General features: G+C 39.7%; 26 protein-coding genes, 2 long non-coding RNA genes and 1 pseudogene across 59 annotated transcripts in view; 14 read left to right on the top strand and 15 right to left on the bottom strand.

The window, feature by feature from the left end:
* LOC129725702 (rap guanine nucleotide exchange factor 4) overlaps positions 1-27,690 on the bottom strand; it is a 523,900-nt gene extending 496,210 nt beyond the window's left edge. For both annotated transcript variants that reach the window (XM_055681789.1, XM_055681788.1), the window contains exon 1: positions 26,886-27,690. The gene's annotated coding sequence lies outside the window, so the exon portion shown is untranslated. The remainder of the gene's footprint in view (positions 1-26,885) is intronic.
* Positions 27,691-103,266: 75,576 nt separating this feature from the next.
* On the bottom strand, positions 103,267-111,077 carry LOC129725708 (uncharacterized). Its single transcript, XM_055681800.1, has 2 exons — positions 109,555-111,077; positions 103,267-103,674 (listed from the first exon to the last, which is right to left on the bottom strand). Exons 1-2 carry the CDS (start codon positions 110,509-110,511, stop codon positions 103,582-103,584), a joined length of 1,050 nt encoding a protein of 349 aa, XP_055537775.1. The 5' UTR covers positions 110,512-111,077; the 3' UTR covers positions 103,267-103,581.
* An 8,339-nt stretch (positions 111,078-119,416) lies between these two features.
* LOC129725709 (activin receptor type-1) lies at positions 119,417-129,548 on the top strand. 4 transcript variants are annotated; one of them, XM_055681801.1, is made up of 10 exons: positions 119,417-119,568; positions 120,308-120,416; positions 120,842-120,877; positions 126,358-126,662; positions 126,719-126,945; positions 127,011-127,225; positions 127,281-127,503; positions 127,561-127,748; positions 127,806-128,031; positions 128,100-129,548. In XM_055681801.1, exons 1-10 carry the CDS (start codon positions 119,514-119,516, stop codon positions 128,262-128,264), a joined length of 1,749 nt encoding a protein of 582 aa, XP_055537776.1. In that variant the 5' UTR covers positions 119,417-119,513; the 3' UTR covers positions 128,265-129,548. The 4 variants fall into 4 exon arrangements, with proteins under 4 accessions (XP_055537776.1, XP_055537777.1, XP_055537779.1 ...); XM_055681804.1 differs by lacking the exon at positions 119,417-119,568 and adding an exon at positions 120,070-120,228; XM_055681802.1 differs by lacking the exon at positions 120,842-120,877.
* On the bottom strand, positions 129,523-131,635 carry LOC129725710 (uncharacterized; annotated as a pseudogene).
* A 23,375-nt stretch (positions 131,636-155,010) lies between these two features.
* LOC129725711 (N6-adenosine-methyltransferase MT-A70-like protein) lies at positions 155,011-157,149 on the top strand. Of its 2 annotated transcripts, none has more exons than XM_055681806.1 (3): positions 155,011-155,371; positions 155,417-156,905; positions 156,972-157,149. In XM_055681806.1, exons 1-3 carry the CDS (start codon positions 155,164-155,166, stop codon positions 157,084-157,086), a joined length of 1,812 nt encoding a protein of 603 aa, XP_055537781.1. In that variant the 5' UTR covers positions 155,011-155,163; the 3' UTR covers positions 157,087-157,149. The 2 variants fall into 2 exon arrangements, with proteins under 2 accessions (XP_055537781.1, XP_055537782.1); XM_055681807.1 differs by having other exon boundaries at positions 155,426-156,905.
* A 10,870-nt stretch (positions 157,150-168,019) lies between these two features.
* On the top strand, positions 168,020-250,976 carry LOC129725712 (trifunctional nucleotide phosphoesterase protein YfkN). Of its 13 annotated transcripts, none has more exons than XM_055681809.1 (9): positions 168,020-168,459; positions 187,686-187,753; positions 230,505-230,718; positions 231,451-231,769; positions 231,835-231,921; positions 248,028-249,352; positions 249,412-249,507; positions 249,568-249,644; positions 250,170-250,976. In XM_055681809.1, exons 3-9 carry the CDS (start codon positions 230,590-230,592, stop codon positions 250,219-250,221), a joined length of 2,085 nt encoding a protein of 694 aa, XP_055537784.1. In that variant the 5' UTR covers positions 168,020-168,459; positions 187,686-187,753; positions 230,505-230,589; the 3' UTR covers positions 250,222-250,976. The 13 variants fall into 13 exon arrangements, with proteins under 13 accessions (XP_055537784.1, XP_055537791.1, XP_055537783.1 ...); XM_055681812.1 differs by lacking the exons at positions 168,020-168,459; positions 187,686-187,753 and adding exons at positions 214,369-214,929; positions 215,123-215,236; XM_055681816.1 differs by lacking the exon at positions 230,505-230,718.
* LOC129725715 (uncharacterized) lies at positions 215,512-216,101 on the bottom strand. Its single transcript, XR_008728151.1, has 2 exons — positions 215,768-216,101; positions 215,512-215,707 (listed from the first exon to the last, which is right to left on the bottom strand). It is a non-coding gene; the product is annotated as an uncharacterized LOC129725715 (long non-coding RNA).
* An 8,449-nt stretch (positions 250,977-259,425) lies between the features above and the next one.
* Positions 259,426-263,050, top strand: LOC129725716 (WD repeat-containing protein 48 homolog). 6 transcript variants are annotated; one of them, XM_055681822.1, is made up of 9 exons: positions 259,426-259,658; positions 259,736-259,946; positions 260,014-260,236; positions 260,296-260,508; positions 260,568-260,846; positions 260,904-261,499; positions 261,556-262,020; positions 262,111-262,323; positions 262,389-263,050. In XM_055681822.1, the coding sequence occupies exons 2-9, from the start codon at positions 259,902-259,904 to the stop codon at positions 262,482-262,484; spliced, it is 2,130 nt and encodes a 709-aa protein (XP_055537797.1). In that variant the 5' UTR covers positions 259,426-259,658; positions 259,736-259,901; the 3' UTR covers positions 262,485-263,050. The 6 variants fall into 6 exon arrangements, with proteins under 6 accessions (XP_055537797.1, XP_055537801.1, XP_055537799.1 ...); XM_055681826.1 differs by having other exon boundaries at positions 259,741-259,946; XM_055681824.1 differs by having other exon boundaries at positions 259,426-259,655.
* Positions 263,051-288,114: 25,064 nt separating this feature from the next.
* LOC129725717 (endoplasmic reticulum metallopeptidase 1-like) lies at positions 288,115-301,758 on the bottom strand. The gene is made up of 5 exons (XM_055681828.1): positions 301,699-301,758; positions 301,507-301,636; positions 300,160-301,434; positions 288,851-289,354; positions 288,115-288,792 (listed from the first exon to the last, which is right to left on the bottom strand). Coding segments are annotated over exons 1-5 (2,589 nt in total). The 5' UTR covers positions 301,701-301,758.
* Positions 301,759-310,882: 9,124 nt separating this feature from the next.
* Positions 310,883-326,573, bottom strand: LOC129725718 (endoplasmic reticulum metallopeptidase 1-like). The gene is made up of 5 exons (XM_055681829.1): positions 326,361-326,573; positions 325,539-326,295; positions 312,231-312,890; positions 311,671-312,174; positions 310,883-311,608 (listed from the first exon to the last, which is right to left on the bottom strand). Exons 1-5 carry the CDS (start codon positions 326,396-326,398, stop codon positions 310,937-310,939), a joined length of 2,631 nt encoding a protein of 876 aa, XP_055537804.1. The 5' UTR covers positions 326,399-326,573; the 3' UTR covers positions 310,883-310,936.
* Positions 326,574-363,019: 36,446 nt separating this feature from the next.
* LOC129725720 (uncharacterized) lies at positions 363,020-863,733 on the top strand. 4 transcript variants are annotated; one of them, XM_055681833.1, is made up of 16 exons: positions 363,020-364,129; positions 401,433-401,645; positions 497,631-499,076; positions 641,937-642,057; positions 652,571-653,092; positions 653,160-653,308; positions 689,598-690,713; positions 712,636-712,838; positions 784,398-784,499; positions 790,048-790,197; positions 799,989-800,099; positions 800,411-800,505; positions 852,959-853,050; positions 853,113-853,305; positions 853,376-853,511; positions 853,583-863,733. In XM_055681833.1, exons 5-16 carry the CDS (start codon positions 652,588-652,590, stop codon positions 853,875-853,877), a joined length of 3,147 nt encoding a protein of 1,048 aa, XP_055537808.1. In that variant the 5' UTR covers positions 363,020-364,129; positions 401,433-401,645; positions 497,631-499,076; positions 641,937-642,057; positions 652,571-652,587; the 3' UTR covers positions 853,878-863,733. The 4 variants fall into 4 exon arrangements, with proteins under 4 accessions (XP_055537808.1, XP_055537810.1, XP_055537807.1 ...); XM_055681835.1 differs by lacking the exon at positions 401,433-401,645 and adding an exon at positions 433,293-433,424; XM_055681832.1 differs by lacking the exon at positions 401,433-401,645.
* Positions 414,964-416,478, top strand: LOC129725745 (uncharacterized). Its single transcript, XM_055681902.1, has one exon. The coding sequence runs from the start codon at positions 414,964-414,966 to the stop codon at positions 416,476-416,478; it is 1,515 nt and encodes a 504-aa protein (XP_055537877.1).
* On the top strand, positions 416,582-417,364 carry LOC129725748 (uncharacterized). Its single transcript, XM_055681903.1, has one exon. It carries the CDS (start codon positions 416,582-416,584, stop codon positions 417,362-417,364), a length of 783 nt encoding a protein of 260 aa, XP_055537878.1.
* LOC129725721 (uncharacterized) lies at positions 523,866-539,730 on the bottom strand. 2 transcript variants are annotated; one of them, XM_055681838.1, is made up of 6 exons: positions 539,514-539,730; positions 539,103-539,332; positions 538,715-539,037; positions 524,722-524,871; positions 524,382-524,645; positions 523,866-524,268 (listed from the first exon to the last, which is right to left on the bottom strand). In XM_055681838.1, exons 2-6 carry the CDS (start codon positions 539,205-539,207, stop codon positions 524,166-524,168), a joined length of 945 nt encoding a protein of 314 aa, XP_055537813.1. In that variant the 5' UTR covers positions 539,208-539,332; positions 539,514-539,730; the 3' UTR covers positions 523,866-524,165. The 2 variants fall into 2 exon arrangements, with proteins under 2 accessions (XP_055537813.1, XP_055537812.1); XM_055681837.1 differs by having other exon boundaries at positions 539,103-539,303; positions 539,369-539,730.
* On the bottom strand, positions 603,289-622,491 carry LOC129725723 (uncharacterized). Its single transcript, XM_055681840.1, has 5 exons — positions 621,690-622,491; positions 620,771-620,907; positions 603,758-603,811; positions 603,594-603,669; positions 603,289-603,510 (listed from the first exon to the last, which is right to left on the bottom strand). The coding sequence occupies exons 1-5, from the start codon at positions 621,766-621,768 to the stop codon at positions 603,347-603,349; spliced, it is 510 nt and encodes a 169-aa protein (XP_055537815.1). The 5' UTR covers positions 621,769-622,491; the 3' UTR covers positions 603,289-603,346.
* Positions 757,315-758,492, top strand: LOC129725722 (uncharacterized). The gene is made up of 3 exons (XM_055681839.1): positions 757,315-757,690; positions 757,762-758,039; positions 758,357-758,492. The coding sequence occupies exons 1-3, from the start codon at positions 757,337-757,339 to the stop codon at positions 758,445-758,447; spliced, it is 723 nt and encodes a 240-aa protein (XP_055537814.1). The 5' UTR covers positions 757,315-757,336; the 3' UTR covers positions 758,448-758,492.
* Positions 774,027-778,310, bottom strand: LOC129725719 (protein DENND6 homolog). 2 transcript variants are annotated; one of them, XM_055681830.1, is made up of 2 exons: positions 777,940-778,310; positions 774,027-777,533 (listed from the first exon to the last, which is right to left on the bottom strand). In XM_055681830.1, the coding sequence occupies exon 2, from the start codon at positions 777,473-777,475 to the stop codon at positions 774,113-774,115; it is 3,363 nt and encodes a 1,120-aa protein (XP_055537805.1). In that variant the 5' UTR covers positions 777,476-777,533; positions 777,940-778,310; the 3' UTR covers positions 774,027-774,112. The 2 variants fall into 2 exon arrangements, with proteins under 2 accessions (XP_055537805.1, XP_055537806.1); XM_055681831.1 differs by lacking the exon at positions 777,940-778,310 and adding an exon at positions 777,655-777,849.
* Positions 863,734-868,651: 4,918 nt separating the features above from the next.
* Positions 868,652-869,195, bottom strand: LOC129725724 (uncharacterized). The gene is made up of 2 exons (XR_008728152.1): positions 869,047-869,195; positions 868,652-868,985 (listed from the first exon to the last, which is right to left on the bottom strand). It is a non-coding gene; the product is annotated as an uncharacterized LOC129725724 (long non-coding RNA).
* A 2,500-nt stretch (positions 869,196-871,695) lies between these two features.
* LOC129725725 (vacuolar protein sorting-associated protein 35) lies at positions 871,696-875,665 on the bottom strand. 3 transcript variants are annotated; one of them, XM_055681844.1, is made up of 7 exons: positions 875,331-875,665; positions 874,490-874,879; positions 873,631-874,433; positions 872,780-873,446; positions 872,509-872,723; positions 872,264-872,447; positions 871,696-872,204 (listed from the first exon to the last, which is right to left on the bottom strand). In XM_055681844.1, the coding sequence occupies exons 1-7, from the start codon at positions 875,331-875,333 to the stop codon at positions 872,043-872,045; spliced, it is 2,424 nt and encodes an 807-aa protein (XP_055537819.1). In that variant the 5' UTR covers positions 875,334-875,665; the 3' UTR covers positions 871,696-872,042. The 3 variants fall into 3 exon arrangements, with proteins under 3 accessions (XP_055537819.1, XP_055537818.1, XP_055537816.1); XM_055681843.1 differs by lacking the exon at positions 875,331-875,665 and adding an exon at positions 875,058-875,238 and having other exon boundaries at positions 873,637-874,433; XM_055681841.1 differs by lacking the exon at positions 875,331-875,665 and adding an exon at positions 875,058-875,238.
* A 9,794-nt stretch (positions 875,666-885,459) lies between these two features.
* Positions 885,460-886,973, bottom strand: LOC129722628 (probable chitinase 2). Its single transcript, XM_055676228.1, has 5 exons — positions 886,831-886,973; positions 886,593-886,772; positions 886,430-886,530; positions 886,262-886,369; positions 885,460-886,206 (listed from the first exon to the last, which is right to left on the bottom strand). Exons 1-5 carry the CDS (start codon positions 886,907-886,909, stop codon positions 885,499-885,501), a joined length of 1,176 nt encoding a protein of 391 aa, XP_055532203.1. The 5' UTR covers positions 886,910-886,973; the 3' UTR covers positions 885,460-885,498.
* A 22,985-nt stretch (positions 886,974-909,958) lies between these two features.
* Positions 909,959-911,157, top strand: LOC129724085 (ADP-ribose pyrophosphatase, mitochondrial). Its single transcript, XM_055678703.1, has 2 exons — positions 909,959-910,364; positions 910,427-911,157. The coding sequence occupies exons 1-2, from the start codon at positions 910,142-910,144 to the stop codon at positions 911,071-911,073; spliced, it is 870 nt and encodes a 289-aa protein (XP_055534678.1). The 5' UTR covers positions 909,959-910,141; the 3' UTR covers positions 911,074-911,157.
* Positions 911,088-914,121, bottom strand: LOC129724086 (CUE domain-containing protein 1). 2 transcript variants are annotated; one of them, XM_055678704.1, is made up of 3 exons: positions 913,758-914,121; positions 913,393-913,679; positions 911,088-913,328 (listed from the first exon to the last, which is right to left on the bottom strand). In XM_055678704.1, the coding sequence occupies exons 2-3, from the start codon at positions 913,552-913,554 to the stop codon at positions 912,666-912,668; spliced, it is 825 nt and encodes a 274-aa protein (XP_055534679.1). In that variant the 5' UTR covers positions 913,555-913,679; positions 913,758-914,121; the 3' UTR covers positions 911,088-912,665. The 2 variants fall into 2 exon arrangements, with proteins under 2 accessions (XP_055534679.1, XP_055534680.1); XM_055678705.1 differs by having other exon boundaries at positions 913,736-914,121.
* Positions 914,122-966,633: 52,512 nt separating this feature from the next.
* Positions 966,634-980,130, top strand: LOC129722342 (uncharacterized). The gene is made up of 4 exons (XM_055675711.1): positions 966,634-967,035; positions 978,474-978,907; positions 978,992-979,058; positions 979,135-980,130. Exons 2-4 carry the CDS (start codon positions 978,475-978,477, stop codon positions 979,142-979,144), a joined length of 510 nt encoding a protein of 169 aa, XP_055531686.1. The 5' UTR covers positions 966,634-967,035; position 978,474; the 3' UTR covers positions 979,145-980,130.
* A 4,239-nt stretch (positions 980,131-984,369) lies between these two features.
* On the bottom strand, positions 984,370-986,252 carry LOC129722341 (probable lysine-specific demethylase 4A). The gene is made up of 4 exons (XM_055675710.1): positions 986,048-986,252; positions 985,032-985,987; positions 984,914-984,976; positions 984,370-984,855 (listed from the first exon to the last, which is right to left on the bottom strand). Exons 1-4 carry the CDS (start codon positions 986,159-986,161, stop codon positions 984,687-984,689), a joined length of 1,302 nt encoding a protein of 433 aa, XP_055531685.1. The 5' UTR covers positions 986,162-986,252; the 3' UTR covers positions 984,370-984,686.
* A 4,775-nt stretch (positions 986,253-991,027) lies between these two features.
* LOC129724370 (protein eiger) lies at positions 991,028-1,040,282 on the top strand. 2 transcript variants are annotated; one of them, XM_055679231.1, is made up of 7 exons: positions 991,028-991,457; positions 1,009,490-1,009,612; positions 1,038,590-1,038,984; positions 1,039,081-1,039,243; positions 1,039,298-1,039,417; positions 1,039,482-1,039,739; positions 1,039,797-1,040,282. In XM_055679231.1, the coding sequence occupies exons 1-7, from the start codon at positions 991,302-991,304 to the stop codon at positions 1,040,061-1,040,063; spliced, it is 1,482 nt and encodes a 493-aa protein (XP_055535206.1). In that variant the 5' UTR covers positions 991,028-991,301; the 3' UTR covers positions 1,040,064-1,040,282. The 2 variants fall into 2 exon arrangements, with proteins under 2 accessions (XP_055535206.1, XP_055535207.1); XM_055679232.1 differs by having other exon boundaries at positions 991,031-991,457; positions 1,039,485-1,039,739.
* A 12,928-nt stretch (positions 1,040,283-1,053,210) lies between these two features.
* LOC129722393 (uncharacterized) lies at positions 1,053,211-1,131,936 on the top strand. The gene is made up of 9 exons (XM_055675799.1): positions 1,053,211-1,053,637; positions 1,105,997-1,106,078; positions 1,106,187-1,106,283; positions 1,106,349-1,106,501; positions 1,106,854-1,107,861; positions 1,129,761-1,129,998; positions 1,130,064-1,130,251; positions 1,130,315-1,130,439; positions 1,130,509-1,131,936. Exons 2-9 carry the CDS (start codon positions 1,105,998-1,106,000, stop codon positions 1,130,710-1,130,712), a joined length of 2,094 nt encoding a protein of 697 aa, XP_055531774.1. The 5' UTR covers positions 1,053,211-1,053,637; position 1,105,997; the 3' UTR covers positions 1,130,713-1,131,936.
* On the bottom strand, positions 1,102,779-1,103,645 carry LOC129725768 (uncharacterized protein K02A2.6-like). The gene has a single exon (XM_055681943.1). The coding sequence runs from the start codon at positions 1,103,643-1,103,645 to the stop codon at positions 1,102,779-1,102,781; it is 867 nt and encodes a 288-aa protein (XP_055537918.1).
* Positions 1,131,937-1,132,013: 77 nt separating the features above from the next.
* LOC129722395 (phospholipid scramblase 3) lies at positions 1,132,014-1,133,767 on the top strand. Its single transcript, XM_055675800.1, has 5 exons — positions 1,132,014-1,132,670; positions 1,132,742-1,132,801; positions 1,132,864-1,132,992; positions 1,133,050-1,133,582; positions 1,133,644-1,133,767. The coding sequence occupies exons 1-5, from the start codon at positions 1,132,388-1,132,390 to the stop codon at positions 1,133,674-1,133,676; spliced, it is 1,038 nt and encodes a 345-aa protein (XP_055531775.1). The 5' UTR covers positions 1,132,014-1,132,387; the 3' UTR covers positions 1,133,677-1,133,767.
* Positions 1,133,768-1,144,505: 10,738 nt separating this feature from the next.
* Positions 1,144,506-1,148,518, top strand: LOC129722397 (BOS complex subunit NOMO1). Its single transcript, XM_055675802.1, has 4 exons — positions 1,144,506-1,144,796; positions 1,144,867-1,145,926; positions 1,145,979-1,147,344; positions 1,147,406-1,148,518. The coding sequence occupies exons 1-4, from the start codon at positions 1,144,648-1,144,650 to the stop codon at positions 1,148,428-1,148,430; spliced, it is 3,600 nt and encodes a 1,199-aa protein (XP_055531777.1). The 5' UTR covers positions 1,144,506-1,144,647; the 3' UTR covers positions 1,148,431-1,148,518.
* Positions 1,148,519-1,153,433: the final 4,915 nt, after the last annotated feature.

Consider the following 1,153,433-nt stretch of genomic DNA (forward strand, 5'->3'; position numbering starts at 1 on the left):
ATGTGCTTCGTGCGTGTTTCGGGGATACTCTCGAGTCCCTTTGAATCGCGCAGAGGGTCGAGACAAGGTGATGAACTTTCCTGTTTGCTGTTTAACATCGCCCTTCAGGGTGTGATCCGGAGGGCGGGCATCGACACGAGGGGCACAATTTTCACAAGGTCTGTTCAGCTTCTGGGCTTCGCGGATGACGCCGACAATAACACCAGCAAAGAGATCCAGAGACGCATCCAGGCAGGAAATCGTGCCTACTTTTCACTCCGGAAGACACTTCGATCGAATCGAGTGCGACGACGCACGAAGTTGACGCTGTACAAAACCCTGATAAGACCGGTAGTCCTCACGGGATCGAGACGACAACGCTTCTCGCGGAGGACCTTAACGCTCTTGGAGTTTTTGAACGGAAGGTGCTACGGACTATCTACGGTGGAGTACAGACGGACGGCGGAGAATGGCGACGGCGCATGAACCACGAACTGCACGCGCTGCTTGGAGAGAATCCCATTGCACACCTGGCGAAAGTTAATAGGTTGCGGTGGGCCGGTCATGTCGTAAGGATGCCGGACGGCAACCCTGTGAAATCACTTCTCTTCAGCAACCCTGCCGGCACCAGAAATAGAGGGGCGCAGCGTGCACGATGGCTCGACCAGATCGAAGGAGACTTGCGGGTGATGAGACCCCTGGGGAACTGGCGAAACACAGCCCAAAACCGGGCAACATGGCGACAAATTCTTGATACAGCCACAACGGCTCTCGTCTGATTGGTAAGTAAGTATCTTGATTACCAATGTTTCAATAGTGTTTCTCAAAAAATAGTTTGATTTTGTTACATAAATTTAACCGTAAAAGAATTTCTGATCGATTGATGCCAAAACCTCGAAAACCTGATCTTCTTGGTGACTGTTTCCGCGTCCTGGCCTAACTAGAGCCAACTAGATAAGCTACGAATCAAAGCAAATGACCTTGACCGAGGAAATACTGGAGCGGCCTGTGCTGCGAAGACGGCTCACTTTGCCGTGGGTTAATATACAGCCCTCAGTAGAGCTGTACATTAACCTGCGGCAGAATGAGCCACCTTCGCTGCGCAGGCCGCGTCCACGGCCTAAAATTCAATCAGAAGCAACCCGCCGGACATGGTCATATATATATTTATAAATAAACTGCCGTGTGCTGTCGTTTTTACGTAAGCGCCAAATTTTCAAATTTCATTGATTTACGTATTACTATAGTATAGACCTTTCTACGTACGAATGTGTTAGTGCCACTAGTTGAGGAAAATATTTACAAATAGCTGTTTTGTTTACAATGCTATGTTTTTACCAGCTGGACAAATACTCAGTTGAACACTCATAATATGTTTTAAACTTGTTTCTGAATGATATTTTTCATCCTTGATTAGAAATCGGAAGAAGCTGCTAAACATAATAAACCAAAAATGGTAAAAAGTGATTAAAGTTGAAGCAACGTGATGCGATGATTTACAGTTTGGAGGAAACAAAAGCAACTTTACACAGGTTTACACGTTTACTAGTGTGCGAAGGTAAAAAGTCACTTATCTCTATAGGAAACCACCTTCAAGATTCTTGTTGTCGTTTCTAAAAATTTTTATAAATAACTGAAAAATATCAAAAATAAGAAGTGACGTTAGCGCCACTTTGCATAGAAGTGACGTTGAGTTACGGATATGATACACTATCGCTTGTATCCTTATCCTTATTCTTATATCCTTATATCCTTATTATATCCTTGCTGCGTACGCATGGCAAACTAGACTATTCAGGCGTACCAACGTCACTTTTAGTGCAAAACGTTGAAATGGTTTTGCCCTTTTGCAATAGAAATGACGTTGGCATTAGAACTCAATGCATTTACATAAATAAACGCGTTAAAGCAATGGGGTACGTTTTTCATCATATTTACTCAGATTCTATCAGATCAGATTGCGTAATAAAGCGCTTCTGTTAATTTGCGAACGATTTAGATTAAATCGCTTCTGTAGCGATTTTGTGCTTTTGGCGCTTACGTCAAAATCCTAGCCCACGGCAGTATAGGTTTCTTCCTCGGCAATTTTTATTTTTCGTTTGGATTCGCCCCGAAGCATCATTGCGATTGGTAATACCATTCACAGTGAATACTCATCGGAATTGATCTGAGTGACAAGGCTTCTGAAACGATGTATTCCCAACCGATCGCTCGATATCCCTTTGGATGACTTGAGTAAATCGTAGCCAATACGAGTCAAACACGAAGGTAATCATATTACGTTTTAATAACTATTCATCGCCCACAAGCCACTCGTAACAGTTCAGTTCACCATACACGCAAAAGTTGAACCCGTGCCAGTGTTGTTAGTCTCACTCATACTGTCGAAGAAGAAAAAGTATCTCGAAAGCGTGTGTGCAAAAGACTTGAAAAGCGTAGCATATGTCTCGTCCTCAAGCAGAAAAGAGGAGAATGGTTTTGCTTCTCGCTCGCTTTGATTGATACCAGTTGAAACTGTTTAGGTGTAGTAGTTTGGAGCTGCCAAATACATTGGAGAAACGCTAGAGCATTAATTGCGTTATGCCCAATACGCAATCATTGTACTGGTTCCGAATTACACCAACAATTGCGCTAAAAACGCACAATTTTGAACTGGTTTCGCACCACCCAACTTTTGCGTGTGGGCGTTGTTTCCATTGCTGAGTGAATACACTAAGGATGTAACGGATATACGCATCCGCATATTCCGCAAATGCGGAATATCCGCATTAAAATTGACATCCGCATCAACATCTGCATCCGTAATCACAAATCCGCATCGGCATCCGCATCTGCAGATGTCTGAAAAATCACATCCGTAACATCCCTGGAATACACTGTTGCCACGTGCTGTTGTGCTTTGGCAATAATGAATGAATACGAATGCAACGAAGTGATATTCAGCAGCCCTGTTTATAATATGAGTTCACCGTTAGTAAAGTACGATAAAAATTAATAAAACAATACTTACATACTGAAAGAGATAGTAATTTATATGATAACAACTGCTGAGACTTAAATTAACGGAAGAAAAAAGCCATGCCACATTTATTTTACGGCCATCAATTGAAGTTGAAATTAAGGTAGACCAAAAATACTTCAGGTTTTTGTGCGTACGTTTCGAACGAAAACAACCGCGCTAATGTTCGTAACAGGCTTTGCGTAATCCCATTAGTCAATCGCATGTTGGTATTTTTCCGCCGAAATCTTATACACTCCCATACCAGAGATATTTTTGTTCTATTTTTACCACGACTTGTGGTAAATCCCCGAGAAAGCTTTTCCCAAAGCACATCATCTTCGAGGCGGAACATAAAATAACTCTGGCAGCATGCTGCCACCACCGCACTAAAACAGAAGGAAAATTCTACTCCGAAAGCCGATACTCCGAAGCGCTGTCTCTGTCTCTGGAAACACAAAAGTGGTGGCATTTCGTCGGAAACTTTTTTCACTAATCGAGATTGTTTGAAACCTGCTTTTGGGGGCTACATGACACTATGAAGTGATATCAGTTGATTTTGGAGCTGTTGGTTCTAAGAAATTGTCATCTGACACAGCGGCACATTTCCGTAATGGAGTTTCTATCAGCGAATCATTAGCTCTAGCAAATGTTCAATGGTAGAAAAACAGATTCAGCCTGAATTCCTGCAACCGTTTTTAATGCTGTTATTGTTATCACAACACTTCGTCGGTTCTACCGTGTGAGCCTCTTTCCGATATCGTACGGTGGAACAACCTATTTTTAAGCCATTAGCCACCGCCAGTAGAGGGGTTAAAATGTCGTTCCACACTCCCAGGCGACCGCTAATGTGCCCAACAGCTGTGAACCGTTCTACTCTCTATCTCTCTCTACACTGTGTTCATATATCTTTTACTCAGCCGGGGATCATCACAGACAGCGCCAAAGCTGAACAATAGCTTCCTTTCACATCACACAGAAGCAGAAGTCGATAGCGGGCAGAAAACAGTTTGTGTATTTTCCGGCTCGTCTAGGCGGATGCGGAAGAACATTTTTGCGCCATATACGCCCTAGTTGCTTCCAACCGGTCTATCGATGTATAATATATCCGATGGTTACAGGCAGTCCCCGCTAGTTGCCCTCTCTGCCTCCGATAGTGCCGTAGTTTGTTCGGTACTTACTAGCATTCGTAGCTGACTCAGCTGCTTAGCGGCAGTAGCGAGCGAGTGAACTGCGGTTTAGGTTGCTGTGTGTGGCTGTGTGAATGTGTCACTAATACCGTGGTGTGCCAGCCAACGCCAAGAACGACGAACGGACGCCGAAGGAGTGGCAGGAAAGTGTAATTTGAAACTTGTTGAATATGAACACCCGGGAAAGAAAAGCTCGAGGAAGGTTGGGCCAGGTAGAAAGTGTCACTTTCGAGGGTGGCTGATCATGGCTTTAGTAACAGCTGGCGTTGAGCATGATGATGATGATGATGGTGATGGAAATGAATGGAAATGGTTGGGAAAAGACTATCGCTGCTTATAAGCTCTTGCACTGACAGTGTATAAGAAACGCTCGAACGAGTGCTGATTTCGAGTTTTGTTCAGCGGAAAATTGAATCGGCAAGGATTTGGTTTGATGTTTGTTGGCCGAGAGGACACTTTCACTCAACTAGCTATTTGATGTTGCGTTGTCATGTTTTTTAGTTCGTGTCTAATTGAGATTTATTACGCTTTCTCGCGATCAAAATCGAAATTCCCATCCGAACTCACTGAACCTACTTAAGTCGTGTTGAACAGGCGAAATGGAAAACAACATTCAAAACCCTAGCGATTTCCAATATAATCATTAAAGCGTAATTTTCTCAATTAAGCTATTTTCAGGAAGGCAACATCTCTTACCGAAAATAAATCAACGAACCATGGAAAGGGACGATTTCCATGAAAAATATAAAAGCATAACGACAAAGCAACCGCTTTTTTCTTTTCCCCGAAGGCGAACGTAATTGAAAGTCAACCAAAAAGTTCTCCACTAATTTCGAGACGGAATGGGACCGCAATCGAACCACTTTGGCGAAGAATGTGCGTTTGATAATGATAATCATTACGCCTGTCCAAGTAATGATGATTCCAGAAGGTGAAGATGAACGGAGAAATTAAAGAAATTAGATCAATCTTCATTGCTGCGATATAATCCGATCAAAAAGCGAGCTGCTCTGTGGTGCGAAGGAGTGATTGATAGATCGGATGACAGTAGGCGGGACATGATGGAATCCGGCTGGACTGCCGGCCACTGCACTGGGACGACGACTGGGCGCTATTATCCGGTGCTATCGGAGGGGGAATGTTGAAACGATAACGACGCCAATTCAATAATAAAACGATGAGGTCCTTGTTGGAGAAAAACTTTCCCATTAAAAATGACTGATTTCAGTTTCAGCGAAGTTGGATTGGTTCGGATTTGCTGTTAAATCATTTTTTCTTATCCTGGAGAATCTCTACCTTTTGTAACCCTCCGCGCTAGGGTGTCCTCAGTAATACGGTTTCGAAAGCAATAACGAGAGAAGCAAATCCGACAGATTTTGCAGCACACTGATTTACATTTCAAGTTAAGACGACAAAGAATCGTCGTCATTACCAACCAGGCAAAGAAAAACCGGTCCGTCCGGAGGCTATTGGCGCTTCTGCAAAGTGAATTGAAATTTTCTGTCAGCTCCGCAGAAAAGGACCATCTTCGGGCGGATGGCTGGCACTGGCGAGCTCAGGTATCCCAAGCACGTGCAAAAACTTTGCTTTGAAGACGCGGTTTTTCCTTACGTAGCAGTTTTCTTCTTTTTTTTGCTAACGACGAGGGTTTGATAGAAACGGGATGGCGTGTCAATCGACTAACTGTTGATGATTCGGAAACTGATCCGTGCCTGGATTTTACCACAAAAATGGCGAGGGGAACATTTTGTTGCAATATAATCATTGACTGCTCAGTGAATTTGTATTGCTACAGATTGGACGCATGCCCAGAATTAATTGCATTCTACAACAAATTTTAAACTGTTTAGTTTTAGTAAAGAAAAGTGTAACTTAGATTTAATTAAAAAAAAAGTTGAATCGATTGATAACTTGTTACTGTGTGTTTGCGTTCCTGGAGGAATTGATCCTAAAAGATTATTTTCTCAGGTATAAAGAAAATCACAGTTTAGAATATTTATTGAGACTGCAAAATCTAAAATAGAAAAAGTCAATTGTTAACTTTATCAAACTTTTGGAGATAAATTGTACGGTCATTTCTAGGAAATGAGGTATGCAAAGTTGCTTAATTCAATAAGGCCCACACACCCACAAAGTCTCATTGAACTCGAGGTGGGTACTGCCCACATCTGGCCAAGTTGGTATGAAATCAGTTAACAATTAAATCTCGAACCATTTATTTTTAGATACTCTACTACTATACATCTTTCTCGGCTATATTACTCATTAAGAGCCAGTTCGCGAAGACCGCAACTAGGTCTTGTTTCGAAGTTCTCCGATCGGACTGAAACTTCCAGGGTTTGTTTATCTATATCAGCGGTTTTCAACCGGGGGGGAATTCCCCCTTAGGGGGAAATTTGACCGTTGCAGGGGGGGAATTGCGAGTCAAAAAATTTCACATGTAATGCGCTTTTGTGATTGACGGTGCTGCGACATTTTCTTAGTGTCCAATGAATTAACTCGCAAAAAACCCATGCAGCAGTTTTATGCGAATTATTTTGCTCTATAGGCATTCATACGTCAAATCTCGCCAAACATGTCAAAACGGCCCATGTGCCATATGTAAACAAGCCAAATTTTCTCGTTTTTTAATTAATACAAGCGAAAAGTGCCCTTACCAATAAGCTTTATTGATAAAAGAATTTACTCTTAATCAAACAATCTTATTTGTACGGGTAGATTTAGCCTGTATTCATTGAAAAACGTGAAATTGTGGCTTGTTTACATATGGCACATGGGCCCTTTTTCATGTTTGGCGAGAAATGTGCTTGTTGACGATAAATCGTCACACACACCTTTACAAGAGATGCTGAATTGTATGCCTGTGTATTGGTGTTCCTGCTCCTGCTTGAAACCTGTTTAAAATTAAAGTTTAAAAAGCCTTATATTTTTTGCTTACTACAGCTTTTCTTTCATGCTGCCAATAGGGGGAAAAGCTTGTGTAAATCATCAAAAAGGGGTGCAGAAAATGAAGAAGGTTGAAAACCACTGATCTATATAATAGAACAATGTTTTGCATAATGTCAGATTTTTTCAAAAGGGGTAAGTGAGGTAAAAAAACACGTCAAAAATTGATGACCAAAAATTGCTAAAATCTTAAAATTGATATAACTTTGTGAAAACTGAATCGATTTTCATGAAAATTGGCATGTTTATTCTACTTTATAAAGGAAACAAAATGAAAGTCATTGGAAGTTGCTATCGCGAATACATGATGAGATATTCGCATTTTTCTAAAAAAATAAGGGTATTTTCACAGCAGTTTTTCTCTTGCCAACAGATCTAGGATTAAAATCCAAATATCACGTTTCGTAGTGCAACTCAAGAGCTTTCATTAGATATATTCGAAAAATGCGCCGTTATAGAGATGCCTGAGAAAATCCGGTTCCTATAACATGTTATTGACCATCATTTCTAACCCATTGTGTGAGAAAGCGAAACTCCGTTTTGTGTCGTTGTTCTTCCATTGGGCTATAGTTTTCAGGTTATGTTTGTTTATGGACTAATGGAATAGTTTGGAGAATTTGAGGTTTTTGGAAAAGGGGTTAGTGGGGTAAACAGGCTCTTCAAAATCTTATATTCAGAAACTGCTCAAATCGTAAATAATTACTGGGGTGGGGAATCGTTATATGAAAAAAACGAAACTTGATAGCAGAAAGTCAGAACCAAGTTTTTTGTTCTATTTGGGCCCCTAACAATCCTGAATTTATTGGAAGTCGATTGGTTTTGTCTCCGTTTGGCGCATTGCATTTTAAATTTATATAGAGATTTGTATGGAAAAACCAACTTTTTTGCATTTTCCATTCTAAAGAGCACAAAATGGCTCAAATCATAGGTTTCATGACTTCAAATGGTAGGTTTTTTGATGTCTAACAACTTGGCCGAAGACACTAAAGAGCTAGGGTGTTTCAAAAAAATACTAGAGCTGTTCAAATTTGAGTATGTCGAAATTCATGTTGCAAATCATTTTTTCTGCCAACACTGCTAACAACATTACCAATGTACAGGCGTCAGTCAGATTTCCATCAGAAGTAACCTCTGAAACACGTTGTAGATTCTACCTACGTCTAGAACAGTGGTTTTCAACCTTCTTCATTTTCTGCACCCCTTTTTGATGATTTACACAAGCTTTTCCCCCTATTGGCAGCATGAAAGAAAAGCTGTAGTAAGCAAAAAATATAAGGCTTTTTAAACTTTAATTTTAAACAGGTTTCAAGCAGGAGCAGGAACACCAATACACAGGCATACAATTCAGCATCTCTTGTAAAGGTGTGTGTGACGATTTATCGTCAACAAGCACATTTCTCGCCAAACATGAAAAAGGGCCCATGTGCCATATGTAAACAAGCCACAATTTCACGTTTTTCAATGAATACAGGCTAAATCTACCCGTACAAATAAGATTGTTTGATTAAGAGTAAATTCTTTTATCAATAAAGCTTATTGGTAAGGGCACTTTTCGCTTGTATTAATTAAAAAACGAGAAAATTTGGCTTGTTTACATATGGCACATGGGCCGTTTTGACATGTTTGGCGAGATTTGACGTATGAATGCCTATAGAGCAAAATAATTCGCATAAAACTGCTGCATGGGTTTTTTGCGAGTTAATTCATTGGACACTAAGAAAATGTCGCACCACCGTCAATCACAAAAGCGCATTACATGTGAAATTTTTTGACTCGCAATTCCCCCCCTGCAACGGTCAAATTCCCCCCTAGGGGGGAATTCCCCCCCGGTTGAAAACCGCTGGTCTAGAATATCGACCTAAATTTGTTTGCTTGATCCAGCTGAGTGTATAAACTCGTTACGACAAGTTATTTTTGATGGGAATCCACTGACGCCGGTACATTGGTAATGTTGTCAGGAAACAAGATTTTCTGCATTTAAATCGACATACTCAACTTTGAACAGCTATAGCTCTTCTTAGGGACATTCTAGCTCTTCAGTGTCTTCTGCAAAGTTGTTAGGCATCTAAAATACTATACTTTAACATAATTTAGTGCATTATGGGAGCATTTTTGAGCTCTCTAGAAAGCTAAATGCAAAAAAGTAGGTTTTCCCATATGAATTTTCATACAAATTTGAAATGCAATGCGCCAAGCGGAGACAAAACCAATCGACTTCCGGTAAGTTCAGGGTTGTTTGGGACCCCAAAAGGAACCAAAAAAACTTGGTTCTGGAAAATCGTTCATTTTTCCCCACCCTAATAATTACGCACTAATGCAATAGTTTGCGGAAATTGAGGTTTTTCTGAAAAGGGATTAGTGGGGTAAACAGGCTCTTCAAAATCTTGTTCTGAATACACTGCTCAACCCGCAAAATCGGCTTATTCCTGAAGTTACACGATGAAATGAGAGGTTAGTTCTGGTTATTTGTTCTACCGATAAATACATTTCCGGTTTGAATTGCTTTATTCCTGCAGAAGGGTGTACTTTTGACCTCATTCCTTTATGAGCATCTTCCGGTGAAGCTTTTTTCCTTATGGTAATTTAATTTTTTAAAGGGCACATTAAAAAAAGAGCTCAATAAAAAGTATCGCGTTGCTTTGTTGACATTCGTTCATTCTCTTGTTGGCTTCAAAATAACCTCTCATTCCATCGTGTAACTTCAAATATAAGCCGAGAGTAATTATTTTACGATTTGAGCAGTTTCTGAATATAAGATTTGAAGAGCCTGTTAACCCCCTTTCCAAAAACCTCAAATTCTTCAAACTATTGCATTAGTCCATAAACAAACATAACCTGAAAACTATAGCTCAATGGAAGAACAATGACGCAAAACGGAATTTCGCTTTCGCACAATGGGTTAGAAATGACGGTCAATGACATGTTATAGAAAAACCGGATTTTCTCACGCATCTCTATAACGGCGCGTTTTTCAAATATATCTAATGAAAGCTCTTGAGTTTCACTACAAAACGTCTTATTTGGATTTTAATCCTAGATCTGTTGACAAGAGAAAAACTGCTGTGAAAATCACCTTATTTTTTTAGAAAAATTCGAATATCTCATCAAGTATTCTCGATAGCAACTTCCAATGACTTTCATTTTGTTCCCTTTATAAAGTAGAATAAACATGCCAATTTTCATGAAAATCGATTCAGTTTTCACAAAGTTATATCAATTTTAAGTTTTTAGCAAATTTTGAACATCAATTTTTGACGTGCTTTTTTACCCCACTTACCCCTTTTGAAAAAATCTGACATTATGCAAAACATTGTTCTATTATATGCATAAACAAACCCTAAAAGTTTCAGTCCGATCGGGGAACCTCGATACAACCTCCCTTGTAAAGGTGGTTGCGGTTCTCGCGAACTGGCTCTTAAGTAACTGAAAGTTTTGAGGCTACAAGTTATCAAACAAAGTTTCTCCTGCTATACACCTCTCAATTATAGAAAGCTTGAGCAAAATTTCATTCGAATCAAAGCAATCACATTCCAAGTGGAATCATTTAAACCTTTCCCTACCTTCAAGTCCTCAAAGGGTTAGAGAAACTGTCATAACCCGGGAACCCCATTCCCAACCGCAGTACAATCAAATCAACAAAACGCACACACTCACACACACCGCCGTATGTTACGCCTGATGATTTGTCTTGAGGCGTTTGTGCCTAAATGAAGTTTGTTCAGAGGCATAAGTCATGCTTTCCAGTTTGCAGAAACGGCGCAAACAACAACTTTACCAACAAGTTTACGGCCAAATGCGCATTTATTAATATCGCAGATAGAAGAGCACAAATATTTTACATCTTCTAGCACATGTGTAACGTTGCTGCACTTCCGAACGTGCGGACGGAAAGATAAATACGTATTTAAAACGGACTTAATTGACTTGCCGAAAGTTTATGCATAAAGTTGGGATGAAGCATCTCCTTTCGGTACCCGCAGTTGTCCTTTATGCACGCATTAAAACTTTATTGCACCATGGAACCATGAACGTAACTTAGTTTTTGTTTTGTGGTAATGGAAAGACCTTTTATGGATATAATGCGCCTTGTTATTAATTTGAGTTTTAATTTTTATTTGGCATCTAAAGTTGTCAATATCGTAAATTCCATTAAATGCAAACATTAATCCAAATTGGTGGAAAAACAAAAAAAAAGCTAGTACTGACGAAATTTTTCGAGAAACTATCAAACATCACTGTTATGCCGATGTGAATTGAAATCCGAATTCCGGTCCGATTTGGTCGTTTCGGAGTTCAGCTTGGGAGGAGGAAAGTGAATTAGAAACGAGCTTGTGCATCAGAAGGATGCAACAGTGCAACAAATGGAAATAATCTTTTGCATATATACATATAAATAGGTTCGAATGTGAGAAAAAATGTAAAAAATAAAAATAACAAAACAAAATTATGAACTTATAAACAATCTCGCGTAAATGATTTTAAAATAACTACTCTAGCTATTTATACAAAACTACATCTATTGTAAAGATAATTTTGAAACGCAACTGTTCCAAAACACTTTTGTTGCATAAAGTAGTAAAATAAGAACCTGTAGTAATAAAATAATAATTTTATTTTATTATATCTGGACAGACTTTGACGAGCATAAATTATTGGGTTGCGAAACTAGGTTTTCTATACTGGTGTGCATTCTGTGAAATTGGAAATGAAACTGGCAAATGTTGCGTCAGATTTCAAACGATAATAACAGCATAACCACATGATGGATAACAATATGGATGATGGATGGCATGATGGATAAAAAAATGTCAAGGACAAATTTGCGCGAACAATGACTCAATCACATGCGAGTATTCCTAGCACAGACGACATGAATGGACACCAACCATTCATTGTGATATTCTCTGTATCAAAATAAAAAAATGGACAGAGTCTCCCCGTCCCAATAGGTCAATTTATCTTTGCTCCCATGAACCTAGACTGATTTGATGTTTCGAAGGTAAAGGTTTTCCGAAACGTTTGAAACAACCCCTTTTCATGAACAATTTATTAATCCTACTATTAAAGCGTAATAGAAATTGATGTCTTGAAGGAAAACAACCGTAGAATATATCGTCGGTTTCGTGCAACGCTGGCACAACTCAAAATTTTGCATTTTTTAGTTTTTTTTTGAGTACTCATAATCTGTGCATAATAGACCTGACAGTGTTAGATAAGGATTGGAAATCTTAAACTTCAATTTTCTCTTAAAAATTGACAAATAGATTTTCGGCGTTAATTTTTAAAACGCATTTTTCTCGAAACTAAGATTTTTGAATTGTGCCAGTGTTGCACGAAACCGACGATATGTGGAGCAGAGCGCGGCTAGTTTCTCGTCGCCTATCATTGCAGCGGGCACGCCTTTTAGTCGCGTGCAATCAAAACTGCAATGCTGCTACTGATGGTGATTGAGAGTTTATCTCATGAATATGATTACCATAAAAACCAGAAATTACTCAACAAGAATTTTACATTTTTGCAACGGTTATAAGCTATTTTTATTTATTTTGACTTAGAACTACGTCTCTCAGGAAGTTAGGCTACATACTCAGCTTCATAGGGAAGTAAAATGAAAATCTAAAAGCGGACAAAGGGAGAAATATGTCCAATTTCAAATGCTAATAAATCGGTTAGTTGATATAACCCTTAGTTCTTGCAGCAATAGATTAGAAAATCTTCTAAGATGCTTCCCAAATGAAGATAATTGTAATTTTATTATTCATACTCTTGTACTATTGAAAATAGTCACCTTTGATTGGACGTTATATGATTGCTTCTCAAGCACGGTCGACAGAATCATAGACCTTACAATTTGTAATATGTTATTTGGCCTATATAAGAGCCTGTTTTAGCCGAAGCCGCTCATAATAGTTCTAGACAGCGACACCGGCAGTCCTTCCTTAGCAGTAGCAGTAGCAGTGCAGTGGATACCAGTGGCAACGGATAGCGGCAACTGCTGTGGCATGGCAACGGATAGCGCAGCAGTTGCAGCGGATCTCAGCATCGATAGTAACAGGGCCACCTGATGCAGGAGCAGCGAAAACCAATGGAGGCTCATAGCGGCCACAACTGTGGCACGGATAGCGCAGCGGGTATCAGCAACGATAGCAGCTGGGCCAGCTGGTGCAGTGAAGCACTTTAGTGAAATGCAGTCTCTGTGCGATAGCGGGCACTAGTCAATGCATCCAATGAAATGTTGCTTTATTTTGACAACACACCAACGTTCTGGAAAGCTAGCATTCAAAATACATGAGTCGTCTAGTTTTGAGTGTAAAACCAGCTTTTCACTGTTTATTTTATCACAAGGAATACTTTATTCGCACTGTCAGTGATAACGCAGAGATGTGATCGGCATCTTATCCGATATTAAATTGAACAACAAATTGTCCTTTTCAGGATGAAATGAAAACCTAATTGAAGAGTTAATATTTTCTCTTGAATTAATTTAAATTTTTAAATTTGTAAAGTCCTTCAGTCAAGAGCACAACATCCGAAAAACTTTCATTATCTGCATACAAATTAAGTTTTCGCATAATCAAAATTTAAAAATTATCAGCCCTAATCATGACAAGCAACTTTTTATATATTCAGTACGACTTGAACTGCCTTGCAGAACGGTCGCATTTTACCAACAGCTCTTTGACTACCGAGAGATATTAGAAATTTTCCGCTTTCAACGGGTAATCTTCTTTAAAGAGTATCTGTTGAATTGCAAAGTATTGATATTGTTTTGAACGTTTAACGAGTGATTAAGGTGTAAATTTGTGTTGACAAAATTTGTGTAAAGTGAAAGTGAAGTGTATTTTGTCCTGAAATGCCAGGACAAACCAAAAAAGCTCGCTTTGATGCGGCTACGAGGAAACGTGAGGCTTCTCCTCCAAGTGATTCAGAAAGCAATAGGTATGAAATTCTTTCCACTATAGGGGATCAAGAATTTGAAGCTTCTCATTCTGAGCGGAATACCGGTATGAAGAAAGCTAAGGTTCCACCTATTGTGGTAATAACTAAAAATTTTTGGCCGCCGAGGCAAAATTTGTAATTTGGCCGAGTCTTTTGAAGGCCATAAACATCTATTACAGTATTTGACTGAAAAGATGTACAAGTTTTATACCTATGATGCCAAAAACGAGAGACCGTTTAAGGCTGTTTTGAAAGGCCTTTCAAATGACCAAACTATTGATGAAATTAAGATTGTTTGACAGAATTACTTGGTTTTTCCCCCAATCAAGTAATTTTGATGAAACGTAAATCAAATGCAAAAATTAATAATACTGGAAAATAACTTGGTACATTTTGATCGTACCAAAGTAGGTAATTTAAAATATTTAGAAAAAGCACGTATTTTATTCAATGTGCGTATAAAGTGGGAAAAGTTCAAGACACATGGAGGCATCCATAACCTCACGCAATGCCGGAATTGTCAAGCCATGGAACTCGCAACTGCCATATGACAACAAAATGTATGATTTGTGGTGACTCATCTCACACAAAGGACATCTGTCCTGTGAAAGAGACCACTGATAATTTCAAATGTGTAAATTGTGGGGGTAAACACAAATTAAAATAATTTGATTGTCCTGTTAAGTCAAAAAAATTTTCTTTCAGACAGTGTAGGTATTCAAAACAACCTGCTGTCAATAATATTCAAGTAGGTAATCAAAAAACTTTCAATACTGTTAAGGCAACACCAGCCTTTCCTGTAGCTAGTGTGTCTGTAGGTAATATTTCAAATTCAGAAAACAACAAATTGAAAACAAATAATCCTGCTCAAACACCACCATGCATTTCATATGCTAGTGTCCTTTCAGGTAATATTTCGAATTCAAACAGCACAAACCTTTCGTGTTTGGTGCTGAAAAGTCAGCCAGTGCTGATTTGGGTAGTCCAACTCCCGAGAAGATTGACTACCTACAACAATCCATGCTGCAGTTAATGTCCGCTCTTTTGAACTGTAACTCGATGTACGACGCTGTTCAAGTAGGTGTAAAATTTACAACTGATATTGTTTATTGATCGTCTTCCAAATCATTTTTAACGTGAAGGAGATTCACGACGGTTTTTTTGTTTCGCTGGTATCAGTTGAATCGAAGTTGGTTCTTAAGGTGAAATCTCATTGAATCCGAAAATGGCCGACTTCGAGTCACCACTTCGAATTTACGAAAGCACAAGACTCGGAAATAGCTAATGCGTTCCCTGTGAAAATGCTATTTTATGTTTGCCGTGGTGAAGCAAACATAAAATAGAATTTTCATAGGGAACGCAATGAGTATTTCCCAGTCTTGTGCTTTTGAAAATTCGAAGCGGTTACTCGAAGTCGGCCACGACGATATCACCAATTATAATTCCCTGGAGAAGTTTCGTCGTACGTCCTTCTGGCCAGTTTTATTGATAAGAGGGACTATTTTTTTTTGTTAAGAGGAAGGCACGCAAAGGTATTTGTAGATTTCAGCGGAAAAAAGGGGAAACTGGTGGGGAGCCTGAGAATAAACCCATGCTTAAGTCCTTTTTGAAATCGGATGGCCTGGTTCTACTAAGATTCGAGCACACGACCATCCGCTTGACAAAGCGGACTCTGTAACCTTGCGGCTACGCAGCTCCACTATATTGCTCTTACAACACTAGGCAATGTTAACGTGTCCTTAAACGCAACTTTTGCATGATTCACATACCTATCAAAGTTAACCCTTGCATGCCCTGTGCAATTTTTCATATTTTCGAAAAATTCTTCTAACTCAGTCAAAACTCAATCAAATTTGATCAAACAAGTTTCCAAATAACAAAAAAAGTATTGAATTTACTTAAAGTAATTTCAGTTGAGGGTTAATTAAACTAAATTTGGAGAAGTGAGTAAAGTTTAATTAAAAGGTCAAAAAATGTAATTTTCAACAATGATCATTCCATACAATTAAAGATACTGATGAATTCGCAGGAAACCACAAAGATTTTAATTCCAGAGCTAGTTTTTGAGCTTTTGCAACAAACCAAATTGAAATCGGTCTAACGACGATCAAATAAGAGCAAATTTAGCAACAAGCAGCTCGTGTACCAAAATAAACAAATTTTAACCTGAAATATCATTACTTTTGTTTCCAAACTAGCTGTAAATGATATTTTTAGTACAGAAATCATCATTTATCTTTAGCATATCGAAAAAAAGCGCATTGCTAAAAGAATGTATGGATTTCAATGGTGATCAATTTCACCCCAATTTACCTCATAGTAGCTTATAGAATTATCGAATTTATTTCATGAAGTAGACGATAGACATTTCAGCAATAGCCTTAGAGGTTTACTGGAGCACATACCAGTACTTGTTTCAAAATAATACTACCTAGGGAAAAATGTACATAAAGCTAGTTGATTGGAAATCGTTATAAAAATTGAACGATTTCACCCCGTTACATGGTACCAATGCACCTACTCTGAAAGTGTTTCTTTTTTTCTCAGGTTACAAAGTGTAGTCCGGGACCGTGTAGCTCGGCCGCGAAAACGGATTCGACATTATAGAAAGTTTGAAAAAGGTTCCAGATTTAAAACACGGTATAGGTCGGATTCGATTACCCGCCCAGTCCGCACAAATGACATGTTGGTGACCTTTAAGAGAAGTTTTATATTCGTATGAGAATATGTTCTGTAAATGGTCAGGAATGCTAAAAAAGCGTCGAAAAGGCGGGGCTTAGAGCCTTATACAAACTTTTGGTAATTGTCACAAAGTGGTTTGTAAGAAATTGTCTACATTTACATATTTTTAACTTGGTGATATTTATAGGAAAACCCAGAAACGTTTCTGTTTTTGTTTTAAATTGTCACCACGTGACATATTTTTATCGACACATTAATGAATATTTTTCGTGACGAAGTTCTAAAACAAAATATACTATTCGTGACCAACTCCCGAACATTGATATTTTAGTTTTTTTTTTATTTCGCCGATAAAATTTGGAAATGATTGAATGTGTACATATAAGTGATAACATAGAACAAGTTGAAATTGCGAGAAATGAAATGCCAAGCGCTATTTTGTCTATAATTTCGTCTGTAGTGGTCAAAACAATGCAAAATGTTCTAAGAATTTATGCATTCAACTAAGTTTTCCTCAAGACTTTGTAAAATTTATTGTTTTGACAATTACAGAAAAAATATAGAGAAAAAACTGATTTAAAGGAGGGGTGTTTCACAAAAAACTCTGTTTTGTCGTGTTCAATGTACAGATAGGACACCGCAGTTTTCAGCAATTGTTTTTCTTTTAAAATTTTCCACAACTTGGCTGAAGGAAGCAATCCGGTATATTGAAAATTAGAACAGGTATTTTTTTTATCTAACTGTTAGGTGGAATGATCGAAAAACCAAAAACGCAAAAAGTAAGGCCTTGTTCCATGAAAAAAATTTTGCTGAAGACATTGAGTACATAAAATCATTTTTTCATTGTCAAATCTAGAACGATCACGATTTTTCGAATTTAGACCACTGCGCACTGTGGGATTTTCAAATAAATCTTTCCGCCAATTGTAAATTTCTTGAAATATAATACATGGAGTGTGTAGAAACTATTTTGGAAGTTGTTTCATAAAATTATGGCTGAAAAATGTGCTTTACATTGAGTATTTCGTCGTGTTAATATCACTTTTTTGTACTTTACGACCTTCAAAAGGGCATTACTCAAAAATGTACCGTACGATGATTTTGAAATTTTGACCAGAGATTCTGGACGTCATAACGAATCGAATGGCGTACTCAGATTCTTTGGTGCATTTTTTTTATAACAACGGTCTGTGGGAGCACCGTGTAGAAGCATGTGCGACTTCGTAATGATGATGCCACTTCTCTGCACACCAGCCCTCCGTATAGCACATTCCAATGCGATGTTGAACAATAAGTTTGACAGCCCGTCACCCTGCTTCAAATCATCTAACGTCAAGAAAGAGTCCGATATCTCACCGGCTATCCTGACGCTTGATGTAGAACCTTCAACGATGGCACGTATCAGTCTAATCAGCTATGTTGGGAAGCCATGTTCGACCATAATCAGCCATAACTCATTTTTCTTAACTGAATCGTACGCTGCCCTGAAGTCTATGAACAGTTGGTGCGTCTGCAAGTTGAATTCTCGAAATTTGTCGCAAGGTAAACATTTGGTCCATCGTGGGGCGTCCCCCTCGACAACCGCATTGGTACTCGCCAACAAAGGTCTCCTGCAACGGCCTCAGTCTGTGGAACAGGATGCGGGAGAGAATTTTGTACACGGTATTGAGAAGAGTTATGCCCCGATAATTGAGCCGTTGTGGAGCAGAGTGGTCTAAAGACCATTTTTTCAAAAATGAGTTTTTTGCATGAAACGCATCTACTCAAAAAGCTGAAGTTAGGAGATTATAAAAATTTGGGAAAATCGAACTTTAAAGCTGATATATGTATATCGTGTTGAAATTTCGTCCGACACAGAATGGCCATTCTGTTTCGGAACAGAGTGGTCTATGTACATAAATCGGTGCAATACTAACATGAAACACGTAACATGTAGCATATCACATGTGATAAGTAACATGTCACTTGTTCTGTACATATCACACGTAATATGTAACATGTTACACGTATTGTAACACGAAAAATGTAACATTTAAAATATTATGTAATATGTAACATGTTGTGTTACATGTAATGTTACACGTGACATCTTACATATGACATGCTATTTGTATCATATAACATGTGACACTAGCCATTTCACAATGGTCCAGAAACCGAACTTAGGGGGAAATTTGGGTCTAATGCTCTATAGCAACATTTTAGAGAAAAACTTTCTTCTACACAGTTGTTACATATGATAAAGCGCTCATTGAAAAATTATCAAAGTTAGGGTGACCAACATTTTCGATGCAATCAAGTATCTAACTTTTTTATCGTTGTAGATAGAAGAAAAATTTGTTCTACAATGTTATAGCTCCATTAATTTTAACTAACTTTGTAAAAAAAGTTTTTCTCTATCTTTGAAAACAACCAATGTATATTGAAAAAACATATTTTACACTCTTACTTTTTTATTTCAAGTTTCATCTCAAACTGTCTTTGAACGACTTTTAGAGCTTTTCAAGAGAAACAATTTGCAACGCTGATATCTTAAAAATCTCAATTTGACTCGAAGTTATTAATATTTTTCATCAAAAAATATGCGTTTTTCATTTGTATGTCATTCATTTTGGGGAAAACATAAAAAATATCTCTTGGTCTTATTTTGAAGGGCATATTTGACTCTATAAATGGAGGAACTTTTAGAAATATGTTATTTTTTGAATTTGAGTAAATTCAATTTAAAAACAAGATGAAAATTTCAATAATTTTATACATTATGCATATAAAAGCACCCAGCGTTATTTTTTGGTATTTTTTCTTATAACTAGACGTAATTACCTTTAATTTGACCCGAAAAGATCGAAAATCGATCAATTGGTTCAAAAGTTATGATTTTTTTTAAAATAAAATGCATCGAATATAGCCGTTTCTATGGTCACTCTATTTCGGAGCTGGTCCCCTTAACAACCCAACGAAACAATACGGGTTTGATTATTTTTAACATAGATGCATCCCTGCGATTTTGAGCACAATTGAAGCACTTTGCGTGACCAACTTAGAAATAGGGTGACCATAAAAAACGACTGTGTTCGATGTATTTAATTTAAAAAAATATCATAACTTTTGAACCAGTTGTTCGATTTTCGATCTTTTTGGGTCAAATTAAAGGTAATTACGTCTATTTATAAGAATAAATACCAAAAAATAAATAAAATATGCTTTTATATGCATAATGTATAAAATAATTGAAATTTTCGGCTTGTTTTTGAATTGAATTGACTCAAATTTAAAAAATTTGGACCATTGTGCATTTTATACGAGTTACCGTCATTTTCATTGTCATTTACCAGGTTTGTGTACATAGACCACTTTGTTCCGAAACGATTCGAGGATTGCAGTGAATATATATATATATATATATATATATATATATATATATATATATATATATATATATATATATATATATATATATATATATATATATATATATATATATATATATATATATATATATATATATATATATATATATATATATATATATATATATATATATATGTATATATATGAAGTCAGAGTGGTCTATGTACATTGGTGAGATAAAATCACCGATTTCGCAAAGACCATATATTCATTTTTCGCAAAATGCTGAAACCGGAAGTCGCCATCTTGAATTTAAAAAATGTCGTTCGACTTTCATTTCTCGTTTCTAAGGGTCATCCTGGTTGTACAGCTTCCCAGAAACCGAAAGTCACCATCTTTGTTTTAGAAAAACATCGGACATCATATTCCGGTCACTAGGCATCAACTTCTGCTATCGTACTTATTCAAAAAGTTCCCATAATGCACTATAAGACCTGACTTTCTTATTAATTAAATTCCCTACCTCATTAATAGTTACTCCTCCCCGTTTTCGACATATATTACATTATCCTGGAAATCAATTTCCGGCCTCCGGACATGACCCAAGGCCAGGAAATTATCGTATTCATTCAAAAAGTTCTCATAATGCATAAAAAACTTGATTTTGCTATCAAATAAACCCACTCTCTTTGATAGTTGCCCCTCTCCGTTTTCGACATATATTCCAGTTCCTGGAAATTCATGACCAAAGGTCAGAAAATTATCGTATTCATTAAAAAAGTTTTCATAATGCATGAAAAAAACTTGATTTTCTTATCAATTAGGACCCCCTCCTTCATTGGGGGTTGCCCCTCCCTCTTTTAAATATTTCTATGACCACTCCCTTTGTACAAAGAATAAGTATGCCAAGTTTGGTTGAAATCGGTTCAGGCATTCGAGAGTTGCCCCTCATACAAAACTTGTCTTTTATATAAATAGACTAGTTACGCACTTAATACTTACGGAAGAGCCTTCCGAATATGAAAATATTTTTATCGTGTTTATACTTGATTAACACAACTGGAAGCGAGATCCCAATTCGGTGTGGTTCATACGGATCTGATAACCACATTCGACAGAATCAATCATCGTATATTATTGCGCAAAATAAACCTGCTTGGTTCCTCCGACAGCTTAGTTGCATGGCTTAGTACATACCTATGTGACCGGTCACATCGTGTGAAATTGGAAGTGTGTATCTCAACCCCATTTGTTAACTAAAGCGGGGTTTCTCAAGGAAGCAGCTCGGGGTCGTTGCTGTTCACAATAAAAAATAATGTCGGTATTTTGCTTGGTAATGGAAGTAATCTTATATACACTGGATGTGTTTGTAGAATGGTGCCATCATGACAAACTAACTGTCAGTATTCCTAGAAGTTCTGTTATGACGGTGATTCGTGTAAGCCGTGAGCGATGATTGCGCAATGACTTCAAAATATTGTAATTCGAATCGAACAAAAATTATACCATTCCCAATTAAAGCTCCCGTAGACGGGGTTCGAGACCAGACTATTTCTCAAAGACTTTAAATAAGCAATCGACAGAACTCTTCTCATAAGTCAAACGATCTAGGCGGGGCCCTGGCGTGGTTGGTAACGTCTCCACCAACCACGCTCGACGCCTGGGTTCGAATCCCAACGTCGACATAGGTGTCGATGGCTGTGGTGTGGCGTGATCCACTCATAACCAACCCAACTGGTCTATATTCGTTCCTAGCCGACAGTGAGAGATTTTCTGAGGCGAAAAATCTCTGGAATCACGCCTTCCATCGCATGAGGAAGTAAAGCCGTTGGCGCCGATCCGTTAATCAAGTGGTCGTAATCTAGGGTCCAGAGTGGAGTCGCCTTCCTGTGGCTTTCGGAAATCTTTGAAAAGTTCTGCTATTTAATATCGCTGGTTTTTTAGTATGTTTTTCCCAGACCCCGGAGGTGGGGGTAAGGGTTAGGAATGCTACGTTTTTTCTCAGGGGAGGGTGAAGGTTTTGTGACCAAATGCTACGAGGGAGGAGGGGGGTTCGAAAATCATGAAAAAAATGCTACGTCATTTAAGTATGTTCCCCAAACAAGGCACGACACGTAAACGTTTCTTCGTGCCACGCAAGCCAAATAGGAGATAATCGTTATCTTACTTGGGAACCTTTCCAAAAGACAGCCGCGAAAGTGAATTTAAGTTAGAAGATTGTGAAGTGACGCAACGTGACCAAATAAAGGAAAAATATAAAATTATAAGTTTAAACGGAACAGAAGAAAATAATTAAAATAATACAAGAGAGAGAAAAGTAAGTTAGATAGACATGGACATTTTTATCAAGTTGATAGCCACGTGAGGCTACGAAAAAAGCTATAAAGTGTTATCAAATTGGAAAGAGGTAAAACGATCGGTGCGTTATAAAAAAGCGCAAAATTATATTCGCTGTCGGTTGCCTGTAGAAACCTTTAGGCAAAAGTTTTATTTTCTGCTTTGAACACCCGGGAGTCAACCGGAATCCTCGCAACCCCTGTCGGCAACGTCGACGGCTTTGCGCCCCCACCAGCATTATACAGAAGCCAAATTTTGCTGCACCCGCGCGCAAAAACTTTTTTGTCTTACTACTCAGCGACTGTGGGTATGAGTACTCGACCAAAATTGCTCGACGAGGAGGAGCGCTTGAAAAACTGTTCTTGAAAACGAAAATGCTTTTTTCATCTGCCCGGTTTTGCTTCGTGCACCAGCAGTTGAGCGTGAGGGAAGAATCTGTAACGTATCGCATACTGGAACATGTAGGGTATCGGACTGCTTTGGTAGGTTTTTCACAGCAATCTTATGCAAAACCAGCCGAATCAAATCACTACCGAAGTAGCCTGTTACCCTATTTTTTATAATCTGAAATTTTTTGTCCCTCCGCAATCATCGCAATGCATCTGGAAACGATTGTCTTCGGCTGGTTGTGCTCGCGTGTAGGGGAGTACACGCGAGTGAACGAGATGATCTCGGGAGCGATTGCGAGTAACAAACACAGCGAGGAAGAACGAGAAATAGCTTGAAAGGAGAATTCTCCAGTTTGTGACATCGGTTGCAACGAAAACCTCACATGAGGTATTGCATGCTGTTTATTTTATTTTATTTGTATTGTAACTGTTAAGCCGTTTGGCACGGCTTAACAGTTACAATCGGAACACGCAGCCTATAATGTTTAACTACCACATCGGTGGAGTCGTTCTCAACAGGGATAAATTACTAAAAAATATTTTTTTTTTCAACTTTCCGGATTACACTTTTTCTGTCTCGGACTATACCCAAAAGAAACAGAGTGTAGTTTGAAAGACACCAACAAACTCCCACTAATGTGTCAAAATTGTTCTGTTCTGGTTCTCGTTTTGCGTGGTGAAGTGTCAGGTAAATTTTATTCCAGCACATTTGCGAGATGGAAATATGAAATGAAACGAGACAAAAGACGATGACGATAATGACCAAAACAAAACGAATTGACAGCTACCCCTATGATTACGCATACCAATGCGAGTGTGTGTTTTTTTTTTCAAGCTGCAAAGTGTAGTTCGGGACCGTGTAGCACGGCGGCGAAAACGAATTCGACATTATAGAAAGTTTGAAGACGGATTCCAGATTTTAAACACGGTATAGGTCGGATTCGATTACCCGGAGACTCGATTACACGGGTCAACACAAGTTCACTCCCAAAGCTCAAACCGGAAAAAATGAGAGATTATAGCTATCCAACCATTGCTGTGAACTTTGGTGTCCCTAGCCATTACTGTTTTTTCAGAGACTTAAATGAGTTTTCTCGTAAACATAATGTTAAAGCGACGAACTTGGCAAACAATTTTTTTCCGACACTCTGACGCGTTTTGGTAATGGCTAGTGACACCAAAAACTCCGGCCACCAATATTTTTTCAAAGACTCAAATGTTTTTTTATATTTTGATAATAAGGGCAGGATGTTTTGTGATAAATAAATTATTTATTAATATTTATTCAGAATTTATTTTGTGTGCTCTGCCACAAACGTTGACATATCAACACTATTACATATATTTGAAATTTTGTTTCAATAATAAATTGTAATTACTTTCGCAAGTGATAATAACTATAGGAAAATTGTAAACCTGCTTGTCAAGCAAAAAAAAAAATAAAATAAAATAAAAATATAAACAAATCAGAGACTCTAATGAGTTTCCTCATAAACATAGCGTTGAAGCGACTAACCGGGTGAGCAATGACTATGCGATACTTTGAAGTAAATTGACGTATTTATAGACTAGCTAGGGGCACCAAATTTCGGAGCAATGGTCAAAAAGTTATAATCATTCTAGGGCATCTTTTTTTTTGCTTTTGTCGACCAGTTTTTAACCTGTTTGTTCGTTATTTTTATTTGGAAATTTTACCGTTCTCTTTCTTCGGCATGTTTGTTATCATTTCTGTCCCTTCCGGAATGTTTGGAACATGTTCGAGTTTTTTTTTTCCTGTGTGGACTCATCACTGCGACCAGAGCTTAGATCTATTGTGATATTGCCCAGGTGTTTTCTGTACTCCGCACTTCATATAATTGGCAGTATCACTATTGAAGTAAGTGATACGCTTATCATTCATATCCGTGCTTGTGTGTAAGTTTTACTTTTCCGTTTCAAGCGCACTACTCTACTATACCGAGCCTCTGTCCCTCCTAACAATATCGCCTAATTACAATTCCCTGGAGAGAACTTTCATACGTTGCTCACACCAGTTTTATTATAACAGGGCCTTAATTTTGTTAGAAAGAGAGTCAATAGAGGTACTGTAGAATTCAGATTGAAGGAAAGGTACTTGGTGGGAAGCCTGAGAATAAACCCATGCTAAAGTCCTTTGGCAACCAAATGGCTTGATTCTACTAAGATTCGAACCCACGACCACCCGCTTACCAAGGCGGACTCTGTAACCTTGTGGCTACGGAGCTCCCAAAATGTTCGAGTTATATGAAACCAATCAATGCCTAATATATTTTTCTTTTTGCTTCGCAAAACTTTACCGCCTTTCATCACACAAATAATCACTGCGTCATACAAATAAAATATCGGCAAAAATAATTATTTAACGTTCGTCGATTGCAAATTTGAAATGCAAATTTGTTTGTGGTTAGATTATCCGGAAAAATGAGTCATCCAGAGTGAAAAAAAAAATCGACGCGCCGGATATCGAGTCCAATTTATATTGGTGAGCATCGTTGAAATGGCCTTTCTCTGTTTAGAATATTAATTTCAAATAAATTCGTAACTAATCTATGCAAAACCTGGTACAAATGATTTATTTATTCCAATCACTGACATGAATATACATTCTAACTTAATGATGTAATGTATATTGTAGAAGCTTGAGACTGCATTTTGTCTCAAACTTCAAGTTTAAAGGGACATTAAGCAATCTTTGATTAATGATTTGATTTTCTGTTTAATGCAAAAAAAAAACATTTAATAAAAAAATACCTAACGTCATTTTATCTGTAATGAGGTCTAACACTTCTTACTAATGCAAATTTAAAGTACCATGTGGTATGCGAACGATTTTGGATATGATCAATCTGGTTCCTGCTACTTGATTTAAGAGTCGTTGGAACAATTATGTGTTTTGGTTCATGTCAGAAACTGAGCATTTCGAGCGAGTGAATTCTGATCATGCCTGGGTGAGTTCAACGTTTTGTTTTTTACTTCAAAGTGATTGGTGGTATCGCACAATTAGTTTAGGCCTCTAGTGCCCAAGTTATTTTTCAAATTGACCTTGGTAAAATCACTATGAATCTTTATTAACATTTTCTAAGTATTTATTGAAGCTTTTTAGAGGGTCAACTGAAGCGTGTCTAAAGGCGGCACTGGGCACTAGAGGGTTAAGTCAAAAGGAAACTACTACTCGTTGTGGCCAGTGTGGTCCAGGGCACTTGGTTAGACTCTCATAAAATTCAGTTCTGAGTTGGGTATATTTCGAAGCGTTGTCAGGCTCGAACTTGGTTTTCACTAGAATTTCATCACAACCACAATCACCAAACATGCTTTGAACTTGACATTCGAGATCATTCAACAGGGTTCGAGCTAAAGAACATTTCTTTTTGTGTTCTCAAGATGAACTACTTGTTGGAATCGAGACGAACTAACCCAGGAGGCTAAAAGCCTTAATAAAGCCAAAAAACTACTTATTTGAAATTGTACCTGCCACCACCTATTCATTTTTCAATCACTCAATCTTGACGCTCTATTACGCGTGCTGAAAAATTTTGTTCCAAAAATAAAAACAAAGTTGGGGATTTAATTTCAATCAGAACGAACTCTACCCGGTCCGACGCTATTGATAATCCTAGTGAGCAACATCCGGTTACACAGTATAGAGGGACTCATAAGTAGATTAGTGATAATGAATGTGCTCAATAAGATTGGATTACTATCATTTGTGATGAAAGTAGCAAATTTCCCTTGAAACACTTTCACTACTTATCGAAGAATCCAATCCAATCGTTATTCGGAAACAAAGAAACAAATTCCATCGAAAATACAGTTCATTGGCTCGACAAATTTTCCTAGATTTTTTCGCATTTTTTCGTATTCAGTAGCTAGAAGATCATTGCCAAGGTCACTGATACCCAACTGAAAAAGGGGCTCATCACTACGACAGCGACAAGCCCTCTGACGGAACAGCACTTGGGCACGAAAAGACTCATGCCGACACACACAACGTGAAGGTTCAAGAAAGAAGTAGAAAAAATGGCATCACGAGTGTTGACTTTCCAGCCAGTTCCTTACCTTTACTGAAACACGCAACTAAATTCCCCTCCAGTACACAGCATCGCGTCTTGTCGAGGGATGCACCCACTCTCGAGACTAAACACGCTAGTCGAACAAACAACCGTCAGCCGCAAGTCTTTAATCATCTACACCGCTTCAGTACTATCCGCAAAACTTGCTCCGGGATTCCGGAGGCGGCACGAGCAGAAAACAAGTTCACCTACTCATCGACGACGGCGGCGACGGACGCCTGGATGCATGACGATTCGTTCGTGGCGCGTGCTGCAGAATTTAAGAGATTTCACTGTGCGTGAAATCTCTCAGAATATAGATGGTTTTCTGTTTTCCAAATAAAGCACAACGGTTCCACCTTGTAACATGAATTTCACTTTGAAAAATTTATCACTGTTTCACCTACACAATCTTCAGGAATCATTAAAGATGAACCCAGCAGAATTACTGAATCCTTAATTTATCGCTTTAATATTCACGATATGAACAGGCCCCCCTTCCTTTCGGACCAAACTTTTCATTTACAGCGCACTGGGGTTTATCCACATACAAAAAACACACATCCACAAATACCCGCTTCCGCCCCAGCACCAGTAGAAAATTTCGAAGGAGCCAACTTCGTCCAGCGTCCACTTTGGCGCGCTAACCAGACCTTGTAGGCTGCTGAACAAGCACAAGATTTCCTGGGTCTATAAACTCTGCACACACAAAAGGTAACGCACCTGGTAACGCACCCGTAACGCGGACAGGACAGACCTCTACGGGGGAGGTCGTCTCGGTTTTTGCACGTCTACACCGGACTCGCGTTCCAATTGAACTAAACTCCTGCCAGCGGTCCGATCGAGAGTCGAGCTTGCGGCAACGGGTTTGCCCACACCGTTTACCGGTCTAGGCGTAAGGTACGAACGATGATGTCATTGAGAGCAGCAGCACCGATTGCGGGCTTGTTGCTGCTGTTTTCGGATTTGGTTGCTGGCAAAAGCGCGGTTCTATGCTTCTATGCCCAAGTCGGCCGGGACATTCAACAGGAAGCAGCTAAATGTGCGGGATGCGCGAGAGCAGACGAGAGCGAAACCGGAGCGAACTCGGGCCGTCCTGGGAGCCGTACTCGCACACCGTTTGCATTGCTCATCCGGGGCCTTTCTCTCGTGCCATCAGCTGTGTGGAGTCTCTACTGATAAGGATAAAAACGGGCTAGTGGGAATGGGAATGTAAGAAAAGTGCGGGTAGATTTTACTTATAAGTTACAATAAATATGCTGTTTTGCTCTTACCTAGGTATAACAGTACACATAATTCCTGTGAGAATAGTTCAGAAACATCTACTATTCGAATTTAGATTTGTACTGATGATTTATACAAACCATTAAGCAAAGCAAAGCCTTGGTGCTACATTCCGATTCGGAACTCGACCTTCTGTTTATTATATACAGACTTCGCAGCCAACTGTTAAGTGTACAGGACAATTGCGGGGCCAGCGCTACGATCCTACTAACACTAACAGTCTCTCCCGAGCCGAGACTCGAACCTACGACAACTGGCTTGTTAGGCCACCATCGTACCGCGAGACCAGCTGGGAGGACCATTCGTTTGTACAAATCTATCAAAACTGTGCTATCAGATTATGTTGTGATAATATTGCGTAGAATTTTAAGAATAATGAATGTTTATGAATTTCACTTACAGCAAATAATTACACAGAAAATTCATTTTTCATTTTTAAATTTTTTTCCTCTTCTTCTCGAACATATGAAAACTGTCAATGCACTCTGAACAACAACCTGTTTTCTTAAACAGTGTTCTTAAACAGTTTGGATTTACAAACGGTGTCAGAAGTCATTATGGTCTCTAGACGTCTCCCCGTTTCTGGGGAATACTTGGTCGATTTTCTTGCGACGAAAACATCCTGATTCCGAAAATACTCATATTGCAGACTAAATAATCGGTTTTCGCATATTTTCCGAAGCTGGCACCGGCATTTCGAATTTCAAAATGTTGTCGGACACCGATTGGCTCCTGAAATACCAATATTAAGGGTTTGTAAATGTTTTTCACAATTTTATACAGCTTCCCATAAGCCGGAAGTCGCCATCTTGGACCTTAAACTGGCGTCGAACATCATGTTCCGGTCTCTGTACATCAGCTTGCGGCCTTCAGTTATGATATTTCCACTCTATGAAATATTTTGCCTTTTGTGATTCTGCCCTCCGTAATTCTGCATTGTTTTTAATAAAATCCAAAATGGTGACCAAACTCAAGATGACGGCTAAACTTCTGATCACCTGAAAAAAAAACCTCATCATTCTTCTTTATAACAAAGTTCGTAAGAGATTTTATGCCAAAAAAACAACCCAAATTAATTCACCTAGCGGTGAGACCCAGCCTTTCTCAATCAAATTTATTATTTGTTTGAATAGATTTACATGAACACTTCAATTATCAAGAACCATTACACCTTGATAACATTTGCTGGATTTATTTATCACTCTAAATAACAAGTTTTCGGTAGTCAACAGGGAAACTATACCGAACATTTGAAATTTAACATTCAAACATATATGGGCATACATTAACACATGCAAATAACATGAAATAAATATGTTTCAAATATATGACGCGAATTTTTTTTGTTCGTTGCATAATCGAAACGTCACTGTACTCATATTTCGGTTGGACTCGATTATATATAGACTCGATTATATATCATTCGATACAATATCATTTTAGATTCGATTATTTGTGAAAGGATTTTTTTTGCTAATTCTAATATGATTTTCTTTTCACAACTTTTGAACCACGTGCTCAATCATAATAATTCATTAGTCAACCCTAGCCCGTTCATCTGATATCAATATTGTTCGAATCGGTTGAGTAATTTCTGAGATAGCGAAGTTTCGTGATTTTTACATTTTGATACATTACAGATGAAGTTACAGTCCGTTTACAGTAAAATTTAATAGGGTGTTATGAGGCAGCCAGATCATTTACTCGACACTAATTTGATGAAAATCGGTCAAGTCATCTCTGAGCAAAGTGGGCGAGTTTCAGTAGTCTTCGGAATATGTTTCTTTTCTTAGCTGAATTTCACATTTTCAAACATAACAGGTAAAGCAAAAGTCCGATTGCAAAAAAAAAATCAATAGGGTTTTATGAGGCAACTAGACCTTCCATATGACACCGATTTTATGAAAATCGGTCCAGCCATCTCTGAGAAACATGAGTGAGATTAAATTGTTTCCAGAACACAATTCTTTCCATAACTTTTGTACCACACGTTCAATCTTTTTGATATTCGAAAGTTAAAGATTTTTTAGGTTTTCATTTAAAACCAAATTTATTGAAACCGGTTGTGTAGTGTCTGAGATAATGAACTTTCATTATTTTCACATTTTGATAAATAACATATAAACTAAAACTCCGATTCAGGGTTGCAAATTTTCACTGTCAGTAATAGATTCTCAGTTGCCACTGAGTGCTACGAATATCAGTATCAACACGAACGAGCTGAAAGCGAAAATTGCTTTCAGCTCCAATCTGTTGACACTGGTAGTGCTGACTGGCAGTATTTCTGTGATTTCGCACACGCTATGTTGCTGTAGCGATGTTTATGGGGTGTAGGATGAAGGTGTCTATCTGCTTCATCGAATTCAAGCAATGAATTGGCTCAGATCAAAAAAATTCGATATTAATTGAAATATATCATTCATATCACTGACATGATTATTGACTGATAATTGACACGGGTGACACTCAATATCAGTTTGAAGAGAGTGAGAGTGAAACTGCTGTTGTATCATTTTCATTTTTCTGTATCGAAATTTCGCAACACTGCTCCGAATGTAACACAATTCAATAGGGTTTTATGAGGCAGCAACCTTTCATTTGAGAATTATTTTATAAAACGCACACACACAGTTAAAATTATGTGTAAAAATTCGAATCAAAACACATTAAAACACTAACGACATCTGTCTTGTGGTGCCCCATTTGCACTGCATAAATGTTGCAATATCAATGTTTTACCGATATCAGTGCTTGCTTTGCCAGTAACGCGAGCGCCACAAAGTGGGAGAAGTACCACTTACGATTAAATGACGGTTGCATGTTTTTACACATCCTCGAAAATAAGATGAACGTCTGTTCTCTGTGGTAAAACGCCTCATGAAGATTTTTTTCCCAAACCGTCAAATTTTCCAAAACCGCAATAACTCCGGCTAAACTTGATAGATTTTGCTGAAAACTTGGATAATCACTTAACTCTATTAAAGCTTTAACACGCATGGTTACACAGCTGTGCAAACGAGGTGAAATTATATTATTTATCTAGATTTTTTTTTTTTAATTTTCACGGTCTTCACCTGACTTTTACCAGAACTGTGTGCAAATCCGGAATGTGGAATTTTGCAGAACAACTTGAGAGCTTTCGTTTGATATATTCGGTGGATACGTCATTTGGAGTGAAAGGCTTCCAACAGAATTTGTTTTCTTAATGATGTCAAAATCGCTGAAACTACAATAACTCAGGTTAGACTTGATATTTATGCTGCAAATTATTGCTCCAACTAAATCATACCAGGAGAAATTGACAATAGTTACAAATAAATTTACCTGTGTTAATTATTTTTATGTTCGAGTTTCTTACAGCAACTGAAAAATTCTTAACAGCTAACAATCCTACTACCCCTTATGCATCACACCAATATGGCGTATTTACAAATTACGTAACTTTTGGAGTTTGACATTTTAAAACGAAACAGCTTTTACTGCCGGACATTTTGTGTGCAGAACTGGTCTTTGCGACTGGGATTGACATCAACCGTGCGCCGGTTGTAGAGGAGAGCGGCTACAGAAGCTGAGTATTTTTTTTTCTTGGATTTTTATTATATAGATGCTGAGGACTTTACGCGCCTGGTTTGTACATCCAGCATGGACGACGTAGATTACCAGACCGAGTGCGAGGGTGAAAAGTCGCTCGTTCCCCAGCTTGGTCCTCTCGGATACAAAGCGCGAAAAATCGCTAGCGAAGCGCCTCAGGACCTTATAAACCGCGTGAAGCTGTACCCGGTAGAATCGCCGGGGCCATGGGTTGTATTTCTTCGGCCCAAAGCGAAAACATTGTACCCAATGCGAATCTCGAGGGATCTGGCTAGATATTTTTCCCCCATGACAGAGATCATCAAAGTCCAACCGCAAAACTACGTGTTTCAGTATCAAGCCTCAAGCAACATAACGAGATAGCTGCTTTTTTACGCGGAAATATCACGTTGTACACGTTCGAGCTCGTGTGGTGGAGATCAACGGCGTTGTCACCGACCCGAGTTTGACCGTCGGGGACCTGCTGAAGGCTAGAACCGGCCATTTTAGGGATTCCAGCCTTCAAGAGGTAATGTTACTTGATTGCAAGCAAACGGTAGAGCGACAAGGGTCTGCTCCGTGCGCTTGTTTGTATCGCGGGTGATAAATTTTCTCAAATGCAAACAGTTGGGACATACAGCCTCCTAAGATGCGTAAGGCAACATGCGGATGACGGCTGCGATAAGGAAGGCTGAAAAGTGCATCTGTGGTGGGCAGACTCCCCATGCGCTGTGCAGATGCCCCGCGTACAAACAACGCCAAAACAAAATGCTTAATGAGACCGCTGCCACCAAACTGGTTGCCGAGAATCCTTACGAACTGCTGCCGTCTGATGACAATTCAGCTGGGGAACCTTCTTTTGCCTAACCTGGAAAGTCTAGGACGAGAAAAAACCTCTCTTCCTCTGAATTTCCCTGGAAAGGACAAAAGAGATCCTTACCTGAAATGACAGATATATTCAAGCAATGAAGTGCTGTTCGGAACCCGAAGCCTCCGCATTTGGCTTAACTGAATTCTTGCAAGGTGTTTCCAGCACTTCCAGTAACATCAAAAAGCCCAACTATTCCTTCTTTTTCATCCAAGACACAGCCAGATCTGAACGGCTAAAGTTCACAGATATTGAGGACTGGATTTTTGAAAATTCAGCAAAACTGATGTCCTTATCCCCTTATCCTACAATAAAGCATTTATACCTACAATAAAGCGTTTTTGAAGCAGTAGACCCCTTTATGGTCCTCCTTAAAGCGATTGTATTCTTCGAAGTCTGATTTATTGGTTGAAACGAAGGATTCTATCTCTGCTTAAAAGTGAAAGAATCATCCTCAAAATTGGTTCACTCAAAGTTTTGATTATTAAACACAAATCCGATTTGTTTTCCATCTGGGAAGCTTGGCTAACTTCAAATATAAATCTTAACTTGCATGATTTTAACATAATTCGTCTTGATACCCCTTGTGGAGGAGTACTTCTATGAATAGGAATTGCTTTTCTTTTTACCGTATTAACCTGCCCACGGATCATCATTTCATTCTTATGAACAGTCTCAGTTCCATTGAGGTTCCTCGATCGATGAAAAACGCAATTTATCCGAAAAATTTTGTCAGATTACCTTAGTTTGGGTTCCTTTTCATTATTTCATTCCGAGCAATGAGAAAACGGACACTTGGCTAAGGTTGGCGCAACAAACGGTGATATTTTCGATAGATCAATTGCCTTCAATGAGTTTTTTGCAATTTTCACATCGAAGAACGCTTGTCAACTGGTAGACCTCGTGGGATGAGAGAGAGTTAGGAAGGTTGTTACACAGCATCATCCCCAAGGTATCTACCAAACCTTTGTTTTGGGGGTCGGATGTAGGTCCAGACTTCATTCGCGTGATGTAGCGGATTATGTCCAACAACTAGAGCGGGGGCCTAGTGTGGTTGGTAACGTCTCCGCCAACCACGCTCGACGCCTGGGTTCGAATCCCACCGCCGACATAGGTGTCGATGGTTGTGAGGTGGCGTGATCCACTCACAACCAACCCAACTGGTCTAGATTCAATCCTAGCCGACACCGGGAGATTTTCTGAGGCGAAAAATCTCTGGGATCACGCCTTCCATCGCATGAGGAAGTAAAGCCGTTGGCGCCGGTCCGTTAATAAACGGGTCGTGAGTTAGCGTCCTGGGTGTGGAGTCGCCTTCCTGGGCGTCGGTGATTGGCCACAACAGTGGCGGAACTAGACCGACGGAAAATAACCGAGAATAAAAAAAAAAAAATGTTCCAACAACTACGGGATAGACGTATTTCTACTGAATATTGGGCTCACTTATTGGGCACTTATTGGGAATATTGGGCAGTAATCATTGCGTTTGTGGATTGGGGTATCATGACATTGAACAAATAGTTTGTGTGCTAAATTCCGTGGTACCTACTTTTAGAGTCCCGCAGGGCCCGAGAAATACAACCCTATGCCCCAGTTCATGTTATTCTGGCTCAACAGAACATTACATACATCGTACTGATTAATGGCTACTTGAAAATCATCAGTGTGCCCATCTAAAAATAACAACAAATTGAACCACCGCGCACTGGAAAAAATGTTCCCGAATTCCCACTAATTAGAAACTGCTGGGCTGGCAACCTGAAATATAGCCTTTCTTATGTAAAATTGGTCAATAAATAGTCGTTTCACCTCACTAAGCGTTTTTGGCTTATACATGAAATTAAAGCTCTTGAGTTGCTGTACAAAACGCTGTATTCGGATTTTTTCCTAGTTCTATTGGAGAGAATATGAAGACACTGACCCTGAAAATTCCTTTTCCTTTTTATTCAAATTTCTTGTTTATTTCTTTTCGAATTTTTGATTGCAGTTGTTTTATACGATTTTTTCTAAGCCCACCTTCAACTCTAAAATGGATGTCAAGTCTGAGCACAATTAGTTGGAGAACGCTAGAAAAAGGAAAACAAAAAAATGATCAAATTTAGCTTAAAGTATTTTTGAAAAAATTAATGATCAAATTAAATTGTAAATGGCAACGCTTATCACGACTACAATAGGTCAAATCGGCTAACGACGAACAATCGAAAAGATGGTCACAAATTGAGCATCCCTATGTGAAAAATGCTCCTAAATACTAAGGAAAGTTCTAAAAGTATACTAAATTTATTTCAGAAAGAAAAAAATCTTTTGTTTACCCAAAAGCGTCGAAAGTTTTCTCCATAGGCTAGGAATGCACAAAAGCACAGAATACACAAATTGAGGCGAAAAAACAATTAACTCTTGCCATAAGATGCGAAAACCGGAAATAAGTTTAGCTCAGAAAGATGAAAAGAAAAGTGAATGATTCCAAATTAAACTCAAGATGGACAAAAAACAAATCGATAATTGATCTCAGCACGACGAATGAAGAAGCGTTTTGAAAGGAGAAAAAGCCAATAAAAGCTCCGAATTTTTTGAAGGAAATTCCTTTCAAGGCCAGCAATTGCAAAAAAAAAACACTTTTAATGCTAGAAAAGGTGGCAATTCTCACTGGAACCGTCCCCCTGGTAACACGAGGTCTTTAAAAAAGGTCATTTTTGTGTCTAAATCATTGAAAGTGGTGAAAAAATGAGAAAACCACTTTGGTTGGATCATATTGATGGACCCCTCGGGCACCAAGGGGTCAAACAGTTTTTAGAAAATTTGTATTTCCAGCAATTTTTGATCATTTCATAGATCTGTTTCTTTTGAATTTGACATTAGACCCACTCTAATCAGCACATCGTTTTAGGGGTTATATACTTTTTTGCTCGAGAAAAAAGTGCATAGTTTGGAATTTTTTTAAGCGTGTAGCATGAGGTTTTACGATAGCGACGCTGCAGATCAACTGAAATCAAAGAACTTATATTATTTCATTAGTCAAGAAGTGTGCTGGGTACTGATCGATCGTTTCTATAAGTATTTTTTTTTTAGTGCAAACGTAAGCTTTTTTCCTGATAAAACATGTTTTGAGCGCTGAAAATTACATTACAATTATACAATAGCTTATGTGGCCGTGGCGAGGTGCGCTGCAAATCGCTCTAACTATCTCACTATTGCTCAGATCTTCAGAAAAATGTGTAAAAATGTTCTAAAGATGTTGTACTTCAAGATAATGCAATAAAAAACCGGTTTTTTGGAAACTAAAAAGGTATATAACCCCTTAAAGCAGATTGATAGAAGCTTCATTCGAATTAGAAACAAAATTAGCCGCCATCTTGAATTACATCAGAAAAGCGTGTTTGAGCAAGTTCGCAAACACCGATTTCAAATTTGACACCGCCATTGGAAACAGAACTCACGACTCAGAACAACGTTATATATGATGATTAGAAAATATGCTAAGAAGAGAATGGTATTAAATTGATTTCAGAATGATGATGTATATAATGTGTTGATAAAAAATAGGTACGAGGAGAAGAAGTAATATTTGTTGCTTTTGAGGGAAGCAGAAAATGCGTCAATAGTTATAAACTGTCCCGTGTTCATTTAAGTAACTTTCTTCAGAGAAAAATAGAACATAAATAACGACATATCAATGTGAATACATCTAAACTATAAATTGAAAAATGAGATCATTTTTTAACAGCGTATGCTCAGAATAGCAACCAAAATCCAAGATGATTGAAAATTGGGTTAGTTTGAAAAATCTTGTGAAAGCCAAACGAAAAAATAATCTCGAATAGCTTCCACAATGACAAAATAAATAGTTTTAAATACCGGGAAAGGTAAAAAAATATAATCCCAACTTAAAGCTCAGAATAACGAATAGTTATCTATTTAGATAAAAGTCAATATTTGTAACATAACCCCAGAATATCCATCATATACCATTCAATAAGAGTATTTTTAGATTTTGGAGTTTAAGCAATCAAATTTCTATATTTTTTTAACACAATGTTCATTCGACACAAATTTTGTATCCTCGCTGCCAACTGGAAGCCCAAGTTAAATCTAGGACTGAAACTAGTATGGTTTTATCAACATCATGTATGAAGTGCTCCGCTAAACCAAGATATCACGAACTGGAACATAGAGTTGTAACTATTCCTCGGGCCTTCGAATTTCTATAACTTTCAAGCTCCTACTGAAATTAAATCTTTAGCCAGTAAAAATAGAAAAATAAGTTCTTTTCATTGCTCGCGATGTTCAGTTTTTCTTTCAGGCGAATTGTCGTTTCACAGTCGTTTTTACGTATATCCAAAAATTACGAAACTTGTATATACTCATACGAAGCAAAAATTTGCTAGTTTTGGTATGGTTATCATTTTGTGCAAATGAAATTCGTACCAAAAATAGTAAATGATTGCTCCGTCTAATGCCTGCATAAGTAAATAAATGTTATTTATCCTATCCAACTTGATCCCCAGGCTGCAGTTCAATAAGGCAGTTCCAAATCTCAGCTCGCCAAAAAAAAAAAAAAGGACGCCACAGTAAAAACCAACCGAAAAGCCAGCACAACAAAGGCTCCACTGGTTTCACATCACTCCATCGAGCTTGGAAAAAGCTCTCCATCTCTTCGCTCACCTTTCGATTCGGGAGCGCACCACGCTGACATCCGGCAAGCAACAGGATGTTCTCTCCCACTCTCTCACTGTCTCAACTCGTGCAACTGTTGGTCGTTCTCCCTAGCATAAAGGTTTATTTGGCAAATCGTTCCTTCTATAGCTTCGGAGCCACAGGAGTCTGGACCGTACGGTAGCCCAGGGTGGGTGGATGTGGCTGTGCTACCGCTTGCAACCGAACAACTCACTGGTATGCTATTGCGCTTTCCCGGTGGGTCGTTGAAGGGGTGGTAGAAAAGTGAGCATAAAAGAAAAGATCCCCCGGCAGAACATCATCCGAGCCAAGGGAAACTGTGTGAAATGACTGAAGCTAGCGAAGCGGGCGAGGGCTATGTTACTTTGCAAAACACTCACCTTCCTCCAGGTGTTGGGTCCGGCGCGGTGGGGTTTCACTGGTGGGTGGGAAACCTTTGGGACTGCTTTTCCCTCGGTGAAACAAGCGACCACAGTAGAAGAGCACTCGCTAGGATGTGTTTCACGGTGAAAGATGACTGATGACGGTCCTGACTAGCCGGTGATGGAAAAATGGATTCGCTCCGATGCTTTTAATAACATGATAGCCTTCGCGCCAAAAATCAGCCGGGGAAGCGCAATTTTTTTTTCTCTGGTTTTCTTTCAACCTTGCCTTTTATTTTACTTTCTGCCAGTGACGTGTGTTCTTGCGGTTGGAGTGAGAGAGCTGCCGATACACAGCAACACCGACAACTGCATCGGGCAACAGCTGGAAGATTCCCTTCGAATGCACAGGTGACCTAATTCTAGCACCAGGAAGGGAGGCTGTGTTGTGTTACCGTGCGGTGTGTAGTGTGGATTGGAAAGGGGTGAATGAAGGTAGGGGGAGTTGAAAAACATGAACGTGGAGGAGAGCTTAGCTCTCGTTGGTTGAGATTCAGAAGCAAGAAATGTCAGTCAAGGTCCTGCAGCACACCGTGCTTCAGTCAATGTGTGCTAGCGAATAATTTAACGGAAGTGCAGTTTTTCTTTGGCTATTTTTCACGGTGGGCAGCTCATGAATAATTTAAAAAGAGAGCGGTTTTTTGTCACGGACAGCTATCCGTTACTGGCAAAAGAGAATGAAAATGTATTCTAACATGATCGATTGTTAAACACGAACTCTTTAAGTGATTTACTTGAATAATCACAACCCATAATTTCAAGTTCATTTGATATTCGAAATCAGTTTGCAGAAAACGAATTGTTTTATCCACGATCAAATCTGTCCAGTGATTCTGCAGTTTGTTTGAATATAGCCATAACGAAATGGCAAGAGCCAATTGCAATATAACCCTGAATACAGGCCCGTCACTCAATTTTGTTTTCCACAAAAATATGTATCAATAAAACGATCCATTCGCAGCTGATGCCACGTGTCACTCACGCAACCCTGTCCGGAATAGGGAATTACGGACGAATGAAACTACACGCTTGTACAGTACAATAATGCAATCAGCTCCACGTCAGAATCGAACGGAAAAACATGACGAGGATTTGAGCTACATAAATCGAATCACTTAATAAAATCATCATGGTGACCAAACTCTGTACTCGGTCACACGTGTGGTAGATTGGATCAACTCTGCGGTAGCAACCAGCAACAACATCAATTTAAGTGCGTATTCACACTATTCCCTATTGATTCCATAGGAATTTATTTTTTATTTCATATTCGTAACAACACTCGTCTTGTACATTCTCGACCTAGTAACTATTTCCCAATCGTAAAGCGCAACCACATTCGTATCGTCCTCCACCACCGCTGCTGGTCTGTCCATGAGGCATCGAAACCGCACGAATTATGCCACAAAAGCGGAACTACTGGAGGTCTCAACAAATCCACGCGTTCTGATCGGACAACAAATCCACTGCCCTCCCCGAATAAAGTAAGATAACAGCCCTCAGAGCATCTGAATAACAAATCATGGCATTTTTGGATTCATTTTGTTGTTCTCTGTTATCTAAATATAGAATATCATGTTATAGGATTTGGCTTACTTGATAACAAGACATCACATCATGTTATCGTTTTGTTGTTCAACTTTACTCGGGTCCTGTGTCTCGCGTGGGCATTGTTAGGAATTCAGCGAAAGTGCAATCCATTTGTTGGCCAATGCGGTTAGTGTTAATGACTTTCACATGTGTCAACATGTTAGGTAGGACTGAGTTTGCTTTGTGGTGTTCTGCTGCCTCAGGACGACGACTGGACGGCTGCAATGAATGGCTGCTCTCGGGTCGGCTGGCGCCGTACCGAGCCTTTTTACGATGTGCAACCCACGCGTATGTAAACATAGAAACAGAATCAATGGGAATTATTTTCTGCCTATAGCTAGAGCGACCCCTATCACGACACCCTATCACGTAGAATGAACTAGAATGACACCGGCAGGATGAGGATCTACTTCTGTGCTACATTACTATGCAGTGTGGGTTGTGAGTTGGATCTAGTGATGGTTTCGGTGAGAGTTTAACATTTAAAACATATGAATTGGTAATCAAAAATAATGCACTGTGGTTCAAGAGACGAATTTAGAGCAAAGTTTGGATCTAGAGCTGTTCTGTAAATTTGTTACATAGGTATGATAAAGCATTTATTTCCATTCGAAAATTAAGGCGACCAAAATTTTTGATGAAATTACAAATAAAAGTTCATAATCATTGGACCGATTGATCAATTTTCGTCATCAAATTGTATGTAATCGTTTTTTCTTTTCGAGAAAAAAAAATTACATCTCTCATCGTCAAATTTTATCTTTCATTTCTCATTTCTCATCTCTTATCTTTCATCTCTCCTCTTCCATCTTTCATCTTTCATCTTTCATCTTTCATCTTTCATCTTTCATCTTTCATCTTTCATCTTTCATCTTTCATCTTTCATCTTTCATCTTTCATCTTTCATCTTTCATCTTTCATCTTTCATCTTTCATCTTTCATCTTTCATCTTTCATCTTTCATCTTTCATCTTTCATCTTTCATCTTTCATCTTTCATCTTTCATCTTTCACCTTTCATCTTTCATCTTTCATCATTCATCTTTCATTTTTCATCATTTATTATTCAACTTTCATTTTTCATCGTTCATCTTTCATCTTTCATCTTTCATCTTTCATCTTTCATCTTTCATCTTTCATCTTTCATCTTTCATCTTTCATCTTGCATCTTTCAACTTTCATCTTTCATCTTTCATCTTTCATCTTTCATCTTTTATCTTTCATCTTTCATCTTTCATCTTTCATCTTTCATCTTTCATCTTTCATCTTTCATCTTTCATCTTTCATCATTCATCTTTCATTTTTCATCATTTATTATTCAACTTTCATTTTTCATCGTTCATCTTTCATCTTTCATCTTTCATCTTTCATCTTTCATCTTTCATCTTTCATCTTTCATCTTTCATCTTTCATCTTTCATCTTTCATCTTTCATCTTTCATCTTTCATCTTTCATCTTTCATCTTTCATCTTTCATCTTTCATCTTTCATCTTTCATCTCTCATCTTTCATCTTTCATCTTTCATCTTTCATCTTTCATCTTTCATCTTTCATCTTTCATCTTTCATCTTTCATCTTTCATCTTTCATCTTTCATCTTTCATCTTTCAACTTTCATCGTTCATCTTTCATCTTTCATCTTTCATCTTTCATCTTTCATCTTTCATCTTTCATATTTAATCTTTCATCTTTCATCTTTCATCTTTCATCATTCATCTTTCATCTTTCATCTTTCATCTTTCATCTTTCATCTTTCATCTTTCATCTTTCATCTTTCATCTTTCATCTTTCATCTTTCATCTTTCATCTTTCATCTTTCATCTTTCATCTTTCATCTTTCACCTTTCATCTTTCATCTTTCATCTTCCATTTTTCATCATTTATTATTCAACTTTCATTTTTCATCTTTCATCTTTTACTTTTCATTGTTTATTGTTTATTGTTCACTTTTTCATTTTTCACCTTTTATTTTTTATTCATCATTTTTCATTTTTCATTCTGGACTTTTGATTCCTCCTTTTTCCTTTTTCATTTTTATTACTCAGTCTTCATTCTTTATTTCTGTTTTCCTTTTAATTACTGGTTATTTCGCTATTTTCCTCTTTTTTAGTGGCGTTTAGTAACGATAATTCCACATTTATCGAACCGAAACCAGATTTGCACTTGTTTATATACAATATGTAGTCGTTTTCTTTTTTCTTCTCAAATCTTTCAAATTTTCTCTTTCGATTCTTCCAATCTTCTTATTTTCCTTATTCCAAACATTTCTATTATTTTCTTCTAAACTTTACTTCTTCCAATTCCTCCAATCTTCTTATTTTCGCTATTCAATTTTTTTTCTTCTTCTAAGCTTTACTTTGTCCACTTCCTATCTTACTTTTCTCTGTTACTGTGTTCGTTTCCTTTTTCTTTCTCATAATCTTCCTGTTTTCCTTCTTTCAATGTTGTTTTTCTTCTTTCAATCTCTTCTTTTTTCTTATCTTGTTCTCTTCCTTCTTTAAATCTGCCTTGTTTACTCCTCCAACCTAACTTTACCATGTTTTTTTCTATTCAGCTTTTTTTAATTTCTTTTTTTTCTGTTTTTATTTAATTCAACCTAATATTTTCCTTTCCTTTTCTATTATATTTTATTTTTTCTATTTCTATATTCTATTTTTTTTTTTGCCAATCTTCCCTTGTTTGCTTTTTCAATCTTGCTTTTTGCTATCTTCCGAATTGGCTTTCATCGTTATTCGAATTTTTTGATTTTCTTTCTTCCAAGTTTACGTTTTTCCAATGATTTTCCTTCTCATTTCCAATCTTTCGGTGTTTTCTCTTCCAATCTCTTCAATCCCATTTCCTCTCTATCTTTTCCTCTCTTTCAATCCCATTTCCTCTTCCAACCGGTTTTTCGTCTTCTAATATTCCTTTTACCCCTCTTCCAATCTTCTTATTTTGCTTTTTTACATTTACATTTTTCGAATTTCTCATCTTCTTATCCCTTTTCCAATCTTTTTCTTTCAATCTTTCCTTTTTTCCTCTTCGAATCTTTCTTTTTTCCACTTCCAATATTACTTTTGGTTTTACAATTTTTCTCTTTTACCTCTTATTACCATCTTAGTTATCTTCTTTCAATATTATTTTGTTCATCTTCTACATTTTTTCATTGTTCAAATTTGCTTTCTATATCTGAAAATATTTCTTTCCCTCTTCCATGCTTCCTATTTTCCCTCCCATAATCTACTTTTTTCTCTCTTCCAACATGCTATTCCACTTTCAATCTTTCGATTTTTCTCTTCCAAACTTCCGTAATTCCATCTTAGAATTCTTCTTTTGTTTCCTCTTCCAATCTTCTTTTTTTTCTTTACACTTTTTTTTATTTATTTTATTCAAGACGCTTTACCGCTGACATGGCATTCACGTCTATCTTTACCCTTGTTTATTTGCAATATGTAGCCGTTTTCTTGTTTCATCTCAAATCTTTCAAATTTTCTCTTTCAATTCTTCCAATCTTCTTATTTTCCTTATTCCAAACGTTTCTATTTTCTTCTTCTAAACTTTACTTCTTCCAATTCCTATCTTACTTTTTCTGTTATTGTGTTTGTCTCCTTTTTCCTTCTCATAATATTCCTGTTTTCCTTCTTTCAATGTTGTTTTGTTTTTCTTCTTTCAATCTCTTCTTTCATTTTATCTTGCTCTTTATCTTTTTCAAATCTGCCTTGTTTACTCCTCCAACCTTACTTTGTTCTTTTTCAATCATTCCTTATTCTCTCTTAAAATCTTTTGGTTTTATATCTTTCTACAATGTGCAATATGTAGTCGTGTTTTTATTTTATATTTTTGTTCTTCAACATGATTTTTTCTATTCAGCTTTTTTTTCAATTTCATTGTTAACTCTTTCTTTCTGTTTTTATTTAATTCAACTTAATATTTTCCTGCCCTTTTCTCTCTTCCCTCTCAAATGCTTGATTGTTTCCTCTCTCAGTCTACCTTTTGGTCTTCAGTATTCCTTTTTACCGTTCTTTAATATTCCTTCTTTCTCTATTCCAATTTTCTTTTTTTTCTCTTCTTTTGTTCGCTTTCCAATTTGATTCCTCTTCCAATCTTTCTTTAATCACTGTCTCTTCGGATCGATTTTTCCTCTTCAAATTTTCCTTTTTCTATTTACACTCGTTCTCTTTTCCCTTATCAATATTCTATTTTTTTCTTTTCCAATCTTCCCTTGTTTTCTTTGTCAATCTTGCTTTTTGCTATTTTCCGAATTGGCATTCATCGTTATTTAAATTTTCTGATTTTATGTCTTCCAAGTTTCCCTTTTTCTCATTTCCAATGTTTCGCTATTTGCTCTTCCAATCTTCTCTTTTCTCTATTCCAACCTTTTTTCCTCTTCCAACCGTTTTTTCGTCTTCCAATATTCCTATCTTCCAATCTTGTTATTTTGCTGTTTTTTCATTTTATTTTTCCTTACGCATCATCATTTTTGCAATTTCCTATCTCCTTTCATCCTACTTCCAATTTTTCGCTTTCCTTCTTTCAATCTTTCCTTTTTTCCTTTTCGAATCTTTCTTTTTTCACTTCCAATCTTACTCTTGGTTTTACAATTTTTCTCTTTTACCTCTTATAACCATCTTAGTTTTCTTCTCTCAATAATATTTTGTTTATCTCCCAATTCCGTTTCTTCTATATTCCAATCTTACTTGTTGTCTTCCTATCTGCGTTTTATCTTCCTTTTTTACCTTTCAAAATCTTACATATTCTAACTGTTCAAATTTGCCTTTTTTGCAAATCTCTTTTTTTTTCCCTCCCATATTTTTTTTCTCTTTTTTTCTCTTCTTACTATTCCACTTCCAATCTTCTGATTTTTCTCTTTCAATCTTCCGTATTTCCATCTTAGAATTCTCCTTCTGTTTCCTCTTCCAATCTTCCTCCTTTCTTTCTCCCGATCTTACTTCTATCTCTCTTACAATTCCGCTTTTTCTTACTTTTCCTTTTCCAATCGTTGTTTTTTCTTCTCCAAGTTTTCTTGAATTTAACTTTTCCTAAATAAATCTTACATACTTTCAACTTATTATTTCTTTCCCCTTTCAAATCATTCGTTTTTCTCTTTTCCAATCTTTCGTTTTACTCTTTTCGTGCCTATCTTCTTTTCACTTTTACTGTCTTTTTTTATTTTCCTTCATCAATTTTCTTTATTTTGCTCCTTACATTTTTCTTTTAAATATTTTTGTTTTCATTCTTCGTATCGTTCTTTTTCCAATTTACAACTTCCAGTCTTCTTTTATCAATCTTCCAATCTTCCTCTTTTCCTCTTCCAATCGTTTCTCTTTTCCTCTACGAGTCTTTCTCTTTTCTACTTTCAATCTTACCTTTCCTTCTACAATTTTTCATTTTTCTTTCATAACCTTCCTGTTTGTATTGGATCCTCATCTTCAAATTTTGTTTCTTATATCTCTCCATCTTACTTGTTCCCTTTCTATTTGCCTTCTTCACTCTTCAAATCCTTCTTTTTCCCTCTCAAAATCTCCCATTCAGCCACATTTCAATTTAGCTCTTCCATCTTAACATCCTACTTCCCTCTTTCATTCTTTCTATTTTTCCTCTCATTATCTTCTTTTTACCTCTCTTTCAGTCTTACTCTTCTATTTTCAATTAGCTCATTTTTCTCTTTCAATATCATGTAATTCCCTTCCAGATTCTCCTTTTGTTCCCTCTTCCAATTTTCCACTTTTCCTTCTTTCGTTCTTGCCTTTATCCCTCTTCCAATTCTGCTTCTTTCCCTTCCAATCTTTCTGTTTCTTCTTTCAGTATTTCTTTTCTTCGTCTTTCAATTCTCCTGTTTCACTTCTTCCAATCACCATTTTCTTTCATTCTCTTTTTCATTAGTACTCTATTCTCTCTCTTCATATCTATCTTTTTTTTACTCCTCCAGTTTTCCACTTTAAGTCTTTCATTCTCCTTTGCATTAGTACTCTGTTCTCTCTCTTCATATCTCCTTTTTTACTCCTCTAGTTCTCCACTTTAAGTTCTCCAAGTCTTCGGTTTTTTAATGAAATATTATGTCTCTCTTATAATCTTTCTTGTTCCTTCTTCGAACCTTTCGACTCTCTCTCTAACTCTAAAGTCTAACTTTTTTTAAATATTTCTTTTTTCACCTTCTAGTCCCTTTCCCTCTTCGAATCTTTCAGTCTTCCCTCTCCCAATTTTTTGTTTTACTCTTTTTCAATCTATCTTTTTTCGGTCTTACTATCTTTTTTTATTTTTTTCTCCCAATCTCCAATGTGCCTTTTATTTGTTCCATTTATTTTTTTTCCTCTTAAATCTTTCTTTTTGCACTCTTTGCATCTTTTTTTTCCCAACTTCCAAGCTTCTTTTATCTCTCTTCAAATCTGCATCTTTCCCTCTTTCAAACTTTCCTTTTTCTGCTTCGAATATTTTTCTTTTTTACTATCAATATTACCTTTACAACTTTTCTCTTTTCATTTATAATCTTCCTGTTTGTATTGGTTTCGCATCTTCCAATTTTGTTTTTTTATCTTCCAATCTTTTTTGTTTTCTTGTTATTTGTCTTATTCACTATTCCAAACTTACTTTTGTCCCTCTCAAAATCTCCCATTTCTCCACTATTCAATTTTGCTTTTCCATCACACATCTTACTTTCCCTTTTTCATTATTCTTTTCCTATTTTTCCTCTCATAGGGACTTTTTTCCGCTCTTCCAATCTTATCGTTCCATTTTCAATCTTCTGATTTTCCCCTTTCAATGTTCTGAATTTTCTCTTCCAATCTTCCCTATTTCCTTCTTAGAATTCTCCTTTTGTTTCCTCTTCTAATCACATCTTCTCTTTCTTCCGATCTTGCTATTATCCCGTTTCCAATCATGCACCTTTTCCACTTCTAATTTTTCTCTTTTTTTTTCTTTCGATATTTTCATTTTTTCGTTTCACAATCTTCCTTTTTTACCTCTTCCAGTCTTCATTTTCTTTTTTTCCCAAGCTCACTCTTTTTCCTTTTACAATAGAGCTCTGTTCTCTCTCTTCCTATCTCTTCTCTAGCCCTTTTCAGTCTTTCAAGTTTTTGTCTTTGTATTGAGATCTTACTTCCCCTCTACGAATCGTTCTTTTTTCCCTCTTATAGTCTTTCTTCTCCCTTCGTCGAAACTTCTGTTTTTTCCTCCTCCAATGGTTTTCCCTCTGTTACTCGCTCTAACAATCTTTCTTCATTTTCCTCTCTTCTTCCAAACTTCCTTTTTTACTTCTCCCATTTATTTTTTTTTTCAAAATCTCTAATTTTGCGCTCTCTACATTTTCCTCTTCAACTTTTAATCTTCCTTTATCCCTCTTCCAAACTTCCTTTTTACCTCTTTCAATCTTTCTATTTTTTTCATTCTGGACTTTTGATTCCTCCTTTTTCCTTTTTCATTTTTATTACTCAGTCTTCATTCTTTATTTCTGTTTTCCTTTTAATTACTGGTTATTTCGCTATTTTCCTCTTTTTTAGTGGCGTTTAGTAACGATAATTCCACATTTATCGAACCGAAACCAGATTTGCACTTGTTTATATACAATATGTAGTCGTTTTTTTTTTCTTCTCAAATCTTTCAAATTTTCTCTTTCAATTCTTTCAATCTTTTTATTTTCCTTATTCCAAACATTTCTATTTTTTTCTTCTAAACTTTACTTCTTCCAATTCTTCCAATCTTCTTATTTTCGCTATTCCATTTCTTTTTTCTTCTTCTAAACTTTACTTTGTCCACTTCCTATCTTACTTTTCTCTGTTACTGTGTTCGTTTCCTTTTTCTTTCTCATAATCTTCCTGTTTTCCTTCTTTCAATGTTGTTTTTCTTCTTTCAATCTCTTCTTTTTTCTTATCTTGTTCTCTTCCTTCTTTAAATCTGCCTTGTTTACTCCTCCAAGCTATCTTTACCATGTTTTTTTCTATTCAGCTTTTTTTAATTTCTTTTTTCTCTGTTTTTATTTAATTCAACCTAATATTTTCCTTTCTTTTCTATTATATTTTATTTTTTCTATTTCTATATTCTATTTTTTGTTGCCAATCTTCCCTTGTTTGCTTTTTCAATCTTGCTTTTTGCTATCTTCCGAATTGGCTTTCATCGTTATTCGAATTTTTTGATTTTCTTTCTTCCAAGTTTACGTTTTTCCAATGAATTTTTTTCTCATTTCCAATCTTTCGGTGTTTTCTCTTCCAATCTTCTTTTTCCTCTCTTTCAATCCCATTTCCTCTTCCAACCGGGTTTCCGTCTTCTAATATTCCTTTTACCCCTTTTCCAATCTTCTTATTTTGCTTTTTTACATTTACATTTTTCGAATTTCTCATCTTCTTATCCCTTTTCCAATCTTTTTCTTTCAATCTTTCCTTTTTTCCTCTTCGAATCTTTCTTTTTTCCACTTACAATATTACTCCAATGTTCTGAATTTTCTCTTTCAATCTTCCCTATTTTCTTCTTAGAATTCTCCTTTTGTTTCCTCTTCTAATCACATCTTCTCTTTCTTCCGATCTTGCTTTTATCTCGTTTCCAATCATGCACCTTTCCACTTCTAATTTTTCTCTTTTTTTTTCTTTCAATATTTTCATTTTTTCGTTTCACAATCTTCCTTTTTTACCTCTTCCAGTCTTCATTTTCTTTTTTTCCCAAGCTCACTCTTTTTCCTTTTACAATAGAGCTCTATTCTCTCTCTTCCTATCTCTTCTCTAGCCCTTTTCAGTCTTTCAAGTTTTTGTCTTTGTATTGAGATCTTACTTCCCCTCTACGAATTGTTCTTTTTTCCCTCTTATAGTCTTTCTTCTCCCTTCGTCGAAACTTCTGTTTTTTCCTCCTCCAATGGTTTTCCCTCTGTTACTCGCTCTAACAATCTTTCTTCATTTTCCTCTCTTCTTCCAAACTTCCTTTTTTACTTCTCCCATTTATTTTTTTTTTCAAAATCTCTAATTTTGCGCTCTCTACATTTTCCTCTTCAACTTTTAATCTTCCCTAATCCCTCTTCCAAACTTCCTTTTTACCTCTTTCAATCTTTCTATTTTTTTTCATTCTGGACTTTTGATTCCTCCTTTTTCCTTTTTCATTTTTATTACTCAGTCTTCATTCTTTATTTCTGTTTTCCTTTTAATTACTGCTTATTTCGCTATTTTCCTCTTTTTTAGTGGCGTTTAGTAACGATAATTCCACATTTATCGAACCGAAACCAGATTTGCACTTGTTTATATACAATATGTAGTCGTTTTTTTTTCTTCTCAAATCTTTCAAATTTTCTCTTTCAATTCTTTCAATCTTTTTATTTTCCTTATTCCAAACATTTCTATTTTATTCTTCTAAACTTTACTTCTTCCAATTCTTCCAATCTTCTTATTTTCGCTATTCCATTTCTTTTTTCTTCTTCTAAACTTTACTTTGTCCACTTCCTATCTTACTTTTCTCTGTTACTGTGTTCGTTTCCTTTTTCTTTCTCATAATCTTCCTGTTTTCCTTCTTTCAATGTTGTTTTTCTTCTTTCAATCTCTTCTTTTTTCTTATCTTGTTCTCTTCCTTCTTTAAATCTGCCTTGTTTACTCCTCCAAGCTATCTTTACCATGTTTTTTTCTATTCAGCTTTTTTTAATTTCTTTTTTCTCTGTTTTTATTTAATTCAACCTAATATTTTCCTTTCTTTTCTATTATATTTTATTTTTTATTTCTATATTCTATTTTTTTTTTGCCAATCTTCCCTTGTTTGCTTTTTCAATCTTGCTTTTTGCTATCTTCCGAATTGGCTTTCATCGTTATTCGAATTTTTTGATTTTCTTTCTTCCAAGTTTACGTTTTTCCAATGAATTTTTTTCTCATTTCCAATCTTTCGGTGTTTTCTCTTCCAATCTTCTTTTTCCTCTCTTTCAATCCCATTTCCTCTTCCAACCGGGTTTCCGTCTTCTAATATTCCTTTTACCCCTTTTCCAATCTTCTTATTTTGCTTTTTTACATTTACATTTTTCGAATTTCTCATCTTCTTATCCCTTTTCCAATCTTTTTCTTTCAATCTTTCCTTTTTTCCTCTTCGAATCTTTCTTTTTTCCACTTACAATATTACTCCAATGTTCTGAATTTTCTCTTTCAATCTTCCCTATTTTCTTCTTAGAATTCTCCTTTTGTTTCCTCTTCTAATCACATCTTCTCTTTCTTCCGATCTTGCTTTTATCTCGTTTCCAATCATGCACCTTTTCCACTTCTAATTTTTCTCTTTTTTTTTCTTTCAATATTTTCATTTTTTCGTTTCACAATCTTCCTTTTTTACCTCTTCCAGTCTTCATTTTCTTTTTTTCCCAAGCTCACTCTTTTTCCTTTTACAATAGAGCTCTATTCTCTCTCTTCCTATCTCTTCTCTAGCCCTTTTCAGTCTTTCATGTTTTTGTCTTTGTATTGAGATCTTACTTCCCCTCTACGAATTGTTCTTTTTTCCCTCTTATAGTCTTTCTTTTCCCTTCGTCGAAACTTCTGTTTTTTCCTCCTCCAATGGGTTTCCCTCTGTTACTCGCTCTAACAATCTTTCTTCATTTTCCTCTCTTCTTCCAAACTTCCTCTTTTACTTCTCCCATTTATTTTTTTTTTCAAAATCTCTAATTTTGCACTCTCTACATTTTCCTCTTCATTCAACTTTTAATCTTCCTTTATCCCTCTTTCGAACTTCCTTTTTACCTCTTTCAATCTTTCTATTTTTGATTCTTTCTCAGTTCCACTTCCAGTTAGGATTCCTTCTACAATTTTCCTCTTCTTGTTTTTCTTCTTCTCATATTGTTTTTTTTTCAGTTTCTAATCTTGTCTTTTCTATCTTACAATATTACTATTTTTCTTCCTGTTTGCCTTCCTATCTGTCTTTTCCACAAAAAATGCTTTTCTTCTTCTAGCGATCTGCAAAATCTCTCTCTCTCTCTCTCTCTCTCTCTCTTAATCCCTATCTATTCCTTCTTATAATCCTACGTTTTTACTCATTTCTTTTATATAAACTCCTTGATTTCCTTCTTCTGATGTCGTTTTTCTCCATCTTCAATTTTGTGTCCTTTAACTTCCAATCTTGCTTTTTTCTTTTTTTCTTTCTATCTCTCTTTTCTTCTCCCCTTATCATCCTTTACCCATCTTCCAGTTATTTTCTCTTTTCTAAATCTCTCTTTTTTTCTCTCAATATCATTCATTTTTCCTTTTTGTAGTCTTTCATATTCGTCTTTTCAATTTTTATTTTTCCCTCTTAAAATATTCTAACTCCTCTTCCTACCTTTTTTGTTTTTTTTTTTTCAATCATCATTCGTTCGTTTTTCAATTCGATCTTCTGATTTTCTCTTTCAATCTTTCTTTTTTCCCTCTTGGAATTTTCTTTCTAATCTTACTATTTCCTTTCCTCCGATCTTGCTTTTTTCTCTTCCAATTCTGCTTCTTTCTCCCTTTCATTTTTACTTTTTTATTTCACATTATTATTCTATTCTCTCTCTTCCTATCTCTCTTATTTCCTTCCCAGATTTTCCATTTTTCCCTCTTATAATCTGTTTAATCAGGGAATTGTATCACGAGCTTAATAACCAACACACTACGCGTATCTTTTCATTACTTTTAACCGATTTATTCTTTATCAAAAAAATTATTAATTGTAGCAAAGAAAACTTTATTATTTATATCCACACTATCTTTATTACTGCTGGTGGTCGACTGTGTTCTGTAACAAGAGCAAAACCTATCTGGCTATCGGAAAAGGAACTGCTGAAAGCTATCGTTAACGCACAGTCCGACTAATTATACGTCAAGCTACGTTTGACAAGATAAAATGCGATTGCGATTCTCTTGATGAGCGGTAGTTGGATTCTGTAGAAGCAAAATTCAAATTCAAATAATCTAGAACTAATCATAGCGGGCCACCTGAAATGGAACATTTCAGTAGAATCTATATCATTATATTTAAATTTAACATATTTGTTTTTCGCATTATTTAATTGTAATCGGGTTCGACGAGTCCTCTACGTTGTCTTGGAGCGTATGGGTTGGATCCGCTGAGAAGTCCTCCTGGTCCATCATAGGTAATGGGCACAATTTCACAACAGCTCGCTTAAAGGTCGCACCGGTTGATGTGCGCACTGTTACTACTCGGGTCACACCATCTTCACCAGGGTGCAGGCTCACGATACGCACTAGCGGCCAGCGAACGGGGGGTAAGAGGTTGTCTTGAAGGATCATCACTTGTCCGACCTTAAGCTCGATTCGCCGCTGATTAATATTAGCATGTCGTTGCAACTCTTTAAGGTACTCTGTTTGCCAATGGTACCAAAACAGCTGCTGTTTCTGCTGGATAACCTGGTACCGGTTTTTCAACCGATTCGTAGGCACGTCTTTTAAATCCGGATGGGGTAGAACATGCAATTGTGAACCAATCAAGAAATGGTTTGGCGTGATAGCTTCAACATCGTGGGGATCCTCTGACAAAGGCGCCAAGGGTCTAGAATTCATTGCTCCTTCAATCTGGGTCAAAATCGTTACTAAATCTTCATATAACAGAAACGTGCTGCCTAACTGCCGAACTAAATGTTTCTTTGCCACCTTCACAGCGGCCTCCCATAAACCACCAAAGTTGGGGGCCCGAGGTGGGATCATATACCATCGTATTCCGTCAGTTGCGAGAGCAGTAGCGATGTGATCAGTTTCGTCGGAATTCGAGAGCATTTTGTAAAGAGCATGTAATTCATTTCGAGCACCGACAAAATTCGTGGCATTGTCGGAGTAAATATTCTCGGGTTTACCACGTCTGGCCACGAACCGTTGGAGAGCCGAGAGAAAGGATGCTGTGGATAGATCCCCCACGAGCTCAATATGTACAGCCTTTGTACTGAAGCAGATGAACAGGGCAATATAGGCTTTGGTGGGAGCAGTCTTGCGTTTAGGGGACTTAACAAACACCGGACCACAATAGTCTATTCCAGTGGATGCGAAGGGACGACTTGGGGTAATGCGTGCGACCGGTAGCTGTCCCACAGGTTGTTGCAGCGGTTGTGGGTTCGCACGGGTACAACGGTAGCAAGTTCTTACTACACTGCGAACAGCCCTTCTGCCATTCGTAGGCCAATATTCGCTTCGAACTAATCCCAATGTTAGCGAAATTCCTCCGTGTATTAATTTTATGTGGTACGATAACAGAAGCAGGCGGGTAAATCGGTGGAAACCAGAAAGCAAAATTTGGTGTTTCGTGCTATAGGACTGCTCGAACAATTTGAGCCGGCCACCGACTCGGATTATGCCCGATGTGTCCACAAACGGGCTCAGAAGCTTTAGTGATGAGGTTTTGGATACTGGTCTTCCTTTTTTAAGCAGTAGAAGTTCTGTTATAAAACATTCAGCTTGAACAATTTTCACCAGACAATCCCGAGCGTATTCAATTCCATCAGGTGTGAGGGTTATGGCAGATGGTCTCATTTCTGTTTTCGCATGTCGTAATCGTAAACAGTAAGCCGTCGTACGCAATAGCCGATTGTACGTAAATGAGCGAGTGAATAGAGTGTTAAGTTGTCGTGGACTATGCAGGAACAGTGTAGTAGTTTTTCGCTCCATGTCTCCATCATCATGAGTAACTCGCGAGATATCCAGCTTTGGCCAACACTCCTCTCCTCTCTCCAACCAATAGGGTCCATTCGTCCAACTTTTGCAGCTCAGAAATTGTTGTACGGTCAATCCTCTTGAAACTAAGTCTGCTGGGTTATCCACACCGGGTACATGCAACCACATAGCATTTTTTGTTAGAGTATGAATTTCTGTCACTCGGTTAGCCACAAAGGTTTTCCAGGTCTGTGGTGGTGCACGAAGCCAATTAACAACCAGCATCGAATCGGTCCAATAAAAAATAGGTGCAGACTCCAGATTCAGAGACATGATGACCCTTGATGCCATTCGAGCACCAAGTTGCGCAGCGCATAATTCCAATCGGGGGATACTACGTTTCTGTAACAGTGCCACTTTTGATTTAGCTGCAAGTAATACAACTTTGGTCGGCTGGTTAGCTATCACTGTTCGGGCGTAGATGCAAGCACCATAAGCTGATTCCGATGCATCCCTGAAGCAATGTAGCTGCACATCACCCATGCCAAAAGCAAACCTAGGAATCCGAAAATTGGCATGATCGGGAAGACTTTCTACAAAATTTTTCCACGTAATTCGGATCTCTCTGGGGACTTCCACATTCCAATCGATAGACATCAACCAAAGTTGCTGCATAAATATTTTTGCGCGTACAACAATAGGAGCAATTAATCCCAAAGGATCATATAGCTGAGCGATAACAGACAACATTCGATTCTTAGTAATCTTTCCGCTCGTTGAGAAGGAAGCAAAATCAAACCTAATTAAATCGGTTGTAGGCTCCCACGAAACTCCTAAGGCTTTTACAGTTTGTGCAGGCTCTTTATCGAAGGCTAAGTTTTCAGCTGGTATTCCCTCCAAGACCTCCGGGAAATTTGAGCACCATTTTCTTAGTGAAAATCTTCCACGGTTCATCAGTTCTTCCATCTCTTTACGCAATTTTATCGCCGTCGGTACGTCCACCTCGCTTTTTACAAAATCATCCATATAAAAATCGTGTTTTACGGAGGCAGCAGCGAGAGGAAAACAAGCACCTTCATCGCCGGCTAATTGGATTAGTGTGCGTGTAGCTAAGAACGACGATGGGCCTAATCCATACGTGACTGTGGTCATTTCATATTTAGTTATCGGATCACTCTTATTGAATCGCCATAACACGCGCTGAAGAGAACGATCATCGGGATGAATTCCAATTTGCCGATACATTTTCTCTATGTCGGCTAGCAGTACAACCAGGTTCTTTCAAAAGCGGAGTAAAATATCAAACAGTTCATCTTGGATGGCCGGTCCGACCAGTAATGAATCGTTGAGGGAGAATCCGGTACTTGTTCTAGCAGATGCGTCGAACACACTTCGAACCTTGGTCGTGGTGCTTGACTCTTATAGCACCGCATGGTGTGGGAGAAAACATTCTACCATCGGCTTTGATTTTTCCATCGATACCTCCTGCATGTGGCCCAGCTGAATAAATTCTGCCATTAACGCGTGGTACCTTTCTTTCAGAGTGGGGTTGTTGTCCAATTTACGCTCTAAACTTTCCAGCCGGGATTTTGCGTAAGAAAACGACTCGCCTATCATTATTTCATAACCTTTTTTTTTGGATATTTCACGAAATACCGTCCGGTGGAATTTCTTGTGACAGTGCGCTTGTAGAATATTTCACAATATTGAGTGCACCATTAATGACTGTAAATGCTTCTTTTTCAACAGGTAGGTATTTGAATAACGATTGAGTAGGGCTTCCCAAGCTACTGCATAATTATTCGCCGTTATTGTTAGGGACTCGATCAATTTCAAAGCGTCGCCTCGCAAGGCGGCCCGCAGGTACTGGAATTTTTGTATGCAGGGGATTTCTGGAGATGAGTGTATCAAAGAGGAAAAAGAGTCGTGGAATGTCAACCATTCATTCAGATCACCATCGAACCGTGGTAATTCAATGGTAGGGAGTTTAACACCGGTAACATGCGCTATAGCTGGTGCTCCTTGATTGTTCGGAGCTTCCACTGGAATTGTAGGTAGGGGAGCTAATTTGTTGACTAGGCCACCTTTTACCCGAAAGAACTGCTCTTCTGTTTTTGCCCTTACCTGCGCATTATCCGCCACAAATTCAGGAGTATCATCGAATGCTTCATACTCGCTTTGAAGTGATTCGAATGCTTCCATTAGTGTATCCAGTCGGGCCAGATGGATCGCTACTTCACTTGCATCTCGTTCCGCGTTGAAATTCTTTAGGAAATCTTCTATACGCTGAATGGAATCCAGTACATTTTTTAGCTTTAGCTGCTTCAACCGCATTTTTTTCTCCGTCATGATGTTAACACCTCAGCAGCAATGATGTTACGTTTGGCTGTGGCCGTCTGCAGGTTGGCTTTGTACCTCACTAAAAGCAGGAACTCTCGAACACCGCCGGATCGGATGACTTGGTTGGTTGGTTTCACAATATAAACTGGTAGCGGCTCTGTGCAGCAAACAGCGAGTGGGTTAGAACTCTTGTCCGGAACACGTGGAAATCTGAGGGATCGAAAAGACCCAGGAAGTACCTCTCGAATAAATGTTAACGGTTGGACAGATACTCACATGGAGCCTGTCTTCAACAGGCCTTGTACTTTTTGAGCAGGTACTGCTATCCGCAACTCCAGTTCCAGGGAATGAACTGTGAGGTTAGCGTAGTGGTTGATTCTAACCACACCCGTGATCCTGGTCACGGCACCAATGTTTTATCAGGGAATTGTATCACGAGCTTAATAACCAACACACTACGCGTATCTTTTCATTACTTTTAACCGGTTTATTCTTTATCAAAAAAAAATATTAATTGTAGCAAAGAAAACTTTATTATTTCTATCCACACTATCTTTATTACTGCTGGTGGTCGACTGTGTTCTGTAACAAGAGCAAAACCTATCTGGCTATCGGAAAAGGAACTGCTGAAAGCTATCGATAACGCACAGTCCGACTAATTGTACGTCAAGCTACGTTTGACAAGATAAAATGCGATTGTGATTTTCTTGATGAGCGGTAGTTGGATTCTGTAGAAGCAAAATTCAAATTCAAATAATCTAGAACTAATCATAATCTTTCTCCTTGATTCTTCGAATTCTCTGTTTTCCCTCTTTTAAACTTTCGTCTTACTCTTTTCGATTTTTCTTTCATTCCCTCTCAGTATACTCCTTTGTTTTCCTCCTCCAATCTTTTTTTCTTTAAGAAATCTGCCTTATTTTTCTCTTTCTCGCAAGCTTTCTTTTTTTCTTCTTGTAATCATTCTTTTCATCTTCCATTCTCTCTTCTATATCACGTGCCATCTTCTTTCTCTTTCTCTTTCTCTTTTCCTTTTCTATTCTTTTTCAACTCTTTTATTTTTCTTTTTTTCCTTCCAGTCATTGTTTTCCTCTCGAATCTGTTTTTTTTCCACTATCGATGTTATGTTTCTTCTTGAAATCTTCCTATTTCCCTTCTATAATTTTTCTGTTTTCCGTCTTCAATCTTGTTTTTGTTCATCTTACAACCTTATTTCTTCGATCTTCCAATTTTGCTATTTTCTTACTTTCCATCTGCCTTTTTTACTTCTCAATCTTACTTTTTTGTTCTTCCAGTCTTTTTTATGCTCCATCTTCTTTTTTTTTTTGTCTTTTCGAAAGCTCTTCCGTTTTCCCATCTTTCAGATTTGCTTGTTGCACTTTTGATTTACTTGTTTCTATTTCCAATCTTCCTATTTTACCTTTTCCAATGAACAAGTTGCCCTTTGGTCCAATTTTCTCCTTTTATATCTTTATTTTTCTGTACAAATCAAAAATTCTTTTCCTGCCGAAAATCTTTCGCTTTTCTCTCATTCCCTTTTCTTGCTTCGTCAAATTTAAATTTTCACCTATTATTACCTCTTAATTTATTCCTTTTTTCCTTCTTCGAATCCTTCATTTTCCAATCTTACTTTCCATCCTTCCAATCTTAATTCCTCTCGAACAATTTTCCTTTTCCCCAAATTCCAAGCTTCCGTCCTTCCCTCTGCGAATCTTTCGTTTTTCTTCCTTGCCAACTCGACTAAGATACTAGCAGCACCCTCTCAGAATTTAATGCAACTTTGTTGGTGTATTTCTGTTTTTTTCTTTAATTTTTTTGATATTTTTAAATGTAAGCTCTGACATTTCCTAAAAGTCATCTCTTGACAACTTTTCCCTATCTCTTGTCATTATTTTTTATGTACACAACTAAGTTCTCGCTTTTTGTGAATAGATGACGCCAACAGTATTTTGACCGATCTAAAACCTAATGAACCAAGCTGAGCCATATAAAAAACGAACCACTTCGACACGTCATTTCATTGGGGTGTCATTTATTTTATATTTGTGTGAAAATATCTGATTTAGTGCCAAGTAACCTTCAATTGCGGAATTGTTAATTTTTTCAATGCATTCAAAGAAAACGGCAGACGAAGTGCATCGAGAGTTGAAACAACGTACCGTAATTCTAGATAAACATTTCAAATGATCCTATCTGCTTTTATCGTTTTTCCGGAGCGTCTTTTCAGTTTGGTAAGTTCAGCTTTAGTAACTCTCTCAAGCGTGCTTTTTTGTTCAGAGGCTAAAGTGATTCCTCCGCTACCAACTTGTGCAAATAACGTGTCATAAAAGGTGTTTAATAAATTGTGGTGATTGAATGAAAGTGATCGATCAAAGCACATAGTACCTTTTGAAATGTTTCTCTTGAATTGTTTCCGTCGCTTTAAAGTCGGTAATTTCTAGGTTGATGGTAGTCCATGTGAGGAAAGGTCAAAAACCTCCCAAAGACGCTGAAAGGGGGGAAAAATTTCTCAATGTGGATCCATGCCTAACGAAGGAACAGCTTGCGGTTACCCATCAAACCATTTACAAGTGATTACATGGTTTTGGAATGATTCAAAAACAAGAAACATGGATTATGATTTAAAGTAAAGGTACTTTGAGCGTCATTGTTTTTGCATAAAAACAACTTCATCAACAGCAAAAAGGAAGTGTTCCTTCATTGCATCATGATGGGTTATTTATGGATTTATTGCAGCCACCTCAAACAAAAGTCATAGGAACTGTCCGGTCATGCTTCTACATCGTGGGTTCGGCCAAATGAACAAGCTGCAAAGATTATACTGTGTATTTGGTGGGGCCAATTCAGTGTTATTTATTATGAGCTGTTGAAACCGAACAAACAAAACTATGACTGGGGAACGGTATCGCACTGCGCAAAAAACCGGCTGCAATATGAGCGGAGGCACGAAAAAGTAAGTCTACTGCATGACGATGCTCGGCCTCATACTGCCAAAGGCGTTAAAACTTACATAGAAACGCTCAAATGGGAAGCTCAACCTCACTCGCCGTTTTCCCCAAATGCTGCGCCGTTCGATTATTGTTTTTTTTTTTTGTTCGATGTCACATTGTCTGGCTGATCAGCAGTTCTGCTCATATGAAGACATGGAAATCAGATTGATTCATGGAGAGCCTCAAAAAACGAACTTTTTTTCGTAACTATTGATAAAAATTATGATAGATAACTATTTTTTTTCTAAATAAAGTTGAGCTTATTTGGGCAGTAAAATATGAAAAAACTTCGCTTGTTTACCTTTAATGTGCTCTTTGAAAAATAGTTTTTCATCGAAAATTCTTTTCAAGTACTCAACCTTGTCAGACCAATTTCAAAATAACCCCATTAATCGTGATAACGTGTTTGGCTTGAGAATAGGAGCTCCTAGGCTAATGAAAAAAATGATCAATGAGTTTAAAATGCATTGAAAAAAGTTTTCCACTTTCACAAGTAGCTAGAAAAATATTTTCGCTGCAATACAGGATAGGGCCGAAGATTGAACCTTGAGGTACACAAAATATGACAAGAAATTTATCATATGTTTACATTCTGGTAGACGGGTTCGATCAGTTAGGTAATTTTTGAAAAATTTAGTTACGAAAATTGGAAAACAAAAAGACCATCCATTACAATTTTCTCAAACAGTTTACTCATCGAAGAAAGGAAACTGGTTGGTCGAATATTTGCAATCTCAGCTAGTTTCTCATCCGGCGTTAAAATTGGAGCAAACAGTCTGGAACAATTTTGTTCCACAAGGAGAAGAAAAGAACATTTTTTCGGTTGTTAACACTAGAACGAACCAGAAATAGAAAAGTAAATCTACACAAATTACCGTTTCCAATTGGTCTGGGGTCCCCCAGCTGAATAAACACAAAACAATTTCCAATCATCACCACAAGAATAAATAACAAAAGTACACCTTCAGTCTAAAAGGTACGCTACACTTTTCCTACCACACCATCAATTGTAGAACAATGCAACTTTATATTAAGTTGAGAAACTCCTCCCATCAGGTTGCAGTTTATCAACCGCTCGTTCCGTCGTCTTACTCGGCTAGCTAGTAAAGTAGTTTATGCTCATTTCCCTTGGAAAGTTTTAGTTTTTCCAACCCGGCATCAACCAAAGGAGAAAAAAAAGACGCCAACCATGTAGGAAAATTTTCACTTATGCATGAGAACGTGGTTTATTTCCTGAGTTACTGCCGTGCTGCTGCATTCGCCGGGCGGTGAAGAGCCCTTCGGGAGGCTGTGCCGGGCTGCCAGTCAATCGAAGCAAATTGTTTGGAAAACATAAATTGGATGGAATCTTCCCGAAAGTACTGAGCGACAGGGAGACGAGACACTGCCCGGTAACCAACCCATCAAGCGATCGCACAGTGGCGGGTCTCCGAACAAAAGTCGGACAAAACCCAAAATGTTCATTTAAAAAGCAGAAAAATCCATATAAGGTTGATTTTTTATGAAAAATTCAATTTTGGTATCAAAAATTCAAAAAGTTGGAAAAATATCTCCCTAAAGGGCAATTAAAATTTTCTTATGGCTAAAATAACGTCGTAGTGTTTTAATGTATATCATTACTCATTTATATTCCCATTTTTTGTTATGTTTGAGGATTCAGTAGTCATCAGCGAAACTGAGAATAGTATATAAAATATATTTTTTTTAATAATAATGAGTTATTTCAAAATTATAATTTAAAAATTTAATTATAAATATAATTTAAATAAGTACGGTGTCAGTATAGTTTGTTTCTGGCGAAGCGAATATAGGAAACCAGCATAAACTGTCAAAATGTGAACTATCCGATTGTGTGCCAAATTTCGCAGTTGGAAAACTGGGATCATGTGGTATTGAAAAAGATATCATTTTTGGCTCAATTGATACATCGCATTAATTTAGGAAACAAAATGTTAAATACGTTAAACTAAAATAAGTGAGTAGAAAACAGAAAAATATTCATTCATATAAAATCAATGTTGTGTGTAATTAGCTGTCTTAAAAAAAAATAAATAATTAACTGTTCTGTCTTTTTTTCACGCTATACTATTTTAAGAGAAATGTGCATTCTAAACAAACTAAACAGAATATTATATGTTGGTATATGCAAAATGGTCCCATTTTAATAGATTTAAAAAACTTGAGTCTAAGTGAAAATTTGTCGTTTAACATGGTCAAAAGGGGTTATGCCAGTTTTTTGTGTTTTCATACTAGTAAAAATACAATGTCTATATACGTTAGTGAATAATTCGTGACGTGTCACCATCGTTTTATAGTAATCAGGGATACCAGATATGCAAATTTATCTGAAAATGAAGATTTTTATAGTCCGTGTGCAGACTTTTATTGATTTGTCGATATTTGCTGTTTTTTTCAGAGAGCAGATTTCATATTGAATTTAAATTTAATATTGAACATTGGACTTAAATTTCATAATGAATTTTCGGAGTAGAATTAAATGGAAATATTACCTATTCTCAATATTTGAAAACAGGTAACATCGATCAGCTCAACAGCATCAAACAGCGAGTTCAAAGAGAATTTTTTGCCAAACTTGGTCTACATGTCAACGAACCGCACGCTGGCTTCGGAAATAGCAATAACAGTGTTACAGCAATACGTTTTTTCCAATGCAGAATTTTCTTTGGAGATAGCAGGAGTCGATTTAACCCTCTAATGCCCAAACGTTTATAATCCTTTTTTAAGTTCTTATTGAAGCTTTTTAGAAGTTCAACTGAAGACCGTCTAGAGGCGGCACTGGGCACTAGAGGGTTAAATTTAATCCAGCGATTTCAGACGCTGCTAGCAACGATTTCGAGTGGCGAAAGAATCGATGCATCAAAATTCAAGTCCAACGCTACCGTTCATTATTACGTAAAATTGTATGGATGTTCAACAACAGTGCACAAATTACTAATTCAAGGAGGTGAAATAATCGTTTAATCTTCGAGCCCCATTGGCAAACTTTCGGAAGGAGCCCAAGAAAGCATGAATAAAGCAAACCGGAAAACACGAGAAAATAAATGCCTGGAAAGGATCACGTGAGAGAACTATCGGTGACATGTTTCGTGAGCTGCTAATTGCGTCAGATCCGGTAGTTCCGAATTTTAGACACAACAACAAATCGAAAAGCACTTTCACATAAGAGGTGGAAGGTTAATTAATTTTCAGTCATGATGATACTGACGATGACAAGTAATGTTAAAACCTCATGCATTGGTTTGAAAAATGAATATTCATGTGAATTTAATATAATTATATGTGTTATTTTACCTTGTTTACACATCGGAACGTAAGCTGATGATGTTCTTCTAGAACAATTGAATGAAACTACTAACTACTTCTGTAAAACAACGTAATTTTCACAAATCACCATGCGCCTTCATTCAAACTATTTTATTTTCAATTAAAATTTTTGTTCAGCGGGGCAGAAAAGGGCAAAATGGGACCTTAATATTCGAAAAGTAGAGAAAATTTCCTATGAAATGCATATTATGCGACCTGTGGCAACCGATGGCTCAGATCGTACAGCATACATTTGCGCCAAAAAAAAAGTTTTTTTCAGACCACTCAATAGGTATTTCAAACTTTTTACAAAAGTTATGATGAATTATATAACAACATTCAACACGAAATACAAATCTGATTATTTATCTTCAAAATGCAACCTATCGCATTGAATTCGAATAAGAATTAGGTGAGTATTTACTAGTTAAAGTAAACCCCAATATGTGCTCTCTGAGCGAAAAAAATCATTGAAATAACATGACTTAACAGCGTTTAAAGTGCTCTCAAAAATTCAAATTTAATCCAATTGTTTTAACATTTGGAAAACACGTTTTTCAATACAGTAGAACTTTCAAAAAAATATAAAATATCAATAATTAGAATTTGAGTTTTGTCCGGCTTCCGGCCACTGTGCATCGTTCGGAATGGTATTAAATTTTAAATGATATCCGCCGGATCACTGGTTCCTATTGGGAGGGGAATTTGACGACGCTATGGAAGAGCTATTAGAATTGTTGAAGTAAGGGTCATGTTTTTCGCCGGGAACGGTATCTTGCACTCGCAGTCAGGGTGGAATTGTCAGCCATACGAGAATGGCTCCGAGCTACTCGCTGTCGCATCCCGGATGCAGCGGGGTAAAATGTGATAAGGAAGTGCAGGAGTTATCTGCACTGAGACAAATTGTAAAATCCCACAAGCTTTAACTGAGAAATATTGCAGCCATTGCTGATAAGTCGTGAAATTATGGCGTATCCGTTTTTGGTTCCGGCTGCGAAATGTATGTACTCTGTTGCAAGCCGAAAGCCAAACAGAGAGCGTCGTTCTATTTTGGTAGCAAAGCATCCGTCCGCCAGCCACAGCGCTATGGAGCAGCATTTTGACTGTGCCATTATTCTCGGGTTTTATGACAGGTGAAACCGGTGCAAGCACTGCGAGGAGACAGCGGCAAATAGCTGCTGCTATTGCAAAGTTTTCCACTTCCAGCAATTATAATTGATGATATCAGGTGCTTTTGGCGAAGATGTTTCGCCTGTCACGACACCATCCGTATGGCAGAAAACTGAGTTGCAACTCTGACGATCCTCCCCTTTCTCTTCAACACATCTTCCACACATCCGCCACACCGGAAACGGTTTCGCAGTAGCTCGTACTGGTAGCAGCAGTAGGTACTTCCTGCGCGGTAACGTCTCTATTCGGTAGGCAAAGCACATAGCAAAATTTATGTGATCCTACTACGACACTTTCCGGTCTGCTGGGGCGAAAGCGGAGTAATAGTTCACGTCGTGAGAAGGTATGCTCTGTACCTAGCATACATGATGTAATTTAATAGCCAGGATTATAAACTTCAGTAATAAGTAGTGGAGAGTGTGTCGCTATGGAATTAAGTCGACCAACAACATGGAAAATGTTATGGATGTGTTGAGTACTAAAATTATTCGATGCTCTAATACTGTGTCATCCAGTATGTTCGCTTCCTGAAGTTTGGTTGAAAATAATAGCATGCAAAAATAGCCACTCATAGTTGCACCATAACCTTCAAAACATCATCACATTTTGTAACGGAACTAAAAAAAAACTGCTTGAGTTCATCTTTTTTTTGCTGCACTTCACAAATGTCATACATATGAATGGATGAAGAGAGAATGGGAATTCCGGTTACTTCTAAACAAAAGCTATCGACATATAGTGATATACAAGGAAAGCAGAAGAATAATGTCTATAGAATAGGACAACAGTTCCCAGTGTCGTAGCTAGCAGTGGAACTCTCACTAACATTTCACTTACAATTTATTTTAAATTCTGAATAGCCATCTCACTACATTAAAATGCATTTTGAGACACGATTATAGCAAATTTGAATACCGAATATGGCAAAAATGTTAAACATGATAAACTAAAGAGTCAACTTAAACTGAAAATTACCAATATTCAACGTTTTCAACGTTTGAGTCATGTTTCGATCAGAAAATTAGCCAACGGAGAAGGTGTGAGTGTCGGTGCAGCTCCAACTGCATTACGGAAGTATGGTGAACAGTATATGTTTACATATGCTCCGAGACGTGGTTGAAAACCCAAGCCTGCCGACTCCACAATGGGCAGTAGGATAAAGGATTACTACAAGCGGCATGCTTTAGCATCAGTACAAGATATGGCAAAAAAAAAAATACCTCATCGACTAAAGTGATGCGACGAAAAGTATGCCCCAACAGACTCGTCGGAAGCAGAAGCAGCCTAAACAAAGTACAAAACAGGCTGAATCTGTGAAACCTTGAAGCTTTATGACAAATCTCTGACCTAGAAATGGGGGTGTGTTATTATGGATGGTAAACCGGGTTATTCTGGCAAACCTTCCAATAAACAGTCGGCTGCGAAGTCTGTGTAAAAATAGACAGAAGGTCAAGTTCCGAATCGGAATGTAGCACCAAGGCTTTGATTTGCTCTGTTATTATGGATGATGTAAACTACATAAAATTAGACTATGTATAAGGTTGTACCAGGACTGGAATTTCATACCGCACCGAAGAGAATAAATATCTCAAAATCATTGCAATTTACACCGAAAAATTCAACAGAAAGGTTAGGGTGTGACAATGCATTTGCGAATATGGAAAAATGTCTCGTCCATTCATTACAATTGAAAGAAGTTACTCTTTTACAAAAAAAAGGTTGTTTTTTTTTCTTAGCTTAGCTTAGCTTAGCTTGACTGACTGCACATATCAATGGTTGCACTCCGTGATTGATCCGAATCAGTAAAATTGCACAGTGAATCAACTGAATGGGGCTGGGAGTGACCGACCATTCTCATTGTACAAGTTTTAGTGACTCAATACTTTAAAGGATCAATAACGACGCCGGCCACGTCCTTGCAATCAGGTAGGAAGAGGGTAGAAATGTTAGTGTGACCCTTGCTATTTGGAGACCGTGTTTACCTCTGCATCTCCACAAAGCTCACAGGAAGGAGATTTTTGCTAGTAAGGAAGGGTACGTTGGATCAGGATTCACTTTGATAAGTGATGCGATCATACATGTAATTTATACCCGGCATTATTGAACTTTTTACGGTTTATTCTCCGTTCAGTCGGCTGATTGGAGATGTACATTAGCTTATTTATATTTGGTACAGGTTTATACTAGCAGACATTAATAATGCTGTAGGGGCCACGCTTGAGGGATTTGTTTTACTAGTTCACAAAATTGCTCAGTGTTCCAATTCAAGACGGATTTAAACCAAAAGATAAAGGTAGGCTGTTGGGGACACGCCCAGTGAGTGGCATATTTCAGTGAACTGCAAAATGGTGTTGGTTGATTTATACTGACACACCTCATCGTAATCTGATTTATACCGAAGGCACTTGGAGCCACTCACAAATTTGGGGGGTTTACTTGAAAGGAATACAAGTTGTCGTATTTAAATACTTTGAACCGAGTTAAACCAACAACATTAAATCTGTTGTTGGGACCACATACGAGTGTGTGTGTGTGGATGGTCTAGAAAATATCAGAAGTGTTTGAAATTCTATGATTTGAATCCGTTTTAAACCCCATAAGAGATGCTATTGAAGCGAGGCACTCATGTGCGTGGTTCGTATTACAAAATATCCAAATAATTAATGAAACAAAATGAACATATTATTTGAATCAGAGAAATCACACGGAACGGTAGAATGTTATATTGAAGTAATAAGTTTACATGCGATTGTTTTCTCATACAAATCGTTGGTCCTTCGAGATATCACATTCAGTCTGTTGTATTTGAATAATTACACTGGGTAAATTTTTAATAACGCGCGCAAAATCTGTTTTTAACCGACTACTGCAAGGATAAACTTAAACGCGTTCGACGAATCCGCTGGTGTGTGTAAATGAACTAAGTCACCTATTGAATCCAAAAACTAGCAAAGTTCCATGCATCCAAAGCCTATAAGTAAAAAAAATGCAAATGTGCATATGAAACAAAAGAAAAGTTTTTAGAAATGCCAAAATTGTCACTATAAGCGTACCATCGATATGGATTCGTGTCATATCGATTTACGAGACTTTAAAATAGTCACTTAAAAAATAATATTTGTCCAAAAAACTAGAAAATCATGAAATGAAGCATGATAAAACACCTACACAACCATGTCTAAGTCTTAGCTGTTTGAATCGTAAAAATATAATAACATAGGATTCTAGAGAACTAGCTTTTTTTTATTTAATAATTTTATAATTTGATAATAGCATATTTTTGTGTATCAACATAAATCGTTAAATTTGCTCACAAAGTACTTTCTTCTTGTCCATCACCGCTAGTCAGCCTATACACCAGAGAGACGCCGAGACACCCACCGTTAAGGCAACTGTCAACATCGAAACGGGCGAGCTGTATAATGTGGCATTGCCGTTATCCGTTTTGATGCTGACAGTCGCCCCAACGGCGAGCGTCCCGCCATCTCTCCAATATACAGGTTCCCTAATCACCGCGATTCTTTGAGCAAGACGCCAGAATATAAACTCAACTTTGGTGCTTAAATGCCAAACTAGTCGTAATCAGGACATTATATTAATATATAAAACATCTGCTCAAAAGCTCGAAAAATAAAAAAAAAGCACAACTCCACAACACAACATTTCGACTTCGCCTGTTTCGTAAACTTAACAAACTTTGAGCAACATATTAGGCATCCTACCAACGACTCGACTACAGCAGGCGATCAACACAGAGACCCACAATAACTGCCTGGTATTTATGTTTGTAACATGGAGTTAAAAAAACCAGCTCTCCAATAATGTTTACACAAAATATCACCAACGTCAACACCGATACTTATCTTCGAATGGCCGGTTTTCCTTTGAACCGTGGTATTTATTTGCGCTGCGTCGCACGGACTAACATAAGGAGGATTAAACACCGATAGGATCGTAACTACACACCAACATTTCACTAACACGACAATTTATATTACAACCGACTTCCACCGTTACTGTTCGAGCTGTTCGCACTACGCATGCAACGACAGTTCATTGTCCCGTAAACAGTTTCATTACCATTTTATGGCACCAACACAAGACAACATTAACTCCAAACTTAAACCGAAATTCCATATATTTTTGTCTTTTTTCCACAAACACATGATGCATCATCACTCAAAATTGGATTACTCAAAGGGGGGAAATTGAAAACTTCGTCCGATACGATGGACTTGACACCAAAAGTAAGCATTTTGACGAACAGACTCAAAAAAAGGTTGTTTTTTTTTCTTCACCTAAAGTTTATTTGACACGCCACAAATACAATTCAATGTTTAACGGCGCCAATTATATCTGGTAGCTTACTTTCTAAAGTATCTTAATAACTAAAAGCAAATTTTTTATCCTCGCTGCCGACTACGAGCTGAAACTAAATCTAACTTAAAGCTAGAATGTTATGCATTAAAAGCACTGGTTTGTTGTTTGATGGTTTTCCATTGCTATAGGTAAGCAGCATATTGAATATGTTCCGCTACTGGGCCAAGATTTTACGGTTGTCTCCCACGGGCCTTGAGAGTATCGTGCGGGTCTGATTGCTGTTTCCGGATCCGGGGTCTTAACGTGTTCTTGTCGTTTGGTTGGATGTAGGCGGAAGGGGATAGGACTAAACTGGGGCGTGGATGGATTTCAGGAAAACGTATATAAGGGACATGTGGGATAGGTCACGGCTCGCCAAGACATCACGAACAGGGACAGCCGGCTGTCTATCCTCGGCTAAACTATTAATTTAGACCTGGCGTCGAGGTGTACAGGGCATGACCAAACAACGTGCTCTATGTCGTGATAACCTTCACCACAGGCACAGATACCACTTTCCCCGAGCCCAACACGACGGAGATGCGCGTCAAATCTATAGTGATTGGACATAAGCCGGGACATCACGCAAATGAAATCCCGACCTACATCCAACCCCTTGAACCACGGGTTCGTCGACACCTTGGGGATTATGGAATGTAACCACCTTCCCAGTTCCCCTTTAGTCCATGAATTTTGCCAACTGATGATCGTATTCTGACGTACAAATGCAAAAAATTCATTGAAGGCAATTGGTCTTTCATAAATTCCACCGTTTGTTGCGCCCACCTTAGCCAAAGAGTCCGCTTTCTCATTGCCCGGTATCGAACAGTGAGAAGGGACCCACGCCAAGGTAATCTGAAACGATTTTTCGGATAAAGCTCTCAGATGTTCCCGTATTTTCCCCAGGAAATACGGAGAGTGCTTGACATCTTTCATCGATCGGAGAGCCTCAATGGAACTGAGACTGTCCGTAAAGATGAAATAATGGTCCGTGGGCATTTTTTCGATAATCCCTAGAATGTACTGAATTGCAGCTAATTCTGCGACGTAAACAGAAGCAGGATTATCGAGCTTATGGGAGACGGTTAAATTGTTATTGAAAATACCGAAGCCAGTGGACCCATCAAGAAGTGATCCGTCAGTGTAGTACATATTGTCGCAGTTGATGTTTCGATATTTATTTGAAAAAATTTTTGGGGAGCAGGCACGCGTAAATGATCCGGGATTCCACGAGTTTCTTCTATCATGGATGTATCGAAAAACACAGTAGAATCCGAAGTATTTGATAAGTTGACACGATTTGGAATATTCGAAGAAGGGTTAATATTTTGGGACATGTGATTGAAATACAATGTCGTAAAACGGGTTTGAGAAATAAGTTCGATTAACCTTTTAAAATTTTCAATCACAGGACGGTTCAAGAACTCACATTTGATAAGAATACGAGAAGAAGCGGTTTTGCAATGGTGGAACTCCAGCTAAGACCTCCAAACTCATCGTATGGGTCGATTGCATGCAACCTAAGGCGATACGCAAACAACGATATTGTATTCGCTCCAGTTTAATCAAATGTGTGTTTGGTGCGGAGCGGAAGCAGAAACACCCGTACTCAATGACAGACAATATCGTTGTTTGGTATAGCCTTATAAGGTCTCCTAGGTGGGCTCCCCACCATGATCCGGTTATTGTACGAAAAAAATTTACTCTTTGCTGACTTTTCTTCATCAGATACCTAACATGGCAACCCCAGGTGCCCTTAGAGTCGAACCAGACACCAAGATACTAATGCACCAAAACCTGAGAGATCGTTTTACCCCTTAATTGATTTTGAAGCTGAGCAGGTTCATGCTTCCTAGAAAAAACTACTATCTCAGTCTTCTCCGGAGAGAATTCGATACCTAGCTGTAGAGCACAAGCAGACAAATTGTCCAAGGTATCTTGCAATGGTCCTTGCAAATCGGCAGCTTTGGCTCCTGTAACAGAGACCACGCTGTCGTCTGCAAGTTGTCTTATCGTGCATGAATTTGCCAGACATTCGTCGATGTCATTTACATAAAAATTGTAAAGAAGGGGGCTTAAAAATGAGCACTGGGGAAGGCCCATGTAACTAATTCGAAAAGTTGCCAAATCGCCATGCGTAAAATGCATGTGGTTTTCGGACAACAAATTGAGCAAAAAATTGTTTGAAATTGGAGAAAATCCTTGTCGGTGAAGTTTACCCGAAAGAATGTCAATAGAAACGGAATCAAAGGCCCCCTTAATGTCCAAGAACGCAGACGCCATTTGTTCTTTGCGAGCATACGCCAGCTGAATATCTGTTGAAAGCAACGCAAGACAATCATTCGTCCCTTTGGCACGGTGGAAGCCAAATTGAGTATCTGATAGTAGACCATTTGATTCGACCCAATGGTCTAAACGACGGAGTATCATTTTTTCCATCAATTTCCGGATACAGGATAGCATTGCAATCGGCCTATAAGAGTTGTGATCCGAAGCTGGTTTCCCTGGTTTTTGGATGGCGATCACCTTCACTTGCCTCCAATCCTGCGGTACAATGTTCTGCTCCAGGAACTAATTGAACAAGTTCAACAAGCGCCTCTTGGCATTGCCGGGTAGATTCTTCATTACGTTGAATTTGATTCTATCTAACCCAGGCGCGTTATTGTTACAGGACAGGAGGGCAACTGAAAATTCTGCCATCGTAAAAGGTGATTCTATCGCGTCGTGGCCCGGAGACGCATCACGAACAATATTTTGCTCAGGAACAGAGTCCGGACATACTTTCCTGGCAAAATCAAATAGCCACCTACTTGAAGACTCCTCGCTTTCGTTGACCGTTACGCGATTCCGCATTCTTCGGGCTGTGTTCCAAAGAGTGCTCATTGATGTTTCCCTCGACGTCTCGTTTACGAACCGACGCCAATATCCGCGTTTCTTTGCTTTAGCCAAGCTTTTAAACTTGGTATCAAGCTCCGAATAACGTTTAAAGTCGTCGGCACTGTCTGTATCCCGGAAGGTCAGATACGCGTAGGATCTTTGCGTGTATACATCGGAGCACTCGTTGTCCCACCACGGAGTGGGAGGCGGTTCTTTGATCGTTACGCCGGGATATTTCTTCGTTTGGGCTTGCAACGCGGTGTCGAGAATCAAGCCCGCGAGGAGGTTGTATTCTTCAAGTGGTGGATGATGTTGAATCGAATCGACCGCTTTTGAAATCATTTCCTCGTATAACTTCCAATCGACATTCCGTGTGAAGTCATACGGAATGTCAATTGGTCGCATGCGAGATGACCCGTTAGTAATTGATATAAGAATAGGCAAATGGTCGCTACCGTGAGGATCGAGGATTACCTTCCATGTGCAATCCAACCGTAGCGACGTCGAACATAAGGATAGATCCAAAGCGCTTGGGCGCGCTGGAGGTTTCGGGACACGTGTCATTTCACCATTGTTCAAAATCGTCATGTCGAAGTCATCGCAAAGGTTATAGATTAAAGAGGAGCGGTTATCATTAGAAGGGGAACCCCAAGCCACGGCATGAGAGTTGAAGTCTCCCAAAATCAAACGTGGCGAGGGAAGAAGTTCTATTAAATCAAAGAGCAGCCGTTGCCCAACCTGTGCTCTGGGAGGAATATATATTGAGGCAATACAAAGCTCTTTACCTTGTATTGTCATTTAACATGCGACAACTTCGATGCCTGGAATCGAGGGGAGGTTAATACGATAGAAAGAATAGCACTGCTTAATCCCTAGAAGTACTCCTCCATATGGGGTGTCTCGATCAAGGCGAATAATATTAAAATCATGGAAGTTAAGATCGATATTCGTAGTAAGCCAAGTTTCGCAAAGGGAAAATGCATCGCATTTGTTTTTATTTATCAAAACTTTAAGTGAATCAATTTTTGGTAAAATACTTCTACAATTCCACTGTAAGACAGAGATAGAATCCTTCATATACGCAGATGAATTAGGCATCGAAGGATACGATCGCTGAAAGGAGGGGCCATTGAGCAGTCAACTGCTTCAAAAGTGTTCTAACTGTTGGGAGGAATGCTGTAAGAAAAACTTTTATTGGATCGTGTACATTGAAATTTTCAAAAATCCAGTCCACAATGTTAGAAAATTTCACTAATCCAGAGTTTGTTTCATCAACTGGATGTGCAAAAGGAACAACTGGGGTTTTAGATGTTCCAGGAAGTGCTGGGAACTCCTTCTGGGACTTTAAATTTGCAAGCCCAGGAGGGGTTTGCTTCGGTTTTTCCGCTGCACTTTTAAGTTTGCTTGTATCATTCATTTCACTTTGGGAAATCTTAGGACCTTTTCGGGGAAGTTTAGGAGAGGAAATATTTTTCCTCCTTCTAGACTCCCCAGGATTGGCATAGGATGTACCCGCTGGTGAATCGTCAGAATCGGTTTCATCAGAGGACAACAGATCGAAGGGGCTCGAAGTAACGGGAGAAGTGGTAACGGTCCCCGTGGTTATGTGGTTAAAAATCTGGAAATTTTCTCGACTCAGCACTGGGGCACGGTGTATCGTTGTACTTATCCTACAACATGCCAAATGTGCCGAAAACAATATCGATAACGAATTCTCTCAACTAATCTAGTTGATCGAGACCGCATTAGCCCCCAGGCTAGCGTGCGATATTGTATATTGGTAACGGTCTTCTTCAGCATGTCAGCGTAGGAACGCTTTGAACGCTCTTTGAGAGACCGTTTTATTTTATCCCTGCGCTGCATGTACACCGCACATGTCGAGAGCTCATGCAGATTTTCCCCGCAGTGAATACACTTTTTAGCGTTAACACTGCAAGAATCTTCCGCATGAGACTCCCCACACTTGCCACAACGTGCCTTATTGCAGCAGTAGGCGGCTGTATGGCCTAACTGCTTGCAATTCAGGCAGTTCATGACGCTGGGCACGTAGAGCCTCACAGGGAGACGAACCCGGTGGATCGAGATGTGGCTTGGTAGTGCAGACCCGGCGAACGTAACTCGAAACGAGTCTGAAGGAGTGTAAACTTTTTTGCCAACGACGAGGGATACCGACCGCAATTGCTTGCAGTCGAGTACCATCACACCAGGGCATTCGTTATTTTTGAAGTATCCGGTAGCACTTTCCGGAATGCACTCGACGGACAGACTCGAATCGGGCACGATACCGTCGATCTCCACATCTCCAGCGGGTACATAGACATGGTATTCCCGTGTAAAGAGCTCGGAGAAAACTATATCGTTGGCCTCTTTAAGGTCATTGACCACGACACGGAGCTTGTTCGGCCTGACTTTTGCGATTTCTGTCACGGCCTTGTAACCTTTCGTCAGGTCTCTCGCGATTTGCAAAATGTTCAGCGATTTTCCTCCAGGTTTGGGCCTCATGTAGAGGACCAGTGGACCCGTCGATCCGTCTGGGTAAAGCCTGGGACGAGGATTGTCTAAAGCATGGACAGAGGGGGGGGGGTGAACAGGAAGGACAGGGGTGGGTGGGTTTGGAGACGGGGGATCGGGGGCTAAGGGATCCACATCCATTGCGCTCGAACTAACGTAACAGTACAGTGGCAAAGAATCACGTACCTCTTCTTCTCTGTATTCTTCAACAGCACGATCATCGAGTCTTTCAGTGCTGATACGGGCAGCCTCGTAGCAACACAGTTATAGCACAATAGCAGGATGCCCTCCACTGCGAATTATCGTTCTGTCTTCACACCGCACTTCGCACTCTCTGAAACGTGACCGACTAAGCAATGTTTTTTTTTTACTTCTTCCACACAGTAGCGATTTTATAGCGAGACAACCACTCAATGCGTCCGTTTACGCCGAGCGTTCGAGACGGAATGATATTTCACTTTATACATTTCGAGTATTTCGTCCCAAAGCACAAGTGGCTCTTAATGCTGCTCAAAATATGTTTCCTACCCTACATGCCCTTTATCCAAGTTTCAATTTACCTATCAAACAGGTAGCTCAACAGTTACAGCGCTTCACAACTAATATTGAAAGAATTCTTTCAAGAAAAGAAACTGCGTTATGCTCTTTGCTGGATATATAAGGTGCTTTCGACAAAATGAGCTACTCTTCAATGGCGAATACAATTATAAAAAGGATGTTTAACACAAGCATAAATCTTGATCCATTTTATATTTGATCGTACAAAACGGGACATATCTTCGTAAAAAAATACGCATAAAAAACTTGATAAATCATTTTGCAGCAAATTTTACAGGAAAAATACAGGAAAAATTTAATAAAATGATCCTTGATCAAATCTTTGATCCTAAAGTACAGGTATCGGTACCAATCATCTTCTTTGATAGTCAAGCAGCACTAAAGGGTTTATGTGCCTGCAAAAATACGTCAAAAAATGTCTGAGAGTGCGTTCTTTTACTGTCTAGGTTGTGCCTTATAGTAACTGTCAATTTGTACTGGGTTCTACAGCATTGCGGCATTGAAGGTAATGAAAAGGAAGGCAAACTGGCTGATTGACGGTTATTCACGACCATGACCTTCGTCTCATGGTGCGCTTACTCCAGTTTCCTGGAGCGCATTCAGTCTTCGTTGTAAACCTCCAGCGTTATGTCGTATGCAAAAACGACGATCACTACACCAACAGGAAACTCAAGCCTCAACAGTCCCTCATACATTGCATTCCACAACAGCGGGCCCAGGATGGAACCTTGGGGTAATTCTGCGATGGTTAGGACGCACTTCTGACCTTACTCTGTGTTGTAAGTTAGTACTGGAATCAGAATGTAATTTTTCAAAATTATGTGCAGTGACATGGGGTTTCAGCCGACGCTTTTGAACCATTCTCCACATCAAGCGTGAAGATTGCGCAATAGCGAATGCCCCTTATCTTGCGTTGGAGTTCTACCTCCACTGTCTTGGTGAAGAAAAGAATAGCACCCAGCGTGGACCTCTCTTTCCGGCAGTCGAACTGGTTACTTGCCAGACCGTTTACATCCTTTGTGTATTTCAGCAGGGTACTTGAGTGTTGAGGGTAATGCTCTCTAGCACTTTTTTCGCAGTGAACAGCAGACAGATAGGCCTATATGCCAATGGGTAACCTAGCGGTTCTTCAGCCTCCAGCAGTAGGACCAGTCTCTATCGCTTCCACCTTTCTGGGAAAACATAGCCATCCAGACACTTCTGCATGATTGCTTAGAATAGCCCTGTGGATACTCTTTTGGTCGTCATGATAGCTATATTAGGGATCCCATCCGGTCCGAGTGCCTCGCTCACCTTCAAGGAGTTGGCGATCACGATGAGTTCTTCATTCGCACGCCTTGCCTCCTCCTCAACTTTAGGGCCGATGCCGTCGTTCACGAATTGGATATTCGGTGGTTGTGTCGACCTCCTATGGTCTGTGTCTGAGCTACTGGAACGTCGGACATGAGACTCGGCAGCTGGAAACCAAGGACTTGACTTGTGGTGTAAAATGAGTCCGTCAATGACACGCTCCAGCAACGCTGGTGACTGCTCTGCAGACGTCAACACGCCTTCAGCGTCATCCGACGGAGTTGTATTGGCAGTCGGCCATAGCTTATCGAAACAGGCCTCTTTTGCTCGCTTCCATCGCACTCTTCAGCGCCCATCTTCCATATCGGAATGCTGCACGAGCACGGCACTCTATCCTCCGTGTGTCGGCTCGCGCGCGTTGCATCCTCCGTCTTGCACGGAAGCACGCACTGCGAAGGTTCGCCATCACGAAGGTCTACCAGTAAACTCAGCATCGAAATGCGATTTCTTTCTCTCGCGGACGATCGGAGTGTTGACTCTACTCGTCGTTTGCTGCCTCACGTTGTGGTCTACACTATAGCGGATCGACTGTTGGTCACTATTGGTGTAGCCATAGTCTATCCTCCAGTTCATGATCAGCCTGGGGCTGGAGGACGACACGTCAAGTCGCATTTCTGGTCCCAACGTTGAACAAATCTAGATTGAGCTCTGGCAAAGCTGCCAACAAGATCTGACCTATCTGGTTTGGCAGTGACTTCCCCACTCAACAATCCAACCATTGAAATCACCCGCCACCACTAATGGTGTTAGGTCCGTCAGCTACAGGGAACCTTTCGATAGACCAAAGTGGCGGAACGTAACAACTGCAATAGAACACACCACCAGAGTACCGTCTGTCTTGAGTATGAGGGCATCCCCCTACTACGCAACTTCTTGACCTTCTGCGATCTTTTAGATGCTGTGAACGAGGGGGCGATTGCATTACAAATTGGCCTTTGTCAAGCATGTTCTGCGTCGACCTTTCTATGGTTTGAGGCTACCACACTAGCGAGGCATACGTTATTCTTGGTCTAAGGGTGAAACGGGACGGAATCCAAACATCAATGCATTATTGCTAACAGTACATGGTTACCATATTATTAAATTTTTAATTTTTGTTCCAAAGAATCAATAATACAGTCATATTTCGATATAAGGCAACCTCGATATAACCTAACTCGATATAACGTAACTTCTTTCAATATCTTCAAATTAAAGTACAACAATTATTATTATTTTTTTTTATTCAATATGTTCATTCCAGCTGAGTTTCTGATCCAAAATTACTCCAAAGTGTTTGGTTTCAGTGGAAAACATAAGTGTAGTCTCAGCTAAATTCAGGCTAGATTGTTTTTTCTTTCTAACCAGTAATATACTGGTCTACAACCAGTGACCACAGCAGAGGCGATAGAACTCCACCTTGCTCTATTTGTTGTTTTCCTTGTGAAAGTAGTATTTGCTAATACTGCAGTTATTTGACGAGTGTTCAGTATTGTTTGAATCCATTTTGAAATATATGTATTGAATCCATGACATCTCATTGTTGTTAGCATTGAGTGATGGGATATATTACCAAAAGCTTCTTCTATGTCTAGAAACACCGCAAGTGCGATTTCTTTGCTTCTATAGATTTCTAATCAGCGTGTGTATTGCAAATTGATACTTACTTGGTGGAGAGGCTGTGATGTACGTTGTGTGTACGTTGGTTTGACGAGATAAACAACGAGTTTTCCATAGTTTTTAACATACTGAAGGTTAAACTAAATGGTCTTAAAGCTTTTGGAAGTGTTCTGTCGCGCTTCCCAGCTTTTAGTCCAAAGATCACTTTCATTTTTTTTCCCCTAGTGGGAATATAATTAATTGTGGTCCAGAGCATACTTCCCAGCACCTCCACGCGGTACCAAATGAAATACGACCAACCAAGGGAAGATGGGCGAACCGGAGGGAACTGAGTCGAATGTTAACAGGAAAGGTGGAGCTGTTCTGCTTGGAGGGCAGCTTGTCCGAGCGTTTGTTCCTCATGTCAGGGGCCGGTCAAACAGTGACTGATCCGGAGTGGACGGCTGAATTAAGAAGTGCTGTATCTCGCCAGCTACTGCTAAGACGGCAGCGCTGTCGCGAGACTAAGCACCGCGGCCCTTCAATTTCTCAATTAAAACCAACTTCAAAACAAAATTCTCCAAGCGTACCAGTGACGTATAGTTTACCTACTCCTTTGCATACCCGTTTAACTTATGCACAGGTTACAGGTAGTTCGAACATTATACCGCCTAGTGTTGGTAGTTCGAAAATAACCGTTAATATGGGTAAGCAAAACAGGCTAGAAAATAATTGTACACCTATCACTCCAGCTAATATTGCTGCCGAAAATATTTTTTCTAATGTCAACTGCCTGGGGCCTATTACGGCAGGTAAACTTTCTTTTTTGCAACAGGCAATGTTCGATCTTATGAACGCCATGTTGCAGGCAAAATCAATGTTTGAAGCCATTCAAATAGGCACAAATTTTACTATTAAAATTGTTTCTAATTTAAAATTTAGCAATGATTTTAAATAAAACAATTAAAATATTAAATTGGAATGCTCGCTCATTGAAGGCCAATGAGAATGAGCTTTTTAACTTTTTAACAGTAAATAATGTGCATATTGCAATTATTACTGAAACATTTTTGAAACCTAACATAAAATTAAAATATGATCCCAATTACGTGGTTCATAGATATGATAGGATTCAGGGTTCCGGCGGTGGAGTTGCAATTGTTATTCATCGCCGAATCAAACATCGTGCTCTTCCCCATCTTGAGACGAAAGTTATTGAAACTTTGGGAATTGAAGTTCAAACTGAACTTGGGATTTTATTTATTGCCGCAGCATATTTACCATTTCAATGCACACGCGAGCTCAAAAATTATTTTAAAGGTGATTTACAAAAACTCACCAGAAATCGTTCGAAATTTTTCATAATCGGCGATTTTAACGCTAAACATCGTTCATGGAATAATTCTCAAAGTAATTCCAATGGCAAAATTTTATTCAACGATTGTTCTTCAGGATACTATTCTATTTTGTCTCCGAATAGTCCTACATGCTTTTCTTCTGTAAGAAACCCTTCAACAATTGATTTGGTGCTTACAGATCAAAGTCATGTATGTAGTGATTTGATCACACATGCTGACTTTGATTCTGATCATCTTCCAATAACTTTTGCTTTATCACATGAATCAGTTTTAAACCCTATGAGCTCTGTTTTTAATTATAACAAGGCTAATTGGGAAAGATACAAAACTCATATTGAGAGAAATTTCAATAATGAGCTTGATTTGCAAAACGAAGTGAATATTGATTCCGCTTTGGACGCATTAAAATGTGCAATTGTTGATGCCAGGAATTATTCTGTTCCAAAGGCTCAAGTGAAATTTGATTCACCAATAATTGACGAAAATCTTCAACTTCTAATTCGTTTGAAAAATGTCCGCAGACGTCAATATCAACGTTCTCGTGACCCTGTTTATAAAGATTTACAGAAAGAGATTAAACATAGATTTACTCTTCTGAGAAATCATAATTTTGAGACTAAAGTTGAAAAATTGAAACCATATTCAAAACCATTTTGGAAGCTGTCGAAGATTCTTAAGAAACCTTCAAAGCCTATTCCAGTTTTAAAAGATGGTGAACGTTTTCTTGTATCCAATGAACAAAAGGCTCAAAGACTTGCTCAGCAGTTTGAGAGTGTTCATAACTCAAATTTGAATTTTGTGAGCCCAATTGAAAATGAAGTCACACGTCAATTTGATCTAATTTCTTCCCAGAATTTTTTACCTGCAGAAATAATTGAAACTAACTTGAATGAGATTAAATCAATTATTAAAAATTTCAAAAATATGAAAGCACCTGGTGACGATGGAATCTTTAATATACTAATCAAACATCTCCCTGAGAGCACAATGGAATTTTTAGTAAAAATTTTCAATTGTTGCTTCAAAATTGCATATTTTCCCAAATTATGGAAAAATGCAAAAATCACTCCCATTTTAAAACCGGATAAGAACCCAGCTGAAGTTTCAAGTTATCGACCAATCAGTTTGCTTTCTTCAATAAGTAAACTGTTTGAGAGAATTATTCTTAACAGAATGATGTCACACATCAACGAAAATTCAATTTTTGCAAATGAACAGTTTGGATTTCGCCATGGGCATTCCACAACTCATCAATTGCTCAGAGTTACTAATATGATACGAGCTAACAAATCTGAAGGTTATTCCACTGGAGCTGCTCTTTTAGACATAGAAAAAGCATTCGACAGTGTTTGGCATATAGGTTTGATTGCGAAATTGCAAACTTTTAATTTTCCAATTTTCCTGATCAAAATTTTGAAAAATTATCTTACTGATCGAACTCTGCAGGTTGTCTATCAGAATTCAAAATCTGATAGATTTTCTGTCAGAGCAGGTGTACCTCAAGGTTCAGTCTTGGGTCCAGTCCTGTACAACATATTCACTTCAGATCTTCCTGATTTGCCTCCAGGATGCACAAAGTCATTGTTCTGCGATGACACAAGCATTTCCGTAAAAGGAAAAAGTCTTCGTGTCATATGCAGTCGATTGCAGTAAAGTTTAGATATTTTTTCTTCCTACTTGCAAAAGTGGAAAATCTCTCCCAATGCTTCTAAAACTCAAATGATAATTTTTCCGCATAAGCCTAGGGCTTCTTTCCTCAAGCCAAACAATAATCACGTTGTCAAGATGAATGGGGTTATTTTAAGTTGGTCCGACAAGGTTAAGTACTTGGGACTAATTTATGATAAAAAACTTATTTTCAAAGAGCACATTGAGAGTATACAAGCCAAGTGCATCAAATATACGAGATGTTTATATCCTCTCATTAACAGGAATTCTAAACTTTGTTTAAAGAACAAACTTTTGATTTACAAACAAATTTTTAGACCAGCAATGCTTTATGCTGTACCGATCTGGTCAAGTTGCTGTTCAACAAGGAAGAAAACGCTTCAAAGGATTCAGAATAAAATTCTGAAAATGATCTTGAAGCGTCCTCCTTGGTTTGGTACACTCGAATTACATAGACTTACTGGTGTTGAACCATTAGAAGCTATGTCAAATAAAATTATTAACAATTTTCGACAAAAATCGTTGCAATCCTCAATTGCTACGATAAGCTCTCTTTATAGCCAATAAGTTAGCAATTAAGTTAGTTGTAAGTTTACTTCCCCTTTTCTGACAAGTAGGTTTAAATCCCTACGAATGATAAGTCCTAATTGCGAAAGCAAACAAATCCTAACAATTAAAATTACAAATTTCCAACAGTGTTGAGAAGTCACCATTTGTGATTGGACACACATACTCATTATTTACTAATATTTATCATAAATACTTAAGCTACTAACAAATCCCCCCTTTAAATAAAAAAAAAAAAAAAAAAAAGCACCGCGGCCCTAGTTAGGCAGTATGCCGAAAGTACTCTTCTATGAACAATCCAGAAAGTAATACGAATCGGAACAACCACAAACCACAAATAACAACCACCATCTTATGGTAGCGTATCGGTGAACTGGTTGGAGACCTGAACGAACAGTAGAGGCACATCCGGTCAGCAATACAGTGCGAGGTGTTAGGCACGACCGCAGGAACCACACGCAACATGTGGTTCTATGCGGAGTGTCAAGAGGTGAAGGACGAGAAAAACAGGCGGAGGCAGAGGCAAGCTTCTCTATGCACACCATTCACACAAGAAGTTTCAATAAAGTGGTAAACGAAGTCAGAAGCCGGACGATGCCAATCCCCGCCATGTGTGACGACAAGGATGGGAACCTGATTACCCATTAGACATGAGGTTCTACTGAACGGCAAGGAACGGATAGTGCCGTCAACAGAAACAGGAAAGAAACTGAGGAGGATGGACAAGCTGTGCATCCGCCAAGCTTAAACGAGGTTAGGGAAGCTTGTGAAGAGTTTAAAAAGAAGCTGGGACTGACGGCCTCTTAGACGAACTATTCAAATTCGAGAGTGAGCAGCTGTTGCGTGCAATCCACCGGCTCGTCTTGAAAGTTTGAGCAAAAGACAAACAACACGCGAACTTAATAGATGGACTAAATTGCCCAGTCTGTACAAATGACCGACGACTCGTTTGCATTAATTATAGAGGCATAATAGTCCTCAATTCTGCTTACACCAGTGCGATTTCCATAATAGCAATCTACAACTGATTAAATGTTCACCTTACGTCAAATCCTTGACAAGTTCAGAGAATTAAACTTGCAGACTCCTCATCTGTTTATAGACATCAAGGCGACGTACGATTTAATTAAGCGCAACGAATGATGGCAGATTATGCTTAAACGCAACGAAACTGTTTAAGCTGATTCGTGCCACCCTTGACGGTTTTTCATCATGCGTCAGAATAGCGGGCGTAATTTTGGACCCGTTTGTGACATAAGACAGTCTAAAGCAAGGTGAGGGGCTATCGAATCTGTTGTTCAACATTGCCTTGAATACGCTGGCACGCAAAGAAGCAGTACTATTATCTCAAAGTCTTATATGTTCCTTGGCTTTGCGCATGATATTGATATCAACAGATTTAACCTCAGATCAGAGGGTACCTTTCGTGTCTTTCAAGAGGAAAGCAGCGAAAGTTGGACTTACCATCAACTCTACCAAAACTGGTGGAGAGCCTGGACATTCTTCGAGTCTTGGTACGGAGATTATGATAGATGGTGGTATCTAAGAAGTAGTAGTTAGTAGCGATTGGAGAACACTAGCCCAAGATCGAGTGATGTGGAGGCGTATTTTGGATTCGGCAGTGGGTCGTTAACGACCTGTCGCCATAAAAGTAAAGTAAGTAAGTTAGACTGGCCCTAAATATCTCGGCTATGAATGGAATTATTACCCTTCAACACCGTTGAAGCATTATTGGTAATAAGTCATACAGTCCCCGAGCCTCAAAGGGCTCAAAGGAGTCAATTGCCCATACCACTTGCGATTCAGTGAAGATATCGCAAACTACATGATGCGCATTTGTCCTGGCGATAGTCGATCCTTGAAAACAATTCATTTTTAAACCAAAAAGCGGCTTGAAAAAATTCGATCATATCCGATATTTTTCAAACCTAGATTTTTTGGTTAAATGTCAAAATATTTGAAAATTTCATATGTCAAAATTGTGAAAATGTATAATATATGAAAAGAAACAAAAAGTCAAAATATCTTATTAATAAATTCAATGTATTTTCTGTTCAACCATTTGAAACAGGATGTGGAAATTTTGTGCTTAGAATTTGAAAAGAAAGTTATTCTGAAACTTTGAAAATCTGTCAACAGCTTAAAACCTATTAACTCATCACGCATTACATCGTGTTTGTGCTCCCAGAACCCTCCAGTAAACGGAATTGCCAGCTTTCACTTCCTGCAGACTAAAACAAACGAACGAGGAAAAAAATCCGGATCCGGCTGGCTGATGGCTCCAGGTTCGGCAAGTTAGAAGAAAGGAAGAAACGTGAGCAAGTAATCCATTATCGAGAAAAGAAACGTAGAAAACATTCCCACCGTTGAGGCAGGTTTCCGGCCAGGGCAGGTGCCAATATTTATAGCATCCGCTATTGCCCTCTTGAGAGAAAAGTTCCCGACTCAGCTTCCCGCGTGCGGAGCAAAGTAACTTCAGAAGCTCGTTAGCGGGATTCACCTGATGGATTAAAGCGAAAATAAGCTCGTGGCATTTTGTGGAAACCCCGGGCGGATATTGTGCGTTTCCAGAGCGATAAATTCGAACAATTCCGGGGAATCTCAGGCTTGAACGGGGAAACCCGAATAACTCTGTTCGTGATGAGTCTAATACATCCCAGAAGAAAACATTTCAAACAAGAGCAATGTCTGTGCATGTGGGTGTGTGTTTATGCCTTTGTGGCTCAGTATATGCATTCTGTTTGAACAGCTGTAACCATATCTAAACAACACGTTTCGTGTCGGTGAAATTCCCCAGCGTGATCCGGAAGAATGAACCGTAGATATTATGGATAGATTACACAGTATTGTTATTTTTCCGTCGGCTTAGGAATAACGAGCCTTTTATTGGGGGAAGCCCATTGTAATGGATTCCATTTGAAGCTGGAATTAAATGATGCCTGACTTATTGGGTGAGAGTAAAGAACAGTCTGAACTGGTCACGTACGTAATTTATATGAAATTTTTGAATTACTGTTAATCTATTCAACAATCAACTGCCGTAAATTATGAGTAGCGTGGGACGAAGGATGCACGAAGCCGTGCTTGCGAGAAAATTTTTTTTTCAATTATTCTCTGTATTATAGAACAATTTGCGCTCGATCCATGTTTGCCTCCTATCCGCTCCTATCAGAATAGCTTCATCAACATTGCACAATTGGTTTGTCCTTCGCGCTCACACAACGGAATGTAATAAACTCCTTTCCCGTGTTTTAATGAACAATCTGGACTAAATGTATGCGCCCGTACACTCCCTGCAGTTTCACGTTGCCATGGATATAAAAGCAGCAACAGCATCCCTCTCCATTGTGCCTGGAAAATCTTGAACGGTAACTTGCTTCACGTACTCCTCTAGATTAATGTGTGTAGGGTATCGTGTATCATAGGTGGACAATGGAGTAATTTATCACATGAGAGATTAGTCCATTATTTCGTAATTTTTTCTATTTTTACCAAGCAATTTCTTTTGGTGATGTTCGGAAAATGATTGAATCATTAGCTCACTCATAATACATCACCCTATATATAAGATAGCAACTTGACTTCACTTGCAGTTGATATCCCCAAAAATAAACATGCCATCGTAAGATAACATGCCTTGGCTAAAAGCCAACCGACGACGACCAAATTACCTAGCTACCACAACAGGAAAGCACTTGCAGTCCTTCTACTTTTCCCCCCACTCCCGGATAGAACATAATTCGCCTCCATTATAAAAGTTTAAATTTTTAATGCAACTGTGCCTGACACCACCACACATGACCAGGCACAGCTACTGCCGGTTTTCCATGCTTTTTTGCCATTTTAGAAAGCTTTTCTATCGTGTCTCGTATTTAAGCGCTGCACCGGAGGGATCACGCTACTCTACGTTGTTGCAGGCGATGGCGGATGTCATAATGAGATAAAATTCCACTCGTATGCGACTGAAATTAATTTTAAGAATTGTGCTCTGCGCGTTTCGTATACCGCGATGTATCATACACTGGGGACCACTCAATTCCGCTAGCTGGATGCTGTTTTAACTGTTCCTTTGATGGGTTGCAATTAGTTGCGAGCAGGAACCAGGGATGAGCGACGAATCTCTGGACTTTGAGCCTGTAGTTAATTTTCTTTTGGAGGCTGACAGAATTGAGAAGTGGGAATAATTTCTCAATCGCCTTTTATTTTTACTTACTTAAGAAACAATGTAATCTTTGGAGAACAGAACAAAATGTGTACCGTAAAAAAACGACAAAGAGTAGTGAAGTGAATTGAAAGCTTCCTTGCATTCAATCAAAATTGCACTTCGCTCGTAATTGTGTGTGCCGACAGGGGACACAGAAAAAAATGCTTTCTTGAAGATAAAATTAATGGCTCTTCATCTACTTGGAACGTTGGCAGTTCAAAAAAAAAAATTAAAAAAACGTACACGTACCTATCTACAGCAGCGAAACTGAGCGCTTTATAATAATAGAATGGAAATTCTTTTCAACTTTACTGATTCACCACTTTTCGTTCCAGCAACCGAACGCGAGTTTTCCTCGTTTTTTTTCTCCCCTACCAATTCCATTCATTAGTTAAAGTTGTTTAAATTTCTTTTCAGTTCGCTTTTCGCCATCCCTGCATTTTTCGTGTGCGGCTTTCCGTTGCAACAAAAAATATAAAAGTTATCCTTTATAAATAAAGTGGAGGTTCGTGTTTTTCGTCTGCTTCTTTTCAAGTTGGAGGTTAGCTTAAAAACTATAATGGCTGTATCGGGATCATCCCAATTTATTCCCACACGTAGCTATACATATATGAATACATTACGCAACATTTTCATTAATTATAGGTGGGTTGGTATAAGTTCTTGCTGACAGCAGCGCCAGAATTTGGGTCCACCTGCTTCAAGGCGTTGGCGAATGCTTTGGTGATGTCGTCCTGCTTGCCAATCCAGCTGAAGTCGAACGTATCCGTTGTTAACTGGGGGAAACCGCAAACCGCGGCCACCAGCAGCGCCAAAAGGAACAACAATTTCATGTCGATACTGTTTGTGTGTATACTAAACTTACTGGAACGCAGCAGCACGTACGATGTACTAAACGGAATTTTACCTGCTGAGGAATGTTTTATAACAAACGAGCTGATGAGAAATCGTCACCAATACCATCTTTTTTCGCCTTAGTATTTTGGTTGTGGTCCTTCAATTGAAACATATTTTTCCAGCTGGTTATCCCCACGTTCGCAGCTGTTTTTTGTTTTTTGTACCAAACGCTATACAACTGTGAAAATAAAGCGCCAATTCGGAGAGACACTCTCCTGTTTTCAATGTGGTTTTGGCGGAATCATGACTAACAAGAATTCATGCGTGGAAAGATTTTTTTTTCGTGAAGCCTGTAGTACACTCTTTGACCGAGCGTCAAATATTTGTCTCTTTTTGACAGATAAAAATTTGGTCAAAGATAATTATTTGTCACTCTCCGATTTTAACATGGGGCAAACACGGGCAAACAACAACCATGATGTCAAATAAATTTGACCATTATGTCAGAAGGTCAAATATTTGACCATTAAACAAAGAGTGTACTACAGGCTTAACAATGATACGTTAGAAATAGTGATCGACATCGAAAAAAATCAAATACAGGTTTTTGTCCGCTATTTGTTTCGGAACAAACGTGGCCTGTTTTCAATAAAACCTTTTAAAGGAGTGTTAAAAATTATCGGGATATATCAGAATAATGCTAAACAAATCTCAGATTGTTTTGCTTTTTTGGTCGTGAAATTTTCTGTATTGACCGCTTACCTTACCAGCTTAGCTTCATCTTCTCAGGGGTTTGTGTTTCGATATAAATGTCATTTGTGAAGCCAATGAGCTGATCAGACCTCCTGTATATAGTGTCATTCGTGTAGATACCCGCTCTACGCATCACAGCTTCTAAATCGATGTAAAACAGCAATCCCAATAGTCCAAGACCTTGCCGTAACCCTCTTCGAGATATGAAAGGGCCCGAGAGTGTCCCCGAAACTGAAACTACGCGCATCACCCGATTCATCATTGACATGACTAACCGTGTCTGTTACAGCCTTCACAAATAGACTTGAAATGTTGAGAACTGAAGCAGAGGGTCCAAGGCTCCTGGAAAAGAGGATGGTTGTAACAGCTCTTAACCATGGCTGTCACGTAAAATCCTAAAATCCAATGGTTAAGCCCCAAAGCTAAGGTGTTATGCGACCCTTGCCGATAGATGAATGTTGGGGGGGGGGGGGGGGGGGTGTTTAACAAATTCCCAGCCGCTAACGGAGCCAGTGGAACACCAGGGGCACCCTTCACAGAAATTATCCCTTACTGCATTACGCGGGTCACTGATGCAGCGGACCTTTCTTTACCTAGCTACCCGTGGGATTTTATATGGATGACATCAATAATTCAAAACTTAAGGGTTCCGATATCCAATTCCTGTCGGATAAAACACAACAAATGAGGATGATTTGATGAGTGTGGAAGAGGAGCTGGGATTGAACGATTCACTCGTGGATGTTCAGTCATGCTCTTCTTCCATTCTCTGTTCCTCGACATGCGAGCCAGGCGAAAGCGATGGTGATGGCACCGACGTCATCATAATTCAAGGAACCAAAGTGGAGGTCCCTGGAAACGTCTTTCCTTGAAAGAGAAATCTGACCAGAGCTCAGAAGAGAGAGCTCAAGAGTATGATTGCCTCCGGATTTCCTATGCAGGAAGCTCGGATGCATCCATTGACTCAGGCTGTCTCTGGGTCAGCAAAATGTCCTCGGATCTCGGAACTGCCTAGCAGCGAAGAGAAACCAAGGAAGAAAAAGTCGAGAAATCTATGCCCCCGTGAACGAGCGGGCCAAAAAACGTTCAATGGATCCGGTGTCGGTGAATTTCCTACGGAGCAGCCGTTCAGCAGATCAGAGTTGGTATACTCGCGAAAGATTATCCCAACACTGAACTGTCGACGGCTCTGCTAGATTCCTTGCAAAACTCACTTGTGGCTGCCATTGAGCAGCAAAAAAACAAGCCGGTTAAACCGAAATTTTTCAACTGTTCCTACAAGTCCGGTTACCTGATTCTTTCGTGCAAGGATAAGGAAACCTCGGACTTGTTGGAAGATGCGGTTCCAAAACTTCCTTTGTGGGAGGGAGCGAAGCTAGTTTTTCTGCGCATCTTTCAAAGCGCTTCTTTCGATAATGAGAGTAATCTTGGACTCATAGAGAGCCAGAATAATCTCATTACCGATAAATGGCGCATTCTGAAACGATCCAATCCTAATGGAATCCATGCAGAGTGCATGCTAACCGTTGACGAAACCTCTATGCGAGATTTTGTGAGCAAGAATTTCGTCATAAAATTCCGCCTTGGTGAAACTAAACTTAGGAAAGTAAATCCTAAGCCACGCCAAAACCGCAAGCGGATGCACAAACTCGGCAAACCATTACTGGCGAGTGGAGCCTAACCAGTGATTCCCTCAACGTGCCTAGGGAACTCTGGGAAGTCCATGATAAAAACGAGCCCACACGAATCCGTCCCCCCCCCTGGATCTAAGGCGAATTCGGGTACTGGTCTTAGAGAAATTTCTGCATCCTCTATGACTAAATAAAACAAGAAGGGATTCCGACTCTCCCAAACATCCGAAAAGAGCGGAAAAAAAACTGTGATACCAGCCCAGCCTGCGACATATGATGTTCACGTGTGATCACTCCAAGAGTGATAGAACAAAAAAGGTTGCGAACAAAGTTGCTGGAAAGGTTTTTCACAAGGACCTTATAAATCCGTAAATGCAGATGGGATTCTACCTGCCATGATTCAAAATGGAGAATCAGCACTAATCCTATCTCTTATGGAGATTTTCAAGGCAAGCCTAATACTTCACCACATGCCTTCCCCATGAAGACTAGTAAAGGTAGTCTTCATACCAAAAGTAGAGAAACGCGACAAGTCACTCCCAAAAGCATTCAGTTCCAGTTTGCTAATCAAGCTGGAAAATCAACGATCACAGCGTAACACTCGCTTGCGACCAAAGTAGAAAAATCCCTCTCTTTGAAAGAAGTAGCCCTGCGCGCATTTCTCGACATTAAAGGGGCTTTCGATAATGCTTCATACTTATAATGCTATAATGCTTTATATTTATATTTAAAAGTCATTTCGATAATTGCATATTCGAATAGATCATAGCATGCTCACGAACAGACAAATTACTTCCGAGCTGGCTGGTTCGTCAACCATCGTGACTACAACTAAAGGTTGCTCGCAAGGGGGGGTTCTCTCTCCCTTGCTATGGTCATTGGTGGTTGACGACCTGCCAAGGGACCATGAGGCAGAAGGGTTTGAATTTGTAAGCTTTGAAAATGTGATATCAGATAGGATGCAGCAGGCCTTAAGCCTTACACGCTCCCTAGAATTCAAGAAAATCTGGTCTGCGCCGCCAGTTAGGTTAACTAGTTTCATAAAACAAGTTATTCCCGATTGGCATCTATCTCGCTATAGCTCGCCGTCTTTCACTCAATAAGTGGTAGACAAGCTTGAAGCGCAGTACAGCAAACTGGGGCACGGTGGTCCCACAGACCGTTATTATAAAAAAATGCACCAAAGAATCTGAGTACACCATTCGATTCGTTATGACGTTCAGAATCTCTGATCAAAATAGCAAAATCATCGTACGGTACATTTTTGAGTAATGCCCTTTTGCAGGTCGTAAAGTACAAAAAAGGAATATTAAAACGACGAAATACTCAATGTAAAGCACGTTTTTTTTTCTAAATATTTTTTTCTAATTCTCAATATACTGGATTACTTTCTTCAGCAAAGTTATGCAAAATTTAAAAAAAAAACATTTTCTGAATACTGCGATGTCCTATATGTACGTTTAACACGACAAAATAGAGTTTTTTGTGGAACACCCCTCTTAAAAATCAGGTTTTTCTCTATATTTTTTTCTGTGAATGTCAAAACAATAAATTTTATAAATGCTTGAGGAAAGCTTAATTGAATGCATAAATTCTTAGAACATTTTGCATTGTTTTGATCATTACAGACGAAATTATAAACAAAAAACTGTTTTTAAGAAGGGGTGTTTCACAAAAAAACTCTATTTTGTCGTACATATAGGACATCGCAGTATTCATCAATTGTTTTTCTTTTAAAATTTTCCACAACTTTGCTGAAGGAAGTAATCCGGTATATTGAAAATAAGAAAAAATATTTTTTTTATCTAACTGGTAGGTGGATTAATCGAAAAACCAAAAACGCCAAAAATTAGTCTTTGTTTATAAAACAATTTTGCTGAAGACATTGAGTCCATAAAATCAATTTTTCATAGTCAAATCTAAAACGATCACGATTTTTCGAATTTAGACCACTGTGCACTGTGGGATTTTCAAATAAATCTTTCCACCAATTGTAAATGTCTTGAAATATAATACTTGGAATGTGTAGAAACCATTTTGGAAGTTGTTTCATAAAATTGTGATGAAAAACGTGCTTTACATTGAGTATTTCGTCGTTTTAATATCCCTTTTTTGTACTTTACGACCTTCAAAAGGGCATTACTCAAAAAAGTACCGTACGATGATTTTGAAATTTTGACCAGATATTCTAGACGTCATAAGAAATCGAATTGTGTACTCAGATTCTTTGGTGCATTTTTTTATAATAACGGTCTGTGGGAGCACCGTGCGGGGCATACCACAATAGTTCGAATAAATAAACGCAGTGGTCCAAAAACCACCCTAACAGGAAAAAAACCGTGTCTGTTTATGTGGGAAACCGTAATCGTGCATAATCCGCCAATGCCGATGGACCGTGTTGTATCCCTTTCCGACCGAGACCACACAATTGTGTAGGTAAAAAATGACGGATAACAAAACCTAAATCTCATTCCGTCCCGAACGCTCGACGAAAACGGACGCATTAAGTGATTGTCTCGCTATAAAATCGCTACTGTGTGAAGAAGAAAAAAAGCATTGCTTACTCGGTCGTGTTTCAAAGAGTGCGAAGTGCGGTGTAAAGACAAACTGACAATCCGAAGGTCATCCTGCTATTGTGTTATAGCTGTGCCGCTGCGAAGCTGCCCGTTCCAGCACCGAAAGACTCGGTCATTGTGCTATTGAAGACAACAAAAAAGAGGTACGTGATTCTTTGCCACTGTACTGTTGCGCTAGTTTGAGCGCAATGGATGTGGATCCCTTAGCCCCCGATCCCCCGTCTCCAAACCCACCCGACCCTGACCCTCCTGTTCACCCCCCCCTCTGTCCCAGCTTTAGTCAATCCTCGTCCCAGGCTCTACCCAGACGGATCAACGGGTCCACTGGTTCTCTACATGAGGCCCAAACCAGGAGGAAAATCACTGAACACGTTACAAATCGCGAAAGATCTGACGTCACGATACAAGGCCGTGACCGAAATCGCAAAAGTCAGACCAAACAAGCTCCGTGTCGTGGTCAATGATCTGGATCAGGCCAACGATATAGCTCGCTCTGAGCTCTTTACACGCGAGTATCGCGTGTATGTACCTGCACGAGACGTGGAGATCGACGGTGTAATAACCGATTCGAGTCTGACTGTTGAGTGTATTCTGGGAAGCGGCGTCGGCTACTTCAAAAAATCCACTACCGAGGTGAAAGTATTGGATGTTAAGCAATTACGGTCCATGTCGCTCGTCTCCGGTAAAAAAGTATACACTCCGTCAGACTCGTTTCGCGTTACGTTTGCCGGATCTGGACTCCCTAGCCACGTTTCTATCAACCAGACTCGTCTGCCTGTGCCTTTGTATGTGCCCCGTGTTATGAATTGCACCAATTGCAAGCAGTTAGGCCATACAGCTGCCTACTACTGCAATAAGGCACGGTGTGGCAAGTGTGGGGAGACTCATGCGGAAGATTCTTGCAGTGTAAGCGCTGAAAAGTGTATTCACTGCGGGAAAAATCTGCATGAGCTTTCCGTATGCCCGGTGTACATGCAACGCAGAGATAAAATTAAACGGTCTCTTAAGGAGCGCTCAAAGCGTTCTTACGCTGAGATTCTTAAGAAGACCGTGACCACTTCTACCATAACATCGAACCCCTTTGATCTGTTGGCTTCAGATGAAACCGATTCTGACGAACCACTAGAGGGAACTTCTTTTGCCTGTCTTGGGGAGTCTAGAAAGAGGAAAAATCTTTCCTCTCCTAAGCTTCCCAGGAAAGGACCTAAGGTTTCTCAAGATGGAACGAATAATACGAACAAATCTAAAAGTGCTGCGGAAAAGCCGAAGCAAACTCCTCCTGGGATTGCAAATTCAAAGTCCCAGAAGAAGTTCCCAGCACTTCCTGGAACATCTAAAACCCCAGTTGCTCCTTTTGCACGCCCAGATAATCAAATAAACTCTGGATTGGTGAATTTTTCTAACATCGTGGACTGGATTTTTGAAAACTTCAATATACCTGATCCAATTAAAAATTTCCTCACAGTACTTCTCCCAACAGTTAGATCATTTTTGAAGCAGTTGACTGCCCAATGGCCCCTCCTTGCTGCCATTGTATCCTTCGATGCCTAATTCATCTGCGTATATGAAGGATCCTATCTCTGTCTTACAGTGGAATTGTAGAAGTATTTTACCAAAAATTGATTCATTTAAAGTTTTGATAAATAAAAACAAATGAGATGCATTTTCCCTTTGTGAAACTTGGCTTACTTCAAATGTTGATCTTAACTTCCATGATTTTAATATTATTCGCCCTGATCGAGACACCCCATATGGAGGAGTACTTCTAGGGATTAAAAAGTGCTATTCTTTCTATCGTATTAACCTCCCCTCGATTCCAGGCATCAAAGCTGTCGCATGTCAAATGACAATACAAGGTAAAGTGCTTTGTATTGCCTCAATATATATTCCTCCCAGAGAACAGGTTGGGCAGCGGCTGCTCTTTAATTTAATAGAACTTCTCCCCTCGCCACGTTTGATTTTGGGAGACTTCAACTCTCATGGTGTGGCTTGGGGATCCCCTTACAATGATAACCACTCCTCTTTAATCTATAACCTTTGCGATGACTTCGACATGACTATTTTGAAAACGGTGAAATGACACGTATCCCGAAACCTCCAGCGCCCCCAAGCGCTTTGGATCTATCCTTATGTTCGACGTCGCTACGGTTGGATTGCACATGGAAGGTAATCCTCGATCCTAACGGTAGTGACCATTTGCCTATTCTTATTTCAATTACTAACGGTTCAACTCGCATGCGACCAATTGACATTCCGTATGACCTCACACGGAATGTCGATTGGAAGTTATACGAGGAAATGATTTCAAAAGCGGTCGAGTCGATTCAACATCATCCACCACTTGAAGAATACAACCTTTGCGGGGTTAATCCTCGACGCCGCGTTGCAAGCCCAAACGAAGAAATATCCCGGCGTAACGATCAAAGAGCGGCCTCTAACTCCGTGGTGGGACAAAGAGTGCTCCGATGTCTACACGCAAAGATCCGACGCGTTTTTGGCCTTTCAGAAGGGAGGTATACCTGGCGACTATTTACGGTATTCGGAGCTTGATACCAAGCGTATGGGCTTGTCTAAAGCAAAGAAACGCGGATATTGGCGTCGGTTCGTAAACGAGACATCGAGGGAGACATCAATGAGCACTCTTTGGAACACAGCCCGAAGAATGCGGAATCGCGTAACGGTCAACGAAAGCAAGGAGTCTTCAAGTAGGTGGATATTTGATTTTGCCAGGAAAGTATGTCCGGACTCTGTTCCTGCGCAAAACTTTGTTCGCGATACGTCTCCGGGCCACGACGCGATAGAATCACCTTTTACGATGGCAGAATTTTCAGTTGCCCTCCTGTCCTGTAACAATAACACGCCTTGGTTAGATAGAATCAAATTCAACTTGTTGAAGAATCTACCCGGCAATGCCAAGAGGCGCTTGTTGAACTTGTTCAATAAGTTCCTGGAGCAAAACATTGTACCGCAGGATTGGAGGCAAGTGAAGGTGATCGCCATCCAAAAACCGGAGAAACCAGCTTCTGATCACAACTCTTATAGGCCGATTGCAATGCTATCCTGTATCCGGAAATTGATGGAAAAAATGATACTCCGTCGTTTAGACCACTGGGTCGAATCAAATGGTCTACTATCAGATACTCAATTTGGCTTCCGCCGAGCCAAAGGGACGAATGATTGTCTTGCGTTGCTTTCAACAGATATTCAGCTGGCGTATGCTCGCAAAGAACAAATGGCGTCTGCGTTCTTGGACAGTAAGGGGGCCTTTGATTCCGTTTCTATTGACATTCTTTCGGGTAACCTTCACCGACAAGGATTTTCTCCAATTTTAAACAATTTTTTGCACAATTTGTTGTCCGAAAAGCACATGCATTTTACGCATGGCGAATTGGCAACTTTTCGAATTAGCTACATGGGTCTTCCCCAGGGCTCATGTTTAAGCCCCCTTCTTTACAATTTTTATGTAAATGACATCGACGAATGTCTGGCAAATTCATGCACGATAAGACAACTTGCCGACGACAGCGTGGTCTCTGTTACAGGAGCCAAAGCTGCCGATTTACAAGGACCATTGCAAGATACCTTGGACAATTTGTCTGCTTGGGCTCTACAGCTAGGTATCGAATTCTCTCCGGAGAAGACTGAGATAGTAGTTTTTTCTAGGAAGCATGAACCTGCTCAGCTTCAAACACAGTTAACGGGTCAAACGATTTCTTAGGTTTTGGTACACAAATATCTTGGTGCCTGTTTCGACACCTGGGGTTGCCATGTTAGGTATCTGATGAAGAAAAGTCAGCAAAGAGTAAATTTTCTTCGTACAATAACCGGATCATGGTGGGAAGCCCACCCAGGAGACCTTATAAGGCTTTACCAAAGAACGATATTGTCTGTAATTGAGTACGGGTGTTTCTGCTTCCGCTCCGCAGCAAACACACATTTGATCAAACTGGAGCGAATACAATATCGTTGTTTGCGTTTCGCCTTAGGTTGCATGCAATCGACCCATACGATGAGTTTGGAGGTCTTAGCCGGAGTTCTACCGTTGAAAAACCGCTTCTGGAGCCTGTCTTCTCGTATTCTTATCAAATGTGAGGTCTTGAATCGTCCTGTGATTGAAAATTTTGAAAGGTTAATCGAACTCAATTCTCAAACCCGTTTTATGACATTGTATTTCTATCACATGTCCCAAAATATTAACCCTTCTTTGAATATTCCAAATCGTGTCAACTTATCAAATACTTCTGATTCTACTGTGTTTTTCAATACATCCATGATAGAAGAAACTCGTGGAATCCCGGATCATTTACGCGTGCAGCAGATCCCCAAAATTTTTTCCAATAAATATCGAAACATCAACTGCGACAATATGTTCTACACTAACGGATCACTTCTCGATGGGTCCACTGGCTTCGGTATCTTCAATAACAATTTAACCGTCTCCCATAAGCTCGAACATCCTGCTTCTGTTTACGTCGCAGAACTAGCTGCTATTCAGTATACCCTAGGGATTATCGAAAAAATGTCCACGGACCATTATTTCATCTTTACGGACAGTCTCAGTTCCATTGAGGCTCTCCGATCGATGAAAGATGTTAAGCACTCTCCGTATTTCCTGGGGAAAATACGGGAACATCTGAGTGCTTTATCCGAAAAATCTACTCAGATTACCTTTTGCTCAGATTACCATTGCTCGATACCGGGCAATGAGAAAGCGGACTCTTTGGCTAAGGTGGGCGCAACAAACGGTGATATTTATGAAAGACCAATTGCTTTCAATGAATTTTTCGCATTTGTACGTCAGAACACGATCATCAGTTGGCGAAATTCTTGGACCAAGGGGAACTGGGAAGGTGGTTACATTTCATTATACCCAAGGTATCGACGAATCCGTGGTTCAAGGGGTTGGATGTAGGTCGAGATTTCATTTGCTTGATGTCTCCGCTTATGTCCAATCACTATAGATTTGATGCGCACCTCCGTCGTATTGGGCTCGGAGAAAGTGGTATCTGTGCCTGTGGTGAAGGTTATCACGACATAGAGCACGTTGTTTGGTCATGCCCTGTACACCGTGACGCCAGGTCTAAATTAATAGCTTCCCTCCGGGCCGAGGGTAGAGAACCAGCTGTCCCTGTTCGTGATGTCTTGGCGAGTCGCGACCTACCCTACATGTCCCTTATATACATTTTCCTGAAATCCATCCATGCCCAAGTCTAGTCCCATTCCTTTCCACCCACATTCATCAAAACGGCAAGATCACGTCGTAGACCTCGATTTTGGAACCAGCAAATTGAACCCCACACGAACTCGCCAGGAAAACCCGAGGCCTTTCTTGATATCTTGGCTCAGCGGCACACACCATATGGCCACTTGAACACCAGCGAACAACAACAACGAACCTAAACCAGCAACTAGACCCCGCATAATACCCTCAGAACCCGAAGATTACAAGCCCCTGTCCCAGCTCATGACATCGTGGCTTAGCAGAACAAATCCATACATGCTGCATATTCATTCGATGATCATCAGACTATAAAACACTGATTGAATAATACATGCTAGTTTTAAGATAGACTGAATTTCAGCTCGTAGTCGGCAGCGAGGATAAAAAATTTGCTTATAGATTTTAAGTCATCCGATATAATTGGCGCCGTTAAACATTGAATTGTATTTGTGCCGTGTCAAATAAATGATTTGAGAAGAAAAAAAAAAACCTAAATCGAAGCAATCCCTATATAAAAACACTTGCTTGCTCAGGTCTTTTATTTTTCGTAGCAGCAGCGATGTTGACACTAGCGTTGTGAGCAATAAAACATTGAATAGGATGTTTAAAAAGCGAGAGAAAAGGTTTTGTTCAAGTCACCTTCTACCTACGCAATTATATGGGCCCGGTCGGAAAGGGGTATATGATGTGCGAGCACGTTGTATTCACGGCATTTCGAGAAAAAGGAAGTACCGCGAACATTTGGTCCATAGAATTTGGAAGAGTACATTACAGTAGCACACGGTACCCGTCATCCACTGCTCCAGTACTACCTTCACCTCCCAAATCTTGGCAATAACGCAGTGTATCGCCTCAGCCAGTAATTTGCCGCCGGGGAGCTGGTCAGCTCTAGCTGCTTTATTGTTATTTAGCCGGTCGATTTTCTCTTCAATCTCCTGGAAGTTAGGAGCTGAAATTCTTTTGTCATTCGCGCATACACAAATTTCGACTGTCACTTCATCGTCTTCCTCTGTTGAAAAAAATCGCCGTTAAGGTACTACTTACTTACTTTCCTGGGGTAACATCCCTTAGGATCTTACCTGTGTCACAATGTTACACCAACGCAAACGGTCCATGGCAGCTTGACTCCAGTTTTTTGAGCTTCCTACGTTTCCGAGATCTTACTCCACTAGGACCAACCACCTAGTTCGTTACGCGCCTCTACGCCTGGTACCGGCCGGATTCGAGGCAAACACCGTTTTGCGGGATTGTTGTCCAGCATTCTTACAACATGCTCACAACATGTAACCTTCCAGCTTTAGTGACTTTCTAAATACTGGGCTCGCCGTAGAGTTGCGCCAATTCGAGCTTCATTCTCGCCTCCGTCATTCGAAAAGCATTGTCCATGTGTCGTGCCCGTAGAGGACAACCGGTCTTATGAGCTTCTTGTATATGGTGCACTTGATACGGAGGCGAAGTTTGCCTTAACTAATTGTGGAATCTGCAGTAGGCACAACTTCCAGCTACGATACTTCTGCGGATTTCTCAGTTGCAGTTGTTGTTCAACGTCACTAATGATCTGAGGTACACAAATTCGTCAACCACCTCAACCTCATCCCCGTCGATCATTACGCTGCTGCCTGTTCGTGTCCTATCATACTCGGTTCCCCTGCTAGCAGATACTTGGTCTTGGACGTATCCACCTTCAATCCAACCTTTTCTGCTTCACGTTTCAGCTTGCTGTGCTGTTCAGCAACCGCTTTGAACGTCCATTCGACAAGGTCCATGCGTCAGCGAAGCAGATGAATTGGCTGGATTTATTAAAGAGCACGTTTCATAACACCTGCAAGCGGAATGCTGAACAGGTGGCAAAGACCGTCGACGCCTTGTCCAAGTCTCTTGCGTGTTTCAAACGGGCTTGATACTGTACCCGAAATTGTCACAAAACGCTGTATGCCATCCATCGTGTCCTTAGTTTCGCAGGGAAACCATTTTCGTCGTTACTGCAGAGCATACTCAGAAAATTGATGATTGGGTCGATGAGCTGAATTTGATCTGATCGAGCAGAGCATGCACATCCACAACGCAGTCGGAGTGGGTTGTTCGATGCTGAGTGTCTAGATGTGACGGAAGAACACATCTGGGCCTTCGCCAACACTAGGAGCAAGTAGTGTGACACGTCAGATGCGTGAGAAATACCGGGAAGCGAGAGCTGCCGAAAAGAGACTTTATCGCCGTAAGAAACGTGAACACTATCACGGACCGTGCCAGTTCATTTTATGTGTAATGACAGAGAGGGGAGCCTGGATACCGATAAATCGGGAGTGGTCAGGCGTTAGGAACAACACGAAGTTGTGTTGAACGGCGAACAAGGCAGGAGAGCCGTTGAGGGAAACAGGAGAAAAATTAGGGGGGAAGAATCACAAAGCCACTGGAAAGGACGGCTTACCGGCTGAATTTTCTGAAGCAAGGAACGAGTGGTTGTATAGTGCAATTCATCCGTTTATCCTGAGAGTATAGTCGGAGGGAAAACTACTCACGGACAGGTTATAACAACGATTTTCAACCGGGGGAATTAGGCCGTTCGAGAGGGGGAACTATGAGTGGGAAAATTTCACATGTATTTAGCTTTTGCGTTGTTCGTGGTTGAAAAAAAGGTTTCGGTATGCTACCTTACCAGGGTCGCGATACCTACATCCTGCTGATGGGGCTGCCATCTTAGGTGTAGCTGACGGGATACAGCATTCCATAATTCAGCCGCCCGCTTCGGGTCGGACGCTGTTGTACGCCGCCCCTAATACACAGCCGCGTACGAACCCTTCCCAGTCAGCAGACAACAATAGTTTCCACCGGGGGTTGGTTACCCGATCTCCGCTACACGCTCGGCCATTTTTACTCTAAATCGAGTAAAATATGACTCAGTTTCGTTAAAAGTGGATCTACCCTAAATAGAGTAATCATGTTGTTACTCACTTTTGAGTAGCCCTAGTATATGTCAAACAGAGTACTACTTACTCATTTCAAACACAGCAAGAATTAGGCAAACTGAGTAACTGTTACTCAGTTTCGTAAAATTGACGTTCCTACGCAAGGGAAAATGACTGGAATTTCGGAAATTCAAATTTGAAAACAACATAAGAAGCATCGCATAAATGTTATAGATTTATTTGGTTAATAAAGTTTACATTTCATATCATTTCCACATCTTCCGCATTGATTGCCTCGCGGAAAGAAGCGGCTATTTTGTTTACGGTTATGCGGCAGCTGTGATCTAAAGTTTTATACAGAACGCATCTTAAAAAATCCATAATCATGCTTAAGCTAGTTGGAATTTTTATTCCAAACACACTGTAGGCTTTGTAGAAGGTGTCTATGGCATGTAATGATGCCCCGGAACCAGAATCCCGCATGAAGGAAGATGACAACGAAATCCTTCAATAATGATTATTATTTATTTTAAAAAAAAATTATTCAAATAGCTTACCTTTCAATTTATAACACGTCTCGGCGTCTACTTTAGCTGCAATTTTATCCATTTCGGTTCTTTTAGCAAATTTTACTCCTTTATTTCACTTCACAAATTAGGTTCTGCACATCCAATCACGAAATTGGCGTTTGAATCGCGGAAAATAAAATGAGCAGTTACTCAAAAATGAGGAAAATAGAAGAATACGTAAACTGAGTTTAAGTTACTCAGTTTCGTTAATTAAAGTTACTCATTTTTTGACATTTTTAATTAAAATACGAAAGTGAGTACCTTTTACTCAATTTAGAGTAAAATTGAACGAGCGTGTAAGGTTACTCATATCCCGGTCCTCGTGAAGGTTGGGATAGGAGTTGCTGGACAGAGGTGAATCACCACCATTTGCCGTAACGTTGGATGGGCTGAAGCAGGGGGATGCGCTCTCTAACTTACCATTCAACATCGCCCTTGAAGGTGCAGTACGTAGAAACTCTGCCAAAACGAAGTACTTGCGAACGTGGGAGCCCTCGTGTTGTTGGTGCTGAGATGGAGATAGATGGGGAACGATTTGAAGTGGTAGACGAATTCGTTTATCTTGGTACGCTTGTGAAATGTGACGACGATATGAGCCGTGAAGTAAAACGACGAGTTGCAGCTGCGATCAGGGCCTTCTACGGACTATGCAACCAGCTATTGTCCCGTAGTTTGCGAACTCGCACATAACTAGTGCTGTATAGGACGCTGATACTCCCGGTGGCCCTTAAAGGACATGAAGCATGGACGCTGAAGGAAGCTGATCAACAAGTGCTCGGAGGTTCTGAGCGTAAAGTTCTGCGATCGATACTTGGCGGTAAACTGGAAGATGGACCGGTGCAGGAAGTCTTTGTTGGTGAACAGCAGGGCGATTTTCGAGTGGGACAATCTACAATGTCCCAGAACATGCAGACACACTGTCGGTTTCTAGACTTCAAGGCGGCGTATGATTCAGCAAAACGCAACGAGTTGTGGCAGATAATACTTGAACTTGCTGTTCAACATAGCCGCAAAATACAAAGGGCAAGTGTGCAGGAGAGCAGCACCATCATGACGAAATCTAACGTGCTTCTTGGCTTCACCGACGACATCGCAATTGTTGGTGTTAATCGTAGAGCTGTGGAGTTAGCCTTAACGGCTCTCAGAAGGAAAGCTGCGAAAATTGTACTCACAATCAACACTGCCGAAACGAAATACATGGTGGCTGGAAGAGGCCGTGGATGTCCTACGGGCGTTGGTGCTACGGTGGTGATGGATAGAGATACTTTCGAAGTGGTTGCTGAATTTGTTTATCTTGATACACTCGTGAAGTGTGATAACGAAGTGAGCCTCTAGGTGAGAAGATGGATTGCGGTAGTGAACAGGGCCTGTTACGGATTGCGTAATCAGCTTAGGTCCCGCAGCCTAGAGATCAGCATGAAATTTGCGCTCTTGTGTAACTGACTTTTTACTCTACAGTCTGTACCGAGAAAGCTCAGTAGCAAGAGACCCTGTGACGATGGTCCCAGGATCGGCTTACTACTGGGTAATCAGCGGGGCTTCGCGATCAACGGTGCGGACTACTTTCACCTTGTTATCCGGGCTTTTGTGGTATTGAATTTGTATTTAAAAGCAACTCATTGTGTGAAAAACTATTTTATTAAAAGTAACTATTTTTAGCGGGGAAATTGAGTATTTTATTTATCTTTTCTATTGTAAGTCTGTATGTGTGTGGGTGTGGGCTGATGACCGGTACGTACCGCTGCTTGAGTTGACGCTGCTGCTGCTCGGTGTGGGCGACGCTGCTGTGGCGTGATGCTTCGCTTCGTTGCTGCAGTGGTTAACGACAGAGGGGTGGGTTGAGGAACAAACGCTGGCTATGCTTTCTCTTCTGGTCTTCCCTCTTTGACGGAGACCGACAGGTCCAGGACGATACCGGAGTGACCGTGCCAAGAGGGGTAAGTCCTCCTTTACGGTGATGGCGCTAAGCCAGAGGACGATCGCTGGTCCTTTACGGGTTAGACGTAGCGTGCATCCAGGGCTCGCTAGGCCGGTCGTGCGCTGGTTTGGCCGTATACCACGGTCTAAAACACGTCCACTTGGTCGATTAACGGTCCGCAACAACTCCTGTTGCCACTGACAACTCGTACAAGAACTCTTCTAATTTTCTAGATTTCAACGTTAAGCACACGACTACCAGATACTATCTGATGATGGCTGGCAATTTGGGCTAGCAAGAAGGCTCTTCGCGCTCTTTTTTTCCGCCAATCTTTCTCGATGGATGCGTGATATTTCGCGCCTCAATTAATTTGACACCCATCTGTATAACAGCTTTCCTCCCCTCAACAAATCTGTCATACTAGATGGGTGCTGCCCATTTTACCACCCGCTTATACCCACTGTGTGATGTTTATATTGTTCAGTGTGCTTACAATTTTTGGTATTTTTACTTATTTTTATTTTGATTTACCCTACTAACCTTTTTTTTTACAAACAACATTAACATACCAATACATTTTACTAACCCTACTTATGATAACCCTTAAATATTACGTGAAAGTATGACTAAACATTTGAGCACAAATAAAAATCATACTGGATTCTCTAACCGATGGTTACACTTGTGTACGGGTGAGGGTTGTGAAGTTAAAATATAAAAAATAAAACTATCAGGAAAATGAGAAAAGTCACACCCACTTTCTAGAATTATTGAGGGGCAAAAGAGCAAAAAGTGCTTTGGACGCAGAACTGCAAGAATCCGTTGGAAACTGACTGAGTTTCAAGCATTTTAATTCGGACAAATCTTCATGACGCTTTCGGTATTTTAATTTAGACCCCCATTCCTCGAAAAGTTTTCACCGCCATTCTTCAAAAGTTTTCATGGTGATCGAATTGAAAGATCTCAAACCATAAATATTTCACTTTTTTTTTTTTTATTCTAATTATTATTAATAAAATAAAGGCCCAATCGCAGAGAGCATAACGGGGCCGGAATTTCTGTTGGAGTAGGGAAAAGCCTGCTTGAGTAGAATCAATAAATATTTCTGCTCAAACAGGCATAAAAACCCCTTTCATCTTTTCATATATAACAATACAATTACAAATAAATAACAAATCACAGCACTTAAAACTAGAAAATCTTCAAAAATATGATTCTTGCAGCTTTAATAGTCCAAAATAATGAATTCAGGAGCATTCACATTGAGCCCGTTGAGCACATAAAATCTGAAAAGAAAACAAAAATGTACAAAATAGGAACATCAATGAATTTAAGAAAGGAATATAGAAGACGCATATAAGGGAAATCTAAATTTGCTAAGACATCACGAACAGGGACATTTGGTTGTTTATTCCGAGCTTTAAGAGAATTTTTTAAATTCGATTTAGCTTCACGATATAACGGACATGACCAAACAACATGTTCAATATCGTGGTAACCCTCGTCACAGGTGCAAAGGTGATCCTCTGTGAGTCCTATACGACGAAGGTGAGCATTGAACCAGTAATTTGGACATAAGCTGAGACATCACACAAATGAAAACGACCTACGTCCAATTTCTGGAACCAAGGTCTTAAAGAAACTTTAGGAATAATGGAATGACACCATCTTCCTAGTTCCCCATTGTCCCAAGAATTTTGCCAGTTCATGAGCGACCCTCGACGTATAGAACCAAAAAATTCATTAAATTGAATAGGTCTTTCATATATATCACCATGTACCGCGCCGAACTTAGCTAATGAATCTGCCATCTACCTGGCATCATCTAAAATAAGTTAGAATCAAACGTATCTAATGAGTAAATATTATTTGAAGAATGTGATGCAGGGTTAAAATTTTGAGACTTGTAATTGAAATATACAGTCACGAAACGAGTTTGAGATTGAAGTTCCACAAGTCTTTCAAAGTTATTTATTATCATTGGGTTTAAAATTTCACTTTTCACAAGAATGCGAGAAGCGATAATTAAGAAACGTTCTTTTAAGGGGAGAACGCCCGCTAATACTTCTAAACTCATTGTATGAGTTGAGTGCATACAACCTAAAGCAATGCGCAAACAGCGATACTGTATTCGTTCCAGTTTTATTATATGAGTTTTTGCGGCAGAACAAAAACAAAAACATCCGTATTCCAGTACTGATAGAATTGTAGTTTGATAAAGTTTAATAAGGTCCCATGGGTGCGCTCACCACCATAAACCAGTTATTGTGCGCAAAAAGTTAACTCTTTGTTGACATTTTTGAATTAAATATCGAATATGACTTTTCCAAGTGCATTTTGAGTCAAACCAAACACCAAGATATTTGTGAACTAAAACTTGAGCTATGGGTTCTCCCACTAACATAAGTTGGAGCTGAGCTGGTTCATGTTTTCTAGAAAAAACCACGAATTCAGTTTTTTCAACTGAAAATTCTATACCTAATTGTATCGCCCAATTGGTTAAGTTGTTCAAGGTATCTTGTAAAGGTCTTTGTAAATCGGATGCCCTGGGACCTGTGGCAGAAATCACACTATCATCAGCAAATTGTCTAATAGTACATGAATTTGCCAAACAGGCATCAATATCATTAACATAAAAATTGTAAAGTAGTGGACTTAAACATGAACCCTGTGGAAGACCCATGTAACTTAATCTAAACGCTGACAAACTACCATGAGAAAAGTGCATATGTTTTTCTGATAATAGATTGTATAAAAAATTATTGAATTTGGGAGGAAGTCCTTTTTGATGAAGTTTATCAGAAAGGACATTTATAGAAACAGAATCAAAGGCTCCTTTAATGTCTAGGAATACAGAAGCCATTTGTTCTTTTTGAGCAAATGCAAGCTGGATTTCTGTTGAAAGTAATGCAAGACAGTCATTTGTTCCTTTAGTTCTACGAAAGCCAGACTGGGTATGTGATAATAAATTATTACTTTCGACCCAATGGTGTAAACGATATAAAATCATTTTTTCGAATAATTTACGAATACAGGAAAGCATCGCAATCGGACGATATGAATCATGATTAGAATCAGGTTTCCCAGGTTTTTGGATAGCAATTACCTTTACTTGTTCCCAGTCATGTGGAATGATGTTTAATTCAAAAAAATTGTTGTATAAATCTAACAACAGTTTTTAGCATTGTCAGGTAAATTTTTCAGTAAATGAAATTTAATTTTATCTAGACCAGGGGCATTATTATTGCAAGTAAGAAGGGCAGTAGATAGTTCGGTAATTGAAAATGGTAGTTCCATTACTGATTGTTCAGAAAAAACATCACGAGTAATTTTTTGAGCAGAAACAGTGTCTGGACAAACTTTTATTGCGAAATTTAATATCCATTGATTTGAATATGCTTCATTTTCATTAGCCACAACTCGACTTCTCATTCTCCTAGCAGTGTTCCAAAGAGTACTCATGGATGTTTCTCTAGAAAGCTCATTAACAAAACGTCGCCAATAACTACGTTTTTTGGCTTTGATCAAGTTTTTGAACATGGATTCTAGCTTTGTATATCGTACAAAGTCTTCGATTTTTTTCTTTTTTCCGAAAAACCTTTTTTTTTTTTTCTTCACATAACATTTATTTGACACGGCACAAATACAATTTAATGTTTAACGGCGCCAATTATATCTGATGACTTAAAAACTAAAGCAAATTTTTTATCCTCGCTGCCGACTACGAGCTGAAATTAAGTCTAACTTAAAACTAGCATGGGATTTCCAATCAGTGTTTTGTTGTTCAATGGTCGTCTGATAATCGTCGAATGGCATGTATGGATTCGTTCTGCTGAGCCACGATGTCGTGAGTTGGGACAGAGGCTCGTAGTCCTTGGGTCCTGGTTCTATTGTGCGGGGTCTGGTTGCTGGTTTTGTGCTTAAGGTTCAAACGTGTTCTTGTCGTTTTGTTGGGTGTAGACGGAGGGGAACGGGACTAGACTGGGGCGTGGATGGATTTCAGGAAAACGTATATAAGGGACATGTAGGATAGGTCACGGCTCGCCAAGACATCACGAACAGGAACAGCCGGCTGTCTACCCTCGGCCTGCAGGGAAGCTATTAATTTAGACCTGGCGTCACGGTGTACAGGGCATGACCAAACCACATGCTCTATGTCGTGATAACCTTCACCACAGGCACAGATACCACTTTCCCCGAGCCCAACACGACGGAGATGCGCGTCAAATCTATAGTGATTGGACATAAGCCGGGACATCACGCAAATGAAATCCCGACCTACATCCAACCCCTTGAACCACGGGTTCGTCGATACTTTGGGGATTATGGAATGTAACCACCTTCCCAATTCCCCTCTGGTCCAAGCATTTTGCCAACTGATGATCGTATTCTGACGTACAAGTGCGAAAAATTCATTAAAGGCAATTGGTCTTTCATAAATATCACCGTTTGTTGCGCCCACCTTAGCCAAAGAGTCCGCTTTCTCATTACCCGGTATCGAGCAGTGAGAAGGGACCCACGCTAAGGTAATCTGAGTAGATTTTTCGGATAAAGCACTCAGATGTTCCCGTATTTTCCCCAGGAAATACGGAGAGTGCTTAACATCTTTCATCGATCGGAGAGCCTCAATGGAACTGAGACTGTCCGTAAAGATGAAATAATGGTCCGTGGGCATTTTTTCGATAATCCCTAGGGTGTACTGAATTGCAGCTAATTCTGCGACGTAAACAGAAGCAGGATTATCGAGCTTATGGGAGACGGTTAAATTGTTATTGAAGATACCGAAGCCAGTGGACCCATCAAGAAGTGATCCGTCAGTGTAGTACATATTGTCGCAGTTGATGTTTCGATATTTATTGGAAAAAATTTTAGGGATCTGCTGCACGCGTAAATGATCCGGGATTCCACGAGTTTCTTCTATCATGGATGTATCGAAAAACACAGTAGAATCAGAAGTATTTGATAAGTCGACACGATTTGGAATATTCGAAGAAGGGTTAATATTTTGGGACATGTGATTGAAATACAATGTCATAAAACGGGTTTGAGAATGAAGTTCGATTAACCTTTCAAAATTTTCAATCACGGGACGGTTCAAGACCTCACATTTGATTAGAATACGAGAAGACAGGCTCCAGAAGCGGTTTTTCAATGGTAGTACTCCAGCTAAAACCTCCAAACTCATCGTATGGGTCGACTGCATGCAACCTAAGGCGATACGCAAACAACGATATTGTATTCGCTCCAGTTTGATCAAATGTGTGTTTGCTGCGGAGCGGAAGCAGAAACACCCGTATTCAATAACAGACAATATCGTTGTTTGGTAAAGCCTTATAAGGTTTCCTGGATGGGCTCCCCACCATTGTCCGGTTATTGTACGAAGAAAATTCACTCTTTGTTGACATTTTTTCATCAGATACCTCACGTGACAACCCCAGGTGCCTTTAGAGTCGAACCAGACACCAAGATATTTGTGTACCAAAACCTGAGAAATCGTTTTACCCATTAATTGTGTTTGAAGCTGAGCAGGTTCATGCTTCCTAGAAAAAACTACTATCTCAGTCTTCTCCGGAGAGAATTCGATACCTAGCTGTAAAGCCCAAGCAGACAAATTGTCCAAGGTATCTTGCAATGGTTCTTGCAAATCGGCAGCTTTGGCTCCTGTAACAGAGATTACACTGTCGTCTGCAAGTTGTCTTATCGTGCATGAATTTGCCAGACATTCGTCGATGTCATTTACATAAAAGTTGTAAAGAAGGGGGCTTAAACATGAGCCCTGGGGAAGACCCATGTAGCTAATGCGAAAAGTTGCCAAATCGCCATGCGTAAAATGCATGTGCTTTTCGGACAACAAATTGTGCAAAAAATTGTTCAAAATTGGAGAAAATCCTTGTCGGTGAAGTTTACCCGAAAGAATGTCAATAGGAATCAAAAGCCCCCTTAATGTCCAAGAACGCAGACGCCATTTGTTCTTTACGAGCATACGCCAGCTGAATATCTGTTGAAAGCAACGCAAGACAATCATTCGTCCCTTTGGCACGGCGGAAGCCAAATTGAGTTTCTGATAGTAGACCATTTGATTCGACCCAGTGGTCTAAACGACGGAGTATCATTTTTTCCATCAATTTCCGGATACAGGATAGCATTGCAATCGGCCTATAAGAGTTGTGATTAGAAGCTGGTTTCCCTGGTTTTTGGATGGCGATCACCTTCACTTGCCTCCAATCCTGCGGTACAATGTTTTGCTCCAGGAACTTATTGAACAAGTTCAACAAGCGCCTCTTCGCATTGCCGGGTAGATTCTTCAACAAGTTGAATTTGATTCTATCTAACCCAAGCGCGTTATTGTTACAGGACAGGAGGGCAACTGAAAATTCTGCCATCGTAAAAGGTGATTCTATCGCGTCGTGGCCCGGAGACGCATCACGAACAATATTTTGCTCAGGAACAGAGTCCGGACATACTTTCCTGGCAAAATCAAATATCCACCTACTTGAAGACTCCTCGCTTTCGTTGACCGTTACGCGATTCCGCATTCTTCGGGCTGTGTTCCAAAGAGTGCTCATCGATGTCTCCCTCGACGTCTCGTTCACGAACCGACGCCAATATCCACGTTTCTTTGCTTTAGCCAAGCTTTTAAGCTTGGTATCAAGCTCCGAATACCGTAAATAGTCGCCAGGTATACCTCCCGTCTGGTAGGCCTTAAACGCGTCGGATCTTTGCGTGTAGACATCGGAGCACTCTTGGTCCCACCACGGAGTGGGAGGCCGTTCTTTGATCGTTACGCCGGGATATTTCTTCGTTTGGGCTTGCAACGCGGCGTCGAGAATCAAGCCCGCGAGGAGGTTGTATTCTTCAAGTGGTGAATGATGTTGAATCGACTCGACCGCTTTTGAAATCATTTCCTCGTATAACTTCCAATCGACATTTCGTGTGAGGTCATACGGAATGTCAATTGGTCGCATGCGAGTTGAACCGTTATTAATTGAAATAAGAATAGGCAGATGGTCGCTACCGTGAGGATCGAGGATTACCTTCCATGTGCAATCCAACCGTAGCGACGTCGAACATAAGGATAGATCCAAAGCGCTTGGGCGCGCTGGAGGTTTCGGGATACGTGTCATTTCACCGTTGTTTAAAATAGTCATGTCGAAGTCATCGCAAAGGTTATAGATTAAAGAGGAGCGGTTATCATTGTATGGGGAACCCCAAGCCACGCCATGAGAGTTGAAGTCTCCCAAAATCAAACGTGGCGAGGGAAGAAGTTCTATTAAATCAAAGAGCAGCCGTTGCCCAACCTGTGCTCTGGGGGGAATATATATTGAGGCAATACAAAGCTCTTTACCTTGTATTGTCATTTGACATGCGACAACTTCGATGCCTGGAATCGAGGGGAGGTTAATACGATAGAAAGAATAGCACTTTTTAATCCCTAAAAGTACTCCTCCATATGGGGTGTCTCGATCAAGGCGAATAATATTAAAATCATGGAAGTTGAGATCAATATTTGAAGTGAGCCAAGTTTCACAAAGGGAAAATGCATCGCATTTGTTTTTATTTATCAAAACTTTAAACGAATCAATTTTTGGTAAAATACTTCTACAATTCCACTGTAAGACAGAGATAGAATCCTTCAGATTGGGAGATGAATTAGGCATCGAAGGATACAATCGCTGCAAGGAGAGGCCATTGGGCAGTCAACTGCTTCAAAAATGATCTAACTGTTGGGAGGAATGCTGTAAGAAAAATTTTAATTGGATCGGGTACATTGAAAGTTTCAAAAATCCAGTCCACAATGTCAGAAAATTTCACTAATCCAGAGTTTGTTTCATCAACTGGGAGTGTAAAAGGAGCAACTGGGGTTTTAGATGTTCCTGGCAGTGCTGGGAGCTCCTTCTGGGACTTTAAATTTGCCAGCCCAGGAGGAGTTTGCTTCGGTTTTTCCGCAGCACTGTTTGGTTTGTTTGTAACTTTCATTTCACTTTGAGAAATCTTAGGACCTTTTCTGGGAAGTTTAGGAGAGGAAATTTTTTTCCTCTTTCTAGACTCCCCAGGATTGGCGTAAGATGCTCCCGCTGGTGAATCGTCAGAATCGGTTTCATCAGAGGACAACAGATCGAAGGGGTTCGAAGTAACGGGAGAAGTGGTAACGGTCTTCTTCAGCATGTCAGCGTAGGAACGCTTTGAACGCTCTTTGAGAGACCGTTTTATTTTATCCCTGCGCTGCATGTACACCGCACATGTCGAGAGCTCATGCAGATTTTCTCCGCAGTGAATACACTTTTCAGCGTTAACACTGCAAGAATCTTCCGCATGAGACTCCCCACACTTGCCACAACGTGCCTTATTGCAGCAGTAGGCGGCTGTATGGCCTAACTGCTTGCAATTCAGGCAGTTCATGGCGCGGGGCACGTAGGGCCTCACAGGGAGACGAACCCGGTGGATCGAGACGTGGCTTGGTAGTGCAGACCCGGCGAACGTAACTTGAAACGAGTCTGACGGAGTGTATACTGTTTTGCCACCGATGATCGATGCTGACCGCAATTGCTTGCAGTCGAGCACCTTTACTTCGGGACACGTTTTGTTCTTAAAGCACCCTTTGGCACTTTGCAGTATACACTCGACGGACAGACTCGAATCGGTTATGACACCGTCGATCTCCACGTCTCGTGCGGGTATGTAAACGCGATACTCGCGTGTGAAGAGCTCAGAGCAAGCTATATCGTTGGCCTCCTTCAGGTTACCGACCACGACACGGAGCTTGTTAGGCCGGACCTTGGAAATTTCGGTCACGCCCTTGTACTCCTTCGTCAGGTCTTTAGAAATCTGCAAGAGGTTCAACTTTTTCGATTTCGGTCCTGCCTTTGGCCGAAAATAAACAGTATAGCTGCCCTGGGCTCCGTCTGGGTAAAGCCTGGGGCGAGGGGGGACTGAAGAATGAACAGGGGAGGGGGTAACAGAAGGGTCAGGGTCAGAGGGGTTCGGGGATGGTGGTGCGGGAGGCGAGGGATCTACATCCATCGCGCTGAGTCTAGCGCACTAGCGCTGACAAGAACACGTACCTTTTTATTTCTCCCTTCCAGTAAGGTTGGTTGTCCGATCGTTCGAAGTAGCAGCCGTTACAGCCAGCAGCACCAATACAGCAGCACCAAACAGCCACCAGCAGCGAGCCAGGTGTGAGATCACTCCACACAGCGATACAACTCGCTGACACTGATGGCTTCTTCTTTTTCCTCGTTTGTGTCTCGTCCACTGCTGTAGCACAATCCAGCCAGCAGCCAAATCGGCTTACGCACCAGCTGGCAGTCACGATGCGAAACAGTTGCACAAAGGCACGACCTTGAACCCGGATTTATTTCACTTGACCAGGCAAACAATGCCAACACTTGTTCACACGTCTTTTGTTTTATACTCTATCGGACCGATCACCAAACACGTCCAGTACTGATGCGTGTTCGGCACAGAATGACCGAAAAACCTTATACACCCTAGATTTTTTAATGTAAATTTTTGAGCACTCTTTGTCCCACCAAGGAGTAGGAGTTCGTCTTTTAGTTGAAACGCCAAGATATTGTTTCTTTTGGGCTAGTATTGCGGAATTCAAAATTAAACCCGCAAATAAATCATATTTTTGAAGTAGCGGAAGGTGTTGTACTGCCTCTAGAGCTTCTGTAATTTTTGTTTTATAAATTTTCCAATTAATATTTAATGTAAGGTCATACGGAATGTCAACTGATGGAGTAATTTTTGGCCCTTTGTTAATTGAAAATAAAATTGGTAAATGATCACTACCATGAGGATCGCAAACAACCTTCCAGGTGCAATCTAATCGCAATGACGTTGAACATAATGATAAATCTAATGCGCTTGGACGAGTCGGTGGTTTCGTAACACGTGTCATGTCTCCATTGTTTAAAACAGTCATATTGAAATTGTCACAAAGATTATATATCAAGGTGGAGCGATTATCGTTGTAAGATGAACCCCAAGCTACACCATGTGAGTTAAAATCTCGCAATATTAAACGCGGTGAGGGTAGAAGTTCAAAAATGTCAGAGAGCATTCGTTGTCCGATTAGTGCTTTAGGAGGGATATATACAGAAGCAATGCAGAGATCTTTGTCATGTATTTTAATTTGACAAGCTACAGACTCGATGCCTTGAATCGAAGGTAAGTTAATTTTATAAAAAGAATAACATTTTTTTATCCCTGAAAGTACACCTCCATAAGGAGCATCTCGGTCTAATCGTATGATATTGTGATTATAGAAATTGAGATTGATATCTGAAGTGAGCCATGTTTCACAAATAGAAAACACATCACATTTCAAATTATTAATCATAGCTTTAAACGAATCTAGTTTTGGTATGATACTCCTGCAATTCCATTGTAAAACATGTATAAAATCATTAGTTTCGGACGATAAGTTAGTCATCGAAGGATATTAATGTTGAAATGAGGGGCCATTGAAAGGTAAGCTGCTTTAAAAATGTTTTGAAAACAGGGAGTAGTGAAAGAATAATTTTTTTAAGAGGGTTCGGTATGTTTAATGATTCAAGGATCCAATTTATTACAGTAGAAAATTTCAGAATTCCTGATTTTGTTTGATTAACTGAAGGTGTGAATGAGTTATTACAGTTTTTGGGTGATAGTGGTGGGAATTCTTGTGTTGAATTTAGGTTTAAAATTTTAGGAGGAGTTTGATTCAAATTTTCAACATCATGATTGAATTTGGGAATATTAACTTTTTTATTAAGTGTTATTTAAGGACCTTTGTTGGGAAGTTTCGAAGGAAAAAGATTTTTTCTTTTTCTAGACCCACCAGGATTAGAAAAAGAAGGACCAGCAAGAGGAATGTCACAGTCTGTCTCATTAGAGGACAATAAATCATAAATATTTGAAGAAATGAGAGTACTTGCTTCGGATTTTTTGAGGAGATAAGAATAATTACGTTTAGAGTGGTCTTTAAGAGACCGTTTCATTTTATTTTTATGATGAATGTATAATGAACATTTAGTTAGTTCATGTTGATTTTCACCACAATAAAAACAATTATTATTCTCTTGATTGCAAGATTCATCAAGATGATTCCCCCCACATTTGCCGCGTCGGCTTTTATTGCAACAGTAGGCAGAAGTATGGCCTAGCTGTTTGCAATTGATGCAGTTCATGACTCGTGGAATATATAGGCGAATAGGAACGAGGACATTGTGAATGGAGATGTGAGATGGTAAAGCAGATCCGGCAAAAGTGACACGGAATGAATCTGAAGGGGAATATATTTTCTTTCCTTCTACAAAGGATACGGATCTCAATTGTTGACAATCGAGAATTTTAACCGATGGAATTGAAGAGTTTTTGAAATACCCAAGTCCGTCTTTTAAAAGACATTCACTCGATAAGCTGGAATCGGTTACAACACCGTCAATTTCTACATCTCGTGCGGGAACATGAACATGATATTCCCTGGTAAAAAATTCTGATGTAGCAATTTTGATAGCTTGAATAAGGTCCGTAGCCACAACTCTCAACTTGTTGGGCCTGACCTTAGAAATTTCAGTGATGGACCTGAAATGAGACTCTAAGTCCTTGGATATCTGACAAATGTTTAAGGGCTTTGATTTAGGCCCTATTTTAGGTCGGAAATAAATAATGAATGAACCAGTCGATCCGTCTGGATAAAGTTTAACGCGCGGGGGAATTGAGGCAACAGAGAATAGAGGGTCAGGAGGTTTTGGAGTGGCGGGAACAGGATCGTTCAAATTTTTCTCATCCACTTCCATTGTGTGTAATGCACACTATGGCAGGGCAACAAAATAGGGAAATAGATTATAAATAAATGAATTAAGTCTAATACTTAGCTGTTATAAAGTTACAAAATTCATGATTTCTATATAGCTTGTTTAACTTGAGTTGTTCCTAATCTCTTGTAATCATCAAACCCCTGGAGAACTTTGAACAGGGTATTCTGAAGAGCTGTGAAACTTGAATTGTTCAGGATTACTTGAAATATTCAAACTCCTCAAAAACTCTGGTCACGGTATCCTGCAGAACTGCAAATCCTGTTATTTCCAATATTGAATAATACTTTAGATCTGAAATTATAAGAAAATTTAATGACGGTAGCAGCTGTAAATAAATGCGACACTTCCCAAGCGAAGGTTGCTGAGCTTATGAATATTTCACTTTTTTATCGATAAAAAAAACCACCCCTATATTAAAGGTGATACACTTTTGACTTTGACAGACAGCCAAGGGGATGTTGAATGAATGAAGAGTCTTCCCGACAAAAGTGATAAGTATATGGAACTTTTGCTGGGCGTCTGCATCGGGGCTTTATTTTTAAATAGAGCCCCGATATGTGTAGAGTTTAGATAGGGCTTCCATCCCCTTGTTAGACGCCCTTACATACCACTGCTGCCAACTTAAAAAAAGGGTCGTAAAAAAGCACCCTTTGCAAATTTTCATAATGAACTAATATTCAACAGTAAAAAATAGAAGAGGTAAATATACCTTCAGACTTCAAGATTTTATTCCGATCAGACATCGAACAGGATTTTGCGACTATTATTTTTTATAACTGTATGGTGGAGTTTTTAATAATTGAAATAACGTTATCAACAAAAGAAAAAAATGCACTTGGATGAGAAAATCAAATATGAACCCAACTTGCATATTATTTGTACATGAAACCGAGAAAGAGCTTAATTTACCTTCAAAATTACATGTCTAATCTATTAGCAGCTAATTATTTAGCTAAAATTTACTATTTACACGAGAATTTGTAAGTCCTAATCAAAAGATTTTGTTTTTCTAATAAACAACCACATCGGGCAGTTCCGGTTCAGTATAAGCAAACTTCTAAGTAATTAATAAAAGCGAACTTTATTGTGACTGTAGCTGCACCATTCTGCGACTTCCTTTGTTTGCCAAACGCAATGCCAACGCTGCAGAAAAACGACCTTTTCACCTGCCTAATGCAACATTTGTTACTGGCATTTCGTTTAAATTAAAGCTTTGATCCCTTACAAACTACTCTGCATAAGACTAACGAATCCTTTGTGAGAGTCGCTTGCAGTTGTCGTGCTAGCTTACTAAAATTACCCAGCTTTCACAAACAACCAATTTGAAGAAGATGATGCTTACGTTGAATGCAGCTTGCATTTGCCTCCCCAGCTCTACCCCCGCAGAAATGAGCTTTTAATTTGCAATATATTATTCTACTGGAATTTTTAGTTCTGATGATGCCCCAACAATATTGTTTATCACATTCGTAGCGCCAAAAATCCCGCTCTAGTATAGAAAAGCCAGCACAGCCTGGCCTCGGTGGACGACTTTTTAATTCCTACGAAAGCACTGAATGTATGTGCCAAAGGCGAAGGGCACAGAAAGCACCGATAAAGTAATTATACTCTCGTTAAGCCCTAAAAAAGCACGTTCTTGTGCTCTACTATTCTATGCCAAAGCACTAGAAAAAATGAACCTTCACTTCGTTTACTTCCGACGTTCGTTGCCCCGTTTTAGTGGATACTGGTATTTTTTTGTTTTTGATCGTCAGAATACTCGAGTACATTGTATCAGTGCCTGCATGTTCCCCCTGACTTTCTAGCCAGCATGTGCAACAGTTTCCTAGATTTAATGAAATGTGGAACCGACCACAGTTGAGGGGAACAAATATAAAGCAGAAAGAATCACAGCCGAGTTAAGTAAAACAAGTTGTGCACCACAAGAGTAGAAGCACACAAAAAAAAATCACTGGATGGTACATTTTCGTTATCGTCATCTGTTTCCACTCAACTGTACTAACGAACGAAGCTCGATCCATTTCCTTATCCTCCTGTAAGCTTATGAAATAAAGATAGATTCACTTGTTCAACCCAGCCATCTATAGCAACGTGAAATTTGCTAGCTTTCGGGTGAAAAGTTATTTATTCTTCTCTCTCTTTCTACAAGCATTGTTCAGTTTTCATTGACAGTCTCCTTTTCTTTCGAATCTTTGAACTACTTCGATGAGATGTGCTTAGCTTGAAGTTGTTTTACTTGCTTTTATTGTCGGTTGCATTTTGTCTAAATTTCGTTTCGTTTTTCCTTTTTTCATTTAGAATCTGTCGAGAGTCAATAGTAGGGTTACCATTTCGTCGGAGTTAAAAATCAGGAAACTTTTTTCCAGCAAAAGTTTGATCTAAGCTATTTTTATTTTTGAAGTATCAATAAATAAAACTCGTAATTTGAGATTTGCACTTCAAAATACGCCAAAAGACTCACATTTAACGTATTTCTCGAACGATTCAATTTTGCAACTTTGATTTTTTAGGCGTTAGTAGATACCTTTAAAAATAAAACACTAGTAAACTGTTTGAAATAAACATAACAATTGTCAAAAAACGTTTAACGGTTTCAACGAGTAGACAAATTCTCTCGTCAATATTTAACCAGAGGAAAATTCAAGATTTAACCAGAGAAAAATTCGCAATAAGTTCATTTCTTCCCGGAGTCAAGATGACAGTACTGAACAGTTCCCTTACTAACACGCAGGGAATCCTGAGTAAGAATCCCTAGGATACCGATTAACACGGTGACGGAATCGTAAGAGGAATCGCAAACACGATCCGGAGGATTCCCACTCACGATTCTTATTCAAGAATCCTAGAGCCGTATACGGGGCATTCCTGGGGATTCTTTTTTCAGAAATCCTTTTCAAGGACGCTCACGAATCCAATGTGAGGAATACTAGAGAATCTATGCGAATCGTATGTGTTCGTCCGGGTTTGCTTCCTTTTTGAATATCCGGCATCATCCAGGAAAATCAGGACAAATGCTAAAATATGAAGAATAATTCAGGACGCTCCAAATGGATCTCAATATCAGGACATGTCCTGCTAAATCAGGACGGATGGTATCCCCAGTCAATAGTCAATAATAAAAAAAATTAAAAAGAAATATTTTGATTATGTTCACCCCAGCAGCAAGTTTATTAGTTTCTTGTTAATAAAACACACGTTGCCATTTATTGGTTCAATTATCACTTGTTTTTGAAATTATCTTGCTTCTGAAAATATTATAAACGTCAAAAAAGGATAGAGAACAAGCAAAGAATTTTTACTTACCCAAAAATGAATAGTACCATTTTTCTGTGTATACACAGAATATCGAACCGTTTCTGTTATTTTATCAAATGTAAACATTGCATACAGTTTATAACAGTTATATTATTGTTTGGTAACATTCGTGATATAAATTCAGTTATTTGGTTTCATAATGTCCAAAACATACAAATTTCTCATTACGAGTCTAGAATAGTAATGGTTTATGGAAAATAAAAGCATAGTTTTGGAGTAGGCGGTGTGGTCTTCTGACTTTGACTTTGAACAATCTTGGTATCATTAACAAAAAATAAATTTTAATTTTAATTCGATTTACTTTCTATTTCAAAATTATGTTAGATTAAAATGCTCCAGCTCAACTGGATCCGGAAAGCTATTTTACAACATAGTTCTCTTTTGAAAAGTTTCTGAACGTTGATTGTTGTACATTTGAAGAAAAATATCGTAGAGTGTAGTGGAAAACTTTGTCTATATTTGACTTTAACTTATCTATTAACGTCTGAACTCATCCTGAGTCTAAAAACTATTCTAAAGTAAAAACTGTATTTATCGCAAGCTCTTCTCACATACTGTTCTTAATAAGTTTTGAAGAAATGACTTTTCGAAAACTGATAAAAAAAATCCAAAATAATAAAAAACCAGTGTAAAGTTGAACTTTTTTATTTCGTTTTAGATTTCCGAATGATACACTGGATAACTCCCAGCCAGAGTTGCCGTTTTGAAATCTCTGTTTTGACGAAAAAAATCTGTGGAAATCTGTTACCAGCGAAAAAAAATCAGTGATCATATCTGGAGTATGATTAATTGTTTAAAAAAAAGAAACGAGATTGATTGAAATGCTTTATATAAACATTAAATTTTCCTCCACTCGATTGAATTAACTATTTAGCTTTTAAAATTGCATTGGAACAGTCAACTTGTTCCTCAACTAAGTGTTTTTCAGGTTGGTATTGAGACCAGATAAGTTGCGCATCAGAGAAAGTGGTCATGATTTAGTCAGTAGAAAGTCATCCATACGTTGGATACGGTAACCCGATCAGAAAGTCAAAACAAAAGTGTAACAGAAACTGTAAGTTTGTTACGAGTAAAACATCTCAGGTTGTGTTTTAAATTTGATCCCGTGAGGTGTTAAAATAACAGAAATTATAACAATAATGATTCTACTAGTATCAAACCCATATCAAAATTTGTTACCTACGTATCAGCTTTCTAACAAAATATGATAGCATATAGAACACCATAATAACATTTGTTGTTGGAAACAGCAAGTTTTGATAGAAACGAAAAATCCGCTAGACTTGTTTCAGAACACCTTCATTTCAGAATTTGTTGTTATAACTCATTCAGATTCTATTCAGTTATCAAAAGCATACTGGAAAATACAAAATCGTATCAAAATATGTTACTTGTATCTTTTGTTGATAGACTTTTGTAATTTTTCAGCTATGCTCTTCTGTTCGGGAAACGTCAAAATATCGTTAATTAAATCATAATGAGGTGATTCAATCAGTTCACCTCTTTGCACACTTCATTGAGATAACTAAGCAGCATAATAGCGCGAAAAACTAGCATTCCTAGATGGAATCGATAAAAAGGCAAATGTCGGAATTGTAAACGAATTCGAAATTTGCGAAAGGAATGATTCCGGATAGTCGAAGTATTTTCTACGGATGATTTTTCGAGCTTCCGGAAAATCGTACCTTCGAATTAATGAGTTTAACCTGTAGAATGTAGGTAATTTGTTATTTTCAACATTTATGGGAAAAATCTGTGAAAATCTGTGATTTTCCAAAAATATCTGTCATCTGTGATCACAGATTCTGTGATATGAAAAATGGAAAAAATCTGTGATTTTACAGAAAAATCTGTGAAAATGGCAACTCTGCTCCCAGCTGGTCCCGAGGTACGATGCTAGTCTAACAACCCAACAAACATTGTTGTTGGATAACGGCTTGTTAGGCTATAGTTCAGCCGAAATCCACTGAATAATAGCTTACTGAGCTGTAAATCAACAAAATTGTTTGTTAGGAAGCCAGTTGTCGTAGTTTCGAGTCTCGGCTAGGGAGAGACTGTTAGTGTCAGTAGGATCGTGGCGCTAGCCCCGCAATTGTCCTGTACACTAAACAGTTGGCGAAGCCTGTGTAAAAGGTCGAGTTCCGAATCGGAATGAAGCACCAAGGCTTTTTTTTACTTTGCTTTACACAAGAATATCATAATAAGTGAACATCTTTGTTCTAGCCAATGTTGTTTCAATTTTAGTTAAGTTTATTTCACTTTGAGTTTTCACCACTTCTGCATTAAAATCGAAGTCTTTTGTCATAAATTCTATATTTCATAAAGTTTTATAAAGTTCTCAAATAATCATTCCTTCACTTTGACAGTACACGCATCAAAGAGGACAATTTTGCCTTAAATTTGGAATATTTTGTAGTGCTGTTGGAACGTACTTATACGACATGACATTTGTGAAACGTCAAAAAATTATTCAACATATGCTAATACGCAACCCGCATAATCAATAACCATAAAACGTGTCTAACAACGTATCGTTAAACCATATGGATGTTTTATGGTTTTTGATTATGCGGGAGTCAATCTTTGAAAACAAAGTACTTTAACAAAGCATTTGAGTCCGACAAAAAACTTCTAATTGACTGAAAAACGATTAGTTTCAGGTTGCTCCCCGTAGCAAGCTTTTAACTAGGGTTTGCAATCCCGGGAACGATTTCCCAGGAAATATCCTTCCCCCGATTCCCGGATCCCGGGAACAGAAATATTGATTCCCGGGATTCGCGCGAGTATCGCGAAAATTTCTGTAAGATTCATTATAGAATAGGTTTGCTACCGCTCAAGTAAACAGTAAATATTTACTATAGTGTAAAAATATTTTGCCCAAAAAATCCGTACCGAATATAGCAAATATTTTCCGCGTCCAATGCCTGTCTAACACTCAGTTTTCTCTTCTACAAACTGAAAGAATTGGACACCAGTTTTCAATTAAGTGTAGCAAAAGCTGTAATCGGTGATTCGAAAGTATTCTAAAATTCGGACATCAGCGGTGCTTCAGCAGATTTTAGCAAAGTTTTACAGAAGGAAATAACATTTTTGAGCTTACCGGAAAATTATCAGCGGATCTGAAGCGATTGTTTAACGACATGAAGACCCTTAATTCTCCTCTTCTGCAAATATGCATTTCAAACAATTTTTTGTTACCTTTTAGTGATGAACTTCATTTAAAATCTCATTTTGCTAAAAAAAATTGTCCGTTCCCGTTTCCCGGGAATTCCCGGGAAATGCGATTTTTCATTCCCGTTTCCCGGGAAATCGATTCCCGGGAATATTGAAAACCCTACTTTTGACTAAGATATTAGCCTAACAAGCCATTCGAATTCAGGTTTGAGGATCATTTTCAGTATTTATCATTATACTATTTTTTTCACACGAAATAACTTAATGATTTATTCATGATTTTATTCAAATCTTGTTTTCTTTCAATAACAAGCAGTAACGTCCATTTCAATTTTCCATCCCTGCTATTACATAGCGAACCATCGAGCTACCCCCTTGCGTGAAGCAACACGGTATGTAACCCCCCAAGTATGATGACAGTTCTACAAGGTATGCTACATTTTTGTCTATCCACGCACACAAACAAATCTCGTTATGAAAAATTTCGCGTTTGGAAATTTCTCGTTTCATGTTGTTTTATATCTGATTTTTTTGGTTGGAGAGTGAATCTCCAGTTGAAACACACTAGAAATTTATATTAATTTAGATTTAGTGTGAAAAATTGTGACAATATGTCGAAATAAATTATATAAAAATACTATATTTCTAATAGTTGGAGCATAATCTTAGTCATTGTCATAGCTCATGACTTTTGTTACTGTATGAAACATAAGCGACTCTATTTAGAAGCGCTATTAGAGTACAAGAAAAAAACGAAAAGTGCAAAAAGGTTACAGGCAAATTGATGAAAAACAGCATATTTTACCTAAACCGCAGCATGTTTATGTTTCAACATCATTTCTATAACTTTCCAGGAAAGTATGTTTTATAAGTTTAGTTTAAAATGCAAAATCATTTCAAATTTCATACAAAATTGGAAAAAGTTCATAACGATCACTAATACTAATGCATCGACGTGAATAGCATACCTTGTAGAACTGTCATCATACTTGGATGTAACCCCTATGAAATTCTTATACTGATGGTGGGTAAACAAAAGCAAATCATTCCGCCGCGCAGCACTGCTGTCAACTCAGTGATCAAAAACACGAAGCAAAGGCGAAAACGAAAGAACATACGCAGAAAGGAGTGAAAGAAAGTCAAGATGGTGTTTGCAAAGTTCAGTATAATTTTTCTAGTTGCGTTTAACTATGTGGAAGGTAATGCCCGTTTTTCGACTTAAATGAATAATTTAGTGCAGTTGCAATAGAGAATGAGTGAAATCAATTGAGTGGAGAAGTTTTTTCTGGCTGAAAAGTGCGATTAAAATTCCCATTTGGTGTATCACCACCTTCGCACTTCTCTGACTTCAATCTCTTATCCGTTCGTTCTGGCGATGAAAGATGCATTTTCCGTACGGAGCGTACGAAGAACCTAATGCTACCGCTAATCTATCGAAAAGCAATTATTTCGAATTTCACGGAATCATTATTGTGGCTGTATGTGTAGTTCCAAGTGATCACAATTTCAGTGCAGACAGGAACAAGTGCAGCAGCAACGAATGCGATATCGAATCGAAAGGGGAAATAATGCAAAGAACCGTCTAAGCGAAAAGCGAACACAGATGATCTTATGCTCTTGTAGTGAAACGATTCTTTTTTTTTTGTTCGTTTCTCGATCATTACCATTCCTAGCTGTTCGCGCTGTTCATTTCGTTCCTTGCATCCAGACATGACTCCACAAAGTCGCGACAGAGTGGAATCGCTGCGTACGGAGCGAGTTGAAAGCGCAGACGACGATCGAGCGTTTGGGAACGTTTTTATGATTTCTATGCTTGTTCGGTGAATGACGATCGCGTTTTGGGACGTGATTTTTGCGTAGTAATTCTATATTGTTTACATTGGGGATAGGATAAAGAGCGGTGAAGTAATACAATATTTTTACACTATTTTGTTGTAGGTGACATGCACGGGAAACTGCTGGATGAGACAGAAGAGACCATGGACCTAGAGGTGTACCATCCGAATCGTGATCTTCCAATACAAAACTCAATTGTGTCCCATCAAAGGTAAGACAATGTCGCTTCAAAGTTATGAATGAAACTGGTTAAAAGTGGAGCGACGAGAGAACGAACAAAACTGATAAGCCAATTGATAACGAGGGCTGGGTTCTGGAGGCGCCGAAAAAAAAACAGTACAACCTCTTCGAGGTTGTACTTAGTTTGACAATCGATAATATCTAGCGAAGTTCCTTCTCTCGTCTAGACGAGCGATGACTTGTCTATCGCAATCGTTGTGATAATTCCGCGATTCTCCGCGAGCTTTGAAACACCCACCCATTACTAACCTATTGCGTTGCATCGTTTTGCTATTACCTTTTAACGCGTACTGCATTATTGGAATGCACAAATATGTCACGGCTGGGGGTGAAACATAATGGTATCGGTTGTTTAACGTTCAATTCCTAACCATCACATGATCGCATCGTATACAGGAGACATTCGAAATCGAAGAGACGTATGAAACGAAGGTAACGTTTACTGTCGTGAAAGCACATTTCTGTATTAGATCAAATTTTATCCTTGTTGATATTTTTTCTTCTGAATCAGTTTGCCTTATATGCGTGATTTTATTGGTTCACTTTTCGTTGAATCTATTTTTTTATCATATAATATTTTTCGTTTAATTATCAAGAATCTTTGAAAAATGAAATTTTTAATTTATTCCTGTTTTTAATTGAAGCCTAAGCGTTGGCTCTTGATGTAATTAAAGAATGGGTATTATAATCAAAGATATCATATCGATATTCTCAACCTAACCAGATTCCTTTCTGGATGTGGATCGTAGTATGTTCTCACGTCTTTAAATATTCATATAAGAAATAGTTTTTCTCTAAAAAATAGGCTGGCTCGCCTTTAAAAAATGAGTGATGGTAAAGTTATCCATTAGTAATGTGCCGAAACTTGTATGTGGTAGGAATTTAAAAAAAAAGCTTCGAAACCCTGGAATAACCGGTTTATTTGATTTTTACTGATAAATGCATAAGGATCCAATTTTGCTTCTTGTGTATTTGGAAATTATTTTTTAATTCATTATCTCTATTTTTTACTCACTTATTCTAACGCTTTTGTGGTAGTTTCTAGCTGTACATTCGATAGTCATACATTTTGTGGCACAAACAAATTTTCCAATTTACGCGCTAAATCTCTTTACGAAATGTTTTTCTTCAATCATTTATTTGCTTGTACTAAAGGCCAGTTTGGTGTAAATGTTTAAATAGAATATGATGCCGATCGGAGGAAGTAACCGTCCGTTCCACCATCCGATAGTAAAATTATTTATTTTAACTGAAAGCAGACTCGGGAACTCTGCTGCTACCGCTGCCGCTATCAATACCAGGGATGACAGTTCCTTTTTTTCAAATACGGTGATTGATGAAAATAAACCAAGGAATTCAGAAAAAACATCATTTTCAGCTGCGTAGTAGCAAGTTTACAGAGTCCGCTTTGCAGAGTGGCGAAAACCTGGAAAATTAGGGAATGACAGGAAATTTATTCATTATTTTTTCATCAGAAAATATCAGGGAAAACTGAAAAATTTTCAACCGAGGAGCGATTCTTTTCTGGACTGCTCTTCAGCACCAAAACAAATTTATTCAGCATAAAAGGCATATGCGTTACTGTTTCATATCCGATCGAGTACATTTTTTACTGGGATTTCAGAGCTGCGTTCATTTACGTTACACTATTTGGGGCCGAATGCTGAATAATATCAGAGAAAATAATGTTATATTTTAGGGAAAATCATGAAATTTAAATATGGAAACTTCGTCAATCGAATGGTCGTGGATTCTTATCTTAGTAGAAACAGGCCATTCGATGTCAGAAGGAACTTAAGCACGGGTTTTCTCTCAGACTCCCCAACCGCTTTCCCTTCTTTTAAACTGAATTCTATAATCAACTTCCTCTTGACAAAAAAGTCCTTATAAATAAAACTAGCCAGAACGACGCCCAACGAAACTTCTCCAGGGAATCGTAAGTGCGAAATTTAGTAGGAGAAACGAAGCTCGGTATGGTAGAACAGTAAGCGTATAAAAGGAAGGGTGAAAAACCATTACACACAGGCACGGATAAATAATAAACTTGTCACTTTTCAGTAGATATTGCTAAGAATAGGAGTGCGACACCCGGACATATCCCAACAAACAATTTTGTTGGATAACGGCTTGTTAAACTATAGTTCAACCGAAATCCACTGAATAATAGCTTATTAAGAGCAAGCCCACCAGTGGGTAAATTGAAGTTTCTAAAGCTAGTTTGGCAACTCCCACCATAACGCGGCAACCGCACCGAGCGTTGCTATGTTGGTTTGGGAAATAACAATCCTCACCTCGGGTAGTAGCGAGTTATCAAATTTGGCAACGCGATAGCAACGAGCCGAATCGTTGCTATTTGATGAAATGTCAAACTGTTGTTTTTTTTTGTGCTCGATAGTGAATGTTCGTAATAATATTACGAAGATGATGAGTGTTTCGAATGCGGACTCAATTGGTCGGCCTCGTAAGTCGAGGCGTTTTATCTCGCTTGTTAAACACGTCGTAGGACGCAAGTATCGGCGTAAACTACTACTCAATTTTAGTTCCGATTGAGATGAAATTTTGCATGTATTCAATAAACCTGGAAGGTTTAAGCAAATCTGCTAGGGAGTATTACCACCTATTCTCCCGTTTCGTTCGGTCGTTCGGTTCCTCCGTATGGCGGTCAATATTTAGTTATTTACTAGGCTGAGAGCCGCCCCGAATCTTTCCAAAAACCCTTTTCTTAATCGCGTATAAGGAAATTTGTTCTGCGAAATCACTTTCTTCATCACTAGAATCAACCAAAAACTCGAAAACAATTCTCGCGTTCTATATTTAAGTTTTTTTTTGGCAGCAAATTTTTAAATAATCATAGCAAACTGTGGGAACCGAGACAGCATGAAATACAAAATATAACTAATGACAGTTCGCCAGCTTTCAGTAGAATAGCCGTTCAAGCCAACGTTGCGGGACGTGCTCAATTTTACGAAATTACTTTAAATAAACATATAAAGATGAAAAAATCCATGTACGCACAAGTAAAAAAACCAGCAAAAGAATTATGTTATCGATAACTTGGAAAAACGGAAACAAAGTTAAAACAAAGTTGCGGGAAATGGAGGAAACATTTTATGAAGTAGTTAGAAAGAACGTAGATCATTCCGAAAACGATTGACTGAAGGATAAGTTGGTTATTACTAGATACGCAAAAAATATGCGAAATACATCACAAACAAACATTTTGCCAACGCTGGCTAGTGACGGTCTTCAGAAATTGGCAACTGCCGGTGTGAAAAAGAAATAGTGGAATTGGCAATCCCCATTAGCAACGACCGGTTCGAAAATCGGTTGCTATCCAAAATAGCAACGGCCAGCGTTGTGAAAATAGCAACTCAAATGGCAACTCACCGGTGCGCTTGCTCTAAGCTGTAAATCAACAAAATTGCTTGTTGGGATCTCACAATAGATCAACGACCCTGATCGCAGTGAGAAAGGCCACACAGGACAAAAATAGATCTTAATATAAATATTGTTTAATTGCTCTAGATTGATTTTAATTTTTGCTTCTTCTTATTCTTTCATAGTGAAAAAATAAGAAGCAGCAAAAATAAAACCAATCTAGAATAACAAATTAGTAAATTTTTAGTTCTGAATTGTGATTTAACCTAGGCGGGCACAATTTATGCTATCAGTGACACATTTTGATATCTCCTAACGGGTCTCGAGGTACGATGGTAGCCTAATAAGCCAGTCGTCGTATATTCGAATCCCGGCTCGAGACTGTTGGTGTCAGTAGGATCGTAGCGCTAAGCTCGCAATTGTCCTGTACACTAACAGTTGGATGCGAAGTCTGTGTATAATGAATAGAAGGTCGAGTTTCGATACGGAATATAGCAACCAAAGCTTCGCTTTTTTGATACATTTTGATGCTGTTTCGTAGGGTAATTTTTTGAATGCTTAAGATTGTCTGCAATTGTCATCATTACCTCAATCATAAACAGACCATTTGCGTTGATTCGTCCTTAAAAACCGCTTGAGGCGAACGGTCACATTTAGCAATTTTTTACCAAAAAAACTGTTGCTCGAGTTTTTCGTGAGTTCCAGTTGTCCTTTAGGTTATGGACTCCACGATGAAGGAAGGTGTTAGAATTCCCCAGCTGAATGGCATAAACTACTAAAAGTGGAGCTCCAGCGTCAAGCTTTTTCGAATGCGGCGGAAGGCGACCCAAATTCCTGAAGAGGGACCGAAAGGCTAAACCTCTACTGGTAGGATTCGTTTGCGACGATTGCATGGAAATCGTTAGGGAAAAAGAGATCGCCAAAGCAATGTGGAAGGCATTGGAAAACACCTTTGCGAAAAAGTCAATAGCAAGCCAGACTCTCTTGCGTAAGCAGCCAGGTAGGCTCCAGATGAAGAACGAAACGTTAATGAGAGGTCATTCACTGATATTCGAACTGTTGGTGCGAGAGCTAAAGTTTGCAGGAGCAGAGCTGCAAGAAAATGACCTGATTTTCCAGCTTTTTTTGAAAGTTCCAGACAGTAACAGTAATGGAAAATATAGACGAAATTTAGTTTATCTTGGATATCTCGCTCAACATGTGAAAAGTGCCCATGTGCCATATGTAAACAAGCCACAATTCCACGTTTTTCAATGAATACAGGCTTAATCTACCCGTACAAATAAGATTGTTTGATTAAGAGTATCAATAAAGCTTATTGGTAAGGGCAGATTTCGCTTGTATTAATCAAAAAACGAGAAAATTAGGCATGTTCACATATGGCACATGGGCCCTTTTCACATGTTTGGCGAGTTATAGTCAAAGAATGGTTGCGTAAGGAATCTGAGCGCGAGTACGAAGCTGGCAATGACCCAGCGGGAGAAAAAACTGCAAGCTGACTGGACCAGGGTCGTGAATACTGTTCGAACGAGCAACGAGAGCATTATAAAACTACGTACTGAATCCTGCGGCGCTCCCTTCGCTTAAGAGACGGGACGACGGCGAGGATTCGCTCACGAGGCGAAGCGCACGGAAGCGTCAGCTCCCAGGTAAGCTTCAGATTTTTCCACTGATTACAGAGCAACCGCTGCTGGTGATATTACCTATTCATCAGGACCTCCATGTACGTACGACGACGATATTGAGTCCTGGCTAAAGTCAGTAAAGGCTGAGCTGGTCTCTGAAAGTCAACAAAGTGTGGTTATTTGTAAATCATCCGAAATTATCCAAACCACTGAAGACCAATAAGTATTTCGTGTAAAGAAAGATGAACATGGAAATGCAGTCAAATGTAAGGCAAGACTGGTTATCAAGGGATTTCTTCAAGAACCTGGGATGAGCTACCAAGAGGCAGACGCGCAGAATGCTGGGAGAGGAAAATCCCACCTGGGCATCAGCTGAGCGAATGATTTTTGCATTGCTTTGTCATGAACCCAAACGAAAAAGAATACCGTCAAGACCTCAAATGGAAAGTAGTTCCGGATGAACTGAGAAGCCAGCTATTGTTTAGCAGGCGGTACTTTACAGAGCGCCCCACAGTTTTGACCAAATGTTAACCTTTCATGTGCCAGTGAGCCATGTAGAAAATCGCCGCTTGGTACTTCTTACACAATCTAAGGAATTTTGGAAAAGTTTTAAGTTATTAGTTTATAACATGTATTTAGTACCAACATGATTTCTAAGTTTCAACAAACCATTCGGTGATGATAAGTAATAAGCTTATAAGGCTGACGTCCCGGTTAGTAAACATTCAGCTTCGCTCTTAAACTGTTCTTTGCCGACCTTTTTTGGCTGGTTGTTCCTCATGTGTTTTTTTTTTTTAGAGTTGTAATTATTTGTTTATTCGAAGCTTTCAGTTTTTATATCTTGACGTTAACACCGAATCAAAATTTCAATGAAAACACCAATAACCTGTTGACTCCTTTTTCGACCAGATATAAATGCTACAGCTGTGAGCCACCCGACTGTGCCGACACGACAACACACGCACACCTCTGCCAGAATGCGATCCAGTGCTGGAAGTCCCGAATCCGTGACCAGTTCGGTAACGAGAGCGTCTCCCGCGGTTGTACGACGGCCCACGAGCAGCTACCACTGTACTGCAATCAAAATTTAATGAACAGCAATGGCCCGAAGAAACGACACACCTCCGGAACGTACAACATCGAGTGCTGTACTGGGGATTACTGCAACAATGGTAGCTTCCCGGCTCTGCCGCCACTCGAGTATCCGAGTAAATGTGAGTATGCAGAAACCAATTTTTTTTTGATTTAAACTAAACTGGTTTGCTTTCAGATGATGTCATGAAGCTGGAACATTCGACTATCTACTACATGAAACTGACGGCTTCATTTTTGGGTCCGATCATTGGGATGTTGGTGCTTATCACCATGGTCTGCTATTTCAGACGCAAAACACGCCAAAAGCGACTGATGGCCACCAGGAGCAAGCATGATCCCGAAACGTATTACGCTAGTGACGAGATTTTGAGGGCAACCAGCGCTGGTGACAGTACTTTACGGGTATGTCGTATAATATTTCTGTTAGAATAACAGATACTGAAATTAACACTAACGTTGATTTTCAGGAATATTTGCAACATTCAGTTACGTCCGGATCGGGTAGCGGTTTACCGCTGCTGATTCAGCGTACGCTTGCTAAGCAAGTATCCCTTAGTGAGTGTATCGGTCGGGGAAGATATGGTGAAGTTTGGCAGGGTGTTTGGCATGGGGAAAAGGTTGCGGTTAAAATTTTCTTCTCGCGTGACGAAGATTCCTGGAAGCGGGAAACCGAAATTTACAGGTAATAAGTTTATGACATGCTTTTGAATAGCTAATAAAGAAAGTGTAAATTCTAGTACCATTCTGCTGCGACATGAAAACATCCTCGGCTATATCGGATCCGATATGACCTCGCGGAACTCGTGCACTCAGCTGTGGCTTATCACACACTACTACCGGCACGGATCATTGTTCGATCATCTGAACAGAACTGCCATTAGCCACCATCAAATGGCTACCATTTGTCTCTCGATCGCCAACGGATTGGTGCATTTGCATACCGAGATCTTTGGTACTGAGGTAAGTTCTCTGTCAGAGACCCTGATTAAATGTTTGCTAAATTTGTTGCTCTTGCAGGGCAAACCCGCAATCGCTCATCGTGACCTGAAAACAAAGAACATTTTGGTGCGTAATAACGGATCCTGTGTGATAGCCGATTTTGGTCTCGCTGTAACTCACAGCCAAACGACCAACAAGATCGACATGGGAAATACGGCTCGAGTTGGCACCAAGCGGTACATGGCACCGGAGGTTCTTGATGAGAGGTTTGTTGTACGATTGTGGTTGCGTCTTGATAATTTAATCTTTATGTTGTTTTACAGCATCAACTTGGAGTGCTTCGAATCACTGCGCAAGGCTGACATTTATGCGATCGGGCTGGTGCTGTGGGAAATCTGCCGACGAACGCTCTCCAATGGAATCGCCGAGGACTACAAGGTACCGTACTATGACTGCGTTACATCCGATCCCAGCTTCGAGGAGATGCGCAAGGTTGTCTGTGTAGAGAACTACCGGCCCTCGATTCCGAACCGATGGACGTCGGATCCGGTGTGTTTGTTTTTTTCTCTGTTCTATCGAAGAGAATAATTACTGAACTTTAATCCACCTCTTTGTAGCTTCTCGACGGTATGGCCAAACTGATGCGTGAATGTTGGCATGCCAACTCGAACGTACGCCTAACGGCGCTGCGAGTCAAGAAAACGCTGCAAAAGCTAACCCGATCAGACGAGAAGATGAAGCTCAACTACGATCACGACTTCGATGGCGATTTCTGCGTTTGATGGCGGCTCCATACCACCCCCATCGTTATCACCGTGACGACCGCCAGCTTTGGTGGGCTGGCCGGTTCCATCATCGCTGCTAGAGGAGAATGTATCAGAAACAACAATATCATTTTCGTAGTAAGTTACTTCGTGTTCTGTGTACGTGTTTGTTAGTGTATGGGTGCGCGTATGCTTGGGATTGAAAGAAAAATGTATGACAACGTGTGATTGTGTGATTGTGTGTGTGTGTGTGTGTGTGAAGGTTGAAAGGAATTCCCGAAATGTATCATCCAGTGGGCAAAACATATTTGTAAATATTTATACATTTACTAGGCTAGACTTGTTGACGATAACTCTTTCTTTTGAACAAATACTTTAATTTTCGTTTGTTCTGGCGGGAAAATTTTTCATCCAATGCGACGAAAATTATTAAAAGGCAGCATTTTAGTTTCCTTTATCTTCCTTCTAGTAATCATTTGTATAGTTTTCTAGTGCAGACAATTGAAACTTTTCAACAGTCTTAATACAAAGTTCTATTATGCGTAAATTTATTTTTAGTGGAATTCTCTTAATCAAATTGAATATTAAATCTAGTTTAGTTAGTAGCTATTATAACCAACAAGAAAATCGAAATCAGAAAAGGTTCAGTATTATTAACTGAATGAAGTACGTTAGCAAAACACAAAAATCTAATTACTGTAAGTAATTTAATATTTACAAACACTTTGAAAATAGATTAAAAAGAACTTGTGGAATGCTAATTTTCTCGAACTTTTTTAGAAATAATTTTGTTCACCAAACATTACTAGTTTATTGCCTAACTTGGGTTGCGTTACTTCGTGTTTATGCTAAAACAAATCAGAATACGTTTGAGTGATGTAACAAAATTATAATGAAGTGCCATTTATGTATAAAAAAATCTATACACGCGTTAAAGTTGGGTTCAACCTATACCTTTTTAGCAGCTTCCAGTTATTTTTCCGCTCCGGTACAATCGGTAGACGTTTCATGTAAATATTTCACACCTTTTAAAATGTGTTTAGAGCAAACGTTCACATTTCCATTTGTGACTCTATTCAACATAACTTCAGTACCACTTTTCCACCCTCAAAATGGCATGTGTAGTAACGCGCGTATGAAAGTATCATTTTAAGCAAATATTTATGTGTCGATTCTTTTCCTACAATATCGCAGTGATTACAGCCGCCGATAAAAAGAAGCGGCTAATTAGCATTCGAACAAACGGAAGGAGTTTTCTGATTGAAACAATAAAGGATAGATGTATTTAGTTTATATTTAAAATTCCGACTGATGGTTGCTAAACCGGTCCGAAAGCCTGCAATAAGTCGACTAATTTATCACAATCTGGAACTCGAACTTCTTCGTCTCCATTAATGGTAATCACACACTCACTCTACAGAGCGGAATCCTCAGCTTGAATTCATCGACACCTTTCGGCGTTATCGAGTAACAATCCTTGATGCCCAGCTGTCTCAACTTTGGACAATTGGTTGTCAGAATAACAAGATGAGTATCGGTCAACGTTCCACAGTTCGCTAGAACACTCCTCTAAGGTGTGGAGCATCCTGCAGCCACCCCTGAATACCGTGCTTGATAATAACTCGCCGTAGGCTGTACGTTACCAGACTGTCCATTGCGCGCAGCAATCCAGACGGATGACAAGAGGGCTGAAAGTGAAACTATCGTTATCATCCATCCAACATTTCATGCCATGTTATATTTACCGGTCTTTCAAACCGCCTGGAATAACCCATCTCCAGATGACGAATATGTCCCACCGTTGTTGGTAAAACTCGAAACATTTCCTCCGGATTTTCAATATCCTCCAGAATTGACGATTTCAAATTTGGTGCAATATCGGCTATGAACTCCAGTAACGTCAGCGGAAATCGACTGCCTGCGATGGTCACCGAGGTTAGTGAATGTATTTGATAGAGCCAGCGGGCAGTCTCGCGAAAATAGGCTGTACCCCGAAAAGTGAGCGTCTGAAATTGATTGCAAAAGTCATTCCAAGAAAACAAATCGAAATCGATTGATCTTGCTCACTTTTAGATTCCTTAGATTGGTGACATCTTTCAGTGCATCTCCATCAAGATAGTCCAAGCTAAGCTCCAGCGTTTGGAGGGCAACACAATTGGCACAAATTGTCGTGAAAATTGGTGTTCTTATCATGAACTTTGGATGAAGAACTAGCCGCACCAAACGGAAACAACGAGTGGCGAAGAATGCTGTTCCACTCGCTACACTTTGCTGGTCATGCAACTCCATTTGATCTAGGTAAAGCGAGCACAGCTTCGGAAAGTTGATGGCACAAAATTGTACGAAAAAATCATTCTGCGGAGCAATGATCGATACTTTTTCTAACTGATTGCGGAAGCTTTCGAACACGGAAGCCACGGTCGCATCAGCGCCGGTAATCTGCAACTGTTTGATGTTCGGGCAGATGCGAAGGACAGACTGAAGTGACCAGCTGGATGACGCTGGAAATAACAAGCAGAGATTGTCAAGCGAACGAAGAATCACAGGCGGATCTGCGGAAAAAGTTTCCATCCATGGAGAAAGCGCTCCAGCGGTCACATTACAGCTCGGTAATTCTAGCAAGTTATTTCTACTACACTCGTCTATGTTGTCTCCCAGCAGAAACATTCTAACAACATTTGGTAAATTTTCTAATAAGCTAAACAATTGCACTGCATCTATCTTAGCCATCCCAGTCAGTACCACAGTTTCTAGGGCATCATTTAAGCTGAGAACTTGAGCTAGCGTATCCACTGAAGTAAAACTACTATTACTAAAGTTAATCTCAACATGACGATACCGTCTAGCATTAGTGTTTAGCACTTCAACAATCCCTGCAAACTGCTGCTCCTTTAATTTCAAACGAAGACAAAGTCTTCCCATAAACCGACCGGAGAAGGACAACGCGTTCCACAGCCGGCATACCCTCGACACAATCAGACGAGTTCGAAAATCCAAGTATTCGAAAATTTGTATTTGAATCTGCAAATGTTAGTTCATTATAGAAAATGTATAATTTAAAACCTCACAAAGTATTACCTCCTTCGGGAGTTCCGTTAATGGGAAATGATGATATTCGTCGGAAATCACCATTTTCACTGGGCTCCGGCTAGTTACATCTATTATTACACTTCACATGGGCCAAGGTCGAGAAAAGTGTACGACATCGTGTACAGTGTAGGTCAGTTCTGAGCTGCCTAATATAAACTTTACATTTTTAGTGTATACATTCTTGTAATAAATTCAGTATTGAACTGGCTCATCCATTACAACAATCAAAAAAGAGAAAGATTAAAAAAATATTCGTGAAAAATTATCTGTTAAGGAAACTTTGTTCAGTACTGTAACTAAATGACGTATAGTGTAGTATATATATATATATATATATATATATATATATATATATATATATATATATATATATATATATATATATATATATATATATATATATATATATATATATATATATATATATATATATATATATATATATATATATATATATATATATCGCTCAGCTGTGCACGCACTATGCAGCATGTTTTGTATACTAACTGCGGCGAGAGATTGTGAATAGAGATTTAAATTCTCTCTCATTCTCTTGGTGTGCTCTGTTTTCGTTCAAGAATTACAACTGCGAGTTGTAGTTATTAACTGTATTATGAATCTACCCAGCAAACCAGAAGTCGTAAAAGAATGTTAATTCTAAGTCGCTCAAATGTCAGTGCGTCTTGAACTGTCCTACAGATTAGACGTTTTTTCGGTTGCTTGTGGATTGGTCTTTGACTGCCTATAGCTTCAAAGTTTGTGTTTTGTCAGTGTGTCTTTTAAAGACTACCTGAAATTTATTTCCCATCAGTCTTTCTCAAGACTACCTACTTTTGAATTTAACATTTGTTTTAACTTTTTTCGTATCACCTGAAATGGCTGGACGGAAAAAGAAACCTCGCATCGCTGCGGGGAGGAAAAGAGAGGCATCTCTTTCTGACACTTCGAGTGTCTGTAGTGACAATCCTTTTGATATTTTGCCTGAAGTTATTAATAATGAAACTATACAAAATATAAAATCTTTGAAAAAGGAGAAAGTTCGATCAAACGATCAAACCGTTGATGAGATCAAACTTACTTTAACAGAATTACTTGGCATAGCCCCTACCCAAGTAATTCTAATGAAACTGAAATTTCCCTTGTTAATTATTTAATTCATTTTAACCGCAATGAGGTTAACAACTTAAAATTTTTTGAAAAAGCACATGCTTTGTATAATGTGCGTGTAAAGTGGGAAATTTATAGGAAGTATGGCGGAGGTGAAAAGCATATCACCCAATGCCGTACTTGCAAACGCTATGGCCATGGTTCCAAATTCTGTAACATGGACCAAAAATGTCTTAATTGTGGAGACTCTTCTCACAAAAAGGACACATGTCCTGTGAAAGAGAGTAAAAATTTTCGCTGTGCGAATTGTAACGGCAACCATATGTCAAATTTTTATCAATGCCCAGTCCGTTTAGCAATTGTTAAGGCAAGGCAAGGTGAACAAAATTCAATTTCTCAATAAAAACCAACTTCAAAACAATATTCTCCAAGCGTACCAGTGACGCATAGTTTACCTACTCCTTTGCATACCCGTTTAACTTATGCACAGGTTACAGGTAGTTCGAACATTATACGCGGTAAGCAAAACACGGTAGAAAATAATTGTACACCTATCACTCCAGCTAATATTGCTGCCGAAAATATTTTTTCTAATGTCAACTGCCTGGGGCCTATTACGGCAGGTAAACTTTTTTTTTTGCAACAGGCAATGTTCGATCTTATGAACGCCATGTTGCAGGCAAAATCAATGTTTGAAGCCATTCAAATAGGCACAAATTTTACTATTAAAATTGTTTCTGATTTAAAATTTAGCAATGATTTTAAATAAAACAATTAAAATATTAAATTGGAATGCTCGCTCATTGAAGGCCAATGAGAATGAGCTTTTTAATTTTTTAACAGTAAATAATGTGCATATTGCAATTATTACTGAAACATTTTTGAAACCTAACATAAAATTAAAATATGATCCCAATTACGTGGTTCATAGATATGATAGGATTCAGGGTTCCGGCGGTGGAGTTGCAATTGTTATTCATCGCCGAATCAAACATCGTGCTCTTCCCCATCTTGAGACGAAAGTTATTGAAACTTTGGGAATTGAAGTTCAAATTGAACTTGGGATTTTTTTCAATGCACACACGAGCTCAAAAATTATTTTAAAGGTGATTTACAAAAACTCACCAGAAATCGTTCGAAATTTTTCATAATCGGCGATTTTAACGCTAAACATCGTTCATGGAATAATTCTCAAAGTAATTCCAATGGCAAAATTTTATTCAATGATTGTTCTTCGGGATACTATTCTATTTTGTCTCCGAATAGTCCTACATGCTTTTCTGCTGTAAGAAACCCTTCAACAATTGATTTGGTGCTAACAGATCAAAGTCATGTATGTGATTTGATCACACAAGCTGACTTTGTTTCTGACCATCTTCCAATAACTTTTTCTTTATCCCATGAATCAGTTTTAAACCCTATGAGCTCTGTTTTTAATTATAACAAGGCTAATTGGGAAAGTTACAAAACTCATATTGAGAGAAATTTCAATAATGAGCTTGATTTGCAAAACGAAGTGAATATTGATTCCGCTTTGGAAGCATTAAAATGTGCAATTGTTGATGCCAGGAATTATTCTGTTCCAAAGGCTCAAGTGAAATTTGATTCACCAATAATTGACGAAAATCTTCAACTTCTAATTCGTTTGAAAAATGTCCGCAGACGTCAATATCAACGTTCTCGTGATCCTGTTTTTAAAACTATTTATAAAGATTTACAGAAAGAGATTAAACATAGATTTACTCTTCTGAGAAATCAAAATTTTGAGACTAAAGTTGAAAAATTGAAACCATATTCAAAACCTTTTTGGAAGCTGTCGAAGATTCTTAAGAAACCTTCAAAGCCTATTCCAGTTTTAAAAGATGGTGAACGTTTTCTTGTATCCAATGAACAAAAGGCTCAAAGACTTGCTCAGCAGTTTGAGAGTGTTCATAACTCAAATTTGAATTTTGTGAGTCCTATTGGAAATGGAGTCACACGTCAATTTGATTTAATTTCTTCCCAGAATTTTTTACCTGCAGAAATAATTGAAACTAACTTGAATGAGATTAAATCAATTATTAAATTAATTTCAAAAATATGAAAGCACCTGGTGACGATGGAATCTTTAATATACTAATCAAACATCTCCCTGAGAGCACAATGGAATTTTTAGTGAAAATTTTCAATTGCTGCTTCAAAATTGCATATTTTCCCAAATTATGGAAAAATGCAAAAATTACTCCCATTTTAAAATCGGATAAGAACCCAGCTGAAGCTTCAAGTTATCGACCAATCAGTTTGCTTTCTTCAACAAGTAAACTGTTTGAGAGAATTATTCTTAACAGAATGATGTCACACATCAACGAAAATTAAATTTTTGCAAATGAACAGTTTGGATTTCGCCATGGGCATTCCAAAACTCATCAATTGCCCAGAGTTACTAATATGATACGAGCTAACAAATCTGAAGGTTATTCCACTGGAGCTGCTCTTTTAGACATAGAAAAAGCATTCGACAGTGTTTGGCATAAAGGTTTGATTGCGAAATTGCAAACTTTTAATTTTCCAATTTTCCTAATAAAATTTAAATCCTATAAGACGCAATATCAGGTTATATATGAAGTAATTTATCGTGTCATATAAAATTGTAAAACGCGTCATTCCTCTAAGTCGTATGGAATGCAATTTGAAGTTTAAAATGAGGCCATTTAAAATAGCCTGCGAAGTTATACAAAATCGTAAAACTTTTGTTTTAACAATGCACGTATATGGCCTCCAGATTTGTACACATAGGCGCATTTCATGCATCTTATATGGTCATTTTTTACCAAATAAGAATTCACTTTACAGAGTTGAGTGCAAGTTATATGAACCAATTTGTTTGCTGGGTATGAGAATGGCAGGCGCTCTAAAAACGGATCCCGAACCGGATGTCTTCTTGAATCTTGACTATTATGAGCCGTATTATAACTACAAGCTTTGACGAGCAACTCGTCTCATTTGGGAATGGCTACATAATCGTTTGAAACACATGGGCTTGTAATTTGGAAATGCTCATCGCAAAATCTGTACAACAAAACTGAAATTTGACATTGAATTTTCATGTCAATTACTTGAAATGTAAAAAAAACATAAAAATGTTTTCGAGAAAACTGCTGTTTTCTAATTTTTTTTATTGCCAGAAATCGTTTCCATTTCCTATAAAATTTTCATCACATCACAAAGTGTATTCATTTTTCGAATTGTTTTCCTTGTAGGAGCCTATGACCGCTGCTACCATTAGTTAGATATATTGTAGTATTTTTCGAATTTGATCAGTTTTTTAATTTGGGAAACCGTTTTTTCCCGATTGAAACCCCTTTTTATGTATGCCCTGAAAGAATTCTTATGCTCGCGCCAAGAGATTTAGGAATCCCCGAACTTCGCCTGAGACGGTTCTCTTTAGTTTAGTTTAGCCTTTACGAATAGACTTAAACTATTGAGAACTGAAGCAGAGGGCTCAAAGGCCCTGGAAAGAAGGATGGTAGTAATAACTCTTAACCATAGTAGTTACGTAAAGTCTAATTGTTAAAACACCTAAGGTGTTATGCGACCCGTGCCTATAGATGTATGGTGAGGGTGTTTTACATATTCCCAGCCGCTAACGGAGCCTGTGGAATACTTGGCGCCCTTTCACAGTAGTCTACCCTTCTGCGTTAGGCCAACGTAACACACAGATGACCCCCTTCTTTCGTGGCAAACTCGTGGGATCCAAACTGGATTCTATGAACAAACAAAAATTTAAACTCGGGCCCCGGCAACCTTGCTCTGCCGGAACAAGTGGAGTCATCAAGCTCCATGGCGTGCAGCCCTACAAGGCCGCATGCAACAGACAGAACCGAGGAGATGGAACTGGAGGAGGACTTAAACCTCGACAGCTAATTGCTGGATGAAGGATCTTCGGTTTCATTACTACACTCAAAATATTTTTCACATTATTGTTACGTGAAATTTCCTGTACTTATTCATTTTCTGTCATTTTGCATGATTTATGTGACAAACATAACATTTACGTGAAAACACATGCATACCATGTTTTATCACGTAGCATCTACGTCAACTTGGCAACGTCAAACAGAATGAAGTATCGTGTGAACTCTCCGTGCGAAAATACACAGAAATCAAAATGGCGAAGCTGTTGTCTGATTCAGTCTCTAAACATAAACAGGCATTTCTCGATGACTTGCCAATAAGTGAGCTTTAGAAAAACCATAAGAATCCGACATCGAGTCTTCACAGTACCAAAAGATGAAATTCACAACTAATACAAATGAAAGCATATAACGATTTCTAGCACATAGAGTGAAAAACATATACAATTTCACACCGTAAATAATGTACAATACAGAATCGTTTTAAGACATGTAAATTTGTACGTTAATTGATATAAACTTAAAGCTTCGAATATAAATATGCATGCAAATTCACAATATATTCATTTACTTTGCATGTAAATGTAATGCCACATGGAATATTACATGGTGCTCCATTTATGTGCATTTAAAGTAAATTAAAGAAATTTCCTTTACTGTGTTGAGCTTACAGATTTCATTCAGATTCAGTTTAAATGGCGAGGAATTACCTGAACATAAATAGTTACAGCTAACAGTAATTATCGCCGGCGAATGTCGCAACATTTTGTCATTTTGTATGTCGTTTAATACATTTACGAATTGGCGATTTTGCATGCCTGTGCGACTTATTAAGCAACATATTTGGATAATTTCTAAAAACTATTTCCAGTCTCTCGAGAATTTGGGAAACCACAATTGAAAATTATATGCTGTATAAAACGTACACAGTACCAAAAAATGAAATTGACAACTAATACAAATAAAAGCACATAACGATTTCTAGCACATAAAGTGAAGAACATATACAATTTCACATCGTTAATAATGCACAATACAGAATCGTTTCAAGCCATGTAAATTTGTACGTTAATTGATATGAACTTAAAGCTTCGAATATAAATATGCATGCAAATTCACAATATATTCATATACTTTGCATGTGAATAATTTAAAGTAATGTATTTTTTTTACTGTGTAGTAGCAATCAAACAATCAAATACTTTTCACTTTACAGGTAGTTGAATTCTACGTGAAACTCAACTCAGATTCACAGTATAAATCATCTCACCAGTTCATGATGAACTCAAATGACAATCACGTAAAATCTACGTAAAATGATAGTGGAAAATATTCACATAACTTTTCCGGTAATAAAATATTTTCAATCCAATCCTTGGTTCGTCATCTCGTGCTCCTAACAAACGGCTGCCCCAATCGCAACGGCGCGCTTAAAGAGACTGCTAAACCGACGTCTCTCACGCGAGGAGACCGCTAGCTTTGTACTTAAAACAAGCGACCACACCGACCGATCAGGTCAGGTCGCAAACAAGCAAAAACCCCTGAACAGTTAAAAGCTGTTCGCGACGCCATCCTGGACTGCATTTCGGACCAGGAATCACCTGCCACCAGGCCCAAGTTTAGAAGCGTTTTCTCTCAACCCGTGGGAGGGAGCACACTGCCAAAGGCCCTAAGATGAGGGAGCTGCGTAGCCGCAAGGTTACAGAGTCCGCTTTGTCAAGCAGATGGTCTTGGGTTCGAATCTTTGTAGAAACAGGCCATCCGATGTCAAAAAGGACTTAAGCATGGGTTTATTCTCAGGCTCCCCACCAGTTACCCTTCCTTTACGCTGAATTCTACAATACCTTTGCGTGACTTCCTTTTAACAAAAAAATAAGTCCTTCTTATCAATAAAACTGGCCAGAAGGACGCACGACGAAACTTATCCAGGGAATTATAATTGGTGATATTTGGCAAGAGGAACGAGTATCGGTATAGTAGAACAGTAAGCGTGTAAGGAAGAGTATCACATTACACACAAGCGCTGATGAACAAATAATAATAAGCATGCCACTTCTCAATAGCGATATTGCTATCAACATAAGTGTGGGATACAGCAGACACCCGGGCATATCTCACAATAGATCTACGATTCTGGTCGCAGTGAGGAAGTTCATACAGGAAAAAAAAAGTTAAAGGGTATGTGCTTGAGTGCACAAACGTAGGCTTGCCGTGGGACTATGGTGGGTGTAAAGATTTAATTCTGCCATAGCCATAGTGTATAACACACACCAAAGTACAAATATCTTACACAATAATCCATGAACATTTCACAAAAAACCACATACACCTGTCATAAACCACAGCATACAAATACCAATACCTACATGAACTGCCCATAAGAGTCCCATGTAATTCCTCATCACTTTTTGCTTAAACCTCAAAAACACATAGCCGGTGCTTGAAAAAAATCGCAAGAAAAAGCTTTTGTTGCTAAATTGATAAAAAAAATATAAATTTTGGTCAGTCCCATGTTACAAATAAACGTAAAACAAGCTCAATGCTGAAAATAACTAGCATAAAATTATGGTCACTATTATAGAAATACCAATTGAAGTACTAATAGGAAAAATAATTAACTTGTCGCCTATACAAGTATTTTGTCATAAATATATTTACCTCGGATAAATGCATTTTTGCACTCACAGGTTATACACACATAAACACATACACATACACACTTACACGTAATACACACACACGCTATACACACACACAAACAAACACACACACACACCACACACACCACACACACACCACACACACAGACACATACACACACACACTACTTACACACACGCACTACTTACACACACGCACACACACACTACTCACACACACTACTCACACGCACACATACACACTACTCACACGCACACGCACACAACACATACATACACACAGAAACACACAGACACACACACACACATATATGCACTCACATACACGCACACGCTATTCACAAACCCACAAATACACACCCATACGCTACTCAAACACACTCGCTTGATATACGACACACTATACCTACACTATCGGCAGCACCCAAACAGCTTCCAAATCTCCCAATGGTCTCTTCCAACGGCTTCCAATGGTCCCCAGTGCCGTTCACGTCCAATTTCGGGCTGTATTCCAACAACAATATCTGAATTAGATTACCACTGGTGGGGTCCAACTCAGATCGAAGTAGTCAGCCTATACACCAGAGAGACGCCGAGACACTCACCGTTAAGGCAACTGTCAACATCAAAACGGATAACGGCAATGCAAAATTATACAGCTCGCCCGTTTTGATGTTGACAGTTGCCTTAACGGTGAGTGTCTTGTCATTTCTCTAATGTATAGGTTCGCTAGATCGAAGGGAAGCCGAACTGTTCGCTTTGACGGTCGACCAGGGAATGAGCTTCTCTCAACACGGAATGTTCTTTTATAGCATCACTTAGTGTGAGGAACTTGGGTGATTGGGGGAAGAACCAATCACGTGGAAGCATCTCTGCTTTCTTTCACCGTCGCTTATGTTGGGTAATGAATGCGATGCCAATTGGCTGGCATTGTTAGCCAATGACTGAATGCGTGAAATCATTTCGTCTATGTTTTTGAAGTCTGCATTAGGGAAATATATCAATCGTATGAAAAATGTAAGTGGATATTCGACCTTCAAACTTTTCCGCAATTTTCACGGAGTATTAAGAAAATGGTAACTAAAATTATCATGTTAAACAAATCTTGTATATATTAGCTTTCTAACGGTACAGTCCCCCCACGATTATGGATCACTTAAGAAGATGTATGAATTCGAAAAATAATTTCTGACCAATTGTATTGTTTATAAGTAACTTATAAATGTTTTCAGTCACAAAAATATGTAATCTTTCACTTCATTGAGTATTTCTTTCCATGTTTTGTGCATATTTCACAGAAAATATATTTATTTCATAACTCACCAAATACACAATTATGGATCACTTTTGAGCGCGGTTCTAATTATGAGACAATTCGCATCATATTATGGATCAGCATAATAAAAACAGCTTGTGGCAACAAATTCATTCAATAAACCATATTCAAATTATGTAATTTGAAGAAATAACATATTTCAAATCGTATTAAAGATCATATGGCCTGGCCACATTTTATGTGGCTTTCGAGGTTGCAGTTAGATCGAGAGTCCAGGTCTGTCGCTCCCAAAGGTAGCAATAAACCATTGTATACGGCACATCATAACAGTTTCCCGCTTTACGTACGTTCCTGTCCCTCGTGCCTTGCAAATTATATTTTTCAAAGGCTCAGTACTGTTGAGCTTCCGCTCAATAGAAGTTGAGAGGGTGTTTTAATTGGGGAAAATCACATTTGAATCGGAGTGATCCATATTTATAGAGAACTATCTTGTCTCGGTCCCTATTATGGAACACTTAGAAAATAGCTAGTTTTTACAGAAAAATCGTTATCAACCATCAACATTTCGATGAATCGTGAAGAACTTACCTTGATCTTTGTGTATGAGTTATTTTTTGCATGAGAATTAGCGATTATATCACATAAGAACCTTATGAATGATGAGCGTGCTACTTACGCTGATTGAGAAATACGACGAGTATTTTGATAGATTCTGGAAGAGAACATTTAACGCTTATAAAAAACTCATCAATCTAGGAATAAGAACGATGTATTCTGGGTTCAAAGCTAGCAAATATGGCATATTTTACTGCAAAAATGTTACATGCCTTCGAACCGTTAAATTAACTGAGTTAAATAACATGAGACACAAAAGTGATCCGTAATTGTGGGAGTTCCATAATTGTGGGGGGAGTGTATATTAACTATAGAAATCGGAACAGTTGTTTGAGCGCTATTAGCATCTAAAATCTTCCATTCCGCCAACGGAAAACGTTACATGTTCAATCCAGTTTTCTCAGAATATACCTTAGTATAGTGAAGAAAGACGTAGACCCACGTCAAAAAGACCCTAAGATTCATTGGGTACTTCCACGATAGTGTGGACACCACAAATGAGAGTATTCTCCGTCTACTCTAAAACCGGGTTCCTCAACACGTGCATGGCTAGTATGTCATCGTAACGTTACTGGAACGACTATCGAACTAATGGTGGGACTGGATCAACAATCTGCTAACCCAACAGCGGTACAGAGCTTCCTGCTGAATTACCAGTACGGCAAAGTACGCGTGCGGCAAGTTGGCAGAAAGTCTTGTAACACAGGCGTGAAAGTCGCTGGTGCTAAGGCACCACCTGCACGATGCACTCCCGCGATAGCGAATAAGGTTCCGCTAAAAAATCGAAAGAGAAGTAAGTGTGAGCATCTGACCAGTCGCGACCCTCAAAGCTGCTTAAACGTGAGAATCGCACTTCTGTCACCTACCGTCTGCTGCAACGAGAGCCCGTTACCCAACCTAGCATCACCGCTGATGGCAACCGTTCGTCAATCGGAACTCAACTAGATCCGATGAAGAACGCGTCGTTAACATCGTGAGCAGCATACGCTGTGTTCAGGGAGATCTCCATTACGCAAAAGGCGCCTCTAGTGTTCTTTGCAGGGGATTTTTTTTTTCTCTGTATGCCTGAAGGGCACTGGGTACTGAAATGCCACTGCGACATTCTTGCTGATTGTCTTTTGTGGCGGGCCCCGATTGCTGTGCACAGGTTACGGATTGTTCGTACTCATTGATGGAGTAGAACTGTTTTGTTGTAAACCTGTACCCCAATTAGGTACAACATAGTTGATGAAACTAATGACCTGCTTGGGATTGGAGCTCCATGCTTGGTATGGAGTTAAAAGGTAAATTCCTAAGAAGTTGTACCTAGAGGAAACAAGAGCTTCGCAAGAGCAAAGCAAATGCTCTGAACTCTCTGGTTCAGATTTGCAGAATCGGCAGGTGTCGTTCAACACTACGCCGATTTTCTTTAAATGATAAAAAGCGGGACAGTGTCCGGTGAGGAGTCCCGTGATTTTCCGTAGGTCACTACGATTTAGACTAAGTAGCTTTCTGGCGGTTCCAGGGTTCGGATAGATAAACTGTTTGCCTTGTCTACAACCCTGTGCCTGTTGCCATTGGGATACTATTTCTAGCCTTTCCCAAGTTAATAGTTCGCTTTTGATAGCGGAAATGGACGTACCCAGAAACGGCTCGGGACCAATAAATCGCTGAGCTGATCCCTGTCTTGCTAGGTAGTCAGCGTGTTCATTACCCTCGACTCCGCAGTGTCCGGGCACCCAAAACAGAAAAACTGAATTCTGTCGGGAAAGTTCCCGTAGAGTTTCAATGCATTCCCAAACAAGTTTGGAAGCGCATTTGACGGACTTAAGTGCTAGTAGTGCTGCTTGACTGTCCGAGAATATACCGATTTTCGCATGTCTGTAGTTGCGTTGGAGACATATTTTTGCGCAGATATATATGGCATATACCTCTGCTTTAAAAACGGTGGGCCATTCGCCCAGGGAAAATGTTTCCCTGATACCGGGTCCGTATATACCAGATCCCGTTAGGGATCCCATTTTCGAGCCGTCCGTATAAAAATTGACAATGCCAGGTGGAAGATTAGGCCCTCCATTGTTCCACATAGAGCGGTTTGTTTCAATCACTCTATATGGAATATCCATGTTGGTCCTAACGTCCATCCAGTCGGAGACTGTGGTTAATAGCGGAGTTAGTTTGAGCTCCCTAAGTATGCGAAGGTGGCCGATTTGGTCCCCTTCAAGTATGGTTTTCCTCCTTTGCAACCTTAGAGCGCCAAGCTCTGCTTCCTTTTTCACATGAAGATGTAGAGGTAGTAGGCAAAGCATAGCTTCCATGGCTGCAGTTGGAGTTGTTCGCATAGCGCTGGTAACCGAAAGACATGAAAGTCTTTGAACTTTTTTGAGTTTGGCTTGCACAGTCACTTCGTTCACCTTAGGCCACCACACTAGGGCAGCATAGGTGATTCTTGGTCGGGCAATGGTCTTGTAAGACCAGAGTGCCAAGTCTGGTTTTAGTCCCCAGGTCTTACCGAACAGAGTTCTGCAGGCCCAGATCGCTGAGATCGCTTTCTTAGCGGCATGATCCAGTTGTGCAGACCAGTTCAGTTTCTTGTCCAAAATAATTCCGGGATATTTGACTTCATTGCTGAAGCCCAGTCTAACTCCATTCAGTATTGGAGGAGTGATGGAGATCGTCCTTCGTCTGCCGAATGGAATTAGGACTGTTTTTAAGGGGTTTATGTTTAGACCCTCCTGTAAACACCATGACATGGTGGTATTCAGAGCCGTTTGCATTCGGCTCGACAGAGTTGCGTCATCTTTACCTCTGACGATGAGGACGATGTCATCGGCGTATCCAATGACCTCGTAACCAAGCTGTGAAAGCTTGTTGAGAAGTGCGTCGACAACTAGTGACCATAACAAGGGCGAGAGAACTCCTCCTTGCGGGCATCCCTTGATCACTGACATTGTTACAGACGAATCTCCCAAGGTTGCTGTGATCACTCTGCTAGAGAGCATTGCGTGTATCCAGCTCCTTGAAGTGTGGTCGATTCCCTTATGAGAAAGAGCCGTATCAATTGATGCAAAGGACGTGTTATCGAAGGCCCCTTCAATATCAAGAAAGGCACATAGCGCCGTCTCCTGATAACTCAGGGTCTTTTCAATCAACGTCACTAAGCTGTGAAGAGCAGTTTCTGTTGATTTGCCGCTTTGATAGGCATGTTGGTTCCTGTTCAGCGGGGAGTCTTTAAGAAACTCGTCACGGATATATTTATCCATTATTTTCTCCATCAACTTGAGAAGCGATGAAGTCAGACTTATGGGTCTGAAAGTTTTAGGTAGGGTTTTGTCCTTTCTTCCAACTTTGGGGATAAACACTACCTTCACCTTCAGCCAGTGATCCGGAATATGGCCCAGGATAAAGCTGGCTCTGAAGAGGTTGATGAGTTCGGACATAATAACTGCGGCCGATTTTTGTAGAAAGATGGGTAGTATGCCGTCTGGACCAGGAGACTTCATAGGGTCGAATGAGCTTAGAGCCCAACCTATTGAAGCCTCCGTGAACAGTCGACGGGCCAGCAGGATGGACTCCCGAGACGCCATATGTCTCGAATTGTCCTGCCGCGACCCATCACTATTCAGTTCTTCGGTCTCTGTCGATCCAGGAAAGTGGGTGTTTATAAGAACCTCCAGCGTTTCCTTGGTAGTGACAGTGAGGCATCCATCCTCTTTCCTCACCTGTCCTAAACCGTGAGTATGATCTTTGGACATCGCCTTTTGGAGCCGCGTAGCTTCCGGCAGAGTTTGGATTCTTTCACAGAAACTAACTCTGGATTTCCGTTTAGCCTTGCGTAGCTCGGCGTTGTACTTAGTGAGGGACGCCCTGTAGTCGTCCCAGTTAGACGTGACTTTCCCCCTGTGAACAACCGCCTAGTTTCCCGACGAAGGTCACTAAGTTGATCATTCCACCAGGGTACGTCACGGCATACAGACCGCTGTGTTAGTGGACAGTTAGCGTCGAAAGCATCCATGATTCTGTTTTGTAGATCATTTGCTGCCGAATTCAGGTCAACTGAATTTCGAATGTTGCTGTAACTGAAAGTTCGTGAATCGATCAGGCGTTCCTTAAAGGATTCCCAATCTGTATTCTTAGGATTTCTGAACAGCTCTCTTTTCAGAGGGTTAGCCTCTGTATTAAAAACGATGTGTCTGTGGTCCGACAAACTAGTTTCAACGGAGACATGCCAATTTTTAATCCTTTCAGAAATAGAGGCGCTACACAGAGTGAGATCAAGGACCTCCTGTCTGATAGCGTTGATAAACGTGGGGTTATTCCCTACATTACATACATTGACATCGTTAGAAGTAAGGTATTCAAGTAGGTACTCACCCCTGGTGTTGGTGTCCGAGCTGCCCCAGATCGTGTGGTGAGCGTTGGCATTGCAGCCGATCAGAAACGGCTTGTTGATGGCCTTGCAGTACCGCACGAGCGCAGCAACTTCGGGTGGCGGTATATCACATTGGTCGCCCGGGAAGTAGGCCGACGCGACAACCATTTCCTGCTTTCCTCTGGTTGTCGGTACTTCAACCGTGACGGCAACGACGTCGCGTTGGATAAATTCTGTAATAGGTAAAAAGTTTAGTTCTTTATTTAGCAGAATTGCGGTCCTTGGTTTGGACTGCGTGTCACAGTAGATTAACCTACCGTTAGGAGCGTTAAGTCCGAGAACTTTGGATTCGTTGATCCACGGCTCCTGAATGAAAGCAGCCGCTAGCTGCTCTTTGGCGAATCTCCTGCAAAGAACACCCGAGGCGCCTTTTGCGTGATGGAGATTCGCTTGCAAGCAGCGAAGGCTGCTCACTTTGCAGTGAAGTTGCCGTCTTTGTCCGGATCGGAAGATGATCCTGGTATTGGCTGACGGCTGCCAACAGCGGTTTGGCTGGTTGATGGAAGTTGCTCTTCCTCACTGTTCGGCTTCGGTTGCAGCAGTCGATTGGCAACAGAAGGTCGTCGCGCACACTGTGGCGGTTTTTGACTCCGGGGGGTGCGACTTTTCGGTGGTTGATGCTTCACACTCTTGCGAGTCTTCGGCGGAACCGTCCGAGCAGCCGCGGGGTTGCGTTGTTTGGGTGGTGACAGGGCACTCACGGGGGAGCATCCTGCGCGTACCTTCCCAATCGCAGGGTTGCGTTTGGGTGGTTGAGGGGCACTCCCGGAGGGGTTTCCCACGCGAACCTTTAGCCCATTCGCAGGATCGCTTTGCCTGGGTGGTGGCAGAGTACTCCCGGCGGAGTTACCCGCACGTACCTTCCCTGACATTGCGACGGAGTCTTTCCTGCCTGTGACGTTCGGCCTTCCGCTTACCTTTCGGATGCGTGCTTTGCCGAAACCGTAGTGCAGTTCATTATTTCTACTCTCAACGAGTTTGGCCGATTCTTCGTCAATATCCAGAACTAGTTCGACCAAGGTCTTTACCAATTTGCGGTTACAGACTCGCCACATTTTGGTAGAGAGATGGTCGTTCTGATTCTGGAGTGAACGAAGAATCTTCTCGTCCGGAGAGTTCGCACTGTCCGCGAAGTAACCGACATACCGTCTGGCCTTCGGCAGATCCTTCATGTGGTATACACGAAGTTGTGCTCCCTCCCATGGTACGAGAGAAGGTACCTCCCTTTCCAACCATTGCACTGTGTCGTTGTCGGCACAGTCAAGTTGCAGGAAGCCATTTTTTAGATGGCAACCGTTAAACTTGGGCTTGGTGGTTGGATTTTCCTGGTCCGCAATGTGATCGAGGATGGAGGTCCGGACAGCCTGAAGCTGGTCCGTTGTGAGTAGGGAGCTTGGGTGGGTAGCAGAAGTAACCGCAAGGCTTATAGCTCCCACCATGTCCCTATATGTGGGCTTCGGGAGCGGCTTCGAACCCGATGACCCCAAACCAGTGCCGTTCCGCAGTTTTTTAGGCTGTGGACACTTAGTACTGGTGTTTGGGGACACCAAGTCGTCCGACCGCTGTCGCTTGACGGCAACTTGGTTCGATTGAGCAGGCTGCTCTGTTGGAAGGAGGGCCAGCTTCCTGGCTTCTTCGTACGAGAGACCGGAGCGAAGATTTTTGCTCAGTCGCTGCCTTTGCGCATTTGAAAGTCGCTTGACAAGGGGTGCCGATGATTCGGGTTTCCCTTCGTCATCGGGCCTTGTCTGTGGACTTTCGTCATTCCCTTGTGGAGAAAGTAGGATTAAGGATGAAGCAGAGGGTCCTCCGTCCAGCGATTCGCTGTCGAGGTTGAAATCATCCTCATGCTCCATCTCCTCCGTTCTGCCCGGTGCGTTTGTTTTTATTGGACTACGCTCCGATGAGTCCATGGGTTCCGGCAAAGAAAGGCTGCCGGTGGCCGAATTTTGTGAAGTTTTGTCGTTCATAAAATTCCCACGAGTCGCTGGGTAAAGAAGAGTCCGCTGCATCAGTGACCCGCGTGATGCAGTAAGGGCTAATTACTGTGAAGGGTGCCCTGGTACTCCACAGGCTCCGTTAGAGGCTGGGTATTTCTCAGCCCCCCCCCCCCTCACCACGTCATCCATCGTACGGGTCGCATAACACCTTAGCTTAGGGGTTTTAACCATTGGATTTTACGCAACAGCCATGGTTAAGAGCTGTTGCAACCATCCTCCTTTACAGGGGCTTTGGACCCTCTGCTACAGTTCTCAATAATTCAAATCAATTCGTAAAGGCTAAACTGAACCAAAAGAATCGTAACAGGCGGAGTTTTGCAGGGGATTTATCAAAGATCAGCTATCCGTAGGGCTGATCCAGGAACCATGGGTCCATGAAACCACACACTTAAATTTTTTTTCCGGGTCTCGGTTATTTTTGCCGAGAACGGCACCACTGAGTGCTCGGTTAGAAAAAAAATGACAGCTGTCACATTTTTTCGAAAATCTCGGTTCAACCTAACTGAAGTTTCGGCACAAAATATTCGGGTTATTCGCGTTGAAAGAGATTTTGAAGGCTGTTCGCACCTACGTGAACACTCATATCCAATTGTCAAAATGTGCGTGATGACAAAAGCAAAAATATTTCCTTCTTTCTTTTTCGCATGCAAAAACCAAACAAATATCAGCAACACCGTCAACGCGAATTAACGAGCCGAAATATCAGTTAGGTGAACCGAGATTCACGAAAAAATGTGACAGCTGTCATTATTTTTTAAACCGAGCACTCAGTGGTGCCGTTCTCGGCAATAAATTACCGAGACCCGGCAAAAAATTTTAAGTGTGCAGGATCCTTGGCTTAACCAACACAAACGGTAAGTTGACTCATTGCAGCCAACAGTCAAATGCTAGGAATGCATTTCTGTTGAACAGAAATATTGAATTTGAAAATTTGTAAGTTCATCCAACGGGATATGTTTGCCATTGCGGTGGAATTCCAAACGACTAACGGTACCCAATACATGGGGGATGTGGACGACATACCGCCATCTGTATTCACAGTAGGGATAGGAAGCCTATCGATAATTATCGATAGTATCGATAGTTGCCGGCTATCGATAGAATCGTTAAGCTTTCCGCGTTATCGATAGTTATTGATATTTTCCTCGCATTGATGCCAGAACTGAAAAAATATATTGGCCTAGACTTTGTTTAAAGAGAATTCGATGATTGTTTGCTTTCACATGAAAACCTCTTTAAAATTGTTAGAAAATTGAGGGATACTCATTTTCGCTCACTCTACCTTATACGGACAACGACAAGATTTCGCCTAAGTGCGAATTATGTGCGCGAATAAACTTTTAAATATTGTTCCTGTCCACAACGGGAGCAACATTTTGTTGTTTTTCTTCATCTGGTTCTAGTTGTCAAACAATCGATAATTATCGATAGTTATCGATGGCATTAGGGAATTTATCGATAATTATCGATAGCCGTTTTAGTCGATATTTCCCATCCCTAATTCACAGCGCTTGTGCGGTACTGCTAGCGAACCTATACATTAGAGAAATGACAAGACACTCACCGTTAAGGCAACTGTCAACATCAAAACGGATAACGGCAATGCGAAATTATACAGATCGCCCGTTTCGATGTTGACAGTTGCCTTAACGGTGAGTGTCTTGTCATTTCTCTAATGTATAGGTTCGCTAGGTACTGCCGAACCATCAACAAGCCACTCATCGTTGGCTGCGATGTCAACTCACACCACACAGTCTGGTGCAGCCAGGGGCCTATAAATGTCAACATTTTGCCTACCAATCATATATTCATCACGGCGGTGATATTTCATTTCAAATACTTACAAAACTTATCTTATTCATTGAAAGTGCACATTGTACTGAAAACAAATGTTGAGCTCTTGTTTTTTCCATCTAAAACGACATTTACTCGAGAATAAGTCTACCGAAAAAATAGGACGTTTACTCTATTTCACTTGTTTTAGGACAAACCAACCAAAAAGTGGGTATCAGAAACGCTGGTACCAGAATCAATGAGTGGTAGATGGAAAATGTATGGAGTTTGACAGCCACAAGAGCCCCCTGGGTGCAGCTCAGATGTCAACACACGAGGTGAGCACCTGCTTGAATACCTAACTTCTAACCAGAGTTGCCAATGTTCCAGTTTAAACTGGATTCTTCCAGTTTTTTTTCAAGTGATCCAGTCAAACAGTTTAATCCCAAAATCTTCCAGTTGTTTTGTATATCTGCCAGTGTTATCCAGATTTTTTGGACACTCAAGCTCTGATTGGTTTTTGGAAATATTTTTAGACGTAAATTTTGTGGACTGATAAATCATTGTAGCTAGGGAACCTATACATTAGAGAAATGACAAGACACTCACCGTTAAGGCAACTGTCAACATCAAAACGGATAACGGCAATGCAAAATTATACAGCCCGCCCGCTTTGATGTTGACAGTTGCCTTAACGGTGAGTGTCTTGTCATTGCTCTAATGTATAGGTTCCCTAATTGTAGCATTTCTTCACGGCATTTTTGGTATCGTATCTTCTCGCCCGAAACAAAGCCAAATTAAGGATTGTATTGCATGGTTGAGATATAAAAGGCAAGTAAGTTCAGCTTTATTCTAGAAACTAACAAATAAATTTTATCAGATCATGCAAAAAAAAATTATTGCAATGATAGGCTAATGTTATATAAAATAAAAACAATCTATCTCAAAAAAGTTATATTCAGGCGGCATTTTTCAAATTAATTTCTGTTGAGTAGCAGCGAACTCAGAGATAATTGATATTTATACTTCACACATGTAACGCAGAAAAACGTTGCATCAGTTCTTTTGTTGAAAGTTAAAGTTAAATGAAAAAAAAACTTTATTTTCTTATTTTGCGATAAACTGATTGCGCAATTTTAGATTTTGCTCCTGTAAATGAATTTTTTTAGTACATAATTTTAACAAAATGTAAGCCCGATGTACGAAACAAAACAAAATGTAAGCCCGCTGTATTTAAAACTTATATCGAATTCAAAAACCATCACAGAGAAACACTCACAATTATTTTTTTCGGTATTTTGTAAATTAATTTTGAATCCAGTTTTTTTCCAGTTTCTTCTTCAGCATTCTTCCAGTTTAATTAGAAATTTTATTGGTAAATCTGCCTCTAACAACGTTAATGTAAGCAATATACGGAACGAGCCAACATTTAGTAATACTATTAGACAAGAGGTTTTAGATCTCACTCTATGTCCGTCTCGATTACGGAAAAAGTTAAAAACTGGGATATCTCTGATGAACCAAGTTTATCGAACCATCAACACATCAGATTTGACATCGAGGCTACCCCTATGAGAAATGAACACTTCAGGAATCCTAAGAAAACGGATTGGAACTGTTTTAAAGAACATTTGGTTAACTCGAGAACATCCTGTCACAAAAATATTCGAACTCCAGCTGAGCTGGATATCGCAGCAAGTGACCTACAGTACAGGATCACGGAAGCTTTTACGCCAAACTGTCGTGGGTCGACAATACTACAATAAGCTGGATTCAAGCAATGCTGGCGAGCAGGAAGATCACAGCTGCATTGGGAGATACGTCCGTCACAGTAGAGGCAGTGAAAGGGTGTCCTCAGGGAGAAGTTTTCTGTTTACTGCTATGGTCATTTGTTCTAACCAAGCTATCGCAGCTAGGCTATAAAGTCATTGGTTATACGGAGAACATAGTCCTTATCGTTCTTGGAAAATGTGACGTGACTCTATCTAGTCGTATGCAAACGGCTCCTGACCCCACCATGGTGCTTGGGAGGGCTGAACATCAACCCCACCAAAACAGTCATTATACCCTTCAAGCGAAGGAAGTATTCAACCACTCCTCCGCTATTCAATGAGGTAGGACTGAGCTTCAACAACGAGGTGAGATCTTGAAATCATTCTGAACAAGAAGCTGAACTAGACTGCTCAACTAAAATACGCTACAGAGAAGGAAACTTCAGCTATCTGGGCTTGCAGTACACTGTTTGGCAAAATCTGGGGGCTAAAACCACAATTTGCGCTCTGGTATTACATCACCATTGCTCAGCCACGTATAACCTCCGCAGCCTTCGTATGGTGGCCCAAAGTAAATGAAACGACCAAAGTTCAACGATTGGCCTGTCTTTCAGTTACGACGACTGCATTGCTGCAGTCATGCTCAATTTACTGCCTCTACATACCCATGTAGAGAAGGAGGTAGAGCTTGGCGCACTGAGGCTGCAAAGAAATACAACGATGCTCGAATGTGACCTAACATGTCATCTATGCATTCTGAAGCAGTTCAAGCTAACACCTTTATTAACAACAGCCTCGGACCGGGTGGAAGCGAAGCCAAGCATGGACGTTCCATATAAGGTTAATAACACAGATCGCTCAATGTGGAACAATGGAGGGCCGAGTCTTCCATCGGGCACCATCCGTCTCTATACGGATGGCTTAAAAATTGGATCCCAGACTCTGGGAAAGTGGTCGAACATCTTTTCAGCAGAGGTATACGCAATACACATCTGTGCTACGATATGTCTGAAGCGCAACTACAGACATACCAAAATGGGAATCTTTTCAGGCAGTCAGGCTACCTACTACGTCTGCCACATGTGTTTCCAGACTAGTCTGGGAGTTTGCAACACTCAGGGAACTTTCCCGCCTAAACGAAGTTATACTACAAATAAAAGGATCAACACGGCAAAGCGATTTTCAGTGCCTACTACCACAGTTACCTTCTTTTCGCTCCGTTAGAGGCAAGGTTAGGAACGTGCCGGAAGTAAAATGATAGTGATTTATTTTGTTCATACAGTTACCAGTTATTGACCGAAAAGTAAATAACAAAGGTCCCAGAAATAATTGTTCTACTTTATATGGGTAATATTTTATTGGAAAAATGTGTTTAGAACATAGGATGCGAATTGACTCATAGAAGGGATACCATCCGTCCTGAATAAGCAGGACATGTCCTGATTTTGAGATCCGTTTGGAGCGTCCTGATTTGTTTTTCATCTTTTAGCATTTGTCCTGATTTTTCTGAATGATGCCGAATGTTCATAAATGTTGAAGATTGTTCAGTACTTTTACTCTGACTCCGGAACGAAACGGACTCATTTTGAAGGATGTTTTTTTTTCGTTGAATTTTGTCGAGAGAAATTGTCTAGTTCTTGCAACCCTCAACTACTACGTGACTTTTGGGTCGTAAAGCTATCCAGCTTTTTTTGCACCATGATGGCGGTTGCTATAATGCGTGTTCGTTATATGCGAACCTCTGCAGTTCTGGGATTTCTGAGGAGTTGGCATTTATTTATTTTTTGATAAAATACGTGAAGACTTCAAATTGACATGAGCAGAGTTGTCAAAAGGGTGGATGATTTAATACGAATTTTGCAATTTAGCGTCCGCCATTATGGCGCGAAAAAACTGGATACCAGTTTTCATATATCATTTGAAAAAACCGCGTTTTCTGAGAAAAACGTGACTTTTAGAAAAAGTTCATCGTTTTCCTTCGATTTCTAAATGAAGAATAAAAAACTGCTCGAAATGTCTCAAATGACGTTTCGCACGCTGAATTAGAAAAACTTTAATTTTTCAGTTTTCGTTCTCAATCCACATGCCCCAGAACGAGCGTTCTGATATTTGACGTTCACGCTCGTGAAAAGTAACACTGCGAATGAATTGATTTTAATTCAATTTCATAAGATGCGTGGAAAAGTCAAAATATGAATACCGCATTTCGTGATTCTGTGTAATTTTTATACTGATTTTGGATTAATCTAGAATAACTCATTTTTGAATTTACCACTATAACTGTTTTTGTGGCTGTTTGAGTGATTCCGAATAAAATGAGAAAATCGCTGGGAAAGTGGTCACGGACATTTTAAAAAGCTTCAAGGTACACATATAAACTTTTTTCATTATTCATTCTAAAAAAACCAAAAGTTTTCAGGTTGCTCGTGTCATCAGGAAAATTGTGGGAGAGTAAAATATCAAGTGATTATGCATCACAAAAAAAGAAAGCAAAATATACTTAAAAAATTAGGATAATTTGACACCGTTCAGATATAATGTAACCTAAGTTTTGTTTTGTTTTGACTGTTACCGGCACAAACATCCCTCTCTACGCTAACATCGCATTTAAAACTGAGTGGTTTTCAATTCTTAAACTGAGTACTTTTGAATTTTGAAAATGGTTAGTTTTAAATTTGAAAATGAATATTTTCTATTCAAAAACTTGATAGTTTCAAAATCCAAATCTGTGTAGGTTTTAATTTTTAAACTGAGTAGTTTTCAATTCAATAAATGAATAATTTTGTACACATAAACTGATAATTTTTACCAACTAAATGAGTTTTATTAAACACAAAAAATGAGTTCAATTGTATACATCATTCTGAATAATAAATACTTATAGTATTATAAACTATAATAGTGTTTGCTTAAGCTATGGTTACACAATTTTGAATAATTACGAAGTTACTCAGTTTTCCTATTGTTCCACCTTTTATGGAAATGAATAGTTTTTTAATCATTTTTGAAATCATTTTAGGGAGCGTGTTTGTTGTCTTTTTTACTGGGTATCGTCCCAGTTAGCGAGCGCCTAGTTAAAAAAAAGCCCAGTTAAAGCATACCCAGTTAGCGAATAGTTACTGTAATTTGTACCGGAAAAAGTTGTCCTGATTTTTAACCCCGACCAAATGGTAACCCTACTCATAGCAATAAACCTAAACTTGTTCTCATTGTCATTGTTCTGCAATAAACCAAGCATTTCCGTAAAAGGTAAAGATCTTCGTGTCATTTACAGTCGATTGCAGAAAAATTTAGACATTTTTTCTTCCTATTTGCAAAAGTGGAACATCTCTCCCAATGCTTCTAGAGCTCAATTGATAATAACCAAACAATAATCAGGTTGTCAAGATAAATGGGTTAGGTCTGACAAGGTTAAGTACTTGGATTTAATTTACGATAAAAAACTTATTTTAAAATAGCACATTGAGAGTATGCAAGCAAAAAGCATCAGATATGCGAGATGTTTATATCCTGTCAATAACAGGAATTCTGAACTTTGATTTACAAACCAATTTTTAGACCAGCAATGCTTTATTCTGTACCGATCTGGTTAAGTTGTTGTTTAACAAGGAAGAAAACGCTTTAAAGGATTCAGATTGGAAGGATTGAAAATAATTTTGAAGCATACTTCTTGGTTTGGTACACTCGAACTGCATAGACCTACTTGAAGCATTAGAAGCTATGACAAATAAAATAATCACCAATTCCCCCAAGATCGTTGTCATCTTCAACTACCTGCTACGAAAAGCTCTCTTTATAGCCAATAAGTTAGCAATTATGTTGGTTGTAAGTTGACTTTCCTTTTTTGATAAGTCCTAATTGCGAATGCAAACAAGTCCAAACAATTAAAATTACAAATTTCTAACATTGTTGAGACGTCACCATTTGTGATTGGCCACATAAACTCATTATTCATTAATATTTATCATAAATGCTTAAGCTACTAACATTTATACATTTTCAATACGTCATTGCTTTCTCCAGCCCATTCTGAACACAACTTCACATTGAAAACTGCGGTAGAAACAACATTGGCACATTTACCTTAGACACTCGAAAATGATTTTTATTTTCCATTGTAATGGAACACCATCCGCTCACCCCTCGCGTTCAGAAATGAAGTTTGATTTTGTCTGTGTTGTCGTCGTGCGTTTGTGTAAACCTCTGAGCACAAAGTCTGTAAACAACACAACAAAAACTTTCTCCAAGTGCAAAGAATTCATTTTCCCATAAATAACTTGATAAGTGGAACTTAGGGTTTTCTAACACCTTGCATGCACAATGTCCTCCTGGGAAGAGATTCAAGCGGTGAAGGTGAAACGTAACACCCTACGGGAACGTTTGGTGAAACGTAAAAAAGAACGCCAAGATTTGCTCGGTGGCGGCAGCCCCGGGCCGAGTGTGGTTGGCTTGATTAAAACCGAATCCGGCAACTCCGGTGGTGATGACAAGAGTAAGATTTTGCTGACGGCTATCAAACTGGAACAAGGTGAGTTTTATAGGATTCCTAGCCAGATCTAATAAAAAGCTTCAGCTTTCGTAGATGCGGATTCGGAAATCGAGAAAACCTTGGTGCAAGTACTGGCAGACCGCAGCTTCATTCTGCCGACAAATTCCTCGCAGATTGGGCAACAGGTCGAGAAGCGCATTCTACGACCGACGTCCAGTGAGTCAATACTGTACTATCTACAAAAGTTAGCCAATCAGAATTTGGTCAACATGAAGGAAGTCAGCATTGGTGGCGTCGTTGGTTACGAGGTAATCTCAGCTGAGTATGGCAGCCTACAGTCCCTGTATGAAGACTTGCAACTAAATCATAATGAGCGTGATGGTAGTATTAAGCGAAAAGCGACAATCAAGGAAGAAAAAGATTGCGACTCGAAAATGGCTCGATTAACTTCTGGTTGTTTGATTAAGGAAGAGGCTGGTCTGAAGAAAACCGGCGAATCGAGTGTGCTGAGTGATACGTCGGACATTATGTCATTGCTTTCGATGCCTTCCACTAGAGAGAAGCAGAGTAAAAAGGTTGGTGAGGAGATTCTGGAACTGCTAACAAAGCCTACCGCGAAAGAGCGATCGCTGGCGGAAAAGTTTAAATCACAAGGCGGCGCTCAGGTGATGGAATTTTGTCCACATGGAACCAGAATCGAATGCTTACGATCCTTGGAGGCAGCTAACGATGCCCACCTGAAAAAGGAAGACGACGACGATGTTATCATCAGTGATGACAACAACGGTTTCGAGATTGTGGAAATCAAAAAAGAACCGGACGATAAAGATAAGTTCCAGTGTAATAAGTTACACTTCAAAAAGATTATTCAATCGCATACCGATGAATCGTTGGGAGATTGCAGTTTTTTAAATACGTGCTTCCACATGGACACATGCAAATACGTTCACTATGAGGTAGACACGTATATAGGGCAAAATACAGGGTCTAAGTTTGAAGGCGAAGGTTCGCTCTCTAAAAGGACTGCTGATCCGTGTGCAACCTTGTATCCTCCGCAGTGGATTCAGTGTGATTTGCGTTATCTCGATATGACAGTGCTGGGTAAATTTGCGGTGGTGATGGCTGACCCACCCTGGGACATACACATGGAACTACCGTACGGAACGATGTCCGACGACGAAATGCGTCAGCTGGGGGTGCCAGCTCTGCAGGATGATGGGCTTATTTTTCTATGGGTTACCGGTCGAGCGATGGAATTGGGTCGTGAGTGTTTGAAACTGTGGGGTTACGAACGAGTTGACGAACTGATTTGGGTTAAGACCAATCAACTGCAGCGAATAATTCGTACCGGTAGAACTGGTCATTGGCTGAATCACGGTAAGGAGCACTGCCTGGTTGGAATGAAGGGAAATCCACCGAACTTGAACCGTGGACTGGATTGCGACGTAATCGTGGCGGAAGTACGTGCGACGAGTCACAAACCGGACGAAATTTACGGCATCATTGAGCGGTTAAGCCCAGGAACGAGGAAGATCGAACTTTTCGGGAGACCTCATAATGTACAACCCAATTGGTATGAGAGAATTGTAAATGGCGGTAACGAAGGCGATGATAATATGTAATTGCTTTTCACTTTCAGGATAACACTTGGTAATCAACTAGACGGGATCAGGTTAGTTGACCCTGAATTGATTAGTTCCTTTCAGAAACGCTATCCGGACGGAAACTGCATGACTCCGGGAAAGAATCCGTAATGGTGATTTTTACGTTTATTTTTTTTCGACGAGCCACAAATAAAGCATCGCCTTGGTAAACAATTTATAGAAGGTTGAATTAATGGAAATTTAGAGAACACAGTCAAATTTAAATTCAATTATGTTGTTTTTGTTGAAAAAGAAAACGAGCATTGCTGAAATTAATATATAATTATATATTTCAAACGTTAAGAAACTAAACATATTTTCAAATAATTATGGCAGATTCTTGGCAACATTTTCTATAAACTTGTCTACATACCGTATTACAGAAGCTTCGATGAGCAACTCGTCTCATTTGAATTATGTACGTGGATGAATGCAAACTGTTAGTAGAAAATAAGAATGCAGCACCGCACGAGAGCGAATGTGGAACGATATAAACGTGCGCAAAACAGGCAGAACTCGGTCCTTCGAAGAAAAAGCAGTGACCAATTGCTAAGCGAGCTTCTAAAACACGGCGTAAAGCACTGCACTAGATGATTATCAGGTCTCGGAGGAATTGATAGAAAAAATCGTGTGTCCAGCCTACAAAAAAGATGACGTGCGTTTCCTACAAAGTACACTAAGGTCGCTTTTTACGCGGGGTATACGTGCCGCGTAAAAAACCGCGTAAATTCCGGAATCCACGTAAAAAAAACCGCGTAAATTCCGGATTCCGCGTAAAAAACGCGTAAATTCTGGAATCCGCGTAAAAAAAACCGTGTAAATTCCGGAATCCGCGTAAAAAAAACATCGTTAATTTTGCATTCCGAGTGAAGGTAAACCGAAATCCGGGCAAAAAAAAATACCGCGTAAATTCCGGAGTCCGCGTAAAAAAAAACGCGTAAATTCCGGAATCCGCGTAAAAAAAACCGCGTAAATTCCGGAATCCGCGTAAAAAAACCATCGTTAATTTTGCATTCCGAGTGAAGGTAAACCGAAATCCGGGCAAAAAAAATACCGCGTAAATTCTGAAGTCCGCGTAAAAAAAACCGCGTAAATTCCGGAATCCGCGTAAAAAAAACCGCGTAAATTCCGCAATCCGCGTAAAAAACCGCGTAAAAAGCGACCTTAGTGTACTCTCCTAGCTTCTATAACGCCGCCTATCTATAGCGCAGCAGAGTGATGGGCGCAGAGAGGTGTTATAAGACGAGCGGGGATAGATACGAGTGGCATAATCTTCAGGAAGTCCGACCAATTACTTGGCCTCGCCGATGACATTGACATTATGGCACGCAACTTTTAAACGTTACGCTTCGATTGAATTAAATTCGTCGCTCCACAAAGTTGACCATCTACAAAACACTCATTATACCGGTAGTCCTTTACGGTCACGAAACATTGACCTTGCTCGTGGAGGACCAACGTGCCTTGAGACTTTGAACGGAAGGTACTGCGTACGATCTACGTGGGGTGCAGATGGAAGATGGGACATGTAGACGACGAATGAACCACGATTTGTATAAGTTTCTGGGGGAACCCACTTTAGTCCATACGGCTAAAATCGGAAGGCTACGGTGGACTGGGCATGTCGTAAGGATGTCGAACAAAAGCCCATTCAAAATGGTTCTGGATAACGATCCACGCAGTCTGCAAGTGTGGCGAGAGGGGCAGCCATGGATCGAGTACAATAGTGTCGACTCTTAGATAAAGCAAAGGCCACACAGGCCTTCGTCTAATCGGTAGGTAAGATGAGATGCTTCTCACACGACAGGACAATACGCTCAATTACTACACAACAGAGCTAACTTCTTTGAATGTTATCAAATTTATGTCAGCAGTGATCACCACGGTGTACTTCTGTGTATTCTCATCAAAGTGATTCACCTTGTTTCGCTTAGCTGTGGTGTAAGCAGTATGTGGTTTATTCAGGGTGTCGAAAACCTGGAAAATCAGGGAATTTATTTTTCGATCAGGGAATATCAGGGAAAACTGAAAAATATTCAGGGAAAAATTTTTAACCGTGAGGCGATTTTCGTTTCAAACTACACTCTAGCGAAAAAACTGGTTTTTCTAGCATTAAAGGCTGATTCGGGATCACTACGGTTCGGTTTCATATCCAATTGAATACTTTTTTTACTGGGATTTCAGAGTAACGTTAATCTACGTTGGCCTTTTTTGTGCCGAATGCTGAAAAATATTAGGGAAATTAATGTTATATTTCAGGGAAAATCAGGGAATTTGATTTAGAGAACATTTTTGCCACCCTGTTTATTTTTCTGCGAGTGGCAGAAACACAGCACAAAGCAGAATGAAGAAGTTAGGTGCAAAAAATTGTTCATTCTGGGTAGGAAGGGAACGGTGAAAATTCACTCAGCTCTTTTCATATATTAAGAAAAATAACAAGCCTGGCCAAGGGGGCGGGTCAAATATAAATTGCATCGTGGAAAAAAGAATATCTTTAATAAAAAGTTGGTCATAAATAGTGTTCGGCTTGTCTTTTGGCGACACTCTCCACTGGTCTTGTTTTGCTGTATTGCATATACGCAAAGATGACTAAAACAAGATACCTGACTCATGTAGAATCCATCGGACATGATTGTCGCTGCGCGTGAGCAAAAGACGAACTAATTTATACACTGTTAATATGAGGTATACTTAACGTCAAAATCAAATAATGTCAACGCCAAGACATGACTACTGAAAGGTGAAACAATTTTTTCAGTATCCATGTGGACGACTTTACGGTGCTGCCATTCGAAAAATTATAATAACGTGTACGAATGTTTAGCTCTCAAACATGAAACTTTCCGGAGGAATCAAGAATTATCGGCGCATCATTTAAAGTTGAGCGTACCATCAGAACTTCCTGATAACCGCTATGAGCACGTTCTACAGCCATGTTTTCCACTCTTGCCGAGGTTTATAAAGCAAAAATCGGGTGCCCCGATAAACCTGACCAAATGCACAATGGTTCTGAAACCTTGGATTGCCATATATCAAACTTTAAGTTTTGGTAGAATGGGACCTGAAAATAAATATAACCCCTCAATATAAACTCCCACTCTGACAGTCAATTTCACACTTTTCATTCGTACTTTGAAGTGCAAAAAATATGGCAATAGCATTAAGTGCAAAAAATGACAATATCATCAATCTGCACGATTGATGACGGACTATGCATGATAAATCGGTTTTGCTCATAGTGACAATTTTATGAGAATTTAAGCCATCAGATGGCAGCACTAACCGTCGGAAATCGGTCGTGTTCAAAATGTACGAAAAATATGGAAGTTAGGTATCTTGTTTCAGTTATCTTTGATATACGTTATCGAAAAACCAATAATGTTAACAAAACGGCTTGAAAATTTTTATTACTCTCCAGTTTTACAACATTCCAAAAGGGAGGTGTTGACATAAAACAGAAACGAATTTTTTACCAGCCTTATTAAAAATTCAATTTTTTAAATAACAGGGTCATTTTTTGTAATTCTAATCATAACATCATGTGCAATGCATAGCGCTCTCAGGGTTTGACCAATCGGTTTCCGATCTTCTACAAAGCTTCTTAGTATAGTTAGGGCACAGAGAACAGACTAACAGGCGACGAACAAACGGTCTGAAAAAAGTGTGTAAAATTTTGCATGTGTGCCATGAATTATCCTCCAAATAATACCCTTCGTTATGCTAAATGGTAATGTATAGTGTGATGTCGCTACCGTCGCTAAACAGACTGTATTTCCATCAGTGTATGTGCTTTTCACTCCCGTTGGTACTGACGTTAAAATGTATCTCGCCAAACATGTGAAAAGGGCCCATGTGCCATATGTAAACAAGCCAAATTTTCTCGTTTTGTTTTATCAATACAAGCGAAATCTGCTCTTACCAATAAGATTTATTGATAAAAGAATTTACCCTTAACCAAACAACCTTATTTGTATGAGTAGATTAAGCTTGTATTCATTGAAAAACGTGAAATTATGGCTTGTTTACATATGGCACATGGGCCCTTTTCACATGCTTAGCGAGATATTGGCTATAGAGTTCTCCAAGCGAAAACACACGAACACTACGACACGGCCCGCTTTACACTGTATATTGAAATTTGTAAGAGTGTGAATCAAACTCGGTAGTTTGTTATGCTCTCTTTTAGAACACAGTCCTCACAGGTGACAAAAACTTCTTACAGCTAACAAAAAATAAATCGAAAACATCGCACTGTAATTTACCATGCCGTTCGCTCTACGGCGACGGTAGCGACATCACATCATAGTTTACCACTCAGCATGACGGGGGGTGTAATTCGGAGAGCATATTTTTGCGTGCGCAATCTGTTTTACACACTTTTTATCGTTTGATTGTTAGTCTGTTCTCTGTGGTTAGGGCTTCATTTTCTGATCTAAAACTTTGTCGAAAACTGCAGAGCTCTGAACGTCTATTACAATCTTTATTACACTGAGAACTTTGCTTAAGACTGCAAATGGGTTGGATAGAGTATCAGAGGACTGGACCGTGTATTCCATGCAATAAATACATAGCAATTGTATTTCTACACTAGCTGACCCGGCAAACTACGTCCCGCCTATTTTAGTGTTTAATTTAATAATTTTAAACATTTAAAATTCTTTGATTCCTTGCGATTGAATCATATCGTTTAAAAATAATTGGTTTTATCGGAATAACCACATCCTCGACATTTGGCTTTTGTACATGACCTCTATTCCGGATATGTATTGGGTGTATTTCAGTTATTTTCGTTGTTTTAAAGAAAATGAAAGTGGTCATCTTCTAATTCAAAATGGTGTCCAGGGTCAATGCTTGGCTACTCTACATCATTTCGATTACGGACATGTCCATATGTAGTAGTATTCGGTTATTTGCGGTTGTTTCCCAGAAGTTGCCATTTTTCAATTCAAACTGGTGTCTAAGGTCTATTTATAGCTCGTTGCATCATTCTGGTTTCGGTGATACTCATATTGGGTGGTATTTGATCACTTTGGGCTTTTTTTAAGGAACCGTAAGTCGCCATCTTGGATTTAAAAATGGCATTTGGAGACAATTTCTGACCCGTGAGCGTCATTCTGGTTTAAGAAACACCCATATTGGGTGTTATTTGGTCATTTTCGGCTGTTTTCCAGAAACCGGATGTAACCATCTTCGATTTCAAAATGGTGTCTGTGGTCGATTCTAGCTCCTGTGTATCATTCTGGTTCCGAAGATACTCATGTTTTATGGAAATCGGCCATTTTTGGCTGTTTTCTAGAAACCGGAAGTTGCCATCTTACAATTCATAACGGTGTCTGTGGTCAGTTCTCGTTCCAGAGATACTCATATTGGGTGGTATTTGGTCACTTTAGGCTGTTTTACAGACACCGGAAGTCGCCATCTTACAATTCAAAATGTTGTCTGAGGTAGATTTGTGGCTTCAGTGCATCATAACAATTCCGGAAATACTCATGTTGGGTGGTATTTGGTCATTTGCCGCTGTTTTTCAGAAACCAGAAGTCGCCATTTTGGATTGCAAAATGGTATGTATTTGGAGTCATGCCAGAAGAAGGAAGGATGTCGAACCATTATGGACATGTTTGTTACACCTAAAAACATTCACCTAAAAACATTTGTTGTATTTGCTTGATTGGTTCTCGAGTGCGAAATTTGTGTTTCATTTCCATGGGACCCCTCCCTTATAGAAGAGGGAGGGATATCAAACCATTATGGGTATATTTGTTACCCCTAAAAACATTCACCTGCTAATTTTGGTTCCATTTAGTTGGTTAGTTCTCGAGATGTGCAGACATTTTTGTTCCATTTGTTTGGAACCCCTCCCTCACATAAGAGGGAGGGGCGTCGAACCATTCTGGACAAATTTGTTACCTCTGAAAACATTTACATGTCGAATTTGAATCTATTTGGTTGATTGGCTCTCGAGCTGTGCGAAATTTGTGTTTCATTTGTATGGGACCCCTCCCTTATAAAAGAGGGAGGGGTGCCAAACCATTATAGATATATTTGTTACCCCTAGAAATATCCACCCGCCAAATTTGGTTCCATTTACTTGGTTAGTTCTTGAGATATGCAGAAATTTGTGTTTCATTCGTATGGAACCCCTCCCTTCCAGAAAAGGGAAGGGTGTCGAACCAATATGGACAGATTTGTCACTCCTGAAAACATCCACATGCCAAATTTGGTTTCATTTGCTTGGTTAGTTTTCGAGATGTGCATGAATTTGTGTTTCATTTTTATGGGACCCCTCCCTTCCAGAAGAGGGAGGGGTCTCAAACTATCTTAGTCACCTTTCTCGGCCCCTAAAACCCCTACATACAAAATTTCACGCCAATCGGTTAAGTGGTTTCCAAGCCTATATGAATCAGACAGACAGACAGACAGACAGACAGACAGAGCTGCATTTTTATATGTTTAGATGAAACCTATGGTTATATTCAAACTGAAATATCACAAAAACCACATCTTTCAAAATTTCAGAAAATAAAGATTTTTCGATGAACAATTTTTAGAAAAAAATTTGTGTAATATTTTCACTTAAGTTCTTCAAAAACTTCTGTGCTCGGAAGAAAACGACGTAATTATTCAATTTCTATCGAGAAAAAATTTGTAAGAAATTAATTCGAATGAACTCCTAAAATTATCACAATAAAACGTGAATTTCAGACAAATTTCATAAAAACTCGTAGATCTCAGAAATTTAAAGAGTTAGAAATTTGGTATGTTCTGTGGAGTTTCATATAATTTAAAAATCTACAACTTTGTCGAAAACCGCAAAGCTCTAGCGTGTAAGGGGAAGAAGTTGGCATCGCAACGCCACCTTCGTGGCTAAATTCCGAACTAATTCAAACATCCAAAATGAAGCCCTAACTATACCAAGAACTTTGTAGAATATCGGAAACCGATTGGTCAAACCCTGAGAGCGCTAATAATTTCGTACCGTGTGCAATGGATCGTTTCAGCGTACGTACGAATGGACTTGAACTTTTGACAATTAAAGCGGAGGTTCCAAACCCCTGTAGAAGAGGATGGTTGTAATAAAGTTCTCATCGACGGCGCTCCGACACCAAATAAGTTTTAAGTTGTAAAGTAGGCAATGTATGTGATTTTTTCGAGTATGAGAAAAATGAACGCAGGCTGAGGGTGTGATTTAGACTTAGAAAAAATAATACCAAATAATTGCACATTTCCGACCCATTTTGACCAAACCAAAGCACCACGACCGTTACGTCTGGCAATATTCAGCCTGACTGAAAATAACTTGAATTGAGCGTTAGTTTGATCCACAAAAATAAATTTCATTATTGTATTATATTCTACACTAAAGATCATGTTCATACAAGTACCACATCTAGTACAGCGGCGGTGGCAGAGCGGAACGGGGCGTCAGTTTTGTGAACGGCAGAACCTTCAAATTCAGTCTTATCAAGACACGTCGACAAATGATAAAGCCGACGGCGTAAAGAAGAAGTTCTATAAGCTTCTGAGAAAACGTATAAAAAGTCGCCAAAATACGACATATAGATCGTCATCCGAGAACACACATGTCGGACAGGAGGAACTCTTACTCCCCGTTATTGGTAGGAAAAGCATTCTACCTCCGACGACAACATCGACCACCTACCGATCGACGGCTGGCACTTTTCAGACGTCATTCATGTGCGGTCTTTTTGGGAGTCGTCAAACGTTTTCAAATCGAGGTCAAAGAGGAAGATACGTCTGATCATACATAGTAAAATATTTTGAATAATACACGTCGCGTGAAATATCTTCTCATTTAAATTTCAGTTGCTTCTGACGTAAACCATGATTTTGTTTGAAAATTATGTGCAATATCTTTTGAAGATGCGTGGAATATTATGAAATTTTCTATTATAAGCAATGGAGGCAATTTTTTACATGAGATTCTATATAAAGTTTTTTTTTACTGTGTATCGACACTATCAGTGGAAGAAGTTGCTGCAGAAAACACTCGGAAAGTTGATGAACCAGTTGAAGAGGCATGAACAAGCGTTGAAAGCACATACTCGACGCGGTCAGTGAAACCGTGCGAGAGGTGATTGGCATGGCAGTGTAAACCACGCAGTTTGACTCTGAGTGTCTACGTAGGGAACTGTAAACCGTGTGATGCGTCAGATGCGGGAGAGATACCGGGAAGCTAAGGCTGCCGAAATAGGAGCTTTGAGGATGGGATGAGAGGATGGGCTCTCGAACTTGCTGCTTAGCATAGCCTGGGGACGTGTTGTACGAGGAGCTAGTGTGCAGAGCAGCGATGTCAGATTGGAAGACATGTCTTCAAATGGAAGACATTTACTCTGCGATGACAACATCTTTGTTTGTGAAGACAAATGGAATACATTTAAAAATAAGTGTGAAGACTTATGAAAATATTAGATATGACCGCATTTTGCAAAGGTGGTGGCCTTTTTTATTTGCTCGACAGTTCTCGAACGTCCCAACGAGCCATCCCGAGTTGGAAGACATGTGAAGACATTTTTCGTTGGTACGTGAAGACATTTGGAAGAATCATCACGAAGTCTCCCATGCTTCTAGGTTTTGCAGACGACATCGTACAGGCTGATATTGTCATGCTTATGAAATACGGTAGGTTACAGAGAGACTACGTAACGTATGCGCTAAAAAAAATGACTTTTTTCGAAGGGTGGTAAAAATAACTAAGACAGATAATTTAGTTTGATAAATTGCCCATGGAAGGCAATTATGTTAGCTTACTCGCAAAAAAAAAAATTTACGATCTTGCGTGCGGCCTTTCGGCAGTTAACCGGCCATGGTGGACGAAAACATGCGTGAAGGCATATTTTTTAAATTTTTTCTTCGTTTTATTTATCAATTCCTCCTCAGTTTTTGCGATAAAATTATTGGTGTAGATCTTGCGCTTCAGGCTTGCCCAGAAATTCTCGATGGGACGCAACTTGGGAACGTTTTGCGGGTCCGCCAGCCCTGGTACCACATCGATAATCAGTCGTTCCATCTCCTCAAACAATCGTCAGATCCGGCCAAAACACCGCGTCTTCGGCCTTATTATATTTCTTGATGAATGACGCAACTTCCGGTAGGCACTTCGTACTATAAATTTCCCCGTTCACGGCCAGTCCGGAGTGAAAGAAGAGCAGCTTTGACATATCCTTCTCGCTGATGGTCAGCCACAGCATCACTTGCTTGGGGAACTTGGTGTGTGAAAGAAACTTCACCTAAATGCTTACTTCCTTCGTGGGGGAAGTAATATACGATGTGCCCTGTCAGTCGTTACCATCCAGGGTGAGACAGGTCTCGTCGTCCATCACCACCGCCATGTCGTGATTTGCCGGAAAAATCGATTTGATCATCTTATTCAGGCGCTGCCGCTGCGTCATTGCCTGCAGCTCCGAGACTAGTGAACGGAACTGCTGCTTCCTGACATGTATGTCCATGTTGGCCAGGTACATTTTCACTGTTTGGCCGGTTGCACCGACCTCCCGGTCAAATCTACGTGCATGTATGTAGCCACTTTTCCCTCGGTCTTCCTTTTCAGCATCCTTTGGGGCTTCTTGTCGCTCAGGGTCGTCGGCCGTCCGGAAAAGGGTTTTCTTTCGATACAGTGTTCACGAACTGCCGCACGATGTCCGTTTTCGATGCGATGGGGTAACTTTCTTTGAACGCGCACGCTTCTGAACGAAGTAGCTGCACTGTTTTCGCCATCACGGTTAGAGTTCGACTGATTGAGCTGTCAAATGTCTTCTGCTGACTCATGGGTTACTATGATTGATGCTGCATGGGTAGTTGAAAAATCGGCAATTTTTGTCCATTTTTTACAGTAGACGTTATTAACAGAATACTAAAATATAATACATATCAGACGATTTCATATCCATACGTTTCCATAGGCCTAAATTCTACCCGAGAATAATGTTGTGCTCTAGCCATATTTAGTTGTCAATCCTTCGTATTATAACTATTGATTGCGAGTAACATTCTAGAAAGGCGAAAAGTTTTAAATAATGATGAGCCTAATTGATTCTTTGCTTGCAAAACTATTTATTTAATACTCATTATAACATTGCTGGTTTTGTGTAACTTTCCTAAAAATACATTTGATTTCACAAGAATCCCAAATGCACAAATGGTGTTCCGAAAAGCTATGCTATTGGTAAAGAACACAAATTCTCCATTGTTTTGGGCTGATCTATTCAAACTGACTTTACTCAGAAGTAAAAACAGTCGGTTTTGTGCAAAAGTGCTAAACTAAACAAAATTGCTTAGAACTTGAATGCTATACAGGGCTTTAATCAAAAGGCATTTTTCGAATAATGATATAAAGGTTAAATCTGTTGACAGTTTTATGAGAATGTGGTCGGCAACAGTATGAAAACTATCAGTAAAAGTTATGCTAATCCACATGAAAAGCATCGTCAGAAAAGTTCGAGGATTTTTCAGAAATAAGCAGTAAATCTTATATTTCATTTGATACCATATACACAGGGAACCATTCCCATTTATAAAACCCAAACTTATGAATTTGTTAGAAAATAATCTCCTCCTAATCATCCACTTTGTAAAATGAACAGTCCTTATTACAATTTTTTTTTTTCTTCATCTATCCTTATTACAATTGTTATCATCATAATGACGGTACTAGGGTGCATAAATTAAGATTTCGTTTCAACATCACATTTTTCTCTTAGGCTACACTAAAAGTAATACTTCCGTACGTTTCCATAGCATTTCCCTAATTCAGCTTACAAAAATTAAGCTTCAACTGCCAATCTTCATAAACCGTAGCTGTTCGACTACACAAACTTGAGTTGAAACGCGAAAATCCTTCGGAAAATGAGTTCCACCGGACTAAGCACTGCAGTTCAGAGTGTCCTTGCCTTTTTGTGGTGAGTTCCTTTCGTGCTCGAGTCGGCATGCGCCACTCATCGTGATGGTGCAGTTCAGCCCTTCGGAGAGCTTTTCGAAGGATACCTGAATGTCAATGTCGCTCCGTGCTTTTTCTCGCACTAGTCTTTCGTTGGCCGTCGCAGGAATTTGTTCATTCACCATTTTAAGGAAAACAAGTGCGTTCAATAGCAAACCGTAGGTGTGTGCTTCTTCACAGTCCATCCGGTTATTACTGTTGGAAACAAGAAAAGCAAGAAAAAAAAACAAAAAAGTGCTCCTTTTGCGCCGTGCGCTCCTTCCGGTGGGGTTACGTGGAAAGGGTTTTCCACTGTGGCACTGGGCGGAAGTGATAACGCAAAGTGTAAAAAAATAGTGTGCTGCTTTTGCAAGTGCTCCGACTACTATTAATAGGATTACCATCTCGATCGCTGCTGTGGAGAAGAAAGAACCGTACGGTGAAAATAAAGGAATAAATTTTCACATTCTCGCTCCGGCAAATCGGATCAATTGATCCAAGCTGAACACCGGATCCTGCCTGTGTGGAGATTGCCATCTGTCCAGAGCAAGGTATTTTCCTGCTGTAACTGCTTTGAGCTTCCGCTCGATGGAGGAGTGGCTTGGTGCGGATGTTGAATAAATAAAGTCTGCTCGATGATTTCTGCCTTTTTCATACCGCCTGCGGCACAAAAGGCTTAAGGAAAACACTGAAATTGTGTTTAATCTCCGGTGGTTCTTCAACTGTGAATAACTTTATTAGCTAATATTTCTTTTGATGTGTTGATCCGATGAATTGGTATTGGTACACACAAATTGAATAAATTGTAAATAATGCTATGAAACCGGAAGCGGTTCTTTTAATTATTGTTTGCGAAAAACTTTCTTGAACTTGTCTTAACGAAAAGCACAAGAATTAGTATTTTAGGGGGTGTTAATGTTATTAAAAGTCTCGTACGTTTTAAGCCAGATTTTAAGCACACCCCGGAATCAAGCTAATAAAGCAATTTTAAAGGTCAGTCCTTTTTGTATTGTTCGCGACCTTTAGTACCGCGAGTTGAGCTTCATTAAACCCCGAGGGAAAGTTCTGAAACTTTATCATCCTTTTGTTACCCTCGGTCATACCCGGTTTCGCGGAAAATGCCAGGAAACACCAACGGGTTTGTTCGCCTATTTTATTGTGCATTTAAATAAAAGTTATCAAAACGTCGTTGATAAACTGGCAGTCAGGCTCACTTCCGATGCTTATTTTTGTTGTTCTCGCAACACTGCAACCAAAAACATTGAAATCATTCCCACAATTTATGTTGTGTGAACACGCAGTTGCTCTATGTGTTTGTAAAGTCGGAAGAAAGTTCGGAAGTCGGAAGTCCGACTTCCGAACCTTAATTTAGTGCTGGCGCCACAATATACCTACTGCTCTTGAATGGCGTTATGTTTTCCGCTTGCCGAACGGAAGGAAAATCGATGATAATGGTAATTATTTTGTCAGCCGATTTCTCACCATGGTGCTGTTCCTAGCTATGCGTTTCAATTTTAATTTATCGAAGCGAGTTAGTGCTGTGGTTTTTGATATCAATTTGAATTTAAAATTTATTTTAATAACAAGTAAAAAGTCAAAAGTAATAACGAAAACTGGAAAGCTTAAAGTTCATAGAGACTACTCCTACTCTTGCTGTTTCAATTTGCCATTTTGTAAATACCATTAGGACTCTAACAAAGCAAAACCGCCTCCGTTCGGTTCACATTTCCATATCGAACCCATTTACTTTCACACTTTGCTGCCCCCGCAAACGATCAATTGGCTTCCGGTCCTTCGTTTCATTCACCCGGAATGGTTCCGACTGTGTGGGACTGTCACTTTGGTTTATTTTGGGGCGTTTGTCATAGCCCACGGCCATTCGGGTGTCAACCTCAATTGTGAATTTGCGGGAAACGTATCCGGCATGACCGGAATCAGACCGCAAAAAATTGTGATAAAATGATTGCAAATCCTCAAATCGATCGGTCATGACGACATCCGATATCTGTTTGTTTCGTCACTCAAACAGCTTCCGAGACTGAGGTAAAATATATCATATCTCATTTTACAAGACAAAATTAAGCACAACTTTAACGACGGTAGCCGATTGCAAGCGATGACGCTTACGAATGAAATTAATACACTCCAATAATCTTTTAATGTTTGAATTTATTTTAGCGGCGGTGCCTTGTAATTGATTTTTAACTTAGGTACAGTCAGGTTTTTTTTACGCGGGGGATACGTACCTCGTAAAAAAAACCGCACTAATTCAAAAATCCGCGTAAAAGAAAACCGCGTTTTTTTTTAAATCCGCGTAAAGTAGTCCAGCAAGAAGGGCTTTAGAAAAAATCCGAGACACTCTAGAACCAGTATTTAATACAGTATTTAATTGTCCTCTTCGACAGTCATTCCGGATCTTTCGGTGGGCGGAGAGTATTTTTTGGACTAAGTCTTTTACTAGATAAACACTAAAACGTTTCTGGTTCCAAACCCACGTTAATTCGGAAACTCGTGAAAATTTTTTTGAATTAGCGCGGTATCGCGTTAAAAACCGCGGTAATTCAAAAATCCGCGTAAAAAAATCTCGTAAAAAAAACCGTGTATAAAAAAACCGCGTAAAAAACTGACTGTATTTTAGAATAAATTATCAACACTCAGCAGGTTTTTTTTTCGCAATTCAGGTTTATTATTTGTTGTTTTCAAAGTACTTATCAAGAGAAAGGATATAATCTCCCAACTAACTTGACTTTTTGCCGTAAATTGGAAATAATTTTATTTGCCGTAACTTCTAAGGTTTCGGCAGTGTAATTCGAGTGTACCGAATCAAAAAGGGCCCTTTGAATTCATATAACAAAACCTTGGTGCTACATTCCGTATTGGAACTCGACTTTTTTTTTACACAGACTTCGCCGCCAACCCGATCAAATCTTGATATTTTGTTACGAACTTTTTTCATCAACTTGTGTTCTAAACTTGGTCTCGTTAATAGTTAAAATATCAAAATTCATATCAAAATTACTGCTTTTACAAGTTTTGTAAGGTTTTTGGCAGAAAAAAATCAGAATTAGTTAGAATGTACAATATTTTGTCAATTAAATAGAAAATTTTGTTATAAATATGCTTTAAAAAAACACACTTTTGAACATTCAAGTGTATGATAACAGAATTTGATATAATTCTGTACTTTTCATCAAGAATATTACAGGCTTTGTTATTTCTATCAAGTTCAGATATATTTATGTTACCCGTTTGTTAAAATCGTTTGATCGGGAACTGTTAAGTGCACTGGACAATTGCGGGGCAAGCGCTACGATCCTACTTACATTAACAGTCTCTCCTGAGCCGTGACTCGAACATACGACAACTGGCTTGTTAGGCCAGCATCGTACCTCGAGACCAGCTGAAAGATAATCGAAATCATTTTTTTGTATTTATTTTGAAATATTTGAAGCGTTCTCCTACTTCTCTACTCTTTGATTTTTTTCATCGTAAATTAATCCCAACTATTCAACCTAGCCAGACCAATTTAGAATAATTTCATCATCTTGATAACGTGATTATTATTTGGTTTCAGAGAATAAGCGGAAATTTGCTTATTGGGTGGTATTTGGTCACCTTCGGCTGTTTTCTAGAGAGCGGAAGTCGCAATCTTATAATTCAAAACGATGTCCGGGGTCAATTTTTTGCTCCTGTGCATTCTGGTTCCGAAAATTATCCGTATTGCATGGTAATTGGTAATTTTGGGTAGTTTTCCAGAAATCGGAAAACGCCGTATTAGAATTCAAAATGGGGTAAAAACAATATCGCACGCAAGCCTGGGGGGCTTATGCGGTCTCGATCAACTAGATTAGTTGAGAGAATTCGTTATCGATATTGTTTTTTGGCACATTTTGCATGTGTAGGATAAGTATCGAATCGGGAATCGAACCCAATGTCACAACCGTGTGGGAGAGCTAGCCGACCGACATCGCTAACCACAGAACCACGGGGACCAAAAATGGGGATCAAAATGGGGTCTGAGGTCGATATTTGACTTCCATGCATCGTCACAACTACGGGAATATACATGTTGTGTAGTATTTGGTCGCTTTAAGCTGGTTTCCAGAAACCAAAAGTCGCCATTTTGGAATTCAAAATTGTGATTTTGGGCTTCTGTGCATAATCATGATTATGGAAATACCCATATTGGGTGGTATTAGTAATTTTTCGCTGTTTTCCAGCCCTCCTTCCAAAGGAGAGGGGAGGGGTGTCAAACCATCATAGAACATTTTTTACCCCCAAATACCTTCCCATGTCAAATTTGGTTTTATTTGCTCAATTAGTTTTTGAGTTGTGCGGAAATTTGTGTTTTATATGTATGATACCCTCCCTTTCTGAAGAGGAAGGGGGGTCGAACCACCTTGAAAGTATTTTTTTCCTCCACATATCTTCTCATGACGAATTTGGTTCCTTTTGCTTGATTAGTTTTTGAGTTGTGTAGAAGTTTGTGTTTAACTTGTATTGGACCCCTCCCTTCCAGAAGAGGGGGGGGGGTGTCGACTACCATGAAATATTTTTGCCCCCAAAAATTTTCACATGCCAAATTTGGTACCATTTGCTTGATTAATTCTAGAGTCATGTAAAAATTTGAGTTTCATTTGTATGGAAGCCCTCCTCTCCAGAAACGGGAGGGTCGCCAAAGTACCATAGAAACATTTCTCACCCGTAGAAACTTCAACATACTAAATTTGGTTTTTAAACTTGATTAGTTTATGAGTTTTGAAGAAATTTGTGTTTCGTTTGTATAGGAGCCCTCCCTTCCAGAGCAGGGAGGGGTATTAAGCTGTCACAGGAATATTTACTGCTTCATAATACATCAACGTGCCAAGTTTGGCTTCATTTGCTCGAAGAGTTCTGAATTATTCAAAAATTAGTGTTTCATTTGTGTGGAGGCCCTCCCTTTCAGAGAAGGGAGGGGTCTCAAACTTTCATAAGTACCTACCCCGGCTCCTGAAACCCTTACATACAAATTTTCATGTCGATCGGTTTAATTGTTTCGAAGACTATATGGATCAGACAGACAGACAGAACTCCATTTTTATATGTATGGATTTAACTCTTCTTCAAATTGCAAAATTGTTCACCTAATACGATGAACTTGAGCTTGAGCATGAGCTTGACGACCGCACATTTCATAGTTGCTCCTCCGTGATCGTTTTGAGCTAGTGAAGTTGCACAAGAAACCACGTATATGGCTACTTGGGGGCCGTTCCTAAACCACGTGGTCATAAAGAGAGGGACGGGGGGGTTTGTCAAAAGACCACGAAAGACCACGCACGGGGGTGGGGGGTAAACGAAATGACCACGTGGTCTTTTTTTCCTGACTTATAATTTTTTGTTGCCACTAAGTCAAGAAAGAAGCTCTTGTATTTTAGAAATAAAGAATGTACTGAAGTTTAATAATGAATATTTAAAAATTTAAGCGAATTTTTGGCACTTGGCAAATGAAAAGACCACGTGGTTAAAGTCGCAAGGGGGGGGGGGGGGGGTTGGCCAAAAGACCACGAAAGACCACGGGGGGCACGGTATACCCCCCACCCGTAAAGTGGTCAAAATATGACCACGTGGCTTAGGAACGGTCCCTTGGGATTAGTTTGCCATCTTCGGTGTAAAACAATAGGGGGTTTATTTTGAAAAAATACCTGCTTTTTATACTAATCGATAACCGACCTTTCAGTAGGCATTACGTGGCTTTTGGGGAATATAACCCTGATAGTAAGCAAAGTGACATTTCCGCTGCTGGCTTGTGGAAAATATAACCCTGGTTTACGTGTCATGACAGGGATGCCAGATGTGAAGACATGTCTTAATATTGAAAACATTTGAGCGCGTGTGAGTAAGTGGAAGCCTAATAGTCGGTTGATTAACCGCACTCGATTTAATTTGTCACTGGAAGTTTTATGAACTTTGAACAGGGATTTGCAGATTTCCTATGTATAAAGACATTGTTTTGCGGAGTGTGAAGATATTTGAAAAATGACCTGGCCTCCCTTTGTCATGATTTCTTGACGGTAGGGTATGTCTTAAAACCACTGACATTTGTTAAAATTCTAAATCGATTTTTTCAATAGTTTTGCTGTTTAAGTTAAGAAAAGTTAGAAGAATATGTATTTCTTTTGAAATTTCTTATCAACAGGAAAAATAATGTACATACCTCTAAAACACCCTATTCAGTAGCTACCGCTTTGTATATATCGATAACGTCGCCGGCCACGTCCTTACGATCGCTAAGGTTAGGGAGGATATTGCAGGGAAAGAAGTGTAATAGTTTTTGCTCTCGGAGACCGAGTTTTTCTCTGCATCTCCACGACTGCGACGGAAAAGAAGGGTTGTGTCACCGTGGTAAGTGACTGAGTCAAACAGTGTTGCGCGCGAAGTAAACTTGTTGCGAAGACGAACAATGTGCGGGCCTATACGAGCAGCGCGCCCGAATACAATTCACCACCAGAAGCATCCAAGTGTTTAAGAAGAAGTAAACGCAATTCGGCAGGCGCGAACTTTGGGAGGTATACGCGCTTTTATAGAAATAACGGGGGCAATCTTCGGTCAACCGATCAAACCGAGTTTATCTCTGCACGGCCGCGACTGCGGTAGAAATGAAGGTTTGTGCTTTCATGTCACCGTAGTGATTGACGAAACCGCACAATGTTGCGCGCGAAGTTCACTTATTATGAAAACGAACGATGAGTATCTTTCCTGACAAACACCACGATCCTCTGCCTACAACGCCACTCGTAGCATCCAGCTGTTTGTCTATTAACAAAACCCGAGTACTTTCCAGGAAATAAACGCAGGTCGACCGGACGCGTTATCCACGATATTTATCGATCGAACGAAATCTTAGGATAAACGGTTACAGTAAACAAATATCTGGGTATACCTCGCGAAGTCACAACATTCCAGAAATATTTATATGAGCAAAACTTTCCGTGCCGGAAACGAGTTTACACCGTGGTGTGGCTTTTGCTGTACGTAAGAGTCGCCTCCATTCCAGTCGGTCCATGGCTGCAGTTCGCCATCTCTGCAGTCTGCGTAGGGTCCGTAGGTCGTCTTCCACCTGATCGATCCACCTTGCCCGCTGTGCACCTCTCCGTCTCGTCCCTGACGGATTGGTCTCGAGAACCATCTTTACAGATTCCTACAAAATTTTCACTAAATTTGCAGATTTTATGCACATTATTATGCCGGAAATCTGTAAAAGATTTTTTGAAATTCAAAATATAGATTGAAATGTGGCATCTTTGTTCGCAAGCACAAAAGGAATCATCAAAAGCAGAGAGAATCAAACTGCTTCGACTTATCCCTTCTACCACTCAAATCAAACGAAAAGCAAAATGTTACCAACACTTATACTTATCTTTTGATTCCCGTCTCGTATCTGAATTTTTATCTGTGTTAGAGCGAGAAGCGCCGCACGGGAGAGCAACGATCTACCTGCACTCGCGCTTCTCTTGGTTTTTTTAAGTCTACCTTGAGCTCACTCACACAGATTCATGGCAAAGCACTCGTAAAAAAAGCGCTCTACCACCGAAAAAAATGGTTGCTTCCATGAATCATTACTTTATTAGTCTCAACTCCGTTGCCGGATATGATTATTAGTGGCATCCAGAATTGCTCGTAGCTTCCACAGATTTTAATATTAGCGTCACTTTCACCGGTAGTAACCACCTAATTTCGTATCACCTTCTCCTCCACTCTTCGCACTTAATAAAATTACGATTACGCGAAGGGAAGACTAAGAAATACAATGTGATTGACATAGTGCACTTTTCTCAACCATACACAACTTTGTTCTGTTAACTTGATACGATGAACTGTACCAATAATTGATATTGAAAACTGGCCTCTTTTTTTTTTATTCTCGCATATTTTCCGTCGGTATAGTTCCGCCACTGTTGTTGTGCCAATCACCGACGCCTAGGGTGGCGACTCCACCCAGGATCCTAACTCACGACCCGTTAATTAACGGACCGGCGCCAACGGCTTTACTTCCTCATGCGATGATGGAAGGCGTGATCCCAGAGATTCGCTTCAGAAAATCTCCCGGTGTCGGCTAGGATTGAATCTAGACCAGTTGGGTTGGTTATGAGTATATCACGCCACCCCACAACCATCGACACCTATGTCGGCGTTGGGATTCGAACCCAGGTGTCGAGCGTGGTTGGCGGAGACGTTACCAACCACGCTAGGCCCCCGCCCAACTGGCCTATTTTGATTTGTATTCAGACGAGGTTTTCATTAAACATGATACATAATAAGTTTTCCTTCTTTCTTAGCTCTAATAATTTTTCTATCGGATTGTTTTTAGATACGTTCAGTCATTTAGTTATTTATTGTTTCCTTCCGAAGAGAATCTTCCAGTTATTCAACCAAAATTCCTATACAACATTTTGCGTTTAATCAATAACCATAACAACTCCAAAAGGATGTGAAAATTTAATATGTTCATGGCACATGTAAAGGAAGTATTAGGAAATGATAGCGACACCTCATCTTCTAGCTATCGACAAAATTGACAGTAGCTTCCTCGTTCGTTTCGTCGTTCTACCCAATTGCGCACCCACATTTTATTTGCGGAAAATGTCACTTTTCTCAAAAATTAGGGTGATCCAACTTTTCTTCAAACTTTTTTATCTTTGTAAAAAAAGTTGTTCTACAATGCTATAGAGCTCCGTTAACTTTAAGTAACTTTGTAAAAAAATAAAAAAAATAAAAAAAAATTGCTATATCTTTTAAAAAACGCATATATTTTGCTGAAACAACTTTTTAACTTTGAGTAGAATTGAGATATTCACAATGTCAGCATTGCAATTTGTTCTCCTAAAAAGCCCTAGAAGTTACAAATATTTAGGGCTGAAACGGTTTGTTTGATTGGTGTGCCGTCTTCGGAAAAGTTGTAGATAAAAATTTTATCTCTCCTAAAAAAAATACACAATCTAGAAAAAAAAATCTTTTTCGACAAAAAGTTAGAATCATTCGTTGTTTTGCTTTCGTCTTGATTAGACGCAAATTGTTTATCTCCGTTTGATTCGCAAAATAACAATACACGAGTTATCGTACGGGTGTTTTTTTTTCGATTAGTTCTTGTGTGCGATAACAATAGCCTGCAATATATCGGCAGAAACATCTTCTGCACACTGGTAGGGGCAGGCTACCCCGCCAGTGATCTGATACGCAGCTGATATATCAGTAAGAATAATTCTCCCGCACCGCTGTTACCCCGCTAGCAGCACGGACCATCATACGATCGAGCGAGTGGAAGTCAACTACAAGTGGCATCTACAAGGTCGAGTGTAAGATACGGCCACTGTGTCACAACACGAAGCTGGATCGTCATTGTTTGTTCTGCGGAGACACTCGATTAATCCAACTATCAGCCGTGAGGTCGTGACTTAGACGTTCGGTGAAGTATTCACTTTAGAATTTTTATCATTATTATTAATATTATTATTATTATTATTGTTATTATTATAATCATTATTATAATTATTTTTATTATTATTCTTATTGTTATAATTATTATTATTATTATTATTACTATTATTACTATTGTTATTAGTATTAGTATTACTGTCTTTTTTTTATTTTGATCCATTGTAGTTTGAAAAATTGTTTTTGAAATTTAATATCAACTACTTGATCCCCCCACCCCCCCACATTCGAATATTTATCGTTTGTGTGCGGTAGAGCGTAACGCTCCCGCAAAATGGACGACATGCAGGTGCAACTATTCCTGGATGTGGAAACAAATGGGGAAGAGATTGAGATCTCCCCCATCAATTCCCCTCTACCTTCCCCGCTACCTAGCCCCGTACCAAGGGTACCGGCAACACGGGTGAAAGCTTACCCAGATGCTTCGAAAGGTCCGTTCGTAGTTTACTTTAGGCCCATAAAGAAGCCTCTTAACATTATACAAATAGGCAAGGACCTGGCAAAACAGTTTTCGGCCGTAACCGAGATTACGAAAGTGAGGCCGAACAAACTGCGAGTTGTCGTGAGTAGCCTGTAGCAAGCAAACGCAATTGCTAGCTACGAGCTCTTCACGAGAGAGTACCGCGTGTACATCCCTGCCAAGGACGTGGAGATCGACGGTGTGGTTACCGAAGGAAGCCTCACGGTCGATGACATTTTGCGTCACGGGGTTGGCTGCTTCAAGAACCCCCTGATTCAAGATGTAAAGATACTGGATGTCAAGCAATTGCATTCAGTATCCATCGAAGAAGGGAAGAAGAAATTCTTCTCTTCGGATTCCTTCCGTGTAACATTCGCCGGATCCGCACTGCCGAACTACATCTCTTTGGACAGGGTTCGTCTGCCTGTACGCCTGTTTGTACCGCGGGTCATGCATTGCCAAAACTACAAGCAGTTAGGTCATACAGCCACCTACTGCTGCAACAAGGCACGCTGCAGCAAGTGCGGAGGCAATCATGCTGAGACCGCTTGCAGTGAGGATACTGAAAAGTGTCTTTACTGCGAGGGAACTCGGCATGACCTTTCGGCGTGTCCCGCGTACAAACAGCGCGAGGAAAAAATTAAGCGTTCCCTTAAGGAACGATCAAAGCGCTCTTTTGCAGAAATGCTTAAGAGGGCTGAGCCACCCTCGACAGGAAACATCTTTTCCTTTTTGCCAACCGATGAGGGTACATCTGACGATCCCGTCGAAGGGTGTTCTTATGCCATGCCAGAAGGATCTAGGAAGAGGAGAATGATCAACTCTCCTAATCTTTCTCGCAAAGGTCGTAAGATAACCCCTAGCGGAATGACCAATAAGACAACACAGAAAGGAAGCGGTGAAGAAAAACCGAAGCAAGTACCTCCCGGTTTTAATTTCAAATCAAACCAGGAGTACCCACCGCTTCCTGGGGCACCAAAAACCCCTCGTGCACCCATTTCTCGATCAGAAGACATAAAAGAAACAGGGTTCATAAAATTCTCTGATATTGTGGACTGGATATTTAAAACATTCAACATACCAGATCCCCTTCAAAACATTCTTCTTGCCCTTCTTCCTACAGTGAAAACCTATTTGAAGCAACTCACAGCAACTTGGCCCCTCATTTCAGCTATCGTATCTTTCGATGACTAATACGTCGAAAGAGGTTAGGAATTTTGTCACTGTGTTACAGTGGAACTGCAGAAGTATCATCCCCAAATTCGATTTATTTTCACATTTGATAAACACATACAATTGTGATGCGTTCGCGCTCTGTGAAACTTCTCTTAATTCAAATGACCAACTTAATTTCCACGATTTCAACATCATTCGTCGAGATCGAGACTCACACGGTGGAGGGGTACTTTTAGGGATCAAAAAGTGCTATTCTTTTTTCAGAATCGACCTCCCCTCGATCTCGAATATTGAAGTTGTTGCCATTCAAACGAATATGAAAGGAAAAGACCTTTGCCTTGTTTCGTTATATACTCCCCCATCCGCGCGGATTGAACAGATGCAACTCCTTGATATAGCAGAATTGCTTCCCGCACCCTTTTTGATTTTGGGAGATTTTAACTCTCACTGTTCGCTATGGGGGTCGCTGTACGACGACAACCGATCTTCTTTAATTTGTAACTTTATCGACGACTTCAATATGACACTTTTGAATACTGGGGAAGCGACACGTGTACCTAATCCTCCAGCACGTGAAAGCGTGCTTGACCTATCCCTCTGCTCGACATCACTAGCGTTAGATTGCCAGTGGAAAGTAATCAACGATCCCCACGGTAGTGATCATCTTCCAATCGTTATATCAATTGCTAATGGTTCAACTCCCCCGAACCCAATCAATATTTCCTACGACCTTACACGTAATATTGTTGGAAGTGTTATGAGTCTATTATAGCGCAATCTATCGAGACTCACGAGGAACTTCCTCCGGAGGAAGAATACGCGTTCTTAGCGGGCTTGATAATCGACGCCGCGACTCAAGCACAGACGAAACCGATACCCGGGTTAAGGATTAGACAGCGCCCTCCCAACAAATGGTGGGACAAAGAGTGCTCTGAGCTGTACGTGCGAAGGTCCGCGGCGTATAAGGACTACCGGGAGTTCGGCACTGTCAACCTGCTTCGAAAGTACGAGGCACTGGGCAGGCAGATGAAGAGCTTAGTAAAGGCGAAAAAACGCGGGTACTGGCTGCGGTTCGTAAACGCGTTGTCGAGGGAAACAGCTATGAGAACTCTTTGGGATACCGCCAGGCGCATGCGGAACCGTGACGTTTCGAATGAAAGCGAGGAGTATTCAGATCGCTGGATACTCGATTTCCAGGTCTGTTCGGACTCTGTACCGGAACAGAAAACCTTTCGCGACGCGTTTATAGTAACTACGGAAGAGCCTCCATTTTCGATGTTGGAATTTTCAATGGCTCTCCTGTTGTGCAACAATAAGGCTCCAGGGTTAGATAGAATAAAATTCAACCTGTTGAAGAATCTACCCGACTCTGCAAAAAGACGCTTGTTGAATTTGTTCAACAAGTTTCTTGAGCTCAATATTGTTCCGCATGACTGGAGGGAGGTAAAAGTCATTGCTATTCGGAAACCCGGGAAACCTGCCTCTGATCAAAATTCATATAGGCCGATTGCGATGCTCTCTTGCCTCCGGAAATTAATGGAGAAAATGATCCTCTTACGGTTAGACAAACGGGTCGAAACAAACGGGTTACTTTCAGATACTCAATTTAGCTTTCGCCGGGGCAAAGGGACGAACGATTGCCTAGCGTTGCTTTCTACTGGAATTCAACTAGCCTTTGCTCGAAAAGAGCAAATGGCTTCTGCGTTCATGGATATTAAGGGGGCTTTTGACTCTGTCTCTGTTGAAGTTTTAAGCGCGAAACTTCATTCGCAGGGACTTTCACCAAATTTGAATAACTTTTTGCTCAATTTGTTGTCAGAAAAGCATATGTATTTCTCACATGGCGATTCGACAACTTCCCGAATTAGTTACATGGGCCTTCCCCAGGGCTCATGTTTAAGCCCTCTCTTATATAATTTTTACGTCAATGACATCGATAAATGTCTTGCAAATTCCTGCACTGCACTTGCAGACGATAGCGTTGTATCCATTACTGGAAGCGAGGCTAACGATCTGCAAGGACCATTGCAAGATACCTTAGACAATTTGTCTGAATGGGCTCTTAAGCTGGGTATCGAATTCTCTCCGGAGAAAACTGAGTTGGTCGTTTTTTCTAGGAAGCATAACCCAGCTCAGCTGCAGCTCCTACTAACGGGTAAAACGATCTCTCAGGTTTTAGTCGCTAAATATCTCGGGGTCTGGTTCGACTCTAAATGCACCTGGGCTTGTCATATTAGGTATCTGACACAAAAATGCCAACAGAGGGTTAATTTTCTTCGTACGATTACCGGAACCTGGTGGGGAGCCCACTCAGGAGACCTTCTAAGGCTTTACCAAACAACGATATTGCCTGTAATTGAGTACGGGTGTTTCTGCATCCGCTCCGCAGCAAACACACATTTGATCAAACTGGAACGGATACAGTATCGTTGTTTGCGTATTGCCTTAGGTTGCATGCAGTCGACCCATACGATGAGTCTTGAAGTGCTAGCGGGTATTCTTCCGTTGAAACATCGTTTTTGGAATCTCTCTTACCGGTTGCTAATTCGATGCACAGTTATGAACCCATTAGTAATTGAAAATTTCGAGAGGTTGGTCGACCTTCAATCTCAATCTAGATTTATGACTTTATATTTTGACTATATGGCTCAAGATAATAATCCTTCTTCATACGATTCCTCCAATGTCGCACTTTTAGCTACTTCTAATAATGCTATATTCTTCGACACCACCATGAAACAAGACATTTCTGGTATCCCGGATCAATTGCGACCTCAAGAGATCCCTAAGATTTTTTCCAATAAGTTTAACCATGTTAGTTATGATAAAAGGTTTTACACTGACGGATCTAATCTAGATGAGTCCACTGGCTTCGGTGTTTTCCACGAAAATTTTACCGCCTCCTACAAACTCGATGCTCCTGCTTCCGTGTACGTCGCAGAGCTTGCTGCCATTCAGTACTCTCTTGGGATCATCGAAATCCTGCCCATAGACCACTACTTCATCTTCACAGACAGTCTCAGTGCCATTGAGGCTCTGCGATCGATGAAGACTGTGAAGCACACCCCCTATTTCCTGGGGAAAATACGGCGGTTTTTAAGTGCTTTAACAGATAAAAATTACCGGGTTACCTTAGCGTGGGTCCCTTCTCATTGTTCCATTCCGGACAATGAAAAGGCTGACGCTTTAGCTAAGGTGGGTGCTATTGATGGCGATATTTATGTAAGACCAATTGCTTATGATGAATTTTATAGCATTTTGCGTCAGAGAACACTCAACAGTTGGCAATCATCATGGAACTCAGATGAACTGGGACGGTGGCTACATTCCATTTTTCCTAAGGTAACGACGAAAGCATGGTTCAAGGGGTTGGATGTAGGTCGGGACTTCATTCGCGTGATGTCCAGACTTATGTCCAATCACTATACGTTAAACACGCATCTCCTCGTATAGGGCTTGTAGACAGTAATCACTGCGTTTGTGGCGATGGCTACCATGACATCGAGCATGTTGTTTGGTCGTGTACCGAATACTGTGGTGTTAGGTCTGAGCTTATAGATTCCCTTCGGGCCCGAGGAAAACAACCGAACGTACCCGTTAGAGACATTCTGGGATGCGGTGATCTCCAGTACATGACACAGCTATACGGGTTTAGAAAAAATGCTGGCATTAAAATTTGATTTCTTTTATCTATTTGCTAGAATACATTTTCTGTCACAAACTGAAAGAGAATGATACACCCGGCTGGAGACACTAAAACGAAGACTCGGCATCTTTAGTTTACGCAGACACCTCAGACCAAAACTGCTCAAATAGAACATCACTGGTTAGCCACGTACAAATGAATACATTATGTAATATAAAATAGTTAAAAACTAAATTGTAACACCCCTCCTCTCACCTTAAATCCCCACTAGCTCGTAGTCGGCCGCGAGAATAAAAAAAAGGCCCCCCTTTTTTCCCTGCTAATTTAGAATTTAAATAAAAATGTACTTGGCTCAGTTAAACATAAATTGTATCGTGCCGTGTCAAATAAACTATTTAAAAAAAAAAGTTAGAAGAAAAAACAAAAATTAATTATCAAAAAAAAAAAACTCATTTTTTAAAACCTTATAAAATCTTTTTCCTTTAAGCAATGGCACCAGTTCGATCATCCAGAAATCAAGAAAAAAAAGTTAAAATATTCTGAAAAAAAATTATTTTTTTTCACAGCGTACATTTTTTATTGAAAGACAAAATTATTATCTACAACTTTGTCAAAAACACTACGCCAATCAAATAAACCGTTTTGATGGTAAAAATATTTTAATTCCCCATAGAGTGTTCTATTGGGAATCGGAATATATATAGTTTGCTTGTCTTTCAGTCACGCGCACGACAAACGAAAGTTACTCGAATTGCCTTTTTCCCAAGCAAACTCTGAAGCTGAGGTACACTGAAGTTTGTTATTTTTGTGTGGGTAGCAACGCAAACACTCCTGTTCTGACTACAAGTTACCTTTCTTTTTGATCCTCCACTCACCTCCTCTCGCCTGGTATGAAGCCAGTCGTAAGGAAATCAAAGCTAACTGCGTCTTAACTAATATTCGGCACACGTGTTAAATTAGCACATGGCTATAGGTCCTGATGCAGGTGCATCGGCAAAAACCGCCAAAAACGTAATAAAGGGCGGAAGGCAGTTTTAAGATGTAAGAAAGACATAGTATCAAAGATATCAAGCATGTAAATGAAATTTAAAGTAAACCAAACCACTGTCGGTTGATTATGAACGTTACTTTATAGTTACATGTCCAATAAGTTCTGTAATGTCATGGCATTACCATCAAAATTAGGTTGACAATTGATGGAATAAGGCAGTTCCTGTTGTAGTTCATTGAGCATAGACTATGATAAAGGCAAGAAAATAATGGGGATTATAAACCTTTTTGCTCGAGAAAATAAGCAGTTTGTTTTTTTTAAGTGTGTAGCAATTTTTATATGCATTGAAATTGTAATTTTTCAATAGTACAGTTATTCGATAGCAAAAAGTTGTTTGTTTATTGAAAATATCAATTACGACCGAAGACGTTAATAACGAACCTATATAAAAAATTGAAGAAAACCGGCTGTAACTGGCCAAAGCCATTTTATGCAAAACAACATATCGAGTTTCAAGTTTAGCTACTTGAAAATTTTCACGATGAAATTATTCAGTAAGGTACAGATTGATCTTTAATTTGCAATACATTTTGTGTTAATTATGTTTTTAGTTGATGAGTAATAAAAGTTTGAAGTTCATTTTTTGAGGTAAAAACTGATTTATCTGCGCCGAGATCGGGCTAAGCCATTGGCCATTATTTGTGAACATAATGTAAAATCTGATCAACAGTTTTGATTTAAGATATTTTGATATATCGACATAAAAGTTTCAAAATTTTAAAACATTAAACATAAGTTTATCTACTATCCTGCAAATGCGCTACAGTAAGCGAATTTTTTTTATTTTTTATCAAATAATATTTGTTTGCTTATGAAGAAGAAGACGAAAACAAAGAAGTAGACAAAGGTGGTGGTGATGGGATGAGGATTTTTATGTTGTTACGCAACACTAGAAAAGGTTTCTGTGATGGAACGCAGATGACAGATGTTTCATGCGCGTCATTTATCATGTGTGAAGTTATATCGGAGTATTAGAGAGGGATTTGAACTACCCATCAATGATTAAAAGAGGGTAGTTATTTTGTAAGTTTAGTTTGAATATAACATATGTAACATCAACCAATTGAGAGAAAGAACTATTATTCAAGTTATGAAATTAAAAAAAAATCAAATCGTTAGAAAACAATTTTTCGAAAATAATCAAATAATGGAGAAAAAGTCTTTAGAAATTGGAGAAAACAGCTGTGCAGTGGATCCGTATAAGAAGCGAGATGCAGATTCGTTTTCGAGTAAGCAATCAATCCACGATCTACTGAACGAAGGATTCATCGCAGTTTAGATAAATAATTAAGTTTTAAACCAGCGCTGGCCATCTCCATCGAATTGTCGATAGTGTCATAGTTACATCTTGAACTTCAACTCGATATTTCAAAAAAAAAATCCATTTTAGATTAAATACCAACTTTTAATAGCTCAAAACGCATTTGAAAGTGGCTAGCCACTATGGGATAACTAGTTTAAAATATTTCTACAGCCGGTTTTTTTTTGTTTGGCGTAGTTTCTTTGACCAAGTTGATTTGAAATAGTTTATATGACACGGCACGATACTCTCCGACCAAGTTGTTGATAACAATTTTGACCTTCTACAGAAGCCCTTCGAAAAAAAAAAAAATTGAAAAAAAATTATCTACAACTTTGCCGAAGACGGCACACCGATTATACCAACCGTTTGGCCCTAAAAATATTTGTAGTCGTCAATACCTTCCCAAATTAGCATTGTTAAATAGCTTCTCAAAAATGAGCCGTGTTCCAAAAAATTAAACCAATAGCAAAAAAGGGCATCTTCTGCCTACAGAAACGTCTATGCTAAGTTTCAGCCATATCAAATATGGTCGCTTAAATTGGTTGCCCGTTTTTTTTTTGTGGAATTGCTCTCATATGGAGGCATCGAAAAATGGTTCGATTCGTTGATATCCTCAGAAATTCAGTGAAAATACAATCTAGGGGTGGAAAATATCAACTAATATGACTATCGATAATTTCATTATGTTATCGATAACTATCTATTTATTTATTTATTTCGTCAAGCAAATGTAGACTACAGTTATAATAATACAATGTTTTCTTATATTCTATACATTATTTCCAGTTGTTAGTCGTTTTTTTATTTGATTTCTGCCCATGGTGATGTCGATATTTTCGCAGTGCTGGTTATAGTGACGCATCATGCGATTAATTGGGCCATTTTTTGAGTAGTTTGTTCTGTGAGAATTTTCCGAAAATATTTTACGATTTCTTAATTGACGACTGGGTGCATAAAAATTTAGTTGTGATAATAATTGAGTAGATTGCACGCGTTGAGAAATAATGTCATTGATAAAATAAAGCATTGAAAGATCGCGGCGTTCTTTAGTGCTTGTATGTCTATAAGCATGCAGCGTGCTTCATATGATGGTAAGGGAAATGATGTCCAATTTAGCTTACGAAGCGCGTACAAATGAAATTGTTTTTGGACAGATTCAATGCGTTCTTCATGTGTGGCAATATAGGGATTCCATACAATGCTACAATATTCCAGAATTGGTCGGACGTATGTAATATATAATAGTTTGATTGTATATGGGTCTTGAAAATTGTGGCCGAAGCATTTTATAAAGCCCAGCATACAATTTGCTTTGTTGGTAATTGTATTATAATGTTCTATGAATGTAAGTTTGGAGTCTAAGATTACGCCTAGGTCCCTAACGATTTTGCATTTTTCTACTGGTTGGTTTCCTAAGAAAATGTTTGTTGGTGGTGTTACTGTTTTTCTGCTAAAGGCTATTGAATTACATTTTTTAATGTTGAGTTGTAATAGGCTTTTGTTGCACCAAGTGTAGAATACATTAATTTCATTCTGGAATAATTCGAAGTCTTCTGCATTGGTTATTTCTATAAAGAGCTTCATGTCATCAGCATATACAAGCACATGTATTGACTTAAGAAGAAAGGAAATGTCATTTACGTATAATATAAAAAAAAGAGGGCCCAAGTGGGAACCTTGAGGAACCTCAGAAGTTACTTCTATTGGGTTTGAAAAGGAATTTTGAAAGCGGACTATTTGTGTTCGTTTTGTTAAGTATGACTGCAGCCATTCCAAAAATTTTGTTTCAGTTCCGTATTTTTCGAGCTTGAAGAGTAATAATGGTATGTCGATTCTGTCAAATGCCTTGCTAAAGTCCGTATAAAGAGCTTCTACGTGGTTACCGTTGTCCATTACAGTCAGAGTGAAAGTTATGAATTCCAAAAGATTTGTGGTAGTTGATCGGCCTTTGTAAAAGCCGTGCTGTTGAGTTGTAATTTGGTGTTTTACTTGTTGAAAGATTTTTTCATTAATTATTGATTCAAATAATTTTGGAATGCATGAAATAATGGCAATTCCACGATAATTACGAATGTCAGATTTAGCGCCAGATTTGAAAATTGGCACTAAATATGAGGTTTTCCAGAGTTCTAGGAAAATTCCATTCTTCAGGGACATGTTAAAAAGGTGTTGTAAGGGTGTAGATAGTTCTTCTGCCAAATTTTTGAGAAAAATTGGAGCTATTCTGTCAGGTCCAGGACCTTTCGTAGCGTCTAAATTTTTAAGTGCGTTTTGAATTTCGAATTCAGATATTTGATTGACAGATAAAGAATTAGAGAATTCAGGAAAATACGAGAAGTATTCGCGGTCGCGATCTGTTTCTTCATATGTGGTGTAAATTTCTTGAAAAAAAGTGGCAAAAAGACTACATATTTCATTACTAGTTTGTCCTACATTACTGTCAAGATGCATTCGTGATGGAAATTTGTTACTTTTTAGTTTGGTTTTTACGTAATCAAAGAAGTTCTTAGGGCAAGACTTGATTTGATGTTCGATTTTACGATTATGTTCTTCATGTGCAATTTTAATGGCTGCGTCAAGTTGACAGCAAATTTCTTGGTAATTTTGAAGATTTTCGCTATTGTTGTCTTTTTTGTATATTTTATGTGCTTTTTGTTTTCTATTTTTTAGGTTCTTCAATTGTGGATTAAACCAGACTGGATATTTGTTGGTGTTCGTTCGTCTTCTTTTCTTTAGAGGTACATTTTCTGATATAATTTGATTAATTATTTCATAAAATATTGTTACTTCTTCGTTGACATTTCCTTCTTTACAAATTATACTACGCCAATTCATTATGCGAAGTCTACGTTTGACTTGTTCGAAGTCAGTTTTGTGGTATTCCGGTACATCCTCGTACTCGCAGTCGCTGGGGTACGAAGTGTTATTCATTACTATTGAATATTCAATTGCTGTGTGGAATGCTTCATTTTTCCAGATGGGAGTCAATGATGCATCTACACCGAAGTCTTCTGTGCAGTTTGTGAATAATAGGTCTAAATAAGCATTTTGTTTGTTTTTGACATGATTGATTTGATATAGACCGAGTTCTGAGGATTTGCCAAAAAGATACTGCAGTGTTTCGTTTTCGCCTACGACTGGGAGTAAGATAGATTCATTTTCAATGTCTACAATAAAGTCTGCATTACGTTGGTTGAAGTCGCCATAGACATGCAGTTTTACTTCTGGTTTCATGTTAGACATAATAGATTCTAGAGTTTTGAAAAATAATTCATACGAATGTTTATGAGCATGTTCCGGTGGAAAGTACACGGAACAGAAGATATGTTCTTCGCCAGCAATAAATGCTTTGGCCCATACGTGTTCAAATTCTTTATATTTGTCGGATATTATTTCTTCAGAAGTAAAGTCTACATTAATGGCTATGAGGACTCCACCGCCTGACTTTTTTTGACTGGCAGACAAATTCCGATCGTGCCGGAATACATTGTAATTGTTCCAAATACTTCTTCGCTTCTTACGCTTTCGTCCCAGCTACTTTCAGTTCCTAAAATTATTTTAAAAGATGACGACAATAGATTTTGTTGAATTTCTTTCATTTTGCTTGGGCTTTTCATGCGATTGAAATTCTGACAATAGATAAGAATTTCAGTCGCATTCTGTCGAGGAAGCGAAGAAGTGTTAGTCAAGTTATTACTTATGTTTAAATATGATGGTTCTGCCTCAGAAGAGGGCGTCCTTACTTGCGAAAATTTGTACTAAATTTATTTACACTTTCGCGAAGTTGTTGAAGACGGTGCGTGCGTTCATTTGATAAAAAATGACGATATGATTGAAGGTCGGCTACTGATTCGGCTGGCGTGAGTCCATATTCCTGATGGACTTCAATAAAGACGCGTTGGAGTTGTTCTGGAGATGTCGGCAGTCCTTCGGATGCGAGAAGCATTCTTATACTGGTTGGTGTCATTCCTCCTACGCATACAGATGATGGTTGGTCCTTCATGTATGCGAGATATAGGCGTGTAATATGCATAACTTTTGGGTCGCGGAGTCTAGCCTTCAATAAGCGCTCGTCGCCATTCGATGATTGCTGCGTAAGTCGGACGATTGGTGGACGCATGGGGTCAAGTTCAAATTGGCTGTCTTGCGGTGCTGATTGTATGCTGGCGTTGCTGGCAGGAGCCGGTGCAGAATTTTCATTGTTAGTTGCATTTTTTTCTGTCCGATATGGGTTGATAGTTTCGCCTTTTTGGAAATTTATAAATTTTGATGTTATGTCTGAATTCGGCGGCCCAGCAAATTGAACGCGTGCAGCTGCCAGGAGGTCTTTGTCCGAGGGTAGTGGTTGTTTTGGCATTTCAGCAATTTGAGTTTTTTTTTGAGTTGCAGGCGAAATGGTTTATTCCGTGTTTATAGGTGTTACTTATGCTGATAGGGTTTGAGTTTTCCTGCTGACGTTTGCGTTGCTGCATACGTTTACGAGCGGCCTTTTCTGCTTGCTTTTCCTGCATGCGTCTTTTACGCTGTCTGGCGTCATATTCAGTCCAGTCGCGTTTCCATACTTTTTTATTGCCAATTAGGCGCCAGCCTGATGTGAAATTTGGAGTACGGTGTTCTTCTGAGTCCGATTCTGGAAGTGGCAATGAAAGGCGAAGTTTTTCAGCCAGACTGGGATGATTGTCTGTTTTTGGCTGGAGTGAATTCGATTCTTTGAGCGCTTTTAATTCATTAATTAGTTCCTGCGCCGTTGTACTGCAGTTTGTTTTCTTATTTTGTATAGCTTCTAATTGGTGTTCCATATTGTCAATTTTTGATTCTATATTAGTAAATGCTTTTTCCAGGTGCTGTTGTATGTTCTTTGTGTGCTGCCGGTTTTCTTTGCTAATGTCCGATATGTCCGATATGGAGTCATGGCCAAGTTCGCCGAACAGCGTCGAAATGCGATTTATGGTTTTTGCCGACGCATTGTTTGTGTTGATATTTACTTTTTTAATTTCCGTCTTCAATTCAGAAAGCAGTGTATTGATACTGTCCAGTGTGTCGTGCGTTACAGTCAGTTTAGGAAGTTGACTGATTATTGAATGATTTGATTTGATTTGTGATTCAATACTTTCTGTTAAAATTTTCTGGTGCTGGATGAGCTTCTTCAGTTGGAGTTGGTCCATGAGCTGTTCCTGGCATTCTATGCATAAGGGCAGCATGAATGAACGCAGTAGTTCTTCTTGGTTTCTACGGGTTCCTACGCAGGCAGCGTGGAAGTGCCTTTTGCATATTCCTTCGCATTTCCACAGGAAACGGTTGTCGGTCGAAGTACAGTTGGTTATGCCACACTTTTCCATAGCACTGATTAAAAATTGTTACGCGGCGAGTACGAATTGTCGAGAAAAGGTTAGATACACGCGGTAGCGCGACGGTCAAAGATTGTTTATAAATAAATAAATTGTTGCTTACGTGCACTCGCGACGCCGTCAAGGTGGAAAAATAAAAAAAAATAAAAATACAAGTTAAATTGCGGAGCGAAATGAAAACGCGTCCGCGCCCGATGACTGTTCGTGGCGAATATCGATGATATTCGGTAGTTTGACAGCTGAAATCAGATGAAGAAAAACAACAAAATGTTCATTAAGCAGACACTATGTGAAGTAGGGAGAGCGAAAAATAAGCAAACTGGAAATATGATACAGATTTGGAAAAACATACCGCATCCCGACGGGACTTGAACCCGCAATCTCCCTGTCTCCGCAATGGTGTTTTGACCAATTAAACTACGGGGGACGGTGGTACTGTTCCACAATCTATATCGTATCACATTCCACTGCCGACTTATGATATTGCTCATCCCAAACTACACACACAAGTGTCCGTACAAGTTCGAGTGAGCGAAAATGATTATCCCTCAATTTTCTAACAATTATAAAAAGGATTTAGTGTGAGTGCGAACAAGCATCGAAGTTTCTCTCAACAAAGGAAAGGCCAATTTATGTTGTTCAGTTCTGGCATCATTGTGGAGTGTGAATGCCAATGCGTGGAAAATATCAATGAGTATCGGTAACGCTGAAAGCTTAACGAGTCCATCGATAGCCGACAGCTATCGATACTATCGATAATTATCGATAGGTTTCCTATCCCAAATACAATCTATGAAAAACGGAATTCAAACACAAAAAGTTATTTTACGCGAGAAGGCCATCTCAAGGACCGATTAGTTTTGGATGCAGTGATATTTTGGGCAAAATAATTCGCTTTCATAGTTCAATGAAATATAAGTTCAAGGATTCAAACGAATAAACGAAAATAAGTTAGTTTATATTGTTATTCTCCGTAGCGAACTTCCTCAAGGCAAATATACAAGCACTTTCCTTTTGATTTTATTTTGCCTATTCTAGCGTAGTTGAGAGAGACTAATGCTTGTTTATGGAAAAATGTGGAGCTTGTTTATTTTCCAATCAACGTTCTATGAACACCAAACTTTTGAAACTTGAATGGATCTTTTTCCTCAACTACAGCAACAACCAGCTTTTTGCAGTTCATTTTTCACAAAATTATGACACTAATAAATTGTAACAGATGTCACACCTGGTTGCCCTATCCAGAACCGAAATGAGCCGATAAATTGAGTTCATTGCGGAGATTCAGTTCAACTATACACATTCAATAAAGACAAAAGGCACATATGAAAATTATGTTTTCAATGCACTTTCTTCAACCAGAACTCCATTATTCTTGATTTAGAATTCTTTTGACGGTGCGTGAAAAAGTTTGTTGTAAGAACCATCAGTGTCACTTATGGGTTTTAAATTTTTAACAGTACAATAAAATTTTTCAATCCAATTATAAATCTTGTGTTATAGCTCGGAACAAAACTTATGAAAATTAAGATTTTTTGGCCTTCGGACATTTAAAACATTCAACATTTAAAAATTTCCGAAAAAGTTGAAGTAAAATCCATGCACAGAAAAATAAATATTGAGAGCTATTGAGAGTTAATAAACTCTGTTTGTATGAAAATGTCTATTAAGTAAGAGCCACTTTCCAGGCAACCAAATTATATCAAGTCATTCCAGCGTATCATTTCGCAATTCTCAGAAAGCATATTTCTAACAAATGAAACAATTCTACGAGCAACAGTACAAAGGTTTCATCAGTACCATTAATATCACCTTAGATTGGATGGAATAGACCGAACCTACTTTTGACCTTCTGAAGTGAAATGTTTCATTCAAACACGTCAAGGACTATAGGCCGGCGAAAAATCGGCACACTTTGGCGGGCTGCGAGGAGATCCGACACTGTATTTCGCATAATATTTGCGTGGCTTAAACCCGGCAGCAAATCCGAGAATACACCGTAGCGCATCATCCATCCCCGTCTCGGTATCCGTGACGAGGAATGCTGGATGAAGCTCAAGTTGAATAATTCATTTCGCCCCGGCAAATAGTGTAAACAGTTTCGATGGCGGTTAGCCCGTAATTGAAACTGTGCCCATTATTTTTTTCATCTCTTGAAAAAAATAATAAAAGAACGTGACAATATAACCTTGGATTTAAATCGAATCTAGACGCGTATCTATCATGTATTGAAACAACAACAATGTTGTTCTACCGTCTGTTGATTGTTCACACGCAACAATCAAATAAATCAATCAACATATATGCAACGTAAATTAAGATCTACTGCGAAAACATTATTGGGACTAGATTCGCAAACTCGAAACGTGCCAATTGTTAATGGATCGACCGAATGTCGATCCCACAGCATAGTGAAGAACAATATTATCATTGGCACCGAGTGACGGCGCTCGCTGCTGGGAAAGCAGGTCAAATTTTTCCTCCACTAATTGGATGCAGGCCGTGCTGCGAGCCAAAGTGTTAATTGCTTCTCACCAGTTAACCAAATAAATTACAGCGTAGATAACTAATCGAAATCGGAAGATGGTTGGAGGAGAAACAATTCAATCAGATAATTGGAATTCACTAAATTTATCACGCGTTTCTTTATCCGTGTGGCTATAATGTGTTTACAGACTGCTCCTAAGAATGTCAATCAGAGACCTGGTGGAAAAGTTTTCGTTGCAATAACTTTAAAAATCATCTTGAAGCTAATTGTTTTATCCAAAGCGTAACAACTGTTTTGTTTTGGGTCTTAGGAGCACAACTTTTTCATAAATTTGAATGCCATATTTCCAACTGCATTTTTTTCATTTCTGCGTAAGAATGCAGTACAAAAAGGTACACAAAAAACCAATTTCGTTTTATTGGTTCAAAAAACTTTTGTAGAAATCGTCCTAAATTCATTATTCATACAAATCGAATAATCGCATCCGTGTTTTACCAAGATAAAAATGACAACTTTTCCCTTACGAGCCAACTTTTTCCCTGAAGGTTTACGAATTGAATAGCAATGTGCGACAAAAATTCAATTGTAAAGCACTCTACCTCCGGAAGAAACCCTGCGCTCTAGGAAGGTTTCCTACTGCGAAGAAAATATACATTTTTTCATTGAATAGAAGCTTGGATGACTGCAGCGGCAGCTTCCTTGTGCGATAGTCTGAGAAAACGATTGGATTTGTCTCCATAGCGGCTTTTTTTCGTACCGGAACAAAAAGAAATCAATTGAATTACAATAGGTACTGCTGACGTCAATAAGCTATTTGCTGGAGAGCTATTGACCAACTGTGAAATTGCTTTGCAAAATTGATACTCATAGGCGGGAATGAACCAAAAGGAAAGGAGGGTGAGCAATAAATTCTTTATTCAAATAGCGATGAAAAGTTAAGGTGTGAGAAAATTCACCTCGCCCGCTGCGCGCTCCGGAATGGCGTCAGACAACATATTTCTGTAGCAGGTTTCCACCGTCATTGTGGTTCGGTAACGAACAGTAGTCAGTTGCCTAGGATGGCACTGCTTCTGTTCGATTGAGGCTCGAATATCCTCACCGACAGATGCCACAACAAGACTGAAGTATGGTGCTATTTGTTAGGTTGGCGGAAAAACGACTACTATAACTGCGTTATCACTATAGAATCCGGATGAAATTTTCTCACCGCCATCAGGTGCTGAATAGAAAACTGCACAAGACTGAGCGAAACATTTTATGTCACTCTGTTTCAGAAAGTTTGACATTTGATAGAGTAGAGTGTGCTCTGTGCCTCCGGCACACAATATATTGAACTGCTCTCAATAATAACTAACTGTTGGAAAATCATCCAAAAAACATACAAGGTACAAGAATCTATAACTAGATTGCGGAGATCGTCTTCTTTTGTTTTCTAATCCGATGTTTCAGATATCAACTCCTAATGGAACATGCCAAGAAGCAGATAGATAGCGAAATTTCAACTCTGCAAAAAATTAAATATTCAACAGTCGCAGGAGTGGTTGTCACTTAGCAAATCATGATGGAATTTATTATCTCTGGCTAGGACAAGCCCGCCCCAAGCAGAAGTCCCCACAGGAACACGTTGTAGCTGTCTCTCCTGTCAGAAACAGTGCTTTCCCAGGAGATGTTTACACTCAGTTAGCTCTTCTTGCTTAAAAGGTGGATAACTTAGTGAGTTGTTATTTCAATTTAAATGGTTTCAATAATAATAACTATATATTAGGTATATTTACCTAACAATTCATAGCAAAAATCTAAAACAATCATTCGAAAACCGAGCGTCTCCATCACCTGAACCAAGTACGGGGACGCATGGTTTAAATATACTGAAGTTCTCCATGAATCCTTTGCAATGATCGAAAAACCGCTTCACATTGGCCGATACGATGCAACCATCATCGACCGGTAAAGTATTTTCAATCAGTCTTCGGTCGCAATAAACCGAAGGAATTTCTCCGCCTTAAGACGTTGAACGACGTGAAAACGTCGTGCGTGCTTCAGTTGCCGGTTGATTTTCACACCGTCCGGATCGCCCAGACTGTAGACTTACACCCGCAGAACGACATGTCGCGCAACCGATTATCGTTGGACTGAAAGAAGAGAAAAAAAAAAACAACTAAGGGAACAATATTTTCAAAGTGTTTTTCCTTTCTTTGACTTTTCGCTTGCTTTTACATGTTCTTGTGAGTTGTTTCTATGTGTGTCTGTGCATGAGTATCGGTATCAAGGCTGCGGTGATTTCTAGCGAAATGTAAAAATAAAATTGAGAAAATCGAACGCTACTTTTGCTTTTTTATTTCGCGAGCTGCCCGTCAGCCCGGTCGAAGTTTTAGCGGGCATCCAATAAAGACTGGTGCATTTCAGTTATAGTCTGGAGTTTATTGTTATAAAGTCGTTTGAATCTGCACGTAAAGTGTAAGTGTGAAAAGTTTACAGAAGAAAAAAAGTTGAGCAGTGTTTCAATCACCGAGCATTCGTTGGTAGTGTTATTAAGTGAGTAAAAAAAGTCTACAAATCGCAATCATCGTCAAACACCAAGTTTCTAGAAAGCTGAAATCAAACTTGAAACATTCAAAATTTAATCTGGAAATCACCACCAACTGTTCAAGCCACTAACGAGAAGAGTTTCCGCTAAACTTCCAGGAAACGGTTTAATAAATGTCTTATTCAAGCGTGATGGTATAATTGGATTATCTGAACTGACAGTCACTCGGTTTTTGCCACGTTACTGAGATACTAATCACTGGAAGCGCGCTTTTCTTGTTTTGCTATTTAAGCATTCAAAATGATAAAAAGTTGCTTGGTGAAAAAACAGTGTTAATAATGTTGCTTCAACAGATGTGCTTTGAAATATTATAACGTGAATAAAATAATTAGCATATACATCCCAAACCTGCAACGTAAAACATAATAAAGCTCGTACTCGACACTTCTAGTAATACAAGCATCATTAATTCTTTTTTTAGTTCATCCACGTATGAGAGATGAGGTGACAAAAAATTGTGTTGCCATCTCTGAAGTGACAATGCATAGCACATCAGTAAACACAAATAAGAGGAAAATTGGTTCATCGCCAAATTTTAACTTCACGTTTCGAAGCCATAAATGAAAATTTAAAATCATAAAAATAAAATTCAAAATCGAAATTCAAATCAAAAAAATAGCAAAAAATAATAATTACATTCAAGTTGAAAACAGTTGAAACAGTTTCAGTAAATTGAAAAAAGTTTTTTTTTCGAATTAACATTTCTTTCTTTGTTAAATTCAGCTCTTTACCATTATCAAATTATCCATAATCCATATTTTCCTATTCATTTTTTACATTTTTCTCAACAATTGTAGTTTTACGGTCTACAATCTTGCGGAAGAAACCATTTTGATCTCAGGCACCATTTTCCCAACATATATTGGAAATCGAATTATAAAATTGAAATCAAAATTTTGAAATCCAACTTTTATCGGAATTAGACATCAAAAATAATAAACTGTGAATCTCAAAGCGAAAATAGAAATAAGAAAGTACTATCCAGCAAACAGCAACCACGAGAAAATGATTGATGAAAAAAAATTAAAATCAAGCGTTTCAAATCCATTCAATCCAACTTTCGAAAACCATAAATAAACAAACCAGTTGTAAACTCTTGTTGCTTGTTACGTGTTTTCACATGTCACAGTGCTCCCACAGACCGTTATTATAAAAATAATGCATCAAAGAATCTGAGTACACCATTCGATTCGTTATGACGTCCAGAATCTCTGGTCAAAATTTTAAAATCATCGTACGGTACATTTTTGAGTAAGGAGCAATCCACATACCACGTGGACAGATTTTAAACGATTTACAACCCCCCCCCCTCCCTCCGTGGTCAACTGCTCAGATAAATTCTTAAAATTTTGTATGGACCGTGGACATTTCACACAAACAACTGTCCACGTGGTAAAATATTATTTTTATCTAACTGTTAGGTGGATTGATCAAAAAACCAAAAACGCCAAAAGTAAGGCCTTGTTCTATGAACAATTTTGCTGAATACATTGAGTACATAAAATCAATTTTTCACAGTAAAATCTAAAACGATCACGATTTTTCGAGTTTAGACCACTGTGCACTGTGGAATTTTCAAATAAATCCTTTCACCAATTGTTAATGTCTTGAAATATAATACTTGGAATGTATAGAAACTATTTGGAAGTTGTTTCATGAAATGTTGGTTAAAAAACGTGCTTTACAATAAATATTCCGTCGTTGTTAAATCACTTTTTTGTACTTGACGACCTTCAAAAGAGCATTACTCAAAAATGAAGCGTACGATGATTTTTAAATTTTGACCAGAGATTCTGGACGTCATAACGAATCGAATGGTGTACTCAGAAAAAAGAAAAAAGTTTTGATATTTTTTAAAGCGCGTAGCACCTTTTCTAATGCATACAAGTAATAATTTTCTGAAAGTTCAGTTATTCAACAAGAAATACCAAGAATTTAGCTAGTAATGGCCCTTTCCCTGAAACGATTTGTTTTTGGCAGAGGTTTGCGGTGTTTACAATAGCGACGCAGCATATCAACTGGTATCAAAAAACTTTAATTTTTCATTAGTTTAGAAGTGTGTTGGGTATCTGAACGATCGTTTTCATATATATTTTGTTTTTAGTGTGACAGTGACCGTGTAAACGGGAAACGGTAAACGATCTTCGACCGGGGAATTCAAAAATGAAGAAAATCGGCTCAGTAGTTTCGCTGCAATCGTAAACACGGCAAAGTAATTTTTTGAAAAACACCTTTCCGAGATAAAGGCGTATAAAGTTTTAAGTTTAGTTTACGCGGCCGAGGCTGGGCGCGCTGCAAATCGCTCTAACTTGCTCCTCTTTGCTCAGATATTTATAAAAATTTGTTAAAATCTTCTCGAGATGTTGTACTTTAAGATAACGCAATCCAAAAAAAATCAATTTTTCAACTTAGAAAGGTATATAACCCCTTAACACTGTTAGTTAGGGTGGCAGCCACAATGGTCATGTCAAATTTCTAAAACCGACCATGTACATTTTGTTTATTGACCTAAAAAAATGATCTGTGTGAAATTTCAGCTCAATCGGAAATGATTCAGAGGTGCCTCAGGTGTTCAAAGTTTTGATGTTTTGACCCTCGAATATGGACATCCCTAATAAAAAATCAAGTTCAAGGCGCCTGATAAACATTAAAATGATTCACCAAACCACATGTAAATCATTTCAATTGAACATCTTTTAATTTTTTTTCAGGCATCTAGGGATATTAATTTTCGAGGCTCAAAACACCAAAATGTTAAGCACTCTGAGGCACTCCTAAATCATGTCTGATTAAGCTGAAATTTTGCATTATTTTCCGCAAATAAACAAAATTTACATGTCGATTCTTCGAATTTGATAAAGACATTTTTTCCATACATCCCATTGTCACCCTACTGTGGGAAAATTAACAGGAACCTTTGCCATGACGGACAAAACATGCATGCAGACATATTTTTTAGTTTTCTCTCCGTTTCATTCATCAATCCCTAATCAGTTTTCGCAACAAAATTATATGAGTAGATCTTACACTAAAGTGCCCAGAAATTCTCGATGGACCGCAGTTGGAGGACGTTGGGCGGATTTACCGATTTACACCACATCGATATTCAGCTCCTCCATCTCCTCCAACAATCGCTTTGAGTAGTGGGCCGACACCAGAAAGAAGAGCGGCTTTAACATCCGCTTGTCGCTGATTGTCAGCCTCAAAAGCACCTTCTTGAGCAACTTGGTGTGTGAAATAAACTTAATCCTGGAGCTCACTTCTTTTGTGGAGAAGCAAAATATGAAGTGCCCTGCCAGTCGTTGCCATCCATGAGTACTGTTTTTAGTGCAAACGGGAACCTTTTTCCCGAAATAATATGAGTCTACACTGAAAATTTTTTTTCGGCAAAGTTAAGCTTCGTATATCAAAAATCGATCGTTCAACGGCCGGGGGATTAATAACGAACATAAAAAAAGATGAAGAAAATCGGCTCAGTAGTTTCGTTGCAATCGTAAACACAGCAAAGTAATTTTTTGAGAAACACCTCTCCGAGGCTCCGCTTATGCGGCCGAGGCTGAACGCCCTGCAAATCGCTTTAACTTTCTCCTCTTTGCTCAGATCTTTATAAAAATTTGTAAAAATGTTCTCGAGATGTTTTACTTTGAGATAATGCAACGCAAAAAAAATCGATTTTTCAACCTACCTTATACACCTTAACCCCTTAAGGTTGTTGGTGAGGGTGGCAGCCAAAATGATCATGTTAAATTTCTAAAACTGACAATGTACATTTTGTTAATTGACCCAGAGAGATGATCTGTGTGAAATTTCAGCTCAATCGGAAATGATTCAGAGGTCCCTCAACGTGCTCAAAGTTTTGATGTTTTGACCCTCGAATAAGGACATCCTTAATAAAAAATCGAGTTCAAGGCGCCTAATAAACATTAAAATGATTCACCAAACCACATGTAAATCATTTCAATTTTTTAAGCATCTTTCAATTTTTTTCAGGCATCTTACTTACTTACTTTACTTTCAAGGCGACAGACCGATTATCGATCCAGTGCCGAATCCAGAATGCGTCGCCATGTCCCTCGGTCTTGGGCTGCTATCCTCCAATCGCCCCTAACACCTATTTCGCGTGCATCCTCGTCGACAGCACACATCCAACGAGTACGGGGTCTACCCCGAAGTCGACGACCTCCATCGGGATTCCTGCTAAATATAGCCTTCGATTTGTATGCCTGGTACACTACATGGTTCATGCGTCTGCGCCAAACACCATTTTCTAGTTTGCCGCCAAGGATTGAACGCAAAATCCTACGCTCAAAAACACCAAGAGCTCGCCAGCCTTTTTCAGCATCCATGATTCATGGCCGTAGAGAGCCACCGGAAGAATCAGTGCTTTCTAGAGTGCAAGTTTAGTCCGGATTCGCAGACTGCGGGACCTTAGCTGGTTACGTAATCCGTAAAAGGCCCTGTTTGCGGCTGCTATCCACCTCTTTATCTCACGGCTAACCTCGTTGTTACATGTCACTCATGTTCCCAGGTAAATAAATTCGTCGACTACTTCAAATGTTTCCTCATCTAGCACCACGGCAGCACCAACCTCCGACGGACTACCACGCACTCTGCCAGCCACCTCGTGCGTGGTAGTCGTAGCTTCCCTCCTGAGAGGTCCGAAGGCCTCTTCCACAGCTCTACGGTTGCTACCAATGATGTCGATATCATCCGCAAAACCTAGAAGCATGTGCGACTTCGTAATGATGGTGCCGCTTCTCTGCACGCCAGCCCTCCGTATAGCACCTTCCAATGCGATGTTGAACAATAAGTTCGACAGCCCGTCACCCTGCTTCAAACCATCTAACGTCACGAAAGAGTCCGATATCTCACCGGCTATCCTGACGCTTGATGTAGAACCTTCAACGGTGGCACGTATCAGCCTAATCAGCTTTGTTGGGAAGCCATGTTCGAGCATAATCTGCCATAATTCATTTTTCTTAACTGAATCGTACGCTGCCCTGAAGTCTATGAACACATGGTGCGTCTGCAAGTTGAATTCTCGAAATTTATCGAGGATTTGTCGCAAGGTAAACATTTGGTCCGTCGTGGAGCGTCCCCTTCGAAAACCGCATCCTGCTCCTTTCGACTCCATGGTTTCCCTCACCGTTCAACAGCACACTGAAGTGTTCCTTCCAACGCCTGGCCACCTCTGTTTTATCGGTTATCAGGTTCCCCTCCCTATCGTTGCACATGACAGGGGCTGACACGTTTCGATTCCAGATTCCATTGACCTTCTTGTAGAAGCTCCTCACATCGTGCCTGGAAAAGCAACCTTCCGCCTTCGCAAGAATACGCTCCCAATGCTGTCGTTTCTTCCGGCGATGGAGTCTCTTTTCAGCGGCTCTAGCATCTCGATATCTACCCACGCTCTGACAAGTCACAGCCGTGGCCAACATGTGACCCCTGGCGCGGTTCTACTCCTCCGTCACTCGCTGGCACTCAGCGTCAAACCACTCATTGGACGCAGCTGCCGCAGTTGTACCCAACACTTCTCGCGCTGTAGTGCTGATCGAACTGTGGATGTACCTCCACTGTTCATTCAGGTTCCCTTCAACTTTTTCCTCAGTCCGTTCATCAACCTTCTGCGAGTACTCTGCAGCCCCTCCTTCGGTTGATAGCCGCTGGATGTTCAACTGCATCCTCCTCGTTGCCTTGGATTTCAACACGTTGGACAGCCGGGCGCGGATTTTGGCTACTACAAGATAGTGATCCGAGTCAACGTTCGGTCCTCTGAACGACCTCACGTCTGTAACGTCTGAAAAGTGCCGTCCATCAATCAGAACGTGGTCAATTTGAGACCAAAGCTCCCCATTAGGGTGCATCCAGGTGTGCTTACGTATGTTTCGGCGTGCAAAATAAGTGCTACAGATAGCCATCCCCCTAGCTGCAGCGAAATTAACAAGCCTCAGGCCATTGTCGTTCGTAGTAGAGTGGAAGTTTTCCTTACCAGTTACGGGGCGGAAGAAGTCTTCCTGCCCGACCTGTGCATTTGCATCTCCGATGACAATCTTTATATCGTGTCCTGGGCACTCATTGTATGTCTTTTCCAGGAGCTCATAGAACTCCTCCTTTTCGTCATCGGGTTTCTCGTTGGTCGGTGCGTACACATTTATTAGGCTGTAGTTGAAAAATTTGCCCTTAATTTTCAACACGCATATACGGTCACTGATCGGCCTCCATCTAATGACACGCTTCATCTGTTTTTTAATTAGCACGAAACCAACTCCTCTTTCTGCTTTCATTCCGCCGCTATAGCAGATGTGGTACTTAAATGAAGTGTTCGCAATAGGATCTACTGCCCGGAATTCACGTTCACCCGATTTCGGCCACCGCACCTCTTGGATAGCTGCAACTTCCATATTCACCTTCCGCAGCTCTCTAGCCAGGATGCCTGCACGTGCCGGTTCGAGTAGAGTCCTTACATTCCAAGTACCGAGTTTCCAATAATCGTTGTTCTTTTTCGTTCGCCTAGGTCCATGCCGATTATTTCGTTTCGTATTTATATCTGGATTGTTCGTAGTATTTAATATTCGGTATGCTGCCTTCCTAGGGCTGCGATACCTAGTCTCGCAACGGGGCTGCCGTCTTTGATATAGCTGGCGAGGCACCGTGTTTCATGATTCAGCCGCCCGCTCCGGATCAGACGCTGTTGTACGCCGCCTTTAACATGGGGAAACAGCCGCGTACGTTCCCCCTTCCCAGTCAGCATACGACCAAAGTTTCCACCGGGGGTTGGTTACCCGATCTCCGCTGGGGTTACTCGTATCCCGGTCGGCACCACGTGGAGGTTGGGATAGGAGTTGCTGGACAGAGGTGAATGACCACAATAGGATCTCAAGTGACACGTGTCCAACCATTCGCCAACCATTTCAGGCATCTTAGGGATATTAATTGACATTTAATTAGGGATATTAGTTTTCGAGGCTCAAAACACCAAAATGTTGAGCACTTTGAGGCACTCCTTAATAATGTCTGATTAAGCTGAAATTTTGCACAGGTTATAATTTTTCGCAAACTAACAAAACTTACATGTCGATTCTTCGAATTTGATGATAACATTTTTTCCATACATCCCATTGCCACCCTACTGTTGGAAAATTTACAGGAACATTTGCCATGGTGGACAAAAACATGCGTATAGGCATAGTTTTCAGTTTTCACTCTGTTTCATTCATCAAATCCTTTCGGGACAAAATTATTTGAGTAGATCTTACGCTTCAGGTTTGCCCAGAAATTCCCGATGGGCCGCAGTTGAAGGACGTTGGGCGGATTTGCCGATTTGGACCACATCGATATTCAGCTCCTCCATCTCCTCCAACAATCGCTTCGAGTAGTGGGCCGCATTGTAAGATCAATAAGTTGTAGTGTCTGGTCAAAAATCTTTTGTTACAGTCGCTTTAATTCTTAGCAAGAAGTCAAACAAACAAGTGAAATTAAAGTTACAATCGATAATGAGTAGAGTTTTGTCCGACTGTTTACGATACAGAAACTATAGAGCACAAAGTTAATATCGAAACTCTGCTCCAAGGTTGAGTACTCATTGCAAAACTGGCTTCGCTGTTGTTTGGCGTGCAATGCCATGAAATTGGAATAAAGCTTACAACTTAACCAAAATATATTTTTTCTTGTTCTACATTTCCATCAAAAGCAATCTCATCATCATTTCGATCGGAATCCAGAGAAAAGCAACAAATATGGCAACCCTTTGCTAATATTATTTTAAACAATCCTCGAAGCAACCAAATTTACTTTTGCATGATTTTCTGTTTCCACGCATTTTTCGTTAAACCATAATTCATGTGCTTCACAAAATTCATACTGATTGCAACACTCATTCTATAAGAAAAGTACTACGCACGAGATTGTTTGAGGAAGCTAAATCTGTTGAAAGTTTCAAGAAAATGTCAAGCGAAAAGTTGCAGTTGTGCCAAACCTCATAAAGGGCATCGTCAAGGAATTTCGAGGATTTTTGCGATTGCTCAAAATAATACTCAAACAATTTCTGTACAATGTTACCATTCGAATAAAGAGATTTCACAGAAGCAATAAATAATTGTGATATACTCTTAAGTAACATTCAACAGGAGAAGGAGAACAATATTTGTGGGTATTTCATATGCTTGCCTACTAACTGCTGCTAATTGCTGTACCATGGTGTATTTTATATATCCACCTAAGGTTGCTAGACAAACCAAACAAGCAAGTGTATGAATACTTCTCGTAAAAAGATATACGACCGAGTTTTATTATGTTAATCAAGCTATCCGTTGTAATTTTCTCCAACGAATCGGAACTCTTGCTTCTGTTTGTGGAAGATGCCATTTCTGGGAATACGTAAATGAAACAATCACCTTAGCATAAGCTTAAAGCACTTCAATGCAATGACACTTTTCTGACAGCAGCAAATAATTATCCCGCCTAAAATTCCAATGAGTGTTACATAATGGATGGTTATCCGAGCGAAGTGACTCTTTGCTGACTGAAACACACTTCGTTGTCTAAATTGGATCTGTTTAGGACAGAGATTCTGATATTACATACTGCCTATCATTATGACTGTCACGGTATCGTTTTGACACAGCCGATTTTTTAGTAATAATAATGACTCTAATTATGGTCGTGGTTCACAAACAACGCCTTTATAATGTAAATCAATTCAGAAATTGTTTATAAAATATATGAGCGTTGTTATTGGTTCTCTCTGTTTGGACTCCACTCAACCCATCGGTAATCATGAGTCAAGTCGTTCCACTGGGATTATCGCATGATTTAGGCTCTGATGGAATAACAACTTCGCCCCGCTAAATAGACCAAATCGTAATGTGCTGTTCGTATTCACGCGTTAAGTACGACGGATCGTGCATTTATAAATTACGACGCCTAGTATGTGAATAGCCTTCGTTATTCGGATCACATGCCTAGCCCATGGCAGCTCTCTGGCCACTCTTGGGAGCAAAACATCATATCCGAACTAAATGCGCATTACTTCTCTCGCATAATGGTTAGCTTGGATGTGCCAGTTAGGTAGACGCCTTGGTGGCTGCCGTTATCGTCCGACCGTGCGGGAAGCAAGCCATTTCGGAAAATAGGGTCAGCTTTCGTGCGAAGGCCGTTGAATGAGTGCCGACGCGTCATCAAGTCTGCAAGTTTAGGGACGCAATCGTTTAAGACTAACGTATCACAACAGACATTTTTTTAGCTCATTCAATCACTAGAAAAAAAACCTAAATTAATCCACCTAGCGGTCAGACCCAGCCTTTCTCATTCAATCTTTTATTTGTAAAAATAGATTTACATGAACGCTTCAATCCAATAAATGTTTATTCACTCTTTAGGTTCTAAAATATTGATGTTGTAATCTATACATATAAAATGTAGTCCGGTCTCTCTGTCTATCTGATCCATATAGGCTCGAAAACTACCGAACCGATCGACGTGAAAATTTCTATGTAGGGGTTTTTGGTCCCGATAAAGGTTCCTATGATAGTTTGAGACCCCTCCCTCTTCTGGATAGGAGGGGGTGAAACATACATTTCTGCACTCAAAAACAAACCAAGCAAATGAAACCGAATTTGGCATGTGGATATTTTAAAGGGTAATAAATATGTCCATAATGGTTCGACGCCCCTCCCTCTTATGGAAGCACATGTTTTTGCACAATTTTCTGCACATCTCGCGAACTAATCAACTAAATGGAGCCATATTTGGCAGGTGAATGATTTTAGTGGTAACAAATATGTTCCATAATCGACCTCAGGCAACATTTTGGATATTGTTTTTGGCACATTTTGCATGTGTAGGATAAGTACAACGATACACCGTGCCCCAGTGCTGAGTCGAGAAAATTTCCAGCTCAAAAAGATCCTCGACATCGCTAACCACAGAAACACGGGGACCACAAGAAAGATACACAGGAGCTGAATTCGACCACAGATACCATTTTGAATTCTAATATGGCGACTTCCGGCCACGGAAAACCAGCGGCAAACGACCAAATACCACCCAATATGGGTATTTTCGGAATCGTAATGATGCACTGGAGCCACAAATCGACTTCAGACACCATTATGAATTGTAGGATGGCAGCTTGTGGTTTCTGGAAAACAGCCAAAAATGGCCGATTTCCGTCTAACATGAGTATCTCCGGATCTAGAGTGATACAGAGCAGCTGAAATCGGAAATGATCAAATTACACCCAATATGGGTGTTTTTTCAACCAGAATGACGCTCAGAGGCCAGAAATTATATTAAATACCATTTTGAAATCCAAGATGGCGACTTCCGGTTTGTGAAAAACAGCCTAAAATAACCAAATACCATCCAATATGAGTATCTCTGGAACCAGAATAATGCAATGAGCTAACAATTGACCTCAGGCACCATTTTGAATCGCTAAATGGCAACTTATAGGAAACAGTCGAAAATGACCAAATAATACTCAACATGGATATTTCCGTAATCGAGATGATGCATAGAAACCAAACATTGACCCTTGACACCATTTTGAATTTAAAGACGACCACTGTTAGTTTCTGGAAAACAACCAAAATAACTAAATACCTCCCAATATGGGTAGTTCCGGTGTTAGATTGATGCCAGAAAATTTGCTGAAAATGACCTAATACCACCCAATATGAATATATTCAGAATTAGGGCGATGTACAGAAGCCAAAGTCGAGGATGTTGTCATTTCGATAAAACCAATAAAACCGATAAACCAAACAATTTGTCTTCTGACTTTTAACATATCCTATGGCCGGTTCGTCGTGCATTTGCAGACTATGAACACATCGCAAGGAATCAATGACTTTGGAACGTTCAAATAGTACAAAACCACATTTAAATTATGTTGAGGCCACATAAATATATCAATCAAAGCAGGTATAGTTATAAATAGTCTTTGAATTTCTTTTCTTTCCATAACTTATGAGCCACATATCAAATTGTTATGAAGTTTGTTATTTGTAAGTTTGAGAGATGACTCGTTCGTATGACACTAGTTATGTTCAAATAAGTCATGTGAATTAATAGACTTTCATTGATTTATTAACAATTTAATACATAACGGTGGCTTAAGTTCAATTATAATCAAATGAAATGGGAACGTATAGGGCAGCCAAACTTTGAAACCACGTGTTCAATCATAATTCATCAGTTAACCCTTAACTAGCCCGCTCATCTGATAATAATATTGATCAAATCGGTTGTGTAGTTTTTGAGATAATGAAGTTTCGTGATTTTCACATTTTGGTACTTTACAGACGACGTTACAGTCCGATTACAGTAAAATTCAATAGAGTGTTACGAGGCAGCTAGACTTATTATTTGACACTAATTTTGCGGAAATCGGGTAAGCCATCTCTGAGAAAAGTGAGTGAGTTAAAGTAATCTTTGGTATATGTTCCTTTTCATAGCTGGATTTCACATTTTTAAACATAACAGGCAAAGTAATAGTTCGATTGCAAAACAAATCAATAGGGTCTTATGGGGCAACTAGACCTTCCATTTGACTTTGATTTTATGAAAATCGGTTCAGCCATCTCTGAGAAACATGAGTGAGATTAAGAAGTCTTCAAATCACGTTTCTTGTCATAACTTTTGAACCACAAGTTCAATCTTTATGCAATTCAAAAGTTAAGGGTATTTCAGGTAGCCCGTTCATTTGAAATCAATTTTGTTCAAATCGGTTGTGTATTTTTCGAGATAATGATGTTTCATGATTTTCACATTTTGAAACATAACCTCTAAACTAAGAATCCAATTACAATGAAATTTAATAGGGTCTTATGGGACAAGGAGACCTTTCATTTGCAATAAATTTCATGAAAATCGGTCCAGCCATCTCTGAGAAAAGTGAGTGAGAATAAAAATCTGCACACACACACACACATACAGAAAATGCTCAGCTCGCCGAGCTGAGTCCAGTGATATATGCCATTCGGCCTTTTGGAGCACTTTTATACTTTCGGTTTTGCAAGTGATTGCTATACCTTTCTAGGAGAAAGGCAAAAACTATAATAAACGATAAAACTGATTTATCAATTGCGGTAAACTCTCAGTCATCTATCAGTTTGATTAATTGATGACGACCATTACGCAGAAAAAATCGGTAAACCCACGCTGAAAAACTATGATCATTGATTGGAAGTTCGATTTTTATTTTCAGAGTAAAATAATTTTATCTCCAATTAGGGTGGAAAATAATTTCCATGAATTTTTCCCGCAATCGAACGTAACCGATCTACCGGAAGCGTCAGCAAACAGACAACTTTTCCTATATTTTTTTCGCTGGTTATGGTTCCCACGAGCTGACTGCTCAGTCAAGTGGGTGGCAGTTTGACTTTCATTACCCAGGAGAAGCTTCGTGACGTTCATTTTTCATTCTCGTTGCAGTCAAAACAGGAAAGTTAAGTTTTTTTTCATTTCTTTTTCCTTCTACGCGATTGAAAATATCCTCTCAATTCCAAGTAACAGTCTGCGCCAATAAGCAAAAGACTCGAAAAACGAATGGCAAAAGGACACAAATCATCCAAATTTATCTGCACAAAATTTGGCTGTAATCGGGCCCTGCAGCGACAATCAAGCGTAAAATTATTTGCCCGACAGGCGGAGGGTTCGACGCTGTCATGACAACGGCATGTCAAAGTTAACCGAAGCTGTCGGTAAGCCGTCCCAGGCAATCGACTTTTAACACGTAATAGCGCGATGGTATTACAAGCAGCTTTGCGCAGTGTATCGAACTCGAAAAGCTGGGCGAAGTTTGGTGTAACAATAATCCTAATCAAATATCCGAATAGATCAAGCGAGAAATTTCATCGGATATTGAGTGAATTTATTTCCGGTAATTTTCTTCGATAAGCATACTCTTAATTTCACTAATTGTTTTCTCTTGAAAGTGTTTGGAATTTCTTGGTAACCCAATTCAATCCCTTAACGTTGGCCTTGAATAAACCTGCACGTTAAGCCCAGACTCAACCATTAAGCACCATAAATGCCAACCTCAGACAAAAGACAAGACAAATGAAAAACCGAACACATGTGACCACATTCACTGGTGTAAATGGCCACCTGCTGGGATTGAAGACAAATGGATTCATTACGTCTCCTGCTCTATTTCTCATCAGGCGTCTTCACATACATCCTGTTACCTGCTGCTCGTCTCCAGGATAGGACGTCCGGTTAGCATTTAACCTTTTTCCCGGCAATGAAGGAAATGTGACCTAAGCCAATGAATCAATCAATCTTCCATGGCAGATTGTCACCGCAATCTGTCGGATGCGGGGCTACGATTTGTAGGCCATTTGTCGGCAAAGTGATGAGATGAAATTGGGTTTATTCCTTTTTGACTCTTAATCCATATAAGCTTTTCTTTATGTAATGTTTGCGTTCGAAATTCGTTTCGATGTTTCATCCATGATGATTTATTTTTAAATCCAGTGCTTGATTTTCGAAGCTCTGTTTGAGTAATTCAATGCGATACGACGCAAATTTTATTCAGTTTCTAATTTGTCATTTTTAGTTTTAAATAAACATTGCACAGCCGCTATAAAAATTAGCACTGTTTAACTCTTATAAGTAATTTCTGAAGAAAAATATTTGGCCATGGTGCAGTGAAAAATAAAAAAGTTTAAGTAGTTGAAAATGTGACAATTTTGACATTCCATAAAATGCACAGTGTGGTTAAACTTTGATAGTCAATTACTCGAAATAATAGCGCTTGGTTCGGTTTGGTTGAACGCCGACTTCCCGTAACGCAGTTGTTCTTATTAATATTGTTCACTGCGTTCCAGAAGAGCACTCGACTGTAGACTGGCAAAACACCATCCAAAACGAGTATTTTCGAAACCGGAATGATACCCAGAGGCTGAGAATCGATTCCAGCGTAATTTTCGCGTATTTCCAGATCATTTGGCGCAATTCTGCCCATAACCAGAATCAAATTTGCCATTTTGTGATTCTGCCATTCTTGATTCTGCCTTATGAAATATTCTGCCTTTCGTAACTCTGCTTTTAGTGATTCCGCCTTTTGTAGGAGACCCTGATTTGTACTGGAAATCATGAATTCATGTTATGTGAGTTGCCTCATTTTCAGTTCGATTGTATTTTTTTTTCAAGGTGGCGGGGAAATCTGCAAACAGACACCTGAGAGGAGAATTCAGGGTGTGGGGATGAGACTAGGGGAGAGATGCTGGGGTAGTTACACTCCCCCAGGCACCTACTGATCCCTGTCCCGACCCACTAAAACCCCTCCAGTCTCCAGCCCTGGTCTTCCCGGAACGACGGTTAAGTATTACGTCGGGGAATGGCTTTTGTGCGTGATGCACCCTCTTTACTCTTATAACCTCCTAGCTAACTACCTGGAGACTTGTAATTAGCTACCACTGGCGTGTTGGTGGTTGACCCGCCACACACGTTGCAGCTCCAGGACAATCTGAGAGGCGGCTGCACAGACCGCGTTCCTGATGTCCGGGTCGTCGTACATCCTCCGGACTAGATTGTCCGGAGTAGTGCCAGGCCCGCTCACAGCCATCATGTCGCTCCTCGCTCTTACGAAACGGGGGCATACGAGAAAGACATGCTCAGCAGTCTCCTGGCGGTTTCCCAGCCTTCGGCAATAAGACCAGTCTCTGCCGCTTCCACCTATCAGGGAAGAGACAGTCATCCAGGCACCTCTGCATGACTGCCCTGAACATCCCGGGGGCCGTTTTTATCGCCAGCCTGAAAGCCAGGTTAGGGATACCATCCGGTCCCGGTGCCTTGCTCACCTTTAGGGATTTGGCGATCACGACGAGTTCCTCATTCGTAACCCTTGCCTCCTCCCCTGCCTCGACACGGCTGTCGTCGCTCACGGATTGGATGCTCGGCAGGTTGGCCGAACATCTCTGGTCTATGTCTGAGATACTGGAACGTCGGACGTGAGACTCGACTGCCGGAGGCCAAGGACTTGGCTCGTGGCGTGGAAAGAGTCCCTCGATGATACGCTCCAGCATCGCTGGTGATCGCTCTGCAGGCGCCAGCGCGCCTTTAGTCTTGGCCATTACGATCCTGTAGGCGTCAATCTACGGATTTGTATTGGCACTCGCACATAGCCTATCGAAGCAGGCCCTCTTGCTGGCCTTTATCGCACTCTTTAGCATCGATTTGCCGAACTGAATGCTGCGCGGCGCTCTGTCCTCTCTTCTTCGTTTTGCGCACGCTGCATCCTCCGTCTTGCACGAAGGCACACACTGCGAAGGTCGGCTATTGCGTCCTTCCACCAGTAAACCGGTGGCTTCCCATTCCTAGGTTGGCGAGTCCTAGGCATGGTGGCGACGCACGCCCGCGATAGTCTGGCACTTAGTTGGTCAGCAGTCGGGCGGAGCCAATTGCCCCCATCGCGCTCACTTCTCATTGCCCCTTCGAATACCTCGGCATCAAAGTGCGATGTCTTCCACCCGCGAATGGTTAGAGTGTTGGCTCTACCCGTCGCTTGCCGCCTCTCATTGTTGTCTACACTATAACAGACCGCCTGGTGGTCGCTATTAGTGTAGCCATCGTCTACCCTCCAGTTCTTGATCAGTCCTGGGCTGGAGAACGTCATGTCGATGATCGACTCCGCACCATTTCTGCTGAATGTACTTTTGTTCCCAACGTTGTCCAGATCTAGGTTGAGCTATGCCAAAACCTCCAACAGGATCTGGCCCCTCTGGTTCGTGAAGCGACTTCCCCACTCAACAGCCCAAGCGTTGAAGTCGCCCGCCACCACCAACGGCGTTAGGCCCGTTAGCTCCATGGTTCTGTAGATCAACGTGGCGGAGCATAGCAACTGCAGTAGAACACTCCGTTCACCTTTGCAACCGCGTACCCTTCGTTTGAGGTGAAAAACAACCTCCTGAACCGGGAATCTGCTTGTCGTCCATACGGCCGCCATACTGGACTTATCCGCAACCCAGTTACCGTTTCCGGGAGGAATGCGGTAGGGGTTCGATACGATGGCGATGTCCGATAGCGACTCAGTGACTGCTTGGTATAGTAGCTGCTGAGCCGCATAGCAGTGGTTCAGGTTCAGTTGCGTTACTCTTATGCCCGTGGTTTCGCAGCCGGCTTACCGGCTGGGCACCTGGGCACCTGGGGCCTCCCATAAAGTGTTTGGCGTCCCGTTTTCCGGAACACACCATGTACTTGGGAGACTCCCTGCAATCCTTTGATTTATGGCCTGCACCACCGCAATGCTGCATAACTGGATCCTGTCGGGCCCCTTGCAGGTCCAGGACTTATGTCCTCCCTCGAAGCACCGGAAGCAAACGTCCGGTTGTTGGAGTATGCCCAGAGGGCTTACTGACCATCCAACCTTTAGCTTGCCTTCCTTTAGTGCCAGATTTGCATCTGCCTATGCTAACCGGAAGATAGCCACCTGGGTCCCTGCTGGGCCCTTTCGGAGGCGGATTGACGCAGTGGCCACCTCCACCCCACACTTCTCTTTGAGGGCTGGTGCAACGTCGCACCCCTCGGTGATTTCATCCAGGTTTTAAAGCTGGAGAGTCACCTCCGAGGTGAGTGTCCGAATCTGCACCTCTTTGCCAAGCACAGGCTACCGCCTTGTAGGAAGCGCCCTTGTTCTTCGCATCCTTTTGGAGCTCAAGAATCATTTCGCCACTGCGAGATCGACGGATGGTCCGCACATCCGCCCCTAAATCCTTGAGCTGAGTTTCACTCCTCATTTTCTTCAAGACTTCTGCGTACTTGGACCCGTCAGTCTTGAGTATGAGGGCGTCCCCCCCGCTCCTCGCCTTTTTGATATTTGGTGAACGTTTTGCCGCCGCTTCATCCTGGCGCTTTTTACCCTCCTTGCGCCCTTTTCCTACTACGGTAACCCATGGATTTCCCGCAGTCGCCGCTCCGGTCGATGTTCCGGCCTTTGAGCCTGTTGGTGTGCTAGATCGTGAGGCTAGCTCCACTAACCGCTCCTTCACATTATCGGGGGCCGCTTCCACCGGGACTGCCTCGTTCGCTTACCAACCTGCCCCGTAGAGCAGATCGCGGCGAATGAGGGCATGAGGGCATCAGCCTGAACCTGCTTGGATTCAGTTGCCCTCCTGGTCCTCGCCCCCTTTTCGGAGGCTTCAACCCGAGCCACAAGTTCGGCGTGCTCCTTTTGAGCTTCGTCGATGGTAGCCCGAAGCAGGAGGAGGCCCTGCTTCAGATCCCTGGACATATTGCTCTATTCGCCGCGAACTCGATGATAGCATCGAGCTGTTCGGAAAGCGCTGCCACCCTAGGCCGCTTGTCCCTGCTCTTTTCGATGGCCTTGACTAGCAAGGGACCATCGACCGTTCTATCCGGTGTGGAAACGTGTTAGCCTTTCAACCACCAGGTTTCACTGCATCCGTCTCCGCCTTTTTCTGCGGAGACCGCTGGATGCCACCTCTCGCGAAGGGATTTGGTAGTCCCTCCACACTCGTCTCTTTTGTTTTTTGATTTAACATTTTGATTTAATTGGGTCCCCCTTCCAGCCGCTGTCCTTGTCCATGGTGGAGTAGTCGCCTATGTGGTCCCATGGTGGGCTATGCCGAAGCAGTGAGGTCATGGCTAGGGTAAGCAATCATAGCGCCTTATGTGCAACTATGACTCCACCGACCGGCGCATGTCAGGAACAACCATCTGATCCTACTCCTGCCTGATTCCCAACAGGCAATGGGCTCGGAACGTACTGAAAGGCCTTCCAGGTTTTATGGGATGGAGACCCCTGCACCGGGTATCGCCTCGCCGTTTCAAGCCATTGTCACACGACTTTACTAAGGGAGCTCGATGCAGGTGCCAGCCCGAGGACGTGGTGCCATTACGAAATCCAACTCATATCCATTCACTACGTTGCCAGTTGCCATAATTGGGACCTTACTGGCATCAGTCCCAATGGGCGAGTTAGTGCATTTGGGTGATGGGAGCGGCTCTATTCGCTCCGTCAGAGGTGATTCCGGGTACTTGTGGCTTTTGCGAGGAATCGACTGTCCCTGGTTCGACCCTCACCACCCCTAGGCTACCTCCCGCTGCTGGTCCGGGACACGTGTCAGTGGTCGCACATGTATTGTGTGTCCTCGACGATCGCCACACGTCGACCCGTGGTGGCATGCAGCTCTGCCTGGTATGTATTTTTCCACAATTGTAACAGTATTGTAGCAAGTTTGTTCTCATCGGTAGAGGTTTGATTTTCCATACGATGTGTACACAATAATATGTACTAGCTTTTTTACAATAATAGTACTTTAAAGTTATTAAAGCTTGGGACCTGACTTGAGTGTTCAACTGTACAGCACAACCTGTGTACTTATCATTTGTTATGGTGAATGTTTTTGTAATTGCACACGCCGGAGATGTTCTGCGATAGTACTGACTCTAAAAAACACCTCTCTGCTGGCGAAAACGACCGCATGTCATAATACATATTACAAAGCAGCAAGCAGATAGGGAGACATACTTTCCCTTATGAAGTAATATATGGATTTAATTCCGTTCCAATACATTCAGCTACGTATAATCAATGAGATGATTGAACGTGATAAGAAGCCGTTCTAACAAACATAATGTTAGTCAATATGGTGAACTGGCAGTGTGAAATGACAGTAGATTAGTATGTAGATTTGAACATTAGTATCACACACCTCAATAATAATCCAAGACGTCACTCACCAGACGAATCAATACTGAGCTATGAGCAATTGAGTGATACGTTTTCAAACGCAAGGTTCTCTCCCATTCTCTTCTCTGTGTCTCTCATAGCGCCATCTGCGGTCACGCTTTTCAGCCAAATCCTGTGAGAATGTGACCTCAACCGCGGTGAGTTCGTCACGGTCACAATAAACATCGTCACAGCGCGCAGTGTCGTTTCATCGCGTCATCGTCTTCGACGCGACGCAGCGGATTGCGAAGATGCTGTGCAAGTGTGAGTGGAAACTTCATTGACGGCGCGACCGACCGATGAGTATCGTGTGAACCTCCGCCAGGAAAGGACGTCTACCCGACGGGAACCAGAGCATACACTATATTCGTTTATTTTGACGCAGCTGATTGGCCGCGATAGATTTTTGCGGCTCTCCTACGGCGGAACACGTGCTTGCTTGTCTCGCGTTTTACTTCGTTTGTTGTGCGCTGTCTGAGCAAGCTTTTATCAAAGGAATTTTTGTCGTCTTAGCAAAAGTTTAGACAGTTTGTTTTACTATTCGAAGAACGTATTCTTTTGTTTCGGAACTACAGTACAGTAGACATTGTTATTTCACGGGGATCTGCAACACTGTGTTAAATCAATAATTTGCAAGCTAATGGATGAAGTGGTTTTAAGTTGTTTTAATTAAGTGTGTGTTTGATATGTGAAATACTTCAGTGCTATCAAGAGTGCATTACGTTTTCAACAATTTGCAACTACTTTAAAGTGTGTTTTGCATTAATTGTACTGAACAGTGGAAGTATTTAGAGGTGAGTGCAGGAAATACTCCAATTTGTTAAATGTAGGAATAGGTGATACTTGTATCGATACTCGATACGGATATTATCAAAAGTATCGATACTTTTGTCAGTGTCGCCCTACCCTGTTTGACCGTTAATTCCATCCTTTTTTTCTACCGATACTAACAAATGGCCTGCACTCTGCTTTTTGGGTCACACTTAGGCCACAACCTATGCGGAGCAAACTTCAGCTCGAAACATGAAAGGAAGTGAACTGCTGTGATAGCGAGGACTTATCTCTGATCATCTTCTGTTTCACTTGTTCTAAAAAAGAAATGTGAGTACTTCCTCTAGTGTTTCTCGGAGAGTGTCTTTTTATCTAGGGCTTTAAATGTAGGACAAGGTCGAAACCGTAAACCGACCCTTCGAATGAACTGATGAGATTAAAATAACGTATTTTGAAACATCTGCTATTCTCTGAGTTGATAGAAAAATGTAATGCCATGCAAAAAGTGTGAATACCACCCACAAGGAGTTCATCTTCCCTTCGACTGTAGTACGGGCAGGAAATATGGGAGTTTCGAGTTACAATCTGAATATACAGTGGAAAGCTCTTCAGAAGCCTCCTTCGGATAGCATCGAATTTTTATTCCTTTCCCACGGATAGTCAATAGCTTTCATCCTCACCGGATCAATAAAAAAAACTTCTCGTTCGCTTCCTGTTTCTGTTCGCGCTATACCCCACATTGCGGTGACTCCATGAGTTTGTTGGCCAAGCAAAAAAAAAAAGGTGTTGAATTTTTCTACACTTAAAAAATATAGAAATTTTATCGTGTTGCTTCAAAAAAAAAAAAAAATCCATACCTACATGATAGGCATATAATCGATGGATAATTCTAATTTTCTATTTCTGGTTGATAATCAGCGATATCCCACTGTGCATCCGTCGACCTTTGAAAGCACCCGCAAAAGGCGAATAAGCTGTACTGCTTCCGAGTAAGTAATAACAATGATGAATCAGCCCACGTTAAGGTTTGTCGAACTTCGTTTCGATGGGCCCTGAGAAACCGGTTTCCTTATGTTGAACTGTTTGTTTGCTCACTCGCCCGAAATTTCGCTAACTGCGGCTCTTCCTCAATTGATGAATGGCTACGTCATACCGTAAATTGTGTATGTGTCCACCAAACCTATCTACAACTCAGTTCTTATCACTTTGGAAGAAGACTCCCCGGCTCGTGTTTGTCTTTCTTCGTAATTCTGGATTGTTTCAAATCCATTGATATGACGAACTACTTGTCGTGAAATTAAATAATTTTAGCCGTTTAGCAATTTGCTAGTGTAGTGTAGCCTTACTGATAGGGTCCCATTCGCTTACCGTTCGTACTTTGGCGCGAATGATGTCATGGGAAGAATAAATTTTATTACTCTAAGCAAAATTGTTATTCGATTGGGAAGATAACTTTCGATGCCTGGTCCCTGTGGAATCGTTCAGTACAGGGCCGGCGTCACATTATTTTCTCGAGTGGGTAGTAAGGGATAGGGAATGTTTATGGGTAAGGGGGGGGGGGTTGTTGTCAATCAACTGATATTTGAACATAATTTAAGAAAAATTGACAGTTTTAGAGAAATTAGATTTTCGAATTTCGTTCAGTAGTAATGTTTGCATTAAAAAATGGTCTTTTTCGGATGGTGATAGAAAAAAAACCAAGACAGATATTTGATTTTAATGAATTTCCCATGGAAGGTAATTATATGAGCTCACTTGCAAAAGCAATTCCATACCCTTGCGAGTGGCCTTCCGGAAGTTTACCAGAACTTTCGCCATGATGGACGAAAATGCGAAAATGAAAAATGCGAAACAAAATGCGTGTAGGCATGTTTTTAAGTTCTTTCTTCGTTTTATTCAACAATTCCTCCTCAATTTCCGCGACAAAATTGTTGGAGTAGGTCTTACGCTTCTGGTTTGCCCAGAAACTCTGGATGGAACGCAGCTGGGGAACGTTGGGTGGGTTGGTCGACCTGGGTATCACATCGATTTTCAGCCGCTCCTCCTCCTACGACTGCTTCGGGTAGTGGGCCGACACCAGATCGCTCCTATACTATAAATTTCCCAGTTCACGGCCATTACTGAGCTTCTCGCTGATTGTCAGTCATAGCAGCACCTTCTTGGTTCCTTCGCGAAGGAAGTGAAATACGAAGTCTCGGCGTCGACCACCACCACCACGTCGCGATTCGCCGGAAAAATCGACTTGACCATCTTATTCAACCGCTGCCATTACGTCAATGTCTGCAGCTCTGAGGCCAATGAACGTGACTGCCGCTTTCTGACATGTATGTCCATGTTTACCAGTTACTTTTCCACTGTTTGCCCGGTTGCACCGACCTCCTGATCAAGCGTACGCAGCGATGTAGCCACTTTTCCCTCGGCTAGTCTCTTAAGCATTTGTTGGAGCTTCTTGTCGCTCAGGGTCGCCGGACGACCGGAATCGGCATTTCTTTCGATACTCTGATTGTAGTCCAACAGTGCCAAGATGTTGTAGATACCGGAACAAGGTTGGTGCAAAAAACAAAATATATGAAATTTAAGACTAAAAAATTGCCAGCAAGCAGTAAATATATTATTTTTTTTTTATCTAGAAGCCAACATTCAAAAACATTTAGTCGTTTAGAAAAAAGTCGTATTTGGAGAAGAAAAATTTGAGATTAGGAAGGGAGTCTTTTATACAAGTATTTAGCAGGTATGATTGAAAATTGTAACCATTAAAGATGTTCACGTGGATTTCCGGCAGACGCGTTTTTTTCATGCGGATATTTGTTATTTTTTTTTTCAATGTTAATTTTCATTTGGCGACTATGCTTTTGAAAGCTGGTTGTGAATATAGAATCGCCACGTAGTTGGCCCGATTTCAAACAATTGCAGTTTTTCAATAATTTTTAATTCGGCTCGAATCAGAAAAAATACTTCTTTCTTTACGACAAGCCTGGTATTGATTAATCAGAGAAAACAACAACATTCGAGAACAATTAATTTTTTTTTCTCTGAGAAACTTTACAACTGTACATAAATCTGTAGATTTATAACCTCTCGCTAAACGATATCCATCATAAAATCTCGCTACATTATATTTTTTTGATTTCTTTGATAGTTCCGTGTGGGAAAGTACCCACATGGATAATTTCCGAGTGGGTACTACTACCCACACTACCCACATGAACCGCCGGCCCTGGTTCAGTAATCAGAATAAGTACCTTCTTTTGGGAAGTTTGTCGTTCTTTTGACACATGTTCACTATTATATTTCGTCGAATCTGTTCGTGCTACATCCGAACTCATGACTTTGGTTTGTTTTTAATTCTAAGTTGATGTAAAGTCAACAACGTAAAATAAAAAAAAAGCTAAAACCTTTACACACAATAGCTCCAATAAAACAAACAGACTCATGTAAGAACGAATACTCATCTTAAATGCTAATCTTTTTACAATTTTTTTTTCTTATACTCTCAAAATTTCACATTTTCGCAGGTTATCTTAGTTCAACAGCATACGTGCCAAAAATACTGAAATGCTCCTGACTCGTGCATGCAATCTGCATTCGCTATATAAGGATTTCGTCGCGAATTCCTTCCTCTGTTAGGCGGGCAATTGTTTACCTTGAAGAGATGCTATGAAACTTTATTGAATTGATTGCTATCATAATAGTTGTCCCTGTTATTGCTTTTAAGGAATGCTCAAGAAACAAATAAAAGGAAAGAAATAATTATATAGCGGCATTCTTTGAAGATTCCGTTCCAGCATTGCTTGTGTCATTCAGTACGATCAATGTATAGTGAATGCTTCACGAAAGAATCGTGAATGATTGCACTCGCGCGATTATTTCAAGTGATGTTAGCTTGTGGGCAGGATTTGGCTACTCCATGATGATTTTTGTTGAATTTAAATATCACACGCTTATGACACAGCTACCATTTCTGTTAGCATTAGCGATATTTATTTATACTTCCGTAATCAAATAACTGATTTCTACCTCACGTTCATTTAGATTCATGATCTTGTATCACTCAATTGTTTTTTAAATATTCTCGCGATTCTTTTGAATGCAAGCAAACTTGGAAAACTTGCATGCGAGTGAGAATGATTGGAAGCTACTTGTTCAATCACATTTGGACCAAATATTGCAAGGGAGTGAAAATGTCCATGCTTTGGTATAGCAAGCAATTTGCTCGTGTGGATTGTAAAGTTAGGCCGTTACAAATTTTATTTTCATTTTATGTCATCCCCCCCTTCAACAATTTTGAATATTGGAAGGGGAAGAAAAAAAAGCTCAAACCGTTTTGTTCGTTTCATTGGTTTTTCGACAGCATAAATGCTTAAATTAGCAACAGACAAGTCAGGTGACAGCGAGAGTGTCGTCGAAAGGCAAGCGAAATAAATAATAATAATAATAAAGTGTTATTTTTCAACATTTATTGAGTGCAAGTTACAAACGTCATAACTTGCACACAAATTTTGATCAAAGATATTTTTTTTTCGTCTCGGTGTTATTTATTTTTTGCCACCCCCTCTGCTAACTTTGATAACCTTGGACATAAAAAGAATTTGAAATTTGTATCAGCCTTATTCATATTTCATAAAAACGACTCCTGCCTGTCTACTAGAAGCACACAACTTCTCTAGTAATTTGGTCAGATCTGGTGTTTACTTGCTGGCACTCTGACATTGTTTGAAAAAGTGCCAAAGCCCGCTTATCTGCCCAGAACAATGGCCCATTGGAGGATACAGGGTAATAATTAAAAGGTATCTTAGCTCAACACAAACAACCACTTCCATTATGTAACCCAACACTCATGAATTTGTATGAAAACAACCAGTTTCTTTTTAAAAAAATGGTGTCCACTTTATGAAATTAAGAGTCAATTCGATGTGTCGCATAGTATTCTATTATTGCATAGCAATTCACTTATGTTATTCAACATAAGCATCATAAACGTGCACCTCGGAAGTACCAAAGACGACAAGGATAAATTTTACGCGAAGTTGGAGCGTGAGTACAACCACTGCCCAAAACATGACATCAAGATCGTCATCGGGGATTTCAACGCTCAGGTTGGCCAGGAGGAGGAATACAAACCGGTGATTGGAAGGTTCAGCGCGCACCAGCGGACCAACGAGATGGGCCTAAGACTCATCGACTTTGCCGCCTCCAAGAACATGGCCGTGCGTAGTACCTGCTTCCAGCACAACCTTCTACACAAGTACACCTGGAGGTCACCAAATCAGACGGAAACACAAATCGACCATGTTCTGATTGATTGTCGGCACTTCTCAGACATCATCGACGTCAGATCCTATAGGAGCGCTAACGTTGACTCGGACCACTACCTGGTGATGGTTGAGATGCGCCCAAAACTCTCCGCTGTTAATAACATTCGGTACCGACGCCTGCTCCGGTTAGATCTCGCGCGACTGAAGCAACCTAACGTCGCCGAAAACTACGCTCATGCGCTCGAAGCTGCGCTGCCGGAAGAGGACCAGCTGGAGGAAGGTCCTCTCGAGGACTGTTGGAACACAATTGAAACAGCCATCAACAGCGTAGCGGAGAACGTCACCAAGCATGTGGAACGAACCCAACGGAAGGAGTGGTTCGACGACGAATGTGGAAAGACACCGACAGAAGAAGATGCAGCGAACCCAAATTTTCCGGGAGAAGAAGCGCCGCCTGGAGGAGGAAGAGTTCTGCAGAGCTGGAACAACTGCATCAGTCTCAGGAAACGCGAAAGTTCTACCAGAAGCTCCACGCATCCCGCAGAGGCTTTGTGCCGTGACCCGAAATGTGCCGGCATAAAGGTGGTAGTATTCTGACGGACGATCGTGAGGTGACCGAAAGGTGGAAGCAGGACTTCGACGAACACCTGAATGGCGCCCAGACAGGAGACCATCGCGGCGAAGAAAGCGATCCCGCCGGTGCAACAAATGTAGAAGACGTGCCAGCCTCAACGATAGGCGAAGTTAAGGATGCCATCAATAAGCTGAAAAACAATAAATCGGCTGGGAAGGATGACCCCGGAGCGGAGCTTTAAGATGGGCCCGGAGAAGCTGGCCACCTGTTTGCACTGGCAGATGGCAAGAATTTGGGATACAGAACAGCTACCGGAGGAGTGGAAGGATGGGGTTATCTGCCTTATCTATAAAAAAGGCGACAAATTGGACTGTGGGAACTGTCGTGCGATCACCGTCCTGAATGCCGCCTACAAAGTGCTTTCCCAAATCATTTTCCGCTGCCTCTCACCCCTAGCCAACAGATTTGTGGAAAGTTATCAGGCCGGCTTTGTGGAAGGACGGTCTACAACGGACCAAATCTTTACCATAAGGCAGACCCTCCAGAAATGCCGTAAATACAGAACCCCCACGCACCACCTATTCATCGATTTTAAAGCCGCGTATGACACTATCGACCGAAAAGAGCTACGGAAGGTCATGGACGAAAATGGCTTTCCGGGGAAGCTGATTAGACTAATAAAAGCTACGGCGGATGGGACGCAGTGCTGTGTGCAGATTTCGGGTGGATTTTCGGGTCCATTTGAATCCCTCAGGGGGCTTCGACAGGGTGATGGTCTCTCCTGCCTGTTATTCAACATTGCGCTACAGGGTGTAATGAATCGAGCGGACGTCAACACGCGGGGTACGATTTTCAACAAATCCAGTCAATTCGTTTGCTTTGCTGATGATATGGACATTGTCGGCAGAACAACTGCGGCGGTGGAAGAACAGTACACCAGACCTTAACGGAGAGCAGCGAGGGTTGGGTTGCAGATAAATACGTCTAAAACGAAGTATATGCTAGCCGGCGGAACCGAAGCCGATCGACAACGCCTAGGCAGTAGCATTACGATCGACGGCGATGAGTTCGAGGTAGGCGATGAGTTTGTCTATCTTGGTTCACTGGTTACTGACGACAATGATACCAGCCGAGAGATCTGGAGGCGTATTATCAACGGAAGCCGTGCCTACTATGGGCTCCACAAGCAATTGCGGCCGAACAGACTGAGCCCCCATACGAAGTGTAACCTGTACAAAACGCTCATAAGACCGGTTGTTCTCTACGGGCATAAAACGTAGACAATGCTCGAGGAGGACCCGCGAGCGCTCGGAGTTTTCGAACTACGAGTACTAAGGACGATCTTTGGTGGCGTGCAGGAGAACGGAATATGGAGGCGAAGAATGAACCATAAGCTCGCGCAACTCTACGGTGAAATCAGTGTTTAGAAGGTGGCTAAAGCTGGACGGATACGCTGGGCAGGGCATGTTGCAAGAATTCCGAACAACTACCCTGCGAAGATGGTGTTTGCCTCGAATCCGGTAAGAAGACGACGACCAGGGGCGCAGCGGGCAAGATGGGTAGACCAGGTGAAGCTAGATCTGGCAGAGAGTACACGGTGTCGCAGGGATTGGAGAGCGGCAGCTTATAACCGAGTGAATTAGAGAATCTTTGTAAATTAGGCCATGTCATTATGACGGAGTGCCAAATAAATAATAAACCTCTTGTTCAAGGAGATCGAGAGTGAAAAACATGCTGACTCGATCTATGTACGTCGACTTTCCCAAAGCATTTGATGTTATACCACACGTTAATGCCATTGAAAAATTATAGCACATGAGATTTTCAAAACACATCACCGGTTGGTTACAGTCATATCTAACCAAACACAAAGCATCGGCTAGTGTCAATCCGGTTTGTTTCAGAAAATTTTTCATCAAATCTGGTGAAGCGTTTTAGGCCCGTTCATTTTCGTTTTGTTTGTGAATGATGTTTAAACACGACTAAATTCCGCAAATCAATTGTTTGCCGATGATCTTCAATTCTACTGTGTTGTCTGCCACCCAGGACTGTCTTGCTCTTCATAGCAATATCGACGAGATTTTGTCGTAGTGCAGAGTGAATGGAATGAAAATAAATGTAACAAAATGCAGAGTAATTTCATTAAACCGCCGACAGAACGTTATTTACCATCCATATTGCATCGGTGATAACGCGTTTGAACGTGTCGATGCTATTCGGTATTTAGGAGTAACTGTCGACTCTACACTGATGTTCAACGAGCATATTTCAGTCACAGTAGCAAAGGCGTTCGCGATGGTTTTATGTGTTTTTTTTTTGGTTTTATTCGAAGACTAACACTTTTGTTCACAGATGTTATACACACTTCACAATAAAAACATTATCCTGCTTCTTAGTTCGTAGCATCCTTGATGATTACGCAGTTTCCATCTAGGCACCGTGAGAGCTAGTGCATATTGTTAAACTAGAGCGGATACAGAGATTATTTATTCGGTATGACCTACGACATCTACCATCGAATGACCCCGTGAACCTGCCTGACTACACTTCACGTTGCATAGTATACAGTGTTGATTCTTACGTTTTTCTCGATAAACACCAGTTGTGTAAGCTCTCCACGACTGGATACGGCCCCAAACTATTGCCCACGTGGCACGCTGGAACCACGGGATGTTTATGTGGCACGGGTGGATGCTGTCCATTATCGGCGCCCAAATTCGGTCATTTTGGATGTTGTGCGGCTGTTTTAAGACAAAGAGTTTCTCATTAGATGACCACGATGATGACGGCGTGGGTAGTCTCGATCGACACCTATAAGGCAGTAGCAGACTTATAGTTCGAGCGGCTCGTTTTTCGACAAACCCGCCACCACCTTGATGGCTGCAGGCCTTTTCGTCGAACGCAGCCGCCCGGATCTTGCACGGTCCTTGGTCGAACTTGTCTCTCGGCACCGAAGGATGGTGGTATAGATGTAATTCTGCTTCACCCGGGTCGCCCGGTCGCCGGGTCGCTCACCTCTCGTAAACAACGCCACAGTGCATTGAGCCATAGACAAAAATCATTTTTCTTTCATTATGTTTGGATGCACTAAGTACTCATACTTGATGATGAAAAAGGTTTTGGGTTGAAAACAAGTATTGGTATGCTTGAGAAAGCATCAAAAATACTATCACACGCATAACAATAACAGATGTCAGCGTCCGAGGCAGACAATAAATTCACGTTTCGTGTTGATTTTACAAATAATAAATAATCAAATAAAATAAAATGGAAAATTACAATCAAGATTAGTGCAACATATTCTATTTATAGAGAGGTTCAGTTTCGATTGCGTCTATATGAGTCATCGATGTGACGAGTTGATAAAGGTATTGATCATTAAAAAAAACCTCAAGTTTGATCATCGCTCAAAAAAAGTTCTATTGAGTTCTCTTCTAAACAAGTTTGTATAAAGTGGCCTCTACAAAATATACAGGAACTAGCTGCAACTTTTTGTAACACTGTGAGATTTTTGATTATTTGTAGGACATCGCTGAGGCTAGAAACCCAGCAGATTTTTGAAATATGTTTCAATATGTGATCTTGTCTGCCAGAAGATACATCCACAGACTAACAGACATAACACTTGGAACAAACTCACATAAAAACCATCGTTCTAATGATATTTATACTTTTTAAGAATGACACTAGCACCATCTGGTGCGGTCTTCGCGCTACACAAAAGCACTTTTTTTCCATGTATTGTTTTAATAACCGTGTACCTGCGCGACCGCTTGAACCGCTTATTCAAATGCCTACGCTCCGCGCAAAAATGTCTTTCCACCCTAGATGCGAGTGAAAAACCGCCTGGAGGCTGAATTAATTACCGGCGTAAAATCGTCGTCATTTTTGCTGATTGCGAATGCCTTCACATACTTTCCAATGTCTTCACTTTCACCAAGATGTCTTCACAGCTGGTTAAATGTCGTTATATTGAAGACATGTTTTCTTATCTGGCATCAATGATTCTCAGGTCGTAAACAAATGTGCAAAAGTGGTGTTCCTTTTGAACTTGCAAAACGCGAAAAAGTTGATGAAGATAGAGTACTTAGGATATCGAGTACGAGTTACAAATGATTTGAGAATTATCACGGTCTGCTACTGATAAAGCTGTGTGTGTTAATGTGAAAATATATCAAGGATATTAATTAACATGTTTGTATCTTCGGCAAGAAAAAAACCAGTGAATAAAATATAGTGGAATTTATTTTGAGCCTTTTTTTTGTTTTTATTACATGTTGCATTAAATCAAGTTGGAAGATTCATTCGCCGTGCTTTTCCATTTCGTTTGCGTTTAGAAGCAGTTTTAAGTTTCAGTTTGTATTTGAGATCTCGTAAAATACACTGTATCAACGTGTTGAATATCTTGTCAATCTTATCAATAAGGGTCTCAAAACACTGACGGAAAGCAAACGTATCGAAAGAATCGTATTTCAAATATTCTTTTAGACGAGTTCTAACGTTTCGTCTATTCTGATATAAGAAATGAGAAAATTTTTGCTTGAAAGCAGATAGAGCCATCAATCCAATTTCAAAAAGTGCGTTATTGGGAAACACAGAGGCATTTTTCAATTTGCAAAACACGAAGTTTTGATTATTCATGTTATCCACAGCTCTCGCCTGGGATTTTAGTTTTTCGCGACATTTTCCATGTTTGAGTTTGATTGTAGCTGCTCCAATGACATAACAGAGGCCATTCAGATCGCGTGTAGTGTACACTCCTGCACTAACATTTTTCAATTCTACGAATTTATAAGAAAAAGTTGATTGGTAATCGCCAAATACTGCATACTCTTCAACATCTAAGTCGTTGTCGTCAAGTAACGGTACCGCATCACATTTCACAGTTAGTGCCAAGGGCTAATTTTTCGCTAGTAGATAACGCTGCATGTCTGAGTGCCGACGCAAAATGATATGCATTTGGTGAGTCATTTCGCCCACATCGCCGACGAATTTCTGAAAAAAGATTTTCTAAGCAGTCCTGGCACTGGAAATTTGTACATAAATGGGTGCATCCGAACTCAATTTTTAATTTTTCAAATAACCATGAAAGTCCACTGATATTGCTAATTAATCCATTCACATAATTTGGTCTTCTTTGTATAGCTGTCAGTTTTTTTGCTTCATTGCGAGCCTGGGAAGATAAAATGAGATTAAAATATTTTTAAATTTAAGCACTTACCTTTCTGACATTGAAACATAAGTTTATAGTAAAATACATTGTCTTCAAACTTTTTTTAGCTGTAGTTAGAAAATCCCAGTGGCAGGAGTTCTCTTCTAGCGCTTCACGATGGGGCTATAAGGATAGCAAAATTATTATTTATTTGTTAAAAGCAAAAAAAAATTATCTATTTTTGAGCTGTTTGCGTGAGCTTTGGCATTGAACACGTCGAAAAGTTTATCGTGAAATTCAGCATACTGTGCAGTTTTCAGGGCAGACTTCGGCAGATCATGATATTCCATGTAAAACTGTATACCTTTAGAGACCGAATTACTCAGAGTGCGTGTTGCTTGTGCTACGTTCATGGCCGTAAATGGAGCATTTTTAATGCACTTCTCTGAGAGTTTCGGAACAAGTCTTGGCGTAGCATCACGGTCTAAATTGTAAAGTTTCACAATATCATCGAATGTACAAATTTGCCTTTCGAACACTACGTTATGCTTCATCAACATTGATTTGGCGCTCTTAATCAAATGGGGTGTATCGTACATAATAATGAGTTCGTTACCATCCAGGTTAACTACAGGGTTAGAGCGAGTTGCTCCTGTTTCTTTGAACATCTTGACATTTGTAGTACATTGATCCATTGTCAAAACTAACGGATACAAACCACGAAATCTTAATTCGCGAATAGTGTGCGTGATTAGTTTTTGCTGATGTTCACTGCCTAGAGTATGATGAGCAAGAAAATATCCTATCGCCTGAAATTGAAAGATAAATTGATGTATGAAAATTGGTCGCTATATTAAAAAACATTACACCTGCTTGAACCGATTAATTTTTTTGCCATTTGTTGTCGATGCTTCGTAGTTACCAGTTTTCAATGTGTTAATTCCAGCTATCATTATCACTATTGCTTCCGTTGCCAAAACCATAGGACAATTTTTCTCGATTTTTCTGTTTTTGCCGTCACTCGGAAATCCGAAAAACGTATCAGACTTAGCGTTATACATTAGCTCAGGCTCAATAGACATTCCATCGATAAATATAGTCACAGCCTTTTCTTTTTTGGAAAACTTTTTTGCTTTAATTGCCAATCGGTTTGAAATTCCTTTGCTAAGACCCGGCTTTAACAGAACATCTGAGTTCCATCTTCCAATACTCATCTTGGTGGGCAAGCATAACGCATTCGACCGATGCATATAACGGAATGCAGATGGTCCAGCCAAATATGCCCCTAATGCAAACTTTCTATATACCTTATTATAACGACGAGCTTGTGGTTTTTTAGTTGCATTTATCACGCTATTATATAGCAAAGGATTTTGTTTTATTTTTTCTCCGAGTTGTTCATTTCGCTATTTCAATTCCTTTAGTCGACGGAGCTCATGATTCAAAATAGCTATTTTCGATGTTTTAAGTTTTAACGATTTCATCCTCCAATTGCTCTTTCGTTTCGAATGTTGCAAAGAATTTTTAACACTACGCAGTTCTTCTCGAAGCTTGGTGTTACGCTGAAGTTGTCCATGATACATTGCTTTGTAATTTATTTTCAAATCTGTTTCCAGATCGTTGTTGTTCTTGTCAACGCGCTCTAGTGTATTTTCGAGATTCCAGTTATTTAGACTGTCTGCAGTCTCACTGTAGTGGAACCTGAAAATAACAAATAGTTTGTTAATATTTATGCACCGATATTTACCAGCATTACCACGTCGAGTCATATTAAGTATCATTCTCCGCTTGCTCTATCTCAAGCTTAATGGTTCGGTATGTGGGAAAAGGTACGTCAAAGTTTTCTTCCTTAATTTTGCAATAATGAAAGTCAAGTGTCTCTGCATGCAGATTATCTGAGCGGCACTCTTCATCAATCAGCCGGTTGTTATACGCTTCTTCTAGATCTGACACAGATATGCAAGATCACTCTCCACTTTCCTTCAACAACGGTGTCCTGTCCAATTCTACCAGTCCAGAAAACTTCATTCCTTCGTTATCTAATATATTGTCTAACGCTTCCAGCCTCATCCAATTGTAATTAGATTCAGTCGATCGAGATGGAATTGCAGTGTCCCTCAGTCTAAAATTCAACTATTATTAACTGTTTTTACACGATCTTAATTTACTTACTTTTTCTTTAGAAGAGAAGTATTTCGGTAACATGCTGGAGTAAAGTGATCCGAACAAACTTTCAACTTTTTGATAGATTCTACTCCTCCACTTGCGAACCTCTCGGTTAATTGTTTCGAGTTACAAAGCTGTACCCATACAGCACTCCTGCATTGTTGATATTTTATTTCTTTTGATTAACTTATTGATAATAATATATTATAATACCTTTCTTTATCATGAGGAAAACCGTGATAAACTTTGTTCCGTTGTAATGAATCGTTGTTTTTACAGCAATAGTATTCACATTTTCTACCCATGATGGACTTCCTTTTGGTGTTATTTGTTTACATATAAACACTCGGGAGAAATTCGCGGCAAATTTATCACGAATTTCTTTATTCTTGGATCCCACTTAGTTTTAACCTAGATCCAGCCTATCTGCTATCAAAACCTTTCTTTTTTTGTTTGGTTTTGACCCATTATTGACCGGGTAGCACCTTCAAAGTGCACTGTAAATTTTGTCTGTTTCAGCACACCAACACATACGCTTAGTTCGTAAAAAATTATCTGGCATCTCTTTCTTACTTGTATCGTAAATCGCAATATCGTTTTGTTCCTAGTTAGGTTGGCACGCTTCCAGTGGAATATAGAAAATCTTTACCTAAAAACTGCACACCAGCGCCCCGAGCGGCATCTTCGCGTGGCGGTTCTTACTCGACTTGAGATTCAAATTGACCGTTTTTGTTGGCGATGGAGCGAGGCTCCAGTGTTACGTCTGTTAGTCTGTGATACATCTGTTAATGTACATGTTTTGTTCTGGTAGTTAAATAAACAAATATAACAAAAAATGTCTTCAAAAAATTTCTTTTTTATTTTCATTATAATTGCATTCAAGTTACTTTAGCAATTCTGTAACAGTGAACAACATACACAAATCGCAGTTTCCATTGCTATAAATATTTTTAACACAAAAGAAACAGTTTCTGATGTGGACTGATGAGGGCTTAAGGAGTTGGCGTTTGGGACACTTTTGCGATTCAGTAAACCTTATAAGACTTTTTTGCAATTAGAGGCTGTAAAGGTACTGAACAGTTTTCCCTATCACATCAACGTTACACGACAAACATATTATGTGATATCTCTGTACTCCCTCATCGTGAGCGGTAAGCAAACAACCAATGGCAACAAATCGACCCCGTGTGCGTCGGTTAGCCTATATTAGTCCAAAGCTGACACCATTAAAAACACATAATGCATATGGTGCGCACCTACACTGCGATGAAAAGTTGTATTCGAACTTATTGAACACCCTGTATACATTTTAGCCATCTATATGTCGATTCCTTAAACCTATGCTCATGCGCCATATTTTCTTTGACTCGGTTCCCAAAACCGTTTTCCGGTACGCGGCACAAATGAAAAAATAAAATGCTAATGGAAAAATATTTTTTTTTATAACCGGACAAATCTTGAAATCGTCAGCAGTTCCATTCTCACTTGGTTGACCACGATATTCTTAGTATGGCAACAACAAACACGGATAATACTGAGGTGAAGGAATTCTGAATCTTACGTGAGTAACCAGCTCTTTGCTCCACACGGTTTGCACCAATAATGATAAAAGTAACATTTCGCTGCGAACGTTGCTACTGCTCTGTTTTGTTTAAATAAATTTTATCAGTGAGATTCTGACCTTTTTAAATGTTATTATGTAATAACGGAAACTAGAAATCATCGATTTTTTTCGTCTATTTTATTAATATGCGTTAAGTGAGGCGAATGTATGAGAAATTCGATCCTAATACTTTTTATTTCTTTTCACTACTAACCAGTAACAATATTATCATTTCAAACAAATGTTTTACATTTAATCTGTCTAACTAAATATAAATAATTGAGATCTATTTCCAAGTTAAACAGTTACTATCGCTCGAAATCTGATTTCACAACCGTGACAGTTTAATTTTCGAAAGTACCCAAACATAGAAAACTATCATTATCATGATTTATCTGTGCTCGCGGAACGATGAATTATTTTGCGTTGCCAACGAAAATAAATTGGCTCCCCGAAAGGGGCAACCAAGAAGTTACAAGTATTAAATTGGAAATCCTTGAAAACTTTACCCCTCTCCTCTCGTATTTGTTTGCTTCAGCTAACAACACCGTACCCGTTTCTTATCTGCAAAGCAAACCTCCTCATTTGCGCTTGGTTGCGCTTATCGAAATCGCTTTCAGCTTTCTCTCGCTTCCCTCAAGTTTGATCGATGTGTACCGACATGCACGCTCTCGGTCTGCTTGTTAGGGTATATCCTTTAAGTTTCCGGCAAACGAGAAGAAAACCGCAAACCGACCAACGCCAGCTCATCTCCACCATCAGCAGAAAGCCAAATGACTCGTAAGCTCATAATCATTTTCTCATTACTTTCATTCTGCTTCGTCACCTGCATGTGTCACTACAAACAGCCCACGCTGCCAACGTGCAAAAAGGCTCCCCACTTGCCCCAACGCAACATCCCCAACGGCAGAAGAGAGCGGCGAGGAAGAGCACATGGCTGGCTTTGCGTCCCAAGCAGCGCTGCGCTCGAAATGGGGCGACCTGGTTGATAGTGGCTCCGCCAGCATCGAAACGTCGGAAGTATCCCAGGGATTGAAGAATGTCGTCGGCTGGCTCAAACAGGTGTTCAATTTGTTGTTACCAACTCCCCCACTCCACTCCCTTTTTTCTCCACTCAACAACGATCCAGCTGATCCTTTGTTTGACGTGTTGTAAGCAGTGTTTCACACGGTTGGTTTCGTTCTATGTTTTAGTATGTATTCTGTATACGTCTATGTACCTTCAGTGGGTTTTCAAGCACACTGACAACAAAAAAGAGTGATAAAATGGGTGTCTTTCACCCTATGTAAATCGTTTATATACCGGTGGGCAATGTTTTGCGTCTGTTTTATTTTGCGTGATTTCAGTTCTAGAGTTGTCTGCCACCTTGTTGATGTTCGAGCAGAAGTGGAAAGCAAATAATGATTTTACAAAAAATCCTTAGTTGTATGTAGATAATTCGGGTATGCTCCGTAGTAGTGTCTGTTTTATTATGTTACACTTCAACATTTTATTTGTCACCGACGGTGGAACAAGCTTTTGATGTTGTCACTCTTTCGTTTATATTTTGTTTGTCTTCTTCCCGGGTCAATATACCTTACTTGTCAGAACGTTGTTGACTATCAAACTTATGTAATTCGCACATCACCCCACAGTCCATGCCAACCAGCACATCTTATAGTTCAACAAGCATGTCCTTCGGCTAACCCTTGTGCCGTTATGTCCGTTTCTTCATGTAAACCCACAGCACACTCTAACAGAAAGGCGAGCAAGCTCTATATCGCAATAAATTATGCAATACCATTTGTCCTGCAGGCATCAGTGGAAGTACGGGAAGCCGGCAAGCGTGCCGTTACGCAGCTGCAGACAAGCACACCGAACCTACTGCACCTGACCCCGGGAACACTGATTAAGCAGGGTATATACGTAAATGAGCGAGACAGCATGACGAGTTCCACCGTACCGAACCACGACAAGCTTACCATCGTGCACTACAACGACGTGTATAATATTGATGCCACCTGTAAGCAGGAACCGATTGGTGGAGCCGCTCGGTTTTGTACAGCCGTGAAATCCTTCGCCCCCCTCAACCCGCTGGTGTTGTTCAGTGGAGACGCGTTCTCACCCAGTATGCGTAAGTTGATGTTCACTTGGCAAGCCAAATATGATTGATTGAACTTTAACATTTTCTCATTTTAGTTAGCACCTTCACGCGGGGAGAACAGATGGTGCCAGTACTGAACTCCGTCGGAACGCACTGCGCCGTCTTCGGAAATCATGACTTCGGTGAGTCGGTTGGCTATGTTTATACCCTGGTTCTGATTGTTTAATTTGACGGAGCTGTCGAGTTGAGTTTTCGTGTTACTTCGTATTGTCAATTCAGGCTTTAATGAAGCATAATGGAGAATAATGTTTAGATTATTGGGCTAATTTCGTGTTACCCAGGGTGATTTTGATTGAAAAAATTAAATAGTACTCAACGAAACCTTTTCGATATCAGTTTACAGCCATCAAAAATGAGAAAAACTAATTCTTACGTGTAAAATGCTTACGTTAATCAATGGAACAGGAAGCGGATTTTTCCTATTACCACATTATTTCTATTACGCTTTCTTCATACCCTTCATGAAACAATTTGTTTTCTTCTAATGTTCAACTTAACTTAACATAAATGCAAAAGATTATATCTCTGTGTCGCTTTTTTCACTTTGAAAAAAATATTATTGTGAATATTGGGTACTGAAATAATGCTTTGGATTAGATGCTTGTCTGGTAAGCATGGAGAAACACTCTGACGAACGGATGGTCATGAGTTTTTTTTTTTTTTTTTTTTTTTTTTTTTAAGGGGGGATTTGTTAGTAGCTTAAGTATTTATGATAAATATTAGTAAATAATGAGTATGTGTGTCCAATCACAAATGGTGACTTCTCAACACTGTTAGAAATTTGTAATTTTGATTGTTAGGATTTGTTTGCTTTCGCAATTAGGACTTATCATTCGTAGGGATTTAAACCAACTTGTCAGAAAACGGGAAGTAAACTTACAACTAACTTAATTGCTAACTTATTGGCTATAAAGAGAGCTTATCGTAGCAATTGAGGATTGCAACGATTTTTGTCGAAAATTGTTAATAATTTTATTTGACATAGCTTCTAATGGTTCAACACCAGTAAGTCTATGTGATTCGAGTGTACTAAACCAAGGAGGACGCTTCAAAATCATTTTCAGAATTTTATTCTGAATCCTTTGGAGCGTTTTCTTCCTTGTTGAACAGCAACTTGACCAGATCGGTACAGCATAAAGCATTGCTGGTCTAAAAATTTGTTTGTAAATCAAAAGTTTGTTCTTTAAACAAAGTTTAGAATTCCTGTTAATGAGAGGATATAAACATCTCGTATATTTGATGCACTTGGCTTGTATACTCTCAATGTGCTCTTTGAAAATAAGTTTTTTATCATAAATTAGTCCCAAGTACTTAACCTTGTCGGACCAACTTAAAATAACCCCATTCATCTTGACAACGTGATTATTGTTTGGCTTGAGGAAAGACGCCCTAGGCTTATGCGGAAAAATTATCATTTGAGTTTTAGAAGCATTGGGAGAGATTTTCCACTTTTGCAAGTAGGAAGAAAAAATATCTAAACTTTTCTGCAATCGACTGCATATGACACGAAGGCTTTTTCCTTTTGCGGAAATGCTTGTGTCATCGCAGAACAATGACTTTGTGCATCCTGGAGGCAAATCAGGAAGATCTGAAGTGAATATGTTGTACAGGACTGGACCCAAGACTGAACCTTGAGGCACACCTGCTCTGACAGGAAATCTATCAGATTTTGAATTCTGATAGACAACCTGCAGAGTTCGATCAGTAAGATAATTTTTTAAAATTTTGATTAGGAAAATTGGAAAATTAAAAGTTTGCAATTTCGCAATCAAACCTTTATGCCAAACACTGTCGAATGCTTTTTCTATGTCTAAAAGAGCAGCTCCAGTGGAATAACCTTCAGATTTGTTAGCTCGTATCATATTAGTAACTCTGAGCAATTGATGAGTTGTGGAATGCCCATGGCGAAATCCAAACTGTTCATTTGCAAAAATTGAATTTTCGTTGATGTGTGACATCATTCTGTTAAGAATAATTCTCTCAAACAGCTTACTTATTGAAGAAAGCAAACTGATTGGTCGATAACTTGAAACTTCAGCTGGGTTCTTATCCGGTTTTAAAATGGGAGTAATTTTTGCATTTTTCCATAATTTGGGAAAATATGCAATTTTGAAGCAGCAATTGAAAATTTTCACTAAAAATTCCATTGTGCTCTCAGGGAGATGTTTGATTAGTATATTAAAGATTCCATCGTCACCAGGTGCTTTCATATTTTTGAAATTTTTAATAATTGATTTAATCTCATTCAAGTTAGTTTCAATTATTTCTGCAGGTAAAAAATTCTGGGAAGAAATTAAATCAAATTGACGTGTGACTTCATTTTCAAAATTCAAATTTGAGTTATGAACACTCTCAAACTGCTGAGCAAGTCTTTGAGCCTTTTGTTCATTGGATACAAGAAAACGTTCACCATCTTTTAAAACTGGAATAGGCTTTGAAGGTTTCTTAAGAATCTTCGACAGCTTCCAAAATGGTTTTGAATATGGATATGGTGTGATCAAATCACTACATACATGACTTTGATCTGTTAGCACCAAATCAATTGTTGAAGGGTTTCTTACAGAAGAAAAGCATGTAGGACTATTCGGAGACAAAATAGAATAGTATCCTGAAGAACAATCATTAAATAAAATTTTGCCATTGGAATTACTTTGAGAATTACTCCATGAACGATGTTTAGCGTTAAAATCGCCGATTATGAAAAATTTCGAACGATTTCTGGTGAGTTTTTGTAAATCATCTTTAAAATAATTTTTGAGCTCGCGTGTGCATTGAAATGGTAAATATGCTGCGGCAATAAATAAAATCCCAAGTTCAGTTTGAACTTCAATTCCCAAAGTTTCAATAACTTTCGTCTCAAGATGGGGAAGAGCACGATGTTTGATTCGGCGATGAATAACAATTGCAACTCCACCGCCGGAACCCTGAATCCTATCATATCTATGAACCACGTAATTGGGATCATATTTTAATTTTATGTTAGGTTTCAAAAATGTTTCAGTAATAATTGCAATATGCACATTATTTACTGTTAAAAAATTAAAAAGCTCATTCTCATTGGCCTTCAATGAGCGAGCATTCCAATTTAATATTTTAATTGTTTTATTTAAAATCATTGCTAAATTTTAAATTAGAAACAATTTTAATAGTAAAATTTGTGCCTATTTGAATGGCTTCAAACATTGATTTTGCCTGCAACATGGCGTTCATAAGATCGAACATTGCCTGTTGCAAAAAAGAAAGTTCACCTGTCGTAATAGGCCCCAGGCAGTTGACATTAGAAAAAATATTTTCGGCAGCAATATTAGCTGGAGTAATAGGTGTACAATTATTTTCTAGCGTGTTTTGCTTACCCATATTAACGGTCATTTTCGAACTACCAACACTAGGCGGTATAATGTTCGAACTACCTGTTACCTGTGCATATGTTAAACGGGCATGCAAAGGAGTAGGTAAACTATGCGTCACTGGTACGCTTGGAGAATTTTGTTTTGAAGTTGATTTTAATTGAGAAATTGAATTTTGTTTACCTTGCCTTGCCTTAACAATTGCTAAACGGACTGGGCATTGATAAAAATTTGACATATGGTTGCCGTTACAATTCGCACAGCGAAAATTTTTACTCTCTTTCACAGGACATGTGTCCTTTTTGTGAGAAGAGTCTCCACAATTAAGACATTTTTGGTCCATGTTACAGAATTTGGAACCATGGCCATAACGTTGTCAAGTACGGCATTGGGTGATATGCTTTTCACCTCCGCCATACTTCCTATAAATTTCCCACTTTACACGCACATTATACAAAGCATGTGCTTTTTCAAAAAATTTTAAGTTGTTAACCTCATTGCGGTTAAAATGAATTAAATAATTAACAAGGGAAATTCTAGTTCTCTGACTGTTTTCGCCTCGTGATTTTTGTTTCATTAGAATTACTTGGGTAGGGGCTATGCCAAGTAATTCTGTTAAAGTAAGTTTGATCTCATCAACGGTTTGATCGTTGGTGAGACCTTTCAAGACAACCTTGAACGGCTTGGCGTTCTTGGTGTCATATGTAAAAAATGTGTACATCTTGTCAGTTAAATACTGAACAAGACGATCACGACCCTTTACTGAGTCGGCTAATAAGCGGCATTCACCTCTACGGCCAATTTGATAGGTAACTTTAACGTCAGAAACAAACGTTGAAAGTTCCTTTTTGAATATATTAAATTCAGAAGAAATAGTTACCACAATAGGTGGAACTTTCTCCTTTTTTAAAGATTTTATATTTTGTATAGTTTCATTATTAATAACTTCCATTTCACCAGCTTCTTGCTCAGGCAAAATATCAAAAGGATTGTCACTACAGACACTCGAAGTGTCAGAAAGAGATGCCTCTCTTTTCCTCCCCGCAGCGATGCGAGGTTTCTTTTTCCGTCCAGCCATTTCAGGTGATACGAAAAAAGTTAAAACAAATGTTAAATTCAAAAGTAGGTAGTCTTGAGAAAGACTGATGGGAAATAACTTTCAGGTAATCTTTAAAAGACACACTGACAAAACACAAACTTTGAAGCTATAGGCAGTCAAAGACCAGTCCAAAAGCAACCGGAAAAACGTCTGATCTGTAGGACAGTTCAAGACGCACTGGATGGTCATGAGTTCAAATCCTAGTAGAACTAGACCGTTAGTTGTCAGAGGGACCTTTACCGCATATGACCGGACTGATTACTGTTCGAGTAACTATCATTTAAAGCTAATAGGAAAGCTTCTGTTGCACAGAGAGTGAAAGTACCTACTCACTTCTAGAATTTCGGGAAATAAGGGCTAGTTCTTCGAACAAAGTTCCATAGAAGCGCATTGAGACAATGCCTCCAATCATGACAGTGACTATTCAACCACATAGTATTTGTCTAAAAAAGAAAAGTGCCAAAGCAAAAAAGGACACAATACAATGTCCCCAACAATGAAAAAAATGCATAGGTTTATTCTCAGACTACCCCGCCCGCTCCCCACTCTTTGACTTTTACATCGCAGTAAATATTCTATACATATAAAAATGGAGTTCTGTCGGTCTGTCTGTCTGATCCATATAGGCTTAGCAATGACTGAACCGATCAGCATGAACATTTGTATGTAGGGGTTTTTGAAATCGGGGAAGATTCTTATGATAGTTTGAGACTCTATCCTTCTCTGGAAGGGAGAGCTTTTGCAAAACTCGAGAACTAATCAAGAAAATGGAACCAAATTCGGCATATGGATGTTTTAAGAAGCTAGAATGTTTCTTTTGAAGTATGACATCCCTCGCTGATCTAAAAAGAAAGGCTCTCATACAAACGAAACACAAATATGTGTAGAACTAGAGAATTAATCAATCAAATGTAACCAAATTTGGCGTGCGGTAGTTAACGGGAGCAACAAATATTTTTGCGGTAGATCTCTAGAAGGGAGGGATCCCTCACAAATGAAACACAAATTTCTGCATAACACGAGGACTCAAGCAAATGTAACCAAATTTAGCACGTTGAGGTTTTTGGAAGCAGAAAATATTTCTATGGAGGCTTGATTGATACCAGTCCCTTCTCTGGAAGAGAGAGTTTCTATACATATAAAACACAAATTTTTGCATAACTTGAGAAATAATCAAGCAAATGAAACCAAATTTGACATGCATTTGACATGGTTTCTGGGGCAAACGTTGTTTTTTTTTGTGGGTCGACACTCCACTTTTCTCTGCAAGGGAGAGTTCCATACAAAAGAAACACAAATTTCTTCATAAACTAAGAACTGATCGAGCAAATGGAACCCAAATTGGTAAGTGAGAACTTCAGAGTACACGAATCGTTTCTATGATGGTTTCACACCCCTTCCGATTTAGGAGGGGCAGGTGGTCCCACACAAATGAAATACATATTTTTTTTTCGGAAAACAACCAGCCTAAATAACCGATTACCACCTAGTATGTGTATTTCCGTAACCAGAATGATACCTAGAAGCCAAAAATTGACTCCACGTTCCATTTTGAAATCTAAGACTCCCGGCTTCTGAAAAACAGTCAACAATCACTGAATACCATCCAATATGGGTATTTTCGTAATCGATATGATGCACAGATACAAAAAATAAATATGTTAGATAGAACATATTAACATAAACATATTTATAAAAAGGTTGTCTATCACTTTAATAAGGTCTATATTTCGAAGAATGATTAAAGGGAGAAGAGAAGTTTCTGATCATTTAATTTATACTTATAAACAATCAGAACCGTTGTTAGGTACTGTTTGTTTTTAATATAGAGAAACAACTAGAAAAATCTCCTTAAAATAGTCTTTAAAGATCACATTCCCCCTTTGAATAAATAATTCAATTGCCAGGGATATGCAGTTATTTGAGCTATTTGATTCTGCTGTTTCAGCATTCGACTGAACCAGTTGTGATTTTCGTTTGGATGGTTTCGTTAATTTTCATTACAAATGTGTTCCCGAATATCTTCCAAAATCTTGTGAACCATGAGTGAGTGCATTTTCAATCATGGCGGCAAAAAACAACGATGTCGACGGTATGACTTTCATCTTTTAAAACTAAATTCGTGGGAATCAACATATTGTATGAATAAATTAGTAGTATGTAAAAATAATCACGATGAAGAAACCAACGAACTATCTAACGGATTAACTACATATGCCTCGAAATCTAAACCAAACGTAATTATTAAATAAGACGTAAAGCATCTAAGAATCAATGTATTACAAGTAACGATACTTTAGGACAAAATTCATAACGAGGTTGCTCTCATTTCGCTTCAACCAATCAATTCAAATGAGTTGCCTTTTGAGTTAGATCGTATGTAACATACGATTCATCACGCATTTGCAGACTATAAAAAACCGCAAGGATAATCTTTGAATGTATGTGAAATCAATTTAGGACGTTCATAATTATTCAAATAAAGAAAAAATAGGTGGGACGAGGTTGGCCGACCTTAGTCGATATATGGCATCAGTAACTAACAAAGGTTGCTAGAGAACAGTAGTTAAGCGTAGAGGGAAGAGTAAACGTCATTTACCATGGTGACAAAAGGAAGGTAATCTGTTCGTCACAGTTTTTAGAGATTGTTATAGCTATGATTCATTGGCAAAATTTCGTTTCAAATAGTTACATTCCCAAGTATGTCATGGAAGAGAATAAACATGAATGAGTCACCACTTCGAATTTTCAAAAGCGCAAGACTCGGAAATACTCATGGCGTTCCCTATGAAAATTCTATTTTATGTTTGCTTCACCACAGCAAACATAAAACAGCATTTTCACAGGAAACGCATTAACTATTTCCGAGTCTTGTGCTTTTGAAAATTTGAAGTGGTGACTCGAAGTCGGCCATTTTTGGATTCAATGAGGTTTCACCTTAAGGCTGTATTACACTTTTTGACCAAGCGTCAAATATTTGTCACTTTTTGACGGATAAAAATTTGGTCAAAGATAATTGTTTGTTACTCTGGTCTAGTCACATAATTGTTACATGTGACAAACACGGGCAAATAACAATCATGATGTCAAATAAATTTAACCATTATGTCAGAAGGTCAAATATTTGACCATTGTCCAAAGAGTGTAATACAGGCTTTAGATCCTAGCCATAAACCATCGCACGGGAACGACAAGCACCTGAGTTTGACAGATACTAGTAACTTTGTTTACCTTCGGGCGATGCAGTTTAGTTTTTAATTAAAGCAGATGATTTCAATTGTGACCAAAATGTCCCTTAATTGTTTAGCCTGAGGTGCCAGTACATTAAGAACAGTTACAAATTGAGCAAGATTTCCACTAAGCGATTCCTCCACCAGAAAAAAGCACAGAGTTCAAAACGTAAACAAAGTTACCACCTGTCACTGTCAGAAAAGTGAGGTTAAAGAGATTCGGTGAGATGGTCTATATAGCGACGATGTCTGGAATTTTAGATTATATTTATGTGGTCATGAAAATTCATTTAAAATAAGTAAATTAAACCTTTGGGGCGCACAGTGGTTCGAATTGTATGGCAAGGGCGGCCATAAATCATTTTGGCACAATATTTTTCTTGAAAACTTCTGAAATCTAACTTGGAAACATGGTGACTTGGTTGATATGGAAAAGGTTGGTTGGTAAAATTCAATGATAAAATGTGGCAGTTTTCAAAAATTTTGCCTTCTCAAAAAAAGCCCCTATGCAAAATTTAAGCTCAATCGGGTTTCGTAAGGTGAACCCTCAAAGCGATTCAAGTTCGACTTTTCTACCCTTGGAAAAACTTCAAACAAATTTGGTATTGTCTCAGAAACCTCCCGTATTTCAACAATAAATATCAAAATTTGAATATAGACATATGTTTGAGAATAAATTTGTAAATTTGAGCTGAATGTACCACAACCCTTCTAAGAAACTATGCAAAAAACATAATATTCAAACGAAAAAGTAACCATCTTTAGCCGCTTGTCATGGACTTGGACGCAAATATATGCAAATGGAACCTTTAACAAATCTTTCCTGAATCCTGAGTCTTTCGTTCGGTGGTAATTTGGTGATAGTATCTCGCGCGGAACACATTTAAAAGTTTACATGAATTTTAGTATGAGTGGTGCTCTTTGACTTTATTACTACGTTCCCTCCTACGACTAATTTTGATAACAGTTTAGTGTCAAACACCTTCACTTATCTCGTGCTAAAAAGTAAACTGTTCATAAAATAGGCCAACAAAAACAGCTTTTCTGCATTCTCAGGTTCATAACCGATCCATTAAATCGATAATAAGCAGAAAACAAAAAAAAATTTTCTCTATTCTTGGCCTATGGGCGAACCACTGTGGGGCGTTTTAACGTTGATAGTTCGAAGAAAAGTTGCTTTCCGTGTAGAAAATTGAGTACTGCTGTTGTTACTGAAACAGTGTGGGTAAAAATAACCTGGAATAAAAGTAGGAATGGAAACCTCGAATGCTACACGGGGTGGAACAAATGGAAACGCTCAACGGAGATATTTCTGAAAATTAGCTGTGTGAGCCTACACGTAAAAAGTCGTTACTTTTGTATTACGCCGGATCCGAAGTTCAAGACATCTTTTATGAAATCAAAAGACACAATGTATCAGGCTCGGCTGGAACAGTTATGTAGGGGCGATCAGCAGGGTGGCCACTCTACCGGGAAAAACGGAAAAGGCGGGAAAAAGCCGGGAATTTCAAATCACCGGGAAATTAGGTTTCATGCTGGGAAAATCATCCTCCTTCATGTCTGCCGTTTCATTTGTTCAACAGTTTCTGAGGAAATGTCAACATGAAAACCTGTTTTTTTTTTGCACGATGACCTAACTGGCATGATTCTGCCGGTTAGGGGAAAACTGGTTGTTGGTTTCAGCCAAAGTCGACAACGGCTTCGCAGCAAGATCTGCGTCAAACAACATCAGGCTTGGTCAGGTGGATAAACTTACTGCTTCGTGACATATTGTCAGATTTTTAAAGAAGTCAAAAAGTAACCAGCGTCGCGGGAGGCGTATTGAAACTTCTTGTTAATAGTGTTCGACATCACATCGGGTAGAATCCGGTCAAAAGTCAGATAGGACCGGAAACTTCGAGACTTGATTTTATTTCGAACCGGGCCGGAACGGAGCTACCCGGTTTGTACTTCTCGATTTTAATCATAAGCAGCACATTTATATTGCGGATCACTTTAATTGCATTTGCAAGTGACATATTTTAAAGAGAATATGTATCAAATGTTTTTAACAAACTGTGTTCGTCTGTCATGTTGCGGAAACTAGGTCATTATATGCTGAAATTTCGTTATTAATATAAATAATCAAGACTCTGTTATTTTCAACATTCTCAACAAGTATTTCGCAGAAAAAAAATAGTTTTTTTTATTCTGTGTTCGACCTTTGGATTTTGTTGGGGAAAGACGCCACCTTGAAGAGCTATTTGTTGAAGATTTCTCAGTTTTTTTTATATCAAAATCAAACAGTAGCTAATAACATTTTTTCAAATTGTTTATTCAGAGTGTCAGTTGAATTTATTATACGGATCATGATACGGATCAATATTTCTTATACATTCCTTCGACCCCAGCTCAAAAATTTTGTAAGCCTCAGAATCGAAGTTTTTCGAAAAAAAATTGTTTTGAAAGAACAGATCTCAACATTTCATGCAGGCTCTTCTTCCCAAACATTTTTCGAGAAGACAAAACCTCTATGCCCCAACCAGTCTTGGCAAACTCATCGTGTGTAACAAAGAGGCTCATATAATTTGGACAGAACACAGAAGCATGTTGAAAAAACGGATGAGTTGATTATTTTTTTCGCACGCTGGAAGCAAATGCACTCTGTGTAAAGAAAGCCAAACACGCAACATCAGAAAGCTTGTATTGAGAAGAGTAAGCGCATAAAGCTCTCGCAAAGAGACTTTCTCGATTGCAACTGATAAAATATAGATAGCGCACATTTATTGCTCATTGATTAGTGCACTATGATGAAAATTCTAGCTGGTTGAAAACTTTTCTGGCTGTTTCCTTAATAACCTGTTCTGTAGCGTCTACGTAGGGCTCTGCGCTGTGTTATGCTCACTGAGTTTTTTTATTATCACGGTGCAGGTCTATGATAAATTTAGCCCAGACACAGTTAATTTTCTCAACAGAACGCACCTGTGGTTCGCCTACTCATATGTGTAGTTATATTCCACACTCCTTACGCGTAAAGGTATCGCTCAATAAGGTTGTCCTTTTTATTTGCTCATCACAATGCCTACTAACAAACTGATGTGATGTAATTTATGTGTTGAAAAATGCACAAAGATGAGTAAGTGGATTGTATAACAATTCCTCGAAAACTATTCCCCAGAAAATAAAACGCCGAAGCTTTTTCCCCAGAAAACAAAACCCCAGAATGTACCAATCACCAGAAAACTGCTACACAAAAAGTACTAGTCCCCAGAAATTAATTATCCGGAATGAACCAATGCCCAGACAACTATTTCCCAGAAAATACCGTTTTCCAGAAAACTGTTAGCCTAAAACGAAGAAATATGCATTCTTACTTTTTTAACATGGAAAAGCTGTTAAAACTGAGTTTTTGTATATCTGAAATGTGAAACATATGTGCTTAATCATAGAAAACTGAAAATCGAGCTGAAAGGCTGAAAATTTTTGCGTTAACGATTCTATCATTTGGATTAACTTATTGTCAACCAATACATTTGTTCTTTCATAGAGTAAATAAGTAAGCGCTTCACACCAGGCCCTAGTCATAATATCAGAGAACTTTCAGTAATCGTTTTTGGCTGAAGTAACATCACAAGTCGACCACATAAACCCAGTAGCGAATTGATTTCTGAGGCTCCTTGACCAAAAATCTAAAATACCCCTTCTTATCTTAATGCTTAATTCACATGGGACGCAGCCCCCCTGCAGAAATTACCTCTGTACAGGTTCGTTCGTTTTCCTGGGTTGATGCAACATCCACTAGTATATATTAAACGAGCGAAGGGAATCCGGTTAAAATTCCGGAGCTTTCCGGAGTATACGTTTGCATTGACGTGCACACCGGAAACTGTAGCGCCTTTGTAATCATGGCAACATGAATCCTTTCCTTCGAGAAGCCAACAAGAGGTATCAGACGAGTTTTATTTTCTGTTTAACAGTCACACTAACCATGGAAGTCTTTCATAGAGAGATATGGTTGGACAGGCTGGTAGAGCATGATATTAAATTACTGTGTCGATATTCTCTTCTTGAACCTTGAAAATCGAAGACTGGGGCACGCAATCAACAGCTTGTACCGAGTCCGCAACTGGTTTCCGAGGTTTAGAGTCTCTAGATAGATCAATGTAGGTAGGGGAAGTCGGCATATTAGATCCGTAACTTCGGGATAAGGATTGGCTCTGAAGACTGGGATGACTTGGGCTACGAGGCTGCCGGGTCGCGGGTCTGCGCGTGCTCTCAGTTCGCGCGGGTGTCGCGTCGTGGACCTGCCGCCGCTTCTGCCTCAACGCACTCCGGGGCGTCCGGCCGTGTGGTGGCGTGGGCCGCCCGTTCGTCCGCTCGGCTGCAGTCATCGCTAAACAATCAATTCAGAACTGGCACGGCTGAGGAAATCCATCCAATGGAAGGGCACTTACCCCACGGTTCCCCTCGATAAATCCGGAACAAATGTCCCCTGCTGTCCCAAAAACTATGATAAATTTGTGATCTTTTGAAAAAGGTTCGATCAAATTCGGCTTAGATCTTGCGGAATGGCAGAACAGTATAGAATGTTAACAGTATAATAACTGAATACTAATGTTTTTTTTTCTGGTTACGGTGATGCTGGAGAATAGTTTTCTGGACTTAAGTGCGTTCTGGGGAACGGTTTTCTGGTAACTAGTACTCTCAGGGTTTTAGAATTCTAGTAACTAGTATATTCTGGATTTGGTATTCTGGAGAATGGTTCATTCTGGGGAATATCCTTCGACACTTTATTTTCTGGGGAATGGTTTTCTAGGAAAAGTCGGACAACCGAGTAAGTGGACAAGACTGGCCCCAACTCTTAAATTTATCCCATGCATTTCATTGGCATCCTGATACAGAAGCACTGCAAGCTCGAGAGTAGGTTGACAGAGAAGAAGGTAAGAAAGCGCGAGAAGGCGAAGGTTGTTAACGATTTTAAGATAAAGAGGGCGAAAAATGTGCAACAGATCTATGAAGGTAAGGGACCCCTTAAAACACCGGGAAATTTTATTAAATATCATCGGGAAAACCGGGAAAAAACCGGGAAATCGAAAATTGATATTGAGTGGCCACCCTGTGATCAGGTTTCTGGAAGCCTATTTTGCTTCGATGGCTAGTATTCCTTATGACCTTGTCGGCGACAGACCGATCTAGTGCCGGACTGACTGTAGATCCAGTACCGAATTCTGAATACGTTTCCATGTTATCCGTTCCAAGGCTGCTATCCTCTAGTCGCCTCTAATACCAATTAAGTGGGCATCCTCGCCGCCAGTTTTTCCCAAAAATAGTTTTTGTTGGTCGCTCCTTCGGCATTCTAGCTACATGCCCAGCCCACTGGAGTCTGCCGTGTTTTAACTGCCTGACTATTTCCGCAAAATTTTATGCCTGGTACACTTCATGGTTGATTCTCCCAGACGGTCTCGAGGTACGGTGCTGGCCCAACAAGCTAGTTCTCGTAGGTTCGAGGCTCAGCTCGGGAGAGACTGTTAGTGTCAGTAGGATCATAGCACTAGCCCCGCAATTGTCCTGTACACTAAACAGTTGGCTGCGAAGTCTGTGTATAACAAACAGAAGGTCAAGTTCCGAATCAGAATGTAGCACCAAGGCTTTGCTTTTTTACACTTCATGGTTCATGCTTACCAGCCAACTCCAGGACGAAGTGTTCCTTGCTGTTCGAAGAAGTCGTCTCCATTTAATTCGGTCCAGTCGTCTGCGGAGGCCCCGCAGGTCGGTTTCCACTTGATCGAGCCACCTTGTTCGCTGCGAGTCCCGTCGTTTCGTTCCAGTCGAGTCGTTATCAAGAACCATTTTCACCGAGTTGTCCGGCATCTTAACGACATGTCCATCCCATAGTCTCCCTATTTTTGCCTAGCAGCTAATGCAACTCGTGGTTCACTCGCCTCCGCCATGATCCATCTTCCATCTGCATTCCACCACAGTTGGTACGCAGCACCTTCCGTTTGAAACCCAGTTGCGTTGGTCCTCCACGAGCATGGTCAAGCTTTCGTGGCCGTAGAAAACTACTGGTCTGATCAGTGTTTTGTAGATGGTCAACTTCGTGCGGCGGCGGATTTTATTCGAGCCGAGCGTCCTCCGGAGTCCAAATTAGGCACGATTTCCTGCCATAAGGCGTCGACAAATTTCTCTGCTGGTGTCGTTGTCAGTATTCATCAGTGAGCCCACGTACACGAACTCGTCTACCACCTCGATTTCATCACCGCTATCATGAATTCGTTGTGGAAGGTTGATACTGTCTTCTCTGAAACCTCTTCCTCTCAGGTATTCAGTCTTCAAAGCGTTTTTGGCCAGTCCAATTCGTCCGGCTTCAGCCTTCAATCTGATGTACGTCACCGTCATCTTCTCGAGGGTTCGCGCTACACTATCAATGTCATCGGCGAAGCTAAAGAGCTGAACAGACCTCCTAAATATTATGCCACTCGTGTCGATACCAGCCCTACGTACCACACCTTCCAAAGCGATGTTGAATAGCAAGCACGATTACCATCAACTTACCGTAGCCCTCTTCGAGATTCGAAGGGACTCGAGAGTGTCCCCAGAACACGAACTACGCGCATCACCCGATCTATCGTCGACTTGACCAACTGTGTCAGATTATCCGGGAAACCGTAATCGTAAACTTCATGGTTCATGCGGCTGTGTCGAACACCCTTTTTCCAGTTCGCCTCCATGAATTGACCGCAGGTGTCCATGCTTTTTGGCCATAAAGGGCCACCGAGAGGATCAGTGTTTTATAGAGTGCTTATTTTGTATGATTTCACAGGCTGCGAGACCTCAGCTGGTTACGCAATCCGTAGAAGGTCATATTTGCGGCCGCTATCCGCCTCTTTATCTCACGGCTATCGTACCCAGGTACTCGTCGACTACTTAAGGGGCCGTTCTTAAACCACGTGTTCATATTCTGATCACTTTTTACAACCCCCGTACCCCCCCCCCCCCCCGTGGTCTTTTTGTGGTCTTTTGGCCGAAATGATTCTCTATCTATCACCACCGCAGCACCAACCAGTGTTGCGATTAGAGTGCGGAAATAAAACCTTCTTCACACTCTAGCCGGAGCACGAGCAGCATGCTATGTTTCTCAAATCTTATTCACACATTTTTGTGCAGCTCCTGAAAGCTCACAGCACCAGCCGGAGTGTGACTAGAAAAAGCAGCACTGGGCTATTCTTTTATATTCAACACTCGCGCACCATTATAAGCGAGCACCAGGAGTGAGTCGATTGCTATGATTAAATTTAGGTGCGAAGGTTATTTGAACCACATGTTTTATACATTGTATGTTACCACACGATAGATGGCGCCAAATGCCTGTATAGCTTTCAATGAAATAGAGCCCACGATTTGTTTTGAATACTAAAGATTTATTTGACACGAAACAATATAAGTATAAGTATGCATTATGTCGAGTAGTACAGTAGTTTTTTCAATTCTTCAAAACGAAGGCCTTTTTATATACAGATTCAAAACTCTGATTTTTGATTTGTTGTTGGTAACACTGCGTTGTAAACAGTTACATTTCCAAGTATGTCGTGGAGGAGAATAAACATGAACTGAACAAGCAACCTAGGTGTTTTCTTTCGATACAAAAGAGATGCAGGTCTCTGGCAACAACGATTGTAAACACTTTCTTTCATAACCGACCGTAAGAATGTAGTCGGTGCTGTTATCGTTCTATGCAAAGCAGGAACTACTAAATTGATGTACATTGGAGATGTTAATTTAATCCCAAATTCTTACGGTTGCTCTTTATGCAACTTCACTAGCTCAGATCCATCACAGAAGAGCAGCTATGAAATATGCAGTCGTTCAAGCTCAAGTCGTTCAAGAACTAAATAAGAAGTAGGTCAGACAGAAATAAGATTTCTGTAAAATATTTCTTTATAATACTGTGTGGCCCTAAAGCTCAAACTGGAAACAATTAAAGATTATAGCATGGCTTTCCAACCCTCCCTGTGAAATTTGGTGCCCTTAGCCATCAACATTTTTACAGAGACTTGAATCAGTTTACTCGTATACATAACATTGAAGCGACGAACGTAACGAGCAACAACTATGCGACACTTTGACATAAGTTGACGCATTTTGACAATGGCTAGAGGGACCAAGTCCCAGATGGTCTCGAGGTACGATGCTGGACCAACAAGACAGTCGTCGTAGGTTCGAGTCTCGGCTCGGGAGAGACTGTTAGTGTCAGAAGGATCGAAGCGCTAGCCCCGCAATTGTCCTGTACACTAAACAGTAGGCTGCGAAGTCTGTGTATAAATAAACAGAAGGTCAAGTTCCGAATCGGAATGTAGCACCAAGGCTTTGCTTTCTTAGAGGGACCAAGTTTCACAGGAAAGGTTCAAAAGCTATAATCTTCCTATGGCAACTATTTTGATCTTTCCAGTGTAATGTGTGTAAATGAACAAACCAAAGCATAGCTATTCAAAAAAAGCAGCAAACTAGTTAGATAAACCAATTTTTTTCATTATTTTTTTTCTCATACACAATTATTTATTATTTTTTTCTAGATCACGGCTTAGACGTGCTGGCCGAATGGGTCGAGAAGACAAACTTCCCCTGGTTGATGTCGAACGTGGTAGACGACGAAACTGGCAGACCACTGGGGGGTGGCAAGATTACGCACATCCTGCACCACAACGATGTCAAGGTGGGCCTGATCGGGCTCGTAGAGAAAGAATGGCTGGACACACTGCCAACGATTGATCCCAACGAGGTGACCTATATCGACTTTATCAAGGCTGGCAATCAGTTGGCCGATGAGCTGCACAATCAGGGATGTGATATAATCATTGCGCTGACTCACATGAGGACACCGAACGATATTGAACTGGCCAAGCATTGCGGGCACATTGATTTGATACTGGGAGGACACGATCATGTGTTTGAGATACTGAATATTGAAGGAACGCACGTGGTTAAGTCGGGAACTGATTTTCGACAGTTCTCTCGGATCGGAATTGACACTGATCGGGATGAGCAGGGTAAAATTAGTATTTCGGTGGAGAAGATCGATGTAAACTCGACAAAATACAACGAAGATCCTGACTTGAAGGAAGAACTTAAGAAGTATTCGGAAACTATCGAGTCCAAAATGGATGAAGTGCTGGGAACGTTTTCGGTGGAACTGGATGGACGATTCGCGTCGATCCGCACCTCGGAAACCAATCTAGGTAATTGGATCTGTGATATTGCACTGGCAGCGACAGGAGCGGACGCGGTTATGATCAACTCAGGAACATTCCGATCTGATCAAATTCATCAGGCGGGTCCTTTCACGATGCGTGACCTGGTGAATATTATTCCAATGCAGGACCCGTTAATTGTGCTGGAAGTGACTGGGAAAGTTTTACATGAAGCGTTGGAAAACTCGGTATCGACTTACCCCAAATTGGAAGGTCGTTTCCCACAAATCGCGGGAATGTCGTTTGCATTTGATGCAACGCAACCTCCGGGGAAACGCGTGGAACCGCAGTTGATTCGGATCGGCGATGAGTGGCTCAACCTAGATCAGACGTACACCTTGTGTGTGAAAAGTTACATTCATGGTGGCTGTGATGGCTACACGATGTTCAAGGGATGCAAAGTTTTGATGGATGACGATGCTGCTCCCGAATTGGGTTTGGCGATTCAGAACCACTTTAAAGCTATTGATGTTCGAATGGGCAAAACGCACCACACTAAACACCGGCAGTCGCTGGTAACCCTATCCCGCCGACACAGTATGATTCAGGTGCTGGAAAATTTAGAGCTTGACGGACCGACTCCGATTAGACGAAAATCAACGGTTATGCAGCCACGGCATGCCAGTATGGAACACGTTAATCGGGGAAAGGTGAGTGATTGGTTCGAATCACTGACTAATTGTGAGAATGGAACGATTTGTTTTTTTAGTTACTAAGACGAGCCTCATTGGATGATTTGGAGCAGAGCAGCTGTCAGCTAGCTCCCACGATCCAGCATCGAATAGTCGTTGTACAGAATCAAGAGGTGAGTGTAAATGTTTTTTGATTTTGTTTTCAATCGCAAAAAATCTGTCCGTTATTCCAGCACATGCACGAAATGATCCTGCGACGAGAAACCATGGAGAAGAACTCAGTCATCAAAGAAACTGACGAATTGACGCCGTAAGTTGTTCGAGTGCATTTAGAGATAACCTCAGCGCCAAATCGGAACTATTAATTGCTATTTCTTAGTTTGCGACACTCTAAAGATGGAATCACTCTGATTCATGATTGACTAAACGGCTTATAGATCTGGCTTTTTGACGCCTTTCGAAATGTTAATTTATTTCTCTATAACTTCACTGTTGTATATTGATTTTATTTAAAAAAAAGTAATAATTTTTCACAAGCTCAAATGCTATAAGCAAGATTTAGGACATCTGTGCACGCCTCATCATCTCGGATCGGTAGATCCGAGCACTCGCCAATCGGAGACAGATAGTCTGTCATTACTAACAGTAAGCTTATCAAATGTACAGTATGAATTTAGTGATACACAAAGACAACTTTTAGCCATTTATATATCTAAACAACGCGTGTGTGCAAGCAGAACAAAAGCAAAAGTCCGCCCTTTAGTTCGTAATTCAACACAAACAGATATTAACTTAAAGTTAACAGAACATTTTATTGAATTCTTCCCTCCGACAGCGTTATTGGCATGAACGAATTCTACAACTACCATGGAAGGCTTAAGGTGTAAATCGACGTTTTGTTCCCCCCTTCATCCCTTGGTTGTTACGTGTGTAGTGAGATTTTAGTCATTTAATTAAACGAAAATGACATTCGTCGTCCATTTCAATTAGCTGGTATAATTACTGTCGTGACTCTCGTGTTATGTAAGACAAACTCTACAGAAATTTAGTTAGAATTTTATCGAATTTAATGGCAGTTTAATGTCAACGGTTCGCTACTACAGCAGTGCGCCATAGTTTGTTATTGTTATGTTTAACTTGACTATATTTTAACAATCGTTGCAAATTGCCCGTTATCGCCCCACCATAACTACAGCGAATAAATGATATAAGACCCCGTAATCGTGCTTGGTAATTTCACCTAAACCTTACGATACTTTCTTAGTTTTATTATCCATAAGTTTGAGTTTCCATTTTTTTGACTTAAGGTGCGAGTGGTATTTCTGAGCATCGGTGAATTTATCTATGTTGAAGTTTCACTGTTCCAGCAAAGGGCTGGAAGAGTAATTTTTAGAATCATCAGCTGATATGTGTATTAAAAATATATAATGCACTAGAATTTCATCGTCATTGTTAGTTGAAAATATTGAGTGTATAGAGGATTAGATTGCTAGAAAAATCAAAACTGACAGGAAGCAGTTCTGCCATGATCCCATAGTTTATTGAAACTAAAGTAGACTAGTGAAGAAAGTTTTCTAGTGTCTTGATAAATGCATGGTGAACCAAGGAGCGAGTACGAGACATAATAAATTTTATTTTAAAAGCTGATTTGAATATCGATGGCGAAACAATCCGAAATCATATATCTTCCAAGTTATACGTTAAGTTCTCGTCTGCTTTATGACTTAAAGTCTTCATAACTAAAGTCAGATTTAAATGACGGTGAAATAGATGGTTATACCACAGACTAACAGACGTAACTCTGGAACATAACTACATCGCCACAAAAAAGATCATTCCAATTAGCCCTGACACAAGTAAAAGAGATTTTTGAGGCCCTTCGTACCTTCGCGAGTTTTCATATGCAATTGTCAACTTATGTGTGAAAAACAAAAGCAAAAATATTTCCTTCCTTCACTTCCGCAAGTAAAAACCAAACCAATATCAACAGAGTCGTCAGGGTCAATTTACCAATCAAATAACAGTCGTCGCGCGACAACACCGTCTGGGGCGCTGTCATGCAATCTCATACGGTTCTGTGCGCTCTGGCACAAGGTTTCTGGTTTCTGTGGCACAAGACGCAGCAAAAGCACGAGAGGAGATGGTGCTAGTGTTGTTCAAATAAACTACTGTTATCATCGGAACGATGATTCTATCGGAAAATTGTTCAACGTGGTATGTCTGTTAGTTTGTGGTAAAACCGTATATCAATATTGTAAAAAATACTTCACATTCCACAATCCATATTATGACCTTGTCGTTATCAACACATCATAAGATTATTTAGTCCCTAGATAAGTAATCTAGACAATTTAACGTAGAACTTATCAAGACTTTGTAACTTCTGGATTTGAACATTAAAACTAGGAAAATGATTATAGACTCAATTTTTAGCCAAAGCTGATAAATGCAGGAGACTGTTTCTCATGCGATATTTGCCTGACATGTATCTTCTCAACACCGGTAGCAATACATCTGGTAAGAAATTTCATACAGCACCTAGTAGACTGATTATAAATTGTATATGAAATCTAAACATATAAAAATGCAGATCTGTCCGTCTGCCAGATCCATACAGACTTGGAAACTACTGAACCGATCCCCCCTTCTGGAAGGGAGAGGTCCCATACAAATGTACACAAACTTATGCAAAAGTCAAGAACCAATCAAGCAAATGGAAACAAATTTCTCATGTGCAGGTTTTTGTGGGCAAGAAATTCTTCCATAGTGGTTCGACACCAGAAGGGAGGAGTCCCATACAAATGAAGCACAAATTTCTACATGACTCGAAAACTAATCAAGCAAATGAAGCCAAATTTGGCATTGGGGCACGAAATGTGTCTATGATGATTTGACACCCCTAACTACTTTGAAGCATTTCATTTGAAGTATTTTCTTTTGAAGGGTTTCCTGTGTCAGATTGATGCTTAGGGGCCGTTCCTAAACCACGTGGTCATATTTTGATCTTTTTTTTATACCCCCGTACCCCTCCGTGGTCTTCCGTGGTCATTTGGCCACCCCCCCCCCCCTTCCTTGCGACTTTAACCACGTGGTCTTTTGATTTGTCAAATGCTAAAAATTCGCTTGAATTTATTACATTTTTATTATTAAACTTTCAGTACACATTATATTTTTAAAAAGTAACAGCTTCATTCTTGACTTGGTGGCAACAATAAATTATAAGTCAGGAAAAAAGACCACGTGGTCATTTCGTTAACCCGCCCACCCCTTGGCGTGGTCTTTCGTGGTCTTTTGACAAACCCCCCCCGTTTCCCTCTTTATGACCAAGTGGTTTAGGAACGACTCCTTAGGGCATCCTTAACAGTGCGCTTCTATACCCCGTTTGGTAGCGCTCTATCATCACTTCATACCGTACCGGTCGCTGCTAAACGCGCTAGAAAAATAATAGCCGGGCCTCCGAGAAGCATCGCGCTCTCAAATTTGACAGCCCGGTAACAGCGCTGCTAAAGGTCTATGCTGGATGAAACGTCAAACAGAGACAATAGCAACGACCGGTGTGAAAACGGATGAGTGCGTAAAATAGCCGCCCTGTACACAGTCGCCATTACAACTTGAATAGTAGCGCACTGTTAAGGTGAAACGGGACGTGGTCGCGATCAACTCGAATTTTGCAATCTAATTTTTTCTTGATTTATGAAGACTACGTACATGAAACTTTGATCAATTGTTTTCACAACTGTTGCATGCCTGAAGTAGCAATTTGAGTGCTGTTTATTTAGTGGAAGCCGAATTTTTTACGATCAAAACACAGAAGTAAAAAGAACTCTAACCTCGAAATTGTATAGGAAAAGGCCACAATCCCGTTTCACCTTAGGGATGCCCTTAGAGGCCAAAAATTGACTCCACATGCCATTTTGAAATCCAAGTGGGCGATTGTTTTTGTTTCTGGAAATCAACTGGAAATGAGGGAATACCATCCAATATTGTTTACAATTGGAGGTTATGTTTACACAGAAGCCGGTAGGTATATGAGTGCTGGGCTTACTTTAAATAAAATATTAAAAATTTTCAATTATGCAAATTCGTGATAAAATAAAACAGAATTTCAATGGGCAACGGTCATTGTTACTGCAGCACCAGCTGTCAATCGAAGAATGATTTTAATTGTCTACTATGTTTAAGGCTAATCATGTTGCACAAAAGATCCCGAGCACTAGAGTCGAAATGTTGCATTTGACTTGAAAATTATGTAAGAATCATAAAAGTAGCCTTACACACTTAATTTATTTCGGCAAATTTTCCAGCAACTGATCGAATCCGGTCATTTTTTTCGATTTTTTTTCTCGAACTAAAGGCCCAGTGACATACACGGCGTAATGACGCCTTCTCCACACGGAAAACGAGAAGTACTCATTTTCATGTCGATTTAACTCAACGGGTCGTTCCGTGCAGGAAGTCAATTTTGAGTAGTTACAGAATAATTCAATATAAGGTATATAGCATTAAGTGTAATAATATGTCAAAAATACCCAACGTTTAGTTCAATTGCGGTTCAATCCTTTAAACTATGCTTTGGGTAAATTTCAGTTAATTGATAACCTCCCGCTTGCTCAGGGGGTGTTGGGTGTGGATATATAGTGCTAAGTATTGGAAACGAGCCCACAGCCAATCTGGTATTCACCACTCACTAGTACGTTCGCTTACAGCACACCCCAGGGCACGAACCATTAACAGGGGTGAACCAAATTCCAGTACGTGGCCCGTCGACTCCGACACGATCAAACCAAAGCGACCCTTTTCATTTAAAAAAAAACTAAACGAAGCAACTGAAACTCCGGCTGAGTTCGTAGAGCGGAATAAGAAGCTAGGTGAAAACTAAGGGAAATCTCGTGCTTAAAATAGACATAAATTATCTTACATATCTAATTTATTTCCCTTCCCGACATAGTTTACTTATATCTAAGTTACTTGAACTCCGGCTAACGAGTGGCTAAATTCCATTCCATTAATGCTGAGCACGAGTCGGCATCTCGAACATCGTGGCGGTTGGTGGCTTTGCACTCCTCTGCTCTGCAGCGTAGCCGGTCGTAATACCGGAGCAATGGCAACCCGCTCGCACCTCACGGTAACTGAATATGATGGCGGGTGTGCCACAAAATGGCGGTGTTTCGGTTTGAAGACCGTTAAAAAGCGGGATATATGCCTTTATCCCTTTTCAATGGAGGACGCCGCCTCGAAAGTATGTTTCTAGAAGCAAGAATAAAAGGCCCTTCGAGGACCTTTTCGAAGGGAATTAGCCATCTTGTCCTACGCCTAGTTACGCCTAGGTTACACTTTTTGTCTTAAGTCCAACTTATATTTAATTGTACATATTTTAGTTTTACCTTTTTGTTTCCTTGTTTTACTTAATTCAGGTGTAGTTTTCCGTAAGACTTTTAACAATGCTACGCACTAAAACAATAATTATTTTACATTATAAAAACACATTTTAACATCTTCAACAATTTTAACATTTGACTATTACAATTTTAAAACTTTTATTACCTAACACTACACTTTTTAACTTCCGACAATTCCGTTAATTCACACCCAGCGTACTAGACAATCGAAAATAAAATAATTATGCGCGCACTTCTTAGCGTTTAGCTGGTTTAGCCGAAAAAAAGCCCCCTTGGTATCGGTTCTTTGCCTTTTATGCGAGCTGTCATTTCAGAATCGGGAGTGTCACGAACACTCCCGAACCTTAATAGACCTGCTCGGCGGGCTTCCCCTTCCTTTTGGAACACCCTGCGGAGCCGGATACCTTGGTCGCCTCTGTCAGTGTCTCTGTGAGCGACCCCGTATGAGTGACCCCTCCGTCCTAGACGCTGTGCGCCAGACTTGGAGGGATATCACTTAACTCTGTTGACGTAGTGGTGGAAATACTAAGAAGCTTTCCTGCATGTATGACCCCTCCGTCCCGGACGTAAAACGTCAGACTTGGAGGGATATCATATCATCATGGACTTGGAGGGATATCATGTTGGAGGGACATGTTGGTGTGCTCTGAATCCAGGGTAGGCTTTGGGAGGTAGGAGGTTCTAATCGAGCAAGTCTGGATGTAGTTATTATTGTGGCGGAGCCAACACCCACCATGTAACCAATGGTTACATAATTTCATTCGATTGAATTAAAATTAGTTAAAAAAGCGAATAATTGAAAAATTATCTATAAAATCTATCTCAAAACTTACTCAAGAACCTTCCAATTTGGAGTAACTGGTTCCATTAATTTCCCTGTTAAGCGCCTCCGTTTCTAGCTCCATTCTCACAATGCAATGTTAATCTTCTTTTTTTTGACGGTTATTATCAAAAACAGAAGCACAGAAGCCTGTTTGTCACTTAAAGTCACCCACAAAAAAAAAATGTCGTGGCATGTCTGTTTGTCTGTGTTAGCAGCACTGGCAAATCTTATACCAAATTTTCAGTAACTCTGTCCTTATTGCTGCTTATTACGGAAGTCACTTCATGGTGAAACATGATTCACTCTCACGCTCACTTCACTTTTTTAGACCTATTCCCGATTCCATCTCAAGTGAGGTGGCAAAAATTACCTCCTTGAAGTGAAATTGACGGTGAAGTGAAATTGAGGATAGGACAAGTGAAATGAGAATGTTTCTCAGCTCAAAAATTTCTATGTCCCCGAAAGTCGATTTTTCCGTTTTTTTAATGCGTGAATAGGACTGTAAATGGGACTGTATTCACTTCACTCTGATTTCACCGTGAAGTGACTCCCGTAATTAGCACCATTGACATTATACTGTCAAAGTAGTTGGAGGGTCTCATATGCCCGATCTTTAAAAATGGCTACCGCCTGGACTGTTATAACTATTGGGGCATTAATAACTCTTCTCAATGACGTGATTAAAATTCTCTCCCGCATCTTGTTCCATCGACTGGGGCCGTTGCCGGAAACTCTTGGTGGCGCTCCACCACGAACCAAATGTTCACCCTGCGACAAATCCTGGATAAATTCCGAGAATTCAACTTTCTGACTCACCATCTATTCACAGACTTCAGAGCAGCGTACGATTCAATCAAGAGAAATGAGTTATGGTAGATAATGTGCGAGCTTGGTTTTCCAAGCTAGGATAGTTGGTGACATGCCAGCATGACATTAGATGGTTTGAAGCAGGGTGACGGACTGTCAAACTTATTGTTCAACATCGCATTGGAGGTCAGCGGCGGCTGGCGTGCAGAGGAGCTGCACCATCATGACGAAGTCTCACATGCTCCTAGGTTTTGAGGATGATATCGACATCATTGGTATTAACCGTAGAGCGGTAGAAGCAGCCTTCGAACCTCTCAAGAGGAAAGTCGACGAATTTATTTATCTGAGTACATTGGTGACGTGCGACAATGAGGTTTGCCGTAAGATAAAGAGACGGATAGCGGTCGCAAATAGGGCCCTCTATGGATTGCTTAACCAGCTGAGGTTCCTTAGCCTGCAAATCCGTTCAAAACTAGCACTCGGTAATACACTGATTCTCCCGGTAGCTATCTATGACCATGAAGCATGGACATTGAAAGAGGCTGATCGGCGAGCTCTTAGTGTTTTTGAACGTAGAATCTTGCGGCCAATTCTTGGCGGCAAACTGTAGTATGGTCATAGACAAACTGACGTACCACGAGATTTATTTCCGTGGATCAAAATAACGATCATTTCAAATGAGTTTCAATTATGTGGAATATTCCCGCCGCAGCGGTGGTGGCGCTGATGTGTCTTTTCTTTTGAACTCAGTTGACAGGATTCGAGCACCGTGCTGCCAAAATCAACAGAAAAGCTGAAAGTTTATCTTTTGCGGAATATGTCTAGTAGGTGTCGCACAAGTTAGTCGGAACCACAATTTTCTTAGAATTTTGTATGCAGTGGTACGTCTGTTTGTCTGTGGTATGGTGTTCGGCGCAAACGCATGAACCATCAAGTGTACCAGACGTACGATAAAACACGGCAGGCTACTGTGAGCATGTAGCTAGAATGCCTAAGGAACGATCACGAAAACTACATTGAGCCGGATTCCCAATAGGCCGTCGACTTCGGGATAGAACTGCCTGCGAAATAGGTGTTAGAGGCGACAGAAGAATTGCAGCCCAAGGCCGAGTCAAAGTACTGTCAAATTAAAGGAAATTGATGACAACAAAACACAATAAGAAATATGAAGGTGCGGAAGAAAGAAAAATTCATTAGCATAAGAAATACAATGAAATGGATGAAATAACTCCGGTCGTTTTCGAGTATGAAATCTTGGTTTAACTTGTTCGGTTTGTTATTCTCTTCATAAACACTATAATAACATACATATATGGAGCCTTAGCACTCTTCTCACGCTACTCCACAGCTTTTTAACTAGGTATTATTAAGCGGATTTCGGTTGAGCTCTAGTTTAATAAGCCATTATTCAACAAAATTGTTGGTTGGGTGTTTACCTCATCGCATGAAATCTACCACTGACAATTTTTGAATGTTGGTAATTTGATGGTGTAATATATGCACACTTAAAATTTATTGCCAGGTCTCGATAATTTTTGCCGAGAACGGCACCTCTGAGTGCTCGGTTAAAAAAAATAATGACAACTGTCACATTTTTTTTCGTAAATCTCGGTCCACCAAGCTGATATTTCGGCACAAAATATCCGTAATCTCGGTTGTGATAGCGCTGTAATATTTTTTACCGAAATTTCAGTTAGGTTGAACCGAGTTTTACGGCAAAATGTGACTGCTGACATTTTTTTTTAATCGAGCACTCAGTTGGTGCCGTTCTTGGCAAAAATTGCTGAGACCCGGTTTGTGCATTATTCAGTTTGTCTTTCATATCTATTAATAGGGGTCTTCACATCAAGCTCGTATACGAATACCCAGCCGTAAACTGTGTATCTTCCATTACTCGTCAATGGAGGTGAGTATTTTTACGGCTGGGTATTTGTTTACGAGCTCGACATGAATACCCATAATATATTAAAATATTATTTAAAAAAACGTAAATTCCGGAATCTGCGTAAAAAACCTGCGTTAATTATGCAATTCAAGTGAAAAGAAACCGAAATCCGTGCAAAAAAATACCGCGTAAATTCCGGAATCCGCTTAAAAAAACCGTGTAAATTCCGTAATCCGCGTAAAAAATGCCGCGTAAAAAGCGACCTTAGTGTTTTTAAAGCGACAAATCTTAGTGTAATCATAGCGACATTCTCAAAGGCCCCTCAGTTTTATACTAAAACTCTTCGTTTTATTGCGACATTAGCGGAATGTCACGACCTTCCTCTATAACGGCATACCAAAACTTGTACTTGTCATTCTTTATTGCGACAATAGTACAGTCGAATCACCTTATAACGACATTGCTAAATCTATATTGACATTGTCAACGATTCCTTTTATTCTTCATATACAACAATTCTTCATATTATTGCGACATTTTGCTATAACGACAGTCCCTTGCGATGTCGCTCTAGAAGTATTCGACTGTAATTACAATAGGTTCAAAGAAAAAAAAACTAAATGTGGTTGATCCACATTTAGGGATCAACCAAAGGCGCCGTTCAGGCGACTAAAATGTTTAATGGAAAGTCTTTGAATTGAATGTGCTGTAGTTTGGTTGCTTTGAAAGATAAAATTTAATTTTATTTTCTTAGTTTATTCAATAGAGTAATAAGCTCTGATCAATTGTATTCACAGTTTGAGCTTAAGTTTCCAAAACCCACTTCTGCTAATTTTCACATGTTGCTCTGATAAATCCAATAAATTGAATTATTTTCAATCAAAATGTTGTTGGTCGGTTGAACCTAAAATACTACAAATTTCATTAATTCTGGCATAATTGATAATTAAGCAAACATGAAACCTATTTGGCGATAATTAGCTTAAGTGTTGTAAATCTCCGTTTGTTGGCAGACCGATAAATTTAAAAAATATCATTGAATTTAAGTGTTCCAATTTGTGATATCTGATCTTTAAAAGCTCTTTAATTCATTCGGCCAGAATCTGCTTTACCGACTCATTTGAAATATCACCCAGCTCTAAATTGTCAAATCGAAATCACACAAAACGTCAAAACGGGAAAATTGATCTCGTCGCTGTTTTGCACCGTAAACAAACCACTTCAAAATTTTATGCAGTTTACCGTAAAATAGCTAATTAAAACGGCACTAGGCGGTGCAAGTTGTTGCGAATATTCGTAACCAAGTAGTGTTTCTATCGATTGATGTTCAAATCGGCAGCTACCGTAAATAAATAGCTAGGAAATAAGTAAAATATTTCCATTGCCAGGCCCTTTTTTTTTCAAGCGGTAGTAAGAAGAAGAACCATCTCATACGCAAAAGTGCAGTTTTCTTTTCTCTCGACAATTAAGGCCAGTTTTTTCTCTAGCACAGATGCTTCTAGCTGTGTTTAACCCCGTTGCGGAAGCTGCTGGTTTCTAAAGAGGACTGCAGTTTGCGGTCCATCGTGCATCCTGTAGCAGAATTTTCCGGGTGTAGACGGACGCACGAACGACTAGACGGAAGGGTTCAAGTTCCGCTGGGGAGCAGCCGCAATGTTGACCCATAAAAACAACCAGGGAGGCCGGAAGAAGATGCAGGTTAGTGATATTAAACGTATTTGACGAGTAACAGGTGAAATACTAAGGTCTGTTTACTAATTCTCAGGTATCGTTTGTAATTCGAGACGCAGAGGAAAAGCGGCACCGGAATGGCGTAAATGCCCTGCAGTTAGACCCGGTTAACGGGCGGCTTTATTCGGCAGGGCGCGATGCCATCATTCGGGTATGGAACTCAACGCAGATCAGCTCGCAGGAACCGTACATTCAAAGTATGGAACATCACAACGATTGGGTGAACGATATCGTATTGTGCTGTGGTGGACGGAATTGTAAGTGTTTTGCTGGATAACTTCAGAACCACTTTAACGGGGCTTTGGTTTTCTTTTAGTGATAAGCGCCAGCTGTGACACGACGGTCAAGGTGTGGAACGCTCACAAAGGATTTTGCATGTCGACACTGCGAACGCATCGAGATTACGTTCAGGCGCTGGCGTATGCTAAGGATCGGGAACAGGTGGCCAGTGCAGGCTTGGATAAGGCTATATTTTTGTGGGATGTTAATACATTGACGGCATTGACTGCCTCTAATAACACAGTTACGAGTGAGTTCTTTCGTTTTTTCGTTCGCATTCAATATAACTTATTTTTTCACCCTGCACAGCATCGAGTATCACGGGATCGAAGGATTCAATCTACAGTCTTGCAATGAACCCCTCCGGCACGATAATCGTGAGTGGCTCCACGGAGAACACGCTTCGCATTTGGGATCCTCGTACGTGCAACAAAATCGCCAAGCTGAAAGGTCACACCGAAAATGTGAAGGCGCTGGTGGTGTCCGAGGATGGTACGCAGGTCGTATCGGGCAGCTCGGATGGAAAGATCAAGCTGTGGAGCATCGGACAGCAGCGATGTATTCAGACAATCAGTGTCCATTCGGAAGGTTGGTGTGTGCAAAAAGTTTTCGCTTCCAATGCTTGATGACCGTTTAAAATTTCAGGTGTTTGGGCTCTACTCATGACGGATAACTTTACGCACGTAATTTCCGGTAGTAGGGATAAAAAGATTGTGATGACGGAACTACGCAACCCGACGAACAGTGTTTTGATCTGCGAGGAACGAGCACCTGTGCTAAGCTTGTGCTACAATATTGATCAGACCGGTCTCTGGGCAACCACTTGGAACAGTGACATCCGTTGCTGGAAATTGAACAAAACGGATAAGTTGAGCAACTATAACTACAGTAGCAACAGCAGTATCAACAGTAACAGTGGAGGGGGTGCCTCTGAGGTCGCGACGATCACGAATTCGACAACATCGCTGGGTTCTGCTAATGCCGTTAATACTAATGGCAGTCAGGGAAAGGGCTACGAAGTGGCCTGCATCAAAGGTGGTGCAGCGATAAAGAAATATCATGTGTTAAACGATAAGAGGTTTATGCTGACAAAAGACAGCGAACAGAATGTGGCAATTTACGATGTGTTAAAGGTCAAAAAGGTGGAGGATTTGGGAAAAGTTGACTACGAAGAGGAAATCAAAAAGCGCAGTCAAAGGGTTCATGTTCCAAACTGGTTTACGGTTGATCTAAAAACGGGAGTAAGTTCGAATGCCCCTTATATTACTGCTAGTTTTGTATTTCGTTTCATTTCTAGATGCCAACTATTGTCCTTGGCCAAGACGAAGTGGATTGCTTCGCAGCATGGGTTTCAGCCGAGGCTGGTCTTCCAGAGCATGCGGAGTCCGGTACGGATCCAAAAGTAAACTACGGTAGTCTTCTGCTGCAAGCTTTACTGGAATACTGGAAGCCACCGCCACCGCATCACCACTTGCAGGGCGGTCCCGACATGGAAAACGGCTGTGACGGTGACATACGAGGCAACGAGTATTTCATCATCCCCAAACACACGCCAATCATTTTCAGTGAAGTTGGTGGAAGAAACGTGTGTCGATTGCTTGTGAAGGATGCCGCCGGAGAGACTGAAAGTGCTCTGCTGAGTGAAACCGTTCCGTCCTGGGTGACCAACGTTGTAATCGAACGAACAATTCCCAAGTTCATCAAACTTCCCTTCTACCTACTGGCGCATCCTTCAATGCTAAAGCAGGATCGCAGTAAAAAGGTAAGTGGTTGGCGACTCAACGCCCAAAAAAACTATTTTATCATGATCGCCAATGAATTCTGGGATCTGTAATTTCTGTTTATCATAAAGCCTAATTCATTAAACCAGGAACGGCTAATCGCGAACGAGTTCATTCAGTGCCGGAAAGTATGTGAGCATGTTTTGGAGAAGGTATTGGGCGCCGATCTGCCGGCCAGCACTGGTAATTCCAACTCGTCTCAAAACAACAGCCAAAGTGATGCCAACTCCGAAGGTAGTCAGGTACCGGCCGAGGAACGAATCGAGTTGTTGTGCAATGATGTTGTAAGTTTTCTGCTGTCCATCCTATTTATCGCAGCTCAACATTCATTTTTGTGAAACATTTGCAGGTTTGTGATCCCAACATGGACCTCCGAACGGTGCGGCATTTTATCTGGAAACAGTCTTCGGATCTCACCTTTCACTATCGCACCAAGTCAAATTAGATATCGTCTTCGTCGCGAAGATGTTGATTCGCGTTACGTTATGTTGATTTCCAGCTATCATTTTGCCTGCACTTACTGAGCATGAAATGAGAGGAACCGCTCCTGCTAAAACTGGGCGGAAATTGGCGTTTCTAGATAGAATATAGAAGTGTTATGTTTTTATTAAATTATTTATACACCAAGCATTTTTTTTAGAAAGAGTTCAGTACACCACTTTCCATTTGCTTGCATTTTGTTTCGCAACCGCAACTGATAATTCCTTCTAATGGAATTTATGTTAAAAAGTGGTTTAATTATTGCCAATCCATTTAGGGAGATAACAACTGACGAAAACAAACGGATAGCGTGTATGTGTAAGAAAGGAAACAGATGATTAGAGTTTAGCAATGAACTGTCACGAGACAGAATGTCGGTTATCTGTCGTTAAAAAATGTCGATGATAATTACCTACAAATTATAATCGTTACAAGGAGAAGCAACTATGAGCATTAGAATGCTGCAGATATACAGCTTACGACTTGATCTGCGCTAATAGAATCAACGAAAAATGGAATAAAAATAAATATATCTGACATGGTTGTCTCGAGCATTACTGAAAACATATTCCGAAGGCCGGGTACTTGAATCGAGAGAAATACACGAAGAATATGTTTCAGTTTTTAAAGTATGAAATACGTGTATGGGATAGTAGTTTGCTATAATCACTGACACGCGGCAGCTGACTAACACCTTATGTAGTATCTTTCGTCACGTACCACGTAGACAATTATTCGAACAGTCCAATTAAAATTTTAAAAGTCAGCGCTATGGATTCATGCCGATCTAATTAGCATTAGTGTGTCGATGAATAAAAGACGTAATTTTGGTGAACCTATTGCATTTATAAAGGGATCACAAAAATATAAAAAAAATAGTTTTGTACATTATAAGGCTTGAACACTCATTTTGCCAGCTCTGAAATGGTTGTCGTAAGGAATGTACGTGGTTTTCGTGTGATCATCATTCTCTTAGGGCGCTGAAGGCCTAAGTGCACTGTGCACAAACGCAGGTTCAATGTGGGACTACGAATGGTCTGAAAAATAATCTGGGGGTTCGTGGTCTGCTAAACTAGACATTGGTGCTTATTACGGGAGTCACTTCACGGTGAAATATATTTCACTCTCACGTTCACTTCACTTTTTTCGACCTATTCCCGATTCCACCTCAAGTGAGGTGACAAAATTCACCTCCGTGGAGTGAGATTGACAGTGAAGTGAAATTGAGAATAGGACAAGTGAAATGAGATTGTTTCCCAGCTCAAAAATGTCCAAGTCCAAGACATTCCAAGTTTCTAAGACATTCGGCATCAAAAAACAACGTTTTTTTCGGTATTGCAAATTTCCTGAACTAGTTTGCATTTTTTTCATAGGGCAAAAAAATGGAAATTTGACCGCTTTAAGGCACGGATCAAATTCTGATTCGCTTCGTTAGTAAAGAATAAATCCAATATTTACCATTAGATCACAAATCAATCAACTTTAAGACTTATGGCATCTTAGTGGAATCATTCCACCGTTCAAAATGGTCGTGGAATAATTCCACGCGAAACGTCGCTTTTTCCGTTCTCACTTCACTGATATGACACTCATAATTAATAACCCCGATTCCGCGGCAGATGTCACTTTGAGACGTTTTTCCCACTCACGTGAGTCCCGTAATAGGATTTTGTTCACTTCACTCTGATTTCACCGTGAAGTGACTCCCGTAATAAGCACCATTAACATAAACAAGGTTATTCGAACGACTCCGAAAATCTGCACATCTCCAACTGAGTAAATTTTCACAGTACGAAGTTCGCATACCTACTGCTGTAACTTTTGAAATGGATAGATTGAATGCTCCAGGAAGAACCGTCCGTTTTGCCGTTCAATGAACGAATGAGCAAATCGGTTCGATAATTTAAAAGCTTTTATGAGCGACCAATATTTGCCACCATCCGCTTTTTACTGCTCCAGTAAACCGTCCACTTCACGTTATGAATATACAAGCCGTGGACACGTGTAACTTGAGACCCTAATGTGGTCATCTCCACGAAGTGCCGACTGGGATACGAGTAACCTTAGCGGAGACGGGTAACCAACTCCCGGTGGAAACTTTGGTCATATGCTGACTGGGAAGGGGGGTCGTACGTGGCTGTCCCCAAGTTAGAGGCGGCGTGCAACAGCGTCTGACCCGGAGCGGGCGACTGAATGCTGAAATGCTGTATACCACCAGCTACACCTAAGATGGCAGTCTCATCAGCCGGAAGTAGGTATCGGGACCTTGGTAAGGTAGTATACCGAAATCTCTCCTTACCACGAACAACGAAAACAGAAATACGGAACGGATCGGTGCGAATCGGCGCGAGCTGGCTTGCTTGCTCGAGAACTACAGCGGCAGGGAGTCGAAACCGCAGCTAATCAGGAGGTTCGGTGGCCAAATTCCGTGTAGTATACCCTATTGCACACACTTCTTTCAAGTACCACATCTACTAGAGTGGCAGCAAAGCAGCGGTACGGGGCGTCGGTTTCGTAGTGTTGGGAAATCAGAAAATAAGAGTCATCCGGTGGAGGCCCGTAGAGGACCGTAGCATCTGTGTTGAGGATTAAGGGCAAATTCTTCAGTTTACATCTACAGTTTAATCAACACCTACGCACCGACAAACGACAAATCCGATGAAGTCAAAGATGAGTTCTATGACAAGCTTGAGCGAATCTATGACGAGTGCCCAAAACAGGACGTAAAAGTTTTCATCGGAGACGCAAACGCACAGGTTGGGAGGGAGGATTTCTTCCGTCCGGTCATTGGAAGGCACAGCCTTCACTCGTCAACCAATGAAAACCGGCTGAGGCTGATAAACTTTGCCGCTGCCAGAGGAATGACCATATGTAGCTCCTTTTTTCCACGTTTGAATATTCGGAAACACACCTGGAGGCATGTCGTATACCAACTCTTCTGTACGGCACCGTAAACCATAAACAAAACAAATTTCGATTCAAACCACTGACCCGCGCAAGTAAGTTCCGGTACTTACTGAAAGCCTTATGCCTAAGCGTTACAGCACACTCGCTACCAGGCCTTGTAGCGAGTGTACCGCAACGTTTGGTGCCTGATTCAGACAGCACGCAAAATGCAGCGTTGCAATTTTAATGCTCGACTCTCCAGCTGTTTCCAGTAGGGGCCCAAGCTGGCCACACATGTAACACATAGAATTAAATATTTTGGCAATTGCATTTGCCTATAAAAGCGAATGATTTTCAATAAAGAGATAGAATTAATCAATGAGCATTCCGCAGCGTCTGGTCTACTCCAGTTCGTTTCACCGGAATAGCTTTAAGCATAAGAGGTTTTATCATTGCGAACGGTTTTGACTTTCGTCAACTCCGTCACCGCTAAGAAAAGAAAACCCTCGTTCCGCCGGATTCGAAGTATTCGATTCAAATATTAAGGAGTTTACCAAAGGCATCCAAATGGAGAAGCCTGCTCCCAGATCGATCACGTACTAATTGACGGTCGGCACTTTTCGGATGTCACCGATGTAAGGTCTTTTCGGGGACCAAACATTGACTCTGACCATTATCTCGTCGTTTGTAAGATCCGTGCTCGGTTGTCGAACGTGCTGAAAGCTCGCACAGAGAGGACAACGCGTTTCAACACACAGCGACTGAAGGCTGATGGCGTAGAAGAAGAATACGCCAGAGAGCTGGATCATCGGATCGCAGAGCAGCAGGAGGAAGGAGTGGAAGACACAACTGGACTGTGGAGCAGTATCCACGGCGCCATCGAATCGACTGCGAGAGAGGTGGTAGGTACGACGCGTGGAAGACAGCCTAATGGCTGGTTCAATGCCGAGTGCCAGAGAGCGACAGATGAGAAGAACCGTGCCAGGAGCCGCATGCTCACTGCGGCTACGCGTCAGAACAGAGAGAGGTACAGGGGGGAAAGAGCTGCCGAAAATAGAACCCACCGTTAGAAGAAGCGCGAGTACGAGGAGCTATGCTCAAAACGACGTGCGGAGATTCTATAGAACTGTCAACAGAATCAGAAGGAGGAATTTCCCTGTGTCGGTCATGTGTAATGACAAAGAAGGCGACCTGCTTACTGATAAACCGACAGTTACAGCCAGGTGGAACTAGCATTTTCAGGCGCTATTGAACGGTGAGGAGCCGGATGAGCAGAACAGGAACAGGATGACGAACAAGCTGTGGAGACACCAACACAGGAGGAGGTGAAACAGGCGATTTGTGAGCTGAAAAACGGCAAGGCCGCTGGAAAGGACGGTATCCCGGCCGAACTTTTAAAAGCGGGAAACGAGCGGCTGTACTATGCGATCCACCAGATAATACTTAGGATATGGGCAAATGAACAAATGCCGAACGACTGGTTGGAAAGCCTCATATGCCCTATCTATAAGAAGGGTCATCGATTGTTGCAATGCAACTATCGAGGCATTACGTTGCTCAACTTCGCATATAAAGTGCTCTCCTGTATCGTGTTCTTCATATTGAGACCGTTAACTGAATCCTTTGTTGGCGAATACCAAGCTGGTTTTCGACAGGGGCGTTCCACGACGGATCAAATCTTCCCTGCGACAGATCCTCGATAAGAGACTCTCCATCTGTTTGTGGATTTCAAGGCGGCATACGATTCAGTGAAAAGGAACGAGCTGTGGCAGATAATGCTGGAACACGGTTTCCCGACGAAACTAATTAGTCTGATTCGTTGACGCTGGAGGGATCGAAATCAAGCTTGCGGATAGCTGGCGAGCCATCAGCCGCGTTCGTACGGTGGGCGGACTGAAGCAGGGGGATGCGCTCAATAACTTACTATTCAACATCGGTCTTGAAGGTGAAGTACGAAGAGCAAACGTGGAAAGGAAACGTGGCCGGTGAGGAGGCCTTCGTGCCTCTCAAGAGGGAAACTGCGAGATTGGGACTTGTCATTAACTCTGCCAAAACGAAGTACATGGTAGCTGGTAGGGAGCGTGGGAGTTCCCGTGGTGTTGGTGTTGAAGAGGAAATTGATAAGGAACGATTTGAAGTGGTTGATGAATTCGTTTATCTTGGTACGCTTGTGACATGTGACAACGTGAAGTGGAACGACGAGCTGCAGCTGCGAATAGGGCCTTCTACGGACTACGTTACCAGCTAGGGCCCCGTAGTTTGCAAACCCGCACAAAACTAGCGCTGTATAAGACGTTGATACTCTCGCTGGCCCTTTACGGACATGAAGCATGGACGCTGAAGGAATCTGATCGACGAGTGCTCGGAGTTTCCGGGCGTGAAGTTCTGCGATACTAAATAAATTGGAAGATGGAGTGTGGCGTAGACGCAGACGAGTTGTACCAGGTATACAAACATGCTGATATAGTGAAGGTAATACACATGGACGCAACTAAGGAAAATTTATAGGGGGGGGCTAGTTTCCATGTATGAAATTTAAAAAAAAACGGAAAAAGGAGTTTTAATATGCTTATTTAATAACGCTTAAAATAGTGTCGTAACAGCAGAAAAAATCACTTCGGGATAGAATCTCCGAAGATGTACTGAATATCTTGAACACAGCGTCAACGCCAAACTCTTTCAGCAACACTGATTTGATATTGAGGAGAGCCAGGTTTGGTAAATGGCTGGGCAGTGCTTTTTAACAGCACACCCGTACTAACTGGAATAAAATAGACCCCAGTGTGGTTCAAGGCATAATGCCCTATTCCTACCTCCACGTGTTACCGATTGTGATACGAGCAACCAAGAGAAAACCGGCGAACCGGTGGGAACTTGGTCGTATGCTGACAGGAAAGGGGTAGTTGTTCTCCTTAGAGAGCAGCTTGTCTGAACCCCACAGGCTAGGGGCGGCTCAAACAGCGACTGATCCGGACCGAACGGCTGAACTATGAAATGTGGTGTTTCGCCAGCTACACCTATGGCGGCAGCCCCGTCGCGAGACTAGGCCTTAGTAAGGCAGCATACTAAAATAAACATACTACGAAGAATCAAGAATTCAAAACGAACCGGAACAAAAGGCAATGACCCAGCCGATGAAATAAGAACGACGATTAGAAGCTCGGTACATGTAACAGTAGATCGCTCAACGCCCCGGATGTCGACTGGATTCCGCTGGATCAGCTAGAATCCCGCCACTTCGACATCGTTGCGCTCCAGGAGCTTGGCCTGAAAGGAGAGAAGGTACGGTGGATTTGTGACCGCAAGGCACAGTACCACCAAAGCGGTGGCACAACCAATGAGCTTGGTAGCGGTTTTATAGTACTGTGCAGGATGCAGAGTCGTGTGATGAAGTGGCAGGCAATCAGCGACAGGTTGTGTTTGTTGAGAATAAAAGGCTGGTTCTACAACTACACTATTCCCAATGTGCACTGCCCTCACGAAGGAAGACCTGATGCGCAAAAAGAAACGTTCTACGCACAGCTGGAGAAACTTTACGATAGCTGCTCGCGTAGAGACATCAAGATCGTCATTGGGGACATGAACAGAAGGAAAGACTTATATAAGTCGGTGATCGGTCCGCACAGCCTGTACACCGTGACGAACGACAACGGCCAGCTATGCACCAACTTCGCAGCTTCCCACGGGCTGGCAGTCCAAAGTCCCTTCTTTCCTCGACCAACGTACAGCAAAACAATTGACCACGTTCTCATCGACGGCCCGTTCTTCACAGACATTACATACGTACGCACCAATCACAGTGCTGATCGGACATGACTACTTCAATACAAAAAACTACAAAACTCTGATATAACCGGTAGTCCTCTACGGAAGTCCTCTTGTTGTTTTCGAACGGAAGGTGCTGTGGACTATCTACGGTGGAGTACAAACGGACGACGGATAACGGCGACAGCGCATGAACCATTAGCTACAAGCGCTGCTTGGAGAGAACCCCATTGCGCACCTGGCGAAAGACAATAGGTTGCGGTGGGCCGGTCACGTCGTAAGGATGCCGGATGACAACCCTGTGAAATCACTCCTCTTCAGCAAACCCTACCGGCAACAGAAAGTAAGGGGCGCAGGAACTGGTGAAACACAGCCCAAAACCGAGTAAAATGGCGACAACTTCTTGATACAGCACGAGTTACTACAGCTCTTGTCTGACTGGTAAGATGAGTAAGAGAGCAAGGCTCGAGAAACGATCCTGGGTGCAAAACTAGTTCTTAGCCAATGAATGACGACACCTCAATTTGTGTTGATTTTGATGCTCTGATAAGTAGTATGGAATGTATTTATATTGAATACAATCATTCTCTGGAAAATTCTAGGGTGGGCTAAACACTTTCTAGAGGGGCTGAAGCCCCCCCTAGCCCCCCCGTTGTTGCGCCCATGGTAATACAGCAGGGCAGGCTTCAGTGGGCTGGACATGTAGCCAGAATGCCTGATAAGAGAGCCGCCAAAACTATCTTCAGTAGAGAACCACGAAGAGGCCGTCGACTCCGTGGTAGGCCTCGCACGCGGTGGATGTGCGCGGTGGACGAAGATGCACGATCTGTTGGTGTACGAGGAGACTGGAGAACGGCTGTCCAAGACAGAAAAAGTTGGACATCTCTTATTCGTTCGGCCCTAGACCGGTGAACGGTCCGTTAGCCAAAAAAGTATAGTAAGTAAGTGTGTATAGGTGGTAAGTCATTTAAACAGTGGTGGGCACCATTCCGCTAATTAGCGACGCTAATATTCAGTTAGCTGCTTAGCGATTTCGCTAATTTTGGAACTGGTTAGCGGACTGTTAGCGTCGCTAAAATTTTGGCCCTTGAAACGCTATTCGCTAATCCGCTAATTTTGTAGAGAAGCGACAAAAAACTATAAGTCGCTGATGGCAGTCATAAATTGCTTCGAGTGATGAACATACCTTACTGCGAATGTTACTTTTGAAACATATGTTTTATTCAAACAACATTTAAACGTTTCCGTTTTTATATCATCTAATAGAGCTACATTTTCTGAGCAAAACGATATTCTCAAAAATTTCTATATCGTTGTTCTTCGGTTTTTTAATCACAAATTAAAACTGCTCGGAATCTGCTCGAAATGGCTTCAATGACAGTTCACCCATGTATCAACTGTCATTGTAGCGACTTAGAACAATTTTTATTCTTTATTTGAAAACCGTAAGAGCTCGACCCAAAATTTAAAAAAATCACATTTCGCTCAGGAAATTGAACTCTTTTAGCTTATATATATAAAAATCAGAAAACCGTGAATAGCTAAACAACCCAATTGTCCAGAATTTTTCTCTTCACGACACAAGTGCAAGTTAGGTATGTTTAGACAATCTGAATTTTTCACGCCTATGGCATTGCGCCAGGTTTCAAGGTTTAACATCTCAACATATGTGTAAACGAGATAGCATATCACCGCCTCTTTTCATACATCCTTATCTTACTGCTGACAGCGGGCACAAATTAATTTGAACCCATGACATGAGTTCATTGTCATTCACTGTTACTCGGTATAGAGATGCCAATGGCTCGGATTTTTTCATCTGATTCGAGCTGATTGCTCGAAAATATATCGAATGCAATGTTGGTTTACGTTTACACCTATTAGATATGGTGATTCGACATGCCGTTCGATATGCCGAATGGAATAGAAATTCAAAAATATGTCTTTTGGATGATTCCTGATGAGAAATCCTGAAAATAGAGGCGTCGCACGCTATATTTTGATGCAGAAATGTAAATTCTCCCACTACAGGTTCCTTCGGAGCATCCAGGTGGTTCCGGAAGTGGTCAATGAGGCCTATATTCAAAAATATGTCTTTTGAAAAATTCTTGATAAAAAAATCCTGAAGATAGAGGTGTCACACGCTATATCTGGTGCAAAAACGTAAATGTCCCCTACTAAAGGTTCCTCTGTGGACTTTCGGATGAAAAATTGCCGGTTCTCGATGAGTTTTTTGCGAATTCCGGATCTTGATGAACCATTCGCTGTAAAAATGATTTTGTCATCTATCCCAATGATGCAAATAACCATTTTTATCTGGTAACCCATTGCCAAATTCATCCAAAAATTAACAGGTTTGACATGCCCACCGAAACTCAAGAATATTTCTTACATCCGGTGTCCTAGGCCAGATCTGAGGTTAGAAAATGAAACTTTAGAAGTTTTCCAGTTCAATGGTGTTCGAATTATTTAAATCGAATAACATTTGTCAAAGCTACAGCATTTCAAATTTTATCAAAATGTTGCCTATCCTACTTATTTTGACTATCCCCTGTATCTCGAACGATTAATCAAGCAGACTTTCGATTTCTGCAGAGGTCAAAATCAGACCGACATGGCTAATAGTCTAAACGTACTTTAAGTTTTTTTTTACTCTAGAATGGGTTTCCAGTTTTCATATAAGCCACAGGAGTGTTCTGGACAACAAGCTCAAGGTGATCTACACAGTACAATACTACAAGGTATACAGCCCTAGGGTTGTATGGAATGGTGACGTGGTCCTAAATACTGTAGTTAGGGGATTTTTTTGTTGCAAAATATACAGAGTCTCCAGACAGAATCAATGTGTTTGCTCAGTGACTGTGCGTATTTTTATTTTCAGCCTACCCTGGAAATCAATTTTTGTAATACAGTGAAATCTCCAGGAGTCGATATCGAAGGGACCATCGACTCAAGGAAATATCGACTCATAGAATAAATTTTTGAAGACGTCAATTATTCATACAATAAATTGCATAGAGTTGTGTACACTACTTCTTGTTATTTCAAACTCAAGATATTAATCTGAGTCAATTCATGTTGCTTCGCGAATCGATCCGGACCGATTGTTTCCGATATAGCTGTGAATTTGTTTGATAGAGATTGATGAAGATATTATTTTATTTATTTTTTGATTGATCATTCAAAAACACAAGTCTAGAAAAATGATTTAAAAATGGCAATTATATGTCTCATATATACATCATAATGATGTTTTTTTAATAAAATTGTATTCGACAATGTTATAGATAGTTAAATTGTAGGTTTGGAGAAAAAAATATACCCTGTAAAAGTAACTTTTCCTCTGGTAAGAGGAAAGTTACTTCTACAGGGTATAGAGTTGAAGAGAATTATAAGAAATGAGGGCATTTTCAAATATCCGTTGATTTTTTTTTTCACTATAATCCAGTATCTCTTGATATCATGTGTCAAAATTAGCAAATGTTAAAATGAGTTGTGAGCATCTAATCATTTGTCTTTAATTGAGAGGCTTTTAGCTGGTTCGTCTGTGCTATCAAATGGTTTCTTGTCCGGATAACAATTTTAGTTAGATACTAAGAAGCAAGATTTTCTGCTTACTGTCAAGCATACGGTATTATTGCGCTAGAGTTTGTTGTTTCGCTAACAAAAATTATTAAGAATCCAGCCCAGCCTATCACATTTGGACAACAGTCAGCATATTATTTCTCAATTGCTTAGTGTTCTTCATCCTTAGCGCAAATTGATATTCCATTTACTTTTTCACGTCAGAAGAACTTGGAATTTGAAAACAACATCGGCTCATAGAAACCAAACAACTAGCATAGTTACCATGCGGAACCATCGAGCGAAGCAGGCATCGAGTAATAGAAATCAGTGCGTCTTGAACTGTCCTACAGATCAGACGTTTTTTCGGTTGCTTGTGGACTGGTCTTTGACTGCCTATAGCTTCAAAGTTTGTGTTTTGTCAGTGTGTCTTTTAAAGACTACCTGAAAGTTATTTCCCATCAGTCTTTCTCAAGACTACCTACTTTTGAATTTAACATTTGTTTTAACTTTTTTCGTATCACCTGAAATGGCTGGACGGAAAAAGAAACCTCGCATCGCTGCGGGGAGGAAAAGAGAGGCATCTCTTTCTGACACTTCGAGTGTCTGTAGTGACAATCCTTTTGATATTTTGCTTGAGCATGAAGCTGGTGAAATGGAAGTTACCAATAATGAAACTATACAAAATATAAAATCTTTAAAAAAGGAGAAAGTTCCACCTATTGTGGTAACTATTTCTTCTGAATTTAATATATTCAAAAAGGAACTTTCAACGTTTGTTTCTGACGTTAAAGTTACCTATCAAATTGGCCGTAGAGGTGAATGTCGCTTATTAGCCGACTCAGTAAAGGGTCGTGATCGTCTTGTTCAGTATTTAACTGACAAGATGTACAAATTTTTTACATATGACACCAAGAACGCCAAGCCGTTCAAGGTTGTCTTGAAAGGTCTCACCAACGATCAAACCGTTGATGAGATCAAACTTACTTTAACAGAATTACTTGGCATAGCCCCTACCCAAGTAATTCTAATGAAACAAAAATCACGAGGCGAAAACAGTCAGAGAACTGGAATTTCCCTTGTTAATTATTTAATTCATTTTAACCGCAATGAGGTTAACAACTTAAATTTTTTTGAAAAATCACATGCTTTGTATAATGTGCGTGTAAAGTGGGAAATTTATAGGAAGTATGGCGGAGGTGAAAAGCATATCACCCAATGCCGTACTTGCCACCGCTATGGCCATGGTTCCAAATTCTGTAACATGGACCAAAAATGTCTTAATTGTGGAGACTCTTCTCACAAAAAGGACACATGTCCTGTGAAAGAGAGTAAAAATTTTCGCTGTGCGAATTGTAACGGCAACCATATGTCAAATTTTTATCAATGCCCAGTCCGTTTAGCAATTGTTAAGGCAAGGCAAGGTAAACAAAACTCAATTTCTCAATTAAAACCAACTTCAAAACAAAATTCTCCAAGCGTACCAGTGACGCATAGTTTACCTACTCCTTTGCATACCCGTTTAACTTATGCACAGGTTACAGGTAGTTCGAACATTATACCGCCTAGTGTTGGTAGTTCGAAAATGACCGTTAATATGGGTAAGCAAAACACGCTAGAAAATAATTGTACACCTATTACTCCAGCTAATATTGCTGCCGAAAATATTTTTTCTAATGTCAACTGCCTGGGGCCTATTACGGCAGGTAAACTTTCTTTTTCGCAACAGGCAATGTTCGATCTTATGAACGCCATGTTGCAGGCAAAATCAATGTTTGAAGCCATTCAAATAGGCACAAATTTTACTATTAAAATTGTTTCTTACTTGAAATTTAGCAATGATTTTAAATAAAACAATTAAAATATTAAATTGGAATGCTCGCTCATTGAAGGCCAATGAGAATGAGCTTTTAAATTTTTTAACAGTAAATAATGTGCATATTGCAATTATTACTGAAACATTTTTGAAACCTAACATAAAATTAAAATATGATCCCAATTACGTGGTTCATAGATATGATAGGATTCAGGGTTCCGGCGGTGGAGTTGCAATTGTTATTCATCGCCGAATCAAACATCGTGCTCTTCCCCATCTTGAGACGAAAGTTATTGAAACTTTGGGAATTGAAGTTCAAACTGAACTTGGGATTTTATTTATTGCCGCAGCATATTTACCATTTCAATGCACACGCGAGCTCAAAAATTATTTTAAAGGTGATTTACAAAAACTCACCAGAAATCGTTCGAAATTTTTCATAATCGGCGATTTTAACGCTAAACATCGTTCATGGAATAATTCTCAAAGTAATTCCAATGGCAAAATTTTATTCAACGATTGTTCTTCAGGATACTATTCTATTTTGTCTCCGAATAGTCCTACATGCTTTTCTTCTGTAAGAAACCCTTCAACAATTGATTTGGTGCTTACAGATCAAAGTCATGTATGTAGTGATTTGATCACACATGCTGACTTTGATTCTGATCATCTTCCAATAACTTTTTCTTTATCACATGAATCAGTTTTAAACCCTATGAGCTCTGTTTTTAATTATAACAAGGCTAATTGGGAAAGATACAAAACTCATATTGAGAGAAATTTCAATAATGAGCTTGATTTGCAAAACGAAGTGAATATTGATTCCGCTTTGAACGCATTAAAATGTGCAATTGTTGATGCCAGGAATTATTCTGTTCCAAAGACTCAAGTGAAATTTGATTCACCAATAATTGACGAAAATCTTCAACTTCTAATTCGTTTGAAAAATGTCCGCAGACGTCAATATCAACGTTCTCGTGACCCTGTTTTTAAAACTATTTATAAAGATTTACAGAAAGAGATTAAACATAGATTTACTCTTCTGAGAAATCAAAATTTTGAGACTAAAGTTGAAAAATTGAAACCATATTCAAAACCATTTTGGAAGCTGTCGAAGATTCTTAAGAAACCTTCAAAGCCTATTCCAGTTTTAAAAGATGGTGAACGTTTTCTTGTATCCAATGAACAAAAGGCTCAAAGGCTTGCTCAGCAGTTTGAGAGTGTTCATAACTCAAATTTGAATTTTGTGAGTCCAATTGAAAATGAAGTCACACGTCAATTTGATTTAATTTCTTCCCAGAATTGAATGAGATTAAATCAATTATTAAAAATTTCAAAAATATGAAAGCACCTGGTGACGATGGAATCTTTAATATACTAATCAAACATCTCCCTGAGAGCACAAAGGGATTTTTAGTGAAAATTTTCAATTGCTGCTTCAAAATCGCATATTTTCCCAAATTATGGAAAAATGCAAAAATTACTCCCATTTTAAAACCGGATAAGAACCCAGCTGAAGTTTCAAGTTATCGACCAATCAGTTTGCTTTCTTCAATAAGTAAACTGTTTGAGAGAATTATTCTTAACAGAATGATGTCACACATCAACGAAAATTCAATTTTTGCAAATGAACAGTTTGGATTTCGCCATGGGCATTCCACAACTCATCAATTGCTCAGAGTTACTAATATGATACGAGCTAACAAATCTGAAGGTTATTCCACTGGAGCTGCTCTTTTGGACATAGAAAAAGCATTCGACAGTGTTTGGCATAAAGGTTTGATTGCGAAATTGCAAACTTTTAATTTTCCAATTTTCCTAATCAAAATTTTAAAAAATTATCTTACTGATCGAACTCTGCAGGTTGTCTATCAGAATTCAAAATCTGATAGATTTCCTGTCAGAGCAGGTGTACCTCAAGGTTCAGTCTTGGGTCCAGTCCTGTACAACATATTCACTTCAGATCTTCCTGATTTGCCTCCAGGTTGCACAAAGTCATTGTTCTGCGATGACACAAGCATTTCCGTAAAAGGAAAAAGTCTTCGTGTCATATGCAGTCGATTGCAGAAAAGTTTAGATATTTTTTTTCCTACTTGCAAAAGTGGAAAATCTCTCCCAATGCTTCTAAAACTCAAATGATAATTTTTCCACATAAGCCTAGGGCTTCTTTCCTCAAGCCAAACAATAATCACGTTGTCAAGATGAATGGGGTTATTTTAAGTTGGTCCGACAAGGTTAAGTACTTGGGACTAATTTATGATAAAAAACTTATTTTCAAAGAGCACATTGAGAGTATACAAGCCAAGTGCATCAAATATACGAGATGTTTATATCCTCTCATTAACAGGAATTCTAAACTTTGTTTAAAGAACAAACTTTTGATTTACAAACAAATTTTTAGACCAGCAATGCTTTATGCTGTACCGATCTGGTCAAGTTGCTGTTCAACAAGGAAGAAAACGCTCCAAAGGATTCAGAATAAAATTCTGAAAATGATTTTGAAGCGCCCTCCTTGGTTTGGTACACTCGAATTACATAGACTTACTGGTGTTGAACCATTAGAAGCTATGTCAAATAAAATTATTAACAATTTTCGACAAAAATCGTTGCAATCCTCAATTGCTACGATAAGCTCTCTTTATAGCCAATAAGTTAGCAAAAGTTAGTTGTAAGTTTACTTCCCCTTTTCTGACAAGTAGGTTTAAATCCCTACGAATGGTAAGTCCTAATTGCGAAAGCAAATAAATCCTAACAATTAAAATTACAAATTTCTAACAGTGTTGAGAAGTCACCATTTGTGATCGGACACAAATACTCATTATTTACTAATATTTATCATAAATACTTAAGCTACTAACAAATCCGCCCTTAAAAAAAAAAATAATAAAGAGTAATAGAAATATCGACTACTGGGAGTGAGTTTGTATGGGAAATCGAAGGGACAGAAAATATCATCGAGTATAAGAAAATATCGACTCATAGAATATCGGCTCATGGAGGTTTGACTGTATATTCAACAACACTCGAAATAATATCGTTTATATTTGGCGATATTATGCCTGTAGTATTTTTTTGTGCAAACAACATGTATTTGACAAGGTACAAGCATATCGTGCTTGTTGACGAAGCACCACGAATTTTTCGTAATCCGTCAAAGTCAGAATTAACTCTATATCCTCAAAAACCAAATCCCATAATACTTACGTTATCACAATGAATGGTTTTGTCTTATTTAACTCTGATTGAATCAAATCTATAATATGGATCTTACTTTTAAAATAATATGGAATCCCTTACGAAGGTTCATTATTTGGCAAACATAAGAAGATATTTTGAACAAAATTATTAACAAGTTCCAGCAAAAAATCGTAGCAATCCACAATTACATTTTTGTTTTTTGCTCGACAATTTATTTTCATTTGCCTACAACTACAGTCGCTGCATTACGAAGACAGCTAATATACGTTTATTATGGTAAAGCTTAGAATAATAATATATCATCTAACAATTTTGAAATGTAAAAAGAGATTCTGAATGAATCTTAGTAAATAAACAAAAAATTCACAAGCATTCGCAGCCTTCTACTCTTCTATAAATGTATATACCTATTTAGGAATTTACTCTTTCGATACTATCCGGTCACGATTATTTAGTGAATATCGAAGATAAAATTAAATAAATATCTGTTGCAAAAATTTACAATTCTTGTTAAGTAATTGATGGTAATCATATTTATGAGATAAGCTTTCAATCACCATCAACAGCAGCATTGCAGTTTTTCCTCGATTGTAAACGTATAGAAATGTACGAACAAAAGTGTACCACTGCAATACAAATAGTACCGCTGCAGTACGAATAGAAGTGTACTGCTGAAATGTACGAATAGAAGAGTACCGCTGTAATCATAGACGACGAGAGACCTGCGGTTTTTTACTACACTGGTACTGTTGCTTTTACCGGCATGTTTAGAAATTGTTCAAGAATGGGGATTGTTTCAAACTTTTTGGAAAACTTTTACCTTTGAGACATCATGTTAGTCTAAGCTCATTGAACCAAAAATAAATTGTCCTATTGGGACGGGGAGGCTCTGTCAATTTTTATTTTGATACAGAGAATATCACAGGGAACGGATGGTGTCTATTCACGTCGTCTGTGCTAGGAATGCTCGCATGTGATTGGTTCATTATTCGCGTAAATTTGTTATTGAAACTTTTTACCGCTTAACAATAAAATTAGAGTGATAACTAGCATATTAAAAAATTGTTATACATTTTATCTATCCAACAACATATTGGTTATTGTTATCCATCGTGTGGTTATGCTGTTATTAACGTTTGAAATCTGACGCAACATTTGACAGTTTCATTTACAATTTTATAGAATGCATCCCAGTATAGTAAACAGAGACGTAGTCCCACGTCAAAAAACTAAAATGTCCCCCCCAGTATTGATTAATTTAGACTAGGGACTATGTCCAGAAACTAAAAATCAGATGGTTTCCGGGTTTCGAAGAGCTGTGACAAACTGAAGAAAGTGTTTAGATACTCGCCAATAATAGTATTTCCAGAACTGTTTCGTTTTAATTAGAAGTAAAATACGTCCTTCTCGAAATGGTTAATTGATGCATCTCAATCCCATGTTCGGAGTGAATAGAAATCAAACCTTTACTACTTTTTCAAACAAACACTGCATTGATTGAGAAAAGATCTACAATTTACGGCTACGTTTGCTCAGTGTCTAAAGCACTGAAACAAATAAAAAATTTGAAAATGTGTTGCAAAAAAGCTCTGTTGTATTTGGTTCGGATTTCGTGATACACAACAGAGAGTTAATAACTTCCTTCTCGCGTGCCCGTTAGGGTTGTTGATATTATATCGATATTTGATATTATCGATATTCGCTCGCCACAATATCAATATTTTTGACCGATATTGGCGCATTTGATATTATCGATATTTCGATATTGCGACTCGATATTGCTGTCCGATATTCTTGGTTAGTGCTGCCGGCAAAATTTTGCCTACCGATCATAAATTCATCATGGCATCAAAATTAAATTTAAAATGCTTACACACAATGTAAGATATTCAACGAAAGTGCACATTATACTGAAAACAAACGTTAAGCAGGGTGGCCACTCAAAACTCGAAATTAAATTCCCGTTTTTTTCCCGGTTCGTTCAAATAATTTTCCCGGTTATTTGTACTTCAGAATTTTGCATTTTTCATACAGTAAAGGATTTAAAAATCGTGACCGTCGATTTACATCCCATTATCGAATTACATTCTAATATAGTCAATTTTAAGCGTGTTCAGGCTTATTATGATCCAGAGATATTGTTGCAGAAATTCGAAAAATGTGACGGACGTCATCTTTTCCAAAAGGATAACGTTTGCGGTAAAAATGGTACCCCGCCACTTCAAAAACGGACATCATGCGGCACTTTGTAGACGCCGGGTATGCCCGTTCCGGCATCTACAATATCTTGACACAATTGGACAACGATCAAAGCATCGAAAGAAAGCACAGTTCCGGACGGCCAACGACCCTGAACGACAAGAAGCTTTTTTTTTTAAAGGGGGGATTTGTTAGTAGCTTAAGTATTTATGATAAATATTAGTAAATAATGAGTATGTGTGTCCAATCACAAATGGTGACTTCTCAACACTGTTAGAAATTTGTAATTTTAATTGTTAGGATTTGTTTGCTTTCGCAATTAGGACTTATCATTCGTAGGGATTTAAACCTACTTGTTAGAAAAGGGGAAGTAAACTTACAACTAACTTAATTGCTAACTTATTGGCTATAAAGAGAGCTTTTCGTAGCAATTGAGGATTGCAACGATTTATGTCGAAAATTGTTAATAATTTTATTTGACATAGCGTCCAATGGTTCAACACCAGTAAGTCTATGTAATTCGAGTGTACCAAACCAAGGAGGACGCTTCAAAATCATTTTCAGAATTTTATTCTGAATCCTTTGGAGCGTTTTCTTCCTTGTTGAACAGCAACTTGACCAGATCGGTACAGCATAAAGCATTGCTGGTCTAAAAATTCGTTTGTAAATCAAAAGTTTGTTCTTTAAACAAAGTTTAGAATTCCTGTTAATGAGAGGATATAAACATCTCGTATATTTGATGCACTTGGCTTGTATACTCTCAATGTGCTCTTTGAAAATAAGTTTTTTATCATAAATTAGTCCCAAGTACTTAACCTTGTCGGACCAACTTAAAATAACCCCATTCATCTTGACAACGTGATTATTGTTTGGCTTGAGGAAAGAAGCCCTAGGCTTATGCGGAAAAAATATCATTTGAGTTTTAGAAGCATTGGGGAAGATTTTCCACTTTTGCAAGTAGGAAGAAAAAATATCTAAGCTTTTCGCAATCGACTGCATATGACACGAAGACTTTTTCCTTTTACGGAAATGCTTGTGTCATCGCAGAACAATGACTTTGTGCATCCTGGAGGCAAATCAGAAAGATCTGAAGTGAATATGTTGTACAGGACTGGACCCAAGACTGAACCTTGAGGTACACCTGCTCTGACAGGAAATCTATCAGATTTTGAATTCTGATAGACAACCTGTAGAGTTCGATCAGTAAGATAATTTTTTAAAATTTTGATTAGGAAAATTGGAAAATTAAAAGTTTGCAATTTCGCAATCAAACCTTTATGCCAAACACTGTCGAATGCTTTTTCTATGTCTAAAAGAGCAGCTCCAGTGGAATAACCTTCAGATTTGTTAGCTCGTATCATATTAGTAACTCTGAGCAATTGATGAGTTGTGGAATGCCCATGGCGAAATCCAAACTGTTCATTTGCGAAAATTGAATTTTCGTTGATGTGTGACATCATTCTGTTAAGAATTATCCGGTTTTAAAATTGGAGTAATTTTTGCATTTTTCCATAATTTGGGAAAATATGCAATTTTGAAGCAGCAATTGAAAATTTTCACTGCAAATTCCATTGTGCTCTCAGGGAGATGTTTGATTAGTATATTAAAGATTCCATCGTCACCAGGTGCTTTCATATTTTTGAAATTTTTAATAATTGATTTAATCTCATTCAAGTTAGTTTCAATTATTTCTGCAGGTAAAAAATTCTGGGAAGAAATTAAATCAAATTGACGTGTGACTTCATTTTCAATTGGACTCACAAAATTCAAATTTGAGTTATGAACACTCTCAAACTGCTGAGCAAGTCTTTGAGCCTTTTGTTCATTGGATACAAGAAAACGTTCACCATCTTTTAAAACTGGAATAGGCTTTGAAGGTTTCTTAAGAATCTCCGACAGCTTCCAAAAAGGTTTTGGATATGGTTTCAATTTTTCAACTTTAGTCTCAGAATTTTGATTTCTCAGAAGAGTAAATCTATGTTTAATCTCTTTCTGTAAATCTTTATAAATAGTTTTAAAAACAGGGTCACGAGAACGTTGATATTGACGTCTGCGGACATTTTTCAAACAAATTAGAAGTTGAAGATTTTCGTCAATTATTGGTGAATCAAATTTCACTTGAGCCTTTGAAACAGAATAATTCCTGGCATCAACAATTGAACATTTTAATGCTTCCAAAGCGGAATCAATATTCTTTCCCAATTAGCCTTGTTATAATTAAAAACAGAGCTCATAGGGTTTAAAACTGATTCATGTGATAAAGAAAAAGTTATTGGAAGATGGTCACAATCAAAGTCAACATGTGTGATCAAATCACTACATACATGACTTTGATCTGTTAGCACCAAATCAATTGTTGAAGGGTTTCTTACAGAAGAAAAGCATGTAGGATTATTCGGAGACAAAATAGAATAGTATCCTGAAGAACAATCATTGAATAAAATTTTGCCATTGGAATTACTTTGAGAATTATTCCATGAACGATGTTTAGCGTTAAAATCGCCGATTATAAAAAATTTTGAACGATTTCTGGTGAGTTTTTGTAAATCACCTTTAAAATATTTTTTGTGCTCGTGTGTGCATTGAAATGGTAAATATGCTGCGGCAATAAATAAAATCCCAAGTTCAGTTTGAACTTCAATTCCCAAAGTTTCAATAACTTTCGTCTCAAGATGGGGAAGAGCACGATGTTTGATTCGGCGATGAATAACAATTGCAACTCCACCGCCGGAACCCTGAATCCTATCATATCTATGAACCACGTAATTGGGATCATATTTTAATTTTATGTTAGGTTTTAAAAATGTTTCAATAATAATTGCAATATGCACATTATTTACTGGTAAAAAATTAAAAAGCTCATTCTCATTGGCCTTAAATGAGCAAGCATTCCAGTTCAAAATTTTGATTGGTTTATTTAAAATCATTGCTAAATTTTAAATTAGAAACAATTTTAATAGTAAAATTTATGCCTATTTGAATGGCTTCAAACATTGATTTTGCCTGCAACATGGCGTTCATAAGATCGAACATTGCCTGTTGCAAAAAAGAAAGTTTACCTGCCGTAATAGGCCCCAGGCAGTTGACATTAGAAAAAATATTTTCGGCAGCAATATTTGCTGGAGTAATAGGTGTACAATTATTTTCTAGCGTGTTTTGCTTACCCATACGAACGGTCATTTTCGAACTACCAACATTTGGCGGTATAATGTTCGAACTACCTGTAACCTGTGCATAAGTTAAACGGGTATGCAAAGGAGTAGGTAAACTATGCGTCACTGGTACGCTTGGAGAATTTTGTTTTGAAGTTTGTTTTGAATTTTGTTTACCTTGCCTTGCCTTAACAATTGCTAAACGGGCTGGGCATTGATAAAAATTCGACATATGGTTGCCGTTACAATTCGCACAGCGAAAATTTTTACTCTCTTTCACAGGACATGTGTCTTTTTTGTGAGAAGAGTCTCCACAAATGAGGCATTTTTGGTCCATGTTACGAAACTTTGAACCATGGCCATAACGTTGGCAAACACGGCATTGGGTGATATGCTTTTCACCTCCGCCAAACTTTCGATATAATTCCCATTTTACACGCACGTTATATAAAGCATGTGCTTTTTCAAAAAATTTTAAGTTATTAACCTCACTGCGGTTAAAATGAATTAAATAATTTACAAGGGAAATTCCAGTTCGCTGACTGTTTTCGCCTCGTGATTTTTGTTTCATCAGAATTACTTGGGTAGGGGCTATACCAAGTAATTCTGTCAAAGTAATTTTGATCTCATCAACGGTTTGATCGTTGGTGAGACCTTTCAATACGACCTTGAACGGCTTGGCGCTCTTCGTATCATATGTAAAAAAATTATACATCTTTTCAGTTAAATACTGAATAAGACGATTCCAATCTTTCAATGTTTGGGCCAGTAAACGGCATTCGCCTCTTCGGCCCATTTGATAAGTAACTTTGACGTCGGAGAGAAACGTAGAAAGTTCTCTTTTAAAAATATTAAATTCAGAAGCAATAGTTACCACAATAGGTGGAACTTTCTCCTTTTTTACAGAAACTTCACTTTGAATAGTTTTACTTTCGAACATTTCAATTTCGCTGGCTTGCTCAGGCAGAATATCATATAAATTTTCACTGCATAAGCTAGTTTCAGAAAGACATGCCTCTCTTTTCCTCCCCGAAGCGATACGTGGTTTCTTTTTTCGTCCTGCCATTTCAGGTGATACGAAAAAAGTTCAAAAATAATATCAAATTGCAAGTATTGAGAAAGAAAAAAATAGGTAGTCTTGAGAAAGACTGATGTAAGTTAACTTCCAGGTAATCTTTAAAAGACACACTGACAAAACACAAACTTTGAAGCTATAGGCAGTCATAGACCAGTCCACAAGCAACCGAAAATACGTCTGATCTGTCGGGCAGCTCAAGACGCACTGACGACAAGAAGCTTCAAAGGATGCTCGCTGCGTGCACTTGGCCGGGAGGTTGGTGCATGCGGTAAAACAGTGAAAAAGTTTTTGGAATACATGGGCATACATGTCAGGAAGCGGCAGTCCCGTCCACTGGTGCTAGTCTCGGAGCTGCAGGCAATGACGCAGCGACCGCGATGTGGCAGTGGTGATTGGCGACGAGACCTATCTAACCCTAGATGACAACGATTAGTAGGGCACTTCGTATTTTACCTCCCCTACGAAGAAAGTGAGCACCGAGGTAAAGTATATTCCACAGACCAAGTTCCCCAAGAAGGTGCGGCTGTGGTTGACAATCAGCGAGAAAGGGATGTCAAAGTAGCTCTTCTTTTGCTCTGGGCTGGCGGTGAACGAGGAAATTTATAGTACGAAGTGCCTGCCAGAAGTTGCGTCGTTTGTCAAGAAATACCATAAGGGCGAAGACACGGTGTTCTGGCCAGATTTGGCCACCTACTCGAAGCGATCGTTGGAGGAGATTGAGCGGCTAAATATCGATGTGGTACCGAAGTCGGCGAATCCGCCCAACGTCCTCCAGCTGCGTCCCATGGAGAATTTCTGGGCAAACTTGAAGTGCAAGATCTATTCCAACAATTTTGTTGCGAAAACGGAGGAGGAATTAATAAAAAACACAGAAAAAGCTTGAAAACATGCCTGCACGCATCTTTCGTCCGCCATGGCGAATGTTCCGGTTAACTGCCGGAAGGTCGCTCGCAGGGGCGTAGAATTTTTAAAACTTATAAACAACGCATATAATACTCATTACCGGGGACTCCTAGGCTAAATTAAGTTTGTAGGAACCGTTTTTACCTCAACCACCGAAGATTCAATATATAAAAGAATTACACTTAAACACATTAGCTTCAAGAGCACGGGCCGTGGCATTCTTCTTTCTGGCTTCTTCATCTTGATCTGAATTCTCCTTCTTCTTTGTCTTCAACAATTCAATATATCAGCTATGTGAAACGCGAGCGTAATAGATTAACGACTTGGTGATATCAATTTCGTCTTCACCACCGGCATCCTGTACTGCATCGTACACCAACCGCTGGATCAAAATCTCCTTAATAAACACGGTCAAGTTAGGACGTTTCTTGCCTAAACCAGCTATCAGATATCTACAGAAAGTATCAAGGCGTTTTTCACTACGGCGGTAGGAAGTCAGCAATGTCTCCGTCGAATGCATACTCAACAGTTGTGAGTATTCTTGGCGAAATCTGTCAACTACAGTTCCCGCGAGATTATTTTTGTGAACCATTTGCTCTAGACAAAATTCGAGCCGTTTGACAGCTACTTCCGGGGAGCTTACCGTGGTCAAGTTAGCTTCCAAGAGAATGATGAACAAAAACTAAACTGATATAAGCACTGTGAGAAGTGAGTTGAATATACTGGCAGCCGGGGTGAGATTGTGCCATCCAGCCCGTGACCTGTCAGCCATCTCTTCCGGGTCAGAAGACCAGTCTTTCTTGGTCGTTTCCGAGAAAACTTACTCAAGAAATTTTAGTGATCGCCATGAGATAGCTGACAATCTCACCCTGGCTTGTAATATTCAGTGAAAATCCCGGTTTTTCTCCGGTTTTTCCCGGTTCCAAGCAGTTCCAGGTTTTTCCCGGTTTTCCCGGTTGGGTGGCCACCCTGGTTAAGGCTTGGTTTCTCCATTGATAAATATATTTATTCGAAAATAGGTCAATAGCAAATAAAGGACGTTTACTCTATTTCAGTTATTTTAGGGCAAACCAACTAAAAAGTAGGTACCAGAATTGTTGGTATTAGAATCAATAAGTGGTAGATGAAAAATGTAAGCAGTTCGACAGAAATATGGTTGCCATATTTCCATTTTTATATTGACAGCATGTATAGAGCGAATTTCCAGAAAATTGAGTGTGGAACTTCTCGGGGCAATAACCACCACATTAAACCATTGGGATGGCAGAATCGATGAATTTCAGTAAAGAATCGGTGTTACATAAGCGATAATATGAATGTTCACGTAGGATGCTTCAGTAACTGGCTGGTGATTAGTCAATGGATCAGTGACGATTAGGAGACGCGGCTCACGTAACGTCGGTTTAATCTGATTGGAAAATGCACCTTGCGTAAAGCGATCAGCAATCGGCCCGCTGTCCTAACGGACGAGATGAAATAGCAAACACTTCGCCGGAATATGCAATACTAAGGCATGAAACATGCTGAACGCTAACGCGACCGATCGGGTGAGATTCTCGCCGTAGGTTAATGAACAACTTTACCCATGACTGTTTAATAACTTCGGCAAAAATCTCGCCCGATCGCTCACATTGGCGTTCAGCTTGTTTCAGGCCTAACTGAAGGCCAAACAAAAAATATATGAAAGAAAATATCGATAAAATATCAATATCGACATCTGATATCGATTTCAATATCGATGCCGCTTTCAATATCGATAAAACGAATATCGATATTTTATTTTCAATATCGACAACCCTAGTGCCCGTCTGGACGGGACTGACTCACTTCTTTATTTCTATTCTTCGCTTAAACTATACCACTGGCGATGACCGGCAGCATAACGCGGGGTCAGCAAAGTGCTCGATCGCATGACGGTAGTACAGTCGCTTTACGCCTACGTCGGCATATCACGCTGAACCATCGCTTGCTCGACCGAACTACACGCCACACACCGCGCAGCTATCCGAGCCATCTACCACAGCTCGTTCAATCGCCCGTTCCGAAACTTTAAATTGAAAGAATTTAAAATTAGGACTACAAATTTTATTCGAAATTTATTGGATGGAAATGAAATTCACTGATTCGTCTCCTGGTCACCAATAATACAATTCGATGTTTAGGCGTTATTATTCAAATTCACCTGACTTTAATGATTCTACCATTCTGGAAAAACAAATTTTACGTTCGCAAAATTAATCAGGGCATGTCTTAATCTAACGAAATTTTAATAATGAGAGAATAATGCCAATCCTATTGACAAGTTGGTAACAAACTCGTTCATTCCGACTTTTGCATCAAATTCTGCTTTTGAATTGGCACTCTGTTACGCTCTGATTATCCAATCCAATGACTCGAGCCATTGGATAGCTAATCAATCGAATCCAATAGCATGAACCCGCCCAGCGTGTGGAGCTAATAGCCACGTAGAACTTATCGATTGTTACGAAATTTGTCTCGCGTTGTCAACTACAGCATTAAGATCAAAAATTACGTAAATCTGTTTCTTTTCACTTTACATTTTAACCTGTTTCACAATCGAAGCCATAATTGCAGTTTGAAAGTGCCAGAAACGGTGATATAAAGCCATTTCTTTACTTATCGAGTCTCAGTACAGTCAAAGAAATGGGAAAAATGGTCCAGTCGTGTCGTGTCTGGTGGAGTACAATGGTAACTATTGATATTTTTTAGTGTGAATCTAAGTTTTAATAACAGTGTTATTTTGATTCTATTAGTTACTGTTGGTGGTTATTAGCGTAATGCGACCAGGAGAATCGTTCGGCACAGCGAGGTATGTTTCCTCGAAACCCCTGAAACGAGTTGAGATGCGAGTATTTCGAGGACCTTTCGATCCTGTTCACGGCTACGCACCGTGGGGTTATTTCGTGAAGCAACCGGCCGATGGAGATGATTCCGAAAGTGAAAATGATTATTAAAGAAACCAAACATTTATACATTCAACTAGTTGTATTATCTAACAGTATTAGTTATAATATCAAAACTCCCAACTTTCCAAATAGTTTGGGTACGCTACGGTGTGCATGTACGGTGACATTCGGCTTAGCAGGTTTTTAAACTCCTCATTCCTGTATTGATCGTGGTACATGTACTGGCCAACGACGGACACCAACACGACAGGAGACTCCGAAAGCACCCCACTCGTACATTCAATTTCAATGAAGAATTCAAATGGCTCCCTCGACTTAGCTTGCAAATAGTTCACATAATACACCGGTTGGTCATTCCAGGGAGTCCCGCTCGGTGGAATCTGTTCGCTGAATGTCCACGCCACCAGACGATTGCCTTTGATGGGTGAAAAATAGAATCCCATCAGGGTTGGACCTTCGATCGTGAACCGGAACAGCCTAGTCGTCGACGATAGATCCTGCCTTTGTGTTAAGTGCAAGAATACCGGTTCCGGAAAAAGGGGAGGCGTGCTCGCCTCGATCCAGTAACTGTACTCGCGCTGTCGATGGTATCGGTTGATGTACATCGGAAAACCACAGTACAACTCTTCATCGCACTCCGAGCCAATTGGGTGGGTTTTGGTAGGATGCAGGATTCCGTCGTTAAAAAGGTTATCTGGCGTGTGACGATCCTGTGGGTATATGAAAAAGTTTTGTCGAGAGCGTCTTAGCGTTCCGTTCTGGTGGTAGAAATTACTTTGCTGGTGCTGAAAATGGAAATATTTTTTTGGAACATAGAAATTATCAATTCACTATAGTACTTACAAAGACATAATTTCGCTGCGGAGAAATCTCTTCACGAAACGGGAAAGCAACAGGTGTGGCCAACACTATCACCGTCGCTACAAACATCAACCCGAGCAGGGCGTAAAAGTAGTAAATTTTACCGATGAGAACGATCAACGGAAGACACATCGCCACCAGCAGCAGGGCCATCAGTGCACAGAACAGTGCCATCATGATGTCGGGGTTCGTCGCTGCATCTCCGCGGCCAGTCATCGGGATGAAAACGGCAAACACGGTAACGGTGAGCGAGCAGAAATAAACCAGCGGGATAAACTGACAGGCCAACTGCACGTAGATCCACCGGTTTAGTTTGAATTTTATGATCACATTGATGATGGTAGCCAGTGAGTGGAAAATAATGGGAAACAGGAGTATGTATGCGGAACGAACTCCACCGATTGTAAGCGTTAGCAGTAAAGCAACGTAGATGAAGCATTGTGCATGCAGGAAGAGCAGTACACGGCCTTGTGGGTGTAGAAATGTCTGGAATTAAAAAAAAAAGATTTATAGATAAAAGCATTTAGAAAAAACACTGAGAATGTTTTGAAGAATGTTAATGATAGACAATTTAATGATAAGCTGATAGGCTTTTGAGTTTCCCATCGAACAATCGTTTTAGAGGTAAAATTTCAAGCATTGCTGCTTTCTAAAAGCGACTGGAATTCGATTCAAACTTCTACAATTTTAAGTCTTTTGTCTTTTTTATTATTTGTGATTGGATACAAATAATATGTTTTATTTATAAGTAAAAGTTGTGAAGCATATAATGTTTCCAACTTTCGGCATAGCACATTGTTGAACGTCAATAAAACTGCCTATACTTTAAACCATGTAGTCCGAAGAGAAAACTCGTTTTCTGCAAAAGTGTTACAAAAATGTCAATGTCAATAACAAAAATGTAAGATAAAAATTCAATAAGTCAATAATGTGGAAATAACAGATGGTTCATTCCATCTCAAGTGTGCAAAAACGTATCGACGACCTTTTCAAATTCAACTTAAAAAATAGTCTAGGAAACCAAAAAATTTATTTTTAGTGGCACTGTTGCCAGATATGCACTTTTTATGTTTGAAAAATCATATAGCAAATTTTACACGAAAAATACTTATTGCTCGGAGTTATTATGAGAAGAATTAAAAAAAAAATGAGCGGTAGTGTTGCCAGATATGGTGTTTTACATAAAAATTCAATAGCGTTTCTCGGTACTAAATATACACTAAAGTTTTTTTTACGCGGGGATACGTAGCGCCTAAAAAATCCGCGTAAATTCCGCAATCCGCGTAGAAAAACGCGTAAATTCCGAAATCGACGTAAAAAATTGCCTAAATTACGAAACCTGATTGTAAAAAATACTTCATTCGCTAATAATTTCTGTTAAACTTTTTCGAAAAGGAAAAAGTAGCAGTGTTATTTTCAAATGTGAATCGAGCTGAAAATGAAGAAAAAATATAAAAAGGTTAGGCCAAATCAGTGAGTAATCAGTAATTGGATTGAGTAAACTCATCTGACACTCTAAATAAACTATTTGAAAATGAAAACACCAATAAAACATACCGTGTCAATACGCGTTCCCCATCAAAAATCGTGTAAATTCCGAAATCCGCGTAGAAAGATCTTAAAAGCAAAGCCTTGGTGCTATATTCCGATTCGGAACTCGGCATTCTGTTTATTATACACAAACTTCGCATCGAAGCCAACTGTTTAGTACATAGGACAATAGCGGAGCTAGCACTACGATCCTACTGACACTAACAGTCTTTCCCGAGCCGAGACTCGAGCCTACTACAACTGGCTCGTTAGACCAGCATTATGCCACGAGACCAACTGGGAGATAGAAAGTGCAACTTTGCTGAATTCGTTTTTACGGTGTAGTTTTTTACGCTTTTGTCCTGTAGCTGTTTCTTCGCTCTTCGGACTGCACCACAACTATACTTTTTTGTCCATGAATGCACACGAAAGCAAAAGGGGGTAGTTTAAAAACCCCAACAACAAAAACAAATGTTGTCAATGGCCGTAAGAAAAAAAATGACAGCTGAGTGTACTTTCGTTTGGTTGTTCGTTTTTAAGCTGTTTTTAAGCTCCGGGACAGTGGAGCACCGTCGCAAAAAGAAGTTCGGCATTAGCGTACACACTACAGGGTGTTCGTTAAGTTCAAATACAACTTTTCACGGGCTCGGGCTCGGCCAAGGACCGTGCGAGATCTGGGCGGCCGTGTTCGGTGAGGACGCCAGCCAAGATGGACTCTTAGTTCGTCGAAAAATAAACACCCATTTTAACAAGCTCGTGTTTGTTGCTGAAATCTCCCGTCAGGATAAGAAAATAATTGACAATCAGAATTTGCCAAACCTAAATTTGAAATATCTTAAACACAGTACTGCTAGTATATTACAATGAACATCATCCAGGAAGGCCGCTGCAGTCCAGGATTTGTCCACACCATCATGACGAAGGGCCTGAGATACAAGCCGTACAAAAAAGCAAGGCTCATAGGGTAACGGAGGCTGGACAGTGCCAAACTGACACTTTCGCGACACGCGGGTCAGGAGTTCAAGTTTTCTGATGAGAAACTCTTTGTCTTGCAACAACTACACAATGTTCAATATAATCGGTTGCAGGCGCCGATGATTGACAGAATTTTCCCGTTCTACATAAATATCCCGTGGTTCCAGAACACCGCGTCGGTGATGGTTTGGGGGCCGCATCCAGGCCTGGGATATTCCCACTAACAATGCTCCCAGCTAATGTGTCGTAAAGGTTGTCAATAAACATTGTATTCAATACAAAACTCAGAAAAGAATATCCATTCATTTAACGCATATATAAAATATATACGAACTTATTGAACACCCTGTAGGATGCCCATCATTTGTGTATGAAAAAAGTCAAACAATTAAGAAAAAGGGGGGGGGGGTGGAGGGTAGGATGTAAAATGAAATTTTGGTTTTCGGAAACAAATTTTTGCCTTTCTCCTAGAAAGGTATAGCAATCACTGAAAAATCAATGGTATAAAAGTGCTCCAAAGGGTCGAATCTCGTATATCAATCGACTTAGTTTGACGAGCTGAGCATTTTCTGTATGTGTGTGTGTATGTGTGTGAGTGTGTGTGTGTGTATGTGTGTATGTGTATGTAACGCTCTCCCAATCTCACTCGATTTTCTCAGAGATGGCTGGACCGATCTTCAAAAAATTAATTGCAAATGAAAGTTCTAGTTGCCCCATAAGACCTCATTAAATTTCATTGTAATTGGATTTTTATTTTATAGGTTATGTTTGAAAATGTAAAAATCACGAAACAGCAATATCTCAGAAACCACACAACAGATTTCAATAAAATTGGTATCAAAAGAACGGGCTATTTTAAAAACCCTTAACTTTTGAATTTTATATACATTGAAAATGTGGTTCAAAAGTTATGAAACGAAACGTCTTCTGAAGACTGTTTAATTTCACTAATGTTTCTCAGAGATGGCTGGACCGATTTCCACAAAATCAGTGTCATCTGAAAGGTCTAGTTAACCCATAAGACCATATTGATTTTTTTTGCAAAGCATTTACATTACGTCAAATTTCATATTTTATACTTCTATTACAACATCATTATTTTAGAACCCAAAAAGTGAATACACGTTTATTGGATTGAAGCGTTCGAGTAAATCTATTTTTACAAATAATAAGTTTGAATGAGAACGGCTGGGTCTGACCGCTAGGTGAATTAATTTAGGTTTTTTATACATAAATGCATAAAACGACCGGATCTGGTATCATCTGAAAAAAAAATTTATTGAGTCCGACTGCGTCAAAATCTTTGGTGTTTTTGCAGGTGAACATTTTGTAAAAGGGTTTTTGATATTCGAAATGTCCATTTTGGCTGGTACACTAGTCAAAAAAAATCTTTTTGAGCGTCTTAGTAGAATGAAATTGAATATTGAGAATAGGTTATGTTTCCGTTTGATTCTACTACCAAAAGGCACTAGTACATTCACACTCACAAGGTTCAGTCGAATTCTGGGCTCTTTAGTTGAGTTGGTGCGAAATGCGTCACATTTGAAAAAAGTAAAAAATGTCAAAAATGTCAAATATGTCAAATATGTCAAATATGTCAAATATGTCAAAAATGTCAAATATGTCAAATATGTCAAATATGTCAAAAATGTCAAAAATGTCAAAAATGTCAAAAATGTCAAAAATATCAAAAATGTCAAATATGTCAAAAATGTCAAAAATGTCAAAAATGTCAAAAATGTCAAAAATGTCAAAAATGTCAAAAATGTCAAAAATGTCAAAAATGTCAAAAATGTCAAAAATGTCAGAAATGTCAAATATGTCAAAAACGTCAAAAATGTCAAAAATGTCAAAAATGTCAAAAATGTCAAAAATGTCAAAAATGTCAAAAATGTCAAAAATGTCAAAAATGTCAAAAATGTCAAAAATATCAAAAATATCAAATATATCAAAAATGTCAAATATGTCAAAAATGTCAAATATGTCAAATATGTCAAATATGTCAAAAACGTCATAAATGTTAAAAATGTCAAATATGTCAAAAATATCGAAAATGTCAAATATGTAAAAGTGTCAAAAATGTCAAAAATGTCCAGAATGTCAAAAATGTCCAGAATGTCAAAAATGTCAAAAATGACAAAAATCACAAAAGTGACAAAAAAGACAAAAATGACAATAATGGCAATAATGTCAAAAATGTCAAAAATGTAAAAAATGTTGAAAATGTTGAAAATGTTAAGAAAGTCAAAAATGTTAAATAATGTCAAAAATGTTAAATAATGTCAAAAATTCAAAAAATGTCAAAATGTTCAAATATTTCAAAAATGTTAATAAGGTTTGCAAAAACTCTGTTACATTTCATTCCAAATTTCGGAACGTCTCAAGAAGACGGTTGCTCCACAGCATTTCCAACTCCTCTCTCATACCTGCCACCAGTCAGCGTCAGCACGAAAGAAATATTGTTGTCTTCTAGCCGCACAGCTGCAATATGCAACACGCATAGCGTAATAAACTGTGGCTGAGAGTCTGACACATCTTGCTATCTACTTTCATCCGACACGAGAAGAGTTTAATTTCCTTGAAATCTTCAACACGATACAACGTGTTTTTTGGTCCAGTTTCATCGTATGCCAGCACAAAATGAGATTCATAAAATCTCTTTATTTATAGCAAAACTGGAGAAATGACTTAACTTGAAAAATAGTAGGAGGTTGTATCCAAGACACGGCCACATAACTGACGTAGAATACGCACTGTTGATTCATAGCTTGTAAAACTGCTATTAAACGGATTTCGGTTGAACTACAGTTGTTGAGAGTGTTTTATTAATGAGTCAAAAAGTCTACTATTATTTGCTGAAATCAAGTAACACTTAATTGAATAGCCCACATAGATCTTGATTTGTGCAACTCGAAATTGTTGAACAACGCAACTGACGCAAATTTCTCAACAGCCCAAATTGAGAACAAACATTACAAATAAACAATTTCATGTTATTAATGTACTTTTTGGTTGGTAATTTATAAAAATCAAGTTTTATTTTATTTGAATCCAGACATGTTTGTACAAGAAGTTGGTAGACTGATTGAAAAAATTGATCACAGGCTACATATTTATTATTTTGCCTTATAAGTAGGTACTTAAGATGCTTTTAATTGACTTTTTAAAGTGTGGCTTATACGAGATTTGCGTTGATTTTTGCTACTGATAGTACACTCACGTGTACTGCGGTACTGAGACATGAAAACTCATATCGTCAGTTGAATTCAATACTGGCACAACTCAAAATTCATAGTTTCGAGAAAAACGCGTTTGAAAGTTCGCGCCGAAATTTTCTTTTTTCATTTTCGTGAAAAATTCCAGTTTTAAGATTTCCTATTTTATTTGGATTTTTTCGGGTCTATCATGTGCATGTAATAAGCAAGTGATAAGAGTTGGAACCTCATTTTTCCGTCTTTTTAGGGATGTTTTAGCTTTTTGCAATAAAGGCACATCTACTTATATTTCTAGAAATATTGTGAATTTTGGAACGGGTCTTTGTGGGATGAAACTTTATAGTATTTGGCATCGTTTGCCATCAATAACTCAAAACTGCATAATTTGGAGTTGTGCCAGTATTGAATTCAACTGACGATATATTCCCTCAATTGAAAGCAAATGATCGTCCCTAAAAGTACTGTTGAGTTAATTAACTACAAAACTGGTAGTCAATCGAATAATGCCTTTTTCCTTTCTCCGAAAGCAGAACAGCATTGTGAACTGACACTCGCAGGATGATTCTCGTTCTATTATCTCAAGTAGCGTTCCCCGCCAATTGCAACACTTCCGTGGCAAGGTAGGTTGCAGCCGCTACGAACAATAAATGTGAACTCGAGCCGATTTCGGAATATACACCCGAATCACGCGAAAGTCAGTGTACAATTTATTGGTGATGATGAATGAAATAAACCCATGCAATTGTCTTAATACCTGCGGAGAGGACTAACGCGGCAAGTAGGCGGGGTCATGCACATGGTATTATGAAAGAAAGTAAAGTGCTGCGCTGCGCGTTGTTTTTTTAGCTTTTAAAACAAACGTAGCGCGCGAAGCGCATATGTTTTCCGTCAACTGTTTAACATTTAGCGAAGTCTTCATTAAAACTGACATCGAGGACACAAGCAGGCCACGGACAAGCGACAGAGTAGCCATGTTTATCCTCCTGTACTATTACTTTTATCAGGAGAGCTAGCCAGGTACGCTGGACCCTAAGGTAAAGCTATTACGAAATAAACTAGCTCAAAATGAATTGTTTTGTTCCTCCTGCCAAGTACACATTGCAATTGGCCTTTCTCAAGGCCACAAACACGTTCTTAAAGGAAGTAATATTGAATTTTCTTTCTTGCAAATTATGAAATATTTTACATTTTTTCCAACGATTAAAAAGCAACGCCAAAGTTATTTTTTCACTAAATAGGAGCTCAAGCTTATAAGAATTATGTTTGAAATTTGTTTGTTGTTCAACAGCTAGATTAAAGCAACTTTATAACTCGGAAAAATCGTTTGATGAATAAGCTAAAAATGCCATTGGTGTGACATAACACAAAGACAATATAAGCACAGAATGAAAATAGAGGCGGGGAAATAGGTTTGCCGTCTGCGGTAAAATAATGAAGACTAAGAAAAAAAGCGAGATTTATAAGTTTTTATCACCATTACCAGCGTTCTGGCGAGTGACAGAAAAATGAAAACTACTTCAATTGAATGAGTTTGATGCACTTAAATACAGCATGTGTTGCAGCAAAAACCATGGGCGCAACTACGGGGGGGGGGGGGAGCTAGGGGGGCTGAAGCCCCCCCTGGAAAGTGTTTAGCCCCCCCTAGAATTACCCAGAGAATGATTGTATTCAATATATATACATTCCATACTGCTTATCAGAGCATCAAAATCAACACAAATTGAGATGTCGTCATTCATTGGCTAAGAACTAGTTCTGCACCCAAGATCGATTCTCAACCCTTGCTCTCTTACTCACCTTACCAGTCAGACGAGAGCTTTAGTAACTCGTGCTGTATCAAGAAGTCGCCAGTTTACTCGGTTTTGGGCTGTGTTTCACCAGTTCCCCAGACGTCTCATCACTCGCAAGTCTCTTTCGATCTGGTCGAGCAATCATGCACGCTGCGCCCCTTAATTTCTTGTGCCGGTAGGGTTGCTGAAGAGAAGTGATTTCACATGGTTGTCGTCTGGCATTCTTACGATGCGACCGGCCCACCGCAACCTAATGTCTTTCGCCAGGTGTGCAATGGGGTTCTCTCCAAGCAGCGCTTGTAGCTCATGGTTCATGCGCTGTAGCCATTATCCGTCGTCCGCTTGTTCTCCACCGTAGATAGTCACCTTCTGTTCGCCGATAGGCACCTTCTGTTCGAAAATATCAAAAGGACTTCCGTAGAGGACTACCGGTTATCAGGGTTTTGTAGTTTTTTGTATCGAAGTGGTCATGTCCGATCATCACCATGATTGGTGCGTACGTTTGTAATGTCTGAGAAGAACGGGCCGTCGTTGAGAACCTGGTCAATTTGTTTTGCTGTACGTTGGTCGAGGTAAGAAGGGACTTTGGACTGCTAATCCGCGGGAAGCTGCGAAGTTGGTGCATAGCAGGCTGTGCGGGCCGATAACCGGCTTATATAAGTCTATCCTTCCGTTCATGTCCCCAACGACGATCTTGATATCTCTACGCGAGCAGCTATCGTAGAGTTTCTCCAGCTGTGCGTAGAACGCTTCGTTCCCTGTATCAGGTCTTCCTTCGTGAGGGCAGTGCACATTGGGAATAGTGTAGTTGTGGAACCGGCCTTTAATTCTCAACAAACACAACCTGTCGCTGATTGCCTGCCGCTTTGGTGGTACTGTGCCTTGCGGCCACAAATCCACCGTACCTTCTCTCCTTTCAGGCAAAGCTCCTGGAGCGCGACGATGTCGAAGTGGCGGGGTTCTAGCTGATCCAGCAGAATTCGGTCGACATCCGGGTCGTTAAGCGATCTACTGTTACATGTACTGAGCTTCTAATCGTCGTCCTTATTTCGTCGGCTGGGTCATTGCCGATTGTTCCGGTTCGTTTTGAATTCTTGATTCTCCGTAGTATGTTTATTTTAGTATGCTGCCTTACTAGGGCTGCGATGCCTAGTCTTGCGACGGAGCTGCCGCCATGGATGTAGCTGGCGAGACACCGCATTTCATAGTTCAACCGTCCGGTCCGGATCAGTCGCTGTTTGAGCCGCCCCTAGCCTGTGGGGTAGACGCGCAGACAACCTGCTCTCTAAGGAGAACAACTACCCCACCGGTTCACCGGTTTTTCCTTGGTTGCTCGTATCCCAGTCGGTACCACGTGGAGGTAGGAATAGGGCATTATGCCTTGAACCACAGTGGGGTCTATTTTATTCTAACTAGTACGGGTGAACTGTTAAAAAGCACTGCCCAGCCGTTTACCAAATCTAGCTCTCCTCAATATCGAGTCATTGTTGCTGAAAGAGCTTGGCGTTGACGATGTGTTCAAGATATTCAGTACATCTTCGGAGATTCTATCCCGAAGTGATTTTTTCTGCTTTTACGATACTATTTTAAGCGTCATTAAAAAAGCATATTCAAACTCTTTTTTCTCTTTTTTAAAATGACATACATGAAAACTAGCCCCCCCTAGAAATTTTCCTTAGTTGCGCCCATGGCAAAAACCATACAAAGATAAAAACGTCGCCTGCTGCGCTGCCGCAAGTCTGCTTGCTACTGTTCGATCTGGTTTTCAGTAAAACATCCTTTTGCTACAGTGATCGGATGATCAATGAAGACTAAATTGTTGTATGCTTGCTTATATATGTGTTCTATATATACTTCCGATGGGCGTGTCATTGTGCACTAGAGAGAACAGAGCAACAACAACAAAATGTTTTCAAAATCAAACCGTTTGTTGGCTGTTTGAATTGCATTAGTTGGTCTATAATCAAATTGGTTATGAATTCTAACCTTTTAACGGTGATTCAAAAATTGGTTTTTATGACCTAGAGAAATTTGTTCTCTATCCAACGAGATATCAATGATTGAAATCCGTTCCGTGGTAGCAAAGTTATAAGAATTTGAAATTTTTCATTCTGCTGTTTAACTCTATTTTCGTTATTTTAGAATAGCATCCAATTAAAGTAAAACGTATTCTACGTCAAAAGTGAAGCTACTTATAACATGAAAAAAAACATACGCGGGTGGTCGCGGGCTCGAATCTCGAATTAGTAGAATCCGGCCATTTTTGTTGTCAGAGGACTTTAACATGGATTTATTTCCAGGCTCCTTACCACATACCCTTCCTTCAAGCCGAATTCTACAGTACCCTTGTCAATTTCCCTCGTAAAAAAATAATAATATTAAAACTGATTTGAATGACACATAATAGGTTCTCTTTAGGCAATTGTAATCGTCTTCATAAAATATAAGTCCTTCTTACAATAAAACTCACCAGATCTTTAGCTTCAGGGGCCTCTTCAGGGAATTGCGATTGTCATACGGTGTTGACAGGAGATATGAGGGTTCGATAAGACTCTTTCGTCTTGACAAAATAGGGTAGGGAATATATTTTAAGCAGCTTTAGGAGCCACTTGTGTATTGAGACGAAATTATTGAAATCTGTAAGGCGAAGTACAAACATAAGTATATCAATTTGTTCTTTATCTTTTTCTCTGTCAGTACTTGTTTCTAGACCCTGAAACCGATTTAGCAAACTTCAACAATAATCAATTAAAGTTCCCTATCGAGCAACACTATTCCAGATAGATCTACGATTCTGGTCGCAGTGAGGAAGTCCATACAGGAAAAAAAACACTATTCCAACCACCCCGAACCTTTTAAGCATTTGCATCTGTTGTTTTCGACTGATTAAAATAGGCGCCACTGCTTAAGACGTTCCTTACCCTAAGTCCATCTTAAAGTAATACTGACCAGAGGAATTTCGATCTTCTTCAGGGAATTGTAACTGGCGATATTGACACGATTCCGCTTAGTGGAAGTAATGTAATACGCGTTTTGCGAGTACAGTTTTGTGAGTACAGACGTACTGCGAACTTATCACTTGCAATCATTCTCGAATGCAACGACGTAGGTATATAATGTACATGACCTCGGTGTATAAGACTTGACTCCTCCAGGCCCGAAAAAATTAAAATTCTTTTACCCTTCTCAATTCCGCGAGATCTAAACCGAATTTGATCCAACCTTTTTTCAAAAGTTTAAAAATTTATCATAGTTTGAGGGACAGTACGGGACATCCCGAAATTTTCCATTGTTCCGAATTTATTGAGGCAAACCGTGGGGTAAGTACCCTCCTAGAGACACAGGCTAGAACGAAAACGGTACCGAAATCTTGCTTGCGACATTTCAAACATCAAGTTTTTGCAAAAGAACACTGTTGTCGATCCACCTGGAGTTTTTTTTTTAAATTTGACATATTGAAGAGATTTTACACATTCTGCGGATTTTACAGAATTTTGAGTTTTACAGGTTTAATTTTTTTTTGGAGATTTGACAAATTCTACAGTTTGTAATGTGTAGAAATTTTTAAGATTTACCAGATTCACAGATATAATAAATATAATTCTACAGTTTTCATAGGTTTTATAAATTTTACATTTTTTGGATTTTACTGATTTTGAATATTTAAGATTTCACAAATTCCGAAGATTTTACTGATTTTACAAGTTTTACTGATATTACAAATTTCACAGCAGGACAGATTTTAAATCCTTAACAAAGATATTTACAATAGTCAACTCACCATTTTCCGAAAGTGAATGTAGAGGTTCGGTCCCAGCGCCAGACAGGCGATGAACGGTACAAAGTAAAGCCCGTACAGTAACCAGGTTGATGAGAACCACGCCATAGACCGGCCGCACAGATCCACGATGACCGCTATCAGTATGCAGATCCCGGCTCCTACAGCGATCGAAAGTGTCTGCACGATAAGCGTTAGTCCACACTCCATTAGAACCTCCACTAAATCGGCGCCTTCCCGTCGCACCATCATGACAATTGTGGCAATGATCAACCCCAGCGCAACCAGCGCTAAGGTGATGTTTATGATGTATGCCACGGTCTGAGTGTAAATTAACTTAAACCAATGTAGAAAGTCAAAAAACGTTGCCGCGCCTCCCTCGTGTTCGCCAATGTTGCTAAGTTCTTCAGCTCCAGCCAAACCGATAGTCAGAGGTAGTAAATTCTCCCCTATGTGCTGCAGCGTTTCCAGTGAAATAGTCTCGAAAGCATCATACATCGTGTGATACAGATAACCGTAAGAGGCCAGTGCGAAATCCAACCCCGGCCAATGGCCAACCTTCGAGAGGGTTTCGAAGTCCGTGAACGATGGCACCAAACCGAGTTGGAACACTTCCTCTCCAAGCGAATTCGCGTAAGGTCGCTTTGCGTAACGTTGATAGTTCTCCATCAGGAAGGGAAAGTTCGGCCCCGATTGGAACATTATCTCTCGACCCCCGTTAGCTGCCACGTCCAGATTGATGAAGGCGGAAACATTCGCCGCTAGAGGATGTCCCGTAACGAATCCGTGCGCTCCCTGCATCGTATTCTCCTCGCAGCCGTTAAAAAGAAAAATCAATCCATGGCGGAGGTTTAGTGCGTGTGTGGCAACTTGGCGTAAAATCTCCAACATGACGACGACCATCGTTCCGTCATCCCCCGCACCCGGGGACGAAACTGCACTGTCAAAGTGAGCATTTAACAATAAGTATTTTCCACTGAACCGGTGCTCGTCTCGTGTTCTTAAAGCCGCCACCACATTCTGTACTCCGCGATAGTAGCTGGTGATGGGATAGTCTTTGTAGTCTAGGAAGTAGCTTCCCGAGGCATGTTGGACCTCAACCGTAAGCAGGTTCGACGGATCGGTTTGTTCGATGATGGCTTGAATCGTTTCGAGCAAAAACTGTACCGCATATATTTCGTTCGCACTGCTTCCAACCACACGCGGTCCATGACTGGTGAGCACGCGCAGATGGTTGTGCGCTCGTTCAGACACAAATACAGGCTCGCCGTCGAGTGGCTGTAAAATAACACGATTTTTTTTCGCTTAGTCGTCAGTAGATAGACAATCAGGCGCCTTGTGGCTACTCACCTCTTCCGCTAGCAGCACTCCATCCGGCAGGGCAGACCAATTCCAGTACACCAGAAAGTAAACTCCAATTCCAAACGCTGGAATGAGAAGACTTACCGCTAGTGGGATCGTGTGATCCTTGGATATCCACCTGTGGAGGAGGATCGGTAGAATTTGTATGAGATTGAAATATTTTGTGCTCCCTAAACTTACATTGCCAACCAAAATCACTGCGCAAGTGGTTCGATTCACACTGAACTGCTAAAAAAGTCATATCGATTCAGAATGCTTTTCTGATTGTTTCAATCAGCTTTGCTTATCATCAACTGATTCGAGCACGCACACACACACACATATTCATAGGCATAAGCGAGAGCACGCATTATCACAGATTAGTCACCTGTACCTGTGGTGACAAGGTCGTTTGTCTACTAATTGTGCTCCACGCTTTTGAGGGTTGCAAATCGATATGGCAATCGGATGAAAAAATGCCCAAAATTAGCTTATCGATAAAAGCTTTATTGGAGCGATAAGCGAATTATTCATAGCTGTGCGCACCGGGGGAGAGGAGGTTTGGTAGTACGAAACCCCCCTTTTTTATTAGAGAGTTAGGATTGTGGCTTTGTGAGAAAAACAAAGAAACATGGCACTAACATAAAGAATGTTACAAAATTTAAAGCTCTGCTCATAGATGAGTGCAACTTCTCACTTGGGAGAGATTTTCAAGCTAAATTTTCTTCGTGCACCCGCCTGATAGTTTTCGAGCTCATTCTTTATGCACCTTATTGGTCTGCCGAAATTGTATTCTGAGATTTTTCTGAAAAATCAATGAAATTTTAATGGTTTCTAAAACATGTCTAATTTTAGTCATTTTTAACTATCTTGTTTTATTGGTTCTGAGATATATTTTTTTCATTTTCTAACCCCACACCAATTCAATATATTTAAAACGCATTTAATGCAGATTGAGTTATTCAAGTGAAGAGCTATTTCAAATAATAATTTCGAACACTTAAGCAATGATGTAACTACTTGCACTAAAAAATCAACGAAAAATTAACTTTCTCATCGTTCTTGAAGGTTTAGAATTTTGGTTGTTTTATTAATGTTGCAATTTAGTTCTATTTCTATTTGTAGATTTAAACATGTTTTGTACATGAAAACAAGGAGAATTCAGAAATCGGCTTTGATTCGAATTCCGAACAGTTCAACGAATCGCTAAGAGATACATAGGCAAACTGTCAGGATACTGACTGTCACTTTTTTCAACGCCTGCTGATTCCCCGGAAGTGGCCCTACATTAAAGAACTATACATCACTGGGTGAAGGACACTCTAAGGAACGAAATGGTATATTTTAATCCATTTTGCATTTCTCCTAGAAAGGTATAGCAATCACTGGAAAAACCAAAGGTATAAAAGTGCTCCAAAGGGTCGAATCTCGTATATCAATCGACTTAGTTTGACGAGCTGAGCATTTTCTGTATGTGTGTGTGTATGTGTGTGTATGTGTGTGTATGTAACGTTCTCCCAATCTCACTCGATTTTCTCAGAAATGGCTGGACCGATAGTCATGAAATTAACTGCAAATGAGAGGTCTAGTTGCCCCATAAGACCCTATTGAATTTCATTGCAATCGGATTTTTAAATTAGGGGTTATGTTTAAAAATGTGAAAATGACGAAACATCTTTATCTCAGAAACTAATTAACCGATTTTAACAAAATTGGTTTTAAATGAACGAGCTACTTAAAAAACCCTGAACTTTTGAGTTTCATGAAGATTGAACGTGTGGTTCAGAAGTTTTGCAAAGAACCGTGTTCTGGAGAGTGTTTAATCTCACTCATGTTTCTCAGAGATGGCTGATGGGCGATTTCCACAAAATTAGTGTCATTTGGAAGGTCTTGTTGCCCCATAAGACCCTATTGATTTTTTTGCAATAAGACTATTACTTTGCCTGTTATGTTTAAAAATGTGAAATCCAGCAATGAAAAGAAACATATTCTGAAGACTACTTAAACTCACTCACTTTTCTCAGAGATGGCTGAACCGGTTTCCACGAAATTAGTGTCAAATGAAAGGTCTAGCTGCCTCATAATACCCAATTGAATTTCAATGTAATCGGTCTCTTACTTTGTCTGTAATGTATCAAAATATGAAAATCACGAAACTTCATTAACTCAGAAAGTACACAACCGATTTAAGCAATATTGGTAGCAAATGAACGGGCTAGTTAAAGGTTAATTGATGAATTTTATAGTGATAAAACACGTGGTTCAAAAATTGTTAAAAGAAACATGTTCCGGTGACTTTTTAAATTCACTAGTTTTCCCAAAAATGGCTGGACTAAATTCAACAATCTTAGTGTCAAATGAAAAGTTTGGCTTTCCTATAGGTTCCCCCGGGTTGTCTCTCAAACTCACTAGTGAGAAATTTCATAGCAATTTGATATGTGGTTCAAAAGTTATGAAAAGAAATGAAATTCAAAGACTATTTAAAACTGTAACTGCTTTGATCAAAACATATGGCCTCAACAAAATTCAAATTTGGTATTGTGCTATTCGTACGTTCCCGGTATTGCTCGTGATTGAAGTGTATGAAATTCAAAGTCATTTCTTTTATTTCGCTATTTCTTCAGCACGAATATTTTACTCCTAATTATTAATTTTTTTTACTTTTTGCCTTTCTCCTAGAAAGGTATAGCAATCACTTGCAAAACCGAAAGTATAAAAGTGCTCCAAAGGGCTGAATGGCATATATCACTCGACTCAGTTCGACGAGCTGAGCATTTTCTGAATGTGTGTGTGTGTATGTGTGTGTGTGTATATGCAGACTTTTATTTTCACTCACTTTTCTCAGAGATGGCTGGACCGATTTTAATGATTGATGGTTTTCCAAATTTTTTGATGGTTTTCCATCGCCATAGGTAAGCAGCATATTGAAAATGTTCCGCTGCTGGGCCAAGATATTACGGACTGGCATATTGGGTTGTCTCCCTCGGGACCTGAGAGTATCGTGCGGGTCTAGTTGCTGTTTCCGGATCCGGGGTCTTAACGTGTTCTTGTCGTTTGGTTGGATGTAGGCGGAAGGGAATAGGATTAAACTGGGGCGTGGATGGATTTCAGGAAAACGTATATAAGGGACATGTAGGATAGGTCACGGCTCGCCAAGACATCACGAACAGGAACAGCCGGCTGCCTACTTTCGGCCTGCAGGGAAGCTATTAATTTAGACCTGGCGTCACGGTGTACAGGGCATGACCAAACCACATGCTCTATGTCGTGATAACCCTCACCACTGGCACAGATACCACTTTCCCCGAGGCCAATACGACGGAGATGCGCATCAAATCTATAGTGAATGGACATAAGCCGGGACATCACGCAAATGAAATCCCGACCTACATCCAACCCCTTGAACCACGGGTTCGTCGATACCTTGGGGATTATGGAATGTAACCACCTTCCCAGTTCCCCCTTGGTCCAAGAATTTTGCCAACTGATGATCGTATTCTGACGTACAAATGCGAAAAATTCATTAAAGGCAATTGATCTTTCATAAATATCACCGTTTGTTGCGCCCACCTTAGCCAAAGAGTCCGCTTTCTCATTACTCGGTATCGAGCAGTGAGAAGGGACCCACGCTAAGGTAATCTGAGTAGATTTTTCGGATAAAGCACTCAGATGTTCCCGTATTTTCCCCAGGAAATACGGAGAGTGCTTAACATCTTTCATCGATCGGAGAGCCTCAATGGAACTGAGACTGTCCGTAAAGATGAAATAATGGTCCGTGGTTATTTTTTCGATAATCCCTAGGGTGTACTTAATTGCAGCTAATTCTGCGACGTAAACAGAAGCAGGATTATCGAGCTTATGGGAGACGGTTAAATTGTTATTGAAGATACCGAAGCCAATGGACCCATCAAGAAGTGATCCGTCAGTGTAGTACATATTGTCGCAGTTGATGTTTCGATATTTATTGGAATTAATTTTGGGGATCTGCTGCACGCGTAAATGATCCGGGATTCCACGAGTTTCTTATATCATGGATGTATCGAAAAACGCAGTAGAATCAGAAGTATTTGATAAGTCGACACGATTTGGAATATTCGAAGAAGGGTTAATATTTTGGCACATGTGATGGAAATACAATGTCATAAAACGGGCTTGAGAATTAAGTTCGATTAACCTTTCAAAATTTTCAATCACGGGACGGTTCAAGACCCTTACATTTGATAATAATACGAGAAGACAGGCTCCAGAAGCGGTTTTTCAATGGTAGTACTCCAGCTAAGACCTCCAAACTCCTCGTATGGGTCGACTGCATGCAACCCAAGGCGATACGCAAACAACGATATTGTATTCGCTCCAGTTTGATCAAATGTGTGTTTGCTGCGGAGCGGAAGCAGAAACACCCGTATTCAATGACATACAATATCGTTGTTTGGTAAAGCCTTATAAGGTCTCCTGGGTGGGCTCCCCACCATTGTCCGGTTATTGTACGAAGAAAATTCACTCTTTGTTGACATTTTTTCATCAGATACCTAACGTGACAACCCCAGGTGCCTTTAGAGTCGAACCAGACACCAAGATATTTGTGTACCAAAACCTGAGAAATCGTTTTACCCATTAATTGTGTTTGAAGCTGAGCAGGTTCATGCTTCCTAGAAAAAACTACTATCTCAGTCTTCTCCGGAGAGAATTCGATACCTAGCTGTAAAGCCCAAGCAGACAAATTGTCCAAGGTATCTTGCAATGGTCCTTGCAAATCGGCAGCTTTGGCTCCTGTAACAGAGATTACACTGTCGTCTGCAAGTTGTCTTATCGTGCATGAATTTGCCAGACTTTCGTCGATGTCATTTACATAAAAGTTGTAAAGAAGGGGGCTTAAACATGAGCCCTGGGGAAGACCCATGTAGCTAATGCGAAAAGTTGCCAAATCGCCGTGCGTAAAATGCATGTGCTTTTCGGACAACAAATTGTGCAAAAAATTGTTTAATATTGGAGAAAATCCTTGTCGGTGAAGTTTGCCCGAAAGAATGTCAATAGAAACGGAATCAAAAGCCCCCTTAATGTCCAAGAACGCAGACGCCATTTGTTCTTTGCGAGCATACGCCAGCTGAATATCTGTTGAAAGCAACGCAAGACAATCATTCGTCCCTTTGGCGCGGCGGAAGCCAAATTGAGTTTCTGATAGTAGACCATTTGATTCGACCCAATGGTCTAAACGACGGAGTATCATTTTTTCCATCAATTTCCGGATACAGGATAGCATTGCAATCGGCCTATAAGAGTTGTGATCCGAAGCTGGTTTCCCTAGTTTTTGGATGGCGATCACCTTCACTTGCCTCCAATCCTGCGGTACAACGTTTTGCTCCAGGAACTTATTGAACAAGTTCAACAAGCGCCTCTTGGCATTGCCGGGTAGATTCTTCAACAAGTTGAATTTGATTCTATCTAACCCAGGCGCGTTATTGTTACAGGATAGGAGGGCAACTGAAAATTCTGCCATCGTAAAGGGTGATTCTATCGCGCCGTGGCCCGGAGACGCATCACGAACAATATTTTGCGCAGGAACAGAGTCCGGGCATACTTTCCTGACAAAATCAAATAGCCACCTACTTGAAGACTCCTCGCTTTCGTTGACCGTTACGCGATTCCGCATTCTTCGGGCTGTGTTCCAAAGAGTGCTCATTGATGTTTCCCTCGACGTCTCGTTCACGAACCGACGCCAATATCCGCGTTTCTTTGCTTTAGCCAAGCTCTTATACTTGGTATCAAGCTCCGAATAACGTTTAAAGTCGTCGGCACTGTCTGTATCCCAGAAGGTCAGATAGGCGTCGGATCTTTGCGTGTAGACATCGGAGCACTCTTTGTCCCACCACGGAGTGGGAGGCCGTTCTTTGATCGTTACGCCAGGATATTTCTTCGTTTGAGCTTGCAACGCGGCGTCGAGAATCAAGCCCGCGAGGAGGTTGTATTCTTCAAGTGGTGGATGATGTTGAATCGAATCGACCGCTTTTGAAATCATTTCCTCGTATAACTTCCAATCGACATTCCGTGTGAGGTCATACGGAATGTCAACTGGTCGCATGCGAGTTGACCCGTTATTAATTGAAATAAGAATAGGCAAATGGTCGCTACCGTGAGGATCGAGGATTACCTTCCATGTGCAATCCAACCGTAGCGACGTCGAACATAAGGATAGATCCAAAGCGCTTGGGCGCGCTGGAGGTTTCGGGATACGTGTCATTTCGCCGTTGCTTAAAATAGTCATGTCGAAGTCATCGCAAAGGTTATAGATTAAAGAGGAGCGGTTATCATTGTAAGGGGAATCCCAAGCCACGCCATGAGAGTTGAAGTCTCCCAAAATCAAACGTGACGAGGGAAGAAGTTCTATTAAATCAAAGAGCAGCCGTTGCCCAACCTGTGCTCTGGGAGGAATATATATTGAGGCAATACAAAGCTCTTTACCTTGTATTGTCATTTGACATGCGACAACTTCGATGCCTGGAATCGAGGGGAGGTTAATACGATAGAAAGAATAGCACTTTTTAATCCCTAAAAGTACTCCTCCATATGGGGTGTCTCGATCAAGGCGAATAATATTAAAATCATGGAAGTTGAGATCAATATTTGAAGTAAGCCAAGTTTCACAAAGGGAAAATGCATCGCATTTGTTTTTATTTATCAAAACTTTAAACGAATCAATTTTTGGTAAAATACTTCTACAATTCCACTGTAAGACAGAGATAGAATCCTTCATATACGCAGTTGAATTAGGCATCGAAGGATACAATCGCTGCAAGGAGAGGCCATTGGGCAATCAACTGCTTCGAAAATGATCTAACTGTTGGGAGAAATGCTGTAAGAAAAATTTTAATTGGATCGGGTACATTGAAAGTTTCAAAAATCCAGTCCACAATGTCAGAAAATTTCACTAATCCAGAGTTTGTTTCATCAACTGGATGTGCAAAAGGAACAACTGGGGTTTTAGATGTTCCTGGCAGTGCTGGGAACTCCTTCTGGGACTTTAAATTTGCAAGCCCAGGAGGAGCTTGCTTCGGTTTTTCCGCAGCACTGTTTGGTTTGCTTGTAACTTTCATTTCACTTTGAGAAATCTTAGGACCTTTTCTGGGAAGTTAAGGAGAGGAAATATTTTTCCTCTTTCTAGACTCCCCAGGATTGGCGTAAGATGTTCCCGCTGGTGAATCGTCAGAATCGGTTTCATCAGAGGACAACAGATCATAAGGGTTTGATGTAATGGGAGAAGTGGTAACGGTCTTCTTCAGCATCTCAGCGTAAGAACGCTTTGAACGCTCTTTGAGAGACCTCTTTATTTTATCCCTGCGCTGCATGTACACCGCACATGTCGAGAGCTCATGCTGACTCTCCCCACAGTGAATGCATTTTTCAGCATCAATTTTTCAGCGACAATCAAAAACTGAGGGTTGAAAACAGTCCAAATTCAACTGAGCCACTAACAGCTTGAGATTAAAACAAAATCAGGGCACATATAAAACGCGAAATAATATCTTATCTGGGGTTAACAAAGCCATATCAAGCGGATATTCCTAGAATTGATAGGGACTTTTGAGACGAATTGATAAAAATGGAGCCGAAATACATTATTTGCACGCAATAAAAACCTAAATAAAACAAAATCAATCAAATTAAACTGAACGGCTCTGCTATTATCATACACAATATCGCCATAAGTGTCACCAGCCATGTCCAAAACACGCTCTGCACTGAGGGATATATTTAAAACACGAAACGGCATGCTTAGCAATTGCCACTCAGTGTTGGTGTAAGGCAGACTGCACGAAGGGCGAAACTTGAAACACCGAAGCCAGTGGCAGTGTTATACGATCGGCACTGGTGCCTCAAGCTTTGGCAAACACCGGAAACGAGGGCTTTACTTTCGTGAAAGCACCGTAACCGAATGTTTGAACTTCGTAGAAACACCTCGGTCACTGCCATATGGCTCTGTTAGGCCTAATGCAAAGGAAAACGTTCCCAAATATATTCACATTGTTGACATTATTCTTCACGTGAGACCAGTGTTTTCCGAAGCTAGATCCACCGGCGCCGGTGTTTGCCGAAGCTTAAAGGGCTATTCCCACTGCTTCGGTTCCGGGACCGGGCTGGGACCGGGCTCGTCCGGGACTTTTCATGCATTCACACTGCGCCGTGCTTGAACCGTGCCTGCGCTGCGCTCTGGCTGAGAAATGTTGATGTGTGTATGTGAAAGAACGTCTTTCTCTTTTTTTCATACCGCAGCTCACTCCGCGCGAAATATGTCACTACAACATACACGCATCCACCCGAGTGCATTCCGTGCACTCTCCGGCCAACAAAAAGTATCGTCGGCAACGATAGTTTTTCTCTCGCACTGCGGCAGCACAACGGCAACTCAACGCTGCCCCGGTCTGGGCACGGCGCGTCGGTGTGAATGCGTTCATAAGAACGCATGCAATCAATCTCAAACGAGCCCGGACGACACGCGGAACAGCCACGGCCCGGTCCCGGAACGGAAGCAGTGGGAATAGCCCTTAAGGCACCAGTGGTGATCATATATCACTGACACTGGCTTCGGTTTTTCAAGTTTCGCCCTTCGTGCCGTCTGTCTAACACTAACACTGAGTGGTGGTAGCTAGACACGTCGTATCGTGTTGCTATGCAAAAACCGCACCAGTGCAGCCCGGTTCAGTGTTTGTACCATGGCTGAGTGTCACTGTGAAAGAGAAATGGAAAAAAGCAAAAAAAAAAACTGTATTCAGCATGATGAAAAATTTTCTAAAAAGACCAATATTTTTAGAAAATTAACATAATGGCAAAATTTTAAATTTAAATTCTATTCATAAGATTTCAAACTATATTTGGTCAAGCTCTAAAACCCTCCAGTCTTAATCTGTGCATAAAAACCCCCTACGAAGCTTCAAGCGTCAAAAAATATTTGAAAATTTGAACAGGTTTTTAATTGCTACAAAATAAATAAAAATACCAGGCACTGACAATTATAAATTCACAAAACATTTGGCTGTAATCAATCAATAGGAATCAGTTTTGAAAATCATAATTTGGAAAATACTTTCATGCTTCAGAGTTTTAGTGAATCGTAGTTCGAAGCAGGTTCTTTTTGAAATTTTGGGAAACGCCGGCTTTAAACGATAATTTATAGCGATGGAAACTCGTGACTCGTTTATAAGACCGAAAAAATGAATATAATTTTGTTGAATTTATATAAAAGGAAGCAGGTATTAGAAATATAATCTAATGCATTCAATAACTGATAGCACAATAGAGCGTAAACAGTCAGAAACTAATTGGAAGTGTCATATCATACTCAATATGAAACAATTTGTATGCAGTTTACAATTTATTCTGATGCTCTAAAATTCATTAGGGTCAACCGCTTTTTTCATACGAAAAAAATCCTTTGACGGTCAATTCAAAACACTCTACTTTGCAGATAGCTCGGATAAGCGACGACGTGGGCGTAATCGGGAAAGTTTTCAATAAATTGCTTAAACTCAGCTGTTCGGTATTCTTCGTGGTGCATGTACTGGGCGACAATGTTCAGATGGAAGCTCGGCTCGGTGGCTGATTTTTCCCCCTCGTGCTCGATAAGCACCCAAAACGGGTACGGGGAATCGTCGATGCCGTGCACGTAGTTGATGAAATGAACATCCTGACCGTTCCAGGGATAGCTACTGTGCGGAATTTTCTCACTGAAACTCCACTCTAGCAGCTTGTTGGGAGGAATCGGCGATACGTAGAAACTCATATGGTCCGGTCCCTGCACGGTGAAATCGTATCGTGTTAAGTTGGGAGCAATCCGATCCTCGCTGACGAATTGGAAAGTCACTGCAGTGGGCAGCACGGGTTTACCAGCCGGCAGCCACCAGGCGACGTTCCGCCGGGCGTGGAATGTATTCTGATAGAACGGAATTCCGCAGTAGAGTTCCTGATCGCATTCGTCTCCCAGCAGCGTTGCTCGTTCCATTTCGGGGACCACGTCCATGATGTATCCCGGGGTGTGAACATCCTGCGGATGGATGTAAAAGTGGCTATCCGAACGGCGCAACTGTCCATTGAAACTGTAGAAATTGCGATCAAGATGCTGCAAAACAAATTTACAATTAGGGTAAATCAGTAGATAATACTTCCAACAGACAAACTTACAAAAACATAATATCTTTGCGGTGAAGTTTCGGCTCTGTAGGGAAACCCAACCGACGTCACCATAACGATGATGGTGATCAGCCAGAAAGTCACCACCGTACCGAAGAAGATGAACGGCTTCCTCGTCATCGCCACCAGCGGGGTAAGAAAACTACTAATCAAAAGTATTACTATTACAGAAAACAGCGATATCATTATATCTGGATTTGTTTCGGCATTTCCACGGTTCTGCATCGGAATGAAGGTGGCAAACAAGGACAACGAGAACGAGGCGTAGTAGGCGAGGGGAAAGATCTGTCCAATCAGATGGATGTAGACCCAGTGGAAGTTTTTGAAGCGTATGATCATATTCACGATTGTGGAGGCGTTGAAAAAGATTACAACGATGACAAATATGTACGCCGATCGGATTGTCATCGCCGTCAGTACGATTAGTATGACGATGTAGATCAACTGCTGGGCGAAGAGGAACAGCAGGATCCTCGTTTGGAGTAATATGTCGTCCTGCAAATCAAATAGAATTCAGTTCAATTGCAACCAAAGCTTAACCTAAAACTCACGATTTTATAGAACCGAATTAGCAACAGCGGACCCAATATCGTACAGATAAGAAAAGGGCACATGTACAGTCCGAACGCGAGCCAACTCTCCGTAAACCAAGACATCGCTCCACCGGCAGCGTAGATGATCACTGCCATCAGCAGAGAGAAGCCAATTCCGACCGCAATCGAGAGCAGCTGCACACCCAGATTGACACTAAACTGGCACATCATTCGACCGAAGCTAACGCTCGAATTGTTGGACATAAGCCACAGCGAGGTGAATAGTAGCCCCAAACCGAGGGCAGCCATCAACGAGTTGATCAGTATTCCGGCCCAATCGGGGTAGTAAACCAGAAACCAATGAAGAAAGTCGAAAAACACCGCCTTCTGGCCCTCGTGTCGATCGATGTCAGCGAGCTCATGTGCGTTGGCAAGACCCCGAACCAGTGAGAGCACGTTATCTCCCGTGTGCTGCAGCGTTTCCAGTGGGATCGTATCCAGTGCGTCGTATCCCGTGTGGTACAGGTAGCCCCAGGTGCTATGGGCGAAATCCATTCCCGGTTTGCCACCCATTTTGGAGTACACGTAGAAGTCCGTCTCCGAGGGTACCAAGTCGGCCTGGAAGAGCTCCTCGGCGGCAGCCGTGCAGTACGGATGGGGCACGAAGTCTCTGTAATACTGAGTTTTTGATTATTTGTAGCTAGTGTAACATAGTGTTTGATAATAATTGGAGCTTTCTTTGTAAGGCTAAAATTTTTGGTATTTTGTAAAATTTCTAACAAAAACAACGACATCTATCCGAGCATCAGGATCACCAATTTTCCTTCTATACTACATGGACTAAAACATCTTTGCATATTGGTAACATCATCAACATCAACATCTTCGTATACTAGTAGATTGATGTTTCTTCACACCTAATTTATCTCGGCAAACTTCCAAACAGCTGATCGAGCTCGGCGTAGTTTTTAACAATTGTCAGCAATATAATTCGACAAACTTTCAGCAAATATATCGAACCAGCAAGTATTTCGTCTGCCGAAATTTTTGAAAATTCTACCGAAAACATGTAGAACTCTTCGCTGAATTTATCAGCTGTTAAGTTCTCGGCAATAAAATCTAAGTGTTTTCGATCGTCATGAGTCACTGCAAAAAATCATTGCTATAACGCGTAAATTGAAAGTTTGGTTTATTAATTTATTGTTAAAAAACGCGGCCTCCCAAGGTCACGGTGCTCCCACAAACCAAAAAAAGGCATTCCGATTCGGAACTTGACCTTCTGTTTACTATACACAGACTTCGCAGCCAACCGTTAAGTGTACAGGAGAATTGCGGGGCTAGCGCTACGATCCTACTGATACTAACAGTCTCTCCCGAGTCAAGACTCGAACCTGCGACGACTGGCTTGTTAGGCCAGCATCGTACCTCGAGACCAGCTGGGAGGCATAGCTCCCACAGACCGTTATTATCAAAAAAAAAAAAAAAAACCATCAAACGGATTTAGGTGTTCGACACGAGGGGCCCTTCTAGTTCTGGGCCAAAAGTGAAGACAGAGTTGAGACCTTTTTTTGCGCGTCACCTTCCAGCGAACCTCTAATTTTGTTCAATTTTTTTCACGAAAATATCTGTTTCGGGCCCCCAAACACCTAAATCCGGCCCTGCACCTTACGACTTGGGATTTCGAAACTTGGGGATTTCAGGATTTTTAGATTAGGAATTTTAAAGATTAAGAGATTTTTTAATTTAAGAATATTATAACTGTGGAGTTTTGAGTGAACGTTCGTGAGATTTAAGGACCATTACGATCTGAAGGCTGCAGGGTTTCGGGATTTTAAATTTCAAGGTGTTGAGGATTTGGGAAATCAAAAATTTTGTTGTTAGTTGTTAGAATTAAAGGATTTGAGGGTTTGAAAATTTTTGAATTTAATAATGAAAAGATGAAATGATTAAATCCCTTTAATGATTTGTGTCTAGAAACTAAGGATTTTAGGATCTAGTGGTGGAAGGACATCAGGTTTTTGGGATTCGAAAATTCTGATTTTTAGATTTTGTGATGTTGTTTAAGACTGGAAACTTTAAGAGTTTACAATTTTTGAATTATGTAATGTTGATAAATGGCTAGACAATGTGTACCATCGCATTGGAACATCCCGTAACGGCACGTATAAAATAATCCGTGTGAGGTATCCCTCAGGTCTTTTGTCCAGGAACTCCTATTCCTCCTCCCCGTGGTGCCGACTAGTGTACTAGTACCCTTAGGAAAGATCGGATAACCAGCGCCTGTGGGACTTCTGGTCGTATGCTGAAAGAGAAGAGGGAATCTTTTCGGAAGCTTATTCGAGCTTTCAGCCTCCATGTTGGGAGCGGCTCGAAACAGCGTCTGTTCTCTATGTTAGAAGTGGCTGAACTACCACCATGTTAGGCCATAAGTCCTGGTGGTATACGGGTCTTAAAACAGTCTCAAATCGATTTCGAGGTTTTGGAAAATAAAATTTATGTTGGTTGAAAGACTTTTAGGTGCCAGAGAGAAAATAAAACGTTTCATGTTATTGAGAAAAATAACAGAAATATAAAATTTAAAAATATGTTGTATGGCTCAGTGCAGGTGACTCAAAACATAAACAATGATTAGTTTTTGAAACTGCGTTAATTATCGATATGAAGATGTGTTAAACTTGTAAATAAAAAAAAATGAGATAAATATTACTGGAACATGTTTAAAAACGTAGTTATTATTTAAATGCAATTCAAATTGACATTTTTAAAATCCGATATGTGTCAAACAATCGTTGTTTCGTTGTCCTTGAGGCTCCAGCTAACTCCGTAATATTGCAATTTCTTAAAAAAAAACTCTACATACACTGACTCAGTACACTTTTAAAACTCATAGACAATTCAAACTTTGTTGTGATGCTCTAAAAATTTGGCTTCTGACACGTCAATGGTGTACAACTACAGGAAAAATATTATTGGAATGAAACCCGCATTTTCAATTTTGAGTCGATGGCCAGTTTTTCTCCACAGTAATAAAGTCTTTTCGATTGTTTTAATGCAAACATTCTTTTGCGTGAAAATTCTAACTTTTTCAAATAACGTTGTCATTTCTGAATATAGCGTTTTACAATCTTAACCCATCTTAACCCCCCCCCCCCTTAAAAATATAAACCCATAAAAATCTAAAAATATATTTTTGCTGAAGATTGTAAAACGTTATATATAGAAATAGAAATAAGTTATTTGAGAAAGTACGAATTTTTGTGCAAAAGAATTTTTTTATTGAAACAATAAGAAAAACTCTATTGGATAAATGATTTTATATTTTTTTGCTTTCAAAATATCAAATCAGTATCTGCGTATTTTTGCGTAGGAATGAGTAATTTAAAGTAAAACTTACCCTTGAAAACCCGTTAATGGTTAAACAACTTTTTCATTTCGAAAACTCCGAAAATTTATAAATATATTGAAAATTATGTTTTAAGTGAACTTTGTATACAAAACTTTTTTAAAATCTTTTAAAATAAGAGATAAAAATTAGACACCTTCGACAAAGTTGCTAGCAGAAACATTTTCTATATATTTTTTTCGAAGACAGTGGTTGTCTATCTCACTGTCCTGAAAAAATATTTCTACATCTAAAACCCTTCAAAATGATATATCAATATAACCTGTAGCTCTTCAGGGTCCCGAAATATTCACAAATTGCCAAATTCGCAAAAAGTGAAGGCAGTCCCATTGGCCGAGGGGTCCACCAATCGGTATAACACTTTGCACTTATAAGTTCCGGCCCAAAACACATCGACTCACAAATTTTGGTCGAAATCGGAGATGGTCGATGCATTTTCTCGGACACTTGACATGGAATGACCCACGAGTATTTAGTTTTTCGATAAAGAACAAGTATAGCAATGTTGAGCATGATCTGAACAAAACAAATCTGGTAATAAGAAAGGTTTAACGGCATTTCAGGTGAACAACATTTTCTGACATCAGAAATGAATTCAGCACCCCAAAATTGGCATTATACGTCATTTTCAATCAGTTTAGAAAGACTTTTGGGTTTTTCCAACTTTCGTTCAAAAACCCGCTACTGTGCGGAGGATTGAAAACACTTTGTGTACTGATTATTCATCCCAATTGTCTGCGAGCTTTTTAGAGTTCATCCTTTGTATACCGCCGTTTGTCTGTCCGGTTCTGTATGCCCGCGGCATCAGTCCTACAAAGGAATTTACTTTTAACTTACCTGACCATATCACCCCATAAAAACTGTCCATTTTACCCCAAACAGGACAGTTTTCAAAAAACTCAACTTCTTCCGCTATTTCTTCCACTATGTTATCGTAATCTTTTATCAAAATGTAGCCTTCTACTAGACAAACACGGCTGCAAAGCTGATTAGACTGAAAACATTAGAGTAGTTCTCAAAAAAACCTTGAATACTCGAGCGTAAAACTTACAGCAACATCATTTTTTGATGTTTCCTCTGTTTACATTGGCACTGCGGTGCACCTATCACAGCAAACCATGAAATTTTTATGTTAGGTAGGATTTATGGCCCGAATACACACACGGCGTAATGACGCCTTCTTCATGCAAATTAGAAAGCGTAATTGCGCCTTCCAATGGGACGCCTTTCAACGAGAACCTTCTAGCAGTGATGGCATGAACTCGTGCAAAGTTGAACTGAGTAACACTTTTCCAAATTTGAATCCAACTTGAATCTGCTTGCTCTCGATAGTTTGAGTTTTTTTTTTGCACCGCACACTATGATCGATTGAGTTTAAATGCGTGCAATGCATGCAGTGCACGATGTATCCAGCGATGCAGGCGATGATGTGACGCGATGAGTTTTGTTTTTAGATCGAATTTATGCTTTCAAAGGACAATGCAACAAACTGTTGCAGTAGACGCGGCGCGAATTTCATCGTAATTCGATTTTTATGCAATTGTTGTTATGCAGGATTCAAACTCAAATCTAACTCAAGTGTAATGCACTGTTAGTAGGGTTTACGTGCAAACCGAAAATAAATGTGCGAGCAAGTTTTAAAACTAACTTGGATACGAGCAGAGTAGGCAGTGTGACTTTGCACTCGTATCCAAGTGAGTTTTAAAACTTGCACAAGCTATTTTTTCTCACTAGTCAAACGTAATACATAGATATCAACGCTGCTTCATCTCTCAGTCCAATCTGTATCAAAAATTATACAGTTGATAGACAAGCAAAGCTTCATTTCTGTTGCTCTATTTCCTGGTGCCAAAGCGCACCAAGTGCTAAGTGTTAAGATTGTATCAATATGAAATGCTCTGGTATTTTGAAGCGAGTATTGTCTAATTTGATTGATTTGCCGTATATTAACCCAGTCCTGACGTTTGTTACAAGAAAAAATTTAATGTTAGTTGAAAAATATCAAATAAAAATAAAATGCACTTGGTTCGGTCTGGCTCAACAAGTTCTTGAAAAACCTAAATTAATCCACCTAGCGGTCAGACCCAGCCTTTCTCATTCAAACTTATTATTTGTAAAAATAGATTTACATGAACGCTTCAATCCAATAAATGTGTATTCACTTTTTGGGTTCTAAAATAATGAAGTTGTAATTTAAGTATAAAAAATGAAATTTTGACGTAATGTACGTAAATGACTCTTAATTTCGAACAATTCAATCACGAGCGATACCGGGAACATTCAAATGGTACGATACCACATTTAAATTATATTGAGGCAACATATATCGATCAAAGCAGGTATAGTTTTAAATAGCCTTTGAATTTCTTTTCTTTCCATAACTTTTGTACCACATATCAAATTGTTACGAAGTTTGTTATTTGTAAGTTTGAGAGATGACTCGTTCGTATGACACTAGTTATGTTCAAATAAGTCGTGTAATCTTTGAGATAATAGACTTTCGTTGTTTTATCAACAATTTAATACATAACGGTTGCTTAGTTCGATTATAATCAAATGAAATGGGAACGTATAGGGCAGCCAAACTTTGAAAAAACGTGTTAAATAATAATTCATCAGTTAACCCTTAACTAGCCCGTTCATCTGATCTGAATAATATTGATCAAATCGGTTGTGTACTTTCTGAGATAATGAAGTTTCGTGATTTTCACAATTCGGTACATTACAGACGAAGTTACAGTTCGATTACAGTAAAATTCAATAGGGTGTTATGAGGCAGCTAGACCTTTCATTTGACACTAATTTCGTGAAAATCGGTTCAGCCATCTCTGAGAAAGTGAGTGAGTTTATGTATTCTTCGGAATATGTTTCTTTTCATAGCTAGATTTCACATTTATAAACATAACAGGCAAAGTAATAACCCGATTGCAAAAAAATCAATAGGGTCTTATGAGGTAACTAGACCTTTCATATGACACTGATTTTGTGGAAATCGGTTTGGTCATCTCTGAGAAACATGAGTGAAATTAAACAGTCTTCAGAAGACGTTTCTTGTCATAACTTTTGAACAACATATTCAATCTATGTAAAATTCAAAAGTTAAGGGTTTTTAAGATAGCCCGTTCTTTTGACACCAATTTTATTGAAATCGGTTGTGTGGTTTCTGAGATATTGATGTTGCGTGATTTTTACATATTTAAACATAACCTCTAAAATAAAAATCCAATTACAATTGAATTTATTTGGGTCTTAGGGGCAACAAGAATTTTCATTTGCATATAATTTCATAAAAATCGGTCCAGCCATCTCTGAGAAAAGTGAGTGATAATAAAAATCTGCACATACACACACACACATACACATACAGAAAATGTTCAGCTCGTCGAGCTGAGTCGAGTGATATATGCCATTCGGCCCATTGGAGCACTCTCATATCTTCGGTTTTGCAAGTGATAGCTATACCTTTCTAGGAGAAAGGCAAAAAGTTAAAAAAATATTAATTAGGAGTAAAATATTCATGCTGAAGAAATAGCGAAATAAAAGAAATGACTTTGAATTTCGTACACTTCAATCACGAGCAATACCGGGAACGTACGAATATCACAATACCAAATATAAATTTTGTTGAGGCCATATGTTTTGATCAAATCAGTTACAGTTTTAAAATGTCTTTGAATTTCGTTTCTTCTCATAACTTTTGAACCACATATCAAATTGCTATGAAATTTCTCACTAGTGAGTTTGTGAGACAACCCGTTCAAATGACACTAGATGTGCTCAAATAAGTCGTGTGATCTTTGAGATAATAGACTTCCGTTGTTTTTATTATTTAATACATAACGGTTGGAATGAAAATACGCTTATAGTCAAATAAAATGGGAACCTATAGGAAAGCCAAACTTTTCATTTGACACTAAGATTGTTGAATTTAGTCCAGCCATTTTTGGGAAAACGAATGAATTTGAAAAGTCACCGGAACATGTTTCTTTTCACATTTTTTGAACCACGTGCTCAATCACTATAAAATTCATCAATTAACCTTTAACCAGTCCGTTCATTTGATACCAATATTGTTCAAATCGGTTGTGTACTTTCTGAAATAATGAAGTTTCGTGATTTTCATATTTTGATACATTACAGACAAAGTAACTGACCGATTACATTGAAATTCAAATGGGTGTTATGAGGCAGCTAGACTTTTCATTTGATACTGATTTCGTGGAAATCGGTTCAGCCATATCTGAGAAAAGTGAGTGAGTTTAAGTAGTCTTCGGAATATGTTTTTTTTTTCAAAGCTGGATTTCTCATTTCTAAACATAACAGGCAAAGTAATAGTCCGATTGCAAAAAAATCAATAGGGTCTTATGGAGTAATTAGACCTTCCAAATGACACTGATTTTGTGGAAATCGGTTCAACCATCTCTGAGAAACATGAGTGAGATTAAACACTCTCCAGAACACTTTTCTTTAAATAACTTCTGAACCACACGTTCAATCTTCATGAAACTCAAAAGTTAAGAGTTTTTTAAGTAGCTCGTTCACTCGAAACCAATTAAATTGTTAAATCGTTAAAATCGGTTGAGTAGTTTCTGAGATAATGATGTTTAGTGATTTTCACATTTTTAAACATAACCTCTAAACTAAAAATCCGATTGTAATGAAATTCAATAGGGTCTTATGGGGCAACTATACCTCTCATTTGCAATTAATTTCATAAAGATCGGTCCAGCCATCTCTGAGAAAATCGAGTGAGATTGGGAGAGCGTTACATACACACACACACATACACACACACACACACACACACATACAGAAAATGCTCAGCTCGTCAAACTAAGTAGATTGATATTCGAGATTCGACCTTTTGGAGCACTTTTATACCTTTGGTTTTTCCAGTGATTGCTATACCTTTCTAGGAGAAAGGCAAAAAGTGATGTGCCCATTGAAACGAAATCCGGCTCTACGAAAACCATCTGCCTGTTTATTTATCTAATTCTGATGACAGTCGTATTAACGAGCTGTCCGAAGCAGAGAGAAATCAGTTACTGGTTAAAATAAATCGCAAAATTTGCTTTTAAATCACAAACAATCACTTTCTTTAGATGCTATGTCTGTGTTTACGGTTCACTCTGGTCGAACGCAATTTTGTTCTTTTCACAAAGTGCTACAGAGATTTTTTTATTATAACACGCCTATGAACTGTTCAAATGATTTCATTCTTTGATGGAATATAGATGATCAGTACGCACATCCTATTGTACTTGAGAGTGATGGCCGTAGATCGGATTTACTACTAAATGAAAATACGTCTTAACTTGACGATGGACAAACTTAGAATGAACGTTTTTGCCTTTCTCCTAGAAAGGTATAGCAATCACTGGAAAAACCAAAGGTATAAAAGTGGTCCCAATGGCCGAATGTCATATACCACTCGACCCCTTTCGACGAACTGAGCATTTTCTGTATGTATGTATGTGTGTGTGTATGTATGTGCAACTTTTTTTCTCACTCACTTTTCTTAGAGATGGCTGGACCGATTTTCATGAATTTAATTGCCAATGAAAGGTCTAGTTGCGCCATAGGTTGCCATTGAATTTCATTGTAATCGGATTTTCAGTTTAGAGGTTATGTATCAAAATGTAAAAATCACGAAACATCAATATCTCAGAAACCACACAACCGATTTCAACAAAATTGGTTTCAAATGTTCGAGCTGTCTCCAGAACCCTTAACTTTTGAATTTCGTAATGATTGAACATATGGTTCAAAAGTTATGTAAAGAAAAGTTATCCTGAGGTTGTTTAAACTCACTCATTTTTCTCAGAGATGGCTGAACCGATTTTCACAAAATTATTGTCAAATGAAAGGTCTAGTTGCCCCATAAGTTGCTATTGAATTTCATTGCAATCGGATTTTAACTTTGTCCGTTGTTCATGAAAATGTGAAATCACATAATGAAAGTAAACATATTGACTTCCTCCTAACGATCACTGGCTAATTAAAAGGTAGAAAAGTGATCCAAATGGCCGAATGTCATATACTACTCGACTCAGTTAGACGAATCGAGCATTTTCTGCATATAAGCATGTATAGGTGTATATGTTTGTGTGTGGGTGTGTACGTGTCTATGTGCACCTTTTTTCGCACTCACTATTCTCAGAGATGGTCTGACCGAACAGATTTCAATGAAATTGATTGCAAATGAAAGGTCTAGTTGCCCTATAAGACCCTATTGAATTTTTTTGTAATCTGATTTCTAGTTTAAAGGTTATGTATCAAAGTGTAAAAATCACGAAACATCAATATCTCAGAAACCACACATCTGATTTGATTAAAATTAGTTTCAAATGAACGGGCTACCTTGAAAACCCTTAACTTTTGAATTTTATGAAGATTGAACATGTGGTTCAGAAGTTATGGAAAGAAACGTGTTCTGGAGACTATTTAATCTCACTCATGTTTCTCAGAGATGGCTGGCCCGATTTTTATAGAATTAGTGTCATATGAATGGTCTTGTTGCCCCATAAGACCCTAATGATTTTTTTTTACAAACGAATTGTTACTTTTCCTGTTATGTTTAAAAATGTGAAATCCAGTTATGAAAAGAAACATATTCTGATGACTACTTGGGCTCACTCACTTTTCTCGGAGATAGTTGACCCGATTTCCACAGAATTAGCATCAAATGAAAGGTCTAGCTGCCTCATAACACCCTATTGAATTTTGCTGTAATCGGAATGTAACTTCGTCTGTAATGTATCGAAATGTGAAAATCACGAAACTTCATTATCTTAGAAACTACACAACAGATTTGAACAATATTGATATCAGATAAACGGGCTAGTTAAGGGTTAACTGATGAATTATGATTGAACACGTGGTTTCAAAGTTTGGCTGCCCCATACGTTACCTTTTTATTTGATTGTAATCAAACTTAAGCAAGCGTTATGTTTTAATTTGTAAAACAACGAAAGTCTATTATCTCAAGTATTACACGACTTATTTGAACATAACTAGTGTCATACAAATGAGTCATCTCTCAAACTTACAAATAACAAACTTCATAACAATTTGATATGCTGTTTAAAAGTTTCAGAAAAAACAGAAATTCAAAGACTATTCAACACTTTACCTGCTTCGCTCAATATATATGGCCTCAACATGATTTAAATGTGGTATCGTACTATTTGAACGTTCCCGACATCGCTCGTGATTAAATTGTTCGAAATTAAGAGTCATTGCATTTATTTCGCTATTTCTTAAGTACTAACATTACGTCAAATTTTATATTTTATACTTTAATTACAACATCAATATTTTAGAACCCAAAGAGTGGATAAACATTAATTGGATTTAAGCATTCATGTAAATCTATTTTTACAAATAATAAGTTTGAATGAGAAAGACTGAGTCTGACCGCTAGGTGGATTAATTTAGGTTTTTAAATTTATTCTATGACATTAAAATGATTATTCGTCGCTTGCTAGGTTTACACCTCCAACACATCCACTGGTACTAATAACTCAATTTTAAAGAAAATGGCACTTGGCTTGGTCTGGTCGTACGAAAACGATAAACATTATTTGAAAATCACATTTTGCTCAGAAAGCGCGGCTTTTTCAAATGATATATTAAAACTAGTATAGCCTAGGGACCCAATTTTCATCAGGAAGGCATTGTCACGCCGTGTGTATATTCGGGCCTTTAGTAGTTCAAGGAATGAATGAAGTGGTACATGGAAACCAAAAAGTAATACTTTCCAAGATAAAGCACCTGTCCATTTCACTTTGAGGTTCAAATTACCCCAAACTACCCTACTAATGTTGCGTCGAGCCAACCGTCGAAAAGTGGAGCGATATGGACAAAAGAGCAGACAGCAAAACCAACTATTCTTGGGAAGAGACATGTCGATAGGAATGGAAGAAGTTCAAGGAATCAGAACCGCTAAATCATTCTCATGAGACGCAAAAGTATTTCCAGAAACCTAACGCATCCCGCACAGGCACTTCGATGAACACTTGAACGGCGTACAGAAAGAATACCAAGACGGCGATGAAAAGGGCATCGTCGATGTAACAGAGGACTGAGATGTATATCACTCCCAACGATAGGCGATGTAAACGATGCCATCAAGCGGCAAATCGGTCGGCAAAGTTGGTGTCGGAGTGGAGCCTATCTAGATGGACCCGGATAAGTTGGCCGAGTGTCTGCATCGCCTGATTGTTAAAATGTGGGATACCATACAGCTGCCGGAGGAGTGAAAAGATGAGGTTACATACCCTATCTAGCACACTGTACTCTGAGTCCCTACGCACTATCTATTAATTGATTTTAAAACCACTTATGATATAATTGACCGGAAAGAGATTGGGAAGTTCTTGAACGAAAACGGCTTTCTTCTTACAGTGCTATGCGTGAATTTTGGGTAGATTCTCTGGTTCACTCGAAGCTCACAAGGGACTTCTACAAGATGATGGTCTCTCTTGCCTACTATTCAACATCGTGCTAGAACACGCGGGGCATAACTTGCAACCGATCCAGCCAATTTATCTACTTTGCAGATGACCAACACCTAGGTCATCGGCAGAATATTTGAGGCGGTGAAAGAGCAGTAAACCAAACTAAAACGCTGGCAGAGAAGGTTGGGCTGAAGATTAATACGTTCAAAAGATCATGTTGGCTGGCGGTACTGAGCAGTAGCTTGACAATGGACGTCGATGAGCTCTCGGTAATTGACGAATTCGTCTATCTCGGCTCACTTGTAACTTCGGGCAACGATACCAGTCGTTAGATCCGCAGCTGTATTTTCCGCAGAAGTCGTGCCTACTATGGCCTTCGAGAGCATCTGCTCACGAATAGACTTAGCCCTCGTACAAAGTCTAACCAAAGTCTACCCTGGAAAGCCCAAAGGTGAAAAGGGCCTGCGTCGAGCAACTTGAAACACGAGCCGGTGGGTTAGTTGAAGAGCCTGCAGGATTGTCGTGTGGATGAAACCTGCAGGATTGTCGACGAACGGAGAAAGGCGAAAACGGGAATCGAGCAGGCACGTATCAGATCAGCCAGAACAGTCACCCCCAACGACATGCGAACGGATTAAAACGGCCGGGATCGACTTTCCTGCTTAGAAGGGAGACATCCGTTTGTTGTATGATATTCCTCGCCGCCTTAGTATTGTAAGGACTAATGTAAGTATGCCATCAAAAGACCGAACAAGTCTGCAGATCAGTTCAATCTTTGGACTGAGCACTTCCAACTAAAATTATTCTCGCATTTTTCAAGCAAGATTAGAGATAACTCTTATATCCTCAATAATCTTTAACCATTTGAAACTTTGCAAAAAAGCTGCAAAGCACTTCAAACTCAATAGCACGGAAATGACTCTGGAATAATTGTTTAACGTTTTCTTGAAAAACTGCTGAGCTAATATACATGAATGATTGATTTTGTGGAGTCAATTCTAAGTAGATAATTGGACAGTATTCATTTTGTATATCAATAATAAGTTGACTGGAATAAAGCACACATTCACGTCACGATATTAATCAGGTAATTGTTGATTCAGTAGATCGACACTTGGCTAAATATGAAACATGTGTATTGGAATAGGGCTGGAGTTAGTCAAAGTGTTATTGTTGAACGACAACATAATTCACAGTCGAAAATGGTTCCCAAAGTATGAATCACAATTATCATCAATTACCGCCGCTGGATCCATAATTATTCAGTGCTGACAGCGTTTTGACACCCCGTCTAATGTTGATCAATTACACATGTTTATCAGTTTTACTGTAGGCGCTCGAAATCCACGCAACATGACACAATAATTCGTTTACTTTGGAAGAAATTGTGCCACGGTCAAAAAGTACAATAATATATTCTATTTTAATTTGTCGATGAAAATATGATGAAAAAATTTGAATTACCTGCATCAGAAAAGAAAACTTCGGTCCCGCCTGGAACATGATCTCCCGGCCTCCGTTCGCCGCCACATCCATATTGATGAAGGCTCGTACATTTTCCCACCAGCGGTGGTAAGCCATGAAGGCGTGCGATCCTTGCAGGGTGTTTTCCTCCAACCCATTAAACACAAACACTATTCCGTGCTGGTACGGTGAATCGTCCAGCGAAATTTGCCGCAGCGTTTCCAACATTACTACGGTCATTGTGCCGTCATCGCCGGCTCCCGGACTCTGCGGGACGCTGTCGAAATGTGAACTCAGCATTAAATAGTTTTCCGGTTCGACGGCCCCAGCCGGTGTGACTTTCACTACCACATTCTGGATGCCCTGGTAGACACTTGTCTGCGGATATACCGTGTAGTTTAGAAACATGTGGCCATTCTGCTGTTGAACTTCCAACTCAAACTTGTGCACGGGATTAGCCTTCGCCATAATATTTTCAATTGTCTGTCGAAGGAAGTTTACGGTGAAAACTTCATTCGTGTAACTTCCCCCTACCCGTGGCCCTTGGCTAGTTAGAATGGCAAGATTATTCTTAGCCACTTCGGCGATAAATCGACCCGGATTAGACTCTTCATTCGCGATCGTGAGTCCTGTAGGCAGCGAGATCCAGTTGAGATACACCAAAAAGTAGATACCGATCACAAGGCCTGTTATGATGAACGACCAAACGCTGGAGATGGTAAGGCCATAGTTCTCGTCCGTTTCCGCTGCGCGGTCACTGGAATGAACTAGGAAAGTTAAAAAACCGTTTGTTGACTCCAAGCGATTTGATTCGTGACTTACGCTTTAAGCCGCAGCTTGTCCCGATAGGATCGAAACATTTCGTATTGTTCAAAAGATCACACACGACTGCCACTTTTGGTGTTCGGTGAAAAGCCACGATTCGTTAGGGTATCGGTTGATTGATCTATTCGGAACTTGTTATCAGCTTTAAATTTTGGCCAATCCGTTTACTTCATGGACGTTGATAAGGGGGAGGATAGATTATGAATTTACTGACTATTGCCGGTAGTGATTGGGAAAGTTATTCCTGGCTTATAAAAATAAAAGAATCGGGCAAAATTTATTCTAATTTACGATATACTTCATCGACGCATTTGCACTGGCTAATGAGCAATATCTTATCGCGCCCGTCGGTAACGTAACAGATTATTTGTTCCCCCTTCTCCGTTCTTATCAGTCAAGCAATCCAATAGCGCTCGTTTATTAGCTTTACCTGTGGCATGTCAAACGGTTAAATTGAATTACCACCGGGGGCCGTTTCGCTTCGAAGAACGGAACCAAATTTGTCCTTTTATTGCAGGTTACCTTCGTTTACGAATCACTTTTCACGCTCGAAGAAGGCCGAAAGTTCTGATAACTGAGGGAAGTTGTTAATTAAAAACTTTTAACAATTTGCGAAAGCGCTCTCTTCTTGCGTCTTCTTGCTCGGAAAACGAAGGGACTTGCTTTTGACGGTAACTGTGCTAAGATACGGCTATTGGGACAATTCTGTGAAAAATAACAGTATTCTTCCAGGAGCGCTAATTTCATCGCCGTGTTTAATTGTAGCGTGTAATAAATGATGATTTCGTTCGCGAGAGGTGACAGTCCTCTGGTGCAGTGCAACAGGTGGGATGGTAAAACTAACTATTTCACGCTCCAGATGATGAATTTTGTAGGTTCAACAGTAATTCATTTGACAACTGGCAAAAGTTACTGGTCGTTTTTGGGCTGTTAGAGAGGACAATTCACCGGAGATTTTTCGCGTGCTCTTATGATGGTGCCCAGTAGGACTATTCTAATACAACAGCTTCAACACTCAATGACAACGTGATGTAATCATGAAATGTTTTTCATGTTTTCTACGTTATTTTCACTTCATCAGTCATTCGAGCGCATGATTCATCATATCACTAGAAAAACAACGCGTTGAAATGTATGTTTCCGCTACAAGTGGCAAGTATTTGTGTTCCGCGTTGCCAAACGGATTCAGTAATCATTCTGCGACTCATATCGCAATAAGAGTACCACTGTAATGATCCAATGAATAACAAATGTTTGCAACCCCCAATCATCTCAGACGTCCAATCTCCTGATTATTCAGTTAATCATCGAGATTTCATTCTGCCCAATAATGTATTAGGTGAAAGCGCAGCTGAATGGCTTTATTCATTTCACATGCATGTAGAAAGAAGGAAACCTTCCATCAACCACCGTTAGGAAAGCTTGCAGCTGCACCACCGGTAGATTCTGCATCCCACAGTTGACAACCAACACAATAAAGTAGGTACCTCTATCACAGTGGTGTAACGGTTTACATTCACCAAGCAGCTTTTCCATGGAGATTAATCACTCCTGCTGTGCCGTGCAGCCGGAGATGAAATGGGGGAAGAACACTTCAAGCACCCATCGTCGGTAAAAGGTACATAAAATCCCTTTTATCTCTTCGCCGCCGCGTACAACCGAACATCGTAAATACCGCAGCACAAACACACACACACACACACACATACAGGCTAGAACACATACAAACACCCACACCCACCCATGCATCATTTCGTGTTCATGTCCGTCGTTCCTTTTATTATTTGCCTTGCCATCCACGAAAGTTCGTTTCTCATAGTAAAATCTCGCGTTTCTAGGAATTTTCGATCCCAAACGCCGCTTTCGCTGTGTATGACCTACTTTTCCCTTGTAAGCGGTGAATTGTTTCACTCTACCCCAGTTTGTCCCCCCCGGGTATCAAGTCGCAGCTTTCGTCTTGCGTCAAATTTTTTCGGATTCTGACCGTTGCGAGAGCGAACTATGCTGGGGTTATTATATAGGGCTATGTGCGCGATATGTTCAAAATCGGTTTTACATCGGGCAAAACCAGACGAGCGGCTCTCTTCTGGAGCAGATCTGTCAGAGTATGTAATACCTTGATAAATACAGAAAAAAAAACCCCTACGTCTTTTTGGGGTCGGTTTACTCCAGCTATGCTAGCTGTGCTGCAAGGCAAGCGCTTTTGATAAGAGCAACACCAGGTCAAGGTGCTTCGTTCATCAAACGATGAACGGAATTGCGAAACGGGCGACTTTAAAACAACATCCGTCCTAGACCCTACCGGCGGCGCAAGGACAAGAAATATTTATAGCACACCGTTCGGAATGGAACGGAAACAATAAATTCTTCTCTGCTGCTGTGTTTGGAATTTCCTTCAACGTAACAGCTGTGCCACATACCAAGTTTGAAACTGTCATTTATTGACACATTCTGTTTCATCTAAAAAAATTCATAAGGTGTTGGTTGGAAATCGGATGAGGGCGTTTTAGGATGTGATAGAATTGGATTCAATCCCTTATCAAGATTTTACTTCTGCAAATTCAGTCAAATATCATTTGAGCAGTTCCACAAAAAAATGTCCCAGTTTAAGTATTTTTCTTTACTGCCGTTCTACGCATGTTTGTCCACTGTTTCAATTCAAGCAAACGAAAAAAACGATTTCGAAGTTTTACAATACTTTTACGCTTTGCGTCAATGTGACAAGCACAATTATGGGGTTTTCACCAGTTTCACCTTGCAATATACTGTTTTCGATAAATCTTGTCGAATGTTTTTCAATTTAACTATTTTTTCCATGAAAATACCCATTGGTACAATAATGCCGAGAAGTTTGTCATCCAGTAGGTGTTTTCTACGCATATCAGTCCCACCACGTGCATTCGACGTTTTGTTAAAAATATTCGTACTGAAGAAACAAGATTGTTAAATTTTTCAGTGAAATGATCACCCTTTTTTTTTGTATGCCTGAAGGGCATTGGGTAGAAAGCGCCACTGCGACAGGAATGTTTGTCTTTTGTGGCTGGTCCCGATTACTTTACACAGATTACAAGATGCTCGAACTCATTGATGGAGTTGAGCAAGTTGGTTGAAAGCCTGTGCCCCAATCCGGAACTACATGGTTGATGAAACCTGTGACCGTTTTGGGATTGGTGCTCCTGGTATGGAGTTGAGAGGTAACTTCCAAAGAAGTTAAACCTCGATGAAGCAAGAGCCCCGCAAAAGCAAAGCAAATGCGCTGAGCTCTCAGGTTCAGCGTTGCAAAAGCGACAATAGTCGGTTAGGACTTTGCCGATTTTCTTTAAATGATAAAGAGCAGGACAGTGTCCAGTGAGAAGTCCCGTGATGATGCGTAGTTCACTACGAGTTAAACTAAGTAGCCGTTTGGTAACCGTAGGGTTTGGGTAGATAAACTGTTTAGCTTGCCTGCAACCCTGCGCATGTTGCCATTGAGATGCTATCTTTAGCTTTTCCCATGTACTTAGTTCGCCTTTAATGGCGGATGTGGAAGTACCCAAAAACGGTTCCGGTCCAATGAATTGCTGAGCAGATCCTTGTCTTGCGAGGCTGTCGGCATGTTCATTTCCCTCGATTCCACAGTGACTGGGTACCCAAAGTAGCATAACTTTGTTGAGGCGGGAGAGTTCCCGAGTGTTGCGATGCACTCCCAGACTAGTCTGGAGACACATGTAGCAGACTTTAATGCCTTTAGTGCCGCCTGACTGTCCGAAAAGATTCCGATTTTTGCATGTCTATATTTGCGATGTACACATGTTATAGCACAGATATATATTGCGTATACCTCCGCCTGAAAGACGGTTGGCCACTTTCCCATTGAGATAGTGGCCTTTATACCTGGTCCGTAGATCCCTGAACCAGTCTGGGGTCCGATTTTTGAGCCATCCGTGTAGAAGCAGATTGTGCCCGATGGAAGACTCGGCCCTCCATTGTTCCACATGGAGCGATCTGTGTCGATCACTATATATGGAACGTCCATGTTTGGCTTCGCTTCCATCCAGTCCGAGACTGTTGTTACTAAAGGTGTCAGCTTAAACTTCTTCAGGATGCTTAGGTGACCTGTTAGGTCACCTTCGAGCATCGTTGTATTTCTTTGCAGCCTTAGTGCGCCAAGCTCTGCTTTCTTCTTCACATGGAGATGTAGAGGAAGTAAGCAAAGCAAGGCCTCCAAGGCTGCTGTCGGTGTTGTGCGCAGGGCACTGGTAACTGAGAGACAGGCCAATCGTTGGACTTTGGTAAGTTTCGCCTGAGCTGTCTTTTCATTTACTTTAGGCCACCATGCGAGGGCTGCGTAGGTTATACGTGGCCGAGCAATGGTGATGTAAGACCAGAGCGCTAATTGTGGTTTTAGTCCTCAGGTCTTGCCAAACAGTGTACTGCAAGCCCAGATAGCTGAAGTTGCCTTCTTGATAGCGTAGTGAAGAATGATTCCAAGATATTTGGTCTCATTGCTGAAACATAGTCTTACCCCATTCAGTAGCGGAGGAATGATTGTGTGCATTCTTCGCTTGGTAAATGGTATAATGACCGTTTTAGCGGGGTTAATGTTCAGCCCTTCTTCTGAGCACCACTGAGAGGTGGTGTTAAGTGCCGTTTGCATACGACTAGATAGAGTTGCATCACATTTTCCCCGAACAATAAGGACTATATCATCAGCATATCCAATGACTTCGAAGCCCAGCTGTGATAGCTTGGTTAGGAGAACGTCTACCACCAGTGACCATAGCAGTGGAGAGAGAACTCCTCCTTGAGGACACCCTTTCACTGCCCCTACTGTGACAGACGTATCCCCCAATGCAGCTGTGATCTTCCTGCTCGAAAGCATTGCTTGGATCCAGCTCATTGTAGTATCGTCGACTCTTTTATTTTGTAGAGCCGTGTAAATTGATGCAAAGGACGTGTTATCGAAAGCTCCCTCAATATCAAGAAAAGCGCAGACCGCTGTCTTTTTATTTCAAGGACTTCTCGATCTTCGTCACTAGGCAATGCAAAGCGGTTTCAGTAGATTTACCCTGTTGATAAGCACATTGATGCTTGTGTAAGGGTAACTCCTTCAGAAACTCACTGCGGATGTAGTTGTCCGTAATTTTCTCCATCAACTTGAGAAGAGTTGACGTCAGACTTATAGGTCTGAAAGCTTTGGGCAATGTTTTGTCTTTTTTGCCCGGCTTTGGTATAAACACCACCTTAACGTTCCGCCAGTTGACCGGGATATGTCCCATAGTAAAGCTGGCTCGAAAGAGGCTGATGAGTTCGGACATAACGACTCCGTCCGATTTTTGTAGAAAGATTGGTAGAATGCCATCCGGTCCTGGTGACTTCATGGGCTCAAAAGAGCTTAGTGCCCAGTTGATAGAAGTCTCCGTGAAAATTCTACGAGCGAGCGCTGCGGAGTCACGTGACGTTATGCGTCTGGATTCGAGGCTCTGTAACTCTTCGACGTTCGAACCGGAAATTGCTGTCGATCCAGGAAAGTGAATGTTCATAAGAACATCCAGCGTTTCCTTGGTGGTGACAGTCAGACTACCATCTTTCTTTTTCAACTGCCCAAGACCATTCGTGTGATCTTTGGACATCGCTTTTTGCAGTCGCGTTGCCTCAGGTAGAGTCTGAATGTCTTCACAGAATCGAATTCTAGACCTCCTTTTGGCTTTGCGTAGCTCAGCATTGTATTTTGTAAGGGATGCTCTATAGGCTTCCCAGTTGGACGTGATTTTAGCCCTGTTCAACAAGCGTCTAGCTTCCCGACGAAGGTTGCTGAGAGTTTCATTCCACCAGGGCACATCACGGCAGACTGTTCGATTTGTTAACGGACAGTTTGACATAAAAGCTTCCGTGATCCTGTGCTGTAGGTCACTTGCTGCGATGTCCAGTTCACCTGGAGTTCGAATATTTTGGTGGCAGGATGTTCTCGAATTGACCAAATGTTCCTTAAAAGAGTTCCAGTTGATTCTCTTAGGATTCCTGAAATGTTCTCTTCTCAGAGGAGTAGCCTCGACGTCAAATCTGATGTGTCTATGGTCTGATAAACTGGGTTCATCAGAGACATGCCAGTTCTTGACTTTCTCCGTTATCGAGGCGCTACATAGAGTGAGATCTAGGACCTCTTGTCTAATAGCATTACTGAAAGTTGGCTCGTTTCCCACATTGCATACATTAACATTGTTAGAAGTAAGGTATTCAAAGCTGCCCCAGACAGTGTGATGCGCGTTGGCATCGCAGCCGATGATGAGTGGCTTGTTGATGCTTCGGCAGTATCGCACAAGTGCTGCGACTTCGGATGGCGGTATATCGTCCTCGTCCCCCGGGAAGTAAGCGGAGGCAACAACCACTTCTTGAGTGCCGTTGGTTGTCGGGACTTCCACCGCAATGGCAACCAAATCCCGTTGGATGAACTCTGTAATGGGAACAAATTTAATGTTTCTGTTCAGCAGAATTGCAGTCCTGGGATTTGACTGTTGATTACAATAGACCAACTTACTGTTTGTGTTGGCTAAGCCAAGGATCCTGGTGTCGTGGACCCATGGTTCTTGGATCAGCGCCACGGATAGCTGATCCTTGGTGAACCTCCGGCAAAGAACACCAGAGGCGCTCTTTGCGTGATGGAGGTTCACCTGAACGCAGCGTATGCTGCTCATTTTGTTGGCAGCGCGTCCTTCGTCGGATCTAGTTGAGATCCGATTGGCGGACGGTTGCCATCAGCGGTGACGCTGGGATGGGTAGTCTGCATACCCTCAGCAACAGGCTCCCGTTGCAGCAGACAGTAGGCGACAGAAGTGCTACTCTCACGTTTAGGTGGCGGAATTTGGCTCTGAGGGTCGCGACTGTTCAGATGCTCACGCTTACTCCTCTTTCGATTTTTCGGCGGAACCTTTTTCGCTATCGCGGGAATGCGTCGAGCAGGTGGTAGCGGTACACTCCCTGAGGGAGTCTCCGAACGTACCGTTCCTGCCTTCGCACCAGAACCTTTCGCGCCTGTGTTTGAGGACTTTCTGCCAACCTGCCGCATGCGTGCTTTGCCGTACTTGTAGTTCAGCAGGAAGCCCTGTGCCGCTATGAGGTTAGCAGACTGTTGGTCCAGCTTCACCATCAATTCGACAGTCTTTCCAGTAACGTTGCGATGACATACTCGCCATGCACGTGTGGAGAAACCGTCGTTCTGATTTTGGAGAAGACGGAGAATTCTCTCATTTGTGGTGTCCACACTGTCCTGGAAGTACCCTACAAATTTTAGGGCCTTCGGCAGGTCCTTCGTGCGAAAGACACTAAGGTGTGCTCCCTCCCACGGTATGAGAGAAGACGCCGTGGTCTCCAGCCATCTAACTGTGTCGTTGTCGGCACAGTCAAGTTGTAGGGTACCGTTTTTTAGGCGGCAGCTCCTAAACTTGGGCCTGATGGCCGGTGACTCCTGGTCCGCAATGCAGTCCAGAATGGCATCTCGAACAGTTTTCAACTGTTCAGGGGTAAGTAGGGAGGCTGGATAGTCTATCGTTGTGATAGACAGGCTCGTGGCCTCCAGCATCTCCCTATATGTTACCCCTGACGTTTGTCGCGGTGCAGGGGGCTCCGCGCAAGCCAAGTCCCGGGGCTTTTTGCTGCTCGGGCCCTTAGCGCTTGTGTTTGGCGACGCTGTCTCAGTCGACCGCTGTCGCTTGGTTGCGACCTGACCTGAGCGGTCAGCTTGGTCGACTGGTTGACGAACTATGCCTATGGCCTCTCGCGTGAGTGACCCAGGCTTAGCAGTCTTTTAAGACGCCGCCGTTGCGATTGGGAGAGCCGTTTGACATCAGCACGAGGTGACTTAGGTTTCCCCTTGTCAATCGGCTGTGTCTCCGGATCGGGAAGACTGTCCGTCGGGCTCTCTTCTTTCCCGCTTGGCGAACCGAGGATTAGTGATGAAACTGAAGGTCCTCCGTCCAGCGATTCGCTGTCGAGGTTGAAATCCATCTCCAGTTCCATCTCCTCGGTTCTGCCTGTAGCGTGCAGCCTTGTGGGGCTGCACGCCATGGAGTGTGTTGGCTCCATTTGTTCCGACAGGTTGAGGTTGCCGGGGCCCTTTTTTGAAAATTTGTTAAACTTCAGTTTTTAGTCCCACGAGTTTGCCACGAAAGAAGGGGTCATCTGCGTGTCACGATAGCCTAACGCAGAAGGCTAGGTTACCTTGGAAGGGCGCCAGGTATTCCACAGGCTCCGTTAGCGGCTGGGAATTTATTAAACCCCCCCACCATTCATCTCTCGGCACGGGTCGTGTCACACCTTAGCTTAGGGGTTTAACCATTATTTTACGTAACAGCCATGGTTAAGAGCTGTTACAACCATCCTACTTTCCAGGGGCTTTGGACCCTCTGCGCCAGTTCTCAATAATTTAAGTCTATTCGTACAGGCTACACTAAACTAAAGAGAACCGTCACAGGCGGAGTTAATGATCACCCTAATCTTGTTGTGGTTATATGCAAGTGGCGATATCCAAGATACAAGTTCAGTTGATTGAAAAAGTATTAGATGATCTACCATTAAACCGGGATATGCTTTTTTGGAGATTGCACATTTCTATCAAATTTGAGCGTTGTTGAACTTTCACCATTTTCACGTCACATAAAGAAGCGCATTCAGCCTTCAATTTGTATGCATCTCGGCGTTTATCTTCTTATGCTCAGGAAACTAATGCATTCAGATGACAACCCAACACACCAGCCCACAGGGTTTAAAGTATCCCTATCAAAAAACATAAACGTGCCGCATTTTAACGATCAAACAAAGTAATTTTCGGTACCGAAATATGTGAACTATTGTTTAGTAGGACGAATTCAAATAGAAAATATCTAGTGGGACAAATATGCGTAGAAAATCATCGACGGGACAAACAGGCTTGGTATGGTTTTTGAAGATTTTCGGAACACACAATCTTATTTTTACAGTTTTTTTTTAAATATACATGAAAACAGACTGATAAGAAACAAAAATCGACTAAAAGTAATAAGGGACAACTATGCGTAGAACGGCAGTTTAATTGTTATTTTTAATTTGGCTACCTATTGGTTTAATGTTTTTTATTACCATATTGACCTATTGGTTTAATTTTTTGAACAGTACTCATTTTTGAGAAGCTATTTAAAAATTCTTTTTGGGAAGGTATTGATGATTACAAATATTGTTAGGGCCAAAACGGTTTGTGTGATCGGTGTGACGTCTTCGGCAAAGTTGAAGAGAATAATTTTGTCCTCCCAGGAAAAATATACAGTCAAAAAAAACTTTTTATTTTTTAAAAAGTTTAAAGAAAGATTAAAAATTATCTGAAAAAGCTCATTTTTAAAAATCTAATTTTGTTATTTATAAAAACTACAGAATATTATCCAAACCAGGGCTGTCCAAAGTACAACCCGCGGGCCACATCCGGCCCTCTGCTTCATTTCTCGTGGCCCGCGCTATGTTTGAAACACGTTTCATGTGGCCCACGTGTTGTTGTATTCGGTTTGGAATTTGTTGTGATAAAAACACCTTTCCATAATTTTAAATTACATAAGTAGTGCCATCTCATTTTTAGTGTGTTGAAACTATCAATCCGTTTCTTTATTCTTTATCATTTATTTATTTATCATCAGACCGACATCGGTCTCCATGAATGCTGGGTGAGGAAAAGCTCACTTGAGGTGGTTGCAAGGACCTTCCTCAAATGTGCACAAAAACCTCACCATCTTTTAGTATACAACATATAATAAAAACTAAAAAATAACAATACATCAGAATGATTAAAACAAACTATTGGAAAGTAATCTACGGCGATACACGAATGAAGATTCATTAAAATTGAACAATTCGCTGAACTCGTTGAATTGGCGAATCATAGATGTGATTGGAGAGTTTGCAGCGTACTGTGTTGATTGGAATCCCACCTGTAGCATAGCTCTGGGTCGTAGCGTTCTGGATGGTGCATAGAACCCGATTTCTTCTAAAAGGTCAGAAGCATCAAATTCAGCAGTTACCAACTTGCACACAAATACGGCTTGTGACACTCGACGGCGTTGATCTAGAGTTTTTATGCCCAACAGGCGGCAGCGGTCTTCGTAAGGAGGCAAGTTCAGTGGATCATTCCAAGCAAGATTCCGCAAAGCATACCGAACGAATTTGCGTTGGACACTTTCTAGTCTGTTTATCCAAACTGCTTGATATAGCCACCAAACAATACTGGCGAATTCCAACGTTGAACGAACAAGTGCACAGTACAGCGTTTTAAAGCAGAGCGGGTCTGTAAATTCACGAGCGATTTTAAAAATAAAACCGACCTGACGATTTGCTTTGTCGATAGTAGCAGTGATTTGGGGTATGAACGAGAGTTTTTCATCCAGTATCACACCAAGATCTTTCACTTGTTCTACTCTTTTCAGTTTTATACCAGCCATCTCGTAATCGTAGGGCACAGCATTTCTAGTACGATGGTAGCTAATAACATAGCATTTCTCAATACTCAATAACAAGCTGTTTCGAGAGCACCAGTCACTTAACAGGTTTAATAAGTTTTGCAACTCCTTGCAGTCCTTAATGCACCTGACAACTGAGAATATTTTCAAGCCGTCAGCAAAAAACATTTTTCCTCCGGAATTGAGCAGCAGTGCCGCATCGTTAATAAAAATTGAAAATAACAGTGGTCCAAGATTACTGCCCTTTGGTACTCCTGAACAATTTGAAAACATGGCAGAGTTACAGTTTCCAATGCGTACAAACAATTCTCTGTGCATAAGATATGATTCCATCCATTTACAGAAGCGCACAGTACAGCCTAGTTTCTCTAATTTGGATAAGAGAATGGAATGATTGACCGTGTCGAACGCGGCTTTCAAGTCAGTATACACTGTATCAACTTGAGATTTGGAGCCAATATTCTTAATACAAAGCGATACGAATTTCACGAGATTGGTTTCCACCGAGCGACCTCGAAAAAATCCATGTTGTTCTTTGCATATATAACTGCGACACGCAGCGAAGAGTGTGTTGTTAATAATAGTCTCGAACACTTTAGATTCTGCGCCTTTAGATCTCCTTTTTTAAAGACTGGAAACATGGATGATTTCTTCCAAGCAACGGGAAAGCATTGTTGTTGTAGAGAAGCATTGAACAGCCAAGTTAGTGGAGCTGCTAGGATATCGGCGCATTGTTTCATCAGAGCTGCAGGAATTACTCCCGGTCCAGGCGAAAAAGATGATTTTATACTCTCAGTGGCGCGTATCACTGACTGCTCGCTCACATATAAAATATCCATGTTTAAAACTGAATACGGCACATCCCTCAAGGCTTGTTCTCTTTGTTGAGCAGTGACTGTTTCGCTACTAAATACGCTAGCAAAGTGTTTTGCAAATAAGTTGCACTTGTCATTTGGCGAAACGGCACACACGTCGTTGAGAGATATAGTTAAGGGTAAACCATTCTCTTTCCGTTTGGAATTAACGAATTTCCAAAAATGTTTGGGATCCCTCCTCAAATTTCACTGAGTGTGAAGAATATAGCGCATATACAGATGCCTTTTGTAATGACGATATTTATTACTAGCAACAACAAAACTGCGTTTGGTGTTCGGTTCACGTTGACGGGTATATTTTCGAAGGGCTTTAGCTCGAATGATTTTTAGGCGTCGGAGCTTTGCATTAGACCAAGGTGGCTTCTTAGAGACCTTACGTAAAGGTATAGCAATCATGAGACAATCATTCAACTTTTGATCGTAATTGTAACTGCATCATTTACATCAGTGAAAGTTTCAAGAATGCTCTAGTCAATTTGCGATAGAAGATTTCGTAATTGGTCAATATTCGTTCTACGATAGTCAAGCTGGTTTGAGTCACATCTTCAAATTCCACTGGGCGACAAGCAGTTACTTCTACGTTGAGAGCGGGGTGGAAAACATCAGGTGGAACCATCGTTTCAGGAGCTTCACGAATTTTGCACTGTGAAACACACTCTTCATTTACGAAAACGAGGTCCAAACAGCGTGACTGGTGATTGCGAATATCATTTATTTGTTGGAGTCCCAAAAAAGCAATTCCGTCAAGCAGCATACGGCTAGAAGGCGTGAACGCAGAATTTAGTGGATCAACGTATAAAAGCCCATTCGAAGTGTTTTTCCAGAGTAGACCAGGCTGGTTGAAGTCACCTAGAACTAACAGTGAATCTTGCGTGTTCATTTTAGATGATACAGACTCGGAAACATCTAGCACATTTTGCATTACGTTACAGTCGAAACGTTTGACGGGGGGAATATACACAGCCCCAATAAACACGCTTTTAGTTTCAGTAAGAATTTTAACCCAAGTCGTTTCAAGATTAGCTGGAACACATTCAGTGATTTGATGGCAGACGTATGACGACGAGACAGCAATCAAAACACCACCTCCACGCATGAAAACACTGTTGTTGGAATTACGGTCGGTTCGGAAAACAGTGTACGCATCGCCGAATAGCTGTTGAGAATTGAAGCGATTATCAAGCCAGGTCTCCGTCAGTACATAGACATCATAGTCGTTTTCTGTAACAGCCAGGTAACCATCGTCGAGTTTGGTACGAAGTCCTCTCGTATTTTGGTAATATACACGAAGTAACTGCAGATCATCGACACCGGCACCAGAAACATTGCATCGCTGAAAAGATGAAGATGCAGATGTTGGCGGGTTGAAATCAGCTACTCGGTACTCGCCTGTGACAAGGGCGTAAACGCCCTCGTCGTCAAAATTGTTATGCCTTCTTAAATCGTCGAAGTCGTCGTAGTGCAATATATTAGGATGGTTGTTCCCGGCCGTTTTTTGATCCATAATCTACAAATTCCCTGAACATTATTCCGATCGGCCAAGTATTTGGCGAAAGAGCAGTAGATTTATATTTGGGATCAATGCCCACTTTGAACGAGACAAAACGGAGTGATTTTATATCAACATCCTTTTTAACCAATCTAACCACCTCAGCCGGCTCGTTGCATTGCAGACATTCCTTTATTAATTCATTAATGTTTTCACATGACACATCTGGATGTATTCTTGATAAGTAAATCCAGAATTTATTTTCAGCGGCAGGAACAGTAGCTATTGTTGTCACCAGACTGGAGTTCGTTCCAACAACAATGTCACGGTTAGCAGCAAACTGCTCTTCGCGACGTCGCTTAGCCACTGGGCGACTATTTGTAGGCCAGTAGTGATTGCCGCGCGGAGTAGAGCCTGTCTTGTCTATCAAACTGGTAGAATTAACGGGTTTGCACTCGGTCAGCTGTTTTTCAAATTGACGCAAGTTGGCTGAGGTGCTGGCGACACTTGCATCAACCACACCGGTCAATGTTGTTATTCGCTCTTTCAATTCATCCAGCTCGTTCTTAAGAGCCTGCAAAGCAGGAACATTGTCGCACAGTTCTTTTGAGCAGCGATTATTCACAGTAGCGCGGCATTCATCACAGAGCCAAAAAGAATTGGATGAAATCGTTCCATATACAGGACGGGTTATTCCGCAGCAAGTAAAATGAAATATATTGTCACAGAAACCACCACACTTAGCAAATTCAATGCCACGAATAGCTTTAACACATTTATCACAGTTCTTAGCCATTTTGTCGGTGACGAAACGCTCGCTTGCTTGAGCAGAATCTAGAATGCCGGTATTTGACAAAATCTGAGGTAAATTTCACAATCGATCACTATGATTACGTGGTCCGGTGTTAGAAATATCAATTTACGACAGCAGCAAAACAAATAAATCAATTAGCATCAGAAAACACAGTAAAATATACGGAGGTAAAAATCACTAGCAATAACAAACAATCAGTGTTGCCATGAAACTTCATTTCGACATTTTAAAAATGAAGAACGGTTTCGAAAGAATGAAGGAAAAAATAGTCGTCGTTCATCTTTATCAGACGAGAATTTAGAATCATTGCAGATTTCGGTATTCGATTTTGATGTCAATAAGGCACATGTTCTGGAAAAAATCAATAGTTTTAAGTTTATCATCAACTCTCCAAACTCATGTTGTTAAAAAATTTGACAACTAAAATATAAACCCTGTTTTACTAAAGAAAAAATTTCAAAAGTCGTTGTTTGTTTTACTTATTTGTTGTAGCTGTGGCTTGTAAGCTTACTTTTATTATGGTGAGCTTCAACTGATATCACCCTTGGTTATTAAATTTAAAACGGACTGCTTCAATATCAAAGCTAACCAGCGTGATAATTACATATATTACACAAAATTTTGAAATCAGCTGAATTTGAAAGTGTTCCAAATTTTTGCCCGACTGCTGTTGTGAATCGTGAAATTTGGCCCGCGCGTCATAAAGGTTGGACAGGCCTGACCTAAACGGTCCGATCAGAAAAAAAAACATATTTTGAAAACAAAAATTTTATGGAAAAAAAATTATTATCTACAAGTTTGTCAAACACACTACACGCTAAAAGATGTACCCGTAAAATCTATCTGAAAAAAACACGTAAGGAACTGATTCTAAGAAAACCTGCCGTTTTACGTGGCAGTAGTAACTTTCACCCAAACTTCACGTACAATTCACTGTCAATTGGGCTGTCCAAAAAAAAAAGTAGGAGGGTGGTATTCAAGACACGACCGCATGACGTTGACTACCGTATTCTTAAAAAAAAAAATATTCCATTGAAGCAAATAGTAGAGGGAATTGCAACGCTTCTTTTACAAAACTGCTGTAACAAAATTTCGAGGCTCCAAAAGGTACCAGTTTCCGATTATTCTCGTCCAGAATTCCAGCCATTTTAGTATTTTGCAGTAGCCATTTATTACTAACAGCCACCAGCATAACGGGTGAAACCGGCACGAGATGACCGGTACTATTTTGTCTTTCCTCCTTTCAGCTGCTAACACCTAGCGCTGTCGTGAAATTAACATCAACATAAACATGCATTTTTGCAAGGTTTTTTTCCGCTAGCAACAGCAGTTGTAAAACATAAAATTCAACTAACCGCTTCTATTATAAAACTGCGAGGCACCAAAAGGTGCCAGTTGCCGATTTCTTGTTTACTGGTTTCCGTCCAGAATTCCAGCCATTTTAGTATTTTGCAGTAGCCACCAGCATCACGGGTCAAACCGGCACGAGATGACCGGTACTATTTTGTTTTTCCTCCTCTTAGCTGCTAACACCGAGCGTCCGTATGTACCCGGTACGATTTAATAACGAAACTGATGGGGTGAAATGTTCGAACGATACGTTTTATACCAAGGCTTCGTCAGATAATTAGAAAGAGGGATGGGCTACATAGATGATGGAATGGTAGAGACAAATGTTTCTTGAAAGCTGCGCCGGCCGCTGTCATAATATTAACACCAACACAAACATGCATTTTTGCAAGGTTTTTTCCGCTAGCAGCAGCATTTGGTAAAACAGAAAATTCAATTAGCCGCTTCTGTGCCAAAATTTCGAGGCACCAAAAGGTGCCAGTTGCCGATTATAGTTTCCTGGTTAGTCCATCCAGAATTCCAGCCATTTAAGTGTTTTGCAGTAGCCATTTACTACTAAAGCCACCAGCATTACGGGTGAAACCGGCACGAGATGACCGGTACTATTTTGTATTTCCTCCTTTCAGCTGCTATCACCTAGCGTCCGCATGTCACTGGTGCGGTTTTGGAATCAGAATGATGAGGCGCCGGCCGCTGTCGTAAAATTAACACCAACAAAAAGATGCATATTTGCAAGGTTTTTTCCGCTAGCAGCAGCATAAACATCGGAAACAGAAAGTGACAACAACAATAACAACAAAGTCAGATCGATTGTATCCGTTAGTGTCGACTGTGCTTGGGAAGAGAGGTAGTGATTGGCTGCGCGGTATGATTTAGACAATCGATATTAATTACCAATTTTTCAATAGTGTATTTCGAACAAAAGTTTGTTTTTGTTACATAAATTTAACCGTAAAAGAATTTCTGATCGATTGATGCCAAAACCTCGAAAATCTGATTATAGATGACTGCAAAATAAGCGCTCAAAACCTGACCACTTTTCTCTGGTTTTCCCTGGTTGAATTACTAGATTTTTAAATTCAGGGGCCTAACTTCGATATAGACGTTAGTCAACGTCAAAAAAGCCCTAAATAGAAAGATAATATTATTTATAGCATTTGTGTAGAACATTTCGACTTTCTAAAAAATCGTTTTCAGGTTGCCCAAACGTGATTTATGAGAAAATGACTTTTTTTAAGCTACAAACTCACTCTTTTGCATTTTTTTTCAAATCTGTTCGATTGTAAGTTTTTCCATATATTTTTATTTTTGTGGGATTGTTTTTGAATATTTTGCATGGTTTGGTTCAACATCACATTCAATTATTTGACTTACAGAGCCCATTGTTGCCCTGTTTTGCAGGCTTTTTTTTGCAGCACCCAAAGTGGCTCTTGAATGTCTGCAATATAGGTCGATTTGTTTAAAATGATGTTTGTTCACAGATTTCTTTGTGATCAACGGTATTTCTTATATTCGTAAGACAGCTAGACAATCAAAGTTTTCGTTTCCATCATTGAAATTGTCGATATTGATCAAAAACCAGGAGTTCGAGGCCTGTTTTCTGCGACTGATTAAAATAGGCGCTACTGCTTAGGCCGTTCCTTACCCTATTACGGGCAACATTAATTTTTCTATTAGTAGGCACTAAAAATCACAATTTTCGATCTAATTTTTTTCGTAGATTTTTCCGAATTTTCAAACTGCATTTGTTTTCTTAACATTGTTATTTTTTATCTCCCAAAATAAAACAGTTATTTAAATAAAAAATAAAAAATGCCAATATCTCAGTTCCCCGATAAGATATGAAGTATCTTTTTCCATGTAAATTTTCGTCGTAAATCCCGCTTTGCAATGAAAATTTCAGTTCTCGTTTCAATGACAAATTTACGCGAATAATGAACCAATTACGACAAATTTACGCGAATAATGAACCAATTATTACATGCGAGCATTCCTAGCACAGACGACGTGAATGGACACCATCCGTTCCCTGTGATATTCTCTGTTTTAATATCGAAATAAAAATTGACAGAGTCTCCCCGTCCCAATAGGTCAATTTATTTTTGCTTCCATGAGCTTAGACTAATACAGCGGTTTTCAACCGGGGGGGAATTCCCCCCTAGGGGGGAATTTGACCGTTGCAGGGGGGGAATCGCGAGTAGAAAAAATTCACAAGCAATGCGCTTTTGTGATTGACGGTGGTGCGACTTTTTTTTCAGTGTCCAATGAATTAGCTCGCAAAAAACCCATGCAGCAGTTTCATGCGCATTATTTTGCTCTGTAGGCATTCATACGTCAAATGTGCTTGTTAACAATCGTCACATACACCTTCACAAGAGATGCTGAATTGTATGCCCGTGTATTGGTGATCTTCTGCTCCTGCTTGAAACATGTTAAAAATTAAAGTTTAAAAAGCCTTATATCTTTTAATTACTACAGCTTTTCTTTCATGGTGCCGATAGGGGGGAAAAGCTTGTGTAAATTATCAAACGGCGGGCATGAACTGAAGAAGGTTGAAAACCACTGGACTAATATGATGTCTCGAAGGTAAAAGTTTTCCGAAAAGTTTGAAACAATCCCCATTCTTGAACAATTTCTATACCTGCTTTCATAACCTAACAAAAACTGACGTCTTGAAAGAAAACATGCTGGTAAAAGCAACAGTACCAGTGGAGTGAAGAGCCGCAGGTCTCTCGTTGTCTATGATTGCAGCGGTAGTCTTCTATTCGTACTGCAGCGACACTATTCGTTTTGCAGTGGTACACTTTTGTTCGTACCATTCTATTCGTGTGTAATCGAGGAAAAACTGCAAAGCTGCTGTTGAATGTGATTGAAAGTTTATCTCATAAATATGATTACCATCAATCATTTAACAAGAATTGTAAATTTTTGCAACGGATATTTATTTAATTTTATCTCTGATATTCACTAAATACAGGTATACCTCGGTTTTACGTGCGTAAAATCGAATTGTGCGTAGAATCGAAGCAAGATTTTCAATATTTTTGATAACCCAATAATAATTTCCGTAATCGGAAATTTGCAAATAAACATGTAATGGAACATCCAATTATTACTAAACGCCCAAAGAGGGGGTTGGAAAGTTTGACAACCCACATACAAAATTTCAAGGTCCAAAGAATAGTTACATAGCTGAAGGGGGTCGAAGAAGATAATTATTTGCGTTACGTAATTAATAGACATTCTCCAATGGGCCGTTCAAGAAACTCACTCAGAATATCTGGAAAATGTCTGAAAGAGATTACATAAATCAATAAATATGGGTGCGTGTGTATGTGTATGTGTGTATGTGGCCCACACATTTTTACCCATACTAACGCCGACTTCCATTGAAAAGAGTCCATTTATCTTGCTTAAAATTTGTATCATTAATTGACTATGCCGAGTGCCTAATACAGGTCGAACTCGATAATCCGGAGACTCGATTATCCGGAATTTTAGAACATACCTTCTGACATATTTGTTACCATTTAAGTCACATCCGGCATGTTTGGAAAATGTTCAAATCAATGTCAAATTTATTTTGTTTGCTTCCCAAGATTTTACCCCTTTTCACCTTCTGGTTACGCCACTGCATCGTACAAGTAAAATAAAGAAAAGAAATAAAAAATTTCAGTAGTTTTTGTGTGATTTGCTTATCCGGAGAACTCGATTATCCGGAATGAAGAAAATGTTTGATGTTCCGGATAATCGAGTTCGACCTGTAATGATAAAAATATTTTCAGAACCAACACGGTTTGTTTTATCGATAAAGTGTCTTCGGCAAAGTTGTATATATTAATTTCGTCCTTCAGAAAAAATAAACTCTAATATTTTTATATTAGTATCTCCAATGATTGTTTCACTAGCAATAATTAGTTTTCGTAGAAAAATGTAGAAATCTGTTTTTAAAGAGTGAGGAGGGTTTCTATTAGAAACTTTCTAAAGGTATTTAATTAATGTTATTATTATATGTTTGTGTTGTTTTTTAATTTTTTTGGTTGCCAAAGACTTATTACAAAATGATATGTTTAGTCCATAAGAACATCTTTGCAAAATTTCAGCTAGATGAAAAATGACAGTTAAAAAATGTATCAAAATTGGGACGTTCTTTATTTATGTACTCTTAGTTTTTGAACGATTCCAAATCGAACAAGTTTTCATTAGGGAGTATCCATAAAAAGTAAGGTGTTTTTACGCGGGTTGCATTTTTCTATAACTCAAAGACGGCACAAGATATCAACCTCATTCCAATCACGTTTTTCGTTTTAGGACACAAGTAATCATCTATCAGTTTTTAAAAAATATCACATTTTTTGGTGTAAATACTGAAAATTTATAACATTTTATTTTGGCTTCAGAATGACCACTAACATATAAAGTCAAAGTTCAAACGTTTCGGGACGGTTTCCTACTTTTTTTTTCCAACTCAGTTTAGTTTTTTACGCAGTTTCATATACATTAGGAACATATTCCCCGCGTAAAAAAACCTGACATATTTGTGGACATATTTTGGGTGATTTCAGACCCCCGCGGATGAACTTTTATACGAATTCTCGAAAAATTATATGGACCGTGGACATCTTCCTACCTATCCCCTAAGTTTCCACGTGATATATGGACAGCCCCTTATTTTTGAACGATACCAAATATATAATCCTGCAATATGCACAATTCAAACAAAAAACATTTGAATTAAAAATGTGTTTGAAAAAAGTGTGCATAAAATCGAGGTAAAATGTACGTAAAATCGAGGGTGCGTATAATCGAGGGTGTGTATAATCGAGGTATGCCTGTAATCGTTACCGGATAGTATCAAAAGAGTAAATTACTAAATAAACACATTTATAGAAGAATAAGTGCCCGCGAATGCTTGTGAATTTTTGGTTTATTTCTTAAGATTCTTCAGAAACTCTTTTTATATTTAAAAATTGTTAGATGATATATTATTATTCAAAGCTTTACCATAATAAACGTACCGTCTGCCGGGGTGAGATTAAGCCACGGGAGTGAGATTGAGCCAAAACGGGAAATGTTTGTATGTTAAATTACTTGAGATTTCCGAAACCTAATACCTCAAATTCAATACTTTATGAAACATGACAAATTTATTCACAACTTAAAATGGAATGTAGATAATATCAGTGAACTGCTTCGCTTAAAGAATGTTTCAAAGTACAGGGTGAAAAACATGCGCAAATAACGTTATGCAAAAATGTCCCAGGAAAACCAACCCGATCAAGAAATCACATCAACTTACTGCTCAGTTGGTATGTCAGGATGTCGTCTCCAATGTGTTGAGGAAATATTATGCATTGAACCTGTGCCGGCTCAGAAAATAATGTTTCTCCAAACTGTACACTTTTCGAGCCCTTTTGGGGTGAGATTGTGCCAAGCTAAATTGAACGGCACAGTGTGCGGAATTCACATTCACGACAAAATTATATCAGTATACACCAAAACACTTGCATTGTTCACATAGGGTATGTCTTTTTTCCCCACAGCATAAGGTATGTTGTCTAGCTATGGTATTCTTTGAAATAATGACTAAAAGCTTGAGAAGCTTACTGTTCTCAATTGTTAGATGGAAATTTTCAATGATCGATATTACTTATGGAATGTAACAAAATTTTGTACTCCAATTCTATATAAACTGTTGACTTTTAAAGCGAAGAAAGAGGGTTGTGGGTACGTTTCCAGAGGCTTTGAGAGCTCCAATGGAATATACAGTTGTCAATGACACATAATAAAAGAAACGAAAAGTCTTCTCAAACTTCATGTCCTAACGTTTTCCCTTTTTAAGCTACCTGGAGACGCCACTATGTGTAAAGAGACTGTCTATAAGCCACGTTCTCATAACTAATTACTCTATGTATCAATTTGATCCAGCCATACATTTTTCTATAATTCATATGAAATATAGTTTCTGATCAACCCCCTAAATCCCCTTGATAGTCCACGTTGTTTATGGTTGTCCCTATACTTACTGTTTTATCATGTTAGTCATGTCGATTATTCGTAGACATACTACCCAAGTAACACACAAAACATGTTAGAAAATAAGTAACAACGAAAGTAGTAATATAAGTGTACTACAAGCGGAATTAAAAACTTGTGCTATTGTATTGTGTTTGAGGTTGTTTTTCATCAGTAATACAACCGTATTTCAAGAACAAGCTCATTTTTTCTGGTTTTGGAGATGTTTTTATTAACATGAGTTCGAGAATAACAATCACTATTACTTGGTCTTTTCGTAAGACATTACACCATCTAATAACAACATTACGTACCTGTAAAATGCTTCTTCTTAGTACAACAGTCGTAGCATTTAACACTCAACTTAAAAATACTTGATCAAATTAATATTTAGACTATATGAACGATATATTTATTTGAAGCGGGTCAAAACGCGCCATCAAAAGATAACCAATATCACTTCAGTTTTAGCGGGGGCCTAGTGTGGTTGGTAACGTCTCCGCCAACCACGCTCGACGCCTGGGTTCGAATCCCACCGCCGACATAGGTGTCGATGGTTGTGAGGTGGCGTGATCCACTCACAACCAACCCAAACTGGTCTAGATTTAATCCTAGCCGACACCGGGAGATTTTCTGAGGCGAAAAATCTCTGGGATCACGCCTTCCATCGCATGAGGAAGTAAAGCCGTTGGCGCCGGTCCGTTAATAAACGGGTCGTGAGTTAGGGTCCTGGGTCTGGAGTCGCCTCCCTGGGCGTCGGTGATTGGCCACAACAGTGGCGGAACTAGACCGACGGAAAATAAGCGAGAATAAAAAAAAATATCATTTCAGTTTTTTGTTATTGCATATCTAACATCGTTTTCTAGTTTTGTTAGATTTTATATCCAGATAACGTTGAAAGTATGCGAAAACAATTTCAATATTCAACCCAAAGAAACAACTCTTTTTGAAAGGTTGAATATTATTTTTTGTCATCAATTTATAATCAATTAAAACTGCCACTGATAAAGGCTTTTGTCGATCTAGTTGCACTGCGCAGACACAACACATTTTTTCGCATGCGCTGGTTAACAGTTGTCATAGCAACAGATTTGCGCATTGCCGTATTAGTACTCGAGATGTATTTTGCCACTTAATTCTATCAAGTTGGCTCGCTTTCATGCAGTTATCGGTACTTGTTCTATTAGCCTTCATGTTTTGCGCTTTTCTGGTGATAGAGATGTCATGGAATAGGTAACGTCAACTATTCTATACCAACGTGTGTTACTTGGGTACTTTTCATTTAACAGGTATTAAATTTAACTTTTTGTTCTTGGCACAAAGCCAAAGTTCATGTATTTTTAGCAAAATTATAGTTTATTGTAACTTAACCATATTTGTTGTAGTTGTTAACAAAACATTCTAGAATGCATTGGTGTATTTTGGATCGAATCCTTTGCTTAAATGTGTGCGTTACAAGCTTGAGAACAAAAAAGAATCATTTTTTGACACAATCTCACCCCGGATGACGGTATGTATATTAACTGTCTTCGTAATACAGCGAATGTAGTTGTGGGAAAACGAAAAAAATTGTCAAGCAGAAAGAAAATGGAATTGTTATTGCTACGATTTTTTGCTGGAACTTGTTAATAATTTTGTTTGACATATCTTCTTATGTTTGCCAATTAATGAACCTTTGTAAGGGCTTCCATATTATTTTGAAAGTAAGATCCATATTATAGATTTGATTTAAGGTGGTAGTGTGTAGAAGCTACCAGGTGGTCACAACGTGGTCGACTACGAATTTTCAGTGCCACTAGACTCGGGAATAGTTAATGCGTTATCTACGAAAACACTATCTTATGTTTTCGTCACCACAACAAACACGATGATACGTTTTCACAAGTGACGCAATAACTAAGCATTCAAAAATCCGTAGTTGACCACGTGGTGGCTCGAAGTCAGCCATTTTTGACTTCAACACACTTCCACCTTAATCAGAGTTAAATAAGACAAATCCATTCAGTATGATAACGTAAGGATATAGATTTGGTTTTTGAGGATATAGAGTTAATTCTGATTTTGACGCATAACGAGAAATTCTTGGTGCTTCTTTAACAAGAATGATATGCTTGTGCCTTGTCAAATACATGTTGTTTGCACAAAAAAATACTACAGGCATAATATCGCCAAATATAAACGATATTCTTTCGAGTGTTGTTGAATATATTTCAAAAAATTGATTTCCAGGGGAGGCTGAAAATAAAAATACGTACAGTCGCTGAGCAAACACCTTGATTCTGTCTGCAGACTCTGTATACACTAAAGTCGCTTTTTACGCGGGGGATACGTGCCGCGTAAAAAAACTCGCGTAAAAAACCGCGTAAACTCCGGAATCCGCGTAAAAAAACCGCGTAAAAAACGCGTAAAAAGCGACCTTAGTGTATTTTGTAACAAAAAATACCCTAATTACAGTGTTTAGTCCCACTTCACCATTTCATACAACCCTAGGGCTGTATACCTTGTAGTATTTTCCCAGAAATAGGAAATCACCATCTTAGGATTCAAAATGAGATTTTGGGTCGATTTCCGGTTTCTGGATATAATACCCATATTGGATAGTATCCTAATTGGTCGAAACCTGAAAAAATATTGAACATCATAAAATCAAAATTTTCCGCATTTTGGTGAACGCGTAACTATTTCACAATCGATTGCTGCAAGAATGAAGAAAATCCTCTGAAAACTGGCTGAGTTATTTTAGTTTTTTTTAGTTTTTAAATAGTTTATTTGACACGGCACGATACAATTTATGTTTAACTGAGCCAAGTACATTTTTTTAAATTCTAAATTAGCAGGGAAGAGAGGGAGGCCTTTTCTTTATTCTCGCGGCCGACTACGAACTAGTGGGGATTTAAGGTGAGAGGAGGGAAGTTACAATTTTGATTTTAACTATATTGAGTTATACGATTTATTTATTTGTACATGGCTAAGCAGTGATGTTCTATTTGAGCAGTTTGGACTGAGGTGTCTGCGTGAACATAAAGATGCCGTTTGAGTGTCTCCAGCTTAGTGTATCATCTTCTTTCAGCGTGTAGCGGGAATGGTAATCTAACAAATAGATAGAAGAGTTTCATATTTTAATACCAGCGTGTTTTATGAACACGTATAGCTGTGTCATGTACTGGAGATCACCGCTTCCCAGAATGTCTCTAACGGGTACGTTCGGTTGTTTTCCTCGGGCCCGAAGGGAATCTATAAGCTCGGACCTAACACCACAGTATTCGGTACACGACCAAACAACATGCTCGATGTCATGGTAGCCATCGCCACAAACGCAGTGATTACTGTCTACAAGCCCTATACGAAAGAGATGCGTGTTTAACGTGTAGTGATTGGACATAAGTCTGGACATCACGCGAATGAAGTCCCGATCTACATCCAACCTCTTGAACCATGCTTTCGTCGTTACCTTAGGAAAAATGGAATGTAGCCACCGTCCCAGTTCATCTGAGTTCCATAATGATTGCCAACTGTTGAGTGTTCTCTGACGCAAAATGCTATAAAATTCATCATAAGCAATTGGTCTCTCGTAAATATCGCCATCAATAGCACCCACCTTAGCTAAAGAGTCAGCCTTTTCGTTACCGGAATCGAGCAATGAGAAGGGACCCACGCTAAGGTAACCCGGGAATTTTTATCTGTTAAAGCACTTAAAAACCGCCGTATTTTCCCCAGGAAATACGGGGTGTGCTTCACAGGCTTCATTGATCGCAGAGCCTCAATGGCACTGAGACTATCTGTGAAGATGAAGTAGTGGTCTATGGGTAAGGTTTCGATGATTCCAAGAGAGTACTGAATAGCAGCAAGTTCTGCGACGTACACGGAAGCAGGAGCACCGAGTTTGTAGGAGGCGGTAAAATTTTCGTGGAAAACACCGAAGCCAGTGGACTCATCTAGATTAGATCCGTCAGTGTAAAACCTTTTATCATAACTAACATGTTTAAACTTATTGGAAAAATTCTTAGGGATCTCTTGGGGTCGCAATTGATCCGGGATACCAGAAATGTCTTGTTTCATGGTGGTGTCGAAGAATATAGCATTATTAGAAGTATCTAAAAGTGCGACATTTGAGGAATCGTATGAAGAAGGATTAATATCTTGAGCCATATAGTCAAAATATAAAGTCATAAATCTGGATTGAGATTGAAGGTCGACCAACCTCTCGAAATTTTCAATTACTAATGGGTTCATAACTGTGCATCGAATTAGCAACCGGTAAGACGGATTCCAAAAACGATGTTTCAACGGAAGAATACCCGCTAACACTTCAAGACTCATCGTATGGGTCGACTGCATGCAACCCAAGGCAATACGCAAACAACGATATTGTATTCTTTCTAGTTTCAAAATATGCGTGTCCGCAGCGGAGCGAAAGCAGAAACAGCCGTACTCAAGAACTGACAATATCGTTGTTTGGTATAACCTTAGAAGGTCTCCTGGGTGAGCACCCCACCAAGTTCCGGTAATCGTACGAAGAAAATTAATCCTCTGTTGGCATTTTTGTGTCAGATACCTAATATGACAAGCCCAGGTGCATTTAGAGTCGAACCAGACCCCGAGATATTTAGCGACTAAAACCTGAGAGATCGTTTTACCCGTTAGTAGGAGCTGCAGCTGAGCTGGGTTATGCTTCTTAGAAAAAACGACCAACTCAGTTTTCTCCAGAGAGAATTCGATACCCAGCTTAAGAGCCCATTCAGACAAATTGTCTAAGGTATCTTGCAATGGTCCTTGCAGATCGCTAGCCTCGCTACCAGTAATGGATACAACGTTATCGTCTGCAAGTTGCCTTAGCGTGCATGAGTTTGCAAGACATTCATCGATGTCATTGACGTAAAAATTATATAAGAGAGGACTTAAACATGAGCCCTGGGGGAGGCCCGTGTAACTAATTCGGGAAATTGTCGAATCGCCTTGTGAGAAATACATATGCTTTTCTGACAACAAATTGAGCAAAAAGTTATTCAAATTTGGTGAAAGTCCCTGCGAATGAAGTTTCGCGCTTAAAACTTCTACAGAGATAAAGTCAAAAGCCCCCTTAATATCCATGAACGCAGAAGCCATTTGCTCTTTTCGAGCAAATGCGAGTTGAATTTCAGTAGAAAGCAACGCTAGGCAATCGTTCGTCCCTTTGCCCCGGCGAAAGCCAAATTGAGTGTCTGAAAGTAACCCGTTTGTTTCGACCCATTTGTCTAACCGTAAGAGGATCATTCTCTCCATTAATTTCCGGAGGCAAGAGAGCATCGCAATCGGCCTATATGAATTGTGATCAGAGGCAGGTTTCCCGGGTTTCCGAATAGCAATGACTTTTACCTCCCTCCAGTCATGCGGAACAATATTTAGCTCAAGAAACTTGTTGAACAAATTCAACAAGCGTCTTTTTGCAGTGTCGGGTAGATTCTTCAACAGGTTGAATTTTATTCTATCTAATCCTGGAGCCTTATTGTTGCACGACAGGAGAGCCATTGAAAATTCCAACATCGAAAATGGAGGCTCTGTCATATTGAAGTCGTCGATCAAATTACAGATTAAAGAAGATCGGTTGTCGTCGTACAGCGACCCCCATAGCGAACAGTGAGAGATAATATCTCTCAAAATTCAAAAAGGTGCGGGAAGCAGTTCTGCTATATCAAGGAGTTGCTTATGTTCAATCCGCGCGGATGGGGGAATATATAACGAAACAAGCAAAGGTCTTTTCCTTTCATATTCGTTTGAATGGCAACAACTTCAATATTCGAGATCGAGGGGAGGTCGATTCTGAAAAAAGAATAGCACTTTTTGATCCCTTGAAGTACCCCTCCACCGTGTGAGTCTCGATCTCGACGAATGATGTTGAAATCGTGGAAATTAAGTTGGTCATTTGAATTGAGAAAAGTTTCACAGAGCGCGAACGCATCACAATTGTATGTGTTTATCAAATGTGAAAATAAATCGAATTTGTGGATGATACTTCTGCAGTTCCACTGTAACACAGTGACAAAATTCCTAACCTCTTTCGACGTATTAGTCATCGAAAGATACGATAGCTGAAATGAGGGGACAAGTTGCTGCTAGTTGCTTCAAAAAGGTTTTCACTGTAGGGAGAAGGGCAAGAAGAATGTTTTGAAGGGGATCTGGTATGTTGAATGTTTTGAATATCCAGTCCACAATATCAGAGAATTTTATGAACCCTGTTTCTTTTATGTCTTCTGATCGAGAAATGGGTGCACGAGGGGTTTTTGGTGCCCCAGGAAGCGGTGGGTACTCTTGGTTTGATTTGGAATTAAAACCGGGGGGTACTTGCTTCGGTTTTTCTTCACCGCTTCCTTTCTGTGTTGGTTTATTGGTCGTTCCGCTAGGGGTTATCTTGCGACCTTTGCGAGAAAGATTAGGAGAGTTGAGCATTCTCCTCTTCCTAGATCCTTCTGGCATGGCATAAGAACACCCTTCGACGGGATCGTCAGATGTACCCTCATCGGTTGGCAAAAAGGAAGAGATGTTTCCTGTCGAGTGTGGCTCAGCACTCTTCAGCATTTCTGCGAAAGAGCGCCTTGATCGTTCCTTGAGGGAACGCTTAATTTTTTCCTCGCGCTGTTTGAACGCGGGACACGCCGAAAGGTCATGCCGAGTTCCCTCGCAGTAAAGACACTTTTCAGTATCCTCACTGCAAGCGGTCTCAGCATGATTGCCTCCGCACTTGCTGCAGCGTGCCTTGTTGCAGCAGTAGGTGGCTGTATGACCTAACTGCTTGCAGTTTTGGCAATGCATGACCCGCGGTACGAACAGGCGTACAGGCAGACGAACCCTGTCCAAAGAGATGTAGTTCGGCAGTGCGGATCCAGCGAATGTTACACGGAAGGAATCCGAAGGGAAGAATTTCTCCTTCCCTTCTTCGATGGATACTGAATGCAATTGCTTGACATCCAGTATCTTTACATCTTGAATCAGGGGGTTCTTGAAGCAGCCAACCCCGTGACGCAAAATGTCATCGACCGTGAGGCTTCCTTCGGTAACCACACCGTCGATCTCCACGTCCTTGGCAGGGATGTACACGCGGTACTCTCTCGTGAAGAGCTCGTAGCTAGCAATTGCGTTTGCTTGCTTCAAGCTACTCACAACAACTCGCAGTTTGTTCGGTCTAACCTTTGTAATTTCGGTTACGTCCGAAAACTGTTTTGCCAGGTCCTTGCCGATTTGAATAATATTTAGAGGCTTCTTTATGGGCCTGAAGTAAACTACGAACGGACCTTTCGAAGCATCTGGGTAAGCTTTCACCCGTGTTGCCGGTACCCTTGGTACGGGGCTAGGTAGCGGGGAAGGTAGAGGGGAATTGATGGGGGAGATCTCAATCTCTTCCCCAGTTGTTTCCACATCCAGGAATAGTTGCACCTGCATGTCGTCCATTTTGCGGGATCGTTACGCTCTACCGCACACAAACGATAAATATTCGAATGTGGGGGGGGTCAAGTAGTTGCTATTAAATTTTAAAAACAATTTTTCAAACTACAATGGATCAAAATAAAAAAAAGGCAGTAATACTAATACTAATAACAATAATCATAATAATAATAATAATAATAATAATAATAATAATAATAATAATAATAATAATAACAATAATAATAATAATAATAATAATAATAATAATAATAATAATAATAATAATAATAATAATAATAATAATAATATTAATAATAATAATAATAATAATAATAATAATAATAATTATAATAATAATAATAATAATAATAATAATAATAATAATAATAATAATAATAATAATAATAGTAATAATAATTATAATAATAACAATAATAATAATACTATTAATAATAATGATAAAAATTCTAAAGTGAATACTTCACCGAACGTCTAAGTCACGACCTCACTGCTGATAGTAGGATTAATCGAGCGTCTCCGCAGAACAAACAATGACGATCCAGCTTCGTGTTGTGACACAGTGGCCGTATCCTACACGCGACCTTGTGTGGCTGAGTTATGAGTATTGAAAATTGGACAAGTTTTGTTCCCAGAATGTTGTCGTAAGACGTAATTATACGTCAAAAAGTGAAACTTTGGCCGCTTTGAGGCACGATTTTCGGAAGTCCGATTGCAAGTTTAGTTGATCTTTTAGATCTTTTCCAGGGGCTTACATACGTACAAACATCTTCGTATGCTTGATTGATTTTATTAAACAAACCTAACCCACTAAAATCCTAAAGAGAGTGAAATCTCTTTTTCGATTTTTCTGCCTGTACTATTCTGGCCTTTCAACTATTGGCTTTGTTCCTGTCACTTCTAGTTACTGTGAAAGGGAAACTTGATCGCTTCTCCTTTTTTGTTGCCTACTTATATCTCGTGTCAGCATTTTACTCCCGTGAAGAAATGTCGAAATAATATACAATTTGAGACTATGCAACGGAAGCTTGCATTGAATGTACTGTTTATTCATGTGATCAGTCTTGTCCACTTACTCATCTTTGTGCATTTATTAACACATAAATTGCATCACATCAGTTTTTAGTAGGCATTGTGATGAGCAAGAAAAAAAGCACAACCTTATTGAGTGATGCCTTTGCGCATAGGGAGTGTGGAATATAACTACACACATGAGTAGGCGAGGCAAAGCTGCGTGCCGTTGAGTAAATTTACTGTGTCTGGGGTGAATTTATCATAGACCTGCACCGTGATAGTAAAATAAACTCAGTGAGCATAACACAGTGGGTATATCGCAGAGCCCTTTCGTAAACGCTACAGAACAAATTGTTAAAAAAACAGTCAGTAAAATTTTCCCAGCTGGAATTTTCATCATAGTGCCCTTATCAATGAGTAATAAATGTGCGCTATCTACATTTTATCAAGTGGCAATCGAGAAAGTCTCTCTTCGGGAGTTTTATGCGCTTACTCTTTACAATACAAGCTTTCTGATGTTGCGTATTGCTTTCTTCACACAGTGTGCATTTGCTTTTACCGGGCGAAAAAAATAATCAACTCATCCGTTTTTTTTCAACATGCTTCAGTGTTCTGTGCAAATTATATGAGCCTCTTTGTTACACACGATGAGTATGCCAAGACTGCATGTGATAAACAACAATTCAAATGATGTTCTCGAATTGACCAATGACTGAACTACGCAACGGTTTATTTAAACATTACGAGCGTTTCACGGTAAGCGGTATCGTGAAATATAGCAGAAAAACACTGCATCTTGTTTCTCTGCATGTGTTGCATGTGTTGTTCTCTCCTATTCTCTCTGTTCAATATTCTCTCGCTCTAATATCCCTACTATAACGCAAATCGTATTGAGACAAAGTGAACGTGTGAACGTGAGCGCATCAAGCTTTCTAATTTTTAGAGTACTCTTTCTCTAGAGAAACTGTATATTAAAGAAATGACAACGCACCCACCGTTAAGGCAACTGTCACACCAAAACGAATAACGGTAACGCAAAATCATACAGCTCGCTCGTTTTGATGCTGACAGTTGCCTTTACGGTGAGTGTCTTGTCATTTCTCTAATATATAGTTCCTCTATTTATGTTAACCTCTTCAATATTCTCAAAATTCACTCTTACATAAGACTTGTGTAAGGAAAAAGCAATGAAAAATCTTACGAAGCCTTTATCTGGGCAGAGAGGCGATCGGAATTAAAAAAAACCCTTACGTTATTTGTGGATGAAATCTTCTGAATAGTTTTGACATATTTGATTTTCTCTCATTTTACCGTTTTTGGCCTGGTTTTTCATTGAGTAACTTTGACATTTGGAACGAGATTTCGTCATGAAGATCCGTTCGTATAAATTTTACTTATCAAACGATTGGCTTCTATTAGCTTGAATTCGCATCCCGAAATCTTTCATTATTTTCCTTATCAACCGCTCATAAATCAGTTGTTTCAGTGTTTTGTGTTTGGTTATAATATTACGAGAATAGCAAGTAAAATACTTACTTTACTTACTTTACTTTTTTGGCTAACGGACCGTTCACCGGTCCAGGGCCGAACGAATTAGAGATGTCCATCTTCTTCTGTCTTGAGCAGCCGTTCTCCAGTCTCCCCGTACACCAGCAGATCGTGCATCTTCTTCCACCGCGCACATCCACCGCGTGCGAGGCCTACCACGGAGTCGACGGCCTCTTCCTGGTTCTCTACTGAAGATAGTTTTGGCGGCTCTCTCGTCAGGCATCCTGGCTACATGTCCAGCCCACTGCAGCCTGCCCCGCTGTATTACCTTCACTATATCAGCATGTTTGTATACCTGGTACAACTCGTGATTCATGCGTCTGCGCCACACTCCGTCTTCCAGTTTACCGCCAAGTATCGATCGCAGAATTTTACGCTCAAAAACTCCGAGCACTCGTCGATCAGCTTCTTTCAGCGTCCATGCTTCATGTCCGTAAAGGGCCATCGGGAGTATCAGCGTCCTATACAGCGCTAGTTTTGTGCGAGTTTGCAAACTACGGGACCTTAGCTGGTTACGCAGTCCGTAGAAAGCCCTGTTCGCAGCTGCAACTCGTTGTTTCACTTCACGGCTCATATCGTTGTCACATGTCACAAGCGTACCAAGATAAACGAATTCGTCAACCACTTCAAATCGTTCCCCATCTATCTCCACCTCAGCACCAACACCACGGGGACTCCCACGCTCTCTGCCAGCTACCATGTACTTCGTTTTGGCAGAGTTAATGACAAGTCCCAATCTCGCTGTTTCTCTCTTAAAAGGTACGAAAGCCTCCTCCACGGCCTTACGGTTGATACCGATGATATCGACGTCGTCCGCAAAGCCAAGAAGCATGTGAGATTTTGTGATGATCGTACCGTTTCTTTCGACGTTTGCTCTTCGTACTGCACCCTCAAGAGCGATGTTAAACAGTAGGTTGGAGAGCGCATCCCCCTGCTTCAGTCCATCCAACGTTACGAACGCGGCTGATGTCTCGCCAGCTATCCGCACGCACGATTTTGATCCCTCCAGTGTCATACGACTCAGCTTTATTAGTTTAACAGAATAACCGTGTTCCAGCATGATCTGCCACAGCTCGTTTCTTTTCACGTATGCCGCCCTGAAGTCCACAAAAAGATGGTGAGTCGATAAGTTGTACTCCCGGAACTTATCGAGGATCTGTCGCAGGGTGAAAATTTGATCCGTCGTGGAGCGCCCTTGTCGGAAACCAGCCTGGTATTCGCCAACAAAAGATTCCGCTAGCGGTCTCAATCTGAAGAACAGGATACGGGAGAGCACTTTATATGCGGAGTTGAGCAACGTTATCCCTCGATAGTTGCCTCAATCCAATCGATGGCCCTTCTTATAGATAGGGCATATGAGGCCTTCCAACCAGTCGTTCGGCATATGTTCGTCCGCCCAGATTTTTAGTATTATCTAGTGGATCGCATAGTACAGCCGCTCGCTTCCCGCTTTTAGAAGTTCGGCCGGGATACCATCCTTCCCAGCGGCCTTGCCGTTTTTCAGCTCATTAATCGCCTTTTTCACCTCCTCCTGTGTCGGTGGCTCCACAGCTTGTTCGTCACTCATAATTGTCATCCTGTTCCTGCTCTGCTCATCCGGCTCCTCACCGTTCAATAGCGCCTAAAAATACTCCTTCCACCTGGCTGCAACCGTCGGTTTATCAGTAAGCAGGTTGCCGTCCTTGTCATTACACATGACCGGCACAGGGAAACTCCTGTTTCTGACTCTGTTGACAGTTCTATAGAATCTCCGCACGTCGTTTTCAGCATAGCTGTCCTCTGCGCTGGCGAGCACCTGCTCCTCGTACTCGCACTTCTTCCGACGGTGAGTTCTATTTTCGGCAGCTCTTGCCACCCTGTACCTCTCTCTGTTCTGACGCGTAGCCGCAGTGAGCATGCGGCTCCTGGCACGGTTCTTCTCATCTGTCGCTCTCTGGCACTCAGCATCGAACCAGCCGTTAGGCTGCCTTCCACGCGTCGTACCTACCACCTCTATCGCAGTCGTTTCGATGGCGCCGTGAATACTGCTCCACAGCCCATTTATGTCTTCCACTCCTTCCTCCTGCTGTTCTGCGATCCGTTGATCCAGCTCTCTGGCGTATTCTGCTGCCACGCCATCAGCTTTCAACCGCTGAATGTTGAAACGCGTCGTCCTCTCTGTGCGAGATTTCAGCACGTTCGACAACCGTGCGCGGATCTTACAAACGACGAGATAATGGCCAGAGTCAATGTTTGGTCCCCGAAAAGACCTAGCTCAGTAACATCCGAAAAGTGCCGACCGTCAATCAGTACGTGATCGATCTGGGAGCAGGCTTCTCCATTTGGATGCCTCCAGGTGTGTTTCCGAATATTCAAACGTGGAAAATAGGAGCTACATATGGCTCTGGCCGCGGCAAAGTTTATCAGCCTCAGGCCGTTTTCATTGGTTGACGAGTGGAGGCTATACCTTCCAATGACCGGACGGAAGAATTCCTCCTTCCCAACCTGTGCGTTTGCGTCTCCGATGACGACTTTTACGTTGTGTTTTGGGCACTCGTCATAGATTCGCTCAAGCTTGTCATAGAACTCATCTTTGACTTCATCGTATTTGTCGTTTGTCGGTGCGCAGGTGTTGATTAAACTGTAGTTGAAGAATTTGCCCTTAATCCTCAACACGCATATACGGTCATCTACGGGCCTCCACCGGATGACTCTTGTTTTCTGATTTCCCAGCACTACGAAACCCCGTTCCGCTGCTTTGCCGCCACTGTAGTAGATGTGGTACTTGAAAGAAGTGCGTGCAACAGGATCTTCTGCACGGAATTCCCTTTCTCCGGCCACCGAACCTCCTGAATCGCTGCGATTTCGACTCCCTGCCGCTGTAGTTCTCGAGCAAGCAAGCCAGCCCGCAACGGTTCATTGAGAGATCGGACGTTCTAAGTACCCAATTTCCAATCGTTTACCTTAATCTTTTTCCGTGTTCGTAGCCTAGGTCTTTGCCGATTGATCCGTTCCGTATTTCTAAAATCGTTGTTCGTGGTTGATGGAAGGTTTCGGTATGCTACCTTACCAGGGTCGCGATACCTACATCCTGCTGATGGGGCTGCCATCTTAGGTGTAGCTGGCGGGATACAGCATTCCATAATTCAGCCGCCCGCTCCGGGTCAGACGCTGTTGTACGCCGCCCCTATGGGGATACAGCCGCGTACGACCCCCTTCCCAGTCAGCTTACGACCATAGTTTCCACCGGGGTTGGTTACCCGATCTCCGCTAAGGTTACTCGTATTCCGGTCGGCACCACGTGGAGGTTGGGATAGGAGTTGCTGGACAGAGGTGAATGGCCACATTAGGGTCTCAAGTTACACGTGTCCAGCCATTTGCCAACCTAGCAAGTTAAATATAACTTGAAAAAATGGTAAGAGTTATTTTAGCTCTCATGTACGGTACCCGCGTTGAGAACGTTTCTCAGTAGGGGTAAGCGGGGTAAGACCGCCCCCTTAAGCAATTCTGTTTATAGAAAAAAAAAGTTGCGGCTGCAATTTCATTTTTTCTTCGCTAAGAGGTTCTTCTATTCAATACCCGCATTTAAAAAATAAGAACTGAAATATTTTTGTTTATTTTCCAGCTTTTTTTTTAATTTTTAAAAATTCATTGAACATGTGCAGATCTTTTTCATGCGGGGTAAGCCCGCCCACCAGCGGGGTAAGATCACCCACCATTGTTTGAGGATAAACAATATTTTTAGGGCCGAAACGGTTGATTTTATCGGTATAGTGTCTCTGACAAAGTTGTAGATGGTATTTTTTTTTTTAAATAAAATATACACTGTGAAAAATCTGAAAAAAAAATCTAAGTTTCAACTTATTTTGTTTTCTGATTATTCAAGTTCAGATCAATGTTTAGGTACCTTATTTGGTTTTTGAAATAAATAGATTTTCCAGAATTGGGGGTTTTCAAGATATTGAATTCATAATATACCTATCTTTAAGCTAAAAATTAAAACTCATTAAACCTGTCTGTATGATTCTTTTGAAGACTTATTATGTATAGAAAAATACTAATAATTATTATTTCGTTTATTTATATTTTCAATTTTCTATGTTTTTTTTTTTTTTTGAAGAACAAAATTATCAACGACTCTATACACCAAACAAACCGTCCAAAAAAAAAATTCTTCACAAAAATTTAGCTATTAATATTTCTATTACTCCATGATCCAACAACCATAAAATTTTTGCTTACCTCTTGTAGATTTTACAGGCAAAAACATGTTTTTTCAAATAAATTTGAAAAAAAAAAATATATTTTTAAATCTATTTTTATATCTTTTCTTTAAATTTTTTTAGAGTGTGTATTTTTTTCGGAAGTAAAAAACTACTATTTTCAATTCTGCCGGAGACGTCATGCCAATCAAACAAACCGTCATGGCTCTAAAATTATTTTGGTTCATTAACACCATTTTCACACAGGTTTACTTTTTTCAAAAATAAGTCTTGTTAAAATATATTACTAGAAAAGCTTAAACCAAATCGAAAATGGTCGATTAACATCGATGACTTATGTGGCTTGAAGTTGCTTTACTGATCCTGTAAATATTCCCTTTGTAGTGTCGAGGCATTTAGGTCTTGAAGTAAAACAACAAGCAGTTGGATTCGTGGCGGTTTTACCCCTTGTATAGTGGGCGACTTTACCCCCAGTGGAACATTTTCATATTTGACCGAAATAGTAGTCAAAATTACAAGATTCCTCACGGCCTTCGATATTTCCGAAAGAAGATAGATTCAGGCAAGCGATTAAACGTATATTCACGAACAAAACAATAGATTTTTAGACTGAAAAACCTTAAGTCCCGTTGCCGCAAAACAATAGCGCATTGACTGGTTGCCAGCTGAAAGGTTGTTTTTGATTATTTCTGCGACCGTTCGCGCACTATCAAAACAGAAAAACGTGCAAAATGTTATGTAATTATACTGTGATAGACACGTTAAAGAAATTTTTCAATTATTTTATAACTTGGTAGTAAAACTACAGTGGGCGGTCTTACCCCGCAGGGCGGTCTTACCCTGTTTACCCCTAATTAAAAACATTAGGGGTCTTCACATCGAGCTCGTATACGAATACCCAGCCGTAAACTGCGTATCTTCCATTACTCGTCAATGGAGGTGAGTATTTTGACGGCTGGGTATTTGTTTACGAGCTCGACATGAATACCCATATTATTTATCGGGCGAAAATTGGGCTGGTAAATCTTCGAGTGAGCTTTATCCATTACAGCGTAGAAAGCAAAAAAAAAACAAAGCTTCATCGTAATTTCAGAGTGTTTTACTCGCAGCACCAGCAGCTCGGGAGGTGTGGCAAAGGAAATCCAAACGCACGCTAAAGCCGCTCGTCGACGTCGTCTCGTGTGTTTATGTGTAGAATCAGTGGAGAAACTAGGAAATCTGATAAATTGCGTGAATCCCCGTTTCGCTGGAAAACCATGTGCTTCGGATCGCACGCCGCATCAGCTGCCACCGAGTCGAAAATACGACCGAAGGCGACGTAAACAGAGAGAGCTTTTGCGTGCGCTCACGTGCTGTCGCCGGTGTGTCACGAGAGAGATGAGAAAATACGACAGGAAAGCTCGTTTCGGTGAGCCCGTTCAGAGTGAAGGACCAGCTTTAAAAAGGCACCGATAAGGACGAAAAAGCTTCAGTTCTGTGCGGAGTTTTGTTCAGTGCGGTTCTCGGGAAAATAGCTAGCAAATCAGTAAGCAAATCAGTTGGTAAACAAATTGAAATTACTGGAATTTGTGAAATAAAGCGGAAATCCGCTTTCGGTGTTGACCCATTAGTGGTGCTAAACGGGAGTGCTTTGGCCTACGGGTGTCGCTGTTTACTGTGTTTACTGGAAGCATCCACACAAAATTAAATCAATGAAAAATCCAATAAAAAATTAAAAGTTAGATGTGTGAAGCGTAATGTGAGTACCTACCCCTTCCGTGGGCCGTGGACGCACAGTCTACGAATGGGAAGACAATCATCGATCGAAAAAGCTGCGACCGGAGCCGGGGGAAAACTGGGAGTCTGGTTGAGCCGAGCCAAGCCAGAGTGAGTCAGTTGGAAAAGCCACAAGAGAAAGCACCTACATACCCATACAGTGGAGTGTTCTACATTTCCTGTTTTTATCAGCAGACGTGAGCCTATTGCAAGCAGAGCGGAGCCTTTTAATATTTGTTTGTCTGACTTCACTGGACCCAGGAATGCCCTGTCATGCTCTAATGGGGAACCATTAAAAATAGTTGAAAACGCTGTCTGTGTGCTGCCGGTTTGTGACCACGTGAATTGTTATTGTTCTTTCGGAGCGCTGGCTGTGTGAGTAAAAAGTTTGCGCCCAGGACAACTGCCAGACAAAAGGAAGCAGACGTGGCCGGAAAACAGCTGAAAATGGTCACCCATCCATGTTCCCGTTACGTTCGTTCGATTATGTGTTTGGAGTAGTAGCCTCGTGTCTCTGAAGGCACCCTGCCAGTATCGATTGAGGCTGGTTCACATGTGTAGTGGAACAAAGTGATTTTAATTTTCTCCTGCTGTGGGTTGCGGTTGAATTCTCGGTTTACACCTTCCGGTGATTGCCTGTGTAAAATGAGTCCGCAAAGAATCTGTGGAAAATCAATTTCCCAATGAATATTGAGTGACGTGTTCTTTGTGCACGTGCAGCGCAATGCTCAAGTAGTGAAGTGAATGATAATGTTTTTTTGCTCTCCGCAGAAAAAAAAGTTACGAATGGTGATGCTGGTGCCGGTACAAGTAGCAGACAACCGTGGAAAGGTAAAGCATTCCTATTAAAAAAAAACGAAAGAGAGTGAAAAATCGGCTTACGAACGCTATACAGTTCGCCGTCAGCAAAGTAAAAAAAGACCTTTTCGGGATGATGCGGTATATATTGTCTATCAAGCATCATCTCGAAAAAGGCTCAGTGGCGCTGAGATGGAAAACGCGATCAACGTGAAATTTTCAACAGCTGCCAAATATGTTTTTTTCTTCTGTTGGTTGGTTGAATTACTCAAGCGGGTTTGCGCTTTATTCCATCGATTGTAGATAAATCTTCATTGAGTTCAATGGTGTAAAAGAGCATCAGCTTACAGTGCGGTTTATTTACATTTACTATATGCCCAAGCTGGGACACATTAGTCTTGCGTGCTCAGGTTTATTGTATGTTATCTAACCCAGAGAAAGATTTGGATTCTCTGAAGCTTAAACATAAATTTATTCATGTTCATGTATTTGTTTCGGGAACTACACCGAATTGGAGATTTTTCTTCGTTGACAACTTTTTGGACATTTTACAGACAAAGCATTCCTCATGTATCAATGATGAGATTGTTCTAAATGTTCTAATGTAAATTTTCTGGAGCATTTTGTCTCCCTGTGTTACCGGTTTATACTGACTGCTACGCATGAGAAGAATTTGCAATTCCACCCATAGAAAATAGCAAAAAAATATGTATATATTTCTCAGTTTGATACAAGAAGAGAGGCTGAATTGAAAAATGTATCAGAGCATCAAGACAAAGTATGTTATTGTACTTGTAGTCAGTACAGCACTAACAGTGTGCATTTCATAAAGTCACGTCACAAATAAAATTGGAATACGTTATCATCGCACATGAGAGATATCAATAGATACTGGAAAGTTTTACATTCAAAAGAGTTGTCAGGGGAAAATTAGCTGCTTGAAACTTTCGCTAGCAGAAATATCTCAAAAATCATGCAGGCAAAGTTAAGAAGTCATAAATTTAAAAAATAAGCGCTGAATTGAGCACCGATAGTCAACCATCGTACAAAATCACTCACTCAGTTATCATCAGGCATAAACTAATAAATAATAAGAAAAATGTTATTATTGTACATTTCGGTTTTGTCACGGTCACCATATGATCACGGTCACCAAGTGGTGCATAAGATAGATACTTGATGTTAAGTACTTAATTGTGATATAATGAGAGCTAAGAAGAATCTAATCGATTTGTGTGAACCGACTATGCTATGTGACTATGGTTTTTGGCCTGTATATTGGTTTGTGAAAATTTAGGAATAAAATGAAATCGGCTATTTGCTGAGGCTGCTGGGAGAGTTGTTAAAATTGAAGTTATTGCCTAATAAATTGGAAAAAAAAATCATTCGTTCTTAAGTACGAGATATTGGTGTGCTACACTGTTCAAATATATCGATAAAAACATCAAGGAATTAACTTTCAGACACTTCTCAAATGTATAGGATGTATAGGGCCCATCAATAGTCAAAAATTAAAACGAAAAATATTGGAACGCTGAAAAAAGCATTTAAAATGGGCAGCATTACATCTTCGCCAGGGCGCTTACAGCCAGGATATATTGTATATTAAATTGTATATGGATGCTGGGGTGTGACAAGAATTATTATTAACTCCAATAACTTTTCGTGCTCCCTTAGTTCCTATAACAACAATATAAGTTTTCAGATCGTTTGGTGGATCCCTATTTTTGGGCCAGATTTTTTTAAGTTTGCATAGAATTATATGAGGCAAAACCAACTTTTTTTAGAATTGTTCTCCAGAGATGACCAGTTGACGCCTAAAAATATATTGATACATGATGTTTGTGGTAAATTTCCTGAGGATTTTTTTTTTCTTCTGAATACCGTAAGACGCTACAATGGATTGAACCGTTCGTCAAGGTCAATAACTTTTTCTACAAGCATCGTTGCAACCGTCGGTCCTCAGAAAAGCTTTTCCCAGTAAGTCCATCTGAGCACTAAAGATGACCCCATGTTGGAGTTGAAATACATATCTTTATATTGTGAAATGTTAGAAATGAAAGTGTAAAATTTAAAAATAAAAAGATTAAAAATGTATTGAAAAATGTATCGATACATTTTTGGGAGTTAACTGGACATTAGAGTGGCCTTTTTTGCAACATCATGCGATTTCGATGAGCGCCGGGCGGAAAAAGTTTCTTTTTTACTCCAATAATAAGCCATTAAAATTTGAAGTTGATCCAAGCTCATTTATTGGACCCACAAAGCGCTTATTTTGGAAAAAATTGATTCTCATAAAAATCGCTGGTTTTCTATCACTTTTTGCAGTTTTTTGCCTTTGTTTTTTAAAATAGTTGTATATTTTGCGTCGAAATATTCTTTAATTATAAAAAACACAGGAGGGTTGTGTGCAAAGCCACGACCGCAAGGTTGAAGTAGAATACTTTTTCACAGCTCTACTTACGGCTGTACATTAACCTATGGCCGGGCGAATCGGTTCACGCCGCTTTTCGCGTTTAGCCTGGCAGAGGCCTAATGCGCACGGCCAACACAATAGAAAGGTGTTTTCACATTGAAAATTAGACACGGCTTTACTGGAGTAAGTGTTGGCAAATGCATCTACCGCTAATACCGCCGCTATCGTACGAAAGCGCGTCGTTTCATGTGGGGAATAATATCAACAACGAAAAATGACGCGCGTCTAAGCACACCCGAACTGTTTCGCCATGCCGCTTCCATCTACTTCCTTATAACATCCGCCTCATGGAAGTACCGCTGAGGCTATTACCATACTGCTACTGGTACCCCAAACTATTACCTCTTCAAATAAGTGTTTTATTTGTCCTCAAAAGAACAATTGTTCAATTCCATATCGGATATAATGCCATCGCATCTCTGTAATATTACCGACAGTAATATTCTTCTGAATAAAATGATCCCACTTTTCTATTAGAGGAAGTGCCGGCTGATGTAAGGCAAAAATCTCGCCTGATCGCTCGCGTTGGCGTTCGTTCTCAGGCAGAGGCCTGAGACGTGGTGACCAACCACAGGGCAAGTGATTTGTTCAATTTGAAGGCAGCCACAGGCGCAACCCGGACGGTCTATCCAGCTCACTATCCGACTAATGAATCTAGCTAGTTTTCCCAGAAACACTCTTTTATAGCCGAAGGGCGCTACGAAATAGGCCACGCCTTTCAGTTCAGTTGTTCCATTCCCTAATGTTCTTCAGACAAATTATTCGACAATTCGCATATGATTTTTGTATCCAGCGAATAAACACCGATGGTGCTCTCACACACGCAACGGTTTCAATCCGCATTTTATTGCGGTTTGTAACATCAAGCGATTCCGGTTTGCTCGCTGTTGCGTGTTGCATTATGTTGCAACTTGGCAGCTGGGGGATGAAATTCTGTACATGCTGATTGATTGAATCGACTTCATATTAGCTCTGAATAGTCGAACTAACTGCTTTTGTAAATGCGTTCCAACAGGGCAGTTTATTATTCAAAGTCGGTTATGCTGATCGCAGCCTTTGCGCTGCCCCTACCGTGGGGGGTTTACTAAATAAAGTAAAAAGTAGACAACTACAACAGAATTTGATTGCATCCCGCACAGAATGTATGCTTGTGTTGATGCCAGAAAATTATTAACCTTAAATTACTTGTTTATTTGCCTTAAAAAAGGCATTTTGCGGTTCAAAATCGGTTGCTGATCGCAACCTTCGAGCTGCCCTGACAGTGGGGGAATTAAGATACACGGACAACATGCACTGTGGAAGCTGTTTCACGTTCAGTGAATTAGACGGGCGCGACAGATTCAAATTGCTAGGATCCAACATAGAATGTTTGCTTACGTTGTCAAAAAATTATTAACTTTCAATGACTTGTTTATTTGCCTTGAAAAAGGCATTTTGATGTTCAAATTTGGATTTCCTGATGGCAATCATCATGCTGCCCCAACACGGGGGGAATAATGGCTGTCTGGCGACACACGCTGAGAATAACCGCGCTGCTCCTGAGACGTGGTGACCAACCACAGGGCTAGTGCTGCTGCTAAGGAAGGACGACTGCTGTTGTCGCTGTCTAGAACTATTATGAGCGGCTCCGGCTGAAACAGGCTCTTATATAGGCCAAATAGCATGTTTTCAATTGCAAGGTATATGATTCTGTCGACCGTGCTTGGGAAGCAATCATATAACGACCAATCAGAGGTCGAATTTTTCGTTTTGACAAGGCTTGACTATTTTTAATTGTACAATAGTGCGAATAATAAAATTACAATTATCTTCTTTTGGGAAGAATCTTAGAAGATTTTCCCATCTATTGCTACAAGAACGAAGGAAATCCATCGAATACTAACCGATTTATTAGCATTTGAAATTGGACATATTTTTCACTTTTTTCGGTTTTAGATTTTCATTTCACATCCCTATGTAGCCGAACTTCCTGAGAGAAGTATTCTACTTCAAAACATATCATTAGGGACATTCACATATTACGTGACGGTAAATTTTGACAATTTGGAGTACCTCCCACCCCTAAGAAACGCAATTTTGCATGGGGTCATCCGGCTGTCGAACGCTTCGTTGAATACCTCCCTACTCTGAGTACGCTACGTGATAAATGAATGATCTCTTATATACGTTAGAGGGTCTGAATCTGCCATTCAGTGATTATACCCAAAATCGTACTTTATTGCAGCAAATCCGTGAAGTGAACCGTTAAATTCAAAATGGTGAAGCAAATTCCGACTTCATTGGCAATGTAGTATTCTGGAAATTATAATTTTAAACTTTGCGTATAAATTTTATGTTAGTTTTAGTATTATTATTATTTTTTATGAAATAGTTCAGCACTAAAGATCTAGTTCATTAGGACGGTAAAATTGTAACAAATATAGTCGGTAGACCTTATGTTGATCGAATTGCAATACTTGTGAGTTAAGATGGAACAGCAAAGTTCTTGAGCGCGCTTAAAATGGATTCAAGCTCCGGCAAAAATATCGCCAAAGAAGTTCATAATACGCTAGTGGATTGGAGTATTTCAGACAAGTTCGTGTTGCTGTTTTCTTTTAAGTGATTTTCTCGGTCGAAAGCTAACCAATCTTACTCGTCTTCTTCATATCTATGAACTTTCATACAATCGGACCCAGAAACTTGCCTCCATGCAGCTCCCTCAAAGAGCTCTTGGAGTTGGCATTCATATTTCTTGGTTGTAGAGCGACCCTTTTTCACTAATTCCACGCAAGCTTCATGGCAACAAACGTTTACTGCCTGAAAATAAATTTGTTCCGATCATTGACCACAGAAGAATTAAATTGCATTCGAAACGTTTCTGTTTTTATAGTCAAACTTTACATTCAGGTACATTTCCGATCTGCGAGGCCTATTCAATGTCCTAATCGAGTTATGAATATTCTACATGATTCATTCGCATGTACCGAGATTAATAAAGTAGTTTCAGACGCTGTAACTGAAGTGATGAAGAATCACTTGTGGTATTTTATCCCAGGATAAGTTGGATTGGCTCTTTTAGACTCAGATGTTCCGCTCAAAATCAAACGAAATATGATCAGGCAATTGAAAGCAAGGGATCCTTTACTAGTTTTTGTCGAGTATCTCAAACATTCAAATCCTGAACAGTTACTAGTATGTGATCCCATTTCGTTTCATACAAAACCGATACTTTCTTTCCGAGTTTTGAACTTAATATTGATTTTTTAGACCGTAACCCAGCCAAAAAGAAAAATAATGAGAAATAGCAAACGTTTGTCTAAAAATTACTCGATGTAAATTATGAAAAATTGAAACCGTGTTTTAATTCATAATGGAGACTAACTTCAGTTTATATTGCATGTTGTTGATTGATACCGAAAAAATATCCATCTCATTCAAAATCCGCACTTTTTAACAAACATCAAAAGTTATGGATCATTTCAAACTTAAATTAGAATAATAAAAATATTATTTTATAAAAAATAAGTATATTCAAATACGTTTAGCGAGAGACATATGTTATAGTAATTAAAAAACCGTACAATTTTCATATAAATCAATTTCTAAAATATATGTGCTTTGTGTGGGTCTATTAAATAAACTCCGATCAACTCCAAGCATCGTGGCTTATTGTAGAGGTCAAAAGGAAACTTTTTCAGCCCGGCGCTCGGCAAGATCGATAGTTTCAAAAACGGCCATATAAAATATGGCTACTCAACTGGACATCTTTAGAGAACAAGTTTTGAACAATTTGATTGTCCCATATAAAATCCTACGGAAATTTGAAAAATTTGGCGCAAAACTAGTGTTCCATTGAACGGTCTTGCAATTTACAGAGTTGTTATATGTGCACACTAAAGTCGATTTTTACGTGGAGAATTAGTAGAATGGAATTAAATATTGAATTTATATTCAATATTAATTTCCATTCTATTGAAACGCTAATAAAAAAAAATATTTACCTGTTTTCCATTTGTATAAACCTAGCCTATAAGCAATATGCAAAAGTTACTCAAAACTTCTGATCCAACCATGCTTACTACTGAGACCACGATCTAAGAGGTCTTTGTTGAGAGGTTTTTCTAACATTTTGCCAATATTACAAAATACTGCCGATGCCGATTTACACAAATAGGACCGGTAAGCGAATATTGTGTTTGTTATTATATTTACACTTTTACCATCGGCCATGGTCATGAGCAGCGATGGAAACGAAACGATTATGACCCGATTGTCGTTTTGTCCCAAACTGTACAGATTGCGATGTGTTCAAGTAATGAATAAACTTGAATCCTCTCAGTACGTAACAAAATGTTGATGCATTGCTCACTCGGAAATAATAAATACATAACTAGACTATATACAGCTCTTAGAAGAGAATGATCCGCGCAACTCGTTGTTTTTTTCTCCGTACGTGGCTCGTCGCACGAGGAAAAACGATAGCAAAAGAGAATAATAAACTTGACTTGTCCCCTTCGCATCACAGTGACGCAGTAGCAATGATGTGGTACGGTGACGGCGGGAGGGAGAGTTATTTAGGCTATCAGACTACTTGGGCAACGATTGTTTTCAGCAGGTTTGCTACACCAATTAATGAAAAACTGCTAAAGTAGTGTGAAACATGATATTATATAATATTTTTTTTGTTATATTCATTTAAAAAAAAGGCTGCTTAAGCAGGTAATACAGAAATTAATAGGTACCAAACTTTGCTATTATTCAATTAACCGAATTATCCTCCGTTAAGCTTGCGGTTATGCCGAAGAATTTATCTACCTCTCGTTTTGGTTATGGTTTGGTAAATGGAACATTTTCCTCATATTAATTTCAGAGGTAGTGCTAAGAGGAGAGAGAGAGAGAAGGTGGCTACCTGATATAAATAAATTTAAAAAACGCAAGCTTGGCATAGTTTGCGTGATTGATAGTAGACACTCAAATGCTTGAACCTATCTCTTAAAACTAAATTCTTTTTAGTCGTATTGAACCAAGATTTTTAGTAAACATAACAATAATTCTTTTCAAGCAACAATAAGTTTCAGGGTACCTACGTGTAATATTTTATTTTTTTATCGTTTCCGTTCGGATTGACTTTTTACAAAAAATCACTGCGTTACTTATTGTTACGTAGGAGGGCGGGAAGGAGGGGGGGGGGTAGTAGAGACAGTTACGTAACTATCATGTTTGCTCGAAAATGAAAATTTCGGAGAGGAGTCAGACTGATTAGTGGTAAGTAATTTTAGGGGGGGGGGGTCATGTCGAACGCTACCTATCGTTACATAGGAGGGGGGGATCTGAAATCTAGATTTTCAGCGTTGCGTAATTTGTAATATAACACGTCGATGTTGCATCATCATGTTTCATATCAGAGCAATTCCATCACAAAACCGGGCAATGAATTTAGTCGACCATTGCAAATACAGTGATCACCCGATTATATCACCCCCTTGATGCTGTTTGGAGTGATAAAATAGGGAAAGTGATAAAATCGGGAGTTTTTTTATTATTATTTTGTTATAAAAGATGGTAAACCAATAATTTAACACGTAAAATCAGCGATTTTGATTACTACAAGAAATCGAATCATATGAAAAAGCAGTTCTATCCGTCTGTCTGCTTCTCTGATCCTTATAGACGTGGGAACTACTGTACTAATCGGCGTGAAAATTTTAATGTAGGGGTTTTTGAGGCCGGAAAAGGTTACTAGAGTAGTTCCTCTTCTTAAAGGGAGGGCTTCCATACAAATATAACACAAACTTCTACGTAACTTAAAAACTAATCAAGCAAATGGAACCAAATTTGACATGGTGAGGTTATTAGGAGTAAGAAATATGTCAATGGTCACTTGACACCCCTCCCTCCTCTGGAAGAGGGAGGGCTCTCATATAAGTAAAACATAAATTTCACTACTAGTTCGTAGGTTAGGTACTAGTGTTTGCATAAAGCTGTGAAGTTGTTCTCTTAGTGTCATACATATCTCAAGCAGCTCAAAAAATTATTTTCAGCTATTTTCTAAGGTTACGGAAAAGGGATCAGAAATGACCCAAAATGTGTTTATGTGGTTTACTGATAGCCCTTTCACAAAATATCTCTTCAATACATTTCAAAACACATGAAAATTGAGACTTTTTGTACTTTTTCTTCATTCACCCAGAAGCAGAAACAAATCGATGACGTACGTAACGTATCTAACAGTCACAATCCCTGGCTTTTTGGACCGATAGGCCTGATCAAAACTAGAGAGGGAAAAAAATCGATGAAGTAGTTGAAACAACACCAATGATTTTAAAAATAAAAATTAATCGAGGATACTGTCTACAGACATTAAAAGACGAAAGTTTGTATCCTAATTGACAGTGGAACTGGCACTTGTAAATAATTGCGAGATTCGGAGATGGTGGACATACAACGTATATGATGATAAAATTGGGTGAAAAAGGTGATAAAATCGGGGGCAGATAAAATCGGGTACTGATATAATCGGGTGATTACTGTATTTTCATAGCCAAAAAAAATCGGTTTTCGATGGTTTTTGATGCCAAATGACTTAGAAACGCATGAAACGTCGAGAATTGGTGTCATCTGAAAAAAAATTGCAAAAATCGACTCTCTGTGACTTAATCGTTTTTTCAATTGTGGAAGGCGGAGTTTAAAACATTTAGAAATTATTTAATGAAATTATTTGCTAGTCTCTCGAAATAGCCTGTATAATGATATATACTATAAGTAGCATCGAATACATCATAATTCATAATATTGTGAAAAATGAGTATAAAATAAAAAAGCACTTCGGTTCGTTTGATTGGTGTGACGTCTTCGACAAAGTTGTAGATAATAATTCTGTCTTTCCAAAAAAATACATTTAAAAAAATCATTTATTGAAAAATAAAATAAGACGAAAAATTAAAAAACAATCATGTATTCAAATGAGCTCATTTTTTAAAAATCTGATTTTTAAATAAAACCTACAAAAGATTGCCAAAACAATGAAACCAGTCCGACCATTTAGAAGTTAAGAAAAAAAAGTTATCGTTTTTTGAAAAAAAAAAAAAATTTTTTTTTTGAAAAAACAAATTGTTTGAATCGTTTTTTCAAAAGGAATATTTTTCTTTCGAAAGGACAAAATATTATCTACAACTTTGCCGAAGACACTATGTCAATCAAACAAACCGTTTCGACTGTAGACATATTTTTAATTTCCAATAGAGCACTGTATGAGGAAATGAGAATATTTTTACGGTCAAAAAGGTTTATTTGATTGTCATAGTGTACCAGGCAAAGTTGTAAATAATAACTTTGTACTTCCAAAAAAGATGTACCCCGTGAAAAAAAATAGCTTTTTTTCTGATTCCTCCATGACCGGTTTCGTTGTTCAGGTAATTTTTCGAAGTTTTTATAAAAAAAATCGATTTTCTTCAAATGGGCTGTTTTGGATAATTAATTTTTAATTTTCTTTAAATTTGTTTTCAAAAAATCAAGAATATGTTTTTACAGTCTATATTTTTTTGGAAGACAAAACTATATGTTACAACTTTGCCGAAAACGTCACACCGCTCAAACTAACCGTGTTGGCTCTAAAAGTATTGGTAATCATCAATACCATCATAATAGCATTTTTCAATAGCTTTTCAATATGAGTTGTGTTTGTGATTGAACTTATAGCACAAAAGGGCATTTTTTGCCCATAAAAACGACTATGCAAAGTTTCAGCCAATGGGCACGTTCACGTTCTGATGATGTAAACTTGACAGAAAATGTATGGTTGAACTGTCAAAACGACGCAAACTCAGAAACAACGAGTCAATTGTGTTGCTTATTGATTGAGATCCCTATCCCTGGCAAAGGACATTATTGTGGTAAGGGGCTGTCCACATACCACGTGGACAGCTTGGGGGGGGGGGGGGGGTGGTGTTGTGTGATGTCCACGGTCCTTACAAATATTTTATGATTCATATGGGCATTTGTCCACAGGGGGAGGGGGGGGGGGGTCAAAATCGTTAAAAATCTGTCCACGTGGTATGTGGCCGGCCCCTAAATAAAACGAATAAATTGTCTGGTAGTGTGAAAAGTGATTTTTTTCTTTTTATACTCATTTTTACACAATATTATAAACCACTCTATGTCAAATAAATGAACCACCCTAATGAAACATAATGTATTCGATGCTAGGTATAGTGTATATCATTATACAGGTTATTTCGAAAGACTAGCGATCAATTTCATTAAATAATTTCTTAATATTTTGAACTCCGCCTTCCGCATCTGAAACCGCCATTCTCTACTGCGAAAACTTGCCTGAACTTTTGGATATGTTAACCTTTTCTACCTTTTTGTCCATCCTGACACACGTTTTATACAAGCAAGATCTCTAAACCAACTGGGAACTTGAACCTGCCACCAAAACAATCTCATTATGGGAGTAGGAGACAACACACTTTTTTTTCACTCTCTTTTTGACAAAAATCTCAATCATTGGCTGAATGAACATGAATGATCTTTGTTCATCTTATGTACATATTGCGACTAACCCCATATACTCAGCTGTGCACATTTAGATACAGATGTTGTTGTTAGCAGTCACGACAAGAGGCGAATAGTGCGATGGAAGGGAAAGAGAGTACGCCAGCAGGGATACTATATACATGGTGCTCCTTTGCAATCCTCGTAACTCGGCTTACACATAGATCTGCTTGCAAATGTGAGTAGAGTAAATGTATATCGCACACTGACAGAGATGGTAATGCATCACAAAGGAGATTTATATGTATTCAAAAATCGCTAGAAACGATTTTCTTCCATCGCTGGTCATGAGTAGCTCAAATGTGATACTGAGCATAAACTGCAGTATACTGTAAGCATTTATAACGAATGGATGCAGTTTAGAAATTTCCGCGTAATCATGCGATTGTATTCATGGCGGGTTGTGTTCAGGCTTTGAAAAAGTACTGCGGTGCGACACTATACTGAAGACTGGGTTCTTCTTTGCAAAAACATTCTTATGGATGAGCTATTCATGAGAGCTCACATACAGCTAAAGCTTGTATTTTGTTCGTTCGGACATGACAGCCTAGTTTGCTCATTTGTTGTTTTCGCCTGCGCTATTGACAGCTTGCTGATTGGCTGCGACTGCAGAAACTAAAGACAGGCATGTTGTTATATTCTTATTCTCGAAATGTTCTTTTATAGCATAATTGTATTAACTAGGCTATTGAATATAAACTGCCACTGCTCGTCTGTAACTTGTGTTTATGATGTTATTAGAACTGCACAGAAAACAACTTAAAATACATCATTTGCAAGAAGTTGTTTTTAACCAGTGATTCAACCACACTTCGAAAACAAGCTCGTTTTTTCCTGGTTTATAGATGTTTTTCAATAGCATGGGTTAAGCGAACAATAACTATTACATGAATGACCCTTGTTTTCAAGTTGTCTTCCAGTTGTTTGCACTATTAGAAAAACTCTGTATGAAATGCTCAGCCGGCGCAACCGCACCAGTTCAATATTACACGTCTAATAACAATACTACGTACCTGCAAAGTGCTTTCCTTATGGTTGGTCTTAGTATTTAGTAGCCAACGCTAAATTACTTGATCAAATTGTTATTAAAATTATTTGAACGATTTCAATAAAACTATTCAAAGTGGGTCAAAATGTGCAATGAAAAGATAAACAAAACGCTTGCAGTGCAACCAATATTTTATTTTATGTTACCGTATATCTAACAATGTTTTCTAGCTTTGTTATATTTTAAGTCTAGATAACGTTGAAACTATGCGAAAACAACTTTAATATTCAAGCTACAGAAACAAACCATCTTGAAAGGTTGTACATTGCTTTTTATAATCAATTAATAATCAATTGAGCCGTTGAGAGCAAAAGTGGTACATGTGCCATTTTTACACTTTTTGGGTTTTATGCATAAATTGATGCAGAACGCAATAACGTACTAGAATATCCAAGAAAAACAAAGATCTGATAACCTAAACCAAAGTTATAGCCAGAACAATTTTTGGTAATTAACATAATCATCATTTCGTTGAGAGCAAAAGTGGTACATGTCCAGTATGTGCATATTAGATGAATTGTAAGTCGAAGATCTTAGGATATAGAACAATCATGTCTTCAGCAAAGTTGGTCAAGTAATTGAGTACTTTCAAATGAAGATCTTGGAATTTTCTCACTACGTGGCGCTAGTGTAACCGTGACTATTTTGTAACAGAAAGAGTTTTATCTATTTCAGTATCAACTCGTATGATGTGGCCAATTTAGAAGCTAACTCTCTGAGGTCTGTGTTATAGATATTTATTTACACACTGGACCCAGGTTTGGCTTTAGGCAGGCCGCCGATAGCCTTCCGGAAGTTCCAGAAATACCGTTATTGAGGTCAATATTCTAAAGTGATTCTAGAGCTTCACAATTGATTCGAAACTGCTTCTGCGGGATTGACCAGAAACGAAATGATTTCACCGAAAGTTTCGGAACTAGCGTAAAATGTCAATTTTCAGAAGTGTTTCTGAAGCTTCCTGTTTTTTTTTTCGAGACCAGTTCTAGAAGGAAAATGATCTTTCAACGAATGCTCCAAGATGGCCACCACGTGAACCACCGGTACTACCATAAAAGAGATTAATTTTTAAGAATAGTCCCACTTTTTTTTTCTAAACCACTCCCAGACGAAAATAAATGATCTCATGACAGAATGTTACTCAAATTAACCATCAGATTGCTCTCCGAAACATCCGGAATTACCGTAAACGAGATTAATTTTGAAAAACAGGTCCTAGTGCCATCTGGATACGGTATATATTTTTCCAAGGCTGTATCATATTTTCAGTTCACTCATTTGTCGCTCCTAAAACTACATACACTGTCTGCTTTAATGAACAGGTCCTAGTAAAAATGATTTTCAGTTTTCCTCTTCTACGGTATTTCTGGATCCGGAGGGCAATCGGTAGTCTACCGAAAGTGGAACCTGGGTCCATCGTGTAGTTATTATCGACCAAATAGAAATTCTAAATATACCAGGGTGTGTAGGTTATAACCTACCAGGGAATTCTTCTACTAAATATCCCTGTACGCGCTTTTGGCGCGGAATTAATACACAAGATAACGGTGGACTAACTAACTTTATTTTCGTACATCACTACTTAAATATACCCTACCGGTAACTCAGAGAGAGAGACTTTCTCCACTCTCTGTTTACCTTACTAATCTCTTAACCTTTAATCTAGTACCGCATGTACGATAGAACGCATGCGAGAGCATCAACACCGTTGAACCGGCGACTTCTGTTTTGTTTATAACACAAAACTTGTTTATTTTATTCGAGTTTGTTTGCCTGTAGCACAGCAGAAGGCTGCGCGAAGTTCTTTGCCACCTGTGGCATAATCTGTTGATACATAGAGTGTTGACAGAGACGTTCGCGGTCCTCTGTCAAGGGAACCGAATGTTTCGCCTGACTAAAGCATAGCAGAAGGCTATGCCCTCCTAGGAACAAAATTAAACTTTAATTATAAGGCTCGTGACGGAGCATTGGGTTCTTCGCAGGGTGTGACGTCACATCTGCCACCCCGCCTAGTTGGCCATTATCTAGAAGAGATGATGGTCACATGGTCCGTTCTGACGGCCGATAGGTGTGTTTTTCATAACAATTATTTTTCGCGTTTTTATGCTACTATATACATATTCGTTTTCATGATATTCCTTCTTCCCTTTGCACGTAAAATTCAATTAATTACAATAGTGATACATATCATTTCTACATAAATTAACGTTTTCAGACATGGATTTTCTTCATAACAAATTGACAAGTGTTCGCTCGCCTGGTGCGCTGCGCCTTGTAGATATCCGCTGCTTGGCTGTCGGATTCAAGCGACGGGTTACAGGGGGTTTGAAACGGAAAGGTGCGTCTGGCAGTAGAGGTTCTCATCGGTTGTTTGTGATGTCATCCTCGCGAACTCATCCTTAAGGCTTCATCGAGTTATTTACAATAGTTCCAAGGTTACCATTGCACTTTAATTAAGGCTGCAGTACATCTGGCTGTTTTACGACTGTACAGAGTTTGTTGTTGAACCTCAATGTTGGGTTAGCCGTGTCCCTTTGACATAGATCGGCTGTATTTTTATTTGGCTTATAGTATTGTTACGCGCCGTGTGGCGAAATGATTAGCGATTGCCACCGGCTCTGTTGCATAATGCAGTCATTTGGTTTATCATCTTTAACTGTCTGCGCGGGGTGTCCAATTTTCCGCCAACATATGTGCGCACACTTTCAAATCGTAGTGCGGAAGAACATAGTTGATTAAACACGAGCAAAATTTTATAGCGTCATTTTGCTTGTTTGGCTTTGACCTCGAATCCTTATTTGTAGAAGTCAATAACTCTCTATGAGTAATATATATTTGGAGCAAATTATTACTCCCTTCTTTGTATAGTTTGATGTATTCGTCTTTGCGCTGAAGTCTCGATTCAGGCTCGACCATGAGCCGCTTTGATTGAGTTCTGTTGCACATCTGGCCTCTTCAGGGGTCAAAAACTGGGTACTGCTCGTCTCCTCTTGGTAATATCGTTTGGCTTTACCTCCATCTCGACCATAGACACCCGCCGTTCAACTCCCCTCGCAACCGTCTGCTTTCCTTTTCGCGCTGTACTGGGCATCATGGTAAGCCCCATCTCGACATCCGTTGTAATCACCTCGGTCGTCTTCGATGATCAGGAACTCGTCTCGTTGTCAATTCTTAGATGCTAGTTGCCCTACTTAGCAAGTGGTGCATTATTTTTTTGCCATTATTTTATCAATTCTTTTTTGGTTTCGTTACTTTTTCCACTTGCTGTTTAAAACTACTGTTCACTCGCGTACGGGCTTCTTACATTCTATTTTCTACCCTACGCTTCTGCTTACAATCTAGGCCCGTATTATTCTTCTTTTCGGATGACATAATCTGGTTTCTCTTCCCCTACTAAGTTGTTCATCTCTATTAGTATTCAATTTTACAAACATAACATTTCAAATGTGCATTGTTTACTTTTTTTTTTTTTTATCATACATTCTCTAACTTTGGTATTCGATGTTTTTTTTTTGTTTGACATTACAAATCATTGCGTCACGTATCAATTCCATTTATCTGTATTAGGCTTTCTTATTCTTTATTCCGCGTTAAAATATCAGTTTAACTTGTCTTGTGGCTCATTATTAGCTTTTTTCTCATCAAATGTGCTTATGTTCTTCAAATAACTTTCTTCAATTTTATCAAGTAGCTTTGCTTTGTTTACATATTTTCTTCATTTTGCGTTCTTTCCAAATATTTTCCTCCTTCTTCTAATAACAGTTTTCAATAAAATAAATCTGTTTCCGCACAATGTATTATTTTTTCATCTCTCTGTTTTTGTTTCATCATGTTTTCATCGAACAAACCGCATTGGTTCAATCTTTTCTTGTCCTTTTGTCAAGTATTTCCTGTCTGATTCATAAATAAATCTTTTCATTGTACAAACCGCGTTGATTAAATATTTATCGTTTTCTTCTGTCTTGATTTACAATGTTCGTCTAATAACTGGCGTGTTCTTAACACCTCATATCATCTTCTATGTGCACTTAAAATGTCCCGTCACTTTTCTCATCTGCTTTATTCTTTAATCTTTTGCATCTCTTTTGAATCTGTAATTATTTAGTTTCGATTCGTCTCTTGCTACTGTCATACTGTCATACTTACTTTACTTACACTTCACCTTAGTATGCAGTTGCCTGCATAGTACCTCTCCCCCTTCCGTCCGAAGGTGCGACCGCCCGCTTTAGAGATTCCTGAAAGATAAGAAGGTTAGGAAATAAACGAAAACTCGCACACTCAATCATCCTGGGCCGGTTATTCCCTTGTTTTTCTTTCACCCAATTTGCACTCCCGCCAATCATTCTGGGCAACCACCCCGTTGTCTACATTCGCTCGTCCTTAACTAAAATTAGAATAGTCTGAATCTCCTAAAGTCAGCAGTCTCCTTGTTCGGTAGGTTTTGCCTTCTTGTCCAAAGTCTCTCCTAGTTCTATTGTTTTCCGTCATTTAAGTTATCTCCATCACACAAAATTTCCCAATACATCATCAATCGATTTTCTTCTTCTATTTCTTATTGGGCCATTAGCTATTTTAAATTAATCAAACCTCGTTTTCATGAGGTCTTTGTTCACTATATAATTTTCCCATGTTTACATTTGCATTTTACAAAAAACAAACAAATGCTGTTTCAATTTCTATTAACTCTTTAATTTTCCATCACCACATTCCAGGTCATTCTAGTCATTCAAATTCCCCAAGTTTTCTATTTATTTAACTGTTATCGGCTGGGTTACTCGTCCCTCACGCCTCCATTCGTATTTTAATTTTTTTTTAATTGTGTTATGCCATTTGACCGGTATCCTCAAAGGCTGTATATCTCTATCGGCGACTTTTCGTATTTTTTCACGTCATTTCCTTTTTTAAACCTTGTTACGCCTTTTGATTCCTGTCATTGAAAGGCTCTTGATATTTTCGGCGACTTTTTCTATTTCTTCACGCCTTAACTTCAGTATATTTTTTTCGTTTGGTTCTGCTTCTCCAATAAAATCATTCATCTTTCTCGGCGACTTTTCGTATTTTTTCACGCCTATATTTTACTTCCACCTTACTTTTTCATACAGTTTTAGGTGCTTGCTATTATAACTCATACCCTCCAATATCGTATTTCATTAAATATATTCTGTCCGTTAACCTTGAAAGCATAGTTTAAGTTCATATATTCAGTCATAATAACGCTTGAGCCGGTTATTATGAACTTTTTCTAAACGATTTCCGTTTCTAATTACTGTGGTCATTTCGCTTGGAATGTCCACTACTTCATATGGTCCTCTCCATATGTTCTGAAGCTTTTGGCCTGCACCAGTCGCTACGGCCTTCACTAATACTTGTTCACCCCACATGGGTTTGTAATCATTAGATGATCTGTCGTAAATTTGTTTGCGGTCCTCTTTACTCCTTTTCAGGTTGGCTTGTGCGTTCGCGTGGAGGTCAAAAAATATTTTTTTCATCTCTTGTGTATATGTTTCATATGTCAAATTGTCCACTCCATTCCGCTTGTAAATGGAGGTGGGAATGCGTGCTGTACGTCCATACAACAATTCGAAAGGGGTGTACCCCGTTGATGAGTTTACTGAAGTATTATACTGAAACGTAAAAAATGGGAGTAAGTTATCCCACGTGTGCGGTTTTCCGCCAATAAATTGCCTTAGGTAAGTTTTTAACTCCCGATTAGATCTTTCCACCAAATTTGCTTGTGGGTGGTACGGACTCGTCGTTATTTTCTTAATTTTCAAAATTTTGCACACATCTTTCATGAGTGTGCTTACAAAATTCGCACCGTTATCTGTAACTAACTCCAACGGTACGCCAAATTTGCAAATATAATTCTCTACAAAAGTCCTCGCTACCGTCTGGCTTTCTTGGTTTTCCATAGGTGTGACAGTTAAATATCTAGTTAGGTCGTCTTGCATGACCAGACCATAACGATTTCCTAAGTCGGACTCGGGTAATACTACTATATCCATGTATAACTTTTCAAATGGCTCCGATGCGGTTGTGGTGATCTGCATCGGTATCTTGTTTGATCTTCCAATTTTGTTCTTTTGGCAGGAATCACACTGCCGAACGTAGTTCTCGATATCCCGTTTCATCGTAGCCCACGTAAAAAGTGTGCCAATTCTTTGGCGCATTCGTCGCGCTCCTACGTGCCCTCCTAAGGGTGCATCGTGAAATTCCTTTAAAATTGTTTCCACTTGATCTGGCGCAATTACTGTACGCTCGCTATTAGCATTATATAATACTATTTGTTTTTCTAGCTTACCCGCTAGGAACTGAATCATTTGCAGAACCTCCTGCTGCTTGATTTTTCTGAAGGATATTAGGTGAATGACCCCGGCTGCCTTTACTGCCGTGGGGCTCTTATTGAAGCTATCTAGAAATTGTGAAAAAAATTTCCGGCAATCGATTAATGAACTTTCGCTGCCGTCTACTATGAAACCGCCCACCTTCTTGTCTTTAAATTTGAGTACACCATCCTCTACGTAGTCTTTCAATCCTTGTGACAGCTGATACAGTGTCTGAAGTTCTCTGTACGCCGTCCGACTGTTCAAAATGACAAGACGAGCTTCGATATTCCTCTCGTCCAATATTCTCTTCGAGACTTCCACCGTCTCACTTGGTATCAGGTCATTTGATAATGCCTGTGAAAAGTCATCATATGAAATGTTGACGAGTTGTTGCTCATCCTCGTCCTCAGCGATGTCCGCAATGTCTATGGCACTCAAATCTTGTATTGTGCCGTTCAAATCATCCGAAGCGTTCTTCTGCTGCTCTAGCAGGCGTTTCTGCTGGCGCGTAATCATGGCTATCTGCCTGTGGGGTGAACTTTCCTGCCCCTGACACGTCCCATCTGATAAACGTGACAAAAAATCGGCGACTATATTTTCGCTACCCTGTTTATACCTGATGCTGCATTCCAAACCCTGCAACTTTAGTCTCAATCTTGTCAGCGTTGGAGATGTCTCTTTGAGCCTCCAAATCGCTATAAGTGGTCTGTGGTCTGTGTAAACGATAAACCTTTGACCAAAAATGTAATGTTTGAAGTATTCTATGGCCCATACAATAGCCAGTAGTTCCTTTTCTATGATATGATATCTGGTCTCTGCACCTACAAGTGCACGACTCGCGAACGCGATCGGCCGGTGCATGGATTTTTCATTCGACAGGACGGCTCCAATAGCATAATTGCTAGCGTCTGTCGTAATAACGAAAGTGTCTTGATAATCTGGCCGGACTAAAACTGGCTCTGTAATCAGCGCGTTTCTAAGGAATTCGAACGCTTCCTGACATTCTTTTCCCCACACAAATTTAGCGTCTTTCTTCAACAAATCATTCAGCGGCTTGCGCTTCTCCGCGATGTTGGGGATAAACTTCCCGTAAAAATTTACTGTTCCCAGAAATGACCTTATACCTTTTACGTTTGTGGGTGGCTTAAGGCTTTGAATGGCCTTAATATTTGCATTGGTGGGTTTTATGCCTTCTTCATTAACGACATGACCCAAATACACCAGTTCCTTTTTCAAAAACTGACACTTTGATGGTTCTATTTTTAAGTTATGTTTGCGCAAAGCTTGTAATACTTTTCGCAAGTTATCATTATGGTCGGTGATAGTGTCACCGAAAACTATAATATCATCGAGGTAGACAAAAGCTTTCACGTCCCCTATCTCAAAGAGAACAGTATTCATAAGTTTTTGGAATGTTGAGGGGCTGTTCTTTAACCCCATCGGCATCCGTGTAAATTCGAAGTGGCCTTTGGGAGTGGAAAACGCCGTCTTAGCCGCATCTCGGCGGTCTATCGGGACTTGATAGAACCCCGATTTTAAATCAATTGAGGAGAAATATTTTGCTCCTCCAACATTATCCAATATCTCATTTATAAGAGGTATTGGGTATACAAACGGCTTGGTAACTTCGTTCAATGATCTAAAGTCTACCACAATTCTGTATCTTTTATTACCGTCAGCATCCGGTTTCTTTGGTACACATAACACCGGTGCATTCCAGGGACTAGTGCTGGGTCTAATAATACCCTGTGCCCTCATTTCATCGATTTCCTTATTAATGTGCCGTTTCGTGGCCTCCGGAAATCTATATTGCCGCTTATTGATAGGCACCTCCGATGAAGTTTCTATCGTGTGTACGGCGGCGTCAGTAGTGGTTAACCTGTCGCCTTCGAAAAAGAAAATATCTGCATAGCTTTCAACTATATTCTTCACTGTCCTGAATTCTCTATCAGGCAAGTGCGCCAAATTCAGCACTTGCCGTAGTTTTTCAATTCTTGCATTTCCTTTTGACTCTGGTGTTAGTTTATGTTCTAATAGGTCATAATCTAGCCTAGAGTTAAGATCTATCTCGGTCATTATAGTATTCTTCGAGTCAAGAAAATTGTTCTTCGGCTCTTCATTTCGATATGTTTGGTGCTCTCTATTTATTTCGTTTTTGTCTACGTCAGCCTCATTGCGGGCTGTGTTGCTAGTATCTCGCAACTCGTTCTGCACCATAACTCTATTTCTGGCTGCCACATAAACATGTCGACTAAGGACTTCGTCTTTGGGCATACTCCACGGACTCAAGTCGTCCGGACTTCTGTTTCCGTGTTTCTTGAACACTATGTAATCAAAATTATTTCCTATTTGAAGCGTATGCTTCTTTAAGAATTCTGCTCCGATTAATCCGTCGCTTGGCAAATTTTCTAATATATGAAATTGCGTCGGGATCAAAAAGTCTCCGACTATTAAATCCAACATAATTGTACCTGAGGTTCGCACAATGTCTTGGCCGATACCTCCAAAAGTGGTTACATCCTGTGTATTTACCGGTACATTCAAAAGATTCACAATGCGTGCATTAATTATATTCGCACATGCACCTGTATCTAAGATCAGGTTCAACGTAAATTTGACATTCTGCTTAGCCAGTAGGGTTAACATTAAGTGCCCTCTGACATCGTAATATACTCGCTTAGCCACACAAGCACTGTTGTCTCTTATGTGATTGCATGCGGTCCTCCAATCGGCTATTTCTATATTGCTGGGCTCATTGGTACATCTCCGCCAGTCAACATCTTCGCAAATTTCTGCTAAATCCTCGTTAAAATATTCCTGTGCAATAGGATCCAAAATACCTTCTTTTTGCAAATTACTACTTCTTTCATTAATGTTGGCTACCATAAGCATTTTCTGAGGCATCCGGGTATACGAATTCCTGTACCTCCTATCAGTTGGTCGATCTTGACCATAATAATTATATTTCCAACCATGGGCGTAGTCCCCTTGGCTTCGCCGGTAGGAACGCGCTGTGCGATAAATGTATTTGGATCGATTACCGTCGCTAGATCCACATATATTGTTATAATTGTTTTGTCTGTAAATTATTCTGTCTCTATTTTTGTAATTATAATATTCATTTCTTCCAAGACGGCTGTTGCTATAATCAGCGTCTTTGTGATTTATTGTAAAAATATTTCTGCTACTATTAAATTGTCTAAGCGCATCGCGCTGTCTTTCGACCAATTCTAGGCCCTGTATTCTATGTTCTATTTCCAGAATGTGATTACGCTCATGGTAGTAATCCTCTAAGTCATCCAGCAGCTCTTCTAACTTCAATGTTCGTTTACCTTGAGCAGCTTCTTTCAATGCGGTGTCACACAAACCCGCCATAAAATGTAATCGAAGACTAACTATCATGCATGACTTCGTACAATTAGTTTCGTAGGAGTCGATTTGCTCCTTAATTTTCAATGTCCTCTTTTTATAATCAGGAAAGGTCTCATTCGCTTCCTGTTTCAATGTTTCTACTTGATTTATAACTGCCTCGATGCGTATAATATCCCCAAATTCCTTTAATAAATTCTGCTTAACCTGTGGCCAAGCGTTTGCGTTAATTCGATGTATTGCGGCAGCAGCTCTGCCTTTTAGTTTTAATAGAACAATGTAAACCAGTGGAGCGTGTGATACTCCTTCTGGTATCTCCCGAGCAAAATGCTCGATATGATAAACGAACGCTTCTAGTTCGTCTAGCGATCCATCAAATTCTGGGATGCACTGCATGGCATCTGCTTTTGGGAACGTGTACTCCATTATAAATATAAAATTTTATATATATTTCATAAAAACAATAAAAGGTACTGCGGACTAAATACTATAAGACTATATAAGGCTTATGTAGCCTTCTTCTTTTTTTTTCTAGGTATCACTAACGATTCTGTTGACCAGATGTGATAACGTAGCGTGACCGACTCTAATTTCTTCGTCGCGCCATCAAAAAATCTGAACACCAAGTTTCGAACCATTTAGTGTCAACGGTTCAACGTTTATCTTCATTAATTAAATAAATAACTTTAGGTTTTCATAGTAATTAAATGATTATTTAAAAAAAAAATCATTTCTATTTAGTGTAGTTAAATTAATCAAAGATTGTTAATGGTTACATTAGATGGCGTAAGGTGCCATTCCTTATTCATGAAATAATATTTTAACGTAAACTTCCAACATTATATATCTCTGCCGTCGGTTACTATTTACTCTTCCGGTGGATATGTCACCATCGCTGCGCGCGTTGCGCTTATAGATGTATCCATTTTTTTACCCTCTTAGCAATTCACCGCTGCTGGTAAGCCATGTATGGTAGCAAAACGTTCTTACCATTGGCCATTAAAATTGATGCTTACAAAATACGACCTTGGCCGTGGCTGGCACAGCTGATCGCAATAACACTGCAAAATTCATAAACAGAGACAGCGTACCCGACAATTAGTACAACTGACTAACTTTTGTATGCAACGTGTGAGCGCGCAATTCGTAGTTACCGCTCTCACGCTCTTTATTGGACATTAAGGAAATGCGACTTTACCCTTTTTATATTTGCTAACGATAGCGTAGCCACCCGTGTGCTAAAATTCTCTCTTAAAATAATTAAGGTGATTTCCATGTGCGCAACTTTGCGAGTATCTGTTTGCGTTCTTAAATTCGATTTGCTAGCGGTGTTACCGCGGTGCTTCCCGCTCTGCCACTTTAATTATTTTGTTGGGCAAATGAACGAAAACCGCTTGCGTGCACTTGTCGTGCCGAGAGTTTTATTGCTTGCCGTTTCAGAAATAAAATCAACCGCGCAGCAGCGGCGCGAATTGATTGTTTATACAAATTGGCCTCTCGACCCAAGTAGATGTGATAACCTGTAAATCGTTATTATTACGAACCACTGAAGAATTGTTACGATTGTAGTTCGCCTAATGTAGTCTCCAAGGTCATTTATGTCTCCTAATGTGTATCTCTCCGTGGTTCTCTTCTATCGTCAATAGCTCCTAAATGGTTTTATATTTGGTAATTTTTTGTTCTATCAGTTTTAAAAAAAAAGATTCAATAGATGTTAATTCACTGTGTGCTTCTCACCCCTTGATTCCTGAGTTTCTACAAGGGTCGATGAAAGCGGGGATCTTCAAAAATCACCGATCGCTCTAAGTTCGCCAACTGATCTTCTGCAAGATCTGATGTCTCAAACTCAAGACAATTTTCTGATAATCTTCTATTTCTGTTTGGCTCAGGAACAATCGCCGAGTTATTTAAGATTTTCAATGCCAGACACACTTTCGATTGAACAAGTGTGTACTGATCTGTTAATCTATTCCAATGTTCTGGCGTTAAATTCGAATTTTCATACTCTTTTAAAATTTCCGAAAAGTCGTTTAAGGCGTCGCTTAATAATTTTCTTCTATTAGCGACTGCCGCCCGCGTTCTCGGCCTGTTTATGTTATTGCTCAGATTATGGTACTCCTGGTAGACATAATCCTTAAGCTCTTTTAATCTTGACATTTATGGTCATAACCGTCTAACACCTATTCTGCTTTTGCAATATGCCGCATAATAAAAAAGGAAATGACTCACTCACCCGAGTATCCTTGACACAGAGCCGGTCATCGTTGTTGACTTCAATTTCTACTACGTAACTTCGGCACCTTATGAAAAAAAAACGATCGCACTTTACAAGTCGTCTTCAGCAGCAAAACACAGCACCTTTTCCCCGCATACGAATGTCACTCGCTTGGGTTTGCTACCAACTCAGTTCACTTCCATGCAAAAAGCGAGAAAAGAGAACACTTTTTGTCAACGTCCTTTCTCGATTTTCGTTTTTCTTTTTTTTTTTTCTCTTTCACTAGCAGCACTACTTTCCAAGCTGCTGACCTCGATAAATCGTTAAGTACTTTTTCTTCAGTTCTCTCTTTTTTCCTTTTTTTTTCTTTAAATAACACACTCTTTTTCCTCCGCGAGCACTACTTGGATTAAAACTCCGAAAAACTATTTCATTTTTCACTGAACCACAGATATTTAAACCACTACTTTTTCTTTTTGCTCCCTTAGCGTGATTACTACGACCGAGTTTACGACCGCGTCTGACTTCCGAGATACGTCCGATTAAAGAAAATATTCAATGGCGTGGACAAGACCACGCGCTGTCACCAGATGTGTAGGTTATAACCTACCAGGGAATTCTTCTACTAAATATCCCTGTACGCGCTTTTGGCGCGGAATTAATACACAAGATAACGGTGGACTAACTAACTTTATTTTCGTACATCACTACTTAAATATACCCTACCGGTAACTCAGAGAGAGAGACTTTCTCCACTCTCTGTTTACCTTACTAATCTCTTAACCTTTAATCTAGTACCGCATGTACGATAGAACGCATGCGAGAGCATCAACACCGTTGAACCGGCGACTTCTGTTTTGTTTATAACACAAAACTTGTTTATTTTATTCGAGTTTGTTTGCCTGTAGCACAGCAGAAGGCTGCGCGAAGTTCTTTGCCACCTGTGGCATAATCTGTTGATACATAGAGTGTTGACAGAGACGTTCGCGGTCCTCTGTCAAGGGAACCGAATGTTTCGCCTGACTAAAGCATAGCAGAAGGCTATGCCCTCCTAGGAACAAAATTAAACTTTAATTATAAGGCTCGTGACGGAGCATTGGGTTCTTCGCAGGGTGTGACGTCACAAGGGTATTTTCCTATGAATTGGCCCCAGTCGATCTAGATTATTTAAAATGACTTCTGTTTCATATACACTAGCGCCACAAAGTGACAGAATTCCTCAACAAACTGATCATCATTCTATAGTACTCTATCACTTGACAAATCTGCTGAAGACATGAATGTTCTATGTTTCAAGATTAGCGAGCAAATGCATTCTTCATGCTTAGACTGGACATGTACCACTTTTGCTCTCAACGTCTTCTGGTTGTCACTATTTTTCCCATAGAACAAAAGTGGTATATGTTTTTCCATTGAAGTTTGTGTAAGTTTCTCATCCAGAACTCGTTATCCTTTCATGTACCGTCTTTTGACACCTTTCCAGCAATGATTTAGTGCAGTTATGTTGGGAAAAATTGTTGAAAATAATTTACTATTTGAGTGTTTTCGTTTATCGCGTCTCCTGAAAAATTTACTTAATGGCACATGTACCACTTTTGCTCTCAACGGCTCAATTGAAAGTGCCACTGACGAGACGATTGTTGATCTAGTTGCACTGCGCGTAACAATACATTTGCGCATGCGCTGGGTAAATGTTGTCATAGCAACACATTTGCGCATGCGCTTTGTTATGGCGAATTCTGACCCACAAATGCGCGAATTTCTCAATTGCACTGGGTTAGTGCAGATCTACCCAAGAAAGAAAAAAACGACATTGCGATTTACTACGCATGTAAGAAAGAGATGCCAAATAGTTACGAACTAAGCCCATCCGGTAGTGGAGTAAATTGACTCTTCGCAATGAAATAAATCAGCGAACATTCTGTAATGCATAATCTTTTTTTCACTGATTGACAAAAACGGTATCCAATGAATGGCACATGATTTTTCCAGAAGTAAAACACAACGTTTCACATTTGTATTACAAGCATCGAAAGGTTGATCTAATATTTTTTCTTATTTTTCGGTGATTATTCGAAACGCCATAATCACTATTTTTTTTATTGTTCCTAATATAAATCAGCGCCGTTCTGCAATCTTTTTTTTTAAAGTTTTATGCTTGCGTCAACGATGTTTTGATTAGTTAGCAATTTCAACTTGAAAATAACCTGTTTTGAACGTTTTCTTACCGTATTGGTACTCGAGTAGTATTTTGCAGCTTCAGTCTAACAAGTTGGCTTGCTTTCATGAAGTTATATAATACTTCATAAAGCACCAGTACTTGTTCTAGTAGTCTCCAATTTTCACGCTTTTCTGTTGATACAGATGTCATGGAAAAGGTAATGTCAACTGAAATCTATAACTGAAGGTTATATCAGAGGAGTTATCCCAACTGTTCTATAACAACGTGTGTTACTTGGGTACTACACGATCGCAGGTTTCCAATCGCGAAAGTTGGCACACAATCGACTGATTCCAATTTTGACAGTTTAAACTGGTTCCCTATATCCTCTTCCCCAGGCTATTAAAAAGAAATTGAATATACTGACACAAGTCGCAATTCTGAGAAACAGTGTGCGGCAATTAATTTTTGAAATAATTAATTATCATTAAATATTTAATATTGTATATATAATTATTAGTATTATTATTGTATATATTATTTTGAGTTTCGCTGATGACTTTGGTCCCTCGAACATACCAAAAATGGGAATATGAATCAAAAAACACAATAACGTAATGTTAGTCATAGGAAAATTTTGATTGCACTTAGGGAGATATTTTTCTGACTTTTTTAAGTTTTGATACCAAAACTGAATTGTGCATCAAGAAATTCATTTAATATAGATTTTTCTACTTATTAGAGTAATAATTTGGGAGTTATCCGACTTTGAAGACCCGCCACTGTGGAACGGTGCGACGGACTGCCATATTTTAGCAGCAGTAGCTTATTTTCCGTGTTTGGAAGTGTTGGCAGGCTTTTGAGAGGCCACATAAAAGTCTACTTTCGGCTCAAACAAATCATTTTATATTTTAGTTGAAACAATAAACTGTCCGCCTCAAGACAACCAAACAATGCACACTGGTAAAAAAAATGAACCCAAATTCCCACTAATTAGAAGCCGCTGGGCTGGAAACCTAAAATATAGCATTTCTTATGTAAAATTGGTCAATAAATCGATTGGTGATATTTTCATTCTGTGCAGGACACGGGAAAGGATCCATATTTCCAAAAATACTCAAAAATAGGATGAAAAGGGGCAAAAAAGTTCATTTCCCGTGCCCTGCTCAAAATGAAATCATCGCCAGTTGATTTTTTGACCAATTTTACATAAGAAAAGCTATATTTCAAGTTGTTAGCCCAGCGGCGATTATTTAGTGGGAATGTGGGTTCCGGTTCTTCCACTAAATAATGGCCGCTAGACTGGCAACCTTAATATTGCATTTCTTATGTAAAATTGGTCAACAAATAGATTGGTGATGGTTTCATTTTGAGCAGGTCAAGGGAAAAGGTCTATTTTGCCCCTTTTCACCCTATTTTTGCGTATTTTTTGAAACATAGACCTTTTCCCGTACTCTGCACAGAATGAAAATATCACCATTCGACTTATTGACCAACTTTATATAAGAAATGCTATATTTTAGGTTTCCTGCCCAGCGGCATTCAATTGGTGGGAATTTAGGTACATTTTTTCCCAGTGTGCAATGCCTTGAACAAATTCTCGCGTGATTTTTCAAAAGGACCTAAGTAACATTGAGAGACTCTCTTTATTTACTTTGTTTTTGATTAATAACTAAGTTATTTTCACATGTTTCATGATACCCTTCGCATAGGCAACATAACAATCTTTCGATCTGTTGCAAGAAATCGTTGACAGCTATAATGACGCTATAATCAGCGAAAAAGTGTGAGAGAGGAGAGAATCGCTCATTGTTACTTAGGTCTTTTTGAAAAATTACGCGAGAATTATAGTTATTCTAAACTGGGTTTTCGCTACCATTACCACTTACAATCCGACTGTTGATATATGTTAAATAGTTTTACGTCAACCTTACGGTCGTGGCTTTGCACGTAACCCTCTGAATTGTTTTTTTTTTATGTGGGACACGTCTTTAGTAGGGTGCTATGCTGTGGAAAGTGTAACGAAAATATAACCTTTTAAAATGAGTAGTATGTTACTACCCCTGAGCCCCAAACTGCAATTAATTGGCATATCGTTTTTAATAGTAAATTGATAAAAAGTTAAGTTGAAAATCAATCATTTCGGTTTAGTTTCGCAGCATTCAACCAATCACCAGCAGCGCAGTGGCTATTCAATCACGAGCTTACTTTCTGTTTTCTGATATTTATATTAGAGCTATTATGTATTTAGCTCCACCTCTATTCCAAGTTCTCACAGTTTGTTCCAGTTTCGCAATACGGATGTACGAAAAATAAATCTCATTTATGTTGGCTACCAGTGAAACCAAACGCAACAATGTTACACTATCATGTCGTGCTGCAGTTTTGAAAAAAAAAAAAAAACAATCAAATTGTTCTCGTGTCGGTTGGAAGCAGATACCGAGGACAACTGTTGCGTGTTGCATATTGCCGGTGAGTAAGAAGTTCGAAATTCTGCTGCGATGTCAAACTATAACCGTTCTTATTTAAGAGGTTGCATCCTTTTCATGCATAGATTTGAAATTTTAAGGATGGACCCGTTTATGTTATTCTTAACCCTCTAGTGCCCAGTGCTGCCTTTAGACTGTCTTCAGTTGAACCTCCAAAAAGCTTCAATCAATATTTAAAAAATGTTTATAAAAATTTATAGTGATTTTTTTGAAGTCCGCCTGAAAATTAACTTGGGCACTAGAGGGTTAAGTAATGTCGGTATACTCAATCTCATGATATGCATGCTGCTATTGATAAAACAAACTATAGCGTTTTTGCCGCCACTAGATTATTTGAAGGCTCTCGATAAGGCGACATCCACAAATTACGTAACACAAAAAAACCTACCCCCTTTATACATTAAGTAACGCTGTAGAAGAATTTGCGTGATAAAAATGCTCGTTTTGAGAGAGTCTTTTCAAAGATTTTTTTATTACGTTACGCTGATTTTACCTCCCCCTCCCCTACCCTATTGAACAAAACGTAACGTTCAAGGTTAACCCACCTCCTCCCCTATGAGCGCTACGTAGTTTATGAATACCGCCTAAGGTTTCTCATGTTAAGCTTCCGAAGGAATTATCAACCCAGTTTATGTCCAATAGAGCCGCTGTACAGCTTACACTATTGTATTTGACTCTACGATCTCAAGTAGTTACTACTATCGCAACTTTGTCAAGTGTACCGCAGGGATCAATCCTTGGGTCAGCCCTTTTCTCAATGTTCGTCAATTAGTTGCCCAAAAAACTCTTGGACGTTTGCCTATGACGGTAGAATTCAGTTTTATTCCCTCGACCTTTTTGGACCCAATGGCAGATCTCATTAATGTTGGTTTGGAAACTATTCTCGCCCGGTCTGATAGTAATCTTTTACCAAATAGTTCGTCAAAAACCAGAATGATTCTAATCTACCGAAATCGTAATATTAACAATCTTCTCTCATTTTTGCAGATAACTAAGTCTAAGAATATTTTTCTAAAGCATCTTTTCTTGGCTTTATGGTGCTGATAAGTTCAATTGGGATACTCATATAAGTAGTTTGGGGGCTAAAATTCGAAAATGGACCTAGGGTTCTAAAATTGTCTTCAAGTAAACTAGCAGCTGCCAATTGAAATATCTTGTTTAGAACTTTTATTTTGCTTCATTTTTTGTGTGGAGATGTTTTTTTCTTGAATGCTTCAGTTTCAGTTTTGAAAAGATTTTTTTTTCTGTGTGACTTTATTTTTGTTAGAAGGAGAGTCAGCTGGGATACTGTAGAATTCAGTTTGAAGGAAGGGTATGTGGTGGGGAGCCTGAGAATGAACCCATGTTAAAGTCCTTTGACAACCAAGTGGCCTGACTCTACTAAGATTCGAACCCACGGCCACCCGCTTACCAAAGCGGACTCTGTAACCTTGCAGCTACAGAGCTCTCTTGATGAAAAGATAGTGTATTGCATTAAATTGTTATCATCGCTTCTCGATAGTCAAGGTTCTCTAGAGTATCTCATTTTTAACAGAAAATGGTTGGTTGTCAAATTCATGATCTATTTAAGTTATGATCCTGTTTGGCGCTATATAAAATTATAGATACTTCTCCATATGGGTCATTTCATACGAAGTGTTCATGCCAGTTGGACACGACCATCACAGATTTTGCTCAAAGTTGGGGGAATTTTTCAATCTACTGTCACTTTGGAATAATCCCAAATTTGGTGTCGATTGGAATACCCCCCGCTCTGTGGGACCCCCTGTTTATGGCAGAGTCACGCATTTTTTGTTCAAATTCTCTTTTTTCTTTTTCATATAATTCATAGACGTAAGATGTCCGAATAATACTGATAGATGATTTTTGAAGAAAATAAACCAAGATATCCAGAAAAATATAAGTTTTGACCGGCAGTGTTGCCAGATAAATTATTTTTGTATTTGAAAAATAAATTCGCATTTTTCGGCAAATTCTAAGAAAAAGAAAAAAGAAATTTTAAACAAAAAATGCGTGACTTTGCAATAAAAAGGGACCCCCCCGAGCGGGTGGTATTCCAATCGACACCAAATTTGGGATTTTTCCAAAGAGCCAGTAGATGTATAGTTCTCCCAACTTTGAGCAAAATCTGTGATGGTCGTGTCCAGGTTTGTGCTTTTTTGTGGTCACTTCGTATGGAATGACCCATATATAAGAGTAAAATAATTAGGAAATGTTCGTCACAATTATAAATTTAAATTATCTATCTGTGGAAAAACGATTTGTAGTAAATCAAAAGCATACGCTACAATATGTGGCAACAAATAACTAAATACTAAAGAAAACCAAGGAAAAACGCTTATTTGTAAAAATATTCTGAAGAAAAATTTCACTTAAAAATGGATCGATTATCGGCAGCTTAAACAGAAGTTAAACTCCTAATAACGAGGCAAGCTGTTCCTGCGTTTGGCATCGATCCTTATCGAGCGACTCCTACAATTTCGTGTCGTCGAAGGTTTTTGGCCTTTTTTCACGAAGACAGTCGTCAACATTAAAATTACCGCCTTTGAAGCGACAGAACCAATAACTACAAGTTGTTTTCTTAGAGCAGAATTTCCGTACATTTTCACACAACTTAAAGTATAAGACGCTACAATAAAATCTCTGACGTGTCAAAGCGAAAGCTTAGTTGCGCACCTAACTTTATGACGTTTTATTGGTTGACACTTCATTTGTTGTCATCTATTTGAACTCGTCCCGGCAGTATTGTTGACAATCCACAATAAGGCCGATACAAATTCCTTTTTCATTTTATGTCACCCCACCTTCCATTGAAAAATGTTGAAAATTGGAAGGGGAAGAAATAAAGTTCAAGTCGTTTTGTTAATATTATTGACTTTTCGACAGCGTATATGCTTAATTTAGCAACAAACAAGTCCAGTGACAGTGAAAGTGTCATCAAAAGGCAAGCCAAATGATTAATAATGATAATACCTAATGTGATATTTTTCAACACACTTTGGTATGCAAGTTACAAACGTCGTAACTTGCACACAATTTTTTATGAAAGCAATTCCGTTTTTTTCTCAGTGTTATTTATGCCCTCCCCTTAGCTAACTTTGATAACCGTAGACATAAAAACTATTCAAAATTTGTATCAGCCTAATTATATGTAGGTTGGGATGTTTGTAGGGGAAGGGGTGATAAAATGGACACCCTAAGCCATTTCCCAATTTCCTCCACAGTTTAACACTACAACTATGAGTCGATAGCGCACATCAACTGAGTCACTAACGGTTGATACAAAAAATAAGAAGAAGTACTCAAATATAATATTTTTCGTAGTTTTCATGAGCATTTTCGAAAGCAGTTTTTTTGGGGTAAAATGGACACGTGTAGGTAAAATGGGAGGTGGTAATATGAACACCTTGGGCGTGAACATTAATTATCCCTTTACAGATAGTAAAATGTTGTTCCATAGCACGTAACACACTTATGCATTCACCAACAGTTCAATTTTCAACATTTGCTGTAGAAATTAATAACAATATATGACCTTATCCACAAGAAACTGAGAAATTGCGGAAGCTTTTTTTACGGACCTTCCGCATTCAACGGTACGTTTAGCCGCGGTCATCTGTTCATCGGTCCGAGTTCACCTTTGCGTTTTTCTGATATAAAAACGAAGCATCTAGATTTTTCAATGGAAATTAACATAATTTTTTCCCCATGACCATGGGCTGTCCATTTTACCCGCACATACTTATTATTGAAAGTTGATTATTGATTATCGAAAAAATCATTTAAACAATTACTAACCTTTGATGATTTCTTCTGGTTAGTGGTCTGAGTACAAATAATTGCAGAAAAATCGTTATAAAATACTGTTTTACACTTGAAAAAACCTTAATTTTTGTATGCCAAAAATAACATCACCACCACGAATGTACACGTGTTTCTTGTTTTTGTTTATTATTTCGTTCGTTTGACTGTTACATGTCGCCTACTTTGTCTCAAATAGCTTCTAGTGCCTCTAAGATAAGGTGCCAAAGAAGTTTGTACTATTTTTCAACGTAATAGTCGAAATTTAAACGGGTGTCCATTTTACCACCCCTGTTCATTTTACCCACAGTTCCCCTATAATAATCACGTAAACCAAACGTTTGCTTGTTCACAATGAGGTTAAATTATGACCTAATTCGGACTGCTTCGATCATAACATGGGAACCGTAAATCATTCATTCACAGACGCCATATATTAGCCTCATTATTCAGAAAAAGGTATTTCTTAGTATCATAAAAATACGCATCACAAAATAATTGATGCCTTCTTTTGTTGGTGAACCGCAGGCTCCAGATTCATGCATTGAATCCTCACTCGTTTCGCTATATGATCATTTTGCCTTAAATTACCCCCGTGTTTTTAGGCAAACAATTATCGTATCGGAGGAGCAGAAATCATACAGGGAACAGAACAGAAGAGTGTGCGTTATGTTCTTATCACACTAGAAGCTTTGAACTGCAATTTTTCGAAGCATGCTTCGAAATGACAAATCAGTTTGGAAAAATGGCCAATAAATATATTTTTTCCCTGTTATTCTAGTATAGCTGCCTGCGAATAATTTTTGAGTTGGAGTTTGACGACTTTGATTTTATTTTAAATTTTGTTGTATCTTATAAAACACTACCATTGTTTATAAGAGAGAGGGAAATAACAAATTTCATGATGAATCAAAACATCAAAACATTCAATATTTGGATCCTATACTCTTGTATGCTGTACAGGCCTGTGACTTTTCGAACTTGCTCAAAGTTGAATCACTTTCACCGTCTACATCGTCATCCAGTTTCCCGTTCCGTGATTGACTGTTGGACATGTTTGCGTTATCAAGACGTGTACCCATTCCACTCGACCTGCTACAGTGTCCCATCGAACATTCAAAGTGATAATAAAACGTCGAACCACAAACTTAGCAAACGCGAAGTATCAATTTTCTCACCGAAAAAGCTACCCGACGCTTGTTCACATTCAAGAGCAAAGGCAAAGATTGATTCCTCCTCCTACCGGTGATCGTTTTACGGGTTGCGTACAAAGTTTCCCGGAGGAACTCTTCTACTTAATGCTCATTTAATAATGTATACATACTGTGCTTCAAAGTTTGCCATCCGGTGTTACTGTCGGTGTAACAAATTTCAGCTTGAAAGCATCTGCTGGAAATACTTTCGCGTAATCTTAAATAACTTTCCGCTGGCACCGGCAGGCGGAGTTTTTCAAACTGATGAAGAGTAAAAGCGAGACCCAAAAAAAAAAACAGTCGTTTTTTGATCCACCCAACAGTGATTTTTTCTGCTTTATCCGAGATGTTTATTCCAATTCAACTGATTACCTTATCACGAAGTTAATCTAACCACCAAATATTTACATTTAAATTTCGCACGTCGAAGTCACTCGAGCAGAGTTACCACCATCAAAGTATGACTAGTGCAAAAATAAAATTGATTACATTCATCACGCTTCACTGCGTTACTTTGACAGTTGAATGGAACATGTTTTTCCAATCAACGAGGACAACACGATTTGGTAGGAGGACTGTCAGAGCGTCACCCGCCCCACGACTGGAAGTGGAAATGTGATAAATCCTTTCCACTTCCGCTCTACACTTCTGAGGGGGCTGAACATGAGAATGGAACCGAGAAGGCCCATCATTGCTGGAAATGACAGCAGCCAGGCCAGGTAACGACGAATGCGTCGTCGTTGGGTGTCGTAACAATTGGCGAGTAGTCTGCGTGCGTGCGGTGACAGATTAAAATTGAGGTGAAAGCACAAAGGATCTGTGCGCACCAGGCCAGTCAAGTTGATTTTGGGCTGTATCTGGGCAATTGTGGCGTTTATAGGCCAGGTGTTTTTCGAACGAATTGGAGCGCGAGATGATCTTGTGCCCCACGAGCAGGACCAGTTTGAATGTGACTTTTTCTCGTCGTTTTTGAGCACTGAAAGACACGGATGGCGTGACTTCTTTTATCTGTCAGCAAACAGACTCCTTGTGGAAACTAATTTACACTGCGCTACAACTACGTAACTGGTGTTGATAGTAGGTAAATGTTGCTTATGGAGTCAGAATCAATATTTATCGGTGGTAATTTACTATCGCAAATATTACCGCGAAAATTTATATCACCTTTCGATGGTTGGCAAATGAAATAGCAGGAGGCTTTTGATGCGGCAATTTCTCCCGTAAATAAATATTATACTTTATATGAGCAATCAACTGGCATTCAGGTGAAGGACTCCAGGAAAGCTATGCTCATGTAAAAAAGTAAACACAGATCATCAGCAGCCATTTTGTTCTCAGAACATAAGCTTTTCGTGCCTGTTATACCGAACTGAACAATGGATGCATACCGTAATTATGAGTTGTTTGAAATGCGTCTATCATTACGAAGCTCGTCACGTATGGAAAAACATAATTATCTGCATCATTAGAGCGAAGCTGTGGCACTCTTCAGATGCTTTGCTCCGCAGAGCAGCCGATTTTTTACGTACGACGCGTTTCACGACCTGTCAGACCACCTTTATAGAATAACAATTTCGGAACCATTTTGTTCTTAAATTTAAACAGGATATTAGCAGAGTGTAAATATTAATGAAAAAAAAAAAAGGATCCATTCTAAGAGCAACGTTTCTTATGTTTGTAAAGATTGTATTTGTATTATCTTCCCACATTGTTTCTGTTGATAATGAAATCGAGGCTTGAGAAACTCTTAGCAAACCTAAAACCACAGTTCATGGAATTTTATCATCCATTGCGATTCATGACAATACTGCCGTGATATGACATTGTGACGTAGATCTAAGTTTTTCAATACGGCCCAAAAACGAATGAATTTCTCGCCACTTTTGTATTGAAATGGGTGCCTACGTCACTTTATTTTTTTTTTTTTTTGATTTTATACAACGTACGAATAAGTAACAACGAAAAGGAAGATACCAAAAGATAGGTCTTCGAATAACACAGTGCAACATTTATTTTGCCTTGGCTTCTATGTATGATTTTTGATGAAGTTTGATGCGAAAATAAATTTCCCGGAGTTTAAACATTTTTCAACTTAAGGGGCAACAATGGCACCATTTTGAATTTTTGAGAAACCGGTAATTTTTGATGTTTTTTCGACGCCATTTTGTTTTAAGACCAAATATCAAAATTCCAAGAGTTTGTCCACATATAAGCATCTTTTTACCCATCTTTAAAAAAAAACAGATCTTAAATCGGACAAAAACTGAGCTCAAAACGGTGATTCTATGAAAATTACCGGTTTCTCAAAAATTTAAAAGGGCGCCATTGTTGCATAATATATGTTCAAACTCGGGGAAATTCAGTTTTGCATAAAAACACACAAAAAAATTATATATAAAAGCCAAGGCAGAAAAAAGTCATTTTTTGTTGCACTGTGTAATGAACAACTTGGCATGAAAAACTCATATTCGAAAAAATGGCTTTTACGTCACTTTGACATCTCATAGCAGAATACTAGAAACACGCTGGTTCTGGGGAGATTGCCGGAACAAGTTCCGGTGAACATTATGTATAAACAATGAAAGAATTTGATACTCGGCAAGCCTATCATGTGGCACTTTAAATCATATGATTAACTAGTTTCATCAAAGCCAGGATCACATTGACCACACCGGAGCATATTTCAAATCCCACCGGGAAATTCGTCGGTTTTGTGACTTGATTCAGTACATTTGACACCTCTAATAATCCTTGGAATCATCCAAAAATCACAGAAGAGCTTGAGTGCATGGTTCTAAGTCGACTTATTAATTTTATTATCAGTGAGACATCGGTAATAGATGAAAAATATGTGTCAGTAACATCCAACTAGCCTCAGACCATGTCGGGCTTACCCCACTCACAGGGTGACGGTGTTATCCCGACAGCACACATTTAAAAAAAAATATATTTCTACAAATTTAGTGCTTAATTTACCTCAGATCGAATTCCTGTGATTGCTTACAATACAAGCAATAAATTGTAGAGCAACGAAAAATAATGTAGTATAGGTGGGTATTCTGCTTGAATCGTTTTAGGAAAAAAATATCAAAAAAATACATCTGTGTACTTTGATATTCATAATGTGTAAAATTATTGAAATTTTTGTCATGTTTTTAAATTTCATTTACCCAAAAAATATATTTCTAAAAACTTCTTCATTTATACAGTACAATATTGTTATGTACTCTGATATTCGGCATAAAGGGTTGAACCCTTCTCTTAATTTATAGCGATTTGATCTTAATCTCTCGAGGCACGTAAAGAGAAAGGAATAAACGAAAAGTCAGTCTTGTTCGATACCGCGATCTGTTAACAAGTGTCATTTTGTTGTATCACAGCCCGCATGCTATTATAAAATAGTACTTTACTTAAAACGTTTAAGTAGACCGGAGGATAGATATTTCAACTGGCGACGAGAAAAAGTGAATCGTGTAAATCTCAAACAGATAGCAATATCTAGAGTGAGTGGTGCGTGTAAGTATAACAAGCGAGGTGGTAAGATCGCTCATTTGACTGCAAGCAGTGTACTTGTGCTTAATGTAACTAACACCGTAATTAATGTGGGTAAAGTCACTGTTGAGCTACGGATATATATAAGTTTTCATAAAAATAATTAGACAAGTTGTAAATTAATTATACCACGAGGTTTAATTCTTTTATCGCCATTTTGGTTTTCCTTTGTAGTATTCATCGAGCGTTATAAAACAAGGTGCTCAGTTTCTCTGAGTGATCGATAGAAGGAAAGTAGAACTAAATTGGAAGGCGACCAAACAGAACAGAAAAACTTAGAGTATCTAGTGAGAGGCTTGCATGCTGTAACTCATCCAGGTTGCTCAAAGGTCTGCTAAGACTGTGTGATCGCAAATGTATCCTCAGAAGAATTCATCGCATCAAACCGTAAGTCATTCATTTTGAATTTATTAGACAGTGTTGATTACCGCTTAAAAATGACTATGATCGGTTCGTTGGATCATTATATCGAAGGAACTTCTTTTACGAATTACGTAGAACGTTTGGACTTTCTGAGTACCCTAAATGGATGGGCGGAAGAAAAAAAGAAGTCGGTCTTGATTGCACTTTCGGGCCCGATTGTTTACGATAAACTGAAATTGATCTTCCCTACGACTGAATTAAAAACTTTGTCTTATGAAGACATGGTAAAAAAGCTTAAGGAAAGATTCGACAAGATTGAGCCGGGTATGATGCAAAGATACCGGTTTTATAACAAATTCCAAAGTGCGGGGGAATCTGCAGAAAATTTTATTCTGGGAGTTAAATTGCAGGCAGAACATTGTAATTTTAAAGAATTTAGACGGCTGTTCGCGATCGTTTAATAATGGGGTTGTTCGATAAAGAGTTACAAAAAGAGTTACTCAAAGATGATGACTTGGAGTTGGCAGTTGTGAAAAAAAAATTGTCAACCATGAACTAGCTGGAAACAGAGTTGAATTGATTAACGGACGAGCAAACAATTTTGCTGAAATTCTTTCGATTAAAGACAGGTTAGGTAGACGAGGTAATGATAATTATTCACACAGATATGACGGGCCTCTGCGAGGCAGAACTGCTAGGTCGGATCACAGGCGTGTAGGATTTCGAGACAGATCATCTTCTGATAATCGTACCAGAAACTCTTATGCTAATGCTGTTTGTAACTATTGTAAGAAAAAAGGACATTTAAGAGAGACTGCTATAGTTACAAAAATAGAAATTTTATTAAATTTGTAGACGAAAGCTCCAGAACTGACCGAACGTATAATTTCAAACGATCTGTTGACCACGACTCTTCCGAAGAAACTGATGGATTGGAATGCATGATGATTTCGTCGGTTAATAAAGTGAATGAACCTTGCATGGTGAATGTTTTAGTTGAGAACAATCAGCTACAAATGGAGATTGATTCTGGGTCGGCTGTCTCGGTTATTAGTGAGGCAGACTATCATGCGTATTTTAACACTTTATCGCTTTCTGCCTCTAATAGGCAACTTATTGTGGTGAATGGTTCTCGTTTAAAAATTCTAGGGGAATTACTGGTGAATGTAAGACTTAACGGTTTAAGTCATCAGCAGAAATCGGTAGTATTGAAATGCAATTTATTCCTTTGTTTGGACGTTCTTGGCTGGACATTTTCTTCCCTAGATGGAGATCAGGTTTCATCAATTGTTCAGCTGTAATTAATTTAACCGTGGAAGAAGGTATAAATAGCATCATTACTGATTTGAAGTTACTATGCAAACCAGTTTTTGATAAAGATTTTTCCGAACCGATTGTAGGTTATGAAGGGGACTTAGTGTTAAAGTACGATCAACCTATTTTCAAGAGAGCATACACTGTTCCGTATAAACTGAGAGACAAGATGATACAGCATTTAGAAATGCTGGAAAAACAGAAGGTGATAACGCCTATAAAAGTGAGCGAGTGGGCATCACCCGTGATAATTGTCGTAAAAAAGGATCAAGATATACGGATGGTTATTGACTGCAAGGTATCGTTGAATAAAACCATTGTACCTAATACTTATCCTCTACCACTAGCGCAGGATATTTTTGCTACATTGTCGGGTTGTAAAATATTCTGTTGTCTCGATTTGGCTGGAGCTAACACACAGGTTTCTTTATCCGCGCGGTCTAAGCAATTTACTGTTATAAACACTATAAAAGGGTTATTCACCTACAATCGCCTTCCGCAAGGCGCGCCGATTTTCCAACAAATTATGGACCAGGTTCTTCAAGGGCTGGATAGAGTTAGTTGCTATCTAGACGATGTGCTGGTTGCAGGGAAAAATCTTGACGAGTGTGTTAACATTTTAAAATTAGTTCTTGACAGGTTAATGAAGGCCAACATTAAAGTAAACTTTAAAAAATGTAAGTTTTTTGTAAGTCAGCTTCCCTATCTAGGGCATCTTATAACAGATAAGGGGCTTTTACCATCTCCAGAAAAATTGTCCACAATCAGTAAAGCGAAAAGACCTGAAAATGTGGCAGAGTTAAGAGCCTATTTAGGCTTGATAAACTACTACAACAAATTCGTGCCACATCTTTCCTTTAAATTAAAAAGCCTGTATGCACTGCTGACTAAAGATGTTGACTATGTATGGACCAGCGAATGTGAGCAAGCATTTCAGGAGGGGAAAATGGCTCTTTTAAAGGCTGAATTCTTAGAATTTTACGACCCACAAAAACCATTGGTCGTTGTTTCGGATGCTAGTTCATATGGATTAGGCGGCGTGTTAGCGCATGAAATTGATGGAGTTGAAAGACCCATTTGTTTCACCTCCTTTTCGCTGAATTCGGCGCAAAAACGATATCCAATTTTACACTTAGAGGCATTGGCGTTAGTTTGCAGGATAAAAAAGTTTCACAAATTCCTTTTTGGTCAAAAGTTTAGGGTGTATACTGACCATAAGCCTCTTGTGGGTATTTTCGGGAAAAGTGGAAATAACTCGTTATTTGTGACACGAATACAACGGTATACAATGGAGTGATCTATTTACGAATTCGAAATAGCATACCGAGCTTCCGCGCACATGGGAAATGCGGACTTTTGCTCGCGGTTCCCGGTTGAGCAAGCGGTTCCAAAAAGTTTAGATATTGGTAATATTAACAGCTTAAACTTAACTGACAGTTTACCGTTAGATGCATTGTTGATTTCCAGACAGACTCAAAATGATTCGTGTTTGGCTACAGTCATGAGCTTTATAAAAAGTGAATGGCCAAAAAAAGTAGATACCCAGCATAAAGATTTTCATGCGTTAAAAAAGTGAACTGGAGGTTATTGATAATTGCCTCATGTATCAAAATAGAGTGGTTATACCAAAGAGTTTAAGAAACCAAGTACTAAGTCTCCTGCATGCTAATCACATCGGGATAGTTAAAATGAAGCAATTATCAAGACAAACTGTTTTTTGGCCCGGTATCAACAATGACATCGAACAATTCATAAAAAGTTGCGAAGCCTGCATCAAAACGTCTACAGTTCCTACAAAACCAATTTGTAGCAAATGGATTCCAACCACTAGGCCTTTCAGTCGGGTGCACGCCGATTTTTTTCATTTTCAGCAGAAGACATTTCTGTTACTTGTAGACAGCTTTTCGAAGTGGGTGGAGGTAGAGTATATGCCATATGGTACAGACGTAAAAAAGTAGTTAACGTGTTAATGTCATTTTTCGCAAGGTTGGTCTTCCAGAAGTTGTGGTAACGGATGGTGGGCCACCATTCAATTCTAAGGAGTTTGCTTATTTTTTTAATTAACATGGCATAAATTTCATGAAAAGTCCACCGTACAATCCGAGCAGCAACGGGCAGGCGGAAAGACTAGTGAGGGTGACGAAAGACGTTTTCAAAAAGTTTCTGTTAGATCCTCAGATAAGGCCTCTAGAGTTATCCACAAAGCTTAGCTACTTTTTGATGAATTATAGGAATCAAATATCAACTTCAGAAGGTTTCCTTCCCTGTCAAAAAGTGTTTTCATATGAACCAAAAATTATGTTAGATTTGCTCCATCCAAATAAACAACGTAATAAGTTTTTTAAAGAACCTAATAGTAAAGTTGAACCCATGCAAACAACATATAATTTGGAAGATCCTTTTAATAAGCTAGTGGTGGGAGATAAGCTTTACTATAAAAATTTCAGGAAAACTGACATAGAGAGATGGATTGAAGTAACATTTTTGGAGCGAATTTCTAAAAATGTTTTTGAAATCTTACTCCACAGCAATACAACCATCATGGCTCACAGGAATCAGCTAAAACTAGTAGGAGCTTCAGTCATTGGAACCAGCAGCCTGTTGATATCAGGAGACCCACCGATTACAAGGAAGCGTAACTGGACTCAGCGGGATGATGCATCAGCTGGAATTTCGGGAACAAAGACGGCGTCATTAAGCGAGTTATCAGAGCATGAACGAAAATGCCCTAGTGCACCTAAGCGAACGAAAACGAGTCGTAGTCCGGTGATAACCCGAAGTCGTACTCGAACGTGCATGGATATGCCATCGAACAAATAAGTATTTATGTAGAAAAATCATTAATAAGTGAATTCTGAACTAGGTTAAGCAAAAACAAAGTTACAAAATAACTATCGAATATTTTTAGCTTATAAGTGTGTTTCCTCTTCAGAAGGAAGAACTGTTCTGTATTCTGATATTCGGCATAAAGGGTTGAACCCTTCTCTTAATTTATAGCGATTTGATCTTAATCTCTCGAGGCACGTAAAGAGAAAGGAATAAACGAAAAGTCAGTCTTGTTCGATACCGCGATCTGTTAACAAGTGTCATTTTGTTGTATCACAGCCCGCATGCTATTATAAAATAGTACTTTACTAAAAACGTTTAAGTAGACCGGAGGATGGATATTTCAAATATATCGCTAAAATTAAGACCAAGAGATATTTTTTATGTTTGCTCCAGAAAGAATGGCAATCAATGAAAAACATTAATAATTTTGAGTAGAATTGAGATATTCACGATGTTAGCATTGCAATTTGTTTCTCTTAAAAAGCCCTAAAAGTCATTCAAAGACAGTTTTAAGGTGAAAATTGAAAAAAAGGAAGAACGCAAAATGTGTTTTTTCAATATAAATCGGTTGTTTTTAGAGATAGAGAAAAACTTTTTTTGTACAAAGGTACTAAAAATTAACGGAGCTATAAAATTGTAGAACAACTTTTTCTTCTATCTACCAAGATAAAAAAATTTGGATACTTGATCTCATCGAAAATTTGGGTCACCCTAATTTTTGATAACTTTTCAATAAGCACTATATCATATGTAACAACTTTGTAGAAGATAGTTTTCCTTTAAAATATTGCTGTAGAGCTTTAGACCCAAATTTCCCCTTAAATTTGGTTTCTGGACCATTGTGCAATGCAGTAGAGATGGTCGGGTACTGGTAATTCGATTTTCGTGCATTATGAGAATTTTATTATTAACTTTTCAAGCCTAGGTGTCTTGGACTGGGAGGGAGAAACGGATACGAAGCTGTGGGAAAGTCAAATGACTCAGAATGAGTTGTAAATTTGAACCAGAAGAAAAAAGCATCTTTCAATAGCAGGTATTGTAATAACTTGAAGGTATCGCCTCACTTGATAAAATATTCAACGCAAGCATTTTTTTGTATTCAGTGTGGTTACCCAAAATATTTTGGTTTATTTTTGCTTAAAATAAAAAATTTCATAAACTTTCAGTAATAGAGCGGGGGCCTAGTGTGGTTGGTAACGTCTCCGCCAACCACGCTCGACACCTGGGTTCGAATCCCACCGCCGACATAGGTGTCGATGGTTGTGAGGTGGCGTGATCCACTCACAACCAACCCAACTGGTCTAGATTCAATCCTAGCCGACACCGGGAGATTTTCTGAGGCGAAAAATCTCTGGGATCACGCCTTTCATCGCATGAGGAAGTAAAGCCGTTGGCGCCGGTCCGTTAATAAAAACGGGTCGTGAGTTAAGGTCCTGGATGAGAAGTCGCCTCCCTGGGCTTCGGTGATTTGCCACAACAGTGGCGGAACTAGACCGACGGAAAATAAGCGAGAATAAAAAAAAAAAACTTTCAGTAATAATCCTGCCAGCGTATTTCGATTATTAAACTTGCGCTTTCTGGATTTACGGTGCAAGCCAGCTTTCTTTTGAAATTTGAGAAATTGCTTAACCAACTTCTGTTTTATGTAGCGACAATTTTGTAGTTGCACCGGCAACGTAATCACTGTGAAAGGATGATTGCATTTTACTTGACCGTGGACTTATTCGAAAAATACTTAACATCCATACACGCAATGAAATTATTAATATTTTCTGAAACATAATATTTCTGTCCTTTGGTAAGCTACGAGTTTTGAAAGTTTGCCGATTTTTCAAAGGCATGTTTGTCGTTAAAATGTGAAATATGTGGAATACCTCCTCCGTAATTATTACTCGGGTATCAAAAAAAACTGTCGTTTGGTAACAATTTCGAACTATACATTTCATCACGGTTGATTGTTGATTTTCGTTTCACAAAATAGTGAGGTATAAAATTGTGAAATTATTGCAACTCTGCGCAAGTCTGCGAAAACGTGTCAAATAAATGTTGTGTAAACAACAAAAAAAGTCTGCGTAAATATACACTGTTTACTGCGCCCTGTCGAGATGTTCGGCCACAGCAGCTACTATCGCATCACACAACTGATAAACCGCACCCGTTACCATCCGAGGGATCGTCACGATCGAACCGCGATCAAAGCGGACGAAGCGAATGTCATGTGTCATCATCAGATAGGAGCGAGGCATTTGATCATTATTGGTGGTGCTGATAGTGCGAAGAATCTTAAAATTAGTTCTAATTATTCTTAAATCTGATTAATTCTACATTAAATCTATCGGCTTAAACCTAGTGAACTTACACACTATCTAGTTTCTAAAATTACTTGCTAAACTTAGTGCTAAAAGTACAGAAAGATTACACGGCTGGACAGCGAAACCCGCGAATAGGAATTTCGGTTATATCTGTCGAATAAAATTTCTAAGCCTCAACCTAGAAGTGGAGCAGATCTCCCTCGAAATTTGTTAACGCTAGCGAGAATCACTAAAGTTGGTATCGAAAATATATATATATATATATATATATATATATATATATATATATATATATATATATATATATATATATATATATATATATATATATATATATATATATATATATATATATATATATATATATATATATATATATATATATATATATATATATATATATATATATATATATGACTTAGTCTAACTTAGCTTAATATTCCTCAGGAACTTACATTTGTTTGAATAAAGTTTATGGGATTGATTCGTTTCTCGCTATACCCAACATATTATAAAATTCTTTAACGAATCCATCACGAGATGTCGGAGAAATCTAGCCAATTTGGGAATAGGGCAGCGCAGGAGCACACCGACGACAACCCGACGGTGACCGGTACAGAGGCAGCTAACAACAACGTCGTAGCGGTAACGACAGCCGCTTCTGCCCCCCAAGTTCCCCTTCCGAGCTATAGCTCAGGTAAAATTTAATTTGATTGCCCCCTGGGCAACGCCTCCAGGAGGAAGCGCCGGAACAATTCCGAAAGTTTCAACCTTTAATCCAGCCGGTAATCAAACAACTCTTATTCCGCGGCTGCTAGATCCGATTTTTCTAAAACACCGCGAACGGAATCCGGTTCGCAAATGTCGTAAAAAACTCGAATTTCACTGTCAGTTGTGTAGTGAGCGCGATAATAACCAAATGGTGCATTGTGATGGCTGTAAGCAGTGGTTTCATTACGTATGTGTGGAAGTTACAGAGGACGTCGCAAACGTGACTTGGATCTGTCCTATTTGCAATATTGTAAAGGATTCAACTCCGATGGCGATTGATCCCCCCACTAATACCAACACCGACCAGAATGTAGTTAGCGATCTCCCGAATAGTAAGACTGGTTCGGTCAGAAGTAAAGCGAGTTCTTATACAAAGATGGTTGAGTTTGGAAGCAAAAAACTTGAGGAGGAGTTCAATTTGGAGATGAAATATTTGCAGCAAAAGTACAAGCTCATGATGGAGTGTGTCAGCCGGGACGTCAGTGAAAGAGGATCTGTCTCAAGTGAGTCGGTTAATTTATCGAAGATACAGGAGTGGGTAGATCGAACGGAACACCTTAGTGAGCAGAATGATTCCGGTTTAGCAGATGAGATGAACGCACACGCGTCGGACAACCCGAAGCTGCCAAAGGAGAGACAAACTCCTAAGCATACTCAACACACTAAACCAGCGATTCAGTCGGACCAACCCGGTCAGCCAGGGCAGCATAGGCTATGTGCGAGTGCCAATACAAATCCGTGGGGTGACGCCTACAGGATCGTAATGGCCAAGACTAAAGGCGCGCTGGCGCCTGCAGAGCGATCACCAGCGATGCTGGAGCGTATCATCGAGGGACTCTTTCCACGCCACGAGCCAAGTCCTTGGCCTCCGGCGGTCGAGTCTCACGTCCGACGTTCCAGTATCTCAGACATAGACCAGAGATGGTCGGCCAACCTGCCGAGCATCCAATCCGTGAGCGACGACAGCCGTGTCGAGGCAGGGGAGGAGGCAAGGGTTACGAATGAGGAACTCATCGTGATCGCCAAATCCCTAAAGGTGAGCAAGGCACCGGGACCGGATGGTATCCCTAACCTGGCGATCAGGCTGGCGATAAAAACGGCCCCCGGGCTGTTCAGGGCAGTCATGCAGAGGTGCCTGGATGACTGTCTCTTTCCGGACAGGTGGAAGCGGCAGAGACTGGTCTTATTGCCGAAGGCTGGGAAACCGCCAGGGGACCCATCGGCATATAGGCCTATCTGCCTGCTGGACACCGCGGGCAAGGTGCTTGAGAGGATCATCCTCAACAGACTGGTGAGGTACACGGAGGGTGTACACGGTCTGGCAAGTAACCAGTTCGGCTTCCGGAAGGGCAGGTCCACGCTGGACGCAATCTCTTCCGTCATCAAGACGGCGGAGGTAGCAATCCAGCGCAAGAGAAGGGGAATACGCTACTGCGCAATCGTCACGCTCGACGTGAAGAATGCGTTCAATAGTGCCAGTTGGGACTCCATAGCGCTCGCGCTCAGGAGCATCCATGTACCGGTGTCGCTGTACAAGATTCTGGAAAATTATTTCCAGAATCGAGTACTTGTTTACGACACAGAGGAGGGTCAGAAGTGCGTCCCAATTACCGCAGGAGTTCCGCAAGGTTCTATCCTGGGCCCGGTGTTGTGGAATGTCATGTATGACGGAGTGTTAAAACTCAAGTTCCCTGTAGGGGTTGTGATCGTCGGCTTTGCAGACGACATAACGCTGGAGGTTTACGGCGAGTCTATCGAGGAGGTCGAGTTGACGGCCGCGCACTGTATACGCAAGGTCGAGGACTGGATGCGCTCCAGGAAACTGGAGCTCGCGCATCATAAGACGGAGGTCACGGTTGTGAACAACCGTAAATCGGAGCAACAGGCGGTGGTCAGAGTCGGAGACTGCACCATCACCTCGAAGCGATCCCTGAAGCTCTTGGGGGTTATGGTGGACGACAAGCTCACGTTCGGAAGTCACGTCGACTATGCCTGTAAGAGGGCCTCATCGGCTATTGCAGCACTATCTCGTATGATGTCCAATAGCTCAGCGGTTTATGGCAGCAAGCGAAGACTTCTTGCCAGCGTGGTTTCGTCCATACTTAGGTATGGTGGGCCAGTGTGGTCCAGAGCGCTAGGTACTAACAGTTACCGTGGCAAACTGGAAAGTACCTACAGGCTCATGTGCCTGAGAGTTGCGAGTGCGTATCGTACGGTGTCATACGATGCAATATGTGTCTTGTCCGGCATGATGCCTATCAGCATCGCCATCAAGGAGGACAGAGAGTGTTTCGACCAACGTGACACAAGGGGCATACGAGGTACCAGAAGGTCATTCTCGATGCTCCGTTGGCAGAGGGAATGGTCTAATTCCACAAAGGGCAGATGGACGCACCGACTCATACCGGAGATATCCGGCTGGGTCGGGAGACGACATGGCGAAGTGAACTTCCACCTGACACAAATCCTGTCAGGCCATGGTTGTTTCAGGCAATATCTGCACAGGTTCGGACACGCGGTGTCCCCCATGTGTCCCGAGTGCGTGGAGGAGGAGGAGACTGCTGAGCACGTCTTCTTCGTATGCCCCCGTTTCGTAAGAGCGAGGAGCAACATGATGGCTGTGAGCGGGCCTGGCAATACTCCGGACAATCTAGTCCGGAGGATGTGCGACGACCCGGACATCTGGAACGCGGTCTGTGTGGCCGCCTCTCAGATTGTTCTGTAGCTGCAACGTGTGTGGCGGGTCAACCACCAACACGCCAGTGGTAGCTAATTACCAGTCTCCAGGTAGTTAGCTAGGAGGTTATAAGAGTAAAGAGGGTGCATCACGCACAAAAGCCACTTCCCGACGTAATACTTAACCGTCGTTCCGGGAAGACCAGGGCTGGAGACTGGAGGGGTTTTAGTGGGTCGGGACAGGGATAAATAGGTGTCTGGGGGAGTGTAACTACCCCAGCATCTCTCCCCTAGTCTCATCCCCACACCCTGAGTTCTCTTCTCAGGTGTCTGTTTGCAGATTTCCCCGCCACCTTTAAAAAAAAAAAAAAAAAAAAAAAGCCAGGGCAGCATACATCTACACAGAATCCAAAATCCACCGATATTCAACAATCGAATGTTCCTTCGGACCAAGTCTCTCCGGTTGGCGGTGATTTCTCCCCTGAACAGCGTTTAACCCCGCTTCGTCATCAAAGGTCAGTCCCCCCTCAGGCCCTTCCGCCACCGACTGCGCCACAACCGTCGTTTCCACCGACAAGTGTTTTTCCGCCTCAAACTGTTTCGCAACCGATCTTTCCACCGACAAGTGTTATTCCGCAGACTGTTCCGCCATCGACTTTTCCACCGCCAACTTTTCCACCGCCAACTTTCCCACCACCAACGGTTCCAGGAAATGACTACGACGAGACATTGTGTATCTTGAATCGGAGTCAAATTGCCGCACGTCAAGCTGTATCTAGAGATTTACCGGAGTTTAATGGAAACCTGGAAGACTGGCCGCTATTCTTCTCGATGTTCAACTCGTCAACCCAAATGTGTGGATTTTCGAACGAGGAAAATATGCTGAGACGTATCTCAGGAAATGCCTGAAGGGTAAGGCTTTGGAGGCAGTGAGATGTCGACTGCTCCACCCATCGAATGTTACCGGCGTGATGTCGACGCTAAAAATGCTCTATGGGCGACCAGAGGCTATTGTCCAGGCAATAATCCGCAAAGTTCGGGCACTACCGCCACCGAACATGGATAAGCTAGAGACAGTCGTAAACTTCGCGCTTACGGTTGAAAACCTTGTCGCCACTATCCAAGCGTGCGAAGTGAATAAGTTCGTGTACAACTCGGCGCTCAGACACGAACTGGTTGACAGGCTGCCATCATCTCTAAAAATGGAGTGGGCTAGGTTCTCGCGTGGAAAAGTGAACCTAACGCTCATTGATTTCAGTTCGTGGTTGTATACTACGGCAGAAGATGCGAGTGTCGTTATGATCAGTGCTAGTAGTAGTGACCAACGCTTCAGGGGCGGCAAAAAGGATGGCTTCCTGAATTTCCACTCAGAGTCGGAGTTCACAAGTTCGAAATCTGGTGAAACCTCATTCAAATCAAAAACATCGAAAGCTGTTGTTAAGGAGAATTGTGTCGTATGCAGGGGAAACTGTCCATCTGTGGTGAAGTGTAAGAGATTCGAGGGGTTCAACTACGATTCGAAGTGGGCAACCATAAAGGAATGCAAGTTGTGCCGGAAATGTCTCCGGAAACATAACGGATCTTGCAAGAATTCGAAACAGTGCGGTATAAATGGATGCGAATTCCTCCACCATCCTCTTCTCCATAACTCACAGAAGCATGAAGTTTCGAGTACTTCGCCACATTTATCAACCGTTTCAAACAATATCAACGCTAATGCGGACACGAAAGGCGTGAGCCACAGCTGCAATGTTCACCAAGGGCAATCGGAGATTCTGTTTCGAATCGTTCCAGTGAAGTTGTATGGGACATCGAAAACGATACGCACCTACGCGGCTCTGAGCTCACTCTGATGGAGCAAAGTTTGGCGGATGAATTGGGAGTGCAAGGGCCAACGAAATCATTGTGTTTGAAGTGGACCGGCGGAACACAGAAGATGTCGCAGTCGCAGCAGATCAACGTACAGATCTCTAGTGTACGAAACTCGAACAAACACGAGCTAACCGGTGTGTACACGATGCCCTCTTTGCAGATCCGACCACAAACGCTTCTGCTCACAGAACTTCAGAAAAAGTATCCGTACCTGGCAGGATTGCCACTCGAATCGTACAGTGATGTTAGTCCCAGAATTCTTATCGGTTTGGATCATGCTACACTTGGGAATGCCGTCAAGTGCCGTGAAGGTACCGAAAGCGAGCCTATTGCAATCAAAACGAGACTAGGTTGGATGGTCTTCGGGAGTTGCACAGGAAAAGAAAAGCTGAACGATACGTAAATTATCATAGCGTTGAAGGTTGCGAATGCAACCGAGAGCAAGACGAGGATCTGCATAAATTAGTAAAATCCCACTTTTCCCTCGACAGCCTCGGAATCGTTAAACCGGAAAGCTCTTGATGTCGCAACAGGACCAAAGAGCACAAACGCTCCTGGATACACGAACACGTCTCACAGAAACTGGTCGATATGAGAGCGGTCTACTATGGAAGTACGACGACGCTCGACTCCCGAACAGTAAAGGAATGGCGAGAAAGCGATGGACATGCTTAGAAAATCGCATGAAGAAGGATCCGGCGCTAGCCAAAGCGATAAAGGCGAAGATTGATGACCACTTGAGCAAGGGGTACGTAAGAAAGCTGACTGCAGAGGAGCTTGAAACGCCACGTTCTCGTATGTGGTACCTCCCAATTTTCCCAGTCGTCAACCCGAACAAACCGGACAAGATTCGGCTCGTCTGGGATGCAGCGGCTCTCGTCCACGGACTGTCTCTTAATTCTTTCCTGTCCAGACCAGCTGATCTCGCTTCTTTCTGTGTTGCTGCAATTTCGGGAGTATAAAATAGCAGTAAGCGGGGACATCCGCGAGATGTTCCATCAGGTGCTGATGTGTCCTGAAGACCAGCACTGCTTACGCTTCTTTTGGAAGGATGACGAAGCAGCAACTGAGCCGAGTGTCTACGTGGTGCAGGTGATGACCTTCGGGGCTTGCTGCTCACCAAGTACAGCACAGTACGTGAAAAATAGCAACGCTAAGCGGTTCGAACAAGATTATCCAGCAGCTGTCGAGGCGATCGTCAAACGGCACTACGTGGACGATATGCTGGTGAGCGTAGAGACCGAGGTTGAAGCAACTCAGCTCGTTCAGGATGTAAAAAGGATCCACGACGCAGGTGGTTTCGAAATAAGGAACTGGATATCGAATTCACGAAGCGTCCTGGCAGCGATCAGCGAGGGATTAATGAAGGAGAAAAATCTCGACATTGGCGACGAGTGCGCCACCGAGAAGGTGCTCGGAATGTGGTGGGACACCACGAAGGACTGCTTCACCTATAAAATCTCATCACGATACGATCAGGGCCTCATCTCAGGAAACCGACGGCCCACGAAACGCGAAGTCTTGCGAACGCTTATGATGGTTTTCGTCCGCTCATCGCTCATGTCATGATGTACCTTAAAACGCTGCTTCAGGATATCTGGCGCACTCAGGTTGGCTGGGACGATCCGATCGAAGATGCGCAGTACGAGAAATGGCTATCGTGGCTGGCAGTATTCCCACAAATAGCAACCATCGAAGTCCCACGCTGCTACCGAGTACTAATTCCCGCGGGAGCAGATAGCGTAGTAGAAATGCATACGTTCGTCGATGCAAGCGAGAGCGGCTTTGCTGCGGCGGTGTATCTTCGATATGTGAGCGGCGAGACCGTCGAGTGCGCGCTTGTCGCCGCAAAAACAAGAGTTGCACCACTCAAGTTCTTGTCGATCCCTCGCTCCGAACTGCAAGCAGCAGTCTTCGGTGTGCGACTTGCCGATACGATATCGAGATCTCTTTCGATCACCGTCAGCCGGCGAACATTTTGGACGGATTCCAAGGACGTCCTCTGTTGGCTTCGGTCGGACCATAGACGATACAGCCAGTATGTAGCATTTCGCGTCAGTGAAACCCTCGAGACAACGGATATCTCAGAGTGGCGATGGGTACCGACCAAACACAACGTTGCTGACGATGGAACGAAGTGGAAAGGAGTACCAAACCTGGCAAACGATAGTCGTTGGTTTCGGGGACCAGCATTTCTTCGCCTTCAGAAAGAAGATTGGCCAGCAAACCCGTTTTCTGCGAAGACCACTGAAGAGGAACTGCGACCGCATCTACTTGTGCACACCCAGCCTGGTGAACAAGCGATACGTCCAGAGGACTCCTCGAAGTGGAACAAACTGCTACGCGTGACGGCCTATGATTTACGGTTTATCAGCAATTCGAAACGCAGTTGTTATGGGAAAGCCTGTGTGGTTGGGAATCTGCAGAAACAGGACTACATCGATGCAGAAAACTATCTGTTCCGAAGTGCTCAGTCCGCTGCCTTCGCTGAGGAGAAATTGATACTCGCCAAGAATCGCTCGATGAAAAACCCCGTGAAAACGATCCCCCGATCTAGCCTGCTATACCAATGGAATGCATTCCTAGACGAAAACGACGTGCTACGTGTCAAGGGTCGAACGAAGTCATGTGAATTCATCGATCGGGATGCAGCTGAACCAATAATTCTTCCGAAAGATCATCCCGTAACTCACCTCATCATATCTTCCGTGCACGAACGGTTTCATCACCAAAACCACGAAACGGCCATTAACGAAATACGCCAACGCTACCGTACTCCTCAATTGAAAGCGGCATATTCAAAAATCCGGAAAGATTGTCAGCGGTGTAAAAATCTCCTCGCTAAACCTCAACCACCATCAATGGATGACCTCCCCGCTGGTCGACTTGCCGCGTACACTCGTCCATTCACTCACATGGGAATCGATTACTTCGGTCCGATCATGGTGTCAATTGGACGAAGAAATGAAAAACGGTGGGGGGTACTCGCTACATGCTTAATCACTCGCGCCATCCACCTGCAAATCGCCTACACACTGACCACTGATTCCCGATCGTGGAACCAATTTCCAAGCTGCAAGTAAGGAACTGAGAACAGCGATAAATAAGCTTGACCATGAAGCCCTCAAGAACGAGTTTACGTCGAGCCACAGTGAGTGGTCCTTCAATCCTCCCGTAACACCTAATATGGGTGGCGCGTGGGAGCGGCTGATCCGGAGCGTCAAGCAAAATTACGAACGAATGCAGGCAAGCAGACTCCCGACGCAAGAAGTTTTGGAGAGCACGTTGATAGAGATCGAGAACATCGTCAATTCTCGTCCTCTGACAAACATCCCGATTGATAACGACGACTCACCAGTGCTGACGCCCAACCACTTTTTGTTGAGGTCAGCCAACGGCATGAGATCGTGGGTTTCTCTGAACGACGAGCCTGTGCTCAGGAGCAATTGGAAACAATCGCAGTTTCAGGCGGACGTTTTTTGGAAATACTGGGTTCGTGACTACCTACCTACAATTACTCGTAGAACCAAGTGGTTTAATCCGGTAAGCCCGATCAAAGTAGGAGATGTGGTTATCGTTGTGGATCCGAGGTTTCCCCGCAATTGCTGGCCAACAGGTCGAGTGATTGCCACGAGTCCGGCTTCTGATGGTCAGGTAAGACGTGCGACCGTACAAACCGCATCGGGTGGCATCTATGAGCGACCTGCGGTGTCCTTAGCTGTACTCGACGTAGGCGTTACAAAGAATACGCTTCAGCAGGAATCTACGCGCATTCCGGGGGGAGTGTTGACTGCGCCCTGTCGAGATGTTCGGCCACAGCAGTTACTATCGCATCACACAACTGATAAACCGCACCCGTTACCATCCGAGGGATCGTCACGATCGAACCGCGATCAAAGCGGACGAAGCGAATGTCATGTGTCATCATCAGATAGGAGCGAGGCATTTGATCATTATTGGTGGTGCTGATAGTGCGAAGAATCTTAAAATTAGTTCTAATTATTCTTAAGTCTGATTAAATCTACATTAAATCTATCGGCTTAATCCTAGTGAACTTACACACTATCTAGTTTCTAAAATTACTTGCTAAACTAAGTGCTAAAAGTACAGAAAGATTACACGGCTGGACAGCGAAACCCGCGAATAGGAATTTCGGTTATATCTGTCGAATAAAATTTCTAAGCCTCAACCTAGAAGTGGAGCAGATCTCCCTCGAAATTTGTTAACGCTAGCGAGAATCACTAAAGTAGGTATCGAAAAAAAATATATATATATATATATATATATATATATATATATATATATATATATATATATATATATATATATATATATATATATATATATATATATATATATATATATATATATATATATATATATATATATATATATATATATATATATATATATATATATATATATATATATATATATGACTTAGTCTAACTTAGCTTAATATTCCTCAGTAATTTTATAACTTACATTTGTTTGAATAAAGTTTATGGAATTGATTCGTTTCTCGCTATTCCCAACAATACACAAACATAAAAATCTGAAGAAACTGACTAGAAAACCTGTGTTTTACAGACAAATTTGCACATTTAGTATTTCTGATGTTACTAAAAACTTAGTTCGAGTCATGCTCGGGTTACAGTAGGAAGATAGTTACACGCTATCAAAAAACGACAAATGTCCGTTTCATCTGTTTCGACCGATTTTTAGTGTAGTATTCGTTTCTTCCTCCCAGGTCTTAGTTTGCACTGTGATCAGGGATGCCGCATGTACCGAAATATCTGTGTTATACCAAATTTTAGATTCCAGGTTGCTACGATGTGCACATAAAACTCGTCGTTTGTTTTAAACTCCACCCGACATGCATTTCTCATCATTCTCCGTGTTGTTCTAGTAGGGTAAATTAACATATAGTGGATCCCTTCCCTATAGTGGACCATCCGCCAGATTAATTCATTGTATGTGAAAACTCGAGTGATTTTCAGAAAACTTCCATCTGGAAAGCCAGTTGTGCATCATACGTATACATACAAAATAAATAATTGAAATCCTTGATCAATTTTAATATGAGGTAACTAACACGAACCCAAATTCTCCGTACACAGTTATGAATAAATATTTTGCTGCGTGATGAATATGGTCAAATTTTTCAACATCAGACGAGCGGACGTTCTTAGTGACAGGTGCTACGCTGGATTCAAGGAGAACCAATATGTCGCCTGGAACTATGGGTTCATTAACATTCGTTCACATGAACAATCGGTTCTAGCCTGGTTCCGGCCATCATCTCGAGACACCACATATTTTTTTTTTTTTATTCTCGCTTATATCCCGTCGGTCTATTTCCGCCACTGTTGTGGCCAATTACCGACGCCCAGGGAGGCGACTCCACACCCAGGTCCCTAACTCACGACCCGTTTATTAACGGACCGGCGCCAACGGCTTTACTTTCTCATGCGATGGAAGGCGTGATCCCAGAGATTTTTCGCCTCAGAAAATCTCCCGGTGTCGGCTAGGATTGAATCTAGACCAGTTGAGTTGGTTGTGAGTGGATCACGCCACCCCACAACCATCGACACCTATGTCGGCGGTAGGATTCAAACCCAGGCGTCGAGCGTGGTTGGCGGAGACGTTACCAACCACACTAGACACCACATATGACAATCAGTGCATAAAATGCGAGGTAACCAGGCATTTAAAAAAAAAAAATAAAAATAAAAAAAATCCAGGACGGGTCGGGTACGGGTCGGGTACGGGTCGGGTACCGGCAATTTCGGGGTATTTTTCTTCCGGATACGGGTCGGGTACGGGTAGTTTGAAAAAAATTTCGGGTCCGAGTCGGGTACGGGTATTTTAAACAAACCCGACTTCGGGTTCGGGTCGGGTACGGGTTTGAAAATTATCGATGAATCGGGTACGGGTCGGGTACGGGTAACAAATTTCCCATACCCGACCATCTCTACAATGCAGCTGTGATCGAAAGCTCGAAAGCATTGCTTGGATCCAGCTTATTGTAGAATTGTCGACTACTTTATTTTGTGGAGCCGTTATTTTTACAAATTGATGCGTGTTATCGAAAGCTCCCTCAATATCAAGAAGAGCGCAGACCGCTGTCACTTCATGTTTCGGAAACTTCTCGATCTATGCCGAATCGGCATAGGATCTTAACGATCTGTCGCCATAAAAGTAAGTAAGTAAGTAAGTAAGTAAGTAAGTAAGTAAGTAAGTAAGTAAGTAAGTAAGTAAAATAACTTCTCGATCTTCGTCACTAGGCAATTCAAAGTGGTTCTAATAGATTTACCCTGTTGATAGGCATAGGCATATGTAAGGGTAACTCCTTCAGAAACTCGCTGCGGATGTAGATGTCCGTAATTTTGTCCATCAACTTGAGAAGAGTTGAAGTCAGACTCATAGGTCTGAAGGGTTCGTGCAATGTTTTGTCTTTTTTGCTCGGTTTTGGTATAAACGCCAGCTGACCGGGATATGTCCTAGAGTGAACCTGGTTCGAAAGAGGTGACTGAGTTCGGTCATGATGGAGACTTTATAGGCTGAAATGAGCTCACTGCCCAGTTGAACCGAGGCTCTGTAGCTCTTCAAAGTTCAACTTGGTCTCTGTCGAGCCAGGAAAGTGAATGTTCATAAGAACCTCCACCGTTTCCTTGGTGGTGACAGTCAGACTACCATCTTGCTTTTTCAATTATCCAAGACCATTCGTATGGTGATTGGACATCGCTTTTTGTAGTCGCGTTGTCTCAGACAGAGTCTGAATGTCTTCACAGAATCGAACTGTGGACCAACTTTTGGCTTTGTGTAGCTTAGCGTTATATTTTCTGAGGGTGCTCTCTAGGCTTCCCAGTTGGATGTGACTGTTGAACAAGCGTCAAGCGTCGTTCCCCACATTGCATACAATAACGTTGTTAGAAGTAAGGTATTCATGCCCCAGATTGTGTGGTGTGCGTCGGCATCACAGCCGACGATGAGTGGCTTGTTGATGCTTCGGCAGTACTGCACAAGCGGTGTGACTTCGGATGGCAGTATATCGTCCACGTCCCCCGGGAAGTAAACGGAGGCAACGACCATCACTTGTGTGCCGTTAGTCGTTAGCACTTCTACGGCAATGGCAACCAAACCCCGTTTGATCAACTTTGTAATGGGAACATATTTAATATTTCTGTTCAACAGAATTGCAGTCCTACGATTTGACTGTTGGCTGCAATAGATCAACTTACCAAAGATCCCGGTGTCGTGGAGGCATTATTCCTAGATCAGCATTACGGATAGCTGATCCTTGATTAAAAAAACTAGAAGCGCCCTTTCCGTGACGGAGATTCACCTGAACCCAGCGTATACTGCTCACGTTGGGGACAACGCGTCCTTCGTTGGATCTAGTTGAGTTCCAATTGGTGGACGGTTGCCATCAGGTTGGGGTGTCTGCGTACCCTCAGCAACAGGCTCCCGTGGCAGGTAAGCGGAACCTTCTTCGTTATCGCGGGAGTGCATCGTGCAGGTGGTAGCGGTGCACTCCCTGAGGAAGTCTCCGAACGTATCTTTCCTGTCTTTGCACCAGAGCCTTTCGCGCCTGTGTAACCCTTTGCCAACATGCCATATGCGTTCTCTGTTGTACTTGTAGTTCAGCAGGAAGCTCTGTGCCGCTATTAGGTTAACAGACTTTTGGCCCAGCTCCACCATCATCAGTTTTTCAGTTTTTTCAATAACATTACGATGACATACTCGCCATGCACATGTGGAGAAACCGTTGTTATGGTTTTGGAGTAGACGGAGAATTTTCTCATTTGAGGTGTCCACACTGTCATGTGCCCTATTATTCTTTGAGCCGTTGGCAGGTCCTTCGTGTGCAAGACACGAAAGTGGGCTCCATCCCATAGTTTGATAGACGCCAGGTATTCCACAGGCTCCGTTAGCGGGTGGGAATTTGTTAAACCCCCCACGGGTCGCATAACACCTTTCATTAGGAGTTTTGACCATTGGATTTTACGTAACAGCCATGGTTAAGAGCTATTACATCCATCCTCCTTTCCAGGGGCTCTGGATCCTCTGCTTCAGTTCTCAATAATTTAGGTCTGTTCGTGAAGGCCAAACTAAATTAAAGAGTACCGTAACAGGCGGAGTTAATCGGTTGGACATTCTCCTGTCGAGCGCTGATCCAACGGCCTGTTTTGTATTCGCGGCGATTCGCTTGATGCTACTCTGCAAAGGTTTTGGGAGATCGAGGCCATACCAACGCAATGCGTCCATTCCGCTGTAGAACGGACCTGTGAAGAGCTGTTTAACGAAACTATGACCTGAGACATTGCTGGGCGGTACATAGTGCGATGACCCAAAACCGACGATCCGGAAATTTTTTGGGACACTCCCGAGATATTGCCGAACGGCGATTTTTTAGTTTAGAACGTTGTCTGGAATGGAGTCTAGCCTCAAATATGCATACTATACAATTCATGGCAGAGTACGAACATCTAGGGCATAAGCGTCTTGAAGAACCTGTAGATGATAACAAGCAGCCCCATCACCCTGTGTTCAAATCCTTCAGCACAACAACTGAGACAAGAGTTGTTTTTTGATGCGTCGTGCAAGACGGCATCGGGTTATTTCCTGAATGATTTATTGATTGCCGGACCATTCGTACAACAAGATTTTGCGCAACGCTGCATGGGTTGTTTTGAGTACTAAACATTCATTAGCCGAATTTATTGCAATCCATTACCCGCCGCAATTGGTGCTTTTCAGCATGCGACTTGGTTCGACGAATCTTTCACCAATGCAATGTTACGTTTGCTTCCGGAAGAAATCCCAAATGATTTAGCAAACTGTCGCCAATTTGCCAACAGCGGTGTAGATTATTGCAGTCCGTTTTTTGTGATATCTGGAATACCAAAACGAGGACCGATGAAGGTATATGTAGCGATTTTCATTTGTTTCTTTTAGCACGCGGTTCATATTGAAATAGTAAGTCACCCTACCACTGGTGCATTTTTATTTGCGATGCGTCGGAAGATTTCGGGAAAAGGACGGCCAAATTTCACCTACTCAAAGAAATCGGAAACCACTCGCTTACTCGCGAGGACCTGGTAACGTTACTCGGTCAAGTCCAGATGAGCAGCACAATACTAGTTCGAGGCGTATTTTGCCTGTGATCGAATTATTATATTTTCAATACTGTACCTCGACCTCGCATGATTCACCTGGTCTTATTAATTCTCAGCGAACAATGTGAGATCTGTTCATCCTAGGGCCTCCCCCAAACCCAAGCTGCATCCAGGACAGCCAACGAAGCTGTCTTGTGTTGCACACGACAACTAATTCATGCCCATGTTGTTTGTTCAATAAACCATGGCATCCTAGTTTAGTTAATTTTGAGACTGTCCTGTTGGTTTGACCTACGCTGTTGACAGCCTGCTGTTCGGCTGCAGCTGTCATCGATGATACTTGACTCGCACTCCTTCGTTTCTCCTTTTTCTTAGTCCGATGCCATGATGAACATGAAGCAAATCGTTTCATATGTTTTCTTATTGTTGATATTACTCCCCACACGGAAAAAAAGTGTTTCGCACTACGTCGCTTGCGCTTGCATCGGCCTTGCTCTCGTGAATCATAATCTTGTAACAGTTGTAAAGTTGGAGAGGCAGAAAGGATCCCAAAGTGAACTTTTGAGCGATTAGTCGTAAATTTCCCCTTAAGAAGGTGGCCTTGATTGCCCCTTCCCGTGGGTGAACGCGAACGCGTTTAGTGAATGCAGTGTGCGTAATGACGAGCATCATAGTTTGTTTATAACGTGCTGTGATATTTTCGAATTTTTACGTGTGAAATTGTGTGTGCACATAGAATATTTAGTGTCTAAAGTGTACTAAAGAAAGATCTTCATCAGGATAAGTAGAAGTGCAGTAATATCTGCTGCTTATTTTGAATAAATTTTGCAATTTTATTTGCTTTCCGCCACGGCTGGCTGCCGTCGGCATTGTTTTTTTCTTTTTCAATTGTTTTGCCGGTAGTGTTGTGTCGCCGTACAGCATCCACTGTGTAGGTAAAATGGAATGTGCAAAGTGTAGTCAAACGGTTGTGATCAACGATGTCGTTTACTGTTGTAACTGCAAACAGAGATTTCACTCTCGCTGTGTAGGCATCGGTAATGCGGCTATTCAGTTGATCAATGCGAATGACAATCTTCTGTTCAAGTGTGATAATTGTCTATCGGTTCAGTGTTGTGATGAGCAGAATGTATCGGTTTTGGATGTCAAAGTAATAAGAGACGAGATTAACAAAATTTCTGCCTCTTTTACAGATTTGCAAAACAACATTGCTGCTCAGATAGACAACGCGTTCAAGATCGGGATGGAAGCAATGAGAATAAATGTAAATGGTACTCTAAAGGAAAGAGTTGCCGATTTTAAAAAAATTAATGGATGAAAAAATGAATAATATGACTCTGTAATTTTTTGAAAATAAACGTGATAGGGATTTAGTTGCGATGAATAGTGTGATATCTGAACCGGCTGATCTCAGCCGTAATTCAGCTAAAAAGGTTAAAAAACGAAAGTTAAATGAAGATGAAAAACAAAGTTTTAGCGATGAACCGATGACTTATGCAAACGTTTTGAGCGGTAGTAAGAAACGTAAGGCTTGTCCGGTCATCGTGATTAAACCAAAAGAGTCCACCCAAAGTAGCGAAGCTACGCGGGAGTTTTTAAAATCAAAACTAAATCCTAAAACACACAAGATTAGTAACTTTAAAACCGGGAAAGACGGCTCTGTTATTGTTGAGTGTGCAACAAAAGAAAATGTGGAGGTGGTGAAAAATAGCATTGAAGGTAATCTGGGTGAAAGCTATACAGCTGTTGTTCCCACACCTCCGGTGCCAAGACTAAAAGTGTTGGGCATGAGCGATCAATATTCCTCAGATGTCTTCATTGACTTTTTGAAAAGTCAAAATGAAGACATTGCAATTGGAGATGTCAAAGTCTTGCGTACGTATGAAAATCCACGTTTCACGTATAACAAGTACAACGTTGTGATAGAAGTAGATAAAAAGACTTATGACTGTTTATTATCCGCGAAAAAAGTAAATGTTGGGTGGGATCGGTGCCCTATAGTTCCAGCGATAAATGTCCTTAGATGCTTCAAATGTGGAGAATTCGGCCACAAGAGTACAGATTGCAAAAACGATGAAACGTGCTCTTTGTGTAGTGAGCATCATAGAACTTCGGAATGCACATCCACTGTATTGAAATGCGTTAATTGTTCTAAATACAATAAAGATCGTAAAATGAATCTGGACGTTAACCATGCGGCATCTAGTTCAGAGTGCCTAGTTTATAAAAAATTGTATGATCAAAAGAAAGGCAGCCTGCATTTCAATAAATAGCAATCAGGTTCCAGGAATGTGTGTAGCTTAGATATTATATATTTGAATATTGCTGGTCTCTCTACAAACTACGTAGCTTTACGTCATATTGTAGAGTTGAATAGTCCATTTTTAGTTTTTTTTGTCAGAAACACACATAGTAGATATCGATGCATTTGATCAATATTCTATTCCGAGATACAATATTGCTGCCTGTTTGTCACATTCTAGACATACTGGAGGGGTTGCTATTTATGTCAAAGAATCAGTACAATTCAATGTTTCTTTCAATGAAGCAATTGAAGGAAATTGGTTTTTGGGCATAACAGTGGACCGAGGCATGAAGGTTGGTAACTATGGTGTAGTTTATCATTCCCCTAGTTCTAGTGATCAGCGATTTTTGCAAATACTAGAAAACTGGTTTGAGTTATTTGTGGATAGCCGCAAATTTAACGTGATTGCTGGTGACTTTAACATAAACTGGCGTGATAGCTTTAATTCGAGCCATTTGAAGAGATTAATAGAGTTTTGCAATATAAAACAAGTTGTTACTGAATATACGCGTATTTCTAGACACAGTAAAACTTTAATTAATCATGTTTATACAAACTTTGATTCTGTTCGCGCTGCAGTAAATTCTGAATTGAAAATAACCGATCATGAGACTCTTGTTATTACTGTAAATCAGAGTATAAACAGTGATGATAATTTAGTTAAACTAAAGTGTTGGAAAAATTACTCGAAACGAAAGGTTTCGGATCTTGTCGCGTGAAACGTGGATTTCCCATTATCGGGGTGCCTTGATCATAAAACTGATGTTCTCAATAACGTCTTAAAAACGTGTACTAATCAGTTAGTGGAACAAAAGTTTGTTGTTGTGAAGAACTCCAACAAGTGGTACACTTTGGATCTTTTACGTCTTAAACGTAAGAGAGATGGATGGTATAAAAAGTTTTGTAGAACAAACAGTAATGATCACTGGCGTAACTATACGATGGCGCGTAATATATATTCTCAAACTCTGATCAAAACACGGAGCGAATATATACAGAGGAAAATTGAACATCATAAAAATAACAGCAAAGAGTTATGGAAAATATTAAAGTCATTGTTGAAACCTGGCGTTTGCAAATCGCGGTCCATAACCTTAAATGGCACAGAAGAACGATCAGAACAAGCAATCGCTTCTAAGTTCAATACTTATTTTATCGATAGTGTTTCAGATATCAACCGATCTATTGAATTGGTGGATGAACCTGATGAAATGAAACAGCCAATTAATGTTAACTGTACTTTGACCGGTTTTCACCCTATTTCATACATTTCAATGCAAAAAAACGGCTGGAATCGATAACGTTAATGCAAAAGTAATTCAAGATTGCTTTCATGTCATCGGACACGACCTCCTTGGCCTAATCAATGAATCGTTACAAACTGGGCACGTGCCACGAGTTTGAAAGGAATCTTTGGTGGTTCCTATTCAAAAGGTTGCTGTTACGAGTAAAGCCGAAGAGTTTCGCCCCATCAACATGTTGCACACATTAGAAAAAATTTTAGAACTTGTTATCAAAGGCCAACTTTTAAATTATCTTAATATGAACAGTTTGTTAATACCAGAACAATCAGGCTATCGAGAAGGTCATTCTTGTAAAACTGCGTTGAATTTGGTGTTAGCAAAATGGAAAGAAAATATTGAGCGTAAAGAAACTATTGTTGCAGTGTTCTTGGATTTTAAACGCGCTTTCGAAACCATTTCTAGGCCCTTATTGTTACGAACAATAAAGCGCTTTGGTATTACAGGTACTGCATACAAGTGGTTTGAGAGCTACTTGTGTGACAGAACTCAACGGACTATTTTCAATGAATTCACATCTTCTCCCATGGGAAACATTCTTGGAGTACCTCAAGGAAGTGTATTAGGGCCCATTTTATTCATAATGTACATTAATGACATGAGACAAGTTTTACGTTTCTGTGATATTAACCTTTTTGCTGATGATACTGTACTGTTCATTGCAGCTAAAGATCTCGATTTTGCTATTATTCGCTTGAGTTAGGACTTGTGTTCGCTGAGTAGATGGTTGAAATTCAAACAACTAAAACTGAATATAAGTAAAACTAAATTTATGGTTATTTCGCGCAACCGTGTTACTGAAAATGTCTCTGTGGAAATTGACAGCGAGACACTTGAACGCGTACGTGAGATGAAATACCTTGGCGTGACTATTGATGACAAACTTCAATATTCATATTGACAATGTCATCAAGAAAATTGCCAAAAAATATGGAATTCTCTGTCGTTTGAATAAAGAGTTGAGTACTTTTAGCAAGATTCATCTCTATAAATCAATCATCTCTCCCCACTTGGACTTTTGCTCTTCCATTTTATTTTTGGCAAATGAAACTCAAATATCGAGGTTACAGCGTTTGCAGAATAAAGTTATGCGGTTAATTTTGAGATGTAGTAGATTCACTTCCTCGGCCTTGATGTTGGATGCCTTGCAATGGTTATCTGTGAAGCAGCGAATTGTGTTCATGACGATGGTGTTCACTTTTAAAATAGTTAACGGATTGCTGCCTCGATATTTGTGTGATCGAATTGTGAGAGGAAGTGATATTCATAGATACAATACTAGAAACGCGACAGAAATTCGAACACCAAATTTTATTTTTGGAGCTTCGCAGAATTCATTATTTTTTAAAGGAATTAAAGTGTTCAATTCGATGCCTACACAGGTCAAACGTGCAGCAACGCTACTTGAGTTCAAGAGACAATGTATTTCACACGTCAAAGCTGTTTTTTAGACAGCTAAACAGAAAAGTTTTACAATTCACGCACTAAATTGACGAATTTTTCATAACGGATGATTTTATGTGGACTTTTGCTGTAATAGCTTTTTAGTATTTATTTAAGCATTGTAAAAACTATTATGTTCGTCCCGATGATAATGATGCATTTTGTATTTAATGTAGTAGTAAAAAAAAAAATGAGAAGTCTACAAAGGTTTGAGAATCGCGCGCGTTACACAGATATAATTGACTACCTTTCTTAAATTAATATATGACATTTTGAAAAATAAAGGTTTTTTTTTTATTTACATACATACAGATGTATTATGCTGATGTAAGTTATGAAAATTGAGTTTTTGTGACACAATAAACTTTTAAGGAGTTCTGGACATACGTCGGATTACTCGGAAAAATTATGACACTTTTGATTGTCTTTGGACGTTGAAATTCCTAGCTGTTCTAGTACTTTTTCGGGTTGGAAATTTTCTAGACTTCCCTAGGTGGGGACATCCTCATGAGTATCATGTTAAGTTCACGGTTTACCTGTGCTTTGCTTGCTGAGTTCGGCGGGAATGGCCTTGTTGGGACTGTAGCAATTTAGCTGTGGGCTAGATTGGGTGTTGGCTTAATTCAGATGTGAATAATGTTCAATTGATTGAAAGAAGTAAAATAATTAGAACTTGGTAATCTTGGTCGTAGAACGGCTTAGAAATTTGTGTTTAAATTTTTTTTTATTCAGTAATACTAAACGGAAGTATTGTAGCATTGGAATATTATGGAGGATTTTATATCTGTATTGACAAAACCAGTCCGTTTTTTGAAGTAGAATACTTCTCTCAGGAAGTTCGGCTACATAGGGATGTGAAATGAAAATCTAAAACCGAAAAAAGTGAAAAATATGTCCAATTTCAAATGCTAATAAATCGGTTAGTATTCGATGGATTTCCTTCGTTCTTGCAGCAATAGATTGGAAAATCTTCTAAGATTCTTCCCAAAATAAGATAATTGTAATTTTATTATTCACAGTATTGTACCATTGGAAATTGTCAAGCCTTGTCAAAACGAAAAATTCGACCTCTGATTGGTCGTTATATGCTTGCTTCCCAAGCACGGTCGACGGGATCATATACCTTGCAATTGAAAACATGCTATTTGGCCTATATAAGAGCCTGTTTCAGCCGGAGCCGCTCATAATAGTTCTAGACAGCGACAACAGCAGTCGTCCTTCCTTAGCAGCAGCACTAGCCCTGTGGTTGGTCACCACGTCTCAGGAGCAGCGCGGTTTTCCTCAGCGTGTGTCGCCAGACAGCCATTATTCCCCCCGTGTTGGGGCAGCATGAAGATTGCCATCAGGAAATCCAATTTTGGAAATCAAAATGCCTTTTTGAAGGCAAATAAACAAGTCATTGAATGTTAATAATTTTTGTCAACGCAAGCAAGTATTCGAAATCGCTTGATGTTACAAACCGCAATAAAATACGGGTTAAAACCGTTGCGTGTGTGAGAGCACCATCGGTGTTTATTCGCTGGATGCACTATCTACTGTCTACTGAACGCAATAATCTGCTTACATGCGACACGGGGACGGGAACATTTTCTTCAACGAAGCTGCGCAACACGACACAAAACATGTTATTTTGTTGCTTCAATGAGAGTGCTATCGGTCCGGCTCGACAAGAAATCATTTTTGTGCATCCGTGCTACGAAACTGAGGAAAAACTTTAGAAACTGAAAAAAGAGGTGGAGCTTATCAAATGATCGCTCTAAACCAGAATGAATTCACACATATTTTTCAAGTTATATCATTCCACCACGTACGTAAAATAATTCATTCCTATTTTCATCCCTATATAAGAGCCTGTTTTAGTCGAAGCCGCTCATAGTAGTTCTGAACAGCGACGACAGCAGTCCTCCCTTAGCAGCAGCGGGAGCGAGCAGTGGGTACCATCGATAGCGGATAGCGGCCACAACTGTGGCATGGCTGCGAATAAGCGTAGCAGTTTCAGCGGATCTCACCATCGATAGCAGCAGGGCCAGCAGATGCAGGTACAGCGGATACCAATGGCGGCCACAACTGTGGCATGGCTACGGATAGCGTTGCAGTTGCTCAGCAGTTGGGCCAGCGTATAGCGGCCACAACTGTGGCATGGCTATGCATAGCGTAGCTGTTGCAGCGGGTATATCAGCATCGATAGTAGCAGGGTCAGCTGATGCAACGACACTCCCTTCACTAAAATGCTGTTTCAGTGTGGTAGCGGGAAGCATCAGCAGTAGGCTTGCATGAAGTGAATACATCAGCCAGCAACTTCCTCTAAGGCCTCTGCCATAGTAGACGCGAAAAGCGGCGCGAACCATTTCGCTCGGCCGTAGGTTGATGTACAGCTCTACTGATGACTGTACATTATAACCTACAGCTGAGCGAATCGGTTCGCGTCGCTTTTCGCGTCTATTATGGCAGAGGCCTAATGGAAAAGTTGCATCAGTTTGTTCAGAAGAATATTATTGTCGGTAATATTACAGAGATGCGATTGCGTAAATCCGATTTTGAATTGAACAATTGTTCTTTTGAGAACAAATAACACACCTATTTGAAGAGTTAATAGTTTTTGGTACCAATAGCAGTATAGTGACAGCCTCAGCGGTAGTACAGATGCAGCCGGTACTTCCCTGAGGCCGATGTAAAGGTAAATGGGAGCAGCACGGCGAAACAGTTCGGGTTATGCTTAGACGCGCGTCATTTTTCGTTGTTGATATTCCCCACATGAAACGACGCGCTTTCGTATGATAGCGGTGGTATTAGCGGTAGATGCATTTGCCAACACTTCCTCCAGTAAAGCCGTGTCTAGTTGTCAATGTGAAAACACCTTTCTCATTGTGTTGACCGTGTGCCTTAGTCCTCACTATCAAGGTAACACAGAGATGTAAGATAAACACTACATCCTATGATAAATTGAACAATTGTTCTTATAAGGACAACAAATGAATTAATGAAGATTTAATTTTGAATTAGAATACTTCTCTCAGGAAGTTCGGCTACATAGGGATGTAAAATGAAAATCTAAAACTGAAAAAAGTGAGAAAAATTTCAAATGCCAATAAATCGGTTAGTTTTCGATGGATTTCCTTCGTTCTTGCAGCAATCGATTACAAAATCTTCTAAGATTCCTACCAAATGCATGAAATTGCAATTTTATCATTCGAACTATTGTATTATTGAAAACTCTTAAGCCTTGTCAAAACACAAAATTCGACCTCTGGTTAGTCGTTATACCGCGCTTTCCCAAGCACGATCGGCAGAGTTATGGACCTGGTAAATTGGGAATGCATCATTTGGCCTTATAAGAGCTTCATCAGATAATAAACAAACATTTCATCGAATATTAAATTGAACAACTGAAATTTGAAGAACACAAATCATTATTTGAAGAGTTAGTATTTTCTCGTTTTGCGCTATAATACAAAATTAATTATCTTCATCTACATGCATACTCTGACTATTATTACGTGTTTGCGTCGCTTAGTGTTTGGCTACGGTCAAGCAGAACGCAAATAACGGCGCGATGCGATTCGGCAAGACGAAATCTGTTGAAATGTATAGCTCTACTTCGCCTTAAAAAGAGCTGTACATTTCACCACGGTAAGGCGAATCGCATCGCATAACCGTAGCCTTTGTTCCGTTCCCGTTTAATGTTGTCGTATAAAATGTGCATATTACAATTCGGCAGCACTTCAACTCCTCATTTGCACAAAATTTAAAAATATCCAATGAACTTCATTCAAAATATCAGACAAAAAGAAATTACAATACTGCCAATGAACGGTCAACGTTTATTCACTAGAAAAAATGACTGACACGCAAGCAGCCAGGTTATCTTTCTTGTAAAAGTATTCTACTTCAACCTTGCGGTCGTGGCTTTGCATACAACCTTCTTGTGATTTTTTTTTTTTGCTTTCTGGTTTAATTGAAGTAATAACTAATTATCTAATAGATAAATCGTCTACCTCAAATCTTTGTAGGGGTAAGAGGCGGGACCATCATCATCATCATCATCATCATCATCATCATCATCATCAATGCGAATACACCTACCCAGCCCTTTTTGACTGTTGTGGCGAAGAAAACCCTTCGGTTCTGGCATTATGATCCGACTCGGTTCGATCACGCGGTATCGCGTAAAAAAAGCCCTAAATTGAAAGCGAATTGGTAAAAGAAAACTACAGCAAATGAATTTGAATGTGTCACTTCACCTCAAATATTTTGATTCTACTTGATGAGAGTATAGTCCCACTTTATTTTTATTAGGCTGATACAAATTTCGAATTCTTTTTATGTCCAAGGTTATCAAAGTTAGCAAAGAGGGTGGCAAAAAAAAAAATAACACCGAGACGAAAAAAAAAGAAATATCTTTGATCAAAGTTTGTGTGCAAGTTATGACGTTTGTAACTTGCACTCAAATAAATGTTGAAAAATTTAACTTTTTTATTATTAGTATTTATTTCGCTTGCCTTTCGACGACACTCTCGCTGTCACCTGACTTGTTTGTTGCTAAATTAAGCATTTATGCTGTCAGAAAACCAATGAATTGAACAAAACGGTTTAAGGTTTTTTTTGTTCCCCTTCCAATACTCAAGATTTTTGAAAGGGGGGGGAGGGTGACATAAAATGAAAATAAAATTTGTAACGGCCTTATATAGAAGCAAAAAAAAATTTTTTTAATTTATGCAAGAATCTTTATGGTTACTCAAAGATACGCGAAAATCTATATTTCACAATCTATCAGTAGGTTTTTGAACCTTCCTTATGGACATTTAGAAATATTTTCAGAAACAAAAATATATATTTTTTTTTTCAATTGATACGAAAGATTACTCAAAGTTGCGTGAAAACCTATTCCCCATCACCTATCAGTATTTTTAAACTATTCTTATGCCCATTTAGGATAATGTCAACAAACAAACAAAAATTTTCAAATAATGCAAGACTGTTGATGGATACTCAAAAATGCGCGGAAGCCTATTGCCCATCACCGCACAATGGTCGGAAAATTAAGATTGTTGGCCGAAATTGATTTTTTTGGTGTCAGATTATTAGTTTTCTACTGTACACTGAAAGCAATCGACACGACATTATATAGTGTTTTGCACTTGATTCGCCCTACTGGTCAAAACATATAGAACACTTTAGAATTATTTATCGTGCAACACCTCATTTTTAAAAGAAAAACACTTTCGATTCTCGTGTTATGACATATAAACATGAAGTGTTTGAATTTTGAATCTCAAATGAATGTTTACCGAGCTTCGAATGATTTTTATTCGATTTTAAAATGAAAACAGTTTTACATGGGAATGATTGCATATAATGCAACCTTTGTTTTATTTATAAAATTGGAATATTACTATAAAAATTCATCACCAAACATAAACTATCCCTCTCTGTTGAAGAAGCATGTAAAGCGAACAAAGAATTAAATTAATTTAATTTGAATAATTGTCGTTTTAGTAAACAAATATTTTTAGATGAAGAAAAAAAATGAACAAATAGTTGCCTCTAGCGTAAAGATGTTTTCATCAGAATCTCTGTGATCTTGTGCTGAAAGGCCGAGATAAAGATAAATGACATAAATCACTTACCTTGCAAAAATTTACAGATGTTGTCCGGAAAATCGTCGAGCTTCTAAGCCGTATGACACTCGCTGTCTTTTCATCTGTCGCCATTTTTCTACTTTTCAGATCAAACGGCACTTTATTTGACATATAAAAACAGAACAAATCAACTGGAAGTGTTTCGCACGTGATAACCACTGTGATAAAACAGTGGAGCAGATGTTGAAATCACACGTAAATGAAGTGCGGCTCATAGATGTGTGTGCGACAACTTGAAACGAAAGTTAAAAATTATTGAATTCGATAAAAAAAATCTCCAAATAACAATGCAGAGTCATTTTCATATCCATTTGATGAAACACTTGGATGGAGCGTGCGCATTTTTTCCAGTGCATTTTTCCTAGCAGCAATCATTGATCGGTGTTACTAGAAGAGCCAAAGCACCATTGAAAGTTTAATGAAATACTTCAAGGTTTTGATCATTGAATATAACTTTTTATCGTAGAGAATATGCGAAATTCGTATTGAAGAATACCTTTAATTGTAAAATTGAGAAATCCAGGAAGACAAATACTGCATTATCAAGGTGCATGATTTAGTATGCGGAAAAACCAGCAGCACGGCAAGCGCGCATACCACATGACCGATCACATTGGCAGACTGATGCTCAGACACAAACCAAACGTCGAAGTTGTGCGTGACTTTCTTTTGATGCATTGGCATCGCGTCCTTATAAGGGAACATTAAAAAAACGTAACTTTTTTAGGTTTTTTTTTTTGATCCCCTCTCTAGATGATTACGTAGCTTTATATATAACAACCCATTCGTTGTTTTGCTTTCGTCTCGATTAGACGCTAATTGTTAATTTCCGTTTGAGTTCGCAAAATAACAATACACGAGTTATCGTACGGGTGTTTTTTTTGTCGATTAGTTCTTGTGCTGCGCGATAACAATAGCCGGCAGTTTATCGGCAGAAACATCTTCTGCACACTGGTAGGGGCAGGCTACCGCGCCAGTGATCTGATACGCAGCTGATATATCAGCAAGAATAATTCTCCCGCACCGCTGTTACCCCGCTAGCAGCACGGACCACCATACGATCGAGCGAGTGGAAGTCAACTACAAGTGGCATCTACAAGGTCGCGTGTAAGATACGGCCACTGTGTCACAACACGAAGCTGGATCGTCATTGTTTGTTCTGCGGAGACGCTCGATTAATCCTACTATCAGCCGTGAGGTCGTGACTTAGACGTTCGGTGAAGTATTCACTTTAGAATTTTTATCATTATTATTAATAGTATTATTATTATTGTTATTATTATAATAAGAATTATTATTTTTATTATTATTATTATTATTATTATTATTATTATTACTATTATTATTATTATTATTATTATTATTATTATTATTATTATTATTATTATTATTATTATTATTATTATTATTATTATTATTATTATTATTATTATTATTATTATTATTATTATTATTATTTTTATAATTATTATTATTTTTTTTATTATTATTATTATTATTATTATTATCATTATTATTATTATTACTATTGTTATCAGTATTAGTATAACTGCCTTTTTTTTATTTTGATCCATTGTAGTTTGAAAAATTGTTTTTAAAATTTAATAGCAACTACTTGAAACATTCGAATATTTATCGTTTGTGTGCGGTAGAGCGTAACGCTCCCGCAAAATGGACGACATGCAGGTGCAACTATTCCTGGATGTGGAAACAACTGGGGAAGAGATTGAGATCTCCCCCATCAATTCCCCTCTACCTTTCCCGCTACCTAGCCCCGTACCAAGGGTACCGGCAACACGGGTGAAAGCTTACCTAGATGCTTCGAAAGGTCCGTTCGTAGTTTACTTCAGGCCCATAAAGAAGCCTTTAAATATAATTCAAATCGGCAAGGACCTGGCAAAACAGTTTTCGGACGTAACCGAAATTACAAAGGTTAGACCGAACAAACTGTGAGTTGTTGTGAGTAGCTTGAAGCAAGCGAACGCAATTGCTAGCTACGAGCTCTTCACGAGAGAGTACCGCGTGTACATTCCTGCCAAGGACGTGGAGATCGACGGTGTGGTTACCGAAGGAAGCCTCACGGTCGATGACATTTTGCGTCACGGGATTGGCTGCTTCAAGAACCCCCTGATTCAAGATGTAAAGATACTGGATGTCAAGCAATTGCATTCAGTATCCATCGAAGAAGGGAAGAAGAAATTCTTCCCTTCGGATTCCTTCCGTGTAACATTCGCCGGATCCGCACTGCCGAACTACATCTCTTTGGACAGGGTTCGTCTGCCTGTACGCCTGTTCGTACCGCGGGTTGCCAAAACTGCAAGCAGTTAGGTCATACAGCCACCTACCGCTGCAACAAGGCACGCTGCAGCAAGTGCGGAGGCAATCATGCTGAGACCGCTTGCAGTGAGGATACTGAAAAGTGTCTTTACTGCGAGGGAACTCGGCATGACCTTTCGGCGTGTCCCGCGTTCAAACAGCGCGAGGAAAAAATTAAGCGTTCCCTCAAGGAACGATCAAGAAGGCGCTCTTTCGCAGAAATGCTGAAGAGTGCTGAGCCACCCTCGACAGGAAACATCTTTTCCTTTTTGCAAATCGATGAGGGTACATCTGACGATCCCGTCGAAGGGTGTTCTTATGCCATGCCAGAAGGATCTAGGAAGAGGAGAATGATCAACTCTCCTAATATTTCTCGCAAAGGTCGCAAGATAACCCCTAGCGGAACGACCAATAAACCAACACAGAAAGGAAGCGGTGAAGAAAAACCGAAGCAAGTACCTCCCGGTTTTATTTCAAATCAAACCAGGAGTACCCACCGCTTCCTGGGGCACCAAAAACCCCTCTTGCACCCATTTCTCGATCAGAAGATAAAAAAAAACAGGGTTCATAAAATTTTCTGATATTGTGGACTGGATATTTAAAACATTCAACATACCAGATCCCCTACAAAATATTCTACTTGCCCTTCTTCCTACAGTGAAAACCTATTTGAAGCAACTAGCAGCAACTTGGCCCCTCATTTCAGCTATCATATCTTTCGATGACTAATACGGCGAAAGAGGTTAGGAATTTTATCACTGTATTACAGTGGAATTGCAGAAGTATCATCCTCAAATTCGATCTATTTTCTCATTTAATAAATACATACAATTGTGACGCATTTGCGCTCTGTGAAACCTTTCTCAATTCAAACGATCAACTCAATTTCCACGATTTTAACATTATTCGTCGAGATCGAGACTCACACGGTGTAGGGGTACTTTTAGGGATCAAAAAGTGCTATTCCTTCTTCCGAATCGACCTCCCCTCGATCTCGAATATTGAAGACGTTGCCATTCAAACGAATATGAATGGAAAAGACCTATGCCTTGTTTCTTTATATATTCCCCCATCCGCGCGGATTGAACAGAAGCAACTCCTTGATATAGCAGAACTGCTTCCCGCACCTTTTTTGATTTTGGGAGATTTTAACTCTCACTGTTTGCTATGGGGGTCGCTGTACGACGACAACCGATCTTCTTTAATCTGTAACTTGATCGACGACTTCAATATGACACTTTTAAACACTGGGGAAGCGACACGTGTACCTAATCCTCCAGCACGTGAAAGCGTGCTTGACCTATCCCTCTGCTCGACATCACTAGCGCTAGATTGCCAGTGGAAAGTAATCAACGATCCCCACGGTAGTGATCATCTTCCAATCGTTATATCAATTGCTAATGGTTCAACTCCCCCGAACCCAATCAATATTTCCTACGACCTTACACGTAATATTGATTGGAAGTGTTATGAGTCTATTATAGCGCAATCTATCGAGACTCACGAGGAACTTCCTCCGGAGGAAGAATACGCGTTCTTAGCTGGCTTGATATTCGACGCCGCGACTTAAGCTCAGACGAAACCGATATCCGGGGTAACGATTAGACAGCGCCCTCCCAACAAATGGTGGGACAAAGAGTGCTCTCAGCTGTACGCGTGAAGGTCCGCGGCGTATAAGGACTACCGGGAGTACGGCACTGTCAACCTGCTTCGAAAGTACGAGGCACTGGGCAGGCAGATGAAGAGCTTAGTAAAGGCGAAAAAACGCGGGTACTGGCTGCGGTTCGTAAACGCGTTGTCGAGGGAAACAGCGATGAGCACTCTTTGGGATACCGCCAGGCGCATGCGGAACCGTGACGTTTCGAATGAAAGCGAGGAGTATTCAGATCGCTGGATACTCGATTTTGCCAAAAAGGTCTGTCCAGACTCTGTACCGGAACAGAAAACCTTTCGCGACGCGTTATTAGTAACTACGGAAGAGCCTCCATTTTCGATGTTGGAATTTTCAATGGCTCTCCTGTCGTGCAACAATAAGGCTCCAGGGTTAGATAGAATATTATTCAACCTGTTGAAGAATGTACCCGACTCTGCAAAAAGACGCTTGTTGAATTTGTTCAACAAGTTTCTTGAGCTAAATATTGTTCCGCATGACTGGAGGGAGGTAAAAGTCATTGCTATTCGGAAACCTGGGAAACCTACCTCTGATCACAATTCATATAGGCCGATTGCGATGCTCTCTTGCCTCCGGGAATTAATGGAGAAAATGATCCTCTTACGGTTAGACAAATGGGTCGAAACAAACGGGTTACTTTCAGATACTCAATTTGGCTTTCGCCGGGGCAAAGAGACGAACGATTGCCTAGCGTTGCTTTCTACTGAAATTCAACTCACATTTGCTCGAAAAGAGCAAATGGTTTCTGCGTTCTTGGATATTAAGGGGGCTTTTGACTCTGTCTCTGTAGAAGTTTTAAGCGCGAAACATCATTCGCAGGGACTTTCACCAAATTTGAATAACTTTTTGCTCAATTTGTTGTCAGAAAAGCATATGTATTTCTCACATGGCGATTCGACAACTTCCCGAATTAGTTACATGGGTCTTCCCCAGGGTTCATGTTAAAGTCCTCTCTTGTATAACTTTTACGTCAATGACATCGATGAATGTCTTGCAAATTCATGCACGCTAAGGCAACTTGCAGACGATAGCGTTGTATCCATTACTGGTAGCGAGGCTAGCGATCTGCATGGACCATTGCAAGATACCTTAGACAATTTGTCTGAATGGGCTCTTAAGCTGGGTATCGAATTCTCTCCGGAGAAAACTGAGCTGGTCGTTTTTTCTAGGAAGCATAACCCAGCTCAGCTACAGCTCCTACTAACGGGTAAAACGATCTCTCAGGTTTTAGTCGCTAAATATCTCGGGGTCTGGTTCGACTCTAAATGCACCTGGGCTTGTCATATTAGGTATCTGACACAAAAATGCCAACAGAGGATTAATTTTCTCCGTACGATTACCGGAACTTGGTGGGGTGCTCACCCAGGAGATCTTCTAAGGTTATACCAAACAACGATGTTGTCAGTTCTTGAGTACGGCTGTTTCTGCTTTCGCTCCGCCGCGAACACGCACATTATAAAATAAAAGAGAATACAATATCGTTGTTTGCGTATTGCCTTGGGTTGCATGCAGTCGACCCATACGATGAGTCTTGAAGTGCTAGCGGATACTCTTCCGTTGAAACATCGTTTTTGGTATCTCTCTTACCGGTTGCTAATTCGATGCACAGTTATGAACCCATTAGTAATTGAAAATTTCGAGAGGTTGGTCGACCTTCAATCTCAATCCAGATTTATGACTTTATATTTTGACTATATGGCTCAAGATATTCAATCCTTCATTCATACGATTCCTCCAATGTCGCACTTTTAGATACTTCTAATAATGCTATATTCTTCGACACCACCATGAAACAAGACATTTCTGGTATCCCTGATCAATTGCGACCCCAAGAGATCCCTGAGATTTTTTCCAATAAGTTGAAACATGTTAGTTATGATAAAAGGTTTTACACTGACGGATCTAATCTAGATGAGTTCACTTGCTTCGGTGTTTTCCACGAAAATTTTACCGCCTCCTACAAACTCGGTGCTCCTCCTTCCGTGTACGTCGCAGAACTTGCTGCTATTCAGTACTCTCTTGGAATCATCGAAACCCTACCCATAGACCACTATTTCATCTTAACAGATAGTCTCAGTGCCATTGAGGCTCAGCGATCAATGAAGCCTGTGAAGCACACCCCGTATTTCCTGGGGAAAATACGGCGGTTTTTAAGAGCTTTAACAGATAAAAATTACTGGGTTACCTTAGCGTGGGTCCCTTCTCATTGTTCCATTCCGGGCAATGAAAAGGCTGACGCTTTAGCTAAGGTGGGTGCTATTGATGGCGATATTTATGAGAGACCAATTGCTTATGATGAATTTTATAGCATTTTGCGTCAGAGAACACTCAACAGTTGGCAATCATCATGGAACTCAGATGAACTGGGACGGTGGCTACATTCCATTTTTCCTAAGGTAACGACGAAAGCATGGTTCAAGGGGTTGTATGTAGGTCGGGACTTCATTCGCGTGATGTCCAGACTTATGTCCAATCACTATACGTTAAACACGCATCTCTTTCGTATAGGGCTTGTAGACAGTAATCACTGCGTTTGTGGCGATGGCTACCATGACATCGAGCATGTTGTTTGGTCGTGTACCGAATACTGTGGTGTTAGGTCTGAGCTTATAGATTCCCTTCGGGCCCGAGGAAAACAACCGAACGTACCCGTTAGAGACATTCTAGGAAGCGGTGATCTCCAGTACATGACACAGCTATACGGGTTTAGAAAAAATGCTGGCATTAAAATTTGATTTCTTTTATCGTAATGTGAATGCTATCGACTGTGACGTGTATCTATTATTGCTTGGATTTTCGGCTCATCAGTCTTTAAGCTGAACTAAACGAAGTACTGCCTCTTTTCCTTCACCGTTTCGACAATATATTTTGTCTTTATCAAGAAGTCTACAAAAAACAAAGCAGAGATGTGTTTACCCTATTTTAAAACCTTTTCCGAATGTCTGGTATTTACCAAAGCTTTTCGTTTTGTTTTCATTTGTAACTTATATAATACATAATTAACTGTGGTCTGTTTGCGTTTATCACATAAAATGGAACTATTTTAAATAATTTTTGTCATTGAATAATCTAGAAAAACTTGTACTCGGAAAATTATTATTTATGGTCACAATTGTTAATCTTCTACTAGTGTGTTGTCGAAATTTCATCTAGATCAGATTGTCTGAGTGCGCATGATTGTCAGTTTCATGACATCTATGAATTTTATGTTGTTTATTATTGTTTTTTACTGTGTTAAACACACCTGCATAAATAGAACTTAACCCGTCTGTATCACTTTTCTTGTTAACTGTATTGTTGTTCGTTGCTATGTGGCATATTTCCAGAATCGGTAGTGCTGTTGTGTTTCTGTGTTGGTCGAGTATTTTAACATTGTTAAGATCAAATGTGTGTTGGGTTCTAATACAGTGGTGCAAGAGTGCTGTCTTTTCACTTAGTGTTGCGAATTGTGGATCTTCTATGTCGGTGCCTTTGTCAACAAGTTTCTGCAGTGCATTCAAGTTCGATCTGTGTCCGCTAATTCGTGTTTTTAACTTATTTGTAGTCATGCCAATATATTGTGAACTGCAGTCGTTGCATGAAATACTATAAATAACATTGGTGTGGTCGTCTTTTGCTATTTTATCTTTTGTTTGTGCATAATATTTTTTGGCCATGTTTGTCTTTCGTGTGGCTAACTTAACTGTTTTGTAATCGTTTTTCAGGAACTTACTGATCTTATCGGTGAGATACGGAATGTATGCTATTGACCGGTAAGTGTATTCCAGGTGTTCACTCGGCGATTGGTTGGAACTATGTTGCTCGGTACTCCTACAGTTTCTCTGGTTGATCAGGCGATGTCGCAGTGTCTTAGGGTAGTCGTTCAGCTTCAAATGTTGGTCCATTATGTTGACTTTTGCAGACTCCGATAGGCCGGTGGACAACCTGTTCACTCTACTAATAAAATTGATGGCCATGTTTATTTTTTGGTGAGGTGGATGCGCCGAAAAATAGTTTAGGAAACGGCCACTTGCAATCGGTTTTTGGTACCATTCCGTCGATATATGTTAAAGGTAACCGGTTGTTTTCCTCTGTTTCACAGGTAAACTGGATGTTAGGGTTGTAGCTATTAAAAATCTTGAGCACGTAGTCAAGCTGATCGAGTGGAATGGCAGTGACTAAATCGTCGACATATTTTTTGATGAACGGCACTTTGATTTTAAGCTGTTCGAGTACGCAATCAAGCAATACCTCTGTGACAAGCTCCGCTACAATTGGCGATAAAGGGTTGCCCATAGCTGTTCCGAAGACCTGTTGGTGGTACCGTCCATCAAATTTGAAGAAACTAGCGTCGATGCAAAATTCAACCAGCTCCAGAAACAGGTCAAATGTTCTTAGCGTTTGGTCTTATTTGGTCCCAGTAACAAATTACGTCATGGCATACTAGTTCCTTTGGAATGCATGTGTGTGCTGTTTCTGGAGCTGGTTGAATTTTGCATCGACGCTAGTTTCTTCAAATTTGATGGACGGTACCACCAACAGGTCTTCGGAACAGCTATGGGCAACCCTTTATCGCCAATTGTAGCGGAGCTTGTCACAGAGGTATTGCTTGATTGCGTACTCAAACAGCTTAAAATCAAAGCGCCGTTCATCAAAAAATATGTCGACGATTTAGTCACTGCCATTCCACTCGATCAGCTTGACTACGTGCTCAAGATTTTTAATAGCTACAACCCTAACATCCAGTTTACCTGTGAAACAGAGGAAAACAACCGGTTACCTTTAACATATATCGACGGAATGGTACCAAAAACCGATTGCAAGTGGCCGTTTCCTAAACTATTTTTCGGCGCATCCACCTCACCAAAAAATAAACATGGCCATCAATTTTATTAGTAGAGTGAACAGGTTGTCCACCGGCCTATCGGAGTCTGCAAAAGTCAACATAATGGACCAACATTTGAAGCTGAACGACTACCCTAAGACACTGCGACATCGCCTGATCAACCAGAGAAACTGTAGGAGTACCGAGCAACATAGTTCCAACCAATCGCCGAGTGAACACCTGGAATACACTTACCGGTCAATAGCATACATTCCGTATCTCACCGATAAGATCAGTAAGTTCCTGAAAAACGATTACAAAACAGTTAAGTTAGCCACACGAAAGACAAACATGGCCAAAAAATATTATGCACAAACAAAAGATAAAATAGCAAAAGACGACCACACCAATGTTATTTATAGTATTTCATGCAACGACTGCAGTTCACAATATATTGGCATGACTACAAATAAGTTAAAAACACGAATTAGCGGACACAGATCGAACTTGAATGCACTGCAGAAACTTGTTGACAAAGGCACCGACATAGAAGATCCACAATTCGCAACACTAAGTGAAAAGACAGCACTCTTGCACCACTGTATTAGAACCCAACACACATTTGATCTTAACAATGTTAAAATACTCGACCAACACAGAAACACAACAGCACTACCGATTCTGGAAATATGCCACATAGCAACGAACAATAATACAGTTAACAAGAAAAGTGATACAGACGGGTTAGGTTCTATTTATGCAGGTGTGTTTAACACAATAAAAAACAATAATAAACAACATAAAATTCATAGACGTCATGAAACTGACAATCATGCGCACTCAGACAATCTGATCTAGATGAAATTTCGACAACACACTAGTAGAAGATTAACAATTGTGACCATAAATAATAATTTTCCGAGTACAAGTTTTTCTAGATTATTCAATGACAAAAATTATTTAAAATAGTTCCATTTTATGTGATAAACGCAAACAGACCACAGTTAATTATGTATTATATAAGTTACAAATGAAAACAAAACGAAAAGCTTAAGTAAGTACCAGACATTCGGAAAAGGTTTAAAAATAGGGAAAACACATCTCTGCTTTGTTTTTTGTAGACTTCTTGATAAAGACAAAAGTTGAAACAAAAGAGGCAGTACTTCGTTTAGTTCAGCTTAAAGACGGATGAGCCGAAAATCCAAGCAATAATAGATTTTTTTCATCTATTTGCTAGAATACAATTTCTGTCACAAACTGAAAGAGAATGATACACCCGGCTGGAGACACTAAAACGAAGACTCGGCATCTCTATGTTTACGCAGACACCTCAGACCAAAACTGCTCTAATAGAACATCACTGGTTAGCCACGTACAAATGAATACATTCTGTAATATAAAATAGCTAAAAACAAAATTGTAACACCCCTCCTCTCACCTTAAATCCCCACTAGCTCGTAGTCGGCCGCGAGAATAAAGAAAAGGCTTCCCGCTTTTCCCTGCTGATTTAGAATTTTAAAAAAAATGTACTTGGCTCAGTTAAACATAAATTGTATCGTGTCGTGTCAAATAAACTATTTAAAAACTCAAATATATAACAATATATATTTCCCTACAATACTGAAATAGGTTTATCTCGACGTAAGGTTAACTTATTGGAAATCTGTTTAATGAAATATCAAAAGTATAGGACTTGGTGCTACATTCCGATTTGGAACTCGACCTTCTGTTTGTTATACACAGACTTCGCAGCCAACTGTTAATAATAATAATAATTGCGGGGCTAGGCGTTACGATTCTACCGACACAAACAGTCTCTCCCGAGTCGAGGCTCGAACCTACGACAACTGGCTTGTTAAGCCAGAATCGTACCTCGAGACCAACTGGGAGGCTGAAAAAGAGCATAAGCCATACTCAAGAGTATGAGCGACACTCGAGGATACAATAACAATTGGTTTTCACATGTCAGCGGTCATGGCCAAAAAAGTGACCCCTCCCCCGCAAAAGGGAAAGCATCTTGTAAAGACGAATTGTCATTGTATCTTTGAGTATTTCTTATATTCTTGATATTACATCGAACAAATTTCAAATACGTTAAGTTAATTTTACGTCGAGATAAAACTGTTTCACTATTGTTGGGGAATTGGGGCAAAATCGACATGTTACTGACATTTTACGTTGGCTTTTTTCCTCAATTTGAGACCTAATTTGACTGCCTCATTTAAATATAAGCGGATCTAATAATGTTTTCTTACTTGATATTGTTTTGCTTTGTGAAATTTATTAGAACCATGCCAAAACTGTTTTCGTAGAATCACCGTTTTAAAGTAAGTTGTTGCCTGATTTACGATCGGTTTTTTCAAAGATGGATAAGAAAATGCTATTATATGGACAAACTCTTGAGAGATTGATATTTAGCGACGAAAAAACATCGTAAGTTTTCGATTTCTCAGAAGTCAAACTGGCGCCATTGTTGCCCCTTAAGGTGGAATGTTTTTTCGCATCAAACTACATTATAAAATCGTACATAGAAGCCGAGGCAAAAAATGTTTGCACTGTGTAATCAACTATTTGGACAGAAGGAACTTGCGAATCAAGCCAAAGCTTAGTTAGGATGACGCTGCGACTTTATTATGCACGATTGGTTGTAGCAAAGTAGAGGTGATAAATAGGATGACAGGAAAGAAATTTATTTCGTGGTTACCTTTTTAAGCTGAATTGTCATTTTGAGGCATTCTCTGGAAAATAGCAGGTCAAGGGTTTCAAGCATGAGAAGAACAACACGCACTCTTCTGTTTTGTTCCTTGTATGACTGCGGCTCTACTGATACAATAATTGTTTGCCTAACAGAATGGGTTATTTAAGGCGGAATAATTATATAGCGAAGTGAATGAGGAATCAATGTACGAATTCCGAGACTTGTGGCTCACCAACAAAAGAAGGCATCAAATATTTTGTTACGTTTATTTTTACGATGCTAAGAAATGTCTTTTTGAAAGGTGAATGATGAGGCTTCTAGCTACAGCTCTAAAACAAACGAATCGCTCACATTTTGTTAGATACCAGACTTGTTTTTATGTAAAGCAAAGTCATAACCACGACACGTGTTTCTGCAACGCTAGATTGTGCCAACCTCTCTCGAGTATTAAGGCAATTTTATTTATAACTGAAACCTGAAAATATTTACTTAATGGTTTAAGGCGCAAGAGATGTTTTCACTCTGTCAGTTTTAGATATTGGCTTCGTTTTCCAAAATCATTCAATATTGCTGATCTACAATCACTTTTAGGTGACGTCATTGTCAGGTACGTTATGTAGCCTGGAATACAAACATAAAGACGTTGTTTGTAAATGACAGTTAATGGATCTATAATCCATATTAAAAGAAGAGCAATAAACTGATCCTCTCTTATATGCTCCGATTACTTATTCACGAGGGCTATCCCTCAGAAAAGGCCAACGAGAGCAGTAATAGCTTGAACATAATAAAAGTCATCGATTATTAAAGGCAAAATAAAGTCTGCTGGATCAGTTAGTGCATGTAAAAATCGAAAAAAATATTGGGACATTTTTTGTCACGTAGGTACTAGGCCAGATCCCCTATTTGCGCTTCTCGAGTTTGTAAGTAATTCTGCAGTACGTCTTCAATTGCACTCCAAGAGCAGAATGTTAATCATTCATGCCAGTGTCCCTGATGAAGTGGTATTTTCCTAAAGCCATTAATTTTGCAAAGACAAGATTTGTTTGAATGTATGATGACTACTACACATCTCAAAGCTCTTAAGGTCAGCTAAACATATTCCAGACAAAACAAAGAAAATTGATACGATTTATCAACCCCTTAGAAGCCACCAGGGTCAGAAAATCGTACTTCTAAGATATCAAAATATCATCCCGATTTCGGGGTGTCAAAAACCATCCCTGAGGCTTTGTCCCACGGGAACACGTTTCGTTAATTAAAATGGTTCATAGCACCTTTGTTCGTGCCGGTTGAAAAGTTTTAACGAACGAGCCTCGGCGAAAATCTTATTACACCTGAAATCAGGCTTTCACTTTCACCTTCCCCGGTTTGTTCTTGTTTCCTCTCCAGAAAGGAGGGCGCAGAGCTTGTGACGGGCCCCTGCAGGATACGTCCTAATGGAATCAATTTCGGTTAAATTGCTTCAGACAGTGAACACGAGCGGCGATGGTATAATAGCGCTTGGGAGTGAATGCAGAATCGCCTCAAAGCTTTTGGGTCCTGGGAGCCGCACACTCTTCGATAAATTCAATTAATGAACTGTCGTCTTCGTCGCTCGGGGGTATTTTCCCTGGTTTCATAGCTGCCATCCGGGGTGCCATTTGATGCTTTTGCTGCAGTGGCCGTACACTAGATGTGGGTGGAGTTGGACAATTGTTGGACGGAATGCCATGGGAGGAAATTTCATCATATGTCGCCTATTGAAATAAATCCTCCAACGAATGCAAAAATACTAATAAAATAAAATGAAAGCAACGCCATCGAAATGGTGGTAAATGCATGGCAGAATGCCGCCCGGAAGCAGCTCCGTTGTAAAACGTTCCCGTTGTGGATATCTGTCACTCAAGGGAGAGGACACCGTTCTCGTTTCGTTTCGTTCTTCCGAGCGCTCTCGATACCCTACGTACGTATCGCAACGATAAAATTCTTGACATTTTACCGACGGCCATAATCAAAGGCAACAACTGTGTATAGCGTCGAGTCGAGATAAAAGTTGCTGCGAGTTTCACCAGTACCGTATCAAATTGGCTCATAAATTATGCAGCATAAGCATGGTAAAATTGAAAAAGTTTGATCAGTTCGAGTAGGTAAATTTACTTTGCGTGGCTTTCAACTGCTTGTGGGAGGGAGGGGGCCAGATTTGACCTAACATTGACATTTACTGAGTGTTGAGGAAAAAATCAAGAACCCTGTCGCGGAAGATACGACTACGAGGTAGCATAAGGATGGCACTACAAGCTGGTGCAAGATTGACGGAGCAGAAGGTGAAAACAGGAAGCACAGCTAGCACCGTGAGACAATAAGGAGATAAAAATGCTTCTTTTTTGATGCCGCAGGAATTTCATTTCAAGATTCATCTCAAAACTGTCTTTGAACGACTTTTAGAGCTCTTTGAGAGAAACAATTTGCAATGCTGACATCGTAAATATCTCAATTTTACTCTAAGTTATTCATATTTTTCATCAAAAAATATGCGTTTTTCATTTGTATGTCATTCATTTCGGGGGCAAACATGAAAAATATCTCTTGGTCTCATTTTGAAGTGCATTCTTGAATCTATAAATAGAGGAATTTTTAAAAATACGTTATATTTTAATTTTGAGCAAATTCAATTTAAAAACAAGACGAAAATTTCACTAATTTTATACATTATGCATATAAACGCACCCAGATATATTTTTTGGTATTTTTTTTTATAACTAGACGTAATTACATTTAATTTGACCCAAAAAGATCGAAAATCGATCAACTGGTTCAAAAGTAATGATTTTTTTTAAATAAAATACATCGAATATAGCCGTTTTTTATGGTCACCCTATTTCAACATTTTTTTTTTTAAATAAACCGAACATACTCTTGTGTGCGTTGCCCTAACAGCATTCTTATTTTCTATTGCTATCAAATACAGTGAAACTTTTTTTTGTGCGAAATTTATTTTGTGCGACTTCTTTTATGCGATTATTTTTTTTGTGCGACTGTTTTTGTGCGGTATATGAAAAAGGACCACTTTCGAAAACATTTTCAGCCATTTAGTTTTTCCGATTCTCGGAATGAATTCCAACGCATTACAGAAGTGTTGCGTCCAAAAATTACTATTTGAGCCAGTTTTACGTAGGAAAAGTCACGAATTGCTTGCCTACGAAGGAAAGCGGTTGAAAGGATTAGCATGTTTAAAAAAGTTTCGTTTATCCATCCGATGTTTTGAAATTGTTCTCATAGGTATTCTGAATCAGAATCAACAACTTTCGAGTTATTTTTAACTGAATTTTTTTATGCCGTCCCTATCCACCGCATAAAAAGCTTTTTTTTTCAATCATGCTGTGGAAATATTGTTTTGTAGCTGCACGTGAAGTTTCAAATGATTTTTATGCGATTTATTTTGTGCGGTCCCCATTCCTCGCACAAAAACAGGCTTTCCTTCGTAGGCTAGCAATTCGTTACTTTTCCTGCGTAAAACTGGCTTAAATAGTAATTTTTAGACGCAACACTTCTGTAATGCGTTGGAATTCATTCCAAGAATCGGAAAAACTAAATGGCTGAAAATGTTGTCGGAAGTGGTCTTTTTTCATATACCGCACAAAAAAAATTTGCACACAAACAGTCGCACAAAAAAAATAATCGCATAAAACAGTCGCACAAACTAAATTTCGCACAGTAAAACAGGTTTGACTCTAATATACAGTCCATGTCCCAAAAAAATCGATGTTGAAAAAGTCAAGGTGCTCAGCCGTAAATTGAAAGATAATGTTATTTATAGCACTTTTGTAGAACATTTCGACTTTCTACAAAATCGTTTTCAGGTTGAACAAAAGCGATTAATGAAAAAATGATTTTTTTTTAAGCTACAAACCCACTCTTTTGCACTTGTTTCAATTCTTTTTGATTCCCACATTTTTCCTTATATTTTTTCATTCTTGTGAGGTTGTTTTTGAATATTTTTCAGGGTTCAGCTCAGCATTGCATTTAGTTTTTTGACTCCCAGAGCCCATTAACCATCTCAGAAAAATTTATTTTCCTAATAATTTTTAGATAAAACTAGGGTGGTCGGTATTACCGACTTTTCGAAAAACCGGTATTTCGGTATTCATAAAAATAAAAACCGGTGAAACCGGTGAAAAACCGGTATTTTTATTTTTTCGGATTAACACAAACCAGAGGTGACTCATGGTCTTTAAACCTACTTTTTCAACTACAAAATTCTTAAAATCATAGTTTGGGGAAGTAATGATGATTTTCCGCGGAAAAAAACGCATGTCATTCTCTCTGTACTAGGTATTTAAAATAAAACTGAAAAATAATTAAAGATATAGGGTGTCGAACGTCTCCGGTAGTGATTGTCTTCGGCCGGTTTTCTGCCGCAGTCTAATGCAAAAACCTGCCGAAGTAAGCCACTGCCGAAGAATAAAATTTGGATTCAAAATTTCTTTTTTGCTAAGCGTTTCAGGTTGCATCTATGTGTGGACGTGTCGCTGCATGATTATGTTTTTGCATTTATGAGTACCTATGCTTCATTACGATCCAGATTTTTTTGTAAGATTAGGACCTCTGCGACCATTGTTTTGATCTCTTGTGGTATAAGATCCAGATACAACACTGGATAACAGTGTTTGAAGAACTCCAATGAATGAATGTAGTGATATGATTGTGAAAAACATAATTTTGAAACTAATGTAATAACGAAAAACATGCAGATTTTTACTTAATTTTTTTTCACATCGCAAAACTTAATTTCAAATTAGTGAATAAGTTTAAAATACGTAGAAACTGTTGAGAAGAGTATATGAATGAAGTAAAAAAAAAAGAAATCACGATCAGACCAGAATCTACTTTTTACGAATCCGAATGAATAGAAGGTAAATACTTCCTTATTCTGTTCGATGCTCTTTAAACAGGTCGTTCAAATGATTTATTATTATAATTATTTAATTAACTTTAGCTCCTGATCGAGAAACGAAAAATGTGGCATATGAACAAGTTTGTAACTGAAATAAAAATAAATGTAGTTAAACTGGCAGGTTCAAAACCCACGCGTTGCCACTGTGAGTACTTACTTTTACTTTTTTGGCTAACGGACCGTTCACCGGTCCAGGGCCGAACGAATTAGAGATGTCCATCTTCTTCTGTCTTGAGCAGCCGTTCTCCAGTCTCCCCGTACACCAGCAGATCGTGCATCTTCTTCCACCGCGCACATCCACCGCGTGCGAGGCCTACCACGGAGTCGACGGCCTCTTCCTGGTTCTCTACTGAAGATAGTTTTGGCGGCTCTCTCGTCAGGCATCCTGGCTACATGTCCAGCCCACTGCAGCCTGCCCCGCTGTATTACCTTCACTATATCAGCATGTTTGTATACCTGGTACAACTCGTGATTCATGCGTCTGCGCCACACTCCGTCTTCCAGTTTACCGCCAAGTATCGATCGCAGAATTTTACGCTCAAAAACTCCGAGCACTCGTCGATCAGCTTTCTTCAGCGTCCATGCTTCATGTCCGTAAAGGGCCACCGGGAGTATCAGCGTCCTATACAGCGCTAGTTTTGTGCGAGTTTGTAAACTACGGGACCTTAGCTGGTTACGCAGTCCGTAGAAAGCCCTGTTCGCAGCTGCAACTCGTTGTTTCACTTCAGCACCAACACCACGGGGACTCCCACGCTCTCTGACAGCTACCATGTACTTCGTTTTGGCAGAGTTAATGACAAGTCCCAATCTCGCTGCTTCTCTCTTAAAAGGTACGAAGGCCTCCTCCACGGCCTTACGGTTGATACCGATGATATCGACGTCGTCCGCAAAGCCAAGAAGCATGTGAGATTTTGTGATGATCGTACCGTTTCTTTCGACGTTTGCTCTTCGTACTGCACCCTCAAGAGCGATGTTAAACAGTAGGTTGGAGAGCGCATCCCCCTGCTTCAGTCCATCCAACGTTACGAACGCGGCTGATGTCTCGCCAGCTATCCGCACGCACAATTTGGATCCCTCCAGTGTCATACGACTCAGCTTTATTAGTTTCGTAGGGAAACCGTGTTCCAGCATGATCTGCCACAGCTCGTTTCTTTTCACTGAGTCATATGCCGCCCTGAAGTCCACAAAAAGATGGTGAGTCGATAAGTTGTACTCCCGGAACTTATCGAGGATCTGTCGCAGGGTGAAACTTTGATCTGTCGTGGAACGCCCTTGTCGGAAACCAGCCTGGTATTCGCCAACAAAAGATTCCGCTAGCGGTCTCAATCTGAAGAACAGGATACGGGAGAGCACTTTATATGCGGAGTTGAGCAACGTTATCCCTCGATAGTTGCCACAATCCAATCGATGGCCCTTCTTATAGATAGGGCATATGAGGCCTTCCAACCAGTCGTTCGGCATTTGTTCGTCCGCTCACATTCTTAGTATTATCTGGTGGACCGCATAGTACAGCCGCTCGCTTCCCACTTTTAGAAGTTCGGCCGGGATACCGTCCTTACCAGCGGCCTTGCCGTTTTTCAGCTCATGCCGTTTTTCAGCTCATTCCTGTGTTGGTGGCTCCACAGCTTGTTCGTCACTCATAACCGTCATCCTGTTCCTGCTCTGCTCATCCGGTACCTCACCGTTCAATAGCGCCTGAAAATGCTCTTGCGCATGCGGCTCCTGGCACGGTTCTTCTCATCTGTCGCTCTCTGGCACTCGGCATCGAACCAGCCGTTAGGCTGTCTTCCACGCGTCGTACCTACCACCTCTCTCGCAGTCGTTTCGATGGCGCCGTGAATACTGCTCCACAGCCCATTTATGTCTTCCACTCCTTCCTCCTGCTGTTCTGCGATCCGTTGATCCAGCTCTCTGGCGTATTCTGCTGCCACGCCATCAGCTTTCAACCGCTGAATGTTGAAACGCGTCGTCCTCTCTGTGCGAGATTTCAGCACGTTCGACAACCGTGCGCGGATCTTACAAACGACGAGATAATGGTCAGAGTCAATGTTTGGTCCCCGAAAAGACCTAACATCAGTAACATCCGAAAAGTGCCGACCGTCAATCAGTACGTGATCGATCTGGGAGCAGGCTTCTCCATTTGGATGCCTCCAGGTGTGTTTCCGGATATTCAAACGTGGAAAATAGGAGCTACATATGGCCATTCCTCTGGCCGCGGCAAAGCTTATCAGCCTCAGGCCGTTTTCATTGGTTGACGAGTGGAGGCTATGCCTTCCAATGACCGGACGGAAGAATTCCTCCCTCCCAACCTGTGCGTTTGCGTCTCCGATGACGACTTTTACGTCGTGTTTTGGGCACTCGTCATAGATTCGCTCAAGCTTGTCATAGAACTCACCTTTGACTTCATCGGATTTGTCGTTTGTCGGTGCGTAGGTGTTGATTAAACTCTAGTTGAAGAATTTGCCCTTAATCAAATATCTTAAAATAACAATATAGTTCACTCTCGAATTTCCCATATATTCCCGTGAAGACAGACAGGGAACACCCCCTCTTGTGGTGAAAAAGGTAACTAAACTCATTGCACAGTGGTACAGTAAGGCAATTTAGGCGGACATAGGCTTTTCGTTGCGATTTTGGTTTGCGGTTTAAAGCCATAGTTTTTGTAAAAAGTTGTTTCTTATACATAGTCCTCTATTCATGTGCAAATGAAAATTAGGGTGGTCCTAAAATCAACGAAATAAAACATTCTTTGGCAAACTTGTAGACCAACTAATTCTAAGTAACTTTGTAAAAAAACTTTTTTGTAGACATGAAATTTGGTTTCCAAAAACAGTCTTTTCGCTCTATTTTTTCAATTCAAATTTAAAAACAAAGTTTTCTTCGGTAACTTTAATCAAAAATACGCCAATTTTGACGAAAAAACATTGTCGATATATTATACAGATGAAGAGTTTTCACTATTTCTATTTTAAAAATAGGCCCTTTTGATATATTGATGTCTCCGTTTAGGGCAAACAAAAATAATATTTTTTGGTATCATTTGATAGAACAAATATTGTATAAATATTGTAAAGAAATACCGAAAGTTGCTTAAAATTAGTTGATCTACAACTGTGCCGATGAATGTATACATTTATTTATGCAAATAAAAAGTGAGTTTTTTCATTTAGTCGATTTCAGGACCACCCTAATTTTCATTTGCACATAAAAATAGACTAAATATAAGAAACAAGTTCTTAAAAAAAAATTTACTCTAAAACCACAAAATCGCATCGAAAAACTCGTGTCCGCCTACATTGCCTTACTGTACCACTGTGCGTTGTTGTTGAATTTCTGTGAGCGTGTGACATTCTCACACACGAAACTGAATTCACTCAATTTTAGGTTTAGTTGACTCAATTTCATACTTTCACAGAAAAAAATATGTTGCAAATTTCGTGCGTATATTGTTTGTATGTAAAACTAACGCAATTCCGGGAGTTGAATATTGATAATATAATAGATGTAGCTTATCGAGGCACGAAGAAGAAATATTCAAATAATCAGGCCACGATGTGTAAATGGTAAACTAATCCCAAGTTGCTATATACGTGGTTCCCTGTGTAACTTCACTAGCTCAGATCCATCACGGGAAGCAACTACGAAATGTGCGGCCGTCAAGCTCAAGCTCAATAATCAGGCCACGATGTGTACAATTAAATGAATATTTCAATTACCTCGTGAAAAAGATAAAAGGAGAAACCGCACAATGGTTGTCAATAGTCGTATATGGTGGTTGTGCAACTTTTAGCTTAGATAACACTTGAATGTTCTATCAATTTAACAATTTATGTATGGATACATATCATGTTGTAATTGGTTTAAAAGCTTTATTAAATTATATATAAAAGATATTCAACAAAACAAACATAATTAGTGATAACAACTGTTATGCAAAAACTATTATTTAATGTTTAGTTTTCTTCGTTTTGAAAGTATTTTGTTTTGAAAGTATATTATTTTACTAGCTGACCCGGCAAACTTCGTCCCGCCTATTTTTGTGTCTAATTCAATAATTTTCAACATTCCAAATTCATTGATTTCTTGCAATTTGTTTATATCGTTTGAAATTATTGGTTTTATCGGAATGACAACATCCTCGACTTTTGCCTTTAGTACATCACCTCTATTCCGAAAACACTCATGTTAGGTGGTATTCAGTTATTTTCGTTGTTTTCCAGAAACTGAAAGTGGTCATCTTCGAATTCATTATGGTGTCCAGGGTCAATGCTTGGCTTCTATACATTATTTCGATTGCGGAAATATTCATATGCAGTAGTATTCGGCTGTTTCCCAAAAGTTGCCATCTTACAATTCAAAATGGTGTCTGAGGTCAATTTTTAGCTCCATGCATCATTCTGGTTAAAGAAACACTCATATTGGGTGGTATTTGGTCCCTTTAGGTTATTTTTTTTTGGAGACAATTTCTGGCCCCTGAGCGTCATTCTGGTTTAAGAAACACCAATGATAGGTGTTATTTAGTCATTTTCGGCTGTTCTACAGAAACCGGAAGTCACCATCTTAGAATTCAAAATGTTGTCTGTGGTCGATTCTAGCTCCTGTGTATCATTCTGGTATCGAAACATCTCATATTGGATGGAAATCGGCCGGTTGAAGAAATACCCATATTGGGTGTTATTTGGTTATTTTCAGCAGTTTCCCATTTACCGGAAGTCGTCATTTTACAATTCATAATGTTATCTGAGGTCGATTCGTAGCTTCAGTGCATCATAACAATCCCGGAAATACCCATAATGAGTGTTATTTGGTCTTTTGCCACTGTTGTTTAGGAACCGGAAGTCGCCATATTGGATTTCAAAATGGCATTTGGAGACAATTTCTGGCCTCTGAGCATCATTCTGGTTAAAGAAACACCCATATTTGGTTGTTTTTGGGTCATTTTCGGCAGTTTTCCAGTCACCAAAAGTCGCCATTTTACTACTCAAAATGTTGTCTGAGGTCGATTTGTGGTTTCAGTGCATCATCACGATTTCGGAAATACCCATATTGGATGGTATTTGGTCATATCTCGCTGTTTCTCAGAAACCGGAAGTCGCCATCTTGGATTTCAAAATGGTATTCAGAGACAATTTCTGGCCTCTGAGCGTCATTCTAGTTAAAGAAACATCCATATTGGTGGTATTTGGTCATTTTCCTCTTTTTTCCAATCACTGGAAGTCGCCATCTTACAATTCAAAATTTTGTCTGATTTTTCAAAAACCGGAAGTCGCAATCTTGGATTTCAAACTGGCATTTCGAGACAATTTCTGGCCTCTGAGCGTCATTCTAGTTAAAAAAAAAAACCATATTAGGTGGTATTTGGTCATTTTCGACAAATTCCCAGTCACCGGAAGTCGCCATTTTACAACTCAAAATATTGTCGGAGGTCGACAAACGTACAAACCGTGGAACACCACCCATGGATTGCCTTATGCATAGGCGAACTTTATTATTATAAAATATTCGGCCGAGTCCACTTCACAATAAAATGTGAATTTTTTTCAGTGTACCCATTAGGGTAATATTATTGTCAAAAGTTGCTCTATTTCGCATGTCGTGTAGAACAAAATCAGAAGTGGCGCACCTAGCGGTCGAAAAGGTGACTAACGCTTCTGTCATTTTCAATTTGTCTTCATAATTTCACGTAAGTGAACTATATTGGTATTTAATATATTTGCCTTAATCCTCAACACTCATATACGGTCATCTACGGGCCTCCACCGAATGACTCTTGTTTTCTGATTTCCCAGCACTACGAAGCCCCGTTCCGCTGCTTTGCCGCCACTGTAGTAGATGTGGTACTTGAAAGAAGTGCGTGCAATAGGGTCTACTGCACGGAACTCCCTTTCTCCGGAACTTGGCCACCGAACCTCCTGAATCGCTGCGATTTCGACTCCCTGCCGCTGTAGTTCTCGAGCAAGCAAGCCAGCCCGCGCCGGTTCATTGAGAGATCGGACGTTCCAAGTACCCAATTTCCAATCGTTTACCTTAATCTTTTTCCGTGTTCGTAGCCTAGGTCTTTGCCGATTGATCCGTTCCGTATTTCTAATTTCGTTGTTCGTGGTTGATGAAAGGTTTCGGTATGCTACCTTACCAGGGTCGCGATACCTACATCCTGCTGATGGGGCTGCCATCTTAGGTGTAGCTGGCGGGATACAGCATTCCATAATTCAGCCGCCCGCTCCGGGTCAGACGCTGTTGTACGCCGCCCCTATGGGGATACAGCCGCGTACGACCCCCTTCCCAGTCAGCATACGACCATAGTTTCCACCGGGGTTGGTTACCCGATCTCCGCTAAGGTTACTCGTATTCCGGACGGCACCACGTGGAGGTTGGGATAGGAGTTGCTGGACAGAGGTGAATGGCCACATTAGGGTCTCAAGTTACACGTGTCCAGCCATTTGCCAGCCGCCACTGTGAGTATAAGAGTGTAGTGTGAGTGTAAGAGTGTAAAAACTCTTTTTTTTTTATAAGAGTGTAAAAAGATAAGCTGTTCTACTTAAAAAAAAAGTTTTGCTTTATTGTTATGAAGTTTTTTAACATATTATCGATACAAACAAACACATCGTCTGAATCCGACCAGAACAAACAAAAAGATAACAAAAATTGATAAATAGTTAAGGGTCAATTATTATTTAATGTTGCTTTTGTATAAATGTATCAATTATACATATACATCGTCGTGTGCTTTGTGAAGCCTGCCTAAGTGAGTAGCATTCATTAACCTAACAATGATTTATGAATATTGTGACAAGTTTTTTTTTCAATTTAAAGAAACATACCGAAAATACCGTTTTTTTCGCCTCTCTAATACCGGTATTTCGGTATTGCAAAAAATATCGGTTTTACCGGTTCTACCGGTTTTTGTTTTACCGGTAAACCACCCTAGAACTGAAATTTTCATTGCAAAGCAGGATTTACGACAAAAATTTACATGAAAAAAGATATCTGATATCTTATCGGGGAGCTGAGATATTGACATTTTTATATATGATAGAAAACTATGCATTTTAACAAATATGTTTAATAAATTTCTTATTTTGGAAGATAGAAAATACCAATGTTCAGAGAACAAATGCGTTCTTGGATGCCTGATAACTTAGTACAAGGTTTAAAAATTCGGAAAAATCTGCGAAAAAAGTTAAAACCAAAATTGTGATTTTTAGTACCTTCTAATAGGAAACTCAATGTTGCTCGTAATATGTAAGAGATAGAAACATGTTGTCTTCGGTAAAGTTTCTTGTTTTAAAATAACCTAAAATTTTGTCGATGACACCTTGTGTCTATCTTATTCTGATAAAAATTAAATTTTTTATCTCACTCATTGGTGGATTGATCATCTATCTTTCTACATTTAAAGATGCATTTTTGAATATCCTGAAACTTTTCCGACATATCTTATGGCTTAAATCAACATTTGAATCACTATTTTGGAAATTATACGCACAAACGGCAAAATAAAACACTGTGCAATGGAGATAATAAGCTTTAGTGGCATTGACAAAATGCATAGTTTTCCATCACATGTATAAACGCCAATATCACAGCCCCCCGATAAGATATCAAAGATCTTTTTTCATGTAAATTTCCGTCTTAAATTCCGCTTAGCAGTAAAAATTTCAGTTCTTGATCAAATTTTTTTTTATATGTGTTTTGAAGGGTTTTGTTTGAAAATTATGAGAAAAATTCACTTTTTTGTGATGTTCAATAGGCTCTGTAAGTCAAATAATTGAATGCGATGCTGAACCAAACCTTGCGAAATATTCAAAAACAACCCCACAAAAATTAAAAAATATATGGAAAAATGTAGGATGTGCAAAGGGTGGATTTGTACCTTGAAAAAGTCATTTTTTCATAAATCACGTTTGGGCAACCTGAAAACGATTTTTTAGAAAGTCGAAATGTTCTACAAAAATACTTTAATTAACATTATCTTTCAATTAAGGGCTGAGCACCTTAACTTTTTCAACATCGATTATTTTTGGGACACCCTACAGTATATATAATCGCATCACTTATCAAGGCACCTTTCTCTACTAACAGAAATCCCCTTTCTGTGACCTTCATGGAGATGCAGATGTTAACACGGTGTTCAAACAGCAATGGTCACACTAGCATCTCCGCCCTATTCCTACCTGATTTAAACGTTATTATTTTTTTGTTCCTATTTGCTTTTGTATTACCCTTGCACTTTTACTATTGTGTTCATTTTTTACACTTCTTCAACTAATGTTTTGCTCATACTTAGCTTCAATAGTGTTCTTCTTTCAAGTGTCTTGCTGATCGTTTACTCTGTTTTTTCGTTTTTCTGTTACGCTTCATTTGTTCTTTCTTTTCTTTTTATTTCCTTTTATTTTCATTCTACTTTTAATGTAAATGTAATGCACCCCTTTTTTCAGCTTCTGTTTTCTTAGATTCCTTCGGCTCCCCTCTCACTTTTGTTTTGCTTCTGATTTGTTTGTCTCCAATGATCTTTTGCTCTTTTTCGCTTTTTTTTATTACTCATCTTTTGGTCTTCTATTGCCCAGACTTTGTCTCCTTTTGCTCTTTAATTTTCAGTTATTATTTTTTTACTTTTCATTCGCTTTTCGTTTACCCATTTTTTATTTTTCTTATTCTAGTTTTTGCTTATCATTTCTCCATTGATTTTTCTCCTCTTATTCATATTTTGTTCATAGTTTACTTTGCTTTTGCTTATCTTTGGTTCTTTTCCACTCTACTATTACGCTTTTGGTGTTTTTTTTTTTAATTTATGATTACTCTCTTTTGCTTTTCTGTTCTGTTCTTTTCTAGCACTCTTCTTATGCTTTTATTTGTTATCTATTCACTGTTTTCAGCTCTATATTCAGCTTTGTACTAGCTCTTTTTTGCTTCATTTTCTTTTCGTCTGTTTCATTTAACTTTTTTTTGTTGCTCGTTTTATCTGATTTTATATTTCATGCTCTTTCCCTTCTCTTTTTCAATCAATCACATAAAAGTCTTTTCTACGCAGAGGTCACGTAGCGCGTAAAAACCTCTCAAATTCTGAAATCACTTTTATTTCGCTTTTGATTTTTTCGTCTCCCAATGATCTTTTGATCTCTTTTTCTTTTCTTTTTGCCCTTTTTTCGCCTTTTCTTCGCTCTAGAATTTTCTGTTATTCTTCCTTTTCTCTTATATTATTTTTCTTTTGCCTTTCATTTCCCTTTCATTTGCTCTTCATTTACTTTTCTTTTCCTAGCTGCTGTAATTCTTTGTTTTTTCCTATTTTACTAATATTTTGCATTATGAAATTTTGTTTTTGATTCGCTCTTTTTCTCTTTTACTCTTTTTGTGCTTTTTTTCACTTCTGTTCCACTATCTCTTTACTCCTCGGTGATTATTCCAGCGCTCTTTTTATGCCGTTTTTTGTTGTCTATTTGCTATTTCTAGCTATATTTCAGATCTTATTTTTTCACTTTTTGCTGCTTTAGTTTGCTCCTCTTTTGAGCCACTTTTGTTTCTTGTTTGCTCTTCTTTTATTCCTTACTGTTTGGCTTTGTTTTTCTACCTCGCTTGGTATTTTACCTTTCTTCAACTCCTATATATCTAGCTTCTCTCATATCTCCTCAAATCCTACTGCTTTTTTACTCATAATTCGCTCCTTATTTACATATTTTCTGGCCCACCAGAATATAGGGGGAATAGGGGCATAATGAACACCCTTACTTGGTTGCTGATTTAAGCATGGGAAACGACAAGAATTTTAAACTGTCTTCGGTTCAAAACTTGAATTAATTATCTATAATTAAAGGCACACTATTCACAAATTGAAAAGTTTATCGTATAATGGTGAAAAACACAAATTAGATTCATGCATGAAAAACTAGCAATCAGTCGATGTGTGGGGCACAATGAGCACCCTACTGGGGCATAATGGGCACCCACGGGGTATATATACCCTATAGAACATATATTGAAACTGTGTAGAAGTAAAACTAAGGGGCCAACGTTTATCGCGAGATGCCGTTATTCTTGGCGGCTTGTTTCGTGAATGTCCCGTCTCGCCTTATGGTGGCCAATTCTGCATGCAGGCCCTTTTTCTGACCGATTCGGTCTCAAAGATTTTTTGAAATATGTTCGCACCATCACTGTAAACAAACACTGACTATGGAAACAGACAAACTCACAAGTCTACTGAGATGAATTTCACGTAAGTTTATGTGACAAGGTGTGCTCATTTCACCCCACCTAAAGGTGACAATTTCGCCCCTACCGAATTAGTTGAAGTTAACATGAGATTTCATCACTAATTATAGCTTAAAATCAAAACATCATGATGGTGAAATTCGGGGTACGTCCCATACGTCATATTGATGTCTACATACTTGATTGAGCCATTTAAACGACCGTAGAAGCTTATTTTGTAGTGCGCATTAATAATGATTTTTCCAACATCCGGGAGCCGAGTTGATTTTTTGAAATTATTTCCATATTTTAAACAGACAAATCACTTTTGTTCTACATAAAGAGATACTGTAGTAACTACGGAAGAGTTCCACATACCACATTGCATTAAAAAATGCGTAGTTTCGCATAAAAGAGGGGTGCCCATTTCGCCCCGTGTGCTCATTATGCCCCTAGTCCCCCTACCAGAGTTTTTCCCCAGCATTCTATCAGGTTTTTTGCTATGTTATGTTGCTTCTCTATTCCATTTGTTGTATGAATTGTGTTTCATTTATTCGAACATCTTCCTTAACCTTTAGTGCCCAGTGCCACCTTTAGACGATTTTCAGTTGAGCCTCTAAAAAACTTCTATGAAAATAAAAAAAAATTCATATAGCTTCATGGTGATTATTATTTTGCTGTTTCCAATAATTTTTTGACGTAGAACTATGTTTCACGCAACATATATTGGGGTCCAGTTTCAAAAACCGAAAACACCGAGAGCATCACGAAAATTGGCCACTTTCAAATGTTTTAAACTCAGTCATTTTCCAACCGATTTCCTTTCATTTTTATAGTGAGCGATTGTCGGATTTTGAAACGTAGATTTCGACAGAAATTGACTTTCTGGGACTTAAAAACTTCTAAACTGAAAATCTTGCTCACCTCAAAAATTTCTTAGTCTCAGAAATTCCAATTTTTTCTATTTTTTTTTTTTTTGTAGGTAACATTTTTGATATTTCATGCATTTTTAAGACATTTGACATCAAACAAAAAAATCGATATCGAGGCCCGCCCTTCGGGTCACACCCTCTGCACGATTCAAAGGGAGTATCCCCGAAACACGCACGTAGCACATCACTTGCGCCATGGTGGGCTTGATCAGTCGAGTCAGTTCATCCAGAAATCCGTTGTCGTGCATAATCTGCCATACCATATATCGATTGTATCATAGGCCGCCATGAAGTGGATGAAGATTTGATGTGTGGACACGTTGTACTCGCGGCATTTCTGTAAGATCTGTCTGATTCAGAATCTCTGGTCTGTGGTGGCACGGGCTCCCATGAAACCTGCTTGGTACAGGCTCACGAACCTCTTGGATATCATCGAAGTACTCCTCCCACCTGCCGACCACCTCGCTGGCATCCGTAAGAAGACTCCCATCCACGTCGTTGCACATGTCGGCTTGCGGCACATAGTCTCTGCGAGATGTTCTCTCTTGTTGACCTGCCCTGGTGCATCACCCAGGTCCGGTCCTCCTCACTCACCGCTGCCTCGCATTCCCCGTCATACCAGTCGTTTCTGCCAGTCGTTTCTGTATTTTTTCTCGGGAAGCTGCGAAGTTGACCCATCGCTGACTGTTGTCGTTCGTCACGGTGTGCAGACTGTGCGAGCCGATCACCGGCTTGTATTTGTCTTCCCTACCGATCTGAGCGTTTATGTCCCCGATAACAATCTTGATGTCTCTACGCGAGCAGCTATCGTAGAGTTTTTCCAGCTGTGCGTAGAACACTCCTTTCTCAACTTCGGATCTTCCTTCTCGAAGGCCGTTGATCAGTGGTGTATTGATCGACCCAAAAACACCAAAGGCTACAATGTAGGCCTGGGATGCTTCGAAAGTTGTGCTACTTTTCGTTCACGGCACTAGAAAAAACGAATTTGTTGAGTGTTGTGTTTTCACGGGAGAAATTTATCAACTTCTTCGCGGATAAACTCAATAAATTCTGCAAAAACATTTAATTAGAAAAATGTTTGAAAAGTTTGTTAAATTTTAAATAAACAGTAAATCATACATTTCAAATTTTTCCGATTTTTTGTGTGATTAAAACCAAAGATTTCAAATCAATTATTCGAATCGTTGTAAAAGCACTTTTGAAGAGGGGAGCTGGCATCGCTGGCGACGTGTGTAGACGCTTTATTTATTGCGTCCGTGGTAATCGCGTTTCATAGTGATATATAGCACGATAAATTGTGAATTTCGTGTGGTAATTGTAGGTGAAAGTGTTTCGAGTGTTATAACAGTGTATTAAAAGTGATTTGGAAGTGGAACGATCTGGAAATTCAAAGTTTTATTGCCGTTTTTTACCAATTTGTCGCCTAGCAAATGGCTGCTTTCAAAGCGCAGTTGTTGTGTTGGTGACTTTCCTTTGTTACGGTAGTGTGCAAGCATATTCTCCGCCGACGGCACGATCTGCTGAGAGGCAGAAACTGAGAGAGCGGCAGTTGTAACCATAGAAACAAGTTGCCTATACTTGTTTGTGTGCGAGCGGAGGCATGTTTGGTTTGCTGAAAGCTGATTCAATGACTAAGATAAGTGCATACATTTACAGACATGTTTGTTTATTTATAAATGACTCGAAGGTAGTAGTTTTCACCGACAAGAATCAAACTGTTTTTTTCTATATTTCGTGGTGTAGCGTGTGCAGTATGGTATGAGTTTTTTAGCGATGAATTTGTGCGTCATTTAATGGCGAATTCATCTTTCATGTGTGCTACCACAGCGTAGCATTTTCGTACTGTTCTGTCATTCATTCATGCACCGCTTGAAAAGGTGTACCACACGATTGCTGTTTATCTATTTTGCGATATTTCCCAATGTTAAAAATGTCTTGAATTTCTGAACTGAAATATATCTGATGACCATGTTTTAATGTCCATTGTCATTCCTTTTCTATTTATGACTTCACTAGCTTTTGAATAATTATTTTTACGCCATAGCAAAGTTTTGTTAAACATGCTAAATTTTTATAGACGCAGATCCGATATGGTAAAATGAATAATAATTGTTCTGGCATTTTGTAAAGGGTTTAGAAATACTGTAATGTTGTGTCAAGCTCGTTTCTGCGGCTGTGCTACACCGTCCTGGACTACACTTTACAGCTCGAAAACGAACACGCAAGCGACGCTACACTCAGCTGTCATATTTTTAGTACGCCATTTGAGAGCATTTGTTTTGTTATTAGTGTTTTCAGACTGCACCCTGTCTCTTTCGTGTGTAGTCCAAGATAAAGTGTGTAGTCGGATACAGAAAAAGTATAGTTCGGAAAGTGAAAAAAAGTACAGGACAAAACTGTAGTCCGGGTGTGAATGCGCCGCGGAGACGAGTTCGACATTACATATGCTTTTACGCATGTCTTTTGACAAAAAGGTCCCCATCGCTCAGCTTAATAATGAGCCAACATAACGCGTAACATTGTGGTTGTGGTTTGTGGAATTCGGAATATGGTGCATTGTTGCTAGTCGAAGTCGAAATCTTATAATTCAATTTTTTCGATTTTTCTAGTTTTTGAGCAGAGGTCTTTGTATACTATGTCCCAATAATGACTAGTTCGGCATTTTGTCAACAAACTTAAGATATATATTTTGGTCAATCTGCGTATCTGCATTTTTCAAATTATTGGAGCTTTGGATGCATGAAACTTTGCCAATTTTTCTATTTGATAGGCAACACTCGCATCGACAGCTAATAGAGAATCGGCGTGAAATATCGTGCTCCCGAGCGTCTCCGTCGGTAGTCGTGGATTGAGCGGTCGTGCACAATGCTTTGGTAAAACGCGTCTCCGGTCCGGGAGAGTTTTGCTCATATAAATGTTTTCGAAATGTAGTAACCCAACTTTATGATATGTTAGTTCGAATCGTCCACTTAGTGTGGTATACCATTTTGCGTTTCACTAGGATGTAACACACTTACCTGTGCGTGACCCTAACAACACTCTTTAGTTTATTACTGCTTTAAATCGGTCTCAAATCAAAAAATCGCTTTTTAAGAACAGACGAACAGTATACAAGAAACGCCGTTAGTCGACCTGCTAAGCTCAAAGACAGATGTCCGTCTGACCGAATATCTAGAGACTTCGCGTCGATACCTTTCATGAGGTCGTATTTTCTACAGATTGGTTATAAACGTGTTAGAATTTTTATATAAATAGGGTCACTCCACGAAGAAGTGAAAGGAGTCGCGAGGCGTTAACGTGGACTCACCTCTCGTAGCTTTCGTAACATTGTGTAGTCAGCTGAGATCAATCAATGGGAGACACGTTACGGTAGTTGCATAATGACTACATAAACAGATGTTCAAATATTTGAGTCGGTCTTGATTGAGTCAAAGGTCCGGTATTCTCGCGTGCACTTTATTTTTGCGGTGTTACTTCATCTAACATATTGATCGCGTTATGATTTCCGTAGAAGGTATAATAAACTCGTACGCGCGATATTTGTTATTATGAACCCGGTACTCGAACTCAGCGCATCGTTTACCAAAACGAACCTGCTGCAAACCTTACCCTTTTCTCCAACATCCCAGTGATTTCTCGTGGAAGTGCAGAGGTGTTCTCGGCTACCAATAAAGCGAGTATTACGTCAACATATTCCTATACACACTCCTTCTCTGACCTGCATTCGGATGCGGCCGGCGCTGGTATTGCCTAATATAAAGATTAAGGTCACCAGTTTTTACACATTGAAGATGAATGTTAGTCCCAAGCATCATCTGTTGGTTCTCTATGTAATTACAGTTGATCTGGCAATAACGGAGTAGCAACCGCGGGTGGTCAATCATGCTCATGCTCATGCTCATGCTCGTTGTAAAAGCACTTTTGAAGAACAAATTTTTTTTTCTTACAAAGTATTCCTAGAAAGGGGCCGTTCCTAAACCACGTGGTCATATTTTGGTCACTTTTTATTTAATTGACAAACCGGATTCTGTTAAAAATCCCAATTCCACGCCCTCTATTCATAGTGAAAAAATGTAACACAAAGACCCTTCTGTCCAAGTCAGACAGCCCAATTCGTCCCAATCGACAAAGATTGCTTCATTTTCCGACTAATCTACTATGATCGACGGGTGGCATTCTGGTTCCTTCACCCCCACATTACAGTATCGCCAGTCCCCGTGTCTTGAAGCTGAAATCACATATTCACCCCACATCCACTCATAGTGGAGAGTTTTACTTTCTCTCTCACTCGGACGTTTATCGTCTCTTTTGTACGGGGTGCAAGTCATTGGCAACATTTCGGCTTTTCACTTCATCCACTTCACATGCCACCAGTGCAAGTACCTGTGAGGGCGGGAGAAATTGAGGAGCTTCTCGACAGGCGAACGTCAAACATTCATAGCAGGAGCAGTAACCGGGGTCCACCAAACAGGACAGGACAGGGAAAGCTTGTGCTAGAAAACCAATTCGAACGGAACGAATGTCGATAGTGATGACGACAACGACGTCGACGACGACGAGAATGATGATGACAATGATGGCGTCCAGCCTGGACGAGGATCGTTAAAAAGCACCATATCGATGGCACGAGTGCCAAAAACTGGATGTTGTCGAGCTGAAGCGTGTTTGTGCTGAACAGCTTAAGTGCGTGTGGGTGCTGCTGGAAATGGGATTATGAGTACATACTGATGTCACGTGCTTATAATGCCATGGTGAAGTGCCAGAAAAATAGAATGCTTTTAAGGGGTTTCGAGGTACTGTGGGTCCAAGATAATTATTTAATTCGCTGTTGCTGGTTCTACTAGCCGAAAACTGATTTACGGGTTCATGACCGTGTCCGTCATAAAATCTAGTCACAGCAGGAAAGCGGAACATTTCAATGGAGGCTTCTGTTCCATACGGTTTAGTACGGTATTTTCAGTTGACACAGCACCTATCCACACACATATACACGTACATAGTCCGGCCAATTTTCCAGATCCATTCACGGCCAACGGAGCAACAACAGTTTTATCCCTGTATCGTTTCCCATTTCACGGCCATCAACCAAGGGAACGATGCTAAAATGCTGTCGGTATTTTTTTTCCTCAATTTTTTACGTCAGCACTACGTGTATTTATCCGCCAAACTGCGGTATGCTAAATACATGAGAGACAGCTGCAACCAGTGTTTGCTAGTAATTGACCCATATTTTGAAGCTATAGAAAAATACCATGGGAAGATAAGTGCCTCCTCTTTTTTCTCTTTATGTTTTTTTGAAGTAGAATACTTCTCTCAGGAAGTTCGGCTACATAGGGATGTGAAATGAAAATCTAAAACCGAAAAAAGTGAAAAATATGTCCAATTTCAAATGCTAATAAATCGGTTAGTATTCGATGAATTTCCTTCGTTCTTGCAGCAATAGATTGGAAAATCTTCTAAGATTCGTCCCAAAATAAGATAAGTGAAATTTCATTATTCACACTATTGTACTATTGAAAATAGTCAAGCCTTGTCAAAACGAAAAATTCGACCTCTGATTGGTCGTTATATGCTTGCTTCCTAAGCACGGTCGACAGGATCATATACCTTGCAATTGAAAACATGCTATTTGGCCTATATAAGAGCCTGTTTCAGCCGGAGCCGCTCATAATAGTTCTAGACAGCGACAACAGCAGTCGTCCTTCCTTAGCAGCAGCACTAGCCCTGTGGTTGGTCACCACGTCTCAGGAGCAGCGCGGTTTTTCTCAGCGTGTGTCGCCAGACAGCCATTATTCCCCCCGTGTTGGGGCAGCATGATGATTGCCATCAGGAAATCCAATTTCGGAAATCAAAATGCCTTTTTTGCATCCTAGCAATTCAAATTTGTCGCACCCGTCTAATTTACTGAATGTGAAATAGCTTCCACAGTGCATGTTGTCCGTGTATCTTAATTCCCCCAATGTAAGGGCAGCTCAAAGGTTGTAATTAGCAACCGATTTTGAACCGCAACATGCTTTTTTCAAGGCAAATAAAAAAATAATTGAAGGGTAACAATTTTCTGGCATCAACACAAGCAGACATTCTGTGCGGGATGCAATCAAATTCTGTTGTAGTTGTCTAATTTTTACTTTATTTAGTAAACTCCCCACTGTAGGGGCAGCGCAAACGCTGCGATCAGCATAACCGACATTGAATAATAAACTGCCCTGTTAGGACGCATTCACAAAAGCAGTTAGTTCGACTATGCAGAGCTAATATGAAGTCGATTCAATCAATCAGCATAAACAGAATTTCGTCGTCCCCCAGCTGCCAAGTTGCAACATGATGCAACACGCAACAGCGAGCAAACGAAATCGCTTGATGTTACAAACCGCAATAAGATACGGGTTAAAACCGTTGCGTGTGTGAGAGCACCATCGGTGTTTATTCGCTGGACACACTATCTACTGTCTACTGAACGCAATAATCTGCTTACATGCGACACGGGGACGGGAACATTTTTTTCAACCAAGCTGCACAACACGACACAAAACATGTTATTTTGTTGCTTCAATGAGAGTGCTATCGGTCCGGCTCGACAAGAAATCATTTTTGTGCATCCGTGCTACGAAACTAAGGAAAAACTTTAGAAACTGAAAAAAGAGGTGGAGCTTATCAAATGATCGCTCTGAGCCGGAATGAAGTCACACACAGGGTTGCCAATGTTCCAGTTTAAACTGGATTCCTCCAGTTTTTTTCGAGTGATCCAGTCAAAGAGTTTATTCCCAAAATCTTCCAGTTTTTTCAGATATTTGCCAGTTTTATGCAGTTTTTTATTCACTCAAGCTCCGATTGGTTTTCGAAAATATTTTTAAAACGTAAACTTTGTAGATTGATAAATTGTTATGACAATTCTTAACAGCATTTTCAGTATTCTATCTTCTCGCACGAAACACGGTCAAATAAAAGACTGCATGACATCGTTAAGATTAAACCAAACAAAAAGATTTAACAGACCATAAAAAAAAATTTATTTATTTTCTTTTGCGTAGCAGTTAAAAAATTATTAGAAGAATTAGATACCAAAAGATAGCGAAGTCAGAAATAATTGAAATTTAAACTTCACTGATGTAAGGGAATGTTGCGTTAATACTTTTGTTAAAGATAAAAGTAAATGGAAAAACTCTATTTTCTCAATTTTGAGATAGATAGATTGCGAAATTTTAAATTTTGCTGCTACAGGAAATTTTACAGTCCACAATTTTAACAAAATGTAAGCCCGAAACAAAACAGTTCTGATTAAAATGAGTATTTTTTTGTGAAGAGTTATCTCTTTAGTTGCTGTATTCAAATCTGAAACTGGATTTAATCCCCATAACAGGAAAGCGCTCTCAAAATCATTTTTTTGCTTTTTTTTTAAATTCATTTGGAATCCAGTTTTTCCTGTTTTTTTTCAGCCGTTTTCCAGTTAAATCGAAAATTTTATTGGCAACTCTGGTCACACATATTTTTCAAGTTATATCATTCCACCACGTACGTAAAATAATTCATTCCTATTTTCATCCCTATATAAGAGCCTGTTTTAGTCGAAGCCGCTCATAATAGTTCTGAACAGCGACGACAGCAGTCCTCCCTTAGCAGCAGCAAGAGCGAGCAGTGGGTACCATCGATGGCGGATTGCGGCCACAACTGTGGCATGGCTGCGAATAAGCGTAGCAGTTTCAGCGGATCTCACCATCGATAGCAGCAGGGCAAGCAGATGCAGGTACAGCGGATACCAATGGCGGCCACAACTGTGGCATGGCTACGGATAGCGTTGCAGTTGCTCAGCAGTTGGGCCAGCGTATAGCGGCCACAACTGTGGCATGGCTATGCATAGCGTAGCTGTTGCAGCGGGTATATCAGCATCGATAGCAGCAGAGTCAGCTGATGCAACGACACTCCCTTCACTAAAATGCTGTTTCAGCGTGGTAGCGGGAAGCATCAGCAGCAGGCTTGCATGAAGTGAATACATCAGCCAGCAACTTTCTCTAAGGCCTCTGCCATAGTAGACGCGAAAAGCGGCGCGAACCGATTCGCTCGGCCGTAGGTTAATGCACAGCTCTACTTATGACTGTACATTAATTTACAGCCGAGCGAATCGGTTCGCGTCGCTTTTCGCGTCTATTATGGCAGAGGCCTAATGGGAAAGTTGTATCCTTTTGTTCAGAAGAATATTATTGTCGGTAATATTACAGAGATGCGTTTGCGTAAATCCAATTTTGAATTGAACAATTGTTCTTTTGAGGACAAATAACACACCTATTTGAAGAGTTAATAGCTTTTGGTACCAATAGCAGTATAGTGACAGCCTCAGCGGTAGATGCAGATGCAGCCGGTACTTCCCTGAGGCCGATGTAAAGATAAATGGGAGCAGCACGGCGAAACAGTTCGGGTTATGCTTAGACGCGCGTCATTTTTCGTTGTTGATATTCCCCACATGAAACGACGCGCTTTCGTATGATAGCGGTGGTATTAGCGGTAGATGCATTTGCCAACACTTCCTCCAGTAAAGCCGTGTCTAGTTTTCAATGTGAAAACACCTTTCTCATTGTGTTGACCGTGCGCCTTAGTCCTCACTATCAAGGTAACATAGAGATGTACTTCTCTCAGGAAGTTCGGCTACATAGGGATGTGAAATGAAAATCTAAAACTGAAAAAAGTGAGAAAAATTTCAAATGCTAATAAATCGGTTAGTTTTCGATGGATTTCCTTCGTTTTTGCAGCAAAATTAGAAAATCTTCTAAGATTCCTACCAAATGCATGAAATTGCAATTTTATCATTCGAACTATTGTACTATTGAAAACTCTTAAGCCTTGTCAAAACACAAAATTCGACCTCTGATTGGTCGTTATACCGCGCTTTCCCAAGCACGGTCGGCAGAGTTATGGACCTGGTAAATTGGCAATGCATCATTTGGCCTATATAAGAGCTTCATCAGATAATAAACAAACATTTCATCGGATATTAAATTGAACAACTGAAATTTGAAGAACACAAATGAATATTTGAAGAGTTAATATTTTCTCGTTTTGCGCTATAATCCAAAGTTAATTTTCTTCATCTACATGCATTCTCTGACTAATATTACGTGTTTGCGTCGCTTAGTGTTTGGCTACGGTCATGCAGAACGCAAATAACGGCGCGATGCGATTCGGAAAGACGAAATCTGTTGAAATGTATAGTTCTACTCCGCCTTAAAAAGAGCTGTACATTTCACCACGGTAAGGCGAATCGCATCGCGCCGGCATTCGCGTTCTGCATAACCGTCGCCTTTGTTCCGTTCCCGTTTAATGATGTCGTATTGAATGTGCATATTACAATTCGGCAGCACTTCAACGTCTCATTTGCACAAAATTTAAAAATATCCAATGAACTTCATTTGAAATATCAGACAAAAAGAAATTACAATACTGCTAATGAACGGTCAACGTTTATTTACTAGAAAAAATGACTGACACGCAAGCAGCCGGGTTATCTTTCTCGTAAAAGTATTCTACTTCAACCTTGCGGTCGTGGCTTTGCATACAACCTTCTTGTGATTTTTTTTTCTTCCCACAAGCACGTTTAGTCACATAATTGAATTCCCACGGACAGACTTTTGAGGCAGCTTTCTGTTGCGTTGTCTGAACTAGTATATTTCTTCGTCAGAATAAAGTTCTGATATTAGACACCTTGCTTCGCTGGAGAAACAATGACGATCGCATGGCAGCGAAATAAGTAGGCGACAATAAAAAGTGTCGTCAAAGTTTCACTTTTTTATTCGATGAAAAAAAGCTTGAGATTTTTTATATCGATTTTTAATACCAAATGTCTTAGAAATGCATGACACGTCAAAATCTGGTGTTTTCCCTAAACAAATTTTTTTCGGGACAACACCAGATTTCGATATTTTATGCGTTTCTAAGATAGGTAACGGACCCATAAATCGCCCTCTCGATTCACGACAAACAAATTAAACGTGATACATTTTAATGTGGTACTTTGTCGGTGTGCAATATTTACTGTATGGTGCTCAGTATACATTGTGTTACATATTCGGTTTGCCTCATAGTCAAAAAACATAGTCGTGTCAAAAAATCAAAAAATGATATTATAAAATTTTTTGGTCAACAGTAAAAAACATTTATTTATTTATTTTATTCATCATCGAACGAACTGATTTAAGCATCTTAGAACCGATTTTTTTTGTAAGTACTCTTCGGGGATTTTTAAATTGTTTATTTTCAGTTATTTCTTTCTTCTCAGGGATGTCACAATTTTTCGTTCGAAATTTTTTCCTGTTTTCGAACTCATCTGAAGTTAACACATGAAATCTATTAGTCTATTGAGTATTGGTCTCTCATTTTGGACTTGGTGGTGTTCAAAAGTGCAGGAGAACATCTTGCATTGCGAAAACAACTGCTCTCACACTAAAGAGCAAATCAACGCGCATGCTAGAAGAGAGCGACAGACGATTTTTATCTGCTGAGCCTCCTAAAAGCAACGCGGTGAAATCTCTCTCTTGCGAGACAATGAACTATGGTGTACTTGCTCACACGTATGGACATCACGCACAATATTTACACAGCAGAGCTGTCTGCGGTGCGTTTTACAGTTTGTTTCTTGAGCATGGCAGAAGAGGAAAAGAGATTGGAAGAAAAAAAATAGACTGCGTTGCTCGGGTCACTCGTGCCGGTCGAATTTACTCTGGTGGAATTCGTTTTCGCAGTGTAACTGCGCGAGGACTACATTTTTGCCCGATAGGTTTTTTTCACCTTCCGAACTACTCGCCAGTGGACACTGTCGTGTACTTCTGCGTTTTCTCTGTAGAGTGTTTCACCCCATTTGTTTCTATCAGATGTGGGGTGAGCTAGAAGTGTGTTTGTCTCTCTGTAAGCTGGTTGAGACACTTTGGAGTGGAGAAAGAAGCAGTGTGGTGAAAGCATTTGCTACACGCAGGCACATACTGGAAGGGAAGTGCGCGGTGAATTTTTTCTCCTCTACCTTCACATACTGAGGAGAATGACAAGCATGGCAACTATCTGTTGCGTTGTCTAAAAAAGCATATTTTCTCGACATTTCTCCACCGGAATAAAGTTCTGATATTTAACACCTTGTTTCGCTGGAGAAACAATGACGACCGCATGGCAGCGAAATAAGTAGGCGACAAAAAAAAAGGTAGTGCTAAAGTTTCCATTTTTGATAACCATAGGGGACAGAAACAAAGCCAAAGCTAGAGAAAGACCAGGAAAAAATCGAAAAAGAGAATTGTTTTAAAGTTAGGTTTAAGTAAAATTTGTTTAATGAAATCAATCCAGCAACAGAATTGATTTCGGGCGGTTATTATTTTTTCCGCGCGTACGGGGGCTTATGTATTAGAAGTTTCTGGCAAAGGTTTAGAAAATTAACATAACCTTCGAATCAGGCCTTCGAAAGTCTTGGCTCAAAGTCGTCAAAGCTTCACTTTTTTGACCAATGAAAAAAAAGCATGAAATTTTCGATTTCGATTTTTTATTTAAAAAAGAGCATGAAATTCTCGATATCGATTTTTTTAATGCCAAATGTCTTAGAAATGCATGACACTTCAAGATCTGATGTTTTCCGCTTTGAGGCTCCACAACCCAAAGTCCGAAAGTCCGTGAGCTGAAATTTTGCATGAGGGTTTTTCGAGAAGACGAAGCTTTTGAACCCTTTTGTTAAACGCAATTTGAAGAAAATTTTCTCCCATGCAATCCAGTAGCACCCTAATAAAAAGTAATTAATATAGAACTCTTACATTAAAAAAAAATTAAGGATCAAAGACTTTGGGGAGGAGGTCTGAAGCCTAAACATCCCCCCCCCTGGCTACGCCACTGAATCTACCCAATCAGCATCAATCATAGTAACCCTCGAGTCTGCAGAAAAAAAAAACACATCAAGTTTCCCAAGAAGGTGCTGTTGTGGATGACAATCAGTAAGAAGGGGATGCCAAAGCAGTTCTTCTTTCGCTCCAGACTGACAGCAAACGAAAAAGTTTATAGAACTAAGTGCCTACCGGAAGTTGCGTCGTTTGTCAAAAAATTCCATAAGGGCGCTGTTCTGGTCCGATCTGACGTCGACCCACTACTCGAAACGATCGTTGGAGGAGATGGAGCGGCTGAATGTGTTACCCAAGTCGATGAACCAGCCCAAAGTCCCCAAACTGCGTCCCATCGAGAATTTATGGGGGAACCTGACGCGTAAGACCTACTCCAATAATTTTGTCGCGAAAACTGAAGTGGAATTGATAGATAAAACGAAGAAAGAACTCAAAAACATGCCTACACTTATGTTTTTGTTTGCCATTTTGCAAGTAAGCTAATATAATTACCTTCTATGGGAACTTTATCGAACCCAATTGTCTTTTTTTATCGCCATCCGAGAAAAGTCCATTTTTAATGCAAACGTTATCTTCAAAGATATGGCCACCAATGGACTAGTTTTAAGATTGCAAGTCGTTCGTTACAGATTTTGATGGGTTGATGGGTTTTGGCTAAATAACTTGAGAATAACCGGAACTTAACCGAGACAGCTCTTCATGTGACCCATGACGACCTAGACACTTGATATGATCAACCGAATAATCAAAGACATGGCACGGTACTGAGTATTGCTTTGATCAGGAACTTTGTATTAACAGAACATGTTCCGATTATATCTCCAGAACCGGTTGACCGATTTCGGCCATCAACATTGGCAACATAAGGGACCATACAACCTTTCTGTTGAGGGTTGTTGAACTTCAATTGGTTAGAAGGAAAACAACTATGCCGAAGACACTATACCGATCAAAAATACGGTTTTGACTCCAATAAATATATATATCAGAAATCAGCACTTGGCTCAGTAAATTTGATTCATATGCCAGCACAAATTTTTTTGGATGATTTCCTAAGCCGAGTGCCTATTATGATAAAAATAATTATTCTTGTTCCCGAATGTTCTGTCACGAGAATCAGAAATAAATTGAAAGAAGTAACGCCATCGAAGATTATCGATTGGTTACAAAGAAGCTACGTTATATATATAGCTTGATTACGTGTCGGACTTCCTCATCTTCCGGAAGCTTCCCATACTTTCGAAACAGCCAAACAAGAGGGGAAATCAAGTAAATGGTGATGAATTTATCGACTTCATCCATCACCGCTTCATTTTCGTCCGTTGCTGCCAGCGTCCATTCTTATATGCTAATAAAGCTCACAGTACAGCTTTCTACAGCGTTCTTCTTCGGTCATAAAATGAGTGCTAAATCGGTGATTTACAGTTTTATAGCCTGCGATACTACCACTCTATTGGAGCGTGCTTTGCACGCAACACGCAAGCGACTATTTAAAATATTTAGAGCTTAATCGAGTATATGTTTGATTGGATAACACTTCTTGATTGCAGCAATTTTTCTATTTATGTTCCATAAATTAGAAATTGTTCCACTTGATTAGAGTAAAGCACTCATCTGGCCAGCCATGTGTACTTCTTGTATCGTTGATGGATTGCCACTTTTCCAGTTTGTAGCTTCATTCTCGATAAGCAAGAAGCACGCCGCACATCAGCACCGAAAACTTTGTGGGCCGGCGAAAAAGAATGATTTGGTCCAGCTTCGGCCGAGCTTCAACTTCTCCTCTACGCTGCTGTTTGATTGATGGTACTTTTTGCTGCTTGATTGGTTGCAAGAAAATAATCTCCGAATTACCAGAGTAAGATGGCACCGCGCGAAAATTTGGAATGTTTCGCTGAGAAACAACAACACACATCAATCATTGCGGTTTTTTTTTTGCGAGTCTGCTAACAGGCCTGCGGGCTCAACAAGTTGCGATTAGTTGAAATTTATTGCGCGGTATGCGATAATATTTTTTGTTATTATCACGTTTGCTTTTGAGCTCCAATCACAGGACTTTTCCGTTTTCCTCAGTATTAGCAACTGTTCAAAGTTAATTTAAGCGCTGTCCTAAATTGACGAAGATAGGCTTATATTACATATAATTTAATTAGTTCCAGTTTAGTTTTTTTTAACTCTCTTATCAATTGCAAGTGGAGGAAGTTTCAACCCAAAAACCTGCCCCGCTGACACAGCTATTTCTGTTACTCACTCAACAATCGAGCTTCAGAGCGGTAGCAGCAGCAGCAGCAGTAGTAATAATTAATCGTGATTAGATTTATGCATAATTAATTGAGACGTTGCTCCTAGTTCAGACCCCCACCGTCAATTTTCTATTAAATTATTTATCTTCTGCCAAGGCACTTTAGCAAAACTCTGCCCCAATGTCAACAGCAGCAGTAGCGTAAGGCGCAACATCCAAAGCGTCGATGAATAAAAAGCGGAAATCAGCTGAAGAGATTTTCAGACGGCGAGAGTCTCCCGGTGCATTGTACCACCAATTTATTTCGCTGTGTTAAATCTCTGATCCTGTAGCAAGATTTATTTTGGGTTCAACTCGGACCGGGTCGAAAAACTCTGCGATACCATCGGCGGATGATTTGTTTGAATAATTTATGGTGCGCGTTGTTTTTGCTTCGCTACCGTAAATTACTGCGACGGAGGTTACCTTTTTCTTATCGTGAAATTTTTATTGTATAAGAAGAAAATTTGTTGTTCATTTTCTTTGAACGACTGTCTTAAATTAGAGTACGTGCTGACCTCAGCAGCAGCAAAAAAGAACCCCATTTGACCCTGTTGCAGATTTCGCAACGGATACTTTGAAATTGGAACAGTCGTTTATCGGTCTCCAGATAATTGGAGAGCTTCTACGGCGTCAAAAGACTAGCAAAGGTTGAACGGTTTTGAGTAATTACCGTCAGTACTAATTATATGGCTAACACTTTCAGGTTTCATTCCTACGCTCCCTTCGCTGCTGCTGCTGCTGACTAACCTGGTGGCTAACGGGTGACGAAACAAATCCTTGCTAATTGGCAAAAGTTAGCAAGGTGTTTGACAGTGTAAACATCCCATGTACGACAATTAATTGCATTTCATCCGACCCTACCAGTTCCAAGTTTAGTGTATGAAGCAAAGAAATGAAAAAATCAACAAAAAACGCTTCCGTCCCAGGTGACAGCGTTGTGTCCGTTCCATGGTACAAAAAACCAGGCTGATTACCGCTGCACGCTTTTATCAGCAGCAATCTTTGTGTCGTTTAGCTTCTTGAACCTATTCGATTTGGTAAGAGTTGTAACACCAATATGGGAAGTGTCAGGGCAATTATTGGTAATTTACTACCATTTACAACAATGATGCGATATGTATCAAGTATAAAGGAATCAATGTAACCAAAATGGAAATCAATTTTCGTATTTCGAGCCCAATTAATTTCAATCACTCTCATTATGATTCCAACCGCCAATATACGAAAACCAGACAACGCAAGACCATTACTTCCACAATGAACGAAAAATTGAATTTATTCGCCGAAAGCAAAGCATCGAGCTGAAATACAAATCCGTTGATGCCTTTCTCTTAAGAATTTACATGCCAGCTGTCGTTTAATTTCTTGTAATTCGTATTAATTTGGAAATGCTCTTGAGTTTAAACTTCAAGTAAAAGAACTGCAAGTTTCAACAAACTATCAAAACAAATGTGTTTTTTCTATTATTTCAACCTTTTTTTTTTACAAACAGATTTTTTCTCAGAATACAATAATGGCACAAAAGTGTAACTTTAAATGCATACGCCCTTCGCTCGGAGTTGAATCTGGCAAATACGGAGGATGGAAAACCAGTATGTAGCGCGATTTCCTCTATTTATCAGTCGTATCACAGGCAGAAAGAGCCGCAGCGTTGTCTTGGTAAAAGAGCATGTTTTGCTTCGCCATATGCCGACCGTTTCGCCTGATTGTTTTGAAAAAAGTCGATGAATATTACGCATCCCGAATTTGCTGGTGCAGATGTTCCGTAACACTCATCAAGCCATTGCTTCGCTTGAACAGTATTTTAACATGTAATTACGTCTTACGGCAAAATTATGGAGTAGGGGTGCACATTGATTTGAGGGAAACGTCGAGTGTGTTACGAAAATTGTCAGTTTTCAACGGATTTCGTTTCATACTTGCAGCAATCGATTTGAAAATTTACTACGCGTCCTCAAAACGGTCGGTTTTATTTTATGATGCTAATTATTGTACTATTGAAAAGAGTAGATCATTGTTTTCAACTCAGGTTTTGACCAATCAGAGCTGCAAACAAAGCCAAATTCCAACCAATATTGGTGTTTTTAAAACCGGAATGATATCCAGAAATCACCATTTTGACTTCCAAGATAGTGACTTTCGGGTTCAGGGATGACACCTAGAGACCTGGAAACGATGCCAGTCGCCATAAAAAAGCCGCCCAAAATAGTCAACTACTATATAAAATGAGTAGTTCCTGAATCGGGAGGTTATCCAGAAGCCATTAATCGACTTTAGCTGTCATTGTGAATCTTTCCAAGGCCACCATATTATTTGCAGATTGTTATTTTATTAGTGTTAAATAAAAGTTGCTAACATAAATACATTTGTACAAGATATTTATTTATTTAATTATTTATTGGTCTTCGATAAAATCGTGCAGACAGTTCTTAATATTAACTTATTCTAGATTTAAAAGCGGTCCTGGTTATACCAAAGTCATAAAATTCAGACACAACATTAAATGCACGACAACATAGTTCAATTGGTAGTAGTCTCAAAAAATCCGATCGTCTAGTAATTCTAGATGGTACGTTGAAATGAACTCGTTCTAGTAGCTCTGTGCTGTCAATACTGTTTCCCAGGAGATCGAAAATAAATAAACGTTGCAGAGAACTTCTCCTATTCGCCAGAGTGGGCAGCTGTATGAGGGCACATCGGTGTTCATAGGGCGGTAGACGTATTGGATCCTCCCAAGGCAACATGCTCAGTGCGTACCGTACAAACTGACGCTGGATTCGTTCGAACCTGTTGATCTGAACAGCGTAATAAGGTGACCAAACAAGTACTCCGTACTCGAGAATACTGCGGACTAGCGCACAGTAGAGGGACTTCAGACAAAAATTATCATCAAACTGCTGCGTGTTCCTTTTGATGAAACCTAATACAGCATATGCTTTAGCAGTAGTAACTGCAACATGCTTAGCGAAACACAGTTTGTAGTCCAGGAGAATACCCAAGTCTTTCACGGTGCTTACTCGAGTTTGCCTATTTCTGCAGAATGAGATGACGTTACACTTCTGCACATTCACTTCCATTCCGTTCATTGTACACCAATTCAGCAGCGATATGAAGCTCATAGAGCGCAGGCTCACTGTTCGGTGGCAGATACACACAGCAGGCAATTAAATCAAATTTTTCTAACGAGATTCGAACAATAACCTGCTCCAGCATGATCGCTGTCTGCGACACAAACAGCAGTGCTACGAAATTCATTCTTAACGGCAATAAGAACTCCTTCGCCGCGCCTGTGCTGGCTGGTCTGTGTGTTTCTATCTCATCGATAAATGGCATAATTGTGTGTAAGTTCCGAATTGCGGATATCATGGTGCAACCAAGTTTCTGTAAGGGCGATGACGTCATAGTCACACTGAGACAGGGCCAGCGGTAATTTATTGGTTTTTGTACGGAGGCCTCGCACGTTTTGTTGGTAGAAAGTCAAAGAGCGATTTGCGATAGCGGGAACAATGTGATCTTGGTTATTTTGATTCGAAATTCGATGAGCTGGACATAATGTCTCATTGTGCGAAAGGTTTGTTATTTGTTCGTTGTGAGCAGTAGAACGGTCTAAGTGGCGGTAGCTAAATGGAGATAATGCGGTGACGTTACGATCGCTTCCTCTCTGATGTTGATTGGAAGCTAAAGGGAACGCGCGTGTTCGAAGTGCGTTGGGAGTCAAATTGTCGGAAAACAATACTTTTTTGCCATGTCGATTTTTTTTTCTTCATCTATAGTTTATTTGACACGGCACAAATACAATTCAATGTTTAACGGCGCCAATTATATCTGGTAGCTTACTTTCTAATGTATCTTAATAACTAAAAGCAAATTTTCTATCCTCGCTGCCGACAACGAGCTGGAACTAAATCTAACTTAAAGCTAGAATGTTTTGCATTAAAAGCACAGGTTTGCTGTTTGATGGTTTTCATTGCCATAGGTAAGCAGCATATTGAATTTGTTTCGCTGCTGGGCCAAGATATTACGGACTGGCATATTGGGTTGTTTCCATCGGGCCTTGAGAGTATCGTGCGGGTCTAGTTGCTGTTTCCGGATCCGGGGTCTTAACGTGTTCTTGTCGTTTGGTTGGATGTAGGCGGAAGGGGATAGGACTAAACTGGGGCGTGGATGGATTTCAGGAAAACGTTTATAAGGGACATGTAGGATAGGTCACGGCTCGCCAAGACATCGCGAACAGGAACAGCCGGCTGCCTACCTTCGGCCTGCAGGGAAGCTATTAATCTAGACCTGGCGTCACGGTGTACAGGGCATGACCAAACAACGTGCTCTATGTCGTGATAACCTTCACCACAGGCACAGATACCACTCTCCCCGAGCCCAACACGACGGAGATGCGCGTCAAATCTATAGTGATTGGACATAAGCCGGGACATCACGCAAATGAAATCCCGACCTACATCCAACCCCTTGAACCACGGATTCGTCGATACCTTGGGGATTATGGAATGTAACCACCTTCCCAGTTCCCCCTTGGTCCAAGAATTTTGCCAACTGATGATCGTATTCTGACGTACAAGTGCGAAAAATTCATCAAAGGCAATTGGTCTTTCATCAATATCACCGTTTGTTGCGCCCACCTTAGCCAAAGAGTCCGCTTTCTCATTACCCGGTATCGAGCAGTGATAAGGGACCCACGCTAAGGTAATCTGATACGATTTTTCGGATAAAGCACTCAGCTGTTCCCGTATTTTCCCCAGGAAATACGGAGAGTGCTTAACATCTTTCATCGATCGGAGAGCCTCAATGGAACTGAGACTGTCCGTAAAGATGAAATAATGGTCCGTGGGCATTCTTTCGATAATCCCTAGGGTGTACTGAATTGCAGCTAATTCTGCGACGTGAACAGAAGCAGGATTATCGAGCTTATGGGAGACGGTTAAATTGTTATTGAAAATACCGAAGCCAGTGGACCCATCAAGAAGTGATCCGTCAGTGTAAAACATATTGTCGCAGTTGATGTTTCGATATTTATTGGAAAAAATTTTAGGGATCTGCTGCACGCGTAAATGATCCGGGATTCCACTTGTTTCTTCTATCATGGATGTATCGAAAAACATAGTAGAATCAGAAGTATTTGATAAGTCAACACGATTTGGAATATTCGAAGAAGGGTTAATATTTTGGGACATGTGATTGAAATACAATGTCATAAAACGGGTTTGAGAATTAAGTTCGATTAACCTTTCAAAATTTTCAACCACAGGACGGTTCAAGACCTCACATTTGATAAGAATGCGAGAAGACAGGCTCCAGAAGCGGTTTTTCAATGGTAGTACTCCAGCTAAGATCTCCAAACTCATCGTATGGGTCGATTGCATGCAACCCAAGGCGATACGCAAACAACGATATTGTATTCGCTCCAGTTTGATCATTTACATAAAAGTTGTAAAGAAGGGGGCTTAAACATGAGCCCTGGGGAAGACCCATGTAGCTAATGCGAAAAGTTGCCAAATCGCCGTGCGTAAAATGCATGTGCTTTTCGGACAACAAATTGTGCAAAAAATTGTTCAAAATTGGAGAAAATCCTTGTCGGTGAAGTTTACCCGAAAGAATGTCAATAGAAACGGAATCAAAAGCCCCTTAATGTCCAAGAACGCAGACGCCATTTGTTCTTTGCGAGCATACGCCAGCTGAATATCTGTTGAAAGCAACGCAAGACAATCATTCGTCCCTTTGGCACCAATGGTCTAAACGACGGAGTATCATTTTTTCCATCAATTTCCGGATACAGGATAGCATTGCAATCGGCCTATAAGAGTTGTGATCAGAAGCTGGTTTCCCTGGTTTTTGGATGGCGATCACCTTCACTTGCCTCCAATCCTGCGGTACAATGTTTTGCTCCAGGAACTTATTGAACAAGGTCAACAAGCGCCTCTTGGCATTGCCGGGTAGATTCTTCAACAAGTTGAATTTGATTCTATCTAACCCGGGCGCGTTATTGTTACAGGACAGGAGGGCAACTGAAAATTCTGCCATCGTAAAAGGTGATTTTATCGCGTCGTGGCCCGGCGACGCATCGCGAACAAAGTTTTGCGCAGGAACAGAGTCCGGACATACTTTCCTGGCAAAATCAAATATCCACCGACTTGAAGACTCCTCGCTTTCGTTGACCGTTACGCGATTCCGCATTCTTCGGGCTGTGTTCCAAAGAGTGCTCATCGATGTCTCCCTCGACGTCTCGTTCACGAACCGACGCCAATATTCGCGTTTCTTTGCTTAAGCCAGGCTTTTAAGCTTGGTATTAAGCTCCGAATACCGTATATAGTCGTCGGGTATACCTCCCTTCTGGAAGGCCAAAAACGCGTCGGATCTTTGCGTGTAGACATCGGGGGCGCGGGCTTGGGCGCGCTGGAGGTTTCGGGATACGTGTCATTTCGCCGTTGTTTAAAATAGTCATGTCGAAGTCATCGCAAAGGTTATAGATTAAAGAGGAGCGGTTATCATTGAAAGGGGAACCCCAAGCCACGCCATGAGAGTTGACGTCTCCCAAAATCAAACGTGGCGAGGGAAGAAGTTCTATTAAATCAAAGAGCAGCCGTTGGCCAACCTGTGCTCTGGGAGGAATATATATTGAGGCAATACAAAGCTCTTTACCTTGTATTGTCATTTGACATGCGACAACTTCGATGCCTGGAATCGAGGGGAGGTTAATACGATAGAAAGAATAGCACTTTTTAATCCCTAAAAGTACTTCTCCATATGGGGTGTCTCGATCAAGGCGAATAATATTAAAATCATGGAAGTTGAGATCAATATTTGAAGTAAGCCAAGTTTCACAAAGGGAAAATGCATCGCATTTGTTTTTATTTATCAAAACTTTAAACGAATCAATTTTTGGTAAAATACTTCTACAATTCCACTGTAAGACAGAGATAGAATCCTTCATATACGCAGTTGAATTAGGCATCGAAGGATACAATCGCTGCAAGGAGGGGCAATTGGGCAGTCAACTGCTTCAAAAATGATCTAACTGTTGGGAGAAATGCGGTAAGAAAAATTTTAATTGGATCGGGTACATTGAAATTTTCAAAAATCCAGTCCACAATGTCAGAAAATTTCACTAATCCAGAGTTTGTTTCATCAACTGGATGTGCAAAAGGAACAACTGGGGTTTTAGATGTTCCTGGCAGTGCTGGGAACTCCTTCTGGGACTTTAAATTTGCAAGCCCAGGAGGAGTTTGCTTCGGTTTTCCGCAGCACTGTTTGGTTTGTTCGTACTTTTCATTACACTTTGGGAAATCTTAGGACCTTTACGGGGAAGTTTTGGAGAAGAAACATTTTTCCTCTTCCTAGACTCCCCAGGATTGGCATAAGATGTTCCCGCTGGTGAATCGTCAGAATCGGTTTCATCAGAGGACAACAGATCAAAGGGGTTCGATGTTATGGTAGAAGTGGTCACGGTCTTCTTCAGCATCTCAGCGTAAGAACGCTTTGAACGCTCCTTAAGTGACCGCTTGATTTTATCTCTGCGCTGCATGGACACCGGGCATGTGGAGAGCTCATGCTGATTTTCCCCGCAGTGAATACATTTTTCAGCATTAACACTGCAAGAATCTTCCGCATGAGTCTCCCCACACTTGCTACATCGTGCCTTATTGCAGCAGTAGGCGGCTGTGTGGCCTAACTGCTTGCAATTGGTGCAATTCATAACACGGGGTACATACAATCGCACAGGCAGACGAACCCGGTCGATCGAGACGTGGCTAGGGAGTGCAGATCCGGCAAACGTAACGCGAAACGAGTCTGACGGAGTGTAAACTTTTTTACCGTCGACGAGAGACATGGACCGCAATTGCTTACAATCCAAAATCTTCGCCTGTGTTTCGGTATTTTTGAAGCAACCGGTTGCGCTTTTTAGGATACACTCGAGGGGAGACTGGAGAATGAACAGGGGAGGGGGTAACAGAAGGGTCAGGGTCAGGGGGGTTCGGGAATGGTGGCACGGGAGGCGAGGGATCTATATCCATCGCGCTAAATGTAGCGCACTAGCGCACTAGCGCCGACAAGAACACGTACCTGTTTACTTCTTCCCTCCAGCAGTGGTTGTCCGATCGCTCGAAGCTGCACCCAAAGCAGCCAGCAGCACCAGTACAGCAGCACCAATACAGCCACCAGCAGTGAGCCGGGTGTGAGATCACTCAGCACAGCGACACGATTCGACTGTCAACTGATGGCCTTGAATTAGAAAGATCTATTCACTGTGCACAGATCAAAACTGCAGCTGGTATTTTGCACCAATACAGCCAAAGTTGCGAGCCGGGTACAGAACGTAGCGACACAACTCACAATCTAGTTGGCCTTTAGCGCGAATAATACACTCTTTTGTTTGGCTATTCGTACACACGGACCGGATTGTAATAGAACGACCACTTTGCACGTCCGTTTCTGTCGAGTGTTCGACGCGGAAATGCCACGTCGATTTTGATAGAGCTAAATCTTTCAGCTGTGTATCGACACCAGCTTTAAAGGAGACAAATGTGAGTTCGTCAAGTGATTTTCCTTTAGGAACTAGTTTAACGACTTGTACAGCCTCACGAGTTTTTCTACTTGTTGCACTGTTGCTTTAGGTTCGAAACCAGACAGGTATAACCAACAAAGCTGATCCTTTCTAGCAGCAGCCAACGGTATTGTATCATCTGCTTCGATATTTTTGGTACCTTCACAAGTATTCACGCGCTGCGGTGATTCGTCAGGAATTAATAATCGTGGCCTTTTACGCAGGTTTAACGTGAGCTGCGATCTAGGAAGATGAGGTGCAGTTGGCAGCGGCGTTCGCTCAAGTGTTGTGTTGATTTTTGCAGTGTTTAATGCGACTTCTTTCCTCAGCTCATCCAGCACTTTGTTCTGCTCGTCGGCAATTGACTGCATAGCGATGTTTGTGGATGTGATCGCTTGACGAAAACAAGCGTTTGCCATCATTTTAGTGCAAGCTTTGCACATCCAAAACAATTGGGAACAACTCGCTACAGTATCCCGCGTTTCTGCTGACATGTGAGCTTCATGTGGAAAGAAGACTTGCAGAAGCCACTGCACACAATTTCATCTGGCTTTTCTAAGCCGCAGGCACAAGCACAACAAACCGACTCCATTGCTTTTTCGCGAAATCGACGATCAATCTTACGGTAGCGTAGTTTTTTTGGCAATTCTTCCCTAATGATCATTTAAAAACGTTGTACTCCAAATAACACCGATGAGTTGCAATAAGAAGCGACCACAGGGCAGTAATTAGCACAGAAATAATCCAGAAAACGTAGAAAAAACGGTAAATTAGCAATGAGTGAAACAATAACCAACCGATTTGTTTACCTTCACACACATATCTAAGATAGTTTATCATAATCTTGGTTTCTAATATTCAAAGAATTATTGAATAGAAGAAGTTTGCTTCGAACTTACCACTTACGATCACTTTCGAATGCAAGTTACGTAGCCAGCAGCCATACGTATTTCTCCGTAAACATTGTGGTCGTGGCTTTGCACGTAACCCCTCGTTTGTTATTTTGGCGGTGAAGAGGTGCTCTGCCAACAACTAAGTTTTAGCAACCTTCAACATTATTTTCGAATGACTTAATGCTCTTGTACAGGGTTACCAATAATTACTAAAATTAACCGTTTCAAATCATCACATCATTGATTGATTAACCCCAATCGAGTGTATGTCCTAGCAGCGCAATTCTCGCTAAAACCAGGCCATAAGACCTTATATACATATGGCTACTACGTTGATTGTGCGGAGTGCATTAAATACTTAAATTTTTCAATTTATTTTATTTTATTTTATTTTTTATTTATTTTTTTTTTTTTTTTGGTAGGTTAACACGAATGCTCACGAAACTTTTTAATTGCATCTTATTGCATTTTTTCTCATTCTTCAAATGCTTGTTTCTGGTTGAAAATTGGTAGTTGAAAACAGGATCAAAATATCATTTTACTGATATAATCCAAGATGGCGGCCAAAATTCTTTCAATTCTTTCTTTTTCTTCTTTCACTCCATATGAAAGCCCAATCATTCATCTTTACAGAAATGTGCTACTTGTGATAGGTTCCATAACCAATTTCAGAGATAGAGCTCTAATAAAACATCAAGAGTTACTTAAATTTCAACTTTTCTAGAAACTATCTCATCCCTTGATGACCGAGGGGTCAACAAATTTAATTAAACAAAAATGGCGTTTTCATTTTTTCTTAATTTCTAACAACTATGTGCATTTACATGAAGTTCGCAAAACCTTGTGCACCTAGTGGCCTAGTTTCAGCGAGAATTGCTCAACTAACCTATTGCAAGAAAAACATTAACCCTCTAGTGCCCAAATTATTTTTTTTTTTTTAATCACTATAAAGCTTTATAAACATTTTTTAAGTTCTTATTGCTTTTTAGAGGTTCAACTGAAGACCGTCTAAAGGCGGCACTGGGCACTAGAGGGTTAATATAAGACAGGCTGTCGTAATTCTATAATTCTACTTTCATCATTCTGTCGTGTGTCATACACAACATCTTTAACTTTTTTCAATGCTTAATCAAATCACGAAAATCACTTTTTTCCGTGGTAACCGAAATAACGTAAGTAAAAAATAAGAAAAAAAACCTAAATTAATCCACCTAGCGGTCAGACCCAGCCTTTCTCATTCAAACCTTTATTTGTAAAAATAGATTTACAAGAACGCTTCAATCCAATAAATGTATTTTCACTCTTTAGGTTCTAAAATATTGAATATATGATAGTTTGAGACCACTCCCTCTTCTGGAAGGGTGGGGTCCCATACAAATTAAACATAAATTTCTGCACAAATCAAATTTCTGCACATCTCGAGAACTAATCAACTAAATGGAACCAAATTTGGCAGGTAAATGTTTTTAGAGGTAACAAATATGTCCATAATGGTGCGACTCCCCTCCCTTCTCTGGAATAGAAGGGTTCCATACAAATGAAACACAGATTTCTGCACATCTCGCGAACTAATCAACTGAATGGAACCATATTTGGCAGGTGAATGTTTTTAGTGGTAACAAATATGTTCCATAATCGACCTCAAGCAACATTTTGGATTGTAAGATGGCAACTTCCTGTTTCTGAAAAACAGCCAAAAATGGCCGATATCCACCCAATATAATAATATCCGGATCTAGAATGATACACAGGAGCTAAAATCGACCACAGATACCATTTTGAATTCTAAGATGGCGACTTCTGATTTCTGAAAAACAGCTGAAAATGACCAAATACCACCCAATATGAGTGTTTCTTTAACCAGTATGACGTTCAAAATCCAGAAATTGTCTCCAAATACCATTATGAAATCCAAAATGGTGACTTCCGGTTTCGGAAAAACAGCGGCAAACGACCAAATACCACCCAATATGGGTATTTCTGGAATCGTAATGATGCACTGGAGCCACAAATCGACTTCAGCCAACATTTTGAATTGTAAGATGGTGACTTCCGGTTTCTGGAAAATAGCCTGAAACGAACGATTCCCATTAAATATGAGTATCTCCGGAACCAAAAAGATGCACAGAAGCTAAAAATTGATCACAGACACAATCTTGAATTTTAAGATGGTGACTTCCGGTGTCTAGCATACAGCCGGAAATGACCAAGTAGCATTCATTATGAATGTTTTCGGAACCAGAATTACGCCCAGATGACAGAAATTGATTTCACAGGCAATTTTAAGGCCCAAAATGACGACTTTCGGTTTCTAAAAAACAGCCCAAAGTGACCAAATACCACCCAATATGAGTATCTCCAGTGCCAGAATGTTGCAAGAAGCTAAAAATTGATCTCAGACACCATTATGAATTGTAGGATGGCAACTTATGGTTTCTGGAGAACAGCCAAAAATGGCCGATTTCCGTCTAACATGAGTATCTCCGGATCTAGAATGATACACAGCAGCTGAAATCGACTACAGACCCCATTTTGGATTCTAAGTTGGCGGTTCCTGGGAAACATCCTAAAATGATCGAATAACACCCAATATGGGTATTTTTTCAACCAGAAATTATATTAAATACCATTTTGAAATCCAAGATGGCGACTTCCGGTTTGTGAAAAACAGCCCAAAATAACCAAATACTATCCAATATGAATATCTTTGGAACCAGAATGATGCAATGAGCTTACAATTGACCTCAGGCACCATTTTGAATTGCTAAATGGCAACTGCTAGGAAACAGTCGAAAATGACCGAATAATACTCAATATGGATATTTCCGTAATCGAGATGATGCATAGAAACCATACATTGACCCTGGACACCATTTTGAATTTAAAGACGACCACTTTTAGTTTCTGGAATATAACCAAAAATACCTCCCAATATGGGTATTTCCCGTGTCAGATTGATGCCAGAAAGTCTGCTGAAAATGACAGAATACCACTCAATATGAATATATTCAGAATTAAGGCGATGTACAGAAGCCAAAAGTTGAGGATATTGTCATTTCGATAAAACCAATCATTTCAAACGGTTTGATATTTGACTTTGATCATATCCTATGACCGATTCGTCGTGCATTTGCAGACTTTAAACACAAGCAGGTATAGTTTTAAATAGTCTTTGAATTTCTTTTCTTTCCATAAATTTTGAGCCACATATCAATTTGTTCATTCTGTGCCGAACACGCATCAGTATCGGACGTGTGATCGGTGATCGCTCCGATAGAATATAAAACAAAAGACGTGTGAACAAGTGTTGGTATTGTTTGCCTGGTCGAGTGAAATAAATCCGGGTTCAAGGTCGCGCCTTTGTGCAACTGTTTCGCATCGTGACTACCAGCTGGTGCGTAAGCCGATTTGGCTGCTGGCTGAATTGTGCTACAGCAGTGGACGAGACACAAAAGAGGAAAAAGAAGAAGCCATCAGTTGACAGTTGAGTTGTATCGCTGTGTGGAGTGATCTCACACCTGGCTCGCTGCTGGTGGCTGTTTGGTGCTGCTGTATTGGTGCTGCTGTATTGGTGCTGCTGGCTGTAACGGCTGCAACTTCGAACGATCGGACAACCAACCTTACTGGAAGGGAGAAGTAAAAAGGTACGTGCTCTTGTCGGCGCTAGTGCGCTAGACTTAGCGGGATGGATGTAGATCCCTCGCCTCCCGCGCCACCATCCCCGAACCCCTCTGACCATGACCCTTCTGTTACCCCCTCCCCTGTTCATTCTTCAGGCCCCCCTCGCCCCAGGCTTTACCCAGACGGAGCCCAGGGCAGCTATACTATCTATTTTCGGCCAAAGGCGGGACCGAAATCGAAACAGTTGAACCTCTTGCAGATTTCTAAAGACCTGACGAAGGAGTACAAGGGCGTGACCGAAATTTCCAAGGTCCGGCCTAACAAGCTCCGTGTCGTGGTCAGTAACCTGAAAGAGGCCAACGATATAGCTTGCTCTGAGCTCTTCACACGCGAGTATCGCGTTTACATACCCACACGAGACGTGGATATCGACGGTGTCATAACCGATTCGAGTCTGTCCGTCGAGTGTATACTGAAAAGTGCCAAAGGGTGCTTTAAGAACGAAACCTGTCCCGATGTAAAGGTGCTCGACTGCAAGCAATTGCGGTCAGCATCGATCATCGGTGGCAAAACAGTATACACCCCGTCAGACTCGTTTCGAGTTACGTTCGCCGGGTCAGCGCTACCAAGCCATGTCTCGATCCACCGGGTTCGTCTCCCTGTGCGATTATATAAAATAAAGAGGTCTCTCAAAGAGCGTTCGAAGCGTTCTTACGCTGAGATGCTGAAGAAGACCGTTACCACTTCTCCCATTACATCAAACCCTTATGATCTGTTGTCCTCTGATGAAACCGATTCTGACGATTCACCAGCGGGAACATCTTACGCCAATCCTGGGGAGTCTAGAAAGAGGAAAAATATTTCCTCTCCTAAACTTCCCAGAAAAGGTCCTAAGATTCCTCAAAGTGAAATGAAAGTTACAAGCAAACCAAACAGTGCTGCGGAAAAACCGAAGCAAACTCCTACTGGGCTTGCAAATTTAAAGTCCCAGAAGGAGTTCCCAGCACTGCCAGGAACATCTAAAACCCCAGTTGTTCCTTTTGCACATCCAGTTGATGGAACAAACTCTGGATTAGTGAAATTTTCTGACATTGTGGACTGGATTTTTGAAAATTTCAATGTACCCGATCCAATTAAAATTTTTCTTACCGCATTTCTCCCAACAGTTAGATCATTTTTGAAGCAGTTGACTGCCCAATTGCCCCTCCTTGCAGCGATTGTATCCTTCGATGCCTAATTCAACTGCGTATATGAAGGATTCTATCTCTGTCTTACAGTGGAATTGTAGAAGTATTTTACCAAAAATTGATTCGTTTAAAGTTTTGATAAATAAAAACAAATGCGATGCATTTTCCCTTTGTGAAACTTGGCTTACTTCAAATATTGATCTCAACTTCCATGATTTTAATATTATTCGCCTTGATCGAGACACCCCATATGGAGGAGTACTTTTAGGGATTAAAAAGTGTTATTCTTTCTATCGTATTAGCCTCCCCTCGATTCCAGGCATCGAAGTTGTCGCATGTCAAATGACAATACAAGGTAAAGTGCTTTGTATTGCCTCAATATATATTCCTCCCAGAGCACAGGCTGGGCAACGGCTGCTCTTTGATTTAATAGAACTTCTTCCCTCGTCACGTTTGATTTTGGGAGACTTCAACTCTCATGGCGTGGCTTGGGATTCCCCTTACAATGATAACCGCTCCTCTTTAATCTATAACCTTTGCGATGACTTCGACATGACTATTTTAAACAACGGCGAAATGACACGTATCCCGAAACCTCCAGCGCGCCCAAGCGCTTTGGATCTATCCTTATGTTCGACGTCGCTACGGTTGGATTGCACATGGAAGGTAATCCTCGATCCTCACGGTAGCGACCATTTGCCTATTCTCATTTCAATTAATAACGGGTCAACTCGCATGCGACCAGTTGACATTCCGTATGACCTCACACGGAATGTCGATTGGAAGTTATACGAGGAAATGATTTCAAAAGCGGTCGAGTCAATTCAACATCACCCACCACTTGAAGAATACAACCTCCTCGCGGGCTTAATCCTCGACGCCGCGTTGCAAGCCCAAACGAAGAAATATCCCGGCGTAACGATCAAAGAGCGGCCTCCAACTCCGTGGTGGGACAAAGAGTGCTCCGATGTCTACACGCAAAGATCCGACGCGTTTTTGGCCTACCAGAAGGGAGGTATACCCGACGACTATATACGGTATTCGGAGCTTAATACCAAGCTTAAAAGCCTGGCTAAAGCAAAGAAACGCGGATATTGGCGTCGGTTCGTGAACGAGACGTCGAGGGAGACATCGATGAGCACTCTTTGGAACACAGCCCGAAGAATGCGGAATCGCGTAACGGTCAACGAAAGCGAGGAGTCTTCAAGTCGGTGGATATTTGATTTTGCCAGGAAAGTATGTCCGGACTCTGTTCCTGCGCAAAACTTTGTTCGCGATACGTCTCCGGGTCACGACGCGATAGAATCACCTTTTACGATGGCAGAATTTTCAGTCCTGTCCTGTAACAATAACGCACCTGGGTTAGATGGAATCAAATTCAACTTGTTGAAGAATCAACCCGGCAATGCCAAGAGGCGCTTGTTGAACTTGTTCAATAAGTTCCTGGAGCAAAACATTGTACCGCAGGATTGGAGGCAAGTGAAGGTGATCGCCATCCGAAAACCAGGGAAACCAGCTTCTGATCACAACTCTTATAGGCCGATTGCAATGCTATCCTGCATCCGGAAGTTGATGGAAAAAATGATACTCCGTCGTTTAGACCATTGGGTCGAATCAAACGGTCTACTATCAGATACTCAATTTGGCTTCCGCCGTGCCAAAGGAACGAATGACTGTCTTGCGTTGCTTTCAACAGATATTCAGCTAGCCTATGCTCGCAAAGAACAAATGGCATCTGTGTTCTTGGACATTAAGGGGGCTTTTGATTCAGTTTCTATTGACATTCTTTTGGGCAAACTTCACCGACAAGGATTTTCACCAATTTTGAACAATTTTTTGCATGATTTGTTGTCCGAAAAGCATATGCATTTTACGCATGGCGATTTGGCAACTTTTCGTATTAGCTACATGGGTCTTCCCCAGGGCTCATGTTTAAGTTTAAATTCATGCACGATAAGACAACTTGCCGACGACAGCGTGGTCTCTGTTACAGGAGCCAAAGCTGCCGATTTGCAAGGACCATTGCAAGATACCTTGGACAATTTGTCTGCTTGGGCTTTACAGCTAGGTATCGAATTCTCTCCGGAGAAGACTGAGATAGTAGTTTTTTCTAGGAAGCATGAACCTGCTCAGCTTCAAACACAATTAATGGGTGAAACGATTTCTCAGGTTTTGGTATCTAAATATCTTGGTGTCTGGTTCGATTCGAAAGGCACCTGGGGATGTCACGTTCGGTATTTGATGAAAAAATGTCAACAGAGAGTAAATTTTCTCCGAACAATTACTGGATCATGGTGGGGCGCCCACCCAGGAGACCTCATAAGGCTTTACCAAACAACGATATTGTCGGTGCTTGAGTACGGGTGTTTCTGCTTCCGCTCCGCTGCAAACACCCATTTAATCAAGCTGGAACGATTGCAGTATCGTTGTTTGCGTATAGCCTTAGGTTGCATGCATTCGACCCATACGATGAGTTTGGAAGTTTTGGCGGGCATTCTCCAATTAAAAGACCGCTTTTGGGATCTGACTACTCGTATTCTCATCAAATGTGAGGTTTTGAACCCCTTGGTAATTGAAAAATTCGATAGGCTAGTTGAACTTAATTCCCAAACCCGTTTCATGACTGTGTATTTCAATCAAATGTCTCAAAGTTTAAATCCTTCCTCATACACCACCAATCGTGTCAACTTATTAGATACTTCTGTTTCTACTGTGTTTTTCGATACATCCATGATGGAGAAACTCGTGGAATCCCGGATCATTTACGCGTGCAGCAGATCCCTAAAATATTTTATAACAAATATAAAAACATCAACTGCGACAATGCGTTTTATACTGATGGATCACTTCTCAACGGGTCCACTGGCTTCGGTATCTTCAACAATAATTTTACCGCCTCCTACAAGCTCGATAATCCTGCTTCTGTTTACGTCGCAGAATTGGCTGCAATTCAGTATACCTTAGGGATTATTGAAACAATGCCCACGGACCATTACCTCATCTTTACGGACAGTCTCAGTTCTATTGAGGCTCTCCGATCGATGAAGGATGTAAGGCACTCTCCATATTTCCTGGGGAAAATACGGGAACATCTGAGTGCTTTATCCGAAAAATCTTCTCAAATAACCTTAGTGTGGGTCCCTTCTCATTGTTCCATTCCGGGTAATGAGAAAGCGGACACTTTGGCTAAGGTGGGCGCAACAAACGGTGATATTTATAACAGACCAATTGCCTACAATGAATTTTTAAAATTTTCACGTCAGAGTACACTTGGTAACTGGCAGGCCTCGTGGGATAAGGGAGAACTGGGGAGGTGGCTACACAGCATCATCCCCAAGGTTTCCACCAAGCCTTGGTTTCGGGGGTTGGATGTAGAACGAGATTTCATTCGCATGATGTCTCGGATTATGTCCAACCACTACGGGTTAGATGCACATCTCCTGCGTGTTGGGCTGGCGAGCAGTAATCATTGCGTTTGTGGATTGGGGTATCAAGACATTGAACTCGTGGTTTGGGTGTGTGCTGAATTCTGCGGCGCCAGATCTCTACTTTTGGATACCCTCAGGGCCCGAGGAATACAGCCCTATGTGCCAGTTCGTGATATTCTCGCTCAGCGAAACTTGCCATACATGCTACATGTTTATAGCTACTTGAAGAGCATCAAGGTGCCAATTTAACAGCGAAACAAAAAAAAACCATGTTAGTTTTAGTATTAGATTTAGTTTCAGCTCGTAGTCGGCAGCGAGGGTAAAGAATTTGCCTTTAGCTTATAAGATATTTTAGACCACAAGGCATTAGATTTAACTGGCTCCGTAAAACATTATTTTGTATTGTGCCGTGTCAAATAAATGTTGTGTAAACAAAAAAAAATACCCATATTGGGTTCGTGGATCTCAGAATGGTCTATGGAGTCGATGTTCGGCCACTGGCTATTATTTGTTTACAAAAATAACCATACTGTGTGGTAATTGGTCATTTTCGATAACCGGAAGTCATGACGGCTTGTATATCTAAATTGCGTATACATATGATTTCCGGTCTCTAGGCATCATCTCGGTTATAGAATCACAATTTCAACTGTTTTTCAGCAACCGGAAGTTGCCACTTGAAACTTAAAAATGGCGTCTGGGACGATTTTTTGTCTATGTACATCATCTCGATTACAGAAATATCTATATTTGGTCATTTTCGGTAACCGGAAGTCGCCATCTTGTATTTCCAAATAGCGTGTGGATTTGAATTCCGATCTTTGCCGGTCTTTGGGCATCATCTCGGATATGGAATGACTATTTCGAGTTATTGTCTATTAACCAGAAGTTACAACCTCGAATTTCAAAATGGCGTCAGGAGACGATTTTTGGTCTATGTGCATCATGTCGGTTTCAGAAATGCCTATTTTGGGTGGTATTTGGTCATTTTTAAAAACAGGAAGTCACCATATTGGATTTAAAAATAGTATCTAGAGTTGATTTCAGGTCTCTGGACATTATCTCGATCCCAAAAATACCCATTTTGGGTGGTATTCGGTCATTCCCGGCTGTTTTTTGTATTGCAATAACACTGTTTTTTGTGTTGCAATAACACCCCCCCCCCCTCCAACTGGAAATCGACTCTATGAATTTTAAAATGGTGTCTGTAACCGTTTCGATCTCTGGGTATTATTTTGGTTTCATGACAAACCATAATAGTCAGTTTTTGATAATTTTCTGAAACCAGATGTCACCATCTTGGATTTCAAAATGGCGTCTAGATTTGATTTCCAGTTTCGGCACTTTTCTGGTTAAGGAAATATTTATATTGGGTGGTATTGGACCATTTTGGAACGTTTTCCAGAAACCGGAGAGTGGCATCTTTACATCTTGGGTCGATTTCCGGCCTCTAGATATTACCTTGGTTTCGAAAACACCCTCATTGGCCTTCTTTTAGTTCTAATTGGTCGAAATCTGAGTTCAAAACATGTCTCGACATTTTAATAGCTCAATAGTTCCCGTCATGACATTACAACCTTGCAACTTTGTAAGTAATTTCCCAATCCACTGTTGCAAAAACGAAAATAATTTGTTCAAAACCAACATCATGAAAACACCCTTGAAACTTGAAACACCCTGCAAACAAATTAAATGATGATGAAAATTAACGATCTCTGCTATGCAATACAAAGCAAAGCAAAGCCTTGGTGCTACATTCCGATTCGGAACTTGAACTTCTGTTTACTATACACAGACTTCGCAGCCAACCGTTAAGTGTACAGGACAATTGCGGGGCTAGCGCTACGATCCTACTGACACTAACAGTCTCTCCCGAGTCAAGACTCGAACCTACGACAACTGGCTTTTCAGGCCAGCATCGTACCTCGAGACCAGCTGAGGAGACATACTTTGCAATACAAAAATTTTAAATTGATGAACTATTAGACGAAAATGAAGGTTGTTGCAATAACACCCCCCCCCCTCCAACTGGAAATCGACAGTATCAAAATCATCAAAGGTTAACATTGTTCACCCCCCACCCCTCCCTCATCCTTGCAACGCTTCTGAGATACACGAAGGTCTAACATGACACAGACAAGACTACATCTCAGATACAAAAACATTCTTGATATAAATTTGCACGGTTATCGGGAAGGAAGTTTCCAAGTTCATGAACCACAAATTCACCCCCCCCCCCCTTGCCTACGCTTATGAGATAGAGCAAAATTAATATTTTAGGATTACTCCCCGTACTCGAAAACCCCTATGTACAAATTTTCACGGTAATCGGAACAGTAGTTTTTGAGTCTATAGGGAACAGACAGACAGACAGACAGACATTCGCCGACATATCCATAAATATATAGATAGAAGAAGATAGAAGATGTTTTGTAGGTTTGTACTACAACACAGAGGAGTCACAAATCTCAGTTATAAAACAAGGTATCTATCCTAAGAGAAGCTGACTTTCACCCAGGAAAGCACTTGGTTCTTTAAAATAACGATATATACTACGGAATTAATTTTAACACTAACGTCCATTAAATCAAGCGGCATTTCCAAATTGGTAGACCCCACTCAACCAAACATCATGGAACCCACAGGATGTTCGATTTGGTACTTGAATATAATTTTCTTCGGAATATCCGCAAATAAATCGAAAAGTGTGTGTCTATGCTGAACAGCTTTTCGTTGGTGAACAGATGTTCTGATGCAGCACTTGAAGGTAAACGTAACCAAATACACTGTCCACAGCAAATAAGGCATTAGTGACATAAATTAACCCAATATTAAACCTCAAACATTTTCGCATTTTTTTCTGCGGTACCCTGAAAATACGAGACAATTTATTCAATATAGATGTACCACATGATTATAGAAATTAAAAGATCCAAATAATATTCTGGGGTGGGGCTTAACAAAAGAAAAATGACTGCGGAATGTACTGCCATTACACAGTCATTCTGTAAAGGATCCTTAAGAGCTTATATCCTCTAGATCCCGAAGCTGAGAGAGTTGCGAAAATGAAATATAGTAGAATAAATAATGTGTATTCTATTCAACAGGTAGTTTGATCACAAATTAAGCTCGAGATCGAAAAAACGTTTTTGGAGGAAAGGTAAAAAAGTTAGATTTTAAATTAAGTTCAGAATCGCCTAAAAGCGCAAGAAAGACAAAAAAATATTATATTTGATTCTGAATTGAGCTCAGAATCGCTTCTAAACATGCCCAAATTCATAGTAAGAATTTGATCCCAAATTGAGTACAGTATTTAATTCAGAATTACTGAAAAGCGCTTTTAAGCCTGTTTTAGAAACTTGACAGAAATATATTTTTCTTATACTTTGAATTATTTGACTACCTTGCATCACACATTTTGTGTTCGGGGTAAAGTTTTCACACATTTCCAGCAGCTTCAAAAATCCAAACTCCTCGAATACCGCTTCACTGAGCATCACGTACAAATTAGATTTCCTCATCGGTGGGTCCAGTCTGGTGGATCTTTCTGAAGGAAGGGGGAGAATAATCCGCAAAACTGATACGCCCTGTCATGTAAGATGTGTTGTACTCAGCTTTCACAGTCTGTAGAGAACGGTAGAGCTACGGTAGATTGTCAAAATAAACAAGCCACCATTATCTTCATCACACCAGCCAGCAGCGTAACCTCACCTTTACCATCAATGAGCAACTCGTTTAACCCCGGCAATCACTTTGAGGCTCGTCCATGAAACACAATCTCACTCGGTGTCATATTCCTGCGTAAACATAGACACATTGGACGGACGTAGTTCACTTCCGGCTGACAGTAAAATCGGTTAGTCTTCATCACTTTGCCGCGTCGCAGACCGAAGACCGAACTTGAAAAAATTGAACAATGCAAATGTTTTTTTTTTCTTTCTTTATTGCTACGCAATTTCAAGCCTCTCGAAAGAAACCATACCAAATCTCGCCAAACATGTGAAAAGGGCCCATGTGCCATATGTAAACAAGCCGAATTTTCTCGTTTTTCGATCAATACAAGCGAAATCTTCTCTTACCAATAAGATTTATTGATAAAAGAATTCACTTTTTATCAAAAAATCTTATTTGTACGAGTAGATTAAGCTTGAATTCATTGAAAAACGTGAAATTGTGGCTTGTTTACATATGGAACATGGGCCCTTTTCACATGTTTAGCGAGAAATCTGATGGGATTTGAATGAAGAAGCACAGACAAATTTTTCGCTTGGAATGCGAAGTTTATGTTATCCTATACGTAGGCAGGTAGAAGAAGGAATTTTTATGGCCAAGAATAATGAGCGTCGCGTCTGCTGGGGTAGGAGAGAACCCGAACGACTTTGACCTTGACAACGTCCCCAGAGCTTGCAAGGAACCTCCCACACAGGTGCGGCGGTAAGGTGAAAGTCGAACATTACTTTCGTGGGGCTGCTGTTGTAACCAGCTTTTCAACGGTTGGATTGCTCGATGCAGAGTGGAGTTGCTTTCAAACAAAAACAAATTATTTTGCTTCAAGTTTTCCCATAGAGTTTTTTGTATTTTTCCATTTGGTTTGATAGTCTTTCAAGCATTTCTAATCCAGACTTACATTCCAGACGAATGTATGCGATAATTAATATTCAAACTTGACTACCCTAACCCCTATTTGAATAAAAATGGAAATTTATTACTTCGAATAATTTTAAACAATTAAACATTACATTTTCACGAATTCATCGAAAAAAAAAAACAAAATAGTCTTACCTAGTCTTATAGATTCGATAAGCAATTGAAATAAAGAGGACGAAAAAATGTAAAATTAATGAATATATTCTTACAAAGTTTTGGAATTTTGATACGCTCCTCAGTGCGTACGGAAGTTCATGCAAATTCGAATCTGCTTGCCGGAATCGAACGTTTAAAATTATACACCTTTCATTACGTAAAGAAAACGTTTTCCATTCTATAAAGACATGAACACAATGCAAATTTAAATTCGCTGTGAAAACAAATTTCACGTATTTTTTCTCATTTCGTTGCAGCTGGACTGCTGTGAGACACTCCCCTGAAAAGAAAATCGAGCAAAATTAAAACTCATCGGAACTGCCGCACGCTTACACAAAACAAAAAAGAGAGAAGAAAAAAATAACATAAATCGTGCATAACTGACACCGGTAGAACTTTCTCGCTTACCCCTTCAACCCTTCAACGGAAAGTTGTCCCGCCTGGAGCCAAGAAGGGAGCAATGGGACGACACTTCCAGGAATGCAAAAATGCCACCACCGACGATGTGGACCGGGAAAAAGTGCACGACCGAGGCGTCGACTATCTCTGCTGCCAGCTGACTGTAGAGCGGCAGTAGGTGAAGACATTCAGCATCCAGGCGAAATACATTTAAAGCCTCCGGAGTAGAAGGAAAAACGCGAAGAAACCTATCTCCTGCTGGGGTGGGAAAAGCAAACAGCAGCGCTAGAAGAAAGCACAGAAAAAACCGAAACTCGAGCAGAAATGATCAAAAGGAAGAAAATCACTTGAGGAAGAAAAAACTTTGCCTTTGGTTCAGTGTGCGTGTTGTTGTTGTTGATGTTATTAAGTAGCAGCCGAGGCGCTTCAGCACGACAGCTGTGTGGCAAGAAAGGCGTAAGCTTGTGTGCTTCTGACAAACAATAGTTTTTATTCCATCCTGCCATTTGTCTGCCGTCTATCTGCAGCCGAAGTTTGCACACATATTTTCTTGCTGACATATGGCATGGCGTCTTGAATAATAGTGTTAGAAGCTCAAAAGTAAACGGAAAACAATCGCTTTTAATTCAGTTTCCTTTTTTTGTGCTGAGGTTGAAGAGAAAATATTATGTGAAGTTATATCCAGTTTTGCTACGTAAACCGGAAAGTGGCAAGTCGAATGTGAGATAAATAATAAAGCATCATTGCCTCTGAAAAGTGTAATAAAAAGCTGTAAGTTCTAAACGAAGAACACAGTGCTAACAGCTACGGAATATACCAATACAGTTGGAGCACCGCGGGCTGCATACAAACGAGTAAAAAGTTAAAATTCAAATTGTTCAACTAACAGCGCGCGAACCCATGAAGCAAACAGAGAGAAAGCAAGTGTGAAAGCAGCAGCAGCACGTGCAGAATATCACGAGCTCTTGGTGAACTGTTCGGTGAATAATAGATTGTACCACCAGCCCCGCAGCGGCTATAGCAAGACAGGCGCTTTGGCCGCGGGAAGCAAGTTGCAGCTGCTCCCTGCTGGCTGGGGAAAGTTTGTGAAGCACGTTCCCGGGCAGAGTGGGGCAACCAACCGACGCAATCCACCGAGAGGCGGCCAATCGAGTGAGGCCCGGAAAAACAGCGCCAAACTGTTCCTCTGCGGTTGTTATATTTTCGAACGGGGTGCCAAAGATAGCAGTACGGAAGGACTCAGGAGTGCCCTAGCCCGTCTTCGCAGATCGGGCCCACTCCCTAACCCTTCCAGTCCTGAACATGTAAGTTGTTTTGAAGTATTTGTTTAGTTTCTTTTTTGCAGCAGCAGTGGAGCAGTTGGATGGTTTAGATTTGAGTACTCTGCTTTCGTTCAAAGTGAAAACAGTATTTAGTATTGTGGCAAATTCATCTTCGCAAACTTATTTTTCTTTGAATATAAATTACAAAACAGAGAACAAACAGAGAAATGATGTGCCACAAAGAAGCAATCTGAAACCTTTGCTCTTTTTCCTGTTTCGCAAAGATTCTTCTGTTAGTTTTGATCAATGATCCTCCGTTTTCTCTTTTGATGGCGAACCGAGTAGTTGATGTTATTTTGTGGTGATATATAATTGTTAATTTACGTGTGAAATAGGGCAGTGATTCACGGTAGATATATTCTAACGTGTGTCGTTAGTGAATCTACAAAAGGCTTAGTACAAGAACAGTTGCTTTAAGCAGCAAGTTCGCGTTAAAGTTTGTTAAAATAAAATCCCCCCCGACGCTTCCAAAGCAGCGGTGGTGGCGATCATTATTTTTTTTGCCTCTGTCTCTTGTTTCTCTGCATGTCTATTGGTATAGCGTCCCGTGTTAACGTGTGTTGTGTGCGATGATTTGCTCTGGCTGTGGTACGGCAATTGTCCTATCGGATTTGCCGTTGAAATGTGTGGGCTTCAACTGTGCACGTTTGTTTCACTACAAGTGTACTGGGCTCACCAAGGCAACGGCAAAGATAGTTACAGATAATGATAATCTTTGCTTCAAGTGTGACGAATGTTTATCAAACCAGTGTTGTGGTGGGCAACATTTCATACCGGACATCAAGCGTATTGAAGAAGAGATGAAGAAATTATCTTCTCTCTCTGATTCGGTCATTGAAATGCGGGATCAAATATCGGCCCAGATAAACAGTGCGTTGAATTTTGGTATGGAGCAGTTGAGATTAAATGTAAATGAATCTCTTGAAAAATTATTTTGTGAGAAATTTGATACATTGAACAATTCGGTTTTGGAATTAAATACGCGTCAAAATAAAGCTGCAATTAATGATGCCCGCGCGCGGAATGGGACGGTTCCTTCTGAATCGGACCAAATCAGCAAGAAGCGTAGAATTGATGACGATAATAGTGATGATGTTTTTGATGACGGCGTGACTTTTGCGCAAGTTGTGAAGGGTCGCCGTAAAAGTATTAAACGAGTGTTAGTAATAATAATAATATTAATGATGGTTTTAAGCCCGTTAAACATAAGACTCGTCCGGTCATTGTGATCAAACCGAAAGAGTCCAAACAAGCTTGCGAGGAAAATCGGAAGTTTTTGAAAACAAAATTAGATCCAAAAACACACAAAGTGAGTAATTTTAGGAACGGTAAAGATGGTTCCATTATTGTTGAATGCGCTGTTGGCGAAAATATTGATAAGTTGAAAAATGGCATTGAAAGCAATCTGGGTGAAAACTACAGTGCTGTTGTTCCCACGTCGGTGCCGAGATTGAAAATAGTGGGCATGAGCGGGAATCTTTCTCCTGATGTTTTCATTGACTTTTTAAAGAGTCAAAATGAGGTATCAAAATTAATGATGTAAAAGTAATAAAGTCGTATGAATATCCACGCTTTCGGTATAACAAGTATAGCGCGGTAATAGAGGTTGATTTGGAAACGTATAACAGCTTGTTATCTGCTAAGCAAGTAAATGTAGAATTTGATCGGTGCTTAGTATTTCCCGCGGTAAATGTTTTGAGATGCTTCAAATGTGGAGAATTTGGGCACAAGAGCATGGATTGCAAAAATTGTGATACGTGTTCCAGGTGTAGCCTAAAACACAAAACATCTGAATGCACGTCTACTGTTTTGAAATGCGTTAATTGTTTAAAGACGAATAAAGAGCGTAACATGAATTTGGACGTCAACCATGCCGCATTTAGTTCAGAATGCATGATATATAAAAGATTATTCAATCTAAAGAAAAGCAGCTTGTGTTTCAATAAATAGCAAACAAGTTCCAAGAAGAATGTGAATAAGTTCGAATTTTTGTATTTGTATATTGCGGGGTTGACAACAAACTACGTTGCATTACGTCAGATTGTTGAAGATAAACGTCCACTTTTAGTGTTCTTATCAGAGACTCATATTGTCGATATAGAAGCATATGATCAATATAGTATTCCGGGATATAATGTGGCTGCTTGTTTATCACATTCTAGACAAACTGGCGGTGTTGCTATTTATGCCAGAGAATCAGTTCAATTCGAGCTTTGCCGAAACGAAGCGAAGGATGGCAATTGGTTCTTGGGCATAACAGTAGTACGTGGTATGGAGGTGGGTAATTTTGGTGTTTTGTATCATTCTTCCAATGCTAGTGATCACCGTTTCCTTGAAATATTGGAAAATTGGCTTGATGAATTTCTCGATTATAGTAAACTGAATATATTGACTGGCGATTTTAATATCAACTGGCGAGATAATACAAATTCGAATCATTTGAAGCGTTTAGTAGAATCTTTCAATTTAAAACAAAGCGTTAATGAATTTACACGTATTTCCCAGCGAAGTAGAACTTTGATTGATCATGTTTATTCCAATTTGGATTCCATTTGTTCAGTAACGGATTCTGATATGAAAATAACCGATCATGAGACATTAGTAATCACTGTATTAGACAACTTGAGTGAGAATAATGATTTTAAAAAATTGAAATGCTGGAGAAAATATTCGAAAGAGGCTGTTTCGAATCTTGTTGAAAGAAGCTTGGATTTTCCAATCGTGTCCGGTAATTTAGATGATTCTGCAGCTGTTCTTACTAGTATTTTGAAAACGTGTACGAATCAATTAGTTGAACATAAATTCGTCACCTTAAAGAACGCGAACAGCTGGTACAATTTGGATCTTTTGCGTCTTAAGCGCAAGAGGGATAAATTGTACAAAAAGTTATGTAGATCAAATAGTCAGAGTCATTGGAATAAGTACACAATCGCGCCTAATAAATATTCACAAGCGTTGAAAAAGACGCGTTGTGAATATATCCAGAGAAAGATTACTCAGCATCAAAACAACAGCAAAGAGTTATGGAAAATTTTGAAATCTTTATTAAAACCTAGTAATTGTAAACCGCGGTCCATAACTTTTGATGGCACATTAGAACAAACAGAACAAATAATTGCTAGTAAGTTCAATGATTATTTCATCAATAGTGTTTCATTGATCAATCAATCAATTGAACTGCTCGATGAACCGGATGAAATAAAACAGCCGACTAACGTTAATAGTAGATTTGATGGTTTTCACCTAATCACAATGGATGACCTTAAAAATATTTGTTTTTCATTAGGTAAAACGACTGGCGTAGACAATGTAAATGCTAGGGTTATTCAAGATTGCTTCAATGTTATTGGTCACACTCTGCTGAACCTTATTAATGAATCATTGCTAACTGGGCACGTGCCTAAAGTGTGGAAAGAATCGTTGGTTGTTCCGATTCAAAAGGTTGCTGGAACGATTAAAGCCGAAGAGTTTCGTCCCATCAATATGTTACACACGTTAGCAAAGATATTGGAACTTGTTGTTAAAGGTCAGCTGTTAGAATATTCAAATAGTAACTCGTTATTAATTCCGGAACAATCTGGCTACCGGGAAGGCCATTCGTGTGAAACCGCGTTGAATTTAGTTCTTGCAAAATGGAAAGATAACTTAGAAAATAGAGACACAATAGTTGCTGTATTTTTGGATCTGAAACGCGCTTTTGAAACAATTTCTAGGCCCTTATTGTTGAACACAATCAAGCGCTTTGGAATTTCGAGTACTGCATTCAGATGGTTTGAAAGCTATTTGTCTGACAGAACTCAACGGACTGTTTTTAATGATTCTGTATCTGGTCCCGTGGAGAATGATCTTGGAGTTCCACAGGGAAGTGTATTAGGGCCTCTTTTGTTTATTATGTATATAAATGACATGCGGCGAGTTTTACGTTTTTGTGACATAAATCTTTTTGCCGATGACACCATGTTGTTCATTGCAGCTAAAAATTTAGAAGAAGCTGTTTCACACTTGAATGAAGATTTACGTTCTCTAAGCAGATGGCTGAAGTATAAGCAATTGAAATTGAATATTGATAAAACTAAATTTATGATTTTCTCGCGCACCGTGGTAAATGACGATGTCTCTGTTATAATAGATGATGAGACAATTGGTCGCGTTCGGGAGATTTCGGGAAATATCTTGGCGTGATTATTGATGACAACCTAAAGTTCAACGCTCACATTGACAATGTCATCAAGAAAATTGCCAAGTAGTATGGAATATTATTCCGTTTCAAAAACGAACTAACAATTAGTAGTAAAATACAGCTATACAAGTCAATCATCTCGCCCCATTTGGATTTTTGCCCTACCTTTTTGTATTTGGCCAATAACACACAATTATTGAGGTTACAGCGTTTGCAGAATAGAATAATGCGTTTGATTTTAAAGTGTGATAGATTAACTTCCTCTGCTTTTATGTTGGACGCTTTGCAATGGTTATCCGGGAAGCAACGAATTGTTTATTTGTCTATGGTGTTCATTTTTAAAATAATTAATGGTTTGCTACCTCAATATTTGTGTGATCGAATTGAAAGAGGAAGTGATTTTCATAGATATAACACTAGAAACGCGGATGAAATAAGAACACCTTTCTTTTTAACCAGAGCTTCACAGAATTCATTATTTTATAAAGATATAAATTTTTTCAATTCGATGCCAAGACATGTTAAACGTGCACCAACACTTGCGGAGTTCAAGAGACAATGTATTTCACACGTGAAAGTTTCTGTTGTACAGAACGAAATTTAAAAGCTTTTAACAATGACGAGAGTTTATATGACGAAGTTTAAACAACGGATTTATTTTGGATGAAATATTTATTTTTGAAATCTATTTATTTATTGATTGTTTAATTGAAGCCTGTAACTAACGAAGTTTTTTACGAACGGATATGATTGTGTTGTAAAATTTTATTTATATTTTATATTTGATCTTTTTTTAACATATAATGACAAAACTACTGTGTTCGTCGCGGTGGTGATGATGGATTTTTTTCCTTTATGTTGTTGTAGCTTAAAAAATAATAGAAAGTGACTACATAAGTTTGAGCCTCGCGCGCGGAAGACAGATATAAATGGATTCTTTAACAATTTAAACTTAATTGTTTTTTGAATGCTTAGAGAATATACATGAAGTAATTGTGGTTAGTCTGACTGAAGGTCATGAAAACCCTGTGCTAGCTTTGTGTGGCTCTACAGCAATTCACGTCTTTACCGATGTGAATCAAGTAAACAGTTTTTGAAGAAGTTTATATCTGGAAATGGAATCAGTTCGTTTTTTTTGTATAACTGATTGAAATTGTGATTACATTAATTATCTATAGATAAATCGTCCAGCTCAAACCTTTGTAGGGGTATGTGGCGGGACCATCATCATCATCATCATCAATCATAACATAAAGTCCTGCTAAACAGACACGAAATTAAGATGTAATATGGAAAATACCGAAATAAAGTGAAGACAAAAATTAGTAAAACTAGGAAATAATGACGAGACAATCGTGACTGATGCAATGATAAAGTGATTTAAAATTTTACAAAACTGTATTTCTCACAGGACTTTGTAAATTCAACCACTTAAAAGAAGCTGTACAAACTTTTTTTTTAAATCTATTGCAAATTGAATGGGCATAACATCAAAACAAAACTAATGCGAAACATATTTATTGTGAACAGATATTGAAATACTACTAAAATCTTCCAGCTGAAGATAGTACAGCGTATATAGTATCAATCTCAGTAGTTTCGGTGAATGTTTGGTCTAAAGTAAAACGATATTTAATAAAATAGTTTTGACATATTCGTGAAGCAAACTTTATCCCTAATTTTTAATGCACCTCTGGCTTATCTTCAATTGGTTTTTGATAAAAATGTGACACATTTCGATTATATTTCAGTTAGTAAGTTGTATCAGTTTCACTCTTTTGGCACCTATCAAAACACTTTTCGTTACATGTTATTCATGTCATGTCACCACATTTCTGACATTATTGAGCCTGACAAAGTTATTTCAAATTAAAAATCGTCGATAGTGACGCTGTTAACCTTTTATTTTCAGTTAAAAATTATTTGTTTCTTTTTCGAGTACTTTGTGAGTCACAAACTAATCGATTGCACTTGTATATATACCTCTATGAGAACTGTCTCCTGATGCCCAGGATATAGCTTCGAGAGCCGACGGAGACTGGAGCATCCATACGTCACGTATGCAATGAGGAGAGGAGGTTGAGTAAACCATGATGATATGTGACGTAGAGAGGACGTGGGTTTGACTCAATGTAACGTCATATGGAGAATATTTTAAAACGGAAAATTGATTTGGAAAATTATTTACTGTATTTTTATTACTTTTCATCGACTGTTAGTTTACTCAGAGAAGTTTCTTTCGGCTTCGCAGTCTTTAAAATGTGAGAAGACAACGATATCCAGGACCAAACGGGAACCCGACATCTTTGTTAAAAAAATGCTCGAACGAACTGGTGGTGCCTCTTTTGAAGCTGTTCAATCTTTCTCTGCAGCAAGGGTTGTGTAGTAGATTTGGTATTATTATAATGAAATCAATCCATAAGAATGAGAGGATATTTCTCAGTGTATGCAATGTTAGTACGCTGTCTAGTAAACGCACTATTTGAGAACCGTCAATATTGAAACGCTAACAGTGAACGCTAATTCTGGCGGAAACAGGCTGACGAGTTTACAGGAAGAAGGAGAAGATTCGGTGATGTTCGGAAAAGTGTTGAGCGGACGCAAGCAACTTGGGTTAGATTGACGGAGAGAGAGGAAGAGTGGTTACGCATTGGTTAAAAAGAGATAGGTTCGGGAGAGTGCAGGAATGCCTACAGATCGTGTCATGATCGAGAGAGAATTTCGGTGGAAAGAGATAAACGACGGAGCTAGAGACGCCCGATAATCCACCGAAGACCATCGTTCGACATTCTGTTGACTAAAGTTACCGCAATAAGACGTGTATCGTTTCAGCTGATGCATAATGGCCGAAAAGCGCCACGACAGGTTGTTTCCGGCTAGTTGGAATATTCATTGCTCACACCGATTCACAAAAAAGGGAACAAGTGCAACATAGCTTATTATCGAGGAATTACATCATTATGTGCCTTTTCCAAAGTTTTCGAAATAGTCGTCAAAACAGGGCTGTTTGCAGCGTGTGAAAAATTACATTCCTAGTGACCAATATGGTTTTCATCCTAAAAGATTCGTCACAACCAATCTTTCGCAGTTCTTATCGTTGTGTTCTCGCTCAATGAATGCGGGATTGCAAGTGGGTGCTGTGTACATGGACTTCAAGACTGCGTTCGATCGTGTAAATCACATTATTCTACGAAAGCTGGATAAACTAGGGCTCTCTGCCATGCTCGTGAGATGGTTTCGTTCGTACCTGACTGGCAGAGTTGTTTGTGTCAGTCTTGGGTCGTCACATTCTGAGCCATTTACACCTTCTTCTAGAGTGCCGCAAGGAAGCAATCTGGGTCCACTTTTATTTTCACTATTCATTAACGACGTTGCTACTATTTTACCTCGGGGTGCACGGCTCCTTTTTGCAGACGACGTAAAAATCAGTTTGATTGTAGCCTGTCTTGGAGACTGTCTGGAACTACAAAAGTTGATTGATGCTTTCAGTGATTGGACCAACCGTAATCTTCTTACCTTGTGTGTGGAAAAATGTAATGTAATTACCTTCAGCAGACAGCGTCATTCAATTAGTTTTCCATACAGCTTGTCTGGGAAAACTCTCCAGCGCGTAAGCCAAGTTAAAGATCTATTACCAAGATGTCATTTCAAGAGCAAACAAGCAGCTGGGATTCATTTTTAGAATTGCCGATGGATTCCGCGATCCACTGTGCATGAAGGCTTTGTACTGCACTCTGGTACGTTCGATGCTCGAATCAGCGGCTGTCGATTGGTGTCCGTTCAACGAGGTCTGGATTTATCGCAGGGAAGCTGTCCAGAAAAAAATCGTGCGTATGGCACTAAGGCATCTTCCTTGGCATGATGCTACGAGGCTGCCTCCCTATGAGCACCGCTGCATGTTATTAGGGATTGAGATGTTGGAGAGAAGGAGCTTTAACGCACAAGTTATTTTCGTTGCAAAGGTCCTGGAAAATAAAATTGATTCACCTGCTATTCTCGCGGACTAGAATCTCTACGCTCCGGAAAGGAATCCGCGGAGACCTCATCTCCTGAATTTGGAGGCAAGGTATGGCCAGAATGATGCGATTAGGTTTATGTCAACGAGGTTCAACGAGGTTGCAGAACTATTCGATTTCAACGAACCCATCAACACTTTTTTGCGTCGCCTGAGGATTCGCTTATAAAGCCCTATTTAGAGTTCCAAGCGAAGTGAAAATTGCTTGGAACTGTAAACTATGCTTTATCACAAACTACCATACAGTAAACAAACGCAGTAACGTTGAAGGTCTGAGTACAACACACACAACAATCATGCAACACGTCAAACGGAGTACAGAAATGAACAACTGTAAACGTCAACGGTCGCTGAAAGCTTCTACCGAGTGTCACACGACATAACTTGTGCGCAATAGAGTTTGTATGCAAGTTTCTGGTTACGTAAAAAAATGTTTAGTATGATTGAGAGTGCTACGAGTTTTGCTTTGTTAAAATGTTTAGTATTAATTTTCATAATGTAAGAAGTTAATATTGTATTTGATGTCTTGTTTAGCTAACTCAATGTATTTTTCTTGTTAGGTTAGGTAATTATCTGTTTTTGACAGTTAATGCTCTAACCGTCACTTCACAGAAAAATAATACTCTGATATGTTATGTGTATAATTTGCGTAACTGTTTCTAAAAAAATTTTTGGTCTTAATTCGCTTGTAGAGTTATGCTAAAGAATATAGATTGTTCGAAACGCCGGTGTTAGGGAAAAATATCATTTTCTTTTCACATTTTAAAGACTGCGCAACCAGAAGCTCCGCTAACTTTGTGCGCGTGTGAACTATCTGCTTAGAAAAAGATTGCATTTCAAGTGTTTTTTACCAGTTTTTTTTCTGCTAAAACTGTAGTGTGTCATGTGAATAGTTACTACAGGCTGTGAAGGCGCTCGAATCTGTAACGACTTCAATGGATTCAAGTTAGTTACAAATCTCCCAGATGGTCTCGAGGCATGATGCTGGCCTAACAAGCCAGTCGTCGTAGGTTCGGGTCTCGGCTCGGGAGAGACTGTTAGTGTCAGTAGGATCGTAGCGCTAGCCCCGCAATTGTCCTGTACACTAAATGCGAAGTCTGTGTATATATAACCAGAAGGTCAAGTTCCGAATCGGAATGTAGCACCAGATCTGATCTGATCAAACAGTCCCAAGTCGTGGTGTGGCCTTTGCTGTACGTAAGAGTCGTCTCTATTCCACTCGGTCCATGGCTGCAGTTCGCCAGCTCTGCAGTCTGCGTAGGGTCCGCAGGTCGTCTTCCACCTGATCGATCCACCTTGCGCGCTGTGCACCTCTCCGTCTCGTCCTTGACGGATTGGTTTCGAGAACTATCTTTACCGGGCTGTCGTCTGACATCCTTACAGCATGCCCAGCCCACCGCAACCTACCTATCTTAGCGGTGTGGACGATAGATGGCTCCCCAAGCAGCTCCTGCAGTTCGTGGTTCATTCGCCTTCTCCACACTCCGTTTTCCATCTGCAGTCCACCGAAGATGGTACGCAACACCTTCCGCTCGAAGACCGCAAGGGCGCGTTGGTCCTCCACAAGCATAGTCCATGTCTCATGCCCGTAGAGGACTACCGGTCTGATCAGCGTCTTGTAGATGGTTAACTTGGTGCGGCGACGAATTCTACTCGATCGGAGCGTCCTCCGAAGACCAAAATATGCACGATTTCCTGCCATAATGCGTCGTTGAATTTCTCTGCTGGTATCGTTGTCGGCAGTTATCAGTGAGCCCAGATACACGAACTCATCAACCACCTCGATTTCATCACCACCAATTTGAACTCGAGGTGGGAGGTTAGCACTGTCCTCTCGTGAACCCCTCTCCTTTCATGTACTTCGTCTTCGATGCATTGATGACCAGTCCAATCCGTTTGGCTTCAGCCTTTAGTCCGATGTACGTATCCGCCATCTTCACAAAGGTCCGAGCCACAAGGTCAATATCGTCGGCGAAACCAAACAGTTGAACCGACTTTTGGAATATCGTGCCACTCGTGTTAATCCCCGCTCTTCTAATGACACCTTCCAGGGCAATGTTGAACAGTAGGCACGAGAGACCATCACCTTGCCTTAGACCTCTTCGGGTTTCGAAGGGGCTCGAGAGTGCCCCCGAAACCCGAACTACACACATCACTCGATCCATCGTCGCTTTGACCAACTGCGTCAGTTTGTCCGGAAATCCGTGGTCGTGCTTAATTTGCCATAGCTTGTCCCGATCGATTGTGTCGTACGCCGATTTAAAATCGATGAACAAATGATGTGTGGGCACGTAATATTCGCGGCATTTCTGCATAACCTGCCGAACCGCGAATATCTGATCCGTGGTGGCGCGGGCACCCATAAATCCCGCCTGGTAGTACCCCACGAAATGCTTCGCAAATGGTGATAGTCGACGGCAAAGTATTTGGGAGAGTACCTTGTAGGCGGCGTTCAACAGAGTGATTGCCCGGTAATTGCAGCACTCCAGTTTGTCGCCCTTTTTGTAGATGGGACACACAATACCCTCCATCCACTCCTCCGGTACTCGTTCTTCCTCCCAAACCTTGACAATGACCCAGTGGAATGTAGCACCAAGGCTTTGATTTTTTTACTACAAGTTAATGTTTCAAATTTGTGATTTGTTGATATTCGAGCAGACACCTAATAAAAAAGCATTCGACACCCTATTTTAACACCGACAGTGTAGGAGTCGCAAAGTTAATTACAATATCGGATTTCTTTTTTTCTGGTATTATTTTTTTTTTTTTTTCATACATCCATTGTGCGTTAGCTTAAAGAGACAATTAACATTTACAAGCTGGAAATCATCACATCCGACTTTTTGCTTCTTTCTGCCGATGGCGTTCAGCGACTTCACTCAATTCTTGGTCACGATATATTCGCAGGTATATTAAAGGCTGCATTTCAAACGTTCAGTGGGTGTTTACCAGAATATTGTTCCAGCTACCAAGGTGTACCATTGCGGGCAAGACAGTGATTTGTTTTCGTTTTCCTCAACTGGTTACAACCGCTTCGAGAGGTTAGATTTTTTTTCGAATGAGATAAGGCGACATCCATAAATTACGTAACGCAAATATACTATTTTTGGACCCCCACCCCTCATATATAACGAAACGTAACGCAAATACCAACCCCCCATAAAAATTACGTAACGCTATAGAAGAATTTTCTTATTAAAAATCCTCTCCAGAAATTCTTATGTAACGCTGAACTTACCTCCCCCTTCCCTATGTGACAAAAATGTAATACTCAAAAATACCCCCACCCCCCTTTGCACGTCACGTAATCTATGGATGCCGCCTACGATTATTTCCACTCGTATCAGATTTGTCTCATGAACGTTAAATTGGAATGTTCTTGAAAAGGTTGTTCAGTTCATGCGTATTTCTTCCATTTTTGTTTGTTTTAGCTTTATGAGCATGAGACTTGGAGTATCAGTTTGTTCACGATTGTAGAATACTAACACAAAATATTTATCGCTGTGATTTTTGTGGAGTGTGCAGGCTTATATCAGGCCTCTTGTATCAACAAGTATCGAACTAACATCCTTTTCCTTCCTTTCATTGATCTACGTTCTGGACCAGCAGGCGTCGGTATTGATATCATTATAATCCCAAGCAATGTCGTTTTCGTTTTTACGGCAGGGCTATACCGTCCCGGACTACATTTTGCAGCTGAGCAGTTGCAATGGTGTGCGTAATACTAAAGGTAGCTGTCACTTTGTTTTGTTTTGGTCATTATCGCCATTGTCTTTTTGTCGCGTTTGGCTACTGTACGGATTCGGACGATGATGATTCCGAAAGCTTAAAAATTTCCTCCATTTCGCAAATGTTTTGACAAAATAAAATCCAACCTGATGTTTGACACGCGAAGAACGATAATCAAAGCAAACCGATTTTGACACATTTTTTTTGATCACTCAGTTTCTTTCGCGGATTGTTCGGAACAGAAAAAGGGTAGTCCGGGATAGTTCGGAAAATGAAAAAAAAAAACAGCTATAGGACAAAGTGTAGTCCGCGGGGTAGCTACACCGCAAAAACGAAAACGACGTAAATATATAGAAATGTTGCTCTGTCTGTCTGTCTTTCTGATCTATATAGATATAGAAAGTACTGAACTGATCGGCGTGAAATTTTGTGTATAAGTGTTTGAGGGCAGAGAGAGGTGATTAAGATAGTTCGAGACCCCTCCCTGTTCTGGAAGGAAGGGGTCACATACAAATGAAACAAAAATTTCTGCACAACTCGAAATTGATTATTTCTGAATGAAACCAAATTTGAAATGTAGAGATTTTTGGGAGAAGGAAATATTTATATGATGACTTGACACTCCTCCGAATCCAAGATAGCGACTTTCGGTTTCTAAAACACATTCGAAAGTGGCCAAGTGCTACCATTATGAATATATCTGCAATCGTAATGATGCACAGAAGCCAAAAATTGACCTCAGACACCATTTTTAATTCTAAGGTGGCGACTTCCGGTTTCAGGAAAACAGTCAAAAAAAACCTTATACCACTCAATATAAGTATTTCCGAATTCGCTATGATGCACAGAAGCCAAGGAAACGGTCGAAAATGACCAAATACAACGTAATTTGAATGTTCCCGTAATCGGGATGATGTATAGAAACCAAAAATTGACCCTGGGCGCCATTTTTAATTCAAAGATAATTTCCGGTTTCTAGAAAACTACTAAAATGACTGAATTCCACCCAATATAATTATTTCTGGAATCACATTGATTCTCAGAGGCCAGAAATTGACTCAACATGTGAGCCGTAGCGGAACAGAGTGGTCTATGTGCCATCGAGCAAATTTTTCAGGAGAAGCAGTTTTCGAAAAATCTCTAAAAAAAATTCTGTTCAACAGATTCTGCCGAACAAAAATGTTCTAATATGAAGGTTATGAAGTGGTTTAACATGACAATACATAAAATTAACAGTTTCTTTGCGAAATCGGTGATTTTATCTCACCAAAGTACATAGACCACTCTGATTTTGTATATATATTCACTGGAATCCTCGATTCGTTTCGGAACAGAGTGGTTCACAAACCTAGTAAATGACGAAGGAAATGACGGTAACTCGTAGAAAATGGCTAGTGTTACATGTTATATGATATATATAACATGTCACATGTAAGATGTCACGAGTAACATTAGATGTAACACAACATGTTACATATTACATAATATTTTACATGTTACATTTTTCGTGTTACATTACGTGTAACATGTTACATATTACGTGTGACATGTACAGAACAAGTGACATGTTACTTATCACATGTAATATGCTACATGTTACGTGTTACATGATAGTATTACACCGATTTATGTATATAGACAACTCTGTTCCGAAACACAATGGCCGTTCTGTTTCAGACGAAATTTCAATACGGTATAAATCAGCTTTGAAGTTCGATTTTCTGAAATTTTCTTAATCTCCCAATTCAGCTTCTCGAGTAGATGCGTTTTATGCAAAAAAACTCATTTTTGAAAAAAATGGTCTTTAGACCACTTTGTTCCGCAACGGCTCATGTCACCTTGAAATTCAAGATGGCGACTTCCTATTTCTGAAAAATAGCTGTAAATGATCGAATACCACCCAATATGGGTACAGGTTAAACTCGATTATCCCGATGGTCGAAATTATTTTCACTCCGGATAATCGATTCACCGGACAATCGACACCGATCTGTATTTCCAGTACATCCGTAATTCGAGGTAATGCACAGAAGCCAAAAGGCGACGATGTATTCATTGCGATAAAACCAATCATTTCGAATGTTGGTGTTTTACATCCAATATCTGACTCGTCATGCGAATGCCGACTATGAACTGATCGCAAGTAATCAATCAACTTAGAATGTTTAAAATTATTCAAATAAAGAAAAAAAATGGGCGGGGCGAAGTTTGCCGGATCTGATAGTAATTAATTAATTCTAAGTACTATTCCGATCGATTTTGTTCAGTAACGAAGTAACGTGTTTGTCTTCAAAGCTCAAGTACCTTACTGTCGAAGGGATTTCTGCTAACACCAATATGGGGGTCTTCCATCTGTGACAAAATTTGATAAGTTAAGGAGGAAAAGTCACACTTTGTGTCAGTCATTCCGTTAGTCATCAGTTTCATTTCAAATGAATCGATGAACACCAGACAGCGAAAATGTTCATCGTGATTCGATGACAGCAGTCGAAATACATGAAACGAAAATGAAACTGTTCGAATAGAAATGACTGCGTGAGATATTCAGTTTCGTCCCTTTATGCCGCGCAATCACATTGCAACTTCTTAGTACACACAATAGCAAATCAAATTTGCTGGATATGCCGTAGGGTAGAGCGGGGCTAGTTGGTCATTTTTGTTCAAATTGTTCTGTAACTTTTTGTGGGAAATATTATGGCAAAAACTCATTCCATGGAAATGTTGTGTTAAGTCTATAGCATCTAGTAAAAATATAAACTGTACAGAATAGTTTAAGATTTTGCGGATATTCTATGTTTTTTGAGTGGAAATCAAATTGGCCAACTAGCCCCTCAGCTGGGGTAAGTTGGTTAGGGTGTGGGGTAAATTGACCATTTATATTTCGGAAGGACAATTCAGTTTTCCTTCCTCACTGCATTTGCGGTAGCCTGTACCGTCTCAGCGGAGGTCAAACCGCATCCGGTTTTTTGTTTATACGTTTGCTTTCCGAAATCTTAAACCATGAGAAAAGTAAATCATAATTACATGAAAAAAATCGTGTTACTCTTTCATATCTGACGAGAAGTATATGTTGAAATCTCTCTAAAAGTTTGGTTGAGAAATAAATCAAAGACAATACGGGTTAAATTGAGAACCTGAGCCAAATTCTAGATTCGAATCTGCAATCACAAGCACAAAACTATAGCTACATTAGTTTTTTTTGTTGAAAGGTTACTTTCACCGAAATTTTCATCAGGTGGAAGGCATTTGTCGATGCATCAGTGTACGTTATAGTTATTTTAGATCAATGACTCAGCATTTACAGTGTGCAATAAAATATTCATCAAAATGACAATGAAATGGAGATAACTTTTACCAAATAGTTTATAGTTTCAAACAAATGGTTTTACTAACAAGCTGTTTTTGCTTGGATTAAGTTTGCATCACGAAATGCACTGTTCCTGACATTGCTTTTACTTAGTTATTTGAATTCATTCATGATGTACATATGACCAACCAGCCCCTCTAGTATGTGACCAACTAGCCCCTCATGTATTAAATGTGAAAAATACTTGAAATATATGAAAAAAAAATTTAGCGAAAGTTTGCTTTACACAACTTAAAACTAACGAAAATGACTTTCATAGCACGTTGAGCCATGTTCATTTCAATTTGGCTAGCTTTGTTTAGACAAAAAGTTTCAACTTGAAAACCGAGTAGAATTGATGGCCAATTTGGCACCAACCTGTATTTTTTATACGTCCCAATTAAAACGGTACTTCATTTTGTCATTTAGTTTCTCTGGTGATCTACTACGTATCACCCATATAACACGATTTTTTTTTGATACGTAGATTCGAAGATATTCTCATCGACCAACTTACCCCGTAACCAACTAGCCCCGCTCTACCCTACACAACCGTATGGGTTTAGCAGGCACAAATTGAGTATCAAAAATTTGCACCGTACGAAAGCACAGCGTAAATGTAAACACTGGTCAACACAGGTGTGGCCCTAAGGCTCAAACTGGAAAAAAAAATTAAAAGTTGATTGCTGTGAATTTTGATGCCCCTAGCCAATAGCATTTTTTTAGAGACTTCAATGAGTTTTACCGTAAACATAACGTTAAAGCAACGAAACCGACGAGCAATTACTATGCGACCCTTTGACGCAGGTTGACGCATTTCTACACTGGCTAGACAGAACCAATTACACAGGAATGATTGAAAAGCAATAATCTTTCTAGAGCAACTACTTTGAGCTTTAGGGCAGCATTTTTGTAGTTTTTTTTTTTTTTTTGATCAGTGAGATTAAGCTATAAAATCTTACAATATTTACAGAATATGTTTGAAATATTTTAAAAATAATTTCTGACATATTTCTCATACAATTTGGCTAACTTTTGGCCAATATATTACTCATTTTTCCCTATTTTTCAAATATTTTTGATTTATCCTTGGCACATTCCAATTGTATTTTTGAGACATTTTGTTGATCTAGTTTTGACACATTTTTTCTTACGGCAACAATTACAGGGACCCAATTTCAATACAGGGATCCTATTTCAAAACCGGAAACATCGAGAGCGTCACAAAAATTGTCCAATTTTAAACGTTTTAAACCCAGCCAGTTTCCAACCGATTTCTGTCATTTTTGCAGCAATCGATTGGAAAATCATTTAAGCACCCGTCCAAATGCAGAAAATTGTAATCTGATTGTTCAAACTATTGTAATATTGAAAATTGTTGAACATTGTCGAAACGCAAATGTCGACTTTTGATTGGTCGCTTGCTGTCTTTCCCTAAAAAGGACGACAGAATGGAGTACCTAGTTAGCCGGGAATGCACTCTTCGGGCTATATAAGAGACTGTTTCTCTTCAAGCAAATCATTTTACTAGCAGCAGGCAACAGCAGCGGACATCAACACCAATGGCAGTAGGCGAAGTGGATCAGCAACGGGCAACAGCGGCGGTGGTAGTGGTTAGCTGCAGTTATTACCTCTTTTAGTTCGGCTTCCCTTCGATCTGAGTTGGACCCCACCAGCGGTAATCCGATTCAGATATCGTTGGGTGAATACAACCCGAAACTGAAAGAGACTCGCACCGCCAGGTGGTTTGAGAAGCCACCATCATCCAGCGTATGTATATATAGGGTGTGTGCATATAACGTGTGTGAATATTCGTAGCGTGTGTCCCTAATATATAAGGTGTGTGGCTTGCTATATAGCGTGTGTGTATGTTTATGGCGTGCATGCCTGTAGCGCGTGTGGCTTGCTATATAGCGTGCGTGGTTTGCTATATAGCGTGTGCATATCTAGCGTGTCTGTCCATGTCTATAGCTTGTGTGGCTTGCTATTTAGCGTGCGTGGTTTGCTATTTAGCGTGCATGGCTTGCTATTTAGCGTGCGTGGCTTGCTATATAGCGTGTGGCTTTCTATAGAGCATGTGGCTAGAGTGCGTGGCTTGCTGTATAGCGTGTGTAAATGTTTATTGCATGTATGTGCATGATGTGTGGCTTGCTATATAGCGTACGTGGTTTGCTATATAGCGTGTGTGGCTTGCTATATAACGTGAGGCTAGCGTGCGTGGCTTGCTATATATGCTATATAGTTTTTAGCATGTGTGGCTTGCTATATAGCGTGTGTGGCTAGCAGTATAGCGATTGAAATTTTCATATATATGTACATAATTGCTAAGAAATCACCTCATGTAGAATTTAATTATCACTGTTAATCATCCAAATCTAAATAAAAAATTTACCATGTTGAAAAAATATTCACTTGTCAATAAATGGCATTGACAAACACAATTAACCTCAAAGTTTATCTGAAGAATTTCTGAGCTAGTGAGCCTGAATCACATAATTTTTCGCGCAAGTCTTACTAATTGCAGCAATCAGTTGTAAAATTATCTACGCTACCGTAAAATGCAGAAAATTGTTATTTCAACTGTTATATCATAGATGGAGAATGTACTATTTGCCCTTGCCTATAGCCTCTTCGTAGCCACTGCCTAAATTAAGATATCTCAGTGACACTTGATACAAAAGACAGCAACAAAACAATTCAATTTCATTCTCGTTTTGGATACGGCAGCAAAAGAAACCGCGGTGCCGGCTACAGAGGTAAACGTCATTTGGAGCAAAGAGACTATTAAAATAATTAGCCCCAATTGAGTGTATTCCCAAACCTATTTCAAGAAAGACATTTACATAAGACAGGCTGTCGTATTCTACGTTACCTCTGCGGTCGTGTCTTATAAACAACTTCTTCAACTTTTTGACATTTTTAACACATTTTCAACATATTATCTATCAATCTTTTTTACCTCAAACCTACATTTTCATCATTTTTATCCATCCCAATTCTAGATAAACATTACAAAAGGTCCTATCTGCTTTCATCGTTTTGCGTTGAAAAAATCGATCAAAGCAGATAGGACCTTTTGAAATATTTCTTTATAACTTTCAACTATGCTTGCAGGCTTTTGACATCTTTTAAATACACTTTTAACGTTTATCTAACCCTATTTTTAACGTGTTTCCAAAACATTTCCACCTTCAAACAGCTTGCTTGACATAATTTTCACACGCTTTCAACATGATAACAGAATGTATTTATCGCCTTTTAACATTAAAATTTTCGACACATTCTCAAGACATTGCTGAGACTTTTTAAATATGTGCATCTCTTAACACATTTTTAGCACAGTTTTCACCAGGCTGTTATACATTTTAACACATTTAAAAAAAATAATGAATTATCAAAACAAAATTTGCTTCATCACGTTTTTAACACAATTTTATACTAATTTCATCTCATATTTTGTATTTTGCAGTCTTTATACATATATTTAACCCTCTCCCGCTCACAAGGTTTATCATTAAAATTTATAGCTTCACGAGAAAATTCAAGCTGAATACTTTGTAGACTAATTAAAATTAATGTCAACTGTAGTATTTTGAAGAAAATGCCCAGTGATGCTCTGAGGCAGCATATAAAAGTTTATGGAATAATCGTAAGCACAACAAACTATTTTATGTCAAGATATGATGATTATAATTTTTGGTGCTTTAGAGTCACCATGAGCGGGAAAGGATTAAAACACATTTTCTGTTTATACGAAACGTACAGTTGACGTAATTTACATGGACCTCAAATCGGCCTTCGACCGAATTGATCATCGAATACTGCTGAACGAAATATTTCGTCTTGGGGCTTCTTCACGGTTTGTCAAGTGGCTTGAATCATTACTGTGCAATAGAATTTTGCAAGTAAGCTTAGATCTGGTTTATGGTCCGCGTTCACGAACAAGTCTGGTGTACAACAAGGTAGTAACCTAGGACCGCTTCTTTTCATTATTTTCTTCAATGACGTTGCTGATGCACTTGGGACCAATCCCAATTGCAGATTTGTTTACGCCGATAATTTGTAAATGTACTTGACAATTCGCACCATCGTGGATTGCTATCGTCTACAATCACTTTTGAATACCTTTGTGACGTGGTGTAAATTAAACTCTCTAATTTAGAGTATTGCAAAATTTGAAGTGACCGCATTAAAACGCAAATATTTTTTGACTATGCTGTCGACAGAAAGTGCTGTGCACCGTACTGCAATTGTTTCGAGAGCAAGTCGGTTATCGGGATTCATCGCAAAAATTGGATGTGACTTCAAGGATCCCCTTTATCGAAAAGCTCTATACTGCTCATTTGTACGCGTAAGTGTGGTTTGGATGCATCGTACGAACTTCGGTTTTTATGAATCTGTTGCTTTTTGTGTGAGAACGAGTGTCGAGCAACATTTTGAATTTGGCGAGCATAGTCATATTTTCAAACATAGAATAGCTAAGTCTTATTGCTTATCATGGTTATCCTTAGTTTCATTAAGATTTTATGTCAGATGATATTAGAAATAAACGAATAAACAAACATGCTTAATGCATATTTAACACGTGTTGAACACTTTTTCACCTTTGTATGACACATTTTCGACACGATTTCCGAATGTTTTTGTCATTTTTTGACCCGTTTTATAACCACACATTTTTAAGACATTACAATGTTTTAAACAGGATGTTGGTATTCAGAACACATTTTTACCTTGTTTTTAAATAAACTACTGAGGAGATAGTTTCCCCGAAGACCAATATCAAAACATCATGCCGGAGACATCGGAGATTGCGGATTCGAGTCCTATCTGGACGATAGAAATTTTTTCTAAATCACATCCTCAGCCCGTGTTCATTTTTCGCATCCTCGAAAATATCACATACATTGCCTACTTTATAACTTAAAATGTGAGTCATAGGACAAAAAGGATGTAATTAGCTCATGAAGTACTCGAAGAAAAGTATGAAACAATAATTTAAAGCTACTGAAGATAATATCAAAGTTAAAAAATAAAACTAAGGAGAGCGACATAGGCACCTACACAGCGAGTGGTACCGTGTTAATGGACGCCCAAAGCGGCAAGATTAGATTTCCCCATAATTACACCAGAGGCGTCTCGTCCACCTGTTCAACCTGTTCATAGGACAGGTAGACAATCTCCGAAAAAAAGTGATTTTTTCACATTTGTAGAGTGGATGAAAAATCATCGAAGGTAATTTATTTGTAATTTCAATCTTATCCCGAACATCCTTATTTTATTTTCTACATAGTGGAAATTTATGCACCGTGAAGAATGTAACCTGATGGGCTACACTTCAGACTACGCCATACAACTCACACGCAACGCTCCTACACGGCCACACGCAATAATGACTACCGTTTGTTCAGACCTTTCACCTGAACTAACCGTCGTTCATCACTTCTCTGCACCTTCAAGTGCAGCAGGGTAGACGCAGTCGTTTATGCTCACCACTACTAATGCGACCCCTCGCGTAAAAATGACATTTTTGGTTCAAACTTTCTGCTGAACAAAACCGATGTCAGCAAGAGAAAACATTCAATACACACCACCTCTCTTCAGTGTCTGGTAATCTGTTTCGTTATGCCTTTCTGTTTCTTCTCTCGACGTCATTGAAATTTGAGAGAGACCACGGGCCGCGAGCAGTGTTATGAAAATGACTGCAATACAATGACAGCAAATTTTTAACTGATCCGGCTCTCATTGTATTGCACAGCTCTCTCTGTTTCCCATACGTTCGGTAAACAGTCCGACATCAACTGACGACAGCACACATGCAACTCCATACGGGCTGTTAGTTTTCATCTCCTTATGTCTGTTGGTTATTCCAAGCTGTCGTAAATGACAGCCTATAATCTTCCGACATCCTTCAGCACAAATCCGAGCGGGATGTCATGTGATTATGATACACGACAGTAAGGCCGATGAAAAAATGAATGAGAGATGGTGCGAAGCACGTTTTTTCTTACGTAGGGAATAATATCAACAATGGAAACGGTTTGCTTTGTATTCAATATGCCACCGGCCTGTGGAAAAGGAGAAACGAAAAAATGCGAGTCGATGACAGCCGCAGCCGATCAGCAGACTGTCACACTGAGCAAACTAGGCTGTCATGTCCGAAAAAACAAAATACATGCGCAGCAATGAACTGTCGTACGCAACACAAGACAGTTTCTTTGCCTTGTTTAAGCTGTAGCTGTATGTGAGCTCTCATGAACAGCTCATGCATGAGGCTGTTAGAGTGAAAAGAGAGAAAAGTCGTCAGTATAATGTCGCTCTCCAGTCATTCTCCTAAGCTTGGCCGCGAGAGTTCGGAGATCCATCTTTAGAGCTTTCGTAGTGCAAATGAAAAACGAGCAAATTCATTCATTACACTGTGCTACAGCGATTTAGAACTTCTGAAGTGACCTCATACTAGAAATTTTCCAAATTTCGCTCATACTAGAAATTTTCCAAACACCCCCAAATTCTGAAGTTATGGTCAAAATACGGTTTTTTGGACCTCAGTGCATACATTTTTTTTAACTTAGTCATTTCTCAACCGATTTTCAATATTTAGGCAGTTTTGGAAAGAAAATGAATAGAGCTTTCAAAAGATTTACTGGTTTGTACCAATATCACTAAAACATGTTGAGTAATTTGAGTTTAAATATAATTTTTTAGATTTTTTCACGCAATTTTTCAATTTAATTTGAAATTTGCCACCTGTTTTTGTGAGAAAGATACTACAAATACACTATTACGCAATTTTTCAATTTAACTTGAAATTTGCCACCTGTTTATGTGAGAAAGATACTACAAATACACTAAACTTTTGAAATTATATTCAATGACGAATCAAATAAAAGTGGTTCTGTGAAAATCGGTGAATATTTGGCTGATATATTTTTGAAGAAAACCAGAATTTTTGGCTTCTATCCCACAATTATTTCGGGGTGCTACAAATGGTGAAAAAACACAAGAACTTCTGAAGTGACCTACCGTAGGTTGTAGGTCTTGTTGAGTGTAACATTCGCTCATACTAGAAATTTTCCAAACACCTCCAAAATCTGAAGTTATGGTCAAAATACGGTTTTTTGGACCTCAGGGCATACATTTTTTTTTAACTCAGTCATTTCCCAACCGATTTTCAATATTTAGGCAGTTTTGAAAAGAAGATAAAAAGAGCTTTTAAAACGTTTACAGGTTTGTACTAATATCACCAGAACATGTACACCTAGTTCTGAGACCTCAAATTAAAAAATTGTGTGATAAAATCTAAAAAATTATATTTAAACTCAAATTACTCAACATGCTTTAGTGATATTTGTACAAACCAGTAAATGTTTTGAAAGCTAGGTTCATCTTCTTTCCAAAATTTCCTAAATATTGAAAATCGGTTGAGAAATAACTGAGTTAAAAAAATGTATGCCCTGAGGTCCAAAAAACCGTATTTTGACCATAACTTCAGATTTTGGATGTGTTTGGAAAATTTCTAGTATGAGCGAATGTTACACTCAACAAGACCAACAACCTACGGTAGGTCACTTCAGAAGTTCTTGTGTTTTTTTACCATTTGTAGCACCGCGAAATAATTGTGGGATAGAAGCCAAAAATTTTGGTTTTCTTAAAAAATATATAACTCAGCCAAATATTCACCGATTTTCACAAAACCACTTTTGTTTGTTTCGTCATTGAATATAAATTCAAAAGTTTAGTGTATTTGTAGTATCTTTCTCACATAATCAGGTGGCGAATTTCAAATTAAATTGAAAAATTGCGTAAAAAAATCTAAAAAAATATATTTAAACTCAAATAACTCAACATGTTTTAGTGATATTAGTACAAACCAGTGAATTTTTTGAAAGCTCTATTCATTTTCTTTCCAAAACTGCCTAAATATTGAAAATCGGTTGAGAAATGACTGAGTTAAAAAAAATTGTATGCACTGAGGTCCAAAAAACCGTATTTTGACCATAACTTCAGATTTTAGAATGTTTGGAAAACTTCTAGTATGAGCGAATGTTACAACAAGATCTACACTGAGTGACTTCAGAAGTTCTTGCATTTTTTTTCATTTGTAGCACAGTGTTATTTCTGTCAATGTGGTGGAATTCTTCCGTCGATGTATAGTTTCATTCAAACCTCTACACCCATTTCGTTCATTCGAAAACTTGAACCTCGCATAGTCCGCATAGTATACGTTTGTCTTCTTACGCGCTGCTTTCTTCTTAGTTTAAAATTTTAACATCGTCAAAGGAAACGCTTTAGCATTGAACTAAGATTTGATAAACAAAGATATGTTTTTTACTCATGCGCAAAGTTTAGAGGCAAAAAGATCATAAACATAATTTTTATTATCGTTGGGAAAAACCTGAATGATACTGACATTGCATATCACAACGCCATCCGTCGAGCGAACTTTTCTAGTTCTTCGACGGATCAAGAGTTATTTACTACTAAAACCGATCATTGAGAATCATGATGTGATAAATGTGGATAAAGATTTCCTCTATGAAATGATGCAGATATCATTATTCTGCGAGAAAATTATCGGAAAACTCGCGGTCATAATAGACCGTAGAATTTCTTTGCCATATAGATAAATGTAGAGAGATAAAAGTTTTCGAAACTGTTATCACGATACTGTTGTTTCAGTGTTGCAAATGTTGATTGAACAGGTAGCCCACTTGGTCACGCGTCGCCTCTGAATTACACCCATTTTACTTTACCGTTTCCTGATACAACGCTGGCATTAGAATCAGAACTGCTTGTTTTATCGTTTCCGTCAAGCACTACTGCACCTTCCATGGGTTTCTGCATCCGAGATACGAAATAAGGCAAAAACCCAACTCGTCGATAGTAGCAAATTTGATTACTTTCCCAAAATCAACTTGTTTATCGATTGACATCGATAGGGCTTGCGCCGGTGTTGTGGTTTTCACGATGAAATGGAATTCTGCCGTTGCAATCCAGCTACTTTACAGGTGAGCTGGAAACTTCAGGGAAAAATTCAATTTAGATCTAATTTGAAATTCCTCATACCAGTTGATTTTTTCAATTATCTATCAGCAATCTGCTTAAGGGTAATCTTGAAACAAAATAAATGTAAATTCCTTTCAGCAATATACGAAATTGATGGGTAAACCAAAATTTAGATAATGCTCGAATTGAATTGATTAAATAATGGTATAATATTTAGCATTAGTACCAACGGGAGTTTTTGCTATAGACCACTTTGTCTAGTTAGTAGCTTAAGAGAAAAATATTTTGAAGAATATATACCATAAATATTCCCTAGATCATTCCGCTGGACCGAAACGGCACGTGACACCATTTCTATAAATTATAATCATAGAACGAGCAGCAAGCGAGTTGCGCTTTCGCTGGAGGCCAAATGGAACCGTTGTTATAACGTTGTTATACAGGATGCCAGTCTGCCAACGCACGTCCATATAAAGTACACAACTTTCCGTTTGTTACTCTCTATTTACGACGTATGCAAATTTAGATTTAATTTAATACAATTTACATGTCTTCCTTGAGAAGGAAACCGAGCTCTGGAGGAAGCCAAGATGAGTAGAAGACATTCCGGACGAAGTATACGTACAAAATGGAATAAATATACCGACACTGATAAACATGTTAGCTCCGAGCGATGGAACGCACAAAAACTGACGGCAAGTTCGCTGTTTTTGATATTTCGAGAAATGTAGGTCGAGGTCGTCAACACAGGCTCTGCCTTTTCTCCCATTGTTGTGTGTTTCTTGAACCTAGTAGCTAGTACACCCGAAGGCGATTCCAATCATCAAATCCGGCTGAATGGCCTGCGTTGCGAACTACGAACGAGGTCCCGTCGAAGTGCATTCGGCGTTCTTCACGGCTGAAAAGATTTAGAAAATTAATTTCTACCGCGGATTCACCAATAACAACGAGTCGTAAAATCGTGTGCATTTACCAAGGTTCACGTTTCACGGTTCAGAAACTTTCGCTTACCGTACGAACAGGTGCGATGTTTGTCCCATCGAAGCGGTACAGTGGATGTACGGAGTGGTTATCGTGGCGGATCCATTGGTGGGACTGGTACGAATGTTGCACCGGTTGTTCATGCGAGCCACCTTCACCAGTCCGTCCACCGTTTGCTGAATGCGAAATCCGTTTACGTGGAAAATCTCCGTTCCATCATCGTTGAGCCAAAAGTTGGCGCTCTGGGCAATCTGATTCGCTTCCTGGTAGTACTGGGCTCCGAAACGTGTTCCACTGGAAGTGGAAAATGGAAAGCAGATTGGTTCGACGGAAAGGCGCACCATAATACGGAAAGTATTGTATTACTTACTTGTAGAAAACTGGATTGATGTAATCAGCGTTCAAATCTATGTTGATCATATCGGATGTGGTGCGCGTTCCAGCGGCGTCGACCAAATAAATAAGGGCACAACCTTCGCTTGTAAGGCTAATGCCCTTTTGCCACATTTTCGCGTAACGGCTGAATAGGACGGGAGATTAGTGTGAGTTAATTACTGTTCCGGTTCAATGTTCATGGGTTGTACTTGAAATTAAGTAAACAGTTCTTCATCATGATGCCACTACTGATGTTAACAGGCTATGTTTAAAATGGTTTTGAAAACTTTCTTGTGCAATCATGTTATTCAAACGGCGTTAAAGGATTTTCATATTTAAAAAATTATTTTGCCTTTGATATATGGTTTTTTATACACACCACCTCAGAATCAACTACACCAATATCATTTGTTTATTTTTTTGCGGAGTAAATCCAATTCCCTTCAAGGAGTTCGACTCTTGATACTTGATTTGATATTCAGGTTCATTAAGGCAGACAGTGTGTGCAGCATGGGAAGCGAAAAATAAGTGAATTGGAAATATGTTACAGATTTGGATAAATATACCGCATCCAGACGGGACTTTCTTGCTATATAAGTAATATTTCTCAACCGATTAATACACATCAGCTGCATTGAAACTAATTACGGATCGAAAGTATACATCAGAACACAGAAAAAGATAGTAAAACTTTGGTGAACATTCAGACAATGCGTTGACTGACCCATAATTGTAGAGCGACTGTACTTCGAATCATCTCCCGCGGATAATTTCGTATGTTATGTCTGGACAACTTAACTTTTAATCAACTTTGTTAATTGATGAAAAAAGATTGAAACTTAATATTAAAGATTAATAATAATTAATATTAAAGATAAGATTAATAATAATCATTTTGAAACTTGTTTTGCCCCAATTGTTCTTGTTGTTCAGAAGTAATGCAAAGTTCAATGAAATTTTTGAACCTACATTATTCAATTTGATTTTAAGGATTATTTAAAGAAATAATTTGAAAATTCTGTGAGATGAAACGTCAATTCGCGACATACATGTGTAACATTTTCATCTCTCATGTAACCTAGTATATTTCACAGTAGCTGCTTGAGTGATTAATGTTATCAAACTTATAGCGCTTATTTAATTTCATCAAACTAAAGCAAGCATTAGGAGCTATACAGGATGAAGCATAATTCTATAAATTAGTTTCACTATAGAACCATTTACAGGAAACCAATGGCTAATAGTTATTTCAGCACCCCTTATTCGAAAATCACTATCAATCCAGCGAATTGATAGAATTTTGAACAGAGACTTCAGTCAAGCAAGCACAGAGTAATTGATGTTTGAACGAACAGAGATTCACACCGCTATTCGCACGGTAAAAAGTTTTTGTCAGAGCATGCTGTATGAGGAATAGAATAGAATGAAATAGGTGAATATATTGTACTCGGAATGCTCTTATTATTCGCCTTCACACAGTTCTGTCTTCTTTTTCCGAACTCTGCCTTCAGCTGTCATAATTAAAGCAAGGGCTTTCGGATAGCTTTTATTTGACTCACAAAGTGCTCAAATATAAGAAAAAGTTTATCAAATGGAAGCGACACAGCATCACTTTAATTTGAAAATTGTCAATTGAAATTGACTTTGTCAAGCTCTGGTGTCTATTAATGATAAAAAATATTTCTAGCATCTAAACAGGTTGTTTGATCGGTATAAAATCTCTGGCAAAGTTTTAGACGAGTCGAGGTGGTAGATGAGTTTGAGTATTTGGGACAGCGTTGCCAGTATGTCAGATAAATCTGGATTTTACCAGATTTCTGTTTGCGAGCCAGACAAACAGATAAACCTCATAATCTGCCAGATATTTGAAAATAAGACAGATATTTGCCAGATTTCATCCGAGTCGTCTCGCAAAAAGGTCATTTCTGCGAGATGGGCCGTGGTTGGCCTTTACCTACCTACACCCGGCGAGAGCAAAAAATCACAAGAAGGTTGTATGCAAAGCCACGACCGCAAGGTTGAAGAAGAATACTTTACAAGAAAGATAACCCGGCTGCTTGCGTGTCAGTTGGCAGTATTGTAATTTCTTTCTGTCTGATATTTTGAATAAAGTTCATTGAATATTCTTAAATTTTGTGCAAATGAGACGTTGAAGTGCTGCCGAATTGTAATATGCACATTTAATACGACATCATTAAACGGGAACGGAACAAAGGCTACGGTTATGCAGAACGCGAATGCCGGCGCGATGCGATTTGCCTTACCGTGGTGAAATGTACAGCTCTTTTTAAGGCGAAGTAGAGCTATACATTTCAACAGATTTCGTCTTGCCGAATCGCATCGCGCCATTATTTGCGTTCTGCATGACCATAGCCAAACCCTAAGCGACGCAAACACGTAATAATAATCAGAGTATGCATGTAGATGAAGATAATTAACTTTGGATTATAGCGCAAAACGAGAAAGTATTAACTCTTCAAATAATCATTTGTGTTCTTCAAATTTCAGTTGTTCCATTTAATATCCGATGAAATGTTTGTTTATTATCTGATGAAGCTCTTATATAGGCCAAATGATGCATTCCCAATTTACTAGGTCCATAACTCTACCGACCGTGCTTGGGAAAGCGCGGTATAACGACCAATCAGAGGTCGAATTTTGTGTTTTGACATGGCTTAAGAGTTTTCAATAGTACAATAGTTCGAATGATAAAATTGCAATTTCATGCATTTGGTAGGAATCTTAGAAGATTTTCTAATCGATTGCTGCAAAAACGAAGGCAATCCATCGAAAACTAACCGATTTATTAGCATTTGAATTTTTTCTCACTTTTTTCAGTTTTAGATTTTCATTTTACATCCCTATGTAGCCGAACTTCCTGAGAGAAGTATTCTAATTCAAAATGAAATCTTCATTATTTCATTTGTTGTCCTTATAAGGACAATTGTTCAATTTATCATTGGATGTAGTGTTTATATTACCTCACTGTGTTACCTTGATAGTGAGGACTAAGGCGCACGGTCAACACAGTGAGAAAGGAGTTTTCACATTGAAAACTAGACACGGCTTGTTGGCAAATGCATCTACCGCTAATACCACCGCTATCATACGAAAGCGCGTCGTTTCATGTGGGGAATATCAACAACGAAAAATGACGCGCGTCTAAGCATAACCCGAACTGTTTCGCCGTGCTGCTCCCATTTACCTTTACATCGGCCTCAGGGAAGTACCGGCTGCATCTGCATCTACCGCTGAGGCTGTCACTATACTGCTATTGGTACCAAAAGCTGTTAACTCTTCAAATAAGTGTTTTATTTGTTCTCAAAAGAACAATTGTTCAATTCATAATCAGATTTACGCAATCGCATCTCTGTAAAACTACCGACAATAATATTCTTCTGAACAAAATGATACAACTTTCCCATTAGGCCTCTGCCCTAATAGACTCGAAAAGCGACGCGAACCGATTCGCTCGGCTGTAGGTTAATGTTCAGCCATCAGTAGAGCTGTACATTAACCTACGGCCGAGCGTATCGGTTCGCGCCGCTTTTCGCGTCTACAATGGCAGATAGCGAACCTATACATTAGAGAAATGACAAGACACTCACCGTTAAGGCAACTGTCAACATCAAAACGGATAACGGCAATGCAAATTTATACAGCTCGCCCGTTTTGATGTTGACAGTTGCCTTAACGGTGAGTGTCTTGTCATTTCTCTAATGTATAGGTTCTCTAATGGCAGAGGCCTTAGAGAAAGTTGCTGGCTGATGTATTCACTTCATGCAAGCCTGCTGCTGATGCTTCCCGCTACCACGCTGAAACAGAATTTTAGTGAAGGGAGTGTCGTTGCATCAGCTGACCCTGCTACTATCGATGCTGATATACCCGCTGCAACAGCTACGCTATGCATAGCCATGCCACAGTTGTGGCCGCTATACGCTGGCCCAATTGCTGAGCAACTGCAACGCTATTCGCAGCCATGCCACAATTGTGGCCGCTATCCGCTATCGATGGTACCCACCGCTCGCTCCCGCTGCTGCTAAGGGAGGACTGCTGTCGTCGCTGTTCAGAACTATTATGAGCGGCTTCGACTAAAACAGGCTCTCATATAGGGATGAAAATAGGAATGAATTATTTTACGTACGTGGTGGAATGATATAACTTGAAAAATATGTGTGACTTCATTCCGGCTCAGAGCGATCATTTGATAAGCTCCACCTCTTTTTTCAGTTTCTAAAGTTTTTCCGCAGTTTCGTAGCACGGATGCACAAAAATGATTTCTTGTGAACATTCTGTCGAGCCGGACCGATAGCACTCTCATTGAAGCAACAAAATAACATGTTTTGTGTCGTGTTGTGCAGCTTGGTTGAAGAAAATGTTCCCGTCCCCGTGTCGCATGTAAACAGATTATTGCGTTCAGTAGATAGTGTATCCAGCGAATAAACACCGAATAAGTTACAAATTTCTCCGTATAGAGGGCGCCATACCTAACTTTTAAACGTGACTTGTTAAACGAATAGTTTCTTCTGCAAAGTTGTGTGGAATTTTATTACAAAACTGTTTGCTGAATACCTCAAAACTCTAGAAATTGAGATTTCAGAGCTACAAGACGATTTCTATAAAGGCTTTTCAAAAGCAGTTTTTCATCCATATGTTCAACTCTGAAGCCTGAAACATGACTGTTCCTAGAGGTTCAAGTTACTCGGTAAACAGTTTTGTAATAAAATTCTGCACAACTTTGCAGAAGAAAGTCACGTTCAAAAGTTAGGTGTGGCGCCCTCTATATGGTGAAAATTGTAGCGGTTTGCATTGAAGCATATAAAGGACAACAGTAAACGAAACAACTTTCTAGGAGATACTGATAACATTGGACTTCAAAATTTCCTATTTTCGTCCGTTTCTAGATTTAGCCCCATTGTGGTGTCTGTTCGTTGGGCATAGAAACGGAAACGTAGTGTACGTGCCGGCCTTTGTGCTATAAAGAGCGCACAAATGCATGTAAAAATCGGAAACTTCAGTTGGCCATATATTCAAAACTACAAATAACCCACTGTAGTTTTGTGTTTTTCTGTTAGTCAGAAAGGTACTCTATCGAATGGCTTCATAGAAGCTTGGATTCGTTTGCGCCTTTTCGAGCTTTAACTCAAATAAAAAAAGCCTTTAAAAACACTTTTTTCCAGTTTTTATTCATGAATACTGTATAAAATAACCAAAATATCACTAGAAATTGTTCATCTTGATTTATCACGTCACTCTCAATTTTATACAGTCATGTTTTAGGCCTTAGAGTTGAACATGTTTTGAGGTATTCAGCAAACAGTTTTGTAATAAAATTCTACACAACTTTGCAGAAGAAACTATTCGTCTAGCAAGTCACGCTTAAAAGTTAGGTATGGCGCTCTCTATACGGCGAAATTTGTTACTTGTTCCATTGCACAGTGGGGCGACTCCATACAAAGGCTGGCCAAGCAAAAAAAGTGTCGATAAATGCGACAAAAACTTGGTATTTACATAATTTTGGGGCGCTGAACACGAATTTGGCATCAATTTTTTGTTTGGGGCCGTCCATGAAGCACGAAACCCAATTTTTAATATTTACGGCACTTTTATCCTTTTTTATAGAGTTATATGATCTTTGACCACAAGTAGTGCCACCGGGCGTCCTCCCCACTGAAAGAAAAATACGTTATTTATGGACGACCCCTCGAACTATACAAATTTTGCCTAAAAATATATATTTTTTTAAATAAACTAAAACAACATAAGTGATACAAACTAATTACAAATTGAAAAAGTCATAATCATCATCATCATCATCTTCCGCTGTGATCGCTTGAATCTTGTGTTGAATTGTTTCCAGAAAATTTGAAATTCATTATACTTATCAGAAGGAAAAAATTCTTTCGCTGCAATTTGCATTTCTTCTAGTGTTTTTCGATGTTTTATTGTTTCATATATATGTTGTCTTTCTAATCCGGTTTCTATGGTTGAAAGAGGACATTCAAATACACGTATAACACCATGAATTGACAACTTACTAGACATTGAATTAGGTGGTGCCGCTGAAGTTGAAGGCTCCATAATACAATTCAACGAATTTATGAATTTGAAAACCAAGACACTGGAATGACACAACGTTCTAAATGAATACGAAAAGATGCGGAGGACGACGACTGTTCTTTGTTTTTTCTCATACAGCAAAATGTGTGCTTTACTTTTGTATGCAAACGAGTGCGAAGCAAAAGCAAACGGGCTATTGTTAGCCGGAGTTTGATGGTATGAATTTGCTGCTAGTATTTGACACTTCAATCAGTTTAGCGAAATTCATGATCATAAATTAAAAAGGGCTGAATTTTATATTCAATTCAATTTCATAAAGATTTGGTTACTGTTTTCTTGTTTAACACTTATTTTATAACTTTTCATTGATAAATTTTGTGATTTTTGCCCAAATTTATATTTCATCCTTACGGATTAAGTACGATATCATAAATTTTCATTAATGGGGTGTCATGGTTATGATTAAAATTAATCCTGGATGAAATTTCAACTTTAAAAATAAAAACTAAAAAAATCTGCTATCGCTTTTTTCACTAAAGTGACAACTTGCGCAGTTTTGCGCAGCAGTGGACAGTATGCATTTGAAAGCTTACGTTTTTACCTAAATTTTGAATGTAGTCACAACCGTGGCAAACTGCGGCAACTAAACTTTTAAGCTACTTTCTACAAAAAATCACGTTTTTTTTTAATTTTTTTTAGTGTCAGGCCTTCTATAACCAAATTTTACAATATCTAATGAAAAAGGTTTGTTTTGCACAATATTTACAACAACTTTTCCTTTGACGTCAAAAAAATCCAAGCTATCATTGAAGCTACAGAGCGTTTCAAAGTAATGTACTTTTCTTCAAAAAAAGACAGAAAACGTCAGTTCGTCAAGCTTTGAAAAGTCATAAAAAATTCAGAATTCATGATATTGCGTCCAAATTTTGGATTTAGACACTTGAATGTTATAGCAATAAAGGAAAAATATTATGAAATAGCTAATAAAAAAAAATAATTTTGGCTGATGGCCAGCGATTCCCCACTGTGCATTGAGAGCATATGAAGGACAGCAGTAAACGAAGCATCTTTCTAGAACATATGGATAAGATAGGACTTGAAAAAATAGTTTTGCCGTCCGTTTCTCGATTCGAACACACTGTGCGCCGTTTGAATAGCAATGAGCATGCATAAACAAAACGAAAAATACTGGCATAAAGAGAAGAGCTTAGATATACAGACTTTCATTTCTCTCTGAATGTGTTTGTTGCTAAGTAAGAGAAAAAAGTTAGTTGTCACCCGTTATTTGTTATCTTCAATTTTCTTCATAAATTCTTTATACAAATTAGTTGTGATTCAAAACAAAAATACCAACTAAATAAACACTAAATTAAAATTTACACAGGAAAGTGTTGAACTTATTGAGATTTTTGTTTTGTAAATACACTTGAAATATTAAATACCAGAACTGTTAGTAAAAAGCCCAGAATGAGGGAATGAAAAATAAATATTGTATTGAAGATTAAGTTTTCGAAAAAATATTCAATTTCAACATTTTTCGAAATTTTTTTTTCCAGATGTATCTAAACGATTCAGATACTAATTTAAAATCAAGAAGCATATATGTATTTTCAAATCAAAAAAGTCCTTTTGACGCGGTTCCATATAAATTTGAAACGCATCTTCCGCGTAAAATAGACCTTAGTATATTTACTTTCACCAAGTCACGATTCGACAACCAAGTGAACAAAATTTTTTGGCTAACGGTTTCCCAATTTTTTCTGTCTCGATCAGAATTTCACTTACAACTGCAAAATTTTGCGGATGTACACTGCCGCGCATAGCATGTCAGTCCCATTTGCTTCTTCAGCAAGCCGAGAAAAACGCGTTTTTATATATGACATGGGACAATATTTTGGGATGTTTTCCCGAAGTTTTTCAGAACAAAGTTGTTGAGTCCATCTATTGTTACGAGACTATGCATAGTTAGCTACCATTTCCGCGTATTAACTCAATTTTAGAGAAAATGCAAATGGGACTGACTTGCTATGCGCGGCAGTACAATACTCTGAAAAACGACTGGGAAAAATTTGGTTAATTTCGGTCAAGTATTAAAAAGGTTTCGAAAGTTTGAAAATGTCGCAATGATTATCGGTAAAAATAAACCTCTAGTGTCCAATGCCGCCTTTTGGCGGGCTTCAGTCAGACCTCTAAAAAGGTTTAATAAAAATTTATAATGATTCATAGTGATTTTTTCGAAGCCCGTCTAGAAATTAACTTGGGTACTAGAGGGTTAAAAGAGCCGAAAAAAGCAAAATAAGTTGAACGAAATGAAACAAATCAAAACATTTTATAATACAAAAAAAAATCGGAGCAAATAAATGTATATTAGAGTTACAGAAAAATTTTACCATCAGTAGTTTTTTAAAAATGAAAAAAAATAAAAATTTATTGAGATCCTAAAAAGTAAAAATAGAATAAATAACAAAATTCAAAAATTTGAAAAAAATATGAAAGAAAAATATGCAGTACTGAACCAATCATCAAATTAATAATCCCAACTATTTATAAAGATTTACAGAAAGAGATTAAGCATAGATTTACTCTTCTGAGAAATCAAAATTTTGAGACTAAAGTTGAAAAATTGAAACCATATTCAAAACCATTTTGGAAGCTGTCGAAGATTCTTAAGAAACCTTCAAAGCCTATTCCAGTTTTAAAAGATGGTGAACGTTTTCTTGTATCAAATGAACAAAAGGCTCAAAGACTTGCTCAGCAGTTTGAGAGTGTTCATAACTCAAATTTGAATTTTGTGAGTCCAATTGAAAATGAAGTCACACGTCAATTTGATTTAATTTCTTCCCAGATTTTTTTACCTGCAGAAATAATTGAAACTAACTTGAATGAGATTAGATCAATTATTAAAAATTTCAAAAATATGAAAGCACCTGGTGACGATGGAATCTTTAATATACTAATCAAACATCTCCCTGAGAGCACAATGGATTTTTTAGTGAAAATTTTCAATCGCTGCTTCAAAATTGCATATTTTTCCCAAATTATGGAAAAATGAAAAAATTACTCCCATTTTAAAACCGGATAAGAACCCAGCTGAAGTTTCAAGTTATCGACCAATCAGTTTGCTTTCTTCAATAAGTAAACTGTTTGAGAGAGTTATTCTTAACAGAATGATGTCACACATCAACGAAAATTCAATTTTTGCAAATGAACAGTTTGGATTTCGCCATGGGCATTCCACAACTCATCAATTGCTCAGAGTTACTAATATGATACGAGCCAACAAATCTGAAGGTTATTCCACTGGAGCTGCTCTTTTAGACATAGAAAAAGCATTCGACAGTGTTTGGCATAAAGGTTTGATTGCGAAATTGCAAACTTTTAATTTTCCAATTTTCCTAATCAAAATTTTAAAAAATTATCTTACTGATCGAACTCTGCAGGTTGTCTATCAGAATTCAAAATCTGATAGATTTCATGTCAGAGCAGGTGTACCTCAAGGTTCAGTCTTGGGTCCAGTCCTGTACAACATATTCACTTCAGATCTGCCTGATTTGCCTCCAGGATGCACAAAGTCATTGTTCTGCGATGACACAAGCATTTCCGTAAAAGGAAAAAGTCTTCGTGTCATATGCAGTCGATTGCAGAAAAGTTTAGATATTTTTTCTTCCTACTTGCAAAAGTGGAAAATCTCTCCCAATGCTTCTAAAACTCAAATGATAATTTTTCCGCATAAGCCTAGGGCTTCTTTCCTCAAGCCAAACAATAATCACGTTGTCAAGATGAATGGGGTTATTTTAAGTTGGTCCGACAAGGTTAAGTACTTGGGACTAATTTATGATAAAAAACTTATTTTCAAAGAGCACATTGAGAGTATACAAGCCAAGTGCATCAAATATACGAGATGTTTATATCCTCTCATTAACAGGAATTCCAAACTTTGTTTAAAGAACAAACTTTTGATTTACAAACAAATTTTTAGACCAGCAATGCTTTATGCTGTACCGATCTGGTCAAGTTGCTGTTCAACAAGGAAGAAAACGCTCCAAAGGATTCAGAATAAAATTCTGAAAATGATTTTGAAGCGTCCTCCTTGGTTTGGTTCACTCGAATTACATAGACTTACTGGTGTTGAACCATTAGAAGCTATGTCAAATAAAATTATTAACAATTTTCGACAAAAATCGTTGCAATCCTCAATTGCTACGATAAGCTCTCTTTATAGCCAATAAGTTAGCAATTAAGTTAGTTGTAAGTTTACTTCCCCTTTCCTGACAAGTAGGTTTAAATCCCTACGAATTATAAGTCCTAATTGCGAAAGCAAACAAATCCTAACAATTAAAATTACAAATTTCTAACAGTGTTGAGAAGTCACCATTTGTGATTGGACACACATACTCATTATTTACTAATATTTATCATAAATACTTAAGCTACTAACAAATCCCCCCTTTAAAAAAAAAAAAAAAAAAAAAAAAAAATTAATAATCCCATATATTTGAAAAAGGTTAGAAAAATACTAAAATAAAACTATGAAAATATTAGGAAATCATTAGATAGTAATCAGCGTTAACAGAATCATTATGCAAAAGAGAAAGTCAAAAAAAAAAAAACCTAAATTAGTCCACCTATCGGTCAGACTCAGCCTTTCTCATTCAAACTTATTATATAAAAATAAAAATAGATTTACATAAATGCTTAAATCCAAAAAGGTATATTCACTTTTTGGGTTCTAAAATATTGATGTTGTAATTAAAGTATAAAATATGAAATTTGACGTAATGTTAGTGCTTCAGAAATAGCGAAATATAAGAAATGACTCTTAATTTCGAACAATTTAATCACGAGCGATACCGGGAACGTTCAAATAGTACGATACCACATTTAAATCATGTTGAGGCCATTTATATTGATCAAAGCAGCTATAGTATTGAATAGTCTTTGAATTTCTTTTCCTTACAAAACTTTTGAACAGTATATCAATATTTTATGAAGTTTGTTATTTGTAAGTTTGAGAGATGACTCGTTTGTATGACACTAGTTATGTTCAAATAAGTCGTGTAATTCTTTAGATAATAGACTTTCGTTGTTTTACAAATTAAAACATAACGGTTGCTTAAGTTTGATTACAATCAAATGAAAAGGGAACGTATGGGGAGCCAAACTTTGAAACCAAGTGTTCAATCATAATTCATCAGTTAACCCTTAACTATCCCGTTCATTCGATATCAATATTGTTCAAATCTGTTGTGTAGTTTCTAAGATAATGAAGTTTAGTGATTTGTTAATGATTGATATGTTTTTTTTCATAGCTGGATTTCACATTTTTAAACATAACAGGAAAAGTAATAATCCGTTCGCAAAAAAAGTCATTAGAGTCTTATGGGGCAACAAGACTTTCCATATGACACTGATTTTATGAAAATCGGTCCAGCCATCTCTGAGAAACATGAGTGAGATTAAACAGTCTCTAGAACACGTTTCTTTCTGTAACTTCTGAACCATATATTCAATCTTCATAAAATTCAAAAGTTGAGGGTTTTTGTTCAAATCGGTTGTGTAGTTTCTGAGATATTGATGTTTCGTGATTTTTACATTCTGATACATAACCTCTAAACTAGAAATCAGATTACAATAAAATTCAATAGAGTCTTATAGGGCAACTAGACCTTTCATTTGCAATTGACTTCATTGAAATCGATTCAGCCATCTCTGAGAAAATCGAGTGAGATTGGGAGAGCGTTACACACACACACATACAGAAAATGCTCAGCTCGTCGAACTGAGTCGAGTGGAATACGACATTCGGCCCTTTTGAGCACTTTTATACCTTTAGTTTTTGCAGTGATTGCTATACCTTTCTAGGAGAAAGGCAAAAAGTGAAATGATAGAAATGACTTTTAATTTCAACCTTAATCCCGAGTAAGGCCGCAAACATTGAAATAGTACAATATTGAATTTGAATGATGTTGAGGCCACATATTTTGATCGTAGCTATAGTTTTAAACAATCTGCGGGTTTCGTTTCTTTCTATAACTTTCAAACCACATGTTTGAACATTATGAAATTCATTGTTTAAGGGTTTGAAAGCCCATTTATTTGAATTCGAGTATGTTCATAGCTTCTGAGATATAAGAGCGTTTTTCACATTCTGACGCAGCGCCAAAACTAAAAGTTTGATTACAATGAAGTTCAATAGCAACCTAAGCGGCAAATAGACCCTTCATTTGACACCAAGATAGAAAGAATCGGTCAGACCATCTCTGAGAAAAGTGAGTGCGAAAGAAAGGTGCACATACAAACGTACACACCCACACACAAACATATACACCTATACATGCATATATACAGAAAATGCTCGATTCGTCGAACTGAGTTGAGTAGTATATGACATTAGGCCATTTCAATCATTTTTCTACCTTTTAATTAGCCAGTGATCGTTAGGAGAAAGTCAATATGTTTACTTTCATTATGTGATTTCACATTTTTATGAACAACGGACACAGTTACAATCCGATTGCAATGAAAATCAATAGCAACCTATGGGGCAACTAGACCTTTCATTTGACACTTATTTTGTGAAAATCGGTTCAGCCATCACTGAGAAAAATGAGTGAGTTTAAACAACCTCAGGATAACTTTTCTTTACATAACTTTTGAAACATATGTTCAATCATAACGAAATTCGAAAGTTAAGGGTTCTGGAGACAGCCCAATCATTTGAAACCAGTTTTATTGAAATCGGTTGTGTGGTTTCTGAGATATTGATGTTTCGTGATTTTTACATTTTGATACATAACCTCTAAACTAAAAATCCAATGAAATTCAATAGCAACCTATGGCGCAACTAGACCTTTCATTTGCAAATAATTATATGGAAATCGGTTCAGCCATTTCTGAGAAAAGTGAGTGAGAAAAAAAAGTTGCACATACACACACACACACACACACACACACACACACACACACACACATACACACATACATACATACATACAAAAAATGCTCAGTTCGTCGAAAGGGGTCGAGTGGTATATGACATTCGGCCATTGGGACCACTTTTATACCTTCGGTTTTTCCAGTGATTGCTATACCTTTCTAGGAGAAAGGCAAAATGTAAAATAAAGATCTTCGATAACAATTTTTTAATCCATCGAAAAACTCGAAAACTTAAGAAAAAGATAGGCAGAAAAACTTGTTTGATGCCAAAGGTCTTAGAGATGCTATGTATTTTTCAATCGGTTAAACGAGTGCAATGAGGCACGACTTCTTGTGCTCAAATTTTGCATGACGACTTCTTTATAGAAGATGAATCTAGAGTCCTATGACTTGAAAAAATCAAAAAGTCGATTCCCATTGGCACTCTAATGTATGTTACATATTATAATTCGTTTCGTGAAGCAATAATAAATCATTAAATGTATCGAAAAGTCAACAGTATATAAAAAAGCAAATATTCAAACAAAATGAAAGCAAATAGAGTCACAAATTTCACAAGATGTAAGAACTTTGAAATATACGAAAAAATTGATGAAATATCGATAAATTTAGAAACGGTCGCAAGACGCAAAAATTTGAACGTGTCAAAAACTCAGAATCGTCAAAACAAACCAAAAATAAAACTGTTTAAAACGTTAAAAATGTTTGAAATGTTAAAAATGTTAAAAATGTTAAAAATGTTAGAAATGTTAAAAATGTTAAAAATGGTAAAAATGTTAAAAATGTTAAAAATGTTAGAAATGTTAAAAATGTTAAAAATGGTAAAAATTTGAAAAATGTTAAAATGTCAAAATTCAAAAATGTTAAATATATTCAGAATGTTAAAAATGTTGAAAATATTAAAATTTTAAAAATATTAAAAATCATAAAAATGTCAAATAACCTAAAATAATTTGTATAGTTTGTAAAGACAAAACTAAAAATTAACTTACATGTACGAGTTTTTGCGTCTGCCATCGTAGGCGGCTATGTCAACCCGGGACCCATTTTGGAACACGATTCCGTTCGGATGGTTTATAGCCGATGAAGAACCGGCACTGGAGAGAGCAATCGTTACCCGTTCCTGGTTGTTCATCAGTTTGATCGAACGATCGATGGTCATTTCGATAACCACGGCGTCCCGCATGCGTAGCTGGATAATCCCATTGGAGAGCACAATCGGACCGAACTGCGGAACCGGTTCGTAGGTGTTGTGAGGCAACGGTGGATACTGCCGTTGCTGTTGATAGTACTGGAACAGCTGGCTCGGGGTGGTCTGCAGGGAAACAAACACTAAAGTAATTCTAACTTTATATTATTCAAATGTAATGCAAAACTTACACTACGTACAATCGCGGTCTGGTCGAGAGGGTAACTGGAAATGCTACTCCAAATACGTTTATTGACCGGAAGCTGCGTGGGTCCAAGGTAACCAATTTCAGGCATGCTCTCACCGGTACGCAATGCTCCAGTCGAACTGGAAACTCGAGCAGGATAAACAAACGCCGGAGCGGCAACGTTCAACTTCGACTCCTGGCGAACCTGTTCGAGATGGCAGTTGGCAGCATAAGCTTGGATGCGCATAAAAGTAAATGGTAAAAGTTAACCTTAGTGTACGGACTGCGCTGGCTGGTTTGCTGAAACTGCTGCTGCTGACTCGACGAACCCAAATTCGTCGAACTGGACGATGCCATTTTCTTTTTGTTCAAATTACAAAGTATAAGCTGCTGGTAGAAAATACTTTACACTCACTTGGCACTGAATTTCACGCGTGGAAAAATTGACCTTTCTAACAAATTTGATACGCCACACTTGGCAAACTTAACTTTTTGCTTGCACAGGCACACTTTTTATTTGTTTCGAAATTTTCAACCGACAAAAAAAGGGGGAAACAGATTCACTGACTACTGTTCATCGCACGTATTAAACTTTGCGTGATGAGCTGGACGGAATCGGTCGCCGCATGCTGCGATTTGCGGATTCCAGCGAACGGGCGCGCGCCTTTGATGGCGTTCGCGGCGCGGTGCGTTTAGTAGATCGGATTTTCACACGCTGTCCGTGTTCGTTATTATTTTGTTATTCTACGCACGAATAAAGCTTTTCATGGGAGTTGATAATGATTCTTTCTGCAGATTTGAATGGGTTTGGTTCTACAGCGGACGGAAAATAAATCCCGATTGAAAAATAAATGAAAAGCAAACATAAGTACTTTTGCATCATTTTATTCCTATTCAAATGTTAATGAATATCAGGCAGAGCACTGTAAACATCATTAAAGTGAGCCAAGAAAGTAAAGCAAAGAAAATGAGTGAAAATTAATTCAATGGTTTATAATGATTATATTTTTTGAATCGTTCATTCTCGAATACTCAATGATGACATTCTGGAAATTCATTGGCGATAATAGACGACCAGCAAGTTACTGTGACATTAGTGTTTTCCGACGTCAGAATAGGTTGAAGAAACTCCACTCACTACATTTGGGAAAAGTACGAGCTTCCAACCGTCACACCTAGATGTCTGTTTTACAAAATGAGTAGTTATTTTATTCATCAGGCAGAAATTTAAACTCCTGCACGGCTATTAAGTTATTGTGGTAGTAGAAACGAGAATACCACAAAGATTATATCTGTTTTTCATCATTTTTAGTGTCTTTTCCATCATTTTTAGTATCTTTTTTCAAGCAGATTCTAAAAAGAAACAGCCGTTCTCGCTACCAACTTGGACTGTCGGATGCTTTAATTTGATTTCGTCTTGATGATGGTTTTTTTACGGACCGCAGATAACCTTTTCCACCGTAAAAGCGTAAAAATGGAAACGCAGCATTGCTTTGCTGATTTGATTGTGGAACTGAATAAAATTTTTCACCTTTCGGATATTTAGATTATACTTTATAAACCGTATATAAAGAATGGAATTCAATACGAGTTAGAAAGAAAGAATGCAAAGCAAGCAAGGGTTCACCGTAGACCGAATAAAGGATCAACTTTATGAGTTTGGTCCTTCTACCCGAGATACGACGACTACCCGATATACGACGGCTATTTTTATTTACATATAACCAAACCCCCAACCTCCACTTTCAACCTTCTTTCCCAATCTCGACCACTTATCGGGCCATTGAGTCCATTGATTGTGTGTGGCAATATTTTATTGGTTCCCTCTACGCCGGGCCGTGATTGAGAGGTGGCGGGAGGGGAAGAATATCCGTAGATAGTGGTTACCTATCGGTCGCTATCCTTCCACCCTGCTGTGAAGGATTGTTTGTGCGATCAAATCGATTAAGGAACGGTTCAGCGACTGCACCGGAACTAGTGAACCGCGCAGAGTTATGTGAACGTCGTCGTGTGTATGAGTAAAGTCTGCTTTTTTTAATGGCAACAAGTATTTTTTTTATGTTCACTCATTCAGATTACAGGCGATACTAGATGAATTCAGTTCAAATTGTGGCACGAAGGCACAAAAAAGATTTGACATTTACCGGAATCGGATGTCGGAAATTTATTGATAATTGAATCACATCACAATCTTTAGAATTTCATGCATATAAATGCTCTCAATACTGGCTGGCTGATAAGAAAAATCGATATCTTTTGCGCTATAAACAATGATTGTCGAATTTGGCAGACTTAGTCAAAATACATTAAATTCTGACAGTTGAGGCTCTGTTCTGTTATTACTAAGCTTTATTTTTTTTTTTTTTTTATTCTAATGAAATGTAATAAGATAAAGGCCCAATCGCAGAGAGCATAACGAGGCCGAAATAATTATTGGAGTAGGGAAAAGCCTGCTTGAGTAAAATTAATAAATATTTCTCCTCAAACAGGCATAAAAAACCTCTCATCTTTTCATATACAATAATACAATAATAAATAAGTTACAAATCATAAAACACAATCTTGATAAGTATGGTTCCTGCAGCTTCAAGAGCCAAATATATTTTCGGGAACGTCTTATTCCTGGTTAAGCGCGTAAATAGAATCTGAAATGAAAACAAAAGTGTACTAAATAGGAACATCAATTGATTTAAGGAAGGAATATAGCAGACGCATATATGGGAAATCTAAAATTGCTAAGACATCACGAACAGGGACATTTGGTTGTTTATTCCGAGCTTTAAGAGAATTTTCTAAATTGGATCTAGCTTCACGATATAACGGACATGACCAAACAACATGTTCAATATCGTGGTAACCCTCGCCACAGGTGCAAAGGTGATCCTCTGTGAGTCCTATACGACGAAGGTGAGCATTAAACCAGTAATGATTGGACATAAGCTGAGACATCATACAAATGAAATCACGACTTACGTCCAATTTGTGGAACCAAGGTTTTAAAGAAACTTTAGGAATAATTGAATGACACCATCTTCCTAGATCTCCATTGTCCCAAGAGTTTTGCCAGTTCATGTCGACGTATAGAACTAAAAAATTCATTGAATTCAATAGGTCTTTCATAAATGTCACCATGTACCGTACCGATCATAGCTAATGAATCTGCCGTCTCATTGCCCTCAATTAAAAAATGAGAAGGGATCCATACTAATGTAACCTGTGATGCGATTTCGGATAAAATACTCAAATGGTCGCGTATTTTATTCAAAAAATACGAAGAACTCTTTATACTTTTTATCGATCGGAGAGCTTCAATAGCACTGAGGCTGTCCGTAAAGATGAAGTAATTGTCTTTAGGCAAATTTTCAACAAAACTTAATGTGTACTGAATAGCAGCCAGCTCTGCGACATAAACAGAAGCAGGGCTTTCGAGTTTGTAAGCGACGGATAAATTATTGTTATAAACACCGAAACCAGTAGATCCGTTGAGAAAAGAACCATCGGTATAAAATGAATTATTACAGTTTATATTTTGATATTTTTCACGAAATAGATTTGGAATCTGTTGTATACGTAGTTGATCAGGCATACTACGAACTTCATTTAACATTGATGTATCAAAAAATAGGGTAGATTGAGATTGAAGTTCAACAAGTCTTTCAAAGTTATTTATTATTATAGGATTCAAAATTTCACTTTTCACAAAAATGCGAAAAGTGATAATCCAAAAACGATCTTTTAAGGGGAGAACGCCCGCTAACACTTCTAAACTCATCGTATGAGTTGAATGCATACAACCTAAAGCAATGCGTAAACAGCGATACTGTATTCGTTCAAGTTTTATGATATGATTTTTTGCAGCAGAACGGAAACAAAAACATTCGTATTCGAGCACTGATAGAATTGTAGTTTGATAAAGTTTAATAAGGTCCCAAGGATGTGCTCCCCACCATGATCCAGTTACTGTGCGCAAAAAATTAACTCTTTGTTGACATTTCTGTATTAAATATCAAATATGACTTTTCCAAGTGCATTTTGAGTCGAACCATACGCCAAGATATTTATCAACTAAAACTTGAGTAATGGGTTCACCCACTAACATAAGTTGGAGCTGAGCTGGTTCATGTTTTCTAGAAAAAACCACGAATTCAGTTTTTTCAACTGAAAATTCTATACCTAATTGTATCGCCCAATTGGTTAAGTTGTTCAAGGTATCTTGTAAAGGTCTTTGTAAATCGGATGCCCTGGGACCTGTGGCAGAAATCACACTATCATCTGCAAATTGTCTGATAGTGCAATTTACCAAACAGTCATCAATATCACTCACATAAAAATTGTAGAGCAGTGGACTTAAACATGAGCCTTGTGGAAGACCCATGTAGCTAAGTCTAAACGCTGACAAACTACCATGAGAGAAATGCATATGTTTTTCTGATAGTAGATTGTATAAAAAATTATTAAATTTAGGAGGAAGACCTTTTTGATGAAGTTTATCAGAAAGAACATCTATAGAAACAGAATCAAAGGCTCTCTTAATGTCTAAGAATACAGAAGCCATTTGTTCTTTTTGAGCAAATGCAATCTGGATTTCTGTTGAAAGTAATGCGAGACAATCATTTGTTCCTTTAGTTCTACGGAAGCCAAACTGGGTATGTGATAATAAATTATTACTTTCAACCCAATGGTCTAAACGATATAAAATCATTTTTTCAAACAATTTACGAATACAAGAAAGCATCGCAATTGGACGATATGAGTTATGTTAAGAAGTAGGTTTTCCAGGTTTTTGGATAGCAATCACCTTTACTTGTCTTCAATCATGTGGAATGATGTTTAGTTCAAAAAAATTATTGTATAAATCTAACAACATTTTTTTAGCAATGTCAGGTAAATTTTTCAGTAAATAAAATTTTATTTTATCCAACCCAGGGGCATTATTATTGGAAGAGAGAAGAGCGATAGACAGTTCAGTAATAGAAAATGGTAGTTCCATCACTGATTGTTCAGAAAAATTGTCACGATTAATTTTTTGAGCAGGAACAGTGTCTGGACATACTTTTTTTGCAAAATTTAAAATCCATGGATTTGAATATTCTTCATTTTCATTAGCCACTACTCGATTTCTCATTCTTCTAGCAGTGTTCCAAAGAGTATTCATAGATGTTTCTCTGGAAAGCTCATTAACGAATCGTCGCCAATAACCACGTTTTTTAGCTTTGATCAAGTTTTTAAACATGGATTCTAACTTCATGTATCGTACAAAGTCTTCGATTTTTTCTTTTTTCCGGAAAATCTTATATGCGTTCGATTTTTTAACATAAGTTTTTGAGCACTCTTTGTCCCACCAAGGAGTGAGAGGACGTCTTTTAGTTGAAACGCCAAGATATTTTTTCCTTTGGGCTAGTATTGCAGAATTTAAAATTAAACCCGCAAATGAATCATATTTTTGAAGAAGTGGAAGGTGTTGCAATGCCTCTAAAGCTTCTGTAATTTTTAATTTATAAATTTCCCAATCAATATTTAATGTAAGGTCATACGGAATGTCAATTGGTCGAGTACTATTTGACCCATTATTAATTGAAATTAAAATTGGTAAATGATCACTACCATGGGGATCATAGACAACCTTCCAGCTACAATCTAACCGTAATGACGTTGAACATAATGATAAATCCAATGCGCTTGGACGAGCCGGTGGTTTCGGAACACGTGTCATATCTCCATTGTTCAAAACAGTCATATTAAAATTGTCACAAAGATTATAAATCAAAGTGGAGCGATTATCGTTGTAAGATGAACCCCAAGCAACACCATGAGAGTTAAAATCTCCCAATATTAAACGGGGTGAGGGTAGAAATTCGACAATATCAGAAAGCATTTGTTGTCTAATTAGTGCTTTAGGAGGGATATATACAGAAGCAATGCAGAGATCTTTGTCTTGTATGTTAATTTGACAAGCTACACATTCGATGCCTTGAATTGAAGTTAAATTAATTTTATAAAAAGAATAACACTTTTTAATCCCTAAAAGTACACCTCCATAGGGAATATCTCGATCTAATCGTACGATATTATAATTATTGAAATTGAGATTGATATCTGAAGTGAGCCATGTTTCACAAATAGAAAACACATCACATTTCAAATTATTAATCATAGCTTTGAATGAATCAAGTTTTGGTATGATACTTCTGCAATTCCATTGTAAAATATGTATAAAATAATTAGTCTCAGACGATAAGTTAGTCATCGAAGGATATTAAAGTAGAAATGAGGGGCCATTGAGAGGTAAGCTGCTTTAAAAATGTTTTGAAAACAGGGAGTAATGAATGAATAAATTTGCTGAAAGGGTCCGGTATGTTTAATGATTCAAGAATCCAGTTTATTACATGAGAAAATTTCAGAATTCCTGATTTTGTTTGATTATTTGAAGGTGTGAATGAGCTATCACAGTTTTTGGGTGATAGTGGTGGAAACTCTTGTGTTGACTTTAAATTTAAAATTCTAGAGGAAGTTTGATTTGATTTTTCAGTATCGTGATTAGATTTGGGAACATAACCATTTCTATTAAGTGATATTTTAGGGCCCTTGTTGGGAAGTTTTGGGGAAGAAAGATTTTTCCTTTTTCTAGACCAACCAGGGTTTGAAAAAGAAGGACCAGCAAGAGGAACATCGCAGTCCGTCTCATCAGAGGACAATAAATCATAAATATTAGAAGAAATAAGAGAATTTGTTTCCGATTGCTTAAGGAGATCAGAATAACTGGGTTTAGCGCGGTCTTTAAGAGATCGTTTCATTTTAATTTTATGTTGAATGAATAAGGAACAATTCGAGAGTTCATGTTTAGTTTCACCACAGTAATAACAATTATTATTTTCTTGATTGCAAGAGTCATCAAGATGGTTACCCCCACATTTACCGCATCGACTTTTATTTCAACAGTAGGCAGAAGTATGGCCTAACTGTTTGCAATTGGTGCAGTTCATGACTCGTGGAATATACAGGCGAACGGGTACAAGGACATTGTGAATCGAGATGTGAGATGGTAAAGCAGATCCAGCGAATGTGACACGAAATGAATCTGAGGGGGAATATATTTTCTTCCCTTCTACAAAGGACACGGATCTCAATTGTTGACAATCGAGAATTTTAACCGTTGGAATGGAAGTGTTCTTGAAATATCCAACACCGTCTTTTAAAAGAAATTCACTGGATAAGCTGGAATCGGTAACAACACCGTCAATTTCTACATCTCGAGCGGGAACATAAACATGATATTCCCGGGTGAAAAATTCCGAAGTAGCAATTTTATTAGCTTGAGTAAGGTCTTTAACCACAACTCTCAATTTGTTAGGTCTGACCTTAGAAATTTCAATGATAGACTTGAAATGAGACTCTAAATCTTTAGATATCTGAATGATGTTTAAGGGCTTTGATTTAGGCCCTAGTTTTGGTCGGAAATAAACAACAAATGAACCAGTCGATCCGTCTGGATACAGTTTAACGCGTGAGGGAATTGAGGAAACAGTGGAAAAAGGGTCAGGAGGTTTAGGTGTAATAGAAACAGGATCGGCCAAATTTTTTTCATCCACTTCCATTGTGTGTAAAAGAGCACACTATGGTAGGGCAACAAAAAATGCAAATGGATACAAATATAATAAATTAAGTTCTATACTTAGCTGTTATAATAAAAGAAATCTTGATCTTTAAATTTCTTGGTGTACTTGAATTGTCGTTGATCTTTCGAAACCTTCGAACCCCTTGAAAACTCTGATTCCTGTATCCTGTAGAGCAGCAAATCTTGAATAGCTCTGGATCTCTTGGAATCTTCAAGTCTCTTGAATACTGATGGCGGTATCCTGTAGAGCGGCAAATCCTGGTATTTCCAATAATAAATCAATACTTCAGATCTGCAATTATAAAGAAAATTAATGACGGTAGCAGCTGTAAATAATTGCGACACTTCCCAAGCGAAGGTTGCTGAGCTTATGAACTAAGCTTTAGTTACGATATTTTTTATACATGAGTTTTACACAATTTTGACATGGTATTTTGTATAATGCATAAATGATCTTTTTCATGATGATACCCGGGTTGAGATGTGCCCTACAACCCAATAGCTGGTCAGTCATCCCATGAGGGTTGGGAACCCACACTACCACGGAATATAGATCTTCTGATCCCCATGGGATGATTGACAAACACCTTGCATCTTGATACCTATCACTGCGTTAACTTAATTTTACCCGTAAGCGCACAGTCAGTACCCATTCATCAAAATCATTTCATTCTTTTACTTTCGGGAATGGAGTTGAAATTTGAACCGCAAAAACAACACGCACGTGCGCACGTGTTAAGCTAAATTTAATCACCTTTTCTAGGATTTCCATAAATAACCTGCCCAACAGAAATCCCTCGCAGCTCAATATTTTACATATTTTCGTCCGTAAATAATAAAGCCTCCCCAGCCGCCAAATTCACCTGTCTGAACATTTAGTATCGAAAACACGAAAGAAGGGATTGAAAACAATTCCCGACTCGGTTATTTCAGTAACGCCAAAAATAATCTCGCTTGAATTAGATTGGCAGAAAAATTCTACTTAAAAGTGCCGATCCAAAAGTAAATCGTAGGTATGTAAACGGATTCGGTTAGTTGTTAGCAGAAACCCACCGTAACAGCATAAATTTGCAGAAAGTACGTCAAAGGATTCGATCAATCTTTCCAGTAAACACTAGACTTCTGAAACTGCATACACGCACACACACACTCGATACCGACATGTCTTCTTGATTGTTATGGAATATTTCCATGAATAAGTTTATAATAGTGATGGCAAATCCCATTAGCCTGGCTCTAGCTCGGAACGATATGATAAAATCTGACACCGCAAGCAATCGATTATATACCTTCCCCGGGGGGTAAGAGTGGCTTCCCGATGCCAAGGAAAATCTAGTGCAGGAGTTGTCAAATTTCTTGTTAACATCGACAACCCAGTGCCGCTGCAGCACCCTAATGCGTCATTCTACCATCCGGAGCAGAGACACTTCGACAGTGTGCCTGATGGCGCCGGTATCGCGGTGTGTCCATGTGGATATTAATGCGTTTTTAATAAGCGCTTTCTGTTGGAGCGGGAGAACGAGGCTTAGGCAAAAGTTTCAACGGAACCGATCATTGAATTATGTGCTCCCATTACGGAAAAGCCAAAAATAATGATGACAAACTTTCGTCAGGCCTTTGACCCACCAGCTTAAATCGTTCAGAAATGATAGCGGATTTTTTTTTTTTCATTCTGGCTGTTGAACATAGCCTTTTCGAGCTCTGTCATCGGTTGTGACCAATTCGGAAGAGCAAACGGCGATGATATATTGCTCGGAAAAGCTCCACTTGAACAAGGGTTGGAAGCCGCCCGTAAGCGTTGACGCTTTACGATGCGAGTGTACTCCCTCATGAATAATTAATGCCACGGCACAACCTGGTTCGGCACGTCGTTTGGGGATTTTATACTTGATAGCAATTTGAAATATTGAAATATTCATTGTTGCTCGGGTTCGTTCATTCATCGAGGGGGCAGTTTTAATTTTATGTTGGAACGATGGTACGTTTTCGGTTCGGCTGATCGCTCAATTTGATGTTATGAGTTTTGAATTAAGCAGACCCGGATTTATGGGGGGCCCCGGGCCTCCACATTTTTGGGGCCCCCACAAATCAAGAAAAAGATTTTTTCTTTTTTAAAAAATGAGATTCAATCAAAAGTTTGATTTACAGTAAGAAAATTTGAAAAGAAAATTTCAATCTGACACTTTCCTTCAGTTTTATTTTTTCGCGAGCGCCAATATCACAACTACATCCATAAGAGTTCACCTTGGATTCTCTTGGAATGACACACATTAACACACCATTTTAATCGAACCAACGCACATGGGAAGTAAAGCAGAGAAAGAAAATAACCCACGAGTTTTTTAATGCATTGCTTTTGCTAACTTGTCCGAATCAGGGATACCAAATGTGCTTTGCAAAATGCAGATTTTCTGAGTTCGTGTGCAGATTTTATTGACCTGCAGATGTGCGTAGTTTTTTCCAAGTTTCTATTATTGTCAGAGTCGTCTTATATTTGCGCAGTCTTTCTCAAATTGTGTGCAAATTTTTGCCTGTGGATCGCAATTTTTTCAAATTGCGGTAGTTTTTTTTTTAGTGAATAATGAAAGACAGTCAAACTTAGCATTATTAAGTTTCGAGTACGAGTATACTGAAGGAGTTGAATGTTGGTTATTTAATCAATAAGTTTTCTGCAAAAAAACTCGTAAAGCATAGTTTACAGTTCCAAGCGAAGTGAAACATTTGACAAGTGAAAAAGCGTAAATTTTCGCTTGCGAAATCTGTCGTGAAACGCCGTTTGTGGAACACGCAGGTATTTCAGCAGTCTGCAGTTTACAGTTTAAGTGAAGCGAAACTCACGAGCTTACACTCCGAGCGAAGTGAAAATTGGCTGCAACTGACAGAATAGAAACGCACGCAAGTTTCCGGGAAAAAAAATAAACCCAAGTGAAAAAGATGACATCCACAACCTTTGATTTCGCTGGATCGAATTTGTTTACAGTTCCAAGCGAAGTGAATTTTTTGCAGGTTGCATTTTTCACGAGCGTGAAAAAATGAACGTTTTGCATGAGATTTCCACCTCGCTTGGAACTCTAAATAGGGCTTAAGAGAAAATTCTAACAAAATTTTGGTAATTTTTCAATAGCAAATAAATGTTTTTACCTCGTACGTTAAAAAAATGGTTTTGTTTTATTTTGGGGCCCCGCACTATAACTGGGCCCCGGACCCCCACAATCGTAAATCCGGCCCTGGAATTAAGTATTCAACAGCTTCCAACATAACGATGAATTATTTACACAAATAATACTACTCCCCGTAATCGAACAGTATTGATGGCAAGCTAGATTTGTTTAATATCATACTGGAATTAATTCGCTCTCCTTCGTTTTTCACGACCTTCCTCTTATCACAAAAATAACTGATTCTGAGATCTCATTGTTACGTATGATTCATTTGGCACAATACAAGTTATTGTTTTAGGCGGGGACCTAGCGTGGTTAGTAACGTCTCCGCCAATCACGCTGGACGCCTGGGTTCGAATCTCAACGCCATAGGTGTCGATGGTTGTGGGGTGGCGTGATCCACGCACAACCAATCCAACTGGTCAAGATTCAATCCTAGCCGACATCGGGAGATTTTCTGAGGCGAAAAATCTGTGGGATCTGGGTGGAGTCGCCTCTCGGGCGTCGATGATTGGCACAACAACAGAGGCGGAACTAGACCGACGGAAAAAAAAATTATAGATTTTTTTTTATATTCTGCTAATTTTTTGGCATTTTTAATACTTTTGACATAGGATATCGACTCTACTATCGTCAGGTTTATATAGAACTTATCTTTTCGGGAACATGCTCTGCATTGTAAAGAACACTGTAAGACATCATTCACCCTCTGATAGTTCGACAAACCTGACGATAATAGAGTCGATACCCTATTTAACCTGTTAACGCTCATGGTGACTCTAGAGTACCAAGAATTATAATCATCATATCTTGGCATAAAATAGTTTGTTATGCTAACGATTGTTCCATAAACTTTTCTATGCTGCCTCAGAGCATCACTGGTCATTTTCTCCAAAATACTACAGTTGACAGTAATTTTAATTAGTCTACAAAGTGTTCAGCTTGAATTTTCTCGTGAAGCTATAAATTTTAATGATAAACCTTGTGAGCGGGAGAGGGTTAATACTTACAAGGTCATTATTGTAGATGTGTAGGTTGTCTTGTTGTGGCCTACAAGCTGTCGTAAACTCTTGGTTTGGTATATGCTTTCATATCCTCCGCAATTTGTTTTCGAGCTTTTAAAGTGATCACTTATTCGATTTATTATTTATGTTTGCGTAGAAATATAGATAAATTTTGCAATTTTATTCAGATGAAGCTCTATGCAAACCTTGATACTCAACATTATCGTATCTTATTCTAATTTCAAACTTTTTGCTCTGAAGACACGTGCACTTTGCGACTGACGGTGCTTAGAACACTGGCGCACAGCTTGACACACGCCGCTAAACTAAAAGTATAAAAAAACAAAAACCGTGATTTTGCGACGCGATGCACTTTTGAGACAAGTTGAAGTATAGTTCGACAGATTTTTTGCGTAAATTTGTCACGATCGCGATATTTGTTTCTGTGAAAAGGAAGCTATATACGGTTTGAGTAGGTAATTACGTGACACATGAGTATCGGTATTTGTTGAAAATATTCCATGCACCTGTGTAACAGAAGGTTTCCCTGTCTACACAATTAAAATTGCTCGGCGAAACCCATACAAGGCGGCAAAGTACCTCTAACGGACTTTCGGATCTTTGCTAGAACACAAAGAAAGAAAAACAAATAAAATAATCAAAAACTTATCGGTTTTATCACGGTCCTGTCGGTGGTGGTGATTATACGGATCAGGACGTGCGGGGCTATTTTAAATCCTCGGCGAGCATTGTTTTCAGCTCCTTGACACTTAGCTAGGGGAAGCCAATAGCGGGGCTTATCATGTGTATTTCGATATTGTCTCTACCAGAAGACACAGTCAAACATGTTTATGAAGCTTTTCACAAGTTTTCTGCTGTATATTGTTCGAAATTGAACTCGAAATGAGAGAAATGCAATAGAATAAAAAAGTATTTTATGAAAAAGGATGAAATTTGGTTGGAGTCAACGCTTGCTCTTCCTCGATTCGGGGAGAATAATAATTATGAATACAACCACATTTCTACTTGTGAGCGTCCTCAGAAACTTTCTGAAAGCTGCTCAAGGAGAATTAAAAAAACGGCGAGTTGCAGAGCTCGTTGAAAATAACTCCCCAAAAGAACTAGTATTTGCTGCTACCATTTCGATCGACTATTCCAATTCGTCTGAAGATGACCCAAAACTTGACTTGATAATATTATATGCATAATGAAGAATTTAAAATTGTTTGTTAGTCTGATAATTAAATATATAAAAAATAATAAAAATAATACGTAAAAGAATAACTAAAATAATCTTTTCTTTTCGTTATAATTGCGCATAAGTCACTTTTGCAATTATGTAAAAGTAAGTAAAACATAGAAACCGCAGTTTTCGTTACAATGTACAACTTTTATAAAGAGATTAACTGTTTCTGGTATAGGATGAGTGCGTTGGCGTTTGGGACAGTTTTGTGATTTAGTGTATCACATAAGACCTTTATGCATTTTGTAGCTCTGAAGGTAACGAACAACTTACCTTGTTACATTAACATGTTTTATCGACAAAATCGTGTAGCTATGATTTTTGTCCCGTCTTACCCTACATTTAACGCACTGTGCGTCATAACGAATCGAATGGTGTACTCAGCCTCTTTAGTGCATTTTTTTTCTTAATAACGGTCTGTGGGAGCACCGTGTGCAATAAAGCTGGGCCAACAACATAACACATGTTTGTAACTGTTGTAAGTAGGTTGTTATAACCGCAATGTCGGCATTGAAGGTTTTATGTTCTAGTTGTATCATATACTAAACAACTTTGATATAACCAATTTTGTTACTTGTGATATTTGCAACTGTGATCAAAACCCGCTACAGATACGCAGAAGTTTGATGTTATCCACAACCCGATAATCTCCGCAAAACCAACGGCGGCTTGTTCTGAAAATGCAAAATTCGGTTTAGAAAATTTATCACACTTCATTAAAAAACCTTGGAACGTTTTAAAGGAAGATAGTTAATTAGACTTCACAGAAAATTTTGGACTCCATACTCATGTCTACCACCAATCATCGTTAGCACGAATTTTGTTGTCTCCCAGCCGCTCAGCTGCAATATGCAAGACGTATTAGCATAATGAACCGTGGCGTGGCTGAGATACGCGAAGAATTAGATTGTCTTATTACCAAAACCGCAACTACGTAATTTTTTTTTTTGCCGCATGGCTTAAAGCTCCAAGTTCATCGATGAAATGTGATTCCATTTCCGTACATTCATTATACATAAAAAATTAAATCACTTTGCGTCTTGCGAAACTGGAAAAATAACAAAACTTGTAAGAAAGATGGAGCCTCTTAGAATATGAGTGTAAAATAAACATCGCGTACAGAAAGCAAGCTCGTGATTGGTTATCCACTGCTCTTCCAGATGATTTTAGTTCATTTCTTCAGTGGCTTGCAATTGAAAAGATATGCGAATTGACGTACCACATATCGAGGACAACTCCATTAATTGATAAAAACATTAGTGTCTTCATAAGATCTGTTTAGCGAATGTAGCATTGCATGCATTCAAAACGGTTCATGATACATACGATTGTACACTATACCATACTGTTCTCAGTTTTAGAAGCGACCTGCTGATTGGTTGATTTTCAACTCAACTTTTCACTAATTCACCATTGAAAATATGTGTCAACTGGTCTTTTTAGGCTGTTGCCAGGATGGAAAAAATCGTATCGCATAACAATTATTCGGGTATCATTTCTGAACTTGCCATTCATAAGCTTTTAATCCCAGCAAACCATCGCTATTAAAAGTTACACATTCTCACGCATGCAAGAGACAACTTATAGCAAAGAAATATATGGTAGCTTTCTTTGATGATTTTGTTTCAGTATTGCCTGCTATAGGGGTAGCGAGCAACATATAGCGAGTGTTTCACAAAAGAATCGTATACGATTGCACTCGAGCGATCGCAGCGATTCTTTCAAATGTTGGTTGCTTGCAGGCGTAATTCGATTACTCAACGTCGTGCTTTCACCGTGATATACCGCTATGATTCTTAGTGATTTCAAATATCACATGTAATGCACCATGCTACCATTTCCGTAAGCATTGATGATACCTATTTGCTCCGGTAAGCAAACAGTTAAACGCAATCTAACGTTCATTTGGATTCATGATTTTGTACCACTGGCGATAATATCTCAAAGATTCTCGCGATACCGTTGAATGCAAGTGAACTTGGATACAATAAATACTATCGTGTTTGAATCATTCAGTCTTCTTCTATAGTATTCAAAACTCTTAGAAGCGAAAAACAATCAGCAGCGTTTCTATGGAAAACTTGTCCGCGAGTGGAAACAATTGAACGATACCTGATGAATCAAAGAATACATTTGCATGAAATTTTGCTAGTGAGTGAACATTTCCATGCTTGGCTGTTGCCACAAGTTTGAGGCAGGGTTGATAGGTTTTTTTTTTTCAAATTCACCAGATCGTTCGCAAATTGAAATTCAGGAACAAATTTTAAACATTTTTCACAAAGCAACGCAAGATAACGCTATCTGATTGCTGTTGGAATACGCGCGACAACAATTTTTATCTAAGGTAGCGTCGTCATGGCAATTGCCAGGAAAAAAACTTGCTATTGGAGAAAGTTTTGAAAACATTCGTTCTCAATGTAGAGCGTGATATTGATTTGCTTTGCTGTCAAAGAATGACTTATGGTATATTTACTGTACTTTTTAGAAAAATTTCTGTTTGCTGCGGGAAAACCACCAATAACTCACAAAAAGCGTATTTTCATAGAAAACTGAAAATTTCTAAACAACGTATTTCGTAAAAACGGATGCATCCAGAGCAGGCATCCCAATTGTACAGTTTTTTTTTACTGTATTCTAAAGATGTGTTCGCTGTTGCTTTTTGTTCGTGAAAGGGTCTATATTTCCAAAAATATGCAAAAATAGGGTGAAAAGAGGCGAAAAAGACCATTTTCCGTGCCCTGTCCAAAATGAAACCATCGCCAATCAATTTGTTGACCAATTCTACATGAGAAATGCTATATTTAAAGTATCCAGCCCAGCGGCTTTTAATTAGTGGGAATTTGGATTCATTTTTGCCAGTGTGCGTTGGTCGAAAATTGACATCGCCAACCAGCGTTGCCGGTGCTATCAATGTTTTGACTGGCTGTCGTGTGTGCCAAAAAGAGAAGCACACATTTTCATTTGTCAAGTCTCTATATGTGATCTTGTGTAGGTGTGAAGAGATTCGTTTTCCTTCGCCATGTCAATGATAGCAGCCGGCAACCGTTGGGAACGATCGGCGGCAAAAATAGAAAAGATTTTTCGCAACAACAAGCGACGGTCGACCGCTGTGTTCTGATTGGTCGAAAAAGAACGGAACGGTAGCGGTTGACCGCTGCAACGGTTAGCATGATACAGGCTTGACACCTATTCGTACTGGCAGTCCGAGAGTCACATTGAGAACGTATTGGCAACAGATCATCACAAAAGGAAACGAAAATTGTACTCCGTGGGTCGAATCGGCATTATTTGGAGGATGTAGAAAAGATGAGAATCTGTTTTTATATAGACGTTCGTGTCCGCACTACACAAACAGCGCGTTTCGGTAACAGCCCGAATTCACCGGAGACATTTTACCTCTCTTTTTTAATTTGCCTATGATGGATGTCGGGGGACGGCTGTTAAAAAAGGCTGTGGGAAGTAGAAGCGTAAGGACTGCTAGGTACCTTGTCGACAGCCTTCGTGGAAAGCAAAGAGTATTAGAATGTAGTCTTTGCTTGTTAGAGACCGAGTATACCTTTGCATGCTTACGTAGACCACGGAAGGAAGTTTTTGCTACTTGGGAGGGTTTTTAATTGGGATTCACTTTACTAACTGATGTGACAATGATTGAATCAGATTAATGCAACAATATAGATATTGTCATGCACATATAAAGTGAGATTAATAAAAATGAATTTTGAAATATATTTTGAAGTATAAGGGTATGTAAAGGTGATCTCGGGTGGCAGTCTTCCATAGCATAAATAATAAAAGTAGATTCTAAAAACATATAGAAAGTGTCTGTTTTGTTGTGCTAAAACAAAACAAATGAACTTATGTTAGACTAATTCAAGACATAGCAATAGTCGTTGTGCTCCTTTCTGCGACTGAAAACATGAATTAAATAAGTTATTACAACAACCTTGCAGCGCTTGCACAGACGTGTCGCTCCTTTGTACAACCATTCAACGCATAGAGTCATCCAAACAGATCATCCACACGTTCACGCATCTACCACAACCGCAAACGTTATCGACAAAAAGTGGAGAAGTTGGAGCACCGAGATGCGACGGTTCACAGTCGAGTGAAACGAAAACGATCCCACACCACAGAGAACCAGCGTTGCTAAACGAGCGAGAAGCATAACATATCCACTCCTTTCTGCTTGAGAATCAGATGTGTGCTACGCTTCTCCGGTCGTTCGCACACACACCTTCGAGACACTCTTTATTATTCACGCACTTGCCAGAGCAGCAGCCAGCATACAACCGCTCGCAAATTCTCTTCTATCTTTTTACTCACGCCGAGTACGCGAGTACTCGAATAAAAGTACTTGACTAGGAGTGCTTGAAAAAATGTGCCCGAAAACGAAAATGCTTCGTTCACCGACTCACGCATGCGGTTTGTCAATCGCTGAACTGATGCCAAGCAGTTTTGCATCGTGCACCGACAGCCGAAAGTGGGGTGATGAATCTATATAGAATCGCATGCTTGAACGTGTAGGGTATCTGAATACCTACTCGCAGTGATGCCACATTTTTATCTGTATTTCGAATCTCAGGAAATCTCCTTGGTGATATTTCAATCTGTATAAAAATCTGCATATTTACTCAACATATCCCTTAGAAGAAAAAAACGCAACATAGTTTGTTCATTGACTCCTTTATGCACACGTTTACGCGTAACATATAAATATAATGAAAACTCCAACACGCTCAATAGCATTTGAGTTCATTTTCGATTTTCAACTATATCGAAAAATTAATTTCGCGACTTCATGAAAACCAAAAAAAAACTGTATAGTTCTGTACTATTTCTAGAAAATCTGTAATTTGTATATACAGATATCTGTATGAAAAATACACAAAAAATCTGTATAAGTACTGATCAATCTGTATATGTGGCATCCCTGCCTACTCGTCGAAATATTCTTTTTGCCACCCCGCTTCGTCGTGCCTTGTCACTCCGTATCGTCATAATGCGTCTTGGCGGTCTTAACAATCACCTCCGCTGGTTGTGCTCGCGAGAAAGAGAGGTACTCGCGAGTGGGAAAGTACACGAGCGAGAGTGTGTGTGAGAAAACTCGCAAGCATCAACGCTCGGTAGTGTGAAAAGAAAAAAGTAAAAGAGAACGAGAAACAGTACGACAGGAGTATCTCTAGTGTGAGATTTTGGTAGCGGCGAGAACGCCACTTGGAGTATCGCATGCTTTTTGCGAGCGAGTTTAACAACGCTGCAGAGAACAGACGTTCATCGTATTTTCAAAGGATGCGTAAAAACTTCAAACCATCATTTCAGTCGTCGTTAGAGTTTTAAGGGGGGGACCCTTCTCTGAAAAATTGAAAAATAATGAATCTTGATCTTTTATTCGGATTTTTGGATAAAGGCGAAGTGTTCGGGTATTTTGGTTATTGATTAAGGTATGTTTGAAAATGTATTTTGCATGTCGTGGACTATATTTAGGTGAAAATTTCGCTGTTAACAGTGTTTTTCACGAAACCATGTTTTTCAACTGGTGGTAAGTTTTTCTCGGTATCTACTGAACCGATTCGGCTGAAGTTTTTTTTAGCGTGTAGTAATGGATTATCTAACTAGTTACATGGGCGTTTTTCGACTGACGAAAAAACACTTGAAATGTGAATGACGATGGCCGTGCTGCCAAAGCTTCCCCGTCAAATTTGGTTCCATTTGCTTGATTAATTCTTGAGTTATACAAAAAATATGTGTTTTATGTGCATGAGAACCCTCCATTCAAGAAAAGGGAAGGGTGTCGAACCACCATCGAAATATTTCTTGCTCATACAAACCTCCACATGCCAAACTTGGCTTCATTTGTTTGATTAGTTCTTGAGTTAGGTAGAAAATTGTATAAAACCGCCCCTCTTCCAGAGTAAGGAGGGGTGTCACAAATCATAAAAACATGTCTTGTCTCCAAAACAGTCACATGTCAAGTTGTTTTCATTTACTTAATTAGTTCTCGAGCTACACAAAAATTTATGTTTCGTTTGTTTGGGAACCCTCCTTTTGACGGAAAGGAAGGGAGCCCTCCTTTATAGAAGAGGGTGGGGTCTCAAACTATCATAAGAGCCTTTCTTGGCCCCCCCTACATATAATTTTCTCGCCGATCGGCTCAGTCGTTTTCAAGCCTATATGAATCCGACAGAACTACGTTTTTGTATGTAAAGATCGATTCTCCCGTAGATTTTATCAATCGTAAGTGTTCAAGTTGCCAGAATTATTTGTTTCTTAAGTGCAACGAAACTAACATTATTCGAAAATAAATAACTACTTATTTCTAGAGTGGAATAAGGTGACCATAATTGCTCAAATGTCAGAGATGTGCTTTGCTGACCTTGAATTAAATTATTATTCAATCGAACGAGAAGTTTGTAGGTTTCATTGTTTTCAGTTTCTAAGCGAAATAAAAGCAGAAAAACCTAAATTAATCCACCTAGTGGTGCAGAAACCTTTGTTATACTAACTATTACTTTATACATGTTTGGCCAGTCACTTACAAATCGTATACCATCATAAGTCCAATTTCAATAATGAATGAAATGAATTTGAAAGATAGTTTTCAGAGAGTTAACCAAAGACGATCAATGAATTAAAGCTTGACGTGGTTTTTGCATATAATATGAATGTTATCACTGGAGTACATGAGTCTTATTTTTTCGATCACAAACCAATTTTTAAATGCTGGCTAGAAGTAATTGATTTTCGAACGTGGGGAAACAGTAATAGATAACAATGATGCTGATTTCACACTAGAACAGCAAACATGTATGTTAGTTTGATGCTTCTACTTATTCGCTTTATTTTCAGAAATCGCAGGACCTAGATTTATGAATCAGCATCAAGTTTTTTTTACGAATTGAAGCAAACTTCTACAAACCTGCTCTCGAAATATAGTTTAGAATTATACAGGAAAAAAATATAGCTATTGATGAAAGTTGTCAATTTAATTCTAGCTCAAATGTATTATCTGAAAATGAATATTCTCCACGATCTTTAAGAATTTTAGATTTTCAGAGTGTAGGCGAGAACATTATTCTTTTCGAAGGCCTAGGCTGTATGAAAAAATCCAAAATAAAGACTTTTTAAATCTTGCTGCGATAACGAGAAGTGGAATAACATGGATACTCTGTTTGCACTTAGTCTTAAATTAGAAAGCAATATTTATATCTTACATGAGCATATTGTATCATTCATAGAGATAAGTGACTTTTCACCTGCGCACACTAGTAAACGTGTATAGCCATGTAGAGTTGCTTCAACACTTTTTCCTAATTTTGCCGATTACGTTAACCAGCTACTTTAGATTCCTGGTCACAAATTCAATATATAAAATAAGTATTCAACTGAAAAATTTTCCAGCTGTTCAAAACGTAGCATTGCAAACAAACCAGCGATTTATTTGTGTTTTCCTCAACGGGTGGCACTAACACATTCGTACGTAAATAGGTCTATACATCTTTAGTAAAGCTTTTCAAATATCTGCATCGCTAATTGTGTTACATGTGCAAACTGAGGGTGCAGATTTTGCTACAATGCTTGGCTCCCGAAAGCTGTAAATGTTTCTTACTCTTCGCAAATCTAGGTTCAACGTACAATTTAGTATATATTTTATAAGAAGTAAGGACGGGAGCTTCGGAAGAAAAGGAGCTAAGTAAGCATTGCAGTTTCTTCTGAAATCTGGTTCAAATTTCCAAGAAAAAGCTTAAGGGTATTTTATTTACACCAGTTAAGACGCACCACGAAGAGTGTAAAGATTATGAGAAGTTGTCCATGATTGTTGGTTTGCTTTGAGAAATAAATAGCGATACGAAAATAGAGGGATAGAGAAGACGAAAGAGCAGTGAGAGAGAAAAATTATCCAGAAAGTAAAATATACTAAAATATACTTTGGTCAAAGCTCTACAGTTCAAGCAACCAATAAAAGATCGTACTCAGTATGATTTTCAAAGATCTCTGGGGCTTTCATTTGAGCATGCGAACTTCAAAATCGGAGTAAAGAGAGTTTTTTTTTGTTATTTTTATGTGGGTCGATTTTGATATACTACACATATAAACAACATATTTACACATACATACGTACAGGCACACATACACAAACATACATAAATTGTTCAATTCGTCAATCTAAGTAAATTGGTATATAATACATGGCTCTTCGTGCCATTAATTTTGCCTTAAGAGTTAAATGTCTTATATAAAAAGTACTCTTTGATCAATATCTTAAAATCTAAGCCACTAATCAAAAATCCACTCGGTAGCATTCTGGGGGAGCACAGTAGCTTTCATTTGCGTATAACATCATCAAAATCGGATATTGCGTTCTATAAGAAAGGTGCGTTAGTATTTTGCGGCACATACATACAGACAACATACATACACACACACACACACACACACACACACATACACACACATACACACGAACAGACATTGCTCAGTTCGTCGAACTGAGTCGATTGGTATATACGATTCGGCCCTCCGGATCATGGATCTATTTTGCGTTTTTCGAGCTTGAGCTTGAGCTTGATTGATCACCACCGGTTGCCACTTCGTTACTGATCAGGATCGATTGGAGTTGTAAATTGAATTTAGTGATTCCTGCTTGGGATTTAGCTTTTCGATGTGCATCTCCAATAACCCCTGCATGCTGATCAGTACCGACGCCTGCCGGTCCAGAACGTAGATCAAAGGAAGGAAGGAAAGGGGTGTTAGTTCGATACTTGTTGTTACTAGAGGCCGGATATACTCCTGCACACTCCACAAGCACCACGGGTATAGGAATTTTGTGTTAGTTGTTTGTCGCGTTTCTTCTCTACATACGATGAAACTCTTGGCGGTATTTATGGGCCCTCGTCCACTAAGATATTTTTCGCGAACCTATCTTCTATGTAGCTAAGACGTTTTGTTTCATTGATTTTAGGAGTACGACGGGAATAACGAGCTTTGTACTTATAGAGGAACTGACCGACCATTCCAATTTTGAACCCGACGTGCACGCACTTTCCCGAGGTTAGTGGTGCGATCTTCGATATATGTACTCACGAAAGCGCGCCAGGTGCCAACATGTTTGAAACCTCATCATATTTGCAGTGACGGGATACAAGCGAATCGTGGAGGTTAAGTAATTTCGGTTACCTTACGAATCGTACGACTCTACGCGTTTCTGCTCATGAACACCTTAATTTACCCATTCACGAATCAATGAGTAGCATTATTTCGTAAGACGTTAAACTTTATTCGGAAACTGTAAGCCGACCACAATTTTAGAGGATATAAGATCTACAACGCGTTTTTCTCTCTTGTAATATAATTTGGAATGAGCTAAGTATCCTAATGAATTCAAAAACTGGCAAATTTACATGCATCCAAAGCCCTTAAAATTCAAAAACAAAAAATTGCATCCAACAAGATTTAAACATTATTGAACAAAAAAAAATTCAAGTGTATCAACATTTGTCCAAAAGCTAGGAAAATCATAAAAATAATAGGGTTAAATATGGTTAAATGACCGTAACCGATCAGAACTCTTCATGACAGACGAAGCACTTAGATATTTGTCGCGTGTGAATGATAGATGATCAAACTCTATTGTAAAACTATCAATTCGATCTTGTGAAAGTTGGCGTGTTCAAAGATTTATAGTAGCATATGGATATAGTAAAACCTACGACACGCTGAACCGCATCCGAGCCAATCTCCGCTTTCAACCACATCAAGAAGTTCAATTTACTACCCCATGAAAACCAAAAAAATCTGTATTATTTCCAGAAAATCTGCAATCTGCATGCAGATATCTGTATGAAAAATACGCAAGAAATCTGTATAAAAGCAGACAAATCTATATATGTGGCATCACTGCTCACAACTGAAATGATCTGCTATAATTTAGAACCAAACTGCATCGCCCGAAGGCAAACAAAGCCACCAATAGCTGTCAAACGCAAGTGCGCGACGTCACCGTGCGATGGTCTATTTGCTGAACACACATTCTCATGTCAGCCTACTGCAACTTGCAAGTTGATGCAACGTAAAAAATCATGAACACATGAACGCGCTGATCGAGGGAGAAAGAATCAGAAAATCGGCATCTTCGAAGGTGCCTCTGCGGTCGTAAGCAGCACAAAAGGCAGAAAAAAAACAAATTCTCTCTCGCTCACATGCCGTTCAAATCGAATGGAAGGAAAGCTGTGTGCGTTAGCATAGGTAGTCACAATTTCACTCTGATCCCGTTTCAAACACGACGTGAAATATCACCAAAACCAATACTTAGCTTCTGTTTCCTGTCTCTCCAGTTGCATTTTGTGAGCCAGCAACAGGAACCACAAATGCAAGAAAGCTTTGCACTTCGCTGCGCGCAAAGCTCAGCGGAAGATAAAAAAAACACACAAACCCAATCGATGTCAGTGCAGAGGACGTGTTGAACCTCATTCCTTCTTTACGGTTTCCACTCTCTTTTCACTAACACTACCGTTCACTTGGTAAAGATTAAAACGTACACGAATGGCGAACTATATCTTCTGTGCCAATTTACACTGCATAATCACTTCCATTTTTGATCTTCTAATTTTCACTCCTCTAACTAATTTGTGTCTTACACACGCGACACCCGATATACTTGAAAATTTACAACCTTTCATGACCTCTAGTGCGAAAATACACGTGAATTTTATTAGAAATTTACGGACCGATTCAATGTACGTTTGTTTTATTGGCCATGTTGCCAGTCCTCCCCTTGATTGATCACCACCGGTTGCCACTTCGTTACTGACCAGGATCAACCGGAATTGCACATGGAATTTTTTATCAATTATTGCTTGGGATTTTTTGACGTTGACTAACGTCTATATCGAAGTTAGTCCCCTGAATTTGAAAATCTAGTAATTCAACCAGGGAAAACCAGAGAAAAGTGGTCAGGTTTTGAGCGTTTATTTTGCAGTCATCTATAATCAGGTTTTCGAGGTTTTGGCATCAATCGATCAGAAATTCTTTTACGGTTAAATTTGTGTAACAAAAACAAACTATTGTTTGAGATACACTATTGAAAAATTGGTAATTAATATCGATTGTCTAAATCATACCGCGCAGCCAATCACTACCTCTCTTCCCAAGCACAGTCGACACTAAAGGATACAATCGATCTGACTTTGTTTTTATTGTTGTTGTCACTTTCTGTTTCCGATGTTTATGCTGCTGCTAACGGAAAAAACCTTGCAAATATGCATCTTTTTGCTGGTGTTAATTTTACGACAGCGGCCGGCGCCCCATCATTGTGATTCCAAAACCGCACCAGTGACATGCGGACGCTAGGTGATAGCAGCTGAAAGGAGGAAATACAAAAGAGTACCGCTCATCTCGTGCCGGTTTCACCCGTAATGCTGGTGGCTTTAGTAGTAAATGGCTACTGCAAAACACTTAAATGGCTGGAATTCTGGACGGACTAACCAAGAAACTATAACCGGCAACTGGCACCTTTTGGTGCCTCGAAATTTTGGTACAGAAGCGGCTAGTTGAATTTTCTGTTTTACCAAATGCTGCTGCTAGCGGAAAAAACCTTGCAAGAATGCATGTTTGTGTTGGTGTTAATATTACGACAGCGGCCGGCGCAGCTTTCAAGAAACATTTGTCTCTACCATTCCATCATCTATGTAGCCCCTCCTTCTTTCTAATTATCTGACGAAGCCTTGGTATAAAACGTATCGTTCGAACATTTCACCCCATCAGTCTCATTATTAAGCCGTACCGGATACATACGGACGCTCGGTGTTAGCAGCTAAAAGGAGGAAAAACAAAATAGTACCGGTCATCTCGTGCCGGTTTCACCCGTAATGCTGGTGGCTACTGCAAAATACTAAAATGGCTGGAATTCTGGACGGAAACCAGTAAACAAGAAATCGGCAACTGGCACCTTTTGGTGCCTCGCAGTTTTAGAATAGAAGCGGTTAGTTGAATTTTATGTTTTACAATTGCTGCTGCTAGCGGAAAAAAGCCTTGCAAAAATGCATGTTTGTGTTGATGTTAATTTCATGACAGCGCTAGGTGTTAGCAGCTGAAAGGAGGAAAGACAAAATAGTACCGGTCATCTCGTGCCGGTTCCACCCGTTATGCTGGTGGCTGTTAGTAATAAATGGCTACTGAAAAATACTAAATTGGCTGGAATTCTGGACGGACTAACCAGTAAACGAGAATAATCGGCAACTGGTACCTTTTGGTGCCTCGAAATTTTGTTACAGAAGTTTTGTAAAAGAAGCGTTGCAATTCCCTCTACTATTTGGTTCAATGGAATATAAGAATACGGTAGTCAACGTCATGCGGTCGTGTCTTGAATACCACCCTCCTACTATTTAGCTATTCGATGTGCATCTCCAATGATCCCTGCATGCTGATCAGTACCGACGCCTGCCGGTCCAGAACGTAGATCAAAGGAAGGAAGGAAAGGAAAGTTAGTTCGATACTTGTTGCTACTAGAGAGCCGGATATACTCCTGCACACTCCACAAGCATCACAAGGATCTATTTTGCGTTTTTCGATCGATTTTATAACCTTTGTTTAGTATAACAAAGGTAATAGTATAACAAAGGTAAAACGAATTAAAAAAATTAAAATTAAAAATAAACCAGTGATAACCGGAGTAAAATTGTTTACAACACTTGGAGGAAAAAAAAGTGATGTGAGAATAAGCAATTTAAAAAAAATTTGAAAGCTTTGCGGTAAATTCAAAAGTGCAATCTGATAAATGAATTGAATGCTCTGGTGTTGTGGTAGCAGTTGGCCAGTAGCAAGCAAGTCGAACAACCAAAAAAGTGACTTTGGTTCTGAAAACAAGAACACTAGCAATATGTCGAGTCGAATAAAACCGAAAGGTTGAAGGGCTCACTTTGACACCTTAATTAACTTTCATCGATGTTGCCGAGCGGATACTCTAGAATCACCTTTCCGCAAATAGAGCAGAACAATAACACTGGATACTTCAACTGTTCACCGTTTCCTAGGGACTTTGTTTATTGACAATCTAATCAATGACCGACCTGGGGGAGCTGGCATCGCTGGCGACGTGTGTAGACGCTTTATTTATTGCGTCCGTGGTAATCGCGTTTTATAGTGATATATAGCACGATAAATTGTGAATTTCGTGTGGTAATTGTAGGTGAAAGTGTTTCGAGTGTTATAACAGTGTATTAAAAGTGATTTGGAAGTGAAACGATCTGGAAATTCAAAGTTTTATTGCCGTTTTTTACCAATTTGTCGCCTAGCAAATGGCTGCTTTCAAAGCGCAGTATTGTGTTGGTGACTTTCCTTTGATACGGTAGTGTGCAAGCATATTCTCCGCCGACGGCACGATCTGCTGAGAGGCAGAAACTGAGAGAGCGGCAGTTGTAACCATAGAAACAAGTTGCCTATACTTGTTTGTGTGCGAGCGGAGGCATGTTTGGTTTGCTGAAAGCTGATTCAATGACTAAGATAAGTGCATACATTTACAGACATGTTCGTTTATTTATAAATGGCTCAAAGGTAGTAGTTTTCACCGACAAGAATCAAATTGTTTTTTTCTATATTTCGTGTTGTAGCGTGTGCAGTATAGTATGAGTTTTTTACCGATGAATTTGTGCGTCATTTAATGGCGAATTCATCTTTCATGTGTGCTACCACAGCGTAGCATTTTCGTACTGTTCTGTCATTCATTCATGCACCGCTTGAAAAGGTGTACCACACGATTGCTGTTTATCTATTTTGCGATATTTCCCAATGTTAAAAATGTCTTGAATTTCTGAACTGAAATATATCTGATGACCATGTTTTAATGTCCATTGTCATTCCTTTTCTATTTATGACTTCACTAGCTTTTGAATAATTATTTTTACGCCATAGCAAAGTTTTGTTAAACATGCTAAATTTTTATAGACGCAGATCCGATACGGTGAAATGAATAATAATTGTTCTGGCATTTTGTAAAGGGTTTAGAAATACTGAAATGTTGTGTCAAGCTCGTTTCTGCGGCTGTGCTACACCGTCCTGGACTACACTTTACAGCTCGAAAACGAACACGCAAGCGACGCTACACTCAGCTGTCATATTTTTAGTACGCCATTTGAGAGCATTTGTTTTGTTATTAGTGTTTTCAGACTGCACCCTGTCTCTTTCGGGTGTAGTCCAGGATAAAGTGTGTAGTCGGATACAGAAAAAGTATAGTCCGGAAAGTGAAAAAAAGTACAGGACAAAACTGTAGTCCGGGTGTGAATGCGCCGCGGAGACGAGTTCGACACTACATATGCTTTTACGCATGTCGTTTGACAAAAAGGTCCCCATCGCTCAGCTTAATTATGAGCCAACATAACGCGTAACATTGTGGTTGTGGTTTGTGGAATTCGGAATATGGTGCATTGTTGCTAGTCGAAGTCGAAATCTTATAATTCAATTTTTTCGATTTTTCTAGTTTTTGAGCAGAGGTTTTTGTATACTATGTCCCAATAATGACTAGTTCGGCATTTTGTCAACAAACTTAAGATATATATTTTGGTCAATCTGCGTATCTGCATTTTTCAAATTATTGGAGCTTTGGATGCATGAAATTTTGCCAATTTTTCTATTTGATAGGCAACACTCGCATCGACAGCTAATAGAGAATCGGCGTGAAATATCGTGCTCCCGAGCATCTCCGTCGGTAGTCGTGGATTGAGCGGTCGTGCACAATGCTTTGGTAAAACGCGTCTCCGGTCCGGAAGAGTTTTGCTCATATAAATGTTTTCGAAATGTAGTAACCCAACTTTATGATATGTTAGTTCGAATCGTTCACTTAGTGTGGTATACCATTTTGCGTTTCACTAGGATGTACCACACTTACCTGTGCGTGACCCTAACAACACTCTTTAGTTTATTACTGCTTTAAATCGGTCTCAAATCAAAAAATTACTTTTTAAGAACAAACGAACAGTATACAAGAAACGCCGTTAGTAGACCTGCTAAGCTCAAAGACAGATGTCCGGGTGACCGAATATCTAGAGACTTCGCGTCGATACCTTTCATGAGGTCGTGTTTTCTACAGATTGGTTATAAACGTGTTAAAATTTTTATATAAATAGGGTCACTCCACGAAGAAGTGAAAGGAGTCGCGAGGCGTTAACGTGGACTCACCTCTCGTAGCTTTCGTAACATTGTGTAGTCAGCTGAGATCAATCAATGGGAGACACGTTACGGTAGTTGCATAATGACTACATAAACAGATGGTAAAATATTTGAGTCGGTCTTGATTGAGTCATAGGTCCGGTATTCTCGCGTGCACTTAATTTTTGCGGTGTTACTTCTTCTAACATATTGATCGCGTTATGATTTCCGTAGAAGGTATAATAAACCCGTACGCGCGATATTTGTTATTATGAACCCGGTACTCGAACTCAGCGCATCGTTTACCAAAACGAACCTGCTGCAAACCTTACCCTTTTCTCCAACATCCCAGTGATTTCTCGTGGAAGTGCAGAGGTGTTCTCGGCTTCCAATAAAGCGAGTATTACGTCAACATATTCCTATACACACTCCTTCTTTGACCTGCATTCGGATGCGGCCGGCGATGGTATTGCCTAATAAAAAGATTAAGGTCACCAGTTTTTACACATTGAAGATAAATGTTAGTCCCAAGCATCATCTGTTGGTTCTCTGTGTAATTACAGTTGATCTGGCAATAACGGAGTAGCAACCGCGGGCGGTCAATCATGCTCATGCTCATGCTCATGCTGACAATCTAATCAATGACCGACCTGGTCAGTGTCAGCGTGCTTGATCCATTCCACTTAGAGTTGCACTGTTGCATCGAAGCCGATGATTAAATCGACTAACTTGTGGAATGCATTGATTCACACCTGCAATGTAGCAGTAGCAATGACAAGCTGTTCCCCCCGTTTGCATGGCAACTGATCACGCTAGTGGTGCGGTGGTGTAAAATAAATGAAATCATCTGCGAATCTTTCCAGCCGCATTGCGTGGGGGATTAATATTGCAGGTACACTGATATGACTGCGGTGAAACTATTTGCTTAAAAATGTACACTGTGCAAATAGCTTAAATACCAAGATTGGTTTTATACCCAGTTGTATTTAAACAAAGTTGACTTTTCACTTTGCTTTCGCTCGGCTCATTTAGTCGTGCATCTAAAATAAGTTATCACAATGCAAAAAAAAACACTTTACAACACAGTAACAAAGTAGAGGCAGAAGACCACTTGAAAGTTTGTAGTGTGTTTTTTATGTTGCAAATTCCTGACAGTCAGCGTTTTTTGTCCCTATTGCCAAAAAGCGGTTTATCGCGAAAGTGAAGTATCAATTGTGTTCAGCGACATGAATTGCTTTACGTTCATTGCTGCGCGTGGTTCGATGTTGCTCTTGCAGTGAATGACAATTATGGAAGTCGACAAATTTTACCGAGTTTGCTCGACAACTCAAGTATGATTGTTTGAACGTTTGATGAATTTTAGATTTGAAAAATTTTTCATTGACTTTGACTTTGCATGACATCACCGCTGTTGGAAAAAGTTTTCAAGTAATTGTAATTGTTCCAACACTTCGGCTAAGGCTTTCACATATGCTTGGACTTACCTCAGCTCATCTTATTTCGGATCCAGTGGGCGTTCGATGTCCCGGTGGCAAACAATAATGTGTTCACTTATTGCCCTTTGATCCACATCCGAGATCGTGTGGAGCAAACAAAGCTTTGTCAGCTCAGCCGTAGAGAGGAAAACTTTTGCAATTACGCATGGTGCTGGCAAATCGTGACACCAACGGGCGTGACGAACTCGTTAAAGTTTACTTCCTGCTAGGAAGATTTTCCATATTTCCACAATATTGCTTCCAAAGCACATTTGTTTTCCGCCCCATTTAACTTTGTGCACAATCATTGCTGCTACAGTCGCTATTGGGCGACTAGACTCCGGGCAGACAACCAAAGTTATGTGACCTATTGTGTGAAAGTTCTTCTCCAGGGGTCACTGGGTGACCAGAGAGGAGGGGGGAGTAATACTTTTCCGATCGAACATGACACAGACTGGATGCAATCGGAAGTTGAACGTTCAGAGTACAATTCCTTTCAGTACCGGCTAGGAATTGCTGCTCGAGAGTGAAAAATATGCAGAAAATCCGTCGATGACAAGCTACGGAAGGGGACAGCAAATATTGAACTAAACGAATAACGAATCCTTTCGACAATCCTATCGACAGATTGAATTTGTTCATTTCAGTTCGCCTCCTTGAAGACGGTTGTTGGTAGCATGCTTGGGTTGTTACGTGCTTGAGCTGAGTTCTTGAGATGAAACGGCAATGAAAAAGTTTTGAGTGCTGCAAAATTCAATGTTAAATGTAGCTGAAGAATTTTATTGCAGAGCTAACTACTGATATTGTCATCAGAGTTCAGCAAAATCATACGCAAACCTACTCAATAGAAGCTTTAATTATTTTTGAATTGAACAAAAGTGATTTTTTCTACATTCTTCGTTCGCTATCTATTATTGGCGCCTGATGAACCATCTCATGTATTGGTGAAACATTGCATCTGAGACATTCGACGAAGTACTTCTCACAGTTGCACAAACCGATGCACAGAACAAATTTTTTCATGCAATGGTTTTTTGCAGACTATTTTAATTTTTTTCAAACTTTCTTCGAATGAAATATCATTTTTAGCTTGCTTTCGATTCAAGGCCTATATACCTGTGAGCTAAGCTCTATTACCCTTAGTAAAAAAAAAAAAATAAATTTCGGACAACACTGCTAGGGTACACAAGCGTAAAGCATCTCTTCCGAAGAACAATGCGAGCGACTAACTCTAATAGGTACGTTTTTCCCAATTCAACCCATCCAACCTGGATGATGTTCGAGAAAATGCGACAAGGTTGGTTTGTGTCGAGCTGCGGACACAAATTTACACCTTTTATCGAGCCCACCTTTCTTGTTAGGGAAGGCTTTACCCTTTGTCATGATAAGGCGAAATGCTGTCATAACATGGGTTCCAAAATTCGACTTCCACCGTAATAATTCTCTGTCAATGAGCTTGCTAGTCGTTTCGAACCATACAAGGGGAGAGTGGAAATTTGTCAGCCTGACAGTTGAAAACGAAGAGATGAGTATTGGAATTAATTGTAATCGAGCTCGAGGCTCGTGACATAGTGCGCTTAAACTCTGAGCCGAGAGCATTCAAGAGTGTTACTGTTTGGAAGGCGTCTGTTTTCCAGCACTCGAGCAGAACGAGACGCATGCTGAAGACATTTTACTAATAGATTAATATCCTAATGGCCTTTGTATTCACGTCAAGCGCTTGATGGAGGCATTCACGAATTTCCACCATCTCCGCATTATATCCCTAATATGGCTCATTAAACCGAAGTGTGAACTCATGTTTACTTATCAATCTCTGTCGACATACCCTATCTCCATATTATTTTCCCACTTTACATGCGTAGCATGTTTTCGCAGCCTTAAGGCGTACATAACAACAGGAAGCAGACGATTTCATTGGGTTTGACAGTTCAATACCTTCGTTTGAAGTCATCACCAAAAACCAATCAATAACGACACTCAACCTCTAGTGACGACGACGCCAGTGATGCTGTTTGACGATGACGAACAACAAATTGAACATATTCGAGCAAGAAGCATTTACTTCTAACTAGCAGGGTTGCGACGCAGAAGATTAATGACGCTAAATTGCTACATATTGACGCGGTCACATCCGGAGACGCAAAGAAAAAGGGTTGTAGTTTGTCGGTAGAATGTATTATTCAAGAGGGCTGTTGGGCAATCTAAAAATACTTTAATTATTAGAAGTTTTTTGCTGCCAATTACAAAGTAATATTAGAAGAGTTTTGGGTATTCCGAATCGCTTTTTAAGTTTACAATAATACTGTTCTAGTTTCCTGATTTTCAACCGTGAAATGAGACCAACAAACAATTGGGCTAAATAAAACAGCTAATCATTTAAAAATAGCTGAATAAAGTCTGCATACAGGTGAAACGGATTGCCACAACGCTCAAGTTGATTTATTAGCTGAACAAGCAATAATGAAGGTTTAAAAAAACTTGTGAAATACTCCACGCCATTATTTAATTGTTGGCTGGTTAAGCGCTATTTCAATTCAAAAAATAGCTACTAGACAACATCAATTAAACGCTGAACAAAATGGTTGAATAAAAGTTTCTTGATACTTAATGTTTTCTGTTTAAAAATCTATCATTTTTTATACTTTGTTCAAAAGTTTGTGAGATATTTTGAAAAGCGAAACGTATAGGTATGAACATGAAAATAGAGAATTGTACCGAATTATAAAAAATATACCAAGCAGAAGGAAGTCTTTATGTTATTTAAATTTAATTATTGTTAACTAATTTGAGTACAATGAACTTCTTTAAAACGGTTTTAATGCTTTCAAGCAGAGCAAATTGGAAATAACTGAATTTACAATATATTTTCCTCGTCATTCTCATAAGGAACGTCGATGTCTCCTGCTTCATGAATGCCAACTTTTTTCCAGACCACTTTTCAAAGCAGCTACTGTTTTCACAAACATACTACCAACCCAAAGAACATTTTTTGGCTTAATAAGCGCTTTTACAACTAATCTTATTTAGCTGACGGCTACTATTTAATTAGCTTTTAATCAGTCGGTTTTTGGAGAACTAAATCCGCTGCTTGTTACATTCGGCTTCTTTAATAGCCAAACAAGGGCTCAATAAGAAATAACTCAGCCATTTGAACAACTTTTATACATGCTGATAGATTCTGTGGAAGCGATTATCCATTCTTTGTACAGCTTGTAGAAAAACTCTTTTACAGCCAACGGTAGCTGGCTTATAGTCTAAATAAGCGCCTATATGACAATTCCATGGCTAAAATTGTACATTCTGTCTTTCTAAAGAAGTGCGTTTTCAGCTTAATTACAGCTACGATAAATATAATTCAAAATATATATTCGTCTTAGTTAGACAATTTTTTTTATTGTTTAGGCGATTCTAAGACATCTTAATCATTAGATTTTTTGCAATTTTATGTATATTTTTCATCGTTTATTTTTATATTATTATTGGTGAAAATTACCTTTTTAGTATCCAATTACTTTACTGCCAGTTTCGAATCTCGAACTCATACTCATGAGGTTACTGGTAGAACGCGTTGCCGATTCGTTTATCTTAACATACATGCATACGTATCGATTTGATCCGTACATCTTTTTCCAGTTTATTTCATAAACAATTTTACATTAGCTATATGTATACTGATTTGTTGCTGAACAAGCCCTTCAACATTTGTACCTTATTCCTTGAACACCATATTATAGAACACGTTTTGTCAAAGTTATGGTCTTATCTAATTGGTCGATTTATACAAGGTACTGTTGAATTTTAACATTAGTGGGTGGCAAAAACTATCATTATTTTTCGTTTGCACTGTTTGTTTCTGCTTACGAAGTGGATAAACTAGCAATAATTTCTACAATTTAGGGATATGATACAAATGCTGAAGCGCTTATGCAGCCACAAACCAGTATATATACAGACAATGTAAAACTGTTTATGAAAAAGACTGGAAATAGATGTACGGGTTTAAGTGATACGTATGCATGTGTCAAGATAAACGAATCGGCAACACGTTTTACCAGTAATCTCATAAGCATGAGCTCAATATTCGTGACTGTTTACTGCCAGTCTAATTGGATACTAAAAATGTGATTTTCACTAGCAATATTAAGAAATAAACGATGAAAAATACACACAAAAGTGCAAAAAATCGAAAGATTTAGATTTGTTCGAATCGTCTAAACAATAAAAAAATTGTCTTATCAAGACGAATATATATTTCGAATTATATTTATCGTAGCTGTTATGAAGCTGAGAAAGCACTTTTTTCAGGAAGACAGAATGTACAATTTTAGCCATGGAACTGTCATATAGGCGCTTATTTAGATTATAAGCCAGTTACTGTTGGCTGTAAAAGAGTTTTTCTACAAGCTGTACAAAGAATGAATAATCGCTTCTACAAAATCGATCGGCATGTATAACAGTTGTTCAAATGGCTTAGTTATTTCTTATTAAGCCCTTTTTCGGCTATTAAGGAAGTCGAATGTCACAAGTAGCTGATTTAGTTCTCCAAACTCGACTGATTAAAAGCTGATTAAACACTTAGAAATACATTATTCGATTTATGTTCAGCCGTCAGCTGAATAAGATTAGTTATAAAAGCGCTTATTTAGCCAAAAATGTTTCTTGGGCGGTGTTTCGAAAAAAAAACTGCTCCTTTTCAGTGTTCACTGATGCATTTACTCAGTGTAACAACGCGAAATGATCTATTAAAATTATTTCACGCGCATCCCAGAAAACCGATGCAATGATTTTACCATTGAGCGGATGAAACTGCCTTCACACACCTTCCTCAAAAGTTCGGTTTAATCGTTTATTACATTGTCTCAATTGCTCTTTCATTTTGGATTTAAAGTGTATATATAGGCTATGAATACTATATTAGAAACCGGTTTTACGATATTAAGGCAGTACGAATGTTGGACAAGCTAGTTGATTGGGCTGATGTCTCAGATCTCTTGTTCTAAATGGAAGTTTCTTCCGGCCAGCTAGTCCATGTTGAGAAGGCAAAAAAAAAATCCAAGAGGCTTTTCAAAGTAACTAGAGTAATGCGCCAACCATCCGCATCGAACAGCCATGTCTATCCCAAAGCTTCGTTTAATAGGCATAGGTTCTTCTCACATCTTGAGCAGCAATATTTGTACCGAGATGAATTCCGCGCGCTTTCAAAATGTATTGGTATACATTTCACATTTTCACCCTAAACTTGTCTTCCGTTTTCGTTTCCGAACAAAGAACGTTTATTGATATTCACTACACGCGTAGAGTGAATTTTACGTATTAATCTACAGAAATTACTACTAAATTCCAGCAAAGTACTTTCCTTGATATCTGATCAAATATTTAATCATTTTTTTTCTAACGTTTACATTGAAGAAGATGGGCAAAAACTGCCGATTATTCATGGCTTCACCTTCTCACGCACTGACAAAACTACCAATGCAGCATCAATCATAGTAACCCATGAGATAGCAAAAACAATTTGTTAGCTCTATCAGTCGAACGTTATGACGAAAACAGTCAAGCCGCTCCGCTCAGAAATGTACGCGTTCAAATAACGGTACCCCGCCGCCTCGTCGAAAACGGACACCGTGCGGTGGACAAGTCCAGTTTCCCGGCAAATTGCGGCGGTGGTGATGGACGACGAACCTATCTTACCCTGGATGGCAACGACTGGCAAGGCACTTCGTATTTTACTTTCTTCAAGAGAGAAGCGAGTGTCGAAGAGAAGTTTATTTTATACACCAAGTTCTCCAAGAAGGTGCTGCTGTGGCTGACAATCAACGAAAAGGGGATGTCGAAGCCGCGCTTCTTTTGCTCTGAACTTGCCGTGAACGAAGAAATTTATAGTACGAAGTACCTGCCGTAAGTTGCGTCGTTCATCAATAAATGCCAGAATGGCGAAGACACGCTGTTCTGGCCGGAACTGGCGGTTGAATATCGATGTGGTACCCAAGATGGCGAGCCCGCTCAATGTCCCCCAGCTGCGTCCCATCGAGAGTCTCTGGGCAAAACTGAAGCGTAAGATCTACTCCAAGAATTTTGTCGGTAAAACGAAGAAAGAATTTAAAAATATGCCTACAAGCATATTTTCGTCCGCCATGGAGAGTGTTACGGTTAACTGTCCAAAGACCGCTCGCAAGGGCGTAGATTTTTTTGCAAGTAAGATAATACAATTACCTCCCATAGGAAATTTATGAGCAAACATCGTTCCGCCTATTTTTTTTTCCTTTATTTAAATGATTTTAAACGCTTTAATTTGATTTCACCTACATCCAAAGATTTACTGCCGTGAAATGAAATTGTGACCCGAGAGATCAGTTTTTCAGTACGGCCCTAAAACGAATGAATTTCTTACCATTTTTGTATTGAAATGGGTGCCTACGTCACTTTGTTTTTTTTTTTTTTTTGATTTTATACAACGTACGAATAAGTAACAACGAAAAGAAAGATACCAAAAGATAGGTCTTCGAAAATTTAACAAATTGGCATGAAAAACCTATTTTTGAAAAAATGGCCTTTACGTCACTTTGTCATCTCACGGTAGTTTACCTACGGATTTGTTTATAGTCTGCAAATGCGTAGAACCGGACATTGGATACGTTCAAACTCAAAAGAAAAATGGTCTAAATGATTCTTTCATCGGAATGAGAACATCCTTGCCGTTCCCTTTTTGTACATCACTTCGATTCTAAAATACCCATTATTGATAATATTCGGTGATTTGCAGCTGGTTTCCAGGAAAAGAAGTCGCCAACTTAGATTTCAAAATGGCGTGTGGAGTCAATTTCTGGCCTCTGACTATCAGTCTGATACCGGAAATACTTATATTGGATGGTCATTTTTGGCTGTTTTCCAGAAACCGGAGGTAACCATCCTATAATTCGAAATGGTGTCTAAGGTGAATTTTCAGTATCTGTGCATCAAAATGATTACGGAAATACCATATTTGGCCACTCTGGGCGTCATTATGGTTCCGGATATACCCATATTAATTATATGAGGTTGATTTTTGCTGTCTGCATCGTCACGATCACAGAAATACCCTTATTGGGTGGTACTTGGTCACTTTCGGCTGTTTGCTAGAGAGCGGGAGTCGCCATCTTAAAATTCAAAATGATGTCCCAGGTTGATTTTTTGCTTCTGTACATCATTCTGGTTCCGAAAATAACCGTATTGCGTGGTAATTTTGGATTGTTTTCCAGGAACCGGAAGTCGTGGTATTTGAGGTCGATTTTCGACTTCTGTGCATCATCATGGTTACGGAAATACTCATATTTGGTGGTATTTGGTCACTTTCGGCTGTTTTCCAACCCCCTCCTTTCAAAGTAGGGAGCGGTGTCAAACCATCATAGAAATATTTATCACCCCCAAAAACCTTCACATGCTAAATTTAGTTCCATTTGCTCGATTAGGTTTCGAGTTGTGCATAAATTTGTGTTTTATTTGTATGGTACTGAAGAGGAAGAGGTATCGAAACATCATGAAAGTATTTTTTGTTCCCAAAAATCTTCTCATGCCACGCTTGGTTCCATTTGCTTGACTAGTTCTTGAGTAAAGCAGAAATTTGTGTTTTATTTCCCTTCCAGAAGAACCACTATGAAAATATTTTTTGCCCCCAAAAATAGTAAAGTTATGCAAAAAAAATGTGTTTCATTTGTATGGAAGCCCTCCTTTTCAGAGAAGCGAGGGTTTTCGAACAACCTTAAAAACATTTCTTATCCCCAAAAACAACCACCTGCCAAATTTGGTTCCATTTAGTTGATTAGTTTATGAGTTGTGTTTCATTTGTAAGGGGGCCCTCCCTTCTAGAAAAGAGAGGGGTTTCGATCCACCACAAAACTATTTCTTGCTCTCGTGAATCACCACATGCCAATTTGGTTCCATTTACTTGATTAAATCTCGAGTTATACATATATTCGTGTTTCGTTTGTATGGGAGCCCTCCCTTCCAAAGCAGGGAGGGGTGTCAATTTACCATAGAAATATTTGTTGCTTCTTAATACATTAACATTCCAAGTTTGGCTCTATTCGCTCGATTAGTTCTCGAGTTATGCAAAAATTATGTTTCATTTGTATGGTGGCCCTCGATCAAAAGGAGGGAGGGGTCTCAAACTATCATAAGAACCCGGTCCCAGAAACCCCTACTTACAAATTTTCATCGGTTCAGTAGTGTCCAAGTCTATATAGATCAGACAGACATACATACAGACAGACAGACAGAACTCCATTTTTATATGTATAGAAGATTGGGTATACGATACACAGGGGCTCTATTGCCCAATTTCTTTCTTTTCTTTGCACGAAGACTGAAAATTAGCTATGCGTCCACTAAAATGTGGAAAGTTGTTATTGTCCTATTGGAAAATGTAGAGTCGTATTGAACGCATATTTCGAGCAATCAGAGCTGAAAAATGCCTTTTTCTTCAGCATAGACAACGCTATAGTATACGAACAATTTGACTTTATAATCGATTCGTTGTTGTTGTTACTGTTGTGTTGCTCACTCTAGTCCACAAAGACAAAAGTTTAACTTGCAGTAGTCACGTATGGAGACTGGCATGCAGAAATTCAGTCTTCATTGTATAACCAATCACTGCAGCATAAGCTCAGTAAGCAGATTCTTACTGGCAACTGGCTCGAGCTGTTTTTAGCGCAGCATGGCTAAGCAGGCAATTCTTCCGATTGCAGCGATTCGATTTTGAACGCAACACTGCACAGCATTGCCAAACATGTCTGGGTATGTTAGTTATTTTGTCTAGATCTGTCGTTTTACGTTTGCTATTAGTCATTTAGATGCTGCTGATAGTTATGTTTGATCGTTATGTCTTGCTTGCTTGCTTGCAGTGTGTGCGGAGCGAAGAATGTATTGCTTTCCTTCCTTAACCGACCGTTAGGAAGCAACCGGCGCCGATATCGACCTATACAAAGCGGAAGCTATGGAATTGTTGTACATTGAATAAGGTTAACAATTCCCAAATTATCAATTTTACGGTGATTCTTTGTTCAACTTCACTAATGCAGATCAATCACGAAAGAACAACTACGGAATGTACGGTCGTTCAGGCTTAAGTTTAAGCCACGGTCTATCTCCGTTTGAGTTCGCAAAATAACAATACACGAGTTATCGTACGGGTGTTTTTTTGTCGATTATTATCTGCACACTGGTAGGGGCAGGCTACCCCGCCAGTGATTTGATACGCAGCTGATATATCAGCAAGAATAATTCTCCCGCACCGCTGTTACCCCGCTAGCAGCACGGACCACCATACGATCGAGCGAGTGGAAGTCAACTACAAGTGGCATCTACAAGGTCGCGTGTAAGATACGGCCACTGTGTCACAACACGAAGCTGGATCGTCATTGTTTGTTCTGCGGAGACACTTGATTAATCCAACTATCAGCCGTGAGGTCGTGACTTAGACGTTCGGTGAAGTATTACATTTAGAATTTTTACTATAATTATCAATATTATTACTATGTTATAATATTATTATTGATATTATTGTTATTGTTATTATTATTATTATTACTACAATTATTATTATTATTATTATTATCATTACTATTGTTATTAGTATTAGTATTACCGTCTTTTTTTTTTATTTGATCCATTGTAGATTGAAAAATTGATTTTAAAATTTAATATCAACTACTTGAACCCCCCCCCCCCCCATGTTCGAATATTTATCGTTTGTGTGCGGTAGAGCGTAACGCTCCCGCAAAATGGACGACATGCAGGTGCAACTTTTCCTGGATGTGGAAACAAACGGGGAAGAAATTGAAATTTCTCCCATCAGCTCACCCCTACCTTCCCTGTGCCCTCCCCTTTGCCAAGTCCTGTACCAAGTGTACCGGAAGTACGGGTAAAAGCTTACCCAGACGCCGCTGGCGGTCCCTACGTTTTTTTTTCCGGCCCATAAAGAAGCCATTGAATATTATTCAAATTGGCAAAGACCTGGCAAAACATTTTTCGGCCGTAACCGAGATTACGAAGGTGAGGCCGAACAAACTGCGAGTTGTCGTGAGAAGCTTGAAGCAAGCAAACGAAATTGCTGGCTACGAGCTCTTCACGAGAGAGTACCGCGTGTACATCCCTGCCAAGGATGTAGAAATCGACGGTGTGGTTACCGAGGGGAATCTCACTGTCGATGACATTTTGCGTCATGGAGTTGGCTGTTTTAAAAACCCCTTGATGCAAAGTGTAAAGATACTGGATTGCAAGCAATTGCATTCAGTATCCATCGAAGAAGGGAAGAAGAAATTCCTCCCTTCGGATTCCTTCCGAGTAACATTCGCCGGATCCGCGCTGCCGAACTACGTCCGCTTGGACAGGGTTCGTCTACCTGTACGCCTGTTCGTACCGCGGGTCATGCATTGCCAAAACTGTAAGCAGTTAGGTCATACAGCCACCTACTGCTGCAACAAGGCACGCTTTAGCAAGTTCGGAGGCAATCATGCTGAGACCGCTTGCAGTGGGGATACTGAAAAGTGTCTTTATTGCGAGGGAACTCGGCATGACCTTCCGGCATGTCCCGCGTACAAACAGCGCGAGGAAAAAATTAAGCGTTCCCTTAAGGAACGATCAAAGCGCTCTTTTGCAGAAATGCTTAAGAGGGCTGAGCCACCCTTGACAGGAAACATCTTTTCCTTCTTGCCAACTGATGAGGGTACACCTGACGATCCCGTCGAAGGGTGTTCCTATGTCTTGCCAGAGGGATCTAGGAAGAGGAGAATGCTCAACTCTCCTAATCTTTCTCGCAAAGGTCGCAAGATAACCCCTAGCGGAATGACCAATAAGACAACACAAAAAGGAAGCGGTGAAGAAAAACCGAAGCAAGTACCCCCCGGTTTTAATTTCAAATCAAACCAGGAGTACCCACTGCTTCCTGGGGCACCAAAAACCCCTCGTGAACCCATTTCTCGATCAGAAGATAAAAAAGAAACAGGGTTCATAAAATTCTCTGATATTGTGGACTGGATATTTAAAACATTCAACATACCAGATCCCCTACAAAATATTCTTCTTGCCCTTCTTCCTACAGTGAAAACCTTTTTGAAGCAACTAGCAGCAACTTGGCCCCTCATTTCAGCTATTATATCTTTCGCTGACTAATACGGCGAAAGAGGTTAGGAATTTTTTCACTGTATTACAGTGGAATTGCAGAAGTATCATCCCCAAATTCGATTTATTTTCCCATTTGATGAATACATACAATTGTGACGCATTTGCGCTCTGTGAAACCTTTCTCAATTTGAACGATCAACTCAATTTCCACGATTTTAACATTATTCGTCGAGATCGAGACTCACACGGTGGAGGGGTACTTTTAGGGATCAAAAAGTGCTATTCTTTTTTCAGAATCGACCTCCCTCGATCTCGAATATTGAAGTTGTTGCCATTCAAACGAATTTGAATGGAAAAGACCTTTGCCTTGTTTCGTTATATATTCCCCCATCCGCGCGGATTGAACAGAAGCAACTCCTTGATATAGCAGAATTGCTTCCCGCACCTTTTATGATTTTGGGAGATTTTAACTCTCACTGTTCGCTATGGGGGTCGCTGTACGACGACAACCGATCTTCTTTAATTTGTAACTTGATCGAAGACTTCAATATGACACTTTTGAATACTGGGGAAGCGACACGTGTACCTAATCCTCCAGCACGTGAAAGCGTGCTTGACCTATCCCTCTGCTCGACATCACTAGCGTTAGATTGCCAGTGGAAAGTAATCAACGATCCCCACGGTAGTGATCATCTTCCAATTGTTATATCAATTGCTAATGGTTCAACTCCCCCGAACCCAATCAATATTTCCTACGACCTTACACGTAATATTGATTGGAAGCGTTATGAGTCTATTATAGCGGAATCTATCGAGACTCACGAGGAACTTCCTCCGGAGGAAGAATACGCGTTCTTAGCTGGCTTGATAATCGACGCCGCGACTCAAGCTCAGACGAAACCGATACCCGGGGTAACGATTAGACAGCGCCCTCCCAACAAATGGTGGGACAAAGAGTGCTCTGAGCTGTACGTGCGAAGGTCCGCGGCGCATAAGGACTACCGGGAGTACGGCACTGTCAACCTGCTTCGAAAGTACGAGGTATTGGGCAGGCAGATGAAGAGCTTAGTAAAGGCGAAAAAACGCAGGTACTGGCGGCGGTTCGTAAACGCGTTGTCGAGGGAAACAGCGATGAGCACTCTTTGGGATACCGCCAGGCGCATGCGGAACCGTGACGTTTCGAATGAGAGTGAGGAGTATTCAGATCGCTGGATACTCGATTTTGCCAAAAAGGTCTGTCCGGACTCTGTACCGGAACAGAAAACCTTTCGCGACGCGTTTATAGTAACTACGGAAGAGCCTTCATTTTCGATGTTGGAATTTTCAATGGCTCTCCTGTCGTGCAACAATAAGGCTCCAGGGTTAGATAGAATAAAATTCAACCTGTTGAAGAATCTACCCGACTCTGCAAAAAGACGCTTGTTGAATTTGTTCAACAAGTTTCTTGAGCTAAATATTGTTCCGCATGACTGGAGGGAGGTAAAAGTCATTGCTATTGGGGAACCCGGGAAACCTGCCTCTGATCACAATTCATATAGGCCGATTGCGATGCTCTCTTGCCTCCGGAAATTAATGGAGAAAATGATCCTCTTACGGTTAGACAAATGGGTCGAAACAAACGGTTTACTTTCAGATACTCAATTTGGCTTTCGCCGGGGCAAAGAGACGAACGTTTGCCTAGCGTTGCTTTCTACTGAAATTCAACTCACATTTGCTCGAAAAGAGCAAATGGTTTCTGCGTTCTTGGATATTAAGGGGGCTTTTGACTCTGTCTCTGTAGAAGTTTTAAGCGCGAAACTTCATTCGCAGGGACTTTCACCAAATTTGAATAACTTTTTGCTCAACTTGTTGTCAGAAAAGCATATGTATTTCTCACATGGCGATTCGACAACTTCCCGAATAAGTTACATGGGTCTTCCCCAGGGTTCATGTTTAAGTCCTCTCTTATATAATTTTTACGTCAATGACATCGATGAATGTCTTGCAAATTCATGCACGCTAAGGCAACTTGCAGACGATAGCGTTGTATCCATTACTGGTAGCGAGGCTAGCGATCTGCAAGGACCATTGCAAGATACCTTAGACAATTTGTCTGAATGGGCTCTTAAGCTGGGTATCGAACTCTCTCCGGAGAAAACTGAGTTGGTCGTTTTTTCTAGGAAGCATAACCCAGCTCAGCTGCAGCTCGTACTAACGGGTAAAACGATCTCTCAGGTTTTAGTCGCTAAATATCTCGGGGTCTGGTTCGACTCTAAATGCACCTGGGCTTGTCATATTAGGTATCTGACACGAAAATGCCAACAGAGGATTAATTTTCTTCGTACGATTACCGGAACCTGGTGGGGAGCCCACCCAGGAGACCTTCTAAGGTTATACCAAACAACGATATTGTCAGTTCTTGAGTACGGCTGTTTCTGCTTTCGCTCCGCCGCGAACACACACATTATAAAATTAGAGAGAATACAATATCGTTGTTTGCGTATTGCCTTGGGTTGCATGCAGTCGACCCATACGATGAGTCTTGAAGTGCTAGCGGGTATTCTTCCGTTGAAACATCGTTTTTGGAATCTCTCTTACCGGTTGCTAATTCGATGCACAGTTATGAACCCATTAGTAATTGAAAATTTCGAGAGGTTGGTCGACCTTCAATCTCAATCCAGATTTATGACTTTATATTTTGACTATATGGCTCAAGATACTAATCCTTCTTCATACGATTCCTCCAATGTCGCACTTTTAGATACTTCTAATAATGCTATATTCTTCGACACCACCATGAAACAAGACATTTCTGGTATCCCGGATCAATTGCGACCCCAAGAGATCCCTAAGATTTTTTCCAATAAGTTTAAACATGTTAGTTATGATAAAAGGTTTTACACTGACGGATCTAATCTAGATGAGTCCACTGGCTTCGGTGTTTTCCACGAAAATTTTACCGCCTCCTACAAACTCGATGCTCCTGCTTCCGTGTACGTCGCAGAACTTGCTGCCATTCAGTACTCTCTTGGGATCATCGAAACCCTGCCCATAGACCACTACTTCATCTTCACAGACAGTCTCAGTGCCATTGAGGCTCTGCGATCGATGAAACCTGTGAAGCACACCCCGTATTTCCTGGGGAAAATACGGCGGTTTTTAAGTGCTTTAACAGATGAAAATTACCGGGTTACCTTAGCGTGGGTCCCTTCTCATTGTTCCATTCCGGGCAATGAAAAGGCTGACGCTTTAGCTAAGGTGGGTGCTATTGATGGCGATATTTATGTAAGACCAATTGCTTATGATGAATTTTATAGCATTTTGCGTCAGAGAACACTCAACAGTTGGCAATCATCATGGAACTCAGATGAACTTGGACGGTGGCTACATTCCATTTTTCCTGAGGTATCGACGAAAGCATGGTTCAAGGGGTTGGATGTAGGTCGGGACTTCATTCGCGTGATGTCCAGACTTATGTCCAATCACTACACGTTAAACACGCATCTCGTATAGGGCTTGTAGACAGTAATCACTGCGTTTGTGGCGATGGCTACCATGACATCGAACATGTTGTTTGGTCGTGTGCCGAATTCTGTGATGTTAGGTCCGAGCTTATAGATTCCCTCCGGGCCCGAGGAAAACAACCGAACGTACCCGTTAGAGACATTCTGGGAAGCGGTGATCTCCAGTACATGACACAACTGTACTGTTATTTGAAAAAGACTGACATTAAAATTTAATATTCTTTTGTCTATTTGTCAGAATACCCGTATACGACGCTGGAGACACGAACACGAAGAGCCTAAATCTATGTTTGAAAAACAAAAAAGAACACCAGTCGAAACACAAATAGATCGTATATCTTAATTAGTTTTTAGCAAGAATTGTATTTCCCTCCTCTCACCTTAAATCCCCACTAGCTCGTAGTCGGCCGCGAGCATAAATAAAAGGTCTCCCTCTTTTCCCTGCTAACGTAGAATTAATACGAATTGTACTTGGCTCAGTAAAACAGAAAATGTATCGTGCCGTGTCAAATAAACTAATTTTAAACCTAAAGCCACGGTCCAGTAAATCTCAGATTATTATAGTTTTGAAACCTGTAATTTCCAATTAGACCTTTAAACATACAACAAAAATTCCATTTCAATTTTTGAACCTATAATAAACAAATACCTTTTTTCTCTGCAAGAACTCAGAATCTCCGGAACTACGTCTTTATGAAGATTGGTCGATTGATCGAGGCTCTTTGGATAGTAGAAAATTAGTCACAAGAATTCCTGGGTTGTCTTGCGTGGGTTTAATTTTCAATAACATTCTTTGCATTCCTACCAACCTAGATATAGTAAATAGTAACATACAAAATTTACCCCAATCAACGTTCATACCAGAAATACAACCCATCGATGACCTCCGTTCATACGATTTTGCTCACTCGATCATCACCTTCGACATCGTAACCCCTCTGCAGGCCGCAGGCCGGAAGAACGATAACAACTACCGGTTGAAATATTTCCTCTCCCCATGGACAAAGGATGCACTGACGCCATACTCACCGTCCCCCTCCCTTGCGGAACAACGGTCATTACTGGCCATCAGACATCGGAGCATTGGGAAACGAACGTTACCGACGGCACTCGCTACCTACCTGTACGAATAGCACATTTATCTCTGCCTTTTTTTGGTGGTTTTTATCACGCGAAGCAAGCAACGTTGGTTACGTTTCGTTCCGTTCCCTTTTTTTCTTTTCGTTCGAGGGCAGCACGAAAGCGATTCGCGAAACGAATGCCACCTCCCACCTACAGTCGAACCAACCGTTCGACATGGATGTGTACAAAGCAATATGTTAGCTCCATTTGCTGCTTCAAAATTGCATATTTTCCCAAATTATGGAAAAATGCAAAAATTACTCCAATTTTAAATCCGGACAAGAGCCCAGCTGAAGTTTCAAGTTATCGACCAATCAGTTTGCTTTTTTCAATAAGTAAACTGTTTGAGAGAATTATTCTTAACAGAATGATGTCACACATCAACGAAAATTCAATTTATGCAAATGAATAGTTTGGATTTCGCCATGGACATTCCACGACTCATCAATTGCTCAGAGTTACTAATATGATACGAGCTAACAAATCTGAAGGTTATTCCACTGGAGCTGCTCTTTTAGACATACAAAAAGCATTCGACAGTGTTTGGCATAAAGGTTTGATTGCAAAATTGCAAACTTTTAATTTTCCAATTTTCCTAATCAAAATTTTAAAAAATTATCTTACTGATCGAACTCTGCAGGTTGTCTATCAGAATTCAAAATCTGATAGATTTCATGTCAGAGCAGGTGTACCTGAAGGTTCAGTCTTGGGTCCAGTCCTGTACAACATATTCACTTCAGATCTTCCTGATTTGCCTCCAGGATGCACAAAGTCATTGTTCTGCGATGACACAAGCATTTCCGCAAAAGGAAAAAGCCTTCGTGTCATATGCAGTCGATTGCAGAAAAGTTTAGATATTTTTTCTTCCTACTTGCAAAAGTGGAAAATCTCTCCCAATGCTTCTAAAACTCAAATGATAATTTTTCCCTCATAAGCCTAGGGCTTCTTCCCTCAAGCCAAACAATAATCACGTTGTCAAGATGAATGGGGTTATTTTGAGTTGGTCTGACAAGGTTAAGTACTTGGGACTAATTTATGATAAAAAACTTATTTTCAAAGAGCACATCGAGAGTATACAAGCCAAGTGCATCAAATATACGAGTTGTTTATATCCTCTCATTAACAGGAATTCTAAGCTTTGTTTAAAGAACAAACTTTTGATTTACAAACAAATTTTTAGACCAGCAATGCTTTATGCTGTACCGATCTGGTCAAGTTGCTGTTCAACAAGGAAGAAAACGCTCCAGAGAATTCAAAATAAAATTCTGAAAATGATTTTGAAGCGTCCTCCTTGGTTTACTACACTCGAATTACATAGACTTACTGGTGTTGAACCATTAGAAGCTATGTCAAATAAAATTATTAAAAATTTTCGACAAAAACCGTTGCAATCCTCAATTGCTACGATAAGCTCTCTTTATAGCCAATAAGTTAGCAATTAAGTTAGTTGTAAGTTTACTTCCCCTTTTCTGACAAGTAGGTTTAAATCCCTACGAATGATTAGTCCTAATTGCGAAAGCAAACAAATCCTAACAATTAAAATTACAAATTTCTAACAGTGTTGAGAAGTCACCATTTGTGATTGGACACACATACTCATTATTTACTAATATTTATCATAAATACTTAAGCTACTAACAAATCCCCCCCTTAAAAAAAATGTTAGCTCCATAATAAGCCTCATCAATTTGTAAGCTGTCTCATTTGTCGGTCGAAATGTTGCCCTGTGCAAGTGCTCCAGGAACTGGTCGGTACTGTCGTTCAACCATTGACACGTGATGCTAACATTACTCCGGCCTCAGTTTGATCCTGTGACGATCGATTGTTCTTACCGTCACCTACACGTCCCAATTGTGGAGAGAATAATTATCCCAGAAGCCATTATTCGTTATTAATGCGCATTATTCACAAAGGAAAAACGAGCTAGTTGTAATGATTCAGCTAATGGAAGGTGACTTTACTGTTTCCGCTCTTTGTTCATTAAGTGATTGATTGCATTATTCAGTTAGTTGGTTAGGCAGGTACATTTTTTCTAGTGAATTAGTCTAGAATGACTGTCCGTGTCAAAAAGACGTACACTGAAGCGCTTTTAGGAAAATTTATAAATTTTCTTCCTATTAACGATTTGTAGACTAAAGAAGGGTTATCAAGGCTCAAAAACAATCCCCGTGCGCACGGCTATGCCGGGACTCGATAAAACCAGTACGTATTGTCCAACTAAAAACTGACTTTTAATCCCTGTACATACAACTAACCGTAATGCAAACCTGCTTCGGACACACCCATTAACTAGTTCCTAACAGCCTTTTATTCAGGCTCGGGTTTCAAACTCGCTCTCTCTCTCTCTCTCCGAATAATTTCCATAATCAAGTGCCTCCCAGCGGGAAAGGATGAAGCGGCCAAAGGTTGGACAAAGGCAAACTTTCGCTGCAATAGATTACTACCACTTGAAGGCACTACTAACTGTCACTGGCCTCGGCCTCGGTTAAAAGCCTTTATAATCCTGTTCCGCTGCAGCCATACACCCTGACCAGAACCGACTCTAATCTCAATCCACCCTCCGAAAATGACATTGAACAACTATAGATATAGAGCGCCATAAAGCAGGGTTTACATTCACTAGAATTTCAGTGCTTGCCCACCCACCCGTTAGTGTAGACACACCACACAAGGACTATTCGCAAGGCAAATCCCTGACACGCTCTCAAGGTATGAAATATACGATGGTCGCTTTTCATTTCCGATTCCACACACAGAAGAGGCGAAAGTTCACATACGAAAAACAGGACGACGATGATGATGAAGCTTGCTGCTTGCAAACACAGTTCTGAGCATCGTGTCAAAAGCGATGGCTGCGTGTCTGCTGCCCATTATACACACTACTAACCCCCCTCTTCCCGTGCCATATTGCATTGCGAACCGTCGAGTTCATCGTGGTTTCTAAATTGAATCGAGAAGCGCTTGTGGCTGATGCGATGGTTTCTCTAGAAAGGGATGAAATTAAAAACGCTGCAGCCTGCACTCAGCGATAATCTTCTAGGTGCAATCTGAAATAAGGCTACCATTGAAGGGTGAAAAGTTGTTTTTCTCACGTAAATCCTATCAATTTCGTGTCATCCGGAAGGTTGCTGGTGCGCTTCTCGGGGTTGCGTGTCTAGTAGTTGCTGCTTTCTACGGGAACGTTAACTGTCTATCTGTTAGCAGATTTTATCTGTGAAACGTTTCACGATTGATGTGACAAATACCGGGCAGGTTGTTATTCATTTGTCCGTCAGTGTCAGCGCGAATTACTTCTTATCTACTTTTCTATATTCTATTCCATCATTGAGTGAAGGTTAGCTCAGCGTTATGCTTTCTGAGTTTTGCTTCATTTATGCCGTTAAGGTACCTCTAATATAATCAATTAATGAAATGAATTATGCTTTGAAAGTGAAAAGAGATCTCCGATATTTTTAAACAGTGGTGGCTTGAATTCATTGGCGTAACTAAGGAAAAATCCTAGGGCTATTTTTTAATGTAAAAATTCGAAAAAAAAAAATTACCGAATATCTGCTCTACTGTTCTCTTTCATTCCTGGGAAACATTCGATTTGATGTGGTATGCACCGAAGACCATACCCAGTCCGCACAAATGACATGTTGGTGACCTTTAAGAGAAGATTCATATTCGTATGAAGAATATGTTCTGTAAATGGTCAGGAAAAGGCGGGGCTTAGAGCCTTATACAAACTTTTAGTTATTGTCACAAAGTGGTTTGTTAGAAATTTTCTACATTTGCATATTTTTAACTTGGTGATATTATAGGAAAAACCAGAAACATTTTTTTTTAAATTGTGTTTAAATTTTTATCAACACATTCATGGATATTTTTCATGACAAAGTTCTAAAATAAAACATAGAGCTCTTGATCAACTCACGAACATTACTGTTTCAGTGTTTTTTTAGAAATGATGTGTGTGTATATACGTAATAACATAAAACATGTGGAAATTTCGATAAATGCCAAGAGATATTTACAAATGCAATCCCATTTTCATGGAGAAAGTATATCGCATACCCCTTAAAATTTTCACGCGCCTTCAAAAAAATTAGGTTTTAGATAGTATTCGTAAATTTTTTTATATTTTAGAAACACGAAAAAATAATTTTGTTGATCTTTTAAGGCAAATGTTTGTTTATAAGTGACTCCTGTTGTAATCTTGCTACAAAATACATGAAAATTTTCAAGGAAAACGTCTAAATCATATTATGGTTTAATTTTGTAATGGACTACTCTCGCCGCTTTTAGTAAGTATTTCCCCCATTTTAGTGAGCCAACAAACTTCAGGTGTTCGTCACCAATTATCCTTGGCGACTTTTGTAAACAAGATGCATTCCTCCGGTTATAGATCGTTTCTTGATTCTTCAATAAAGATCAACTGATACGGAGACTTATTTGAGACAATACCAATCGAACGTTAGTTTCAGAGAATATGTAACCTTATTAAATTGAACTTTTATTTTTGTTACTTGTTCAAAAAAGGATAGTTACTGAAATCCCGCGGAACTTTCAGCAAAATCACATATTCTTCAATGACAACATTTGGCATATGTTTTCTTACAAAAGTCACGGTGACTAAATAGTTATATTTGTTGGTCAAAGCCCGATGTTTACTTTTTCTGATTTTCATTTAAACCAAAAGAAATGATTACCAAAATCACTGTGACAATGTTAAATAACTTATAAGTTTTTTCAAAAGGTCACGAACTCTATTAAACAAAACTTTTGTCAAATATTTTCTTACAAAAGTCACAGTGACTATCTGGGGAAACTATTTCTATAAAAAGTCACTGTGCATTTGTCAGAAAAATTTAAATGTACCTCTTAATTTCTTGGTGACTATTCTAAGACAAACGACCATTTGTACTTCAAATTATCACCGTGACTACATAATGGAAAAAATACTTTCGTTTCACAAGTGAAATTATTTCGTCTGTGACTCTTCAGAGAAAAATAAATAAATTGTAGTTCAATGATCACGGAAACAAAATAAAAGAAAAATTTGTTTTTTTATCATGGCTTTAGTGTCTTTTGTAAGAAAATAAACAAAAGTTTTTCCATAAAAAGTAATGGTTACTCGATTACAAAAACTATTTCCATATTATTTTCAAAACGTTCGGGGGACAATTGTAAGAAAAAAGGTTCTATTTTATTTGTGACTCTCGTGCGGATTGGGTAGTTGAATCACTTACCGGAATCGGCGATTCCTTTAACTGCAATCAGGAGAACAAAGTTCTAAGCGATTCGAGAAATTGTCTGCTTTTGGATTTTGAAAGCTGTTTATTGATGAAATCAAAACGCGCGTCAATGAGGACTGAGGAAGAGATAGAGAGTAGAGATGGTCGAGATTGGCATTTTTCAAACACGTACCCGACCCGTACCCGAATTTTTTTTTCGGTTGAAACCCGAACCCGAAACTTTTTTTTTCGATCAAACCCGAACCCGACCCGAACCTGAAAGTTTTATTTTTGTGAAACCCGAACCCGACCCGAACCCGAAACTGTGAAACCCGAACCCGGGATTTTTTTTGAGGGGTAGATTTTTAGTACCAATTTGAGGCTGCCCTAAAGCTTTGGGCCTCGAATGGTATTGAAATGTTAGTGTTTTTGCAGTTGCTAGAAATTAGACATCATCATCTTACAAAAATGCTTATTTGATATAATCGGGTTTCGGGTTTTCAGACCTAAACCCGACCTTTTTTAAACCCGAACCCGACCCGTACCCGACACCTTTTGAAATTTTCAAACCCGAACCCGACCCGAACCCGACACATTCAATAATTTACAAACCCTAACTCGACCCGAACCCGACGGGTACTGGTCGGGTTCGGGTTTCGGGTTTGAAAACCCGAAACCCGACCATCTCTAATAGAGAGGTAGGGCAAAAAAGAGAAAATGCGTATCCAATCACGTCATTATTTTTACAATTTTAAATTGTCGCCTTGTTGAAGTAGATTCACAACTATTTAGGTGTGGTCGATAAAAGAAATTATTATTATTTAAAAACTCCCAGCCCTCTAGTGCCAACTGTAAAATTTTGAGAAGCAATATTAATAATGGTATCAGGGTAGGTTAATGGACAGGTATTCTGGATTCGAAGTGTGTCGATACGAAACGGACAGTCTGCCGTGATGTGTCCTAGTGGAACGAAACTCGTGGTAACCTTCGTCGGGAAGCTAGATGCCTATTCAACAGGACCAAAATCACGTCAAAGTGGGATGCTTATAGAGCATCCCTTACAAAATATAACGCCGAGCTACGCAAAGCCGAAAGGAGATCCAGAGTCCGATTCTGTGAGGACATTTAGTTTCTGCCTGAGCCTACGCGAATGAAAAAAGCGATGTCCAACGATCACGCGAATGGTCCTGGGCAATTGAAAAGGGGAGTCGGAAGTATTACTGCCATTACCAAAGAAACTATGAAGTCACCGGGACCGGATGGCATTCTACCAATCTTCCGGCAAAAATCGGACGGACTCATCATGTCCGCACTCATTAACCTTTTTCGAACCAGCTTTACTCTGGTACACATCCCGGTCAGCTGGCGGAGCGTTAAGGTGGTATTTATACCAAAGCCGGGCAAAAAAGATAAAACATTGCCGAAGGCTTTTAGACCTATAACTCTGACGTCAACGCTTCTCAAGTTGATGGAGAGAATTGCGGATAACTACATCCGCAGCGAGTTTCGGAAGAATTTGACCTTGCATAAGCATCATTATGCCTATCAACAGGGCAAACTTACAGAAACCGCTTTGCATTGCCTAGTGATGAAGATCGAGAAGACACTAAAATATAAAGAAACAGCGGTCTGCGCTTTTATTGATATTGAGGAAGCTTTCAATAACACGTCCTTTGCATCAATTCACACGGCTCTACAAAATGAAGGAGCCGATAATATTACAATGAGCTGGATTCAAGCAATACTTTCGAGCAGGAAGATCACAGCTGCATTGGGAGATACGTCTGTGACAGTTGAGGTAGTAAAAGAGTGTCCTCAGGGTGGAGTTCTCTCTCCACTGCTATGGTCACTGGTGGTAGACGCTCTTCTCACTAAATTATCGCAGCTAGGCTACGAAATTATTAGTTATGCCGATGAAGTATTCTTTATTGTTAAAACAGTCATTCACTCCTTCACTATTGAATGGGGTAAGACTGAGTTTCAGCAATAAGACCAAATACCTTGGAATCATTCTGGATAAAAAACTGAATTGGACGGCTCAACTAGATTACGCGATCAAGAAGGCGACTTCAGCGATCTTGGCTTGCAGTACACTGTTCAGCAAGAACTGGGAGTTAAAACCACAGTTAGCACTCTGGTATTACATCACCATTGTTCGGCCACATATATTCTACGCAGCCCTAGTATTGTGGCCTGAGGTAGATGGAACGACAGCCTAGGCAAAACTTAACAAAGTTCAACGACTGGCCTGTCTTTCAGTTACCAGTGCCCTGCGGAAAACGCCGACTAAACCATGGAAGACATGCTCTTCTTACTGCCTCTACATCTGCATGTAAAGAAGGAGACAGAGCTTGGTGCACTTAGGCTACGAAGAAACACAACGATGCTCAAAGGTGACCTAACGGGTCAGTGCTCAGTGCATTTGCTCTGCTTTTGCAGAGCTCCTTCTTCATCGAGGGACAACTTTTTCGGAAGTTACCTCTTAACTCCATACCAGGTATGAAGCACCAATCCCAAAAAGGTCACTGGTTTCATCAACCATGTTGTTCCGAGTTGGGGCACAGGCTTACAACCAACTAGCTCAACTCCATCAATGAATTCGAGCATCCTGTAATGTGTGTAAAGCAGTAAAGGCCAGCCACAAAAGACAATCATACCTGTCGCAGTGGCACTTCTGCCTTTAAGCATACAAAAAACGGGTACCGGAAGTACGGATAAAAGCTTACCCAGATGCCGCGAATGGTGCGTTAGTAGTTTTCCTTAGGCCCATGAAAAAGCCACTAAATATAATACAAATCGGCAGGGACCAAGCAAAACAGTTTTCGGACGTTACTGAAATTACCAAGGTTTGACCGAATAAACTGCGGGTTTTCGTGAGTAGCTTAAAGCTAGCAAACGCAATTGCTAGCTACGAGCTCTTCACGAGAGAGTATCGCGTGTACATCCTTGCCAAAGATGTAGAAATCGGCGGTGTAGTTACCGAGGGGAATCTCACTGTCGGTGACACTTTGCATAATGGAGTGGACTGTTTCAAGAACCCCATGATGCACAATGTAAAGATACTGGATTGCAAGCAAATGCATACAGTATCCATCGAAGAAGGGAAGAAGGATTTCCTCCCTTCATCTTTCTGGACAGGATTCGCCTGTCTTTACGCCTGTTTGCGCCGCGGGTCATGCACTGCCAAAACTGCAAGCAGTTAGGTCACACACGCAGGAAAAGCGGAGGCAATATGCTGAGACCGCTTTCATTTGCCAACCGATGAGGGTATATCTGACGATCCCGTCGAAGGGTGTTCATATGTCTTGCCAGAGATCTAGGAAGAGAAGAATAATGAAGTCTCCTAATCTTTCTCGCAAAGGCCGTAGGATAACCCCTAGCGGGAAGACCAATAAGCCAACGCAAAAAGCCCACCGGATTTGATTTCAAATCAAACCAGGAATACCCAACGCTCCCTGGGGCACCAAAAACCCCCGAACATCCATTTCTCGATCAGAAGATAAAAAGAAACGTTCCTTTCTGGCTTAATCATAGTCGCCGCGACTCAATCTTATACGAAACCGATACCCGGGGTAACGATTATACGGCATCCTCCTACCAAATGGTGGGACAAAAAGTGCTCTGAACTGCACGCGTGAACTGGCGGCGGTTAGTAAACTGTACTCCACCGTAGATAGTAGAGGACTACCGGTCTTATCAGGGTTTTGTACAGCGTCAACTTCGTGCAACGTCGCACTCGACTTGACCGAAGTGTCTTCCGAAGTGAAAAGTAGGCATGATTTCCAGCCTGGAAGCGTCTCTGGATCTCTTTGCTGGTGTTATTGTCGGCGGTCACCAGTGATTCCAAATACACGAGCTCGTCGACCACCTCAAGCTCATCGCCGTCTACAGATACTTGAGTTGGGAGGCTGATGTTGTTCTTCTTGGAGCCTCTCGCTCGCATGTCTTTCGTTTGCGACGCATTTATTCGCAGTCCGATTCGTCCGGCTTCGGTTTTCAGTAAGATTCTTCCGCCGTCGCAAAGTTACGTGTTAGGATGTCGAAGTCATCCGCGCTCCAGAAGCTGGACAGACCTTGTGAAAATCGTGCCCCTCGTGTCGATGCCCCTTTTCCGGATCACACCCTCAAGGGTGATGTTAAACAGCAAACAGGAAAGTCCATCACCTTGTCTTAGCCCTCTGTGCAATGACATATTTATGTTCTCGAATGACTGTATCAAAGTCCGCCGTGAAGTCAATGAAGATGTGATGTGTGGCCACGTTGTACTCGCAACATTTCTGTAAGATCTGTCAGATTGAGATGATCTGATCCGTGGTGGCACGGGCTTCCATGAAGCCCGATTAGAATTGGCCCACGAACCTCCTGGTAAAAGGTGATAGATGACGGAACAGGATCTGTGAGAGAATTTTGTAGGCGACATTGATTAACGAGATACCGCGGTAGTTGCGACACTCCAGCTTGTCGCCCTTCTTGTAGATGGGGCAGACGACTCCCTCCAACCACTCGTTTGGCAGTTTTTCCTCCTCCCAAATCCTGGAAATGACCCATTGCAACGACCCAGCCAGCGCCTCTCTCCCATGCTTAAAGAGCTCGCTCGGCAGCCCGTCTTTGCCTGCGGCTTTTTTGTTTTTCAGCTTCCCGATTTCACAAAGAACTTCATGAACATCGGGGGCCGGTGTGTTCTTAGGTTTGCTGCTGTTTACTGTATCGCCATTCTGGTATCCATCGAAGTACTCCTCTTCCACCTGTCGACCACCTCGGTGACATCCGTGAGAAGGTCGTTGCACACATCGGCTTGTGGCACAGCCAGCCTCTGCGAGACTGGTTTACCTTCTTCCGCGTGTCACTAGCACGGTACAGCTGCTCCAGCTCCTCATGTTCACGATCCTCTTGTTGACGTTTTTTCGTCTGAGAATCGTGGTCATGTCGTTCCGTGCCCGTTTACAATTGGCCTTGTTCTCTCTCGTTGACCTGCCCACGTATATCGTCCAGGTCCGGTTCTTCTCATTCATCGCTACCTCGCACTCCAACGTCATACCAGTTGTTTCTGCCACTCGGTGCTTTTACTCTTAGATAGCTGTACGAATGCTGCACCAGCCGTGGGTAATACCGCTTCGAGCTGTTGCGCGTATTCCTCCACAGTCTGGGGGTCTCGGAGCTGCTTGATGTTAAGCCGCGGGGTTCGGCGATTTCGCGCGTGGTATACGATCGACAGTTTTGAGCGCAAAGTAACCGCAACTAGGTAGTGGTCCGAGCAATATCCACACCGCGATTGGTGCGTACGTTTGTAATGTCTGAGAAAAAGCTGCCATCGATGAGAACATGGTCAATTTGGTTTGTTGTACATTGGTCAGGTGATCTCCGAGTGGTTTTGTGGATGTCCTTGCGGGGAAAGAAGGTACTTCGGACTGCCAGTCCCCGGGAAGCTGCGAAGTTGACGTATCGCTGGCCGTTGACGTTTGTCACGGTGTGTAGGCTGTGCGGGCCGATCACCGGCTTGTAAATGCCTTCCCTACCGATCTGAGCGTTCATGTACCTGATGATGATGATGATCTTGATGTCTTTTGGCGAGCAGCAATCGTAGAGTTTCTCCAGCTGTGCGTAGAAAATTTCTTTCTCTACATCGGGTTTTCTTTCGTGAGGGTAGTGTAGTTGTAGAACCGGCCTTTTTTATTCTCCGTACCTTCTCTCCTTTCGGGCAAAGCTCCAGGAGCGCAATGACGTCGAAGTGGCGGGGCTCCAACTGATCCAGCAAAACCCGGTCGCCACCGGGGGTGTTCAGCTATCTACAGTTCCATGTACCGAGCTTCCAATTGTCGTCGTTATTTCGTCACCTAACTCGTTGCCGATTGTTCCGGTCCGTATTCAATTCTTGATTGTTCGTCGTATTTTAATTTCGGTATGGTGCCTTACTAGGGCTGCGAATGCCTTGTTTCGCGACGGGGCTGCCGTCTTGGGTGCAACTGGCGAGACACCGCATTTCGTAATTCAGCCATCCGCTCCGGATCAGACGCTGTTTGGAGGATATATGGAGAACAGACGCTCAGGCATGCTGCTCTCCGAGGAGAACAGCTCTCCCTTCCCTGTTGCTGATATTTGTTTGATTTTTGCGTGCGAAAAAGAAGGAAGGAAATATTTTTGCTTTTGTCATCACGCATATTTTGACAATTACATATGGCGGCATCCATAAATTACGTAACGCTCATAGGGGGAGGGGGGATATCCTTGAGCGTTACGATTTATTACTCAGGGGAGGGGGAGAGGTGAGTTCAACGTTACGTAACGGAAAATCTCTGAAGAGATTCTCCAAAAACGAGCATTTTTATCGAGGAAATCCTTCTACAGCGCTACGAAATTTCCAGGGGGGGGTGGGTGTTGGCGTTACGTTTCGTTACATATGGGGAGGTGGGGGTCCAAAAATCGGGTTTTTTGCGTTACGTAATTTATGGATGTCGCCTATGAGAGCTCACATAAGTGCGAACAGCCTTCAAAATCTTTTTCAACGCGAATAATGTGCAAATTTTACAGACTAATTTTTCGAGTCTGTGTTTTTTTTTTTTTCAATTTGCCGTTGTATAAAAGTTTTTTTCAGAGGTTTGAGTTTGACAGTGATAAGTGTGTTTGAAATTGTAACCAAAGGCTCAAATCCAGAGAAGAGCAAGTTTAATAATCGAAGTACGCTAGCATGATTATTACTTAAAGCCTATGAAATTTATTGTTTTCGAGCTTGAGCTTAATTGATCACCACCGGTTGCCACTTCGTTACTGATCAGGATCGATTGGAGTTGTAAATCGAATTTAGTGATTCCTGCTTGGGATTTAGCTTTTCGATGTGCATCTCCAATAACCCCTGCATGCTGATCAGTACCGACGCCTGCCGGTCCAGAACGTAGATCAAAGGAAGGAAGGAAAGAGGTGTTAGTTCGATACTTGTTGTTACTAGAGGCCGGATATACTCCTGCACACTCCACAAGCACCACGGGTATAGGAATTTTGTGTTAGTTGTTTGTCGCGTTTCTTCTCTACATACGATGAAACTCTCGGCGGTATTTATGGGCCCTCGTTCACTAAGATATTTTTCGCGAACCTATCTTCTATGTATCTAAAACGTTTTGTTTCATTGATTTTAGGAGTACGACGGGAATAACGAGCTTTGTACTAATAGAGGAACTGACCGACCCTTCCAATTTTGAACCCGACGTGCACGCACTTTCCCGAGGTTAGTGGTGCGATCTTCGATATATGAACTCACGAAAGCGCGCCAGGTGCCAACATGTTTGAAACCTCATCATATTTGCAGTGACGGGATACAAGCGAATCGTGGAGGTTAAGTAATTTCGGTTACCTTACGAATCGTACGACTCTACGCGTTTCTGCTCATGAACACCTTAATTTACCCATTCACGAATCAATGGGTAGCATTATTTCGTAAGACGTTAAACTTTATTCGGAAACTGTAAGCCGACCGCAATTTTAGAGGATATAAGATCTACAACGCGTTTTTCTCTTGTAATATAATTTGGAATGAGCTAAGTATCCTAATGAATTCAAAAACTGGCAAATTTACATGCATCCAAAGCCCTTAAAATTCAAAAACAAAAAATTGCATCCAACAAGATTTAAACATTATTGAACAAAAAAAAAAAATCAAGAGTATCAACATTTGTCCAAAAGCTAGGAAAATCATAAAAATAATAGGGTTAAATATGGTTAAATGACCGTAACCGATCAGAACTCTTCATGACAGACGAAGCACTTAGATATTTGTCGCGTGTGAATGATAGATGATCAAACTCTATTGTAAAACTATCAATTCGATCTTGTGAAAGTTAGCGTGTTCAAAGATTTATAGTAGCATATGGATATAGTAAAACCTACGACACGCTGAACCGCATCCGAGCCAATCTCCGCTTTCAACCACATCAAGAAGTTCAATTTACTACCCCATGAAAACCAAAAAAATCTGTATTATTTCCAGAAAATCTGCAATCTGCATGCAGATATCGGTATGAAAAATACGCAAGAAATCTGTATAAAAGCAGACAAATCTATACATGTGGCATCACTGGTCACAACTGAAATGATCTGCTATAATTTAGAACCAAACTGCATCGCCCGAAGGCAAACAAAGCCACCAATAGCTGTCAAACGCAAGTGCGCGACGTCACCGTGCGATGGTCTATTTGCTGAACACACATTCTCATGTCAGCCTACTGCAACTTGCAAGTTGATGCAACGTAAAAAAATCATGAACACATGAACGCGCTACCCAACACACACAGCAAGTGATCGAGGGAGAAAGAATCAGAAAATCGGCATCTTCAAAGGTGCCTCTGCGGTCGTAAGCAGCACAAAAGGCAGAAAAAAAACAAATTCTCTCTCGCTCACATGCCGTTCAAATCGAATAGAAGAAAAGCTGTGTGCGTTAACATAGGTAGTCACAATTTCACTCTGATCCCGTTTCAAACACGACGTGAAATATCACCAAAACGAATACTTAGCTTCTGTTTCCTGTCTCTCCAGTTGCATTTTGTGAGCCAGCAGCAGGAACCACAAATGCAAGAAAGCTTTGCACTTCGCTGCGCGCAAAGCTCAGCGGAAGATAAAAAAAACACACAAACCCAATCGATGTCAGTGGAGAGGACGTGTTGAACCTCATTCCTTCTTTACGGTTTCCACTCTCTTTTCACTAACACTACCGTTCACTTGGTAAAGATCAAAACGTACACGAATGGCGAACTATATCTTCTGTGCCAATTTACACTGCATAATCACTTCCATTTTTGATCTTCGAATTTTCACTCCACTCTAACTAATTTGTGTCTTACACACGCGACACCCGATATACTTGAAAATTTACAACCTTTCATGACCTCTAGTGCGAAAATACACGTGAATTTTATTAGAAATTTACGGACCGATTCAATGTACGTTTGTTTTATTGGCCATGTTGCCAGTCCTCCTCCTCCCTATGAAATTTATTGTTTTCGTAAAAACAAACTAAAATATTTTGTAAAACGACAATGAATACAAAATCTGTTTGCGATGAATATTTTTTCGAGCAACTGAAAGGTATCAGTTATAACAATACTCATCGCAAAAAAAATGTTTATTTTTCCTTGGTTCAAATTGACAGTCAATGACATTCTGGTTCATTTTAAAACTCACACAGCTTCGTATCCGTTACTCCCTCCCAGGTTTAGTTTGTTTTTACGAAAACAAATTTTATAGGCTTTAAGTAAAAATCATGCTAGCGTACTTCGATTATTAAAATTGCTCTTCTCTGGATTTAAGGCTTTAGTTACAATTTCAAACACACTTATTACGGTCAAACTCAAAACTCTGAAAAAACTTTTTTACAACGGCAAATTGAAAAAAAAAAAACATAGACTCGACAAATTAGTCTGTAAAATTTGCACATTCATAATTCCTGATGTTACTAAAAACTTCGTTTGAGTCATGCATGCGTTACAGCAAGAAGACAGTTACACGCTATCAGAAAACGACACATGTGCGTGTTCTCTGTTTTGAGTGTAGTATTCGTTTCTCCCTCCTAGGCAGGTTTTCGAATACACCAACTCTTTTATCATTTTCGCCTGATAAAATAATATGCCAGAGCGATCAAGTTAGCTGATGAAAATATCGCAATCGTTCGTTGGGGAAAACTGTTTGGTGCTCAATGTCCTACTGTGCTGTTTGGCAGTATTAATACTAGGTTCGCTATTATATATATGCTTTTTTTGAACGGAGGTAGGAAGAATCGATCTGCTCACAAGTGTGTGGTGTCATTTTTTGCTCTGCCAGCTACTGTGCTAACCATGATGCAATGTAATCTAGTGTTGTAATTTCGCGTTGACGGCGTTTCTGATACATATTTGTTTAGTTTTGCCAAGCGAACAAGAAAAAAGGAAATATTTTAGCTCATCACGCACATTTTCATAACTACATATGTAAGTTCGCGTAGATGCGAACAGCCTTTAAAATCTCTTGTAACACCGTCAACGCGAAACGCTATAATATCAATCTTCACTAGTAGCCAAGCTATGCCAGCTGCATTATTTAGGCAAAGCCAACGAAATCCTACAACACCTGAGAGCAATTTCATTCTGTAAAGGATTCGTTTGGAATCACAATTAGATTTTAAATTTTTACTCCGTCGAAAACCGAGCAGCTAAAATCTGTGCTCACTCAATCGGAGATGTGTAAGTTATCGTTTTTTCTGTGCACTGTGATTCATAGTGCTCTTTTTTGCATTGCGTTTATAAAAGTTCGTGGTTGTGAAAATGGCTACCTTTGATTAGTTTTTTGTACTGCCGTGATATAACATTATGACGTTCATCCATTTGATCAGTTTTTCAATACGGCCCAAAAACGAACGGGTTACTTGTCACTTTTGCATTGAAATGGTGCATACACCATTTCGTTTTCTTGATTTTATGCAACGTTCGAATAAGTAACAACTAAAAGAAAGATACCAAAAGATGGGTCTTCGAATAACGAACAAATTGGCATAAGAACCCCATATTTGAAAAAATGGCGCTTACGTCAGTCTGCGAGATTACGGCAGTGTATCAAATCAAGCAAAACTATGAGTTGCATGCATATGCAACACGTGTGTACTGCCTACTGATATCAAGAGCAATATTTTACATCTACACATTGCAACGGAGAGGAGTATTCGAAAGCCTGCTCCTAGGTTGAAACATACAAATCAATAACTACACTGTAAATAAAAATCACGTCGAAGTAAAGTGATTTTCTGTTGAATTCGCACTACTTGTTTAACTTTTCAGAGTTGAATGAAAATCTTTCGAAATATTTTGATGCAAAGAACGATGAAATCAATAGCAAATCCTTTTATTTTCTGTTCTTATGTTCATTTTTGTTGATATACTTATGTTTGAGATACGTAAGTTGTATAGTTATATTAATTCACAAAAAATTCACAAAAAATTCACAAAAAATTATTTCATTTATTTATTTTATTGTAGATATTTAATTTAATTACATGATGATCCAAGAGAATATCCCTGTCAATGTATCGATGCAATTGATTTCAGGATCTGTAAGGAAGTCGTTTTATTGTTATTTTAATTTGAAAGATTCAATAAAACTTACGCTCAAATAAATTTTTGGTCTTTATGTAAATGTGCTGCTTACGCCGTCCCTTGTTTCTAGTATTCTTTGGCATTCACGCAAAACCGATCCATCATTCGAAATTTTAGGATGAATTCGGATAATTCATTCTACGATTCCTCTAGGGTAGTCGAAATGAATAATATATAATTGTACCTAATAGGATCACAAAAATAATAATTTATTTATTTTATGTTTCCAAATAAACCTTAAGTTTATCAATCACCCTTAATTGCCACAATTTCCACGTTTCAACATCGGGTTTATTCGACTGCCTTCACAGTGGCGTCTTTTCTCGTAAATTAACTGCCAGCCTCCCTGAATTAGTTGAATGTACTTGTATGTGTGGTTAGCCCCCGGAGACAGGGTAAGAGTGGTTCAGTTCAATCCCACGGCTGCCACAATCCGTGCGTGGAAAAATTTATACTTCCACCTAGGAACAGTTTCCCCGCACAGATTGTGTTAATGCGTGACCGAAACCGAGGGGTCGAATCCCAAAATCCCCGAGCAGAAGTACAGTATTTTATCTGGTGTCAAGCTATGCGAGTCACTGAAGAATGTGTCCAGCCAGTCTTTCGTCCCTTTATGTTGATGGTGCAGTCAGGGGTACGACGATGGAGGGACGATAAAGAGGGGCTAAATACTTTGTGTTTGCTGTTTAGTTGTGAATAGAGCAGAAGCGGTCTGAATTGTTTGAGTTGACTTTCGGATGAAGATTGAACAACAATTGGAACTAGAGCAAAAAAGCTTAAACAAGTTTGGGTCCTTTCGTTTTCAACAACGTTGTGCACCATTTTTGTGGGAGGTGGGAAAATACGCGTGAATATTGGATATTCGAAGAATGCTTTTCTGACAATATGGGATATTGAACTTATAGAGGGAAAGAATTCGGTCGTTCGGATTTGGATCTCTTTTGAAGGCAATGCTAGGATTCATTTCACAGATGTTTTTTGCTTGGAATGTTTATTATTCCACTCTGATAGAGAGGATTAATCGGTACAGCAAAGAAATTCAATCCACACCAACTGAGTTGTGCTCGAATTCAGATTCCTTCGTGCGAAATAACAGCAATATCAACTGAGCGGATGTTTAAGGGCTATTCCCACTGCTTCCGTTCCGGGACCGGGCCGGGACCGGGCCGTGGCTGATCCGTGTGTCGTCCGGGCTCGTTTGAGATTGATTGCATGCGTTCTTATGAACGCATTCACACCGACGCGCCGTGCCCAGACCAGGGCAGCGTTGAGTTGCCGTCGTGCTGCCGCAGTGCGAGAGAAAAACTATCGTTGCCGACGATACTTTGTGTTGGCCGAAGAGTGCACGGAAGGCACTCGGGTGGATGCGTGTATGTTGTAGTGACATATTTCGCGCGGAGTAAACTGCGGTATGAAAAAATGAGGAAGACGTTCTTTCACATACACACATCAACATTTCTCAGCCAGAGCGCAGCGCGGGCACGGTTCAAGCACGGCGCAGTGTGAATGCATGAAAAGTCCCGGACGAGCCCGGTCCCGGCCCGGTCCCTGAACGGAAGCAGTGGGAATAGCCCTTTATCCAATTTGAAATTTAAAAAAGTTAATTAAGGAATGTGAATATTATGGTATGCTGTAAATTTACTTTACGAACTAATTTCATTTTTGTCATATGACTTAAATTTTAAGTTTTATTAAAGCGGGCAATGTATGCAGTTTTGCGAGGATGCGAAAATGAACGGGAATAGAAGGTGTGACTTTTAGGCTTAGAAAAAAAAATTTCTAAGCCTAAAAGTCACACCTTCTATTCCCGTTTATTTTCGCATCCTCGCAAAACTGCATACATTGCCCGCTTTACTAAAACTTAAAATGCTGTAAATGTTTCGACATTTTCGAGCAAAAAAAGGGTTCATAACTGGCTCGTGCCAGTGTCGAGCAAAGTACAGCAACCCATTTTCCAATGAGAGCAGCTGCTTCTACCCACATAAACGTCAAAATTTTACAGCCTCAATTACCGTGAATGGGTTTTCTAATTTTGCGAAACAATGTCCACGTAGCTTCAAACGATCTAACGATGCCCGTTTTTCTAATTTGCATTTCGGTCTCCGACTGTAAGGCAGTTGCTGGCTGTACAGAAATCAAATTCCTTAGCTACCAGGCTGGTCTGGTCTTAGCCTGAGGCAAGATCCAACGCAAATAATATGGGATTCATTTTGTGCCATGTCCTGCTACTGAATGCAGAAATAAACAGCTCTTGTCCCTCGAGAGCCACTCAAATCCTCAAATCCGATGTCAGTCAACGGACGGTCGTACGATTTCTTCTGGTCCTATCGGACTAACCGACACCGCCCGGTAAGCAAGTTGATACGAAATCTTATTAGGCAAATAGCCGCGGGACCGAACGATAGCACCGAGGAGGTGAGCTTAGTGTGAGAACACAATTGAATGGTGTTATTTTATGCCGTAATCTAGGGTGGTCTGAACTGATAAAAGTGTGATAAAAAGTTACATTGTTAGGGTTTTTATTTATTTCTCCTAATAATGTTCCGTTGAATTAAAACAATCATCGCAACACCGAGTTCCAAACAGACGCCACAAATACTGTAGCCAAAGCGGAAAGCGGGATTCGCCACCCGGGGGTCCCATTCAGCATTCCCGGCACAAGCAGATTCTCCGACGCTCCGGCATCCAGTCCAGACAGTTGGTTACCGCTCTGTAGCCCATCACCTGGTTGTGCGTGAAGAACAAAAGAAAAACGGTTGCAGAATAAAGAGTCCTGCCAATTGTCAGCTTGGGACAGTCCAACTTACCTGAGTTGCAGAGATCGGTAGAGCAGGCCCGATAGTAACCTCGGAAGGTGGAATCCTCGACCACGTCGTCTAGATACTGTCGGAAAGAAAGAAAAAATGATTAAAGATTGTATTTTCCTGCGAAGAACAAGTAATTCTCTGCACCGTAGTAAAAAAAAACCTACCAGGGGATTTTCATCGCAACCGCGCAGGAACGTGTTCAACTTTCCGGGTGGATCCTGCGAAACACAAGACAATGACAAGATAATTTAATATTCAGCATGCTAAACAATAATGTGGCACTGGCTGCGAGATTTGATTTTTTGTCTGTTTGGATTGCTGACGGAAAGAAGACGATCAAATATTGTCTTAGCGTCCCGAATCCCGAGAAGTAATTTCCGGCCAATATCTGTTTTACAATGAACATTTGTTTAGTCAACATAATTTGCTAGGAAGCTGAACTGCCGGAAGACTTTTTACAATAGTATTGTTCGGATTTCTTGGGTAGAGTGTTAACTCACAGCAAATCACTTCGAGCGACGACGTCTGAAACTGATTTCTTGTGTTTATTCAAAAGAGATAAGCAAGAGAGAATTCTATGTAAAATTAATAATTGATTAAATTTAACTTTCCGTCTTTGCTGAAGAGTGTAAATTTACGGGGTTTGGTGAACATCTCTTGGAACATTTTGCAAATGATCTATCGTCCAAATTCGAACGTCTTCGATTTAGATGAAGTATCTTTCGCAAGTAGAGCCTAATTTCTTTACCAATTTCAGAAATCAGTTGTATGCAAGAAATATTCATTAATGATGTCCTTTTTCATATAAAAAGTATAAGGGCTGATATTTTTTAGCGCTTTTGCATAAAAGTGAAAAATAGCCACAATAAAAAATAGTTTTTTTTTGTGTTACCATGACAATAAAATATTTCAAATTTTTGAAAAAACGAAAAAAAAATAAAAATCAAGTAGGCCGTCAGTCGCAGTAAAATGTGTTTGTTCGATTTTCACCGTTCCAATTTTTTTTAAAATTCATTACTCTGAGTTTTGTTGTGTAAACTGTAATTTTGGAAATGCGGTAGTTTACAGTGCTATTTCGCGACTAGTGTTGGATGAAAAAAATATTGCTCCGAATGAAACCGGCTTCGGAGAGGGGTGACCCAACTTTTCGATGGAATCAAATATCTAACTTTTTCATCTTTGTAGATAAATGAAAAAGTTGTTTTACAATGTTATGATTTCGGTGATTTTGAGCAACTTTGCAAAGAAAAAATTTGCTCTATCTTTGAAAATAAATATTTTTCGCTTAACCCTTTTTATTTAAATTTCCACATTAAAGTTGTTCAACGACTTTTGGTCTCTTTGAAAGAAACATTTTGCAATGCTGACATTATGAATATCCTAATTCTACTCAAAGTTATTATTGTTTTTCATAAAAAATAGTTTTATATTTGTTAGTCGTTCTTTTTGGAGCAAACATGAAAAATATCTCTTGGTCTCAATTTGAAGGGCACATCTGGATCTTTGTGCTGGTTCGACTAGCTCTTCCACACGGTCGTGATATTGCGTTCGATTCCCGATCAGGTCAAGGATTTTTTCGAGCTGAAAATTTTCTCGACTCAGCATTGGGGCACGGTGTATCACTGTACTTATCCTACACATGCAAAATGTGCCAAAAATATCGATAAAGAATTATCTCAACTAATCTAATTGAACGAGACCGCTACTAGCCCCACAGGCTAGCGTGTAATATTGTTTCATTTGAGTCTATATTTGGAAAAATTGCAAAAATGTGTTAGTTTTTATTTTTGAGTAAGGCCGTTACAAATTTTATTTTCATTTTCTGTCACCCCCTTCCCCCCCTTCAAAAATATGGAATATTGGAAGGGGAAGAAAAAAAAGCTCATACCGTTTTATTCATTTTATTTGTTTTCCGACAGCATTAATGCTTAATTTAGCAATGAACAAGTCCAGTGACAGAGAGAGTGTCGTCCAAAGACAAGCGAAATAGATTATAATAATAATAAAGTGTTATTTTTCAACATTTGTTTGAGTGCAAGTTACGAACGTCATAGCTTGCACACAAACTTTTATCAAAGATATTTGTTTTTTTTTTCTTTCGTCTCGGTGTTATTTATTTTTGCCACCCCCTTTGCTAAGTTTGATAACCTTGGGCATAAAAAGAATTCGAAATTTGTATTAGCCTTAATTCAACTCAACTTTATCTATTTTACATGTAAAAGCACCAACAAAATTTTTTTAATATTTTTTCTTGAAACTAAATCAAATTACTTCTAGTTTGATCCAGAGTTATTAAATTTTTGAAAATAAAATACATCGAATGAAACCGTTTTTAGGGTCACCTTATTTTGAAGCTGGTCGTTCCAACGACCCAACGAAAAATACGGGTTTGATTATTTTCGACGGAAATCCATAGCTGCAGTTTTGAGCACAGTTGAAACACTTTGGGTTCAATTGTGTTCAAAACTAAAAAATTGAGGTAACTTCGCGCTCAATACTGTCCGATTCAATCACTTATAACGGTGACATAACCCTTCCTTTCCGTCGCAGTCGTGTATATGCAAAACTAAACAGTGTCCCCAACAACAACAACCACTACACTCTCTTCCTTACAAGCTCCTTCCTTATCAAAACGATCGTAAGGACGTAGCCGACGCCGTTATCGATCCATACAAAGCGTTAGTTACTGAATTGTTGTACACTGCCGATGGTAAAATAATTTTAAGTAGCCATTTACGTGTTTTTTCGTGCAACTTCACTAGGTCAGATCGATCACGGAGGAGCATCTACGAAATGTGCGGTCGTCAAGTTCAAGCTCTTGAGAACTGCGGCTGTCGTTTCAATATGTCGTGGTCCTATGACTTCTTCATCTCTATGATTTCTGACTTAAGGAAAGTGATTTTTATGTGAGAAGCTCTCTCGATAGCCCATCCAAAGACGCTGTACAGGAAATAGCCCGTTGGTTCCAGGGCAGGACTGCAAAGCGGCCAAACTTCCTTTTCGCAAAACTCTGGAACAATTTTGACATAGAATAACGTCTTACGGCAGAGTCCGGGTGCAAAATGAAAACCCGAAAACATCGGAAGCGTCGCAAAGTTGACCGCCTTCAAACTCAGTCAGTTTTCAACGGATTTTCCTCATTCTAGCAGTGATTGACTGCAAAATTAGTTATGCGTCCACCAAAATACGCAAAAGGGTTATTATGTGACTAATCAGAACTGAAAACAAGATTAAATATCAAACGGAACTCTCAGAATCAGCCTAAATCAAACTAAACAGCCAATCACTATCTTTCTTCCCAAGCACAGCTGACACATAAGATTACATACAATTTGACTTGGTAATCGATTTGTTGTTGTTATCGTCGAGTCGGTGTTTTGCAGAATATCCAAACTGTTCTGCTTCCGAAGAAAACGGGAAATGAGACATAATTCGACAAATTCCCAGCTTTGTAAATACTAAAACCAACTTTTTTTTAAGCACGATCACATATTGAAGCAGTAAAAATGAGTTTTTGTGTCTAATTGAAATTTAAAATTTGACATACCATCGAGCGAGATTCAGTTCCATCCACGCTGTTGTTTCCACAAAAAAAAAAGAAAAAACTTTTTGTTGTTCAATGTATTTTTTTTTCAAATTTGTTGTATTTAGAAAAAAATATCAACATTTTTTTATAAAGCCCTGTTATTTTCTTACAACTCGTTCTTAGAATGTTTTTCATATAAACAAAGGCGTCTAAGCGACAATACTTTGAATAAAGTGTTTATGTGTAAACAATGTCATCAAAGTGTCGAAAACTATCGTGGAATAACCGATTTGTCTGTCGCATCTAGACTATTTGAGATCATAGTAAACTCTGTTGCATTGAATCATACACGCAAATAGGGGAACTGCTCCATTATTCATCTCAGCCCGTATATTCATCTCATTCAACATGTAAACACAATTGAAAACAGGAAAAAACGCATATTTTCTTCTTAAACCAATCTGCTAATCCATGGAATGGATTCTTCTTAGTTCACTTTAGATTCCTCATAAAGTATAATCCTCGAAAACTCACTTAAAATCACTAAATTTGATATTATAGTCGGGCATCTGCACTCGAAAACTCATTTAATTCAATCACCTACCTCAGAAAACAAAATCCGCGCATTGTTCTATACGGCTACAACGGGACTCGTTCAGCAGCCAACCAAAGTTTTTCTCATCAATAGCGGACCATTTTTTATTTTAATCACTAAACAAAATCACTCACTACACTAAGAATACTTTAATTCTTGAAACCTTCACCTCAAATTTCCAAAAACCAGCTTGAATTAGCAGAAATATATGAGATGAACTTCTACAGTTCCTAAATTTCAACTGTATGTATTTTCATCTGTTCTCACTGCCTTGCAGAAAAAAAAAGTTGCCGAATCGGTTTCTGTTAATACTAAAAAATCGTACTGAAAATGTTGAATTATTCCGACATAATTGACATAAATCTACAGCACTGTAGTAGTTACCTAGGTTGCCTATTTTGCACGTAAACAACTGCAGCGGATATCTAGGTAACTACTACGACGGGCTACGGCTACGTTCATTCATTATTATGTGATTCATTCATGAGTAACAGTGTGATGAATATAGGGGCATCGTGAGTTGAATAATTGAGCAGTGATTCAAGTTTTGAGATGGATATGAAAGCGTAGTGAAAAATGGTTTGTTTTACAAAATTCAGGATAAATCTAGCTAATTTTACTAAATATACAATGCTAAACGATCCCATAAGAGTACGTTATCATATTTAGCTTATTTGTTCAATGATTTCGTGAAAATTTGGTGTTTAATCCTTGCATTCTTCGTGAATATCGGCTTAATGAGATGAATAATGGAGCAGTTCCCCTACATTTTTGAAGTAGAATACTTCTCTCAGGAAGTTCGGCTGCATAGGGATGTGAAATGAAAATCTAAAACCGAAAAAAGTGAAAAATATGTCCAATTTCAAATGCTAATAAATCGGTTAGTATTCGATGGATTTCCTTCGTTCTTGCAGCAATAGATTGGAAAATCTTCTAAGATTCTTCCCAAAATAAGATAATTGTAATTTTATTATTCACACTATTGTACTATTGAAAATAGTCAAGCCTTGTCAAAACGAAAATTTCGACCCCTGATTGGTCGTTATATGCTTGCTTCCCAAGCACGGTCGACAGAATCATATACCTTGCAATTGAAAACATGCTATTTGGCCTATATAAGAGCCTGTTTCAGCCGGAGCCGCTCATAACAGTTCTGAACAGCGACGACAGCAGTCCTCCCTTAGCAGCAGCGGGAGCGAGCAGTGGGTACCATCGATAGCGGAAAGCGGCCACAACTGTGGCATGGCTGTGGATAAGCGTAGCAGTTCCAGCGGATCTCACCATCGATAGCAGCAGGGCCAGCAGATGCAGTTACAGTGGATACCAATGGCGGCCACAACTGTGGCATGGCTACGGATAGTGTTGCAGTTGCTCAGCAGTTAGGCCAGCGTATAGCGGCCACAACTGTGGCATGGCTATGCATAGCGTAGCATCAGACAGCGACAACGGCAGTCGTCCTTCCTCAGCAGCAGCACTAGCCCTGTGGTTGGTCACCACGTCTCAGGAGCAGCGCGGTTTTTCTTAGCGTGTGTCGCCAGACAGCCATTATTCCCCCCGTGTTGGGGCAGCATGAAGATTGCCATCAGGAAATCCAATTTTGGAAATCAAAATGCCTTTTTGAAGGCAAATAAACAAGTCATTGAAAGTTGATAATTTTTGTCAACGCAAGCAAGCATTCTGTGTTGGATCCTAGCAACTTAAATCTGTCGCAACCGTCTAATTTACTGAATGTGAAATAGCTTCCACAGTGCATGTTGTCCGTGTATCTTAATTCCCCCAATGTTAGGGCAGCTCAAAGGTTGTAATTAGCAACCGATTTTGAACCGCAAAATGCTTTTTGAAGTAGAATACTTCTTTCAGGAAGTTCGGCTACATAGGGATGTGAAATGAAAATCTAAAACCGAAGAAAGTGAAAAATATGTCCAATTTCAAATGCTAATATCGGTTAGTATTCGATGGATTTTCTTCGTTCTTGCAGCAATAGATTGGAAAATATTCTAAGATTCATCCCAAAATAAGATAATTGTAATTCTATTATTCACACTATTGTACTATTGAAAATAGTCAAGCCTCGTTGAAACGAAAAATTCGCCCTCTGATTGGTAGTTATATGATTGCTTCCCAAGCACGGTCGACAGAATCATATACCTTGCAATTGAAAACATGCTATTTGGCCTATATAAGAGCCTCAGTTTCAGCCGAAGCCGCTCATAATAGTTCTAGACAGCGACAACAGCAGTCGTCCTTCCTTAGCAGCAGCACTAGCTCTGTGGTTGGTCACCACGTCTCAGGAGCAGCGCGGTTTTTCTAAGCGTGTGTCGCCAGACTGCCATTATTCCCCCTGTGTTGGGGCAGCCTGAAGATTGCAATGAATTGAATTTTTGACAACACAAGCAAGCGTTCTGTGTTGGATCCTAGCAATTTAAATCTGTCGCGCCCGTCTAATTCACTGAATGTGAAATAGCTTCCACAGTGCATGTTGTCCGTGTATCTTAATTCCCCCATTGTTAGGGCAGCTCAAAGGCTGCGATCAGCAACCGAATTGGACCGCAAAATGCCTTTTTGAAGACAAATAAACAAGTAATTGAAGGTTAATAATTTTCTGGTATCAACACAAGCAGACATTCTGTGCGGGATGCAATCAAATTCTGTTGCAGTTGTATAATTTTAACTTTATTGAGGTAACCCCCAACTGTAAGGGCAGCGCAAAGGCTGTGATCAGCATAAGCGATTTCTAATAACAAACTGCCCTATTAGAACACCCTCACAAAAGCAGTTAGTTCGACTATGCAGAGCTAATGTGAAGTCGATTCAATCAATCAGCATGAACAAAATTTCGTCGTCTTCCAGCTGCTAAGTTGCAACATGATGCAACACGCAGCAGCGAGCAAACGAAATCGCTTGATGTTACAAGCCGCAATACGGTTAGGGGTTAAATAAAGTATTCTACTTCAACCTTGCGGTCGTGGCTTTGCACACAACCCTCCTGTGATTTTTTCGGATCAGCAGAATTTTGTTCCTGGACGGGCAGTGGCAACGAATCTGATGGATTTCGTGTCGAATTACATTTCAGAATTCAGACCTCCCAGCTGGTCTCGAGGTACGATGCTGGCCCAACAAGCCAGTTGTCATAGGTTCGAGTCTCGGCTCGGGAAAGACTGTTAGTGTAAGCAGGATCGTAGCGCTAGCCCCGCAATTGTCCTGTACACTTAACACTTAACTGCGAAGTCTGTGTATAATAAACAGAAGGTCGAGTTCCAAATCGGAATGTAGCACCAAGGCTTCGCCTTTTGCATTTCAGAATTTCAAGCTACCTTTGATCGAATTGATCATCGATTGGTCGGCGTGCAGCTATATCGAACCAAGTGCAAAAAGAAAAAACAAATCACTTCGAGTAGTCAGCGTTCAAAATTTGACCACCCCGTATGTTTTCTGCAAGCTACTATAGAGATTTTTGTTATAATCAGGCTTCATCCATTCTCTTCATTTTTGCTCACATTTCCTTCTCTACCTGTCAAAATCTTCGGAGAACTAGACTTTCTCTCACTCAGAATGAGTAACTAACCATATTTAGTTGTAGAGTATTTCAGTCGCAGAGTTCATTTCCACTCACAACCACCGCGTGCGATGGGTAAACAATTGTTTTCTCCCTCAGGTTGAGAGGGAGTAGTATTCGTTAGCTTCTCATTTACTAAAACAAAAGTTGGCCAAAGAACAAAATATGTAGGTATTATTTAGAACGTTCCATTTTATACTTTTTTTTGTCACACCCCAGAGCGATGAGAACAGTAACGCAATTTTGAGATGTTCGCTGAGCAATTCATTTCACTTATCTTGCGTGTTCGGGTGAGCTATTTACAAAAGTATGACTGGGCTTCTACTGAGTCAAATTAAGAGCGTTTATTCGCCAGAAAAACTGTTACTCTGTGCTCTCTCAACAGCAGATGGTGTGATGCACATTGAATTAAGAGGGGAGAATATTGATTTCTCTTTAAGATCAAGTTGAGCAGAACGAAGCCTGGTTATAATATCATTATGAACTGTTCAAATGTTTTCGTTTATTCGTGAAAGAGTATTCATTTTCACATTCACTGGAGTAATAACTCTTTTTTTTTAAATAGCGCTCTGTTCGGTCTGGTCGCACGCTGACCAAATACTACCAAACAAAATTTCCTGTCTTGGAGCTTCTCAAAGGTTTGTTAGATGGCTTGAGTCATTCCTGCGTAATAGAGTTTTGCAAGTTGAGTTGGGTTCCGGTGTATCGTTCGCATACACGATCATGTTTAAGGTACCACAGGGTAGTGATCTAGGACCGCTTTTGAACTATTTTCTTCAACGATGTCGATAATTCGATTTCGATCGATTAAGTCAACGATCTTAGTGTCATTCTTAATCGGAAGGTGTGTTCTGATAAACACCGTGCTATAATTGTTTCGAAAGCTATTGGGATTCATCACAAAAATTGGACGTGACTGCAAAGATCCTCATTGTCTACTGCCTACTCGTACGCCCTCTACTAGAAACGTAACCCAAGTAACACACAAAACATGTTAGAAAATAGATTACAACGAAAGTAGTCATATAAGTGTACTACAAGTGCAATTAAAAACTTGTGTTATTATATTGTGTTTGAAGTTGTTTTTGATCAGTAATAAAACCGCATTTCGAAAACAAGCTCATTTTTTCTGGTTTTGGAGATTTTTTAATAACATGAGCTCAAGAATAACAATCACTATCACTTGGTCTTTTCGTAAGACATTACACCATCCAATAACAACATTATGTACCTGTAAAATGCTTTTTCTTAGTACAACAGTCGTACCATTCAACACTCAACTTAAAAATACTTGATCAAATTAATAATTAAATTATATGAACGATTTCTATATTTATTCGAAGCGGGTCAAAACGTGCCATCAAAAGATAAACAAAACGCTTGCAGTGTAACCAATATCAATTCAGTTTATTGTTATTGTATATCTAACAACGTTATCTAGTTTTGTTAGATTTTATATCCAGATAACGTTGAAACTATGCGAAAACAATTTTAATATTCAAGCAGAAGAAACAACTCTTTTTGAAAGGTTGATAATTATTTTTTGTCATCAATTTATAATCAATTAAAACTGCCACTTATAAAAGTTATTGTCGATCTAGTTGCACTGCGCCGACACAACACATTTGCGCATGCGCTGGTTAACAGTTGTCATAGCAGCAGATTTGCGCATTGCCGTATTAGTACTCGAGATGTGTTTTTCCACGTAATTCTATCAAGTTGGCTTGCTTTCATGCTGTTATCGGTACTTGTTCTATTAGCCTTCATGTTTTGCGCTTTTCTGGTGATAGAGATGTCATGGAATAGGTAACGTCAACTATTCTATACCAACGTGTGTTACTTGGGAAGCTTACATGTAACCTGCACCTCGAGCGTGTGCAGAGACACTGAGAGACTTACCGTGGCGTGATCCTACCAATCTGCTACCCTATCCGGACCGTTGCACAGTGTGTCCAAATCGAGAAACGGACGGCAAAACTATTTTTTCAAGTCCTATGTTATCCATATCTTCTAGAAAGCTGCCTCGTTTACTGCTGTCCTTCATATGCTTTAATGGAATTAGTTACAAATTTCGCCGTATAGAGGGCGCCATACCTAACTTTTGAACGTGACTTGCTAGATGAATAGTTTCTCCTGCAAAGTTGTGTAAAATTTGATTACAAAACTGTTTGCTGAATACATTAAACCTCTAGAAATTGAGATTTCAGAGCTACAAGACGTTTTCTAAAAAGGATTTTTAAAAGCAGTTTTTCATCCATATGTTCAACTCTAAGGCCTAAAACATGACTGTATACAATTGAGAGTGACGTGGTAAATCAAGATGAAAAATTTCTAGTGAGATATTGGTTATTATATACAGTATTCATGAATAAAACATGGAAAAAAGTGTTTTTAATGGCTTTTTTTATGTGAGTTGAAACTCGAAAAGGCGCAAACGAATCCAAGCTTCTATGAAGCCATTCGATAGAGTACCTTTCTGACTAACAGAAAAACACAAAACTACAGTGGGTTATTTGTAGTTTTGAATATATGGCCAACTGAAGTTTCCGATATTTACATGCATTTGTGCGCTCTTTATAGCACAAAGGCCGGCGCGTACACTACGTTTCCGTTTCTATGCCCAACGAACAGACACCACAGCGGGGCTAAATCTAGAAACGGACGGAAATAGGGAATTTTAAAGTCCAATGTTATCAGTATCTTCCAGAAAGTTGTTTCGTTTACTGTTGTCCTTCATATGCTTCAATGCAACCCGCTTCAATTTTCACCATATAGGGGGCGTCACACCTTACTTTTGAACGTGACTTGATAGACGAATAGTTTCTTCTGCAAAGTTGTGCAGAATTTCATTACAAAACTGTTTGCTGAATACTTTGAACCGTCATGGCAATTCCAAATACCCAGTCTGGTACAATAGACAAATTAAAAACTTTAAAAAATCGCAAACAAAAAGCATACAAAATATACAAAACTCATAATAATCGTGATGTTTTTACAACTTATCTTAACATTTGCGGCGAAATAAACGATGCCATTAGTAACGCGTTAGAAGTGTTAACACTAAAAACTGAGCTTGAAATCAAATCTTGTCCAAAAAATTTTTTTCAAATATGGTAAATCAAAGTTAAAATCTGAAAATTTTCCTTCAAAAATGCAACTACATGACAAAGTTGAAGAGAACCCGGCAGACATCTCTGATCTATTTGCTGATTTTTTTCAACAAAATTATACAACTTTCTCAGAATCTGATCGTGATTATACATTCTTCATCAACTTTCCTGAGTTTTCCAACTATTTCAATATTAAACATGTCAGCGCACGCGAAATTGAAGATACTTTAAAAGCTCTGGATGCATATAAAGGTCCGGGACCAGACGGAATTCCGCCAGCATTTATGAAACATTTAGCTAAAGAGCTAACTTCGCCACTGTTCTTGATTTTGAATATGTCGCTGGAATCCGGTTGCTCCCCGAAATTCTGGAAAAACTCATATCTACACGCAAAACTTTTCCTTATTACTTTAGAAGCAATAGCGCAAAATTGCCTTTAAGGTAACAAACCTGTTACTAAAAAGGCAATTAAATTCTTCCCCAGTCAAGTAACAACACATACTGTCATATATTTAGCACGTGTTACGGGAGTACGACTATCTAATAATGGTCGTTCAACCACATGCAAGATTTTTTCTGTCAAAAACTGCTCCCTTTCCATCTCAAGAAAAAAAAAATCACACACCGTCGCATATGTTGCACATGTTACAAGTTTCTTCAATCTCCAATTCATCCGGTGAGCGTGTATTAGCTCGCTCGTTGTATGCATACGGAGTAGAGGAAGAATATGACAAGAGCTGCCAAGCAGCATTTTCCCCGTCATAGAGTATGCAAACGTTGATGATTTCAATAACTTGAAATGCGTCTTTAAATGACATCACGATCTGTAAACTGCGTTAGAGAAAAACAAAAACATTCGCTTTCTTGCAAGCTAATCAAAACAAATACTCATTGGTTCATGGAAACTCATTTGCACCTGTTTGAAAATACAAAACTCGTGCCCATCCAGAACAATATTCGCAACTCCGGCAACTCAGTTCAGACAGTATAACATATTTTAATTTCATGTAAACACTGGGGGACGAAACGAAAGTGTTTCTAATTAGACATTTGAGGTTGACGGTTGAGATTCTCATTATGTGTGGATGAAGGGAAGCAAAAATGAATCTGATCGTTGCATCAATACAAATGCAGCGAGTGAAGTCTTGCTAACACATGCACTGCGGTGCTTGGCTGTATGTTCTCTTGCAGAAACACATACAAGCGTGTGCCCGTCATAATTTTTGTTACTTTTCGGTTATTACTATTTGTGTATAATGCGCAGTCATAAGACACAATAAGTAATAAAAAATTGCCCTAAAGTAATAAAATGTTCCCCGTTTGCGTTGGGTGTAGTGCCTGTGTTCAAATCTGGTAAAAAGCCGAGATTAGCAACTATCGAGGCATAGCCATTTTTTATTTCTATGCAAATACCTAAGCTTTTTGAAGCAATAATAAACAAAAAGTGATTCCACCAAATAAAAAATAGAATTACTCCAACGCAACACGGTTTTTTCAAAGGTAACTCAACAACAACTAACTTACTCGAGTTTATTAACTTCTCTCTGAACGCAATGGATAAAGGAAATTATGTTGAAACCTTATATACTGATTTCAACAAAGCTTTCGGTCGTATTGATATACCCCTGCCTCTCTTCAAGTTACGAAAAATTGGAACTCATCCACAGTTACTCAAATGGATTGAATCGTATTTGACAGATCGTCAACAAACAGTCAAATTTAAAGGCGTACTATCGAAACCTATTCAGGTAACCTCGGGAGTTCCTCAAGGCTCTCACTTGGGCCCTCTACTATTTATATTCTTTGTAAACGACATTTCCTTTATTCTAAAACATGTAAAAACTTTTATTTATGCCGACAATATAAACATTTCATTGAAATTAAAAACGCTGAGGATGTAAACATTTTCCGAAACGAGATAAAATATTATTATATTTGGTGTTAAAAAAGCCTTCTTCAGCTAAACGTAAAAAAATGTATTTCTATGGCTTTTGGCAGAAAAAGAAACATACTTAGCATTATTATTTCCTTAGGAGATCAGGTAGTAGAGAAATGTGAACGAGTTAGGAACTTGGAAGTCATATTCGACTCAAAAATAACATTCACTGATCATTACAATACAATTATCAATAAGGCTAGTAACATGCTCAGCTTTATAAAACGTTTCTGCTATAACTTTCAAGATCCATACACAATAAAAACACTTTATAATTCCTATATCAGGTCACTTTTAGAATACTGTAGCATTGTATGGTCTCCGTTTTCTGCAACACATGTAGACAGTATAGAATCAGTGCAAAAGCAATTCCTGTTATATGCACTTCGTAATCTACGATGGACATCATTTTCCCTACCATCATATGACGAACATTCAGTCATTTGTTAACGATATCGTATCTCAGCGTGTCGATTCACCCGAAATATTATCAAAACTCAATTTTTATGTGCCTTCTAGAAATTTACGAACTCGGACTTTGTTTTCTTTAAATCATCAACGAAACAATTGTGCTAAATACGGGCCCATTAATCAAATGATGTTAGTGTATAACTAACACTGTGAAGCAATTGACTTTTCTATGTCGAGAACTAAATTAAAACAATATTTCAATTAAACGCGCAATTTAAATTGATAAAAACATTCATTGTAATAATCCGTCAAGTAAAGAAACCATTATTCAATTATGTATAAACTCTTTTTTTTCCTTTTTCACTAGTGTAAATATCATATAGCATGTAAGTTGGTTATAAACATATGTAGTCTACTTTTGTTTGACGAAATAAATAAATAAATAAATATAATTGTTCTCTTAAGTTTCATTGAAACTTTATGCCAGATGATACACGTGCTTGAAAAAAAACTCATATGACGAAAAAAAATTGGTCTAGAGAAAATAATCAGTTTCATAAGCCAAACGCGACTTCAAAATTCTGTTCAAAAATTATCACTCATTTTTAACGGCCTCATTTTCTGATTTTTTGAATTCCTGGTTTTACGACTTTCTAATCCTATTATATTCAAAAACTCCCTGATTTCCTACTTCTTTTGTTTTCTGATTCAAAGGTTTACGACTTTTCTCATTACACGCATGATTTTCTGATTTAATAGTCTCAACGGTCTCCTAGCTTCCAAATATTCTAGTTTTCTGATGCATAAATTTCCGATTGTTAAGTTTTCCAATATACTAGTTTCCTAATTTGTTAGTTTATCTACGTCGCAAATTTTCTTGATCCCCAGTTTTCTATATTTTTAGTTCTATTTTTCTTCTTGCTTGTTTTTCAGTTTTCTAATTTTCAAGTTTTCAGTATTTTTGAAGTAGAATACTTCTCTCAGGAAGTTCGGCTACATAGGGATGTGAAATGAAAATCTAAAACTGAAAAAAGTGAAGAATATGTCCAATTTCAAATGCTAATAAATCGGTTAGTATTGGATGGATTTCCTTCGTTCTTGCAGCAATAGATTGGAAAATCTTCTAAGATTCTTCACAAAATAATATAATTATAATTTTATTATTAACACTATTGTACTATTGAAAATAGTCAAGCCTTGTCAAAACGAAAAACTCGACTTCTGATTGGTCGTTATATGCTTGCTTCCCAAGCACGGTCGACAGGATCATATACCTTGCAATTCAAAACATGCTATTTGGCCTATATAAGAGCCTGTTTCAGCCGGAGCCGCTCATAATAGTTCTAGACAGCGACAACAGCAGTCGTCCTTCCTTAGCAGCAGCACTAGCCCTGTGGTTGGTCACCACGTCTCAGGAGCAGCGCGGTTTTTCTCAGCGTGTGTCGCCAGACAGCCATTATTCCCCCCGTGTTGGGGCAGCATGAAGATCGCCATCAGGAAATCCAATTTTGGAAATCAAAATGCCTTTTTGAAGGCAAATAAACAAGTCATTGAAAGTTAATAATTTTTGTCAACGCAAGCAAGTATTCTGTGTTGCATCCTAGCAGTTTAAATTTGTCGCACCCGTCTTATTTACTGAATGTGAAATAGCTTCCACAGTGCATGTTGTCCGTGTATCTTAATTCCCCCAATGTTAGGGCAGCTCAAAAGTTGTAATCTGTAACCGATTTTGCACCGCAAAATGCCTTTTTAAAGGCAAATAAACAAGTAATTGAAGGTTAATAATTTTCTGGCATCAAGACAAGCAGTCATTCTGTGCGGGATGCAATCAAATTCTGTTGTAGTTGTCTAATTTTTACTTTTACTTTATTTAGTAAACCCCCCACTGTAGGAGCAGCGCAAAGGCTGCGATCAGCATAACCGACATTGAATAATTATCTGCCCTGTTAGTACGCATTCACAAAAGCAGTTAGTTCGACTATGCAGAGCTAATATTTTGTGCATCCGTGCTACGAAACTGAGGAAAAACTTTAGAAACTGAAAAAAGAGGTGGAGCTTATCAAATGATCGCTCTGAGCCGGAATGAAGTCACACATATTTTTCAAGTTATATCATTCCACCACGTACGAAAAAAAACTCTTGTGACGAAAAAAAATTGGTCCAGAGAAAATAATCAGTTTCATAAGCCAAACGTGACCTCAAAATTCTGTTCAAAAATTATCACTCATTTTTAACGGCCTCATTTTCTGATTTTTTGAATTCCTTGTTTCACGACTTTCTAATCCTATTATATTCAAAAATTCCCTGATTTCCTACTTCTTTTGTTTTCTGATTCAAAGGTTTACGACTTTTCTCATTACACGCATGATTTTCTGATTTAATAGTCTCAACGGTCTCCTAGCTTCCAAATATTCTAGTTTTCTGTTGCATAAATTTCCGATTGTTAAGTTTTCCAATGTACTAGTTTCCTAATTTGTTAGTTTATCTACGTCGCAAATTTTCTTGATCCCCAGTTTTCTATATTTTTAGTTATATTTTTCTTCTTTCTTGTTTTTCAGTTTTCTAATTTTCATGTTTTCAGTATTATTTGATATCTAATTTCTGGTGTCCTGCTTTTCTCAGTTTTTGGTTTTCTAGTTTTCAACTGTTCCGTTTTTCTAGCTTCCAAATTTTACGTGTTTTTTTTTTTTTTTTGATTCGCTGTATTCTAGTTTTCTAAATTCTGTTTTTTGGTTTCTCAATTTTTAAATGTTTTGTTTTTTATTTTACTCTTTTATTGTTTTTGAATCTTCTTTTCTTCCACTTTTTTTAGTTTTAGTTTCTTTAGTTTGCCAATTTGTTGTTTTTTTTTGGATTTTTGGCTCCTTATTTTTTTATTTACTGTTATTTTGGACACCTTTTTTATTTTTAAGTTTTCTAGTTTCTTTTTTTCTCAATATTTTAGTTTTCTAGTGCTCTGGTTCTATATATGGGAGAATTTCTCTTTTTATAGTTTTATGGTTTTGTGGACTATTTTTTATTTTATATTCTCTTTGATTTTTCTTTTTTTTTTAATTTTTTAGCTTGCAGTTTTTTAATTTTCTACTTTTTCAGTTTTTCGATTTTTCGTTAGCTGTTTTTTTTTTTTGTTTCTTTCACTGCTCTCTGGATCACTGTTATATTGGTTTTCAAATTTCTGATTCTCCAGTTTTCAAGTAATGTGTTTTTCTATTTTTCAGGCTATCTACTTTTCTGTTTTTAGTTTCTATTTTTTGTGTTCTTATTGTGATTCTTCGTTTGCTTCAATTGTAGTTTATGTTCCAGTTTTAAGTTTAATTCTTGTCCTAGTTACAACTAGTTCCAGTTATAGTTCTAATTATAGTTTTAGTTTTAGCTCTATTGCTAGTTTTAGTTTTAATGTTAGTTCTAGTTCTAGTTCTCGTATTAATTCTACAAATGATGTAGATTCTAACCATTGTTCGATTTTTTTACTATTGAAAACACCCCAAAAATTAAAAAAAAACCTTGCATTCTGTCCAATCACGTATAAGTAAATTTGTTTCTTCTATAAACAACTACAAAAACCAATCCTGTGTCCAATAATTAATTATCAGAAATGAACGTGAAGACCAGCAGCAAATGATTGGACTTTTTAATTACCTCTACTCTCCTGTTGCCGATAATATTTCAATTATTTCCATTGAAGGAAAGTAATTACCGAGCACAAAGAATTAATACAAAAAATTTTCTGTCCATTTTATCTTCAATCACCGCTACTATGAATACAAAATCTATCGAGTATAAAACAAAATCAATCATACCCCAACCAAATCAGCCGCAATTGAAATTCATTCTCTCCCGGAGCGGTAAATTGAATTTCTGACTATTTTATTAGCTTTTATCCGACATTGATGGTAATTTAATTCCCTACATTGCTAACAACACTTTATAGGATCTCTGCTAGTATTCTACTTACATTATTTACAGACTATCAGTCTGGAAACGTTCGAGGGCTATTTATTCTCGAATCATTGCTGATAACGATTCTCAGAAAGCTGTCTTACCAGTAATTCCTGTCGCTGAATAGTACAATACTTGTACTTGCACGTAACGATGCTCTGCCCCTCCACTGCGGCCGGGTCTGTGAGGCACCGCCTATCACCGGACGTGGTCGTCAAACTGCAGGCATAACAACGTAATCCTATATATTTCGAAGGGGGGAAGAGCATAAAGAATCCATTATCACTCCACTATTACCGAGGGGTGCTTGGCTGAGCAGCCGATAAATCGTAAAAAAGTGAACAAGCATTTACAACATGGTTAACCATGTTAACGGTTGCTGGTGATACGAAGAAGTGTCAACCGATGAATGCGCCCCGGTCAGGTTGTAACGGAAACTTTTATGGCCCATCAATTTAAGTAAGTGCTTGGGCTTGGGAGAAACACTGCCCGGCACTCAAGTGGGTGGTGGCGTTGACCGTCCAGCGTATAAATAGCGCATAATGTTACGGTCACACTTTTTGACCCTTTCGGAAGTGCAATCCATCACCAGGTGTCAGCTACTGACACCCGGGCAAGGTACAATGCGTGACGGCGCAAATTGCATGTGAATTGAATCAATAATTGGATAATTTCGGTAATTTATACCGTGAATAGCATGCCAACTTGAGTTGAATTCGTATTTTATACAGAGTTATCTGTGCAGATGACAGCACCGTTTCAGATTTCAGTGAAATTTTTTGTAAAACAATCAATTTGACTGTTTTTGAAAATTCATCTAAATTTTCTTTTGAAAATTCAACTATGCAAAATGGCCTAAAATTCCGGTGTTAAACGTTTACTGAAATCTGAAAGGGTGCTGCCAACGGATGTTTAAATAGGCACTGAATCCTTCTTGCGTGACGTTGAATTTTTCTTACACCTTACCCGGTGGCTTCAAAGGAAACGACAAAGGCGCAAAAAAAAATCAATCATAAAACCAACCGTCAACATGGGGTACAATTGCTCCTAGCAACGCCATCGTCAGCCAAAGGCCTGCGATGCCGATTCCGGATAACGACATTTCGGGCCTCTTTTCCGATGTTGGACCTTCGGCAGACCGGGTCCAATTTTATTTACTTCCGAATAATAGAGCGATCCGTACTGTGCGAATCGCTTGCAGTCAAAGAAAGGCACACGCACTTTTCTGCACGAACGATACTGATGATGATGATGATGTTGTCGCTTTATTCCTCGAGTAAGCTTTTTCGATGGGCTTGAGCTACATCGCGTTTCGCTTTATCTAATTTCTTTTATTTCACAAACGAGATTTTTGACGCAGACAAAAAAAGTACCGGAAAGTCCTCCGATTCCAATTTATCTGGTGCCTATAAAGCCCCACTTCACGTATTCGCACTTGCTTTATTTTATACAGCGGAAATTGTAATTCTTCTGATCCAGTGGATATATCATGGATTGTTCAAATTGATTTAACGGTCGCTTTCTTGCCGAGCGAGAGTTTTCGTTCCGCTCGGGATAATTCACTTTGATTTATTCTGCCGCGCCCGGCACTCACTCTGGACCCGGGCAGATTTGCAGCACACTTTGCAAACGCTCCTCGGAGTTACTAGATTTCCCACGGGGAAAATTTCCGCACGTCATCGTTCTACCATTGCAGTGGAAGGCTGCTGAATGACGACGGCGTAGATGAGCGTAGAAAAAAAGTAACTCCCCGTTGTCGTTAACCACAGTACGGGAAAACTCGAGATAACTGTACCGAGACAATCGAATTGAACCGCCGAGACGCTCCAGCTGCAACTAAAACTAGTACCGAATGGTGCAGATAATAGACCCTACGGTGTAGTGGAAGCCCGCTCGTGGTCGGTGGGTTTGGGGCATTACAATTGGCGGTGGGAAGTGAGAGGTTCGAATATTTCGTTCAATTTTTATTATGAGATAAATTTATAAATGTAGTGATAGAAATTTCAATTCGTGATGCTAATAAGTTGATGGGCTCATTTCAATGATTTGTTGGATCATAATTCGACCAAATTGAAAATTGAGAATTCTACCAAGCGTTGCATTTTTTGCTATTGAAGTTCATTCTTAGAAATTCGCCAAGTAGTAGCAACAATGAGTGCTTGTTGGCAAGCTAGCTTTGCCGAAACCTTTGACATATTATGGTTCTTTTTCATAGGTTTTTATTGTTATCAAAAACTTCACTCATAAATAATATAATTCAGTTTTTCGAGTTATCTAGGAGCCAAAATTGGTGATAACAGCTGCGACAGCCTAAAGTATAACGTTAATTTATTCACGGATGTTTCATATAGCTGTGGGTGTAAAATGAATCTCAGTATTGCCAAACTATTATATCATCCCCCACAAAGCTGATACTATTATATCACCGCCTGAAACTGTGTAGTGGACGACACAACACAAAAAATTGCGAAAAGTAAGAAAAGCGTCACAAACGGGGTCCATACTTGTTCTTGTAGTAGTACGCACGCTTCGACCGTTGAATCCACATTTGAACAATCTATGATATATTAACTGGATCGAAAGAATTACAATTTTTGCTGTATGAAATAAAGCAAGTGCGAGTACGTGAAACGGATTTTATAGGCACCCGATAAATTGGAACTAGAGGACTCTCGTTTCTTTTAGTCTGCGTCGAAAATCTCTTATATCAAATTTTGGGCATACGAAAATCTGAAACATTCACCAAAGAACACACAAAAAAGTAAATGCTGGGCTTTGTGTGGTTTCTCGCTAGTTACAACAGAAGGACCAACAAATGATTGACAGATATAGCAATATGAACCTGATAGTTCATAGCGCATTTCATGGTTTCTATACGAAAATTGTAACTATGAACTTTCAGGACTAATTGTGTACTAATCATTCTTCATTTCATATAATTTGTGACAATATCTCTTTTTCTTACTACAATTGGTTACAATTGTGACTTGCTGTTTTTTCTGGCTCTAATTTCCATGTTCTCATCTTACGAAACATCTGCTCTATATGTCCGACCATGAAATTTGGCTTTCAGTTGTGAACTAGCTTAGCTTTAACGACATATTAAATGGTTGCTACTCCGTTATGGATCCGAGACATTCTTCCATTTGAAACATGCTAAAATAATATGAAAAGTTACAAAATAACTGGAAAGTGCCCGTTTTGTGACAAATTTGCGTTTTTAGTTAGTAGTTGTTGTGTTGCTTTCTGCGGCTGAAAGCATGAATTGAAATGCTATGTTAACAGGTCACTCGATGATTATGAAAAACAACATTGCGATGTTTGCTCAGACAACACATAGTCGTTATTTTCTACAATCATTCATCTCATAAAGTTACCTAAAATAATGTAGTATAATTTATATTATAATGATTTACAAATAATCTCGAATAAAAATTTACTAGGAAACAGCATATTTATGGAAAAATATCATAAAAATCAATTTCCTCATCTTCACTCTTCACTTTCCGCAACTAAAAATACAGCGAAACCGCTATTTAATTTGAAAAATATGAGTTTTCAATATTATTCTTGCCATGCAAAATGAGAATTATGCGAAAAAAAATTAGTACACAGTTATGTCAACGATTTTTATTTACCTCCGCAGATAAGAATTCAAAAAAGCTATTACAAATCATACTCGATTATCCGGAGACTCGATTATCCGGGGTTAAATTATCCGGAATTTTAGACTGGATTATCCAGAGTCTTTCTTTTGTTTCAATTTTTATTTTCAAATGCTACCTTTACTATCCCTTCCGGTAGGTTTGTTGCCATTTCTGTCTCTTCTGGCATATTTAGTACTTATTTTTTATTCTCAAGACCTTACCCCTTTTTTCCCACAGAAAAAAAGTTCTGGCTATGCCACTGTAGTATGCAAGTAAAATAACAAAATAAAATAATTTTCTATACTCGTTGATTACAAATTTGAATAATATTTTTGTGACTCGATTATTCGTAAAATTCGATTTTTCGGATTGAAAATAGTAGAAAATTGTATCCAAGACACGACCGCATAACTGCTATTAAGCGAATTACCGCCGAGCTACAGCTTAATAAACTGTTATATAACACGGGGACGGGACACGAGGCATATGGACGCTAGGCATATGGATGTTAGGCATAATGGATACGAGGCATACTGCCAAAAGACATAACGGACGCGAGGCCGAATGGACACAAGGCCGAATGGACACAAGGCCGAATGGTCACAAGGCCGAATGGTCACAAGGCCGAATGGTCACAAGGCCGAAAGGACGCGAGGCCGAATGGACGCCAGGCCGAATGGACGCCAGGTCGAATGGACGCCAGGCCGAATGGACGCCAGGCCGAATGGACGCCAGGCCGAATGGACGCCAGGCCGAATGGACGCCAGGCCGAATGGACGCCAGGCCGAATGGACGCCAGGCTGAATGGACGCGAGGCCGAATGCGATGTTGTACGATTGCATGAGATCCAATTATGCAGTTCAGGTGTTATTATATTCCTAAAGAGTTTAAGTTGGGTATAATATTTTTCTCGATATCATGCGGCGAAGACGCATAATCGAGGGCAAGGAAACGAGGCGGCACTAAACCGCCGTGGTTTCCGCAGTCCGAGCCGCCCGCCGACCCGCCGTTGGAAGCGGCGGCCTCTCGCACCCATACGACTGATCTACTGGTTTGCTAGGTCTACTTAAACAGAGTTTGCTTCCCTTAGTTAAGTCCGAACGAGCGGTAGCGAGTAAGGACAGCATTCGCTCGAACAGCGAGTCGGCCGAAGGCCGCGAGCGTATTGCTCTTCAAATGACACTTTGAAGGAAATACATGTTATTGAATGCTGTGATGACGATGACGATAATAACACATTCCGCATCACTTCCCCTTGGTCTTGTTGTATCCATTCGGCCTCGCGTCAATTCGGCCTCGCATCCATTCGGCCTCGCGTCAATTCGGGCTCGCATCCATTCGGCCTCGTGTCCATTCGGCCTCGCGTCCTTTCGGCCTCGCGTCCATATGCCTCGTATCCATATGCCTGCCATCCATTTTGCCTAGCGTACTATGCCTCGCGTCCGTATGCCTCGCGTCTGTATGCTTAACGGGGTGTCATCATATAACACAATTGTTCGTTGGGTTGGCATTAACAAATGCTTCGTTGAGAGTCTTTCATTAATGAGCCATAAAGACTACTATTATTTGTTTTTATCAAGTAACTCTTCATTGAATAACTCACATGGATTTTGATTTGTGCAACACGAAATTGTTGAATAACGCAACTGATGCAAATCTATCAACAGCCCAATTTGATAACAAATATTGCGAATAAACTCTTATTCAGTCCCCCCACGATTATGGATCACTTAAGAAGATGTATGAATTCAAAATATCATTTCTGACCAAATACACAATTATCACCAAATACACAATTATGGATCACTTTTGAGAGCGGTTCTAATTATGAGACAATTCGCATCATATTATGGATCAGCATATAAAAAACAGCTTTTAGCAACGAATTCATTCAATAAACTTTATTCAAATTATGTAATTTGAAGAAATAACATATTTCAAATCGTATTAAAGATCCCGCATGGCCTGGTCAAATTTTATGTGGCTTTTGAGGTTGCAATTATATCGAGAGTTCAGGTCTGTCGCTCCCGAAGGTAGAAATGACCCAAGCAACCAAAAGTTCGAATTTTACTTAACAAACGAACTTAGAAGTTCACATAAAGTTCAGATTTAGTTCTGCGGAACTTTCTTGCTGAACAACAGGACTCATTACTTACGAACCGAACTTCATTCTAAATAAAGTACCGTCGATACTTGAAAGCAACTTGAAAGATCATAAGAACCTGCTTGCTCCTCTTCATCGGAACCTTAAAGTTCACATAAAGTTCACACGTGAACTTCAAAACCCCTGGAATTCAAGTTCGGTTAGCATCTTATCCGTACTGTTAAACAGCACGAAAGTTCAAAAGAGCTGCTTGCTCCTCTCTGTTGAAACCAGACTTCCTGAAATCTCGCTCGCACAAAGAAGAGACAGTGTGCTTCGCGCTACTAGTCTCGTTTCTCATTCAGTCGCTTCGTGCTGTGTGCAGCGTGCGAGCGAGAAAACTTACCATTCGTACGAGCCATGTCTCATCGCATGGGAATTTTTATTGCGACGTACACGAAGATATCTCGTCTCTCAACTTAACGAGTGCGGTGCATGGGCGTCGCTTACTTGAGACAGCTTGCGTGCAAATTCTCGTGAGCTCGTCTCGCGAGCTTGCCTCGCATGTTGCTTTGTGCTAATGGTGCGAGAAGGAAATTGATTTTGCGCAGAAGGAAACAGGCAGGGGATTTTATGTTTTTTTCATTTACGGTGTTATAGCAGCATGCATCAAAACACCGTTAGAATTATCAATGATATAACCTAGTTCATTCATTTATCAATTCAAAATTCTATGAATAATTCATCCGACTTTTGTTAACATGAAATAAGAACGTTTTGTTACTATACTTATTATGCTAACGGTACGAAAATGCACCGGATGCAGAGTGTTACGTTGGTTAACAGAAGTGTTCCTTTCGTCGGTTTAGATGTCATTGACTATCTTATGATAGAACTCTGTTTTGTAGTTCTAAGGATAAAAAATGTGGTTTGAAATTACAACATAAGTTTTTCGGGAGTTAAAAATAGTAAAACCATTGAAATTTTTTATATTTTCTAGTACATGTTGATGTTGGATAGAATTTTCGAATTGAGTACACTAAAGTCGCTTTTTATGCAGGGGATATATGCCGCGTAAAAAACCGCGTAAATTCCGGAGTCCGCGTAAAAAAAACCCGCGTAAATTCTGCAATCCGAGTGAAGAGGAACCAAAATCCGCAAGAAAAAAAATACCGCGTAAATTCCGGAATCCACGTAAAAAAAACGCGTAAAAGCGACCTTAGTGTATAGCTATTGCAAATCAGGTTCTGAAGGTTCGTGATAATCTGATCGTAGTAATATAGTTTTATGAATTCTTCCGATTAATACACCTTCAGAAGGGTCTGACGGCATATATCGTATGTAGGTACGGTAGGCAGCCTATACACCAGAGAGACGCAGAGACACTCACCGTTAAGGCAACTGTCAACATCAAAACGGATAACGGCAATGCAAAATTAAACAGCTCGCCCGTTTTGATGTTGACAGTTTCCTTAACGGTGAGTGCTTTGTCATTTCTCTAATATACAGTTTCACTAAGGTACAGTACGGGCGTCTCGCTCAGTTCGTAGTGCGATGAAACATTGCCTTGCGCATCGCAATCCGAACCGAAAGAGAAGCGAAAGAGCAACCTGCAAATTGCATGTGACGTGTCTCGTCTCGTCGCACATGCATGGAAATTCTACGAGCGAGAGAAAGATTTCTCTCGTCGCTTAAAAAAAAACGCGTGCACGGGGAGTCTGGTTGAAACCTTGAAGTTCACATAAAATTACACGTGAACTTTAAAACCACCAGAATTGAAGTTCGGTTTATATTTTATTCGTACTTCTAATCAGCACGAAAGTTCAAAAGAAGCTGCTTGCTCCTCTTCATTGGAACCTTGAAGTTCACATAAAGTTCACACGTGAACTTCAAAACCGGGGAAATTAAAGTTCGGTTAACATCTTATCCATACTTATTTCAGCATGAAAGTTCAGAAGAAGTCTATGTCGTACTCCGTTTCTACTTCAAAGTTCTGCTTCAGGATTAGTGATAAAAATGAGTTTTTTTTTTAAATAATAACGAAAAGTGGTTCATATTATTATGATCGGATATTTTTTTATCTAAATCGGAAAAGGAAAACGAAGCTATCACTTCAATAGGTAATATTTAGGTACATAAAAGCTTTCGATATCTAAACATTTGCATTTGTTGCCTTGTAGAAAATCAATTATAAATTCATTATAAATTTAAAATTATAAATTCATTATTAATTGCATTATGTTTGGAGGTTTGGTTTGGGGGGTATTGGAGGTCCGAAATCATTTTTTAGACACCAAAGAGAGTTCTTTATGCCCAAGGTGCTGGTCGTTTCGACTACGGCAAACGGCATCTATTGGCCGAAAAAGTTTTAATCGATTTTGACTATTTATCATATTTTGTTTATAATGCTTACCAGAATAATTTTTAATAAACGGTTGGAACGAAAATATTGCTTACACAGCCTTTTTCAAATACATTACCAAAAAACTGCAGCAAAATCAAAACAAACTAGAGAAGTGTCAGACGTGAGTTCATATTGCGTTCCGCGTGTACTTTTTTTGAACTTGAAAGTTCGGATAAAGTTCCACGTCAGCCTTTTCTGAACTTCTGAGTTCGCATGAAGTTCCGCGTGTACTTTATGTGAGCTTCCAAGCTGAAAGAGAGGCCCGGTATGTTCCTATCTATGAACAAGTAGGTAACGAAGAGAAATCAGCACATCAACTGAAATCGATGCTGACATCATATAGCGGGAACGGAGCAGGGGTATGATTTTAGGCTTCGAAGAGGAAGGACTCGAGTTCGAAGCTTAGTGTGGTAGTTAGTTGCAAAAAAATCATGAAATTTAATAATAAATAAAGCCAGGCATTATTCTTCTGATCAAGAATTTATCCAGTGCGCGAGGCTTATCATGGAATTGAACTAACACAAATAATAAGAAAGGGAAACGACAATTAAAAAAAAATGCTAGTTGCTTATTTTTATTTTTAATGTTTTGAAGTTTTCTTTTCATGATCGATAGCTTGGCTGATTAGACTATGAAATCTTCTTTTATCCAAACTTTTGGTTACTTGGGGAACCATTGTATACGGTACATCATAACAGTTTCGCGCTTTACTTAGCTTTCCTGTCCCTCGTGCCTTGGGAAAAATATTTTTCAAAGGCTCAGCACTGTATAGCTTCCGTTTGGAGCTTATAAGAAGTTGAGAGGGTGTTTTAAGTGGTGAAAATCACATTTGAATCGGAGTGTTCCATATTTATAGAGAACTATCTTGTCTCGGTCCCTATTATGGAACACTTAGAAAATAACTAGTTTTTACAGAAAAATCGTTATCAACCATCAACATTTTGATGAATCGTGAAGAACTTACCTTGATCTTTGTGTATGAGTTATTTTTTGCATGAGAATTAGCGATTATATCACATATGAACCTTATGAATGATAAGCGTGCTTCTTACGCTGATTGAGAAAAACGGCAAACATTTTGATAGATTCTGGAAGACAATATTTTACGCTTATAAAAAACACATCAATCTAGGAATAAGAACGATGTTTTCCGTGTTCAAAGCTAGCAAATATGGCATATTTTACTGCAAAAATGTTACATGCCTTTGAACCGTTATTTTAACTGAGTTAAACAAATTCAGACACAAAAGTGATCCGTAATTGTGGGAGTTCCATAATTGTGGGGGGAGTGTATTTTGATAATTCGCTTTTTGGTTGGTAAAAATCAGGATGATTCTCGTTCTATTATTTCTAGCCCGCCAATCCCAACAGTTCCGCAACTAGGCACATTGCAGTTGCCAGATGGATAGCTACTCCTGTACCAACCCGCATAATTTACAAGTTCTAGTGACGTTAGCAGCCTTAGCACTGGTTATTAGGGTGGCATTGCGATGTATGGAAAAATCGGAATTAAAGAACCGACCATGTACATTTTGTTCATTTAACCTATGCCAAATTTCAGCTTAATCAGACATGATTTAGGGTTGCCTCAAAGCGCTTAAAGTTTCAGTGTTTTGAGGAATTTAATAGAAAATTGTTTAAGATGCCTCATAAACATTAAAATGGTTTAGATGTGGTTTGGTGAATCATTCTAATGTTTATTAGGCATTTGAAACTAAATTATTAGGGATGTCCATTTTCAAAACATCAAAACTTTGAACACTTTGAGGCACCCCTAAATTACGTCCGATTGAGCTGAAATTTTACACAGATCATTTTTTTAGGTCAATAAACAAAATGCACATGGTCGGTGTTTTGACCATTTTCTTTGCCACCCTACTGGTTATGCGTCTTCTTCTACGTTTATCACCCACGTGGTAGGAACGTAATCACGAGAGACAAGAAGAAAAACGTGAACTGGTACCGATTGCGAAATATAGGGGAACGACGGGCAAGACGGACCATTGCTTGTTTTTCACACCAACTATTTGTTTTCCGGTGAAAAAATTATATACACCCTATATCCACGATAATTTAACCATTTCGAGACACCCTGTGTAACGAATCAACTGTCAAAAGCAAGAAAAATTAGCAAAAAGTGTAGACCAGCTGCAGCGTACTAGTGCGATGTATTTTTTGAGCGATAGAATTTAAGCTTTATTCGGTTGCAAAGATTTAAAAAAAAACTAGTTCCGTTGTAAAATTTATTAAAATAAAGTGTGTTCAAACATTCGTGTGTAGAAAATCAAGTGAATAAACTTATATTTACGAACGGTAGTGATTTGAAAATTTGTTTACCAATTGGGCAAGACGGGTAGTCTTCGGTGCGGGTAACACGGACGACGTTTAAAATGGCGAATTGATACAAATAGAGACTGTTCATTACCTTTGAAGGAATGGTTTATTCATATAAAAGGAAATCACAACGACAATCATGGACATTGACTCAGTTAGAAGCGGACAGAAAAGATATCGAAAACGGTGTCTCGATTCGTGCAGCATCAATTTTGCATAATATTCCCAGGAGAACACTAAAGCAGGTATTAGACGACGCAAATATTTGCTATTTTTGGTACGATTTTTATTTGCACAAAATAAAATCTGTATTGAAAAACAGCAAATATTTGCTTCGTCTAATACCTGCTTAAAAAGAAGAATTGAGTCGCCAGAAATGCCCATGCGAATGGGACCACACAATCCCGTGTTTTCTCCGGAACAGGAAAAAGAATTGGTTCGACACCTTCTAGATCTTGAGCGACGGTTTTATGGTATAACACAAAAGGATGTCAGAAAATTGGCCTTTGAATTAGCCGCAAGAAACCAGTTAAAAAATCCATTTAACAGCGTCAAAAAAATGGCAGGACGAGGATGGATGAATGGATTTCTTATTCGAAACACTGAAATAACGTTCCGAAAGCCTGAAGAAACATCTGCCGCAAGAGCTCGCGGTTTTAATAAACCTTCCGTGTATTCGTTTTTTGACACCCTCGAAGCCGTATTGTAAGAGAATGAATTTCCCCCAGCACGCATTTTCAATGCAGATGAAACCGGTGTCAGTACTGTGAGTAGAAAATAGGATAACCAATTTTATAGTTTTAGTATTTACCTTATATTTTTAGGTTCCACCCAAAAAACTGAAGATTGCTGCGCTCGAAGGAAAGAGACAAGTGGGGTCAATTTCGTCAGCTAAGCGCGGAGAAACAACCAGTGTTATGTTTTGTATGTCGGCTACAGGAGAACATCTTCCACCATTTATGATTTTTCCAAGAGTTCGACTGAATGATGGATTGAAACAAGGAGCACCAAATGGAACAAAGTTTACATGTAATTCTACTGGATATATGCTGCCGGTAACCGCAAGTCAGTCCCATCTGTAATCTTGTCAATTTTGAGTTAGCATCGTATTTTGGCCTAGCTTTGAGTATATTTTCAGATGTACCGATAAAAAATAGTGGTTTGTTCAACAAAAGTGGAAATAAATACCAAGTCGAATTGTCACATTAGGCAAAGTAACCGCAAGTCAGTCCCAGAAGAAAAATAACCGAAAGTCAGTCCCGATTTACAAAAAAAACATGCATAATACAACAGTAAAATAGATGGGGAGTGAAAAAGAGTTCGATACGACCGTTTAGATGAAAATAAGTTATCTAGTAATAATTATCAATTACTGGGATTATTTTTTAGTTTGAATTGGTGATGAATTTATGTGGAGCAATTTTCTGCTAATACGAATTCAAGTCAAATTTTTTTCTTGGTTCACTTTCTCGTTGATCTATCCGCAAAATCTTGAGTATCGAAAAAACTTCCATCAGAATCCAGGGAATCGTACCAAGAAATCTCCAAAGGTGGTGCTCGAACCTCAAATGGAATTGGATCATCTTGACATTTGTTGTCGGATGAACCAGCTGCAGACCGGATAAGCTTTCATCGGTTCCGTACTTCATGAGATTTTCCAACGTCGACATTTCTTAAAAGGTTCTCATGGACATACACTTCCTAACAGCGAAGGATTGACAGTTTTCCACGGCAACGAATAACAATACGTCAACACGCACTATAGTTTCAACATGGCAATGTGACTGACTTGCGGTTACTTTTCTCTTCGGTGTAGAATGTAACGGCAAGTCAGTCACACTTAAGGTTTTTATCATAAAATCGATTATATCAATGGTTTTTACAACGTAATTAGTGCAGGCTAGTATGCAAACTATATTTTAGCATGAATATTGTCAAAATAATTCATCTTAAATAAGTGATAACTGAGCGTGAATGAAATATCTTTCGAAGCTGTTTTCTCGTTTTAACATTTTTACAGATTGGACTGATCTGCGGTTACCGGCAGTATGACAAGCGAAACCTTTCGCGATTGGTTTTGCCATTTTTTGAAATTTACTCAACCATCAAAAATTAATCCTGCTTTGCTCATAATTGATGGGCATAGTAGCCATACTAAAAATCTGGCATTTACTGAAATAGCACGGTCCAATTATGTAACAGTTCTAGTATTACCACCACACTGTCTGTAGTCACAAGCTTCAATAATTGGACGTCGCTTTTTTGGGACCTTTTAAGCAATGTTATGCGGAAGCTGTGGATGCTTATCTGCATTAACATCCTGGAAAATCAATTGGACAATATAACGTGTCAGCATTATTAGGCAGCGCATTCCTCAAGGTCGCCAACACAAGTATCGCAATTAGTGGATTTATGGTCTCTGGAATTTACCCATGCGATCGCACTGTTTCCAGCGATGATGCTTTTGCGCCAGCTAAAGTGACGGACCAGCACGAGGCAACTTCTGATATTAGGTCTGAAGGAAATGTAGTACTGGTAGAACCAAAAATAGAAATTGATGATTCAATCACTCCAGATAGCATGCTTGATTCATCAATAAAATGCAGTCCTAATACTTCATTCACTATCTCACCAGCAACAGTGTTGCCTCTTCCCAAGATCACCGGACCAAGACGCACGAACCGAAGGCGTAAATGCGGAAAGGCTACTGTCATCACTACCGAAGGTTATTGCCAGGAATTAGCTGCAGCCGAGGCTGTAAAGGATATAAAAACGATGAAGAAAACGAACAAACCGAAAAAGCGCCAGAAGTTGGAACCTTTTATGGAAGATGTTCTCTGTGATATGTGCAGAAGGTGCTTCACTGATTACATGGCTGGCTCTGGTTGGAATAAATGCTTAAAGTGCCTCATCTGGTTCCACGAAGCTTGTCAAGAAACATCTAATATTTTCCAAAATTGCCATTGACCGGACATTTAAAGATTGAATATTGTATCGTCGATATCATTTCCATTTCATGAATATGTTTCGTTTTTGTTATTTTGAATAAATTGTTCATTAAATGTTGTAGTTTTGATTTTTTTAAAGTTTTTGTGAATAAGCCGCTGCTTGTTTTTATAATATCAACATATCAATAATTTAGAAATAAATTTGAAGATCTTCGATTGAAAGTAAAAAAAATTAACATTTCATTATTAGAGAGTCATATGATTCATTATCGACATGTGCAATTATTATTTTGTCGATTTTTAAAATGTCGATAGAATCAAAATTTCTCTCGGGTTTCACATGGTGACATGTCGTCCCGCACAGTAAAGCATTTGATAGAGTATATTTCATGCCTGTCCGTCTTACCAGCATTACCGGTCCGTTTCAAATGCACGTTCGATATTAACTGTTTTCGAGACCTTTTTTTAATTCAGAGAAAAATAATGAATTATATGGTCCTCGTTGTGCATGAATACATGGTTTCCTTAAGGTGACCGTCTTGCCCGTTGTTCCCCTACACTTGAATCGCGCGAGAGTCAGTGAGCGAATGATTGATGATATATTGAAACGAACCCGTGCGATTGTACTAAATAGCTACGGATGAGTGGGTGGGGTCACGCACACGGTGTCATGGAAGAAAGAAAAAAAATGCGAGACTGTTAGTTCAATCGTCAAAAAACTCGTCATTAGGATGGCACCGAGAACACGAGCGGACCACGGATAAGCGGCCGTTTAGTCTTCCGGGTCTCTCGTGGGTTCGAATATTAGTACAATCTGGCCATTCGATGTCAAAAAGGCATGGGTTTATTCTCAAGCTCCCCCACCACTTACCTTTTCTTTAGGCTGAAATATATGCAACCTTTGCGTGATTTCGTCTTAACAAAACAATAAGTCCCTCTAACCAATAAACCAGAACCGATAATAACCAATAACCAATAACCAGAAAGACGCACGACGAAACTTCTCCAGGAAATTATAATTGGTGATATTTGGCAGGAGGAAAGAGGCTCGGTATAGTAGATCAGTCAGCGTGTAAAAGGAAGGGTAAAATCGCATTCACCCACAAGTACTGATAAAATAATAAAAAGCATGCCACTTCTCAATGACAGTTTGGCTAATAATATAAGTGCGGGATACAGCAGACACCCGGGCATATCTCACAATAGATCTGCGCTGCGGCAAATCTGCTTGCCACTAGTTAATCCGGTTTTCAGTAAAGCATCCTTTTGCTACAGTGATCGAATGAACTATGAAGACTAAATTGTTTCAAGCTAGCTTTTTATGTGACTGACTAATGACAGTTATACTTCCGGTAGGCGTGTCGTTGTGCTCTCGGGCGAACAAAGCAAAAACAACAACAACAATTCGTTTACAAAGTCAAATCTTTTGCATACTTTATTGTCGGCTGTGCTGGGGAAGTGCTTGTATTACATTATTGCAAGCACGCGATTGGTTGACCCAAATTGGCTATGAACTATTTACTGTAACCTATTTTTATAGTAAACTATTTTCATAAACTAAAGAAACTTGTTCGCCATCCAACGAGGTATCAATGACTAAAATACGTTCAGTGATAACAAAACATTCTAGATCTTTCATTCTATCGTTTGACTCAATTTTGGATATTTTGAAATGGCACCCTATTAAAGTAAGAAGCATCCTACGTCAAAAAAATCGGTACTCCGGATAATCACTGGAATCAAAGAATATAAAAGAAAAATAAACAGCTGAAGAGGTTGATTATAAGACATGACCGCAAGGTAACCCCACTTTGACATAAGTCGAAGTATTTATTTAAATCGGTTTGGCAAAACACTCGATTGAGGTTAATCAATTTAATAGTGTGAAGCGGTAAATTTCAGCATTTTTTTTTTTTTTCAATAATTGACTAGAATTCTTGAAAGAAGCGTTGTTTAATTGGTTAAACTAATGGTTAAAGGTTAAATTAAAGTTGCTGAAACCAGAGCCTGACAAAGTCATTTTCAATTGACAATTATCAGGTTATAGTGACGCTTTGACCTGTCGCTTTCAATTGAAAAGCTTTTGTATCATTTTCGAGCACTTCGTGAGTCACATGACACCCAGTTGAAGCTCATGCTGTGATTCTGACAACTGAAGGGCTTGCAATTGATACAAACGCTTTTCAATTGAAAGCGAAGGTTATCACCATCACTCTCAAATGACGATTCTCAATTGAAAATTACGATGAGCGCTGATGGAGACAGAAGGCTTTCATACAGTACTTCACGCATATATATAGGAAAGAGGGAGGAAATACTGATCGGCACTTGCGTAACGTATTTATTGGATGCCATTGCCGTTCTAACTATGGCTTGCGGTATTAGAAAACTACCATCAAACGACGCGATGCGGTGCTAATTTCAATTGAGACGCTGAAAGAAAGGAAAGAGTCTCGCTCTCCGTCATTCTCTCCGTCGATTGAAATCGTCATAAGTTTCATTCAAAATGATATGAAAGAAGAAAGAGGGAAAGAGAGAAAGAAGTGATTCGTTGATAGAGGTTGACAGTAGCCGGAAGGAATCAAGTGAAAATGAAACTATTCGAATCGAAATGACAGCGCGAGTATATCAGTTTCATTGTTTTGTTTCGAAAACGTAGAGCTCTGGCTGAAACACAGTTATGGATAAAGCACACCTTCACCGTCAAGACAAAATAGCGTGGGAGGAACTGAATCCTGCTCGATGCAAATGTTATGTCAAATTTTAAATTTTAATTAGAGACAAAAACTCATTTGTATTTCTCCAACTGAAAAAATGTAGTTGTATTCAGAAGGACGGCTGGTTTGATTTTTAAAATTTTTACAATATTTTTCCCAGTATTGATATTATTCCGCATACGAAAAAAGACGCGTTTGGTGCCATTTCGTTTTCAGTATAACATCGGTCTTATCTTGAGCAGCGTTTCCCGCAAATTTCAACATTTCTGAAGCAAGATAGTCCATCACAGCCACCAGAACAACAGGTACTCTAGCATCAACGCGCATAATTTCCATTACGCGGCAGTTGATAAATTCGACATACCGGAAATTGAAGTCCAGCATGAGATTTTTTTTAATTTCACTTATTTTCCCTCGGTCTAATTCCACTACTGTTGTGCCATTAACTGACGCCGAGGGAGGCGACTCCGCCCAAGACCTTAACATACGACCGATTGATTAACCGACCGGCGCCAACGGCTTTACATCCTCATATGAAGAATGATCGGTGTCGGCAAGGATTGAATCTCACCAGTGAGGTTAGTTGTGAATTGATCACGCTGCCCAACAAGCCCCTTCCTGTGCCTATCACGAGATGAACGGGACTTTGTCCTTTCCTTGACATTGCCTCTTTTGCCATGATCAGACATTGTTACCTGCAAATCACGCACGATCGTTACAATAGAATAAAAAACCAAATGATACAAAAACAATTTACTCATTCGCAATTAGTAATGAAAACACAGAAAAATTACGGCGGATTGTATCACGAAATAAATAAAACTCTGAGACGGCCGCTACTCTGTTAAAGGCTCGCTGTGTATCGGCCATAGCGCTATTCTGTGCGTAGCTAGGGTATTAAAAGGGTATCCTCATCATATCATCATTCCGCAGTGCCCTGGATCGTACGGAACAGTATTCTAGAGTGGAAGAGTGTAGAAGGTTACACCAATTCATGAAGGTGTCAAACTCTCGCTGGAGGCAGATAGCATCCAGCATGGAACAGATATTTATGTAAATTTTCAAATCGTCAGTGAAGGATAAACGAGGGCATTTAAGTAACTAGTCAACTTCACTGAAGTACAACAGGAAGATTAATGGGCTACCTTGTGGGATTCCAGATGAGGCCAAAAATGCATTTGCTTGAAAATCATCGATTGTCGCAATCAATTTCCGACCGATAAGGAAGGAATGGCAACAACGCTGATGCCAAATCTTTCGAGTTTGGCAATTGATTGATTTTATTAAACGCTGCAAACGATAACGTCAGTTTTAGTGCGATCCGCCAGGTTTTCCGTAACATACGATGCGAGGCACAAGCGATTTAAAGTTGTTGATCTACCTGAGACGAATATGTATTGATCGTCGCTCAGGTTTTGCTTGCAGTGTGACAGCAAAGCCAAACAATTTGGAAATAGCACACATTGACGATATTCACATCCTTTCGGGCGCTTTTTTTTGGTCCGAAAACATGTACTCCATACAGACGAAAATATCCCACCTGAAACGGACAGGTCAAACATAACCTGAAGAGGGGTTAGCAGACTCTCAATATGGTTTTTCAAAAAACGCAGACGGAATTCTATCCGGACCCGATTATTTCAATGATTTCAATATTGAGGCGACTGGAGACATGATTGCTTTGTCAATGTTGAGTCTGCTGAGATTATTCCCAACTTTAAGTAGAATGTTGCGAGCACTTGGTCAGCCGAGATCATGGATGATGAAACCCGTGTGATTGTTCAAAATATCTACGGAAAGACTAACGTCAGAACCAGACAGCGCCACGTACATAATAGAATGAAGAAATATGAAAAAGAGGACGGACTGTGCTGAACAGTGTTTGTAGGTATACGGTCGAATGTTGTAGTACATCGCGAACGCGAAGTACATCAGTTTTTCGGCAATCGTAACACCAATAAGCAGACTTCCGTACGTTCACTGTGGCTACGAGAGCTTTTCAAGCACGCTGGGTCCGAAGCTAAAGCTAAACTGAAGCTGTTACGAGATACACTATCTCGAAGTAGATTGTTTCATTCTTTCGGCCTCCTCATCGCCACAAGCACTCACTTCTTGAAGCAATGTTGAGTTTTCGTACCTTACAAATTATGAAATGTATGAACTACATTAATTTTAAGTGTGTTCTATATTAAATTTAAGTGATCAAAAAGTAACGTCATTTGATGGGTCATTTAGCAATATTTAATACAGAAGGCTTACCTCCAGTTTCATGCAACGATACAATTCGAAGAAATCATTTCTTTGAATTTGTTAAACAGCGTGGGTGGAATTGAATTCTGATTTGAGAAAGAAAATTGTTTCAAAATGAGTCTTCACACCCTTATTAGCAACATTTTGCGGATGGCAGAAAACTACCTCAAATGAATAATTTTGAGGCACCAACAAATGTTATTGGTGTGCTACAATAGTGACACAAGCAAGTTTGGTAATTTATCGTCATTACGGATTTTCATTTGCCGTTGGCAAGCAAACAACACATATTACAATTGAACAAACTAGAGGTGGGAAAAATAATTCCCTACAGTGGGTGGATCAGAGCGGTTTCTAACTAAAAGGTGGGCAGCTCACTCGCTCATACATGTTTTTTTTTTCGATCAGTAGAACTAGCACAAAGAGACGTCATTCCTTGATAGTTTTCAATTAACTGCTTTGTACCCTTTTTGAACACTGGAGACATTATCGATTTTTTTTCATTCAGAAGGAAACATTCGAAATGCTTAGAATTTTAAAGAACAGAGCTACAATCTCCTGCATGCACCTTTTCTTGGCTCAGGTGAGAATGAAAATTTTAATTTGCGGATGTTACGAGTGAATACATGCTACGAGCACACACACAACCGCAGCACCAAAATGGCTGGAAGTGATCGTACCAGATCCGGACAGATTCACTAACATGTTCAGTAATGCTGCAGACATATTTGTATGACGGTGCTTCCCACATAGACGGAATATTCAAAATCTAGCGCTGTAAAAGATAATCTCCAATAAAATGTTCCGCCGAAAGCGCTGCGGCTTTCCGCAGCTTAGCTTGCCGGAAAGACACTGAAAACTACTGACGTAAACCACGATTTTGTTTGGAAATTATGTGCAATATCATTTAAATCTGCGTGTAATATTATGGAATCTTCTATCTATGAAGTTTTTTTACTGTGTAGATATAAAAAGAAAGTGCAAACAACCTACAAACAGCCTCTAATCCTATTTCACTGAAAAATTTTTTTTAACAACTTGATGTCTCGAGCTTGTTCGAAAAGTTAAAAAAAGTTAAAAGTTTGAAATTCCTTCCTGAATTATTAAATAACTTGCAGTTGAAACTCACATAAACCTGATGTCTCGAAGGAAAACGTGCTTCTGATAATATCAAGAAACAACACGACAAACGACCATTTCCTAGTTGCAATGTAGCACCGTGAAAAAATATATTTCATACCCATTAGAGCAAGAGCACAGTAGAGAATTGATAGAACCGATAAAGTTTGTCACCGATTGACAATTACAAGTGGCTCGTACAAGTGGTTTTGCACTGATAAGATAGTTGAGGGTTGCAATCGAAGAATTGTGAAAGAAAGTAATAAAGAAGCCGGGCATCAAATTGGTTTTCTTCCAAGCAGACCAATAAAGCTGTAACACCCGTCACTGATTGGACATAAATTGGTATTCGCATAAATACTGAAAAGTAAATTCTATTCTAGATCAAGTCGTAGGTACTTTTTCTTTTACACTTCGGGTTATGTTTTCTTGCGATTTACTTTTCGAACGATGCAGCGGCATGTGCTGCTACTGCTACTCGTTGTCGTTTGTTATCAGCCAGCGTCGCGTCGTCGCTGTTCAGACAGGCAAATCAAAATAATTCCAAATAAAATTAATGATAGCAATCATTTTGCGTTTCCGTCTCACCTTCAACCGATATCAATACCAATAAGTATGGATACGTATCAGGTTATCTTGAGGAGCAATCAGTGTCGTGCCGTGAGTAGGGAGCGCACTCAAAGTGAATTAAATTTTCCTGTGTTGCTTCCTAGCCGGTTTCGTCCAGTTAAGTGCCGTCTTCCATGGGCGATATTGTCGGTTTTGTCCACTGGGCGATGACCATCGGACCAATCTGGGTCGGGTTGTCATCTTGTTGTGCTGACCTCAATAAACCTCCTCCTTTTTTCAACATTTAACTTTATTAATATTCAATAATATTTGTGAAAAGTTAGTAGTCTTTTCACAAACCCCTTTTAGACGTACACGTGATTCAGGACCGACCTCTAAAATGACAAATTCATTTACTAATTAAAACTAATTATTGATGCACTGGTCTCATTATAATGAACCGAAGCTAATCGGTATAACATGACTTAATGATAGCTGCCGTGTATATGGAAACACAATGACAAATTGTTCCGCATTGCATCAAACCGCAGCCTGAGAAATCAATAAATGGCGAGCTACAATTTCAAACCCCAGAGAGCCTGCCAGTGAACCGACCGCCATCAGCACCACAAATGATCTCTCCGTGACCTTTCCATCTACCGAATGCTTACCAATCGATACGCAATTGCCCCGTAGACCGGCGTTGAGTCATGTTATTTTACCAATTGTCAGCCCCGCAAACAAAATATTTACATACAGTCCGTGGCAACCCGATCCGTTGTGATCGAGATTCCATCTTGCACCGTGTAAACACAAAACTGAAATCGTACCACTAGCAACTGTTGGAAGCGATTCGGGTACGCTGTCCGCATCAAACCGAACCAAACGGACCAAACAACCATCGAGGAAGCTTCCGATGAATCATTAAACATCGGAATCGGTAAACAAATAAAACCCGAAACTGTCCAGATTGGCGCTTGTTTTCGCATTCCACAACACCTCCCAAGCCGGCTGCAGTCAGTTTGGCTAAAGTCGAATTCGCAAATGACCGTACCTGTGCCCTGTTCGTCTCAATATCTAAACCATCCACACAAACGAACGGCGGCACCGAAGCCAACTCTTTTCGAGCAACAGTTTGCACAACGCAAAACAATACATTATCAAACAATAAACAACTGTCGCTCTGACCCACCCCACACTTTTGTTTGTTTATTTCCAGACATCAGAAGTTGTCGAACGCGTGTCGTCTTCCCGATGTCACCAGCAGCAGCGCGAACGGGATAGTTCCAGATCACCTGCACCAACACCAGCACCCCCATCCACGCCACGGAAAATCAAAGGTGAGGTGTGAGTTCGAATCAATTTCTGCTCGAGTGATGATGATGATGATGATGGTGATGATTTGGTATGTCTGGTTGTGGCACGTGGAAACTCGTAAACAGAATAGAAGCAGGCTCGGCTTCGATTGTTTTGCCATTTGTTTTTTATTTTGTTTTTCAGCAGAAATCCAGATGTATTTTAACCAAAATAATGTTGATCAACAAATGTATTTCAATCAAACAAATCTATATCAACAAACTTCTTGTTCAAATGATTTAGTAAATGCCAAATTTTCAGTTGGTTTACGAATATAAACGGATAAATTTGGTGTGACCAATTATAATTAAATGACATTTAAAAAGAATCGAAAAATTTGAACTTTTAATGAAAATATTAATTGCGCAATTGCAAATTGATTTATGGACTAATTTCAACATTATTGGCATTCATAGTATCCCAAATATTTTCAACATTTACGACATTTGTGACATTTTTGAAATTGTTTATATTTTTGACATTTTTGACATTTTTAACATTTTTGACATTTGTAATATTTTTGACATTTTTGAAATTTTTGACATTTTTGATATTTTTGACATTTTTAACATTTTTGACATTTTTGACTTACACTAAGGTCGCTTTCATGCAGTTTTTTTACGCGGATTCCGGAATTTACGCGGTTTTTTACGCGATTTTTTTGCACAGCACGTATCCCCCGCGTAAAAAGCGACTTTAGTGTATTTAACATATTTAACATTATTGAAATTTTTGATATTTTTGACATTTCTGACACTTTTGACATTTTTGACATTTTTGACATTTTTGACATTTATGACATTTATAACATTTATGACATTTATGACATTTATGACATTTATGACATTTATGACATTTATGACATTTATGACATTTATGACATTAATGACATTAATGACATTTATGACATTTTTGACATTTTTGACATTTTTTACATTTCTTGACATTTCTGGCAGATTTTACAATATTTGACATTTTTGACATCAATAAAACAATTTTACATTCTTAACATTTTTAGCATTTTTGACATTTTTAACTTTTTTGACATTTTTGACATTTTTGTCATTTTTGACATTTTTGATATTTTTGATATGTTTGACGTTTTTGACATTTTTTATATTTTTGACATTTTTGGCAGATTTTACAATATTCGACATTTTTGACATTTATAAAACAATTTCACTTTCTTAACATTTTTGACATTTTTAACTTTTTTGACATTTTTGACATTTTTGACATTTCTGACATTTTTGACATTTTTGACATTTTTGACATTTTTGACATTTTTGACATTTTTGACATTTTTGACATTTTTGACATTTTTGACATTTTTGACATTTTTGACATTTTTGACATTTTTGACATTTTTGACATTTTTGACATTTTTGACATTTTTGACATATTTGACATTTTTGACATTTTTGATATTTTTGACATTTTTGACATATATGACATATTTGACATATTTGACAATTTTGACATTTTTGACATTTTTGACATTTTTGACACTTTTGACATATTTGACATATTTGACATTTTTAATAACTTTTTTGACATTTCTGACATTTTTGTCATTTTTGACATTTTTGATATTTTTGACATATTTGACATTTTTGATATTTTTGACATTTTTGGCAGATTTTACAATATTCGACATTTTTGACATTTATAAAACAATTTCACTTTCTTAACATTTTTAGCATTTTTGACATTTTTAACTTTTTTGACAGTTTTGACTTTTTTGTAATTTTTGACATTTTTGTCATTTTTGACTTTTCTGACATTTTTGACTTTTTTGACATTTTCGACATTTTTGACATTTTTGACATTTTTGACATTTTTGACATTTTTGACATTTTTGACATTTTTGACATTTTTGACATTTTTGACATTTTTGACATTTTTGACATTTTTGACTTTTTTGACTTTTTTGACATTTTTGACATTTTTGACATTTTTGACATTTTTGACATTTTTGACATTTTTGACATTTTTGACATTTTTGACATTTTTGACATTTTTGACATTTTTGACATTTTTGATATTTTTATATTCACGATGTCAGTATTGTAAACTGTTTCTCCTAGAAAGCCCTAAAAGTCGTTCAAAGACAGTTTCAAGATGAAAATTAAAATTAAAAAGTTAGAGCGCAAATAGAGTTAGACTTTGTAGTCCTTATTCTAAAATATTCTTAAATCATTTATTATTTATTTACACTAGTTGAATCAATTGTTCAAGAACCAGCGCACAATATTGCAGGTTTCAAGAACTACTGCATTTTGTATGCTGTTTAGCTCTTCTCGTAGGGCAAGGGAACGATTCCGGTTGCAGGAATAACAATCGGAACTATACGGGTCTTCTCCAGATGCCACATCTTCTTCAGCTCCTCCGCCAGATTGTGGTACTTTGTAATCTTGGCCGAGAATGTTGACTTAATATTATGGTCCCACAGTACAGCCATATCGATAAGCGTCACTCGCTTGATCCTTTTGTCGTGGACAACAATATTAGAAGGGTTGGCACGAATTAGGACATCCGTTATGATCTCACGATCTTAGTACAGCTTGATGCAACTATTCTCCAAGACCGGGACTGGCAGGTACTTATAGTAGGGTTCTTACTTTACTTGACTTGCTTTAACAGACTGATTATCGATCCAAGGCCGAATCCAGAATCACCAAGCCACTCGGTCTTGAGCTGCTATCCTACAATCTCCTTCGACATCTATTTCGCGGACATCCTCGACGACAACCGTGTTTTATCCGCTTGACTATATCCGCCGATTTGTACGTCTGGTACACTTCATGGTTCATGCGTCTGCACCAAACACCATTTTCTAGTTTGCGGCCAAGGAATGCAAAATCCTACGCTCAAAAACATCAAGAGCTCGCCGATCGGCCTCTTTCAACGTCCATGCTTCATGGCCGTAGAGAACCACGGATTAGTGTTATGTAGGGTGCAGGTTTAGTACGGGTTTGCAAACTGTGGGACCTCAGCTGGTTACGCAATCTGTAGAAGGCCCTCCCCGCCTTTTTATCTCACGGCTTAACTCGTTGTAACATGTCACTAGTGTACCCAGGAAAATAATTTCGTCGACTACCACCAACATCCGTCGGACTACCACACTCTCCACCAGCCACCATATATTTCGTTTTGGCAGAGGTTATGATGAGCCCTATTCTCGCAGCTTCCCTCCTGAAAGGTTCGAAGGCCTCTTCCACAGCTCTACGGTTGATACCAGTGATACTGATATCGTCCGTAAAACCTAGAAGCATGTGAGACATTGTAATGATGGTCCCGCTTCTTTGCACGTCAGCCCTCCGTATAGCACCCTCCAATGCGATGTTGAACAATGAGTTTGACAACCCGTCTCTCTGCTTCAAACCACCTAGTGTCGCGAAGGAGTCGATATAACAGCGGCTATGCTGACGCATGATGTAGAACCTTCAAGGGTGGCACGTATCAGCCTAATTAGTTCTGTTTTGAAACCATGTTCGAGCATAATTCGCCATAACTCATTTCCCTTAACTTTATCGTACGCTGCCCTAAAGTCAATGAACAGATGGTGAATCTGCTAGATGAATTCTCGAAATTTATCGAGAATCTGTCGCAAGGCGAACATTTGGTCCGAAAACCACATTGATATTCGCCAACAAAGGTCTCCTGCTACGGCCTCAGTCTATGGAAGAGAACATGGGAGAGAATTTTGTAAACGGTGTTGAGTAGCGTTAAGCTCCACTAATTACTACAGTCCAGGTTGTGGCCTTTCTTGTAGACCGGACATATATGGCTCTCCAATGTAAAGCACGATACAGCTATTCGCTTCCGAATTTGAAGACTTACTCTCTTCACCTCGTCCATAGATGGTGGGTCCACAGCTTTGCCATCATCCTCAACCACCATTCTGCTCCTTTCGACTACGCTGTTTTCTTCACCATTCAACAGCACACTAAAGTGTTCCTTCCAACGCCTAGCCACTTCCGTTCTCCCTATCGCCGGTCCTCTAAACGACCTCTCGTCTGTAACGTCTGAAAAGTGCCGACTATCAATCAGAACATGGTCGATCTGAGATCAGGCCTCTCCATTCGGGCGCTTTCAGGTGTGCTAACGTATATTCCGACGTTCAAAATAAGTGCTGCAGCGAAATTGACAAGCCTCAGGTCTTTCGTAGTAGAGTGGACGTTTTCTCTACCAATCACGGGGCGGTCTCCTGCCCGACCTGCGCGTTTGCATCCCCGATGGCGATCTTGATGTCGTGTCCTGGGCACTCATTATACGTCTTTTCCAGGAGCTCATAGGACTCCTCTTTCTCTTCAAAAAATTCTTGATGGGACGCAGCTGGGGGACGTTGGGCGGATTCGCCGACTTCGGTACCACATCGATATTCAGCCGCTCCAGCCAAATCTGACCAGAACACCGTGTCTTCGCCCTTATGGTATTTCTTGATGAACGACGCAACTGCTGGCAGGCACTTCATAGAATAAAATTTCCCCGGAGCGAAAGAAGAGCGGCTATGACATCCCCTTCTCGCTGATTGTCAGCCACAGCAGCTTGGGAAACTTGGTGCGTGAAATAAATTTCACCTCGGAGTTAACTTCCTTCGTGGGAGAAGTGAAATACGAAGTACCCTGCCAATCATTGCCATCCAGGGTGAGATAGGTCTCGTCGTTTATCATCACTGCCACGTCGCGATTCGCCGGGAAAATCGACTTGAACATGTTATTCAACCGCTGTCGCTGCGTCAATGCCTGCAGCTCCGAGACTAGTGAACGGGACTGCCGCTTCCTGACATGTATGTCCATGTTCTCCAGATACTTTTTCACTGTTTTATCGCATGCACCAACCTCCCGGCCAAGTGCACGCAGCGATGTAGCTACTTTTCCCTCGGTCTTCTTCTTCAGCATCCTTTGAAGCATCTTGACGCTCATGGTTCCTATGTTCCTATGGCTCCTAATCATGGGTTACTATGATTGATGATGCATGAGTAGTTTCGTCAGTGACATTAAATTTACCAACCACTTATAATAGCGTGGTTGGCAAATGGCTGGATACGTGTAACTTGAGGCCCTACTGTCCACCACCTCTGTTCAGCAACTTCTATCCCAACCTCCACGTGGTGCTGACCGGAATACGAGTAACCTTAGCGGAGAACGGGTAACCAACCCCCGGTGGAAAGTATGGTCGTATGCTGACTGGGAAAGGGGTCATACGCGACTGTATCCCCATAGGGGCGGCGTACAACAGCGTCTGGCCCGGAGCGGGCGGCTGAATTATGGAATGCTGTATCCCGCCAGCTACACCCAAGATGGCAGCCCCATCAGCAGGATGTAGGTATCGCGACCCTGGTAGCATACCAAAACCTTTCTTCAACCACGAACAACGCTAGGCTACAAACACGGGAAAAGATCAAGGTAAACTATTGGAAATTGGGTACTTGGAACGTTCGATCTCACAATGAACCGGCGCGGGCTGGCATGCTTGCTCGAGAATTACAGCGGCAGGTAGTCGAAATCGCAGCGATTCAGGAGGTTCGGTGGCCAAATTTCGAAGAAAAGGAATTCCGTGCAGTAGACCCTATTGCACGCACTTCTTTCAAGTACCACATCTACTACAGTGGCGGCAAAGCAGCGGAGCGGGGCGTGGGTTTCGTAGTGCTGGGAAATCGGACAACAAGAGTCATCCGGTGGAGGCCCGTAGATGACCGTATATGCGTTTTGACCTACGCACTGACAAACGACAAATCCGATGAAGTCAAAGATGACTGTAGTCATAGGGTACTGATTGACGGTCGGCACTTTTCGGATTTTTTTTTCACAACATTTATTTGATACGGCACAATACAAATTAACACTTTTCGATTGTTACTGAGCTAGGTCTTTTCGGGGAGCAAACATTGACTCTGGCCATTATCTCGTCGTTTGTAAGATCTGCGCACGGTTGTCGAACGTGCTGAAATCTCGCACAGAGAGGACAACGCGTTTCAACATTCAGCGGTTGAAAGCTGACGGCGTGGCAGTAGAATATGCCATAAAGCTGGATCAACAGATCGCAGAACAGCAGGAGGAAGGAGTGGAAGACATAATTGGGCTGTGGAGCAGTATCCACAGCGCCAAAGTGGTATGCGGACAATAAGGTCAATTTCGTGCCGAAAATGTTCAACCCTCCTAACACTCCGGAGCTCCGCCCCATCGAAAAGTACTGGGCAATTATGAAGCAGCACCTCTGAAGAAAGTATGGGTCTACATGCAAAAAACGACTGCGAGAGAGGTGGTAGGTACGACGCGTGGAAGACAGCCTAATAGCTGGTTCGATGCCGAGTGCCAGAGAGCGACAGATGTGAAGAGCCGTGCCAGGAGCCGCATGCTCACTGTGGCTACGCGTCAGAAAGGTACTGGGTGGCAAGAGCTGCCGAAAATAGAACCCATCGTCGGAAGAAGCGCGAGTACGAGGAGCAGGTGCTCGTCAGCGCAGAGGACAGCTATGCTCAAAACGACGTGCGGAGATTCTATTGAACTGTCAACAGAATCAGAAGCAGGAACTTCCCTGTGCCGGTCATGTGTAATGACAAGGTTGCCGTCCTGCTTACTGATAAACCGACGGTTGCAGCTAGGTGGAAGGAGCATTTCAGGTGCTACGAAACGGTGAGGAGTCGGATGAGTAGAGCAGGAACAGGATGACGATTATGAGTGACGAACAAGCTGTGGAGCCACCAACACAGGAAGAGGTGAAAAAGGCGATTAGTGAGCTGAAAAACGGCAAGGCCCCTAGGAAGGACGGTATCCCGGCTGAACTTTTAAAAGCGGGAAGCGAGCGGCTGTACTATGCGATCCACCAGATAATACTAAGGATTTGGCCGGATGAACAAATGCCGAACGACTGGTTGGAAGGCCTCCCCAGCAAACAAATTGGTTTATATAACTCGCGCTCAACTCTGTTAAGTGAACCCTTATTTGGTAAAAAATGACCTTATAAGATGCATGAAATGCGCCTATGTGTACAAATCTGGAGGCCATATACGTACATTGTAAAAAAATTGGTTACGATGTTGTATAACTTCGCATGCCATCTTGAATGGCCTCATTTGAAACTTTGTATTGCATTGTATACGACTTAGAGGATTGACGCATTTTACAATTTTATATGACACGTTAAATGGCTTTGTATATAACCTAATATTGCGTTGTATGGGATCTAAATTTTATACGATAGAAACAAATTTAATGTTGCATCTTGTGTAATTTCAAACTTGACATGCACATTTGAGTGACTAAGAATTAACATTCTTAAACGACTTCTGGTTTGCTGGGTCATATGCCCTATCTATAAGAAGAGCCATCGATTGGATTGTGGCAACTATCGAGGTATAACATTGCTCAACTTGGCATACAAAGTGCTCACCCGTATTTTATTCTTCAGATTGAGACCGTTGACGGAATCCTTTGTTTGCGAATACCAGGCTGGTTTTCGGCAGGGGCGTTCCACGACGGATCAAATCTTCACCCTGCGACAGATCCTCGATAAGTTCCGGGAGTACAACTTACCGACACACCATCTGTTTGTGGATTTCAGGACGGCATACGACTCAGTGAAAAAAAACGAGCTGTGGCAGATCATGCTGGAACACGGCTTCCCTACGAAACTAATAAAGCTGAGTCGTATGACGCTGGAGGGAACAAAATCGTGTGTGCGGATAGCTGATGAGACATCAGCCGCGTTCGTAACGTTGGATGGACTGAAGCAGGGGGATGCGCTCTCTAACTTACTGTTCAACATCGCTTTTGAGGGTGAAGTACGAAGAGCAAACGTGGAAAGAAACAGTACGATCATCACGAAATCTCACATGCTTCTTGGTTTTGCGGACGACGAGGCCTTCGTACCTTTTAAGAGGGAAGCAGCGAGATTGGGACTTGTCATTAACTCTGCCAAAACGAAGTACATGGTGGCTGGCAGAGAGCGTGGAAGTTCCCGTGGTGTTGGTGCTGAAATGGAGATAGATGGGGAACGATTTGAAGTGGTTGACGAATTCGTTTATCTTGGTACGCTTGTGACATGTGACAACAATATGAGCCGTGAAGTGAAACGACTAGTTGCAGCTGCGAACAGGGCCTTACGACTCAGTGATGGCTATCTGCGGACTACGTAACCAGCTAAGGTCCCGTAGTTTACAAACTCGTACAAAACTAGCGCTGTACAGGACGCTGATACTCCCGGTGGCCCTTTACGGACATGAAGCATGGACGCTGAAGAAAACTGATCGACTCGGAGTTTTTGAGCGTAAAGTTCTGCGATCGATACTTGGCGGTAAATTGGAAGATAGAGTGTGGCGCAGACGCATGAATCACGAGTTGTACCAGGTATACAAACATGCTGATATAGTGAAGGTAATACAGCGGGGCAGGCTTCAATGGGCTGGACATGTAGCCAGAATGCCTGACGAGAGAGCCGCCAAAACTATCTTCACATCAATGGACAACGTAATTCTAATTCCCTAACAAAAAAAAAAAACTTCAGTAGAGAACCAGGAAGGGGCCGTCGACTCCGTGGTTGGCCTCGCACGCGGTGGATGTGCGCGGTGGAAGAAGATGCACGATCTGCTGGTGTAAGAGGAGACTGGAGAACGGCTGCCCAAGACAGTAAGGCAAAACTATAGCGGGTTAAAGGTATCACATTGAAATATTTGCCCTTTTATGTCCAGGATCCTGGACCGCAATACCGTCCGTCGGTAATTTGGAGTGACGTACTCCATCTGTCCATTATGTGCTGCATGAACATTAGGGTGGGACAAAAAATAAATTCTAGCTCCCATGCACTTTCCGTGTTCCTTATGGGTCCTTATGGGTGGAAGTATATTTTGGCGCCAGATTTTTGAGGTTTCCATACGATTTTATATGGGAAAATACACTTTTTCAAAACTTATTCTCTAGAGATGTCCAGTTGGCTCCTAAAAACATATCAATACATGATATATGTAGGAAATTTTCCTGGAAAGAACTTTTTTGAAGACCGTTAGGCGCTACGATGCTTGTAGAAAAAGTTATTCACCTCAAACTGATTGAATGTCAGATTTACCGTGTTGCGGTCCTTGGGTAGAAAATAGGTCACTGCTTTTAAAATGTACTCCGGTAGCATTCCACCATCCGTGGGTTGAGATCAGTTTTTTATACCAAAAGTTGTGCACGGAATCATGTCCTTTACAGACCAATTCCTGGTATACCGATTTGCTTCGCGAATATCCTTGGCAGTTGACAAACAATATATTGCTAACCGCTTGTAGATTTAATGAAAATTTTTTTGATTTTTTGAATTGAGCTTTTTAAAATAATTATTTTTATTTCTTTTCAATTTGTTTTTTTTTTTTTTCAAATATTTAAGCTTGCTTGTTGTTACATAGGGGGTAGGGGGTTAAAATCTAGGATTTTCACGTAACGTTTGGACGAATTTTCTAAAAAACTCAAAAACTGATTTAAAAAACCTAAAAGCACAAAAAAGGCATCTTTAGCCTATAGTTAATCCGTTAATCCGTGCAAAGTTTTTGCCAAATCAAAAGCGCGACAATTTTAAAAAAATATTGAAATTGGGACATTTTTATGGATTTGCTCAGCAGTTTCAGACTTTCGAAAACATCTGGCGTCACTACTTATAACTGCTTTGTGCTGTTGCTTACAACTAGAACTCAATATTTCATTCCAGAAAAATGAAAACGGCAGAAATTGTATTAGGTACAAATATTCCAACAGACACAATTGCAAAAGTGTTGCTTTTAGCACCACGGGATTCGGTAGACATAAATCTCTGGCTTTTATCTAGATTCGATAGAAGCGCCATGTTTATCGAAAGAAAAGAAAAACAATAATAAAACAATAACAATCTGAAAAGCATAAAGCGAAGGTTCGCTCCGAGAAGGTAGGTTGTTTATTGTTAGCCGTTCAAGATTTCCTCTAGCACCTTCGAACTGGATATTTATTGCGACAGTAAGTACTCCATCCAACCGGTCAGCACCGGATTACACAAAGGGAGCATAGTAGGAACACGCCGTTGTCAATGTTGTGTGACCATGTGGCCAATATCAATCAACTGCTCTCTGGTCTTCTATTCTGATTTTATTGCTATGATCTTATTTGGCAAAGAATGGGACGGTTCCACAAAAGTTCCTATCATTGCCGCAGCGATGGCGGATAAGAATGAAATGAAACGTACGCGACTCTGCTGCCAACAACGAGCGCAGAGCATATTTACTACTAATGGTGCTTTGTACTTTTATTGTGATTGGATTGTTCAACGATTCCATTTTCGAACAGGAAACATGTGTGCAGTCATCGTTTTCTTCATGTAAATATCGGTAGTGGGTTACATCTATGAGAATTATGATTGGATGTTTAATATTTCACGGTTGAAGCTGACAATATGATGAAAGAAGTGAACGATTGATGTGGAAATTCTTTTCTTCACGCCATTCGGTGCTTTTCAGTGAAATATCTTCTCTTTTTTCACCCCCAGTGACAACCCACAGTGCAATGACAGTGTCCGCCACGCAGCCCCAGCAACCCCAGATGGATATCGTGTGCTGCAGTCCGAGTGCGGTCGCACCAGCTTCGACGTCAGCTGGTGGCCATCCGTCCAGTCCGGTGCACTCAAGCGGATCATCGGAAACGGACACTGTCGTCAGCACTCCACCCTCATCATCGTCGTCGTCGCACAGCACCAACCCAAGCACAGCCCTGCGAAGATTTTACTTCCAAAAAGCCCGCGTCAGCAAGTCACCAAAATCTGCCACCATCGGTGGTGTGAGTCCGGTAGCAACCGGAACCCCGACTGGAGCGAGTGTCCCTTGTTCTGCAGCAGCTTCGATCAGTGGTTCCTGTTCGGTTTCGGCTTCGGCGGTCGTCCCGAAAGTGGTTGTTATGGGTTCCTCCACCACGTCCGAAGCGACGATCAACACCTCGACCGATTCTGCTTCTACCCATGTGACCAATGTGACCGCAACCACCGACACCGAGACGAACGATTCGATTGATTTGGGTAGGCAGAGCAATAAAAAAGAGGGTTTTTCGAATTCGATGCCATTAATTACGTGTATCCACTACAGGTGACACTTCCGGCCAAAGCGATCCACTGCTCAGCTCACTGGAAGACGAAAGTTCGAGCGTCGTGATGAACCAAAGTATCGACGATGGTGAGGATGAAAATATCACCGTAATCAACGGACCAGACACGCCTTTGCTGATTAGCTACCAGGTGAGTGTTAAAATAATGGAATTTTTTTTTGTGGGTTTCCATCACACTCCTTTTTCGGCACAGGTGTGCTCTAGATTTCTATTTATGGGGATTTTCAGCCAGCCACAAGAGTTTTTAGAAGTTACGAATAAGCCGATGGTTGCATGAAAATTGTATCATTTTGGGTAATATTGATTAGTATGATTGCCGTTTTTTCATAAAAAAATACCAGTTTTGCAACACTATTTTTTAATGACTGGTAACTGAATTTCTAAAATTCTCAAATTAAGTGGTATTTTTTGGATAATCTGCACTGAAAGGTTAACCTAAACTAAGCTAAATTGCGCCATGTAGATTCATGCTGAACAACGCAATAAAATCCTTATGACGTTAGTTAATGTTTTTTGTTCCACCATATTCAAAAGAGGCGATATTTATTCATAATACTATGTACTTATACGTGTTATGCTACCGGGATTATTGAGGCTTTGATTTTATCGCAAAACTGAACGGTCCGTGAAGTGGAGGACAGTTAATGCAATTCGATACCGAAAACAACGGTTTAGTTGCATCAAATTTATCTCGCAGGATTAAACACGAAACAAGCCATTGCTGTCAGTTAGTGCTAACGAGTATCGGAAATAATCGCGTAAGCAAAAATTAATGATACGCTGTTCGTTGTCAATTGCAATTAAACTCAATGTATTGGACAACCACTGATTGGAAGAAAATTGCGGCGCTAAAAATCTTCCCTCAAAATAATTCAGCTCGTAAGGATCTTTGATACTTCGTAAAACCTGCTGCTGAAGGTCGTTTCAAAGTTCAAATTACTTCCCGTCAGACGCTGATTATAAGGCTTTTCAGCTCAATACAACACTCGTATACATTGCAAATAAATTATTAGCCGACGGAATCGATCAACGGCTCCTCGACTGGGTTTAATTAAACTCGCAACAGGAATTTTTCCGTTTATCACGCTCCGGGTACCGTTTTACCGGCTCTGTACCTTTTTGGCTAGCTATTAACCGCGCAATTCACGTGAATTTTTCAAATGCCGACTGATGATGGTGCGAAACTTTTCGGCACAAAAATTAATTACAATAATTAAATTTGTTACGGCACCCGGGTTCTTGCTTGCACGAAGGGTGGTCCCACATACTTGAGTCGCACGCAGTCGGTCGGTGACGGATTGTATGACAGCATCCAGCCTTTTCGGTGCTTTATTTTTGGTTACCTTGGCAATCTTCTTCTCCTGTGATGTGGGATGTGAGCCGGTTTCATAATGAATCTAGTGTTTAACAGTGTAAGCCAAATCATTTGTTTGCGGTTGCAAGGTGTGCGCCATTATTCCCACGGTTAATTGCTTTTTCACTTTAAATACTTTAAATAGCAAATTCTAGGCTATTATACACTTGAGGTTTGTCCACGAATAATTTAACTGAAATCTAAAAGAGTGTTACCAACTCTATAATCCAATTTACGTGAAATCTCTCAAACGCAAAATAGCCTTGAGCGAGGCAAGAGTTTGGGATCTGTTACCAGCATCGGTTTAAACGGTCACTCACTTCCTGTTGCCCAAAGCTGCCCTATTCCCAACGCCCCGGGGGTGATTCTTTAGTTCAATCTATTTTCTATCGAGTGCGATTTGTGGATTTTAGCCGTACAAACAAATTGAAAATTTACAGCTCCTATACAAAGCCACAAACAAAGCCGCTGGGTAGGATGAGAGATACTGCAGCCATCATTGTTTGTGAAAGGTAATTTACATATCAACAAGTTAAAGCCTTTCGCACCCACCACAGCAGACTTCCGCTGTTGTCCTGCCTTCACTAGCGTACGTTCATACTTTAATTTCTCTTTCATTAGCTGTCACGGTTGGGACAACATGATGCAGTACGGCGCGTCATTCTATTTATAATCCCAAACTAGGTAGTGACGTCAAGCGACGCATTCACTAGCAAAGTCGCAGCATTTATAACGGTTATGTGGAAATTCGTACACTCATCGCACTGCACAACACTAAAACGGTAGCCCTAAGGTGCCGTTCCTGCCCTTCTGCGACCCGTCATAACTCTCGAACCGACACACGGTTGGCAGGCACGAAAGCAAAAGCGTAAGCTATTAATACCTCCAAACAGCCATTCGCCTTTTTTTTAAAGCATACATGTTATTTTTACCAGTGCCGAATGTTTGTGTTTAAAAGTTTATGCGTGAAATCGGAGGCAATCCGAGCTAACATCTTACAGCCGGCTCGATGCGGAATCTCATGCCAAAATCTCGTGCACGCAAACCGGCAGCCGCTCGAGAGCAGCGAGAAGCCCGATGCCGCCCCGGTGACGATGGTGACAAGTGCCACAAGGAACTGGTACTAAACAGCATGGTCGTATACAGGGAGGGGGTAGGCTTGGGTTTATTAGGTGGACAAATCTATCTATTCTATCTAAACATATAAAAATGCAGCTCTGTCTGTCTGTCTGTCTGTCTGATTCATATAGGCTTGGAAGGGGGCTATAGGCTTGTATATAGGGGTTTTAGGGGCCGGGAAAGGTGACTAAGATAGTTCGAGACCCCTCCCTGTTCTGCAAGGGAGGGGTCCCATACAAATGAAACTCAAATTACGCACAGCTCAAAAACCAATCAAGCAAATATAACCAAATTTGGCAGGTGAATGTTTTTAGGTGTAACAAACATGTCCATAATGTTTCGACACCCTTCCTTCTTCTGGCATGTCTCCAAATACCATTTCGAAATCCAAGATGGCGACTTCCGGTTTCCGAAAAACAGCGGCAAATTACCAAACACCCCTCAATATGCGTATTTCCGGAATTGTTATGATGCACTGAAGCCACAAATCGACCTCAGACAACATTTCGAATTGTAAGAAGGCGACTTCCGGTGTCTGGAAAACAGCCGAAAATGATCAAATACCACTTGATATGAGAGTTTCTTTAATCAGATTGACGCACGGAGTCATAAATTGTTCACAAATGCCATTTTGAAATCCAAGATGGCGACTTCCGGTTTCCGAAAAACAGCGGCAAATGACCAAACACCCCTCAATATGCGTATTTCCGGAATTGTTATGATGCACTGAAGCCACAAATCGACAACATTTTGAATTGTGAGAAGGCGACTTCCGGTGTCTGGAAAACAGCCGAAAACGACCAAATACCACCCAATATGAGTATTTCTTTAACCAGATTGACGCTCAGAGGCCAAAAATTGTCTCCTAATGCCATTTTGAAATCCAAGATGGCGAATTACGGTTTCTGAAAAACAATATGGGTATTTCCGGAATTGTTATAACACACTGAAGCCACAAATCGACCTCAGACAACATTTTGAATTATGAGATGGCGACTTCCGGTGTCTGGAAAACAGCCCAAAGTGACCAGATACCACCCAATATGGGTATCTCTGGAACGAGAATGAAGCTGAAAATCGACCTCAGACACCATTATGAATTGTTAGATGGCAACTTCCGGTTTCTAGAAAACAGCAAAAAAAGGGCCGATATCGATACGATATGAGTATCTTCGGAACCAGAATGTTACACAGGAGCTAGAATCGACCACAGACACCATTTTGAACTCGAAGATGGTGACATCCGGTTTCTGGAAAACAGCCGAAAATGACCAAATAACACCCAATATGGGTGTTTCTTTAACCAGAATGACGCTCAGGGGCCGGAAACTGTCTCCAAATGCCATTTTTTAAACCAAGATGGCGACCTACGGGTCCTGAAAATAGCCCAAAGTGACCAAATACCACCCAATATAAATATCACCGGATCCAGAATGATGCAAGGAGCTATAAATTGACTTTAGACAACAGTTTGAATTGGAAAACGGCAACTTCTGGGAAACAGCCGAAAATAACCGAATACTACTACATATGGATATGTCCGTAATCAAAATGATGTAAAGAAGCCAAGCATTGACCCTGGACGCCATTTTGAATTAGAAGATGACCACTTTCAGTTTCTGGAAAACAACGAAAATAACTGAAATGCACCCAATATATCCGGAATAGAGGTCATGTACAAAAGCCAAAAGTTGATGATGTTGCCATTCCAATAAAATCAATCCTTTTTAACGATATAATCCAATCGCAAGGAATCAATAAATTTGAAATGTTTAAAATTATTAAATTGAACACTAAAATAGGCGGGACGAAGTTTGCCGGGTCAGCTAGTAAGAGATAAAAATATGGTAGCGGGTTCGATGCAAGTCTTGTATGCTGTGCGTTAAGTCATTCAAAATACAGTCAGGTTTTTTACGCGTGGGATACGTACCTCGTAAAAAAACTCGTTAGTTCGGGAATTCGCGAAATTTTTTTTGAATTAGCGCGGTATCGCGTAAAAAAAAACCGCGTTAGTTCAAAAATCCGCGTAAAAAAACCTTGTAAAAAATCCGCGTATTAAAAAACAGCGTAAAAAAACCTGACTGTACTCGTTTGCTTCCAACTTCACTTCTTGAATTGCTTGCCCAATCGGGAAAACGCTCGGAGCTTAATCTGGGGTATATAGAGGGACGGGAGATCGGTTCATAGCGTTTTTTCTTTAATCGATCCATTGTATCACTAGCAAAATGAGCAGGAACATTGTTTTGGTGAACAAGCACTTCTCTCTACGATATGTGCTCGTTTTACTTTTAATTCATCGTCCAATCAATCCAACATCGTACAATAAATTAGGGATTAGAGACCTATCGATAATTATCGATAGTATCGATAGTTTCCAGCTAGAATCGCTAACCTTTGAGCGTTATCGATAGTTATTCATATTTTCCTCGCATTGGCACTCATGCTCCACAACAAGGTTGTTAATCGATAAGTTATCGTAAACGCTGATGACGATACCGTCTGTTATCGTTATCGACGATGACGCTAACGTCTTCGGACATTATCGTCATTATCAAGGACGATAGCTACTATACGGTATCGAATCGATAACGTTTGTTTATGAACAACCACTGCCATACTGAGTGCGTCTTGAACTGTCCTACAGATCAGACGTTTTTTCGGTCGCTTGTGGACTGGTCTTTGACTGCCTATAGCTTCAAAGTTTGTGTTTTGTCAGTGTGTCTTTTAAAGATTACCTGAAAGTTATTTCCCATCAGTCTTTCTCAAGACTACCTACTTTTGAATTTAACATTTGTTTTAACTTTTTTCGTATCACCTGAAATGGCTGGACGGAAAAAGGAACCTCGCATCGCTGCGGGGAGGAAAAGAGAGGCATCTCTTTCTGACACATCGAGTGTCTGTAGTGACAATCCTTTTGATATTTTGCCTGAGCAAGAAGCTGGTGAAATGGAAGTTATTAATAATGAAACTATACAAAATATAAAATCTTTAAAAAAGGAGAAAGTTCCACCTATCGTGGTAACTATTTCTTCTGAATTTAATATATTCAAAAAGGAACTTTCAACGTTTGTTTCTGACGTTAAAGTTACCTATCAAATTGGCCGTAGAGGTGAATGTCGCTTATTAGCCGACTCAGTTAAGGGTCGTGATCGTCTTGTTCAGTATTTAACTGACAAGATGTACAAATTTTTTACATATGACACCAAGAACGCCAAGCCGTTCAAGGTTGTCTTGAAAGGTCTCACCAACGATCAAACCGTTGATGAGATCAAACTTACTTTAACAGAATTACTTGGCATAGCCCCTACCCAAGTAATTCTAATGAAACAAAAATCACGAGGCGAAAACAGTCAGAGAACTGGAATTTCCCTTGTTAATTATTTAATTCATTTTAACCGCAATGAGGTTAACAACTTAAAATTTTTTGAAAAAGCACATGCTTTGTATAATGTGCGTGTAAAGTGGGAAATTTATAGGAAGTATGGCGGAGGTGAAAAGCATATCACCCAATGCCGTACTTGCCAACGTTATGGCCATGGTTCCAAATTCTGTAACATGGACCAAAAATGTCTTAATTGTGGAGACTCTTCTCACAAAAAGGACACATGTCCTGTGAAAGAGAGTAAAAATTTTCGCTGTGCGAATTGTAACGGCAACCATATGTCAAATTTTTATCAATGCCCAGTCCGTTTAGCAATTGTTAAGGCAAGGCAAGGTAAACAAAATTCAATTTCTCAATTAAAACCAACTTCAAAACAAAATTCTCCAAGCGTACCAGTGACGCATAGTTTACCTACTCCTTTGCATACCCGTTTAACTTATGCACAGGTTACAGGTAGTTCGAACATTATACCGCCTAGTGTTGGTAGTTCGAAAATGACCATTAATATGGGTAAGCAAAACACGCTAGAAAATAATTGTACACCTATTACTCCAGCTAATTTTGCTGCCGAAAATATTTTTTCTAATGTCGACTGCCTGGGGCCTATTACGGCAGGTAAACTTTCTTTTTTGCAACAGGCAATGTTCGATCTTATGAACGCCATGTTGCAGGCAAAATCAATGTTTGAAGCCATTCAAATAGGCACAAATTTTACTATTAAAATTGTTTCTAATTTAAAATTTAGCAATGATTTTAAATAAAGCAATTAAAATATTAAATTGGAATGCTCGCTCATTGAAGGCCAATGAGAATGAGCTTTTTAATTTTTTAACAGTAAATAATGTGCATATTGCAATTATTACTGAAACATTTTTGAAACCTAACATAAAATTAAAATATGATCCCAATTACGTGGTTCATAGATATGATAGGATTCAGGGTTCTGGCGGTGGAGTTGCAATTGTTATTCATCGCCGAATCAAACATCGTGCTCTTCCCCATCTTGAGACGAAAGTTATTGAAACTTTGGGAATTGAAGTTCAAACTGAACTTGGGATTTTATTTATTGCCGCAGCATATTTACCATTTCAATGCACACGCGAGCTCAAAAATTATTTTAAAGGTGATTTACAAAAACTCACCAGAAATCGTTCGAAATTTTTCATAATCGGAGATTTTAACGCTAAACATCGTTCATGGAATAATTCTCAAAGTAATTCCAATGGCAAAATTTTATTCAACGATTGTTCTTCAGGATACTATTCTATTTTGTCTCCGAATAGTCCTACATGCTTTTCTTCTGTAAGAAACCCTTCAACAATTGATTTGGTGCTTACAGATCAAAGTCATGTATGTAGTGATTTGATCACACACGCTGACTTTGATTCTGATCATCTTCCAATAACTTTTTCTTTATCACATGAATCAGTTTTAAACCCTATGAGCTCTGTTTTTAATTATAACAAGGCTAATTGGGAAAGATACAAAACTCATATTGAGAGAAATTTCAATAATGAGCTTGATTTGCAAAACGAAGTGAATATTGATTCCGCTTTGGACGCATTAAAATGTGCAATTGTTGATGCCAGGAATTATTCTGTTCCAAAGGCTCAAGTGAAATTTGATTCACCAATAATTGACGAAAATCTTCAACTTCTAATTCGTTTGAAAAATGTCCGCAGACGTCAATATCAACGTTCTCGTGACCCTGTTTTTAAAACTATTTATAAAGATTTACAGAAAGAGATTAAACATAGATTTACTCTTCTGAGAAATCAAAATTTTGAGACTAAAGTTGAAAAATTGAAACCATATTCAAAACCATTTTGGAAGCTGTCGAAGATTCTTAAGAAACCTTCAAAGCCTATTCCAGTTTTAAAAGATGGTGAACGTTTTCTTGTATCCAATGAACAAAAGGCTCAAAGACTTGCTCAACAGTTTGAAAGTGTTCATAACTCAAATTTGAATTTTGTGAGTCCAATTGAAAATGAAGTCACACGTCAATTTGATTTAATTTCTTCCCAGAATTTTTTACCTGCAGAAATAATTGAAACTAACTTGAATGAGATTAAATCAATTATTAAAAATTTCAAAAATATGAAAGCACCTGGTGACGATGGAATCTTTAATATACTTATCAAACATCTCCCTGAGAGCACAATGGAATTTTTAGTGAAAATTTTCAATTGCTGCTTCAAAATTGCATATTTTCCCAAATTATGGAAAAATGCAAAAATTACTCCCATTTTAAAACCGGATAAGAACCCAGCTGAAGTCTCAAGTTATCGACCAATCAGTCTGCTTTCTTCAATAAGTAAACTGTTTGAGAGAATTATCCTTAACAGAATGATGTCACACATCAACGAAAATTCAATTTTTGCAAATGAACAGTTTGGATTTCGCCATGGGCATTCCACAACTCATCAATTGCTCAGAGTTACTAATATGATACGAGCTAACAAATCTGAAGGTTATTCCACTGGAGCTGCTCTTTTAGACATAGAAAAAGCATTCGACAGTGTTTGGCATAAAGGTTTGATTGCGAAATTGCAAACTTTTAATTTTCCAATTTTCCTAATCAAAATTTTAAAAAATTATCTTACTGATCGAACTCTGCAGGTTGTCTATCAGAATTCAAAATCTGATAGATTTCCTGTCAGAGCAGGTGTACCTCAAGGTTCAGTCTTGGGTCCAGTCCTGTACAACATATTCACTTCAGATCTTCCTGATTTGCCTCCAGGATGCACAAAGTCATTGTTCTGCGATGACACAAGCATTTCCGTAAAAGGAAAAAGTCTTCGTGTCATATGCAGTCGATTGCAGAAAAGTTTAGATATTTTTTCTTCCTACTTGCAAAAGTGGAAAATCTCTCCCAATGCTTCTAAAACTCAAATGATAATTTTTCCGCATAAGCCTAGAGCTTCTTTCCTCAAGCCAAACAATAATCACGTTGTCAAGATGAATGGGGTTATTTTAAGTTGGTCCGACAAGGTTAAGTACTTGGGACTAATTTATGATAAAAAACTTATTTTCAAAGAGCACATTGAGAGTATACAAGCCAAGTGCATCAAATATACGAGATGTTTATATCCTCTCATTAACAGGAATTCTAAACTTTGTTTAAAGAACAAACTTTTGATTTACAAACAAATTTTTAGACCAGCAATGCTTTATGCTGTACCGATCTGGTCAAGTTGCTGTTCAACAAGGAAGAAAACGCTCCAAAGGATTCAGAATAAAATTCTGAAAATGATTTTGAAGCGTCCTCCTTGGTTTGGTACACTCGAATTACATAGACTTACTGATGTTGAACCATTAGAAGCTATGTCAAATAAAATTATTAACAATTTTCGACAAAAATCGTTGCAATCCTCAATTGCTACGATAAGCTCTCTTTATAGCCAATAAGTTATCAATTAAGTTAGTTGTAAGTTTACTTCCCCTTTTCTGACAAGTAGGTTTAAATCCCTACGAATGATAAGTCCTAATTGCGAAAGCAAACAAATCCTAACAATCAAAATTACAAATTTCTAACAGTGTTGAGAAGTCACCATTTGTGATTGGACACACATACTCATTATTTACTAATATTTATCATAAATACTTAAGCTACTAACAAATCCCCCCTTTTAAAAAAAAAAAAAAAAAAAAAAAACCACTGCCATACTAATTTTCGCATCATCAGATATATCATTCAGATGAAATTGAATCATAATTCTGACAATGCCACATACCTTGCTATTCATATTCGTGCTTCAAAAATGCCTTACAATTTGAAACAATTAAAACTGAGACATTCCTTATCATTATGAGAAACGAAGCATAAACAAACGAGGAAAAGTTTTTTCCTGTTGCCTAGTGATGCTTCGTCTCCACCCCTCGAAGTGAAAAAACGCTTCCTCACCCCGTGCCTACTTTTTGATCCAATTGCAACCACAGCAGACAAAACATACATAAGACGTTAGCGAGCTGATAACGTTTGGTGACTATCGTCATCGCCGATGACGTTAATGTTTGAAGACGCTATCGCCATCGTCAATAACGATATCAGACGTTATCGATATCGGCGATGACGATTATCGACGATAATCTATCGTATTAACAACCTTGCTCCAAAATGATGCCAGAACTGAAAAAAAAAAACAAATTGGCCTTGTCAGTTTTGAAAGAGACTTCGATTCTTGTTCGCTCTCACATGAAACTCTCTTTAAAATTGTTAGAAACTTGAGAGAGAGAGAGAGATAATAAATTAATAAATTTAATCCCAACCCTACAAAATATTCAAATTGTTACAGAAAGAAATAGCATGAAAACACTGACACGAATCGGAATATGGAATGTACTGACCCTTGTGCAACAAGGCAAGCTTGCTCAACTAGCTAGGGAGGTTAACCGTCTTAAGCAAGAGATCCTGGGAGTGAGCGAAGTCCGTTTGCCGGACACTGGAGAACTGCTCTACTTTGACATATGAAACGAAAACGTGACTTGATAATGAGGAGTCGGGTTCCTGCTAAGTAACTTGTCAAATCAAAGTAAATTCTTTAGCAAAGTTGTAATCCTATGTAGATATTTTGTAGAAAAATCCTAACAATTGCCCAGTGCACGGCTCTAGCCAATGTTTCTCCACCGCATCGGAGATCGGGGGCTAGGATCCTGTTGTCTTCTGCTCGTGCACCAAGATAATTTGTCATACCGTCCTCACGCTCTACTGCATCGCTGTTCAGATGCTCATCGAAGTTCTGCTTCCACCTTTCGATCACCTCACACTCGTCGGTAAAGAGGTTGCCGTCTAAGCTCCTGCTCATGTCGGCTTGCGGCACGTAGCCTTTACGGGAGCTGTTTAGCTTCTCGTAGAAGTTCCGAGTGTCGCTGTCGGTCGCTGTTCCGTGCCTGTCGGTATCGTTCCACGTTCGCTCTCGTACGGTGTGACAGCATTCTAGCCCGTGCAGTGCTGCGTTCTTCTCCTCGACAAACCGTTTGCATTCGCCGTCAAACCATTTCTCTGATTCGAATTCCGTGTGCAGTGGTACCCATGGCACATCGGATGCTCCTCCAGCCATCTTCAAGAGTATCTACGCCAAGCTATTCTTCCGTGGGTAACGCTGCCTTTAGCTGCTGCACGTATTCCTGTGCACTTACGACAATATTTTTTTTTTTTGCGGCGCTTATTACGTCACGGGTAATGCTTGTCAGCTGTACCCAGTACCACTTGCGACATTAGGTGCAATGTAGAAAATCAATTTTCAGTCAACAATGGAAATCATTAAAGAAATTATTTACATAAAAAATCTTACACGCACGCAGGTGGTAGGGTAATCGCTCCATTATTCATCTCAACAGCCAGCCAAATCTATTTGCTTCTCGATTTTGTCAAATGGTTGAAAGTTTCACGTTAAAAATGTGGTGAAATTTGACGATAAATTGATCAATAAGGCGTACTGAAATGAATATATAAGCAATTACCCTACTGTACGATTACACTGGTTTTCAAAATGAAATACTACAAGGTATACAGCCCTAGGGGTTGTATGAAATGGTGACGTAGGACTAAATATATATGGTCAGTTGAATTCAATACTGGCACAACTCAAAATTTTGCAGTTTTGAGTTATTGATGGCGAACGAAGCCAAATACTATAAAGTTTCATCTCACAAAGACCCGTTTCAAATTCACAATATTTCTAGAAATATAAGTAGATGTGCCTTTATTGCACAAAGGTAAAATATCCCTAAAAAGACGGAAAAATGAGGTTCCAACTCTAGTCACTTGTTTATTACATGCACATGATAGACCCGAACCAGTTCAATTGAAATAGGAAATCTTAAAATTGGAATTTTTCATGAAAATGCAAATCAGAAATTTTCGGCGCAAATTTTCAAACGCGTTTTTCCCGAAACTATGAATTTTGAGTTGTGCCAGTATTGAATTCAACTGACGAAATTATATGCTGCGCTAAACTGTTCATAGGCAACACTACCGTTTATTTTTGATGGTCGTTATCGTAAAACTAACGATGCATGAATACATGAAAATTTTACACTAGTAGTAGTTGCGAAAATTCTCATAACTCTTATCTTCAAGCATCTACAATTCTGAAAAGAACCGATTCCATCATATTCAGTTAGAAATTCGTGCTACAGAACGCTGATAATCGCACCATCGCACAGTGTTTTATTTTGCCGTTTTCGTGCGATTAATTAAATAGCGTTTCAAATGTTGATTATACCCATAATGTATGTTCGGAGAAGTTTCAAGATATTGAAAAATACATCTTTAGATGTAAGAATATGAGTGATCAATCCACTTAAAAGTGAGATAGAAAATTTTTTTTTTAACAGATTGAGATAGACGCATGGTATCTTCGGCAAAATTTTAGGTGATCTCAAAACAACAAACTTTGCCGAAGTCATCATGATTCTGTCTCTTATATATTACGAGCAGCATAAAGTTTTCTGTGAAGAGGTCCTGAAAATCACAATTTTCTTTATAACTTTTTTCTCAGATTTTTCCGAATTTCCGAAAAACCTTCTACAGAGTTATCAGTCATCCCAATATGCATGTTTATGCTGAACATTGTTATTTTTTATCTCCCAAAATAAAAAAGTTATTTGACATATTTCGATATTTTTGGGGATACCTTCACCTCAACCATCTCAAAATTACGCAATTTTACGCACGTGGCAGTTTCATACGATGCAATAACTATCCTTAGACTTTCAATTGAAGGTACACACTTTGGTATGTAAGAGAATGTAAGCTGCCTTTTCGCCTGTTTTTCAAAGTTATTTGGTGCCGATTTTTGTAAACAAAAATTTAAAAATAAAGCAGTTTTGAGTTTCGAAAGTGGCCCCGACCGATCTTGAGCTAAACATGCATGCATGTTTGTTCAGACCAGTCGCAATCACCAATTTTTAAAGCAGTACTTTTTGTTTGTAGCAGCTTAAAACTAAATTCATATTTATTAATATTTTTTTTCGCATTTCCAGGATTTTTTACATTACTACTTACATTTACGGGTTTCCCCTACTAATCCTTTCTTTTCAGGTCGAAGGAGGATTCCAAATCTCTTTTATTTTTCGAGCGATATATATATTTTTCACCCTTTTCTAGGTTAGCTTTTTTGGGTGCCTGCGGTATTCCGAGATAAATTTATTAGATTTAACGATTTTCACCGGACAAATTCCAACTTACTTGAATAAGCGATGGGATTTTTACAAAATCTCAAAGGAATTCCCTGACCACTATAAGCAAATCTATCAAATATCCACTCACTCGCTGTAATACACCACGTTTCAGCTCTTTCCAGTTAACTATTTTTATTTCTAACTAACCCATTGTAATGGTTTATTATTGTTTACATCTAACCCTCACCGATCATTTCTCATCTATACCGTTTATCTGTCTACCTACTCGCTCACTCACCATCCCGTTGACATTTGATACCAAAGTCCATCGGCTCGGGGTATGATTCGTCGCAAGGGTTGTTCTCATTGCTCGTCGGTGCGCACATACCCCCTCCTCGTAACTCTGGTGGGGACGCCTCCAATCCAGATTTACGATCCTGGACTTCCAGCACCGCGAGCTTCACTACTGGCCGCCTGCATTCACCCTTAGCAGTCCTGACTATCGCCTGCCTGATCCTTCCATCCGTGCCTGGGATGGTTTCGACGACGATGCCACGTACCCAGTTCTTCCGTATGGTATCATCAGCTACGTAGACTAGGTCACCACGGCTTAGTGGCGGTGACTCCGAATGCCACTTCGTCCTCTGGTTGATGGACGGCAGGTACTCGTTGACCCACCGTTTCCACAGCGCGTCCGCTAGTGATTGCGACCGCTTGTAACGATCACGTAGACCTTCTGCTTCGCTTGTTGGTTGAACGGCATGTTCCACCTGTGGGCCGACGCCCCGAATGAAGTGATTCGGCGTCAGGGCTTCATCTACTCCTGGCTCCAATGACACGTACGTTAGAGGGCGCGAGTTGATCAAGTCTTCCGCTTCCGCAAGTGTAGTCATCAGAATTTCATCGGTCAGCTTTCGCCCACCGTTGAGAACGCTCAGTGCAGTCTTGGGAGAGCGAACCAACCGCTCCCAGACCCCGCCCATGTGAGGTGCGCTTGGCGGGTTGAAGTTCCACCGAGTTCTGGCATCGGTGAAGGTGTCTTCAAGATCCATTGCTATCTGCTTCATGACTTCTTTGCTGGCTGCTTGAGAGTTCGTCCCGTTATCGGAGTAGAACTCCAACGGCTTGCCTCTACGACACACGAAACGTCGCCATTAGACACGATTGTGTCGTCAAGCTGTGAGCTACTTCGAGGTGGACTTCGACTGGTTCTCCGATTTGCGTCCGACGGTTACCGTAAACGGTCCACAATAATCTACACCAGTGTGGCTGAACGGTGGCAAATTCGGCGTGACACTTGACTTCAGGAGCGGGGCCATACGTGAATTCTGCGGCTGACATTTCTTCACTTTACACCAGACGCATGCCTTCCCGATCTGCTTCATCCTCGTCCGCATACTTGGAATGTAGAATCGCTGTCGCAGTTCATTGACGGCAGTTTCTACGTTCCCGTGGGCAAGTTGCTGGTGATAGTGCTCGAGTAGCTTGTCGGTCACCGGATGTTTCTTCGGCAGAATAATTGGGAACCTAAGCTCGAATGGTAGAGACGATCCTCGCGCCGTTCTACCCTCCATTCGCAAGACCTCTTGCTCGTCTAGAAATGGACTTAGGCTGTAGATGGAACTGCACTTCACTATTGGTCGCCAGCTGCCGCTTGAGAGCTCCAGATTCTTCTTCAACACTTTGACCTCGTCCATGAAGGCCTCGGCCTTTAGATACTCCTCTCGTTTCAATGGCGTAATCGATGTCATTCTGCCTTTCTTCACAAGCTTCTTTATCTTGTCGGTTGTCGGTAACGCTTCGATGCTCAATCCATCTCGCTTTCTTCTGCAGTTTGTCACAAATCGGTATACGCATGCTATCGTTCGGACTAGCACCTTCCATCTCGAAAACCTATGAACATCCACCATCGGGTCTGTTACTGCAACATCGTGGAACAGGAGACAAGCCCGAATCTCCTTTGCAACGTTCGGCGTGATTTTGTCCTGCTTCGGCCACTTGTCCTCCGATTGGTAGAGGAAATCTGGACCACGGAACCACGGTCCATCAGAACACAAGCTATGCTTTCTCGTCCACTTCGTCATCGCGTCAGCTATATTGATCTTTGTTGGAGCCCAGCGCCATTCGTCCAGCTTCGTGAGGTTAAGGATTTCGCCAATCCGGTAAGCGACGAACTGTTTATACCGGCGATGGTCTGAATGGATCCACGACAGCACTGTCTTTGAGTCGCTCCAGATGTATCGCTGCTTTACCTCCAGAGAATGCATTTCGACGATAGAATTGGCGAGCTTAGCTCCTCGCTCGGCCGCTTGCAGCTCCAGGCGAGGAATCGACAGATGCTTCAACGGTGCCACTTTTGATCGTGCCATCACCAGAGAGAACACTGGACCGCTAGGCGTCTCGATCCGGAAATACGCCGCGTTACCGTAGGCGTTCTCGCTTGCGTCAACAAAGACATGCAGCTGTATGTTGCTGTATTCTTTTTGACCGACCTGCCCACCTTGAAAATACCAGCGAGGAATCCGAACTTTCTCTACTTCGGGTAACCTGGCGATCCACTGATTCCATTTTTCAGTGCACTCTCGATCGATTTGCTGGTCCCAATCGCAGCCACTTCGCCACAAGTCCTGGATTAAAAGTTTCCCGAAGAACGTGAAGGAGGACAACAATCCTAACGGGTCGAAGAAGCTCATGACACAGCTCATGACTACCCTCTTTGTCGGTAGTCGCTCACCGGAAAGATACGGAACAAGCTCGTCCTTCAGCTTTGTAGAGAACGAGAATTCATCGCTGGCCGAATTCCACACGATTCCCAGCACTCGCTCGTAATCTGCTTCTTTATCTTCGCAGAATCGCACGCACTGACCAGTTTTCTGCCCGCCCATAGCTCCAAGAAATGTTTCTGAGTTGGACACCCAGTTCCGCAGCTCGAATCCACCTTTAGAATGCACATATCTCACGTCTTGCGCCCGCTTCACTGCTTCTTCAACAGTTTCGGCGCTGTCGAAATAGTCGTCGACGTAGTGGTTTTCAACGATAGCTTCTCCTGCTTCCGGGAACTGTTTTGCGAACTCTTTTGCGTTCCGGTTTTTAACGAACTGCGCCAGCGACGGCGAGCAGGTGGCACCGAATATCACTACGTCCATGACATACACCACCGGTGCCGACGAGGAATCATTTCGGAACAAAAAACGTAGCACTCGCTTATCAGCTGTCCGCATCAACATCTGGTGGTGCACCTCCTTGATATCTGCGCCGAAACCGATTCTCTATTCACGGAACTTGCAGAGCACCACAGGGAGTGCGGTTAGCATGTCCAACTTCTGCTCTTGCGTCCCACACCAAGCGATATTTATTTTTCCTCGGGTTGTAGACAACGTTCAGGGGAATGTACCACACCTTATTACTGTCGAACTCCGCTAACTCCGCCGGGGTGGCTACGTGTGCGTAACCCTTCACCAAATAGTCGGCAATCATGTTGCGAACCTTGTCGTACAGTTCAGGATCTTTCTGCATTTTTCTCTCCATACACTGCAGACGCTTCACGGCCATTGGATAACTGTCGGGAAAACTGGGGTCGTCCTCTGCCCATAGCAGGCCTGTCTCAAAACGATCTCTCACTCTCACAGTCGTCTTCTCCATAATCTCCCTAGCTCTTCGGTCTTCCTCTGCTTCAGGCAGCAACGCGGCCGAAATCCCCGATTCTTCCATTGTGTAGTTGCCCCTAAGAAGGTCGTGGAGCTCCTGATTCGACAACACACTGCACGAATGGTGCCCGATGGTTGCGCTGTCCAATGCTCCGGTGCCCGTTGGACCATAGACCGTCCAGCCAAGCTTCGATCTGACCGCTATTGGCGTCCGGTCGACCTATGCGTGATTCTATCGGCGCGTACAGGTGGATGTCTTTCAAACCGATGAGAATCTGCGGTGCGGCTTGCTGAAAATCGGCTATCGGTAGACCACGTAAATGTGCATACTGCTTCACGATCTGCGACAGGGATAGGGAATGCTGCGGCAGTTTCAGGCTCTCTACAGTGTGCGCACTCTGCATGTTGAATCGCTGCGATGATCCTAGGGCGGAGATGATCAGATCCACTCTCTGTGAGTCTTTCTTGACCCGGGATACTCCGGCTGTCCATGTCACTCGTAGTGGTTGGATCGATCCACGTACTCCCAATCTGGTAACTAGTGACTTTTCCACCAGTGTGTAAGAGGACCCCTCGTCCAGAAATGCGATCGTGTTCACGACGGTATTTCCGCAGTACATCGTGACCGGCATCATGCGGAAGATTATAGATGTCTTCGGGATAATTGTGTGAATATTGCAATTCGCTGATCGCTCCGGATGGAGAAGTGGATTGTGCCGTTCATTGCAGCCTTCGACGTTGCAACGGAATTTCAGCTTGCACGGGAAATTTCCGTGCTCATTCAAGCACAGTTGACATAAATTCCACTGTCCCACAGCTGCCCAACGATCAGCTAGTCGAAGTTTGCGAAATCTGTCGCAATTCCTGATCCGGTGATCTACTTTTCCGCAAATCCTACACGGTGTCCTTTCCTTCGATGGTGGCACTTTCTGCTCTGCCCCACCGTGAGCGTACACAAATCCTTCTTGTTCCCGCTTCGATCTTCCCTTTTCTGGTCTCAGTTCCTTGAACCGAGACGACTCTCCCATCGACGTGACCTCGCTTGCATCCTTCACAATACCTGACAGGAAATCTGACAATGTGCTAAGCGTGACGATTGCCGACTTCCTACGTTACCGCACCCATTCCATCTGCGTTCCTGCGGGCAACTTGTCGGTCAACTCTTGGATGAGCATCGGGTTCACCAGATGAGCAATTAGCCCAGTCGCTTCTAAATGATCAGCAAGTTGCTGAACAAGTACTCCAAAGCTAATAAAACTTGCCAGTTTGTCTGCTTTCGGAGGAGGCGCGATCGCTGCTTTCGGAGGAGACACGATCGCTGGCAATGATCGCAAAATAATGTCTCCGATTCATCCACATCCTGCCTTTGGCAGACCTCACATTTCATTTCTGACTGTTCCGGATCGGGGTTAGGGATTGGTCGAAGCATCGTGAATTTTTAAGAAATGTTCAGACCAGTCGCAATCACCAATTTTTAAAGCAGTACTTTTTGTTTGTGGCAGCTCAAAACTAAATTCATATTTATTAATATTTTTTTTCGCATTTCCAGGATTTTTTACATTACTACTTACATTTACGGTTTTCCCCTACCAATCCTTTCTTTTCAGGTCGAATGAGGATTACAAATCTCTTTAATTTTTCGAGCGATATATATATTTTTCACCCTTTTCTAGGTAAGCTTTTTTGGGTGCCTGCGGTATTCCGAGATAAATTTATTAGATTTAACGATTTTCACCGGACAAATTCCAACTTACTTGAATAAGCGATGGGATTTTTACAAAATCTCAAAGGAATTCCCTGACCACTATAAGCAAATCTATCAAATATCCACTCACTCGCTGTAATACACCACGTTTCAGCTCTTTCCAGTTAACTATTTTTATTTCTAACTAACCCATTGTAATGGTTTATTGTTGTTTACATCTAACCCTCACCGATCAATTCTCATCTATACCGTTTATCTGTCTACCTACTCGCTCACTCACCATCCCGTTGACATTTGATACCAAAGTCCATCGCCTCGGGGTATAATTCGTCGCAAGGATTGTTCTCATTGCTCGTCGGTGCGCACAATGTTTGATGAGGTTACAAAAAATGGAGAAAATGTTAGAAATAGATTAACTAACCATGCGTCTATCTCAATCTGTTAAAAAAATAAATTTTCTATCTCACTTTTAGGTGGATTGATCACTCATATTCCTACATTGAAAGATGTATTTTTGAATATATTGAAACTTCTCCGAACATACATTATGGGTATAATCAACATTTGAAACGCTATTTAATTAATCGCACGAAAACGGCAAAATAAAACACTGTGCATCGGTAGCATTGAATATTTTGCTTGACCGCGCACAATAAAGTTTGCTCTCCGCTGTGCCCTCCAGTAGCTGTGCCAGCTAAATATTCTGCAGCGTACGATGGTAAGTGTTGCGTCCGTATGCAAAATAAAGGTGTAACATGTTCCGCAGTGCCTCGTATGCAGCTCTCGCTTCTCAATGTCGCGTACCTCTAGCAGCTATACTTCACTCGCTGTTGTGTGACAAACTAGACTGAAGCTGAATTTTCTACACGCAGTCTCTTGTATCGAGTTCAGAGTAGGTTTTTGCCATTAGGGTGTGGCTACGTAGCTTGGAGAAAGACAAACAAACCAAAACACCTTCGATACTACTGAGTGATTTTCATAAGCATCAAAAGATCGTTTTTGCTTTCCCGATGCGAAAATCACTCTGGTTCTTAGATTAACTAATTTTCGTTTCTTATTTTTGACTGATAACGGTGTTCGAGTGGGCACAAACATACAATTAAACCGGAAAATCACTCAATTTAGCAGTGAAAATTCTTGAAATGAGGGTTATATCCTGTTGTGATAAACTATTCATAGGCAACACTACCGTTTATCTTTGGTGCGCCCTGGTCGTTATTGTAAAAATGATTATTGAGAAATAGATGAACATTTCACACCAGTAGTTGCTGTGAAAATTCTCATAACTCTTATCTTCAAGTATTTATAGTTCTTAAAAGAACCGGTTCCATAATCTTCAGCTCGAAATGTGTGCTACAGAATGCTGATGATCGCACCACCACCGGTAGCATGGAATATTTTGTTGGCCGCGCATGAAATTTGCTCTCCGCTGTTCCCTTCAAAATATCATGCAGTGTACGATGGTGCCTGTTGCTGCCGTATGCAAAATAAAACCGAACCGATTCCATAATATTCACGTGTGCAGAACAACAACAGAACGAACAGAACGCTGATGATCGCACCAACGGTTGCTTTGAATATTTTTCTTGGCCGCTCATAATAAAATTTGCTCTCCGCTGTGCCATCCAGTAGCTGTTGCCAGAATTGCGATTAATCCAAGCAACATGCTGACTATGACGAGAGAGAAAATATCATCGCACTCGTTTCTTTCTCTCATGAATAGCCACCCAGTAAGAATTGTCGGGCCGATGTCGGACCAATTCGCGTCCGATTCTTCGATAGATCGGTCCAACAACGGGTCGACATTTAGCTCAACATCGGTCCGATGTCGTGCTCAAATGCAACAAAAATGTCGGACCAGGGTTCATTCGCTCCTAGGGGTTCATTCGTCTTCGTGCGTCGCGGGCGAGAGGGAAGTTTAGTTGTGTTTGTTTTGAAGCAAGTCCGGTGCGGCTGGCATGCGGACTTGGTCAAAACAAACACAACCAAACTTCTCCTGCCGCAACGAGATCACGATGGCGGGGTGTGCGATTCAAACCTCATTGTATGCGACGCAGCAGCGGCGGTATGCAGGTTGTTCTGTTTTGATTATTTTGATAGCGCGGTATTGGATTAGAGCGCTTCATTTATTTTAGGATGGTGCATGATTTATTATTTTTATCCACTATATACAAATGGATTTACGTAACGCAGATTCCATTGATATTATTCCCGCCGTTACTGAGGTGCACAATAAGCACCATCATTTTAAATCGTTTTAAATCAAGAAAGTATGCGGTGTCATGTACGTTTTATTGCAAGAAAATATTTGTAGAGTTCGAAGCAATATATTTATGAAACATTTAGGGTTTCTTAATAATAAAAATTATGATACCATTCACATAACGTAAAACGTGGTGGCGGGGCTGTGCGATTCAAACCTCATTGTGTGCGATGCAACAACGGCGATGTGCAGGTTGCTTTATTTTGATTATTTTGATAGCGAAGTATTGGATTAGAGCGCTTCATTTATAGGATGGTTCATGATAAATTATTTTTATCCACTATTTAGAAATAGATTTACGTAACGCAGATTTTATTGATGTTATTTTCGCCGTTTATGAGGTGCGCAATAAGCACCGTCGTTTTAAATCGTTCTAAATCAAATCATGGTTACATGTACGTTTTATTGCAAGAAAATATTCGTAGTGTTCAAAGCAATATATTCGTGAAACATTTAGGGTTTCTTAATAATATAAATGGGGATATTATTCACATAACGTAAAACGTGGAGGCGGGGCTGTGCGATTCAAACCTCATTGTGTGCGACGCAGCAACGGCGATGTGCAGGTTGCTTTGGTTTGATTATTTTGATAGCGCAGTATTGAACTAGAGCGCTTCATTTTTAGGATGGTCCATGATTAATTATTTTTATCTACTATATAAAAATAGAATTACGTAACGCAGATCTTATTCATACTGTTCCCGCCGTTTCTAAGGTACACAATAAGTACCAAGATTTTACCTCGTTCTAAATCAAAAAAGTAAGCGATGACATGTAAGTTTCATCGCAAGAAATATTCGTAGAGGTCGAAGCAATAAATTTGTGAAACAGTTAGGGTTTTCTAATAATAAAAATTGTGATATCATTCACATAACGTAAAACATACATAAAACCTGACTTTTTTCCATTCAACCTTTAGCTTTCAGCTATAATTCGGAATTCAAAGCAATGGGATGTGTTTTTGTATATCGATATTCAGACGAGACATTTGAGGAGAAATAATAGGTATCTGATTACTAAAGATATAATTCACAATGACATGTGATTTTTTCTACATTAAAATGTTCTGAAAGATTCTTGAAGAGAAATAGTAGGTATCTGACTATTAAAACTTGAGATATTATTTACAAAACTACGTGAAACATGATTGTGCTTGTTTAGAAAAGACATTTGAGAAGAAACAACAGGTAGCTGATTACTAAAACTTAGATATTATTCACTACATATAACATTCATAATCATGATATTTAATGCGTAATTCGGCTCAAACATGAAATTCAAAGCGATGATAAGTGCTTTTTTGAATAAAGAGGTTCGGTAATGCTTGGGAATGGAATTTGAGGATATCTGACAAATGATGAAAATATGGAAATATATTGCAAATAATTTATTCTGATGAATAGAAAATGAGAAATTGTTCGTAAAACTACGTAGACATGTAAAATTAGTAGCCCCAAAATTGATAAATATTAATCACATCAAATTGTTTGATTCAAATGTGATGTTTTTAAATATCCATATTTTACACACTAGTCAGTTTTTTTTCGCATTTTTCACGATTTTTTTCACGCGGATTTTTGAATAAATGCAGTTTTTACACGCTTTTTACGCTTAACGGTGCATTATATACGACATTATGCGCATTGTGCATAAGGTAAAAAAAATCTAACGTCGCAAGTCATTGTTTTTGATTTTCAGCTAGAACGGTATAACATATGACAAATAAATGTGTGCCTCACATCTCAGACACATGATGCTATGTCCATCAAATACGTAACTACAAACATTGTAGCAATCGTGATTGATCTTGCAGATTATTAGACCTAAACTTAAGAATGATAAAAAACAACCCTAACTGGTCATCCCATATCAACTCCAGCTGCCATATTTAATTATGTGACGGTATTTTCCGGCTTCTGGCGAACATCCCATGGTGGTCAAATACAATCCAATCTTAGTATTTTCAGAAACAAGATTATGCCCAGAGGCCAGAAATCATTCCCAATAGCAATTTCGAACTCCAAAATGACGACTCCGGTATCAGGAATATAGCCTAAAGTGGTATTTGGCCAATAATTTCAATATGATCCGATAGATTTTCCTCTGGTGATTAGTAATCCTTTTTTGTCTCCACTGTCGCCAGCAGTGATTTCTTCAAGGATTTTCCCGATACTTTATCAATGAAGGTTGTTGCAAATAAAAATAGCATACATCTGGAAACTCAGCGCGGCCTTTGATTCAAGCGCGGTGACCGCTTTCAGTTTTGAGCAAATCTCTTAATACTTATGCTCCACCATGTGAGCTTACAGCCAACTGACAAAGTTTCGTAAAAATGGGTTGGACAGAGATATTATCATCGAGTGACACGTCTGTTCGTCTGTGGATTCACTATAGACCATTTTAAGAACTGACAGACAGGTTTCACGCAACCTGCTGATGTTGGTGTTGTATTTACGTGCGGTACGTAGCTTTAGAATTACAGTGAACTGCAGTGTCAAACAAGGTTTTTGGTTCAGGCCCTAGGTAAACCCCGAGTAAAATGGCAATTTCTGCAAGTGGAAAAATATGCTTACGTGATTATTGAACGGCCCCTAAAACTTTAAAAGGGCGTAACTCAAAAATTAGTCTAACGGTGATTTTCAAATTTGGTTCTGAAGTGCAGGACAGTGATACAAACCAACTGACATTACCAGTTTCGATAGCGTATTTTATTTTATAATAACGGTATTTGGAACACCGTGGCCAATTTAATCTGATGTCAGAAAGATGCTATTCACCTAAAATGCCGTTAAACCTTTCTCATTACAAGATTTATTTTTTGTTCAGATCATGCTCAACATTGGTTACTTGTTCTTTATCTTTAACCTTTATACCCTTATTTTTATGTTTGGTTAAACTTTATACCCTTATTTTTATGTTTGGTTCTTAGGGTGATCCTTTTTGAATTAGAGTTGCCAAAAATCGACAACCAATTTTTGAAATATTGTAACTTTTGAGCCGTTTGACCGATTAAAACATTTAATGGAAAATTGAATTGGCCTTTTAATGAAAAATAAAAAAATCCGAAATACATTTTTTCTATATTTACCCGTTTCACGGATTTGGGAATTACAGATTTGGAGCGACGATACGCAGACCGGGACCCAAAAATTCGAAAAGTACTATAAATTTCTCATAGGCTGTTGATTACCTGATCATTCCGAACTGTTTCACAAGACTGTATGGTACAAATGAGCACTGAAATACATGATTCTTAGCGTTCGGGCAAAATGTTCAAAACTTGATTTCAGAACTGGTTGTATTTTCGGTAAACGTTGGAAAATGAAAAAAAATTACAAAGGTTTCCCTTCAAAACAAAACTTGGTAATCCAAAATCAGACCAAACTTAAGGGGCCATCCACATACCATGTGGACAGCTTGGGGGGGGGGGTCGGCTAATGTCCACGGTCCATACATTTTTTTTAGAATTTATATTGGCAGTTGTCCACGGAGGGGGAGGAGGGGTCAAAATCGTTAAAAATCTGTCCACGTAGTATGTGGATGGCCCCTAAGGGAATTACAGTTATTCGAAGTTAAGTTTAAAATTGTGACTTTCAAACAAAAAAATTATTAAAATTGCCAGACACAGCAATATTCAAAGTGCCACCAAAAATTGGTATATCATCCGATTGAAATTTTGGGAAAAAGAGTATATCACATACATTGACACACACACTGACATATACAGACGCACACTCACACACACGCGCATACTCAGTTTCTAGTTCGAATAATTGGAAGAAAGTAATCTCATTTTACCCCAAACGTTTTTTTTATGTTCGAAAGTCATTATTTTTGATTTCGGTTTTTTTATGTTCTTTCTACCTCAATATCATGATTTTTTCATGTAAAAACATAGAAAACAAGTCAATATTACTATAAAACATTACGTTTATGGAATAGAAAACACATGCTAAGAAGTAACGTGAGCTTTCCTTAAGGGGTTCAAATTACCCCAAACTACCCTATGTTTCATCGTCCATCAAATACAGCCGTTGCACTTTGTCAGCACTTGTTCGTATAGCTTTCTTGCTCGGGTTTTGGCAAACAGGGTCTGTTGGGTCGTTTGCCAGGCATGATACGACCGTAATCCTTCACGCATACAGATTCGACGAACTGTACTGTGTGCTGCATTGAACCTTTTCGTCAAATCACGAAGGGAGACCCCAGAATTATTCGTAGTGTCCGGTACAATTTTCCACTTCTACGTTAGATTTTTTAGCGCGATCCACCGTCAAAGTGTCCCGGGTACGTTTGAGCACGGTATTCACAGTCGATTTCGGTAGTTTTTAAAAGCCTTGGCGATCATTCCTCCTGACCATAATGGGTTTTCAACGTAGGTGTGTACAATTTTTTCTCGTCCCTAGCGTTCCATCTTCTATCTATACATATAAAAATGCAGCTCTGTCTGTCTGTCGAAAACTAACCAAGCAAATGGAACCAAATTTGGCAAGTGGATGTTTTTAGGGGTATCAAATATATCCATAATAGTTTGACGCCCCTCCCTCTATTAAAAAAGGAAGGCCCCATACAAAAGAAACACAAATTTCGCACAGCTCGAGAACCAATCCACCAAATAGAACCAAATTTGGCATGTAAATGTTTTTAGAGGTAACAAATGTGTCCATAGTGGTTCGACACCCCTCCCTCTTATGTGAGAGAGGGGTTCCAAACAAATGAAACACAAATTTCTGCACTTCTCGAGAACTAACCAAATAAATGGAACCAAATTCAGGTTAATATTTTTAGGGGTAACAAAGATGTCTATAATGTTTCGACACCCCTTCTTCTTCCGAAAGGAGAGGTTCCACACAAATTTCTGCACATCTTGAGAAATAATCAAGCAAATGTAACCAAATTTGATATGTTGAGGTTTCTGAGAGCAAGAGAAATTTTCGACTCCAGACGCCATTGTTAAATTTAAAATGGAAACTTCCGGTTTCTATCCGGAAAATGTCTCCAAATATCATTTTAAAATCCAAGATGGCGGCTTCCGGTTTCTGGAAAACAGCGGGATATGACCACCCAATATGGGTATTTCCGAAATCGTGAGACCAAACGCCGAACTGTCCGCCGCCGCCTACCATCGACGCCGCCGCGCATATATAGCCGGAAGCATAACACTCGTCGAAAGATTCCCGCTTGGTGCTCTCTCTAAACACCCACACACGGTGTGCCGGTATTTTCAACTGGGGTCATAATACATGCTACTGCCGCTACACCCGTAACGTGGTAGCCGTATAACATTCATGCTTCTCCCTCTTCGCGCGCAGCACTTGTGAGACCACAACACACCACCACACCGGGCGGTGAACTGCGGCTGCCACTCACAGACAACACGCGCACGCCTGTCTGTCTCCTCCACCAGCCAGTCACAGCCAGCCAACCAGCCAGCCACTACCAGCGGCAGAGCGGGTAAGCGGAGTGTAAGCGAGCGAACTGGTTGATTGACTACCCGCCAGCCAGCCAGCCACAGCCACGCCACACACATCACACCTAGCACCGTCGTCGCTCTGTGTACGCCCAACAGAGGTAGATGCAGCAGGCCGCATGCCACCCTACCTGTGTATGCACACACCGTGTCAGTGAGAAGTACTTTTCCGTACCAACCTCAGACTCAGACACCCTCCTATAGATACGAAAATGTATAATAATAACAGAATTCGACACACGCTTTGCACCCTCATACTGCGCCCACAGACCGAACCGTAGTGTACGGACCGGCTAGCACGGCATTGCATGGTCGACCGTCACCCTACCGTGCATCAGTGTGCGAGCCAACAGCCGGTCTGTGGTGTATGTCTCCGCTAGCGCGCGATGGTCGAGCATCGTCATCGTACCGATGTAGCCGGCTCGCAGTGTACGGTTCCGCTTGGCCCGTATGCTGATCGGTGAGCATCGTGGTGGCCGACACTAGCGAACCAACAGCCGGTCTGCGGTGTATGACTCCGCTAGCGCGCGCGATGGTCGAGCATCGTCATCGTACCGATGTAGCCGGCTCGTAGAGTATGGCTTTAGCCTTTCGTGGTGGATCGTAACCCGCGGGCCAGAACAATTTATGTTTGTTTTATTTTTTTAATTTTTTTCTTTTGTTCCCAACTACTGTTCATTAACCAGACGGAAAATGTGTTAATGTTTACCATCTCCAATACCTTGTGGCCGGTGTGTTTCCCATGCATTGAAAATCATTGTCGTTTACTGGAGAGATTGAAGCTCACAGTGCAAGGATACCATGTTTTATTTTTTCACGCCTACTACGATGGAACACATTTTCCATTCACCGGTACCCACAGCAAAATTCTCAGCACTTTTGCTATTGCCGAAAAGAAGGCTATCGCTCATACAAAACTCATGCGGTCGGTTGGACCGTGGTGTGCACATGAAGCCATTCCGTCGCAACAGTGCTCTTAACCATTTTTCGAACTTAGTGCAATTATGACTTTTTTCCACCATACCACAGTTGACAACAACAACAACAACAACAACAACAAGAACTTTGCACGCTGTTGTGAGTGTTGCACAACGACTGTACAACAACGACAACCGCACACTTTTGTGCAGCACATCATTCGATCATTCGTTCAGTGTTGTGCTACCAGCACATATCATCACACCACAACAACACTCAACCGGCAACTGGCAACCGGTCAAACGGTTCATCATATATCGCGCCTTATATATCTCTGTACCGCCCCTCTGTCTCTGTCTGTATATGCTTCCGTCCCTCCAGTTCGATATGCACATGAACCGACCGACCGACCGACCGACCGACCGACCGACCGCCCGCACGACCGACCGACCGACCGACCGCCCGCACGACCGACCGACCGACCGACCGACCGACCGACCGACCGACCGACCGACCGACCGCCCGCACGCAAGCACGCACACACGCACGCAGTCCCTCGCGCGCTCGTTTCGCGTTTCGCGTAAGTAAATGCAACTATCGGCGCACTTGTGGCGCGCTGCCAACACACAACACACCACACACCACACACAACACAGGTGACGTGACGAGACGCTTGCGCGCTCGCGGACAAGCAAGCAAACAACCACCACCGGCGCTGCCGCCGCGGCGCAGCGCAGTTGCAGGATGCTTGCGCAACCGTACACGCAACACGCGCTCGCAACCTCCAAGCAAGGGTAGTCTGCTTTTACCCATGCTGAGCAACCTAAGCTGAACAGCTAAAGCCCTTTGTCTCCCCGGGACCGCCGTTAGGCATTACTTCAGGGAGAGGGCCCGTCGTGCTTTTCGCACTTACCTCTATGGGTAGCAGAGCAGCCTATACAGGCCAGTTAGTTAACCGTTAACTAACTGGGGCACGTCGATGGTTTCCCGTCGATTGGTGCCCTGCAAAATACTAACGATCTGTGATGCTGCCGTGATGACCGCATCCCAGATTTCCCTATTTTTGCACATCCTACGCACTATATTCTCTGGCGTGGTGTCCATCCCACTTATTGCCAGCATTTCGTACCGTACCCGCTCGAAGCGCGGACATGTGAAGAACACATGCTCTGCGCTTTCTTCCGCACCCGTACAAGCGGGGCACATAGGGGACTCGGCGTACCCGAACCTATGCAGGTACTGCCTAAAGCAGCCATGGCCTGACAGGATCTGTGTCAGATGGAAGGTTACTTCCCCATGGCGCCTATTAATCCAGCCTGCTAACTCTGGAATGAGTCGGTGTGTCCATCTACCTTTTGTAGTGTTGGACCACTCCCGCTGCCACCTGGCCATTGAGGATGACCGTATGGTGTTGCGAATACCCCTCGTGTCGCGTTGGTCGAAGCATTCTACATCCTCTTTGACGATGATGCTGATGGGCATCATGCCAGCCAGGACGCAAACCGCCTCGTACGACACTGTTCGGTATGCGCACGCGACCCTTAGGCACATTAGCCTGTACGTACTCTCGAGTTTGCCGCGATGGCACGAGGTACTCAATACCTTGGACCACACTGGTCCTCCATACCTGAGTATGGACGTGGTCACGCTAGCAAGGACTTTGCGCCTGCTGCTACGAACCGCTGAGCTGTTTGCCATCATGCGAGACAGCGCTGCCACAGCCATGGAAGCTTTCTTGCAGGTATAATCGACGTGGCTCCCGAACGTGAGCTTGTCGTCGATCATAACCCCCAGAAGCTTCAACGAGCGTTTTGAGGCGATAGTGCATGTACCGGCACTAATCGATGCCTCCTGCTCAGACTTTCTGTTATTTACAACAATAACTTCAGTCTTATGGTGCGCTAGCTCCAGTTTCCTGGAGTGCATCCAGTCTTCCACTACGCGTATTGATAGCGCGGCCTTTGACTCTACCTCTCTAATAGACACGCCATAGACCTCAAGATTTATGTCATCGGCGAAGCCCACGATCACCACCCCTGGAGGGAGTGTTAGTTTTAACACGCCGTCATACATAGCGTTCCACAGTACCGGACCCAGGATGGAACCTTGCGGTACACCTGCGGTAACCGGAACGCTTTTCTGACCCTCGTTTGTGTTATACACTAGCACTCGATTCTGAAAGTAGTTGCCCAGAATCTTGTACAGCGGTGTCGGCACTCTGAGACTCTGTAGCGCTAAGGTTATGGAGTCCCAGCTGGCACTGTTAAACGCGTTCTTCACGTCAAGCGTGACGATCGCGCAGTAACGAATGCCCCTCCTCTTGCGTTGGATTGCAACCTCAGCCGTTCTTGTGACGGAGAGAATTGCATCCACCGTGGACCTACCTTTTCGAAAACCGAGCTGGTTGCTTGATAGACCGTTCTCACTTTCTGTATATTTCACCAGTCTATTGAGGATTACCCTCTCAAGCACCTTGCCCTCCGTGTCCAGCAGGCAGATTGGTCTGTATGCCGCTGGGTCACCTGGTGGTTTCCCAACCTTCGGCAACAGCACCAGCCTCTGGCGCTTCCACACGTCCGGGAAGAGGCAGTCGTCAAGGCATTTCTGCATGACCGCCCTGAACAACCCGGGGGCTTCTTTGATGGCCGTCTTGATGGCCAAGTTTGGGATTCCGTCTGGTCCTGGAGCCTTGCCTACCTTCAGGGGGTTTGCGATCTCGATCAATTCATCTTCCGTCACCCTTAACGCATCGTCAGCCTCTGCACGGCTGCCGTCACTCACGGTAGGTGGTGACTCGTCAGCCGGAGGCCAGGGACTTGGTTCGTGGCTTGGGAAGAGGCCCTGAATGATCGTTTCTAGCATCGCTGGTGATTGTTCGGTCGGGGCTAGCGCACCTCCAGTCTTGGTCATAACGATCCTGTAGGCGTCACCCCACGGGTTCGAATTGGCACTGGCGCAGAGTCGTTCGAAACAGGCTCGTTGGCTGGATCTGATTGCGCTCTTAAGCGTTGCCTTAGCGGATCTGAATGCTACACCGCGTTCCGCTCTTTGCTCGTCGGAACGTGCGCGTTGCATCCTCCGTCTTGCACAGAGGCATGCATTGCGCAGGCCTGCTATCGTATCGCTCCACCAGTATGTCGGTGGCCTACCCTCTCTAGGCGGACGAGACCTAGGCATCGTGGCGTCGCACGCCCATGACAGCATCGAATTTAGATGGTCCACATCCGGGAGCAGTTCACCCCCTTCGTGCTTCCATCTAATTGCCTGCCCAAAAACATCTGCATCGAAATGCAGTGTTTTCCAGCCGTAGAAGGATGGAATATTGGCCCTACTCGTTGCCTGCTTCCGCACGCCTACCTCATAGCGGATCGATTGGTGATCGCTATTCGTGTAGCTGTCGTCTACCCTCCAGTTCGTGATCAGACCCGGGCTGCAGAACGTCACATCGATAATCGATTCGGCACCGTTTCTACTGTAGGTGCACTTTGTACCAACGTTAGCCAAGTCTAAGTTGAGCTTTGCCAAAGCTTCCAACAAGACCTGGCCCCTCTGGTTTGTACAGCGACTCCCCCACTCGACAGCCCAAGCGTTGAAGTCGCCCGCAACCACCAACGGCCGTAGGCCCATCAGTTCCACGGTTGCTTGATCGACCATCTGCGCGAACGTTTCGGTAGACCAACTTGGCGGAGCATAGCAACTGCAGTAGAATACTCCATCCACTTTGGCAATAACGTACCCCTCTCTGGAGGTCGACACAATCTCCTGAACCGGGGACCTGCCTGTCGTGCAAATGGCCGTCTTCCCAGACTTGTCCGATACCCAGTTACCGTTTCCGGTTGGGATACGGTATGGGTCCGAGACGATGGCCACGTCCGACAACGACTCAGCAGCCGCTTGGTGTAGCAGCTGCTGCGCCGCATAGCAGTGATTCAGGTTTAACTGTATCACCCTCAGGCCTGCGGCTTAGTAGCCGGCCGTGCAGCCGGACACTTGGGGCCTCCCATGGCGTGTTTGGCGTCCCGTTTACCGGTACATACCAGACACTTGGGAGGTGCACCGCAGTCCCGTGCCTTGTGGCCTGCGCCACCGCAGCGGCGGCATAAATTGGACCTGTCGGGCCCTTTGCACGACCAGGATTTATGCCCCCGCTCAAAGCACCTGAAGCAAACGTCAGGCTGTTGGAAGGTGCCCAGAGGGCAGACCGACCAACCCACCTTCAACGTGGCCTTCTTCAGGGCCTTGTTACCCTCCGTTAGTGGAAGCTTTATGGTGGCAACCTGGGTGCCGGCCGGGCCCCTGCGGAGACGAACTGCCTCTGCGGTTACTACCACTCCACACTCACGTTCGAAGGCTTGTGCTATGTCACACCCTTCGGTGATCTCGTCCAGGTTTTTAAGCTGGAGAGTCACTTCAGGAGTGAGGGCTCGGATTTTAACCTCCTCGCCTAGCACTTCCTGGGCCGTCTTTTTATAGGCACAGCCCTTGCCCTTCGCCTCTTTGCGGAGTTCGAGGATCATCTCGCCGGTGCGTGACCGACGAATTGTCCTGACGTCCGTGCCGAGGTCTTTGAGCTTGGGATCGCCTCTCATGGCCTTCAAGACTTCGGCGTACTTAGACGCATCGGTCTTGAAAATGAGGGCGTCACCCTTGCTCCGCCTACTCGCCCCTTGCGGCTTCTTATTGCGGTCGCCGCGCTTCGCGCGTCGTTCCCGCTTCTGCCGCTTCTTATTCACCACGGTAGTCCAATCCGTGGCTACGCCGTTTGCCGGTTCGCCGTTTGCTGGTTCTTTGCTCGGCTGGACCGACGAGCCAGCTTCATGGCTGTCACCGAACAACCGCCTCCGTTGCGTCCTGGGGGCCGTTTCCCCCGGAGAGCCCCTCGCACGTTTGCCAGTCGGTTCGGTTGAACAGACTTCGGCAAGCGATGCTGCAGCTGTTTGTGTGTATTTAGACACAGCTGCAGCACTCCCTTTTTCAGGCTGGTTGAGCCTCGCCTCTAGCGCAAGTGCCTTGCTTTCGGCATCGTTAGCCCGTTTAAGGGCTTGCGAAAGCTCGGACTTCGCGCTGCATACGTTCATACGTAACAACAGAAGACATTGTTTCAGGTCTTTTGAAATGTTGCTACGTTCGTCCGTGAACTTGAGTATTTCATCAAGTTGTACGGACACCGCCTCCACGCTTGGGAACTTATTCATGTGGCTTTCTACCGCAGAGAGTAGCATAGCCCCAGATATCTGTTCCCGCTCCTTGGCGGTTTTAGGTGTTTCCACCTTGCCACCAGTCTTCGCCGTTCCGGTTGGTGCTGGCTTAGGCGTGCCCGCCTTTGCCCCAACTCGGAACTCCCCTGTCGGTGTCGCAAAAGGTGTACCAACCTGTGCGCCGCCTTTACCGGCATCGGCCAGTCTCAGTGGAGACCGGGCGATGCCCCGCCTGGCAAACGGGTTTAGTAACCCGTCCGCCCCATCCACTACCTTCGCCTCTTCGTCGATTTTAATGGTAAACATTTTGGTTAAAAGGGTCCCCCTTCCAGCCGCTATCCTTGGTCATGGTGGAGTGGTCGCCTATATGGTCCCATGGTGGCCTATGCCGGAGCAGTGAGGTCATGGCTAGTGAAGGTCGCCATAGCCCCTCATGAGCAACTATGACGCCTCCCGACCGGCGTAAGTCAGGAAAGGGCATCTGATCCCACTCCTGCCTGATTCCCATCAGGCAATGACCGCGGAACGTACTGGAAGGCCTGCCAGGTTTTACGGGACGGAGACCCCTGCAGCCGTATGCCACCTCGCCGTTTCAAGCCGTTGTCACACGACTTTACTAAGGGAGCTCGGTGCAGGTGCCAGCCCTACGTCGTGGTATAAAATCGTATTCCCTCTCAAAAACCTAAAAACACAGCGACCAGTACACCATAATTGGGACCTTACTGGTATCAGCCCCAATAGGCAGGTTAGTGCATTTGGATGATGGGAGCGGCACTACTCGCTCCGTCGAAGCTGTTTACGGGTGGCCGTGGCTTTTACGGGGAATCGACTGCCCAATGCCCGAAACCCCACCACTCCCTAGGCAAGCTCTTGCTGCCGGTCCAGGACTAATTGATGCTATCACACACCTATCGGTGGTCACGCACGCGTGCATGGCCTCGACGGTCGCCAGGCGTCGACCCGTGGTGGCCTGCAGCTCGGCCAACGATGCGGAAGCGATGGTAGTCTGAGAGGATCGAAATGTACACCTCTCTGCAACTCGCAACTCCCAGCCTGTAAACCTATCGTTTGTAGGAGGTCTCAGGTATCGAAATCATATATTGATGCTTAGCAGCGCCACCGACGTTCCAGTATCTCAGACACTAGTCGTATGGCGCCGCGCAAGGGCTCTGTCTGACGAGAGCAGCAATAAGATGCCAACGTGGTGATCACGCTAGCAGATCTTGTAGGTTTCTAGGCCACATGATCGACGACCACCTATAGGAGACACTGTCAGCTCGGTTTGGTTACGACCTGTTAGTGTCAGTAGGATTGTCCTGTACACTTAACGGTTGGCTGCGAAGTCTGTGTTTAGTAAACAGAAGGTCAAGTTCCGAATCGGAATGTAGCACCAAGGCTTTGCTTTTTTTGTGAGATGCTCCGATACCAGAATGATACACAGGAGCTAGAATTGACCACAGACACCATTTTGAATTCTAAGATGGTGACTTCTGGTTTCTGGAAAACAGCTGAAAATGACTAAATAACATCTATTATGGGTGTTTCTTTAACCAGATTGATGCATGAAGCTAAAAATTGACCTCAGACACCATTTTTAATTGTAAGATGGCAACTTCTAGGAAACAGCCGAATACTACTACATATGAATATTTCCGTAACCGAAATAATGTATAGAAGCCAAGCATTGACCCTGGACACCATCTTGAATTCGAAGATGACCACTTTCAGTTTCTGAAAAACAACGAAAATAACTGAATACCACCCAATATGAGTATTTCCGGAATAGAGGTGATGTACTAAAGGCAAAAGACGAGGATGTTGTCATTCCGATAAAACCAATAGTTTGCAACGATATAAATAAATCGCAAGAAATCAATGAATTTGTAATGTTGAAAATTATTAAATTAAACACAAAAATAGGCGGGACGAAGTTTGCCGGGTCAGCTAGTCTTGGATAATTTTTCAACGCGTGTACCAATTCTGACGAAATTTTCATCACTAAGTTAACAAACCTACCAGATTAAAACGCTGCCATTAGTTTCTCAGTACGACAACCAAAGACGCTGCAGTAAATGGAAGGAAACGGCCAAATACTAAGTGGAACAAAACTTATTTAGTTGATTTTCACTGTGTTTTCAGAATTTAGCTGTGGGAAAGAAGTTTAAAGTGTTTGGGTATTCAATTTTGAATTATATTGGAAATTTTATGTTTGTCTTGTTAGGTTAAAAACAGCTGACTCATATCGAGGACAATGTTGCAATCGAATTCAGCGGACACTGTTGCTATATAGTTGTGAGAAGTAACAATGAAATGTTATAAAGTTTGTCTAATTCTGGTACTAATACTAATCTACTACTATTAATGACAATCACCTTTTTATAATGTTTTACTATGTTCGTCGTTTCTCTTTTATATATTTAGAGCAAATGTCAAGCATTAGTGTCTCATCAAATAAATCAAATTATTCCATCTCAAACATCACGAAAAACCATATCACTCCACCCAGAAAAGATATATGAACTCACAGGCAGTAAGTTGAGAACTATTCCTCCCTTTGTAGTTCGCCGCCGTTACAAACTGAGACGCTCACTAATGAAAAGTTCATTGACTGAGAGAGCTGCTGCGCTGGACTGGCCGGCTTTTAGACTCGAACGAAAAGAAAAGCCGGCAAATCATTGCCGGAAAATGTCACCAGCAGTCGCAGGGCATTACGCCAGCTCGCGTCGGTGGTGGTCTTCTCCTTTCTACTCTGTTTAGTTTCCCTCCTCCAGAACACGCAGCCAAATAGCATTAAATCGTTCCTTGTCTTGTGTATGGGACTGGTTCAAAGGAAAACCCCCACGTCATGCGGGCCATTTTTCCGGCTTGTTGGTTACGGTCTAGTTGATGTATCACCGCAATGGGCGTAATGATTATTGCTGCAGGTGGTTGTTGGTAACGCTATCCCAACCCACCCCCCGCTGATTCTTTTACAAACATTACTACCGAAACAAGCACCGTTGAAAAAAAAGCCCTGAACCACAAAACATGAGCAAGTGAAATTTACTGTGCTATTTTTTTATAATAGTGCACTAGCTTTCGCTTTGATTTGAATGTTTTTGCACTCGACATCACGATCGCTCCCTCCTCGTGCACGGTTTTTCCATTGGGAGGACGAATTGCATTCGTCTCGTGTCAAATGAAAACAGTGCACAAATTATACTGCCGCAGAGAATGGCTTACAAGGTGCAGCCTATATTGCCTATTTGTGACTCCAGCGCGCAACAACACGCTATGCAATTTAGAGCGGTGCTGTGCTGTGAATGTGAATAGAGTAGAGAAGCATACACTTACAAAAAAAAAAAACAGGTAAAACAAAATGAAGGCAAACAAACTTTGTGCATTGTGTGCAAATTTCTATTTGTTTTGATTTAATTAAACCGGTGTCAGCGTTTGTCAGGTTGATTCTAGCAAATTAAGCGCGAGACGCGATTTATGGTTTTTATTTGCTGGTCGAATTGATGTGGTACTGAACGTATTATGAATGTGTTGAAATTGAATTATAATCATGTTATGGCTGACTCCAATTAACATACGTTTCACACATTTCGAATATACGTTAAAAATGCCAAAAATAAAAAAAAATTAAAATTTATCAAAAAAAAATGTTAAAATTGTCGAAAAAATCCAAAATTTCGAAAGTGTTGAAAATGCCAATTAGTGTTACCTGGCATCACCTAGAGGAAAATGTTTCCGCAGAACCAAAATAAAATTTTCCCCACAGTCTCATACATTGGGGCAATGAATTTATGCAACTTCTCTGAAAAAATCTGCTCACACCAGAGCAGTTTCATTTGCCATTGATAATGTTAACCGAATGATGAATGCGTGTTTGCCAAAACTTTGTGCAAGTTTCGCGACTTTTTGTAAATATTTCCCCGGGGACCGAGCGGTTAAATGCACTGAAAAGGAAGAATGGTTCGTTTTTGTTCCGAACAACATCTGCACCGGAACGAATTAGACTCGCAGTCTGTGAATACATAAATGTTCCGCATTTGCATTGTAGATGTGTTGTAAATGTTGTTCTAGGAAAACGGAAGTGCATTTCCTTTCGTTTCTTCTGTTTCGAAACGAAATGAACCTGGCACTGGTTTCGAACTTACAGCTTGATGGCTTTGTTTTATTTAAATCAGTTGGAAGAAGTCATGCTTACATGTATTACTTAACTAATTGTAACATTTCATTTCTTTCATTCCCAGGAGCTGGAGGATCTGTCACCAAAATCACCGAAAACCTCTCCGAAACTTCGCACTGCCCCCGTTGCTTCGAGCACCCGCTTTCCGTTCGATCCACCGACCTCTCCGAAGAGCTCAAACAAATCAAACCACGATACGTTGTTCAATTTTGATGACTCACCCAATCCGGTTCGTCGCCCAGCGCCGAGGATCGCACCCGCCCAAGACTACACTCAGGAGTCGACACTTATCAAAGAAGCCAACAAGGAGAATCGCCCCAAGATGAAGGAAAGCAGTCCCTCCGGAACACCGACCAAAAGAGTTCCTCACTACAAATCACGTAAGGATCGGTTCGTGCAACAGCAGCAACCCCAACAACATTCTGGTAAGCCCCTCAACTCGGCACCGGCTGCCAGCGGGGCTAAAAGCAAAAAAAGCGACCCAAATCTTACGATGTTTCCATTCGATCGGGAAGCCATCGACTACGATCGCATTCAGCGGGAATGTTTTGCGGTGGAGGGAGAGGAGCCACCGTTTCAGCGCAAACAACATCAACAACAACCACGGGACGATTACTGTGAATCGCCGGAAATATTCAGTGATCACTATTCGATCTTCCAGCAATACGCCTATCTGACGCAGCAGGAGCGCGACGCCTTGGAACGGAGCTCTTCGAAGCGAAACAAAAAAGATCGAATCGATGCCTTCTCACCTAAAAAGAAACCTTCCTCCGGTCGGCACGCGATATCGCCTCAACGTCTGTCCAAGTTCGACCAGATCGCGACAAAGTTCGACATGATGCCGTCAAAATATGACAGCTCTACGAAGGGACGAACGAAAATGAGCGGCGTGATGGGTACGGGTGGCGGTCTGCCGGATCTTCGGTTCGATTACTTCGCCGAGACATCTTGTTGTTCCTCCAGCGATGAACTGTCGACGCCGGCTGCCACATCTTCGGCCGACAGCAGGACGCACGCGCCATCGACGAGTGCGGCTTCGAATGCCGCCGGACACCGATCGGTCGAGATCGTCGCAGGAGCAGGCGCAGGCGCGTTGGCCTCCGGGACTATAAATGTTACCCCCAACCCAATGGATGGCGCAGTTTGTACACAACCTCGGGCGACAATAGTCGTACAGCAAGTACGTAGTTTTGTTTAACCCTGTTTCACCTAAATTGATTACTTGAGTTGTAGAGATTGTGTTTGCCTTGGTTTGTCGGAATTTGTTTTGCGGTTGATTTCCGGCGGATTACTGACGCGATCGTGAGTTCGGAAGTCGCCTGAGTGTGCTGTTTCCAAGGTGCCACGAGACACGTACATTAATCAATTCTACGTTTGGAGAAAAACCAGCTCTGTCGCGATCCGATCAATGCCAAAAGTGTTACGAAAACGGTACGGTTCAGAGCAGAAAAATCAACAAAAAATACGGTGTCGATGGAAGTGTTTATTTACATTCGGTTCGGGGCCATTTTTCATTCCATGTTGATCCCATCGAGGGAACACGGGTGCAAAGAGTGCCGCTCAGTGTAAGATTATTTGTGTACGACCGCAGCAGGCCGCGATTGGCAGCGGGCGTCATTAAAAAGTTATAAATTCCCGAACCAGGAAGCGAGCCCCGCGATCAGCAGTGTTCCATTCTGTCTCCATCCATCCTCCGAAACAGAGCGCTAGGTGAGATGTTCCAACTGTGGCGGATAATACTCTGATCCGGAGTGCAGTGCAGAGTTTAAAAGAGTCCCGTGTGTGGTGATGATTATTATTATTCTGTAGCCGTTGGTGTTGTTAAGTGTGAACTTTGCCAGACGCGGCGCGAAATTTCTGTGCAATCATAATAATCAGTTGCGTTCTATCCGCGGATTAAGAGTAGCATTTGTTTGGAATAAAGTGAAACGTGCCGAAGATTTAAACCTAACAGACACGGTTTCATGTCAGAACCATTGCCTCGTGAACGATTTCTCGCGGTGATTATGAATCGATTATTTAAAAAGGTGTCAACTTTGCTGGAAGGCAAACAGGTATGTTAGTGCAGCGAGAGGGCCTAATAAGAAAATTGATAAAATTACTTTTTGAAATGAAAGTTGAGGTGATTTCAAACCAAACATACTCACAGTCTTGTTCAATCTAACAACTTTCCCGTCACCACTTGGAGCGCTATACATTGCCATAGCACTTTTTCCATCATAGGAGGCTTCTTAAGCCTGTAGTACACTCTTTGTCTAATGGTCAAATATTTGACCTTCTGACATAATGGTCAATTTTATTTTACATCATGGTTGTTGTTTGCCCGTGTTTGCCCCATGTTAAAATTGAAAAGTGACAAAAAATTATCTTTGACCAAATTTTTATCTGTCAAAAAGTGACAAATATTTGACGCTCGGTCAATGAGTGTACTACAGGCTTTAGAGATGTGAGCCGTATTAACTTTTGGAAGAACCTAAAACCAAAAAGTTTTAGTGTAATTTCTATAATACAAACTTTATTTAAGTGGCAAAAAAAAAATCATGGAATGTTGGTTCTACGATATAGTCACGGATGCAACGACCAATGAAATCAAAGACAAATAAAAATTGTACCTTTGGAAAACTGAGAAGAATTCATGTTAAATCTGCCAATTTGAACTAGACTGCAAGTTTGCAGTGCAACAAAAGACATGAGGCCTTACCTTTACCTTATCGTGATATTAAACGATTCTTCATTGCTAGAACTAGCTTTTGAGGAAACATTTTATTCTAACTCCTTTTTTAAGAAATTCAGCCTTTATAAATCAGATTTTCGCTTTCTGTCTCCGGAAGCTTTACCTATTGAGCCCCTTTTTTACATCCACGTTGTCTGTTTCCCACCCCTGTGATTCTGCTTTTAGTAATTCTACACAATTCTGCAATTTTTCATTTGTAAACCATACGTTCCTCAATTACGCGCTTAGCGTTTCTGATTTTTACCGTTGTTCAAAAAGATTCGATTTTGATTGATTCTATTTTTGAATAACTGCCGTGTTTTTTGTTTTTTTTTTTTTTTTTTTTGAATCATGTTTTATAAAATTTGTCAACACCTTTCCCGATTTGTTCTGTTTCCGTTTTATTCAGTTTTTGTTTCCGATTTTATGAGTTCTAAATTACATTTTCCATATTCAAATGATTCAAACCACCTTACTTATAAGTAATCAGATGAACATGAAATTCCAAGGGAAATACAGCTTTTTTAGTCTTAACGGTGGATTTGGACTCCATCATAGTGTCATCAGAAGTATAACAAAGAAGGCCAAGAAAGCGAATTAAATCCACTAACGCATCGTGCTTTTTGATGTGGTACTTGAAGGAGAACCTATTGATAGCTATGACAACCTATCGTAAAGCTTTGTACGCTGAACAAAAAACGTTATCTTGGTATTCGAGGAAGTCCAAACAAGTCCAAAGGCCGAAACGTCAGATATAAAACATATTAGCGTTTTGATTCACCGTTACGACTGAAAAAAGCCGTATTTCCCTTGGAACTCGATCGAGATCGAAACAAAAATGTTGATTGACATTTTAGGTAAATTTGTTGTGAACGATTTCTCCTAATGCGTCAAACTACTACTAAATGTGTTAGTTATTTTGCCTCTTAAACCAAGAGTTTTCTTTTAAACCCGTCAATAATACTGTTTAAAGCTAAAAGATGCTTTCTCAAATAGATTTGATCCAATTAAATATTTAGGGCTTATTTATGATAAGAATTTTAGGGCCCTATTCAGAAGACGAGGGGAGCAACTCCTTTCGCCTCCAGTCACTGACGACGCGAGTGAAACTTGGCTGGTGACAGCTGAGTCACGAACGAGTCGAGCAACTCGTCCGAAATCCAGCCGACTCACCATCTGTAATACAAACATTGGACAGGCGAGTAACTCGGCACTCGCCTCGTCTTCTGTAATAGGCCTCTTACTTTGAAGAAGCATTTCCAATTTTATTATTTCTTTTTTTGCGAACCCTCCTCCCACTAAGAAGCTTATATGGAGCCTTTTTGTAATAATAATTCACAATAAAATCTTACGGTAGAAAATAGCCAGGGTTTCTTGTAGACTTCCTTGAGGCTACGGTTGTGTGATTTAAGCTGGAGTGATTCAAGTTTCGTATTCAGTTCAAAGTGCACGAAAGCGTGGTACAAAGAGAGCATCTGTTTGCATGGCAATCATTTTGAAGTTTTTCGTAAGAGTCCACAAATAGAGCTTAGATCGGACGCACTAATGTGGTCGCTCCATCTCAATGAATGTGGCCAAGATAAGCCCTAAGTATTTGAATTTGAATACCCCTTCGATCCCAGTGAAATCAATCTGAAGTTGAGCATTTCGTGCTACCTAAGTTAAGAGACAGAAGGTCCATGTCCTCAGACATTTGCCAAATTATATCGTTTACGTTTGTTGCAGGATACGAGAGAGAGAAGTGTCATCAGCAAACAGACGAGGCTTTCCGTTCAGTCTGAGATGCCTTTGGCAAAGTTGTAGATGGTAATTTTGTTTTTCCGAACAAAATATTTACCATGAGAAAATTTCATTTTTAAAACAAAATAATTTAAAAAAGAAATTAAAATTATTGGTCTCGAAGTGCTCATTTTTTTTTTGAACCGAAAGTAGACTGGGTCATCCTACTGCTATCACTAGTGCTACCCGCTGCTACTAAATTTGATCCTTTCCACCATCCACTAGTAAAATGATTGGTTTAAGCAGAAGCAAACTCTTTCATAACCCAAAGTATCCGTTCCCGGTTAACTAGTTATAATATTCTGTTGACCATGTTAGGGAAAGCAAGCATCAAGCGACCAATCAGAGGTCAAAATTTGCGTTTCAACAAGACTTGACAATTTACAACAGTTCGAACAACCGAATAACAATTTTCTGCACTTGGGCGGATCCATAGAAGATTTTCCAATCGATTGCTGCTTGTCTTACGGTGTATATTTTATCTAGAAGAACAACATTACTGTACAACTTTGACAGAGACATTACACCAACCAAACAAACCGTTCTGATTCTAATTTTGACGTAGAGCTACGTCTCTCAGGATGTTCCGCTGCACAGGAGTGAAAACGTAAATCTAAAAACGGAAAAAGAAAATAATACGTTCAACTTCAAACGCTTATTGAGTGGTTTGTTTTCAACCGATGTCCTTCATTCTTACAATAATCGATTGAAAAATAAAACATGTATTCGCCCAAATGCAGAAAATTGTTGTTTGTTTATGCGCAATCTTGCACTATTGAAATTGATCAAGCCCTAGTACCTAGTTAGCCGGGAATGCACTCTTTGGTTATAAAAGAACTTTATTTTATAAACTCGTTTATTTGACATAGCACAATACCTCTAGGTTTACGGTGCCAGATACAAAAAATAAAAACACTACTGCTGCTGTTTATTATTATTTGTTGCATTTGGTTTTCTTGTTGTGGGGCCGCTCCGGTTGTTACTGCGCGTTGTGGTCTTTTTCCGGGGAGGTGAACAAACATTCTTGCCTGCCTCCGGGTCAGAACAAATCGTATCGCTATCGCTTCCAATCACGGACTCAATGCCCTTGGAAGGTCATGGATGCGTACATCAATAGCATTGTCTCCCATGTGCACCGGAATCAAATAGTTTAATTGCTCATTCCGAATACGATGCTTCATGTTGTTTTCGGTTATAAATTTTTCAGCGGCATCGAGTAACTTGTTATCAACACACAATTCCGAACATGATGTATTTGTATACTATCTACTTCAGTGATATTGATTTTCATCTCACTTTTGATTATTTTTTCAACTTCACGTATCGAGGAGCACGTTACACAGGATGCAAAGTCAATCACGGCTGTTTTAACACACATCACACAAGGTCCACTTTCAGAGTTAGTCGTTCGCAGCTGTGCTGCAATGGTATTGCCTTCCATTTCTTCCCACAATCAAAAAGAAAGCCACTATTGTTTTCACGATGGTAGCAAATGTAGCAGAACTAAACAAAAGAACTGCAGCGCGCAGAGCACTTGTTTGTGGAGGCAGAGTTTAAGCGAGCTTGCTTCTGGTCAAACTAAATATGTTGTTTTGGTAGTTGCTGGAACGGATGGACGGTCTCATATTAGCAGTATCGTAGCGGGTTGCGTCAGTATCTGCTGGTTTTCCGAATTTGCTTTCGGCTTGAACAAATCACTTGCCGGTGGGTCACATATCTCAGCAGTAGCACGGTAGCGGCAAATATTCCGATTTGCCGGTTCAGGGCTTTGGCTTTCTTCCCTGCGATGAAGCTTTGCTTTAATTTGGTAACAACACAAGCAAGCATTCTGTGCTGGATCCTGGCAATCTAAATTATTCGCGGCCATCTAATTGTTTTAATGTGAAAACAGTTTTTGGTTAGTGTGTATGCTTTCAGGGTGCTTTATTCCCCCACTGTTGGGATATCACAAAGGTTGCGATCAGCATTATATCCAATTTTGAACAGCAAACTGCCCTTCTTAGGGGAACTAAGTAAGTAAGTGATAAGTAATAAGTAACTGATTATGGACAAGGAAGACTGCGAGTCCCGCGTCTGTGACATGATCAAAGCCGGTCCGTTCGAGGAACATAAATTTAAAAACCGCAAACCTAGGAATCCTCTGAATGCGATGGTCGAGGAAGTAAATTTCGCGCGACAGAAGGTAGCACATTTGATGGGTGGAGAGAGACTCGAGAGGAATTTTCACGTCCCCAGCCCGATGGTGGCTTCGCTCTATCCGCCTATTGCCTGCCGAAGATCCACAAAAATCTAGGTGAAATGAGACCGATTTCTTCCAACATTCGCACACCAACCGAGAAAATGGCAGTGTGGTTGGTGGAAGAAATGAAAAAGTGCCCGATAACCCAGGGAAAAAGTGTGAAAAATTATGTAGATTTGGTTCAGCAACTAGAAGGGTTCAAAATTAAGGGAAATTATGGTATCGTTCGATGTCACAGCGCTTTTTTCAAGCATACCGGTTACTAGAGTTCGGAAAAAGTGACAGAACTGTGTGAAGACGAATAATAAGAGCATTCAAAGTACAATATTCGAGCGGGGGCCTAGCGTGGTTGGTAACGTCTCCGCCAACCACGCTCGACGGGTGGGTTCGAATCCCACCGCCGACATAGGTGTCGATGGTTGTGAGGTGGCGTGATCCACTCACAACCAACCCAACTGGTCTAGATTCAATCCTAGCCGACAGCGGGAGATTTTCTGAGGCGAAAAATCTCTGGGATCACGCCTTCCATCGCATGAGGAAGTAATGCCGTTGACGCCGGTCCGTTAATCAACGGGCCGTGAGTTAGGGTCCTGGGTGGTGTCGCCTCCCCGGGCGTCGGTGATTGGCACAATAACAATGGCGGAGCTAGACCGACGGTAAATAAGCGAGAATAAAAAAAAGTACAATATTTCCAGCTATTTCAATCTCATACAGCATGCTCTGACAAAAACTTTTTACCGTGTCGATAGCGGTGTGAATCTCTCGTTCGTTCGAATATCAACTACTTTGCGCTTGTTTGACTGAAGTCACTGTTCAAAATTCTATCAATTAGCTGGATTGATAGTGATTTACCAATTCCTGGTGCTGAAATAACTATTAGCCATTGCTTTTCCGTAAAATGGTTTTATAGTAACACTAATTTAAAGAATCATGCTTCATCCTGTAGAGCACCCTATGCTTGCTGTAGCCTGACGAAACTAAATAGGCGCTATAAGTTAAATATTATTCATTACTTTCTTGAACGAATTAATGGCAAAGCATGACAAAAAGTAACATCAGCCGAATCAGTAAGGCTAATGACATACTGAGGCGTCAAATGAAGCGAAGCAAAAAGCGTCGCAAAAGCGTCAGAGCTACTTCTTCGAACGTCTATATAAAACGCTCAAACCGGTCATACTGGAGCGGCAAAGACGCGTCGATAGAGGCGGCGAAACAGAACGAGTAGTGTTTTGGCGCGCGTATATGTACGCGGTAATACCATATTCAAACTAAATCTTTTATCACCAGGTGCACCAAGTTTGTTTTGGTTTGGTAATTGAAAAAAGCAAATAAAAAACATTTTCGTTTAGAAAAGGTTAAAATGTTTAGAAGAGGGTTGTGCAGTAAATTCATGTTCAGACTAAACCTGATATCGCCTGGTACTTAATATTTGCTTTAGTTTGGTCTTAAATCTTAAAAAAGAAAAAAAGTAGGATAGAAAATACTATCGAGAGAAATTTTCAGGTCGTCGGGAAAATAGCACTGATTTGAATTGCCAGAAATCTAGCATGCTGAACTTTTTCGGTCGCGAAAATGCAAGCCGCTGAGTAACTAGCTGTGCTCACATTGGTTATTCAAATCCTAACAGATATTATAAACTAGTTGAACGTTGCTCGGGGTCAACGGGTTTAGAATTTAGAATAATTTCGTTTTTTTTTTTACTACGACTGTAGCGCAACTCACTTAAGTAATATTATTTTGTTTCATAAAAAAATCTCTATGTTTACTAAAAACGTAATTTACCGTGCTTGAAAAAGCAAAAAAATCTTCAATGAACGAATTCATATTTCCTTCAAACAAAACCGTTACTGGAATCTAGGAATATGACAACACAACGCATTTGCGACGCTCGCTCCAGTATGTCATAGGAAGCTTCACTCAACGCTTCTGTTTATTCCGCTTCTCAAACGCTCAACGCTTCGCTTCATTTGACGCCTCAGTATGTCAGTAGCCTAAAACGTAAAATTTGGGGTAAGGGTAACTCGATTCAATTCAGTATTACTGCAAAGGCTGAGAGTGAGTGTACAGTTAGCTTCATTTCAGGTGTATTCCAAGCATTGAATGTGAGATTTCGGAGCTCTGCCGGTTACCGACGCGTTAAAAAGTTTGCGCCGGCATTTAGAACGCAGCCGGGTGCCACATATAACCACATGGAGGCTTACCTTTCAATTGCTGAGGGGAGTACTACTACTTCACTTTTAGAGGGAAATGCAAAAAGACGTTTGGTCTAAGTATGGACTGTAAACTTTCACCGCTGTTAGCCAACGTTTTCATGAGCGATTTCGAAGATACCGCGGGAAAAGAAAAATATTTCCCACGAGTATGGGAAAGATATGTGGATAATGTTTTTGCCCCGGTAAAAGAACGCTACCTATCCCAAACATTAGATTTGCTCAACTCCCGTCACAACTCAATCAAATTTACGGTAGAGCGGGAAGTTGAGAGTAAATTGCCCTTCCTAGACCTGATAATCACAAGAAAGGAAGATGGCACATTGAAGTTTAAAAACCGACGTCTACTGCCGTTATATAAGGCCCGACTCCAACCACTTTGGGAGACAAGAGCAAGCAGTCTAACATTCTATGGCCCACCGGCTGTTCAATGTGCCAATGGAAGCCGAGGAATTTGCCAAAGAACAGCAACAAATTTTCAAAGCAGCAAAAATAAATGGCTACGACAGAAGATTCGTGGACAAAACCTTAAAGAAACAATGTGATAATGCAAAGTCCTGCGAATCTAGTGTAGCCGCTCACATCGTAACCATAGACCGCCAAATAGACTGGAAAAACGCGAAAATTATGAAAAAATTCTTGGAAATCGCTTAACATCAGCAATTCGACAGAACCGCTGATGAACGAAAATGATCCCATCCCATCATATCCTGCCTATTCAACATAAGAAAGCTGCGAATATTGTAGCATCTCTTTCCTCTCTGACATCTAGGAACAACGTATGAATAAGTTGTAACCAATCGGACTCTCCTCCTGAAGATGGGCGGTATTACGCCCGAAACCGGTCGAGTTTAGAGGTAAATTTACTAAATGTTCGATGTAGTAAGAACGATAAGTGCTGTGTTTTGTCCCACGTCGCGTCGTATGAGTGATGATAGTTAGTTTTAACCCTCTAGTGCCCAAATTAATTTTAGGACGGGCTTCGGTAAAATCACTCTGAATCATTATAAACACTTTTTAAGTATTTATCGAAGCTTTTTAGAGATTTGACTGAAGCCCGCCAAATGGCGGCATTGGGCACTAGAGGGTTAATTGAAGATCAATCATTTTTTCGGATGGTCCCAAAAGCTAGAGTTTGGAAATAAATGCTTTCTCATTGTGTTCAGTCAGTGATATCGTATGTGCCAGTGATATTTATGTGCGAAACCAAAGCCGATAACACTTCAACAGCTCGTTTGCACAAAAATCATCACTGCATGTTTATTCTTCAAGTGTTTGTTTGTTGTTATTCTCATTCATGTTCAGTTGGCAATATTTAGTACATTAGTAACGAAACTTTGTCTAATGTCATGGATCTAGCTCAGATCGTAGAGCACTAGCTTAGCATGTGAGAAGTATGAGGATTGATGCCACGGTGTATATTCCTCTCGAAAGGACAAAATCACTATCTAAAACTTTGCCGAATAGCGGAATTGCACTCTTGGTTTTGTCCCTGAAACCTACAGCTATCATGAGAGGAAAATTTTACAGCCACTCGTTTTTTGGTGCCTACTTATTTCGCTATCCTGTTCCTCCCACGGGAAAGGAAACAAAGTGTCTGGTATCAATACTTGATTTCGGTGAAGGAAGGAATTCCAAGAAAATATACTACTTTGGATAACGACAACGGAAGGTTGCACGAATGAACTTTATTTTTTCCAGTTTGAACTCAAGGAAAATTTTTTTCGCTTATATTGAAGAGTTGTCAACACAAGTTTGCTCTAGAGCTCAAACTAGGAAAAATTAAGGATAAGAGTATTTCAACCGTTCTTGTGAATTTTAATACATTTCCGAGCTCGCTAGAGGCACAAAATTCACAAAAATGGCTAAAAAGCTATAATATTTCAATTTCCCAGTTCTCGCTTTAATGTGTCTTTCAGGATTTGATGCCTACTGGAAATCATTCTTCTTGTGATAGTATCTTTCGAAATTCTACGCATTTTAAACCGTTAAGTAACTCTTTTTGCTTTAATGTTAATGTTCCAAATTGTCGGAAAACATTGCGAAGAAAGGCTCGCGAAAAAGTAATACGGTAAAATCGCACAAAAACATGAAACAACTCGAGATCAAACGCTTCTAAATACTAATTTCAAAGAAACTGACAGCATCTGTTGTTCACGATTTGGCTCTTAGCAATATTTTGCTGCTTGTTTATCCTGTCTTACCCAATTCTGTTTGTTCCAGAAGTCTACCTTTCGTGATTCTGCTATCCATGCTTTTGTCTGCAGTTAATTTATCTCTCTCTAAATTTTTCCATTAGAGGTTTCATCTGTTGTGCCCTTGATACGATTGATTTTTGTTAATGCACGAGAGAAATAAAATGGGCGCGTTTTTTCACGCAGAGTTTACTGGAATATTCATTTTTACGTGGTATGCTATAAATGATTTTATACAGAGTGTGGTTTGAATTTCCAAAATCAACATTGCATATTCACTAAGTTTACTAAACCTTTTTTTTATTTCTGATTTTCATCTTGATTCGTGAGTAGAATCATCTTCGCAATTCAGTCTTTTTTCGAAAGTTTTTAGCAGAAGTTTAGCGGTTTATAAGCGCAACGTGTCCTAAAAAACGACTTTAGTGACTACTTCAAGATGTTGTTCTTTATGACTCGGGTCGAGATAGAATTTCACAGTTATTAAACAAGAACATTTGGGCTCCTCTTGAAATTTGACTCAACGTGCTGAATAGTCTATTCCATTACTCATAAACAATATCGCGCGCTTAGCCTGGGTGGGCTCATGGCGGTCTCGATCAACTAGATTAGTTGAGAGAATTCGTTATCGATATTGTTTCTGGCACATTTTGCATGTGTAGGATAAGTACAACGATACACCGTGCCCCAGTGCTGAGTCGAGAGAATCGCCAGCTTGAAAAGATCCTCGACTCGATCGGGAATCGAACCCGATATCACAACCGTGTGGGAGAGCTAGCCGACCGACATCGCTAACCACAGAACCACGGGGACCACTCATACTATGTAACATTTCGATTACAATAATTTATGCGTTGCATTTCGAGGTATTGCTGTAATGATTCAAATTCTGGTTCACTGTGTCTCCCGAGGTTTATTGTCAAAAGTTTCTGATTTGCTTGCTCTTGGTTCGAGCTGACGTAAACTGTTTAAAAATCACCCGGAAATTATTTATTTTGAACAAAATTTGGATGAATTTCTGCCAAGCAATATCAGAGAAATAATTTTTTTTTTCAACTTAAGTTACTATCATCCGGTTCAAATTTGATTCAATTTTAGAGTAATAAAATATTAACATTTTCAAAAATATTTCATAACCGAAACGTCCACCTGAGCAGCGGAATCCCGCTGCCAGGCTGTTTCAATTAAATTGCCACGAAACCCAGCATATGAATGTTAATTTCATTTCCAGGGAATTCTACTGCGGTTTTATTACAAAGCTGCCGTGCGAATCAGCCGTTTGTTAGTTGTTGTTTTTAGTTTCTATTCTACATATGCATGCGGCACTACCGCATGCTGGTAAAAGTTGGAATTCGGAAAAGTTAAAATTGTACTGTCAGAACAGCATACACCACCCCCGCGTATCGGAGATTGCAATGGGACGACTCCCCGTCGTTGGTTTGTCGGCCGGTTTACAGTGCGTATACCAGCAGGTAACTTGCTGTGCTGCCTACGGTGCTACTGACGTGATGTCGGATGCAAAATCAAGGTGAAATTTTTGGCCAGTTCAACAAAATGCAAAAGTCATGGGGAAACAAACCCATTTGAACTGATGATAATCTGACAAACGGGGAGAATTGAATGTGTTACTATGGTTACGTATCAACATGCGCCTCCACACCCGAGAATGCTCACATACGGGGCGCCTCCATAGTTTAGAAGGTGCGATTACGTTGTTATTTTATTGCCAGTGAACTGTTTGTAAAAATAATCCACAATTCCTGGTAACAACAAATCTTCAACGGAAACATCCCCGAAAGTGTTTATCACGCCATCGGTTTAGTTCCTTCTCGGAAGACCCTCTTGCTCTTACTTAGCCGAATAAACATGAAGGTGTGTTTTTAACAGTACAACCGCGAACGCAAGTGTAAAAAAACGCAAAGTTGAAAATAGCATCGCACTTTACCCCGAGTGAAGCGGTTTCTTGTGAACCCACCGCTAATTGCTTTTTCATCAAAACTCCCGTCCAAATAGTGAAAATCGACATAAATACACCAACAAGAATTACTCGGTACCCAAGATTGGCTGCCAAACCAAAATCTGCTTACGATGGATGGCCCCTTATGCCGTAAACCGATTTCTACCGGTAGCAAGATTCTGCGGAAAGTTGTACCTTTCCGTTGGATTTTCCCAAATCAATCACGTCTTTGTAGTTCTCGCTCGTTCGGTCGGTGCCGGCCGGCTACATGAAAGGCGGGACTTGACTTGTCGACACAAACACACACACTTGCTCGGACGCAGTTTGTCTTGAGCAGTTTTTTTTTTTTGCTTATAAAGTGGAAAATTATATGCGCCATAAAAGCAGTTACGGGGCTTCCGTATGACGTTCGTGTGGTTATTGAAATTCGTCGGCGACTGGTGGTGGGTGTCCATCAAACTGATTCCGAGTTAACACATCAAATTTTACATGATCGCAACAGCCTTGTCTGATAGGGTAAGAACATCTGAGCTGAGAAGGAAACATCAATTCTAGCTGTACTATTATTATTTTTACTCCAACCAAAACAACTATAAGATCAGCGGGTATTTTAAAACAGGAGCAATGAACCAGCGACGCGTGCCATTTCCGATGAAATCTGATATTCGTAAAAAAGCGATTCATGGGTTTTCCCCTTCATTTCTGCAAAACGATTGACCGTGTGAACGAAAGTAGAAAGCAGAAAGAATCTAGGTTGTGAGGGCAATTTAATCGGTGTTTTCTTTCGGCGAATTTGATTCATGCAAGGTTAATACCGGTTGTAGTTTGAGACGTGTGATGATGTGTATGTGAATGTTTGTTTTTGTTTTGCCAGCGCTGTTTTATAGAAAAAAAAATTGCTGAATGAGGACGGCGGCTGAAATAAATTTTGTACATCATCGATTCATTGTTCTGCTAGTACTAATCTCCTATTCTGTTGTAATATTTATTACACTATTTTGATTCTTATGGTTTGTGAACGAACTCAATACAAATGTTAAGACATTCAAACTAAAAATGTATAATATCGCCGCTTTATGTTCTGAGTAGTTGTAAAAGTCTGCCAGCAAATTTACTTCCTAAAATACCTTATTGGCTAATTTCAGTACCACAATGTACAAATGTTTATCGGATATTATTCGAAAAATAAAATAAGCCCGCAGTAAAATTATTACCAAGAATAAAAAATCAGCGAAATTTCCTTTGCTGTCCTGTTTCATCTTCAACAGATAACTGTCGGCAGAATTGTGAAAGGTAAAACATCAAATGGCAGGACCAGGGTAAATCTTGTGGAAGACGAAGTTGCAAAAGATCGCCTTTCTGAAGGCTAAATATTTCACATGAAAGACAGAATCATAATTAACCAAATCTTCAGGTAACAGCAGAAAACACAGCAGAAATAGTATCGATATCGAATGACATAAAATAAAATCTCTTCAAACAGAACCTGTGTTCCGTCGAATTATACCTTCTATTTTTTTCTTTATATTAAAAGATTGATAGCGTTTTTTAGGAGTAATAAATTTAAAATTGTTTCTTGAAAAAATTGAAAATTGTAAGAATTTTGAATACTTTTTTTGCGTTACACAAATATTGTGCGGTAAACCCTCGCACTGCAAAATATTATTCACCTCAAAAAAATTGATAATATTGTCCTTTTTGACGTATGAGACGTATGACGTTGAGAATTTCAAAAACGTCAATCGAATTATTCTGAAGCTTCTTTTTGTTCACAACAATGCTGGAGCTTAGCAACTTTTTACTTGGCATGGCGTGTATCGACGTAATGAAAGACATTCAGAAGTATATTTTTATCCTGGTTTCAATGGACTCGCCTAAAAAGTTGTCAATAAAGTGAACAAACAGAAGCAGCAATCTGTTCACAGCAATCTTCAAACTTTATGCAATACCTTCAACGCTTTTGAACAATCTTCAAAAACTAATTTAATGCTCGGTGAAGCTCGAGTCATTTAATATTTGGAAGCACTGTTTATCTCACTGCAGCGTTCCTAGTGGTCGGACTTAGGATGTTTTGACTGCAGTTTGTTTTGAAACGCTTTCTCTTTCAGTGCTGAAAGTAAAACAAAAATAGAAGAAGAGTAGATGAAGAGTGAATGCAACGGAGATGGAGAGCTGGTGGAGCAAATTTTCCAGAAAGCTTAAAAAATGAGGAAAGATAAAAATTGGAATATTTTTTTCGTCGTACTACCTTTGAATATTTTATAAAATTCAATATTAACTGACTCGATTCGATTACAAAAAAAAACTCAAATTAAAGCACATAGCGGTGAGACCCAGCCTTTCTCATTCGAACTTATTACTTGTTTGATTTACACGAACACTCCAATTATTAGAAAAATATACACTTTGATAATTTGTGCTGAACTTTTTTTTCACTGTAAATCACAAATACGGACGTACAAAAAGGGGTCTCATTTAGTGTTGGCAGACAGTGGAACCGGGCCGGTAAAACTCTTTACCACGCAACAAAATTGCTCGTTGTACTAGCAGCAAATAGCAAAAGTGCAGCACTCTTAACCACGCAATAGTTTATCATGTTGTTGCGTGTTACATATTGCAGCTGTGCGGCTAGAAGACAACAAAATTCTTTTCGTGCTAATATTGACCGTTGGCAGACATGAGAATAAGTTCGAAATGAGTCAAGTCGAACTACAACCGTCTTTCTCAAATTTTTTCAATATTTTGTCCCAACTGATCTCAAGGTACGATGCTGGCCTATCAAGCCAGTCGTCGTAGGTTAAAATTCCGGCTCGGTCAGTAGGATCGTAGCGCTAGCTCCGCAATTGTCATGCACACTAAACCGTTGGATGCAAAGTTTGTGTACGATCTATTTATGTGAAAGACAAGTTTTGTATGTATGTTCCAGCAAAACTCTTGAATCCTTGAACCGATTTCCACCAAACTTTTTACTCGAATAGACTTTTTCAAAAAGAGGAGGGAGAACCCATGATGAAAGAAGGGTACAAAAACGATGATTTTTCGAACTTTATGGGAACTTTTTGAATTCACTCGATGACTTCCGGGCTCTTGGTTTCGGAATCAGGATGACGCTTAGATATCGGAGAATCGGTGTACGATGCAATTTTTCAGTGTAAAATAACGGCTTTCAGTCTAAAAACACCACCTCTAGAGCCTGGAAAACGATTTCTAAGAGATTGTTAGAGCTGGTATTTCGAAACATCCAATCAGCTTTGATAGATTTTTTGAACGATAGCTTTCTTTTAACTACCACCACTTATGAACATGTTGGTGTTACTTTTTGTTACATATGCATATGCAAAAGGTGGGTATTGAAAATTAGGATTTTTTTACATTACATAACTTATGGATGTCGTCTAAGAGCTTCTAAAAAAAACATTGTATATATAATTAAACGGATCAGTTTTCTATAAACCGCTGTTAATGCACATTATTTTCGAGCTGTGGTGAACATTACTTGATCGGTTTTTGTTTAAAGGGATTATAATCATGATATCATCTAGTTTTGCGATGTTCATGTTGTAAGTGGCCACGCCTTTTTTCAAGTTATGTCATTCCATCAATTTCCCGAGACGCAAAGCGATTTTGTTCTATATATGGTACGAGTGTATGACAAATCTCACTTCATGTCAGCATATCAGTGTAACCGAGCTATAGGAACCCTCAGCTACGCAACAAAATGAAATGTTGTAACAATCGATTTGTAACAATCAATTCTGACAATATTTTTCTGAGCGTCTTAGTAGAATGATATAAACAATAAAAAAAAAATTATATGTTTCCATTAAACTCTACTAAATTCAGTTAAGTTGAATGGAAACATATAATTCAGCACAAGCGGGGGCCTAGTGTGGTTGGTAACGTCTCCGCCAACCACGCTCGACGCCTGGGTTCGAATCCCACCGCCGACATAGGTGTCGATGGTTGTGAGGTAGCGTGATCCACTCACAACCAACCCAACTGGTCTAGATTCAATCCTAGCCGACACCGGGAGATTTTCTGAGGCGAAAAATCTCTGGGATCACTCCTTCCATCGCATGAGGAAGTAATGCCGTTGGCGCCGGTCCGTTGATAAACGGGTCGTGAGTTAGGGTCCTGGGTGTGAAGTCGCCTCCCTGGGCGTCGGTGATTGGTCACAACAGTGGCGGAACTAGACCGACGGAAAATAAGCGAGAATAAAAAAAAAAAATAATTCAGCACTCTCAGCCACGCAACAGTGCACACGCTGTTGCGTATTGCATCTTGTAGCTGCGACTGGAGGGCAACAAAATTCTGTTCCAAGTTCGAAATGCTGCTGTGAAGTCGAACTACAGCCGTCTTTCTCAAAACGCTTTATTTATGTTGCATAAACTGTTAAAAAAATGCCAAAACGAAGCAGCATTTTTTACAGTTAGTAACCATCGCTTCGGAAGCAGCCAGTACCATTTTCGTCCACAGAACAATAAAAATGGTCTTAATTAGAACCAAATATACAACTGAAGAGTTTGATGATAACTTACATCGTCCTGCGTGAACCGTGCGGTCGTGTCTTGAATATCAAGACACGTCGTACGGCAGCATTTTGATAGTGGTTTGAAATACCGAAAGCATCGAGAGTGCACGAAAATTATCAAATTTCAAATGTTAATAACTCAGCCCAGTTTTAACAGTCCTTCACTCTTGCAGCAATCGAAAAATTGTGATATTTTGATGCTAACTATCATACAATTGAAAAGTGTAGAGCCTTGAGTTGAATGTAGATTCTAGCCAAACAAAGCTGAAACGAGATCCAAATACCATTCAATATGGGCATTTCCGGAATTAAAATTTTATCCCAGACCGGTAATAATCGCCATCTTGAAGTAAAAAATAGTAACTTCCTATTTCTGGATAGGACATACAATAAGCAGATACCACCCAACATGGATATTTCCGGATTCGAGGTGATGCCGTGCAGGCAGAAATCGACCTCCGATACGATGACACACAGGGCGGATAAATTGGGTGGCACCCCCACCAGGTCGCAGTGAAACCATCTTGTTATCAAAAACTCTGACGTTCGTTTTGAATTGCATCAAATCTACCCATTTTTTTAAATGGGTTGAGATCATACTCCTAGAAGCAAATTTATATAGTTTTCGAGGGTTTACCTCGACCTCCACCCAATTGATAAATAAGCTAATGCATTTGATGGTGACACGTATTAAAATTTTCATCATGGGTGTCATCTCCTAGAGGGTGACACCTGGGGCGGATCAACCCCCACCCTAACCCCCCACACTCACACTACACTGGCGTACCATTTACCACCATTTTGAAATCTAAGATCGTGACTCCCGGTTGCTGTAAAACAACCTTAAATGGCTGAATACTACCTAATATGAGTATTTCTGGAACTGGGATGAGATCCAGATGCCATAAATCGACCTCAGTTACCATTTTCTAGTGTTGTATAAGAGTTGCTGAAATAAATATGTTGATACAAGAGACTCTATCGTAATCTATGCGTTAGAGAGAGTTGAAAGAGAACTATTACTGGAATTTGCCACTTCAGACCATCCACTTTGATAATTCAAATCAGGTGTATTCCCTAGCCTCCCGCATAATCAATAACTATAAACGGATGATAACCCATATGGTTTAACGATAGCCCAAACAGTCGGGACCGAACTAGTTGTTAGGCACTTTTTATGGTTATTGATTATGGGGGCTATTGCAATAAATACATTAACATTCAACAGACTATCGTAATTCATTAACAGCGCGGTCGTGTCTTATAAACAACCTCTTCAACTTTTCGCTAAGTCAGCGTATTCATAATTGTAAATCATTCTTTACGCAATATCAAAAACATATTGATGCAGGTGTTCATTTAATTGAATAAAATCTCTGTCCTGAATTTCACAGCTATAAACAAAACAGATAAAAATACAGATTTGGTGTATCAATGAAAAAAAAAGTTGTGGACCTTCTTAAAGCAAAGCGAAGCCTTGGTGCTACGTTCCGATCCGGAACTTGACCTTTTGTTAATTTATACACAGACTTCGCAGCCGACTGTTTAGTGTACAGGACCATGCTTGTCTTTTCTCCTCAGAAAACCTCTAGAGTACAGGAGAACATCTTGCACTGCGAAAACAACTGCTCTCACACTAAAGAGCAAATCAACGCACATGCTAGAAGAGAACGACAGACGATTTTTATCTAGTGAGCTTCTTGAAAGCACCGCGATGAAATCTGGAATCTCTCTCTTGCGAGACAATGAACTATGGTGTACTTTCTCACACGTATGGACATCACGCACAATAATTACACAGCAAAGCTATCTGCGGTGCGTTTGACAAATATAACCAAAAAGGTATAAACGCATTTTTCATGCGAGATAAAAATATATAAAATCGAACACAACTGTTTATGGACCAGAACAAAATATAATGTAGCAATTGAAATATGACATAACTGGATTCGCTATATTTATTTGTTTTCTTAAATTAATTCGCATGATGTACTCACGGTGTCTCTGGTAGAAGAAACTTATCCGAAAAAAATTAGTATCGCTCTTATACTCATCATTCGAAAGCTCAAGGTGTCCCCTTTGATATGCTTCTAAAATTGAAATGTTCTATAGGCGGGTCCAGAACATTTTTTTTCCAGACATTTTTTTTGTAATTGAAAAGCTGGAGGAATGGGACTTATGTATCCTTATCAAGGGATTTAGGTGCTGGGAGCCCGATCAGATAGTGTTGAAACCTTCAAGTTTTGTTTTTTCATACAATAAACCAATGTTTGGCATAATCTTAGATTTTTTGAATAGGATCAAGTGGGGTAAAAAAGACTCGAAAATTGTGAAAGTACAAACTGCTCAAAAGACAAAAAAAGCTATAACTAATCGATTTCTCTGAAAATTGATATGGCAATTCTAATCATAAAAATATACAATGTCGGTTTTTGAAAGTTGCTGTCGAGGTTACATAATTAGATATTTACATTTTTCTTCAAAAACATGGTAATTCTTGAAGTTTTTTTGTCAGAACTAGTTCCTACAATTAAACAATACGTTTTATAAATCAACTCAAGAGTTTTTATTGGACGTATTCAAAAAGTTCACCGTTTAAAAATAAATCGATTTTTTTATAACAAGGTTAGGGCCATCATTTGAACCTGTTACACAAGGAGCGCAACTCCATTTTGTACCTACATTAAAATGCTGGCTATAGCAGGCTATAGCTCTATAACATCCCAGTCTGAAATTGGTTTAAAAAATTGAACTCCAAAAAAAATCTCGGGTTCGGGTCTGGCTCGGGTTTCACAGCTTCGGATTCGGGTCGGGTTCGGGTTTCCCAAAAATAAAATTTTCGGGTTCGGGTTTGGTCGGAAAAAAAGTTTCGGGTCGGGTTCGGGTTTCAACCGAAAAACAAAACTCGGGTACGGGTTTGAAAAAGCCAAACTCAACCATCTCTGGTACAATGGTTCAATAAGCATACCGAATTGCAGAAAAACCGATGCATTCTACTCAAAGTTACAGTAACATTATGATTTTAGCAGCACCTGGACATTAGAGTTCAAAATGCCATTTCACCAGGCCGGATTTAAGTGGAGAGGGCAAATGTCCCGGGCCTTCCGACACGAGGGGTCCCCCTGGTTCTAGACCAGACCTGAATACAGGTTGGAGACCTTTTCACTCCACTAACTCCTTTCCCAAAAAACTTATATGTACAAATTATTTCATGAATGAACAAACCCTGGAAATTTAAGTTCGATTGGGGGACATCGATACAAAACGTAGTTGCGCTCCTGACACAATGTTTTAAAACATGTATGAATAATGAATTTTTCTCGATCGTTACTAAAACGGCGCAGTTTTTAATAACATCAAATGGAAGCTCTTGAGTTGCTTTATAAAACGTATAGCTTAGATACAGGGTCCAGTTTTGTTGACAAGCAAAAAAGAGCTGTAATAATCACCATTTTTTTGAAGAAAAATGCAAATATCCTATAATGAAACCAAGACAGCAACTCTTAACAACCGGAATTTTATATTTTTTTTATAGGATTTTAAGAAATCAATCAAATCAATCATCAATCAAAATCAATGTATTCAAAGTCACAACATTTTATTTGTTTTCAGCTGATTTTCGACTCCAAATTTTCAAAAATCTCTTTTACCCCACTTAACCCTTTTCAAAAAATCTGATATTATGTAAAGCTTTGTTTTGTTATATAAATTAAAACAACCCTGAATATTTCAGTACGATCAGAGAACCCTGATAACTTTTTGTATTTCTGAAACATATTATTTATTTCCATTTCACTAGTTTTTCAATTACAAATATATGTTCGAAAACAAATTGTTCTAGACCCCCCGATAGAACATTTCAATTTTGGTAGGATATTAAAGGGGACAGCTCAAGCTTTCGAATGACGAGTATTAGAGCGATACTAATTTTTTTTTTTGGATAAGTTCTTCAACCAGAGACACCGTGGTACTAGCATAGCAAATACATTTGCTACAGAATGAGGAAACAGTCTTTGCTACCATCCAAGCAAACAATCAAAACGTTTTAAGATTAAATATCAGCAGTCCCGTCGGGATACGGTATATTTTTCCAAATCTGTATCAAATTTCCAGTTCGCTTATTTTTCGCTTTCCCTACTGCACATACTGTCTGCTTAATGAAATTAAATATCAGGTTAGGTTGAAATTTGAAAGGTGAAATATTAAAAGTCAGTACCACGAAACTGAAAGTTGCTCTAAGTTTGTTTCAAGTAAATTCACGTTCATACATACATAGGTAGGCGAACAAGGAAAGGATTAATTTACGTTCATTTTTAGCTTGGAAATTTATGGAATATCCACATAGAAAGTCACTCTTAAAAAGCTCAGCATGTCACTGAATTGAACAGAGCAAGACAGCAACTGTGGATCAAAAATAGGGAAGAATTACAAAAAATTATCCCATTACATGAAATAGATCCACGAGGGATAGGATCTAGAGCGGTAGAAATTATAAAAAAAAATCAAGCAGATAAGTTAGGAAAAAAGAATGTTGAGCTTTTGAAAAAAAAATGTAACTAGGTAGCGGCTCTATTACTGTCAGGTTTGTTCAATTGTCGTCCGGGGGTTTAATGAAGTCATAAAGAAGTAATCTTTCGCAGGAAGGTGCTCTCCATTATGAAGAACCATTATACAAGAAAAACAACGATCTTGGACATCATTTACCCCCCCCCCCCCCCCTGATGGCGCTGATGTCTTAATTATATGATGATTTCTGACGCACCTTGTCCCATTTGTCATTGAATAACATAATAATCTCCAGGCACCATTTTGTCTAGTCCAAAACGCAAAACTTATTCCGACGACGATCAAAATTTGCCAATTTATACTGCATGTACTACCAAAGCAGCATACTATTCCGCAACCGAAGTGGTTCCCTTTCTGTTCATTCCAACCCAGCTGCCGCCGGAAATATGCTAATCAGAACGCTATTCAGTATCAGTTTGTCTTCGACGAAAAGTATGCTGCCTCGTGTTTCGTCCGCCTGACGCGAGCTTGCATCCGAGTCGGCCTTGAGAAGAGACTCACTCTGGAAACGGTCACGCGTTATAGCTGTGCGTAGACGTGAGTCGAAGACTTTCGTAAATTAGAGCTAGTTTATTGCGGAGGAAATCATGAATGAAGTATTTTATAACAATTCTAAATTAATTAGCATGCAAAAGTTTCGCAGTGTCATGCGTCCTCGTCTGTGTAGCACTTAGGTCATGACGGACGGATAGAGCCTTGGTTCTTGTGATTCTTATTATCTTCTGCGTTCTTGTCATCGTCAGCATCGGAGGAGAAGCGGTGTCGCCAGTGTGGAGTTATTTCCATTTACAGCCTTGTTTTGTTTGCATTCTTATTATTTCTGCTGCGCTCTCTATGGCAGCCTATTGTATCGCCAATATGTTCATTTTGTGATAGGCATATTTTCTCATTTATTTTTCCCCCCTTATTCCGCAGCCTTCACTCAGCCTAGACTATTCGTCGGTGGAGACAATTCTGCTGAAAAACGAGGGCGACTTCATCAGCGTCGAGCAGGGCAAAGAGTTGTCCCGAAAGAAGAAACAGCAGCAGCAACAACAGCAACGAGAGGATAACATGAGGCAGCTGCTCGACGTCACCAACACGCTAACGACGGAGGAAATTAAGGACTTCGAAATGAGGTTAGTGAACGCACACTTTTTTGGGGGTTCAGTTTCCACCCAATTCAATAACGCAATAATAATAATCTTCATAACATCGAAGATAAATTGACTATGATTATCTCGGTAATCCGGTGCATCCGGAGTCAGCAGTCTCCCCGCTTTTTTCCTCTAGGACGATGGTTTCGCATGAGATCACGTCCGACGACTAAAGAATCGTAAAAAGCACCCGTCCGTCTGATGAAAAATATTTAAACAACGTGCGAACGGATTTTATTACACGACGGTTCTTGTTCGGATTTGGTTGGCCCCCGAAACAGACTAACATCAGCAGATCATCATTGTTTTCATTGGACCGTCTGCTGGCTGGCACACATAAAATCCCATTTCGCAGCATAAAATTTAATTTGGCAAACGGTGAAATCATACTGCAGTTTCTGGATGCTGGTGATTTGATTGGTTTCGTCACGACGTTCATTATGTGCTTCGGTGACATTTAGCAAACAATGGTGTGTAAAAGAAATGAGAAACAAACAAAAAATGCAACATATTACTTTGTGTTCTACTGCACTGCTTTGCTAACAAACATTGCAAATTTGCATAGCAAGCATTGTTGTACCAGTATGAACACTCTTGGGAACAAGAGAAATGCTTTGCTCACCCCGACAGGGGCTAATTGAAAGGAAAACAGTTTTGTTACACAAGGCAAACAACCAGCTGAGAAATTTCGTTTTTCCGAGCGGTCTCTGTTGCCCAGATAATACTGCGGGCAAATATTGTTTGCTTATTTTGCGTCAACTTATGACTTTGATCACTATAGCAGGAACTTTTTCGAGCCCGAAGGCTAAGACAAGGCGAAGACTCATCCGAGACCAGTGAACCAGTGAACTTCTGTGAATGTAATGAAGCTTGGTGGGAGTAAAAATTATGTTTAATTTGCAAACTGTATACTAATACCCTTTACTTAAAATTTTGAATTGAAATTAAATTAATTAAAGGTGTCAAGGCTGCATTTCTGCGAACAATGAATCAATAACGTACGAGCATACCTAACACAGACGCAATGAGAAGACACCAACCGTGATATTCTCTATATTAGTACCAACAAAATTTTTGTTTGATTTTGTCAATACAGGCCAACTAATGTTTACTTTCATGAGCCTAGACTACACGCCGTATTACAGAAGCTTCGACGATGGGCGTCTTGTGCAAATCGATTCGACTTCTGTAATAGGAATCTATTTTGATGTCTCGAAAGTAAAGCATTTCTGAAAAATGTGTAACAACCCCCATAACGGTTTATTTTTTTGTATTCCTGAAGGGCATTGGGTAGAAAGCGCCACTGCGACAGGAATGTTTGTCTTTTGTGGCTGGTCCCGATTACTTTACACAGATTACAAGATGCTCGAACTCATTGATGGAGTTGAGCTAGTTGGTTGTAAGCCTGTGCCCCAATCCGGAGCTACATGGTTGATGAAACCTGTGACCGTTTTGGGATTGGTGCTCCATACCTGGTATGGAGTTGAGAGGTAACTTCCAAAGAAGTTAAACCTCGATGAAGCAAGAGCCCCGCAAAAGCAAAGCAAATGCGCTGAGCTCTCAGGTTCAGCGTTGCAAAAGCGACAATAGTCGGTTAGGACTTTGCCGATTTTCTTTAAATGATAAAGAGCAGGACAGTGTCCAGTGAGAAGTCCCGTGATGATGCGTAGTTCACTACGAGTTAAACTAAGTAGCCGTTTGGTAACCGTAGGGTTAGGGTAGATAAACTGTTTAGCTTGCCTGCAACCCTGCGCATGTTGCCATTGAGATGCTATCTTTAGCTTTTCCCATGTACTTAGTTCGCCTTTAATGGCGGATGTGGAAGTACCTAAAAACAGTTCCGGTCCAATGAATTGCTGAGCAGATCCTTGTCTTGCGAGGCTGTCGGCATGTTCATTTCCCTCGATTCCGCAGTGACCGGGTACCCAAAGTAGCATAACTTTGTTGAGGCGGGAGAGTTCCCTGAGTGTTGCGATGCACTCCCAGACTAGTCTGGAGACACATGTAGCAGACTTTAATGCCTTTAGTGCCGCCTGACTGTCCGAAAAGATTCCGATTTTCGCATGTCTATATTTGCGATGTAGACATGTTATAGCACAGATATATATTGCGTATACCTCCGCCTGAAAGACGGTTGGCCACTTACCCATTGAGATAGTGGCCTTTATACCTGGTCCGTAGATCCCTGAACCAGTCTGGGGTCCGATTTTTGAGCCATCCGTGTAGAAGCGGATTGTGCCCGATGGAAGACTCGGCCCTCCATTGTTCCACATGGAGCGATCTGTGTCGATCACTATATATGGAACGTCCATGTTTGGCTTCGCTTCCATCCAGTCCGAGACTGTTGTTACTAAAGGTGTCAGCTTAAACTCCTTTAGGATGCTTAGGTGACCCGTTAGGTCACTTTCGAGCATCGTTGTATTTCTTTGCAGCCTTAGTGCGCCAAACTTTGCTTTCTTCTTCACATGGAGATGTAGAGGAAGTAAGCAAAGCAAGGCCTCCAAGGCTGCTGTCGGTGTTGTGCGCAGGGCACTGGTAACTGAGAGACAGGCCAATCGTTGGACTTTGGTAAGTTTCGCCTGAGCTGTCTTTTCATTTACTTTAGGCCACCATGCGAGGGCTGCCTTCTTCTGAGCACCACTGAGAGGTGGAGTTAAGTGCCGTTTGCATACGACTAGATAGAGTTGCATCACATTTTCCCCGAACGATAAGGACTATATCATCAGCATATCCAATGACTTCGAAGCCCAGCTGTGATAGCTTGGTTAGGAGAACGTCTACCACCAGTGACCATAGCAGTGGAGAGAGAACTCCTCCTTGAGGACACCCTATCACTGCCCCTACTGTGACAGACGTATCCCCCAATGCAGCTGTGATCTTCCTGCTCGAAAGCATTGCTTGGATCCAGCTCATTGTAGTATTGTCGACTCTTTTATTTTGTAGAGCCGTGTAAATTGATGCAAAGGACGTGTTATCGAAAGCTCCCTCAATATCAAGAAAAGCGCAGACCGCTGTCTTTTTATATTTCAAGGACTTCTCGATCTTCGTCACTAGGCAATGCAAAGCGGTTCCAGTAGATTTACCCTGTTGATAAGCATATTGATGCTTGTGTAAGGGTAACTCCTTCAGAAACTCACTGCGGATGTAGTTGTCCGTAATTTTCTCCATCAACTTGAGAAGAGTTGACGTCAGACTTATAGGTCTGAAAGCTCTGGGCAATGTTTTGTCTTTTTTGCCCGGCTTTGGTATAAACACCACCTTAACGTCAGTTGACCGGGATATGTCCCATAGTAAAGCTGGCTCGAAAGAGGCTGATGAGTTCGGACATAACGACTCCGTCCGATTTTTGTAGAAAGATTGGTAGAATGCCATCCGGTCCTGGTGACTTCATAGGCTCAAAAGAGCTTAGTGCCCAGTTGATAGAAGTCTCCGTGAAAATTCTACGAGCGAGCGCTGCGGAGTCACGTGACGTTATGCGTCTGGATTCGAGGCTCTGTAACTCTTGGACGTTCGAACCGGAGATTGCTGTCGATCCAGGAAAGTGAATGTTCATAAGAACATCCAGCGTTTCCTTGGTGGTGACAGTCAGACTACCATCTTTCTTTTTCAACTGCCCAAGACCATTCGTGTGATCTTTGGACATCGCTTTTTGCAGTCGCGTTGCCTCAGGTAGAGTCTGAATGTCTTTACAGAATCGAATTCTAGACCTCCTTTTGGCTTTGCGTAGCTCAGCGTTGTATTTTGTAAGGGATGCTCTATAGGCTTCCCAGTTGGACGTGATTTTAGCCCTGTTGAACAAGCGTCTAGCTTCCCGACGAAGGTTGCTGAGAGTTTCATTCCACCAGGGCACATCACAGCAGACTGTTCGATTTGTTAACGGACAGTTTGACATAAAAGCTTCCGTGAGCCTGTGCTGTAGGTCACTTGCTGCGATGTCCAGTTCACCTGGAGTTCGAATATTTTGGTGGCAGGATGTTCTCGAATTGACCAAATGTTCCTTAAAAGAGTTCCAGTTGGTTCTCTTAGGATTCCTGAAATGTTCTCTTCTCAGAGGAGTAGCCTCGACGTCAAATCTGATGTGTCTATGGTCTGATAAACTGGGTTCATCAGAGACATGCCAGTTCTTGACTTTCTCCGTTATCGAGGCGCTACATAGAGTGAGATCTAGGACCTCTTGTCTAATAGCATTACTGAAAGTTGGCTCGTTTCCCACATTGCATACATTAACATTATTAGAAGTAAGGTATTCAAGTAGGTACTCATCTCGGGTGTTGACATCCGAGCTGCCCCAGACTGTGTGATGCGCGTTGGCATCGCAGCCGACGATGTGTGGCTTGTTGATGCTTCGGCAGTATCGCACAAGTGCTGCGACTTCGGATGGCGGTATATCGTCCTCGTCCCCCGGGAAGTAAGCGGAGGCAACAACCACTTCTTGAGTGCCGTTGGTTGTCGGGACTTCCACCGCAATGGCAACCAAATCCCGTTGGATTAACTCTGTAATGGGAACAAATTTAATGTTTCTGTTCAGCAGAATTGCAGTCCTGGGATTTGACTGTTGATTACAATACACCAACTTACTGTTTGTGTTGGCAAAGCCAAGGATCTGTGGTGTCCACACTGTCCTGGAGGTACCCTACAAATTTTAGGGCCTTCGGCAGGTCCTTCGTGCGAAAGACACTAAGGTGTGCTCCCTCCCACGGTATGAGAGAAGACGCCGTGGTCTCCAGCCATCTAACTGTGTCGTTGTCGGCACAGTCGAGTTGTAGGGTACCGTTTTTTAGGCGGCAGCTCCTAAACTTGGGCCTGATGGCCGGTGACTCCTGGTCCGCAATGCAGTCCAGAATGGCATCTGGAACAGTTTTTAACTGTTCAGGGGTAAATAGGGAGGCTGGATAGTCTATCGTTGTGATAGACAGGCTCGTGGCCTCCAGCATCTCCCTATATGTTACCCCTGACGTTTGTCGCGGTGCAGGGGGCTCCGCGCAAGCCAAGTCCCGGGGCTTTTTGCTGCTCGGGCCCTTAGCGCTTGTGTTTGGCGACGCTGTCTCAGTTGACCGCTGTCGCTTGGTTGCGACCTGACCTGAGCGGTCAGCTTGGTCGACTGGTTGACGAACTATGCCTATGGCCTCCTCGCGTGAGTGACCCAGGCTTAGCAGTCTTTTAAGACGCCGCCGTTGCGATTGGGAGAGCCGTTTGACATCAGCACGAGGTGACTTAGGTTTCCCCTTGTCAATCGGCTGTGTCTCCGGATCGGGAAGACTGTCCGTCGGGCTCTCTTCTTTCTCGCTTGGCGAACCGAGGATTAGTGATGAAACTGAAGGTCCTCCGTCCAGCGATTCGCTGTCGAGGTTGAAATCCATCTCCAGTTCCATCTCCTCGGTTCTGCCTGTAGCGTGCAGCCTTGTGGGGCTGCACGCCATGGAGTTTGTTGGCTCCATTTGTTCCGACAGGTTGAGGTTGCCGGGACCCTTTTTTGAAAATTTGTTAAACTCCAGTTTTTAGTCCCACGAGTTTGCCACGAAAGAAGGGGTCATCTGCGTGTCACGATAGCCTAACGCAGAAGGCTAGGTTACTGTGGAAGGGCGCCAGGTATTCCACAGGCACGCACAATACTGTGGGCGGAGCTAAAATGTAGTTCTTATTTCCTATCTAACATGCACTCGGTACGTGATGCCCACTGCACAGCCATTATTGGCTATGAGACATCGTTTGTTGCCTTTTTTGCTTTGTGCCGTCTTCTTGTAATCTGGATTCCGTTTGCTGTTCGACTCGTGGGATGTAACTTAACAATATTTTACCACGTTTGCCATGGATAACATAAAACTGTACACTTTTTGTGCCAGTCTTGATATCAACTGGCGATATATATTTCGTGTTATTTTTAAAATTGATCGTCATGAAATTATTGCAAAGAGATTTCATAAATTAAACGGCACAAACAGGCTCTGTTTAATAACTGACTACATGTTTATACTGTGGCTGTTAGTTCCTGATTTTCGAGCTAGTGAAATTCTAGTGCTCTCATTCAACATCCACGACGGACACAAGAGCAAAAATTGTAAATGAAATTCGTTCGGGTGTTGAAGAATGTATCATGAAAGGAGGATTTACGGGAAACCTGAGAATAAGCCCACATAAGTTACTGAACAAATTGCTTGAGTCTTCATTACTCAAATCAGATTACGCTTTTTTGCTAGTTCACAATTGGGAAAATGTTACAACAACACTAGTAAATACAGGTTCTGCCCTAGAACTTAAACTGGAAAAAAATTAAAGATTATAGCTTTTCAACCATTCCTGTAAACGTTGGTGCCCCAAGCGAAGATAACTTTTTCAGACACTTGCATGAGTTTTTTAATAAGCAAACGTAGAAGCGACAAATCCAGCGAACACTTCTTCATTTACTAGGAGCACCAAATTTCACTGGAATGATTCAAAACGTATAATCTTTTATTTTTCGACAATTTGAGCTCAAGGGCTCTTTTTTTCGTTTTTGTCGACCAGGGTAATTTAAGAAGTTATTTTTTATCATAAAGCTTTTGATGAATAATTTTCTAAATAAACTCATTTTCGGGTTATTTTAATTATTCGTGAAAATAAATTTCCTTAAGCCAAAGGTTTGCGAGTCGTACTCCGTGTAACTTTTACAAACTTACTTTACCTTATTTTAATGGCCACAGGTCTTTGTCGACCCACTGCCGAATCCAGAACACGTATCCAATTCAGTCGATCATGAGTTAGTCCTCTCCTATGGCCCCTAACACATCCTGCCGTATTTTATCAGCTTGATGATATCCGCTTGACGGAATTCTTGGTACACTTCCTGGTTCAAGCGCCTGTACTATACTCCATTCTTCAGATCCTACGCCAAGTGCTCGCCAGTCGGCCTCGTTCATCGACCAGCACTCATGGTCGTATAGTTTCACCGGATGAATCAGCATCCTGCAGAGCGCAAATTTCGTGTGGACATGCGTGCTGCAAGATCTCAGCTGGCTCCGTGAACCGTAAAAGGTCTTATTTTCGATTGCTCAGTACCAAGACTCGACTTACTTCCATGCTCTCTATCAGCCACCATGTCTACTTTGTTTTGGTCGAGTTGATCTAAAAGGCACGAATTCTCTTTCCACTGCTCTGCGGTTAATGCCGACGATATCAATATCATCCACGAGTCCAAAAAACATACGATACTTCGACATAATGGTACTGCTTTTTTGCACGACAGCTTTCCATACTACACCATACCAATATTAACGTTTGCGGTGAAAAATGGACTTTTTTCGGATTATGGAAAAAAATAACTTAGACAGATAATTGTGTTTGATAAATTTCCTTGCGAGCGGCCTTTCGGCAGTTAACCGTTACATTCGTCATGGCGGTCGAGAGCATGCATGTAGACATGGTATTGAGTTCTTTTTTCGTTTAAATAATCAATTCTACCTCAATTTTCATAACAAAATTGTTGAAGTAGATCTTACGTTTCATGTTTTCCCATAAATCCTCGATGGGACGCAGCTTAGGAACGTTGGGCGGGTTCGCCAACTTGGGTACCACATCGATATTCAGCCGCTCCATCTCCCCAACGATCGCTTAGAGTAATGGGCCGATGCCAGATCCGGCCAAAACACCACGTCTTCGGCCTTATGGTATTTCTTGATGAACTAAATTTCCCTTTTCACGGCCAATCCGGAGCGAAAGAAGAGCGGTTTTGACATCCCCTTCTCGCTGAATGTCAACCACAACAGCACCTCCTTGGGGAACATGATGATTGAAATGAACTTCACCTCGTTGCTCACTTTTTTAGTGGGAGAAGTGAAATATGAAGTGCCCTGCCAGTCGTTGCCATCCAGGGTGAAACAACTCTTGTCGTCCATCACCACCACTACGTCGCGAATTGCCGGGAAAATCGACTTGACCATCTTATTCAGGCGCTGCCACTGCGTCATTGCCTGCAGCTCCGAGACCAGTGGATTGAACTGTCACTTCTTGACATGCATTGTCATGTTCGCCAGGTACTTTTTCACTGTTTTGCCGGTTACACCGACCTTCCGGCCAAGCGCACGCAGCGATGTAGCCACTTTTCCCTCGGTCTTCCTCTTCAGCATGGTTTGGAGCCTTTTGTCGCTCAGAGTCGTCGGCCGTTCGGAACCGGGCTTCCTTTCGACGCTCTGATAGTTGTCCAATGGTGCCAAGATATTGTAAATGCCCGAACGGATACCGTTCTTCAAACACGCACACTTCTAAATGAAGTAGCCTCACTGTTTTCGTCAATTTTTTTTCTGCTGGCTCATAGGTTATTATGATTGATGCTGCATCCCAAGTAACAAAACTGTGTGAAGGTAAACCCATGAAAAAACGGCAATTTTTGTCCATTTTTTTACCGCAAACGTTAAACAACAGATCCGAGAGCACGTGCCCCTACTTCAGACCGTCCTACGACACAAGCTGGTCCGAAATCGAATCAGCTTATTAAGTTTTGTTGCACTTAACTGTATCGTACGTCGGCTGAAACAAATAAACAAATAGCGAGTCTGCAAGTTTACATTTCTAAACTTGTCAAGAATTTGGCGCAAAGTAAACACCGTCTTCAGCCCAAACTTTCAAGATCAACTGATGGTTTGCATGCAAAGACCACTTACTCTCAACTTTGAAAAGTTTGGCTACTTTATGTTTTGTTGACGTAGAACTACGTCTCTCAGGAAGTTCGGCTTCAAAGAGATGTAAAATGAAAATCTAAAAACGGAAAAGTAAAAAATATATCCAATTTCAAATGCTAAGAAATTGGTTAGTTTTCGATAGATTTCCTTCGTTCTTACAGCAACCGATTGGAAAATCTTCTGTGCAGATGCGGAAAATTGCAATTTGATTAGACGAGCTATTGTACTATTGAAAATTGTCAAGCCTAGTTAAAACGCAAAATTCGATTCCTGATCGGTCGTTTAATGCTTACTTTCCCAAGCAAGATCGACGATATTATAGACCTAGTAAATCAGGAAGGTACTGTTCGACCCACATAAGAGCCTATTTGTGCCTAAACTAGTCATATTGGTTCTAGACTGCGACTAGGACAGTCCTTACTTTGCTGCAGCAGCAATGGTAGCTGGTATCATCAGTGATAGTGGCAGGACCAGCAGGTACAGCGGGACTTCCTCTAGTATTAAGCTGCCTTTGAGCAATTCTCGCTGAAACCGTCCCACTGGTGGCATGAGGTCTTTCAAAAAGGATACTTTTGTGTCTAAATGATTGAAAGTAGTGAAAAAAATTAGAAAACCACTTTGGTTAGTTCCTATTGATGGACCCCTCGGGCACAAATAGGTTAAACGGTTTTTACAAAAATTGATTTATTTCTCTTGAATTTGTCATTGAACCCCCTGCAACCAACACATCGTTTTATAGGGGATTGATAGAGCTTTCATTTGAAGTAGAAAAAAATCACAGGAAGGTTGTATGCAAAGCCACGACCGCAAGGTTGAAGTAGAATACTTTTACAAGAAAGATAACCCAGCTGCTTGCGTGTCAGTCATTTTTTCTAGTAAATAAACGTTGACCGTTCATTGGCAGTATTGTAATTTCTTTTTGTTTGATATTTTGAATGAAGTTCATTGAATATTTTTAAATTTTGTGCAAATGAGAAGTTGAAGTGCTGCCGAATTGTAATATGCACATTTAATACGACATCATTAAACAGGAACGGAAAAAAGGCTACGGTTGTGCAGAACGCGAATGCCGGCGCGATGCGATTCGCCTTACCGTGGTGAAATGTACAGCTCTTTCTAAGGCGAAGTAGAGCTATACATTTCAACACATTTCGTCTTGCCGAATCGCATCGCGCCGTTGTTTGCGTTCTGCATGACCGTAGCCAAACACTAAGCGACGCAAACACGTAATAATAGTCAGAGTAAGTATGTAGATGAAGATAATTAACTTTGGATTATAGCGCAAAACGAGAAAATATTAACTCTTCAAATATTCATTTGTGTTCTTCAAATTTCAGTTGTTCGATTTAATATCCGATGAAATGTCTGTTTATTATCTGATGAAGCTCTTATATAGGCCAAATGATGCATTCCCAATTTACTAGGACCGTAACTCTGCCGACCGTGCTTGGGAAAGCGCGGTATAACGACCAATCAGAGGTCGAATTTTGTGTTTTGACAAGGCTTAAGAATTTTCAATAGTACAATAGTTCGAATGATAAAATTGCAATTTCATGCATTTGGTAGGAATCTTAGAAGATTTTCTAATCGATTGCTGCAAAAACGAAGGAAATCCATCGAAAACTAACCGATTTATTAGCATTTGAAATTGGACATATTTCTCACTTTTTTCAGTTTTAGATTTTCATTTCACATCCCTATGTAGCCGAACTTCCTGAGAGAAGTATTCTACTTCAAAAATTGGCCGCCATATTGGAATTCATCAGAAAAACGTGTTTTTGAGCAAGTTCGCCACCACCGGTTTTAAATTTGACATCACCATTGGAAAGCTGGGAAAAAAATGCTTAAAGATACATTCGAAACATTAGGTGAGCATTGAGTTTACCTTGTCATTCTGGTCACTTTTTAAAATCGAGCTTCAAACAGTTCAACGCATGACGCGCGGCCAATATCAAATCAACGCATTATGCCGAGCCTGTGATGTGCGTCTGTGTGTAGTGTATATTAGGGGCCCTCCATATTCCACGTGAACAGATTTTTAAGGACCGCAGAGAACTCTACGTGCTTTCATAAATGTTACATGTGATGGGAAATTTTAGTAGGAAAGGGAGATCCTGGGATACATCTGTTAGATGTTGCGGGTCGATAATTGATTATATTATAGGTATGAATTTTTAGAGCTAATAAGAGCTGAGGCTGTTGTGATTTACCGACTTCTTAGCTCAAATTGTATGTTATCAGTTGTGTCAGGACTGGCAACAAGGCCCGCTAAGTGTCGTGCGTGTTTTATCTCTACGTGAAATTTAGCTAATTTAAGCTGTTCCCCCCAAATAATATTAGTATATTCAGTGAATTTTATAAATTAAGTTCTGTTGGCTACCGGAACAGTGAAAAAAGGAGTCACCAGGAAATTCTAAGCAAGCTAAGTAACATTTTATTTTGTAAATATGTGGTGTGTTTTGCAGTCGGTTATTCGAGACGCACAAAAAACACTGACGAATAAAGTACGCTCACAGCGCCTCCTGTTAGCGGATAGAAAAGCGAGAGGTGTACATGAAAAAGTTGCGACCTGCATATTTTTCACTCATATTATCGGCAATTTCATTTTACCATTTTACGAACTGCTAGAGTAGGATACACGGTATTTGCTGTTCCATGTTTTCTATGAGAATATTTTCCATGAATTGAGTTCTGAAACGTCTCGTAAAATAGCCTATAGCCGTGTAAGGTCGTTTCTATTGCGCTCAAACTGTGAATCGTCGCATCGCGGTACTCCATTTTTTCCACTTTTTGCTGATAACGTTCGTGGTTGTGATAAATGCGTGAACGTGTGGATGATTTGTTTAGATGATTTTACGCGATGAATAGTCGTAGAAAAGAGCGAGACATCTGTGCAAGCGCGGCAGCGTTTTTATAATAACCTATTTCAATTCATGTTTTCAGTCACTGGAAGGAGCAAAACAATAACTATTGATGTGTCATGAAAGAGTCTTTTTTAGACCTTCACTCTTTTTGGGAACACAATATAACGGACACTTTTCATATGTTTTTCGAATCCGTTTTATTTTTCGCGTTTTCCACTTTAACAATATGAAAATTTCAGCTATGGAAGGCAGTCAACCGAGATTTTCTTCACATGCTTCTTGTTGTATTTTATAATTCATTTTTAAGAATCTCACATTATATATGATCATAGCTACAATGTTTTGATGACTTTATACGGTGAATAGTTGCGATGCAATGTTGTTGTAATAATTTATTTCTATTAATATGTTCAGCCGCCGAAAGCAGCACAATAACTACTATAGAATTTTCATGAATTAGTCTAATATAAGATCATCTATTCTATTTTAGCACAACATGACGGATCATTTTCATATGTTTTTCGAATCTCTTTTAAATATTTCTTTTGCGTTTTCTGCGTTAAAAATTTGGATATTTCAGCTATGCAAGGCAGCCAACCGAGATCTTCTTTTCATGCCATATTACTTCTTTTTTTTTAGAATTCATCTTCATTAATCTCACATTATTTGTATATGATCATATTTATATTGTTACATCAATCCAATTAAATCATGGTCATATCACTTATCAAAGTGAATCCTGATCAAAAACCTACCCCACTAACAAAAACTCCCTTCCGTGGTCTTTGTAGGGATGCAGAGGTATACTCGATCTCTAACAAAACAAAGACTACATTCTAACACTCCTTCCTTATTGAAGGCTTCGTGCGGTACTGGCATAACTCGAAATTCAGAGTTCGAAGAGAAACGGTATTGAAAAGTTTGCGTTTAAAATTACCTTTATCGTCTCCAAGAAATCTACGAGCAAGTTAAAAACTTTCAAAGACACATCAACTGATAACTCAGTTTTTTTTGTGGATTTTGAAACAAGTCTTTGTAAAATAAAATTTAATAATATTTGGTATCATTTGACTGCAACATGGAAAACTTTTAAGTTGTGCCGGTATTGCACGAAACCGACGATATCCCCATCTGACTGTAAGGACGTGGCCGGCGCCGTTATTGGTCTATAAAAAATCGAGTCATTGAATGATGCACAGTGAGGAGGAATTACCACTCCCAGTCGTTCTTTCAGTTGATTCATTGTGCATCTTGAGTGGCTCGGACCCATCACGGAGTAGCAACCATTGATATGTACAGTCAGAACTAAGCTAAGCAAATTGTATGTTATCAGTTGAATTTTTAGGTTATTTATATAGCAATTTTACTATTTTATGTTTTGAGTTTAGGGGTGAATGTATACATTGATAGTTTAGTTATACGCTCATTATTATCCATCGATTTGACATAATTGTCATTAGTAGAAAATTAATCTTCAGACAGCCAAGGGTTTTACCACATCATATATTTCCAATTCATCTAAACTGATAGTCGAATAATGTCAAATAAGACCCACGCGAACAAAGTACAATGTTCTCCGAAACATAAACCCGAGCCTCTAAAAAATTTTGTTAAGTAACACATTCGTATGAACAAGAAATCCTCTGTATGTTTACAAACATTCTAGTGAAAAAATTAGTTTTTTTTTCATCTACTCTCAACCGAAAATACATACAAAACAGATCTGTATGAATCTACCTCTACACGTCGATGATCAAAGCAAAAAAAAAAATGCAGCGCCGCCTACATGTTAAAAAACAATTGTCTGAGTATATATTATATCAACACAAACAACCAAGGGGCTCTTGTGTCTGTCAAACTCCATACAATTTCATTCCGCGTCGAACACTCGACAGAAACGGACGTGCAAAGTGGTCGTTCTATTACAATCCGGTCCGTGTGTACGAATAGCCAAACAAAAGAGTGTATTATTCTTTCGAGTTCAAGGCCATCAGTTGACAGTCGAGTCCGTGTCGCTGTGCTGAGTGATCTCACACCCGGCTCACTGCTGGTGGCTGTATTGGTGCTGCTGTAATGGTGCTGCTGGCTGCTTTGGGTGCAGCTTCGAACGATCGGACAACCACTGCTGGAAGGAAGAAGTAAAGAGGTACGTGTTCTTGTCGGCGCTAGTTCGCTAGTGCGTTACATTAAGCGCGATGGATATAGATCCTTCGCCTCCCGTGCCACCATCCCCGAACCCCCCTGACCCTGACCCTTCTGTTACCCCCTCCCCTGTTCATTTTCCAGTCCCCCCTCGCCCCAGGCTTTACCCGGACGGATCTCAACAGGGCAGCTATACTGTTTATTTTCGTCCAAAGGCAGGAGTGAATTCAAAGCGATTAAACATACTGCAAATTTCTAAAGACCTGACGAAGGGGTACAAGGCCGTGACCGAAATTTCCAAGGTCCGACCTAACAAGCTCCGTGTCGTGGTCAGTGATCTGGCACAGGCCAATGCTATCACTTGCTCTGAGCTCTTCACACGCGAGTTTCGCGTTTACATACCCGCACGAGACGTGGAGATCGACGGTGTCATAACCGATTCGAGTCTGTCTGTCGAGTGTATCCTAAAAAGCGCAACCGGCTGCTTCAAAAATACCGAAACACAGGCGAAGATTTTGGATTGTAAGCAATTGCGGTCCATGTCTCTCGTCTGCGGTAAAAAAGTTTACACTCCGTCAGACTCGTTTAGCGTTACGTTTGCCGGATCTGCACTCCCTAGCCACGTCTCGATCGACCGGGTTCGTCTGCCTGTGCGATTGTATGTACCCCGTGTTATGAATTGCACCAATTGCAAGCAGTTAGGCCACACAGCCGCCTACTACTGCAATAAGGCACGATGTAGCAAGTGTGGGGAGACTCATGCGGAAGATTCTTGCAGTGTTAATGCTGAAAAATGTATTCACTGTGGGGAAAACCAGCATGAGCTCTCCACATGCCCGGTGTACATGCAGCGCAGAAAGAAAATCAAGCGGTCACTTAAGAGCGTTCAAAGCGTTCTTACGCTGAGATGCTGAAGAAGACCGTGACCACTTCTACCATAACATCGAACCCCTTTGATCTGTTGCCCTCTGATGAAACCGATTCTGACGATTTATCAGCGGGAACATCTTATGCCAATCCTGGGGAGTCTAGGAAGAGAAAAAATGTTTCTTCTCCTAAACTTCCCCGTAAAGGTCCTAAGATTTCCCAAAGTGTAATGAAAAGTACGAACAAACCAAACAGTGCTGCGGAAAAACCGAAGCAAACTCCTCCTGGGCTTGCAAATTTAAAGTCCCAGAAGGAGTTCCCAGCACTGCCAGGAACATCTAAAACCCCAGTTGTTCCTTTTGCACATCCAGTTGAGGAAACAAACTCTGGAATTTTTTGACATTGTGGACTGGATTTTTGAAAATTTCAATGTACCCGATCCAATTAAAATTTTTCTTACAGCATTCCTCCCAACAGTTAGATCATTTTTGAAGCAGTTGACTGCCCAATGGCCCCTCCTTGCAGCGATTGTATCCTTCGATGCCTAATTCAACTGCGTATATGAAGGATTCTATCTCTGTCTTACAGTGGAATTGTAGAAGTATTTTACCAAAAATTGATTCGTTTAAAGTTTTGATAAATAAAAACAAATGCGATGCATTTTCCCTTTGTGAAACTTGGCTTACTTCAAATATTGATTTCAACTTCCATGATTTTAATATTATTCGCCTTGATCGAGACACCCCATATGGAGGAGTACTTTTAGGGATTAAAAAGTGCTATTCTTTCTATCGTATTAACCTCCCCTCGATTCCAGGCATCGAAGTTGTCGCATGTCAAATGACAATACAAGGTAAAGAGCTTTGTATTGCCTCAATATATATTCCTCCCAGAGTACAGGTTGGGCAACGGCTGCTCTTTGATTTAATAGAACTTCTTCCCTCGCCACGTTTGATTTTGGGAGACTTCAACTCTCTTGGCGTGGCTTGGGGTTCCCCTTACAATGATAACCGCTCCTCTTTAATCTATAACCTTTGCGATGACTTCGACATGACTATTTTAAACAACGGTGAAATGACACGTATCCCGAAACCTCCAGCGCGCCCAAGCGCTTTGGATCTATCCTTATGTTCGACGTCGCTACGGTTGGATTGCACATGGAAGGTAATACTCGATCCTCACGGTAGCGACCATTTGCCTATTCTTATTTCAATTAATAACGGGTCAACTCGCATGCGACCAATTGACATTCCGTATGACCTCACACGGAATGTCGATTGGAAGTTATACGAGGAAATGATTTCAAAAGCGGTCGAGTCGATTCAACATCATCCACCACTTGAAGAATACAATCTCCTCGCGGGCTTGATTCTCGACGCCGCGTTGCAAGCCCAAATGAAGAAATATCCCGGCGTAACGATCAAAGAACGGCCTCCCACTCCGTGGTGGGACCAAGAGTGCTCCGATGTCTACACGCAAAGATCCGACGCGTTTTTGGCCTTCCAGAAGGGAGGTATACCTGGCGACTATACACGGTATTTGGAGCTTGATACCAAGCTTAAAAGCTTGGCTAAAGCAAAGAAACGCGGATATTGGCGTCGGTTCGTAAATGAGACGTCGAGGGAGACATCGATGAGCACTCTTTGGAACACAGCCCGAAGAATGCGGAATCGCGTAACGGTCAACGAAAGCGAGGAGTCTTCAAGTCGGTGGATATTTGATTTTGCCAGGAAAGTATGTCCGGACTCTGTTCCTGCGCAAAACTTTGTTCGCGATACGTCTCCGGGTCACGACGCGAGAGAATCACCTTTTACGATGGCAGAATTTTCAGTTGCCCTCCTGTCCTGTAACAATAACGCACCTGTGTTAGATAGAATCAAATTCAACTTGTTGAAGAATCTACCCGGCAATGCGAAGAGGCGCTTGTTGAACTTGTTCAATAAGTTCCTGGAGCAAAACATTGTACCGCAGGATTGGAGGCAAGTGAAGGTGATCGCCATCCAAAAACCAGGGAAACCAGCTTCTGATCACAACTCTTATAGGCCGATTGCAATGCTCTCCTGTATCCGGAAATTGATGGAAAAAATGATACTCCGTCGTTTAGACCATTGGGTCGAATCAAATGGTCTACTATCAGATACTCAATTTGGCTTCCGCCGTGCCAAAGGGACGAATGATTGTCTTGCGTTGCTTTCAACAGATATTCAGCTGGCGTATGCTCGCAAAGAACAAATGGCGTCTGCGTTCTTGGACATTAAGGGGGCTTTTGATTCCGTTTCTATTGACATTCTTTCGGGTAAACTTCACCGACAAGGATTTTCTCCAATTTTGAACAATTTTTTGCACAATTTGTTGTCCGAAAAGCACATGCATTTTACGCACGGCGATTTGGCAACTTTTCGCATTAGCTACATGGGTCTTCCCCAGGGCTCATGTTTAAGCCCCCTTCTTTACAACTTTTATGTATATGACATCGACGAATGTCTGGCAAATTCATGCACTTGCAGACGACAGTGTAATCTCTGTTACAGGAGCCAAAGCTGCCGATTTGCAAGGACCATTGCAAGATACCTTGGACAATTTGTCTGCTTGGGCTTCACAGCTAGGTATCGAATTCTCTCCGGAGAAGACTGATATAGTAGTTTTTTCTAGGAAGCATGAACCTGCTCAGCTTCAAAAACAATTAATGGGTAAGACGATTTCTCAGGTTTTGGTACACAAATATCTTGGTGTCTGGTTCGACTCTAAAGGCACCTGGGGTTGTCACGTGAGGTATCTGATGAAAAAATGTCAACAAAGAGTGAATTTTCTTCGTACAATAACCGGACAATGGTGGGGAGCCCACCCAGGAGACCTTTTAAGGCTTTACCAAACAACGATACTGTCTGTTATTGAATACGGGTGTTTCTGCTTCCGCTCCGCAGCAAACACACATTTAATCAAACTGGAGCGAATACAGTATCGTTGTTTGCGTATCGCCTTGGGTTGCATGCAGTCGACCCATACAATGAGTTTGGAGGTCTTGGCTGGAGTACTACCATTGAAAAACCGCTTCTGGAGCCTGTCTTCTCGTATTCTAATCAAATGTGAGGTCTTGAACCGTCCCGTGATTGAAAATTTTGAAAGGTTAATCGAACCTAACTCTCAAACCCGTTTTATGACATTGTATTTCCATCACATGTCCCAAAATATTAACCCTTCTTCGAATATTTCAAATCGTGTCGACTTATCAAATACTTCTGATTCTACTGTGTTTTTCGATACATCCATGATAGAAGAAACTCGTGGAATCCCGGATCATTTACGCGTGCAGCAGATCCCTAAAATTTTTTCCAATAAATATCGAAACATCAACTGCGACAATATGTACTACACTGACGGATCACTTCTTGATGGGTCCACTGGCTTCGGTATCTTCAATAACAATTTAACCGTCTCCCATAAGCTCGATAGTCCTGCTTCTGTTTACGTCGCAGAATTAGCTGCAATTCAGTACACCCTAGGGATTATCGAAAAAATGCCCACGGACCATTATTTCATCTTTACGGACAGTCTCAGTTCCATTGAGGCTCTCCGATCGATGAAAGATGTTAAGCACTCTCCGTATTTCCTGGGGAAAATACGGGAACATCTGAGTGCTTTATCCGAAAAATCTACTCAGATTACCTTAGCGTGGGTCCCTTCTCACTGCTCGATACCGGGTAATGAGAAAGCGGACTCTTTGGCTAAGGTGGGCGCAGCAAACGGTGATTTTTATGAAAGACCAATTGCCTTTAATGAATTTTTCGCATTTGTACGTCAGAATACGATCATCAGTTGGCAAAATTCTTGGACCAAGGGGGAACTGGGAAGGTGGTTACATTCCATAATCCCCAAGGTATCGACGAACCCGTGGTTCAAGGGGTTGGATGTAGGTCGGGATTTCATTTGCGTGATGTCCCGGCTTATGTCCAATCACTATAGATTTGACACGCATCTCCGTCGTGTTGGGCTCGGGGAGAGTGGTATCTGTGCCTGTGGTGAAGGTTATCACGACATAGAGCACGTTGTTTGGTCATGCCCTGTACACCGAGACGCCAGGTCTAGATTATTAGCTTCCCTGCAGGCCGAAGGTAGGCAGCCGGCTGTTCCTGTTCGTGATGTCTTGGCGAGCCGTGACCTATCCTACATGTCCCTTATATACGTTTTCCTGAAATCCATCCACGCCCCAGTTTAGTCCTATCCCCTTCCGCCTACATCCAGCCAAACGACAAGAACACGTTAAGACCCCGGATCCGGAAACAGCAATCAGACCCGCACGACACTCTCAAGGCCCGATGGAAACAACCCAATATACCAGTCCGTAATATCTTGGCCCAGCAGCGGAACAAATTTAATATGCTGCTTACCTATGGCAATGAAAACCATCAAACAGCAAACCTGTGCTTTTAATGCAAAATATTCTAGCTTTAAGTTAGATTTGGTTTCAGCTCGTAGTCGGCAGCGAGGATAAAAAATTTGCTTTTAGTTATTAAGATACTTTAGAAAGTAAGCTACCAGATATAATTGGCGCCGTTAAACATTGAATTGTATTTGTGCCGTGTCAAATAAAATATAGATGAAGAAAAAAAAACTCCATACATTTTCCATCTACCACTCATTGATTCTGGCACCAGCGTTTCTGGACCCACTTTTTGGTTGGTTTGCCCTAAAACAAGTGAAATACAGTAAGCATCCCATTTTGTCGGTAGACTTATTCTCGAATTAATGTCGTTTGAGATGAAAAAAAAGGAACTCAACATTTGTTTTCAGTACAATGTGCACTACCAATGAATAAGATAAGTTTTGTAAGCATTTAAAACGGAATATTGACGTTGTTTGAAACACCAACACTAGTAATTATAGTAAATTTCACTATTTATTTTCTCGCTAAACACACTTTACGTGGAGATAAAAACGCGCACAAACAATCGGCCTTGTTGTTAGTTAATCTCCTGTATGTACCGTTCAAACAAAAATGTGATAAAAATAGTCGTCAAATTTTATTTTATTTTTCGAGATTGTGGATGAATCTTTCTGGCCATAAAAATTGTAAGAAAAATAAGCTGCCTCTTTTGATGACTTTTTATTCAGTGATTATAAGTTTGATGGAACTTTGCTCATAGCGAAGGAATTTTAATTACCTCCAAAAATCTATTGTGTTCCGCTTGATATTATAAAAATATTGGTTTGTAATATATTTTATATTGGCTTGTAATATTTTTAAATAACTTCCAATGTGTTTTAATTTTTTTTTTCAATCCAACTACTTGGTTGTTGTATCTAGTGTTTATTAATTATTGATGATTTTCTGATGTATTCAGTCTCAGTTGTGCATAACCTTATTCAACTTATAATCTCTTTTCAATTGATAACTTCACATGGAGCAGTCGGTTAACCTAACTGTCACTAAACACACGTGGCAGCTGAAGACTAAAAACTATAATAAATGAATGTTACTGAACCTGTCTCTTTTGAGACTAATGGTGGATTATGCTAATCAATGCATCGGTAATAAACACCCGGCATCACATTCGCTCAACCGAAAATAAAACAAAATTCCTCTCATCAATTCAATATTGTAAATCTCTAGTGTGGATTCCACCCGCCACCCGGGGAGGAAGCGGCGAAGGGAAATCATCAAAGCTTCGATTTATCATAATTTTCGCTCCCGCCGGTTTTTTACTATAGTCATCAGATGAAAAGAGATGTCGGAAATAGCAACGCATCGGAGGGATAAACGAAAAAGCTAATATTTATTGCTGAAACATTTTTGCCAGCAGAGCTGCCGTGCAAAAACTCGGCACACCTTCATCTCTATTTATAAACATACCCAAGCCAGATAGAACGGAGGAGTAGCCCCGCTAGTATAAACAGTTAAAATTGGAAACCATTTGTCAAGCAGTGCCGAAACCGCCCCTCGTTTTGACCGTAAATAGTAAATTGAGATGAAACACATTTTCAAATATTAATATTTCTGCACCGCAACCGACCCTCAGTTCGGTCGGAGAGTCGGGCTAGAATAGTCAACCCCGCTGGGACCGACCGATTGATAACGAACCGCCACAGGTTAATATTTTATTCCCATCATCCCATTTGCGAGCTGACATTGATTGATGTAGTCTCATGTTTACTCAAATTAGTCATTTACATTTAGTACCTTCAACCGCGCTCGGTACACGTTCCACTTCCGCTTGCGGTCGGTGTTCGTACCTCGGTCAACGCGGGATCAACCGCGACGCAAGTGATGACAGGCGGGACGAAGGCGGGCAAGGTGTTACATTGCATATGGATAATGTTAATCCATGTGCGAATGATGTGATTTCCCGTCCCCTAGCGATGACAAGTCGAGGAGGAGTAAATAAACAGCTGCTGCTTTGTGCATTCGATCGTGAGCGAATCCTTGGGAAAGTTCAATGTCGCGGGAGACAATCCGGCTCCGTCGTCGTCGTTCGTCGACCGACTAAATGTTTGCCCGAGCGAGCGGAAATTGGGGTTCGGGAAAAATGACACAAAAAGTAAACTGTCGTCGTTGGGTTATTTGGTACCGTCCGTCATTTCGTTCCAATCGAAAAATGATAGAATCACAATCTTCAAGCAGAAAAAAAGTGTCTTTGAACAGTGGTCCGAGACCGGTGATTGGGGGTGGGTTTATCAATCAAGCGGGAGGGGTTTTTAATTGCTAATTCGATGTGAAATCGGGGAAAGACTCTGTCGATTGATTTGTTGCAAAATCAAATTATTTTCTTTTTTCCATCGTAACATTGATGAATGTTGAATGAAGAGTATCGAAATGCAGCTCTGAAATAACCAATTCAAGTTCATCTGGTTCTGATTGAAGTTTTTGGGGATGAAAAAAACGGATATTCTCGACGGTTTGAAAATCACTTTATAAATCATCCGCTAGAGCTGCAGACGAATGGATTTCGCACAGACTTAGTTTACACTTGAATTAGCAGAAACGCAAATCATGCTAAGTGGCTGCATCTGACATGAAAATTGTTAAGAATTCAGAAAATGTTAGGAATTTTGTTTTTCTTTTGAATAAGCAATCATCCAAAATCGAGTGTCGAATTGAATGAAACTTTGCACACGTACTTGGCTTAGCAAAGTGAGTATTTTCGGTGGTTGGCAACATTTATAAGCTCAAGTTTTCTCAATGTTCGTATGTATTTCAGTACAATGCTGCTTTGATTTTTCAGCATTCGTTCTGAACTCTACTCGCCAAATTGAAGTTTCAGTTGTAGAGAGGACATTCGAAACATAATTCTTACTTGTGTCTTGCGTCGTTAATGCATGTTTATAGTTTATGAACTCTATTGCTCAGTTTTCTAGATACGACAAAAAAGTGTCATATTTGTTACAATTTGTTTGTGTTATAATTTTGTGAAAAATGAACCGTAAAAAGCGAATTTCAATGACTTCAGAACAGAAATTACTTATTATTCGAGAAGTTGAGAGTTAATAAAACTTTTTTTCAAAGCTCAAATTACTCGACAGGTTGGTGTTCATAGAACGTTGATTAAAAAAAAATAAATCTAGCGATTCTACAGTCTCACATAAACAAGCATAATTCTCACATAAACGAGCATTATTCGCACATAAACATGATGAATGATTTCTCACATGACTATGATGAAAAAATATAATCGGCGCCGTTAAACATTAAATTGTGTTAGTGCCGTTTCAAATAAATGATATGTGAAGAAAGAAAATGTGATGGAAAAATAGACAAAACAAAATCAAATTGTAATTGCATGTATAATTGCCTTGAGAAATGCTAAGGAGAAGAATATTATAAACTCACTTTATTGTCAATTCGTTTGTATCTTGAAATTGGCAGCCTAAAAATTATATGGAGTTGTTTGATTGAACTTGAAAATTGATTGCCCTATGTCGTTTACAATCCATAATTTTAGACAAAATTTAAAGAAATTTTTTGGAGATTGTCACATTATTTTCACTACCTTCAATCATTTAGACACAAAAGTACCCTTTTAAAAAAAACAGTGCAACGGTTTTAACAAGAATTGCTCATTGTTACACGCAATCTATCATTTATTACCTTTTCGATATTCTTGATACTTGCAACATTTTAGAGAACGCTGACAAACTTTGATATTTTTGAAATTTTTGTTGTCTTTGACAGTTTTGATCTTTTTTGTGCGAGACAATTGGGGAAAACCCATTTAAAATAATTCCACCCCGTTACATCATTCTCTCTAAGGGGGATGGTGTAGCATGAGGAAAACACATTGCAAACTATTATCAACTACTCTCAAGATAAGCCCAGTCTTTCCTCTTAAAACTCGTTATCACAAGTTACAAGTCTTATCGTATTTAATCGTATATAATAAATGAGATTTTTAACCTTTATGGCATTTTTTATCATTTTTTCTATTAATTCTTATGTATTTTGATATTTTCAACATCTTTAATATTTTTGAAAAATTTTACTTTTTCATATCTTTTGTATTTTTCACAAATTAGACATTTTTGACATTATCAACATTTTTGACATATTCGTCATAGGGTGAAAGTACCAGTTTTTGGCCATAGTATGGTACATGTTTGAATTAAGTGAAAATTATCAATATTTTTTTTTTGCTTCTCAAGATTTTACCCCTTCTCACCTCAGAAATAATTTTTGGTTACGCCACTGCATCATATAAGTAAAATAAAAAAAAGGAAATATTTATTTTATTTTCGCTAATAGCGATAGTTTTGGCATATACAGCTGAATTTACAGTTTTGGTAATAATTTTAACAAATGGAGATCGGTTTTTTATTTTCGGAATTATATTATTTCAAATAGCAGTGCTGAAGTAATACAATCTTCCTTATCCAAAACCAATTGGGTGATTTCACACATCTCTGCCCGAAAAATTCCGTAAATTTCATGTTACCATCGTTTTGTTTACGTATGGCCAAAATCATGAATCATAAAGTTGCATTGATATGTGGTTAAAAATGGATCAGTGAACGTTTCTGGAAGCTGTTGGTAATTTTGTTATTGTAGTGGAACTGCTCCATTATTCATCTCATTAACGCGATATTCACGAAGAATGCACGGATTAAACACCAAATTTTCACGAAATCATTTAACAAATAAACTAAATATGCTTACTTGCTCTTATGGAATCGTTTGGCATTGTATATTTAGACAAATTAGCTAGATTTATGCTGAATTTTGTAAAACAAACCATTTTTCACAACGCTTCCCTATCCATCTCAAAACTTGAATCACTTCTCAATTATTTATCTCACGATGCCCCCATATTCATCACACCGTTAATCATGAATGAATCATATTATCATGAATGAACGTAGCCGCAGCCCGTCGTAGCAGGTTACCTAGTTATCCGCTGTAGTTGTTTACGTGCAAAATTGGTAACCTAGGTAACCACTGCAGTGCTGTAGATTTATGTCAATCATGTCGGAATAGTTCAACATTTTCAGTATGATTTTTTCGTATTAACAGAAACTGATTTGGCAATTTTTGATTTTCTTCAAGGCTGTGAAAACAGATGAAAATACATACAGTTGAAATTTAGGAATTGCAGAAATTCATCTCATATATTTCTGCTAATTCAAGCTTGTTTTAGGAAATTTGAGGTGAACATTTCAAAGATTAAAGTATTCTCAGACTAGTGAGTGATTTTGTTTAGTGATTAAAATAAAAAGTAGTCCGCTAGTGATGAAAAAAAAAAACTTTGGTTGGCTGCTAAACGAGTCCCGTTTTAGCCGTATAGAACAATGCGCGGATTTTGTTTTCTGAGGTAGGTGATTGAATTAAATGAGTTTTCGAGTGCAGATGCCCGACTATAATATCAAATTTAGTGCTTTCAAGTGAGTTTTTGAGGATTATGCTTTATGAGGAATCTAAAGTGAACTAAGAAGAATGCATTCCATGGATTAGCAGATTGGTTAAGAAGAAAATATGTGTTTTTTACTGTTTTCAATTGTGTTTTCATGTTGTATAAGATGAATATATGGGCTAATGAATAATGAAGCAGTTCCCCTAGATAAAAATCATACCAAAATATCTAAATTTTTATTCATGACATGTAGTAAGCTGTGCCTGATGCTGAAAAAAAATTTGTTTTATCAAGGGACAAAGTTATGGTCTATGAAGAAAATCTTGCAAATTACCTAAATGTAAGGCTGTATAGTGAACTGAGGAAAGTATAGTTAGTTCCTTTATTAATATCAGCGGTTTTATTAGGAGACATCGAAATAGAAGTAATTTAAAAACTTTTTTTCAGAAGATTTTTCAATCGATTGCTTTTAGTACGAAGGAAATCCAATGAAAACTAATCGACTTTTAAGCATTTCAGAATAAACATATTTTTCCTTTTTTTGATTGTGTCCTTCTGGACTTAGGGACTTCCTTAGGCTATTTTGGCCCACACACCCACAAAGTTTCATTGAATTCTAAGGGAATGCCGACGGCCCCTCGGTCGAGTTGACGCGAAATGCATCTAAAACGGATGAAAATCATACAAAAAACTGCATCGAGAACAGAGTTGCCAATGTTCCAGTTTAAACTGGATTCTTCCAGTTTTTTTTCAAGTGATCCAGTCAAACAGTTTAATCCCGAAATCTTCCAGTTTTTTTGTATATTTGCCAGTTTTATCCAGATTTTTTGGACACTCAAGCTCCGACTGGTTTGGAAATATTTTTAGAACGTAAATTTTGTGGATTGATAAGTCATTGTAGCAATTCTTAACAGCATTTTCAGTATTGTATCTTCTCGCATGAAACACGACCAAATTAAGGATTGTATTGCATGGTTGAGATAAAAAGACGAGTAAGTTCAGTAAGACGAGTAAGTTATTCTAAAACTAACAAATAGATTTTATCAGATTATGAAGAAGAGAGATAATTGCAATTACATAAAAATAAAAACAATCCATCTCAAAAATATTATATGCGTGCGGCATTCTTCAAATTGATTCCAGTTGCATAGCAGTTCAAAAATTGTTCGTATTCACTGATGTAACGTAAGAAAACGTTGCATCAATTCTTTTGTTAAAAGTTATAGTAAACGATAAAAGCTTTATTTTCTTGGATTTGTGATAAACTGGTTGCGCAATTTCAAATTTTGCTCCTGTAAATGAAAATTTTCAGTCTACAGTTCAGTCTACAATTTCAACAAAATGTAAGCCCGAAGTTGCTGTATTTAAAACTTATATTGTATTCAATAACCATCATAAAGAAGCTCTCTCACAATTTATTTTTTCAGTATTATGTAAATTTATTTGGAATCCAGTTTTTTCTTCAGCATTCTTCCAGTTCAAATTAAATTTTTATTGGCAACTCTGATCGAGAAAAACAAACAAACACAGTCGACGTTATCATTCCACACTTTTCCGACCGACCGGTCATAATCGCTTATGAACGAATTTACGGCTCTTCACGATGCCAAGTGCACAATCCCGGCACAGACCATCCCGAGCAGCGAGCAGCTGGTTGGTGCTGTTTTGGAATTCTAATGAGCTCAAGTTCAATAGTAAAATTTGAATCGAGGATTCGCTATGGCAATATGAAGTGCGCTTGCCGGCAAAAACTCAATCCGAAACATGTACTTTATCGTATACGATGAAACACGCTACGGAACGCACTTGAATCAAAGCGTTACGCTCCACACTTGTCTCGAGAGTAGGTATTATGCATTTTGCCAAGAGCAGATGTTTACCTGTTTTTTTTTTTTGCTCGAAAGGCAGGCTTCCGCTGGATTGTATTATGAATTGAAAATATGCTGATAATGGGATACAATGGAATATTAAATGAAGAATGATCTCGGTAAATATTAAACAAACTCAACAAACAATGTTGAATAAATAACCTCGAAAGTTTTGTTTATTTTGGTCACTTCCAAAGTCGCAACCAAGTTGTCAAAAGCCTAATCAAACTTTTCTACACCTTGGCTGTTGTTTTTATTTTTACTTTGCTAAACAGTCAAGTACACCAACGCGCATTTCAGACGAATTTCCCTTGAGCTTCCCGGAATACGCAGCTTTGGGATTTAGCAACATTTATAGGCTCACTTACTAACATTCGACAACGAGCGCAAAATTCCTCGAAAAAGCCACCAACTCACAGCATGACTAACACCAGACCGAAAAGGTTCGATTTTGATTTGGCTGACCTACTCCAGAGCTTGGAGCAAAAATCGAACCTTTCCACTACGAGACTTTCCCGCTGCAATCCTTTGATCCTTCCACTAAAGTAGCATTTCAATCTTCATTTCTTTCATAACATGACAGACGGGACGAGGACGGTTCTACCCCTTTCTACCGTGACGCCGGTTTCTCGGCATTTTTCTCGCCTACGATGTAAACATTTTAGCCGACAGGTCTCTCGAGGTTTTAGTCCTTCTGCTCCGTGCACCCGTGCAAAAGTTCACTTGTCCTAATATCTACATTTCTTACAAGCAGCGTCTTTTCGCTGTAAACAAGCAAATTGAGTTTAAAAGTTAATGCCGAACGAAACTTTAGCCTTTTCTCCCCCCGCGGGAACCACTTTTGATTCAGTCATCACTTCAACCAGGATCGGCTGTCTGGGACGTGGAGCGTGACTTTTTTTTTGTGTTTTTTTTTCCTGCTGCTCTCTTCTGTCGGGTCCAACCGAAAAAAGGCAATTGGATTTTAACCACATCGGAAGCATAAATTATTCATCCCATCAAATGGTCCCATTCTCGGCGGACTCAAGAGACGAATTGGGGAAGCTTCCGGGCTGCAAAATTGACGCTTCTCGTGGCTGCTGTCCGGACCACTCCGCTGATTTGGGTTGATTTGACCTATTTTGTTCGCGTGTTTATAACTCGCACTGTAATTTGTGACATGTAATCAAACGGTTCGATGGAGAGCCAGGGGACAGCGCACAATGGCCGGGTCGATAGCCAGGAATTTGCGTTTTGGGCAAACGATGCCAATTTTGGGGTTGATCTCTTCTTTACATTTTTTTTTTCGAACTGAAGTAATTTAGTCGGAAATCAGATATTTTCTTATCAACAAATGGCAGTGGAAAATGTTTTGTTGATTCCGGAAATCTATTCCGCATATCGCAGCGATCAAATTGAACATCAAACGCCAAATCTTGGGAAAGTCCCTTTTCTGTATTCTTTTTTGAAATTACAAAACCATGATACTAGAATAGGTACCTACGTGCTGTAAACAATAAATTCAAACTGAAGAAGCGTCTGTTTCAAGGCGGTTGTTAGGTAGATAAAAACTTGTTTATGAAGAAAGTTTTCAAGATGATGAATAGAAAATCCATTTACGTCATTACTAAGTGATTTTTGAGTTTCTTTTAGTTAGCTTCAATGGCTTTTTGCGTTGGATTTAATTGATTACGCAGATTTTTTGCTGTGGTTGGAGTGTTTTCGAAAGGCGAAGAGTCATTCGGTACGTATAAAAATGCTAAATTGCAAACCAAGTGTTGTTACAAGAAACTCCCTTAGAAAAGGATTTTTGTGTTGATTTCAGTTGGTTCCGGTGGTTGAGCTGCCTGTGTTTAGCTGTGTTGGGGGAGGAGAACTCTCCAACGAAGATGTCGCTAGCGATATGTTTTAAAGCAAAAGTTCTTAAATCCGTACGAACTCTTACTGATTGAGTTCTAGCTACTTTTCGGTACTTCCAGTCGATTCCAGTAAATTTCTGAGGTGGTCAAAGTGATTAATAGTTTTTCATTTTTAAATCGTTTATTTAGAGTGCCCGATGAATTTACTTAATTAATTTGCTGAATGTTTACTGAATTGGTCTTAGCTTTCGATATATTTCTTGATTTACAGCTCGATTCGTAGGTGGCAATAACACTGCTATTGATTCTTATTCGAAAGTATTCAGCAGAAATAATTGAAAAACCTTCAGCAAATGAAGTTTTCTTGCGCAGATTCGAGAATTCACGCTGGCTTCACGCAAATTTCGGAATTCACGCGGCACGGACTTTTTTCAAGCGCTGAGTAAAGGAGATACTTAGTGTATAAAAATAAACCTAAACCACATGGGCTTCTTCCATTTATGTTTCGGAAGCTTCCATCAAAATTCCGATGTATTTGAAAACTAGACAAATGAAAGTCAAATCTAGTGTCCAGGACCACATTGGCCATGCATCATGCGACAGCAGAATTTGAAAGCCAATTGGAAGGTCTGGCTTACTTAAAATGGATAACATAACAACTCTAAAGAATCAGACACTTCAAATAATGAAAACAGTCCCAATCCAATAAATTTATTTTTTGACGTAGAGCTACGTCTCTATGGAAGTTCCACTAATTTCAACCAATCGGTACTGAGTTAATTTTCCTATACTACACCTTATTAACCGAGAATGCACTTATTTGGCTGTATAATAGGTTGCTTTAGCTTCAAACAAATATCATGTCAAATATCAATATGCAACACGTAACTTCTTACTGTCTGCTTCCAACCGACACTAACTTAATTTGTTCTCCCAGCCGCACAGGTGCAATACGCAACACACAACAGTGTAATAAACTGTTGCATGGCTGGGAGTGCTAATCCTCCTACTATCTACTTCCATCCGATACGCGAAAAAGAATTGCTTATTCTTTCAAGCTGCAAAACGATACAGGTTTTATTGTTGCGGGCGTAGAGCTCCATCGGTCCAGCTCCAATGGTTGCCAACACTGAATGAGATTCAATTTTCGTACATTCGTATTACATACGAAATACAATTTCATTGCATCTGGTTAAACTGGAATAGACATGAAAAAGGTAGGTCTCTTACAACATGTGTCTAATGTTGAATTCGTTTTCGCGACGGTACTACACCGTTCCCGGACTTTTTGCTTTTTTGCTTGAAAAAAAACACTACACTCACAGCTGTAATTTTTTTCGTACGGTATTTAACAGCATTTGTCTTGTTGTTCGTGTTTTCAAACTATATCCTGTCTCGTCCGGGTGTAGTCCTCGATAAAAAAGTGTAGTCCGGAAAGTGAAAAAACAGTTACATGGTAAAAGGTATAGTTCGAGTGAGCTACACCGCAAAAACGAATCTGACCTAGTATAGGATCCATGGTCCTTAACTGATAACTTGACGTAGGACTACGTCTTACTGCACTATTTCGAGGTACATCCTGCGGAAACTATAACCAAGGTGTCACATCAGAATGAAAGATTTCAAACAGAAATTACTGAATAACCACACAATAATGATCAATAAGTCGTTGGATAGGATAGGATGATGAACAATTCTGTGACCTGTCAGTTCTTCATTGCTCAGCAGCGAAAGTCGATGGAAAGTTTCTAGGCCGAGTTTTTGCGAACAATGGAGAAATCACCTGCGAGTATGCCAAGCACAGACGCCATGATATATTCACTAAAACAATACCAAAAAAATAGGTTATCTCCCCTTTCAAACCGATCAACTAATGTTTGCTACCTTGATCCTAAACTAATTTGATATCTCGAAGGTAGAGCATTTCTGTAAAGTGTGTTACAACCCTCTTTAGTAGACAATTTAACGATCTACTGTAAGTATGTTATTAAAACTGATGTCGTTACAAAAAACATGCTGTTATCGGTAACAAAAAATTAGGTACTTACTTAAATATAATTGCATAGGAATCAACATGTGATAAATTCAATTCGAGAAATTTTTATACTTGCAGGTTTACAGTAGATCGATGTATTTGTTGAATATTCGTCGAAATACGTTGCTGACATCTGCAAAAAAATCTGAGTTTCGATCAGTTGTTGGGAAGTTTTCCGAGATGATATCAGTGTGTAAAGCACGCATTTTAGGTGTAGCTAACTATTTAACTATCTAACGTGCACTCGGTGCATTTTAATGAAAGTTTTAGCTTTTGAGTATATATAATTTCGACAATTTTCAAAATTTTTGTACTCCAATGATTTTAATCCATTTGAATGGTCATTCCGAATCGAAAATCTCATTATAATTTACTTCCTAAATGCATCAATTTTCAAATAATTTTGTATTTAAGTTGAGACAAGCTAAGCTTTTAAACTTGTTCTCAAGCTCCGAATACCGATTGTGAAGTCGACGGGTTTGCCTTCCTCCCATAAGGCCTTACGCGTCGGATTTTTCCACGTAGACATCGGAACAGTTTTTGTTTCGCCACGGAGTTTATAAATCTGTACGCCGCCGGTATATCGCTTCGTTTGGGTTTGTAACGCGGCGTCAAGAATCAAACTCGCGAAAAGGTTATATTCTACAAGTGGTGCAAGGTCCTAAATCGACTCGACAGCCCGTGAAATCTTTTCCTCGTGTAACTTCCAATCAATGTTCCGGGTGAGGACGTACGGAATGTTAATCAGTTGAGCGCGGTTTAATACATTGGCAATCGAAAAAGAGACAAGTAGATGATCGCTACCGTGGGGATCCAGGATTACCTTCCATGTGCAATGCAACCGTAGTTATATCGAACGTAAGGATAAAGTTATAGCACTTGGTTGCGCTGAAGGTTTAAGAACACGAGTCATATTCCCGCTGTTCGGCGTCGTCACAAAAATTAAAAAAATAATCTCCCAAATTTAGCCGTAGCAAGGGGAGGAGCTCTATCATATCGAAGAGCAGCTGTAGCCCAATCTGTGCTCTGGGAGGAATATATATTGAGGCAATACAAAGCTCTTTACTTTGTATTGTCACCGTATTGAACCGAAGAGAGGTTAATACGATTAAAAAAACAACATTTCCAATCCCCAGAGGTACTCCTTCTAAAAGGGTATTCCGGTCAAAGCGAATAATAGTAAATCATGGAAACTGAGATTAACATATGAAGTGAGCCAAGTTAAACAGAAAAAATATATCGAATTTGTATATATTAATCAAAGCTTTGAGCGAATCAATTTTAGTGATGATACTTCTACAATTCCACTGTAAAATGGAGATAGAACCCTTCACTTCAGCCGAAGGATATGATTGCCCATCGAAGGATATGATCGCTGCAACGAGGGGCCATTAGGCAGTCAACTGCTTCAAACTGTTTAAACTGTCGGTAGAAATGCCAGCAGAAGACTTTTAAGAAAATCAGTTATGTTAAAATTTTCAAACATCTAGTCCACAATATCTGGAAACTTCAGCAGTCCATATTCTAGCTGAGTCTTGGACGAAAAAAAGGAACAGTAGGGCATTTTGATGTTCCTGGATGGGTTGCTTCGGATTTTCAACAGCACTTTTTTATTTGAGAATACTTGTCATTTCAGATAGGGATCTTTTTTGACCTTTCCTAGGACGTTCAGGAGAAGACAGGTTTGCTCTCTTTCTAGACCTCCCAGGCTCAAGAAAGAAAGGTTCAACTGAATCATCAGAATCAGACTCGTCGGATGACAATACCTCATTCGGGAAAATCAGTTCACAACGTTGTTTATTGCCGCAGTGGGTGGCCGTACAATCCAACTGCTTGTACTTAGGGCGGAACAAACAAACGCACGGGTAGACGCACCTTGTCCACGACCACGTAACACGGCAAAGCAGACCCGGTGTAAGTCACGCGAAAAAGTTTGATTGGGTGTATGTTTTTACACCCTTGTCGAACGATACCGAATACAATCGCTTGCAATCGAGTATCTTTACCGGATGAAGACTGGAATCCTTGAAACGGCCTGATCCATCCATCAACAGGTCCTTGACAATCATACTCGACTCGCTGACCACGCCGTCTATCTCAACTACGTGAACTGGAATGTACACGTGATATTTCCGCGTAAAAAGCTCAAAAGCAACAACCTCTTTTGCTTGCTTGAGGCATGGCACTGATACACGCAGGTTATTCGGGCGGACTTTTATGATTTCTGTTACGGCTTAAAGCCATTCAGCCAGACACCGTGAAATATGCCTTGTGTTTAATGCTTCCGCTTTGGGCCGGAAAAATACATTCCGCTGCTTTAAATAATCTTCAGGGTACAGCTTCATCCGATGGATCAGCTCACGTGGGTCTCCTATTTCGACTCGCGGAACCTTGTACCCACCAGAATTGGACGGAGGAACGGTAGGGGTTTTGTTTATCGTCCATATTGGACGGAAGCTCAAATATAGAGCCGACACGGTAGAAAAAACTATTTAACTCTGTTAATCGCTCTTCTCCGTAATAAGTCCAGTCACGGCGGTTCGTTCGTATTGATTCTGCTGCTTATCTGCAGCCTATTGTTCAAACAGCAGCTTACCTGTCCGGCCAACAGGGTAGCAGGCACGGCGGTGCAAAGAATTTGCTTTTGTCGCTTCACCGCAAGCTACTGTTTCCACAACACAGAACGACTTGAAAAATAACACGCGCTTGCTTCGTAAACACAATGACGAATGGATTGTGAAATCACTATAAAAAAACACAAGAGTGGTATGCAAAGCCACGACCGCAAGATTGACGTAGAACTACATACGGTTGTTTGTTACATTACTTGTATGAAATATGTTTCACCTTCTGTGCAAAAGAAACGTTGAAGTGCTATCGAATTTCAGTTTGTACATACATCACTCTACAGGAATGGAACATACATTATAGAACGCAAATAAGTTTCAACAGTCAGAGTGCATGCAGAGTAAAATAATGTTTTACTTTTAATTCTAGCGTAAAACGAGAAAATATTAAATCTTTAATTTGTTTTTTGTCGTCATAAGGACAGTTGTTTTTCAATTTCATATCGAATATAATGTCGATCGCATCTGTGTGCTACCCCGACAGAGGGGATTCAAGGATTTTTTATGGCAACACAGTTGAAAGCTGTTTTCACACTGAAAATTTGACGGCCATTATATTTTGAATGCCAGCATCCTAAAAGGTTGTCAAAATACGGCAATTTTTCATTAGAGGAAGTGCCGGCTAATGTACCTACTACTGCCCGCTACTACACAAGGACAGTTTTTTACTAGAAGAAGTGCCGCTGCACCAGCTGGTTCTGGACTAACTGAAAGACTCTTTTAGATGGATTAATTCCAAAATGAAACTTCTATAAAATGAAGAATTATTAATGGAATAACTTTACGAAAGACATTGAAGCTCTAGAATCAATTTTTGGGTCAAAAAAATATCGAAATAGCGTGCTGTGTCAGCGACCACTTGAGGATCTATATAAGAGTGCTTTCGACTCGAACATCATTTTACTAGCGGACGGTAACATCTTAACATCAATTTCTGATCAACATATCCGATTCAAGATGAAACATCAAACTGTTCTTTTCAGGACAACCAAACAATGCATTGAAATAGTATTCTTCTTGTTGCCGGATTGACTATTGATGGGTGGAGATTCCACAATCTTCCCTTGGGCCTCTTATGTAGTTTTCAATCTTGCGATCGTGGCTTTGCACACTGTTTTTTCTTTAATCTATTCACAACTTACAATTTTACATTTAAAAATACATCAAAAATGAATATTCATCGTTGTCAACAAAACTTTAATAGGTTTACTGAGAAAGAAAAACACACAAAAAAATCGTTATGTAACATTTTAGAAAAAAGGTTATGTTTTCAATAGGTAGAGTGCTGAATATAATTTGAATAAAAAAAGTGGGAGGTTGTATCCAAGACACGACCGCATAACTAACGTAGAACTACGCACACTATTAACAAATGCATTGTTGTAAGTGTTTCATTAATGAGTCATAAAGTCTACTAATGCTTGCTTTGTGCTGCCTTAACAGTGGGGGAATAGAGACACTGAAAACAGGAGCTGTAAAAGCTGTTCCATGTTTAGTAAATTAAACGGCCGCTACAGATTTAAATTGCTAGTATCCAGCACAGATTGCTCGTTTGAGATGTCAAAAAATTATTAACCTTCAAATACTTGTTTATTTGCCTTGAGAAAGGCATTTTGCTGCTCAAAATTGGATTTGCTGATGGCAACCTTATGCTGCCTCAGTAGTGGGACAATAACGGCAGTCTGCCGACACACGCTTAGAGAGAGCGTTCACGTTTTTCGCATACGTCGTTGCTATTGGATTTGGCTACGAAACAAACAAAGTAACATTTGATTCAATAGCAACGGATCTATTCTCAACAAGCCTAGCTTTAGTCACGAAAACTCGACGCATACTCAAACCGAAAACGCATGCTGATTCATACAATTGCATATTCTTTGGTGATTTTAATGTTTCGAATCACAAAACTATTACAAAAAACGTGAAACTCAAACAAATTCTTCAAAAACTCGTAAATTTCCAAAAAAAATTAAGAGACAGAAATTTTGTTTCTTTTACAAAGTTACATAAAATTTTCTAATCTAAAACTTTGTCGAAAATTGCAGAGCTCTAGCGTGTAAGAATGAAAAGTTGGTGTCGGAGCGCCAATTCTGCGGCCAAATCGCGAACTAAACTGAGCGTCAAGTTGAAGTTCTTATTAAACTGAGAAACTTTGCTGAAGACTGCACATAGGTTGGATAGAGTATCAAAGTGCTGGACCGTGTATTCCATGCAATAAATACATTGCAATTGTATTTTTACATGAAACCTATGTTTATATTCAAACTGAGATATCACAAAAACACCAAAAAACATCTCTTTCAAATTTTCAGATATAATAATTTTTTGATGGACAATTTTTAGAAAAAAATCACAGGAGGGTTGTGTGCAAAGCCACGACCGCAAGGTTGAAGTAGAATACTTTTACACAGCTCTACTTACGGCTGTACATTAACCTACGGCCGGGCGAATCGATTCGCGCCGCTCTTCGCGTTTAGCCTGGCAGAGGCCCAATGCGCACGGCCAACACAATAGAAAGCTGTTTTCACATTGAAAATTAGACACGGCTTTACTGGAGTAAGTGTTGGCAAATGCATCTACCGCTAATACCGCCACTATCGTACGAAAGCGCGTCGTTTCATGTGGGGAATAATATCAACAACGAGAAATGACGCGCGTCTAAGCACACCCGAACTGTTTCGCCGTGCCGCTTCCATTTACTTCCTTATAACATCAGCCTTAGGGAAGTACCGGCTGCACCTACCGCTGAGGCTGTTACCATACTGCTACTGGTACCCAAAGCTATTAACTCTTCAAATTAAGTGTTCTATTTGTCCTCAAAAGAACAATTGTTCAATTCCATATCGGATATAATGCAATCGCATCTGAGTAATATTATAATTCTTCTAATATTCTTCTGAACAAAATGATCCAACTTTTCCATTAGAGGAAGTGCCGGCTGATGTACGGCGAAAATCTCGCCCGATCGCTCGCGTTGGCGTTCAGCCCGGTAGAGGCCTGAGACGTGGTGACCAACCACAGGGCAAGTGATTTCCCTAGTAACAATATTGGTTTTATCAAAGTTTTATAGCCCTCAAGAAAGCCAGAACAGCGCTATAAAACTTTGATAAAACCCGTTTTGTTACTTGGGTTGTTTGATTTGAAGGCAGCCACAGGCGCAACCCGCTGCTATCTTCTGTTACTGCTGAGTGCTGATATCTGCTGCTACTGCTGTCAACGTTGTGGACGGTCCATCCAGCTCACCATCCGACTGATGAATGTAGCTAGTTTTCCCAGAAAAACTCTTTTATAGCCGAAGGGTGCTACGAAATAGGCCACGCCTTTCTGTTCAGTTGTACTATTTTCTAATGTTCTTTAGACGAATTATTCCACAATTCGCATTTGATTTTTGTATCTAGCGAATAAACACCGATGGTGTTCTCACACACGCAACGATTTAACCCCTAACCGTATTGCGGCTTGTAACATCAAGCGATTTCGTTTGCTCGCTGTTGCGTGTTGCATCATTTTGCAATTGGTAGCTGGGAGGCGACAAAATTCTGTTCATGCTGATTGATTGAATCTAACTAATCTAACTAACTGCTTTTGTGAATGCGTTCTAACAAAGAAGTTTGTTATTCACAATCGGTTATGCTGATCACAGCCTTTGCGCTGCCCCAACAGTGGGGGGTTTACTAAATAAAGTGAAAATTAGACAACAGAATTTGATTGCATCCCGCACAGAATGACTGCTTGTCTTGATGCCAGAAAATTATTAACCTTCAATTACTTGTTTATTTGCCCTTAAAAAGGCATTTTGCGGTGCAAAATCGGTTACAGATTACAACTTTTGAGCTGCCCTAACATTGGGGGAATTAAGATACACGGACAACATGCACTGTGGAAGCTATTTTACATTCAGTAAATTAGACGGGTGCGACAGATTTAAATTGCTAGGATGCAACACAGAATGCTTGCTTGCGTTGACAAAAATTATTAACTTTCAATGACTTGTTTATTTACCTTGAAAAAGGCATTTTGATTTCCAAAATTGGATTTTCTGATGGCAATCTTCATGCTGCCCCAACACGGGGGGAATAAAGGGCTATTCCCACTGCTTCCGTTCAGGGACCGGGCCGGGACCGGGCCGTGTCCGGGACATTTCATGCATTCACACTGGGCCGTGCTTGAACCGTGCCTGCGCTGCGCTCTGGCTGAGAAATGTTGATGTGTGTATGTGAAAGAACGTCTTCCTCTTTTTTTCATACCGCAGTTCACTCCGCGCGAAATTGTCACTACAACATACGAGCCCGGACGACACACGGAACAGCCACGGCCCGGTCCCGGCCCGGTCCCGGAGCGGAAGCAGTGGGAATAGCCCTTAATGGCTGTCTGGCGACACACGCTGAGAAAAACCGCGCTGCTCCTGAGACGTGGTGACCAACCACAGGGCTAGTGCCGCTGCTAAGGAAGGACGACTGCTGTTGTCGCTGTCCAGAACTATTATGAGCGGCTCCGGCTGAAACAGGCTCTTATATAGGCCAAATAGCATGTTTTCAATTGCAAGGTATATGATTCTGTCGACCGTGCTTGGGAAGCAATCATATAACGACCAATCAGAGGTCGAATTTTTCGTTTTGACAAGGCTTGACTATTTTCAATAGTACAATAGTGTGAATAATAAAATTGCAATTATCTTATATTGGGAAGAATCTTAGAAGATTTTCCAAACCATTGCTGCAAGAACGAAGGAAATCCATCGAATACTAACCGATTTGTTAGCAATTGAAATTGGACATATTTTTAACTTTTTTCGGTTTTAGATTTTCATTTCACATCCCTATGCAGCCGAACTTCCTGAGAGAAGTATTCTACTTCAAAAATCATGGTTTGCTATTGCTTGCTACCCGCTGAGATATCTACTTCACAAAATTATGAATTTTTTTCAAATTTTGTATATTATTTCTACTTAAGTACTTCAGAAACTTCTGTACTCGAATGAAAACGACGTAATTATTCAATTTCTATCGAGTAAAAATTTGTAACAAATTAATTCGGGTGAACTCATAAAATTATTACATGAAAACGTGGATTTCGGACAAATTTTACAAAAACTCGTAGAACTCTGAAACTTGAAGAGTTAAAAATTTTGTATATTCTGTAAAGTTTCATGGAATTTAGAGATCTACAACTTTGTCGAATACCGCAAAACTCTAGCGTGTAAGAGAAGAAGTTGGCATCGCAACGCCACCTTTGTGGCTAAATTTCGAACCAATTCAAACACCCAAAATGACGCCCTAATTATACCAAGAAACTTTGTAGAAGATTGGAAACCGATTGGTCAATTCCTAAGAGCGCTATTAATTTCGTCCCGTAGATTCCATTTCTAGCCCAGTGTGCAGTGGTCGTAATTTTCGTTTCAACAAGGCTTGACAATTTTCAATAGAGTTCGCCTAATCAATCAACACTTTTCTATTTTTGGGTGGATGCGTGTGTAATTTTTCAATCAATTGCTGCAGTAATCAAGCAAATCGGTTGAAAACAAACCGATTTATAAGAATTTAAAAAGGGACACTTTTCGTCCCCTTTTCGTTAATAGTTTTCCTATTTCCATCCCTATGTGGTAGACTAAAAAAACGTAGTTCTACGTCAAAAATACTACAAGGTATACAGCCCTAGGGTTGTATGAAATGGTGACGTGGGACTAAACACTGTAATTAGGGGATTTTTTGTTACAAAATATACAGAGTCTGCAGACAGAATCAATGTGTTTATTTTCAGCCTCCCCTGGAAATCAATTTTTGGAATATATTCAACAACACTCGAAGAAAGATCATTTATATTTGGCGATATTATGCCTTTAGTATTTTTCTTTTGTGCAAAAAAATATTTATTTAACAAGGCGCAAGCATAGCGTGCTTGTTGAAGAAGCACCAAGAATTTCTCATAATGCGTCAAAGTCAGAATTATCTCTATATCCTCAAAAACCAAATCCAATAATGCTAACGTTATCATAATGAATGGTTTTGTCTTATTTAACTCTAACTGAATCAAATCTATAGTATGGATATTACTTTCAAAATAATATGGAAGCCCTTACAAAGGTTCATCAATTGGAAAACATAGGAAAATATTTTGAACAAAATTCCTAACAAGTTCCAGCAAAAAATCGTAGAAATCCACAATTACATTTTTATTTTTTGCTTGACAATTTTTTCATTTGCCTGCAACTACATTCGCTGTATTACGAAGACAGGAAATATACGTTTATTATGGTAAAGCTTAGAATAATAATATATCATCTAACAATTTTGAAATATAAAAAGAGATTCTGTACGAATCTTACTAAATAACCTAAAATTCACAAGCATTCGCAGATTTTTACTCTTCTATAAATGTATATATTTAGGAATTTACTCTTTCGATACTATCTGGTCACGATTATTTAGTGAATATCGAAGATAAAATTAAAAAAATATCCGTTGCAAAAATTTACAATTCTTGTTGAGTGATTCATGGCAATCATATTTATGAAATAAACTTTCAATCACCATCAACAGCAGCATTGTAGTTTTTCCTCAATTGCATACGAATAGAAATGTACGAACAAAAGTGTACCACTGCAATACGAATAGTACTGCTGCCGTACGAATAGAAGAGTACCAATGCAATCATAGACGACGAGAGACCTGCGGTTCTATACTCCACTGGTACTGTTGCTTTTACTGGCATGTTTTCTTTCAAGACATCAGTTTTTATTGGGTTCTACAGTACCTAACACGCAGGTTTAGAGATTGTTCAAGGATGGGTATTGTTTCAAACTTTCAGGAAAACTTTTACCTTCGAGACATCATATTAGTCTAAGCTCATGGAAGCAAAAATTAATTGACCTATTGGGACGGGGAGACTCTGTCAATTTTTATTTCGAAATTGATACAGGGAATATCACAGGGAACGGATGGTGTCCATTCACGTCGTCTGTGCTAGGAACGCTCGCATGTAATTGGTTCATTATTCGCGTAAATTTGTTATTGAAATTATTATCAATTTTACCGCTTAGCAATGAAATTAGAGTGATAATTAACGCATTACAAAATTGTTATACATTTTATCTATCCAACAACATATCGGTTATTGTTATCCATCATGTGGTTATGCTGTTATTAGCGTTTGAAATCTGACGCAACATTTGCCCGTTTCATTTCCAATTTTACAGAATGCATCCCAGTATAGTAAACAAAGACGTGTCCCACGTCAAAATACATCTCTTAATTCTGGCTCAGAGCGATCATTTGATAAGCTCCACCTCTTTTTTCACTTTCTTTAGAAACTTTTTCCTTTTTCCGTTTCTCCTCAGTTTCGTAGCACGTTTGTACAAAAATGATTTCTTGTGGACATTCTGTCGAGCCGGGCCGATAGCACTCTCATTGAAGCAACAAAATAATATGTTTTGTGTCGTGTTGCGCAGCTTGGCTGAAGAAAAAAATGTTCCCGTCCCCATGTCGCATGAAAGCAGATTATTGCGTGTTTGACATTGCCGATGGTAGACATGGGTATGAAGGTCAAATTTCTGCTGAGGTATCAAAATATAACCGTTTTAATTTAAGACGCAAGAGCGTAAGTGCTGCATTCCTTTTATCTGCTGCCATCCAGCACGAGAACAAGTATAAATTATAACCGGTCCTTCTCAGGGCCACCAACACGTTCTTGAGGCAATGTTGAATTTTCCTCGCTTGCAAATGCTGAAATCTTAACTACTTCAATCACATAGTTGAAGAGCACCAAACGGTGCTATTATATTTCACAACAGTAACAACACTGGCAAGTTTGTTAAATTATCATCATTCCGGATAACCAATCGCCGATGATTCTAGATCTCCCGTTTTCTCTAGAACAGCGGTTCTCAACCTGGGGTACGCGTACCCCTAGGGGTACGCGGGAGCCTTTAAGGGGTACGCGAAAGAAAAATCAGTAATGGCGAACAAAGCAAGGTTTTTTTGTAGTACTTCAATTGTTGTTAAACTTGTTCTCAAAACATGACTGTAGCAATAAAACAAACTATTGTCCGATTTGAAACCTTAACCAGACTACCACAATGTGATCTATCACTACTTTCTCCCACTCTGTAAGGACTTCAGAAGTCAGAGAGTACAATTAATTTGGAAAATATTGCTAAGGGACGGACAAAAAAAGGTTGAGAACCGCTGCTCTAGAAGAATTGCCTGCCATTTCCAATAATTCTGCAGCTACCGAAAACTCCATAACAACCGGCAGATAGACAGGTGCTTAAGTATCAACGCGCCCAAAACGATCAGCCAGAAATTGAAACCCGGCTTTTCTTTCTTCTTCACGATCAGCAGCCAACGTCCGTGTGGTATCGGCACAATCATGGAATGAATTATACATAAAACACAAAGCGCGCATTCTTAGTCAACTAGGTATATTCTGTCGACCTTGTTAGGGAAAGAAGCATTGTGCGACCAATCAGAGGTCGATATTTGCGTTTCGACAAGGCTTGACAATTTTCAATAGTACAATCCTTCGACAATCAGATTACAACTTTCTCCATTTGGACGGATGCTTGGTTGAGTTTCCAATCGATTACTGCAAAAATGACGAAAATCGGTTAAAAACTGACTGAGCTTAAAACGGTTGAAAATGGACAATTTTTGTGACGCTCTCGTTGTTTTTGGTTTTTGAAATTGGATCCCTGTAATGAAATTGGTGCCCTGTATATGTTGCCGTAAGACGTAACTCTACGTCAATAAAAAAACTGCGGATCTGCTTAAAATAACGATTTGCTTAGACATCAAATGCTTTGAAAATTTACCACTCATAAACTGTGTATCATAAAATCAACATGAGAGATGGCAAAGAATCAATTCCAGTATGACGTATTTTTTTAATCCAACGAAACTCGTTAAAATAATAATTATATGAATATCTTCGAATTAAAAAAAAAATTAATTTGTCTGAGCGCTCATTAAAAATCTTCAGTACACTGCGATAAATTTCCCCAGAGTTAGGATCGAAAACTTTTTCAGGTTTCAAAGGTCATGAAAATTGAAATAAAAATGTTTTGCATCGACATAATCATTAAAAAACTTGCAGTCTTATAACAAAAACAATGCCAACAAACATACAAATAACTATAAAGTTGCACGTTATTTGAAAATATAATTTATTAGGTTCCAAGGCTCTGATAACTACAAAGTACAAAAAATTTTTAAAAATCAACGCAAAACTGTCCAATGTATCCTGAACACCGAAAAAAGTTTTTCTCTAACCTATGAATAAACAAAAAAACTACCAAACTGAGAATAACCGGTTTTCCGTAATACGATAAACCATGCATTGTAGAAGCAAAGCCAAGAATGACATAAAAACTATCCTATGTTTCAAATCGTCGATTGGAGGACACTAATAAATAATAAGAAAAGTATGAATCGCCCATGTTACAAAACAAAGGAACAATATAAAATAACGCTCGGAGTCGAATGTTCTTAGCACTCAGATTTCAATAATTATTAATCTAAAGAGCGTCATAACAAATTTGTAGAAAATATCCAAATTCTGCTCGCTGATTGCACTCTAATATACAGTATCGTTTTGAAATTACTTCAAAAGAACAAATTGAAATTTTTATTATGTTAAAGTTGCCGTCTGGATGTTCAACACTTGACCCGGTGCTCCCCTCCATAAAAACGTCATTAAATTCGTAGGAAATTGAATTATTTTCGTAGCATCCGAATTTATTAGTTTGGGGGTCAAGAACCCCACCGCACAAAAATGAGAATTTTCGGTCACGCACTCATCCACACCGAATGCAGATCACAACCAATGGATCAACCTCTCGATGCTGGAAGAGACCCTAATTTAAGTTCATTGCGACACATCCTACGATGTCATAAAGTGCGGCACGTTAAAAAACGTGATGTGTGCTGTTCATTCGAATATTATTTACAAACACACGCGATGATTGTGAATTTTCCAATGCACTTGCCACGCTCTTACCGAAATATTTATGAACTCTCTTCGCAGACGCGCGCAGGGGACTTTCCTCTTGTGGTGCGGATGAAACCGAATGGGATAATAATGGATGACGAATTTACGACACTGAGCGGCGTTCAGTAGGTGGAAATAACGGTTAATAATAATCGTAACGGGGACAAAAATAAAGTGTTGATTATTATTCATCATTTTCGTGCGAAAGGACATTAGGCGGGGAACGTCTGTTGTTGGTACGGTTAATTGTTGGCTATGACGCATCGGATATTTGCATTACCGATCGTTAGAAGCTGTTGAGAAAAAAATAAGGTTTTTATTTAAGACTGTTGAAACTTTATTCTGTTATTTGTTTGTTATCTGTATATCACGAACTGTTTTACATTTTAAGAACTATACGAATCAATGATAGCCTTCAACAGCTTTTTCAGCAGCGCTCTGGCAAATTATACAAAACCGCGTCAATACCAAATTTTACGTTTGTAACATGGGTCATTAGAAAAAGTATCTTATTATTTATTAATACTCTCCAAGTGGTGACATTTTTTAACATCCAGACATTTATTATAACGGGCCAAATAAAGTCTAGGATTGTTTTCTGTGTGTGTTTTTTTTGTGGGATATATTTAAATATCCTGAGGAGAGGTTTATCGATTTTTCTGAATAATTTATGTTTTCACAGCAAAACCTAAAACATGTCCTAATGAATTTTATGAATTCCTTCACTTTATTGTGCAATCGAAGGCGGCAATGGATTAATGAACCATGCGCCATATCTGCTCTTGAAGTAAACAATCATTCTCAGTAGTACTGGTGTAGTTGATTCATAATTCAGAATGATGGTAGTTTTTTCATTGAAAACTAGTAAATTTGCTTTTCAAGTAGGAAATCTAATTATGAATGTCTGACAGAGTAAACAATCGTACAAGCAAATCATGAAGAAGTATCGAATGTTCTTTTCTTCAGGTAATCTGATAAAAAAGTATCAGGATACTTTTATTGCACGGAAAGTTCGAAAAAAAAACAAGTCAATCAACTTCATCAAAAAAGGAACGACTAGGCTTGTAAATTTGAGTGATGAATTTCTTAGCTGCCGGTTCTATACTATTTTCAGGCTATCTGCATATTTTTATAGTCCTTGTTGTTTGTTTGGTTTTCGATTGTCAGCTCTAATGATCAAAATTCCGGTCGGAGGTTCGATCGGAACGAAATCCTAAAATGCCGTTTCATGTCGTAATGGGAAAAGCTTCCGGGGTCCGGAAAAGTACGGCTCAATCTGACAGAAAATCGCTTTCGCTTTCGCACCTATAAATTATCTCATTTATTTATGCCTAATGACTTTCGGGAAACATGAAGTGATAAAACTGAGACTGTGAAAAAAACCTGAATACCCAAATATACATGTTACTTCTTTAATTGAAACGAACAACGGTTTTTTGTCGATCTGACTTATTTCAGCCGTTAAACTGGTTGAGAGCGAATTTTTCGAAGCTTTTTTCAATTCAAAACCCCAAACCGCCTCCAATACAGGCATTCGAGTATGTTCTCACTCATATTTAAAAAATGACACAGAACACCAATAACCGAATGTTTTTGGTGATAAATAACCAATATGAATAAATTTTTATTCCTCAACAATGTGATTGCACCTCAGTCCACTATCTTATCATCTAAACGATTAGCCCCATTATCACAAAAAAACAGTGCCAACCTTTCCGCAACCGACAGTTTGCAACAACGAATCGATCCGCACACGCACAGCAATATGGTTTGGACTCGTCCAACCAGCGTTCCACTGCCGACAATTTGGCACGAATTCCAGGCCCCGGATGTGGGCAACACCGATAACCTAGTTAGCTATCGAGTGCAAGATCTAACCCCGGATCGATACGAAGATATGGTACGGCATTTTCTGAACCACTATCTGGGGGAGGAACCGGAATGCGTTAGCAAAGGAATTTCCACTGACGCTCTCGCTCGGCAAGAGATGACCCAGTATTGGCGGCGATGTTTCAGCCGAAACTTAACGCTGGTTTGCTACAAGGAAGAATCCCGCCAAATAGTCGGGGGAAACATTCTCGACGTCAGAACCGTTCAAAGGGAGGCGGACGTGATGAAGGTAAACAATTTCCGTCGATAAACAGCTGGCTATCGAAATTGGTTAACCACGAACGAAAACATTCCTGTCAGGTGGAGAGCGAAAAGTTAAATGGAATTTTCATTAGCAACGAATTTCTAACCGATACGGTCGACCTGTTCGGGCGTTACGGCGTCCAGGAGTATCTGACGGATTACGGGATGGCCGTTCATCGGGAGTACCGGGGGAAAGGAATCTGTCGGGAAATGCTGCGAGCACGAATTCCGCTGTGTAAGACGTTCGGGCTGAGACTTACTTCCACGAATTTTACCAACCTCGGAGCGCAGGCGGTGGCTGCTAAACTTGGCTACCGATGTGACCTAGAAATGTCGTAAGTGTGCACGTAACAACCCGCAGCAAGGTTTCCGGTTGCAGGCTTATTTGGCTTTGTTTCAAACAACTGTTGTTTAGCATATTTCTCGACAATCTTCAAAGCTTTCCACTGCCTTCAACTCAAACCCAATTTTGCAATTTAATAAATTCCACTGGTTGACAAAATTACATGAAAGTAATCATGGTACAGAGAGCAAAGCCTTAAAGCGAATATCTCAGTACTGCAGGTTGATGTTCCAGGAAAAAACAGACAATCGATAAAGCTTGAGAACTTGAAAATAATAAGAAATTTACATTGATAATTATTTTTCGCAGATATGATGAACTGGCCAAACGAGGTCCATTGTTCAGCTATCCTGGAATAAGTGCCAAAAGTACGAAGGTCATGAGCTTGGTAATTGATTGATGTTATTGATGACCAGCGATGGTTGTTCCTGCTGATAAGTTTCGCTAAATAAAAATATCGAATGAGCTGATTTTACTCTTTTGCAATTACTTTTAAGTAAACTACAAATTACAGTGTTTATATGTCAATCCATTTTTGTCGGTAATAAGTTCTGAGTTAATGCCACCTTGTTGGTTTGTCAGATTCTAGATGTGTCAGTATGTCGATCTCTTTTTGTGTGCCTTTGGGAAAATAGGAGTGTGGTATAATAAAGAGTTACAGGAAAGAGGGAAACGATTAGCGAGAAAGTCCGTGATATTTCTTCTTTAGAACGCGAACTAAAAATATGCGAGAGAAAAGTGTTATATTGTTTGCTCTATACAAGTGAACAAGGAACAAAATTATGATGGCGGTGACCACATTTCCATCTGTACTGGAAGCTGCAAAAATCTTTTGACGTAGGACTACGTCTAACCGCACTATATCGAGATACATTCTGCGGATAACTAAAACCAAGGTGTAACGTTGGAATGAAAGATTTCAAACGGTAATACTGATGTAACCACATGACGGATCAAAGTAATCAATATGCCGTTGGAATGATAAAATGATGGACAATTTTGTGATTCTTCATTTATCATTGTTACTTGATTGTTGAACAGTAAAAATTGATGAAAAGTTCCAAGGACGTATTTTCACGAACAATGTACCAATCACATGCGAGCACGCCTGGCACAGACTTCATGAGTGGATACCAACTGCCTGCTATGACAACCTCTACATCAGTGGCAAAAAAATTGACAGGATCTCTCCGTCCCAACAGGTCAACTAATATTTGCTTCTATGAGCCTAGACTATTTTGATGTCTTGAAAGTGAAGCTTTTTCGGAAAGTTCGTAACAACCTCCTTTATCAGACAATTAAACGATCTGCTGTGAGAATGTTATTAAAACTGATGTCTTGAAGGAAAACATGCTGGCACAGGCAACAGTACTGCACCAAGCCATGTATGAGAAGACGGTCGCTCGTCGTCAGTGCAGAAGCACTCAATTGCCATTTGTGTGCAGTCAAGCCAAGTGGAAACAATGTAGCTGCTGTCGACGTACAGTGATGCGTGTTCGCACACTACGCTGTGCGGCCGGGGGTAAAATAATTCTGTACGCAAGAGTATATCATGATGTTGGATGTTGCATCCAATATGTGATTACAACTGAACGGATTTTGACCACCAACGCTTTGATCAAACGACGAACGTTGCCAAAGCTTGTGATACACAAATTGGCTTATCATTAAATAGTAGATTAGTAAAAAGTTCAGTTGAAATCCACTTTTTCTAGTTCAGTTTCGCAACTTTCAATCAATCACGAGCTCGCTTTATATAGCTGCAACAGATGTTTTCTCATCGTTTTAAAGTGGTTAAAGTGGTTATTGTTTTACTACCCCTGAACAGGTTTTAAACACCGATGTCTTAATCGACAGGTAGAATAATGCGGAAGATTGTAATATAATAATTAAAAAATCTTTTCAACAAAAGTTGTGTTAAAAATCGAGTAGATGGCATTAGAACTGCAACCGTAGTGATTTTCATATCCATGTTTAATAATAAAAACTTCTTTTAAATTCCAAAAGTAAAATTTGAAGTTGCATTGGTTTGCTGTCTTTTTGAATTCTACAGTCTGGTTTTTCTCAGATATATTCAAATGGCCAATAGGCTATATAAAAACAATAAAAAAGCAATATGCTTCGCTAAGATTTTGAAACAGATAGTGCTAATGGTTATTTTTTACCAGTTGAATAAATTCAATTCAATATGACAATCCTAGTTGCTTTACGCGGTTGTGGTGTAGAGTAAAACCAAATTATATGCATCTTGACGTTAGGTTTTAAACATTCATATTCGTATTTTTCAATAACAAAAATATTACACTAGCTAGGTTTATTTTTAAAGAAAATAGACAGGTGACTTTCACATATGGCATTTTGTTGTTTTTTTATTGGTATCTTAAAACTGTTTCTTTTTTTCTGGTTCTGTTAAATGAATAAATGTTTCAATTGGCCTAAAATGAAAAAAAAAATGAATGTTAACATGTTCATAAATTTCAATGTCAATTTAAATTTTTTTGTAAATCTAGATTTTTCACTAAAAACTGCTCTCTTTATCGTTACTTTTCCAACGAACATGTAAATACAGGATTTTTTTAAGTGATATCTTTGCTAAGCAGTTGTAAGAAACTGACAATGATGCTGCTTTGGAATTGGTGAGCGAGCTATCTTTCACAGGCGCAATTGAAGATGAAAGGAAGTTTACTTCCTACTAAATCGTTCTTATTTAGGGTCTATTTAAAAAATTGCCTTTTCGGATGTTAAAGAAAATTGACGCATTAGGATGAAAGGTATTCATCAATGTTAAAAACAGTATTTTTTTCTTCTCAAATAGAAGTCTGCAAATGAATAATCAGCATTTTTTCAGTTGTCAAAATCGAACCATGTTAAAAATAAACACTTTTCTTTTTATGACTTTTTGGTGGCATATGACTTTAACAATATGTGACCACCAATGAACTAGTTTTAGGATTGTAAGTCGTTAGAGGTGTCGCTTGATGGATTAAGGCTCATTAATCTGGAAGTATCCGGAACGCAACGGGGACAAGTCCGCATGAAGCCTTTAACGACCTAGACACTTGATATGACCCTTTCGAGTAATTAGAGGTATAGCACGGTGCTAAGTACTGCTTTGATCATGTCTATTATATTACCGAAACTTGTTCCGGTCATATATCCAGAACCGTCTTACTGATTCCGGTATTCCGTTTCGGCAACATAATGGATAAAATGCCTTTCTTTTGGTGGTTGTTGAGCTTGAATTGGTTAAAAGCAAAACAAGAAAACTATAAATTATGATTAAACATAACCGCTCGTTTTTGGCTTATCGAACTTTTTTTTTGGCTGGTCGAACCGTGCCAAAATTGAACCGTGCCGAACAGTCTCAATTCTCAAAACGAAATATAAAACTATCGTAGTCCTACGTCAAACCTGCGGTCGTGTCTTGGATACCACCCTCGTACTATTTCATCTGTACTATTTCCGGTATAAATCTGTATAAAATCTGTACCATTGAACCATGGTTTTAAATTGTGATTTTTTGAAAAAAATCACAGGAGGGTTGTGTGCAAAGCCACGACCGCAAGGTTGAAGTAGAATACTTTTACACAGCTCTACTTACGGCTGTACATTAACCTACGGCCGGGCGAATCGATTCGCGCCGCTCTTCGCGTTTAGCCTGGCAGAGGCCCAATGCGCACGGCCAACACAATAGAAAGCTGTTTTCACATTGAAAATTAGACACGGCTTTACTGGAGTAAGTGTTGGCAAATGCATCTACCGCTAATACCGCCACTATCGTACGAAAGCGCGTCGTTTCATGTGGGGAATAATATCAACAACGAGAAATGACGCGCGTCTAAGCACACCCGAACTGTTTCGCCGTGCCGCTTCCATTTACTTCCTTATAACATCAGCCTTAGGGAAGTACCGGCTGCACCTACCGCTGAGGCTGTTACCATACTGCTACTGGTACCCAAAGCTATTAACTCTTCAAATTAAGTGTTCTATTTGTCCTCAAAAGAACAATTGTTCAATTCCATATCGGATATAATGCAATCGCATCTGAGTAATATTATAATTCTTCTAATATTCTTCTGAACAAAATGATCCAACTTTTCCATTAGAGGAAGTGCCGGCTGATGTACGGCGAAAATCTCGCCCGATCGCTCGCGTTGGCGTTCAGCCCGGTAGAGGCCTGAGACGTGGTGACCAACCACAGGGCAAGTGATTTCCCTAGTAACAATATTGGTTTTATCAAAGTTTTATAGCCCTCAAGAAAGCCAGAACAGCGCTATAAAACTTTGATAAAACCCGTTTTGTTACTTGGGTTGTTTGATTTGAAGGCAGCCACAGGCGCAACCCGCTGCTATCTTCTGTTACTGCTGAGTGCTGATATCTGCTGCTACTGCTGTCAACGTTGTGGACGGTCCATCCAGCTCACCATCCGACTGATGAATGTAGCTAGTTTTCCCAGAAAAACTCTTTTATAGCCGAAGGGTGCTACGAAATAGGCCACGCCTTTCTGTTCAGTTGTACTATTTTCTAATGTTCTTTAGACGAATTATTCCACAATTCGCATTTGATTTTTGTATCTAGCGAATAAACACCGATGGTGTTCTCACACACGCAACGATTTAACCCCTAACCGTATTGCGGCTTGTAACATCAAGCGATTTCGTTTGCTCGCTGTTGCGTGTTGCATCATTTTGCAATTGGTAGCTGGGAGGCGACAAAATTCTGTTCATGCTGATTGATTGAATCTAACTAATCTAACTAACTGCTTTTGTGAATGCGTTCTAACAAAGAAGTTTGTTATTCACAATCGGTTATGCTGATCACAGCCTTTGCGCTGCCCCAACAGTGGGGGGTTTACTAAATAAAGTGAAAATTAGACAACAGAATTTGATTGCATCCCGCACAGAATGACTGCTTGTCTTGATGCCAGAAAATTATTAACCTTCAATTACTTGTTTATTTGCCCTTAAAAAGGCATTTTGCGGTGCAAAATCGGTTACAGATTACAACTTTTGAGCTGCCCTAACATTGGGGGAATTAAGATACACGGACAACATGCACTGTGGAAGCTATTTTACATTCAGTAAATTAGACGGGTGCGACAGATTTAAATTGCTAGGATGCAACACAGAATGCTTGCTTGCGTTGACAAAAATTATTAACTTTCAATGACTTGTTTATTTACCTTGAAAAAGGCATTTTGATTTCCAAAATTGGATTTTCTGATGGCAATCTTCATGCTGCCCCAACACGGGGGGAATAAAGGGCTATTCCCACTGCTTCCGTTCAGGGACCGGGCCGGGACCGGGCCGTGTCCGGGACATTTCATGCATTCACACTGGGCCGTGCTTGAACCGTGCCTGCGCTGCGCTCTGGCTGAGAAATGTTGATGTGTGTATGTGAAAGAACGTCTTCCTCTTTTTTTCATACCGCAGTTCACTCCGCGCGAAATTGTCACTACAACATACGAGCCCGGACGACACACGGAACAGCCACGGCCCGGTCCCGGCCCGGTCCCGGAGCGGAAGCAGTGGGAATAGCCCTTAATGGCTGTCTGGCGACACACGCTGAGAAAAACCGCGCTGCTCCTGAGACGTGGTGACCAACCACAGGGCTAGTGCCGCTGCTAAGGAAGGACGACTGCTGTTGTCGCTGTCCAGAACTATTATGAGCGGCTCCGGCTGAAACAGGCTCTTATATAGGCCAAATAGCATGTTTTCAATTGCAAGGTATATGATTCTGTCGACCGTGCTTGGGAAGCAATCATATAACGACCAATCAGAGGTCGAATTTTTCGTTTTGACAAGGCTTGACTATTTTCAATAGTACAATAGTGTGAATAATAAAATTGCAATTATCTTATATTGGGAAGAATCTTAGAAGATTTTCCAAACCATTGCTGCAAGAACGAAGGAAATCCATCGAATACTAACCGATTTGTTAGCAATTGAAATTGGACATATTTTTAACTTTTTTCGGTTTTAGATTTTCATTTCACATCCCTATGCAGCCGAACTTCCTGAGAGAAGTATTCTACTTCAAAACAGCTTCAACAATTTTTCATTGTTTAAAGAAAACTGTGACGACATGGCATTGTCTCTGTTAATATTAGTTCTGAACCTCGACTGTTAATAAAACTTTGGCGAAAGCTGTCATTTATTTAACCGTTCTCAGCCATAAATTACCGAGATTCGGCAGTATACTCTAGGTGTATGGGTTGCAAGATCGCATTCACTGCATCGTTGCGGAGTCTGTTACAATGTAGTGTCTAATAAACCACTTCTCTCAAAATCTGTACTAATTTGTACTTTCTCACAAAAATCTGTAATCTGTACGGAACAGAATCTGTACCGAGAAAATCTGAACGTTTCCAGATAAATCTGTGCAGTTGGCAATAGTGGTGGTAACGTAATGCTTCGGAAGTTCGCCGCTCGTCGTGGTGTTATTGTCGCTACAGCACCGTCATTGACCTAGGCCCTTGGTTAGTGCATTCGTCATCAGTTTATCCGACGGGCAATAGACGAGCTTCAAATCTCCTTGATCACAGAGATCCTTTACGGAATGCGGAATGTTGGTACGCTCCGCTTTCACGAAACTGAAACAACTCTGGTTGTCCTCGAATACGCTGGTCGGTCTTCGCCCAGTTCATTGAACAATCTGTGCAACTTGATCAACTCTTGGGCCGCCTCACTTAGCGACACATACTCGGCCTCCATTGAGGACAAGCTCACGCATGTCTGACGCAAACTAGCCCATGCAATGGGTCCGATACCGAAGAAAAATTTAAACCCTGTAGTCGACCGTCTGCTAACTTGATCGCCGGGCCAGTCGGCGTCAGAGTATCCGACGAGACTCCAGTAATCGCGAACACAGACGGAACACGACGAGTGATTAGACAAGACACTTATTGCTCTTACAGATATAAACGGATAATATTAAAATAACCTTTCGTATACCGGTTTCGGGCCATACATTGCCCATCGACAGGACGAGATCCCATGTCCAACTGGTTAAAATTCTCGTACGTTGTATCGCACGCGTCGAAGAGAGTGAGCTGGAGATTTTTTTTCTCCCCGTTGTCAAGGTGAAGAGAAATGAGTGGATCGGCGCATCGTCATCGTTCATCAATGGTTGTTTAGATGTCGCAATGTACATTGACTCCCAGGCATTGAGGAGACCAATTTTACTGATGCTTTTAATCAGACCCGCGTTATCCCAGTCTATCTCGTGTTGGTTAATCACTGTATGTATTGCTACACTGGATTCACTAGTTTTGTTCGTTTCTACTGCTCTTCTATGCTCTTTGAGCCGCACTTTAATTTTTCTTCGCGTTTGCCCGATATACACCGCGTCGCAGTCTTTGCACGGTATTTTGTAAATTCCAGCGTGTTCGTCTTGTGGAACTTTGTCTTTCAGGTTGACCAAAAGTTCACGTAAAGTGTTGACACTTTTATACAAAAATCTTCAAACCCCTGAATTTTCCGGCATTAAAGTGGTGGCGTCTTGTCTGTGTTTCTTCCTTTTGTGCTTACGGAGGATTTTATCTACAAATTGTTTGTCATAGCCGTTCAATTCGGCTGCTTTGTATATTGTTTCTTTTTCTGCCAAGAACTCTTCTTCTTCCATCGGTATGTTGAAGATGCGATGGGCCATGGAATGAAAAGCGGCCTGTTTTTGACCGCCGAAATGATTCGAGTCGGCTGTGATATACCGATCTGTTGAAGTTGGCTTTCGATAAATTCCGAATTTTAGCTTATTGTTGTCCTTCCGTGTAATAAGCAAATCAAGGAAAGGAAGTTTTTCTTCAACTTCTTTTTCAACCGTGTACTTGATTGTGTTGTGGCATGAATTAAGAAAGTCGAGAGTTTGTGTTAGCGTGCGTTCCTTCACCAAGGCGAATATGTCATCCACATACCGTTTCCATACCCGAGGGAAAAGTTTATTCCCTTCAGCTTCACCCTCGAAACTGGACATGAAAATCCACATCCACACCGCACTTGCAGCTTCGTGAGCCTGTTTGTCTCTCGCACTTTTATGCTTAAAATTCTCGTCCCGGCGTTTGCTTGGATAGACAACCACCTCCTTCTAGTCCTTTATAAAGTATCCCGGTTGTTTACAAAAGAAACACAATTTTCCTTTCCGTGCAACTCGCTTCCGAAAGTGAGGTGTGTTAATGGTACATTGGACCAGTCCATTTTCTGTAGGACAATGACTGAAATTCCTTTTTATAAGAATAATTTGTACATTGTGAACCTTTTTTTCATTTACGTAGCATTCTCTCATGTTCCAAGTTATGAATTAGAAAATGGATTAATCAGCTATTGTAGATATAATTGTTTCAAGACGTCAACTCTTCTGTAGAACAGAACAGAACCGTCACTGTAATGGTCTCCTGGCCACACCATTCATATGTGTCTTTCTCATAAAGTAGCTTCGAATTCACATCCGTGTGATAAAGTAGGTATACCTAGACAGAGAAGGAACAGTGATCGACTCCTGGCAGTTTCTTAACGAGCATTACTCCTTCGTTGTGCTGAAATATTTCCCTCTGTGCGCAAGACGTTCGACTATTCTTTTGTCAGCTGGTTTGCAATGTTGCTGATTATCACAATGAAGCTTCATTCACTCTATATTCTGTTCGCAGCAGCCTCATAAGCACCGCATGGGAGAGGTTCTTCTCTCGTGTGCGAGAGTATGCCTGCTTTGAGTGAGGGTTAGAATGTTTTTATTTCCCGTTCTACTGACATTCTCTCATTCTTCGCCAAGTGCTTCTTTCGGCAAACCGAATAATTACAACTCACCCGTTCGTTCGCTACTATGTGAAGCGTGGTCGTTTCGAACGCTCGCCTGCAAGCCGAAGACCTCACGAAGAGTGATAATTCCCACTCCCTGCGAATGCTCCCTATGAGCATGAGCATGAGCATGAGCATGATTGACCGCCCGCGGTTGCCACTCCGTTATTGCCAGATCAGCAGTAATTACACAGAGAACCAATAGATGATGCTTGGGACCAACATGCATCCTCAATGTGTAAAAACTGGTGACCTGATTCTGTTTATTAGGCAATACCAGCGCCGGCCGCATCCGAATGCAGGTCAAAGAAGGAGTTTGTATAGGAAAATGTTGACGTGATACTCGCTTTATGGAAGCCGAGAACACCTCTGCACTTCCACGAGAAATCACTGGGATGTTGGAGAAAGGGCAAGGTATACAGCAGGGTTCGTTTTGGTAAACGATGCGCTGATTTCGAGCGTCGGGTTCTTGAGAACAAGTGTCGCGCCATTACATCCGCCACGATATTCATAATGCGATTCGAACTTATTCAGTTTGACAATGTAACACCGCAACAATAAATAGTACGCAAGGATACTGGATCTTTGACTGAATTGAGACAACTTCAAATAATTGAATATCTCCTCGTTAGGTGATACTCTTTATACCGAAAGCTATTGCGCGTTGGTGATCTATCTAAAGATAATACGGCCTCATGAGAGGTATAAACGCGGTGTCTCTAGGGGTTCGGTCAACCGGATATTTTCTATCTAACAGATCGACTAACGACGTCCCGCGAAAAACACACCTGAAAAACGAAATATTAAAATGTTGCGCGCTTATTACGGAAACGAACCATGAGTATCATTCTTGCCAAACACCGCGATCCTCTGCGTACGACGCGCGCGAAGTAGCCTTTGTCACTCGTAGCAACCAGCTATTTGTCAATCCCGAGCACACTTCGGCCGACGCGATTCTTTGTAAGGTATACATCGTGTTTTCGTTTGTCACGATATTTATCGAACGAACGAAATTTTCGGCTAAATGGTCACTATGAGACATGAACAAGTATCTGGGTATACCCCGCGAAATCACTTCATTTCGAAAACGTTCATATGAGCAAAACTCGCCCGAGCCGGAAACGCGGTTGGTGAATGCGCGCGCTTTCGGGGAAGCGCTTCGCCACCGGATGAAATGGCTGCTTCCAGGAATCATCATATAATTTTACTGGATCATGTATGGCACAATTTGAACTGATCTTCACACATTTATGATTGCAGGTTCCAGGTCACGTCTTTCCTCACTTGGCTCCAGTTTGCAATTTTTATTTCAAACTGCATAACAATATTCATAACTACACTTTTTACCTGCAGAGGGACGGTCCGAAAACAGTGATAAACGAAAAAGATCCACGCGCAATAGCGAATAAAATGGGGATTGTAATTCTCTTCAAGTTCTTGGGCACCTAAGCACGAGAAACCGCAAAAAAAAATTGCGAAATGACACCAAAAAATCACAAGCGAAATCTTTTTACATTCACTCGCGGTCGCAGGTTGCTACGATCAATCTCCCTGCGAATGCTCCCTATGAAGCGATAAACTCGAGTGCGGTGCGCCAGCGGCTGGCTGGAACAAAGCCGTGTAAATGAAATCCAAAACATTTTCGGTATAGGTTGTTCACGCCAAGTTCCAAGCTAGGATAGTTTTCCAGTGAAATGAAACCGGTCATCAAAATTGATTCATTTTTCGTAAAGTTCTGGTCATTTAAAATTTGATAGAGTTTTATTTATCTCAATTATTGTGTCTACCCGCTGTAAAAATCAGCACACTTTTTTGGCGCAACAATATTGTTGATTTTGATTTTTAGTGAAACTAAAAATTGTTTGTTGGCTAGGAACTTTAAACTTAAACTGTTCCCAGTTAAACTAAACAATTACCAGAGAATTACCAATAGACTGCCGCTATGCATGTCCATCATATTATGAGAGTTGGCAAGCCAAAGAAAATGCATTTTATTACAATTCCGTATCATTGCTTTTTATGAGATGGTGCAAAAAGTTTGGATATTTTTTTAAAGTTCTCCAGTAGGTACTATGTTGTCGAATTCATCTGTTCTTAGGAAACTAAAAACTATAAATACCTTTTTAGTTACCATTTTTTCTCAGAAACTCAGTGACACCCCGGGGTGAACCTTTACACCACCCTAAACAATGCTAAATCTTGTCGAACAGCAACACCCAACAAATACCTAGCGGCAAAAGCAACTCCTGGGGTAGGGTAGGTGAGGTCTCCTTTTTTTGGGTCTCCTCCAGTAATAGTAGTCAGCCTATACACCAGAGAGACGCCGAGACACTCACCGTAAAGGCAGCTGTCAACATCAAAACGGGCGATCTGTATAATTTTGCATTGCCGTTATCCGTTTTGATGTTGACAGTTGCCTTAACGGTGAGTGTCTTGTCATTTCTCATATCTATTCGCGTTGACGGTGTTGCTGATATTTGTTTGGTTTTTGCATGCGAAAAAGAAGGAAGGAAATATTTTTGCTTTTGTCATCACGCACATTTTGACAATTGCATATGAGAGTTCACGTAGGTGCGAACAGCCTTCAAAATCTCTTTCAACGCGAATAACCCGAATAGGTTAACTATCCAGTAACCAGCCGCACTGACTTGTGCTCACCCTTATAAAATCGATAATTATCGTTAACGTCAAAAAATTAACGATAATATCGATGTCCGGCATTTATCGATATTATCGATAAGTATCGATAAGTTTCCCATCACTATAAATGAAAGGCTATTTGCTTGCGTAATATAGAGATTATATGAGCCGTTGCGGAACAGAGTGGTCTATAAAAAATTTTTTTCGAGAGAGTTTTTCGCTTAAACCACATCTACCCGTAATACCGAACTTAGGACATGATGGTAATTTAAAAAAAAAACAAGCTTTAAAGCTTATTTGAACCATGTTGAAATTGCGTTCCGGAACAGAGTGGTCTACGTCGGAGTCTATGTGTATATAGAGTCGCGCGAAGAGAAAATCTATCGTTTCGGCAACACAGTTTTTGTGCCGTTTGTTGCCAAGAACTATACAGTTCTGTTTTCCATCACGCATAAGCGAAAATCATTTTTCGAAATTCTCCACAAGGTACACATTTTTGAAAGATTACACCGGCAATGTTTTGTTAAATTTGAGTGAACCAGTGTACAGGTTTAATGTTGGATTGAAATGTGTAAGTCAAACTTCGGGAAAACACATATTCTTTATTACGCTCAATTACAACACTTTTCATCCACTCCTAACACTATCACCTTGTTTATTTACATTGCTCGATTGGTACCCTCGTTTGACACTGATTTGGTTCGTTTGGTTTCATCTTTGCGGGACTCTTATTATAAACATAGACTCTGGTCTACGTACATTTATCGATGTACCATTACGTACAGGGGCGGATTAAGGCGAAAGCGAAGCAGGCGGTCGCCTGCTCGTCAATCATTGGAGGGCGCCAAATGTGGGAGCGAAAAGATTAAAAACCAAAATTCAAACCACAATAATAGTTTGAATGTTCGGCAAATTAAGTTGATTATTTTTTCAGGATTACTCATCGAGTCCATAAAAAACGCTCTCAATTGTTTAAATTTGTTTTTTTTTATACAATACAGGTCGGGCTTGATTATTCGGAATGTCAAAAAAAAATTCATTCCGGATAGACGAATCACAGAAAAAAGAAGCAAAAAAATAAATTGAACAACGATTATTTTCACTCATTTCCAACATGTCTCAAAAATGTCAGTAGTGACGCAAACGGTAACATCAGTGCACTTTGCAGAAATGAAAACCTGCAAAAATCGTTGAAAATTTGCCAAATATGTTTCTTTCTAGAATAAACACCATGTCAAAAAATTATTAAATCTGCTATTTTTTACTCTCACTAGTTGACGAGAAGTCATGATTTTTAAAATTGATGATCTTCTGATCATTAGAGCTTCACCAAAGTTAGCCTTGATCGATTGAACTGGAAACTCTTTCGTCAAGTTTCTCTGTGTCAATTGAATTTGTTCTTAATTCAAGTATTTCATTTTTTTTTTCATTTTTATTCTCAACGGCTGAACTGATTTAGCGAGTGATGTTCAAAATTGATTACAGTTATTATCATGTTGGTATTAGCTTGTCGGCATTCTAGAAAATTACCAAAATTTTAGATTGTCGTGATTTGTCTTTATGGTATTACTGTCTTGCTTGCTAATTGACGCTTGTTTTTCAAACAAACATTACATATTCTATCTTTCCAACCACAAAATAATTGAAAAAAAAAAGACTCAAATAAAAACATAATTTACGCTTTTATAAATTATTAGGATATATTTAATAAAGTATAATTGATTGGCGAAGCTTAAAAATGTGCAAAATTTGGACAAATATAAAAATTACTTTCTAGCACGCTGTTCTTCTATTGGTTACATTTTTATTTTAGTTACTTACAAACCACCCCAATGAAAAACAAGTTTAAGATTCCTAATGTACATTAAAATAGAACTCCATATTCTCCAGAATATTCCATATTAAGCCCTCGGTTGCTCAAAAAAAGTCCCAGAAGATCGATTTTTGGCCAAAAATATTTTTTCGGGATAACACCAGTTCTCGACGTTTCAGGAATTTTGATGGCATTTGGCATCGAAGAAAAAGGAGTTTTGAATTAACGCGGTTTTCTCCGGAATATTCCATATTAAGCCCTCGGTTGCTCAAAAAAAGTCCCAGAAGATCGATTTTTGGCCAAAAATATTTTTCCGGGATCGACGTTTTAGGTATTTTGAAGGCATTTGGCATCGAAGAAAAAAGAGTTTTGAATTAACGCGGTTTTTTAATTAATGCTTTTTTTTACGCGGATTTTCGAATTAACGCTGTTTTTACGCGATATCGCGAAAATTCATAAAAAATTTCACGGGTTTTTGAATACCGCGGGTTGGGAACCAAAAACTTCTGAGTATTAATTGAAAAAAAGACTTATTAAAAAAAATTTCCGCCCTTCGAAAGATCAGAAATAACCGTCAAAGAGGACAATTTTTAATACTGGTCGTAGAGCGTCTCGGGTTTTTTTCTTCTAAAACCTTTCTTGGTGGTTTACTTTACGCGGATTTGTGAATTTGATTTTTTCCCACGTTTTTTTACGAGGGACGTTTCCCCCGCGTAAAAAACCTGACTGTAAACGAAAAAACGAAGGGGGCGCCAAATTAAGTTTCACCTGCAGCTCAAATCAGTCTTCGTCCGCCTCGATCACGTGTGACGTGTGATATGTAATAAGCAGCAGATGCAATGTAGTGCAATATATCACATGTGATTTATATCATGTTGCATATGATATAACACCATGTAACACGTAGAATGTGAAATAACATGTGCTCCGTTTTTAGGGAAGATGAGATGTGCGAGGGCATGCGCAAATTTTTACTGACGTCCTTGCATAAGTTTTAGTCTAAGTTCGTTTGTTTCGGAAATATTGAATTTACTTCTGAAAGCCCATGCATTTTAAATTCGTTCACAACCATCCCCATATAAACGAACGATCTTTCAGAGTCTAAATCAATCAAGCAACGGTATTTGCTTCCATTGATTTCTTTTACTTCTTCCACCGCATCCAAAAGTTTTGGCTACAGATTTCCTCTTCCACTCGGCGGGCTCATTACTACGGCCAGTTGCATTCACTACGAATTTTCAACTAAGCTTCAACATGAACGCTCGTCGATTCTACTTCTTGCAGACGATGGCTTCGCTTCGTGAAGAGCGAAAGACAACGAGCAAAACGGAATAGCAGAGAACACGAACACTCGCTGCTTATAAACAGCATGCGGCGATTCAAAACGAAGGCATTGTTCGTTTCGCTCAAGAACAGATACAAAAAGAGCTTTTTCCGAACTAGCTTGGCCAAGATGAGTGCTTATGAGTGGTATGAGGTAAATATCAGCAACACTGATGGTTTGGAGTTTTAGAGTAAAATTTAAATATCCTATCAACTGAAAGTTCATTGGTTTTTTAGACCTATTCCCGATTCCACTTCGAGTGAGGTGACAAAAATTACCTCCGTGAAGTGAAATTTACAGTGAACTGAAATTGAGAATAGGACAAGTGAAATGAGAATGTTTCCCAGCTCAAAAGTCCCAGGAAGTCGAATTTTCCGTTTTTTTTAAATAACATCAGATCTTGACGTTTTCGGCATTTCTAAGACATTTGACATAAAAAAAAACTTTTTCTTCGGTATCGAAAAATTTCATGACTAGCGTGCATTTTTTTCATCGCTGAAAAATTGAAACTTTGACCACTTTGAGGCAAGGATCCAATTCTGATTCATTTCATTACTGAAAAATAAGTCCAATATTTACCATTAGATCAAATTAATCAATCAATTTTCCTGACTTATCCTTTCTTCATGGAATCATTTCACCGTTGATGGTCGCGAAATAATTCCACGCGAAACGTCGCTTTTTCCGTTTTCACTTCAGTGATATGACACTCATAATAACCCAGATTTAACGCAGATGTCAGTTTGCGGCTTACGTGGGTCCCGTAATTGGACTGTATTCACTTCACTCTGATTTTACCGTGAAGTGGCTCCCGTAATAACCCTCTAATGCCCAAAATAGTTTTTAGACGGACTTCGAAAAAATCACTATGAAGCATTATAAACACTTTTTAAACTGTTTTTGAACTTTTTAGAGGTTTAACAGTCTAAAATTCAGATTATTTTAAAATTTAAGACCGTCTAAAGGCGGCACTGGGCACTAGAGGGATATATGTATCATAGTTGGACACATTTTCAGAAAAAAAATGACCGTTGTTATTTACTGATTGGTCTATAAGCCCATGCACCACGAAAAGGTTCAGATTCATGGCAGGAGAACACAAAATAAACGTTTCGTATCAATTTTGATGTTTTAGGCATTTTTGATATCGAACATTTTAAACATGTTTGACATTTGTTAAATTTTTTTAGCTGTCCTATCTTCTTAATTTTAACAATCGAAAAAAAGATTCTGGACCACCAACCAAAAACATGGTGTAAGATTGAAAGTCTGAGGCACTACTTCTCCATCGACTCTGTTGTAAAGGCGACGCATGGTTTTTTTCTATTCCGGTTTTTTTTTACAATGTTTAAATTTTTTTTCTCACCTTAAGGCTCTGTGATATATTCCAACAAAAACAAACCGAGCACCGCATTTCGAAACTAAAACTGTTCGCAATTAGCCTACAGATGTATATTTTGTTGCTAAGCAAATTCTTTTAAAAAAAAATAACATCTTCATCAGATATTGTTTAAAATCAGCTTCAAATCATCCGGCAGGCAGCGCTTCATGCTGTCCAGATGCCTGAGCAGCTGTTCGCGAGTATCCTTAGTGTTAAGTGGCACCGGCAGGGCCGCCATCTGGCTGCTGGTGCACAGGGTCAACTTCTGCCGCAGCCGCAAGATCATGTCGACTATCTCGACCTCGTGCTTATCCTTGACCCACTCGGTGAGATTGGACTCCGACAGGGTTTGCATGTGCAGGGCCTGCAGCGTTTGCTGTAGCTCGAAGTAGCGCGTATCGTACCAACCCTTAAAGTTGGGAGCACTAAAGAAGCGCTTGTACAGCCCTTCCCAGTCGCCTTTGCAACTTGAGGTTAACTGTGGGCCGCATTCCTCCAGGGTGGCTAGGAAGTCCTCCTGCTTGAACGGATTCGGCTGTGGAGCGGATTTGAAGGGTGAGATATCTTTTTGTAGTGGCATCAGGGAAGCCATGTAACGTTCCAACGGAATCATAAAGCTTTGCGTTAGTTCCAGCAGGTGACGGCGCAGTAGAGCGGACTGCACTGACGATGGTCGTTCGGTTTTGATTCCCAAAAGAATCTTTTTAATGAATGCTTTGTCCTTGCTGATGAATGGTTTGTACTGAGTGTAGACTCCCGGCGATGGATCCAGAAGCTTGTTGGTGATTTGTTTGATCTTGGACAGTTTCGACAGGGCTGCGGCTGTTTCCGAGCTCGCGGTGGGACCAATTTCGCCAACGGCATTACCGGCGGAGATTATCGATTGTTTCTGCTTCTGCTGCTGCAGCTGACTTTCGACACTGTCCTGCAGACGAATCGTGTGCGGCCAGTGCTGAAGCGTTTTGGCGAAGAAGGGATTCGTGACTCCGAGGATAATTGACGGGTGACCATTTTTGTTCTGGGTGAATTCTTTAAACTCGGTATCGTGAATCGTAAAGTAGGGACGACTTTCGGCGCAGTACGAAAGCGGGTTAATTAAACTCATCAGTGATTGTACCATGTGGGCGCAGTCGGTGGGCGAGGTTCCGGTTACTACGATGGGTTCTGCTATCAAAACCAGCTCCCACAGTAGATGGATATGAGGCAGGAAGAATTGGAGACTTTTAAAAATGTCGATTTCATGGATGGAAGCTATTATCTGCGTTTGGGGACTCGCGGTGATGGCCGTCTCTGGTTTGATCTTTTCACTTGCCGTGGCCTTACAGTTCTGCTTTGGAATGGATATTTCGTAGATGCTTCCCAGAAGATGTAGTGCCAGATTTTCGCCCGCCATAATCGATGGCCAATGGCAGATGTTATCGCACACCGTTTCCAGTGTGGGTTCACCAGTGGAAAAAAACGACGGAGCAATCAACGCGCATATCTCGTAAAATAGATTGATAAACGGGAGCCGGGTGAGCAACACTAAGCTTTTCTGAAAATATCCCCGCTTCAGCGAGGCATCTTTAATCTGACGAAAATATACAAATCCCCAGAAGTGGCCCGGATCTGCCTTATGCACCGGTAGACAGTGATAATTGAACTCTCGATGTTCTGCTCCAAGAGCTGAAGATTCTGAACCAGGCGATACACGCAGCCTAATGTGAAACTGCGAGTCTCCCATGCAGCCAGAGTTGGAATCCGGAAATGCTAAATAGCAAATATTCATTTTTTCCTGCTCGCTTAAGGTAACATGCTTTGGATAGATCATTTCCATTGCCTGTCCCAACTCGAGGTCAAATGTTACTATACAAATACAGTGCAGCCACTCACTGAACCGATCCCATGACCCCGCTTTCTCGTCCAGATCCAACGTTTTCTGGAGTGTAATCCTTTGTCTCTCCACCTCTTTCTCCTTAGCATCTTCCTCATGCTTTTCAGCTTCTAAAATCACTTTCTTATGTTCGTAAACTATCCTGTCTATTTCGTATCGCTCCAGGCGTTCCTTTTTCAAAGTAGCTTTCAGCTCAATATTTCCTTCGACAACTGCATGCAAAACTCCGTTAGTATCAATACTGAACAGCAACCCTACGTCTTCAATATCACCGAAAGTTCCCTCAATCAGCAGCTTCCCCAGTAAAATGTTATCACTAACAATGGCACTCTCCCCCTCGTACAGCAGTTGCACCTCTCGAAAGTTTTTCACTCGATGTTTCACTTTTAGCGGAACCGTCGAGTTTCTGCTAATGAGTATCCTCGGTGCGCAATCAGCGCAACTTTCCCCTATCAACGCGATCGACCGAGGCACAAGATCCAACCACAGAATGTCCTGAATCTCCGGTGATTTCTCTCCACTCAGAATGGCCGCTGCGATCGCACTTCCCACGACCACCGCTTCGTCGGAATTAATCGAACTGCTCAGCGAGCGTCGATCGAAAAATTCACTGAGCATCACTTGCACTTTAGGTATTCGAGAGGATTCTCCCACCAGCATAATCTCATGAATAGCGAAACGATCCTTGCGTGCGCGACGAAGAGCAGTTTCCACATGTAGCATCACCTTATCGAACAAGTCCCGATTCAGTTCCTCGAACTGCTCCCGACTAAGGGAAGAATTGAAGGCTTGGCCATCGAACAGATCTTCGATTTCGATTGCCGCTCGATTAGTGTACGAAAGAGTTCTCTTTGCCTGTTCACATGCTCCACGTAGTTTCCTCAGGCCTTCTTTATTGGTTGAGATATCCGTAGAATGTTTTTCCAAAAATTCTTTCGAAAAATATGCCACTAAACGATCGTCAAACTCCGAACCACCAAGCTGTTCACCAGATGTAGCCTTCACCTCAAACACACCGTTGTAAATTGTCAAAATCGAAACATCCAGATATCCTCCACCAATCGAGCAAACCAGAACAAACTGTTCCCCAATCACTTTCTTGTTGATACCAACGGAAATGGCCGCCGCTGTTGGTTCGTTGATTAACCTTAGCACCGAGATTCCTGCGATAGCCGCCGAATCAAGCATGGCTTGCCGTTGACCATCTGTAAATCCCGCCGGAACTGCGATCACGGCCGAGCCAACCTTCTGACCAAACTTTCGTTCGACCATGCTTTTCAAATGACCCAACACAACACCACATATTTCCTCCGGATAGTAGCCCTTAGTTTCGCCCTTGAACTGAACCTGCAGTTTGTTGTCCTTTTGTCGATGACCCAACGTTCGCTTCACTTCCACTACGGCATTCGCCGGGTCCCGCTCAAACTGCACCAGCGCATCTTCGCCCGCCAGCCGTGTTTTCTCGGTAAAGGCCACACACGACGGTATCCGGTGACATCCAGAGCCGCTAGCAATGATTTCGAATCTGCCGCTCCGGTACACTCCGACACTGGAAAAGCTGGTCCCGAAATCGATTCCAATTGCCAACGAGGACATCTTGGAGTCCATACTGTTTCCGGAGTACGTTGCTAATGTGTCATTTCAGGCGATTGCTGCTACGAATGGTCTGAAAGTGAGATAGTAAATAATAATATTTAACTAAGAATAATTGCAATTCCACTTGTATAGAATTAACATCAATTAAATCGTTTGCTTTTTCACTTATCTAAGCTGGACGGGTTGTTTACCCTTTGCGCTGCTGCAGGCTTTGTGTCATTTCTGCCACCAGCGAAGCTGTTTATTATAGAACAATCCGCTCATTTCATTTCTATCAGAATACATTTGCATTGTTTACATTTTACATCACGAATTGGACGTCAGCGGTGCTGCTGGCAGACGCATCGCGCATTTACGCAAATCGTCCAACACTTCACCGTCCCGTTCCTGTGTGGATCGATTTTGCAGAGCTGTAGTAGCTACCCCTGACCAGAAAAGAAAATGAAAAACGCACACAAGATTTGTTTATAACTTACATCCGCCAAAGCAATCGAACTTCACTGTTCGTCCATACACTCTCGAGCAATGCAACGCAGCTAATCCAATGCGATTAAAACAGGAAATGTTTTCGTTCGTATGCCCCACCAAAGGCGAAAACGACCTGACATGGGAATTTTTTCTTTGTCGTTGACTTTCACCTTCAAAACGGATTCACTGCTTTTGCGTCGCTAGACAGGTGAGATTTTATCTCGAACACACTACCGAACCGATCGGGCACTATTTTTAACCGGAATAATTGCGGTTTGAGGGAGTTTAAGCAGTAAAATTAAACTATTTTCTGAGATGTAGCAATCGTTATTCTTCTCACTTGCACTGGCACTGGCTGGCTGGTCGATGGGAAATTGACAAACGCACACGAACAAGAGTTCATTTTGACGTTTACATAATTACAGTTCAGTGGAACAGGCGCTGCACAACGTTGAGAGTGTGGGAGAAAAAGAACGCAAGAGCATCCGCAATGCCTGGGAAGAAGCGAGAGCGAGAGTATAGCTAACAGCTCATAGTCGTGCAGCAAGAGTTCATGCTGCGCATGTCATGATGCGCACCCTACACGTGGAACATGGAACTGGCCTTCAACGCAGATGGTTGTTGTAAAAATGGTATTTTCGAAAAGCTAGATTTTATACCATTATACGAACATTCGATCCGATTCGATTACCGTAAAATATACAGGACGAAGAAATTCTTCTTTGAGATCAAAACCACGTCAAATGATCTGAAAATACGCAAACATTCAATAGGCCATATATGATTTGGAAGAAATTAGAAACTGGGCACAAAACGGAGTGTGCGGACTGCAGCACGGTGTGTCCGAAGTGCCGGATTATCGTACTTTAATGTACCTCGGATTTTCTTTCACCAAAAGTTAGTTTTGGTCCTAACCTTTCAAAATCGGCTGGTTTCAAATAAATCCATAGGGGGAAATTTGGAAAAAAAATTGATTTGAATTTTTAGTGTTTTTTCAACCTAAATTTTTCGATTTGATTGGTGATCTATACAAATCGTGTAACATCAACATCTAGAAAATTGAGTTCCATTTCAACTACCTGCGTTTCTTTAATGAAAATTTTTACTTTTAACCGAATTTACAGTTATTACAGTCCCCCCACAATTCTGGATAACTTTAAAAAGATGTATGAATTCAAAAAAAAATCATTTCTGGCCAATTTTATTGTATATAAGTAATCAATAAATGTTTTGAGTTACAGAAATATGTAATCTTTCACTTGATTGAGTATTTGTTTCCATGTTTTATAAATATTTCTCAGAAAATATATTTATTTTATTACAACTCATCAAATACAAAATTATGGATCACTTCTCAGAGCAGTCCCAATTTTGAAACAATTTGCACCATATTAAACAGTTTTCGGCAATGAATTTGTTAAGTGAACTTTATTCAAATTATGTAATGTTTCGTATCGTTTTAAAGATCTCACATGGCCTGGTCACATTTTATGTGACTTTCGAGGTTACAGTAAGAATGAGAGTCCAGGTATGTCGCTTTCGAAGGTAGCGATGAACATATGGTACATCATAACTTATTGCCGCTTCACGTAGCTTTCCCGTCCCACGTGCTTTGAGAACAGTATTTTTCGAAGACTCAACACTGTTCAGCTCCTGTTTAGAGCCCAATAGAAGTTGATAGGGTGCTTTACCTGGTTACAATCATATTTGAATCAAAGTGATTCCTAACTTTTAGAAACTACCTTGTCTTGGTCCCTATCATGAAACATTTAAAAAATAACTTATTTTTATGGAAAAACCGCTATCAACCATCAACATTTTGGTAAATCGTGAAGATGTTTTTTGTGTTCAAAGCTAGCAAATATGGTATGTTTTACTGCAAAAATGCTGCATGCCTTCAAACAGTTTTTTTTAAACTGTGTCAAATAACATAAAACACAAAAGTGGTTCGTAATTGTGGGAGATCCATAATTATTGGGGGAGTGTATACATGATGAAATATGTCAAAAGTTGTAAATTGTTTTCAATCTGTCTGATTTCATATATTTGTTACAAAAGTTAATAAAAACTTAAATGTTTTATTCCTGGTTTATTTTTTCTAGGTGGTTAAAACATACTATAATATACAATATAGCAGCTTCCGCAAAGAACAGATACATTCCACTATCTTTGTCGCATTCGAGAATGAAGCACTGTTTATGGTTTTTGTCAACGTATTATGTATCAATTTAGGTTGTTTCACTTTTTTGAAACACAAAAGACATATTTTAGGCCGATTTTGTTCATGTGTTTTCTTTATATTGTACAATCTACCGAAAACAACTAGACAAGCCGTCGTTTGTTTTAACATTGTCGAAATGGTTTGTTAATATCACTGTTTCACATGTGTTGTAAATCATAACAATCACTGATTTTTTCACATGCACCATAGCAACCAAGGTTACTTTGCAGTGAGTGAATAACAAATGCATATCAACCACTAGTATATAAATGTGTTCGGGTTTTTTCGTAATGTTTTTTTCAATACCTGTGTATATATCTCATTTTTTCTTCAACATGTAATTTAAAAATCTACTAGGAAAGCTATTTTAAGCTTAAGATTGTGATGAAGTTACTAATTTTGAACGTTATCAGTGTATTTAACATTAAAAATTATAATATTTCAAACAAAAAAAATACATAAAAAATTTAAATCCATTTTATTAAATTTTCCCCCGATGGATTTTTTTAAAACCGGTTGGTTTCGAATGGTATGGACCCAAACTAACTTTTGGTGAAAGAAAATCCGAGGTACATTAAAGTATGATAAACCGGCATTTCGGACACACCGTGCGCAGTAGTGATCAAAAAGGTTAACGAATCTTTCCGGAAAAATTCAGCTCGGTCGGCAAGAAAAATGGCTCATGAAATGAACATGAGTCACAACACTACGCACAAAATGATCAAAAATGCCCTTGGATACGGAGCATCCAAGAAATAAAAGATTCACAGATTATCTCGCAGAAATATTGCCGACGGGGTTGCCAGCTCTCGATTGCTGATAAAGACGCAATGTGCTCACAACATTCTTTTATTTGATAACAAATTGTTCACGTTGGAGTCTGAACAATCAGAATGACCTTGTATATGATTTCTGTCGATAAAAAAGTGGAACGATTTTAGAACGCTTAAGCTGTGATGGCTTGGGAAGCAGTATCCAACAGAGGAAAGCTTCCACTGCTGTTCATCAAAAGGAGCGTGGAAATTGAAGACACGTCATTAAAGACCATTTACTGCATTGTGCCAAGGAATTATTTGGAGAAGGTAGTTTGTGCTTCCAACAGGAACAGGGCACCTCTGAACGGCCTACATCCTCTCCCGATTTGAATCCAATGGACTACAGCATTCAAGGGTACATGCTAGGAAAGCTGGGTGAAGTATAACACAAGATTTTGGACACTTTAAGAACCGTTTAAGGTGAAAATCTTGTCTGAAACGCCCATCGAAGTCGTACGTGCAGCTTGTGATAGTTTTGAGAAGCGTTCGCGGGTCGTTATCAAATGCAAATGCGAAAGAATTGAAATGATAATAAAATTTATAATAAAAAAGAACCAGAGAAGAAATATTAATCTGTTTCAATTTTATGGCATAAATAGAGTGTATCACGGTGGTACCCTGTATTTTAACATAAATTATGAAATAAATTCATCAAAAAGAGGCTATCCACATTCCATGTAGACAGATTTTCGACGATCTACCGTGGACAACCATATAAATTCTTAAAAATTTGAGAACCGCTTCTTGTCTCAGAAAATCAACCAAAAAATCAAAATCTACCAAATTTCATACCGGGAACTAGCTTTACAGAACGTCGTCGAACTGTAGGCACGTAATTCGAAATAAAAATCACAAGTGTTGTGTGGAAAGCCACAACCGCTAGAGACTGACGTAGAACTACTCAACAAATTTCAGCAATAGGTTCAAGCTCCAGGCGCACAAAAACAGTAGAGAACAATGTTTAATCTTCACTTTTTCCTAAAAAGAACAGTTATTTGTTCAATTTAGAATTGAATATGATGCTGATCGCATCTCAGGCTGCCCCCACAGTGGGTAATAAGACACTCTGACAACGTAATGAAAAGCTCCTTTCACACTGAAATTGATTGCCAGAATCTTGTGTTGTTCCCAAATACTACAAGGTATACAGCCCTAGGGTTGTATGAAATGGTGACGTGGGACTAAACACTGTAATTAGGGGATTTTTTGTTACAAAATATACAGAGTCAGCTGACAGAATCAATGTGTTTACTCAGCAACTGTACGTATTTTTATTTTCACCCTCCCTGGAAATCAATATTTGGAATATATTCAACAACACTCAAAAGAATATCATTTATATTTGGCGATATTATGCCTGTAGTATTTTTTTGTGCAAAAAATATGTATTTGACAAGGCACAAGCATATCGTGCTTGTTGAATAAGCACAAAGAATTTCTCGTAATGCGTCAAAGTCAGAATTAACTCTATATCCTCAAAAACCAAATCCAATAATACTTACGTTATCATAATGAATGGTTTTGTTTTATTTAACTGTAATTAAATCAAATCTATAGTATGGATCTTACTTTCAAAATAATATGGAAGCCCTTACAAAGGTTCATCAATTAGCAAACAGAAGAAAATATTTTAAACAAAATTATTAACAAGTTCCAGCAAAAAATCGTAGCAATCCACAATTACATTTTTTTTGCTTGACAATTTTGTTTATTTGTCTACAACTACATTCGCTGTATTACGGGGACAGGAAATATACGTTTATTATGGTAAAGCTTAGAATAATCATTTATCATCTAAAAATTTTGAAATGTAAAAGAGATTCTGTACGAATCTCACTAAATAAACAAAAAAAAAAATAACAAGCATTCGCAGGCTCTTACTCTTCTATAAATGTATATATATGAGGAATTTACTCTTTCGATACTATCCGGTCAAGATTATTTAGTGAATATCGAAGATAAAATTAAATAAATATCCGTTGCAAAAATTTACAATTCTCGTTGAGTAATTTATGGCAATCATATTTGAGATAAACTTTCAATCACCATCAACAGCAGCATTGCAGTTTTTCCTCAATTGCATAAAAATAGAAATGTACGAACAAAAGTGTACCACTGCAATACGAATAGTACCGCTGCAGTACGAATAGAAGTGTACCGCTGAAATGTACGAATAGAAGAGTACCACTGCAATCATAGACGACGAGAGACCTGCGGTTCTTTACTCCACTGGTACTGTTGCTTTTACCGGCATGCTTTCTTTCAAGACATCAGTTTTTATTAGGTTTTTCAAAACCTAACACGCAGGTTTAGAAATTGTTCAAGTTTGGGTATTGTTTCAAACTTTTAGGAAAACTTTTACCTTCGAGACATCACATTAGTCTAAGCTCATGGAAGCAAAAATAAATTGACCTATTGGGACGGGGAGACTCTGTCAATTTTTATTTCGAAATTGATACAGGGAATATCACAGGGAACAGATGGTGTCCATTCACGTTGTCTGTGCTAGGAATGCTCGCATGTAATTGGTTCACTATTGACGTAAATTTGTTATTGAAATTTTTCATCAATTTTACCGCTTAGCAATGAAATTAGAGTGATAATTAGCATATTACAAAATTGTTATACATTTTATCTATCCAACAACATATTGGTTATTATTATCCATCATGTGGTTATGCTGTTATTAACGTTTAAAATCTGACGCAACATTTGCCCGTTTCATTTCCAATTTTACAGAATGCATCCCAGTATAGTAAACAAAGACGTGTACCACGTCAAAAAATAGTTAAAGCTTTACCGGGGGAAGCAGAACTTTCTAAGAGACTTAGTTGTACGCAAAAAAAAACTCTAATTTCAACTCACCCACATATGACTGCACTTAGCCTTCACAGGATAGCGTTGAATGTGAAGGACCGCCAGATGTGTAATCCTGGCCACAGAATAAATCCGCTCAGTTCCATTTGCATTGTAAACAGGCGGCGGAGGAAGGCACACTAAAGCTAATGTCGCACCGGTGGTCCTCGGTCTCTGCACTTGTAACCTGAACGCGGCAAGGATGAAAGCTGTGATGCGATTTTAATTCGTTTTTCTCATTTTATGAATACTCGTCCACACACACACACACACCCACACATGAGGTGTGATGAAGGCATAACAAACTTAATTCTCTCTCACTTGTCCGAGCAAAAAAGTGCTAACTACACCCAGAAGAAATCATGCTCCTGTTACATGGGATAATGCCATGATGCCACTGGGGAACAACTATGAAATATATTGTTGTACCCTCTGGGTTGCCCTGTCCGGCATATAAACACAGTTTCAGTGTATTGGACGGACCGACCAAACATTTTTTTTTATCAAATATGTTATTCATCAAGTAGTAATGAAAACTGTAATGACTTTTCTCGTCTTTCATCTTTCGTTTCAGATACGGCAGTCCACATCACAGCCGGTCTCAGTCGGTAAAAACACCCGGCAGCCGAGCATCTGGTCGACCGAATCAGCTTTGCTTGCCACAGCAGCGATCCAGGTTAGTAATTTTATTCAATCCAGGCTGGCCATTTTCTACATCCTATCATTAATTATAAAGCGTGTTGAGTACTGGAAAATAATAATTTATAAAATTCTACCCTAATTAAGCTTACATTTTTTGTGCGGTAAATAATATAACACATTAAACCCACACCTCGGCTACTGTTCGAATAAAATCGCAAAAACAAAAAAAAACGGTTGCTTTAACCTGCTCATCACGGTAATCGATAAGTAAGCTGTTCCTGCGGGTTACCGCCATTTACCAGCTAGTTGACCACCGAAAACAATTAATTTCCCTTACGTGACGCGATATTCTGTTCCACCGTCACGCCGTTCACGGGTAAATTGCGAGGACACGACAAGAGGCGAAATGAAAAACGATCCTTATGAAACTGTTACAGGACCTGCTCCTGACCCTAGGCTGAAGGTATCTACTGCGACACCAAAGCACCAACGTGACGCTACCTACTGATGTGCTAAATCACATCGACATGCTTTGCTTGCTAACCACGCAGCACCTTCAATGCAACTCGTTGCGTGCTTTGTGAGCATTAATTTCATAATGATTCACCCTTTGGGGTGGCACTCAAGTCAGAAAGGGAAAAACCAACAGTAAGTTGCACTCGTCGTAATCCCGGGAATAGGAAAAACCGAAGAAAGTTACGAGGCACTGAATCCGTAAATTGTTTCGAATAGTTGTCAAAGCAAAACGTGCTGATAAAACGGCACAGGAAGCTCGATATGGAGAAGTTTTATTGCGTAAATTTTCCAACCGCATTCTACTGCGTAAGAACTTTTGCAACAAAGATGCAGAACATACCGATTACGGCAGAATTTTACTTCGAAAAGGTCAGCGGTATAAATAAACGGAGGCGCACGATCTTCAGTGAAATAAAAGCTATTTGAGTTTATTAGAAAGCTGCTGATTTGCAGGTTGTACAAAAAATATTTTTAGATTATTTTATATTTACAATTATATGACATCCAGATAAATTTACAATTAAAATCAGGTCCGCTCTTCCCACAACTCCAGCTTCGCATGTAGTTTCTCCTCCTCGCCAACCGGGAAATCGTTTTTGATGTGAAACGTACTTCTAATCTGTTCGGCTGTTTTATTCTTCATCATATTGGCAACTGCCTTACAGGTTAGTGCCACCAGCGCTCGGACGTCCAGATAATTTGCGGCCATCATCAGCTCGAACAGGGTGCGCTGGTCAACGTTAAGGAATTGCAAATCCCACCAGCTGATGTCATCGGTACGCTTTTCTGCCGAAGTTTCCTCAACTGGGCTGCTATCGTTTTGGTGATGCTTCACCCACTGGATGATTTTTTTCAGAATCTTAACACTCACATTCGGCAGGGAAATTGCTTCGTCGTGCTCCAGTTGTACGCCGGCCTCCTCCAGCATGGTTCGAATAGTTCCGAAGTGTTTCACAAGCTCAATATCGACGTACAAACTGACTCCGTCAGAAGTTTGAAGCCTTACTTTTGTCATGGTTGAAGTATAATTGATCTCTATCGTGTCGAGGACGTAAGCAAGACTGTTTCTATGTATATTGTGAGAAGCATCTTTTATACACAGGTCGAACTCATTGTCCAAGGTATGGAATACGCAGAGGGTAGATTGGGATTTTCCTCCCGTTTGAATTGATTACCCCGTTATCGTAGCAGATTCGAGGGCGGACCTTGTACGTCTTTACCCAGGCATATATTAACCTAGGTATATTTTAAGAAATTTGTTGCCCCATTTTCGGTTTAAAGCTCAGAGGTAGAAATTATATTCAAACATATTCTTTGTTAAGTTATAAAGTAGGCAATGTATATGATTATTTCGAGGATGCTAATAATGGGCACAGGCTGAAGATGTGATATAGACTTAGATTTTTTTTCTTAGTCTATATCACATCTTCAGCCCGTGTCCATTATCAGCATCCTCGAAAACATCACATACATTGCCTAATTTATAACTTAAAATGTAAGTCATAGGACAATAACCTAAATTAATCCACCTTGCGGTCAGACCCAGCCTTTCTCATTCAAACTTTTATTTGTTTAAATAGATTTACATGAACGCTTCAATCCAATAAATGTATATTCACTCTTTAGGTTCTAAAATATTGAAGTTGTAATCTATACTTATAAAAAGTCAAGCCGGTCTGTCTGTCTATCTGATCCATATAGGCTCGAAAACTACCGAACCGATCGAAGTGAAAATTTGTATTAAGGGGTTATTGGTGCCGATAAAGGTTCCTATGATAGTTTGAGACCCCTCCCTCTTCTGTAAGGGAGGGGTCCCATACAAATGAAACATAAATTTTTGCACAACTCAAGAACAAACCAAGCAAATGAAACCAAAATTTGCATGTGGATGTTTTAAGAGGTAACAAATATGTCAATACTAGTTGGACGCCCCTTCCTTTTCTGAAAGGGAGGGGTGCCATTCAAATGAAACACAAATTTCTGCACATCTCGAGAACCAATCAACTAAATGGAACCAAATTTGGCAAGTAAATGTTTTTAGTGGTAAAAAAAATATGTCCATAATATTTTGACACCTCTGCTTCTTTTGGAAGGGAGGGGTGCCGTTCAAATGAAACACAAATTTCTGCACATCTCGAGAACTAACCGAGTAAATGGAACCAAATTTAGCATGTGAATGTTCTTAGTGGTAACAAATTTGTTTCATAATCGACTTCAGGCAAAATTTTGGATTGTAAGATGGCAACTTCCGGTTTATGGAAAACAGCCAAAAATATAGTAATATCCGGATCTAGAATGATACACAGAAGTTAAAATCGATCGAAATTGTCTTCAAATGCCATTTTGAAATCCAACATGGCGACTTCCGGTTTCGGAAAAACAGCTGCAAACGACCAAATACCTCCCAATATAAGTATTTCCGGAACCGTAATGATGCACTGGAGCCACAAATTGACTCCAGACAACATTTTGAATTGTAAGATGGCAACTTCCGGTTTCTGGAAAACGGCCTGAAATAGACAATTCCCATCAAATATGAGTATCTCCGGAACCAGAAAGATGGACAGAAGCTTAAAATTGATCACAGGCACAATCTTGAATTTTAAGATTGTGACTTCCAGGCTCTGGCAAACAGCCGGAAATAACCAAACACCATTTAATATGGATGTTTTCGGAACCAGTGTTACGACCAGATGACAGAAATTGATTTCACAGGCAATTTTAAAGTCCAAAATGACGACTTTCGGTTCCTGAAAAACAGCCCAAAGTGACCAAATACCACCCAATATGAGTATCTCCGGATCTAGAATGATACACAGCGGCAGCCGGTTCCAGGAAAACAGCCGAAAATGATCGAATAACACCCAATATGGGTTTTTCTTCAACCAGAATGACGCTCGAGTTCCGGTTTGTGAAAACAGCCTAAATAAAAAAAAAAACAAATACTATCCAATATAAGTATCTCTGGAACCAGAATGTTGCAATGAGCTAACAATTGACCTCAGACACCATTTTAAATCGCTAAATGGCAACATATAGGAAACAGTCGAAAATGACCAAATAATACTCAACATGGATATTTCCGTAATCAAGATGATGCAAAGAAACCAAACACTGACCCTGGACACCATTTTGTACTTAAAGACGATCACTTTTAGTTTTTGGAAAACAACCAAGATAACTAAATACCTCCCAATATGAATATATTCAGAATTAAGGCGATGTACAGAAGCCAAAAGTCGAGGATGTTGTCATTTCGATAAAACCAATTATTTTAAACGATTTGTTATTTGATTTTGATCATATCCTATGGCCAATTCGTCGTGCGTTTGGAGACTTTAAACACATCGCAAGGAATCAATGAGTTTGGAACGTTTAAATAGTACGACACCACATTTAAATTATGTTGAGGCCTCATATATCGATCAAAGCAGGTATAGTTATAAATAGTCTTTGAATTTCTTTTCTTTCCATAACTTTTGAGCCACATGTCAAATCATTATGAAGTTTGTTATTTGTAAGTTTGAGAGATGATTCGCTCGTTTGACACTAGTTATGTTCAAATAAGTCATGTTATCTTTGTGATAATAGACTTTCGTTATTTTATTAACAATTTCATACATAACGGTTGCTTAAGTTCGATTACAATCAAACTGAATGCGAACGTATAGGGCAGCCAAACTTTGAAACCACGTGTTCAATCATAATTCATCAGTTAACCCTTAACTAGCTCGCTCATCTGATAATAATATTGATCAATTCGGTTGTGTAGTTTCTGAGATAATGAAGTTTCGTGATTTTCACATTTCGGTATATTACAGACGAAGTTACTGTTCGATTAGAGTAAAATTCAATAGAGTGTCATGAGGCAGCTAGACCTTTCATTTGACACCAATTTTGTGGAAATCGGGTCAGCCATCTCTGAGAAAAATGAGTGAGTCCAAGTAATCTTCGGAATATGTTCCTTTTCATAGCTGGATTTCACATTTTTAAACTTAACAGGCAAAGTAAAAGTCCGATTGCAAAACAAATCAATAGGGTCTTTAGGGCAACTAGACCTTCCATTTGGCACTGATTTTATGTAAATTGGTCCAGCCATCTCTGAGAAACATGAGTGAGATTAAACAGTCTTCAGAACACGTTTCTTTTCATAACTTCTGAACCACGAATTCAATCTTTATAAAATTCAAAAGTTAAGGGTTTTTCAGGTAGCCCGTTCATTTGAAACTAATATTGTTCAAATCGGTGGTGTGATTTCAGAGATAATGATGTTTCATGATTTTTACATTTTGATACATAACCTCTGAACTATTGATCCGATTTCAATGAAATTAAATAGAATCTCATGGGACGGCAAGGCCTTTCATTTGCAATTAATTTCATGAAAATCGGTCCAGCCATCTCTGAGAAAAGTGAGTGAGAATAAAAATCTGCACTTACACACACAAATACACACACACACACACACACACACACACACACACACACACACACACACACATACATACAGAAAATGCTCAGCTCGTCGAGCTGAGTCGAGTGATATATGCCATTCGGCCCTTTGGAGCACTTTTATATCTTCGGTTTTGCAAGTAATTGCTATACCTTTCTAGAAGAAAGGCAAAAATGTATTTAGTTCATGAAATATTCTTTGTTTCCATTTTTTTCCTCTTCCATTCGAACAACAGAAACTGAAAATGAAATCCGTTCTTGTGTTAGTAATAGGTAATCAATTCCAAACGAAAAGAAAGATAAGCACTACCCTCTGTGGATATAAAAAAATGAATTCCAGCCGAGCAGACTAGAAGTACGTTTAGCATAAAACATTATATCCTGGCAGGCAAGGAGAACAAATCATGTATCAAGTTACAATTGTAGGAAGAGTGAACATAACATGTTTTGTTATTAATTGTTAAAAATATAAGTCACAACTGCATATAAATTAATCAAACGCATTTCACTTCAGTGTTTTCTACCATTTTCCTACTTTGAAATCATATCCTCAATATGTATTCAACTTAATTATTGCTCCTTAAGCAAGATTCCATTTTCCCGGCTATTTTCAGAGTGGCATCCATGCCCAACACCGGTGTTGAAGAGGAATACTACAGGCTGAGGCATTTTTCCATCACCGGTAAAGGCGTCATCAATCGGGGCGATTCCCTGAAGAGTCGTCGGAGCAAATCCAACAACAGTGTAGCAAGTTCTAACTCCAGGTAGGTCACGGCACATGCATCTGTTGCACTGAGACATCAATCATTTTCCAAAATCTTTATAAAATCCCACTTGCGTTAGCGTTTTCGTTTGCTTGTCATTACAAAAACATCCCAACAAGCCATTCACTTAGAACTAACTGTAGCGGAAGCGGATTTAGAATAGAAAATAGACCAAAATTTACAGCTCACAGAGAGTTTCATACAATTATTGTCGACTTCAGGAGTTTATGTGAAGAACGTCTTTCTTTTAAAAAGTGTTAGATTCCTCGGGTTATCTTAACCGACGTGCAAAGGTCCTTTTCGCATTCGAAAGGCTTAAACACGCAAGGGACAACCTCTGAAATCTAACGTTCGGATGAAGAAAGATCTACGCGAGTTCGATTTTGCTAGTGGTATGATTTTATTCGGTAGCAAATCGGGTTTATATACAAAAATTTACAAATTGGAATCTTACGAACTATGCCTACGTATGGAAGAGAAAATGAGAGAGAAGATTCTCCTAATCTTCGTAAGGGAACAAAAAAGAACGCGACAGAATTTCCATTCGTCTAGTCAGGTCAAATTTGCCTACCCTTAATCCGGTACCTGAACGGAAAAAAGGTTTCGAACGTTATCGGCTTTCTTTACACGCGCCTACGACAACATTCATTCAGATAGTTACAATGCTTTACAAAGCGCCGGATTTGCATTCTCTATTTCCCTACTTAAGATGATAATGCGTACGCAGACGCGCCGGCTGATAATAGGACTTATCGCCCTTTTCTTTGAGCATTACTCGCCCATAATTCGCATAGTCATTGACGCTGGCTAAACCTAACAGACTAAGAAAATAGACCGCTTACGATTAGTGGCCTCGCACGGATCTCGAAATTCTATACCTGCTTCTAATCTAGCACCCGCACGAAGGGTCGGTCGGGGCTTATTTAGGTAGCAATCTCCTCTATGACGGGAACCTATTTGCGATTATTTGTCTACTCAAATCTTTCTTTCAAGAAACAATAATAAATGAGTTACTGAATGACTATTCGTCAAGTTCTAAATAATGCGTTTGCTACAATTATGGTTATACTCAAACAGGATGAATGTAAAACCTAATCCACAGGGGAAAAAATGTGAATTTTGAGAATATTGAAGAGAGAGATGGCACACTTAAGTCACTCACTATCAGTACAAGTAGTATCAAGGGTATGATTGCGGAAAAGTATTGAAGAAAGAGAATAGAAGAGAACATCGTAAAAGATGAAGTGATTTCGTGCTATCACTAGGGATACTGCTTACCATGCAACACACGTGTTATTTAAATAAACCGTTACGTTAAGTCAATTATCCATTCGCGAAAAAATATTAGATTTGAAGTTTATTGCATCACATGAACAGTATGGTACCAATGGAAATCGACTGTTCGAATTCTGTAAATCTCGAAAGTTTCATCTTCTCGAAAAACGTCCCCATAAAATAAATCACAAAACTTAACTCCCACAGACAGACAGGCATTCGATGCTGCCTTCCGTTGTATGGTCAGAAATAGTATATTTTACCGACATTCCTTCGCCGGAATAAAGTGCTGATACTAGACACCATGTTTCCCGCGGGAGAAAAAAAGGCGGCCACATGGTAGTGAAATAAGTAGACAACAAGAAAAAAAGAATAGCGTTAAAGTTTTTATTTTTTGAGAACTAATAAAAAAAACTATAAAAATCGGAAAAGACTATTGTGCCTTTCTGGGGTTTCAGCGGGTTAGGTTTTTGTACAATTTGTTTAATAAATTTAACTTAGCAACAGTCTTGATGCCGGGCTATCGTTATTTTATCCGTACTTATGCAAAAGTCTAAAAAATTACCCTAGCCTTTGCAATCAGACTATAATACTAAAATCGACTCGAGCCCGATTACACTGAAATCGACTTTCCGGGAGTTGGAAAGTTTTTAAGCTGGAAGACTTTGCCAGAAAGTCGTTTTAAAAACAAAATGTTTTTTTTATTTCTTGAAGTCAACACCACATTATTTTTAAGACATTTGGTTTCTGGACATTTCGCATAATACCTGAGAACTGCGTAGTCGTTACAGAGTCAGCTTTAACAAGCGCGTGGTCATGGGCTCAAATTTTAATAGAATCCTGTCATTCGAAGCCAAAAAACATGAGGCATGAGTTAATGCTCAGGCTCCTTCTATTCACCTTTCCTGCACGTTTAATTCTACATTACCTGTATAATTTCCTACAAAGCTCAACAATAATCCGCCAGGAAGGTCGTGGACGACCAGCCAAAGTAGTGGGCAAAAAAGGACTTCTTCCTTCTTTTCTAAATCCATGATTCAAGCCTAGTGGTTTGGTTATCAATCAAGATCAAGATAAAGACGAATATTTGAACCAAATTTTGATTCCATTTCTTCAAAAACACCAGGCCGATGAAAGGTATGTGTTTTGGCCAAATAAAACATCATCACATCACGCCAAAAAACACAAACGTTCTTCGACTCCATTTGTACCCCAAATACACAACCCAATGAATCTGTTTCAGTGTCGCCCAATCGACGATTTCTTTGGGATTTTAAGTTCCTTCGGTGCAAAAACAACAGGATATCAACGAGCTGCAAACAGTTGATTGGTAAAACTATTAGATACATTCGAAAAGCCGACGTAAAGGCAGTACAATGATCTTGTTTCTCATAAAAAAGTTTCGTCGGGAGGTCGGTTACCGAACTTTTTTTTTGTTAATAATAAATGTATCTTCATGAGAAATAAATTAGTCTTTTAAGTACATCCACTTTTTTACAGCAGTAGAAAAAGAGTCCCAAATTTCATTCGTTACCCGTTACAGTCATTCAGCTTACTCCACCTATCTATTTTCTAAGTACACTAACATCAAAAACATCATATCAAGAAAACTGGCATCTCTGGATCGACAACATATGAATGACAAACCTCTAATAAAAACTGTTCATTCCATTAAAGGCGGAAGCTTGCAATTAATAAGCTAGTAATAACAAGGTGGTATCTCCCAGATCAGCGTTGCCAACCCTCCAGTTTTTCCTGTATATCTCCAGTATTTTTCGGGAACGCCTATATATCCAGCTTTCTATTAGTCATCTTATTTATTGAATTCTTTCCCCTCAAACCTATGATCTTTTCAATATTTTGTGCATTCATGCCCTTCAGTTCTCTGGTTTTAATCGAATTCCAGTCGCCGCTTCAAAATTTCGAGTACCGTAAACTGGGGTGACTTTGATCACTTTTTTGATTGTATCTCAAATATTTTCAGAATATACTGAGAACAATATTATTCGATATTTTTAAAATAAGTACTGGCATGCATTGAAAATGATTCAGTCACTACTTCAAAAGTTTAACAGCATTTTTGCTGTTTTTAAATATGCTCTAAAAATTTTACACCAATCATCATTCCGGGGTGACTTTGATCACTACATTATTTTGATGAATTTGGTGTAACACTTTGCTACTTTTACTAAATTGAACAGCCTTAAACGGCTTAAACGAGTTTATAAATATGGAAAGCAATTTGGGGGCCATTCACATTCTACGTGAACAGTTTATAATGGCGAATGTACAAGATTCATAAAATTTTTTTAGAATATATATGAATTGTTATCCACTGAGAGAGCAGGTGGTCTAGAATCATCAAAAACTAGTCCGAGAGGAATATAACTTAGGAAATTGGCCAAATTTGCATGTTACTTCACGTCTTGGGTTTTTGTTAAGAAGAAATATGTAATACGCTGTGGAGAATATTGGGACTCAACATTGCCTTTGAGGAAAAACTTGCAAAAATAACAATAAAATGTATTGTTATAATATTTGTTTATCTTAAGAACTAATCTGGGAACAAAATAAAAAAAACTTTACGTATTGCGTATACTTGTTGTTTTGAATCTGCTTGAACCGATTGTTTGTATGCAACAAAAATCGCCAAAAATACACTTTATTTTCAATTAATATTCTAGCATGAAAAACACTCTTGAAATAGCAGGAAATGCATGAGTAGTAGCAATGCGAACATATATCCACGCATTCAGTGAAGATCACGACAATTCCCAAGCACTACGAGCGCTTTTTTACCACATTTTCAAAAAAGAGGTACAGTGATCAAAGTCACCCCGGTGATCAAAGTCACCCCAGTTTACGGTACGTTAGACTTTATACCTAGTTAATATAATCTTCATCAGTGAAAAATCAAAATGGCATCCATGATTTTTGTTTGCATGAAATAATACGGTGCAATATACATATATAAATGATTGTTATTCACGCAACATTCTTGTACCGAACATCAAACAAATTTCTGCAGAAGGTTTAAATTTTTATATCCAGTTTTCTCCAGTTTTTGTTGCAATTGTCCTTTACACTAAACAGTTGGCTGCGAAGTCGGTGTATAACAAACAGAAAGTCAAGTTCCGTATCGGAATGTAGCACCAAGGGTTTGCTTTGCTAATAACATCGCTACGAAGACATGCGTATGTGATGGTCCTGCCTGTGCCTTCGGTTGCATTCGCATCGCAAGCACACCCACTAGTATGCATCAATTCCACCACTATTCAAAAGACTGCGCTGCCAAAACTGTGGCTCGATTTCAGGCAGAGTTCCCAGTCTACTAACAGCCAACCTGTCAGAGCCAACCTATCATTTAAAGCTTGACAACTTCATTGTGATCCAATGGGGCATATTAACACGAAAGGTACCGCTCAAGGGGTCATCAATAGTATGTGCCAAAAACCGCATCAAATTCAATAAAACTAATACCCGGCCAAACAGCTCGTACAGCTTTTTGAATGTTGCAGGAGAAAGCATAATTGGGATGTAACAATTGGAAAAATTTGTTCGAGAGCTGAGAACGGGATTTCGGAAGAAGAATTTCTAATGAAAATCCTAAGATTTCGAAGACATTGCTGCAGAAGTAGCAATTCAAGATCACGTGAAATACTTGCATTTATCATGAATTGGGATTTCATAGAAACAAAAACGTTTTTCGAAGCATTCTCGTATGAATGTCGATCTCGTCTGTTGAAAACGAACTAACCAAGGCGATCGATGTTGAAGAAGTTTTAGATAATTTTTTCATTGATTTTAATGAAGTCTAGTATTTTTTAACTCTGCAGTGTATCGGATCCCTTAGAAAATATTTGTATGTTTTTGAACAACATTTAATTTTTCAATCCGTTTCTGGAGGGGGGTGGAGGGTGCAACCAAACAGTTCCGCACCGGATGCAGGTGGCAACATAGAAGTGATACACGTATTCGAGTGCCCCTTGTTGTATTTTCTGTCACAGCATGACAAGCATCTGAGCATGTGCTGCGCACGACAGCTCATTCTTACGCATGTATTTCGATCGTTCGGACATGACAGCTTATGTCGTTTTCGTTTTTGCGGTGTAGCTACCCCGCGGACTACACTTTGTCCTATCACTGTTTTTTTTTACATTTTCCGGACTATCCCGCACTATCCTTTTTCTGTCATGGACAGTCCGCGCAAGAAACAGAGTGCAGTTTTGAAGACACCAACACATTCACACGTATGTGTCAAAATCGAAAAAAAATGTGTCAAAATCGGTTTGCTTTGATTATCGTTCTTCGCGTGTCAAACATCAGGTTGAATTTTATTTATTTTATTTTGTTATTTTGTCATTTTCCAGTAAATTGGCAAATTATTCGTAAAGTAGCACAAATGCGATAAAAGACAATGGCGATAATGACCAAAACAAAAGTGACAGTTACCTCTGGTATTACGCACACCATTGCAACTGCTCGGAAAGTGTTTTTTTTTCAGCTGCAAAGCGTAGTCCGGGACGGGATAGTCCTGCCGTAAAAACGAATTCGACAATAGTTTGCTCATTTTGAGGATGTCCTGTTGCTGTTGACAGCCTGCTGATCGGCTGCGGCTGTCATCGACTCGCATTTTTTCGTTTCTCCTTTTTCACAGGCCGGTGACATAATACAAAGCAAACCGTTTCCATTGTTGATATTATTTCCCACGTAAGAAAAAACGTGCTTCGCACCATCTCATTTTCATTCTTTCATCGGCCTTACTGTCGTGAATTATTTCATCCCGCTCGGATTCGTGCTGAAGGATGTCGGAAGATTATAGACTGTCATTTGCGACAGCTTGGAATAGCCAACATTCATAAGGAGATGAAAATAACAGCCCGTTGGGAATTGCATGTGTGCTGTCGTCAGTTGCTGTCGGACTGTTTACCGAACGTGCGAGAAGCAGAAAGAGCTGTGCAATACAATGAGAGCCGGATTAGTTGAAAATTTGCTGTCATTGTCTTGCAGTAATTTTCATAACACTGCACAGGAGCAATAAAATATCAGTGCCTTACCGATGGTTTCAGTTTGGTAAAATCATTTTAAATTTCAGAAACCTACAATCAGCTGACCCCAAGAAAAATAAATATAAAAACATACATTGAAAGAATGTCATTTGTTCTTTTTTAAACATCTCAAACAATACGTGCGAACATCTAACCTAATTCCTTAAACTATATTCCGCAAAATTTAATCTGTCATGAATACATCACTTCTCAGATGTATCGAACACCCTATCCGATAAACAGATAATTCGCTTACCCACCCTATGCGGCGACGTTTATTTTTGTCTTGTACGAATCTATTCTCACCAAAACCAACGGTGTTTTTTTCCTTTGTAAACGTCATTGGTCTTTCCTGACGCTTCGTTCGCTTCGCTAGATTCGTTCGCTTCCCTCTACTGTAAGTCGAATTGCCGGTGAGTAACTTTTTTTCGGGTGGCCGAATGTGGTAACTCAGTGAGATACAATAGCAGGAGAAGAATTAAAGAATAGAATACACTAAGGTCGCTTTTTACGCGTTTTTTACGCGGGCTTTTTCTACGTGGCTTTTTTACGCAGATTCCTGAATTTATGCGGATTGCGGAATTTACGCGTATTTTTTTTTTGTGCGCAGATTTCGGTTTCTCTTCACTCAAAATGAAGAATTAACGCAATTTTTTTTACGCGGACTCTGGAATTTACACGGTTTATTTTACGCGGATTCCGGAATTTACGCGTTTTTTACGCGTTTTGTTACGCGGCATGTATTTCCCGCGTAAAAAGCGACTTTAGTGTACTTCCAAACAATTCATTGAGCACTGTTATTCGCACTTGATGATGCGATAGGCGGCAGCTATAGTACCAAGTCACTAGTGAACAGCGACGATGATGAATCATGAATGATTGTGATAATCAGCAACTTTGGTTACAACAGTCGTAAAAATTCATAGAGTCACGAGAAGAACTTCGTTCTTCTTAGGCTCAATAAGAAAGACCTGAAAACTTTCAGGGGTCTAATCACAGGGCACTGTCACTGTCAAGCATCATCTCAAGAAGCTAGGCAAACTTAATGATGATAAATGTCGCCTTTGTGGCATCGATAGCGATACATTGGAACACCTACTGTGCGGATGCCAAGTATTAATACAACGCAGATTGTAAATTTTCGGTAAGCGACACGTAGAACCTGCCGATATTTGGAGGTAGAGTCCCGGTTAGGTAATAAACTTCATAACGCAGTGCGTGAACCTACTCGTACGCATTAAGTCTTAGTTCAAATAATGGTCGCAGTGGTTCAGTCTCTTACAAGGGAAAAATATCTCATATGTCTCAGATTGGTTCTGTACGTTTTAAAATCGACCAGCTCTTACTGCTGGCGCCATCTGTTGACAAACAGCAACAACTTAGTAGCGCGCTTAGTAGTTTAATTGATTTTTATTGTGTACTCGATTATGAATGCCATTTTCTATTTCAAAATGGCGTCTGAGTTGGATTTTCGATCAATACCGGATGGTATTTGGAAATTGGAAGTCGCCATCTCAAATTTCTAAATGGCATCTTGGATCGAATTCTAGCCTCAGGGCGTCAATCCCGTTCCGGAAATAATCATATTGGATTGAATTTGACAAATTTTAGTTGTTTTCCAGTGATCGAAAGTTGCCATCTTTAATCATCGGCCTCTGAGTAGCATTTCGATTCCGGAAATACAACTATTGGTTAGTGTTTATTAAGTTGTTTCCTGAAAACCGATTGTCGCCAACTTGAATTTCCAGCTTCTGGCCATAATCTTGGTATCGAAAATATCTATACTAGGTGGTTTCGCCATTCTACAGTTGAACACACCTTAGAAAAAAAAGGTAACAATGTAAAAAGGTCAACAACAACAACAGAATAATACTGGTCAACGCAGATGTGCCTCTGAGGCTCCAACTAGAAAAATGAAAGATTATAAGTTTTTATCCATTCCTATGAATTTTGGTGCCTCCAGTAACTAACATTTATTCAGAGACTTAAATGAGTTGTGTCGTAAACATAACTTTGAAGCGACGAAGCCGATAAGCAATTACTATGCGAACTCTCACGTAAGTCGACGCGTTTTGGTAATAGCTAGGGGCATTCAAATTCAAAGAAATGTTTAAAAAGTTAAAAAAATAATTTTAGACTAAAACAAAAATTTTATGAAAAATATTAACAATCCGAAAACCTTCAAAAGTTGCATAGTATACCTCATGTTGATGGTTTGAAAACAGTGAAATAGTGATCACAGAGTAAAAAGGTAAATGTTGTCATGCAAACCTATCTGACTGAAACAACCTTACAAGATATTTTTGAATGCTTTGGTATATTTTTCAATTCGTGATATGCAAATGTATAAAAGTTTCAACAGCGTACAAAAAAAAAGTTACTTGTCTTATTGTAACTCTTTTCAATGGTTTAAAGAAAAAAATGAATACTAGTATAGATTCATAAAGATAAATGGACAGAATAGACAACAAAGTTCTTGATTCTTTTTGTTTAGAATGAACTAAAGGGTTTTCAAAAATTGCGGAAAATGGAAAGGAAACATCATCAAGTCAATTCAATAGCGTTTGTTAGAAATGGCTTAACACGAAAAAAGTTGATTCACATATTAACTCAATATACAAACAGTATCAAAAAGTTCCAGATCACTCTGAAAAAACAACGCGTGTAACAGAAGGTGAACTTCATTCCCAAACGACTAACATCGAAAAAGAGGGTGAAATACGAAATCCAATCTTCAACCACTGTTAGCAATTTTCGCAATCAGGGAAATGAGGAAAATTTAATGAAGACAAAAATAAGCACACAACAAGCTACAAATTACCAGTCCACGGTCTCATTATCATGAAGGTAGATAGAATCCACCGCGCAGAAGATTTCTGTACGACACCAACGAATTTTCTCTCCCATTGTGAGGGGGTGCTGTGTTTGCATGATGAAATTATAATCACTTGATGAAACAACAGCATGAAGCCCTTCCACAAACTATATATCGTGGCGCGTGTTATAAACGATCAAGTCAATTTTTCAATCGAGTCTCATCAATTCACAGCATTACGTAAGGAACTCAGCATAGCCTTTTCTGACGTGCGGTTTGAGCGTTAAAAAAGAATTACCAACTTCTGCAATCATCTTGTAACTTTCTTTGTGATTAGTTTGATGATGTTGTTTATTAGCTCACTGTTTGTAGTGGGTGTTAGAAAATTTTGCTGCTCGTTAGCAAAGCGATGTTCGGAAAACTCCTTCAAGTATCGTTTTCTGCTGTAATTGCTGTACATGCAAGCTATGGTGTAATCTAAGTGAAAGGTTGGAGAGGAGTTATGATTATAGAATTTCATTATTTCCACGTATGTTATAAATTGCATTAACGAAGGCATCACCAAAACTAAATTTAATTTCGTTCAAAGCTTTGCACACTTTATGCCACCCTAGTTCGAAACGATAGCCCACAATTTTTTTTCTCCTTTTCAGTACTGAACATCTAACAGCAGTAGGAGCAGGATCCGCTCGGACGTCTGCCACGTGCAGTTTGGCATCCAGTAGGGAAAGCAGTACATCCAATCCTGCCTCCGGCCCGTACAAGTAAGTACAGATATGGTTTACGACCGTTCTGCTCCCGGCCCGGGGGTTCGTACGTTGTGATGCTGAAATGTTATCCATGTTCGGAGGCATTTGCCCCACGCACTTTTCTCGTCCCAAAGCGAACGCCCGTTGTCCTCACTGGCAATGTTCTAATTTACTCGTTCTATTTTATCTCTGAACTAATCAACACATTCACACGAACTGAAAACTGTTCATCGGAAATTCGCAACATTACACGTACCGGAAAATCGACACCAACTACTTCCGATACGGCTGCGGCGGTTGCCTCCGCTCTCAACACGGGCACGCAGGGTGCTAATGCTGGGCGGTGCTGCCGTTGGAAAAAGCTCATTAGTGTCACAGTTTATGACATCGGAGTACCTGCACGCCTACGATACCAGCATAGGTAAGTGAGTGGTCCTATAGAACATTACTGTTACTCCATTCCAATGTTTTCCGCCCCCAACTGTACCAGTTGGGATAGGAGCCTAATTCAGTGCGATTGAAATGTCTGAAAAAAAAACGTAATCAAAACGAATAATGTTTGCAAAAAATATTAAATTTAGGTTGAAAAAAAAATTTCAAATGATATCCATTACGTGTTTGTTTGACCCGCCTGCGGTTGCAATAATTGCACCCGCATGCCAAACAAAGCTGTTATTCTTGTGACGATTGCTTTCCTCCCATCACAGTTGGAAAACAATGTATCCTTCCAAGGGTACAGATTAAAACCGTCCGTCCATTATTTCCCACTTAACTCAACTGTCTGCTCACCAGCGATGGCTTTTAGCGGCCGATGAATATATTCGTAATTATTTTTTCCCGTAATTAATTTAATTGTTTTCAAACGATGGTGACGTGACCATCGAGGGCTGTGCCACCGGCAACAGAGCCACAGGCGGTGCAACATCTGGTTTTCATTGAATGGAAAATCCAATCAATTTCCCATCTATCATCGGTTTTACTGGGAAAAAGTGGTGGCGGCGCGCGGTAGCCACCCTCAATGGCACACAGCAACCGGACCGGACGAACGTAGATTGTATTGCGCAGCTTTCGTGTATTTACGTGCGGATTGTCGATAGAAAGTATACATACTAGATTCGCTCTTGAATGTGTTGAACCTATCTAGAAAAGGTCGAGTTCATTCAGAATTGAAGCCGTTATGCGCCTTACAACTACGTTGCCAAACTGCTCTGGTTTTCAACCAGAGTGGTTACTACTTTGAAAACGACATTTGTGAAGTTGACTTTTTTGTTAGATTTCTCAACTGGTATATTTATATATGTCAAGTGATATTATTTATAAAACGTGTTTTTGCGTTGTATGACATTGCCTCGAAGGCTATCGAAGGGAACGTCGGCAACTAAAGGAGATAAAACTGCACTAGATACGAGAAAGTCTGTTCGTTTGAAACTAAATCTAACAAAATCAAGAACGGATCTAAAATCCATTCTATAATGTTGTTTCGATTGCTTTAAAACAATTTTTTGTTGGGCAATGGTACAACAAGATCCACATTTTTAGGGTAAAAATGTTGATTTATAGAAGAATTAATAAAATTATCGATCGATATATTTTGGGATCGTGAATCGTCTGTCTATTACTCTTTTACATAATTAGTGTAACGTGAAATAGATGACTTCTGTATAATTTCCTAAAATACTGGAAAAAAATTATGTTTATTTTTTGAAGTGAGAGAGAGCTATTTAAAGCAAAGCTTTCAAAAAAATTCTAACTTTTTTTGAGCTCTTTTAATCTTTTTTAATTTTTTGAGCTTTTTTGAGTTTTTTCAAGCTCTCTAGAGCGCTTATCTGAGCCTGTTTACAACTCTTAACATGAACTATTTTATTTCCTAGATGGTCTCGAGGTACGATACACTAAAACAGTCGGCTGCGAAGTATGTGTATAAATAAACGGAAGGTCAAGTTCCGAATAGGAATGCAGCACCAAAGCTTTGCTTTTGAACTATTTTTAACTGGAACTTCTTTATAGCTTTCTAAAGCTTTTCAGCGACTTTTCAAAGATATCAAACGCTTTTGGAGTTTTTTTTTAACTCAAGCGAAGGTTTTCGAGTTTCCAAATTTTTTTAAGCTTTTTCGAGAATTGAAGCATGTTAAAGCTTATTTTTGTGAAAGTTTTTCAGGTATTTATACTGTTTTATCTATTTGTTTTCTTTTGAGCCCTTTTGATTTTTTTTGAGCTCCTCAGAGTATTTGGAAACTTTTTTTAGCGCTCCAACTTTTGTGGATCTTTTTAAGCTTGCCTGGTTTTGATAGCTTCATTAGTTATGCTTTCAAGCCTTTTGTAAGATTTTATTACTTTTCAAACTCTGCAAAGCTTACAATTCAAAAACATTAGACCCTTTAGAGTGATGCGAAACACTCAAATAACGTGATTTTTCAAAAATGTTATTTTTTTAAAAATCATTACTTTTCAAAGAAAGCACAGAGTATTGATTTTCCATCTCAAATGAAAGATCTTCTAATGTGATTTATTATATAAGGCCGTTACAAATGTTATTTTCATTTTATGTCAATCCCCCCCCCCCCCCCCCCGTTCAAAAATCTTGAATATTGGAAGGGGAAGAAAAAATTGGAAGGGGAAGAACAAAAGGCAAGCGAAATAAATAATAATAATAATAAAGTGTTATTTTTCAACATATATTTGAGTGCAAGTTACAAACGTCATAACTGCACACAAACTTTGATCAAAGATATTTTTTTTTTCGTCTCGGTGTTATTTATTTTTTGCCACCCCCTCTGCTAACTTTGATAACCTTGGACATAAAAAGAATTCTAAATTTGTATCAGCCTTATATGTATTAGCTAAGGCTGTGCGAGATTTCGAATGATTTCGTATAATTTCGCAAAACTCGAAATTTCCCGAAATTTCGCGAAATTTCGGTTTCGCGAAATTGCCGAAAAATTTCGTTAAATTTCGCTTAGTTCCGCCTAAAATTTCGCGAAATTAAACTTCCAATTTCGACGATTACGAAATTTCGCGAAATTTCGGACCAAATTTCCGATGCACATTATTACATTATTTTGGTTTGTGCTCATTGCGACTATAAATTAAATTGAATATATCTCAACAGATATCTGGTATACTAAGTCAGACATAGAAGAATAAACTCTCAGCCGGTAATTTTTGTTTTTAAAGACAAAACCGTAACATCATGCGGGAGATATTTTTTATTCACGCAGAGCATAAAATTCATGTCATCACTGAAGTCATATTCGAGGAATATGAAGCCGTCCAAATGCACTACAAGGTATCTAGTAATTTTTTTGTAGGAATAAATTTTACGCATCTTTTACGTACATCAAAATGTGGTTATATTTGCAGCCCACAAGGTTAAAGAGGTCACTTTTAGTCTTTCGTTTAGGAGGGCATAGCAGTTTTTGTCAATACTAAAGCTCTGAAGCTCCCCGGGCAGGAGAGGATAACAAAATCATAACTCATCAATAACATATTTAGTTATAAGGACTTATCGTGTTATTTGAAAGATATTCACGTTTCAAACGTGCATAAGAAAATATCATAAAATTTTGATATCATATCTCGCTATGCCTTCAATGAGATGTTTGAGATGATTCTAAAATATCTGATTAAAAGTGAGTTTTTAAGTGAAAATTGTTCGACATTGATTATTTATGATGTATCAGTTATGCGATCAGTGTTCAATAAGTTGAAAATATCTGAATCGGTCATTTTCGTGATTTTTAAAGCAAATTCTTGGTTTGTTATTGAAATATCAAGCTTTGTTATTCATATAGTCTTGGAGGAACAATATTTTGGTATTATTTTTTGTTATTTTACCAACTATGTAAACCATATTAAGATCAAAATGAGGTGTATTTCCAATATCTGGTTGTGATATTATAATGATATTTTGTTCTGCTCGGGTCTATCTTACAGGCCAAATGTTCTATGCTACTCGACTTGTAAAAATTTTCAAGCCTTTTTTTCGGATTTCTCTGTGTTAGAGGACTCCTCTTCGCACACCGTAGTGTATTTAAATGTGTTTTTTTTTCAGATATTTCATTGCTATCACTAGGCTGACGGGATATCATGCCTTATAGTGTGCAGACTTAGTGATCGATGTGTCAAGCAGAAAAAGTTGTAATTGCCTGAATTTTTAGTACTGTTTCAAAACACTCTGACTTCAAAGTCAGCATAGGTTTCAAAATTGCCAGGTACCTTATCAAAAATATTTTAAACGTGTTACCAAAAAAGTATACTTTAACAATGAATGAATAAAAAGTACATGGTTTGCTCTCGTTGAACACATAACTGAGAAATGTTACTCTTGTTTTAGGGGACACAAAATTTTACAATGTCAAAAACAAGTTCAGATTATAGCATAGAGGTGATTCTGACTTTGCTCTTGACGAATATACAAGGTAGAAGAAAAGAGAGGTTAGAAAGAACGAGAAATAAGAGAACGAAGATAATTCCGAATAACTTAATTGAGTAAAGAGAAAACTATTTGTTTGTTGCATTACAACATTCCATTCTAACTGTTGATTGGTTGAAAGAAAAATAATTTTAGGTTTGTTCCAAAGAGGCCGTTCCCAAACCACGTAGTCATATATAGGGAGACGGGGAGGTTATCAAAAGACCACGAAAAATCACGTGGGGGGTGTGGGGGTTAACGAATAGACCACGTAGTCTTTTTTCTGACTTATAATTTTTTATTGCCACTAAGTCAAGACGAAGCTTTCGCAATTTTTGCCTTTCTCCTAGAAAGGTATAGCAATCACTGGGAAAACCAAAGGTATAAAAGTGGTCCCAATGGCCGAATGTCATATACCACTCGACCCCTTTCGACGAACTGAGCATTTTCTGTATGTATGAATGTGTGTATGTGTGTGTGTGTGTATGTGCAACTTTTTTTTCTTACTCACTTTTCTCAGAGATGGCTGGACCGATTTTCATAAAATTAATTGCAAATGGAAGGTCTAATTGTGCCATAGGTTGCTATTGAATTTCATTGTAATCGGATATTTAGTTTAGAAGTTATGTATCAAAATGTAAAAATCACGAAACATCAATATCTCAGAAACCACATAACCGATTTCAATAAAACTGGTTTCAAATGATCGGGCTGTCTCCAAAACCCTTAACTTTTAAATTTCGTAATGATTGAGCATATGGTTTAAAAGTTATGTAAAGAAAAGTTATCCTGAGGTTGTTTAAACTCACTCATTTTTCTCAGAGATGGCTGAACCGATTTTCACAAAATTAGTGTCAAATGAAAGGTCTAGTTGCCCCATAGGTTGCTATTGAATTTCATTGTATTCGGATTGTAACTTTGTCCGTTGTTCATAAAAATGTGAAATCACATAATGAAAGTAAACATATTGACTTTCTCCTAACGATCACTGGCTAATTAAAAGGTAGAAAAGTGATCCAAATGGTCGAATGCCATATACTACTCGACTCAGTTCGACGAAACGAGCATTTTCTGCACGTGTGCATGTATTTGTGTATATGTTTGTGTGTGGGTGTGTGGATGTTTTCCAGAAACCGAAAGCTGCAAAATCGGGTTTCAAAGTGAAATATGAAGTTTGCTCCCGGCTTTCGAGCCCGGGATAATGTTCCTGAAAAACATTGGTAATGTTTGTCCCTTTAAGGTTGTTTTCCAGAAATCGGAAGCTACTAAGTATCTAGAAATTTGAAATGGCGTCCTAAGTTGATTTCTGGCCTTTGGGTGTACCGCTTCCGCAATACTCATAATGGATGAAGTCGGCATCTTCGCCATCGAAATACCCGGATTAGGCAAAATTTAGCCATTTTAGGATGTACTCCGGTAACCAGAAGTAGTCATCTGGATTTTTGCGTGATGTATTCGAAACATATTTATTTCATTATTTTTGCATATATATGTTTTAATGTATGCTCATATATGTATGAATGTTAGTTGTGCTGAAACCAGCAGAAATTTTCAAGGAGTATTTTTTCTCTTAAATCGTGTAAATCTATTCTAACATATAATAAGTTTAAATGAGAAAGGCTGGGTCTGACCGCTAGGTGGATTAATTTAGGTTTTTAATTAATAAATTTATTTGACACGACTAATTAATAGAGTTGTCAGCAATTAACTGTAATCAAATTTTTGAAACATATTTCAAATTTATCCGAACGAAGAATTTTTTTTGTTTTTGTTTTAAACAGGCTTTGCCTTATATGGCATTTTCTTCTTTAGAATAATAGTTCTATTTTGCAATGCGTCGGGATTTGTGTTATTTTTCCTGGAAGAATATTTCAATACTCAACGACCGGTAAAACAAATCAACGTTTTGGTCTTAAAAACAATATATAAAACCTGGATGTTCGTGAACTGAAGGAAGAAAGAAAGATGTTTATATTTTGTTCGACATTCAAAAACTTTGTAATTTATTAAAAAAAAACTAAGTTACAAATCCGATATCTGAAAATCACTAAAAGTAAGGTTTTACTTATTATCAACTAAATATTTTTCTAGATGATTTCTAGATGAGTATACAATTTACCGTAACTATAAGCGAAAAATTTATCGTAGATGATCAAACTACTTAAACAAATTTTATTTATTTTGAAACTCAACAACAAATCAAAAATCATTTTGAATATTCTCAACAGAAAAACATATTTTAAATTACTTTCAGGTAAGGAAATTATTATATTTGTTAAAGACAATGAAATATTATTAAAAATTAAACAACCATTATCTATTTGTTATTTTGGTTGTGAGAAAATGATATTACTGAAAATTCTATTTACAATTTGCGCAATAACTAATAATCAGTTTTCTTGAACCTTAATTTTTTTTTATAAATTTTTCATACTTTATTGTACATATATTTGCAGAATAAGATAACAAAACAAAAGACCACGAGAGACCACGGGGGAGTAGGGGGGTATAAAAAGGATCAAAATATGACCACGTAGTTTGAAATGGTCCCAAATGCATTTTATTATTTTTGGTCTCGCAGAAACTCACAGGGCATATTTTTTTAGGACAAAATTATTTTCTACAACCTTACCAGAGACACTAGTTATGCCAGTCGAACAAACCTATTTAGCTGGAAAAATAATTTTAATCTCCAATTGGACACTCTGTGGGTAATTAAAATATTTTTATAATCGAAACAGTTGGTTTGATTGGCATAGTGGCTTTGGCAAAGTTGTAGATAATAATATTGTCCTTCCAAAAATAAACATGTTGTAAATTTTTTTTTAAATATAACTTTTTTTTTGACTCCTTCATCGCTTCGATAATTTTTATGTAATTTTTATACAAAAAAAAAGATTTTTGAAAAATAAGTTTTAATTTTAATGTTTCTTTTACAATTAAAAAAATGAATTTTTTAGAGTTTTTTTTATCGGAAAGATAAAATTACTGTCTAAAACTTTTCCAGAGACGTCACACTGATCAAAAAACTTTTGGCTCTGAAAATATTTAAAATCACAATAACCCTCCCAAAATAGCATTTTAAATAGCTTCTCAGCCTATAGAAACGTTTATGCAAAGTTTAGGCCAAATCTAAAATGACAAAAAATATTGAAACTGGGACATTTTTTGTGGAACTGCTCAGTTAAAAAGTAATTTTAAGTTATATTAAAAAATGTGCAAAAATATTGAAAACTTAAAAGTTTACAGAATAGTTAACTTAAATTTTGTTTTCCTCGAATTGATAAAGATGTCACTTAGTCTAGTCTGACTAAACTGTGTTAAAAAAATTTAATTACACTGGTCGACAAAAGCGACAAAAAAGTTGCCCTCCAAAGGTTTTACAGCTTTTTAACCATTCCTGTGAATTTTGCTGCTTTTAGAGAATGCAGAAATGCATCAGAAGGCCGCCAAGGAATTGCTTATCGGATTCGTCGCTTTTACGTTTGCATAGGGAAAAACTCTTTGGAAAAGTTATCTTTGCTAGGGACACCAAAACTCACAGGAATGGTTGAAAACCTACCTACCATCTCTCATGTTTTCCAGTTCGAGCTCTAGGACAAAACTTGGATTTTGAATGATGAAAGTGCTATGAAAGAAGGATTACTATTTTAAACAAAGTTGCATTCAAACCAAAAGAATCAGTTCAGAAGTGTATTAAATTATTATTTACAAAGACATTTCGAGTTTGACCTTTATATCATTTGTATCTATCGAGGTGCTATTACCTGCAATATAATCTGTATAAATGAATGCATCAAGATTTTAGTTTTTACCGTTACTCTTCGTACTTCGTTAGCGTACGCTCCAACGTTACAAATCGTTGTAATGCTATGTTTCAGAAACATTTATTTTATTTTTCTAAATTTCGCGAAATTTCGCCCAATTTCGTTTCGTATCGAGAACTCGAAATCCACCTTGATTTCGTTTCGACTAATTTGGCGAAACCGAAATTAAGGGTTAATTTCGTTTCGTTTCGTTTCGACACCAGAAAAGCCAGTTTCGCACACCCCTAGTATTAGCGGCGAAAAATTCTTAGAAATTCTGCAAAAAGTAGTCTGACGTCCACTAAATTCCCACGATGAAGAATAATTAATAAAAAAAATACCGCAAAACTACCTCCCGCGGTGCCTCCCCCCAGACCGTTATTATGAAAAAATGTCCATCAAATCCAAGCACAGGGCTCGATTCTTGAGGTCGGTCTGCATCTCTAGGTATGTTTAAAGAAAGCTCGATTTTAAGATTCAAGTTAAAACTCTTTCAAATAATCCATATTCGGTTTACGCAATATAACCGCAAACCCAGGAAAAACATCAAAAAAGTTGTCTAAGTCGTCTTTAATCAAAATTTATGTACTTACGTTGTTACAATTAAGATTATTTACAAATGACTTAACTCTCTAAACTGACTTAAGTATGTTAAATGTATAACTTAGTGGTTTTAGTTTAGCTTATATATTGCTTCCTGTAGAGTGAATGGAAAATTCCAAATCAGTGCTAGTGTTTTAAATGAAGAAAAGTAATGTTGGTGGTCAACTACGTTCTTTTGTTTTTAATAGAAGTACAACTTTATTGCGAAAAACCATGCAATCGCTTGGAAATGGCTTGATAGGTAAAATTTAGTACCGAAGCACGCTGTCCCTGCATTTGGCATGGATTCTCATCCAGCCAGTTCTTCCAACTCAGCGTGAACCAATCACGGTACGTTGGTTAATGATTTTCAACTCTCGATGCGCTTCAGCCGTCGTTTTCTTTGAATGAACTGAGAAAAGCAACATATCCTCCAAATGACGATTGATAAGCACAAAATCGGACAATTTTACACAACTAAAAGTGAACGGTGCCACAACGAAGGAAAAAAAACGTTTTAGAAATTACCTAATTGACCGATCCATTTCAAACTATTAGACAATATAACATAACCCATAAATAAGCTTTTGGCATATTTATTACATTCAACTCCAACACCATCACCGTACGCTGGCACCTTACGCTTAACTCCCCAAATAGGTTTTATACAACACCAGACTGCAGCTTTTTCTGTACATAAACTAACTTTTTCTTAATGTCTTCCTCAGACCAGGAGGTCAAATTGGAATGCTTCCGTAATATCTGTTTCATATAAGCCCACTATTTTCTGATGGGCCTTGGTTCCGATGCGTTGGGGGGAACGAAAATAACCCCGTTGGTTTCGTACTACTACAGAACATAATTTTAATAGTAGCATGAAGCTCTGACCAGAAGAACGTAGGGCCCTCGTGTTGCTTCAACAGAGGAAGCAGATGATTCTGTAGACACTTCTTGAGGTAGATTTTCCCGTCTACTGTCCCAGTGGTCACGAATCGCTTGCCAAATCATGTATTTCTTGGCAAACTTTGAATGTTTCTGCTTTCTTACTTCTTCCGGAACTCCAAATTTGTACTTGGCGGTGAATAACAGTATCCCCCAATGCTGCATTCTGAATGCATTTCTCCATCAGTTCGATACTCAGAGTTTCGTAGTATCATTTTCAGGTGCTTGCGCAATATCAATTTGCGACTTTCGGGTGACGCTTTTCTCAATTTTTTGAAAAAGTGACAGCGACAAAAATACAGTGTAAACAATACACTCCAAACTGCTTGTGCCCAAATTTTCAAAAAAAATACCTAATGAATAATGTTCTACAGCGTTTTTTTTCGTGATGTAATTTCACACTTTTTAAAATCCCTAACGTGTCAAAGCGGCTTTTTACCATATATCTCAACTTGGTTCATGTTTTAGATATGTCACAACCAGCTCTTACCACTAGCTATATCTATTAACAAACAGCGAGAACCAAGTTGCGCATCTAATATAACAACTAAAGGTTAACACGTGTCAATCACAGCATTTATCTCAGCACTTATTTAACGATCGTTATAAATCTGGGATTTTTTTTTTGTAAGATTTGGACAACTGCGACCATTATTTAGATCTTTTGTGGTATACCTCTTCTTTAGTCTAGGTACTCGTGGCAGACATATCACTATTGATGGAAGTGATCGTCGTTGTCATGTTGCACCCTTTCTTCCAATTTGTGCAATTTCGTATGGAATTAATTACCTCATTAGGATTTGCAGACCAGACCTCGAAAGGCTCCAAAGTTCCTTTTCCAAAGCCTCTTATTCTGCGCTGTATTAGTGCACTGCAGTGGCAGAGCAAATGTTCTACGGTTTCACATTCGAACCCGCAGAGACGACAAATTTCGTCATTTGACTGATCAATTTGTTTCAGGTGATACTTACTTGGACAGTGTCCTGTAAACACTCCGGTAATTGTTCTTAGTTCGTTTTTATTTAAACTAAGCAACTGCTGGCCTTTCTTCGCGCTTGGTTTTATGAACCGTTTCGACTGGCGTAGCCCTACTGAGCATTTCCAGTTCTTCTGTATACAGTCATACCTCGATATAAGGCAACCTCGATATAACGTAACTCGATATAACGTAACTTTTACCTCGATATAACGTAACTTTTTAATATGTATTGAAATTGAAAATAAATGATACAGCAACTGTTTTTGGGCTATGAATTGCTTCAAAAAATGTTTGTGGTAAGTTTGGAAACCAATGAAACCAATGCGAAAATTGTCCAAAATGGGCATTAGAAAGGTTTAAAAATACTAATAGGTGATAGGAACTAGGTTTTCGCGCATCTGTGAATAACCACCACAGACTTGCATCAATTAAAAAAAAATTTCGCTTGTTGAAAATTGTCCTAAATGGAATGGCATGAGAATGGTTAAAAAATACTGATAAGTGATGGTAAATAGGTTTTCACGCATCTTTGAGTGACCTCATGTATCAAAGGAAAAAAATTACAGGAGGGTTGTGTGCAAAGCCACGACCGCAAGATGAAGTAGAATACTTTTACAAGAGAGATAACCCGGCTGCTTGCGTGTCAGTCATTTTTCCTAGTAAATAAATGTTGACCGCTCATTGGCAGTATTCTGTGCAAATGAAGTTGAAGTACTACTCAATTTCAGTTTGCACATATAAATACGACCTCACTGAACAGGAAAAGTACAAACTCTTTGCGGCGCAAACAAGTTTCAACAGTCAGAGTATATCGTCAGTTGAATTCAATACTGGCACAACTCAAAATTCAGAGTTTCGAAAAAAACGCGTTTGAAATTTTGCGTCAAAAATTTCTTTTTTCATTTTCGTGAAAAATCCCACTATAAAACTTCCCATTTTTATTGAACTTGTTTGGGTATATCATGTGCATGTAATGAGCAAGTTATAAGAACTGTAACCTCATTTTTCGGTCTTTTTAGGGGTATTTTAGATTTGTACAATAAAGGCACATCTACTTATATATCTGGAAATATTGTGAATTTTGAAACAAGTCTTTGTGAGATGAAACTTTATAGTACCGTCATCCGGGGTGAGATTGTGCCAAAAAATGATGCTTTTTGGATCTTAAGCTTCTAACGCACACATTTAAACAAAGAATTCGATCCAAAATACACCAATGCATCCTAGAATGTTTTGTTATCAACTACAACAAATATAGTTGAGTTACAATAAACTATAATTTTGCTAAAAATACATGAACTTTGGCTCAATCTCACCCCTTCTATGGGGTGAGATTGTGCCAAAAACAAAAAGTTGAATCAGAAACTATGCACCATATGAATTATATAAAAATGTATGGCTAGATCAAATTGATGCATAGAGTAATTAGTTATGAGAACGTGGCTTATAGACAGTCTCTATACACATAGTGGCGTCTCCAGGTAGCCTAAAAAGGGGAAACGTTAGGACATGAAGTTTGAGAAGACTTTTCGTTTTAATTATTATGTGTCATTGACAACTGTATATTCCATTGGAGATCTTAATACCTCTGGAAACGTACCCACAACCCTCCTTCTTTTCTTAAAAGTCATCTGTTTATATAGAATTGGTGTACAAAATTTTGCTACATTCCATAAGTAATATCAATAATTTAAAATTTCTATATAACAATTGAGAACAGTAAGCTTCTCAAGCTTTTAGTCATTATTTCAAAGAATACCATAGCTAGACAACATACCTTATGCTGTGGGGACAAAAATCATACCCTATGTAAACAATGCAAGTGTTTTGATGTATACTGATATAATTTTGTCGTGAATGTGAATTCCGCACACTGTGCCGTTCAATATAGCTTGGCACAATCTCACCCCAAAAGGGCTCGAAGAGTGTACAGTTTGGAAAAACATTATTTTCTGAGCCAGCACAGGTTCAATGCATAATATTTCCTCAACACATTGGAGACGACATCCTAACGTACCAACTGAGCAGTAAGTTCTTGTGATTTTTTGATCGGGTTGGTTTTCCTGGGACATTTTTGGATAACGTTATTTGCGCATGTTTTTCACCCTGTACTTTGAAACATTCTTTAAGCGAAACAGTTCACTGATATTATCTATATTCCATTTTAAGTTGTGAATAAATATGTCATGTTTCATAAAGTATTGAATTTAAGGTATTAGGTTTTGTAAATCTCAAGTAATTTAACATACAAACATTTCCCGTTTTGGCTCAATCTCACCCCCGTGGCTTAATCTCACCCCGGCAGACGGTATTTGGCATCGTTTGCCATCAATAACTCAAAACTGCAAAATTTTGAGTTGTGCCAGTATTGAATTCAACTGGCGATATGTACATGTGATTTCAAGTTAAGATAGTTAACTTTTGGTTAAAGCTCAGAACAAGAAAATATGAAATCTTTAATTCATTTGTTTCGTTGTCTTAAAAAGGACAGTTAGTTGTTTAATTTAAAATCAGATATGACGCTGATTGCATCTCTGTGTTACGCCGATAGCCGATTAACCTACGGCCGGGCGAATCGGTTCGCGCCGCTTTTCGCGTTTAGCCTGGCAGAGCCAACACAATAGAAAGGTGTTTTCACATTGTCTACGCTGCTATTGTCTGTTATTGCTGAGTGCTGATATCTGCTGCTACTGCTGTCAACGTTGTGGACGGTCCATCCAGCTCACCTTCCGACTAATGAATGTAGCTAGTTTTCTCAGAAACACTCTTTTATAGCCGAAGGGCGCTTCGAAACAGGCCACGCCTTTCTGTTCAGTTTTACCATTTCCTAATGTTCTTTAGAGGAATTATTCCACAATTCGCATTTGATTTTTGTATCCAGCGAATAAACACCGACAGTGCTCTCACACACGCAACGGTTTTAACCCGTATCTTATTGCGGTTTGTAACATCAAGCGATTTCGTTTGCTCGCTGTTGCGTGTTGCATCATGTTGCAACTTGGCAGCTGGGAGACGACGAAATTCTGTTAATGCTGATTGATTGCATCGACTTCATATTAGCTCTGCATAGTCGAACTAACTGTCTTTGTGAATCCGGTCTAACAGGGCAGTTTGCTATTCAAAGTCGGTTATGCTGATCGCAGCCTTTGCGCTGCCCCTACAGTGGGGGGTTTACTAAATAAAGTAAAAATGAGACAACTACAACAGAATTTGATTGCATCCCGCACAGAATGTCTGCTTGTGTTGATGCCAGAAAATTATTAACCTTCAATTATTTGTTTATTTGCCTTGAAAAAGGCATTTTGCGGTTCAAAATCGGTTGCTGATCACAACCTTTGAGCTGCCCTAACAGTGGAGGAATTAAGATACACGGACAACATGCACTGTGGTAGCTATTTCACATCCAGTAAATTAGACGGGTGCGACAAATTTAAATTGCTAGGATCCAACACAAAATCTTGCTTGCGTTGTCAAAAATTATTAACTTTCAATGACCTTGTTTATTTGCCTTGAAAAAGGCATTTTGATTTCCAAAATTGGATTTCCTGATGGCAATCTTCATGCTGCCCCATCACGGGGGGAATAATATCAGTCTGGCGACACACGCTGATAAGAACCGCGCTGCTCCTGAGACGTGGTGACCAACCACAGGGCTAGTGCTGCTGCTAAGGAAGGACGACTGCTGTTGTCGCTGTCTAGAACTATTATGAGCGGCTTCGGCTGAAAGAGGCTCTTATATAGGCCAAATAGTATGTTTTCAATTGCAAGGTATATGATTCCGTGCTTGGAAAGCAATCATATAACGACCAATCAGAGGTCGAATTTTTCGTTTTGACAAGGCTTGACTATTTTCAATAGTACAATAGTGTGAATAATAAAATTGCAATTATCTTATATTGGGAAGAATCTTAGAAGATTTTCCAATCTATTGCTGTAAGAACGAAGGAAATCCATCGAATACTAACCGATTTATTAGCATTTGAAATTGGACATATTTTTCACTTTTTTCGGTTTTAGATTTTCATTTCACATCCCTATGTAGCCGAACTTCCTGAGAGAAGAATTCTACTTCAAAAAATTTTTTTTTGCTTCTGAAAATATTTCGAAATAGGCATAAGAAAGGTTCAAAAATACTGATAGGTTATGGAAAACAGGTTTTCGCGCATCTTTCAGTAGCCATTAACATTGTTGCATAAATTGGAAAAAAAAATTTTTTTTTGCTTCGATATAAAGTAACTCGATATAACGTAACGAAAATAAAAATAAAGTTGTCTTATATCGAGGTATGACTGTAGTCCGATGTTCCCAGGTTTTCAATTCTACTTTCGAGGCGCTTGATGACACCCCACAGAACGGTTCTGGGCCAATAAAATCGGTACATGACCCTTGTCTAGCTAACGTATCGGCTTTTTCATTGCCTTCCACTCCGCAGTGACCAGAAACCCAGTATAACCATACTCGATTCCATTCTGCCAGTGTTTTCAGTGAAAGGATCCACTCCCATACTAGCTTGGAGGTACATGTGAAGGCTTTTAGTGCTTTAAGTGCTGCTTGACTATCAGAAAAAATGCATATGTTAGCATGACTGTATTTTCTAGCCAAACAAATTTGCGCATATTCATGAATTGCAAATATTTCGGCCTGGAACACTGTAGGCCAACGGCCCATAGGTATCGAGATACTTATCCCTGGATCATGTATACCTGCTCCGGTTGAATCATTCATTTTTAAGCTATCTGTGTAAAAGACGACAGGGCCTTGACGGCTATTCGGGCCACCTTATTCCCAGACTTCCCGTTCGGTCTCTATGATTTTGAAAGGTATTTCGAAGTTTGCTTTTGTATTCATCAAGTCTTCGATACCTGGTATATGTTTGTTCAGCTGAAACTCTTTAAGGATTGCCAGTTGGCCTCTCTGATCTCCATCAGATACTTCTTTATGGCGTGTTAGTTTCAACGCACTTTGTTCCGCCTCTAGTTGTACTACTTGATGGAGTGGTAGTAGATGCAGAATTGCATCTAAGGCTTTTGACGGAGCACTATTCAGTACTCCTGTAATTGCATTACATATTAGCCTTTGCAGCTTGCTCAGCTTGGTCTGCGTTGACCGTTCTTTTGTTTTAGGCCACCACACTAGCGAGGCATATGTTATGCTTGGTCTAATTATTACCTGGTACACCCAATAAATCACATTTGGCCTTAGACCCTATTTTCTGCCAATAGCTTTGCTACACGCCCAGAGGGCACTCGTAGCTTTACCGATGACATATTCAATATGTGCATTCCAGCTGAGTTTCTGATCTAAAACTACTCCAAGATGTTTAGTCTCAGTGGAAAGCTGCAGTGTAGTCTCGCCCAGCTTCAGGCTCTTTAAGTTGTACCTTCTTTTCCGAGTGAAGGGAATAATGGTTGTTTTAGAGGGGTTAATGGTCAGCCCCTCTTGTCTACACCATTCTAAAGTATAGTTCAGAGCTAACTGCATTCTCTCCGATACTGTACTGTCGAATTTTCCCCTCACACGAATCACAGCATCATCGGCGAATCCGACCACATCGAAACCTAGCTGAGTTAGGTTTTTAAGTAGCTGGTCTACAACCAATGACCACAGCAAAGGGGATAGAACTCCACCCTGCGGGCATCCCTTAGTTGTGTTCCTTGTGAGGGTAATATTATCCAGTACTGCAGTTATCTCACGATTACTTAACATTGTTTGGATAATTTTGAGGTATATGTATCAAATCCATGACATCTCATCGCGTTCAGCATTGAGTGATGGGATACATTATCAAAAGCTCCCTCTATGTCTAAGAAGGCAGCTAGTGCGATTTCTTTTGCATTTATAGATTTCGCTATTTTTGTCGTCAGCATATGTATTGCATCCACTGTTGACAGGTTGCTACGATATTCAAACTGATAGTTACTAAGCGAAGAGGTTTCTAGGTACGTTGATTTGACGTGGTAGTCAATTAGTTTTTCCATTATCTTGCATAACGGAAAATTCATAATTCATTATCAGCATAATTGAGGTTAGACTAGTTGGTCTAAAGTCTTTTGAAAGTGTTTTGTCGCGCTTGCCAGCCTTTGGTATGAAAATCACTCTCGTTTTTCTCCAATAAGTGGGTATGTAATCAAGTGTTAGACCAGTCCCGGGGACTTATAGGGCAAATAAGTTGATTGCCCAACCAACTTTCGATTCAGTGAAGATATCGCAACCTATGTAATGCGCATTTGTCCTAGCGATAGTCGAACCAGCACATGGCGCTTTTGAGTCCTGCGTTGGTTCTTCTAGAATAGATCGTGATCCTGGGAAATGTTTCAAGAGAATCAGCAGTAAAAGTACCGTCGTCCTTCTTTATACTGCCCAAGCCATTCGTGGGATCTTTGGACAGGACTTTATGTACTCTTGCAGCTGCAGGGGTGCTTTCAATCTGCTCACACATTAATCTCCGTTCCCTCCTGGGTGATTTTCTGATATCTTTATTGTATTGCGTAAGGGACTCTCTATAAGCATCCCAATTTGAGGTTAACTTGGCTCTGTTAAACAACCTTCTAGTTACCTTCCTCAGTTTTTCTAGATTTCTGTTCCACCAAGGCGCGTCTTCGTTAGATACGCGCGTCTTGGTTGGACAGCTTTGGTTGTAAAGGGCTATGATTTGCTCCCAGTTGGTTTTTTCAGGGTTTCCATAAACTTCCGTTACTAAGTCCCCTGCGTTATAGTCGAACAAAATTTGCTTGTGATCTGATAGAGGAATCTCATCAGACACATGCCAGTTGACGATTTTTTCCGATAGTTTAGCACTCGATAAAGTTAGGTCGAGTACTTCTTGTCGAATCGCATTTATCGCAAAAAGTTGGATTCTTACCTCGATTGCATATATTAACATTGTTTTTTTTTTAGTATGTAGTCATGTTTATTAATTTATTATTTACAAATACATTTCAAGTGTAGCCCTTAGATCATTTGTATTATGCTCCAACGTTTCGATTGGTGTGTGACAGTGTAGACACTGTTCGCTATCCACACGGTGCATCAAGCGACGGTGTTCTGTTTTACCGTTTACAAACATAAATAGTGTAGTTTTTTGTTGCGATGTTAAACAACGGTTTTGCAAAATGTTGGACCAAATTAGGCGCCAGTTTGTTGTTAAGTCCTCCCGTTCCACTTTCGGTTTTTCAGTTCCCCCTACAAAGTGTCGGTGTATACCGTCAGTGGACAAATTTCGCAGGACTATCGGCGGAAGCAAAGCGATATGTTGCCGTATTTGTTTCAGACACGGACAGTTCAACGGTAGTTGTAGTCGCGGGGTGCCTTCAATGAACGCTTTATAAAAAGGCATGTATTCAAGCTCGCGGAGGTGTCGATTAATCAGCAGCGCTTTACATTTAAACGCTGGCAGATGCAGTTTAAGCCCCCCTTCTTTATGGTCACGTGACAGCTGTGTTATTGGGACACGCGCGGGAAGGCCTCTCCAGAGAAAATTTCCCATCGCTGAGGTCAGTTTCGCAACATGCATATTTGTCGGTGGTAAGATAGATGAGATGTACCAAATCTTTGAAGTAGCAAATGTGTTAAGGAATGCAACCTTTTGCAGCAGTGTTAGCGACCTTATCGCATGTGAAAATAGCGTTCTAGAAAATTGTACTACTAATTCGTCCCAGTTTAGTTTAATCATTGTACGAATTGCATTAGCGAAGATTACTCCAAGTATTTTTACCGTCTCTTCAGTCTGTAGCCACTCTACGTTGATTAGTGCCCCAGTAGTGTCCCCCACGTCAATGGAGGTGGTTTTTTCCATGTTCAGTCTCGCTCCTGAGACGACGGAAAACCGACCAAAGAGATTATAGGCGGCTTGTATTTTTTCGGCAGACGAGACAATCATACTAATGTCGTACACGTAAGCAACGATGACGTCATTCTCACCAACTCGCTCCAGCTGATTTAACAGTGGCAAGAGGTAAATAGCAAATTGTAGTGAACTCAACGGGTTCCCTTGTGCGATCGAACGTTGGATTGAAACCGGAGTCGATATGTGACCGTTGATAATCAGCCGAGCAGATGAGAGTTCTGCGAAACGGGCGAATAAACCTACCATCCTCGTATTGAAACCGAGTGCGCACATGTTGTCGAAAAGAAAACGTCGGTTGACCCGATCAAACGCGTGGTCCAGGTCGAAAGATATGAGCTTACCTCTCTGTTTGTGTGCTATCCTTTGAGCAATGCGATCCTAAATTGAGAGCGTGGCTTCGTAAATGTTGTGCTCTGCATTGGCGCATTTTTGTACTTTGCCTAGTACCTTATGCGTCTGAACGATTGCTATTAGTCTTTCCATGAGTATGCGGCATAGCAGTTTGTAGTCGAAATTAGGGATGGGAAATATCGACTAAAAAGGCTATCGATAATTATCGATAAATTCCCTAATGCCATCGATAACTATCGATAATTATCGATAGTTTGACAACTAGAACCTGATGAAGAAAAACAACAAAATGTTGCTCTTGTTGTGGACAGGAACAATATTTAAAAGTTTATTCGCGCACATAATTCGCACTTAGGCGAAATCTTGTCGTTGTCCGTATAAGGAAGAGTGAGCGAAAATGAGTATCCCTCAATTTTCTAACAATTTTAAAGAGGATTTCATGTGAAAGCAAACAATCATCGAATTCTCTTTAGACAAAGTCTAGGTCAATATATTTTTTCAGTTCTGGCATCATTGTGGAGTATAAATGCCAATGCGAGGAAAATATCAATAACTATCGATAACGCGGAAAGCTCAACGATTCTATCGATAGCCGGCAACTATCGATACTATCGATAATTATCGATTGGTTTCCCACCCCTAGTCGAAATTCAGAAGCGAGATCGGCCTGTACGAGCGTACGGTACTCTCACTCCCCTTCTTTTTCACCAACACAATTATTGCGTCTACGAACTCGGCTGGGAAGTGCGACTCGAGTGCTTCGTTCATGACCAAGTTTAACTCTCTGTGGATGACATCGAAGGTGCTCATGTAGAATTCTCTGGGCAAACCGTCGCTACCCGGAGATTTTCTTGGTGCGCTCGTTTTTATTGCCGAAAAAATTTCAGCTGTTGTAATCTCCCTCATGCATGCATTATTACCATCGTCAGCCACTGGTATCACCCTTCTGCAGACAAAATCGTCCTCCCGCTCTGCTCCGATTCTCTCATCTGCATAGAGTTGTGAATAATATTGTAGCAACTGATGCTCGATGTCTTGTGCGTTATCGGTAGTTTCACCTCTTTCGTTTTGTAATCGTGTGATGATTGTTCGTTTCCTTTTTCTTTCTCCGAGTTGAAAGGTGAGGAGCGGTTCACCGGCTACGTAGGATTCGTTGCTGCGTACAAACATCTGCATGAACTGTCGTTCCTGCATTAGGAGTTCACCCTTTAGTCGGTTGATGGTTGTTAACAAGCTTGGGTCGCGGTAATATCTGTCGTAAGCTCTTCGTAGCTGTTCATATCGCCATTGGTATTCGCGGTGAAAATCATTGTAGGCCAGAGTAGATTTCCGGCGGAAAAAAAAGTTTGATTTTCGGTTTTGCATACCGTAACCACCATAACATCCAACAAGTGTAGTGTCGGCGTTGGCGAGTCCAGTATTGCCATTTAATCCTGAACTCATCGACATTTTCCGGAGTCAGCAGGTGCGAGCGGAGAGACCAGAAGCCTCGGCCACTCTCTCTGCCGAGATTTGGGAGACACAGACGTATGCAGCTGGTGAGTTAGTTCCCGGCTAACGTAGATGCGGTCTAGTCGTGACATCGAGTTGTGAGTTATGAACGTATACCCACCAGATTGTGGGCGAAGTTTAGCCCATACATCTTGGAGACAGAGCTGTCGGACGGTTGTATGGAGAGCCGGACTGTTGTTTGTACCCGTTGCGTCACACTGTCGTATAACACAGTTGAAATCGCCTGCAAGTATTACGTTCTCTGTACGATGTCGTAGATAGTACGCGCTTGCGTTCTTGGCGGTAAGTAGTTCCTGAGGGTGCATAAATGTTGCACAGTATCGTGTTCGCAATTCGCAGTGCGATTGATTGCCCATCGATACTTTTTTCAACATGGGAGAATCGTATGTGTTCCTTCAGTGCGATCGCTGTCCCCCTTCTAGCATTGTCTACATTGCAAATAACGTTGAAACCGGGCAAGTGCAGTTGCTCGTTTTCTACCTCCTGCATCATAACAATATCAAGTTCTAGTGAGTGTACGAATGTCCGTAGAGCGTTTAGTTTTGTAGCGTTAGTGATCGTGTTGATGTTTAAGGGCTATTCCCACTGCTTCCGTTCCGGGACCGGGCCGGGACCGGGCTCGTCCGTGAATTTTCATGCATTCACACTGCGCCGTGCTTGAACCGTGCCTGCGCTGCGCTCTGGCTGAGAAATGTTGATGTGTGTATGTGAAAGAACGTCTTTCTCTTTTTTTCATACCGCAGCTCACTCCGCGCGAAATATGTCACTACAACATACACGCATCCACCCGAGTGCCTTCCGTGCACTCTCCGACCAACACAAAGTATCGTCGGCAACGATAGTTTTTCTCTCGCACTGCGGCAGCACGACGGCAACTCAACGCTGCCCCGGTCTGGGCACGGCGCGTCGGTGTGAATGCGTTCATAAGAACGCATGCAATCAATCTCAAACGAGCCCGGGCGACACGCGGAACAGCCACGGCCCGGTCCCGGCCCGGTTCCGGATTGGAAGCAGTGGGAATAGCCCTTTAAGGGCTATTCCCACTGCTTCCGTTCCGGGGCCGGGCCGGATCCGGGCCGTGTCCGTGTCCCGTCCGGGACTTTAATGCATTCACACTGCGCTGTGTACGAACCGTGCCTGCGCTGCGCTCTGGCTGAGAAATGTTGATGTGTGTATGTGAAAGAACGTCTTTCTCTTTTTTTCATACCGCAGCTCACTCCGCGCGAAATATGTCACTACAACATACACGCATCCACCCGAGTGCCTTCCGTGCACTCTTCGACCAACACAAAGTATCGTCGGCAACGATAGTTTTTCTCTCGCACTGCGGCAGCACGACGGCAACTCAACGCTGCCCCGGTCTGGGCACGGCGCGTCGGTGTGAATGCGTTCATTAGAACGCATGCAATCAATCTCAAACGAGCCCGGGCGACACGCGGAACAGCCACGGCCCGGTCCCGGCCCGGTCCCGGATTGGAAGCAGTGGGAATAGCCCTTTATTGTTGCAATTTTGTAACTCGTGAGTGTCATTAAAGAATGTCTTCTCCCGGCGAATCGTTGGTTCCGTCGTGTCGTAGCTTTTTACCCGGTGGACGTCTACGAGATGTTCTGCTGCTTGACGAGGTTGTAGAGCGATCTGTTTCGTCTCCCTCTCTATCTCGTTCGCTAGTCGTAACTTTTCGGTTCGGTTCGTCGGTACGGGGTGGTTGCGATGGCAGTTTAAAGTCTTCGTTTCGCTTTTGCGAAGTGGGTAAAGGGCTATTCCCACTGCTTCCGTTCCGGGACCGGGCCGGGACCGGGCCGTGGCTGTTCCGCGTGTCGTCCGGGCTCGTTTGAGATTGATTGCGTGCGTTCTTATGAACGCATTCACACCGACGCGCCGTGCCCAGACCGGGGCAGCGTTGAGTTGCCGTCGTGCTGCCGCAGTGCGAGAGAAATACTATCGTTGCCGACGATACTTTGTGTTGGCCGGAGAGTGCACGGAAGGCACTCGGGTGGATGCGTGTATGTTGTAGTGACATATTTCGCGCGGAGTGAGCTGCGGTATGAAAAAAAGAGGAAGACGTTCTTTCACATACACACATCAACATTTCTCAGCCAGAGCGCAGCGCGGGCACGGTTCAAGCACGGCGCAGTGTGAATGCATGAAAAGTCCCGGACGAGCCCGGTCCCTGAACGGAAGCAGTGGGAATAGCCCTTAAAGCCGCTGCCTGCGACTGGAGTGCTGGCTTGCTTGCGTTGATCTCGACAGTGCTTACTGTTTGCTGTGAAAAGACGGTTGTATTGCTCGGTCCTGCCAGGTTGCTGTTAACCTTCGACTTGGCAAGCTTTGTTTTGCTCGTCAACGTACGGAGCTGTTTCGGTTTGGTTTGCTTCACGATGTTTGCATAAGACTGATCAGAGTCAAGCTTCTGGACCAGTAGTTTTTTGTTATGGACACAGGATATTCCGCTGTGAACGAACTCATTGCAGTGCCTGCATGTCTGCTGTTGGCCGTAATAAGACAAGGCAGTTGTCTCTCCGTCGATGACGACGTAGGATGGTATATTCTCCTTCACGATCATTTTCACTTTCCGTACTCCGCTTGGGATTCCGCCAAACGTAAACCTCTCGTCCCACATCAACTCACGTATTGAGAGTACCTCTCCGTAGGCGCGGAGGAAATCAGCAATGGATTCGTCGGACACATCTTCAGATAGATCGAACAATTTTACTTCTACTGCTCCGTCCTCCATCCTAATGCGTATCCTATACGTTTTACCATCAATCTCCGTTTCATGTTTGTTGTCATGCTTTTCGACTATCTTTTGGGCCAACGACAGTTCACTGACCTTTACGAAGGCACATTGTAAGCTACGACTGGGCTGGATTCGCACAACTTGATCTTTTTCTAACTCTACACGCAAAAGTTGGATGGTGCGAAACCAGTACAAAATTGTGCGTTTTTAGCGCAATTGTTGATGTAATTCGGAACCAGTACAAACCCAACGATGAACTGATTATTTTGACAATTCAGTGTGCTATAAACTTCTGTACTTCCCTAGTAGGGGCTTGTTCTAGTTCCCCTGGGAAGTAGGCGGAGGCCACCATTATTTCCGCTTTTCCTCGCGTCGTTGGTAGTTCTACTTGAACAGCAACTATATCCCGTCTGATGAATTCTGTAATTGGCGTAAAGTTGGTATTAGGTATTACTTACCAAAACCGCTGCTCTTGGTGCGATTGCAGAATCATCATGAAGGAGCTTACCCGTACTTGTTGAAAGTCCTAAGATTTTATTTTTGTTCACCCATGGCTCTTGGACAATAGCCACGTTGATGTTTTCTTTGGTGAACTTGCGGCAAAGGATTCCACTAGCCCCTTTCGCATGATGCTGGTTCACCTGGATGAACTTAATGTTTTTGTCGTCCATCTTGATGCAGTTTTGATCGCGCGGGCTCCTTTCGCTCCCCCTGTGTACGGTGATTATTCAAAGACACCTTTGAGTGCTCGTTTTTCTCGCTCTCGGATGCTCTCCCTTGAACAGGCTGTTTCCTGGGATAATGTGGGTGCTTTGTACCATTGCCTAATCACGTCCAAATTAGCATGAACGTGCTCGGATGCTCATTCGTTATGGACTCCGCAGAACTCAGATGCATGGTACTTTGTGATGCTTGCTTCATTTGAAATCCTGAAATATTGTCAGTTGTAGAGTAGCGTGCCTAGTGGTAGGATTTAAAATGTTTTGACAACCTTTGGTTCATATACTATTTCAGTGCTGAAAGTTTTATCACAATATGTCAAGTTTGAAGAAAATAGTGTAAAATAAAAGAAAAGAGACAAATAATTCTGCACACTCGCGACGAGAATCCAACGTGGTCCGCTCTGAAAAACGCAAAAACACTGAAATTTGCAGAATCAACTAGTATAATGTGCTTAAGTATTTCCATGAAGGAATAACCGTGACCCGGAAGGACCAAAGTAAACGTCGTAGTGGAACATTCGATCGGCAGCCGAATTGGAAGATGTTGAGGGCAACTCAGAACACGCGGATCGGGATATCGCTAAAAATTGTGGTGCACTATATGGAGAATCTGTCTACGAGGAGGCTAACGTTCTTTTCATACCTGTAAGCAATCGAACAGGACTCTTAAGCAAAAACTAGTGGCTAAAACACGTCCTCTTCTACCGTTTATTAGGGCACACAGAAGTCCTGCTTACTTTTGGCTGGATTTGGCAAACTGCCACTACATCCGGGATGTAGTTTAGTGGTATCGTGACAACATGGTGGCTTTCATCACAAATGATATCAACCCACCCAATTGCCCTCAATTCTAAAAGTATTAAGCAGTAATAAAGAAAAAAATAAAGAGGACTAGAAACATGAAATGGGATGTTGCAGGGAGAAATTGGAACTAGTCTCTGTGCGTACAGAAAATAAAGGAGCGAATTTCAAGAAAGTTCGCGGTTTCATCTGCCGACTGTCAAAAATTTTGTTTTCATATTTTTCTCTGAAAGTACAAACAAATATTAAAATATTCCTTCCATTTAAGGTGCTAGGTACAATTGACAGTAAATAACTTCCACCTCATCTAGCAACAGTGGGAGAATCACTAGAAACTATAACAATTACATTTACAACACAAAAGTAAGACTCTATGAATATTTTCGTAATTGTTTGACTTAACTGCATCGGTTTCAAAATTGGCTTTGGAATTAAGCGCGAGGAAATTGGCTTTAATTGCCATTCGAAGTGCACGATGCATAATATTCGCAGAGATGGATAGTGCAACTACAGAAACATGACCCTGAAAAGTTGGTAGCGCACGTGTGAACAATGATAACAATGAGCAGCGAAAGTCTGCAATCGATTCGACTGATTTTTGCCATTAACATAACAAATTAGATTTTGATGAAAGCTTGGTTGATTCAGTATAAATTCAATTTTCAACTGAAGTCATATTTTATTTGAACCTACTCAACTGTAGCAGTCATCTCAACTTTCTTGAAAATTCACAAATAAAAGCTTCATTGTTGCCATGCGTTTAAGAAACGCCTGACAATACGGAAAGTAAGAGCAAGCGGAAAACCTCCATTTCCTACAGATCGGATATTAAATTTTCCAACCAAATGTTTTCAATTTTCCTCCTGGTGCTCCCACACACATGGCATTTGCGGTTGATTTTTCTTTCGGTTCGATGCATCCAACGTCTGTGGGATGATGCGAAGGTGCGTGAAGTTTATGGAAAGAAATACGCTCGATAGGGTGAATTCTCGTAGGCTCCTTTACCGGTAGACCATGAAACTGGGTTTTGTAACCTATATTTATGCTTGACATTTAATTAGGAATACATCCCTTTATATCAATTTGGGAAGACTATAATAATTATCATCCCGATCACTACTGAGTTTTATCATCATTTGATATTTTAGCATTTCATCATCAGGGTGGCCACTCTATCGGAAAAACAGGAAATGCGGGAAAAAAGTCGGGAATTTCTCTATTTAATCGGGATTTTTGACCAAGTTTTTTTTCGTTGGATCAAGGTATTGTGTATGATGTAATTAGAAATTATGGAGGAGTTGGAGATTTCGCCGTGAACAAATCACTCAATATGCGCGTGACTCTAACGCAAAATGCGTAGAGGCCTTGAATGCAGAATGAAGTAGACAAGCATGAAAATGCAACAAAGCGACGGCAGGAAGCAGACTAAGAGGCAGAGGAGTTGGAGGTGCATGGCTGCAAGTTGGTCCCTTAAAAGTCACATTTTTCATCAGCAGTCAATTTTTAAATCAAGAAGTCAAAAAGTAGCTTTTTTGACCAGCTTGACTACTTTCATCAGCCCTGCCTTTCATATGAAATAAGTTTTGTTTTAGAATTGCATCAACGTCGAGATTTGGTGTTATCTCAAAAAAAATATTGGCCTGGAAAGTTTTGAGGATGGAATAGTAAATTACCTTTGAAATTCGGTTCGGTTCGAAGTCCGGTCGGGAGTCAAGAGAATGGAAATTGGCAAGTTTTTTTCGAGAAAGCGGTTATAGTTAAAACAACATTTATAAATTCTTACATATGTGTTAGAAACTATTATTAAGAACAACGCCAAACAAGTTTTGCTGTATAATCTTACTAATATTACTAGCTATTGCTACTTTTAATTTGATGTTTTCTTCGGTTGAACAAATTGAGGACAAAAAAGTGACACACAAGCTCACTCTGAAGTTTTTCAAATAGAAGATTTTTATTTTAGCTAGTATTTTAGAAGAAGTATTTATCGAATTTTAGCTCGGCTTCAGCGAAACTTAGTACTTTTTAAAATAGTGAATTAGATTTTGAAATTACATAAAGCGTAAAAAACAGCATTTTTCGAGTTTTTGAAACTTGCTACAAGATAGAGTAAAAATTATCTTTGATTTTTTTAAAAACAATTTTTTTGTACATGTTTTTAATCCATATTTTTATGTAAATTATACATTTTGGCTGCAAATAACGATTTTTGATGTAATTACAATCGGAAATGATCTTGAAAAACACCATTTGAAGCTCGGTTTTGATGGTTTTTAAGAAAGCATTCCATTTACTTTATTTGTTTTTTTTTTTTTTTAAAATACGAAATTTTACATTTTCATCGTTTTTCAACTGGTATTGAGGTACGAAGCCAGTCGTTGTAGATTCGTGTCTTTGCTCGGGCCTATAGATTTGCTTGATTAGTGTGATGCTTTCGGCAAAGTTTCAAATAGTAGTTTTAATATTGTGTGAAGAAAAAAAACTGTTTGTGGAAAAAAAATTAAAAAAAAATACAGACTAAATATTTCAGCAGCTCAGCACGCTTTTTTTAAATCTATATGTTCTTTTTTAAACTGCAAAATGGTACAATGATGATAATTTGAACACGGAGCGGAAACAAACAAATGGAAGATTTTAAATTTTTCTGAAAGTTTATTTTCGAAACCAGAACGATTTGTTTGATTAGTGTGATATTTTCGGTAAAGTTGTAGGTAGTAGTTTAGACCTTCCGAAATAAGTATTCAATGCTGAAAGCAACTTTTTAGGCAAAAAAAAATTAAAAATTAACTGTCTCAAAAAGTTTAGTTTTTCAAATATTTTAATATTTTAAAATAACTGCATAACGTAAACTGAACATTGATGGTTGTTCGAGCATGGAGAAAACAAACTTAAAAAGGTAGTTCTCTAGAAAAAAAAATACTACCTATATAAAGAATTTTCAGAAAAAAAGTAAATTTCTAAATTTTCAAGCGGAAATCCAAAATCAACTTTCCTTTCGCGTTACAAGTTGAACTCGATATTCTTATCGATTTTTTCATGCAAACATTTCATTTCAATTTTTCGAAAAGTTCTACAGAAATTTAAAAAACGCTGTTTTCTCTTGAACGATTTTTTCAAGTCATGTTAGTGTAGGAAAAGCTTCTCCATACAAAAAATACAATTCAAGATCATTTTAACGATTTCTCTTTTAGGTTTTGAAGTAAAATTTTGATCACTTCCTCCAGGTTTTGAAGTTACGTTTTTGTCCTTTTCCTCGAAATTTTGGTCTTGTCAAATTTCGGCGTTGGATGGAAAAATGCTAGGAGAAGAGCAAAGGGACGCAACTTTGATGCAGGAGCAATGCTGTACAAAGTGTGAATTAACTTCTGAAAAGTTTTCAAGATTTATGTTAACGCCTAATTCGAAATACAGTTAAATCGCAGTATTTGCTGGGCCAACGTAACTGGGTTATTTTAAGCCACAGTAACTGGGTTATGGTTGGCAAATGGCTGGACACGTGTAACTTGAGACCCTAATGTGGCCATTCCCCTCTGTCCAGCAACTCCTATCCCAACCTCCACGTGGTGCCGACCGGAATACGAGTAACCTTAGCGGAGATCGGGTAACCAACCCCGGTGGAAACTATGGTCGTATGCTGACTGGGAAGGGGGTCGTACGCGGCTGTATCCCCATAGGGGCGGCGTACAACAGCGTCTGACCCGGAGCGGGCGGCTGAATTATGGAATGCTGTATCCCGCCAGCTACACCTAAGATGGCAGCCCCATCAGCAGGATGTAGGTATCGCGACCCTGGTAAGGTAGCATACCGAAACCTTCCATCAACCACGAACAACGATTTTAGAAATACGGAACGGATCAATCGGCAAAGACCTAGGCTACGAACACGGAAAAAGATATAGGTAAACGATTGGAAATTGGGTACTTAGAACGTCCGATCTCTCAATGAACCGTTGCGGGCTGGCTTGCTTGCTCGAGAACTACAGCGGCAGGGAGTCGAAATCGCAGCGATTCAGGAGGTTCGGTGGCCAAATTCCGGAGAAAGGGAATTCCGTGCAGTAGACCCTATTGCACGCACTTCTTTCAAGTACCACATCTACTACAGTGGCGGCAAAGCAGCGGAACGGGGCTTCGTAGTGCTGGGAAATCAGAAAACAAGAGTCATTCGGTGGAGGCCCGTAGATGACCGTATATGCGTGTTGAAAATTAAGGGCAAATTCTTCAACTACAGTTTAATCAACACCTACGCACCGACAAACGACAAATCCGATGAAGTCAAAGGTGAGTTCTATGACAAGCTTGAGCGAATCTATGACGAGTGCCCAAAACACGACGTAAAAGTCGTCATCGGAGACGCAAACGCACAGGTTGGGAGGGAGGAATTCTTCCGTCCGGTCATTGGAAGGCATAGCCTCCACTCGTCAACCAATGAAAACGGCCTGAGGCTGATAAACTTTGCCGTGGCCAGAGGAATGGCCATATGTAGCTCCTATTTTCCACGTTTGAATATTCGGAAACACATCTGGAGGCATCCAAATGGAGAAGCCTGCTCCCAGATCGATCACGTACTGATTGACGGTCGGCACTTTTCGGATGTTACTGATGTTAGATCTTCTCGGGGACCAAACATTGACTCTGAACATTATCTCGTCGTTTGTAAGATCCGCGCACGGTTGTCGAACGTGCTGAAATCTCGCACAGAGAGGACGACGCGTTTCAACATTCAGCGGTTGAAAGCTGATGGAGTGGCAGCAGAATACGCCAGAGAGCTGGATCAACGGATCGCAGAACAGCAGGAGGAAGGACTAGAAGACATAAATGGGCTGTGGAGCAGTGTCCACGGCGCCATCGAAACGACTGCGAGGGAGGTGGTAGGTACGACGCCTGGAAGACAGCCTAACGGCTGGTTCGATGCTGAGTGCCAGAGAGCGACAGATGAGAAGAACCGTGCCAGGAGCCGCTGCGGCTACGCGTCAGAACAGAGAGAGGTACAGGGTGGCAAGAGCTGCCGAAAATAGAACTCACCGTCGGAAGAAGTGCGAGTACGAGGAGCAGGTGCTCGCCAGCGCAGAGGACAGCTATGCTGAAAACGACGTGCGGAGATTCTATAGAACTGTCAACAGAGTCAGAAGCAGGAATTTCCCTGTGCCGGTCATGTGTAATGACAAGGACGGCAACCTGCTTACTGATAAACCGACGGTTGCAGCCAGGTGGAAGGAGCATTTTCAGGCGCGATTGAATGGCGAGGAGCCGGATGAGCAGAGCAGGAACAGGATGACGATTATGAGTGACGAACAAGCTTTGGAGCCACCGACACAGGAGGAGGTGGAAAGGCGATTAGTGAGCTGAAAAACGGCAAGGCCGCTGGGAAGGACGGTATCCCGGCCGAACTTCTAAAAGCGGGAAGCGAGCGGCTGTACTATGCGATCCACTAGATAATACTAAAAATCTGGGCGGACGAACAAATACCGAACGACTGGTTGGAAGGCCTCATATGCCCTATCTATAAGAAGGGCCATCGATTGGATTGTGGCAACTATCGAGGGATAACGTTGCTCAACTCCGCATATAAAGTGCTCTCCCGTATCCTGTTCTTCAGATTGAGACCGATAACGGAATCCTTTGTTGGCGAATACCAGGCTTGTTTTCGACAAGGGCGTTCCACGACGGATCAAATTTTCACCCTGCGACAGATCCTCGATAAGTTCCGGGAGAACAACTTATCGACTCACCATCTGTTTGTGGACTTCAGGGCGGCATACGACTCAGTGAAAAGAAATGAGCTGTGGCAGATCATGCTGGAACACGGTTTCCCTACGAAACTAATAAAGCTGAGTCGTATGACACTGGAGGGATCCAAATCGTGCGTGCGGATAGCTGGCGAGACATCGCTCTGGAGGGTGCAGTACGAAGAGCAAACGTCGAAAGAAACGGTACGATCATCACGAAATCTCACATGCTTCTTGGTTTTGCGGACAACGTCGATACCATCGGTATCAATCGTAAGGCCGTGGAGGAGGTTTTCGTAACTTTTAAGAGAGAAGCAGCGAGATTGGGACTTGTCATTAACTCTGCCAAAACGAAGTACATGGTAGCTGGCAGAGAGCGTGGGAGTCCCCGTGGTGTTGGTGCTGAGGTGGAGATAGATGAGGAACGATTTGAAGTGGTTGATGAATTGGTTTATCTTGGTACGCTTGTGACATGTGACAACGATATGAGCCGTGAAGTGAAACGACGAGTTGCAGCTGCGAACAGGGCTTTCTACGGACTGCGTAACCAGCTAGGGTCCCGTAGTTTGCAAACTCGCACAAAACTAGCGCTGTATGGGACGCTGATACTCCCGGTGGCCCTTTACGGACATGAAGCATGGACGCTGAAGGAAGCTGATCGACGAGTGCTCGGAATTTTTCGAGCGTAAAGTTCTGCGATCGATACTTGGCGGTAAATTGGAAGGTGGAGTGTGGCGCAGACGCATGAATCACGAGTTGTACCAGGTATACAAACATGCTGATATAGTGAAGCTAATACAGCGGGGCAGGCTTCAGTGGGCTGGACACGTAGCCAGGATGCCTGACGAGAGAGCCGCCAAAACTATCTTCAGTAGAGAACCAGGAAGAGGCCGTCGACTCCGTGGTAGGCCTCGCACGCGGTGGAAGAAGATGCACGATCTGCTGGTGTACGGGGAGACTGGAGAACAGCTGCCCAAGACAGAAGAAGCTGGACATCTCTAATTCGTTCGGCCCTAGACCGCTGAACGGTCCGGTAGCCAAAAAAGTAAAGTAAAGTAACTGGGTTATGTTCAGCTGTTGACGTAACATAACCCAGCAACCGAGAATCGGGAATTTCTTGAGATCTTGCGGGAAAAAGTCGGGAAAAAGGCGGGAATTCAAAAATGTAAACTGAGTGGCCACCCTGCATCATACATATTACCATCCCACTCAACAATTAACCAAAAATTAACTTTATTTTCAACAATTTAAGTGGTTTATTAGTTTTCTAGAGTTTAAAAGATATATTAAAAATTTACAGTAGAAAATTTCAATATTACTATACACATTTCATATTCAAGCTCATATTTATAAAACATGAAACTTTTCACCGAAACGGAAGTTGCACCGCAAACTTCACTAGCGTAAAGCGGTTAGAGTCGACCTAATAAATTTCCCACACCTTTTTATACCCAAACCAAACCCTCAAAATGGTTTTATCCATCAGGGCAAATTTTCACAGCTCCTGTTGACCACAGGATTGATGTTCTATGCGTTTCGTTGGAATACGCCTGCCGATGTGTCCATCATTCATATGACAATGGGGTTAATTCGAGAGGCGAGTGGTTTCATCACTGCCAACGTTGTGGGCTGACAGGTGCGTCAATTATTAAATCGGTGGTTTTCGGTGGTACGTTTTTATCGATGAGGCTATAAATAGTGGTTAGGAGAACGATCAAACTATGTGATTCAATTTAATATAAATAAAACGGGTACTAGTGCGATAACAGCTCGACATCATTATAAATTAATTTACTGCACGGGGTATTATTAATATTTGTTTTGTTGAGTGCAACTATCTAACACCCATCATATGCTTTTCTTCTTGGTACCGGTCCGGATTGGCGATCTCTGTCGCTCGCGCACAAACTCACACAAATACACAATCTCACTCGATGGACAATATCGCAATCTTCAGACCATAACGAGTCCCCATGTGGCGTCGTAATCCACTTGCAGGCCCCGGATGGTAATAAATTAATTACATAAATCTATGCATCACCGTAGACGATGTCCCCCCCCCGGAAATGTTTTGTCGATTGTTGTCAATGTATATTTTAGGGTTGTAAATTGTTACTCTCTACACTAATTATCTTGAACCTGCATTGTTCAGTATGTATAAAGATATCCACCTCTTGCATGATTCATGTCTATTGCATAGGATCGAATTTTAGAATGTGTTAATTGGACCAAAATTAAGTTGCAATTTCCATTGTAACTTAAGCCACTATCTTGAGAAAATCTTAGAATAGAATGCTAACATTTGCAGATAGATATACTAACATCATCCAAACATCAACTGTGACACATTGTCGCTCCAAACGAAGACGAGGACGGCAGACTAATTAACACTGCCGGAATTATCTTTTCATCGACAAATGTGCAATTTCGCACTTAATTTCGTTACCAGCAGCAACGTCGCCGGATTTTACGACGCCGTGCGGTGGTGTAAGTATTTTTGCTCTCCAGTTACAGTTCCGGCTGCTCTTTCTAATTTGGAAACAGGAGCTTGTTCAGTTTTACGACCATAACAGAGGCCGTACGCGATTTCTTTTGGCGCCCTGCTTGGGGAACTCGTAAAGCAGCCAGCCTTGGTAGGGTCAACCATCCACACAGCTGGAAATTAATTTGTTGTAATTAAATGTTTCATTAAATTGCAACGATAAGGACGTATCTATTTCATGCTCAGCTGAACTACGTTTTGACGAAAGCCGGTTCCGGTGAGCGATTTGGCTCGCAGTTACAAACCAATGCGAATCGGTAATCGGATCTGAAGGAATGAAGCTCTCCAAATTAAGCACCAGAACAAGGGATTTCACTCATATTGAACGTAAAAACAAGCTTTCTGCGAGATACGTTCAGGAATTTAAGATTGGATTACAAATCTTCAAACATTCTTCATTAAATATTGATGACGCTCTGGTTAAGTGGTGAATGAAAATCCTAATAATTGAATTCAACCTGTAATGCCATTCTTATTATTTAAAATGAAAAATCGTCTTTAGAGGTTCAGGATTGCGATTTTTATGCCGTGGGACTAGCTCAGAGTTGTTTGAGGAGAAAACGTTTGATGCGAATATTTATAATGGTTATAAATAAAAACAAATCACATTCTTGCTTGATCGATAGAAAGTGTTTCTATACTAAAGTGTTATTTATATACTCTGCTAACCATGTTTTAAATCTAAAAAAAAAATATTATTATATGCATATGCAGAAGCGTTTTTTTTTTAAACCAATGACTATGATTTATTAAAATTGAACGACGAATTCTTGACTAAGCCAACGATGGTATTGAATAAAATAACAACGTCTGAACTTCAGTTGCAGAATATTCAGTTCTTACAAGAAAAAACTCTCTCTTCTTGCAATTGCCTACAAATAGTTTTCAAAAATCGTCTACATTTTTTGAGCTGAAAATTTGCACGCAATAATATTGACATGTCATTTCTGTATATATGTAGTTAGAAACTATATCAGTATAAATTCAATATATATATTTGGGCCCAAAGGCTTCCTGTTCGACACTAAAAACCAAAAGTGATGAAAAAGATAGATGTTTTTTAATCACAGAACGCTAGTTTGTAAGAGAAAATCGAAACTCGAAAAAAAAAAGGTAAAATTACCAAAAAAAATAAAAAAAACACAAAAATGTCAAAAGAGATTAGAACAGGTATAATAGTCAAAAAAGTGAATATGTCAAAACGATCTGAAATAACAAAAAATGTTGAAAAATCAAAAGTGTTGTATGCACAACTATGACTCAAAGGTTGACACGTGGAACTAGTTACTTGGACTGTTTGTTACAATGCTTGTATTATTGCGTTCAAGAAGGATCGCAAGGGTTATGTTCAAAGTTGACATCTTCTTTTCTAAAAAAATTCTTTGAAAGATAGACGCTGAGATTGCGATAGACCATCTTATTTTAATATGTTTATGTCATTAACTTCTATTCAACACTAATATATTATTTTTCTAGCAATATGTGAAAGATTCAAAATGGCAACTGGGGTGGATCTCCGATTATCATCTTGATTCCAGAAATACTCATTCAGGGTTTGGTCATTTTGGGCTGTTTTCTAGAAACCGGAAGTCACCATCTTGGATTATAAAATGGCATCTGGAATCAATTTCCAGCCACTAGTCATCATTTTGGTTTTGGAAATCGTTCTCATTTCTGGCCCTGTGTGCAACGGCCATTTTTGGATCTTGGTTTTAAGAATGGCGTTTGGAATTGATTTCCGGTCTGTGGGCATCATCTTGATTCCAGAAATAACCGCTGTCCATCCGAGCACAACCCAAGTTCGGTCATTTTCGGAAACCAGAAGTTATCTTAGAATTCTAAATGATACCTGGGAACGACTTCCGCTTTCTAGATATTTCCGGTTCCTTATTTTCAGCTTTCATTGATTGAAATTTGCATTCAAAGCATAACTCGATATTTTCCTATAGCTGTTGTACTATTTACGCCATAAAATTACAATTTTCTGCATTTTGGTGGGCGCCTAACTTATTTTGCAGTCGGTTACCGTAAAAAGAAAATAATCCGTTGTAAATTTAATAGTTACAAGCATTTAAAATTCAATTCAAACATGGTCTGATTTTATTTAACACCCTCCCTTAGAAGCTTACCGAATAACATGGTTCTACGTCAGAAGTCAATAATAACGAAAAAGATGATATGTTTAAAAAATAAAGCATGACTAAAATATTACAAAATATCACAAAAAATGTTGAAAAGATAGAAAATGTCATGTCAAGATTTGCAACAAAAAATATTGAATCAAGTCAAAAGTGTAAAAACCTAAAAAATGTGAAAAAAAAAAACAAAAAATGTCAAAAAAGAATGAAAATGTCAGAATAGCCAAAAATGACTAAATATCAAAATGTACCCAGCAAAACCAAAAGTCGTATAAAATTGACATTGGTTGGAGGTTCGTTTTTTTTCCTCTGTGTGGACTCATCACCTTTTTTCTTCACATATAGACTCATCACTTATCACTGTAGTATTACTATTGAAGTAAATGATACGCCTTTTAATTTATATCCGTGCTTGTGTGTGAGAGTTTACACTTTCGTTTCAAGCTTACTGCTCTGCTACACTGAGCCTCTTGCTATCCTACCAATAACACCAAACTACAATTCCCTCGAGGGAGATTACACCTAACGCTCCTCTCTGCCCAGGTTAATTCTAAGAGGGACTTATTATGTCAAGAGGAAGGAGTCTTATCGAAACCTCGTTCCTCCAGTCAAGACCGCACCATAATTACAATTCCCTGAAGAGAACTATCATACGTTACTCAAACCAGTTTTTTTTTCTTCATCTATAGTTTATTTGACACGGCACAAATACAATTCAATGTTTAACGGCGCCAATTATATATGGTAGCTTACTTTCTAAAGTATCTTAATAACTAAAGCAAATTTTCTATCCTCGCTGCCGACTACGAGCTGAAACTAAATCTAACTTAAAGCTAGAATATTTTGCATTAAAAGCACAGGTTTGCTGTTTGATGGTTTTCATTGCCATAGGTAAGCAGCATATTAAATTTGTTCCGCTGCTGGGCCAAGATATTACGGACTGGCATATTGGGTTGTTTCCATCGGGCCTTGAGAGTATCGTGCGGGTCTGATTGCTGTTTCCGAATCCGGGGTCTTAACGTGTTCTTGTCGTTTGGTTGGATGTAGGCGAAAGGGGATAGGACTAAACTGGAGCGTGGATGGATTTCAGGAAAACGTATATAAGGGACATGTAGGATAGGTCACGGCTCGCCAAGACATCACGAACAGGAACAGCCGACTGCCTACCTTCGGCCTGCAGGGAAGCTATTAATCTAGACCTGGCGTCACGGTGTACAGGGCATGACCAAACAACGTGCTCTATGTCGTGATAACCTTCACCACAGGCACAGATACCACTCTCCCCGAGCCCAACACGACGGAGATGCGCGTCAAATCTATAGTGATTGGACATAAGCCGGGACATCACGCAAATGAAATCCCGACCTACATCCAACCCCTTGAACCACGGGTTCGTCGATACCTTGGGGATTATGGAATGTAACCACCTTCCCAGCTCCCCCTTGGTCCAAGAATTTTGCCAACTGATGATCGTATTCTGACGTACAAATGCGAAAAATTCATTAAAGGCAATTGGTCTTTCATTAATATCACCGTTTGTTGCGCCCACCTTAGCCAAAGAGTCCGCTTTCTCATTGCCTGGTATCGAGCAGTGAGAATGGACCCACGCTAAGGTAATCTGAAACGATTTTTCGGATAAAGCACTCAGATGTTCCCGTATTTTCCCCAGGAAATACGGAGAGTGCTTAACATCTTTCATCGATCGGAGAGCCTCAATGGAGCTGAGACTGTCCGTAAAGATGAAATAATGGTCCGTGGGCATTTTTTCGATAATCCCTAGGGTGTACTGAATTGCAGCTAATTCTGCGACGTAAACAGAAGCAGGATTATCGAGCTTATGGGAGACGGTTAAATTGTTATTGAAGATACCGAAGCCAGTGGACCCATCAAGAAGTGATCCGTCAGTGTAGTACATATTGTCGCAGTTGATGTTTCGATATTTATTGGAAAAAATTTTAGGGATCTGCTGCACGCGTAAATGACCCGGGATTCCACGAGTTTCTTCTATCATGGATGTATCGAAAAACACAGTAGAATCAGAAGTATTTGATAAGTCGACACGATTTGGAATATTCGAAGAAGGGTTAATATTTTGGGACATGTGATTGAAATACAATGTCATAAAACGGGTTTGAGAATTAAGTTCGATTAACCTTTCAAAATTTTTTATCACGGGACGGTTCAAGACCTCACATTTGATTAGAATACGAGAAGACAGGCTCCAGAAGCGGTTTTTCAATGGTAGTACTCCAGCTAAGATCTCCAAACTCATCGTATGGGTCGATTGCATGCAACCCAAGGCGATACGCAAACAACGATATTGTATTCGGTCCAGTTTGATCAAATGTGTGTTTGCTGCGTATCGGAAGCAGAAACACCCGTATTCAATAACAGACAGTATCGTTGTTTGGTAAAGCCTTATAAGGTCTCCTGGGTGGGCTCCCCACCATTGTCCGGTTATTGTACGAAGAAAATTCACTCTTTGTTGACATTTTTTCATCAGATACCTCACGTGACAACCCCAGGTGCCTTTAGAGTCGAACCAGACACCAAGATATTTGTGTACCAAAACCTGAGAAATCGTTTTACCCATTAATTGTGTTTGAAGCTGAGCAGGTTCATGCTTCCTAGAAAAAACTACTGTCTCAGTCTTCTCCGGAGAGAATTCGATACCTAGCTGTAAAGCCCAAGCAGACAAATTGTCCAAGGTATCTTGCAATGGTCCTTGCAAATCGGCAGCTTTGGCTCCTGTAACAGAAACCACGCTGTCGTCTGCAAGTTGTCTTATCGTGCATAAATTTGCCAGACATTCGTCGATGTCATTTACATAAAAGTTGTAAAGAAGGGGGCTTAAACATGAGCCCTGGGGAAGACCCATGTAGGTAATACGAAAAGTTGCCAAATCGCCATGCGTAAAATGCATATGCTTTTCGGACAACAAATTATGCAAAAAATTGTTCAAAATTGGTGAAAATCCTTGTCGGTGAAGTTTGCCCGAAAGAATGTCAATAGAAACGGAATCAAAAGCCCCCTTAATGTCCAAGAACACAGATGCCATTTGTTCTTTGCGAGCATAGGCTAGCTGAATATCTGTAGAAAGCAACGCAAGACAGTCATTCGTTCCTTTGGCACGGCGGAAGCCAAATTGAGTATCTGATAGTAGACCATTTGATTCGACCCAATGGTCTAAACGACGGAGTATCATTTTTTCCATCAACTTCCGGATACAGGATAGCATTGCAATCGGCCTATAAGAGTTGTGATCAGAAGCTGGTTTCCCTGGTTTTTGGATGGCGATCACCTTCACTTGCCTCCAATCCTGCGGTACAATGTTTTGCTCCAGGAACTTATTGAACAAGTTCAACAAGCGCCTCTTGGCATTGCCTGGTAGATTCTTCAACAAGTTGAATTTGATTCTATCTAACCCAGGCGCGTTATTGTTACAAGACAGGAGGGCAACTGAAAATTCTGCCATCGTAAAAGGTGATTCTATCGCATCGTGACCCGGAGACGTATCGCGAACAAAGTTTTGCGCGGGAACAGAGTCCGGACATACTTTCCCGGCAAAATCAAATATCCACCGACTTGAAGACTCCTCGCTTTCGTTGACCGTTATACGATTTCGCATTCTTCGGGCTGTGTTCCAAAGAGTGCTCATCGATGTCTCCCTCGACGTTTCGTTTACGAACCGGCACCAATATCCACGTTTCTTTGCTCGGACCAAGCTTTTGAACTTGGTCTCAAGCTCCAAATACCGCTTAAAGTCGTCGGGTTGACCTTTCACCCAAAAGAAGGTCTTAAACGCGTCGGATTTTTCCGTGTAGACATCGGAGTACTCTTTGTCCCACCACGGAGTGGGAGGCCGTTCTTTGATCGTCACGCCGGGATATTTCTTCGTTTGGGCTTGCAACGCGGCGTCGAGAATCAAGCCCGCGAGGAGGTTGTATTCTTCAAGTGGTGGGTGATGTTGAATCGACTCGACAGCTTCTGATATCATTTCCTCGTATAATTTCCAATCGATATTCCGTGTGAGGTCATACGGAATATCAACTGATCGCGTGCGAGTTGAACCATTATCAATTGAAATTTGAATAGGCAAATGATCGCTACCGTGGGGATCGAGGACCACCTTCCATATGCAATCCAACCGTAGCGATGTTGAACATAAAGATAAATCTTAAGCACTGGGGCGCGCTGGAGGTTTCGGAACGCGTGTCATATCCCCGTTGTTTAATATTGTCATGTCGAAGTCGTCGCAGAGGTTATAGATCAAAGAGAAACGGTTATCATTAGAAGGGGAACCCCAAGCCACGCCGTGAGAGTTGAAATCTCCCAAAATCAAACGTGGTGAGGGAAGATGTTCTATTAAATCAAAGAGCAGCCGTTGCCCAACCTGTGCTCTGGGAGGAATATATATTGAGGCAATACAAAGCTTGTATTGTCATTTGACATGCGACAGCTTCGACGCCTGGGACCGAGGGGAGGTTGATACGATAGAAAGAATAGCACTTCTTAATCCCTAGAAGAACTCCTCCGTAAGGGGTGTCTCGGTCAAGGCGAATTATATTAAAATCATGGAAGTTGCGATCTACATTAGAAGTGAGCCAAGTTTCACAGAGGGAAAATGCATCGCATTTATGCTTATTAATCAAAACTTTAAATGAATCAATTTTGGGGATGATACTTCTACAATTCCACTGTAAAATAGAGATAGAATCCTTCATCTCAGCCGATGAATTAGCCATCGAAGGATACGATCGCTGCAAGGAGGGGCCACTTAGCAGTCAACTGCTTCAAAAACGTTTTAACTGTTGGTAGAAATGCCAGCAGAAGACTTTTAAGAGGATCAGTTATGTTGAAATTTTCAAAAATCCAGTCCACAATATCTAAAAACTTCAGCAGTCCAGATTCTGGCTGAATCTTGGACGAAAAAGAAGGAACAGTTGGGTTTTTTGATGTTCCTGGAAGTGCCGGAAACTCCTCACTTGAATTCAGTTTTGTCAATCCCGGAGGAGTTTGCTTCGGATTTTCTACAGCACTTTTTTGTTTCTTAGTATCAGTCACTTCAGATGGAGACCTTCTATGTCCTTTCCTAGGAAGCCTAGGAGAAGAAAGGTTTTTCCTCTTCCTAGATTTCCCGGGTTCAACAAAAGAAGATTCCCCAACTGAATCGTCAGAATCAGACTCATCGGATGGCAAGACCTCGAAGAGATTCGGGGAAACCAGTTTGGTGGCAGCGGCCTCTTTGAGCATTTCTGCGAAAGTGCGCTTAGAGCGCTCTTTCAGAGACCGCTTGATCTTTTCTTGGCGCTGTTTGTACGCGGGACGTGCCGACAGCTCATGCGGAGTCTGCCCACAATAAAGGCACTTTTCAGCACCCTTATTACAGGCGTCATCCGCATGTTGCTCTCCGCACTTGCCACAACGTGCTTTATTGCCACAGTGGAAGGCCGTATGGCCCAACTGTTTGCACTTGAGGCAATTCATTACCCGCGGTACAAACAAGCGCACGGGCAGACGCACCTTGTCCACGAGCACATAGCTCGGCAGAGCAGACCCGGCAAAAGTCACGCGAAAAGAGTCTGAAGGGGTGTAAGTTTTTACACCCTTTTCGAGCGATACTGAATGTAATTGCTTACATTCAAGTATCTTGGCAGGTTCAAGGCTAGAGTCCTTGAAAAGACCTTTTCCAGCCTTCAACAGGTCCTCGACAGTCAGACTCGATTCGCTGACCACACCGTCAATCTTAACTACGCGAGCTGGAATGTACACGTGCTACTCTCGCGTGAAGAGCTCACAAGCAGCAATCTCGTTTGCTTGCTTGAGGTCGGACACCAAAACACGCAGCTTATTCGGGCGTACTTTGGTAATTTCAGTCACGGCTGTAAACCGTGCCAGATCTTTACATATTTGCATTGAATTCAATGCTTTCACTTTCGGCCGGAAAAAACAGCCCCAATACCAACTTTGCCCTCCGGATACTGCTTAAGCCGATGGGTAGCTTCCTGTGGGGTTCCATTCTTAACCCTTGGAACTTTGTATCCGGGAGGGCTAGGCGGTAGAACGAGCGGGTTTTCATCCCCGCGTTCGTCGTCCATGTTGGACGCGTAAGCCACACACGCAAAATGCCAATCAACAAATAATATTGTAGAAAAAAACCAAGAGAAAAAAAACTACTTATCTTCTGCAGCCGCTCTCCACCGCAATCAGCGCACGGGCGATACCAATCTCCAGTCCTTCACACAAGAGTCCGCTAGCAAAAGCTGCAGCCGCTCCAGCCACACAGCAGCACCAGTACAGCCAAACAGCAGTACGCCGGGTACTGGATCTCTCGCAGTAGCGACACAACGTACAGTCTGTGGCGTACGGTAGCAATAGGCGATGATGCGTTCCTTTGTCTTCAACAGACGACGGCAACGAGCAGCAGTGCACACGCAATACAATGCAATACAATACAATGCACGGTGACCTTGAAGGCGATTAACTGGTCGGCACTATCGAGATCGAAATGAAATTGCGACCGAACACGACGAGAGCACAACTCGGAATGAACCAGCAGTGGTTGTCCGATCGTTCGAAGCTGCACCCAAAGCAGCCAGCAGCACCAGTACGGCAGCACCAATACAGCCACCAGCAGTGAGCCGGGTGTGAGATCACTCAGCACAGCGACACGACTCGACTGTCAAATGATGGCCTTGAATTAGAAAGATCTATTCACTGTGCACAGATCAAAACTGCAGCTGGTATTTTGCACCAATACAGCCAAAGTTGCGAGCCGGGTACAGAACGTAGCGACACAACTCACAATCTAGTTGGCCTTTAGCGCGAATAATACACTCTTTTGTTTGGCTATTCGTACACACGGACCGGATTGTAATAGAACGACCACTTTGCACGTCCATTTCTGTCGAGTGTTCGACGCGGAATGTCAAACCAGTTTTATTATAAGAGGGATTAGGATGTTAGGATGAAAGTCAGCAGGGGTAGTATAGAATCCAGCTTGAAGGAAGGGTATGTAGTGAAGAGCCTGAGAAAAAAACCCATGTTGAAGTCCTTTGACAACCAAATAGCCTGATTCTACTAAGGCGGCATCCATAAATTACGTAACCTCATAGGGGAGAAGGTGGTACCCTTGAGCGTTACGATTTGTTGCATAGGGGAGGGGGGGAAGGTAAGATTGCCGTTACGTACCGAAAAATCTCTGGGAGACCCTTCAAAAACTAGCATTTTTACTAAGCAAATACTTCCACAGCGTTACGTTATTTTTATGGGGGGTAAGCGTTTACGTTAAGTTTCGTTACATATGGGGGGAGGGGTCCGAAAATTGGATTTTTTCATTACGTAATTTATGGATGTAGCCTAGGATTCGAACTCCCGATCACCCGCTTATCAAACCGGACTCTGTAACCTTGGAGTCACGAAGCTCCCCATTATCATGTGAGCCCCGGGGAAATCTGTCCATAAATGGCCATTTTTGAGGACAAATCCTTTTCATTGAAGGTTGGGGAAGGGGTCGGTGATTCTGTGCATTTCACCAAAACATTCTCAAAACCATAAAAATGGCCTGTTGGAGTAATTTTATGAACTTTGAACAAATAATTGTAAGATTCTGTTCAAATATTCATAGAAATCATCAATTTCGTAACACATCCCCGGAAAACCGGCTTTCCGAAAATGAGAAGAATCTTTCTAGGTACTGCTGACTCTATAGAAGTAAATAAGTTGCTGAATCTTTTGGTGCTATAACTATCGAAATTGGATAAAAATTACAAAAGTAAGTTAAGTTAAGTAAATTTTATCCGTAGTTCAAGAATAAATCATTTAATCGTCCTGTAGGTACGTAGGAGTGTTTTCTTTCCCGAGCACATAACGATTTTTCATCCAATTCCTTTATTTTATACTAAAGCCCGACTGCTTTCTCCGATTTTACATGAGGTTTTTTTTTGCAGAGCGGTTAGTTGAAACTCTCAGAGTAAAACATTAACAATGCGCACTGCGTCTAGCGATTATATGGTGAACTGTAGAGTCGGACCACGAACATTTGTAGGGCGAACTAAGATAAAAAAAACTAATATTGTATTATTATAATAATTCACAATCAAATTTTTTTTCTATAATAAATCGTTTCAATACTGGTACATTATAAATGAATCAATGTTTTGAAACTAATTTGATATTTTATATCATGCTCTAAAGGTGTTTGAACAGACTTCTTCGGTGAAGGAATTTAAATTTCTCATTAGCTTAATTATGAGGCTGTTATCAAATAAATTCAAGAAGCCGCTTTTAGATTTATTTTAATTAAAATTCCTGATCATTTAATGGTTTATCCATAATTGAATTAATGACTCGAACCATGACCAGTTTTTGCATGCGAACCAAGGTCAATCATCCTACACCAAACAAATGCAAAAAAATATAAATATCAAAAAGGCGATGTCACGTCCTGCAGTATTCCATTGAGTGGTTTATGGTAAGAGAAAGAGACGTAGCCAAAAATGCCGTCCGGGGGAAGGGAGTGTTGATGAAAAAAAAACCCAAAATTAATCCACCTAGCGGTCAGACTCAGCCTTTCTCATTCAAACATATTATTTGTAAAAATAGATTAACATGAATGCTTAAATCCAATAAAGGTATATTCACTCTTTGGGTTCTAAAATATTGATGTAGTAATTGAAGTATAAAATATGAAATTTGATGTAATGTTAGTGCTTAAGAAATAGCGAAATAAAATAAATGACTCTTAATTTCGAAAAATTTAATCACGAGCGATACCGGGAACCTTCAAATAGTACGATACCACATTTAAATCATGTTGAGGCCATATGCATTGTTCAAAGCAGGTATGGTTTTGAATAGTCTTTGAATTTCTTTTCTTTCCAAAACTTTTGAACCACATATCAAATTGTTATGAAATTTGTTATTTGTAAATTTGAGAGATGACTCGTTTGTATGACATCAGTTATGTTGAAATAAGTCATGTTATCTTTAAAATAATAGACTTTCGTTGTTTTTTTTAACAATTTAATGCATAACGGTTGCTTAAGTTTGATTACAATCAAATGAAAAGGGAACGTAAAGGGCAGCCAAACTTTGAAACCACGTGTTCAATCAAAATTCATCAGTTAACCCTTAATTAGCCCGTTCATCTGATATCAATATCGTTCAAATCGGTTGTGTAGTTTCTAAGCTAATGAAGTTTGAGTGATATCAAATAGTCTCCAGAACACGTTTCTTTCCATAACTTCTGAACCACAAGTTCAATCTTCATGAAATTCAAAAGTTAAGGGTTTTTTAGGTAACCCGTTCATTCGAAATTAATTTTGTTCAAATCGGTTGTGTAGTTTTTGAGATATTGATGTTTCGTTATTTTTACATTTTGATACATAACCTCTAAACTAGAAATCCGATTACAATGGAATTCAATAGGGTCTTATGGGCCAACTGGACCTTTCATTTGCAGTCAATTTCATTGAAATCGGTTCAGCCATCTCTGACAAAATCGAGTGAGATTGGGAGAGCGTTACACACCTATACATACGCACACATGCAGAAAATGCTCAGCTCGTCGAACTGAGTCGAGTGATATACGACATTCGGCCCTTTTGATCACTTTTATACCTTTAGTTTTTGCAGTGATTGCTATACCTTCCTAGAAGAAAAGCAAAAATTGAGTGAGCTCAAGCAGTCTTTGGAATACGTTTCTTTTCAAAACGTGGTTTCCTTCTTTTATACATAATTATGAACCACATGTTGAATCATTAGTTAAGGATTTTCAAGACAGGCCGTTCATTTGGCACCAGTTTTGTTAAAATCGGTTGTGTAGTGTCTGAGATATTGATGTTTCGTGATATTTACCTTTTGATACATAACCTCGAAACCAAAAATCCGATTACAATGAAATTCAGTAGCAACCTATGGGGTAAATACAGCTCTCATTTGCAATCAATTTCACGGAAATCGGTCCAGCCATCTCTGAGAACAGTAAGTGAGAAAAAAAAGTTGCACATACACACACGCACACACACATACACATATACATACATACATACAGAAAATGCTCAGCTCGTCGAACTAAGTCGAGTGATATACGACACTCGGCCCTCTGGAGCACTTTAATACCTTTAGTTTTTTCAGTGATTGCTATACCTTTCTAGGAGAAAGGCAAAAAGGTGCACATACACACGTACACACCCACACTCACACACACATATACACCTATACATGCATACATGCAGAAAATGCTCGATTCGTCGAAATGAGTCGAGTAGTATATGACATTCGGCCATTTGAATCACTTTTCTACCTTTTAATTAGCCAGTTATCGTTAGAAGAATTATGTCATTATGTTTACTTTCATTATGTGATTTCACATTTTTATAAACAACGGACAAAGTTACAATCCGATTACAATGAAATTCAATAGCAACCTATGGGGCAACTAGACCTTTCATTTGACACTAATTTTGTGAAAATCAGTTCAGCCATCTCTGAGAAAAATGAGTGAGTTTAAACAACCTCAGGATAAATTTTCTTTACATAACTTTTGAACCATATATTCAATCATAACGAAACTTGAAAGTTAAGGGTTCTGGAGACAGCCTGATCATTTGAAACCAGTTTTATTGAAATCGGTTGTGTGGTTTCTGAGATATTGATGTTTCGTGATTTTGACATTTTGATACATAACCTCCAAACTAAAAATCCGATTACAATGAAATTCAATAGCAACCTATGGCGCAACTAGACCTTTCATTTGCAACTAATTTTATGAAAATCGGTTCAGCCATCTCTGAGAAAAATGAGTGAGAAAAAAAAGTTGCACATACACACACACACACACACACACACACACACACACACACACACACACACACACACACACACATACATACAGAAAATGCTCAGTTCGTCAAAAGGGGTCGAGTGGTATATGACATTCGGCCATTGGGACCACTTTTATACCTTTGGTTTTTCCAGTGATTGCTATACCTTTCTAGGAGAAAGGCAAAAATGAGAATATTGAAGAGAAAAGCAGGTTGAGAGAAAGGGAGTAACCTATATCAATTAGGGGTAAGCGGCGTTAGGCCGCCCCCTTAAGCAATTCTGCTATTATTTTTTTACTTCATCAACCATCAAAGTTTAGCTAACCTTTTGTGGATTTTTCAGCCAAAAATATGATTATTTTGAATTGAATTTTTAAAAAATTTATTTTTTATCAAATTTTTTATTTTTCCCTTGAATTTTTTTTTAAAGTGTCAAAAATACTATTTTCAACTTCGTCAAAGACGTCATACCGATCAAACAAACCGTCCTGGCTATAAAATTACTTTTGCTCATTAATACACAAGTTTAGTTCTTTCAAAAATTAGTCTTGTTAAAAAAAATAGTACTAGAAAAGTCGATTACCATCATTGTCTTATGTGGCTTGGAATCGCTTCACTGATCCTGTCAATATTCCCTTTGTAGTGTCACGGCATTTGGGTCTTGAAGTGAAACAACAAACAGTTGTATACGTGGCGGTTCTACCCCAAGTGGAACATTTTCTTATCTCACTCAGTCAAAATTACATGATTACTCACGGCTTTCGATATTTCCGAAAGAAGACAGATTCAGGCAACCGATTAAACGTATATTCACAAACAAAACAATAGATTTTTAGACAGAAAAACCTTAAGAGCCAGTTCGCAAGAGGCGCAACCGCATGTTGATTTGATGGTCTCCGATTGGGCTGGAATTTTCAACGTTTGTTTGTCTATTCAAGGTAAGAAGTTTTGCAACATTTCAATTTTTTTCATTAAGGTTCAGTGGGGTAAAACGGCCCTTGAAAATGATATATCCAAAATCGTCAATATATTAAAAAGTGCAATAACTCCTGCTAGACTTGATGGATTTTACTAAAAATCTGTGGTATTATTCTACACTAAGAGTACTTTAAAACGCAAGGTCACAATATATGGCAAAGAGGTAACATGACGAAAAAAACGCATTTTTCTTTTAGAATTGTCAATTTTCAGGGTTATCCTACTCTTTTCAACATCGCTAGGAAGTATATTTGAATATGGCATTTTGTAGAGCAGCTCAAGAGCTTTAATGTGTGTATAAGCCAAGTGTGCCAAATGGGGTAAAACGGCCCTAGAAGGTTTTTTTCAAAAAACCGTCAAAATCACTCATATCACTATAGTTCCGGCTAAACTTAATAGATTTTACTGAAAATTCGGATTATCACTGTACCTTACCAGAACTACCTACTTTACCAGGAGGTACGTAATTGGGGGTAAAACGTTCCTTGAAAATTATATTATAAAATTATAAAATGTTAACTTCGGGTTCTGGACCTTTTCTGTAGAGAAAAAAGCACCCCGAAAATCGCTAAAAACAATATTTTTTTTCGTTATGTAAATCTATTTGTCACTTTCGTCATCTTGCTCTTAAGTTCGTATTAACTCAGAGTAATAATCTAAATTTTCAGTAAATCTATCCAATCAAACCCAAGTTTTGCAGTTTTGGTGATTTTGACGAAATTTTTCGAAAAAAAAATCCTCAAGGAACGTTTTACCCCAAATTGTGTATCTTCTTGTGAAGTAGGTAGTTCTAGTAAGGTTCAGTGGTAATTTTCAGTAAAATCTATTAGTTTGTGATTTGAGTGATTTTGACGGTTTTTTGAAAAAAACCTTCTAGGGCCGTTTTACCACACTTGGCTCATACATATTAAAGCTCTTGAGTTTCTCTACAAAACGCCATATTCAGATGTTTTTTCTAGCGATGTTGAAAAGAGTAGGATGATCCTAAAAATTGACAATTTTTAAAAGAAAAACGCGTTTTTTTTCGTCATGTTACCTCTTTTCCATATATTGTGACCTTGCGTTTTGAAGTGTCTCTTACACTCTACACTCTTAGTGTAGAATAATACCACAAATTTTTAGAAAAATCCATCAAATCTAGCAGGAGTTATTGCACTTTTTAGTATTTTGACGTTTTTGGACATATCATTTTCAAGGGCCGTTTTACCCCACTTAACCTCAATGAAAAAAAATGAAATTTTGCAAAACTTTCTATCTTGAATAGACAAACAAACGCTGAAAATCTCAGCCCAACCGAAGAACATCAAAACAACGTCCCTCAGAAAGTCGGTTGCGGCTCTCGCGAACTGGCTCTTAAGTCCCGTTGCCGCAAAACACTAGCGCATTGACCGGCTGCCAGCTGAAATGTTGTTTTTGATTATTTCTTTGATCGTCCGCGCACTATCAAAGCAGAAAGGGGTGCAAAATGTTATGTTATTATATTGTAACATGTCTATTAAGGAAATTTTTCAACTATTATATAACTTGGTAGTGAAACTACGGTGGGCGGTCTTACCCCACTGGACGATTTTACCCTGTTTACCCCCACTATCATGTTACAAAATGACATCAGAAAAACAGTGGTTTGGCACGTTCACATCACTCACTCTCAATACGGGATGAAATGAGTGCTAGAGTATATTAAAGAGAGAATCAGAAAGAACAATTCAGGCGTCATCCACAAATTACGTAAGGACTTTTTTCGAAATTTTCGACCCCTCCCTCCCCCCATAATAAAGCTTAGAAGGATTTTGCCGATTGCTGTAATTGCAATTTTCATTCAATTATTGCATAAATGCCTTAGGGGCCATCCACATACCACGTGGACAGATTTTTAACGATTTTGACCCCCCTTTCTCCCCCTCCGCGGACAACTACTGCCCATATAAACTCTAAAAAAATTGTATGGACCGTGGACATTAGCCCGACCCAAACCAAACCTGCCTTTATTTTCAGTTCCAACAGATTATCTCAGTTTCGTAACACGGATGTACAAAACAATTTCTTGTGGACATTCTGTAGAGCCGGGCCGATAGAGCTCTCATTAAGGCAACCAAATAATATGTGTTGTGTCGTGTTGTGCGGCTTGGGAATGTTCCCGTACTCGTGTCGCATGGAAGCAAATTGTTGCGTGTTTGATATTGCCGATGGTAGACATGAGTATGAAGGTCGAAATTCTGCTGTGATGTCTAACCATAACAGTCTTCTTCAAGGCGTTACAGCCTTGTTAATAAAGTGTTGTGAATTTTCTAAATCAGACTCAGCACCGTGAGCAGAACGTGCCGAATTTTTCTGTTTGAAATCGGATTTGTTTCGTATATACCGCTTGTTATGCACAGTATCAACAGATCGTAATAAACAGCACACTGCTGTTCATTTGCAGCAGCATCAAACCTCAGTTGCAGTTTATTAATAACCATTCATTATGCTCTTCCAAAAACATTTAGTAGCCCTAAAAAAGGCCGATTGCTGCAATTGCAATTTTCATTCAATTATTACATAAATGCTTCATGGTCAGATATACCCACTACAACTGCTACGCTATTCGTAGCTATGCCACCGTTGTAGCCGCTATACACTGCCATTGGTATCTGCTGTCTTTGCATCAGCTGGCCCAGCTGCTATCGATGCTGAGATCAGCTGCAACGAGTGCGCTTTCCATTGCTACGCCACAGCTGTGACCGCTATCCGCTATCGCTGGTATCCACTGTACTGCTACTGCTGCTGCTAAGTGATGACTGCTGTTGTCGCTGTCTTGAACTATTATGAGCGGCTTCGGCAGAAACAGGCTCTTGTATAGGTCAGTTAGCATATTTTCAATTACAAGATATATGATTCTGTCGACCGTGCTTGGGAAGCAATCATATAACGACCAATCAGAGGTCGAATTTTTCGTTTTGGAAAGGCTTGACTATTGTCAATAGTACAATAGTTTGAATATTAAAATTACAATTATCTTCATTTGGGAAGAATCTTGGAAAATTTTCTAATCTATTGCTGCAAAAACGAAGGAAATCCATCGAATACTAACCGATTTATTAGCATTCAAAATTGGACATATTTTTCACTTTTTTCGGTTTTAGATTTTCATTCCACATCCCTATGTAGGCGAACTTCTTGAGAGAAGTATTCTACTTCAAAAAATGTTTGAAGAATAATTGTTTTTACATATGGTGTATTCGTTAGGATTAAAAACAAATCAAGTTAAGTAGTTAGTTAATATCATGTTAAAGTTAATAAAAACTGGAAATTAAGCTGAGGTGAATTCATGCTTTCCCAATGTTGAACTGTTAAGATCTCAGCGAGAAATGATTTAACTGATTTTTTTAGTTCCTATTTATATTTTAAATTTTGCAATCTTACGATTCTCAAATGCCCCTCTTCCCTTTCGTAAGCGTTCGTAAGAAATTTGGATAAAGAGTGGAGCCTCATAATTTAGCTGAGTCCACTCCCATGATGTCACTCCAATACTCAGAGATATCTATTCCGAACTTTAATGACATTTAGATTTACCTTTTTTTTCGATTGTTATCTCCTTTTTCCGGCACTACGCCTAAGAATCATTCCCCCTCTCCCTTTACCATCTACAATCAACTTATTTCGAAAATATCTCTTAACTACTTCGTTCAACTTCGTTTACTTCTTTACTTTGACTTTTATTTACTTTTTAATTCAAACTTTAACTTCTATAATTATCAAACACATGCGCTTTAGTAGTATAAATAACTTCCTGTTCACGCTAAACAACCGCGCGCACTTCTATTCCTTGTGATGGTTCAGGATCAAGAGAGGGGACTCGCGCCAAACTTTCTTTTTCTTATAGCGAATTTCCTTATTCCACCAGCTCACCTCGTTTTGACCTGAAAGCGCACTAACTGCTGTCAAAACCCTTCTTTATTCGCTCGATATTGACCCAGTTTTGACCTGGCGTGCTGCCCGAAGCGCACTGTAAAATTTGTCAGCTTCAACCCACCACCGTACGTGCTAAGTTCGTAAACAATTATCTGGCATCTCTTTCTTACTTGCGTCTTAAACGGCGATGACGTTTTATTATTCCTCGGCAGTTTTGCCCGCAAACAGTGGAATAAAGAAAATCGCTATTAGCAACCCTTTTCTAGTAAAATCATTTGCGAACAATCGATCATCTGCATCGACGATGTTTGGAAATTTCACACATACTTTCACAATACTATTGCCAGTGCAAAATAAGAGTGCATGGATATGGGCTCTGACATTTCCTCTCTGAGTAAATATTTTAACTGAGGATAGCTCACTTAAAGCTCCCAATGCTAGAGAGAAGGTACACTGGGGCGAAAGAGCTATGTGACGGAGCCACAAGTAATATTTTGGAACCAACCGGTTACAAAATTTAAAAACATCACAAAAGAAAAAAATGATTGGAAATATATTCGAGGCGGTCACAAAAGGTGAAAATACAAATGCGTAAAATATATAAAGGATGCACAAAAATTCACAATTGGTAAAAATACCAAAAATGTTCCGCAGGTTCAAAAGGATGAAAAATTCAAATACGTAAATATCAAAAATAACAGAAAAACTCGAACAGTATTTTTTTTAATAATTTTTTTTTATAATTCTATCTAAACAGTCTAGTAAATTTGTTTACAAATTAAAAGAAACACAAATTGAGTAAGAAATAATTTGATACACAAATACATTTAAAATTGGCGAAAAGCTTCTGCAGTTTTTTAGCGGATTTTTTTATTCTATAGTTTATATTCACAGTCAATGAAAAACAAGGTGGTAGAAGCAACAATAACAACAAGGGCGTTAAAAATGTCCATAAGTTAAAACAAAGGACCGTGAAAGATCAAAATGCCAACGTATTAGAAATTTTAAAAAACGATAAAACATATCAAAAGAGAATTTAAAAGATGAAAAAAAATCACATAAGAACAAAAAGGTGAAAAATGTCAAAAATGTCCGCGTGAAGAAAAGCCAAAAATCTTCGAGGACGCTTGAATATTACAATTGTTCGAAAGGGATCCATGCTAAACGCAGGAACAGCTTGCTTCGGCATTAAGAGTTTCGATGCACGAAACGTTGAGGGGTGTTTTTTTCCGTCTGTGAACAACTGCCCAAGCTACAAAGCAGAAGGGTTTTCTCCATCACATCGTGACGAATAAAAGAAATGAAGTGATTACGCAAACCAATGTAAAGAAAGTGAAAAAAGGCCTAAGTCGTAGAAACTGCTCGGCACGCTTTCATGTCGGCTTGGCGAATATACATGCTGCGAAGGTTATGTTGTGTATTTGGTGCGGCAGATCATTGTTATAAATTATGCATTGTTGAATCGGAACGGGAACACTGGGAAACAGTATCGACTTTAATTGATGCGATTAAGTCTAGCACTGCGCTGAAAACGGCTATAATGCGAGTAAAGGAAAGAAAAAGCGATTCTACTGTTTTTCTCCGCTTTTCAAATAAAATAATTTAATTTTGTGTTTTTCGTTTCAATAAAAATCATGCATGTACCATCATCCGGAAGGAGGTTACGATATAACCAGTCCTATCGGTGACTGAAATAAATCAGAGCATTAAATAGTGTTTAATATGCAGTATCGGAACTCGGCAAGAATTCAAAGTCTTGACACGATTGATGCCAACGTGGTAAACAATGGTGCACGATTGGAAGAATTTCCATCAAATATGAATCAAACACAGCCGCATCACAACAACATCAAAGGAATTAACTTGCTGGATATGAATTATGAAAATCATGTTTTCAAGATAATGATGCATAATTGTGATTATATGTGAATAATTAATCGAATGCAAAAATCTCTCCGCGATTCTCATTGATCAATCCCACACAATGAAATTTAATTTATCGATTTCTCGATGCTAATTGGTTAGACTGATGAAAACACTCAATTGATAGTGAAAATAATATTCCATTCTCGTTTCCATTTCAGATGATGACTCCGGCGAAAAAACTGTGTCTGTGCTGTTGAGCGGAGAGGAGTCAGAGCTGACCTTTATCGATCACAGTTATATGGACATGACGGTGAGTTTCAGCTTTACATGTATTTCAAGCTAAAATCAATTAAATGAAATCTTCACCCGCAGCCCGAAAATTGCATGTCCTCGTACGATCCACATGGCTACTGCGTAATATATTCTTCCGCAGACCGGGGCAGCTTTCAGATTGCCGAACAGGTCCTCCAGGTACTGTGGACAACAGAAAACATTGCTCAAAAAGCGGTCATTCTAGTGGCCAACAAAGCCGATCTGGCACGTAGTCGAATGGTTACCTCAGATGGTAAGTGCTGATAACCTCCATCTTCTCTGGGAAACTGATTTTACTAATCTCTTAATCGTTCATCATGCAGAAGGCAAACAGATGGCAACACAATACGACTGCAAATTCATAGAAACATCCGTCGGAATCAACCACAATGTAGATGAGTTATTGGTAGGACTACTTTCACAGATTCGGCTCAAGCTGGAGAATCCCGAAAAATCAAGGTAATCGACAGTCGTCACATTTCCTAACTATTTCAGTGATTTCAAAGTATTCTTCCACACCCCCCAAACAGGGATCTCTTCCGTAAGCGATCGATTCGCAAGTCCAAACGACGTGCCTGTTCGCCGCTCGGGGGCGCCATCTGCCTGTCCGGAATGGGCGGTGGAACCAATCCGAGCACGCCGGTCTCGTGCGGACCGGTTCCGGGTAGCGGCCTTGGCGAAACTCCACCCGGCAGTGCTCACAGTAGCCCGCGCAAGTACCGAGGCTCTCGAACGTCGGCCAGCCTCAAAGTGAAGGGACTGCTGGGCCGCGTCTGGGCACGCGATTCCAAATCCAAGAGCTGTGAAAATTTGCACGTATTGTAAGCAAGAACGTTTCAACTGCTTGTTCTGTAACAGTTCGTTCCATTTTCCTATTACGTATAGAAGCAGATAGCGGAAGGCAACAGGCCCGAAGCAAATGATTTTACTTTATTGATGCACGTAGATTTTTCTAGGTTAAGCGACTGCACTTTTATTTAGAGAAAATTTAAACGTAACAAAATCAAAATTTTGTACGCAGAAAATCGGTTTCCTTATTCGGATACAAATTAGGCTTAAGTTCGGGGTTATTTTGTACAGTGATAACAGAGAAAAAAAGTGAACCAATTTGCATATAAGTAAAAAAGGCGTATGCGCCCGTATTATTCTATTTCAAACGATTATGATAAGTGATAAGTGTTTGAAATGGATCTATCTACTCTATTTTAAAGCGAAAGCTACCGATTTGGAAAACTTTTTTTTATATTCTAAAGCCAGTCATTTCTAAGTTTCATGTTCCTTCTATTTACAATTGACCTTGATTTTATATTAAAACTTAGCATTTATTTAACATTGATACTCTTTTCGAAAAAAAAAAATAAAACTACCTTGTAAAGCAATTATTTTTCGTTTGTTTTGTTGATTACACCTTCCTCTTTCAGTCTTTAGTGCAGTAAAAACAACTTATTTTTTTCAACATCACAACAACCGCAAGTCATCGAAAGAAAACTTTTTCCAACAGTGCCCCGAAGATATAACGGAAGCAAGATTTGTTACACCAACAAAAACAAGTGCCTTTTTTGGTTGACCCCTTTGTAAGTGTTTTTTATTTTTTGGTTTGTGTTCAGTAATGTGGTATCGACCGGTGAATGAAAGTGCGGCTTCCTCGTGTATTTTCTGTTTTCAGAGGAGGCGCATGGCTATTAACGACCAGTATGTTATACACGGACCTAAAGCTTACAGCGCAAATACGCAGACGTAAATAGTGCAGATGATAGGGGTATTCACGTAGCGCTCGAGTATGATTATAAAAAAATAAAAAGAAATAAAAATCTGAAAATACCTACCAAAAAACTTAAAAAGCTTTGAGAACAAATTCGCTTACAATCTGAAAAAACTGTACATAGATTTCCAAAGACTGTGTTCAGTTATTAAATCCATACATAAAGCTTTCTTACACCTCAGTCACGCAATCTGATCCAAAGTTATTAGTGAACCAAGTATACACGACAGCTCTTGGAAGAATACATTTTTGTGTATCTGGCACAAAATTACGCATATTGTTTAATAATGAAAGTTTTCGTATTTTATTTGAAGTTCGGCACATTTTTTTCCAAAAATTTGTGCTATTATTCTACACAAATAGTACTTCTAAACGCATGCTAATAATATAAACGTTTCTTAAAGAATTTTTTTTCAAAAAATGCCGTCAAAATCACTAAAACTGCAAGAACTCGAGCTACTTACTTACTTACTTAGATGGCCGTAGGCAGAGCTGCGGAAAGTCAATATCATACTACTGACATTACGCCAAAATGATGCAACACCAGAATCAGCCAACTACGATGCATGGTTCATTACAAGAGAGTTTGCGATGATTCTCTTAGCGTCAACTCTCACTCTCAATTTTTCTTGCCATCTTTCTCGATCATTCAGGTATGGCTGTACTGAGATTGAACTAGCAGAAATATCAAGTTCATTTTGACAGCATGATGTTACGAGGATAGCAAACATAAAATCAATGATTTTTCTTCAATTGATATGTATGATATTGATATATGGTCGGCGTGCGATCAGACCGAACTAAGCGCCGTTTTCTCAGATTGAGTCATTGACACCCAGTGGATATGAGAAGTAATAATCTATCTATTATGAAGTAACGAATCGTTTGAGCATTTGATAACGATATTACAACAAAAAATTCTCTGTAACAGCTTGTACACAGCAATTGCGGCGGTAAATGTTTTTCAACGCTTGGTTCGGTTTGGCTGCACGCCGACTAGAAGCATTGTCAATAAACAACTATTACTTCGTTTTGTAACTGAGCGTATTTTAGTTTGGTACATTTTGAATCTGTATTATCATTTATTTTTATTCTTAGTAGAGAATATGCTTCTTCATAACACCAATTGTAATAAAAAGAATTCTATTAATATTGTTCAAATGATCTCATATCTGAAAAATAATATTGCATTTTTATTTGTTTTTTGACAGTATGAGTTTATTAATTTAATTCTTGAATATTGGGCTTGTTGTAGGTTAAACTAAAGACAGTGTCAGTTCGCGGCAAAAAAAGAATCGCGGATGGCAAAACAGGAAACTTTTTAATATGTATGGGTATGTATATTTATATACAGATCCTGTCAAATTTCGGCACGGTTCAACTTTGAAACTGTTCAATTTCGGTTCGGAACGGTTTTGCTTCTCCTAGTTTTCATTCATATTTTCTTTTAACGAAGAGGATGGCCGGAGTTAATCGACTGGTTTCGGATATATGACCGGAATATGTTTCAGTAACATGGTAACGATGATTAAAGCAGTGCTTAGAAGTGCCTAAAATCCTACCATGCCTCTCATTGAAAAATGTAAAAATACGGACCTGTTCCGGTTGTGTTCCGAATACTCGGGGTTGTTGTGCCAGCTCATCAAGCGACACCTATAACCACTGGTTTGAAATTATAAACCTAGTTCATTGGTGGCCATATCTTGAGTTGGGATCGTCACGGACCGCAAAGCAGATCAAATTTAAAAAATCCAGATAGCAACAAACTTCAAGCTGGCACTGACATAATCACGCTGCTGAAACGATTTTTGATATTCCGAAAATCACCTTGATTTGCGTTGCAGTGATATTTCCCAGTGAACTCTGTATATTCACGACGATTGACAATGAGAACCCGAAAATGTCAACAAAAGAGACAAGATATTGAATCACTTGTCGGATCTCGACGCTTACTGTGATGGTTGCTGGATATTCATGACAGAAAGAAACGAGTGCGATGATATTTTCTCCCTCGTCATAGTCAGCATGTTGCTTGGATTAATCGCAGCTCTGGCCGTAGGTCCTAAGACATGGCCTGCATAACGTGGTTCCGTCAATTCACTCGATCCATGGCTGCCTGCCTCCAGTTCCGCGGGCACCCGGTACTCTGCAGATCGTGCTCCATCTGATCCACCCATCTCTCTCGTTGCGCCTCTCGCCTTCTCGTTCCCGCCGGCTTTGAAGCGAACACCAATTTTGCAGGGTAGCTATCCGGCATTCTAGCTAAATGCCCTGCCCAGCGTATCCTTTCAGCTTTAGCCACCTTCTGAATACTGGGTTCACCGTAGAGGCGCGCAAGCTCGTGGTTCATCCTACGCCTCCACACTCCGTTCTCCTCCACACCGCCAAAGACGGTTCTTAGTACCCGACGTTCAAAAACTCCGAGATCTCGCAAGTCCTCCTCGAGCATTGTCCACGTCTCATGCCCGTAGAGAACGACCGGTCATATTAGCGTTCTGTACAGGATACACTTGGTGCGAAGACTCAGATTTTGCGACCGTAGTTTCTTATGAAGCCCATAGTAGGCACGACTTCCACTGATAATACGTCTTCTTATCTACCGTCTGGTATCGTTGTTCTCAGTTACCAGAGAGCCGAGGTACACAAACTCGTCGACCTCCTCGAACTCATCCCCGTCGATCGTTACCGTATTGCCTAGGCGTGCCCTGTCGTGCTCGGACCCACCTGCAAGCATATACTTAGTCTTTGACGTATTAATCTTCAGTCCGATCCTATCTGCTTCACGTTTCAGTCGGGTATACTGGTCTGCCACCGTCTCAAATTTTCTGCCGACAATATCCACGTCATCCGCAAAGCAAATAAATTGACCTGATCTGCTGAAAATCGTGCCAAGCATGTCAAACCCCGCTAGTCTCATAACACCATCTAGCGCGACGTTAAATAATAAGTAGGAGAGACCATCACCTTGTCGGAGCCCCCTGTGAGACTCGAAAGGGTCCGACGTTCCGACCTGAAATTCTCACACAACACTTCACATCCTCAATCGTAGTCTTTAAAGCTGTTTTCGTCGAGAATTTTCCATAGCTCTTGTCGGTTTATTGTATCGTATGCGGCTTTAAAATCGACGAAAAGATGGTGTGTAGGGACTCTAAACTCGCGGCACTTTTGGAGGATCTACCGCAGTGTAAAGATTTGGTCAGTCGTAGACCGTCCTCCCATGAAGCCGGCCTGGTAGCTTCCTACAAACCTGCTGCCTAATGGTGACAGGCGTTGGAAGATGACCTGGGAAAACACTTTGTAGGCGGCATTCAGGACTGTGATCGCTCGATAGTTCTCGCAGTCTAGTTTGTCGCCCCTCTTGTATATGGGGCAGATAACCTCTTCTTTCCACTCCTCCGGTAGCTGTTCTGTTTCCCAGATCTCGACGATCAGCCAGTTTGTCGGGCCCCATCTTAATAAGTTCAGCTCTGATGCCGTCTTTTCCGGCCACTTTGTTGTTCTTGAGCTGCCGGATCGCATCCTTAACCCTCTAGTGCCCAAGACCGCCATTTGGCGGGCTTCAGTCAAGCCTCTAAAAAGCTTCAATACTTAAAAACTGTTTATAATGATTCATAATGATTTTACCGAAGCCCGTCTAGAAATTAACATGGGCACTAGAGGGTTAACTTCGCTTATTTTTGGGGGTGGCACATCTTCGTCGTTCGTTGCACCGACCACATCTTCTCCGCTCCTGTTGTGGTCTCCTGCTTGCACGCCATTCAGGTGTTCATCGTAGTGCTGCTTCCCCCTTTCGATCACCTCATGATTATCCGTCAAAATGCCTCCATTCTTATCCCTACACATTTCGGCTCGTGGGACAAAGGCTCTCCGGGATGCGTTGAGTTTTTGGTAGAACTTTCGTGTTTCGTGTGTGCGGTGCACCTGCTCGAGTTCTTCACATTGCTCCTCTTCCTGGCGACGCTTTTTTTCCTTGAAGAGTTGAACTTGCTGCCTCCGTTTCAGTCTGTATCGCTCCACATTCTGACAGGTGGCTCTACGCAGCATTGTTGCCCGCGCTGCGTTCTTCTCGTCCAAAATCTGCCGACATTCTTCGTCAAACCACTCGTTGCGTCGATTCGGTTGCACGTGTCCCTGGACTCCCTCCGCAGCACTGCTGATAGCTGTTTTCACGGCATTCCAGCGATCCCCTAGAGGGGCTTCTTCAAAATCTCCCTCTTCTGGCAGTGCAGCTTCGAGCGATGACGCGTACTGTGTTGCGACGTCGTGTTGCTTCAGTCGCGCGAGATTATACCGTGGCGAGCGACGGTACCGTATTTTATTCACAACGGATAGTTTTTCGCGTATCTTAACCATCACTAGGTAGTGATCCGAATCGATGTTAGCGCCTCGATGTGATCTGACGTCGATAATGTCCGAGAAGTGCCGACCATCTATCAAAACGTGGTCGATTTGTGTTTCTGTTCTATTCGGTGATCTCCAGGTGAGTCTATGGTGGAGGCTATGCTGGAAGGCTATGCTATGCTGTCTGAGGCCATTTTCATTCATCAGCTGGTGTGCACTGAATCGTCCAATCACCGGTCTATACTCCTCCTCTTGGCCAACCTGAGCGTTGTAATCCCCGATGACGATCTTGACATCATGTTTTGGGCGGCGGTCATATTCACTCTCCAACTGCGCGTAGAATTCGTCCTTGTCTTCATCGGTGCTTCCGAGGTGTGGGCTATGCACGTTGATAATACTAATGTTAAAAAAACGGCCTTTGATCCTCAACCTGCACATTCTAGGGTTGATTGGCCACCACCCGATCACCCGCTTCTGCATCTCTCCCATCACTATAAAAGCTGTTCCCAGCTCATGTGTGCTTCCACAACTCTGGTAGATAGTGTGACCATCCCTGTACGTACGCACCATCGTCCCCTTCCAGCATACATCCTGCAGCGCTGCGATGTTGAACTTGCGGGTCTTCAATTCCTTGGAAATCGCGCGGGTACTTCCTAGGTAGTTGAGAGATCGGCAGTTCCATGTTCCGAGAATCCAATCGTTAGTCCGTTTTCCTCACCAACCTCACTATGTCGCAGGAGGGCCATCGTAGTGCCATTGTTTAAAATCCCGGGTACTACCAGGACTTGAGAAGGACACTGCGTTACTTAGAACGCTTCTGTTGGTGTCGATCCCAGAAACTCCCTCCCGAGGAAGGAAGCCCTGCCCCCTGTCAGCATGCGACCAGAAGTCCCACCAGGGTTGGTTACCAGATTTTTCCACTGATTACTCGCACATCAATTGGTACCACAAGAAGGCAGAGGTTCGGTAGCTGGAAGGCTGAGGTTCACTAGTGGTAACTGTTATGCGCCTTTCGTCCAGTCATTAACTAACCACCTTTACGAGGCATCGGGGCGATTTTCACGCTAGGCCCGTTTCTGTCGCCAAGCGTTTACTACGGTAGTCCATGGACCGTTACCCGTAGTTTCACTCTTTTCTTCCGTGGACCGAGTTAGTCCAGTTGACGAGCCAGCCTCTGGACTTAGCTCCATCATCCGTCTGTTGGTGCTCGCGGGAGCCGTGTCCCTCGGAGCCTGCCTTGTCCTCTCTGCGGAATAAAAAAAAACCGCAGCAGAGGAAGTGCTTGCGCACGCTTTTCCGCGTCCTCGGCCCTTCTCAAGGCTTCAGTAAACTGCTTGTTTGCATCGTTGATGCAGATACACAGTAACAGAAAATGTTATTGGTATAGTGTGTATATGGTATGTTCCCGTAACAGGAAAAACACATTTTACACAGAACACAAATTTTGAGACTGAACTTTTACGATTTGCAATCAATGTCAAAGACCAACTCGTCAAAGACTTACATTCCGTGATAAAATAGATATTTCGCTATTTAACAATTTTAACTTTGACAGATAACACAGTGCAACGAAAATTCACTTTTTTTCTGCTTTGGCTTCTACATATGATTTTTCGATGCAAAAACAAATGTCCCAGAGTTTGGACGCCATTTAGAATTTTTGAAAAATCTAACATTTTCGATGTTTCTTCGACGCCATTTTTAAAGCCAAATATCGAAACTCTAGAAGTATTTTCACATAATAACATTTTCTTACTCATCTTAAAAAAACAAATCTTAGATCGGACAAAAACTGACTCCAAAACAGTGATTCTACGAAAACAGTTTTGGCATGTCAGTAATGGATCCACTAATATCTAAATCTGGAAGTCAAATCATGTATTATACAAGTCGGACTCGATTATCCGAAACATCAAAAAAAAAAGCATTCCGGATAATCGAGTTTTCCGGATAATCGAATCACAGTAAAAATATTCAAAGTTGCGATTAGCGATCAAACTCTCACACTCTCGAAATTACATTAAACAGATTTCAAATAAGTTTATCCTACGTCGTGTGTAATGCATGAACGCCATTACATACCAATGCCACCAACTTGAAGAGAGGAGGTAGAAAATCACTCTTCATTCAACTTTTCTTGTATTACTCTATACTGTAAAGTTTTATTATTCCAGATTCAGTATTGTATTGTTCGCGAGAACTTATATCATGACTTGTTTTCAATTCTTCTTCGATCGCCTAGATGCTTTATTCTGCTATCGGAACTTGATTTTATGTTGTTGCGACTACTCTCAGTAAAATCGCTTCAATAAGCTCATTTTGAATACACTCTCTTGGCGAAAAAAGATCAATCAAAAAAACAAATCCTTGAGTACCCAACATATCAGCATTATTGCTTGACTGTATTTTTCTCTTTATTTGAACACTTGGATGTTTGTTTGATGAACAACAAAAAAACGTTAAATACCTAACAATTGTTTCCATAAGTTTAGTTCATCGTCACCAGCAAAGGAGAGAAGATTTTCATTCACTGTTATATCGGTTTCGAAAAATTGAACTGTATGGGCTGTAACAATATAACAGCAAAAGATCGATCAACAATTCCACAGTATTTTCACATTTTCACTACACTTAGGAAAGTTAATTTTACGTCTGTTTATGAGCGCTGTAAGATCAATACTCTGTGTAAGAAGAGGCAATCATTTGACCCTGGTCATCTGTAAATGGTCTCTGAACTTCACTTTTAACAGCTTTTATTATCAGATTCTATGCTTCAAAGTAACAACTGTTCACATGTAATAACAACAAAAACTAATTTCAGCTGACAGGATCTGTAAATCATAGCCAACCTTGATCAACCATGAATATGTTTTAATTTCATTTTTTTCGAATTACGGTCTCCAGTGCATCAAATAGCTTTTTACATAATAATTAGTTACGTTAATGTTTCAATACATGTTATTGATACCAAAATTGTAAGCGATACCAAATATATTATATACCAAGTAAATTCGTTCATTGTTTGGATTTTGTTCTTAAAACAACTAGATAGCAAGCAATTAAACTAATCAAAATATGACCAACATTTCCATTCGTTATTAAAGACGTACATAACACGTACATGCTTTAACATTATAGGAAACAGGAAACTGAAAACATAACAAAATAACAAAAAACATTTCCTAGTCCAGTCCTGCCTTGAAATATTTGATCCATTTCAGAGAGTTTGTAGATTTTTTACACATACAAGTAGTACATATTTGAGGGAATTTGTAACAAAACTTTTACAGCGAAAAGAGTAACAGAACAAAAAAGCGATCAAACAAAGCATGCAAATCGGGAAAGCAATCAAAAACTAACAAAAAAAAGTCACGTTAACTTTTCAACATAATAGTTTCCTTTTCACCTGTGAGCTGATCAAAGTTTTCTTTCGCCGAGCGTGAAACTGGGGACGTGCATTCTTCAAACGAGAAAACTAAATGTTTACCGTCGACACTTTATATTCCTCTCAATGTACCTATCCTGTAAAATAGAAATCACGCGTTCTAGTGTATAGTAAAAAATCAATTCGCGTGCATTCAACAATATTCCCCTGCCTGCAATCCCATCCCCGCCATTTCATTGCCCTTTTCGAGCGGATGTCGATTATCACCAGCAACGTGGCAAAAAAGTATAAAATACTATCAACCGTGAGGTAAAATTTGTTTTTGATGTTTAATCGGTATATACACTAAATGCACATTTCATGACCGTGTGTATAGCAAGTAAATTGAGAGAAGTGAACAAAACGGGTAGCCGGAAAATTTCCTTCCAACGGAAAATTGTTTTTTTTTTCCTCTTTCGTTCAGAGAATTGTACTAATTGGATGCCAAAATTTTTACCATGCTGCAAATACCGGTGTTTATTAATTATAAAATATTCCTTCTAACCTTGTGCGAAACAAAGCACAATAAAACTGAACAAACTCCCGGTAGAACCGTTGGAAAGGAGACTGTTTTTTTTTTGCCGAGGAATGAATAAAAATATTTGTACTGATTTTAACTACCTTTGTTGGAAGTTTTTCACGATCACAGCAGGAAATATGGCGGAACGGAACGAACATTAAACGACGAAGTGATTCAGGCATTCGCATTATTATATATACACATATATAAGAGCACACTTCATGTAAAAGATGCGTATATAAATTCAAACACACCGTATGAAAAAACAACATTTTGGGTCCAGCTGTAATCGCACACATTCGAGTTAAGTAACAGGATGAAGAAACAGAAGAAAAAAATTGGCCAACTGAAGGAAAATCGAATATTCATGATGATTTATTACCAATGGAAGAATAAAGCATACGACTAGCGGAATAGGTGGCGAGCAGGTGAATACAGATTGAAACCGAAATCGATGATTACAAGCAGGTAGATAATTACGTTGTGATTGAGAATGTACCCATCACCCAAACACGTTGGTAGGACTGTTAAACTGTACCGGGAAACTAGAGCGCAGTAGAGATTGTAAAAGTTGAGTAACAATTGAGCATTAGATGAAGAATACAAAACAAAAAAATTGTACCATTTCATCAAAGTATTGTGTATTTTTTTATATATCACTTCCGATTCTTTGAAACTGTGATAGGGGAACTGCTCCATTATTCATCTCAGCCCGTATATTCATCTCATTCAACATGTAAACATAATTGAAAACAGGAAAAAACGCATATTTTCTTCTCAAATCAATCTGCTAATCCATGGAATGGATTCTTCTTAGTTCAGTTTAGATTCCTCATAAAGTATAATCTTCAAAAACTCACTTAAAAGCACTAAATTTGATATTATAGTCGGGCATCAGCACCAGTGATGCCACATATACAGATTCATCTGCATTTATACAGTTTTTTGCGTATTTTTCATACAGATATCTGCATATACAGATTACAGATTTTCTGGAAATAATACAGATTTATACAGATTCTTTTGGTTATCATGGGGTCGTAAATTAAACTACTTTATATAGTTGAAAAATATAAATTAACTCAAATGCGGTGGAGCGTGTCGGAGGTTTTATTATATTCATATGTTACGCATAAACGTGTGCATGAATGATTTCGCGGAGAAAATATTAAACAAGCTATATTGCATTTTTTTTCGAGAAGGATATATCCAGTACATATGCAAATTTTATTTTACAGATTTTTTCAAATTTTACCAAGGTGATAAGATTTTTTGCGCTCCAAAATACAGATGAAAATGTGGCATCACTGATCAGCACTCGAAAACTCGTTCAATTCAATCACCTACCTCAGAAAACAAAATCCGCGCATCGTTCTAAACGGCTACAACGGGACTCGTTCAGCAGCCAACCAAAGTTTTTTTTATCAGTAGTTGACCGCTTTTCATTTTAATCACTAAACAAAATCACTCACTACACTAAGAATACTTTAATCTTTGAAATGTTCACCTCAAATTTCCTAAAACAAGCTTGAATTAGCAGAAATATATCAGATGAATTTCTGCAATTCCTGAATTTTATCTGTATGTATTCTCATCTGTTTTCACTGCGTAGAAAAAAATCAATAGTTGCCAAATCAGTTTCTGTTAATACGAAAAAATCATACTGAAAATGTTGAATTATTCTGACATAATTGACATAAATTTACAGCACTGTAATGGTTACCTAGGTTACCAGTTTTGCACGTAAACAACTGCAGCGGATATCTAGGTAACCTCCTACGACGGGCTGCGGCTACTTTCATTCATGATAATGTGTTTCATTCATGATTAACAGTGTGATGAATATGGGGGCGTCGTGAGATGAATAATTGAGCATTGATTCAAGTTTTGAGATGGATATGGAAGCGTTGTGAAAAATGGTTTTGTTTTACAAAATTTAGGATAAATCTAGCTAATTTTACTAAATATACAATGCTAAACGATTCCATAAGAGTACTTAAGCATATTTAGTTTATTTGTTCAATGAAAATTTGGTGTTTAATCCGTGCATTCTTCGTGAATATCGGCTTAATGAGATGAATAATGGAACAGTTCCTCTATGCTATACGGTAAGGTTTTGCCTTTCTCCTAGAAAGGTATAGCAATCACTGAAAAAAACTAAAGGGATAAAAGTGCTCAAAAGGGCCGAATGTCGTATATCACTCGACTCAGTTCGACGAGCTGAGCATTTTCTGTATGTGTGTGTGTGTATGTGTGTGTATGTGTGTGTGTGTAACGCTCTCCCAATCTCACTCGATTTTCTCAAAGATGGCTGAACCGATTTCAATGAAATTAATTGCAAATGGAAGGTCTAGTTGCCCTATAAGACCCTATTGAATTTTTTTGTAATCGGATTTTTAGTTTAGAGGTTATGTATCAAAATGTAAAAATCACGAAACATCAATATCTCAGAAACAACGCAACCGATTTGAACAAAATTAATTTCAAATGAACAGGCTACCTAAAAAACCCTTAACTTTTGAATTTTATGAAGATTTAACTTGTTGTTCAGAAGTAATAGAAAGTAACGTGTTCTGGAGACTATTTAATCTCACTCATATTTCTCAGAGATGGCTGGACCGATTTTCATAAAATCAGTGTCATATGAAAGGTCTTGTTGCTCCATAAAACCTTATTGATTTTTTTTGCAAACGGATTACTACTTTGCCTGTTGTGTTTAAAAATGTGAAATCCAGCTATGAAAAGAAACATATTCCGAAGACTACAAAAACTCACTCACTTTTCTCAGAGATGGTTGAACCGATTTCTATAAAATTAGTGTTAAATGAAAGGTCTAGCTGCCTCATAACACGCTATTGAATTTTGCTGTAATCGGACTGTAACTTCGTTCGTAATGTATTGAAATGTGAAAATCACAAAACTTCATTATCTTAGAAACTACACTACCGATCTGAACAATATTGATATCAGATGAATCATCAGATGATCAGCATTCATGTAAATCTATTTTTACAAATAACAAGTTTGAATGAGAAAAACAGGTTTGACTGTATTTAAAGTTTGTGTGGCCCCGAAAGTCAACTTTGAAAAAATGAATATTTATTGCTTTTTAACTATTCCTGTGATTTTTTTTTTCTTCCTAGGGTAACTATTTTGTGCTTCAGAGCAGCATTTTTTTCGATTATGTCAACCAGTGTTATAATCAAATTAAATAGGTACCAATAAAGCAACTAAACCTTCAATTTAAAACTAAGATTGTCCAGCCATCTTTGGCAAAACGAGTGAATTTAAAAAGTTCCCTGATCACGTTTCTTTTCATAACCTTTGAACTTCATGTTCAATTATCATAAAACTCGTTAGTTAGGGGTTTTTAAGACAGTCCGTTCATTTGATGCCTGTTTTGTTCAAATCGGTTGTGTAGTTTCTGAGATAATGGAGTTTCATAACTTTTACATTCTGATACATAACAGCCAAAGTTACACTCCGATTATAATAGAATTCAATAGGGTCTGATCAGGCAACTATACCTTTCTATTGCAACTTATTTCGTGAAAATCGGTCCATCGTCTCTGAGAAAAGTGGGTGAGTTCAAGCAGTCGTAGAAACATGTTTCTTCTTATAGCCTGATTTCACATTATTATACATAACGGACAAAGTTAAAGTCCAATAACAATAAAATTCAATAGGGTCTTATGAGGCAACAAGACCTTTCATATGACACTAATTTTGTGAAAATCGGTCCAGCCATCTCTGAAAAAAGTGAGTGAGTTTAAACAGTGTTTGAAACACGTTTCTTTGCATAACTTTTGAACTACATGTCCAATCATTATAAAATTATTTTACAAATGGTTCAAAAAACAAGCCCGTTCTTTTGATACCAATTTCGTTCAAATCGGTTGGGTAGATTCTAAGATAACGAAGTTTTGTGATTTTCACATTTTGATACATAACCTCGAAACTAAAATTCCGATTGCAATAAAATTCAATAGGGTCTTATGGGGCAGCTAGACCTTTCATTTGCAATTAGTTCCATGAAAATCGGTCCGCCATCTCTGAGAAAATTGAGTGAGATTGAGAGACCGTTACATACATACACACACACACTCACACACTCACACACACACACACACACACACACACACACACACACATACACACACACACACACACACTCACACACACACACATACACACACACACACACACACACACACACACACACACACTCACACACACACACACACTTAGAAAAACGTCCCGCGAAATGTCCCACATTTATCAAAAGTTAAGTAACATTTTACTCACTAATGTACCTCTAGAATAGCCAAATTTCAACAAACGTAAGGGCGGTATAAAACCATTCAGTGAAAAAACGAACTTCTGAAATTATGTTCACCGTTAAATGCTTCTGCCTCAGTTTTCTCCGGTTGCATAAGTATTCACAGTTCTTGCTTCGAACCTCTGGAACAAGCCTGATCCTGGAATTCAAGCCTTTTGACGTTGACTAACGTCTATATCGAAGTTAGGCGCCTGAATTTGAAAGTAATTCAACCAGGAAAAACCAGGGAATAGTGGTCAGGTTTTGAGCGCTTATTTTTCAGTCATTTATAATCAGGTTTTCGAGGTTTTGGCATCAATCGATCAGAAATTCTTTTACGGTTAAATTGATGTAACAAAAACAAACTATTGTTTGAGATACACTATTGAAGAATTGGTAATTAATATCGATTGTCTAAATCATACCGCGCAGCCAATCACTACCTCTCTTCCCAAGCACAATCGACACAAACGGATACAATCAATCTGACTTTGTTGTTATTGTTGTCGTCACTTTCTGTTTCCGATACTTATTCACGTTCCTTGTCATTCCATTTTCTACTTAACCCCTCCTTCTTTCTAGCTAACTGACGGAGCCTTGATATAAAAGGTACCGCTCGAGCATTTCACCCCATCAGTTTCATTACTAAGTCGTACCAATTACATACGGACGCTAGGTGTTAGCAGCTGAAAGGAGGAAAGACAAAATAGTACCGGTCATCTCGTGCCGGTTTCACCCGTAATGCTGGTGGCTGTTAGTAGTACATGGCTACTGAATAATACTAAAATGACTGGAATTCTGGACGGACTAACCAGTAAACAAGAATAATCGGCAACTGGCACCTTTTGGTGCCTCGAAGTTTTGTAAAAGAAGCGTTGCAATTCCCTCTACTATTTGTTTTAATGGTATATAAGAATACGGTGGTCAACGTCATGCAGTCGTGTCTTGAACACCACTCTCCTACTATTTAGCCACTATCGAGTAATTATGGATGACCGATACAATATCTAATTAGAGTACATGCAGAGGAAGTATATCGGTACTGGACACGGAAAAGTATGGAATGCTCAAAATCATCGCTAATATTCGTTTGCCAGTTATCTTGATCGCTACGAAATGCAAAGCTATCTTGCCGTAGCCGAGAATGAATCGAAAGTTTGATACTATAGAGAAAAACTATGTGAACTACTACTCGAAAAGCCAGAGGAAAAAACTTAATGAAATAAACTATTCGTTTAATGAAATAAACTATTCGTAAAAACATTTATTTAAGTCTTTGTAATTACCGAAGCTGGCTGGTTTATTGCAGCAGAACACTATAACTATTTCCACTATTTCCGAAAGTGCCATAACGCAAGCAGCGATTCTTTGAGTCCGCCACCGTTGTTACGGTTGGAATCGCTTATAAAAGCGACCAGCAGAATCCATTGCGAAAACACTGATTGCCTCTTATGTTCCAGTTCCCGTAGTTAAATTGTTAGATACTGCTGCTGCTGTTGAAGGTTGCCGTTGCAGCGGTTCCGACAGTCGAAATTGCACTCGCCAGAGATGTCCCATTACTTTGTTGGCTGAAATCACAACATCTACATTTTACTAACTTGAGAGTTTTAAATTACGATTGTAAAATACTCAAAATGTTTTCGAATTTCTTTATCCTTGCGGCTGCATTTCCTGTCGCGGGTGGGATCGAGGTTTATCACACAGCTTTTTCAAGGTATTTGTTTTTTTTTTTGCCTAGTTGAGATTATTCACATCGAAAACAGCTGCCAGAAAATCGATGTCAACATTATTCAATGAGATATACATGAAGGTGCGGAAAAAAAATTAGTCAACATAAGACAGTAAATCCTAAACAACGTCATGGTTAAAATCTGACAGTTAAAATACAACGTGGATCGAACAACACGGTTGGTGTTTCGAGTGTGAGATCTTAAGGTTAGTTGATTATTGTCTTCATAAACACTATAATGGTATACTTGTAGCATAAGCATTCTTCTCCCGCTATCTCTCCACCTTTATTTGCCTCATTGAATGAAATTCACCACTAATAAGGCAATCCACGGGTGACATTTTTTTGCTTGTACGTTTGTTATTGTTGCTGTTTTTCAAGCTGTAAAATCAAAACACGGCCAAAACCGAAATCTTTTAATGTCGGCAATAATATCAAAAGTGATTTTATATTGTTGTATTTAGGATTGGCACTCGCGATACTAGAGCTACCGGTCGGATAACATTTGTTTTTCACGCTTCTGGATCCGGATTGCATCCAAGTTGAGACCGATCGAACATACATAAAGCTGTCATAAGTTGAAAACAGACTGAAATCAGCTGATCGCAACTGTCTCGTGAATTGCCTTATCTCAGAGAAAAAAGGGTAAAACGCAAAAAAAGTGTGTTAGGCAGGATGGGGTAAAATATGCATTTTTCGGTTTTGTTTTTCAATAGTTACAACCCCAAAAAAAATTAAATGAGGATCGGTTTTAAAAATTAAAAGACATCGTTTGAGCGAATGAAAATTTTTGACGGGAAACCTCTATTGCAGCACTCCAGCTTGTCGCCCTTTCTGTAGATGCGATATTCTAGTGATAACCCGGTGCACGACTCTAGCCAGTGTTTCTTCACCGTATTTCAGCAGCTCGCTAGAAAGTTTGTCCACTGCTTTGTTTTTCAGTTCGCCAATCTGCTCTATCACCAGGATCAGAGGCTGCAATCCTGTTATCTCCTATTCGTGCCCCAAGATCAATTGCCATACTGTCCTCGCGCTTTACTGCATTGGCATTTAGATACTCATCGAAGTGCTGCTCCCACCTATTGATCACCTTGCACTCGTCCGTGAGAAGGTTGCCGTCCAAGCTCCTGCACATATACGCCTGCGGCAAGTAGCCTTTGCGCGAGTTGTTCAGCTTCTCGTGAAACTTCCAAGTGTCTTAAGCTTGGCTTAAGCTACGCGGTCTCCGTCTGCTTCTTCCTTCGGAGAACTGAGATTTGACTGACTTGACTTTGTTCCGTGCTCGTCGTTCCACGTTCGTTCTCGCACGCTGTTTCACGCCCGTGTTGCGTTTTTCTTCTCGACTAACTGTTTGCGCTTATTCCCGTGTAACCCCGGCGCCCGCAGTTGCTCAATATTTGGTCAGTCGTCGAGAATTCGACCTCACGCATACGGCTACTAGCTAGTGGTCCGAGTCTATATTCGCACTGCCGTAGATGCGAACGTTGATGAGTCGGAGAAGAACCTTCGTCAATTAGAACGTGGTCGAATTGATTCTCTGTCTGTGAGTCGGGTGATTCCCAGGTGGTTTTGTGGATATCTTGGCGGGGGAAGAAAGTGCTTTGGACTACCACACCACGGGGGGTTGCAAAGTTCACACATGATGTTGATGGAAAAATGTATTCGATCGGATATGGAACCAGTATGAAACAGTAAAGATCCCGTATTAGCCTTTTATGCTAGGTAAATTCGTTTTGGAGCTAAAAAGCCGTTCAAAAAAATCGCGTATCGGTTGAAAGTTTTTTCCTGATTGGTTTTCAGTTTTCCCTGGTTTCCCTGTTAAAAAAATAAACTCCTTGAAATTCCCTGATTTTCCAAGTTTCTTCAGATTTTCGCCACCCTGTCCTTCATATGCGTAGTGCACGGTGGTGATACTATAGTTGAAGAACCGGCCCTTTATCCTCAACTTGCACATCCTCGCGTTGGTCGGCTGCCACCCCATCACGCATGGATTTTGCTCATCGTAGATTATCCTGTCGCATGTCAGAAAGCAGAGCGATTTGCAGTTCCATGTTCCGAATTTCCAATCGTAGTTCTTATTTCGTTGCCTAGGTGCCGAGCCTTCCCTAACCCCTTGTTTGCCAGGGGACCATCGTTTCGGCTCTGTTTAGAGTCCCACACTGACACCGGCTGATTATTCAGATCCTAACATGGAGATCAGACGCTGTTTTGAGCCGCACCATCTTGGTGAGCAGACGATCGGTTAGGCGAAGCATTTCTTCTATCGCCAAAGCATGATTTACGCGTCAATGATCGCCGTGAACCGTACTGAGAACCAATCAGGCGTAGAGATAAAACATATGACCGAAATCTACGAGCAAACAGTCAGAAACTTAAAAAGAAAAAAAAGTGTTGAGTAAACATTTAAAGAATATTTTAGTCGAGGTAAGCGGTCAGCGAATAACACTTTTTATAAACCTTTGATACAAAACCTAACCAACGAAAAAATACTTCGTCGATATCCTTAGATCAAGCACAGATCTTCTTCAACTATTTGAAAAAAAAGTTGGTAATATTAAATACGTATTATTTCCAAACGTATATTATATTCAAGTGACATGCAGTTTGATGTCAGTGCAATGATACGGAACTACTAATAATAATATTCAATATATGATGCTCCTACACTTTTACATGGTATGTAAACTTTAGTATAACTTTACCATTTAATCAATAGATACACGTTTCATTCACTATCATAATTCATTCCTAAAACCAACAACTATTCACGATCAACATGTTGGACACGGATACTTTTGCTTCCCTAACAGCGACTCGAGTAAGCAACTCGGACGCGAAATGTCAAAATGAAACGAATGCTGAGGAGGAGTGTGTTAATCCTACCTAGGCGCTCAGCTTAGTTCAGTGTAATTCCAGCAAACGAAACCTCCAAACTGCCGTCGTTGGTCTCCACACGACTTCGAATGTGAGCCAGCGTGTTCTGATAGTGCATCTCGATTTGCTTCGTTTCCTCTGTCGGTTCCAGATTGGGTAGTTCTTCGTTGATTTTGGCGATCAACTAGAATTAGGATGCAAACGGTTATTTGGGTAACAAATCAACTTACTGAAATAAAGTACCTGATTAAGCATAGACACTGTAATCTGAGTGTTCCCTCGTTGATAGTAGAACAAGTAATGATTGAGTAACTCAACGTATAACTGTACCTGGACTCCCACGTCTAGACATTGCGATGCAATCTTGGCTGCTTTTTTAAGACACTCGAGCGTTCGCTTTTCATCACGCAGTTCCTGACCGCTTTGCCTGGAGAAAAAAAAAACAACCGATTAGCTAGTATTATATTTTTACACACAATGGTTCTTACTTTCCACTCCAGAATAGACTGGCACAGGTTACGACCGCCCGACACTGGTCGGGTTTCTTCAATAACTTTGAAGCCGCCAGGGCGCAGTTAGTACGCAGTGGTTCAGCGTTCTCCTCGGAGAAACATGTCATTTGTTCCACCGTAGAAACGATCAACGTGATGGCAGCGAACTGCGATTTTGAATCGGAGATTTCGTCCTCGTACAAGGAAAATGCCTGAAAATTTACTTTCAAAAATTAAGAACAAATTTAATCAAATTCGATAGACTAACCTGTGTCATAAAGTCATACGCGACGGATTCATGGTTTGTGTAGGCAATTTGCCCAATGCAGAGCGCACCCTGTAGATACAATCGCAAGGCCAATTCTGGCAGCTCCGATTTCGCTAGTACAGCAATGGTACTATGACAGAACTGCAATATTTTCTGACACTTTTTGTCCCACATTTCATCCTCGGCGGCGATGGCTTTGTACTTGTAAGCCAACTGATACGCCTGAAACACCAGCGGAGGCAACACAAACCGTATCCGCTGTTGCCCACCAAGCCCAAAATGCTTCCTGGCGGCGGTCAGAATTTTGTACTGCGTATCCGGGTCGTCGGAACGCAGCAGATGCACGAAACGACCAACAATTCCTTGCTCTTCGGCAAAATCTTCCGCATCGATCTTATCGGCCGGTTGATCTTCCTGATCACGAATCAACGGGGAAAGCATCGTCAACACGCTATCCACGTGCTCTGCCGACGGAACTTGGGTTTCATTCTCCAGTACGTTCATTACGATGTACAGTGATAGAGCCTTCCGAGAGGTGTAGTCAAACTTCTCCAGTAGCGGGGTGAAAAATTGCAGTTGAAAAATGGTCAACACATTATTGTAGAAATCGACACACAGACGCAGTAACCGGGATAATTCCTGGTTTACCGAGAGGGAGTGTGAAATGCTGCAAAGAGTTTGAAATCGTTTTTTAGTTAACCAAAAACTACAAAATAGTTCCACGAAGTGGAACTTATCTCGAAAAGTTGTTAGGCATCAGATGCATGAATGGTGGTAACAAATAAAAAATTAAACGAAAGAAAACCAAACGTTACATCAACTCAAAACCACCTGATGCCGGAGGAAGTTACCAATACTTGGTCATGTTCAGCCTATCCAGAATTTGCGCCGTTGTTTCCAGCACTTTATCCACATAGTCCACACGATCGGGGTACACCTTCTGAGCAAGACTGACGAGCGCAACCTGCAGCGAAACGGTGTCCTCGAGCGGCATATCCGTGCGCAGTTGAACAATGTACGCAATCTGGGTGCTGAAGACTTCAAACAGCTGCACATCCGATGGAATAGCAGATATAATTTCCGTTCCGGAAGTGGTCTGGGTGACCTTGCCGTTTCGTTGATTATATAATGCCAAACGATCGATTAACGAAATGATGATGTTCTTCACATTGACACCGGATTGCAGTTGAGCGCAGGATTTCAAGAAAGGATCCAATGTCTGTAAATGGAACTCATCCGGAAACACCTGGATGATGCACTCCATCAAGTATTCCTGAGCGATGGCATCCCGACAACTGACTACTTGCTCCAGAATTCCGGGCAGAATCAATCGTTGATAAATCTCGAGGCTGGCTGATTCGAGCTGCGATAATCGAACCAAATTTGTGCCAACTAAAATCTTCAGCTCTTCACGTTCTTTCTCACGACGGGAACGCTCACTGGAATGCCCCTGGTGCTGGATGCGCACCCAGAGTTTGTTCATTTCCGCAAAGTTAGTTAGAACGAAATCGATCGCATCAATGACAATGCCTTCGTTCTCATCCGTATTAGTCAGCGTATCCGGCAGGATGTTACGCGTGCATTGCAGCAGGTAATTCCGAAGGAACAAACCCCTGAGTGGGTGCTGAACTCCTCGACACATTTCGACGAGATCCTAAAAATCCGAAGATGTTATTAAACCAACATTTAGGTATTGAACAAGTTTCATACCTTCAAAATACTTCGTTTCAGTGACGAATTGGTTTTAATGTACACCAATCCGACTGTGATCAGTAGATACAGTCGGGGTACAATGTTTCCGGCATACTGTACGTGCTCATACAAATCCGGTACCTTGAAACCCTTCTGGAACTCATCCAGCAGATAGTGTTCGAAGTGGCGCAGCTCATCCGTGATTGCCATGTACAGTTCGTAGTAGCTTTTCGGGGACAACAGCGAGGTTCGCAGCTCACCCAGCATTGTCGAAGCGCAACGCATCGCTTCCATAAGTCGCTTCTTGTCCAGAAAGCGCTTCATCTGGAACGATTGCGTTCGCACTACCGTGATCGCATCGCTCAATAGTTTGTCCTGCTCATCCAAGGAGTTGATTGGCGTTTGAGGCTGCAAAAAAGAAACCCTACTTTATTACACCATGTTTTTTAATTGATGATTGCAGTTGAAGCATTGACACTAGCGAATTGAATTATACCGTAAGCAGTTTTCCTTGACCTCCTAATTAAAAGATACGATAAGCTACACGTAGTATCCCACATTTAAAGCATAACATTGGACTTCATACCTCATCGCGAGAGGGTGCCCTCCTGTAAAGCGCCGACGGGTCGTAATTGGCCGAGTTCCATAAGTACATCTCAAACACTACCTATCAACTACTAAATCTACGATAAACTATAAAGACTGCCCAAACTAGACTAATAGCACACATTAAAGCCTAGCTGCCCACGCTGGAAGAAAAAGTGATACTGACTGCTGATAACTACAATTCGGCCTACACAATACACTGATAGCAACGCCCAGAGTGAGAAAGAGCAGCAGTAATAACTTAAAAACATACCATGTTTGAGTTTAACCGTGTGCTATGCTTTTGCCCCTCCTGCAATAATAGGTTTCAGCTTCTGATAATTTCACCGACCAAATCGGGTGACTCTTTCGGATTGCAGGTAATGCAACGGGACGAGCTTAACTTCTGCACCGCGATCGGTTCGCCTTCCAAAACTACAAACCAAATTCACTTTGTGGCGCAGCAAACACTTAGATTTTTGCACACTTTTGTGCTATTTTCAATTTCCGATAATTATCAATCTATTTCTAATTGACTGCGAAAGATGTGTGGGTTATGGAACTGGATGCACTTTTTTTTCGCAATCACCGATGTGACAGCTCAGCTCACAAAGGTAAATTACAGCATACAAGGGGCTCATCAATGGTTGCGGCGTGAACGTGACAGGTTTTCGGGGAATGGCAAAATATTACACAGCACCTTATTTGATGGATGTGAAAACAGATTTGCTCAAAACAGAACGCGGTCTATCCCAAACACCGCACTTGAATCAAAAGCCGCGCTGAGTTGACGGCGGCAACTGAAAAGCTTTTCAGACTAATAAAAAATCTATCAAATAATGCACTCAGTTGGTGACATCTCTCTATATCTGTTTTGAGCATAATGATTCATAATATAAATTTAGATTAGTTTGTAAACCTGACACTCCTGACCTACACGGTAAGAGTCGAAAACCCATTAATGGGTATTGTTGTACCCATTTTTTCTGTCATATGCGGCTGTCAAAAGAATGGGTAAATTTAAAAATGTGAAATGGGTAAAATTGTACGCATTAGAAAGACATGTTCTTAGAAAAAAAGGGTCATTTGTTTACCCATTAATGGGTGAAAAAATACTTCAAGCATCGTTTTAGTTTGCTCTGTCGATTTGTTCGCACGCGTTACTTCTACGATCTGTTTTGTTTATTATTTGCCAACAATTGCCATGGAAGGACTTTAAAAGAGATTCGATACTGCGTCGTTTAAGAAGTTGCAAGGTAAACAGTATGTTATATCAAGTATTGAATTTTACAATGTGAGATTTTTTTTATATTAGGTCTAGAATGTTCACTATCCGTCTGGTATTGGCTTTGTTGCAGAGAATAGCGATTCTGACAATTGATGATAGCAGATAAAATACTCCTGTTTTCGTAAATAAGATTCATTTTTGCAAATAATTAAAAATAATTGATTTCACTTTCACTTCTTTTCATTTTTTTGAGTGATAATCACAAAGTTTCCGTTTATTTAATAATGGATAAAATTTCACCCATTTCCTTGAGAAAATTCAATTCTCAAAATGAGTGATTTTGTACCCAGTTTTTGAGGTTCAATCGGTTTAGCCGTTAATGGGTAAATCGAGTTTACCCACTGAATGGGTTGGCTCACTTATTGGCGAAATGGTTGAAAAAGTACCCATTAATGGGTTTTCGACTCTTACCGTGTAAGCGACAGTTGGCCCATATATTTTCTTTCAAATTAACGTCAACGCAACGCAAACATATCCATTGTGTTTGGGCCTTCAGTGTGCTGTTAAAAACGAAGATAGAAAAAAAAAACAGATAGATTCAATTTTGGCTCTAGGGCATCTGCACAATGCATATGTATTAGTCATCTTTGGGCAGGCAAAAGTGACAGCTCCATATGATTAACATGGACCGGCCAGAGCAATTTAATTCAAATATTTTTTTAAGAGTATTCAACTATGCAAAGCAAAGCCTATGTGCTACATTCCGATTCGGAACTCGACCTTCTGTTTATTATACATAGACTTCGTAGCCAACTGTTAAATGTACAGGACAATTGCGGGGCTAGCGCTACGATCCTACTGACACTCTCCCGAGCCGAACCTCGAACCTACGCTCTAAAGATTTTTTACAAAATGAATCAATAAAATGATAATTATCACTAAATATAGATATTCGAAATTCTCTGCCACAAAAAAAAATCCGTCAAGTAATTGATGATTAAATCTTGATTCGCCACAACGGAAACAAATGGTAAATCCGCAATGTGTGCCCAACAGATGCTATGCAGGTAGGTATGTGCGAACAAAATAGATTTGGCAACCAAGAAGAGAATTTTGTTTTAGAGTTGCAGTGCACAGTGTGGCAAATAAGTTTCAGTTTCTGTAGTAAGAATAATTCTTCTCGAGTCTATGCGATGCTTGCATATGGTCGTTATATTTTCATGATAATAATGAAATGATACATAAAAAATTTGTCATGTCAAACAAAAACGTTTAGAAAGCATTTTTATCGTCAGCTAAAAAGCCATTACTGGTAGGTAACATGTATGTGATGGTGGGTTAAGGGCATCCTTAACAGTGCGCTTCTATACCCCGTTTGGCAGCGCTCTATCATCACTTCATACCGTACCGGTCGCTGCTAAACGCGCTAGAAAAAATAGTAGTCGGGCCTTCGGGAAGCATCGCGCTCTCATGATTGGCAGTCCGGTAACAGTGCTGCTAAAGGTTTTCGCTGGATGAAACGTCAAACAGAAACGATAGCAACAACCGGTGTGAAAACGGGTGAGTGCTAGGCTGACCAGACGTACCGTTTTGAACGAGACAGTACCGTTTTTTCGACTATTTTTAACCGTCCCGTCTTTTTGCCATTTTGTACCGATTTCGGATACTCCTTGAAAAAATCTAAAATAGAGCTTTGCATTGAAACTCTTCCTAAATGGAAAATAAGTTTTCAAGCAGCCAGAATTTTTTTCAATATTACTGAGTACGACACTACCGCACCACTGGAAGGACATCCCCTATCGTGAACTGACGAAAAAGTCGCGATTGAAAGTTGAGACCATGATAATTGTTAGTCAAAATCTCGATCATCATGTGACAAATTTCAGGAACTCATTGCAAAAAATCACACAAATTCAGGGTCGGGATAGTGCATCAAAGCAATGTTTAATTGTTTGCATGCTTCGGTAGGAAAGAATTTTCAAAAATCAATTTCATCATGTGGCCCGTTTTTTGAACCCATTTTTAACCCGAGAAAATCTGGTCAGCCTAAGTGCGTAAAATAGCCACGCTAAGGCAGTCATGGTTAATACATGCTAAATTTAAATATTAACACATACATGATGTTTTCTCGACCAAAATAATTAAAAATGATCCCAAATTAAGCTCAGAATTGCCAAAAAAAAACCTTTGAAGTCCAGAAAAACCGAAATAGAAAATGATCTTGAATTCAGCTCAGAATGGCCGAAAACTCCTTATAAAGGCCCAGAAAAGCCAAAATAAAAATTAATCCCAAATAAAGCTCAGAATTGCCAAAAAAAACCTTGTAAAAGCCAGAAAAATCAAAAAACAGAAAATGATCCCAAATTGAGCTCGGAATGGCCGAAAATCCCTTCCAAAGGCCAGAAAAAGCCAAAAGGCCGAGATAGAAATGATCCCAATGTAAGCTCAAAATTGCCGAAAACTCCTCACAAAGGCCAAATAGAAAATTGTCGTGCTTGGCAGACATCTTCGCACACGTCCGTTCGTCAACGCGATAGTCCAAAAACTGACTCAAATTTTGATCTCTCCTATAAAATGTAACTCTCCCTTTCTCTTTTTTTTTTGCATCTTCATAAACAGTCAATATGGTACATTTACTCGTTTCCAATTCTTTCCTCTCTCGAATGACTATGGATTTTTCTGAGTTTCTCGTAACTTGTGCGCTACTCTCGTGACTTGCCGGCTATCACGGACACACGTTTTTCGACACAGATTCGTTTGGCGAAACACACACACGTTTGCTCAAAAACCGTCTCGAAGCTGCAAAAGGGAATGTTCTTTCAAGATGCTATGGAAATGCAAACTGCACTGAAGTAATTGTTATTATTTGTTTCATCTATTTCTCTTGTTCTCTACAAAAATGATCCAAAATTAGGCTCCAGATGGTCGAAAAACCCTTCTAAATGCCGAAATAATAAATGATGAGCTTTTATCGCAATTCCGTAGAACATGATTGTTTAAATAACTTGTACCCTTCACTATTAGCTCTGTTCGAGTCAGAGAGGTTAGGTTACATCTCTTAAAAATGTATTTAAAAAGTCTGTAGCAATGAAAGTCAAGACAGGACCTGATATATGCACAAACTTGAGAAAAGTTTGATGGGATTATAGATTTTAGAATGCTTGAAACATAATCCATTATTCATTCAGAAAACAGAATATCAATTCTTGAATATTATATTCTACCGGGATTGAATGGAATGGCATTAAAATCAGTTGAGTTTATTTCTTCCGCGAATGTCAACATTGAATCTTCTAGTTTTTTAAGATTTGAAGATATCTTCAATCATTTTCTAGTTTTTTTTTTTTTCATAAGAATACCTTTAAGTTAAATTACAAAATCTAAGCTTAATAAACTATTTAAAATATTCTCATAAGAGAGCTCTTAACACTGTTCTTCGTTTTCAAACAATCTCAAGTCTGCTATATTTCTGGCAAAATAAAGTTGTCTTGCCCCTGGAGAGGAAGGTGATTTTTTCCTTTTTTACATAAATTAAATTCGCAAGCAAATTCGTTTTTTTTTTTGCATTAGTCAACACGAATTCTGCAACTTTGGACCTATTTCATTCGCATTGACATCGTTAATGATTTCTTTTTCGAAGTTGCTATAGTGATAGCGACGTGTTCGTCTCTGTCTTCAATTATTTTTTATCACACAACGAATTGATTTCAGGTTTTATTTTTTTGGGGAACCTTGAAATTTGTTGCACAAAAAATGCAGGTGATACATGAGTTATGCATACACTAAAATAATCTCACATGTTCAGATTATATGGGAGTGTTATAAATTTGCACTATTAAAACTTCCAATCAAAACGATGTGATCTAAAATGTGTCATGCATTCTTCATAGGATCGTCTGATAGACTCACATCATTACCAAGCTTTTAAAATAGATAAGCAAATCGTTTAAAACTAAAGAACATATAATCGATAAGACTCATTGGAAATGCCATAATTTATATTTTGACATACAATAACAATTTCATTGGAAAATCTCATGCATTCCTTGTTATTATTCTATAGCAATAACTTCACTAAAGGGACTGTTTCTTTCATATGATATGTACATGAAAACAAATCGAAGTGTTTGTTTATGAAAAATACAAGAATTTATTTTAAAAATAATATTTATTTTAAGAAATTGGTTACCTGTATATCTCTCATCGGAATAAAGCAATCCTAGCAAAAGCAAAAATGAACTACGTCGGTCGGTGGCGGTCACAACTTTCGAGAGATTTCACTACCGACTTCCTGACAAATGATGATTAAAAAGGAAATTACCGCTACAAGGTTGGCCACTTGATCCGAGTTCCAATGGTCTGTTCGTTGTTTGCCTGATGATACAATTTGATAAGTGCCAATTTCTTCGGTGTGATCTATAGTTGTGAATATCTATAGGTAAGTTCAAACTCAAATGAAGTAGAGAAAAATAACTTACCTATTGGAGATTAGGAAATATCCTTCCATTCGCACAGTTAGACGTCGTCGTGGTGTAGCCATTTTGAATCTGGATGATTCGATACCAAATCCAAACGTCAGAACAAAGGTTCACAGGTAAACTGAGTCCAAAGTCACGGCAACGTGTTTTTTATTGGATTTATCAATAAGATTTATATGTTGGTTGCTATACATGACGGTTTTATATATCTACTTTATGAAATGTATTGCGCAATATTGCCTGTGAATTTAACTTTTTACCACACATGTTGGACGTAAATAAATGTCAAATAAAATGCATATGAAAATCCGATAATTAATTTTTCATTGTGCGACTCGTTTAAATTATTGTATCATACGTATTTTACAAATGGATTTCTAATGGAATCAGTTATAATTAAGAGATCTTTTGGTACGATAAATTCATTGGACAAATTTAATAAAGAATATATGTCGACTTGTTTCCGTGTAGACAATTTGCAAACTAAAACGTGTCTGTGACAAAAATAGAAGTTACTAATATGTTGTGAAATTTGGTTCAAAAAAACGTTTCGATAATTCGTTTATTGTAATCATAAATTCTCACGGGTTCTATCAGATTTTTTCAATTATTTTACTGTAGCGATAATTCGTGAAAGTGACACACAAATTGCAAACACATAAATTAGCCTAAGCTCTACATCATCATAAAAACTGCTACATATTTCAGATGCATAGCCAGCTGATTTTTTATGTAAAATAGCAATATTGGAGCCGCACTATCGCTAAAACTATTTTTACAACATCGCATGGCAATGAGAACGAGTTCAGACGATTCTCAGTATTTTTTTGTTTGAGTTTAGCTTCAAAATTTAGAATTCTAAATGAAATAAGAAGCGAGTGAAAAAAAGCTGAAATTTTGTCTTGCGAAATTAGCAGTAAAAACTGGGTTACAGACAACACAAGCAGATTAATGGCTTGACCACGCGTTATAACTGTAGTGATCCGTTTAGGGACCATCCATTAATGATGTCACGCATTTAGGGGGGGAGGGGGTTTCAATTATTGTGACATTTTGTGACATATGGGGGAGGGGGGGTTAACTTGAGTGTGACATCACATTTCAACTAGAAAAAAAAAGCCACATACCTAACCACAGAGTTCAACTCAGAACTATTCATGATATTTGCATCATTCATTTATTAGTTCTACGATCCCTTTTTTGCTCAAGATTTGCTTTAGATAAAATAAATGACAATTTTTTGAAGTAGAATACTTCTCCCAGGAAGTTCGGCTACATAGGGATGTGAAATGAAAATCTAAAACCGAAAAAAGTGAAAAATATGTCCAATTTCAAATGCTAATAAATCGGTTAGTATTCGATGGATTATCGTTGTTGCAGCAATAGCTTGGAGAATCTTCTAAGATTCTTCCCAAATGCAGATAACTATAAATTTATTTTTCAAACTATTGTACTATTGAAAATAGTCAAGCCTTGTAAAAACGAAAACTTCGGCCTATAATTGGTCGTTATATGATTGCTTCCCAAGCACGGTCGACAGAATCATAGACCTTGCCATTTGAAATGTGCTATTTGGCGTATATAAGAGCCTGTTTCACCCGAAGCTGCTCATTATAATTCTAGACTGCAACAACAGCAGTCCTCCCTTAGCAGCAGCAGTAGCAATGCAGCGGATAACGGCCACAGCTGTGGTATGGCAACGGATAGCGGAGCGCGTCTCAGCATCGATAGCAGAACCAGGTGATGCAGGGCAGCGGATACCAATGGCAGCGTATAGCGTCCACTACTGTGGCAACGGGGATAGCGCAGCGGTTGACGTTGGTCTCAGCATCAATATAAGCAGGGCCAGCTGATGCAGTGCGGCATTTTAGTGAAATGCTGTCTCTGAGCGATAGCAGGCACACTTAGGGTGGCCAGCAGATTTCCAATTTCAAATTCCCGGTTAGAAATTGATGTTTTTCCCGGTTTTAAAACGCAAAAATATATGAGTTCAACCACGTTTATTCATTGACAAAATAAATTTGTGAAAGAATTTTGTTTTCGATATCATTATTTTATTTCAAAACTTGAAAAAGGGTTAACTACTTCGGCCTGTTGCTGTTGATTTTTCGACTTTTCATGGCTGAGGAAGGCAACTCGGCTCCTTGTGTAAATTACAAACGAATTATCTGGTATTATCTTATGTCTAGTACAAAGGGCACGTTTGGGGCGCGCAGAAAATGTCTTTCTCTCAAAAATTTCATCAATTCACTCAGCTAAACTCAAGATATAATTTAGAATCAATGTGTACCTCATGTTTCAGAGTATTTTCACATAAATTTTCAATTTATTTTGAACCGTTCTTTGGAACAATTTTCTGTCATTTGAGACTTACATTAATTCCTGGTTTAATTAAACTGTTTAAATGAAGCGATATTTGTAACTTTCTGCACTCTCTGGTTGAGATTTTCGGCGTTCGCTTTTAAATCCTATATATTTTCACAAATTTGTTATTGTAATTTGTAATTTTAAGTTTTATCCTTCCCTGGGTTTCGTAAGTTTTTGTTGGCGATTTGTAACCTAAGATTCAAATCTTGTTTTTTTTTTAAAGAATATTTTTACGTCAATTATAAATAATTCGGTACACAACTTTAAAACATACTCAGACATAAATGACATCAGACGTTGATCCTGTGAAGTGGTGATTGTTTTGATGTTTGATCGGCACTTACTGTCCTAATCAGTGCGAATGAGAAGGAAGACAAATTAGAGAAAAATAATCGCAGCCAACCGTTAATATACAGAACAATTGCGGGGCTAGCGCTAGGATCCTATTGACTCTAACGGTCGTCTCTCTTAGCCGAGATTTTAACATTTGACGACCGGCTTGTTACTGCAGCATCTTACCCCGAGAATGAATTAAATGGTAGCTTGAGTCTTCCAGTGTTTGTGAACTGGCAGAAAATATACAACAGATATACAACAGATCCCAAGCATGTAGTAAATGAAAAATAATGTTCAAAATAAATATGACAAATTTCCCGGTTTAGTATTGAAATTCCCGGCTTTCTCCCGGTTTTCCCGGTTCATTTTCGAATTCCCGGTTTTACAGGTTTTCCCGGTTCGCTGGCCACCCTGCACACTAGCAAATGCATCCAATGAAAAGAACGTTCTGGAAAGCTTCTCAGTGTTTATTTTCCCCCCAGAAATACTTTATTCGCACTGCCAGTGATAACGCAAAGATGTGATCTGCATCTTATCAGACATTGAATTAAACGACAAATTGTCCTTATCAGGATGAAATAAAAACCTAATTGGAGAGTTAATATTTTCTTTTAAATCAATTTACACTTTCAAGAAATTTGGAACAGATATATATTTGGCTTCATCTCCGTGTCTCAGAACGTACTGAATTATCTTTTCCTTCAGTCATGAGCACAACATCCAAAAAACTTTCATTATCAGCATAAAAAATAATTTTTCGCATAATTGAAATTCAAAAATTATCAAGTGCATATCATGACAAGCAACTATATTATTGAGAATGGTCAATCCTTATTGAAGCGCGAAATTCGACTGATCTGATTAGTCGTTGATATGATTGCTTCCCAAGCACGGTCGACAGAATCATAGACCTTGCATAGCAGCGTATAGCACTAAAACATTGGCATGGATACGGATAGCGTAGCAGTTGCAGCGGGTTTAGCATCGATAACAGCTGATGCAGTGAGGCACTTTAGTGAAATGCAGTCTCTGCGCGATAGCGGGCACTAGTAAATGCATTCAATTAAAAATTTTGACAACACATAAGCCGTCTAGTTTTGAGTGTTAAATCAGCTTTTCACTGTTTATTTTATCACAAGGAATACTTTATTCGCACTGTTAGTGATAACGCTAAGATGTGATCGGTATCTTATCCGATATTGAATTGAACAAATTAAAAAATGACTGACATGCAAGCAGCCGGGTTTTCTTTCTTGTAAAAGTATTCTACTTCATCCTTGCGGTCGTGGCTTTGCACACAACCCTCCTGTGATTTTTCTCGTTAAAAAAGCATAATGTTCGTTAATTCTGTTTCGTTTATGAATGCCAGCGCAATTTCATTAATTTTTAGTGTCTCTCAATCCAATCAATACGAAAATTGTGGCAAAACGTAAATAAAAATGCTTGGCTATTGTAACATGTGGAGAAGATTTGGATTGCGAATTGATTGAAGAAGTGGAACTATATATTGATGGTCTTTCAAAAATCAGTAATGATGCTGCCGTTACTGTCTCGGCTTGCTATGTCGTCGATATGCGACTCCATCAACATCCTTGGACTAAGAACTAAACACCTTTTCTAGTTATCTTCTTCTTTTCCTTTTAGTTTCAGTTTTTCTTTCAGTAAAATCGTTCTTATTAAGAAAAAATGCATTCCTAACAAATTTCTCGATTTTCAATCAATTATTACCAAAGAAGGCGGGTATAAAAACGTGACGTAATAAAGGGGGGGGGGTCAAGGAAGTGGTGACAGCTTGTGACAAGGGGGAGGGGGGGAGTTGAATTTTCCCAAATTTTGCGTGACATCATTAATGGATCGTCCCTTATTTGTGATTGAAAGAAAAACTTTCAAAATTCATACAAATTGTTATGAAATACATAACATTCATGTCTAAAAACCATGTCATCGAAAGTTGCACACACCTAAACACGATTAGTCAGAGATGAGAAATCAAATTGAATTTTCAAGTGCTCATTGATATTATATTGCATTGTTTAAACATACTTAAATACTTTGTTCGCAGCCAGCAACAACGGATAAGCTTCGTTGTGGCAATCGCCATGAAAATCATCCGTGTCGACCGTCCACAGCATGACACCACCCAAATTTTTGTCCTTGGCATATTGTGCCTTTTCTGTTACCGTTTCCCTATCATCATACGTTACCCATTGATCGTTCAGGACAGCGATTTTCACTCCGATGTTTCGCAATGGCTTGACATTCCACTTGCCTTCATGCATCATTGCACACAACTCATTAAAGCCAAGAGTTCCTGCGTTCTTCGTGAAGGGCCCCGCTCGTCCTGGACCTTGAGCATCGATACCTGGCATGGCTCGTCCGGAAAATTCCGGCTTTAAAGTATAAGTCTTAGCCACAGTCGGGATTCCGAGGTTAATTTTTGTCAGTGGACAACCACTCTTACGGATAAACGAGATGGCTCCATCAACGGAATCCGATCTCGTCGCCGGGTCGGGATATAACGGAGCATCTACGCTTGTTTTTTCCTTCACGCTGAAATCATAACCCATCAGATTTATAAAGTCCAAGATATCGCACATGGCTGTTAAGTTGTATGCTTCTTGGATAATACTTGTTGAAGCGCTCATCGCAATGGTCAGCATCTTCTTTCGGTGTTCAAATTTGTCACGTAATGCTTCTAGCAAGAGGATGAAATTCTCTCGATCCTCCGGTAGGCCACCTCTCTAGTTAAAATATCGAAAAAATGATTGGTATCTACGGCAAACTTGTAGCACCTACCATGGTTGGGAATTCCCAATCTAAGTCAAGACCATCGAATCCAAACTGAACCAAAAACCGTAGCGCATTATCCGCAAAGGCTATTCTGGTTTCCTCCGATTCCGCCATCTTAAAACCAAATCAAATGCTCATTCATTCACAATAACTTTGGTTCTTTTTTCAACCTACTAAAGAATACTTCTCCGAACCTTCGTTCCATCCGCCAACAGCCAAAATCACCTTTAGGCATGGATTTTCCTCTTTCAGCTCAACGACTTTAGCGTAACCCTCTGCAAATGAAAGTAATCCTCGGAATAGCTTATGAAAGTTACTTATCACCAACTATACAAACTGTTAACATTGATGTCGTTATAGTAGTCCAAAGAATCGATGCCTCCGGCCAAGTTCAACCCTGCAAAGGTGTACACCAAGTGGGTGCAATAGTTCGGAATAATGTAGCTGATGTTGAAGGCACCATTCCCATCACGATAAACCGACCAACTGGCGAAGTAGCACACAACATTATACCGCTCTGTGAATTATTTGATGAATTCAAGGGTTTTAACTTCACTTAAACTACTTGATCTCACTTGCTTCACATTTCTCTGCTACCGCACTTGATACTACCAAGAGAAGAAATATACTTAAACTGTTTAGAAGCAAGTTCATTTTGTCAATAATTGAGTGATCCAAGTATAAAAGTGGTCTTCTCTTCAGGGTATAAAATATAAACTGGCAGTTATTTATCGAGTAAAAAGTTCTGATAGGCTTTTATCTTATAGCGACAGTCAATTGCTTTCAAAATAATTATAATTGACCCTGGAAGATGTTTGTAATCATATTTTTGTTATCAACAGGTAACTGATTAGCTTTGATTTTTCAATTTGCTTAATTATGAGTGTCTCAACAAATCAAAAAAAAACCCTTGAGTGTTTTTGGACAAAACTGAAAGTTCCGATTTTTTCTAAATTTGTTGTAAATTTGTGTCGTTAATTTCTACCTATTAACCAATATTCTCGATGAAAATGTTTGTGACATTTTTCGAATTGAAATAGAACTTTCAAGACATTAGTCCGATCGGAACCTTTCTGGAATCTAGAGAAATTAAGGTGTCATCATCATCCTATTAATATAAGAGCTCCAAAGCAATTGACGGACGTTTTATGATTTTTTTTATTGCACTTTTCGAGTTCACATTTATATCCAACGGTCAGACCTTTGATACAGTCTTCTTACTGCCATCACCTACATTCAAGTCATCGAAACTGGAAATCTGCTTCACGGCAATATTCGGACTGTTTTTGAACTTTGGATACAGCTCCCGGACGGCCTTCTGGATTTCGATCTGCAGCTCAGCATCTGATATTCCCGTTGGAACAAGGATTTGCTTCTCCTCAAATTGGCGTCCCTGATTGTCGACGATGGTTGATGCCCTCAGCAGCTGAACCATCAGTATCAGCACCATGAGACACTTTACAAGGAGAACTTTTCGACAGGCCATCTTATCGCGTGGGATCGCTGCAAATCACTAATCCTCCGGCGAACGACTGAAGGCCGCTTTATTTATATGCTCAGCCGAAAAGATTCTGCAAGAAGACCGGTTATATAACACTCTTCGTAGCAAGTAGTCTTCTTCCCCGGTGCCATCACGATGGCACGTCATAGTTCATAAAGAAGATTTACCAACGGCAGAGCTCAGCTGGGTAAACTCAACTAAGATGAAATTTTCCTGAAACAGTTGGATATTTCATCAAAAATCAACCAATTCATTTGCATAGAATAAAAGAAAATCCGAGGTGATACGCTTTACCCCCTTTCACCCCCACACTCTAGTCGTGGAGCGATGAGAATGGAATCGGAGTAGTCTTCAAATTTGCATCTGGTTTCATGCCAAAAAACACACCTGATCTTATGACCCGATTTCAGAGTATCCGCGGGAGATGCATTGAAAGTTGTCTGACCCAGGTCGTTGTTACTTTCAGTTTCGGAATCACGCTTGGCTGTAGTTTTTTTTTTGTCGAAGTTGCTCTTGTTTCCAAATCAAACGGATTCGATTAGATTGCAGTATTGGTCATTTTTAACATTTTAATGTGAACTCCTTTCTCAGTCGATTCCTTTCAAAAACGATGTCACGAAGCACACGTGCTTTTGGCAACTGTAAATTTTTGGGAATCTCATTAGAGTTCCTTCGCAAAAATGTCAACGGAAAAATGCAAAAATATGTCGGGTGATTGGGAATGAAACTTCTACGTCGATTAATTTGATGATAATACTCGAAGCATAGGTTTAGGTATCAAAACATCAATTCTAATCTTGTTCAAATATTAATATTGGAAAAGTTAAAACTATAGGTTTAAGTAATCTGAAAGCAAATCAATTATCTCTACTATAGACGATGTTGGGGCCTGACAACGATGCGGATCCTACAGGTTGTTACTGACCCGAAAAAATATAACATCAAAAAACCTCAAAAATTGCTGTAATTGTACATAGTTTTACCATAATTTAGCTATGTTTATCTTGTTTGTTTGTCGACTGTAGCGGTATTTACTGTGAAAATGATGTTTTTTATTTTAAATACATCATTTTTACAATAAATATCATTGTTCAGAACAATAAAAAACATTGTTTTTGTTATTTTTACCATGAAAAAGAAGGGGTTGTTATGTATCTTAACAGCATTTTTTCAGGCACTTTTTCCATACATTTAGAAGTCACTGACGATGTTTTTCATGGTAAAATTATTGTTGGTGGTAGGTTCAACAACAAAAAACATTGTTAAAACATGGTAATAACCACGAATGTTCGCAAGCTTGCAGTAAAAATACCATGTTTTTTATGGTTACAATAAAAAGTATTGTCCATTAACTGTTTTGACCACAAAATACATCGTAAATTTTTTTTGGGAATAAGGCTCCAAATTTTGAGCTGGCTGCAAAAGAAGAAGACTTCGGAGCATTAAAGCATTTACCGTGTTTTAATCACACATCTAATTTGATACCTTCGTCATCGATGGGGTTCGAAGTTTTAGAAGGACAACGTATTTCAAATGTTCCAGGGAACCCAGAATTAATTTAAAAGGTCAAAGGAATTGTCACTTTCTCTCATACAAGCCACAAGTTTGCTGATGCATTAAGGAAGATACCGCTCGATGGAGGGGCTACTTCACTCGCCTAATTCAGGACATTCCGACATGGTGAAATTCCACTTTTTGATGTGTCGCCGCTTTTTAGAGATGCAAATTGTATCAGTGGCAGCCCTTGAATTTCTGGATTTGGAAATACTGACAGGTGAATTAATAGAAAGTGATGAGATGAACACAGGTTATACTTCATCCGAAACCTTCGCGACCGAAATGTTTCAAATTAGAAAAAGGAACCTGGAGAGCTTCGACACTTGGTATTAGGCTTCCATGGGTCTAGACTGTTTTGATGTTTGGAAAATTTGGCAACAACCTTCTTTATCAGACAAATTAACGATCTGCTGTTAGTATGTTATTAAAACTGATGTCTTGAAGGAAAACATGCTGACAAAGGCAACAGTGCTGCACGCCGTGTCAGAAACGGAATATTATGCAACTTCATTGCACCTCGGATTTTTCTTCACCAACAGTTAGTTTAGGGTCTAAGCTTTCAAATGAATGCGGTTTAAAAATATTCTATCGGGGATTCAAATTTTCCCCGAGTTTCAATTTTTTTTTATTTTCATGACCATTTTGTGTCTATCTATGAAGACGCTACATACATTGTAGTGTATGGTATACAAACAATGTGTGTGTTAGGGACATAGAGAGAGAGGTGGGGAGGAGGGGGTGGTAAGGGAGGAGGAATACTGTATAGTGTATTGTGTATTGATTATTGTGTATAGTGTATAATGTATAGTGTATAGTATGTATATATTGAGTACGACTCTGAACCAACATTATTCGTTACTACAGTAATGTTTCCTTAGAGACCTCATTTGAAAGTTATCCAGAATAAAGAGAAAATTCGTCATTCTTTATCAGTTCCTTGATGATACAACACGTATGCGAAAATGAAGAATACCCACGAGCACAACCGTATGAAAGTCTGCATTCTCTCTTTCAACAAAGTGAAATCAGTAAAAACTATAAACAATCCTTTGAAGAAAATTATCAGAGACTGCTTTCTTCCGGATTATGAGGAACAAAATGAAATATATCCCAAGGTTATGTGTGGCGGCTGCTACCGTGCGATGTACAGATATAGAAAAGGTGAACAATTTCCCAAGATTCCGGTTCACGAGTATCCCGACCGCAAAATAACGAGGGAAGTGACCAAACACCTGGACTGCGAAATATGTCACGTGGCTCGGCAAACGCTGCAAATAAAAGTTGCTAAGAAAGCTCGACCAAAAAGACACTCGCTTGCCAAAACTTGTAACGATTGTTTGACTCAAGTAGGACCTGGAAAAGCGCATGAATGCAACGCAAGCACAAAGTTACGAAACCTTTCGATGCTGGCTGGAAATTCGCAAAAACATTTAGTTTCGAAGGCCATTCGAGAGAAGTCAGCGAACGATCAATCAATGGTAAGCTTTGCTAATTCGAAGGGGAAACCTGTCCGTATTCAGGTTATAACCGCGAAAGGAAAAGAGAACACGAAACCGATTTCACATGAGGAGATTTTCAGTTAAAAAACAGACCTGAATCTCAGCACACGTAAGGTATGTTGGACCTTGAATCAAACTAGAATGTTTCCAATATTCGTTTTCCTCCTTGACAAACTTTTTTCTATAGACCTTAAAACTGGCACAAAATATGCATCTCAGAACCTGTAAGGTGGTACAACCGGGACTTAAATTAGCACTCCAAAATCGTTTAAGGGAGCTCGAGGATTTTTTTTTTTGGTGTAACCAGTCTTAATGTGTCTTACACCAAAGGAAAAACTCACCAAGTTGAAAATCGTCCGATCGTTTTGTGTGGAAGTGTTAAACTGCCGGTAACCGCAAGTCAGTCCCATCTGTAAAAATATGAAATCGAGAAAACAGCTTCGAAAGAAATTTCATTCACGCTCAGTTATCACTTATATAACATGAAATATTTTGACAATATTTATGCTAAAATATAGTTTGCATACTAGCCTACCCTTAAAACGCTGTAAAAACAACTGAAATCATTGATTTAATGATTAAAACCTTGAGTGTGACTGACTTGCCGTTACATTCTACATCGAAGAGAAAAGTAACCGCAAGTCAGTCACATTGCCATGTTGATGCTATAGTGCGTGTCGACGTGTTGTTATTCGTTGCCGTGGAAATCCGTCAATCCTTCCAGTTCGGAAGTGTATGTTCATGTGAACAGTTCCAAAAATGTCGATGTTGAAAAATCTCATGATGTACGAAACCGATGAAACTTCATCCAGTAAGGATTCGGATTAGCTTTCATCGGTTCCGTACATCATGAGGGACTGCAGTTGGTTCATCCGACAACAAATGTCAAGATGATCAAAATCCGTTTGAGGTTCGAGCATCACCTTTGGTGATATCTTGGAACGATTTCCTAGATTTTGATGAATGCTTTTTCGATACTGAAGATTTTCCGGATAGATCCATTGTGAAGCGAACCAAGAAAAAATAGACTTGAACTCATATTAGCAGGAAATTGCTGCACATAAATTCATCACCATTTCAAACTAAAAAATAATCCGAATAATTGATAATTGTTACTAGATAACTCATTTTCATATAAACGGTCATATCGAACTTCTCTTCCCCACTCCCCAATCCCCATCCGTTTTATTTTTTTCTTTTAATCGGGACTGACCTTTGGTTATTTTTCCTCTGGGACTGACTTGCGGTTACTTTTCATAATGGGACAATTCGACTTGGTATTGATTTCCACTTCTGTTGAACAAACCATTAATTTTTATCGGTACATCTGAAAATACACTCAATGATAAGCCAAAATCCGATGCCAACTCAAAATTGACAAAATTACAGATGGGACTGACTTGCGGTTACCGGCAGTAAAGGTCTTGTGGAGTATATCAAGGGTAGGAGAAATGCGGGATAATATATCTTGAAAATTGGAATAGATGAAGGACAAGGATCAATAAAGATAATATTGTGTATAGAAGAAAAACAGCGGTTTCCGAGCAAACTAGGCTTCAAGAACTCAGGAGTTCGTCAAGCTTTGATCCTTGCTCTAGCTCCCGGAATGCAAGAGAATTACGAAAACATGTCCAAATTGTGGAACTACCTAAGGTTAAGTTCGTTGGAATGTTTTGTCGCAGGTAAATCGTATTTCAAGACTTCAGTCAGGTTCAGCTGTCAGGTTTTTATATCATTGAAAGCAATTCAACTATTTCAGGTGACTTGAAAATAATAAACATAGTTGCTGGAGTAATGGGAAACAGCTCCACCCACCCATGTGCATATTGCACGGTGAATCGGAGCGATCTCCGTACTTCTGCAGGTGAGTCACGAACACTTGGCGGAATAGAGCAACTAGCCCAAAAATGGATGGAAGCTGGCGGAAAGAAACAGGATGAGAAACTTTTTTATAACTGCGTTAACATGCTGCTTTTATTCGGTGACGATGAAACAAAAACTTTAGATGTATGCCTTCGCTACATTTATTCTTGGGTGTAATGAACTGCGCTTACGACAATATAGCCAAGGAAAACCCAAGTGTTGCCGAATCATGGGCCAAGGCATCAAACTCTACTCGGCATGCCCAATTCGGCTTTGCAGGAAGGCATTGCCGAAAATTATTATCAAAACGTAACATCCTTCACGAAGCTGGGTTGAAAGAGTACGCCATGATGCTTCAACCGTGATCAGCTTCCAGCGTAAAAAACAGCCCTTGTTGTATGATTATTCTATTAATGTAACAACTCTACATCGAAGCGAAGTTGTCACTGACCTAGGGATCATATTAGACACGCAAATGATATTTAGACAGCATTATTCGTCGATTATAAATAAAGCCAATCGTCAACTTGGCATGATTTGTAGGATCGGAAAGGAATTTGAAGACCCAGGCACTTTCCGCACACTCTACTGCTCTTTGGTACGGCCGATTCTGGAATCTGCATGTGCGGTATGGGATCCGTATTATGATTTTTGGATTCAGCGAATTGAGCGCATTCAAAAGCATTTCATACGAAGGATTTGCCGCGCATTGCCCTGGAGTAACCCTGATCATTTGCCGCCCTACGAAAGCCTCTGTTTATTGGTTGGTATCGCACCTCTTGAACAACTTCGCAAGGATATTATGGCCAGAACAACACAAAATTTTGACAAGTAGTTATGACTGCCCAGCTATTCTGACTATGCTTCAGCTGCACTGCCCTCTCCGCCCGCAACGCCATCAACGACTATTGCAATTAAATGCACACCGCACGAACTATGGCTTGCATGAACCTGTTCGTCGAATGGCTCTAACCTATAATTTAAACGATAATTTTAATTTTTAATGTTAATCTACTATTTTACATTGTTAGTGTTGTCCTATTGTATGATGTTTCTACTTGAATTGTAATTGGTGCTAAGTATTTGTTCTAAAAAGATGCTGGGTTTTTGCGCCGGCTTGAAACCGCCTCTCGCGCGTTTCAAGGCGGCTTTTCCCAGCCACATACACATATATTATAGCATTTCTTCATTAAGACTACAAGTCGGATGAACTGAAAACAAATAATAATAATAATAATAATAATAATAATAATAACATCTTGATTCGGTGCACATAGGGGTATTTTGATTGAAAAGTTGGAAAAAAATATTTTCCTGCACAATAACGCTGAAATTTTCATATTTAGCAGTTTCTATGTCTTTAATATGAAAATTATAATTGGAAGATAAATAATATCTACGTAGCAGTGATAAATAACTTTTCTTACTACACATTACACTTTTTATCCACTTTCACTATTTAATTCTATCACTTTTCACTTATCACTTGCATATACGTATTTCAACACTTACTTAGTGCCTTCGTCAGTGCTTATTTGGACTGTGGACACCTAATTGCGATTAATTGGGCCATTTTTTGAGTAGTTAGTTCTGTGAGAGTATTCCAAAAATATTTTACGATTTCTTAATTGACGACTGGGTGCATAAAAATTTAGTTGCGATAATAAATTAGGGGATTGCACGCGTTGAGAAATAATGTCATTGATAAAGTAAAGCATTGAAAGTTCGCGGTGTTCTTTAAGTGCTTGTATGTCTATAAGCATGCAGCGTGCTTCATATGATGGTAAGGGAAATGCTGTCCAATTTAGCTTACGAAGCGCGTACAAAAGGAATTGTTTTTGGACACATTTTTTTTCTTTTCTTCTCGCTTATTTTTCGTCGGTCTAGTTCCGCTACTGTTGTGGCCAATCACCGACGCCCAGGGAGGCGACTCCACACCCAGGACCCTAACTCACGACCCGTTTATTAACGGACCGGCGCCAACGGCTTTACTTCCTCATGCGATGGAAGGCGTGATCCCAGAGATTTTTCGCCTCAGAAAATCTCCCGGTGTCGACTAGGATTGAATCTAGACCAGTTGGGTTGGTTGTGAGTGGATCACGGCCCCCGCTCAAATTCAATGCGTTCTTTATGTGTTACAATATAGGGATTCCATACAATGCTACAGTATTCCAGAATTGGTCGGACGTATGTAAAATATAATAGTTTGATTGTATATGGGTCTTGAAAATTATGGCCAAAGCGTTTTATAAAGCCCAGCATACTATTTGCTTTGTTGATTATTGTGTTATAATGTTCTATGAATGTATGTTTGGAGTCTAAGACTACGCCCAGGTCCCTTACGATCGTAGTACTAGCCTCGCAATTGACCTGTACACCAAATAGTTGACCGCGAAGTAATGATTAATAATAACAAACAAAAATTCGAGATTCGAATCGGAATGTAGTTCTGAAGTTTTGCTTTTATGCAGACAGTTTCAATACAGACTGCACAAAAATGAACGATTGCACAACAACAGATTTAGCTGGAATTATATTCTTATTTATATTTGATTTTTATACAGTTAAACGAAGTTATATACAATAACGTTTATTTATCAGACTCATCCTCGTACCCAAATGTAACAACGACCTCCTTAGAGGAATTAACTTGTTCTGGAACCAAGAGACTCAAAGTATCATTCATTGTAAAGAAGCGGATTTTGTGTCGATTAGATGCTGTCCACGTGCGCATGATAGCTGCTTTAATAACACTAATTCGCTGTTAAAGCATCTTTGGCGATATTAAGAACGATTCATTATTTGGAAAAACTTCGCCTAAAAAATTTTTCATTCCATGGTGTGGCAGAGGATTCTTGAAGCCATTTTCAAAAAAGATTCCTCTGAAAGTTTTTTTCGGTGTCTGAAAACACGTCGCGATTTCAAAAAAACAACTCATTAATGAAAAAAAGTAGGAGGGTGGTATTCAAGACACGACCGCATGAGGTTGACTACCGTATTCTTAAAAAAAAAATATTCCATTGAAGCAAATAGTAGAGGGAATTTCAACGCTTCTTTTACAAAACTTCTGTAACAAAATTTTGAGGCTCCAAAAGGTACCAGTTTCCGATTATTCTCGTCCAGAATTCCAGCCATTTTAGTATTTTGCAGTAGCCATTTATTACTAACAGCCACCAGCATAACGGGTGAAACCGGCACGAGATGACCGGTACTATTTCGTCTTTCCTCCTTTCAGCTGCTAACACCTAGCGCTGTCGTGAAATTAACATCAACATAAACATGCATTTTTGCAAGGTTTTTTCCGCTAGCAACAGCAATTGTAAAACATAAAATTCAACTAACCGCTTCTATTATAAAACTGCTAGGCACCAAAAGGTGCCAGTTGCCAATTTCTTGTTTACTGGTTTCCGTCCAGAATTCCAGCCATTTTAGTATTTTGCAGTAGCCACCAGCATCACGGGTCAGCCTTTTAGCTGCTAACACCGAGCGTCCGTATGTACCCGGTACGGTTTAATAATGAAACTGATGGGGTGAAATGTTCGAACGATACGTTTTATACCAAGGCTTCGTCAGATAATTAGAAAGAAGGAGGAGCTAAGTAGATGATGGAATGGTAAGGAAAAATTTTTCTTGAAAGCTGCGCCGGCCGCTGTCGTAATATTAACACCAGCACATGCATTTATGCAAGGTTTTTTCCGCTAGCAACAGCATTTTGTAAAACAGAAAATTCAATTAACCGCTTCTATTATAAAACTTCGAAGCACCAACAGGTGCCAGTTGCCGATTTTTCTCGTTTACTGGTTAGTCCGTCCAGAATTCCAGCCATTTAAGTGCTTCGCAGTAGCCATTTACTACTAAAGCCACCAGCATTACGGGTGAAACCGGCACGAGATGACCGGTACTATTTTGTATTTCCTCCTTTCAGCTGCTATCACCTAGCGTCCGCATGTCACTGGTGCGGTTTTGGAATTAAAATGATGGGGCGCCGGCCGCTGTCGTAAAATTAACACCAACAAAAAGATGCATATTTGCAAGGTTTTTTCCGTTAGCAGCAGCATAAACATCGGAAACAGAAAGTGACAACAACAATAAAAACAAAGTCAGATCGATTGTATCCTTTAGTGTCGACTGTGCTTGGGAAGAGAGGTAGTGATTGGCTGCGCGGTATGATTTAGACAATCGATATTAATTACCAATTTTTCAATAGTGTATCTCAAACAATAGTTTGTTTTTGTTACACAAATTTAACCGTAAAAGAATTTCTGATCGATTGATGCCAAAACCTCGAAAACCTGATTATAGATGACTGCAAAATAAGCGCTCAAAACCTGACCACTTTTCTCTGGTTTTCCCTGGTTGAATTACTAGATTTTCAAATTCAGGGGCCTAACTTCGATATAGACGTTAGTCAACGTCAAAAAAACATTGCATAGGATTGCATAAAATCATGATATATCCTAAACGCGCAAACATGCGCAAGTTTTTTTTCTGGACGTGTTTAAGGACACTCGTATCTACTTAAAAATGAGTTTGTTTGTGCACAGAAACGTCCAGAACATAGAAAAAAAAAACAATTTCGAAGTTCAATTCGAAAGGTAAAATATCCATAATTGACAATGCAAAATATACAGTCAACAAGACACCAAACCCTCCATCTAAAATGTTCAAAACCTAATGTATACCTCTCATTAGAAGATCCATATTCGAAACAGGCCGAATAAAATCACCAGTATTATAAATACCACCGAAAAAATCACCAAACTTCGTGTTCAAAATCTGCTTTGCTTTTACCTTCTAGTTTGACAGCTGTTGTGAGCCAAAAACAAAACAAATTAAAGCAAAATAGTTGCCATGGGATACCCCCACTATCTATGAATCTAGTGGTGTTAATTATGGGGGCTCAATAATAATTTTGAGTTTTGCAATTTATTCCAACTTTTACACTCAAATACCCCTATGTGCGGTGGTACAAAAATGCTTTGGATTGGAACTTATTAATGGATATCGCGAATCCATCCATGATTTTTGCGAAAGCTGGTCAGCTTGTGGACTTTCAATAACTCCGAAATTTCATATTTTGAAATTCCATGTGGTATTCCGAACAAACTACTGAAGCAATTCACCATGATTTTGCTAAAACATGGATGAACCATAAAGTTCCTGAGATGCATGAAAAATACCAGCAGAATATGTTGAAGGCAGTCGTCGCTTATAATAGTAGCCACATATGAAAGCATAATAAAAAAAACATTCTCATTATCGTGAACATTTTGTGTTTCTTTTTTCTATCAATAAAAATCATATAGACACTATAGAGCTTCTATTTCCCACACACACACACAGATAAACACGCATACACATACGCATACACATACGCATACACAGACACACACATACCTACACACTTACATACATACATACATACATACATACACACCCATTGCTTATATACCATATGTTACAATGTACCTACCTTCTCCGTAAATATGCAAAGTTAGTCATAAAAATAGAAAAAAAATTAAAACTCATTTAATTCAAGTTTTCCCCGATAGAATATTTTAAAACCGCTTTCATTTGAAAGCATAGATCTTAAACTAACTGTTGGTGAAGAAAAATCCGAGGTGCAATGAAGTTGCATAATATTCCGTTTCTGACACGGCGTGTACTGCACCGAGCAATGTATGAGTAGAGCACACTGGACACTTGTCGACTATCCGTACACCAGAACTCGACACACAATAGGGCGACACCATTCAAATGCTGGTCAAACAAAAAAAAAAGTCTGTAATTAGGGATTTGGGAGGCTGAACCGAAATTTGACATTAATTTGCAAAAAGATGTGTAAACATGTGTTATGTGTCATATGAGTAAAGTTTTATGTCGGTTTTAAAGTCTTAGAAAATAGTATATATCATGTCTAAAAGATTCCTGAATGCCAGAAAACATATAGAGAGAAAATTCATGTTTCTCTTCTATTGTTTTTTTACCTAAATTCTGCCATGATATTTCATGCATGTATAAATTTTGTCAACTTTTTGACAGCTTTTTAATGTCGAGTTAATTTTTGCGTTGTAACAACACGGTGTAACTACATTTTGCCCTGTGACTGTTTTCTCACTATCCGGACTATACCAAATCTACACTTTTTCTGTCTCCGTTCTTTTATCCAACAACAAAAACAGGTGCTGTTGAATGCCGTATGAAAAAATGACAGCTGAGCGTAACTTCGTTTGTTTGTTCGTTTTTGGGCTGCAGGATCGGTGTAAGTCCAAGGCTCGAGTAGAATCGAGATAAAGAAAACGAAATTCATTCATTGTTTGTCGAGTAGTGAGGACATTTTCGATTTTCCCAATTTCATGTACTCCCCCCTCTCTCCCCCCGTTAGATTTGCGAGGGTCTAAAAATCACAGCTTTGGGCGATCTAGGTCACTCCTGAATCATGTCCGAATGAGCTGAAATTTTGCTCTGGTCATATTTCCGGGCCAATAAACAAAATGTACGCTGCCACAAAAAATGTCAAAAAATACATATTCTGCTAACTTTTTTCAATGCTGTTTAAGCAGAACTATTGAAAAATCGATTTCAAAAATTAACAACCGTAAGTGATTTCTAAAAAACCGCGAAGTGAAACGACGGATAGCAGCCACAAACAGGCTTTTTACGCATGCTTGTTCGTACGAAATTTGCACTCTACAGGACGCTGATTCTTCCAGTGGTACCCTACGGCTATGAGCGTTCATCGATGAAGGCGGCCGGCCGGCGAGCACTTGGAGTCTTCAATATTTGACGGAAAGCTAAAGAATGGAATGTGGCGCAGACGCTTGAACCACGAGGTGTACGAAGCATACCAATTTTCAGATATCATCAAGCTAATAAAATGTAGTAGGCCACAGCATTCTTATCCTCAGAAAACCTCTAGAGTGCAGGAGAACTTCTTGCACTGCGAAAACAACTGCTCTCACACTAAAGAGCAAATCACCGCACATGCTAGAAGAGAGCGACAAACGATTTTTATCTGCTGAGTTTCCTGAGGGCACCGCGGTGAAATCTGAAATTTCTCTCTTGCGAGACAATGAACTATGGTGTACTTTCTCACACGTAAGGACATCACGGATCACGCACAATAATTACACAGTAGGGGTACTGGGGGTAAGCCCGGCCCCCTAAGGAAAATGATTCTTTAGTAGCACTTGATGGCGAATATTGTTATATTTCTTTCACAGAATCATTGCCCAGATTGTTTTCTACAAGATATGAAGGTTTTCAGTACTTTCAAACTGTTATTTTACAAGGAATAGTGAAGTTTTGAAACTAAGATAAAAATGACGTTTAGCAATCAGTGCGGGTGAAACCGGCACCCCTTGGGGGTAACACCGGCACCTAAGTTTGTTCATGAATTAACTCGATTAACTAAACCAATTTGAATTCGGAAACCGCCGAATGAGAGATCTTAAATTTCTGTATGTTACTGTTGAATTTAGTTGATGTCGGTTAGCAGATTGTCGAAACAAGTTCCGGTGAACATTATGTATAAACAATGATATAATTTGATACTCGGCAAGCCTATCATGTGGCACTTTAAATCATATTATTAACTTGTTTCATTGAAGCCAGGATCACATTGACCACACCGGAGCATATTTCAAATACCACCGGGAGAGCCGTCAGTTTTGTGACTTGATTCAGTACATTTGACACCTCTAATAATCCTTGGAAACATTCATAAATCACAGAAGAGCTTGAGTGCAATGTTTCTAAGTCGATTAATTAATTTATTTATCAGCGAGACATCAGTAATAAATGAGAAATATGTGTCAGTAACATCCAACTAGCCTCAGACCATGTCAGGCTTACCCCACTCACTGGGTGACGGTGTTACCCCGACAGCACACATTTTTTAAAAACGAGTATTTTTACAAATTTATCGCTTCAATTTACCTCAGATCGAATTCCTGTGATTGCGCACAATACAGGCAATAAATTGTAGAGCAACGAATAATTATTTTAGTCTTTTCAAATGAATAAAAGCTTAAGTTCCACTTACGAGAAATAACATCCGTTTACGCATCAGCTGCAGTAGCATATGTTTTGTCTATTATTTTGACGTTTGACGTTTCACGGTGGCTTCGATGCAGAGTTGCCAATAAAATTTTCGATTTAACTGGAAAAAGGCTGAAGAAAAAACAGGAAAAAACTGGATCCCAAACAAATTAAAAAAAAAAGCAAAAAACAAAGATTGTGAGAGAGTTTTTCTGTTATGGAGATTGAATCCAGTGTCAGTTTTGGATACAACAACTAAAGATATAACTCTTTTCGCAAAAAATTACTCATTTTAATCAGAACTGTTTTGTTTTGGGCTTACATCTTGTTAAAATTATGGACTGAAAAATTTCCTCTAACAGCAGCAAAATTTAAAATTACGCAATCAATCTATCTCAAAATTAAGAAAATAGAGCTTTTCCAGTTACTTTTATATTTAACAAAAGTATTAACGCAATATTTCCTTTCGTTACATCAGTGAAATTTAAATTTCAATTATTTCTGACTTCGCTATTCTTTTGGTATCTAATTCCTATAACAATTTTTTAACTGCTACGCAACAGAAAACAAATAGAAGATTTTTTGATGGTCTGGTAGAATCTATTTGTTTGGTTTTATCTTAACCATGTCATGCTGTCTTTTATTTAACCGTGTTTCGTGCGAGAAGATAGTATACTGAAAATGCTGTTGAGAATTGTCAAAATAATTTATCAATCTACAAAATTTCCGTTTTAAAAATATTTCCGAAAACCAATCGGAGTGAATAAAAAACTGAATAAAACTGGAAAATATCTGAAAAAACTGGAAGATTTTAAGAATAAACTGTTTGACTGGATCACTTTAAAAAAAACTGGAGGAATCCAGTTTAAACTGGAACATTGGCAACCCTGCTTCGAAGTGTCTTAAAATGTCTAAAATGTTAAATACCAACACTCCACATATTCCCTAGAACTATCTGCGGTGCGTTTCACAGATTGTTTCTTGAGCATGGCAGAATGGGAAAAGAGATTGGGAGAAAAAAAATAGACTGCGTTGCTCGTGCCGGTCGTGTTCACTCTGGTCGAATTCGTTTTCGCGGTGTAGCAACACGAGAACTACACCTTTGCCCGGTAGGTTTTTCTCACTTTCCGGACTACTCGCCAGTGGACACTGTGGTGCATTTCTGCGTTTTCTCTGTAGAGTGATTCACCCCTCTTGTTTCTATCAGATGTCGGGTGAGTTGGAAGTGTGTTTGTCTCTCTGTAAGTTGGTTGAGACACTTTGGAGTGGAGGAAGAAGCAGTGTGGTGAAAGCATTTGCTACACGCAGGCACATACTGAAAGGGTGAATTTTTTCTCCGCTCTTCCCACATACTGAGGAGAATGACAAGCATGGGCTACAGTGGGCTGGCCACGTAGCACAAATGTGAGCGATCAGCGAAGATAATATTAGCAGAGTGCCTAACAGAGGTCGGCGACTCCGTAGCAGACCACGTACTCGTTGGATGCGTGATGTGGATGAGGATGTTCAATCGGTAGGTGTTAGGAGCGATTGGAGAAGACTAACCCGAGATCGAGTGATCTGGAGACTTGAATCTCCGGGCAAGATATCCAAGTCAGGTGATAATCCTAAATATTGTCGATGCAGCACTACTCTGTAATCCACTGGAAACCAGCGATGCGAAGATTCTTATTGATATCATTTTTTACAACCATGGTACGTCACACATGTTGTGTTATCTTGGCTATGAAAACTGTGCTTTTCAAAAATACTACAGATATTTCATTTTACTTCAATGTTTGTATTATTGATAACTTTTGCACACAGTACAATGCAGTTTTATTAGTGCCGCATATTTTGGGACATCTCATATTAAATTAAAGACTAGAGTATTTTGAAATACTACGAAATTTACTGGAAAATCCTTATAAGGCGAGCAACTCGTCGCTCCCAATTGTTTTCTGCAGAGACAATACGTTTCCTACAGATCAGCTAGCTGTCATTCAGGATAAATGTCATTTTGCCCACTAGTTGCCAGTTGAAAATTAAACAATCGTAAAGATCTAAGAATAAATACATATACTATAAAAATCGTCGTGTTACTACCAAGTTCATATCTACGTGTAATATACTTGCGTTTCAGTTCACAGCACAAAACAAAGTGTCTTACACTTTGGTTCGTCATGTCATGTATACACTCAGATTCAATTCTAAAACACGTAAAATGCCAGTGTTTTGGCATTAAAATACTGTGGATTCCAGTCGATATGGGTCGGCATTATAGAATGATTGGGTTCGTTTATCGGCATTCATATGTAAAGAACTGGGAGGGAGAAACGGATACGTAGCTGTGAGAGTGTCAAAATGAACCAGAATTAGCTGTCATTGACTACCAATTTAAACCAAGGGGGAAAAATCTTTTTTTTTTGTAATGAGTATGGTTATAACTGAAAGGTATCGCGTTGCTTGAAAAAATATTCATCTCTAACAGGTTTTGTATTCATTGTCGTTTTACAACATGTTTTGGTTTAATTTTAGTGTACTTCGATTATTAAACTTGCCCTTATTTGGATTTACGGCTCCTGCGATCAATACTCGGAGGCAAACTAGAGAATGACAGGGTTGATATTTGTTGACACTCTTGCGTGAAAGTGAAAAAAAGCATCCATAAACGTTATTATTTTACAATCCTTTCAGAGTTCTCCCTTTCCGCTTTTTGCATGAAAGTGAACTGTCAAAACACCTCATTATATTTCATGCGATGAAAGCAAGACAACAAAATCAGTTTATCAGTTAACGAAGATTGTCAAGGCATCGGTCAGTGTCAGTGAAAAAGTGTCTCGGTTAGGTTTATTTTGTTTAAGTGGACTGTTTGTTTTTCTTTTTCGCTTTGAAGTGAAGATCATTTGGTTGGATTTGTCGTTAAATTTTTTTCCGTAACCGTGAACGATGCGCGCGATCTATTTCATCTGAGTATAATAGCACGTTACTAGGACGAAAATCTAGTGTATATGAAAGAGTGCTGCGATCATTGGAAGTAAAAATTGAAAATGATTGGCTGTAATTTTCGAAGAATTTTGCTGGGGAAAATGACTTTTATCAGCACTGGAGAATGGGGCGTGGTGCAGGCGCATGAATCACGAGCTGTACGAAGTATACAAATACGCTGATATTGTCAAGCTGATGAAACACGGCAGGTTACAGTGGGCTGGCCACATAGCACGGATGGTGACTGAGCGACCGGCAAAGATAATATTTAGCAGGGAACCGGCCGACGACTCCGAGGGCTGGATGTGTGCTGTCGACGAGGATGCCAGAGCAGAGCGGGTGTAAGGGGAGACTGGAGAGTAGCAGCCCAAGATAGTGCTGGGACTATCCGGATTAAAATACCCGGATATCCGATCTCGGATATCCGACAAATATCCAAAATCCGGATCAACCGGATATCCGGATATTATCCGACAGGATATCCGGATTTTCGGATAGTCGGATATCCGGATATTGTATCCGAACATAGTTTAATGAGAATTATGTAAATAATTACTTACGAGGGGATGGGGGATTGTGGAAAAAGCTATTTTTCGCGTTATATTTCATTCAAGCGGGTTTAAAAGACAGAAAAAAATCCGGATATCCGGATAGTATATCCGGATATCCGACTATTCGATTATCCGTAGCCGGATATCCGAACATCCGAATAGTATTCGTTTACACATCCGTGATCCGAGCTTCGGATAACCGGATCACGAATATATCCGGGTAAAAGTCCCAGCACTAGCCCAAGACCGAGTTTTGTGGAAACGTATTCTGGATTCGGCATAGGATCTCAGTGATCTGTCGCCATAAAAGTAGTAAGTAAGAATTGTAAAATTTTTGCAACTGCATGAAACCCCGAAAAATCTGTATCATAGGTTACACTCTCGTACCCATTTTCAGAAAGATCGCATAGTACAGCCGCTCGCTTCCTGCTTTTGGAAGTGCGGCCGTCCTTCCCAGCGGCCTTACCGCTTTACAGCTCCCTATTTTTTTTTTTGCAAAATCTCGCGTAATTTTTTCTAAAGGACCTATCTAACATTGAGAGACTCTCTTTGTTTACTTTCTCTTTGATCAATAACTATGTTATATTTTCCATATTTCATAACACTCAATGCAGAGTAAGCAAAACAGTATCACAATCTCTCGATTAAGGGGAAGAAAGCTTGGAAAATATTTATAATGACGACGTAACCAACGAAACAAAGTGAGAGAGGAGAGAATCTGTCATTGTTACTTAGGTCCTTTTGAAAAATTACGCGAGAAATATGTCGATAATATTACTCGATATCGGTAGATTAGAGTGCCTATAATATAACTAGAGTGGCGCCGTGTCATCAAAAGTAACGCTTGTAACACTGGTAACACTCAACATCCTTTCTCTTTTCCCCACACGAGTTTAATAGGTTGGGAACCATTCAAATATTACATAACGCGGAATTTGGCAATTTTCAATACCCACCCACCCCCATGTAACGCAATTTTACATGTTTGCCACATGCAATATAACGCTCCGCCGAATACCCCCCCACCCCCTAGAGCGTTATGTATTATTTGAATGATCCCTTGTTTGCTCAATTGGAATGACACTGACAGATATTTTCTATTCCAATTTTGACAGTGTCGCCACTCTATATATATTTACAGGCACTCTACGGTAGATATGTTTTGATATTTTTTTATCTGTCAATTGACAACCCTCCAACGATAATATAACGTCAGAGTTATGATATATATAGATGAGGTGCCCAAATTTGCAACGATCAATACTTTGTAATATTGAATATTGGAAATATTTCGCAATATATCAATAGTGTCTTTATTAACCTAAGGCAATGCTCTCGCCCGATCTCTCGCATTGGCGTTCAGCATGGCAAAGGCCTTACACGCTATCAAAAAACGACACATTTGCGTGTTCTCTGTTTTGAGTCTACACTCAAAATATTATTCACATTATTGTTACGTTAAATTTCCTGTACTTATTCATTTTCTGTCATTTTGCATGATTTATGTGACAAACATATCATCTACGTGAAAATCACATGCATACTATGTTTCATCACGTAGTATCTACGCGAACTTGGCAACGTCAAACAGAATGTCATAGAAGAAGTATCGCGTGAACTCTCTATGTGAAAATACACAGAAATCAAAATGGCGAAGCTGTTGTCTAACTCAGTCTCTGACAATAAAATAGAATTTCTCGACGGCTTGCCAATAAGTGAACTTTCGAAAAACCGTACGAATTTGACATCGAGCCTTGAGCTTACAGGTTTCACACAGATTTAGTTCAAAGGTCGAGGAGTTTCCCATACATAAACAGTTGCAGCTTGCAATAGTTATCGCCGGCAAATGTCGTAATATTTGTCCGTTTTTATGTCGTTTGATTCATTTACGAATCGGCAATTTTGCATGGCCGTGCGATTTATCAAGCAACATATTTCTGTAATTTCTAAAAACTATTTGCCGTCTTTTAAGAATTGGGGAAACAAAATTTGGAAATTTTACGTTGTATCCAACGTAGTAGCTAGCAGATAATCGAATGCTTTCCATTTTACCGGTAGTTGAATTCTACGTGAAATTCACATAAAATGCATATGTCTGCTGTATAAGATTCATAGGATAAATCATCTCACCAGATCATGATGAACTCAAATGACAATCGCGTAGAATCTACGTGAAAATGACAGTGGAAAATATTCACATAACTTTTCCGATAATTATGACGTGAAAATTATTATGAGTGTAGTAATAGCATTCCAGCTGAAAATCGAAAATATCGACTTTCGACATTCGATTTTTTTTACCTTATGCACCCTTATGCACCATGAGATATTATTGACGTAGTGCATAAGGTAAAATCACAAGAAGGTTGTATGCAAAGCCACGACCGCAAGGTTGAAGTAGAATACTTTTACAAGAAAGATAACCCGGCTTCTTGCGTGTCAGTCATTTTTTCTAGTAAATAAACATTGACCGTTCATTGGCAGTATTGTAATTTCTTTTTGTCTGATATTTTGAATGAAGTTCATTGAATATTTTTAAATTTTGTGCATATGAGAAGTTGAAGTGCTGCCGAATTGTAATATGCACATTTAATACGACATCATTAAACGGGAATGGAACAAAGGCTACGGTTATGCAGAACGCGAATGCCGGCGCGATGCGATTCGCCTTACCGTGGTGAAATGTACAGCTTTTTTTAAGGCGAAGTAGAGCTATACAACTAGACAACTACAACAGAATTTGATTGCAACCCGCACAGCATGTCTGTTTGTGTTGATGCCAGAAAATTATTAACCTTCAATTATTTTTTTATTTGCCTTGAAAAAAGCATGTTGCGGTTCAAAATCGGTTGCTAATTACAACCTTTGAGCTGCCCTAACATTGGTGGAATTAAGATACACGGACGACATGCACTGTGGAAGCTATTTCACATTCAGTAAATTAGACGGGTGCGACAAATTTGAATTGCTAGGATGAAACACAAAATGCTTGCTTGCGTTGACAAAAATTATTAACTTTCAATGACTTGTTTATTTGCCTTCAAAAAGGCATTTTGATTTCCAAAATTGGATTTCCTGATGGCAATCTTTATGCTGCCCCAACACGGGGGGAATAATGGCTGTCTGGCGACACACGCTGAGACAAACCGCGCTGTTCTTGAGACGTGGTGACCAACCACAGGGCTAGTGCTGCTGCTAAGGAAGGACGACTGCTGTTGTCGCTCTCTAGAACTATTATGAGCGGCTCCGGCTGAAACAGGCTCTTATATAGGCCAAATAGCATGTTTTCAATTGCAAGGTATATGATTCTGTCGACCGTGCTTGGGAAGCAAGCATATAACGACCAATCAGAGGTCGAATTTTTCGTTTTGACAAGGCTTGACTATTTTCAATAGTACAATAGTGTGAATAAAAAAAATACAATTATCTTATTTTGGAAAGAATCTTAGAAGATTTTCCAATCTATTGCTGCAAGAACGAAGGAAATCCATCGAATACTAACAGATTTATTAGCATTTGAAATTGGACATGTTTTTCACTTTTTTCGGGTTTAGATTTTCATTTTACATCCCTACTTTTTTGTAGCCTAACTTTCTGAGAGAAGTATTCTACTTCAGAAATTCGAAAGTCGCGAGTCGTTATTTCGACTCTCAACTCCCAGGTAAAGAGCATTTGGGATGAGCGTGCGATTTATTTTCAGTGTAATTCTCAAATATAAGACAAGACGCGACAGCTGGTCACCGTTACATTCAACCAATTTGAACCGGCTGCTGATTGGCTGAATCCGATAACGCAATCGTCACGTAGAAAATACAACAAGGTTACTTTTCACTGTAAAGCAGTGATGCTGGAGAGTCATAATTTAGCTATTATAATTGTTCATAAATAATGATGCAAAAGTATGCAAGGTACATGATATTACCGAGTAATGTATTTCACTGTAACAACTTTAAAAATGCATTGATTAATCGTTTTTTACTATTTCGTTGAAGTCCAAGAAACTTAGGAAGAAAAAATTTGGGTACCAAGAAACTTAGGAAGAAAAAATTTGATAGTAGAAGTATGCTTTATTGAACAAAAAATAATAAATAAAAATTGAGTATTGTTTGCCTAGATATTGCAATTTTAATTTCTTTTATTTTCATTGACCTGCACTGCCTGTGGTCGCATAACTGTAACATTCGACATTTTATGGATTTTGCGTTTTTTATTGGGACATGCTTAAAATAGTATGTACTTTTTACATTTGAAAAAATATGCTAATGTTTGTTTGAAAAAAGTCGTAAAAAATACCAAGTTGTTTTGTCACATAGCGTAAATAACCGCATAATTGTAACACTACTTAACCTTTTCAACTTTTTTGTCATAAAAGCTTCCATCTAAATCCACTTCTGCATCCTTTGAAACTCGGAAGTTATTCTGGTCCGGTAGCCAACTACCGGTGATCCGTTTCTGATGTTCAGCTCATGCTTGTTGAATACAAGAAAAACTTCATTTCCACTGTAATATATTCCAAAAGTAGCTTGAAAGTAACGGCATAAAAGTATCATTGCAAAAATTTCAACCAATTTGACTTCAAAAGTAGTGTTCAACGTTTACATAGTGTAAAGTAGTGCTTTCTTCGTGATACTTAGTTTAGTTGAACTGTCTATTTGCAAAAATATATTGGGAACAATGCATTTAAGGTCAAAATATAAAAGTGTCAATTGCTCGAACAACCAATTTTGCAAATGTTACAATTATGCGGTTATGGGCAGTGCAGAAGTTGTTAAAAATAATCATTCTGGCATCAACGGTATGGAACGTTCAAAAAAATTTCGACGGGGATGACGGCCGTTACGAAAAGAAAAATAAGGAACCAGGCTGTCGCGTCTTTTTTTTTTTTTTGTTTTTTTCTCTGTGTGGGCTCATCACTGCGACCAGAGACATTTTGATCTATTGTGATATTGTCCAGGTGTTTTCTGTATTCCGCACTTCATATTATTGGCAGTATCACTATTGAAGTGAATGATACGTTTTTTTTTATTTATATCCGTGCTTGTGTGTGAGAGTTTACCCTTACATTTCAAGCTTAATTCTCTACTATACCGAGCCTTTTTTTCCATCCTACCAATATTGCCAAATTACAATTGCCTGAACTGAGGCTACACCTAACGTTCCTCTCTGGCCAGGTTTATTCTAAGAGGGACTTATTATGTCAAGAGGAAGGAGTCTTATCGAAACATCGTTCCTTGTGCCAATATCGCCAATTACAATTCCCTGTAGAGGGTAAATATTTCTGAAATCAGTTTTATTATAAGAAGGATTTATTTTGTCAAGAGGAAGGAGTCGTATCGAAACCTCGTTCCTCCAGCCAAGACCGCGTCATAATTACAATTCCCTGAAGAGAACTATTATACGGTACTCAGAACAGTTTTATTATAAGAGGGACTTTTTTGCTAGGATGAAAGTCAGCAAGGGTACTATAGAATTCAGCTTGAAGGAAGGGTATGTAGTAGAGAGCCTGAGAATGAACCCATGTTAAAGTCCTTTGACAACCAAATGGCCTGATTCTACTAAGATTCGAACCCACGACCACTCGCTTATCAAAGCGGACTCTGTAATCTTGCGGCTACGAAGCTCTCTTGTCGCGTCTTGTCTTAGCGTCAAATCAAAATGCATTCACGCTACGCTCGATGCGTTACGTTTTCAATAACATCCCATGTTCTGTAGCGTAATTTATGGTCCCTGCTGTAAATAAAAACTGTTGGAATGCAATACGAATACATTTTAGTTTACTGATAACGGACTATATATCCGAGGATTCCGTTGCCTGGTGTTTAGAACGGGACATCTACTTTTGTTTACTCTGTTATCGATTCTATCCTTATGTAATCGAAACGTGCGCAGGCAGCAGCAGGACCGTTATATGGTCGGATTGGGACGCATTGTTGTGGCCCCTTTGAGTGTCATGATTCCCGGTATCTTCAAGCACACGCGCTGCCGGAACAACATTTACCCGGGTAGCGATGTCCGCCGCTATCCGGTACCGGATGAAGAAGTGTGCTGGTCAGTGCCATATCCGGACTATCAACCATCTATGTACGAAGCTAGCGCTCTCAAGGGCAAAGAATGGGCCGATCTGCCTGTTGGTGAGTATTGTAACGCATTTTTATTGAACAACGCGTAAAAAGTGAGATTTTTTTCTTTGTAGACCATCCTAGCTTTAAAGTTAAGTGGAATCAGCTGGATGGTATTGTAAATCGAGTTAGTTTTATCAGCGCGTATGAAATACATGACGGTTACCCATTGAATCCGTTCGGGAGAACAGGCCTCCGGGGACGGGGTCTACTGGGACGATGGGGTCCGAATCATGCAGCCGATCCTATTGTGACTAGATGGAAGATTGATTCCGAAGGTCGACCGGTGGTTAACGAATCGTCCGGCTTGCCGGTGCTACAAATGTGTGCCATCGAGAGACACGACTGCGGGGAATGGGCGATTCCCGGTGGTATGGTGGATCCTGGCGAGGTGGTAAGCGCTACCTTGAAACGAGAATTCCTAGAGGAAGCTATGGCCAGCTCCAGTGGAACGGATGAAATTGAGAAGTTTTTCACTGGTGGGTCGGAAATTTACAAAGGATATGTCGACGATCCGAGGAACACGGATAACGCATGGATGGAAACGGTGGCGGTGAATTTTCATGACGAGCAGGGAACCGTTGTCGGAGGGTTCAACCTTCACGCGGGAGATGACGCCGCCAAGGTTAAGTGGATGGACGTTACCGGGGAGGTTAAGCTGTACGCAAGCCATGCAAGCATTGTTCGGAAGGTGGTAGACATGCTGGATGGTCACTGGTAAGCACATTGCAAAAATTCTATTTATTCCATGATTGTTTATTGAGTAAAATGATAACATGTAGTACAGTTTAATTTGAATTTGCGATTTTAGCTTTATCTTTTTTTTCTTCGAAAATGTCATAATAAAACATGATTCATTTCAAAGGGGCGACCTTGAATTAAGCAAATAATGCTAATGTAAATAATACGATCTGCTATTTCCGCTGGATTTTTGAACTTTTTTTTACCGTTCTATTGCGATTGCATGGCTTAAATGGCGTTTTGGGAATCCCAAAGCATAGGGCGAACAATATAGTTTGCTGATCATTTTCACGGGCACTATGCAATTTATTATGTCTAAAATAGATATTTTACTGTCGAAGTATTTATACTAAAATTATGTATTTTTATCCAAAAGTAAAAGGAAGATAGATGTAATTTATTAGAATTTCGAAAAAAAAAACGAGAGTTGCTGAAACTAATAGTTGACTGAATAACTTGAAAAAAATACAAATTTTGCCCAACAGATTTTCGCAAATAATATCTATAATATAAGCTTTGAAATTCAAATTAGCTACAGTTGTTTTAACAATTTGTTTCCTAGACTGAGCTAATTAAACATCCATGGCTTTTTACGTCACACTCAGCTAGATTTGCGAAGCGAAACAATGTGATAATTAAATAGGGCGCACAAGTATAGTTAGTGTTTTTTTTTTGCACTATCATTTTACACTAAGCTTTACTCTGCTTGTTTTATCATTTAGTAATGTTTTGTTTACTGGTTGTTTGCATTTTAGGCTCAATATTTGTTTGTGAGTTAGAGTATCTCCTTTTATGTATCGTTTCATTCATTTTCTGGCATATTAGAGAAAGAGATTCCTAGAGTACTGTCCAGAGCCGAGATTCATTTCAATATTTTGAGATGACTAGTATAATTTCCACTTTTGTTTAGTTTATGTTCTTTTTCTTCGCATCAAATGATTGATTCAGTATTTCTTATCGTTTATCTACAATGCTCGACCGGCATGATGAAGAGTTAGAAATTCACGGTATGATGTTTCTAGTAACTGTCACTAATAAATTTACAAAAAAACTGCTCAATTACTAAATAACTTTTCCTTTCATAAGCGAGTATAAGATCACAATCTAACTCAGGTAGAGTATAATAGTAAATAAGATTATATGATAAAAGCTAAATGCTTTGCAAAAACCTACACAACTAAGAGAACAGAACAGAATGGAAAATAATCATCTCCACATAATCTCTCTATATACAAATAAATTAAATCAACGAAAAACTTAAAATTTCTAATATGATTGCACTTGAAACAGCAGAATTGAAAACAAAAAAAAACGTTTGCCAATGATATGACCGCATTCGTCAAAACCTTCGCTCGACCCAGCTTGTAGATAATATTTCCACCGTAAATCCGTCAGACCTCTCAAAATCACTTTTCACCGAAAAAGTATAACAGTCTTATCTTTTAAAAACACTAAAGTTAGGGTAAAACTGTGGAATAAATTTTGCCTCCTCAACCACGCACACCCGGTCTGAACTTCGCACGCGAGACCACAAAACCACCGACCGTCAAAAAAAGCGAACGGACACGCAATCTACTTTTTAGCGGACTTTCTCGGTTCGTCATCGTCACTGTGTTCCTCTTGTAGCAACAGCGAGTCTGGGTGTCTAACGGCACTAGCTTTCTTGTTGGTACCCCGCTGCCAGGTGAACACCCGAGCCAGCTGGGTAAATTTCTTCCGTGATACCTTGCCCATATGGCGCAATCGTTCCTTAAAGGCGGCATCGTCCGAAACCTTGCCCTGGTGATCTTTTTCAAGTGCGGACAGAAACTCCTGGTTCCATCTCAGTTCTGCCATGAATTCTTCATTCTGTAACATCATCGCAAATTGCTCATCGCCAAGATCGAACTCGGTATTGCGGCAAGCGTCACTGTTAAGCCGAAGGAAGGTGGGCGGCAGAGGGCCCAACATCGGTGGATTCCATCGGCGAGCGACCGGAGACTTGTCCGAATCCCGAGCGGTTACGGCACCGATGGCCGTCGCTCTTGGACTGCTGGTAACACTGGAGCTGCCAGGAGATTTCTTGATTTTGGGAGATGCTCCCAATGCTGCCGATTTAGGCGAGGTACTGAGCAACGAAGCTGCTGGACTAGTGGACAAGTTCAGCAATGTACCAGTCCCGATTGCAGGATTTTGTCCACCTGTCGGAAGGGTCCTACCTGTATCTCCATCCAACTCTTGGCGAATTTTTTCATTCTAAAACAGTCAGTCAGTGATTAGTAAGAATAAAGAATTTACTTAAATCGGCACTAACACCCACCTGATTATCGGTGCTCATAGCTAGCAGCTGATCGATTGTCGCATCCACTGCCCCCTGGTTTGCTCTGAGCACTGCCTCTATCACATCCCTGTCCATGTCTGGGAACATATTCTTAAAATCTGCCATGGCCTGTGCAAACTCTAGCTGCATCGTCGAAGCCATGTCGTCCGATGTTATTAGCTCTAATCGGACCTAATTCGGGGGAAAATCAAAGCCACACACTAATTAGAAGGTACGCATCCACCAATGTCACCCGGACAAGGCGAAAGATGCTCGAATACGCGAGGCTGTAAGTGGATTATAATCAAATGTTTGTTTCTGCATAGCGATAAACGGAATCTACAATAAGATTAGCAAATATTTACGTAATTGCGCGAAACTCGAAAGCTGGAGCGCGAGTCGAATGAAAAAAGAACCCGCTCACGCTCGTTACTTCTTCCACACTGTTTCGTGGATGTATTCCTGGCTGTGCCCAGTCAGTAATCGTTTTCACCTCTTGCTTGTAGGACTTCTTACGCGTTCACTAGGACTGGAATCAGCTGCACTATTTAGAATTTGGCCGTGTCATCCATTGTTACATGTGCAGCAACATTGTTTTGTCGAAAAAAGTTGACCAAGGAGTAGAAATTTTAGAAATTTTTCCGAAAATAATGACTTTTAATTATTTTTGTTTTGCGTACTTCGTAAATGACAGCTCGTCTGCCAACCGAACCGTGCGTGACTGTGACAACTCATCACCCCAGAAAATATTCAACGGTTTCATTATTCTCGTCGTCGACTCGGATTTTCGACGAAGGGTTCGATTTGTCGACTACGGTTTTTATGTCCAATATTGCCAATATTGTACCTATATTTTACATATATTTTTCATTTAATGCATACATACCTGAAGCTATGGGTACCAATTAATCCTGTTACAAAAATCGAATAAGGTGTGTATGTGTGCGGAAGTATGTGTATGTGTGTTTATTTTCATTCTTACGACCAATGTATCTCGATTTTCTCAGCAACGGCTGAACCGATTCGATTGTTCTTAGTCGCGTTTGAAAGAGCTAAAAGTCTAGTTAGTTGATGAAAAATATCGTTTTGATCCGAAGGTTCATTCAAAAAGGACGTAACAAAGGGTGATCAATTTACATGGGAACTGATAAACTAATTGATTTTTTTCATCGGTTTGACTGATTTTAGAAATGTATAAAGGTGCATTCTTGTAATTCGCATCAAAATCAAATCAATCGAAAGGCTACGTGGGACATGTGTAAAAGTATGTGTTTATTTGTTTCATCCCAGTGTGAGAATTTTCACACATATGGGTTACGAATACGCTAATGCAAAAAGTACCTATTCAGTGTTTGCACAGCCTGGTTAAGCAGTGTTCAACATTTACACAGTTTTATGTCTACTGCAAGACAAGTATACTCGAACTTCAAGGTATATTGAAATAAATTGAGAATGGATCTCCCGAGATGGTCTAACAAGCCAGTCGTCGTGGGTTCGAACCTCGGCTCGGGCGAAACTGTTAGTGTTAGTAGGATCGTAGCGCTAACCCTGCAATTGTCCTTTACACTAAACATTTGACTGCGAAGTCTGTGTATAATGAACGAATCGAAATGTAGCACCAAGGCTTTGCTTACTTTGCTTAGCATAGATTTCAGAATATTCTTACGAACATTTGCTTCATTTGGTCAAACCGATGTTAGGATTTTTTTTTGTTCAATTGCTATCATAGCATGTTTAATTGGTCTCATATCATGTAAACACGTTTTGTTTTGTAACTTTTGCATGAACCATCGGATCAAACGAATGTCCGATGATGACCTAATGGCCTTCAAACCCTTTCAATTGGAGCCAAGGAAATCACATCAATACATCCATTGCTGAGATAATCCAAATGTATTTTTCAAGATTGTTTTTGTACACTACGCATAATATTCTTCAATTGGTTACCTCAAAAATACTGCAATGTACTAGGCGTTTCCACAAGTTTTGTTTTGTTTTTTTTTTCAACGTACCTTTAGAAATTATCATTTAATTTTAAGAATATCTTTGAATAAAAATCTACCCTCCAAATCCTAACAAACGCATCTAGCACCAAAAGGACTCAAATCAGTCAAACCGCTGAAAGAAAAAATCGGTTAGTTTATCAGTTCCTATATAAGCTGACTACATTTCGTTACGTCATTTCTGAATGAACCTTCGGATCAAAACGATATTTTTCGACAAATAACTAGACTTTTAGCTCTTTCAAACGCGACTAAGAACAATCGAATCAGTTCAGCCGATGCTGAAAAAATCGAGATATGATGGTCGTAAGAATGAAAATATTCACACATACATACCTCACTCGATTTTCGAAACAGGATTATTTGGTACCTATAGCTTCAGGTATGTATGTACTCAATGAAAAAAATAAGTTTGGGGCAAAAATAAGTTGTTTCTTGTCCAAAACAAATTCAAATGTTGTATGTGTGGAAAACCACACACCAGGGTAAACAACATAAGTTTTTTTTAGGATGCAATGAAGGATAATCAGAATTCAATAAGATTAATAGGAGTATATTAACATCTTATTTATTGAATACACTTGGCTTGTATACTTTCAATGTACTCTTTGAAAATAGTTTAAATAGTTTTTATAAAGCGTGATTTTTCAAGAATTTGGTTTTTCTTTTAAAAAAAAACGCATAAAAATTACAAAACTGTATGAAACTTTATTTGAGCGGATAAATTGGTTTATGCCATTTACTTTTTAAAGATAATTTCATTCAAATGTTGGCCACGGCTACGTTTTAAATGGTACATACGAAAAGTCCAGTTTTGGGTCACTTTTTCGAGCATTTCGGCTGGTATCTCACGAATAACGCGTGTAATGTTGTCTTCCAAGGCTGGAATTGTTGTTGGCTTATCCGCATAGACGAGTGACTTAACGTAGCCCCACAAAAAATAATCTAGCGGTGTTAAATTCACCGGTCCATTTCGTGAGATGAATTGCTCACCGAACTCATTCCGCAATATGTCCATTGATTCGCGTGATGTGTGGCACGTTGCTCCGTCTTACTGAAACTACATGTCAACAAGACCCAGCTCTTCCATTTCCGGCAAAAAAAAATCAGAAATCATCGCGCGATAGCGAGCGCCATTGACCGTAACGTTGCGATTTTGATCATCTTTGAAGAAGTACGGACCAATGATGCCTCCAGCGTGTAAACCGAACCAAACCGTGCTTTTTTCTGGGTGCATTGGCGATTCTTGTATTGCCTCTGGTTGCTCTTCAATCCAAATGTGGCAATTTAGCTTATTAACATACCCATTTAACCAGAAATGAGCTTCGTCACTGAACACAATTTTCCGGTAAAAAAGTGGATTTCCGGCAAATTGTTCTAAGGCCCATTCACCGAAAATTTTTCACATTTTTTTTTTATTTTTCACAGAGGACGAATTTTGGTAATAAAATTCGATTATTTGTAAGCGTTGTTCAGGCGTAAGTCTGTTCATGGTGAGATGGCAAACCAAACTGAGTACATGAGACTTTGACAGCTGTCAGAATTCCCGCGTGAACTGTCAAATCTGAATACACGAAATCACCCTTTAGTAAATAAGTTCTACATTCCTTGTCAGACCTCTTACGTGTGCTTAACTTTTCACTGTTTTTTAAAAAATACAACATTATTTTAAATTAATAGTTGCCTATACATCATTAAAAGTATTGGCCATTGCAAGCTACAATTTTGTACCCGCTTTCTGGCAAAGTTCAAATATCGTTAGGATAAAAGTGTCCGTCTTTTGAGGCTATTCACGAACTAAGCAATTTTTCGATGTCTTCATATGAGCAGACATATGGACTATGTGCAATTGAAGGAATAATCGGACGGGGCAATATCTGAAAAATATGGCCGGGGAGGTAGACCTCCCCTTTGAGCGTTTCTATGCAAGTTTTAACGACTTTGGCAGTACGAGACCAAGCATTGGCACGCAGTAGAAACAGTTTTTCGTATATCTGCTCGTTTTGGGGCTGTTTCTCGTACGGTGCTCGGCTTAATCGCATCAATTGAAAGCGATACCATTCGCCAGTGATGATTGCATTTGGTTTTAACAACAATAAATAGGATCGACTTGGCAGAGCCGACGACGTAAAATATAACCGGACAGTCGTCATGACCTTTTGTTTGTGGGTTGCTGAATCAATTTTATTCCTCACCCGTCACAATGCGATGAACAAAATCCTTCCTTTTTGCCACTAAAGCAGTTGGTCACAGGCGAAAAAACGACGCTCAACATCCCTTTGCTTCTCAACCCAAGTTCTTTGTTTTTGAAGCTTTCTCAAAGAATGCAATCGTTAGAAAATGGTTTGGCGGGTAACTCCTAATGACGAAGCAAGCTGTTCCTGCGTTCGGCATGGATCCTTATCGAGCAATCTCTCCAAATCAACGTTTTCGAAGGTGTCTGGCCTTCCTATCTGCGGACAGTCGTCAACATCGAAATTAAGGTATTCAAAGCAAAAAAACAAACGCGGCCCGTCGTTTCATTTAGGGCAGCAATTCTTTTATTTTAATTGTCAACGCACTTCAGCCACCGTTTTCTTTGAAAGAAATTAGAAATGCAACACTTCTCACAAATGATGATTGCTTGGAACAAAATCATTCATTTTCACACAACTAAAAGTATATGACGTTTTAGAAGCGTCGAGAGAAATTTTCCACTTTTGTACATAGGTATAGAAAAATTTCCCCTTCTACGAAGCTAAAATGTAGTTTATTTCCATTCCTCAAAACCAAGTATTGTCGATAAGCTGTTAAGTTGGAATGAAAATTTGTAACGTAGTAACCGATTAATACAATAGTTCTTAACGAACAGTGTTTCTCGTCTCGGAAAAAGTATAAAGTTTACCTAACGCTCGTCTAACAATCTAATTGCCGAACTACTTATTGAAAGCTGGATATCAAACGTCATTCGAAGATCGATTCCAGCTGGAATCAAAAGCAAAAGCAAAGCGTTGGTGCTACATCCCGCTTACGGAACTTGACCATCGTTTTATTATACACAGTCAATCTGTTAGTGAACAGGACAAATGCGGGGCTAACTTTACGCTCCTACTGACATCACCAGTCTTTCTCGAACCGGGATTCGAACGTACAACGACTGGCTTCTTAGAACAGTATCGTACCTGAAGTAAACAGTAAACTTGTGCGAAAGACTTGCCAAACTCCAATAATTCTGCTATGCTCGAGAAGGTCCTGAAAGCAGCAGTTACAGTTTTGTCAAATCCAAACGATGTTCGGTGGGGTTTTTGCGACGACATTCTAGTGTGACGAGGTCGAGCAATCGACAGCGGTCGGGATACGGAGAGAGATTTTCCAGCTAACGCCAGAGTAGATCTCGTAAAGCAAGTCAGACAAATTTCTTCTGAACACGTTCACTCCGCAGACACCAAGTTAACTGATGAGGGTACCAAATCAGGCTACAATTTTCAAGTAGTAATCGTACTACAGATCAATACAAGGCTTTGATGGTTACGGCCAATTTTTGAAATAAATCCCAGCTGTGGAGTCGCTTTTGATATTAGGCTAGCATGACGTAGGTGGAATGTGAGCTTAGTGTCAAACAGAATAGGTACCATGGTCGCAAACACGGGTAACTCTTCTCAGCTCAAGTCCATCAATGCGGTATTCGAATACAATCGGATTCGATAGACGGTGGAATGTCATGACCTCACATTTTCCAATATCAATTACCAGCCAGTTTCGAAGTCGACGAAAACATTAACATACCTTGCAAACGACGGAATCGTCGGTTGTACAAACTACCAGATACAGCTTTAGGTCATCCGCGTATACCAACTTATAGTCAACGTTTAACCGTAGCATTGCATCATTAAAAATAGCGCGAAAAGTAAAGGCCCGGTTTACTACCTTGCGGTACTCCCGATATATATTTGTGAATTGTGACAAAATACAAGAACGAAGCTTCACACGTAGTATCCTTTAACATAAATACGACCATTCAACAAATGCTCCTGTTCTGGTTTTAGAGTTGTAGTCAGTAATATTTGATAATTTGAATTTGATAGCGATATTTGGTTAATTGAAAATGAGTTTTCAGAAACTTTGTTTTTACTCTTTGAGGTACATTTTACTAAGTTAGATTTGGAGTCAGTCTTGTCCTTAGACTCATTTATCTATTTTTTTTCTTCTTGTGTTTCTTCTTTTTCAGCCAATTTCTGATCATATTGTATTTCTACTTTTTCCATCTGATTGAAGCGACTCAAACCATTGTTTCCATTGTTGGTTTTTTCTAGCCTTCAGAGATGTTTTTCCATTTTGAACTGAATTCAGAATTAATCGTTTTTTTTTAAAGAAGTGTTTTCAGATGTTTCAAGCTACTTGTTCTAGAGTTTTTATGCATTTTAAATTAAACTTGATACAGTTTTTCATTAAATTGGTATTGTTTCTAGTTTATAGTTCATTTTTAAGTCATACGTAATCATACGTAAATTTCTTTATTTGATTATTATTTTTGTTTTTGGTCTCAACTTTAAAAGTGATTTTAATTAGTCCACTACGTTTAGATTTTTATTTGTTTAGAAGATGTTGTTGTATTACTTTCATTCTCAACTCAATTCTTCCCTTCAGATACATTCTTAGATTTATTTTACCTTAACATGTTTTTAGTCACGGAAATATTTGAAATTATTTTGTTTCTGACTTCTTCTGGATTTTAGATATGTTTTCCAGCATGAACTTTTGTGTGCTTTCTTTTTACTTTTATCAGGCGTTTTAACATTTTTTGACGATAATTTGGAATAAATTTTTGATTGTAGTTTTTCTGGACGTAAAGTAAATATAAACTCAATTTTCTTGTTCCTGAAACTGAAATGATATATTTTGTATTTTCTGTTTAAGATGTTTTAGTCAGTATGTTACTCGTAGCGTTAGCTCGAGCTCGCTTTTATTCTTTTCTTCCATGCAGACTAGATACTAACTTCCCAGACTCTACCGAAGTTTCCTGACATTATTTAATCCTCCTCTCCTGATTTCTTCGAGCGGTTCACAACTATTTTAGAAATCTAAGTCTTTTTGGAGTGGATTTTGGAATATATTATGTTGCTTTTTTTCATTCAAAGCATAACGATTATATTTCTTTCGGTTTAATTATAAACTAACTATGTCTTTTGGTGCATTTCTCAGTCCTCATAGGCTGAATTTTTATGGAATTCTTCTCATTTATGGATTTCCAACTGGTTTTGGGGTAATTTTGATATTATTATGCTTTTGCTGGCATTTTATTGTTTAATCACTAAATAAATCACCTAAATAAACATTTTCGAACTCTCCTTTGTGAAAAAAATGTCCACGTGTACAAAGAGGAGGAAGGGGAGGGATTTGTTCAATGTCCACGCTTGTCCCCGAGGGGGAACGGAGGGTTTATAATGACGATTTTTGTCTCCACGTAGAATGTGGATGGCCCAAACTATAATCTCGAGCAATTTAAAGCATCTGAGAGACTAGTTATGCCCCTATAATTACTGACATTTTGATTGGAATTTCCATTGCTCGAACGACTTGTTGAAAATGCAGCAAAGTGGGTTTGCCAGCGCAATGGCACAACGGTTCATAATTATAGCGAGGATGCCATCGGGTCTCTTGAGTTTCTTTGAGTATCCGCCTCAACATCGGAGGCAACTCTATCAGCAAACACGAATGTGAAAAAAGTTGCTGAAAGCCACCCTTTTTCGATTCTGGAGTCGAGTCTAAATCATCCAAACAAACATTTACAGGTACCGAAGAACATTTTCATTTGGTATTGATAAAATTCCAAAAACTTTAAGGGTTTCTTTGAGGTCTGTCTAGGAACGTAACACGTAGGATTTGTATAATTTTCTACTAAGACGACGGTATTCGTCGCTGGCGCTTTTGAAATAACGTCTCGTTACCTGCATTTCCGGTTACAAAATGAGAACCTTCTAGCTGAGCTCGAGGCCTCTTTTCCCAAGAACTTCTCAATAGTTGTAATTACCACTTCAAAAATATAGCAGTAAATAGAGAATTTTTTGATTCTGGTTTTCATTTGCTAATTTTAGATTGAATTAAATGCTGCATGCAAATATACATGTTTCAGTGCTATCGTTTCCTACCTCATTATTACTTGCCCGACATAATTGTGACTATTATCGTCAGGGTGTTGATTTCATGCAACTGATTTTTTTATTGGGATACAGCAAGCAATCACAGAGAATAGACGTTCAAGCTGGAAAAATCTGCTTCTGTAAAACGTAGTAACTACCTTTTTATAATTGTCGGTGACAAGTAATGACAATCTCTGTGATTTGGTATGACGGTTATTTCGAGTGACTAATATTATATTTTCATGAATTAGAAATCCGAAAATACTGCTGTAAAGTAAAACATAGAAACGATAAGCATAATGAATGTTGCAAAAAACAGTGGGTTTCACAAGTTTCACCACATAATCTTAACTGCTGCATGGTGGCTTAGAATTCTCGTGCTTAACTGAAGGTTATTCCCGCCAAGGATTAATGTTCGTACATAATTGACCCCATTTGAAGTAAATTTAGTCGACAAACGTTAGAGCCTCACTCAGCTGAGATGACCCACTTTTCAGTTAGACGTGCTAATTATTCTTTTTCATCGAAGAACAGACCACAGTGAAACAGCATTAATTCTTCCGAAAGCTCATTCACAACTTCTCTATCGGGGTTAAAATTGCAAGCTATGGTCAATTTATAACCGATGGTTGTGGAAATGTTGTTAACCTTTACGTCGGATTTGCTACTTTGTGCATGCACAAGTAGATTTATACTTGGTATACACTAAGTAGAGGCTGCTATGTGAAATATCTTTAACTATACTGGTAAAATCTCATCCGATCGCTTTCTTATCACGTACAAAAAGGCCACAGGTCAAACAGCTCCGTCGGGATTATTTAATTAAAGCTGCCCGCGATCCCGCCTCGTTCAAACCTTCAAATGACTTCATCGGGCCGACCTCGTTCGAAGTGGTTCAGCCAGTTTGAACTGTGCCAAAATGACCTTGAGTTTTGCAACAGATAGGGCTAATCGTCGCCGGATGTCAATGCTCTCTTAGCGGCAAAGATGCCGGCTCAAGCATTATTTCACTTCATGCACATTGTATTATCAGCTGGCATGTTGCGTCAACTAGATCACAGCAGGAAAAATTAAAAAAAAAACTAACATGTTATCCTGTAGTTTAATGATATTAGTTTGATGAAACAATTTCACAAAATTACTATCACATCGTAGCTATTCAAACGCGAACAAACCAATTGTGCAAATATTTTGTGAATTGAATTTAATCTTCCTAGGCTGACACACCGTTATTCCTAACTAAGAGAATCGTAAAATTACAACTGTACATAATACATCACTTCGCAATTAAAACGAAAATAAAATCGGAGGAAAGCGTTTGAGATGCCGACATGAGTGTAAACCCAAGCCTCTGTAGGGTAGAGGGCCAATTTGTCTTCCAAGGATATATTTTCAAATAACAGGATTAAATCTTCTCCATTTATGTTGAACGATACCTTTGAGTATATCGTGAAAATTACTTTTAGTCATAGCAATCGTGAATCTAGTACCGAACATTGGTGATGTTTCTTTAACGAAATTATACATAGATTGATGATAAGCGGTACGGTTTCTATTGCGTCGCAAAAAAAACCTTCCTACGTTGAAAATTTGCAGTAGGCATGGTATTAACCTTATCAGTACTTAACGAATGTGTTCGGGTTGAAGTGAAACCTGAACGTTTGGCGTCCCTCGCTGTCGCTCTCTCCTCACGCAGATTCGTACCATGACACGTGATGCGTTGTGTTTCAACCTGGCGCGTCCATGCGTTTTTTCGGCCAAAAGCAGCATGCCAATGGTGGCGATAGCGTGTTCTGCAACCTCCAGAAAATCGGGTTTGTTTCACTATTGAACATAAATTGGGCAAGGTTATCAACGATCGTCCGGGAGCATATACGTTATTCCAGAGACTTCACTGACCGGATGTTGCGAAATTTGCAGAACAATTTGTTGGACGGTATGTTTCTTATCAATGACCACAGCTGCGTTCGCAGAGTGCAATGTTAGAACATATTGCATTTCAGCATTATATGCAAATTAGTGGCTGACAGAGTTTGGGTATTTGCGAAATACAGATGGATATGTGTTAAAAACAAACGTGAAAGATTGAATGTAGATTTTTAATACAGAACAGCAACGTCTTACAACGTTTAAGATGAAATAATTAGCTACATAATCATCAGCAAAAATAAGAGTTATAACACATAGAAAGCCATACGTAGCATTTTCGGAAAAATATATCAAAAACTGTCGTTCAGAGTAAGATAAAAGAATGGTACACGTAGTTTAGAAAATTTCAACCTAAACACATACATTCACGCAAATTTGTCCATACCTACATCGGGTGTCATCCCCATTTTAGACATATCATAATTGATTTTGCCATTTCGTGCTATTTTTCATCTTGATTCCGTAAATATTTATTCTTAATGATATTCGGCATTTTTACGTTTGCGTTGCGTTGATGTAAATTTTTACATAAAATGTATGGGCTTACTGTAGATTTGCCGCAAACGCAGCCGCAATGTATCAATTGTGCTTAGGCCTTACCTTCATCAACTTCAAACGCTTTTTTAAGCTGTTGCAGGCGTAATGCACAGATTCCATCATCCCAGATTTTTTGGATAACCGCTTTGAACTATTCTTGTAATCAGCATGCTTCTACATAATATACTTACTTAGTTTACTTTTGCGGCAGAAGACCGATTATCATAATACGTCGCCATCTCACTCGGTCTTGGGCTACTATTCCACAGTTGCCTTTAACGCCTATTGTGCAGGCATCCTTCCCCTTACTAACACGCAGAGAATCCATCCCCAGGATACCTATAACTCGGTGATGGAATCGTGAAAGGAATCGCAAACACGATCTGGAGGATTCCCACCAGGGCCGGCGGTTCATGTGGGTAGTGTGGGTAGTAGTACCCACTCGGAAGTTATCCATGTGGGTACTTACCCACACGGGACTATCAAAGAAACCAAAAAAATATAATGTGGCGAGATTTTATGATGGATATCGTTTAGCGAGAGGTTATAAATCTACAGATTTATGTACAGTTGTAAAGTTTCTCATAGAAAAAAAAATTTAATTGTTCTCGAATGTTGTTGTTTTCTCTGATTAATCAATACCAGGCTTGTCGTAAAGAAAGAAGTATTTTTTCTGATTCGAGCCGAATTGAAAATTATTTAAAAACTGCAATTGTTGGAAATCGGGCCAACTACGTGGCGATTCTATATTCACAACCAGCTTTCCAAAGCATAGTCGCAAAATGGAAATTGACATTAAAAAAAAATAACAAATATCTGCATGAAAAAACGCGTCTATTCGGAAATCCACGTGAACATCTTTAATGGTTACAATTTTCAATCATACCTGCTAAATACTTGTATAAAAGACTCCCTTCCTAATCTCAAATTTTGCTTCTCCAAATACGACTTTTTTCTAAACGACTAAATGTTTTTGAATGTTGGCTTCTAGATAAAAAAATAATATATTTACTGCTTGCTGGCAATTTTTTAGTCTTAGATTTCATATATTTTGTTTTTTGCACCAACCTTCTTCCGGTATCTACAACATCTTGGCACTGTTGGACTACAATCAGAGCATCGAAAGAAATGCCGATTCCGGACGTCCGGCGACCCTGAGCGACAAGAAGCTCCAACAAATGCTTAAGAGACTAGCCGAGGGAAAAGTGGCTACATCGCTGCGTACGCTTGATCGGGAGGTCGGTGCAACCGGGCAAACAGTGGAAAAGTAACTGGTAAACAGCGGCAGTCACGTTCATTGGCCTCAGAGTTGCAGACATTGACGCAATGGCAGCGGTTGAATAAGATGGTCGAGTCGATTTTTCCAGCGAATCGCGACGTGGTGGTGGTGGTCGACGCCGAGACTTCGTATTTCACTTCCTTCGCGAAGGAAGTGAGCTCTAAGATGAAGTTCATTTCACACACCAAGAAGGTGCTGCTATGACTGACAATCAGCGAGAAGCTCAGTAATGGCCGTGAACTGGGGAATTTATAGTACGAAGTGCCTGCCGGAAGTTGCATCTTTCATAAAAAAATACTATAGGAGCGATCTGGTGTCGGCCCACTACCCGAAGCAGTCGTAGGAGGAGGAGCGGCTGAAAATCGATGTGATACCCAGGTCGACCAACCCACCCAACGTTCCCCAGCTGCGTTCCATCCAGAGCTTCTGGGCAAACCAGAAGCGTAAGACCCACTCCAACAATTTTGTCGCGGAAATTGAGGAGGAATTGTTGAGTAAAACGAAGAAAGAACTTAAAAACATGCCTACACGCATTTCGTTTCGCATTTTTCATTTTCGCATTTTCGTCCATCATGGCGAAAGTTCTGGTAAACTTCCGGAAGGCCACTCGCAAGGGTGTGGAATTGCTTTTGCAAGTGAGCTCATATAATTACCTTCCATGGGAAATTCATTAAAATCAAATATCTGGCTTGGTTTTTTCTCTATCACCATCCGAAAAAAAGACCATTTTTATTAATGCAAACATTACTACTGAACGAAATTCGAAAATCTAATTTCTCTAAAACTGTAAATTTTTCTTAAATTATGTTCAAATATCAGTTGATTGACAACTATTGTTCCTAACTTTTCATTGAAAAAATATCGATGAAATAACGATTGAAAAAAATTTCGATAAACGCTTAAATGCTTTTTTAATTAAATACTGTTTAACAAAGTATCGTAACAAAAAATCTCCGAATCTAATGGATTGAAGCGTCAACGCCAACCTCCTTCAGCAAAGCTGATTCAGTATTGAGTAAAGCTAGATATGAGAATCTACCAAGCCCATGCTAGAAAAAATCTTTCACCATCATTGGATTCAGAAGACGTTATTCTAAAAATATAGAGCTTGAAAATTGAAGAGCTAAGTTGAAACCTACGCTGGGAGACTGAGAAAATCAGGTTTCCATGAAAATACGTATTCTGGTGAATTCAAACTAATTTTTCTCAAAATGTTTGCATGCTAAAATGAATATTTCATCGCGTATGGATTCAGGAGACCTCACTTCAAAAATGTATAGCTTAAAATTTGAAGAACGATTTTCTTATTTGATTTTTTTATGAAAATACGTAGTTTTGTGATTTTGTACTGAAATAATTTAGAAACTCCAAAATTCACTCTTACATACCATATTTCATCTACCTGACATGATTTGATACATGGAGCAATTGATACGTATGAAAATTCCCAGTGTTTGCTCAATCTGTTTGAAAAGATAGAAAAAAAAAAACACAGACATATTTGCGTCTCACAAAAACCGGGAGGGGTCCAGAGGGATGGCACCTTTACCAAAACTTAGAGCTACTATTCCCCTTGAATAAAATTCCAAGTTTTCCCAAATCGGCCATTCCAGTGGTGAGAACGAGCATTTTCAAAAATCAAGTTCCGTCCCGGGTCTTTACGGGTTAAAACTTAAATGCAAATTACTGATATTTACTGATAGTAATCAGTAACGAATTAGAAATTACTGATAGTTATCAGTCAGAATTTTTATTGATAGTTCCCGCCACTAATAAATTGATCGAAACAGATGACACGCACATTCGTCGTTTTTTGATAGCGTGTAACCACAGACAAACAGACGTGCCTCTTCAGAGAAAAATCCTGAAAAATTTCCGTCGACCCGAACCCGAAATTCTAAGAGTTTGTCCACATATTAGCATCTTCTGACCCATCTTTATAAAAAACAGGTCTCAAATCGGACAAAAACTGAACTCAAAACGGTGATTCTACGAAACCGGTTTTGGCATGGTTTGGAAATTGATTGGTAGGTGTCTGATCCACGTAAAATGTCAGCAACATGTCGACTTTGCCCTAACTCCCCTACAATACTAAAATAGCTTTATCTCGACGTTGAATTACCTTTTTTTCAAATCTGTTCAACGAGTGTTCAAGAGTGTAAGCGATACTCAAAGATACAATAGCAATTTGTCTTCACAAAATCCTCTCCTTTTTGCGGGGAGGAGGTCGGCGGATGGTAACGACTGGCAGGGTACTTCGTATTTTAATTCTACCACGAATGAAGTAAGCACCGACGCACAGTGGGGCAGTTGGTGCGACAAAACCTCATAACTTCTAAATGGTTGGTTCCCCAGTGTTTATGTCTTTGGCAATGTTGTACAACATAAAAATATCTTTATGAAAAATGTATTCAAGTAGCTTCAATTTTCTTCCTACAGATGGCGCTGACATCTATCTTCTGAATAAATGGTGCTAGCCATTTTGTTTCTTCTGAAAAGTTACATTCAGTACAGTACATTCATGTACAACATGCCTGGATTACTCTTTGATCTAGATCGCTCAATTTTGAAAGTGAAATTCTTTTTGCTGCTCAAGTTCAAGCCTAAGCTATTTTGTGTTCTTTACTCAGTTAGGATCGTTTAATTGTTTGGGTCATGCATAAAATGGTTTAAGTCACTTGTTTCACACGCATACACATACACATTCTAAACGTATTGATCATGTTTCATGATATATAACAATATCAACTATATTCCATATCATTTTCAACGTAAAGGAATTTTACGACTGCTTTTTTTTGTTTTACGGGTATCAGTTGAATCGAAGTTTGTTCTTAAATTAGACAAAAAGGGGTCAGATATAACCAACATACCGTTCAATACATCTTACATGGTTTCAATTCTGCTGGACTTTTGGCTGTGCACTTCACGAATTTGTTAAAATGTGATGTCGCCATAGAAAGCTGCCGCGAAACGCATGATTTTTACTTAAAAACATGCTGTACCAAAAATCAAATAACTTTTGAAGCGACAAAAAGCGGCAGCTTAAGTTGGGTTTTTTGAATAGCTGAGACTGGCATCTTCAAATTTGAGAAGAATATAGAGAGGGTACTCGCTGGTAAATCACTTTTTCAAATGTTTGAAACTAGTGAAAAATTGGGTTTTTTTTATCTCAATCGTGGTATAGTAGAATATACTCAGCTACCTAAGTTTTTTTTCCTTTAATTTCACTATTATTGAAGAGATTTTTAGCATAATATCATTATCATTTGGGAGCTCCTGCATTTTGTAGGTTGATAAAGATGATCGAAATATTTTTTTCGGTTTTATCAAATGTTAAACCCCAGCTTCTCCTACCTCGCGATGTACTAAAACATGCGAATTCTGTACAATCTATGCTCGATTCTTGGTCTGTAGGCATTCTAGTCTCTGCAAAATATCGATTTAGAACCTAATTCCGGAAAAAAAATTTTAGGTTTTGTCTGAGCTTTTGTATGGGGCTGCCCCCGTGTGCGACGTGAAGTTAATTTCACACTCCAAGTTCCACAAGAAGGTACAGCGGTGGCTAACAATCAGCGAGAAGGGAATGTTAAAGCCACTTTTCTTTCGGACTGATCGTGAACGGGAAACTTTATAGCTCGAAGCGTCTGGCGGAAGTTGCGGCCGAAGACGCGGTGTTTTGGCCGAACCTGGTGTCGGCCAACTATTCGAAGCGATCGGAGGAGATGGAGCGGCTAAATATCGATGTGGTACCCAAGTCAGCGGTCCCGCCCAACGTCCCTCAGCTGCGTCCCATCCATAATTTCTGAGCAAACCTGCAGCGTAAGCGTAACTCCAACAATTTTGTCGCGAATACTGAGGGGAAATTCATAAACGAAACGAAGAAAGAACTTAGAAACATGCTTACACGCATGTTTTTGTCCGCTATGGCGAATGTTCCGGTTAATTGCCAGAAGGCCGGTGGATTTTTTTCGCAAGTAAGCTAACATTATTACCTTCCATGATGTTTTTTTCTACCACCATCCGAAAAAAGTCCATTTTTTACCACAAACGTTATAGTAGGAAATATTTCTGGAGTCGTGGCAAGAATAAAAGAAAAGGTAAAAAAATGTGATAACTAGTAGTCACATACATTCTACATCGTCAAACTGTCATCATCGTTAAAGGAAGTCTTGCAGGAAAGTGTAAATAAAATAATCAACTTCATCAAGGATCGACCTAAAAATTCAATATCCGAAGCACACAACGTCAGCATTCTACGTTACTGCTCTATACCGAAGTATGCCACTTGCCTCGTGGAAAGACGTTGTCCCGACTGTTTGAATTGAGATCGGAGGTAATAACGTTTCTTAGTGACAATAATTTTGCATGGGGAGTGAATCCAATAATGATCAGTGGCTCATCTGAGTGTTGAGTTATGGGCAGAATTGTTAAAAACCGAAACCTGGGCAGCTTTACAAGTTTAAAAAACAACTAAGCAAAAATTGCATTGAAGATATCATTCAATAATTTTTAGGAAATGACGAGCATTTGCAGGTAGGGATTGTAACACATTAAAGCAGTCTTTCTCGATATCAGCAAAGTCAGAATAATTGATATCAGACGAATATGAATGCCTGATTGATTTACCATCGGATACAAACGAAAAGGAGAAATTAGAATCCCAAAAATCGCTGGTGGGATGAAAAATGAATTTAAAGTTTTTTTCTAATAAAGTAATGCTTATTCTCCGCAATTTGCCAGGAAAACCGACTTGACCAGCTTATTCAGCCGCTGACGCTGCTTCATTGCCTGCGGTTCCGAGGTCAGTGGATAGGACTACCGCTTCCCGACATGTATCATGTCATGTGACATGTCCATATTCGCCAGATACTTTCTCACTGTTTGGCCGGTTGCATCAATCTCCCGGCCAAGCGCACGCAGCGATGTAGGCACTTGTCTCTCGAAACGGGTGTATCCGAGGTCCACGAGCTACCGCACGATGTCGGTTTTTGACGCGACGGGAACGCGCACGCTTCTGAACGGAGTAGCTTCACTGTTTTAATCACCACGGTTAAGCCTGTATTACACTCTTTGACCAAGCGTCAAATATTTGGCACTTTCTGGCAGATAAAAATTTGGTCAAATATGATTGTTTGTCACTCTCCAATTTTAACATGGGGCAAACACGGACAAACAACAACCATGATGTCAAATAAATTTGACCATTATGTCAGAAGCTCAAATATTTGACCATTAGACAAAGAGTGTACTACAGGCTTTAGAGTTAGACTGATAGAGCTGTCAATTTTTTTCTACTGACTCATAGGTTACTATGATTGATCCTCGAGCGTCGGCACGGGGAGTTATATCAGTGCGTGTGAAGGTAAACCGTGTGCGTGTGGGTTGCGTATCTTAGGTACAAATGGAGTCGAGTGGTTGTTCAGGAACGTTTCTGTTTTTGGCATAACGTGAAGAAATGGATTCATTTCTTCTTAAAACATTCGTTCTTGATTGATTACCAAACCACGAAGTACATTTTTGTCTATAACTTTGGCCGGTCTTCCAGTACCTGGGGAATTGTTGGTGAGATTTGTCGAAACCAGAAGATTATCGATTTTTAAATGATTCACCGGGAATTTTTTGTCAAAATTTTTGTGAAGTTCACAGAACTGGACAATGCACTTGTACAATTCTTCTTGTTTCGATGACGTTTTGAACAGGACTTGCATAAATAAACGACCCGAAGTACAGAATGATTGCTGCTATCGACTCGATCAAACTAAATCGATTGGTATACATTCGGCCCTTCAGTTGAAACTTAGGTCGAATTGTTATACCTTTCAAAGAAAAAGAAAAGTGTGGACAATTTTTGGATTAACAAAATGTTTTTTTTACATGTCGCGGTTCTGAATAAAAGACATGTTAGAGATTAATTTTTTTTCAAAGGGTCATTGTGTTATGGTATTGACAAGACGTTTTACATTTTTATTTAATTGCATAAAATTCATTTTTCAGATTTTTAGATTTTGCAGACCTAGTGATGCAGATTCATTCAAACTGGCTTCGTCACAACAAAAGCCGCGCGACACGATCTTTCAGACCCATTATCGCACGATGGCAAAGAGTTCGCGCGAAACAGACGGCAACACATCGAAAAGAAACCATGAATGGAGCAAAGATTTTGGGGGCTCGTTCGTCGAATATTTACAGCAAGACACGCGTGTATTGATGTGCGGTAAACAACACAATCGTGCCTGCAACATGCTGAAATGTTTTCATCAGCAAATTTGCAGTGATAAAAGGAGAGAGGGCGCAAGAAATGCGAAAAGCTCTAAAAAAGCGGCGACCTCAAAGATTGCGGTGATCGGCGTGGCTGACGCTATGATATTTGCCGGTTGCATCATGCTGTTAGGTTGGAAGTGGAACTATAATTTGGGAGCACTTTTAAGGACGCGACTGTACTGGTCGAAACCTTTTAGATGATCAATGACCGCGTCGGTTCTTGGAATTTGTCCGATCGGGAGATATCTGCCATTATGCTGGCGGCGCTCCATTTCCAATCGAATTTTCGGCGAACCATCTTTCAGTGGAATGCGTTGAATAATAGCGGATGGAATGCGCGAACTTTCCTGTAGCGACATGATAAAATGTAGAGAGTTTCAAGGTGGTATGTATTTATTCCAATGGAAATATTTTTAACCAGTTCTATAAACAGGCGCATAGTCCAAACTATTTTACTTCAATTCTAACAACATTCAGTACTTGTGTACTCAGCGAACGTGTCTTGACATTTCTTTCACACTACAATGATCCGTAACTGCAAGGCACCACTGGAGGTTCTCAGCGGCGCCTGAAGGTAATTTAATGTTTTGAAGTCAGTGAACATTCAAAACAACTCACCTCGAGTAGCTTTTTCTGGAATTGAATGTTTCCTAAACCTGTCTAGATCAGACAAAACGTTCAATTCTAGTAAACAGGTGTCGATCGTCATCTGTATGGTCGTACGTACAGGGCCGTTATCACTACGATTCGATCGAGCTCGAATTGCAAAATAAACCTCGCAACGTCACAGGCGTCAGCGAAAAATAACGGCAAACCAATTTTCGACATCAGTGCCGACGCTCGAGGCATCTGGTTGGAACCAACGTTGTCAAAACATTTATAATCGCTCAATCAAAACCCACTGCCTGTCTAAGATTATATAATTCCGCTGATTGTACCCAGATAATCCTAGCATTAAGCGAAAATCGAAAACAGTAGTCGTCTCTCGGGGTTGAAGTTTGTTGTGGTCTGAGCGTGACCTTCGCCTTAACCCACCGATGGAAACTCTCTTTGTTGTTGAGAACTTGTGCACTGGCCACCAAGATTCAACCACTGGTGACTGGTGATAAGCTGATCGCTGGACGGCGATAACGACCACCGTCGAAGAGGATCGTGAGAAATGACGCATAATTATTTGCGCCTCGTCACAAAGAACCATCGCACACGGGACAGTTTACTTTTGGGGTAATTGGGTTAGGTTGTGCGACGCCGCGTCTGCGAAACTCGCCCACAAATAAACCAAGCAGTCTACATTGTATACCGAGACTATCGCTAATCGGACGCTAACACTGACCGGCGACCTTCTCATCCTGGCCGGCAGTTTATAACGCTGGAATCAGGACAATACTAGACATCATTATAAGCACGTGTGTTTCATAAACAATTGGGCTTGCAGTTGTCGAGCGATCACCAGATGGAAACAAGCAGTTTTTTAGTAGTCACCAAGAAATAGTGTTCACAGTAAATGTGTTTGAGAGGGACAACTAGAGTTAGTGCGTCAGATGGGAAAAATCCCAGTTGTCTATGAGTCGACAGTGCCTATCAAATTTTAAACAATCTTTATATTTGTTAGTAATCAAACGTTATGTTTAAAATTAATGCTTATATTTGATTAACCTATAGTTTAAGTCCAGTTTGTTTTGATTCGCCAAAAATTTCAAATAGCCATTAAAATTGAAAACAAATAGATACTGCTTTTGAATCACTACGTTCAGTTTAAATTTATACTTCGCAAGTCGCAATGTTTGATAATTCTGAGAGTTTCAAAGTTTCTGACATTCGCGCTGACGATACTGTTGATATTTGTTCGATTTTTGTATGCATAAAAGAAGGAAGGAAATAGGGTAAAAAACTTATATTCGGTCTATTAGGCGGCCGTCATAAACGTTTTCCTGAATTGCAGATATCTCCCGACCACTCTGACTTCATATATATATATATATATTCACTGGAATCCTCGAATCGTTTCGGAACAGAGTGGTCTATGTACATAAACCTGGTAAAAGACAAAGAAAATGATGGTAACTCGTATTAGATGGCTAGTATCACATGTTATATGATACATATAGCATGTCATATGTAAGATGTCACGTGTAACATTACATGTAACACAACATGTTACATATTACATAATATTTCACATGTTACATTTTTTGTGTTACATTACGTGTAACATGTTACATATCACGTGGGACATGTACAGAACAAGTGACATGTTAATATCACATGTAATATGGGGCCACCACATACCAACCCCCGGGAAAAATGCCCATATAATTTTTTTTTTGTGAGGACCGTGGACATTACACAACCCCCCCCTATTCTGTTTTGGACGAAATTTCAACACGGTATAAATTAGCTTTAAAGCTTTTTCGAAATATTAATAATGTCCCAACTTCAGTTTCTTGAGTACATGCGGTTTATGCAAAAAACTCATTTTCGAAAAAAATCTCTGTTCCGCAACGGCTCAATTATCGTTCGGAAAAAATGAAGCTACTTGAATGTTGCTAATTGTTTTGATTGTCAAGTTTTTTATAAATAGCCCTGTGCTTTTGGGTTCATTTCAGCACTTTTGCAGTAACCATGTACTACTAATAGCTGCCAGCATTCCCGGACGAACACACAAGATACGCATGGATTCCCTAGGATTCCTCACATTGGAATCGTGAAGCGTCCTCGATAAGGAATCCTGAAAAAAGAATCCTCAGGAATGCCCTGTCAATGGTGCTAGGATTCTTGAATGAGAATCGTGTATTGAGAATCCTTCAGATTCCCTAGGATTCCTCACATTGGAATCGTGAGTCGTCCTTGATAAGGAATTTTGAAAAGAAATCTTCAAGACTGCCCTGTCTATGGGGTTAGGATTCTTGAATGAGAATCGTGTAATGAGAATCTTTTGGATTCCCTAGGATTCCTCACATTGAAATCGTGAAGCATCCTTGATGAGGAATTCTGAAAAAGGAATCCTCAGGAATGCTCTGTCTATGGGGCTAGGATTCTTTGAATTTTAAATTTCAAAATCTCTTCTGGAATCTATTTCCGATTCCGGAAATACTCATATTGGGAGTCATTCGGCCAGATAATTATATTTCTCAGAGTCTGGAAGTCACCTTTTCAGAATACAAAATGGTGTCTGAGGTCGTTTTCCAGTCTAGGGGCATCATCCCGATTCCGAATATACCAATATTGGATGGTATTTAACCTTGTTTTATTTAATTGTTTCTATGGCCACCAGAAGCCACTGTGTAATCTATTCCGGAAGGACCATCTCGAGAGCATATCACCAAAATACCAAAAAACCATACAAATGACCTGTTAAAGTAATTTTATGTATCTTGAACCAATAATTGTTAGATTTTGTCCAAATATTCATGAATTTCTTTAGTTTTTGGAATAACGGATTCCCGGGAATGAGAGAATTCTTGGGCACCGCTGACGCTAATTTGAAAGTAGATAGGTTATTGGATCTTTTGGTGCCATCGAAATCAAATAAAAATTACAACAGATATAAGAATTTCGAGCACGAAACAGTTAAAGTCAAAGGTTTCGTATCCGAAGAATTCTCATAACGCGATTTTCACTCAAGAATCCGAGTCCCATATACAAGGCATTCTTGAGGATTCTTTCGTGAGGATTCCTTATTGTGGACGCTTTACGATTCCAATGTGAGGAATCCTAGGGAATCTATGCGAACCCTATGGGTGCGAATAACGTATATATGAGTTTATTCTAACCGGGACTCTGAGTCAGTAATGTCGAATAGTCTGTCCTCGTTAGAGTCAGTTGTTCAATTTTGTAATTCTGTTCGCATATTCAAAGAAGTTTGTTCGCATTCTATGAGGGTGAACCAATTTCGGCTTGATGCTAGAAGGACGCAAGATCCATGTACAGTCGCAGTGTTCAGTTTACTTTGGTGATACCAATATATATATATATATATATATTTGATTTCTGGTCTTTCTGAATCATATCATTTGAGGTTCAGATCAGAGGAAGCCAAAAAAGCGGAATCTAGTTTGGCTGAAAAATAATAAATTTTACATTGAGCGTCTTATTAGAATAGAATTAGATATTGAGAATATGCAATGTTTCCATTTAATTTTACTAGTACTACAAAAAATCGAATACCGCTGAAATCGTCCGCAGATACATATTTCGGTTATTACGTATAACCATCATCAGTGCTTATGTGGACTGCTGAAAAAGAATCTTTTTAAGAGAGAAATTTTCATTTGTTAACCATCAGTTACACGATTGTTTGGTCAATATCAATTCTAGACATGGGTTTTGTATACTTTTAAAGTAGAATTACCAAGTTACAGGATTAAATTAGGAAGTAAAACACTCTGAGAAAGAAATAGCTAACTTTCTCAGAAACGCAATTTGATCCAAAATGGTAGCAAGTTTACCGTCTCTCGTGATGAGAATAATATTCTTTATGATGTTGGTTAGATTCTTCAATTTCATCTGGAAAAGAGATAGACACATTACGACACGTTTTTCTCAGTCTTATGCTATACACTCAGTTTTTTTACGCTGGGAATACGTACCTCGTAAAAAACCATGTCAAAACGCGGAAATCAAATCTGCGTTGAAAAACCGCGGTTATTTGAAATCCCGCGTAAGAAACATGGTTGATTCGGAAATGCACCTAAAAACACGCGTTCATTCAAAATACCGCGTAAAAAATATCCTCGTTCAAAACCGCGTAAAAACATTCTGTCCGGATCGCGGAGACGATTCCTCTCACGATTCTGTCGCCGAGTCGCTGAGATTCCCAAATTTGGATTCTTGAGGTTTTCCATAAGCGATTCGAACAGATTCTGTCCGTATCGCAGAAACGATTCCTTTCATGATTCATTTGGATTCTGTAGGATTCTTGAGAAGGTTTTCCAAATGCGATTCGTATAGATTCTGTCCGTATCGCAGAAACGATTCCTCTCACGATTCGTTTGGATTTTTGAGGATTCTTGAAAAGGTTTCCCGTATGCGATTCGAACAGAATCTGTACGTATCGCAGAAACGATTCCTCTCACGATCCGTCACCGAGTTATAGGAATTCTTACTCAGGATTCTCAGCGTGTTAGTTAGGGTTACGGGTGAAACCGTCACGAGATGACCGGTACCATTTTGCCTTTCCTCCTTTGAACGGCTGGCACCTAGCGTCCGTATGTCACTAGTGGGGTTTTAGAATGAAAATGATGGGGCGAATTTTTTTTTAGGGGTGTTTAGGATCATCTGAATATTTTATTCTGAACAATCTGAGGTTTAAGATGGTGGGTTTTAGCGCAGCCCTCCCAGACAGACAAAGCGTACTCTATGAACGGTAAAATTATTTGTTTGTGAACAGCAAGCTTGTTGGTGAGGAAAAGGGGGGATTTTCTATTAATGAGAGGATAGAGGGATTTGGTCAGTATGTTGCACTTGTTAACAGTTTTCTCTACGTGTGAATGAAATAGAAGCTTTTGGTCCAGGGAGAGACCAAGATAGAAAACCTCACTCGACCATTAGATGGGAGGGTTATTAAGATGGATTTTCACATTGGCAGGTGGAACAAGTCGAGTTGATTTTGAATGCGGGAATATAATAGCCTGGGTCTCAGCTGCATTGATGCAGATCTTCCAATTGTTGAAAGAGTCGGACAAAACATCCAGACCCTCTTGTAGTCTACGCGTCAAAGCTCTAATCACTCGACCTTTGTAGATAATGACAGTGTTGTCTGCAAACATAGACAGGATGCCACCACCCGGAAGGGGAGGAGCATCTGAGGTAAGTCTAGTCAATTGATGAACGGTGGAGTGACCCTGTCTTAACCCGAACTGTTCTGGGAGGAAGATGTTATTCTGGTTTACGGACTCTAGTAAGCGACTAAGAATCAATTTTTCGAACAACTTCGAGATGCATGATAATAGGCTGATGGGACGAAAGTTGTTAGCGTTGGTGGGGTCCTTACCGGGTTTATGGATGGGAATCACTTTCGCTAACTTCCAGCGAGACGGTAAGTAACTGAGCTACAGACACTTATTGAAGATCGCTGCCAGGTGTTCAGAAAATTCTCGATTCAAGTTTTTAAACTCAAGGTCCTCATCGACGCCGACGGCCTTCATGTTCTTGGTGCGCTAGATGGCAGCTAACACCTCATCAGCAGATGTTTTAGATACATCGGGAATGACTGAGGGAAGATCGGCGACTGTAGTTATTACTTCCTGGACGGCATGCTCGTGCGGGCTAACCATGGCATCCCCCAAATTATGAGAGTTGACAAAATGCTGACCAAGTGCATTGGCTTTTTCAGATGCTGTTAGAAGGAAATGACCAGCGATTGGTGTTGGGGGTGATAGAGGGGGAATAGGTCTCGGTTTGGTTTTCAAAATTTTAGTAAGTCTCCAGAACGGCTTTTCACGGACTCGGAGGGAGCGAAGATGTTGAGAAAAATGTTTGTTTCTTAGATCCACCAACCTGGCTTTGATGATTTTGCTGAGACGATTAATATTGATCTTCAGGTGAGGCTGGTACTGTCGTCTAATAGTATTACGGAATTGGATATACAATTTGGTTGTATTGTCTAGGTTCAGAGAGTTACTCACCAGACTGGAAGCTGGTACATGTAGATCTCGAGCCTGGGATAGCGCCCCATCGATGGACTGAAGACACTGGTCGATGTTTTCTGAGGACTCAAGCTGGACGCTGTAGTCTATTGCGTTGTCCACCCATCGCTGGAACCGCGCCCAATTGACTCTATGGTAGTTACGCCGAGAGACTTGTAATCGGTTAGCAAAGGATCCAACTTCGACTATCACTGGGAAGTGGTCCGAGCTGAGTTCTTGGTGTACAACCGGGTTGGTGATGTTGCTCATATTGGAGATGAACAGGTCGATGGTTGCGTGTACTCCGGATCTGCTCAACCGGGTGGGAACAGCCGGACCTAGGATGTTGTAGTGGCCTACTTGTAGATCGTGGAAGAGGATCAGGCCGTTTTGGTTGCGTCGACTGTTACCCCAGGCTTGGTGTTTTGCGTTGAGGTCACCCGCAATGATGAACTGCCCCAGCCTCCGAGTCAGTTTGATGATGTCGCTTCTTAGGTTCGTTGCTGACCCGTCCCTCACGTTGACTTGCTTGGGACAGTAGGCTGCGATTATGGTAATGGGACCGACTTCAGTGGTCACATCCAATCCCACGGCCTCGATGACCTTAAGTTGAAAACTCGGTAGCAGATGACAGCTTATCCTCCAGAAGAATATGCTCGATCCAGCCGTACAAATCGGAAATCGGGAAGGACGATGTTCACCTCAGGTTTGAGATGCGTCTCCGTGATGATAGCAATGTCTATTTTATGTACGTTGAAGAAGTCTACAGGCTCGTAATTCTTGTTCAAGATGGAGCAAGCGTTCCAGTTAGCAATCTTGATGATATCACGGTCCATATTTGGAAGCGATCATCACCACAGACTGCAGTTGTTCAGCTCCACTTTTGCAACCGCGAAAAGTGTTGATGCATTCCACGACCAGTGAAACGAATTGCTCCATGGTGAGCATGGGTTCGTTGTCAGTTGTGCCAGTTGCAGCTTGGGAGGAACTCATTGCGGACGAGTTCCCTTGGAGACCTGGTGGGGGTGATCGGCTACCGGATCTCGTTGCTTCAGCATACGTAGGGGCAGCTGTGACTGGTTTGGTGGTTGGATTCAGCGGTAGCGGGGCGAGCAAAGGAATGGGGTGCCGGGAGCCAATGGCAGGGAACTCCTTTGTGTTGTTTGGGGGCACCTTTCGGTGATCTGGCTGATTGTTGATGGAGGCCCGCTTACGAATCTCGATGAACTCTGCGCGTTTCGAGCACGTTCTACTGGTTGTTTTGTGGGCAGACCCACAGTTGACGCACATCGGATCGGCGGTCTTTATCAGCTGGCAGGCATCGGGGGGCGTGCGTTTGGCCACACTTGATGCAACGGTACGCCATATGGCAATTTTTAGTCCCGTGTCCAAACAGCAGGCAGTTAGAGCATTGGGTCGTCACGATGCACTGGTTTTTAGCGCTCCCAGGCCACGATGATGTGAAAAAGTGCTCGGATGGACTGCAGGTCCGCCAGGCACGTTAAATTTTTCTCCAGGTTTACGAGATATAATTGATCACGGTACTTCCGAGTTTTGTTGTGCCGCGTCATCTTGTGGATCTGGATTGGTTTGAGTCCTTTTGCCTTTAGTTCTTCCAACAGGATGTCAACTTCCATATCAGGAAGACCGCGGAGAACAACCTTGAGGGGTTTTTCTGCTTCGATGTCATGGGAGAAATATTACACCTCGTGTTTCTGCAGTATCACTTGCACCGCCTTGTAATGATTCAACGACGGAACCATCAGTTTGTATTCCTCAGTGCACATGCGGATGGTGCATTTCAGTCCTTTGTCAATATCAAACACGTAGGCTTCCGGAAAGCCTTTCACATAGAAAGGCGGGATTCTCTCCTTCTTCACTACTTCGGGATCCGTGGCGAATCTGTTGTTTTGTTGGCCAAAAGCTTTTTAGCTGCGGGATCAGGCGTATTGTCAGGCCGAGGCCGTTTTCCCGTACTGGAACTGGTTTTTGATTTACCCATACCGTAACGTCGGTTTCCAACGCGAACACACAAACTTACGAACGAGCGTACAAAGCGAACGGAGCGAAAATTAACTACTGTACTGCTCAACACGCTAGCGGAGAATGATGATCGATGGGGCGAAATGTTCGAATTATACCTTTAATATCAAGGTTTCGTCAGTTATTTGGAAATAGGGAGGAGTTAAGAAGAAAAGGGAAGGGCAAGGAAAGTTAAAAAGCATCGGAAACGGAAAGTGACTTCGAGTAAAACAACAACAACAAATCGTTTACAAAGTCAGATCTGTTGTATCCGTTAGTGTCGGCTGTGCTTGGGAGGAGAGGTAGTGATTGGCTGCTCGGTATGATTCAGACAATCGATGTTATTTACCAATTTTTGAATAGTGTATTTCAAACAATAGGCTGTTTTTGTTACATAAATTCAATTGTAAAAGAATTTCTGATCGATTGATGCCAGAACCTCGATAACCTGATTATAAATGACTGAAATATAAGCGCTCAAAAATTGACCACTTTTCCCTGGTTTTCCTGGTTGAATTACTAGATTTTCAAATTCAGGTACCTCACTTACAGATAGCCGTAGTCCTACGTCAAAAACATTGATTGGCTGCTGCACGAGTCCCGTTGTAGCCGTATGGAGCAATGCACGGATTTTGTTTTCTGAGGTAGGTGATTGAAATGAATGAGTTTTCGAGGGCAGATGCCCGACTATAATATCAAATTTATAGCTTTTAAGTGAGTTTTTGAGGATTCTACTTAGGAGAAATCTATAGTGAACTAAGAAGATTCTAATCCATGGATTTGTAAATTAGTTTAGTTAGAAAATATGCGTTTTTTTCTGTTTTCAATTGTGTTTTCATGTCGTATAAGATGAATATATGGGCTGAGATGAATAATGGAACAGTTTCCCTACATATGAGAGTTCGCGTAAGTTTGAATGGCCTTTAACATCTCCTTAAACACCGCCAATGCGAATGTTTAGTCATTTTTTATATGTTCGACGTTCTGACCTTTCTTAACATATTTTTGATTTTTTAACATCAGGACACTTGACAGTAAATGACAGTAATAGCTAGAAACATTCAGAGGAAAATATGAGCGGTGAGCCAAACGAACAAGAAAGGTAACACTACATTGACAGTTATTTTAATCAGGTACAACAAAGAACGGGTTTATTTTGATACAATTTTCTTCTTTATTGCTAAATTATGAAACGGGAATTGGTCAAAATTGCATTGTTCCTGTAATTCTTAACTGGCGGTCTATATACATTTTTATGCTTGTGTTTATAATTGATAATTTATGTTTATAATTATAGTGAAAGTGTAGATATGATTTTTTCTCGTAAAAAGATGTAACAAATGAAAATAATGGAAAGCTGAGTATAACTAGTTTGAAGTGTATTATTTTCATGTGCGAAATTGCATAACAATCGGTTCGGTGGTTATCTAGAGTTCCACGAACGGTAATGGCGGACTATCAACCGCAGTAACGGAGTATAAAACATAAAAATTATGCACCGTAGCATAGCAACTTCGTGGATATCTTTGCGGGGGAAGAAGGTACTTCGGACTACCATACCACGGGAGGCCGCAAAGTTTACGCACCGATGGCCGTTATCATTAGACACGGCATGCAGGCTATCTGGTCCGATTACCGGTCTGTACATTGCCTCCCGGCCTACCTTGGCATTCATGTCCCCAATAACGATTTTCACGTCCCGTCGCGGGCAGCTATCGTAGACCTGCTCCAGCTGCGCGTAGAACGCTTCCTTCTCGTCGGCGGGTCTTCCTTCATGTGGGCAGTGCACGTTGATGATGCTGTAATTGAAGAACCGGCCCTTTATCCTCAACTTGCACATCCTTGCGTTGATCGGCTGCCACCCCATCACGCGTTGGCACATCTTACCCAGTACTATGAAGCCGGTTCCCAGCTCGCTGGTTGTGCCACAGCTCTGGTAGAAAGTAGCCGCCCGGTGCCCGCTTCTCCATACCTTCTGGCAGGTCCAACAAAGTTCCTGCAGCGCTACGACTTCGAAGTTGCGTGGATGTAGCTCGTCATAGATTATCCTGTCGCATCCTGGAAAGCAGAGCGATTTGCAGTTCCATGTCCCAAGTTTCCAATCGTAGTCCTTATTTCGTTTCCTAGGTCTATGCCGATTGTTCCGATCCGTATTATCTCTTACGTTGTTTGTAACATGTTGTTTTCCGGGGCGGCTTGTTGGGCCTTCCCCAACCCCCTGTCTCGCCGGGGGACCATCGTGTCAGCTCTGTTTAGAGTCCCACGCTGCCACCAGGACGCCGCTCCTAACATGGAGATCAGACGCTGTTTTGAGCCGCACCATCTTGGTGAACAGGCGCTCAGGTTGGCGAAGCATTTCCTCTACCGCCGGAATATGGTTTACGCGCCAATGATCGCGTCGCACCTTCTCACTTAGCTATTGTCGGATGACAACATTGCCCAGGCAACACCAACCAGTTGTATCCATATTCCAACCGGCAGTCTAGTGTAACCATATGACTCGCGAGGTGTGAGATAGGAACTTGTGAGGGCCGAAGCTATGTTTGACGCTCATTCCAGGTTGTCAACTCACCATTTGTTGCGATCACCCGACCAACAGACAAAGAACCAAATCGACCACGTTCTAATCGACGGCAGGTTCTTCTCCGACATCATCAACGTTCGCACCTACCGCAGTGCGAATATAGATTCGGACCACTACCTAGTAGCTGTGTGCATGCGCTCAAAACTATCGACGGTGTATAACACCCGCCGAAGTCGAACGCCGCGACCAAATATTGAGCAACTGCGGGACGCCGAGGCTGCACAGGAATACGCGCAGCAGCTGGAGGCAGTGCTACCCACGGAAGAGCAGCTTGGCGCAGCTACCCTTGAAGATGGCTGGAGGAGCATCCGATCCGCCATACGTAGCACTGCTGTAGCGCTACTAGGTACAAGGGCCCCGAAGCATAGAAATGACTGGTTTGACGGCGAATGCAAACGGTTAGTCGAGGAGAAGAATGCAGCACGGGCGAGAATGCTGCAACACCGCACGAGAGCGAACATGGAACGATACCGACAGGCACGGAACAGCCAAAACTCAGTCCTCCGAAGGAAGAAGCGCCAGCAAGAGGACCGAGATCGCGTAGCGATGGAAGAGCTGTACCAAGCTAACGACACTCGGAAGTTCTACGAGAAGCTGAACAGCTCCCGTAAAGGCTTCGTGCCGCAAGCCGATGTGTGCAGGAGCTTGGACGGCAACCTCCTTACTGACGAGTGTGAGGTGATCGAAAGGTGGAGGCAGCACTTCGACGAGCATCTAAACGGCGATGCAGTAGAGCGCGAGGACGGTATGGCAACTGATCTTGGTGCACGAGCAGAAGACATCAGAATTCCAGCCCCTGATCTTCTGGAGGTGGAGGAGGAGATTGGTCGGCTGAAAAACAACAAAGCTGCTGGAGTGGACCAACTTCCCAGCGAGCTATTGAAATACGGTGAAGAAACACTGGCTAGAGCCGTGCACTGGGTCATTGTCAAGGTTTGGAAGGAAGAACGAGTACCGGAGGAGTGGATGGGGGGTATTGTGTGTCCCATCTACAAAAAGGGCGATAAACTGGAGTGCTGCAATTACCGGGCAATCACTCTGTTGAACGCCGCCTACACGGTACTCTCCCAAATACTTTGCCGTCGACTATCGCCATTTGCGAAGCAGTTCGTGGGGCATTACCAGGCGGGATTTATGGGTGCCCGCGCCACCACGGATCAGATATTCGCGGTTCGGCAGGTTATGCAGAAATGCCGCGAATATAACGCGCCCACACATCATTTGTTCATCGATTTCAAATCGGCGTACGACACAATCGATCGGGACAAGCTATGGCAAATTATGCACGCCTACGGGTTTCCGGACAAACTGACGCGGTTGGTCAAAGCGACGATGGATCGAGTGATGTGTGTAGTTCGTGTTTCGGGGGCACTCTCGAGCCCCTTCGAAACCCGAAGAGGGCTGAGGCAAGGTGATGGTCTCTCGTGCCTACTGTTCAACATTACCCTGGAAGGTGTCATTGGAAGAGCGGGGATTAACACGAGTGGCACGATTTTCCAAAAGTCGGTTCAACTGTTTGGTTTCGCCGACGATATTGACATTGTGGCTCGGACCTTTGTGAAGATGGCGGATACGTACATCGGACTAAAGGCTGAAGCCAAACGGATTGGACTGGTCATCAATGCATCGAAGACGAAGTACATGAAAGGAAGGGGTTCACGTGAAGACAGTAACAGTATCAGTAACCTCCCACCTCGAGTTCAAATTGGTGGTGATGAAATCGAGGTGGTCGATGAGTTCGTGTACCTGGGCTCACTGGTAACTGCCGACAACGATACCAGCAGAGAAATTCAACGGCGCATTATGGCATGAAATCTTGCATACTTTGGTCTCCGGAGGACGCTTCGATCGAGTAGAATTCGCCGCCGCACCAAGTTAACCATCTACAAGACGCTGATCAGACCGGTAGTCCTCTACGGGCATGAGACATGGACTATGCTTGTGGAGGACCAACGCGCCCTTGCGGTGTTCGAGCGGAAGGTACTGCGTACCATTTTCGGTGGACTGCAGATGGAAAACGGAGTGTGGAGAAGGCGAATGAACCACGAACTGCAGGAGCTGCTTGGGGAGCCATCTATCGTCCACACCGCTAAGATAGGCAGGCTGCGGTGGGCTGGGCATGTTGTAAGGATGTCAGACGACAGCCCGGTAAAGATGGTTCTTGAAATCAATCCGTCAGGGACGAGACGGAGAGGTGCACAGCGGGCACCTGGATCGATCAGGTGGAAGACGACCTGCGGACCCTACGCAGACTGCAGAGCTGGCGAACTGCAGCCATGGACCGAGTGGAATGGAGACGACTCTCACGTACAGCAAAGGCCACACCACGGCTTGGGACTGTTTGGTAAGGTAAGGTAAGCATAGCAACTTCAATTACAAGGGGTTCTTGTGGCTGTCAAACTCCATACATTTTTCATCTACCACTGATTGATTCTGGTACCCACTTTTCGGCTGGTTTGTCCTTAAAGAACTGAATGTAAATGTCTCATAATTGTCGGTAGACTTATTCTCAAATAAATATCCTTAAAGATAGAACAACAAGAACTCAACGTTTTGTTTTCGGCACAATATGCGCTTTCAATGAATAAGATGGTTTTCGTAACCATTTGAAATGAAATATTGACGCCGTGATTAATTCATGATTGGTAGGCGAAATTTTGACGTTTATTCCCCTGTTCAAATAACAGTTATTTATTTTGATCCACGCATGCGCACGACGCAATTTAAATACCAAAACGACCATTGTTTGTTGAAGTTGCTATGCAACGTTACGACGTTGTCATATTTTCTACTCCGTTACTACGATTGGAAACTTCCTGACCTACAGAAAACGTCAAAATCGACTGTGTGCACTGTCCGCCATTATCGCTCGTGGAACGCTGAATGAACTGTCATCGAAACAAGAAGAAAATCGCCAGAGAATGTGCGCCGTCATCAGAAATCCGACTGTGACCATGAGATGAATCGGAAGATAACTGGGAATCTCTCAAACAACTGTGTCTCGGGTGGTAAAATCGTCTAAGGAGTCCCAGACGAACGAGCGGCAGGTTGGAAATGGAAGAAATTCGAAGACAGCTGACCCTGTGAAGGCCCGGAAGGTGTTAGAATAACTTCAAGCGTAATCCGAACCTTTCGATTCTCGACGCGGCTCTGAAGGAAAATGTTCCACCTGGTTTGTTTTGCAAACCATTAAACAAGCTGGGCTTCGTGTATTCAAGGTCCGGAAGGCACCAAACGGCGTGATCAACAAAACACGGCGTCCAAGTCCCGCGCAAGGAAGCTGTTTCGAGAGTGGTTAAGGAAACCGATGTGTGCGGTTATTTTTCAAAGAGCACATTGAGAGTATACAAGCCAAGTGCATCAAATATGCGAGATGTTTATATCCTCTCATTACAGGAATTCTAAACTTTGTTTAAAGAACAAACTTTTGATTTACAAACAAATTTTTAGACCAGCAATGCTTTATGCTGTACCGATCTGGTCAAGTTGCTGTTCAACAAGGAAGAAAACGCTCCAAAGGATTCAGAATAAAATTCTGAAAATGATTTTGAAGCGTCCTTCTTGGTTTGGTACACTCGAATTACATAGACTTACTGGTGTTGAACCATTAGAAGCTATGTCGAATGAAATTATTAACAATTTTCGACAAAAATCGTTGCAATCCTCAATTGCTACGATAAGCTCTCTTTATAGCCAATAAGTTAGCAATTAAGTTAGTTGTAAGTTTACTTCCCCTTTCTGACAAGTAGGTTTAAATCCCTACGAATGATAAATCCTAATTGCGAAAGCAAACAAATCCTAACAATTAAAATTACAAATTTCTAACAGTGTTGAGAAGTCACCATTTGTGATTGGACACATTCATTATTTACTAATATTTATCATAAATACTTAAGCTACTAACAAATCCCCCCCCTAAAAAAAAGATGTGTGCGGTTATGGATGATGAAAGCTACATCAAGGCAGACGCAAAGCAGATACCGGGGGGGGCTGGAGTTCTACGTTGCCAAATCACGGTTTGATGTTCCAGAAGACCTAAGAAAGAAGAAAGAGGAAAAATTCGCAAAAAAAAACTTGCTCTGGCATGCCATATGCCAAGGCGGTAAACTGAGTGAACAGCGAAATTTACCGCACCGAGTGCCTCCAGAAGCGTCGGTTTTCCTTCCTGAAGTCCCACGGAGGCGAGACCTTTTTTTGCTAGACCTGGCATCATACCATTACGTGCGGTCGACGTTGGATTGGTACATTTGCGACTCGATTTGTGACATTTGCGACTCGTTTGAAAAATGTTGTTTATGACAAATTTTGACGTTAAGTGTTCACGCGTACATAGGAAATAAAAAAATTGAGACAATACTCGAACCAGCTACTTCCACTTCTCACTTAAAAATTTCCTAAAATATTGCTAAATAGCAGCGAAAATAATTTTGGCCAAGTTTTCACTCGAGTTACTCCTCTGTGCGATGGAAAGAAAATTTAATACGTAATTATGTCGAAACAACATCCATATGTATCAGTTTATTACTTGAAGGTAAAGTTTAGACGAACACTTTTTTCTGGTGCGTTTCTTTCAGGTCTTATTCAAAAAATCGAATGTTGAAGATTAGTCTGATATGAATGATATGAAACTGTTTATCTTCAAAACATGAAAAGGTATGAAAAGTGTAATATTTCATTTTTTCCAGTTTAAGCTCTGGGCCAACCAACCGAATACGAAAATGAGCAATCTCATGTCTAATGTTTTTAAATAAATGAAATAAAGATTAGATTACACTAAGATGCTTTATGCAGGACTGATAAAATGTCATTTATAACAACCATCGAAAATTATTCGCGTTAATTTACAATTATTTCTCTAGCTTATGGAATTCATATTTCTATTTCGTGACCTCTCAGTTGGTCTCGATGGATGACAATGGGTCAACACACTAGTGTTAACTCAAAAAAATATGTTATTCATTTCCAAAGAGAAGATATTTTGTTTTTCTTGTTTCACTCAAATAAGTAACAGCAGTCGACTTGCCCAATGCGGTTCGGGTTGCGATGGGAACGTTATCAAAGCGTTTTTTTTTCTGCTGTTTTTGAAAACGGCTTTTTAAATATGTGGAGTAACAAAAAAACGTTCGCAAACAAAATAGAAAATACACAACAGATAATGGCAGTTACATAACAAAAATAACCAAACCATTAAAACGTGATTTGTTGTGCATGTCTGGCAGTTGGCGACTAACAAGCTGGTGCATGTACGGTTTCAAAGGTCGTTACTAATTGACCTTTCACCTCGAGCTGCTAATCTTCACCAAAGGACATTCACATTCATTGTTAGATTTGCCCAGAAGACAATCTGCTGTGTCGAATCCTTAGCACCATTTTATTTTTCTCAATACTTCGGGATGAGTCAATGTTATAAAAATATCATATCAATAGATTATTTGAATTAAAAAAACTCGTTTAGACCTAAGCCCATTCCGTGTTTGATTAATTAATCATTTTCTCTCGTTAATTGTTGGTTTAGAGAAATTGATATCTTTTTATAAAGCATTCAACCAAATTGTGTATGTGTGAAGAAGTGTTTCAAAACCTACTTCAGACGGAGAAAGTCAGAATTTTTTTTTCTTCATCTATAGTTTATTTGACACGGCACAAATACAATTCAATGTTTAACGGCGCCAATTATATCTGGTAGCTTACTTTCTAAAGTATCTTAATAACTAAAAGCAAATTTTTTATCCTCGCTGCCGACTACGAGCTGAAACTAAATCTAACATAAGGCTAGAATATTTTGCATTAAAAGCACAGGTTTGCTGTTTGATGGTTTTCATTGCCATAGGTAAGCACATGTTCCACTGCTGGGCCAAGATATTACGGACTGGCATATTGGGTTGTCTCCCTCGGGCCTTAAGAGTATCGTGCGGGTCTGATTGCTGTTTCCGGATCCGGGGTCTTAACGTGTTCTTGTCGTTTGGTTGGATGTAGGCGGAAGGGGATAGGACTAAACTGGGGCGTGGATGGATTTCAGGAAAACGTATATAAGGGACATGTAGGATAGGTCACGGCTCGCCAAGACATCACGAACAGGAACAGCCGGCTGCCTACCTTCGGCCTGCAGGAAAGCTATTAATCTAGACCTGGCGTCACGGTGTACAGGGCATGACCAAACAACGTGCTCTATGTCGTGATAACCTTCACCACAGGCACAGATACCACTCTCCCCGAGCCCAACACGACGGAGATGCGCGTCAAATCTATAGTGATTGGACATAAGCCGGGACATCACGCAAATGAAATCCCGACCTACATCCAACCCCTTGAACCACGGGTTCGTCGATACCTTGGGGATTATGGAATGTAACCACCTTCCCAGTTCCCCCTTGGTCCAAGAATTTTGCCAACTGATGATCGTATTCTGACGTACAAATGCAAAAAATTCATTAAAGGCAATTGGTCTTTCATAAATATCACCGTTTGTTGCGCCCACCTTAGCCAAAGAGTCCGCTTTCTCATTACCCGGTATCGAGCAGTGAGAAGGGACCCACGCTAAGGTAATCTGAGTAGATTTTTCGGATAAAGCACTCAGATGTTCCCGTATTTTCCCCAGAAAATACGGAGAGTGCTTAACATCTTTCATCGATCGGAGAGCCTCAATGGAACTGAGACTGTCCGTAAAGATGAAATAATGGTCCGTGGGCATTCTTTCGATAATCCCTAGGGTGTACTTAATTGCAGCTAATTCTGCGACGTGAACAGAAGCAGGATTATCGAGCTTATGGGAGACGGTTAAATTGTTATTGAAAATACCGAAGCCAGTGGACCCATCAAGAAGTGATCCGTCAGTGTAAAACATATTGTTGCAGTTGATGTTTCGATATTTATTGGAAAATGATCCGGGATTCCACGAGTTTCTTCTATCATGGGTGTATCGAAAAACACAGTAGAATCAGAAGTATTTGATAAGTCGACACGATTTGGAATATTCAAAGAAGGGTTAATATTTTGGGACATGTGATTGAAATACAATGTCATAAAACGGGTTTGAGAATTAAGTTCGATTAACCTTTCAAAATTTTCAATTACAGGACGGTTCAAGACCTCACGTTTGATAAGAATGCGAGAAGACAGGCTCCAAAAGCGGGTTTTCAAAGGTAGAACTCCAGCTAAGACCTCCAAACTCATCGTATGGGTCGACTGCATGCAACCTAAGGCGATACGCAAACAACGATATTGTATTCGCTCCAGTTTGATCAAATGTGTGTTTGCTGCGTATCGGAAGCAGAAACACCCGTATTCAATAACAGACAATATCGTTGTTTGGTAAAGCCTTATAAGGTCTCCTGGGTGGGCTTTCCACCATTGTCCGGTTATTGTACGAAGAAAATTCACTCTTTGTTGACATTTTTTCATCAGATACCTCACGTGACAACCCCAGGTGCCTTCAGAGTCGAACCAGACACCAAGATATTTGTGTACCAGAACCTGAGAAATCGTTTTACCCATTAATTGTGTTTGAAGCTGAGCAGGTTCATGCTTCCTAGAAAAAACTACTATCTCAGTCTTCTCCGGAGAGAATTCGATACCTAGCTGTAGAGCCCAAGCAGACAAATTGTCCAAGGTATCTTGCAATGGTCCTTGCAAATCGGCAGCTTTGGCTCCTGTAACAGAGATTACACTGTCGTCTGCAAGTTGTCTTATCGTGCATGAATTTGCCAGACATTCGTCGATGTCATTTACATAAAAGTTGTAAAGAAGGGGGCTTAAACATGAGCCCTGGGGAAGACCCATGTAGCTAATGCGAAAAGTTGCCAAATCGCCGTGCGTAAAATGCATGTGCTTTTCGGACAGCAAATTGTGCAAAAAATTGTTCAAAATTGGAAAAAATCCTTGTCGGTGAAGTTTACCCGAAAGAATGTCAATAGAAACGGAATCAAAAGCCCCCTTAATGTCCAAGAACGCAGACGCCATTTGTTCTTTGCGAGCATACGCCAGCTGAATATCTGTTGAAAGCAACGCAAGACAATCATTCGTCCCTTTGGCACGGCGGAAGCCAAATTGAGTATCTGATAGTAGACCATTTGGTTCGACTCAATGGTCTAAACGACGGAGTATCATTTTTTCCATCAATTTCCGGATACAGGATAGCATTGCAATCGGCCTATAAGAGTTGTGATCAGAAGCTGGTTTCCCTGGTTTTTGGATGGCGATCACCTTCACTTGCCTCCAATCCTGGGGTACAATGTTTTGCTTCAGGAACTTATTGAACAAGTTCAACAAGCGCCTCTTGGCATTGCCGGGTAGATTCTTCAACAAGTTGAATTTGCTTCTATCTAACCCAGGCGCGTTATTGTTACAGGACAGGAGGGCAACTGAAAATTCTGCCATCGTAAAAGGTGATTCTATCGCGTCGTGGCCCGGAGACGCATCGCGAACAATATTTTGCTCAGGAACAGAGTCCGGACATACTTTCCTGGCAAAATCAAATATCCACCGACTTGAAGACTCCTCGCTTTCGTTGACCGTTACGCGATTCCGCATTCTTCGGGCTGTGTTCCAAAGAGTGCTCATCGATGTCTCCCTCGACGTCTCGTTCACGAACCGACGCCAATATCCGCGTTTCTTTGAATTAGCCAAACTTTTAAGCTTGGTATCAAGCTCCGGATACCGTAAATAGTCGCCAGGTATACCTCCCTTCTGGTAGGCCAAAACGCGTCGGATCTTTGCGTGTAGACATCGGAGCACTCTTGGTCCCACCACGGAGTGGGAGGCCGTTCTTTAATCGTTACGCCGGGATATTTCTTCGTTTGGGCTTGCAACGCGGCGTCGAGAATCAAGCCCGCGAGGAGGTTGTATTCTTCAAGTGGTGGATGATGTTGAATCGACTCGGCCGCTTTTGAAATCATTTTCTCGTAAAACTTCCAATCGACATTCCGTGTGAGGTCATAGGGAATGTCAACTGGTCGCATGCGAGTTGAACCGTTATTAATTGAAATAAGAATAGGCAAACGGTCGCTACCGTGAGGATCGAGGATTACCTTCCATGTGCAATCCAACCGTAGCGACGTCGAACATAAGGATAGATCCAAAGCGCTTGGGCGCGCTGGAGGTTTCGGGATACGTGTCATTTCACCGTTGTTTAAAATAGTCATGTCGAAGTCATCGCAAAGGTTATAGATTAAAGAGGAGCGGTTATCATTGTAAGGGGAACCCCAAGCCACACCATGAGAGTTGAAGTCTCCCAAAATCAAACGTGGCGAGGGAAGAAGTTCTATTAAATCAAAGAGCAGCCGTTGCCCAACCTGTGCTCTGGGAGGAATATATATTGAGGCAATACAAAGCTCTTTACCTTGTATTGTCATTTGACATGCGACAACTTCGATGCCTGGAATCGAGGGGAGGTTAATACGATAGAAAGAATAGCACTTTTTTATCCCTAAAAGTACTCCTCCATATGGGGTGTCTCGATCAAGGCGAATAATATTAAAATCATGGAAGTTGAGATCAATATTTGAAGTAAGCCAAGTTTCACAAAGGGAAAATGCATCGCATTTGTTTTTATTTATCAAAACTTTAAACGAATCAATTTTTGGTAAAATACTTCTACAATTCCACTGTAAGACAGAGATAGAATCCTCCATATACGCAGTTGAATTAGGCATCAAAGGATACAATCGCTGCAAGGAGGGGCCATTGGGCAGTCAACTGCTTCAAAAATGATCTAACTGTTGGGAGGAATGCTGTAAGAAAAATTTTAATTGGATCGGGTACATTGAAAGTTTCAAAAATCCAGTCCACAATGTCAGAAAATTTCACTAATCCAGAGTTTGTTTCATCAACTGGGAGTGCAAAAGGAACAACTGGGGTTTTAGATGTTCCTGGCAGTGCTGGGAACTCCTTCTGGGACTTTAAATTTGCAAGCCCAGGAGGAGTTTGCTTCGGTTTTTCCGCAGCACTGTTTGGTTTGTTCGTACTTTTCATTACACTTTGGGAAATCTTAGGACCTTTACGGGGAAGTTTAGGAGAAGAAACATTTTTCCTCTTCCTAGACTCCCCAGGATTGGCATAAGATGTTCCCGCTGATGAATCGTCAGAATCGGTTTCATCAGAGGGCAACAGATCAAAGGGGTTTGATGTTATGGTAGAAGTGGTCACGGACTTCTTCAGCATCTCAGCGTAAGATCGCTTTGAACGCTCCTTAAGTGACCGCTTGATTCTCTGCGCTGCATGTACACCGGGCATGTGGAGAGCTCATGCTGATTTTCCCCGCAGTGAATACATTTTTCAGCATTTACACTGCAAGAATCGTCCGCATGAGTTTCTCCACACTTGCTACATCGTGCCTTATTGCAGCAGTAGGCGGCTGTGTGGCCTAACTGCTTGCAATTGGTGCAATTCATAACACGGGGTACATACAATCGCACAGGCAGACGAACCCGGTCGATCGAGACGTGGCTAGGGAGTGCAGATCCGGCAAACGTAACGCGAAACGAGTCTGACGGAGTGTGAACTTTTTACCGCCGACGAGAGACATGGACCGCAATTGCTTACAATCCAAAATCTTCGCCTGTGTTTCGGTATTTTTGAAGCAACCGGTTGCGCTTTTTAGGATACACTCGACAGACAGACTCGAATCGGTTATGACACCGTCGATCTCCACGTCTCGTGCGGGTATGTAAACGCGATACTCGCGTGTGAAGAGCTCAGAGCAAGCGATAGCATTGGCCTGTGCCAGATCACTGACCACGACACGGAGCTTGTTAGGTCGGACCTTGGAAATTTCGGTCACGGCCTTGTACCCCTTCGTCAGGTCTTTAGAAATTTGCAGTATGTTTAATCGCTTTGAATTTACTCCTGCCTTTGGACGAAAATAAACAGTATAGCTGCCCTGTTGAGATCCGTCCGGCTAAAGCCTGGGGCGAGGGGGGACTGGAGAATGAACAGGGGAGGTTGTCCGATTGTTCGAAGCTGCACCCAAAGCAGCCAGCAGCACCAGTACAGCAGCACCAATACAGCCACCAGCAGTGAGCCGGGTGTGAGATCACTCAGCACAGCGACACGACTCGACTGTCAACTGATGGCCTTGAACTCGTAAGATCTATTCACTGTGCACAGATCAAAACTGCAGCTGGTATTTTGCACCAATACAGCCAAAGTTGCGAGCCGGGTACAGAACGTAGCGACACAAGTCACAATCTAGTTGGTCTTTAGCGCGAATAATACACTCTTTTGTTTGGCTATTCGTGCACACGGACCGGATTGTAATAGAACGACCACTTTGCACGTCCGTTTCTGTCGAGTGTTCGACGCGGAATGAGAGAAAGTCAGATGAAACGGGTTAATTAGAATGGTCGTCAGCAAGATTAACCGCTTCGAACGAGAAACGAAAATTGAACGCCTTTTTAACTAGATTACACCAGTTTCAATATGTGCATCCACCCGAAATACCGTTTCGGCGTGACCTCCAGACGAAACCGCCAAAATAAAGTCACGATGTGGCTTGGAAATTTTGATTGGAATTCAACGTTTAGGCGTAGCATTATTCTTCACTGAACGATGATTTGTATGTTTTGATTATTTTCAAAACTTTTTCCTTCTTTTTTTATTACGTTATCGTGTGGACGCAAAACAGTCCCACGGAGTGATAACAAGTCGGTGCCAAAGTGACGCAGACAACCTGAGGGAAAGCTGGTGAGCTTTCGTAACGCAATCATATCGCCAGCGTGTTTGGTTGTTCTGTCGTGTGGCATTATGACACGCGTCTCATGGTGTCCTTCGATGCTAGTCTGGAATGTACCGTTTTGTTTCAAATTTCGAATGGTATCAAAGGCTTATTACTGTGTTTTTCAAATGAATTTAAAATTGTCCGAATTTAAACCATTACGGCAAACTGTAATCATACAGTTCGGAATGGAAAATTTGCGATTTGTGTTTTTGTTATTTTCGAGGTTGAAATGTTTTGGCAAAATAAAAAGTTTTTTTTTGTGCCAATTGTCGTCGATCGTCGACACAGTGTTCGATACGATGGGGAAAAGTTTGTCAGTCACAGCGGTCATAGCAAATTTGTGGCATGTACCACGAATAGCTAGGTTTCATGCACGGAGGTTAGAAAAACACAACTTAAGATGCGATAAGCCTTAAAAAAGCTTTTTATGATTTTTTGTAAATAAACACAAAATAATTAACAACCGTCGCTAAGCGACATTTCACCCTTCAACGTTAAATAAAATACTACTCCTCACGCCTACTATTTGATCAAATCATTGTTTAGCACGTCAACCAGGCAGTAGAAAAGCGATACATTTACAGGAGTTAAGATAGAAAATTGTAAAGAAATACCTTTTCCCACAAGTTTGCCAGTTCCTGAGCTGGCGATCGAAACAAAAAAACTTGCAATTTGCGCGTAGGTTGATTCGAACTGGCAATTCACGCACGAAGTATTATCCAATTCGACTATCACGTAAGAGTAAACATGACATAGCCACGCCAAATAGCAAATCAGTGGGAAGCGTCTATTTAGGAGCGAAATGATGCATTTTTATCTGCAACCTTGATTGTGACGTCAAGCTAAAATTTCGTTTCATCACTGACGAGCAGATTTAGTTTTATTGTTTCAGTGTTTTTCAAATTTTTAAACTATGCAATGAATCAATGCTAACATTATTGAACGCTTTCTGACATTCGTAATCATGGTATCGATTTATTTGCAATTTAAAAGTAAATTTTCTCACATTGATTTAAAAGTAATTTCAATCGAAACCTGAACTTTTATTTTCCTATCCGACATCGGTCACTATTTCATTGATTGCCGTTACTTTTTAGGTTACCAGTCCGACGCTGAAAGGCCTCTTGTGAGCATAATTGTCACAACCATTGGCAGCAATTTATTTCGGTATTTCAAATTTAGATGTTAGCTTCTACGTTTCGAAGATATGCTTCAAAGAAACAGATTAATACTATTTCCACTTACAGACAATTGGCACAATGATAAGAAACAAGAAAGCAAGCATGATGCTTCCTTATCCGAAACAGAAAACAAGAGCATTTTCGTGCTTAAGCAGAAGCAGAGAGGCACTGAAAAGTTGGCTTGCCTACATCATCCAGCCAAACATCTGTGGAAAGTGCATTTAGTGCACTTGTATATATTAGTCTTTTTGGTTTCCAAAGCGAACTTGGGTCAAGGTGAAATTGAAAGCAACATTCGCGTGAGTTTTTTACTGACTTTGGAATGAAAAGTATATTTAAAAAACAAAAACAGCTGAAAGAACAAAAACCATATTCAGCCACCTGGAAACGCTAATGATTACGCAAAACAATGTTTCGCCTGAAACAATGTCGGCCGTCCAGTCAATAAATACCTGCAGGCACATTCATCATTGGTTGTAAATATAGCGCTTCCGATAGTGGCGAGATATTCGCAGTTTTTTGTTTTTTATTTTTTTTTTCTGGTGATGACCCCCATGACATTGATTCACTGACGCCGTAACAATTGGAAGCATAAGTGATACTACGGTTGTAGTACATATGTAGTCTAAGCGAGAACACCATTAAAATTATGTTTTGCAAACATTCTCATTTTAGCAGCTAGCACAGATATCATGCGGTTCATCGAACCATCGCGTATGGAATCTCCAGGCATTAGAAAATAATGCGTATCAGTTAGTCAGTCAACCAACTCATAGGAATGTGTTTCGGCTGGGAGTAGTAAAACAATTACTACAACTCGGCAGTTGTAACCGCTAATCATTGAGTCGAATGATGTTAACATCTACTGTTATCATTGCTGTTAATTATAAAAATCGTTGGCTATGTTTTGAGCTGTCCCATGCAACATTTTAGAGCATTTTAGTTTGTTGTTTTATTAATTTCCTTTTAATTGTTATAACTCCAGAAGTGATGAGAGCGCAAAATGTAAGCTCAGACAGGATGTGTAAAGTACAAAACTTCGAAAAGCATTAACAAAATAGCCATCATCACATGACCTCAACACCTGTTAACGGCCGGAATGATTCCGACCGGTGAGATAACCTAGAACCAACATCAACCGCTCATATTTGCGGAGCACGTGAGCATTGGTAAGCGCAAAAAAGCCGGTTAGCAAGTCCGAAAGTATAATAAGAGTCAAATAAGAGGAGGACCAATGAACATCCAACTCTTGGCTGACGCAACGTCCACGCTATATTTCGGCAGTAATAAGGGTCACACGCGCAAGCCAACGCAGACAGATACAGCGATAGGCATGTGCTTGGTGTGTGCACTGTGCGCTGCGTGTTGCCAGCCTTCACAACTCAACACAGGCACGCATTTTGTCGCGGAGCAGTGCAAGAAGTCATCGCTACCGCGATGTTACAACGGTTGGCAGGGGAAAACACCATGCGGCTCCATTGAACTCGCCGTAAGGTGCAAACCAGCTTGGTGGATATTGGCATATTTTTGATTTCCATATTATGTCTGTGTTTTTTTTTCAAACGATATGAAAAAAAACCCTCAAGCTTGTCAGTACCTGTTCAAAAGCACTGAAGTGGAAAGAGCAAAAATCTAAAATATTTAACTTTGTACCTGAAGCGAAAACAGTAAAGATTATTGGATGATTCAACAGTTGAAGTAACTTAAGTAAGCGTGCTTGCCGACAACATTGACGTCTAAATGAAAGTTTCGACGTAATCATGGGATTTTTGATGGAAGAGTAGAAAACCCTGATGCTGCATTCCTATAAAGAACTTGTTTTTCCAGAAACAGAACTTAACAGTCTCTTTTAGAGGCCAATTTCGGAAGTAGAAGTCAAACGTCATTTCTGACATCGTCGATTTTCATCTGAGGAATTAGTCCTTAATCAAGTCTCCAAAATCGATACGAGGTGTTCTCATACAGACTGGATTGAATTTGAATTTTTGTAGAACGTAAAATTTAAACGAGTAAGAAAATGAGGTGAAACTGAATATGAGAAAAACAATATTTGAATCAATTGCTTGAGAAAATGCTCAGATATGTTCAAGCTAAGCAATTTTTGATCACACAGTGTCGAGCTAAGCGATTTTTGTAATTAGGCTCTTGTGTCTCAAATTATTGTAGGAATGATGCAGAATTGTGACATCTTAAATGAACATATAAACAATCATGTAATAATATGAGAAACAAATCATTATAAAGAACAGTAAAAGGGAGAGAAACCAGTAGAAGCAATGATTTTGCACTGATGACGGTCCACAGTCCACAAGCAACTTCTACGATTTTAAGAAACTTCCGTGTGTTCCAGCTAACATTCGGTTTGTTCCTATATTGATTTGCAACTTTGTGCAGCTTTGCCCATCGAGTGAAAGCTTTTTACTAGTTGAGCTACGAATTTAGTGCAATGAGCGAAATTCGATTGTATTTTGACGAATATTTTTTTAGAAACTGTAAACTAGAATATTCCGAAAATTTATTTTCAGAATTATTCAGAACTTATGATTGAGACTGCATTATTGTAAGCTTTCATAAATCTATTACGAAGTATATAAAAAACATTTTAGGCGCGTATATGTAATAGAATTAAAATGTTGAGGTGTTATATATTTTCCAGACGATAAAGAGGTATGTGAAGCAAAAAGGCAAAAAAGCAGCTATTTTTCACATTTCCATGATTTTTTTACTACAACATAAGCTGAAAAGTTATTGACCGACTAATAAAATAAACGATATATTTTATCTCGATCCTGTTTTATTTTTCGATAAAGTCTTCATGCAGAGTCCTCTAAGAGTTGCGGATGATACATGTTGAAGCCACCATAACTATACAGTCAGGTTTTTTACGCGGATTTTTTTAGTTTTTTTTTTCACGCGAATTTTCGAATTACGGCGGGTTTTTTTACGCGGATTTTTTAATAACGGATTTTTTAATAACGCTACCGCGCTAATTTGAAAAAAAAAAATTCACCGATTTTCGAATTAACGCTGGTTGGGAACCAAAATCGTCTAAAAGTTTATTGAATAAAAGACTTAGTCGAAAAAAAATCCTTTGCCCTTCGAAATATCCGGAATGAATGTCGAAGAGGACAATTTTAAATACTGGTCGAAGAGCGTCTCGGTAATTTTCTAAAGCCTTTCTTGGTGGTTTACTTTGCGCAGATTTTTTAATTAACGCGGTTTTTACGCGTTTTTCTACGAGGTCTGTATCCCCCGCGTAAAAAAAACTGTCACCAGCTCTATCTCTTCATTCGTGTAGAATCGCTTGCCAAAGAGCCATATTCTCAAACGAAGAAAGAGGTAATAATCGCTCAAGGCTAAACCTGGCGAATACGGAGGGTAAGAAACCAGCTCATAGCGCAATTTCTAGAAATTATCGCTCGTATTGCAAGCAGAATGAGCCGGAGCATTTTCTTGGTGGAAGAGCATTTTTTCCGCCATATGCGGAATGCGGAAACACGTTTTGAATTTGACGTCTGATCAATCCAATAATGTGCAATGATTTTATTTCTAGATAGTTATACCTCGACTTGTTGCTTGAAGTTCAAGCCTTGATCAACCAATGCACACTGGGAAAAAATGAACCCAAAGTCCCACTAATTAGAAGCCGCTGGACTGGCAATCTGAAATCTAGCATTTCTCATGTAAAATTGCTCGATAAATCGATTGGTGATATTTTCATTCTGTGCAGGGCACGGTAAAGGGCCTATACACTAAGGTAGCTTTCTACGCGGATTCCGGAATTTACGCGTTTTTTTACGCGGATTCCGGAATTTACGCGTTTTTTCACGCGGATTCCGGAATTTACGCGGTTTTTTACGCGGAATCCGTTTTTTTACACGGATTCCGGAATTTACGCGGTTTTTTTACGCGGCACGTATCCCCCGCGTAAAAAGCGACTTTAGAGGACACATTGGAAAAAAGCGACTTTAGAGGACACATTCTGTGCAAGGCACGGGAAAGAGTCTATATCTCCAAAAATACGCAAAAATAGGGTAAAAGGGGCAAAATAGACCATTTCCCGTGCTCTACCCAAAATGAAACCATCACCAATCGATTTGTTGACCAATTTTACATAAGAAATGCTTTATTTCAGGCTGCCAGTCTAGCGGCGATTATTTAGTGGAAAAACCAGAACCCAAATTTCTACTAAATAATCGCCGCTGGGCTAACAACATGAAATATAGCATTTCTTATGTAAAATTGGTAAAAAAATCGATTGGTGATGGTTTCATTTTGGGTAGGGCACGGGAAACGGTCTATTTTACCCCTTTTACCCTATTTTTGCATATTTTTGGAGATATAGACTCTTTCCCGTGCCTTGCACAGAATGAAAATATCACCAATCGATTTATTGACCAATTTCACATAAGAAATGCTTTATTTCAGGTAGCCAGCTCAGCGGATTCTAGTTAGTGGGAATATCGGTTCATTTTTTCCAAGTGTGCAATGTGTCCTCTCAAAACACACAATGATTCCTCTGACTTTACACGAGAAATGCGTGACGCATAACGTATACATTGACAGAGATGGAAATCAGAATGCTTATCTTACACACAAAAATCGTGATGTTTCGGTAAACTGTCGGTTTCGGGTGAAAGATCAGTTTTGAGGTGCACAAAATACCGTGATTCATTTTTTTAAGCCGATACATACCAACGATTGGCCATCCCTAACAGTCATTATTGATGTTTCTTTGCCACAGAATTAACTGACACTGGTGCCAGTAACGTAGAACCGACTACGTAGGAATAAAACCAGAGTCATAGTTAAATGAAAATGTTTTGAACAATTGTAATGTACTTTTAAATGTTAAAAATTCAACAATATTTTTAAATGAACGGATTCATGAAAGTGCATCGATCAGTTAATATTTTCGTTCATTCATCCAACTCAGAGAGTCCAACTTATCAGTACTGATTGTTGCTTGCCTGCTGATCACCAGTTGACACTTTTAAAGTGTAGTGGTCGGAAGGAGTGTAACAGATTCAAAATACGCTAGAGCATGAAATGTGTCATGTCCAATACACAGGTGTTGTACAGGTTTCAATCCTAATCTTCAGTTGTGCTAATTCCGCACAATATTGATGTGCTTGTATTAAACAACAAATACCTCACCTAAGTCCAAAATCTCGGAGGTGATGACTTCATTAGGACGCAACATGTCGAAACAACCTTGTGGCAGTTTTCGGGAGCAAATAACCAGGCTTGTCTTTTCTCGTGAGAGAAGCTCTACCGTGTAGGAGATTTTTTTTTACTGCAAAAAAACAACTGCTCTCACACTGGTGGGCAAAGCGACGCTCTTGCTTGTAGAGAGCAGCGAATCGCGTGAATCTGAGAAGCATGCAAAAAACACTACGATGAACGAACGTTACGGTGTTACGTTTCTCACACGAAAGGACATTACGCTCAATTACTACACAGCACACAGTTCACTGCAGTGCTTTTATTGTGCGTCTCTAGTGCCTCTAGTGCCCAAGTTAATTTTTAGACGGACTTCGAAAAAATCACTATGAATCTTTATAGAAAGTTTTTAAGTATTGATTGAAGTTTTTTAGAGCTTCAACTGAAGACCGTCTAGAGGCGGCACTGGGCACTAGAGGGTTAAGCATATATTAAAAGAGGAGAGCGAATTGCGTTGTTTTCTTTGCATCTCGAAACTGAAAAAAATCCAACCGCCCGTCACGCATGTTTGCTCTTCGAATGCTATCGAATTTATCTCAGCAGTGCACACCGCACTGTACTTCTGTGGTGAGTGATTCACCACTCTTGTTTCACTCAGCTGTGGTGTAAGCAGCAAGTGTGTTAGTTTTTCTATGAGCAGCAGAAATACAGCACAAAAAAGTAAAAAAAGTGTAGTGCAAAATGTGGTCTTCTCACATAATGAAGAGAATACCAAGCTTGTCTCTGATCCTGTGTAGAGGCCGGAAGATGATGTCCAGAGATCGGAACATGATGTTCAACACCATTTCTAAATCCAAAATGGCGATCCACCTTCCCGCTGTGCACTTCTCCGTCTCGTCCCTGACGGATTGGTGTCAAGAAACATCTTCACCGGTCTGTCATTCAACATCCTTATGAGATGCCCAGTTCATCGCAACCTGCCGATCTTAGCGGTGTGGACGATAGATGACTCCTCAAGCAGATCCTGCAGTTCGTGGTTCATTCGCCCTCTCTATGTTCTCCATATGCAGTCCACCGAAGATGGTACGCAACACCTTCCGCTCGTAGACCGTAAGGACGCGCTGGTCCTTCACAAGCATAGTCCATGTCTCATGGCTTTAGAGGACTACCAGTCAGGTCAATGCCCTGTACATGGTCAACTTGTGGGGGCGGCGAATTCTACTCGAACGGAGCTTTGTTTTCACAGGGTATTTTTTTACAAAAAATCATGACTTTTTTCCTTGATTTCTTCAGTTCTTAATGTTTAGGTTATGTTTTGTAGTTTTCATAAAAAAATCAGAGTTTTGAAAATGGTTTTCAGATAAGTAATTTGTCATTTTTTTTCTAACTCTTTAAAAAAAAGTATTTGTCAAATGTTTTCAAAATTATAATTTATAACTTTGCCGAAAACGTCATACCGATCAAGCAAAACCGTTTTGGCTCTAAAAATATTAGTAATCATCAATACCTTTCCAAAAAAGCATTTTTAAAAAGTTTCTCGCACGACTCATGTTTCAGAAAATTAAACCAATAGCACAAAATGGCATCTGTTGCCCAAAGAAACGTCTATGCAACGTTTCAGCCAAAACAAAAATGGTCGATGAAATTGGTTGCCCGTGCAACATTTGTTGCAGCATTCTCACCCGTGCTCCTCCAGCTGCTCTTCCGTGGATACCGCTGCCACGCTGCGCGTATTCCTGTGTAACTTCGGCGTCCCGCAATTGCTCAATACTTGGTCGCAGCGTTCGACTTCGGCGGGTATTTTACACCGTCGAAAGTTTTGAGCGTATGCACACAGCTACTCAGGGCGGACGAAGATTGATTCGAGCTGCAGGCGAAAATTGATTTGGCGCCCCCCGCTCATCATTGTTAAATTTATATTATAAGCATTTTTAAAGTAGTAGGCACTGCCAAGTAGTTGTCTGAGTTCGTCTTTGCCTGTCCGAGCTATCCAAGAGGTGATGAGCAATTCTGAAATAATTTTTTTTTGAAAAAATCCAGTAAATATACCTAGTTAAACGTTGCTTAGAAAACAGTTGTCACGATTACGGAAGAAGGAAGGAATCTCCATTGTCAAACAGCGGCTGTTGAAGGAAAACAGAGAAAGGGCCGACCGCAAGGATGACTTGAGTAGTCGTCGGAGGTACGAAGAGGCAGCAGTTTACCGGCAACTGTCATCAAAGTCAAAGTTAAACAAGGTCGAGCACATGAAGAAGAACTGTCGTTCTAATAAACCAGAAGGAAATGCTATAGCGGCAGTCGATAAGAAAGCAGTAAACCAGAAAAAATCTGATACTGGGAAGATTCAGTTCTACCTAGTCACAGGATGAAGTGATCATTTCGTGAAGGCTGCAAGTCATCTGCGGTCAATGCGGCAAATGAAAGATGCTCTCATTATCGATGTGGTCAAGAATGCCGTGACGCTGGTCGGAAAGTACGATGGAGTAATCCATCGTATGTCTAACAAAGGAGTATCTTCGGGAAACTTGTTCTTGGTCAAGAAGCTCTTACATTACAATACAAGATGGAATTCAAGTACTATTCACTGGTCGCGATGGCCAAGACTGAGCGGAGTTTCGGTGAATCGGTGTAGTGTACCTACGGGGCAATATATAGGTGCTGACTTTGGATGTCGTTTCTTTTGGGCAAGCCAATATCAGTTTTGCTTTAAGTTCAAAAGGAGCTGTCATTGTCATTTGTCCTACGGCTCATTTTACCCGCAAAGTCGGAAAAAAACGAAAAACGAAACACAACGTCCACCAGCGATCATTTAGTTTTGTCCGAGTTACTCGAAACGAAATGCGCAATGCCACTCCTGGGTTCGATTGGATTCTGCGACTCATGTGATATGATAAAGCAGTGCCGGTAGCCGCTTGAGAGTGTTAAAGAACACACATCGTTGTAATCTATACCATCAAGCACAAGTCAAAGGTGTTCCGATGTTCCAAGGACTATGAAGCTATAGCTCAGTAGTAGATAAAAATCTCGTCGTGGACCAAGGCCGCGAATATTTTTCAAATGAGCAATTCAACTACAACAAGAATCAAGGAGCCCCACAGAAAAACGAGGTAGCTGAAAGCTTCAATCAGATGCTGTTTGAAAAGCTAAAATCTATTCTGCCCAATTCAAAAGGTGCGAAGATGTTGTGATCGGAGGTGGCTCCGACGGCAACGCACCTCCTAAACGGTTGTCCTACGGTGACTTAATCTGAAACGCAGAGAAGTGGACGAACGCTAAAACAGCCCTTGACAGGATACGGACATTCGGATGTAGTGCTATGTATCCCGAACCAGAAGAGAAACGAAATTAGAGTAATGATTGCCTACGCTCCTAATGGATACCAGCTTTAGGACATTTTGACGAGCAAACATTACATTACAAGGAACGTCAAATTCAACGAAGATTGTTTCCCATACCCTGAGACGAACACAGTGGTTCGCAAATCATAAAGTTACTTCTCGTTCGAAGTTTACGGCCACAGCCTCGTGGTCAAACAAGAAGCACGTGGCGTTGAGCGTTGATATGACTGAAGCAATTTAACTAGCCGGCTTCCCGCATGACGTTGCAACCGATGATAATAAGGAGTATAAGAACAACCGTAGTTGCATAAGGGTTACCCAAAACCTGACATCAAACACCATTTTATACGGGACCACAACGCAGATGAATGCATACGAGTGGAACCTATTTGGACCGACAAACAGTTGGTGGACACCTTCACGAAGGCGCTGGACGATGGATGGTTCAAGGACCTACGACGAACAGTTGTACTGGCTCCATAATCATAAGAGGAAGCGAAGTAGGCACTGCCAAGCTTTCAGCCATCCTCAACAAAGACGTGCTATCATTACGATCGTTTTTCGACAAACTGTTTCTCATTCGTTGAAGTTTGCCTGAGTATTTGTCCGTCAAGGTCTGAGTCCGATGTTATCCTACGATTTTATTAAATGGATAATTTTGAGAAATATCAATCAAAAAAATGATTAAAACTGGCAATCATTCAAATTATGTTTCGGGTTTTTTTTTTTTTAATTTCCGCCCACTCATTTGGCGCCCTTCGACGATTAACGAGGCGATCGGCCTGCTTCGCCTTCGCGTTAATCCGCCCCTGCAGCTACTAGGTGGTGGTCCGAATCTATATTCGCACTGTGGTAGTTGGAGAAGAACCAGGCGTCAAACGTAGTCGATGTGATCCTCTGTCTCTTGGTCTGGTGATTTTCAGGTGGTTTTGTGGATATCCTTGCGAGGGAAGAAGGTTCTTCTGACTACCAAACCACGGGAGTCTGCAAAGTTCACGCACCGATGGCTGTTATCATTAGACACGGCGTGCAGGCTATCTGACTCTATTACCGATCTGTATTTTGCCTTCAGTCCTAAATGAACATTCAACCGCCACGACTTCATGTTATAATAATAATTTAATAGCGGAGAGTCCAAAATACGTTAAGGAAAGTTGCTGAAACTGTTGTACTATTAAATTTAAATTTGATCAAAAACATCAATCGAACAAGACTAGAGCTGCTGAAAAAGTGGCAGCTTTTTTGTGAATGAACGATTAATTATCACTCTGTTCCAACCAAACTTGGCTGAGATATTTCTAGACATAAGATAATAGTTTTAGAAGGACAAACCAAATATTAACCCTTGATTGACAAAACCTTAGTTACTTCTATTTTGGCCACCATTACAACCAGAGCTAATAATAAATCTTATCAGATTCCAGAGTTTTTGGCGACAATCGATCAGAAATTCCTTCACAGCTAAGTTCTTGTAACATTAACAATCGTTGATGCAGATACACTTTGGAAAAATTGATAATTTAAATGGATTGTTTGAATCAAACCGAACAGCCAACCTGCTAAGCCCATTCGTTGGTGTGCTAATACTGACAATATCTACCATGTCAATACTGGGCCAAACCCAAGCAAATTAAAGAAGGGTTTTGACAGCAGTTAGGCTGGGGTTGGCACTAGGTAATTGGTAAAAAGAAGCTGTTTGTTTTAAAATAGTACTTGCTAATTAATACGGTCGAAAGATCACAATTACTTAGTTCTGATTCAATGGAAATGATAAAAATCTAACAAAAAATGTATTTAAATTTTTTTCTACTACTAATGTTTCGTAAAACCACTTGATAAAACCTTTTCACACCAAGCTCAATGTTTCTCCCCGTTTCCCGCTTCGTAAGAAATTCTGAAAACACTAAAAAGAACTCTTGAACCAGTTTTGAATAAAGAAAATAACTTTTCAAGGCCTTTAGGTTGAGTCATGCTGTAAAGGAGAGGTGTAACGGTTTTAACTTTCACTCCTTGACATTCAACCGTTTCTGCCTCGGTAGTTTTCGTATCTTTAATAATAAAGGTTTGACAGCTTTTCTGACTCTCAGACATCTTAATATTTGTCCTAAAACTGATTTCCATCACTTTTCTAGCAATTAATATCACCAATACGCAAGCGACGAAGGACTTTTTGTTCAATTCCCGTGATTTTTTTCGCTAAAAATCTTTGAATCATAAATCTCGCTAAAAGTTATTCAGTGAGAACCACGTTACAGGATAACGATAACCTTCACAAATAATCGGCGACGTGAAACACGCGTTACACCTTTTTGCAACGCTTTAACCAACCGACCTTCCGACCGGCGGCGGCGGCACCGCACAGCGAGCGTACGATCAACCGCGTACGAGCCGCAACACTCGGCTTGTCGCATGCGTCCCCGACCCGCGTCGCAGCCGCACACATAGCCGAGCAATACGACAGTCTATAAAAAGCAGCGATAGAAGCAACAGGTCTTCATTTGTGGTTCTGATACCGGCACGACGCGATTGGCGCCACTACACAGTCATACTACAACAAGCTAATAGCTTTATACAGCAGCAAACGGAACGTCGGTTACAAAAAATAGTTGAAACCAGAGCATGCAAAATTTGAGATAAAAAAAAGTCAATCGCGCGGTTTGCAGTCTATCGTGAAAAAAGAAATCTATCACAAGTGATACCATAGTGGGACATTAATTACTGGATATTGGTGGAATAAAAAAAATAGAGGAAAGGTTTTGAATGAAATTAGTGAAAAAAGCAAAGACTGATAGTGCACAAAAAACTGAACAGTGAAAAGTGAAGCAAATTTAAACAAAAATTCGTTTGATTCGCCGGAGACGCTGTACTAAAATAACAAACTTCAGGTGAATATTTTGTCGAAAAAAATTAATTTTCATCTAGTTGTGTGAAAAAAACCAAATGGGTCCGCTCTAACTGCGGGCTGTTTTCCTAGCTGAAAGCAAAATGTTTTCCGTGAGATCCAATACCGACCGCGTACAGAACAAAAGTGCTCGGGCAAGATTAGCTGCTATTGTTAATCGACACGAGAAAGATTTACGGATCACCAAACCCGCATAAAGCGCGGTCCTGGTCCAATCATTTTTTTGCTTCCAACCGCCAGGTGAAAATATACGCACATGCAGCAAACCTTCCTTTTTAGTAGCTCCCGCCAACCGGTGACCGCTACTCAGGCACTGGCAGCAAGCAGTGGGAAGCGATACAACCTGTTGAATGTTGTGTCTCTAGTTTGGCTTGAGGCATGCTGCAGCCACAAGTGGGTGGCAAAATAGAAGGAAAAAAAAAACAACATGGTAAAGTGAAAGGCTGCCCTGCCCTTTACGTTCGCAGCGCACTGCTGTGGCAATAACAAACGAAAAACTTGCTCACGTCGGTAGGAGAGGAAATTTCTAGTTGCTATTCTGACGGGGGCAGTTCTTACGCGGGTTTGCGTTGCAATGGTCATTATTGGTGAATAGAAGATTGTTTCTGTTTCGCACGTTTATTGGGGGTTAACTATACTCTTTCTCGTACCAGAGCAAAGTAAGTAATTAAAATACCGAGCGCAGTCATAGCAAGAACGCTGACGGAGGCGCGTGGTTCTCTGTGCACAACGGAAACTGTTACTTTGAATAACCTGACATCTTCTCGTTTTATACATTTCTAATATCGCGATTACCGAAACGATAGTTTAAAAGTGGCCTTCAGTTATAATGATTAGCGTGTGTGAATCGAATGGAACGGGCTATTTATTTAATTTATTTTAAATAGTTAAGATTCCTTAATCGTCTCTTAAAAATTCTCAAAAATCAAAACCTGGCAGGTTTTCAAGAAATTACCCATTGCCACAAGTTTTTCTTTTCAATTTCAATATTTCGTTTCGAAAACCAATAGCCAAATTGAGCACTCTAACCCACCTTCGGACAAAACAAGCCTGAATACATAACGAGGGCAGTCTTCACACCCACAAAGTGTAATTGAATTCTGAGCTTAGACGAGTTAACGCGTAATCCATCTCAGGTGAGCAATGTTACAACTTTCGCGTGTGATTTTTCACTACATTGTTTAGGCAAAAGAGACCGATTTTCTTTGCTCGCCATTGCTTTCTCTCGGATAAATTCCTAGTACTGTGTTCCATCCAGTGGTCTTAGCTTACGGATTATTTTTCGCCATGATTCCTACGACATTCACGACTAGAGCAATTGCGCTTCAACAATTTCCTTGAGGCGTTAGATAACTTTTTGGTAGGAATGGTTCAAGCTCTTGTCAAAAATTTCAATTGATCTTGCTGTCTCTGTTTTTGATTGGTATCCTGAGGGTTTAATCAACTATTCATTCAAGTTGGTCGACGTTTAGACGGCACGCAATAGAATAATTGTTTCATTTTTCTATTAATCTTGATCCTAATTTTGGACTAGTAATAGTTTGCGCCAGGTTAATCGCGTTTTTGACATAATAAACCATAAACAGATTGAGTGAAATTCTCAATAGTACTTCACAAACTGGTCGATGAATTCTAGGGTAAAAAATTCCAGTTATGCTTTTCTAGCTAACGGCAATCTTCTTTTGAAAAGTCGTCATTTTATGGACTGAAAATATTTTCAGAATATTTCAGCGGGTAAAATATACACCTACGGTAGCTTATCAACACCATATGGACTTTTTTCAGTAAGTTTTACCTGAAATAGTCTTCTAGCAAATTTTTGTGGTAAAACAAGGCGTTACAGAAAGTAGAAATCTATTTTGTTAGGATATCATTACTTATAATGGTTTTGGTTCGTTTGGGTATTTTTTTAAATGGTATGATCAACATTAAAATTGTATTTTTCAATGGGTAGAGTTATGTTACACATGAAGTTAAAATCAATAAATTAAAATGGATTTTAAAAAAAAAACTCCTAAAGTCAAAAACTTTGCTTGGCTTGAAAATAACGATTTCTTCTTCCATGACTTGATAACAAACGAAATGACCACCTGGTCTTTTTTCCTGACTTATAATTTATTGTTGCCACCAAGTCAAGAATGAAGCTTTTGCATTTTAGAAATACAGAATGTATTGAAAGTTTAATAATAAAAATGTAAAAAATTTAAGCGAATTTTTGGCACTTGACAAATAAAAAGACCACGTGGTTAAAGTCGCAAGGGGGGGGGGAGGGGGGGTTGGCCAAAAGATCACGATAGACCACGGGGGGTTCGGGGGGTAAAAGTGATCAAAATATGACCACGTGGCTTAGGAACGGCCCCAGTTCATAATTTTTTTTTTAAATTAACATAAAAGCGGCGAAGACCAGATTTTTCTCCCTCCAAGAAGTCAACGTGGATTATGGATGATACACGCAAAAGTTGGACGGTGCGAAACCAGTACAAAATTGTGCGTTTTTAGCGCAATTGTTGATGTAATTTGGAACCAGTACAATGATTGCATGTTGGGCATAACGCAATTAATGCTCTAGCATTTTCCCAATGTATTTGGCAGCTTAAAGTGTAGCTTAGGTGTAGTAGCTAAACAGTTTCAACTGGTATCAAGCAGCATTGCAAAGCGAGCGAGAGGCAAAACCTTTCTTCTCCTCTCTGCTTGAGGACGAGACATATACTACGCTTTTCAAGTCTTTTGCACGCTTTCGGGATACTTTTTCTTCTTCATGCATTCCTCTGAGTAGCAGCAAGCATGCACCGACAGTATGAGTGAGTATGTACAGCCAACGAAGGAAAAAAATCACCTCTCGCGATTAATGAATACACATAAAACAAGCCTAAGATGCGTTGAAATCGTCGTCAGTAAGCAAAAAACAAAGTATCGGTGCTGGTGCACTCCTTCTGCTTTCCTCTATACGATATATTTCTATTCATTAGTGTACACCACAACATGTGGTTCTCAATGTGCACAACTCGGTATATGAAGTTATTCGTCTCTGTTACACAGAGGGATCAGAACTTGTTATATCCTTATTCATTTGACTCATGAATATGATTTTTTGTCAGAAAAAGAAAGAAAATGACAGTGTATGCCCTCCTACTCTCGCTTTAACTCAACCGCTGCCGAAGTAGTCCCTTCCCCCACACATTCCCTCTCACCACACCTATTCTCCTGTTGCTATCCTTTCTTCCCCTAACTACCGGCCTATGGAGAGACAATGGCAACGATCGAATCGCTTCTCTGAGCTGATGTAGTCTAGTCATGTGTTTGTTTTCTCCCAGAAACCTATGCACCATATCATAATTTCATTATGGGTTGAGAGGATTCAAGTTTAGTCACGGCCTGTACACTTCGTGAAGTGTACATGTGATGAATAAACGACGATTGCATCATATTCGTTTCGTTTCCATCACTGTGTACAGCACGGGTGTCTCGCTCATTTCGTGAAGCAACGAGACATCGCGTCACAATCCGAACCGAAAGAGAAGCAAAAGAGCAACCTGCAAATTGTATGTGACGTGTCTAGTCTAGTCGCACGTACATGGAAATTCTACGAGCGAGAGAGAAATTTCTCGTCCCTTGAGAAAAAAAAAAGTGCGTGCACAGAATGACAAATAATAATTATTCACAATTTACAAGTGTTGCCATAAAAAATCAGCACCGCTTTTGTGGCTTTATGGAATGGAGGGTTTCCGGTGAAGCTAGCGTTGATTACAAAATGTTGTTAACATATTTTTTTTTCGTTATTTTTTGCAAATCATTCAATGGTACTTTCAAATGACCAAATCCATCGAGATAAATCGATTGAGTATTCTGGCTATATAAATCTAGTGAGTTCACAAGTCGTTGTTCACTGCTTGCACTGCTCCATGAGTAGCAGCCACTCGATGTGAGAAATAAAGTGTCGATATATGATACATACTCTGATTTCAATCTGTGTCAATGTATTCGCAGTACAACTGTTGCGTTATCCTTTTCACACTTTTATTGTGCGATTTTAGTGCAAAATTTGTGCGAATCGGGAAGTACAATGATTGAACAAGACTTGAACTTTTGCGTGTACCTTATCGTGACGCTCGGCGTGTTGAATGTATGGAAATGCAGAGCAAAACTCATCTCATGAATTTTCATGAGTCACGTATGAGCAATAAATAATCGTAAATGTGTCTCATATAACATAATGTGTAAAACACACTAAATTTATTTTTCTTTGATTTTAATGGGAGCTAAATACATTGACAATTTACCGAACATTCATGTTAATAAGTTTCTCCAGTAGCACATCAGCAATATGCAACACGTAACAGTTGCAGTTGCAGGTATCTGCATCCATCCGACATGAGTACAATTTGATTGTCTTCCTTTCAAGCCGCAACACAACACGATATGTGTTATATTGTTTCGTTTGTCGGTCCAGCTCCGCTGGATGTCAAAACAAAATGAGATTCATTTTTCGTATATTCGTATTGCGAAATTGAGATGAATCATGAGAACTTGAAATAAAGGCGGAGTATTTAGAAGATAGCTCAAAAAAAAAGAACAGGAACAAAAAGCGAGCTCGTGATTTGGAAGCCGCTGCATACTCAACTTGTAATCAATTTACTATTGAAAAGAAAAGCCAATTATTTTACCTAGAGTATGGGGAAATCTTCACGTTTTGATCAAGACATTGGCGTTAAAAATCCGTTCAGGGGTAGTAACATAATGTGTATTTCAAGAGGGCACATTTTTGTTACACTGTTCACATCATGCCACCTTACTGAAGAAAGACATGTCCCGCGTAAAAAAACCTCATTACTGCATTGTGATGTTCTCAAAACCATGTGAGAACTTGTGAATACACCCAGAGTTACTAATGTCGTAAAAAAACCCGTAGGGAATGCGGTACTTGAACAATTCGCGTGAAAAAGTGCAGCCATTCAATAATCCGCATTTATTAAAAAGCCACTCAGACTAACTTACTTACTTACTTACCTTCACTTTCATGCCGGCAGATCATAGAGATCCTATGCCGAATTCAGAATACGCCTCCATAAAACTCGGTCTTGTCTTGCTCTTCTTCAGTCGCTCCTTACACCAGCTGCTCGGGCATCCTCGTCCACAACACACATCCAACACGTGCGAGGTCCTCGGTCGTCGGTCTCCAACCGTGTCTTGTGCTACGTGGCCAGCCCACTGTAACTTGCCGTGTTCCATCAACTTGACAACATCAGCTTGTTTGCATTCTTCGTACAGCTCGTGATTTATGCGCCTGCACGACACTCCGATTGCTTACTTACCAGTGAGTATGGATCGCTCGAAGACCCTAAGATTCATGAGCGCCACCGGAAATTTCGTGTGGATCTGTAGGCTGCGGGACCTAGGCTGTCATCGATGTCATCCACAAAGCCTATTATTATTTGGGTTTGCAATATTCCCGGAAATTGATATCCCGGGAAACTGGAATGAAAACTCTCATTTCCCGGGAATTCCAACAAATAACAAAAAAACATTTTCATTACCAATTCGCATAAAAAAACGAATTGAACAAAAAACAAAGTATATTCAAGCTCAGAACTTTGCGACCGACTTTTGTTGCAAATATTTGCAGAAGAAGAGGTTTCAGGATTTTCATGTGGTCAATCTCTTTAGATCCGCTGACGCTTCTACGTTAAACCAAGATAATGTAATTTCTTCTGTAAAACTTTGCTTAAACCCATTAAATCACCGCTGGTGTTTAATTCTGGAATACTTCCAAATCACTGATTTCAGCTCTTGCTACATTTAATAAAAACTGAAGTGTCCAATTCTTTCACTTTGTCGAAGAAAAAAACTTAGTGTAAGGCAGGCAGGAAGCTTGGTAAATATTCGCTATATTTGGTACGGCTTTTTTGAGCAAAATATTTCTTCGGGATAATATTTGCAATACTATTACACTGTAACAAATATTTGCTTAAAACTCTGTTTGCTTGAACAGTAGCAAAGCCTATTCGCACATTCAAACTTTTTTGAAGTTGCTCTCACCATTGATTAGAGAGTAGGATTCCGTGTAAAAATTTGGATTGATTAACTGGAACGTTATTTCGCCATATCCTGATTTTCTATGAGTCTCAAAATTGTTTATCAATTTACAACTATATTTTTTTTTAATTTAAAAATTCGCTCATTAACTAGCATAGAACGACATTATAAAGCAAATAATGGCCTGATTTTTCGGTTTCTTAATAAAACAGCAAATATTAATGACAAAAAATTGAAGCAATTAATTCAATATTACAAGGCGAACAAATATTGACCGTCATTTCAAGCAAATGTTTGCTTCGTGTAATGTCCACTTTAGGGCTGCTATACAGTTTGGCGACGTCAGTTTCGTGTTTTGAGAAAGTATTTAGTTTTATTGCACTTTTGCATAGAAAACTACAGTAAACTTTGCGGAATTTTTCAAGGGACTCGGCAATCTCGGGTCCAGGGAATCAATATTTCTGTTCCCGGGATCCGGGAATCCCGGGAAAGGTATTTCCCGGGAAATCGTTTCCGGTATTGCAAACCCTAATTATTATGTACGATGGTACCACTCCTCTGCACACCAGACCTTCGTAAAACATTTTCATAGGCTATGTTGAACAACAAACTAGAGAACCTGACTCTTACTTCAGACCATCGCGACGCGACACAATCGCGTGACGAACAATGGGTGTTCGCGAAATTTGTCGAGGATCTTTCTCAAGATGAACATATGGTCCGTTATCCCGCTCGGAAACCGCAATGGTATTCACCAACAAAGGCTTTCTGCGACGGACTCAGTCTATAAAATATGGTTCAGCACCAATTCGATGTATTGACTCCAACGGTTGACCACCTGAGATTTATCGGTAATTAGGTTCCTCTCCCTGTCATTACACATGGCAGGAACTGGCACGGTGCGATTCTTGACTCCGGTAATCGCTCTATAGAAGCTCCTCGCCTGGTGAAACAGTTTTCTACCTCCGCCAGAAAGCGATCGTAGTGTTCACGTTTCTGGTGGCTAGAAGCAGCTCTATCTTCCCGGCATTTTTCCTGCATCTGATGCGCCACAAGGTTGCTCCTAATTTATTAGTGTAGGCCCGGTTCTGTACCTCTGTCACTTCTAGACACTCAGCATGTCACTGCGTTGCTTATCATCTCACGGGCTGTTTAACTCAGGTTCACTTCAACTGGGCCCCCCTATCCGTCTAATAACTTTCCGAGTAACTCCTTCCGTGGATAGTCTCTTCGATTTTGATTTGAATACTTTGAACAGCCATTCGAGAATCTTGCCTATCTCGAGATAGTAATCTTAATTGACGTTCGGCCCTGGAAAAGACCGCACATCGATGAAAAGTACCTGCCGTCGATCAGAACGTGGTCCATCTGGGAGCAGGCCTCTCCATTGGGTTGTCGCCAGGCGTGTATTCGCAAAATAGGTACTACAGATGGATAAATCCCTGGCCGCAGGTAAGGAAAAATTCCTCCCATTCTTCTCCTTCACGTCGTTGTTTTTATCGTTTATCGGCGTGTACACATTAATGAGGCTGTATTCGAAAAATCTGCACTTGACCCTCAATACGCATAGACAGAGGAAGCAGACGCTTCTGTAGACACTCCTTAAGGTAGATCCCCCCGTTTACAGTCCCAGTAGTCACGAGCGGCGCACATCACTTGTTAAATCATGTAATTCTTGGTAAACTTCAAAAGTCTCTGCTTCCTTACTTCCACCGGAACATCAAACTTTTGCTGGGTCTTGAAGAATCTCATCTCAATCATGATGAGACAATGAAGCTTCGTCAGCATCCGGATTTACAGTTTCCGGACCCGTGGCTTTCCCGCCGTATTTTGCCGTTCGTCACGAGTTGGATCCTTCTACACTTTCACGACACGCTTGCGGTCCTGATCACTGTTAGAACATCCATTCTGACCACATTTCTCTTCTTGTTCGAGATTCAGAGTTTCGTATTAAAGTTAATCACACGACACACCATAGACTGCACGATTCCGAGTTGTTTCCCGATGAAAGAGTTAAGGATAGTCCAGGTTCTGACAGCTACAAAAATACAGTAAAAACAGTAAAAAATCTCACGAGAATCTCCACAGCAGAGAAATAAAGGACTTATTTCTAAAAACAAATTTTTCCTATTCATATATTTCAAGTCTAACTGAAGTCTTTGCTATGGGTATTCAGAATAAGGAAAAATAAAATTGAATATCTCATATAAAATAAAAACAAGCACAACTAACTTGCTTATGACAGTGGCTGCCAAGCGATGAAGAAAAAAAAACAGTTAGTAACTTTCGAACTTTCACAAAATAAATTACTACCACATAATGAGACATACGTAACACTTAGGAAGAAATCTTCCAAAAAAGTTGGTACAAAATGAACTACTCGAATGATACTACACTCTGAATAAAATCACTGTTTGAGTTGTTTTTGAAGGTAGTGTACCTGCGCAGCTCTGCATTTGTCTCGTTCCTACCCGAAAAATGCTGCATTGATTTCGTAAATAACTTTTTGACAGTTCCTTATGGGATTTTCTTTGGAGCTCGATAAAGCCCATCATTCATAAAGTTCATTAGTTGTCGAGCAGTTGGACAGGACGAGGTACGGAGTACTATGGGGCAACGTGTACCAGAAAAAACGCCAGTATTACTTATGTCTTATGTATGTGTTACTACTGTTAAGATAATGTAAAAGAAATGTTTTTTCTGTCTTTTGAAAAATCGTCACAGAAAACAGTTACGTTTCTTTCCGGTCGCGCGGCATGCTGCGATTCTTGAATATTTTAATGTCAGCTTATTTTGCTGGTTATAAAAATTACAACAAGACCTAGACTGCCGTTCCAAGCACAGTTGTTCCATTTTCTACACAAACCTTATGCACGCCGGCTCAATTATGTTTGGAGCGGCAGTAGAGGACGTGGAGATATACTAATTGGGTCCTAAGGTTATACCAGTTTTTACAGATCATTTGAAAAAGCCGCGTTTTCTGAGCAAAACGTGATTTTTTAATTTTTTATCGTTTCCCTTCGATTTTTGAATAAAAAATAAAAACTGCTGAAATGACAGTTCGCCCATGTACGGTATATGAGAGAACTGTCATTTCGGTAACAGTTAATGGAGACGAATGCCAAATTAAGCAAAGTCTTTCGAAAAAAAACAGTTAATGCGTCACCTGTGTAAACGCTATTTCAAGTTTGCTGCGGTGAAACAAACATAAAATAGCGTTTTCACAGGGAACGTATTATCTATTTCCAAGTCGTGTGCTTCTGAAAAATCGAAGTGGTAGTTCGAAATCGGCCATTTGTGACTTCAATACCGTTTGGTCTTAAAAATCGAAGGACAACGATAAACATTTTTTAAAAATCACGTTTTACAGCTGATATATAAAAATCAGAAAACCGTGTAGAACCTTAGGAAAATGGAGGATTGCCGAACTCAATGGTATCCTTCATACAATCAAAGAATTTTTTTTAGAAAACGCGTGATGATGATGCATACTGCTTACTGGGTTCTATGATTTATTCTGAAGGGTGCAGATACCAAACTGGTGGTTTGTGATGCATTATTGCAAGTTTAGTTGCTATGGCAATAGAATTTTCCGTTTGGTTTGCGAATTAGGTGCAGAGACTCTAATTCAGTCATGTTCTCACAAGAAAAACACTTGGGTGGACAAAATATTCCCTTCTGCTTATTAGCTCTCGTCACAATTAGAACTTTTTTTTTCATTTAGGGTTACGTGGGTATGCAAGACATACGAAATTTAGTAACTCTGACCAATCGCCACTGCGAATGGCTTTTAGCAGAAGCGCCCCCTTATTTCTCCATTATGTGGGAATGCAATAGAATTACGTTGTACGTTTATGAAAACACCATCGTAGGAATCGCTCCAAGCAGTCCATCTACCCACAACAAGCGGTGCCATGTCCTTTTAAGTGTTCATTGAGTCATTGAATGGTCTTGCTCCGTCTTATTTTTTTTCCTAGAACCAAAGCATTCTAGCAAAAAATGAACTGACTTTTCTTTTCACGTCCTATGATTTTTTGGCTGGAAGCTGTTAAGATTTCTTCGAAACATGAAACTGTCACAAACTGCTGCCACAACACCACTGAGTCGTGGTTTCGGCAGCCTTCTTAGCCTTCGCGGCTGGGGGCTGGCAATGCATTACAATTCGTTGCACTCGATTGGCCACGCCTTCTGCTGAATTGATGGGAGCAAAAAAAAACATGAAGTAACAGAACATCCCACCAAAAAAAAACAACAAATCTCATTCGAGCAGATAGAGTAAACAGTTGTGGAACTCAATGGAGGAAATTAAAAAAAGTGACCTCACCATCCAAATGAGCGCAGCAGTTATATTCATATGGCATCATCATCATCATCATCGTTAGGCCACCGGTTATCGCCTGGTGGCGTAAGCACGCGCGATGAGGCTAATTAATTGAACTTTTAAGACAATTTTCCCAACCATCCCTCCGTCTGGCAGACGGTAATTGACGATGTTCTTATCGGCTTGCGGACTTTGCTGGGGAGCTCAGCACTGGTGTGAGGTGGTGCGAGAAGACGCAAAAAGTACAGTGAAAAAAAGGGAATACCTCAAGGGAGGGGGGTAGCGTCCTATCTCTGCATTTGAAGAAAAAAATAAGAAGGCAAACGCTTGCTCGAAGGATCGAACAATCGGTCGATAGAGTGTCGATTGGGTTATCGCTTACTGGTGAGTTTTATGTCTTTTTTTCATTGTTTGTTGGAACTGACAATAATGCTTAGAAAAGTTGCATAAAAGAAACTATTTTCTATGAAACAAATATTGTTCAACCACGTCGGAAAAATTATGCACGAAGGCACGAGTAATATGTTGTGAAACGTGACTCGGCACTGCGACTCTTCCGAACAATCGCTTCAATCTAGAAATCAAGTTCATACTACCGCTTTTTTCTTTCTATACAACTTTTCATGGTTTGTGTAGATGATTTGTAGCGGGGAACATAAACAAGCATGACTAGCTAGAGAAGTGCTAATTAAACAACCATGAGCTATGTTTAATTTTAAACAAACGATTTCGCCATTTCAAACTTTTCCGTAATAAAATAGATTGCTTATATCAGCAGCGGATGTTTTGTTGGCAGCGTCGATTCCTCACACAATAAACTTCGACTGTTTGTGTTTGATTGTCCTTTGATGTAGCTGTGGGCTGTGGGTCGGCCATCAATTTCGCAACGTGTTGCTGCCGCTGGGCTTCAGGAAAAAGATGATTACAACTTTTAAATTAATACATATTTTACTGCACTTCCGAAGTGTTGACGTCAACTGGACTACCCACAACGAAAATGATGAACCTTTTTCACATCGTAAGCAGAGAGTGAATAATTGAACATCTTGTTTTTCTTTTTTCCGCAGAATGATCACTCATTGGAGTTTCCTACTCGGACTGGGACTGCTAGTGATGACACCGGCGCTGGCCCGTCCGGATCCTTATCAGTCCGAACTGAACCCGAAAGCGGATATTCCCAGCGAGATTCTGTACAATGATTTGGTAGATGAAATGCAAAAACTCCACAATAAGGAAGACAACTACCTGCAATACTTGGCAGCGAAGGCAATCCGACAGCAGCGGGAGGAAGACCTCCTACAGCAGAAACAACAGGAGCTGCAACAGCAGCTTATGCTTCAACAATCACCTGCTGCAGTAGCAGCGGTAGAGGAAGCCGAATCCTCAAACCTAGATGAAGTGCCGGCTGAAAGTCCCATCAAAACGCTTAACCGGCTGCATACCACACCGAAGCTTCTTTCATACCCGAAGGCTAGGGACGAGAAAAAGAGCAATATACACTGTAAGTGAGCACCATTCCACTAATCCACTAAAGTTTCGTTTCAATACTAGAGTAACAATTTGTTTATCTTTCTTTTTCTTACAGATATGTCACTATGTCACTTTAAACTGTGCAATATGGGACGCAAACGCAACACAAGATTTTTGCATTTGTAAGTACCAACTTTTCTACCACGCTATTTTTTTAAGAGTCAAACTAATTAATGTCGTTTTTTTGCTTCATTCCAGCTGGAAGTAAACTAATTTGAACTAAGAGGACAAAGATACTCTGATAACGATACTCTAAAAAAAAACCTCCGCCCCAACTCCCGTTCCCCTTTCCGAACCAGTGAAACCCAACCCCGCAGGTCCCGTTTGGGACTTCAACTACCTGGTATAGAAATCTCCGCAGACTCGCACTCAGTACTTTTATCTACTCGCAACACACTCACTAAAAATTTCCACAGGAACGCAAGAGCTTCTACGCTCCCATGGTTTAGTCACAATTGTATTAGTAAAATGTCTACTTTAGTTCAATGGACGAAAAGTATTGAATTTTTTAAATACTTGTTTTACTTAAAAGGCTAAGTTTAATTGAAAACAAAAAAACATCTCGCATCACGCACTCTCTCATTCGAATGTAGTCCCCCCGAGGCGACCAAAATGGTCGCACCTTCGGTGGTAATATTGTATTATTAGTATTAAGAATCACCGATGATGAAGAAGGAAAATCTAACCTAATATTGGCTCAAGACTAAACTGCATAAACTGAGATATTTTTGACTCCCCATAATTATTCCAAGCTCAATAATAATGTTACTTATGAATAGCCAAAATAAATTATAAAAAGAAAACATGAATGACTGTCAGCTACTTACTGTTGGAAATAGTCACATTTGAAGGAAACAAAACTAAAGAAACTGTCAACGTTGTTTTGATCAATCAAGAAAAAAACTGATGTAGATGTGTAAATAAGCCTACGTAGCTGTGATTGCGCCACAAGCAAACGTGAATTGTTGTTATCATTATTATCATGATCATCGTTGATCGTTGAAAGCTTTGGGCTTCTGCGTCCAGCAGAGATTTGAACGGTTTGAGAATCGTGCTAGCATCGCTTCGGCAAGGCAACCTATTTATTTGACGAATGAATGAACATAATGTTAAAAAACTGAAATAAAATAAATATAATAAATTATTACCACGTGGATTGCACACACACATTTCAAGCAAGCAAACGATCACCGATTCCCGAGTTTCCCCGGCTATGGCTGCTTTTGGATCTAAGCTGACAAACTCCTGGAGGTTTTTTTTTATTTTTGTGTATGTTTTTTTTATTTTCGACACCTTGGCATATTTCAGGGACTTAAATAAAATCCATTTCACAACAATAACGTAGGCGTTAAGAAAACGGACTTTTTCGGGTGGAAGTATAAAAATAACTAAGACAGATAATTGAGTTTGATAAATTTCCCATGGAAGGTAGTTATGTTAGCTTCCTCGCAAAAAAAATCTTCGCTCTTACGTGCGGCCTTCCGGCAGTTAACCGGAACATTCGCCATGGTGGACGAAAACATGCGTGTAGGAATGGTTTTTAATTCTTTCGTCATTTTATTTATCAATTCCTCTTTAGTTTTCGTGACAAAATTGTTGGAATAGATCTTACGCTTCAGGTCAAAAGTCCTCGATGGGACGCTGGGGGGGTTTGCCAACTTGGGTACTACATCGATATTCAGCCGCTTTATCTTCTTCAACGATCGCTTCGAGTAGTGGGCCGACGCCAGATCCGGCCAAAACACCTTCGTCTTCGCCTTTTGGTATTTCTTGATGAACGACGCAACTTCAAACAGGCACTTCGTACTATGAATTTAACCGTTCACGACCAATCCGGAGCGAAAGAAGAGCAACATTGCTTGTCGTTGATTGTCAGCCACAGCAGCTTCTTCTTGGGGAACTTGGTGTGTGAAATAAACTTCACCTCGGTGCTCACTTCGTGGGGGAGGTAAAATACGAAGTGCCTTGCCAGTAGTTGCCATTCAGGGTGAGACAGATCTCTACGTCCATCACCACCGCCACGTCGTGATTTGCCAGGAAAATCGACTTGACCATCTTATTCAGGCGCTGCCACTGCGTCATTGCCTGCAGCTCCGAGACTAGTGGACGGGACTGCTGCCTTCTGACATGTATGTCTATGTTTGCCAGGTACTTTTTCACTGTTTGGCCGGTTGCACTAACCTCCTGGCCGAGTAGCCACTTTTCCCTCGGTCTTCCTCTTCAGCATCCTTTGGAGCTTATTGTCGCTCAGGGTCGTCGGCCGTCCGGAACCAGGCTTTCTTTCAATGCTTTGAATGTTGTCCAATAGTGCCAAGGTGTTGTAGATGCCGAAACAGACGCATCCGGTGTCCAAAAAATGATGTACGATGTCCTTTTAGACGCGTCAGCGTCACACTCTATATTCTTATTTACCGCCAAGTATTGATCGCAGCTGGTCTCGAGGTACGATGCTGGCCTAACAAGCCAGTCGTCGTAGGTTCGAGTCTCGGCTCGGGAGAGACTGTTAGTGTCAGTAGCGCTAGCCCCGCAATTGTTCTGTACACTTTACAGTTGGCTGCGAAGTCTGTGTATAATAAACAGAAGCTCGAGTTCCGATACGGAATGTAGCACCAAGGCTTTGCTTTGCTTTTTTATTCATCGCAGAACTTTACGCTCAAAAACTCCGAGCACTCGTCGATAAGCTTCTTTCAGCGTCCGTTCATCATGTCCGTAAAAAGCCACCGGGGGCATCAGTGTACTATACAGCGTTAGTTTTGTGCGAGTTTGGAAACTACGGACCTTAGCTGGTTATGTAGTCTGTGGAAAGCAACTTTGTTTTGGTATAGTTAATGCTGAAGGCCTCCTCCATGGTCCTAGGATCGATCCGAATCGATCCGATGACATCAATGTTAGTTGGAGAGCGCATCCCCCTTTTTCAGTCCATCTAACGTTACGAACGCGACATACGTACGGAATGCTGGCGAGATATCAGCTCAATTAGTTTCGTCGGGAAACTGTGATCTAGCATAATATGCCACAGCTCGTTTCTTTTCACTGAGTCGTATACCGCCTTAAAATATAAAAACAGATGATGAGTCTGCAAGTTATACTTTCGGAACCTCTCGAGGATTCAACGCAGGGTGAAAATTGAATCCGTCGTGGAACGCCCTTGTCTAAAATCAGCCTTCTGTTCAACCGACTGAAGAACAGGATACGGGAGAACCTACCTCGAGTACCTCGATAGTTGCAACAATCCAGCCGATGGCCCATAGATTGGGCATCTGAGGATAACCCGTGTAAGTGGCTCCACAGCTCGTTCGTCGCTCATAATCCTCATTCTGTTCCTGTTTTGCTCCTCTCGCATTTACCGTACTTGGAAGAGGTGTGTGCAATAGGATTTAATGCACGGAGATATCGTACGTTCTAAGTACAGAATTTCCAATCGATTATCGTTTTCTGCTTCCGTGTTCATAGCATAGGTCTTTGCCGATTATTCCGTTCTGTATTCCTAATTTCGTTGTTTGAGGTTAGAAAAGGTTTCGGTATGCTACCTTACCAGGGTTGCGAGAACTGCATCCTACTGATGGGGCTGCTACTTTGGTGAAGCTGCCAGGATACAGCGTTTTATGGTTCAGTTGCCCGCTCCGGGTTGTACATCGCCTCTATCATGCCTCTAACACCTCTAACATCCCAGTCAGCATACGATCAACGTTTCCACCTGGGATTAGCTAGCCGATCTCGGCTAAGGTTACCCGTATCCGGGTGTCACTTCGTAGAGATTTGGATATGCGTTGCTGGCAGAGGTGAACGACCACATTAGAATCTCACCCAAGTAACACGGTTAGTCTTGATTGAGATTAAGTTATTGATTAATGACTTAATAATAACTCAAAAAGCGCATTGGGCGGAGCCAATATGAAACAAATATTTTTTAATAAATGAATTATTCACACAACTTATGAAAAAGAACTATATATCGGTATTAACATTTTTGCACTGTACTTGATGAAGAATGAATAGTTCACACCACCAAACACATTTACAACTGATTTCATCATGTTTGCTTCCGTTGTCGTTGAGAAACGTTAGGTGAAATCTCACTCCACGGAAATTGTAATTTGGCGATATTGGTAGGATGGAAAAAGGTCTCGGTATAGTAGCGCAATAAGCTTGAAACGAAAGGGTATAACCTTACACAAAGGCACTCATCATTCTCATCATTCACCTGACAAAAAGGAAGAAGAGGAAAGATAAAGAAAACTGCATGATAAGGGGAATAGAAAAGGGGTGAATAGGGGATACAGCACTCGTTCGCTAATTGCACGCGATTTAGTTGCACTGCGTTTTAATTGCACGTCCGCTAGTTGCACGAAAGTGCAATTAAAAAGCAGTTTTGCGTTAAACTACACGTGGTTTTTGAAGCTACCGTCTGTCTGTCAAGTTTTGTGAGGGGATACTGAACGCACGAAATATTTAGTTAACTGAAAGTAAATTTAATACTTTTTAATTTTGTTATTTTAGATTCCGATTATATGTACTAAATAACATTTATACATAATCACATTGCACGTTTGCCCCGTTTGTTTTCAATTATAGTCGATCTTTTTGATTTAAATTTGATCACTTGTGTCGCACACTCGCTGAAATGTCGCGTTAAGGTGCCCACATACTTTACAGCTTCTGAAAACGTGGGATTCATGGAAATACAGGTATGTTCATTACACTTTAATTAAGTTGCAATGCATGGAAAAATCTGACTGGTTCAAAATTGATTCGTGAACGGATACACGAAAACGAACCTTTAGCGCACCCCTAAAATTTTTCGACAGTTTTGAGCAGAGGGGATTCACTGCTGTCAAATTTCATATATGTGTGCGTTATCGCAGATCAACTCTGGTCCATGACGTTTGTTGGTCCGTGATGTTTGTAACTATGAACAATAATGGGGGAAAATCACTACACAACACTTTAATGAAAGTTTACCGCGGTTTCTCGAGATTTGATAAAAAAACGTTCCAATTCTATAATATTTCATATCGATCATTTTCATGACCAAAAGGAACCAAAACCAAAACAAACGCCATGTTGTCGAATATGTTGGTTACACGATGTTTGACAGGTAGATCCCCCCTGGTTTTGAGTTCATGCAATTAAAAAGCCCATCCGCTAGTCGCACTGCAACTTTCGTGCAATTAGCGCACGAGTGCTGTACATGCCTCTAGGATTCGATGATCCCTGTGTCTAACTCTAGCACTTGTTCGATTTGATCGAGAATTTATTATAGCTTCCAATATGCACTGAATTCACTGCGTCTTAGGAAAAGGCAGGCCTCGAATTTGTAAAATGTTATAAGACATGTGCGAACTTATAGTCGACTGCAAATAGAAATTGTGCACCCAATGCGACGAAAACAACAATATAGCGAATGATTCGGAATATTCAATTAATCGCAGATTGCAATAAGAGACAAATCTCTTAAATTTATCGATATTATTTTAAATAATTTCAGATCAACGACTTAGTAATTACTGCTTCTAAGAGCTAACTCTGAGATCTAACCGATAATTCACTCAAAAACTAAAACAAAATCGAAATGATATAGATAAACAGTAAGTAACATACCGTAATAACCTTCATGACCAGAGGGAAGAAAACTCACATTTTTCATCCGACTAACCCAACTTACAAATGCTTCTCGATTGCACTCTTTCCGATCACTATACGCTATAGTGCGACCTGTTCAGCTGTTCCTGAACGCCAGTCTGCATCAGTCAATCTTCCAACAGTCTGATAGTGCGCGTTTGAAACCGAATTCGGTGGCTGTTCTTAATGGGACCATCTGGCAACAGATTCTCCGCTAAACCACCTTCTCGCCCTTCCAATTGATCCCAAATGGATTTCAATTTTTCCTTTGGTTTCTCTGTCTTTTTGGGAGTTTTTCTGGAAAAATAATTGTATTGATAACATGTTTTTGACTTTCGAAATTAAAAAAACATACTTTTTGTCCACCTTAATCGGAGCACAGCCTCGTTTTTGTTCCTGAATTTGCTCTTGCATTTTGCTGAGCAAAAAAATTATTTGTTATAAAATAATAAATGATAACTAGTTATACTTACTTTCTAACACTTTTTGGTAGTGATCGTGGTTTCGGCGCAGCGCAGTAATTGTTCGGGTCTTCAGGGTGATAGCCGTAATCTTCACCACGTAACCAACGCTCGTACCGTTCCGGCTGGAATCTTCTCACGAACGTTTCCATTGAAATTTTGACCATATCAGGTCGACAATTGCACACCGAAGCTCGCTTCCCGTACTCAATCCATCGTTCGGTAGCAAAATTGGTGGATTCCGCACAATTGAAGCCATGATTAAAGCCAGCATGGTAACCATACGGGAATGTTATCATTATTTCACCCGGCTGTTGTGTGATCTTGTTGAAAGGGATTCCATTTTGCTTTAGAACCTGTGCGCTAATCAGTGTCATCTTGTGCCTCAAAAATGCTTTGCACTCCTGATAGTTTGCCGGGAAGAATCGTTCAGCTAATTTCTCCAATTTCTTTCCGTGCTCGGGAGGAATCGCATACCACGTTTTGGGAGCCCCAAAGTGTAGGAAATTAATCGAATACAAGTCCATATCTTCCGTGTGCCACGCAAAAGTGGTCTTCCACATCCCAAAATATAAATAGGCCGTATTAACGCCCGCAATGGAAATATTATAGTCTGCATTCACGTAATCCAAAATCGTTCCCAACCTATTGATGTTCCAAACTTTAACATCCGAGTCTGTCAAACTTCCGGGTACGTCCGCCCCGTAAATAGGGGCAACGTAGGTAACATTCTTCCAAAACTTTTTCTCCAAATCCTCGTAATCGAAATGTTTCGGTGTGGCATGCCGTTCCTGGCGGGTTTTGCCGTAGAACTCCTGCACCGTCATCGAACGTTTCTGAATGTTAAGCTGCTGGTATAGACCCTGCATGCCGGAAACTACCTGCGAGATGGGCGTCTTAATGGTAACGTTTATGTTTCTCAAGTCATAGCCTTGTTTGCGTGGAATCCATTCCGCTGGGGGAATGACCTACGATTTTATCAAAAATATTGAGAGAGAAAAATTATAGATTTTGTGCCAACTTATTACCTTCACCAAACCGGCTTTATGGGCTCCTTTCGATTCCATGTAGTTGATGTAACCGGGAAAATCCTGGAATTCTTCCCAGGTCGGTCGAAAGACCATTATCCTGGGAATGGCCATCGCAGGAGTCTATTTTTATGATAATTATCAAAAGATTTTCAAATCGCTTCCGTAGAGCACCAGCAGCTGTAATCGTACTTTTTGTTTTGTTTCGTTTATTGACAGCCTGACGGTGGCAGTGCTGGCAGTCATGTTCGGTTTTACCGATTTTATGCAGAATGATGGAGAAAGATTTTGGTACATATCTAAATTGTATAGGAGCGATTTCATGTTCAGGGCAGTTAAACATTTAAAAGCTACAATGAATTTCATGCTAACATATTGGATGTTTCCGAAACTGACGAGAATTGGTTTAAATTTAATTTATTTTATTTTTTTCAAGCGATTCTTTTTAATCCAGGAACCAGAACTATATTTATGTTAAACCAGGGAATTTTCATATAACCCACCATTTTGAGCAGTGTAAAAGCTGTGTGTTTCATGGATAATCTCTTATCTGTCGTCCTTTGAATTTCAATTGCATACTTTGCTTAAAATGGTACGAGCATATGAATATCAGTAGCGGAAATGGTATATTTACTTGAAGGAATTCTGGAGTACTTTGTGATAAGGTCGTATGTCCAAACGTAAACAAAACGAGTGAGAGATGATTTGTGCTTGTAAAGTAAAAGGGATATACCTCTCACTCGTTTTGTCTACGTTTAGACATACGACCTTATCACAAAGTAGTCGAGAATTGTTTTTAAGAAAGTTCTACAATAAAATCGCTTTTCTGATGGAGGCATACACTATACAAAATGTTTGAAACAAATTTAATGCATACAACTTTCTAAAGTGTTCTCTATGTAAAATGAGAAACAAAACATTCGGCAATAAAAACAGATAGCTTTATTACGTGAAAGAATAAATTTCCTTTTTTATTTTTGTTTCTTTTTACACAGGGACCTGCAATAAACTTTAAACATCAGAATTTTTTTTTTCACAACGAATTCGTAAAATATTCAACGGCTAATTGTTTTTCGATCATTAAATGTTGGGAAATAAAATACGATGAAATGTAAAAATCTAACTTTAAAAATATTGTTTCCTAAACAAAATCATCAAATCACTCACTGCTAAGAGTCTGCCATTTTATCATTCACAAGTTCGCCAAAGATAATTCAATTGAACGGACCATTTTCCAACATTAAACGGATCATTTTATATGTTTATGAGTTGAGTTATGAGTGCCGACTTACTGGCACAGTCACTTCATATGCCATAAAATTACACAAAAGTTTAATGAAAATCGAAAAGAAATAATTTAAAAGCAATCAAAATTTTATCATTTCGCATGAGATTAGTTCAATGACATCTTATTACCTGGAGTCAGGCTAATAACATCTCGTTAATGTGCGTGTTGCTGAACATTAGGAACAAAATATCTATCACAGAAAAAAATACAAGGGGCTTAAAAGCCTAACAAAACTATGGAATCCGTTCAAATTGGATTACATACATTCCATTTACAATACAATATCAATACAATATTCCATTTACATACATCCTTTACGAAACGCTTCAAATTATACATACTCCTCAAATCTGTTCAAAGGTAATGACAATCTTGACATTCTTGTTCTTGCACGGAAAAATATTTTAGCTTAGCTTAGCTTAGCTTGACTGACTGCACATATCAATGGTTGCACTCCGTGATTGAACCGAATCAGTAAAATTGCACAGTGAATCAACTGAATGGGGCTGGGAGTGACCGACCATTCTCATTGTACAAGTTTTAGTGACTCAATACTTTAAAGGATCAATAACGACGCCGGCCACGTCCTTTCAATCAGGTAGAGAGAGGGTAGGGATGTTAGTGTGACTCTTGCTATTAGGAGACCTCTGCATCTCCACAAAGGTCACAGGAAGGAGATTTTTGTTAGTAAGGAAGGGTTCGTTGGATCTGGATTCACTTTGATAAGTGATGCGATCATACATATAATTTATACCCGGCTTTATTGAACTTTTTACGGTTTATTCTCCGTTCAGTTGGCTAATTGGAGATGTATATTAGCTTATTTATATTTGGTACAGGTTTATACTAGCAGACATTAATAATGCTGTAGGGGCCACGCTTGAGGGATTTGTTTTACTAGTTCACAAAATTGCTTAGTGTTCCAATTCAAGACTGTTGGTTGATTTATACTGACACACCTCATCGTAATCTGATTAATACCGAAGGCTCTTGGAGCCACTCACAAATTTGTGGGGTTTACTTGAAAGGAATACAAGTTGTCGTATTTAAATATTTGGAAACGAGTTAAACCAACAACATTAAATCTATTGTTGGGACCACATACGAGTGTGTGTGTGTGGATGGTCTAGAAAATATTAGAAGTATTTGAGATTCTATGATTTGAATCCGTTTTAAACCCCATAAGAGATGCTATTATAGTGAGGCACTCATGTGCGTAGTTCGTATTACAAAATATACAAATAATTAATGAAACAAAATAAAAATATTATTTGAATCAGAGAAATCACACGGAACGGTAAAATGTTATGTTGAAGTGATAAGTTTACATGCGATTTTTTCTCATATAAATCGTTAGTCCTTCGGGATATCACATCCAGTCTGTTGTAGTTGAATAATTACACTGGGTAAAATTTTAATAACGCGCGCAAAATCTGTTTTAAACCGACTACTGCAAGGGTAAACTTGAACGCGTTCGACGAAACCGCTGGTGTGTAAATGAACTAATTCACCTATTGAATCCAGAAACTGGCAAAGTTCCATGCATCCAAAGCCTATAAGTAAAAAAAAATGCAAATGTGCATATGAAACAAACAAAAAATTTAGTTCTTATTCTTGCACGGAAAAATATTTTGAGCAAATAAACCGGTATTTATGTTTTGATTTGAGTTCTTATCTTCACCAACAATGTTCAGCAATACTGCTCTTTTTGCCATTTATATTGTCAAAGTTCATCACCGAGAACTTTTGAAATGTTGAAAATTTGCGAGGAAAAAGGATAAAACGCATTTATTTTGTGTTCGACGCTTATACATTTCTAGATAAACATTTCAAAAGGTCCTATCTGCTTTTATCGTTTTTCCGGAGCGACTTTTTATTTTGGTAATGGTTCAGCTTAAGTAACTTTCCCAAGCGTGGTTTTCATTCAGAAGGCTAGAGTGATCCCTCCACTATCAAGTCGTGCAAATAACGTGGCATAAAAGGTGTTTAATAAGTTGTGGTGATTGAATGAAAGTGAACAATAAAAAAATCGATCAAAGTAGATAGGACCTTTTGAAATGTTTCTCTAGATATATACGCTTTTACTCAATATTTAGGCTTTTTATAGTTTTTTTTTCACCTTAAAGAAAAAAAATCTAATGAGGATCAGTTTGGACGCATGAAATTTTTTGACCTTTTATTTTTTCTAAGCAGTGATTCAAAAAAACTGAAAAAACATTTACTTTTGCAACATGATTACTCAAATGCAAAATATTTCCTGAAAGAAATAAGAAAAGGGGTCTGGTGGAAACCTCTATTGTAAACAGTAAAATCGGTCAAACAAATTAACTCATACTGATCACAAATTCCCGCTTAAGTCTATTCCAGGACTAAAAATGCAACACGGCGGTACAAATGTGTTCGCAAGAAACGAAAACTGAAATGTTACACTACTCAATATCCGGCTTATTCTGGCCATACATCAATATCGATATTGGCCTCCCCGCCATCGCCTCGTACGTTTCCGCTTCATGTGGCGACGGAGACGTTCAGATAACATCCAGTCGGCATGCGTGTGCCGATGACGGGTGCCGCTGATTAAGCGTGTCTCTCAAGTTCAGCCATCTGGAAGATGACTTAAAATTTCTGAGCCGTCGGTTAGTAAACTTATGAATAATATAGACCATAATTAGCGACCACAACGCTGCCGACGATTAGCGCGTGATGGACATGTGTTTATGGCACAGAAAAACAGTCAAATCCGGTAATGCGAAGATGATCGGGCGATTTGGTCCGTTATATCGACGATAGCCAGCTTGGGGAGAGTCGACGCGTTTCAATGTCAAGTTTGTTACAGTGATTAAACAAAGCGATAGCCCAGCTTCTTTCATCGCTTAGTCTGGAATGGTTTGTTGGTTGGCTTAATTATTGATAATAGATTATCGCTCTGGAATCGCTTTGCGGCTCGTTTGGTGTAGGAAAGGTCAGTACATAATTGGAACGGCACTAGAAACGACTGACAGCGGCGCCATGATGCTGAAAATTATGAGTCTTAATCGCTTGACATTGAGGCGTAATAATTCTAGCGAAATTAAGCAACTATTGGAGCAGTTATCAATTTTATCAAAGCAAAGAAAAAGCAATTAAGAGCGTGCACGTCTCTGTTGCCAGAAGTGAGTAATGTAAATTTAGAGTGAATTTGTTTACTTCGAAACCAAACAGAAAACATCCCCGCTTCGTGATAAAACTACAGCCGTTCGTTTCTAATTTTGTCATGAATCTAAAAAGACGCACGTAGAAAGTTAGCAGTAAGTCTAAACAAATGTGTTAATCATAACAAGATCACTGTTTTCGTCGTCCTCCACCCACCAACAGCCGTGGCTGGAGATGAAGGATTTGAAATGATTAATGAGCTCTCTCTATCTCTCGCCCCTTCTCTTTCTGACGTCGTGTGCACGAGACTTGATCTACGATCGTTGATCAGGTTCTCAAGTGTTATTCTGAAGACCGATTTGTTTGCGATTACAATATTTACAAGTTATTCTTTCTTCTGCTCAATAATTCCATTCTGCTTCGAGTCCTACAGCGGCAACAACCATCTTCTAGGAGAATCAACCCCGACCGAGAGAAGATTCCACATCAGGGGCTGTATGACGCTGGCAAGATCAAGATCGAGAATTCTCTCCCTCCCACATCGGCGTGTCGTATGGAAACGGAACGGTCAGTCGGATCAGAAGCTGCTGCCACTGTCAAGTTCATTCAGTAAAACTTAGGACTTCGCGATGATCGAACGCTGCTTACGAGGTTGGAAAAAGTTGCTTCAAATTGAACAGTCATCAGTCGAATCAGAGTGTGTTTAATTAAGCAAATAAACTGGTGCGATTGTAACGGCGTAATGGGTGGTTTTTGAGTGACAATTTGACCCCAGTGATTGCGTTGTATTTTTATTGTGAATTTAAAAAGTTGGTTTTGAAAAAATCTATTAAAATGACTGCGGAGTCATTGAAGCCCTTCCTGAACACATCGAATCCGTTGGGTGCTTTATCTAAGGACTGCACCCAGAGAAAATCCGTGAAAAAGTGTTTCGTTGTTAGTGCTTGGGTAGTTTTATTCATTCTAGGGGCAGCTGTTCTAGGACTTGAGGTACGAATAACTTTCCGATCGGTGTGAATGATTGACAGTCTTTTTTAATTCAATAAAATAAACTAGTCTATAACGTGTGACTTCTTCTAGCTGACTGAATGAATAACTGGTGGACACTTTTATTGATTTATTCAGTTATGTTCGTAATTGTCGTTTGAAAGCAACAAATGCAGTTCTACTGGAGTGCTGCAGTTAGTTTCGGAATTAGATCCGCCTGCATCATGATTGTGTTAGCCTGCATAGCATTCACTATACTCAATTCTTCTATTTCAATTTCGTCCCACTGATATATCTTGATTTGTTCAATTTTCATACAGTTTGATTCTAACGAACCGGATTAATCTAAAGTTTATTTAAACTTTTAACCTAGGTTTACTTTTTTACACATTTTTGTTTTTTTTTCTGTATTCCATCTGAATAATATGATAGGGTCAATAAATTTCATAACAGATTAAGTATGACTGACATATAATTAATATATAAAAATGATTGTTATTGATATTCGTTCAGTAAAAATATAAATACTAAGAATCTTTTCTACGTGCGATTAAGAACTTCTCTCACGTTTTTGATAAGCATTTCATAAACAAAACGAGAATTTTCGGAGCAGCTCAAATATTTTCATTGAGTAACTGAATGCTTTTCCCGGAATTGCGTTATATTTTGTAGCCAATACATTTATTTTTGGAAGAGTTGTTTATTTCTTTTAGTAAAGACTCGTTCCTGGTTTTAGAAAAAAAAAAAATCGTATTCGAAAATAAACGCAGCGATTAAAATTAACGAAATAATTTATCATATGGATTATTCCATCCTAAGTGTGCAAAAGAAGTACAAACGTGTCAAGGACCTCCTAAGATTTGACTGGAAGTTTGGGGAATTGTTCCTTTAAGGTCACAAGCGAATGAGTACATTTCGATTTCAAATTTGATCATTGCATCGTGATTCCGCGAAAATCTTACATAAAAAACACTTATAACCCTGAGGTATTATAAGCAAATTTAAGTTACAGCATTTTATGAAACAATTTAAAATTTTCTCTGGTGTCAAGCGATCTTCTTTTCTAAGTTTTTCATATCTGCGTATATTTAATATCAATGTTCATTCTAGAAATCGCATTTTGAAAAAAATTGAAGATATTAAAAAGTCTAGCTGATAGCAGATTTCTGTTTGTAAAAATTCGAGGTATATCTAAAATCAAACAGTTGGCTAGTGTTGGTGGAGGTAGGGATTGGTTCAAAATATTCAACAACAGAGCGGTAGAAGAAAACTTGTTTGCCTTTTCTCCTGAAGTTTGCATAAAAAAGGGTCTTTTGTCGGATGATTATAAAAAAAAAACCCAAATTAATCCACCTAGCGGTCAGACTCAGCCTTTCTCATTCAAACTTATTATTTGTAAAAATAGATTTACATGAATGCTTAAATCCAATAAAGGTATATTCACCCTTTGGGTTCTAAAATATTGATGTTGTAATTGAGGTATAAAATATGAAATTTGACGTAATGTTAGTGCTTCAGAAATAGTGAAATATAATAAATTACTCTTAATTTCGAACAATTTAATCACGAGCGATACCGGGAACGTTCAAATAGTACGATACCACATTTAAATCAAGTTGAGGCCATATATATTGATCAAAGCAGGTAAAGTGTTGAATAGTCTTTGAATTTCTTTTCTTTTCAAAACTTTTAAACAGCATATCAAATCGTTATGAAGTTTGTTACTTGTAATTGTGAAAGATGACACTTTTGTATGACACTAGTTATGTTCAAATAAGTCGTTTAATACTTGATGATGATGGTCCCACCTCATACCCCTACATCGGTTTGAGCTGGTCGATTTATCTAAGTAAGATATTATATAGTTCATACAAACAAATAACGGACTGGTTATTAATACAGACATAGTAACCCTTCAAAAGAATACCAATAATTTAACAATGAGTATAAAAAAACGATTTTCCAATACCATCATGGATCCAAGGCTCATCCAGAACGTTTCCAACCCGAAAATTATCTGGACTTGGTTAGGAATTGAACCTAACATTTAGGAGTGTTAACTAATCAGAATTGATTCTGGATAACGATCCAAAACTACGAGAGAGATCCTGTGATACTATAGTTCTCGATAACGAGCTTTACAGTCCACAGGCGAACCCAAGCCTTTTCAGTTTTTTCTCCCAACCCTAGTTCAAAATCGTAAAAACAGATAAATATCAAAAATCAGAATAACAGCATATATGCTATTTCATACCAAAAAGCAACTTTCCAACCTGATATGCTTTTTGTTTCAATTTCAGGGGTTTAATCCTGATGTACTCAATATCCAGATTGTCTATGTCAGTCTACGCGCGCGTGGCTCGAACATGTGTAGTCGACTCTTTTTTAAACTCTACTATTAAATATTATACAACTAATTCAAACAAAAATCCATCATCATCAGTGAACATAATAGCTTAGTTTACCCAATAAATTAAAAAAAAAAAAACATAAATTTTACAATCTTCGTCATTAATTTACAAAAAATTCTATATAATCTGACTACAAAACAGACTTTCTGTGTGAAATACAAAGCCTTTTAAACTCCGCCATTGTTGCTGCACGTTTTACCTGTCTTGGCATCGAATTGAAAAAATTTATTCCTTTGTACAACAGAGAGTTCTGTGATCTTCCAAAAAGAAAATTTGGTGTTCTAGCATCATCCGCGTTTCTAGTGTTGTACCTATGAAAATCACTTCCCCTATCAATTCGATTACACAAATATCGAGGCAGCACATTATTAAAAATTTTATATAGAAACACCATTGTCAAAAAATATACTCTTTGCTTCACAGAAAGCCATTGCAATGCGTCCAGCATAAAACTCGAGGAAGTGTATCTATTACATCTTAATATTAATCGCATAACTTTATTTTGTAAGCGCTGCAGTCTCAATATTTGTGTATTGTTCGCAAGAAATAATATGGATGGGCAAAAATCTATATGTGGTGAAATGATTGACTTATAAAGACTAATTTTACTACTAACAGTCAATTCATTTTTCAAACGGCACAGAATACCGTATTTTTTTGCCATTTTCTTGATGACATTGTCAATGTGAGACTTAAAAGTTAATTTGTCATCAATAATCACTCCAAGATACTTTATTTCGTTTACGCGATCAATCGTCTCACCATCAATTGCAATATTTACGTCTGGTCTGGAGTTGGCAGAAGAAATGATTAAGTACTTTGTTTTGCTAATATTTAATTTAAGCTGTTTAAATTTCAACCAATTCGCCAGATAATGTCAATCTTGATTTAAAAGTGCCACAACGTCATTAGGATTCTTAGCCGCAATGAACAGAACAGTATCATCAGCAAATAAGTTGATATCGCAAAACCGTAAAACTCGCTTCATGTCATTAATATAAATAATGAACAAAATGGGCCCTAAAACACTTCCTTGCGGTACACCAAGTGTATTAGCAATGGAATCCGATTCAGAATCATTAAAACGAGTCTTCTGAGTTCTAGCACACAAATAGCTCTCAAACCATTTGTATGCTGTCCCTACGATACCAAAGCGCTCCAATGTTTGTAACAATAAGGGCCTAGAAATTGTTTCAAAAGCGCGTTTTAGATCCAAAAACACCGCAAAAATAGTTTCTTTAGCCTCGAATTTTTTCTTTCCATTTTGCTAACACCAGATTTAAAGCAGACTCACAAGAGTGACCCTCTCGATAACCTGATTGCTCTGGGATTAGCAAATCATTACTATTTAAATAATCCATCAGCTGGCCTTTCACAACTAGTTCTAAAATTTTCTTTAATGTGTGCAACATATTAATGGGGCGGAACTCTTCGGCTTTATCTGTCCCATTAATCTTGGGGATAGGAACCACAAGTGATTCCTTCCAAACCTGAGGCACGTGCCCTGTTTGCAGTGATTCATTGATAAGGTCCAGCAGATCGTGTCCAATGACATGGAAGCAATCTTGTATTACTTTTGCGTTGACATTGTCGATACCAGCCGATCTCTCAAGAGAAAAACAAATATCTTTCAACTGTGCAAAAGTAATAGGATGAAAACCAGAAAAATTACAGTTATTATGGACCGGCTGTATTATTTCGAGAGGTTCGTTGACCAAATCAATACTCTGATTGATCGATTGAACACTTTCAACGAAATAACTGTTGAATTTACTTGCAATCACTCGCGCCGAATGTTCTTCTAAGCCATTAAAAGTTATGGTTTGCGGACAACTATCTTTACTTTTTATCAATGATTTTAAAATTTTCCATAACTCTGCTATTATTTTGATGTTGATCAATCTTCCGTTGTATATATTCACATCGTGTCTTTTTCAAGGTGCGTGAGTATATATTCCGCGCAGCGGTGTACCTATTCCAATCATTGCTATCATTACTTCTGCAAAATTTTTTGTACTTTTTATCTCTTTTACGTTTTAAACGCAAAAGTTCTAAAGAGTACCAGCTGTTCGAATTATGCAATTCAACACACTTTTCGGAAACTAGGCTATTGGTACACTCTTTTAGCGTGTTAGTTAGAACAGCTGCTTTATTGTCGAAATTCCCTGTTATTGGCTGAAAATTCAGACTTCTCGAAATAAGCTGAGTCATTGCTTGCTTCGAGTATCTATTCCAACACTTAATTTTTACTATATTATCACGGTTTTGATCATTCTCAAGTACAACACAAATTGTCTCATGATCTGTGATTTTATAATCGGCCTTAGTGAAAGAATGAACATTATCAAAATTCGAAAACACGTGATCAATTAATGTACGAGAGTGTCTGGAAATTCTTGTAACTTGAAAACCCGTTTGTTGTGAATTGAAAAAATCTGCTAATTGCCTCAATTGGTTCGAATTTGGTATATTGAGCCAATCGATATTAAAATCGCCAGCAATAACATTTAATTTACTCAAGTCAATAAAATTATCCCACCACTTTTCTAAAGTTTCTAAAAAACGCTGGTTACTTGTACTGGGGGAGTGGTACACAATTCCAAAATTTCCTACCGTCATGCCTCTTTCAACTGATATTCCTAGGAACCAATTATTTTCAAAAGATTCGTTTAATCGAATATTGAATTTGATTGATTCCTTGGCGTAAATAGCAACCCCACCAGTATGTCTGGAATGTGAAAGGCAAAAAGCAACTTTGTAACCCGGAATGCTATACTGATCAAATGCATCAGCTTCCACTATATGAGTTTCCGCTAGCAATACTAACATTGGACGTGTTGTTTCCACAAGATGCCGTAAAGCAACATAATTTGTAGATAAACCAGCAATATTCATATAAATCATTTCTAATTTCCTTTCACATTGCGTTTTCTTCAGCTGCTATTTACTTAACAACATGTTGCTCTTTCTTTTCTCAAACAGTCTCCGAAATACTGGACACTGTGTACTATATGCTGGATATTTAGCGTCCAAATTTAAATTGAAGTCTTTATTAGATTTTAAACAATTCACACAGTTAAAATCAGTTGATGAGCATTCCGATGTCTTGTGCTGTGCACTACACTTAGAGCATGTTTCGGAATTAACACACTCTGTGCTTTTATGACCAAATTCTCCACATTTGAAGCAACGTAGAACATTAATGGCCTCTTGAACAGAACACCTATCCCACTCAATGCTTACTTTACTAGCAGACATCAGGCGGTCGAATGTGTCCCTATCAACTTCAACAATTGTATTATATTTATTGTATTTGAAGCGTGAATTTTCAAATTGCGCAATAACTTTGACTTCATTGATTCCGATGCCATCATTTTGACTTTTCAATAAGTCAATGAAGACTTCGGGGGAATATTGATCACTCATTCCCACAATTTTCAATTTTGGCTTAGCGTTTAGGAATAACAGCATTGTACCTTTCACCTAAATTGCTTTCAATGTTTTTTTCCACGTCTTCAATATTATCCCCTATTGCACACTCAGCAATTATCGAGCCAGCTTTCCCGTTCCTAAAGTTTCTAATTTTGTGTACTTTCGGATCCAAATTTTCTTTCAAAAAAATTCTAGTGTCTTCACTAGATTGAGAAGACTCGACTGGTTTAATCACAATGACCGGCCGAGTCTTACGGTTTTCAGCGCGCTTTAATTTATTTACCGTATTCCCTATCGATCCCGCTAAAACATTCGCGTATGTCGGAGATTTTTGAGAAAAAACCTCGTTATCTTGCATAATCGCGTCTTCAATCGGTTCATCATATTTATTCGAAATAATTTTTTTCTTATTGGGAATAGAGTCCAGTTCAGAGTGAACCGTTCTCTCAGTTCTAGATCTCTTTCTATTCATTGGCACACTTTTCTCTCGATTAACATTTTCGATTACTTCTATTTTGAAATCTTCAAGCTTTTTGGCAACATTGGCTTCAATGCATGCCATGCTCTCACGAAGAGAATTGCTGATCGATTTCAAAATAGTATCGATACCGTTAGCAACCGCGATGTTTATCTTAGTTTCGATTCCGCTTTGAGTATTTGTAAGCGACTCAGAGATAGATAACAAAGTACCCATCATCTTTGTCATCTCACCACTCAAAACATCATCTATCCCGCCATCATCTTGGGCCGATAAACATGCAGCACATTTAAAAACAATATTCTCATTATCGTTAACGACTTTCGCCGCTATTTTAGTGAGCGGTGTGCAAACTCGATGAAATCGAGACTTGCACTTACCCACGCAAACAACGGGATCATCGCTAACACGAACTATATTACCACATTTTGCACAGTCCATATCAAACGCACAAACAACCGCCGGCTGGACTCGTCCAGCAGCAACGGCGAAAGCAAAAGGCAGCGAACAATGGAAAAATATAACAATAAATATTTCAGTGCGTCTTGAACTGTCCTACAGATCAGACGTTTTTTCGGTTGCTTGTGGACTGGTCTTTGACTGCCTATAGCTTCAAAGTTTGTGTTTTGTCAGTGTGTCTTTTAAAGGTTACCTGAAAGTTATTTCCCATCAGTCTTTCTCAAGACTACCTACTTTTAATTTAACATTTGTTTTAACTTTTTTCGTATCACCTGGAATGGCTGGACGGAAAAAGAAACCTCGCATCGCTGCGGGGAGGAAAAGAGAGGCATCTCTTTCTGACACATCGAGTGTCTGTAGTGACAATCCTTTTGATATTTTGCCTGAGCAAGAAGCTGGTGAAATGGAAGTTATTAATAATGAAACTATACAAAATATAAAATCTTTAAAAAAGGAGAAAGTTCCACCTATTGTGGTAACTATTTCTTCTGAATTTAATATATTCAAAAAGGAACTTTCAACGTTTGTTTCTGACGTTAAAGTTACCTATCAAATTGGCCGTAGAGGTGAATGCCGCTTATTAGCCGACTCAGTAAAGGGTCGTGATCGTCTTGTTCAGTATTTAACTGACAAGATGTACAAATTTTTTACATATGACACCAAGAACGCCAAGCCGTTCAAGGTTGTCTTGAAAGGTCTCACCAACGATCAAACCGTTGATGAGATCAAACTTACTTTAACAGAATTACTTGGCATAGCCCCTACCCAAGTAATTCTAATGAAACAAAAATCACGAGGCGAAAACAGTCAGAGAACTGGAATTTCCCTTGTTAATTATTTAATTCATTTTAACCGCAATGAGGTTAACAACTTAAAATTTTTTGAAAAAGCACATGCTTTGTATAATGTGCGTGTAAAGTGGGAAATTTATAGGAAGTATGGCGGAGGTGAAAAGCATATCACCCAATGCCGTACTTGCCAACGTTATGGCCATGGTTCCAAATTCTGTAACATGGACCAAAAATGTCTTAATTGTGGAGACTCTTCTCACAAAAAGGACACATGTCCTGTGAAAGAGAGTAAAAATTTTCGCTGTGCGAATTGTAACGGCAACCATATGTCAAATTTTTATCAATGCCCAGTCCGTTTAGCAATTGTTAAGGCAAGGCAAGGTAAACAAAATTCAATTTCTCAATTAAAACCAACTTCAAAACAAAATTCTCCAAGCGTACCAGTGACGTATAGTTTACCTACTCCTTTGCATACCCGTTTAACTTATGCACAGGTTACAGGTAGTTCGAACATTATACCGCCTAGTGTTGGTAGTTCGAAAATAACCGTTAATATGGGTAAGCAAAACAGGCTAGAAAATAATTGTACACCTATCACTCCAGCTAATATTGCTGCCGAAAATATTTTTTCTAATGTCAACTGCCTGGGGCCTATCACGGCAGGTAAACTTTCTTTTTTGCAACAGGCAATGTTCGATCTTATGAACGCCATGTTGCAGGCAAAATCAATGTTTGAAGCCATTCAAATAGGCACAAATTTTACTATTAAAATTGTTTCTAATTTAAAATTTAGCAATGATTTTAAATAAAACAATTAAAATATTAAATTGGAATGCTCGCTCATTGAAGGCCAATGAGAATGAGCTTTTTAACAGTAAATAATGTGCATATTGCAATTATTACTGAAACATTTTTGAAACCTAACATAAAATTAAAATATGATCCCAATTACGTGGTTCATAGATATGATAGGATTCAGGGTTCCGGCGGTGGAGTTGCAATTGTTATTCATCGCCGAATCAAACATCGTGCTCTTCCCCATCTTGAGACGAAAGTTATTGAAACTTTGGGAATTGAAGTTCAAACTGAACTTGGGATTTTATTTATTGCCGCAGCATATTTACCATTTCAATGCACACGCGAGCTCAAAAATTATTTTAAAGGTGATTTACAAAAACTCACCAGAAATCGTTCGAAATTTTTCATAATCGGCGATTTTAACGCTAAACATCGTTCATGGAATAATTCTCAAAGTAATTCCAATGGCAAAATTTTATTCAACGATTGTTCTTCAGGATACTATTCTATTTTGTCTCCGAATAGTCCTACATGCTTTTCTTCTGTAAGAAACCCTTCAACAATTGATTTGGTGCTTACAGATCAAAGTCATGTGTGTAGTGATTTGATCACACATGCTGACTTTGATTCTGACCATCTTCCAATAACTTTTTCTTTATCACATGAATCAGTTTTAAACCCTATGAGCTCTGTTTTTAATTATAACAAGGCTAATTGGGAAAGATACAAAACTCATATTGAGAGAAATTTCAATAATGAGCTTGATTTGCAAAACGAAGTGAATATTGATTCCGCTTTGGACGCATTAAAATGTGCAATTGTTGATGCCAGGAATTATTCTGTTCCAAAGGCTCAAGTGAAATTTGATTCACCAATAATTGACGAAAATCTTCAACTTCTAATTCGTTTGAAAAATGTCCGCAGACGTCAAAATCAACGTTCTCGTGACCCTGTTTTTAAAACTATTTATAAAGATTTACAGAAAGAGATTAAACATAGATTTACTCTTCTGAGAAATCAAAATTTTGAGACTAAAGTTGAAAAATTGAAACCATATTCAAAACCATTTTGGAAGCTGTCGAAGATTCTTAAGAAACCTTCAAAGCCTATTCCAGTTTTAAAAAAAGGTGAACGTTTTCTTGTATCCAATGAACAAAAGGCTCAAAGACTTGCTCAGCAGTTTGAGAGTGTTCATAGCTCAAATTTGAATTTTGTGAGTCCGATTGAAAATGAAGTCACACGTCAATTTGATTTAATTTCTTCCCAGATTTTTTTACCTGCAGAAATAATTGAAACTAACTTGAATGAGATTAAATCAATTATTAAAAATTTCAAAAATATGAAAGCACCTGGTGACGATGGAATCTTTAATATACTAATCAAACATCTCCCTGAGAGCACAATGGAATTTTTAGTAAAAATTTTCAATTGCTGCTTCAAAATTGCATATTTTCCCAAATTATGGAAAAATGCAAAAATTACTCCCATTTTAAAACCGGATAAGAACCCAGCTGAAGTTTCAAGTTATCGACCAATCAGTTTGCTTTCTTCAATAAGTAAACTGTTTAAGAGAATTATTCTTAACAGAATGATGTCACACATCAACGAAAATTCAATTTTTGCAAATGAACAGTTTGGATTTCGCCATGGGCATTCCACAACTCATCAATTGCTCAGAGTTACTAATATGATACGAGCTAACAAATCTGAAGGTTATTCCACTGGAGCTGCTCTTTTAGACATAGAAAAAGCATTCGACAGTGTTTGGCATAAAGGTTTGATTGCGAAATTGCAAACTTTTAATTTTCCAATTTTCCTAGTCAAAATTTTGAAAAATTATCTTACTGATCGAACTCTGCAGGTTGTCTATCAGAATTCAAAATCTGATAGATTTCCTGTCAGAGCAGGTGTACCTCAAGGTTCAGTCTTGGGTCCAGTCCTGTACAACATATTCACTTCAGATCTTCCTGATTTGCCTCCAGGATGCACAAAGTCATTGTTCTGCGATGACACAAGCATTTCCGTAAAAGGAAAAAGTCTTCGTGTCATATGCAGTCGATTGCAGAAAAGTTTAGATATTTTTTCTTCCTACTTGCAAAAGTGGAAAATCTCTCCCAATGCTTCTAAAACTCAAATGATAATTTCTCCGCATAAGCCTAGGGCTTCTTTCCTCAAGCCAAACAATAATCACGTTGTCAAGATGAATGGGGTTATTTTAAGTTGGTCCGACAAGGTTAAGTACTTGGGACTAATTTATGATAAAAAACTTATTTTCAAAGAGCACATTGAGAGTATACAAGCCAAGTGCATCAAATATACGAGATGTTTATATCCTCTCATTAACAGGAATTCTAAACTTTGTTTAAAGAACAAACTTTTGATTTACAAACAAATTTTTAGACCAGCAATGCTTTATGCTGTACCGATCTGGTCAAGTTGCTGTTCAACAAGGAAGAAAACGCTTCAAAGGATTCAGAATAAAATTCTGAAAATAATCTTGAAGCGTCCTCCTTGGTTTGGTACACTCGAATTACATAGACTTACTGGTGTTGAACCATTAGAAGCTATGTCAAATAAAATTATTAACAATTTTCGACAAAAATCGTTGCAATCCTCAATTGCTACGATAAGCTCTCTTTATAGCCAATAAGTTAGCAATTAAGTTAGTTGTAAGTTTACTTCCCCTTTTCTGACAAGTAGGTTTAAATCCCTACGAATGATAAGTCCTAATTGCGAAAGCAAACAAATCCTAACAATTAAAATTACAAATTTCTAACAGTGTTGAGAAGTCACCATTTGTGATTGGACACACATACTCATTATTTACTAATATTTATCATAAATACTTAAGCTACTAACAAATCCCCCCTTTAAAAAAAAAAAAAAAAAAAAAAAAAACAATAAATATTTCACCCAGCAGCCGTAGCGTCTATGTGATATAGACGCGATGGTCGGCGCTGACACAAATTAAATCAATTCAGCGAATAAATCGAAAGCATGCAAAGACACTTCTACTTATCCGTTTAGGTATCAAATTTGGCCGTTGGATCACTAGTACTAGATCACGTGAAGCACTTGATTTCACACAAAAAAAAACTTTTTAATTGAGACACTAGCGGTACACAAGCTACCATGTTCACCGTATCACCACCATTCACTTGAGATAATAGACTTTCGTTGTTTCACAAATTTAAATATAACGGTTGCTTAATTTTGATTACAATCAAATGAAAAGGGAACGTACAGGGCAGCCAAACTTTGAAACCACGTGTTTAATCATAATTCATCAGTTAACCCTTAACTAGCCCGTTCATCTGATTTCAATATTGTTCAAATCGGTTGTGTAGTTTCTAAGATAATGAAGTTTCGTGATTTTCACATTTCGATACATTACAGACGAAGTTACAGTCCGATTACAGCAAAAATCAATAGGGTGTTATGAGGCAGCTAGACCTTTCATTTGATACTAATTCTGTGGAAATCGGTTCAACCATCTCTAAGAAAAGTGAGTGAGTCCAAGTAGTTTTCGGAATATGTTTCTTTTCATAACTGTATTTCACATTTTTAAACATAACAGGCAAAGTAATAATCCGTTTGCAAAAAAAAATCATTAGTGTCTTACGGGGCAACAAGACCTTCCATATGACATTGATTTTATGAAAATCGGTCCAGCCATCTCTGAGAAACATGAGTGAGATTAAACTCTCCAGTCTCCAGAACACGTTTCTTTCCATAACTTCTGAACCACATTTTCAATATTCATAAAGTTCAAAAGTTAAGGGTTTTTTAGGTAGCCCGTTCATTTGAAACCAATTTTGTTCAAATCGGTTGTGTAGTTTCTGAGATATTGATGTTTCGTGATTTTTACATTTTGATACATAACCTATAAACTAGAAATCATATTACAATATAATTCTATAGGGTTTTATAGGGCAACTAGACCTTTCATTTGCAATTGATTTCATTGAAATCGGTTCAGCCATCTCTGAGAAAATCTAGTGAAGCAAGTGAATCTAACTTTACCACATCGATATTCAGCCGCTCCATCTTCTCCAACGATCGCCTCCAGAACATCGCGTCTTCGCCCTTATGGTATTTCTTGATGAACGACGCAACTTCCGGCAGGTACTTCGTATTATAAAATTTCCAGTTTACGGCCAGTCCGGAATGAAAGAAAAGCGGCTCTGACATCTCCTTCTCGCTGATTGTCAGCCACAGCAACACTTTCTTGAGGAACTTAGTGTGTGAAATGAACTTCTCTCGTGAGGAAAGTAAAATACGAAGTGTCCTGCCAGTTATTGCCATCCAGGGTGAGATAGGTCCCGTCATCCATCACGACCGCCACGTCGCGATTCGCCGGGAAAATGACAAATAACAGGGTGTTAGAGAGTTCACATAAAAGCCTTCACGGGATGATAAAGGACCCTATTTTTCTCCGCATATGGCCAAAATTTAACTACTGTAGACAGAGCCGGCGTCACGCTATTTTCTCGAGTGGGTAGTAAGGAAAAGGGAAGGTTCATGGGTGGCCTCTCTGCAGTTAACCGGAACAATCGTCATGGCGGACGAAAACATGCGTGTAGGCATGTATTTGAGTTCTTCGTTTTATTTATCAATTCTCGCGACAAAATTGTTGGAGTAGATCTCCGTTACGCTTTAGTTTTGCCTAGAAACTCTCGATGGGGCACAGCTAGGGGACGCTCCATCTCCTCCAATGATTGCTTCGAGTAGTGGGCCGACGGCAGATCTAGCCAGTGCAGCGCGTTTTCGCCCTTATGGTATTCCTCGACGAACGACGCAACTTCCGGCAGGCACTTCTTACCATAAATTTTCTCATTCACGGCCAGTCCGGAGCGGAAGCAGAGCGGCTTTAACATCCCCTTCTCGCTGATTGTCAGCCACAGCAACAACTTCTTGGTGTACTTGGTGTGTCGAATGAACTTTATCTTGGAGCTCACTTCCTTCGAGGAAGAAGTAAAATACGAAATGCCCTACCAGTCGTTGCCATCCATGTTCGCCAGGTAATATTTACAGTTTGGCCGGTAGCACCAACCTCCCGACCAAGCACACGCAGCGATGTAGCCACTTTTCCCTCGGTCTTCCTCTTCAGCATCCTGTGCAGCTTCTTAACGCTCAGGGGCGTCGGCCGTTCGGAACTTCGATTGTTGTCCAATGGTGCCAAGATATTGTAGATGCCGAAACGGGCGTATCCGGTGTCCATAAAGTGTCGCACGATATCCGTTTTTGACGCGGCGGGGTACCGGTCTTTGAACGCGCATACTTCTGATTGAAGTAGATTCACTGTTTTAGCCGTCACGGTTAGAGTTGGAGTAAAATTTTTCTGCTGACTAATGGGTTACTATGATTGATCCTGCTCCAGCTCGTTATAGGCAAACATAACCGAAAACTGAAAAAGTGAATAACTCTGCAGTAGTTAAATTTTAGCCATATGTAGTATAAGGATTTTTTTCGTCAAATAGGGTCCTCTGTCACTCCTAAAGGATTCAAATGATTTCAAATGAGCTTCCTAACACCCTGTTTGTCCGTATTTACCAATACTTCTTCGCTGTTTGGCCGGTTGCGCCAACCTAGCGGCAAAGCTCACGCAGTGATGTAGCCAATTTTCCCTCGGTCTTCCTCTTCAGCATCTTTTGAAGTAGTCAGCCGATACACCAGAGAGACGCCTAGACACTCACCGTTAAGGCAACTGTCAACATCAAAACGGCCCAGCTGTATAATTTTGCATTGCCGTTATCCGTTTTGATATTGACAGTTGCCTTAACGGTGAGTATCTTGTCATTTCTCTAATATACAGGTTCCCTATTTTGAAGCTTCTTGTCGCTCAGGGTCGACGGCCGTCCAGAACCGGACTTTCTTTCGATGCTCTGATTGTGGTTCAATAATGTCATGATGTTTTAGATGCCGAAAAGGGCGTATCCGGCGTTTACAAATTGCCGCACGATGTCTTTTTTTCGACGCGGCGGGGTACAGACGCGCCTACTTCTAAACGTAGTAGCTTCACTGCTTTCGTCATCACGGTTAAAGTTTGACTAATAAAGTTTTCAAATTTTTCTGCTAACTTATGGGTTACTATTAGTCAGCCTATACACCAGAGAGACGCCGAGACACTCACCGTTAAGGCAACTGTCAACATCAAAACGGGCGATCTGTATAATTTTGCATTGCCGTCATCCGTTTATGGGATTACTACAGCGATTCGATGAAATTCTGGAACATTTCTGGACAATGATAGTCATCAAGTTTTTTTGACACCAACTCTCAAAAACATCCAACAGTTCTTGCAGCTTTTGACAGTCGGAAAATTGGTCAACAACCATAAAAATCTTTAGATCATCAGCATAGAACAGCATACATCCTCTTTCCAGACGGGCTGCGACATTATAACGAAAAGGAGTGGTCAAAGATTACTTCCTTAAGGAACGTCGGAAGTGTTTGTTAATCATCGCGATGTGTAGGATCCAAATTAGACACTTAAGCGGTTATTACACGAAGCAAATATTTGTTTTTTTTTTGATACCGGATTTATTTGCGCATTTTTTTTTCTACGAGCAAATATATTTGTTATGCTATTACACTACAGCAAATATTTACCTCAAAACCTGTTTGCTTGAATGCTAGCAAAGTCTCTTTGTTCATTTTATGGTAAATTTGTTTGCTATGCTTTTACACGATGCGAAAAATATGAAGCAAATCTAGTTTTGCGTTTTGGTCATGCTTGCCAATTCACCATTGAAAATGGTGAGAATCTGAAACGTCGTCGGATGCGCTGTGTGTGGGTGCGTGATTGGGTCAAACAACGAAAAGACCGAGGATTCTACAATCAACTTCTTCGAGAGCTCGAAGATGAGGGGCCGCTGTTATACCATAGCTTTCTGCGCATGAACATAGACGGTTTCCACACCCTTTTGGAATTGGTATATCCATTAATCAAAAAGCTGGATTCAAATATGTGAGAAACTATTTCTGCCGGTAAAAGGCTAGCTATCACATTGCGCTTTGTTGAAACAGGTGATAGTTTCATGTCGTTACAATATCTCTTTCGTATCCCACAATCAACAACAATTCTCGAAGTTTGTGACGCAATATACAAAGCTTTGAACCTTTTTCAACCGTTTCGTCGCCTTTAGTAGTAATTCTTCGGTTATCTCGGGAACGTCAGCCGAAATCATGTTTATTGAGATATCGGAAGCGAGATTAGCTTCATCAGTTGTAGCAGCGATTGTATTGAAAACCATAGAAAAATGTTCAGCAAACAATGGGTCTATAGTGGATTTATCATCTAGAATAACCTTTGCTGGGATACCTTTATTATAGCTTTACTTCGTTCTAACAAACTGCCAAAAACCTGTTGGGTTCCGCCGAAGATTGCTTTGCATCTTAGTAAAGTACTGTTTATATAATCGAGTGTTCTACGGTACACTTGACTAGCTTGCCTAAAATTGCTTCTAGAGAGCGGTGTGCGATTTTCGCGATAGTGCCGCTGATATACCTACATTCATTTCATGCTTTAGTACTCGTAAATAAGTATTTCCCTTCGGAGGCTTTCTTGGTTTACGCCATTGTAGCAGCCCCTCCACAAACATCGGTACAGCTTCGTTGACGTCAGCCCTACTAAATTTTGGTGCAAAATTTAGGATTTCTTCTAAACTCTTAACATTATTGTTATTATATAAAACTTCATCAAATAGAATGAGAAAATTTATTGTGCTTCAACCGGAACAACCGGATTATTCATTGTTCCATGTATTACACTGATAAATTGAGTCAATTAGTTAGCCCATTAAAAATCAAATGTTGATAAGATTATGCTAATTGAACAGATAGAAGGTGTTTGGATTCATACAGAGAATAGTCATCCGTAGCGTCGACATCAAACACAAAAATAAAAGAGTTTAATGAAATTGAATATAACCGTAACCACGAGGTTAAAGAACCGTTATGACAAGCGAGTCGTCGTGACTTGGGTTTGAATGTTGGTACAATCCTGAATTTCTGATGTCAACGGACATTGATATATTCTCAAGCTCTATACTAATCCTTCTTTCACGTTGTGTTTTGAAACACCTCGTTACCATCCTCTCGACAAAAAGTCCCTCTTCCAATAAAACAGACCAGGGAGACATTCTACAGGAAATAATAATTGGCGATAATATTGGCAGAAGGAATGAGGCTCGGTATTGTAGAGCGGAACGCTAAGCTTACTCTCAATACTAATATTGATATTAAAAGATATGCAGAATACAGCAAACAGCCGAGTGAAAACACAAAAAATCATGTTTTTAGTCACAGTGAGTGGTCCATTAAAGAAAATAATAAAATAGAATTGTATATCAGCACAAGGCCGAAAAATTTAACGAATGAAATTACTAATTGAAGTAGAACGAGTTTATTTATTCTTTGAAATTTCATGCAAAAATCAATGTCATGTAACGCAGGTTAGTATGACAAAAAGGTGAAAGAAACTTGCAAAAAAAGATAAAAAGACTAGAATTATCACAACACTCACAGTGAAAAATTTTAAATTAAAAGCTTAACTTTTGCACCCAAACAAAAAATTCTAGATTTTGGTAGTTCGTAAACAATCAGAAATTCTATACATTCAATTTTCAAGCCAGAAAATAAAAGTAAATTCCAGTAGACTACAAATGAAGAATTATAAGCGAATAAAAAAAGCGAAATTTCGTTGTAAACTTCTGAATTTTTCCAAGTAACACTGCGTTTGCCCGCAATTTCGTTGTCTCGTGTTTCAACATGCTCTCATTCTAGTAAATTGCTTCTCGATATATATCGATATATATAGTAACTTATTGCTTGAATTTTTAAACCAGATATAGGATTTCGTCAAATTTGATTCAATTGAGAAAGATTGGAATTGCAATCAATCGTCAGTTGCACTGTCGCGTGGACAAGTTATTTGCACATTTTTCGACTTCTTAATCTTAAGCACTCTTCCTTTAAAAGCATCTGTATTTTCCTCAAAGTAAGTTGACCACGATCACGCAATCCTTGTGTTTATCTGGTCTAAACTATCTGAACTAATTCCCCCGACTTGCCCACGCATCCTTCGAGTCGCGTAAATTTTCAAACAAGTGCAATACCTTCGAGTCGAGGCGATGCATCCCGAACACGGCACTCGCAAAAGTCAAATTAATCGAGACTTGTCCGAATAAAAGTCTACCGACGACATGCAAAACCATCAACCGTAACTGATGATGACACAGAGCGCTTGATCCGATTCGCCTGCCGCACGCTGCCAAACTTGAGACATGATGCTTCCAACCGGATGCAACTGCCAACCGGCGGCGAAGAGTCCGTTCAATTGCTCGCCGAGAAGCTGCATGCCATGTCAGCGTCTGCCGTCCTATCAGTCGTACACACTCTAATGATAGCTGCTCCACAGATGAGCTCAAGATGGTACCGTTTCGCACGTCCCGAGAGATAAAATTTCAAAGGCATAGAAACTATTTGTGACGTCGTTCTTGCGTCTGTATGCGCGGCTAAAAATAGCCAACTGAAGTACTACCATGCCAGTCCAATTAAAGTGGCGAAATTCCGACTACCGGAGACGTTATTGGAGAATGGAACGCTCTTGTATAAGCAACATACTCTTTAATTTTTTTCTCTGCTGCTCTTATTACGTTTCAGATATGGAACATCAACAGAATTAACGAGCTACAGCGAGAGGTGAACAACCTGAGACAGCAAACGCAGGAACTGCGAAAATTACGTATCGAAAATCTAGAGGACTTTGGCGACTTTGAAGATGCGGTAAGTAGGGAGCGGAATCCGTTCCATCCGTTCAAAATTAGCGTAGAATTCGTCATCCGCCAGTTAACTGTAATTGAGAGCATGAATTGCGCTCTGAGGGTAACGAACAGGCAAGCTGATAAGAATATTATAACAGGCCAGTTATACAAACGATTAAGTGAAGCTCACTTCGAGGGATAACCAGACAAATGGTTAGTTATAGAATTTAGAAGCGGGAACCCCGCATCTGCTAGTCTATTTTTGTACTATCGCGTCATGAAAGAGAAAGTTTCATGTTTTGATAATGTGTCCACTGCAGAAGATGACTTCGATAGAATTGTTTCATTGTAATAGACTCTAGCAGACATAGTCACAGCATTCGGTCGTTTCCAATGTATTGCCTAAGCAATAAAGAGCTGAACGTCCGACTCGACTAGACATTCTGGATTTGAGATTCGAAATGATGAAAAACGCCGTCAATAACCTTTTTGATCAAAGCGTACATTTCAAAATTCAAACATGAGTCAGACTTTGAAACCATAGTCCTTTTTAGAGTTGCGCTGCAATTGGATGGAATTGGTGGCAATTGGGAGGATTAGAATCCTTATCACTGAAATCCTTCTTGTTGTCACGGTATCATTGAAGTAATTCTCGTCTGCAGTGGCTACTTGCAAAATCTGGTCTAAGCTTTACAGGTCTTTTGGGAATACAACAAACTAGGTATTGCCAGTTTCAGTAACATAATAATGCGTTTCTTCTGCATTTTCAAGTTCGTTGTCTTGTTTGTAACAAAAGCCTGTGTTTTCGATTCGCAGCTGGTAATCCGTTGTCAGACCAATAATTTCCTTCTAAATTTATCATAGAGAACAAGCTTGAATCATGAGCTTTAGCCTTATAGGTTTTTAGACACTGAAGCTGCCTAAACATAATTTTTTTATTCATCAGTAAGCTTTCTTTGTACTAGATAAGCATCTTGTTGTTTATATTGCGAGCATGTATTGAAGGAACTTAGTTTTGCTTGAAGATAGCTTATTCAGTAAAGCGTAGAAAAATGCTCGTTTTCGGCGTTTTTCCACCCAGAAAATAATCATTATCCATAAATCATGTTTCATCGACAATAGAATACAAATGGCGGATTTATTAAAGGAGGCATATGACAGCTTGCTGTACACATCGGAGCCCAAAGTTTAACTATTATTTTATTATTCAATACATTTCTCCAGACTGGATGCCAGAAACTTGAAAATTTCGATGTTAAAGTATTGAAGGGACATATAATAGAAAAGAGCGATTATAACTTCAATTTTTGTTACATATGTTACAAAGTCGTAAATTGGTTTATTGTTTTTTTTTTTTTTTGCAATCGTGTACCATGTTAGTTTCGAGAAAACTGGGTTAAGATATTTCAGTTTATACCAGTGAGTAGTATAAACACTATATCAGTGGTGGGCACCGCTAACTGAAAATTTAGCGACGCCAATCGATAATTCGCTAGCTGGAATATTTAGCTCGATAATCGCTAAACGCTAAACGCTAAACCCATATTAGCTAATCGCTAATCGCTAATTTTTTAACACGTAGATTGTCATATGGCCATATTAATAGCTCATAAAAACAAACGAAAATAATTACTTTTAAATGCTATTTATAATGAGAGGTTCGAAGTTTGCAATACGATCTTCAAACTTGAGACACAGACCAACAGACATTTCTAGCAAATTCTGAATCAATTCTTCGTTTGGGAGATAACAGTAGTTTCCGTAAAAAAAAGCAGTGCTAGTGTACGTGCATGTGTCAAACTGAGAACCACAAAAATATATGAGACTGCATGCCAGCTCCCTAGACGATGCTGTCATGCGATGACTGTGGTTTAACTGTAAATTTTATTTATTATTTCGTTCAACATCAACAGACTCAATCTGGTTCTAATGATTCTATATTAAAATATTTAAAAAAATACTCCTAATACTAGAGCGAGGTAGATGGTGGTCGAAACCAGAAGATACACTATTGAAAACGCGCTGAAGTCCACTAAGAGCTCCGTTTGCCCCATAATTTGTACGACGAAAGGAATTCGCAGGAAAAAGTTATTCCGAACGACTTTTGAATGAATGATTAAATTGATATTGCCCAGTATTACAGCACAGTCGGTTCTCGTCATTAGGGTATCAGCAATTAACATAGCTCGTTAAAGATCACGTCTTACTTTCAAAGAGTCAAGGCCGATGAGCTGCGTGCGATTTTCATGACTGAGGAGCTGGTGAGGATCGTTCCAAGGTAGATGTCGAAGAGCAAAACGTACAAACCTCCGCTGAATTGCTTCGATTCTGTTGGCACCATTAAAGTAATGAGGGTTCCACACTGCCAAACAGTAGTATATAGCAGATATGCTCCTTAAAAGTGAGTTGACTATCTAGCAGCACTCCTAAATATTTTACAAATGCTTCACGCTTAATCGGTACTGCCCCAAGGTGGTAGTCGACCATAACGGGTCGCTTTTTCCTGGTCAGCAACATCACAGAACATTTTTCCGGATTTAGAGCTATCCTATTGATGTCACACCATTTAGTAAAATTTTCCAACTGACGTTGTAGATAGAGAGCATCCTCTGAGCACCTCACTTTGGCGTAAATTTTCATGTCGTCGGCAAAAGATATTCTGGGGCGACTGAGAATGCAGTTTACATCGTGGAAGTAGAGGATGAAGATTAAAGACCCGAGGTGACTACCTTGTGGGATTCCGGAAGAAGCATGAAATTCTTGCGATCTGTTGTCTCCAATTTTTACCATGATGTGGCGATCCGCAAGCTACGATTGAAGCCAGCGTAAAATGTTTCCGCTAAATCCCATTCGGTCGAGTTTTTCAATGGTAATGTTTTGGTTAATTTTATCGAAGGCTGCTGACAAATCAGTGTATATAGCGTCGGTTTGGTGCCCTTCAGACATAATATCCATTACAAATGAGGCGAACGTTAGAAGATTCGTTGTTGTTGAACGCTTTGGCATGAATACATGCTGCGTATCAGAGATAAGAGGCTAACAATGATAAAAAATCGGTTCCATCACGACCAACTCGAACAGTTTTGAGACTGCATTCACGGCGGAGATTCCGCGGTAACTATCGACGTTTCTCTTGTCACCTTTTTTGTAAACCGGAAACATATACGCGAAATTCCATGCAGATGGAAAGTTGTCTGTAGAGAGTGAGAGGCGGAAAAAATGACAAAGCGGAGAAATCAAGCCGGTTGCGCATCGCTTCAGTACAAATTTGAAATGATAGTTTTTTTTCGTGACAATGGAGCTAGGTTCCAATATTACGTCTGTTAGTATGTGCTTGAGAATTTTGTTAAAAACAAGGAGCAGCAAAGTTGGTTTTGCTTGTATGTAAAAAAAATCTACTTTAAAAAATTTTCCATAAATAACAAAATTATTATTTGAATCGAAGAAGTTACCATGATTTCAGGATGCTGGCTTTTACGCTAAATAGAACCCCATTCTATGGTAAAAAGACTGACTTGCACTTATGTCGTAAAGAGAGAAACACTAGACAGTTGAGACAAATGAACGTTATTTGAATGAAACATACGTTCTAAAGTCATTTTCGCCGTAAAGTACGTTCATCATTCGAATCAATTTATGTACGCCATCAGCAACTCACAAATTTTGTAAATAGTTTTTTGTCGCTTCTCTACAAATTTAGCGAATTAGTGATTAGCGTTTCGAAGATCAAAACTCTAGCGACGCTAAAAGTTCGCTAATCAGCTTAAAAATTAGCGAAACCGCTAAACCGCTAACTGAAAATTAGCGTCGCTAATTAGCGATTTAGCGAATTAGCCGAATGGTGCCCACCACTGCACTATATATATATATATATATATATATATATATATATATATATATATATATATATATATATATATATATATATATATATATATATATATATATATATATATATATATATATATATATATATATATATATATATATATATATATATATATATATATATATATATATATATATATATATATATATATATATATATATATATATATATATATATATATATATATATATATATATATATATATATATATATATATATATATATATATATAGACCTGCGGACTGAATCGCAGCGAGCCAAAATAACTGTCAAACGTGCGAGCCAAAATTACAATAACGAAAAATTTGTATCAAATAAATAACAAGAATATAAAAAACCCGCGATTCCAGTGCTGCTGTCATTCACTACGCAGGTCTATATATAGTGTCTATAGTGAGCAGGCTTGTAAACGGTCAACACTTTTATTTGATTTCGCTTCCTTAGCGTGCGTCACAGTAGGCTTTCGCTCGTAAAAGTAAAACAATCAGGGGGATGGCAACATGCTATCTCTTTCTATGTTGAATGAGTGAAAAGTCTTCCCGACTAAAGTGAGAAATATACGGAACTTTTGCTGGGCGCCTGCCTCGGGGTTTTGTTTTTAAATAAAGCCCCGATATGTGGCCTACTGTCAAACGTGTAGAGTTTAGATCCCCTTGAAAATAACCGACGCCTCTCAAACAAAGAAAGAGATGGTTTGGCGATGTTATTTTGGCCTTTTTCTGTCTACTTCGTTCTATTTATATTGAGAAATATTATTACAAGATCAATGCACAGTGGTCCAGATCGTCGATTTAGCGGTATTTATTTTTTTGTGCAAAAACAGCTGTTGTTAGGTTAATAGTATAGCTGAAAGATATTTTGTGTTTGGAAAGGCGTTTCTTTTTAGAAAATTAAAATTAGGGTTGCTCCATTTTTAGCAAAAATAGCAAAACTAACTTTTTTGCTGATAAAGATACGGTTTTTTTTTTATAACTTTGCCGAAGAAAGTTTGTCTCTATCTTGCATACTTTTCGCGGTGTGATGAATTTAAGATAGCAAGTTAGGGTGTCGCTGAAAAATCTAGTTTATTCGATGTAACTTTTTTATTTTTGATTCTATCAAAACTTGGTCTTCAAACAATTTTTAGGTCTTATTTAGGTGCATATTTTCTCTGAATACTTGAAAGCGCTATGTCATTCACAAGAAAAGTTATTAGGTTTTTCCCTTTCAAAATACGCCTTTTTCAAATGTTTGTATCTAGTTAAATAGCAAACACAAACTAAAACTATTGATTGCGTTTTAGAGTTTTGATATTTTTGCTAAAAATGGAGCCACCCTAATTTTTATTTCCTTAAAAGAAGCGCCTTGCCAAACACAAAATATTTTGCAAATACGCTACAAACCTAACAACAGCTGTTTTTTCACAAAAAATTAAATACCGCTAACTCGACGATCTGGACCACTGTGCAATGATATAAATTATTTCCAAAACATCCGTACCCAACGTAATGCGTAATTCTCCTTTCTAGAAAAAATGTCAAAATACGTTTGAGGAAAGAAACGTCGTGGTGGCAGTACTCGTTTGACATATTTGTTCAAGAATGTATCAAAACAGCGAGCCGTGGAGCGTCAGAAGAAGCAGAAAACAATTATCGCAGTGGAAAGTGGTTCTACCGTGACCATTTCGAAGACTGGTTGCGAGTACGATATACTGAAGGAATTTATTTTTGATTATATAATAGATAAGTTTTTTTAGCGAAAAAACCTTGAAATGCCTTGAAAATTGTTTAATTTTTGTGTTTTAGTAATTTTTTACCAACATTTGTTAAGTTTTCAATGACAAATAAAGGTTTTATAATGTACGATTGAAAAACGATTTTATTTTGGGCCCCTGTTCTTCCGGTTCTGCTAATGGCACAAAATAAAATCTCCTGCTCTTAGGAACATCTATGCAACATGATAGCGAAATCAAAAATAATAATTGAAAACATGTTGTAATTGCGACATATTTTACGAGATTGCTCGAGTAAACGGACGGATTAGATGGACTTATACACTTTTCAGTTCTGCATACAAAATTCTCTCTCGCATCTTGTTTAAGAATGAGCCTGTTACAGATAGTCTAGTTCTGTTCATAAATCTCAAGACAGCGTACGATTCGGTTAAGTGTAACGAGTTGAGTAAAATAACCTATGAACAACATTTTTAGGCTGATGGTGATTAGAGAAAATATGCTCTTTGGAATTTTCGTATTCTAAAATTCTAAAAAAAACAGTATGAACGAGAAGCGATTTGCCCTTACCCCATTCATCATGATCAGAGGTGTCACTTATTTTTTGGAAAGTGTCTGTAACTACTAGAAAACCGGAAAAATCTGTTAAAAATTTGACAGAACATCCTTCCGACGATCGAAAATTGCACTAGCAAAGACAAAAGCCTGACAAAAAAACAATACACATTCTAAGAATGCCTGTGCAAATACAAGGTGACTTTGGCAGAAAATTATAAAAACTCTAAAAAACTGTTCAGTAAACGAGTAGAGAATAACTCTTCCGTTCTTCAAAATAGTGTGCCGATTAAGCAGCAAACCTATTATCACACTTTGTTTTATATTTATTTCAAACTTTTGATTATATTCACCAGCATCCGCATCATACAACAGATTCTACCAAAATTCCTCTCTGTTTACATGCACAACCAGTTAAAGAGCATAAACTGCACCGCAGTTTCCCGGTACGTGCCAATCTGGAAGCAATAATATCTATTTTCGGTTTATTTACCTTATGTGAACTGAACGAATGTCGAATGGTCTCGCAAACCAGTCTTCGTGCATCTAGCTTCCAGCTTGAGTAGAAATTTCAGTATAAAAAAATTAGCTTGGAGTTCGGAGTTTAAATGCCTTTGATGCAATTTTCGAATTGGTTAAAGAGAAACCGGGCGTTAATTATAGAAAAGGTTGAAGCATTCCTACATCATCCGTTGCGGTACACTCTATCAAAACAACACAATATATCTTTCCCCGTATTACGGTTAATCTCACAGTAAAAAAAAAAGTTGATCCGTTGGCATCAGCTCGAGCAAACCGGTGAATGAATGTTCTTACAGTTTGTACACACTATAATTATAACCAACAACGTACTAATTGGGGGATGACCACCGCCGCAGTCCAACTTTAGATATTACGTTGAAGTCAGTCGTCATATGTTTAATCATTTCGTAAAATTTATGGATTGTTGTGAACCGACAGACATATTACTGCATGCAGTAGCTATTTTTACCGGTTCGAGAGTTGCGAAAATAGCGCCATGATGACCCGAAGCGATATACTGTGACGCGGGAAAAAAATTTATCGAGAGTAAATTGGTGATTTTAATATTTCAGGAGCTGTACCAAGGGCACAGCTTAATCGTTCGACCGGCTCGAAGGCGGTTGTCGCCATCGCCACCCTTTGATTGTTACTTTTTGTCCGCTTTTTATTTCCCACGAGGAAGGTTAAGGTCTCGTTCGCACATCGCCCTCCCGGGAGTAGCGCTCGTGTCGTGTGTAAACCAATAAATATCGTTGATGGTTTGTTATGACAATTTTTAATAGACAAATGCTTGATAATAAATACATAATCACTTGGAAAACAAACTGCTTGAAAACCCATTCATTTTAATCCATGTTGGTATTACCAAGCGGTTTTTTATACGTGCGTCTGAAACATTGATTTCGATAAAATTTATAGCACGCAATGAAGAGTTTTCAGCGATACTCTTGTAATCGGCCCCTCTTTTCGTTCAGGATGGCAATTAGTGGAGGCGATAGTTGTGTGGAAACAATATTTCACAGCGACCAGTTTTTAACGGCTATTGTTATCAAATTTCACAATACTAACACAATTCGGCTCAAAACTAATTTGCATGCGACAGTAAAATACCCCCAACCCAATCAAACTACTGAACTCGATAGTTTTGTTACTCCCACGCTGAAATCTCCATAACTCCAAATACAAGTAGAACTAATAATCAATTATTATTTTATTGAATTACAATTCTGAACAATCTCCATTGTCAAGTTTACGTTTGTTGTTCGAATTAATTAGTTCGATTTATAAGCAATTAAAAATAAATCAGTATCTATACATAAACAGGAAGGCAGCAATCTAAATAAAGTCTAACTGACGATAACCAGATCGATTTCGGTGAGAGCATTAAACTATGAATCCATTCCAATCAACCTCGAAAATGAAACCATACTTTACCACCAATCGTGAGGCTGGAATAATGACTTATCCTTTTTTAAGACTATAATGAAATGATCATCGAAAAGTGATCTGTGATTGGAAGTTTAGATTCGGACACTGTGACTGTGTAAGATTGATCGTGCCAATATTTCATTCCGAACCACAATGCCGAACTTGATTTGCAAATTCAAGTTCAGCACCGAACAGGGAGCGAAGTCTCTCACCGGGTGAACCATGGCCGCGAGAAGCGTGAACGAGCGAACCTTGCCCGCGTCACCTCTATCTTCATCTAACGAAAAGGGGAACAGAGACGAGCCCCAAATCGATACGTCGATATGGAATTGAATATGTCCCTAAATGGTTTAATCGGTTCTCTATTGCCCTATTAGCGGGTGACATTAGTGCTGGGTGTGACTTAAGGGGAAACGGTCTGTTGAAGCGGCGAGTTCGACTTGCCGGAACAGGTTTCTGTTGTTGTTTTATTTTCAATGCATTACGTAACAACCAGGAGCAGATTGGTTTTCTGTTATTTCAAAGCGTATCCAATTTGATCGGTTTAAAAAGAACGGAGCGGATCGTAGAAGCCGACATTTTTGTGTCGTTTTCGGTTTTGCGGTTTATATTGCACTCGTGCAACACTTCTGCACTGAAAATGTTTGTTTTCTTTAACTCCGCTTTGCACCAAATAAACAATGGACCTCAAACTTTTTTGAATATATATAGGAAACTTCAACCTTGACAAAAATGTTAATCACTTATAAAAACTAAATTTTCACCCTTCCTAAATAAAACAGTAACTTTATTTTAAAATAATCGTCTATAAATCATTCAATGTATTGCCCATCATGAGCTACACACTTAGAATTTTCTGTCGAAGCTCGGTAATTCATTGCCGAAAACGATACCACTGAGTGCTCGGTTGAAAAAAATGACAACTTGCACATTTTTTCGTAAATCTCGGTTCAACCCAACTGGAATTTCAACACAAAATATCCGTAATCTCGGTACTGAAGTTTTAATTTTTTTTTTTTTGCTGAATTCTCAGTAAATTGAAATGAAACCGTGATTGCTCAAAAATATGCATTACCGAGGTCGAAAGTCATTTTTATGTGTGTACAACTTGTCCCATCTATCAGACAGATCTCAATACCGTTACGTTAAAAGTGTTCCTCTTCTGAGGTTATCTACGAATAGAGCCATTTTTCGATGTCTGCTGATCAGTCAGTCGTCATGTTGTCAACATCGAAATTACTGTCTTCAAAGTGACGGAACGAATCACGGAATTTCCTTTAACTTTTTTCAGTTCCCTTTTTAAATCGTCTAAGATGCCTAAAAAAATGCCTAAAATATCGAAAATGTCTAAAATGTTGTGGCGATCTTAAATTGGTAACCCTACCAATTCACATCGTTGTAATCACCAACCAGGTAACTCTCGACTTCAAAACGTAACTCATTCTCAACCTCACACGACAATCGATCAACAGATGCACGACACTCAAACCATCTCATGTACATATGTAAAATAAAATTAGTATTAAATTACCTCCTGACGAGAGCACACGCGTTATACTATTTGCACGCAGCAACCGAAATAGCCCCAAATGTCTAAAATGGTTAAAATGTCTAAAATGTCTAAAATGTCTAAAATGTCTAAAATGTCTAAAATATCTAAGATATCTAAAATGTCTGAAATGTCTAAAATGTCTTAAATGTCTAAAATGTCTAAAATGTCTAAAATGTCTAAAATGTCTAAAATGTCTTAAATGTCTAAAATGTCTAAAATGTCTAAAATGTCTAATATGTCTAAAATGCCTAAAATGTCTAAAATGTCTAAAATGTCTAAAATGTCTAAAATGTCGAAAATGTCGAAAATGTCGAAAATGTCTAAAATGTCTCCATTGTCTCAAATGTCTAAAATGCCGGATATGTCTAAAATGTCGAAAATGTCTGAAATGTCTGAAATGTCAAAAATGTCTAAAATGTTTATAATGTCTAAAATGTCTTAAATGTTTAAAAAGTCTAAAATGTCTAAAATGCCGGAATATCCAAAATATTTAAAATATCCAAAATATTTAAAATATCCAAAATGTTCAAAATATTTAAAATGTCAATGTGAACATATCAATAATTGGAAGAATGCGAAAAATGTAAAAATAAGTTTAATTTTTTCTAATTGCAATCAAGTTTTTCTTCTCTCTAACTTTTTCTCTATTTTGTCATGTAACGTCAATTTAAAAATAAAAATCAAAGTGCCTTCTGTTGTTCTTCGAATTAAGTTTCTATTTTTAACAACGGCTTTTACCCGTTAACATTCATGTTCATTAAACAGACAATGTGTGCAGTAGGGAAAGCGAAAAATAAGCGAACTGGAAATATGATACAGATTTGGAAAAATATACTGCATCCCGACGGGACTTGAACCCGCAATCTCCCTGTCTACGACATGGTGTTTTGACCAATTAAACTACGGGGGACGGTGGTACTGTTCCACAAAACTTCACTTCACTGTTTCGAAAATGAAAAGAAACAATGGAAAATTTCAAATGCTTATAAATTTGTTACCACTGAACGAATTCTGAACATTAATATCTCGTTGGATATAGAACAAAAAATTCTGATTTATGAAAACATTTTTTTATGCTAGAATGTTTGAAATGCATAGCCAATTTGATTGAATTCAGCCAAAAGCGTGCCCACGATGATGAAATCCAAGCACAGACGCATAAAATGTTACATGAGTAAACTCTCGGTGGGAAAGAATTCTCGTAAACGACAGATTAGAAGAGAAAACGTAAGATTTCTTTGCCGTTTTTTCATCCGCATTGTGTTGGCAAGGGATAACATTAACTTCTTCAAACAAATAATTTCGGGGCGCGGGGGCCTAGTGTGGTTGGTAACGTCTCCGCCAACCACGCTCGACGCCTGGGTTCGAATCCCACCGCCGACATAGGTGTCGATGGTTGTGAGGTGGCGTGATCCACTCACAACCAACTCAAACTGGTCTAGATTCAATCCTAGCCGACACCGGGAGATTTTCTGAGGCGAAAAATCTCTGGGATCACGCCTTCCATCGCATGAGGAAGTAAAGCCGTTGGCGCCGGTCCGTTAATAAACGGGTCGTTAGTTAGGGACCTGGGTGTGGAGTCGCCTTCCTGGGCGTCGGTAATTGGCCACAACAGTGGCGGAAATAGACCGACGGAAAATAAGCGAGAATAAAAAAAAAATAATTTCGGGGCATTGTCCAGCCTAACTATAATTAGGTTAGAAAATATATTGCTGGAAAAAACACGAGAACGAGAATCATCCCGCGTCATATGGAAGAGGCAATTCGCAATGGTCAGAGAATTAACAGATTCGCCGGGTGTCACTATTGTGACAACACGAATTGTGCTTCTTAGCCCTCCGAAATTATTTATTTGAAGTAGTTAATGTTACCTCTTGCCACAACGATGCGGATAGTAAACGACAAAGAAACCATTCGGGTTTCTCTTACATATGACGCGGGATGATTCTGGTTAAGAGAAAAACCATTTTTTTCAAGGATTTTTAGTGGCACTTTTTATTCGCTTGAAATAATATAGAACTGAGCATCCCACAATTTGCAAAGTATCAAAATTCAGCATTGCTTCAAGAACGTGTTTGGGGTCCTTAAAACAACTGATTGTAATTTGTAATTTGGCGAAAGAAATGAAACAATTTACTTGGAGCTAGTATATTTCGTAACAGTTTAATTCCTTTGGACACAGCGTGATTGGTTAGTTCTCAAAGAAAAAAAGTCTGAACTTCACTGGTATAGCTATCTGTTCTGTTTCTTCTTATCCACTTTGGTATTGTTTTCTGGGTTTCAACGATATGCTCTTTGACGGTTTGAGAAAAACGCATGTGCTTTCGCGCACAACGTTCGTCTGTATACATACAAACAATGTGCAGCGTGGTCCACCCTCTTTTCGATTCCTTCATTCTATCATCTACACCGCGCCGCCTGGTTGTTACGTTAGTTCTCTTTGTAGGTATTTGGGACAATCGGGCGGCTTTTTTCTTTATACGGCACGGGTAGCAGTTTTATTCATCGTCTCATCACTATTCCGTTCGATCGAATTTGCAATTTACATTATCTGGTCGTTGCAGAAGTATTTCTGCAAGTATTTCTCAATTTTTTCTCTATTTTAAGTATTTAAGTATGTATTTCTCGATTTCATGTATGTTTTAATTTTCTCTTAATGAAAGTATGTGGCACCAGTTTTTAGCACAGCTTCGGGTAACATCATGACGGGGCCTTGCGGGTGACAACTAAAATTTTGGAATGTTTTAGAGGCTCTCTTACTTAACAGCAAACACGCACGGAGTAACCTCAATTATAATTCGCCAGGAGAGTAGAGAAAGACCGGCCAAAGTAGTGGACAGAAAAGGACTGTCCCAAATTTTTAGTTGTCAACTCACCTATCTGTCATGGATTTATAAAATCGATTATTCATTTTTTTCATTACCTTTGAAAATATATCTAATATTTTCTTTGAAGCCTAATCCGAAATCTATTACTTTTACTAATGCCGTACAGTAATAACTTTTATTGCATCGGTGAAATAGAATTCAAATCACCTCAACCTCAGAAGCGATAAATTAACGTCCATGTTCAAATTGCAAAGTCGTGTTGTGTGAAGTCGGACGCAAGCAAAGTCAAGAAAAGATTCTCCTCTCGAAAGGATAATCCTGACTGAGTGCTTCGCCAGGCAGTGATCCAGCGAAGACAACACATATAAAATTCTTGCCTTTTTTTGCTCTCTAGACTAACCGGGTGGGAATGAATTCTTGATTTTCACCGACCGCAGCATTGGCGATAGACTATGGCAATATATCTCCATAGCCGTCTGCGTACGAGCATTTTGGATTAGATGCGTGGGCGAAAGTCGGTTCAGGAACGATTTCAGTGTGCAATTTATCAACCATTACGACCGGCTGCTGGTGACGATGGAGAACCCGACGAGGAATGAAATGTTGTCAATTTTGAAGCTGATGGCACCGAGATGGAAGAAAGTTATAACATTTGGTGGTTCATCTGTTTGATATGAGATTATACCGAAAAGCCCGGGTTGTTAATGAAAATTGTAGATCAAAATAGATGGTGTCTGTAATTCTCTACTCTGTTTTCAGCTGAGATTATACTGAAATAACAGAGAGATTACAGAGGTTACAGTGTTTTTATTTATTTACATCAATATGAATTTTAATATACTAATCTCATTGGATTGTTCAGCACCTAATAACAATATTAAAAACATGTTCGGCTCTCAAAATTCGTCCAATTTTCCTAAATTATTTTACTCTCTGTCAAATTTTTAATTTGTTTGCCTGTTTTGCGTTACGAGGCAGACGCTCGTAAACACGTTTATTAAAATTGGCGGTAATAATCTACTCCAGTTTTACTGCCCTCGCGGGGGGACACGAGCACCTTAACCACCCACGCTTCCACTGCGGGTGTGGAAAACGATAAACTGAACTTTACTATAAACAAAACCAAATATTAGACCAAAAATATACCGTTACACTGCTTTACTATTGAAACCAGAACGTGCTGATTCGTAATATTTCAGTCGTTAGAGAAAGTCGTAATATACTAACCGGGTGAAGAAACGAATCCTACTTGTGTTCATCACTCACGAATGCTGGCTCACGCAAGAATTAATGTTCGATTAATGACTTGTATATTGCTAGTTACTAGCTTGAAGCGATTTCAAGCATCCCTGCTTTCGTGAAAAAGTAAAGCAGCTGCCAGTATGATGCCGGCTTCGATTTATTCAGCATTTATACAGCACCACAAACCGGACACCTAACAACCATTTGCTTGCAATACAAGCTTCTGTTTTGAATAAGTATTCGAAAAAATATCAACGAAGTTGGTTGTCTTCTTTGTGTCGTATTTTTAGCGTGATAAATTTTTGCCGCGTTTTTCAAAGCTAATCCCGCTCTAAGCAGTATCATGAATGAAATAGAATACCACTCCGTAAACAACAATCAAGTTCTAAAATATCGACGCAGTAAATAAACATAATCGCATCAGGCGCCACTCGCTTAGGTATAAAGCAGTCGACCGCGGAGTTGATCAACACGCAGTGATTTGCGAATCGCGGTGACGCGCCGCAGCACGTCTTTGCTCTGTCATCGCGCACGCAGTGAAAGACGCTCATTTCTCCAAGCAACGCTATGAAAACGCGTTTTTATACATGTTTAGCAAATGTAACGGCTCGTGATGATGTTTACTGCGAGCGAGTGATAATTTCTACCGCAGGAAAAAAGCTACTGATTGATGATCGTATAATTTATCGCTTAATGAATTATACCGTCATGTGATATATTCCTACAATTTTTGTTATGAGTTCAATATTGTTGATATTGGAGTATTGGTTTGGGTATTTACAGTCAATTCTACTTTGGCCGGAATCAAACCTAGATAAAATGACGTGATTGGTTTTGGCCAGAGAAATTTTATTACAACATTTTTGAAGTATATTCGAACTTTTTGAACACCCCGAATTTCTTGCAATAGGTCAGGGAATACACTCGATTGATGTTAATTAGTTCAATGGTCTAAGGCGGTAAATTTAAGTAACAATTTTCTTACAACTCTCGCTTTTCTTTTAAATAGTTGGTAACCCTAAAGAAGAGTTATAGTATAGGGGAACTGCTCCATTATTCATCTCATTAAACCGATATTCACGAAGAATGCACGGATTAAATACCAAATTTTCACGAAATAATTGAACAAATAAGCTAAATTTGCTTACGTACTCTTATGAAATCCGTTAGCATTGTATATTTAGTAAAATTAGCTAGATTTATCCTGAATTTTGTAAAACAAACCATTTTTCACGACGCTTCTATATCCATCTCAAAACTTAATAAGGTCGACTGTACAAAATTTGATGGAAGGTGTTAGGCGGAAGACGCGGCAGTTCGGATTCAGCAAATCAAATGAATAAACGAATCCATCTTAGCAGTTAAAAACCCCTCAAAAAAAAAAAAAAAAAAAAAAAAAACAACGCTTCCATATCCATCTAAAAACTTGAATCACTGCTCAATTATTCATCTCACGATGCCCCCGTATTTATCACACTGTTTTTTTTTTTTTTTTACGTTTAAATATTGGTTTTTATTGAGATAAAATATGTACATAAATAGATTATTCTATGATTTGAAAGTTAAATCTAAGTTCATCTACATCTATGATTCTATTATTGCAGTTATCAATGAAGCTAATGTAACAAACTAGTAGCTTTAGTATCATCGTTTTTTCATTTAACGAGAGATTCTCCAGTGTTGGCCTCTGGAGATCTTCATACCGAAAATTACGTCTAGTTTCGGTAGCTGTGTTTAAGTTTTGTTGTAATAAAGCGAAAGCATCGTGTACTCTGGGGCAGGAAACGTATTTGTGTTCAATAGTTTCGGTAACTGCAACAGTGCAGTATATACATTGCTCGCCATCCGTGCGCCGCATTATGTTCAGCAGCCTTCGATGTGGGACTTTTTGGTTTACCCACATATAAAGCACACTACGTTGAGTAGGTAGTAGATCACGATTGCCAATATTTTTCCACACTCGACGCCAGTTGATTTCTGGGTTTGTCGTTTCCACTTTTGGTTTTTCTGTACGCTGAATGAAGAATCGATGGATGAGAGAAGTAGAGGGGCATTCACGGATTTGGAAGGGAAGGTTTGGATTGTTTTCGAGGATTTGCTTGAGGCAGGGAAGATCTGTGTTTATAATTTGTTGTGGAGGATTTATTTGGGAGATATATGAATTGTAAAAGGGAAGAGTTTCGATTTCGTGTAAGTGCCGATTGATAAGCAGTGCTTTACATTTCAGTACTGGCAGATGCAGATTGAGACCACCATCTTTCTTACGGCGTGCTAACTGGTGCATCGGGACAGTAGCACAGGCACCACGGAACAGATATCGTCGCATAGTTGCAGTCAGCTTCGCCACGTGTGCTGCTGTTGGGGATAGGTTGGCCGCTATGTACCACATTTTCGAAGACAGGAAGGTGTTTAGCAAAGTCACTTTTTGGTGTAGTGCTAGACTACGTGGGGAGTGTAACCATACTAGGCGAGAAAAATTTGTCACAAGTGCGTCCCAATTTATCTTAACCATCGTTCGCACCGAGTTGGTATAAACCACACCAAGAATTTTTATGCTATTCTCTGTACGGAGCCACGGCACTGCCAGAGAGTTTCTAATCAGGCCTACATCAATCGCTGTTGTTTTGTTTTCATTCAGGCGCGCACCTGCTATTCGCTCAAAACGTCTGAAACAATCTCTCATCGAATCGAGTTTTGCAATGCTAGTAGTGATTACACTAATGTCGTCAGCATAGGCTACAATTAGATCAGTTCCACTCACTTGTTCTAATCGGCATAAGAGAGGATGCAGGTATAACACAAACAGGTGCATCGATAGTGGGTCTCCTTGACGGACCGATCGCTGGATTGGAAACGGTGTTGAGAGATGACCATTTATTAGTAAGCGAGAAGAAGAGAGTGATGCGATGCGGGAGAGTAATTCTACCAGAGCAGTATTAAAACCCATCGATCGCATTGTGGTGAAGAGGAAACTTTGGTCTACACGATCAAACGCATGATCGAGGTCAAAAGAAACCAACTTGCCAACTTGCCTGTTCGATTTCAGATGCGCTATTCTGTCCTTGATTGCAAGTGTGGCTTGAAAAATGTTCCGTCCGGCGTTGGAGCACTTTTGTGAGCGGGTTAGAATGTTGTGCGCCTGAAAAACATTTTCAAGACGCTGTTTCAGGATTCGCGAGAGGATTTTGTAATCCACGTTCACTAAGCTAATTGGCCTGTATGAGCGTGCTGTTTCTCCCCCATCACGCTTTTTGACCAGTACTATTACTCCATCAACAAACTGTGCAGGAAAGTTTAATCTAATAGCGTCATTTAGAATTAGATTTAGTTCACGATGAATGACATCGAACGTTCGCAAATAAAATTCTTTTGGGAGACCGTCGGGACCTGGGGATTTCCTGGGTGCACTAGTGCGGATAGCAGTTAATATTTCGGTAGTTGTGATTTCATTCATGGTAGCTTCGTTCGCAGCATCTTGCTCGGGGATGATTCTCTCGGAGTGAAAAGATCCTGTGCCTGTTTCATGTGGTTGCTCACGAGCGTATAGTTCGGTGAAGTATTGGACCATATGATTGTGGAGAGCGTTACCTTGAATCTCCTCATTTCTCTCATTTCTCAGCCGTTCGATGACAGTTCTTCGACGTGTTCGCTCACCCAGCTGATAGGTAGAAAGAGGTTCTCCTGCAATGTAGTTTTGGTTGATTTGGATAAACATCTCGGAGAAGCGTCGCTGGTGTGATAGCATCTCAGCTTTTAATCGATTGATGGTGGTGAGCATAGCGGGGTTGTTTTGATAGTTGTCATATGCTCGCCGTAGTTGTCCGAAAAGACGTTGCTGTACGCGATTAAAATTATCAAACGCAGTTTTTGATTTCCATCGAAAGAAGGAGCTTATCTTAGGCTTTGCGTATGACAGCCACCAATCCATCCACGACTGGTAATGCCGACGTTGACGTGTCCTGTTAATCATGATTGAATCACATTATCATGAATGAACGTAGCCGCAGCTTGTCGTAGTAGTTACCTAGATATCCGCTGCAGTTGTTTACGTGCAAAAAAGGTAACCTAGGTAACCACTACAGTGCGGTAGATTTATGTCAATTATGTCGGAATAATTCAACATTTTCAGTATGATTTTTTCGTATTAACAGAAACTGATTTGGCAACTCCTGATTTTCTTCAACGCAGTGAAAACAGATGAAAATACATACAGTTGAAATTTAGGAATTGTAGAAATTCATCTCATATATTTCTGCTAATTCAAGCTTGTTTTTGGAAATTTGAGGTGAACATTTCAAAGATTAAAGTATTCTTAGTGTAGTGAGTGATTTTGTTTAGTGATTAAAATAAAAAGTGGTCCGCTGGTGATGAAAAAAACTTTGGTTGACTGCTGAACGAGTCCCGTTGTAGCCTTATAGAACGACGCGCGGATTTTGTTTTCTGAGGTGATTGAATTAAATGAGTTTTCGATTGCAGATGCCCGTCTATGAAATCAGATTTAGTGTTTTTAAATGAATTTTTGAGGATTATACTTTATGAGAAATCTAAAGTGAACTAAAAAGAATCCATTCCATGGATTAGCAGATTGGTTTAAGAAGAAAATATGCGTTTTTTTTCCTGTTTTCAATTGTGTTTAAATGTTGAATGACATGAATATACGGGCTGAGATGAATAATGGAGCAGTTCCCCTACTTATAAAAATGCTTCAACAATAATCCAACGGTCTTTTTCTGATTTCACTTCATAGTGAAAACTGAAGGAGTGAATATCATAGTAGGCACGGTGATTCCCATTTGATTAGCATGATTTTTTTCCACCCGGAATTTTTTCTTGTTATCACCGTAAAATGAAATCCGTAAGGCCCAAATACACACACGGCGTAATGACGCCTTCTCCATACAAAATGGAAGGCGGGAGAGCGATCACGCCTTCTATTTTGTATGGAGAAGGTGTCATTGCGCCGTGTGTGTATTTGCCCCTTGAGTAAGCATTTTAATAACCTACCTCGTCTTGCCTTCCCTTCTTCAGAATTTTGTCAATTTAGGCAATTTTCCGAAAAATCGCACGTCACCATTACTGGTTGCTAGGCATCATCTAGATTCCGGAAGTACCTATATTGGTTGAAATTTAGCCTTGTTTTCAGCTCAGATTGGTCGAAATCTGTATTCAAAACAAAGCTTTATTGATTATCAAATTGATTACTGCTAGAATGTAGGAAATCCTCAAATTTCAATAAAAAAAATTCAACATTTCGATAAATCAAAAGAGGAAAACGATCCAAAAGTAAACTCCAAATCTTTTAGAAACAATTCTAAAAATTGACAAACAATCAAATATTTTAATTCTGTAAGAAATTAAACTAACCGATTGCGCTTAATAACTACATAAGGGGCCATTCACATACCACGTGGACAGATTTTACCGATTTTTAACCCCCCACCCTCCCCCTCCGTGGACAACTGTGGACTGTGGACAACTGTGGCCTCCAAAGCTTTCCACGTGGTATGTGGATGGATCCTAACAGAGCTCACTGCAGTGCTTTTACTTTGTGTCTCTTAAGCATTTAATAAATGAGGGGAAAAATCTAGGTAGGATGGTAGATTGCGTTGTTTGCTTTGCATCTCGGAACTGAAAAAAATTAATCCAGCCGCTCGCCACGAATGTTTGCTCTTCGAATTTATCTCAGCCGGGCACACCGCGGTATACTTCTGTGTATATTCTCACTAGATTCATTCATCGGTCATGTTTTGCTCAGCTGTGGTGTAAACAGTAAATGTATTAACTTTTCTGCGAGCAGCAGAAACACCGCACAAAGCAGAAGCAAAAAATGTGGTGTAAAACATTGTTACACGCAGCGCTCATGCTGGGCAACAAGTGAGCGTTAAATATTCACTCTGCTCTTTCCACATATTGTAGAGAAGAGCAAGCCTAAAAGCAACAGTCGAGTAAAATATGTAAATAGGAACAAATTTGAAAAACCAGGGAAATAGCTTCCTGTAACTAATTTCACAACTCAAACCATAAATATTCTTGAAAGGATAGTAGAAAAAAGATTTTAACTTCGTTAGCAAAACAAAGACTTCGTGCTACATTCCGATACGAAACTTAACCTACTGTTTACTATACACAAACTTCGCAGCCAACTATTTGATGTACAGAACGATTACGGGGCTAGCGCTACGATTTTACTGATACTAACAGTCTCTCTCGAGCCGAGACTCGAACCTTCGACGACTGGTTGGAAACAACTTGAACTTATCTCACTGAAATAATTGAAACCACTGCATATTCGAACACGTCCGAAGATTGCAATAAATATTCACATGAAACAGACTAGTTTTAGCAGAAAAAACTGACGAAAACACACTCAAAATGCAAACTTTTACTAAGCGAAAAATTCACACGCGCACAACGTTAGCCGTGCTGCCAGATCCTTTAAAACATACAAAATAAAAAAAAGGAACAAAAATAAAGCTAGGATCGTGAACAACCCCTTCTGAGACTGATAAACAAAAGAATATAATATAATCTAGGAACGAGGTCATTCCGTACCAACCGATCCGTATGTAAGATTTACTACTGAGTTACACTGTTCGTTCGCTAACTGGGCTGAGGGCCTAGCCGAGTTAACGAATGTCGCTCGCTAACTGCGCTGACATTTCAATTGTCGTCAAATATCGAGGGGGATTTCGATGTAATGGCGCTAGGCAAAACTCTCAGCGAAAATTTGAAAATGTTTCAAACAAATCCTGACTGATGAACAGAAAATGAGAAAAAATAAATTATTAGCCTTGCGTGTGCTTTATATGCACTCATCTGCTTTTCAACTTGGCTATAGCCCAGTTAGCGAACGCCCAGTTAAAAAGCAGCCCAGTTAAACAGCACCCAGTTAGCGAACAGTTACTGTATATAATTCGTTGGGAGTGACAAAACTAAGAAAGTACACTTTTTGTTGACAAATCTCCTGTGATGGACCATAGGTAATTCCTTCTTATGTACGGGTTTCGATCCAAGGATATAGCACCAATACTCTCTTTAGCACATCAAGAAAAATGTAATGAAAAATAAAAGGAACTCTCTCACCTAGGGTAGCAAACGGCTTCGGCAGTGGCTTTCTTCGGCTGGTTTCTGCATAAGATTGCTGCCGATTGAAGCCGATCGCTACCCTATGTCATCGGGATTAGATTGGCAATATGTTTAAACTGTTGCCCACAAAGAACAGATGTTCATCTTATTTTCAAAGGATGTGTAAAAACTTGAAACCGTCATTCAATCGTAAATGGTAACGCTATGTGGCGCTCGCGTTAATTATAAACCAAGCGCTGGTATCGATAAAATATCGATACGGCAATATTTAAGCAGTGCAAATGGGGCACCACAAGAAAGATTTCATTAGTGTATTAACGTATTTTGATTTACATATTTACATACGATTTTAAAATTTTCTATGTGAACATGTTCTCCGGCTGAAACAAGCTAGATATATTCGCTGCTACGTTTTGCGGCAGAAAAAAACCGTTGACTTCTCTGTATATTTTTTCCATCACTTGCCTCTGTAACTCTAGGAATTATACCAGGTTTTCCAGGTTAGCAGTTTTTTTTTACTTCCAGTCTCTACATCATCAAATTTAAAACAAATTTACACAAAAGCAAAACATCGTAGCACAACTATAGGAAAAATGTGAACGAATTTGCTATTATGTAATTAAAATCATCGCGTGAAAAAAGTTGTGACTTTTCGCGGGCGCGGCTGCTGCGATCGATCAAATTTAAAAAAAAAAAATCAGTTCTCAAGTAAGTTAGTGTCTAAACATTTCATTTATCAAAAATTAGGCATAAATAAATTATGAACAAAAAAAACTCTTCTTAAGGCAGGAAACATAATCAGAATAAAATCTCTGAAAGAAAAAAAAACCGTAAAATAATTCTGAACTGAACTAAAAACTTCCAAAATTACTAGAAAACAACATACTGCTCAAGAAGGAAAAATGAAAACTCATCTTAAACTAAAACTGAATGCAGAAGCTTAAGCTTAGTTTTTAGCCGTGATGTTTCGGTAAGCTTCGGCTTCGGGCTAACAATCAGTTTTGGGGTTCATGTGAACGGCTCACCAATCCCTAACACTGCTTCAACAGTAGCAGCCTTCTGAAAAACATTACAATTACTAGTTCAACACTACTGACCACATTGTTTTCAAAGCTGCAAAAACGTGATCGAACTTATTTTGACCTAAAATATTGATTTTAGAACCATGATGTCTTCAGCAAAGTTGTTCCATTTATTATTCTTCAGTTTATAGAAGTTGCAACTTTGTGATTGATGCACCTAGAACGAAGAAGAGTGAGTAACGAATTTCATTTTTCTCGTTTTTGCGTATAAAAATCCACTCTGTTCGGAAAAGTTGTTGAACATTTTATAAGAAACAACTTTGTCGAAGATACCATACTTCTCTTCATACTTTTGCGGAATTTCCCACAGAATGCCTCTTAAAATAATTTCATTTTCTATAATGATTTTCTAAAACTTTCTAATGTTTTACAGTGTTATTTACTATAATCATACATACAATTTCACCGAAGAAAGTTTGTTTTTTACTTCTAAATATTTTTAGTTATTGATGATTTACTAACAGATATCTGCATATTTTTGGTTTTTGTAGTTAATAAGTAGGGTATCGAACGTCTTCGCCAGTGATTTTCTTCGACCCCCTTTTGCATAAGATTGCTGCAGAAAAACTGCATAAGATTGCTGCAAAAAAACTGTATAATATAAGAAATAAAATTAAACTTTCTTCGGTGAAGTTGTGTGTTTTAATTCAGCAAACAACATTTTAGAACATTGAAAAACTGTAGAAAATCACTATAAAAAGTTATATTGAAAATAGTTGGAGGGTGATATCCAAGACACGACCGCATAATTGACGTTGGACTAAAATAGTTTTATATTTCCGTTTGAAGCTCTGTTTGATTCGAGCTCGTTTTGCCAAAAACGAGGGGTTACGTTTAATCACATTTGGGTGTTTTCCTGTTTTATTTCAACCAATTTAAGCTCTACATCCTCCAAAAGAAAGGTATTTTGTTTCTTTTTGTTAACGAAGCGGATAACCGAAAAGTTACAAGCTCGTGGAAAAAACGTCGATAACGAATTACAGTTTTTAGTAGAGAATGCATATTCACAGAAAATTTTAAATTGACATTGAATTTTATGAACATGGTAACATTCAATTCAGGTCAATTTAAACACTTTATCAGTATACAAAATCAATCAGAAAAAAAATTATTCAGTTTCAAGATACCAGAGAACAACGAAGATATTTGAAAGTCAAAATATGTCTGTTATCTTCATAAATAAACCGGGCTAGAGTGATGCACAACATTAGTCTCAGTAAATAATGTTTGCATAGTGTTGTTCGATTAAAAGTAAAACTATGGAAAGTAATATTTTCTTGTAGATGTTATTGCAGAAAAAATTTAATTGAAAAATACTAATACAAATGTCGGATCTCTAATATCAAGATGAAATGAATTTGGGCTTCCTCTATACATCCAACGCGGGATGCAACTATGATTGTCATATTGAACCAACTCCATTAAGCTAGTAAAATATAATCATCAGTACAGCTCGTTTAACTACCTGTTCAAAGATCTGTATGGAGCATTTTGGTTTTCTATTGTCTCTCAAGTACCCTATATTTAGTTTTTTATTAAATCTGAGAAAAACAGAGTGTAGAATTCAAAAATAAACAACGCATTTTATCTGTACAATGCGCCAAATTTATATACCCTGCTATCAGCCTCTAATCATATTGATCTCTGATATTTGCTACTATACATAACAAGAAGAAGTAGACAATTCAAACGGCAATTCGATTGCGTTTAGGTCGCGTTAACCCAACACGCCGCACTGTGTGTCGACAGCGGCAATGTAGTTTTCACTTGGCTTGACTGCACACAAATCAATATCGAGTTCTTCTGCACTTATAGACGACGAGTGACCAGCACTCTATTCATACATTGCTCGGTGCAGTACTATTGCCTGTGCCAGCATGTTTTCCTTCAAGACATCAGTTTCAATAACATTCTAACAGGAGATCGTTAAATTGTCTGATAGTAGAGGTGGTTACAAACTTTCCGAAAAAGCTTCACCTTCGAGACAACAAAATAGTCTAGGTTCATGGAAGCAAACATTAGTTGACCTATTGGGATGGGGAGATTCTGTCGAATTTTTTTTTGCCACTGCTATACTGCCGCTCATAGCAAGTTCGTCCCATTTGCGTTTTGGTGCTGACGAGAAAACAGCAATTGAAAATCGTAACGCTTTGGGTGAAATTTGGCACTCAAATGCTTTTTTAATCAAGACCATCAACAGAATTTAGTACTGCAATGACAATCTAACACTTTTACATCATAAAACTTGTATAAACACCGAAATTTGACTAAAATTTGTTGAAAATCATAAGCTGGGACTCACATGCGATTACTTTTACGGTACGTAGCCAGAATGATAGCAAGTCAGTCCCATAGCCGGCTACGACCGGTGATGAAAAACAAACTACTGCAAATCAATGGCGGTGCTATAGCTTGCGTTTGGAATGAATCCATCGCTGGTCAATTCATAAATGACCTTCTCTCGTGCCTTATTAAACAAGTTTTTTGTGAGAAGCATAACATAATGTACCAACTGCGTCGCTCAGAATAAAATTAGATTTTGTTTTTACATTTGATACTTCTGATAAATTCGAAATCAGTGTAGGTAACTTATTCTAAATTTTCCTGAGAGCGGTCACACGTTCGTGACGGCGGACAGCTTCGACGTAGCAGTGGAAGCAAATATGAAAGAACAAATATAGCTTAGGAAAATGTTTGCTCCGTTAAAAAACAGTAAGTACCGAAGTATTTGATATGACTGACAAATTCTTCAAAACGAAATTCACGACAATAATGTTACAATTCTGGCCCACGTCTTTACATAAAATACGGATAAAATACGAAAAGTAGTATTTACTCAAGAATGCTTTAACTAACAATACAGTGACACACCTGAAGCGTTCATGTTCAACAACCAACAGCTGAAAAAAGCTACTGGTGGAAACTTTGTCTTGAAGAAAACATTGTACTATCAGCTAGAGCCACACGATGTAGAACGTGTAAAATTCAATCAAACCTCCTATCGAATATCACTTGGTACATCCAATTCTAAACCTGAAGACCATAAGTTGTGGTAAATATCACATTTTTCATAATCATAATTGGCTGTGGGGTTAAATTGCGAAGATTTTTGCAATGGGACCGACTTGCGATCACTTTTGCTATGGGACAAACCGACTTGCTATTTTTTTCATAGTTCCTCAGAACGAAGTATTCAAAAATATTTGTTCTATCGAAAGTAGACATAAAAAGGAATTGATTCGATAAATAAACTCAAAATTGACAAAAATGCAATTGGGACGGACTTGCCATGAGCGGCAGTATACACGATATCGCAGCAGGCAGTTGGTGTCTACTCATGAAGTCTGTACCAGGCGTGCTCGCATGCAGGGTTGCCAATGTTCCAGTTTAAACTGGATTCCTCCAGTTTTTTTCAAGTGATCCAGTTAAACAGTTCATTCCCAAAATCTTCCAGTTTTTTCAGATATTTGCCAGTTTTATCTAGTTTTTTATTCACTGAGCGATTGATTTTTGGAAATATTTTTAAAACGTAAATTTTATAGATTGATAAATTATTTTAACAATTCTTAACAGCATTTTCAGTATTCTATCTTCTCGCACGAAACACAGTCAAATTAAAGACAGCATGACATGGTTGAGATGAAACCAAACAAATAGATTTAAAAAAAATCTATTTATTTTCTGTTGCGTAGCAGTTAAAAAATTGTTAAAAGAATTAGGTACAAAAAGATAGCGAAGTCAAAAATAATTGAAATTTCAACTTCACTTATATAACGAAAGAAAATGTTACTCTATTTTTTTAATTTTGATATAGATTGATTGCGTAATTTTAAATTTTGCTGCTGTTAGAGGAAATTTTCCAATACATGATTTTAACAAAATGTAAGCCCGAAACAAAACAGTTCTGATTAAAATGAGTATTTTTTTTGCGAAGAGTTATCTCTTTAGTTCCTGTATAAAAAACTGTCACTGGATTCAGTTCCCATAACAGAAAAGCACTCTCACAATCATTTTTTTTTTTTAAATTTATTTGAAATCCAGTTTTTCCAGTTTTTTCTTCCGCCTTTTTCCAGTTAAATCGAAAATTTTATTGGCAACTCTGCTCGCATGTGATTGGTATATTGTTCGTGAAAATTCGACCCTGAAACTTTTTCTTTCACTGTTTAACAATGAAATGATGATGATAACTGAAGAATCACAAAATTTTCACAATACAACGACATCTTGATTATTGTGATCCATCATGTGGTTACATCAGTATTAACGTTTGAAATCTTTCATTCCATCGTTACACCTTGGTTTTAGTTTCCAAAGAATGTATTCCTATATAGGGCGGTTAGACGTAGTCCTACGTCAAAAAAAAAGCAATCTATAGAAAACTTCACAAAAGTCATATGAATGGACAGATAGAATCATGATACCTTCGGTAATGTTGTTTGATATAAAATGGGTCACAACTTTTCCGAACAAAATATGAAAATGAAGCAAGTAAAATTAATTTCTCACTTTTAGGTGAATAAATTCTAAAACTGCAACTTTTATAAAACGGAGAATAACTAATGGAAAAACTTTGCTGAAGACACTATGGCTCAACAATCTTCTTTTTTTCATATTCAATACAGTCATACCTCGATATAAGGCAATTTTATTTTCGTTACGTTATATCGAAACAAACAAAAATAATTTTAATTTATGCAAGAATGTTAATGGTGTCTCGAAAATGCGCGAAAATCTATTTTTCATAACCTATCAGTTTTTTTAAGCCTTTTCTATACCATTTCAGAAATATTTTCAGAAGCAAAAAAAAAAATTCTTTTCGATTGATGCAAGAGGTCACTCAAAGATGCGTGAAAACCTATTTCCCATCACCTATCAGTACAGTGCTTTTTCGATTTTATCACGGTCAAAAAAAATTTTACCGTGAATTTGGAGAAACCGTGAATTGATAAAATGATAGTAGGAATGAAATGGTAAAAATTGAATTTTTTGTGTTGGATTCAATTGAAATTTATGATATTTTGAGTAAAATTATGCACTTGCATAGTTGAATGGAATATAAGTTTAAGATACAAATGAATAAACAAGAAAAGGTTAGTTTTTGATATTTTTCTCTATTGAATTTTCGCGGGCTTTCTCACGGCTATTATACATGCAATATCAATATGATTTGTACTGCCCATTCTTTAGCATAGCTAGCAGAGTCTAAGGCGTCGTACACAAATTACGTAACGCTAAAAACCTAGATTTCAGACCACCTCCCCCCTTCATGCGTTACGTAATTTGTGTACGACGCCTAATTGTGGAACCGCTAGATTTTAAAATTTTTAAAACCACGCTCTATGAGGACCGAACTGTAGGGATTTTTAAGTTGTTAACAGATCTTCTTTCTCAACTGCTCGAATATACGTAATTTTTGCTTCAATAGCAATGAAATACGTATTTCACGGTTCATTTTTCTCTAAATTATGACACAAACTATTTGTAACAGATATGACACTTGGTTGCCTCAGAAAATTGATCAAATAAATTGAGTTTATAAAACTATACACATGCAAGGACACAAGGCACAAATGAAAATGATGTTTCGAATACATTTTCTGCAACTGGAAGTACATTATTCTTGATTTGAAGTTATTTTTAAAAGAGCGTGATAAAAACGAAAAAAAAAAACGTGATAAAATCGAGCGTGAATTTGGCGAGTAGTGATAAAAACGACTGTTGATAAAAGCGAAAAAGCACTGTATTTTTGAACCTTTCTTATGCACATTTAGAGAAAATTTCAACAAGCAAAAAAAATTTTTTTTAATTGATGCAAGACTATTAATTGTTACTTGCATTAGATTTAAGTTACAAGTTAAGTTAGTATAAACGTACAAAATTTAAACGCATTACCCTATGTGAATTCCAAAATATTCCTATCACAAAAACGACTAGTCTAAGCTAGGCTGAACAGGAAACATTCCTCGTTATCGCTCTCGTTACCAGTCTCTTTAACGAGATCAAAAGATCTCTCCTTGCGCTACGTTTAGCAGCTTTGGAGTAGAAGGAAGTCATAGGAGTAGGGTATAGAGTCAGTCGCAATTAAACGCTCAAAGATAAAATACATACCTTTTGCAACTACGAAATCTCGCCTTTCGTGTATCGTGGTCAGTCATACCGAACAATAAATTGAATTTCGGAAAGACCAACTCGTGGTCTATTTAAACATTGTTCTCGAATAACGGACCCTCGGACGAATCAGCACAAACTCCGGAACATGCATGAAAACCTATTTCCCATCACCTATTAGTCTTTTTAAACCTTCCTTATGCCCATTTTGGACAATTTTCGCATTGGTTTCAAAACTACTACAAACATTTTTTCGGAGAAATTTATACCTTGAAAACAGTTGCTGTATCTTTTATTTCTAATTTCAATACATTTTAAAAAGTTACGTTATATCGAGGTAAAAGTTACGTTATATCGAGGTTGCCTTGTATCGAGGTTAACTGTATTTTCAAATTTGCTACAGATATGTAATAGAAATTGTTTGATTCTGCAGTTAAGGCATTATCATTCGTTGGAATTTTCAGTGAAATAAACTTACAACTAATTGAGTTGCTAATTTTTTGACCATAAAGAGGATTGGGGATAGTGAAGATTTGTGTTGCAATATGAGTTTGTAGGTAATACTTTTGTTTGACATAGCTTGTAAAGTTCCGACTCCAGCAAATCTATGTAATTCGAATCAATTTCTGAATCCTTTGAAGCACTTACTTCCTGAATAACTAACAACTTGACCAGATCGGTAAAGTAGAACGTGTGGCTGGTAATTTGTTTGCAGATCAAAATTTAAAATTCAAACCAAGTTTAGAATTTCTTTTAATGAGGGCATATAAATATCCCATATATTTAATGCGCTTTGTTATGCAGTTCTCTTTGCTCGTGTTCTTTGGAAATTAGTTTCTGAGACAGAGTAATTGGCTGTAAGTACGGCTTAGATACGAAAAATGAAAGCAAAGCAACAAAAAAAGTGCTCATTTTAATTAAAATTATATAATCTCCAGCATCTTAAATGCTTCCGCAAATAGTCAACCAAATTTTGCTTTCTTTTTCTCCTTCTAGTACGAAAACGAAGTTCAACACATGCCGGACGAATATGGCGAGGAGCCGTACGAAGGTGAAAGTGACATAGAAGAGGGCAGCACCAGCGTATTCGGCATTCCGGACTTCCGGCTGGACGATATGGAGACGGAAATTAGCGTAACGGCCAGCAGTACGCTGCTGGATGGAAAGCGAAAAGCTCGCTCAATTACCGGCATGACCTACCAGGGAGTACCGATCTTGGACGAACCGTATATGAATCGACATCTCAACCGTACCCGGCATCATCGGCTGCAGCACCAGTACCAGGAACACCAGCGACACCGCGGAACGCAGTACCTGCAAATGCGTCAAAGGCCGGAGGAAACGGCGTCACCTCCGCCGCAGCTGAAACTGAAATGGGACGACGAAAGCAGGTGCGAACGAAATGAATTTTAGCAATTTCCCTGTCGCTTATACACTCGTTTATAATGGAGGCATTTTCTCGTTTCGTTTGGCTGAATTAATTATAGGGAAATTCCAGCACAGCAGCAGACAAACGCTGCTGCTTCTCGGCGGCATGCGAATTCACTTCGATCGAGCTTCTCATCCTCACAGCCCCCCACGTCGTCCTACGCTCGGCAAAGTGAATTTGAGAGGAGCGAGAAAACAGTGCAAAATATACCGCAAAATTTAGTAAGTGGAATATGGGTTCGATTTTTTATAATATTAAACCGTTCCTTTCAACAGGTTGGACCAGATTTTACTACCAAATCGCCAGGACCTCTTATGGATCGTCATAGTCGGGTGATGCTGACAAACGGAGAAAATAAATTTCAAAAAGTAATCAAGAATCCAGGAACCCATATGGTGAGCATGTTTTTTGTTTGTTTGAACTTTTGCAGCGGGTCCACTAATGTAAAATACTTTAAAGCAGGAATCTCGTCAACCGCCGGTGCAGCGAATAGGACGACTAATGCGTAAATCTGCAGCTCCAAACCGCGTCACGGCACTACATCTGGCTAAATACCATCCGCACTACAGCAGCCACCGTGCGACCAATCACGTCAACTGGCACTGGCTTCCGGTGGATAAGGCCAATCAGGATGCCCTCACCGGGGGTCAATTCAAGCTCTCCCACAACGGTACTCTGACTGTAAATGATACAGGATTGTACTTTGTTTATGCACAGGTGATTTAGGAGAAACTTAATCAATTAAGAATATTATCACCAGCTAGGAAATTTCAGATCACATATTCCGACCAACATCCGATCAGCGGTTTCAATATCGTTGTTAATGGCCGCAATCACGTGTCCTGCTCGGTTCATGGCCAACATGGCAAAAAGACGAATACCTGCTACACGGCTGCTTTGATTGATCTAGAAAACGGTGCCCAACTGGAGGTCAAAGACATGGACGAAGGCCGTATTCATTTGCCCTTCCAGGAGAAGACCTTCTTCGGATTGTACAAACTTGGCAGACGGCCGTTGGCGAGCGGCAGCGCCTACATCTAATCGCTAACCTGTTTAAACTTTGTACATAGAATTGTCTTTAGAAAGCTAATAATATTTGTCTTTTCCTTTTGTCCTGTTATTAATACGAGTATGTATTGAATGTGTTATTGTTCGCACTGTCGTGATATTTATACAGAACTCTTAAAACTCATTTATTGAATTACACAGCAAAAACCGTCGAACCTTATTGGTGCCATACCTAAGCGCTCTAATACCGAAGCTGGTGATGTGTACATTTTATTTTCGGGCCTGAAAAGAAAATTCCATCACGGCAGCCAGTCAGGTTCATAACGAAGCTGACCGAGAAAAAAAAACTCACATCATTATATAAATCATCCTACCCGGAACGACCGGCGTCGAAGTTGAAAGCATCCCTGCGCGCCATTGTTAGTGAGCTTTCGTACGGGTTCAAAGTCACTCGTCTCGGACTTGGTTGGAAAGGATATGAACAGCTTCACCAACATTTCCGACTACGTGGAACGGAAAACTCGGGCGTTGCTAGGACACCCGAGGGCTGCGTCACTTCGCTGCCTCACCAGCGAGACAACGACCCTGCAAGGGAGAATAGACATTCCATAACAACCGAGATGGGTGCGCACAGGAATTCGTGGCACAGCATCGAAACGACTTTCACACCCCGATCGGTGATGACTTTCTGTCTGAAATATTTTTGCTTTTTTTCTATTTATTTAGATGGGCACGTCCGGGATAGGCGAATGGACCGGAAGAACGGGAGAACTGATAAATATTACACTTTTTCGCACTTTCTAGATGACATTCGTAGGCGGATGGGAAGCGCATTTCTCACATCCCATCAGAAGCCTGATTCTTTTTCCAGTCCATTTCCCACTTACCGTCAGCAATATAGCACTTGATTGCAATCATTAGGGCGATATAGTGATGTAGCAGAAAAGTAGAACCAGGATCGGCGGAGGTGCGCTACCATGTGCTAAGTAGAGTTGTCGAAATCGTATTTAGAGGAAAAGTGAATGAAATTGATTTGACGGGGAGTTAGACGGTAGAATTTCATTTGTTATCATTCATCTCGTGAACACGATAAACAACTTTGAAGACTATGATTATTTTTATCAAATTTGAAGCTTCAAGTGATCATATTTTTCTAAATTATTCAATAATTTCAAAATTATCTACCAAAAATTTCGATTGTCACTGATTCGAAAGAAACTTGAAGGTTTTTTTTTCGAAAGAAAGTTTGCGCGAGAGTGATTTATTCCAAATAATTTTCTTGATAAAATCCCAATCAAGAATCTAGAGCTTAGAGCGCCAAAGCCCCGAGTTGAAAGATTAACATTCAGACAGAGTGGTAAAAATCAGAATATAAAAAAATAAAACCAGAGGGTTCAGAGTTCAGAATAATCCACATTCTGATCCAAAGTTCAGAGTGCAGAGTTTAGTCCTCAAAATATGTATTATTTTTTTTTAACAAAAGTTATATACATAAGCCAATTGTTTGATCGAACGGCTGCAGAAGGAAAAAATTGAAGACAGCAGCCATACAAGAGGTACACTGGCCAAAAATCGGAGAAAGTGAATTTCAGGATATAGACTCGACCACGGACACTTCTTTCAAGTTCACAGAACGAAATAAGTTGTCGGTTTCGTGCTACTAGGATACCAAATAAAGCGTGTCATTAGAGGGAGGCCCATTATTGACCGTCTATGCGTATTGCGGGTCAAGGGCAGATTCTTAAAATACAGCCGTATAAACATGTACGCGCGGACAAACGATAAAATCGACAACGTAAAGAAGGAGTTCTACAAGACCCTTATCAAAAAGTATGGGAAATACCCAAAAAACGACATTAAGATCTCCGCGAACGTTGTCTAGCTCTACGAGGCCCTTATCAAAACGGGAAAATACCCAAAAAATACCCAAAAAACGACATTAAGATCTCCGTGAACGCTGTCTTGTGGATGGGATTCTTTCGCCCAATTATTGGTACTATTTATTTATTTATTTCTTTCAACGAGGTTTTAACCATATATTGGTCATTCGCCTCGAACTGGCAGGGAGCACCTTCGCTCTACCACCATCGCAGGCTATTGAACTTTGCTGCGTCCAGGGTAATGGCCATCTGTAGTACCTAATTTGCCGACGCGTAGGAATATTCGGATGTACACCTAGAGACACCCCAATGGAAAGACCTGTTGTCAGATCAAGCACATGCTGATCGAAGGCCGGCACTTTTCAGACGTCATGAGACGTTTTAGATCTTTCCAGGGACCGATCGACGATTCTGATCACTATCTCGTGGTAAGCAAAATTCTCACCCGGCTGAACATACGTTTGTACATCCAGAGGCTATCAATCCGGGAGTAACTGCATAGTACACTCGGAAAGGCGATGGACGGATCGATGAACCAGTTGAAGTGAACTTGAATGAGTAAGTACATCCATGATGCGGTCAGTGAAACAACGCGAGACGTGATGGGCATGACAAGTATCTAGAAGTGACGGAGGAAAATAACCGGACCAACGCCATCACGTTATCATTATTTTATTTATTATTGTTCATTTGGCATTCGTCATAATGGCATAGACTGAGTTTCTCCAATTCACTCGGTGCCGCTTTCCAATCCCTGCGACACCGTGTACTCCAGATCTCACTCCACCTGGTGTACCCATTTGGCCCGCTACGAATCTGGTCGTCTTCTTACTACTGGATTCAAGGCAAACACCATCTTGTCCGGCATATTAGCCTAGCGTATCCATCCAGATTTAGTGGCCTTTTGAATACTTGGTTCGCCGTAGAGTTGTATGAGCTCATGGTTCATTCTCCGTCTCCATTTTTCGTTCTTACACACGCCTCCAAAGACCCGTAGTACCCTTCGTTCAAAAACTCCGAGAACTCGCAGTTCTTCCTCGAGCATTGTCCACGTTTCAGCATTTTCCGTTTTCCGAGTGAATATGCGAAATTTTCAGCGACGTAAGGCTGCTTCAGTCGCGCGTGATCTTCTAGGATCTGACATGAGCATGAGCATGAGCATGGGCATGATTGACCGCCCGCGGTTGCTACTCCGTTATTGCCAGATCAGCTGTAATTACACAAAGAACCAACAGATGATGTTTGAGACATGCATCCTCAATGTGTAAAAACAGGTGACCTAAATTTTTATATTAGGCAATACCAGCGCCGGCCGCATCCGAATGCAGGTCAAAGAAGGAGTTTGTATAGGAATATGTTGACGTGATACTCGCTTTATTGGAAGCCGAGAACACCTCTGCACTTCCACGAGAAATCACTGGGATGTTGGATAAAGGGGAAGGTATACAGCAGGGTTCGTTTTGGTAAACGATGCGCTAATGTCGGGTTCTTCAGAACAAGTGCCGCGTCTACAAGTTTATTACATCCGCCACGATATTCATAATGTGATTCGAACTTATTTAGTTTGACAATGTAACACCGCAACAATAAAACGTACGCGAGGATACAGGATTTTTGACTAAACCGAGACAACTTAAAATTACCGTATATCTCCTCGTAAGGTGATGCTCTTTATGACTAAAACTATTGCGCGTTGTTGATCCATCTGAAGATAATACGACCTCATGGAAGGTACCGACGCGGGGGTTGAAATGATATTTATCGACTCAACGAAATCTACTTCGATTTCCGATGTAATAATTTAGATGCAACGCGCGAGCAGTCTCCGACTTAACGTTGATGAAGATAAGAAAGATATGATGAAATATCTGGGTTCACTTCGCGAAATCACCACACGCCGGAAGTCCATATATCAGAAAAACTCGCCCGGGCTGAATACGCGTTTACACCGAAGCGTTACGAACAACCGCTTTAATCCCCCCGGCCGACACATACGCGCAGGAACTCGGCGTTTACGTCGATTATCTCTTAACAATGTACGCCTAATACGCCTAATAAATATGAAAATTGGCAATGTTCCATGCATCCAAAGCCTCAACAATTTAATAAAAGCAAATATACATATAAGCCTGGATATATTTTTAAATTTATTGACAAAGTGCCGAACTAGTCATAAATATAACAAATTATGTTTTAACTGGTTAACCAGTTGTTTTAACTGGTCAAAAGCTAGAACAATCAAAAAATCAAAGCATATGATTTCTGAGAAACACACACTCCAAACTCCACAAACCACACTAACACTTTGTGGACAAAAATAAAACTTGTTACTGAAACCATGCGGAAAAAAATACCGCGCACACAATTTCAACGATGAAATCAAAATCTCTCTGTATCTGTTTACTCACATAAAGTAAAACTAGAAACAAGCATCAAAATATCACTTTACAATACAGACAAGACAAAACGTATACTTAGCTTTCATCTCTTCATTTTCCAGTTGTTTTCATCGTTTTTGGACTTTTCTTTAAATGGAAGTACAGTGGCAACATGCATGTATGCCTTCACACACTCGTTTGATCCATACAACATTTCATTCGTTGAAAAGAGATAGCACATAAACACTGTAAACGGGGCGATGCATGGTTTTGATCTTATTGGCAAATTTTCACTTCAAGTTTAATTAGATACAAGCCAAATATAATTTGCACTATGCCAATGAATAAATCCCTAATGAGCATTCAATCACTATAAAACTATGTGGAGCAGCTGCTCGAGAAACACTCTCCTTTTGTATGTAATAACACCACACACTCCACACTTTCAAACCGTCGCCAAGACAGCGATAGAAAAAAAAACAATAAAAAATAAACACTTTGGTGAATCTAAAAAGCAACGCAATAATATTCAATTTTCACAATTAAATTCACTTTTTTCTGTGGAACTTCACACTTTTCGCACTCAGCACATTTCAATAGAACACCTGTATATATGCTTAACAATTCTTTAGGTGTAAAATAACCGAAAATCACCAAACAATGTAATGATTTCAAAGCAGGAACCAGCTGGCCAATCTTGATCACGGCCTCGCACAACCATCCGCGAACTTTTCCAAGAAAAAACAATTTTAAATTTAGAAAATAAACTCACTCCGCGATAACATCTATAACGAACATGCACAACTAAATTAAACAATTTTTTTTCCGATATAACATGCGAGCGAAAAATTTTTGCGTCCGATTTCGGTCCTGGCTTGCTTCGACCTTCGCGCGTGATCTTCTAGGATCTGACGTCGATGAAGTGTGAAAAGTGCCGACAATCAATCGGAATGTGGTGGATCTGCGTTTCTGTCTGATTTGGTGACCTCCAGGTGTACTTGTGTAGGAGGTTATACTGGAAGCACGCCCATTTCCTTGGAGGCGGCAAAGTCGATAAGTCTCGTTTCGTTGGTCAGCTGATCACCGGTTTGTGTCCCTCCTTCTACCTGAGCGTTGACATCATATTTTCCTAAGTAACAAAACTGGCTTTATCAAAGTTTTATAGCGCTGTTTTAGCTGTATTAAACACCATAAATCTTTGATAAAACCAATATTGTTACTAGGGTTGGGCATTAGGTATACTCACGCACAAACTGCCCGTAGAATTTATCCTGGTCGTCTTCGATAGTTCCACGTCCCGAGTTTTTTGTCGCGTAGGTCTGTGCCGGGGTGGTTGACAAATAGCTAGACACGTGTAACTTGAGACACTAAGGTGGCCATTCACTTCTGTCCAGCAACTCCTATTCAACCTCTACGTGGTGCTGACGGGAATACGAGTAACCTCAGCGGAGATCGGGTAACCAAACCCCGGTGGAAACTATGGTCATATACTGACTGGTAAGGGGGTCGTACGCGACTGTATCCCCATAGGGGCGGCGAACAACAGCGTCTGACCCGGAGCGGGCGGCTGCATTATGGAATGCTGTATCCCGCCAGTTACACCTAAGATGGCAGTCCTATCAGCAAGATTACGACCCTGGTAAGGTAGTATATCGAAACCTTTCTTCAACCACGAACAACGAAATTAGAAATATGGAACGGATCAATCGGCAAAGACCTAGGTTACGAACACGGAAAAAGATTAAGATAAACGATTGGAAATTGGGTACTTGGAACTACAGCAGCAGGGAGTCGAAATCGCAGCGATTCAGGAGTTTCGGTGGCCAAATTCCGGAGAAAGGGAATGCCGTGCAGTAGACCCTATTGCACGCACTCCTTTCAAGTACCACATCTACTACAGTGGTGGCAAAGCAGCGGAACGGAGCTTCGTAGTGCTGGGAAATCAGAAAACAAGAGTCATCCGGTGGCGGCCCGTAGATGACCGTTTATGCGTGTTGAGGATTAAGGGCAAATTCTTCAACTACAGTTTAATCAACACCTACGCACCGACAAACGACAAATCCGATGAAGTCAAAGATGAGTTCTATGACAAGCTTGAGCGAATACATGACGAGTGCCCAAAACACGACGTAAAAGTCGTCATCAGGTTGGGAGGGAGAATGACAAGGACGGCAACCTGCTTACTGATAAACCGACGGTTGCAGCCAGGTGGAAGGAGCATTTTCAGGTGCTTTTAAACGGTGAGAAGTCGCATGAGTAGAGCAGGAACAGGATGACGGTTATGAGTGACGAACAAGCTGTGGAGCCACCGACACAGGTGGAAGTGAAAAACGGCAAGGCCGCTGGGAAGGACGGTATCCCGACCGAACTTCTAAAAGCGGGAAGCGAGCGGCTTAACTATGCGATCCACCAGATAATACTAAGGATCTGGGCGGATGAACAAATGCCGAACGACTGGTTGGAAGGCCTTATATGCCCTATTTATAAGAAAGGTCATCGATTGGATTGTTGCAACTATCGAGGCATTACGTTGCTCAACTCCGCAAGTGCTCTCTCGTATCCTGTTCTTTTGGTTGAGAACGTTAACGGAACCCTTCGTTGGCGAATACCAGGCTGATTTTCGACAGGGGCGTTCCACGACGGGTCAAATTTTCACTCTGCGACCGATCATTGATAAGTTCCGGGGGTATGGGTACCTGTGGACCCACCATCTGCTTATAGATAAGGCGACATACGATTCAGTGAAAAGGAACGAGCTGTGGCAGATTATGCTGGAACACGGTTTCCCGACGAAACTAATTAGGCTGATTCGTATGACGCTGGAGGGATCGAAATCATATGTACGGATAGCTGGCGAGACATTAGCCACGTTCGCAACGTTAGATGGACTAAAGCAGGGGGGTCGCTCTCTAACTTATTGTTCAACATCGCCCTTGAAGATGCAGTACGAAGAGCAAACGTGCAAAGAAACGATACGATCATCACAAGTTCTCACATGTTCCTTGGTTTTGCGGACGACATTGATATCATCGGTGTCAACCGTAATGCCGTGGAGAAGGCCTTCGTACCTTTCAAGAGGGAAGCTACGAGATTGGAACTCGTCATTTACTCTATCAAAACAAGGTACATGGTAGAGAGCGCGGGAGTTCCCGTGGTGTTGGTGCTGAGGTGAGATAGAACGACGAGTTGCAGCTGCGAACAGGGCTTTCTACGGACTACATACCCAGCGAAGGTCCCGTAGTTTGCAAACTCGCACAAACTAGCGCTGTATAGGACGCTGATACTCCCGGTAGCTTTTTACGGACATGAAGCACGAGTGCTCGGAGTTTTTGAGCGTAAAGTTCTGCGGTCGATACTTGGCGGTAAATTGGAAGATGGGGTGTGGCGCAGACGCATGAAACAAGAATTTCACCAGGTATACAAACATGCTGATATAGTGAAGGTAACACAGCGGGGCAGACTTCAGTGGGCTGGACATGTAGCCAGAATGCCCGACGAGAGAGCCGCCAAAACTATCTTCAGTAGAGAACCAGGAAGAGGCCGTCGACTCCGTGGTAGGCCTCGCACGCGGTGGATGTGCGCGGTGGAAGAAGATGCACGATCTGCTGGTGTACGAAGAGACTGGAGAACGGCTTCCCACGACAGAAAAGCTGGACATATCTAATTCGTTCGGCCCTAGACTAGTGAACGGTCCGTTAGTCAACAAAGTAAAAGTAACTAACCCTTTTTGTAATTTTTGCTTTTGGCGTTATTACCCTTTTTGACTGGTGACATCCAGCTGTCATCCGTTGTTCCTCTCACTTCCAATCGGGAAGTGTTGTGTCATACCCCTTGACCAAGAAGGTCATCCGGTAAGACATTTTTAAGACGTTTGAACCGCAGAGCACTCCTTTCCGCCTCGAGGCGCACGAATTCATGCAAAAGCAGCAGGTGAAGGATTGCGTCAAAGATGACTAGAACAAGATACCTGACTCTAGCAGAATTCATCGGACATGATTGTCGCTGCGCGTGAGCAAAAGTCAAACTAATTTATACACTGTTAATATGATGTATACTTAACGTCAAAATCAACTGACGACTAGGCCAAGACATGAGTGCTGATAGGTGAAACAATTTTTTCAGTATCCATGGACGACTCTACGGTGCCGCCATCCGAAAAATGATAATGTGTACGAATGTTTAGTTCTCAAACATGAAACTTTCCGGAAGAATCAAGAATAATCAGCGCATCATTTAAAATTGAGCGTACCATCAGAAATTCCTGATAACCGCTATGAGCACGCGCTACAGCCAAGTTTTCCACTCTTGCCGAGGTTAATAGAGCAAAAATCGGGTGCCCCGGTGAACCTGTCCATATGCACAATGGTGCTTAAACCTGGCTTGCGACATATCAAACTTTAAGTTTTGGTAGAATGGGACCTGAAAATAAATATAACCCCTCAATATAAACTCCCACTCCGACAGTCAATTTCACACTTTTCTTTCGTACTTTGAATGTGCAAAAAATATGGCACTAGCATTAAGTGCAAGAAATGGTAATATCATTAATCTGCATGTTATCTTAAGCGACGAGCTGACCAAACTGCTTCACCTTTTTCATATACAATCTTGAACAGCTCAACGATCGATGACGGACTATGCACGATAAATCGGTTTTGCTCATAGTGACAACTTTATGAGAATTTCAGTCATCAGATGGCAGTACTAACCGTCGGAAATCAGTCGTATTCAAAATGTATGAAAAATATGGAAGTTAGGATCTTGTTCTAGTTATCTTTGATTGCGTCCAACGCTTTCAATGGGGTGCTGCGCATTGCTCCCGTTATAGTCTCTCATCTTGGAGTTGGTTTGACTTAGGAATCCTGGATGCTCGACGTAAGTGTGCAGATTTTTTTCCTTTCTTGTCTTCCATTTAGCACTACTGTTCCAAACTTCACGTATCGAGATGAAACTTTCAACACTAAGAAGCGTATAGCTCGTAAGCAAATAGCTGTCAAAACATTGCAATTCCCACCACTGGGAGGCGCTCCTCTCGGACTTACAATATGTTCGGTTTCCGAATGGAGTAATTTTTGATATATGTATTTCGGGAAACGAGATGATATCCAGAGGCCTTAAATTGACCTCAGATATCATTTTCAATCTTATCAGGGCTACCGCATTATTTCCAAATGTCTAATGTCGTTTACGTTTTTGCGGTCTAGCTACCCCGCGAACTACATTTTGTCCTATTGCTGTTTTGTTTTTCCTTTTCCGGACTATCCCGGACTACCCTTTTTCTGTCCCGGACAGTCCGCGAAAGAAACAGAGTGCAGTTTTGAAGACACCAACACATTCGCACATATGTGTCAAAATCAAAAAAAAAAAATGTGTCAAAATCGTTTGAACGATTATCAAGTTCTCCGCGTGTCAAACATCAGGTTGGATTTTATTTATTTTATTTTGTTATTTTGTCATTTTCAGTAAATTGACCAAATAATGACCAAAACAAAAGTGACAGCTACTTCTGGTATTACGCACACCATTGCAACTGCTCGGAAAGTGTTTTTTTTTTTCAGCTGCAAATTGCAGTCCGGGACGAACGAATTCGACATAAGTGTCTATCATTTGTAAGTATGAGAAGCCTCACACTGCCCAACTGACTCGCCTTTACATTCTTAGTACCTTGGACTGGTATGAACATTTGCACTGCCAATTGACAGTTCGTCAATAGATCATTGCGATGTTGTCATCAATGGAATTTTGGTAGATTCTTGTAAACAACCTTTCTGAACCGTTAAAAAGTTAGGTTAGGTCGTGCCTTGCAATGATCTATAGCGGGCTGCGAGGCGGACAGCAATTTATTGATTGAAATTTAATAATAGTTCTGCTTCAAAGCATTATTTGAAAATTTTCCAAGAATGAAACGGTGCAAAATTTTTAGAATGGTCGAAAAAACGATATATTTGGTTAGCCTATAAGGCTTGAAAATGATAGTTTGACCCAATAAGTCGATTGATCGGCACATATGGATGCTTCTGTCAAAATCCACATCTTCACATCAACCAGATTAACTAAAAATCACAATATTTTAAAGTTAGCTGATGCATAGAGAATAAATAGAGCAACTAATATACTAATATACCAGCCGAAGGTAGGCAGATATTCACTCAAGGTATAGAAACATTTGCCTTGTATCTTCAACAATGACTAAAAAATGAACAACATAAATATAAGAAATGCTGATACAATGACAAAGCTACTCCTGACCTTGAAAGTAGGGGCACACCACATTCCCGTCTAGCGATCATGGCATGCTGTGTTAACTCACTACCAAGCCTATATAATGAATGCCACTTTGACTTTTGACGAACGGTTTGCACAGTGTTGCATTCGGTTCCATGCAGAGGCGACGCAGCCTTCTTAGGTTTATTCTACTGAGCTTTTTCCGAACGTAACATGAAACAAGATATCCCATTACCGTCGACAACGGAGCTTGTCACTCGTTGAAAGCCGAGCCTACTAAGCACCGCTCCCGCCCACACTGAAAACGCAAAAGAAAAACCAGACGTTCGGCTAAAAGGGAAACCGGGTAGCAGCCAGTCAACAGGTTAGTGGCATTTATCACACGTCACGTTCTCGGCTGCCGGGGCTTGTGCAAACGATGGTTCTAGATTCCCGCTTTGAAGTTAGGCAGGTGGAAAGTGTCGCAATCTGTCACGCGATCCGTGCTGCCCAGCTGGTGCTGCCGATGTGGGTGGGGGCCTCGCGACTCCTGGCGGGGATCTTTATGTAACCAGCGAGAACAGTTGAAGCTAAAACGAAGCCAATGCAAAGCCGGGGAATATCCTACCAATGGGTAAATGGGTGGCGGTTGAGGCCGAAGCGAACAAAGTTCGCTTTAATCTGCTGCTGGTGTAGAGCTACGGATGATGTTTTTACGAAAAATGTCTCTTATTTTACTTTAACGTCTGACATTGGACCACATTAACTAAAAACTTTCTGACAATATAACCGGTCGGCGGACGTTATTTTGGTTAGTGACTCATTCAATCAGTTCTAATGACACGTAGCATTTTCTATACGGCTAAGGGCACACAAAAAGAAGACATTGTGGAACTTTTTTCTTGTTCCTGCCCAATCCAACGAAGAGCAAAGTTTTCGCGAAAATAATGAAGAGTGTAATATCATTTTTATCCATTCAGATACTCACGGTGAGGCAGCAACAGTTGGTCGCTTGTTATATCGATTTCAAAGCACCTCCCCATGGGAAGCTGCGTGTGGGTGGTGAAATGAAAAGTCGGCTCACGTTCAACGATCCGCTCTTCGGGGGTGCTTTTATTTCCACCTGGTGGAATCACCGGTAGGCTCTGTATTGGAGTAACCGAATCCGGATAAATGCTGGATATTATATTTTACATTTGGTTTAGGTACCATTGTAAAGAGATTGAATATCATATGCGTTTAGAAATTGGAAAACTGTACCTTAAAGTTAATATTTTGTTTAGGAGTTTTCAAGTAAAATTAAGCTAGGGATTTTATAATACTTTTAGCATAATAATCATCATCATCATTACCAAATTAGGTTTCGTGTGCCCTCAAATTTATAATGCAGTTGTTGCAAAATAAATTACAAATTGTCTGCTGTTTTGATGCTTTGAAATGATAAAAGCCTTGAATTATTCAAGTGATGCAGAAGCTAAGATTATTTTTAGTCCCTCTTGTAATGCTGCTTCCTAGAACTCAGTAAGAAATATTTACGCTCTAGTTTACCAAGACCTTCAGAAATAATTGGCTTAATCTATCAATTACTACTATAACCTATATGGACTAGAGTGCTCAAGCGTGATCATATTGTAGTTATAGATAGTAGATTGTAGCAATAGTCAATAAAATGATGTCAAGAGGAATTTCCACCAACGTCAAACTAACTGCCGGAGAAGAAATAAATCATCCAGATATGGAATGCGTAGGCAGTTTCCTGCTAAACAAGGTGGGTTGCATTTTCTGTTACATCACATTACAAATGTATCAATTTATAAGACGGTTTACACAACAAATATTTTACAAATTGCTGTAGCGATAAAATTTCAATCTTTCCTAATGAAATAATACTGGCTGGACTAGAGACGTGAAAACATCACCATCAAGAGAGCAAAAGCAGCCCGAAGGCATCATGTCGATTGAATTGAGTACAATTATTGATTGAAAACTTGATTGAATGAAAAAAGAAAACAGCTTCAACAACCAGCTTCGCAGAGGGTGCTCTCAACAAGGCCACTCGAGTCACCTGTTGATATCTTGCCTCTGAAAACTACTTGAAGTCGATTGTAAATATTTGCTGGAGACGCTTGGTGGTCCATAGCGTGTAAGCCTGGTGTATATCCGCTTCCAGGCAATGACAGTGCAAAACTAATTATTTTAATGTACACGGTCATCTATTAAGATTTATACGATAGCTTTCAACACAAGAGGGGATGATAGATTCTACCATTTATAGCTAAACTGAATATGCAACAGATTCGCAGCACGGTTTTCTCAGAGCACGTAACAAAAGATGAGAGAGACACAGATTAGATACGAGACTCATTGAGGAAAGATCCTGCCTGATTGTAGCGGGGTGTGATTGTTTGCGTGAGACCTTTTCCATTTTCCAGGATTTCCGTACGCGCATGTCCACCAATTCATGAATGATGAACAGTGTGCTTTGGCAGTGGCAGTGTGCAGTGGCGATTGGCGGTCAAAATGAAACCATTTACACTATTATCTAATCTATCGCGCAGTAGGAGCTGAAGCTTTTCCCTCAGCTGCGACCCACTATCCGGTCCGAAATGCGATGAGAATAAAACGAACGAGAGAACCTTTCGTTGGTCGTGTAACGAGCGAAAAACTCTTCTGAACACTAACACCTCTGGCACTCGTATAAAAAGCTTTCCGAGAGGATTTTCCATTCACAATCAGTTGATTTTTCGAAGCAGTAACACCGTGACCCGAGTCACGCAGGACTGACCTTTCCTGTGCCCAGTTTTCCTGCCTATGGTGGGCAGGTTGGTGTGAATTTTTCCCAGCAAACCTACCAGTCAGAAAGGTAGTGCAGTGAGTACCAGTGGCAATTTTCCCATCCAGAGTGACTAATTTGAAGTGAATTAGTGGTATTTAGTGACATTGGACCCACATCGGAGTCAAAGAAGTGGGACTGTTGATTAGGGCGCAATAAAGTTTTAATATGTGCCAGTGCTAAAGCGTCGGAAGGTAGAGAAGCAAATTGGAAAATTCGTCACTCGGTGAGGCCCGACAACTGTGTTTCTTCGTGCATCCCATCGAGGACGACGACGACGAGGACGATCAGGGAAATAAATTCCACAATAGGGTAATTAATTCACTTCTTTTCTTTTATGGGGCTAGACAACGCGTTATTGTTATCGCAGGCTTCCACCATGTTGAGGTCGAGAGCTTTCCTGGGATATTTTCCGCAGTCGGGTAAGGGAATATTAATACGAATAGCGACCATTGATTTTCTCGGTCAAATATATTAATTGCGTGGAAAAGTACCGACCCCAGAAGACAGTGGGGGAACAAACAAGATCTACTTTTCGACCTTTTTGCTCAAAAGATCTCTTTTTACAAGAATCTAATTACCAAGGTACTTAAAACGATATTTCTAGAGAACGTTTCGAGCAAAAAAGCTCAAGTAGCTGTAGCTTTTTTCGTTTGAACTCTGACCTTTTTTTGTGTTTCCGAAGAAAAGAAATAATGGCTACATAGTTCGATTGCTACTTAAAACGAGTTTGGTCTCGTTATTATATTAAGTTTTCCGCTGCTTTCAGAAAGTTCTAAAAGAACACTTTGTGCTCCGGAAAACTTCCAATGCAGTACGCGATAAGAGGATATAATAATGCAAGCACAATCATATTTCACATCGGACTGTATCTGATAACATTCCCTCTTTATTTTAATAAACCGCAAAACTTTCTACCGATTGACGATTGTAAAATCAGAATCTCCACACCCCATGCCTCGGTACAATCAATCATACCAAGCAATTACTTACAAATTAAGTACGATTCATCGCTTCGAGCCCGCTGCTGGAAGCGTAACTCAAATAATCTGATTTCACGCAGCGTGAACACAGTACGCTCCGGCGCCATTCAACAACAAGGACCTTTCCATCGGGCTCTGTCAGTAGACCCACGGCAAGCCGGTTTTCCTCGACCGACGCTAAGCCCACTATCGCAAACTCTGGCTCGGGCGGGTAGGTACTCGTTTTGTATCGTTTCTAGCGAACAGAAGGAGATAAATTGAGGTTAATAAATGAAATTTCCATTTCCTGTGCGCTCCGATTTGCCTCGGTATGTTTGTATAAATATAAACACCCGGCCTCCCGGTCTGATCAACTACTTATTCATGTTGTCCCTTCGGGACGAGGACGAAGCCCGATTGCTTGCCTGCTTACTAACCGTTAATACCGATCCGAAGTGGGGTTTAAAGAATGAGCAACAGAAGTCAAGCCACTAGGGCAAATCAGATTGCGTTAAACTGTCCTTGTCGTTTTGGAGTTTCGCATGCGGCGATAAACGGAAATTCTATTTTGCTGTAGGGGTCTCTTTTGGGAAAGTCCCAGCATCATTAAGTTGTCATTTTAATGCACGGAGGCGTTTTGAAAAGTGATCCCTATTTAGTTGAATAAAGTGTATTTGATCCTAATTAGCTTGTGCCTCGTCTGGAAGGTAACTTTGAAATACTTATCAAGCTTTATGTACTCTGGAAACCAAATCCCTCAACAATCAGAAAACAAAAGCGTCCATATCTGGAGAGTTAAGAGCTTAGTGGATCATCAAAATCTATGTCAGGTACGATAATTGACCAGAGCATTGCTATGATTAACTTAACAAAAGACTGTTAACTGAGCTCGGAAGGGCGTCAAATGGTCGCAGAGTAATCGCTCGCCGGGTTGGTCGCTTCTACGTTTGCTAATGGGAAAACTTCATATAAATCTCTGGAGACTTTACGCACTTCCGAGCTGGCTCGAGACAGCACAATCCACAGCAACGATTAAAAAGCTACAATCATTCATTTATTTTCAGTTTGAGCTCTAGGTCAAACCTGTGTTGACGAACGATCGACAAAAGCGAAAAAAAAATCTTTTGAATTCAAACTGGAAACATCTCAAGCATCCAGTAGGTATATGAATTGTAGAACGACTTCCCATTTGAGCCTTTCTATGTTAGTTTTAACAACTTTGGCAGTATAAGGCCGAGCGTTGTCATGCAGTAGAATTACCCAACAAATACACAGCATACCTTCCGCAGCGTGTATACTCAACCGTACCGATGGCGTAGAAGCGAGTCCAGGCAGTTCCCAGGACTTTCTTTTCTTTGGGTTGCTTTAATAAATCCATTTTTCATCACTCGTCACGATGCGATGAAGGAAACCGTTCCTTTTTGCCCCTGGCGTAGTTGTTCTCGGGCGAAAAAGGACGCTCAACGTCCCGTGGCTTAAATTCAAAAGAAACTCAAGTTATTTTCTTTTTGAATCATTCTCAAAGCTGGTAATTGTTTGGGAATAGCATGATGGGTAACTTCTAATACCGAAGCAAGCTGTTCCTGCGTTTGGCATGGGTCCTTATCGCGCAAATCCTCATAATTGGGCATCTTCACGTAGACAGTCGGCAACATCTAAATTACCGCCTATAGAGACACTAAACTAATGATGGTATTCAAATTTTGAAAAGTGTATTAGTAGATGGTCAAATATCGAAAGAATGAAAACTAACATTATATTCTACTATCAACTTCAAAAGTAAATAATAAATTTAATCGTTCGCAAATACGGATTTCGAACTACGACTTATGGTCTTTATCAGTGCACATGAATTTCTAAACTTTGAGCTACATCTGATTTTCGTAGATTATAGAAAAATGCTATTCGAAGTCAATGCATATCCATTAGATTGTCCCAAAATAACGTTTTGTCAGATATTCTGGGGGCTCAAAATCTTTTGTATGGCAACAACTCTCGCCTACTAGGTTCGATTTTTAGTTCAGACAAGATTTTATTGTGAATAAGTGAACCCAGTTCTCAGTACTATTTATTCGAATCCTCTGTTTTTATTATATGTAGTAACTTTCAGATGCAGTGAATCAACTTTTCAAGTTCACAAATCAATAAATATATCATCCATCCAATTGTTCGATTATTTCAGCTGTTTATTTACGTCATAAAAGATTTATTATTAACATTATTTAAATAGTCAACAACAGATGCCTTGACCGAGTTGTTTTGATATTTACGGTTTTTAGCCACGGTTAACAAAATTTGATACTTTTCTTTATTGGTAGATGGCCCGAAATCCCCTGCGGGATTATTTACTACACACAAATTCTCGCATTTTTCTTTAATTTTTATGTACTCAATATTATTGCTCCAATTCTCAGGGTCTTCTTTAGGTAGAGCGTTTACCTCTTCTTTCAAAATTTCGAAAAACTGGAGCGACTGGTCAGCGACAAAATCGTGTAACTGAAATTCCATTTTGAAGTTTTCAACTCGGTTCAGATAAATTTACGAGCATTTTTCGCTTTATATCGTTACTGACCGCGTTGTCGAAAAATGCCAGGCAAATATTAATCTCCGACAAATACCATAGGTGGTTTGTGATTTTATTATATGCAACAATATCAGTACTCTCAAAAACAGATTTTATTTTTACCCTCACGAAGCTTGATACCTCTTGTTCAAAAGGCTGAAGTGTGTTGGACGATCTCTTTCGGGAATCGCCTGTTAAAATGTCTTTTTCAACTTTAAGTTTGGGCGACATCGTTCAGGCTTCCAGGAACGGAATAAATACTGGTTAATCTGCAGCGCCTACTATGTATATTGATACAGATTCAAACAAACTAATGTCGCTAAGCAGTCGTAGTCAAGAATGATTGACTCGATGTTGTATACACTGAAGATTCTTCTATTTTACGATATTCTTTCCATATTAAAACTCGAATAGCTCAACAACGATTCATGATAGTATTTTTGTGTCTTCTGTTGAGTTAATTTTAAAATATCTCGTTAAAAGTAAGTTTTTAAGTGAAAATTGTTCGTTATTGATTATTTAGAATATATTCAGTTATACATTCAGTATTCAATAAGTTGAAAATATCTGAGTCGGCCATTTTCGTTATTTTTAATGCAAATTATTGGTATGTTATCGAAATATAAAACTTTGTTATTCATATAGTCTTGAAGAAACAATATTTTGGTATTATTTTTTGTTATTTTACCAACTATGTAAACCATATTAAGATCAAAATGAGGTGTGTTTTCAATATCTGGTTGTGATATTATAATGATATTTTCTCCTGCTCGGGATAGTATGGCTAGCGTAAAGTTTAGTCCGCTTTTTAAAGGTTTAATTTCAGAAAACCCCAAAATTAGGAATTTTCAGGAGAGCTAAAATATTTATAATAATGAAATTTGAGCCAGAACAAGCCGAAATATTTTTTTTTTTTTTTCTTTTAGTTTGGACTCCGTAAAATGCGCAAAAAATATATTTGGGTCCGGGTTTACAGGATTTTTAAGTGATAAAATTATTTTAAAATAAAAAAAAACATGAAAAAAAATTTTTTTCATAAAACTCTAATTAGCACAACGACTAAACATTATCCAGAGTTGTCGCCATACAAAAGTTTTTTTGCTACACCATAACCAATCATTTTCCGGTTGAGCCCCCAGACTTTTTGACAAAACGTTATTTTGGGACATCCTAATATCCATCGTTTGAAATATGTTCAGCCACTTTTGATTTGAAAAGTTGTGGTGAATCATGTTTTGGAACTTTACATGTTTTTGTAACTTCTGCAAGTGTTCTTTGAAACCTATTCCTAGTTTTCGTTTGGTTGTATTGGGCAACAAACTATATCGCAGTAACAGTTTGCAATTTTTCGAAATTTCCGCTTTGTTCAGGGTATCAATGAAATCCTTAGTAGATTCCAGTTTTGATTTTAGTTAGGTATTCCTACTAGTGTAGACACTCTCAATCCCAATATTTTACGTCAACGTCAGAATCGATTACAACAGATACACTTTTCAGATCTTCTCTAATTGTTGTGAGTATTGTAAAAAAATCCCTAAATTTGTCCCGCTTCGTTTTCTTCTAAATGGCTAGGTTGCAGCTTTCATTATAACCACTTAGTCTGGCAATTACGAAAATATATTCCCTTTGCTTGGGGCTTTACTGAGAGGTAAAGTTTCCATACGGTGGATCACTTGGTGGAAAGATGCCATTTTGTGCTGAAAGGAATGGTTTTGTATTTGTGGGTTTCCCAAGAATCCAAAATTGTAAATCCGTAGATTTTTCGACTACAACGACGCTTAGAAAAGGAAGTCTGTTGTTCAGTTCTTTTTCTATTGTGAAATTTATATCTTTATGGTTGTTATTAGGAAGAAAGTTTCAAGATCCGCCCCACATATTTCCATCACCAAACTGGTTACTGGTTCTCTTCTCTAATATATGTTCTATATTTGCCATGAATAGTTCACATAAATGAGAAATTTTTTATTTTTCATGCAAAGACGTGTTAGCTTTAAAAATCTGTTGACTTTCTTCTTCCAAGTGTTACCACAATATTGGAAAAGAAGCCAAAACCCTTAAAAGATTGAAGGTTTCATTCACTGGCACGCTGGGGAATAGAGTCGTTACGTCGAAAAAAAAACTATCATTTCATCAGCTTCGATGTTACCCAAAGATTTCAAATTTTCAACAAAATTTCCTGAGCTTTTAACAGATCGACATGGAAATTCATTAAACGTAGCTCAGAACACTTTCACTAGCCATTTAGCCAATTTTTATGTGGGCCTCTTTTTAGGGGCCCTTATGCAGACATAATTTTTCTCATTCAATAATAGGTTTGTAAATTTCAGGAAGACCGTTTATTCTTAGAAGGACTGGATATAAAACATAAAGATTTTGTGAAGCATAACCCAAAGTTATCCTGCATTCTTTAATTGTATTTTCGACACGTTTTACCATATCATAAAGAGAGTTATTTCGCAATTGCCAATATGAACCACTATCAATTTTTGGGTCATTCGTTCATCATAGTCAATCCATGATGACGGTTTTGTTCCCCTTATCTACTTTTATATAACTAACTTGTTTTTTGAGAAATTTTACAACTGTCTTCATATCAGACGAATTTTCATAAAATGGAAGCGTTTCAGTAATTTTTGAGAAAATTTGGCGTAATTCATCAGATTATGCTAGAAAGTTTGCAGCTGTTCACCCCCGCTTTGATGTCAACAATTGGCTATTCAACTTTTGGTCGTGAAGAAATTGAAAAGTTGAGACCTATATTCAGAATTTACTACCTAACATTAATTAGAATAACTTTTAAAATTCTTTGCATCTAATTGTCTATCCCACATACCTACTAATACTAGTAAATTAAATTAGGTTTCCCGCTATGCTCTTTATCAATCCACATATGCACTGATAAAGACTACAAGTCGAAGTTCGAAATACGTATCTAAGGGCTCGCGATCATGGGCGCAACTAAGGAAAATTTCTAGGGGGGGCTAGTCACTTAAAAAAGAGAAAAAAGAGTTTGAATATGCTTATTTAATAACGCTTAAAATAGTCTCGTAAAAGCAGAAAAAAATCACTTCGGGTTAGAATCTTCGAAGATGTACTGGATATCTTGAACACATCGTCAACGCCAAGCTCTTTCAGCAACAATGATTCGATATTGAGGAGAGCTAGATTTGGTAAACGGCTGGGCAGTGCTTTTTAACAGTTCACCAGTACTAGTTAGAAGAAAATAGACCCCAGTGTGGTTCAAGGCATATTGCCCTATTCCTACCTCCACGTGGTACCAACTGGGATACGAGCAACCAAGGAAAAACCGGTAAACCGGTGGGGTAGTTGTTCTCCTAGAGAGCAGCTTGTCTGCGCGTCTACCTCACAGGCTAGGGGCGGCTCAAACAGCGACTGATCCGGACCGGATGGTTGAACTATGAAATGCGGTGTCTCGCCATCGCAGCCCTAGTGAGGCAGCATACTAAAATAAACATACTACGGAGAATCAAGAATTCAAAACGAACCGGAACAATCGGCAATGACCCAGCCGACGAAATAAGGACGACGATTAGAAGCTCAGTACATGTAACAGTAGATCGCTTAACGACCCGGATGTCGACCGAATTCTGCTGGATCAGCTAGAACCCCGCCACTTCGACATCGTCGCGCTCCAGGAGCTTTGCCTGAAAGGAGAGAAGGTACGGTGGATTTGACGCCGCAAGGCACAGTACCACCAAAGCGGCAGGCAATCAGCGACAGGTTGTGTTTGTTGAGAATTAAGAGCCGGTTCCACAACTACACTATTTCCGATGTGCACTGCCCTCACGAAGGAAGACCTGATGCAGGGAAAGAAGCGTTCTACGCACAGCTGGAGAAACTCTACGATAGCTGCTCGCGTAGAGATATCAAGATCGTCGTTGGGGACATGAACGGAAGGATAGCCTTATATAAACCGGTTATCGGCCCGCACAGCCAAAGTCACTTCTTTCTTCGACCAACGTACAGCAAAACAAATTGACCACGTTCTCAACGACGGCCCGTTCTTCTCAGACATTACAAACGTACGCACCAATCACGGTGATGATCGGACACGACCACTTCGATACAAAAAACTACAAAACCCTGATAACCGGTTGTCCTCTATGGAAGTCCTTTTGATATTTTCGAACAGAAGGTGCCTATCGGCGAACAGAAGGTGACTATCTACGGAGGAGCACAAGCGGACGACGGATAATGGCTACAGCGCATGAACCATGAGTTACAATCGCTGCTTGGAGAGAACCCCATTGCACACCTGGCGAAAGACAATAGGTTGCGGTGGGCCGGTCACATCTTAAGAATGCCGGACGACAACCATGTGAAATCACTTCTTTTCAGCAACCCTACCGGCACAAGAAATTAAGGGGCGCAGCGTGCATGATGGCTCGACCAGATCGAAAGAGACTTGCGAGTGATGAGACGTCTGGGGAACTGGTGAAACACAGCCCAAAACCGAGTAAACTGGCGACTTCTTGATACAGCACGAGTTACTACAGCTCTCGTCTGACTGGTAAAGTGAGTAAGAGAGCAAGGGTTGAGAATCGATCCTGGGTGCAGAACTAGTTCTTAGCCAATGAATGACGACATCTCAATTTGTGTTGATTTTGATGCTCTGATAAGTAGTATGGAATGTATATATATTGAATACAATCATTCTCTGGGAAATTCTAGGGGGGGGCTAAACACGTTCTAGGGGGGGCTTCAACCCCTCCTAGCCCCCCCGTAGTTGCGCCCATGCTCGCGATGATTACTATGATTAAGCAAAATTAAAAAACTCACAAAATTTCATTAGTCTAATGTTATTTCGCGTAAGTAAACGATTCCATTTATAATTATTTCGTTGTTTATTGCATACGAGAACTTTTTTTCCTAAAACGTAATTTCTGGAATAATAAAAATTGTTGAAAAATAAATTCTGCAATTCTTTTAGAAGTTGCCATCTTACAATTCAAAATGGTGTCTGAGGTCAACTTTTAGCTTAATGCATCATTCTGGTTAAAGAAACACTCTTATTGGGTGGTATTTGGTCACTTTAGCCTATTTTTCAGAAACCGGAAGTCATTCTGGTTGAAAAACACCCATATTTGGTTGTTTTTGGGTCATTTTCGGCAGTTTTCCAGTCACCAAAAGTAGCCATTTTACAACTCAAAATGTTGTCTGAGGTCGATTTGTGGTTACAGTGCATCATCACGGTTTCGGAAATACCCATATTTGGTGGTATTTGGTCATCCCTCGCTGTTTTTCAGAAACCGGAAGTCATTCTGGTTGAAAAACACCCATATTTGGTTGTTTTTGGGTCATTTTCGGCAGTTTTCCAGTCACCAAAAGTAGCCATTTTACAACTCAAAATGTTGTCTGAGGTCGATTTGTGGTTACAGTGCATCATCACGGTTTCGGAAATACCCATATTTGGTGGTATTTGGTCATCCCTCGCTGTTTTTCAGAAACCGGAAGTCGCAATCTTGGATTTTAAAATGGTGTTCAGAGACAATTTCTGGCCTCTGAGCGTCAGTCTGGTTAAAGAACACCCATATTAGGAGGTATCCTGTCATTTTCGTCTTTTTTCCAGTCACCGGAAGTCGCCATCTTGAAATTCAAAATGTTGTCTGAGGTCGATTTGTGGCTTCAGTGCATTATAACAATCCCAGAAATACTCATATTTGGTCATTTGCCGCTGTTTTTCAGAAACCGGAAGTCGCCATCTTGAATATCAAAATGGCATTTGGAGACCATTTCTGGCCTCTGAGTGTCATTCTGGTTAAAAAAAAACACCCATATTGGGTTGTATTTGGTCATTTTCGGCAGTTTTCCAGACACCAAAAGTCGCCATTTCACAACTCAAAATGTTGTCGGAGGTCAATTTGTGGTTTCAGTGCATCATCACAATTTCGGATATACTCATATTGGGTAGTATGGTCATATCCCGATGTTTTTCAGAAACCGGTAGTCGCCATCTTGGATTTTAAAATGATATTTGGAGACATTTTCCGGATAGGAACCGGAAATTTCCATCTTAAATTTAACAATGGCGTCTGGAGTCGAAAATTTTTCTTACTCTCAGAAACATATCAAATTTGGTTCCATTTGCTTGATTATTTCTCGAGATGTGCAGAAATTTGTGTAGAACCCCTCCTTTCAGAAGAAGGAGTGTCGAAACATTATAGACATCTTTGTAACCCCTAAGAATATTCACCTGCCGAATTTGGTTCCATTTATTTGGTTAGTTCTCGAGTTGTGCAGAAATTTGTGTTTCATTTGTTTGGAACTCCTCCCTTTTAGTAGAGGGAGGGGTATCAAACCATAGTGGATATATTTGTTATCTCTAAAAACATCCACCTGCATAATTTGGTTCCATTTGCTTGGTTAGTTTTTGAGATATGCATGAGTTTGTGTTTCATTTGTATGGGACCCCTCCCTTCCAGAAGAGGGAGGGGTCTCGAGCTATCTTAGTCACCTTTCTCGGCCCCTAAAACCTCTATATACAAAATTTCACGCCGATCGGTTCAGTAGTTTCTAAGCCTGTATGGTTCAGACAGACAGACAGACAGAGCTGCATTTTTATATGTTTAGATTCCTTCTGAGTTTCGTGGGGCTCGCAAACTAAGGTACCACATCAAAATTCAGCCGCTCCATCTCCTCCTTCGAGTAGCAGGCCGACGCCTGATCCGACCGCGTCTTCACTCTAATGGTGCTTCTTGATGAACGACGCAACTACCGGCAGGCATTTCGTACTACAAATATTCCCAGCCAGTCCGAAGCGAAAAGCGAGCAGCTTTGACATCCCCTTCTCGCTGATTGTTAGCCACAGCAGCACCTTTTTAGGAAACTTGGTGTGTGGAATGAACTTCACCTCGGAGCTCACTTCCTTCGTGGGGGAAATGAAATACGAAGTGCCCTGCCAGTTGTTGCCATCCAGGGTGTGATAGGTCACGGCGTTCATCACCACCACCACGTCGCTATTCGTCTAGTAAATCGACTTGATCATCTTATTTAGCCGCGGCGGGGTACCGTGCTTTGAACGCTCACACTCCTGAACGGAGCAGCTTCAGTTTTCGTCATCACTTCATTCAAAATAATGCCATTTCTTCATGTTATTTTTTACATTTATTTAGAAGCTTGAAGGTTGTATCTAGTATGAAATTTTGACAGTTTTCTATTGAAAACTATAGAATTGCTCTAAGTGGTATACATTCAAAGTTTAAGCTATTTTAAAGAAAAATAGGGTGTGGGACTAGTTCGGCGGGGCGTTTTTCGTCATATATTTCTCATTAGAAGAAGCAAAAATTAAGACGAAGAAACCCCTTGACGAGCTAGTCCCACACCCTATTCAAGAAATTTGAAAATTCTCTACTGCGCGTCTTAGCAGAGTGATCTAAGAAATCAAAAGAAAGAATAATCAGTTTCCGTTAGACTCTACTAGAAATTTGGGAATTTCTAGTAGAGTCTAACGGGAACTGATAATTCTTTCTTTTGATTTCTATTCAAGAAACTTAAAAGTTGGATAACTCCGAGTAGATTGACGTTAGGGCATATGCGTAGAAGAATTTTCTTCGTCAAATGTAACTCCTGAAATACTCTCAAAAAGAAATCAATCACCCTGTATATGTTGCCGTAAGACGCACGCGTTTTTCTATCAAAAACTTATACATAAATTGTCTATCATTATATCAAGCACAGGTAAAGTGAATTGGTGAAGTCTCAGGAGTAAGCTGGTCTAATCATAATACAAAGCAGGCCTTCGCAATATTTTTTCATCAAATGTTAATGAAACTTTCTGAAAATCTTCAGAAGAAGTTGTTTGATGATACTGGTTGAATTTGAAGTTATTTTACGTTGAATAGTGAAGCAATCTCGCATATGAACATTAGGTCCGATGATAGTACATTTTCGGTTTGGTCCGATTATGGTACAAATAACTATTATGAGTACAACTTTGCTTCCACCGTTTTTCTCTAAATCTGATGCTTTATTGTACAAAATTTTTCCGCACTTTTCTGGCAGCATGCGGATTTCGTAAAACTGCTCATTTTTCGAAATGACCATTATAAGCATCACAAGCACCAATTCAAAACTTCAACTTTCATGAAAACGGAAATGCTCGTTGGCTAGACCGTATGCCATCAATCGGAATAGGTGGTACTCGGATAAACAACGTCTTAACAGTACGGCGGTGGAGTAAGACCTCCCACTCAAGCGTTTCCAAATATTTTGCGACATGAGTTATTGACACGCTTAAGAATGACTTTTTCGTGTCTTTCGTTGTACTCTTCCCTCTTTTCCTTCGGTTTTCGGCTAAAACGCACCAATTGCGTTCGGTATCGATCTCCTGTCATGGTTTCAATTGTCTTAAATAGCTTCGAGAACCCTCACCTTATTTTCACTACCGTCAAAATCATTGCTTCGCCATACGTATTCAACAATTTGGCCGCAGATTTCTTCGAATTAAAAAAAAGAGCAACACTTCCTACAAATGCGAGAGTTCGGGTGAAAACAGTGATTCTCAATCGAGAACAAGTTTATAATATAAACAGATATGCTCAAATGTTTTGATGAGATTTTGTTGACAGTTGTCTACGACTATTGTGTATCGATTCTGATCAATTCCTAGAGGCATCTACTGAGACATGGCGATTGCAAAATTGTAATTACATTACATTAATTACATGAATTGAATCGTTTCCATTAATTCCAAAAAGTGACTGACACACAAACCATACCTAGTGCGCAAGTTTTAGATTCTCTTTAAAAAAATTCTCGAGACCTATAGTTCATAAATTATGTCTGAGTGTTTACAAAACGGTACAACCCACCGAATTGTAAAATGATGCATGCTTGGGAATTATTTGAACTAGCTTAGTCAACGTTTTAACGCTGCAATTCAAAGCATCCAAAAAGAATCTTTGTGCAATTGTGTATAAAATGAGCGAGGTTCTGGTAGTCAGGCTACTCGACCATGATATTTTCGCAATCACTTGTTTATTAACAAAAAATGCTAGAAAAAAAAACAACAGAAAGTACAGTAAACATTTTGTTAAAACTTTCAGAATAGTGAATATTTCCAGTAGAAGGTATCTCAAAAGAATTTGAAAATGAACATGAGAGTGTTTTAGGCAACAAAACATAGAAAAATAAAATAACAATTAAAACAAACCATAATAAACCTGTACCGCAGATATTTTGTTCCCCAAGTGTTCGTAAAAAAATAACAAACTTTATAGTTGTATGTTTTGATTAATCTCCCTGAATCATTTGAATTTTAAAAAAACACACAATAACTCTTACTAGTGATACCAACCACCGACATAGACGCTGAAAAATAACCTTATTAGCTCTAATTATTCCAAAAAAAAAAAAACAGTGAACCTGTGATATTAGACGATTATGTATTTATGAGTAGGCTACTCATCCTACTCATAAATACATAAGTGTTTTACTCAGAAGGTATAGCACAAAAACAATCGTTATAACCATGATTGAACTTTTTTCGGCCTCTGAGTTGTTTTAAGTAGGGCGTTTTTTCACGTACCTTTTTCTAACTCGTTGATCCTACCTGAAGAGTATTACAACCAACCCGACAGAGAAAAATCGATACGGGTCCATGTCCACAATACCCACTTTATATTCTCTTGATGTGTTTTCTTCCACTGATGTGATTGTCACACACATTAGTGATTTCAAAGTCGAGAAACCGCAGACTTTGCCGTGCTGGAAATGTTAACGAATGCGAAAGAAATAACCGTAAAACACGTAAAACACAATGCTTATTATAAAAATACACTTTCTGTCATAGAATTCTGTATAAAAAGCAGCTTACAAAATGAGCCGAGTTGAAAGTCAAATTACAATGCATTCTTGTCAGTCCTTAGACTGCATGTAAAGTGCATAGAAGATGTGTTACAAATGGCGCTGATATGCCGGAACGGGAGCGGAAGACAACAACACCCAAATGGCCGTAGGATGCAACCGTTCTACATTAACCACCCACACTATGAGAGGTTCCGGTGGCATTGGCACATCTCCGCACCCTTTTCCTCCCGCCTGGGTGGTTGAAAATACGACGGTCATGATGCTGGGTGTCCACTTCTTTTGCTCTTGCAGACACTAATGCATCGACAGAGTCCTTCCAGACGTCGTCGACACGACGACAGCGCCATGTATCTCTTTCTACCACTTTCTATCTACTATATGCCTTTGACTATCACCATTGATGGAGCACACATTATCCTCTGTCACCAGGCTAGCTTCTCGTGGTGAACCTTCTGCTTTTTTATTTTCTGTTGAAGGAATTTATTGCTTTCTTCCCGTTCAAAATGAAACGATTTATTGGAGATGAAATTAAACTTTTTATATTAGTATATTGGTTAGAAATAAAGTATTTTCATGGTAGCCATCACGACCTCTAGAAAAGGATGTGCCATGCATCCCGAGATGAAAGCACATGTCCGTGCCATTTCGAACCAATCACAATCCCTTTTGGCGAATCCGACGATAAGATAAAGAAGCAGAAACTGTAATCAATGGAAATTAAATTGAATAAACCTAAGCGAGTGAATGCTCCCTACAAAAAGTGGGAATCAGAGGGAAAAAGCAACCATCGCTACATAATCTTCCGGTTAAACCAAACCCGGCCACCCACTTGATGAGACTGATATCATCATCGTCATTGTGAAATCTGCTAGTCCCCCCGAAGGTATCTCCTCGGTCGGAACGGCTCTTGTGTATGTCATTCATCTCCGTTTTCCGTTTCCGTCACCTCACGTCGAACTGGGGCACCCAACCCACCGGGGGCGCTATAGTTCTCAACACGAGCATGCAAAAATGGACAACCAATCGAAAACGTAGAAACTAAGCCCTAATACCACTTTCGATCGGTACACAAGATTCGTTGATTTACTTCCGCATTGTCACTCGGTTGTCAGGTGGTGGCCCACATGAGTTGCTCGTAATCCTTCATGATTTGTGATTGGCATAGCGACGTTATATGCGGTTGAAGATTTGTAGTTTTCGGAAATCATTATTTGATTACGTGGAGAGATTTTAATCAATACACACAGAATAGAAATATAATTGTCTTTGACATCACTGGATTTCTGCACAAAGTCTTCTCCATTCCAGTGAGTGAGTCATGACAACTCTTACACAATGTTTTTTTTCCCACTGGGCATAAAATTATGCGATGATGCGATAGTGGATTATGATGAATATTTAGCCTGGAGGCACTAGGCGAAGCATGTGGTAGCAAGACGGAGGCTTTGTGTGTACTCTTTGGGTTGGAGGAATCAGAGTAGGGGAAAGTAGGTAAAGACGGACACCCTAAGGTTTAATCTAAACAGTTACTTAGATATTGCTATTTAGATCGCAGTAGTCATACAAATTGGAACTTAAGGTCATTTGTTTTCATAACCATTTTTGGTATTAGTAAACTTCCTCCAAGTTTTATGTGTTTTGGGTCTTCAAAAATAAGACTACAAATTGCTACAATTTCCGTAAGCATTGATGATACCAATTTGCTCCGGCAAGCAAACAGTTGAACGAAATCTAACGTTCATTTGGATTCATAATTTTGTATCACTGGCGATAAAAGCTCAAAGATTCTCGCGATACCGTTGAATGCAAGTAAACTTGGATACAATAAATACTATCGTGTTTGTATCACTCAGTCTTCTTCTATGGTACTCGGAACTTTTATAAGCGAAAAACAATCAGGAGTGTTTCTATGGAAAACTTGTACGCGAGTGGAAACAATTGAACGATACCTGATAAATCAAAGAACACATTTGCATGAAATATTGCTAGTGAGTGAACTTTTCCATGCTTGCTCCTCATAATACTTTCTCAATTTAGGTTCAATAATGTAGGGGAAAGTAGGTAAAGACGGACACCCTAAGGTTTAATTTAAATAATTACTTAGGTATTACTATTTAGATCGCAGTAGTCATAGAAATTGAAACTTAAGGTCATTTGTTTTCATAATCATTTTTGGTATTAGTGAACTTCCTCCAAGTTTTATGTGTTTTGGGTCTTCAAAAATAAGACTACAAATTGCTGTTTTTTGACATGGTTGGGAAAGACGGACACTTGGGGTGGGTGAGATGGACACTACGAAGGTAAAGGTGGACACTCACAAAAAAGATGTAGTACGTTAAGTATTCTTTTGATTTATGTGTTAAGTGATGGCCATACATTACTCTACGTTATTAGAGTCTATCTATACATCACGTGAACAGTTTGAGAGGATGGGTTTCGATGAAGGCGAAAATTCTTCGCCTATATGGCCTGTTCTAACTGCTAAGTGATTAATATCTGCTGGTTTCTCCCGCGGATGTACTTTGTGAACATCTGTAGTACACAACAGATGCTTCATGTGAAAATTCTTGGAAAATCCGTGTGTCCATCTTTCCCTACCTTAGTGTGTCCGTCTTGCCCGACCTGGTTGTAAATTTTTCAAACGATCGTAGCTCTTCATCGGAACATCGAAAATCTGCTGGATTTTCACTAGAAAACAGAGGAAAGACTAATTAATCACTTTTCTATTGTGAACAAATGAAAACACTTAACTTTCACGAGTTTTTCACTATTTTCCGTGGAATAAAAATTACATCAAATAGCGCGTTCACGAAAATATTCTTTGTTTTACTTACAAATTTGACAGTTTGCTTGCTGAAAACCGATAATGCAACTCAAAAGCATTAACACACTATAAAGAAGGTATACGCATCACTTAACTATCATAATACATTCTAGTTTGTGAAATATTAAAAGTGTCCATCTTACCCGCAGTGTCCGTCTTTACCTACTTGTATTATACTGCAAACACTTTCTTGCCTGATTCTCAGTGCTGTATAGCGGAAGCTTTGCTATCTGGTTTCAATAACCTAAGCAAGCCTCGTATTCAGCATTAATTTAATCTGTCGTTTATCTTCGTCCGTTTATGATTCCTTCAGTATGTATGTAGATGCAGCAATCAAAGAACGTGCAATCAAACAGTTCTGCTACATGTTCTGCTCAGGGAACTAACATTTGATTATAAGCTAAGTTATATTCAAAGTTAATGTTTTTTCACGCGGTGTTAGGCGGGTTTCGAAGGCAAAAACTCATTTCCTGTTGGCAGCAGTGAGGTGCCTGCTCTCAAAGTGAATCGCTCGAACTTTGTATCATTAGCAGAATATACCTAGTCACTTTTGATTAAATTTAAATTCTATACATGATATTATCATTGTTTTTGTTTGTTTCGAATATTTACCATAATGTAAAAATACCTGCAATAGTAAACTCGCGAAAAATCAATCCCTCAATTAGACTGTTTCTGTTCAGGACAATTCCGATCCGATATTTCAATAACCATGATTTTCTGTCACAAGCTTAGCTTAGCTTAGCTTAGCTTAGTTCTGACTGCACATATCAATGGTTGCTACTCCGTGATGGGTTCGAGCCACTCAAGATGCACAATGAATCAACTGAAAGAACGACTGGAAGTGGTAGTTCCTTCTCACTGTGCATCATTCAACGACCCGATTTTTTGTAGACCAATAACGGCGCCGGCCACGTCCTTACAGTCAGGTGGGGATATCGTCGGTTTCGTGCAACACCGGCACAACTCAAAAGTTTTCCATGTTGCAGTCAAATGATACCAAATATGATTAACTGTTATTTCACAAAGACTTGTGTCAAAATCCACAAAAAAAACTGAGTTATGAGTCGATGTGTCTTTGAAAGTTTTAAACTTGCTCATAGATTTCTTGGAGACGACAAAGGTAATTTAAAACGCCAACTTTTCAATCCCGTTTCTCTTGGAACTCTGAACTTCGAGTTATGCCAGTACCGCACGAAGCCTTCAATAAGGAAGGAATGTTAGAATGTAGTCTTTGCTTTGTTAGAGACCGAGTATACCTCTGCATCCCTACAAAGACCACGGAAGAAGGTTTTTGTTAGTGGGGTGGGTTTTTGATCAGGATTCACTTTGATAAGTGATACGACCATGATTTAATTGGGTTAATGTAACAATATAGATATGATCATATGCATATAATGTGAGATTAATGAAGTTGAATTCTAAAATACAATAAGAAGTAATATGGCGTGTAAATAAGATCTCGGTTGGCTGCCTTGCATAGTTGAAATATCCAAATGTTTAACGCAGAAAACGCAAAAGAAATATTAAAAGAGATTCGATAAACGTATAATAATGATCCGTCATGTTGTGCTAAAACAGAATAGATGAACTTATATTAGACTAATTCATGACAATTCTAGTTATTGTGCTGCTTTCGGCGGCTGAAAACATTAATTGAAATAAATTATTAAAACAACATTGCATCGCAACTATTCACAGTATAAAGTCATCTAAACATTGTAGATATGATCATGTATAATGTGAGATTCTTAAAAATGAATATATAAAATACAACAAGAGGAATTTGAAGAAAATCTCGGTTGACAGGTTCACGCATCCATCACAACCACGAACGCTATCGGCAAAAAGTGGAAAAATTGGATTACCGTGATGCGACGATTCACAGTTTGAGCGAAACAGAAAAGACCTTTCACGGCTATAGACTATTTTACGAGACGTTTCAGAGCTCAATTCATGAATAATATTTTCACAGAAAACATGGAACAGCAAATACCGTCTATCCTACTCTAGCAGTTCGTAAAATGGTAAAATGAAATTGCCGATAATATGAGTGAAAAATATGCAGGTCGCAACTTTTTCATGTACACCTCTCGCTTTTCCATTCGCTAACAGACGGCGCTGCGAGCGTACTTTATTCGTCGGTGATTTTTGTGCGTCTCGAATAACCGCCTCGAAAACAAACGACTTATTCTCGAAATAAAATGTTACTTAGCTTGCTTAGAATGTCCTGGTGACTCCTTTTTCCACTGTTCCGGTAACCAGCAGAACTTTATTTGTAAAATTCACTGAATATACTAATATTATTTGGGGGAAAACAGCTTAAATTAGCTAAATTTCACGTAGAGATAAAACACGCACAACACTTACCGGCCTTGTTGCCAGTCCTCCCCAACCATGATTTTCTGTCACAAGCGTAGATTTTCGAAAAAATCAAAATTTTACGCAATAATTTCTATAAAACTATAAATTCTATATGTCGCTCTTTTTTATTCGTATCAGAAAACTCTCTCTATAACCCGCACTTCTTTTTATTTTTATTTAGGGGAACTGTTCCATTATTCATCTCAGCCCATATATTCATCTAATACAACATGAAAACACAATTGAAAACAGAAAAAAACGCATATTGTCTAACTAAACCAATCTACTAATCCATGGAATGGATTCTTCTTAGTTCACTTTGGATTTATCGTTAACTAGAATTTTCAAAAACTCAGTTAAAAGCTCTAAATTTGATATTATATTCGGGCATCTGCACTCGAAAACTCATTTATTTCAATCATCTACCTCAGGAAACAAGCATTGCTCTATACGACAACGGAACCCGTTCAGCAACCAACCAAAGTTTTTTTTTTCATCACTGGTAGACCACTTTTTATTTTAAACACCAAACAAAATCAGTCACTACACTAAGAATACTTTAATCTTTGCAATGTACACCTCAAATTTCCAAAAACAAGCTTGAATTAGCAGAAATATATGAGACGAATTTTCACAAATCCTAAATTTCAACTAGAGGAATTTTGATCTGTTTTCACTGCGTTGAAAAATCAGTTTCTGTTTACACGAAAAAATCATACTAGAAATGTTTAATTATTTCGACATATTTGACTTAAATCGACATGGTTATCTAGGTTACCAATTTTGCATATAAACAGCTACAGCCGATACCTAGCTAACCTACTACGTCTGCGGCTACGTTCATTCATGTTAATGTGATTCATTCATGATCAACAGTGTGATTAATAAGGGCTGGAACGCACAAAAATTAGTCGACAAAAAAATTGTTTCTTTCAGTCAAAATTTATAAAACAATTTTTTTGTTTTGGTAGTTTATCTCATATATTTAAATGAAAAAAATGTTCATTTATTTATTTGGTTTGCCGAATCCGAACTGTCGCATCTTTGCCTAACACCTTCCATTAAATTTTGTACAGTCAACATTATTCGCCGCCGAACGCCAGTTTACAAACTGCTGTTCGTTTTCCATTGATTTACTAGTTTTTTTTTTTTTTTTTTTTTGAGATTCCGTTTGACCAAGGCCCAATACCGTTCGATAGGGCGAAGTTTTGGGCTGTTAGGGGGATTGTGGTCTTTGGGCACCGCAACTACGCTGTTCGCATCATACCACTCGATTGTTTTTTTCCGTAGTGGCAGCTCACCAAATCCGGCCACAATGGTAGTAGCCGCTTTTTTAGGCACCCCTGGACGTAGATATCATGATTTATGGTTCCCGTAGTAATGAAAATACCGCTTTTTTAGCCCACACGTGCATATGGCCTGCCATACGAAGTATTTCTTCGGAAATTTTGACAGTTTAATAGTTTTAAAAATATCGACCACCTTCCCATTTCCTGATGCAGTAAAAAACTTCTGTCCCGGAAGCTGCTTGAAATCCGCCTTCACATAAGTTTCGTCGTCCATGACGATACAGTCGAACTTTGTGAGCACAGTCGTACCTATACAGCTTCCGGGACTGGTTCTTTGCCGACGTGTTTTGTTTATAATCGCGGTTCGCCACCTTTACCTTCTTAAACGTCGACATCCCGGCTCGTTTCTTGGCCCGCTGCACATTAGTATGCGAGACATTGAGCTTGCCAGTGACGTCCCGAATGAAGAGGTTAGGATTCTGTTTATGTTTCGCCACCACTTTCTTCGTCGTCGCTGTCACTTCTGGATTACGATTGTCGCCGCTTCCAGGCTTCCTGGTGGTCGACAGACGCTTCAGAATAAATCTAGCTAAGTTTACTAAATATAAGATGCTGGGCGATTCTATAAGAGCACGTTAGCGTATTTTGTTTAATGATATCATGGAAATTATGTGTTTAATCCGTGCATTCTTCGTGAATATTGGCTTAATGAGATAAATAATACCCTATTATGAATTCATCTGACAAGTTATTGTCGTAATGAATGAAAAATTACATTAGATTACATACAATTAATACATTAAACAAATCTATCTCAGTGGTTTTCAACTGGAAGCAAGGGGGCCGCGAAACTTTAGGTAAATTTGACAGGTAATTGAATGTATTCTAGATATCTCTTGGAAATCGGATTTTCAACTCTTCTGCTTATTAGGATCAAGACGTGAAACAAATTAGGCTTGCAGGACGATGTGAGACTGAAAAACGCAACCTCAAATTGCAAAACTTTTATCAGAATTTTTTTTGGGAGGGCTGTGAAGCTCTTTGTGCTTCGCAAAGAAGATCGCGGAGTTGGGAACCACTGGTCTAGCTGATAGCAATTTCTGTTTGTGAATATTTTACAGCCTCTCAATAATATCAATCCAAATTGTCTGGTATGGCGCCCACACTCCAGCTGACGACTCCACAATCTATCTTATAAGGACCGAAATACTAGCTGACGACTTGCACGGTCGATAATATTGGCTCGATGCGGTCCAAAAGCCATTTTATCATCAAGTAGTACCCCAAGGTCGTTAATTTCATTGACACGAGCTAGAGGTGTACGTTCGATTTTATAAGCAGCTTTCATGGGATTATTACATCGCTGCAACATCATTCATAAACAAAACGGAAAGGAGCGGTCCAAAATTACTTCTTTGAGGAACGCCGGAAATGTTTAGGAATCGTCGGACTGTGTAAGATTAAAGTCTTTTGACAGTATGAGTACCCATCACGAAGTGAGTGTCATGCTTATATGTTCTATATCCATGCTTATATGTACACCCAACGCAAACGGAAAATATTTTATTACTTTTGGGCAATTTTTTATTACTTTTTGTGTCTTATGACTGCGCATTATACACAAAAAGTAACAAACAAAAACAACACACCGCAATGCATGTGTTGGCAAGACTTTACTCGCTGCATTTGTGTTGATGCAACGATCTGGTTCATTTTTGTCTCCCTTCATCCACACATAATCAGAATCTCAACCGTCAACCTCAAATGTCCAATTAGAAACACTTTCGTTTCGTCCCCCAGTGTTTACTTGAAATGGAAATATGTAATACTGTCTGACCAGAGTTGCCGAAGTTGCGAATATTGTTCTGGATGGGCACCAGTTTTGTATATTCAAACAGGTCTAAATGAGTTTCCATGAACCAATGATTATGTGCTGTAAATAGCTTGCAAGAAAGCGAATGTTTTTATTTTTCTCTAACGCAGTTTACAGATCGTGATGTCATTTAAAGGCGCATTTCAAGTCTTTGAAATCATCAACGTTTGCATACTCTATGACGGGGAAAATGTTGCTTGGCAGCTCTTGTCATATTTTTTCGCTACTCCGTATGCATACAACGAGCGAACTAATACACGCCCACCGGATGAATTGGAGATTGAAAAAAACTTGTAACATGTGCAACTTATGCGACGGTGTGTGATTTTTTTTGACTTGAGGTGGAAAGGGAGCATTTTTCGACAGAAAAAACGTTGCATGTGGTTGAAACGACCATTATTAGATAGTCGTACTCTCATAACACGTGCTAAATATATGACAGTATGTGTTGTTACTTGACTGGGGAAGAATTTTATTGCTTGTTTAGTAATGGATTTGTTACCTAAAAGGTAATTTTGCGCTATTGCTTCTAAAGTAATAAGGAAAAGTTTTGCGTGTATGTTCCTACTCTTTCGTTTAAAGCTTTCTGCTTTACTATACCGAGTCTCCTTCACGCTTGCTAACATTACCAAATATAATTCCTGGACAGTTACGTTTGCGTTTTACGTTTGCGGCGACAGACAGATTATTGATTCACTCGGTCTTGGGCTGCTATTCTTCAGTCGCCTCTAACACCAATTACGCGCGTCTGTAGTTTGCGCTGATCGTTCTTCCGGCATTCTAGCTGCATCCCCAGCCCACTGCAGCCTGCCGTGTTTTATCCGCTTGACTATATTCGCGGATTTTTATGCCCGATGCGCTGTATAGTTCATGCGCCTGTGCCAAACACCATTTTCCAGTTTGCCGTCTATATTTGCGGCCACTATTCGCCTCTTTATCTCACGGCTAACCTCATCGCAGCACCAACAACCGACGGGCTACCACGCTCTTTACCAGCCACCATTTTCTTCGTTTTGGCAGAGTTTATGATAAGAGGTCCGAAGGTCTCTTCCACCACTCTACGGTTAATACCAATGATGTGGATATCGTCCACAAATCCTAGGAGAATGTAAACTTCGTCATGATGGTGCTACTTCTCTGCACGCTAGCCCTTCGTATAACACCTTTTAATGCCATTTTGAACAATGAGTTTGACTGCCCGTCACCCTGCTTTAAACCATCTAACGTTACAAAAGTGTTCGATATCTCACCGGCTGCTACCATGACGTTTGATGTAGAACCATCAAGAGTGGCACGAATCAGTCTAATTAGTTTTGATAGAAAACCATATCAAGCATCATCTGCCATAACTCATTTCTCCTAACTGAGTTGTAACGGCCTCAGTATGTGGAACAGGATGCGGAAGAGAATTTTATACACGGTATATGAAAGAGTTATTCCCCAATAATTGATACAGTCCGGGCGGTGGCCTTTTTGTAGATCGGGCATGTGAAATCCTCCAACCCGTCCTAGGGCAATTCATCATCAGCCCACACTCAAAAAGGAACAGCTGTAAAAAGTTTCAGTGAAATCGGAAATGGTCGATCAGGATCGATTTGTGAAACAGCATAGAATGACTCACATGCAGGCTTCTGAAAATGACTGTAAACAGTGACAGCAAATTTCCAACTAACCCAGCTCTCATTGTATTAAACAGCTATCCCTGCTCCCCACCATGCTTGTCATTCTCCTCAGTATGTGAAAGGAGAGGAGAAAAATTTCATCGCGCACTTCCCTTCCAGTATCTGCCTGCGCGTAGCAAATGCTTCCACCACACTGCTTCTTTCTCCACTCCAAAGTGTCTCAACCAGCTTACAGAGAGACAAACACACTTCCAGCTCACCCCAAATCTGATAGAAACAAGAGGGGTGGTCAGCGACCTGGAACAGGCCAACGCTATTGCTCGCTCCGAGCTTTTCACACGCGAGTATCGCGTTTATATACCCGCACGAGACGTGGAGATCGACGGTGTCATAACCGATTCGAGTCTGTCGGTCGAGTGTATCTTGGCAAGCGGTTTTGGCTGCTTCAAAAATGCTTTGTGTCACGACGTAAAAGTAAAGATCATAGATTGCAAGCAATTGCGGTCTGTGTCTCTTGTCAACGGCACAAAAGTGTACACTCCGTCAGACTTGTTTCGTGTTACGTTTGCCGGATCTGCTCTCCCTAGCCACGTCTCGATCGACCGGGTTCGTCTGCCTGTGCGATTGTATGTACACCGTGTTATGAATTGCACCAATTGCAAGCAGTTAGGCCACACCGCCGCCTACTGCTGCAATAAGGCACGATGTAGCAAGTGTGGAGAAACTCATGCGGACGATTCTTGCAGTGTAAATGCTGAAAAATGTATTCACTGCGGGGAAAATCAGCATGAGCTCTCCACATGCCCGGTGTACATGCAGCGCAGAGATAAAATCAAGCGGTCACTTAAGGAGCGTTCAAAGCGTTCTTACGCTGAGATGCTGAAGAAGACCGTGACCACTTCTACCATAACATCGAACCCCTTTGATCTGTTGTCCTCTTATGAAACCGATTCTGACGATTCACCAGCGGGAACAACTTATGCCAATCCTGGGGCGTCTAGAAAGAGGAAAAATATTTCCTCTCCTAAACTTCCCCGAAAAGGTCCTAAGATTTCCCAAAGTGAAATGAAAGTTACAAACAAACCAAACAGTGCTGCGGAAAAACCGAAGCAAACTGCTCCTGGGCTTGCAAATTTAAAGTCCCAGAAGGAGTTCCCAGCACTGCCAGGAACATCTAAAACCCCAGTTGTTCCTTTTGCACTCCCAGTTGATGAAACAAACTCTGGATTAGTGAAATTTTTTGACATTGTGGACTGGATTTTTGAAACTTTCAATGTACCCGATTCAATCAAAATTTTTCTTACAGCATTCCTCCCAACAGTTAGATCATTTTTGAAGCAGTTGACTGCCCAATGGCCCCTCCTTGCAGCGATTGTATCCTTCGATGCCTAATTCATCTGCGTATACGAAGGATTCTATCTCTGTCTTACAGTGGAATTGTAGAAGTATTTTACCAAAAATGGATTCATTTAAAGTTTTAATAAATAGAAACAAATGCGATGCATTTTCCCTTTGTGAAACTTGGCTTACTTCAAATATTGATCTCAACTTCCATGATTTTAATATTATACGCCTTGATCGAGACACCCCATATGGAGGAGTACTTTTAGGGATTAAAAAGTGCTATTCTTTCTATCGTATTAACCTCTCCTCGATTCCAGGCATCGAAGTTGTCGCATGTCAAATGACAATACAAGGTAAAGAGCTTTGTATTCCTTCAATATATATTCCTCCCAGAGTACAGGTTGGGCAACGGTTGCTCTTTGATTTAATAGAACTTCTTCCCTCGCCACGTTTGATTTGGGAGACTTCAACTCTCATGGTGTGGCTTGGGGTTCCCCATACAATGATAACCGCTCCTCTTTAATCTATAACCTTTGCGATGACTTCGACATGACTATTTTGAACAGCGGTGAAATGACACGTATCCCGAAACCTCCGGCGCGCCCAAGCGCTTTGGATCTATCCTTATGTTCGACGTCGCTACGGTTGGATTGCACATGGAAGGTAATCCTCGATCCTCACGGTAGCGACCATTTGCCTATTCTTATTTCAATTAATAACGGGTCAACTCTCATGCGACCAATTAACATTCCGTATGACCTCACACGGAATGTCGATTGGAAGTTATACGAGGAAATGATTTCAAAAGCGGTCGAGTCGATTCAACATCACCCACCACTTGAAGAATACAACCTCCTCGCGGGCTTAATCCTCGACGCCGCGTTGCAAGCCCAAACGAAGAAATATCCCGGCGTAACGATCAAAGAGCGGCCTCCAACTCCGTGGTGGGACAAAGAGTGCTCCGATGTCTACACGCAAAGATCCGACGCGTTTTTGGCCTTCCAGAAGGGAGGTATACCCGACGACTATATACGGTATTCGGAGCTTGATACCAAGCTTAAAAGCCTGGCTAAAGCAAAGAAACACGGATATTGGCGTCGGTTCGTGAACGAGACGTCGAGGGAGACATCGATGAACACTCTTTGGAACACAGCCCGAAGAATGCGGAATCGCGTAACGGTCAACGAAAGCGAGGAGTCTTCAAGTCGGTGGATATTTGATTTTGCCAGGAAAGTATGTCCGGACTCTGTTCCCGCGCAAAACTTTGTTCGCGATACGTCTCCGGGTCAAGACACGATAGAATCACCATTTACGATGGCAGAATTTTCAGTTGCCCTCCTGTCCTGTAACAATAACGCACCTGGGTTAGATAGAATCAAATTCAACTTGTTGAAGAATCTACCCGGCAATGCCAAGAGGCGCTTGTTGAACTCGTTCAATAAGTTCCTGGAGCAAAACATTGTACCGCAGGATTGGAGGCAAGTGAAGGTGATCGCCATCCAAAAACCAGGGAAACCAGCTTCTGATCACAACTCTAATAGGCCGATTGCAATGCTATCCTGTATCCGGAAATTGATGGAAAAAATGATACTCCGTCGTTTAGATCACTGGGTCGAATCAAATGGTCTACTATCAGATACTCAATTTGGCTTCCGCCGTGCCAAAGGGACGAATGATTGTCTTGCGTTGCTTTCAACAGATATTCAGCTGGCGTATGCTCGCAAAGAACAAATGGCGTCTGCGTTCTTGGACATTAAGGGGGCTTTTGATTCCGTTTCTATTGACATTCTTTCGGGTAAACTTCACCGACAAGGATTGTCCCCAATTTTAAACAATTTTTTGCACAATTTGCTGTCCGAAAAGCACATGCATTTTACGCACGGCGATTTGGCAACTTTTCGCATTAGCTACATTGGTCTTCCCCAGGGCTCATGTTTAAGCCCCCTTCTTTACAACTTTTATGTAAATGACATCGACGAATGTCTGGCAAATTCATGCACGATAAGACAACTTGCAGACGACAGTGTAATCTCTGTTACAGGAGCCAAAGCTGCCAATTTGCAAGAACCATTGCAAGATACCTTGGACAATTTGTCTGCTTGGGCTTTACAGCTAGGTATCGAATTCTCTCCGGAGAAGACTGAGATAGTAGTTTTTTCTAGGAAGCATGAACCTGCTCAGCTTCAAACACAATTAATGGGTAAAACGATTTCTCAGGTTTTGGTACACAAATATCTTGGTGTCTGGTTCGACTCTAAAGGCACCTGGGATGGTCACGTTAGGTATCTGATGAAAAAATGTCAACAAAGAGTGAATTTTCTTCGTACAATAACCGGACAATGGTGGGGAGCCCACCCAGGAGACCTTATAAGGCTTTACCAAACAACGATACTGTCTGTTATTGACTACGGGTGTTTCTGCTTCCGCTCCGCAGCAAACACACATTGGATCAAACTGGAGCGAAAACAATATCGTTGTTTGCGTATCGCCTTGGGTTGCATGCAGTCGACCCATACGATGAGTTTGGAAGTCTTAGCTGGAGTACTACCATTGAAAAACCGCTTCTGGAGCCTGTCTTCTCGCATTCTTATCAAATGTGAGGTCTTGAACCGTCCTGTGATTGAAAATTTTGAAAGGTTAATCGAACTTAATTCTCAAACCCGTTTTATGACATTGTATTTCAATCACATGTCCCAAAATATTAACCCTTTTTCGAATATTCCAAATCGTGTCGACTTATCAAATACTTCTGATTCTACTGTGTTTTTCGATACATCCATGATAGAAGAAACTCGTGGAATCCCGGATCATTTACGCGTGCAGCAGATCCCCAAAATTTTTTCCAATAAATATCGAAACATCAACTGCGACAATATGTTCTACACTGACGGATCACTTCTTGATGGGTCCACTGGCTTCGGTATCTTCAATAACAATTTAACCGTCTCCCATAAGCTCGATAATCCTGCTTCTGTTTACGTCGCAGAATTAGCTGCAATTCAGTACACCCTAGGGATTATCGAAAAAATGCCCACGGACCATTATTTCATCTTTACGGACAGTCTCAGCTCCATTGAGGCTCTCCGATCGATGAAAGATGTTAAGCACTCTACGTATTTCCTGGGGAAAATACGGGAACATCTGAGTGCTTTATCCGAAAAGTCGTATCAGATTACCTTAGCGTGGGTCCCTTCTCACTGCTCGATACCGGGTAATGAGAAAGCGGACTCTTTGGCTAAGGTGGGCGCAACAAACGGTGATATTTATGAAAGACCAATTGCCTTTAATGAATTTTTCGCATTTGTACGTCAGAATACGATCATCAGTTGGCAAAATTCTTGGACCAAGGGGGAACTGGGAAGGTGGTTACATTCCATAATCCCCAAGGTGTCGACGAACCCGTGGTTCAAGGGGTTGGATGTAGGTCGGGATTTCATTTGCGTGATGTCCCGGCTTATGTCCAATCACTATAGATTTGACGCGCATCTCCGTCGTGTTGGGCTCGGGGAAAGTGGTATCTGTGCCTGTGGTGAGGGTTATCACGACATAGAGCACGTTGTTTGGTCATGCCCTGTACACCGTGACGCCAGGTCTAGATTAATAGCTTCCCTGCAGGCCGAAGGTAGGCAGTCGGCTGTTCCTGTTCGTGATGTCTTGGCGAGCCGTGACCTATCCTACATGTCCCTTATATACGTTTTCCTGTAATCCATCCACGCCCCAGTTTAGTCCTACCGCCTTCCGCCTGCATCCAGCCTAACGACAAGAACACGTTAAGACCCCGGATCCGGAAACAGCAATCAGACCCGCACGATACTCTCAAGGCCCGAGGGAGACAACCCAATATACCAGTCCGTAATATCTCGGCCCAGCAGCGGAACATGTGCTTACCTATGGCAATGAAAGCCACCATACAGTAAACCAGTGCTTTTAATGCAAAATATTATAGCTTTAAGTTACATTTAGTTTCAGCTCGTAGTCGGCAGCGAGGATAAAAAATTTGCTTTTAGTTATTAAGATACTTTAGAAAGTAAGCTACCAGATATAATTGGCGCCGTTAAACATTAAATTGTATTCGTGCCGTTTCAAATAAAATATAGATGAACAAAAAAAAACAATAGTAGACACCAACCATTCTCTCTGATATTCTCTTTATCAATATCAAAGAAAAAATGACAGAGTTTCCCTGTTCCAATAGGTCAATTCATATTTGCTTCCATGAGCTGTGCTCTCGAGTATCCCGACCTGAAAAATAAGCGCTACATATCGCCATGCCTCTGACTGCGAAGATAAGCCTTAGGCCATTATCTTTCGAAGTAGAATGGAAGCTGTCTCTACCAATTACGGGGAGAGGAGAAATCTTCCCGCGCATTTTCATCCCCGATGACGATTTTGATATCATGTCTTGGGCACTCACTGTATGTCATCTCAAGGAGATCATAGAACTCCTCCTTCTCGTCATCGGCTTTATCATTGGTCGGCGCGTAAACATTCATAAGGCTGCAATTGGAGAAATTGCCCTTAATTCTCAACACGCAGATTCGGTTTCTGATCAGCCTCCATCTAATGACACGCTTCATCTGTTTCGCAATTACCACGAAACTTATGTTACACCTTTTTTACGGTTTTGGAAGCGGATTTCTTCTACCCACAAATTGTTTTAATAACACTTGCGAAATGAACGTAAATCATAGTAGGTCTAGATTTTGTTTATGACGCGTACCTACATTTTGGTGACCGTTTCAGAAGTTTTGAGCTGCGTCCGGATATGTTCCGGAGACCCACAAATAAGCAGTCAATTTAGCAGTCAATTTCGAACAAAATTAAAAAATTCATCATGCGACGTCTCAAAACTCAACACCCCAAAAATATATTAAATCAAGTCTCCAAGATCAAGTAATAGCAGGCCACTCAATGGTTTCAATAGAAACAAATAAAAAATAATTTTGGAACAGGTAACGCCGGTTGGTTTATCGACATTTTTCAGGAAAATCAAATAAGAGGAGGCAAGATTTATATGAAACGTGAGACGTGAGAGTGTCGTATAGAAATTGCTCGCCGGGTTCGTCGCGTTAACGTTATGTTCACAAGGAAACTCATTCAAGTCTCTAGAAAAAAAACGGTAATAGCTGGGGACACAACATCACAGGAATGGTTGAATAGCTATAGGGTAAACAGGTATAATACGCCCCTCTAGGAACATCGTCAACATGTTTACATGTTTACCCTTTAATTTTTTTCCGGTTTGAGCTTTTGAAGTGCACCTGTGTTGAACAGTGTTAGCAATTCTATTGCATAGTACGGGTCAAAAATGTACACTTCAAAACATCGGTTTTTTATTATAGACTCAGAATGCGACCAGAAAAATTAAAAGATCAATTTTTCTGATGATATCGCCCGGGTGTTTGCTGTATTCCGCACTTCTTTTATCAACAATATTATTACTATTGAGAGTTAGTGACATGTTTATTATAATTCGTGGTTGTGTGTAAGCCCTTCCTTTTTACACTTACTATTCGAAGACTCGCTGCATCTAGCCAATATTATCGTCAATTACAATTCCCTGCAGAGGATTCAACTGAATGGCCATTTGGCCAGTTTTATTGTGAAAGGGATTTACTTTTGTCAAGAGATATTTGAAGAGAAGTTTCGCAGAAAGCCTGCGAATAAACCTTTGCTTGAATCCGTTGACATCGAATGGACCTAATTTTATTAAGATTCTAACCCACGACTACCCGCTTGTCAAAGCGAACTCTGTAACTTTGCGGCTCTGTAGCTCCCCAAAGGTAAGACATCAGTTAGTTCTCCACGATCAATAAAATGAACGTGACCGTGATGCGATCGTTTTCGACATGGGAGAACAGAAACGGGTTTAATTTTTTTCAGTTTTCAGAAACAAAGTCTGCTATTTCATTTTTTTTTTAACTTAAGATGTTTTTAAACTGAATTTAAAACAAAAAATCATAAAAATCGAAATTTGACGGATTACGAATAACGGCAGTTGAGTGGATCACGGTTTTCTTATCCCATGGACAAGGATAATTTTAGGTTAGGTTTATCGATTATCCTAAAGCTTAATATTAGTTCTGTAAGTATTCTGTAAGTCTAGTCCCTCTGCACTGCCTCAGGGTCGGCTAACGCTATAGGGTGTTGGTAAATTAAACACTTGAAATTCGTCTTAACAACTCACTTTATTCACATCGGCACTCCTACTTTCTTATTGCCTATTCTCTACCTCGTCTCTTAACTACTTCTTTATTCGGAGCCCCGTCTTCGACGTACGCATTTTCCTTCTTTTCTTTCCATCGCTAAGCAACCACCGTTTTTAATATGTATGGGCCGCGATGCTCCGTTGAATTGGCTAACTTCCAATGCCTGGATAAGTACTCCAGGTTATGAGCTCGGATTCTAACGTTTTATGGAGGAACAAGAGGTCCTGTGGGCATAATCGGGAAAATTACCCGTTTCCATCCACTTTCCTTTCCCTTCACTTTTCCAGCTTCTATTCTTGAGCTTTTACAGTTTCAGCCCCTTACAGGTTACTTATTCTCGCTGTATCGCTTTTATTTCAATAACTTTTCTTTTCGAAATTGACGTAGAAAATTAATTTCAAAAGATGGTTAGCAGTTAAATCTTGACGCTTTTTACCAATACCATATGCAATATTCAATTTACAACAATACCTAGTACTAAATAGTTTGATTAACAATTGAATCACTCTCTATTTGCTGCATATGCTGCTCTGCAGGCTCTAGGTAATTTCGTAGTTATACGAGGAAATGATTTCAAAAGCGGTCGAGTCGATTCAACATCACCCACCACTTGAAGAATACAACCTCCTCGCGGGCTTAATCCTCGACGCCGCGTTGCAAGCCCAAACGAAGAAATATCCCGGCGTAACGATCAAAGAGCGGCCTCCAACTCCGTGGTGGGACAAAGAGTGCTCCGATGTCTACACGCAAAGATCCGACGCGTTTTTGGCCTTCCAGAAGGGAGGTATACCCGACGACTATATACGGTATTCGGAGCTTGATACCAAGCTTAAAAGCCTGGCTAAAGCAAAGAAACACGGATATTGGCGTCGGTTCGTGAACGAGACGTCGAGGGAGACATCGATGAACACTCTTTGGAACACAGCCCGAAGAATGCGGAATCGCGTAACGGTCAACGAAAGCGAGGAGTCTTCAAGTCGGTGGATATTTGATTTTGCCAGGAAAGTATGTCCGGACTCTGTTCCCGCGCAAAACTTTGTTCGCGATACGTCTCCGGGTCAAGACACGATAGAATCACCATTTACGATGGCAGAATTTTCAGTTGCCCTCCTGTCCTGTAACAATAACGCACCTGGGTTAGATAGAATCAAATTCAACTTGTTGAAGAATCTACCCGGCAATGCCAAGAGGCGCTTGTTGAACTCGTTCAATAAGTTCCTGGAGCAAAACATTGTACCGCAGGATTGGAGGCAAGTGAAGGTGATCGCCATCCAAAAACCAGGGAAACCAGCTTCTGATCACAACTCTAATAGGCCGATTGCAGTGCTATCCTGTATCCGGAAATTGATGGAAAAAATGATACTCCGTCGTTTAGATCACTGGGTCGAATCAAATGGTCTACTATCAGATACTCAATTTGGCTTCCGCCGTGCCAAAGGGACGAATGATTGTCTTGCGTTGCTTTCAACAGATATTCAGCTGGCGTATGCTCGCAAAGAACAAATGGCGTCTGCGTTCTTGGACATTAAGGGGGCTTTTGATTCCGTTTCTATTGACATTCTTTCGGGTAAACTTCACCGACAAGGATTGTCCCCAATTTTAAACAATTTTTTGCACAATTTGCTGTCCGAAAAGCACATGCATTTTACGCACGGCGATTTGGCAACTTTTCGCATTAGCTACATTGGTCTTCCCCAGGGCTCATGTTTAAGCCCCCTTCTTTACAACTTTTATGTAAATGACATCGACGAATGTCTGGCAAATTCATGCACGATAAGACAACTTGCAGACGACAGTGTAATCTCTGTTACAGGAGCCAAAGCTGCCAATTTGCAAGAACCATTGCAAGATACCTTGGACAATTTGTCTGCTTGGGCTTTACAGCTAGGTATCGAATTCTCTCCGGAGAAGACTGAGATAGTAGTTTTTTCTAGGAAGCATGAACCTGCTCAGCTTCAAACACAATTAATGGGTAAAACGATTTCTCAGGTTTTGGTACACAAATATCTTGGTGTCTGGTTCGACTCTAAAGGCACCTGGGATGGTCACGTTAGGTATCTGATGAAAAAATGTCAACAAAGAGTGAATTTTCTTCGTACAATAACCGGACAATGGTGGGGAGCCCACCCAGGAGACCTTATAAGGCTTTACCAAACAACGATACTGTCTGTTATTGACTACGGGTGTTTCTGCTTCCGCTCCGCAGCAAACACACATTGGATCAAACTGGAGCGAAAACAATATCGTTGTTTGCGTATCGCCTTGGGTTGCATGCAGTCGACCCATACGATGAGTTTGGAAGTCTTAGCTGGAGTACTACCATTGAAAAACCGCTTCTGGAGCCTGTCTTCTCGCATTCTTATCAAATGTGAGGTCTTGAACCGTCCTGTGATTGAAAATTTTGAAAGGTTAATCGAACTTAATTCTCAAACCCGTTTTATGACATTGTATTTCAATCACATGTCCCAAAATATTAACCCTTTTTCGAATATTCCAAATCGTGTCGACTTATCAAATACTTCTGATTCTACTGTGTTTTTCGATACATCCATGATAGAAGAAACTCGTGGAATCCCGGATCATTTACGCGTGCAGCAGATCCCCAAAATTTTTTCCAATAAATATCGAAACATCAACTGCGACAATATGTTCTACACTGACGGATCACTTCTTGATGGGTCCACTGGCTTCGGTATCTTCAATAACAATTTAACCGTCTCCCATAAGCTCGATAATCCTGCTTCTGTTTACGTCGCAGAATTAGCTGCAATTCAGTACACCCTAGGGATTATCGAAAAAATGCCCACGGACCATTATTTCATCTTTACGGACAGTCTCAGCTCCATTGAGGCTCTCCGATCGATGAAAGATGTTAAGCACTCTACGTATTTCCTGGGGAAAATACGGGAACATCTGAGTGCTTTATCCGAAAAGTCGTATCAGATTACCTTAGCGTGGGTCCCTTCTCACTGCTCGATACCGGGTAATGAGAAAGCGGACTCTTTGGCTAAGGTGGGCGCAACAAACGGTGATATTTATGAAAGACCAATTGCCTTTAATGAATTTTTCGCATTTGTACGTCAGAATACGATCATCAGTTGGCAAAATTCTTGGACCAAGGGGGAACTGGGAAGGTGGTTACATTCCATAATCCCCAAGGTGTCGACGAACCCGTGGTTCAAGGGGTTGGATGTAGGTCGGGATTTCATTTGCGTGATGTCCCGGCTTATGTCCAATCACTATAGATTTGACGCGCATCTCCGTCGTGTTGGGCTCGGGGAAAGTGGTATCTGTGCCTGTGGTGAGGGTTATCACGACATAGAGCACGTTGTTTGGTCATGCCCTGTACACCGTGACGCCAGGTCTAGATTAATAGCTTCCCTGCAGGCCGAAGGTAGGCAGTCGGCTGTTCCTGTTCGTGATGTCTTGGCGAGCCGTGACCTATCCTACATGTCCCTTATATACGTTTTCCTGTAATCCATCCACGCCCCAGTTTAGTCCTACCGCCTTCCGCCTGCATCCAGCCTAACGACAAGAACACGTTAAGACCCCGGATCCGGAAACAGCAATCAGACCCGCACGATACTCTCAAGGCCCGAGGGAGACAACCCAATATACCAGTCCGTAATATCTCGGCCCAGCAGCGGAACATGTGCTTACCTATGGCAATGAAAACCACCATACAGTAAACCAGTGCTTTTAATGCAAAATATTATAGCTTTAAGTTACATTTAGTTTCAGCTCGTAGTCGGCAGCGAGGATAAAAAATTTGCTTTTAGTTATTAAGATACTTTAGAAAGTAAGCTACCAGATATAATTGGCGCCGTTAAACATTAAATTGTATTCGTGCCGTTTCAAATAAAATATAGATGAACAAAAAAAAACAATAGTAGACACCAACCATTCTCTCTGATATTCTCTTTATCAATATCAAAGAAAAAATGACAGAGTTTCCCTGTTCCAATAGGTCAATTCATATTTGCTTCCATGAGCTGTGCTCTCGAGTATCCCGACCTGAAAAATAAGCGCTACATATCGCCATGCCTCTGACTGCGAAGATAAGCCTTAGGCCATTATCTTTCGAAGTAGAATGGAAGCTGTCTCTACCAATTACGGGGAGAGGAGAAATCTTCCCGCGCATTTTCATCCCCGATGACGATTTTGATATCATGTCTTGGGCACTCACTGTATGTCATCTCAAGGAGATCATAGAACTCCTCCTTCTCGTCATCGGCTTTATCATTGGTCGGCGCGTAAACATTCATAAGGCTGCAATTGGAGAAATTGCCCTTAATTCTCAACACGCAGATTCGGTTTCTGATCAGCCTCCATCTAATGACACGCTTCATCTGTTTCGCAATTACCACGAAACTTATGTTACACCTTTTTTACGGTTTTGGAAGCGGATTTCTTCTACCCACAAATTGTTTTAATAACACTTGCGAAATGAACGTAAATCATAGTAGGTCTAGATTTTGTTTATGACGCGTACCTACATTTTGGTGACCGTTTCAGAAGTTTTGAGCTGCGTCCGGATATGTTCCGGAGACCCACAAATAAGCAGTCAATTTAGCAGTCAATTTCGAACAAAATTAAAAAATTCATCATGCGACGTCTCAAAACTCAACACCCCAAAAATATATTAAATCAAGTCTCCAAGATCAAGTAATAGCAGGCCACTCAATGGTTTCAATAGAAACAAATAAAAAATAATTTTGGAACAGGTAACGCCGGTTGGTTTATCGACATTTTTCAGGAAAATCAAATAAGAGGAGGCAAGATTTATATGAAACGTGAGACGTGAGAGTGTCGTATAGAAATTGCTCGCCGGGTTCGTCGCGTTAACGTTATGTTCACAAGGAAACTCATTCAAGTCTCTAGAAAAAAAACGGTAATAGCTGGGGACACAACATCACAGGAATGGTTGAATAGCTATAGGGTAAACAGGTATAATACGCCCCTCTAGGAACATCGTCAACATGTTTACATGTTTACCCTTTAATTTTTTTCCGGTTTGAGCTTTTGAAGTGCACCTGTGTTGAACAGTGTTAGCAATTCTATTGCATAGTACGGGTCAAAAATGTACACTTCAAAACATCGGTTTTTTATTATAGACTCAGAATGCGACCAGAAAAATTAAAAGATCAATTTTTCTGATGATATCGCCCGGGTGTTTGCTGTATTCCGCACTTCTTTTATCAACAATATTATTACTATTGAGAGTTAGTGACATGTTTATTATAATTCGTGGTTGTGTGTAAGCCCTTCCTTTTTACACTTACTATTCGAAGACTCGCTGCATCTAGCCAATATTATCGTCAATTACAATTCCCTGCAGAGGATTCAACTGAATGGCCATTTGGCCAGTTTTATTGTGAAAGGGATTTACTTTTGTCAAGAGATATTTGAAGAGAAGTTTCGCAGAAAGCCTGCGAATAAACCTTTGCTTGAATCCGTTGACATCGAATGGACCTAATTTTATTAAGATTCTAACCCACGACTACCCGCTTGTCAAAGCGAACTCTGTAACTTTGCGGCTCTGTAGCTCCCCAAAGGTAAGACATCAGTTAGTTCTCCACGATCAATAAAATGAACGTGACCGTGATGCGATCGTTTTCGACATGGGAGAACAGAAACGGGTTTAATTTTTTTCAGTTTTCAGAAACAAAGTCTGCTATTTCATTTTTTTTTTAACTTAAGATGTTTTTAAACTGAATTTAAAACAAAAAATCATAAAAATCGAAATTTGACGGATTACGAATAACGGCAGTTGAGTGGATCACGGTTTTCTTATCCCATGGACAAGGATAATTTTAGGTTAGGTTTATCGATTATCCTAAAGCTTAATATTAGTTCTGTAAGTATTCTGTAAGTCTAGTCCCTCTGCACTGCCTCAGGGTCGGCTAACGCTATAGGGTGTTGGTAAATTAAACACTTGAAATTCGTCTTAACAACTCACTTTATTCACATCGGCACTCCTACTTTCTTATTGCCTATTCTCTACCTCGTCTCTTAACTACTTCTTTATTCGGAGCCCCGTCTTCGACGTACGCATTTTCCTTCTTTTCTTTCCATCGCTAAGCAACCACCGTTTTTAATATGTATGGGCCGCGATGCTCCGTTGAATTGGCTAACTTCCAATGCCTGGATAAGTACTCCAGGTTATGAGCTCGGATTCTAACGTTTTATGGAGGAACAAGAGGTCCTGTGGGCATAATCGGGAAAATTACCCGTTTCCATCCACTTTCCTTTCCCTTCACTTTTCCAGCTTCTATTCTTGAGCTTTTACAGTTTCAGCCCCTTACAGGTTACTTATTCTCGCTGTATCGCTTTTATTTCAATAACTTTTCTTTTCGAAATTGACGTAGAAAATTAATTTCAAAAGATGGTTAGCAGTTAAATCTTGACGCTTTTTACCAATACCATATGCAATATTCAATTTACAACAATACCTAGTACTAAATAGTTTGATTAACAATTGAATCACTCTCTATTTGCTGCATATGCTGCTCTGCAGGCTCTAGGTAATTTCGTGCTCACTGGCGCCACGTAGTCGAATTAAGGATTTCTGTAGATTTCTGGGAATCTCCAAAACACATTCAGACCAACAACGTGATCCTAAACAGTTGATCTGGATTCCCTAGGTCTAGTTATTGACTACCAGTTTGAATTGAAGTAATTTCTTTCGGAACGACATGTTAGCAACTCAGCTTAATACTCCTGAAATGGTCTCCAAAAAGTACATGTTACAATTAAAATCTAAATCGACAATGAGTAAGGTTCGTTTTTGACAAGTTATACCTCCCCCCCCATAAAAATTACGTAACACTGTAGAAAGATTTGCTTGATAACCCCTCTGCCCCTTGTTAGGAATAACCTAAAAAATAATTCCCTGTTGGTCAGCCTGAGCGGCCATTTTATTGCTTCCTGAGTCATGCCGTTTTGACCATTACTCTTTTTTTCTCAATCAGATGGAATCTTCCTTTTACATAGTCTTGTTTGTAAAGAAAAATCTGTGCTGTCTGCACGCCAGCTACAATTCCCATAACAAATCAAGAATTACCAAGGAAATTTATCTGCGAAAACTAACCAAAACTCACTGGGGAATTCCAGACTTGAGAGCTCTCGAATATCATCTCCACATTCCATCGTCCATCAGCTCCGCACTTCGTCAGCACCTTGTAGTATAAATTCCGAGCACGTCTTGTGGTCACGGGCACGAACATTACGATAACGAATTTGAATGCGAGTCAGCTTATATCTCGGACAACTGTTTTCAAAACAAAATTAAACGAACTAGAACTTTTCCCTCTGAAAGAGAGCCTTTTTAAAACAAACTGCTGTCAAAAAATAACGACCGACTCGATAACTAGGAGCGCTGCTGTGAAAAAAGTATTTGTCGACTCGCCATCTTTGATGGCAATCCGAAAATGCTTTTTTCCAGACGTACTTTGAGTTGTTATAATTCAATTTCGTAATTGCATTACAAGTTATAACTGTTTCTTTCAATGTACTCACGATAAAAGAAAAAGTGCTTTTTCAAGTGGGGTTCAACTTCGGGACTTTTTTCCTACTACCTCTCAACACGTTGGCTGCAACCGTTCCATTTGATTCAAAGATCAAAAGATGAGAAACACGGAACATTGTTCATGACAACAAGCTCGACACTCGAACAATTGTCATCATTAGCAACAACCGACAGACTGTAGTTTCCATCATCGCTCGGTCAGTGGATTTGCCTCCCAGCAGTTATGTCACAACGGTTGCGTGCGTACAGTGATTAGGTTTCCTGTAAAAGTTTCACATTACGAATGGATGAACGCCCGCGGCATTCGAATTCGAAGCACGGCCGTGATGATTATGCAAAAACTGTGCTACCCTGGGGATGTAGGGGAACTGCTCCATTATTCATCTCAGCCCGTATATTCATCTCATTCAACATGTAAACACAATTGAAAACAGGAAAAAACGCATATTTTCTTCTTAAACCAATCTGCTAATCCATGGAATGGATTCTTCTTAGTTCACTTTAGATTTCTCATTAAGTAGAAACCTCAAAAACTCACTTAAAAGCTCTAAATTTGATATAATAGTCAGGCATCTGCACTCGAAAACTCATTTATTTCAATCACCTGCCTCAGAAAACAAAATCCGCGCATTGTTCTGTACGGCTACAACGGGACTCGTTCAGCAGCCTACCAAAGTTTTTCTCATCAATAGCGGACCATTTTTTATTTTAATCACTAAACAAAATCACTCACTACACTAAGAATACTTTAATCTTTGAAACCTTCACCTCAAATTTCCAAAAACCAGCTTGAATTAGCAGAAATATATGAGATGAACTTCTACAATTCCTAAATTTCAACTGTATGTATTTTCATCTGTTTTCACTGCCTTGCAGAAAATAAAAAGTTGCCAAATCGGTTTCTGTTAATACGAACAAATCATACTGAAAATGTTGAATTATTCCGACATAATTGATATTAATGTTCTATATCCATGCTTATATGTACACCCAACGCAAACGGGAAATATTTTATTACTTTTGGGCAATTTTTTATTACTTTTTGTGTCTTATGACTGCGCATTATACACAAAAAGTAACAAACAAAAACAACACACCGCAAAGCATGTGTTGGCAAGACTTCACTCGCTGCATTTGTATTGATGCAACGATCTGGTTCATTTTTGTCTCCCTTCATCCACACATAATCAGAATCTCAACCGTCAACCTCAAATGTCCAATTAGAAACACTTTCGTTTCGTCCCCCAGTGTTTACTTGAAATGGAAATATGTAATACTGTCTGACCAGAGTTGCCGAAGTTGCGAATATTGTTCTGGATGGGCACCAGTTTTGTATATTCAAACAGGTCTAAATGAGTTTCCATGAACCAATGATTATGTGCTGTAAATAGCTTGCAAGAAAGCGAATGTTTTTATTTTTCTCTAACGCAGTTCGTGACAGATCGTGATGTCATTTTAAGGCGCATTTCAAGTCTTTGAAATCATCAACGTTTGCATACTCTATGACGGGGAAAATGTTGCTTGGCAGCTCTTGTCATATTTTTTCGCTACTCCGTATGCATACAACGAGCGAACTAATACACGCCCACCGGATGAATTGGAGATTGAAAAAAACTTGTAACATGTGCAACTTATGCGACGGTGTGTGATTTTTTTTGATTTGAGGTGGAAAGGGAGCATTTTTCGACAGAAAAAACGTTGCATGTGGTTGAAACGACCATTATTAGATAGTCGAACTCTCATAACACGTGCTAAATATATGACAGTATGTGTTGTTACTTGACTGGGGAAGAATTTTTTTGCTTGTTTAGTAATGGATTTGTTACCTAAAAGGTAATTTTGCGCAATTGCTTCTAAAGTAATAAGGAAAAGTTTTGCGTGTATGTTCCTACTCTTTCGTTTAAAGCTTTCTGCTTTACTATACCGAGTCTCCTTCACGCTTGCTAATATTACCAAATATAATTCCTGGACGTTTGCGTTTTACGTTTGCGGCGACAGACAGATTATTGATTCACTCGGTCTTGGGCTGCTATTCTTCAGTCGCCTCTAACACCAATCACGCGCGTCTGTAGTTTGCGCTGATCGTTCTTCCGGCATTCTAGCTGCATCCCCAGCCCACTGCAGCCTGCCGTGTTTTATCCGCTTGACTATATTCGCGGAATTTTATGCCTGATGCGCTGTATAGTTCATGCGCCTGTGCCAAACACCATTTTCCAGTTTGCCGTCTATTTGCTATTTGCGGCCACTATTCGCCTCTTTATCTCACGGCTAACGTCATCGCAGCACCAACAACCGACGGGCTACCACGCTCTTTACCAGCCACCATGTACTTCGTTTTGGCAGAGTTTATGATAAGAGGTCCAAAGGCCACCACTCTACGGTTAATACCAATGATGTGGATATCGTCCACAAATCCTAGGAGAATGTAAACTTCGTCATGATGGTGCTACTTCTCTGCACGCTAGCCCTTCGTATAACACCTTTTAATGCGATGTTGAACAATGAGTTTGACTGCCCGTCACCCTGCTTTAAACCATCTAACGTTACAAAAGTGTTCGATATCTCACCGGCTGCTACCATGACGTTTGATGTAGAACCATCAAGGGTGGCACGAATCAGTCTAATTAGTTTTGATAGAAAACCATATCAAGCATCATCTGCCATAACTCATTTCTCCTAACTGAGTTGTATGCTGATCTGAAGTCTATGAACTGGTGGTGAGTCTGCAAGTTGAATGCTCGAAACTTATCGGGGATTTGTTGCAGGGTGAACATTCGAAATCCATATAAGTATTCGCCAACAAAGGTACTGTGCAACGGCCTCAGTATGTGGAACAGGATGCGGAAGAGAATTTTATACACGGTATATGAAAAAGTTATTCCCCAATAATTGATACAGTCCGGGCGGTGGCCTTTTTGTAGATCGGGCATGTGAAATCCTCCAACCCGTCCTAGGGCAATTCATCATCAGCCCACACTCAAAAAGGAACAGCTGTAAAAAGTTTCAGTGGAATCATCGGAAATGGTCGATCAGGATCGATTTGTGAAACAGCATAGAATGACTCACAAGCAGGCTTCTGAAAATGACTGTAAACAGTGACAGCAAATTTCCAACTAACCCAGCTCTCATTGTATTAAACAGCTATCCCTGCTCCCCACCATGCTTGTCATTCTCCTCAGTATGTGAAAGGAGAGGAGAAAAATTTCATCGCGCACTTCCCTTCCAGTATCTGCCTGCGCGTAGCAAATGCTTCCACCACACTGCTTCTTTCTCCACTCCAAAGTGTCTCAACCAGCTTACAGAGAGACAAACACACTTCCAGCTCACCCCACATCTGATAGAAACAAGAGGGGTGAATCACTCTACAGAGAAAACGCAAAAATACACAACAGTGTCCACTGGCGAGTAGTCCGGAAGGTGAAAAAAACCTCCTCGTGTAGCTACACTGCGAAAACGAATTCCACCAGAGTAAATTCGACCGGCACGAGCGGCACGAGCAAGTCAATCTTTTTTTTTTCTCCCAATCTCTTTTCCTCTTCTGCCATGCTCAAAAAACCAACTGTGAAAGCACCGCAGATAGCTCTGCAGTGTAATTATTGTGCGTGATGTCCACACGTGTGAGAAAGTACACCATAGTTGATTGTCTCGCAAGAGAGAGATTTCAGATTTCACCGCAGTGCGTTCAGGTAGCTCAACAGATAAAAATCGTTTGTCGCTCTCTTCTAGCATGAGCGTTGATTTGCTCTTTAGCGTGACGGCAGTTGTTTCCGCAGTGCAAGATGTTCTTCTGCACTCTAGAGGTTTTCTGAGAAGAAAAGACAAGCATGCTCCCCACACGTTTGGTAAACAGTCCGACAGCAACTGACGACAACACACACATGCAACTCCAAACGGGCTGTCAAGTGATTATGATTCACGAGAGTAAGGTCGATGCTCTAATGCAAGCGAGGCAGTACGAAACCCGTTTTTTCTCGTGTGGGGAATAATATCAACAATGAGAAAATATATGAAACCATTTGCTTCGTGTTCATCATGGAATTGGCCTAAGAAAGAGGAAAACAGAAGGAGTGCGAGTCAATATCATTGATGACAGCCACAGTCGATCAGGAGCCTGTCAACAGCGCAGGCCAAACCAACAGGACATCCTAAAAATGAACAAAACTAGGCTGTCATGTCTGAACGAACAAAATACATGCGCTAGAATGAACTGTCGTGTGCAACACAAGATAGCTTCGTTGCCGGTGTGAGCTTTAGCTGTATGTGTACTCTCATGAATAGCCTATTCATGAGGCGGTTAGAGTAAAAAGAGAGGACATTTGACAGTATAGTGTTTAGATAAGAAAGACGATGATGGATGAGACAGTATAGTGTCACATCGCATTTTTTTTGACGTGGGACTACATCTTTGTTTTCTATACTGGTATGCCTTCTGTAAAAAAGGAAATTAAACTGGCAAATGTCGCGTCAGATTTCAAACGATAATAACAGCATAACCACATGAAGGATAACAATAACTTGTAGGATAGATAAAATGTTGGACAATTTTGTAATACTCTAGTTATTACTATTATTTCATTGCTCAGCGCTGGAATTGATAAAAAGTTTCAAGGACAAATTAATGCGAACAAGAACCAATCACATGCGAGCATTCCTAGACAACATGAGTAGACACCAACCATTCTCTCTGATATTCTCTTTATCAATATCAAAGAAAAATTGACAGAGTTTCCCTGTTCCAATAGGTCAATTCATATTTGCTTCCATGAGCTGTGCTCTCGAGTATCCCGACCTGCAAAATAAGCGCTACATATCGCCATGCCTCTGACTGCGAAGATAAGCCTTAGGCCATTATCGTTCGAAGTAGAATGGAAGCTGTCTCTACCAATTACGGGGAGAGGAGAAATCTTCCCGCGCATTTTCATCCCCGATGACGATTTTGATATCATGTCTTGGGCACTCACTGTATGTCATCTCAAGGAGATCATAGAACTCCTCCTTCTCGTCATCGGCTTTATCATTGGTCGGCGCGTAAACATTCATAAGGCTGCAATTGGAGAAATTGCCCTTAATTCTCAACACGCAGATTCGGTTTCTGATCAGCCTCCATCTAATGACACGCTTCATCTGTTTCGCAATTACCACGAAACTTATGTTACACCTTTTTTACGGTTTTGGAAGCGGATTTCTTCTACCCACAAATTGTTTTAATAACACTTGCGAAATGAACGTAAATCATAGTAGGTCTAGATTTTGTTTATGACGCGTACCTACATTTTGGTGACCGTTTCAGAAGTTTTGAGCTGCGTCCGGATATGTTCCGGAGACCCACAAATAAGCAGTCAGTTTAGCAGTCAATTTCGAACAAAATCAAAAATTTATCATGCGACGTCTCGAAACTCAACACCCCAAAAATATATTAAATCAAGTCTCCAAGATCAAGTAATAGCAGGCCACTCAATGGTTTCAATAGAAACAAATAAAAAATAATTTTGGAACAGGTAACGCCGGTTGGTTTATCGACATTTTTCAGGAAAATCAAATAAGAGGAGGCAAGATTTATATGAAACGTGAGACGTGAGAGTGTCGTATAGAAATTGCTCGCCGGGTTCGTCGCGTTAACGTTATGTTCACAAGGAAACTCATTCAAGTCTCTAGAAAAAAAACGGTAATGGCTGGGGACACAACATCACAGGAATGGTTGAATAGCTATAGGGTAAACAGGTATAATACGCCCCTCTAGGAACATCGTCAACATGTTTACATGTTTACCCTTTAATTTTTGTCCGGTTTGAGCTTTTGAAGTGCACCTGTGTTGAACAGTGTTAGCAATTCTATTGCATAGTACGGGTCAAAAATGTACACTTCAGAACATCGGTTTTTTATTATAGACTCATCTCTGCGACCAGAAAAATTAAAAGATCAATTTTTCTGATGATATCGCCCGGGTGTTTGCTGTATTCCGCACTTCTTTTATCAACAATATTATTACTATTGAGAGTGCGTGACATGTTTATTATAATTCATGGTTGTGTGTAAGCCCTTCCTTTTTACACTTACTATTCGAAGACTCGCTGCATCTAGCCAATATTATCGTCAATTACAATTCCCTGCAGAGGATAGAACTGAATGGCCCTTCGGCCAGTTTTATTGTGAAAGGGATTTACTTTTGTCAAGAGATATTTGAAGAGAAGTTTTGTAGAATTCTAACTGAAGGAAGGTTTAATGGAAAGCCTGCGGATAAACCTTTGGTTAAATCCGTTGACATCGAATGGGCCTTATTTTATTAAGATTTTAACTCACGACTCCCCAAAGCTAAGACATCAGTTAGTTCTCCACGATCAATAAAATGAACGTGACCGTGATGCGATCGTTTTCGACATGGGAGAACAGAAACGGGTTTAAATTTTTTCAGATTTCAGAAACAAAGTCTGCTATTTCATTTTTTTTTTTTTGAACTTAAGATGTTTTCAAACTGAACTTAAAACAAAAAATCATAAAAATCGAAATTTGACGGATTACGAATAACGGCAGTTGATTGGATCACGGTTTTCTTATCCCATGGACAAGGATAATTTTAGGTTAGGTTTATCGATTAGCTTAATATTAGTTCTGTAAGTATTCTGTAAGTCTAGTCCCTCTGCACTGCCTCAGGGTCGGCTAACGCTATAGGGTGTTGGTAAATTAAACACTTGAAATTCGTCTTAACAACTCACTTTATTCACATAGGCACTCCTACTTTCTTATTGCCTACTCCCTACCTCGTCTCTTTAGTACTTCCTTATTCGGAGCCCCTTCTTCGACGTACGCATTTTCCTTCTTTTCTTTCCATCGCTAAGCAACCACCGTTTTGAATATGTATGGGCCACGATGCTCCGTTGAATTGGCTAACTTCCAATGCCTGGATAAGTACTCCAGGTTATGAGCCCGGATTCTAACGTTTTATGGAGGAACAAGAGGTCCTGTGGGCATAATCGGGGAAATTACCCGTTTCCATCCACTTTCCTTTCACTCCACTTTTCCAGCTTCTATTCTTGAGCTTTTACAGTTTCAGCCCCTTACAGGTTACTTATTCTCGCTGTATCGCTTTTATTTCAATAACTTTTCTTTTCGAAATTGACGTAGAAAATTAATTTCAAAAGATGGTTAGCAGTCAAATCTTGACGCTTTTTTACCAATACCATATGCAATATTCAATATACAACAATACCTAGTACTAAATAGTTTGATTAACAATTGAATCACTCTCTATTTGCTGCATATGCTGCTCTGCAGGCTCTAGGTAATTTCGTGCTCACTGGCGCCACGTAGTCGAATTAAGGATTTCTGTAGATTTCTGGGAATCTCCAAAACACATTCAGACCAACAACGTGATCCTAAACAGTTGATCTGGATTCCCTAGGTCTAGTTATTGACTACCAGTTTGAATTGAAGTAATTTCTTTCGGAACGACATGTTAGCAACTCAGCTTAATACTCCTGAAATGGTCTCCAAAAAGTATATGTTACAAGTAAAATCTAAATCGACAATGAGTAAGGTTCGTTTTTGACAAGGTATACCTCCCCCCATAAAAATTACGTAACACTGTAGAAAGATTTGCTTGATAACCCCTCTGCCCCTTATTCGGAATAACCTAAAAAATAATTCCCTGTTGGTCAGCCTGAGCGGCCATTTTATTGCTTCCTGAGTCATGCCGTTTTAACTATTACTCTTTTTTTCTCAATCAGACGGAATCTTCCTTTTACATAGTTTTGTTTGTAAAAAAAATTCTGTGCTGTCTGCACGCCAGCTACAATTCCCATAACAAATCAAGAATTACCAAGGAAATTTATCTGCGAAAACTAACCAAAACTCACTGGGGAATTCCAGACTTGAGAGCTCTCGAATATCATCTCCACATTCCATCGTCCATCAGCTCCGCACTTCGTCAGCACCTTGTAGTATAAATTCCGAGCACGTCTTGTGGTCACGGGCACGAACATTACGATAACGAATTTGAATGCGAGTCAGCTTATATCTCGGACAACTGTTTTCAAAACAAAATTAAACGAACTAGAACTTTTCCCCTTTGAAAGAGAGCCTTTTTAAAACAAACTGCTGTCAAAAAATAACGACCGATTCGACAGCTAGGAGCGCTGCTGTGAAAAAAGTATTTGTCGACTCGCCATCTTTGATGGCAATCCGAAAATGCTTTTTTCCAGACGTAATTTGAGTTGTTATAATTCAATTTCGTAATTGCATTACAAGTTATAACTGTTTCTTTCAATGTACTCACGATAAAAGAAAAAGTGCTTTTTCAAGTGGGGTTCAACTTCGGGACTTTTTTCCTACTACCTCTCAACACGTTGGCTGCAACCGTTCCATTTGATTCAAAGATCAAAAGATGAGAAACACGGAACATTGTTCATGACAACAAGCTCGACACTCGAACAATTGTCATCATTAGCAACAACCGACAGACTGTAGTTTCCATCATCGCTCGGTCAGTGGATTTGCCTCCCAGCAGTTATGTCACAACGGTTGCGTGCGTACAGTGATTAGGTTTCCTGTAAAAGTTTCACATTACGAATGGATGAACGCCCGCGGCATTCGAATTCGAAGCACGGCCGTGATGATTATGCAAAAACTGTGCTACCCTGGGGATGTAGGGGAACTGCTCCATTATTCATCTCAGCCCGTATATTCATCTCATTCAACATGTAAACACAATAGAAAACAGGAAAAAACGCATATTTTCTTCTTAAACCAATCTGCTAATCCATGGAATGGATTCTTCTTAGTTCACTTTAGATTTCTCATTAAGTAGAAACCTCAAAAACTCACTTAAAAGCTCTAAATTTGATTTAATAGGCATCTGCACTCGAAAACTCATTTATTTCAATCACCTGCCTCAGAAAACAAAATCCGCGCATTGTTCTGTACGGCTACAACGGGACTCGTTCAGTAGCCAACCAAAGTTTTTCTCATCAATAGCGGACCATTTTTTATTTTAATCACTAAACAAAATCACTCACTACACTAAGAATACTTTAATCTTTGAAACCTTCACCTCAAATTTCCAAAAACCAGCTTGAATTAGCAGAAATATATGAGATGAACTTCTACAGTTCCTAAATTTCAACTGTATGTATTTTCATCTGTTCTCACTGCCTTGCAGAAAAAAAAAAGTTGCCGAATCGGTTTCTGTTAATACGAACAAATCATACTGAAAATGTTGAATTATTCCGACATAATTGATATTAATGGACAGCACTGCAGTGGTTACCTAGGTTACCATATTTGCACGTAAACAACTACAGCGGATATCTAGGTAACCTACTACGACGGGCTGCGGCTACGTTCATTTATTTTGTTTATTTGTTCAATGATTTCATGAAAATATGTTGTTTAATCAGTGAATATTCTTCGTGAATATCGGCTTAATGAGATGAATAATGGAGCAGTTCCCCTATTTGTGCAATCCCTGAACATTGAAAATAATCGATGAATGTTCGTCATTCATCTCAAGTATTAGTTCTTTGAATTAGCACATTCTAAATTAAACTAAGAGTAAAACAGCAACTTTACTAAAGAACAAATAACTCAACTCAATATAAGAGTAAATTGATCCGAACGAACGATGACAAGCGACGACGTAAAAACTATGAACGCAATAAGCAAACACCTTTTTCGGAAAACAGCAGACGCACGGTGCGCAGTATTGGGTTTCGATGGAAACGCACCGTTATTTGTGCCGCCCATTTGAGCAAACTGAAATGAAACTTTCCGCCACCAGACCCCATGACGGAGTCTTTACAACCTTGAACTTGACTGTCACCGAAAATACATCGGACACACTCAATTCGATTATCTCCAGCGTCGCAAATTGAATAAAATTTTCATCTAAATAAATCATTCCCATCTGGTGGATAGCTACGAGTGGTACTTTATTATGTTTGATCATTACCTGTTCCAACAAGATTAGATGGCACGTAACAAATCATACGCTGATGCGAGTCAGCGCGAGAAAACAAATCGATAATCGTTATCAGTGTTAGTCGCAACGACGGAATTGCTTCCCACATTCGCGGGAAATAGATTTCTTGCAGCTCCGCATATGATCTGGCTGTGGGTCGAGACCAAGGCAACCGATTTGAGAAATGTTGATGCAAACTGTATATAAAAACAAGCATCGTCTCAGCTTCTGTGTCTATCTGTTATAACATCTCTCAGTATGTTATTTGGTCCTGTAGCCCATATTCACTATACGATACGTGCAATTTGACATTCACGATTCATGTTTCCACTTCAGACGGCGACTCCCAGCGGGGTGAACTGGAAAAACGGTTTGTTTTGTTGGGCCGTCCTGTGGGTGTGAGACACAGGGCGGCTGCGAGAATCGTCTCGGATATTTGTTTGCCATTACAGACTATGGCATTTGTGAGCATTTTGTTCGCTACTGCCACAGTTAAAAGTTGTGTTTTCTTGGCTATGGTATCCAACTGAGAGACCCCCGCTGGGAATTATTATCATGTTGAATGTAATTTGTAGTCTAGGGGACATACGAACCACCCGCCCGGCAGTGGAAGATATTTCCCTACGGTGTCATCTTTGTGATTTTTTTGCCGTATTTTTTCTTCCTAACAGTAAGCATATTGAACCAGTTTAGGATGTCTTTACACCTGCGACCTTCATTTGTCGTAATCGAATAATATTGCAGCTTGTTCGTGAAATTAGCCCAAGAGAATTATAATAAATATTTAAATAATGTCTAGCAACTTATCGCAATTGTTTCAAAGCTTGTATAGTATATTAGTGCAGATTCTTCAAAATGATGTCAATCAATCTGTTACGTTGTGATATTTACTGAAACACTTGGTGGTAACAACTAATATAACTATATTTAATGCGTATAATATTTGTAGACAATAAAGCACCCGATCGTGTGTGATGTGGTTTCTCGACTCACTCGGCTGTCTTTTATGATCAGCGCCGATACCAGAAAGTGATGACGTTTGAGCGTTATCCTTTAGTAACGTTTGGGAGAGGGGTACTCCAACACCTCCCCTTTTTAGTAAACCTGGTAGGGTTCGTAGCGGATTGGTGTTCTACGCTGACGCGTCGAACGACGTTGTACCTCAGGATCTATCGTAGGTGGCTGTTTTGGTAACCGAGGTCGAGGATTTCCCTCTTCGCGACCCATGAGCTCTCGCAAAAACTCCCGTTGAAAATCATTCAAACTTTCCGACGATCCTGATGTCGATGCTACCTCCTTAGTAGTATTTGGTTCGGTTGGACCGAGTCCCCAGGCGCCCAACAGTATGTCGAGGGGGACAGTCCGCTCTGCTTCACATGATTCACTCGGTTTATCTTCGTAGCGTGTCCTCAGTTGGTTGCTATGCGACCGGATAAGCCGCTGCATTTCTGGAAGCCAAACGTTGTATATGACAGTACCCACTCGTTCAACGATTTCTCCTGGCACCCAGTTGCATTTGTTTCCGTAGTGCACTTGGGCAAACACTTTATTTTTCACCTCGAAGGATTTTTCCTTCGCACCATGTTTAGCGTTGAATTGTTTGTTTTGCTTCAGACTGTTATCCTTGAAAAATCTGGTTGGAGGGCGGAGCAGTTCAAATGATGTCCGCAATGGTTTTCCTAAAAGCACTTCCGCCGGGGATTTGCCGTCTGGAGCATTTCGACACGGTGTAGATCTGTAGCAGAGCAAAAAGGTATCAATTGCTTTTTCTAATGACTCTCCTCCCGCCTGAATTTTTTTTATTGTCCGTTTGAACGTGTCGACAAAACGTTCCACTTGCCCATTGCTTTGGGGATGGAACGGCGCTGTTTTGAGATGCATAATACCGTTTGCCTCGCAAAATCGCTCAAACACATCGCTTGTTAGCTGTGTCCCATTGTCCGACACTAGCACTTCAGGCATTCCAAATCTGCTGAAGATCTGACGTAAAATAGAGATGGTTGCTGCTGTGGTGATTCTGGTAGTAGGAACCACCTCTGGCCACTTTGACAATGAGTCTACCAAGAGAAGATAATACACTCCATTGATCGGTCCTGCAAAATCCAAATGCACTCTTTGCCAAGGCTTTTCAGGAATAGGCCATTATTCAAGTTTAGTTTTAGTATCACTCTTCGCCACAGACGCACACTCAGCACAGGATCGAACTAAAGTTGAAACCTGATCATCAATGTTCGGCCAGTACACATAACTTCTCGCGAGAGACCGCATTCGCTCTACGCCCGGATGCCCTTTGTGCAACTGTTGCAGTACCTTGCGCTGCAATTTTCTTGGTACCACAATTCGTTCTCCATACATTAGAACTTTTGACGCTACGTACATCGATTCCCGTCGTGCAAAGAATTGTTGAACCTCCAATCCACCGAAGACGGTTCTCTTGTCGCTAGGCCAACCATTGATCACATATTTCAACACCTGCTGCAACGTCTCGTCTTGAGTAGTCTCGGCTGCTATCATTTTATATGTAGGGGCCATGTTTGTGGTGCTCCAATTTTGATCCAGTTTTGTTTAGATATGACTGTTATGTCGGAGCCGGAATCCAGCTGAAGACTAACTGGTACTCCGTTGATGCTGGTTTCAACATATCGCCTACTTCGTCTGAGGTCCTTTACTATCACGATCTTATTTGAGTGTTGCATTTTGTTCTGCTGCTTGCCCTTGTATACTGGTTGACGCCGTTTGAAACACCCACAATAGCCTTCTTTGTGGCCCGTTCGACCGCAGTCCCGGCACTTGTGGTCTTTAAAAGTGCATTGACTGGAAAAATGCATACCGCCGCAGCCCCAGCACGGCGTTTTGACTTCGTCACACTTGCCTTTGTTGTGTTTGACATTTCCCCTCCTATGTCCATATGGTGAGTGTGCTCTGGTAGCCTTCGTTGCCGCCACAGTGTAGGATGAAGACTGTCCTCCTATAAGAACCGTATCACGCTTCAGGTTAATGAGAGATTTGCACTCTTCGACAACCTTCTCAAGTGTGATATCATTTGTGTCATTAATTTTCGACAACAAACGCATCCTAATGTCATAATCCTTGGATGATTTTAGCCCACACAAGAAAATGAGACATTTGAATTTTTCTTCCTGCAACTCCTGCAGCTTGAAATCAACGAGAGCTCGGTTTACTTTGCATGAGTAACTAATAAAATTTTCATGCTCGTCTTTAGTCGTCTGCAAACATTGGTACCGACGATAAAAATTGACACAGGGGTACCAAAGATAGTTTTCAATTTAGCTACTGTTTCTTCGAAAGAATATTCTCTTGACAGCTTAGGAAGAATGAACGATGTATATCTCTCGTGGGCGACAGGATTCAACTTTCGGAGTAGGAGCCGTACCTTTGCGTCATCCGTCAATTTGGCGGCATCTTTCTCAAAGAGGTCCGCATAGCGCGCGAACCAAGCTTCAAAGGAACATCCTGTTTTTCCATCGTAGACAAAGTCCGTAATATTCGACGCTAGGGAGTCGAGTATCAGCTCAGTTCGATTTGTTTGCTGGACGTTTCCTTGGATCGCCGTCATTTGATCCGACAACTGCGCCATCAGCATGTGCTGGTTGTTGAGGATTTGTAAAATAGTCTCCTTGAACGGTTGATCTGCCTGTCCAGAATGCAATGGCGGCACCGACATTTTCTTCTTCCAACCACGTTGTTTTCACGAATATCGACAATTGGTTTTTTCCCGTTTTTTTCGACGGACTTATACCGACACGCGTCACAATTCTCGTCGCCACTTTGTTACGTTGTGATATTTACTGAAACACTTGGTGGTAACAACTAATATAACTATATTTAATGCGTATAATATTTGTAGACAATAAAGCACCCGATCGTGTGTGATGTGGTTTCTCGACTCACTCGGCTGTCTTGTATGATTAGCGCCGATACCAAAAAGTGATGACGTTTGAGCGTTATCCTTTAGTAACGTTTGGGAGAGGGGTACTCCAACACAATCTATTTACATTATTACAAAATATTACTATTAACATACAGACATTAGGAACAAATACATACTTACACAATCATCGGTACAACTAGAAACGTTGAAGATATTTTTAATATTTTTTTTTTTTTTTTGTAAATTTTTATGTTTTTCGAACGATGTTGACAACACAAACCGTGAATGACCGTGAATGAAAATCGAAAATGCTACTGGCGATAACAAAGAGCAAAAAATCATTAGTTAATTAATTGCAACCGAATCGCGATTTCGTGTAGGAAAATGCTAATTTGTTTTGCTTTTTCTATTCTTTTCACAGTATGGCTCTACTGGTCTATGGCACACTGGTTGTATGCGTGGGTTTGGTTCTATCCTCGCCGCACTCTCCATACTCTCTTCAGGTAGGCTACTTTTTATCGATTGATTCGATTCGGTACATAATTTGAACTTCGGGATATTGAAATTCTGATCGGTACGCGTGTCCGCCCGTTTTTCATTCTTCCCCGCAGGCAGCCGTCGATGCTCTGCACCGTCGTGAAGCCCAGCTTGCGCTGCGAGATGAAGCCACCGGCGAACCCCTGGATGATGAAGGTTACTGGCTGGAACGTACGTAATAAAAAAAAAATTCCAACAGAATTGAATATATAATATTCATTTATTATTTGCATTAGCATCCGACGAACCGCTGGCGTATCGACCGAATCGTCAACGGTTGAACAAAATCCTAGCCAATTACCTGCGGCGGGATGATGATCTGGAGGAGGAACCGTACGACCCATACGATCTGGAGGCTCGAAAGCGTTCAATTTTCCGCGAACGAGACGGTAAGTGATTTTCATTCCCCTTTACTAGACACCATGCGAACTCAATTACGCCTTCAAAAGGGGATGCCACCCACTTAAAATCTTCAATTCTCACGTACCTTTTGTTACCGATCTAAATGATTGAACAGTGATCAGTCCTCCCTATCTTCCCATCGATTCCAACCAGCAAGAGGTTGAACTTTTCCTACACCAACCGATAAATGGATTTGAACAAATCGAACCACCCGTTTTGTGAAGTCATGCGGAAAATCCCCCTTCTCCCCATCTCATTTTCTTCATCCAAACTGCCTGAAGCACAAACGAAATACCATTGAACACGCAAGGATATGAAATAAATAGTGCACCATTTCAGCCCTCGCCGAGTTACCCGCGTATCCGACCGTTTTTCGAGAGCGTGAATTGGAAAAGCCCTACCTACAACGACCCGACATGTCTTCGGACTTCCTAAAGGAGATTGACCGCCAAGCAAACATTGAACGCGAGGAGAAATATCTGGACCGGCTGCGACAGCTCTGGGACAAGTATCAGCAGCAGGAAAACGAGATCGAACAGGAACTGTTCGATGAAGACCGCGCGGCCGCTGACGATGAAGCTCCCTACTTCGACAAGCGACAGGGTTATCCAATCTCGCAATCAGACGTAGCCGCCGTGTACTATGGACCTCCGATGCAGGAAAAGAAACGTACAATGCCAATGCTACCGTGGCTGCCTGCTTCCCGCAGGAAGCGTTTCCCTGTTGCCAAGCGTTCTCCAAAGCCGGAAACTGCCATTTCCGGAACGGATGAAAAAGTCGCTAAAGATTTGCAAGCGCTTTTCGAGAAACCCGTGGAACAGAAAAAGAAACGATCAAGTGAACCAGAGCCGGTGAAAAAACTAGATAAGATGAACGAAACGAAATCACACGAAAAGCAAGACGCCAGCGGGGAACACGATCACGACGACCGCAGTTCGGAAGAAAGCCACGAACATGATCACGATCACGACCATGGTCACGACCATGACCATGAACACGATCACGAATCTAGCGAGGAGTTCGAAGGAGAGGATGACGACAAGCGAAAGCGATCAGTGAAGAAGCGCTCAAATCTGGAGGTTGTGAAGGAGGATCAAATTATCCCCGGCGATATCGGTGAGTACAAGGCGAAAAAGTCAATCCAGTGGAACAAATACTTCGGTATGGATCGGAGGAAAAAAAGCATCAGCGGGGGAGCGTACCCGCTGAGTTTCTACAAGTCGTACGATGAGGATCGCAAGAAGAAAAGTCTGAACCAGGAGAAGTTGGATAATATGGACCGGAAGCTAAAGACGATCGAGGATTTGATCCTGGATCAGACCGTCAAATATACGGGTGACCATGAAGGTAAGCGGGGTTGAATCATAGCCGTGCGTGAGAGAGGAGGAGGAAGAAATAGATCATATGCATACTATTCAGGGCCAATATCTTCGAGCACTTTTGCATGAAACTGAAAAATACCTCAAAAAAATATTTCAATTTTTTTTATTCTGTCTTACTGCGATCTTTTGAAAAACAGAAAATCATCCTTGAGTTTAAGTTACCGCGTGTTCCTTTGATTTTCACCGTTTCAAATTTTGTAAATTCGGCGACTAGTGATGAATGGGAAAAATACTACCCCGAAGAAACCGGCCTCGAAAAGTTCGCTCCTAAATCAATTTTGGAGTTTCATTTTGATAACGTTTGCTGTTTGATTTTCATTTTCACTTCACGATAGAACGGTGTAGATCATTTGGCTGGATTTTCATCAAATTTTATGACGTGACCGTGAATGATGGGCGTGAAATATTTAAACAAGTTATAGATGAAAAAAAATAGTTAAACAGAATATGACAGACAGCTTACAAAGAGTATTCCCTTTTCTTACAAGGATACATATCTAGGGTATTTGGAAGGGTGCAACGTAATTTTCGGAGAATTCCGGTAGTTACAATAATTTTTATCATCACTGCTTTGGATTAATAATCGCAAAAAATCAATACTGAAAAGCCTGTAGTTGAAAACAGAGTATTGATCATTGGAATCACTAAAATTTATCGAAAAAACGCAAAAATCAGAACAAAGGTCATGACAACATGAACTGTGGTCAACGAGGCGTAGAACAAAATAAAAATCATCAGATCTCTAGATAAAAACACAAAAAAACTGAGCACCGAATATATGCTTAAACTGTGGGTAACAGTAGCCTTGATAGATGTATGATTTTTAAATTGGTCAGAGTGGATTCAAAAACTCAAACATCACAAATATATAAAAAAGTAAACTTGAAATTGACGATGGACAAAAATTTTAATAAGTTCATGAAGGCGGTAACAGACAGACTTATCTAAATCATATCAATGTACTGAATATAGTAAAATCAAAAACATCACATCAAGACGACTGGGAATTCTGCCTGAAATCGAGCGACAGTTTTGGCAGCGCATATATCTGAATCACGGTGTAACTGACGAATGCTAGTGTGTGTGCTGGCGATGCGAATGTAATCCGAATGCACAGGCAGGATCTTCACAGGCGCACACAATGTTTTCGTAGCGATGCAATTACCACCGCTTTCATAACAAGCTTTCACCTTTAATAGATGGAGTGCGCTGTTTGATTTGACGCTTGTCATTTGTATTGGATCGTTCCAGAGATGCTAGTCTTCTTGATATGATGTTTGTCTGTCGAGAGTCGCCCCATGTTTATAGGAATCTTCATAGAAAGTGGGATAACTATGCTTAAAAGGGCAGTACAGCACTAGAGATGGTATGGAATAGTGATGTAGGACTAAAGAGTGTAATAAGAGGGCTTTTAGTTATAAAATTACTCCGTCGAGTTTGATTAGTGGGTAAGACCATTCGTCCAGTAACTAATGCATGTTTATTCTCATGTTTCCCATAAATCCTTCCTTAATTATATTTTCTACAACAGCAGAATGAATTTAATTAGCACTTTTCGATACTGTATTTGTCATTGTTATTAAGCGGGCAGCAAGAAAATTCTTGCTAAATCTAATGCAACAAAAACAAAATTATTCCTATTTCCTCAAAAGCCAAGCGATTACTTTTTTAAATCCATCTTATATTGGACTGTTCAAGTTGAATACTTAGTACTGATTTATTATCAAAGCTTACTCTAAAATGATTTTGAAGCTTTCATACAGGTTCGCTATATGGATGGATTAGAAGAAATGGCAAACTAAATTTTTGGAAATTCCGACAAACAACCTTAGCAACGTTTTTAATCTGAGAAATGATTCTTCTTTTTTAATTTCGATAGAACTACCTTCAATGTTTTAAAACATGCTATTACATAGAACATGTTTGTGCAGTTTTAATCTATGAAATATCATTGCAATAATTGCATGAAATTTTAAGAACAACACAAAATATATGATCACTGGCATATGTTGCCAAAACTTTTATTGTGGAATTACTACCAACCAAGATTCTGCCAACAAGGTTTTTATACTGATATTAAAGATTTTTTTTTATTCTCTGTATGCCTGAAGGGCACTGGGTACTGAAATGCCACTGCGACATTCTTGCTGATTGTCTTTTGTGGCGGGCCCGATTGCTGTGCACAGGTTACGGATTGTTCGTACTCATTGATGGAGTAGAACTGTTTTGTTGTAAACCTGTACCCCAATTAGGTACAACATAGTTGATGAAACTAATGACCTGCTTGGGATTGGAGCTCCATGCTTGGTATGGAGTTAAAAGGTAACTTCCTAAGAAGTTGTACCTAGAGGAAGCAAGAGCTTCGCAAGAGCAAAGCAAATGCTCTGAACTCTCTGGTTCAGATTTGCAGAATCGGCAGGTGTCGTTCAACACTACGCCGATTTTCTTTAAATGATAAAAAGCGGGACAGTGTCCGGTGAGGAGTCCCGTGATTATCCGTAGGTCACTACGATTTAGACTAAGTAGCTTTCTGGCGGTTCCAGGGTTCGGATAGATAAACTGTTTGCCTTGTCTACAACCCTGTGCCTGTTGCCATTGGGATACTATTTCTAGCCTTTCCCAAGTTAATAGTTCGCTTTTGATAGCGGAAATGGACGTACCCAGAAACGGCTCGGGACCAATAAACCGCTGAGCTGATCCCTGTCTTGCTAGGTAGTCAGCGTGTTCATTACCCTCGACTCCGCAGTGTCCGGGCACCCAAAACAGAAAAACTGAATTCTGTCGGGAAAGTTCCCGTAGAGTTTCAATGCATTCCCAAACAAGTTTGGAAGCGCATTTGACGGACTTAAGTGCTAGTAGTGCTGCTTGACTGTCCGAGAATATACCGATTTTCGCATGTCTGTAGTTGCGTTGCAGACATATTTTTGCGCAGATATATATGGCATATACCTCTGCTTGAAAAACGGTGGGCCATTTTCCCAGGGAAAACGTTTCCCTGATACCGGGTCCGTATATACCAGATCCCGTTAGGGATCCCATTTTCGAGCCGTCCGTATAAAAATTGACGATGCCAGGTGGAAGATTAGGCCCTCCATTGTTCCACATAGAGCGGTTTGTTTCAATCACTCTATATGGAATATCCATGTTGGACCTAACGTCCATCCAGTCGGAGACTGTGGTTAATAGCGGAGTTAGTTTGAACTCCCTAAGTATGCGAAGGTGGCCGATTTGGTCCCCTTCAAGTATGGTTTTCCTCCTTTGCAACCTTAGAGCGCCAAGCTCTGCTTCCTTTTTCACATGAAGATGTAGAGGTAGTAGGCAAAGCATAGCTTCCATGGCTGCAGTTGGAGTTGTTCGCATAGCGCTGGTAACCGAAAGACATGCAAGTCTTTGAACTTTTTTGAGTTTGGCTTGCGCAGTCACTTCGTTCACCTTAGGCCACCACACTAGGGCAGCATAGGTGATTCTTGGTCGGGCAATGGTCTTGTAAGACCAGAGTGCCAAGTCTGGTTTCAGTCCCCAGGTCTTACCGAAGAGAGTTCTGCAGGCCCAGATCGCTGAGATCGCTTTCTTAGCGGCATGATCCAGTTGTGCAGACCAGTTCAGTTTCTTGTCCAGAATAATTCCGAGATATTTGACTTCATTGCTGAAGCCCAGTCTAACTCCACTCAGTATTGGAGGAGTGATGGAGATCGTCCTTCGTCTGCCGAATGGAATTAGGACTGTTTTTAAGGGGTTTATGTTTAGACCCTCCTGTAAACACCATGACATGGTGGTATTCAGAGCCGTTTGCATTCGGCTCGACAGAGTTGCGTCATCTTTACCTCTGACGATGAGGACGATGTCATCGGCGTATCCAATGACCTCGTAACCAAGCTGTGAAAGCTTGTTGAGAAGTGCGTCGACAACTAGTGACCATAACAAGGGCGAGAGAACTCCTCCTTGCGGACACCCCTTGATCACTGACATTGTTACAGACGAATCTCCCAAGGTTGCTGTGATCACTCTGCTAGAGAGCATTGCGTGTATCCAGTTCCTTGAAGTTTGGTCGATTCCCTTATGAGAAAGAGCCGTATCGATTGATGCAAAGGACGTGTTATCGAAGGCCCCTTCAATATCAAGAAAGGCACATAGCGCCGTCTCCTGATAACTTAGGGACTTTTCAATCAACGTCACTAAGCTGTGAAGAGCAGTTTCTGTTGACTTGCCGCTTTGGTAGGCATGTTGGTTCCTGTTCAGTGGGGAGTCTTTAAGAAACTCATCACGGATATATTTATCCATTATTTTCTCGATCAACTTGAGAAGCGATGAAGTCAGACTTATGGGTCTGAAAGTTTTAGGTAGGGTTTTGTCCTTTCTTCCAACTTTGGGGATAAACACTACCTTCACCTTCAGCCAGTTATCCGGAATATGGCCCAGGATAAAGCTGGCTCTGAAGAGGTTGATGAGTTCGGACATGATAACTGCGGCCGATTTTTGTAGAAAGATGGGTAGTATGCCGTCTGGACCAGGAGACTTCATAGGGTCGAATGAGCTTAGAGCCCAACCCAACCTATTGAAGCTTCCGTGAACAGTCGACGGGCCAGCAGGATGGACTCCCGAGACGCCATATGTCTCGAATTGTCCTGCCGCGACCCATCACTATTCAGTTCTTCGGTCTCTGTCGATCCAGGAAAGTGGGTATTTATAAGAACCTCCAGCGTTTCCTTGGTAGTGACAGTGAGGCATCCATCCTCTTTTCTCACCTGTCCTAAACCGTTAGTATGGTCTTTGGACATCGCCTTTTTGAGCCGCGTAGCTTCCGGCAGAGTTTGGATTCTTTCACAGAAACTAACTCTGGATTTCCGTTTAGCCTTGCGTAGCTCGGCGTTGTATTTAGTGAGGGACGCCCTGTAGTCGTCCCAGTTAGACGTGACTTTTGCCCTGTTGAACAACCGCCTAGTTTCCCGACGAAGGTCACTAAGTTGATCATTCCACCAGGGTACGTCACGGCATACTGACCGCTGTGTTAGTGGACAGTTAGCATCGAAAGCATCCATGATTCTGTTTTGTAGATCATTTGCTGCCGAATTCAGGTCAACAGAATTTCGAATGTGCTGTAACTGAAAGTTCGTGAATCGATCAGGCGTTCCTTAAAGGATTCCCAATCTGTATTCTTAGGATTTCTGAACAGCTCTCTTTTCAGAGGGTTAGCCTCTATATTAAAAACGATGTGTCTGTGGTCCGACAAACTAGTTTCATCGGAGACATGCCAATTTTTAATCCTTTCAGAAATAGAGGCGCTACACAGAGTGAGATCAAGGACCTCCTGTCTAATAGCGTTGATAAACGTGGGGTTATTCCCTACATTACATACATTGACATCGTTAGAAGTAAGGTATTCAAGTAGGTACTCACCCCTGATGTTGGTGTCCGAGCTGCCCCAGATCGTGTGGTGAGCGTTGGCATCGCAGCCGATCAGAAACGGCTTGTTGATGCCCTTGCAGTACCGCACGAGCGCAGCAACTTCGGGTGGCGGTATATCACCTTGGTCGCCCGGGAAGTAGGCCGACGCGACAACCATTTCCTGCTTTCCTCTGGTTGTCGGTACTTCAACCGTGACGGCAACGACGTCGCGTTGGATAAATTCTGGAATAGGTAAAAATTTTAGTTCTCTATTTAGCAGAATTGCAGTCCTTGGTTTGGACTGCGTGTCACAGTAGATTAACCTACCGTTAGGAGCGTTAAGTCCGAGAACTTTGGATTCGTTGATCCACGGCTCCTGGATGAAAGCAGCCGCTAGCTGCTCTTTGGCGAATCTCCTGCAAAGAACACCCGAGGCGCCTTTTGCGTGATGGAGATTCGCTTGCACGCAGCGAAGGCTGCTCACTTTGCAGTGAAGTTGCCGTCTTTGTCCGGATCGGAAGATGATCCTGGTATTGGCTGACGGCTGCCAACAGCGGTTTGGCTGGTTGATGGAAGTTGCTCTTCCTCACTGTTCGGCTTCGGTTGCAGCAGTCGATTGGCAACAGAAGGTCGTCGCGCACACTGTGGCGGTTTTTGACTCCGGGGGGTGCGACTTTTCGGTGGTTGATGCTTCACACGCTTGCGAGTCTTCGGCGGAACCGTCCGAGCAGCCGCGGGGTTGCGTTTTTTGGGTGGTGACAGGGCACTCACGGGGGAGCATCCTGCGCGTACCTTCCCAATCGCAGGGTTGCGTTTGGGTGGTTGTGGGGCACTCCCGGAGGAGTTTCCCACGCGAACCTTTAGCCCATTCGCAGGATCGTTTTGCCTGGGTGGTGGCAGAGTACTCCCGGAGGAGTTACCCGCACGTACCTTCCCTGACATTGCGACGGAGTCTTTCCCGCCTGTGACGTTCGGCCTTCCGCTTACCTTTCGGATGCGTGCTTTGCCGAAACCGTAGTGCAGTTCATAATTTCTACTCTCAACGAGTTTGGCCGATTCTTCGTCAATATCCAGAACTAGTTCGACCAAGGTCTTTACCAATTTGCGGTTACAGACTCGCCACATTTTGGTAGAGAGATGGTCGTTCTGATTCTGGAGTGAACGAAGAATCTTCTCGTCCGGAGAGTTCGCACTGTCCGCGAAGTAACCGACATACCGTCTGGCCTTCGGCAGATCCTTCATGTGGTATACACGAAGTTGTGCTCCCTCCCATGGTACGAGAGAAGGTACCTCCCTTTCCAACCATTGCACTGTGTCGTTGTCGGCACAGGAAAGTTGCAGGAAGCCATTTTTTAGATGGCAACCGTTAAACTTGGGCTTGGTGGTTGGATTTTCCTGGTCCGCAATGTGATCGAGGATGGAGGTCCGGACAGCCTGAAGCTGGTCCGTTGTGAGTAGGGAGCTGGGGTGGGTAGCAGAAGTAACCGCAAGGCTTATAGCTCCCACCATGTCCCTATATGTGGCCTTCGGGAGCGGCTTCGAACCCGATGACCCCAAACCAGTGCCGTTCCGCAGTTTTTTAGGCTGTGGACACTTAGTACTGGTGTTTGGTGACACCAAGTCGTCCGACCGCTGTCGCTTGACGGCAACTTGGTTCGATTGAGCAGGCTGCTCTGTTGGAAGGAGGGCCAGCTTCCTGGCTTCTTCGTACGAGAGACCGGAGCGAAGATTTTTGCTCAGTCGCCGCCTTTGCGCATTTGAAAGTCGCTTGACAAGGGGTGCCGATGATTCGGGTTTCCCTTCGTTATCGGGCCTTGTCTGTGGACCGGGAACTAAGTCCATTTGACTTTCGTCATTCCCTTGTGGAGAAACTAGGATTAAGGATGAAGCCGAGGGTCCTCCGTCCAGCGATTCGCTGTCGAGGTTGAAATCATCCTCATGCTCCATCTCCTCCGTTCTGCCCGGTGCGTTTGTTTTTATTGGACTACGCTCCGATGAGTCCATGGGTTCCGGCAAAGAAAGGCTGCCGGTGGCCCAATTTTGTGAAGTTGTGTCGTTCATAAAATTCCCACGAGTCGCTGGGTAAAGAAGAGTCCGCTGCATCAGTGACCCGCGTGATGCAGTAAGGGCTAATTACTGTGAAGGGTGCCCTGGTACTCCACAGGCTCCGTTAGAGGCTGGGTATTTCTTAAACCCCCCCCCACCACGTCATCCATCGGCACGGGTCGCATAACACCTTAGCTTAGGGGCTTTAACCATTGGATTTTACGCAACAGCCATGGTTAAGAGCTGTTGCAACCATCCTCCTTTACAGGGGCTTTGGACCCTCTGCTACAGTTCTCAATAATTCAAGTCTATTCGTAAAGGCTAAACTGAACCAAGAGAATCGTAACAGGCGGAGTTAAATTAAAGAGATATTAAAGATATTACAGCAGACAGTTGGTGTCTCACCTTCGGTAGGTTCTATATCACACAAACACAAATATAATCTGGCTAAAAAAAATGATGGCTCCCAATATTTTTGCCAAAATAACAATTTTAAACCTAAATCAAATAAAACTGGTGGCCAAATATGGCTATTAGGGTGGGGAAAAGTGATCGATTTTCCAGAACCAAGTTTTTATGGTTCTTTTTGGGACCCCAAACAACCCTAAACTTACCTGAAGTCGACTGGTTTTGTCTCCGCTTGGTGCATTGAATTTCAAATTTGTATGAAAATTTATATGGAAAAACCTTCTTTTTTGCATTTACCTTTCTATAGAGCTCAATAATACTCTAATAATGCACTACATTATGTTGAAGTATATTATTTTAGATGCCTAACAACTTTGCAAAAGATACTGAAGAGCTAGGATGTCCCTAAGAAGAGCTATAGCTGTTCAAAATTGAGTATGTCGATTTAAATGCAGAAAATCTTGTTTTCTGCCAACATTACCAATGTACCGGCATCAGTAGAATTCCCATCAGAAGTAACCTGTCGTAACGAGTTAATACACTCAGCTGGATCAAGCAAACAAATTTAAGTCAATATTTTAGGCGTAGAAAGAATCTACAACGTGTTTCAGAGGTTGCTTCTGATGGAAATCTGACTGACACCGATACACTGGCAGTGTTGGCAGAAAAAATTATTTGCAACATAAATTTCGACATACTCAACTTTGAACAGCTCTAGTATTTTTAGGACACCCTAGCTCTTGTTAGACATAAAAAAATCTACCATTTGAAGTTATGGAACCTAAAGTTTGAGCCATTTTGAGCTTTTAAGAATGGAAAATGCATAAAAGTTGGTTTTTCCATACAAATCTCCATATAAATTTGAAATGCAATGTGCTAAACGGAGACAAAACCAATCGACTTCCTATAAATTTAGGATTGTTTGGGGCCCCAAATATAACAAAAAAACATGGTTCTGGTTTTCTGCTATCGAGTTTCGTTTTTTCCATATAACGATTTCCCACCCTAATATATACTCACATACACACACGCCCATTTCATTGTTTTAAGTAATTCCTTTCAAGCATTTTGCATCTGTTCTGGGTGAGTTTCCCACGGCACATTAGAGAACGTCTGTTGATTACGTAACGCAAAAAATTACCTTCTTCGACCCCGCTCCTATGTCACTCTCTTTTTTAGACCCTTAATATTGTTTCTATGAGTTGTCAAGCTCTCCAACCCCACTTTTGAACGTCACATACTAATTGGATGACCCTTACATGTTTTCTTGCACATTTCAGATCACGGAAGCTAATTTTGGGCTAAAAAAATTGAAAATTTTGATTCGATTTTACGCACATTTCAAAAACAAGAATGTGCGTAAAATCGAGGTATACCTGTAATAACTTTTAAACCACATGTTTAAACGCTTTGGGATTTATTAATTAAGGGTTTCAAAGACAAACCCGATCATTTGAATCCAACTATGTTTAGATCTGTTGAGTAGTTTCTGTGGTAATTAAGTTTCGTGAATTTTACAATTTGGTACATAACGAACAAGGATGAAGTCCGATAACAGTGTAATTGAATAGCGTGTTATGCGGCAACTAGATCTTTTATTTGAGACCAAATTGGTGAAAATCGTTCCAACCATTTCTGAAAAAAATAGAGTGAGCTTAAGTAGTCCTTGGAATATGCCAATTACAATAAAATTCAATGGGGTTTTATGGGGTAACTAGACCTTCAATACGACCTTAATTTAAAAAAAAAAGATTCAGCTTTTTCCAAGAAAAATAAGTAAGTTTTGACAGCCTCCGGAACACGTTTTGCCTTTCTCCTAGAAAGGTATAGCAATCACTGGAAAAACCGGAAGTATAAAAGTGGTCCCAATGGCCGAATGTCATATACCACTCGACTTCTTTTGACGAACTGAGCATTTTCTGTATGTATGTATGTATGTGTGTATGTGTCTATGTGTGTGTGTGTATGTGCAACTTTTTTTTCTCACTCATTTTTCTCAGAGATGGCTGGACCGATTTTCATAAAATTAATTGCAAATGAAATGTCTAGTTGCGCCATAAGTTGCTATTGAATTTTATTGTAATTGGATTTTTAGTTTAGAGGTGATGTATCAAAATGTAAAAATCACGAAACATCAATATCTCAGAAATAATGATTGGGCTGTCCTCAGAACCCTTAACTTTTGAATTTCGTTATGATTGAACATATGGTTCAAAAGTTATGTAAAGAAAAGTTATCCTGAGGTTGTTTAAACTCACTCATTTTTCTCAGTGATGGCTGAACCGATTTTCACAAAATTAGTGTCAAATGAAAGATCTAGTTGCCCCATAGATTGCTATTGAATTTCATTGCAATCGGATTGTAACTGTGTCCGTTGTTCATAAAAATGTGGAATCACATAATGAAAGTAAACATATTGACTTTCTCCTAACGATCACTGGCTAATTAAAAGGTAGAAAAATGATTGAAATGGCCGGATGTCATATACTACTCAACTCAGTTCGACGAATCGAGCATTTTTTGCATATATGCATGTATAGGTGTATATGTTTGTGTGTGGGTGTGTACGTGTGTATGTGCACCTTTCTTTCTCACTCACTTTTCTCAGAGATGGTCTGACCGATTCTTTCTATCTTGGTGTCAAATGAAGGGTCTATTTGCCGCTTAGGTTGCTATTGAATTTCATTGTAAACAAACTTTTAGTTTTGGCGCTGCGTCAGAATGTGAAAAGCGCTCTTAAATCTCAGAAGCTATGAACATAGTTGAATTCAAATAAATGGGCTTTCAAACCCTTAAACAATGAATTTCATAATGTTCAAACATGTGGTTTGAAAGTTATAGAAAGAAACGAAACCCGCAGACTGTTTAAAACTATAGTTACGATCAAAATATGAGGCCTCAACATCATTTAAATTTAATATTGTACTATTTCAATGTTTGTTACAACTTCGAGATTTTGCCGACAAAAATACTGTAAATTTTCTTCGAGTGCAAGCTCTACGAATTGCATGCACTCACATCGCTACCAAATCGAAGCGAGTATAATAACCAGTCTCTCGCTAGAAGTCTCTAAACACAACATTAATCCCGCTTGCCCGCTCTCGCTCTGCAACGACAATCCTCGGGAACAAAGCTTGAGTCAGACAATTGCACGGTACAGTCATAGAGTGAAGGTGGTTTATGGTCGTCCTTAAGGAGCCGATCTGAAGTGCTCGAAATAGAAGGCTTGTCGCATCGGATATCACGATTGGGCTGGTTAAACCAATAGCCCGCAAACAAAAGGTGAAAAACTCAAATGCCCATGCAATAGAAGCTAATTTGGTGCCTTTTAATCGCAAAGGGACTACCCGATCTGTTCTCGGATAACCGCATGCAACGCGAGCACGTTTGACTTCATTCCCATCATTCCATCAAGTTCCCTATGAGCTATCGCAAAACTTGCACTAACATCCGTATAGTTTGGAGAGATAGATTTGCTACGAGAGTTGCGAATTCCAAGAAACGAAGGTAACTCTCATAATTACGACCTAGGCAAGAAACATAACCTCAATTCTTTCGTGTAGAGTTATACCGCATAAGCTAGTGATCTCCGACGACAGATCAAGCCACAACGAGACTCGGCTGCGTTGGATTCAAGTATCGAAAAAGTAGACACAAGACACCCAAAGGCCTTCGAAAGGTACATCATATAAATTAGAGATGCTCCGAATATCAGCAAAAATTGGATTTTGCCGAATATTCGGCTCGCCGAATAGTAAGTTTATTAATCGGCCGAATATGCCGAATAAGCCGAATAGTGGCCAACGATTATCAGAAAATATTATAAAAGTATAGTGCAAAGTTCTATGAACGGGGGTAAACGAAAACTGAAGATGTAACTTGTGCTTAGAAAGGAATATATCTCATTAAACGGAACACGAACCGCAATCTCCACACATCTCTTTCATGTCTTGTCTGGATGAGGTTTATTTTTCTGAGCCAAAGTCACATCCTCAGTTCTCGTTCATTTCTCGCATTTTTTTTTTTTTCAAAAACACTCAAAATGTAGTTGTGACACAAACTTTTAAATTGTGTTAGCCATAATCCTCAAAAACATTATTTTTAAACGACAACTCAAATTAGAACAAAACTAGGTGCGCCACGGATTAGCGTGCCTTATTCCATAGGCGCATAATTAATTATTTTTTGTGCAATAGTTCGGACAATTTTCAATCGTTTTCGTACATGAACAATTGGAAAGCGAAAAACAATTTAAATTTCAAACAATGACCATTTGGTTATTTTGTTATCATACGATCAACGTTGTGTTAAGCCGTATATTCATCTCACCGAATAATGGAAAAAAGGTTATTCGGTATTCGGCCGAAGGCCGAATAGTGCTATGCGGTGCATCTCTAATATAAATTGCTGCGTTTCTGTAGCAAAGGAATGACGTCACATGGCCTCCTAGAGGGCCTTTAATTTACAGGCTTAGGTGCCACAGCAACGAGACTCTCTGAGCGTAGTGATAGCATCTAGGGACGGCGAAGGCAAGACCGATTGAGCCGAATTCACGGCATTTCGTTTCCGCCAACCATACGTGCGATAGCGAGACCGCAAGGACACGAAGAAGCAGACTACACGATCGTCGCAATGCTTGCTGATTAGGCAAGACAGAAAGGGATCTAGCGCACCGGTGGCAGCGTGTGAAGTACAGTATAGACAACATCAAGGGGCACCCACCGATATGAATAAGTTAAAGATGTGAAGTTTGTAAAGGGTGGCAAAATGTATGCATGCCAATAGAGTTAAGTTAGCAATGTAATATGATTTTCTTATGTTAAGCTGCACTCCCTTATCGCATTGTTTTGTGAGTCTTATCGTTTTAATTCAGTTGAGTTCGTTAATTCCTCCTAGTTCCCTTACCGGAATCTACTATCGTATCCTGGCACGGAATAGCCCCTGCGTAGTTGGACAGATTGCCTGAGGGCTAACTGATTTTAATGTAACGTTAGATAGAGAGAGCAACATGTTTGCGGCCTTGCTCGGGATTGAAGTTGAAATTAAAAGTCATTTCTATCATTTCACTTTTTGCCTTTCTCCTAGAAAGGTATAGCAATCACTGCAAAAACTAAAGGTATAAAAGTGCTCAAAAGGCCCGATTGTCGTATACCAATCGACTCAGTTCGACGAGCTGAGCATTTTCTGCATGTGTGTGTGTAACGCTCTCCCAATCTCACTCGATTTTCTCAGAGATGGCTGAATCGATTTCAATGAAATCAATTGCAAATGAATGGTCTAGTTGCCCTATAAGACCCTATTGAATTTTATTGTAATCTGATTTCTAGTTTAGAAGTTATGTATCAAAATGTAAAAATCACGAAACATCAACATCTCAGAAACTACACAACCGATTTGAACAAAATTGGTTTCAAATGAACGGGCTACCTAAAAACACTCAACTTTTGAATTTTATGAAGATTGAACATATGGTTCAGAAGTTACAGAAAGAAACGTGTTCTGGAGACTATTTAATCTCACTCATGTTTCTCAGAGATAGCTGGACCGATTTTCATAAAATCCGTGTCATATGGAAAGTCTTGTTGCCTCATAAGACCCTGTTGATTTTTGACGTTGACTAACGTCTATATCGAAGTTAGGCCCCTGAATTTGAAAATCTAGTAATTCAAAACCAGGGAAAAGTGGTCAGGTTTCGAGCGCTTATTTTGCAGTCAGCTATAATCAGGTTTTCGAGGTTTTGGCTTCAATCGATCAGAAATTTTTTTACGGTTAAATTTATGTAACAAAAACAAACTATTTTTTGAGATACTCTATTGAAAAATTGGTAATCAATTTCGATTGTCTAAATCATACCGCGCAGCCAATCACTACCTCTCTTCCCAAGCACAGGCGACACTAACGGATACAATCGATCTGACTTTGTTGTTAGTGTTGGTAAACAGAAAGTGACTGTTTCCGATGTTTATGCTACTGCTAGCGGATAAAACCTTGCAAATATGCATCTTTTTGTTGGTGTTAATTTTACGACAGCGGCCGGCGCCCCATCATTTTAATTCCAAAACCGCACCAGTGACATGCGGACGCTAGGTGATAGCAGCTGAAAGGAGGAAAGACAAAAGAGTACCGGTCATCTCGTGCCGGTTTCACCCGTAATGCTGGTGGCTGTAATAATACATGGCTACTGCAATATACTAAAATGACTGGAATTCTGGACGGAATAACCAGTAAACGAGAAAAATCGGCAACTGGCACCTGTTGGTGCCTCGAAGTTTTATAATAGAAGCGGTTAATTGAATTTTCTGTTTTACAAAATGCTGTTGCTAGCGGAAAAAACCTTGCATAAATGCATGTTTGTGCTGGTGTTAATATTACGACAGCGGCCGGCGCAGCTTTCAAGAAAAATTTTTCCTTACCATTCCATCATCTACTTAGCTCCTCCTTCTTTCTAATTATCTGACGAAGCCTTGGTATAAAACGTACCGTTCGAACATTTCACCCCATCATTTTGATTCTAAAACCGCACCAGTGACATGCGGACGATACGGATTTTTGTAATAAAGGTTTACAGCTATAGTAATTTGCTAGCAGTTTCGTCTAGTGCTAAAACGAATATATTGAGAATCTTCGCAATGTCTCGACACATGAACATGATCTATAAGCGCAATTCTCGGAATACATCGAATTTGTTAATTCTAATGTTTGTCTTGTCATTTCAAACTACGAACAAATGCTTTTCTAATTCGAATACCTGGGAAGCGGGGATGCCAATATAAATAAGGTTTCATCCATATATGTCATTTATATTATTTAATAATTATTGTTCAAAGCGCTCTTATGTCAGCAAATAAGAAAGCACTGTTAGATGAAAAATATAGAGTCCTACGTCATGCGGTCGGGTCTTTAATACCACCCTCCTACTATTTTAAATACATGAAGTTATATGCTGGGCTGGAGCTAACCTAGCATGAGCTTTATCTATTTAATATCAAACAATTTTTAAATTTAAAATTTTTGCTTGAATCGTTCTGGTCTCCAATTTCAGATAGTTTCGTTGAGTTTGCTTTTTGCTTAGATAGGAAAATTTTACCCAAATCGCTAAATTAAATGATTGTCTTGGTAGTGCAGTTACGAACAAAGGTTTGATTCGAATATGTATGAAATGACAGCGATTAAATAAGAGAGATCCATTCTTCTAGTATATATTATTATTTATAACGTTTCAACGTCTCAGCATTCAGAAATGCACTGTTAGATAAAATTGCAACATATACTGGAGTTGCAATTCCCTCTACTATTTGTTTTAATGGAATATAAGAATACGGTAGTCAACGTCATGCGGTCGTGTCTTGAATACCACCCTCCTACTATTTTTTTTTTGCGAACGGATTATTACTTTTCCTGTTATGTTTAAAAATGTAAAATCCAGCTATGAAAAGAAACATATTCTGATGACTACTTGGGCTCACTCACTTTTCTCAGAGATGGTTGACCCGATTTCCACAGAATTAATATCAAATGAAATGTCTAGCTGCCTCATAACACCCTATTGAATTTAACTGTAATCGGAATGTAACTTCGTCTGTAATGTATCGAAATGTGAAAATCACTAAACTTCATTATCTTAGAAACTACACAACAGATTTGAACATTATTGATATCGAATGAACGGGATAGTTAAGGGTTAACTGATGAATTATGATTGAACACATGGTTTCAAAGTTTGGCTCCCCCATACGTTCCCTTTTCATTTGATTGTAATCAAACTTAAGCAACCGTTATGTATTAGATTGTTAAAACAACGTAAGTCTATTATCTCAAGTATTACACGACTTATTTGAACATAACTAGTGTCATACAAACGAGTCATCTCTCAAACTTACAAATAACAAACTTCATAAAAATTTGATATACTGTTCAAAAGTTTTGTAAAGAATAGAAACTCAAAGACTATTCAACACTATAACTGCTTTGATCAATATACATATATGGCCTTAACATGATTTAAATGTGGTATCGTACTATTTGACGGTTCCCGGTATCGCTCGTGATTAAATTGTTCGAAATTAAGAGTCATTTCTTATATTTCGCTATTTCTGAAGCACTAACATTACGTCAAATTTCATATTTTATACTTTAATTGCAACATCATTATTGTAGAACCCAAAGAGTGAATATACCTTTTTGGATTTAAGCATTCATGTAAATCTATTTTTACAAATAATAAGTTTGAATGAGAAAGGCTGAGTCTGACCGCTAGGTGGATTAATTTAGGTTTTTTTAATATCTTTTGAACCACATGTTTAATCATTAGTTAAGGGTTTTCAAGACAGCCCGTTAATTCGACTTTAGTTTTGATTTAATTGGTTGTGTGGTTTCTGAGATAACGGAGTTTCGTGATTTTCACGTTTCGAGACACGGTGCCTAAACCAAAAATTCGATTACAATGAAATTCAATAGGGTATTATGAGGCCACTTATTTGCAACTGATTTCGTGAAAATCTGTCTCACAATCTCTGAGAAAAGTGAGTGAGTTTGAGTAGGCTAATGGTATATTCTTAGCTTTTATAACATGATTTCACATTTTTATAAATAACGGCCAAAATTACTAACCGATAAAAATGAAATTAAATACCAACCTATGGGACAACTAGACCTTTCATTCGAGACTAATTTTGTGAAAATCGGTCCAGCCACCTCTGAGAAAAATGAGTGAGATTAAATAGCCTCTGGAAAACGTTTCTTTGCATAACTTTTGAACCACATGTTTACATTGTGGATGCAATATATTTTTCCAAATCTGTATCATATTTCCAGTTCGCTTATTTTTCGCTCTCTTTATTTCACATACTGTTTGCTTAATTAACTTGCGTGTTAACGGGAAAAGCCGTTGTTAAAAATAGAAATTTATAAGTTAAGGGTTTTGGGGACAGCCCGTTAATTTGAGACCAGTTTTGTTAAAATCGGTTGTGTAGTTTCTGAGATAATGATGTTTCGTGATTTTTACATTTTGACACATAACCTCTAAACTTCTAAACTCTAAATTACAATGAAATTCAATAGCAACATATGGGACAACAAGACCTTTCATTTGCAATTGATTTCAAGAAAATCGGGTCAGCCATCTCTGAGGAAAGTGAGTGAGAAAAAAAAGTTGCACATACACACACACGCACACACATACATACATACACTTAGCTCGTCGAACTGAGTCGAGTAATATACGACTTTCGGCCCTTTGGAGCACTTTCATACCTTTAGTTTTTGCAATGATTGCTATACCTTTCTAGGAGAAAGGCAAAAATATATACTGTAGAAAAAAATTAGTTTTTTTCTTGACAATTTATTTTAAATTTTTTATTCTTCTAAGTTCAGTTAACTTTGTTTCGACTAGTTCTAGTATAGTTTTTAGAAAGGACAAAATTACTGTCTACAACTTTGCTGAAAACATCATACCAATCAAATTACACGTTCTGGTTTTATTTTTTACTAGAAAATTTCAACTTTTTTGTTTTGTTTCCCTCACCTTTGAACCAAATCCGTGATAGTCGTGTCCAAGTGGCGGTCACCCACCCACTTTAACTTCCCTCACGCTAAAATTTGAAAAAAGGAAAAAAGGTATGACCCTACAGTTGAATGAATATGAACCTTTCCAAGCAATTATAATTACCAATGCTTGGCTCGGTTAAGAAGAGCAGTAAAGTTAACCGTAGAGGCAAGAGTGAAAGCAGAAAAAATCCGTCATTAACCAGAATAGCAAAACTACTCTTCATTTTCGTGACAGCCATTAGAGATGCAGAGGTACGGTATTTGGTAACACCGATTGTGATACTTTCTTCCCTAACCGACCGTTAAGACGTAGCCGGCGCCGTTATTGATCATTACAAAGCGGAAGTTACTGAATTGTTGGAGCTACTACGAAATGTGCGATCGTTCAAGCTCAAGCTCTTGCAGCAGTGAGAAGAGAGACAATGAAGACTAAATTTCTACACGCTAGCTTTTATATGTGACTAACGAGAGTTATGTTTCCGGTGGGCCAGTCAAGCGAGCGAAACAGCCAATCGTAGACTAGGAAATCGCGGACAGGAGACAGCCAAAAAAGGAAATTTTCCCTCACTAACAATATTTGATGCTAATGTGTTCTTTGATTTAACACATAATTATCTAAAAATCATTCTCAATCGCGTGTGAGTTTTCCATAGAAACGCTGCTGATTGGTTTTCACTTCTGATTGTTCCAAAAATCATAAAGTAGAATGCAGAAAACATTTGAAAGATTTTTTTGTGAAATGCTGAAACGAAATAATCAAACAATGCTGCCGTCCAATTCTTCGCTTCAATTTGTTTGCTGCTTGCGTAGAAATGTGTTATTTTCATTACGATGCTCTACTGGGAATCCTCCCAGTTGGTCTCAAGGTATGATGCTGGCCTAATAAGCCAGTCGTCGTAGGTTCGAGTCTCGGCTCGGGAGAGACTGTTAGTGCCAGTAGGATCTTAGCACTAGCCCCGCAACTGTCCTGTACCTACACTAAAAGGTTTGCTGCGAAGACTGTATATAATAAACAGAAGGTCAAGTTCCGAATCGAAATGTAGCACCAAGGCTTTGCTTTGCTTTGGTCAACTGGGATCAAAAGTCTAAGAAGAGCTCTTCCAGATACTACATGGTGTTACGGTCAAAAATTGATCAAAAAATGTGTCTATCGGTCATTTTTTTTTTGACGTAGGACTACGTCTAACCGCACTATACCGAGATACATTCCGCGAAAACTAAAACCAAGATGTAACGACGGAATGAAAGATTTCAAACGGTTATACTGATGTAACCACATGATGGACCACAATAATCGATATGTCGTTGGATTGATAAAATGATGGACAATTTTGTGATTCTTCAATTTTCATTATCACTTCATTGTTAAACAGTGAAAATTGAATAAAAGTTTCAAGGTCGAATTTTCACCAACAATGTACCAATCATATGCGAGCACGCCTAGCACAGACTTCATGAATAGACACCAACTGCCTGCAGTGATATCCTGTATAGCAGTGGCAAAAAAAAATTTGACAGAATCTCCCCGTCCCAATAGGTCAACTAATGTTAGCTTCCATCAGCCTAGACTAAATTGATGTCTTGAAGGTAAAGCTTTTTCGGAAAGTTCGTAACCACCTCCACTACAAGACAGTTTTACGTTCTGCTGTTAAAAAATATGTTAATGTTAATAAAACTGATGTCTTGGAAGGGGAATATGATGGCACAGGCAACAGTACTGCACCAAGTAATGTATGAACAGAGCGCTGGTTACTCGTCGTCTATCAGTGCAGGAAAACTTGATATTCATTTTTGTGCAGTCAAGCCAAGTGAAAACTACATTGCCACTGTTGACGCACAGTGGGGCGTGGAACACAATCGAATTGCCGTTTGAATTGTCATCTTCTTCTTCTTGTTTCGTATAGCAGCAAATATCAGAATTCAATATGATTTTTCGGATGTCGCAAAATAGGCTGCGCCGCCGGGGACAACAAAATGCGTTGTTTATTTTTGAACTCTACACTCTGCCTTTTTTTAGATTTATTTAAATAACTAAATATAAGGTATTTAAAAGACAATAGAAAACCAAAATGCTCCGTACAGATCTTTGAATAGGTAGTTAAACGAGCTGTACTGATGATTATATTTTACTAGCTAAATGAATTTAGTCCAATATGACAATACTAGTTGCATCACGCGGTGGCGGTTTAGAGAAAAACCAAATTCATTTCATCTTGATATTAGAGTTCCGACGTTGGTGTTTGTATTTTTCAATTCAAATTTTTTTGAATTAGCATTTGGAAGAAAATATTACTTTCCATAACCTTACTTGTAATTGAACAACGCTATGCAAACATTAATTGCTGAGGCTAATGTTGTGCATCACTCTAGCCCAATTTATTTTCGAAGATAACGGACATATAACTTTCAAATATGGTATCTTCGTTGTTCTTTGGTATCTTGAAACTGATCAAATTTTTTTCTGATTGATTCTGTATACTGATAAAATGTTTAAATTGACCTGAATTGAATGTTAACATGTTCATAAAACTCTATGTCAATTTCAAATTTTCTGTGAATATACATTTTCTACTAAAACTGTAATTCGTTATCGATATTTTTTCCACGAGCTTGTAATTACAGGAAAAAAAAATTATGTGACATCTTTGCCGCTTTGTGATCGGTGAGTGAGCCAACTTCAACAAGACAAATAGATATAGAAGGAAGTTTAATTTCTACTAAATCGTACTCAATTAAATATTTTATAGAAGGTTGCCTTTTCGCGCATTAAAGAAAATTCGCTGTATTAGAATGAAAGGTATTCATCAATGGTCCAAAAACCAAATTTAGGAGAAAATCAAGTATCTAACTTTTTTATTTTTGTAGATCGAAAACCTTGTTTTACAATTTTATAGCTCCAATAATTTTAAGTAACTTTGTAAAATAAAGTTTTTTTCTAAAACATTGCTATAGAGCTCTAGACCCAAATTTTCTCCTAAATTTGGTTTCTGGACCATTGTGAATGTTAAAGAGAATATTTTTTCTTCTAAGAAAGAGTGCTGCAAAGAAATAATCAAAATACAGACCCCGTTCGATTTTGGCAACACCTCAGAATTTTTTTCTGTTGCCAAAATCGAACCATGCCAATAATGAACGGTTTTTTCATGACTTTTTTGACTTTTTAAATGGTCAAAGACGACCTTAACAGTAGAAATGGCCACCAATGAACTAGTTTTAGTTCCAAGTCGTTTGAGGTGTCGCTTGATGAATTTGGGCTGACGACCTAGATACTTGATATTACCACCGGAACCAAAACACCTTCCTTTTGGAAGATGTTGAGCTTAAATTGGTTAAAATAAATCAAGCAAACTACAAAAGTAAAACGAGCTCAAATCAAACATAGCTTCAAAATAAAATTATAAAATTATTGTAGTCCTACGTCAACTATGCGGTCGTGTCTTGGTTACCACCCTCCTACTATTTTATTGAAAAATCAAATAATGTTTCTTCGTCGTTCAATTCGTACAGAATAAAGGAAAAACATTTATTCAAGCTTCCAGATCTTTCTCTTGACTCCTTCCATCAAGTTTTATACTGCCTTTTTGGTCACTTCGTTTGCTGCAGAACGATAACCTGAACTGCATCTCGTTGACAACTGTCTTTCGTGTCTTTTTAAGGTTCCTCCCCGTATTTTTCTATAGAGCGCAATTGTTGTGTATTGGGTTCATGTCCTTTAGCACCACCTGGACGTTGTTCACGGCATACCATTCTGTGACCTTTCTTCGTAATGGTAAGATGCCAAATTCGGCCAAAACAGAACAGAACAACTGTGTTGCTTGAGCAAAATTTTGATGTGTTTCTTCTCTTGCTTCGACGTTATTTTGACAACTAAAGGCCAAATTTCCAAAAAAAAAACAATAACAAGAAAAGCGAGACTCAATTATACGCTTATTGCAACATTTTCAACACTGTCAGCAACTTTCGGCGAGTAGCCGGGAAAAATGAAAACTTCTTCAAGTGTATGATTTTGGGGCGTTTAAAAGTGCCATATATGTTTCACTATAGTTACACCGGCAATTTATCGTCTTTTGAATTTCCATTTACGATGGAAATTATTTCTTCGCACACACTGGAGGCATGTAAGTTTTACGTCAAAAACGTTAAAAGTCGTCAATAGTTAAAAAATATTGCATCGTTACGAATTCTATCAAATTTATCTAAAGCATCCAAAATTAACAGGACCCTATGTATAGAAAATTCATAATTTTTAAAATGTTAGTTTTTTTAGTCAATCTTTTTTTTTTTTTTGAATGAAATGAGACATTGTATTTTTGCAGTAGCTAAACATGCCGTGAATCATCGTGATAAAAAACGAAGTTGTTCTGGGCTCCTAAAATTTCAATTGGGTAAACCCTCCTCCCCTACAGCCAAATAACCGGCGCACGGCTGTGATATTATTTAACCCTATCGGTGCAGCGATTGAAAAATGCTACTTTTCAGGTGGACTAACTGAACCAGAGGACCTGCAGAAGATGAAGGACAAAGTGGTGTCACGGTTGGCTACCGCGTACAGCATCGAAAAGATGCGCCACACGCTGGAAAAATTAAAGGACTCGGTTGGCGATGATTCCGATCCATCGAAAATTGACGAGCTCAGCGCTGACAAGCGGGACGACAAAAAGGAGAAAGCAAAGCGGGTTGCCGTGAAGAAGGAGAAGGCCGAATACGATCACAGCCAGTCAGTTTTGCTACAGAATTTTTACAAGAGAAGCAATAGTTTACTATGATTTGTTTTTCTTCCAGACATTCCATGGAACCCAGCGAGAAAGTTTCACATGATGAGGTGGAAAATGATCTAGATGAGCTGGATGATGATAAGAAAAAGAAGAAGAAGAAGCGAGTTACCAAAAGATTTCAGGAGGTTTCCCGGAACGATGTGCCCGACTTTGAGGAAGAACTAGGCGAAGGTTATGGTCGCAGTTTGGCTGTTGGTAATTTTGTCCGAATTTCGTAGTATAGAAATGATTATAAAACAAGTTCTTGTACTTCCATAGAATCGAATGAATGTCCGCTACTGGATGCACTCGAGCGCAGGTGTAGAGGAGTTGATGTGCTAAGTGGTGATGTCTACCAAGAACTGTTACCAGCTTGCGGAGCCCATCAGTTGTGTTATCTATGCGTAAGTTTTTTTTTTTTTTGGAAAAAATACAACGCAGTCTATTTCATACGTTGAATTTCCTTTCGACAGGGTTCATCGCAGACTGTTTGTGACCTCCAGTATCTAACCGAGGCGGACAGCATCTGCGAGGGACAGGGTAACTGCCAATCAACGGCACGATCGGCACTGATGATCTTGCGTGGATTCCCTGGTCCACAGCTGGGACCGCGCGAGTGTGCCAAAAATCCCTGCCTGTACCGGGCAATGATCGAAGTCGGTGTCAGTGGCTTGTAAGCGGAGACACAAACCTGCTCACGTCGACGCTTGGCAGCAGAAAAGCCACTGAGAGAGTCTTTCAGTCTCTTCGCACCTAACAATTTGTTATCTTTGATGATCTCACGGTTTATCAGCGTCTGTGTTGAATAATGTTGTAAATGAGTAATCGATCATCGGGGCTTGGACGACGTACGCCTAGATTCATGTCGTTTTCAAAACACGCATATCGAGCAAACTCTAATCCACTTACATGTTTGTCTTTGAAAATTTGCCCAACCAGCCAAACAGAAATACGACGGAACGGAAATGAAACTTACCGAACAGTGAAACTCTTAAACCAATCGAAGTTTACATTTATATTTGTTTATTTTATCACACCAAAACAGCCACTGTTAGTGATGAGATTATTTGCATTTTAGAACAAAAAACTGAAAACAAATTTCACGTGAAACGTTATATTTTAGCGTGCTATATTTTGTAATGAAATATTATTCATATATATAATATAATAAAAAAAAACATTCGACGCAATCAGAGAACTGACTGCTTCATATATTGTACAACACTTAAATCATTTTTCCAAAACAAAATTACGTGTAGTTAATCGCTGTACTAAACTGTGCTAAAATAATGACTTTGAAATATAATGCACAAGACGAGTCAAGTTTATCCTTTTCATTCCATCAAGCAACTGTTTTAACTCGAACAAACTAATATACAAAAAAGGAAAAATCAGACAATAAATTGAAAGAAAAACATAACCGGTCACCGTCGAACAAATCCCAAAAAAAACGAAAAGGGGAAATGATGAAAGAACACGAAATAAGTGCAGCTAATTTGAAATAAAACAAAGTTTACCTGTTTTTACAATTCCGTTTCAACGAAATAAAAAAAATGCTACAACTAACAACTGAATATATGATGTACGTGTAGAATCCTGCAATCTGAAGTAACTTGAGAAGAGAGGAAAAAACATAAACATTGTGACAACACTTTGTGGCGCAACATGAAGAAGAAAGTGAAAATATATATATATGTAAAACAAATCATACGATAGTAATAAATCCATCAACAATTGGGTTCTAGGTATTACCAACTACGGATAAAATGAAACGAATCTATATCTATATTATATACAACAAAAAAAAAACACACACAACCTAATGATACCAAAATAAATGAAATCTGAAAGTATAATAAAATAAATTCAGTATTTGTTGAAACAAAACAAACACCTTAAAAGAGGAGTTGTTTAACAAATTGCTTTTTTACGCCGAAACGCACAACGCGCACCCGACTTCCGTTGGCAGCGAGCATCGGATAACGAATAACGCTGCCTCGACGATCGGTTGGTTGGTATCTTGCCAGCGACAAGCTGGAAATTGAACTGATAATAGACATGATAAGATATAAAAAAATGTTTTGGATTTTTTGTTCGATGTGCCTTGATGACATGGGTCGGATATATAATCGTGGCTATTCCTGTTATTTGGTTAACGTTGAAAACTTTTCATTGATTTTCCACTTACGAAATTCTCACATGCAAGTATGAGCACACAAATCAAATTTTGTGACGCTTGACATACTTTACATACTTATAAAGTTGCTTTAGTTACGCAGCACTGGTGGTGAAAACTGAAATGCAATAATGGGCAAATTTTAATATTATAGAAGTCAGAATGTCAAAAACTCAATGTCAATGGAAGTCAAATCTATTCCAAACCCTTTTCACTCTACCACCGATTATGATTGCCGCAAGCACTTGACACCGCGCATTCAGTATTGCTTTGATAAGACCATCAACCTGTACAGTGTTTCTACCACGAATGGTCAATCACACAGTGATCCGAAGATGCCACACACAAATCCTAACCCTCGTCACCAGGAGCACGATAACCCAACGTTCGATTTGAGCTGGGATTACGGATATGACGCAGGGTTACGCATTGCACCAACAAGCAACGTGGTTCCCGTAGGCACGCTTACCAACCATCAACAAGTGATCCAGTTTTGATTTCAAATGTTTCGTTTTCGTCCTCAATTTTAGTTCACACCGGAGAAAATCGAATCATCACTGCGCAACCTCAACAACAACAAGATAACGGCCGTAAGTGGAGTAATTTTTCTCTAATCACAGTAATTAACGTTTGTGTTTCACTCCAATGGTAGTGACCCCCGACTCAGCTATTAGGTCCATAAACAGTCCTTTTCTGACGCCATTCAACCCCAGATCTGGCCTGGATTTTCTGTACGGACTCGCTTCGGTTTTCATCGAGCAAACGTACGAACTCAATGAGTGTAAGTTCAACAATCAAACATTATCCAACAAGTCACCAAAACCATAACTTTCCTCAGTTCTATCGGCGGTTTCCTCGGATAATCGCTACACCATTCGTGGTCCGTCCAACGAGGCACTCTATGGCGTGTCAGAAAGCTCCGACCCCGGTGACCGCTGCTGGGGCTCGCTGAGACCCTTTCAACTGTCGCTAGTCGATCGAAGTCATCATGAGGTGGTGATGCTCAAGAAAAACCTTGGCTGTGGGATTTTCTGCTGCTTTTGCAAAAACCAATTCCTAGAACTGTGGGCAACGCCAGGAATACTGCTCGGATGTGTTCAGCAGGACTACGGTTTAACGTCAAGGGAAATCATCCTGATGGACGGAGACTTGAACACAATGTTCAGGATACCGATTTCACTGGGGAACGCAATTCGTATGCCTAAGGAAGCTCATTTTCTAGTTATGGATAAGGACTTGCGTACCCAGAAGGGAACGATTACCAGAGCGTGGAATGTTGGCAGCTCCGCGTACACCAACAATATCTACTTCGCGGAACCGGAACTGGATGTGCGACTCAAGGTCCTTTTCGTGGGAGCAGCTTTCTTGCTAGTAAGCATGATTATTATAATTATTTTCTGTTGACTGGGTTGTTAACGTTAATCTGTTTCAGGAATATATTTATTTTCAATCAAATTGTTGCTGAAATATTACCAAACTCGGACGGCGTGCTTGAACCACTTAAATGAGCTTTACTTGCAGCTGGGATGAGATTTTCTCACCCAACTACTATTGATTGTTTTAAAATATATTCTTCATATTTTGCGAAACAAAATGTGTATTTATTTTTCTAGAAACATTTCCATTTTTGATTCAAAGGCTTCTCAGGCCCAATACATAGGATATTTGTTCCATTATTCATCTCATTGGGCCAACGTTCGCGGAAAATGCACAGATTAAACAACAAAATTTTACGAAACCATTGAGAAAATAAATGAAATACGTTTACCTGCTCTTACGGAATCGCCCAGCTATTGAAATATAGTACACTCAGCTAAATTTATCCTGAATTTTGTAAAACAAATCATTTCTCCCATAGTCATCTCAACACTAAAATCTTTGCTTAAACATTCGTCTCACGATTCCCCATATTCATAATACTATTAATGGCGTTGGTAGTGGAACATAGCTGCATACCGTCGTATGCAGCTATGTTCTTGATGTTGTCTCCGAGCAATACTGGTTACCAAGGTAACCACAGCAGTGCTTTCGAATTCAGCAAGAAAACAAATGCTGTACAAAAAAAAATGAATTTGGGTTTTAACGTATACTGTTAAAAAAAACCCAAATTAATCCACCTAGCAGTGAGATCCAGCCTTTCTCATTCAAACTTATTATATGCTAAAATAGATTTACACGATTTAAGAGAAAAAATACTTCTTGAAAATTTCTGCTGGTTTCATTTTTCACTCTAAATAGGGAATTCCTGATATCCAACAGCACAACAATACCGAACATTCAAAACCTAACATTCACACACATCTGAGCATACATTAAAACATACATATGCAAATACCATGAAATAAATATGTTCCAAATACATCACGCAAAGAATCCAGATGACTACTTCTGGTTACCGGAATACATCCTAAAATGGCCAAATTTTGCCTAATCCGGGTATTTCGATGGCGAAGATGCCGACTTTCAGTTTCTTACAACAACTTAAAATGACCAAATATCATCCATTATGAGTATTGCGGAAGCGTTACACCCAGAGGCCAGAAATCAACTTAGGACGCCATTTAAAATTTCTAGTTACATCGTAGCTTCCGATTTCTGGAAAACAACTTTAAGGGGACAAACATTACCCAAAGTTTTTCAGGAACATTATCCCGGGCTCGCAAGTCGGGGTAAACTCCATATTTCACTTTGAAATCCGACTTTGCAGCTTCCGGTTTCTGGAAAACATCCTGAAATCATCAAATACAATACAATGAAGGTATATCCACTCTTTGGGTACTAGAACATTGATGTTACATATAAAGTAATAATTTCAGTATAGTATGTGGTATTTGACGTAATATTGGTGCTAAAGAAAAAGTGAAATGATAGAAATGACTTTTAATTTCAACTTCAATCCCGAGCAAGGCCGCGAACATTGAAATAGTACAATATCAAATTTAAATGATGTCGAGGCCACATATTTTGATCGTAGCTATAGTTTTAAACAGTCTCCGGGTAACGTTCCTTTCTATAACTTTCAAACCACTTGTTTAAACATTTTGAAATTCATTGTTTAAGGGTTTAAAAGCCCATTAATTTGAATTCAACTATATTCATAGCTTCTAAGATATAAGAGCGATTTTCAATTTTTGACGCAGTACCAAAACTAAAAATTTGATTACAATGAAATTCAATAGCAACCTAAGCGGCAAATAGACCCTTCATTTGACACCAAGCACAGTGGTCCAATAAGGCAAAAAGTGGAACTTAATTCCATAGCGCCTTTCAACTTCATCCTAGCTTAATAGTGTCTTCGGAGCAATTGTTTGCATGAATGACCTGCATACTCGCGAATTATCAAAAAATATAAAAAGTTTACTATACTAAAAATAAAAAAATTAACTTTTTGTGTTAGGAGATAGAAGAATAGATTATTCAGCAAGGTTGTAGAAAATTCAAAAATATGAAACTTTGTTGAACAAACGAAAATCCTATCTCTTTTCGGTACAAAGTTATAAAGTACACTACATGGAACTTATTTAAAAGTTAGTTTTTTGTACTTAACTTTTGTAAGTTGCATTTTACACGAAAGTGTAGTTCGTAGGAATTGTTAGGGCACACAAAACACATATTTTTGCCGAAGACTAGATATCTCCAGGACTTTTCCTTACAATGTTATATCAAATTTTAGCTTATTTTTTCGATAACTTCAAAAACGTATAGGTTAAAAAGGGGCAAGTGGAATCATGATGTCAATACTTTTCCTTGAAGTTAAGCCGAAGTACTATAAACTTCTTTAGGTTCCATTTGTCCCAATCCATCCATTTTAGAGTACGGCGAGCATATGTCACAGTAGGTTTTCATATATCAAAAATACTAACTTTTTTGTGTTAAGAGATAGAGGAATGGTTTATTCGGCAAAGTTCTAGAACGTGCAAAAATATGAAACTTTGTTGAACAAACAAAATTTCTATCTTCATTGGGAACAAAGTTACAGAGTATTTCATGTAAAAGTTACTTAAAAGTTAGTTTCTTGTACTTAACTTTTGTTAGTTACATTTTACAAGAAAACGTTGTTCTAAAGAAGCATTTGGGCATACAATATACACGTTTTTGTTGAAGGTCACACATCTCCAGGACTTTTCCTTACAAAGATATAGCACATTTCAGCATATTACCATACACTTTCGTGATCGTTAGGAGAATGTCAAAGTTTACTTTCATTATGTGATTTCCCATTTTTATGAACAACGGACAAAGTTACAATCCGATTACAATGAAATTCAATAGTAACCGATAGGGCAACTAGACCTTTCATTTGACACTAATTTTGTGAAAATCGGCTCAGCCATCTCTGAGAAAAATGTGTGTATTTAAACAATCTCAGGATAACTTTTCTTCACATATTTTTTGAACCGTATGTTCAATTATAAGGAAATTTAAAAGTTAAGGGTTTTGGAGACAGCCCGATCATTTGAAACCAGTTTTATTGAAATCGGTCATGTGGTTTCTGAGATATTGATGTTTCATGATTTTTACATTTTGATACATAACCTCTTAACTAAAAGCTCGATTACAATAAAATTCAATAACAACCTATGGCGCTACTAGACCTCTCATTTGCAATTAATTTCATGAAAATCGGTCCAGCCATCTCTGAGAAAAGTGAGTGAGAAAAAAAAGTTGCACATACACACACATACACACACATACACACACACACAGACACACACACACACGCACACACACACACACACACACACACACACACACACACACACACACACACACACACACACACACACACACACACACACAAACACCCACACACTCACACACACACACACACACACACACACACACACACACAGAAAATGTTAGTTCGTCGAAAGGGGTCGAGTGGTATATGACATTCGGTCATTGGGACCACTTTTATATCTTTGGTTTTACCAGTGATTGCTATACTGCCTATAATCGCATATCAGTCCCATCTTGAAAATCATCGAGTTGAGAAAACAGCGTTTGAAGAGCGTTTGAAGATTTTTTTCTTGTTTTGGGTATTTTAATTGTTTGGGGTGGGTTATTCCTATTTTTACAACATAATGTAATGAAACAGACCTTAATCATAACTTCTTTATTAAATAATTGCCTTTTCGTGAAAATTTGAATCAAAAATAAGGAAGAGACTGATATGCGATTATTTTGGCCATCGAGTAGCAAAATAATCGCATACCAGTCTCACTTTCAACCGCTCGGTGTAGGAGTAGTCAGATTTTTCTTAAGTATTTTGAATATGGGCATACGTTCATGGTCGCAGACAGATTCTAAATATGCTGCATGGAGAATGACGGAGACGTCCACCCATTACTTACCCCGACTTTAAGGTCGTCGTTGGAAAAGCAAAACATAAGGTTGAAGTCTTGGATATGCTACTGAATAATTTCCTTTCTTACGTCTTCAGTGTTTTCGAATTACGTGCAATACGTATCATTCCGCATTAGCCCGTGCATTTAGCTTATTGGAAAAGTAGCATTGAGAAAGGGAAGTTTCCAATTTCATTACAACAGTGACTTGACGGAGGACGACGGCGATGAAAAGACGTACAAGCTGTTTTTCGCAAAGCAACCAAAAACGATTTCTTCTGAGTTCTGACAATTTCAACTTAAATGATCATTTTAAGTGAGCGGATCATCCCTTTACCGAAAGCAGCATTGCTCAAGGCTATTATGCCTCTGATTGACAAAATCAATAACCTTTCGGGAACGAACTTTCAGAAAAAGTCGCAGTTCCAGTGTCTACTTAAAATTAACTTTTGTGTGGAATTTATTTGGAACAACCTTGCATTTATTAATTATTTGATGAATTTTTATCAGTAAAAAGTCTGAAAAACAGCACAAAATATTTGTTCTATGGATTGAAGTAAAAAATATGACCATACTTAGGAAAAACATTTGGTGGGACTGATATGCGATTATTTTTAAGATGGGACAATTTGACCTCACATTTTTTTCTGACTTTTTCAAACAAAACATACTTTTTTGTTTCCTCAATCGATAGTAGAGCAAGAAATAGATGGAATCTGATATTTAACTCAAAAACGATGAAAATCCATATGGGACTGGTTTGCGATTATAGGCAGTATACCTTTCTAGGAGAAAGGCAAAACACTGATTTGGCAACTTTTGATTATCTTCAACGCCAAGGAAACAGATGAAGATACACAATTCATCTCTTTATTTCTACTAGATCTGCTAGTTTTCGGTGATTGAAGTTTTTTAGTGTAGCGTGTGGCATTGTTGAGTGATTAATATGAAAAATTATTTACTAGTGATCGGAAAACTGTGATCGGCTGTCGGATGAATATAGGGTCTGAGATGAATTATGTAACAATTTCCCTAATATATTTTTTCTACCCTCACTCCCAAACAATGACAATTTGGAAGAAATGTGAAGAGTGTCATGCAAGTCTGTCTATCTGTCACAGTGACCTTAGCCTAGCCTAGCTCAAAAGTATTTTATGGAATGAAGATACATTTATCTGTCAAACAACATGGACTGAACAGCTGAATAAGGTCAAAGATGACTAGAGCAAGATACCTGACTCTTACAGAATTCATCGGACATGATTGTCGCTGCGCGTGAGCAAAAGTTGAACTAATTTATACACTGTCAATATGATGTATACTTAACGTCAAAATCAACTGACGACAAGGTCAAGACATGACTGCTGAAAGGTGGAACAATTTTTTGTGGGCGACTGTTCGGTGCTGCCATCCGAAAAATGATAATAATGTGTACGAATGTTTAGTACTCAAACATGAAGCATTCCGGAAGAACCAAGAATTATCGGCGCATCATTTAAAATCAAGCGTACCATCAGAAATTCCTGATAACCGCTATAGAGATAAGTGACTTTTCACCTACGCACACTAGTAAACGTGTAAACCCGTGTAAAGTTGCTTTTGTTTCTTCCAACCTGTTAATCATCGCATCTCGTTGCTTCGACTTTTATCACTTTTTCACCATTTTTGGTCGATTATATTTAGCGCCTTCCTTCGAATTCTGATCACGAATGAGAAAATTTATTCAGAAACAAGTTTAAAACATATAATGAGTGTTCAACTGAATTTTTGTCCAGCTGCCAAAAACATAGCATTGCAAACAAAACAGCTATTTATAAATATTTTCCCCAACTAGTGGCACTAACACATTCGTACGTAAAAAGGTCTATGAGCACGCTCTTCAGTCAAGCTTTTCAGTCTTACCGAGGTTAATAAAGCAAAAATCAGGTGCCCCGGTGAACCTGACTATATGCCCAATGGTTCTGAAACCTGGCTTGCGACATATCAAACTTTAAAGTGAAACCTCATTGAATCCAAAAATGGCCGACTTCGAGTCATCACTTCGAATTTACGAAAGCACAAGACTCGGAAATAGTTAATGCATTCCCTGTGAAAATGCTATTTAATGTTTGCTGTGGTGAAGCAAACATAAAATAGAATTTTCACAGGGAACGCAATTAGGATTTCCGGGTCTTGTGCTTTTGAAAATTCGAAGTGGTGAGTCGAAGTCGGCCATTCTTGGATTCAATGAAGTTTCACCAGTTTTGGTAGAATGGGACCTGACAATAAATATAACTCCTTAATATAAACCCCCACTCTGACAGTCAATTTCACACTTTTCTTTTCGTACTTTGAAGTGCAAAAAATATGGCAATTGCATTAGGCGCAAAAAATGACAATATTATTAATTTGCATGATATCTTATCATGTTATCTATCTGACCAAACTGCTACACCTTTTTCATATACAATCTTGAACAGCTCAACGATCGATGACGGACTATGCACGATAAATCGGTTTTGCTCATAGTGACAATTTTATGAGAATTTAAGTCATCAGATGGCAGCACTAACCGTCGGAAATCGGTCGTGTTCAAAATGTATGAAAAATATGGAAGTTAGGCATCTTGTTCAGGTTATCTTTGATAAGGCTTAACAAGACAGTATCGTTTTGTCGCCCCTTTTTTACCGTTTTGTGCCTTCCTGGCAGTACTGCACTATATTCTGTATCGTAAGCTATTGTATGTGGACTGATTTTCTGCATTTTCTAAGTAAAATGTGATTCTCAAGAATTCTCTTACGCTGTCCTTCGATTTTTAGATCACGAATTAAAACTGCTAGAAATCGCTACAACGACAGTTCGCCCAAATAACAACTGTCATTGTAGCGATTTAGAGTGATTTTTATTCTTCATTTAAAAAACGTAGGAAAATGACATAAATCCGTGAATAGCTAAACAGTTGCTTAAAATTTTCGAAATCTCGGTGAAAATTTTAATGCATCCAATTTCGGTATGCAGTGTTACCACATACATAAGACATACGTAACACTCAGTAAGAAATTTTCAAAAAAAGTTGGTACAAAATAAACTACTCGAATGGTACCACCATTTGAATAAAATCAATGTTTGAGTTGCTTTTTTAAGGCAGTGAACCTCGCAGCCCTGCATTTGTCTCGTTCCTACTCGAAAAATGCTGCATTGATTTTGTAAATAACTTCTTGACAGTTCCTTATGGGATTTTCTTTGGGGCTCGATCAGGGGGAATCTATCTGTCAAAAATCGTGTAACCGTGACCATCATATTTGGCAACAAGACGTCCGATTGTTTTGGTTTTTGTCGTTTTGATCGAAGTTAAATTTAGTAGAATTGGAACGTCCTTTTTAACAAAACTCGAGAAATCGCGGAAAGTTTTTATTATTAATGCGTTGTGTAGTGAAATTTTGTGGCAGCAACCTGTATTTGGCTAAAAGTGATGAAGTTTCATTGCCACACAGGTTATCTATCAAATTTCATGGACCAGAGTTGACCTGCGATAACGCACACATATATGAATTTTGACAGCAGTAAATCTCCCTGGGCTCGATAAAGCCGAGAAAAAGAGAATTCATTTTGTTCATTATTTGTCGAGCAGTTGGACAGAACGAGGTACGGAGTACTATGGGGCAACGTGTACCAGAAAAAAACGCCAGTGTTACGTATGTCTTATGTATATGGTGTTACCACATACTTAGACATACGTAACACTGGCGATTTTTTTTGGTACTCTTTGCCCCACATCACCCGGTACCAACAACAGTATGAACTGCTCGACGAAAATGAACGGAATGAATTTTCTTCATAGCGGCTCTACTCGAGCCCTCAACAAAAACCCTTACGAAACTGTCAAAAAGTTGTTTACAAAATCAATAGACCATTTTACGAGACGTTTCTGAACTCAATTCATGAATGAAATTTTGACAGAAAGCTCGGAACCACTGAAACAACGCACGTAAAAGCGACATCAATATCAGCAGGATCCGTGACACCTGTCAGTTCGTAAAATGGTCTATGCTGCATTTTTCGAGTGGGAACGAGATAAATGCAGGGCTGCGCAGGTACACAACCTCTAAAAACTACCCATACAGAGGTTTTTTTTACAGAAGTTGGTACTTTCGAGTAGTTCATTTTGTACCAACTCTTTTGGAAGATTTCTTCCTGAGTGTTACGTATGTCTTATGTATGTGGTGTTACCACATACATAAAACTTACGTAACACTCAGGAAGAAATTTTCCAAAAAAGTTGGTACAAAATGAACTACTCGAGCGGTACCACCCTCTCAATAAAATCAATGTTTGAGTTGCTTTTTAAGGCAGTGTACCTGCGCAGCCCTGCATTTGTCTCGTTCCTATTCGAAAAATGCTGCATTGATTTTGTAAATAACTTTTTGACAGTTCCTTATGGGATTTTCTTTGGGGCTCGATAAAGCCGAGAAAAAGAAAATTCATTTTGTTCATCATTCTTCGAGTAGTTAGACAGGACGGAGTACGGGGTACTGTGGGGCAAAGTGTACCAAAAAAAATCGCAAGTGTTACGTATGTCTTATGTATGTGGTGTTACCGTATACATAAGACATACGTAACACTCAGGAACAAATCTTCCAAAAAAGTTGGTACAAAATGAACTACTCGAAAGTACCAACCTCTGTAAAAAAACCTCTGTTTGAGTAGTTTATGGAGGTTGTGTACCTGCGCAGCCCTGCGTTTGTCTTGTTCCCACTCGAAAAATGCAGCATTGATTTTGTAAACAACTTTTTGACAGTTTCGTAAGGGATTTTGTTGAGGGCTCGAGTAGAGCCGCTATGAAGAAAATTCATTCCGTTCATTTTTGTCGAGCAGTTCATACTGGTGTTGGTACAGGGTGATGTGGGGCAAAGAATACAAAAAAAAATCGCCAGTGTTACGTAAGTCTAAGTATGTGGTGTTACTATATCATACACACCAAATTCCCGTAATAAGCTTCAGCAATCTTTACTAAAATTGAACAATAAAAACCATGTACTGAAATTTCAGCAATTTAAATGTGTACTGAAAATTTAGCAATTCGTTTTGGTTTACCGACATTCAGCAAACTTTCCTTCGATTACTTAATATACGGCAATATACTGTCAAAAAAATGGTGCCTGTTATCAATATTTTTAGTCCGCGCGCGTGAAAAAGGCATGTGCGTGCGTAAAAAAATCTTGTAAGACTTGAACGCCGACCGTTGAGACGTGAAGGAAGTGTTTGGTAAGTGAAAAATTAATTAATCTTGTTTTTCTTTAGTTCAGTGAGGGAAGATGGCGAAAGGACATCGGATGAACGGATCGGACTTGGGCGACACATTACTCGAGGATCAACTTTATTTTTGTGACATGGTGAAAGCACATACATAAGACATACGTAACACCCAGGAAGAAATCTTCCAAAAAAGTTGGTACAAAATTAACTACTCGAATGGTACCACGCTCTGAATAAAATCTCTATTTGACTTGTTTTTGAAGGCAGTGTACCTGCATTTGTCTCGTTTCTACTCGAAAAATGCTGCATTGATTTTGTAAATAACTTTTTGATAGTTCCTTATGGGATTTTCTTTGGGCTCGATAAAACCGAGAAAAAGAAAATTCATTTTGTTCATTATTTGTCGAGCAGTTGGACAGGACGAGGTACGGAGTACTGTGGGGCAACGTGTACCAGAAAAAAACGCCAGTGTTACGTATGTCTTATGTATGTGGGAAAGGTTAATAAATAATAAGCAAAAAATCGACTTTCAACGTGTTTTAAAATCCACACGAAAAATTCCCACTGAACTGATATTTCAGTAATTTAACGGACGTTCGCTGGAAATTCAGTAATAGTCCGTCAAACCTGAATGACATTTCAAATTGCTGAAAATTCAGGAAAGTACACACTTAAAATTTTTTGCCGGGTCTCGGTAATTTATTGCCGAGAACGGCACCACTGAGTGCTCGGTTAAAAAAATAATGACAGCTGTCATATTTTTTCGTGAATCTCGGTTCACCTAACTGATATTTCGGCTCGTTAATATTTTGTGCCGAAACTTCAGTTAGGTTGAACCGAGATTTTCGAAAAAATGTGACAGCTGTCATTTTTTTTCTAACCGAGCACTCAGTGGTGCCGTTCACGGCAAAAATTACCGAGATCCGGCAAAAAAATTTAAGTGTGTACCGTCAAAACGAATGACATTTCACATTGCTAAAACATTCAGTAATATTTCATTGCTGAATTAATTACTCAAGTTTCAGCGTGGCAAAATTCAGTAAAAGTTTACTGAATTTCAGTAAAAAAAATTTGGTGTGTAGTTTTCCGTATTTTTTTGCTGAAATTTCTGTTAATATTGAGTCTAAATCGTAAAAGTTTGGTAACCTACTTGATGATTGACGTCAAAACATATTACTTTATTTTAAACAAAAATCATTTTAACGACGCTAGTTTGATTATTTGTCAGCAATACAATGCATGACATAACTCGTGAATGTGCAAATACTAAATACGTTCTTCCAATTTATGTTAGATCTTTTGAATTTTTTGGTTTATCTCTCTTAGGGCATCCTTAACGGTGCGCTTCTATACCCCGTTTGGCAGCGCTCTATCATCACTCCATACCGTACCGGTCGCTAGAGAAATAGTAGCCGAGCATCCGGGAAGTATCGCGCTCTCAAATTTAGCAGCCCGATAACAGCGCTGCTAAAGGTTTTTGCTGGATGAAACGTCAAACTGAGACGATAGCAACGACCGGTGTGAAAACGGGTGAGTGAGCAAAATAGCCGCGCTGTACACAGCCGCCATAACAACTCAAATGGTATCGCACTGTTAAGGATGCTCTTAGCCCACAATAAATCTTTAAACGATTAAAAAAATCGATCAACACAATCAGAAACAGTAGCTCGAAAGTTCGGGTTCGAAGGGGCCATCTGTCAGTCCGACAACTCTGACTGACAGTTAAGCAGAAAATCATCACACACTGTCTCGTTATCGGTCGTCTGGTCCGTATCGGTCACGATATTTTTGCGATCATAATCGCACACCGGTGAGGTGAAGGAAAAGTTTTTCACCGTCTAACCACAAAGATCGTAATGTCGCGACCGTTCTTCCCGTTAATTGTTCTAGTGTACGGTGTACTTCTGGTGTCGGAATCGTGCACGGCAAACGAAGTGTTCGGTTGTGGGGGCTTTATAAAAAATGCAAACTCCGACCTCGATTTCAGCAAGGTGGAAGTTGGACTGTGAGTGTGTTAGATAAATTTTATTAATTTAATTAACAAGTTGAAATTGACGTGCTTCCGGTTTTTCTAGATACAACACCCAGGGCAGTTTAAAAATCAAAACGGACTGCTCGCCCTCGAACGGGTACTATTTTATTCCTCTGTATGACAAGGGCGAGTATGTGTTGAAAGTTATTCCTCCACCGGGCTGGAGTTTCGAACCGGAGCAAGTACCAATCAAATTCGATGGAACCAGTGACATCTGCAGTCAGGGCAAGGATGTGAATTTTCTTTTCAAAGGTTTCGGTATTACCGGAACGGTACAAATCTACCGTCAAACAGCTGGAGCCAAAGGAGTACAAGTAGAGCTGAGGTCCGAGAGCAACGCCAAGATCGGTCAGACGGTTACCGATAGCAATGGTATCTTTTCGTTTACTCCGATTAAATCTGGCAAGTATGTCATCAAAGTAAAGCACGATAAGTGGCACTTTGTTATCCCGGAGTATAGTGTGACGGTGACTACAGGGAACACGGAAATTCCTCCGAACTCACTGGTCGTGGCCGGATTTGAGGTGGAGGGTAGTGTTTTCAGTGATGAACAACCGTTTGGTAATGTGGGATTTTTACTGTATGCCGAAAAGGGTATGGTTTCGATGGTGAAATGTCCTACGGACAAAATTCCACCGGTAAGTGGAACTGACCCACGTTACGGTGGCTCACCTCGCTGCTATGTAGAACCTAACAAATCGAATGGGAAATTTGTGTTTCCCAGTGTGTCGGTGGGAAAGTATCGCATTGTGCCACATTTTAGCAGCAAAGATATCCAGTTCCACATTCGTCCGGAGGCGATGGAGTTCGAGGTAGGTCGAGATAGCGTCCAGCTAGCGGAAAGCTTTGAAGTGACTGGATTTAGTGTGAGCGGAAAGGTGCTGCTTGCTAGTGGTGGCGCAGGTGTCGCTAACGCCAGGGTCAAGCTTAACGGCCGTGAAATTGCCACTACGGATGCTGATGGCAAGTATTTGCTGGATAATATACAGGCAGGAACATACACAATTCAGGTGGCAGCAACAAACTTGCAGTTTAAGGATCATATCGTTAAAGTAGCGTTAAGTAAACCGGCCCTGCCGGACATTATCGTAGCAGGTTTTAAGGTATATTTTGCTCTGCATGAATTCGATAGATATTCATCATCTACTGTTTCAGGTTTGCGGTCAAGTTGTTTCTAAGCAGTCCCATCGAGTTGCTATAACAAGAAAGGGTTCAACCTTCCAGGTTGAAATACCAACCATTGAAAATGCTGGAGGTGAATGGTGCACATACCTGGAGAGCGGTCAATATACAGTGCAGGTTTTAACTAGCGAGCAGGAGCATGCCGCAGGAATTCAATTCTTCCCACTGACCCAATCAGTAAATGTTGATCGTTCTCCATTAAGTGGAATCATATTTTCTCAACTCAGAGCTACCGTAGAAGGTGACATTCGGTGCTTGCCGGACGCTGGTAGCAGCTGTCCAAAAGACTTGACTATCACTTTGACTGCATTGGATTCTAGTGGGAATCCAACTGGCCAGTTAACCAAAACAGATCAAAAGGCTGGTAAATATTTATTCGAAAATGTGCTTCCCGGAAGCTATGAAGTTTCCGTGCCGAAATTCAAACTATGCTGGCAAGCCGACAAGATTAAAATTAACGTAAAAACTGTGAAGGAATCAGTTGAAAGCTTTGTCCAAAATGGCTACGTCGTATCAATAGTTTCGAGTCACGCAACAAAGATGTCATACAAACAGCAAAGCGTAGAGGAAGCTAAATTGCACCAAATCACTTTAAATCCCGGACTAAATGCATTCTGCGTACAGAAAGCCGGTACCTACGAACTCGATCTCAGTGGTTGCCACAAATACGCCGACAACGTTGCCAAAACGTTCAACACAAACGAAGTCGCACCACTTACGATAACTGCACAGAAGCATCGCAACACCGTCAAAATACTCGCAGAGGAAAAGTACACTTATAAAGCCAAAGTATCCATCGGAAACTCAATCCAAACGATCGAATTCACGCCCACCGGTGAACTCGTAGATAACCGACATGTCTACAAGTATGACTTCTTCCTGGAGTCGGGAGAAAATATTCACTTAACACCGCTGTCTGATATTATGCTGTTCAGTCCAGTTTGGCTGGAAGCTACCGGGGGAGCAGACTGCACAGAAGTTCCAACAAAAATCATCGCCAACAAAGGGCTGCTGATCAATGGCCGTACTAATCCTTCGATTAAGGACGTCAAAATTACTTTGCTGTTTCCGAAGAATGCCGAGTTGACACCGCTAATCACCACTACCAACGAGAAGGGAGAGTTCAAATTTGGTCCTATTGATGCTAGTCTAACGGTGGAACTGTCGGCCGAAAAGGAATCTTACGTTTTTTCGGCATTCGATAAATCAACCAACAGCTTTAGTGGTCACAAGTTGTGCGAAATCATTGTCACGGTGAAAGATGATGCCGGTAATCGTCTATCCGGTGTGCTTCTGTCGCTTTCCGGAGCGGAAAGTTATCGCAAAAATTTAGTAACTGGTAGGTGTATGTTGAAATAGACGGTAGTGGAGTTTGATTCACTTCTTTTATCTATTCTCAGGTGAAGACGGCACCATTAAGTTTCATTCACTTTCGCCAAGTGAGTACTACTTACGAGCGATGATGAAGGAGTACGATTTCAAGCCAAACTCTAAGTTAATTGAAGTAAAGGAAGGTGCCACCGTTGTGCAGGAACTACTGGGAACTCGAACAGCTTTCTCCATTTTTGGGGCCATCACATCGTTGAACGGAGACCCCTTCCCGAATGTGGTTGTAGAAGCGGTAACGGACGATCGCTGCGGAAATCACCTGGAAGAGGGAACCAGTGAGTTCAATGGGTTGTACCGAATTCGTGGTCTACAACCCGGATGCCAGTATCGCGTTCGCGTGCGCACCAACGGGCCCACCGCCAACGTTGACCGTTCGATTCCGAAGGAGAAGCTCATCAACATCGAAAAGGGTGACATTCGTGACGTCAACATGATCGCCATCAGCCCGCTGACTTTTGTCGATGTGACCGTACGGGTGCTCGCTTCCGAAAACGACTACTACAAAACCCTTAAAATATTCTTGTACAAAAAAGGAAGCGATTCACCCGTTCACACCCAACGCATCGAGTCTCCACTGAACCCGAAGGGTAAAGTCAACCCAGGCATAATGGTGTTCTTCCCTCGCATCCCGTTCGACAGCAAAACGTACTACATCGAGCTGACTACCAGCTTGTCAGACAAAAACTACAAATTCACGCTTCCAACGGTGCAATTCACCGCCAACACGAGCAGCTACTTCACCGAAATGTACTTCCGCCCGGAACTGCGAACAGCCGAAAGTGATCTCAACCAAAACTCACTGTCCGCGATTGTACTCATCTTCATCGTAGGTTTCATCTTCTTCAAGCAAGATCTCGCCCTGGAACTGCTGGGGATGGTGTGGAACAAGGTCAGCTCAGCGGTGGGTGAAATCGTAAGCCGATCGAAACCAAAAGAACAGAAATACGAACCGGCCGTTATCGACGAAAAGGAAATCGATAAACTTGCCTCCAGTATCAACGCGATCAAAAAGAAGAAAGTCAAAAAGGCCAACTAAGCGGTGTGTTGTTAGTATAAGTGTTAGAATGTGTAATTTAAAGCGATTGGTAGATACGATCAAATGGTAGAATCGGTGTGAGATTAAACATTGTTCCTGTGAAGATTTTCAAAAGAAAGCCCTGCAGTTATTTTAGGATTTATCAGGTTTGTATCTGGATTGGCTAGCTTCGTTTCGAATCAGGAAAACGAAAGTTTAATTCACAACAGAACTCAGATTGAGGTAAGTGTTTATTTTAGCTTTTCGCGTATACATTTGAATTTTCGTCAACGATCAGTTACTTTCCTAACGGTACATGTATTATATCTTTAGCTGGAGGTCCATCCAGCTCCAATCCGTTCCCGGGAATAATTTTGTTCAGGTACAGAAACAATCCGGTGAAAAACAGAAATAATATTAGTATGCTTGCACTGAAGAAAACAGTTAATCCAAAATAAAGCGTGAGCGTTTTATCTGAAAAGAAGCGGAAAAAGGTTTTTTGTTTATAACGTGCGTTATACAGTTAGTTTATAATTTATCATTTGTACTGTAAGCGCTGGAAGAATGCAACCTTTTTTCACCTGGAAAGAAGTTTGGCAAAGGTAACTATTAAAATGGGCATTTCTACATAAATATAAGAGTTATATTACCAATCGTTATTCGCAGTCAAAACGTATAAATTATTTAAAAATGTGAATGTCCAAGATGTACATACCAAAGTTTGTTCCTTCATAAAATTGAAAAACAAATTTTTTGCTCAATATTGCGACAAAATTCCTCCTTCCGTATCAAGAATTTTCCTCCACTCCTCTGTCCTGGGCTACTCGTCGCCAATACCCTAGGCGTCTCGACACTCGTAGATCCGCTTCAATCAGGTCAAGCCACTAAGCATGTTGGGTCCTCTATTTCTGGTACCGGAGGAGTCCGTGAAGCATACCGATGTTCTGTCGTCCGGCATCCTCGCGACATGTCCGGCCTATCGTAGACTCCCAACACTCGTCAGGTGAACAATGGGTATCTCTCCAAGTTGTGCCTGCTGCTCGTGATTAATACGCCTGCGCCACTCTATACTTCCGGTTTGTACACAACCAGCGTCTCGGTTTCAAGTCCATAGAGAAATACTGGTCTAATTAGGGTTTTGTACATCGTCAGTGTCGTGAGGCGCCGTGTGCTCCTGGAGCGAAACGTCCTGCGAAGGCCAAAGTAGACCCGATTTCCAGCTTGAATGCGCCGTTGGATCTCCCTACTCGTCGTCCATGATCACCGTCCGTGAGAGGCGAATGTTGGTTTCTTTTGAGCCTCTCCGTTTATACACTTGGTTTTCGACGCATTAATTCAGCTCCCCTAGCCTCCACTTTTTGTCCGGCGCAGATTGCCTCAACCGTTTGAAAATCGAGGTAGTCTGCGAAGCCTATGAGTTATCTACCTTTGCTGAAAATCATGCCTCTCGTCATCTCCTTGTCTCAACCCTCTACGAGCTTCGAAGGTATTCGAGAGTCTCTTCGATACGCACATGTAACACACCACTCAATCCAAGGAAGCTTTGATGAGTCGTGTCAGTTTATTTGGAAAACCGTAGTCGTGCTTTTTTGCCATAGTTGGTCTCGATCGACTATGTCATTCGCTGCCTAGAAGTTCATGAAGACGTGATGTGTGGGTACGATGTACTCTCAGCATTTCCGAAAAATCTGCTAGAGAGTGGAGATTTAATCCGTAGTAGCGCGTATTTGTGTGAAACCCACTTGGTACTGCCCTACGAACTCTCTTGCTAATGGAGAAAGACGACGGAGTAGAATTTGGACTTTGCAGGCGGCGTTGATCAACGTTTTGTCACGGTAGTTGCTGCATTATAGCCGATCGTTCTTTTTATCGTTGCGGCTACCACTCCTTCCATCCATTTCTCTGGCAGTCTCTTTTCCTCCCAAATCCTAGAAATTTTACAGTGAAGCACCGTTGCTAGTGCCTCTTTGCTGCGTTTATAGAGCTCTACCGGTAGCCATTCCTTACCAGCAGCTCGATTATTTTTTAGTGACCCATTTCCCCGGTTGATCTTCGGGTTATCCGAAACTGGGACACTGATTCGTTTGTAGGCATTCCAAGGTTAACTTCCCTTCTGCCTCCTTCCGTTACTCCGCTATTGAGGTGCTCATCACCTGTCGACCACCTCGCGCTCGCTTGTGATCAGGTTTCGATTTCTTCTCGTCGCCAGGTCGCCCGCAGACAGACATTCAAAACTTGTGTAAAGTTTTTAGTACTAGCAATTCGTTACCAGATAATGCTACCAGTAGCACCAGCCTCGTACATCAACTAAAGAAAATTATAATCTCACCATACGGCGCTAGTGTACAATTCATTTATATCTCAATTCTCTGAAAATTTACACGAAATTTTCGATCAATGTTGTTCTTGTGTGACCGTCTGTCTGTGGTACAGCTTTCAACTCGACCTCTTTTATTGCCTCGCCATAGACTTCTAAAGTTAAGTCGTCCTCAAAGTCAACAATTATCACTCCAGGAGGGAGCTCTAGTTTCATCACACTCTCATACATAGCAATTCACAGCACCGGGCCCAGGATAGAACCTTGCGGTACTCATGTGGTGGCTGGGACGCATTTCTGACCCTCGTGTGTGTTGTACACAAGTATACGCTCCAGGAAGTAGTTTTATAAGGTCTTATACAGCGACACCGGTACGTTAGGAATCTGTATCGTGAGAGCTATAGAATTCCAACTGGCGCTATTAAACGCGTTTTTCAGTCGAGCGTGACGATTGTGCAATAGCGAACGCCCCTCCTTTTAGTGACAGAGAGAATAGCATCCACCGTAGATCTACCGCAAAGTTGCTGATTATCACAATCATTCATGATTCATCATCGTCGCTGCTCACTAGTGACTTGGTACTAGAGCTCCAGCCTATCGCATCATCAAGTGTGAATAACAGTGCTTAATGAACTGTTTGGGTGTATTCTATCCTTTACTTCTTCTCCTACTATTGTATCTCACTGAGTTACCACATTCAGCCACCCGAAAAAAAGTTACTCACCATCAATTCGACTTACAGCTGAAGCGAATGAATCTAACGAAGCGAACGAAGCGTCAGGAAAGAACAATGACGTTTACAAAGCATAGCATAGCATATTTGATCGCCCGTGTGTTGCCCGCGATTGACCAGAATCAGCTGAAATTGCACAAAGAATCGTCAAAATGGTGCCTCGGAGTAAAGAACAATGACGTTTACAAAGGAAAAAAAAACACCTTTGGTTTAGGTAAGAATAGATTCGTACAAGACCCAAACAAACGTCGCCGCCTAGGATGGGCAAGCGAATTCTTTGTTTATCGAATAGGGTGTTCGTTACATCTGAGAAGGGATATATTCTTGACAGAATTTAATTTTGCGGAATATAGTTCAAGGAATTAGTTTAGATGTTCGCACGTATTGTTCGAGATGTTTGAAAAGGAAAAAATGTCATTCTTTCAATGTATGTTTTTATTTTCATGTTTCTTGAAGTCAACTGATTATAGGTTTCTGAAATTTAAAATGAATTTAACAAAACTGGAAGCATCGATAAGGCACCTATATTTTATTGCCCCTGTGGCAGCAGCCTTTTCCTCCACAACATCCTTCATCTTTGTTTTTAACGCGCGGCAGTTCATCACTGCTAGACTCTTTTTATTTTTAAGAACTACAACTACGCAGCACTGTTGGCTGAAGAAAGCTAATCGCTTCAGTTCACCCAAAAAAAAAAAGACCCGAAGAATATGACTGATGCAAATCGTACGAACGGTTCGAACGATGCAAATGAAGTGAATGATGCGAATCATCTGAATATTCTGAATGATGAGATTATCACGGAAAAAAACCTCTGTCTTCCCTATCAATCTGATCGGGTCCGAAGCGAAGATGATGCGAAGAGAAAAAAAACTCATTCGTGAATCACTCACCATGGCACGGGACAATCAACGCGTTCGTTTCATTTATGAGTGCATGCTTTGTTGTCACTGAACTGAGTACTTCTGGTTGCAGTAGCGAACCTATACATTAGAGAAATGACAAGACACTCACCGTTAAGGCAACTGTCAACATCAAAACGGATAACGGCAATGCAAATTTATACAGCTCGCCCGTTTTGATGTTGACAGTTGCCTTTACGGTGAGTGTCTTGTCATTTCTCTAATGTATAGGTTCGCTAGGTTTTTTTTTCCTCATCTATAGTTTATTTGACACGGCACGAATACAATTCAATGTTTAACGGCGCCAATTATATCTGGTAGCTTACTTTCTAAAGTATCTTAATAACTAAAAGCAAATTTTTTATCCTCGCTGCCGACTACGAGCTATGGTTCGCTAGGTTGCAGACAACGTATTTGAGTGTAATGAAGTGATAATCAGCAACACTGGATCTACCTTGGGGAATCCAAGCTGGTTGCTTGATACCCCGTTTTCACCTTCTTCTTTGCGGAGCAAACCTCTGCGAAGGTTAGCAGGTCCGTTCGCACAGATTAAGAAGCGGTAGCGCTTTTCTGCTGTATAACCGCTTCCTCTGCGCATGTTTTCCGCGTCCTCGGCCATCCTCAAGGTTTCAGCAAACTGTTTTCTCACGTGTCGTGAACCGATTGTGATTTCGGGCTTTGGTGTCGTAAACCCTTTATAGCCAAAGCTTCGCTCCATTGCTGCTGCTGCTGGGTTGACATCAATAGCGTCTCGCGCTATTCGTTTTTTTCCGCTGCATCCTGGTTGTCCGTTTTTTTCGCTGGCAAAGAATCAGATTTCGGCTTCCTCGCTCTCTCGCAGCTTCCCATCCCCAAAGATCTTCCTAGGTCCTTTTCCGTGGTGTGCTGCCGTTGAAGTTCGTCATAAAAATGAGCACCAGTAAGGCTAACACTCGCTTACATAGCATTCTCCGCTTGCTGCATTTTCGGAATCACATGAACGGATAATTTCCCCTCTGCGAAAATTCCCCTCAAACGAATGACAGTACTATTTTAATATAATATTCCACTCTGGCTATCAATGAGAACGGAAAAA

This window comes from Wyeomyia smithii, chromosome 2 (genome assembly GCF_029784165.1).
Source record: "Wyeomyia smithii strain HCP4-BCI-WySm-NY-G18 chromosome 2, ASM2978416v1, whole genome shotgun sequence".
Lineage (NCBI taxonomy): Eukaryota > Metazoa > Arthropoda > Insecta > Diptera > Culicidae > Wyeomyia > Wyeomyia smithii.

What these genes read in the sequence shown, in the direction of transcription:
- LOC129725768 (XM_055681943.1), bottom strand. Translation starts at nt 1,103,645, where the DNA reads ATGCCTGAAGTGCTAGTGTCGGACAATGGGACACAGCTAACAAGCGAT.
- LOC129725748 (XM_055681903.1), top strand. Translation starts at nt 416,582, where the DNA reads ATGGGTGGCGCGTGGGAGCGGCTGATCCGGAGCGTCAAGCAAAATTAC.
- LOC129725717 (XM_055681828.1), bottom strand. An exon ending in GAGTGCTGCTAGCGGAAGAG is followed by an intron (nt 301,435 to 301,506) that starts GTGAGTAGCCAC and finishes GTTATTTTACAG; the next exon opens with CCACTCGACGGCGAGCCTGT. An exon ending in CGCAGCGAAATTATGTCTTT is followed by an intron (nt 288,793 to 288,850) that starts GTAAGTACTATA and finishes TTCCATTTTCAG; the next exon opens with CACCAGCAAAGTAATTTCTA.
- LOC129725718 (XM_055681829.1), bottom strand. Translation starts at nt 326,398, where the DNA reads ATGTTTCGATCCTATCGGGACAAGCTGCGGCTTAAAGC. An exon ending in GACAAGCTGCGGCTTAAAGC is followed by an intron (nt 326,296 to 326,360) that starts GTAAGTCACGAA and finishes AGTTCATTCCAG; the next exon opens with TGACCGCGCAGCGGAAACGG. An exon ending in CGCAAAGATATTATGTTTTT is followed by an intron (nt 311,609 to 311,670) that starts GTAAGTTTGTCT and finishes TTTGTTTTGCAG; the next exon opens with CATCTTGATCGCAATTTCTA.
- LOC129725719 (XM_055681830.1), bottom strand. Translation starts at nt 777,475, where the DNA reads ATGGACTCCAAGATGTCCTCGTTGGCAATTGGAATCGATTTCGGGACC.
- LOC129725720 (XM_055681833.1), top strand. Translation starts at nt 652,588, where the DNA reads ATGACAGTGTCCGCCACGCAGCCCCAGCAACCCCAGATGGATATCGTG. An exon ending in CTTTGCTGATTAGCTACCAG is followed by an intron (nt 653,309 to 689,597) that starts GTGAGTGTTAAA and finishes TTTCATTCCCAG; the next exon opens with GAGCTGGAGGATCTGTCACC. An exon ending in TCGAATGGTTACCTCAGATG is followed by an intron (nt 853,306 to 853,375) that starts GTAAGTGCTGAT and finishes TTCATCATGCAG; the next exon opens with AAGGCAAACAGATGGCAACA.
- LOC129722628 (XM_055676228.1), bottom strand. Translation starts at nt 886,909, where the DNA reads ATGAACTTGCTTCTAAACAGTTTAAGTATATTTCTTCTCTTGGTAGTA. An exon ending in TAACGACATCAATGTTAACA is followed by an intron (nt 886,531 to 886,592) that starts GTTTGTATAGTT and finishes TTTCATTTGCAG; the next exon opens with AGGGTTACGCTAAAGTCGTT. An exon ending in GTTCGGAGAAGTATTCTTTA is followed by an intron (nt 886,370 to 886,429) that starts GTAGGTTGAAAA and finishes TTTGGTTTTAAG; the next exon opens with ATGGCGGAATCGGAGGAAAC.
- LOC129725712 (XM_055681809.1), top strand. Translation starts at nt 230,590, where the DNA reads ATGGCTGGCTTTGCGTCCCAAGCAGCGCTGCGCTCGAAATGGGGCGAC. An exon ending in TCGTCGGCTGGCTCAAACAG is followed by an intron (nt 230,719 to 231,450) that starts GTGTTCAATTTG and finishes TTTGTCCTGCAG; the next exon opens with GCATCAGTGGAAGTACGGGA. An exon ending in AACACGTTAATCGGGGAAAG is followed by an intron (nt 249,353 to 249,411) that starts GTGAGTGATTGG and finishes TTGTTTTTTTAG; the next exon opens with TTACTAAGACGAGCCTCATT.
- LOC129725709 (XM_055681801.1), top strand. Translation starts at nt 119,514, where the DNA reads ATGGTGTTTGCAAAGTTCAGTATAATTTTTCTAGTTGCGTTTAACTAT. An exon ending in CCGAGATCTTTGGTACTGAG is followed by an intron (nt 127,504 to 127,560) that starts GTAAGTTCTCTG and finishes TTGCTCTTGCAG; the next exon opens with GGCAAACCCGCAATCGCTCA. An exon ending in ACCGATGGACGTCGGATCCG is followed by an intron (nt 128,032 to 128,099) that starts GTGTGTTTGTTT and finishes ACCTCTTTGTAG; the next exon opens with CTTCTCGACGGTATGGCCAA.
- LOC129725725 (XM_055681841.1), bottom strand. Translation starts at nt 875,126, where the DNA reads ATGTACTTATGGAACTCGGCCAATTACGACCCGTCGGCGCTTTACAGG. An exon ending in GGGCACCCTCTCGCGATGAG is followed by an intron (nt 874,880 to 875,057) that starts GTATGAAGTCCA and finishes TCTTTTTTGCAG; the next exon opens with CCTCAAACGCCAATCAACTC. An exon ending in CGTATGACTTTATGACACAG is followed by an intron (nt 872,724 to 872,779) that starts GTTAGTCTATCG and finishes GTAAATTTTCAG; the next exon opens with GCATTTTCCTTGTACGAGGA.
- LOC129722397 (XM_055675802.1), top strand. Translation starts at nt 1,144,648, where the DNA reads ATGTCGCGACCGTTCTTCCCGTTAATTGTTCTAGTGTACGGTGTACTT. An exon ending in AGCAAGGTGGAAGTTGGACT is followed by an intron (nt 1,144,797 to 1,144,866) that starts GTGAGTGTGTTA and finishes CGGTTTTTCTAG; the next exon opens with ATACAACACCCAGGGCAGTT. An exon ending in TCGCAAAAATTTAGTAACTG is followed by an intron (nt 1,147,345 to 1,147,405) that starts GTAGGTGTATGT and finishes ATCTATTCTCAG; the next exon opens with GTGAAGACGGCACCATTAAG.
- LOC129724370 (XM_055679231.1), top strand. Translation starts at nt 991,302, where the DNA reads ATGACTGCGGAGTCATTGAAGCCCTTCCTGAACACATCGAATCCGTTG. An exon ending in AAATGGGACGACGAAAGCAG is followed by an intron (nt 1,038,985 to 1,039,080) that starts GTGCGAACGAAA and finishes AATTAATTATAG; the next exon opens with GGAAATTCCAGCACAGCAGC. An exon ending in AAAATATACCGCAAAATTTA is followed by an intron (nt 1,039,244 to 1,039,297) that starts GTAAGTGGAATA and finishes TCCTTTCAACAG; the next exon opens with GTTGGACCAGATTTTACTAC.
- LOC129725708 (XM_055681800.1), bottom strand. Translation starts at nt 110,511, where the DNA reads ATGACTAACTTATCGTCCGAAACTAATGATTTTATACATGTTTTACAA. An exon ending in AAAAATCTAGGGTGTATAAG is followed by an intron (nt 103,675 to 109,554) that starts GTTTTTCGGTCA and finishes AAAAAAAAAAAG; the next exon opens with GTTTTTCGGAAAAAAGAAAA.
- LOC129725721 (XM_055681837.1), bottom strand. Translation starts at nt 539,455, where the DNA reads ATGGCATCGTCCAGTTCGACGAATTTGGGTTCGTCGAGTCAGCAGCAG. An exon ending in ATCAATCCAGTTTTCTACAA is followed by an intron (nt 524,646 to 524,721) that starts GTAAGTAATACA and finishes TTCCACTTCCAG; the next exon opens with TGGAACACGTTTCGGAGCCC. An exon ending in ACATCGCACCTGTTCGTACG is followed by an intron (nt 524,269 to 524,381) that starts GTAAGCGAAAGT and finishes AAATCTTTTCAG; the next exon opens with CCGTGAAGAACGCCGAATGC.
- LOC129724086 (XM_055678704.1), bottom strand. Translation starts at nt 913,554, where the DNA reads ATGGCTTCGACGATGCAGCTAGAGTTTGCACAGGCCATGGCAGATTTT. An exon ending in CTATGAGCACCGATAATCAG is followed by an intron (nt 913,329 to 913,392) that starts GTGGGTGTTAGT and finishes TGACTGTTTTAG; the next exon opens with AATGAAAAAATTCGCCAAGA.
- LOC129725711 (XM_055681806.1), top strand. Translation starts at nt 155,164, where the DNA reads ATGTCCTCCTGGGAAGAGATTCAAGCGGTGAAGGTGAAACGTAACACC. An exon ending in GGCTATCAAACTGGAACAAG is followed by an intron (nt 155,372 to 155,416) that starts GTGAGTTTTATA and finishes AAAAAGCTTCAG; the next exon opens with CTTTCGTAGATGCGGATTCG. An exon ending in CATAATGTACAACCCAATTG is followed by an intron (nt 156,906 to 156,971) that starts GTATGAGAGAAT and finishes TTTCACTTTCAG; the next exon opens with GATAACACTTGGTAATCAAC.
- LOC129725745 (XM_055681902.1), top strand. Translation starts at nt 414,964, where the DNA reads ATGTACCTTAAAACGCTGCTTCAGGATATCTGGCGCACTCAGGTTGGC.
- LOC129725723 (XM_055681840.1), bottom strand. Translation starts at nt 621,768, where the DNA reads ATGTCGTTATCCGGAATCGGCATCGCAGGCCTTTGGCTGACGATGGCG. An exon ending in AATTGTACCCCATGTTGACG is followed by an intron (nt 620,908 to 621,689) that starts GTTGGTTTTATG and finishes CGAAATATATAG; the next exon opens with GATTACGTTGTTATGCCTGC. An exon ending in TTCAGCGACAGGAATTACTG is followed by an intron (nt 603,812 to 620,770) that starts GTAAGACAGCTT and finishes TGTGTTTCGCAG; the next exon opens with GATCCACCCGGAAAGTTGAA.
- LOC129725722 (XM_055681839.1), top strand. Translation starts at nt 757,337, where the DNA reads ATGGTTTGGACTCGTCCAACCAGCGTTCCACTGCCGACAATTTGGCAC. An exon ending in GGGAGGCGGACGTGATGAAG is followed by an intron (nt 757,691 to 757,761) that starts GTAAACAATTTC and finishes CATTCCTGTCAG; the next exon opens with GTGGAGAGCGAAAAGTTAAA. An exon ending in CGATGTGACCTAGAAATGTC is followed by an intron (nt 758,040 to 758,356) that starts GTAAGTGTGCAC and finishes TATTTTTCGCAG; the next exon opens with ATATGATGAACTGGCCAAAC.
- LOC129724085 (XM_055678703.1), top strand. Translation starts at nt 910,142, where the DNA reads ATGGTCGGATTGGGACGCATTGTTGTGGCCCCTTTGAGTGTCATGATT. An exon ending in ATGGGCCGATCTGCCTGTTG is followed by an intron (nt 910,365 to 910,426) that starts GTGAGTATTGTA and finishes TTTTCTTTGTAG; the next exon opens with ACCATCCTAGCTTTAAAGTT.
- LOC129722342 (XM_055675711.1), top strand. Translation starts at nt 978,475, where the DNA reads ATGATCACTCATTGGAGTTTCCTACTCGGACTGGGACTGCTAGTGATG. An exon ending in GAAAAAGAGCAATATACACT is followed by an intron (nt 978,908 to 978,991) that starts GTAAGTGAGCAC and finishes TTTTTCTTACAG; the next exon opens with ATATGTCACTATGTCACTTT.
- LOC129722395 (XM_055675800.1), top strand. Translation starts at nt 1,132,388, where the DNA reads ATGTCAATGGAAGTCAAATCTATTCCAAACCCTTTTCACTCTACCACC. An exon ending in AAGCAACGTGGTTCCCGTAG is followed by an intron (nt 1,132,671 to 1,132,741) that starts GCACGCTTACCA and finishes CCTCAATTTTAG; the next exon opens with TTCACACCGGAGAAAATCGA. An exon ending in ACAACAACAAGATAACGGCC is followed by an intron (nt 1,132,802 to 1,132,863) that starts GTAAGTGGAGTA and finishes CTCCAATGGTAG; the next exon opens with TGACCCCCGACTCAGCTATT.
- LOC129722341 (XM_055675710.1), bottom strand. Translation starts at nt 986,161, where the DNA reads ATGGCCATTCCCAGGATAATGGTCTTTCGACCGACCTGGGAAGAATTC. An exon ending in ATAAAGCCGGTTTGGTGAAG is followed by an intron (nt 985,988 to 986,047) that starts GTAATAAGTTGG and finishes ATAAAATCGTAG; the next exon opens with GTCATTCCCCCAGCGGAATG. An exon ending in CCGATTAAGGTGGACAAAAA is followed by an intron (nt 984,856 to 984,913) that starts GTATGTTTTTTT and finishes TTATTTTTCCAG; the next exon opens with AAAAACTCCCAAAAAGACAG.
- LOC129722393 (XM_055675799.1), top strand. Translation starts at nt 1,105,998, where the DNA reads ATGGCTCTACTGGTCTATGGCACACTGGTTGTATGCGTGGGTTTGGTT. An exon ending in ACTCTCCATACTCTCTTCAG is followed by an intron (nt 1,106,079 to 1,106,186) that starts GTAGGCTACTTT and finishes TCTTCCCCGCAG; the next exon opens with GCAGCCGTCGATGCTCTGCA. An exon ending in TGAAGGTTACTGGCTGGAAC is followed by an intron (nt 1,106,284 to 1,106,348) that starts GTACGTAATAAA and finishes TATTTGCATTAG; the next exon opens with CATCCGACGAACCGCTGGCG.
- LOC129725716 (XM_055681821.1), top strand. Translation starts at nt 259,902, where the DNA reads ATGTTGACCCATAAAAACAACCAGGGAGGCCGGAAGAAGATGCAG. An exon ending in GAGGCCGGAAGAAGATGCAG is followed by an intron (nt 259,947 to 260,013) that starts GTTAGTGATATT and finishes ACTAATTCTCAG; the next exon opens with GTATCGTTTGTAATTCGAGA. An exon ending in AGCAGGATCGCAGTAAAAAG is followed by an intron (nt 262,021 to 262,110) that starts GTAAGTGGTTGG and finishes TTTATCATAAAG; the next exon opens with CCTAATTCATTAAACCAGGA.